Below are 809066 nucleotides of genomic sequence, written 5' to 3'. Positions count from 1 at the left end.
TACTTTTAACGAATCAGCCTGGTTTCGTTGTGTGTGTTTTTTTAAGCATTGTGGAGCTTATAATAAATGGTATAATATGTAATTGGTCGCAGCATAGGGGCTAATCGCGTTGTGGCACGCACGTAAAAGCCGGAACGTTTCATCACATGCAGCGAAGCAATATCTGAGAAGTGAGAGCAGGACCAACTGCATTGCATGATTTCAGGCATCCTTTAAAAATTGAGGTGCATCATAACAAGAAAAGTGACGGAGCACATTGCTAGCCTTCTTGGCTCATGGTCGCGATCCGCCACTTTTGAAAGGCAGGGCTGCACCGTATTAGTGCTGCTTTGTGCAGCACACATAGATGTTGCAACTCGTCCTTTTTAAAATGCATGGCGTTGTTCTGTTTTTATGTGTCCTGCACAATGCAGCACACATAGAATGGTTTTGCCATGTTAAGACCAGGCTTTTTTCAGCCTTAATTTTGGCACTGCCCCTTATTTACGCCAGCCTTGTAAATATGAAGCAGCTTCAAAATCAATGGGTGTTGCAGCGGAACGCCCACGGCAACACCCATTGCCCACCCCTTTCACGCTAGGTGTAGCGTGAAAGGGTGCTTTATAAGGCGAAGACCGTATCGTAACAGGAACATCGAAACAAGTGACGTTCCGGTGACAATAGGGGCTTGTAAATATCCAAGGAAATAGTTCAGCGATTTATGTCCTTATTTAAAGTTCGGTGGATGGGTTGCTCCTCACAATTATGGCAGGTACCCCACTCCGTGTTTTTGAAAGTCTTTATATCCTGTGGCACTTATAATTACATTGAGGTGATTTTCGTCACGTTTGTAATGGAGTAACCCATTCACCAAACTCTTAATCAGCCTCCTGGTTCTCTTCACTCCACTAAATGCAAGAGTCCAGTCGCCTATGACATGATAAAAGGACCTCTCTGGTCGCAATGCAACATACCAAAACACTTTCCACATAGGCCACAGCACCAACTCCCACCTCCCAGACCAGCACAGTCCACAGAGTGGTGTGCTACCTGCAGTGCATAGTGCTTTAGACCTTCGGTAGAGGTATGAAGCGCTACCTAAATGCATTACAATATAATGTCTTGTTAGCACCCTGTGGCGGTTCCCGGCCGTATAACATTGTGATAAATCCTTGTTGGAAGATCGCAAGTCATTCAAAAGTTACTGGACTCCAACTGTGATAACTGAGGTTTTTTGCTTCTGGTGTCTTTGGCCCCACACACTGCAATTCCCAAAGTGGGAATCAAGTACTCCTTTTAACACTTGACTCTCAGGGTAGAAACATAAACCAGTCAAAGGCTCACACAGGAAGGTGCTGTGGGCTAGAGACTCAGAACTCATCAATGTAACACAGAGCATTCAATAAATCAATGACCAGTCAGTGCTTGATCTTTAAAAAGGAAAAGCGCTTAATGCACACAAAACTAAATACTATGCGAAACATTTCAAATATGTTCAAAATGGCAAGAGAGGGACTCATAATCTACGGAGCGTGTTTGCTAAAGAAAATTCTCACAATCCAGTAAATGCAGTCTAGATCCCCTATAGCTGATGTACCTTTAATTGTTTCCAGATTTTATGACAAACATGCACATCTGAAAACTTTCACTATTTAAAAAGACCTACCTACGGGCTTTGATATTCTAAGAATACCGAACATTACAAAATAGTAAACTATTCCTTGAAAATCTTATTTATATCATTGAAAAAAAGTATCCTAGAAAACACAGAGGACCCAGAAACTCAACGAGTCTTAGCACAGAAAAGTCAACACCAGGAGCTCTTAAACAAGAGCTAAACTTACCCCGGGTCAATGATGTTGGTCCCTTTGAGGCTCAGGGTTCCTCTTTTCAGAAGAAAACATGTGGATACTAGCAGGGGGACCCATTGTTTCTACATTAGTAGATGTCATACCACTGCGTGCCGCACCAGCAGATATGAGGCTAGTTAGATCCACCGACCAGAGTGTTGACACGTGCGGATTCCTCTATCTTCCGGGGCACCCTAGCCATCACTCCGGCAAGACGTGTGGCATGCTCAAGGAGCTGTGCAGCCTCCTGCTTCACCGGCCTTCCTGTTGCTTTGGTTGTAGGCAGCAGCAAAGAATATATCACAGTCCCCACTTAATGAGTGCAACAGCGCTCATGAGTCACCTTGGCTTCGTTCCTGTGGCCTGTGGCACATGCCCAAGGTCTCATCCAAGTCTCAGGTGATGTTGGTCCCCTGTTCTTGACCTCTAATGGGGGTCATTTTTCAAATAAGCATGACAGATTAATACAAACATGGATTTTTATATTAAATAAGAGATATCTTACATAAAAAAATAAGACAACATAGTAAAATACATTATGTAAGTCCCTGTCAGTCACTATGCCCACCAAACTTGTCAAAGACTTAAGCCCAACAATGCAGGTCTTTTAATTCATAAATAACTCCTTGTTGAATTTCACTCATAGGTGCTTAAATCTATGAATGTTGTGTGCTGTATGCATCAGGTTTTCAAACAGTGAAATATTTAGCATTATTTGAACTCAACAGCAGACTTCCAGCAGATTAACCTCCTGTAATATTTAGACGGGTCATCAGAATTGCCAAAAAAATGCAATGATTTTGAAGATCATGTGCTATTCCCAACATAATTAATTAAGGATCATAATGTATTTGTGTGTCGTCATCAATTGATATTTGATGGAGCACTCTCTCTTCTATAGTATGAATTTAAATGGCATGTGGCAAACATATGGAGCCCTATTCGCAGCTTTCCCAGATGCGGTGCGTGGGCCCATGGACCAGATCTGGGAAAGCCCCTTTACATCAAGAATATCCTCCCTCAGAATTTAGCAATTTTTCCTGTTGTGACATAGAAACCAAAAAGGGTTTGATAATAATGTAGTTTAAATGTATACATCATAGAGACCTGAAACACTTTTATGAGCCAGTCCAAGAATAGTTTGTGATCAACATCTCGGGCAGGCCAATGAGTCCATTTATTGATCCACTTAAATAATTGATCCTCAGTGAAGGAGGAAAATGTCTGATATAGGGATGAGATGACTCGATGAAAGTAAATAAAATAGTGGAAATTAAGGGGGAAGAGGTCTCATATTATCTAAAGTTAAAATATACCCATAAATGCAAATATATTTTTATAAAATCCTTGCGTGGAATGCAAGCTCATTTTGCAGCTCGGTGAATGGTTTAAATATCCATTGTTTAAACAACCAATGTATCATTGTAAATTTGAGTTACACCAGGAATGAATGAAAAATACTTTTATTTGATTTTCTTAAAATCATAAAAGGGTGGAACAAACCACCATGATATTTACAATATAACGCAATTAATCTGGGTTAAAATTACAATAAAAACATTTATCTAAATAGTGAACTACACAAGATGTAATTGATTCTAAAGACCAATGTTTTTGCGATAGGACACTTTCACCAGTATTCTGTAGGATTATACCAGGAAGAATTCTGCAAAACTATGAAAATATCCAGAAGTGTTGGATTATTCCATAATGGAGTATCCACTGTCCTCCATGTAGCTTATGCTGTCTGCACATATTGCCCCATATATCACATATACCAACAAAAAAAACTTACATTTAACGAGGCTTTGGGTGATAGCAAGGATTGCAACTCGAAAAAGGTAGAAAGAAGAAATTACTTTCATATTTAATGCGGAAGGAACTTCATAAATAGGTCATTTTCTGGAGCTCCTCAATAGTACAACTGAAAGTTTGAAAGTAACCATTCTACCTGCAGCTCTGGCAGCTGAAGATATTGCAGTGCCCTACTAGGCTTGTTCATATACATTAGCAGATAGACAATTATAAATTGACAGTGGAAAATAAACTGGGTGTGTGCAAAGGGAAAACAGCATTTAAAGGTAAAATCATCTTTATTAAATTCACTCGACCCAACAATGTCAGATGGAGTTGTTTCAACGCCTTAAGAAGATGAATAATTTCTTTTAGGAATTCCTCATGACTGTATTTCCTCTGTATTTTGTATTGGTTTATAACCCTAATATTTCAATTGATGGATTGAGTATTGTTAATTTTTACTCACTGGCCCTATATTAAGAATTAGAGCTTGTTCCTTGCTTAATTTATACGCTGAGGAAATCACAAATACCATAGAGTTGCCGTTATTGTAAAGATATCTTGGGGTCATTATCTATGCATCACCTTCATAAAGTAAAAATTTGGACTTTTTATTAGATAATTTCATTATATTAATACTTTATGTAACAAAATGAAAAAAAGTCTCCACATAGAGAGCATAGAGGAAAGGGAAAAGCAGACAGCCTTATTGGATACCATAAAAGATTGTACATGGGGCAGAGGAATGATCCGTGATTGAAACTATAGCCCGTAGAAACTGGTAAAGTGCTTTCATCCAACCAAAAAACAGGCTAGGGAATCCTTAATGGCACATAAATGGTCAAAAAAATAGACCATTGTACCCAATTAAATGCCTTCTCCGCATCTAAACCACTTAATGCAACTGATTGTTCAGAGTTCTCTGCCCAATCAATCAATCAGTATAAAAAGAACAATTGTTGGACAGAATGCAGACCAATGTGATACATTCACCCCAGTGCAGAGATCTGGACCTAAATCCATCGTTTTTTTGCTCCCCATACCAATCCAGTTTGAACCTGCCATATGCAAATCAGTCTTGACTCTGCGCCCAATGGGAACAGTCCAGCCCGAACTGCCAGGCTAGCTCCTCCCTGGACTGGAAACAAGCTGGCTTGGCAGTTCGGTCTGGACAGTTCCCATGAGACACAGGGTCTAGACTGATTTGCATATGGCTGGTTCTAAACTGGGGTGGCATGGTGAGCGAAAGAACAATGGATTAAACCCAGATCTATTAACTGGGGGTTGAATGTTTGATTTGCTCTGCATTCGGTCCACCATCTGTGTGTCTTTTGCTTTCTCGCCCTAAGTGTGCCGGGTATGCCCCGACGTGGGTCCTGGGCTCACTGTGCCATTGGATTCAAGCTAGCCTGGCTGATGAGGGGTGATGCCCCGAAACAGGTCCCAGGATGATTGTTTCTGGTCCAGGGATGACCTGGCTTGGCAGTTTGGCCTGGACTGTTCCCAAGGGGCAGAGGGTCAAGACTGATTTGCATATGGCTGGGTCTAAACTGGAGTGGCATGGTGAGCAAAAGAACAATGGATTTAACCCAGATCTATTGACTGTGGGTGAATGTTTGATTTGCTCTGCATTCCGTCCATCATCTGTGTGTCTTTTGCAATCAATCAGTGTGGCTGTAAAGTTAGTTTGACCCGAGACCTGGGATAAAGATAGGTTGCCATAGCACTACTGAGGGAAATTACAGAGGCCACGCGATTAGCTATAAGACAAGTATATGTTTTGTTATCCACACAGAGCAGAGAGACGAGTCGGTAAGAGCCTGGAAGAAGATGTCTTTTTTTCTTTTTTTAAGGTACCATGATGTGGGTAGCGTCTGACCCCGACACATTATTTATTGAATAACTTTAAGCAGTGGTAGGATCCGTTCACCGTGAAGCGGTTTATAAAACTCAGTCAGCAATGTATCAATACATCAATACCAGACACTTTTCGTGATGAGGCATTGCAAAAAAGTTCTTCTGTGGTGACCATTATGAGCAAATCCAGCGCTGGAGAAGGCATTAGGGAGGGAGTGATATTTTGTCTAGAAAGGACTCTGTTTTGGGCATTGCTTTCTTCCTTAACTAACACATACACAGCTTTTGATGGTATTACCTGGACACCTCGGCTATGTCTGGAACGATTGAGTGATTAATCCCTGGTTCATCTTGAATTTCCAAAATGAATTGTCCCTTTTGCTGTGGTTGCAGAGTCAGCCCCTTTCTTAGTATGTTCAAACTGATGGTATTTGCATAGAAAAATGTGTCCTGCAGCACATCTCAAAGAGATTGGTGTTAACTGCCCTCAAAGGGTGGCCACTCCTGAATGGCAGATAATCTGAGCAGGGCACTACAGAAATGTGTTTGTTTTCTGCTTCTTTTAATTGCTCTCTAAGTGCTGTTTCCTCCTATCTGTGTTTTATACTTATGAGTGCTGTACTGCAGAGCGTATACCTCAAGTGTTGCTTGTGTAGTATCTAAGACCATAGCCGTTCAAGCAGAATGGAAGTTTATGAGAAAAAAATCTTAATCAATGTTCTAATTTCTGAAACGCAGGTAGCTTCTAGGACAGAGTTCTTGAATATGTAATTTAACTGTGCAATTAGTGTGGGAAATTCACCTTTCCTGCATGGTCATCCCAGATTTTACATCTTTTTGGACCCCAGTTTTTCTGGCTTCAGAACTATGTACACTTTACTCCTGCTAGACAGGAAAGTGCAAGTGCCCCATAAAACATGGTTAAACTGTCGTATTCTTAATTGGCACATTTCACTTGCCTATATGTCCCTAGTATACGTTGTATTAAGTGTGCCTAGGGCTTGGAAGTTAAATGTTACTTGTGGACTGCAGCACCTACCGTGCTATTCACTATAGTAGCAGTGCAAACATGGCTTCAGTCCTACCCTGCGTAGCCTGGCAGTGTAAACCATGCCGGCCACCCTGTCAATATAACACTGTTTGACAGGTAAAAACATTACTTATAAATCTAAGTAAGCCACTCATATGTAGGCCTTGTAACCCACAAGAGAGGGTACATGGTATTTAAAAGTGTGGACAGGTATAAAATTAATATTAGCATGTCCCTTCAGTGACAAGGCCCAAAAAGCTAATTTCACTGTGGCAGGCATAGCCGTCATATGTAGAAAAACAGAGTGCATATTAAAATACTAATACTGCTAACTTGGGAAAGGGAACAGGTAGAAAAATAATCAAACTACTGTTGGATGTGGCCCTTCTTAGGAGATTTCCCTAAAACATTTAGCTTTTTCTCCTGCTGTTTTTTGATAATTCTCCTTCCATGGCCTTTAGGACTCTGGGCCCTTTCCCACTGTAATGCAATGGAAAAGCGGATGCACCCTTCTTATACATGCTAGGAATTGGTGCTTACTTGGTTGGTTTAGGTGGTGTACCTGTGAGAGCAGTGTAAAAAGGTACACCACATACTCAGGGCAGGTACTGGACTGGCTGATAGTGGGACGCAACACTGATTGTGCCACTCACCAGAATAGCCTTCCAAACATATATCAAGCCTGCCTTTGCAGGCCTATGGGTGCAGAGGTGCGCCCAGGCTCAGGTTGGCATTTTTAACTCATTAGCCAAACCTGAGTGGGCCTTCCACCACCACTAGAGCACCCCTCGGGTGAGCCATGAGGGGTGGAGCATCTGGTAGGTGACAGGCAGGGCAGGTACACATGTGTGTTCCCTGCCCAGGTAGTGAAGAACCCCCATGTGGATTTTCCCTACCTAGGAGGTTGGCTTCTCCCATGGGACAGCTCATGGGTTTGGCTGATTCTATTTTAGTGACCTTAGGCCTCTGGGCGCTTTCCCACTGTAAATGAAGTGTGAAAATGTGCACGCCCTTCCTGCACATGTTAGGTAGGGATGCTTATCTGATGTTTTTCAACATGTCTCCAGCCTGCCATTGCAGGCCAGTTTGTGCGCACTTGCACATATGATGGTTTTAACACATATCTCCAGTCTGACACCTGTGGTGTTTAAACATGTGCCAAGCCCTCTGCTATGGGATAGAGGGATTTGCATTAGAAATGCCACTATAGAAATTTGGCATTTCTCTGCTCTAAAACTCATTGTGTGCCTTTTGGTTTGTCTCTAGTCCACACTGGAGGATGGGTGAGCACATCTGTGCATTTCCCAGAGACCGCTATAAACATTGGGCATGCAACTGGAATGACAGTCCTCTGCCATTTGAGGGCCTGGCTGAATAGATTGGAGGAAGAGATTGCCTCTGGGAGTCAGATCATGGCCCCACTAAAGATAAAGATCTACATTCCACAGCCCCATGATAGACAGAACTGAAATCTAGGGGAGACTTCTGTCGTTCAAAGGGAAACCCTCTGAACCACGCCCACTTCAAAGGCACACTGCAGTATAACTACTGGTGCCATAGATCAGCATGGTAGAGACACACTTGTGGGGATGTGGGACCAGAGATCCTGGAACTGTGTGGTACACACTGCCAGAGGAATCTGTTGTGCACAAGGAGGATTACTGCCACTGGAAGGGATCATGCACCCTTCCTGAATAGTGGCTGGTCTTGGCTGACTACCTGCTGCTGAGTAGCACCCTGAAATGTGCTCTCCAAGGGTTTGTCGGCTTGCCCCCTGTTCTCATGTACAGGTCTCAGGGACATCAAAGAGGTACCCTCACCATCTACCTGTGACACCTGGAGAGCGGTGCCCTCGTAAGTGCCAATATTGTCTGCTAAATTCCCACTGGTAGCGCGCTGTGAGCACCAATCAATCAATCAGGGGCTTAAAAAACGTGGCTACTCACCCGTGAGGGCATCAACGCACTGGGGGGTGGGGCTGCTGATCCCTCTGGGAGTAGGATCATTCAAAAAGCCAGGACTTAAGGTCCTTCTTGAATTGAGTCAGTGGAATGAAGTATTGTGCCTGGAGGTTGGATTGCCTTCTGCGGAGCTCCAAAAGCACTGCCCGCATCTCAGGAGTGCTTTGCGGAGCCTCGATACTCATAAGCGTCTTGTTGGTGGTGAGCTTCGTCAATCGTGCCGCATCTCTCTTGTGCAACACACCGACTGCATGCTTATTGCATGCGGTGTCTGATTGATCAGTTTACGACCCTCAAAGGTGGGGGCATACCCGTAACAGTGCCTCATTTTACCTCGTGTGCCTGTGTGTATTATCGAAATTGTCTGGTGCGACTCAGCTTCGTCGATCGTGCCGCATCTCTCTTGTGCAACACACCGACTGCATGCTTATTGCATGCGGTGTCTGATTGATCAGTTTACGACCCTCAAAGGTGGGGGCATACCCGTAACAGTGCCTCATTTTACCTCGTGTGGCACCGCTGACCTTGTGCCTGTGTGTATTATCGAAATTGTCTGGTGCGACTCAGCTCAACGCGCACCAGACGTTGTGCTTCATTTCCAGGGAGGTACGGAAATGATAACTCTTCATTGCGTGTGACCGGAACTGTCTGGTGCAACTCGTACCAACACACACCAGATGTTGTTCTACATTCCCAGGGAGTCACGGAGGACCAGATTCATGTTCAAGAGTGCCTGGATTGCCTGGGCGCTACTTTGATTGATGTATGTCCTACGGGGTGCCTCCTTCTTCTGGGAGGCTCCCCTGTTTTATCCAGCCATTCATCAATGGCTCCTTTTTGTGCCTCAGTGCTGCAGACCAACTGCCCTCTCCCCACCCGGCCTGACAACATTGTGTTGCCAGGTAGTATTGCCAGAATCAAGCCTGGGTAGTGAGAGTAATTGGCTCGGCTAAAGAACGCTTCTGAGAGTGATCAGAAGTGAGTCAAGAAACTGCGTGACCCTCTGAGCCTTGCAGAACTGGGCTGGTGCCTGAAGGCACAGTGTAGAATCCTTTGATTGAACTTCCCTGGTAGTGGCCAACCCTCCATTTGTCGAATGCTGCCTATTTAGCCTGTTACCTACCCCACCTTTTTCCTTGGTCTCTGACTAAGCGTGACTCCGGCCTCAACCGGCCTAGAATCGGAGGGAAGGTTGTCTTTATCTCCAGCTTATGGTTGTAGGGTAGTCTGTGTTAGCTGAGGGGGATGGAGGGCTTGGGCCATGGGATCTAAAAATGCTTAATAAACTGACCTGCCAGAATTCAGTGCACCAAATTAGGGTGCTGTGTGTGTACGTGAGTATGCTCCATATGGATCTGCCTATGAACCAGTATTGCATAGTTGCCAACAATCCTTTTTTGCAGGGACAGTCCCAGCAAGTTGGAGACTGTCGCGGGCAATATTGTAGAAACTGTTCCTCTTTATTATACACAGGTAAGGAAACAAGAACTTTCTATCTGCAACAGCTCTGTGCTGCAAAGTGTCCCGGGAGGGAATTTGGTTTCAAATGTTGGCTACTATGGTATTACCATGCACGTTGTTTCCTTCCTAAAAGAATATTACATTTGATATTGGTTTTTACCCATGTGGCTTTGGCCCACAGGGCCATTTAAAAGTGTTGTAATTATCTGGAAGTTTTTGTGAACTGTGTGGTATTTCAATTAGAATAATTGAAAGGGTGGGCCTTGTTTTGACAGCGTTTTGCACCGCATAAAGGCGGTAGGGGTAAAGTAGGATTTTTCCCAAGTATGCATATTACTGATGTAATTTGTAACACGGCTGGGCCTAGTACTTCTAGTGATATTTCCAAATGTGATTTATGCCCAGAAATACATGAGGTTCATGTTGTGTTAGTTAATGTGTGTCGTTCAGCACTTATTTTCAAGTTCCAATATATGTACATCAAAAATTTTCAATACATAGTACACAATTTGACATGATAAATCATTGTCATCTCAATAAACAAATGTGAGAGTGGTTTCTTCTTCCCAAAAATCTTTGTCATCTTTTTCTTAGAAACACAGCAAATGTGCAGTAGCCAAAGCATTTCATCCACCAGAGACTTCTTCAGGGCTACACAATATATACAAAACAAACACGTATTTACAATTTATTTACAAATATAAAACCTTTATCTATTTATAATATACAATGGAACAGACGTTACATACTATATCAGTCTAATACCTAAGCTTTATTTGTACTCTTTGTTACACATTTGTTTACTGCAAAACCTATTTGGAAATATGTATAAATGACATATCCACACTGTACACTTATTTACACAGGGAGATAGGTAATCACACACTACATACTTCAGACAGATTGATGGAGAATTATTTTTTTTAATGTACTAAACATTGTAATATATGGCTTGCGATAGGCTTAGGTATCAGACTGATATATTATGTAGCGTCTGTTGTTTATGATGTACATATAATGGAACTTGAAATTGAGTGCTGAACCACTGCTGTATATGTTCATATTGGGAAGTAATTCCCTTTTAGAGGTGTAGAAGGGTCACACCTCTGGCTCGCTGCACCATTGTGAATTTTACTCCACTTTTTTCCATTCTGTGATGATGGGTGCAAGATTTGTGTGCCCTGATCCTTCTCCTGTGCTATTTAATTAGTTAATGTGTGTGTTGATTACAAATACTATTTACATACACCACATGTGAAGTCTCTTTTGTGACACTCAGTGTATTTATAGTGTGAAAGTGCTGTGTCAAAGCCTGACTGCTCAGTGCCAAGCTACTCAAGGGTGAGACAGGTTATGCAGTGAGTTTAATCATCTGCCCCTGACTGGAGTGTCAGGATCTGCCTGGCTTGGGCCTTGTCTCAGATAACTAGAGCGTGCCAGTTCCAACAACCACTGTTTTAATAGTTATTAGAAATCTAATTCAAAGGGAAAGACGGATTTTTTAAAAATAAATATGAAGGAAGAGTAACTTTTAGTAAGTTACACTTTATCTGCATGAACTTTCAGAAGATTAATTAGCATGAACTTCTGCCAACTCCCATCCTGTGCTCGGCATTAAATGAGGTGTGAACAAGGTGCGAAATACTTCTCAGGAGCTACACAATAGGTTGATCTGAATTGACAGGGATAACCCCTATGAACTCTGAAGAAACTGGCTGGCGACTGAGGCATCCTGTTGACACCACAGTGTCATATCCTGCCAGGCAGGTCTGTTTAAGCCACATGTAACATTCTGGTGCACTTGAAAGAAAACAGGATGGTAGGACAAATCGTGTGTATTCCCTGTCCAGGTCCTATAGCACCATGCCTTTGCCCTACCAGACATCTGTCTCTTAGTTTGGGTGGTTACGGGGCCTGCTCCAAACTGGATTTTTGTGTTAGATGTGGGAGGACACAAGCAATTATCACACAGCACTCCTTCAGGGCCCAAGCTTAGAGCAATTGAAGGCTTTTGCAATCTTGCAAATGCCTTGGCTCATGGCAGTTTGGGCCTATTGTCAGCATGGCAAACAGGAGCTACTGAAAAAGTGGGTAGGCTTGACCCGAAGAACTTTTACCCCATTGGTTAGGGTTTGTCCAGGAGTCATCCCCACCCACTAGCTGGTGTCAGGCATACATGGAGGACCCCAAGGCATCCCATCAGAATGCTGTCTGGACTTGCAGAAGAACAATGGAAGACTGGACTTGCTGTCTGTGACCTCAGAGGACCCCTGAAGAACTGGACCTGCTTCCTCTTGTACCCAGGACAAAGAAGTGGACTGCAGGGGCGAGTCCCTAGAGCCACCTCCTTGGTGGCTCAAGGGACACAACAAGCTTCAGGAGGTATTTTTTCCAAAGTGCCCACCTAACCAGTGGTAGCTGGACTTGGACTGGCCTTTGCTGTTGGCTTCTGCCTGAATCCCTGGGAGTCCCTAAGTGTCCTCCCCGTAGGTCCTGGGGGCCTTAAAAGTGTATTCGTATGGTTGTTTGGGGTTTGGAAGAAATTTCAACTTTTTTCTTCGGATAAGTGACAACGTTATTTTCTGAGTTAGAACTTAGAAAGTTTTTTAACTTTTTACTTTCCAGACTTTCACCAGTTGCCTTAAAATCACACCTAGGTCCCGGTATACCGATTCCATAATCTATCATTGGCACTGTGTGGTTTTTTTTGTGCCATTTCCACTTAAAACTTTAAAAATTCTCAGGACTGGTTCACCTTATTGTATATTTGTCATTTTGTTTATTAAATTTTACTCTGTTTCTAATTCAGCTTAAGATTTTTATTGCATTGGGACAGCATGAATACTTAATACATTGCCATAAGTTAAGCCTGACTGCTCTGTTCCACAGTGGATGTATGACAGAACAATGCATTTTGTTGTAATGAATGTCATTACCACGCACAACCTTTACCACACATTTATTTACAATGATTATTACTATTTTATTTATTATTTGTAGTTGTAGGGTGCAAAATGGATCATCCCCATGGGGATCTCTCGGCCACAATATCAGACAAAGCAGAGCAGAGACCGCTGATAGTGATAGAACAGCCAGGTTTTGAGAAGTTTTTTAAACTGCCAGAGGGACATGTACAGATGTTGTCTGGTAATTTGTTCCAATGAGAGGGGGCGAGATACGAGACAGAACGGCCACCTATTCTGACTCTATTAATTCTCAAGGGGCACAGCAGCCATCGATCACTTGATCTCAATTGGTGAGAGGGGATATATGGTTTTAGCTTCTTCCTCAAGTAAGCTGGACCCTTCCCCTGGAGTGTTTTGAATACCAGACATGGAAGCTTAAACACTGCTCTTTTTTTGATGGGCAGCCAGTGAAGCTGTCGCAGGAGGGGTTCCAAAGGGGTTCGAGCAGGCTGATTGAGGGCTTGTGTTCTGCACAACCTGCAGCCTGGATAGTAGATCTTTCCTGATCCCTACCAGTAGGGAGTTTCCATAATCTAGTCTGCTCACTAGAAGTGCCTGTATAAGGGACTTTCTAGCTGAGAGTGGGATCCAGGGAAAGATCTTCCTAAGCATTCGCATCAGAACAAAGCATGTGCCTGAGATACTTTTCACGTGTTCTTCCATGGAGAGTCTGTCATCAATTAGCACACCCAAAATTTTCACCCAATTTTTGAGCAAAGGGGGTTCTCCCAGCTCGGGCGACCACCAGTCTGAGGACCAGAGCTCCCCTGCTTTCCCGAACAGCAGAATCTTTGTTTTATTGGTGTTAAACTGTAAAAAATGTGCAGTCATCCATGCTGCCGTTTTTAACATGCAGTTTTTGATTTTTTCTCAGGTCGACGCGGGATCCGTATCAATAGTAACTATCAATTGAGTATCATCCAAGTATGAGATCTAATATTAGTGGCCAGGGAAGACACATAGATGTTGAATAAAATGGGGCTTAAGATGGAACCCTGTGGGACCCCTTTGTCTACAGCTGTGGTCTGCTATATAAACAAATCTAGTTGGACACTTGTGTTCTATTAGCCAGGAAGCTTTCAAGCCATTTTAATGCTGTTCTGCTAACACCAATCTCTCATAACCTATACACTAGGATTCAATTAGAGATGGTGTCAAATGCTGCCGACAGATCAAGGAGAATCAGCATAGTAGGTGTCCCTTTGTCTAAGGCCAGCCTAATCATATTACTTCAGTTAGCGCGGATTCGGTGCTATACGACGCGCGAAAGCCTGACTGGGAAGAATCAAGAGAGTTGTTCCGTTCATGATATTCAGTTTACTGTTTGTTAATCAGAGCTTCCATAACTTTAGAAAACAAGCATTGGCATAGCCAATAGGTCTCGCTTTTGGGACCTTTTAAGTATTTAGTTTTACAGCACAATAGCCTTGGAGCAACAGCATCAGCTGTTGCATAGCAAAACTGTGTACCTTATAAGTGTTTAGCCATGCAACAGTAACAATACTATCAGAGGCCATAATATATAAAGCAAGCATAAATAGTCAAATAGTCAAGATGTTACCAATAAATTGATGATGGTAGGCAAATCTTAATTTCATTAGGAACACCATATTTAAAACAGAGCAAATAGCATCTCCAAAATGACTTCAGACTCAGAGAAGCCCAGCATCTAACATTGGCTTGAATTAAAAACAGCCCTCAAAGTAGAGATGTAGTATTATCCTCATAAATCTTGGAGTCTAGTGTTATCCTTCTAAATCTTGGTGTCGACCTCTCATGCAGTAGTCTCAACACAAAATGGCCCGTAACATCAATTTGCGTAGTTTTCCACAGGAAGTTGGGCTTAACTTGGAGTAATCCAAATAAAAATTGGCACCAATATCAAGTTTTGTCAAAGTGCATCTTTTCCACGAAAAATAGAGCTTGATAACTCATCCATAAGTCACTCCAATATAAAATGGGCACCAATGTCGATTTGCATCTTTTACATGGGAGATAGAGCTTGTTTATTTGTCCAGTAAACTGTCCTTCGACATAGAGTGTGTCTAGAGAATACACTGCTTTTAAAATGGTTGCTGATGTGCAGACCGTAAATTTCCTCAGGAAGTTGGGCGTGCTACTTTTGGTGCATGCTCTCACAGCCTTGGTCTCACAAAGGAACGTGAGTGTAAAGTTAAGAGGTAAGCAATGTTCTCACAGCACCAACTACCAAACTAATACATTCAAAACGACGCAAGTTGATACAGCTAAACTGTAGCTAAATAAAGTTCATGTCAAATACCTCCAGATGCAAAAAGACGAAATTACATATAAATAAGTTCCCATCAAATTCACTGTGTACCCACTTCTGCAATAGTCAGGCTGATCCTCAAAGTGTAGAAAAGGTGCTGAAGGTTGGTGGCTCCTGTATCAACTCGTTGCCAAAACTGTTGTCTTAAGAACTTCAAGAAGATTAAACTCAGGCTAAAAGAAGAGGTGAAGGATTGAAGATTTATGCTCCGACCAATTAAACCAGGACAGCGCCAGCCAAAACAGATCTAACCGATGTCCACTCACTGAATGCCTGGAAGAGAACCTCACATTCTAGAGCCTACACTGAGTTGACATCACCACATTCTAGGCACTAAGGCCCAGTGCAACTTAGCACTACACTTCTAATACATATAACAGATGTCTGTAAACCATGTAATCTTCCAAGTGTGGATGGATACCAAGTGAGAGGAAAAGCTGGTGATCTTTGAATGCTATGCAACCATATGAGTGCTCACAAAGCATCGATACATTTACGTGGGATTCACATAGAAAGCATGGGACACCTACTATCCGTCCACCTTCCCATACAATTCAAGATAAATTGTCATTCTACATAGCAAGTTACATATACATTTACACCTTGCACTGGTTTTGTTTTTCTTGCACACAAAGCCTCAGACTTTGTTTTACACAGGCTTTGAGAAGGAGAACACTTTTCATACACTGTTCCCTTGAGTTTTTAGCCAGCATGACATCAAACAATGAAAAAAACATTGGCAAAGCCAAGCGTACGTGTCTTTCAAAAGCAAGCACTAAGCTGTTGGCTTCAACACTGCTTGTTTGTAAAGCAATGTCATGCCATTCCTGAAGGACGTGGACAGGAGCCACCACTCACTAACCCCAGCCATTACATAGTGAGATCACATCCTCTTGATAACATAGTATTCCGGTCCCTTGCTTTTCTGCTTTATCGAGTCCACCTCACATACTTACACGAATAATGTGACTTCCCAAAATGTCTTCGAAACGATCCCTGGGATGGTGACACCTATACTTTAAGCACATGTTCTATTGTACCAATATTTGGAGCAATGTTATTTGGGGGACAGCAATGAAAAATAGACCGAAAAAGTTACATTCCCAAAAGAGGAACAGAGTGTCCTGCAGACTGCCTTTTGGGAGGCATGCTTGCTTGCTGAGCGGAGAGAGGGAGACGGATGAACATATTGTAATTTAGGTTATCTAAGGATGGCGGAATGTTTCCAACAAAGCAGGAATTAGCATGGCTGAAATGTGTGTCAGACGGAGTCCCCCTTCCTGTGTCTGAGGTGGTCTGCCATGCACGTCGAACATAAAGTCCGAAATCTGTCCTTGTTTCTTCAAACAACAGTGAAGAGCATCCCAGCGTGGCTCCTGGGGTCGAAGACAGGGAACGCTTGAAGGCAATGTCCAATGTACTTACACAGTATGTGTGCAAGGTCACACAACAAAAGTATACCCTCTAAATCCTGTATTAGCTGTTCTCGCTCGGGTGAGAAGTATCGTCCCAGGATGGTCTTCTAAGCTAACGACTATGCCTCGCGCGGCCCCCAGAGCATATGGCATTCATTTCATTTCTGTTGCTAATAGATATTTATTAATTTAAAAGTCATTTGAATGTTTTGTAAAACACCCCTTGTCACCTTCCCGTTAACTTCAGATCGCTGTCGATATGCCGTGGATAGAAAAACTCAGAGCCAGAGATGTGGAGGTGACACGTTGTACTTTAGACAGGTAAGGTTGGACAATTTGGACAGTTAGTATTGGGAGGAAGTGAGAGAGAAAGAGAATGAATAGGGATGGGAAGAGAAGGAGAGAGAGAGAGAGAGAGCCAGTAAGAAAAAAGCTAGAAAGAGCGAAGGAACTTGACAAAAAAAAGAAGCAAAAGAAAGAGGGCAAAGGAAGACAGGACAGAGAGACAGAAAGAGAAAAGAGTTGGAAAGAACAAGAGCAAGAAAGAGAGAGAGGGCTAAAAAGAACCAGCGCGCGCTTCGCACTGAAAGTGGGAGGGATGGGGGGAGTGCGAGAGCACACAAAGCGTTTCCCTTGAGGGAGCGAGCCACGGGCACCATGTGTTTGTAAGTTAATTACAAACATATGGTGTCAAGCTCGCTCCCGCAAGGCAATCGCCACACGTGCATGCGTTGCCATTGAAGGCAATGGAACGCGTGCACGTTTTTGGCTGAAAAGCCAAAGCCATTCCAAAAGCTATTTTTGCCTATGCAGCGCATGCGCACTGCGTAGGCGAGACCTAAAAATGGAAGAAGAGAGATGGGTCTATAGTTTTGCAGATCCAAAGGGTCGGACAGGTTTTTTTTTAATATCGGTTTTATTTGAGCCTTTTTCCATTTCTGAAGGAAGGTGGCGGTGGCTAACAATATATTACAGCCTTTGGTAATTGGAGCCGCAAGGTCCAGGGCGACAGCTGGGATAATAAAAGGAGGAGCCAGGTCTAGAGGGGAGCCAGATTTTATATGCGCCCGCAAGGACTGTACTTGCTCCGACATGATGGCGTTGAAAGCCTCCAAAAGGGGAGAGATGGGATCTTCAGGATTGTGTGATCCCATACTGAATTCCCCCTCTGTGCTAAAAGAGCTATAGATTTTATTGATCTTTAGCTTAAAGTGATTAGCAAGATCATCACATAACTTTTAAGTCGACGGGAAAGAAGGATTATTTACCCTCGGGTTGGTGAACTCTTTAAGCATCTTGAACAGCTCTTTGTAGGAGTTTTTAGCTTCGCTAATTCTGGTCCCTGGATGATATCTTCTAGCTGTGGTCCAGTTGTTTAAGTATGCTCTGTGAGCTGTTCTATAGGCTAGTTTATCCACCTCCTGTTTTGATTTTCTCCATTTCCTTTCTCTTTTTCTACATACAGCTTTTTCTTTCTTGAGGCTATGGGTATACCATGGAGCCACTTTACCCAGATCTTGCCTACTTTACCTGGGGCAATGATGTGCAGAGCCTCAGTCACTGAGGCCTCTTGCGTTTCCAAAGCTGCATCACTGTCCACACAGTCCCGAAGTACTGGGGCAGTGAAAAAGGAGGTGAATGAGGCTAGTGTCACCTTCCTCTAAGGTCTCTGAAAACCCCGCAGATACTGGGGTTTGTTAATAAGCTTAGGGATTTCCAAAGAGAATGTAGAGCAAGATGATCTGCCCAGGTTAAAGTTATAGGGGGTTCCACTACTAGATCCTGAATGTTTGAAAAGATGGCATCCAACGTATGTCCCGCTATATGCGTGGGGCTGAATACTTTTGGAGAGAGACCAAGAGATACCATAGCTGCTATCAAGTATACGGAATCTGGGTCGGAAGTAATGTCTAAATGGTGGTTGAAGTCTCCTACTAGTAGGAAGTTGTCTGACTGCAGGGTGAGAGGTGCAAAGAATTCCAATAGTGAGGTACAAAAAGCTTTTACTACACATGCTTTTACAGCGAATTTCCCTGACCCCATCCCTGAGCACTAAAACCAGACCCCTGGTCGCACAACCCCCCCCCCCTCCACCATCCTGCCCCCAGCTTTTTAAAAAATCTGGCCTCCTGCTCTGAGCACTTGAACTGGATCACTGGCACACACACACCCCCTCCCTGGCCCCATGGCTCTTTAAAAAAAACAGGCTCCTGCACAAAGGCTAAAAAAGGCCCCTGGTGCAACCTCCCCTCACCAGTCCTGAATTTGTTTTTAAAAAACACTCCCAGCCCAAAGCCCTAAAGCTGTACCGAGCCCTCAAAACCCCCATGCGCCACACCCAATTCCTCTAACCTCACGACGACGGGGCAGGTCTTCAAGGCTGAGGCATGATGCAGGTCATAAAGAGAAAGCAGCAGGGTCTCTTCCTCTCTTCTAACGACACTGATTGCCACACATATGTCTTTATGATCGTTACCACTCATATGCCCTTACCACCAGTACCACTCAGATGCCTTTAACGTTTATACCTTTACAATGTAATTCGTTGTAAAGGCATGCATGGTAAAGGCATATGTGTTGTAAAAATATGCATGGTAAAGGCTATTTGTGGTAACAGTCATGTTGTAATGGCTGTTTTCCTTCCACAGCTACCAGGGGTATGTGATCAGATTAATTTTGAATACTTTGAGTGTTCACCTTGATAAAATTATGATTATTCCTTGAGATGGGCAGTCGTCCATCCCACATAATAATCCAGTTTCTTTCAGTAAGAGTCACTGACAGATTTAAGTTCAAGGTTAGCGGGGTATGACCCGAAACTGAGATAGGAAGAAAATCCCTTCTGATGAGGTCAGTAGATCTTTACTAATAACAAATTCTAGGATATTGGCCAATGACTGGTGAAAAACGTAATCTTTATCCGATGAATGTGTCTACGTCCATGGATCCAATCAGCCTAGAGAATACTGACAGATAAAGAGCTGCCAGTTCTTCAGTGCCAATGTGGGTTGACAGTGTCTGCTAGAACAATACTACCACTGACAAGTGTCAATTTTGATTGACTATCGAGAAACATCTGTGGTGCATCTAAATTGGGAAAATATATTGCACAAGGTTTACTTTGAGAAGGCCTACTGACAGTTAGTATCACCACCTACCCATAATTTCTGAGTAACGTGCAATGACGTAGTATTGTGGATCAAATATCAAAATTGCCACCGCGTTCATAGAAACCAATTTGTCAGTAACATGAAAATATTTTACCCATGTGGATTGAATCCGTGTGGGCACAATGTAAACATCCTTTGTATTAGCCACCTCCAATCAATGAAAATCTCTCTGCACTTTTCGCCTGGTCTGTGTGCTTTTTATTGGTTAATCCAAATGTGGGGTGACAGACAGGAACAGAACTGAAAATGGTGTCAGTTATAGATGCTAAATATTTTTCTGCACCATCTGTCTCTTGTGAGGATATTTTGTTAGCCCAGCAGCTCAGTCTTCAAACGCTGGAGTATCTAATGGAGATGAAGCACTTTGATCCTCAAGCACTTGTGTAGAGCTGGGAACACAATCATACAAGGTTCAGGACTGACAAATTATTTTGTTAGGAGAATTCGCTTCTTTATTAGGACAGAGTGATCTATGTTGATCACGATAGCTTGTGAAATGGCTTTTCAGACGTGAGCATTAGGATCATGTGGTTGCTTAGGCAGAGGCAGTCATAGGGGTATGGTAAGAAGTATTCACAGTTATGGGCAGGTTTCCCGACTTGCCATATATGCATGCAAATGCATGGCGACCATCTTGTGAAGGAATTAAAAAAAATAGGAAACCCACTTGCATGACAGACACTGTAGATGTTAATGGATACCATACATCTGAGGATCCACGCGAAGGGGTGACAGAAGGTCAGGTTACCTGTTTTTATTCGTGCCATTTGACCTAGAAGTCTATGAACATAGCTACCTGTACGCCTGATAGACTGAGAGGATGGGGCATGGAGGTGATAAAGCTGGATTCTTATCTTATCATATCTACCATCTCTAAGAATCCATAGGACGACTAGACCTTTTTACCTGCTGAATAATGTGAAGGGAAGAAATTTCAGGTTCTCCATATAGCCAATTAAACTTCAACTTTATACTTCAGAAATCACTGACTCCAAATTTCAAATATTCTGGTTTATTACAAAGCAAAAAATAGTTGCACATCCAAGCACCTCATCACGAGGTTAAGGAAATAAATGGGCACTAATACAAAGAATATTCTACGCAAGAGTCTCCTCCGAATAAGGAGAATAGTTAACTCCAGAAGCATCAGGCAACCTATAAGTGCTCCAATCTCTATGTTAGAAGTCATTAATCTAGAAAGAAAAAGCAATTAGTCTATTCCTACACTGTCTCTAAGGTGACATTCCTCCTTAGCATTTTCCCGAGGCAAGGGAGTAAAAGGTGTCAGTAGTGAAGACTTCCTTAGAAGTCCACTCACTTTACTCAAGTCAGTAGCCAAAGCTATGGAGCTCGTTCTAAGATGTTCCTTCTAGCTTCCCCTCTAATACTCGACTGCTCAACCCTCGGGACACTGTCCCTAATTCAAAATCACAAAACAGTAGAACACGCCCTGGTCACACCTCTTCGGCCAGGTCTTCCTTCTGTATTTTTCCATTGAAACTCTTACTTCATCCAAAGACCGTTGGAGTGACCTTGGGTCCCAGGCACCTTCTCCGCTGAAAGTATCATATCTGCATTCCAGTGTACTCCCATGGTTGCTTCTCCTACCGTCCTAACTCCTAAAACAAAAGGGTGAGTCCTCCTAACGAGCTATGTGTCCTTGCACCTGCAACACAAACGTATAATCGAAACTTTCCACTTGCAGAATTTGCTGACTGCTTTTAACTGAAAGCTTTCTCAAGGGAACACCTTTCGGTCTAAAAAATTCAGCTAACATAACAAACAAATAGGCCTTTCTCCTAAATGTATATGCTATTAGGCCATTACACATTTAAACACACAATTCTAAAATCACATTATAAGCACTGATTACATTATACTCCATACATGAATAAGCAGACTGGACGTGTAGACTTTAATATGGTGCATGTTTAAATCTAATACATCACATCATACATGAACTAATTCAATATGCATCATCTAAAATACTTTCTCGATTAAACACTACATTAATTTCCATAAATGACATGATTATATTTCTATTCGCACTATTATATGCTATTTTAGTATTGCATTTCTAAAACCCACACGTTAATATTTCCTCTAATTATATGGGTGCAGACTACCTGTGATTATAATGCACCCCTACAACTTCAGAATAACATGGCGCTCTTTCAGTTCGCCCCTTTGATGACTCGTGTCATCACACCTTTGCACAACTTCATTGGAGAAAGAACCGACCTAAACAGAACTTGTTGCCATTCTCCCCATCGGAGTCTTTCCATATTCTTAAGGTTCTGTTATTGACTGTAGCGATTTCTTCAGGGCAAATACAGTCGCTTAGCACCAGTCGGGGACACCTCTTAGCATTTCATTCGGGGACCTTATTGAGCCATAGATCCGCGTACCAGCTCCTTTTTACAGGTCACAACACGAGCTCCATATGTGAGTCCTCGCAGTGGATCCGCATTCAGCTGTAATGCAAATCACCCCAGGCCTTACGGAGCTCCTTGTCTCCACCGGTTACCCGTTGTGACCTGTAAAAAGGAGCTGGTATGCGGATCTATGGCTCAATAAGGTCCCCGAATGAAAGGCTAAGAGGTGTCCCCGACTGGTGCCAAGCGACTGTATTTGCCCTGAAGAAATCGCTACAAATATTTTGGCCATGAAACATGTTGGCATAGTACAATGGTATGCATATTAAACAACCTTTTTAAGTTTTGAATTGGGTGCACATATAAGGAGGAATAAAGTTGGTCCTATAGAAAGTGCATCCCTTTCAATTTTTTATTCTCACATTTCAGTCGCATCTTGGTATGTGATTATTTCACTATTTACCTTCACATTTTGGGTTTAATTTTGTGGACACTTTATTTACCTATTTTTTTGGGGCAAGATGACAACCGATGATGATAAAAGTGGGCAGAGTTGGTGAGTACCAATCAGCAAGCTCAATTGGTGTTGCGCACGTGAGGTGTCATCTTGTCTTCTCACATTTTTTCAAAGGATTGTAAAAACACCCGGTGTAATTGACGTGGGAGTTCTCACACTGAGAGGATCATTAGTGGGGATTGCCATAAGTAAAACTTTTTATTAAGTTTTTTTATAAAAAATTAAAAAATTGAAGGTGAATGGCTGTTGGTGACTACCTCAGATTAAGAAAGGAGGGGAGTACAAAATACCGAAAGACATAGGGATTTGAACCACAGTTTATTGTGACTATACCTTCTTAGACCCAGTCCTGTGTATATGATTATCACTTGTACAGAACCTTGCAGAAAGTTCTTAGCAGAGTCTTCCATAGTGAAAATGTGATCACACGTACTTTGTCCCACTGGGACCTTCTCGTAATAAGTCTGATATCATCTCACACACAAATTCCCTCTCTGCTCCTTGTCCAATGCTATAGGATTATAACTCCCCTTTGCCCTGTGAGACCTTTCTTCTTCAGTCCAATCTACTGGACCGTCTCCTGTATCTCATGTCTGTGTTAGTTTTCTATATCTATCCTCTACCTGATCCACAAACCTTTTCTCTACTTCAGATAATGAGCATGCTAAGCCGATCTTCCTGTTTATAGTAATCGTACTTGTTCAAATGCTTGTAAGCTGGAACCTCAGGAAGCACTGCATCATAATTGGAAAAGAAATACTCAAACTGACCTCTTTCATAAAATATACTGAGCAACAAACTACATGAAATCCCATACGTCAGTGGAAGGTGATGATACCTAATGCCCTCATCCACTGAAGCTGGTAACTGCATACACGGATGTATGACGTAACAACGCGTGTGTTTACAACGCATGCAGTTACATCGCGGTTTTTACAACGAACCGATGTAACCACGCGATGCCATTACAACGCAAGTCTTTACATCGACTTGCGCTAGATGGCGTGCTAACATTAGAAAAGCGTAATTTACTATTCCAACTCCAGTCCACTTAACAGTAGGGAAGGTGTTGGGATAGTAAACTACACTATTTGTAATGTTAGCACGCCATCTAGCGCAAGTCGATATAAAGACTTGCGTTGTAATGGCATCGCGTGGTTACATCGCGTTCGTTGTAAAATCCGCGATGTAACTGCACTCGTTGTAAAAGTTTTGTTGTAAAGGTTGTTCCCCACATAAACACATAGCAATCCTTCGCATCCATCACGTCCACGTATTCATATAGCAGCCTGGTGTACGCATTAAGCTTAAAATCACCTCTAGACAAATCTATGTGAAATCTACGACTCTCTTTGATTAGTAAAGCTCTTTCACCTCCACTGCCTGCTCATGTGGGACTAAATACGAAACCACAACTACCATGATTCTGGAAACTATCACTCCGCCTACAAATGTACCTACTACTAATTTGGATCTACGGTGTGTATCTCCAGCCTCCATGATTTCGGAAAAGTCTTCAAAAGTTCTTGGTTTCAGCAGCAAACACTCAAGAGTCTATTTTCTCTTCCACACGTCGCTTGCTAACCAGTTCGAACAATACTCCGAAAAGCTAGAAATCCCCTTTGCAATTTCAGTTTTTTATTTACACAGTCCACAAAAAGACTTGCCTAGCACTCTTTCGTTGTCTCTGTGAAAAGTCACTAAATGTATTCTTCTTCCACTCGGGCCTAGGTTATCTTCTTTGTAGACTCTTATTTACAGCAAAGTTCACTTTCAATCCAAAATAAGATCAGCTCCAAGAATCTCTAAAACATGCTGCAAAAGTTCAAGACGAAGAATTATTGTTTCATGAGACCATGGCTCAAATCTAAAACGTCGGAAAGGTCAATCTGTGCAATATCAGATGGCGAACTCTAGTCAGAAGTGGGGGATTCGGAATCGTGAGAGTCAGCACTCCTTCAATTTCAAGTCCTGGAACCAACAATCCCACGTCGATTTTCACGTTAGGAATCTTGCTGATCACTGTCACAGACCTCAACCTCCCTGAGCTCACCACTCCTGGCATCAGTCATAACGTACGTCCACTCCGGGGTGGCGTACCCCTGACACGGCCAGCTTGTTCTCCTCAACCTTCTCGGACCTCCTTGAGCCTGTTCTCCATCACTTGTTTCCGATTCAGACGTCTCAGGCACCACTTCCTTCTTCTGCAGAATTTGACTCTACTTCACCCACAGCAACACCTCCTTCATCTGAGTCAAAATCGGGGTTCTGATTGACTCAACCCCCTTCCGCTTGCTTCGGTGCACAACCTGCTGTGTCAGTGACCCTCACAGCTTGACTTGCCCTCTCATGTGGCCCTGCCACATCAGCTGGATTTTCATTCACGGGAGGGGCTGTTTCTTCCAAGGGTGCTTGAACTCTGCGGGTATGGGAGGCATGCACCCAGTTTGGAAATCCTCCACACTTCACTGCTGTGTTCATTACCAGTATCACCTGGTAAGGGCCTCGCCACCGAACATCCAGGCAACTCTTCCTCACGTGCTTATGAACAAGCACCCAATTGCCGGGACACAGGTTGTGGCATAGGTCACTCGAGGCTGGAACAGTTGCTGCTTGCACCTGCTGAGACACAGAACAGACCACATCAGCTAGTCCTTTGCAGTAATTGTGAATTAAGTCATCAGTGATGTTATTCAAAGCTGTAGATGGTACTGCTGGCAATCGCATCGCCCTCCCCATCAGGATCTCATGTGGGGACAACCCAGTTCTCCTGTCTGGAACACTGCGGATGCTCATGAGCACAAGGGTCAATGCATCAGGCCACTTCAGGGACGTCGATGTGCACACTTTTGCCATTCGAGCTTTCAAAGTCCTGTTAACCTGTTCCAGAACCCCAGAAGCCTCTGGTCGATAACTGGAATGTAACCTCTGGTCCACATTCAATGCGGCACAAAGCAACTTCATGATTTCACTGCGGAAGTGTGTCCCCCTGTCTGATTCCAAAGAGGTCAGAAAACCGAACCTCGAGATAAGCTACCTCAGCAACAGCTTAGCTACAGTGAAAGTGTCACACCTACGAGTTAGGTAAGACTGCACCCATCGTGAAAAAACACACACCACCACCAGAATATACCTCAACCCCTTACATTTAGGCATCTCAATGAAATCCAACTGCATCCTATCAATAGGTCCTCCCGACCTCCCAATGTGACTCAAAGTAACCACAGTCTTCTTTCCAGCATTCATCTGTTGGCAAGTAACACACCTCTGACACACTGCTTCAGCAACCGATCAAAATTCCGGATTGTACCATGTCTGTCTAAACACTCGCACTATGGCATCTCTGCCAAGATGTACTGCACCATGTATCAACCTTGCCATTGGGCTCATTACATTTTATGGTAACACTGCCCAACCATGACTTGAAACCCAAACGTCAACATCTCTTTTCTCACATCCTGATCTAATCCATCCATCACATTCCTGTTCGGTAACCTCATCCTGCAGTCGTTTTAGTTCCTCCCAAGTGCCTGCCATGGATAACATCATGCTGAGCGCGGTTCTTTCTTGGCTCTCTCCTGTGTAATCTCCTGTAAATATACATCCTTGCTCTGCACAGAAACAGACAACTTGATCAGCGTAATTATTGCCCAAGGAGACAAAATCAGTCCCCTTCCCATGAGTTGCACATTTTACAACTGCTATTTCCTTGGGACATTGTAATGCATCTAACAGCTGTCTCACGTACTCCCCATTCCTAATGGGTGAACAAGATGATTTCATGAATCCCCTCGGTGACCATAACTGTCCGTAGTTATGAACCACACCGAACCCATACTGGCTGTCAGTGTAGATCGTGATTTGGATTTGCTCAGAGAACGAGTCAAGCCAATGATTTCAGCTACCTTTGCGGAGTGTACTCCCTCTAGACAAACAGCTTCAACAACCCCTGTGATGGTACATACAGCAAATGCTGCTCTAAACTAACCAACATTGTCTCTTAGGCATGAACCATCTACGAAGAAAATGTCATCAGGGTCAGGAAGTGGTTCTTCGACAATGTCAGGTCTCGGCTTGGTGCATAGTTCAGTCACATCGAGACAATCAGGGTCCTCACAATCTTCACCATCCGAATTCGGTACAGGCATCAATGTAGCAGGATTCAAAACAGAGCACCTTTTCAGCGTCACATTCTCTGCGGCAAGTATGACTTGCTCATAGCGTGTTAATCTGTTGTTCCTTAGGTGCTGTGTCTTGGTCCTTGTCATTAACAATTCAACAGAATGTGGTACGTACACAGTCAAGGGATGTCCCATCACAATGCTCTCACATCTTTCAATGCTGACACCTTTTGCAGCAACGGATTTGAGACATCCGGGCAACGCAGAAGCTACTGGATCTGAAGTAGCTGAGAAGTAGGCAACTGGTCTACGGACACCTCCATGACTCTGAGTCAAGACTGCCAATGCGCAACCTTCTCTCTCACAACAGAACAGCGAGAATGCCTTGTTGTAATCAGGCATTCCCAAAGCCGGGGCACGACACATGGCCAACCTCAGCTTTAAGAACAACATCAAACAGTCGTTGTCCCATGATACCGGATCGCTCCCATCCTTGTGCGTCAGCCTCTGTAAGGGCTTTGCCTCAAAAGAGAAGTTGGGAATCCATTGACGACAGTAGCTGACCATCCCCAAGAACATTCTGACCTCCCGCTGAGTGGTAGGCACAGCCATATTCATAATTGCCTCAATTCGGTCTGGTGATACCTTCCTCTTGCCTTTTTCAATTCTGTGGCCCAAGTACTGTACTTCGCTCATGCAGTATTGCAACTTGTTCGGAGACACCTTGTGTCCGTTCTCTGCCAAATGATTCAGTAGGGCTATAGTATCAATCATGCAAGCGTCTTCCGTTTCTGAGGCAATGAGCAGGTCATCTATATATTGCACGAGAACTGAATTCAGCGGCAACACGAGACCCTCAAGATTCTTCTTCAAGATCTGGTTAAAGATCGATGGACTCTCTGTATACCCTTGAGGGATACGACACCATGTTAACACATGATTTTTCAGCCGGAAAGCAAAAAGAAGTTGGCTTTCGTCATGGAGCAGTATCGAGAAGAATGCTTGGCATAAGTCAATCACTGTAAACCACTCGGCTTCACATGGGATCTGAAACAATATCACTGATGGATTCTGTACCACTGGACAACATGGAACAGCTATTGTGTTTACCTTTCACAGGTCTTGCACGATCCTGAATTTCCCGCTCAGTTTCTGTAGTCCCATGATAGGTGAATTACATGGGCTACCCATTATCTCCTTCAGAATCCCCTGCTTGATCATAGACTCAATTACAGGTTTAATCCCTGCAATAGTCTCGGTTGACAAATCGTACTGAGGTGTTCTAAGGAATTCTACATTCTGTTTGACCTGAATCTTCACTGGTTCTACCCCTTTCATCAATTCAATCTCTTCTCCGGTAAAGTCCCACACTTCATGTGACACAGAATCTCTCATTTCGAGTGGAAGCTCTTCCACTGTCAGCGCTGGGTACATTTCTATACACAAGTGCTGATTGGCAACCTTAAAGGTGGCATCGTCGTCTTTCATCTGTACTTCAACCCCCTTAGGTGTGCAATAGATGGTACAATTTAAATTGCACAATAGATCTCTTCCTAACAGACAGACTGGACTCGAGTTGCACACCACAAACTGATGTCGTCTCGGAAAGTTCCTATTTTCCCAGGGTTCGGTTCTGTCAAGGGGTTAGTCATTTTCTTGTTCGCTACTCCAACAACTTGGATTGATTGTCCCAACAGGGGTAGGTTAGAAACTACTGCTGATCTTACAGTAGAACGGGTAGCACCAGTGTCAACCAAAAAGGTGGTAGGGTGACAGTCAACATCTGCTTCCACAAACGGTCCCCTCTGGTCTACCTGCAGGACTGCTCCAAGTGTGCAGTCCTCCTCCCCCCTCAGGCACTGTCATGCCAATGGGTCTGGCCTGTACTCATCATTCCCTTCAAAAAGAGGCATCTGCTGATAAGTCCGAGTTCCCTGTTTGACCCTCGGTGCCTGGGGAACTTGTCCCTGCGGACTGGACGTCCCCCCTTTCATCGATCTCGGCCTTGTCACTGTATTGACCATTTCGGGCACAGGTTCCTGAGCTACCTCCACCTCTGGTTGTACCTGGTTTGTCGGGTTCAAGGGACACTCGTGTTTTCAATGTCCGATCTGGTGACAAAGATGACACGCAGTGGTCTTCTTCAATGTCGCCACATCCATTCCCGTCTTAGGGTCTACAGGTTTTCCTCTTCCCTAACCTTGCACATTCTGATTCCCTTAATTATTTCCCTGTCTTCTTCCCAGTGTCCCTCCACTAGGTGGGACCTGAGCCGTTTGCATTTGGACAAGCATCAATTTGTCTTTCAACTTCCGGTGCTTTGAATCTACCTTGTCACTACAGTACCTTGCGTAACGCAAAATTTCATCTACTGGCTTGTTCTGCCAACAAATCAAATGTTGCTGTATAATGAGACTAACCTCTGGCCTCAATCCCAAAACAAACTTTGAAACGAACTGTCACATATCCTTGATGTCTAAGGTGTCTAACCCACTGTACTGTTTGAAGGCTTGCAAAAGACGTTTGTAATACTCATGCACCATCTCTTTCGGTTCCTGAACAGTTCAGTCTATCTTAACCCAATCAATATCTTGAGGTGGGATCTTCAACTTCAACCATGTAATCACTTTTTCAAACTTTTTCATAACTATAGGTGACGGACCATTCGTGACAGGATCCCTGTCTGGTTCAGAAGTCGGCCATTCAACCTTACAAGCTGACCATAAATCACCTGGTACTACAATGTCAAACAATGTGTTCAAATCAATCCACAATACTTTCGAAATTTTATTAAAATGGTCAACCTGTTTGTACCATTCTACAGGCTTTTCCCTCAGCCGAGGATAATTGTTCGTAAATGCAGCCAAATCTACCCTACTCCAAGGTACATGCACATATCCTCCATTTTGTACTTCCCACAAAGGGTAATTCTCTACCCCTAACATCCCTCCACCCAGAGGCGGCGTCTCTCCTACAGTCTTTTTGGAGCTCTTCTTCTTGGACCACCTTTCTTCCCATTTATCAAGCATGATACATTCACGCATCCCTACAATCAAATCTCTGATGTGTGTCCTCAATCCTATGACCCTCTTTTCTTCCAATTCTTAGTCACTATACTGCAACCTATGGCTCCCTTGCAACGCCTCCGTTTTGGACAAGTCCACCTCGTACTTTTTTGCCAGGTCTCTCAGTTTCTCATGCGCAGTCCTTGCTTTGCGAGTCACGTCCTTTACTACAAAAAGCAGCTCATCTTGTTCATAAATTTCTATCCTGTCCAAAGGCAGATTTCCATTAATTATTTGATCTACCTCTGCTTTCAACCTCACTTCATCCAACATCCTTGCCCTCGTGGCAACTCTCAACGCTTCTTGACAAGCTGCACCATTCCGTTCATTATACTCACTGCTCTGGTTTCGAGACCTACTCTCTTCTGTCATGTTCCGAGAGATTGGTCTGTTTCCTGAATCATCTTGCTCACTATTCCCTGTCGTCCTACCATTCCGATTCCTCGCAGGTGGTACCCACATTCTCAGATCTGATCTCGACTCGGCCAAGGACCTTGGTCTCACATGTCTCACATCCACCTGTCCTCTAGAGGAGTATGCAGTGGCTGGCAATGGCGTACTCCATTCTATAGGTCTCGGAGCCTGTGCTATTTCACTCACTGTGCCATTCCCTTCGGTATTTATTCTCTCTCCTGCCGTTGACTGTGTTAGACTGCCAGTTTTCACTTGGTCTGAGTCATATACCGATACTATGGGTCCATTGGTAACTGGTACTGTTAAGGCATCTGGTAATCTCACAACTCCCACTGCTTCTGTACCTCCTGGAGACTGTATTTTCATGTCCTCTGTCCTTGCTGAGATTTTCCCTACTACTCTCACATTTGACTGAGTCTATGATCCACCAGTCCCTTCTACTGGTGTCGACTTTCCTTCATAATAATCTGGATTAAATGGAGGTGGTCTTTCTGACAACAATCTCTCTACCAAACTGTCATGCGTATCACTGTCATCTTCCTCTACGCTCTTTGCCTGCGCATTTCCAATTTTTTCTATAAGCGGATATAATCTATCCCCCTCAATTGTTTCCACTCTCCACCTTTTCTCCAATGCATCCCATCTCGTATCTTGGAATGCCCTGATCGACTTCTTCACTCTTTCCTGACTTCTATCTCTTTTCCTGTCATACGCTGCTCTAATCCATGCATGTAGCACCTCAAATTGTGTCGGTCTAGGCAGAGGTCGCAAAGAAGACATCACAGATTTCAACTGGTACAACACGTCTAACCTAAAAGTACCATACCGTGGGAAAATTTATTCTCCCTCTCCTTGAGTCATTTTATGCCAATTTTCAAGCCAAATTATGGTATGCAGCCCCACATTCTTAGCCATGTAATTTGCTGGAGTATCCTCTGGAGGGGCTTCTTCTCCTCCCCGAGTAACCACATGTCTATCTCCTCTACAAAATTCTCGTAAAACTTTAAAACATTTCATGATGAACTGATTTTCGTTTGCGCACAGTATTTTCGTTTACTTCCTGATGTCAATCCCCCAATACCAGCGCAACTCACACCAACCAACCTATTGCAGCGCGGCACCGTCTGACGTCACCCTTCCTCCGCTCGCAGCAGTTCCCCTCCTTTACAATTTGCTTCTCACCCTTTCACATGTCTCATTCACACTATGAAGTAATTATTTGTCCACGAAACGACCGGACAGTCTCTCGAAACTGTTGACCTCAAATCTGGCAACTGTCTGTCCGCGAAACGACCGGACAATCGCCTCTAAATCAATCAATAGGATTCAAACTCTCGATGTTCCACATACAGCAACCTACGACCAGCGTTGGTTACTCAGGCACTCACATATACGCTCCCTATCATCCTTGGGTTGTCAACGACGTCTAATGACTCCCACAATCTCTGGTCAACAATCTCAACTCTGGGTGTCTTCTACATCACAATCTCTTATCCTGGGATATCAAAATCAAATCTCTTGGCCCGCGCGCGTTCACGGTCCATACCTCAATCACACGCCTATCATTCCAACTCTGCAAGACATCACACACTCAAATCAGCACCGCAATCTAGCAAACTTCACCCTGTTCATACTCGCGCTACCACGAACTGCTGCTTCCGCAGCACCGCTACTCTTCGTCGGTTTCCATCAACCGCCGTCGTCGTCCACTTACAATTCAATGGATCACCATCGCTCGAACTCTATGGGACTCAATAATCTCTTAGCCTGATCTAGATCTCCCCTTACTATCAGAGATAACCATCCTACTCTGCTACCAACAGATAAAGCTGGATTCTTATCTTATCGTATCTACCATCTCTAAGAATCCTCAGGTCGACTAGACCTTTTTACCTGCTGAATAGTGTGAAGGGAAGAAAATTCAGTTTCTCCACATAGCCAATTAAACTTCAACTTTATACTTCAAAAATCACTGACTCCGAATTTCAAATGTTCGGGTTTATTACAAAGCAAAAAATAGTTGCACATACAAGCACCTCATCACAAGGTTAAGGAAATAAATGGGCACTAATACAAAGAATATTCTACGCAAGTGTCTCATCTGACTCAGAATAAGGAGAATAGTTAGCTCCAGAAGCATCAGGCAACCTATAACTGCCCCAATCTCTATGTTAGAAGTCGTTAACCTAGAAAGAAAAAGCAATTAGTCTATCCCTACACTGTCTCTAAGGTGACATTACTCCTTAGCATTTTCCCCAGGCAAGAGAGTAAAAGGTGTCAGTAGTGGAGACTTCCTTAGAAGTACACTCACTTTACTCAAGTCAGCAGCCAAAGCTATAGAACTATTTCTGAGATGCTCCTTCTAGCTTCCCCTCTAATCCTCGACTGCTCATCCCTCGGGACACAGTCCCTAATTCAAAATCACAAAACAGTAGAACACGCCCTCATCACACCTCTTCGGCCAGGTCTTCCTTCTGTATTTTTCCATCGAAACTCTTACTTCATCCAAAGACCGTTGGAGTGACCTTGGGTCCCAGGCACCTTCTCCGCTAAAAGTATCATATCTGCATTCCAGTGTACTCCCATGGTTGCTTCTCCTACTTTCCTAACTCCTAAAACAAAAGGGTGAGTCTTCCTAACGAGCTATGTGTCCTTGCACCTGCAACACAAACGTATAATCGAAACTTTCCACTTGCAGAATTTGCTGACTGCTTTTAACTGAAAGCTTTCTCAAGGGAACACCTTTCGGTCTACAAAATTCAACTAACATAAGAAACGAATAGGCCTTTCTCCTAAACATATATGCTATCAGGCCTTTACACATTTAAACACACAATTCTAAAATCACATTATAAGCACTGATTACATTATACTCCATACATGAATAAGCAAATTACACGTGCAGACTTTAATATGGCGCACGTTTAAACCTAATACATCACATCATACATGAACGAATTCAATATGCATCATCTAAAATACTTTCTCGATTAAACACTACATTAATTTCCATAAATGACATGATTACATTTCTATTCGCACTATTATACGCTATTTTAGTATTGCATTTCTAAAACCCACATGTTAATATTTCCTCTAAACATATGGGTGCGGACTACCTGTGATTATGATGCACCCCTACAACTTCAGAATAACATGGCGCTCCATCAGAGGTTTGGATAGTCTGTGTGAGAAATGATAGGGCATATTTATCAACCTTTCATGCAGCGCAATGCAGTAAGCCACCTAGCTGTGCTGTATGAAAGAGAAAGTGCAGGAATGCACCATATTTTACATTATACGGTGCATTCCTGTCCTTTCATAGCACTGGTGCACTTTTTGCTGCCCAGCGCCACGGTGCAAGCTTGCGTCGTGGGCAGGATTGTTTTTGTGCAGGCAGGGACACCTTCCTGCACAAAAACAGTCCTGAGAGGCATTTTCCTCTTACTACGCGTGCTGCATTCTGCAGCACACGTAGAAAGAGGAAAAACAAGGAGAAATAAATCTATTTCTCCTCGCTGTGCCTCACCTGCTGAAGCGTAGCTTTATGACGCATTCCCAGGTATACCACTAATGGTAAGTCTGGGAATGCGCTAAATTCATGGTGGATGCGTGGGGCAGAATAACGCAAGGCAGCGATTTGTTCTGCAATGCATTACTCTACATTTATCAGGCAATGCAAGGTGGCCCTGCGTGGCTTAATAAATCTCACTTCGGTTTTGCGTTGCTCTTGCGCCCCATTGCTTGGCGCAACAGGGCGACACAAAACCTTGATAAATATGCCCCAATTGAAAGGCGGGGCCGGCATTGGCCACGCCGAAAGTATGGCAGTCGTGCCGGCCCCCCGTGACCATACAGGGGCGGGCCTGTCGCGCGCAGTGATGACGCGACAGGCCCGCCCCGCCACTAATTGGTCGTAGTCCTGGGTGTGACCCGGAAGTGATTGAAAGCATTTCCGGGTCACGCGCTGTTGGGCTAATGCCAGACCGGTTAGTACTGACCTGGCTGGGATCTATCTTGGCAATAAAAGGCTGGGGAGCGGCGGAGTCTCCCTCTTTGGTCGCCGCTCCCTCAGCCTGCCATTAGTCACCCCAGCCTCGCTAGGAGGCTGTAATTTAATTTCCTCACCCACCGTCCCCTAAAAGCAGGGTTTATGGAGTGTATTTGTTAGGAATTTTATTTTCAGGTTGACATGGTTATGTTTATCATATGTTTGATCATTTTTCTTTCCCATTGTTTTAGGAGGTTTTTTCCTTGTACATGTTATGCTTATTGTCGTATTTTTAGTGCTCTTCCTTGGTCAGGCGGTAAGGTTACGATTGGTGAGCAGTAAGTTTAAGGTCCTTAGAGGGCGGCACCATTTTTGAATGGGTTCGCCCAAGGAGGGACAAGTGGTCTCTCATAGAACTCCAGGGGCAGTTACAGCCAGTTTACTGGATGGGTGCGAGGGAGGGGGAGTTACGCTTTCCAGTAGGCTGCTTGGCCACCCTGCACGTGCACAATCGCGCAAGTAAGCGGCGCATAACTGCAAGGGCCCCATTATGGAGATAATCTACAGGGCGTACGGGGGTGACCTGGGGGGGAGTACCCTCACGGGGAACGGGCAATCCGCGCATGCGCACTCCGGTTGGAGGACGGGCGTAAGGGCGTATGGGGGTGACCTGGGGGTAAGTACCCTCACGGTGAACGGGCCCCCTGCGCCTGCGCACTCCGGCTGGAGGGCGGGCATAATGAGATAAGGATCTGGCACCACTTATTGACCTTGCCGTAGGCTGAAAATAGGGATACGCTGAAAATGAAATGTTATTATTATGATTGTTGATTATGGTATGTTTAGAGTCGGATATTAATACCTGTGTATTAGAGATATGTTAAGGTTAGCCATCTGACATCTGTACCTATCAATGAAGCAATGCAATGTAATGGTTTTCTGCGTATTGTGTAATTATTGTATATTAATTTTTGTTTTAAATATGTTATGTAAATAAATACGGCCGGGGGTTTACGACCCCCTAATCCAAAATCCTCTCATGTTATTATCTTGTTAGTGATAAAGGGAGGAGGAGGTTTAGGTAGTACCTTGCCATATTACTTCGGGTATGTGTCACGTGCTGCTACAGTCCCATGTGTGACCGTATGTTCGTCTCCTTTCATACTTAAATGGATATGTGTTATGTCAACGTGTCCCCGGATGCTGTGTCTGTGAAAGAACACTGCCCAAAAGCTACTGGCTTTGTTTTAACGAGATTGGTCCCATCACATGGAAGAAACAAAACTAATTGCGATTAATGTGGTTTCAGGAAATGAAATTATTGTAAAATAAACTAGCACTAATACTTTTACCCGTGTGCTGCAGCTTCCTGGAAATACTTTGTTGTGTGTGTCTAGCACGCCCGGTTACTTGACGACCTGATAATAATAACCCTTTGAAATATTTCACACAACTCACATTTTATAAGAGGTGAACACTGGGGTCGGGTGTCTGTGTTCTGCAAAGCTGTATTTATCGAAGTCTTTCTTCGGGCCCTTCTCCTTTGTGCGCAGTCAGAATCCTGCAATCCTTTGAGGGCGCGACGCTCAGTTTGTCTCCTTGAATACTTCCAGATCTAATTCTGTTCAGTGACCTCCTTTTCGCATCACTCCCTCTCAGCCAGACCGCTCCACGAGCCGCCACGGAGTCTTTTCTTCTGCTTCTGTGCCACCCTACGGGGGCACCAGGCTTCTGCACGAGAGCAGTAGAAAAAGGAGCAGGGCGTCGGGCTTCGGCGCTTGCTCTCAATCACGTGCAGTATGGAAGTAGTAATTACAAAATTAAAACTTCAAACTCCGAACATGGTGACTGTGAATGGATATAAAGTGGGTTTACAGCAATCTGGCAAAGCAGTGCTTAATTTGAACCGGTGGTTTCCGCTGCTGGGCACTTAATTGTCATAACCAGTGCTTGTGAAAGTCTGCCACGAGGTTGCTCTGTCTGGCTAATTTAGATATGACCCAACAACAGTTAATTTTTAGTTCAATAAACATTAAAAATGACTATTATCTGCAGCCCAAGCCATTCTCATAGTTTATGGGTCCTGGAATAGTCCTAATTTTCACACTTGTAGGAGTGCGATAGTAGTTGTGTTGTTACTATCATAGGCAGCATAGCAGAGGCAATGTGTGGTGCAAGCTGCAATGGCCTCCTAAGGAGAGCCCTGGACTCCTATTTTTCAATTTTTTTTCTCCAAATTAAGCACTGGATAAAAGTGTGATTTGTCAACATGGTCCCTTCCTGGGTAGGAGGCCTTGCACTAGCTAAGCTAGGAGTATGTGAATACACATTCTAGTCCATATTCACAAAGATAAATGTTGTCTTAAGTGCAATTCTTGAACCAGATTTACCTTTTTAGGCCGAGCCTGGGCAGCTCATGCGCTGCTCTGCGAGGCATGCTGTATTCCAGTATGGACTTGAGGCTATGCCCACTCTCTGCCCATATTTTTTAGGTCTCGCCTGACCCAGCGCATGCGCTGGTCTGGCGAGACTTATTGAGAGGGCTCCAAAAAGTGCTACCAGGTCAGCCTAGAGCTACAGTGCATGTGCGCGGGCGCGCACGCAGCGCTTTACCACAATTACTTTCACTTTCGCGGCCGCTTTGATGTTTGATCGCGATCACTTGGCATAGCCAATAGGTGTCGCTTTTGGGACCTTATAAGTATTTAGTTATGCAACTGTTGCATGGCTAAACACATAAGGTCCCAAAGGGCGAGACCTATTGGCTATACCAATGCTTGTTATTGGCTTGTGTCATTGTCCTTTGTAAATAGTGGCTTCTGATTCGTTAATAGCTTGTTACTCCCTCCTTAGTACCGCCTTGTCTTCATTTGTAACGTCCCATGAGGACTGGCCCTTTTCCTCTGTTGTTACACGGTATGTCTTATTTAGTATGCAAGCACTATTTTCTTTAATGAGTTCCTCCTATTTCAGGCACGACATGCTTTGCTGCAACATTCAGCGCACCATGCGTGCATTCACTTTCCAAGCATGCCGGGACAATGACGACCACTTCTTTGAAATGAAATAGGTCTTGCATTTACAAGAGTTGGAGCTATTGGCTTTGTAAATGGCAATGTCTTTTATTTATCTGTTAATTATCAAAACAGATAAATAAAAGGCATTGTCATTTACAATGTCAATGGCTTAAACTCTCGCAAATGCGAGACCCATTGCATTGCAAATGCTTGTTTATTGCATTCCAGCAATTCACAGAAGGATTCCTGGCAGGCATGAACCCATTTAAGTGTGTAGATATTTCCTCCACAAGGGGGGGACTTCTCCGCCAGCCGCTGCAGGTAAGAGTGGTGAGGTGGCTTGGGGGGGATTTCGAGAGACGACCACAAGGGAATGTTACATAAATAATTAATTTTCCCTCGTGGTCGACTCTCGCAATCCCCCCCAACCGGCCCCACTACCCTTACCTGCAGCGACCGCGGCTGTTCTCCGCACACATAAATCCGACTCGAGTTTTTCGAAAAGTGAGCCTTTCATTGTATGATTAGCCTTGGAAGTTGTAAACTCAGATAAAATAATTTCCCTGTGGAGGAAAAACTCTATAAAGTACATTTGTGCAGGGATCATAGACCCCTACAGAGTTTTCCGCTACAGAGAACTCCGCAAAGCAGGAATAGCATACAGCTACGAAGCTAAAGTAGCCTTCCCAGCATAATTTATGGAATCCTGTACCTGGCACAGCTTTCCATGTGTGTACCTGGAAATGTTTGTGAATTCCAGAAAGTAGTAAGTCTACAGTCACACATCGGTGTAAATCTGCAGGTGTAGATGTACTGCTTTTCTTGGGAATCTGTCCTCTAAGAGGATGCGCAATGATAAACAAAATGGTCTGGGTTAAGAGAAAACACCAGGAAGCATGGGGGGTTGCTTGTGTTTAATCGTATCGTAGAGGTATGTGTTATGTACTACACGGATTGAAATCGTGAATCGTATGACTGCAAAAGCGCTCCTCCCTCAGAAGGTGGACTGTACTGATGTGAATGTCAATCCATGGCTTTCTGTTTGAACCAGCCAGCATCGCCTTTCGGGAATGGACTTTAATTTATGCACAGGATTCTTTATTTCGGAAACATCTGCTGTTTGGTACTTGCATAAAGTATTTTATATCTTGACTGAAACCATTTTGAAGGCAGGCCGTGGCTATTATGTGCTACAGACACACAATGCATAGCCCTGGCCTTAAGAGCGCCTTATCAGACGCAGCTTGCAACTGTGCTGTTAGGAAGAACACCAGCAGCATTGTTACTCATGCAGTGGAAACAGAGGGAGAGATAATTACTGTATGGTGCCTGCCAGTTACATACATCTTTCCTTATCACCTTCTGACGCGGTCATTGAAATGCTCTCAGACATGCACAGGAAATGAAAATATGGGCAACTCTTAACTCGCAGTTTTTTTGCAGAATGCGCGACAGAAACACAGCAGAGAATGCTTTGAAACATTAAGGCTGGGAGGAGGCCTTATGTGATCTCAGGGGGGGTGATGGGGGCACCTGTCTCTGGCAGAGAGAAGCAACGCGCTTTGTTTCAAGTGTTGAAAACAGGAGCGCCAGTCATGTATATGCTGACTGGGAGTGTGTGTAAAAAGGGGTAACAGAGCTTAACTGCAACGTTTAAATATGTTTAGACATATTTAAACATTGCCAATTTAGCAGAATAATTGTTAAAAAATGGAGTGAGCGGTCCCAGGATTATTTTTTTTTTTTACAGGGAGGGCGCAGCATTAAGAAGTTTGAAGACCACTGCTGTAGAGGGTTCTGTATCATCTCATCCGGGTGCTCTGAGGTCTGTATCCGTGGGTATCAGAGCATGGATGTCTGCTGGGCCCTGTAAAAACAGAAATGTTGTACAGTGTGCGAGCTCCATGTGTGTCCGCATGTTGTGTGCCTTTGTGTGCATGCACTGCATAAAAGTCAAAGCTAAAGACAATTCTTTTTTCATTTGTGATTTGAGATGTGTGTTAAAATATAGATATTTGAAAAGAGAAATGTTCGTGTATTTTAACTATCATTCAGGAAATTAATTAATAGACAAATCACATTGTATATCCTAGACATGTTGTAAAATAACCATCATAGTTATGGCAAATCGCCCCTTGATGCCTTGAGCTACATTTTGCAGCAGTTTCTGAGTGGTATTCCTACACTCTGCTAAACACTCTGTGATTCCACCGCATTTGGTTCGCTTTTATTCCAGGAACATTGATGAAAAAAATACATTGTGCTCTAAGATTTTCCAAGAAATAATCCGGATAGTTTAACAAAAGGTGAAGATTAGGTGCTATTGATTTTCATTTTTCTGGTGCAACATGAAGATTCCATGGACGTCACGCCCTTTCAATACACAAGCGTCAACAATACTGTGAAAAGGGCTGTGGAACAGCATTCAAAACAAGAACATCAAATTGGCTGTTCCTTAAAAGGAATCAGTTGACCTTTTCCTTTGTTTCTGTGCTTAGAACCAGAACAATACCAAAGTAACATCACAGAAATATCATGTTCAAATAACCCAAGGGAAAATGCGGAATTGATTGTTAAAGCTACAGTTTAGTAACATAAAAGGAAAGAAAACAGACCCCTCTGACTGAATGTTTTTGAAGTCACAATTCCTAATTCTGAAACATGAAAAGGCGATCACGTTTTTACTCATTTAAGGCTCACATCAAGAGTGGTTCCGGAAATTCGCAGTTACCTACACTTGGAGTTACCGATTTTTAATAGAATTAGAGCTGGTAATAATCCCACAGGCAGCTCGTGATAAAGTTAACTTTCAAGAGATGGAATATCCGAGGCGGATAACTACTCGGTTATCGGATGTATTTATAGAAAGGTTAACTAGTTTGCAACAAAATGTTAGGCTAGGATGCGTGAGTGGCCAAAGTTTATCAAGGTATGTTGATAAAATCGATCAAGTAGTTAAATGTATAACAATAAAATTAAGAACAGATGTAAGAGCGGCCAAGGATAAAGAAAGGAGGCAGGCCAAACAAGGAAATTGGTTCAATATAGATTGCTTAAATAAGAAAAAAGAACCAAGAAGAGAAAAATGTAGTCTACGTAAAAAATTTGATCAGGCAAGGGCTGAAAATCTTGCCAAAATTAAGAAAGAATATACTTTATTAATCCGTAATGCAAAAAGGGCCCATAAAGAATCATGCTGGTGAAAATTATTGGAGGTAATAGAATCTAAGAATATTCGTCAGTTTTGGTTGTTAATAAAATCAGATACAGAATCTTCTGTTGCCCCAATGAGTTGCTTAGTGGAAGAGGGGATATGGGAAGATAATTTACAGGAATTATACCCCCAGGGGAGTGAAATCGAGGAGGAGAGACCAAGGGTTTGGAGTGGCCTAGTAGATAACTTAAAATCGGATTGCTCAATAGTAAATGTTCTTAGTACAATAAGGACGTTGAATTTAACAAGAGCAGCAGGCCCAGACAACCTCCCAGCTATGATAGTAAATTCAAATCAGTCCTGGTGGGCAGAATTCTTCTCCAAGATGTTTTTAGTAATCTTGGAATCAGGGAACATCCCCACAAATTGGAAGGGTGCAATAATCAGGCTAATTCACAAGAAAGGGGATGTATACGCACCTAAGAACTACAGACTTATTAACCTGTTAGATATAGGACAAAAGATCTTTGCAAAAATAATTTTAAGCAGATTAAAAGATTGGGTTGAAGAGGGACCTATTGTGCCAGTTGAACAAGGAGGGTTTAAAGAAGGTCATTCCACAATAGATCATTGCTTTGCCCTGTGGGCAATGGCCAGGAAGTCGATTGAACAAAATGGTAAATTTTTATGTTCCTTTGTTGATTTTCGGGCAGCTTTTGATTCTGTGGATCGTAATAACCTCTGGGGAGTCCTGGAAAACTATAGCATTTCAGTTGGCATTTTGAATATTTTAAAAGAGTTACACAGTGACAACTGGGCCCAGGTCATTAGGGATACAAATGGGTCATTAACTCACACAATACCTGTAAAGAATGGTCTTAGACAAGGGTGCGTTTTGGCACCCCTGCTTTTTTCTATTTTTCTGGCAGACCTCCCTACAGCGCTGGAAATAGAAAAAAGTGCGAGTCCAAGTATGAGTAGAAATAATGTGTCCTGTCTTTTATAAGCCGACGATCTTGTGATCCTTGACCAAACCGAAATGGGACTCCAAAGAAAATTAAATGTGTTTAAAAATGACTGTGATAAAATGTTTTTAATTGTAAATATGGATAAAACAAAGGTCTTACAGTTTGGGAAAAGAGCTCAAAATAAAAATTTTAATTGGTTTTTAGGACAGAACAAACTAGAAATTGTAAGTGAATATAAATACCTAGGCCTTTGGTTTGACAGTACATTGAAGTGGGATACCCATTCGGAGGCACAAGTTGCAAAAGCCTCCTCGTCAGTGTGTGGCCTGAAAAAATGTAATAAAGAATATGGCGACATGTCTCATAAACCCTTGTTAAATGCATTTGAAGCCATGATCCCTCCGCAAGTTCTGTATGGAGCAGAAGTGCTCTATTTGAGTGGCAAAAGGAGTTGGAATCGTGAAGCTGGAAAGACTATAAAAATGCTGCTGTCTTTACCAAGTAGTGCCATGATCCAAGCAATTAGTATGGAGGTAGGGCTAATAGCCTGGAATGTAAAGACCCAAATGTCCTTATTAAGATTCTGGACTCGCCAGGAGTTAGGGGGTATGCAAAAGATCTCAACATGGTGTAGAGAAGAAATTATAACTAGTAGCCTAGGTTGGGCACGAGATGTAAGGAAAACCCTCCAGTCCGTAGCGTCGCATCTAAAGTTGAGTCTCTCGCAGCCTTCCCTGGACACACTCTTTACAAAGAAAATACTTAGGGTTCAAGGCCTACAATTCTCTAGATCACAAGACCTTGATTATCTGAGGGTGAAAAATCAGTTAATTGGGTAAGGAGTGCATGGGAAAGGGAGGACAGGTTCCCATATTTGGACTTTTGCCCAATAAATGGTTAAGACATGAAATTTTACGGGTACGAGTGGGTATTAACCCTTGGAAGTCGGATGGAAAAATAAAAGCAGCATTGATCCAAATGGATGGTATTTGTAAATGTGGAATAGGGGTAAGAAATGATATTTTGCATATATTGCTTGATTGCACATTGATTTTAGCGATACGAAAAGTATTTTTACGACCAATATTTTTAAAATATATGGTGAACTCACGTGCGCAAGCGGCTTGTCTTTTTATGGATATGTCATCCCTAGATACTACAATTGCTTTAGGGAAGTTCCTGAAAACAACACATGACTTTATAAAGGAGAAATTAAAAGAGGGATGATGATTTACAATTTTTTTTAAGTGTCCTCCCAAAAGTGAGAATTCTATGGACGAGAATTTTAGGGATCTATATATCTTTTGTAAATTGTGATAAAATATATTGTGTTTTTTTAATGTTTTACTATGAGGATCTTAAGCTGTGTATGGTTTTAAAGACTATAGTTTAAATAAACATTGTTTATCTCTAACTGACCCCTCTACCTGAATATTTTTGAAGTCACAATTCCTAATTCTGAAACATGAAAAGGCAATCACGTTTTTACTCATTTAAGGCTCACATCAAGAGTGGTTCCGGAAATTCGCAGTTACCTACACATGGAGTTACCGATACTGGAGGTAACAAAAACTTAAGGGGTGTGGAAAATCCTCCAGTTTACACGTTTTTACCCTGAAGGTTTACTAAGAAATGTGGAATAATGAGGAACACAGTAATTCCGGTTACAACTCCCTGGTATGTCGGAATTTTGGCTATCAATATGTATGTCTAGAAAGTTAATTTCAAGATTGATGCTGTAGGAAGCTGCCTCTTTAATAGTGGACCAAAATGAGGTATACTGTGTAAAGAATCCAGGCAAACCCCAATTGGTTTAATGCAGCATGAATGATAAACCAAAGTCTCTCTTTTGTGGTAGTATGGGCGAGTAGTTAGGTTTATCAGAGGGTAGTGCTACGCCTTTATCTCACACACAAAGGCATACAATCTAATGGACAGACAGATGTCGATGGCACAAAGAGATGCAAAATACAATGCTGCACATTGAAAAATTAGATCAATTACCTTTCACGGTGGCTGAGTCACCGTCCACAGAATGGTTAATCCATGGGTATATTATACTGCCAGTCACGACGTTCCAATTTCAATACTGTCTACAGTATCACCACGTATGCACGTATGAAGCATTGGGAGAGGGATATATACATGAGTTCTGGGAATTACCGTACAGATTCAGATGCAGGAATGGGGACACTGAATTGTTTCTCAGCGGTTCAAACTGTGAAACTGCTTTAAGGGAGTCTCTAGTTTGCAAGGATATTTTGCTTCATGGAGCCTGTAATGCTTCATTTGCTAACTTATCCTGTCACTTGAAGGGTTCCCCAGGTGCCGTGATTCAGCCAGTGTTCGAACTGCTTTCGAATGGGCGCTATTTGATGCTAAATGATCAAGGTTGTTGTGAGATGGTAACAGGCATCATATATCTAGTCACACTAAGTTCCAGGGTTACTTGTTGTATGCAAGTATTGTTTGCACCAACCCACACAGTTAGGGAGGCGACGCTTTGGCCTTCATTGAATGTTTCCTTTATACAGTTTGATTCTCTGAACAGACTAAAAGCCATGCTTTTGGAGAAGGATGTGGCCTTAACCTCAACCCGGGAGTCTTTTGATCTCCAGGTTGCAAGGTCTTCATCTGAGATACAGGCGCTAGTCCGTACAAACTTCCTGCTCCATTTCGGGGAAGTGGTTCATCGTATCTTTAACAAGTCTGATACGACGGGGATTGTGCATCTATTTAAATTTAAAAGCATAGGTTCTGGACTATTGAGCACCTTTCAGACAGTCTTCAGAGTTATTCCAGCATTTATACACTCCTTATTGGGAAGAGTTTTTGGAGGGCTTCCGCTGGTCCTACTGCTTGTAGTGGGTATTCTGGTTTTAATATTCCTGCTAAGCAATGGACGGCACAGTTACTCCAGAGATGGAAAAGGTGCGACATTGCTGTGAACGCACTGTACTCCAACTGGGCACACCTCAGCTTCGGGAGCTAAGCGAGCATTGGTTCCTATCATTCAGACCGGTCTGGGTTTACTGAATCTTGCCTGTGCTCCGCTGACCATTCTGCGGATACGAATGTGTGTTGGACATATGTCTGACTCTTCCATCGGTTGTGCCACTGGACATGGATGTACTACTGGATCCCTGAAAGGCCCACATGTTACAGTGTCCTCAGCATTTTCCCATGTTGATGACTGCATTCTTAGAGCCCCAATGGGATGCTTCTGCTCCTGTCGGATCGGACAACGGCACTGCAACTGGTTCACAGGTATCGAATGTTGCCTCGGCGGTTGCTGTGGGAACTGAAGATGATCACCTTTGCTCCATTGACCTGATACATGAGGTGTTACAATGACCATCATCTGCAGATGCAACCAACAGTGATGTTGCATCTACCACACAGAACATATAAACATTTGGCTCTCCGTGGGATGGGTACAATTCGGCCTTTTTTCCAAAACAAACCAAATCGGATTTCGAAAACATTGCTTTGTTTTATTTTTTCTGCTCTCACTGAGCACCATGGCTTTCGGCATTCTCAATTGATCTGACCATATATTGACTCTTTTTTAGGATTATAGAGCTTTATACTTTTTCTGGCATCATTTTTGGAACATTTACCATGTTTTTAGACATTTTTACACTAGTTTTTAACAATGTTTTTATGCTTTGATCTGGCCTATTTTAGCACTAGTTGACCTTATCGACCTACGGATGAGGAGTGGGTGTTATGTACCCCAATCTAGGCCTAGGTAGCTACACAAACTTTTACCTACATTTGTTCTACCTTCCTCTGCATAACGATTCAAACACTGACCTTTTACCCAGTTTTGTGCTGAATAAATGTCGATCAGTTTTCCTGAACCAAAGCTCATTTATTATGCATGAGGATTCATTGAAAAGTCCCTGCACATAACGCACATAACATGGGGGGGATAACGCTCAGAAGCAGGCAAGCGTGGTTCTAGCGCAGCACCTACCTGGCTCTTGGGGCTTCCATTACCATCTCCAGCATCGTGTGGACACTCGGTTCCCCTGCCGCTGCTGCCTCGCACCACCTGAGGCTGCCGCAGGGTTGAACGACAAGCCCCAGCATTCCCCTTTGCCCCGCCCACTCACGCAGGACTACGCGCCCGGAGGCGCTATTTGTTCAGAGGCTCCCTCGGTGGAGCGGGGGGATAACGCTCAGAAGCAGGCAAGCGTGGTTCTAGCGCAGCACCTACCTGGCTCTTGGGGCTTCCATTACCATTTCCAGCATCGTGTGGACACTCGGTTCCCCTGCCGCTGCCGCCTCGCACCACCTGAGGCTGCCGCAGGGTTGAACGACAAGCGCCAGCATTCCCGTTTGCCCCGCCCACTCACGCAGGACTACGCGCCCGGAGGCGCTATTTGTTCAGAGGCTCCCTCCGCGTCGCGGGATCGCGCGCGGGTCGGCGCCGGGAGAAGCCCGGGACAAGGGCGGGACCGTCTGTGGCCGTCCGGGGCAGGAGGAGGCAGGGCTGGGCCACCCCTCGTTCGTGCCAGCACGCCCACCAAGGTACTGTGCCGTTGTGATCTCTCCACCCCCATACAAACATTGTGACTATTACATACCACGCAGCATCACCCATTGTGAGAGTTTGAATTAAGTATTGTTCAGTATACTGCCCTTTGGCTATATATATCTTGCCTAGGTTGGAGGTATTGTTGTCATCCATCATTCCCTCTGCGATTGTAACATGGCCAAAAGGAAATCTATGGAAGGAGGCGGGGGTAGCTTCATTAAAAAGGGCAAGAAAGCTAAAAAAGTCAATCATGCAGCAGGCAATTGCATTTTAGATCGGATTGAAGCCATTGTTGACAACTGCCAAGTCATATTAGAGGAATCTAGTTCTGCTTCCTCTATCACAGGGGACTCCGCAAAAGATTTGTCCCCTAGTACTTGCACTCATAAGATCCCAAGTATGTTTACCAAAACCAGGGAAGCCCCACCTACAACACCCACTCTCCCCACACCCATACCTCACGATCACGAGCCATGCCAGCAAGACAAGCAAAATACTCCGGACCCTATATCTGCTACTGTATCCCCCTCTCCCATTACCCAGCTCAAGCTCACTTGCTCTAATAGGTTTGCTATTCTGGAAGGCTTAGAGGAGGAAATATCTGCATCCCAAGTGATTGGTCCCTCGCCCCCTAAAGTAGTCCAGACTCCCAGCTCGCAGGGGGTTTCGCTGGAACAGAAAATTGACCAACTATTATCCGAGATAGAATCCTTGAAGAATATAGTTACGGAATTGAGCAAGAGGGTCCTATCAATTCCGATGCAGTCTACAACCCACAGCAGCCCTGGGGTGCCAATACCACTTGTACCTCTAATTTCCGTACAGACCGGCCCTTTGCCAATCACACATAGGGCTAATGATTCAGTTTGTAATACGATGAATCCCACTAGAAAACCACCTCTGCCCTCTACTAGCCGCAGCATACCATCGTCTAGGGACTCTGCAAACAACCAGAGAATCTATAAAGTTACCTCCTCTACTTCACATTCAGCTGTAGGAACTGGATCCTTAAGACCCAGTACTCAGAGGTCTGTGCTTTGTTCTGGAGGCAACACTGCACCAAATCCCATTGCAGATGGTTTGTTGTCTAACCCAACCATAGCCTATATGGTTGGGATACCTAGACTCTCTAACAACCAATCCTACGAAAATGAGGATTCCCTCAAAAACAAAGCTATACACTGGATCAGGCATGTCAGGGGCTGTAGGTCAATTATCCGTGAAGACATTATCAAGGTCAGAAGACTGTCTCATTACACTAGCCAATTTGATTGTATTGAGCTTAAATTTTCCAATAGTATCCTGGCCGAGAATCTGGTGCTCTTAGAATATCGTACCTCAGCCCCAGACCACTCCGGTATCCAGATAAGGCGTACCCCACTTTGGATTCCAAACGACCCTGTACCAGAGGGTAGAAGGAGGATTTCTAGCAACGATTCTAACTTGAATAGGGTAGACTGACTGGTCCACAATCTTTCTCCTAAGGCTCGTTCTATGGAGTCGGTTACTATTGCTCTTAATCACATTACCACACCCCCTGAAAGTCCATCTCCCCTCTCATTGCCCTCTTTGTCTTGTGAGATGCTCCCTAATATCCAGCCCTCTATCCCACTCGCCAAGTCTATGCCTCTTCTTAATCTTGTGTCATGGAATGTTGCGGGGCTTCCTAAAAAGCTCCTGATTCCGGAATGGCACGATTTTATTGGCATATTTGACGTATGTGTATTCCAAGAAACATGGAGCACAATCCCTCTATACAAATCGGGGTATTCTACACACTATATACCGGCCCTAAGCTCAGGGAAAGGTCGCCCATCAGGGGGATTACATGTGTGGGTAAATATCAAGCATAATTGGCTGGTTCAGTGCCACAAGAATGTTTCCCCTGATCTTCAACATTTGACAATAAAAGGTTCACATAGTGGTCCCACCCTAGATCTTTTCAACATCTATGCTAGAGGTTCGACGGGTGGACAGATGTCTCAAACAGTGTCTGCCTTGGAGCACGAACTGACCCTCATTGACCGGAACTCTACTGTTATCATCTGTGGAGATTTTAACTGTACCTTTGAACCTCTAGCCTCAGAAGATTTATTGGGGTCCAGTGAATTAGATCTCACCTGGGGAATCCCACCCTTAGAGCTCACTCCGATTAAGAAATGGTCACAAAGGGCTATTCAATTGAATGCACTCACTCAAGAATTTAATCTACGTGCAGTGAATGGCAGATCTATATCTGACAAGGGCGGTGCTTTCACCTTTAACAGGCTAACTTCACCATCACGCATCGATTATATCCTTGTCGACATCTACTCTTGGGGGCTTATCACAGATATGGTTGTCAAAAACACAATAGATAGCGATCACAACCCACTATGTTTACAAACTAAAGATCTCTGGATGACAATACCCAATGTGGACAATGAACCTCCCTAATGGCAACCAAGGAAGTATCATTGGCAGGGTGTAGTCGACGCCTTAAATGGCATGGGATCTCACAACATGAGGAGAAGCTCGCTTCAATCAAAGAGCTCCTAGCTAGAAAACATACTGAACTTTGTGATGCTAGCACTAAAACGGATGATCCCCAACTTATAGCTTCTGTTTATCTTGATACCATCAAGAAAATAGGGGATTTCTTTATTCTGGGGGAGAAAACTTGTTCCAAGGTGGATTCCACGAAAAGCGGAAACCCTTGGTACTCTAAAGATTGGAAAAGGGCCAGAGTCACTCTGTCCAAAGCCCTAAGAAAACAGGATAGAAATCTAATTAGCAAGGCCAGACAAGACTATTCGAGATCCCTGAAAGTCGCCAAACGGGAATGGGAAGAAAACCACTGGCAGGAACTCAAGGAGGCGGCCCTAAACCGGAACTCTACAGCCTTCTGGGACCTCTTGAACAGAGCCAAAAGGGCTAAAACAACAAGCATCCCAAACCATATAGCAGAGCTGCAATGGTTCAACCATTTCTCTGCCATATATGCGGGTGAGACTGTCTCTGTTGCTCCGGTGGTGGATGATTTGCCCCCTACTGTTGAGTTCCCAGCGGAGACCAATTTTGGGACCCACGAAGCTATTTTGGCTATTAAAAGTATTGCCCCCGGTAAGGCGGCTGGGCCCGATGGCATACCAGGTGATCTTCTTTTACACGACCCAATTCCCTGGGCCTCTTTTATCTCTGTTGTTATAAATGCCATAGCTAAGGGTTCTATAGTACCTGAGTCCTGGAAAGCCGCGGTGGTGATTCCAATCTTTAAAAAGGGTAATAGGGAGGATCCTGCCAACTATAGGCCCATTAGTCTAATTGACGTAGTACAGAAAGTGGTTGGCAGGGTTCTCCTGATGAGACTGAGATGCTGGATTGAGAACGGGGATGTTTTATCACACTTTCAAGCAGGTTTTAGACAAAAGGTAGGCACTATGGATCAAGTTTTTAGGTTTTTTATGATATATTGGAAAACGGTAGTTTTAGGCAAGGGAACCCTATATTTAGCTTTTATTGATTTAAAGTCTGCTTTCGACTTAATCCCTCGCCAACGGTTGTGGCAGGTCTTATTCCAACTAGGTGTTCCCCATGAGATTCTTGCCTTTTTAAAGCTTCTGCATGAGAATAACCATGCTAATATTAGATGGGGTGCCCAGGGCCAGCTTTCAGGGAGCGTCGCGGTGAACAGGGGGGTACGCCAGGGCTGTGTGCTGGCCCCCACCCTGTTCTCTCTATACATCAACGGGGTGGTGGATTTCCTTAGAGAGGTCCCAGCTGATGCTCCAGTCCTGGCCGGTGAAAAGATCCCCACTCTCCTGTTCGCCGACGACACTCTCCTGATTTCCAAATCCCCGGCTGGCCTACAAAGAATTTTAAATAGATTTGACTCTTTTTGCAAGTCCTATGGGCTTATTATAAACACAGAAAAAAACAAACTAATGGTAATAAATCCCCCGAGACGTTTTAGATATAATTTTACTCTGGATGGCACACCCTTAGACATTGTGGATTCTTTCGATTACCTAGGCATACGCATTGCAAAAGGGATGAAGTGGAGTTCGCATCTGACCAAGATGCTTCTGTGCCACAAGAGGGTATCCGGTGCCATTATAAGAGAACAATATCTCTCTACTAGTCGACCTGTGGCACCGGCTCTTGTGGTATACGAAGCCCAGGCACTGTCTAGTTCTATGTATGGGGCAGAAATCTGGGGCCATGAAAATATTCATGATCTGGTCGTCTCGGAGAATAAATTTATGAGGAATCTCATCTCTGTCCCAACATCATCTCCTCTAAAACCCTTGCTGTATTACCTAGGTAGACATTCTATTCAGGATATTGCACGTTTACGACCCTTATTATTCTGGGCAAGACTGCGACGGACCCCAGAACTTGCAAAATATGCAGCAGGCTTAAATGATCTCATATCAGCAGACACTGGGAGGAGGCTAAAATGGATTACTTACATAAAACAAACATTGAAATCCATTGGATATGAAGATTGTTGGGAATCCCAGATACCCCCTTCAAAACAGGATCTCAAGAAGGCATACTGGAGCTGGGTAAACACAAGAGAGCTGACCAATCCTAAGTCGGGGAAGCTGAGCGAGGCTTTTTTCGAACATAAGCCTTTCCGCAAACTGGAAGCATATCTCGACTTTATCCAGTCCCCATTGGATAGATCCCTGTATGTACGTTTTAGACTTGGGTCCCTCCCCCTCAACTGTGTGACTGCTGGCTGGAAGGGATCTTTACCTTCATCTGTTGGTTGTCCGAGCTGTACAGCACCCAAAGAGTCCATTCCCCATTTTCTATTTGCCTGCTACCACTATCGAAGACCAAGAGCTAAATGGCTGCGTCCGATTTGTAGAATGCTCGAATGCCGGGACTATTGTATTGTGCTACGCATTCTGCAAACTGATACCTCGTCTCTTACCATTGTCTGCGGTATTGCCAAATATCTGGGCTGTGCTTGGCTGCTGCGAAAGAAAAAAAATTCCCCTTAATTGCACTGATCTATTTCTGTGATCTGTTCTTATTGCACTTTAACGACCTCCAGGCCACCAAGCACCTTGTCTTTGTTTTCTACATGCTGTTCTTAACCATCCTTTTAACCTTTTTAGATGTATCTATGATCAATTGTTGTTTTTTATTGTCTAACTTGATCCTTTTTTATTACTGTATGTTGTGCTTTTATGATATTTTTTTATCGAATAAAGCTTTACCTACCTACCTTAACATGTAATATAATGCACCCTGCCTTAGTGCTGTAAGGACTGCTATAGGGGTGACTTACAAATATTACATGCAGTGTTAGGGGACATGGCACACAGGATGTGTGCCATGTAGTGATTTCACTTTTTAGAGCACCTTGTCACGCAGCCTTCAGTGGCAGTCTGCCTGAGGTTGGTGCTGGGTCCCTTAGAATGGCACAAGATGTGCTGCAGCTCTTTGGGACCCTCTTTAGTACCAATGCCTTAGGTACCAGGGGTAGTACTTACAGAGGTGCTAAAGGGCATTGGGGTTCAATTGAGCAGTCATTTTTTTTTAGCAAAGACCACTGGCACTTGGGATCAGGTCAGCAGGAACTGAGTGCACTCCAGCCAATGTTGCATCAAATATCACACAAAAGTGGGGGGACTACTGCAACAAAAACTCAGTTTTCTACACATGCTTCTGCAATCTTAACTTTGGTCTTTGCCGGAGAATTACCAGTAGCCCTGGAGGCTTAGGATGTATATCAGCACTTCTTGATCCTCATATCCTGTCAGGTGTGCCTGGGATACCGTTTGTTGGAAATTCAATAGCAGGCTTGCCTTTTGGCAGCAAATCATCATTGGGGCAGTTCGTTACTGGTGCTCCATCTGTATCTGGACAATTATGTGGGTTTCAATATAAAAGAGGGCAGTCAATGAGACAGAAACAATTTGCTGATCCCTGGGAAAAACGATTTCGCAAGTCACCTTTAACACCGACCTGGTGGGAGATGAATTGGGCTTGGTCCCATACTCACGCAAGTGTTATCTATTGAAAAGAAGCAAGGGCATCCAAACTGAGGGATAACTTGGCACAACTATTGCACAAGGAAATTATACCACCAAAAAATGGTTAATGATACAAATATATTGATTGCAGAATATCATTATGGCATGAATATTGTGTCAAAAATATTGCCTCTAGAAAAATATTGTATAATGAAAGTAAAAACAGTTTTTTAAAAATATAATGTAGTTTTATAGAATACTGTTGCATTTCATTTTGTATACTTTACTATAGATGTAATAGATATCATTATTTAATTAATGTAATATATATTAGTATAAAAATATTAGATGTATTTTAAATGTATAATTTTTTTTATTTAGTCGGTTATTTATAACGTAGTAGCAGGTTGTCAGGTATGTAGGGAATAGGTTGGAAAGTTAATTTAATTATAATTTCTTGATTTTTAATGTTAGTTAATTTTGTAACTTAAATGTGCAATTGATTTAATTTTTTATAATCTAATTAGTAATTTATATTTTAGTGGGTGGTTGTTGGTAATGTAGAGAATAGCGAGGGAAGTTATTTAAATCTGCATAGTTTTTAAAAATTATTTTTATGTTATTTAAATATCAATCAATCAATCAATCAAAAATAATTTATTTGGACAATCAAGTCCATTAAAGTGCCAAATGCCATACACAATATTAAAGGAAGAACCATTACATAATTTTAGCCATATTATGTTAAAAATGAATAGGTGAAAAACAGCTTCTCAATCGTGCAAGTTTAATCAATTCATGTCGAAGTGACGTTTTAGAGCACGTTTTTGATAAAAAAAACTTGTGCTGTTTAAAATTGACATTTTTTGAAAACTCTTTTTATTAAGTGTATGACTTGTAACAAAGGTACATACTAAAATTGACATTTTTGATCACATAAAAAACAGATAGTTTTTACTCTTGCAGATAAAATTGCAGCGCCTCTTAAGGTGAACATACCATGAAAGTCAATGCACTTTTCTAATTGCAGCCATATCATTTAAGCACATCATTAATGAATGGAGAATAAAAGTCTTTAGGAGTTGAGTCTTATAAATGAGCCAATTGTTTTTATTTTCTCTATGTGCTTTTGTGTTAGCAGTGCGGTTGATAAAAACCTGTGGTCTGAATAAAATAAGTTATCTACAACAGACTTCATGGCTGCATAATTTGTAACTGTGGCTCTAAAAGCTCGCCCTGGGACGCTTTGGCCTTCAAAACGATGGATCTTTTCCTTAATGATTTGTCGTCTATGTCCGAAAATGTTATAAGCTTGGAAATCGCCTGCAGGTGGGTAGTGTTCAAAAGATAATTAACAGCCGGTGGAAGTGTCTGTGACCCCTTTTCATTCAGCAGATGATGGAGAATCTTCTGCGATCCTGAAGGAGAGTAGGAGAGATACAGTGGAGGTGTAATAAATATTCCTAAAACAGGCCACATAGTCTGCATGTTTTAGTGCCAGGTTGACATGCCCATGGGGGTAGTAAACCTAATGATGAAAAACAGCCCATCCGGAGTTGGCAGAATGTTACTTCATTATATGGTGAAAACGGTTCCATGATGTATTTTTTGGGCACTATTCCGGCATAACTGGTAAGAAACAAAACAGCATGTTCTCTTTTGGCGAAGGCCCGGTGATATTTAAATATTTAATTGGTAATTCATTGCTTATTTTCTACTTGAAATGTTTTAATAATGATATCACTTGTTTACTTTATATTTATCATTTTTGGAAATTGTATATGTATTATTCAATAACAAATGTAATTTTATTGTTGTTTTATTGATCGTTTAAATTATTTTTGGGTGTTTGTGATTTATGGGAAATCGATGTTTATTTTTAAAAAAACAATGTTCGTACCAAATTTGTTGATATTATCTTCCAAGATATTTCTGACTCAATATTTTCATACTTTCCACTGTATGTATAAAAACACTACATGTTTTGTAAACAATATCTATGACCAAATATTCATATCAAATGATACAGTTGTTCACAATATTCTGTCATGCAATTATTAAAAATGGCTTCAGGTGCAGGGGGATTTGGTGAGTGTAGGAATTCCACTTTGTCTGCATGGTCATCCCAGAAGTTTCACCTTTTTCAGGACACTGTTTTTGCTGGCCTTAGAACCCCGTGAACTTTATCCTGCTAATTGGGTATGAAGTGTATGGGGTCAGTTGGAAACATAATAGTTATTAAATGTCCAATTCAATGGTAAGGTCAGATTTGTAATAAATATTAAGGAAAAGTAATGTTTAGAAAGTTCCTTTTAGTCTGCCTGAAGCTCCTGGGGGATGGAAGGCGAATTTGCATTTACCCTCTGGCTGCTCCCACTTTGTATTTGACCTGAAAGAGGTGTGAACGAGGTGTAGAACTCCTCCTGGGTGGTACACAATAGATCAGTTTGATTCACAGATCAACCTAGATGGCCAGGGGTGACTCCTCTGAGATCAGCAGAATATTCATGAAGGGGGCTGTGGGCATCCTTTTGGCACATCCTTGTCAAATCCTGCCTGACAGGTATGTCTGTAGCACATATAAGACTTACGCCGTCTGAAAGGAATCAAATAGGGCAATAGAACAATTATTGCTTATCTCCTGTCTGTGCACTGAATGACCCTGTTTTCTTTTACTAGACCTCTGTCCCCTGGTTTGTTGTGGATCCATTGCCTACTTCAAACTGGATGTTAGTGTTAGATGCGGGAGGACACTGGTGATTTCCTTACGACTTTCCCACACATGTGCCCCACCCTTCGGAGCCCAAGTTTAGTGTGGTTGAATACTTTTGCCTTCTTGAAAATGCTCTGGCAATTGGCCTTTTGGAGCTGTTTTCAGTAAGGCACACAGGAACTACTGAAAAGTTGCCCTCATGAAACTTTATTCCATTGATTTGGGAGTGCCCAGGAGTCCCTCAAACTAGCTAGTGCCAGGCATAAATGTGGCACCCATAGGTATGATCCTCCAAACACTTTCCACACTTGCAGAGGAACAGAACAGAATAGGACTGCACTCTGCCATACTCTATATCTATATTTCAAAGATGAAAAGCACACAGCACCCCACTCGTTCAGTCACAGAAACCAGCCAGTTGTTCACTCTCACACAGACCAAATACAACTCACACAACACACCACACTTGCATGCATGCTCCCAAACATGCCACAAAGATATTCGACATACTGCATATCCACTCTCTTGAGCTCATTGCTAAATCCAACCTCTCTACTGGACATCACCACAACCATCCCCACCAGCTACAAGATCACCAGGCAAGACCGTCAACACAAGTCCAGAGCTGGAGTAATCATCATAGTCAAAGATGCCATCAACTGGACCACCTACACAGACACACTCACCAGCAACCTGGAACACCTCACATTCAGGGTATGCATCAAAGACAACCTTTCCCTGGGCAAAACATTTGTACAAAGAGACAGTAGTGAACCCACTTATTTTTTCAGACACTTCAAGGATTCACAGCACACCTCATCATCAGTGCCAGCACATTCATTCTCCTCAGAGACCTTAACTTTCACCTAGAAGTCCACACCAACCCAAATTCTACGGTCCTTCTAGAAAACCTCAGAAACCTTGGCCTCACTGAACATGATACTAAACCCGACCACACTGCCAGGTATCTCTTAGATCCAATGTTCTTCTCGATCAGCAACATCACAGTCAACAAGTCTGCAACTATGATCTGGACAGGCCATGCAATCGTCCCTTTCAGCATAATACCCACCCTGCACGATCACAGATCTACCACCACGGAACTCAACTGCAGCAGCAGAAAAAGCATAACATAAGAGGAGTGGGCTTCCGCTCTCCACGCACTGGCCAAAGCACAACAGAAACTTGCTGAAAGTCATCAAGAACCTCAACAGCTGGCTCACCACATGCGTTGTCACCCTGGCTCCCCACAAACGCAATCCAACAAGAGACAGACAGTAGGCAGCTGGTACACAGAGGAACTGAGACCTGGCAAATTTCCACTGCAGGCAACTGAAGCTGAAATGGAGAACAAGTTAAGACACCGTAGATAAAGACATGTGCACATCAGCCCTGAGATGCTACCACCAGCAGAAACGGAATACCAAGCGCATAGCTCTTACAGACCGCATTGACACCAGCTTTAATAGCAGCAAGGAAATCTTTGCCATCATTAAAGATTTCACTGTGCCTCCTCCCCCCTCAAGCAAGATAGCTCCCTCACGAAACCTTTGAAGCAAGCTCTCAGAATTCTTCTGTACCAAAATCACCTTCATACACTTCAACTGTGACCCTCAAACTGACCCCATCACCATCGCAACTCAACTTCCCAACATGGCCAAAGAGTGAACCCTGACCTTGTGGCCTGTCGTCGCCACCATTAAAATTGCTGCTACCATGAAGACCCTTCACTTGGAGGCCCCATCTAAACCTTGTACCATCAAGCCTTCACCAAAGACTCCTACCGATCACTGAGACATTAACATCCATCCTCAACACCTCCATCAACTAAATCCCAGACACCTAGAAACTTGCCACTGTCATTCCCCTGTTCAAGAAACTATCCATAACCATGCTTTCCAAATACAGACCCTACCATGCCCAGCAAAGGTCATAGTGTAACTAGACAGCTAATGCCTCACCAACCACCTCAATAACTACCAGCTCCTTGACACCATGCAATTAGCATTCAGGCCCAACCACAGTAGAGATCCTTGACAGAGGAGATATGGCAGCCCTGATTCGCCTGGACCACTCTGTAGCATTTTACATGATCTCACACCCCACTCTCATCAGGCACCTCCACAATATTGGCATCCAAGGACCCTTTCTCTGCTGGATCTGCTCCTTAATTGATAGAACACAAGCTGTCAGCCTGGCAGCTTACTCCTTGCAAGTCCACAATCTAATCTGCAGAGTGCCTCAAGGTTAATCTCTCAGCCCCTCCCTCTACAACACATATATGATCCCTCTGGCCAACATCATTCGTGCACATGACATCATCCTATCCAACACTGATGACATGCAGTTCATACTCTTCTTCTTGAACAAGACCCACAACACAAGAAACACCACCGAAGTTGCTAACTGGATGAAAGCCAACTGTCTTAAACTCAACATTGACAAGACAGATGTAAGGGTCTTCAGAAAGAACACCTCTCCATGGGACTCCAACTGGTGGCGGACAAACTCAGACCCACACCCACAGCCAATACCCACACCAGGAGCCTCGGAATAATCATCAACAGCAAGCTGGACATAATCACAAAAGTCATCACCATCACTGCATCCTGCTTCCACTCCTCGAAGTTGCTGAGGAAGATCTGCAAATGGCTCCCAAGCAAGCAACAGTAGAAAAACTGTCACTCATGCCCTAGTCACCAGCAAGTTGTACTATAGCAACACCTTTATGTGGGAATCCAAGCAAGCAACTCACTAGTAGACTACAAATCATACAGAACTTGGCAGCCAGACTCATCCTCAACCTCCCACACGGAACACACATCAAACCAAAATGAGATACACAAATCTGATCATTTCAAATTCCTCACACACACATTCAAGGCACTTCACAACTTAGGCCCACCTCGTTGAACAGTCACATCTTCCACCAACGACCCACACACCGCTGCTTCACATCAGAGTCTCCTCCTTTCTTCTCGGATTCCACAAGAATCTGGATAGTGCACTTTACAAAGACACATAACATAACTGCTGATAAAAATAAAGGAGAGATTTTTTTAAGCAGGCTATCCATATGCTTCCATTGAAGATAGCACACAATATTTTCCTACCTTTTAAGGTACTTCAAGCCCGAAAACGTTGTCAAGAGAGAAATTTGGGATTTTTACGAAGATCACAGTGGGAGTACAAGTGACATTATAAAGCCACAGTAACTTTTCTAGTAAAGGATTGCAACCGTGGATCATGTGTAACTTTACAACAGGAAGCACTTTATAAGTTATGGTGCCGCTCATTCAATGTTTTGAAAATGAAATTCAAGTTTTCCATCTACTGCTTACTAATTGTTTTTCCATGCGATTAATAACTGTGCAAGGTGAGCAGTACATTTTTGGATGTAAGGCGTTTAGGGGTTATGATCAACAACGAGATTTCCAGCTCTGGTAAATAGGATGCCTGAACTGAATTTTTGGGTGATATCGAAGGTAATATTGTGTAAAGTGTGTAGTTAACCGTTGACTTTCCCTTCTAAGAGCAATATATTAACAAGTTATACTTGCATTGGTCAGGGACCTGAGAAATGCAGTGGTGTGTTGGACGTTTTTGCAAAGAAAACTGATGTGTACAGTGACACTGATGAAATGGCAAAGAGAAATGTCTTTTATAATTTTAATGCATTAAATCATGGAACTAGTTCAGAAATCTATAGCTCCTCTAGAAAGCAATTCCCTTGCTTTCACCAAACTATATGGAATAATGCACACTTTTAATTTGTATTAGCATTCAACACAATAATAACAATAAACATGCTTACAGACTGCATTACAACAAAACAATAATTCAACTCTATCTATAAAACTTCTTTACGCTTTTACTAAAATAGAACCAACTTGATTTCCCAGATGTCTTGGAGCGCCTTCTTGACAACTATTGAGAAATGAGGATAAATTCCCAGAATCGGGTTGTCCAAGAAAAAGTTTTAGAGTTTAGCAAGATGTCCGCTCTATGGCTATTTTGATCCCCTTCAGCAACTACATCTTGTAAAAAAAAAAAAAATTGGACATGGCCATTAGGTGCGTGTGAAAGTGTCTACTTGACAGCATGCCCACAAGTATGCCCAATTTGATAATGCACATTTAAAAAAATTACCTTCAATTAAGAGTGAAATGCAATTTTTTGGAGGCCTTGTTTCTCTGTTCTTGCTATACATTTCTGGAGAAAGCAAAGCAAGATAACAAAAATACTTCTCTGTATTTTATACTAGTGCTATTCTCTACCCGAATAAGTGTTTGATTTTTTAAACAAGCCCTGGATGTGTGATTTATATTTTTACTGAACCAACTGGGATTATCATAGCAAAATGTGACCCAGTAAAGGGAAGATTTAAACTAAGTAATATGTAAAAAAGAAGTACATTTTATTCAGATTCTGTAAAGCTTTGTGATACCTTGCCAATCTTTTGGAGTGCTTTCACTTAAAGGATGTACAGCCTAAATATTGTAATTGTGACTGTAATTGCATTTAGATAGCGCTTACCGTCCTGATGAGGTGTTGAAGCGCTTTACACCAGCCATCATGCTTCTCCAGAATTCAAGATTAGTGGTTAGTCCAGGGTTTGTTACTCTTGGTTTTTAGGTCTCGCCTGAGCCAGCGCTTTAGCGCTGCTCTGGCGAGAGCTATAGAGAGTGGGATTTGGAAGTGCAAACTAGTGCTTTTCAGGCCGCCAACTACAGTGCATGTGCGCCGGGCGCGTGCACCATTTGTCAGCCTTCTGATCACTTTCGCGGCCGCTTTGATGTTCTCAGTGAGCCGCGCGGTCACTGAGAACATCAAAGCAGCCGCGAATGTGCTCACCATATGCCAGCCTTCCCTGTGTTGCTTTAGCACTTACCGCTCCCCCCCCCCACACGCCCCCTTCCATGTTACCCGTGTGGCTCACTTTCTCTTTCATGGCCGCGCGGCGTTAATTTCACAGCCGCGCGGCCAATGCTTGTTCTACATAGCATGCACTAGACACTAAGGTATTGCAGCGTTTTACATGAACACCAATTACATTACAAAAGGACACTTTAATTTTTCTTTGTTCAGGAATGTTAAGATAAACAGATTTGTCCAGAGTCACACTGTGGTGAGCCTGTTGCTGAAACTCGAACATGGTTCTTTAGTCCTAAGGCTCGCATAAGACTTCACAATTGTGACAGGGCATCACATAGTAACCTGGTGTTAGTGGTTAGACTGTCAGCATGTCTCCTCTGCTAGCATCTGCGGCTCCTCGCCGTCACGTGATGATTGAAAGCAGGGACCCTTTCACCTGTGTGGCGTCAGCTCACCGCAGTTTGCTGTTCATGCTGATTCTCTCAGTGAGCAGGGATGTTTTCACACATGTTATTTTGTTTGTGTTCAGGTCCATTCGTCACAGCCTGCTTGAGGATGTTCTGAGAACTCCAGCACTAAACGAGCCTACTTTGGCAAGTGTCAAAACCTCTGCCGCTGATTTCATTTTTTATTATTTGTTTAAAATGTAATTGTATCCCGTTTAAGGCTTCTCTGATGCTATGGAATTCGCCAGTTCCTCACCCTGCTGGCTTGAGAGCGAATTCATCGCTCAATGTTGCATGGTGTGATCTGCATCACATAAGTTAGAATCCCAGCTCGGCTGACTAAGTCCGTTTGACTGATGCACTGTTACATTAGGTGGCAGTCCCCTGCTATTCACTACGTTTACAAAACAGCAAAAGAGCAGTATGTCCTTTTGAAATAAACAAAGTGAAGCCGTAAATAGCGCAGGCCTCTTCCCAGCACCTATCACTCACTGTTGGCCTCTGTCTTCTACCTTGTCCTAGGCTCCTAGGCCTTTCAGCTAGGTTTGTGCAATATAAATATCACATGCTGTATTTATTGGAGAAATATAATGTAGTTATTGTGAATTCTTCCTACATCAAATGTTAAGTAAATGTGTATTAAGTACAAAAATCATAATGCCACAGACAGTAATTTGTTTATATAGGTAAGGGCGTATTTAGTGCTTGACTATACAAACCAATAAATGGCATCCTTCACTCACTATTAGAAAGGGTGAATTAGAGCAGGGCTGCTTCCACCAGTGTCCTGCTAATGGTGTATGTGCAGTCCCCTCTCCTTTCTGCTACAACGCACCCCACAACAGGTAGCAAAGAGCCTGAACAATGTAGAGCCTGCAGACAGGAAGTGCCTGATCTTGAGCAGTGCATGCACTAGTGCAAGAATGGATTTTGCAACAGGTAGTGAAAAGTATGCAGACTGTAAGTGTCTCCTGTTAACCGCCCCCGCCAACCCGTTCTCCACCCCCACCCTCCCTCCCGTTATCCACCCCCACCCAGTTGCGAATTTTAAAAGCACATTGGCAATTTTAGAGTTAACTTAAAACTAATCAAAAAATTAGGCACTTTAAAGTTGTTTTAAAAATAATTCCCTTTTACAAAACCTACTCCCTATAGTAACAAGCATTGGCATAGCCAATAGGTCTCGCCTTTGGGGCCTAATAAGTGTTTAGTTCTGCAGCACAATATCCTTGGTGTAACAACATCAACTGTTGCATGGCTAAACACTTATAAGGTCCCAAAGGCGAGACCTTATGGCCATGCCAATGCTTGTTGGGATTAGTCTTGTGTGCTCAAGCAAACCATTGCATTCACCCCAGCTTCGTGTGGTAGATTAAATGTAAAGGAGTTAGATCTTATCATTGGGGGCAAGGGGATAGTGCAGACGGTAGGTGGGGTTAATAGATGAGCTAGAGGAGGTTAGATGTTGGGTTGCAGGGGTATGGCTTTTAAAATTGGAGAGTTTGTGATTTTCTAAAGGAGTTGTGGGTACATTTCACAAATACAAGAATAATAGAGTTTAAGGCAAAAACGAAAATGACTTAGAAGTCATGCCTGGAAGGAAAAGATGTGCAAATGACAGGAAAGCGAGGAGAGAGTCATTTGATGGAAAAGGAGTGGCAAGCACTCACCAATTTTAAGTAAAAGATTGGTTTTTCATGCAGGATTTAATGAGTAAAGAGGACTTTTTGGAGATAGCAGGAACACACAGCTGTACTCTATGTGACTCCAATCTACAACACTGTACTACACTGTATGCCACTCTCTGACACTTTTCTCCTGTTTTTACCCCAATACTCCACTGGTCAACACTGTACTATACTGCATGCTACTGTACAATACTCAGATTCACTCTATGCCGCTATACGCGGCTCTGACCCACTATACGACACTGTACGTAACTCTGTATGACACTGCACCCCACTTTACTCCACTCTACTATATGATGCATTACTTCACTCTACTCCATTACTCCACTCTACACCACTCCACTGCCATTGTACTCTATAGCTCTGTATGCCAATCCACTCTACCACACTCTATAACATTGTACTGTACTGTACACCACTCCACTTAACTCCACAAAACTCAGCTAGACTGTATGCCACTCTACTCTACTGTAGCCTACAACACTTCCCAGTACTGTACGACACGCCACTACACTCTACTGTACAACACAGTGCTTCAATTTTATGATACTTTACTAAACTGTATGCTACGTCACCCGACTCTACTGCACTCCACTCCATTATAATCTATGATATACTACTCCACTCTATGATACTTTACTCCACTCCACGTTAGACAACTCAAATGTTTTCCACACCACTATACTCCACTCTATTACACTTTATTCCACTATAGGCCACTGTACCATACTCCGCTCTACGCCGCTCCACTATCCGGCACTCTACTCCACTATATGCAACTTTACTCCACACCAGTGTACTATACTATATGCTACTATATGACACTCCACTCCACTGTGAAATGAAACAAAGCATGCATGGGCTTCTCCGCTTGTAAAAAACACATCCCCCAGGGCGAGCCAGGGCCAGCACATTTTTTATTTAGGGGCGGGTTGCCTGGCTCCCTTCCCCAAGCCCCCATGATAAAATATCTGTCCCTTAAGAGGCACCAGGGATGCCATCCCCTAGGACAGATATTTTATTAAACAGTAGAGGGGCCATGCGGCCCCCTCTCTGATCATGAAGAGGCCTGGGTATCCCATCCCCCGTGTGAGAAGTTGGCCTGGTATATGATGTTCACTAGTTAAAGTGACCACCTTGTACCATGCCAAGCAACCCTTATGGTGTGGTTGTAAGTCAACCTTTTCGGACTAGCTGCCCTAGTGGTAGCGTAGGCTAAGCAGTCTTTGAGGCTAAACTCGTTAAAGCGTGTTAAGCAGGCTGTTTTACCAAATGCAACCCCCCTTTATACCAATGAAAGGACACCACACAGATATATATTGAAAATATATATGTATTTATTTCTCAAAGTATCCCCTAGACTCTTTATGAGCACAGGAGCACAAATCGTTAAACAAGACAATGTTATAATATACAGAAGTTGCACTTTATATGGATGGGCCCTGGTGGCCACTCAAACCATATACTAAAATAGTGGTATAAGTACCACAAACAGGAAAGTGAAAAGGCCTAGGGCCTCTAGAATCGCTGGGCCTACAAGGAGCTAACTTCAGTTAGTGACCAGGAGGTCCACGGGTTGCGTGTGCAGTGAGGAAAGTTACACGCGGGCTCCCATAGGTTTTCAATGGGTGCGTAAAAGTTACAAAGTTACTGCAGAAAGGGTCTTTTGAATGGACTACGATCTTAAGATTTGAAACACAGCCACTACAGAGGATTCTCTACACTTGGGCACCGGAGTGCCAGCTTTTCCTCACCCACAGGAAGCGGGTGCATAGGTCTCGAAGTGCGTCGGGTTTCTTCTATCGATTCAATGGAGCCTGATGACAAAGATGCTGCAGGCGGTCGGTCCAGAAGAGATGCGGTGGATCCAAGAGTGGATCGGAGTTGTAGAAGACCTGAAAGCAGAGGGGACAGTGTTCACAGTCACTAGCCAGTGACCGGCGTGGCACCAGGTAGGTACCAGGCGATGTCGGGTGCAAACGGGTGGTGAAGGGTAGCTTGTCTCCGCAACCACGTAGTCCCTGAAGGTCGACGACATCCAGGAGTCGGTTCACGAGCTGTCCCACGCAGGCTCTCGCTGTCGGCGGTGTCGGCGACTCAAAAGAAGCAAACAAGCCTTGGCAAAGGCAGGAGTCGTGGAAAGAGAGGAAAGCTGATTGTTCTGACCAGCAAGGTCAGAGGGGCTGCTCTTTTGGAGAGCAGCTAGGGCCAGTCTGGAGCAACCAGACCAGCGTCGTTAGTTTCAAGTTTCGTCGCCAAAATGGCCACTAGCCAACGGGCCAGGGACCGGGCAGGCGCGTCAAGATGCAAAGTGCAGAGGGGCCCCACGCAGATCGTGGAGATGCTGGGGGGCTCACCTTTGGTGCAGATGCGGCTCGATGGTTGGGCTTCTCAGGACCCAAAGCACAACTTGGAGGGAGCCTCTGTCGTTGCGCTTGCAGCTTGTCGTCAGTCTTCCAAGATGGCTGGCTCCACGTGTCTCGGTGCCTCCACGGGTTCCTTCTTTGCAGGGACTGTGGATCGAGCTGTGAGAGGTCTGGAGGTCCAGGTCTTGTCGGGCTCTGGGCTCGGGCTCCGGCAGGAGGCGGCGGCAAAGCAGACGTTCAATAGCTGGTTGGTGCTTGCGTTAGCAAGATGGTCACTCCCTGACCATAGGGGAGATTTCCTTCAGTCCTCTGTGCAGCAGAGCGTCGAAATTCCCGTCTTCTTCTTGTGGTTAAGTTGATTCCAGGATGTCTGAAGTCTTAGGACACAGCTCCTACCTTTAAGCGGATTCTAGGGGCCGGACTACCTGCTAGGTCCCTCCCTAATGGTGGGACCAGGAAGGGGGGTGGTTACACCCCTAATCCTTTGTCCAGCTCGCCCCAGGTCCAGGGCTGGTGTGCCCCAGGACCAGATTGAACTGGCATATGCACCGAGGCTCCTTGTGAGCCTCAGGCATGTCTGGTTTCTTTCAAGCCCTACCTGACCAATACACAAAATCCTGTCAGGGGTGGTGCACGCACCTCCCCTGGCAGGAAACCCTTTGTCCACGTCTCTCAAGCTGGAAGGACTCCCAGCAGCAGGAGGGCAGACTTGTGTCTGTGGTGGCAGCATCCATTTTGTGGAGCTGAGGCTATGTCTGATTTTACCCGGGTTTCAGGTACTGTACATGTCGTATCCCTCTAGAAGGGTGGAATGCTAACCCCGTCGCCAGAATTGGCGAGGGGTTAGTATTCCAATTTGTATGACACCTTACTCAACATGTTTTGATAAAGCCAAACCAAAGATAGCATTTAACCGCGAGGTTCATAATGCACTTAAGAGTATATGGTATGACGATATCTGGAAACAGTAGAAGGAAGTTGTTCCGACCACTGCAGACAGGCTCAGCTCATGCCAGAGCACCATCTCACATGGAACCAAGCACTCTGCCTTCAGGATTGTTAAGGCCTGCCATAGGAGTGACTGATAGGTTAACATGTGTCCCATTTAAGGTTAGGTATAGGTATACTACACCTAAGTAAGAGGTGGTTACACCAACTTACCCCAGCTGAGTGATCAGGCAGTTGTGTCAAATTTGTTAGGCCAGGCCAGGGGTGGCACAATACATGCTTCAGCCCCTGGTAGGCCTTAGATACACCAATGCCCTGGGTACCTAGTGTACACTGGTACAGGGGCTCACAGGGTGATCCACTTCCAATTGGTTATGCACCTAGGGTGCATAGTGTAAATTTAGTAGAGAGAACAGCAGGCTGGGGGTCTGATTGTCAGGCCCACAGCCTCAATATGTCAGAAACCAGTGAAGCAAAAAGCAAAAATTTGGGGTGACCATAGGATAGCAGACCCTACTCTCCTACACAACCCCCCCCAAACGCAGGGACATTAAACTAGCCTTGACCAGTCTCGTCTTCATGTCCTAAGTGGAAGTACCTGGAGAGACCATCTGCATTCCCATGGTCTGTACCTGGCCGGTGCTCCACTGTAAAGTCCATACCCTGTAGGGAAATGGACCACTTAAGCAGTTTGGGGTTTTCACCCTTCATCTGATTTAGCCACAAGAGGGGCTTATGGTCGGTCTGAATCTTGAAGTGAGTGCCAAACAAGTATGGCCTCAGCTTCTTCAGGGCCCACACCACAGCAAAGGCCTCCCTCTCAATAGCTGACCAATTCTTCTCTCTGGGGGTCAACCTTCTGCTAATAAAAGCAATGGGTTGGTCTTGACCATCTACATTAAGTTGTGACAGCACAGCTCCCACACCCAACTCAGAAGCATCTGTTTGGACAATAAACTCTTTGGAGTAGTCAGGACTTTTCAGGATAGGTGCAGAGCACATGGCCTTCTTCAGGTCATTAAATGCCTTTTGACAGCTTACTGTCCACTGAACCTTTTTGGGCATCTTCTTGGATGTCAGATCATTAAGAGGAGTCACAATGGACCCATAGTTCTTAACAAACTTCCTGTAGTACCCAGTCAAGCCCAAGAAAGCTCGAACTTGAGTCTGGGTGGTTGGAGGAGACCAGTCCTTGATGGATTGTATCTTACTCTCCAGTGGTTGAACTTGGCCTCCACCTACAAGGTGGCCCAAATACACAACCTTACTCTGCCCTATCTGGCACTTAGTAGCCTTGATAGTGAGGCCTGCCTTTTGCAGAGCCTCCAGTACCTTCTTCAGGTGGACCAGGTGATCCTCCCAGGTGGAGCTAAAGACAGCAATGTCATCAAGATATGCTGCACAAAAGTCATCCAACCCAGTAAGGACTTGATTCACCAACCTTTGGAAGGTGGCAGGTGCATTCTTCAGACCAAAGGGCATCACCAAAAAATTGATAATGCCCACCTGGGGTTGAGAATGCTGTTTTGGCCTTAGACTCCTCAGCTAATCTGATTTGCCAATAGCCAGCTGTCAAGTCAAATGTGCTCAAAAACTTAGCAGAAGCTAGTTTTTCTATGAGCTCATCTGCCCTTGGAATAGGATGTGCATCTGTCCTGGTGACAGCATTGAGTCCTCTGTAATCCACACAGAACCTCATCTCTCTCTTGCCATCTTTGGTGTGAGGTTTGGGGACCAGAACCACTGGGCTAGCCCAGGGGCTCTCTGAGGGTTCAATGACACCTAATTCCAGCATTTTGTGTACCTCAGCCTTTATACAGTCCCTGACGTGGTCAGGTTGTCTGTAAAGCTTGTTCTTCACAGGCAGACTGTCACCAGTGTCCACCACATGGGTACACCAGTCAGTTTGGCTAGGTATCAAGGAAAACATGTGTTGAAATGATTGTAGAACCTGTCTACATTCAATCTGTTGATGATCAGTGAGGATGCCTCCAAGGGTCACTCCTTCAACTGAGCCATCCTCAGGGTTCTGAGACAACAGGTCTGGGAGAGGGTCACTCTCTTCCTCCTGTCCCTCATCTGTAGCCATGAGCAAGCCCATGTCTGCCCTGTCAACATATGCTTTTAACCTGTTAACATGGAGTACCCTGTGGGGACTCCTGGGAGTTCCTAGGTCCACCAAGTAGGTAACCTCTCCCTTCTTTTCCAGGATTGTATGGGGTCCAGACCATTTGTCTTGGAGTGCTGCTGGGGCCACTGGCTCCAACACCCATACCTTCTGTCCTGGCTGAAACTCAACCAAGACAGCCTTTTGGTCATGCCAAGCTTTCTGTAAGGCCTGGCTTGCCTCAAGGTTTTTTGAATGCCTTCTCCATATACTCAGCCATCCTGGAGCGGAGACCAAGTACATAGTCCACTATGTCTTGTTTAGGCTTTTTGAGAGGTAACTCCCATCCTTCCTTCACTAAACACAGTGGGCCTCTTACAGGGTGCCCAAACAACAATTCAAAGGGGCTGTAGCCAACCCCCTTTTGTGGGACCTCTCTGTAAGCAAACAGAAGGCAGGGTAGAAGGATGTCCCATCTTCACCTAAGCTTTTCAGGTAATCCTTTGATCATACCCTTTAGGGTCTTGTTGAATCTCTCAACAAGCCCATTGCATTGTGGGTGATAAGGGGTGGTGAACTTGTAGTTGACACCACATTCCCTCCACATAGCTGTCAAGTATCCTGACATGAAGTTGGTACCTCTGTCAGAAACCACCTCCTTAGGAAACCCCACTCTGGAGAATACTCCCAGCAGGGCCCTGGCCACAACAGGTGCTGTAGTGGTCCTAAGGGGAATTGCCTCTGGATACCTGGTGGCATGATCCACTACCACCAGTATAAATCTGTGCCCAGATGCAGTGGGAGGATCCATGGGACCCACTATATCTATTCCCACTCTTTCAAAGGGGACCCCCACCACAGGTAGTGGTATTAGGGGGGCCTTTGTTGTGCCACCTGATTTGCCATCGGCTTGGCAGGTCACACAGGAGCGACAAAACTCCTTGGTATCTTCATTCATGTGAGACCAGTGAAAGTGAGGGACAAGCCTGTCCCAAGTCTTGTTCTGGCCTAAGTGTCCTGCTAAAGGAATATCATGGGCCAAGGTAAGAAGGAAGCCCCTAAATTGCAGAGGTATAACCAACCTCCTGGTTGCACCAGGCTTTGGGTCTCTAGCCTCTGAATAAAGGAGCCCTTCATCCCAATACACTTTATGGGTACCTTGAGCATTCCCAGCAGCCTCAGCAGCAGCCAGCTGTCTGAGGGGTTCAAGAGATGGACAGGTTAACTGAGCCTGCCCCAAGTCAGCCCTGGAAGGTCCCCCTGTCCCCAGAAACTCAACCTGATCAGGTTCAAGCTCTTCAGGGACAGTTCCTTCAGGGTCCTCTAGATCATCTTCCTGGGAAGGCTGATCATCACCTTGAGGCAGGGGGGAAGGCACTGCCTTAACCCTCCTGTTCTTCTTCTTGGTAGGTGCTTGGTCCATTGTTCCGGGATCCAAGACCTGTGGTTCAGTAAGGCACTTTTTGGCCTGTGACCTGGTCACAGCAAGGACATGTGGTGATATACCTAACATCTCTGCATGTGTCCTGTACTCCACTTCTGACCATAGAGAACTCTCTAGGTCATTGCCCAACAAACATTCTACTGGGAGGTCTGCACTAACCACAACCCTTTTGAGGCCAGTTACCCCTCCCCATGAGAAGTTAACAACTGCCACACTATGTGAAGTAGTGGCATTGCTGGCATTGGTCACCAGGTAATTCTCACCTGGTATGTACTGTCCAGGATCCACAAAGCCTGGTGTCACCATAGTGACACTGGCACATGTGTCCCTGTAAGCTTGAGCCACTTTTTCATTAATTAAAGGAGTCTGTCTGTACTTGCCCAGGTTACTGGGGCTCACAGTCAGGGACAAATCCATGTCCCCATCACAGATCAAGACTGCCTGTGTCAGGGTTCTGTCTAAGTCAGAATCTCCTTCAGTTCCCATAGTGATTCCCACTACACCCTTTGTTTGGGGACCAACACTGCTAACAGTAGTACTGGGAGCAGGTGCCTTAGGGGCAACAGTGTTGGGGGCTCCACCCTTCCTACAATCACTAGTCCAGTGAGTTGTATTCTTGCAATGTTTGCACCAGGGTTTCTTTGGACCTTCTTTCTTCTTCCCTTTTGGCTGGGACCCACCCTCGTTAGTACTAGTTTGGGGCCATGTTGAAGACTTCTGGTCTTTAGATTTCTGATCTCCACCCCTTTGGTCTGTTTTCTTCTGATCACCCCCTTGGCCCTGGTTCTGGTTCTTTTGCTTAACCCTGGTTCTGACCCATTTGTCTGCCTTCTTTCCCAATTCTTGGGGAGAGGTCAGATCTGAGTCAACCAAGTGTTGATGCAGTTGCTGGTTCTGACAGTTATTTAAAATCTGTTCTCTCATCATCAAATTGTACAATCCTGTATAATCAGATACCTTACTTCCCAGCAACCAACCCTCCAAAGCCTTAGTGGCACATTCAACATATTCAGACCAGTCCTGAGTCTGTGTCTTCTGGGTGTCTCTGAACATTAACCTGTACTGTTCAGTGGTTAAGCCTACCCCATCAACTAGGACACTCTTCAGGACTCTGTAGTTTCTGACATCCTCCTCCCAAACAGTGAGGAGTCTGTCTCTGCCTCTTCCTTCAAAGGAGAGCCAGAGGATTGCTGCCCACTGGTCTTCAGGAACCTGCTGCACTTTGCAGGCTCTCTCAAGAGCAGTCATCCATTTGTGGATGTCATCCCCACTTTTGTAGGGGGGCACAACCTTGGACAGGTTCCTATTGTCAAAGACCCTATCCTTGTCCTTAGGGACAATGCTGCCACCAGTGGGTATAGACCCACTCTCTTTAGGTTGCCTAGCCTTACTCAGTTTCTCTTCCATGAGAGCTACTTCTAGCTCCTGTTTCCTGATTCTCAGCTGAGCTTCCTGCATTCTGGCCTCATGCTCCCTCCTCTGAGGGGTGGTCATCCTTCTCCTGGAGTGACCTTGAGAGCCTCTAGAGGCATGAGAAGCATTAGAGTCACCTGAGTGATTCCTTTGCCTCCCAAGCCCCTGGTTACGTCCACTGGGGAGATCCAATGGGATGATCCCATTGTCAGTCCCCAATAGCCTTAGGTTAGCTGGGCCACGTATAACACTTGGCACTTGGCTATTTCTCCCTTCATCCTCACTACCTTCTGTATCAGTACCCTTCTCACTTTCATCCTCTGTAGTATGAATCTCATCTAAGGGGTGACTATTGGAAAGGGGTACCTCAGTAGCATCTTCAGAAGGGGGGCATCCTGTTCCAGTCCCTAAGGGGCCTATCTGGGAGGCTTTCTTGAGAGCCCTCTGATCTTCATCAGCTTGTAAAAGCTCTCTGAGTTCAGCAGAAGTAGGATTCTTGGGCTGTTTAAGGCCCCTGATATTTGCCAACTGCCTGAGCTCATTTTGATTTAGGGTAGCAAAGAGAGTTGGTGCCCTCTGGGGGTCACTCTCAACAGAGATGGGTACCTTGGACCCCTCTGCCCCCTCCATTGCTCTTAAGTGTGGGTGGATGTGTTGCAATCTACCTACACTTGGGTTTACCTACTAAACCTATCTAGTAGTTGTAGTCAGGGTGTGCTACTCCCTTTGCTCTACAACAACTAAGTTCAGTAGAACTTAAGTATATCTATCTTGTTTTATATGTACCTACAGGTACCTATGTAATCTTTCAATTGGTAACCAAGAGATTACAATGGTAAAACACAGCAAGCTCAAATCCAACCGCTGCTCACCAATGTGAGAAGTTGGCCTGGTATATGATGTTCACTAGTTAAAGTGACCACCTTGTACCATGCCAAGCAACCCTTATGGTGTGGTTGTAAGTCAACCTTTTCGGACTAGCTGCCCTAGTGGTAGCGTAGGCTAAGCAGTCTTTGAGGCTAAACTCGTTAAAGCGTGTTAAGCAGGCTGTTTTACCAAATGCAACCCCCCTTTATACCAATGAAAGGACACCACACAGATATATATTGAAAATATATATGTATTTATTTCTCAAAGTATCCCCTAGACTCTTTATGAGCACAGGAGCACAAATCGTTAAACAAGACAATGTTATAATATACAGAAGTTGCACTTTATATGGATGGGCCCTGGTGGCCACTCAAACCATATACTAAAATAGTGGTATAAGTACCACGAACAGGAAAGTGAAAAGGCCTAGGGCCTCTAGAATCGCTGGGCCTACAAGGAGCTAACTTCAGTTAGTGACCAGGAGGTCCACGGGTCGCGTGTGCAGTGAGGAAAGTTACACGCGGGCTCCCATAGGTTTTCAATGGGTGCGTAAAAGTTACAAAGTTACTGCAGAAAGGGTCTTCTGAATGGACTACGATCTTAAGATTTGAAACACAGACACTAGAGATGATTCTCTACACTTGGGCACCGGAGTGCCAGCTTTACCTCACCCACAGGAAGCGGGTGCATAGGTCTCGAAGTGCGTCGGGTTTCTTCTATCGATTCAATGGAGCCTGATGACAAAGATGCTGCAGGCGGTCGGTCCAGAAGAGATGCGGTGGATCCAAGAGTGGATCGGAGTTGTAGAAGACCTGAAAGCAGAGGGGACAGTGTTCAGAGTCACTAGCCAGTGACCGGCGTGGCACCAGGTAGGTACCAGGCGATGTCGGGTGCAAACGGGTGGTGAAGGGTAGCTTGTCTCCGCAGCCACGTGGTCCCTGAAGGTCGACGACGTCCAGGAGTCGGTTCACGAGCTGTCCCACGCAGGCTCTCGCTGTCGGCGACTCAAAAGAAGCAAACAAGCCTTGGCAAAGGCAGGAGTCGTGGAAAGAGAGGAAAGCTGACTGTTCTGACCAGCAAGGTCAGAGGGGCTGCTCTTTTGGAGAGCAGCTAGGGCCAGTCTGGAGCAACCAGTCCAGCATCGTTAGTTTCAAGTTTCGTCGCCAAAATGGCCACTAGCCAACGGGCCAGGGACCGGGCAGGTCGAGATGCAAAGTGCAGAGGGGCCCCACGCAGATCGTGGAGATGCTGGGGGGCTCACCTTTGGTGCAGATGCTGCTCGATGGTTGGGCTTCTCAGGACCCAAAGCACAACTTGGAGGGAGCCTCTGTCGTTGCGCTTGCAGCTTGTCGTCGGTCTTCCAAGATGGCTGGCTCCACGTGTCTCGGTGCCTCCACGGGTTCCTTCTTTGCAGGGACTGTGGATCGGGCTGTGAAAGGTCTGGAGGTCCAGGTCTTGTTGGGCTCTGGGCTCAGGCTCCGGCAGGAGGCGGCGGCAAAGCAGACGTTCAATAGGTGGTTGGTGCTTGCGTTAGCAAGATGGTCACTCCCTGACCATAGGGGAGATTTCCTTCAGTCCTCTGTGCAGCAGAGCGTCGAAGTTCCCGTCTTCTTCTTGTGGTTAAGTTGATTCCAGGATTTCTGAAGTCTTAGGACACAGCTCCTACCTTTAAGCGGATTCTAGGGGCCGGACTACCTGCTAAGTCCCTCCCTAAGGGTGGGACCAGGAAGGGGGGTGGTTTCACCCCCAATCCTTTGTCCAGCTCGCCCCAGGTCCAGGGCTGGTGTGCCCCAGGACCGGATTGAACTGGCATATGCACCGAGGCTCCTTGTGAGCCTCAGGCATGTCTGGTTTCTTTCAAGCCCTACCTGACCAATACACAAAATCCTGTCTGGGGTGGTGCACGCACCTCCCCTGGCAGGAAACCCTTTGTCCACGTCTCCCAAGCTGGAAGGACTCCTAGCAGCAGGAGGGCAGACTTGTGTCTGTGGTGGCAGCATCCATTTTGTGGAGCTGAGGGTATGTCTGATTTTACCCGGGTTTCAGGTACTGTACATGTCGTATCCCTCTAGAAGGGTGGAATGCTAACCCCGTCGCCAGAATTGGCGAGGGGTTAGTATTCCAATTCGTATGACACCTTACTCGACATGTTTTGATAAAGCCAAACCAAAGATAGCATTTAACCGCGAGGTTCATAATGCACTTAAGAGTATATGGTATGACGATATCTGGAAACAGTAGAAGGAAGTTGTTCCGACCACTGCAGACAGGCTCAGCTCATGCCAGAGCACCATCTCACATGGAACCAAGCACTCTGCCTTCAGGATTGTTAAGGCCTGCCATAGGAGTGACTGATAGGTTAACATGTGTCCCATTTAAGGTTAGGTATAGGTATACTACACCTAAGTAAGAGGTGGTTACACCAACTTACCCCAGCTGAGTGATCAGCCAGTTGTGTCAAATTTGTTAGGCCAGGCCTGGGGTGGCATAATACATGCTGCAGCCCCTGGCAGGCCTTAGATACACCAATGCCCTGGGTACCTAGTGTACACTGGTACAGGGGCTCACAGGGTGATCCACTTCCAATTGGTTATGCACCTAGGGTGCATAGTGTAAATTTAGTAGAGAGAACAGCAGGCTGGGGGTCTGATTGGCAGGCCCACAGCCTCAATATGTCAAAAACCAGTGAAGCAAAAAGCAAAAATTTGGGGTGACCATAGGATAGCAGACCCTACTCTCCTACACCCCGGGTCAAAACATTCAGAATGGTGAGGTGCCGAATGTCCGGCCTCCCAGAGACATACATTGGCCCTGGGGACCCTATCCGCCGGGGCTGGCTGAAGTACAGTGTCCCATGGTCCCAAACCTCTGGGATACCATCTGTTTCCCTGCCTCAGAGTGTGGGAAGGCACAGCAAAACTTTCTCCCATCGGGCGGGAACACAAAGCAGATCCCACCTGGTGAGAGAACAAGCATTTCACTGCCACACTCGCAGCCAAGGAAGAAAAAATAGTGAATTGCTCCAACCCCGTGGGAGCAAAAGAAATATGATACTACGGTGTGGGAGCAATAGCTCCCACTGCACCCAGGATGAGTGCAAGCAGAGGAGCTGAGGAACTGTGGGGCCCTGGGTCTCCCCCCGCAACACTCAATGGAGGACATACTGTGGGGTACCCTAGGTGGGCACCAGGGCACCCCACTTCAAGTGAAATGATAAATAGCCAGGTGGGGATTCCGGCCAGTGGTGGAGATCCGCCACTGGCCGGAATCCCCACCTCCGGGCCGGAAGCTCCGCCTCCGGCCCGGAAGCCCTGCCTCCGGCCCGGAAGCCCCGCCTCCGGCCCGGAAGCCCCGCCTCCGGGACGGAATTTCCGGCCCGAGTGCGGACGTAAAGTTAGGAGTCGTAAATCCATTCTGTGAATAGCAAAAGTAGTAAGTTTATTCTGTGAATCGCAAAAATAGTAAGTTCATTCTGTGAATACCAGAAGTAGTAAGTGCATTCTGTGAATACCAAAATGGTACTAAGTTTAGGATTTTGTCTTAAGTTTGTTCTGTGAATCGGGCCCATTGACTCTTAGATCTACACACACATCCACTCACTCACCTGTACAGTTACTCATTCTTACAGTCACTCAGTACAGGACTATCATATGCATTTATACACCTACATAGACACTCACACACCAATCAACCATAGAGGTACTCTCACACCTAGTCAGTCTTGCAAATAATTAATCACACTCCCATTTACTCACCTATGCAGTTATACACACGCAAGTTCACTTACTCATAAAAATAGTACCACATTCTTACGCTCTTATACAATCACTGATACAAGCACACACTCATCCATACAGCCACTCTCATAATCACACACTCTCACATATACCCACTTATATACTCTTACACACATATATACTGCCTTTCACATATGTAGTTACTCACACATGTACCACTGACATATACATTCAATCACTAACACACCCATACATACACTCACCCAACCATACAGTCCATCACAGATGCACTCTTAAAACAATGCACCCATAGAATCACCCACTCACACATGTATGCACAGAGTTACACACATCCCACCCACACAAACACTCAGGCACCCAAACAGATACTCAGACAACCAATCAATAACCCATAGAGACACTCATATAGCTATTCACAAAACCATGCAGCCGCTTATACACCAACAGACAGACAGATACAAACATTCACACAGTTTAGTCACTAGTTTGCAGTAAGATACGTTTAATGACTCACTTATACAGTCAATCACGCACCTACTAAATCATCCATTCACACACTTATACACCCACTCATTCTTCCATAGGTTTTCCCCTATATATATATTAAACATATTTAAAATTTACAGAAACACACACTCACTGGATGACGTCATCAGTGATGTCATCAGTGATGTCATTTCAGATGTCATCAGTGATGTCATCAGTGATGTCACTGACCATGTCATGAGTGATGTAATATGTGAGGTCATCAGCAGTGCATTGCGGGGGCGCGAGTTATAGTTAGCTGAACTAACTATAACAGGGGAATTTCTAGGGTTTTGTATGAGGGAAATGTCCAGCTAACTATAACGCCCCTGAAACCTATGGTTTTTTCAGTGAATTTCTAAGGTTTTTTAAATGCCAATTCCTAACTATAACGCCCCTGAAACCTATGGTTTTTTCAGTGAACATATATATACACCATTTTGCGTCTACTGTCTTACATGTCCTTGCCCAAAGCAATATATTGGCAGTACGATCCACCCCACAAAAAAACGTATCCTAGAACACGCCAGAGCAATTGAAAAACAAGACTCCTCTTACCCTGTAGCGAGACATTTCGCACAATTCCACAACAGTGACAGAAATCTATTGTCATTTTTTTGCCTTGATCATGTCCCAGTCAGTGACCGCATGGGAAATCGGGAATTGAGGTTGAGGAGATTAGAATCTCGCTTTATTATCGACCTCCAAACTACCACACCTTATGGTTTGAATACAGAGGAGGAACTATCATGTCATCTAGGAAAACGTTGAAATACTTTTTGATATTGGGGGACCGAGATACTATAGTGTTTTCTGCTTCATTGTGATGAATAGACCACTGTTTACTTTATGCCCATACAGGGCTCAATTATGTTTTAAATGTTTGAAATGAATTGCATATATTTATTTATTTCTGTTGTATGCAGAATTCTGACTTGTCAATCATTGTGGGTTGATTTGACTCATCTAGAGTAACAATTCGCCTAAAATTGACCGCCTACTGATGTATTTACATCGTTTGTTCCTAAGTGCTTTTTTCACTTGCATTAATGAACTTCAGGACTGTATTTAATTTATGATGCAATATATATATTATTTTCTTTAAGTGAACAAAAGTCCGATATTTAACTGTATTTACAGTCTTTTCACTATGTTTTTGATTTAGTGAACCGGAACTAGATTGTGTGAACCGGATATAATACTGCTCACGTAAACTGCACAGTGTAACTCAGTCGAAAAAGGCGCGAACGCCGAAACGCGTCCTGCTGTTACTGCTGCTATCTCGAGAAATAATGCAATAAATTAATCGCATCGAGAAATCTTGCTGAGTGCGGTCTCCTTCATTCTTCGAGTGGAGTTCTTGGAGCCTAATATATATATATATATATATATATATATATATTCACTTAAAAAACCATAGGTTTCACACATGTTATAGTTAGCTGGACATTTCACTCGTGAAAAACCATTGAAATTCTCCCGTTATAGTTAGTGCAGGCAACTATAACTCACGCGACCGCAATCCTCTGCTGATGACGTCAGATATTACATCACTGTATTTAGACACTTATTTACCCATGTCTTCTTCCATTAATTTTTATCTATACATATATTACAAATATTTTTTTTTCAGAAAGACACATATGTCATCAGTGATGTAATATCTGACGTCATCAGCAGAGGATTGCGGTCGCGTGAGATATAGTTGCCTGCACTAACTATAACGGGGGAATTTCAATGGTTTTTCACGAGTGAAATGTCCAGCTAACTATAACATGTGTGAAACCTATGGTTTTTTAAGTGAATTTGCAAGGTTTTTTAAATGCTAATTCCTAACTATAACGTGTGTGAAACCTATGGTTTTTTAAGTGAATTTGTACGGTTTTTTAAATGCTAAGTTATGTATTTATTAATATTTTTATTTTTTCAGGTTTTTCACCGTACGCGCACGGTGCGCTTCGCGCACCATGCACGCGCTGTGGCCGCTTGGTGCGCATCGCGCACCAAGCGCCCACGATGCGTTGTTCGTGCCGTGCGCGTACGGTGCGCACACCACGTGATTTTTCGCAAAAAAAAAATATTTTTTTTTACCCTTGGGGGTCCTTCAGTGACCCCCTGACAAAGGCTAGGGGGTCAGGACCTGTCCATCCTGCCCCCTGCTCACGTTTTCCCCTTTGTTTTTCATTCCCTCAGACTGCGAGAGACAAAATGGCGGCCGACACTTCCTGATTTCGACCGATTCGAATGTTTACTGACATCTAACAACCAATCAGAATTGCGCTCGCGCACGTCACCGTGCGCGTACGGTATGCTTACCGTACTCGCACGGTGCGCGCTTATAGATATATATGTGCTTTTAACTGCAATTTTCTCAGGAACTAATGAACAGATTTACACCAGACCTACAAAAGGCACATCCCTGAACTGAGGACTACCTCTCTGCCAAATTTCAAGTAATTCTGTTCAGCCGTTCGGGCTGTAGCTTGGACTAAAGGTCCTATGGAAAAATGCATGGGAAAACGTGTTTTGGGACCCCCCCTTTTTATCAGCCCCTGCTTGACGAATCCCCCCGAGACTTTCAGGGAAGGAGCGGAGCGGAGCGCCCCACCTATTTTGAAAATTTCGCGAGGATTCGTCAATCGGCGCCAAAGTTATTCCAAATAGAATGTTGCGGATTTCCTATGGAAACACAATCCTAACTATAACTATCTACTGGCGACCGCCAGTAGATAATATATATATATATATATATATATATATACATATATACCCGCATGCCAACAGAACTCATGGTGAGATCCAATTGGCTCCACATCAACAAGGATGTTGCAGCAACCATCTTAGGACTTAGGACTCAGTGCAAAGTCCTGGGAAAATGTTAAATAAAAACAGATATAAGGTGGCAAGATAGAAATACCTTGACCTCCTCGGCCTGGTGTAGGGGTCCCAGAGGGACCCCGCCAGGGGCCAAAAACAAAAATGTTTTGTTTTAACCTTGCCGCACATTTCAAATCCACAGTAAAACCTAAAAAAAAAAAGTGTGAGCTCTCGTCATGTAAAAAAAATCCCTGGGGTAGTACATTTTTTACTTAGGGGTAAGGGGTGCAAGGTTCCACTCCCAAGCTTCGAGATGACCAGTGAACCACATCCCCTGGGGCCGATATTTAAATAAGGGGAGGGCCCATCCCACAAGGCTTGCTCAGGTATTGTGTCCCAGGGTTCACAATACTCAGGACCATCTATTTCCTTGCCCAAAAGTGCAGGAATGGAAAGAGATATATTCTCCCACCAGATAGGAGCACAAAGCAGCTCTCACTCAGTGGGAGAACAAAGAAATTCTGTGACCATGCTCTCGGGCAGGGAAAATACAGTAAATTGCTTTTATCCCAAGAGAGCATAAGAAACTGATACCGCTGGGTGTGAGTTATGCTGGCTCCCGGTACACTCACAATGAGTGCAAGCAGGGGAGCCGGCGAGGCTACGAGGACCCTGGGACTTCACTCACAGCCCCCAATGAGGGGCGTGCTGTGGGGTGCCCTAGGTGGGAACCAATGCATCTGACTTTAAAACAAAATAATAAAAAGCCGGATCTAGAAAAAGCAGGGAGCCAGCAGGGCCACGGGGGCTCTGGGGATACTTCTGTGGCACCAAAGAAAAATAAAGGTCTGAGTGCCCTAGGTAGGCTCAGGGGCACGCCATAAATAAAAAATGCCTGGTCTTGCATGGCCCTGAGAAGTAGGACCGCTTGCAGGGAGTCAGTGGGGACATGGGGGCACTGTGGCTCCCCCGTGGCCACTTATATTAAAAAAAGTGCAAAAAGAAACAGCCATATTAATTATTCACCGCTCTGCAAAGGAGCACCCCATCCTACCCTGGAAGGGCTATTTCCATTTATTTTATGATGTCTCTAGAAGGGGCAAGGGCACCACCCAACATTGTTTGTAATGATGTGGGGGGCTACAGGATGTTTTGCAGTTTCCTAGCAACATTTAAAAAACAATAAGTCTCCTAGGTCATTGAATCCAGGACCGAAGGAACTTACTATATTATTTTCCAGGGTGGAGCTTTTTCTCTACACCTGGAAATGCAGTGGCATCTGAGGCCTGGTTATATGGCTGTGTTGGAGCCGGCCTCGTGGCGTGGTCCTGTTCCCCCTCGCCAAGCCGCACGAGGTCCCCTGCACCTCGGGGCTCCTCCATTTTGGATTGTACGTGACTCTGCGCACCAGCCTACGTGACCCCGCTCAACCCGGCCTCGGCCCCAGCAAGCCCCGACATCACGGCACCAACAACTGGCCAGGGGGTACCACGTGAACACTTCCCCACTCCCGGCGGAGGGCAGTATCGATGGGACCCCCAACCGTCCTCCAACACCTAGGTGCGATCGCCCTCCGGCCTTCCTGGGCCTGGCGCCTCTCCCGCTGGGCGTCTGGCCTCTCCCAGCCCGGCCTCTCCGCCCCCCCAGGCGCAAGGGTCCGGACATCAAAGGGCTCCAGACCTATATCTGGGGCGACCCTGCAACAGGACAGCAGTTGTATCCCGGAGTCAAGAGCCCTGCTGATCAGATCGCGGCTGACCCTAAGGAGAAAGACTCATCCTGGAACTACGCTCTGAGCCCTGCTGACTACGTCGTGGCTCCACCGTGCTTAAAGACCTTCACGAACCTTTGGGGCCCTGCTGACGCTGTCGCGGCCCGACCTTGTTGAACTTGCCATCAGAGCCAGCTGACCTCGTCGCGGCTCGACCGAAGCGGACCTACCACCGGAGCCCTGCTGACTGTGTCGCGGCTCGACCCAAGCGGAACTACCACCCGAGCCCTGCAGACACCGTCGCGGCTCTCCACGTCCGAGCTGCTTTGAGACCAGCACCTGCCGCTCCGGTCCCCGGAGCCACCTTCGGCCTAACGCAAGGTCTGGCGCAGAGCTTCCCCGTACCAGGCTGGTACTAAGACTGTCCCGCCACCCTGTCCCTACAAAGACATTGAGACTCTTTCTGGATCTCTCGATCCCCCTGTAAATATTTCGAATGTGCTATTATTGATAAAGTACCTAGATAAGCAACTGATACGGAGTCCTGTGTGGTGGTGTTACTGGGCCTAGTACGATCATAGGAGAAGACCTCTCCTAGGAGGCTTCTCAGCGGCGCTCAGCTATAACTTTGGGGTAGGAAGGTACCCCGGAGTGGGCCCCCTGACTCCCCGGTGGTCCTCCCTCCAACATTTGGTGGCCAGCGACGGGATCCGAGCCAGACGCAATCGTACAGGCAAGTAACGCACCCGCTGCCTAACCAGACGGAAAAAGAAAGAGAACCATGAGCAGCCAAGAAACAACCGTGGCCGCAACCTTCCAGCAAGAAAGGTTGGAAGAATACACCCACAAAGAATTGAAACAATTCTGCAAGGACAGAGGGATCACAACCACAGGATTGGGCACCAAGGAAGAAATGCAGAAAGCCCTGAAAGCCTGGGCAGAATCCGAGGCCACTCCACCCCAAGGCGAAGGGACCTCGGCCCGGGACGAAAACCGGCCGCCGACCATGACCCGGCAGATGGGGGACGAAGCATCCCGGAAGCCGGCCTATCCCACGAAGAAATACGAGAACGGGAGAGGGTCCGGACACACGAATTGGAACTCGCACGACTCCGGCTGGACGGTGAACTCCTGCTGGCGGAGAAAAAGTTGGCCTTGGAGCAACTACGGCTGCAGGAGGAAATCGAAGAAAAGAAACGGCATCGAGAACTAGAAGAGAAACGGCTAACCCTCGAGCACGATAGGGGCCTCAAGGAACTCGAACTGAAATCCAAAATGGGGGAGACCAGCACCCCCGGATCCCGGGACGCTCTGCCACTGACCGAGCCAAAGGTTCATATCCCCAAGGATGTCGTCAAGGAGTACTATAAAAACGAAGACATCCAGCAATGGTTCCGAGCATACGAGGTAGCCATGACCTCCCATCGGGTACCCCGGAAGGATTGGGGTGCCGGCCTATGGGGGAGGTTCCTCAGCGAGGGCCAGGATACCCTGCTGCAACTCCCCGACGCGGTGATGACCTCGTACGACCACATGAAAGAGGCCCTACTCACCCGCTACGGACTATCAGCCGAGATGTACCGGCGGCGCTTCCGGGACTGCAAGAAACTCCCCGGTACCATATGGGTCGAATACGTGGACTTCTTCAGCAGAGCCTTTGAAGGGTGGATAAGAGGGAGCAAGGTCACCTCGTACAACGAACTGTTCGACCTCATTGTCTGGGAGCACCTCGCCAACAACTGCTTTGTCGAACTAAGGCAACACCTCCTTGACAGCAAACTGACCGAGCCCCGGAAGCTCGCCGCCGAAGCCGACCGATGGGTCAACACCCGGGTCCCCCGGAGCCCCGTGGGGGACTACCAACGGAGTACCACGGGACCTCCTCACCAGCGGGGCGGAGGAGGAGGGTCCCACCGCAGTCGAGAATTCCCGGCCGGGCCGCCCCGAAGCCCGCCACGAGGCCAAGCCGCCAACCACACGTCCCCGACCCTGGTCCGTAGGGGGACCCCCATCGCCAGGCCTGGACCCCAACCAACAGTGACCTGCTTCGGCTGCCAACAGACAGGCCACTATGCGAGCGACCCGGCCTGCCCCGTGAACCGACGAAACGGGACCGCTGGGCCCCCTCCCCGACAAATAGCCGCCGCAGCCCTGGGGGAAGGAGAAGAAGAGGAGGAAAACCGCGACGTCGGGTCCCCCGAGTGGGAACCCGCTGCCATGTCACTCGTATGCCTGGGCACCCGAGAAATGGTGCCCCGAGCCCCCATCCCGAGCAACACCCAGAAGTACAAGCAATGGGTCACCATCAATGGGCAACGGGCCGAAGCCCTCCGTGACACTGGGGCCAGTGTGACCGCTGTCCGCTGCCACCTGGTGACCCCGAACAGATCCTGCCACATGTCCTATGCCCTGTCCGGACCGTGGACAACACCGAAAGCATGTGCCGGATGACCCGGATCCCCTTCGAGTGGGGAGGAGTGTCAGGCACCCTGAAAGTAACTGTCCGCGACGACGCTCCAGTGGACTGCCTCCTGGGGAACGACCTGGAGAGCTCCCCCTGGGCCCAGGTGGAGCGCCGAGAGCATCTGGGGATGCTAGGGCTGCCCGAATGGGCCTGTGCCACCACCCGGTCCATGACCGCCCAACCAGCCGCTGCAGCGGCCCCGTCGAGCCTGCGGGTCCAGAACTGCCACCCTCCTCCGGCACGGAGGAGCCTGACGATGAGGCCGGGCCATCCGAACTTTCCCCCGACGAGGCCGCCTCCCTCAGAGAGATCCCCGAGCTGGCCCAGTGGCGCCACGACGGGGGCCCCACCCGCGAACAGTTCCAACAAGAACAGAAGGCCTGCCCGTCCCTCGAGGGGGCCCGACAGCAAGCGGCCGCCACAGGAACCCACTGGATCTATTGGGACAATGACTTGTTATATAGCGAACAGAAAGTCGCCGAACTAGGAGCCGGCCGTGTGTTGGTGGTTCCCCTCCGATTCCGAGAGTTCCTCCTGAACCTGGCGCATGACGTGCCCCTCGCCGGACACCTCAGGCAAGACAAGACCTACAGCCGCTTGGTGACCCATTTTTATTGGCCCCGAATGCGGAGGGACGTGGACCACCACTGCCGGTCCTGCCAGACCTGCCAAGCCAGTGGGAAGACTGGGGGTCGAGTCAAAGCCCCCCTCCAACCATTTCCAGCCGTCCACACCCCGTTCGACCGGGTAGGGATCGACATCGTGGGGCCCCTCGACCCCCGAACCGCCCTGGGCCACCGCTTCATCCTGGTACTGGTCGACCACGCCACCCGATACCCAGAGGCCATCCCCCTCCGCACTGTGACAGCTCCAGTGGTGGGCCGGGCCCTGATGGGCATCTTCTCCAGGGTGGGGTTCCCCCGAGAAGTGGTGAGCGACAGGGGTACGAACTTCATCTCGAAATACATGAGATCCCTCTGGCAACAATGTGGGGTCACCTACAAGTTCACCACTCCTTACCACCCCCAGGGGAACGGACTGGTCGAGCGGTTCAACAGAACCTTGAAAGGAATGATCAAGGGCCTGGAAGAGCCCCTGAGGAGGAGATGGGACATCCTGCTGCCATGCCTCCTGTTCGCCTATCGAGAGGTTCCACAGAAATCCCTGGGCTTCAGCCCCTTCGAACTGTTGTATGGGCACCCCGTCCGAGGGCCCCTCAGCCTGGTCAAAGAGGGCTGGGAGGCGAACGTCCAAGATGCCCCCCCGACGTCTACAGGTACCTCTTGACCCTGCGGAACCAGACTCGGAAGTTCCGGGCCCTGGCAAAAGCCAACCTCGAAGCCAGCCAAGAAGACATGAAACGCTAGTATGACGAAAATGCCTCGACCATCGAGTTCGAGCCGGGCCAGCAAGTCTGGGTCATGTCGCCCGTGGACCCCTGCGCCCTTCAGGACAAATGGACCGGGCCCTTCAAGGTGGTTGAGAAGAAGAGCCCCGTCACCTACTTGGTCGACATGGAGTCCCCAAGGAACCCCCTCCGGGTCCTACACGCCAACCGGCTCAAGCCCCACTTTGCCCGAACCAAACTAAGCCTGCTGCTGGCTACCGACGATGGGGGCGAAAGCGACTCCGAGCCCCTACCCGACCCCCTGGGGTCCTCGGACCAAGACGGCTCCATGGAGGGCGTCAAACTCTCCACCACCCGGACGCCAGAACAGCGCCATGACTGCCGGCAGCTGCTGCAACCCTTCGCTGCCCTCTTCTCTCTCACGCCCGGGGTGACCCCCTGGTGCGTCCACGACGTGGATACCGGGGACAGCCCCCCTGTGCGACACCGCGCCTACAGAGTGCCCGACCGGGTCCGAGCCTGCATACAAACGGAGGTCTCCAAGATGCTCGCCCTCGGAGTCATCGAGCCATCCGACAGCCCGTGGGCCAGCCCTGTGGTCTTGGTGCCGAAGGCCGCCGCCCCCGGCAGCCCCCCGGAACTCAGATTTTGTGTGGACTACAGGGGCCTAAACGCAGTCACCAAGACCGATGCCCACCCCTGCCACGGGCAGACGAGCTGATCGACCGCTTAGGGGCCGCCCGCTACCTAAGCACTTTTGATCTCACCGCTGGGTACTGGCAGATCAGGCGCACCCCCAGTGCCCAGGAACGATCCGCCTTCTCCACCCCCGATGGGCACTACCACTTTCGGGTGATGCCCTTCGGTATGAAGAACGCCCCAGCGACCTTCCAGAGACTGGTGAACAAGGTCCTGGCTGGACTAGAAGCCTTCAGCGCGGCCTACTTAGACGACATTGCAGTCTTCAGCAACCACTGGGCCGCGCACCTAGGACACCTCAGAGAAGTCCTGGCCGCTCTCCAAAGGGCCGGGCTCACGATTAAGGCCAGCAAGTGCCAGATCGGTCAAGGATCAGTGACCTATCTGGGCCATCAGGTGGGGAGTGGCCAGGTGGCGCCCCTCCAGTTGAAGGTCGATGCCATCCAGGCGTGGGAGCCCCCCCGCCACCCAAACAGCTGTCCGGGCCTTCTTAGGCCTCACAGGCTACTACCGGCGATTTATCAAAAACTATGGCAGTATTGTGGGCCCCCTCACGGAGCTCACTTCCAAAAAGCAGCCCAAGACGGTGCACTGGACACCCCGCTGTCAGACCGCTTTTGAAACCCTCAAGGCGGCAATGTGCGCTGCCCCTGTACTACAGGCCCCTGACTACGGCAAGGAATTCGTGGTTCAGACAGATACCTCGGAGTACGGGGTTGGGGCGGTCCTCTCCCAGATGGACACCGAGGGCCTCGACAGACCTGTGGCCTTCATCAGCCGCCGACTGCTGCCCCGAGAACAGAGGTGGAGCACCATCGAGCGGGAGGCCTTCGCCGTGGTATGGGCTCTCAAAAAGCTCCGGCCCTACCTTTTCGGCACCCACTTCCGAGTCCAGACTGACCACCGGCCCCTGCGGTGGCTAATGCAGATGCGGGGCGAGAACCCCAAATTGTTGCGATGGTCCATCTCGCTGCAAGGGATGGACTTCACCGTAGAGCACCGGCCAGGCAACGACCACGCCAATGCCGACGGCCTATCAAGATTCTTCCGCCTCGGCGAGGAGAACCCCCAAGGAGATGGGTGACTCTCCCTGCCTTCAGCTGGGGGGGGCGCTTGTTGGAGCCGGCCTCATGGCATGGTCCTGTTCCCCCTCGCCAAGCCGCACGAGGTCCCCTGCACCTCGGGGCTCCTCCATTTTGGATTGTACGTGACTCTGCGCACCAGCCTACGTGACCCCGCTCAACCCGGCCTCGGCCCCAGCAAGCCCCGACATCACGGCACCAACAACTGGCCAGGGGGTACCACGTGAACACTTCCCCACTCCCGGCGGAGGGCAGTATCGATGGGACCCCCAACCGTCCTCCAACACCTAGGTGCGATCGCCCTCCGGCCTTCCTGGGCCTGGCGCCTCTCCCGCTGGGCGTCTGGCCTCTCCCAGCCCGGCCTCTCCGCCCCCCAGGCGCAAGGGTCCGGACATCAAAGGGCTCCAGACCTATATCTGGGGCGACCCTGCAACAGGACAGCAGTTGTATCCCGGAGTCAAGAGCCCTGCTGATCGGATCGCGGCTGACCCTATGGAGAAAGACTCATCCTGGAACTACGCTCTGAGCCCTGCTGACTACGTCGCGGCTCCACCGTGCTTAAAGACCTTCACAAACCTTTGGGGCCCTGCTGACGCTGTCGCGGCCCGACCTTGTTGAACTTGCCATCAGAGCCAGCTGACCTCGTCGCGGCTCGACCGAAGCGGACCTACCACCGGAGCCCTGCTGACTGTGTCGCGGCTCGACCCAAGCGGAACTACCACCCGAGCCCTGCAGACACCGTCGCGGCTCTCCACGTCCGAGCTGCTTTGAGACCAGCACCTGCCGCTCCGGTCCCCGGAGCCACCTTCGGCCTAACGCAAGGTCTGGCGCAGAGCTTCCCCGTACCAGGCTGGTACTAAGACTGTCCCGCCACCCTGTCCCTACAAAGACATTGAGACTCTTTCTGGATCTCTCGATCCCCCTGTAAATATTTCGAATGTGCTACTATTGATAAAGTACCTAGATAAGCAACTGATACGAAGTCCTGTGTGGTGGTGTTACTGGGCCTAGTACGATCATAGGAGAAGACCTCTCCTAGGAGGCTTCTCAGCGGCGTTCGGCTATAACTTTGCGGTAGGAAGGTACCCCGGAGTGGGCCCCCTGACTCCCCGGTGTTCCTCCCTCCAACAGGCTGCATTTAATGTGGCCTGCACATTTATAAAAAAAAAGACACAAAGTTATTTTGTGGTTGTTTTTATGTTTGCATTTTTTAAGATGAAAAATATTAAAAGAAGATCAGAGACATGTTTGGGATTTTTGTGTACAAAAACAAACATGTCTCTGACTATTTATTTTCAATTTTATACCCATATAATGAAATAATAAAAACTATTTACAAATAAAGTCATATACATGTTTTCTTTATAATAATTAACAAACATAGCATTGTATGGATTATTGAAATATACACTTAATTAAAATTGTTTGTAATTTTTGGATAAAGATGATGATAGATCTGCTTCAATATATTGATATTGATATGCTCACTCCTTGATAAAGCCAATTGCCTCACTTTTTATATTTTAGTGCTGAAGAAGGATGTGCGTGGCGTAGGGTTGGCTACTCAAAGCACTGACCCTGCGTCCAACCCCATGATACGCACAGGGGGTTGCCAGCCTGCGGCCAAAGCCTGCAATGTATGGTTGAATACCATGTGTGGCAGTGGGTTGGTTATCCGCAGGGAGTTGGACACAGGGGCCTGCAGCCATTGTCCAGCTGCACACAGCATTTGGCCATGCGCGACTGGGGGTGGGATTTACGGATGTTAATAAAATATTACTTTACATATTAATAGGCCTAGAATTTCACTGAAGAAAACAAAGGTTAAGGTGAATTCATAGTTAGGTGAAGATGTCAGTTCAAACATGCTGTTATAAATGTACAAAACATCACCAGTTTTAGTTATCTCAAGTAACTACTATAACTTGTGCCCTAAGTAACTATAACTCGCGCCTTCGCCATGCACTGCTAATTATGCCACATATTAAATCACTCATGATGTATTCTATGACATAATTGATAATATCACTGCAACATTTGCAATCAAATTATTGATGAGAAAACTGCATGGTGGGGGTGTGAGTTATAGTTACTTTTTTCTAAGACTGAAGAGAGACAGCTGCAAAGCAACGGCTGTCCACCTTCAGCTCTTCACAGCAAACAGCATGAAAATCTGCTGCAGGGAAAAGGCCCACTGGATCATCAACTCACATTTTCTCCTTCGTTCCCCTTTCCAGGCCTCAAGTGGTCTAGTGTGACAATGGACTGGTGTTGCGTTCTTTTGTGAGTGTGCTGCTGGAAGCAGCCCTTTGAAATGTAATTGGGGTAGGGTACAGCTCTGCAATTCCCCATCCTGGCAGGATGGCCCATTGTAGGAAATTGGGTTACTGACTAAGGGGGGTGAAATCCTAGTCAAGCAGTAACCACAATTCCTTTCAGGGTAAAGAAACAAGCCACCCCATATTAGCCTGTGCGTAACCATCTGGTAGTTTGGCAAAAAAGCAGTCAGGCCTAACTTAGAGGCAATGAGTAAAGTATTTATGCAGGACTTCAAACATTAATAAAGTGAACACACAACACAAGAAAAGTTCTACACCAATTTGGAAAAATAGAGTAAACTTGAATAAATTATTTGACACCAAAACAACAAAAATCAAATCAGTAGAACCGGAGATATGCAATTTCAAAGATTTCAGATATGTGAAGCACCTAAAAGCACAAAGTGCCACTCACAGGTGACTGGTCATGCAAGACCGAGTGACCCTGTGAAAAGAGGACGACAACCGAGGTAAAACGGAGCTTCTTTATTAACATCCAGCTGGGCAGTCAACCCGGCAGCAACTGCCGTACATGTCCATTCCACGTTCCATGCACGGAACCTACATTCCAGATTCCGTGCAAGGAACCCGGTTAGCACACCCAACACACCCCCCTCCCTTCACATAAAAAAACACCACCCCCCCACTACATGAAAACAATCACAACCCCTCCTTAAAACAGTATTAATTACAAAATACAGAAACTAAAATCTAATATAATCTTGTAATTTGACGTGAGATGACCTAGCTCTGGCAGGGAGAAATCTAGTCCTCAAAAGACCTTGTTGAGGAACAAGGTTGTTCCCAGGTACACGATCCCCAGGAATAGTAGTACCAGAAGCTGGAGTTGCACTAGGAGTGTTGACACCAAATTTGTTTTTCACAAACTCAACCTTTGGCTTAGGCACCACCGAGACAGCAGACTTGTTCCAAACCTTACCATTTTCCAGAACAACCACATGATCCCTCACCTCTCTGACCTTAACAGGGGCAGAAAACCGGGAAAAACCTTTGCGAACAAGCACTGGTTTCTTAATTCTTACCCAATCCCCTTGGCACACCGGAGACTGCTTGAGACAATCAGATCCGTACTTGGCTTGAGTCGCAGCTCTGACGTCAGCTACCTTCCCTAATCTTTGTGAATCTACCTCCTTCCTTAACATCCAATCTTTGTTAAGTTTGGAACCCGCTACTCTACCTCTTAGCAAGGTAAATGGAGACATTCCAGTACTGGAGTGTGGAGTAGTTCTTATTGCCCATAGCATGTCTGAAATCACTAACTTCCAGTCCAGACTATTTATGGAGGCCAACTGCAACTGCTCTTTGATGACACGATTAAAACGTTCAACTAGCCCATTACTGCGTGGATGGTAAAGAGAAGTGAGGATATGTTTAATGCCATGCTTCTTCAGAAAATCTTGCATTTCAGCAGACACCAACTGAGTGCCATTGTCAGTTACTAATTCCTCCGGAAATCCCTCCCGAAGAAAAACCTCCTTAAAAAATGTGATAATGATAGCAGAATTAATTCCCTCCACAAACCTAACTTCTGGCCACTTGGACATATAATCAATTAAAACTAGCACATAATTGGGAGAACTCCCTAAGCCACTGAATGGACCAGCCACATCAAAAGCCAGTTTGCACCAAGGTGATTCTTTGACAGGAATAGGACTGACAGAGTTACCTGAGTTTTGTCACTCAAAACACACACACCACAATCTCTAACGCAGTGTTCAATGGACCTGTCAACACCCGGCCACCAAAAATCTTCCCTCACTCTCCGCTTCATCGCTCGAATGCCTAAATGACCTTCGTGGGCTAAATCTAAAACCTTATTGCGTAGCGATAAAGGAACAACCAGTAACCCACCCCTGCGCAAAATTCCATCAACCAGAGACAACTCATCACTGACTCTCAAATAAGGAATTAACTCAGAAGGAATAGCAGTACTATTGGGCCAACCCAGATTTACAAAGTCTATCACTCTACTGAGCTCAACGTCCTCAGAAATGGCAAGTTTCCAATCAATCTCAGATAAGGCAGCTCCAGTATCAGCTATAGTGCTGACAGCACACACCATCTCCAAATGATCATTTTCAGGTTCAAAAACATTTTCAGAAACAGGCAACCTTGACAAGCAATCAGCCACGCAATTCTTTACACCAGCGACATATTCTAAACGATAATTGAATTCGTTGAGTCTGTACTGCCATTTAGCAATACAAGGCGTAACCCTTCCCCCACCCTTGGTGGTAAAAAGATCCACCGAAGGTTTGTGGTCAGTCCTGAGAACAAAATCATTGCCCCACAAGAAATTGCGAAAATACTGCACATCCTACCATAGAGCCAAAGCTTCTTTTTCGATGGTAGAATAGGTCCCGTCGGCACCGCGGAGTGTTCTGGAAGCAAAGGCAATAATTTCTTCCCTATTGTCCGATCTTTTTTGTATTAGAACAGCCCCAAGCCCCACATTGCTGGCATCGGTGGCGACAATCCATTGATCATTGATGTTGAATAATTTGAGTGGCTGGGCTTGTACAATTGCTTCTTTCAACAACTTGAAATCAGACGCACACTGATCAGACCATACATATTTCACATTTTTCTTAAGAAGACCACGCAGACACACAGTTCTATCAGAAAAGTTAGCTACAAATTTTGCATAGTACTCAACTAGCCCCAGAAAAGAACGTAGCTGGTCCCTGTTCTGAGGTTCAGGTGCATTTTGAATGGCATCCAGAAGTTTCATCTTGGGTTCAACTCCTCTAGCAGAGATATGATGACCCAGATAATCCACCCCTTCTTGAAGAAATTTGCATTTGTCCTTTCTTAATGTTAGCCCACTAGACTTGACAATTTCTAATACGTGCTTGACCCTGGTGTTGTGCTCCTGTATGGTCTTCCCGTGAATAAGAATGTCTCTGACTATTTATTTATTTTCAATTTTATACCCATATAATGAAATAATAAAAACTATTTACAAATAAAGTCATATACATGTTTTCTTTATAATAATTAACAAACATAGCATTGTATGGATTATTGAAATATACACTTAATTAAAATTGTTTGTAATTTTTGGATAAAGATGATGATAGATCTGCTTCAATATATTGATATTCATATGCTCACTCCTTGATAAAGCCAATTGCCTCACTTTTTATATTTTAGTGCTGAAGAAGGATGTGCGTGGCGTAGGGTTGGCTACTCAAAGCACTGACCCTGCGTCCAACCCCATGATACGCACAGGGGGTTGCCAGCCTGCGGCCAAAGCCTACAATGTATGGTTGAATACCATGTGTGGCAGTGGGTTGGTTATCCGCAGGGAGTTGGACACAGGGGCCTGCAGCCATTGTCCAGCTGCACACAGCATTTGGCCATGCGCGACTGGGGGTGGGATTTACGGATGTTAATAAAATATTACTTTACATATTAATAGGCCTAGAATTTCACTGAAGAAAACAAAGGTTAAGGTGAATTCATAGTTAGGTGAAGATGTCAGTTCAAACATGCTGTTATAAATGTACAAAACATCACCAGTTTTAGTTATCTCAAGTAACTATAACTTGTGCCCTAAGTAACTATAACTCGCGCCTTCGCCATGCACTGCTAATTATGCCACATATTAAATCACTCATGATGTATTCTATGACATAATTGATAATATCACTGCAACATTTGCAATCAAATTATTGATGAGAAAACTGCATGGGGGGGGTGTGAGTTATAGTTACTTTTTTCTAAGACTGAAGAGAGACAGCTGCAAAGCAACAGCTGTCCACCTTCAGCTCTTCACAGCAAACAGCATGAAAATCTGCTGCAGAGAAAAGGCCCACTGGATCATCAACTCACATTTTCTCCTTCGTTCCCCTTTCCAGGCCTCAAGTGGTCTAGGGTGACAATGGACTGGTGTTGCGTTCTTTTGTGAGTGTGCTGCTGGAAGCAGCCCTTTGAAATGTAATTGGGGTAGGGTACAGCTCTGCAATTCCCCATCCTGGCAGGATGGCCCATTGTAGGAAATTGGGTTACTGACTAAGGGGGGTGAAATCCTAGTCAAGCAGTAACCACAATTCCTTTCAGGGTAAAGAAACAAGCCACCCCATATTAGCCAGTGCATAACCATCTGGTAGTTTGGCAAAAAAGCAGTCAGGCCTAACTTAGAGGCAATGAGTAAAGTATTTATGCAGGACTTCAAACATTAATAAAGTGAACACACAACACAAGAAAAGTTCTACACCAATTTGGAAAAATAGAGTAAACTTGAATAAATTATTTGACACCAAAACAACAAAAATCAAATCAGTAGAACCGGAGATATGCAATTTCAAAGATTTCAGATATGTGAAGCACCTAAAAGCACAAAGTGCCACTCACAGGTGACTGGTCATGCAAGACCGAGTGACCCTGTGAAAAGAGGGCGACAATCGAGGTAAAACGGAGCTTCTTTATTAACATCCAGCTGGGCAGTCAACCCGGCAGCAACTGCCGTACATGTCCATTCCACGTTGCATGCACGGAACATACATTCCAGATTCCGTGCAAGGAACCCGGTTAGCACACCCAACACACCCCCCTCCCTTCACATAAAAAAACACCACCCCCCCACTACATGAAAACAATCACAACCCCTCTTTAAAACAGTATTAATTACAAAATACAGAAACTAAAATCTAATATAATCTTGTAATTTGACGGGAGATGACCTAGCTCTGGCAGGGAGAAATCTAGTCCTCAAAAGACCTTGTTGAGGAACAAGGTTGTTCCCAGGTACACGATCCCCAGGAATAGTAGTACCAGAAGCTGGAGTTGCACTAGGAATGTTGACACCAAATTTGTTTTTCACAAACTCAACCTTTGGCTTAGGCACCACCGAGACAGCAGACTTGTTCCAAACCTTACCATTTTCCAGAACAACCACATGATCCCTCACCTCTCTGACCTTAACAGGGGCAGAAAACCGGGAAAAACCTTTGCGAACAAGCACTGGTTTCTTAATTCTTACCCAATCCCCTTGGCACACCGGAGACTGCTTGAGACAATCAGATCCGTACTTGGCTTAAGTCGCAGCTCTGACATCAGCTACCTTCCCTAATCTTTGTGAATCTACCTCCTTCCTTAACATCCAATCTTTGTTAAGTTTGGAACCCGCTACTCTACCTCTTAGCAAGGTAAATGGAGACATTCTAGTACTGGAGTGTGGAGTAGTTCTTATTGCCCACAGCATGTCTGAAATCACTAACTTCCAGTCCAGACTATTTATGGAGGCCAACTGCAACTGCTCTTTGATGACACGATTAAAACGTTCAACTAGCCCATTACTGCGTGGATGGTAAAGAGAAGTGAGGATATGTTTAATGCCATGCTTCTTCAGAAAATCTTGCATTTCAGCAGACACCAACTGAGTGCCATTGTCAGTTACTAATTCCTCCGGGAATCCCTCCCGAAGAAAAACCTCCTTAAAAAATGTGATAATGATAGCAGAATTAATCCCCTCCACAAACCTAACTTCTGGCCACTTGAACATATAATCAATTAAAACTAGCACATACTTGGGAGAACTCCCTAAGCCACTGAATAGACCAGCCACATCAAAAGCCAGTTTGCACCAAGGTGATTCTTTGACAGGAATAGGACTGACAGAGGATGGACAGGTTACCTGAGTTTTGTCACTCAAAACACACACACCACAATCTCTAACGCAGTGTTCAATGGACCTGCCAACACCCGGCCACCAAAAATCTTCCCTCACTCTCCGCTTCATCGCTCGAATGCCTAAATGACCTTCGTGGGCTAAATCTAAAACCTTATTGCGTAGCGATAAAGGAACAACCAGTAACCCACCCCTGCGCAAAATTCCATCAACCAGAGACAACTCATCACTGACTCTCAAATAAGGAATTAACTCAGAAGGAATAGCAGTACTATTGGGCCAACCCAGAGTTACAAAGTCTATCACTCTACTGAGCTCAACGTCCTCAGAAATGGCAAGTTTCCAATCAATCTCAGATAAGGCAGCTCCAGTATCAGCTATAGTGCTGACAGCACACACCATCTCCAAATGATCATTTTCAGGTTCAAAAACATTTTCAGAAACAGGCAACCTTGACAAGCAATCAGCCACGCAATTGTTTACACCAGCAACATATTCTAAACGATAATTGAATACGTTGAGTCTGTACTGCCATTTAGCAATACAAGGCGTAGCCCTTCCCCCACCCTTGGTGGTAAAAAGATCCACCAAAGGTTTGTGGTCAGTCCTGAGAACAAAATCATTGCCCCACAAGAAATTGCGAAAATACTGCACACCCCACCATAGAGCCAAAGCTTCTTTTTCGATGGTAGAATAGGTCCCTTCATCACCACGGAGTGTTCTGGAAGCGAAGGCAATAATTTCTTCCCTATTGTCCAATCTTTTTTGCATTAGATCAGCCCCAAGCCCCACATTGCTGGCATCGGTGGCGACAATGCATTGATCATTGATGTTGAATAATTTGAGTGGCTGTGCTTGTACAATTGCTTCTTTCAACAACTTGAAATCAGACGCACACTGATCAGACCATACATATTTCACATTTTTCTTAAGAAGACCACGCAGACACACAGTTCTATCAGAAAAGTTAGCTACAAATTTTGCATAGTACTCAACTAGCCCCAGAAAAGAACGTAGCTGGTCCCTGTTCTGAGGTTCAGGTGCATTTTGAATGGCATCCAGAAGTTTCATCTTGGGTTCAACTCCTCTAGCAGAGATATGATGACCCAGATAATCCACCCCTTCTTGAAGAAATTAGCATTTGTCCTTTCTTAATGTTAGCCCACTAGACTTGACAATTTCTAATACGTGCTTGACCCTGGTGTTGTGCTCCTGTATGGTCTTCCCGTGAATAAGAATGTCGTCCTGAAAGAACACAACCCTCGCAGTGCTCTTAAACAGGTTTCCCTTGAGACGTTGGAACACTGCGGAAGCTGATGCCAAACCAAACGGCATACGTAAATAGCGGAACGCCCCATCAGGAGTCACAAATGACGTGAGATGTCTCGAGTCTTTGCACAGTTCTATTTGATGGTAAGCAGAAGATATGTCAAGAGAAGAAAAGTACTTGGCACCCTCCAAAGTTGACAACATCTCATTAATGTTCGGTAGAGGTTGGCGGTCCACCCATATACAAGCATTCAGATCGCGCAAATCCAAACACATCCTAAGGGACTTATCCCCTTTGCGCGCTAAAACAATGGGTGACAACCACTCAGACCCTTCTATGGATTCAATCACTCCCATAGCACATAACCGCTCCAACTCTTGTCTCAACTCACTGCGCATGCTAAGCGGTACCTTGCGCACTTTGTGCGCAACAGCTCTGGCACCTTCTTTAAGAACAATACGGTGTTGAAATCCTTTAAGTTTGCCTAACTTTCCATTAAAAACTTCGGGGTAATTTTGGACCCAATCATTCTCAACACGCAAATCAGTCGTAACAGCATGCACAGGAAAGACATCAGGAAGACTAGCGTAGTATTGTTTAGCTTCACGTTTGGATAGAACCATATCGACATGATTGGGATCAAGAATGATTCCTAGTTCACCTTGTTCTTGCCATCCTAACAAATTAGCACCTTCTTTCACAATGAACACAGTACCATAAGTACAATCGCCTTTGAATTCTAATTTCCCCATAAATTTGCCTAAAACCTCCACTCTTTTGCCACCATAAGCAAAAATCTTTATACTTGAGTGAGCTACAGGAATGTCACCCAAACTTTTAAAATCCTTGACATTGATAAGAGTAAAAGGGGAACCAGAATCGGCAAGAAATTTAACGTTTTTTCCGTTCAAACTTATACTGCACACAGGACATTTTCTTTTCTGACCCTCTCCAATGGAAGCAATTTCTACAACGCCCTCTTCTTGTATAGATGACGAAGATAACATCAATAGTTCATAACTTTCGTCATCTTCGTACTGACGCATACAGTCCTCCTCCATGGCCCTTACAGTACGTGAGGGCACCTTGTGGGCAAGAGTTGCTTTGCACATACGTGCTAGATGTCCCTTCTTCCCACATTTGAAGCAAGTCTGATTTATGGCAAAGCAAAACTTAAAATTTCCCAAATGAGACCCACTGCCGCAACGATAGCATGAAGGATGTTGTCCTTCAGCTCTGGTTTTAGACCAATTAGGCGCAGGTGGTACACGGGAAACATTCGTATTGGCGCCCTTGACTGGTTTGATAGAAGCTTTTGTAGTAACTAGCTTGACTTCGGACAGAGATGTAGTAGCAGATGTTGATGCAGGTGCGCTTAACTCTTTCATACAGAATTGAGAATGCTCAACACTCTTCGCTAAGATAAGGGCAGTCTCTAAATCAGGATCATCTGAGGATAAAAGTTTTTCTTGAACCTTCTTATCGCATGTGCGCTCAATCAGCTGATCACGAATTATTTCATCTCGAAACTCCCTGTAATTGCAAGTGACAGCCAAGATTCTGAGAGCAGCAACAAAGTCATCTATAGATTCACCAGGCATCTGCATGCGTTGCAAAAATGTATGCCGCTCCAGAACCACATTGCGCTTAGGTTTGAATCTTTTATCAAGAGTTTTTATTAACGAAGCATAGTCGTCGATGATTAGTGAATCGCCATCGTCACCTCCGCTAATGCACGTTCTAACCAGCTCCAGGGGTAGAGTTTTCAAAATAGACCTGGCCTCAGCACCTAAATTGTACACCAGTAAGGCCTTTTTTTTTTTTGAAGTGAAAGTATCACCATCAATCGCCTCTAGATAAGCTTCAAATGTGTCCTTCCATTGTTGCCACAGCATAGGAGGAGCACTAGGTGACTGTAAAAACAGAGGTGGAGCAATAACGTTATCCATTGGTAATCTTGCGTGGGTGAGTTGCTGCCACTCTGAAAACAATCAAATGTTCAACAGTCTTTGCCTTCTTCCACTTTTTTTTTCTTATTCCTTGTTATTATTTTGGTAACATGTAATGCCCAATAGTGTCAGAAACGTTGTTACTGACAATAAATGATCATTTTAAAATGACAGTGCAGTTATTTCCCTGTACGATCTTCTGTCTCAATTGAAACGCTTGACTTGATGCGCACAACAGTTGCTAAGGCAACGCCAAACAAAGGAGGCGGACTCGAGGGACGCTCGCGATGACGCCGCGCGTCGATGTACGCGCCGAAGCGACTGAAAAAAAAAAAACTCGAGAGCCACAGCAGGAAAACGATGCGAAGAAAAATAGATCAAAACACTCTCACCAGGTGAAGATCATCAGAAGGCACAGCACAACAATGAAAAGCTGGGTCCAACGACTTCTGAACTCAACGGAGCTCAGCCGAGGAAGCATCAGCCATGGAAACCGCTTCAGACAGGGAAATCGCCAGCGTCACCGGACCCACAGGAAGGAAGACTGCACGCTGGACCAGCCCGTCGCCAGTGAAAAGAGGACGACAACCGAGGTAAAACGGAGCTTCTTTATTAACATCCAGCTGGGCAGTCAACCCGGCAGCAACTGCCGTACATGTCCATTCCACGTTCCATGCACGGAACCTACATTCCAGATTCCGTGCAAGGAACCCGGTTAGCACACCCAACACCCTGCTTTGTTGTGCTTGTGCGTGTACAGAAAGATGATGAACTTTTCTTCATCCAAGCCAGATATTTAAAGGGTTGGAATCCATCAAGTGCATGTGCTACAAATATAATTCTAAGTTACATTTAAATTAAATTTGTAAAATTGTCCATGCCAGGAAATCTAAACTATGTTTTACTACGCACTTCTTTAAGTGCTATGCTTTCATTCTACTGAACTAGTGTGCCAGGAGATGAGGGGTCTGATTTAGACTACGTTGAACATATCACTGCATCACAAATGTGACAGATATCCTGTCGGCTGTATTACAAGTGCATTATATCCAATGGCACTTGTAATGTGGAAAACGGAATATCCATCATGTTTGTGATGGAGTAACTCATCTGCCGAACTCCAAATCAGGCCCTAAAGTTATTGTGACATATTTACAAACATTTCACACAAAGAAGGGCAGCAAGCAATTAAGATATGGCATATTTCTGATGCCTCTCAATGCTACTGCACTGTGTGATGCTGAGCGCCAATGCAGGCACCCTTGTACCATGGTGAAAGGGTGTCTGCTTTACAGGCAGGATTGCTTTTGTGCAGGAAGGAATGCCTTCCTGCACAAAAACAATACTTAGGAGCAATTTCCTCTTTCTATGTGCATAACAGAGTGCAGCACACATAGAAACAGGAAGTAATGAGGAGGAATAAAGATAATTCTCATTGTACGCCTGCTTCAGGAAAGTGTAGCTTTATGGCACAATTCAAGGTTTACTCACTTTAGTTAATCTGGGATTGCATCAAAATCCAAGGTTGCATGCATGGGAATGCCCATGCTCCACCCAAGGAACGCCTACCCGATGCAGAGGAACCCAAGGCAGCGCTATGCACTATCTTACATTACTTTGCAGATACTAAACCAAGCAAAACCACGCATAGCAGCTTAGTAAATGTCAAAAAGGATTTTGTGTCGAGCTCTGTAATGAATGTGATGCAACCCCGAAGTAAAACCTTAGAATATCTGGGCCTATGTTTTTTGGGTCCGTGGGGGCATATTTATCAAAGAGTTGTGTCACCCTTGTGCCGCACAAGGGGACACAAGGGTAACGCAACTACTAAGTTAGGTTGATCAAGCCACGCAAGGCCACCATTTTATCTGCTTTGGCATCTTTCTCTTTATCATTATCAAAAAGGAGTTCCCTGTTGTAATATTTTGCCCTTTTGTATGCCTGCTTAATGATTTTCTTGGGATAACTCCTGTCCTGTAGCTTAATTTTCAAATTGCTGGCATGAGTTTCAAAATCACTCTTATTGGTACAATTTCTTATAAGACTAAGAAATTGACCAAAGGGGATGTTGTCCTTCTGGCATCTCGGGTGATCACTTTCATAATGTAAAGTCGTATTTCTATCAGTAGGTTTTGTGTATAGATCAACCATCAGGTGATTCTCACTCACCTTAATTTTGATATCTAAGAAGTCACAGAATTCTTGACTCATGGTTGATGTGAATCTTAGATTTAAATCTCCACAGTTTAACCAACTGATAAAACTCTCCAGGTCAGTTTTGCCTCCTTCCCAATTGAAAAAGGCGTTGTCTATAAACCATGACCAGTGAGTTACATTTTCAAAAAAAGGTGCGGACTCATTGAAGATATGTTTATCTCCAAAGGCCCCTTCATATAGGCAGGTGAGTTGAATGGAGCTTAAAATAGAATATGCGGGTGCAGATACTACGAGTGTAGTGTGGCGGTAATAGTCAGAAAATAGCTCTACACATGTGTACAATATATAAATATTTTGGTGGCAAGCAAAAGGATTGATGTCCTTATATAAAAAGTCTGTCAATCTTAGTTTCAAGACACAGTTTTAATTCTATAAATTTCAATCTATAAATAGATGTAATATGACTGGAGAATGCCGGTTTTATTCATTGTACCGGACAATCTGGTCATATGACTGCTTATTACGTGTCTAGGTGGCAAGATATAGGATTTAGTTTATTTTCTCCAGACATTGCCCATACTATACTAGGAGGATTTATAGAGCACATGGTGACCCATAAGCATCCCAGCGCTAGATGAGAGGACACTGCCTATGGAGAAAGCTCCGATGGTGGTTAGTTATCGAATAAACAAATTTTGACTTGTTTTCAGAATGATAGTTCATTGTCAGGGCCAGGGGAAGGGAATTCCAGAGATTGGAGACATTGAAACTAAAGAACCGTCCTCCACTTCTAGCTCTTCTAATGCTCTTCTAATGGAGGGGACCAAGACCCTATATGCGTTGGAGGATTGAAGGACCCTTTTGGGTGTAAGGGATAATGAGCTCATGAGAGGTGGGTGGTCTTGCCCTCGAAGTGCCCTGTGTGAGATGCACCAAGCCTTGAATTTGATTCTCCGGACCACTGATAGCCAATTTGTTGATTACTGTTTTGGGCACTCCAAAATAAAGCGAGTTGCTGTAGTTCAGGCGAGAAAGGTTCAATGCCTGGTCTACTAGCCTTCTGGGTGTCGGGAGGAACAGGAGCAGGAGTTTACGTAGCATTCGAATAATTCCAAAGCTGCAGGCCAAGAGTTTTGCAGCCAGGGTTTCCATTAATAGGGCTTTGTTTAGCCATACACTCAAACTTTTTAAAGCTGCTTTGGGGGCAGGCCTAGACATTCCGGCCAGACCAGGGGGCAATGGGGGTGTGGATTATTCCCCAAGATCATCAATAGTTTTTTATTCCCATTCAACTTGAGGCACAATTTGAAGAGCTGGGATCCTAGTCTGGGTTGAGCAAAAATACCAGTTGGGTTTCATCCGTATACAAAACTACGGAGATCCCGAAAGCTTAAACGATGTATGAGGCTGCATATATAAATTAAGAAGCATTGGGCTCATGGAAGAGCCCTGCGGGACTCCACAGATGAGAAGGAATGTATTGGAGGAGAAGAACCTGGAAGGATGTATCTTCAGAAATGGCCAGAGTCAACCCAGGGCAATCCCTGATACTCCAACCGAGTGAATCGTTTTTAAGGAGGATGTATCGAAGACATCGATTAGATCGAGGAGTATAATAGCTGCAGTGCCTCCTTGGTCGAGCCTCCTTTTAGTGATTGCTTGATAAATGTGTCCCTTTATATTTTGAGTATTGCTTTAGGTCAGCACCTACCAGTCTGTGTTGAGGGCCTGTCTGTTCTTCTCAGCACCAAATTACGAGATGACAGGAAAACATTATCAGTCTCTACGTTCTAGAGGTGGTATTCACGCCAGAAAATGTTTATAGACAGCCTACACTCAAAAGAGCCACATTCTGGGTTCACACCAAGCAGTGACGGCTGGCACCCCAAATATTTGCTGGGGCATCCACTGACCAGGAGTGCCTGGTCAAGACCAAAGCTGTCGGTCATGGCTCTATAAACAGAGTCTATAACCAACAACGATTGAGAACTCTAGCATTGAGGCTGAAGGGAGTGCGAGTCTTACAGTACATCAGTGGGTTAAAAATAATATAATAAAACTGTACTCACCCACTGTATGTGCTGGCTCGCTTTTGGTCCAGCTGCTACAGTCCCTCATTGCTTATCTGGTCTGCAGGCTGCAGCAGTTCTCCTCACCAATCCGAACGCTGCTTTCATGCTGCTGATAATGTTAGCAGCATGAGAGCAACACCAGGATTGGCTGGAACGGGCTGCAACGATGCTCCTGCAGGCACCAGGGGTCTGTGCCTGCTCTCCACCTAGCTGTCTTAGGCTGCTGGGTGGAGAGGTTTAAACTGAGCATGTCAGACTGGCCGTCGCAAGACAGCTGGCCAAAGTGGCATGAGCACTGTAAACTGGTGGAGTGAGCACCAATCCCCTGCGGCCAATCAGCAGCAGTGGCCCCGCCTCCAAACACGGCTCAGGCTGGGGAAAAATAAAAATAAAATGGTAATAGATTCATGTTTCACCTTTTGCGGCACTGGCAGCAGGGGGGCGATGCTCCTCTTCCCTAGAGGAGGGGCCGTTGCAGGCCCCAAGAGCTCTAGAATGATCTGTGCCATCTCAAGATTTAAAATGCAAATGACACAATAAACGTCATGTAAAAATATGATTAAAACTCCTTTGAATTAATAAATATATCTATCTATTCTTATTCATAAGAATACCTCTGTGCCCTGAGGAGACTGTCATGAGTCCACCAAGAAACATATCACTTTTCATTCCGCACTGTATATACGGTCAGTGTTTTATTACATGATACAACACTATTACCTATTAATCTATCCTCAACTGAGTTACTTAGCGGTGATCACAAACTGGCGTTCAAGGTAAATGAGGCATTGTAAAGCAAAAGGATTTGCTAAGGAGCTCACAATTTAGTTTAACGAGAAAGCTTGCATTTCAGCAATGTGCAATGAAATCTCCCATTTAACAGAAAATTCCAATCTTTTATGTTCAGTTCTTTCATGAGCTAAATTATTACACATTGTTCAATAAAAACATATATTGAGTTACATGCACAATCAATAAAAAAGAACTATAAAAAGTACAACACTAAGAAAGGCAAGGCTGCACTTTATTTGTTTTATAAATGTTCCTAACTTTCCTGAATTACCAAAACCAGACCAATGTATGGTGTGGCTCAGCACCTCAATAACACCAATTAAAGTTATTAGCAAAACAAAACAACTTAGGAGATCTAAAAATAAAAGGGGTGAAAGTTTAGGGTTGCATATCATGTGAAGCTGGCTTACTTATATGTGCATGTTCTTTTTTTGGTGCAAGCAGGAAAACAGATGTTATTGTCTTCTCAACGGAATGGAGTTTACCAATGTTTGTTCCAAAAGCTTCATTTAGAAGGGAAGGGCGGTGTGCTGCCTGATTTGCCTCTACTTTTAAGCCAGCGCCCCATGAGTTAAAGGTCGATGCCAAGTCGTACAGTTGGCTTGGACCACACTCAAGCCTTCTTTGGCGTGCCCACCTCTAATGCACATTCACACACTAAGATAAGCCTATGTCCATTAACGCACTGAGGCAGATTTATCCATTTTTAGAGCAATGCCGCAAACGTAGTTTCTGTGCTAAATTGTGCAATTTGAAGGAAGCAGACCTATATTTACTAGAAATAATTGGCAATTGTAAGAAACTGAGTTATTAGTTGAGAGAGATAAAAGCCCCACTCAAATAATAAACACAATTCTTGTCAGGATGAACAACAAAAGTAACTAAGGAAGCCTCTGTTGGCTTGGCACAGAGCAGTCAGGCTTAACTCAGAGGCTATGTGTAAAGTATGTATGCAGCACACAAACATTAGTAAACTGAAAACACAGTTTAGTGAAAATAGCACCAAGAGACACAAAGTGCCACTCACGGTTCTCTGGACACAAGTCACAAGTTCAATCCAAGCGTGATGGAGCATGGGCCACATACAGGGACCAAGTTAGTCCCACTGAAGAGTTACCTGCTCAGTCCCAGTGCGAAGAGTGAGCCGTGAGTAGGATTCTGGCATGAAGAGAAGGTTGAGCATCGCAGACATTCGTTGCTGTAGTGCCAAGAGATGGTTGTCGCTGAAGCTTTGCTTCGGTGGTCATCGCAGGTGGACGACCTTTGGCGCCCAACTTCATTCTTTAGCTTACTTCGCCACCTCAGTTCAGACACAGCTATATGCAAATCAGTCTTGACCCTGTGCCTCATGGGAACAGTCCAGCCCGAACTGCCAAGCTATGTCTTCCCTGAACCGGAAACAAGCATCCTGGGACCGGTTTCTGGGTAACACCCTTCATCAGCCAGGCTAGCTTGAATCCAGTGGCAAAGGGAGCAAGGGACCCACATCTGGGCATACCCTCCCAACTTGGGGCAAACAATGCAAACACAAAGAGATGATGGGCGAAGCACTGTAACTTTTCAGACACTCATCCCCAGTCACAGATCTGGGTTGAATCCATCATCATTCTTTAGCTCACTTTGTCACCTCAGTTCAGAAACAGCTATATGCAAATTAGTCTTGACCCTGTGCTTCATGGGAACAGTCCAGCCCGAACTGCCAAGCCATGTCTTCCATGAATCGGAAACAAGCATCCTGGGACCGGTTTCTGGGTAACACCCTTCATCAGCCAGGCTAGCTTGAATCCAGTGGCAAAGTGAGCAAAGGACCCACGTCTGGGCATACCCTGCCAACCTAGGGCGAACAAAGAAAACACAAAGAGATGATGGACGGAGCGCTGAAACTTTTCAGACACTCACCCCCAGTCACAGATCTGGGTTGAATCCATCATCATTCTTTAGCTCACTTTGCCACCTCAGTTCAGACACAGCCATATGCAAATCAGACTTGAGCTTGTGCCTCATGGAAACAGTCCAGCCCGAACTGCCAGCTGGCACCATTACTACTGGTGGCCCCTGAGCAGGGTGGCTTTGTTCCATCTCAGGATGCTATTTGGAACAATACAATATTTGGACACCCATACAAGGGCCGCAGCGGTACTTCTCGATATAGAAAAAGCGTTCGATTCCATGGACTGGAGGTTCATGCATGCGGTTCTGCATTGTGTCAGTGATGGTGAAGTGTTCCTCCAATTGGTCAGGGTACTATATACACAATCAACTGCTCGGGTTAGGGTTAACCTCTCCCATTGATATTACTTGGGACCAAACCTCTGGCTTGTGCGCTCTGAGAACACCACTCATATAGGGGACTGAGATTTCCCGGTTAGAACGTGATTATATAACCCTAAGAAGATGATACCCTGCTTTATATACACGACCCCAAGGGTAATCTAACACCAGTGCTACGGGAGGTGATTTTGTTTGGGAGCTATTCTGGGCTCTCTGTAAACTGGGTCAAACCTATTATATTTCCACTTAGTCCACAAAACCGATGTCGTTGGATTACCCTTTGCACTGGTCAACGGACTTGGTGCGTTATCTAGGAATACAGGACAATTATGGCAGAGCAATGCAGCGCCTTTTGGAAGAGGTGGATCAATGGTTCCCGTAGCCCTTGTCGCTTGCAGGGCGCGCAGCTATCAAGAAAGTGGTAATCCTACCTTGGTTTCAATTTATTTTTTCAAATATTACGCTTCTTCTGACCCAATCTGTGTTTGATAAACTCCACGCCTTGATGGTCCATCTGGCGTGGGCAGGCAAACAGCGGCAAGTAGGGTGGACAGCCTTTACCTTGCCTTACGATAGGGGGGGCTCAATGCCTCAGACTTGGAACTTGTAACTTACCCCATGTGCGGTTAGAACAAAGCGCGGTGACACAGTACACGTTATCCCAGACCCTTTTTAGACAACTGGTGGGATGTTATGATATCTTGGACAAATTGAACACAAAACTCTATGCCTGGTATCAACTCCTGGAGAGGCAACTGCAAGGGCTCTGAAAGACTTGGGCATACGTATCATACGACAAGATGTGTACTTAGTCAGAAGTTAAATAGCGCAACAATGGGTCATTGCTTTTAAAACGTTACTACTAACATGGAGCGCAATATTCCATGCGGGGATTCTTTGCCGAGGAGGTCCTGGGGCCGCTGGAGATGCCAGCTTTGTCTTTACTATTGTGCATGACTGTCCCACTTCATATAGTGTCTAAATTATTTGCATGTGCGTAGGAAGAACGTAGACCAGGGCTGTCTAGGGTCCGACTGGACTGGCAGAGGGACATAGCGATCGCAATCAGTGATGATCAATGGAAATACTGCTGCTCAGTTGTACCGCTTTTGACGCTACGAGGATATGATGAAGAATTGTGTAGCCTTATTCGACGGCTGGTTGCTATAGGCTCACTGCTTGCGAAGCACAGGGTGGCAATGCGTTGGATCCGAGGCCTTCTTCCAACTATACAGGAATGGCACAAGGATATGACATATTGTAATACGCAGTCAGATACCAATCTGTAATCGCCCACAGGACACTTGAGGTCCATATCAAGCTGATCTGGCTGGGATCGAAGCGGAGGCATTATCTGGAGAGAGTAGTGAGAATGATCCTGCTACCTAGATGAGACTCTCACTGTATTGGACCGTGTTACTCTCATACTGTTTGTATCCACAATTACATTATTTGACTGCACAGTTTGGGATCTTCTCCGTGGGATTTTAGATCTGTGGGGTCTCAATTGTGTTGTATTCCCTACTGGAGCACCTGTGGCTGGTATCAGCGGGAGAGGGAATGTCTTTGGATTTTATATTCATGCTGCTCCAGGTGAAATGACTCATGTTGTCCTGCCCTGCACTGTATTCATGTGATGATTGTATACCATGTTTGATCGGATTCCCGCCTATGCCAATGTAATATGGTTTCTATAATAAGTTGTATGTTTCAATGGAAATAAAACTGAAAAGTGTGTTTTAAAAAAACCAATTAATCAGGATTGCTCCTGGCTCTTTAAGTTAAGGGATTAGCGGCCCTGTTCTTCTTCTCTGCTGTCTTCCGCGCTAGCACCGGGCCACCTCGCTCGAGGTAGCTGTGCGCTTTACAAATGCCCTTTATTATTATATTATTATTAATAAAAAGGAAAGTTTTAGGCCCAGCGTTAGGCTTATTTTGCCAGGTTGAAATGGTATTGTGAAACTGCACTACAGGATGCAGTGCCAGGCATGAGACATGTTTTAAAAAGCGACTGTAGTGGGTGGTACATTTGTATGCCCTGGGTACATGTAGTACCATTTACTAGCGACTTATAAGTAAACTCAATGCACCATTTAGGTGTAGGACAATTTTAGCATGTTTTAGGGAGAGAGCACAAGTGGTTAGCAGGGAGAAACTGTGTAAAGTCCTAAATGCCAACAGAAACAGTTCCAGCAAAGAAAGGCAGGGGAAGGCAGACATCTGGGGTGATTCAGCAGATAGGGCCAGGTCCAAAAGGAATGCCAATCAGGCACACTCACCTTTACATTGAAGTAGTGTGTCAAGTTTGAAGAGATATCTATCATCCACACTTATACAGCAGTGACCACTGGGTGGCAGTGAAGGACAGCTCACTGGTGTTTAAATCATGGCTCTATTTGTAATGCTGGTTCTAACACACTGAACCACCTTGGGAACCCCTCTAATTCACAACATAACTGGCTCTTCACCCTCATACCTTCCCCAGCCACTCCTACCAAGCGAGCAGGGCCTCTGCAAGATTATAAGGAGGCACCCTCTACCCCAGTACATTACATTTCCGCCTCACCACAGCCAGACTTCCTTCGAGGTCCCTCTTCCCCCCTCCAGATCTCTCCCCTCAGCTTCTATCCTCGAACCAATTCTTAGACCTGGTTGTGCGTTTCGGACAAGCTATCTCTCCAATTGCACCTTCTCTTGCACGAATTCCACAAACTGAAGTCCCTCTCACTTGACCATCTACCCTTGATCTGTTCACTTAGTTCCTTAGTAAAGTTGCCGACAATCCACGCAAGCGAATCTACTGACCTCGATCAGCTTTCTTCGCACCTTATCTATAAAACTCGACCCCTCCCTAATGCCCCATCCCGCCCTAGAAGATTTAAGGTCGAACTTGCGACTAGTGATATTGAGGATCTACTCCTTTCTTATTCTATCATTCTAGACACTGACAAGATTCTGACTGCCCAAATTCAAACCGTTCAAGCCAACCCGCACAGGGAACCCTCTAACAACCAGTCAAAAATAGCAACAACCGCCAGCAAGTGGACACCACTCAAACATCTACACCACACTCACCTGTACAGCTTAAATGCGCGCTACTCAACTGCAGATCAGGCAGTAAACATGCCTCAGATATCTTTGACCTCATCGAAAACAATGAGTTATATATCATCATCCGCACGGAAACATGGCTAAATCCCTTTTCCACCCCTATCCTAGATCTCATAGTACCTCCTAGTCATGACATAATCCGTTGAGACAGACTTGATAAGCAGGGCGGTGGACTAGCGTGTATACACCGGAATACATTATCTGCTTCCCTCAAAGAGACGTCCACCTTATCCACAGTTGAATACCTCTGCCTCCACATCTCTAGTGATCACCTCCTGTGTACTTTCTACCACTCCCCAGGTGATAACCTCCTCTTTATTGAACAACTAATGGAAATCATTGCTTCCAATGATGACCCCTCAGTGTCCCAAATCTGCCTCCGTGATTTCAACCTTCACTGGGCTAACCCTAAGGACCAAGCGGTAATCTGCCTAAATTTATTCTTATTGGATCTGTAACTCACCCAATTTTGTGACCGTCCAACTCACAACAAAGGAGAAATTCTGGAGGACATTACCCCTTGTGATTGGTCCAACCACTACAGCATCTTCTTCTCTATTAACAGGGAGGTGACACGGAAAAGGGATCAACCGAAGAAAATCAAAAAGTGGAAAAGGGACCTCAGGAAAATTAACACGGAAATTCTAGCAATGGACTGTAAATATGCCTTATCCCCTCAAGATGACATGTCTGATGTACATGACCTCACTGACTTCCATTATTCCACTATCTCTGGTATCATGATTCCATAGCTCCTCTGTAACAAAAAAATGCCTCCTACAAATTGTCCAAACCATGGTTCAATGACAACCTACACTCTGAACGCCGCAACCTAAGGGCAGCAGAACGTGTCTGGAGATCCAAACCTTCCTTGGATCACCTAAAAGTCCTTAGATCGGTAAGGAGCACAAATAATAAAAAAATCAAAACGGCTAAGGCCGATTACTTCAGATCCCAACTTATTCAAGCCACAAATCGCCCCAAGAAACTTTTTGACCACTTTGAATCAGGAGTGGACTCCCCCTCATGCGAAGATCTTTATGCTTTCTTTATGGAGAAAACTAAACTCATCAGTGCTGATCTCGAATCTAAGAAGGTCCTTCTTCCATCATATGAGATTGCGGATCCTCCTGTTCTCTCGAAGAGTATAAATCCATATAGTATTAGCACCAAGAACAAAGCCACTTGAGACTATTTCACTCCTCTCAATGAAAACAACATCTATAAAACCCTGATTAGTATCAACCCTTCTAATCACTTCAACGACCCGTTGCCACTGACTATCTTCAAAGAAATTATGGATGCTTCATCCTACTTTGGACAAAGATTGTCAATGCCTCCTTATCAAAAGGCAAGATCCCTGAATGTTTAAAAGCAGCTCAGGTATCACCCATTCTTAAAAGACCTAATGCAGACAGAACGTATCTCAACAACTTTCGCTCCATCTCCAACATCGCCACTCGAGCTAGGAATATTATCAAGGAAATTGAGAGTAGGCAGACAGGAGTGAAGATGACAAGTAGTTCTCAGAGGCTTTTTGAAGGACTGAACTCTGAGGAGGAAGTAATTACAGAGGAGGAAGTGAGACACTGGTTGGGGAAAGATGGTTTGCCTACCCTGACCTCAATGACCAGGGTCTTGAACCAACATGTTAGTCAAGAAGAGGTCAGGGAAGCAATAAGCACTAGTCAAGGAGGTAAAGCGGCAGGCACAGATGGCCTACCAGTAGAGGTATATAAGGCTTTTGATGGTTCCATTATACTATTTATGACAATTTTGTTTGGGGAGATTCCGGAGACATTTACACAGGTGCCGAAGGCATGGAATGAAGCACCAGTTGTGTTGATTTAGAAATCAAGATAAAGACCTCTGTGTTGTGAGTCCTATAGGCCAATTTTGCTCCTTAATAGTGATTATAAAATATTTTAAAAGGTGTTGGCGGAGAGGCTGAGTGGAGTAGGAGTGGGGCTATTACATTGTGACCAGAAGGATTTTGTGAGAGGTAGCTACCTTCAGGAATTAACATACCGTCTTATTGGTTCTATCGATCTGGCCACAACTTATAATATCCCCTTAGCAGTCCTAACGTTAGAGGCAACGAAAGCCTTCAATAGGGTAATTGGTCCTATCTGGCTACCATTTTAAAACAACATGTTCTGGGTTAAAATTTTTGTAGAGGGGTCCTATTAATTTATCAAGATCCCTTGGTAAGAATCCTAGTAATTGGGAATGTAACCTCATCTTTAAAAATATCTAGAGGGACAAGGCAAGGTTTCCCCCATCGCTCCCTTAATATTGAATCTTTATATTGAACCCCAGCGACTAAGCTTAGGCAGAAAACCTCAATTACCCCCTATTTCAACAATGGCTGGGAGAAAAAAGTTTCCCTTTATGCCGAGGATCCTATGGTTTTCACATCCGACCTATCCACAGCCATTCCAGCCATATTGCAGACATCCGCGAATTTCAGCAAGTTTTCAGGCTACTCAGGTAATGCAGAGAAAATCGAGATTATGGTCTGGAATCTGAAGATGGATGAACCTCAAAACAAAAAAAAGCAGTCTAATCAAGGAGTGGGTACACCTGCCATCGACGATCTTTGCTAGAATCAACTTAGTGAAGATGGTGACTCTTTACAAAATGAGTTTCTTCTTTAATACAATCCCATTCAACCGTCTGAAAATTTGGTTAGAGAAAATACAGCAGGCTATAAATTCCTTTGGTTGGGCATATAACGGGCCAAGGATTTCATGGAAAAGGGGTGTAGAAGAAAGAAAACAGGGGTTGTATCCTTGGCAGATAAACAATTCTATGCCTAGGTCTTTCAGCTGAAAAATGCTAGGCTGCTTTTCATTCCCCCAGATGGCTCAGAAATAGGGTTTCAGTTTAAAGCTATGTTAAAAGGAGGTAAAGGGGTGGTAGCAAATTTTGTGTTTAAATTCAGAGATCCAAAGTTCTTCAAAAAGGTGAAACTGAAAGTGCTACAAGCAATGGCCAGAGTGTGGTTGAGTATTAGACGTGCAACGAAAGCAAAATGTTACAGTAACTTGGCTCCCATATGGGATTCCCCGGCCACTCTGGAGGGTCTCACTGAGAAATTTCCTCTACCAATTAAGACAGCGTGAATACAGCTCTGGGGGTAATATCTCCCTATAGACGGCAGACTACTCCCCTGGGAAAAGCTAATCAAGGAGTTGGGGGGATGCTCTCCAGGTTAAAGTACCTACAGCTGAAAAGCTGGGAGAAGAGTATGTGATTGGACCTGGGAATCTATGAACCATCTAAAGGAACAATTGTTGGGTAAACCCCCAGAGAAGAAGAAAGTATCATTCTGGTACTGGGAACTTTTAGAGACTCTAGATGGGGATTTACAGCTGGGGGAAGAACTCTGAGGAAGATGCTTGCCGAGGGAGTAGTTACAAGACATGTAGCAAGTATCAATACACACTTTATTCTCTATTGTTAAGCCTGCTTTTTTTAAGAAGAACCCATCTTTTTTCCCTCCACTAAGCATATTTATCTCCATACAGAATTTCGAAGATGGGGAAAGGAGGTGTAGCCAAATGTGCCAAATGCAAGTTAGAGAAGGAGACGGACATCATGGGATGCCCAAAAAATCCAGCAGTTTTGGGAAGAAGTGGGCAAGGGTTCAAGCTTTGTGGGGGTGGATGTTAAGGTAAGCCTTTCTTTGATGATCTTTAGGATAGTAGAGGGGAGTTAAGTGGTGATACGAAAAAAGCTACTTTTCTATTTAATGGTGCTGGCGAGAAGGGAAATCTGTCAAAGATGGATGGGTGATAGGCCTCCCCTACATTAAGACTGGCTTGACAATCTTTTTGTATTTCCAAAATGGATGTTGCAGGGGAGTATCCAAGAGGAAAAAGTTTTAGATGCCATTGTTGGAGTGGACAGGAGGGGCACGAGGGCTAATAGGGTGGTAACACAAATGTTCAATGATTACACCTTTACAGCTCTCCTTGCTGCGTATAAAATGTGGTTCCAGAATTCGGGTATCATGAGAGAGAAACAGCCTCCTGGGTGAAATGTCTTCCCTACATAACCTAAAGGCAAGAATCGGAAATGGTTGGGAAACAGTTTGGAGTCTGAGGTGAATGACGACAGCAACAAAAGACACACTCCCTCTGGCAAGTTATTGCACAGAGCAATTAATAAGTTACCATGTTCTAGTTTTGTCTTTCTCCAAAGAAACGTCAACAGCAATTTGAAATCTGCACCAGTGCTCTAAAGCACTGTCACACAATCTGAGTGTGGAACGACAAGGGGCCCTGCTGCAAAGATCTCAGGCACAGGAGAGGCACTTGGTTGATGCACAATGTAATAATGTTGCTGCTGACTCAGTATAAATGAAGCGGTTCAGACAAGTATTTCAAAAATAATGACTATGGAAATGACTTTCGGCAAGAAGGGAGTTTCTCACAAAGCTAGAATATGAACATGTAACTGTTCAGCATTTCAAAGAGTAACATGTAAAGAGCTGCCTGAGTTAGTTGCCTGTCTGGAATGAACTTATTATGAAAAATGTTTCATTTCTCTAATACCTTGACCTAGCATTGCTGAAACAGTGTGCATAATTTATTAGGCACATTACACAGAAATAGACATTTGTTGAAAACTTGTTTCTTACTTAAGACATTTTAACACATTTTTGATCAAGAACTTTGATCTGGAAATATATTTTTAAGCCAATTAAACACTGGGTTAAATAACACTGAGGAGTTTTGAAACAACCTCTTGCCGTGTTGTTCTCTTTTCACCACTGTCTGCTTCAATGTAATTTCTTTCATGTGGAGTGGAATGTTATGTTATCTTGTGTTGTGTTGTGTTGTGTTATGTTATGTTATGACCAGCTGTTCGCCACTGATTTTGGGAAATTAATCACTGAATTTTTCCATAATAATACTAGCCCAGATATCCAGTTTCATGATGTCTGGGATCCTTTCAAAACTTTTGCTTGAGGCTATATCAAAAATTATGCTTCTCAAAAGAAAAAGGTCGCTGGCAAAGAAGCCTCCAACCTCTTACAATACACATTAAGAAACTGGAACACAAATACTATTCCTCACCCCATGAAGGAGTTCTAGACCAACTCATACAGGCCAAACTTTGTTTTAACAGAACCTCCATTCACAATGCCTGCAAAGCTTTTTTAAAAATCAACACCAAGTACTATGGAACATATAAACAAAAGTCTAAAATAGAAGTTATCCATGATGGCTCTGTTAACCATTTATCTAAAGATCAAGATATTGGGCCCGATTACGATCTCGCTAGGAAAGCCCTCCATACGACTCAGATCCAGAGGGCTTTCCAAGCGAATCGCGAACGAGTACGATGCAGCTGTATGCTGACGGACTCAGTTTGCTCGGACTCCCATTGAACTCTATGGAAGCCCGTGTACCGACGCGTACAGTCTCCCATTGCAAAAAGGGGTGGGTGGGGAAAAGCGTATATCCCCGTGGCGGGCAACCCATGTTGCCCACCACACTGAGCATGCGTGAATCGGGGGGACCCATGCACCCCCCCCCCTCCCCGTGCGACGGATTTGATGGGTTCCAGGTGAAAGGGGGCCTGCTACGGCCACCCAAAGTCCGATTCCGACAGCTTTTTCTTCTTGCTGAGACCGAGGCAATACAGCTGACTGAATCGTGCATCGTACTTGCTCGTCGTAATACAGCTCCATTGCGCGTCATGATTCGTCTGTGAATGAGTCGTTCGGACAGAATTGGGTTCCAGATACGATTCGGTGATGCGGACGAGATCTTTGCATTGTGCTTGGTCGTTCGGATCAGGTGACGACTCGGTCGGAAGAATAGTTCCAGTACCCGTCTGGTGGCCTTCCTAACGAGTTTGTAATCGGGCCAATTGTGTCTTGTTTTGCCGAATTTTACTCCAAATTATATACTGAACAGCCCTCCTTCCAGTCCTGATTCCCGTGATTCTTTTTTCCACATGATCCCAAAACAAAAAAACGTACAGATGTATTTTTCCTCACTGGAAGCAGATATCTCTTGCGCTGAAATCCATAGTGCATTTCCAAAGTCCCAAAGGTTAAGGTACCTGGTCCCGATGTTTTACGATTGAATTGTTGGAGAAAAAGCTTTCAACCGTGTTAATTGGGATTTCATGTTCAGAGCCCTCAAATGGCATGGTTTCGGCACCAGATTTCTACAGTATGTCAAAACTCTTTACACCTCCCCGTCCATTTCAGTATTTACTAATGGTCTGCAGTCTCAATTCTTTCCTCTTACCAGAGGCACCAGACAGGGCTGTCTCCTATCTACTTTATTTGTTATGCTGGCTTTGGAGATTTTTTGGGATACCATACATAGATCTCATACCTTTACTTGTTACATTCATGGTAAATTACATATTGAATTCACTGCTTATGCAGATGATATTTTACAGTACATTTCCAATCCCCATACTTCTGGCACTGAGTTTCTTCAACTGCTATCTATGCTATTCCACAGCAGGGCTGGATTGGGACCACAAACCGGCCCTGGCAGTTGAGTCGGACCGGCCGTGAGAGGGGGGATTGGATAGTGGGTCACTGTGCATGGAAAACCCTGCTGCTGCTTTCGTTCCAGGAGGCCAATATTGCAGCTAGGCTGCAAAACCGGACCCCAGTAACAAAAATTGCCCCCCAGGGGACCAAAACTGGCCCCACCCTGGCATCCCACCTGGGAAACGCCCAGTGCCCACTACGGCCAGTCCAGCCCTGTTCCTCTGTATCTGGATATCAACCAAACATTGATAAATACTGCCACTGAATAAATGTTGCCTCAAAGTTATGTTTAAAGATACAGGTTTCCTATGGAATTCCTCTAAAATCAAATGTTTAGGAATTCTCTATTCCTCTTGTATTAAAGAAACCATAAAGACTAACATAAAAGCTCTAAAACTTAAGATTTCTACTGTCTCTGCTCAATGGTCCCGTCTCTAACTTTTCTGGTGGGGTAGACTAGCCATGATTAAGTATATTCCTGCCTATTATCAACTTCTATTTGCAGATGCTTCCCTTCTGGTTACCTCACTCTTTCTTCAGATCCATTGATGGTCTATTATCTAAGTTCTATGGAATAAACAACCAGCCCGGATTTCCTTATCCAAGCTCAAAAAAGTCCAAAACGTCTGGTGGTGTCTATTTCCCAAGTTTAATTAACTATCACTCCACCTTGACCCACAAACAGGTTTGGTCCTTTTTAGGATCATCAACCTCCTCTTCACACCCACTTTGGCGTTCTCTTGAGCTTTCCTTAATCGCTCCCTTTTCATTTTTTTAATTTTCCCTTAGTGCAGAAACCCAGAACGATGTCCTCTCCCTTATTGAATCATTCCAGTTACATCGCCAAACAATTATTTCCCAGATTTACACATCTTCTCAGTTGTTGCTATAATCTCCTATCTGGTATAATCCCAATATCACCATAGCTAACAAGGTCCTCAAGTGGCCCTCCTGGTTGTCCAATGGCCTTCAATTAGTATCCAAAATTATTTCTGATAATCGCTTTCTTTCCTTTCAAGAATTCCACACTCACTTCCATATTCCTTCTTCACATTGGCACAAATATATCTTTCTTTTAGATATTCTAAAAACAAACTGTTATAGACTCTTCCTCAATCCCCTCTCACTTCCTTAATGAGCTTACCACTAAACCACAATGTTTTCACTGAAGTCATAGTATATTTTATATACAAAAAGCTTGCTTTCTTCATCGGTCTCTGACAGGGTTAAAACTAAAATTGAAGAAACCTGGGAACAAGACCTACAGTCCTCCTACTCTATTTCTTTATGGAACAAAATGTGGCATAAAATACACCATACTTCTCGTTTCACCAGTACCATTCAAACCGTGTTTTTCTTTTACAACAGGTTGTTTTAACATCTTGCTCTCAATTCAAAATGAAACCCTAGGCTAATAATAACTGCTGGACCTGCAATGCCTCCAAAAGAGACTTTCTCCATGAGTTTTTGCTATGTCCCAAGGTCTCCTTCTTTTGGAAGCAGGTATGGCACAAAATCTCCCAAATATTCTCTATCTCGACCCTTTATAATATGGTTCATATCTTTCTTCGCAGATGCTCAGACATCTGGTCCAGCAGCAAGGTTAAGGGCATGTTGTTTGATCTTCTCTTACCAGTGGCCTTTCAAATCATTACCCCTAACTAGAAGAATTTTAATAATATCTCCTTTCTTACTTGGAATTTGATTTGTCATAACCACAGATTGGATACTGTCCACTCCCTCACATTACAAGTAGGAATTTAGAGGGATCTAATATGGCCCCTTTTCAATATTCTATTACGCTCATTCAATCTCAAGCTTTCCTTACTGTAGGCCCCTTGGTTAGCTACTACCTTCTTATCCTTGCCATACTATTCACAACAAATCAGTTACATGTTGTTCTCCCTTTACTTTTCTCTCCCTCTTTAGTTTTACAAAATATATCAAATGCTATTGTTATATTTTGCTAAACGTTTTTCGTTACCATCTTCAGAGACATGTCTTATTTTGCATAGGCCAAGTTACTGTATTGCACAATTCACACATCTTTTCTCATAATGTTATTGGGGTCATCATTTGGACATGTCTTGTTATTATATCCATTTTACCATGTTGCTATATTTTCATATGTCTATTTTCTCAATCCAGCATTTTTAAATTTAAACATTTATGATGACTCAACTATGATCAGGTTTTATCATACTTTTAGGATCCTTTATTCTTTTTCTTATCTTATTTAAGTGCTCTGATCAAAGGCACCTTCCTCCAGGAAGACCTACTCACCATAATGTTTAGTGAGCCGAACCCATTGTTGTAATTATCTACATGTGCTTTTGCTATATTGGTGGTACATCGTATGGGTGTGAGTCCTATTTGCTGTGGCTTGCTTTGACTTTTTAGCTCCCATTTCCTTTACATCTTTTTCACAACCAGTAAATGCTGAGGGGTCTGCTAACTTTGTGCCTCAGCTCATCCCGTGAGGGAGTGAGGCACAAGTGGAAAAAGGCTACAGGTGAAATTAACAGCTTCTTGTCTGTCTATTCTTGTGGAAGGAGGGAAGGAAGATACTTATAAGCGTGTCTGCTTGATTTTGAAATTCTCCATTCACACCCTATCAAGGCTCTGAAGCTTCTGGTGCACCTGGGTCAATATCCCTCTTTTATTCACACACACGTCCATTAGGGTCTATGCTAGGGTCCTGGCACCTCTGCCTTTCTCCCCGTTTCTGTACCATTCTAGAGCTTCCTGCTCTGCACTGTGGACTGGATCCATACTTGTACTTACCCAAATTGGTTCACCCTGTCATCACCTACCCAGACAAGAAGCTCTGGTTCTTGAAAGAATTGCAATAAATAAACAAAATCAGACTTCCCATTTCTTAGAAACTAAACCACTGAGTCGAGTATTCCCCTTGTCTCTGGACTGTTGTCCAGCTGTTATGTTCTTCTCCATGGTAGCAAATCCTGTTGAGGTGAGGAAATTCGAATTTCGATCGTATCGACCCGCCATTTTGTGCTCCGCCGCCATTTTGTGTTGCCCTCACTCAGGCAGCACGGTGAACAAAGTCTTTTTCTGCTTTTTCTGCAGCATCGTGTCGACATAAGCCTTCTGCCTCTATTTACAAATCTGGTGTTAGGACTGGCCGAGTACACTAATCCCTGTCTGGTTTTTCTAATCCCTGTCTTAACTATCTGTTGGTTCACACTATTCTCTTCTGACTTTATCTTATCGTCTGGCCTTCGCTGTCCTCTGCTCGTATTCTCTCGTTTCACAACTGTCCTCCAAAACACACAAACGTATCCCGCCACCTGCAAGTCAGCTACAAGTCAGTTAATGTATTAGCTCGTGGGGAGGGATGACAAACACAGTTGGAGGAGAGGCTTCTTCGGGTTACTCGATACTTTGTTTTCCATTTCTTTCTATTGGCTCCGACTTATTTTTGAACTATTCTTATTGGTTCTTGTTATGTGTTTTAGGTGTGTTCTTAGTTAATGTATATGTCACCTATGTACTATATAAGATTGTGCACCACGGAGTGAAGTGGCAGTTTCCTGAGAACATACCGTGTGTACTTCTAGGACAACTGTACTAGCTGCAGCTAATAAAATCTGATCTTTTACGCCGACAGAGTGTCCCCGTGTCTCTGTTAGCTGAAGCAGGAGAACCCAGGAGATTAAGGCGTACCCTGCGCCGCCAGACCCAATTGGTTCTGGTTCTTCAGAGGGGCTCCTCGCAGAAGTGATAAACGGCCTCATGGAACCCTCTCAGCTACAGCCTGCAGCGTTTCCCCCTGGAGATTTTCAACTTCTAAAAATGAGACTAAGGGCCTGGTTTAAATATAGGCGGTGGTCTGCCATTCCACCATGGGAATGGAGTCAATTGCTCCACATCCTCATGGTGGAGAGGCCTTTTCTAATTGACCACCAAGAAGGCGATAATTTATGAAAGCATTGACATGAACCGCTGTGACGGCGGTTCCTTGCAATGCATTTTACTGTTTGTTATTGGGCTGCTTCAGAACGACGCAGCCCTGCAGACAATACTATTCTTTTTTCGTTTAAAAAAAAAAATCCTAAACCATGATTTTCTTTTAGAATAGAACAAATGCCGGAGGAGAGCATTAGAAGGGTTTTACTGTTCCTAACCATCAGATTTTACCGAATGGTAAGAAACAGTAAAAAATGATAGCATCTACCCATCTAACAGAACATAGTCCTCAGCACACGCTAAAATAGTTATTCACATGTATATCAAAGTTCAAGTATATAACAAATCAATCATTTTTTGGTTTCTCTTTTCTTTTATTTCGGTTTCTTTTTTCCTTTTCTTTTGTTCTCTTTATTTTGGTGGATACTTAGCCAACATGTGTTTCGTCGCCTGGTGGGCACACTGTCCCGCGACTTTTTCAAGGCTCAATCTTTAATTTGTTTAGCTTCTCTTTAGGTGCTGAGGACTATGTTCTGTTAGTTTATGGTGGCTCGGCCACGCCTGTGGGAGCAAGGTTGTTCTCCCTACCTTAGAGCACAGCTTTTGATATTGAGACAGGGAATATTAGTTTGTGGATTTTCCCAGGGGCGCTAATTTCCTGTCATAACACCACCAATTCGCAACTAATCTACCCATCTAAATTGGGCGGGTGAACATGTAGCCATTTCTCTGACAGCCCTTACTTCCCAGGGTTGTCGGGGAGTTTTGCCCACGTTAGCAACAAAGTAATCTCCACCGTGATCAAACTCAAAGTCATCCCACAATTAAATTTGAGGGGGGAGGACCACTATATTGGCAGGGAGGGAACTTCGCAGCCGTTGAGACAGAGTACCCTTTCCACCAATATATAAATCAGGCCCTTAATTCACACATAGAAATCTTCACAGTGACTTTGTCCAGCGGCTCCCTGATGATGATGCTTCCTCATCGGACACCTCCTGCTGGCTTACCTCACTACACTTTACTGTCTCTGACATTTTTTACCAAAATGTCTTCAAAGTCCAAAGGTAAGTGGCGACAGTGCCCAATCCACGTTGTGTTTCCAAACCACCCTCTATTGCAGTTGTCCATAACTGTTGACTTTGGCCCGGTCAGACGTGACTAGATGTCTTCAGTTGGCACTTTGAACTTTTAGGCCCTTTTTTCACTTTAAACTTTAAAAATTAATAACTACAGTTCTACTGATTGAATTGTTGTCATTTTTGTGTCTATTAATTACATTTTCAAAATTGGTGTGGTGTTTTTCTTGTGTTCTGTTTTCACCTTATTACTGTTTGTATGCTACATAAATACTCAATTACACATTGCCTCTAAATTAAGCCAGAGTGCTTTTGGGCCAAGCTATCAGAGGGTTAAGCATAGGTTAATTTAGTGGCTTTTTGTGGCTCACCCAGACGTAGATTTTGGTTGTTGCTTGATTAGAGTTTCACACCCAGGAAGTGAAATGAGGCGATACTGTTCAGATTACTTGAGGTACTCCAATTACTCAGATGTTCTCTTTCTTTTCTCAAGCCATACTCCCTCTCTCCCTCCTGTTGTGCGCAGCTTTGTCCTTAGGCTTGGACTGTAGTACCAGGAAGGGGTATGGGCTGTGCACCCTTATGAAGTGTATTTTGTGAAGAGTTCGGGTTTTTTGTGTTTTTTTTCCTGTGTGCTTATATTATTCTCGGTCCTCTAATATGATGCGTGGGACGAGAAATCATAACGTTAACGTGTTTAGATGAGGGTCAAACAAACAATGCACACTTGATAAATGTCACACAACTTTAATGAGCGAATAACAGGTCACAATCGCATGTCTTTCTATTGTAAAACAAACGATTCTGTCATTGAAAAGCTTTTGTTACGTTGTGTTTAGTAGCAGAGCAAGTAAATGCCTTTATTAAGATTATATATTGTTTTAAAATGAAACAGCAGTGGATTTTAAAGAAAACCGTACAGGCCAAAGTGCAGCAAAATGGTAATATATCAATAAGTGAAAACCTCTAGGCAACAAAATATATAACTTAAAAGATAAAACTAACCATGTTAACCATGTTTGCCTTAGGAAAAGCGAAACCTGTAAAGTCAGGCCCATAAGGAATGCATCTCTAATTAATTCGTAGTCTTAAAATTTGAGATTGATTTTTTTATGCATTTGCATGCTGTAAAGTATGCAAGTCTTTTGACAAAACCTTTCCCTGACACCACTCCACTTCTCTAGACTGACTAGTAGTCTTGTAGCCAAAACTGTTGCTCGCCCGAATGAACCTCTTGCAAGCAAGATTCCTGCCTTATTAGAAAATCGAAATTCTATTGTGATAACGTCTTATATTTACTATTTCATGCCGCACGTTTGCCAGTTCTAAGAGCTGTAAATACTATTAGGCTTAACATAAGGCTTGTCAATGTAACTGTATTTTCTTGTGTGATACTAGCTACCAGAAAAATTATTTTGTCAAATTAAAACTTCTGATAGTGAAGTAGATACAATGGATCTTCCTATCAAACCTTTCTACGAGAGGAAGTATCCATTTCACACAAAAGAAAAATGTTTTCGTGCACAGTTAGCATCTGCAATAAGAGAACTCTGCTGTCCAAATGACACTGGCGCTCTCTAGTGGCTAATTTAAATATAGTACCCTTCTCAAGTACAGTTAACTTACTTCTGGGCATTGAGAGAGGAGCCCTTCATCATATACCTTGGGTTAAACCTTCACCGTGTGGGTTCGGTGTCTTTCTGTAGATTTGATAGATATTCCCTTTTGTTTTTTGGCCTTTAAACGTGTATTATTTTTTTCAAGGTCCCATTCTTCTTACTTAGAATGCGGAAGTCTGAGTCCCCCACAAAACCTACTCCCTCTTTCTCATTTGCCTCTTTTTCCACGTTCAGCCATCTGCTTTACTCCTTTTTCATTTTTTGCTCTCCCAGGGTTTGTACAGGCATTTCTCTGCTCAACAGAATACACATTTTGTACGTCCACACCACCTCCATCATTTGGGGAGTGTCTTTTATATGACTCGTCAAGGGGCAGCTTTACCAGTCTATCGCCGAAGATATATTGTTTCCAATACATTAAAATATATACACAAAGTGGACTTTGGGTCAGTCCCTTACACTTGGTTGGATGATTTTATTGTTTAACTCGATTACTTGGTTTTTGTGGGATGGCTTTCCGCCCTAATCTTTGTTTACCTTGACTCTTGAGCATCTCATCTCTACCATATAATGAAATTACAGACGTGTGTCCTTCCACTGCTTACATTAAAGGGTCACCTTTTTTATCAGAGCTGAGCAAAATCTAGGAGATGATTGTTCTGTATGAAGGATGCAAGTTGTTGATTCACAGACTTCTCCTCAATTTTGGCTAGAAGGGGGAGCCGAGAAATTGGACAATAACTATTTGGGTCCATAGGATTGAGATTAGATGTTTTTTTTATCAGTGGGAGCATTGAAGCTATTTTCTAATGTTCAGGGAAGTAACCTGACTTGAACATATTGTTGAAGATTCCAGTAGGATGGATTGCAATGATTCTTCGATTGTCACACTTGAAAAAGAGTGTTGTCTGACTTTTCTGGGGCATCCAACTGAACTTACGTCTAAGGGAGAATTACTAGAGCTGAGACAAGGTTAATGAGTAATTAAAGTTACATAGCTCTTTTCAAACATCTGCACCAACATCAGATTGAAAGAACCAGACATTGGCAGCTTATTTTGGACAAAGTCAATGTGCAGACAAACAAGGAACTAGCCCCCTTCCATGTTTTGCTTTATTTGATCTCACAGTACAAATTGAAAAATTGATTGAATAATGGATATGAGAATGGAAAAATGAAAGAAGAAATGATTAGATGATTAAACTGTAGGAAGCTGGCTCTTTATATAGTGGGCACGGTGTAAAGAATTACAGAGGTACAATTGACACCCCAAATGCTCTCTTTTATGGTAGTGTGGGCGAGCAGTTAGGCATATCAGAGGATAGTGCTAAGCATGTATTACACACACAAAGGCAGTAAATGAGACATACACTCAATAAAGAAATCTAACAACAATTTATTTAAAAAAAACATAATTTTATATGACTTTAGATACCAAAGTCATCGGAATCAGGTAGGTACTTTTCGAGTTATGAATTTTTACAGTTTTTAAAGGTTGGCATGGCAATTTTTGGGAGCGGTGATGTGGGTGAACTTGCTCTTTCAGTGGCAGCTGCTAGGTTATGGAACGCTCTTCTGGTACATATTGCTAGTATTACTCCATACTCTGCATTTCGCAAAAATGTGAAAACTTGGCTTTTCTCACAGACATAATTGCCTTTTTGCCCCCCCCCCACCCACCATATGCTCTTGTTGGTTACAGCACTTTGATGCCTATGGTTTAATGCACTTTACAAATTTACATTTATATTTAACCTAGGGGGGAAAAACATACTGCATTCAGGTACTTAACAGCACTTCACGGGACTATTCTTCAGGACTTAAGGTGAGTATGGGGCAAGGTCCAAGGCCACACCAAAAGGGTCACCTTGGGAGGCTATGGGGCATCCGGGAGCAGAGATGTGTGTTACAGCGTCTAGTGTTCCATTAGCTTCAATGTAGAATGGTCCGGTTGCAAAGAGGCTGTAAGCAGGGACTGTGGGACCAGTCCAGGTGGACCCACAGGGGGCTCGACCCTTGAAATCCTCAGGCACATTGGTATACCATTAGTCCACTTCTCCTCTGGCTGTCGGGCTCGGGTACAGTGGTGTCTTTTGGTGTTGGGTTTCGGTGCTGGAGTCACTCTCAGTTGGATGAGGCCTGCAGAAAGATGCTGTAGACAGTGACTGGAAGCCTAGTCAGCGCAAACCCAAAAACCCACGGATGGGCTTTGCTCTTGTCGGTCTGAGGACCCCTTTGGCACTGTCACCTCCCTTGGACTCGGGCTCTGGAGCGTGGGTGCATAGGAGCTTTGAGGCGTCGGGTGGCAGCTGTCTCTCCGACTCAGTCTTTGTCTTTGGTTCTCTGCACAGGGGCAAACAGGACAACTGAGCCACTTTTAATGTGGGTCTCACTGTCCCTGGCTGCTACAAGGAGTCCAGTACCCCAAGTATTGGTGTTGTGTGGCTCCAATCGGTTCTAGCATCTGGATCTGACTTGTAGGAGAACTGCTACCTCTTCCGCAGTGGCTACTACGTCAGTAGTCCCCATAGGAGGCAGGTTGGTGAAACGGGTCATGCGTCTTTGGTGCCTGCAGCTGCAGGGGAGTAGATCCTCTACTCCAAGGGAGATTCTTTGGCGATTGGTGAGCACTGTCAGCCCTTTGGGTTTCTTGAGGTCTGCACAGCAGCAGGACGAGTCAGTTGTTCCACAAGGGTCGGGTACCGCAGGCAGGCTGACAGGGTTGGTGCCAAGTCAGTCATGCTCCTCAGTTCTCAGGTCAGCAGTCTTCTTCTTTGTCCACTTCTTCTTTTAGTCTGCAGAATATCTGAACTCCTGGTATGAGGCGGTCCCCTAAATACTCAATTTAGGGGTGTTAAGGAGGAAGAGGCAGTAGTCAATGGGCTACTTACCCATGGGGTCTCTACACTCCCTAGATGACCACTTCCTTTTGGGAGTAGGCATCATCCTGTCTCAATATTCCTAATTCCGTCTCACACAAGATGGTGGGATTTCTAAATTCATGTTCACGTTAGGCTTGGTCACCCTAGAGGTGTGTCCAGCCTGGCAGTGCAACACGCCTTCTGCATAGCTAATTTTCTTACCTGTCCTGGAGCCAAATGTGCCCTAGTAAGTGGGGTTGGCATCCCCTCGCATCTGAGGGAAGCCAGATTTGCATACCAAAGGCAGTGGGCTTTTTGAATCTCCTTGTCTTGGAATGCTAATCTACCAGTCTTCTGGGGAAGGAGGTGATAACACCTCACCCCAGAGCAAGCACAGTTTTGGTCCTCTGAGACAGGGTCTCTCACCCCCTAGGAGGTCAGAAACTTGACCAGTCAGCCAGCACAATAGAGGCCTGGTAGGTTTCAGGGGGTACCTCTAAGGTACCCTCTGGGTGCAAGATGAATACATCCATCACTGGAATAAGTGTGGGTTTATTATTATGAGGTGTTCGATACCAATATTTAGCTGGGGAACTTCTTTTGACCAGTGTACAGTACACACATTAAGATGGCTTCCCTGTTCACTTGTACTGTCAGTAATTGAACTGGCCTGCACAATGGCATATCTGCTCATGCAGATATGTCCTCACAGGGAATATAATGCACCCTGCCTTAGGGCTGTAAGGCCTGCAGTAGGGGTGACTTACAAATTTGACATGCAGTGTTAGAGGACACGGAACACAGGTGTGTACCATGTTGTATTTTAACTTTTTGGAGCACCTTGCCACGCAGCCTGCAGTGATAGTCTTTATGAGTTTGGTGCTGGGTTCCTTGGAGTGGCACAAAATATGTTGAGGCTCTTAGGGACCCATTTAGTAACTATGCCCTAGGTACCAACGGTACCACTTACTAGGGACTTACAGAGGTGCTAAAGTCCTGGTCACTTGGGGATCAAGTGACCAGTTGTCTTGTTTTGGGGTAAGGAGACTGGGGACTTGGTTATCAGGAACCCAGTGCCATTCAGTCAAAGTTGCATCAAATACCAGGCAAAAAGTGGGGGGACTACTGCAACAAAAACCAAGGGCCTCATTTATAAGGCTCCTTGCACTGCCGGAACTTCACTTTTTGTGACGTTACGTGGCACAGGAAGCTGCTCCATATTTATGAGGCATCACTAAGCCACTTTCTTCCCCTTCACGCTGCCTCGTGAATAATGTTCCTTTCAATGTCGTTTTCTGCGTTAAAGGGGTGTACAATGTGTGTTGCTGGGGGCGTTCTCAGCAACATCCATGGGTTTTTGACACTGCCCCAGATTTATGAGAAATCGTAAATCTGAGGCAGCACCAAAAACGTACGTCTCTCTAGGGGCACAACGAGGAGAAATATCTTTATTTCTCCTTGGTTTTTTTTCTATGTGTGCTGCAGAAAGAGGAAAAAGCCTCTTGTGATTGTTTTGTGCAGGAAGGTTGCCCTTCCTGCACAAAAATAATCATCCCCGCAATGCAGGCAGGCCATGGTGCAAAGGTGCCTCCATTGTCTCACGGCAGTCCATTGTGCTCTTGCGCAGGGGAAAAGGACAGGAATGCGCCATATCTGATAGAAACAGCACATTCCTGCCCTTTGCATTTGCCGCAGGGCAGCGCAGCTGGAAGGCCTGCGGTGCTGCCCTACTTTAAAACCTCATAAATGAGGCCCCAAGATTCCTACATAGACCATCTGCTTCCAGGTCACACACATCTCTACTACAAGGCCATTATCAATGGAGCAATCAGCCAAAGCAAAGTCTGTCTAACAGTGTGCCAATCCCATACCATAACCTGCTATCATACTATCTGCTGACAGATGAAACACAATCAGCCTCTTCATCATGGAAAAAATCAATAAAATAAAATCTAACATCACCAATTCATCATTGTCATCCACTCCATCACCTATACTCAGAAGCTGCATCACTAACGGTCACCCTTCAACACTAGCTCTCACACAGATCTCTCTACTATTCTGAATTCACTCAAGCACCTCCTCCGAAAAATGCATATTTCCCTCCGCCATTGTCAACTTTATGCATGGAAAAAACCTCACTCCCCTTCTCAAGATTTTCAATGCCTTGCTATCCCAGGTCCCTAGGTCCCCGACCCGAGAAGCCTCAAGACCAGAAAAACCTTGCGGTTACTAAATAAGCCTACACTAGAAGCAACCAACCTTTCCAGATGCCATCCTATAGCCCTCCTCCAATTCTGGGGAAAAATAATTGTGAGGGCAGTTACCAGGAACACAATAGTAAGAATAACCACCTTCAAGATTATCAATCAGGGTGCACACCATGTTGCAGTATTAAAACACACCCTGAAAACTTACATGGGCTTCACTGGCTCAGTCCTAAAATTGTTCATTCTCCCTCACCAATCAAGAGCAACTCATCCAGATAGGAACTACAAGATCCTGGACTCTCCCCATCACCTGCAGAGATCCTCGGGGTTCCATCCTGTTACATATCACTTCCAGACTTTATATGGAGTCCCTGGAAGTCAACCTTATAGACAGCAACAACCACCAATATGCTGACAACACCCAACTCTATCTCATAACCTCCTCAACAAACAAGATACAAAGATTTAAAGCCAGCCTCAAACCTATCAAAACCTGGATGTCAACATAATACCTTATGCTTTACCTCACCAAGAAGAAATTCCTTTTGTTTGCCAACAAGACCAAACATTCTCTGATTTATTTATGGCACTCCAACGTAAACTCATCCTCCAACTAACAGAACAGGCAAAATCTCTCAGGTTCGCTCTCAACTTAAACCTGCCACGCCATGAGCACTTTACTAGGAAAACCACAACATCTTGGGTTTCTGTGAAAAGTGAAACCTTTTCTCCCATGAGAAGACTTCACAACGACAGTTCAAGCTCTAGTCCTCTCCCTCCTAGATGAAGGCAACACTCTGCTCAAGAGTATTCCAGAGACCATCTTGGCTCAACGAAAAGGTATCCTTTATGTGGCGGTGTGGCTTCGCCAACAATGGAGTCAGACGTGTAGCTGCGGAGCTCCGTCAATGGCTCCCTTCCCTGGCCGCAATACTCCATCTCTATCTGAGTCGAAGGGGCCGCTGCCAGCCGAGACTTCTGCGAAGGTCCTGACGTTCCGGTGAGCGAATAAGTGCACGGAAGCAGTAAAACACCGAAACGGACCCCCTAGCCTACGCCACTGCCGAGAGTGGCTCGGAGACATCGGGCGCACGGAGGTACGTGGAGTCGGGGATTGGCCCCGCTCCCTAGGCCCCGATATGCTCTGCGACTCCGACTCACCTCCGGATCACTCACTGCCAAGGAACACCCGGAATCAACCTAGTCGGCACTGAAGGGAGACGCGGTGAAAATCCCGCCTGGCTCCGGATTTAACCCCACCGCCTTCAAAGCTATTGTACGTGGAGCGCTTCACATGCGAGGCCGGGGTCTGACTCCGCCCACTGGGTCTAATCAAGTAAAGTGAAGCTGGGTCACCGTGGAAGCCGCGATTTGCTGCGAGGACTCTGTGCTCGCCGGTGAGGCGTTGATGTGGGAACTAGCGGTTGGGGAGCTGCCACTCAGGGATTGATCCACCTTCCTCTGTGGTTGCCACGTGGGGTGTAAAAGAGGCATCGGATCCCACGGCACGCCTATGATCGGTGACTGTCCCGCCCCTGAGCCTGGGTTGATGCACTGGAGCCCCCATTATGGCTATCCATTGTGGCTGAGGAGCAACGCTTTCATAAATCTGCGTGGAGATAGCGCGCAGTCTGCTCGTATTGCCATCTGTAACCTGTGCTGACTGGGCAGCGTGACTGTGGCCTTCCGGAGCAGATGGAGCCGCCATTCTCATTGTAATAGGCAGGGCGTAAAAGAGTCATCTCAGGAGATCTAAAGGGTCCCAAGTGAGGGATAACCCACTATTGAACGCCCCGATTTGAGAAACTCGCCACGCTGGGTGCCTTGCCCTCAGGAACCAGTCTGAGCTGGATTGATCAGGCTGCTGCTATAGCTGAAGACTAATGTCTGGATGCATATTACAACCTGCCACATCTGCTACGCCCTGCCTTCCGAGACTATACCATCGGGCCCGGTGTCGGTGTGACCCGCCTAGCTGCCTTCATATCAAAGTCTGGCGGCACAGCCACGCACAATACTGATGGGACACGCCTGCCCTTTTGGATTGATCCCAGGCTTTGTTTGTGGTGGATGGTGGATGGGGATCTCGGGCACTGCTCCAGAGGCAACTGAGGAGTGATACGTCCAACATAGCGTTCGCTATCTGCCGCTCCATGTCACGAGGGGTCGAACGAAGACTGGCACAGGAGGTGCGATCGGCCCTCACCCACAGACCCGGGCACAGGCAGACAAGATGGCGGAGGCAGAGACGGTGGACTCCATGTCGCATAAGCTGGATGCGGTGCTGGCAGCAGTCGAGAAACTTGGAGAGACGATGAATCAAATCCGCACCTCTCTAGAAGGCAAAATCGACAAAGTGGCACTTGATCTAACACTGCTGCATGCGGACCATTGGAAACTCGCAGACCGTACTGCTGCCACTGAAGGGGAAATTGTGGAGGGTCCACCATGAGTGTCCACGGCCGAGAAAAACATCTGTGATTTGCACAACCGAGTAGAATTCCTGGAAGAGCGGAAGATGCCGAAGGTAGGGCCTGCCGCAACAACGTACGCGTTATGGGCCTTCCGGAGGGAGTGGAAGGGAAGAACGCAGTAAACTACGTGGAAGATTGGATCCGTTCGCTGCTGCCAGGAGAGGCCCTGTCCCCACACTTTGTTGTTGAAAGAGCGCACAGGGTACCTGCCAAAACCCCCCCTCCGGGCTCGAACCAAAGGCCGTTTTTAATCCGTCTATTAAACTACAGGGACAGAGACGCTGTTCTTCAAGGGACTAGAAAATTGCAGGACATACAAGTGGACAATCACAAAGTAATGATCTTCCCGGACTACACTTTCCAAGTCCAGAAACAGCGCCACTCTTATTCAGCGGCGAAGAGATGCCTGCGACAATGTGATCTTAAGTATTCGTTGTTGTTTCCTGCGAAGCTGAGGGTCGTCGCAAATGGCAAGACCCATTTTTTCACTACACCAGAGGGCGCAGAGGAATGGCTGGACTCTTTCAACTCATCACAAATTGGACGCAGAGAGCAACCGCCAGAGACTACTCCACGGCGCCACAGAAGGAGGCGGAGAAAATCGCAATCCTCAACCCATCAGGTGTCTGGCCTGATGCCAGAATTGATACTGAGCGGACAAATCAAGGTAGTGCAGGCAGTGGTGAACATCAGCGGATCCCTGAAGGGGGAATCTGACTCAGACTCCGATCACCAGGGGCCGCATAGTGAAGAGGATCTCTCAGACACTTTCCCTGCTTCCCAAGGCTCCTGTGTACTGCCACATGTCACTCCACAGACCTCCGATAACATTGCCTGAATGTGTGAATATTTATTGTTCACCTTACCTATCCTCCATAGTCTGAGCAACGCACTGAGCTCTTGGTCACCAAGTATAAAAGACTCACTATGCTGTTTTCGCATTATAATGACTAAGCCTGGTATTCATGCACAGGTCAGCATTGTGGGGTCGGTCCCGGAATTGTTGACACACTCTTTCCGTTAGCTTTGAAATATATGGGAATTTTATGCATAATAAACAGGCAGCGGTCCCATCCTAAAAAGGGTCTGGCCGGGGACCGGCTCAGCTACACATGAAGGTCCCCTCCTCTATTTTCCTTGGTTCTTAGGTTACTGCACACAATAGCGTCCCCCAGACGTTAGCTGTGTGCTATTGCATTTCAAGTTTGGGCAATTGCCTGTTGCAAAATTGCTGTCATGGTAGTTTTTGATTGTGAGTTGTTGTTATGTTTTTTCTGCCATCATTCTTCGAAAAGGGTATGACTGTTGTAAAGTCGGGCTGCGCAGAGAAGCACACACAAGAGTGATCTACATACACCTGCTGCCACCCTTTCCCGTCACTCGGCTGGATAAGCCCAGATGCACCCCTGACACTTACTGGTTATGGCGCCCATTAAAATAGGCACATGGAACGTGCGAGGCATCCACAGCCCGGAACGCTGCTATCTCATATATTCCTACTTGAAACGCCATCACATACAAATAGCGCTCCTTCAGGAGACACATTTAGCTCAAACAGAAGTCACATGACTCCACAGACATTGGAGAGGGCAACTGAATGCGAAAGGCTATTCTGCATACGTGCGGGGAGTCCTAGTGTGGGTAAGACCAGGTACTCCATTTAAAGTGTTGGACACATTGGTGGACGGGGAGGGCAGATATGTTATAATTAAAGGGGTACTTGATTGGAAGCCGGTAGTATCGGCATCAGTCTATACACTCAACACTGAGCAGGCAGCCTTTTTAGATCTTTTATCGCAAAAATTGTCCACATGGCATGATACCCCTATGATCCTGGGAGGAGACTATAACTGTGTACTGGACGTCTCCCTGGACAGGTCCTTCCCTCCCTTGCCTGGCACCGCCACACACAGCCGCGAAAGCGTTGGGGCACTGAGCACTACAGTGACGCCTTTACGATGTATGGCGACACAGGAACCCATACTACTCCGGGGTCCATAGACTGCATGTATGCTTGGACCACTTCATTGTGTCAAACGACCTCCTATCATGCATTCCAGACTCCACCTACATGTGACGTACACATTTGGATCATAATCCGCATATCATGAAGCTACAGTGGGAGGATGAGTTGCCACCAATCCCAATCTGGCGCCTTCAGCCAGATGTCCTCCTGGACGCGCCCTTTCGGGACTTGCTAGCTACCACTGTGGCTCAATACTTTGAAGGAAATGCAGGTACAGCCACGTCACCATTGGTGGAATGGAACGCCCTTAAGGTGGTTGTTAGGGCACACTGTCTGGGGACGCAGGCTGGTATGCGCACGCAACTGGAAAAGGAACTCACTACTTTGGAACGTAGACTAGCCGCTACGAAGCAGGTAGACAGATGACACTCAGGGACAGCTGGGCTGCCTCAAGGAGGAGCATGCACAGCTGCTAGAGCGACTGAGATGCCTCAATTATGTTGCACATTCGGCAAGGACTAACCATATGGGCGATAAATATGGCAAAATGTTCTCATGGCTCATCCGCCAGAATGAGTCGTCGACACCCATAGCATCGGTGAGAAAGACGACTGGGGAAATTGCGTATACACAGCGGGACATCCATGGTGCGTTTGAGACACATTATCGGGATCTGTATAAATCGCACGTGCAAGTCACACTCCCAGAGATACAGACATACCTGGATGGCCTAGATCTGCCGTGGCCAAAGCGCACACAAAGCGAAAAACTAAACGCCCCTCTCCACTCAGAGGAACTTCGAGACAGTATTTTTTTCCCTGTCTAATGGGAAGTCCCCAGGGCTGGATGGCTTACCGACTGAATTTTATAAGGCATACACACACATTTTAGTACCCCAACTGCTAAAAGTATACGAAACAGCGCTCGATGACTCTACCCTTACTGCCACGGAGAATGAGGCTCTGTTGGTCTCCCTCCTTAAACCTGATAAGAATCCCGACCTCTTAGGCTCCTATCATCCGCTAGCGCTCCTTAACACAGATTATAAAATTTTTGCACCACTATTAGACAGGCGTCTCTCACCTCTCCTAAAAACATTGGTACACCCTGATCAGAATGGCTTTGTTCCTGCGCGCTGCACTTCTCTTAATATTCGCAGATTTTTTAGAGTGCAATAGTACGCCACGCATGCCTGGCCTCGTTCGGGCTGCCTAGTACTGTATTTGGAGAAGGCCTCTGACTCACTGGAATGGCCTTATCTGGCATCTGTGCTGGGTAAATTCGAACCAGGGGAACACTACTTAAATATGGTTCGTTTATTGTACCAACAGCCCACTGTCCGGGTTCGTACTGGCAGGTTAATCTCAGATTGCATTAGAGTGAGACGGGGGACACGTCAGAGATGCCCAATTGTTATATACTGATTTCTACTTGCTGCCACATGAGTTGTCATTTGTTATGCATTCTAGTTCCATTTGGAACCATGGACTAGAATCTGGACTGAGACTGGCCAGTTGTACTGGAGCTGTCTTAGTATCAGTTGTTCCTGTTGCTGTGCTGCTTAATTATACAATAAATCTACTAATTAATTCTGGATTGATGGTTTTCTTCAATGGCGACGAGCGGAGGAACATTCTTCTCAACATAAGAAGCAGCACAGAAGAAGATTGATGTTCCTGAACCCATTATAAAGAACTCTATTTATTTTGAAAAAAAAAGAAGGAATAAACCAAGAAAATATGCTTCGAAACGGTGAAGATACAGCGAACTAATTTTACTATATAAAACGGAACTTGGAAGTATGGTGTATTTCGAAGCAGCTTTCACCTATTTTGAAATGAGGACGGATTAAACGAATTACAAGGAAAAGGATTAAGCAAAGGGAGAGATCGATAATCAAGGTGTCTGGAGACCTGCTGATATAGTGTCTGCTGATCTACGCTGGAATCTCTGATTAACAGCGACAAAAAGGTATTACAACGTTGGCTCAAAATGGACTGTTCAACTTACCTGACACTCCCTGCATCTTTTGAAAATCGGTGCATGGTTTTCGCGAGTCTCCCTGGAACGCTGGCACGTCGTGGTTCTTCTTCGAGTCCTGGTGTGTCCTCTCGGTTCTGTGTTCTCCGCCATTGCTGCTTCGTGTGGAACTTCGAACTGCAGTCTGGGAATCGGATGGAAGCCTGGAAGTAATCATTGACGTGAACAACGCGCTTTGCGTGGCGGCCATTTTGGGACAGGGTAAAGTATTCAAGGACGCTTTTGGCGTGTCGGCCATTTTGGATCTGGATGAACACGGTGAGGAACAATAACATCTGAAAGAGACTGGAATTCATCACCGTTAAAATCTATTGTACAGGTGACGGTTCGGAGTAACGGTTTCTGAAGCTTGGTGCTTTTCAGGCCAGAAACAAGGATTAAATGCTTGTAAGTGTTTAAAATTATTTTTAGTTAAAAAAAAAAAAGGACTTTGGGCAGAGGAACGTTAACAATTTCTGGAGTTTCCTCATTTAAGAGTCGGAAGATTTGGTTGCTTCATCTGCAAGATTGCAGGAGTAAAGGAAGAAACGGCATGTAACTGAATTGGAAGACTCGGTGTGAAGTAACTGTGGACTAAAAAAAAAAGGGAAAAAGGGGCTCAGGGTCTTATGTATATACATATATGGTTAAGGTGATTCTTGTAGGTCAAATTTAGATTATTGAACGGATGTTATGAAGAAGAAAATGTATAAAATATTGTTTTAAGTGCGGTTAGTCTAGGTTTTTAAAGGTTAAGTAAGGTGTTACATGCTTCAGGATATTTAAAGGAAAAAAAAAATGCAGTTTGAACCACCAGCAAAATTCCTACAAACGAAAGGCGATCCACCTCTTCCATGGGCCAGGTGGAAGGAAGAGTTTATAAATTACATGAAGGCCATAGATGGGGAGAGGATGGGAGCTGAACGGAAGAAAAGTATTCTCTTACACTGTTTAGGCTCTGAGGGACAGATGGTTTTTAGAGCTTTACCAAAAATTACAGTTGCGGAAAATGCTGAAGCAACTAATGTGTACAATGAAGCGTTGATTAGAATAGAAAAAAGATTTAAACCCAGAAGCAATATAGCACTAAACAGATTTAAGTTTTATACGAGGGTACAAGAAGAAAGTGAGTCATTTGATGATTTTTTAACAGCGTTGCGCAATTTAAGTTTACATTGCAGTTTTGGTAACATTACAGATGAAATGATAAGAGATCAAATCATTGTACATGTAAGATGTAAAGAAACACAAAAACAGTTGTGGGTGATGGGGGATCCCAAATTATCAGAAGCAATTTCGACAGCAAAAGCTTTTGAACAAACTAGATGAGGTTAAAAATGAGGTGCACAATCCGCTGTCAGGGAGTAATCCTAACTTCAAAAGGTGGGGAAAGGTTGTAGCCTGTTACAGATGTGGGAACAGGAACCACATGGCATCATTTTCTGGATGTCCAGCCTTAAAGAGAGAGTGTAAGAATTGTGGTAGGATTGGTCATTTTGTTAACATGTGCAGGGAACAAAGGAAATTTGCAGGTCAATTTCGCCCCAGAATTTCATGTACGTTCCAAGGCCCTGTCTCCGTTATTGTTCTCCCTAGCTATGGAGCCTTTAGCGATGTTGCACCGGAGGGATGGCGAGGAGTGGGGGATACGGTTAGGAGATGGGCTACACGCCGTTTCCCTGTATGCGGACAATTTGTTGTTGTATCTTTGAGATATCACTGCAATACCGACGCCCATTGCAGATATACTCAAAACCTTTGAGGAGAAGTCAAGGCGCTGGGTGTATCTGTTGATACAATATTTACATGTAATGGGAGCGGGGTCACATGTGGTACATTGGCTGGTGGAGGCACTCCTCATACACACGCTGGGGCCAATGCAATGGTTTAGAGTAAGATGGGAGGCGTATAGAGGCCAGCCTTGGACTTACAAGGAATGGGATGCCATATTAGCGGGCGCTAGGAACATACCAAGGAACTCTAGGTTCAAGCTTATTCAAACATATATTATACAAAGGGCATATCTCTCACCGGACGTGATAAATAGATACTTCCACATCGCCACCTCTCCATGTCCACGCTGTCAATATCCTGATGCAGACTTGCTTCATATGCTGTGGGCTTGCACATCATATCAACATTATTGGCAAGAAGTAGTCACAATCCTAGCTTCATGCACAAACACGGCGCTGCCGTTTTCATGGGACGTCTGTCTTCTAGGGTTATACACTAGATCCAAAAAAACTAAAGTCACCTCGAAGTTCCAAGATCTGGGAAAACGTCTAATAACCAAAAAATTGAAAAATGCAGTCCCTCCGGAGGTACTTAGCTGGAAGCGCTCACTCATAATATGTGCACAGGCGGAAAGTATGGCACTACATAGAGAGGAGACAGCAGGGCTTCATAAATTTCCCATTGCACAAAGCTGGGACACATTGCTTACTGCCTTAAAAACCGGCAACCCAATAGCAGTTGATACCGCCCCAACAGTTAATCAGTGATTAACCTACTAGCCCCCCATCTCTCAGCCAAGTGGAGTTGACACGCCTCAGAGTATACAGGTTAGATAAATGTCGCCTTCCCTGGTCCACCATGGACAGCTACTTACACTTCATCTGCCCTCAGGCACAAATGTCCTCTTTGTTGGCAAATTATCATGCCCTGTCATATGCACTATTTCGACAACCCATCAGATACATGATGATGTGGAAATGTACCGATGATACACCTTTGAACTCAATCATGCACGATTGATATTGTTTGTATTTAATAGATGGCAGACTTTATTCTTATGTTCTAATTTTCAGTTTATTTTGTATATTTTAGAAAATGAGACTTATTGGTACTCCCTGGTGACCATTATCTGCACTCTATCATCATTTAAATCCTTTCTCATATTAGGCAGTAAATTGATGATCAGGCCCGAATTGCAAAGATTTGTATGTATATGGTATACACACGCAAGATCCTGTCTTAACTGCTCAGATACGATGTGTTAAGAGTAAGATGCGGATAGCAATGGCACCAATCTACAAATAATGATGTAGCTAAACTGTGGGCAATGGCATGCAAAGGCGCTAGAACATATGCTCATGTAAGATATAAATATCTGTAATGGTGAATGGCACACCAGCGTTGATAATATGCAAGTTAGAACCATATCTTTGGACAACTGAAACCAAGAACGCTTTTGAAACTCTTATGCAAATATTCATTGTAGTACCACTCTTTGCTCATCCTAGAGAACACAATTAATTTTCTGTTGAAACTGACTTTTAAGGGTACAGCAATTTGAGCCAAATTACTACAAAACAAGATGTTGATGGGGAATTTCGCCATGAAAATAACTGTTACTGATGAGATTCTCCTGCAGAAATATACAAGTTTAGAATTATTATCCCTTAGGGGACATTTATTGAATGGACACACTCCAAGATTCGACCCATCAAATTAGGGTTTTAACTATACGCAAGAATCGTGAACATTTCTATACCCTAAAATGTTTAAATCTATTTTTAATTAGATGTATGATTTTCTTCACAGAATTTTGTAATTACATATATGCTTAACAAAACCAAAGGGGATTATGGACGGAGTGTTGAACATTGCAAGCACTCACCCCCAGTCAACTGATCTGGGTTTAATCCATCATCATTCTTTAGCTCACTCCGCCACCCCAGTTCAGACATGGCCATATGCAAATCAGTCTGACCCTGTGCCTCATGGGAACAGTCCAGCCCGAACTGTCAAGCCATGTCTCCCCTGGACCGGAAACAAGCATCCTGGGACCGGTTTCTGGCTAATCAGCCATCATCAGCCAGGCTAGCTTGAATCCAGATCAGTTGACTGGGGGTGAGTGCTTGCAATGTTCAACAATCCGTCCATCATCCCCTTTGGTTTTGCATTACATATATGCTTGACAGAAGTAACCAACAAGTAAATGCCCTTTCTTGCACTAAGGAGAACATCATATTTCCAGATACACTTGCTTTTTCACATCAACAAATCATGGTCACGGATATTGACTTGGGAATGAAAAGACTGAAACAGCTAATAACAAGAAATGCTCAGCTCCAAATATGAAAGAGGAGCTATCCTCGCCAATTCTCTACCAAAGTTAATATCGCCTTTTATAGAAAATGAAGAGTAATGTAAGTAGGCCAACTATGTGATGCGTCATGATGGACCAAGTGGAGATCATGTAGGGCAAAAAAATAATTAGGACTTAGTATGCTATTACTTTTGGAGGCTAGACATGAAGAAATATATCAACTGTGCCCTATGAGCTACTTTGAAATAGTCCCAGAGAAATGAAGGATTATTGCAAACCATTGGAAGTTAAAGTAAACCTTTGTCTCAAGTGCATCTTGTTTTATTTTTTTAACTGATCTACTACCATCAGAAAAGATGACAACTGTTATTCATACAACACAAATGACGTATTTGTCTGTGTCTCATCAAGTACTTTCTGCTAAAGAATTTGAAAATCTGTTTCTTAGTACGGTGTATAAAATACATAGCCTACAATCTAGTTATCTATTTGAGACAGTGTAGAAATGGTATTTATGGTTGGCTGAAGTATGCACCCAGGCCAGGTAGGAACCACCACTCTAGTCAGGGTAAGCTAGATACACAATAAGATAACCTGTGTTCACCTTCTGGTAGCTTGACGCCAAGCAGTCAGGCTTACCTACAAAGGCAATGTGTAAAGTATTTGTGCAAAGCACACACACAGTAACACAATGAATACACCACAAAAAAACTCAGCACAGGTTTAGAAAATTGGAAACTATGTATCTGAGCAGAATATGACCAAAACAACAAAAATCCAATAAGTAGAATTCAAGATATGAATTTTTAAAGAATAAACTAAAAATAGAGCTTAGAAGTCACTAGCAAGCAAAAAGTTACTTGAGGTCACAAAGGACCGGTGCAAATCCAAAGTTTAGGCCAGCCGCAATGAACAGTAGGTCGCCTACAGTACCCAAACAGGTCTTGCTGAAGAAGTACCTTGGATGGAGTAAAATGTCGACATCAAAGACTTGAGGCGAGGAGTCGAGGAGGTGCTGCGTCATCATCATTCAGTGGATAGAGGTTAGAGTCAACTCTGATCAGCACCGTCAATGGGAGCTTTGGTGTCGTACCCCTTTGCGATGCAGTTGCTATGTTAATGTCAAGCCATGCTGTCGCTGTCGTCGAGCAGTCACTGCTTCGCCATTGAAGGGCAGTTCTGATCGACACAAAGTCTCCGCTGCATCAAAGCCAATGTGGAAAAAGCTACAAGAACCCACTTCTGAGGCCCAGAACTTGGAGAGGTCACCTCAGGCCAGGGTAAGACCCACAGAAGGCAGAGTTCAGCAGCACCAGCAAAATATCAGGAAGTTGTTTGTGTCCCTGAGACTTCAGAAAACAGGAGGCAAGCCAGCAATCCTTTGAAATTCACTTGGAGGGAAGGCAAAGTCCTTTAAGCAGCACAGCAGTCCTTCTGACAGAGGTTCAGTTCAAGATTCAGAAGTGTCTGATTTTAGGTGGCCAGAGATCCAGTTCCTATACCCAAAAGTGCCTTTGATGTAGGGGGTGACTTCAAATGGAACTCTCTGAAGTGCACAAGGATCCCTTTCAACCCAGTCCTATCTGCCAGGCTAACCCTTGGGGGTAAATCAGTGCTTTGAGTGAGGACAGGACACAGCCTATTCAAGTCAAGTCAAAGATAGCTTTATTCGATTTCATTAAAAACCATAAAAGCACAGTAAATACAACAATCGCATATTAAAAAAGAATATACAAGTAAATCCAATTAATTGTATCTTAATAAAAAGATCTTATTTGAGGATAAAATTGAAGGGTACTAGGACATAGAAGATCTGCATCTAATTACATATTTCAAAAATTTGGATACAGCCTTAATTGTCATTTCATCTTCGAGCATAAGCAGTTTTACAAAGGCTGGTCTGCACTGCCTTAGACCCCAGGTTTTCAATAAAGGAATCAAATGTCTCTTCCTGCCCCACGCATAAAATTTGCAGAACAAAAGACTATAGATAGATGATTGCTCGGAAATATCATCACATGGACATTTGATTAAATGTGGCGACCAATTATTTGTTTCAGGAAATGTGATTAGCCTATAATAACAGTCAGTTCTCAAACGAGCCAATAACATTCTATCATAACAAGTATAGTCAGGCGATAAATAAAACTGTAATCCGAAGCCCTGAAGGAGTAACTGATGTTGTGAAACAGATTTTTTCATACTTTCTTTAATCCACCGTCGATTTTCTAAGAAAGCGAGACATCGGTCTTTAAATTCCTTTCTTGAAAGCGTGGATAATAAAGTTGGATGGTTGAAATAATGTAGTAGGCCCATATTTGTTAGAAAAGCCTTTATATATGCTAACCATTGGATATTTTTTGCTCTTTCAAGAGTGATACAATCAGATAAGACAGCTCTATTTAAGGTAGTAGCTAATGAGGTCCATATCTTATACCATAATAACAAAGGGCTAATTCTAATCAAATCAGAGATATAAGTTATGTCCAATTAATTGTGGCACACATACGTGGAGGTTGACCTGGGGACTGCTAGCAAATACCGGAGGAAAATATTTTCCCTCACTTGAATTTCCCGGCAGTCTGCAATACCCCAAATACCGGCCCCGTATGTGTCAATTGAGACACATTTAGCTTTGTAGATGTCCATTAAGATACGGACGGGTCTACCTCCCAATTTGTTTGCGAACTGTTTCAGAGCTCCAAGTGAGCGAGCAAAAGCTAAATTCCTAGTATTAAATGCTGGTGTCCAAGAGCCCCTATAATTAAATAAAATCCCTAAATAAGAAAAATGTGTGTGTTAATTCTATTTTTGACTGATTTAAAAAAGTATTACAGGGAACTTTGGTCGCTGATGAACAGCTCATGGTAAAGGTTTTTCCAGTATTGATTTTTAGACCCCTGGATGACATGAAAATTGAGAAAGTGGTTAGCGCTTTTTGGAGGCCTAATTGGGTTCTGGCCATGATGACCGCATCATCAGCGTATAATAAAATAGGAACGGCCTCACCATTTATTTGGGGGTAATCTACTTTCTGCTTTAATAAGAACTCCGCCACTCCATTTATGTATAAATTAAAAAGAAAGGGAGCCAGGATGCAACCCTGGCGTACACCTTTCATAATAGGGAATTTATTTGTGCATTCACCTTTTTTGCCAAAGCGGACCTTTGCTCCTGCTCCACGATATAACTCTTTGATAAAATTCAAAATATTCAGATCAATACCTAGTGAGTTTAAAGTATCCCACAAAAGCTCATGGCTTGAGCAGTCAAAGGCTGAGGTTAAGTCGACAAAGGTCATAAAAAGGTTGCCCTTCTTAGCTATAGTATATTTTGCAGTTATTATAGCTAGATTAAGACCTTGTTCGACTGTGCCTAGTCCTTCCTTAAAGCCATATTGAAATTTAGAAAGGATGTCACTGTCTTTAGCCCATAATTGTAATCTATTTAGGATAAGTCTTCCGGCTACTTTCATCAACGAATCCAGCAGCGAGATGGGCCTATAACATTTTGGATCATTACGATCTCCCTTTTTAAAGATAGGGACAATTATTGCTTCCTGCCAGGTCAGAGGGAAACCCTTTTTGTTATAGCTGTTTAATAAGTTGGTCAGGAGCGGGGCCCAAAAGGGGATATTTTCCTTAAATAGATCTATGGGAATCCCATCCGGGCCCGGGGCTTTGTTTTTTGAACTTTCAGATAGAGCTAGCTCCATTTCCGTCACAGAAAACGAAATCTCCAGAGGGAAACCCACAGGTGAAATGGACAAGCTATTGTTCGATGTGCTTTGTATTGGAGTTAGTAAACTAAACAGGTCATCCTTCTTATAAAGTTCAGTGTAGTGATCTATCCAAGCAGATTGTTCAATTGCCAAATCTATCACGTCGATTTTTCTATCCACAAAAAAAGGAGCATTTACTGCTTTCCAAAATGCAGTATTGTCTCTCAAACAAGACGCCTTTACCAGGGCAGTCCAGGCGTTCTCCTTAATCTCTTGTTTTCGTTTTCGTAAGGTAAGTTTGTAAGCTAATCTGGCTGCTCTAATGTCTGAGTAATTTCTAGGCTTGGTTTTTAGAGACTGTTTCAGGTTTGCATGAGCTTTACTACATTCAGAGTTAAACCAGCCCTCGGGTTTTGTTCCCCCCCCCTTCTCTAGGCGTTCCAGTCAGGTTGTTAGATATTTGCATCGCAATCGTCTGGAAGGCTTTAATGACCATATTAGGATCTGGAGAATCTTCCAAGCAAGTCATGATGTTAAAGTACTGGTCAGTAATTAGGCTATGCAGGAAGTTGACGGGATCAACCATTTTCCATTTAATTGCATATCCATTTTTCCTCGCCATTTGGATGGAATGACCATACAGATTTTCCACTATATTTGGTAGTTTTCCATTCCTCAGTCCAGTATCAAAGATAATGCTGATGGGAAAATGATCACTCATGGCAATATCCTCTGTGTTAAACATGAGGATATTATGGCGATGGCTGGTAGTGATTAATGTAAAGTCTATTGTAGAATGTAGTCCATGCCCGTTAAAAGTGGGTTGAAAACTAATTTGTGGGTTGCAGAGCTCATTGGCATAGCCCAAATTCCAATCGTGAATTAAAACGTTCAATAGGTTGCCTAACGTTGAGTGCTCAAAATGAGTACAACATTCCCCCAAAGGATTTGACAAACCGCAGGTACCCATGCTACTATGTGGGCATAAATGACAATTAAAATCGCCAGAGAAGATAATACACGTATCTTTATGATCCCGGTCTGTCCCATAATGGATCAAGTTGTTTATATCCTCAAAAGCGTGCTTGTAGTCTCCCTTGGGAATATTGTTATATAAATTCACCAGGATAATTTGTCGTTTACCTCCAAAAACGAGGGAAAGAATCTGGTAAAAGACATGACCATCATTGGTCAAGAGTTTTATAGTCATGGTTACGGTATTGGAAATATACGTACAGAGACCTCCCGAAGATCTGCCCCTCCTAGACTGAACTGCAGGAGTAGCGAATGTGCGATACCCTTCAATATGGATCTCTTTAATTTCCCAGGACTCTTGCAGGCAAATAATATCATACTTGTCGATAAAGTCTCTAAAACTAGGATCCATTACTTTGTTTGATAGGCCCGCAATGTTCCATGATAACAAGGCTAGTTTGCTACATTGGGGGACTTTTTTCGGCTCCGAGACAAGGGGATTCTCGATACCATCTATTAAATCTGACTTTAGGGAATTAACTCCTGCAGTCATTCCTTGGAGTGATCGCGAATGTTGGCTGGGCATAACGTTTTCGGGGACGATGTGTATTGGTCCTGCAAGCTCTCCACAAGATGCATCCTCTGTTGTAAGTCGAGGAAGAATATGGCTCACTGCTGTCTCAGGATCTATTCTCTCGGTTATGATCCCTAGGGTTTCAGTTAATAAGTTGGTTCCTCTTTTGGTTATCTCACTAGAGATCCCGCTAAGGACGCCCTCAAGAGTGGTGGACAAGGGGCGTCAATCGACCGATTCCAAGCAGCTAAACCGGTTATCGGTCCGTATTCCTCTCCAATTGTCCATTGGGCGTATTTCTCTGGTTGTTTGCCAACCCCGCACCCAACTATCTGCTACTCTGTCTTGAGTGCCTGCCACACCCCTACTTCGATCGAAGTCTGGTTCATAGAGGTTACTAGGTGGGTAGAAAAAAGACAATCGCATAGTTGCAATATCTTCGTTGTTAAGCTGGTTGGGCCATGAACAAATGTAGTCGACGGTATCCGGGTCATCGAAATTTACCAAAATACAATCCCCTTTCGTGGTTTTTTTGCCTTGCCCTACCCATGGTACTCTACGCACCATAAGGATCTTGCTCGACCTATTGGGAGGCAATGGGCGTCTTGAGTTGAGCCAATGTTGTACCTTGTTTTTCAAAGATCCTATAGACTCCTCTACGTCCTCCCTCAGTTCTGGCACCCCAGTCAGGATCACAAGGTAGGGAGTTACTTCCGGGGGCAAATCGATGGATAATTTCTGCGGTAATACTCTTCCGTTAAGATTTGTCTTAGGTATCAGAGCAGTATTTCTAGGTGTAGTAGCCTTCTGCTTGCTAATTTGAGTAGGTTTGCTAGCATTACTAAGTGAATTAATCTCTGGTGCGGTAGGATCAATAGTTAAATTAGGGTCTTTGAAAGATGAGCTTTTGTTTGATCGCAAGACCCCCATTGAATTATTATTAATGATTTGCTGCCTTACTCCATCGCTATTTACTCCAGGCTTACTCAGAGGTTTGATAAAAGCGGTCAGTTCGATTAGTTGTTTTTCAACGCCTTTTAATCTGGCCTCTAATGGAGAGAGGTGCAGTTTAAACAGTTTGCTCATATAATCAAAGATTTTAGTATCTGTCTCAATGGCCATGCTAGTTGAAGTTAAGCTAGGGGAAACAGTAATACAATCTGTATCAATCGTAACATTATGCGAGTCTAGGCGGGGGTTACTACACGAAGGCTGTCTATGATTTTGTCCCCCCTCTTGAACACTTAATAGTGGCTCGTAGGTCTCCTTTTCTATGGGTCTTGACAATTTCTGATGCTTTTTAGATTTCTTAATGTTTCTCGGTTTTCTTTTCTTAACTGGCTTTAAAGATTTAGGTATTGCTCCCTCCCTACTCCCCCTCCGCTGGGTATCAGTTGATTCAACTAACAAGGGATCGTGAGAGCATGTCAGGGACCTGTCTGGTTCTAAAACCGAAAGAAATTCAGAAGCTGATACTGACAGGTCAACCATGTTGGGAAGGCTCTGACGGGCCGGCTGAGTATCTGTAGGGACCACATCTTTAATTAGTTTAGTTGGAGTTTTGACTAAAGCAAAATGACCCAACGAAGATCGTTTTGCCCGTGCCAACTCCTGGGAGACTCTACGTTCCATAAGTGCGATCCCTTGATCAATCACAGAATTCGCTCTTACAATGAAGTTGTCCAAAGGGCCAGTAATACTGTTTAGTTCCGTTGCTGTCTTGTTCCTACTACCTCTTGCTCTTGTAGTTGCCATAGTTGCAATAAGTGGCAAAGCAACAGGTTGCCAACAACAAACAAAGGGTAACAAAGGTTTTCAAACTATCAGGTGGCAAGTGTTAGGGGGATAGCCCGGTCCGGTCTTGATCGGTCTTTAACGGGCTTAAACGGGCCCGCCCTTGGCCCGGGCTTCGCCCGGCGCGCGTCCCGCGAGCGTCCCGCGGGGCGTAGTGATAGTTGACCTTTATAGCATGCCTGTTGAGAGAAGGGGGAGTGTCCGGGAAGAGACCTCAGGTGATCGTGATTACTCCGCTGGAAGGCCTCGCAGTCCCTCACGCCCACAAACAAGCACTGGCAATAGCGTTGTAGATGAAAAGAGCAGAGTCCCAAGCTCGAGCGGCGCCCATTCAGATGTAAGTGTAAGCCATCACTTCCTTTTTCTGCCCAGGAAAGCTATCAGAATGCAGATGAGTCCTCTGTCACACCCAGCCCTTCCTGTGTTAGTAACTGCCTAGAGGGAATGCACAAGGTGTAGCTGTCAACCAGCCCAGATGTGTATTGGAAACAGGCTGTCAGACACAAAGAGCAGTAAGTACAGAGAAATGTCCACTCTCTAAAAGTGGCATTTCTAAAACAGTAATGTTAAATCCAACTTCACTAGTAAGGAGAATTTATGATTACCATTCCAAAGATATCAAACATGAGAAAGCTACTCCCCTCTTATCAGCAATTATAGCTTAAAAATATATTAAGGATTTCCCAATGCTTGCCTATTAGAGGGGTAGGCCTCACTAGTGAAATACGAAATAGGCTGTTTGTCACTACCAGGACATGCAAAACATAAAAGGTACATATCCTACCTTTTACTTACATAGCACCATGACCCCAGGGTTACTTATGGCCTACCTTAGGGGTGACTGCTTTGTAATAAAAGGGGAGCTTAAGGCTTGGTATGTAGCTTTAAATACCAAGTTGAAGTGGCAGCAACCTGCACAGACAGGCACTTGGAAAACAAGGTTTTCCGAGTTAAGAGCTTTGAAATACTAGAGTCCAAAGATGGTAGCCACATTCTAGTTCAGATTTGTTCTCATTTGGAAAGTGTCTTTCACTATGTGGACACCATCTTGGTTTAGGAAAGAAACACCAGACACCGACATTTCAGCTTCCATCTTAGATTTATAGAATGACTTATTTATAGGATGACTTACTTGAATCTGCCTTCAGTATTAAAAATACCTGAAATAAATATCCAAGGTAGAAATGTTCCTAATGACTCAATGTAAGGAAGTATAGATGTAGTTGATGCCTAGGTCCATATGCTGTGATTGGCCCTTGTAAAGAATCCTCTCCTTGTTTAAACACAAGTAATTTATAATGTGATGTTTCTAACAGTAAATCACCATTTTATTACACATATGATAGTCATCCTCCATTCTAACTTAAATCTGATTACTCAAGGTATGTTCCAACAGCTTCAAACTTCACCTAGTTATTACGTGAAGTTCTACCAAATAAATATAAGCATTTACAAAAAGCACAGCTGTCATATACCAACTAGGCAAACAAACAATGTCATCAACAACCAAGACATCAAGTGAGTGATCTTCAATTTGTTCAGGCATCTGGAAAACTCTCATCTACTTAAAGTGCCACCTTCTGCATTATCAAGATTATAACATGAGTGGCCATGAAACTACAGGTACCGTGTACCTGGAAAATTCACCCATTTCTTTGATGTTTCTTTTTTAAAGTGCAGGTATAGCTGTGCAATTATACAGAGGTTATTTATTTTCACATGACTTTCCTGTTCAACCAATGCATGTTGCAGCAGACTTACTATTGTCCATTATAATGTCTTTTGAAGAGATAGCACATAAAAAGGAACATTGCCAATACACTCACATATTTAAGTGCTCAACAGCTGTGATTAACCCCCTTATTGAAGAAATAAAGGTTTTGAACATTATAGAGAACTCCAAGGAAAATTATTTGAAGAGACTGGAATATTTATTGAAATGTGAGATTAATCAGAGATTGCATCCTTCCACTCTTATAGAATACCACTGGAACAAAAGAATTTGTCGAGATTTGAAAATTTCTTTAAAACTAATGCTGTGTAAAAATGATAAGACCTTCATGGGTAAATGGTATGCTATCTTGGATCAATGTTCCCTTGACCTTATCTTCTTCATTGTTGAGAAATTGTCAAATATCATGAAAGTCTTACGCAAGATATTAAAGACCTCACAGAACAACCATCTTAACAATTTGAATCGCAACAATAAAAAATATAGTTCTGGAAGATCTCAACCACAGAATAATTATGCCAAGGGAATAAAAGAAACACAACTCCATGAATTCGAGAGGGACACAATAGACCATAAACTCAACAAAGTGTACATATGGGCAGAAGTATATGCCAAAAAAGGAACCTATCAAGAAAAGAATTCCCTGTAGGCTTCAGAAGAATCTGGCCTCTGAGAAGGAGAAAAAACTAGCATACAAAGCTTTAAAAAAAGTAGCAACAATACAATAACACAAAAGCCATCACAAGCCAGGCAATCAACTAGTTGAGACCATTTTGTTTTTAGAAATAAGCTATGCAGCTTATAAGAAAAATCAAGAGGGGAAATAAACAAAAAAATCTCCAAAGCCAAGCGTTAGAAATGGGGTTTCTGGTTGGTTGGCTTGGGTATGCACCTAAGCGAGGAAGAACCCACCACTCTAGTTGGGGCACGTCAGTTATACACCAAAGATAACCTGAGCTCTGCCTGTGGTAGCTTGGAGCAGAGCAGGCAGGCTTATCAACCAAGGCAATGTGTAAAGCATTTGTACAACTCACTCAGAGAAAAACACAATGAACACACCACAAAAGAGACTCCACACAGGAAAATATAAAAAATATATATACTATATTATACATAAAACCAGATCAAAATTAAATGAAACATCATACTTTGCAAAGTCATGCAGTTTGTAAATGAGTATCACTTTAAATGCCTATGAAACACATAAACGCCTCAGAAGCCGTTGTACTTCAATTAGGCACTTCACAGTAACTTCTCAGTGCAACTCCAATGCTCACCACACGCTGGCTCGTAGGTTATGAATGAATGAATGATGTACATTTGTACAGGGCGCGACTACTCAGAACGAGTGTCCCAGCGCTAGCAGTCTCTGTCTCACAAACCACCAAAAACACCCCTAACCACTGAATAAACAGGTTTTAAAAAGTTTCTTGAAAACAGCCAGGTCAGAAATAGATCTGAGGGTTGCTGGGAGTCTGTTTGAAGCTTGGGCTTTCAGGATCCTGAAGAAACTTCTGCCCGAGCAGGCTCTGTGTATTCTAGTAACAATTGCAAGACCCACAGAGGATGACCTCAGAGTTCGGCCACATGAAAAAAGATAGGTACGGAGGAATTAATATCTCATTTTATTTTATCATAGGGAAAACTCAATTACCCTATCATCAGTCTACAGTCAACAAACAATTATAAACTCTACGTTGCCAACACCCGAAAATATTTATATAACTAGTGTTCACACATTTATTCTGGGTGATCCACTCAGAGGTAGTCTTTTGGGCACATAGGAAAAGGCACCTCTTTTCCCTTAGCTCTATTGTGCCACAAGTAGTTTTAATCACACTTTTGTTTTTATAGGGACTCCTCAAGAAATTGACAATTTCTTGAGGAATCCTTATAAAAACAAAAGTGTGATTATTGTCAACGTAGAGTTTAGTTTATAGTTGTTTGTTGTGTTTTTTATATATGTATTTTGGTATGTCCTTGTGCTTTTGAATGTTATAATGTTTTTTGTTTAAAGATCGGTCCCATTGCATATGTGTGCCTTAAAGTAATTTAGATAATATATTTGTGTAGGACTGTAGACTGATGATAGGGTAATTTAGTGTTCCCTATGATAAAATAAAATGAGATATTCATTCCTCCATACCTATCTTTTTTTTCATGTGATAGTGTTCTATACCCAGGTATAGGAGGGTGATTTGGGTATACCCCTTGTGTATTGTTATATACTCAGAGTTCTGGCCAGCATGTAGTGTCTAACTCTATTCTTGAGATAGCAAGCGCCTCTCCCATACAGGGCTTTAAAAAACAGTACCAGTGCCTTGAAGTTGATCCTCATTCTCATAGGAAGCCAGTGCAGTGCCTTCAGGTGCAGGAACATATACGTCCTAGGTTTGAGCATAAGAACCAGTCTGGCTGCAGCATTCTGATCCACCAGCAGGCACTGGAGGAGACACTCTGGGAGGCCCAGGTACAGGACATTGGCATAGTCCAGTCTGGAAGTAATTAGCGTCTACAGAAAGCAGTGGAAGAAATGTCCTCAACATTCGTAAAAGGCCAAAGCATGTGCCTACCAGAGACTGGACCTGGGATCTCATTGAAAGAGCATTATCAATATAAATGCCCAGATTGTTTACCATGGTAAAGTGAGGAGTGGTGGATCCCAGCTTCTCATTTAGCTTACTGCTGCTGGATTACCCCAATGGCAGAGTCCCATGGCAGAGGAGCTTAAATGTAATCTTTTCTGCCCGAGATCCCAAAGCAGGGGGGCAAGCAAACAAGCCCTTGGAGCACACTGGTAGGACACAAAAGCAGGTAGGCAAGTAGTAGGCCAGCAAATACGGCAAGTCCTTCCTGCAGCCCAGCAATCAGTAAGCAGTAGACCAGTACAAAAAGCAGGTAGTCCAAATGGCAGTTCCTTCTGTCAGCATAGCATTCCTCTGGCGAAGTGCGGTTTGGTGAGTCAGCGCTGTCTAGTTACAAGTCCCATGCAGTGTGTGAGAACATGGTGTCAGAGCCCCTGTACTTATACTTAAAAATGTCTTTGATGAAGGGGTGACTTCAAAGGAACCCTTATAAGCATGCAACAATCCCTTTCAACCCAGCCCAGGCTCCAGATGATCAGTAGGGGGTAAATCAGACCTTTGTGTGAGGGAAGGACACAACCTATACAAATGTAAAGTGTGAACCACCTCTCCCTCTTCCAACCCAGGAAGACTGTCAGTGTGCAGATGAATGCAGATGTATCCCCTGTCACACTCAGCCCTTCCTGTGTGGTGGCTGTGAAGTATGCACCAAATGTTGCTTTCACCTAGCTCAGGTATGTATTGGAGTCAGGCTGCAAAGCACAAAGGGTCATATGCACAGAGAAATGCCCACTTTCTAAAAGTACAAAAATTGGTGGGGATAGATCCAAAGGACCAGAACCAGGTAGGGCCGTACTAAATTGAATACAAAAAGGAGAACCTGGCTCCGTTTGACGTTATACTCTTATTATTTTTGAGCAACAAACAGACCACTATCTTTTCTGTTTGAATGGAATTTTTATTCAACCATTCCTTTCTTTGCAATTGTTTATATTTACCAAAAAGATTTTAGTTGCATGAGAAGTGAAGAGACACACATTTTTAAATTAACATACAAAACATGAAAAATACTTATGACAATTCACAATAGACAGTGCATGAAATACTTATATACAAACACATTTATATACAAAAATGTTGGACTTTTACATCATAACATCAGAAACTAGAATACTCTTATCGCTATCTTGTTTTCTTGCCAAACACGGGAAAATGTTTAGAGTGTGTGCGTGGGGCATACTATTCAATACAAATCCCTTACGTTACAACAGGTTTAATCAAATTCCTCCGTGTTGAAAAAAAGTGCCGACGCGTTTCAAGACCCAGTCCTCTGGTACCAGGACTCTCATCAGGGCTTCATGTTAATGGTCAGCGATTTCTAAAAAAACATAAATGAATGATGCAAGCTCCACATCAGTGAAAACAAAAAAGTAAACACTACTCTCCTTAAAAATGCTTAATTCAATTTTCTGTACCTGATTGCCTGGTTCTCGGCTGCTCTGACTCCTATTTGCGTGGTAACCAGAATTTCGTAATGGAAATTACTGCAGTGCGCTTCGTAATTTATGCCGGGGGGAATTTCTACAAAACATTCAAATGATTGTGTCTATTTTAGTAATTTTAAAAACATGGACATTGAGCAACTCAATGGGACAAGGTTAAAAAGTACCTTTCAAATGTTCCCGGGTTGCTCAAAGGCAGGCGTCTTTTTCTGTATTCATTCCATCCCTACAAACGAATGTGGGACATGTTACTGACGCCATCAACTTGTTAACGATATTATAAACATGCTAGATTCCAGCATGAAGCGCACTTACTGTTTTTAAGTCTGAGCACAACCATATTCTAAATCCGATATGAACTGCAACTTCACTGTCAGCTAGGCATTCCCAATGCTAGACTGTGGGAGTAGTAGGCCTCACAGCAGTGAAAAACTAAATAGGCTGTTTATCACTATCTTACACCCTGCCAATATGACTACCTGGAGCCTACCTTAGGGGTGATGTATGTGTAATAAAAGGGAAGTTTAAGGCTTGGCAAGTAATTCTAAATGGCAAGTTGAAGTGGCGGTAAACTCCAAACACAGGCCCTGCAGTGGTAGGCCTGTGTAGGTTTGAAATGCTACTTCTGTGGGCTGCAGGCCCAGTGGTAGCTTTTAATTTATGGGCCCTGGGTATATGAGACACCACTTCACAAGGGACATATAAGTAAATCAAATATGCCAAACAGATGTAAACCAACCATACCATGTTTAGAGGAGAAGGCGCATGCACTTTAGCACTTATTAGTAGTGGTAAAGTGCCCAGAGTCCTAAAGCCAACAAACAGAAGGTCAGAAAACAGGTGGAGAAGGAAAAAAGATTTGGGGATAATCCTGCAGAAAGGGCCAGGTCCAACACCAAGTTGTATTTTTATAGTCAATATCTCCTACAAGTATTTCGTGAGATATTCATATTACAAAAAGCGGACTCGTTCGTGAACACTTACCATACAAATCCATAGGAAATGGATACAGCGATGTTCAATTTCATGAGAACAATTAGAATATGTTATTTCTTTAAAAATCTTATGCAACATACTTGTATATATTCAAGGGATGAATCAAGAATTTTTTTAAAGCCACCTTCCAAATTTCTACCAAGCATCAGCCTCAAAATCAATGATCTGTTTGAAAATTTGAACAATAAGGATTTCGCTAAAGTAAAATACAATACGTTCAGGCAGCCACAGTTTTTGCTCAGAAGCCTGTGATCAGAGCTAGATCTACCAGACACTCCCTGCGTCTTTATGTTACTTTTGCAGGCTCTTTTTCATCCCTGGTGTCTTTCTTTTTGCTCTGTTTCTCCATATTTTTCTTCCCCATTTCTCCATCTTTTCTTCTTCCTCGTTTTTCTCTCTTTGGATCAAAGTCTGTTGAGAAAAAATAAGTGCTGGTCCATGCAACGTGAGTCATATTTCTGCATAAAGATCTGTAATGCATTGCCTGCTTGATGTGTAAAAATGTAGGGATGCAAAGCAGTTGCTGTTTTTGCACAGCATCATGTGAGTGCGATGGATGCATTATTGCATCTCAATACGACATGGACATTTTCAAGGATTCGCGGATACCTGACCTCATGTATATTAATTAGGCAGGATTTCTTCTGGAAATCCTGGTGAATGGCTGTGAATGCAGGGACTGAAGTTTGCAAGGGACAGCAGACCACCATCTCAGCATGCCTAGAGGCCAAAGGCTAAAGTTAAAATTGTCCCTGGGGGATAGCTTCCACATTGCTAATGAGTTCCACACCCCTTTTGACGAGTAGGTTTTGTTGGTCAACTATTGATTTTGATTGTATGTGAAACAAAAGGATATACCCCATTTTCACACTCCCCTTTCCATGTGAATCACTAAGAGTTGCAATTAGAAAGGGCAAACCATTCAAACCTCACGACAGGCTCCAGCCAGATGCCTGGTTCAGGCTCAGCTCCAGGTCCTCTTGGAACCTTGAGCCTACAACAAACTCAACTTTCACAGGAGGTGATTTGGCCTAGGTTCTACAGCTGCCAATCATGTAACATGGGGAACCAGATTTAAATCCCGGCCTTGGCTTAGAACTCTGTGAATCTAGGAAAAATCCCTCAGTGCTGGAAAAGGAATGTGTACTATAGTCTGGGTCTGTTGTGAAGTGCTCTTATGTCAAATGAGGATTTGATGTCAGAAAACTATATCCATCTAGTGGCCAAATTGCAGTGTGAAATTGGAAAATAAGGGATCAATTCCAGCTTCAGTACATAACCAAATTGTGTGATCCCAAGCAAATACTTTAACAAGCGTTCCTATTGTTCATTCTCACAATGAGGGCACATTGTCCACTGTAAAAAATTTGCAGAATATCAATGCGAATACCTAAACAGCGATTCCTTAATAGCGAAATCGCAATTAGGGAATCGCAAATTAGAGAATCGGCAATTCAGGTGCAACATGATGACATCACATCCAGGAAGTGTGACTGCCCAAGCTGCACCTGATTACCAGAAGCTGAGTGAGAGGCTGTGAGGAGAGGTGGAGAATTGTGCTCTGCAACTGAGAGAAGGTGAAATGGAGTCCCAGGGGGCAGAGAAGCAGCAGGAGGAAAAGGTCAGACAGAGGAAACAGAAATTCAGTGAGAGGGAGCTGGAAGTCCTCATCCAGGAAAAGGCCATCAGTCATGAGCTCCTGTTTGGGAAAACATCCCTACGTGTGCCAGAGAGACGCAAAAGGAAGATATGGAGTGACATACAGGAGAAAGTCAATGCCATAGGCGTGACCCACCACACTGTTGAAGACCTCAGAAAAAGGTGGTACGACATGCGTCAAAGATCCAAGGAGAAGGTGGCAACAAGATTGACTGAGGCAAAAAAGACTGGTGGTGGGACGTCCACTGCAAGTGATTCAACACCCCTGGAGGAGTTGGTGGAGGGCTCCGAACACCCAGACACCAGACAAGGTAAGATGCATGCCATAACCACCCTGATACATCCCCAACCCACTCACACATTCGGGAAACACCCAAAAACCAAACATGATTGCAACTCCAGTACATGTTAACAAGCACACACAGCAATGCATTATGGGAGATGTAGTCACATGCACCAAACCTGGAGCAGTGAGTCACAGCAAGGTGGAATAGGGATGAGTCATCCAGGAAAGGTAAAAAACAGACAGATAGTACTCATGTAACTCAAAATTTGTTAACTGTATTGTATTACCAATGCGAGGCTGGACACACAATTAATGTGTGCATTTACATTCATAGCACCACCTGAAACACAGGAATCCATTGCACGAGGGGAGGACACATCCGAAAAATAGGACGAGGCAGGGCAGGAGGAGCAGGGTGAAGTCAGACCAGCAATCCCTGTGCCAGGCAGATGGCGCCTCATAGTGCCACAACTACCACTGCTGGAGGCAGGGCCAACAGACACAGCCGGAGAGGCACAGCCAGTCCAGAGCCAGCATGCAGGTCAGCACACATCACAGTCCCCTGTCCATCCCAGTGTAGGGAGTGGGTCGAGATGCAGGGCACGGCCGTCCACCAGCACTGCTTCTGTCAGCGATGACACAGTGTTCTCTGGGCTTGAAGGCAGCATGCTCAAAGTCCAGCACCTGCAAGCGAAGGCATTGAAGTCAATCCAGCACCAGTTCTCAGCACACAATCACAACATGACTGAGATGAGGGATGGTGTAATGTGCATGACAGGTGCACTGGAAGGACTGTGCAGAGAGATAAGGAGAGACCGGGCAGCCAGGCGCAGGGAGAGACAGCGTCTCCACAGCCGGCTGGACTTGTACACCAGAGCTGTGAACTGCCTGTCGACTGCCACGTCCCTGCTGCCACGTTCGTTGTGTGAGTATGCAGCATGAGATGGCCCACTGCTGCCAGGACGTGGCCAGGGGCCTGGTGCAGGTCACACATGCCGTGGACCAGATGCGGGCATCTGCCACAGGTGGCATAGGACCTCTGAGCACTTTGGATACTGATGACCAGTCCAGCAGGAGCAGCATCACTCCACCAATTCCACCAGACAGACGCCGGAGTGCGCGGCAGGGGAGACTAGCTGATGACTCCATGGAGGGCAGAGGACATCCTTGCACTTTGGCACGAACATGTGCAAGCAATTGTAATAAAGTCAGGCTGTGTGACAGATATATTCCTGCACCCAAGGAAATAAATAACTCAGTTTAGCACCAATCTGTAGCATTGTGTCCTCATTACTCACCTAGAAATAGTTCTGTGTGATCTAATCTCATCTCTGGCATCCGGCAGCCACACCGGCACCACCTGCTGCTCTGCAACGTGAAGCTGGTCCCTCCTCATCTGATGGCTCTGACTCTGTGAGCTCCACTGGGGTGCCTTTCTTGGTAGCAATGCTGTGTAGCATGGCACAGGCGACCAGGATTTTGCAGCATGTCTCGGGGCTCTACTGTAGCACTCCTCCTCTCTTATGGAGGCAGCGGAAACAGCTCTTAAGGATTCCGAATGATCTCTCAATGGTACAGCGTGTGGTTCTGTGGGCGCTGTTATACCTCCGCTCCCCTGCAGTGGCTGGATTCAGGTACGAAGTCAGGATGTAGTCACGTACATCATACGCACTGTCACCTGCAAGGTGACAAGAATTATGTGACACGCTGTCCAGACACTCCTGGCCTTTACTGATTGTGTGTTTGGAAGCCATGCATTTACCTAGCAGGTAGCCAACACCAAACTGGCCAGCTGTGAGTCGGCGGTTTATTCCACTGTGGTGTGTGCTGCCTGGGTATTTCGCAACTATGTCAGTGATGATATGTTTGGCATTGCACACTACCTGTATGTTCAAGGAATGATAAGACTTGCGGTTCCTGAACACATACTCATTCTGTGAGGGTGGGGATAGTGCGACATGGATCCTGTCTATACAGCCGATTACGTGGGGGAATTGGACTATCAGGTAGAATTCCTGTTTGGTCTGATCTAGTGCCTGTTGTGTGCTGGGGAATTGGATGTGGTGATGCAGCCTCTGTACCGTTGTATCAAGGAAAGCGTGGAAGAAGCGCAACAGCGCACTCTGAGAGACCCCTCCTGCTGTGGCTATCACCCCCTGAAAACTCCCTGATGCCAGTAAGTGCAGTGAGCACAGGACCTGTATATCGGTGGGAATGGAGTGGGCTCTGCGTGTGGGGTGTTCTAGTATGGGTTTGAGCTCCTCTATTAAGTCCAAGATGCTGTCTGCGTCCAGCCTGTAGTTCACCTGGATCTTCTCCTCTCTGCTGGAACAGGCTAATGCGTGCTCTGAAGATCCTTTCCTAACGTCTCCTTCTTTGTGCAGCAGCTCTGATTTGTAGCCTCCTGGCTATCACATACAGCCCAGCCATTGTGGAACCCCCTGTAGCATTGTGGGCCTGTTTTTATGGTTTGCACCTGGTTACCACCTGCTCTGAGTTGGTGGTAATTGCGATGAGCAAAATTGTGAAATTTGCAAAGACGCAATTTGCAATTTTTTTCATGTATTTCGTTTTGCAAATTCGCTATTTGCAAGCAGGTTATTAGCGAATGTTGCAAATAACGTGCCGCATATTGCGAGTTCGCATATTTATTCGCAGAATCCTTGACTCGCAAAATTGCTAATCGCTAAATTTGCGATTCCCATATTTGTGCAACGGATCCCCTTCTTACAGGGGAACACTCTGTTTTGTGATCGCAAAGACTGTTTTTTGCAATTCGCAGTGTTTGCGATCGCAAAACGGCTTCATACATATGGCCCTTAGTTCACTAATAGCATTTTCATCAAAGTGGGGGCAGGAATGTTTCCAAGTTCATGTTCAAAAACTCTAATTTTTAATAAATACTTCTCAAATAATCTGTTGTAGTATGGTGAATCGCTTCCACTTGTTAAAGAAATAGACTTTTAAAGACTCCGGGGGAGATTTACTAAGATATTACGCAATTTTTGTGCCACAAAAGTGATGCAAATCGGCACAAAATCTTTTTTTATGATTTACTTTCCAGTGCCAAACTTGTTTAGCACTTGAAATAACGAGAAAGTAATGCAAAGCAGCACATAGCGCTGATTTGCATTACTTAGTGCCAAGGGGGTGTACCATGAGTGGTGCATGGGCTTTCCCATGCAACCACCCAAGGTTTCTCACGCTAAACCCAATTTACTAAACAAAGTAAACAGGGTTTAGCGTGGGATAACAGCTCCCTTTCAAAATAGGCCCAAAGAAGGAGAAATGCTTTAATTTCTCCTTCCTTTTCCAACTTTGCATGTGTGCTGCACTATACAGCACACATACAAAGTGGGAAAAGGCTTCAAGTTAAGGATTCCCTTCCGGTAAAAAACCTATACTAGACTCACAGAGACTGCACCCTGGCGCAGAGGTGTCTCCGTGGTGCACAGCAACTGATTTCAGGGCCGGCGCAAGGGAAAGGGGAGGAGGGTGCCTTATTTTAGTCAATTGGGTTAGCTCCTCCTCCCCCCTTTTCAAGCAACGCAGGACAGCATTTGCATCTGCTGCAGTGCACTACGTGAAACAATAGTAAATCTCCCCCTCCATGTCCTATTTTAACATGATCTTTATGCATGATTTACATGCCAAATATTTTCAAGAGCCATAACCAGCTCAATGTTACCATGTTTTTGAGCACAAGCACTGTAGCACTGTTTAGATGTACCAAGGTGCACAGAGTCCTAAGTTCAACAAAAAGGAATTCAGAAAACAGGTGGGGTGAAGGCAAAAAGTTCAATGGTGACCCTGCAGAGAGGCCAGCTCCCACACTATCATTGTATCCCTACTCCAATCTACCCCCTTTTCAAATCCATCCCTATCATTCTATCTCCATTACAAAATACTAAACATGCGTGAAATAAGGAGCACAAACCTAACACAACTAATGCATAAGACAAAAAACATTCAGTACTGACCTACTAACTTCTTTTCTTGGCTTGGGAGGTAGCGTGCTACTCGCCAAATAAGCGCTTCAATGCCTTGTCAGGGGTTGGAAGCGCTATGTCAATACATTTTAATTTACAATTTGCCTTCCCTTGGCACTTTCAGATAAGGACGTTTAAGAATCTGCTAAATGATCTGAGACTCAGTTACTTTTCGAAATATTGGAGTCCTTTGGCAAATAAAAAAATCTATCCCTGCGAACATTTTTGGGTTTTCACGTGCATTATTTTATTATTTATTAAATATGACAATCAGTACTTCTGCAATACACGCACAATCATTATAGACAAGCCTGACTACAAAACGTAAAGTTCAACTCCACAAGCAAAAAGCAGAATTAAATATCTCTACTTCTACAGATTCTACACTGAACACGCCAGCTGGTAACATGTTTGTTCAGTACAGAAATCCACTGACCAGAAGGGGCATTGCTTTTTGACGCACATTCATTTTCATGTGGCAACAGCACCATCTACTGGGCAAACATTTAACAGCCATGGTTTTTAGGTCTCGCCTGACCCAGCGCATGCGCTGGTCTGGCGAGAATTATTGAGAGGGCTCCAAAAAGTGCTACCAGGCCAGCCTAGAGCTACAGTGCATGTGAGCGGGCGCGCGCACCGCCATTACTTTCACTTTCGCGGCCGCTTTGATGTTTGATCGCGATCGTGATCACTTTCGCTTGTTCCGTTAGGTCTCGCCTGACCCAGCGCATGCGCTGGTCTGGCGAGAATTATTGAGAGGGCTCCAAAAAGTGCTACCAGGCCAGCCTAGAGCTACAGTGCATGTGAGCGGGCGCGCGCACCGCCATTACTTTCACTTTTGCGGCCGCTTTGATGTTTGATCGCGATCGTGATCACTTTCGCTTGTTCCGTTTGTTGTTCCTGTTAGTTTTCTCCATTCTTCCTCCATTCGTGGATTCTGATGGCTTGCTCCCATTCTCCCTCCCTCCGTTATCTGTTGGCTTGTTCCTTTTCCCCACATTCAGCCCCAATCAGGCAGTTTTACTATCTCCTGTCTGTCTACGGTCACTGTTCTCTTCCCCACTCCGTCCCTCCCTCGGATAGCCGCTGCCAGCCCCTCACGCGCACACACTTCCTTCCAGGAGCCCCTTCTCCCTCCCTGGGTATCGGAAGAGCCTCCGCTCGCAGCCTGCCTGCCACTTTCCTTCCGCTTCGCGCTGCCAGTAGGAAACACACCGGCATCTTGTAAATGTACAAGGAATATTAATAGCCCTGGCTGAGATTGGGTATTTAAGTCTTCTCTTATCAAAAAGGTCAGATGTCTGGCATGGCTCCGCGCCCACCCAGCGCTCAGAACAGGTGCTGCGTGGAGTTTCATGGCTGCTGTCCCCTACCGAGTTTGGTACTGCCTGCCGACACCCTGCCTGCACGATGTTTCCCCAGCAGACCCATTCACCTCTACCGTTCCAGAGGGAGAGCCTCAGAGGGTGCTTGCGCGACCGTCCACTTCGATTTATCACAATATAAATAACCTTTTGTGCTGAGCTCTTGTGCACACACACCGTGCCAGTTCATATCACACACGTGCACTCCTAAGGAAGTGACAACAGCGCTACATAAATATACGTATTCATCTACCGTGTATTCACTCCTTCGCAGTATCCCTCACTGGCGCACACTTTTCGTCGCTGCTGCAGTCATTCAGTGCTTCCATCATCCACTCGCTCACTGTGAAACCATCTCTCTGCTATGCATGTTCACTCATGTACAGTCACTAATCCATTCATTCTAGCACCTATTCACTGCTGCACTCACTCCTGCTCACCACTTCATTTGTGTACTCATTCACTGCTTCATGCACTTACACATTCTCTCGCTGTTGCACTAGCTGACTGATTCTCTCACTTTATGCTGCGCTCATTCACTCCCATACACCCACATATTCATTCCTGTGCTTGCTCGTTCACTTCTGCTCTCAATCACTCCTGCATGGGCACACATTCACTCCACCACACCTATTAATTACTCTACGCATTCTCTACACTTACACCATACACACTTCAAAATTCACTGCCTCACTTGTTCGCTTCTGTACTCACACTTTAACTGCTACTGGTTCATTCAGTCATTCACTACTGCAATCATTCACCAAGTGCACTCATTTATTCTGGTAGCCTTTCACTGATGCACTTATCCACCCCTTCACTCCCACATTCACATTAATTGCATGCCATAGTCATTCAACCTGTGAACTCATGCATTCATTAATGTCTGCACACTCATTCATCCCTGCATTTCTATCTCGGTGCTACATTCACTTCTGCATGGCTCTTGGGGAAGCCTCATGTCCTGCCGCCTGAGTGCAACCTGTCAGTGCTTTTCGAATTCCTGCCTGCCCAACTACGACTTCTTCCATTTCTTGAAACCAGAAGGAGCCCCCTGCACCCACCATGCCCCCTCCTAGACAGTAGGAAACATTTACTTTACAGCCGCCAAACTGGCAGCGAGAATTTCCTCCTCCAATCTTCAAGCATTTCTTTCTTTCCTTCCACTGCTTTCTTTCCTCCATCAAACTTCTCACCCTTCACACACTCTGTTCTTATTTTTTTCTTTCTTTTCTTGTTAATTTCTCTCTCTTTCTGCATTTCTTTCTCATTCTGTCCTTTCTCCCATTTTTTTTATCTTTCCTAAATTAGTCCTTTCATCATATCTCCCTTTCCTTCCTTCTTTCACTTCATTTTCAATCTTTTCTCACATTTTTCTTCTTTCAGTTGCCAGTTTGTCCAATTTCCTCACATTTCTCGACTTTTTTTGTTCTTACTTTCCTTTCAGAGGCATGTGTATGTTTTAAAAGCCACAGGATCTCCCCGAGGTGCGCAATTTCCTTAAACTGCATTTCTGCTCGTCCTACATCTGTTTGGGATTCTGTATAATTAATACTTCCTACTTTTCGTAAGCCCTCTCCCCACGGTGGGGAAATGAGCTAAATTTTCTTTACTCTTTGTGTTTATTAAAGAATTCACCTTCAATAACTAATTAGCCAGTGTCCCCCTACTGAAGTAATCAATTAGCCCCCATTTCACATGCACTGCCCCCACTCCTCATCTTGGTGTTGTCCAGATTCAGGACTCTTACTATTCACCCTTCACTCCATTCCTCATAGAGGTCTGTTTGCTGTTGTCTTCTCATTTGCACAAGATAAGTACATGTATGTGTGTGTGTGTGTGTGTGTGTGTGTGTGTGTGTGTGTGTGTGTGTGTGTGTGTGTGTGTGTGTGTATATATATATATCTCCTACTGGGGGTTGCCAGCAGGTAGTTATAGTTACGACCTCATAGCCAATAGGTCTCGCTTTTGGGACCGTATTAGTATTTAGTTATGCATCAACTGTTGCAAGGCTAAACACTTATAAGGTCCCAAAGGCGAGACCTATTGGCTATGCTAATGCTTGTTGAGATTTGTTTGTGATTTAAAATAATAAAATGTAATTGCTGTTCTACTAGTTTTTACTAGTTTTGAAATATTAAATACTGGGTATGTTCTTAGAAAGGATATTCTGTGGCTGCAGAGACAGCTGCCAGAGTGCTCTCGTATTCAACAGCACTCCTGAATTCATCAATTGTGGCCTGAACTGGTCAAAACAGCGTAAACTATGGTTAACTTGGCACATTCAGGGTAGTTCTGAGAATACGAATTTAAAGCAGGGGATCTAGGTACTGTTCTACACTCAAAGTACAAGCAGAGTAAACTGCAAAAACAGGTGCTAAAATACAAAACTGCAGAACTATCATAACCTCAACCGTGCCCCACAAGCCTATGCTTTAATGCATCCATAGCACTAGACACACAACTAAATGCTGCCCACAATTTCCAAGCACATTGAAGCCTTAATAAAGTGGCACGTTTCCTGTGAGTGATATGAGGTAGAACAGCGTTTCTGAACCTATGGCCTGTGAACCCCTGGTGGTCCACCACGACGCCCACTCGGAAAATTAAATAATATTAACAGAATAATAAAGCGTATACAATTAAAGGGGAAAAATGTAAAACTGAAAAATTTAACACGTTCTGCAAACGCGAAGAAATTTGAAATTGGAGGCTAAAAAGTAAGTTGGTGAGCTCATACTGATTCGTGGAAATGCATGAAATAGAATATAGCATGGAAGATGGGTGGCCTCAGTTGGACTTATGGGGAAAAAAGCTGCAACCTTCCCATTAAAATGGAAATTTTGATTTATTTTTTATATTTGTAAATTAAATTAAGTAATTCATAATTTCTGTATTTTTGTATTTGTTTGATGATGGCGTGTTTCTGTATTTTTGTGTATTGTTTTGAGATTCAAATCATTGAAATTGCTTTAGGGGCAGTCCCCAGGTTCTATTTATAACTCAGTGGGGGTCCTCGGATTCTAATAATGAGTCTGGGAGTGCCCAGAGATGATTAAGTGGGGTGCACTGCCCACAGGTGCTAAATGGCTAGTAACCATTGGGGTGGATCATTGAGACAAGACGTTTGCATAACACCTATCCTGAGCATTATCATTTTAAGGTTAATTCATTGCAGGGCTCAGAAAGTAGTCATTCATGGAAGTATTTATGTTATAAAGGTAAAATACAGGTTTAACTGGAAGAAATATAAATATAAATCATCTCTACTCCATGACTGTCTCATTGTTACTGTAAAGGGATCCACTCAGACCTACAGTAAGTAGAATGGTACTTGCAATTGCATTTATATAGCGCAAGAATGAGCTGTAATCTTAACACCTTGAGTCAAAGTCTTATTATACCGGTTCTCTCTCACTGAACTGAACAATAATGTGCATGGCGTCCACAGTGGCGTAGCAAGGGGAGGGGGGCTGTCCGCCCCGGCCAGCACGAGTTTTGGGGGTGACGGCCTCCCCCCCACTCTTACCTGCGAACAAACGCAGGAATCACCAACCCGACCCTCCCCATCCCCCCCTCAAAACTTAAGCCGCGAACGCTGGGCGGCAAAAGCTCTAGCTACACCACTAGACGTCCATCCGAAGCTCTTAAAAGCTCTGCATTCAAAACGCATTATTCCACAGCTGTGATATAAGAGCAGTAGAAATAGTTTTTCATTGTTCGTAGGTCGGTGCTGTGTGGATGGGGCATCAATCCTCTTTCTACTCGGGGTCCACAGAGAGCTAAGCAAAGCAGTGGAATGACAACTGTGATTCTCCACCTCCCCGGTCTACAGAGATCCGAAGGAGATGGCACAATGGCTAAGAGACCACCATCTCAGCCACTTTTCATACCAACAAGTCCCTGATCTATGGTCTGTCACACAGTGAAGAGCACAGTACTGAGGGAGGGGGTAAGGAGGAAGCAGACAGGTAAGTGGGGGTTGGTGGAAAGCCAGCAGATATCTGTATTCACTAATGAAGCAAAGAGGGCTATTATCAGAGTGTAATACAGAGAGAGGTGGAGGAGGAAAGCAGAACTCCAGGAATTAAAAAAAAATATATAATAAAGTGATAAGGAAAAAGAGGACAGAAAGAGTTGGTGGAGGATCTCGGGACCCCAGGGGCCAGATTTATCAAGCGATTGCATTGCTCTTACGTCAAGCAGGCTGTTGCAAGAGCAACACAGATTTATTCAGCAATGCAAGGCCACCTTGCATGGCCCTGCTTTGCTTGGTGAGTCTGGAGTAACACAAGGCAGCACAAGTCGGTTTGTTTATGTTACTCTGCCCTGGGAAGGCGTTCTCTGGGTGTTCCCACATATTCACCCATAGATTTTGGCACATTCCCCGATTTACCAAGACTGATATACCTAGAGACGCGTCAAAATGTGTGCAGCATGATGCAGCACACTTAGAAAGAGCAAAAAGCCTCAGAGGATTCTTTTTGAGCAGGAAGGCATCCCTTCCTGGAAAAAAAACAATTCTGCCTGTGATGCAGGCACCCTTGCATCATGGTGTAAGGGTGCCTGCATTGGCACTAGGCAGCAGGTTGTGCACCAGCACAGGCAGAGAGAGGAATGTACCATATCTTGATCGGTATGGCACATTCCAGCCCTCTCCCTTTCACACAGTGCAGCAAGTGGTCTTTCTGTGTTGCATTGCGTGGAAGAATTATAAATGTGGCCCCAGGTATCTACCTTTAAGAGAAGTGAAGGAGGAGTGAACATTTTGTCTATGTCTACCATATGACTTCTCCCATCTTGCCCAGATTATCTACTAATCCAAAGGAGGAGCTTTTGGGGGGCAATGGTGGTCCTGGGGAGTGGCAGCATACACAAAAATAAATCGCAGAAGGAGTAGATGTCAAGAAGAAGGAGCTTTTTAGCACAGGCTATGGCAGAAAACCTGGGTATCAATTTTGCAATTGTTCTTGTCTAATGGAGCCCCTTGGTGGAAAACAGCCCCATCACTGACACCTTCATATCTATAATTATTTACGTTATGAATGGCCTCCTTAGGAACAGATTTTCGTAGACAACAATTTCGAAACCAAATCTGTCTATTTAATTCTCCGACATCAGAAAGAGAAAAATTGAGCTCAGTTCCTTTAACACTCGGATATGGGAGAAGCAAAATGCCAGGATTCGAAGCCTTTGCTCTGGCAATAGAGACCAGAGGGAGTTGGAGGAATGCAGGTAACACTCATGGTGCCTTCCAGAACCTTCCTTGTCAGTCAGGTGTCTGTGCTGACCTGAGCCTGACTTGGAGACTTGGAAAGGTATGGCGCGAGAGCAGCGACTATCACAGAGCCACTGTCAGTGCAGCATCTGCGGCTTCAGCCGAGGAGCTAGAGGACGTGCTCAGAGGGTGGTGGAGGTGATTTTTTTTCATAACCCGACAGGGTGGGCGGGGGGGGGGGGGGGGGTGCAGGAAACCAGGTATTTGTTTTTTAATATTGAGGTGGGGGCGAAGTATTGACGGTGGTGGGAAGACATTAGGTATTTTGTCTGTACCTGTGGGAGGATATGATGGTGCCACCAGCATCGAGGAAGTTTGTGATGGTGATGGTTTTCCTAAATATTTGGATAGAAGGCGAAAGGTTTGGGTGCCAGGAGCCAGGACACCACATATATATCATTTTTAAAATACAGCTAGGGGAAGGGGGCATGAGCAAGGTGGGGCCAGCTGTGCTTGGTTCCCCATGACTCCCTTACCTGTACACCGGAGCCATGTTATCAAGGTAGCAAGGACGAGGATTTTGGTGGTCATACATAACATACAACTGCGGCACCAGGATCAGTCCACCCCATGATGACTGCTCAGGAATGATCAACTGACTGATGGTCGCACTGCGCTGCTTGGACATAAATTAGAGATCATTCACTTCCCCCTTGAGCAACCTAGGTGATCAAGAGGGAAACATACAACTGTTGCCAGTGGTCACGGATGGGAAAATGTTTCTACCTCAAAGCAATTTATATGTTTCGTAACTTATACTTAGTGTTCACGAACTAATAAGAAAATGCAAATAAAGTTAGTTTGAAAAATTATAAGAGATACGTCTAAATTTGTAGCAAGGAGGTTAAAGCGCACAAACCTGGCCCAGGGCTAACTGTAGAGTAGAGAATGGGACTACACCCCAATTATGTTAGTGATTACATCGTCTGCGAACAAGGGCCAGGAGACATGTTTGACACCTATGATGTAGGAAATAGTACACCTATCAGATCACAAACTCGTACTTGGAGGACACTTCAATTAAGAGATGCATCCTTCACTGGACACATCACACCAGTGAATAGGGAGTTTCCCAAACTTATCGGAGCTAATCAAATCTGTACTAGACGATCTGGGCCTGATTGACTCACGGTGACATAGACGCCTACTGATGACAGAATCCTCACACTTTTCCACTGCAGACCAGACATATACAAGAATAGAATATTACATTCTTATGGACCAGACACTCCGGTCGAATAATGACCACAGACTATTTCAGACCATGGTCCGATACAGCCATAAATGACTGAGCAAAACAGCCTAACCTAAGACCACAAGGAGCACGCGTCATGCCGTCTAAATGATTGGCCTTTAAGAGACCCAGTCATCCTTCATGAAATAAGAGAAGACATAAAAGAGTACTTTACATTGAACAACACAGGAGAGTTCCTCTGGGACACTCTAAACACTGTAGTATGAGGTGTGTTTATCCAACAGGGCCTCTCGACAGGGACAACAGGGGGCGATCCAAGACGTAGGATTTTCCAGTAAGAATTATTCCTTACTCAGAGGTGATGTTGGGGGCAAGAGTGGGCTTGTTCCCAAACTATTGGAAGAAGATTACTATACATCTATGGGACCTAGAAACCATTCTAAGCTTCAAACTAGAATTCTACGACACTCCTATGCAATCTCATCTGCCAAAACAGATGTATATTCACAGAAAGAGCAGTCTTTTACAGACACAGAAATCCAGACACTATTAAACAATTTTTTGTTGGTCCCTCACCCCGAGGGGTACTTAAGTTCCATTTTTCTAGTGGAAACGAAGGGGGGCGGTCATGCTCCAGTACTCAATCTGAAGGCTTTCAATGTTTGGATATTGTACAGACATTTCAAAATGGAGGGCATTCACTTGCTGAGGGATATTCTTCAGGAAGGTGATTGGATGGTCCGGTTCGACCTGAAGGATGTATACCTTTCTGTTCTCATCTTCCCCCCCACAGGAAATTTCTGCAATTCCTATGGTGGGGCCAATGTCCAGAGTTCACGTCTCTCCCCTTCAGCCTCTCATCAGCCCCCAGTGCTTCACCAAAATGATGATGCCATTAGTAGAGGTTCTCAGGGCTCGGGGAGTCTGTCTCATTGCGTACTTAGACGATCTGCTGTTTAGGGCCTATGATCCTCAATTGTCATGGGACATTCAGCTTCTACAGAGTTTGGGCGTTATTGTCAACTCACAGAAGTCAGTGTTGTCCCCTGCACAACTGATGGAGTTTCTGTTTTTTCAGATAGATTCCATCGGCACGCTGTTGATCCTTTCCTCACATAAGATTTGCAACATCAAGAGGGAATTGCGGTCCGTTTTATGCAGCCGGACTGTATCATTGAGGTCAGTTTCCAAGCTGGTGGGCATCCTGGCGTGCTTCATTCTGGCCATTTTCCCCAGTTCCCTCCACTACAGAGCCCTTCAGAGATTAAAAACCTGACATTGGAGGAAGGGTCTCTCATATTTAGAACTGATTCCCCTGTCAGACGGAGCCAGATCAGAGATGACATGGCGGTTGGAACACATGGAACCCTGGAATGGATAGGCGATTTTCAGCATCTCCCCAAACGTGGTGATAGAATCGGATGCCCATCGCTGGGGTTGGGTAGCGAGGTGCAGATCCCTCTCAACGGGGGTCATTGGCCGGAAGCGGAGATAAACTTCCAATTCAATTGCCTGAACCTCCTGGCAGGTTCCTTTGCCATCAGGAGCATTTCTCCCTCGAATACGAATTGCTGGATACTGCTAAGGATGGACAACATCTTAGCCATTTGGTATGTCAACAAGCTAGGAGGGACGAGGTCATGCATCCTAGCAGAGACACCAAAGACATCTGGCATTTCTGCCTCAGTCATCGCATCTCAATCATGGCGGAATAACTCCAGGGAAGAGAAACACTATAGCTGACTGCAATTCCCGTTATCTTCGGGATTTCAGCGATTTGAGGTTTCAACCTACAGTATTCCAGGACCTTCACAACTGGTGTGATCCATGCAGGATATATTTGTTTGCATTTCCACTCAATCGTCAACTGTTGAGGTTCTTCAGTTGGCATCCGGATCTGGAAGCTCTGGCTACTGATGCGTTTCTTCAGAACCAGTCTTACTTTCAGGGCTATACCTTTCCCCCTTTTCTGATGACATGCAGAGAGATGGTGCAACTTCGGCATCAGGAGTCGGAGATCATTCTTATCACTCCATTTTGGAGGGCTCAACCCTTGTTCTCGGAAGCCCTAGCTCTAACAAGTGCTTCTCCTACTCTCCTCCCATCCCAATCTGTTATTAGACCCGGAGGGTCTTCCTCATCCCTTAGTTTTATCCGGTCAACTCCAGTTGATGGCTTGGAGGGTTTCAGGGAAAGATGGTGTACTCCAGGACTTTCGCAACAGGCTGCAAGTTTCATTAGACAGGCGTGGGCAAGCAGTACCCACAAACATTATGCCTCTGCTTGGAGGTGATGGTGTGCTTGGTGCAACAAACAGTGTGTTGATTCCCTGGGAACAGAATGTTGTATGGTCCTAAATTTCCTTTCCGAATTGGCATCATCTGGTTTGGCCTACCGGACCGTAAATGATTTCAGGTCTGCAATTTTGGCAGGTCACCTTTCGGTGGTGGGAAAACCGTTGGGTGAACACCCTTTAGTATGCAAGTTAATCAGTGGAATTTGTATGTCCAATCCTCCTGCACCCAAATATTCTTCCCTTTGGGATGTTATTCTTCGATTTCTAGATCGAAGGCTGGCAAACAAATATTTGTCGCGCAAGCAGTTATCGGCCAAGCTCACCATGGTCTTATGTCTAATATCTTGTAAGAGAGTATCGGATGTGAAGGCCTTAGAGTTGTTGGGAAGAGTTTTTCCCCTGAGGGTGTAACATTCAATATCATGAGTCGTACCAAGGTGAATACTAGGATGGTTTCTTACCCTGCTTTTCCTGATAATACTCAGTTGTGTGTGGTTCAATGCTTAAGAGATTACGAGGCATCTACTTGTGATGTCCATCAAGATGCAGGTGGCGAACTGCTCATTGCTTTGGACAAAACATTTAGACCAGTGTTCTCCACCACGTTGGCCAGATGGATGAGATGGTTGCTGGCGGAAGCAGGTATTGACAACTCCATTTTTTGGGATCATTCTGCCGGGCGTGCTATGGCATCTAAATCATATGCATTAGGTTCTCGCATTGAGGATATTATGAGGACTGCAAACTGGTCATCTGAACCTACGTTTCAAAGATTTTATTATAAGCCTATAGTGGATGTTGCCTCTATGGTGATAGCGCAGCTTTGAACAAGCATAATCTGAGCCTCCAGGCCCTGACATAGAATGACAATTTTTCTAGCTTACTCTTCAAGAATTTTCAGTTCTATTAAGGATACGGAGGCGAGGATTATCCCACCCAGTATAAGCATTTTATTGTCTGTATGCATATTTCAATGCCTTTATAACAAATGTTTGTGTAACTTTGTGATGGGTTCTTTTCCCACCCTGTACAGCTTGCAGTATGTTATATTAGCTCCTACATCTGCAGTCTTTACGGTTGCCTTTTTGCATTTTAGTTAATGACCAGGAGAATGGTTGCAAAGCTGCTTCTTGCTTTATTTGTTCTACTTACATGAGAGTGCATCGCGTGTGGCTCGTTGTGCCTTCTTCTTTCCTGGTGGTCCAGTTTGGAGGTATGCAGTTGACCCAGTTTGTTTATTCGACATCCATGTTGGATTGTCAGGAATCTGTTGGATCCTGGTTTGGATGACTTTTGACTTGATAACTATTGCCCGATTTTTCTTTTGGATTGACCTGTACCTGCCTTGCAAAGGAAGAGGACACAAAATGGCGACATGAAAATTTATAGGAGGAATTCAACTGTGATTGGGGCATGTGACATATATGGTTTATGGGTAATGTAGTTTTGATTTACTTTTTAATGATTGGCTGCTGTAAATTTGCAGTAAAGAAATTAAGTCCTCGCCTCCGTGTCCTAAATAGAATTAATAATTCTGGACGTGTAAGCTAGAAAATTGTTCATTTAATAGCACTCCCATCCAACTGCATCCGTCGACCACTAGCAGATGCTGGGGAGAGTTGGAAAGGAATCTTCATGGCTTGCATCAGAGGTTTCCTTTTTCTAAACTTAAGGGTGCAGCGAAGGCTTCCTTTCACTAAACTCAAGGGTGGGACTGAAACGGAATCCCTTCCACTTCGACCCCATTCCTTGTCATGCCCATTTGTGACAACAGCATGCCTCAGGGTGCGCTGATGTCACAGACCCCCATCAGACGTGGAAAAAATAAGCAGGTGAGTGCTTTCTTGCACATCCAGTGGGGTCCCTGGAACAGGATACCTCCCTAAGTTTGAAGTAGGCATCGCTGGAAAAGGGAGAGTCTCCCCTTTCCAGCGATGACTTCTTCAAACAGCTTTCTGCTCATGGATAGTAGGCGCTCTGCGATCCACGAGCAGGAAGCCACTAGATTTCAGGGATGCATGTGTTTTTTTTGGGGTGTTGGGCCCACTGGCATATGGGTTGGCCCCCAAGGAACCACTTATATTTTTTAAAAGATGTGTAGTCCCCTTGCAGGCATGATCAAAGCCCCGATAGGGGAATTAAAATGGCGGTCAGTTGTGGGGGTTGGACCTTCCAAGACAGGGGCTGACCCCCTGGGGGCAATTTGTTTTATATAAAAGTATGCTTTCCCCTAGAGGGCACGATCGCACCCCCCAGGGAAATAAATGTTAGTCAATATCAAGGAAATTACCCGGAAAACATGCCCATAAAATGGGGGTCAGCCCATAAGTCAGAAGAGCCGACCCCCATAGGCATGTTTTCCTGCTGATTTCTCCGATATTGCATTCAGTCGTCCATATTATACAAAACACCTATCTATACAGCAACTCCTTACAAGTTCTAAACTGCTATGGTGTTGAAATGTGGGCTACCTTTTAGGTTTGGTATTAGCCATGACCTTTTGATTTCACATTATTCTTCCACCCACTACACAAGGAACATGTCCGCAAACAAATGGTACTTATTAGATCCAAGGGCTACTATGTGAATATGTGTGTTTTTTCGTTCAAATCTAGATTTTTACCTTCAGGAGATTGTTTTGATACTGGCAATGGCACAGGAGCTGCCCCAACAATAAAGTTTTGCAAAAGCCATAACAAAACAAGCACTGACAAACACAAAAGGCTGGTAGAGAACGTAAAACCTACTGGCTGTGCAAATGGTTGTCTAACTATTTGATTTGCTAATGGGGAATACATGTATTGTGGTGCCCGGGCCTAGTTTATGGTCCTCTTCGACTCTAACATGTCTTTGTTGTAGTTGTCTCCCGCCTAAAATTGTCTCTGCTGCATGTGAGTGCCATAATAAGTGAACAGTGGCTAGATTAGGCTCACCCCTTGGACGTGAAAAAATGCTGTGGTATTGGATTATTTGGAACGTTGAAGGAGCACTTTGTTCTTTTTAGTTTTTTTTAGTATCTTTGGAGAATTTCTTCTGAGTTTTCTGGATCACCACATGCAGAACGAATGTTTTCTGCTTTCCCACTTTGACGTATCACACACACCCACCCACCTACTGCATACTCTAGTCTTCTACATAGGACATAGTGTTTCAGAACAGAGGTTTCAGACAGGTTTTGGGCAACAAATAGAGGTGGTGTCTCTGTGATGACTACTCCCCAGACTCTACTAAAGGAGGACATGTCTCAGGAAGTATGAAAACTTTCTTAAGTATCATAACAAAACGTTTCAATTCTATTAAGGACTTGAGTCGAGGATTAGGCTTTAACTTTCCTTGCTTATTACCAGCAGCCATTCAAAGCATCTAATAACATTAAACTACATTTCCCATCAGTCCTTGGTGCACAAAAAAGAAGCAAATCCTCCAATCAGAACAGCGTATGTCCTTGTAACAGTCCCCAGAGACACTCTATCCTCCTATTTCTTTCTGCGAACACAGTCGACTCTTGCTGAAGTTACTTCTGTTTACTCAAATCCATCTCTGAGAAGACAAAGCAATGACATAGGCAACACGGAAGCATAACTATGCAATCCTTAAAATAGAAAACAATGTCATAATACAGTAAGTCCGTTTTTAGTGAAGCAAAAGGCCTGAAACGTTTTTATCGTTACAACAAACAATTGATGGACGGAATGCTGACAATGCAGACATTCTCCCCCAGTCAACAGATCTGGGTTAAATCCATCGTTCTTTTGCCCACTACGCCACCCCAGTTTAGACATGGCCATATGCAAATCAGTCTTGACCCTGTGCCTCATGGGAACAGTCCAGCCCGAACTGCCAAGCCATGTCTTCCCTGGACCGGAATCAAGCATCCTAGGACCTGTTTCTGGCTATCAGCCGTCATCAGCCAGGATAGCTTGACTCCAGTGGCGTAGTGAGCATGGGTCCCACGTCTGGGAATACCCATCCCACTTAGGGCGAAAAGCGTTACAACAAACAATTGATGGACGGAATGCTGACAATGCAGACATTCTCCCCCAGTCAACAGATCTGGGTTAAATCCATCGTTCTTTTGCCCACTACGCCACCCCAGTTTAGACATGGCCATATGCAAATCAGTCTTGACCCTGTGCCTCATGGGAACAGTCCAGCCCGAACTGCCAAGCCATGTCTTCCCTGGACCGGAATCAAGCATCCTAGGACCGGTTTCTGGCTATCAGCCGTCATCAGCCAGGATAGCTTGACTCCAGTGGCGTAGTGAGCACGGGTCCCACGTCTGGGAATACCCATCCCACTTAGGGCGAAAAGCGTTACAACAAACAATTGATGGACGGAATGCTGACAATGCAGACATTCTCCCCCAGTCAACAGATCTGGGTTAAATCCATCGTTCTTTTGCCCACTACGCCACCCCAGTTTAGACATGGCCATATGCAAATCAGTCTTGACCCTGTGCCTCATGGGAACAGTCCAGCCCGAACTGCCAAGCCATGTCTTCCCTGGACCGGAATCAAGCATCCTAGGACCGTTTTCTGGCTATCAGCCGTCATCAGCCAGGATAGCTTGACTCCAGTGGCGTAGTGAGCACGGGTCCCACGTCTGGGAATACCCATCCCACTTAGGGTGAAAAGCGTTACAACAAACAATTGATGGACGGAATGCTGACAATGCAGACATTCTCCCCCAGTCAACAGATCTGGGTTAAATCCATCGTTCTTTTGCCCACTACGCCACCCCAGTTTAGACATGGCCATATGCAAATCAGTCTTGACCCTGTGCCTCATGGGAACAGTCCAGCCCGAACTGCCAAGCCATGTCTTCCCTGGACCGGAATCAAGCATCCTAGGACCGGTTTCTGGCTATCAGCCGTCATCAGCCAGGATAGCTTGACTCCAGTGGCGTAGTGAGCACGGGTCCCACGTCTGGGAATACCCATCCCACTTAGGGCGAAAAGCGTTACAACAAACAATTGATGGACGGAATGCTGACAATGCAGACATTCTCCCCCAGTCAACAGATCTGGGTTAAATCCATCTTTCTTTTGCCCACTACGCCACCCCAGTTTAGACATGGCCATATGCAAATCAGTCTTGACCCTGTGCCTCATGGGAACAGTCCAGCCCGAACTGCCAAGCCATGTCTTCCCTGGACCGGAATCAAGCATCCTAGGACCGGTTTCTGGCTATCAGCCGTCATCAGCCAGGATAGCTTGACTCCAGTGGCGTAGTGAGCACGGGTCCCACGTCTGGGAATACCCATCCCACTTAGGGCGAAAAGCGTTACAACAAACAATTGATGGACGGAATGCTGACAATGCAGACATTCTCCCCCAGTCAACAGATCTGGGTTAAATCCATCGTTCTTTTGCCCACTACGCCACCCCAGTTTAGACATGGCCATATGCAAATCAGTCTTGACCCTGTGCCTCATGGGAACAGTCCAGCCCGAACTGCCAAGCCATGTCTTCCCTGGACCGGAATCAAGCATCCTAGGACCGGTTTCTGGCTATCAGCCGTCATCAGCCAGGATAGCTTGACTCCAGTGGCGTAGTGAGCACGGGTCCCACGTCTGGGAATACCCATCCCACTTAGGGCGAAAAGCGTTACAACAAACAATTGATGGACGGAATGCTGACAATGCAGACATTCTCCCCCAGTCAACAGATCTGGGTTAAATCCATCGTTCTTTTGCCCACTACGCCACCCCAGTTTAGACATGGCCATATGCAAATCAGTCTTGACCCTGTGCCTCATGGGAACAGTCCAGCCCGAACTGCCAAGCCATGTCTTCCCTGGACCGGAATCAAGCATCCTAGGACCGGTTTCTGGCTATCAGCCGTCATCAGCCAGGATAGCTTGACTCCAGTGGCGTAGTGAGCACGGGTCCCACGTCTGGGAAAACCCATCCCACTTAGGGCGAAAAGCGTTACAACAAACAATTGATGGACGGAATGCTGACAATGCAGACATTCTCCCCCAGTCAACAGATCTGGGTTAAATCCATCGTTCTTTTGCCCACTACGCCACCCCAGTTTAGACATGGCCATATGCAAATCAGTCTTGACCCTGTGCCTCATGGGAACAGTCCAGCCCGAACTGCCAAGCCATGTCTTCCCTGGACCGGAATCAAGCATCCTAGGACCGGTTTCTGGCTATCAGCCGTCATCAGCCAGGATAGCTTGACTCCAGTGGCGTAGTGAGCACGGGTCCCACGTCTGGGAAGACCCATCCCACTTAGGGCGAAAAGCGTTACAACAAACAATTGATGGACGGAATGCTGACAATGCAGACATTCTCCCCCAGTCAACAGATCTGGGTTAAATCCATCGTTCTTTTGCCCACTACGCCACCCCAGTTTAGACATGGCCATATGCAAATCAGTCTTTATAATATAAAAGGCAGATTTGTTAGCGACATGCACAAAATACCACTGTAATATATTTACTATAGGGTTGGTGTAACCAAGTCAGGAAACGCAAGGGTGGGCTAATCCTCGCCTCCGAGTCCTTAATAGAATTGAAACCTCCTGTTACTATAGCTAGGAAATATTTCAGTCTATGTCAGGACCAGAGGCTAGGATTTGGCTAGGTTAAAGCTTCTCCACCACCAGAGTTGCCAGATGCATAACCAGTTTGAAATAAAACCTTTTCAAAGTAGATTCTGAGGACCAATCTGCTACATTAAGGATATCCTCTAAGAGAGAAGGTTTTGGAGACCATATCCCCTATACAGAGTGAACCCCAAACTTAGATACATTGATCCCCACTTCTTGCAAGGCCCATCTGACCCATCAGGCAATGGTAGGGGAAGAAACAGCTTTATGAAGCTTAGTAAGAGCAATAAGCATTTGATGCTCACCCTGAGGGCTTATATCTTCTGTCATTGATTCATAAGCCTTCAAAGCTCAAGATGTACATAAATAGAGGGCTTTATTAATGTCCCACAGGTAAGACTATTTGGGTTCCGGAGGAATAGACAACTTAATACCTCTGAGAAGTTTTCAGACAAGGGGGATTTTCCCCCACTGAGTGTCCATCCACAAGGATATGGCCAGCTGAGATAGCATCTAAAGGTGTTAACTAAACCCTCCGAGGCTTGTTCTGCCAAGAAATTCAAAATACAGACAATGTCTGGCCACACGGGGTCCAACTGCCATTGATGACAACAATGTAACCATTGTGAGCAGGCAGAGCGTTAGCTCATATGTGTGCTATCCGCCCAGGCTCGGGCGACAAAGGCTGCAGCCTTTGACGAAATTCCCAGGACTTCCCAACGTTCCCTGTAATCTGCCATGCCATGAGACAGAATGCATGCATGAGCACAGGATGATGAGGATTACTGTGGGGATCCTGGAGGAGACCCTGAAACATGGGTAGAGGGATTGGAAAATCCCTAGAAAGTTCCATCAGAACTGGAAACCAGACTTGAGGTCTCCATATTGGGGGTGATCAGCACTAAGTCAGTGATCTTTCGCCGCATCTGAGTGGACAGTCATTGCAAGTGGAGGAAAGGAATAGCTCTTCTCTATGCTCCAATCTTGGATCAAAGCATCGGTCGATACACCATCAGGATCCGGTCAAAAAAACAGCAATACCTCTCCAACTGGTGATCCAATCACTAGGCAAAGAGATCAATCCTGAAGGGACCCCACTGTTTTTGAAGGGCCTGGAACATCTGTCGTAAGGAGAAAAGCATAGACGATGTAAGAATAGTACGTTTTATTAAGCAATTTGCTTTTGGTGGGTGAACCACAGGCGCGTGGCACACTACAACACCTTCGGTGAAGTTTTAAGTGACTGGTGTCCTCCCAATTGCAATAGTGCCAGTCTGCCAATTGATTGGATTTTCCCAGAAGATGCTCCACCGAGAGCGATATTTGATTGGTCAGACAATAATTCCACAGGCCTCATGCCAAACCAACAGAGTCCTCAACCTCGCCCACAGAGATGGTTGATGTATCGGGCTGCCGATACATTGTCCATTTTTAAGGAGGACACAGCAGTGGGTGGGGCCATGTCCTTGGCCCAACACTTCACTGTAAAAGAGCTTGCCATTAATTCCAGGCAGTTTATGTGGGGGGCTTGTTCGGCAGACCACCATTTTCTTCCTGTGGAAAACTCCCCACAGTGAACTCTCCAACCCAAACCACTAGTATCTGATTCCATCACCCGATCGGGTTGGGATCCGAAGATAGCCCAACAGGTCCATGGGGCGATATGGGAGATTCATCATTGCAATTCCTCCTGTGCCTGTTCCAATAGGGGAATGGATTGGGAGTAACTGAGACCCCCACATAGAGGAAATATCTTTAGGCGTTGTCATGCTCTGTAATGGATGGGGCCTGGAAATATTGCCTGTATTGACCATGAGAGAAGGCCCACAATGCAGGCCAAGTGATGGAGGGAGATTGAAGATTTAGCCAGACTTCATGTTTGATTTTGGCAAATTTGCGAGAGGGAAGGCTGAGAGTGGCTGTAACCGAGTCACTATGAAACCCAGGAATTGAGTGGTTTGGGAAGGACTAAAGGATGATATGTCTTTGTTGATCACAAAACCTAGATAAACCAACAGGTCGATAGTCATCTGGAGATGATGGGAAGGACGTGTGGGACACTGATCCAGGATTAAGATGTTGAGATAGGCTATTAACCTGACTCCCTGAGCCCTCAGATGCTCGATCACTGGTTTTAGCACCTTGTTGAAGTACCACTGAGTGGAGGACAAACTGAAATGAAGGGAGATGAACTTGAATACATGAGACCTCCATTGAAATCGGAGACATTGTCTGTGGGGAGATAAAATCAGGATCATCAGATAAACATCTTTGAGGTCCAAGCAGTCCGTCCAATCCTGAGCCTGCAAAAGATCCCTGAAGAGATGAATATCCTCCATATTGAAGTGGTGATATATCGCCAGAAGCTGAATTCCCTAAGGTTGACAACAGGTCAATAGCCCCTGTCCCTCTTCTCTACCAGAAAGGGGTTGCTGAGAAACCCATGGGGATGGAGAGTGGTAAGGACGATCGCCCCTTTCTCCAAAAGTTGGAGAATCTAGGCATCGACTAGTGCCGACTGGTATGGAGAGACAGACAGGGGCACGGAATGTACGGGTTGGATCGGAGAACCAGAGAATTCTATCTGAAAACCCCTGACGGTTTGAAGTACCCACGCATCTGAAGTGAGGGTCTGCCAGTTGTGGAAGAAGTCCACCAACCTGCCCCCAAGTTTGCCCTCCAGAGCAGGCCTGGGACATTCTGTACGGAGACAATTTTGGACTTCTTTGCCTAGTGGTTTTTGTAGCTGCCCTGCAATGTACCAGGCCACTTTAGGAGATAGAGAGTACTCCATGGAACACAAATGCAGGTGGGCATTAGGATCTAACATGTCAGAATCTATAGGAGTGGCATCTGTCATGGATTTGTTCTTCTTAATCGGTGAATGGCCACCAGACGGAGACTCCGTGACAAACCAGAGTCCCCGTCCCCATCTAAATTATTGGGCGAGTCTTCCCCATCCCCCGGCTTTGGAGTAAGGGGAGAGAACGAGGGTTCCCCCAAATTGTCTGGTGCCAGAGGTGGAAGGGTGGGATTCAATAAATGCCTTCTTGAGATGTCCATATCAACACCTTTGTCTTCAGAGCAATTGTTATCTGGGGTTGAAGGTATAGGCTGCCCTGGAGGTATGGCGGCCTGGGGCCTGGCAAGGTCTTCCCTCGGTTTGAGGGTTCCGGGGCATTGAGCCTGCAGCTCTTTAATTCTCTTCTCCAAGCCAACCACCACTTGGGAGACAGCCCTAAATATGGAAACGTCCATCATTTGGCAAAATTGATCATCAATGGGGAGGTTTGTGACATCCTCTTCATTGAAATAATACCCATATTCCTTCATTATATCAGAGGGAGCAGGTTGGGGTGCCAACACGTGGTGAATTGGTCTGGGAAAACCCACAAATTCAAATCTCACTAATACAGAAAGGAGGCCAAGAAGTCCGTGGGACTTGCACTCCCTGTTCTATTCTATATGGAACTGATAATACCGCCTGGGAGAGTCCTAATAGCCCAATATTATATCTTAACACCCCCCCCCCCACCACGCGTGCATCATGCTCCAGGCAGTGGCTCTCTCAGATAATGTCCAGACCTCAAAGATACATTAATCTTCCCCTGTAATTACGCTCGCAGCCAGGCGCGCTTCACCATTGCAAATATTGGGGGAAAGTGATGCGCCGACCACCCAGGGGGTAAGACACACAGAGTGCGTTTGCAGTAGTTGCACAGGCCCCCTAGCTGGCGGACGACTGCGCAGCGCTGAGAGCCTGACACACTTTAAAGGAACCGCGTAGAAAGATGCACTCTGGGCACAGTTAAAGCGGTGTCTATGAGCAACAAAGTCAAAACAGTCAAAAATAGCCTTGAAATAGCGTTTCACATGGAGCGAGGTAAAAACGCTTATCTGAGACTGCTGGAACAGCAAAGTAAGAGGAGGCTAGAGTGTCTATGGGAACTGTTAAAAGGACATATGCTGTTCTGGTTCGAGCATTTGCTTTATTTTTGTTTCGAAAGGGAAACGTAGTATAACGTTATTACATGCTTTGAATGGTTGCTGGTAATAAGGCAAGGAAAGTTCAAGCCTGATCCTTGTCTCCGGTCCCGACATAGAATCAGATACTGAGACCACATCCAAGTGAGAGTAAAAGGGAGCAGAATCTGGAATCCACCCGATGACTCATCGTCCATTGATTTAGAGGAACATGGTCATGGTAGTTGTAATGTCCCTCCGCAAGCACAATCTGTGCAGCAGAGAAACGTTAGCTGGGTAGACCAACCCAGACAGTAAGCATGTGCGGCAGCAACCACACACCGAGTGCTCACTTGGCATCCCCAAATCGCCAGTTCACTGCAGGTGCTGCTTATTATCGGCCATCTCTTTCTGAATGTTGACTTCCTCAAAGAAATTGTGCTCGAGGCAAATTTGCATGCTGGATAGTTTCTGAGGGAGCATGGACGTACACTTCAACACAGTGTTTAATTTGTAAAACAAAGTAAGTGCCAGGGCCCTTCTCCGGAGGCAACTGCAGCCTGCAACACCCATTGCCCTTGTCAGTGTTGCCAATAACAGCAACAACACAACTACTAACCATTGCACTCCTACAAGTGTGACTATTAAGACTATTACAGGCCACCCGAAGCTATAATAATGGTGTGAGCTGCATGCATGCATGACTTATTAAACACTATTGTTGTGCTCATCTTAAAATTTGACAGATAGTGCCACCATGTGGTGGACCGTCACTAGAGCTGGTGCTGACAATTAAGTGTCCGTGTAGAGCACCGGAAATAACAAGTTCAAATTAAGCACTGCTTGGGTCTCATTCTAGGGCACGCTGGTGGACTCCCATTTTCTTAGGGAGTTAAAGAAATTTCTGGGCATCATGCTAGCAAAAAGGGGATAGTGCACAAACCTAGCATACAGTCCTATTGGTCTACTTGCATGGTTTGGATAACACCTAGCTTTTCAACGGTCATGAGCAGAGATCAGCTTTTGCTATTGCAGCGTATGCTGCATTTTAATGACCATTCTGCTGTATTGCCCCGGGACCATCCAGACCAAGGCATATTATTCAAAATTCGGCCTGTCATGAAACATTACTCTGCCAGGTTTCCAGAGTTTTATACTCTTGGAAAGAATATAGCCATTTATCCTTGACCCTGTAGAAAGGGCAGCTGCTGTTCAGGCAGCCCATACCAAAAAAAAGAGCTCATTATGACATCAAAATGTCCATGCTTTGTGAGAGCTCTACTGATTCTGTATACAGCCTAAGAGTGTATACAGGAAAGGACTCCACTCTAAATCCTCTAGATTGCCATTCCACGCTAGGAATCATGGCAAGGACTGTATGAGAGTTTGCCCAATCACTCCTCCACAAAGCTTATAACACTCATGTGGGCAACTTCTATATAGGAGAAGAGCTGTTAAGCAAACTGTACAAAGCCGGCACTGTGGTGTGTGGTACAGTTGGATGTTGCTGCAAAGGATTCCTGAAGTAGCCTCTTTGTAAGAAGCTCCAAAAATCACAGACACTGCGTTGCCTTTCAACGAACTGCTTGCAGTAAAATTCTCTGATAGGTGGGATGCTCACTACAATCCACAATGAGAGCACACCCCCGGTCATGGTTTGGGGTTAGTTGGCTGAAGTTCACAAGCCCAGATGTATATTTGATTACAAGTATATGGGCGGAGTGGATAAGAATGATCAGGTACTTCAGCCATACCCCATACCACGTGAGTTGTAAATTCACACATGGATTAAGAAGCTGTTTAGCCACCTGATCCAGTTGGCAACGTACAATGCATATGTTGTTTGTCATCACACTACCACAGGAAGACCAATGTCTTTCTTTGACTTTCAGTTCACTATCATTGAAAGTCTTACTGCTGCAGTATCTGTAGCCTCCTCTTCATCTGCTCTGGAGGATGTGGCCAGGCTGCAGGATCAGCACTTTGGTAACAACAGTGAGAAAGACTCAACCATGTCATTGTTGTAGAGTCAGCTCTATGCAAGGAAAGAGGCAGGGGACTTGCTACTGTCCCCAGTGCTCATCTCAGCCAGAACTATGTTTTCCAACTTGCTTTACATTGTACCATACAATAGTGAAGTATTGGGAAATTGACTAAGATGGAGGTGCACTAGTATATATCTTTCAATGGCTGTGCATGGATACATACCTTCCATGGATCCCCACTTCACTATGCAAGCACCCTCTCAAATTGTTTCCTCTAGTTGAGAAAAATTTGGTCTTGCTTATGGCTGCATTACACCTTTATCTGGCCTACAGAATGTGATAGATGTTGTGTTCACCATACTAAAAGTGCATTACAGTCACCACAAAGGGAAACAACCTTTACAACGCAGTCATTACATTGCACTACCTTTACAACACAGTCATTACATCGCAACATCCTTTACATTGCATGCCATTACAATGCAGCCATTACATCACATGTCACTACAACGCATGTCATTACAACGCATGTCACTACAACGCATACCATTACAACGCATAGTTTTTACCCCTACACTATCCAACACTTACCCTACTGTTGCAGTCACTGGAGTGGGGATAGTACATTTTACTCCTACACTATCCAACACTTACCTTAAATGCAATGTAATGGTATGCGTTGTAATGGTATGCGTTGTAATGGTATAATGCGATGTAATAGAATGCGTTGTAAATGTAGTTTCTAAAAATGCGTTGTGATGGCATGCGATATAAAAACATGCATTGTAATGGATGTTGCGATGTAAAAACTGCGTTGTAAAGGCATGTGTTGTAAATGTTTGCGTTGTATCATCATACATTCCACCACAAAACTAATGGTGGCCACGTTGTCATGGAGTACCCTGTTCAACAAATCCTAAAGTGTTTAGTAGTTTTTAAGTATGCCTTAGGGAACATAGGATAGTTTTCCACAACAGGATTACCTTAGTTTCAAAGACAAATATGCTCACTCAGGGCAAGGAATCTAGTCCCAGATGCGTCCTTGGACACCCCCCAGCTTGGATCCACAACCTGGGAGTAGTTGGATTTAGCGTAGTGAGTGTGCTAAAGGCACATGAAAGAGATGTCTTCTTGAGCCTCAGGTAGCTGCCATGGAAGGGGTAAGTAAAGGTTCATTCAGCAAGTATACGAGATTAGACAGGACTTTGAAGGAGCCCGAGACATGAACAGGTAGTAAAGGCTTAGTCTAGGTATTCTTTCATATGTATATAATATAGGTAGAAGGCAGATAATCAAGATAGGAGTGATACATATATAGTCACTTTATCTTCATCAAAGGCCTCGACCCTATGTGTGCAACACTCAACCCGATACTCAGTGAATCCCTCTCTCATCTAACCAGACAACTCCAAACCATACAAAACGCAGCAGTCAGGCTCACCTTCAGCCTTCCACCCCACACAAGTAGATCACCCCATACCTCTAAGAGCTTCACTGTCTCCCCATTTGTCAGCAAGTTCTCTTCAAACTTCTCACGCACCCATTCAAAGCCTTTAACACTGGTCCTGCCGCTACTGCCAACTATCTTACTGTCTCCACAAGGTGTGTGGACTGTGGCCCAGAGAATTACAGTTATCCCCTCTGCTCCAGTACATTTGGGCCTTTGTTCAGTATGAAGGGCTGATATCAGGCCTTTGTGTGGTCTTCATCGAATGGCAACATTCTCTTCCTTCCGTCACAGCCACCAGACTCAGATGGCAGACTGTCCTGGGGAAGGCCTACACCCTGGAGAGCTGGAGAACTCTCGTGCTAAATCACTGCATGGTCCTCCGAGCATTTCAGTTGACATTCTAATACTTTTGAGCCCTACATGACTAGTATTGGACCCCTTGGGCAAGTCTTCTACTGCATGACCTCTGCCGGTGGTGAACGATGGCTCATTGCAATGTCTACTATGTTTTCTGGGCCTGCCCAGCTATTGAACCCTACTAGTCACTTGTCTGTAATCACCTACAACACTGTGGCATGCTCCAGCTTATTCCTTCCTCCCATCTTACTCTCCTTCACAACGTTTCCGACCTACCAGACACGATTTCCCACGACCCCAGGTGGCTGGCCACCTCACTTGCCACTTCCAAACTATGCATCTTGCTTCACTTTCGGCAGCCTAGTATCCCCTCACTTATAGAATGGCCACTCGAACTGTACTTCTTAGTAGGCTACTAGAAACTGATCTACAAGTTGAATGACCAACTATATGTCTTCAAAGCTGTCTGAGGCCCATTTATTACAAGTGTCACAGTGTTCCTTGCCAGCCAACCTGAACGGGCATAGGGCCAGCTGTCCATTACTAAGCAATAGTGTACTGGACAACACTACCTGAGGGACCATAAACTGATTGACTCTGGGTGAGACATGTATCATCTTGGGTGCTGACATGCATCTACCGTTCACACCCAATCCCCCCCAACAGCCCCCAAGCTCACCATCTCTCTCCAGACACCCCTCCCATGCCAACCCTTCATCCACCAAGAGGGTACAGTTATGAAAGCAGTTATCCCAGGAGCCCGGTGGCTCTGATTAGCATCTATCTATAGAGGCCAAGGCAGAGAACTTGTGAACAGCTGTGAATTTTGCCTACCTATAAACAATCCCCTGTGAGGACCTCCAACGACACCGTGTACCACTTTATGTACTCCTCGCCAAGAGTGTTTGATTGTTTTCAAGGCACGTCCCTGTGACTAGTTTTGTTAACATTTCAATAAACAAATGTTGCAATGAAAAACACCACTGACCCAGCATACGTCAACAACTGCATCAAATTTCAGAAACTTTCCAGACACCAATGCTCAGCCCGGCTCCTACTTGCATACATCCAATGCATACGCTGGACCAGAACCAGAGGTCTTACCATCTCTTACTTTGCTCGTAATTCACGCGTAAGAACCATCTCTTAAATTCTGAAAGATTTGGCTCTTCAACTAGGCGAGTCTATGGCTTGGCCTAGGCTACTCCTGCATTGGCGGCAGGATACCATTTATGGTGATAGTTTGCTTAACAAATATAAAACAATACTTAGAAGTCTCCACCCAACACTACAAAAATGAGTCATATTATGGCCTGTGTTGGACTTGGCCCTTTTTGCAGGGTCATCCCAGAACTTTTTGCCTTCCTCCTGTATTTTTTCTGGCCTGTTGTTGGTGGTTTTAGGACTCTCCGCATACCTTAATGGTGGTTTTGAGGGAGATCCTGAAGAGTCTGAAAGGGAGGAAGAAAATGACAGGGCAGGGATGCCAGTAGGTAGTGAGAACCCCGTAGAGAGGGAGTCCCTTGCTGGGTCTAGTGCCGAGGGTAGTGCCCCATCCCTTTCGTGGTCCCCAGTGGAGTTGGTGCACAGGTAGAGAGAAAGGAGCACCAGTTGGAGTTACGGAGGCTCAAATTGGAGCATGCCAAGCTGGATGCAGAACGAGGGGAGGCCCAGAGGAGAAAAAGGCCTTGTGGGCTCAGGAGTTAAGTCTCAAGGAGCCGGTCCTTGAAGATAATAAGGCTGATGTTGAGAAAGCCTTAGCTCAGGAGAGGATAGCGGAGGCAGAGAGGGCCTTCGCCAGAGAGAAGCTAGCTCTTGAGGATAGGTTATCCCCTGAGTGTAGTTCTAGTGTTCTGGATTCACCAGTGAGAGTGGAGTCCAGTGGTGGCAGCAATGTTGTGTCCAGTGTAGGAAGTTCCACTGCCAGATTCCAGAGCATGGTACCTAGTTCCCAGGAACAAGGTGTCACACCTGAAGAGTATAGATTGAGGTTCTGGTGCAGTAAGAAACTGTCTCACAAGACTTTGGGGTGTTTGTGGATAATTGTTGTTTTGACCTGGAAGGTTGGGTGATGGGTAGCACAGCCAACAATTTTGAAGGGCTGTTCATTCTGATTGTCAGAGAGCACATGTTCCGTTGTTGTTTTCCAGGGCTACGCCAACACCTGTTGGAGTTTGAGTTCTCTGATCCCAGGGAACTTGCACGGGAGGCAGACCTCTGGGTGAGTGCCAGAGGGTCTGGAAAGGCATTTTGGAGGGATCCTAAAGGGAGTGGCTCAGGTATTTCCCAACCGAGGGTCGTGGGAAAGGTTCTTGGTAGCCCAGATTGGTCCCGGTGTAGTGGGAGGGGTGTAGGGACTCACGTCCTGTCTCCGCGGGGAACAAGTGAGAATGGGTGACGGACTGGGTTTTTCTAAGACCCAGCGGTGCCAGGGAACAACACCTGAAACCTTCGTAGGTTACCTGTTCTGGCGTACCAAACACAGAGACACGGGACACTTCCAGCGACGTCAGAGATCAGCGTTTATTTACTGCAGGGATACAGAGGTCACAAGAAGTACACAGCGTGTAGGTTCTCGGAGACTGCTTCAATTTGCAAAAGTGGATCGCTCCTTTTATACACGTTTTTCCCATAGAACAGTATAGTGAACAAAGATTACAATTCAGTTCCCATAATAAACTTCAAAAGGGTCGCGTTCATGTTTCAGGAGGCCGGAACATAATTACAACAGTATTGCCAGTTCCCAACTGTAAAAACATATCCTCTCTACAATAAAACACATTCCATCCTGATCGTAAACACATTAGGAGAAGGGACAAGAACAGATGCAGAGAAAGGACAAGGATGCACAACAGGTTAAAGAAGAGTGTCGGGGGCAATAAAGGAAACTTGATAACGGGATCAGAGACACCGTGTCTAATGTATGCATGACTGAAACAATAGACCGGCACGGCAAGATGAGCCTTGAGCGGGGCCATCTGCCTTCGTCGTGTCATTTCCCTCGTCATAAAAGTCATACTCAAAGGAACACGTGTCCCTCGTGTAAGCTTGGGAGTCCCAGGGTCACGAAGCGGACGAAGTCCGTTCGCTGGCTACTTGAGGGCAAGAAACAAAATGGATGCCGTATCTAAAATGGAACCCGAGGGGTCAGATGAACAAACCCGAAAATAAGACGAACCATACGTGGTTGCGTAGCGAAACTGCGTACACCCACTATACTCGTCATTTGCGGTTCGTAGATACCCAACTCATCCATATTCGTCACCACCCAAAAGTGTCGTTCCATCCCACACGGAACCTCAGACGCTCCTTTTGCCCTCATGTAGGCAAGCACTAGTCAAGATCGGAATCTATTTCAATATTCATCAGATCGTTCAATTGCTGCTGGAACATCATTCTATTCATCAACGTTTCCTTGGTAACAGATGGTCGTCTTATACACGTTGTAGCACATAGGCCACATAAGGCAGGACCACACTGTACACAAAGACAACACGTGAACAGAAACGTTACAACAACTCCTACGATCATCAGAATCTTCCAACCCCAAGTTGACATCAGGCCCCAAAACCATCCTAGAAGCGTCCAATTACCTTCGTCCACGTGTATGGACTCGGAAATCTTGTGCAACTTCGAGATGGCTTGGTAGACAGTTGGAGCATTGTCAGGAATAAAAATGCAACAACTCGAATGAATAACTTTACACACACCACCTCTATCTGCGAGAACAACATCTAGAACCATACGGTTCTGCAACGTCATGAGTCTATCCGCCTGAAGTTCAGCTGTTAGATTACCAAGGGCACTTGCAGTAATATTAGCAGTCGACTCTACTACACGTGTCAGCTGTCTTAGGTTCCTACTATTAACCATAGGTCCCCAAAACGGCAAGAAACCCTTAAAGAAGTCTCCTGCTTCTTGACCGGCAGTATCCTCTTTGCTAATAACGCCTCTCACAAATCTAGTCTTGTGATAATCTGAGGCAACTGTGAAAGTCGGTGGTAAAAGATTCGCAATATAACAGGTACCCGAGAAATCACGGGGTAACCATGTATATGCGCGTTCGTAACATACAAAATAAGTGCCCTTAGCGGTCAGAAAAACAGGGGAAGAGAGCATCGGCAGAACATACGTGTCAGTGCAAGCACTGTTCCCAAGTTGTGCTCTCGGATTTCGACCCAGACCTTTCAAGCAGAAATTACCAAGGTGTGGTACAATCCATATTGGGGACGAGCTCTTAAGCTGTCTATCACCCACTGACGTACTATACTCAGCCTCGCTCAGATCCTTATAAGCCTGTACCTCTTCACTTGGGATAAGCGATGCATCAAAAACATCTCTATCTAAATCCGCTATCGCTATCGCCAAAGGTTTGTGATATGGCCCAGGACCAAAGTTGGCAGAACGTGGCTCTCGACTGGGGTAGGAATCTAGTGCACTACGGAACATAGTTTGGAATGCTCGAGCCGAACCCTGGGAGCTGTAAGGAAGGACCAAATATGGAATACCCCTATCCATGGTATGTGGCATTAACCCACACACCCAACAATTGGTAGTATTCATTACCAACTGATGCTGATGTAGAAATTGAACGAAGGAGTTATTCATAAATTCCGCACGTCTAACCTGTTCATGTTGGGGCAGAGGATGAAAAGAATGTGGGGAAACAGTGGTGAGGGAGCTCAGTTTAGGAGAAGAGGTAGGTGAAACAGAAGGTAATAACAAGTGTACTCCAAAATACACTCCACCCACCAATAACATAGATACGGTCAGGAACAATAGGAACACCTGAAACAAAAAACATTTTGTACGTACAACTCTTCTTAATTCTGATCTCTGCGCCGACATCCTTTCTACTTCCAACAGCTTAGAGAATGCCATCCTCTACAAACCGTCCGTGACGTACTTGACGCACTTCGTTCTGAGTAGCGATTATCAATCCCCAGGAGTTCCCAGGAATCGACAAAAGTAACCGACCTAGCGTCAGAAACCTGCTAAACAGAAAGGAGTACCCGCACGGCCCTACGGTGACCCGGATGGAGAGGTTTCCTCGAAAAGTTCAGTATTATTACAAATCTCTTAGCCGTGGGACAGCACATAAAAACTCAAAAAGAAAGGATATAATTGTCCATAATGTTCATAGCATCAAAAAGCAAATATACAACTAATTTTTATTAGTCCTTGAACGAAGAAAGTATCGACTTCTTCCAGGTCGAGTTTGCTCTACAAACAATTGTTCAGCTGGCGCAACAGTATTCGAAGAAGTGGACAACGAGTCAGACCTTGGGCTCTCTGCTACCGATGACTCCACATGTGGGTTTGACAGTGGCAAATCATTCCCCACAGGTTGAGCGTCGCTAAACGGCACAAAGTGCAAAGGAGTCTCAGTTTCTGTTGCCGAAATCCCAGTCCTCACCCAACCATCCGTTGGCAAGGGGATCGGTACCTTCTTCGTGTGGCTGGCGTGTACCCAGTTCTTCCGGCCCTCCAGTCGAACCGCAGTCCTCGTGGTCAACAAGACTTGAAAGGGTCCCACAAATCTTGGCTCCAAGTTACGTTTCCGACCAAAATTTCGGGTAACAACCCAGTCCCCTGGCCGGAGCTGGTGTCCAGGACCCTCTGTCTGCGCCGGTAGAGCTTCAAAGACCTGTTGATGGATTAACCGTAGTTTAGTGGTCAAATCATGCAGGTAATCAATTAACATTGGATACTCAAGACTATCAAAAGCCCTTGGCCTCGGGACCCCCCAAATATTTGCAGGGCGGCCGAACACAATCTCATATGGGCTAAGCCCTACTCGAGAGTGTACGGTTGCTCTGGTCGATAGGAGAGCCAGAGGCAAGGCATCAGGCCATGATAAGCCAGTCGTAGCTTGAATCTTGGCGAGTTTCAGTTTTAGGGTACCATTGTACCCTTCAACCAAACCCGCTGCCTGTGGATGATTAGCACTATGGAATTTTTGACGAATTCCAAGACCCTTACACACACTCTGCATTACACTTCCCACAAACTCACTTCCATTATCCGACCATACAATCCGTGGCATTCCGTACCGAGGAAAGTATTCCTTCAGCAGGATTTTTGCTGTGGACAGGGCAGTGTTGTCCTTAAGAGGATAGGCCTCAATCCATCTGGAGAACGCACAAACCACAACCAAAACATACTTTAAGTTATTGCATCTCTCCATATGGATAAAGTCCAGCTGGATAACCTCAAAGGGACAAACAGGGGGAGCAAAATGACCAGGTGGAGTGGGGGTGCCCTTGCCAGGATTGTGCATCAAACACACCATACAGTTCTTAACCACTCTCTCGGCACACTTAGCAATACCCTCATTCCTCCATACAGGAGACAAAAACCTACATATTCCTTTCGCACTGATATGTGACAACCCATGAGCCATCGTCACAACAGCTAATACGTACGCATCTGGTAACATCCACCTCTGACATTCCGTCAGGTCAACCCAACATCCATGCATGTCCATCTTTCCCGTACATTCTTTCCATTTAGTCTTTTCGGCTTTAGTAGCTTCGTTCTGAATTGCTTTCACACTCTCAATAGTATTTTCACACATACCAGTCTCCATCGGCCACCTCACTGAACTCGTGACATACATTCGGGTCGCAAGATCCTTAGCCGTTTCCTTAGCAATCTCATCCGCAAACGCATTACCACGACCAACATCATCCGTCACTTTCCGATGTGCACTACATTTAACAATCGCCACTTGTTTAGGCAGTGTAAGTGCATCCAAAAGGTCATTCACAAGCTGTCCATGCTGAATCTTCGTACCATGCGATGTCATAAATCCTCTCTCTCTCCACAGTCTTCCAAAGTTATGCGCAACACCGAATGCATACTGACTGTCGGTAAACACATTCACTCGCTTACCTTTAGACAAAACACACGCTCTTGTCAATGCAATCAACTCTGCAGCTTGTGCTGAATTCTGATTCAATCTTGCAGTCTCCACAACCGTGCTCAACGTCACTACAGCATACGCAGTCGTCACATCGCCATTCGGCAATTTAAAGCACGAGCCATCCACATACAAAGTACCATCGGGATCTGTCAAGGGAGTGTTTTTCAGGTCCACACGACCTTTTGTTTCTTCCTCAGTTCGTAAATAACAATCATGTGGTGGCACATCATCTGATTCCATATTAATCGGCAACAATGTCGCCGGATTCAGTACATTACAACGTTTGATCTGTACATGACTTGCCAAAAGGGTCAGCTCGTACCCAGACAACCTTGCACTCGTCAGATGTTGAGTCTTTGTCCGATTCAGAAGAGTATCAACTGCATGCGGAACCATCACCATGAGCATATTATCCATAACAAGACCTGCGGACTGCCGAATAGACGCTGCTGCTGCCGCTGTCGCCCTCAAGCAACTTGGCAACGCTCTAGCTACCGGGTCTAAGGTCGAGGAAAAATATGCACACGGGCGCTGCTTGTCACCAAATTGTTGCGTTAAAACACTCAACGCACAACCTTCCCTCTCGTGAACGTATAATGTGAATGGCTTGCTGTAATCAGGAGTACCTAACACAGGAGCCGAACACAGTGCATCACGTAGTTCAGAAAAACTTTTCTGACATTCCTCCGTCCATGGCAAAGGAGTCGAAACGTCCTTGCACGTAAGAGCTATCAATGGCTTCGCTAACAGTGAAAAATTCGGAATCCACTGTCTGCAGTATGACGTGATACCTAAAAAGGCACGCACATCTCTCTGAGTTGTTGGCACAGTCATTCGAGCAATTGCTGCGATTCTTTCAGGGGTCAACCTTCTTCCCGCCTTTGACAATAAGTGACCTAAGTAGGTAACTTCTTGACAACAATATTGCAATTTGGAAGGTGACACTTTGTGGTGTAAGTCACAGAGATGCTGTAACAGTGACACAGTAGCAGTCTTGCAAACTTGTTCAGTATCTGCAGCTACCAACAGATCGTCGACGTACTGAATCAAAGCCGCACCAGTCGGCAGCGCAAATGCATCTAGTTGACTTTTAAGAGCTTGGCTGTATATCGATGGGCTCTCACAATAGCCTTGAGGTGCGCGTTTGAACCGGAAACTGCGACCTCCTAACGAAAATCCGAACAAATCACGACTTTCCTCAGCAATCGGAATGCTAAAGAACGCATTCTTCAAATCGATCACCGAGAACCATGATGCAGAGGCTGGAATCAGAGTCAGTAAAGCTGTAATGTCTGGAACCACAGGAAACTGCGGGACAACAATTTTATTTACTTCCCGTAAGTCAATAACTAGGCGGTACACGGGAGGCTTGGACGGATCAGTTCGTTTCAGAATAGGCAACACGGGACTATTACACACGTTACCTCGTGTCTCCTCGATAACATCTTTACCGATCAGATCATAAATGATCGCTAATAGTGCCCGTTCACCATCAAGGGAAATACGATACTGGGGTATGCGTGGTAAGCGCGCATCAACTTTCAATTGAACAACATAAGGTGGGATATCCAGCAGGCCCACATCATTGGGACCTGTCGCCCACAAAGAAACCGGAAGTGAACTCAATTCCGGTGGGAGCTTATCGATCGATAGATACATAGGGGAAATCACATTCTCACCCAATGTAAGCTCCACACCCGTAGGAGAGCAGTACAAAGTTGCATGTAGCCTCTTCAATAAATCCAAACCCAAAAGATTCTCACCACAACCAGTAGTCAAAATCAAAGGAGCTTCTAACTCATGAGACCCAATCGTAAGGGGCAAGGGGCTAGAAACTGGATTGCTAACGGGGGCGCCAGAGAATCCAACGGAAACATTCGTTAAGCCAGACAAAGGCGCGCCAGGGAGTTTCGAATGCATAATTGAACTTTTTGCTGCACCAGTGTCCAGCAGAAAAGGCTCAACGACGCCCAATGTGGCTACTGCAACATAAGGCCCTCTCTGATCAACCGGAACTGATACTTCTCCCTTCCTTCATCTATGGCTGCCCTAGTAGATACCATCCGTATCAACATCACGCTCTACGTAACAGTCATCCACATGATACTGTGTAGATCTACCGGACGATGGTTCACGTCGATCGAAACAATTCTGCGAGTCTGAGGAAGTGGCAAAACGCTCGGCCTGAGTCTGAGTAACTCCACGACCTCTACCACGTGAAGCTTGTTGAGGACCACCACGACCTCCTCGAGCTGACACACCATTATTCCTATCACGGAGAACCGGACAATTAAACTTCAGATGGCCCTCTCCTCGGCAATACGCACATTGATTATATCCCAACACAAAACGAGGTGCGGGAGAGTCATTTCGCATCTGCGATCTAGAGAACTGTGATTGCGATCTATTTGGCTGTTGCGAATCATTGAAATTTGAGCGCGGAGGATACGCTTGCTGCAATAAGACCTTAGTTTTAAGATCCTTTGTTTTCTTATCTGCACGTTCACTTTCCTCCTTTTCCCTATTTTCGTAATATTGGGCCGTAGCCAATATTTGAGCAGTGGTAGAAACAGCCCATGAACTCTCAGAATTTTTCAACTTATTGCTAAGTTCGGGCAACAAGTTCGATACGAACTTATCAACAAACAGTCGCTGACCACCCTCTGAACCCATGTCCTGGCCACTATGATCAACAAATGCTTCCTCGAACCTCGTAAAGAAATCGGAAACGCTTTCATCCCTCTTTTGCTTGCACGCGGACAACTTGTCCCAATTAACGCGCATCGCCGGCATAAGCGTTTTCATAAGGGTAATTATCCTCTGGGGCAATTCCACAATAAGCTGCTCAGGCTTAGCCCCACCAACTTGCTGAGCGTCTGCCGCCGTAAGGGCAGCCCAATCACCGCCATACTTCGGCCGCGTGATTCTCGTGACGAATTTTCGCCCAAATCGGCTGAGGCACTACATTGCCAAACAACATGTCAATATCTGCAAGGTTCATAACAGTAGCATCCACCAATTGGGACAGCTCCTTATAATAACCCGCTGGATTTTTACGGGGATCAGGCAAAGTTTGCTTCACCTGTAAGACTTCCGATCGTTTCCAAGGGAGGTGTATCCACACTCTCTGAAAACGGCCTGGGACAGCAGGGTTAGCAGTAGGATCACCTGGCATCCATACTGGGGGAACTTCCCGCATCGGATATTGACCAGGTTTTGCCATCCACTCTGCGGTTTCTTCCTTAAACAATGCTCGAGGTTGCACTGTACATCGAAATGATAACAAACGTTCTAGAGCTTCTCGAACCTTGTCACCTACGATCACACCAGTTGTGAACCGATGCTGGAGATCAGAAACCTCTGACGGTACATTATCTACCACATCATGATCCCACTCCTCCTTCAACGATTTACACAATTCCTCAAACACGAATCGTTGAGTGGGCGCATTAAACTGAGAAAATGTTTCAAACACTACACGCGAAGAGTATTTAACAGGATTACGAATCCATTTACGTGCCATTTTTACCAGCGATTCACGTTCCCTATCATCAGGAAGCTGACTGCGCCTCTGGGCGGCATCTGAAAGAGTCGAGCCGAGTATTGGCCCAAAAAGTGGAGAATAAAGAGTAGCAACAGCAGTCAGGAGACAGCTACGAACAGAAGGAGAAGAGGAAGAAGATGCAGGCGCAGCAACAGTAGGGGTGGAGGCAATAGAAGTAGATGCGGCACCAGGAGTAGTGGGAACGACAGACTGAGGAGGGACTTGAAAAGGCGCAGTAGGAAGAGAAACCGGTATCTGCGGCACAAGGGGATTCGGGAGAGCGGGAGGAACGGCGGGCTGACCAGCGGCCGCCAAAACAGCAGGTGGAGGAAGAGGTAGAATCACAGGGCCCAGAGTATCGGGAGCATAGGGAGGTGGTGATTTCAACAGATAAGACAATAGCGAATCCTCTACCGCTTCTTCTCCCGACTTATCGACATTAGACGGTAGCACCGGATAACATTTATCCACCGCCATACGATGAAGTCGAGCACTAACTTCCTGCTCTTTCTCATCTTTGTCTCGCTGATACTGTTCAGCATCTTGCATCACCGCAATAACGCCTTCTCTTTTATTTTTCTTACTCTGTTTGATTTCTTTCTGCTTGGCCTCTTTCCGCCATAACCGGAAGGAATCAAACATGGCCGGCCTAACCTTTTTTTTAAACAGTTTAGCTTCCAAATTATCTAAAACGGCAGTTTCGAAACTACCATGAGATGGCCAACTAAGGACGCCATCATTTTTAGTGTAGCGGACCCAATATTCATTATACACGATAGGACCCACACCATGGCGACTATAGAGCTCGTAAATTGGAGTTCCAACCGGAGGTATCGGACATGAATCCTCCAGCCGGGAATCCGTTCTGCAACATTTGAAAAATCCAAACAAAGTACTACGGCTAGGCATCGCGCACACTAACCGAGTTTACAAACTTCAAGGGCTATCGAATTTATGATATCCTTGCAAAAAAAAATTTTTGCGAGACCCTCGGTTTTTGGCAATTGCAATCGTCAAATAAAACCTCAACAACTAAGAACCACGAATGCTATGGTACCATGTAAACAACAAAGGAACACTGGGAGCGACCCACAAATACTTAACTGAAAGAACAATGGCGTCACCAGGAAGGCCCGTCTATTGTCTCGCCGTACAAAGGACTACGCCAGGCGCCAAAACAGGTCGACAGTCAGGGTATCAGTCCGTCGCAGCCGTCAGGAGGCGGGGATCTTCGCGGGAAAAGACGTCGGGCCACTTATTTCGACAACTGGATCGATGAAGCGGGGTGCACCTTCCCTCGGAGATTTCACACGAAGTTCCTCACGATCGTCGGGCTTTGGACCGGTACCGTTGATGTCGCCCCACGTTGGGCGCCAACTGAAGGACTGGGTTTTTCTAAGACCCAGCGGTGCCAGGGAACAACACCTGAAACCTTCGTAGGTTACCTGTTCTGGCGTACCAAACACAGAGACACGGGACACTTCCAGCGACGTCAGAGATCAGCGTTTATTTACTGCAGGGATACAGAGGTCACAAGAAGTACACAGCGTGTAGGTTCTCGGAGACTGCTTCAATTTGCAAAAGTGGATCGCTCCTTTTATACACGTTTTTCCCATAGAACAGTATAGTGAACAAAGATTACAATTCAGTTCCCATAATAAACTTCAAAAGGGTCGCGTTCATGTTTCAGGAGGCCGGAACATAATTACAACAGTATTGCCAGTTCCCAACTGTAAAAACATATCCTCTCTACAATAAAACACATTCCATCCTGATCGTAAACACATTAGGAGAAGGGACAAGAACAGATGCAGAGAAAGGACAAGGATGCACAACAGGTTAAAGAAGAGTGTCGGGGGCAATAAAGGAAACTTGATAACGGGATCAGAGACACCGTGTCTAATGTATGCATGACTGAAACAATAGACCGGCACGGCAAGATGAGCCTTGAGCGGGGCCATCTGCCTTCGTCGTGTCATTTCCCTCGTCATAAAAGTCATACTCAAAGGAACACGTGTCCCTCGTGTAAGCTTGGGAGTCCCAGGGTCACGAAGCGGACGAAGTCCGTTCGCTGGCTACTTGAGGGCAAGAAACAAAATGGATGCCGTATCTAAAATGGAACCCGAGGGGTCAGATGAACAAACCCGAAAATAAGACGAACCATACGTGGTTGCGTAGCGAAACTGCGTACACCCACTATACTCGTCATTTGCGGTTCGTAGATACCCAACTCATCCATATTCGTCACCACCCAAAAGTGTCGTTCCATCCCACACGGAACCTCATGGGATGCGTCCCAAGATGCCCGAAACCCAGTCCCAGGCCTTGAGGGTTCCCTAGGGAACACCAGGTGGGGAGCCTAGGCCATCCATTGGGGGAGATCTCCTAGTGTCAGAAGAACTTGAACGGGCGTCTGTAAGCAGCGCTCCACCAGTTCTATTGTCTGGCAGCACCACTCGTGATTGGAGGGTGCGGAAGCCCAGATGGAGGGGTGAGAGGGTTAGAAAGTCCCCAGTGGGAGAACCAGTAGGTCAGGGACCAGCTCTGAGGGCAGAGCTCCCCAGGAATGACCATGGTGACACCGCTTCTGTTTTGGGGGGTCATCGCGCACTGTCAGATTGGCAGGGGTCGGGATATCAGCGCCAGGAAGACTGTCACGCAACACATGAGGTATGTATTACCCTTGGGGGGTATGCATGTTCCCCAGGAAGTCCTGGCTTGCCAGGCAAGTGCTCAACCTCAATGTTTAGTCCCAGGGTTGGGAGGCCAGGTTCAGGAGGTAAATTCTGACCTGGAGGGAAGGACATCTGCTAGCAGTGTCCCTATAATTTTGTCTTCTGGGGTTACCACTCCATGTGGGAGGGTGCACAACTCTGGAAGGGGGTACAGTGGGAGGGCCCTGGGTCAATCTGAAGGTTTGGTCCCTGGGTTGGGAGACCAGTTGCAGGATAGAAATCTTGAACTGGTGGGAGAATTGTGTGGGAGGGTCGATACCAGCGTCCTGACTGTTTTATGTTCTGAGGTGCCTCTCCTAGGAGGAGAGTTTGGAACCCCAGAAGGAGGGGTTGGGGGAGGAGAGCCTCGCCCATGACCCCTGGTCAGCCTGAGGGTCCAGACCCTGGGTTGAGGGATCAGTGGCAGCATAGAACTGCACTGATGAGAGGTAGAGTGGAGAATGGATTCTATGCACCTGGGGATGCCACCCCCCACTCTGAGAGATGGCAAGGACCAGAAACATCTGGATGGTCTAGGGCCTGGTCCTGGCCGCGGGCAGCTAAGGAGTCCCAGTGGGGTAGCTTAGTTGGTCCTGGGAGCTTAGATAGAGGAAACCACATGGGTTCAGATTGGCATAGAACTGGAGTGTGCCCCTGCAGTTGCGGGCCAGCGTCCATGTTCTATCGCCCCAAGCAGGGAAGCCCATCAAGGTATTTATTGGTGTACCCTGGTTTTAGGCTAGAAGGAGGTTGTGTTGGACTTGGCCCTTTTTTTAGGGTCATCCCAGAACTTTTTGCCTTCCTTCTTTATTTTTTCTGACCTGTTGTTGGTGGTTTTAGGACTCTGGGCACCTTATCACTGTTGTTCAGTGCTGAAGTGCATGGGCTCTCTATGGTAAACTTGGTAGGATTGGTCTACATCTCTGTGACATATTTAATTTACCTATCAGTCCCTTGTACAGTGGTATCCCATATGCCCAGGGCCAGTAAATTAAATGCTATTGGTGGGCTTGCAGAGCTGCTTGCGCCACCCACCAAAGTGGCCTTTCAGGGCCTGCACGCACAATTTACTACTGCTGTGACATGGCACATAAAGTGTTTGCCACGTCTGTGACTCCCCTTTTACTACATATAAGTCACCGCTAAGGTAGGTCCTAGTTAGCCCTATGGGCAGGGTGCAGTGTAGGTAAAAGGTAGAGGACATGTGCCTTAACTGTGCGGCATGTCCTGGTAGTGACAAACAGTCTATTTGGTTTCTCACTGCTGTGAGGCACCCCTCTCATAGGGATGCATTGGGGATTCCCTGATATGTGCTTCAGTGGTAATTCCTGACCTGAGAGGGGTAGCATGATCAAAGTTGGTATGTTTGGAATAGTGGTGATAAATGCCGCTTATTGGTGTTAGCGGATTTATTATTACTATTTTAGGAATGCCACTTTTAGAAGTAGACATTTCTGTGTGCCTGCTTGTTGTGTATTGACTATCTGGTTTTGGAGTGACGGGGTCTGGTGGCTCAGTGGACTAATGCATCCACTGCAGAGGCCTGTGTTTGACCTCATGGTCACAGGTTCAAATCCCAGCGGGTCCACTTAGCCTTTCATCCATTTGAGGTCGATAAAATGAGTATCACTGAGATGGGTAACAATAAACATCTGTAATTCAGCGCCAAGATGCCCTGTTGGGGGTGAACGTGTGCTTTACAAATACATGTTATGTTATGACAGGGGCTGGGGATGTGCAGTGGCTCCAGAGAGTCTGGATGAGTTATGGCTGGGCTGAATAGACCTGAGCTGCATCTAGAGTGGTGGGAGGAGATTTGCCTTGCACCTGAACAGGCCTGGTCTGCCCTGAACAATGATGGCTCACCCCCCTGTGGTGTGTCTGTGGCCAAGGCTGACACAGACAATTGAGCTTGTTGTGCACTTGCTAAGTGCCCCCAGAACTGGTCTGGACTAGGCTTAGAGACCTGGGCCAGGGGAGAACAAAGACATATGCACTATAACTACTGGGGCTGTGACCCCATTATTTAGCCTACTTGAACTTGTGGAACTGAAACACTGCATGGACAGCAGTGCACCAGGACGAACCGCCATGGGACTTTACTGTTGAGGGAAGGACTGCAACTTCTACAGCAAAAGCCTTTGTGCAGGCCTGCCTGTGTCCAGCTCTGCCCTTGGCAGTTCTTAGAGAAGAGCCCTGCCTGCTCCCTCTTTGTGGCTTCCAGGTGGGAGACAGGCTGAGCGCTTTCTTTTTGGTGGTCCTGTGTTGGGGAAGCGCGTGGTGAGCGCTGTGTTTTCTTGGGAGGAGAAGGAGGCTGCCGGTTCGCGTGTCAGCTCACCTTCCAATCGGCGCAGTGGGCTCTTTGCCTTACTGTGTGCCTGCAACGACGGAGACATCGCTCCATAGCGGTTGAAAGTCAGGCGGAGAAAGCCTGGCTGTGGGCAGGGCTCTTGAGAGGAAAAGGAGAGCCCTGCATGTCGGCAGAGCCTGCACTGTTGCTGGGCAACCGGAGTTCCGGGCATGTGCCTATCCATGCCCCCAGCAGCCTACGACAACAGCACGTTATCGGCGGTGCAGGAAGAGGAAGTCCCGTCGCATAGCTAAGGGCTCCAGCCAGGAGGCGCTCCAAGAAAGTCTGTCCTAGTTCTACAGCTGCACCGCACGGTCGCAGGCAGCGACATCCGTGGGATTCTGCAAGTGGGGGCTAGAGGAGGGTTCCCATGCCCGCCTCCTGCGTGTGCTGCATTTGCTGCCGGGGTGTTAGCAGCTGCTCTGCTCGACTGCAGACAGCTGCCTTGGTTGTGGATACCAGGGGAAACGGGGCGGCGAAGTCTCTCCACAGCACTGTGTGCCCCCCTGACCGTGGTGGGTGCATACTTGTAGAGGCGTGCCGGTTCTTGATGTGAGGGCGGGGTGATATCTCGACGGAGGCCCCCAACCCATAGATTCGAAGGACTCCTCAGTGATACAGGCACTCTAGTGCGTCTTGCCCCATAACATGTGCAATGAGCGCAGGAGAGCGGTCCTAGGTTGTCGCTGCACATTAGATGCCCTGATGTGCTTTGTGCTACGGGCCATCCTACCAGTACTTACTGGTCGCCTCAAATGTAATGGTCATGAGTGTGGCCCGATTGGCCAAGTAATGTATGTGATCTTTATGACAGTGGCCCGATTGGCCCAGTGATTTATGTAATCCCTGTGAAGTCATGACTAGTGCTAGTGGCACAGTTTAATATATGTGATTGTGTTCTAATGTGTTTCTGGGATAATACAAAGGCTATTTTTACATAACCTTGTGTGGAGTTTCTTTTGTGGTGTTCCTAGTGTGTCGCTGCTGTGTGAGTGTGTTGCACAAATGCTTTACACATGGCCTCTGGGATAAGCCTGACTGCTCTGCCAAGCTAGCAAGGGGTTGAGCAGGGGTTATCTTCAGCTTGTATCTCCCTTGCCCAGACTAAAGTGGTGGTTTCTGCCTGACTTAGGCATACACCCTAGCCAACCAAAAACCCAATTCCTACCAGCTTGCTTGTCATGTTCGTCCTCCATCAGAACGTGACAGATGTTCAGTTTGCCATATTACATCAGATCATAGTACTGTACATGATGGTGGATAGAACATACATCACATTGTCAGGGTAACCCACGTGCCAAAAACTAACATCCTTAGTAGTTTTGGATGTGTTCATTAGGGAGCTTAGTATAGTCTTCCCCAGCATGTTCACTTTAGTTTCACATGAACATATGTTCACTCAGTTTGAAGAATATATGCCCGAGGCATCCTCAGACACCCCCTGAATCACATAGCCAAACTGAAAGGAGTTGAATTTAGCAGAGCGAGTGTGCTTAAGGTGCATGACAGATATGTCTTCCTGATCCTCATGCAGCTCTCGTGGAGGCAGTTAGTAAACATTCTTCTTGGCACACATTCGGTATTGCTCAGAATGTCAAGGGAGGCAGCTACTTTGCAGGTAGTCAAAACTTAGTCCATGTTTCTTTTCATTTGTGAAGCTTGTTAAGGCACCAAATGACAAAATGTCTAGCCATGTGTGTAGAGGTTTGTTGTGGTGTGTTTGTATGCTAGTTGGCTGACAACTAGGTGACAGGTGGTTTGATTGGTGACTCCGTCTGGTGGCGAATGAATGTGATGAGTCCTTGAATGGTGGTGGTATATTTATATGAGGGTACTGAATACCTGGAGGTGTCCAGGGTAGAGTAAATTTTGTTCCCCTTAAGTTGGCAGGGTATGCCCAGACGTGGTTCTCTAGCTCACTTTGCCACTGGATTCAAGCTAGCCTGGTTGATGAGGGGTGTGACTCTGAAACCGGTCCCAGGATGCTTGTTTCCAGTTCAGGGAAGACCTGGCTTGGCAGTTCGGGCTGGACTGTACCCATGAGGCACAGGGTCAAGACTGATTTGCTTGTTTTACTAAAAAAAAAAAAAATTTTAAATCCGATTGGCCGCACTCTGCTAGTCCTACCAGCTTGTTTTACTAATCTATAATCTCTTGAATGATCAAATGAAAAGACAACCACACCAGGTATATATTCAAAATATATGTATTTAAGTTAAATCACACCCCTCTAGTCTCTTTATGAGACTGGAGTTCGAAGTACTTTAGTTACAAGTGTTTAAGCATCAGTAAAAGCACAAATACACGTTTGGGCCCTAGTGGCGTACCAAACTATATACTAAACAAGCATTGGCATAGCCAATAGGTCTCGCCTTTGAGACCTTATAAGTGTTTAGCCATGCAACAGTTGCATAACTAAATACTTATAAGGTCCCAAAAGCGAGACCTATTGGCTATGCAAAGCGGCCGTGCGGCCGCGAAAGTAAAAGTGATCGCGATCACGATCAAACATCAAAGCGGCCGTGCGGCCGCTAAAGTCAAAGTAATCGCGGTAAAGCGCAGCACGCGCGCCCACGCACATGCACTGTAGCTCCAGGCTGGCCTGGTAGCACTTTTTGGAGCCCTCTCAATAAGTCTCGCCAGACCAGCGCATGCGCAGGGTCAGGCGAGACCTAAAAGTGGTATAAGAACCACGACTGTAATAGGCAGTGTGCCTATTGCCTCTAGAATTACTGGAACCCCAAGGAACCACCCAAGGTAGTGACACAGGGGACCCACGGGAACTGTATGCAGTGTGGAAACACAACCGCGGGTTCCTATTACTTTCTATGGGGAATGTCGCGGTTGGAATTTTAAAGATTAGGGACACTTCAAATCGAACAAGGACCAAACCCTTTTGGACTTAGACAGTTCTAGGGCCAGCACCCTCGAGAGTACCGGAGTCCTTGAGTTACCTCACCCAGGGAAGCCGGGTGCATAGGTGTCTTTTGGTGTCAGGTCGCGTCGTCGATTCCAATGGAAGCCTGCAAAGAACTGCTGCTGCCGTGAAGAGGAGAAGTGTCCGGAGAGATCCAAGCCTGGATCTAGGATGTAAGGAACCTGAAAGCAGAGGGGACAGAGTCTTGGTCACTTGCAAGTGACCTAGGCCAGGATGGACCAATGCCCACAGATGTCGGGTGCTTCAGGTGAGTTGACGGGTGTCTTGACTCTTCAGCTACGAGGTCCAGGAGGTGTCAACGAAGTCCACAAGCCGGATTGGAGCTTTCCCATAAAGTCTGTCGAGTGCTGCGGTTTCGGCGACCAAAAAGGACCCAACAAGCCTTGGCAACGGCAAGTCTGAGGAAATCAGAGAAAGGACTGCGGTGCAGACCAGCAAGGTCTGATGGACTCACCCAGCGAGGGTAAGTAGGAGCAAGTGTGGAGCAACCAGAAAAGCACAAGTAGAAGTGGAGTTGCCTTCGTGGGGACCTGCTAGCCAATGGGCAAGTGATTGCGAAGGAGCCTCGAGCGGTCGCACTTGGAGCTGGCTCACGGGTCACTCGTGGAGTGGAGGCCAACAATCTTCGGTGCAGGAGATGCTCAAGGCTAGGGCTACTCGGAGCCCAAAGCACAACTTCGAGGATGACCAGGAAGGTGTTGTTGCTGCAAAAACTCACGGTGTCCAGGGATCACAGTTCCACATTACCCACGATAGCCACAAGCCCCAGCTTTGCTGTGGACTCAGGGTAGCCTTCGGGGAAGTCTGGAAATCCACTTCTGGTGATGCAGAGACTTCGGCGTCCACCGGGAGCTTAAGCAATGCAGACCGGTCAGTTGCTTCTTTAGTGCCTGCCAAGCAGGGAAGTCACTCCTTGACCCCAAGGGAGATTTCTTCCATCTTCTAGTCGAGATAGAAAGTCGAAGGTCCAGGATATATGTTTAAGAGGTTCGTCCAAGGTAATCTAAAGTCCTAGGGACTGGATTCCTATACTTATACTAAGTTTAGGGGATGGACAAACTCTAAGGCCCCACCTATGGGTGGCCCTGGGGTGGGGGTGGTTACACCCCTTCCCCTTGTCCAGTTTTGCGCCAGAGCAGGGGCTGAGTGCCCCTGCAACCGGTTTGAACTGGGCTATGCACAGGGACACCTTGTGTGCCTCAGGCAGTGTCTCAAAAGCATTCTGTGAATGCACCCACCCTGCCCCAATACACATCAGCCTGTCTGGGAAGGTGGTTACACCTCCCTGTGACAGGAAACCTATTTTCCAGGCGTCCCCTGCAGGAGTTTCCCCCAGCAGCAGGAGGCCAGACCCGTGTCTGTGGCAGTGGCATCCATTTTGTGATGTCAGGGCTTTGAAAGGATTTAACCGGGTTTAGCCAGTGTGAACATGTCTCTCCCTCTAGAAGGGTGGAATGCTACCCCCGCCGCCAGAACTGGTGGGGGGGGTAGTATTCTAAAGCGTTTGACACCAAACACGACATGTTTTGATGCAGCCATCCCAAAGTTAGCATTTACCGCGAGGTTATAATGCACTTAAGAGTATATGGTATGGCTGTATCACAGAACAGGCATAAGGAAGTATTTCCGAATGCTGCAGAGGGGCTCAGCTCATGCTTGGGCACCCTATCACATAAAACCAAGCACTCTGCCTTCAGGATTGTCAAGGCCTGCCATAGGAGTTGCTTATAGGTTTATATGTGCCTGTATAAGGTAGTGATATAGGTAGCCTATACCACAGTAAGGGGTGCAAGCACACCCTTACCCAGGCTGCAGTAGCAGACCTGTGGTGTCATTTTGGAGTGCTTCCAAGGGGTGGCATAATACATGCTGCAGCCCCTGGTAGGCCTCTGAGGTACCTATGCCCTAGGTACATAGTATACCATATACTAGGGGCTTATAAGGCACTCCAGAATCCAATTAGATATGTACCTAATGTACATAGAAACCATTTTAGAGAGGAAGCAGCTAGGCTGTGGTCCTGATTAGCAGGGCCACAGCCAGACTAAAGTCGAAAAACTGTGAAACACCAGCAAAAAGTGGGGGTACCCATGTGAAGCAGATCCTACTCTCCTACACAACCCCCCCCCCCCCAAACGCAGGGACATTAAACTAACCTTGACCAGTTGAGTCTTCATGTTCTAAGTGGAAATACCTAGAGAGTCCATCTGCATGGGCATGGTTACTCCCAGGTCTATGCTCCACTGTAAAATCCATCCCCTGTAGGGAAATGGACCACCTAAGCAGTTTGGGAATTTCACCCTTCATCTGTTTTAGCCATAAGAGGGGCTTATGGTCTGTCTGAACAAGGAAGTGAGTACCAAACAAGTATGGCCTCAACTTCTTCAGAGCCCAAACCACAGCAAAGGCCTCCCTCTCAATGGCTGACCAACGTTTCTCTCTAGGGGTCAGTCTTCTGCTTATGAAAGCTACTGGCTGATCCTGACCTTCTTCATTCAATTGTGAGAGTACAGCCCCAACCCCCAATTCAGATGCATCAGTTTGAACAATGAACTTTTTGGAGTAGTCAGGACTCTGCAGAGTGGGAGCAGTACACATGGCCTACTTCAGGTCATCAAATGCCTTTTGACAGCTAGCTGTCCACTGAACCTTTTTGGGCATTTTCTTAGAAGTTAAGTCATTCAAGGGTGTCACTATTGATCCATACCCTTTGAGAAATCTCCTATAGTACCCAGTCAGGCCTAAGAAGGCTCTCACCTGAGTCTGGGTAGTGGAAGCAGTCCATTCCATTATGGTCTGGATCTTGCTCTGCAATGGTTGAACCTGGCCTCCACCTACAAGGTGGCCCAGGTACACAACCTGACTCTGCCCTATCTGGCACTTAGTAGCCTTGATAGTTAGGCCTGCTTTTTGCAGGGCCTCCAAAACATTCCTTAGGTGGACCAGGTGATCCTCCCAGGTGGAGCTAAAGACAGCAATATCATCTAGATATGCTGCACTAAAGGCTTCCAGGCTTGTGAGAACTGTATTCACCAACCTTTGGAAAGTGGCAGGTGCATTCTTCAAACCAAAGGGCATTACCACAAATTGATAATGCCCACTAGGGGTAGAAAATGCTGTTTTTGGCTGTGCATCATCAGCTAGTCTGATCTGCCAGTAGCCAGCTGTCAAGTCAAATGTGCAAAGGTACTTGGCTGAGGCCATAGCATCTATAAGCTCATCTGCCCTTGGTATTGGATGGGCATCAGTCCTAGTGACTGCATTGAGGCCTCTGTAGTCCACACAAAACCTCATCTCTCTTTTCCCACCACTGGTGTGAGGTTTTGGCACAAGGACCACTGGACTAGTCCAAGGGCTATCTGAGAGCTCAATCACACCCAGATCCAACATTTTCTGGACTTCTGTCCTGATACAGTCCCTGACATGGTCAGGTTGCCTATAAATCTTATTTTTAATAGGCAGAATGTCCCCAGTGTCCACTTCATGAGTGCACCAGGTAGTCTGACTTGGAGTCAGTGAAAACATATGTCTGTACTGATTGAGAACATGTCTGCAATCAGTTTGCTGCTGGGCAGTGAGGCTGCCTGCCAAGGCTGCACCATCAACTGACCCATCATCAGGGTTCTGTGAGAGGAGGTCAGGGAGTGGGTCACTCTCTTCCTCCTGTCCCTCATCAGTTGCCATGAGCAAGCCCATGTCAGCCCTGTCCACATATGGCTTGAACCTGTTGACATGGAGAACCCTATGGGGACTCCTAGGGGTTCCAAGGTCTACCAAGTAGGTAACCTCCCCTTTCTGTTCAACAATAGTGAGGGGTCCACTCCACTTGTCCTGGAGAGCTGCTGGGGCCACAGGCTCCAACACCCACACTTTCTGTCCTGGCTGATAAACAGTCAGTACAGCCTTATGGTCATGCCAGGCTTTTTGCAGTTCCTGGCTAGCCTCAAGGTTTTTGTTTGCCTTTTTCATGTACTCAGCCATCCTGGAGCGGAGACCAAGTACATAGTCCACTATGTCTTGCTTTGGGGGCTTGAGAGGTAACTCCCATCCATCCTTCACCAAACACAATGGACCCCTGACAGGGTGACCAAACAGAAGTTCAAAAAGGGCTGTAGCCAACCACCTTCTGAGGCACCTCCCTGTATGCAAATAAAAGGCAGGGCAAGAGAAGGTCCCATTTTCGCCTGAGCTTCTCTGGAAGTACTTTACTCATGCCCTTTAAGGTTTTGTTGAACCTTTCAACTAAACCATTGCATTGTGGGTGATAGGGTGTGGTGAATTTGTAATTCACTCCACACTCCTTCCACATAGCAGTTAAGTAACTTGACATAAAGTTTGCACCTCTGTCAGATACCACCTCCTTTGGAAAACCTACTCTTGAGAACACACTCAAAAGGGCTCTTGCCACTACAGGTGCTGTAGTGGTCCTTAGGGGTATAGCTTCTGGATACCTGGTGGCATTATCCACTACCACCAGTATAAACCTGTGCCCAGATGCTGTTTGAGGATCCATGGGACCAACAATGTAAATCCCAACCCTCTCAAAGGGAACCCCCACCACAGGTAGTGGTATCAGGGGGGGCCTTTGTAGTGCCACCTGTTTTGCCACTGGCTTGGCAGGTTACACAGGAGCGACAAAACTCCTTTGTGTCTTCAGACATGTGTGGCCAGTGAAAGTGAGGAACAATTCTGTCCCAAGTCCTGTTCTGGCCTAAGTGTCCTGCTAAGGGAATATCATGGGCTAGTGTCAATAGGAAACCCCTAAACTTCAGAGGTATAACCAACCTCCTGGATGCACCAGGCTTGGGGTCTCGACTCTCTGAGTAAAGGAGTCCATCATCCCAATAAACTTTATGGGTGCCACTCGCATTCCCAGCAGCCTCATCAGCAGCTTGCTGTCTGAGGGTTTCAAGAGAGGGGCAGGTTTTCTGCTCCTGGCTCAGATCAGACCTGGAAGGGCCCCCTGTCCCCAAGAACTCAACCTGATCAGGTTCAAGCTCCTCTGGGACAGTTCCTTCTTCAGGCTCAAGATCATCTCCCTGAGGAGACTGATCAGTTTCCTGAGACAGGTGGGAAGGCTCTGCCTTAACCCTACTGCTCCTCCTCTTGTGAGGCACCTGGTCCATTATTACAGAATCCAGGGCATGTCCAGCTTTTGACATTTTTGCCTGTGACCTAGTCACAGCAAAGACATGTGCAGGGATCCCTAACATTTCTGCATGAGTCCTGAGTTCCACTTCAGACCAAGCTGAAGTTTCCAGATCATTGTCAAGCAAGCATTGTACTGGTAGGTCTGCACTTACCACAACCTTCTTAAGGCCAGTTACCCCTCCCCAGGAGAAGTTAACAACTGCCAGAGAATGGTCTGTTCTGACATTGCTAGCATTGGTCACTTGGTACATTTCACCAAGTATAATCTGCCCAGGATCCACAAGATCTTTTGTCACCATTGTGACAGTTGCTCCTGTGTCCCTGAATGCCCAAGCTTCTACTCCATTAATTAAAGGCTGCTGTCTGTATTTGCCCAGGTTACTGGGGCTCACAAAGGGGGATATTCCCATGCCCCCATCACTGACAAGCACAGCCTGAGTTGGTACTCAGTAGGCCAGAGTCCATCTCAGAAACCAGGGTCAACCCTACTACACCCTTATTCTGTGTATTCTCACCACCAATTGTAACTGTACTAGGGGGAACAGGTGCCTTAGGGGCATTGGTGGTGGTTGGAGTATTTTCTTTAGCCTTGGTGCAGTCACTAGTCCATTGAGTTTTCTGCTTACAGATTTTGCACCAGGGCTTCTTTTGGCCTTTTCCCTTTCCTGACTGGGAATCACCCCCTGAAGAAGATTTTTGGGGCCCTTGTGAAGACTTCTGGTCTTTACCCTTGTCCCCACCTGTTGGACTTGGCCCTTCTGGCAAGTTCACCCCTAGAACTTTTTGCATTTATCCTAGCCTTTTTCCTGTGTTGTACTAGTGGTTTTAGGCCTCTAGGCGCTTTTACACTGTGTCCCAGTGGAAAGTGCGTGCGCTCTGTGTATGTTTAGTGAGACTGACCTGCCCTCCCATAGGAATGCATGGGGGATCTGAGTGACCATGTTAAGTCCTGAGGTGAGAGTGCAGGGTTGAGTTTGGTATGTGCGAACTCGTGAGATTAAATGCTGCGCGATGATGTTTGCGGCGTTACTGTGGCTAGTGTAGAAGTGCCACTTCTAGACGCTGGCATAAATGTGCAGTGACTGTCTGGCTTGTGATTGGCTGGTGTTTCTGTCTCCAGGAGTCAGGATGGGTCTGCCCTGGTGGTGGGTGGAGAGATCTGCATGTTGATGGCAGGGAGGAGTACACCTGGGACCTGAATAGGGCTGGGCTTTCTCCACACAATGCTGGCTCCACCCCCTGTGGTGCGTCTAATGTCCCTGGCCTGTCCTGTGAATAGGGAGAGGGGCTGAGCCAAACAAAGTGCTCAGGAACCAGTTGCGTCTGGTTCGGAGGGGGCTTGCTGCTGGTGGGGCCCAGGAGGGACCGCCATGGGGGCTGCCTCCCTGCTGGAGGGCCCTGTGAGCTGGCCCCTGGGCCCTGCATTGCCCCTGGATACTTCAGGACTTTTGTGACTCCTTTGTGCTTTTCTGGCTAAAGGCCAGGACTTTGCCAATGCTTCTTGCACCTTAGGAGCGCCACATTTGAATCATGGCCCCAGAAGAGAGTGAGGAGCTGACGGCGTGCAGCGCGCCGCTGCCGGGAACCGGGGGAATCCCCACGTCGGGATTCCCTCGGTGATGCCTGCATTTATCGTTGTTTCGCGGGTGCCCACCCCGCTTTTGTAATGCTGAAGCATTAAGCAGGTGCCCACCCTGCGTCTTCGCTTTAATTTTAATTCAGGCGCGGGTGCCCACTCCGCGTCTTTACTTTTATTGATTGAGCGGGTGCCCACCCCGCTTTATAGTCTTAATGAAGACGGAGCCTACCCCTCATGGTGCAAGGAGAACCGCGATCACCGCTGCAGCCCGAGTCGCGGCAAAAGCAGAAGTCAGGCGAGAATGTGCCTGGCGGCGGGCGGGACTTCCGGTTTTGCAGAGGAAGTCCCGCGCACGCCCCGGCAGCCCGAGGAGACGTCTGGAGCCCCGCAGGCTCCATGCTGAAGTCCTGGTCCCAGGAGAGGGACCGGGTGAAGAGCGGAGTGCCGGCGCTGGGGGGGCCGCGAGGAGGCCCACAGGTGGTCGGCGCCAGGAGTAAAGAGGAGGTCGACGCCTCCTAGCCGAGTGAAGCCGCCCAAGTGGTGAGGAGACCGAGAAGAAGAGTGTGGGCCGAGCGGGATCCCACCCCGCCGTCTTCGTCCTGCCCCGTGATCCTGATGTAGAAGTCCCGGGTCCAGGAGGGGGCCTGGGTGAAGTCCAAGGTGAGAGCCTGCCCCCGCCGCACTAGAGAGGAGCCAGCGAGGGAGAGGAGCGCCTGATTCAAGTCCCGGTGAGTGGGGCCTAACGGGGGGCAGCGTTGTGGGTGAAAGAGCCCCAGTGGGCCCCAGAGTTATAGGGGCAAATCGAGGGGCATTGTCGGCGCCTGGGCGGTCCCGCAAGAGAGCGGGCCGCCCCAACGATGGGCACAGTCATGGAGAGAGGGCCCAAAGGGGCCCGTGCCGTTCCGGCCGTATTTTAACAGTTGCCCCACGTGACAGTGGGCAACTGCAACGTTGACGCATGATTATTTCGGGAGCCAGTGCGCTCCAGGGGGGGCATGTTTATTTACAGAGCCCCGTGTGGTTCCAACGCTTTGCCTATTTGTTTGCAGAGCCCCGTGTGGCTCCAACGAAGGGGCACATTTGTTTTAAGGGCCATTGAGAGCCCATGCCTCATTTGCATATTTCCAGCTGCCCAGCAAGTAGTGGGCAGCTGCACCGTTTAGGCGCACAGTTCTTTGGGGGCATGTCTGAGTTAGGAGTGAGATGCCCTCCTTCGCGCCTGACCTTAACAGCTGCGCAGCACTTAGTGCCAGCTGCAACGTTTAGGTCTGCGCAAAAGTGCGCACCCTTGTCTTGCGCTGCATAGGCAGCGCGCCCTGACTTTTGGGACACAGGGCATTTGAGCCCCCCTTTGGGATGGCCAGTTGGTCAGGGGGATCGTTAGGTTTGTAGGGCGCCAGGCCCTAAATGTGATTTATGATTAGGATGTTAGTGTCTAATGCGTTTAGACTTCTAATGTGATTTTGATGCTAGGAAATGTAATTCATGCAGTATGTTTTACGCACCCTGTGTTATACCTCTAAATGTGGTCTTCTATGATTATGAGGTTGTTTTGCATATCATTGTTTATGCTAGGGCGATTATGTTCCACTGTGTGAGTTATGCCCCTAATGTAGTTATACTTAGGAGGTTAGGGTCTAATGCGTTAGACTTGTGAGAGATTGCATAATGTGTTTATGCCCCTGTGATGTATGCAGGATAGGTTTTATACCTGATTCTATTGTGCTAATGCTGAAGTCATTATTGCGCCAGTAGTTACTGGTTGTGCTACAGTGATAATTTGTGTTACAGTTGGTATATGTTCTACAGTTACAATTGGTGATTTGTGCTAATTCGGACAGTGGTCCATGTGGCCCTGTCTTGTGTAAATAGTCCCCTGTAAAATTCTGCCCAGTGCCAGTTGGCACAGTGTAAATTATGTGATTATCATCTAATGTGTTTATTATAATACAAAGGCTATTTTTATATATATCCTTGTGTGGAGTTCCTTTTGTGGTGGGCCTAGGGTGTTGTTGCTGTGTGCGCGTGCAAACGCTTTACACATTGCCTCCGGGATAAGCCTGACTGCTCGTGCCAAGCTACCAAGGGGGTGAGCAGGGGTTATCTTTGGCATGTAACTCCCCAGCCCTGACTTAGAGTGGTGGTTTCTGCCTGGCTTTGGCGCAAGCCCTAGCCAACCAGGAATCCCATTTCTAACACCACCCTTATCAGAGTTTTTAGAATCTTGCTTCTTAGGGTCACCACCTTGGTTCTGTACTTTCTGCCTCACCCTGGTTCTGACCCATTTGTCTGCCTTCTTTCCCAATTCTTGGGGAGAGGTCAGAACAGAGTCTACCAGGTACTGGTGCAACAGCTGATTTTGACAGTTATTAAGAATCTGCTCCCTCATTATCAGATTGTACAATCTTTTGAAGTCACACACTTTACTGCCCAATAACCAACCTTCCAGAGACTTAGCAGCACAGTCAACAAAGTCAACCCAATCCTGATTCTGTGCTTTTTGGGTATCTCTGAACTTTAACTTGTATTGTTCAGTGGTTAGGCCAAGCCCATCTATCAGAGCACTTATCAAGACTTTGTAATCATCAGCATCCTCTCCTCTTACAGTGAGGGGCTTGTCTCTACCTTTGACTGCAAAGGAGAGCCATAAGATTGCTGCCCACTGACCTTGAGGGACCTTCTGTACTTTACAGGCCCTCTCCAAGGCAGTTATCCATGTGTGGATGTCATCCCCACTCTGGTAGGGAGGGACAATCTTATTTAGGTTTCTATGGTCATAAGACCTCTCCCTATCTCTAGGGAAATTGCTGCCACCAAGGGACTCTCCTCCCTCCTTTTCACTAGCTCTGTAGAGCTCCAGGGCTTCCCTATCTAAGGCCATCTGCTGCTTTCTGAGGTTGAACTTGTCTTGCTCATACTTCAGCAGACTCTCTCTCTCCTCTCCTAGGAGGTTTCCCTCCCTCTATGAGAAGAAATGGAGGTTCCGATAGAGGAGTTAGACTGAAGAGATCCCCTTGACAGAGATCTATCACTTCTAGCCCTGTGTTCAGGCCTACCAGGAGGAATGAAGGAAGGAGCATTATTGTCCTCCTCCTCATCCTCATCCTGATGGTCTGTGTCCACCAGAGTCTGGTCATTGTCACCAGTCTGGTCAGCATCAGAGTTAGGGTCAGGGGAGTTTCCACCCCTGGACCCAGTCTCAAGTGCTGCCCCACCCACACTGTCTCCATCTACAGGCCCACTAGGACTTGTAATGTCATCCAGTTTCAGTATCTGTAAAAGATGCTGTGTGGATGGACTTTTGCCTGTCTTCAGCTTCCTAACTTCCTAATGGTGCATAAGGCCCTAAGTCTAGCAAAGGAGATCTCCTCATACTTGTAGGGAAGGAGCTCACTGGTCCCTGGTAGGGAATCAGTGGTTCCTGGCTGGTTAGACATTACTAATGTGGTGTGGTTGTTGGACCTGCGATGGGCAAGCCCAGCACAAAGGGGGGTAGCTTGGCTCGAGTGACAAGGCGGTAGAAGGCTGTTGTGTTAAGCCGGCTATGACCAAATAATAACTCCCTGCACACCACATAAAAAGAAGGACACCACACCACTGTTATAGATAAATACGTTTCGTTTATGTAAAAGTTCTCTGGGTTGGAAGAAGTTCAATTAGTTAATCACATTCACCTTTCTTACATGGGTTTGATTAGCTGTGTACTGGTTGCGTAGGAATAAATGGTTGGACTCTAATAAATAAATATACTGGATAAATATCAGGATTCAATATATTTGGAATAAATATCAGCAATGACTGGAATAAATATCAGCAAAACATCACAGTTGCATAGCAAGTTAGATACCGATCGTTTCACATAAATATCTCAGGGTCATACTGGTATCACTGCCACCAATTAATCACTTTCAGGGTAAACACATTTAGATTGCCATTTAATGCGGAATGCACGCTCTTACAGTTTTTGAAGTGTTCACGGGTTCGGGCTCTCTGGGCACAAGATACTCCTGATAATCCTTTAGTTGCACTGAAGCCTATTGCGCGTGTATCTGGAAGATAAAGACATACAATGACTACGGCAATTACACTCCGCGGCCAGCCGGTTTAATACTACTGCGGCCGGAGGAGTCTGTGCGCTTCTGTCAACGCAGGTGGGGTCTCCGAAGGCGGCTTCAGTTCACGAGTCCTCAGACCGTTGAACGGGCTGCCGGAGGGGTCAAACTACCTGCGCGCACAGTTCAAAATTGGAGCCGCACCTCAGTCCCGGAACAATGCGGCAACTTCAGGGGAAGAGACGGTCCCACCTCATTTTAGCTGCGCCGGTAAGCGCTCCAGTCGGTATGGCCCTTCTCCCAAGGGCGAAGGGGGGTTCCAGGGGCTCCGCGATCCTCCCTCCGATCTCACTCACGCGGGGGCTCCCGCCCACAACAACAGTCCCCAAGTCACTCGGGCAGGGCAGAGACGGTACTCTCGCCCAAATGAAGGACAGCCTTTCCCCGCCCCAGCGCAGCACCTCACCTTCTGTCCACGATCAGCGCTTCGACGGCGGTGGGTTCGGAGACGTCCGAACGCCCGCCAGGAGGCACTTAAGTTGAAGGGGCCCTGTCAAGGGTCGCAGTCGCGATCTCACCACTGGGGGAGGCGGGGAGGCTCTAACTATGGCCAAAGTCTCTGAGGGGCAATTGGGCACTCGCTGGCCAGGCGCTGAAGGCGAGAGGTCACTGCTCGCGCTTCTGACTGGAACGCCAGTCAGGGTCCACGCCAACAACCTCGGCTGTACTTCTGCCTGCGCTATCAGCTGCCTCAGGGGGGGGAACAGGGCAGGTGTCAATCTGGTGTCAAGTCCTCTTCTATGTTTCTTCTCTTCTCCACTTTTTCTCATCATGGCCGCCAGGGACTGGGCCTTTTATAGCCAGTGCCCTGGGGTGCCAGCACGAGCCAGAAGGTTCTAGAACCTTCCCTGGCTGTGTCAATGACATGGCCCTTCCAAGGTGTCTTTTTGGTCATTAGGAGCCACCATACGGGGCTTCCTAAGGCAGCCATTTTGTGTACTTGTAACTTCTGAGGGGATTCCTGTCAGATTTGCAGGTTACACAAAGTGCGCCAAAACCTCCAAAGGGTCAGAGGTCAGAAGGACTCCAATGGGAGTCACTCTCATAGGGGACAATGGTGTCCACCATTTTAGGGTTGACAACCTCAGTGTATAATGCCACCGGTTCCATCAGGCGCCTTGTACATAGGTGCCAGGAACTTGGTGAGCAACTGAGCATCAAGGAGCATCTAACCCCATGGGACAACACACAAAAAGGTCCTGCTAGACAAATAAAAAGCGACAAATTTTAGGAGGCACGGGGGAACAAAATAAATCATGGTGTGAGGGGACTCTCAGAAGCAGACAGGTCTAACACGCGTCCCCCCCAGCTGAAAGTGGGGAGAGCTACCCAACCCCTTGGGAGTCCTCAACACTAAGGCGGAAATACCTGGAGAGACCGTCTGCATTGGCGTGGTCAGCTCCGGGCCGATGTTTCACCCGAAAGTCCATTCCCTGTAGGGAGATAGACCACCTCAACAGTTTTGGGTTTTCCCCCTTCATCTGCATGAGCCAATGAAGGGGTCGGTGGTCTGTCTGAACCAGGAAGTGCGAACCAAACAGGTATGGTCGCAGCTTCTTCAGTGCCCAGACCACCGCAAAGGCTTCCCGCTCAATGGTACTCCATCTCTGTTCCCGGGGAAGTACTCTCCGTGACAGGAAGATCACGGGCTGATCCAGACCCTCTTCATTGAGTTGCGATAGCACCGCCCCAATGCCAATGTCGGATGCGTCTGTCTGGACAATGAATTCCTTCGAGAAGTCTGGAGCCTTCAAAACTGGAGCGTTGCACAATGCCTGTTTCAGAGTGTCGAAGGCTTGTTGGCAAGCCTCGGTCCAGATGACTCTCCTGGGTTGCTTCTTGGCCGTGAGTTCAGTAAGGGGAGCCACGATAGTGCCATACCCCTTCACGAACCGTCTGTAGTAACCTGTGAGGCCCAGGAAGGCTCGGACCTCAGTCTGGGTCTTGGGGGGTTCCCAGGCCACGATTGCCTCAATCTTTGCCTGAAGGGGTTGCACCGTTCCCCGGCCCACCAAGTGACCTAAGTACACCACCGACCCCTGCCCAATCTGACACTTGCTGGCCTTGATCGTCAGACCAGCTTGTTCCAGGGCCTGGAGAACGTCTTGCAGGTGCTGCAAGTGATCCTCCCAACTGCTACTGAAGACAGCAATGTCGTCAAGGTAAGCAGCAGAGAAGGATTCCTTCCCAGTGAGGATCATGTTCACCAGCCGCTGGAAGGTTGCAGGAGCGTTCTTGAGCCCAAAGGGCATCACACAGAACTGGTAGTGTCCATCAGGTGTGGAGAAGGCTGACCTTTCCCTCGCTCCACCAGTCATAGGAATCTGCCAGTACCCTGCTGTGAGGTCAATGGTACTCAGATATTGGGCAGCTCCCAACCGGTCAATTAGTTCATCCGCCCGAGGGATCGGATGAGCATCGGTCTTCGTGACCGAATTAAGTCCTCGATAGTCCACGCAGAATCGCAATTCTGGCGTGGTGCCAGGTGGTGCAGCTTTAGGAACTAAAACCACCGGGCTAGACCAAGGGCTACTTGAAGGTTCAATAACTCCGAGCTCCAGCATCTTAGCTACTTCACTTCGGATGCTGGCCTTCACCTTGTCCGACAGCCGGTAAGACTTAGACTTCACAGGTGGGCTGTCGCCGGTGTCCACGTCATGGACACACAGATGGGTCTTACCCGGGACAAGGGAGAACAGAGGAGAGAATGACCCCAGGACCTGGCGGCATTCCTCCTGCTGCTCCGGAGTTAGGGATGGTGAGAGTTTCACTCCCTCCAATGACCCATCCTTTTCTTGAGACGCCAACAGGTCGGGGAGAGGCTCAGTGTCCTCTTCCTCCGATCCATCAGTCACCAGGATCAACATGACTTCGGGCCTCTCATAGTGGGGCTTGAGGCGATTGGCATGCAGCACCCGACGTGGATGCCGTGGGGTCTTGACGTCCACCAGGTAGGTAGACTTGCCCATCTTTTCCAATACCTCATATGGGCCTGTCCAACGGTCCTGAAGAGCGCTTAGCTCTCCCGGTTCCATCACCCACACCTTCTGTCCAGGCTCCAGCTCCACTGGGTGAGCGTTGTGGTCATACCACGCTTTCATCACTGCCTGGCTGGCTTCCAAGTTGTCAGAAGCTTGCTTCCACAACTTAGCCATTTGGCTCCGGAAGGCCAGCATATAGCTCACCACGTCCTGGGGAACTTTCCGGGGAGACTTTTCCCATGAGTCCCTCACCAGGCTGAGAGGTCCACGTACAGGGTGCCCATACAGAAGCAGGAAGGGGCTAAAGCCCACTCCCTTCTGTGGCACTTCCCTGTAGGAAAAAAGTAAGCAAGGTAGGAGGACGTCCCATTTCCTCCGCAGGCTTTCGGGTAGACTTCTGATCATACCCTTCAACGTCTTGTTGAACCTTTCCACAAGGCCATTGGCCTGTGGGTGATAAGGAGTGGTGAACCGGTAGGTCACTCCACACTCCTTCCACATTGCCCGCATGTATGCTGACATGAAGTTGGTCCGCCTATCAGACACAACTTCCTTGGGGAAACCCACTCGGGTAAAGATCCCCATCAGGGCCTTTGCCACCACCGGTGCAGTGATGGTTCTCAGAGGAATTGCCTCTGGATACCTTGTGGCATGATCCACCAGTACCAGGATAAACCTGTGACCGGATGTTGTCGGTGGATCTAAGGGCCCAGCAATGTCGATGCCCACCCTTTCAAAGGGGGTGCCAACGACGGGAAGTGGTTCCAGGGGAGCCTTCAGCTTCGTCCCTGTTTTCCCACTGGCTTGGCATGACACACACGACCGACAATATGCGTCGGACGCCACCCTCATTCGAGGCCAATAAAAGTGGGGGACAAGCCTGGCAAAGGTCTTGTCCTGACCCAAGTGTCCTGCCAAGGGAATCTCATGAGCCAACTCTAACAGGAAGGCTCGGTAACACTGTGGGACTACCAGGGCCCGTGACAATCCGTGCACTGGCACCCTGGGTTCACTGTAGAGGAGGCCATCCTCCCAGTAAATACAATAGTTCCCAGACTCGTTACCCGCTGCTTGGGCTTCAGCCTGTTGCCTCAGACCCTTGAGGGTGGGACATTCCCTTTGTCCCCTGCTCAGTTCCTCCCTGGACGGACCTCCCTCCACTCGCCAATCAGCGGGGATAGGTAAGTTCTCCAACGGAACCATGTCCTCCTCCGTGGACTCCGGGTCCACCTCCGTAGGTGGCCTATCCGTCTCACGGGGCACGGACGTCGAGGCAGGCTCCTCCTGTCCTCGGCATGCTCCCTCATCAGCAGCTACGGGGTGGGCCATTGTTCCAGACTCCGACCCCTGCGACTTCTCCTCCCGAGCAGTCGCCGACCTGGTACTCACACAGGCCCAATCAGGTGTACCCAGCATCTCCGAATGAGTCCGGTATTCTACCTCCTTCCAAGCATTGTGCTCCATATCATTGCCCAGCAAACAATCGACTGGCACGGCGGGGCTTACGGCGACTCGAAGTGGACCTGCAACCCCTCCCCACTCAAAGGGAACCTCGGCCACAGGATAGTGGCTCATTCTGCCGTCAGCCAGTGCGGCTGGATGAAGTACGCCCGGAACCACCTGCTCCGAGGACACCAGATGACTCCTTACCATAGTCGTACTGGCTCCTGTATCTCTCAGAGCTTCCCCTCTATGGCCATTGATGGTGACCCACTGCCCATACTTGGTAGTATTCGAGGACACCTGGATCTTTGGAACCATCTCCCGATCACCCAGGGACACTAAGGTGACTCCCGCCCACTCCCTTCCCTCACTTAAGGGCATCTCCTCCCCGAGCGCTACACTAGCGACTCCCGGGGCCTTTCCTCCAGCGGGAGGGGGTGGTCTCTTTGGGCATGTCGGGTCTCCTTTGTAATGTCCAATACCACTGCACTCAAAGCAATGGACAACCCGTGGCTGCTGACTCTGGCCAGGGTTAGGGTTCTTCTGCGGGTTAGCCTTAGAGTTGGAAAAGGTGTTTTTCCCCTTAAAGTTATTTTGGGGGCCTTTGGAGAACTCCTGTTTCTTGTTATCTCCCCCCTCTTTCCTTAGGGGAGCGCCCTGTCCGGACTTCTGAGAATCTCCTCCAGTCCCCTTCGTGGACACTCGGGTACTTGCCCAAATGTCCGCCTCCTCAGCAAGCTTACGGGGGCAAGTAAGTTTGCTGTCTACCAGGTGTTGCCTCAGCTCGGGAAGGCATTTCTCGAGTAGATGCTCCTTGAGGATTAAGTCATACAACCCTTGATAGTCCTCCACCTCACTACGTTGGACCCACCCTTCCAGGGCTTTCTTGGCAAAATCCAGAAATTTTGTGAGCTCAGCTTGTGGCTACCCCTAAACCTTTGCCGGTATTTCTCCGGGGTCAACCCAAACTTCCTAATGAGCGCCACCTTCATGGCGGGGTAGTCTACCTGTTCCTCCCGGTCTAGGGCCAATAGGGCATCCCTTCCTGTCGGAGGCATGTACCGGTATAATCCACCACCCCAGTGCTTCTCATGGATCCCATGGGCTCTTAAGGAGACCTCATAGGCTACCAGCCACTTGGCTATGTCGTCCCCAGCGGAATAACTGGCGACTACGTCCTTCGGTAAATGGGGCCTGGGCTCCCTGGCAATTTCCTTGGACTCGACACCCCCCGGAGTATTGTTAATGGTCTTGAGGTCGAGTTCTCGTAACTTGAACTCATGTTCCATCCTCCTCCCTTCCATCTCCAGCTTGGCCAACTCCCACCTTAACTGTCTTTCCTCTCTCCTGTCGGCTAACTCGGTTTCTGATAACCCTATTGATGACACACTACTGCCCTCCCGTGAGGCTACCTTGGGGCTGATAGACATCGCACCCACCCCCAGGGGACATTCTGTAATCATCTCCATGACAGTTTCCCTGTCTGATTCCTCCTCCTCTACCGTTCCCTCCGTGTGTGCTTCCACCCAGGCTCGCAGACTAGTACGGAGCTCCTCTCTCTTGGCTCCTCGCCTAACGAACACTCCCCTTTCCTGACAGAACTCCCTGAGCTGTGCCACAGTATAGGTCTCCAGCTCTGACATTTTGAATTCCATTTTTGTCAGTTGAAAGTGTGGACCACCACCCCGAAGTAGGTTATGAAGATAGGAACTTTCTCTGAGGATCACCTCCACCCACCTCCAGGAAAGAATTAAAAAAAAACAAAATCACAGAATTAGAAGGCCGCTGGGAGAATACTCCGGGTGTGTACCTGTGATGCACACTGAATTATTATGAGGTTCACAACAGCATAGCTCGTAATCCCAACCGCTGCCACCAATTTTATGTTGGACCTGCGATGGGCAAGCCCAGCACAAAGGGGGGTAGCTTGGCTCGAGTGACAAGGCGGTAGAAGGCTGTTGTGTTAAGCCGGCTATGACCAAATAATAACTCCCTGCACACCACATAAAAAGAAGGACACCACACCACTGTTATAGATAAATACGTTTCGTTTATGTAAAAGTTCTCTGGGTTGGAAGAAGTTCAATTAGTTAATCACATTCACCTTTCTTACATGGGTTTGATTAGCTGTGTACTGGTTGCGTAGGAATAAATGGTTGGACTCTAATAAATAAATATACTGGATAAATATCAGGATTCAATACATTTGGAATAAATATCAGCAATGACTGGAATAAATATCAGCAAAACATCACAGTTGCATAGCAAGTTAGATACCGATCGTTTCACATAAATATCTCAGGGTCATACTGGTATCGCTGCCACCAATTAATCACTTTCAGGGTAAACACATTTAGATTGCCATTTAATGCGGAATGCGCGCTCTAACAGTTTTTGAAGTGTTCACGGGTTCGGGCTCTCTGGGCACAAGATACTCGTGATAATCCTTTAGTTGCACTTAAGCCTATTGCGCGTGTATCTGGAAGATAAAGACATACAATGACTACGGCAATTACACTCCGCGGCCAGCCGGTTTAATACTACTGCGGCCGGAGGAGTCTGTGCGCTTCTGTCAACGCAGGTGGGGTCTCCGAAGGCGGCTTCAGTTCACGAGTCCTCAGACCGTTGAACGGGCTGCCGGAGGGGTCAAACTACCTGCGCGCACAGTTCAAAATTGGAGCCGCACCTCAGTCCCGGAACAATGCGGCAACTTCAGGGGAAGAGACGGTCCCACCTCACTTTAGCTGCGCCGGTAAGCGCTCTAGTCGGTATGGCCCTTCTCCCAAGGGCGAAGGGGGGTTCCAGGGGCTCTGCGATCCTCCCTCCGATCTCACTCACGGGGGGGCTCCCGCCCACAACAACAGTCCCCAAGTCACTCGGGCAGGGCAGAGACGGTACTCTCGCCCAAATGAAGGCCAGCCTTTCGCTGCCCCAGCGCAGCACCTCACCTTCTGTCCACGATCAGCGCTTCGACGTCGGTGGGTTCGGAGACGTCCGAACGCCCGCCAGGAGGCACTTAAGTTGAAGGGGCCCTGTCAAGGGTCGCAGTCGCGATCTCACCACTGGGGGAGGCGGGGAGGCTCTAACTATGGCCAAAGTCTCTGAGGGGCAATTGGGCACTCGCTGGCCAGGCGCTGAAGGCGAGAGGTCACTGCTCGCGCTTCTGACTGGAACGCCAGTCAGGGTCCACGCCAACAACCTCGGCTGTACTTCTGCCTGCGCTATCAGCTGCCTCAGGGGGAAGAACAGGGCAGGTGTCAATCTGGTGTCAAGTCCTCTTCTATGTTTCTTCTCTTCTCCACTTTTTCTCATCATGGCCGCCAGGGACTGGGCCTTTTATAGCCAGTGCCCTGGGGTGCCAGCACGAGCCAGAAGGTTCTAGAACCTTCCCTGGCTGTGTCAATCACATGGCCCTTCCAAGGTGTCTTTTTGGTCATTAGGAGCCACCATACGGGGCTTCCTAAGGCAGCCATTTTGTGTACTTGTAACTTCTGAGGGGATTCCTGTCAGGTTTGCAGGTTACACAAAGTGCGCCAAAACCTCCAAAGGGTCAGAGGTCAGAAGGACTCCAATGGGAGTCACTCTCATAGGGGACAATGGTGTCCACCATTTTAGGGTTGACAACCTCAGTGTATAATGCCACCGGTTCCGTCAGGCGCCTTGTACATAGGTGCCAGGAACTTGGTGAGCAACTGAGCGTCAAGGAGCATCTAACCCCCATGGGACAACACACAAAAAGGTCCTGGTAGACAAATAAAAAGCGACAAATTTTAGGAGGCACGGGGGAACAAAATAAATCATGGTGTGAGGGGACTCTCAGAAGCAGACAGGTCTAACAGTGGTGTATTGCACTACCTACACTAGTGTGGCCTACTAAACTCTCTTGAGTTGTAGAAAGGGTGTGCTATCCCTTAACACACAACTCTAAGTTCAGTAGAACTTACTTTAGCGAAACTTGATATTATATGTACCTCAGGTACCTTTAGTGGTTTTCAGTTGATCAATTCAATTGAGATTATCTGGTAAAACAATAGCAAGCTGGAATTCCACACGCTGCACACCAATGTGAGAAGGTGGCCTGATATATGCTGTCCACTAGTTCTAGTGGGCACCTTGTATCAATCCAAACAACCCCTTATGGTGATAGGTTAAAGACAACCTTATATGAAAGCTATCCTAGTGGTAGCTATGGAGAGCAGCCTTCAGGCTAAGTCTTGAAGGAAGGTAAATCAGCTTGTTTTACCAGTCTATAATCTCTTGAATGATCAAATGAAAAGCCAACCACACCAGGTATATATTCAAAATATATGTATTTAAGATAAATCACACCCCTCTAGTCTCTTTATGAGACTGGAGTTCGAAGTACTTTAGTTACAATTGTTTAGGCATCAGTAAAAGCAAAAATACACGTTTAGGCCCTAGGGGCGTACCAAACCATATACTAAAAAAGTGGTATAAGAACCACAACTGTAATAGGCAGTGTACCTATTGCCTCTAGAATCGCTGGGACCCCAAGGAACCACCCAAGGTAGTGACACAGGGGACCCACGGGAACTGTATGCAGTGTGGAAACACAACCGCGGATTCCTATTACTTTCTAAGGGGAATGTCGCGGTTGGAATTTTAAAGATTAGTGACACTTCAAATCGAACTAGGACCAAACCCTTTTGGACTTAGACAGTTCTAGGGCTAGCACCCTCGAGAGTACCAGAGTACTTGAGTTACCTCACCCAGGGAAGCCGGGTGCATAGGTGTCTTTTGGTGTCGGGTCGCGTCGTCGATTCCAAAGGAAGCTTGCATAGAACTGCTGCTGCCGTGAAGAGGAGAAGTGTCCAGAGAGATCCAAGCCTGGATTTATGATGTAAGGAACCTGAAAGCAGAGGGGACAGAGTCTGGGTCACTTGCCAGTGACCTAGGGCAGGATGGACCAATGCCCACAGATGTCGGGTGCTTCAGGTGAGTTGATGGGTGTCTTGACTCTTCAGCCACGAGGTCCAGGAGGCGTCGACGAAGTCCACGAGCTGGATTCGAGCTGTCCCACAAAGTCTGTCGAGTGCTGCGGTGTCGGCGACCAGAAAGGACCCAACAAGCCTTGGCAACTGCAAGTCTCAGGAAATCAGAGAAAGGACTGCGGTGCAGACCAGCAAGGTCTGATGGACTCACTCAGCAATGATAAGTAGGAGCAAGTCTGGAGCAACTAGAAAAGCACAAGTAGAAGTGGAGTTGTCTTCGTGGGGACCTGCTAGCCAACGGGCTAGTGATCGCGAAGGAGCCTCAAGCGGTCGCACTTGGAGCTGGACCACGGGTCACTCGTGGAGTGGAGGCCAACAATCTTCAGTGCAGGAGGTGCTCAAGGCTGGGGCTACTCGGAGCCCAAAACACAACTTCGAGGATGACCAAGAAGGTGTTGTTGCCGCAAAAGTTCACGGTGTCCAGAGGTCACGGTTCCACGTTACCCACGATAGCCACGGGCCTCAGCTTTGCTGTGGACTCAGGGTAGCCTTCGGAGAAGTCTGGAAATCCACCTCTGGTGATGCAGAGACTTCGGAGTCTGGCGGGAGCTTCAGCAATGCAGACTGGTCAGTTGCTTCTTTGGTGCCTGCCAAGCAGGGGAGTCACTCCTTGACCCCAAGGGAGATTTCTTCCGTCTTCTAGTCGAGATAGAAAGTCGAAGGGCCAGGATATATGTTTCAGAGGTTCGTCCAGGATAATCTAAAGTCCTAGGGACTGGATTCCTATACTTATACTAAGTTTAGGGGATGGACTAACTCTAAGGCCCCACCTATGGGTGGGCCTGGGGTGGTTACACTCCTTCCCCTTTGTCCAGTTTCGTGCCAGAGCAGGGGCTGAGTGCCCCTGCAACCGGTTTGAACTGGGCTATGCACAGAGACACCTTGTGTGCCCCATGCAGTGTCTCAAAAGCATTCTGTGAATGCACCCACCCTGCCCCAATACACATCAGCCTGTCTGGGGAGGTGGTTACACCTCCCTGTGACAGGAAACCTATTGTCCAGGCCTCCCCTGCCGGAGTTTCCCCCAGCAGCAGGAGGCCAGACCCGTGTCTGTGGCAGTGGTATCCATTTTGTGATGCAAGGGTTTTGAAAGGATTTAACCGGGTTTTGCCAGTGCGAACATGTCTCTCCCTCTAGAAGGGTGGCATTCCAAAGCATTTGACACCAAACACGACATGTTTTGATGCAGCCATCCCAAAGTTAGCATTTACCGCGAGGTTATAATGCACTTAAGAGTATATGGTATGGCTGTATCACAGAACAGGCATAAGGAAGTATTTCCAAATGTTGCAGAGGGGCTCAGCTCATGCTTGGGCACCCTCTCGCATAAAACCAAGCACTCTGCCTTCAGGATTGTCAAGGCCTGCCATAGGAGTGGCTTATAGGTTTATATGTGTCTGTATAAGGTAGTGATATAGGTAGCCTATACCACAGTAAGGGGTGCAAGCACACCCTTACCCAGGCTGCAGTAGCAGACCTGTGGTGTCATTTTGGAGTGCTTCCCAGGGGTAGCATAATACATGCTGAAGCCCCTGGTAGGCCTCTGAGGTACCTATGCCCTAGGTACATAGTATACCATATACAAGGGGCTTATAAGGCACTCCAGAATCCAATTAGATATGTACCTAATGTACATGGAAACCATCTTAGAGAGGAAGCAGCTAGGCTGTGGTCCTGATTAGCAGGGCCACAGCCAGACTAAAGTCGAAAAACAGTGAAACACCAGCAAAAAGTGGGTGAAGCAGATCCTACTCTCCTACAGGCTCCTGTTACTGTCCTTTGTAAATGGTGGCTTTTCATAGGTCAATAGGCCTAGTAGTCCCTACTTAATACCGCCTTTTCTGTTGTGGTAACCACCTTTGAGGACAGGCCCTCTAACGTATGCTGTTACTCTGTATGTTTTATTTACAGTTTGTGAGGACTATTTTGTTAAATGGCTTTCTCCTATTGCATGCATGACATTCTTCCCTACATCAGCTTTTATTTTTAAGCAGCGTGGCCGCGCTTCAACTTATTTTTGGTTTTTGTTTCAAGAATGGCATCCGTGCAATTAACACTGCTCACGCCATAATATATTTTCATTAAAACACAGTCATTTAAACAGTTGCTTTGTGTTATTTTTCCAAACACGAGGCACACTTCAGGTTCCAGAATGGCAGCCACGCATTTCGTTTGTTATGAGCGGCTCACCCAAATCAGTCAAGACAGTCCACAATGATGCCTGCAGCTTGCAGCCCTTCATCCCTGTCCTGCCCCCAGGTGCTGCACTTTAGAGATACTCATGTGCACTCATGCACGCCGAGGGCAGACTGGGCAGAAAAAGCTCAGAGTCATTCAGAATCCGCTGAGAAGTCATTTATAGTATTTAACTATTTTTACCTTTGCCAATGCATTTGTTTTTGGGCATGAGGCCCGGCAGCCCCTGACACACACGCTACTGGGTTCTTACTTAAGATTGCGCTCCTTTGTCATCTAGATAGCAAGCAGCAGCTGTGTCTTCACATAGATAGTATTGTAGCAACCACTCTGAAGCAAGTAGAAGCAGTGGCTTGGAATACTAGCTGTGTGATTACATGTTTGACTCCCAGCAGAGGTATCTGCCAATTTTTATTATGTAGATGGTGTTTTCATTTTGAGAGGATTCGTTCCTCGTTCTCGGTGTTTGGAAGCACATTGTGCAACAATTTTGCAATAAAAACAAAACGTATTTTATTTTTGGGTGAGGCATGGCAGCTCCCGACATGCTGCTACTGGTTGTTCACTTCAGTTCTGTTGCACTCTCTTCTTTGTTTCCTAGATAGCAGGCAGCAGATTCTCTTTACGTGGATGGTTTTATTCCAACTTCCTTACAGCAAGCTAGCAGTCGCTATAGTGCTGCGGATTTCCCTTTGTCTTGGAAAATATCTGGATGGCGGGGCTCTCGGGGCAGGAGGGGAGTTTAAATCATAGCAGAGAGGTTTCACATAAGTGACCTATTGCTTTTTTTATTACTTAAAAACACCTTTAATTCAGAAATAATGTTGTTTCTTGAGAAGATTATGCTCTGCTCCTCTGGCTGCTTTGAAAAGCACCTTGGAAACAATCCCCCAAAACTATGGAGAAAACTCATAGATCCTCATCTCTTCCATGTTTTGGTGATGAACACAGATCCACTGGTTTCCCCTCCAGGGGTCTTTGATCTGTGGGTCCTGCGGAATTACACAGCTGCCTTTAACCAGGGGCTACAGGTGGCCAATCTGCATATGTGACTAACTCAGAAATATAAGGGCTGGTACCTGACTGCATCAGATTCTGACGTATAACGTTCATATATTTATAAACATGCAGACCAAATCTGACAGTGTGACCCTATCATGAACATTTGTCTTCATGCAATTGCACGCTCAAAAGTGCAGACATTTCTCTGAATTACTGCTTGTGCTGCAGGCAGCATCGCACAGAGACAGTAACCAGCAATTTCCAAATATAATGCCTGCACCACTACCTCGAAGAACTTCTTAATGAAATATATGCTCTTTAGAAAATGCTGTAGATTAAATACAGCAATGGCCAGTGTAAGCACAGGTTTAAGATGTGGTGTCTGTGAAACAAGCCCTAGCAAAGCCAGTAGGTCTGGGATTGGCTGCCAGGCTTTTGGCTTTGTCAATGCTTGCTTTCTATAGTCCTGATTTTTGCAAAACGTTATTGCTGGGGAAGCTGCTGGGAACTCATCAATCTAAAAAATAAACAGCTTAAAAGCAAAAGTATTTTTGGTCTCAAAAAGCACATTTTGCCGTAGTAGTCCCTGACATTTAAGCAAACTACTTTGTGTGTGGATGTGCTCCTTGTGAAAGGGCAGAATGTTGTCACTAACAGTAAAGTTAGCCAGTGGCTGAAGTGGGCTGAGCCATTACCCTATGCTGTAATATAGTCTGTACTGGGTGGAAGAAAAATGTTAATGGCACAATATCAGGCCATACAAGTAAGAATTTTAGTGAAATCAAAAGGTCTCGGCTAACGCCAGATCTGACCACAAACAACTACGTACCACATACAATTCAGTTAGCATGTTGTGGAACAGAAGGCTCCTGGAATAAATTAATTGATGTAAAGGAAGGCAGACAATGACCTTGCAACATATATCAAGTGGCCATATTCTCTGGACTTGTCCTTTTCTAAGAAACACGAGGAATATTGTTAGAAACAGCTGATGTAAATGGCACATGTGTTAGTAATAAAAAGCATTGTGCGCATTGACGGAGTGTCAAATCATCATTATCTATGGATCATCTTTATCTATGGTAAGGATGACAGATACATCGCTGTTGCTAAAATATTACTAAACGTAAAACAATCACATTGCTGCACACGTTTAGATGTAATTATATCATGATTGATGTATTCTTAGTACTTAATTGCAAATTTCAAGCCGGTAAATTTCAAACAGAAGGTTCATAGCTTATTGTTGCCAAATACAAAGCAACAGTAATTAAAGTGCAATGAGAAATTTGCTGCATTGTGCACTAAAAAACCTATCTATAATTAACATGTTTTATTTCCTGTAAAAACTAAGACGATGAGGAAATTCGTATAAGTTAATGTATGGTAGACAAGTTAATGAGGAATCTTGTTATAGCATATCATTGTCATTAAAACATTTATAATACTAACTTTAGGTCACTATGAATACGATTTTGGTTTCTGTAAATATGGAGGTGATGAGAAAGTAGGACATTGATTCAGACAGCTTATATTTAACTACTTGCTGAGCGCCTTTTCTTAACAGTACTTCTCACATACCATCATTATCATGTTAAAATTTCTGTAGCGTGATGTGGGCATGCATTCGAGCTCTGTGGCGCAGATTCATTTTTTGGTCTGATCCAGCGATATCTTTAGGTGACTCACTAGCCTTCAGTAATAAAAATAATTCTAGACAAGCATTTGTAGCGGTCTAGTTGTTGTCACGTCACGTTGACGTGACGCAGGCGGCCATGTTGGTGCCGGGGTGCGCGCGCAGGCATTAGCGCGCCGAGCATCCCAGAGAGCAGAGTGCCGGCCGGCGCTCCTCGGTACAATTACAATTGATTGCTAAATAAATATAGCGGTAAATCTACAACGTGCCTCGAGTGATTACTGAGCAACATTACAGTGGCGACGAGGTCGGGACAGAGACCAGACCGACGCGGGAGCACAGGAGAGGGCAACACCCCACGTGGCCCCCACGAGGCGAAGGAAGACACGCAAGCAGGTCACCAGGCCCAAAACGGAACACCAGACAGGCCTGCCTGGAGCGGTGGAGTCACGGAAAACGTCCTAGTCAACCACGTTGGACGATCCGAGGTACGGAGCAACCGAGGAGCGTGGCAGTGCCACAGTACAGCACACGAGCTGCATATAGGCCACAGGGACGACGCCATCCACAAACGGCCAAGAGCACACGTGCCACCTTCACACATAACCACGTACAGGGAGCGCTGCGCTGGCTACCAAAGAGGAGGAAGTGGGGTCTAGTAACAAGAGCCCCCAGAGAATCAAGCACACAGGGAACAACAACAACACCCCAGGCAGCCCCCCGAGCAAAGCCACCGACGGAACGAACGCCAAGGAAGTGAAGATGAGTACCCCGGCAGGGTATGCGATTGCACCCGTGCAATTCCTACCGAAACCCGGAGACCCACTGATGAAATGGGAGGACTGGAAGGAATATATAGACAATTTCATAGGGGTCCTGGAGGACGAAAATGAAGAGAAATTCACTCCTCAGAGAAAAAAACGCATACTGCTACTAAATCTGGGCCCAGAAGGACTGAGAATATACAAGAGTCTAGTACCAAAGAAGAGAGAAGACACAGACGACGATGTGTATGCGCATGCAGTGGAGGACCTAGATGAGCGATACCGCCCCACCATTTGTGTTTCAGTGGATAGATATAACTTCCAGCAAAGGAAACAAAAGGTGGGGGAAACCATCGAAGAGTATGTAGCAGCGTTGAGAAAGCTAGCGGCCCAGTGTAAGTACGCACTGTGGGAAGACGAATTCATAAAAGACCAGGTGGTCATGCACACCACTAGTGCAAACGTACAAGACAAGCTGTGGGCGAGTGGGGACACCACACTCAAAGAAGTACTGGTCATAGTGAAGAGGGCAGAACTCGTGAAGAGGTGCGCTAATGCTACCAAAAAAGAGGCGGTCACCCCAACCATGGTGAACAGGATACAGGAGGAAGATCACCGCAAGGACCAGAAAAACAAACAACCCATAGCCAAAGGGACTAGCAGATGGCAAGGGAAACAAGCGAACAGTGAGAACAAGAAACCGTGCTACAGGTGTGGAAGTTGGTCCCACGAAGCCCACGACAGACGTTGCCCGGCATTCCGAGCTAAATGCCTGCACTGCGGTATCATAGGTCACTACGAGAAGGTGTGTCGGAAGAAACAACAGAAAGGAGTGGTGAAATATGTTGACCAAAGCGAAGAAGACCTGGAGGAAGCCACAGAGGAAGAAGTGGTCACCGTCTTATGTATATACGATCAGGTATTGAGCGTAGACGACAAGAGATCAACCAAACCAGTCCTAGAGATGTCCATGGGCGGCATCACCATTTCAGTAGTGGCAGACACCGGATCCCCATTCACCATTATACAGAGAGCAGTGTGGGAAGAAAAGTTCCAAACCAAGTTGGGCCCTGATCTGGAGAAACTAGACATACGACCAGTTACCTATAATGGGGATCGCATTCCCATGCTAGGCTTCCGACGTCTACTGTTCGAGTTCAGAGGCCGATCAGCGTGGTGCAAACTATATGTGGCCGAGAAAGGACCCTCCGTCCTAGGATGGTTAGACCAGGGCGACCTAGGCATAAAACTCGACCCAGGAGGGAAGGAACAAATTCTGCTCACAGAACAGGAGGAATGGCCGGACATGAACAGATGGAAGAAGAACTACCCAAAAGTGTTTGGGGGCACTGTAGGGAAAATGGAGAAATTTCAACATAAAATAGTGCTTAAGGAAGGAGCCACACCAGTAGCACATAAAGTGAGGAATGTGCCCATTGCAGTAAGGGATGCAGTCCAGACAGAACTCCAAGATCTGGAGAAGAAGGGCATCATAGAACCCATTACCTGCGCCGAATGGCTGGCGCCCTTGGTGGTCGTGATGAAACCCAACGGGAAGGTCAGGCTCTGTGTGGACTTGAGAGAACTCAATAAAAACATAGTGGTGGAGAAATTTCCCCTTCCCAAGATAGAGGAGATGTTGGCAAAAACCAGAGGAGTTCAGTGGTACTCCACCATTGACCTTACATCAGCTTACCACCAGGTAGCTCTACACCCGGACAGCAAAAGCCTGACATCGTTCATCACCCCGTTTGGGTGCTACAGATTTTGTCGCATGCCGTTCGGACTAGCCTCGGCGGCAGCCGTCTTTCAGAAGATGATGCACCAATTGTTCAGAGACTGCAAAGACGTACAGTACTTCCAGGACGATATCCTAGTGATGGGGAGAGATAGGAGAGATCATGACCGGAAACTAGAAAAAGTACTACAAACACTGGAAGCCAAAGGTCTCACGGCAGAATGGTCGAAATGTCGGTTGGGACTGCAATCGGTAACCTACTTAGGCCATGAAATAGGGCGACAGGGGATCACACCCAAGACGGAGAACGTGAAAGCCATCGCTGAAGCACCGCCCCCCAAGAACAAGGAGGAAGTCAGGTCGTTCCTGGGGATGGCGGAGTACTATAGCAAGTTCGTGGTACATTTCGCATCCAAGACCTACAACATGAGGATGCTGACCAGAGAGAGCACGGTGTTTCAGTGGACACCGGAAGCCCAAGCGGAATTTGAAGTCATCAAAAAGGGAATCCTGGAAGCCATACCACTCAAGGGGTACGACCCACAAGGCGCCACCATACTCATCACCGACGCCAGCGACAAGGGGTTAGGCGCTGTACTCATGCAAGACCGAGGAAGAGGGGACATGGAGACAATCAGCTTCGCCTCCAGAGCACTGACGGAGACAGAAGGCAAGTACAGCGTCATCGAGAAGGAGATGTTAGCGGTAGTGTGGGCCATGACGAGGTTCCGGCAGTTCCTATGGGGTACCCGATTTCTGCTCAAAACGGACCACAAGCCGTTAGTGAAGGTATTAACATCGAGCGGGCACGCCAGCGCCACACCCCGGATATCGAAGATGTCCTTAAAACTGTTGGAATTCAGATACGATGTGGAGTACATCCCTGGAAACAAGAATCGAGTGGCGGACTACTTGAGTCGAGCGGCGGCCATGGAGCCGGGAGAAGAAGACCCAGCGGACAGAGGAGAGATGGTAGCTCTCATAGAGGACCAAGAGAAGATAATCAGCATACAAGAGTGGACTGAAGCCTATGAAGAAGATGCTGACCTTAAGGAAGTAAGAGCGCACATCACACAAGGGTGGCCTGATAAGAAAAAGGTGAGAACTAACCTCAAACCATTTTATGACGTGAAAGAAGAACTGACAGTAGGAGACAAGGGCATATTCATCTACCGGGGAGACAGAGTAATTCCCCCCACGAATCTCATCAACAAGCTGCTGGACTTATTACACGAAGGCCACCTTGGCATAGGGAAACTCAAGGCCAGATCGAAACAGAACTACTGGTGGCCAGGTATGGACGTGAGAGCAGAGAGGCATGTCAGAGAGTGTCCCCAATGTCAAGGGGCCGACAAAACATTGAGACCACTACGTCCAGCCCTTGGAAAATTCGACAATCCCTCAAACCCGTGGGAAGAGTTGTCAATAGACATTCTAGGACCGGTGCTGGATGACCAGAGCATACAGAAATACGTGTGTGTCCTCATTGACCGTTATTCCAAATGGCCAGAAATAAAAGTGAGCGAATCCATGGACACGGAGAACATCCTGGAGTTTCTATCGGAAACATTCACCCGAGAAGGAATTCCCAAGTCCATCTTAAGTGACAATGGACCACAGTTCACGTCGGAAAGATGGAAACAATTCATGGGGAGAAATGGCATCTCTGTAAAGCACACGGCCATATACCATCCGGCAGGCAACGGTCTGGTGGAGCGATTTAACAGAGTGGTGATGGGGGCCATACAAGCGGCCATCACCTGTAATAAAGACTGGAAGAAAGCGTTGGAGAACATGGTATGGGCCTACAGAATAACGCCCACAAGCACGGGGTACAGCCCGTTTCAAATATTGAGAGGACGTGAACCCTTCACGCATGACAACAGAATCTGGAAGGAGAAGGTGGTGACCAGCGAATGGTCTCCGGCGGTAGTAAGAGCAAACCTGGAGAGAGCACAAGCCATCTACACCAACAACTACAATAAGAGGAGGAATGTGAAGGACACTCATTTAGAGATAGGAGAATGGGTGAGAGTAAAGCTGGCTACTCTACATAGAAAGGGAGACAGCAAGTACAGCAAGCCGATGCAGGTTAAGGAAGTTTATGATCGAGCGGCCCTGCTCAGTGATGGGAACGTGTGGTCGCAGGACCGCATGGCCCGGTGCAACAAGATATTGAGATGGGAACAGTGGTGTCCGGAAGGTGAAGGCATGGAAGACGAGGACGAAGAGAACAAGATGGGCGGAAGTGGAAAAATGGAAGAAGCAGGTGCAGAAGAGGAGCAAGAAGGCGAGTTAGGGGGTGAGACTCCAGTGGTAGAGATGGACAGGCCGAGAGGCAATATGAACAGCGAAGGAGCAATGAGTGGAGGAACAGAAATCGAGGAAACGCAGAGCCAAGGGGCTCGAGGGAACATTGGTAAGGTGACCAGGAGCGGAAGACAAGTTGTAAGGCCTTCCAGGTTCCAAGACTTTGAACTAAACTGCGAACTGTAAGTGACTGATCTTTGGTTTGGTAAAAGGGGGAGATATGTAGCGGTCTAGTTGTTGTCACGTCACGTTGACGTGACGCAGGCGGCCATGTTGGCGCCGGGGTGCGCGCGCAGGCATTAGCGCGCCGAGCATCCCAGAGAGCAGAGTGCCGGCCGGCGCTCCTCGGTACAATTACAATTGATTGCTAAATAAATATAGCGGTAAATCTACAACGTGCCTCGAGTGATTACTGAGCAACATTACAGCATTTGCAATGTAGTAGGTCTCCCATTACTGAAAGTTTGAGCTATTGCCGTTGCAATAATGCAACACCAATGGCTCAAACTTTCAGTAATGCGAGACCTATTGCATTGCAAATGCTTGTTGTATGTTCTTCCTATAATACCAATTGCTCAGCTTTCTTTTGTTTTGTGCAAAGGAAGAAGATCGGTTATGTTTTTTATGCTTAAACCTGGAATGTTGACTATGTCATACTGTGCGGATCGCGCAGCATAGAATGTTAGGAGGACAGTTGGAGTCGCCTTTCAGCTGTAACAGACGTGTTGGCCTTCGTGTAATTATCTTGCTAAATGAAGATGTTGATACGAGTGAAAAGGAGTGGATCGTTCTTAACAGCATCGTAGCTAAGGTCGCCAAAGGGGTTCTCTAATGGAAAGTAGCCACACTATCTCATCAGTAGATCATCCCCCATATGGCAACTCTGCAGTTCGTCGTCATGAGCCACGCAGTGTTCCACAACACGTATGACGTTCAGGGTGTCACGTGGCACTGCGTCGTTGCCAAGGACGCCAAAGGATTTCTTTTCTAATGGGAACCAGACGGCAGCGTTCCGAGCTACAGGTGTCTGGCTGCAGGTTTACCTGGCAGGGCAGCTAAAAACGGGGGGTGGGGAGTGGCGGAGAAGCGGTTCCAGGCTCGTCGGCTCGGGTTATTGATTGCAAGCGCGCTGGAGGTGGACCTCTCTGGTTTCGCGGTTGGGCCAGGCTGAAACTCTATGCTCGCTGTCTGTAACGACTGCCGCGAGATTAGTAGAGGCAAAGAGCTCAGCCTCCCGGGGGATAAGGCGAAGAAGAAAGGGTGTGGTCGACGGTTCACAGGACATTGGGAGCATCATAAGGGGTGTGAAGTGGAGACTTGTCAGAAGTAGGATAAAGCTGATCGGGGTAAGTGACATACTTCTGTTTTATTTTTCTCTGGGGCGTGGAGGCCGTCTAGAACATGTATATTAGCTCGAGTTTTAGCTCAAGCTCTGTTGAAGGGACTACCTGACTTCGATGGTTCGCACACGCTAAGGGGTCGGAGGGAGGGGTGTTATTGGGGAGATTACTCCCCCTGCCCCCCCCCCGATAAAGATTACATTGGTCGGGGTAGGTAGAGGGAGAAAACCTTAAATCCAGGGCACAAGTCCCATATATAGAAGTGGGGGACTGAGCAAGTGAGGCAGTATGCAAGTAACATCATGACGCGTGGCATCACAGGAAGTGACCTCACTTAAAATGACATCACAAGAAGTGACATCAGATACTAAGAGCTCACACATATGTTTATCAGGTGTATTATGAGTACATTTAAGTGCATTATGATAATTAACAAATGAGATTTGGAGTCGGGGTTGTGGCAAAAAGTGGCGCAATCCTGGGGCAACTTCTGGGCCTCAACTAATATATTTTTTTTAAAAACCCTGCCACAAATAAATTGGCAGCAGGGAAAAGCACGGTAGTAGATCTGTTCTGCTTAATTGGCTGCAAAGTCTACATTTTAAAATATTTTATGGGTTAAGGCATCTGCTGCAGAGGTGCGCAATAAATCTCAGGGACTAATAATAATGGTGAAATAACTCTGGAGGTTAACACATTTGTTGGAGGGATCTGTTTTTGTGTAGTCCCACATTTGACCCAAAGAGGTATAGAAGATTAATTTGTCTGTTGAAAAACATAATCACCCACTGCTCTTGGGGGGAGAGGAAAGTTTGGGGAATGTTAAACCTCTATTTTGTTGCTACCTTCTTCGGGTTTGTTATTCATGATATCGCAACACACGTGTGCATCTTATACAATGCTGTGAACATAAATATTCCACTTAATTATGTAATAGTGCTCTGATATGTGTATGTTATAACATATGCCAACTGAAAATGCAATAAAATATGTTTAAAAAAAAGTTGTTTACTTCAAAGCGCATCATGCAACTTGCAGATCACAGATTTTTAATTTTATGTCGATAGGTAAGTGGTTTACTGCTTTGAACATAGAGATCCTTTTGTTACTTGCAGTACATATATTGTAATCCTTGTAGTAGACCACAGTGAGCTATGAAGGGCATATGACTCCTACACCTTGCAACCCTGGCAGTCTCGTGTAACACATCTTGTACATTGATTTGCACACTTACATGATTTATTTTGAATGGATAATGTGTATGTTATGTAAAGCGCTTTAACACTCTGTAGTGGGATGAGTAGCCCTACCAAAGAAATAAAATAGTGCTATTTAAATTGTGATTTGTGTAAATACTGGGACAGATCAACCCATCTGGCATTCTTACAGTGCATGCACTTATATACAGGGAGTGAACAAAGTAAAAAGCATGCATCTTTTAAGTACCTGCGAAGAGATAAGCTGTGTGCTTTTGTTTCCTCTCCGTTGCATTTGCATGTAAATGTGAGGTTCCAGGTCGCCTCCAGTCCGATACTTGATCAAAAGGAGGCCTGTTGGCCCCCTAACTTCTGCCTTTGTCCCAGCTGGAGGTGAAGAAAGCACCCGGCTGCCTGCACGTTGCTGCTGGGAATGGAAAGCAGACAATGTGCAGGACCTGTTGAACATTTCCCAGTGTCTAAAAATTACACTGGGACAAGTTCAACATATTTCTGTGGGGCCCAACTTCTTGGCAGGGTGGACGTTGTCCATCCTGTGAAAATAGTGGGTGGATGGCGTGTATCCCCAACTCGTGCCCTGCTTAAATCCAGTTTTAAATCAGGGAGGGCTCTTTCTTCGAGCTTGGCAAGTTGAAAAAACACAGAGATCTGAAATCCACAGTGATTCCTAGAGATGGGCGAGCCAACACATTAACTGGGGCTGAAGGAAGGCGGGGTGGGGTGTCGAGAGACTGACTGGGCTCTAAGAGCCCATGGACGAGCCAAGCTCTAAGAGCCCATACGCCAGCAGATCCCTGAAAATATATGGCACATAAACTGTGCAACAAACGACATACATAAATCTTTAAAAGACTATAAAGTAAAAAAAGTGTATTTCTCAACATACAGAAGTGTTTCGCATCAATACAACAGATTTAATCACTGCATTCAAGCATTTATAAAGGAGACCGTTTTTAAACACTAACTTAAAATATTTATGCCCCCTGCCATGACAACAATGTCATTAGTGAATTAAGAGGCAAGTCCTTTGTCATGTGCAACCCAATTGGGGCCTAAATTCTTATATAGGAAACATCAGGTGTTTCCTATTAGTGTCATCTGGGGATTAAGGATGCAACAGTTCCGCAGTAACGGATAAAGATGGAAGGCACTCTTAAAATGTTACAGAAGGTAAAATAAAGGTAGGAGAATTTGTTTGAGAATAACTAGGCAATCGCTTCACAAAAATATGATATGAGATACTTTCAAAGTGTATGTACGCATCATGTTGCTCTGTCAGCGTTAATAAAGGTCTGAGCGAGGCGCATTCAGTGGTCGAAATGCATTAAAGAAATTATGGGAACTGTCATGCTGTGTGCAAAGAGGGCGGGGTGAGTAAGTGTGGGGGTGCGGTCAAAGGGGTGGCTAAAAAAAAAATATTCTGTAACTTTATTCCGTCATTCACCTTCCGATAACTACATATAAAGCGAGGCACAGCTTAAATGAAAAATAATGCATGTTAAGTTAATCAGTGTAAAGCGCACAATAGTACATTATGAAACCTCTGTTAGTTAATGCATTGCAGAGTTCTTTGTGTAACCAGAAAGCCACAGAACTGAATTCTGATTGGTGCAGTAAAAATATTGACTTGTGTATGTGTAGTGCTACAAGGTCCCAGTCTGTGACAGAAAGCACCAGTGGCGGCTAACATCATCAGGTGTGCGTGCCCAAGTAAAATCAAAAAGTATAAAAGTAAACTTTCTTTAGGAAAGTACCTCCTGTTCCTGACCTCTCAACTCCAGCTTGGCCACCAGAAAGCTCCGTACACCAATCCTGGCGCTGCTCTCATGCTGTGAGGCCAGAGCCCTGATTGGAGGGAGCAGGCTCACTCCCCCCCTCCCCCCCCCCCTCCCAAGGTACTGGAATCCTGTACTTACTCTAACTCAGTTGTCTTAAGATAGCTGGGTAACAGGTTTCAAAGTGTGCATGCCTGGCTGGCTGGCTCGAGACAGCTGGCACAAGGGATATGCGCAATTTGAAAAGTGCCGAAACAGCCCACTCTCCTCCCTGCTGCTGTTATTCAGCAGTAGCCCCTGCCCCCATGCTGACGTACGGTAATGAATTCCCATTTTATTGTTCATCTTGGGGCTTTGAAGGAATATTTAAGCGGGGGCGACGCTCCTCCTCAGCATAAAATGTTTCATAGGGTATTTGAGTATGCTAGTAAGGAGGCAACATATCTTGCTAGGGAAGCTAATCCGAAGAAAGAAGTTAATTGCATTAAATCATTTAATCAGAATTAAAAACCTAATCACTACCCAAATGGTAGAAGATCCTATAAATATTACAGATCTTTTTTTACATTTGAGATCTTTAAAACTACTCTACATCTAGAATCATTCTAACCTAGTGTAAATGAAATAGATTTTCCTCCACTGTGCTCACCTAAAGTAAATTACCATGGGAACAACAGTAATCTCTCTGCTGGCCTATTTTTCTTAAGGTTCCTTTAGTTATTGTTTTACTATTGACTTGGGCTCCAGGCCAGATGACTTTCCAAACAAATATTTTTATCCATACACTACATCTGCTTAAGCTATTCAATGCCATCCTTTTAGGCGGCAAGCCTCTGACCTCCTTTGGCTAGGAAAATTAAGCAGTTTTCACAGATCTGGCCCATCTTAAGACAGCTGGGTTAGAGGTTTCAAAGTGCGCATGTCTGGCTGGCTCTCAAGACGTCCGGCCAAAGGGACTTGCGCACTTTGAGAAGTGCAGAAACAGCCCACTCTCCTCCCTGCTGCTGTCAATCAGCAGCAGCCCTGCCCCATCCTGACGTATTGTTCAGGACGGGAGGTATGAAAAATAAAGTGGTATAAAATTGCAATGCATTGCCATTTTATTTTTCATCTTGGGGCTTTGAGGGAATTTTTATGTGGGATGATGCTCCTCCGCTCAAATGAAAGAGTTGCCCCTGGAAAGCACTGTGACTAAGCAAGCCATTATTTTAAACTTGCATTACACACAGTATAAGGTAGACTACAACACACACAAAGTAGATTTAAGTAGTCTAATAACCGCACTGTACACAGTCCATTTTTTTTATAACTATCCTTTAAAGCACACACTTCACAGTTCAGCTGGTACCTCCCTTGTAACACAACTCAAAAAGAATAAATGTATGTCATCAGGAAGCTTCAAGTGATTCCATCAGTTAAAGCCTACACCGGCTTCCAAGCATCCCTTATGTTTGCAGATTGACCAGTTGCACTCCTTTAAATTTCTTTCACGTGGCGAGAAGGCTTGTTTAGTTGTCTTCCCCTCCCTCAGTTTCACAGCACAGGAGGCTCCCTGCCTTACACTTCAGTTGAAGCCTTTCACCACTCAGAATTAACCGTCCCAGAACTGTTGTCTTTTCACAAAAAGTAAGGAAAAACGTTTTTTCTAAAATTAAAAAAAAGATTGGCGCGTTGTGCCCTCATATTTCACCTACTTTGACCACTGGGCGCAAGACATATTATACAAAGAAACTCTTAAAGGGCAGTTCTAGATTTGGTGGCTATAATCTCAAAAGAGAGCAATATTTGTGAGTTAACAAACTGGAATGAGGCGTAGGGATCTGAGAAGGCAAAAGGAGATAATCCGCACAAAATGTTTCACAGGATATTTGAGTAAGATAGTAAGGAAGCAAATTATCTTGCTAGGGAAACTAATCTAAAGAAAGCAGTTAATCGCATTAATCATTTAAAAACCTAATCACTAATCAAATGGTAGATGATGCTATAAAAATCACAGATATATATTTTTTTAAATCCGATATTTTTAAAACTACACTACATCTAGAATCATTGTTACCTAGTGTACATGAAACTGAAGATTTTCTTCCACTGTGCTCACCTAAAGTAAATGCCATGGGAACAACAGTAATCTCTCTGCTGGCCTATTTTTCTTAAGATTCCTTTAGTTATTGTTTCTTTACTATTGACTTGGGCTCCACGGCCAGGTAACTTTCCAAACAAAGATTTTTATCCATACACCACATCTGCTTAAGCTATTCAATGCCATACTCTTGGGCAGCAAGCCTCTGACCTCCAGCTAGGACAATTAAGTCGTTTTCCACCCCCCCCCCCCACACCCATAATCTGCAGGTCCTATCACCCATTATCTCTGTTAAATACTGATTATAAAATACGTATAGGGGAGGCTGGTACATAATAAACATACTGATTTTATACAAGATAGACTATTGAAAACAGATGTGCGCTGCCTGTGGAATGTGACAGATGGCAGAAGCACAACAGAAACCGCTACTAATAATATGGTTTCTGAATGCCGGGAAGGCTTTTGACTTGGTGAACTGAGCATTTTTAATGAAAGTAATGGAAAATATATTCACAAGGTTGTTAGCCTCGCTTATTAAGGAGCTAGCACAGAAGTGGTTGTAGAAGGTGCTCAAGTAGGAAGTGTTGCTCTTGTGCGAAGAACTAGGTAGCACTGCCCATGTCTCTACTGCTTTTTGCCATCGTTACTGCTCCTTTCTCTCAGTTCTTTAGACATACAGAGCAAATTAAATCCTCTCTTAAGATTCATAGAGCCACGAAAATTAGTTATGTGTGGAGATGTTTCTCTATTTTCAGAAATGGAAAATCTACTAAATGTGTTCATAGCAATTGATAATGCCAACAGGAGCTGCGCGTTAAACCATAGTGGACCCTAGGTATACTTTTGTAACCGCCGGTAACCACCAGTAACTATGTTCTGTAGCACACATCAAACAGCGTTGTTTTAGACCAAGAAAATAGATGACCTAGAATCAGGACTAGTGAAAGAAGCCACACCCAATATTACAGTCATACAGGTGAATGCCAGACTTGCAAGATATTCAGTGGGGTCCAGCACAATTAAAAATCACTTTACATCTTTCCCAAGGAAACACTCCAGGCCAACAGATATTGACTTTCAACTCAACCGTTCATATTGTTTAATCATATGAAATGTAATTACTTAGCAAAAGCTTTGCCTTTCTACTTACAGAGTGCCCTTATTGTTTTAACTTACAAAATTAGCTCCTGATGTTCTTTCTCAGATCAGACAGAACATCTTTGACAATAACCCTTATTCCAGTAAAATGAACAGTATAGTCCTAGAGCTCTTAATACCCTTCAAACTCATTCCATGTCTATTGATGTCTTTTCCTTCAATCATTTGATACTGAATATAATTATGACATTAAAAGTTAATTTGAATATGTTCCATATAACATAACCCAAGAGGAATGTAGTGCACTCAGTAACTTAAAGAGGAATCAAAACATTGGTATAAAACCAGCAGACAAATGGAGCATGGAGAGGACAGGGTTGTATTCTTACCTAATGATAAACACAAAAAAGAAATGTTAAGTAATTATCAAACAATGCAGACCATCCACTCCTTAATCACAGTCCCCTCCAGGATATCACAAGACTATTCTTTAAATAACCAGTAGACCTGAACAGTCCAGCTATTTGAGCAGTTACAAATGTTTACTCCTATGCATTAAGACACCCTGCACACCAGTGATCTGTGTGCTACCTAACATAAACAAAGACTTTCACAATCTTCTTGGTAGACTGGCTGTATTGGGTTGTCTCTCTCTTCTGGAACTATTAGGTAATTATTTAGACCTCTTTATTAAACCCTGTGTTCCAAACACAGAATGTTACTTTATAGACAGTACTTTTCTCATTAACCAAGATGAGCATTTTGATTTGACACTACTACAGTCTTTCTAGTTGGTGTGGCCCATTAATTAGCTATTGAAATAAATGAGAATCTGCAGAACCCTAGGCCAGCCCTCTGACATATTCTAACTGAATTTCTTATATTTTTGAATTGCACTTTTGAAGAAAACTGCTATCTCAAACTAAAAGGAGTCTAGTTAGTAGCATGTTTTGCCCCAAATTTTGCTATTTTGCATATTGACAATTTTGAAACTGATGATCCTCATAGAAGAAAACCCATATCTACAGAACCTTCCCCTGTGCAAACAATTTATGTATGATAGATTTCTAATTTGCAATTGAGATGAACTAACACTTAAACAATTCTAGATTGGCTACACCTCATGTAACCACTTGAAATTTAGAATCACCATTAAAAATAAAAACTCCCGACTTCGGTCACCATCCTTTTGGATCTGCAATTTAAGGCATTACTTAAATGCCCACCCTAAATATGGTAATTGTTCTGATTTACTTTGACAAACAACACTAAGCAATTCAAGCATCAATAACTACAACACTACACAAACTGTATTTTTACTAATTTCATATATACGCTATTTGATATCTGTCCAATCTGATATACAAAGGGTGAACTATCCAAGAGATCAAAATATAAATCATCCAGCATAAAAGCAGAACCAAATACAGGACACTAGTTGCACCATTATTGGCACACTAAATCTCTTTAAATCATAGTTGTACAGATCTGGTTTGAGAAATGATTACCATAACCCAACAAATTGTTGGCATCAAGCAGGTACTGAATAGAAGGGAATGCAAGTGGATATGACGTTGTAACTTTACGGTAAACAGACTGAATATTGTTGACAAGTGAATGAGTATAACAGCAACCCATGCCTTGTCATCTAGATTCCTTTTCATTATTATACACCCTTTAGTGCTATAACATATATAAGATTCCTAGTATCTTATGGATAACACACCAACTATACAGTCTGTAATATTAAGATTGTGAGCCGAAGCTTGGGCAGCTCGATTCGAGTTATTCTTATTACTTTTGTTGGACTTAATATTAATCCAGGTCCTCCCTGAACGGGAACACAAGTAACCCAGGACCGGTTTTGCCCTAGTTATGGGCTTATCAGCCGGGTACCCTTTGGTTCCAGTGGCACAGTCTGCACGGGACCCACGTTGCTACCCACTAGGGGTTTCTTGTTTTCTGTTTCAGGGAGGCCAAGGCTTGGCAGTTCGGGCTGACTGTTCGATTGAAGCAGGCTCAAGGCTGATTTGCATCTAGCTGGGTCCAAACTAAGGTGACATAGTGTGTAAAATAAGAATGGCTTGGGATGCAGCCTGAGTAATGACCAGTGTCTGAGATGAATACTATTGAATGTGTTACAACATACCCTAAGAGCACGTCTAGCACCCTCCTTCAGCCTTTCCAATTGGATCCGCAATCTCTCATCCTTGTGCGTCGCATCCATATGCCCCAACCCTTCGTGGCGGCCCTGCAGTAGTGATAGCCTGTCGGATCCTTCCGTTACTGCAGCTTCACAAACGAAGCCACCATGGAGAGATGGACTTGAGTCCAAACTCTGCGGTGCCTATTGCTGCAAACTAAGAATTAAACTTTCCACCGCTGCTGCAGTCTGGTCCCCCTCCAGTTCCTGTGCACCTGTAACTTGCTGAAATGTTGACAAGTACTTATGGTACTTCCCGGCTGTCTTGTACGCCAGTGCATTGACAACCAGCAACCCTAGGTCAAGTCTGCCAGGTCCCACAATGCAGTCAGGAAGGCAGTCCTCTCTTGGTCAGCTCTGGGGGCCATCTACCTGAACCTGAGCCACTATATTTGGTAAAGCACATCAGCAATTGTGCTAGAGCAAACTTGGTCTTACAACTACATGTTTGACCATGAGATAGTCCACCTGTTTGCCAGCTTGCCTCTCTATACCTTGAAGGCTACCACTTTGGGAAAGAGTTCCAGTAGAGTTATGTTTTTTGTAATTCTCCTGTCTGCCCAATCATCTGCTCAAACACTCTCACTACGAGCCACGTCAGTGAACAATTCCAATTGCTCAGCTGTCACTCACAGCTCACTCCAGGTCAAGGTGCCGTCAAACTCCGATAGGAAAGCCAGCCACATACTTAAGTTATGTTAGACTCCAGATGATAGCCTATTGTGGTGATGATTTTTGTTGAGGCCTTTTGTGTGTCTCTCTTCGTATTTCGTGAATGCCCTCTCTGCTGGGATATGCAAACTCCCTCTTGGCTGGAATTATCCTCCTGCCAAATTGTCAGCCCAGGAGCTGTTGTATTTCTCCTATGGTTACCTTTGCCTTACCTGTCATGCTTTCGGTTGTGTGTCTAAGCATGGTGACCTTGTTGGGCATCAACTTGCTCTCCCCTTAGACCAAGTTTGTCACAGGGCCCGATGTCTTGCCCTGAGCCAGTGGGACCGCTAGCGTCCCTGCCAATTCCACAAAGGCTTCCAATAGGGAGTGGTATTAGGTCAAGCCTGAGCCAGCGTGCACGCGCTGCTCTGCGAGGCTTCTTGTAAGTACTCTAAACTACTCCGTGTGGGTCTGACTCCTCCCACACATAGGATTGGCTTTTGTGTGTGTCTTTCAATAATGAAAGCACACAAATGGCTAAAGGCGGGCGCATGTCCCACCTTCTTTTTTTAATGTTCACTCCCACGCTGTTTTGCTCTCGGGAGCGCGCAGCGGCACGCAGGATGGCAGCTGCATTCCTCGGGAGTCAGGTTACCGTGCTTTCTCTTTCGCTTGCAATCTGGTTCTTCTGTTTCCTGTCCGGTTTCCTTTTCTCCATAGGACTGAGACGAGCTTCTATGGTTCCCCCTCCCCCAGGCGAGAGCGTGCAGCTCAGCTGCTCTTGCTGCAGTTCACCTGCACCATCCAGAGTCTCGAGGGACACCACAGACCCCACCTGCCAATGCATGGCGTTTAAACACTTCTTCCAGTCCTCTCACGAGCAACAGTGTCACAGATGCACAATATACGCACATTTCATTTGCCAAGTTACCCAGACACATTGCTGGAGTAAGGTTAACGTACACAAACGCACTGCAGTGCCCGTGCACTGTGCACACTTGCAGAGGCGCGCTGGCGCCTTACTTTTCTGGCTCGAGTAGCCCGGGTAGTAGCCGGTGATCTGCAGGAACTGGTCCTCGATGGTAGCCACCCCGTTAGGGGCTGCTTTGATATCCATAGTGTAGCAGGTTCAGGGATAGACCGGTGCAGCCTGCCTCCCGTGCAGCTCTCCCTCCTCGTTGTGCAGCTCGCTGCAACTCTCCTTCCTGCTCCGGCTCCCCTTGCAGCGCTGGAGCACTGATATCCTGGCTGTGCGGCACTGGGGGCCCGGGTCCTCACTGCAGCTCCTCCCGACCCCGCAGCACTGATGGCTCCTGGTCGTGTAGCAGTTTCTGCTTCTGTCACAGCGCCTGCCCCTGAGTGTCGCTGGATTTGCAGCACTAGCTGCTCCTGCAGCACTTGAGCTCCTGCAGCACGTGCTGCTCCGGGGCTTCTGGCCCCGTCACCCTGGAGTTCCTGGAGCTCATACTGCTCCGGGATCAGCAGTAATTATTGCCGTTGCAGAACTGGGCCTCCTGGTCTTTCAGCATCAACTGTTGCTTGTTTCTATTTGCTGACAACTTCTATCCGCAAATTAAAAAAAAAGTGCTGCATTCTTTTGTGGATGTGCATGCTTGGTGCACGTGCCTAGAAAATGATGCAGCCTGCCATGCCATAGACTTTTTTTTCTTATTTAGCAATGCTGCACAGCATGGGAACGCTGCACAGCAAGGCAAAAAAAACAATTGACAAAGCCAGAAGGACTCAAAGGCGAGACCTCTTGGCTTTGCCGATGCTTATTTTTCAGATTGCTGCTGCCCCACGAAGAGGAAGTTATCAAGGTAATTAATCTTCCCTCCTGCCGTATGCTGCCTATTCAGTGTGCAATCCAGAAAGGTACTGAACGTTTCGAGGTAGGCATATGATACAGAACATTCTGTGGGCAGGCATGTGTCAAAGTGGTTTTGGCCCTCCACTTTGAAATCCAACAGGTGGGAGCTGTGGAGGTGAATGTGAAGCAGCCAGAAGGCGACCCATTATCTTTTTTGCCATCAATGTGGCCTTGTTTACGTTCCTTACAATTTCAGTAGCCTTGACAAAAGTTCTGCATGCCACTGAGCATTCATCTTGATCGATTCAGTCATTTATTGACACTGCATCAGTGTGTGCAAGGTGGTTTATGAGCCTGAATTGACCTGGCTTCTTCTTCAGAATGATCCCCATCAGGTATGCCATACTAATGGGGCAGTGGGGTAATCCTAAATGGCTCCTCAATGTGGGCTAGCTGCAGCTCCTTCTCCAACTTTTGCCTCCCCCTTCCTGATGCTCTTCCACTGATTTGAGGTTTTTGCTAAGCCTGCTTTCCTGAGAGCCCCTGTAAGGAATCCTCAAACCCTCTTCAAACCCTTCTATCACCTCATCTGGCCTATGATACCTGTTAAGTAGTGTTTTAAGTACTGCTGCCTTTATTGGTGTGGGTGCCTTCCGCGACAGCTCTGTAACCTACCACGACCCCTGTTGCACCATGTTTTCCTCCCTTTTGCACGCTCCCTTATGGTGCACAACCAGTGAGTGAGTCCTTTCATTATTATTACATTTGCTGCCAGGGGTCCTTCCTCTCAGGAATCCCTTTCCCTCTTATCAAACTTCGAACAGACTGCCTGTGGACCCCATTTATGTTTTGTTTCCTGGTTAGTGCTTGAATTTCCCCAGTTGGTACCTTTTATGGTTTAGCTTTACAGACTGTGGAACAAAAAGGGAGCTTACTTCTGTTCGCACCAGTGTCTTGATGGTCCCAATTAATGGAGGGCCAGCTTTGCTTTTTCAATCAGAAACCTTTGTATATTTTAGCTATGCATAGCCATGGAGCAGACCCTGCTCTTCATCTATCTTATGGTCGTAAAGTCATAGTGCTATTGCGCTCTGAGGGGATTTTTTGACTATCACACATGCGATGGTCTGTAAGGAATGGTACCAATTTTCCATGAACCTTTCTTTCTTAAAATTGCACCTTTCTTTTCTGTCTTCTTCCTCCTCGTCAAGTATCAGTAGGTATAGATGTGCGGGTTGGATCTCTAGGAGAAGAAAAGGTTTCAAACTCTTTCCTCCCAAATACTTTTCTTATCTGACAGCAGGATGAGGCTCACTGGACTGGTCTTCCTCGCCCAGCGAGGCTTTGAAAGAGTCACTAGATTGCTGTACAAACTTCACTAAGCCAGGAGATCCTCCCCATCAGACCACAGTAGAGCCTACCCCACCCAATTGGCTCTTGCCATTTTGTTCTCCAGCCGCCTGTGAACCAGTAAATTGTGTTTGCGGGCCTATATGCATCACGCGTAACCCCACTGGATTCACCGTAGCCTGTGCGCTGTGAGGCCCACTACTAGGAATTTCTTGCCAACCTGAATGGGGATTTGTGCCTGTGATTGCCCCTAGATGCTTGCTGTGCTTTGTTGGATCCCTTTAAATTGCTTGCCCACCCTTGGTGTGGCACTGTTGACTACTCCATCTGCGTGACATAATTATTTATGCTTGGTTGGGGCCCCAACCCACCCTCAATTCAGCCTCCTGCTGTGCTGCTGGCCACGCATTACTCCATGTTGCCAGCCCCGCCCCATGTTTACCATTCCCAGGCTGCCTCTGGATCCCTGCTGCTCCGTTCTCCCCTTGCACCTCTGGACTGGCTTTAGCTACTGAGAGATTTCTGGGGGACAGCGCCTGAGAACTCACTCCTCTTGCTCTCTGTGTCAGTTGCCTCTTCAGTGCTTCACAGGCTTTCCCAGCCTTTTGCACTTTCTGGTTGGCTTCATGCACCTGTTGTTCCAAACTCTTGTTGCTTCTTTTCTTCACTTCAGCTTCCCCGAGACCTCTAATCTTCCAAGCGCTGCCTTCCTTTTGTCGCTTGGCAGCCATTGTGCATTGTTCCTTGTTGCTTCATAGGTTGACCTTGGGGTCTGCCAAGCACCTATCCTGGAAACCATTCATGGCCGTGTGGCCTCTCCACTGCCTGGGCCATCTCTATGATGCATTACATGTCTTCCGCCAGGTCCGGAGTCGTCCCGACCATCTACCTGCCACCCAACATCATCCTCCACCACATCTGCTGAGGGCAATGCAACTATCTTGAGACTCTCAGCAGTTTTCTGCCTCATCCTGCATGTTTTACACCAGGCCTTGGTGCCTTTTTGGGAGAGCCCTGTCCTCGTGACCAAAGACTTTCTTTCTTGACTGCTGGATTGCCATGCTGACTCTACCTGTTGCTGGCCTCGCACCTGTTTGCTTTTCTGACTCTCTCCATGTGGTGGTAGGCTGTGGACGGGTCAGTTCTCGGTAACGACCATGTCCCTCTGCATGTGGAGTGCTACTCTCTGACCTTGGCGGACCCCGAGCAGGGACTCTTGCTGCCCCGCGACTCTTGTTGCCTTCAACTACAGCTTCCCAGCATTGGATCTGCTCTCTTTGCTGACTGAGTCTTTCAGATTGCAGCGTTTCCTGCTGCCGGGCATCTCTCATAGATGGGGCCTTCATGGCCTCCAGCTCTTTCCGCCTCCAGTTACTGCTGCACCATCTCCATCTCCTTCCTCACAAGCTCCAAGGGGCACTGCTTCAAGGGGTAACAACTTAAAAAAAACAGTTGGGTTGTTGCTGCGCCGCCCACCTTTTGTTCTGCCTGCTCTCAGAAATGTGTGCGTCCCAGGTCCCTTAGAATGGCCTGGCCATCTCTGTGCTCACTTAGAATGGCCTGGCCAGCCCTGTGCTTTTGATTTTGTGCGCTTGCTACCTGGCCTGGAAGAGGGGTGGCACCTCTCAGCACCACTTAATCTCCTTTACTCCTCCAGTTTCCTTCGTCCTCCTGTCCTTTCCATCCCGAACCAATTCGTACTAGGTGGAGAAGGCTGGGTGGCTACTAAACGGAGGATCCTTCGGGGGGCTGCTTGCCATCGCCTGTCCCCTTGGGGTCCTGACCCCTCACAAAGCTTTAGGCTTGGCCTCTGCGGATGGCTGCGCTATCCACCATATTCTAGGCCACCACATACTTGTTGCATGGGACAACAGGCGATCACAAACATGCTCCTTCCTCAAATATCTCCATCAAACCCATCTTAGGCAAATAGCCAGGGTACTTTAGCTCTGGATTATCTATTTAAGGGCCTCTCATGGTCTGAATCTGAACTACTGTCTTTTGGGACATTTTATGGAGCCGGCCATTCCTTAATTTATACAGTGGACGTGCACGGCACTTGCTTTTAGGGACTGAAATTGATATCTCAACATCAGAATTTGACCCAAATCAAGAGAGAGAACAAGACCGGGGAAAAAAGCAAAAAGTAAAAAAAAAAAAAAAAAACGTGTCAAAAGCAGAAAGTATGGATAGGTGAGAAAGAGACCACTGCATGGGGGCTTTAGGTAGACTCAAAATTGTGGCCCCTTAGTATTCAACAACCCGTCAGTTACGGGCATGCACTTCTCTCGGTGGTGTATGCAGTTTGAAGTCATATGTGGTTCTCTGTGTTAATAGTTGTTGAGAAGCTCTTGCTGCGCCACATTGTGAAGTCAGTGCAGCGTGGATGTCTTGGAGAGGTAAGCCCTGCGTCGAGCACCCCCCCCCCCCCCCCCCCATGTCCTCTGCCTGCCCTTTAGTTAAAGTCTTTCATAATCCGGTTTAAAGAGATTATGGCTAGCGTGCCACTAAGAACAGGGGAGCAATCTGTTTATGCCGAAGTGCCCAAAGACTGCTTCTGGTAAAATAACGTGTTATTTATTCAGCAGGTACAAATGCCTAATGTGCCACATCGATAAAGGTCCTTTCCACGAAAGGTTGCCATGGCTGTGTAGTCAGGCCGGTCGCTATGGTGCTTTGTCCTGTGTGTTTTTTAGTTTGAGAAACTTGCGTCGTTAGCGTTCTACGATACAGGGTGTAAACAAGAAGAGTGTCTGGTTGCGCAGAATAGAATTCCCTGCACAGAGGAAAGGTGCCAGGCAAGCTTTGCATTTAGAGGTGGTTACCTGTGGGTAGAAAGTAAAATAAAAGATGCAAGTGTTGGTCCTGAATAAGCTGTTTATGGGGTAACCAAAGACGAAGAGCCTGTTTAAAAAAAAAAAAAGAAAAAGCATTTAACAAGCATTTGCAATGCAATAGGTCTCGCATTTGCGAGAGTTTGAGCTATTGGCATTGTAAATGACAATGCTTTAATTATGTGTCTTGAAAACGTGCAAGTGGTGCTTATAGTCCTTGCTTACGAGAAGCAAGGCTGGCAGTAACTGCGCCTCTTACTGCCAGCCTTGCTTCTATAAGTACAAAGTGCATATTTACACACCGTTTGCAAGTTTTCAAAACACACAAATAAAAGGCGTTGTCATTTACAATGCCAATAGCTCAAACTCTCGCAAATGCGAGACCAATTGCATTGCAAATGCTTGTTAGTTGTGATTTCACAGGTTGACCTGAAATTTACCCTGCATGTAAAAATGTGCCCGGTGCACATTTAGCCGTCCTTGATGCTTGCATCCTCTGTTTTATAGTGTAAGGCAAGACAGGGGTTGGGGCTGTAGTCCATATGGAGACTCACTTGGTATGCTGTAAATAATCGCAAGGAAGACATCTGGGTTTCCCTGGGCAGACTTGGTTAGCTGATGCCAAAGCAGTGACGGTGGCACTTGAAGACGGACAGAGTCCGTTCCTTCCAACCCTAGAACAATGCCGTTTTACTCTGTATTACATCAACAAATCTTTCATTTTGCCTCAACTACTTTCATTTTTTCTTGCACCAATACTTCACGACCTTCAGAAGCCTTGCAGACTCCTAAAAGCACAGCCCACCCACTAGAGCTCTGGGGACACGCTGCAAAGCATAGCACGATGTATGGCGAAACGGTAAGGAATGCGGGGAGGGAGTAGCTGTATGGAGGGGGCGTCAGGGGCTGAAAGGTTCTGCCGCGATGCCTTCATCCTGGCGGGGCTAGGAAACGAAGTCTGTAGACCTGGATGAATATGGTGGGGTGCGGCAGATGGCGCATGGCTGGCTTACACTGGAGGGGGTGCAGGGACAGCTGGGGATTGGAGAGGAGCGACCCGGTGAGATGCGCAGGAGGATATGTGGCAGTAGGAGGAAGCGTTCGCCTTTGTGTAGTGTGTGTTTGCGAGCAAGAGCGAGATGGAAGGGAGAGAGTGTTTGCAAAATATGAGTTTTTGCATGATTAACCTGGTAAGATAAGACGTAAATTTTCCATCACCCCTGTTCACGTGTTTTTTGAGAGTTGTCCGCCAGCCATACCTTTACTGTAAGCACAGAAGAAGGCACATGCTTTGGCTGGAGGGGGGGGGGAGGGGAATGGGGGAGGGGGGGGGACTACTTAGTGCACAATGATCGGGAATCACTTAAGTCAGTGCCTAATTGTGCCATGGGGTACTTCTGAGTACACACTCAATCGGAGCATACGAATGCTTTTTGAAGCATGCAAAAAATTGCAATGACAATGAAGTCTAAATCCGTTTTCCAAGCAAATAATTATTTAAACACCACTTTTAAAAAAAAAAAAAAATTTTTAAAACGAAACACTACCTTTTCCAGCCATAAAACAAAATAACCCCACGAATCCTGTTGTACATGAAGTGTTTCTGCAAGTGTACTGTTCTTTAATATGGAAGCTTTGACACTAATAGGCCTATTATGGAACTGCACTGTGAAGTACGTATTTAAAGTGCTATTTTTGTTTAACTGGTAGTCTGAACTCGTATATCTTGAAGTGCTTTTCATATGCTATGTGAAATTGCAGCAAGCCGTGGTCTAGAAATAGCAAAGACAAATGCAATGCTGCCTATCGAGTTACTAATGCAGGGAGAACTAACAAAACGGATGCAATTGAAAGACTTAACTGGAGCCTTGTGTACCTCCTGCTCTAAGCCGAACACTGTGCCCCTTGTAATATCAGCATGGCGATAGTATGGAGATTCCGAAGGGATGAAATACTGAAATACCACCCCAGTGGCCAGCGTGTGAAACTTAGGGTGTGGCCTGTTTTAGTGCCAAACACCAGTAACATGCTGGTTTCATACAAATAACTTCTGAGCAAATTCAATCACAGAGATGAAAAATATCCCTGTCCAACCCCTAGGGTGTGTAAGGCTGTAAGAATGCACCATTGATTGTCCCGGACAAAGAACCCCAGGTTCCAAATGTCTTTTGGTCTGTGCCCAGTGTGTTTACAATGAAGTGTTTTTCATCCAAATCTTAAACTCCTGTAAAGAATGTGCAGCTGACACTAATGTTAGTGGATTGTGGGGCTTCATTGAGTAAATATGGGCACAGAAAAAGAACGCAGTGTGCCACAAGTGGGAAAGGACCCCGCAAATAATGTTCCCTCAGGTACTGAAGATAGCCCCAACCCCCCCTAGTTTAAAATAGCCCCCCCTTAAAGTGTGTATGTAATAGCGCCCCTGACAGCAGATGCAGTGTTTTAAACTTTGGCCATGCGAGAGTTATGGCTGGAGGTCCGCGTGCACGAGTGGACACAGAAAACAACAGAGATACCGGTGATTGGAGAGCTCTGGGGCCAGCATGCATTGCCACGGTGTGATCCTGGTCACTCGTAAAGTGTAATTAGTGTTGTCAGAGGGAGAACACGTGGAAAGTATGCGGCCAGGAAAGTGTGAGAATGAGCCGGTTAAAGCAGGGCGAGAGGCAGAGAGGAGTAGGTGTTTTTAGCGAGATGGAGAGGGAGGGAACACGGAGAGCTGTGAATGCAAAGAAAGATGTAGCGGTGAGAAAAGGAAGGGTGTAAAAGAGGAAGGTATTTCACGGGTTGCTGATAGCAGGGAGAACGGATAAAGGCAGAGGAGGAGTGAAAGAGGTGAAGCTGGCGAAAGATGAGGAGGGAGCGGGGTGTATGCTCAGAGCTTTGTCATAATGTGTGCTATTAAACGCTGCAGGGTGGCACGACTTGATGGGCAGTGCTCACGAGAGCACACCGACACCCAAACACATGGCATGTGACTCGTGTCGGTTTGTACAGATGTCTATCTGATTTTCGTAGTGTTTAGCATTATTGGGGCCCCATAGGTCATTTAAGTGCCTGCTGCTTGTTTCCTCTGACAGACGGTCACTTGAGAGCAATGTATCGGAGTTCGGAGCTGATCAATAACGTGTCCACAGGACCCGATGTGTGTTCTCGGCTCAGAGGGGAAACAGCATTTAAGGAGGATGTCTCTGTCTCCCTTCACGCCCAGGGAGGAGGGAGATGCGAGCAGAGCATCAAAGGGCTGGGTGAGAAGGGAGGGGGGAATGCAAGGGTCAAAGCGGCGAAAGTTAAAGTAATCGAGCAGAGCATCAAAGGGCTGGGTGAGAAGGGAGGGGGGAATGCAATTAGCAGAGGAGCAGCTGTGCACGTGCATGTGATCGTGCACTCAAGGTTTAGGCCAGCCAAAAGACTGTGGGTAGCACTTTGAAAATCCCACATATAAAATGTCTCTTCGAGCCTTCGGCTCGTGAGACCTAAAAACGAATACGGCCAATCACGTTATGAAACGACTAGCCATCAACGATGTGGCCTGTTGGTGAAGAGGAAAGCCTCACAACCCAAGCAAAGTAACCACTGCTTAAAATAACCGCAGTTAACATTTTGTGCTTGTTTGTTGCCATAGCATGTCACTAGTGGAAAAAATGAAAATTAATAACTGTGAATATGATGGTGGTTTACAGTTTATTTTATCCTAGAGGGCACCAAAGATACACGTTAATAGATTTATTTGGCGCAAAGCTTGACAAGGACTGACAGAGCGATGCACAACAGACAAAATATATCCGGATAAAAAAGCAGGAACACATCGAAAGAATATAATACTGTTGACTGTAAAACGTGAACAAAAGAAAATCAGAAACCTTGGTCTTAGGTAAAGAGCGTTCAGAAAGTTTTGCAGTTCTTTCCTGAAATCAAAAACCGTAGGTTCACGTTGGGGATGAATATTTCATAGCTGAAGAGCAGAAAAGATCTAGTTTGGCTGCAGGGATAAATGTTTCTTTTTTTACTTATTTATTGAAATTATTTGTTTATTTATTTGAAGGTGAGGAACATCAAGGCAAGGAACAGACTTGTTGCAAATAGTGTGCGTCCCTCCGTAAATCTAGAGATTCACATCCTTAAATGACATTTTGCAGGCTTTTAATAAGCCATGCTTAAATTGAAAAATAAATGGAGGTCGGGGAGTTATTCCAGAGCTGAAGAGCGAAAAGGCCTAATTCATATTAATTTATGTATTTATTTATTTCATACGAGTATGATCAAGGCAAGGAGCTGAATTGCAGCAAATAGTTTGCGTCCATCCGGGAGATCTAGTGCTTTGCAGCCTGATATGAAATTTGCAGGTATTTGAGCAAGCCAGGCTTAAATGTAATACATTTGGAGGGGTAGGTGGAGGCGTGGGATTTATTCCAGGCTTGAGGAGTGTAAAGGCCTGGTCTGCAGGGATTGCTTATTACTTGGTTTTTAATTATTTTATTTTAATGTGAGGATGCTCAAGGCGAGCAGTAGACTTGCCTGGGAGCAGTGTTTGTCCTTCAGGCGATCTAGGGCTTCGCAGCCTGATATGAAGGTTGCAGATTCGCACGCTTATGAGTAAACCATGCTTATATTCAATATGTACTTATAACTGCAGATAGGGTAAACAATTGTGAATGTGTACAATTGTTCCCATTTCTTCACCCCATATTCACCAGGCGGCTGATTGTAATACAGCTTTGAATTTGGATGATACCGCATTTGGGAATCACTTTAAAACATTTTTTATTTCCATCAATATGCAAAAGAACCAGAAATTGTACCTCAGTCGTAAATGTAGGTGTAAAAAGGAAAAAATGACATACCGCACATTGGAGATGGCATAGTTGAAAGTGAGCTACCTAAGCTTTTATGACAATGTGAACTTGCTTAGATAAATATAGTCTCAAATAAATACTAGCAACCTGACTGAATCAGCCAGGGGACAGTACTATTTGTAGCAACTGTGGATAACCAAGAGCCTTTTGCTTGTGCTGACTCTGCCCGCTGGCCTAGAAGGAGGGGCGCGGGAGTCTTCTGGAGGTGCCGGTGCGCCATAAAAACTCGTGTGGCATCCCAACAGTGCGGGGCCTCTTGCTTGTGCTGACTCTACCTGCTGGCCTGGGAGGAGGGGCCGTGGACTTCTTCTGGAGGCGCCGGTGCGCCATAAAAACTTGTTAGCGTCCCGCCGCGCAGGGCGTGCCCGGGCGAAAACCAGGCCAAGACGTGCCCGTCTTAGACCGGAAGAGACGGGACTGGGCCCCCCCTCTTGGTTTTCCCTTCTGGAAGTGCTCTTCCCTTGCACAAGGTTGTTACTACGGTTTCTGTATATCCACATGCAACAAGCCTGCACCCCCTTCGCTTGATGGTCCCAATCTTCTCTGTAGTGCCACTGTAGTACCACCCTGTCACCGTTTGGAGCCCCTCCCGTAGAACAATTCCAATAGCTTTGTTGTGTCTGTGGTGGTCAACATAGGAGTCTGGGTATCCATTGAAGTCAGCTTAATTAATGACTAACAGTGGGGATGCGAACCAACAACGACAAACAGCAAGTTCAGCCCCAACCAATACCCCCACCATTGACGCAAACCTCCATTGATCGAATTCTCCAGAGGGCCATAGGGGTTGTGGCCACGGAGATAGAATTAACTGACAGACGGTTGTTGCTGACCCCTGATCTTCGCTGCACTCTGAGACTCGGCCACACCCACAGCTAGTAGTGATCTGGAAAGTACCCCTATGCTGTCTCTGCAAGACCCAGGTACTGAAATGGGAATCCTATCTGAATCACCCATGCGGAGGGGCGGGGGGGGCGTGAACAAGGGACCAGTAAACAACAAAAAAAGGTAAACAATCCACAAGGGTGGGGGCAAAGTGGAAAAAAACTAATGACGGGACTTCTGTAAGCTTGGATACACTGAGCAACCAGGCCCCGGACAACAGTCAAGGTATGCAATTGGATACAGTATTCCCGCCTTGGATGGCCACCCTGATGGAGGATCTACGAAGCCAGATCAGAACCATCGTGAGAGATGAGCTTGCCCCTCTGGTAGCTCGACTTAACAAGCTGGTTAACCTGTGGGACAACAGAGACTGAAATTCCCTTGAAACACCTGCGCTGGTCAGAGCATGTGAAACTGACCCCTGCCACACACACACTGGTGTTGTAAAGGTTATGGAAAGGCCCAAAGTACCACGGGAGGAGGGCTCTATCTCCTCTTCGGCCGATGGTAGCACAGACTCTGAACCCAAGCAGGTGGAGCGGGCGGTATTAACCAAGGTTACCCTGAATAATAGTATGGACGGAGCTGGGCCCCAGAACAAGGGGAGTGGGGTAGGGGAAGATTTGCCGATCATAGACATCCCTCCAGCCTCAACCCATATGTCATTGTACTGGCAGGCGTTCCTGAAGTCAAAGTGGTACTGAGGGAAGCACAGTTGGAACTCAAAAACAAATGCCTGTACTGGTTGGCAAGATATCACCAGTTTGCCTGCTCACATGCAGGCGAAATCCATGACCTGTAGGGTCAGCTGGGTGGGTAACAGACCAATAGATCTTTGCAGGGATTGTGTTGTAATTAACTTTAAAAATCCAAAGACAGGGAATCTCCGACTGCCACTGGAGCGCTTTAAAGGCGACGTTCTCCACTGGAAGTCGCTTCCACTGACGCTCCTAGGGCGCGCAGGCCTGTTCAAGATGATGTCCCTTCCCAGACTTCTATACGCATTACAAAACACTCCCCTTCCAGTCCCAGCATCGTACTTTAGAGACCTCGACGGTGCCGTACGAGACCTCTTGTGGGATGGTAGGCCGCCACGTATCGCCACTCATAAACTTACGCTAGGATGGTTCGATGGGGGCATAGGGCTCCCTGACATTAAGTGATATTACTGGGCAGTGCACTTGGCGGCGATTAATTAGTGTACATATAGGTCGCATAACGACCCAGCCTTTCAAATTGACAGATGGCTCCTTCCGGGGGGCAGCTTTAGTGGTGCGATCTATGCCCGACCTTTGCGGCCCCCTCTCACCGGCCCGACAGGGCACTCGGTGACTATATGGAAGGTGGCCAACAGGAGTCTGGGCTGGGAAGGCAAAATTACGCAAGCCATGCCGTTATGGCACAGCGAAAAACTCGGTAGATTGATCCAGCCCAAGGGCTTTGACAAGTGGGACCTGATTGGCATCTCCAGGGTTGCAGATCTCTGGAAGTCCGGAGATGTGGTGCCCTTTGCTCGACTGCAACAAGAATATGATCTGGCTGCATCTGAGTTCTTTCGGTATCTTCAGATTAGGTATGCCCTGCTTGCGGTCTTCCCTAGAACTAGTGATCTCCCTGACTCCTCCCCGCTTGAGGATACAATACTTGACGGTGATCTGCCATCTCCCTTGTTTATAAAAAACTCATTAACAATATGGCGGACCCCCTGACCAGCTTGCGGGCTAAATGGGATCACAATGTCGCAGGTCTGGATGACGCTGAGTGGCAGGCGGTGGTGGTGGTCTCCCCTCTTGAGGTGGCCATTTTCTCCCGGCTCGGACTGGTCCAACTTAGGCTGCTTCACAGGTCCTACCTGTCGGGACCCCTGCTGGTTCGCATGGGTTACGTCCCAGAGGGCAGCTGTGCGAGGCAATGTGGGCAGGAAGGTACATTTTTACATGCTATTTGGGAGTGTGCGTTAATCCAGGGGTACTGGAAACGGGTGGTGGGCCGGATGAAGAAAGCACTAGGGCAACGGATTCACTGTAACATAAAGTTAGCACTGTTAAATATTTGGGACCCTACTGACTTGAACTCTAAAGAGTAACTGTGGGTGACACATGGGTTCATGATCGCTAAACGAAATTTCGCACGGCTCTAGAGGGCTCCAAACCCCACCGAAACTTGTGGACTGGTCGAACGATATGGATTGGTGCATGGTGACCGAGAAATCTATCTACAAATCCAGGGGATGCCCTAATAAATGGACTCAAGTATGGGGTCAGTGGAACTCTTACAGAGGGGAGATTTGTGCACCGCCTCGGACCAGAGAGGACGTCAGTGTGGGTCTAGATGTTGTATAAAGAGTTCACTATCTAGCTATTGTACTAAGTGCTCTGGGAGAGGTTAGAGCCTGACCACTGTTTGAACTCCCCTGATTGCAAATGTGTTGTTTATGTAGCATGCCTTTCTTTTCAATAAAAAAATAAATCCAAAGACTGTAGAACATCTCTTGCAATTGAACCATCTTGCCCAGGATGCAGGGACATCAATGTGGCCTCTCCTGCTCACCTACCTTTATATCCTAATACCCATGATCCAAACCAGGGCCAGTAAAAGATCAATACAGGATGAGTTGTGCCAAAACCGTCCATTTGTGGGGCAATGGAATCAACACCGAAGACCACTAATATTCAATCTGCCTTTGGCAAATAGATTTGGGGCTCTGGAAGAGGTTGATTGACTTGCCTTAAAATCCAACCCCAATCAGGAGATGGTTCGTCAAAGGGGTTTTTGGGAGAGGGAAACCAGGCCAAATTCGCAGTATGAAATGGCCTTCTTGCATAGGGCAGGGTGGGGAAAAAGAGCAGGAACAAACGAGAGAGATCCTAAGGGGTAGGGATAAGGGTGCTAAATTGGAAGGGCCTAGGTCAGAAGTCAATGTCCTAGAGACAACCGCGTGAACATGCATTTTGGCTCTATCGATTTCTACATGCAGATTAATATATCAGGACCACCAGACACCCTAAGCTCCAAGTCAACATGGTCCCACAGGGAAAAGCTCATCCTAGTTTTACAAGTCCCTATGATCAGACCCACACTCTAGGAATATTAGAAACTCCTTGTAGGAAAGTATGGTCTGCTTCTTATGGTTACCCCCACTTTTTGCTAAATGTGATACTGTTTTTGACTAGTCTGACAGAGATCCTGCTAATCAGGACCCCAGTCTATCTGCTTTCTCTCTAAACTGTTATGTTGTGTACTTTGGTACACTCCAGATTGTATTCTGGGGTTCCCTTCTCAGTCCCTAGTATATGGTAGCCATGTACCCAGGTCATAGGTACCACAGAGGCCTCCCATGGGCTGAATCCTGTATTATGCCACCCATGAGAGGACATGCAAAGTGGAACTACAGGTCTGCCATTGCAGCCTGTGTAAGTTGCTGCATGCACCACTACTTAAGATATAGGTTTACTATATCTAAGAGTCACTACACTTAAAACCTATAAGTCACCCCTATAGGAGGCCTTAACAATGTTGAAGGCAGGGTGTTTGGTTCTAAGTCAGAGGGTGCCACTGCATGAGCAGGACTCCCCTGCAGCCTACGGAGTACATTCTCCCGGGTTATTAGAGCAGCAGCCATTTACAACATATAGAGTGGCATTATGCGACAGTGTGATGACCAGCTCTAAAACGGCTGAAAGTAACCCTATCGTGTTTGGTGTCAAACATTGTGGAATCATACCCCCACACCGGTAACTGGTGTGGGAGGTATGATTCCACCCCTCAGAAGCGAGCTTCGTTGGGTCCTTGGTATTGCCGGTATCCGCCTTCTAGTCCCTGGCAACACAAAATGGTTGCTGCCGACCAGAGACACATTTCTGCCCTCCTGCTGCTGAGCCAAGCTCAAGCAGAGGAAAGAGGAACAATAGGCATCCTGTCACACCTCCTAGACAGGATTTAGTGTATTAGGGCTGGGTGGGTGCGCTTGCCAACGACCAAAAGTCTGCATGAGGGGCACATTTGGTGTCCCTGTGCATAGTCCAGTTCAAACCAGTCCCGGGAGGCGTTGGCTCCTGCTCTGGAGCGAAACTGGGTAAAGGACTTTGGAGTAACCTCCCCACTGTCCAGACCCTCCCTGAGAGGGTCCCCTCAATTTGTCCAACCCTCTCCCGTGGGTACAAGAGAGCTTACCTGGCTGTAGGACCCTAGATTCGACATGGATAAGATTTTGAACCAGAAACCACTGAACTTCGACCATCTGGACACTCCGGACTTCGTTGGACTTCGTTTGGGCCTGACTTCGGCTCCCTGTCAGTCTGAAGCATTGTCTGTGCCTGTGCACCATGCAAGCTCCATGCAGGACCTGTGGAGCATCATGGACAACCCAAGATATCTCCCTTGGAGTGAAGGAGTCACTCCTCTGCATCCGCAGGCACCACATCACGACTGACCGGTCTGCTGCTCCTGAGCTCCTATGGACTCCGAAAGCTCTAGCAACACAGGAGGTGGGTTTCTATGTCCCTTGAGGTCCGAGCTACCCTCTTCCCAAGTTTGAGGCCAGACTCCCTTGTGGGGGCTGCAATACGCGTACCGCTGTCCACCGCATTTATTTGCAAGTGCATATGCTTGTTGGCGTTTTCCTGAGCAAGTGCACTGGGCTCCGAGTAGCCCCAACCTCTGACACCATTTCCTACCAAGAATTCTGGCCTCCTCGCACTGAGTGCTCCATGGGCTGCTGTTTGGTAAAATCGCTCGGTCCTCTCCCGACTCCTGTGCCTCCGGCCAGTGGGTCCATTTGAGGGTCAACTTTGCTTTTCTTGGGCTCCTCTTGTTGCTCCAGGGTTGCCCGGACTCCCCTGTGTTTGGTGAGTCTCCTGGACCTTGCTGGTCCGACCCGTAACAATCTTTGACCTTCTGCGTGGGTTGCCGTTGCCAGGGCTTGTTGGTGCTCCCGCCGGACACCGACCCCTCAGCACTCGACATCCTTCGTGGGACAGCTCGTATCCAGCTCCTGGTCATCCTCGACGTCTCCTGGTCCCCGTAGCTGCAGAGTCAAGAACTTCAACGCACCTGACGTACCCGACATCGGTGGGCATTCGTCTACAGAGGCCCTGGTCATTCACGACTGACCCAGACTCTGTCCCCTCTGCTTTCAGGTACTGTTTGACAAGAATCCCCCTTTGGATTCAAACAGACACTTTTCCTCCTTCCAGCAGTGGCTCTTCTTTGAAGTCCTCCATTGAGATTGAGTGCGGTTTCCGACACCACTTCAGACCTATGCACCCGGCTCCCCTGGATAGGTAACTCTGGTACTACGGTATCCACGGGTGGGGTGGCTCTCCAACCTCTTTACTTCCACAGGGTTTCTTCGAAGTCCTCTGGGAAGGGTCTTTAAACTTTAAAACTTCAAATGCGACTTCCCCATAGGATTGTACAGAGGACACGGTCTTGGGGTCCCAGCGATTCTACGTCCTCTAGACACTGTCTTGACACAAGTCCTGGTCCTTATACCACTATTTTAGTATATGGTCTGGTCGCCCCCCCCCCCTGGAGCCCACTGTGTAATAGTGCTATTTACTATTGTTTCTGTGCTACTGTATTGTGTGCTTTGTGATTATCTCCGTGTAGGAGATACTATGTCATACTAGAGTGTTATATTAATAAATACATATTTTTTGTAACTACTGTGTGGTTCTCCTTTCATTTAACAAATACTCTAAGGTTGCATTCTGGTAAAACAAGCTGCTTAACATTCCTTCAAGACTAAGCCTGAAGTCTGCTCTCCACAGCTACCTCTTGGATAGCTTTCTAAGGTTATCTTTGACCTCTTAAATCACCATAAGGGTTCTTTGGACTGGTGCAAGGTGCCCACTTTAATTAGTAGACAGCGTATACCAGGCCAACTTCTCACACTCCTAGCTTGGAATCTAATAGGGTGTCACAAGAAGCTTCTAATAGTCTTGTAAGCGAGCGCTCCAGCGGGCAAACTGAGAAAGAATCATTGGAGCCCAAAACCCGGGGGGGGGGGGGGGGGGGGGGGTTGGGCGACCCAGTTAGACAGCACAATATGAACAAACTGAGAATACTTCCCTGGAACGTTGCAGGCCTAAAGAGCAAACCGAGTTGTCCCGACTGGGGGCATTTTGTAGATGTATTTGATATATGCTTGTTCCAGGAAACATGGGCAACGGAGGAGACGTTAGGTACAGGGTTTGCAACATTCAAAATAGTAGCCTCCTAAAGGGGTAAAGGAAGGCCCTCTGAGGGGTTGTGTATCTGGGTGGGTTCCCATCTAGACTGTACGGCCACTCGGCTGGAGTCCCTTTCTGATGATATCCTGTGTATCATGCTCACTTTTTCATCCAAGCTCAAAATAGCCCTGGCTAACGTTTATTCCAGGCCATGAGGACTAGCCAAGAATCCCTGACACTAATTCAACTAGACCACCTAATTTCTAGATTTATCAAAAAGTCCTGGTAGTCATAGGGGGTGACCTCAATTGTTATTTTGAGCCAACGAAAGATCTTAATAACACACCATCTACTGAGGAAGACGTGCTCTGGGCCATCCCCGAGCCCAATATCTCTCCAATTAGGGCATGCACACCATTTGGCTTTACAAATCAAGTGGCTCACCCTAAGTCACTCCTTAAGAGTGTGCAACGGCCGTACCAGATCTGATTCTCCTGGGAAACACACCTTTAACCGGGTTGGCCACTCTTCTATCCTGGACTACATCTTAATAGAAACTAGGATATGGGGTAGGGTTGCTGACTTCGCCGTCTTGCCACTGCAGACAGTGATCATAATGCCTTAACTCTGGAGCTGCAGTTCTCCGCCTCAGAGGGCAACCTTCATTCTTTAACAAAGATAGACGATAGACTATCATTCATCAATGGTAGGCGGAAAGTGAGATGGGCATGGATCGAACAATCGCCTGAAAGAATGGCCTCTTTATACGAATCCATTATACCAACCCTTCTGGAAAATGTATTGAGCATTTTACCTAACTATAACGTTACTTTAACCTTTGTTTTCTTTCAGTGAATTTCTCTTTTTGTAATGTAAAGTAATATTTAATAACCATAATTTAATCCAACCGGCCGGGGCTAGGTGTAGGGGGTCACACGCACCCCCTCCCTGTGCGGTTTGTGTCACTGGGAACCCTATCGCCCGAGGCCCTTAGCTTTAAAAGTTGGGTGCCTACTCATGGCACCCACCATAGACCTGTTAAGAGCCACTGGGGGAGCCCCAAGGACCCCACGCCCACAGCTGGCTCCCTGCATCCCTGCGGACGAGAGCAGTATTTAGATCTGCTGCCCTGCCCTCATGACTACCAGCAACAAGACAGATCTGAAGTCCGCTCCCAGCAGACAGGAGCATTTTTCAAGCTTCTGCCCGCTGGGAGTGGACTTGGTGTTTTCCCTGCCTGCACCGCAGCGGGCAGGGAAAACTCGATGCCCCGAGGGTGGGCTCCCTGGGACATAGCTGCTCAGATGGTCCTGGGGATTGGAGAGCCTGTCGGCACCTCTCCCTTTTTCTTTAGGTTTCACGGCCCCAGGGGTTGGGGTCCTTTGGGCCAAAAGCAGGCCGGGGAGGGGGCCACATGCCCCCCTCCCTGTTACCATTGCAGTCGGCGCTGGGGAATGGGGTGCCCAGGGCCGTAATTGGCCTGGTGAGGGGGTCCGCTTGCCCCCTTTTCCTTTAAAAATGTGCTGGGGGTTAGGGTCCCTTAGACCGAAACGTGCCCCCTCACTCTTTAAAAATGTGCCCGGCCCTGGGGATGAGATCCTCTGGATAGATATATATATTTCCTGAAAGGAGATCCCTAAAGTATGCAGAGCACAATGAAATGTTGGTCGAGTTTCTCCATTTCTGTTTAACTAATAACATCTTTTTGTTCTAGAAACAACACAACAGACCAGTTAACGGCACGGCAATGGGCACCTGCTTCGCCCGACCAGCTATGCAAACTTGTTCGTAGGATGGTGGGAGAAGCAGGAGACTTGGGCCGATAACAACCATTGGGTTTCATCGATCATTGGATGGCATAGGTACATAGATGACCTTTTCATCCTTTGGAAAGGTCCACAAGTTGAGGCAGAGAAATACATTCAAGAACTCAATAGGAACACAGTTAATCCACAATTTAGTGGGCATATCCGTTCTACTGAAGTGGCGTTCCTGGATCTCAGAGTCTTTATCAGAGAAGGAGAGATCTGTTCCTCCCTGTTTAGAAAAGTAACAGCTGGGAATTCGATCCTTGAGGCCCACAGTAGTAACCCCAAATCTCTAAAGAACAGTATCCCCTATGGGGAACTCTTATGACTTAAGAGGAATTGCACCAGAGATTGTGATTTTAAACAGGCAGCGGAGGGTGCCATACAGAGATTTGAAGTGCGAGGGTATTCTTCTCAATTACTACAGAAAACCCTAGCCAGAGTAGAAAAAATCTCTAGAAAATGTCTTCTTAAGGACAAGAAACAGCCCAATAAAAATCAAGTGGAGACATTCAGATTTATCACCACATTTTCGAATGAATCTGAAGCAGTGAGGCAGATTCTCTCATGGAACTGGCATATTCTTAAATCCGATGCTGTGATCGGGAAAAGTCTACCAGACCACCCGAAAATCACTTACAGACGTTGCCAGTTCCTCAAAGATAAATTTGTCCAGAGCCATTTTGAGTCTATTCCTTACAATCCAAGAGTGAGCACGTTGACAGGATTTTTTTCCCCGCTCAAGATGCAAGGCTTGCAAAAATAGTCCCCAATAAACCTCACATGTGAGATCCCAGGAACAATACTTCACAGAACCATCAACAAATTTTTAACCTGCACCACACATTTTTGCGTCTCCTGTCTAGTCTGTCCATGTAACCTGTGTTACGTGGGCAGTATTATTCATCCAACTAAACGTAGAATTCTTGAACATGCCAGGGCGATTGAAAAAGTCTTTTCGTATCCTGTGGCAAGACATTTTGCTAGATTCCATCAGAGTGATAGGAATCTCTTAAGATTCTACTGTCTAGATCATATTCCCTCTCATGAACGGGGAGGGAATAAAGAATTGAAGTTATGCAGACTGGAATCTAGATTTATAGTTGATTTACAGACCAAATCTCCGTTAGGGCTGAATACGGAGGAAGAATTAGCTATACATCTTGGTTAGATCACAGTAGACTTGAATGTCCATAATTAGACCTCATTGGATATCCTTCTGCCTTGATTAATTAGCCCAAAATGTCGGAGAAAATGCTTCGCTCATTTGTTCAAAATCTTACATTTGTAGGTGATGCTTTGTACCGAATAAAGCACTAGAAGTTCGATCTACCGCTTGTAAACCGATGCCCATATAAGGCTCAATTATGAATACTATCTATGTAATAAAGATGTCATTTGGTTAGTGCATGAGATTAGCTATCAATGTGATGTTTGCACTGGCTGGTTTAATCAATTACACTGCACTTGACATAATATGAATTTAAATATTAGGACTGAGTGTGTAAAGAGAAAAAAACTTTTTTTAAATGTGATACGCAACAATGGTTTGGGTTACTTGGTATTTTAAAGAGGGTGCCCATACATGTATATTTTAGGTATTAAATAGAATCATGGCTTACAATGCTTAGATCAATTGTGATTTGTAACAACGTTTTCAGCCATTTGACTTGTGTAAAATTAATAGCTCATACAGAGCTACATAGAGTGTTTTCCTGAATTCTCCCCATGCACATGTATACTTCTTTGCCTCAAAACGATGGATTTATACTGTTTTGAAAGTTTACCCTTTCCAAGATGGCGCTTACAGGTTGTGAAAGTAACAGTCCTCTAACCATTTTCATGAAAACTGTGCACCGGAAACACTTGCATTCAGTTATTTTAAATATGGCTTTTACCTGTCTGTGTTTACAGTGAAAAAAGGCGCGAAGCAGAAACACGTCCTGTTCTGTTTTCTCGGTGAAATAAACTAACCGAGTTTCATCCCCTGATCGAGTCCGGTCTCTTCACTTCCTTGTGTCATGAGGATATAGAGATATATATATTCACTGAAAAAACAAAGGTTAAAGTCCTAGTTAGCAGAGCCAACTATAACTTGCACCCCCATTCTGCACTTTTTATGACCTTAAATATTACATCACTCATGACAGACCTCTTCTATGACATCACTGGTGACATTATCCAATGAGTGTGCGAGTTTGTTTTATAGTTTACATAGTGGCAGGTAGTTCTCTTTTTACTTTTCTACCTAATTTTGTACAGTTTGGATTCAGCTAATCTGTGTAAGTGTTTACAAAATGCACATGCTCCTAATACACCATCGCTATGTAGAGGTATTGAGCACTTATAAATTTTTTTATTCAAGAGTAACTCTGTGTGGAGGTGACCGTTCACTTGTGTTCATTATGCTTCAGACAAGTTTTTTGGTTCTGCAGAAAATGTTTCCTGCAGGAGAAAGATTCTACGTATTAGAACATTGGAATGCTGAGCGCTCTATTGGAAACAATGGACTGCTACGGGCTTCTAATGGCTGGTAGAAACCCGAAGCATCAAGATTCCAATGTTTAGCAAAGGCCTCACGGAGCCCGAGGCTCCGTGCGGCCTATATTTTACAAGAACATTCTGTTCTCTAGGGGCAGAATATTCTAATAACCTTAGAGCCCTCTGTAGCAGGCTCTACCAGCCATTAACGGCCCTCTCCCTTGTTATAGGCCCTCGCCTTCAGCTCAAGCCTTTAACGCTGGAGCAGACCTTTGCTGGACGGTAGAACCCGCTACGTCGGGCTCTAAGGCTATAGTACATACGTTGCCTTGAGTTATTAGAGAGAATCTTGTCAGAATGACAATTTATACTTGACATAGAAGACTGTGTATACCAGGAACTAAGATATACATGTGCTAGTTTTGCTAGAACAGATGAGATATCTGTAAAGTTTTCACCACAGTATGAAAGGTGCAGGTAGTATGTTCTTTAGCACCTTCAGATTGTGGTTATTTTTAGCAAAAATTGTTTTTTGACAACTATTGCATAGAGAATACATTATTCTTGGAAGATTGTTTTAAAATACTTTGTGGTGTATTTCTCATGAGTTTCACCATCTGCAAATTGTGTGATACTGAGTAAACTCTCCATAGCGAAAAAAACTGTGTTCAGTACCTACGTTTTAGCTCATTTCAACTTCAATCTAGGTTCAGTGAGTGTCAAGGGTTTCATACAGTTAAAAACTGTCCACAGTAGAGAATTTGTTTTTGAGCTGGCATTCACTATTTTGACTTTGTCAACAATTGTATTGATATTGAACACCTCAGTCAATTAGTGTTTCTCGTATATCTGTGGTCGATTGTTAATTTGATCTATGCTACCTTTAAAGCGTATGCTGTAGGCTCAATGTTGCATATAATGCTTATTTTCAACATCTAAGTGAGTTTTTTGTGTGGTGGCTGTAGTAATGGGTGATTTTCTCCTTAGCTATTTTGTACTTCCGGTCAGGCCTCTAATGCCATACTAATTTATAGAGCAATATGTGCAAAAGTGAAGTTCGGATGATGTCATCAGTGATGTCCTAGAGCATGTCATGAGTGTTGTCTGTGATGTCATAAGCAATGAATTCTGGAAGGCGCAAGTTATAGTTGGTGCTACTAACTATCACTGCTTAATTTCTGTGTTTTAAAAAATATATATTGTATTTTTTATTTCAAAACGTTGACGTTGTCACTGAGAAAGTAACATAGCTATAATGTTACTTTAACCTTTTGGATTTTTTCAGTAAATTTCTAGATTTTGTTTTTTAAAGTAATTATTTTTAAGTGTATGTATGATAGAATTACTGAATCTATATCCTGTGTGCCGCCATTTTTCTGAAAGGGAGTTGCTTTTTCTGATTGTAACTTTAAAAAGAAAGGGTGCACACTTTGTGAAATGTTTCTAAAACATTATGTTTGAGTATAAAACTGAGTAATACAACAATATTTGTGTTGAGATGGTCTTTCTCCTCAGTTCTTTTGACTCTCATTATTTTCCCAGCAATTTCATTAATATTGTTAGAGCATACTTTTCATAGCCTCTGTATGTTTTTACATTAAAGTCGTTAATACAATTCAGAAAGAAAGTAATCTGTTTTTTGTGTTGATCTACTGTATAGAGTTCTTTTACATATGTTAAGTTATTATTTAATATTGATCTGTAGAAAAAGTCTTTAAAATATGGTTGTAATATAACATTTTTTTTAAAGGTGGTACTCTCATGAGACGCTCGCGGGAGTCGAACACATAATCCTTTGCGTGGACTCTGAGGGGGGTGTACTTCATGTTCGGTTCTTGCGACCCTCTTGTGAGATCGTACATTTGGGAATAAGTTAAGAACCACGTTTCCTGTAATTCTGAATGAAACAACAGATTACAGAAGTTGATTATTTTAGTAAAATTGATTTATAATTTTGTTCCATTGAATATATAAAGTAATAATATTTTTACGATCTTGCAAGAAGCTTGTGGGAGTCGAACACACATTCTCTCTGTGGACTCCGAGGGGGATATACTTCCTGTTCGGCTCTTGCGATCTGCAAGCAAGATTGTGCATTTGGAGTTATGTTAATAACACGGTTTTCTTGTAATTCTGAACAAAGTAAGACATTAGAGATGTTGATTAGCTTGGAAAAATGTATTTTAAATTTTTCAGTTAAATATATAAAACCAATAATTTTAACGATCTCGTGAGACACATGCAGGTATTTCGGGAGAAGTGTGGGAGGGAAGCCACACCCTAAGGAAGGATTGCGATTGGTTCATATGGATGCCTTTTTTTAGAAGAAGAAGATTCCATCCTTTTTTCTCTATTTTTCGATTGGACTTAGGTGACAGAAGCCATATTTGACTTGCTCTCATTTCCTGTTTTCCTCTCTTCACAAAGATATCTTAATCAGATGAACAGCCAGGGTCTTCTGCACCAGCTTAGCCATCTCAGCGGCCCAAGAATTCCTTGGTGTGGAAATTCTTTGAAATGAGGGCAGGTAACAAGTAAGTTTCAGCCGGGGAGTAGAAATAAACAAAATAGCATGAGTACCTCAGGATTGTGGAAACACCTGAGGTCAATGCATCTGCAAAGGCTTGCAGAGGCAGAGTTGGCTTGTGCTGCGGCGCTAGACAACTCTATAGGTGCTTAAACATCATTTGCTCCTGGATATAATGACCCTGTGTGTCTTAGTTTAATGAAATGCAACCCATTATACATAATTGTGAGGAAACATAAATCACTTTGATTTATGAAAACCCCCAGAGTTTTACCTGCATGAGACGATCATTGGTATATTGCACACACTGATAGTCATTTTATTTACTTTAAGTCCATTTATTAATATTATTAGAAAAAAGTCACTACTTTTTTAATGATCTCCAGAGATCCTAAACTTTAGTTTTTATTGAAAGAATTTACACTTTCCTTTATTACAATACTTGTGCCTGATAGTCCCCATTAGTAGGGTGTGGGGAGAAAGTTGATTCTGAAATGAAACCTTTCCGCAGTAAAAAAACAATGCACAGTATGCTGTAAGGAGACACTGGGATCTCACTGACAACTCTCCTCAGCCTAAAAATGTGTATAGTAGACTATAGGGAGAGACTGGCCTCTCCAGTGAGACCTTGAATGAAGGTAACACGTGTGTAGAGTAGAGGGTAAAGAGACCCTGCCTCTCCACTTGCACCTTTCCCCAGGCCTAGCAGTATGCATAGGAGAGTGGGGAAGGTACACAACTCATATGTTAGACCTTACTATTTGATAGTAAGTTTAACAAGTACTGAGCTCTCCACTGAGCCCTCTCCCCAGTGAAATACGCATATATATTAGGGTGTGGGAATGGATTTAATGTCCAGTCAAGCTCTCCCCAGCATGACAGACGTATATAGTAGTGTGTACAGAAAAATTGTCCTCTCCATTAGCACCTACCTCCAGGACAACATCGATGAGCAGTACGGCGTGGGCAAGCAGTGGCCTCTCTAATGACACCTCTCCCTAGAGCAACTGGGATACACAGTGGTGTCTGAGAAAGGAGTGCTGTCCATTAACACATTTTACCAGGGTGAGAGGTGCCTGTAATAGGCTTTCAGAAGAAGTTATCTCTCTGCTCATACCAATTTCCATGCCGACAGGTATGCATAGTAGGCTGCAGGGAGGAACTGCCCTGTTTGCTGACACATCAATCCTGCATGATAAGTCTGCATAGTAGTATGGGGAGGGACTTGCCTCTCTCCTGTGACCTGTGTCTTGGATGATGGGTGTGCAGATTAGGGTATAAAACGAGGCTTACCTCACCTCTATGGTCAAAGCTCTCGGGAAACATCCTTTACCACGCAACCATTACAACGCGGTATGGTTACATCGCGGTCGTGACAACGCAAGTCGTTACATCGACTTGCACTGGAGGGCGCTCTAGACTAAGGAATAGTGTGAATTACTATTCCAACACCTTCCCTACTGTACGTAGACTGGAGTTGGAATAGTAATTCACACTATTCCTAAATCCAGCGCCCTCCAACGCAAGTCGATGTAATGACTTGCGTTGTCACGACCGCGATGTAACATACCGCGTTGTGATGGTACACGTTGTATCATCATACATCCAAGCTCTCCCCAAGATAGGCATTAGCGCCCAAGCAGGCGCTAATGTGTCCCCCCTTTTTACTTTATTTGCCCACTGAGGTATGATTTTCGTAGCACTTATTTTCCAGTCTTTTAACCACCTTAACCTGCCAAAGCGTCTTCAGATTCCTGGTATATCATAACAAGCTAGGTGGCAAGAAAGTCTCAGCAAAGCAGCCTATCTATAAATTACAGTTCACAAAGCCTAGCTTGTGCTGCTGTACTGCACAACAGATCTGATAGAGATTTCTAGCTGAAAATTCCTTACCTGGCTCAGGTCTTGTCTGCCCTAGACCAAAGATCCTGGCTGTTAGTGTTGGACTTACAGGAAGCATATTTTCATATCTCCAATCCTGCCTGCCCACAGGCGTTACCTGCAGTTTTAATGTAGGCCAGAAGCACTTTCAATTAACCGTACTTCCATTTGGTCTTGCCAGCGCCCCTCGGGTGTTCACCAGGGTGTTTAGCGGTGGTTGCAGCTCATCTGCGCAGGTTAAGGGTGTCGGTCTCCTCCCTATCTCAATGACTGGCTTTTGAAGGCGTCTTCGCCCCAGGCTGATATCTCCTACCTCCAGGCTGCGGCAGACCTTCTGCATTCCCTGGGGTTCTCTATAAACATGCCGAAATCATGGCTGAACTCCTTCTCAGATGCTACATTTCATCTGAGCAGTTCTGAACACAGTCCAGTTTCGGCCCCATCCTCCCAAGCAGCGAGACCAGGATATTCAGGTTATGATACTGGTGTTTCACCCTCTAGCCTGGATTTCGGTGAGAATAATTCTGAGGCTGCTGGGACCCATGACTTCCTGCATCCTGTTGGTAAATCACGTGAGCTGGCCTATGCAGGTTCTGCAGTGGGACCTCAAATTCCAGTGGGCGCAGCATCAGTGGTATCGCTCCGATGTGGTACAGATCTCAGAGGGAACTGCAAAAGACCTGCAGTGGTGGTTGACAAGCTGCGATTGGGTCAGAGGCAGAGCCCTCTCCTTTCCCCAACCAGATCTCACAGTAGTGACAGATGCATCACTCCTGGGATAGGGTGGCCAACTGGGAGAGGTGGTGATCAGGGGACACCTGTTTCCGATAGAGTCGAGGCTCCACATCAATTTGTTGGAGCTTCGGGTGATTCAACTGCCATTGAAAGCATTTCTTCCTTCTATAAAGGGGAAGTTAGTGCCAGTGTTTACAGACTACACAATTTCCATGTAGCACTGCAACAAGCTGGGTGGGGTGGGTTTGTGAACCCATTGTCAAGAGGCCCTGCGCCTTTGGACATGGCTGGAACAGCAGGGCATAACCCTGGTGGTTCAACACCTGGCAGGATTTCTGAACACCAGGACAGATTAACTTGGCCATCGATGCCTAGCAGATCACGAAAGGTGTCTCTAGTCAGAGGTGGCGCAAGGTCTCTTTCAACAGTGGGGAAAGCCTTGGTTAGATCTGTTCACCTCCGAAGAGAGCGTGCAATGTCAACAGTTTTACGTGCTGGAGTTTACAAAGCAGTTATTGCTCTGTGGCGCTTCATCACGAGTTTAGCCTCCTGTACTTTTTTCACCCATACCACTTATGCCAAGAGTTCTCAAGAAAATCAAGAACGACCAGGCCCAAGTCACTCTTGTGGCTCCGGACTGGGCACAGAGAGTCTAGTATCTAGAGCTTCTTCGAATTAGCATTGATCCTCCGATCAGGCTGCCCCTTTGGGAGGATCTATTGCAACAGCAGGGGAGGGTTCTCCAGCCAAACCTGTCAAATCTCTGCCTCCTTGCGTGGAGATTGGGTGGCAGTAGTTGATAGCTTTCGACCTTCCTCCCAAAGTATGTAATGTTATATGCCTGCCGTTGGCAAACATTTGTAAAATATTGTACAGAAAGGTCTATTGACCCTCTTTCTGCTTCTCTGTTTAATATTCTTCTCTTTATTCTTACACTTGCCCAGCAGGGCTCTGCTTTGAATACTCTTAAGGGTTCTCTTTCTGCTCTTTTTTGCTTTCTTGCGGCTGCCAGACCAACCCTCTTTGTTCAAATCCCCTATTGTAAATAGGTTCTTAAAAGAACTTGTGCATATGTTTCCACCTATGCCATTTATCTTGCCTCAGTGGACATTAATTTGGTTCTCACATACCTTATGTGTGCTCCTTTTGAGCCGTTGCACTATTGTCCCCTCCGGCTGCTTACCATCAAGACAGCCATTCTAGTGACAATATCATCTGTCTGGAGGGTGAGTGAATTGCAGGCTTTATTTATCTTGTGAGTCTCCCTACATGATGACATATTTGGATAAGGTGGTGCTTCACACCCGTGCCTCATTACTACCAAAGGTGGTGACCCCATTATATCTGGGTCAATCAGTCACGCTGCCCACCTTTTTTGCGCCGGCATCCCTTTAAGGAAGAGGAGCTTCTCCACTGTCTGGACCCCAAAAGTGCATTATCCTTCTACCTTGACCGCATAAAAGGGTTCCAGGTGGACAAGTAACTCTTTGTGGGTTATGTAGGAGCTAAAAGAGGTCAGGCAGTGTGGATCATTTCACGCTGGGTCGTTATCTGCATTAAAATCTGCTAAACCCTGGCTAGGAAGCAGCCTCCTGAGGTGCTACGGGCCCATTCTACCAGGGGAAAAGCTGCAACCACAGTGCTGGCTTGGGGTGTCCCAGTCCTGGATATCTGCCAGGCAGCAACGCTGGCATCTCTGCACACGTTTACCAAGCATTGCTGCCTGGACACTCTGGCCTCGGGGACGGGCATTTCGCCAGTTCGGTCCTGAAGGTTTTTTTTAGAGAACCAGGATGGTATGGATTGGCTATCTGTTCAAAGGTAAGGAATCTGCAGCTAGAAGTCTCTATCAGACGAACAAGTTACTTACTTTCGGTAACACATTATTTGGTAGAGACAATACCTAGCTGCAGATTCTTTTCAGACCCACCCATGCCTCCCTGCTCTGCGGACTCATTTGATAGGACTAGGGTTGCTGCCTTTTCAGGGCCCTACTTGTGACACACACAAGTCAGTTCCCCTGGGTGGCGCCTCTATAGGTGACCGCGACGTGATAACTGCCGCCGACGTCACGCGGAGCCACCGCACAGCGCGCAGGGGTACTGCTCATGCAAACGTTTTCGGAACCAGCCTGGATAAGAAATCGTTACCGAAGGTAGTTTTCTTGTTTTTCAGGTGCTTCCTCATCCTTCCAACCTGAATCCACTGTGCCTGAAGAGATAGTTATTGCTGCACAGCACAATATTCCTGTTTGTATTAAAGGCTTCTTTCTTTTGCTGCTTAGGTCAGCAGATAATTATTTCCCCAGAGAAGTTTCCATTTTCCTCCTAAAAAAAAAACAAAGACAAAATAACCAAACAGAAAAGTTACATACTGATCAATAATTGATAATATTGATACATCACTGTACTGTCTAAGCTGTACTACATGTTTCACTCACAATCACATATGTATATCTAGTACACCAGAAACGTGTCCTTTCTTTGTCCTGAAAAAATTCCTTTGCTAACACTGGCCATAGTGTTTCACACTAGAAATAGCAATATCACCACTAAAACACCTCATATGGCTAAAGTATATGTACTGTTAGGTTCATAAAAAAGCTAGGGTTTGTATTAACACATTCCACAATCTTTATTTTATAGTTTGAGAAACACTTCTTCCTTTACTTACAGGTACATACAGTTGGAACACTACATTTTTCAACACACCTTGCTCACATTTCGCTGCATTATAATGCGCACCTCTAAAAGGCTATATTAATACATCTTCACCTCCCCAAACAGCCTTTCACTTTGTAAACATGGTGTAGAATAGGTTTACCAACATTACAACACTTACTGACACTTACCAACAAAGTTTATAAAACAAATTACTAAATATCTGAACTTGAAGTTCTTTCTTTAATACACCAGTCTCTTTCAGCTCCACATAAATTCACTTCTGCTGAGCACAATTCAAACAGACTTCCTTCTTCTCCAAAGCACCAAGGACAAACTGAGCCATCTCTGGTTCTCTACCCAATCACATCACAGCATTTCTACAACCATGTAATAAGAATGGTAACTATTGGTTGAGCCTTGGCCCTTATTTATTTTTTAACCTTCTTAAACTTATACGAGTTTGCGAGACTCTCGCAGGATTGTAACACACCTCATGGCAGGACCAGTAATTTTCCATGCAGGTCTCGCAGGAGGCTCGTGGTATCACACGAGTCTTGTGCTGCAAGTCTCACTTCCTGAAGCTTCTGCTCAACTCTCGCAGGATCGCAACAAAATTGTGGGGAAATAGTAGTATACGGGAAGCACTTGCCTCTCCACTAAAAACCTTTTGTTGGATAATGGGTGTGCATACTGGAGTATGAGAAGGGACAACCCTCTGCTTTCAAACATTTCTCTCAAATAACAACTATGCATAGTATGGCGTGTGCTGGAACTGGCCTCTCTGTTTAGACCCCTTTCTTACATAACGGGTATACTAGTAGGGTGTGTTGTGGGACTGGGCGGTCCTTTCTGGCCTCTCTCTCAGATGACAGGTGGGTGTAGCAGGGTGTGTGGATGAAGTAAACTCTCCTTTGAGATCTCTCTCTCAGATTACTGGTGCGTGTAGTAGTGAGTGGGGAAGGACTGTCCTCACCTCTGGTAGTGACACAGAATTTAATGGGCATTAGTTGAACTTCCCTCTTACCTTTCACATATGGTATGACAAACAAAAATGAACTATGTGAAAATATTGCATAACTGTGCAGGACAGTGAGTCATGATTCTTGTTTTTTGTTGTTTTTTATTTTAGGGTAAATCTGCATTATTGAGAATGAGCAATGGCAAAATAGAGTAAAAATTTAGGAGGCTGGCTTAGTATATGGTGCACACTTATCTAAGTGATGCACCTTGCACTTATCCAGGCAACCCTTATGTTGATTTTAGTGGTCTTTGATAACCAAAGAAAGCTCTCAAAGTGGTAGCTTTGGAGAGCATCCTTCAGACTTATCTTGAAGGACTGTTAAGCAGCTTGTTTTACCAGTTTAATCCTGTAGTGTAACTTACACGAAAAATAACCGCACAGTGTTTATATAAAAATAATTTTATTTAATACACTACACTCACTAACACATTGGTATTCTCTCCTACCCGGAAATATATACACAAATACAATGCAATAAGTTAAGTAGCACGAAATACAGTGGTTTCCAGGGGGAGACCAGACCATAGACTAAGAGTGGAATGCGATTTGCAAAGGAGAACTGGACTTGGGCCAGAAGACCCAGAGGAGTCGGGAACACAAGCAACCACCCAAGGTAGGTACCCAGGAACCCCAAGGAGGCTGTGTGCAGAGTGGTAACACAGCCACGTGCCCAATGGAAGTCCCTTACTTCCGCACCTTGTGTCTTCACAAAGGTGATGGCAATGGTGGCAGCTCATCTCAGAAGGTTGGGGATTCCTGTTTTCCCCTATCTGTATGACTGGCTGTTCAAAGCAAAGTCACCAGAGATGGTGCTGCATCACCTGCAGGTAACACGGCTGTTGTTTGACTTGGGTTTTTACATAAATGCACCCAAATCTCACCTAGTGCCCTCTCAGCGCAGTACTGGACATTACTGTATGTTGAGCTTTCCCGCCTCCGCAGAGGATTCTCGACATTCAGGAGATGATTCCTTTGTTTCACGATGGAGCGGTTGTTCCAGTCCTGAAGGTTCTACGCATGCTCGGTCTGTTCGCTTCCTGCATGCTTTTGGTCAACCATGCACGCTGTCACATGAGGGCACTCCAGTGGTGCCTCCGCAGGTACTGGTATCCGCACTATGGAGATCTCAGGGAGATGGTCAGGATCTCCAGAGACACTGCAGTGGAGCTGTCTTGGTGGAGTGTGCCGGGCAACCTGTTTCAGGGGAAGCCTTTTAAACCTCCTCCGCCGGTGGCCACAGTGATCTCCGATGCCTCCACTCTAGGGTGGGGTGCTCATCAGGGGGATCTGGAGATCAAGGGTCTTTGGTCTCCAGAGGAAAGGTTGCTCCACATCAACCTTCTGGAATTGCAGGCAATACGTTTGGCTCTCAAGGCCTTCTTCCCTCCCTTCAGGGTCAGTCGATTCAAGTCCTGACAGACAACACTACCGCGATGTGGTACATAAACAAGCAGGGAGGGGTATGGTCGTACCGTCTCTGCAGAGAAGCTCTGCGACTCTGGTCCTGGGCTCAGGGCCATCAGATTTGTGTGATTGCAAATCAGCTGGCCGGGGTACTAAATGTGCGTGCGGACAGTCTCAGTCGGCAATACTCGGCCGATCACGTGTGGCGGCTTCATCCGGAGGTGGTCCATCACATCTTCGGGATGTGGGGGTTTCCTCGGTTGGACCTTTTTGCCACTCGCGAGAATGCGCACTGCCTGTCGTTCTGCAGTCTTCAGTATCCGATGCGGGGAGCGTTGGGTGACAAGTTTCAATTGGATTGGGGCACACAGCTCCTTCACATGTTTCTCCTCATACCAGATTCGCCAAGACCGGGCCCAAGTCATATTGATTGCCCAGGATTGGTCAAGAAGGGTGTGGTACACAGACCTTTTTCACCACTCATCGCACCCACCGCTCCGTCCCCCTCTCAGGCAGACCTCCTCTCGAGGGGCAGGTTCTACATCCCCACCTCCAGAGCCTGCAGATTGAACGGGGCAACCTGAGTCATCCCACCAAATTTTATTATTCCTTTAGATGGGCCAAGTTTGTGAAGTAGTGTTGAGAGAGATCCATTGCTTCTTTGAAGTCCCATTTATCTGATGTACTTGGTTTTTCACTTTCCTTGGCCCAGCAAGGTTGTGCTGTGGCTACGGTTAAGGGTTACTTGTCGGACTTCCTTTGTTTGCCGGACCAGCCGTCTTTATTCAAGTCTCCCATTGTCATGAGGTTCATTAGGGGCCTCACCAATAGGTTCCCTTCCGCTCCCTTTATTATGCCTCAGTGGGATTTGAATTTAGCACTTACATTTCTGATGGGGTCTCCTTTTGAGCCTTTTCATAGTTGCCCGTTGAGGCTTCTTACTTTCAAGACAGTTTTTCTGATTGATATTACCTCCACCAGGAGGGTAAATGAGTTTCAGGCTCTTAGTTTTAAACCTCCTTTTTTACCTTTTCACACAGATAAGTTGGTTCTCAGGACCAGGGCTGCTTTCCTGCTTAAGGTGGTTACTCCTTTCCATCTTGGACAGTCAGTTACCTTACCTACCTTCTATCCTCCCCTCACCCTTCCAAGGAGGAGGAGAGACTTCACCACCTGGACCCTAGTAGGGCAGTCAGCTTCTACCTGGACAGAACCAGGAAATTAAGACTGGATGACCAGTTCTTCATTGGCTATATTGGAAAGATGAAGGACAAAGCGGTCCACAAACGTACACTCTCCAGGTGGATCATCTTGTGCATCAAGATCTGCTACGCCTTGGCCGAGAAGGAGCCGCCTGTAGGTATTAGAGCTCATTCCACCACAGCTAAGTCTTCTTCTTCTGCTTTGTCTAGAGGTGTACCTGTGGTAGACATCTGTAAGGCTGCAACTTGGGCCTCCCTCCACACTTTTGCGATTCGGAGATTAGGAGGGATGGCCATTTTAACATTCAGTGCTGCAAGATATTTTGGTATAGGTAGGTGGACACCCTCCTCCGGGAGTGGAACCGCTTAGGGATTCAATTCAAAAGGTGAGGAATCTACAGGCAGATGTATCCATCAGAAGAGCAAGTTACTTACCGTCAGTAATGCCTTTTCTGGTGGATACAGTATCTGCCTGTGGACTCCTCACTGACCCACCCACCTCCCTGTTGTCTACTTGCATATACCAAAAACGTTTTTATTGTTTGACAATACAGTTTGTTGTTAGGAAATGCTTTTATTTAGGCTTTTCTATAAACTGTATGTATTTTTGTATACTGTGTGTATTCTGTTGTCGGTCCACCCGTTTGCCTCGAGGGCACTGAAAAAATGGGTGGAACTGATGACAGCGCGGCTCCGGTGACGTCCTATGGAGTCGCAAGCTGAGCCGTGCTATTGTGACGTTGATGTGGGAGAGCTAAGAAAAGAATTTCCATGGAATGCTGGCGCATGGGTAATTCAAAAGGTAAGGAATCCGCAGGCAGATCCCGTATCCACCAGAAAAAGCGTTACAGAAGGTAAGTAACTTGTTCTTCTTGGGTAAGGACAAGATCAGGATTATACTTGGCTAAATGCGACCAAATTCTTCACCTTTTTACCAGAGTAATAAACCCTTTGAAATTCCAAGAAATAACTGAAGAAATTGTGGCACCTAGGTAAGCTAAATCACTGCACCACCCAATATAGTCACAGATACGTTACTTAACTACAATGTTGCCCACCTCAAATAGCGAGCTGCCAAATGATCATGAATCATATATTATCGAACACAGGGGATGAGAGGCAACACATAAGCTAACGATATAAACTTAACATCATATCCACTGTTAAAAACATTTCCAGGATTATCAATCGAGTCCAATATTGTTTGAGTGTTGTGTCTATGTCGAGTGCCGTGTCTATGTGTACGCACTCGGCATGCGTAGACAAAAATGCGATGGGCTTGATGGCATTGCCGAACAAAGTACTCATTCTGCTGGGATTGCTGTCTCTTGAATTAAATATCTGTATGTACGAACCGAGATACACATGGCTTGTTTAATGCTGCAGACCTTCTGAAATATTGGTTTGAATGCAAACAGTGGGTAGCGAAGGATGTGGGACTTAGGTAGGGTTCTTGCTACCTACTAACTATTATGCTACCAGAAGAAGACTTTTCATGCCCTGAAGAAGCCCTTGTATGGGGCGAAAAGCATTGGTTGCGTCAGCTTGTAATACTTTCAAGATCGAAAAAGAAGAAATAAAAAAGAACACTCTAACAATATTGGACTCTATTAATAAACCTGGAAATATTTTTTTGAGTTTGTTTTGATGTTGAATTTATCACGTTAGCTTATGTGTTGCCTCTCATCCCCTGTGTTCTATTCCAAGAAATAACTCTGAATTATAAAGCAAGCAACAATATATACAAAGAAATGGTCTTCTATGATAACAAGCTCTACAAACATGGTCAAATTAAGAAACTAAGGAAGAAGGTGAACTGGCAGAAATAGAAGTACAAGGAGAAAGGGAAGTAGATCAGGAAAGAAGAAACCGCGCATGTCAAACATTAATGACTGCAGAAATATACCTGATAAATATGAACATTGGGGTGGGGTCAATTACAGCACAGAGTGAAGCCGGCACAGCAAGGGATCAAAACGCATCGACGAACAAGCACAATTAAACAATGCAATAACACAATAGACAACAAAGAACCTGTAAAAAAGAAGGGGGTTAGTTAGTAAATAAATTGCAGCAAAATAACATAAGAGAACTTATGCAAAATAGATAAATACCAAAGTCTATGATGGACATTTGAGGGAATTAATAAAAATGTGCTCATCTCGTAAAAGGACCAGAAGTATCAATGGAACTGGTAGAGTGAAGACCAAGAAAGTCGCTAAAAACCAAAGGTGCTGTGTAGGAAGATGTTTTGTTCCGAAAAGTCACTTTAAAGAGACAGAGATGAAACAGTCCATAGCGAGCACTTAATCAGCGAAGTTTTGTAAGAAGATCTAGGAATTCCTTCCTTCTGGCTGCCGTGGCTTTTGAAAAGTATTGTGATATGAAAATGAGTCCTCCCTGCCAAAGGAGTTGCTTTTTGGACTTTGCCGCATTGAGGACTTTCAGCAAGTCAGTAAATTCAAAAATAATCGCTCCCCTGGGTTTAAGTGAGGAAGAAGGTAGTTTAGGACGATGACCTATTCTATGGGCCCTCTGAATATTCAATTCTGTGGAAGATGGTTAGCCCACTAACTGGGGCAAGAAGGTAGTTAAAAACAAGATGAAGTCATTGCCTTCCAGTCCCACTGGAGGACCATAAAGGTGAAGGTTGTTACGCCTGTTTCTATTATCAAAGTCGCTCGATTTCATTTTTAACATTGCCACCTCCTTTTTCAGAATTTACATTTTACTTTCTTCATTCTGCACATCACTGATACTTTGTTCCATTGCTGAGATTCTTGCTCCCATTTGAGACAATTTGTCGTCTAGAGTTTCAATGCTGGTGTTGGTTTCCTCAACTAATGGATGCAGCACTCTTATTTCGTCCAGCATGGGTTCTTGTGAGATACGTGAGGAAGGTTTGACAGGAGAAGGCGCTTCCTCTTTCATCTGCTTATGTGTAGACGTAGCATGGCTGGGTTTGAGAGGAGGTAACTATGAGGAGGGCCTCTTTAAAGCAGTTAAATATAAAATGCTTGTAGTGGGAGGAATGTCCTCTTTTAAAGAGAACAGCGACTTCTGAGATGAGGAAACTGCTTGATGAGAAGTAAATTTTATATTTCTTTGGTCTGCCCATAAAATGTGCATTACCGCATTCAAAAACCAGCACAAGGACAGCTGAAGTAACTGAAGCTATTATAAAAAAGTTCAGTTAATATTTTACCCAAACCCCAGAAGGAATCCAAATACCAAGTGCATAGGTTTGTGGAGCTGGATAGGAGAAGAAATCTTCGAGAGGATATGCGAGGAGGTAATTTTCAGTGGCTATGACCTTTCAACCTGAAAAATGCAACATTTCAGGACCTGGCTAACATGTTGCATTCTACCTATGGAATTGCATTGCTGCTAATGTGAGGAGCAAGGCTGTATGTAGACACTGAAGCAATGTGTTAAGTATGCAAAAAACTGCAACAATAAACAGTTCGCCTCTGGTCCGGTGATGAGAACGTTAATAGGAGTGCTTCATGTGGTCAACATGCAGGAGGAGCAGTCCCATCATGACGTAAAACATATGCAGGCATCATTAAAACAGTGACGAAAGACCGGTAACACAAATGTTTGGCATGGATATAATTATCCTTAAAAAAACATTTGCAAAACTTAGCTGAAGATGAAGAAAAACCTCTTTAGAGAAGCAATACCTGCTTTTTAGGGTGAGGGGCAAGGAAAAGAGTTCCATAGTAATCGTACATTGAATATAAAATGGCCACCACTATGTGGAAGAAAAGAGCAGACCTTCATGCAAGCCTCAAACTGGCCCAAAAACTGCAGCCAAAAGCAACTTCACGCCACCCAACAACTGCAGTCTCAGTCTCAGGAGTTCATTTGGTCAAAAGTGCAGGTCGGAGGCTCCGTAATCAGCAATCTCGTCCTGACGATGCGCGGAGCTCCCTCCTCAGGCGGCAATCTTGGCTGGTGGTCAGGCTCTGCCCCGAGTCATGTTGTTCTTAAACAAGCAACTTTCCTGGCCTTTCCTATTTCTGATATATAAGAGTTTGTCACTGCCTAAACCTACCAGCCGTTCAAAGGAATGTCCAATCAGAAAATTTCCAAATTTCAATATGGTATAGTGCTTTTATAAGCCTTTTGGGCTGGGGCACAGTCATCACAAGTCAGGTACGACTTACAATTGACTGACATTGTTCCAGCCGACAACCTTTCTAGGGGCACTGGTGGTGTGATCAGTTTTTGCTTCAGAGATCTTTATTTTGTTTGCAGGAGCCATATAGTTTGTTAGGTTAATGTGCCTGCTACAGAGGGCTGAAAATACCCTTACTAGCAGTACTGTGAATCTGAAATAACCCAACATAGCCTCTCATGTCACAAAGGGCTGCTATAATATATCTTTAAAAATGGTTTAATATCTTGATAACCCTTCCAGAGCCAACATGCTGAGGATTAATCTACTTGAAGCAAATATTTTGCGAAACATAATGGTCACTTTTTTATATACTTTAGCATATCGCCAAAAGTAAGCTGATCCAAGATATGATTGACAATGTCTGAAGTAGGTGACTGAATTGTCAAAAACGTCTACGGTGTCAATGGCTGTAAGAGTCTGCCCCAAAGTATTTTACTACATGCATTGAATATGATATGTTTGCCATGAATGGGGCAGGTGCCATTATACTTCAGACCTAAGAACATTTTTTCATTTCTTCTCAAGAAATCCAGTATTGAGCCATGCGCATGCCTCATCGCAAGCACAGCAAAGCATATGCAGCCTCTCATGCATGCACAGCAGAGCATGCACAGGACTGCTGTAAAAAACAATAGCTGGAAAGAAAGCTCCCATAAGAAGCCTCAAAGTCTTCCTCAGGCTAGTTTACATTAATGTGATTTTTGCTTTAATAAGTCCCAGTGTGTAACCTAGACAGAGGCTACAGCTACAAGAGCCTAAGCATCAACTGCTTATACCACAAACAATTGTGGGCTGAATGCTAGAAAAAAAGCTTACTATGGTATCCAGCGTGTTGGGTTCTGTTACTTTTGGTACCTTAAGCTTCTACTTCTGATTCTTGAATGTGAGGTAATAAGTTAGAATCAGGACAGTTGCGAGAGGGAGTTGGAAGTGTTTGTATGTTCCGCTCCTCTGGATTGGTTTTTTAGTTATGGATTAAACGTTTATTTTATATGCAGAATTTGTCTTGTCTTTACAGAGTGGCGACGAGATTGACCAAAACACCACACGAACGTATGCATTGATTGATGATTTTTTTTAATTTGTATTGTCCGCTGTGTGCTGCTTTAGGAATTGTTACAAGCAGTATCGTTTTCAACCAGCTGTTGGATTATATGTACCCTGGATTGTGGAATACTGTTCTCAGGATTATATATCTTTCTTTTACCATGGCTATTGGAGCTGTAGGGAGTGTGCCGGTTAAATAACCTGTTCGATGTTGAGCTTCACCACCTTCTTACTACATCTGTGCGGCATTTGAATGTGTTTGGCACCAGCGCAACATTGAGTTAAAATACTTGCATGAAGGTCTCTCTGCACTTGCTGTGATGCATGCTTCTTCCTTGAGGATGACGGGAAGATTGTTCGCAAGGCACAACCGGAAAGGTCACCTTGTTTAACTTTATGTGCTGCCATATTGGATTGGGGCAACTGTTTCACTCACAGTTGGAGTCTGAGGCAGCTTTCCTCCGGAAGAGCTATTACCCGGGATCCTGCACTTGTTTTTTTAATCTGCATGCACAGGATATTTCTACAAACCAATTCTTCAGGAAAATTTACAGTAAGATTGGCACCATATGTTAATTGAAGTTCACTCCTGTACTGTATTTGTGGGGAGTTAGCTTGTGGAACCGTTTCATTGAACTAGTCCCTCTAGGTGAAGAAGGGACACTGAACTAGTCAACATGTGTACACAAAATATAACTTTATCTCCTCTGCAAGTGTTTTTGCCAGCAGGTGGTAATCCTTGCATGAAATTTGTATCTGTACGTAAAAGATTATCTCTGGATTCAATTGTGGAAGTTTACGAGAATATTTAATTAGAGACCAAATAGTTATGCATGTCAGAGATCTAGCTATTCAAGAAAGATTGTGTGTAAATGGGGATGCTGAATTAAAATAGATATTGGCTATAGGTAGGAAAGAACAATTATCAAGCAGAAGTGCCTAAGCGATTAATACAGATGCCAATGATTTACATAACCAAATGGTAGCTAAGGTAGAAGATAAGGAAACTCAAAGATTGCCCGTTTTTAAACAAACGGTTCAAAGTTCACAGGGAAAAATAGAAAAGGATTAAGATGTTTCCATTGAGATAGATATACGCATTTACCTTATAGCAAGTTGCTTCCAGCATTACGGCAAAAATTCTCCACATGTGGGGTTATTTTTAATTTTTCAAACGTTTGTAGGAAAAGGAAAGGTAATAAGGTCAAGTGTGTGGATGAAGTAAGTTTGAGAGAGGAGGAGACCACACAAATTAATAATGTAAATGATGGTCCAGGCACATGTTGAACATTAATGATGAACTGTTAAGGACACAACCTGTTTGTACTATGTCCATGAGTGGCGTTAGTTTACAGCTGTACGCTGATTTGGGTTCTCCATGCACAATCATCAATGAAGAGGTTTAAAACGATAAATTCATAAACAAGTTGGCTCATAAATAAAACATACCAATTATACAACCACAAGAGTACATTGGAGAAAAATAGATATGTTAGAGTTTTACACCCTTGTCTTCAGATTTAAGAATCGAAAAACAAGAGGAAAATTGTAAGTGGCAAAAACGGTACCCTCAGTTTTAGGGTTGTTTGACCAAGGTAATTTACATGTACCTTCAAAACCGAACCGCCCAGAATCTGTCATGATTGTTGATGATTCAGAATGTGTTGGAAAACGTATGTTGAACAAATTTCCTAATGTATTCAGTGGCAGTTCTCCTCAGGAATGAAATTGAGAAAGACCTGGAGAAATTGATGGAAGTGGGCATCATAGAAGCAGTGGAGTAATCAGAGAGGATTTCCTCCGTTGTAGTAGCAAGACGTAGTAACCACAAATTTAGATCATCTATTGACCTACGCCATTTTAACATCAACATCTTCTTTGATAAGTTTCCGTGACCCAAAATATCAGAAATCTTAGCTCTTGGGAAGAATGCCAAATGATTTTCTACCATAGGTCTATCAGTAGCATATCATAAAATGTCCTTTGTATGAGAATAGCGAAAGATATACAGCGTTCATTAGAATGACACTTGGTCTGGCTTAACCTGCTGCAGTTTTTCAGTGTTTAATGTACCAAATATGTGGACAAATGTCTAATGTAAAGTGCTTTCAAGACAATATATTGATTTATGGAAAGGACAAAGAAGAACATAATGATATTGTAGAGAAAATCTTGAGCATTTTGAATAAAAAATGTTTGACAGTTGAGTATACCAAATGCAAATTTGTGGTGGAATCTGTAACATATTTTGGTCATGTCTTAAGTGGGGAAGGGGTTAACCTCCCCCAAACTCATGTTAGTGGAATCTATTCAGATGGCTCCTGCACCTATAAATAGGGAAGAAGTTGGGTCCTTTTTTAGGGCTGGCTGAATTTCATGCAAAGTATGTTAATTTTACAAGGAAAACCTTCAACATCTATCAGTTGCTAAAGAATAATTGCAAGATTGTACGGAGTGGTGAATGTCAAAGGAATTTTGAAGATTTTAAGGTAATGATAGTGGATGCTTCCATGCTGAGTGTTTTTGATCTCAATTTCTTGAGCATTGTTACTACCGATGTGAGCTGTATAGGTTTGGGTGCAGTGTTGTCACAGTAAAACGGGGATGGCAAGGAGGTGATAATTGTCTGATTCTAGTGCATTATCACCTTCAGAAGAAAAATATTCGGTGATTAAAAAAGGAAAACCTTGCTTGCAAGTGGGCATTAGAAAACTTTAGATCTTTTGTGTGGGAGAAACCATATTTGCCAAGGAGCGATCACAATCCTCTGGTGAAATTACTTACAATGGAGGGAATGTCTAATGCTTCTGCACGTATTGCTAAAATGTCAATGAGGTTGCATTACTTTATGTATAAAGTAATTTATGTGCCAGGAAAGAACATTTAACTTTGGATTATCTTTCAAGGATGCCATTGCAGATTAAAGAGATAATGAATGATGAATGGGAATATTTTAAAATAGCTCTGATTCATGATCAAGGTATTCCTATCGTCGAAGAAAGTGTGGATAGAAGAGTATGAAAGTCTGCATTTTACAAGAAGTCACGCACTATGTAGTGATTGATTGACCTATGATAAGCGCACTCAATTAGAAAAGCTTCTGGGAAGTTAGGAATGAGTTGTCATTGAGTAAAGGAAGGGTTTTGGGGGGTGGGCAGAGTTATTCCTCCACTTTCTTTGAGACAAGTTATTATCAGACAGTGTCACGAAGGCCATGACGGTATAGTAAGGACTAAGCAAGCAGTTAAAAATGGTATTGGTGGTCCTGGTGTGGATATTTGTGTGTAAAGAATTGTAAGGGATTGTATGTGTTGTGCTAACGCCGACTAGAGCTTAAACTTTGAGACCTAATATGTGTGAAGCCATAATTCCTAGGAAGCCTTAGGAAACTATTCCTGTTGACATTAAGGTTCCCAAATACGTTATTGCCATGATTGATGTATTTTCCAGATGGCCAGTTATTAAAGTGATTGGAAAAAGCACATACTGATGTAGTATTAGATTTCAAAGTTTGTATAAGTGATGGGTTACTTACCTGTACAAGTTATCATGGATAATGGAGTACAGTTTGTTTCTAATAAGACTCAGTCCTATTTCAATACAGTGGCTATTAAACACCGTACTACATCCCTATACGACCACAGTGGCAATGACATGATCAGGAGATTTTAATAGAGTACTCAAGGGAACTGTTCAGTTGGCTTTAATTAACATTGAGGTCTTGAAGGTACAGATCCTGAGAACTGTATGGATGTAGAACCACTGTAAATTATATGACCGGTTGTTCTCCTTTTGAGATCACAAGAGGAAGACCTATTAGAGCCAAAAGCAATTCTGATTGAGCAGTCATGTAGGGGTGTTTGAATTGTGGAAAACAATTGAGGATCCCTATAGGAGGTAAAAGGACAATTATGATTCTAGGACTGGCTCTAAGAAAGAACATGATGTGGAAGTAGGAATGTTGGTTAAAGTAAGAAAATCATGGAAGGTAAGGAAGGGTGAACCAATTTTTGGAACCTCTACATGTAATTCAAGCAATGAGGAATGCTGTACATTTGAGCAATAGTAAGGTTTGGAATTTAAAAAGAATTGCTGTGTTGAAAGGTGATAACATGGTATATGCCAGTGGAATACTGATGGATAATAAATTTGATGTGGAGTTTGGTTTGGATTCCTTAGCTGAAGGAGAGACGGAACAGAAACAGTATGTTTGTGATGTTAGTGATAGGAAGGCTGTAGAAGTAGAATAGGGAAATGACGTGGAGGACAATTTAGTAGCTGTTAGTAAGGATGTGGAGTATGCTGCGGTGGTTAATGGTGTGGTGAATGAGGAAGAGGGATCAATAATAATTTTGGAGGGAACATGTATGCTTCTGTCAGTGTGGACGAAGCTGTAAGGGACATTGTGTATGAAGTTGCAAAGAGAATATGCAGTTGGAAGTGAATGCCAAAAAAAGAATAAGGAAGAAACCCATATGGTTTTCGAAATATATTTATGAAAAAGTGGATGTGGTTGACTGATTTAATTGTGTGCCTGTTATCATTATTTTTCTTAATTTCGTTTTCATTGAACTATCATGGTAGTTTTATTTGATATGCTTATTGTGCTTAACTGTATATAGTTTTGTTCTTATTGGGTTTTTTTTCTTTCAGGATAGTCTATTAGTAACTGTAATTTGATTTTGTTTAGTATTGTTAATGGAAGAAAATGTGTTGTGTTGTGTTACTTTAAGTACTTAAAGCTTCTAATTCCAGAATGTAAGGTAAAAAGCTGGAGTCAGAACAGTTGCCTTGGGGAGGTGGAAGAGGTCGTATGCACCTCCCCTCTGTGTTTGTGTTGCGGTTATGGAATAAACTTTTCTTTTAATAATTCGTCTTATCGTTACACGGGGCTTTAAGTGGGCTAGGTCCTCCAATTCTCCAATTACCAGGCTGTAATTAAAGATGTACATTGAAATTGGTTCCTAGCTGGCCTTATTTTCACGTCCTTAACTTTGTAGGCAAGAACACTGATCTATATCTGAACAGTGAAAAACTGCCAACGACGTAGTTCCAGTTAACATTTCACACGTTTTAATCTTACATTCATAAGAATGTTTGCCTTTTCTAGGATGTTGTGTTTCTTTCGTTGTGTTTTGTACTCTTACATAGTGCATTCCATCAACTGAGTCACGCCTAGGTGTCTGTGTGAGTTCAGGTTGTGAGTGGGTGTTTATAGCAGGCCATGATTGAAAGCTCTGAAGTTAAGGTTGAGGGCAGTGCAGGTTTCTCTGTGAGTGGGTCATAAATAATTGTGTTCAGAACACATACTCATCCAATCTTTGGCCTCTACAGATCGCACAGAGAAATGGTCACATGTGCCAATCGTAATTGTGATTCTATGCTTAAGTTTGTAAAGAAGGTACACAGCTGTCGAAATATTGACAGGGCGATAGTGAAAGAAAATGCAGTGCAGTGGGTGCGTTGCATGTAAATGAGGGATGGTGAAGGGAAGGAGACACAAGTACATGCCGGAAAGAGTGAAAATAGGGTGCTGAACAGGAAAGAGATGATTTGTTGGATATGCAAATGGAAGATTCTGAAAATATGTCGGGAGGAAAAGAGCGCAAATGTCTACCAGAGCGACTGTAGAGGAAATGCCGCTGCCCGCGTCCCAAGCAATGGGACATCAGCAGGGCAGCACTCTAGTGGCCGCCCGTCGGAGCCTTCCCCCCGTGCTGCCTCGCGCACGAGGCCTACGCCCACTCGGGAAAAAACCCCCCTATCGCGGGGAGCTGGAGGCGGGCCAGGGGGCGGCGGGGGCGCGGCCTACTCGCTACTTAGTGGGCTCTCTCGCCCAGTTCCTCCTCTGTCTCCTGCGCGCTGCACCCTGCCTGGACACGCGTTCTCGAGCCTGGACACGCGTTCTTTTCGTCGGTACCGGGATCGGCTCCCCCCCACCTCCTCCTGTCGTCGTCGTGCCTTCCGTGAATCTCTTTACGCCGGTGAGTCTTGCTAACCTCCCCCACCCCGGCCCTGTCCCTGGGCATGACCAGGCGGACGGGGCCCTGTGGCCCGGATGGCCATGGGTGTGGGGGGCGCAAGCAGTGGCCCGTGTCCCTGCGGGCGATTGGGGGATGGCTTGGGTGTGAGGGCGGATTGTGGGGGCAGAGCGAGGGTAGGGTCGTGGGGGGGCCGGGTCGTGCGGGAGATGGCGAGTTTGCGCGCCGGGGCCAGACAAGAGCCTCCGGCACCGTCGGGTGTGTCCTGGGGGCTGTAGCCCAATGGTAGAGCGCAGGCGGTGCATGCCTGTGGCCACGGGTTCGATTCCCTGGTTTCGCTGCCTCGTGCACAGTGCTGCCGATCTCAGAGCGGGGGACCAGGGTGCGGGAGTCGGCATTGTTTGTGCGTCGCTCCCCGCACTCCCACCCCCCCCCCCCCCCCCCCCCCACCCGCATCGCTGTATCGTGGGGGAAATTTCGGCGGGAATCGCAGGTTGTCGCTTTGCGCGCTGGGGGAATTGATCATTGAGCACGCGGGGCCAGCACCCCCACCCCCCCCTGGCATTGTGCTACTTTAATTCTGGTGGCCCTGACGAATACCGTTCCAGGGTTGCGCGCTGCTCGGTGCTGTCCAGGCGTCGGTTCCCCCCCCCCCCCTGCCACGCCCTCGCCCCCCCCCCCGTACCTGGTTGCTCTGGTTTTTGATTAATGGTTCCACTTGGGTGACGAAGCGCAGGGAGTTCGCCCAAAAAAGAGCTCCTGGGGGCGGTACAGCGGGGGAAGGGGACACATCTTTGGGTGGGAGGGACGGGATCAGGCGCGAGTACCCGGTGCACCTTCGAGAGTGCTTGCCCTTGGCGGGAAGGAGCGGAGGAAAGGAGCTTCGGCCGGGAGCCTCCGCCCCTTCCTGGAGATCCGCCTCCCTCTCCCGGATGCCACCCGCCGCCTCCTTGGTGAACTTCGCGACGGGTGGGCTAACGTGTTCCATGTTCTCCCTCTCGCCCGGGTATCCAGCTGGCGGGGCTTCATGTCGGGTGAGGGCGGTGGGGCCTAACGGCTGGGGCGCTCGGCGCGGCCTTGGCGAACCAGGTTCGAGTCGCGGCAATGACGCTTAGGATCCTGCGTTTCTGGGCAAATCGGTTGCGCGCTCGCTCTGATTGTTGAGGGCCGTTTGCGGACCAAGTTTCATGGTGGCTGCCTGCACATTATCTAGTACCCTGTTTTCGGTGGGGATAATTGCTCTGTTTTGTCGCTCCTCAGCATTTACCAAATATGAAATCACTGATTAAGGGTAGCGTGATTCAGGAAATATTGCAGGCATTGGTAGTAATATATCTGCCTTGACCCCCCCTTACCCCCTCCCCCCCCCCCTTTTGTTTCTTGGGTGTTAGGCCAAGGCGCCAGGCCCGGGTCCACCCTCCTCTGCCAGATTTGTCTCCTAGAGGTGGGCCACAGGGCGGCGGGTGGCGCATGCTCCCGCCAGGTTTAACCGGCGCATGGGTGCATGGGAAAGGGGTTCAGGTTCATTACTCCTCCACCGTCCGAGGCTGGTGGCGGCCGTATGCTGTGTTTACGCTGGATGCTTACCATTTGTACTAACCGCCGTTCCTTTGCCAATTACAGGTCGGTGAGGGAACGCCCGCGCGTGTAGGGCTAGGACCGAGGCAAAGGCGCTAATAGGACGCACGTAGCTGTACTGTCGGAGCATCGCCATGGAGAACATCGGGACACCGGGTCCACTGTTCTCCCAGGACACGTCGGTCGAGGAGACTCAGTCGAGCGCACCTCAGGAAGGGGTCTGGGCGGACTTTATGGCTTTCGCCCGGGAAAAGGGCACGGCTTGGGCCCAAGGTTTTTTGGAGGGTCGCAGGGCGGAGGATTCGGGCGTTGTCGTGACCCCCCCCGAGGGCGCCCCAGGCCCGTCCGGGTCGGAGCCCTGGAGGTCCACCCGGGTACGCAAGCCCACATCAAAAGACATGCCGGAGGCCCAGCCGGCCAGGAAACGGCAGGCGACCGCACCGCGCTCCGGCCCCCCTGTGGTCGCACCAACACCGCTACACGATTCGGCCACAGGACTAACTGACTTGGCCCAGATGGGCAAAGCCATGGACCAGATGCTTGGCCTCATGGCTGTCTTTCAGAACCGCCTCGATGCGCTGGCCGCACCACCAGCACCGGCCCCCCCACCTGCCCAGGCGCCCGTACTACAAGTTTGGGCTGGCCAGGGCGCAGCCGCTGAACGGAGCATTGGTGAGCGGGGGGGAGTGTTGGGGTCGTTAACACAAGGGGAGGCCGGCCCTTCCACAAACATGGCGGCAAGCACCCCCCCGGTCGGCGCTGCGGCACCGCCCCCCCCGCCTGCGCAGGCGGTTACCATACCTCCCACCCCCGCTGCCGCGGAGCCTGCGCCTGTTGCACCCACAGCTGTGGCGGCGTCCGGAGGGGAGGGTGTAACCCAGGTCCCGAAGCCCCTAGTTACACAGGCACCGCTGGCATCAGGCCGCTGCTCCCTGGCGTGGTTGGTGCCGCAGGCCGCGAAGGAAGGGATCTGGAGGAGGGAATATGTGGACATCCTAACATTACTGATGCATGGGTCAGCTGGGGCGGACACGAGGAAGATGGGCCGCAAGGAGGAGGAGAGGGTCAGGTACCAGCGGTGGCCGGACAAGACCATCGAAAACTGGACATCTGCATTCAATATATTGGCAGCGGTCATAGTACAGAAATTCCCCGAGCAGAGTGAGGCCCTAATGCAGTACGCTAGCACCATACAAGAAGAGGCGAGGCTCTCGGGGGGGTTAGGGTGGTTCTACTATGACCAAGATTTCAGGAAAAGAATGGCCATATGCCCAGATTTGGGGTGGGATCAAAAAGAAATTCAGCTTTGGGTAGAACACATGTGCCGCCCCACCAGGGAGAAGAAGGACCAGGGATACAAAGGGCAGGGTGAGGCAGTTGACAAAAGGAAGGACAACTCCCCCAAGCGCTCCTTTAGGCAGCCTTTTCGTGGTGGCAGGGGGCGGGGCCAGCGGCAGGGCAGGAGATTCAATTCTGGGACGTGCCGCCTTTACAATGGGGGCATTTGCACCTGGGGTAGGTCATGTAAGTTTGCACACAACTGCAGCAAGTGCGGCGCGCAGCACCCCGCTTCCTCCTGCTCCGCCAGCCAGAGCGCCCCTCAGCCCACAGCAGCACCCAGGAATGACGCCCGTATCTGAGACCTCACCCGGGCCCACCCCCTCACCGCCAGCTCCCCGTCCTACCACACCAGGCATGCACCCCGCTTTCCAATGCTCGCCACAGAACGCCATGGCCCCTGTCAAAGGTCCTTCACCCATCATCCTGGGACATATCCTCCCGCTCATTAGGAGGTATCCATTGCTCAGGGACAGACCGCTCCTGGCGGGGGGGTTTATCGATGGTTTCAGGATTCCCTACAATGGGCCGATGGAGTCCAGGGACGCTAAGAACCTTAAATCAGCTAGGGATCTGCCCGGGGTGGTGGACCAAAAGGTGGGGAAGGAGTTGTCGGCGGGTAGGATAGCGGGTCCTTTCAGCAGCCCGCCCCTGGACAACTTTCTAGTGTCCCCCCTTGGGGTGGTGCCAAAAAAGCAACCTGGCGCATACCGTTTGATCCACCACTTGTCCTATCCTGAAGGAAATTCGGTGAACCACTGGCTGGACGAGGGTCTGTGCTCTGTAGTGTACTGTTCCCTGGACATGGCCATTGACATGGTCAGGAGAGTGGGACAGGGGGCGTGGCTGGCGAAGGCGGACATAGAATCCGCGTTCCGCTTGCTGCCGGTTCATCCAGCTAGTCAACATCTGCTAGGCTTCAAGTGGGCAGGGCAGTTCTTTTATGATCGCTGCATGCCAATGGGCTGTGCCGTATCCTGCTCCTACTTCGAAGCCTTCAGCTCGTTCCTGCAGTGGGCCTTGGGGGAACTACACGGGATCACGCAGGTTACCCACTACCTGGATGACTTCCTATTTTTTGGCACGAGTGGGACGAATGAGTGTGCAGTGGGGCTGAGGCGGTTTGAGGAGCTGGCAGAATTCCTGGGTGTTCCCCTTGCCCCAGGTAAGACCGAGGGCCCTGCGCAGGTACTCACCTTCCTCGGAGTAGAGCTGGACACGGTAAAGGGCGAATCTAGGCTCCCCGCTGAGAAGGTACTGGGCCTGTTACAGGACATCCAGGCGCTGCTGGGCAAGGACAAAGCGACCCTGGGGGCTGTCCAGAGCTTGATTGGCAAGTTGAATTTTGCAGCGAGAGTGATTCCGGCTGGCAGAGTGTTTTCAAGGAGACTGGCAGGGGCAACGGCTGGGGTGACCCGGAAGCACCACTTTGTAAGATTGACCGCAGGTTTGAAGGCTGATCTTGCCATGTGGGCTGAATTTCTGAGGGACTTTAACGGGACGGTGATTTGGAGGGCCCCTTGGATAGCCAGCCAGGAGCTCTGCTTGTTTTCGGATGCGTCTGGCAGGGAAGGTTTTGGTGTGATTCTGGGGGACGAATGGTGCGCGATGCGATGGCCCAATGCTTGGCGTAAGAAGAAGGTGACGCAGAATGTGGCAGTGTTGGAGCTCTTCCCAATTGTGGTAGCACTACACCTCTGGCGGGCGACCCTGAGCAATCGGAAGGTTGTCTTCTGGTCGGACAACATGGCGGTTGTCCACGCCATCAACGGCCTGACTGCCTCTTGCCCGCTGGTCCTTAGCTTACTGAGGGAATTAGTCAGGGAGGGCCTGCGCAGCAATGTCGAGTGTAGGGCACGGCACATCGCGGGGGTGCGGAATGTGGCAGCTGACGCTCTTTCTCGCTTTCAGTGGCTCCGGTTCCGGGAGGCCTGGCCGCGGGCGAGGGCGGAGATGACACCATTCCCGGACCACCTTTGGCGCTTGCTTCAGTGGGAGAAAGACTGAGGAAGATGGGAGAGAGGTCCCTGGCGCCGGCGACACGGCGAAAATACCACTCGCAGCTAGCAACTTTCAGAGCTGTGAGAGAGGCGCTGGGGGCATCCGCATTAGGGGCGGAAGATCAGGTGGAGGCCTTTGTGGTGTGGGCCAGGGAGACTGGCAGATCACACTCTTGGGTCAGCGGTCACCTGGCGGCGGTGCGCCACGAAGCAAAGCTGGATGGTAGAGGCGACCCCGCAGGATCATCCAAGATCAGGGCGGCCCTGAAGGGCTGGGCCAGGGAGGAGGTCAGGCAACCGGACACTAGGGCACCCATTGAGTACAGAGACCTCCAACTCCTCTTAGATGTTTTGCCCCTGGTAACTTTTTCACCGTTTGAGGCCAGCTTGTTTTCCACAGCTTTCTGCCTGGCATTTTTTGGCGCTTTTAGGATCAGCGAGCTGGTGGCCAAATCCAAGGAAGACCTGTCCAATTGCGCCCTGGGGATTGCGGATGTGTCCCTCGACACAGTGCTAGAGCTACGTATCCGCAAATCTAAAACAGACCAAATGGGGAAGGGGAAGACAGTGGTGTTACAGACTCTGGGGGATGACAGGTATTGCCCAGTTCACTGGGTTAGGGAATACCTTGCTTTGCGTCCAGAATTCCCTGGTCCCTTTCTGATTCACGCAGACGGGGCCCCCCTCACCAAATTTCAGTTTGAGCGTCTACTGGGAGCCTCACTGGCGAGAGCCGGGCTAGCGGGGAGCGGTCGCAGGTTTTCCTCGCACTCCTTTAGGATTGGTGCTGCTACCACCGCGGCCAAGGCCGGCTTGGGCCCTGAGGGAGTAAAAGGGGTAGGCCGCTGGGTATCGGACTGTTTCAAGAAGTATGTCCGTCCGTAAGGCTGTGGCACAACCCGGAGCGTTGTTCCCGCTCCAAGTTTTTTGCTCTGTATATTGTCATGAACGCATCGTTTTGTGTGTGCAATAAAGATAAGCTTAATTAAAGGCCGTTTCATCGCTTTATTGGCAGGTTCCCGGGTATGGTTGGTAGGCCATTCCTACATCTCGAGGATGGAACGCTGGGCAGCCCACAGGAACTGGTCGCAGAACTTTGCCACTACACAGCTTGAGTGGTTGGGTTCCCCGGGCATGAAATGGAGTGAAGCTCGTGGCATGATTGAGCAGCGCCTGGCAGTTGCAGGGGTCCAGCCCAATGTTATCATCTTGCACTTGGGGGGTAATGACTTGGTTGCCAGGGGGAGGAGGGCTCTACTACTGTCAATGCAAACTGACCTACAGGCCATCAGCCAAACCGTAGGGTCATGCGAGGTTTGGTGGTCTGAAATTGTCCCCCGCAGGGTTTGGAGAGGGGCTAGGTCCACGGCTGCGGTGGAACGGTCCCGTAGACGGCTCAATAGGTCCATGCAGAAATTCTTGGAGCGCAGGGGCATGGGCTTCATCAGACATGCTTTGATCCAAGAAAAGGTGGAGGGGTATTATGAGGCGGACGGGGTGCACCTGTCCAGGGTAGGCATGGACATGTTCCTCCTGGACGTACAAGAGGCATTGGCTGGCAAGGGACATCAGTAGCACTGGTTAGGAGAGGGGGGCTCTGGCAGCGACGGTAGCCTCTCCAGAGCTGTGGCGGAGTTACAGGGTGATCTGGATGCAGACTGGTACAGTAAGGGTACCTCTGCGACAGGCGGTACAGTAAGGGTATCCCTGTCCGGCACAGTAAGGGTGCCCGAGCCAAGGTCCAGGAGCCGAAGGGGGTTCTGGGAAGACCGCGACGGCGCCCCGTTAGTCCTTCGGGCGGTTGGGGGGCCTGACCAACCGGGGGTGGCCACAACACGCTCCGCCCCTGTCAGAAGGGGCGGGAGTAGGAGGCAGATCACGTGACCCAGTGGATGATCTGCAAATATCTATGTGCCACACTGCCAGGGCATCGACCCACCGTGTGTGCTGGCTCACCAGGCGGGCGGGCAGCAAGGGGCTGCCTGCCCTGGATCGCCCGTAAGATAACCCAATTTTATTATCATACTGTATTGTATGAAATAAACCTGCAGCAGTTCTTCACCCACAAATAAAGTGTCAGTGTAATCTTTGGGTGATGTCTGTGTATGCGTGTTGACTGAAGCGGATGACGGTGTGGTCACTATGCCGCTGCCCGCGTCCCAAGCAATGGGACATCAGCAGGGCAGCACTCTAGTGGCCGCCCGTCGGAGCCTTCCCCCCGTGCTGCCTCGCGCACGAGGCCTACGCCCACTCGGGAAAAAACCCCCCTATCGCGGGGAGCTGGAGGCGGGCCAGGGGGCGGGGGGGGGCGCGGCCTACTCGCTACTTAGTGGGCTCTCTCGCCCAGTTCCTCCTCTGTCTCCTGCGCGCTGCACCCTGCCTGGACACGCGTTCTCCCACCCTTTCCTCTTACCCCGCATGTCAGGCTCAGCGCGTTATTGGAATGTTTTAATTTTTTCTGTTTTGCGTTGCAGGCGGAGTTACAGGGTGATCTGGATGCAGACTGGTACAGTAAGGGTACCTCTGCGACAGGCGGTACAGTAAGGGTATCCCTGTCCGGCACAGTAAGGGTGCCCGAGCCAAGGTCCAGGAGCCGAAGGGGGTTCTGGGAAGACCGCGACGGCGCCCCGTTAGTCCTTCGGGCGGTTGGGGGGCCTGACCAACCAGGGGTGGCCACAACACGCTCCGCCCCTGTCAGAAGGGGCGGGAGTAGGAGGCAGATCACGTGACCCAGTGGATGATCTGCAAATATCTATGTGCCACACTGCCAGGGCATCGACCCACCGTGTGTGCTGGCTCACCAGGCGGGCGGGCAGCAAGGGGCTGCCTGCCCTGGATCGCCCGTAAGATAACCCAATTTTATTATCATACTGTATTGTATGAAATAAACCTGCAGCAGTTCTTCACCCACAAATAAAGTGTCAGTGTAATCTTTGGGTGATGTCTGTGTATGCGTGTTGACTGAAGCGGATGACGGTGTGGTCACTAGTGGTTTAAAGGGGAGAACGGGAGTGATTGAGACAGACCTTTGTAAATTGTAATGTTTTATTCCGTCTCGTTTTCAAAATTGATACATTTTAAATTCTAATGATATAAAATAACTGTTGTTAGTCATTTATATAATACTGGCAAAGCAAGTAGGTTTGGGTTGTTTTAGGGACATGCTCGTTACTGTGTAATCTGTCTGGCTGCGCTAACAGCTCATGTCTGGTAGTAGTACATTATGGGGTGCACAGAATTTTAGTGCACGTGTTTTAGGCCACGCGCCACGCCCTTCATTATATAGACATGTCCCTTGAAAGGATTCGTATTTACACTTCTTAGGCCACATTCCTTTTAGACCTCTTCCCCAACCCCCACGCTTTGTTTAACCCGCTTAAAGCCTTGACGATAATTATATCGACCATTAAAGTTAAACAGCTTGCCAAGCTCTGTGCACAGAAATGTCTAGCACAAACAGTTAATTACCATGCGGACAGGCTGTGATTACGAGCACAGCTAGACCAAATGTAAACATATAAATTGTCGTTCATCACTGGTCGCGACGAGCAAAAACCAACACGTAAATGATCGCATGGCAACATGCAAACTTTGCTGTTTACAACAGCGATCAGAGCACCAGAAATAAATCCGTCTAGAGGATTGTAATCCTGATTTGTAGGGGTATGAAGTCTATTCTCAATACATGGGCAGGAATTACAGAATTTTTGCTGTGCCTAGTTTTTATGCAATCGCGCAAAATATGTTAATATGCAACCACCAACGAGAGGTCCAATGTTATTGATTTAGGGCACATGCATAAAGGTAGACTTTTGCGATTCCTTAATTGTGAATATTAAGGAATCACAATTAAGGGATCGCAGAAGCCTATGCATGTAGGAATCGCTAAAGAATAGCGATTCCTTAATTGCGACTCGCAATTAAAGAATGGCTTCCCCCATTCATTGTAGGCCCATAGGAATGAATGGGAATTGCATGCGCAATTTGCGAGTACCCAATAGGTACTCACAAATTGCGCATGCAATTTCAAGGGGGCAAGGGTGCCAAAAGGACACCCTGTTGCACCCCTGAAATTGTAATGTGAACACATGTTGCGCACACACATGCTCCAAGGGCATGTGTATGTGTGTGTGTAACCAGGAACTTTGAAAAATGCACTTTAGTGTATTTTTCATAGTTTTTGCAAATTACCATCAAGTTCAAATTGATGGTAATTTGCGACCCCTATTTGCGAAATCGCTATTTGCGATTTCATCATGCATTGCATTCATGAAATGCAATCGCAATTAAGTGATCGCTATTTTGCGATTTCTCTAATTGCAATTTTTGCATTTGTGATGATGCATCCCAAATGCAAAAATACCGGTCGGAAAGGGGCAGATTCTGCCAATCTGCCCGTTTGCGACCGGTTTTTCACTTGATGCATGTGGCCCTTAGAATCTGTGGCTATGATGGGTTATATAGCTAGAGTTCCATTGTGTGGAAATTCTGACTGCAGCCTCTATTTTTAGCTGGCATAGAATTGGGCAATGGGTGGAACAACGGGTATTTCAAGGTGAGGGGAGGTGGGAGGTGTGGCCATTTGAAATATTGAGAGCGCCTAGAAAGTCAGACTGTCTTGGGTACTAACAATCCTTTTCCCTCCCTAAATACAACCATAAAACAAAATTAAAAACAAAGGCATTTACGGGGTAAAATTCCCCGAAACATCCACGTATTTTCAGAGGGACGCAGGGAAAGGTATTTCCTCGACATGGAAAAAAATCTGCGTTAGGAACAAGGGGGCAAATGCACATTTTCCTTAACTCTAGTCCTTTGTACTGTCCTCCTAAGGCTGTTGTAATACATTTATTTCTTATACATATGCAAGCATAGTCTGAAAGTTATTGGTGAGGCACACATGTGTAAATCTTTCAAATCTGTAAGCCAGAGCCAATGACTCGTTCACTGCAGAATTATAATCACGTGTCATCCCACAAGCAATTTTACACCTGATTGCTTCCTAAATAGCACCACAGTATTTTAGCCTTGTACGAAGCTCTACACGGGTTCGTTTTTATATTAGAATAACATTTGATGTGCTTATTTTTTTTTTAATTCGTGAAAAGTGTTTAGTCCCTCATTCAGAGGTGGATATAACTGATGGATGAGATATTGGACTTCAACTGCCACATGCTTGAAGCTAAGCAATTGCAATTCCTTAATAGCGAATTGGACCATTTGCGACCGGTAATTAGCTTGATGCATGTGCCCCTAAGAGTTACGAGTTCCAAGTGTTCTCTCCAACCCACGTACCAGGCATCGCAAGTAGTTGGTTGCACTGGGGAATAACACACTGGATCCATAATTACTGGGTCCATTGCTGCATATAGTTCCAGGTTACTGGCTGGTTTCTGCGCACATTTGGTTTTACCAGATGCTTTTGGATTTTCTAATGATGTAAAACTGTAAAAAATGCACACACAAAACATAAATACTCAAAGGGATCCACAGTATAATCCTCTCAAATAGTTGGGCTCCTTTATCCACCATATTAATTTCAGTTATTATCTACAGCAGGGTATTAAACGCAGAGACACTTTTTGATCAGTTATCTGGGAATTTTATTAAAACTTTCCTTTCACGCACAGTGTCGTATAGAAGCTATTTAGGTGAAAGATGAGCATAAAGTAAAGATTCTGCAAATGTATTTCATTTTTTTTTAAATTCTTTATCAGCATTATCTCAGTTATAACCAAAGCAGACTGAACAAAAATAGATTACGTATTTTATCCAAAACCCACCCCGCCTCCCCCTAAATACTCCCGCCCGCCCATGGCTGACCAGTAGTTAATAGGTGCAATTTTATTGTCAGATATTTAAAAAAAAACTACATAAAAATGGAAATACAGAGCAAGATATTTGAAATTCATTATTCACAGTTCAGATAGGACCAGTTCGTTAGGGGAGCCCAGATAGCCAAGCCTTTAGCTTTCAATTTGCAGCCTTTTCTAGAATAAACGGCTTTTTCGAACCTGTATATTGAAAGAAATCTTTCAAGCCACTGTTGACCAGCAAATGTATTTAAAATGTTTAATAGTCTGTGCATTTTGATAGCCAGTCATTTTTTTTTTTTTTACATAGAATGTTATTGATGTATGGGAACAAATAGGGTAATTGCACGTTCAAGCAGTTACAATACATTATTCTGAGCGTCTCCTTTGTACTAAATTGTAATGCATTGCTTGATGTACTTTGCATTTTCCAGTCACGTTGTGATGTTATCTTAGACTGTTTTTCTGTGTTTTTAAGGGTGGATCGAAGAATGGAAATACTGTTCTTACCGTCATGTCCAATGACCTGATTGGTTAAAAAGTAATGTTTCTCTACCACAAGACTGGATAATTTCCTCGACTACGAGATGATGCCGATTCACCAAGCAGCACCTTCTGGAAAGCAGTACCCTTTCCTAAAGAGCAGACTATAGTTGCTCGTGTTTTCAGCAAACACTTCAGAACTAATTACGTATTAAACTGTACTGTGTTCACTCTACAAAATGAACCGCTATACAACTTTGAAACAGCTTGGAGATGGCACCTATGGAAGTGTGGTTTTGGGGAAGAGCAATGAGTCTGGCGAGCTTGTGGCAATCAAAAGGTAGGAGCCACCTTATTTCATTATAGCAACATTTTTGAGGGTTAAGTTAATTGTGTTCTAAAAATCTGCTGTGGGTGTTCCACTGTGCACTTTATGCACCACATAAAAGTCCTCTAGATCACAAATAGATGCGTGTTAATTGGTGAGTATATTGTACCTATGGTAAACTGTGTAGCTTTATCTCCTTGCTGCGTTGGTTATGTAACACACAGCTTTGCAGTTATTACATGACGTCATACTCTGTAAAAGAGAAGAATGAGCAAACCCAGAATTTCAGCCGTAAATACCATTCCATAATCACCGTGGTTTTCCAGTTCAAAAAGCATTCATGCATATGAAATGAAATGAAAAAAACATTTATATAGCGCGATAGCTACCCTGAGGCATCCCAGTGCTGCAGATGAAAGCGGGCAGACAGAGAAGGTCCAGTAATTAAGTGCATTTGTTAAAGAGCAGTGATTTTAGAAGTTTAGGAAAGGGCAGCAAATTGAGCTCCGCCCGTATATGTGGGGAGAGGGCGTTCCATAGTTTGGCGGAGTTGTATATATTTTCCAACGCTCGTATTGGGTGGAGTTTTATGTGGGTGCAACATTTCCACTAGGTCAATTATTGTCACTTTCCGATACATAAACTCTTTGATCATTGCTGAAATATATTTGTTCGCAAGATTCACGACAAAAATAGACCCACAACACAAGCTGATTTGGAAGAATTCGTTTAAACTGTTACAAAATTTAAATGCACTATTAACAATTTGTTTTAACTAAAATCAACTCTTCCAGGAACGGCTGTTTCTTAGAAAAAGAATGTAGAATGTAAATAAACAGTGACAATATTACTGCTTCTCTTATTTGAAAAAATGACCATAATATGTTGCATGGTTTACTAAGGTTTTGATTTTTTTTTTGCCGGGGACAGGAGGGCCTTGTGCTCCTACCACTCACTGGATCCAAGTATCCTCCTGGTGTATCAATTATAGGCATCGAGGATAATGATTAGTATGGAGCATACTTGGGTTGTAATACTGTACAAGGGAAGTACATCCTTTTTTATGTTGTTTGTGAGCCAGTCCAGCCCCTCAGGGTTTGTGGTCTTATTCCTAGACTCTGCGCTTCCTAGACTTTCCTTGTTACAGGCTCCTGTACCCGACTCCTTGCTTTCTGAGGCCCTGCACTCCAATTTCTCAGCAAAGGACCATGCTGGTCTTCCATACTCTCATCCCAATCCTTCCGAGCAGCAGTGCTACCTGATGCCTTAATCCTGCTACCCAAGCACCTTCTGAAAACTGTGCCTTTCCAAATATGAATATTCTGTGCATTCACCAGTAGCTCCTTGCCCTTATTCCTCCAAGTAGCCTTTAGTGTGCCTTACTTCTTCAGTTTCCTCGGTTACTTCTAGAAGCTTAACCAGGGAAGCAAAAGCTCTGCATTGTTCTTGACATTTAAGCTCTGTCCAGTACATGCCTTTTAGGGGAAAAAGGCGCCGACCCTCAATCCCAAAAGGTGATGGGCTCGCTGTTCATTCTGAACACAAAACTCCGTGGGTTCCTATTAGAAAATGAGTCATTAGTTGTGTGGCCTGCAGAAGTAGTGGATCTACATTTGTCCTGCATTGCGAACCAACCACCCCATTGTGGTGCTTGACTCCTGTATGAAAACAAAGCCGAGCAGTCCAAGGCCTACTCAAGGGATGTGGTGTGGGCTAGTAATCACCATTCACAGATATGCAGTAATAACATTCAATAAATGATTGTTCAGTCTGGGCTTCTTTTGAAAAAGGAAAAAGCACATTTATTACACACACACCCTTCTCAATACTATGCAGCAATATACAACTACACAAGCTGATGGAAATACTTCTTGACGACATTGCGTAATCAATCTTACCCCTCCCAAGTGGGCGGTCTAGTACCACATGTTTAAACATTATCTTATCCCTAAGTTCACAGATTGAACATAACTTGGAGTAAAAAGCCCTTAATACTGGCAACAAAGCGAGTGGCTGTTAACCTCATTATCTCAACATGCATTTCATCATAGGAGTAAAGGCAATAGTTACATATAAGCATAACTGAGAGCACTTAATAGGGGCAACAAAGCACGATAACTTTGATCACTAGTGGCTGGCAGTCTCAATATTTAAATAAAGCATTGCAAGAGAGAATCGCTATGAATGACTGGTCTGTGCACTCCTCATAACTGTTAGTATAAATAACGCAATTTAACCACAGCCCCTGTAGTGCATTACATTTTTAATTAGATCACTATGCAATTATAGACTTGACCCATAGAGAGTGCTAGCAGCATACAGTTTTTAAAACATTCAGCATAAAATATTGCAGTTTGAACATAGTCTCTAAAGGACATCACTTTTGTGAATACACAAATGTGCAGTTACCATCTTTCACCCCTAGAAAGGCGTCTGCCAACATGGAAATTTGCTTTGTGTTACTTCTGGACACAAGGACTGCAGCCATAATTGTTTATCCTGGAGGGTGCAACATTCCCAGCTAAAGAGCATAAACTCTAGGCTAGGAAATTCTTAAAATCCAAGGAAATTCTGGGGGAAGGAGGAGGTGTATGCTGCTAGAGTCCCACCAAATTTAGGGTGGGGTCTCTGGAATTCTTTTGGGGGGAGGCTTTGCTACTTCTGCAGCCCCTGCCTCCCGCACTTGTGTAATTGTTTGGTGGTGACCTTGTTCTCCTGGAGCCAACACAAAGCCAAAATGAGGGATTTTCATTTGAAAAGGTGGGCAAGCCCCACAGGGCATAATGGGGCGTTCCTCAGTGCTCTCTGTGAATTTTAGAACAGCGACTCTCCCGCTATGTGTGGGACAGCCTCATCAGTTTTCTTTTGTTGTTTTTCCTTTCTTTAAAGAAAGCCATGCGCAGCATTACTTTATCTGTGTGCCCGGTCCCAGTTGGGCATCCGACGTGCATCTTTTCAATTGGCGTACAGCCCGGGGAGCCCACTGCTGGCTGTCCTCGCCGGCTTCCTGAGCTGCCAGCACTCTCTTGTGCATCATTCTGGTCTGCCCATTTCTGCAGGCAGATGCGTGCTTGCTGGTTGGCCTTCCCGCTCCACCCTGAAACGTGTGTGGGTAGCCGGAAAGACAGGCTACACTTTCTTCCCCGCCAGTGCCATTGGGGTCCAGGGATGGGATCCTGGGCCTCCTACCGGCTTTGCCGGGGAGCTTAACGGCAGTCCTTCTTTACCTCCTGTGCTCTTGGCCCAGGGATGGGGTCCTAAGCCCCTTCCCCTGCCTTGCACAACAGCACTCCTGCCTGAAAGTAACTTCTCGGGGCCCAGAGATGGGATCCTGGGCCCCTTCTCCTCTTTGGGGAAAGTGTGATGGCGCTTCCCATTTCTCGCTTGTCGGGGGCAGCCCCCGGGCTCTGGCCCACCCCGGAGGCCAAACGGGTACTGGCGACGGAGCCCCCCTCACGCTCTTTGCCAGAAAAGGGGGTCAAAGGTCACCAAACTGGCAACGGCCATCACGCTGGGTTTGTGGGGCCGATTTTGACGATGGTGGTCTCATTCTGCTCTGATGGTGAGTCCTAGGCACCTGGAGCACTTTCTTCTGGCCTCAAAGAGGACTCACTTTGCAGGGAGCTGGTTTCACTGGCTCCCTGCACCAGCCTTTCATGTTTTTCCACTTTACTTCTCTTGCTCCTTTCTCAGAAGCCCAGTCTTTCCCCCAACTGGTCCTCGGGTGTAAGGAGACCAGCGTCCCTACTTCTGGAGGAGTGCCCCACTGGTCCTTGGGTCAACCAGAAGCCAAGTCCTTCATCCAGATGGCAGGCAGGGGGTTCTTCCTTCTAATTGCCCATGGCGTCAGTCTCCAGTCTCAGTGTTTAGCAGAAAAGCACATCCAAGAGAGAGCTCTCCCTCCTGCGCAGGACCTTTTAAGTGGGGGCAGGAGGTGCCAGCAGGCATGCAACACTGGCCTATACTGTGGTGTCACATCCTCTCTCCGCCCCTGTTTCCACCTACCTGCACAGCCTTCTGGGATACTTCAAGATGGCGTCACCCAGGAGTCACTTGCCACATGTGCTCTGGGGGTCTCCGCTCCACCCCTCGCTGACATCACTGTCTTGGCCTGCCACAGCAAATATTTGTTTAGTGGGCTTCGATCTGCCAACTTCCTGGCACTGAATGACAGCTGGCTGCTTGATGCAGAGAAATCCACCCCACCCCCCTTTCCTTCTGAGGAGCTGACCTAATCAAGGTTAATTGCTCCCTTTGTGGAAGGAGTCCTTTGTTCCTGCTGCTGGAGAGAAAAGTAATTAACACAGCCCAGCAAGGCGAAAAAAGGTATGGGCTCTAATGCTAAGCCAGATAAGCATGACATTCCTGGATGACCCATAAGCTGTACAGATATGACTTTGGACTTTACAGCATTGCTCCTCACACACAGTTTACACTGTACATTGGTCAGACCCTGGTGTCATTAGTCCAAGGGGAAGAGGAGCTGCACTCTAAGGCAGTCTTCCCTACAGTGTATAATGGAGGGTTACTGCAGACCAGACATTAAAGCGCACTGACTTTATATTTGTACACCAACATTAGAAGGCCTATCCCAGGTCAGTACCCAACCCTGCAGAGACCCTTTTGAGCCAGGCTACCTGTGCGCAGTTCCTAGCATGTGCACAGCAGGAGGCTCCCACGCGCTGCCCTAACATGGTCACGTGCCTCTTAAGATTGCTGCGATGCAGCAAGGGTAACTTACCAGATGGACACTGGCGGTAAACACGTGCAGTCCATTTTACTATGGGTTAACCGTGGGTGAGTCACAAGTTATGAGGCTCCTCCACAGTAAAAATGCCAGAGCTGTTGGGACGCTGTTTATCCTTTCAGACAGTAGCCAGTTGTTGAGATGGTGTGCCTACAACCAGACACTAGGTTTTAATTAGGAATGTCACCATATACACATCTCATTACCTACATATGTCATGAAAGGAGAGGGCACATGGTGTATTATCTACAATTCTACTTCATGGGAGTAATATTACTCCTCCATGGTGGAAATTCCACATTTTTTGTGTATGTACAAAAAGTGGCTACGTGTAAAACATTATCTGACATCTTATACCACCACCACAAGTCAAACCACATCACTAGTCAAATGACCTCATAACATTCAAGGAGAGTTACTGTTGGCAGTTATATTTGATAACACACTCACCTTATTTATCAGTTTTCATATCATGTGCAGTGGTGAGCATCACGTAATAAAACACCTGTGCAGTTGTCATAAACAGGGGAAATATCAGGTGGCCGATATACAGGCTTTTATTGCACTTGAAAATGTTCATACAAAATCATTGAGAATACTACCATTGAATAACAGTTTAGCTAGCCAGTTCGCATACCCTTATCCAGCTGCGCTACCTGAAGATGTTTGGTTCTGAACTCAAGGGTGTTTCTATGCTTTCTGTGCGTGCGCATTCCCTTATTGGGCAGAGTAGGCTCTGCTTTATTGCAAATGCGTTATCAGGTGTTGACGTAGCCCAAGGGGGTAAAACTGCCACTGGTGTCTTCTCATTACATAGATGCCTTATTAGCTGTTATCACATATGTCAATTTGGACACAGAAACATTAAGGAGATATCAGTATGGTGGTTTTTACAGATATTGTCAATATGTTGATATATGCGGGTCTAACCATATGATGATATGGCCCTAAAAGGAGAAACTATCATCCTTCTCTATTCATAGCGTAAATGTGTTTTACAAGTTATTACATCTGTATTTATACATATCTTACTTTGGACGTGGTAACGCCAAGGTGGCCTGTGAATAATAAATAGTTTTCTCCAATACTAGAATCACTTTGGTACAACAGACGGTAACCTTATAATAGGTAGATTTCACTTTTGTATGTGGAAGTTGTAGTTCTTAAAATAAGTTCCTGACCATAAGACAACGAGTTAAACAATCGTTTTTCTGTGTCAGTTTAGACATCATTATAACGTTAATTGTACTGATCACCTGATTTTCAGGTGGGTGTGTTTTGGTCTTGTATGAATTATGTCGTCTCTGATATTCCTGCCTCATTTGAATGCAAACAAAGGATTTCTAAATCTAAGTTGCCAATGTCCAAAAGAGCCCATTATATGTAAATGATTTTCTTTTATGGTTTGACACCGTTTCAAAATTAGTGACTCACGTAAGTCTTTCAGAAGCTTTTTCACATTTATCTCTAATAGGGATACTCACTATTTTAGCTTCCTCTTTTCTTTCTATTTCTTTAATTGGACTTCAATATTTTAGCTACAGCATCAGTTTATTTATAATAACCCACTTATCCAGTACAGGTCTATCCTATCGTCATGAACTGTCCAAAGGGTAAGCTTTCTTTTAAGGCCCCACGGTGATTGATGTTAAAACTCAAGAGTTTGTTCTTATCAGAGGGACTGTAGTGGACCTAGCTATGAAGTATACCACCTTTTGTAATGGTACAGAGATCGAGAAAGGGCAAGACATTTTTAGGCGGAAGTATTGTGAATTTGAGATGCTGATCTAATGTGCTGATCCAGTTAGAAAATTCCAAGGCTAGTTGTTCACTGCCCTTCCAAATGACAAATAGATTGCCAAGAGTTTCCGAAGGCATATCGTTTGCCCATATGGATTGGAGTTAGTAAATATATTTTGACTCTCAAATTCATGTACATTCAAATTTGGCAGGCTGGGGCTGAAGGAACAACCCATAAAAGTGACTTGTACTTGTAATTCATAGTCATTTACATACCTAAATTAATTTCTAGTTAAGTCTAGCTATGTGCAGCCCATAATGAATTTAATGGAAGTGCTATATTGCCAATTACTGATATGAAGCAATTCTTCCACGGTTTGCAAAATTGCTGTCTGAAGAATATTATTGTATAGTTCAAATTTTTAAAAGTCCCAGCCTTTCAATTAAAATGTTGAGATATATATTTTAAAACACCTTGACTCTCCGAACCACGTTCTGGCGAGAAGAGAGACACGAACCCCAGGGAAATATGGCAGTGTTCTTTATTCCTCACAAAACCTCAGTTCTGACGCGTTTCGGACAACACTTGTCCTTGATATATAATATTTTATTTCCTTAGACCCTTAGTGGAACAAATGCTGTCTTATTTTAAAGACCCCAAAGAGGTACAAACCATCCCTGGATATCAGGATGGTGTATTTAAAACAAGACAACATTTGTTCCACTAAGGGCCTAAGGAAATAAAATCACAGAATTGTGTCATTTTAGTACTCATCCTATTCCATACGGTATGGGTTGTACTGGAAGAGGTTGGCTCAGTCAGATTGACATTCAAATTCATGTCTAATGCTGTGTCTTCTGTTATTGGGGAATCTGGTTTTGATCACTGTTCCTCTACTCCTCGTAATCCTGGGTGAACTTTATGCCCATGCTCCCTGATGTTGCCATCTGTTTTTCCAGGTGTAGGTTGGTGGAAATCCTTTTTAAGATGGAGGTCCTGCCAGAAGTGAAAATGGTTAATCTGGTCTCTTGACCTACTGGGTTCTTCGTTCTCCCTACTCGTACTCTGAACTGAAGCCAGAGGTCCAGTTGCCTCACCTAGTTCTATGTTTCGTGTTTGAGCATTGTACCTGTTGTTTAGTGCAATTATCCTTTTGTATATGGATAAGCTGAATCTTGGTAATATTTCTGTTGTAGCTCGAGTTGCACCTACATTAGCCTTGGACCAATATTTTATTGTTCGATAGAATGCAGCTGCACTCGCAGGATTAGGCATTCTATGGTTGTCAGTTGAAGCCCGTTAGCTGTGTGCTCGCTGCGCTGTGTCGCAGCTCCATCTGCACAAATAAACCCTTCAAGTTGCCTCCATGTTTGCTGTCATTATTGAGACAAGAACACTACAATTTCTGAATTCTTTTCCATATTTTGGGGATTTTTTAATTCATTGCAAATTGTTCAAGAAGTGCTAATTTGCTGTTCATTCAAGTATTTTGTTATGTACATCCAATGGTATCAAGGTCTTTATTTGGGTTTGTTGCTTTAAGATTTCCGTGAGTATTTTACTGCATAATCTTGTTGCTGTGTTAATAGTAAAAATGAGACCTCTTGTGCATCTATATAGAATAAGGGTCCATTCCTTCTTAAATTTTTGCTCTGAGATACTCTTTCATTACCGTCCCTTCTATTGAGTCTTTATTTGATTTTTCTTTAGGGTTGATAACGTATCCCGTTCATCTGCCTGCATCAAACCTCAAAAAACTTTTGATTGTTTGAAATTTCCCTCAGTTGCGACAACTACACAAACATGTTGTTAAGTACACTGCCCATGATATGAATATTAAAGACAACATAGGCAAGTGCGCTGCCCAAGATGACTACAAACACCAGGTCCCTTTGCATTTTGTACTGTCATTTGACCACTATCACGGTCTATGTGTTTTGTCACATGGTGGTGAAGAAGGATAGCAGATAAAGTTTTACACTTTACCGCTTTATGTACCTACACAAATATATATTATTGGAGGAGTGTCATGACTACATATTTAGCGGTCTTGTTGATTTTAACTATATTGGGTTTCAGCTAAGGACAGTGTCTAGGCACTGGAATTGTAGATAACACACTGTGTGCCTCTACCCACTCTCTTCATGGCATACCTAGGTGTAAGGACATGTGTGTGGATCTAAAACATGGTGAAGTTTAGTGATCAGTTAGAGGTAGACTGTGTAGGCAGAAACATGTCGACACTTGAGTACTATCTGTAAGTATTGAGAGGATCATAATAGGAATGCCATTATTATAACCTTGTGACAAGTGGGGTTAAAACAAAAAAATTATCACTCGACAATACACATTCTTTTGTGCTAGAAGAACAGCAGACAAAGCTTATCAAGGGAGTTAACCCGAAAAGCTTGAATAGGGCCCATCCTGATCTTGTGTCCAAGATGAATAGTGACCCTGTAATGGAGCATGTCACAACATAAGTTTTTGCTTCCTTTTCAACAACAAGCATTTGCAATGCAATAGGTCTCGCATTTGCGAGAGTTTGACATATTGGCATTGTAAATGACAATGCCTTTTATTTATGCATTTTGAAAAGCTGGAAGCGGTGTGTAAATACGCACTTTGTACTTCTAGTTCTTGCTTACAAGAAGCAAGGCTGGCAGTAAAAGAAGCGCAGTTATTGCCAGCTTTGCATCTCGTAAGCAAGGACTATATGTACAAAGTGCACCTTTGCAGGTTTTCAAAACACACAAATAAAATGCATTGGTATTTGCAACACCAATAGCTCAAACGCTCGCAAATGCGAGACCTATTGCATTGCAAATGCTTGTTTTAATTTGTTTCTTTAGCTCAAAACTGAACATGATGTATGAGAAATGGGACGGTGTCACAGAGATTATTTGTAGTAGCATTAGTGAGCTGTTACTGTGTTATAGTATTGAAAACACACAACACTATCCCTGCATACTAGATGTAAACACATTTAGAATGTGGGCGAGTGTGCCTGTGGACTGTCAGTGACCTAGCCAAAGCAGGTATGAAAGAGCTGAAACTGGACCGTAAATTAAAAGCTGTTCTTAACACAAGCCCCAAAAACACGTTTGGCCCAGAGCCCCCAAAATTCTTAAGATGTCCCTATGCCGGAGGAAGCTCAAGCTCATCACCCTCACTTCACTATAAAGCAAGACAACAGCTAACTACAAAGTTCCAATGAGCTACTGCATTTGATACAGATAATTCTCTGAAGATCACAGGTTTGAAAGCAGCAGGGCCCAACGGGGACACTCATCCTTATAGGTCCTTCCAGATGGGTAACCTCAGCGAGTTAGTGCTCTTAAAAAGACCTATACCGGTTTTCTAACTCTGTTATTATTATCTCGCCAATTGCAAATCTAGGAGACGGGACAGTAGATAACAGCAGGATATAAATGGCAGTGCGGATGGCTGCCCCAAGAAGTCAATATTTCATGCAACAAAGGTCTCCATAGCCTGCCCTCGGCGCACAGGCAGCTTCGCTGCTGCCTCTTAAGGGTCCCTCGTCTGTCCTGTCAAGGAGACAGCAATTTCACTGCAATGTGAAGAGATGCTAAATATACCGGACCTCAGAAACAACTCCCTCCTCCCCCCCCCTCAAGGGTGATGTACAAGAGTCCAGGGAGAAATAAGACCGCGCCTTTGTTCATTTCCTCCTAGAGCAAGCCACATCTATTCCTGTGCCATAACGGGCACGCACAGCTCTGTCACTAAAAATATGATTCATATGTGGGCCCAGCCACATGAACCAAAACTTTAGGTAGCAAGAGATGGACCAGAAGTATCTGTTAGAAAGCCTAAGTGATGGCGCGGGTCATTCGAAGGCAACAAACAGCTCTAGTCATAGCACTCATCTCTGGCAGGAGCACAACAAGGGCTTCAAGGCACTGCTTTCATCCTTCACAGGAAGATGAGTGTTGTCTGTCTCTCTGAGCTTTATTAATGGTTTGTTACATTCTTAGTTGAGATGATAAACATCCCCAGAGGAGGGGTGAGTGCATAGCACAGTTAACAAGTACATTCTTAGCAACAAGTCCTCTTAAAGCGCAGAGCCATATTTTAATGTAGATTGTCCACAATGGCAAATATTACTGAACACCAAGTTGGGCAACAGAGGTAAAGAAGCCCATACAACAAGAAATGCAAGTACACTGTGATGTTGATATACAAAGAACCAGTATAAATAAAGGGTAGCAATTCCAGACTGACATCCCCTTGCCACTTGACACCTTGAGGTTTGATCCAATAACTGGAACATAATAGATAAAATAATATAATCTTGTGGTTTCAAAGTCGAAAGTATAATGTTTCTACCTCCAAAAATGGATGGTATAGCCATCAAGCGCTGGTAGGAAAATACAAAAGTCATCGGGATAGCCTACTCAAAACCTCTGGAAAGAGGATCCGGATATGTTCTCCTCTTTATCTTACAACGTTATAAATGGATTCAAAATTATAATGGTAGGATGCATAAAAGCTATTGGTGTTCTCTCAATGTGGGTGTCGAGTGGAACTGGTGAATGGGGTGGGGAGCTATTTAATGCTATTTCTTTATGTTATGTGCAGATACCATGTTGTTTGTTGGATAACAATAAAAAGTAAAAAAAAAAAAAAAAAGGAGGCATTTTTCAATTTGACAGATTAAGCTGCCCACCTGGCGTTTCTTTGTTTATTACGGTGTGTGAAACGCATGCAGTAAGTCAACAGCACATTTCCTTTTTCCCAGTCACAAGTTTAATGCACAGAGAGCACTCTTTGACAACTAAAGGGTCTTAAATAGTGCCGAGCACTGCACAGCAACATCTTATGTTTCACCAGGTGTATTCAAATCCTGTCAGACGTTTTGCAAGCAGGTGTGTTTGTGACAATCTGTTTTGAGACCTACGCCTTTATCAATACCTGAAGGAAAAAGATGAAACAATTAAGATGAAGAGTGAAAGAAAAGGGCTGCAAGAATACTCTTCCATTAGAGATGCTCCTAAATCCTCAATAAAATGTCACAGATTCTATGATCCTCTCCGTAACCGCTTAGCAAAACTGCTCCACAACTTATCTCTTTCTCCCTGAAAGTTTCAATTTCCCTTTGTTACTCTTCACACACGTGACTCATAGAACATATTACTTGGGCCAAAATGGCCCTGCAAAAGTGAAACTACAACTAAATTCCATCAGTGCTCTTGTAAAACACATTTACTTACAGCCCTGCCTAGTGTTAGGCATTCTGTCTGTTTACAGCATTGTCGCAACAGTTACCGACCTGAAACTAGGAAAAATTCTGCCTTGATTCCAGTCAGAAAGAAGCCTGTAGCGAGCCTGTAGGTTTGTAGTGCATAACTTAATGCTCAGCCTCTTCCCCCACCACTTTAGAGGCCCTTGGTTTACCGGCCTCTCTGTTGCCTCCTGCTTGCCCTGAAGCCAGCGTTAGTAAGACGACCTAGAAGTGCTGCATGTGCTTCCAAACTCACGAGTTTGCTAGAACACCAATCAGATGTTCCGGAACCAGTCTCACACACTGAAACCATTTCCAATTGTAGCTGCAAACAAAGAGACCGACTGATTACAGAGTACAACCAGTATCTTTCATTTCCTTTCTCTTTGAAAGCTCAGCTGATGAGGTCGCTGCACACTGCTAGCCGCTCGCCAGCTCACACGGTAAACGGAAGTTCTGTGAGGGTCCGAGGGAAACGCCAAAGCCTAAAAGGGAGCAGAAAAACCGAAAACCAGCGCAAATAAGGTGTCTCCGAAAACGAGAGGGAACCAGGAGAATGACTGCGGTACTCTCCCGTCCTGCCCTAATGCTGAGCACGTGCACAACCAGAGCTTCCAGTACGGTGAGCGAGGGAAAGTGAAAGCACGCCATGCGTGCGTTGTGCTGAACGTGCGAGCAATACGCGTGCACATCGCCTGTCCGGGCGCACACATGTCCTGTCCCTGCGCACACATGTCCTGTCCCTCTTCGGCCAAGAAACCAACAACAATAGATCTTGCCAAGGCGAGCAGCGTGCATGCGCTGCGTCACTAGACGAGACCTAAAAAGTGACCAAATCTGACAACCCGCAACAGTAACAGTTTCATATTTGCCACGCCTCCTGTGGTAATTGTGGCATGAGTGTTTTATAGTGATTTAAATAGACCGTGTCTCGACGGATGGGGAGTAAGGATGCATTGCAAGGGATCCTGATCTCTGCTCTTGTTTAGGGTTCTGGCCAAGTCTCCTTTTGTTGTGATCTACTACTCACAATGGAGTACTTTACTCTTTCCTAGATTGATTCCCGATCAACTGTTGCTTCCTAACATTTCAGTGTTCCTTTAGATTGTTGTTCTGTATGAGGAGCCTGCAGGTTAGCTTCACTGTGTTTCAACAGCACATTTCTTGCTTTACTGTTGCAACTTCTGTGTGCCTTTTTTAGGTTTCGCATGCACAGCACTTGCATTGTCCTTCGAAATCTCTTGTAATGGAAAACAAAATCTTCAAATGGATTTAGAGCCTGTCTATTATTTACCTTTACTTACCATTGGCTGGCTTCCACGTCACTCTCGGTTCCTATCTTCCTATTGGTCAGTGGCTCCTACTTCCCCATGGGCTTCAGAGTTTTAGACCAAGCCGTAGACCAAGTACTGCTTCTTGTGTCCATCCACTGGCCGCAAGTAGACTTTTCAAATCTTATTTTTAACATGCACTCTTATAGAGTGCATGTTTCTGGTGTCTTCTCCATTCGTCCGCAGTCCTCTCCTTCACCCTCGCCCGCTCCTGTAGTTTCACCCAATCAATCAGTGGATTTGTAGAGCGCTACTTCTCAATCGTCGGGGTATCCAGGAGCTGGCAGGGTTCAGTTGATTAGCTGAACAGCCAGGTCTTTAGGGACTTTCAGAACTCTGGAACTGATGGGACAGTCTGTAGAAGAAAGGGTAGCTTGTTCCATGTCTCCTCTGCTAGGTAGGAAAAGCATCGACCTCTGCGTCTGCTACGTCAGATGCTGGGGGTGAGGGTTAGGGAAAAGGACGCGTAGCGGAGATGTCTGGTGGACTGATGGAAGTTCAGATGGTGGTTTAACTAGGCGTGTCCGCAGTTGTGTAGGGCCTGTATGTATGGGTCAGGAACTTGAACTCGCATGTTTTCTGTACAGTGAGCCAGTGAAGGTCCCTGAGGTAGAGGGTGATGTGGGTTCATCTAGGGAGATCCAGAACAAGTCAGGCTGGGGTATTCTGTATGGTGTGTAGTCGTCAGAGGAGGCATGCTGCGATACATGTGTAGGAAGCAGCAGTCAGCTGGAGATGAGGGCTGGGGTGAGGGTGCGAGTTGAGCTTCGGTGCAGCCAATTTGACTAGCATGTGAAGCATGCAGAGGATGAGGAGGGATGAGGAGGCATGAGGAGGAGACCGAGTTGACCTCAGTCATCACTGTTGGTTTGTTGTCCAGAATGATGCTTAGGTTTCTAGCATGGTCATTGGGTGTACCAGTAGGTCCGACTTCTGAAGGCCTCTAGGATGCGTCCCATTGGGAGCTTTTGTTTCCAAAAATCAGTACTGCTGTCTTGTCTGTGTTGAGCTTGAGGCAGTTGTTCTTCATCCAGTTGGCGACATCTGTTATGCAGTTGTGGACGTTGGTCTTGGTGGTGTCTTCAGAGAGGAAGAGAATGAGTTGTGTGTTGGCATGGGATATGATGTTGAGTCCGTAGGTTTTGGCGATGCTGGCCAGAGATGTTTTATAAGTGTTGAAGAGGGCAGGGCTGAGGGACAATCCTTCGGGTACTCCACAGATGATTTCCTTGGGTTCAGAGGTGAAGGAAGGAAGGCGGATTTTTTGCGTTCTTCGGGTGAGGAATGATGCGATCCATCTGAGAGCGACACCTTGTATGTCTATGTTTTGCAGCCTGGTGCTGAGTGTGTGGTGGAAGACCGTATCGAAGGCTGCAGAGAGGTCTAGGAAGATCAGAGCTGCAGTCTGTCCTCTATCGAGTACGGCTCAGATGTCGTTGATGGCTTCGATGAAGGCTGTCTAAGTGCTGTGGTACTCCCACCACCACTCTACTCGACCCAAAGGCATTAGAGCTCTTTATATGAGCACCAGTTACACTGTACAGACACATTTGTTTTTGAGCCGTTTTTTAAGGCACTGGGGAGAGTCATGATTTACCCAGGATCACAATCCAATATGGAGACTCGAACACTGTTCTCTATGTCTGCAGCTCTTTGCTGCAGGATCCACATCTTGGGCTGTATATCTTCTTACAGCAAGGTGGGATCTGATGGATGCCGCGCGGTGTACACAGCCCCTGTTGGCCGCTAGCTGTTGAATAATCTCTGTAGTAATGCAATCCGCCTCGCTGTCTTGGTGGCACTGTGCCCTACTCGGGGACCAGCTTTAATTTCTCCTGCGCCAAACAGTACCCTGTATCCATACTTATGGCATTAATTTTTGCACTCTTATGAAACACTGTTTGTTCTCAGGGTTAAAAGATGAATATTTGAGCAGAGCATGGTGTTCCGGCTCAAGATACAACTGATCTAAGCTTTTAAAATGCAAGCCATGCTAACCCCAGATCGAAATATTTAATTATAAATATTGCAGATGTTTGGTTACTGCTTGAAAATGGCTGGCCGCTGGCCACAAGCTGTAGTTAATTAAAGGTAAGAAAAAGCATATTGTAGTTTTTTTTCGTAAGCTTGCCAGACTGTAAATTAATGTATGTAGGGATAAAAAAAGGGACTAACTCTAGACTATTTCTAGGAGCCAGACACACAATACCTGTGAGATCTGACTTTGTAAATATACAAGTTATCCAATAAGTAGAATCTAGAATACACCAAATAACCTCAATGAATCTGATATTTTTATCATAAAATACAAGGCACAAAACCATAGCAGACTCACTTTACTCCCATACTCCACCTTGATATATATGATCTTTTTCTGTGGAAAACATGCTTCGCCTTTATGGTATCTTCATTGATGGTCATAAGCACTGAACAGTTCTTCCCACATACAGGCTGGGTGAGGCGAGGAGTTTAACTGCTTAAATCAGAATCATCTAGGGATGACTTCCACATAGGTTAGTGCAATTATCTCTTCCTCACAGCTTGCAGAGGTCTGGCTGTTGAAGATATGATTAACACAGTGATTTTAGCTAGTGGCACCATGTGAAGCTGTGGTGGCTCTGAGGGCTAATGCATCTACTATAGTGTAGTGCCTATTTCCCTAATAGGCTCTGTGCATTGGGATAATATACCCTATAGATTTGGCATAGGACTGAGGTCAGTATGCCCCTATCAAGTACATTAAACTTAATTACTTTGTGCCAGCTAACTCAGAGGCCACTAGAAACTCCATCTAAACAAGGAGGGAGTAGTTTCTGGCAACCGCATAAACATGACAACTTTGTTTCCCTTTAGAATCGGAACACTCTCAGAATCGTGGAAACAACAGATAACCGTTTCACTCAGCTAATCGTGCATGCTTAGTTTCTTCAGAGTTACACAGAAAGAATAGACGGACATTTCAATAAAAGGATTTATTGAACAGTCTTATTTCTCGTGTAAGAGATATGAGCTGTTACAATCATAAGACAGTATGCAAGATATATTATGTACAGCGTAAGCAGTAGAAAGAAATAATACTGAACTAGCATGATCTTTTAGCTATGACACATATATTCATATACATAAATAACATAAGCTAAAAATGCGAGTACTCATAAGATGCTTCTCTAACTAGTTCTACCCCAGTGTACCTAACCTAAGTGTAGTATAATGTAAGAAGTAGGTGATGTATTCCATAGTATGGTAGGCTATAGTATGGTATGCTGTAGTCTGGTATGTCAAGTCTGGTATGCCAAGAGTCCCTCTAGGTTCTAGTCAACTCATACCTTGAAAATGAGAGAGGTGGGAATCTATTTCTATTTCCGGGTCTCGAACTCTAACACCCTGCGAAGGGAGTCAGAACACTGGAAGCTGGATTCTCTGCGAGCAGGGATGACAGCGTCCTTGTCAGTGCGTCAGGCCGGGACACTGGCTCCTCTAAAGTCGAGGTCTCCTCCTACTTGCTTGGGCAAGGGAAGGTATATTTATACCTGTTAGGTGCCTTGGAATGTTAGCATTGACGTAAAGTGGGGCAGAGAAGGAAGTCGGGAATGAACCCTTAAGGAATAGCGGTTCATGCATAATAAATGAGTTCTTGGAGAAATCAATAATCCTGTGCAAGGGGAACTCCCAAGAGCTTAAGGGTCTGGTTTCTAAGAACTCGTGACGTTGGGGTGGACGGATGTAAGTGACCATGCCTGTATTTGGATAGCATGGCTAATGCCTAAATAAGGACTGGGATCTACTGTCTACTGTGATCTGAAAAAGAACCTACACAATCTAAATATTCTGTGGTTTTCTGTGGTATATAACATTCATCTAGTCCTTCCTGAGTTCCAGTAATAGCTAAATCTAAACTAATTTGTGACAAACAACAATATGACTTTAACATCATTCAGTGAACCAAAAAGTCAACCATGAGCAGCCTTGTGCAGGAAAAGTACACCCCTACTTCAATATCAATAAGAAGTTAATTAGAATTTGGTGCTGCTAATCAAGTTAACATAATTACTGGAAAATCAAGAAGTTCCTATCACCTAGATATAAAATCAAAAACGTTGTCAATTTGATCGGAGGCATTCAGATTTGTGGTATGACATCATGCATAGGTCAAAATATACCAGTGACAGGCTAGAGACAGTTATTGAGCTATTACAAACAATATGAAGTGGACCATTGCTGATGGGGCAGGAATGTTCACTGCATGGTATACAGGCATGTTCCTGTGCCCAAATGCAGGAGTATCTGGTGTCCTGACTTTCATTTTTACCCTGGTGTCACTCTAATCTAGTGTACTCTCAGAGGCCTAATCCTATCCCTGACTAAGCAAGGTTCAGGAACTGTCCTATGACCCTCAGGGGTGCACCAAGAGTTTCTTCATAGTGGACAGAGGACTACTGTCTCTCCCTTGGCTATAACGCATAAAGCCACAGTGCCAGCATGTTGTGTTTTGAGATGGAGAGAGTGTTACAGGACCTTTTTATCCTGAGCCAGTTACAGAGTGTCCTACTAGTGTATAGTGACACTATTATGTGAACCTTGTGCTGACATCCTCTGTGCATGTCGATTGAGTGTAATGTGTGTGTGCCACATGTGCAGTTGTAGTAGTCTGTTTGTATATGAGCCTGAGTACTGAACCCAAGGGGATCCATTTTGGATGCCCCTGGTTTAGTATAGCTCAAGATGGAGAATGGCCGCTTACCCCGGACAGTGGAAGTGTAGTTCCTGCATTGACTGCATTTCTGTGGCTGGAAGGTGTAAACCCAGACACTGAAGTGAGGAAATGGATACAAGACTATCTTTGGGAAATTGTTAGCATAGGGGTGATGATTAGTTTTTCCTGTGCTACCTTTTGGTGAATGGTAGCAGTGAGGTTCTGACTGTAGATTCTGTTGTTCAAGGTCAGGAAGGTTCTGGTTCTGTCTAACCCTAATTACTGCTTCAGAAAGACATACTTCTGCCAGGTGTGCAATCCTCACACTTTATTGATGCCATTTGTGCATGCTCCAGTTTGGAGACATCCCCATTTCTACCTGCTGTATGAAGCATAATTTTAAGGCTATATCTGCAGAACAGCCTGAGAAGGACACTTGAAAGATAACCATCTCAAACCAGTTCTGAAGTTCAAGACCGTGGATCCACACCCACAGTCTAAAAGATATGTATACCACTGTACCTAAAGGGCTACTTTTTTACTAGGACTAGAGTCTGTGTGACAGCCAGTCTTCGGGGGTGAGGGGCATCACCTGAAGACTACACTTGTTGCCAGAGCAGCCAAGAGTCTGCTAGAAGCGAGTCTCAGCCGAGAGTGGCTAGAAGCTTACTGAGAGAGGCTGTAGGAGGCTGCCTGGTCCTATAGGTGGAAGGACTGTCCAGGAGGAGAATCCTTGCTTGTTCCTTGTTGGAGAACTCCCCGCGAAAGCTTACTGCCTGAGAACCAGGAGCAACGCATGCTTCCAGTGGCCTTCTGGTCTCTCCGCAGTTCCAGACGAGAATTACAAAACGTGTATATGCTTCTTCATATCAGCCCATTCAAGACTGCAACTTCATAGATGTCCAGCCCAGTCTGGTATGCTACTGCCTTTGTGTTCGCATTGACTTGTCGGAGGGACAACTGCCAGGCTAATGCATGGGCCCAGATCAGGGCTACAGCTGCAGTGGTTTTCACATTGGTGTGGTTGGGGCTGTAACTGCTGTAGTGTTTGTATCAGCCACGTTGCTGCTACATCTACCATGACAACCACAGCTGCTGAACCAGGGTCTATACATTGGTGCCAGGCTCACCCATCAAAACTAGATTAATCCAGGCAGCCGTGTACAGACGGACGTTCGCCGGACCTGGCCTATTTGACGCCTTTGAGTGACTGCACCAGATTGCCAACTACCTCCGCCTACTGTGGGATGAAGCTGCTGAGTTCATGCTAGTCGACTACGAAGGAATAAGAGACTGCATTCCTACCTGCTATAACACAAGGGCAAAAACTCAACCCTACAAGTGAACTGATTGTGCAATTTAATTCTGAGGCACTAAAATATGCACCTGAGCCTTATTCATGCTTCTACAATAAATTGCTGCGGAACAGTTGCACCCCGGGTCACCCCAGTTGAAGTTGACATGGAGGGTGATGGGGGATGTAGCAACACAAGATTTTTTTTATTTATGGTTTTCTTTTAAGCACAGTTATCATTATGAAGGAGTCTTTTGGCACTCTAAAGTTTTGGAAGGAAGCCCTGCATTAGATGTTAAAAATATAGAGCCAGTTTTTGAAGGCTTTTACTGAACTTTAACAACATGGATTGCTAGCAAATTTCCAAATGGATTGAGTTCCAACGTATGACACGTTGCGTTCTCAATGCTCTTCCGCCCAATCTTGTGTTGAAGCAGGGAACTTCAAAACTGGTTTAGCAGCAGGAACTGAGATTTTGTACCAGAGCATATTTTTAAAAAATTGCATGTTAGGAACCTAGGGGCTGAATCATAGTATATTTTATACATCATACATGATGTTTTGAAAAATATGTAATTGTCGAATGTGGTTGTAGACCGAATAACATTTTTAAAGATTGTTCTCACCAAAGCATTTTCGATCTTTTTTTTTAAGAGGATCGATTGCTTTCAACAAGAGTCCTAGGTAAGCAGAGTTGACATAGTGACATGAAGCACTGGGTTGATTTGTGAAGCTTTAAGTACTGCTGAGACTAAAATATACTTTCTTATCTTTAAAAAAAAAAGGACTGGACATGGTGGACTGGTAAGTTATGAGCTAGTGCTCCTCTCACTGCTTCTCTGGGAAGTCTATAACTGTTCACTCACAGTACTCTGGGAGTCTAGTGCAGAAAGGGTTGTACTTAGCCATAATCGGATGGGCCCACGACACCAGAAGCAAACATCCTCAACAACCACAGTTGTGGCCCAGTAGCCCCCATCTGCCCTGTGCCCCCCATACAGGGCCTGGCAATTCCATAGTGAAAAAGATTATCCACAAGTGGAGGAAGTTAAAGATGTTTGACAACCTCCCCTAGAAGGGGCGTACCAGCAATTTCTATGTCTGGATCGACATCCAAATCATCTGAATCTTCTCTGCTCCTCATAGCCTTAGCCTTGGAAGGCACATTGGTACCTTCACATCCCTGATGTTCTGAGATCTCAGGGCCCTTCATCTGGTCTTCCTTCAGTGGAAGGGTTTCAGGGAGAAGTGCAGCCGGTAGTATCTGCTGGCGTCATAAGGGGTTCAGGGCCTTGCTAATTTAGACAGAAGAGTCTATAACCACAAATATCAGAGTTATCTTACCCAGGGGGTGCTGTAATAAAAAAAATTCTCCACTTCCTCTTTGAAGAGGTCGCCTGACTAGAGCTCAGCTATTAAGTTCTGAGCCGATATGGTGATCTGAAGATCAGAATTAACTGAATAACCTCAGTGGGTCTGGGTTCACCGGAACATTGTATACTATGGCACTACAATGCAGGTAAGCATTGTGAGTGCTGCTCATCATGGTCCTAAACGACCTCATGCATTCCGATAGTGTTATGTTACTTTGGTAAAACACCACTAGATACTGTCTCATATGTACCCCATGGGAGCCTGAAGTTGCCAGAGAATATTATAGCACCAAGAGGTGTGCAGTGGAAAAGAGGAGTTTTCAATCCTATCTGCAAGCCCTCTCTATGCTTGCGAAACAGAAAGGGACAGCTGACTCTCTGTCACAGAATCTCCTGCAGTACTTCCTGTATTACCTGCTGCACCACACGCTTCCCTTTTGCTTTCCGAATACATTTTGATGAATAAACTCAATAACCTCTGCTTAGAAGCTGATAATATGCAAAATCCCTAAGGGATGGTGTGCTTGAGGGGAGTATGTAAACGGCAATGAACATTAAACATATCAACAAGAATCGGATGCCTCTGGCCCCATATTTAACACGGAAAGCAGCTAACCCCAGGGCACTTAACTGACTACTGAGCAACGAAGTAATGAGGAATTGCTTTTACACAAAGTTTATTTAGACCACAAGCTAATGAGCCATAATTGGGTTGGTTCATTATGTGTTTGATATCTTTACCATTGCGTGATCCGATATGTTGTTTGGTATCTCTGATGTTTTGTTATGGTTTTGGAATGTTTTCAAAACAATCCTTTGTAATATTAAGAAAGAGAGAAATGCCTACTCCTCCCATCTGTCTCCGTAAAAGAATGTGCAACTTCCTAGCTATTGTCAAGGAAAGTTTCAGTTCTATTAAGGAATTGGAGGCAAGGCTTATGCTTTGCTTTCTTCATTTTTGTTAGCTCAGCGACAAAGTATTCTACAACTCAAAATATCCCATGACTTCCTAAGCAGAAACAGCCCACCAATTGCAATGCATCTTCTCCATGTAAAACATACCACAAGGAATAGCACTTCTTTTTTCTTCGTGCAACACATAATCTCATCTAATATTCCTTTACTGGTAAACTTGTTTTGAAGGAGACTCCTTCCAGAGTGTAATCTGTTGGCAGAAATGTCTAAGGCTCTGATGTCAGTCACCCGTTTGCAAGAGATGAAGCATAGTTGAATTGCTAATTTGCCTGACAGTTCCTTTCTAGAGAGGAACAGATTGTCCCGCCAGGAGTCCAGAAAACACAGGACTACATTTATGTGCCTAAGACCGGAGTATCGTGGTTCTGTGTTATGGAGAGTCTTATTCTCATAAGGAGCCTATAGACTAAAGGCTGTTCCCCCACCATAATTCCTTGTATGGGAAGGAGGCATGTGGAGATGGCCAATTTTCTGGAATTTACAGTGTGATAAGCCATACCTCTCCCTCGACTTCTGATAAGGTCACAATTTTACTGTGATTGTCTGCACCAAAAGCTATCTGTAGCAAGCCGAACTATATTGCTTGACCATAGATTGTGGCTATGTCTTCCTGATGAGGTCTGAAGCTTGATCTGAAATGCACAGGACACTCCAACATCTCCTGTAATCCTCCATGGTATGAGTTAGAGATTGCCTCCTTTACCAATGGGTGCGAGTTGCCATGAGCATCCCTCAGAATGCTCCAAGTACGGAGAAGATGGTTTGGAGAATCATAGGAAAGTCCCAAAAGAACTGAAAACCAAGCTTGTGATCTTCATACTTGTGTCACTACCATCAAGTTTTCCATTTGTCTTCTGACCTATGCAGACAGCCACATTATCTTAGAGAAAGGTGGAAATGCATAATCTGTCCCTAGTCTGGGAGAAATGCATCCGTAGCTTCCACTAGTCGATCCAGTTTCCGACTGAAAGAACAGCAGAGTTGGTGGTCCAGTCTCGATGCAAAAAGATCTATCTGACACAGACCCACTTGACTATGATCATATGGAATACTGAGGGATCGAGTTCCCACATACTGAAGTGAATGAATGAAATGGCACTTATAGAGTGCATAGCTACCCGGAGGCATCCCAGCCCTATGCGGTGAAACTGAAGCATCAAGAATCACTTGGGGGAAAAACCATGTTTTCAACAGCTTACAGAAGTAACTCGGGTGTCTGAGATTCACTTCACGATCAGGTTTAATCTCCCCGTAAGTTATTCCGCCATGACGGAAATCTTCTTTTCAAAGGAGAACCATCAGAACTCTGTTGCCAGATCTGCCAGGATCTTCGACCAAGTACCCCACAGGCATTTGATGCACTGGGCTGCCAATACATTGTCCTTATTCAGTAGGTCTGAGCAGGAAATTCCGTCCCTCGTCATGCACTTTACTTTATTGCAAAAGGACCTTCTACGAGTTCTAAGGAGTTGATGTTAAGCTTAGACTCTAGTTAAGATGACTGTCCTCCAGTAGCTATATCTCCACATCTGGCTTCTCAAGACAAACGACTTGGACCAAATCCAGAGCTAATCCAAAAATGGTTCTTCCATTCCAGACTTTTAAAGGGTTTCAACCACTATTGCATTTCTGTCCTGACCTCTTGTGTTAGTTGGACTAGAGTCTTGTAGCTGAGGCCCCTCCTGAGGTGTGAGGTCTCCAGACTGTGGAGGGCCTGATAGTACAGTGCCCCCATGGAGATGGCTAGGATTGAGGACCACAGGAGATCCACTATCTGTGCCAGATGCTGTAGCAAGGCCTAGTCCATTGCAAGTGTTTGCCTGAGGTTCTTCCAGATCAGTGCCAGTTTTCTTTGTGGTAAGCACAGAGACTGATGTACCAAATCTATGACAAACCCCAACAAAGTAATTCCCTGGAATGGTTCGCATTCTGACTTTTCATTGTTTATAATAAACGTCAGCCATTGGTGTAAGAAAACTACGAACATCAGTTCCGTTACTAGTCGGCCTAGATCCTGGTTCACGAGAAAGTTGTTTTCTAAGTGAACAGTGAGCCTTATTCCCCTGGGCCTTAACAGCACCAGGGGGATGGGGAGAGTCTGAAAGTTAGAGCAAAATATTTGTAAATATGACCCCTCTGCACAAATTGATGTAACAGCCTGTGTGGACCAAAGAAAAAAAGACTGTGAGGTGTGTGTCCTTCTGGTCCAGTCTCATCATCCAATCATTGCGTAGCATAATGTTCCTAAGAAGGTGCATACTCTCCATTTTAAAGTGATAGTATAACACTCAAGTGTTGAACTCTTTTAGATTGATCACTGTGCGGTAAACTTTGTCCTTTCTCTGTACTAGGTACTGATTGCTGACTAAACCTCTTGGGTGCGGCTCTGTCCTCTGAATGACTCCGATAGACAGGAGTTCCTGAACTTTGTGGTCTATCAGGGTTTGTTCTGTTTGGGAGAATTACAAGCCACGGGGTCTCTTGCTCTGCACTGGGGTCCCATGCACCTGGATCTGAAAACCTTGTCATGTCTGCAGTACACGGGCTTCCCTTGTTCTTTTTTCCCATTCGTGAAGCTATCCCGCCAATCTCACCCCAACTTTATATGGGTAGAACACATACTCCTTACCAGTGGGTCCACCTGGAGCTTTGTTTGTACATAGGAGTGCTCCTCTGCCACCCTGGCCTCTGCTGGTACCGCGTGTGGGGAAGAATCCCTCAAACTTTATTGGATCTTCTCAGTGGGATTTTCTGAACTGGCCCTTCCTGTAGGCTGGGACATAAGGCCAGCCAGTTGAGTGCCCACTGCCTCCCCCAGCCGCTCCTGGGGTTGTCCAGTGAGGACAATGTGGTTACAAATTTGCTCAACACTTTTATAAATGGATCCCCAAAGATGCCTCCATCTGCAATTGAGCATGTCTCGGAGGCTAACCCCTATCTTGAATTGAATCTTTATTAGTAATGAGCAGTGCCTCTTTGTGGACAGGACACAGTTAGCATTTCCAGTACACTGCTCATTGTGTCCACTGTGACAGAATATTTGGGGATATCAAATTTCCTGTCTCTTTGGCCATGTCCAGGGTTATAGTCAGTGGGCCCAGAATATCCAGGAGCTTATCCTGGCAGACTTGTCAGGACCAGTCAATCCCTTTTTGGGGTCTTTGACAAATTTTGTAATAAATATGGCCATCTTGCCCTCGATTTTCTAGGGTTACAGGTTCCCTTGTCCGCAAGACAGGCCTCGGCCTTGAGACAGCCCCTGGCCTCTTTCTGTAGTGCCTTCCTTATCGGGCTACTGTCATATTGGATCACCTTGTTCGACAGGTCTGTTCCGTTGAGTGCACATGATAGATGTTGTCTGGGTCCCTCATACCGCCTCTTCTTTGGCCTCTCCCTTGTCCCCTGAGGGGTCTCCTCTAACTTGGGTCATTTGGGATTGCCTTCCTGTCACCAGGGTCTGCTAAGGCTGGGTTGTCGCCTGACTCTTTTTCTTGAGTGTGCTCAGAATCTTCCCCATTCTCGAGTTCCCCCAGTTGGGCTTGTTCCTCCTCACTGGAGGAAAATCAGGGTCAAACTCATCCCTGCTGTTCTCTAGGAATGCCATCTGCCTTTTGGATTGACTCAGTCCTTCAACGGCATCAGAGGGAGGAGAATTGATAAGCCTTTTGGCTTTGCATTTACCCTTTCTTCCTGGAGCACCTTGAGTTTCAACTGGTAGCGTGTGTGCCCAGCCTTTCTCCACTATGGGGTTTCTTGTGCATTTTGCTGCTATTAGAAGTATTTTTATGCTCAAATGTTCCACGGCAGTAGAGACTGCTTTTTGTAGGGATGGGTCAATCGCATCAACAGATTCCTTAGCAAGAGGCAGGGACCATCTGATCATCCAGCATCCCTCTAGTATCAGCCTGCGTCTGCCACTTGCCACGATGTTCAGGTGAGAGAGAGCAGAGAAAATTTATTTTAAGTGGGAAGAAAATAGTGGCAGGACAATATAAAGGTGGGGTGTTGACTTTCCTGCAGGTTTTGCCTATCTTACAACCACGCCCTTGGCTGCACTGGCCAGAATAAATCAAGAATACCATATGTGCCTACCAAATCTGTTTGATAGATAGGAGAAACAGGAACTGCTAAAGTAACTGCTTATGCGCTATTAAAGCTTTAACACTGACAAGCCTCTAGTCAGCGTGCATCCTTCGCTGGTTCTGACTCGATCACTGAGACCTTTGTTAACCAACTAAATGCACAGCGCTCCCTAGTGTAACCTAAATGCCCTTTGGTGGAGCGTAAGTATCACCACGTGACCCGTACCTTAACTGCGCTGACAGAGTACTGTGCAGGCAGCGAAAACCACCCTGCTGCGTTTCCCAATCCCGGTCAAGAGCCAAGTGGGCCTCCTCACTAGGATTAGAGATATTATACAATTTAAGCAACTGCCAGTACAATTTCTCCCTTGAGCCGACCTCTCACTGCGTGGCAAGCAGAACCACTCAATATTTTTAGGTGGAGCCTAGCAGCACTCTTGCGCTGCTTTACGTGGCTTCTTGTGTTTACTCCGAGTGGGTGTGACTCCTCCCACACATTCGACTGGCTTTTGCGTTTGTCTTTCAATAATGAAAGCACGCAAATGGCTAATGGTGGGTGCATGTCCCACCTCTTTTTTTTAATGTTAACTCCCACTGCGTTTTTCTCTCGGGAGCGAGCAGCGGCGCGCAGCGTGGCAGCTGCATTCCTCGTGGATCAGGTTACCGTACTTTCTCTTTCACTTGCAATCTGGTCTTTTACTGCCAGCACCTACGGCGTTCCCCTGTTGTCTGCGTCTTTGTTTCCCCATGTGTTCAAGGTGTTTTTCTGGTGTATTTTTGTGGTTTGCTGACCTGGGAAATCGCACAGTATGGACGGTTTCAGTTGCAAGCAGGAGCTCCTAATAAAGGTGACATTTCACAATTATAAAGTATTCCCGCTTTCGGAAGGTAATGCAGCTCCGGTATTTAGAGGGAACGCGCCTTAAGACACAATTAACGAAATGCCACCGAGGGGATTAAGGCTGGTTTTTAAATAAAACGTGCATACAATTAATCCGAGCTAGTCTATGGATGCTCATTTAGCTTAAATTCTTCTCGGGTGGGTGTGGCCTTTCAAGACATGTTGACTTTCACTTTGATGTTTCATCTGCCCGACACTGCAGCGATCCTGGGGCTTTTATTCTTTTTGCGCATTATTCATAGAATGGAACACAACAAAAGCCTTGCATCGATGAAAACTGAAGCAACTGTTGCCCAAGGCTTGAGGTATTGCTATTTGTTATATGTTGAGCATCTGTTTATGTGACCATAACAGTCGCTGGAGTGTTTCACAGTTTATAGTTAATATTTCTTAGGTCGAACCTAGGCAGCACCTGCTCTTTCCTTCCATCCACCCTCTCTTTCCTGTTTCTCCTCCCTCTGCCCTCCCGTCCCTGTTTCTTCTCCCTCCCTGCCCCCGGTCACCACTCCCACCCAATCGCCAAAGGCAAAAGCTTGCCTATGGGCAAAACCTATTGACTTTGCCAATGCTTGTTTCCCTTCCCTACACAGAGATACGTCTGCAGCCTCAGCGGGACAGGGAGAAGTTGACTTTCCTATAAAATACAGCGCTCTGGAAGAAACAAAGTTCACACATAAGGCATGGGGAAATCAGTTATCATTGGCACTCCTGAGCTGTGAAGAAAGAGGAAGTGCTTTTCCTTGTGGGATGTTTCACATGGAGAAGATGCATGGCTAGTGGTGGACTATTTCTTGTTTGAGACTCATGGAAGTTGTAGTTCCAGAGTGTTTTGTGTTTTATAATCATTGCCTGCTGACCTAATAAAATGAAGAAGAAATTCATAATCTGAAGCTTCTGGTCCTGACATATAATTGTAATTTCCATTCTGAAAGTTAGGCTTCTACAGACCTATGGCAATACAGATCATGTTATAGTTCATGATTCTACCATTACGAAAATTAGGTTAAGTGTATGTTAACTATCATATACCACAAGTTCCTTAGCAGTAGTGTGGCTTTGCATCAATCTGCCTTTGAAAAAACATTATGCGTTCGCTCTCTATTTTTATGGTGGTCTATGGCTGCAATATGATATTATATTGGACAGAAATATGTCTGGTCTTTGTATTGGTTCAGTGGTTCATATGCATATGTTTTACATTTCTGCAAATTTAAAAGCAAATGATGTTCAGGAACATTACATGTTTTGCTTTTTTTCTCTGTTCTGTAGGTTTCCTTTTTTCAAAAACAAAGGGTGTATGCTTGGAGTTAGCCTTATTTTCTTGATGGTAATGCGCATTCACCATAAATGGACATAGGGATTGATCATTTGAGTGATTACCTAAATCATAGTAGGAAACCATGTGTGGCAAAATTACGACCCTCCCATAATTCACAAACTGACAAAACCTTCATATTAACTCTATACTAATGACTCCTTAGTTCAGACATGAGTTGAAACAGGAAGGCCTCTTACTGGACAATACTCTAATCATTCAGCTAGTCCTCCGTTAACTACATCACTACTCTTACCAGCCAACTCCTAGTTCAAGTCTGGTTTTTAGCTCTATTTTCTTCATGTGAATTGTTGCATTTGTTTGCTTCTAGGTGACTCCAAACCTCCTCCTTGTCACATACAGTGCAGCCTTCTCCTTTGTGATGCTCCCTGTTAGACTGCCACCCCTCTCCATATTCCCAGTCTGTCCTGGCCAGCCATGAAAAACCAGGTTGGTTTCTAGGACCTAGGCTGATGTAGGAGTCTGAGTGGGTTTGCTGCTTTATTTAGTTGGATACCTTTACCTTCTGGCCTGCCATTGAGTTGAATGTCAGGATCTCATACCACACACACTTGTGTGTAAATATCCATGTTTGTGAGCCAGGGCAAGCTGCAATACCTACAACGGATACATACTCCTGTCCAAAGTGCTGCTGTGTGCTATGGTATGCTCGCATAGCGACTGCTATTTTTCCTTTTAAACAATCCTCAATTGTTCAGATTTCCTATATTCTCTTACGTTAGTTAAATCTGAACACTGATTTTAATGAATTAATCCTATGTGCTACTAGGAATATATTAATTCCCTTGTTCACATATTTGTCTTTAGGTGCATTCTGCTCTATAGCTGTTTTGCATACATTCCTCTCAAGGTTTGTTTTCCACATCTTTTTTAAAGTTCAAGGTAGACCTCTTTAACTAATTGGTGAAACCAAATGTCTTCTCACTTTGCCTATCACGGTCCCCAAGGAACTTAGTAAGAAAGGTAGCAGCAAGCTATGCCGCTTAACTCAAGCCCTTGAGATTGCTGTTCAGGAAGACCAATTTACGAAACACCTTTAATGGTACAATTAAAATGTTGTTCCTGATTGGCTTAGACTTTTACATTGCTGTCTGTGATCAATGCCTGCATGTTTGCTGCATAACAAAAGGGTATTTTTCTCCCCGTGTATTTGTAGGCATTTTTTTCAATGGCCTGTTGGAACTGTCACGTTATTAACTTGTATGTCCTCACTTTCACCCTTTTTCCAATAAATTAGATGTGTATTCCCTGTGTGGTGAAAGACTATAATACATTTCCTAGGCATCTCACATCCCTCAGTACATATATGGCTCCTTCGCGGTGCTCAAGGCCTTCCCTTGCTAACTACAATGACTTTCTCTTTGATTTTTCAGTTTCAAAGAGTTGTAACTGGGCATAGTGCAGGCACAGGCTTTGTTTTGTTTGCCAGCCTTGGCTTTGTGCGGCATAATGAATGCATGAACGAAATCAGAATTTATAAAGTGCCCAACTCAAACTGAGCATCCTGGAGCTAAGCTCGTATACATATCCTGTTTACATAGTCTGATGCAGGAGAGAGCAATGAAGAAGCGAGCTCGATTAGAGAACAGAAAAGCCATGTTTTGAGGCTCTTCTTAAAACTAACTTCATTGGGTATGAATCGTAGAGGAACCGAAAGATGGTTCTAGGCTTTTTTTAAAAGGTGTTTCACCACTGCCACTTTCCAGGGCTCTGGTTCTATTCCTGAAGACGGAGAATTGTAAAAAATGTGGTTAATCACCGGATTGACCACTTCAGTTGCCTTGTGGAGAAAAGTAGGTGGTCAGGGGTCTCGCGGCGAGACAGATTAACAGATGAGTAGGTTGTTCTGATTGTAACAGGAGATGTGCTGAAAGCCTCTAAGGAAAGACTTGTGATTGCTACTACCTGAGTGGCCTATAGACGATGGTAATATAGGGTCTGGTTTGTACAACGCCTTTTTGTTTTTTTTCATTTTTCTCTTCAATAAAAATTCGACAATTTTTCACAAGAGGGATTGGGAGGGAGAAATCTCTCTCTGCAAGGCTTTAGGCTGAAGAAAGGCTTTCGTCATTTAAAAGTTTATCTTCGGATCAAAATCACAAGCTCAACCTGAGAAATATAGAATGTCTTTTTTGCTTCCCTTATCGATTTGTCGTAGATTTTCAGGGCAGTTTTAATTTTGAACTGATTGACTCTAATTACGTACAAGTAATCCTTTCTTTCTAGGAAAAAGAGGCAAATACTCTCATATCTGGATCGACACAAGATCAGCATTGCACTGTTGCAGGAAACACATTGCGCTCCGCAAACTGGTAATACATTTGCTGGGAGGTGGGCGACCTACAGGCTTTTTTCCTCCTACTCGTCCTATGCTAGAGGAGTTGCCATACTAGTCAAACGCAAAACGCCCTTTACGCCGCAAGGGGAGTTGATGGACCCACAGGGCAGGTATGCGATAGTGTGGGGGAGAATGGGACTAGATACATTTACATTGGTGAGTTGCTATGGCCCGAATACCGATACACCAGATTTCTTTACTGTCCTCTGGGGAAAAATTGCGGCCTTGGGCACCACACATATCATTTGGGGAGGGGATTTTAATGTAGCATTCGTCCCAGCCGTGGATAGATCGACAGCGCTGCCACACCACTACAATCGCACGCAGGCCACAATGAGAGAGATCATGGAGGAGGGTGGACTGCTGGACACCTGGCGCCACATGCATCCGCAGTCCATGGAGGGCACGCATTTTGTATCGAGTGTGGCATCCTGGGCTAGGATAGATTACTGTCTAACATCTAGGGGGTTGGGACCCTGTATTCGCAGAGTTAGTCACTTGCCACGCACATATTCGGATCACTCGCCAGTGCATCTTGAGCTTGATTTGGTGGGAGGAGTTGGCAAGCGGAGGTCGTGGAGACTGCAGCCTACGGCGTTGCTAGATGCGGTGTTTCATGCCGAATTGGGGGAGGAGATTGGGCTTTTCTTTCAGAGGAATAGCTGGGCTTTTCTTTCAGAGGAATAGGGGCTCCGTAGACTCGGTGGAGATTCTGTGGGAAGCATTCAATGTTACCATCAGTGGTGTGTGTATGTCGAAAAGCTTCGGAGTGCTTCGAGATATGCGCAGAAGGCTCCGGCGATTAGAAATAGAGTTGCACGCACTGGAGCAGCGGATGGCTCGGGAGGCCGAGGAAACGGCGCACGCGGAGTTTAGGGACAAATTATCAGAATATGTAGATGCGGCTGATCGGGAGTCCAAGTTCTTGGGGAAATATTGGAGAGCGCGGCGATATGGAGAGGGGGAGCGTCCGGGTAAATCGTTGGCTGACGCCATACGGGCGCCCAGGTTTTCCAACTATATCTTCGAAATTGTAGACGCAGATGGGGGGATCTGTAGGGACTCAGGACGGTGCAGGATCTATTTGTGGATCATTACGCCACACTATATACGACACAGCGTAGGGACCCCCTTGAATTTGAGTCGTTCCTGGGTGATGTAGCGCTTGGATGGCTGGAAGACCATCACAGAGAATTCCTTTGCGCCCCATTTGAAATAGACGAGATTCGTGAGGCAATAATGCAGCAGAGATCCGGCAGAGCGCCGGGCCTCGATGGTATCCCAGCCGAATTTTATAAAACGTATGTGGATACTATGGCCCCCATACTGAAAGAACTTTATGAGGTTGCCCTTGAGGGAGGCGCGCTTCCCCCCTCGATGCGGGAAGCCCTGATCACGTCAATTTTAAAACCTGGCAAGGATCCACAGATGTGCGCCTCCTATAGACCGCTGTCACTCCTTAATTGCGATACCAAGATATTGGCCAAACTTATAGCGAATCGGGTTCTCCTTCTCATAGGCAAATTGGTCCTGCCGGACCAGGCGGGCTTTGTTCCCGGGAGGGCAACTTCGCATAATCTGCGAACGCTGTGCTCGATTCTCCAAAATGTATCGCCGGAGCTCCCGCTGGCTGCGATATTCCTGGACGCTACCAAAGCGTTCGATTCAGTAGAATGGGATTACTTATTTGGCATCTTGCTCCGTATGGGGTTCCCATTGGGATTTGTGTCGTGGATACAGCTGCTATATAGACAACCCACTGCCAGGGTGATCATTAATGGCTGCGTTTCGTCTGCCTTCCCTGTTAAAAGAGGGACTAGACAAGGGTGCCCGTTGTCCCCCCTCCTATTTGCTATTGCGATTGAACCCCTGGCGTGTAGATTGAGGCAACATCATAACGATAGAGCGCTTCGATGCCCCCTGCGCCAGATTTTGATATCAATGTATGCAGATGACTTGACCCTCTATGTTCGTGACCCCCAGAATAACCTCAATCCTCTGCTACGTGAGTTCATAGTCTTTGGGAAACTATCTGGTATTCATATTAACTGGGAGAAGTCGCATGTCTTTCCTCTTACGCCGGCAGCGGTCCAATTCCCATTGGACTATCCACTGGAGTGGTGTGACGCGGACCTGAGATACCTGGGGATCCGGATTTCGGGGGACAGGGATGAGATGATCCGACTAAACTATGGCACTGCCATAAGCAGACTCACTGATAATGTCACCCGCTGGATTGCTCTGCCCCTGTCCATGGCGGGACGGGCCTCACTGATAAAGATGGTGGTGTTGCCGCAGTTTCTATATTTATTTCTTAATATCCCCTATCACCCGGGGCGTTTTTTCTTCAAAACTCTGCGATCGGAGCTTATAAGGCTGTTCTGGGGTGGTAGGAGGCCACGGGTCCAGTGGAGGGTGCTGACCAGGCCTACACTGATGGGAGGATTTGACGTGCTGGATTTCAAGCTCTACCACGCATGTGCCCAGGCCCACTACGCCTATTACTGGGTGCATCCGCCGGCATGTATGCCGCAGGTGGCGGCGGAGCACTGGTTGGCGGACCCGATCCCCATTGATGACATGATACATGGGTCCCCCCGCTGCCGTGGTGATGCGCCGACCACAGTGACGGGCACTGTTGTTGCGTGGCGCTATATTATGAGGACTCTGGGTGCTTCGACTCTTTTTTCCCCAACCCTGCCTCTGACGTATCATCCTCAGCTGACATTGCTGCAGGAGACGGGCTTTCGTCAGCTCTGCAAGCGGGTGGGCAGGCGAACCTGGGGAGACATATTTCATGGTGGGGGGTTCTGTACGTCTGCTCAATTCTTTGGCGACGTGCAGTATACTCCCCTGGAACTGTTTTTGTACGTGAGATTGCGGCAGGGCATGCGAGCCATACTCCCGAGCATTCCACGTGAGCCGGAGACGCTGAGGCCTCTCCATCAGATGCTACAGAGTGACAATCCCGGACACATGGTGTCCAGTATGTACCGCGCGATAAGAGCAGATAGCGAGGTCTCTGCTGACAAAGCGCGGCTGCGCTGGGCGACGGATCTGGGCAAGGAAATTACGGATGACCAATGGCGATACTGCTGCTTGCAGACAGCGGCGGTCTCGGCGAGCGCCAGGTTGCGTATCATTCATTATAAATTTCTGCAACGTATGTACTGCACCCCGGCTGAGATGTGCCGCTTTGGGCTACAGGATACAGACGGCTGTGCTAGATGTGGCGGAGGGGGGGCAGGGTTCATGCATCTGGCCTGGGAGTGTCCGAGGGTGCGCTAATACTGGGGACAGGTTTTCGTAGCGCTGGCTGAGATGACTGGCATCCCGCTGGAATGTGACCCTTTAGTCGCGCTACTGGGGTATACTCAACAGATTCTAAAGGTACAGAGACGCTATGTCTCACTCTCGCTGCTGTTGGCGAAGCGTAGAGTGGCCTGCAGATGGGGTAGGGGACGTGACCCCAAATTTAAGGAATGGCTGGCTGACCTGGTATATTGTCAGGAGTACCTTACCATATATGCGGAAACACTGCCTGCCCGCTCAAAACCTAGAGATATATGGGCCCCCCTGACACAATACCTGCAGGCCCGAGTGGATGCATCCCCTTCCTGACCGGCCTGATAGCAACATTGATGGACCCGTTCCCCCGTGGCCCAGTGATGGGGTGGCATATGGGACACTTGCTGATATCTTCCTGAGGGACAATGGCGGGTAGGGATGAGCTGTGGGATACCCTGTCCTTAGGACTAGGACAGGTACTGCATATCTAGGAACATTGCTTTTCTACTTGGAGAAATCCTGACAACAGAGACTATGCAACGATATGTATTGTGTTTGTCTGAGAACTTACAACGCTGTAGAATGTATACCGTGAGAGGCCTCCGTCCATGTAATTGCACTGATTGTAGACCACTTGTCAAATCCTTCGAGCTAGCTATATCACCCTCCTGGCTATGTACGTATGTTTCCATTGATTGCACACCCTGTGTCTGAGGAACTGTCTTTGTACCGTGTGTACTATTGTTGCAGTGATCTTTAATAAAAAGTTAAAAAAAAAAAAAAAGTAATCCTTTCTTTTGGAAGTGAGGGCGTGAACCAAGGTACTGAAAGGGTGACACGTCTTCTACTGGATCTGGCTAAGGGAGCTAAATCCTGTACAGCCCTAGGTATCCACTGCTTGAATGATTCGAAGTCATTCAACAGCTCTCCTGTGACGGGAGGGGTTGTCTACGACTAAACAATTAGTCAAATTATCACCAGTGATCTGTTCCCACTTCCAGGTGTTCAAAGACGTTACAGCTGGCTGTTGATTGGCTGGATGGCCGGGGTTTGTCACTAAATTGATGGCACCAACCAGTGGACTGACCACTCCTGAACTTCAGGCATTCTCACAGACAAGGAGGGAAATTTGTAAGGATTAAATGTAATGGCTATATGTTATGCCTGTAAATAGGAAAATGGAACAACACCAGGAAATGTTAACTGAAGCAGTGTCAGCTATGTTCATAGCATAAAGCTCTGTTCCTCCACGGTCTTACACCTTTTATAACAAAGTAAATCGGAGCTTTTGTCACATTGAGCCAGAAATACAGAATTCACTCTTAACAAAAATTAAAGAAAAAGTTTGATGTAATCTATTGGGGACAGTGTCCAAAATTGGGAACTCTTTATCTCAAAATTTTCCAAGTAGTGCTCTGACCGTGCAAACACTTGATGTGTGGAGTAAATGGCATTCCTTTTCTGTTGTCCAGAGTGTCGCAGAATTTATTTTGGTGCTGGGCAGTGGTCATGAAGGCCTTCAAAAAGAGCATACACAAGACCAGTTTAAAGTATGGTGCTCAAAATATTACTTAGCAAGGTAGCATCATTCTGAGATGTCTGTCTAGCTCATGTTACCTATGCACATGCTATGATTTTGGTATATGTCTACTACCAAATCCCTATAAAAGTAAAGTCTTGTGCCTAATCACATTTATCTGGCTGTGATTCATGATATTTTCATACAAATACTGAGGTCAGTTTAATCATATCAAAAATGAGTATACCATTTATGATGTAATATGGATTATTCAGAAGATGTCAAATCTTCAAAAATAGCATGAGACAACTACTAGTACCCTAACTAACTGGAAGTAGTCACAGAATTCTAGTATCTATATTCAAGGGCAAAATTCGACAAAATTGCAGCCTGAATACAATAGAACTTTTTACTAAAATATATAGCTGTAAAATGTTCATCTGACAGATACTTCTAGCTGCAAATTCCTAACCTTTGAATTTTCCAGACGTCAGACTGGTTCCTGAAACTTTTGTGTGAGCAGTACGCCTGCGTGCCGTCGGGTGGCTCTATTCGGCTCCGGTTGGCGTCATCATTGGCACCGCATGTGACATCATCATTGACGCCAGATGTGACTTTGCTGTCACCTATATAGGCACCACTCAGGCATGCGGACGGACTTTTTTTCTTTCTGTGCCAGTTAGCACTGATCCGGAGACGAGCTACCCCTCTGTTTCTTTTTGACAGACTTTTTGTCAAAAAATGTTTGTGTGGCAAGGAATGGTATCTAGAAAGGTAGTGTTTAAGCTGTGTGGCTCCTGTCACCACGTCATGTCAGTTACTCATCCGCACCATGTGTGCTTAAGGTGTCTCGAGCGCGTCCACGACTCTAAGTCGTCCGCCAAAGGTTTTGAGGGAGCGATCCCTACAGTTGCTGGGGTCCCTGCTGTCGACGTCATTGAGCGTGACTCCTCAGAGTTCCCGGTCCCGATCCAGGAAGAGCAGGTCGCGGGACCGCTTAAGGAGCCCAAGTCCTCCTTGTCGCACTCGAGGTCCTCTGGACACTCAGGGAAGTGGCACAAAAAGAAGTCTAGGCGGAGTTAGACTTCCCTACTCTGTCACGGATTGATGAGATGAAGGAGGAACATCAACGTTCCAGGACCGGTTCTGCGGTGCTGGAGCCTGGTTTGACTCTGTCCCTCCCTTGTTTCCGAGAGCGTGGCCGACCCTCCACTCAAGTTAAAGAATTGTATGAGGTCATTCACCAAGTAATTCAGCAGGCCGACCCTTCTGGTGCACCTTTGATCAAAGCAGGGGCGGAGGAGGCCCCATCTGGTTCCATGCCAACTGCTCTGGCCTTGACACCTGTGGGGTCGCATGAATCCGATTCCGGGTCGGCGTCGATTGTAGCAACGCGATATCCCGCGGAGCAAGCTCCTAAGTTGATGCTTCTGGGAGCACCAGCCCCATTCTGCTTCACGATAACTCTGAGTCAGATCGACGTCTACTCCGGCGCCGATGGAAACCAGAGGCACGAGGTCATTGCCTGTACATTTTGAAGAAGTTTCAGCCATGGGAGAAGAGTGGGAGGGATCTTTAGACCCTTTAGAGTAACAGTTAGACAATCGTAGTGAGGATTTGCACTGGTCTGAGGATACTGGTTCATAGGTTCATATTCCAAACACAGCACATAGGCTCCTGTGAACCGGACTATAGCATGCCACCATTGCCCTGCACCGGGTGATTCAAATTTCTTCAGTTAACACCCTACTCCTGAGAGCTTGGTGGTTCAAGTCTCGATGTCCCACGGCGTTCCCTTCCGCCCCCGTACAGGGAATCTAAGAGGCTGAACGCACTTGGGAAGAAGATGTTTTCTTCTACCAGCCTGGCATTGCAGTCGGTAAACACTGCATGCCTATTGGGCTGTTTCACACACACCCTTTGAGAAACGGTTGCATAAGTGCTGCCACAGGTCCCGTAGGAGGCCCAGGCTCTGTAGACTGAACTGTTGCCCCATGCTGCTTGGTGTGATGGCCAGAAGCAAAATGTGAATTATACTAAATCAGAAATCCATTTTTTCTCCTGAAAGCCAGACATGGACATTGTTCTCTTGGCTCTGTAGTCTCATAACAAAATTGAATTAATGCTAAATTGGAGGAAAAATCACAACCAGACCCTACAACCAATTCTCAGGCCAAAAATCTATGTGCACAAAGGTTATGCCTGGTACGACAACACACGTTGTGCCCTAGAGTTCACACTGGGCAGCAGGAAAAGGTCCATTGATCCCCAATGTGGGAACACCCTAACTCAGCCTCCATTCAGTTACAGTTAGAAGCGGGAGCTGCCAAACAGTGCAAATTCATTCTGCGATTCATCAATGCACTCACATGTTCAACCATTCCTCTACCTGTGAATGCATTCACTCTGTGCTTATCGATGCACTCAATCACGTATTCATTCATATATCCAAGCACTTGCGCATACTATCAGCTGGTAACTCATAACCACATTTACTCATTCACATAACTACACACACAAACTCGCTAACCAATAATTAGTGACATAAAATCGACAGACCTTTTAGTTTTGCTGATGATTCTTTTTCTAATACTTGTTCAAGGAGGCTGTAGCAAACGTTCACCACACTTTCTGTGAAAATACATTCTAATATGACTCCAGAGCCTTTCCGCTGAGAACGAAGCCACACATCCTGTGCAATTTTCTCAGTCATTAGTACATTAATATGGATTGCTCAGATCTATCCCCAACAGTTAATTATTATCAAGGCATGCTTATATTTATCATCTACACTGAGTAACCCTGTGGGCATCTTGAATTTGCCACCTGTTAATAATTCCCACTGCATAATCAGATTTGCCACCCATCACTTTGTTTGTTCTTGCTCACAAGAGATTCTCTCTCCTTAGTCGAGAGACTACTAATCACAGTTGACAATCACATCATCTATGAGAGCCCTGATTCATGCCGTATACCACAAGTGTTTTTCTTTCACAGCTGCTCTGCGTTTAAATCTGGTGTGAACAGATATTTTTTTAAATATATATAATTTACACCGGTATTGCGTGTTGAATCAGCTTCCTTAAACCATTGGCTTTTAAGGCTTAAACCCATCAGCCATTGCCATTGTCAATCACATCTTGGATTATCCCACAGGAGCATTTTATACTTGCTGTCTTTCTGTTGGCTGTTTGGGTGTATATTTGAGCCATTGGGATGCATGGGGGGACTATTTAACATCTGAAAAGTTCAGTAAATCATCTTTCATTCAGTAGTTTAAAGTTTCTCCATCCTCCCCTCTCCTGCCTCTGGAACACTTCTTCCTTTCTACCCTAGTAACTACTGTACTTTAACTCCTGACCAGCAGCTCCTTATTCCGCTCATCAGGATGCTGATTCCTTAGTGAGAGCATTCACTCGTTCTTCTCCATTTCTGCTAGGATGCTGTTCACACCTTGACCATGCTGGCAGCACGTTATCCCCCTCTTGATGGGGTCCTATTAGAAATGTCCAGTGACTTTCTCCAATTGCCCACAAACCTTGGCATAGCCAGTGGGCGTGGCTTATAAATGAGAATGCGACCCAGACCTTATGGCTTTGTGGATGTTTGTTTATTTGCTGTTCCGCCACCATAGGTCCATGGAAACTGGAGTATTCAGTCACCCATTGGAAGGAATATCTTAAAATGGAGGTCAAGGTGTGAATGAGCCTTGGAATTCCTCTTCCATTCTCCATCCCAAATTGAATTTCCTCTGGCAGACGGGCAGAAGTTTATCTGGATATAAAGCCTGTCGCCATCTTCTCGACTGTCACTCTTTCCGTGTGTGTTCCTATTTTTATTTTGTGTGACTGGTTGTGTCTGTAGGTGTATTCTGTATGCGTTTGTGTTTGTGTAGGATAGTGTATATTGCAGGCTTCTCCAAATGGTATCTCCCAGCTACCTAAAAGTCCCTCTACAGTGTGCAGCACGGTATACTAAATTAGAAGTTTTTCTTTGGTTGAATTAATAATTGTACATATATATTTATATATAAAAAAGCATGTATTTGAGATGGAAAAAATGTGTATTTCAGAACTTGGAATTTGCTTTTTGGAGAAACATTTTTGAATTTCCAAAATATATTTAAAGCTGATAATTGACCCATTAGTCCTGGAGTATAGGGGAGAAATATTATTACCTTGGTGCTGGGCAATTGCACCTATAGCTGTTATATATTACCTATGGAGAGTCATTCTGCATTGAAAAAGCATTTTAGGTCGAAGCCTACTAGATAGTGCAGCTGTCTAGTTTGCTAAAGACATCTTGGGAACCTTCGAAAATTTACCATTGGCTTTGTGATTAACAAATCACATTACTTGCTTTCTATTTGCTAGCTTTATTTATTTTAGGCTGTCTAGCTTGAGTTTGTCCCTTCTGTGGAGCATAGCCTGTTTACAAAGGCCCCTTGTATTCTTCCACCAGTGCTCCTTTCTATAAACAGGACTTTAAATCTTGTTCTTATCTTGTCACGTTTGCTGTGCATTTAGAGACAAGGGTCAAATGGCCATCTCTGTCTTCCAAGAGAGTTTGGTGTTTTCTTTTCTTTCTCCAACTTCAAAATGGGAATGTTTATGTGACTACCATGCTGGTTTCTGGGGGTGTGCTGGAGGAAGGCTGTACAATGTGATTTTTTTTTCCTAGCACACAACAAAAGTTAAATGTTTATAAATTAACTCTGCAGATATTTCAGAAGAAATCAGAATTAGAAAAGCACAAATGAAGCACATTTTTGGGTAATTCTGAAGTGTGGTGGAAACAAATATTTTAATACAATCGCAACAAACCAGTAAATTCGGTGATAACATTTTCACACATCATCTGTGTGCTGTATAGTTTTATCGGTAACACAGTGAGTCTGTGTAAATGTGATGGTCATTTCAATTGAAAATGTGTTTTCTGTAATGGCAGATGACTACCACTCCATACATACTCCACTTAACGCTGCTCCACTCTACTCTGTACCTCTCCACCCCACTGTACTCTACTCTGTGCCACGCCACTCTGCCCCTCTCCACGCCTCTCTACACTACGCCTCTCGATTCTACACCGCTCTACTCTTTGCTAATAGTCTACATCACTTTACTCTGCACCACTGCACTGTTCGTCACTGCACTCTCCACCACTCCAGTACACTCCGCACCACTCTGCTCTACCCTAATCTACTCTGCAACACCGCACTGCATGCCACTGTACTCTAGGTCAATACACTTTATACCACTCCAGTTCACTCCACTCTGCACCACTCTACACCCCTCTAATCTAATCTGCACTACTGCACTCTATGCCACTCTGTGCCACTGCACTCTACCCTGCACCACTCCATTCTACCTTACACCACTCCACTCTGCTCTGAAACAATCTATTCTTTGCACTGCACTCTATGGTGCACTTCTCCATTCTACGCCACACCACTCTTTTCTAGCTGCTGCGCGGTATGCCACTGCACTCTACACCACTTTACCCCAAATTAATGGACTCTACACACTATACCAATCTACTCTACACAGCTATACTCTACTCTGCAACACTCTGCCCCACTGCACTCTGCAACTCTACCCTACACCATTGCACTCTGTCACTTCACTGTATGCCACTCTATTGTACACCACTCTACTGTATGTGACTGCAGTCTACGCCACTCCAATCTACACCACTCCACTCTGACACTCTACTGTGCAACACTCCTCTCTCCGCCTCTGAACTCTATGCCACTCTAAGCAACTGCACTCTGTACCACTCTGCTGCACTCTATGCCATTGCACTCTACGCCACTGCAGTCAAATCTACTTTACACCCCTAAAATCTACAACACTGCACTCTACGCCAGTCTACTCTGTACCACTGCACTCTACTCTGCACCACTCTTTGCCACTGCACTCTGCACCACTTAACTTAAGCCACTCTACTGCACTCTGACACTCCACTCTACAACATAATACTTCTCTTACACGCTACTTAATTAAACTATACTCCACTCTGTGCCCTTCTGTCCTATGCTCCGCCACTCTGACTCCCTACCCTATCCCCCTCCACAACACTATCCTTTATACCTCTAACCTTTAGCCACGCTGAACAGTATCCACTGTGGTGTATAACATGGCTAAAACACATTGGCAAGGCAAATAGCTCTTGCATAGGTGTAACGTCCAAGCTGTTAAAAAAATGGTGCAAGTTTGCATGCGTCTTTCTGGTGGGCGTGGTTGGATGTACAATTGTGAGTTCAGATTGCATTTAATGTAATTTTGCTTTCACTGATTGCACTTCTGAAATGGCAGTGGGATGCATTTCATGTCTCATTAGATACAGCAACTAATACCTGTAAAACAATACAAAGCTAGCTATTTGCCGTGTTATACAATACGCTGTGGCACAACTACTTGTCGTAAAGGCTTATACATTATAAATGTCACCTTAAACCTTTCCGGGTCTGCTAACAGAAGTAAGATGAGCATCCTGGAATAGAATTTCCAATAAGGAAGCAATAAGTACTTATATTTTGCAAAATCAAAAAAGGACGTCATTACTAAATCAAATGAGCATACCAGCTGCAGTTATCTGTTTATTCATTGCCGAGAAATGTTCTTTATGCTTCCTAAAACGTTTTTCCTGCAATATTTTCATAGTGGAAACTTTTTTTGAACAAAGAAACTAGATCTTGCTTACATAATTTAGAATGGTTCAGGCCACCGCAGGAGTGACATCAGCTTTAACTGATGTCGCTTATCGGCTGCATACGACAAGTCATCTAGGTATGTCAATTTCACCAAAGGGTTAGGAGGGATCTAATGAAGCCCAAGTTTTAACACTAGGACAGGAGTGCTCCACAATGAGACAAGTCTGTGACAAAGTGGCAGACTCAATGTAGTTCATGGTGGTCAGAGAGTGAGTTGGGGAGGGGATTGGAAAGGTTTTAGGGTCTAATTGCGAGTACGGCGGTCCTGGGACTGCCGTACCCGTGGAGAGTGATCCAACCGCCACCATTGCGTCGGTCCTCCTCTCCGATTACGGTAGTGGAACTGCTACAAGACAGCTGCCACTGCTAGTATCCCGTGGCGATGGGGAAAGCATACGGGAATCGTGGCGGTGCCAATGCTGCCACTGCCGAGCAGATTACGCCCTGCCTTTCTATCAAGCATTTCATAGCAGTTATCGCGCCATGAAATGCTTGGTAGAATGGCATGTAAAGAGACCCCCAAAATAGAGCTCGGACAAATCTGCCAATGGGGGTGTGTGCACATGATGTTCCCCACCACCTAAAAGTGCACAGATCTGCGCACACTGTGTGGCATGCACGACATGGTGTATGTCACCCCGTGGTGAGCGTCGTGGAGGCACTGTCACGGCTGCGATATGCTTTCGAGGCTCTCCTAGGAGTCCAACATTCCCGCTGCCGTGACACCGCCCCATCGTCAGCCCTGGATTCTGACACTTAATCTGTCAGGTGGGTTTACCGCAGGCTTGGCGGTCCTTCAGGTAGACTGCCAAACTCTTAATAAGGCCCATAGTTTTCATGGTGAAGTGGCTGCTGACCATGTGGCAGCTCCTACCTCCATGTCCCCTTAATGAATTCACCACCAACATTCTCACACCTGTCATGCAGCTAGTCTTCTCTGTTTCCATCCATGCGAGAGCCTGGGTGGTCATCCTGAAAGCAAGCATGTTTTTGCAGATCTTTGAGCTGGGACAGTGCAGGGAAGAGTAATTGTCAAATGCGTTTGGTTGCACCTTTTGGCTTTGGGGACAACACATGGAGCAGAACGCGGGACCAGCAAGCGGGGACCAGCGACCAGAGAGTTTAGTCACTAACCTCTCTTCGGTTGACCTCACTGACACTGAGAACTCTGTCCTAGAGAAGGGACTGGGTTTTGTATCCACAGCACGCCTGGACCGCTTTAGACTACATTGTGAATTGGCGGAATTCTTCCGAAAATTGAACCGTAAGTCTTTTTTCGAGAAACAAACTAATGATGATACATCCTTTTCTACTAGTGACACAGGGCTATGAGTTAAATCTACTTTAACCCCTCCTCCACATACTATTCCGCCAGAAATCACAGCTTTTGAACAGCTAGTGTTCAATGATGTCGAATCCTTCCAAGAGACGGGTGTCTACAAAAATATGAGCACAGGTGAATTTCAAGCATTTCAATCACTGCAGTCCAACACCACCATTGTTATAAAATAAGCCGACAAATGCGGTGGTGGTGTTATCCAGGACGCAGAAGCTTATGATAAAGAATGCAGACGGTTACTAGGCGACCGAGTTAACTACACCCCACTGCATACAGACCCCACCCCACAGCTAAAAGCTACAATCAGGAACCTTGTGGGCGATGCAGAAGCCAATGGGTACATCACTAAATACGAAGCGGATTTCTTGACAGCAGGCAATGGCATTATTCCTTATTTCTACACCCTGCCCAAGACTCATAAGAACAAACCCCCTCCCCCCACCCGGCAAGCCGATCGTTTCAGGCATTGGTTCCCTCCTAGAACCATTGTCACGTTACTGTGACTTTTTTCTGAAACCCCTGATTCAGAAGACTACTACTTACCTGAAGGACACCAAGAGCTTATTATCTCTGCTCCATAATCTCAACATTGCAAATGAGTCAACCTTCTTGGTCTCCATGGACATTGAAAGCCTCTACACCTGCATTCCGCAGGACGAAACCTTGAGTGAGGCCCTGAATGCAGCTCCGTGGGACTTTCAAACGCCCAAACAATTTGTGATCGAATGCGCCACGCTAGCCCTGAAGAGAAACTTCTTTGAGTACAGGGGGACATGTACCTACAGTCTACGGGTACTTCGATGGGCAGCACCTTTGCCCCCTAGCGTTTCCGCACACAATCCATACACAGCCTATGTATCCTTCTGGAAGAGGTACATAGATGATGTGTTCGTCATCTGGCAAGGACCTGAGAATATCCTATTGGAATTCTTTGAACGGGTCAACACCTGCGATTCCAATCTGAGATTTACTCACACTTACCACAGAGAAGAGAGGACTTTCCTAGACGTGGTCATTTCCAAATCTGGAGACCGTCTATTGACAAACACATTATAAACCAACAGCCAAGAACAACTTGCTGCATTTTTCCACCTTTCATCCTAGACCGCTGCGAGAAAATCTTCCCTTTGGCCAATACCTTCCGGTTAAGGCGCAATTGCAGTGAGGTGGATGATTTTCTGTCCCAGGCTGGGGAACTGACGACAAAGCTCCACAAGCGCGGCTACCCAGAAAGGATACTCAAGAGAAGTTGCAAGAGGGCCAGGAACCAACCCAGGGAAGCCCTCCTGGAAGATAATCCCAAGAACACTGAAGAGATACCACTCACGTGCGTCACTGCGTACAGTGTCGCTTCCAACGCAGTCAGTAGATCGATCAGGAAACACTGGCAAATTTTGGAAAGTAACAACCACAAATGGGAGAGCACCGTAGCAATATTCGGTGCCGGGAAAACACTACAGAGCTAACGGAGCATTATATACAGCAGAACCAAACCACCAATGATTTACATAGGACGATTATATAACTGGTCAACACCCCCACCCACTACGCCGGCCACACGCTCGACCCCCTCTTCTCATCCAGCAAGCACGTCACCTTCAGCCACTCCACTGGACTTCACTGGACCGACCACAGCTGCGTCCACTTCAGCTTCAAAAAGAACACGATCCACCACCACCCGAAGCAGGTTCCCCACAGAAACAGGAGCAAGATCACCGTCAACCAGCTCACCACCTCCCTCAGCCAGAACCCACCAGTCAGGACAACGAACCCTAACACAGCTGCCCTCGACCTCATGCAGTGGCTGACCTCCTGTGCCGACAACCTCGCCCCAATGAAGAACCCTCTCACCAGACCCGGAAGCAAGAAGGCCCCCTAGTTCACCAACGAACTCAAGGACTCCAAGAAGGCCTGCCGCACCCTCGAGAAGGCCTGGCTCCTCGACAAGACCACCGACAACATGACCGCCCTCAAACTCGCCACCTGCAGACACCACCAGCTCATCCGCACCACTAAGAAGAAATCTCTGAAGGAACGACTGGACAAGAACGCCCATGACAGCAAGGAGCTCTTCAACATTGTTAAGGAGTTCTCCAACCCCAGCACGGGCAACAACGACATCACTCCCTCGCAGGACCTCTGCGACTCCCTCGCCTCGTACTTCCACCGCAAGATCGCCGACATCCACAACAGCTTCGACGTTCCACCCCAGCACCCATCGGTCGAACCTACACACCCCGCCGCCACCCTCCAGACATGGACCAAGGTGACCCCCGAAGACACGACACGCATGATGAACACCATCCACTCCGGATCTCCGACCGACCCGTGCCCCCACCATGTCTTCAACAAGGCCGCCTCTACCATCGCACCCCACCTCCGAGACATCATCAACACCTCCCTCGACACAGCAACCTTCCCGGAGAGCTGGAAACACGCCGAGCTCAGCGCACTGCTGAAGAAACCTACAGCGGACCCGACCGACCTCAAGAACTTCCGCCCCATCTCGCTCCTTCCCTGCCAAGGTCTTCGAGACGATCGTCAACAAGCAACTGGCCACCTTCCTCGAGACGAACGGATCTCTCGACCCATCGCAGTCCGGATTCAGAGCCATCCACAGCACCGAGACCGCCCTCATCGCTGCCACCGACGACATCCGAGCCCTGCTCGACAACGGTGAAACAGCGGCACTCATCCTCCTAGACCTCTCCGCAGCATTTGACACTGTCAGCCACCGCACCCTAGTCCAACGCCTCAGCGACACCGGCATCCAAGGGATGGCCCTGAAATGGATCATCTCCTACCTCTCCGGCAGAACACCGAGAGTACGCCTCCCTCCGTTCCGCTCTGCAGCCACCGAAGTCATCTGCGGCGTCCCGCAAGGATCATCGCTCAGCCCCACTCTCTTCAACATCTACATGAAACCCCTCGCTGCCATCGCACGCCAACACAACCTCAACATCATTTCCTACGCCGATGACACCCAGCTAATTCTCTCCCTCTCCAGAGACCCCGACACCGCCAAAGCCAGCCTGCACGAAGGGATGAAAGACGTCGCCGAATGGATGAACATCAGCCGCCTGAAGTTGAACACGGACAAGACAGAAGTCCTCATCCTGGGACCGTCGCCCTCCGCATGGAACGACTCCTGGTGGCCCCCGGCCCTAGGCACCGCACCCAAACCAACGGACCACGCACGCAACATGGGCGTCATCCTGGACTCCTCCCTATCGATGACCAGACAAGTCAACGCCGTATCCTCAGCCTGCTTCCACAACCTTCGCATGCTCCGTAAGATCTTCCGTTGGATCCCGACCGGGACCAGGAAGACTGTCACCCAGGCCCTCGTCACCAGCAGACTAGACTACGGAAACACCCTCTACGCCGGTACAACAGCCAAGCTTCAGAAAAGACTTCAACGTATCCAGATCGCCTCCGCCCGACTCATCCTGGACGTCCCCCGACGCAGCCACATCTCTAGCCACCTGAGAGACCTACACTGGCTTCCCGTCAACAAGAGGATCACGTTCAGACTCCTCACCCACGCACACAAATCCCTCCACGACCTTGGCCCAAGATACCTCAACGACCGCCTGACCTTCTACACGCCCACCCGCCAGCTACGATCCGCAAACCTCGCCCTCGCTGTCGTCCCTCGCATCCAGAGAACCACCGCCGGAGGAAGATCCTTCTCCTACCTGGCGGCTAAGACATGGAACTCCCTGCCCGTCCACCTGCGACTGACCCGGGACCACCTCGCCTTCAGGAGACAGCTCAAGACCTGGCTGTTTGAGCAGTAGCAGACCCCCTCCCCCATGCGCCTTGAGACCCATCCGGGTGAGTAGTGCGCAATATAAATTTCATGATTGATTGATTGAACAGATCAAGGAGGAACAGTCAACATCACAAGCCCTATTTGAGAAGGACCGCGCTGGATTTACCGTCTTTCCACGCTTGTGGATGGATTGAATGACAATATCCCTTGGGGTTCCGTAATGAGACGCTGATTCTGTGCAAATAGACCTTGTCCCATCTGTGTACGGTCTATCAACCCCTTTCGTTCTCACACTGCTGTAGGGACTTAGCTTATCCCAGCCCATACATTTTACACCACCATCCCACCCTGATCACCTAGTGGAGCGACACTAGCTGTACTATCTGTTTAGGCTGAGTGTGGTCAACACTGTGTGTATTCATCCCCTGGAGATTTGACATCAAGATACAGGGTAGAGCGTACATACCAGTAGCAAGAGAGTGGTGGCACTTTGTTCTAAATACACCTAGTAAAGGACAATCTGTACTTTTGTTGAACCCTTTACCATTAAGGTCCTGTATCGCAAGCTAATAATAAATCATTCCTGCAGTTTTACAATAAAGTTTTCTGACACACAATACAGTCACATAAGCAGGTTAGCGTTCTAGCCTACTTCTTCCTTTGGACGTAGAACGCCCCACATGACACGCCCCGATCACATGATCGGTTTCCGTTTCGGTATTTAAACCTAGCAATCGGACACCGAGGTAACATACGGGTCTATGGATCGGAACTGATGGGTGGATTGTGGGCGCGCACGCTTCAGAAGTAAGTAGGCTGGGTCAATTTCTCTTCGGGTAACCGAGGTCGGTTTCTGGTCTCTTCTGACTAAGTTTGCTTTTGCCCCTAACAGATTCTGAGTAGCGGCAATAGCCCCCACCTGGACCCATGACATGAAGTCAGTCTTTACTTCACCTAAGCCCTCCCTTTTCCATGATTTTTAGTTTATTTTTAACTTCACTGCCAATCTTTTAAGCGCGAGTCCAACCACCACTGCCGCTTTGACGGGTTAGCCACAGTCATGAAACCCGATCGCATCATTGATAATGCACATATATAGCGCTCACGAGTAGTAGCGCGTCACGGGCAACGGGTTGCTACTCGCAAAACAAACCCCTCTGCATCCGAGTGTGTGACACGGAGTGTTAGTGCTAAATTTATCATCACTGACACGGGTACCCGAATTGAGGTTTATCCTTAGTATACTACTAAGGGCAACATAATATCCGACAGCATGAGGTAATAAACACTCGAGCTAAGAATATCCGAGCTACGGTATTCCGGATCTCAACAAATTGTTATGTTTGTTTTTATATGTGTTGATTCTTACAGGTTTTTACCAGCTTTCGGAAATCCTGAAGGCCACAACGGATAAACCGTGAGTTTGTTCGCTACATCCCCCACAGGTCAGGGTGCGCCTTAGCGTGTGAATACCGCAGTGGAGGGTCGGTCCTTACGAATGCTTAGCGAAATTGCACATTTGAAGCAGAAACATGTTGACCAATCTTTGCACTTAGTTTAAACAGAATGTTTCTGGTCAATTTAGCCAGCTAACGAACATCCGAATCACTTGTTTTTAATCATTATCTGGTTTTCCACCATTAAAATTCTTCTGGGAATAAACCAAGACATCTTTTAATCTGCACATCTGCACATCTTCACTGTTGCACGCACATACGAATACCCGCTCTGCTGTATTTCAGGCGTTGTAGCACACCAGGGAGTCATTCGGCCTCTCTGGTGGGGACCCAATGATGAAGCATGTCACCAACTAGGTTGGTGAGCGAGGGTTCTTTTAAACAAGAGTAATTCCTCGTGCTGATATTTCTCCTTTTTTCTTCACTTCGCTTCACTCTTTCGTTGTTTTTTTTATATTGATTAGGGGGACTAAGACTGAGTCCATGAGAATCCCTCCCTCTCTTGTTGTTATTACACATTTGCCAATTACAGACCTACTCTCTTTTTTGGCTTTCTTCCAATGCTGTTCTGTATTGGTGAAAAGTATAAAAAAGCTTGTTTGCTAATGCTGAAGAAAAAAAGTATAATGATATTTGTGCATGGCTCATCCCACATGTGCACGAGTGTCATACCACCACAGTGGTCTACCATGATGATGTATGATGCACGTGTTACCAAGTGCTCAAGTGAATGTGACATGAATCAGTTATTTTTCCTAATTTAGCATTCCAATATGGCACACACCTGTCTTGGAGCTATGATTTTATTTCTAAATTAAAAAAAATTAATACACTATGCACAAAAGTGCATTTAAAAAAAAAAGGAGTGGCCCAGCAGCACATTGTAGATATTACCCCTGTCCCTCCAGCAAAATGTAACAATCATTTGCAATGGAATAGGTCTCGCCCTTGTGAGAGTTTGAGCTATTGGCGTTGTAAACGACAATGCCTTTTATTTATGTTTTAAAAACCAAAACATAAATAAAAGGTATTGTTATTTAGAATGTCAATAGCTTAAAGTTGCGTAAATGCGAGACCAATTGCGTTACAAATGCTTGTTATTATTCCAGCATTTTCTGAACCCCGAACCTTATTTTTGAGGTGCTGTAGCCCCCCTACTTCCTTTGCCCATACCTAGTGTACGTAGCTTAAGCCTGCTCTGGAGGTGCCTACTTCTTCACAGTAACACGCAGCAGGCACCTCTCTTTGCTGTCACGCTAGAGTGTTACATGGGTCCTCTGCTCTCTCTTCCTTGAGGCTACTTCACACTGTCTCCCGCTCCGATACATACTGACTTTGCTTTCCTGCCTCACCAAACCATTTTGGTCAGAAGACATAGAAATGACATTCATAAGGGGGAAGTGCAAGTTTTTAAAAGATGCAAAAGTCCCTTAGTGCTTGAAATTGGAAAATAGATGTGCAGGTATATTTTACCGTAGTACCTGCTTCTGAGAAGTGCTGGTACTCGCCAATTAAAAGTACTGCACCTCTGCTGGGAAGTGCGGGTACTCTCCCTCTCAAAATAAATAGGTGCAGGTACTCCGTACCTGACAGTACCGGCCCATTTAAAGCACTATCCCTAGATAGGGACAGCACAGCTTGGTGGAAAATTAGCATGGATTCTGCCGGCGGAGAAGCTGTTGTATGTTGTGTGTGTTGTGAATGTCTATCTGACATGTGTCTTTTTAGTAGTCCATGCCTTAGAGTTGTGTATTGACCTAGCGCCACTAGTGTGCTTAAGCTAATGTCCCCGTTGCAATGCATAGTCTGAGGGTGGAAGTTTTTGCTGTGAGTTCGAGCAGTCTGTTGTGTTGAGGACCAGAGGCGGAGGGGTTGATGCACACTAAATAAAGATGTATCATGCTTGCTTTACTTGGAGTGCTTATGTTTGTGTTCACCACTGCCGCTGTGCTCACCAGCGGCGGCGCGTCATCAGGTGCTGCTAGCTACACACATATCTCACTTCTGCGCAGAATGGCTCGCTTTCTTCACTTATCTATTTTACACCTTAATTAGTCAGAGCTCCTTGACGGAAAACCTGAAAAAATGTAATTCAATACCTCAGGTCCACAGCTGAACGATGATAATCATGCGTTATGCACATGCAACTCTCGCACTTCTGAGTTACTCTGCAACACTTAAATATTTCGGGTGCACAACGGCCATAAAAAAATACAATTCGACTGTGAAACCTTTAGGACGACGGCAACAATTATACATGGTTCTGTTTATTTTGGAGCAGCCCGAGTTGCCATTGCGGCGTGTGATGTCAGAGGGTGAAGGGGGCGGGGGGAAGCTGCATGTCCCCTTCTGTGGAAGTCTTACCACAAAAAGCTGTTGCACACACCCGGAGGTTTCAGAGAGGCCAAGTTATGGGGGGGCCAGGGAGCTGAGAAAAGGTCACAAATAAGCACCTTACGAACAATGAAAGCCTTTTCCCCGTACACAGCAGCCAGAGAGTTGCTAGAAAAAAAACCTGAAAAGGTATTAATCAGAAGTGGCCGTAAACCCTCTGCAGCCTTGCTCTTATAAAACTCCTCAGAGGAAGTCTCGAAGGAAATGCAGGTCAGAGCCCCGGAAGGCCTGTCTGCATGGAAAAACAAGCGCTGGCCATTGCGGGAAGGCAGCGCTGTTTATTTTCGCATCGCGCTTTCACTTTAAAGTGAAAGCGCGATGCTCAGTTCAGTTCATAAACTTTATTCGGATAAAGCATTGTATCCATAAAAGTACGAAACAGTAAAAACAATATAAATGACAGGAGAAGAGTGACAATAAATGTTAATGAGAATTTACAATTTACAAAACACAATATAGCAAGCTCAGGGTTGTAAGTAAAATGAAAAATTCATTATCAACAATTCTAGACTTAACCAATCATCGCTTAAAAACTCAAGAATCGAGCATTGTCTTACGTGCCCTGGTAGCAATTCTCAAGAATGTGCTTAAACGAACGACCAGCTCTTCATCGTTCAAGGCAAGCATATTTGAGTAGGCAGAATCCAAGTTTATAGGCCTGCTCCTGTTGAAAAAAGGGTAGAGAAGCCCTTTGCTGTAGTTCATGTAATATTTACAGAAAAGCAAAAAATGGAGAGCAGATTGGCCACTCACCCCGTCACTTGGGCAGGGTACTAAATCAAGTTTTGGATGGTAGCCAAGAGGGAAACACAATACGAATTTGACTGTCCCTGCTCTCAAGCGGAATAGAAGGCTCCTTTCCCAGCAACTCCTGGGTAAAACAAGATAATTTGGTAGAGGGTGGTAGTGCCGCTCCAGAGACATATAACTAGAAACGAGGGATTTCTTCTATTCTAGCACAGTTCTTTCGGTGCTATGCAGCAGATAAAGGGCACTTCTGAGGTCTATTTTGTGGAGAGTTTCAGCTTTACCAGGGTTTAAAAAGATACAGCTTTTGTTAATACTACATAGACTCTGATATACCCCAGATAGCCAGGGGATATCCATTCCCTTATCACACTCCAAACAATCAGTAATAATGTCTCTGGTAAGAGTCGCTGCCTCATTCTTCCAGATCGATAACCAGAAAAGGGCTGGTCGGGCACGTATAAAATCAGGTATATAGTTTAAATTTAGTTCTTTGTGGCATACATATTGTGGAGTGGAGATTGGGATACCCAACAGCTTCCTACAAAATCTGTTTTCTTCCTGCTGAATGCAGGTACTGTTCGCAATACCCCATATCTCAGCTCCGTAGGTGGCCACTGTTACACATTGTAATTTAAAATTTTTTAAGATAGCTAAAATAGCGCCTGTGTTCTTTGGACGGGGAAAGCTAAAAATTGAATTGATGGTCTTTGAGAAATTGCTCCTGGAATGGGAAGGAAGCTCAGTCCAGGTGCCGTTCGCTACAAAGACCACTCCAAGGTAGGGAAATTTACAGGGGTTTATCAATTTATGACTACCAATAGCAATATAGCTGGGCTGGCGTCTCCGAGGACCACAGGACATTAAAAATGATTTACTAAAATTGATTCTTAGATCCAAACTATCCATGTATTTAACAAAAGACTGTACTAAAATGCGCAGAGAGTTAGGGGTACGGCATATAAGAACCGCATCGTCGGCATATAATAACACAGGAAGGGGTTTTCCGTTAATCATAGGGACATCTTGGGACATGGATACTAATGATTTATTCAATCCATTAATATAAATAATAAAGAGAAGGGGGGCCAGGACACATCCGTGCCTGACCCCCCTTCCGACCTTAATTGGCCCTGAGATCTCTCCACTTCTGCTGATCCTCACTTGTGCCTGGAGATTTTTATGAAAATGTGCCAGGAAATGGACCAAAGGCTCATCCAGACCATAGACCAGCAGGATTCCCCACAGCCTTGACCTATTTACAAAGTCAAAGGCTGAGGACAAATCCATAAAGGCCAAATAGACTGGAGAGTTCCGTGCAACGGTGTATTTCCCGATTTATAAGGCTGAGGTTAAGGCATTGTTCGTTAGTGCCGACCTTGCTGCGAAAGGCTAGCTGGCAGGGCTCTAAGATGTTACATTCCTCTGACCATTCCAGGATCCTATTATATAAAACTCTACCCAATATTTTGAGGGTATTATCGATCAGTGAAATGGGCCTCTAATTACTGGGCTGCGACCGATCCCCCTTTTTGAATATAGGGACGATAATACTCTTCGCCCAGGTGTCGGTTAACAGGGCATACATTAGGTTATTAAAAACATTCAGAAGCACGATGCAAAAATAAACACGTGGCGCCCTGTTTCCTTTTGAGATGAACCATCTGGACAGGATCTCAGGGCTTCTTTATACAACACGCCTCCTTGAGATAAGAAACTGCTTCACGACAGCTGTGAAGCAGGTGATCCAGTCTGGATGGGCCGGACCAAAAGGCGAAAGGGAGGCAACCAAATCACCCTCATTTCCAATGGCAGGCCACCGTTTAGCATAAACGGTGTCACCAGCCAATGGAAATGAGGGGCGGGGCTTAAAGCCCTCTTCTGAAAGTCCTTGTTAGCAAGGCTGTGATAAGGTGCAGGCAGGAATTAAAGGATTCTCTCCTTTGCATGGTGTCACTCCCCATGCAGATGAAGGCACACCCCTGTTTAGTGAGTGGTTCACTCACTGCTCCGAGATTGCCCTCCTACAATGTTCCTCAAGCTGGGATCCTCTAGGGAGCAATAGCATTGGAAGGGGGAGAATCTCCCCTTTACATCATTAACTGTCCTGTTGCGATCAGTGCTCAGAGGACTGAACTGTGCAATGCACAGAGTGAAAGAAAAAGAAGCTAGAAAACTTCTACTATCACTTTCTTCAGTAATTGCGTCGGCACACCAAATGCACTTATTGTCATTCACAATAAAAAAATATATTGCGTTGCTGGGGAAATTCTTCTCCAGCAACCTGATGTGGGGCCTTACAAAGCAAAACCTGTTGTATGAATACCCAATGGTTTCCGAGCCTTTGCTGTGAGGACCTGACAGTCAAATGCTCTACCCTACAAAGATAGTGTGGAGAATGTGAACATCATGCTGACCACAGTAGAGGTTGAGAAAGCATTTGTGTGCATGGAGTTAAATTGTAAATCCAAGAACCTGATATCATGGCAGCAAACTGAGAAGATTTAAAACAAATTCTGCAATTAATATGATAAATCAGAAAATACAGAAAAGCACACACTGTGGGACTCCATTGCAAGCTTAGTTTGTCATCTACAGTCTAACTGCAGGGCTACTTGATGCCTCATCACCAAAATCTAATGGGAACACAAATGTGACAGTGTAATCATCCTCGAAATGCCTTGACCTTGATGGGCAGCCCATCCAAACAATGGCAAACTATGGAAAACACATTAAAACAGATTGTTGAAAGAGGCTGACCAAAAGCCACTCACTTCTCTGTGCTACCAGTTATTGTACTTTCTTGAAGAATTGATAAAATCAGGTACTTTATACTGTAGCCAGACCTAAAAATGACAGATCGGTGCAAAAACGACATTCGGGTGGATACATCTACCTGTGGATTCCTCACCTTTTGAATATTTTATTGCGGCAGCATTCCACTGAAGCTTTTTTTCTTGGCTCTCCCACACCGATGAGGACGCCAAAATGCCCAATGCTCTGCATGTCGTTATAAGACGCTATAAGAAGCCCTCTACAGTGTGCTGACGTTCTTTCCCTTTTTTCCACGCCTTTGACAACTAATATTTTTTTCCTAGGTTCTTCATAGTGTTAGGAGTATTGTGACATTTTTTCAGAAAATTGCAATGTTGTTGCAGACAGAATGTCTCCTCCAAGGAAGACTGGGTTTAAGCCCTGCAGAGAATGTGAAGGTCAGATGTCGATCACTGATCACCCTGAAGATTGCCTTTTGATGATGACGTTGACGCCTGTTCACCATACCAAAAAAAGAACCCAAAAGCCCTGAAGGAGAGAGAGACGAAGAACTTAATGGCCAGGGAAAGAAAGGAGAAAAGAGTATGTTGGAAGTCTTGTCTTTGTTCGGTGTTGCTGTTTCCCCATTCCTTAAAGTAATCAGAGGAAACACAAGAAGAATCGGCGTCATAGTTCCCGGCATCCATGTTTGAGAGAAGAGTCTCTGAGGTCAGTGTCTCCAGGTTTGAAGTCTCATGAAGATTGAGGTGAGGTGACTCCGGCCCCATCTCCAGTAGCACTTCTGGCATCGCCATTGACTCCAAAGTAGCCTTCGCCTGGACATCCTGAGCCGGAGATAGATCCAGTTACTCCTCCTGCTCCACCTCTACCCCCTCGACAGGAGCAGGACTATTCCACTTTCCCAGATCCAAGTCTAACCCTTTGAATTTCCAAAAGCTATGTTCAGCATTTGTAGCAGGTTATAACCTCCATCTGGCACGCCTGCAGGCTCCATGGGTCCGCTGTCCTATTCTTTGGGTGGATTTCCGGCACAATATCAGCAGGCACCTTACCTGCTATTGATGCCTATGGCCCAGGTATCCTGCTCTCCTCTGTTGCTGAGGAAGGTAACTCTTTCGGCAGTCAAGTTCAGCAGAAGGTACAGGTGCCCTCTTAGATGTTGGCTGGATCCTCACCTGAGTCACATGATTCAACTCCAGTACCATTCACCTCTTCTGCACAGGTGCCAAAGTCACCAGCACTGTTCCTGACGTCACCGACGCCAGTACTGGTTTCACCAACACCATTGTTGATGCCGAGAAAGAGATCTCGATAGGAGGCACAGAGGCTTCTTGAAAAGGAGCAGTACTTTTGGGGGGGAAAGGGACCCTGCACTAAAGGAGGGAGAAATAGTGTCACTTGATCCAGAGTTTTGGGGTTTGGAAGTGGCCAGTGGATCAGACTCCTCCCAAATTGGGAATTGTTTTCCCCAAAAGGCATTTCTCCACCTGAGGTCATGTTGTACCATTTAGTGATTAGGAAGGCAGCTGATATGTTGAAACTGTCACTTCCTTCAACTGAACTAAAGTCTACTTTGCTGACAGAAGAACTGCATTCTTCTGCTTCAACATCAGAGCTTTTATTGCCTTTTTAATGATGCATTGACTGAACCAATTTTAGTGATTTGGCAGAAGCCTTTATCATCGTTTGCGGTTTCTAGGCCAATTGCTAGAAGATACAAGCCAACTCCGGGAGATCCACTATTTTTTATCCACTCATCCTTCATCTGAGAGTTTGGTGGTACAAGCTTCCTGTTCTTTGAAGTTCACTCCAGAGTCTTTTCTAACATCCCCAACAGACAAGGAATCAAATAAAATGGAACAGTCTGCAAAAAAGGTGTTTTCCTCTGGTAGCATCGCTTTGATGTCAACTAACGCAACGTGTTTGTTGGGACTGTACATTCATGCTCTGATGGGATCAGCTTTAAGAGTGGTTCTGAAATTACCAAAGGATGGTCAGGGAGACTTTGCAGAGTTGCTGAACGACAGACAGTCTATTCAGTCAGCTCTGAATATTGCTGATTAGGACCTCAGTCGCTACAAGGAGGCATGCATGGCTGACGGGGCCTGATTTCTCGACGGACGTGCAGGCGACCCTCATGGATTTGTCTTTTGATGGGTCAAGATTGTTTGTTTCTAAAGCTGATTCTGCCTTGGAGAGATTCAAGGACAGTAAGGCGATGGCAAGATCTTTGGGCCTTCAATTGCAGCCCAGAGGTTACAGGCAGTTTTGAAGGTTTTGTGGGTTTCATTGAAGACTGCATTACCAGCATCAACAGAAACAGCAGCCATCCAATCCCCTCTGTAGGATTTATAAAGGGCAGGGCAGAGGTAGACAACAAGGAGCTACCAAACAGCCATCTTCCTCCACCTCCTCTTCTTCCGGTTGTCCCATTTTCTACCATATTGAAGATCCATAACAAATGAACAGTAGATTTTTAATATTGTAGAAAAAGGGTATGCCCACCCTTCCAAGAATTTCCCCCATCCTTCCCTCCCCAACAAGGTTTTTGTAAGAAGACCATTTTCTTCTCCTTCAACAGGAGGTCCAATCCCTACTTCAAAAGGGCGAGGTAGAGTTGGTTCCAGAGCAGGAGCAGGGTGAGGGATGCTATTCTCGTACTACCAGATTCCCAAAAAGGATGGTCGTTTACATCCGATCTTAGACCTCAAGATTTTGAACTGGTTCATCAAGCAGGAAAAGTTCAAAATGCTGATCCTGGCACAGGTGCTTCTTGCGCTGGACAAGGAAGACTGAATGGTCTGTATCGATTTGCAGGATGCGTATTTTCACATCCCCATTCTGCAACCACACAGGAAGTATCTCCATTTCACGGTGGGGTCTCAACATTACCAGTTTGCGGTCCTTCCATTTGGGCTTACTTCTGCACCTTGAGTTTTCATGAAGGTCATGGTGGTGGTGGCATCACATCTCAAAAGCTGCAGAATTCCATTATTCCCTTACCTGGACAATTTGCTGATCAAAGCCAAGTCTCCACAGTTGGTCTTGCGTCACTTGCAGTTGACAACTCCGTTTTTGTTCATTCTGCGCTTTTCCATCAACAAGCCTAAGTCCCACCTAGAGCCCTCTCAGAGAACCCCGTTCATAGAGATGGTAGTCACTGTGGTGAATCGAACCTACCCTCCTCCGATGATTCTGGACATTCAGACTATGATTCCGATGTTTCCGAATGGAGCCAGTCCTGAAGGGTCTGATAGCCTCCTGCATTCTGTTGCTCTGATGCCTCCACTCTAGGGTGAGGAGCTCATTGGTTGGATCTGGAGATCAAAGGTCTTTGATCTCCAGGAGAATGATTGTTGAGTATCAATCAGTTGAAATTGCAAGCGATATGTCTGGCTCTCGATGCCTTCCTCCCTTCCATTCATGGTCAGTCTGTTCAAGTCTTAACAGAGAATACTACACCAGTGTGATACATAAACAAACCAGGAGGAGTCTCTGCAGAGACACTCTACGACTTTGGTCCTGGACTCAGATTTGCATAATGGCAAATCACTTATCCAGGGTTCTAGATATGCATGCAGACACTCTTAGTCTACATTTTTCAGATGATCACGAGTAACCCTGGGCGTAGTAGCTACGCAAAGTGCAGTTCGCACTACGGGAGCTACGCGTAGCACTTCGCGAACTGCGTAGTACCTTGTGCCAGATGTCGTTTTTAATGATTGCACAGTGCGGACAAGCAACCGGCACTGTGCAATCATTGAAAATTGCATCTTGCACAGTGCGAGCTGTAGTTTTCTGCTGCTCGAGTAGATTTTTACTCGAGCGGCAGCTTTCTCAACGCGAACTGGTAGTTTCTCGTCGCGAGCATACGCGACCACTCACAATGAGAAACCTGACCTCCTCGCGTTGGGAATCTCGCCGGGAGGTTTATTTTCCATGCCCGCGATCGCCAACTTGATGTTGCTGATCGCGAACAAGGAAAAAGTCTCGCCGGGATGTCATTTTGCTTGCTCGCGGTCGCCATCTTGACGTTGAGGACCGCGAGCAAGCAAAAAATGACCGCAGCACTACACAACACTACGCTACGCATGTTCGCACTGTGCTACGTGCAGTTCGCGTAGTGCGAAGTAGCGCGAACTTCGCAAACTACGCGAGCGTAGCGTAGTGCTTTGCCCAGGCTTATATCACGAGTGGCGTCTCAAGCTGGAAGTAGTTCAACACATTTTCTGTCTATGGGGGATCCCTCAGATTGACCCTTTTTGCAGCTCATGAGAATACTCACTGCCCATCATTCTGCAGCCTCCAGTATCCATGGAGACCACTTGGGGGGGTGGTGTTTCAATTGGACTGGGGCTCCCAACTGTTTTGCGCGTTTCCCCCCATACCCTTGATTCCTCAGGTTCTGAGGAAGCTTCTCCAAGACCAGGCCCAAGTCATATTAATAGCCCCGGTTTGTCCATGAAGAGTATGGCATACAGACCTTCTTCACCTTTCACTTTGCCTTCCGCTACGCCTCCCTCACAGGCAGACCTTCCCTCACATTCGCAGGTGCAGATTTATATCTCCAGCTCCAGAGCCTGCACCTACATGCCTGGAGATTGAACAGGGCAACCAGAGTTCTTTTTCTCTCCCCCCTGATTTGGTGGATGTTAAAGGCCCTTTTGTCTGATATTTTATGTTCTGCGGTTGTGCAGTTGCAACAATTAAAGAATATTTGTCTGCCCTTTCGGCATTCCTTTGTTTACCCGATCAACATTCTCTGTTTAAGTCCCCTATAATGTTATGGTTTATTAAGGGACTTATACCCTCCCACTCCGGTCATCATTCCTCAGTGGGATCTCGATTTGGTACTAACTTACTATGTGTTCTCTGTTTGAACGCTTACATAGTTGCCCTTTAAGACTTCTTACTTTTAAGATAATTTTTCTGGTTATCATAATGTCTGCTAGATGTGTTAGTGAATTGTAAGCATTAAATGTGAAACCTCCCTTCACGACTTTCCATGCAGTTAAGTTAGTATTGAGAACAAGGACTGATTTCCTGCCAGAGGTGGTTACTCCCTTCCACGTGGGCCAGTGTATCACCTCTCCTACTATGCTCCTCCACATCTGTCTAAAGAGGACAATAGTCTTCATCGATTCGACCTTAAAAGGGCTGTGATCTTTTATATGTACAGAACTCATGATCTCCAGCTGGATGATCAGCTGTTTGTTGGCGATGTGAGCAAGATGAAAGGAAAAGTAATGGATAAAAGAACATTGTCCTGATGGATCACCCTGTGCATATACATCTGCTATGCCTTAAACAAGATCTACCTGAAGGTATTAGAGCTCATTCCACTAGAGCCAAGTCTTATATTTCTGCTTTAGCTAGAAGTGTCCCTGTAGTTGACATTTGAAGCAGCAACTTGGGCCTCCTGCCACACATTTGCGAAGCACTATTGCATATATTCTGAAGTGAAGAGGGACGGACACTTTGCTCATTCTGTTTTGCAAGACTTTTTGGTATATGCAGATGGACACTCATCTCTGAGTGCGGGACTGCTTGGGGATTCTGTTCAAAAAGGAAGGAATTCACAGATAGATGTTTCCATCAGAAGAGCACGTTACTTACCTTTGGTAACACTTTTTCTGGTGGATACAGTATCTACTTGTGGGTTCCTCAATGACCCAGTCTCCTCCCCATTGCTTGTCTGTATATACTGAAAAGAAGTCCATTTGGATATTGTGTATGAATTTCATTTTTCATATAAATATATATTTATAAATAATTAAGTACATATATATAAATATTTGATTTAAGGTTTAGAATGTTATGGCATTCGTATAGTTGGTTTCACCCGTTTGCCTTGCTGGCATGAAACTGGTGTCCGCACACCAACGAAAGGCTTCTTATCTCTCCAATGACGACCCCCGTAGCCATGTGCGGAGTCATTTGCATTGTGATGTACTTGTCGACGTGGGAGAGCATAGAGGAAAAGTTTCCATGAAATGTTGGCAGATTGGGATATTAAGAAGATGAGGAATACAACGGTAGATGCAGTATCCACCAGAAAGCGTTACCGAAGGTAAGTAGCTTGTTCTTTTGCACCAATTATTGATGTGGAGGTTGCTGCAAAATGTAACTGTTGCCAGTCTAATCTGTGTAGTCCAGATATGTTGGTGAAAATTAACAAGCACTGGTTACGAGTAATAAATCAAATGGTGTAATCCCGGCGGTGGAAAAACAATATCACAATTTACCAACACTCTCATTATTTGTTAAAAAGTCTGTTAGGCTGTGCTTGTCCATAGAACACTGGACTTGGAGCTCTAGGACCCGAGTTTGTAAAGACATGTTGCCATGCAAGAATAATATTGCTGTTGGGCTATGCCTCTATTGTTACTGTAAGGTCTGTGTTGAAAGGAACTCTAGCTGTCTGAGAAATCTGATGCTTGACTTAGCAGACAACCTGCGTTTGTGCTTCCTTGTATGTTCTAATCAGATTAGATTTACTTGCAGCATGAAAGTAATGCTTACCCTGATGTGGATGGTGTTTTGTTGCACAAGACAAAAGGTAAAAAGAGCTGTATTTTTATTTGTGGTTGGCCAGGTCAGTATTCACTAATACAATTGTAGGCAAATTAGAGTATTTATTAAATGTGTGTTTTACAATTCGGTTTATAAAAGCTTGTTTCTGAATCAACTGCAATTGACCACCCAAAAGAGACTCGATACATCACTGACGTGTTCACGGGGAGGCCCAGAGTGAGAGCCAACAGCACCCACAGGGTTAGTGGATGGGATGGGGAGGAGTTCGACGTTCAGTGGAGTACACTGTTGTTGAGTGGAGTACAGTGGAGTGGCTTACACTGTAATAGCATAGATCGGAGTGACGTAGGGTGGAATAGTGTACACTGTAGTAGTGTACAGTGGTGTGGCATAGAGTGGAGTTGCATATATATTTTGTTCATCAAACCTGAAATATTGGCTTATCCGCTTATCTATTTTTCCCTCAACCAACCTGAAGGCTCTTGTCTTTATTATGCATAAAATATTTTTGATATTAATATACAGCACACAGCTAAACCTTTCTTCTTACTCAACATGGCTGCCTTTTCACTGTGGACTGTCTTCCAGGAGCCAATCATATTTTATGATGTCATTGCTATGTACTGCGGTAGTACAAGGGTTATCTGTCCTATACAAAAAGTCTATGTAAAATGCATTTGGGTTCAAATCTGGTTTGGAACCCCCGTTTTTCTTTGCACCCCCTTAACCAAACTTTGCAAAACATTCCATCATCTGCCAATATGTTGTGAGGCATGGTTCTGGAAAGCTTTCTGGAGATTCGTCAAACTGGTGCAAAGTAATTAAGGGGCACAAATCTGAGTAATTCCTGTCTCTGGCAACTATAACTACAGAGTGTGTGTGTGTGTGGTGTGTGTGTGTTGTGTGTGTGTGTGTGTTTTCACATTCACTGAAAAAACCATAGGTTTCAGACATGTTATAGTTCGGAATTAGCATTTAAAAAACCTTAGAAATTCACAGAAAAAACCATAGGTTTCAGGGGTGTTATAGTTAGCTGGACATTTCACTCGTACAAAACCATTGAAATTCCTCCGTTATAGTTAGTTCTGATAACTATAACTCGCGCGCCCGCAATCCTCTGCTGATGATGTCACATATTACATCATTCATGACATGGTCAGTGACCTCACTGATGACCTCTCAAATGACATCACTGATGACATCATCCACGTGACAATCAGATACACCTCATCATACACTAGTATAACCTTTCATCACTCACTGTAAAATACAGATTACCATATTTGAATCCATTGACACACCAATACAAGTTTCTAAAAACCCACTCAGTGATTCCTAGATCTACGCACACATCTAATCACTTACCTATAGATTCACTCATACATGCTGTCAATGATCAATAGAACACTATCAAATATACTTATACACCTATATCGACATTACACACCAGCACACATCCTATTCACTTATGCAGTCATCCTACTCACTTATGCAAACAATGGATCATACTTACATTTATTCAGCTACACACTTGTACAAACACCACTTCATTTATTCATATAGATAGTAACTCATACTTAGTGTGTTAAAAAATCACTATTACAAGTATACAGTTATCTATACAGTCACTCATACAATCACTGAGTCTTATGTATACTTATTTATATATTAACAACTGGCACATACACGCCTTTTATTTTTCTAGTTTGTTGGACATGTAACATTGAGAGATATATTTGCTCATCACCACACCCATAAAGATATTCACTCACCCAAACAACTGTTCAAACCTTCAATCCTGAGGGTCCAACTAGCACACTAGGTACCTCCAGTAAGCGCCACAGAGCTGCATAGCAGAGAGATGTAAAAAGGGGCACGGCCTAGACCACCTCTGCAACGCAGCGCAGTGGCGCTTACTGGAAGCACCTGGTGGACTAGTTGGCCCCCAGGGTCCCTCAGGATTGAAGGGGAATTTTTTCCCCAACTTAAAACGCGCCACAGGGCATGTTTGCACATGTCACCTCAGGCCCCGTCCCCTCCCCACTGTGTAAACGTGCCCTGTGGCCGTTCTAAGTTGGGAGATTGTCACCTTGAATCCTGAGGGTCCCTAGGGTCAAACTAGCCCACTAGGTACCTCCCAGTAAGCGCCACAGAGCTGCGTTGCAGAGAGGTGTAAAAAGGGGCGTGGCCTCTGAACACCTGTCTGCAACGCAGCTTCCTGGCGCATACGGGAGATACCTGTTGGGCTATTTGGCCCTCAGGGACCCTCATTATTGAAAGAGAATTAATTCCCCAACTTAAAACACCACACAGGGCGCGTTTGCACAGTGGTGAAGGAAGGGGGCGTGGCCTGAGGTGACATGACTGCAAACACGCCCTGTGGCAATCAAAATTAAATCGAGCCCTGGAGGGTGGCGGTCCCCGGGGCTGCGTGGGGGCCGTTAGCCCCCCCCCCCACAATTCTTTTCTGAAAGCCCCGGGGCTGGTGGAGCCTGAGAGCCCCCCAGCAACTAATTTAAAGACGCCCCGGGGGTGGCGGTCTCCGGGGCTGGGGGGGGCCTGGAAGCCCCCCACCTAATGTAAAGAAGCCCAGGGGGGTGACGGTCCCCGGGGCTGGGGGGCCCCCTTTACATAATGAGTATTGCCCCCGGGATTTGGCCCCCCAGGGGCTAATTAACAACGAAGCGTCGGAGCCCGCGCTTCGTTTTTTTTAAACATTTCGGCCGAAGTTCGCACTGGGTGCACGAATCTTCTTTTTTTAATTTATTTATTTTTTAAATGCTTTTTTTTAGCCCTCGGGGTCCTTGTGGAACCCCCTGAGCAGGCCTAGGGGGTCACGGTGTTTCTACCCTGCCCCCTTTTTGCGTTTTGTGAATTTTTTTTTTTTGCTTTCTTGTGCCTCGATTCTACCGAGGCACAAGATGGCTGCCAACACTTCCTGGTTTGGAGTGTTGACAGCCAATTCGCATACAGCTCGTGCTCGCCAGGGTGCGCGGATCCACTGCTGCCATAGATATATATGTGATTTTGATTTTCTCAGGAACTACTGAACGGATTTACACCATTTAACAAAAAGGCACGAGTGTGAACCAAGGGCTACCTCTTTGCCAAATTTGGTGTAATTCCGTTCAGCAGTTGGCTGAAGCTGCGATTAAAGGTTCCTATGGGAAATTGCATGGGGAAAACACGTTTTGGGACCCCCCTTTTTTCCCGGCCCCCGCTTGACGAATCACCCCGAGACTTTCAGGATAGGAGCGGACTGGAGCGCCCCACCAGTTTTGAAAATTTCGCGAAGATTCGTCAACCGGCGCCAAAGTTATTCCAAATAGAATGTTGCGGATTTTCTATGGATAATAGGTCCTAACTATAACTACCTACTGGCAACCGCCAGTAGGTAATATGTATCGGCAGTCGCCAGTAGATAGTTATAGTTAGGACCTATTTTCCATAAGAAATCCGCAACATTCTATTCCCAATAAGTCTGGCGCCGATTGACGAATCTTCGCGAAATTTTCCAAACTTTTGGCCAGCTCCGCTCCGACCCTGAAAGTTTCGCGGTGATTCGTCAAGCAGGGGCCGAGAAAAAAGGGGGGTCCCAAAACTCGTTTTCCCCATGCAATTTCCCATAGGTCCTGTTGTCGCAGCTACAGCCCGAACTGGTGAACGGAATTACACCAAATTTGGCAAAGAGGTAGTCCTCAGTTCAGACTCGTGCCTTTTGCTTAAATGGTGTAAATCCGTTAATTAGTTCCTGAGAAAATTAGGGTAAAAAAGTTAGTGATATCTATGGCCGAGGAGGATCCGCGCACCCTCCCCGCACCCAGCGCGCACCCTGCCGTGCATGAGCTGAATGCTAATTGGCTGTCAACACTCCAGATCAGGAAGTGTTGGCAGCCATTTTGTGCCTCGATAGAACCGAGGCACAAGAAGCCCCAAAAAAACAAAGCAAAACGCGAAAAGGGGGCAGGGTAGAAACACCCTGACCCCCTAGGCCTGCTCATGGGGTCCCACAAGGAACCCCAATGCCCAAAAAACATTTCTTTTTTTTTTTAAATCGCGGGATGCGTGTAGGGTCCGCGCATCCGGCTGACGAAAAAAAAAAACGAAGCGGGGGCTCCCGCGCTTCGTTTCCAATTAGCCCCGGGGACCACCGCCCCCTGGGGTTTAACTTAAGTGGGAGGGGGGCCACGCAGCCCCCCTCCTGGAGCCTTGTCGTGGCCCTGGGACCGCCACCCCCCAGGGCCGGCTCCTGCAGTGTCCCGGGGTGCCCACCCCCGGGACACTGCTGTTTGCAATGGCAGGGCGGGAGCCTCGCGGCTCCCACCCTGCCATTGCAAACTGCTTTGCTATTTGGAAGAGAGAGCAGGAAACCTGCTCTCTCTTCTAAATAGCAGAGCAGATTGCTTTTCCACATGGGAAGCAGCATGTTAGCTGCTCCCCATGTGGAAAAGCAATGCCGGCTCCCGCAGGAGGCGGGGAGCCGGCGGGGCCGTGGGGGGATTGGGGACCCCCCCACGGTCCCCAACGGAGGCCAGGCGCCGGGTGATGGGGTCCCCGGGGCCAGTAGTGGCCCATGAGGGGGCCTCCTCCCCAAAATAAATAAATAAAAATAAAAAAATCGGCCCCGGGGGATGGGGTCCCCGGGGCCAAAAGAGGCCACAGGAGGGGGGCAAGGCAGCCCCCCTCCAAAACAAGACAAAAAAGGGACATTCCCCGGGGGATGGGGTCCCCGGGGCAAATTAAGGCCTCGGGAGGGGGGTCCTGCGGCCCCCCTCCACAGTTAAAAGAAAAAAAAATAGGGGGCAGGCCCTGGGGGATGGGGTCCCCAGGGCCAAAAAATAAGAAAAAGAAGGGGAGCTACACAGCCCCCCTTCTTAAAAAGAAATACTGGATCGGGAGGAGGCCACGCCCCCTCCTTTCATCACTCTGCAAACGCGCCCCCTGGCGCGTTTGCAGAGGGGGAACGAATTCCCCTTCAATACTGGGTGTCCCTGGGGGCCAACTAGCCCACCAGGAACCTCCAGTATGCGCCAGATGGCTGCGTTGCAGAGAGGTGTAATGAGGCCACGCCCCTTTTTACACCTCTCTGCAACGCAGCTCCGTGGCACTTACTGGAGGTACCTGGTGGGCTAGTTGGCCGTCAGGGGACCTCAGGATTCAAGGGGCCTTAATCTCCCAACTTAAAACGTGCGTTTGCACAGTGGTGAAGGTAGGGGGCGGGGCCTGAGGTGATACTGTGCAAACACGCCCTGTGGCGCGTTTTTAGCTGGGGAATTCATTCCTCTTCAATCCAGAGGTCCCCTAGGGGACAACTAGCCCACCAGGTACCTCCACTAAGCGCCACGGAGCTGCGTTGCAGAGTGTTGTAAAAAGGGGCGTGGCCTCTGAACACCTCTCTGCAATGCAGCCCCCTGGCGCATACTGGAGGTACCTGGTGGGCTAGTTGGCCCCCAGGGGACCTCAGGATTGAAGAGGAAATAATTCCCCAACTTAAAACGCGCCACAGGGCGTGTTTGCACACGTCACCTCAGGCCCCGCCCCCTTCCTTCACCATTGTACAAATATTCCTCTAAAATCAACCGAACTACGAATTCCGATTTACTCACCTGTTATCAGGAGACAACGCGGTGCTGCATCTTTTAGCCAGCACTGACCCTGAAAAGTAACTCTAAGCGTATTTACCAGTAACTTGTATTTCCGTCCATAGGAATCCATTGTGTGGTTTTCAGCAGAAAAGTTTCTAAGTGTCTATTTTCACAAACTAAAAATATTCCTCTAAAATCAGCCGAACTACGAATTCCGATTTACTCACCTGTTATCAGGAGAGAACCCAGGGCTGCATCTTTTAGCCCTGCACTTACCCTGAAAAGTCATTCTAAGCGTACTTACCAGTAACTTGTATTTCCTTCCATAGGAATCCATTGTGTGGTTTTCACCAGAAAAGTTTCTGTCTATTTTCACAAACTAAAAATATTCCTAAAAAATCGTCTGTATGACTTAAACACATTCTTTCAACTGTTTGCAGGAGATTCACCTGTGCTGGATCCAGGATCCATCACTGAGTAAGAAAAAGTAACGATATCACTACTTACCTGCTCAGTGAATTTTCTGCCATAGGTTAACATTGGTGATTCTATGGGAAAAAGTTTCTTAGTGTCAACTTTTAAAATACAATAATATTCCTTAAAATTTACTACTGTAACCAAAGTGCTTTTACTCAACTGTTTCCAGTCCTGTGGTTAGAAAAGTAATCCATAAAGTAACGAATTGCATTTAGGTTTAAATCTTTTTATTGAAAGAGCATCGTCAACGGTATCAGCACTTAGCGCCTACAACCCAGCGGGCTGGCGGATTACTGCACAGGTATATCAGCATGGCAAAGCACAGTCGAAGTCAAAGCAGACAGTTCATACGTAAACACAGCATGCCGCCTACAACCCATCTGGGCCGGCCGCGTCTCAAACGGGGAGGAACTGGAAAAAAGCTATCCACTTGAGGCTGATGCTGGCACATATTACTCACTAGATGCTACGAGGCCCCTCCTCCCAGAAGCGGACCAGCTAAGGCCTGTGGCTGCTGGGAAGTGCTCCCTGAATCGGTGACAGTCTTTCTTAAGTTTTATAAGAGAACTAAACAGATGTTTCCGGTGGGCTGCACCCAACTTCCCCCCCCCCCCTAGACAACCCGCCCCCCCCCCTGTTCCATGTCCACCATGCATTACCTTGGACCCCATCCCCCCCCCACCCCCGGCGAGTCCCTCACTCCTCTGCTCCCGGTGCATCTGCCAGGCGCAATAAGCGTAGATAACGTGGGCAGGTAACCTCCCGAAATTCTGTAGCCAAAAGTGCCAAGAAGGGCTGCCACATCTCTCTGTACTTGGGACCCTCCCCTGCCCTGGACAGCGTGAGTTTTTCCAAGAAATTCACATTGAGCTCAATGTTGCTTTGTGTTTGAAATTGTGTTGCCCATTGCAACAACTGTAACTACTGTACTTAAAAGTCTGTTGCCTATTTGCCAAGTATTTAAACTAAAGTAATTCATTCTGAGAAAGTATATATTGTATTGTAATTTATAATGTAAATAAAAAAAATATATCTAAAATTAAATAGTTTTAAAAATGTAGTAAATCGGTATCAAAAAAATCATTATAACAATTAATACATTAAAAATTGTCATTTACAAAACCTTTGAAATTCACTGAAAAAAACATAGGTTTCAGGCCTGATATAGTTAGGAATTGGTATTTAAAAAACCTTTGAAATTCACTGAAAAACCATAGGTTTCAGGGGCGTTATAGTTAGGAATTGGCATTTAAAAAACCTTAGAAATTCACTGAAAAAACCATAGGTTTCAGGGGCGTTATAGTTAGGAATTGGCATTTAAAAAACCTTAGAAATTCACTGAAAAAAACACAGGTTTCAGGGGCGTTATAGTTAGCTGGACATTTCCCTCATACAAAACCCTAGAAATTCCACCGTTATAGTTAGTTCAGCTAACTATAACTCGTGCCCCCGCAATGCACTGCTGATGACGTCACATATTACATCACTCATGACATGGTCAGTGACATCACTGATGACATCACTGATGACATCTCAAATGACATCACTGATGACGTCATCCAGTGAGTCTGTGTTTCTGTAAAGTTTTAATATGTTTAATATATATAGGGAAAGGCCTGTTGAAGAATGAGTGGGTGTACAAGTGTGTGAATAGATGATTTTCTAGGTGCGTAACTGACTCTAAGTGAGTCATTAAATGTATCTTACTGCAGACTAGTGACTAAACTGTGTGAATGTCTGTATGTGTCTGTGTGTTGGTGTAAGTGGCTTCATGGTTTTGTGAATAGCTATGCGTGTCTATATGGGTTATTGATTGGTTGTCTGAGTATCTGTATGGGTGCCTGAGTGTTTGTGTTGGTAGGGTGTGTGTGACTCTGTGCATAGATGTGTGAGTGGGTGTTTCTATGGGTGCATGGTTTTAAGAGTGCAACTGTGATGGACTGTATGGTTGGGTGAGTGTATGTATGGGTGTGTTAGTGATTGAATGTATATCTCAGTTTTACATGTGTCAGTAACTACATATGTGAAACGCAGTGTATATGTGTGTAAGAGTATATAACTATCTATATGTGAAAGTGTGTGATTGCGGGAGTGGCTGTATGGATGAGTGTGTGCTTGTATCAGTAATTGTATAAGAGCATCAGAATTTGTTAGTATTTTTATGAGTAAGTGAACTTGAGTGTGTTTAACTGTATAGGTGAGTAAATTGGACTGTGATTAATTATTTGTATGACTGACTAGGTGTGTCAGTACCTCAGTGGATGATTGGCGGTGTGTGAGTGTCTATATAGGTGTATAAATGCATATGATAGTCCCTTACAGAGGGACTGTAAGTATGAGTGACTGTACAGGTGAGTGAGTGGAGATGTATGTAGACCTAAGAGTCAATGAGTGGGTATGTAGTTATTGGTATTGGAGTACCTATGGTTTTCAAAAGGGCCGTCTGAAATTTTGAGTCGGTGTATCAAAGGTTATATTAGGGTGTGAGAAGATGCACTAATTTATCACCTGGATGACGTCATCAGTGAGGTCATTTGAGATGTTATCAGTGATGTCACTGACCATGTCATGAGTGATGTAATATGTGACGTCATCAGCAGTGCATTGCGGGGGCGCGAGTTATAGTTAGCTGAACTAACTATAACGGGGGAATTTCTAGGGTTTTGTACGAGGGAAATGTCCAGCTAACTATAACGCCCCTGAAACCTATGTTTTTTTCAGTGAATATATATATATACTTAAAAGGGAACTTAAAAGGCAAACTAAAGTGGAATTTACCCTTAAGCCAGAGAAAAGCAATGCGGAGTTTGCAACAAGATTTTATCATAATCAACCCATCAGATAATGGCGGAAACGTCGTTATACAAACTCGTAATGACTATTGCAAAGAAGCACTCCGTCAATTACAGAATTATGCCATCTATGTCCTCACTACGGAAGATTAATATAAAACCAGTATCCAGGAATATGCTAATCTAATCGGCAAATGGTTTGAAAGAGGAATATTATCCAAAGAGGAATTACTATTTTTGCAGAACAAGCACCCAAGAATGCCTACGTTCTATCATCTGCCAAAAGTGCACAAAGATGCAGCTAGACCACCAGGAAGACCGATTGTGTCATCAATCGGAGGCTTGACGGAAAATATGTCAAGATTTATTGACTATTTTGTAGCACCTTTAGTCGTACAGATGAGTTCTTATACCAAGGACACTAAGGATTTCCTTAGACAAATACAATATATAGGTTGGGAAAAGGAATTTGTAATGATAACACTCGATATCTGCAACCTTTATACAAGTATAAGACACCAGGATGGATTAACTGCAGTGAGGTTCTTTCTGGGGCAACGTTCAATAAGACACTTGGAACATAGTGAAATGTTACTTGAATTTATTTAATTCTGTTTGAATAATAAAATTTTTACTTTCCAAGGCCAGAGGTACCGACAGATAAGGGGCACGACTATGGGCACCTACTTCGCCCCCAGCTATGCGAACTTGTTCGTAGGCTGGTGGGAGAAGCAGGTGGCCTGGGCAGATGACAAAAGTAGATGGGTGGACCAGGTGATTTGTTGGCGACGATATATCGATGACCTCTTCATCATTTGGAAGGGGTCTGAGATATCAGCAGAAGAATACATTTCCGCCCTTAACATAAACTACCTAAATCTGAGATTCACCCATGAAATGAGTAAAAAAGAGGTAAACTTCTTGGATATCAGGCTCTTTGAAGAATCGGAAATGATCCAAACAGCCCTGTATAGAAAAACCACGGCTGGTAATTCTATTTTGCATGGTCGTAGCAGTCATCCAGCAAATTTGGTTAGTAGTTTCCCGTATGGGGAACTACTACGAATAAAAAAGAAACAGCTCAAGAGAGGAAGATTACGACCAGGCAGCTAACAGCCGGATCAGACAATTTAGAGCAAGGGGCTATTCATTGAAAGTTTTACAATCAGCCCAGTCAAAAGTAGAAACAGTGGAAAGGCAGGCCTTATTAGGGGATACTTGCCTCCGCAAGGACGACATGGGTAGTTTGAGATTGATCACTACCTATTCGTCAGCAGCTAGCAAAATAAGAGCCATACTATGCAGGAACTGGAAAATTCTAAAATCCGATAACATCATAGGGAATGAGCTCTCTGATCATCCGCAAATATCATTTAGAAAATCAAGATCTCTAAAAGATCAACTAGTACAAAGTCATTTAACCAAACCACTCTCTTTTTCAGGACTGCATAACCTTCATGGTTCATTCCCATGTGGGAAATGCAAAGCATGTAGCACCAGTAAGAAAATTCTGACTTATCAAGTTCCTGGGAAAAAGTCTCACAATAAGATTACCAAATATATGACTTGTACTACAACATATGTTGTATACTGCTTAGAGTGCCCATGTGGCTACCGCTACATAGGTAGCACCATGAACGCAGTAAAAATGCGTGTATTGGAGCACCAGAGAGCTATTGCCAATGAAGATGAGAATTACCCTGTTGCACGTCACTTTGCCAACCACCATAACAGTAACAGAACTCTTCTAAAATGTTTCTGTCTAGACTGTATCCCAAACGACATCAGGGGAGGAGACAGAGAGAAAAGTTTACGACGTCTGGAATCCAGATATAATATCGAACTCCAGACTAAGTCACCTAATTGCTTAAATGCTGGGGAAGAGTTGATAACCCATCTATAATGTAAACATAACATATAATGTATGCAGCATTCTATCTGTTTAAGTTGCACAAACTAGGGAGGACTGACAAATGATTTTTTCATGAATTAAAAGCATATAAGGGTAATGGTAATGTAATACGACTGTAATTTAAATGAATAAGAGTTTAACTGACGGTATGAATTAATATCAGCCCATTTAGGGCTTAATGACGTGAATCCGGAATTATGAACTTTCACGATGTTTTCTTTTTTTTTGGACATACCCTTATAAGATAATTGAGATTGACTATGCTAGTCCCCCGTTGTTATGAAACTGATGAGGATCTAAATACGATATGTTTATAAAGCAGGTAATTTATAAGGTGTAAACAAGTCAATAGGACTAAGGTATATATGAGGAGAACTCAATTTAATTCCAAAATTATGTTGATTCTTTATAATTTGGTGATTTTGATTGTGATTATTATAAATCCCTTATTAATTCTGTGGGAATTTCATCATAATGAATTGAGAATGGTACTGTTCGTGATATTTTGCACATTCCAAGATGGCGACTAAACTCATGCAAGTGAGTCCTTCCTCTAATTTGATGAAATGTTGTATATATGAACTTCCGCCTCAAGACGCGAGCCGACACTGACGAAAGCTACGGCTGAAACGCGTCTGTTTTTGTTTTGCACTAATAAAATCCCAACCGGGATTTAAACTAACACGAGTGCTGGTCCTTTTGTTGTTTAACATTGGAACGTTATATATATATATATATATATATATACACACATATATATATTCACTAAAAAGCAAAGGTTAAAGAGACTTTATAGTTAGGCTCCGGTTTCACTTGTAGAAAACCTGAGAAATTTGGCAGTCATAGTTGGCTGATCCATCCTTGCAGGCACTCACACACCCCCTCACCCACCTACACAGACACTCAGACACCCATATAGGTACTCAGACAACCAATCACTCACCCATACAGCCACTCACGTACCCATTCACACACCCATACAGACACTAAGACACCAACCGACACACTGATACAGACATTCACACATCCAGTCACACACCCATACATTCACTAAGACACCTAATCACTCACTTATACAGTCATTCACACACCCACTGAATAATCCATACAGGCACTCATACACCCACGGATTCACCAATACACCTTGATGTGTATATATATATATATATATATATATATATATTATCTACTGGCGGTCGCCAGTAGATAGTTATAGTTAGGACCGTGTTTCCATAGGAAATCCGCAACATTCTATTTGGAATAACTTTGGCGCCGGTTGACGAATCCTCGCGAATTTTTCAAAACTAATGGGGCGCTACGCTCCGCTCCTACCCTGAAAGTCTCGGGGGGATTCGTCAAGCGGGGGCTGAGAAAAAAGGGGGGTCCCAAAACGCGTTTTCCCCATGCATTTTCCCATAGGACCTTTAGTCCGAGCTACAGCCCGAACGGCTGAACAGAATTACTTGAAATTGGGCAGAGAGGTAGTCCTCAGGTCAGGGATGTGCCTTTTGCAGGTCTGGTGTAAATCTGTTCAGTAGGTCCTGAGAAAATAGCATTTAAATCAATATATATATCTGTAAGCGTGCTCCGTGCGCTTACGGTAAGCTTACCGTACGCGTACCATCAATCAATCAATCAATCAAAGACATTTATAGAGCGCACTACTTACCCGTAGGGTCTCAAGGCGCTTTGGGGGGTGGGGTGCCGTTACTGCTCGAACAGCCAGGTCTTGAGCTTCTTCCTGAAGGACAGGTGGTCTTGGGTCAAGCGCAGGTCGGTCGGGAGGGAGTTCCAGGTCTTGGCGGCCAGGTAGGAGAAGGACCTTCCTCCTGTTGTCGCTCTTCGGATGCGGGGGACGGCGGCGAGGGCGTGGCTGGCTGATCGGAGGTGGCGTTTGGAGCGTAGAAGTTGACTCGGTTGTTGAGGTAGCTCGGGCCTTGATCGTGAAGGGCTTTGTGTGCGTGGGTGAGGAGACGGAAGGTGATTCTTTTGTTGACGGGGAGCCAATGCAGGTCTCTCAGATGTCCGGAGATGTGGCTGTTACGTGGGATGTCGAGGATGAGTCTGGCTGAGGCGTTCTGGATCCGCTGGAGTCTCTGCTGGAGCTTGGCGGTGGTTCCGGCGTAGAGGGCGTTGCCGTAGTCCAGTCGGCTGGTGACGAGGGCCTGGGTGACCGTCTTCCTGGTCTCCGTGGGGATCCACCAGAAGATCTTCCGTAGCATGCGCAGGATGTTGAAGCACGACGAGGAGACGGCGTTGACTTGTCTGGTCATGGAGAGGGAGGAGTCCAGGATGAAGCCCAGGTTGCGTGCGTGGTCCGTCGGTTTGGGTGCGGTGCCCAGGGCGGGGGGCCGCCAGGAGTCGTCCCATGCGGAGGGCGAGGAGCCCAGGATGAGGACCTCCGTCTTGTCTGAGTTCAGTTTCAGGCGGCTGGTCGTCATCCACTCGGCTACATCTTTCATCCCATCGTGCAGGTTGGCTCTGGCGGCGGCGGGGTCGTTGGTCAGGGAGAGGATCAGCTGGGTGTCGTCGGCGTAGGAGATTATGTTGAGGTTGTGTTGGCGTGCGATGGCCGCGAGGGGGCTCATGTAGACGTTGAAGAGGGTGGGGCTCAGCGAGGATCCTTGAGGGACGCTGCAGATGACTTCGGTGGCCTCTGACTTGTACGGTGGTAGGCGGACTCTCTGTGTTCTTCCGTCGAGGAAGGAGACGATCCAATCCAGTGCCTTCTCCTGGATTCCGATGTTGCTGAGGCGCTGCACTAGGGTGCGGTGGCAGACCGTGTCGAAAGCCGCGGAGAGGTCTAGGAGGATGAGGGCCGCTGTTTCTCCGTTGTCCATCAGGGCTCGGATGTCGTCGGTGGCGGCGATGAGGGCAGTCTCTGTGCTGTGGTTGGCTCGGAAGCCAGACTGTGAGGGGTCGAGGGACCCATTCGTCTCGAGGAAGGCGGCCAGCTGTTTGTTGACTGTCTTCTCGATGACTTTGGCTGGAAACGGGAGGAGCGAGATGGGGCGGTAGTTCTTGAGATCGGTGGGGTCCGCTGTAGGTTTCTTGAGTAGAGCGCTGAGTTCGGCGTGCTTCCAGCTCTCAGGGAAGGTGGCGGTGTCGAAGGAGGTGTTGATAATGTCCCGCAGGTGGGGTGCGATGACAGCGTCGGCCTTGTTGAAAACGTGGTGAGGGCAGGGGTCGGTCGGAGATCCGGAGTGGACGGAGTTCATCATGCGGACGGTGTCTTCGGTGCTGATCGGAGTCCAGGCGCGGAGGGTGGTGGTGGGCGGCGTTGCTGTGGTCGTGGCGTGCGTCGGTTGACAGCTGAAGCTGTTGTGTATGTCCACGATCTTGTTGTGGAAGTAGGAGGCGAGGGAGTTGCAGAGGTCTTGCGATGGGGTGATGTCGTTGTTTCCGGCGTTGGGGTTGGAGAGCTCTTTCACGATGTTGAAGAGTTCCTTGCAGTTGTGTGCGTTGTTGTCCAGCCGGTCCTTGAATGCAGTTTTCTTGGCGGCGCGGATCAGTTGGTGGTGCTTCCGGGTGGCAATCTTGAGGGTGGTCATGTTGTCTGGTGTTGGTTCCCTTCTCCAGACTTTCTCGAGGGCTCGGCAGATCTTCTTGGAGCTCTTGAGTTCGTCGGTGAACCATGGGGCTTTCTTGCTGGCGGGTCTGCTGGGCGGGGTCCTCAGAGGGGCGAGTTCGTCCGCGCAGTTGCTGATCCACTTCGTGAGGTTGTCGGCGGCCTGGCTGGGGTTCGCTGAGCTGGTAGGCGGGTGCTGGCTCAGGGAAGCGGCGAGCTGGTCGGCTGTGATCTTGTTCCAGCTTCTACGAGCAACCTGTCGTTGGTGGTGGTGGATCGTCGTTCTTTTGAAGGTGAAGTGGACGCAGCTGTGGTCCGTCCAGTGGAGTCCTGTGGCGTGGCTGAAGGCGATGTCTTTGCTGGATGAGAAGATGGCGTGTGTTTCCGGCGAGGTGGGTGTGGGTGGACACCAGTTGCTTGAGTCCGAGGTTGGCGAGGTTGTCGAGCAGGGTGGTGGTGTTGCGGTCGTTGTTGTTCTCCAGGTGGAAGTTGAGGTCCCCCAGGAGGATGTAGTCAGCGGAGGGGAGAGCGTGCGGGTTGATGAAGTCGACGATGTCCTTGCTGAATTGTGTGCGTGGTCCAGGGGGTCGGTAGATCAGGGTGCCTCTGAGGGTGGTCTTCGGGTCGGTGTGTATCTGGAAGTGCAGGTGTTCGGCGGACGTTAAGGTGTCGTCGGTGCTGGTCGTGATGCGGATGGTGTTCCTGTGGATGACGGCGATGCCTCCTCCCATCTGGTTGGCGGTGCGGTCCCTCCGGGTGATCTTGTATCCCTCTGGGATGGCGATGGCGATGTCGGGCGCTGAAGAGGCGTTCATCCAGGTCTCCGTGAGGAAGGCAACGTCAGGGGCTGTGGTGTCGAGGAGGTTCCAGAGTTCGATGGCGTGTCTCTGGATGGAGCGGGTGTTGAGCAGGATGCACTTGAGGTGGTTGCTGCTGGTGTTCGGCTTGGCGGGCGCTGGTGTGGGGCAGGTCCGGATGCAGGTGAACTTGCAGGTGAGGCAGCTGAAGGGTCCGTGGGTGCATCTCGGGGTGGCTTGGTGGCATCCTGGGAATCGGCCGGTGTTGAGGGCGTTGAGGGTGGCGGCGGTGTACGTCAGGCGGGTGGGCCGGGGTCCTCGAGGGCCAGAGGTCCTAGCCCTGGGCGCGGTCCAGGCGCGGACGGGCGCAGACGGGCTTACCTTTGGCGCGCCTTCAGCGCACAATCGGCGCTCGCTGCGCGTGACCGCTGCGCGTTCGCACGGTCGCCATATATGGCGAAGTGCGAGGGGGGCGGAGCAGCTGGGATGCGGGAGCGGTGAGGGTACAGAATGAAGAAAGGGGCGGGGTTAGCGGCGGTGGCGGGAAGCGGGGAGGGATGAGACAGGGGCAGACAAGGAACAAATCCGGCAAAAAGGCAACAGGGGGGGACAAAATAACAATATACAGCAAGATACAATTACACAAAACAGCGGTACAATTCAGGAAGCGAGCACAGACCACGCCGCTCGATGGCAGGGGGCGTGGTCACGCGGCGGCAGCCGGAGCTCAGAGGCAGGCAGGCGGGGAGGCACACGCAGCAGCTGGTGGCCGTGCGGCGTGGGGGGTGTCCTAGACTAGGTCACACTCACCTGCGTCGCACGGTCGCCATATATGGCGAAGTGCGAGGGGGGGCGGAGCAGCTGGGAGGCGGGAGCGGGGAGGGTACAGAATGAAGAAAGGGGCGGGGTTAGCGGCGGTGGCGGGAAGCGGGGAGGGATGAGACAGGGGCAGACAAGGAACAAATCCGGCAAAAAGGCAACAGGGGGGGACAAAATAACAATATACAGCAAGATACAATTACACAAAACAGCGGTACAATTCAGGAAGCGAGCACAGACCACGCCGCTCGATGGCAGGGGGCGTGGTCACGTGGCGGCAGCCGGAGCTCAGAGGCAGGCAGGCGGGGAGGCACACGCAGCAGCTGGTGGCCGTGCGGCGCGGGGGGTGTCCTAGACTAGGTCACACTCACCTGCGTCGCACGGTCGCCATATATGGCCAAGTGCGAGGGGGGGCGGAGCAGCTGGGAGGCGGGAGCGGGGAGGCGGCCGCCGCTTCCTGGTTTCGACCGATTCGAATGTTTACTTAGATGTAACAGCCAATCAGAATCGCGCTCGCGCACGCCACCGTACGCGTACGGTAAGCTTACGGTAAGCGTACCGTAAGCTGGCTCAGATATATATATTGATTTAAAGGCTATTTTCTCAGAATCTACTGAACAGATTTACACCAAACCTACAAAAGGCACTTCCTTGACCTGAGGACTACCTCTCTGCCAAATTTCTAGTAATTCTGTTCAGCCGTTCGGGCTGTAGCCCTGTCTAAAGGTCCTATGGAAAAATGCATGGGAAAAACGCGTTTTGGGACCCCCCTTTTATCTCAGCCCCCGCTTGACGAATCCCCCCGAGACTTTCAGGGTAGGAGCGGAGCGTAGCGCCCCACCTATTTTGAGAAATTCGCGAGGATTCGTCGACCGGCGCCAAAGTTATTCAAAATAGAATGTTGCGGATTTCCTATGGAAACAGGGTCCTAACTATAACTACCTACTGGCGACCGCCAGTAGGTAATATATATATATATATATATATATTCACTTAAAAAACCATAGGTTTCACACATGTTATAGTTAGCTGGACATTTCACTCGGAAAAAACCAATGAAATTCCCCCGTTATAGTTAGTGCAGGCAACCATAACTCACGCAACCACTATCCTCTGCTGATGACGTCAGATATTACATCACTGTATTTAGACACTTATTTACCCATGTCTTCTTCCATTAATCTTTAGCTATACATATATTACAAATATTTATTTTTTATAAAGACACATATGTCCTCAGTGAGGATAGCGGTTGCGTGAGTTATAGTTGCCTGCACTAACTATAACGGGGGAATTTCATTGGTTTTTTACGAGTGAAATGTCCAGCTAACTATAACATGTGTGAAACCTATGGTTTTTTTCAGTGAATTTGTACGTTTTTTTAAAATGCTAAGTTATGTATTTATTAATTTTTCAGGTTTTTCACCGTGCGCGCACCGTGCGCACGCTGAGGGCGCTCGGTGCGCTTCGCGCACCGAGCACCCACGATTGACCACGCGCGCACCGTGCGCGCACCTCGCGATTTAAAAAAAAAAAAAAAAAAAATGTTTTTTTCGCCCTTGGGGGTCCTTCTGTGACCCCCTGACCAAGGCTAGGGGGTCAGGAACTGTCCCCTCTGCCCCCTTTTCAAGTTCTCCACCTTTTTTTGTTCACCCCCTCAGACAGCGAGAGACAAAATGGCGGTCGACACTTCCTGGTTTCGACCGATTCGAATGTTTACCGACATCTAACAACCAATCAGAATTGCGCACGGCAGGGTGCGCGCACAGTGCGCGAATAGATATTGATATGCTTTTAAATGCTATTTTCTCAGGAAATACTGAACAGATTTACACCAGACCTGCAAAAGGCACTTCCTTGACCTTATGGCTACCTCTCTGCCAAATTTCAAGTAATTCTGTTCAGCCGTTCGGGCTGCAGCTGCGACTAAAGGTCCTATGGAAAAATGCATGGGGAAAACGCATTTTGGGACCCCCCCTTTTTCTCGGCCCCCGCTTGACGAATCACCCCGAGACTTTCAGGGTAAGAGCTGAACGGAGCGCCCCATTAGTTTTGAAAATTTCGCGAGGATTCGTCAAACGGCGCCAAAGTTATTCAAAATAGAATTTTGAGATTTCCTATGGAAACTAGTTTGTAACTATAACTATCTACTGGCGACCGCCAGTAGATTATATATATATATATATATATATATTTAAAACTCATAAACATTTTAACAACACTCGCGCTCACTGGATGATGTCATCAGTGATGTCATTTGAGATGTCATTAGTGATGTCAGTGACCATGTCATGAGTGATGTAATCGGTGAGGTCATAAGCAGTGTATTGTGGAGGTGCGAATTAAAGTTAGCTCAGCTAATTATTAACTGCTGAATTTCTCAGGTTTTGTAGGAGTGAAACCTGAGTCTAACGTCTGTAACCTTTGTTTTTTTCCTGTGAATTTTTAAGGTATTTTAAATGCTAATTCCAAACAAATAACTTTCTTCTAATCTTTGGTTTGATTTCAGTTTATTTAATTATGTTTTTTTAAGTAGTAGATGCGTTTGCAGAGTGGTGGAGAAAGGGGGCAGGGCCTCTGAACAGCTCTCAGGAATTCCACTGTGTAGGACTTACAGAAGGCACCAGGAGGGCTTCTTGGCCCCCAAGGTCCCGCAGGAGTAAAGTGGATTTCATCCCCAAACCAGTAGTGCACCACAAGTCACGTTTGCAGAGAGGTGGAGAAAGGGGTCATAGGCCTGCGGAGATCTCTTAGCAATCCCCCTGTGTGGGACTGATTGGAGATAACAGGAGGGGTAGTTGGCCCCCAAGGACGTCCTATAGCCCAGGCAATTAGACGATGACTATGCTTTGCACATGTATTGTCGAATGGTGTATATGGAGTGACTATTGAAGTCCTTTCTTTCATATGGGTCGGTGTGTAAGGTCGCAAACTATTCTATTCCACTCTTTCTCGAGTTTGCTAGGGAAATTTATGGAGATTGTGTATCAACTATTTGAGACGTGTAGCTAGTTTTTAGAGGTTCCTTATAAGTGGATAGTGTATCTTTTTGTTTAATTTTAAGAGTGGGGACTGGTTAATGACATAATTTTGTTCAATACAAACCATAGAGCATATGAGTGAGAATGTATATTATTGGCCAATGTTGCAAAATGAGTGAGCCTAGTCCTCTGCTTGTGTAGTTTGCCACAGGATTTCTTTTTTTATGTAGGTCAAGAAACAATCTGTCACAGTCACTGAGAACTTTCTTTCTTGGCAGCAGTAAATCATACATGTTCATTTCAGTATTGGTACTTGCACTCAATAATGCATTATTAATTAATATCTCCTTTGTACAAATGTGTAAGTGAATTAGAATTAAAACATGGGTCTAGTCAACGTCCGAATGTAAACTTCAACGAACAGTGTCTACTTTTATTCCGGTAGAGTTAGACTTGAATGACACAGCTCTGAAAACTAACAATGCTTTTTTTCCTCTGCAATGAAATGGACCAGGCACTCCACCTCCTCTGTTTAAGGCACAAACTGAGGACTCTATACATCAAACACCTTCACACTGGAACATCACACAGAAGGTCATGCACAAGTACATGGACCACAGATGAACAACGTCCCCGTCCTCATTGAATCTCATCCCCTTTGCCCTCCCTCTGCGCAGGCATCAATGAAACCTATGTTGGCTCCATCTGACCAACCCCCCTTCCCTATATCCACCCGCTTTCCTGCCTAATTCCCCCAATCTCTCCCCTGATAGTCTATCCCATCCAACCTTTTGTTTGCCTCTCTAGTGTTCATCATTCCATTTCTTTGTAGCTGGGTTCACTCTGTACAAATCCTGATACATACACATCTCTAATTCATTTTAAAGCCATCAAATACTTTGCTGGATGTTATCTAGTGTCCTATGTTGAAAGGTTTTTGTTCAGTGCATTTGGCTATACAAAGCCAGTGGATCTCTTTGGTTGTCGGTTGTGTGTGAGAAGCAATCTTGGTGAGAGTTATAAGAATATTTAGTTTCCTTTCTGGGGAAACTGCTGTAAAAGCATTTACAATTTAAGCACTAATGACTACACTTACAGTAATCGCAGAGGATTCTTATGCCAAATATTATTAAATTTGACCTCCAAGTTGGAAAACAACTTAGAATAATGTTTTAGCTGCAGAACTATATGCATCTAATCACTCTTCTCACAAAAGAAGAGACATTAATTATCAACAGCAAGATCATTGAATTGGAGATGGACATAGACCTAAGTTGTACAAGAGAAAAACATTTTGCTTCATTAGTGTTACAGCTCCCTTTTCATGAGTGATGCTGTGGTTGTTTTGAAAAATCTGTGCATAACTTTAATCATTTATGCAAAATTCCCTCTAGAAATCAACTATCAGTGTGATTTCTCAGTGATATATAAATATTTTGTGAGATGCAAAATTATGTTAGCAGTATGTCCCCTGTTTGAATGGACAAATAGCACAATATTTATTGTAGCCACATTTACAGTCCATGGTCAGGCCAAAGGCACTTGTATTTTACTAGTTTCTCTGAGTCAGAGAAACCGAGTTATTTTTGTTGCCTACCCTGCTCTATTCTTGTGTTAGTACCACTCTCTCCACCAGGTGGATCAGAGAGAGATGCACATTACTAGGAGACATCCTGACAGTTAGAGTCCGCAATTGAGCCTTCTTGATGGTCAGGATAGGGCTAGCAAATATTTGAGTTCCTTCTCTGATTTGGGCTGACTTTGAAACATTTGGAAGTCAGTTTTGGCTGGACTATTCAGTAGGAGGCTATATCACTTACAATAAGGCCTCCCACTCAATCTCAGATTGTTCCCAGTTAGGAAGTTTTTAATTGTAGGATGATCATCTTTTTTGCCCTGATTACCCCCATTTTGTTACTGATACTGATGGGTAATGACTCTGAAAGTACCCTGGGCTCTGCTAACCAGAGCCAGAGCTCTGTCCTGAAAAGGTAAATGGTAATTCTTATAATTCTAATTGACCAAGACAAACTACCTGTAAGTCCCCAATATATAGGTAGGTAGGGCATGTACGTGTAGAGACCCAAGTGGACTTAATGCACTTAAGTGTGCCCTGCTGTGGCGTGTGTTATCACTTTAAACCCAGACATGCCTTGCAGGCTGGGTTTAAAATAAAACTATGACCAAATTCGACTTTGGAATTAAAAGTACTTCGAAAGTCCAAAATTACCTTTTTGTTACATATGTCACCCCAAAGGTCTGCCCTGGGTGCCCCAAATCTAGGATGCATTGTTAGAAAAAGCAGGGACAATATAAAATATGATTTATATGCTCTGATAGGGAAAAACAGCCTAGGTCGTTTTCCCCTATTGTATTGTTGCTAGCCACATAGGCTAACATTGGAAGGCTGTAATAATGTTTTTTTAAAGTCTTACTTTTGATATAAATAAGCTAGCAACATGATTCAAAGTATCAAAATAATAGTTAAAATAAATCCAACAACTTGCCGTGGTCAGATTTATTTGAACTATTACAAGAAAGTAGTTTGAGAACTTACTATGCTGAAGTTACCTAAACTAGGTGTGTGCGTGTGCGTGTGTGTGTGTGTGTGTGTGTGTGTGTGTGTGTGTGTGTGTAGCAGCCTCTTCCGATTGGCCAGCCTTTGACAGCCTGAGTCAAGCTGCTTCCTGAGTAGGGGTGAAGAGGCCGGGGACTGAAACAATACAGCCATTTAGTGGTAGGAGATTTGCTTCCTGGATGGAGAACCCAAGGACAGGTAGGGGGGCTGGGGAGATGAGCTGGATTTCAAAGGAAGGAGAACAGATTTCACAGGACCCAGGCCAGTTCTCACTTCCTTGATCCCCAGCCAGTTAGCCACACCTGTGGGTTGATTTAGCCAGACATACACTCAAAAGAGAGAATTTCTCAATTTTGATCTTAAGAGAACAGTACATTCTGGGTCAAAAATATGCCGCAGGAAGTGGTCATAGCAGAGTGATGTAACTTTACCGGCTGGGGTCCCCCCCCTTGCCAGCCCATAATGAAGGATACATGTAGCAGAGCTGCAGGAGCTCCTCAGATCACTTCCTGGAACATCTGAAGGACTGTCCTACTGGACCCTTCTACTACACCACAGAAGGCTTGCACTCAGAAGAATTTCACCTGGTGCTCTCTCAAGGCTCCAGTAAAGGACTGTGCCTGATTCAATGTAAACGAGTGAACTCCCGGAGTAGCAACAGGTAGAAAAGTGCTGGAAGAAGCCAACTGCAACAGCCAATGAGAGGACTTCTCCAGCTGACCAACTACAACTGGATTTTCCTGAACTGATCAGGTGCATTGTGGGAAATAGAGTCCCAGACCCGAAGATGTAATCCAGAGCTTCTGAACCCCTCACTAGTGCTCCTGGACACTTTTCAACACATAGGAAACTATTCAGAAGACGTTTTGAAAGTTTGGGAAGTATTTGGTAAGTTTTGGTAAAAAGTTCCAGAAGAAGACCGTCTCAGTTTCGAGAGTGAAGCCGCTGTTGTAGACTCAAATTGGCCTGACCTCGCTGGTTTGTCCACCTGAAAGCTCCAGAGCTCCTCGCCGTTGATGCCAAGGATGAAGACTTCCAGAGGCTCACTGAGGCATCATCCATCAGCATGCCGCAGTCATCAAAGTGAACTCTAGATTCAAGGAACCCGATGGCCCGGTGTAAAGAGAAAAGCTCCAAAAAAGTGACTAAGTGGAAGGTAAAACCTTGACCGGGACCTAGCGCTCAACCTATCCGACGCGTGCTCCATCGTGGTCGGCCTAAAACGTTGACTTTGTACTGGTCCAGTGCAACCAGATAGCAGCGAGTGGCACTATAATCATTTTGGCGCTAGAATGTATATTTCTTTTATTTAATCTTTAAAAATTCATATCTGTCATTTTGGTGTAATTTTCGAGATAATTGTATTCTCTATGTTTATAAATTGGTGTTGGATTTGTGTTCTTTTGTGCCTTGTACTTGTTTACTGTTTTGATGATATTGAATGCTTTTACACTTCCCTGTTTCCTAAGTTAAGCCTAACGGCTCATTGCCAAGCTTCCAAGGGCTGAGCAAAGATTACTTTATTAAGACTTGACTGGGCCTTATTAGTGATTGTGGTATTAGTATTATCTTAAGGTGCATACCTTCACCTACTAATGATCCACCTTCCTACTTTAATACAGTGTAACGCACTGCGGGGAGATTGGCGGGTATGGCAAATCAATAAGTCAAGGCTGTTGTTTGGAACACCATCAAGAAGTACCTTAATATGAGTATTTATGTTTGACATCCCACACACCAACTCGAGATGATCAGTGGCTCATCTCTGATGTTTAAAAGTATATTTTCCTTTCCCTCGTGAGGATGGCAGTCTAACATTTAATCATTAAATAGGCCATTTTTCTCCAGGTGTATGGAGAGCAACCACTATTTCCAAAGTTCTGCCTATCCATGGGAGAGCGATATAAGTCTTTGAGTCAACATGTGTGTTTTCATAAGTGGAGTAACAACTGTATCTTTGAGACTGTTTAGAAGGGTTCCCAAGTGTGGTGAAGCATAATTTATGAAAATATGAAAAATTTGCAGATTTGTGTGAAAATTATTTTTCATAATTTGTGTTTTTATAATGCATAGTCATAACTGATGAATTAATGATGTAGCAACTAAAATGGATTTCCTAAGTCATTTAGAAAGGTAGAAAATAAGACAATTAGTTATGCCACATTTTTCTTGTAAAACACCATTATTTCTAATATGCATGTAGCTTCTGAAGTTCTATTCAACTTGCTCCTACTCATTCCCACTCCCATCAGTGTGCTGCTGCGAAGCCATTTCTTCTCTTGTCTGTGCAGAATACCAAGTGAATGACACAAATGTAATAGTGATCTGCAACAGGGTTAGACTGTATTGTGAATAAAACCTCCACCAGGTACCCAAAGTATTATTTTCAAGGACTTCCGCTCCAAGTGTTGATGTGGATGTGCAAACTCAAAGACCCATTGATAGAGAGATGTTTCATTTTGTATTGAAAGTCTTTGGAGGGTGGTTGCTGAGGGAGTGAATGGAAGACGTATCTTACCTTAAGAAATGGGTTAGTCTTAATGTCGTATTAACTGCATAAAGTTACTGATTTGGCAATACAAATATAACCATGGTCATACTATACTGAATTTGCTAGATCTTTAGTAGCTTGTGTGATTTGTCTATAAAACCTTTGAGTTTCTATCTTTTGGAGATTTTTTTTTTTAGTTAGTTCTTTCATTATTTATTTAGGGTAGATTTTCTATTTTCATCCAGAGACTGTCCATTTGTCTTTAGATTTTCTATTGGGATACAGTCATTACTGAGTTTGACTCTTAGGTTGTTACCTAGACTTGCTTAATTAGTGATTTTTTTTTTCTATTCTTCTGTATTTCTGTATGTGGCCTTCATGGCGATTTCTTACATATTTTCTCTGTACCGCATTAAACTTTTTCCGTATTAAAGAAAAAATAGCTTTTGCCTTATTTTTGGCCTAGAACTCAGTTCTTCATGCTTGCAATATTTATTCATGTTTGAACTCAGCAGCTAAAATCATGTTTTACTGGTGAGGAGTCTAGTTTCCTACCGCTATATCAACTGGTGACGCTGGCGCCAAACCTTCTTGGTAAAATTCCAGGGATTCTAAATATTGGGGTTCAGATGATTATTGAGGTTTGGCTCCCACAGTACTAATGGGTGTTTGTGAGCTTGCCTGTAAGTGGGCCAGAACTGACAAACTTACATTATTTTTTTTTTTTTATTTTTTTTTGGAAAACCTTTATTGACATTGCAAATAAAGACAAGTATGGGCCTACAACCCTCGGGGCTGGCCGCTAAGCAGTGAAAATAACAGCAAACAGATTTTAATCACATGCAGCACCTCGGGAAGCAGATTTTCCATGCTAGTATTCTCTTGTCCACCGAATAGCCCAAGAGGGGAACCAGGATATAAAAGGTTTTCATTTTACAATAAGGGATAGAAGGATCAGGTGCCAATCAAGTTCTCAGCAGCGAAAAAAGGCCGGCAGAATAATGAACGTCAACAATAAATGGCAATCTATCAAGTCAATGGCGCAGAAACAGAAGGTTCAGGATGTGGAGGAATATCACGAGCCGTTTGCGCCTGCAGTCTTCTGCCCTAGGACCCAGAAAACCCCACTGAAATGAGGCACAAATGAAAAACAATGATTGGCCACAAAGGACACCTACCGCACTGACCCCAGAAAAAGACAAAGAAGAATAAGAAAAGAAAAAGGAGGCCATAGAAACAAAGTAAAGGACTAAAGAAGCCCCTCCCCCACCCTGCACCTCTGCAGATGACTACGGCCCCCCCCCCCCCCGCAGCGTGCCTGTCGCCCCAGAACCAGACCCGAAATATAGAAGAAACAGAGAAAAAGGGGAAAGAGAGGAAACCCCCCCTAACAGAAAAGGGGAGAGAGTAATAATAAACTGGAGGAGGGCCTTCAACCATGCCCCCGGCTTCTCCCTCCCGCACAATATATTCCTCCCCAGCGCAAACAGTAAACAGCAAAAATTCGGCCATATCTAAGAGAAATGGGGAGCATTATGCACTGGCTACACTATTAGTTACGTCGTGAAAGCACACAACCCCCCAGCCCGCCCGCCTATTAATTGACCACCTCGGAAGGATCAGCCTTATCCTTGGCCACTCTTTGCGAATCCACCAGTGCATACCCATCGACCCACCATCATGTCCAAAGTTACAAGGAAGAGGAGCGTCCAGAGAAGACTAGGAAGGGACACACACATATGGGGAGGACGTTTCGAAACATCAGCACAGTCATCGTCATGGAAGATCACCGTTCCCAGTACTGCCCCAGGGCCCGCGCCGCACACAAGGTCCAGGAAGGAGAAATCGGCCAGAGCAGGCGATCGTTGCGTGAAGATTGCCTGGGTCGCCGGAGGCCGCGCATGGGACAAAGTCACCACCGTCTGCTCAAGTCCAAAACCTCCGGAACAGACCGACCCCACAGCCAGCCGACCACACGCTGCCACAGTGTCCAAAGTTTCCATCCGTCCCTTATTCACAGAGGCGGTCACGGTACTTTCCTCCTGTGGAAGGTGAGACAGAGCCTTATGTACCTGGGGACAGGCAGACCGCAACTTTTCCGACGCTGACGCAATACCATCCAGCTTCCTCCCCAATACCCGGGTGCCGTGGACCAGGGTGGAATGAAGGGCTCCGAGAGCATCTAGAAGGTCACCGTACCCCAGCACGGTCCCCCGCGCTCGCTCCGCCACGCTCCTTTGCGCCACACACTCCCAATCTTGCTGTGTCCCAGTGTACAGGATGACAGAGTCCATCCCATCAAGATGGCCGCAGGGCAGGGCCATCCCAGATGGGGACCGGGTCTCAGGCACGGGCGCAGCAAGTTCCATATCCCTGCAAACAAAGGTCCGGAGGCAGGCAAAATGTGTATACAGTGTGCGGCCACAGGTAACAGTCGTTCTCCCCCTGGGCCAGTGTCCGCGAAAACCGGGAGCAGCCCGCGCAAATCGGGACGAGCCACAGGCCGCGTCCGATCAGTTCACTGGCGAGGGTCCAGGCGATCGCCGATAAACCCCTGGAATCGTCACCCCCGGTATGCACCCGTCACGCTATTCTCGGTGATAGGAGCGACCACTGCGAGATTCAGACCAATATTCGCGCCACTTCGGTAGTCCGACTCCACCCGGTCACCAATGGCCACTGTTGTTGAACTGCCGCCCGGCCATGTTGTCCACCCGAGGTCCCGGCTCCAGGGCTGCACAGGCTGCAAACTTCAAATGAGCATTTCTCGGGCGGTACCGCCGCTGGAAGCTTCAGGATCACACGATCGGTTGCCGCTCTCGATCACCAACACGGGCATGTAGCGCAGGCTGAGGATCACATGCAGGATATCTGTGCGGGATGTGGAGGTTCACGGAGCCGGGAGCCTACGCTGCCGTCCCGGTCGCCATCTTGGCTCCTCCCCCAAACTTACATTATTAGGTCTTGCATTGCAGATATCCACATTGGTTAGTGACATTATGAAGGCTGGGCAGACTTCCACTGGTCATCCTCAAACTCGATAAATGGTGTCATTCACTCCAGCTGTCTGCGTTGAGGGGGCTATCTGCATGTCTGCCCAGTTATTTGTAGGTACATAGGGAGGATTGTGCCTGTTGGGTGGCTGCCCACCCAGCCTTTGAAATGTTCAGCAGTGCAATTTTCTGATTCTGAAACTCAAGACTATCATTCTACTTTTTCTGCCAGTTTAGGCCCCTGTTTATACGCATGAGTAGGAATCTGTCAGTTAGTACTCATTACGCATCATTATGCAATATCATCCATAAACTTGCTGTTTGTTGTTTGATTAGAGGGCTTGGGAGGGTTAAGCTTAGCCACTCTGTTGAGATTACTTGCCCCTAAGTGTTTTTCTGAGTATAGATCTCAGACAGGCATTCTCTGTAGGGAAAGTGGCTCCAAGATATGAAGTTCTGATGGATACATCTGCCAGTGGATTCCTCACCTTGTGAATATCCCTTGCGCCAGCAACATTCAGAAACTTTTGTAGCAGTCCACGCTGATGAGGCCGAAGACGACGTCACAGAGACACGGCTCCGCTCGCGACTCCGCTGACGTCACCGGCTCCATAAGAAGACCTCGTCGGCGTGATGACGTCAGTTCCCTTTTTTCCGCGCCGTCGAAGCCAACGGATTTCGGGAATCGCTGTTGTTAGCGTCGTGGATACTTTGTGTATTTTCATTGCTGTTTCCTGTCTTCTTTTAAGATGTCATCGAGGAAGTCTGGATTTAAGCCTTGCCGGGAGTGTGGCAAGCATATGTCCATCACTGACCCACATGAGGACTGTGTGTGGTGTTTATCCTCGGACCACGATGTGGATGGCTGTACCAGTTGCCGTAAAATGAGCTCAAAGGCTCTGAAAGAACGGGAGGCAAAACTCTTTATTGCCAAGATGAAGAAGGAGAAGAGAGGGAGGAGGAAAACGAGATCGAGGTCTCGATCGAAGTCGAGGTCGGCATCGAGGTCGACGTCAGGGCATGCTTCGAGAGCTAAGAAGCATAAGAAAAAGAGAAGGCATTCCTCTCGGCGTCATTCTGACAAGAGTACGGCGCCGAAGCCGAAGTCACCTGATCGGCGTCGAAGGGACTCCGTCTCTCCTTCTCCTGTGCCGGGTTCACCAGCTGGTCCTTCATCTCCAGTGGTCCCTTTGTCTCCGGCTTCGCCAGTTCTGGTCCGGACTCCGACGCCGGTTTCATCCCCGGCTCCGGCTCCATCTCCGGCCCCGGAAGAACTTCAAGCCCCGGGTGAGCCTGCGACGCCGTTGAATCCACCGTCTGCGCCGGTTGGCCCGAGTCCGGTGGGGCCTGACCAGTATCCTGCCTTTCCTGGGCCAGGTCAGGACCCTTCGCATTACTTAAATGCGATGTATGGGGTATTTGCTCGTGCCATGTATGCCCCTGGTGCACCTACGGGTCCGATGGGTCCTTTGGCCTTTAACTTGGGGGTGCCGCAAGTGTATCCTCAGGCTCCTTTCTACCCATTTTATCCAGCGACGCCGTCTTGGAATCCTCCGGCTCCGAGAACGTCGACGCCGCTTCCATCCTCGCCGGCTCCGGCTCGACCTCGTTCGACGTCGAAGGCTCCGCTGGATCCACGTTCGACGCCGATGGCTCCACTGGCACCGGCGCCGTCGGAGTCGATTTCGGCGACGCCGAGGATTCGGATTCGCTCCAGGAGGGAGACTCAGAGGATTATTGAGGAGCAGAGATACCTTCAAGAGGAGGCGGAGGATGGAGAATTGGTAGAGTTGGATGAGGTCTTTGATGAGCTTAAGGAAGCTAGTGGCTTGGACCTTTCTCCTGAGTGGGAGATTACTCCGCCATCTGATGAGCCATCCAAGGATGTCGCACCCTACCATGCAGTCATAAGGAGAGCTGCGGAGTTGCTTGATCTCCAGCTTCCTACGACAGAGTTTAAGTCGAACATTTTGACTGAAGTGCTGCATTCTCCAACGACGGTATCAGAGCCTCTGCTTCCCTTTAATGAGGCCATTGTGGAGCCTGTATTGGAGGTGTGGCGCAAACCTTTTTCTGCTCCTGCGGTCTCAAAGACGATCGCAAGGAGATACAGAGTGGCCCCAGGAGATCCTGAATTTTTGTCGTCCCATCCGTCACCTGAGAGTCTGGTGATTCAAGCGGCTTGTTCTGGAAAGTCTAAGGGGGCTTTTCCACAGGTCCCTGGGGACAGAGAGGCAAATAGGCTGGATCAATCGGCGAAGAAGGTGTTTTCATCAGCCAGCATGGCTTTGAAGTCGACTAACTCCACATGTCTCTTGGGACGCTATGTTCACGCGCTGATGGACTCGGCTAAGAAACTGGCGCCGAAGTTGCCTGAGGACGATAGATCTGGATTTAACGACATCTTGGCTGATGCTCAGGCGGCTGCGCGGCAAGTGATCCAAAGTGGGTTGGACACTGCGGATTCTGTTGCAAGGATCATGGGGTCGTCTGTTGCAACTAGGAGAAGTGCTTGGTTGAGAACGTCGGAGTTCTCTCAAGATGTACAGTCAACCCTATTGGATCTACCGTTTGATGGGTCTGGCCTATTTGGGAAAAAGGCAGATGCTGCTCTGGAAAGATTCAAGGAGAGCAAGGCAACTGCTAAATCTTTGGGGCTCCAGTCTCAGTCGAGAGGGTCTTTTAAGAGGTACAGAGGTTTTGGAAGAACATCCTTTCGTACCTATAGGCAGACTCAGCAGCAGCAGCAGCAGCAAAGTTCCTCGTCCAGAGGTTACAGAGGAAGAATCAGGGGTCGCACACGTGGCTCTCGTCAGCTCTCCTCCTCCTCTTCCTCTTCCTCAGCCCCTCCCACCACCGCAAAACAGCCCTAGATCCGACATTCCGGATCATGTTGGTCCTGTGGGGGGCCGGCTTACCCATTTTCTACAAGATTGGGAATCTGTAACTACAGATCTCTGGGTTCTAGATCTTGTAGAAAATGGGTACGCCCTTCCCTTTCGGGAATTCCCTCCAAATTACCCTCCTTGCCAAGGGGTTTGTTCGGAGGACCACCGTCTTCTCCTGCAGGAGGAAGTCCTGAAGTTGTTTCAGAAAGGTGCGATAGAGGTTGTCCCGGAGCAGGAGAGGGGTCAGGGATGCTACTCCCGGTATTTTCTGATTCCGAAAAAGGACGGCAGATTGCGTCCGATATTGGACCTCAGAATCCTGAACTTTTACCTGAAACAGGAAAAGTTCAAGATGCTCACCCTTGCTCAGGTTCTTCAGGCGCTGAATCAGGAGGACTGGATGGTGTCGCTCGACTTGCAGGATGCGTATTTTCACATCCCCATACTGAAGTCGCACAGGAAGTATCTCCGTTTCACGGTAGGGTCGCAACATTATCAGTTTGCGGTCCTCCCGTTTGGTCTTACTTCGGCACCTCGAGTCTTCACAAAGGTGATGGCAGTGGTGGCAGCCCATCTCAGAAGATCGGGAATTTCGGTTTTCCCTTATTTGGACGACTGGCTGATCAAGGCGGAGTCGTCGGAGAAGGTGCTGTGTCATCTGCAGGATACAACTCGGCTGTTGTACAGATTGGGTTTTTCGATCAATGTGCCCAAATCTCACCTGGTGCACTCTCAGCGCAACCTGTTCATAGGTGCGGTACTGGACACTACTGTGTGTCGAGCATTCCCTCCTCCTCAAAGGATTCTCGACATACAGGAAATGATTCCTTTGTTTTACAGCGGAGCGGTTGTTCCAGTTCTGAAGGTCCTTCGCCTGCTCGGTCTGTTCGCCTCCTGCATACTGTTGGTCAACCATGCACGCTGGCACATGAGGGCGCTCCAGTGGTGCCTCCGCAAGCAGTGGTATCAGCACAAAGGGGATCTCAGGGAGTCTGTGAGGATCTCCAGAGAAGCTGCGGCGGATCTATTTTGGTGGAGCGTGGAGGGCAATCTGTCCCAAGGAAAGCCCTTCCATATACCTCCATCGGTGACAACAGTGATAACGGATGCATCCACCTTAGGGTGGGGTGCTCATCTGGGGGATCTGGAGATCAAGGGTCTTTGGTCTCCAGAGGAAAGGTTGCTTCACATCAACCTTCTGGAGTTACGGGCGATACGTTTGGCGCTCAAGGCCTTCCTTCCTTCCCTTCGCGGTCAGTCGGTTCAAGTCCTGACGGACAACACGACCGCGATGTGGTATATAAACAAACAGGGAGGAGTGGGGTCTCTTTGTCTCTGCAGAGAGGCCCTGCGTCTATGGTCCTGGGCTCAGGTCCATCAGATTTGTCTGATGGCAAATCATCTGGCCGGGGTGCTGAACGTTCGTGCAGACAGTCTCAGTCGGCAGTTCTACCACGGAGGTAGTTCGTTATGTCTTTCGGACGTGGGGGACTCCTCGTGTGGATCTATTCGCCACTCACGAGAACGCTCACTGCCCGTCATTCTGCAGTCTCCAGTATCCGATGCAGGGGGCGTTGGGGGACGCGTTTCAGTTGAGTTGGGGCTCACGACTCCTTTACGCGTTTCCTCCCATACCCTTGATTCCTCGGGTTCTGAGGAAGATTCGCCAAGACCGGGCCCAAGTTATATTGGTCGCCCCGGATTGGCCGAGAAGGGTGTGGTATACAGATCTTCTCCACCTCTCCTCGTGCCCTCTGCTCCGTCTCCCTCTGAGGGAAGACCTCCTCTCGCAGTCGGAGGGGCAGGTTCTACACCCCCACCTCCAGAGCTTACACCTTCATGCCTGGAGATTGAACGGGGCAACCTGAATTCTTTCTCTCTCCCGCCAGATGTGGTGGATGTTATTTTATCGGCCAGGCGACACTCCACCAAATCTATTTACTCATATAGGTGGTCTAAATTTGTTCTCTGGTGTGGAGAGAGGTCCATTGATCCCTTGAAGGCTCGTCTGTCTAATATTCTTCAGTTTGCTCTTTCTCTTGCCCAGCAAGGCTTTGCTGTGGCTACTGTGAAAGGATATTTATCGGCTCTATCGGCTTTCCTTTGTTTGCCGGATCAGCCGTCGCTGTTTAAGTCTCCTATTGTTCTTCGTTTTATAAAGGGCCTTACAAACAAATTTCCTCCAACTCCCTTTATTGTGCCTCAATGGGACTTGAACCTTGTCTTAACCTATCTCATGGGTTCTCCCTTCGAGCCCTTACACAAGTGTCCCCTGAGGCTCTTGTCTTTTAAGACGGTATTCCTCATTGCAATCACCTCGGCAAGGAGGGTAAGTGAGCTTCAAGCTCTAAGTTCAAAACCCCCATTCTTGACCATTCATGCTGAACGGATGGTACTCAGGACCAGGGCTGCGTTTTTGCCTAAGGTGGTAACTCCCTTCCATCTGGGGCAGTCCATTACCCTTCCTTCCTTTTATCCTCCCCCACACCCTTCCAAGGAGGAGGAGAGACTTCACCGCTTGGACCCTAAGAGGGCGGTGAGCTTTTACCTGGACAGGACAAAAGACTACAGGGTTGATGACCAGCTCTTTGTGGGTTTTGCTGGCTGCAGAAAGGGTCGTGCGGTGCACAAGCGCACCCTTTCAAGATGGATTGTGCTTTGCATCAAGATCTGCTACTCCCTAGCTGGTAAGGAGCCTCCGGAGGGTTTGAGGGCTCATTCTACCAGGGCAAAGTCTTCTACATCTGCCTTGTCTAGGGGTGTTCCTGTGGAGGACATTTGTAGGGCGGCAACTTGGGCCTCCCTCCACACCTTCGCAAGACATTATTGTTTAGACACCGAGGTGAGGAGGGACGGACACTTTGCTCGTTCCGTCCTTCAGGACTTTCTGGTATAGAAGGGTGGACACCCTCCTCCGGGAGTGGGACTGCTGTGGAATCTATTCACAAGGTGAGGAATCCACTGGCAGATGTATCCATCAGAAGAACAAGTTACTTACCTTCGGTAACGCTTTTTCTGGTGGATACAGTATCTGCCTGTGGATTCCTCACTGACCCACCCGCCTCCCCGTTGTCCATCCTTCTATACCGGTATTTCTATGCCTTATTTATTTTCCACACTGAGTGTGTTGATATGCATATTGTGTACTGTGTATACTGTTTATGTACATATTGCTGTCAGTCCGTCCGTGTGCCTCGAAGGCACGGAAAAAAGGGGCGGAACTGACGTCATCACGCCGACGAGGTCTTCTTATGGAGCCGGTGACGTCAGCGGAGTCGCGAGCGGAGCCGTGTCTCTGTGACGTCGTCTTCGGCCTCATCGGCGTGGACTGCTACAAAAGTTTCCGAATGTTGCTGGCGCAAGGGATATTCACAAGGTGAGGAATCCACAGGCAGATACTGTATCCACCAGAAAAAGCGTTACCGAAGGTAAGTAACTTGTTCTTTTGTTAAGGTGTATAGACGAGGTGCCAGCTCCAAATCATCCACTGTTTGCTTAGGGTTGCTACAGACCTGGTCTTCATTGCTAAAGATGATAGGATGGGAACCATCTGTGAAAATGGCATGTTTTCAGAAATTTCCAATTTTGGAATAAGAAGGAACAACATTTTTATACCATTATTTCCTAAAATGATTTGTTGATCCACTGACTGAATGAAGCTTTAGGGGTTGAAGATTTCATTGAGTCCTTGAGCATTTGCTTTTTATGCTTCCTCCACGCATATGTTAGTGTTACGATGAATGCCACTTCAGAAGTGTGTTTGATGTGCTGTGTTGGGTCCGGTGGGAAGGTGTCAAGCACTTTCCTAAGGAGGTTGATGAACTGTTATTCGTATAAAGCGAGTAATAAAGAGATTAGTTATGCCGCCTTCCTGCTGCCTTGCATTCAGCGCAAGACATTTGACTGTCTGCGCAACACTGCGCCAAATCCTCATGGCAGTTGCAGGCAGGGAAAAGCCTACAGAATGAAGCTGGAAATGGCTACGTGCATCAGAGGACACATGGGGAAACCCCGTTAAAAACACGATCCAACCTAGGTACTGGGAAAGCCCTGTTAAAAAAGACTACAGAAGTGAGAGGCGGGCTCTCCAGGCAGCAGCAACACATCCAGGTCTCACCGCCCCCTCCCACTGTCCCACAACGCTGTGCCTCACATGCCATCGGTGCTGCTCGATCCCAAATAAAAGAGAAGTAACAGAAAGAACTGCACATTAAAAAGGCAAAACAAATGTTGGAGATGGAACTGCCTCTGCAACAAACAGTGGCGCAAAAAGTATAACAGTGTTGTGCTGTGAAATATCCTGGTACTAAAAGATTCATATGCAGGACCCTGGATTTCTGAGACCAACTTTCTTCTACCTCGCTTTCTTTAGTCCTTTTCTTAGCTAGAATATTCTAATTTCCCTGAAGGACGTCCACAACGTCCAGCACTGATGTATATTTGAATTGAGTCTCAGCGAGTGCCATAAAATGCAGGAATTTCTTGGCCACCAGCTCATGTATGTTAACATTGTTTTTGACCCAGTGGCGGCTGGTGACATTTGAAAGTGGTAGGGCGTAAATTGTTTTTCCACACTACACGGCTGCGAGCGAGCGTAGTGAGCGAACCCGAACAACCAACAGGGGATTCCCCCCCCCCCCAAAGAAATTTTTGAAAAAAGAGTGGATAAATGTTGCATTTTCAAGCAAATTAGAGGAAGCAGGAAGGTTGATAAAGCAATACGATTTAATTATTTATCATATAAGAAATTGCCAATATTCCCTATATATTTTTTTCCCCTGTTTGGTACATACATTGGATAAACAGTTTTCGCAAACAGAAGACGGTGTAATATCGTGCTTATTTTACTCGTGATAAAGCAGTTTGTTCAATAACCTATTACAGTGCAACTTTCGAGCCATGTCTCTTGTTAATGAATAGTGAGGTGTGCATGTAGTTAAACCACATATTTATAAAGTATTTACACATTCATACACTTGTAATATATAGACATAACATTCATAAATAACAATTTTAAGAATCCACCACAAGAGCCAGGGAAGACCTGCACGTGACCTCAGAATCAACAGCTTTAAGTAGTAACTCACATTACTGGTGTGTCTCTCCTGTACCTTCCTCCCTTCACACTTGGCACAGGAGTCACAATGACCCCTAGATCCACTGTCCGCTCTAAAGCTCAGCTGGCCAAATAAAGACTGGTGCAGTCTCCCCGCCACCAGCTGTTGACACCATTGTGTTTTCCTTTATATTTAACCCCTCCCTCACAACTTGCTCTGCTGGGGATGAGCGGAGATGCAACAACTACAACTTATACCGAAGATGCGCAGAATGAAAAGAAAGTGAGGTGAGAGAAGTCAAAGTGATTACGGCAGAGGAACAGGTCGATAGAAATCAGACAGAATTACGATGGGACAAGGCAGAGTGAGAGGAAAGAAAAATGAGAGATGGAGCAAGAATTAGATTGAGACAATGTCAGGCAGACGGAGAAAACACGCTGATAGAAATGGGAGACAGGAGAGACGGGTGTGGGATTTAGATGGAAAATTTGCAAAAACAAAGAGAAACAGGAGGATAGTGGCGGAATGGCAGACTGACGGAAGGGAGAGATAGAGGAAGAGAAAAGAAGGGAGAGGTGCAGAGGTGCAGAGGTGGAGAGAGAGAGAGAGAGAGAGAGAGAGAGAGAGAGAGAGAGAAGGGGGGCTGCACTAATAAAGAGAGCAGAGAGACCAGGGCAGTGGTTTCGATGTAGGGAGAGTGCTCCAGACTCAGAGGTGCACTTCTGAGAGGTTTTGTCCTGTGGGTAAAAAGAAGAATGCGGTGGGGGTGGTGTTATAAGCACACATAGGAGGAGTGACAGAGAACAAGGATAGACGAGGGGAGGAGAAAGGGAATGTGGCAAAAGAGCTGATTGAGATTTATTGGGTGTGGGAATGTGTGAGAGAGAAGGTATGTGGCAGAGGGTGAGGACATGTGGCAAAGAAACCGAGCACCCCTGGGAACGAAAATTATTACTAACTGTATATGTTCAAGAGCACATAAACGCTTTACGATCTGAAACTAAGTTCAGTAGAATAGAACATCCAAATGCTTGACCCGTTGGTGAAAAGTCAAATTGTCTACCTTAAAGCAACAGGACATCAAACCGCTTTAAGGGCTCAGAAGAAGCCTGCTGACACACAAGGCTGCCTGAGGAACTCACTGAAAATAGATTTAACATGCCAAACTGTAAAGCTTTCCAATTAAACACTCCTACTTGACAGCTACATTTTCCAAGCCTGTGCCTAAAAATATTTTAATCACTAATTCTTCCCGGTCATGTCTTGTTATTTAAGAAACACTTATTTAGTGCCGACGCGGTGAGCAGATCGACACTTCTGTGACTGCGAGCTACAAATCTGGTGGAAAACTATTCACATCTGGATGCGATATGGATTCAACATAGGCTAATGTTTCACCCTCTTAAGGACGCAAGAAAAAAAAAGACAAATCAACTTGCCTTCTTAAACAAGACCCCATGCATACATATATTGCCATGTGCAGCCTTTAAAGCATAGTATGCGCAGTTAAGGTGAAACAAGCAAACAGCTTGAATAAACGATTCCGAGAAAACACAGGTCGATTTATATTCCAGTTCCCGTTTATAAAACCCAAGCTCAGGTTTTAAACTATGTTAAAACTGGTGGAAAGCAAATACAACAGTCTACGGGCCGGAATGCCTACCATAAATAACACCCCTCCCCCAGCTCGCTCGAGCCTTCTCTGTTGGAACTTGCCATGGCGCGGTAAACATACAAGCACAGCACTACCCACATACACAATCACAGCACTCAGTCCATACACAAAACACAATTTTACGAAAAAAAGGCCATAGCACTGTATGCACACCAGGCGCAGCCGGCATGACTGGAGAGGGTGGGGGGGTGTTAATTTAATCAATAAATGAACTTACCAGGCATCTTCTCCGGTCCCGCGTCGCATCACGTCTGCTCTGCAACGTGGTGGAAGTAACTTCTCCCCGCTCTTTTCTTTTGCCAATTAGGAGACTGGGGGGCCGGGCGGCTGAACCTTGTTTACTCTCCTGGTGTTTGATAGGGCATGGGGCGACTTTGCGCAAAATGCTTCACCGCCCGATCAGGAGCCTATCTTCAAACTCCTGCTCTACACAGGGCATGCGCAGCAAACCTAATGGTTTGTGAATGTGAGTGAGGGGCTTTGCTCCTCTCACATGCGCAGACCATCTTTTGAACTCCTGCTCGTCTCTGCCTGCGTGCGCTGTGCGTGACATGCGCACAGCGCACTTTCAGCGCACAGGCGGGCCCGGAAATGTAAACAGACTAATTGTAAGCTGTCAATTCGTCTGTTTACATTCCTGTTCACCTGTTGCCCGATTCTTTTGTGGGGCGCTGCCCGAAAGCCCCTAATGGACCAGCCGCCACTGTTTTGACCCCTCATTTTGTATTTAGGAATGCTTAAACGAAGATTCGCCATGGAAGTTTTGAAACGGATTAACGTTACAAGCAGCCTCTCTTGCTTAGATAGTGGAGTAACAGGACAGTTTGGAATGGATGCGCTATGACTTCTCTTCGCTTGTGCTGCTTCTCTCTTTTTTGTTTTTAATGAAAATCGATGTAAATAGACCTACCCAATGGTGCTGGAACAATTTTCAGAGTGGGGCTGCTGCCATCAAAGTTGTATCGCTGATGTCATCGGGATTGTGAAAGATCCTAGCGTCACGCAAAGAACAAGTGTAGACAATGAGGCACACTCCTTCAGTAGGAGAGTACTGGTTTGCAGTTGGTGGTGCATTTTGGAGCACACTGTCACAGATATATTATTAAATCATGGTGTTGTAGTGCACTACCATTTACAGACAGCACATTTTCCATTGAACTGGCCACGTAATTTGTACAGCCATATTTTACTGATATACCTATTTAATCGGGTTTTGCAAATATTTGTCATTTGACACACATTACTGTCTTGATTTGTTTCGATCCTATTAAAACCTTTGTTTGTGTCACACTTCAGAATTACAAAAAGAGGGCTTTTTTTTTTGTTTTTATGACTGCTGATATATTTTAACAACCAAAAAGGGTATGCAGTTACTATGTAGGTCAGTGAGAGAGAAAGGGAGAGCGTGAATCATAGAACGATAGTGTCCTGTTGCAAAAAGGGGGAAAAGGGGAATCCCTCCTTTCGGAATTAGGACCCTCACACACTCAGCCAGCTGGGTGTAATGCTTCATCATAGGGCATGCTCCTCGTCAGGTTGGCGCTGCAATACCTGACGGGCACCCTATGAGGGGCTCTTTAGCAGAGATCTTTTATTCCTTGCCGTATGGTGCCGTGGATGTGAGGGACCTACTGAGTGTAGATGTGTAGAGTGAGTTAAAACAGGGCAGGAAGTCCAGAATAAATACATTTTAATGGAACTGTCTCCCAACCTTGTTAAAATAAGAGTGGTGACTACCTGATGCTATGTGTCAGGGTGTTGAGGTCAGCCTAATGTGGTCAACATGTTTCTTGCCTTACTGTCAGCGTGATCTAACAGCAGTTCTTCAGGACCTAAACGTAAGTTGTAAATCTACTCTAACCGTGGTTTTTTGGTGCTACTAACTAAGATTAATCCCACAGTGCACCTAGAGGTGGAGTACCTGTAGATGTAATGGACAACCTAGAAGCTAAAATAGCCTGGCCCCATTAGAGTCCAACAGGTCAAGACCCGTGGAATTTCCAGAGTCATGCGAGAACCGTGTGTTGGCGGGAGACCTACCCCGACAATGTCATTTTGCTGATATATTTTGAAATATTTATACAGTTCACTTAGAGCCATTTACAATATGTTCAGTATTGGAAAGAAACTGACTTCATATTACCTTACTTTTTCTCACTCTCTTTACCCTAGCAAGATGGTAAGGTAGTTCACCTTAAACGCTAGAAATTAACAGTTGGAGAAAATAAAGTAAACCAACCACTATATTAAAAAACAAGCATCAATTTGTCAGAAGACATAGCCTGACATCTGACCTCTTTCCTTCAATCCAACACAAATGTACCAAGATTAAAAATAAACCTAAAGGCATCATTACTCAGTCGCCTTCTGAACTCTAGCGCGGCTATTTTGAGGGTGCCGCAGCACCTCCTGCACACATACATCCAGTGCCTTTGGAACTGTCCCCCATGCAATATTTCCACAAACCTATCAAGGTGCTCTTGAAAGTTTTTTTGTTTATAAACATAACACAATGGTGGTCTATGGTCATAGATCAGTAGGAAGGCTGTCCGAGCATTGTGAAAAGGATATAACTAGTCTGTGTAGCCTAATATGCACATTTAGCCTCCACTTTCAGTGCTTTTTGTTTAAAACTGTGCGTATCGTTGCATACACAGATGCTTTGTTTTGACCGCAGTAACATTCAGCGTATTGGGTGGTGTGTCGTCCCATACCACACTCTTCTCAAGAAATATAGGATGTATAGAATGATTCTGAAAGTTCATGTCGCAACATATCTATTTGTTATGCGAGAGTACGTCAAAACAGTACTTTCTATAATAACTAAACCTGTTTTGTTTCGTTTCCTCACTTGTGTGTTTTTATTTTCAGGATGAAGAGAAAGTTTTATTCTTGGGATGAATGTATGAATTTGAGAGAAGTCAAGGTATTGGTCCTCTATTACTTTTAAACATATTCTACACTCAGCTTTGTTTATGGAGGGAAATGTGGCATGGGTACTAATCTTTTATGTTGATTGTTGATACTTTTCTGGCCTTAATAAAATGTAAATTTTATTTCACCTTTTTAACAGTCGAATGACCCTCCTGTAGTCACTAGTCCAAACCATTCATAGGACTTATACGCAAAACATGGGTGTTACAAAGCTTTTATTAAAAAAAAAAAACCACAAAAGTGAATGTGTCTTTATAGCGATTAAAAATCGGTTAAAAAAAGGGACGAGAATTATTATTGGAGACATTCCTCTAAATCAAACCAAGATGGAGAAAAAAAAAGATTAAAAGCTTTTCCTTACAGCAGAACATGTGTGCTATCTCGAAGTTATGCACCGTTTCACAGCTATGATTATGAACAGATCACACGTTCAGAACTATATGTGTACAAATGTATTTTAAATAAAATTATATTTACACATGGAATATTACATAGATTAAAATGATTGATTTTCTGAAGTGAGAAGTGCTTGTTTATTTCCTTTACTGGGCGAGTGGCAGCTGCAGACAAAAGGGGGCGCATCAGCAGTTTATGAAGAAGAGATTTCTCCCACAGTGTCCCTTTCATGATGTGCCATTTGTTGGGTCTTGCCTACCTGCCCGCTTTAAGCTGTCTGGTTGTGAAAGACCTTGTGTGGACCAAACCAAGAGACTGTCCGCTGCTTCCAGTGGTTGGCCTTATTGTCATTCTCTTTTGCTTGCTTCTTCTTTGATGACTTTCCTTCATCCTCCTGTGTTTCTCTCTCTGTGGCACAACCTCTTTACCATACTTTTGATTAGCTGACTTGTATCCTTCTACTGCTCACTTTTAGGGAACCATTTTTTTCTTTTTGGTCAAATGCTCCATGTGAGGGAATTTACTTTCTAGATCTGTCCCTGATTTGTACTTCTTCCTGACGAAATAGCTGCTCCTTGTTGTGCTCTCCCGTCTGTGCTGTTCTATCTCTGTCTTTTGTGCTTCTCCTCCACCCCCTCACACTCAATATTGATCTCTCTCTCATGTGCAGGTTTTCCTCTATTTTATGCCCCCATCCAGATTTATTTTTATTTCATTTAGTTTTCGAAACATTTTTCTTGGTTTCAAAATTCTATGCTCATTACAATCTGTTGACAGAGTTTTGGTCGGTAGTCAATGCACATTAATCAACATCAATAACATTGAACAACAAATAAATTTAAATCCCCTCGCTCCCACTTTATCCTCATTTCAGCATTCCTCCCTTGCCCGTTCTCAAATCATGCATTATCTCATTTGCTTCTTTGGCTAATGTTGTAATTACATCTATTACCTTAAAGTCTCTATTAATTAGTATTATTAGCCCCCCTGGAACATCTACTGTCTGGAATACTCTGAAACCTTTTCAGCATCTACTCCAACGTCTTGCTCAAAGCACTTCACGAGTATACCCCACCATTTTGTCAACACTTTTTCTTTGCCATATACAGAACTTGCAAGCTTCTCCATGCTCAGTATGGACCATATCCTCACCCACCAAGTTTCCAATGTCGGGGTTTTCAATTTTTCCCAGATGGTCAATATATCTTGTTTGGCTGCCTGTAGTAGGATGGCAATAGGCTTACCTTTTTTTGCGAAAAAATGATGTATCCCTTGCTAATGGAAACCCAATATTATTATTTCAGGGCACTTCTCTATTTGCTTCTTGTAATCTCTTTGATATCTTAAAATGTTCTCCCTGAAATCTTTGCCTATGGCATGGGGAGTGTGGTTGGGGTTTCTAATGAATACCGCTTTCCATTGATCCGCATCTAAATTGGGACCTCATTTCTTCTCCCATACATCTCTGTAAGTAACAGTTAACCTTGTCACTCTCTTTATCAATCCATGTTTATTACAATAATACAAAAATTACAATTCATTACTGTTTACACAGTGCTAAAAACAAAAGTAATTAATGAATAATACATGCATTAATAAAGGCGAATTTAAAGGTCTGTTTCCACACTCTGTGACGCAACCATACTACGATACTAAGCAAGTATTGTTCAATGCATAAACATAAATTAGTTAAAAGAGTGCTGTCTCTGTTATTTTGTTATTCCAGACTGTGCACTCCTCAGGGCTCGTTCTAATTGAGGCGGGAATTTCATGACATGGTTATTTAGTGTAATGTTCGTTGGGTTCAGGGCTGCTTTGTGAGGTGGGTGATATAATTTCGTAGGCATCTCTACTGTATGGAAGACCACTGAAATGGTGTTCCCTGCCTCAGTCTCTCAGCAGCCTTAATATTAACTGCGATCAAAGGTCTTCAGATTTGGTTATATTGACCTTAAACCCCGCTACCTCCTGGAATCCCTCCGACTCATATTTTACCTGCGTGGTCGAGGCGTCCGGGTCCATCAGTGCCATGAGAATAGCATCTTCAAATATTGCTGTTTTAAAAGTATCTCTACTCAGTATTAACCCTTTTATGTGGCCATTATCTTTTATCACCTGAGACAAATGTTCTGGGTAGAGTGCAAACTTTTGCCTGAAGCAAAACACTGCTCATAATGAATACAAAAGAAAAGAGCAAAACAAGGAGGGAAAAATAAATGATTGATGACAGAAACATATGTTTAAACAAAGGTGTATCTACAATCTTGCATGGAAAACTGCACTGACAAAAACTTTTCTTGGAACAAGGTAAAATACATTGTCAATACAGAAGGCTCAAAAATGATGTTGCAAACCAAGTGAGCACATTTGACCATGGAAAAATAAAGTAAGGGGATCACTAACCAATACAATCTTGTTGTGCCCAAAACACAGAAGCTTTATACATATAGACCAAATTCATTTATGCTGCAAACAATCATTAGAATGATAATTGAGTTAGTTACATACCTGCCAAGAGACATCCACCAATTTGAAGAACGTGGTTATCAGAGCTATAAATGGACTATTTCTTTCTTAACACCTCTGTTCAGGCAAAATCGTTATAATTTAACATAGACTCACATCTCACCCTGGATGCACATATCAGGAGTCACAAAATCAGAATATTGCCATTTCCATCTATTAAAGAAGCTAAAACTGCTTCTCACCCTGAATGCTTTCTGCAAAGTGATTCAAACCATGGTTGAATCGCTTGTTGTCTTTGGAAACGCTCTGTTTGAAAGGCTTTTCAATTCCACCCAGAGTCCTCTAAGAGTGGCCCTCCACTGAGCTGCCAGACACAACTGAGTTTTCTTTTTTTAAAACATCACCCTGTTATCCAGTATTGGGGTATCTTTCATAGATTCACATGCCTGAATCATTCCCCGTCGCCGAGGCGGGAGTCCCACGGTAAAATACAAAAGCAGTGCCCTAAGTAAATAACAGTATTAAAGAAACTGTGGCAGAGGCTCTAGATGAATTAAGAGGGGCTTCCACGGATCCTGATGATATTGAGAAAATTCCTAAAATTTATGTAAAAACAATCAGCACTCTTCGGAATTTCTTTTGTTAAACTACTAGAGCAGGTTACCGTCCAATGTGCGAGAAGCCTAATAGTAATACATGGTATACAAAATCTGTAGACGAAAAAAACCGGCCCTAGTTTTGGCAGTTAGAAGTAAATCGCTCCCCACGATCCAGCAAGCAAGAAGGGACTATAAGGAGGCAGTGTCTAGTGCCAAAAAAGAGTGGGAAGAGCAGTACTTGCAAGATTTAAAAACAGCCAGTCTGGAGAAGGATGCTAGCCGGTTTTGGAACTTCATTAGAATTAAGACACGGCCCGATAGTGAATCAATTACCTGTAACATCTCAAGTTGTATCTGGTACGACCACTTTCTGAAACTTTATTCTGTCTCTGAGGATCTCTCATTGAAAGACACATTAATAGATCCCAGATTAGGCACGGGGGATTTAAACAGCTATCCCTTTTGTGAACTGGAAGTGGAAATCGCCATTCGGCGTATAGTTCCAGCTAAGGCAGCAGGCCCAGATGGCATTCCCGGAGATCTTCTTCGGGCAGATCCCGGTATATGGGCGAAATTCATTACCATTCTTATTAATGCCATTGACACCGGCTCTCCGATACCAGATTCCTGGAAAGGAGAAGAGGTGGTCCCTATTTATAAAAAGGGCGCTAGGGACGACCCTGCTAACTATCGCCCAATAAGCCTAATTGATTCTGTGCAAAAGGTCATTGGGAGGGTGGTGCTGGAGAGAATACTGGAATGGGCAGATGAAAATAGGATCCTCTCCGACTACCAAGCAGGCTTTAGGGCAGGTACAGGGACAATTGAGCAGGTGTTGAGGTTAATTCTCCTTTACTGGAAGGTGGTCAAGATAGGCAAAGGCAGTCTTTATCTCGCATTTATAGACTTGAAGACTACCTTTGACCTAGTTCCTCGAGGGCGCCTGTGGAAGGTCCTAGCTGACCAGGGGGTTCCTAAGTATATTTTAAATCTCCTGGTGCGTCTCCACGAAGGAAATTATGCCCAGGTTAGATGGGGCTCCAAGGGGCAGAAGACGGATAGAATACCGGTGAACAGGGGTGTCCGCCAGGGCTGTGTTTTAGCTCCCACCCTATTCTCCTTGTATGTGAATGAGGTGGTGGAGCATTTGCAGTAAATACCATCTGACGCACCAGCCCTGGCGGACGAAAAAATTCCTACCCTCCTGTTCGCCGATGACACCCTCCTTATCTCCAAGACCCCGAGGGGCTTGCAGGGTTTGTTGGACAGTTTCCAGTAATTTTGTACTAATAGAGGATTGATACTCAATTCTGAGAAAACCAAGTACTTGGTGTTAAATCCTCCTAAGAATCTTAGAATTCCACCTGTTTTAAATTCTGTCCCGCTAGAGAGGGTCACCATGTTCGACTACCTGGGTATCCGTATTTCTGACTCGATGCTTTGGAGTAACAACATACAAAAAATGCTTTTTGAACCACAAAAGGGTAGCGGGGGCAATACTTAAAGAGCATCGCACTTCAACAAGTAGGCCTATAGCTCCCGCAATTGATATATATAAGGCTAGAGGAGTGAGTTCAGCCCTTTATGGGGCTGAACTTTGTGGTTTTTCTAACCTTGATCAAATTGTGAGGTCAGAAAACAAATTCTTAAAAGATCTCATGATGCTGCCCCCGAGGACCCCCACTAGGCCCCTACTGCAAGATCTAGGGTGTCATTCATTTAAAGATCTGGCTAGACTCCGCCCCCTTTTGCCGTGGGCCCGCTTGTGGCGGACCCCAGAATTAGCAGAGTATGCAGCGGGGTTAAGTGAAATAATGAACATGGATGGCTGGTATAAAATCAAATGGCTTAAGGACCTAAAAACATTGCTGTACGATCTTGGCCTTAAAGAGACGTGGATAAATAGAACTTCTCCACCAAAGGCAGAACTCAAGAAAGTTTATTGGTCCTGGGTCCACAATAAGGGTTTTCTAGATTGCAAACTAGGTAGGCTATCTGAGGAGTTTATGCAGCATCAATATACCACCTATTATGAACCATACCTAGATGTCATACAAAAACCTTACGACAGAGCTCTGTATTTTAAGTTCAGGGTTGGTTCACTCCTCACCCGTGCAATGACCACTCGATGGAAGGCTCCCCACCAGACATTAGCCTCCTGCCCGAATTGCGAAGCAAACCTTGAGACAATAGCTCATGTCATGTTCGTGTGCCCAGCCTATAAAGCGCCAAGGGAACGTTGGCTTAAACCGCTCTGCAGGGAGTTGGGTACTCGCAGCCACCTTGTGGCGTTGCGCACCCTAAGATCAGATGCACGAGCCCTACACGCGTGCGGCTTGGCTAAATTCTTGAGCTGGGCATGGAAGATCAGACTGAGAACTCTGAAAGTTAATCCTTAAGTATTGTTGCCGCTAAGAGCTATTTGCACCTTGCGAATGTATTTTTTTATATATTTTTATCTTGTAAATATTATTTTTAGTGCTATTGTCAATTATCTCATCATAAGGATCCTCTGATGAATTATGTTACTCAGTCACTTAGGGTATTTTTAATATTTGATAAAATGTTTTGTACCTTGTATAATGTAGTTTTTTTACCTGTGTTTCACAGCTTTTAAGTTATGTTTTTATCGAAATAAAGCTAACATGACTGACTGACTGAAATAACAGTAGTAGGCTAAAAGGAAGCCAAAAGGCCTAAACCTAAGTAGCCTATCTACTTAATTATATGAAAAGAACTAAAAATTAGTTCCAACCAATCAGCTGCCAGCACCCTCTAGAACCTTCCCAGCAGAGGCAGTTCTCCTCAGATTTTCATCGCACGTCGTGTGGAAGGGAGTCTCCCTGAGTGCCTACTCAGTTTTTCACTTCTTTTCTTCAGGATGTCTGATAAGAAGGCCCTTTTAAGACCCTGCAGGACTTGTGAGAAGAAGAGGGTCCATGTGGATGACCAACACAAGGACTGCATCTACTGCCTTCATCCAGAGCATGTTGCTAAGGATTGTAGAATTTGCCGTACTTTCCCTCCTAAAACTCTGAAGGATAGGGAGGCAAGGCTTCTCTTATGGCTCAAATCTCGGCTGAGGAAGATGATAAGGCCTCAACTTCAAGCAAAAGGGCTAGATCTCGAGACAGCTCTTCCAGTGAAGGGAGAAAACATCATCCCATGCTGTCTCTGACTATTCACAGAGGTCCCCTAAACCTTCCTCTGGGTCAACGCTGTCTTCGCCCTCTGAGAAATCCAAGAGGCCTTCAACTTCTAAAACTCTGAGTAAAATCCAGCTTAAAACTCTCACACTGGTTCCATCATCAACGGTTTCTGTCACTTCTGCTGCCCCCTTGTCGAGTGCTACCGTCTCGACAATGGCTATTTCTTCACCTATTGTGTCGTCTAAGATCTACCAGAAACCTGTTCTTAAAGACTCGTCGACGAAGAGTTCATCGTCTAAAACACAGTCGACGACTGTGTCGTCGTAGAGCTCATTGACGAAGGCACTTTCCTCTTTGAAGTCTATCTCCTCGACGTCTGCTACGTCGACGACAGTCCTGTCAACGAAGAGCCCGTCGTCGAAGAGTCCATCTACGACAGTCCCGTCGACGAAGAGCCCGTCGCCGAAGAGCCCGTCGACGACAGTCCCATTGACGAAGAGCCGAAGAGCCCGTCGACGAAGAGCCCGTCGATGACAGTCCTGTCGACGACAGTCTTGTCGACGACAGTCCCGTCGACGAAGAGCCCATCGACGAAGAGTCCGTTGACGATTATCCTGTCGACGACGAAGAGCCCGTCGACGAAGAAGTCGTAGACGACGAGTTTTATCAGTCTCGCAGCCATTACATTCAACTCCCATATCATATACTCATTTTCAGTTGAAAACGTACCAAAGGCAGGATTACAGTAAGATATCTCCTCTATTGCCATCTCACATCTTGGAAACTTATGTTGAAGAGGAGGATGTTGAAGATGATGATGACGAGGGACCGTTCGGCATAGCTCACCACCCCTCTGAACTTAACATCAAGTGCCAAGAGGAGGATGATGAAGAATATCACAAGCATTATTATCAGGAGGATCTTGCTGTCCCATATCATAGACCTCCCAGAAGGGAGTCGTATCACAGAGAAATGAGTCATCTTCCCCCTACGCTCATTCAAGATCTACAAGCCATGCTGGCGGATTACCGTCAGAGGTTGCCACCACAACAGCCTACTCCAAAAATTCCATCTCCGCCAACAGAGGTGCCTGATCAGTTACCTCAGACTGGGGTTCCTGCTTCGTCGCCTCACCCTCCTGGTTCATCGCCGCAAGGACATCCTGACACTACTTCTTCGGAAGAAGAGGTTGAAGAGGGTGAATTACCTGATAAAGTTACTAACACGGATCCTTGGGATGATTACGTCATACCAATGCCTTCTCCTCCCATGCCTCAGCCTTCGGATTCTCCCCCTGAGGACATTGCGGGTTTTCATAACTTGATGCAACGAGCGGCATCTAGATTTCAATTGCCAGTTACTGTAGAGCACACGGATTACTTTTTACATGATTTTAAAGAAGAATATACGAAGATCACGAGCGATTCCTATCATTGATTATATCTGGAATGAAGGAATTAAGATTATGAAAACGCCTGCTTCCATCCCGGCTGTACTCCCTCGCATTGATAAAAAGTACCGTGCTCCTCCTGATATTCCATTTTGCTTGATTGGTCATCCCCGACTGGATTCGGTGATATCACAAGCCGCCCAACAAAGATCCAAAAATCCGGCTACGCCCATAACAACACCGCCTGACAAAGAAGGATGGAGGCTAGACCTTACAGGTAAAAAAAATTCCAGCATGGCAGCAGCCTCTATCGAAGCTGCAAATTCTCTGGCTATTCTCGGCACTTATGACCGCAAGATGTGATCAGATTTGACGGAATTTCTTGACCTTATCCCTGAGGACCATAAGCAGGATGCAAGAAAGATACTTTTAGAGGGAGAACGAGCCGCATCTGAGATCATAGATTGCGCTCTGGACATTGCAAACACCAGCTTTAGACAACTTGCTGGAGCTGCAGTACTCAGATGCCAAGGATGGCTTAAAGCCACTGTTTTTAGGCCAGAAGTACAGACCTTAGACATGCCCTATGATGGGTAATCCTTATTCGGAAAGCACATTGATGAGGCCCTCCTTGCTATAAAAACGGACACTGATACTGCTAAATCGCTCGGCGCTCTACAATACAGGCGCGAATCATTCAGAGGTGCAAGGGGATGCGGTTTTGCTTCTAGAGGAGGATATAAAAATCAGCAAAATAGGCCGTATCAGACGCAGTATAGACAGCCTTACGGCCAATCATCCTACCAATAATCCTCTTCGGCTGGTTTCTCCCATCAGGGTGGTCGAAAGCGATCGAACAATCAAGGTCGCGATACCAACAGAAAGCAATGATCTACGCAGGACATCAGTCATCGTTCCCTCCCTCCCCGTGAGCGCCAAAATTTCATCTTTTGCTCACAAGTGGCATCAGATCACTTCGGACCGATGGGTTCTCGACTTAGTGAGCAAAGGTCATACCCTGGAATTCATCAAACAGCCACCTACTACCCTGCCCAGGGGTCCCCCTCATCTTCACTTATTGTTCAAAGAAGCTTTAAAGATGCTTCGGAAGAATGCAATAGTCCCAGCGTCCCAAATAAGAACCAGATTCTACTCTCGTTTCTTCCTCATCAAGAAGAAGTCAGTGGAGTGGCGTCCGATCCTAGATCTCCGCAAGCGCAATAAATTCCTCCAAAAGCAACGCTTCCGGGTGGTCACACTTTCCGAGGTGTTAAGCTGTCTAAACAAATGGGATTTTATGGCTTCTCTAGATCTGGAGGATGCGTATTTTCACATCCCTATACACCCCAAGCATCGCAAATATCTACGATTCACAGTGGCTGGCGTCCACTATCAAAGTCTTCACAAAATGTCTGGCACCAGTGGCAGCGACATTGAGATCTCCAGGAATACAGGTTTTCCCTTATCTAGACGATTGGCTGCCTGTTCCGAAGGACCTTTGAGCAACCAATCACGCTATCACAACATGCCTACATCTCTTTTGTCACTCTCAAAGTGAACAAGTCCCAGCTGCGTCTTCTTCAAGTGATTCCTTTTCTGGGGGCGATGCTGGACACGATACAGTGCAAAGCATTCTTGTCAAAAGACCGCCAGTTGCGTCTTCAAAAATTGGCAATTTCAACTTCAAAAAGAAAGTCAGTTTCGGTTCTGACGTTCGCTTCTCTTCTGGGGATGTGCTCATCTGCCATAAACCTCAAACCTTTGGCGTGGCTCAAAATGAAACCTCTTCAGGAGGAATTGCACCGGCAATGGCAGCAAGCCGGAGGATCGTTCGACGACTCCATCAGTGTCACACTGCGCATGATAGATTCTCTGCATTGGTGGACTCAGATAGTGAATTTGGCTCAAGGCCTCACTTTCCTGCCAACTACTCCAGATTTTGTTTTAACAACCGATGCTTCCATGGAGGGATGGGGAGGCCATCTGCAAGATTTACAGATTCAAGGAAAATGGTCCCAAGAATACTGACAACAGCATATCAACCGATTGGAGCTTCGCGCCATCTTTCTCTCGCTGCAGGCTTTCCTCCCGAGGATTGCGGGCTCCTCAGTGCTGGTCCGTACCGACAATATGACCAGCATGTATTACATCAACAAACCAGGAGGAACAAAATCGCTGTCTCTATCGCAGGAGGCTCAGGAATTGTGGGAGTGGGTCACATTCCACAAGATAACCTTGAGAGCAGAAAACGTCAAGGGGCTCCACAATACTCTGGCCGACACACTGAGCAGGTATCTAGCGGGCTGTCACGAATGGGAATTGGAGCAGACGCAGGTGGACAGAATCTTCCAAGTTTGGGGCAAACCAACACTGGATTTATTTGCAACGAGGGAAAACAGGAAATGCCAATATTACGCCAGCAGATTTCCTCAACATGGATCAAGGGGGGATGCCCTGTCCATGCGATGGTCAGGGATTTGTGCATACGCTTTTCCCCCCAATCCTTTTGATTCCGAAAGTGCGCCGCAAAATGAAGATGGAGGGTTGCCGTCTCATCCTGATTGCACCCAGTTGGCCAAGGCAGTTTTGGTTTCAGGAACTGCTTCTACTATCCCAAGACGAACCTATTTGCCTGAATCCGACACTCACAATGTTGTCAAGAGAAGGGGGTCAAATACTCCATCCGGATCCACAGTCGCTGCGCTTGCACGCCTGGCTCCTGATTTCTTTGAATTCAAAGATCTTGACATCTCACAAGACTGTCATGAGATTTTGGCTAAGTCTCGTGCTCAAAGTACAGTCAAGACTGATCGTTTAAAATGGAAGCTATTCTGTTATTGGTTTGAGGTGAATAACGTCCACCCTGTTCAAGCGCCTGCTGAACAAATTCTTCCTTACTTATTGTCCCTGGCTAAATCTGGGCTTGTTTTTTCATCGATTAAGGTTCATCTCGCTGCTCTCTCCAGATACAGAAAAAGTTCCAAACAACCTTCTCTCTGTTCATCTTCGCTGATCGAGCAATTTATGAAAGGACTTTTCCGAGCTTTCCCTCCAATACGCACACCTCCTCCAGAGTGGGAGTTAAATACTGTGTTGGCACAATTGATGAGACGACCATTTGAGCCTATCCACAAGGCTGATCTCAAGTTTCTCACTTGGAAAGTTGCCATTCTGCTAGCCCTGACTTCTGCACGAAGGGATAGTGAAATCCAAGCCTTCACTATCATAGAACCCTTTTTGCATTTCACTAAGGATTACATAACTCTTCGCACAAATCCTAGATTCATTCCTAAAGTTCCGTCTCTTTTTCACTTGAATGAACCAGTAAAGTTAAAGGTTTTCTTTCCGTACCCATTCACGCCAGCTGAGAGAGCTTTACATTCTCTTGATGTGAAGCGTTGTTTGAAATTCTACTTACAAAAGACCAAGGATATCAGGCGATCCAACCAGTTGTTTGTGGCCTATGGCCAAGCCACACTAGGGACTGCAGTAACAAAGGCAACAATAGCCAGATGGCTGGCTTCTACGATTCATTTCTGCCATGACGAGCCCAACAAGCCTTTACAGAGAAAGGTCAAAGCGCATTCTACCAGGACTGTAACCGCTTCTACAGCATTGTTTGCCGGAGTGACTTTGGAGAATATCTGTCGTGCAGCGACATGGAAAAGTGTCCACACGTTCACAAAGCACTACTGTCTGCACTCTGCACAACAGGAGGATGCAGCCGTAGGGCAAGCGGTTCTTCGACATCTTTTTCATTAAGATCAGATTCAAGTATTTTCTCTTGATATATTGCAATGTTGCATGTAATTGATTTATGTTTCTTCGCTCCATATATGCATATTTTTGTGTTAATAATATTTTTGCATTATCTGATAATGTTTCTTAATATGCATTCTATTTCTTAAAGGTTTATTTAGGCAATTATGTTCTGGCCTTTATGGATGTATTGGGGGAATTTATGAACCTTGTCTTCCACCATCCGCAAACGACATTTTGTTGGCTTACTGCTTGCTATTCTGATTCGGGCATGTGAATCTATGAAAGATACCCCAATATTGGATAAGAAAACAAGTTACTTACCTGTAACTACAGTTATCTAGTATTGGTATCTTTCATAGATTCACATGCACCCACCCTCCTCCCCGGCGAGACAGTTCTTTATGATTTGGGTTTACTGCTTCCCTCTTGTGCTAAGAAAATCTGAGGAGAACTGCCTCTGCTGGGAAGGTTCTAGAGGGTGCTGGCAGCTGATTGGTTGGAACTAATTTTTAGTTTTTTTCATAGAATAAGGTAGATAGGCTACTTAGGTTTAGGCCTTTTGGCTTCCTTTTAGCCTACTACTGTTATTTACTTAGGGCACTGCTTTTGTATTTTACCGTGGGACTCCCGCCTCGGCGACGGGGAATGATTCAGGTATGTGAATCTATGAAAGATACCAATACTGGATAACTGTAGTTACAGGTAAGTAACTTGTTTTTATCCTCATTAAACATTATTGGTGCTCTTTAAAGGCTAAAAAAACATCAAACGTGCTTGCTTTACGTACAAAATCGGTTTGTCTCTATAGTGCAGGTCCATTGGAATCCAAACCAAAGCTTATTTAGCCATGAAACCTCCCAAATATATGACAAATAATGCTGAAAATCAGTCATTCCAAGCTAAAGCAGCTAGAAATTGGGTATCCATCCCATTAAGCCTTCACACTGAGCTGCCACTCTGATCATTCCACAAAAATCTAAAACATTTTTGTGCAAATATATCCGATACATTGTGCCCCATTTGCTAATTGTTCAGGATTACACCTTCTTCTCACCCACATGTTTCTTTCATCTTTATAGTTGTTTGTTGCAAGGACACTTCCTTACGCCATTGATGTGTTGTTACTTATAAAGCACTCTTTTACGTCTAGTGTGCAGCTCTATAATAACCAGATAAATACAAAGATGCGTGGCATTCAGGAAGAACAAAACCATTAAAGGACAAGAGAAAAGAGTGAAAGTCTCCTAGTAGAGCACCTGGACTGAGATTAAGTTACTAGTTTTTTACCATAAAACCAGATGAAACTGGAGACGAAGAACCAAAATGTCAGAACCTTGCCCAACTTCACTACATAGAGCTTTGCTACCACCACGAAGAAATATCCCATGACTCGAGTAGAAGCAGCACTGTATGCACCAGTAAGTACAAATTACTCACGGTAGTGGCTTTTCTCCCCGTAACCCTAAATAACACTTCTTCCAGACAATCCAACCACCAATCTACACTCGGAAGAAACATTGTGCGAAATGAAAAAGGAAGGGACTAAAAAGTAAACTTGGGCACTCTATTGTCTGTTCCTGCAACTCAACCTTCATCTTTAACTCGTTTTGGGCTGGGCAGAAATGACTTCCAATAATTTTACTGGTAGAATATCCATTGCATATTCTATTAGCCAGGAGAAAGGTTAACTTGAAACTACCAGTGTAAGTGTCACTACAATGTGAACTTGTGCTAAAAGGAATCATAGTTCACTTGTGTCTGTAATCATCTCTCATTCTTAAAGTGTTGTTCGTTACTTTTGTAATTTTGGAAAAAATAACTATTTACGTCCAGATTCTAATTTTCTTTTTAATTGCATTTCAGTCATTGAAGAAACTAAATCATGCCAATGTTGTTAAGTTAAAAGAAGTTATCAGAGAAAATGATCATCTATATTTTGTATTTGAATACATGAAAGAGAACCTTTACCAACTCATGAAAGACAGGTAATATTATTTTTGTACATGCTTTTTTAACACTCGAAAGAACCGGACCACTTATTTTATCAGTCATTTACTTATGTGGGTTATTAAGCATATAGTATGCTTGGACATGAGATATATTTTTTACGGATGTCTGATTGGAAGCCTTCCATAACACACTTTAATCAGAGCTTCCTCAGGTCCTAAGCGTTCTATGCCCATGTCACAAAGCCGTTGTAAGGGATACTTACAGGTGCAAATTCTTGCTTTATGCAGGCAAATTGACTTTTGTAATTCACAAAAACTGAATTTTCAGTAGAATGTATTTATTCTTAACAATACACATGTAATGTTATGAATAAGTCTCTTACCTGGTAGGGAATGAGCATTTCAAGATTGTGGTGTCCTTTAAAAGTTAGGAAACCCAACAGACTCATGTGTTTGTTAGTATTTGTAGGCTTGCTAATGACCCATTCCCACCCTGGAAAGAGCTGGAGATTTAGTTCTGTCAAGGTTAGGGGTAAGTCCATTTCAGGGAAACTATGAGAAAGGACCACCCCTAAAACTGGTGGTGGTTTAGGGAAAGTTTTTTTTCTGCCAGGAAGAAATGAAAGAGCAATTGCGCTTATTTTGACAAGCACTGTTGTATACTTTAAATGCACAAGTGTGGCCATCATCAATCTTTTTGAGGAGTACATATGGTAGCCTTTCTGAACTTAAAAAAAAGGTCTAAATGTGGACCTGTGTGTGTGACTAAATATGTGAGTACTAATTTTATATATATATTCAAATACATATGGCAAGATAGATATGGTTACGTGTGTATATATAGATATATATATCCTGTATGAATTGATTTCGGCTAGATTACATTGTTATTTTGAAGTAGTTTTTATACTCAGCATCCTCATGTCCCATTGCTGTTTGGCATGCTTTTTATATGCATTGCTGATGATACCTAAAATAAGTCATACTGAATCGCCATTAGTCACCCATCTCATTAAAGTAGATGTGTTCAGTCGGTGATAAGGAAAAGGTTCCGCTTTCCCCACTCACCGGAAAGATGTATGCTGGGATATGCAGTCACTACCAGAAGGCTGCAGCTGCATTCAATAATGGGCGGAATCCGCTATACTCCAGCCAATGGGAGGGCCTTTGAAGATTCAAAGGAGGGAGCGAGTATTACCCAGTGTGAAAGGCATCGGAGGAAGGCACACACCGAAATGCATTATGCCTTGCAACAGTGAATAAAGGGTAGCCGCAAAATTCCCCACTGTGTCCTCTGGTCTCTTCTTTGAAGTGATCTCCTGTGCATGTTTTCACGCGTTGGCCAGTTACGCGTGTCAGAGGACCCGTCTTTCAAAGAGGCGTGCGAACAACATTGGCATCGTGGCATATTTCTCCAAGGGATTGGATTTTGCCAGCCCACCTCAGATACAGGACAAGCAAGCGGCGACTGCAATCAGCAGCCCGTGACTGCACGGGGACTTGTGATCACTGCATCTACCCATCACGGCCCGGTTTATCACCTGGATTTGGGGTTGAGGCGTTGGGGACTTGAGGCGATCTTGGACACTTGTATTATGCGACCCACTCAACAGTCATAAAGCCCTCTCCCCCCTTTGCCAGGCACAACAGCGCTCACAGTGGCAAAACGTGTTCCGCTTTCCCCACTCACCGGAAAGATGTATGCTGGGATATGCAGTCACTACCAGAAGGCTGCAGCTGCATTCAATAATGGGCGGAATCCGCTATACTCCAGCCAATGGGAGGGCCTTTGAAGATTCAAAGGAGGGAGTGAGTGTTACCCAGTGTGAAAGGCATCTGAGGAAGGCACACACCGAAATGCATTATGCCTTGCAACAGTGAATAAAGGGTCGCCGCCAAATTCCCCGCTGTGTCCTCTGGTCTCTTCTTTGAAGTGATCTGTATGTATATATATATATTTCGGCTAGCATACATTGTTATTTTGTAGTAGTTTTTAATACTCTGCATCCTCATGTCCCATTGCTGTTTGGCATGCTTTTTATATGCATAGCTGATGATACCTAAAGTAAGTCATACTGAATCGCCATTAGTCACCCATCTCATTAAAGTAGATGTGTTCAGTCAGTGTTAAGGAAAAGGCTGCTCTATAGATGCTCTTAAACTCCTCCATGGTAAGGTTTGAGGTTTTCAACTAACTTAGAAGCAAAGAGGAAGATGAGATTTCTGACTTATAGACCTCAACTACGATTCCTGTGACCCTTTTTAAAAACAAAATAATAAAGGTGCTTGCTGATTTGCAATACTTTGAAAAATTAAGAGCCCAAGAAAAATGTGTAAATGGCACTCACAACGTACAATGATACTGTAAAAGATAATGCTACTGTTTTGGTTTTTCAGGTTTGTTAGGTGATCTTGTAGAGGATATCCTTATATCGCTTCAGTTTGTGTATTGTATATTTAGTGTGGTCACTACTGCTTTCTTTTACACCTCTCTGGTATGCAGTAGAACTACGTTGTGTGAAAACCAGAATGAACTAGTTAAATTGATTGATAAAATGTGTAGAATCCAACATAGGCTCAAACGGCAGCTGTCTCCAAAACACTAGTCAACAAACCCCTGCAAAGACCAAAGATGAGTTGGGATTGTTAAGTTGAAGAATGCCTTCCTTCAAAGGTATTCCAAATGCCATTCTTTATATGGAAATTAGAAAAGCATCCTTTGTGAAGAAGTCCGTTACCACAATATCCCATACGTAGCTGTAACTTTGCAAGTGGTAGGTAACCCACATTTGGTGATGAGTTACTTTGATGTATGTCCACTTGTACCTTAAGAAAGTGGTAGTAGTACTTCCCAGTAAGAACAGCAGATAAAGAGAACAGTTTGGTGCTAGCTCAAGCCTATTAATGCACCCATAGTCTTAACATGATCTACAGGCTTGGTTAACTGAGAAATAAATCTTTATGTACATGTTTGTATGTAACCTTATGTAAGATTTATATGCACCCTGCACATATCAAACTTTGATGGGTTTCCTTTCTTAAGCAGTGATGAAAAGCTTCAGTTAGTAGAAATAAAATTGTGTAGGAACGTTATATTTTAATTTCTTTTTATTTACTTATTTATTATTACTGTGGTTGGTTTAGGGAATTAGGAGGGTTATATCCGAGACATCAAGTCCGGTTCTCCTTTCTTGTAGTTTCAGGTCTCTTGACGAGTGACTGATGCTGCCAGCTTGATGCTAATTGCCCTTCCAGGCCAGAGCATCCTATCAGGCAATGCCACATGGAGGTCTCTCTGCCAAAACAGATAGATCGATATCATGACAATGAGAAACCAATGCTGCAGTTATGCAGTGTGTCTTGGTGATAATGGATGTTAATGCTGTTTTTTGGCTCCGTTCTGGGACCATTTGGTGTCCCTATATATGCAGAATCTGATGCTGTTGCATAGACCCTACATCTGGATTGTATTGTATATTTTATTCTCCTGTTCGTTTCTAGGTTGTGTCTCCCTGGGAATCAATAGCAGACATTTCAGGTGCTGTCCTAACAGTTCTATTGCAGCAAATTGAAAGAGTGAGATATCTGTCTCAGTCGAATTTTGCTTGTTATGATAATAATAATAATCCACATTTGTAAAGCGCAAACAATCACCCGTAAGGGTCTCTAGGCGCTGGGGGCCGTTGGGAAGATTAAGCAAGCTATGGTGCTGGGCTAATTTGCCGCCGGTGCTGGGGATCGAACCGTGGTCCCCAGATTCCGGAGTCAGTCGCCCTGGCCGCGGCGCCACACCTCTTCCCACTGTTATCTTATTATGATTTTTCAGCCAACCTGTCCACTCTAGAAAAGAAGGAACTAATTCCAGTTCAGTATTCAGTTGGTCCTTACTTAGGCTAAATTCATGACTCGGGTAGTACTTCAAGGTGGATATCAACCAGTTTGACAAAATGGATCAAATAAAATCACTACCTCCCACACCTCATCTGTTCTTTCCAAGTTGGCTATGCTACTGCTGAATTGCCAAAGGACTCTCTTTTCCAAAGACCATAGTGTTATTTGATCTAGTCACAGGGATATGAGCACATGATTGCTAGAGTGCATTTCCCTTCTTTTTCTGAATGCCAAGGTGAGCCTCGTCTTTAAAGCCAGCTGCTGGTTTCCTTATTTCAGGAGGAAATTACGAATGAAGAGCTTGTGATATGTGAACAACATGTGATGAGTCCAGAATGTGGAATGAAAATCTAATGATTCAGTTGATTGCCTCATGCTGGATCACCTATATGTTACAAAATGTTAATTTTGTAGCCTTTTCATAACAGAAGTTAGCCACCTAGATTTTTTTTTAAATTCATATTGCACATTTAATGGTGGACTTTAATTCCTCCTTGTTCACCCGGATATTGGTCAACTCTGACTTCACCCCAGCTATGGAGAAAGTGGCTTTTGCTATCTGGAGGATCAAAGGGTTTTATAGAGTCAGCAACCTGTCAAATCTGGCGTTATGTCGTTTGAATATCTCAACGAGGGTGGTATTCTGAAGACAGAACAATACCACTATTAGCAGAGTAATCATTGGGCCTTGAATACCTTCATTAAAACTCATGCTTTTTGAAGATTTATTCATTTCAGAAAGAGGGTCACTACTAGAAAGGGAGACAAGAAACTTATCTCGCACACATACACTGTCTTTACACCCACAACAGGCAAATTTTAATGGCAGGTCACACTTCCTTTACCTCCTTCTTAACAGAGGAATCATAAGGGTGACCTCCCTCGAAACTTTCACTTTTGTCCTCCAGATTCAACGAGGGCAAATTGAAGAAACACCAAACAAAGCACCAAGAAAAATGTGTAACATGGCAGAGGCTATATAGAAGTACCCAAGAGGGGAAAAAGCAAACCAGTTGCAGTAAAAACTCTTACGAACATTGAAAAAAATAAACAAAATCCTAACACAAGAATTCTAACTCGAACACGGATAGTAAAAGCAAGGGAATGAGGAGTAGTGTATGCATATTTGTATGTATGATATTTCTGTAGCGCAAACCTAGCTAAAAATCACTGGAGCACTGTACAGGGTCAAAGAAGAGCATAAAGTCAAAAGAGTAATAAGTGACATTGCTGGGTTGTGTATGGTTATGCATTGTGATCTAGTGTACTTTAAAGAAGGTAGTCTTTAACTCTTTACCAAATTGGTGCAATATTGGGGCAGTCCTGATTGAAACAGTCATGTTTTTCCAGATCCTAAATGCATAGATCGAAAAGGTCTGCTGTCTTGTTTGTTCTTTTGTACACTTCCCTGCAGTCTAATGGTGCCTTGACTGTGGGTGTGCTAAGAAGCACCAGAGATGGTGAGCTTTTCTGCAAGATAAGCAAAGGTGCTAGTCATGATGGCTTGGTAAAATATGCATCTGGTTTTAAAAATGGTGTGGACCACTAAGATTGATTGTATGAAATTAGGTCTCTAGTTGGCAGAGGTTTGCACCCTGTGCAAGTAAGGACCACAATCCTTGTCAGGGTAAGCTAGATGCACACTTTAAATTAACCTGTGCTCACCCTCTGGTAGCTTGGCACAGAGCAGGCAGGCGTAACTCAAGAGGCAATGTGTAAAGTAGTTGGGCAACACACATGCACAGTAACACTATAAAAACACCACACAAAGACTCCACACAGGTTTAGAAAAATAGAGAATATTTAACTAAGTAAAACAAGACCAAAATGACAAATCTAATCAGTAGAAGTTCGAGATATATATTTTTTTTTAAAAGAATAAAAGCCACGCAGGGATGTCTTTAGAACACTACTGTGTCGGTGTCGAAGGGCACTATGTCATGTCCGATTTGCGCAGTGATGAGGATGTGTCAGTTTTGTAGAAAATGAGCTGCAGAACCCACTTCCAGGGCCCACGACTGAAGGGCGCACCTCAGACAAGGGTAGGACTCACAAATGGCAGGTTTCTCAGAAGTCTTTTGTGTCCCTGAGACGTCAGAAAACAGGAGGCAAGCCAGCAAGCTCTTGGAGTCACTCTGGGTTCAAGCGAGATGGGTCCAGTCCTTGTCCTCAGCAGGGCAGAGATCAGCAGGCAGTAGGGCAGCTCAGCAAAGCAGAGAAGCAGTTCTTCAGAACAGTCCATCAAGGCAAAGTGGCAATCCTTACAGCACAGCAGTCTTTACTCCAGTGGAGTTCTTCCCAGGTCCAGTAGTGCACTGATTTGGTAGAGCCAGAGCCTCAGTACTTCTACCAAAATGTGTCTTTGAAGTGGGGGGCTGGGGTGACGTAAAAGTGGTTCCCTGAAATTCACAGGTTTCCTTTCATCCCAGCCCTGTCTGCCAGGCTTTCTGTGATGGGTAATCAGTCCTTTGTGTGGGGACAGGACACAGCCTATTCAGATACAAGCGTCTGCTCCCTCTCTGCCCAGAAAGGCTATAAGAATGCAGGTGTGTCCTCTGTCACACACACCATTCCTGTGTTTGTCTAGAGGGAAAGCACAAAGTGTAGCTGTCACCCAGCCCAGCCATGTATTGAGGCAGGCTGCAGGCACCCAGTGCAAAGTTAAAGGCAGAGAACTGTCCACTTTCTAAAAGTGGCATTTCTAAAATAGTAATATCAAATCCAACTTTACCACTAAAGAGGATTCATAATTATCATTGCAAAGATATGAAACATGATTTAGCTACTCCTTTGTAACCAGGAATTATAAGTGTTTTAAGGAATTCTCAATGCTAGCCTATTAGAGGAGTTGGCCCTACAGTAGTGAAAAGCTCATTTTCAGTTTGTCACTGCCAGGACATGTGAAACTTAAAGTAGATGTCCTACCTTTTACTTACACAGCACCCTGCCCTTAGGGCTACCTAGGACCTATGATAGGGGTGACCTACGTGTAATAAAAGGGGAGTTTAAGGCTTGGCAAGTGGTTTTAAATGCCAAGTCGAAGTGGCTCTAAACAGCACACACAGGCCTTGCAATGGCAGGCCTGAGACAGGTTTGAAAGGCTACTTGTGTGGGTGACACAATTAGTGCTGCTGGCCCACTGGTATATTTTGATTACAGGCACTGGAGATATGGTATCTATACCCATTTACAAGGGACTAACAGGTATACTAAATATGCCCATGAGGTACACACCTATGTCACCATGTTTAGGGGCGTAGCACATGCACTTTAGAACTAGTTAGCAGTGGTAAAATGCTCAAAGTGCTATGGCCAACAAAAAGATACAGCAAAAAGTGGAAGTAAGCAGGCAAAACGTTAGGGGAAGACCACCCTATGGACAACAGGTCTAACGGAGTGTGATCAGGTTGGAGGTGATTGGTCATATCTCTTCCGGCCCTTAACCAGATGTGCTGTATCCTGTAGGAGGCCCTTAAAGTGTGCCAGTTTGGCCATGGAGCAGGTTGGTATCATGGTCCAGATGCAAATGTACAAGGGCTTACACATACGTTCTGGAGTCATTTTCTAGAATAACTTGTTTTACTTTCTTTAGAAGAGAGACTTGGTACCAGGCTGACTTTATATTTTTGGGCGTGTGTTCCTTGAGAGCAAGATTTTCGTCCAGAGTGAATCTAAATGGCTTGGCATTTGGTGAAATTTGGGGCTCAAAACAGTCATGGTTCATGTGATTGAACCAGATTTATACTATTTCTTCTTTGTTGTTGTCAAATATTATGATTTCTGTGGGTTAAAACTATGATGAAGACAGACCCTCGTACGCTGAGTCGCCCCGAAGATCAGACTTTGAGCCCTTATATAAGAAGCTAGTACTGACACCTGTTCCAATAACCCAGGAAACGGAATGCCCCCATCTTTATTTGAAAGATGCATAGAATTTATTTTATTTTATTTATTTATTTTATTTAAGTGATTTGTAGAGCGCATAACTGCCCAAAGGCTTTCCAGCGCTAAGAGACCAATACCGCAAGAGAGATAGAAGTGGTTTGATAATACTGATGGAACAGCCAAGTTTTGATTGACTTCCGGAAGGCTGCTCATAATAACATTATACTTATTGTTACCGAGAATCGTGTTTTATTCTCTGACCACTAGATGTCCCAGACCTTATAAATACACTGCAACAGAGTGGGGTCTGCGAATTCTCAAACCCTCATTTCACTAGGTGTGCAAAGACTCGTGGTTCCCAGCCATTGAGGCATAAACAGATTGGGAAAACACCAGGACAAAAGAGGTGGGAGATTGAGCCATGCTGACTGCTTTCAAACTAAACTCGAGTTGTAAATGCACAGCAGTGAGACATGAAATGATAAAATTAGTGACATATTGATATCTTATACCACTAAAATTACATGTACAGCATCCCTAGAAATCTGACGCATATCTATGTGGGTGTGGCGGATCACGCACTCTAATGCATTGGTTATTCCATTACCCGAAACTGCACTCTTATTGTACAAGTGCCCTTGAAGCAAATAATACCTTGTTCAAGGCCACAATCCATAGGTTCCCCTCATAAACACTACTTGGCCTAAGCAACAAATGGACCTTTTCCTTATTTTCTCGAAGGGGTAAAGAGATGCCACTTTTGCTATGCCATTATGGCCTTATGGAATAAAGCGCGGTCACCAGACGTTGGGTAGTAGATAAGTGAGCTGTGAGTTTTCTCGGGGATGAGGAACAAAGAGAAGATGCTTTGAAAAAGATTTAGGCACCATTTTTCACTTTTCGAAAGAAGTAAGAAATGTGTGTCCACTTCTCAAAGTGATGCATATATTTCCAATGACAGCTTCACTTATCAACAGATGCAAAGTATAGGTGCCGCAGAGTTATGGCAGCTCTTAGATCCATGCCTTGTGAACACGGAATATGCTTAGTTGTGAGATTGTGTATGTTGGTGGCTTCCAGAGGGGTGGAAGGATGGGGCAAGAGGGGTTGGGTATTTTGATACCATGTTGGTTAAGATTGTTTGTTCCTTGCCAGCCTTTGGTTATAGGCGACAATATGTGTTACCTAAATACCAATAAAGAGATTTGAGCCATAAAGATAGGTTGTGTGTCCTCTGCTAGAAACATGGAATCTTAAGAACTTTATCTTTTTAGGAACACATTAGAACAATATTTACTTTGCTGTATTACCTTATAATGCAACTGTGAAAGCTTTCATATAAAATAACAGGTGAGTTACCAGGCTGTGAAAAAATGCACCTTAACATAAATTATAATTTTCTTTTTCAGCGAAAGGCAAATGTATGTGGGGCCAGATCAACAAACTTGGCTACTCCAGAAATGTATTACTAGATTCCCACTGCAGGAAAATTGGGAGAATACTGTTTCTCCAGTACCTGTTAATTTTCATCCATTTTCATACTTGTAAATTATTTTAGAAATTTAGCTTTTTACTCCCTTTAAGAATTTTGTTTCAGTTGCCATATCTCTGTACCCGATGAGGAATTTAAAGGACTCTCAGCCCAATAGTATAAAAAGAGGTCCTTGGAGACAGACTTGAGGGTTTCAGCTGTAGGCAATACATGTTATTACTAAAGGTAAAACTTAAAATTAATAGATTATAGCATCTGAAATGTCTGAGTTTTTACCTGGAACCAAAGGATATTCAGGTTTTTGATAATATGTAATAAATGACTAGCATAACGAGCTAAGGGGTAAAACGTAAATAAAAACATGCAAATTGTCTCACAACTGCCATTACAAAATCATTTACGAAACATGTTTACAGTGTACATTTGCAAAAACTCTAAAAATCCAATTAGAAGAATCATATATGGGCTATTTATGAGACCTGTGTTTTTGTGTGTTTAGTTTATTGCTTAAGGCTACACTACTCTTAATATTTTAACAGGTGTTGAGGATTCTTTTTTTATAGGGTCATATATTCTAATTAATGTAATGTTGGTGTGTTTTGTATTTGTTTAGATCATACATTTTGTTAAGTCTTTAAAGAGCATGTTTCATTAACCGCAGCCATTGATCAAATTATTCAAAATTGTTGGTTTGTTTCTTCACAGAAATAAGTTGTTCCCTGAGCCAGTCATCAGAAACATTATGTTTCAGATTTTACAAGGCCTAGCATTTATTCATAAGCACGGTAGGTTTTCTTGAGGATTAGAGCTGCTCTTTTCTCTCTGGGTGTAGGTTTCACTGTTCACAGACGAGCATACAAAGTCCTCATCATTGTTGTTACTTCTAATTCATTCCATTACCATAGTCATGCCCATGGTCCAACTTCCATTACCTGTGGCATCACTGTTTTGTGATTCAATTAAACTTGTTCATCTAAATTTATTATAATTTTAAATTGGTCATTTATGCACATGGCTTTTGGGCATACAACACATGTGTTCAACAAACCAATAGTTTGTGAAATATGTTGGAATAAATTTCACAAACATATTACCGGTTCTGACTATCTTTACATTGTTTGGATATGAAAATTGTCATTTGACAGCAACAAAAGGAATTGTGTGTTGCAACTGTACCTTTTCTTTCTTTGTGGAATATACTTTGGAGGATCACTGATACCATGTTAATGAATACAGTTTCAAAGATAAACAGATATGGTTCGGAGTAATGTATTGAATTTTTATTCATTTTGAGTGTTCTTGAAACCCTATCTTTTCTATGTTCACATGACAATATATCAAAAGGCTCTTTTCATTTAAAATGATCTGTTCTGTTTCTTATTGCTTGATTTGATTGTGCTTTGCATCATTTGGTTAAAAGGGGCACTTGAACTGTAGGCCATCAGCCACATCTTCTAGCATAAGATCTTTAAGCATACTCTTTGGAATTAGAATTTGTGGCGTTTTGTGACCTAACATGCCAGGTATTTGATGCACATTTGTAGTTCAACGTGTGAGTATATTATTGAAAGATTTTGAGCACTCACATAGCCTAGCTTCATCCGAGTATGTATGTTTTTTCACAGTGATCAACACCAAACCGTATATTGACTGATAAAAAGTTGTATATACTTCGGAGTGGTAAGCAGGTGGTATTTAAATATCTTTTAAAATCTTTCTTAAAGTTCCTTTTTTCGTACACTTGAATGAATAGTGAACTCTAAATTTCAGGGGTAAGACACTGAAGCATTTCGTCCCATTAAAAATAAACCCAAATTTTGTATGCGCACATAATCCCTGCTGGGTTGTAGCTGGTAGATTAGGATGAAGAGAAATGTTTTCATAAATTCACTGCTCCCTCTGCCATGTATGATATTGTGGCCAGCACAAACAGAAGTATATCTAAGAAAAGTCAATGCATTAAGCAAAGCTTTTGAGGTACTTGATCCCTTCTTCTTGTGTTTGAGGCTACAAAGAGCCCTTGCATTGATCCCTTTACAAACATCCTTATTTTGGAGGTCAGTACAGCATAGTCCTATGTAGAGTTGGCCATATAAACTATGACCAGTGTTGTGACAATCAGGAATGGAAGGACTATTTTTGAAATAGAGAGAAGCTAATACTTAAATCATAATTGACTTGTACCACTGAAATAAGTGTAGAGTGCATATATTACTTCATGTTCATGGATAATGACATGGTAAAGGGTACTAGGACTAGTTAGACTTTGGACGTTGACAGTGGCATGGAAGCTTGGTAAACATACGCTGCTGGTGTTGAGGCATGTTGATGCACTTTATTTTTCTGAAATAAGTGGCTGCCCTCCATTATTACAATCACAGAACACATCAAGCCTTTTTTTGTTTGATGGCATCAAACCTATGTGTCCCCAGTATATCTTTGTTCTTCCAATTTTTTTTTACTTACACACTTCCTATACCATGTTTTAATTGTGTTTAACTGAATGGTTTTCTCTAGCCACACTGGAGAAAACTTAAATAATAAGAGTGCATGGCTAGTGTTTTGTACCTTGTATTACAATTTTTCTTGAAAACAGGATTCATAGTTTGCTCATTGAACTTTCCTGTCCATAAATAAGAAAGATGTAAGTATTTTATCTGTAGTAATTGAGAGGCTCAATAAGATTCTAACAGTTAGAGCTATTTATTTGGCATGTTTATCCTCATACGGATCTTTTCCATCATAATTTGTTTACATTTTTGTCTTGTCACTTTGTCTGGCCATGCTTTTAATTTAGGGGCAAACATCACTTGGGCAGAAACAATATTTTTGCTTAAAAACAGGACTTTAGCAAGACCCAGATTTAGGACCATCCATCAAAATTCTTTAGTCTGTGATTGATGTAGACCTTAATCTGTATGCTTTCTTGAAAGAATATACTAACTTCTTTGCTATTAACTATCTGCAATGCCAGTTTCTGATGTGCATTTATTTCTACCTACTTCATTCACATGAAGTGATCCTTTACATTTGTCGAAGCACTCTATCGCTTAATTGTGCAGAAGAATTGGGATTGCTTGGGTTTAGCATGATCCTCGTTTGATGAATACATTGTGTTTTTGCAGTACCAGGGTGCGATTTTGCAGTACTTGTATGATTTGAACTGCATTTTGAATGAGCAGAGCTTTTTTCACAAAAATAATTTTGCTAGTATTTAGGTAACTTCTGAACTGCATTCAAAGAAATCATGGTATCGGATACCTCCAATGTAATCCCGTTTGTTGTTCTATGTTTGTTTCACTTCATCTCTTTTTTTTCCTCTGTCTTTTATTTTTCATCACTTATGTGTACCTTCTTCATGCCAGAGAAAATAAGATGTTCACAGAAAATGAAGTGCGGAACATAACGTTCCAAGTACTTTCTGGCTTGGCCTTTGTGCACAAGCATGGTAAGAATTACTAACACTTACTGTACTTAACACATTTGCCTTTGTTTTGTGTTACTTGTGAAATACTGGAATTCACTAACAGATATGCGCTTTAGTTGTTTTTCCAATTCTGTTAATTTGGTTAAATACTAATGGTAAAAACTAGTGTTTTTGATCATGCATTATGACTTTTGCCTGTTGACTGAAAACCTTGCACCAATTTGTTTGTAAGCATCAGTATACTAGAATCTAGATTTACATTTTTAATCGTGAACTATTTATTTACAGTGTTGCATGTTCACTGTCAGTGCTCCTGTGAACATGTGTTTTTGGACATCCAGTGTTAAAATATTACTGCTTATAACCTTTATTTTGTATGTAGTTTCCTTAAAACAATTAAACATTGCATAATGATGTGAAAAGCTGCGGATATGTTGTAATCAAACCAGCACACCACTTCCGTCCACAACAGAATTTTGAGCACCATGGTGAAACTAAATGTAATTGTTAATTGTGAACGGATGCAATGTAGGCCAGACTCTTATAGGCTGGCTATTGATTGCCAGGGTAACATAAACTTGCTTTTGATCCTAAAGTCATAACATAAGCCGACAAACGGAACTGGGAAGTTGTTTTGCAGACCTCTTTCATTCTCTGTTTCCATTAGCTGCATGGTAACACTGCCAATAAATATACGAACCATCTGTGTGGATATGGGAAATTTAGCCCTGACTAATTTCAGGCATGCTTTAAAGTTCTAATGTCAAAAGAAGCACATACTGAACTTTTTTGGGAAGTGTAAAGCTCTAACTGAAATATTTATTGTATATTGGCTTCTTCATATTGCTTACAAGAACCTTCATTCCCAGTTCCAGATTGGACCTGGAAATAATTCCATCAGTATGTCATCAGAGGAGCAGCCCAACACCACTGATAGTGATGATAATAAAACATATCATTTGTCACACACAAATTCCTAATAGGGGATTAACATCATGTATTATTTCTTAATGATCTAGTTCTCACTGGCACTGTTTATCCATTATTATTACCTACTGTTAGAAAAACCCCACTCCCACACCGGAAAGGGTGGTGGTAACGGGGTCTTTCCAGACACACACAGTGGTAGCTTGGCTCGAGTGGTCAGGGGTCAGGCACCGTGGTAAGCATACGCAATACCCACACAATAACCATGCGTGCATCCGTTCCAAAAACGACACTACACCTTAAAAATTATACTGAAAATATATCTCTTTATCTTCTTTTCTCTTAGTTGCTGATTAAATAAATAATAAGACAATCACAGTACACAAGGCTTTTTCTGTGGAAGGGTACGTCAAATAAATACTGTCTTAATGATTCAATACATAAGGTAGATCATAAATAATCAAGGCATAAATATAAGTGCATTACATTACAGGCAATTAAATATTATGAGGCAATAAATACTGTACGACAATAAATATTGTGAAACAATAAATACTGTGAGGCCATAAATAGGATAAATACAATAAATACAGTGCTCTCAATAAATAATAAAAGCCAACAGTGACACTTGTAAATCAGATCACATTTAAAATACTATGGGCTGATTTGACCCAATCCCAGCTTGTAAAGATTTGGTTGGCCTGAGGGGTATACTCCCTGGCTTGGACAAGGCTGAGGCCTAAACTGAGGTAGGTAAAGGGGGAATCTAGAGATCTGGCTCTCCCACACTACACAACCCCTCAGTATTAGTCTCAGCTCACCCCTGGCACAATCAAGCTGGTTCCAGCACCCTAGGTTAGTCTCACAGGGCTCCACAGGGCCTTAGGCGCCCTCTATTCCACTTACTGCCCTTTTTATGAAGCTCCGACGCCGCTGGAGTCGTGTCGACGCCGTGAGGCGGCTCCGGTTCGATGTCGGCGGCCTCGGCGCAATGTCAGTTCTTGACGACGTCGATAGGCGGCTCCGGTTCGATGTCGGCGGCCTCGGCTCGATGTCGATCTCCGATTCGATGACGTCGGGCAGTCTTGGTTCGATGACGACTTCGGGCAGCTCCGGTTCGATGTCGACGGCCTCGGCTCGATGTCGGCCTCCGGTTCGATGACGTCGGGCTGTCTTGGCTCGATGTCGACTTCCGTCGGCTCCGGAGTGCGACCTCCACTCCCGACCTCCGGCACGATTCTCTTCAGGTTCCGGCGACTCCGGAGTGCGATCTCCACTCCCGACCTCCGGCACGCTTCACCTTGGTCTCCGGCGACTCCGGAGGGCGGACTTCACTCCCCCGTCGACGCCGCTCACTTGACCTCAGGTGTCTTCCTCCTCGACCTCTGGTACTCTCCACGACCTCCGTCGGCGCCCTCTCTCGACCTCTGGCGGCTCCGGGTACGACGTCTGCTTTCCAGTCAGCGCCGCTTCTCCACCTCGGGCTCCAGGTCTCAGGCTTCTCGACGTCGGACTCCAGGGAAACCAATAAACAGGTCAGATTCTTGCTTTTCTTTACTTCTAAGGCCTGTTCCTGCTGTCCAGGTCCTTTCTTGCTTTCTCCCACACAGGGCTCCAGGCTGGGCTCAGTCAGTAGGGACTAGTATCAAGGGTGGGTTTATGGACCCCACTCCAGGCACAAGTTTCCACCCCTGCTGCCTCACTCCTTCCTCCTTCAGGTTTCTGCTCCTCTCTCTTCACCAGTCAGGTGCCAACTGTCAGCTCCAACTGTCAACTCTGGCTTAGCTTCCCAACATTCCAAACCGCCTCCAACTGTCACAGGGTTCCAGAATGTTGCAGAAGGTTCTAGTAGGTTCCAGTGGGTTCTGATGATGTCACAGGTGGCCACCATTTTGTGCCCCAGGCCCTCAGACAGAAGTTCCAGGGGTAGATAAAATGGCTCCCTGAATCCGCATCAATACTAAAAAGTCTGGTGGTTCCCAAAAAGGAAAAATACTAACAGGGTTTGAGGCAAAAGTGGGACAAAATAAATAATGATGAGGAGGGACCACCCAAAGGGCTGACAGGTCTAACACGCGTCCCCCCCAGCTGAAAGTGGGGAGAGCTACCCAACCCCTTGGGAGTTCTCATCACTAAGGCGGAAATACCTTGAGAGACCGTCTGCATTGGCGTGGTCCACTCCAGGCCGATGTTCCACCTGAAAGTCCATTCCCTGTAGGGAGATAGACCACCTCAACAACTTGGGATTCTCCCCCTTCATCTGCATCAGCCAACGAAGGGGTCTGTGGTCGGTCTGAACTAGGAAGTGCGTGCCAAACAGGTATGGCCGCAGCTTCTTCAGAGCCCATACCACTGCAAAGGCTTCACGCTCTATTGCACTCCACTTCTGTTCCCTGGGAAGTAGTCTCCGGGATAGGAAGACCACGGGTTGATCCAGACCCTCTTCATTGAGTTGCGATAACACTGCCCCAATGCCATGTTCCGATGCATCTGTCTGGACAATGAACTCCTTGGAAAAGTCTGGGGCCCTTAAGACCGGGGCCTCGCACATGGCTTGCTTCAGCTTCACAAAGGCCTGCTGACAAGCCTCCGTCCAGACTACCCGTCGAGGTTGTTTCTTGGACGTAAGCTCCGTGAGGGGGGCCACGATGGTACCGTGTCCCTTCACGAAGCGGCGGTAGTATCCGGTGAGGCCCAAAAATGCTCGGACCTCAGTCTGAGTCTTGGGGGGTTCCCAGGCCATGATGGCCTCGATCTTCGCCTGGAGGGGTTGCACCGCTCCCCTACCCACCAAGTGTCCAAGGTACACTACCGACCCCTGCCCGATCTGGCACTTGCTGGCCTTGATCGTCAATCCAGCTTGTCTCAGGGCCTGGAGAACAGCTTGCAGGTGACGCAAGTGATCCTCCCAGCTGTTACTGAAGACGGCTATGTCATCCAGATAAGCAGCAGAGAAACTCTCCATTCCGGTGAGGATCTGGTTTACCAGGCGCTGAAACGTGGCAGGTGCGTTCTTGAGCCCAAAGGGCATCACACAGAACTGGTAGTGGCCATTGGGCGTGGAGAAGGCTGACCTTTCCCTTGCTCCATCAGTCAAAGAGATCTGCCAGTACCCAGAAGTAAGGTCAAAGGTACTTAGATATTGGGCAGCTCCCAGCCGGTCAATCAATTCATCCGCCCTAGGGATCGGATGAGCATCAGTTTTGTTTACTGAATTCAGTCCCCGGTAGTCCACACAGAACCTCCGTTCCGGTTGGGCACCCGGTGGTGCAGCTTTTGGTACTAACACCACCGGACTGGACCAGGGGCTGCTAGAAGGTTCGATCACTCCTAGCTCCAGCATCTTAGTGACTTCACTGTTAATGCTGGCCTTCACCTTGTCGGACATCCGGTAGATCTTGGACTTCACAGGTGGGCTGTCTCCTGTGTCCACGTCATGGACGCACAGGTGAGTCCTACCCGGGACAAAGGAGAACAACGAAGAGTACTGTCCCAGGACCTGGCGGCAGTCCTCCTGCTGTTCCGGAGTTAGAGATGGGGAGAGAATCACTCCCTCCACCGACCCATCCTTCTCTTGAGACGCAAACAAATCGGGGAGAGGCTCGCTTTCCGCGTCCACTGCTCCGTCAGTCACCATCATCAAGACGACTTCGGGCCTCTCGTGGTGGGGTTTGAGGCGGTTGGCGTGCAGCACCCGTAGGGGCTGACGAGGGGTTTTAAGATCCACCAAGTAGGTAGCCTTACCCTTCTTCTCCAACACCTCAAAGGGTCCTGACCAGCGATCCTGGAGGGCGCTAAGCTCTCCTGGTTCGATCACCCACACCTTCTGGCCAGGCTCCAACTCCACCGGGTGAGCGTTGTGGTCATACCACGCCTTCATTACTGCTTGGCTGGCCTCCAAGTTGTCAGAAGCTTGCTTCCACAACTTAGCCATTTGGCTCTGGAAGGCCAGCATGTAGCTCACCACATCCTGGGGAAGCTTTCTGGGATTTCTTTCCCATCCGTCTCTCACCAGGTTGAGAGGTCCACGTACAGGGTGCCCATACAAAAGCTCGAAGGGGCTGAAGCCCACTCCCTTCTGTGGCACTTCCCTGTAAGAAAAGAGTAGACAGGGTAGGAGGACGTCCCATTTCCTCCGCAGGCTTTCAGGCAGACTTCTGATCATGCCTTTCAAGGTTTTGTTAAACCTCTCCACCAGACCATTGGTCTGGGGGTGGTAAGGAGTGGTGAACCGGTAGGTCACTCCACACTCCTTCCACATGGCCCGCATGTACGCTGACATGAAGTTGGTCCCCCTGTCGGACACAACTTCCTTGGGAAAACCCACTCGGGTAAAGATTCCCATCAGGGCCCTAGCCACAACAGGTGCTGTTATGGTCCTCAGAGGTATTGCCTCTGGGTACCGTGTGGCATGATCCACCAGAACCAGGATAAACCTGTGACCAGCTGTAGTAGGTGGATCTAACGGACCCACAATGTCGGTGCCCACCCTTTCAAAGGGGGTGCTAACGACAGGAAGTGGTTCCAGGGGAGCTTTCAGCTTCACCCCTGTTTTCCCACTGGCTTGGCAAGACACACATGTCCGGCAGTAGGTGTTGGACGACACTTTCATCTGAGGCCAATAAAAGTGTGGGACAAGACGGGCGAAGGTCTTGTCTTGCCCCAGGTGTCCTGCCAAGGGGATCTTGTGAGCCAACTCCAGAAGGAAGGCTCGATAACGCTGAGGGGCTACCAAGGCTCGTGACGATCCATGTAGGGGTGCCTTGGGTTCACTGTAGAGGAGGCCATCCTCCCAGTAAACACTGTAGTTCCCTTCAACGTTCCCTGCTGCCTGGGCTGCGGCCTGATGCCTCAGCCCCTCAAGGGTAGGGCACTCTCTCTGGCCCTGGCAGAATTCCTCCCTGGACGGGCCTCCCTCCACGTGCCACTCGGCCGGGATGGGTAGGTCCTCCAGTTCGGTGACATCCCCCACCGCAGACTCCTGGTCCACCACCTCCGGTGGCCTATCCGTCCTACGGGGGGTGGACGCCGAGGCAGGCTCCTCCTGTCCTCGGTTCTTCCCTTGACTGGCAGCTGGCTGGGCCTTTGTTCCAGGCTCCAGCCGAAACGAACTCCCTCTCCGGGTAGTCGCGGACCTTGTGCTCACACAGGCCCAGTCAGGTGTACCCAGCATCTCAGTATGAGTCCGGTATTCCACCTCCATCCAAGCATTGTGCTCCATGTCATTCCCCAGTAGACAATCGACTGGCACGGCAGGGCTTACGGCAACTCGAAGTGAACCTGCAACCCCCCCCCCATTCAAAGGGAACCTCGGCCACTGGATAGTGGCCTGTTCTGCCGTCAGCCATCGCGGCTGGGTGGAGTACATCGGGAATTACCTGCTCCGGAGACACCAGTTGGCTACGCACCATAGTCATACTGGCTCCTGTGTCTCTCAGAGCCTCCCCTCTTTGGCCGTTGATGGTGACCCACTGCCCATACTTTACGGTATTTGCAGGCACCTGGATCTTAGGAACCATCTCCCGTTCTCCCAGGGACACTAAAGTGACACCCGCCCACTCCCTTCCCTTAGTTAAGGGCATCTCCTCCCCGAGCACTGCACTAGCTACTCCGGGGGCCTTTCCTCCACTGGGAGGGGGTGGTCGTTTTGGGCACTTCGCATCTCCCTTATAGTGTCCAACGCCACCGCACTCGAAGCAATGGACAACCCTTGGCTGCTGACTCTGGCCAGGATTAGGGTTTCTGGGTGGGTTAGCCCTAGGGGTGAATCCTGTTCCCTTACCTTGGAAATTATTTTGGGGGCCTTTGGAGAACTCCTTTTTCTTTCCCCCCCCTTCTTTCTTCTGGGGGGCGCCCTGTCCGGCCTTTTGAGTATCCCCTCCAGTCCCCCTTGTGGACACCCGGGTACTAGCCCAAATGTCCGCCTCCTCAGCAAGCTTCCGGGGATTGGTCAGCTTGCTATCCACCAGGTGTTGACGCAGTTCAGGGAAACATTTTTCGAGCAGGTGTTCCTTCAGTACTAAATCAAACAACCCCTCGTAGTTCCTCACTTCACTGCCCTGAATCCAACCCTCTAGTGCCTTCTTTGCATAGTCCAGGAAGTCCACCCAATTCTGTGTGCCCAGTTTGTGACTACCCCGGAACTTCTGTCTGTACTTTTCGGGTGTTAGTCCAAACTTTCTTATGAGCGCCACTTTCATGGTGGGGTAGTGGGTCTGCTCATCCTCCTCGAGGGCCAATAATGTATCCCTACCAGCTGGAGGCATGTACTTGTACAATCCCCCTCCCCAGTACTTCTCTGGAACCCCATGGGCCCTTAACGAGACCTCATAGGCCTCTAGCCACTTGGCAATATCGTCGCCCACACCATAGCTAGCCACTATGTCCTTTGGCAGGTAGGGTTTGGGTTCCCTAGTGAACTCTCTTTCTTGGTCTTTGCTGCCACCATTAGGAACAGTGTGTGCCCCGACTCTTAGGATATGAAGATCTATCTCTTTCAGCCTTAGCTCATGAGCCATCCTCTGTTCCTCCTTCTCCTTCTCCAGCCTTGCTAAGTCCCATGTGACTCCCTCCGGTCTGTTAACTCCACTTCAGACAAGCCACCGCTAGAGGCACTGCTGCCCTTCCTGGAAAGTGTCCTGGGCCCCGCTAACAGGTTCCCCACCTCAGGTTGGTACAAACCAGCTCCCTCACTGTCGGGCTCTCTATCCCTGTCCTCCTCCTCAGCCTTGCTTTCACGTCGTGCCTCCCCCCAAGCCCTTAAGCTGGTTTGGAGTGCACCCTTCTTTGCTCCTGGGGGACAATACACCCCCTCCCGCTGACAAAACTCCCTGAGTTGGGCCACAGTATAGGTTTCCAGGTCTTCTAGCACAAACTCCATTTTGCCCACTCAGGTCAGAAGACAGGTTTTTACAGAAGCAATGCAGGGGGGCACCTTTAATAATACCTCCTCCCACCACCAGAGTAAATTTGGAAAAAACAAAAACTCACAATTAGGAAGGCCGCTTTGAGAAAACTCCAGGTGTAGGCCTATGGACTACCCACGGTTATTGTCGAGTATACGTAGGCACAGCTCAATCCCGCCGCTGAACACCAATTATGTTAGAAAAACCTAACTCCCACACCGGAAAGGGTGGTGGTAACGGGGTCTTTCCAGACACACACAGTGGTAGCTTGGCTCGAGTGGTCAGGGGTCAGGCACTGTGTTAAGCATACGCAATACCCACACAATAACCATGCCTGCATCCGTTCCAAAAACGACACTACACCTTAAAAATTATACTGAAAATATATCTCTTTATCTTCTTTTCTCTTAGTTGCTGATTAAATAAATAATAAGACAATCACAGTACACAAGGCTTTTTCTGTGGAAGGGTACGTCAAATAAATACTGTCTTAATGATTCAATACATAAGGTAGATCATAAATAATCAAGGCATAAATATAAGTGCATTACATTACAGGCAATTAAATATTATGAGGCAATAAATACTGTACGACAATAAATATTGTGAAACAATAAATACTGTGAGGCCATAAATAGGATAAATACAATAAATACAGTGCTCTCAATAAATAATAAAAGCCAACAGTGACACTTGTAAATCAGATCACATTTAAAATACTATGGGCTGATTTGACCCAATCCCAGCTTGTAAAGATTTGGTTGGCCTGAGGGGTATACTCCCTGGCTTGGACAAGGCTGAGGCCTAAACTGAGGTAGGTAAAGGGGGAATCTAGAGATCTGGCTCTCCCACACTACACAACCCCTCTGTATTAGTCTCAGCTCACCCCTGGCACAATCAAGCTGGTTCCAGCACCCTAGGTTAGTCTCACAGGGCTCCACAGGGCCTTAGGCGCCCTCTATTCCACTTACTGCCCTTTTTATGAAGCTCCGACGCCGCTGGAGTCGTGTCGACGCCGTGAGGCGGCTCCGGTTCGATGTCGGCGGCCTCGGCGCAATGTCAGTTCTTGACGACGTCGATAGGCGGCTCCGGTTCGATGTCGGCGGCCTCGGCTCGATGTCGATCTCCGATTCGATGACGTCGGGCAGTCTTGGCTCGATGACGACTTCGGGCAGCTCCGGTTCGATGTCGACGGCCTCGGCTCGATGTCGGCCTCCGGTTCGATGACGTCGGGCTGTCTTGGCTCGATGTCGACTTCCGTCGGCTCCGGAGTGCGACCTCCACTCCCGACCTCCGGCACGATTCTCTTCAGGTTCCGGCGACTCCGGAGTGCGATCTCCACTCCCGACCTCCGGCACGCTTCACCTTGGTCTCCGGCGACTCCGGAGGGCGGACTTCACTCCCCCGTCGACGCCGCTCACTTGACCTCAGGTGTCTTCCTCCTCGACCTCTGGTACTCTCCACGACCTCCGTCGGCGCCCTCTCTCGACCTCTGGCGGCTCCGGGTACGACGTCTGCTTTCCAGTCAGCGCTGCTTCTCCACCTCGGGCTCCAGGTCTCAGGCTTCTCGACGTCGGACTCCAGGGAAACCAATAAACAGGTCAGATTCTTGCTTTTCTTTACTTCTAAGGCCTGTTCCTGCTGTCCAGGTCCTTAAGATGGTTTTTCTTGCTTTCTCCCACACAGGGCTCCAGGCTGGGCTCAGTCAGTAGGGACTAGTATCAAGGGTGGGTTTATGGACCCCACTCCAGGCACAAGTTTCCACCCCTGCTGCCTCACTCCTTCCTCCTTCAGGTTTCTGCTCCTCTCTCTTCACCAGTCAGGTGCCAACTGTCAGCTCCAACTGTCAACTCTGGCTTAGCTTCCCAACATTCCAAACCGCCTCCAACTGTCACAGGGTTCCAGAATGTTGCAGAAGGTTCTAGTAGGTTCCAGTGGGTTCTGATGATGTCACAGGTGGCCACCATTTTGTGCTCCAGGCCCTCAGACAGAAGTTCCAGGGGTAGATAAAATGGCTCCCTGAATCCGCATCAATACTAAAAAGTCTGGTGGTTCCCAAAAAGGAAAAATACTAACAGGGTTTGAGGCAAAAGTGGGACAAAATAAATAATGATGAGGAGGGACCACCCAAAGGGCTGACAGGTCTAACACCTACAGTTTAGTCTTTCTTGATCAAATCACTATCATCTCGGTGCCTGCACCCATGAAGATTTTAGTTTGATGCTGGACCGTTGTGGATAAACACTCATTGCTTTAATAATCATATTTTATATAAAACATAAAATCAATCTAAGATATGTAAAATTACACAGCCCTTTTAGAAATATATTCATTATCAATTTATATAGAAGTTTCACATGTGTTCCAATTGATAAATAGAGGCTTTTATCAGATTGAGAAACAACACGTTGTCATCTTCTTAATAGGCCACTCGAGTTCCACTCTTGGAAAGTGCTTAAAAATGTGTGTCCTCCCGGCAGACTGTCTATGCTTTCTGCCCTCCTGTAAAGTTCATCCTCCGGACAATTTTTGTCAAGGACATGTGATTTAATCATAGTACTAGTAGGTCCTATATTAAGTGTCTGCTAGTAGTGTCCAGGAGCTGATTGGGTTGCATTCAGGTTCAAACCTAAGGCAGCCCATTGAGAGAATTCGCTAGAAGAACCAGAGAGAAGATGGAACACTGGCCTTTAAAAGGAAAGCAAAAGGTCTGCATTGGCAACCACAAGAGGCTGGATGCTGGCAACAGAAGCCGGCCATGCACATTGATTGTAGTAAGGCCAGTTTACATCTTTGCTAAGAAATGCAAGAATTAAGGTTCCTTTAAATTTGACAGCAGTTTTCTTTAGGTATGGGCATGCTGACAGTCCTTATGTTCGAATCCATGTAGCTTAGTGAGCAACAATTGGGCAAACTGTTCTTGTAGAACCAAAACAAACATTGTTGTTATTTTTGTTCAAGAACAGGATTACCAGACAGATGTTCCTTACAATCTCTGCATTCTTCACATGCATGTACTCCCCTATGTATGGCACATAGTTGAGTCAAGTTCACTTTTTCTACTAGTAGGTCATTGATTATGGTTATTTTACATTACTCTGTAGATATAAGACAATTAGGGGAGTCACAAAAAAGAGTAGTATCGGTTTATATATTTCAATTTGTGTGGACTGTTCTCAAACAAATTAATTTACATCAGAAGATTTAATTGACCTGCATTACATGGATTCTTATATATTGAAATGTTTTTACATTTTCATTGCATTTGTTTTTTTCCACAATTTCCACCAGATTAGCTTTAGACACTTTCTGTACTACATGTTAGATAGACATCTTTGATCATTGAAATGTGATTACATTTTCATGTTTTGATTTGATTAATTTCCATTCGTGCAGCCTGATGCATTTAGAAAATAAGGATTGAAGAAGTCCTCAGTTGTTTTCATTGTCACACATGGTGCACACTTGAGTAACTAAAGCGTAATATAGTGTGTTGCAAAAAGACGCAGAAGAACAAAGAGAGGAAGAATACTTTAGGATTAAGAAATATAAAGCGTAAAATAGTGTGTTGCAAACAGACGCCGAAGAACAGAGAGGAAGAACACATACTTGGACCTTGCTCCAGGGAGAAGCTAATACAAGAACGGAAGGGAAGCCTACGGGAGCTAAGCAATCGAAAGACTGTAAATGAGAGTGACAATGAAAACAACTTATAGTATGCTGTGGGTGGGTTGTAAGCCCACTGAATCATAAACAATATGTCTCGCAGCGCAGGGCATGCACTGTGTAGCTGATACCTAAGAAGGGCTTACCAGGTTTGCCAAGCGCAAGTATCAACGCCTATTAATTTAAGCAAATTTCATGACTCCTACGAAGGAACCCCATGATGTTTTTTTTTTTTAATCTAGAAATTCGCATCACGGACATTACGTTTCGTGGGGAGCTTATAAATTCGTGCCTGAACAAAATTAGATTTTTATGGAACGGAACGCCTTTGGTGCCGTGTGGGGCTCTCATCCATCATGCCATCATATAGACTGTGATTGATTCAGGACGCTCATGTCTTCTGCATGTCTTCGCTTGGGGAAGATTGCTGCAAATACACTAAATGGGGTCTCTGTTTTCCAACCAGCGAGTTCAGCTAGTGAGGTCAGATTTCTGCCTGCTGGGTCTAATGGCCTTGTGCATCTTTCTGGTGCTGTAAGTGCACCTAGTAATGAGATGCCTCCAATGGATACAATGTTTGCAATGAAACCACATGACAGACAGTTACTATACCACCATCATTGATTCTGATTCTATCTGAATTGGTGGGTGTCCGCTGTGAGTCTGTTTCAGGGAAACCTGTTTTTGATCTCCATAGCCTCAGGTGATGGTGGTTACAGATGCCTCACTCCTAGTTTGGGAAGCCCACATGGGGTACATGAATGTAAAAGCCCTGTGTTCTCAGAAAGCTAAAATAACGCATATATTCTTTTTACAATTGAAGGTGATCCCTCTAGTGCTGGACCCTTTTTTCTGTGCTGGAGGTAAGCAAGTTAAAGTACTGTTGGATAACATGACTACCACTTTTGCTTAAAGATGCTGTGTGGTGTGTTGATGCTCCATCGATACTGGGCTATAGATGGAGGAATTGGTCCTGCAGTAGCTCATCAAGAGTGATTTCAGAATGCAACGGTTGAGCAGGTGTCTTTTAATGAACCATGATTGGAAGCATAATCAGGAAATTATAGACATCCTTTGAGATGTGGGGTTTCCAGACCGGCAACAGAGTGTCATTCAGAAAATCTGAATCCTTAAAGGTCATGTGATCCTAATAGACCCCAATTGGTGTGTCGAGCATGGTATCTCAAAGTTTTTAATTTGAGCTCTGAGCTCCATGCCACTTTACTCATGGGCATAATCTGTTATTGTAACATAAGGGGCAGTTGCTACATCTGTCTTTTTCCAGCGGAGTCTTCTTGCCTGGAATTTGAGACTAGCCAGGCCATTGTATAGTCTACCTCTGGAGGTCATGGATGTTCTTTTGAGTGCTAAGCGCCAATTTACTGTGGCAGTATTCTGCAGTAATTGATTGGTGTTTAAGTCCTCATGCAGCGGCATCTCCATCGAACCTCTGAAGACTGTAGTGTTGCACATTCTAAAACTAGCATTGAACAACTTACAAAGATACAATGAAAGATAACCTTTGGCACATATTTACTGTTCTTGACAACATCCTTGTTCATAACCTCCGTGCTGGACAGATTTCTTTAGGCTCTTCAGACTAGTCTTCTCCTGGATACCCTCAGTCATCCATAGTGACTGTTCTCTTTAGGGTTCCTAAGTGAGGCATAAACAAAGCCTTGACATTTTTGACCGGTCCGAAATTTAAACCCTTGTTTTCCTAGCCATTAAAAATGGAGTTCCTAGTTGACTGGGGTTCCAAATGTTTGATACAGTTGCGATGCAAGCCTTTTGCAATTGGTCCAATCCACGCAACAGTCGTGAAGTGTCAGTTCTGCTTGAAGATGCACTGCTCAGTCGAGTGACTGCACCGGTTTTGTTCAGGAATGTGGTGCGCAACAGAGGATGCTTTGTTTGCACTGGAGAAACACTTTAGGCCCACTTCCAAGCTTCCAGGACTGGGGTGGCACCACTTGGCAGGGAGACTCACAGATTGCTGAGTCCAGGTATAGAAGCAGGTAGGTTGGAACTCTTTTATGTCCCTGAGACTTTCGATCAGGAGGGCAGCCAGCTAGCCCTTGGAGTCACTCTGGGTTGAAGTGATGAAGGTCCAGTCCCAGGCAAAAGGGCAGCAGGCAGCAAGTCAGTACAGCAAGTCAAGAGTTCAGCAAAACAGAAGTTAAGCAGAGTAGCATACTTTTCAGCAGCACAGCAGTCCCTCTTCCTGGCACATTCTTCACAGGTCCAGAAGAGTACTGAAGTGGTAGTGTCAGAGGTCCAGCACTTATACCCAGTTTGACCTTTGAAGTGGGGGAGACTTTAAAGACAGGCCTTTGAAGTCCTCCGAGATCCTGCTCTTCTTGCCCTTGTTCCAGACTCACTACAGGGGGGTATGCAGCCTTTTTTGTGGGGACAGCACACAGCCTATTCAGGTGTAAGTGAGGCTGGGCCCAGCTCCTCGCTCCTATCCTTCCAAGATGCCCATCAAGTCCCACCTAAGCTCCCATTGTTTGTGGCTGTCTGGGGGGAATACACAAAGCCCAGCTGTCACCCACCTCAGACATGTGGTCAGAGACAGACAGCAGGCACCAAATGGCCAAACTAAGAAAATGCCAACTTTCAAAAAGTGGCATTTTCAGATCACTCCAGCAGGTCGAGCCATGCTGCATATTTTTGTCACTCTCCCTGCTCTTACTGGCCACCTTTGGGCTAAAGGGATCCACAGGGACCTCCAATCGGGTTCTAGCCAACAGATCAGTCTTCGACGCGGTCTTTGCGCCTATAACTCTTCTCAGGTTTCACACATACTCTGATAACAACTTAAATTCCTGTTCCAAGACTTGTCCCAGTTACTCTTTCATTGATGTCCGTCCCGCCGATGCCAGAGGGGGTTCTGGTGCTGACTCTGGTGTTTTACTCTGAGTCAAATCTGTTTCGACCTTAACTGAGGTAGCATCCCAACTCCATTTCCACTTACTGTACAGCCTGCTTCAGGCAATCCACCCCCAATACCACAGAGCGTTTCTCCGAGGCTCTATCAGCATTTTGGTTCTGTTTCTGGCCAGATTTCTACACCAACCGCGGATGATGATGGTGATGATTTATCCCCACAATATGATGATGACAGCCTATACAGGTATTCACAGGAGGCCAATGAGCTTGATACTTCCCCCTGGTATGGGGTTGCTACCCCCGACATCCCTTGGGCCACCAACAGAAGACTGTGTGTTTTCTTTGCTGTGGTAATTGGTCCTGCTGTTGAGGTCTTGGATCTACAACTGCCTTAGGTTGAAGTAAAGACAAACATCCTTACTGAAGTACTGCAACCTGGTGCTGCTTCCCCTGAGCTCTTACTACTATTCAACTAAGCCCTGACCGACACTCCGATGGGTACTTGGTCTAAGTCTTTCTCTTGTCCGCCAATAAACAGGTAGGCGGCCAGACGTTACAGACAGCTCATTGTGACACTGATGTTCTCCCACAACTTGCTACTCCTGAGAGTTTGGGGGTAATGTGAATCCAAATTCATTCCATTAACTGCCCCAGACAGGGAGTTGTACAAAATTGAGGAGTTTATGAAACTAATGTTCTTTGTCTAGGCTTGAGGTAGGACAGGAACGTTTGTTTATTAGGCTGCTACACACACGTAGTCTGGGACATGGCTTGCAAAATCTTGCTGGTGATCTAAGAAGAGTTTAGGGCCTCCTTTGCTCAAGCCATTCAAGATCTTCTGGATGCAAAATGTGATTCGTGCTCGCCTAGATGTTACAGATTGTTGGGGCAAGTGATCAGCACTTCTCTGCCATGCTTGGAAGCAATCTATGGGCTTTTCAGGTGATTTGAAGGCCTCACTTATTGATATGCCTTGAGATGCCGTATGATGGATACACCCTATTTGGTGAAAAAGAAGACTCTGCCTTAGAAATCTGTAAAGATAGTCAAGCCATGGAGTGTTCTTTGGCCCTCTCGACCATTGCAAAGCAGTTCCCCCATCAGTTTAGCCATTTTAAGGCTATGCCACAGGGTTTACAAACAGACAGCATGAAGGCCCTCAACCCTCACTACAGTAGCCCCAGTCCTTTTGTGACTTGGGACAGTGTTCAGGTAGGCAACATGCCTATCATGAGGGGTCCAGGTCTTCCCAGTCCTCCTCACCTTTGACATCCGCATCCAAACATTGTAGTTCACCCTTTGCGGCTCACAACTGCCCTGTGGGAGACATGATCCAACATTTTCTGTCAGATTGAAAATCCATCCCATCTGACAGATAGGCCTTCAAGGTCATCCAGCAGCGGTATTATTCCTTTCCAATCCTTTCCAACCTGCCTCTGCTTGCTCCCACATCAGAGCAGCTTTCAGAAGAGCACCAGTCCATCTTACTGCAAGCGGTATGAGCTCTACTGTCCAATGGCGCAATGGAGAGAGTTCCTGGCTGGGAAATCGGGACTGGTTGTTACTCTTTGTATTGTTTTGAACCAGTCTACGTCCTCTGTAGGGTTTCTTTTTGCAAGAACAAATTCAAAATGCATACACTGGCCCAGGTTCTGTTTGCTCTGAATCTGGACAAATAGATGATAGCCTTGGACATGCAGGACACATACTTTGATGTGCCCAACTTGATTTCCACTGAAGTTACATGCGGTTCAAGTTTGGCTAAGAGCATTTTCAGTTTGTTCTGCTCCCCTTTGGCCATACCACCACCCCTCGGTGTTCATGAAAGTGATGGCAGTGGTCACTGACCATGTTCTGAACGGTTGACACCAAGCGATGTGGAATCATAAAAATGCCAACTTCAAGCAACTATAGCAGTACAATAAGCCCAACCGTACTACCTTCAGACCTAAACAGCAAGAAAGTCCAATACAAGGGTGAAGGGAGTACATCTTAACATCTTGTCCCAGGATCAGTTAAGAGATCCAAATGCGGATAGGGCACTCAAAAGCAAGGACAGGAAGATCCTTGTAAGTTTTGTAAAGACCCAATTAGAAAAATTGGAGGGAAGAGAAGAAATGCAAGTAAACTCTGGGAAGGTACTGCACGTCTCCCTTCATCTCCCTCTTCTGTCCATAAAAATAAAAAAAATCAGGAGAGACCGGGCCCAAGTTATCCAGTGGCCATGAATTAGACCGGGAGAGTTTGGTGCCTTGAACTTTTTAGCATGTATTTTTGCCCTCCAATCGGGCTACCACTTCGATATGATCCTCTGTCAGAGCAGCAGAGCAGTGTTCTCTACCCAAACCTGCTGAATTTCCACCTGCATGTGTGGCGATTGAGTGGCAGCAGTTCATGGCGTTTGATTTGCAAACCGAAGTTGTGGATGTCATCATGGCAAGTCTATTTATACCAGCCACTGGTCCAATTTGTGATCTGATGTGGAGGCCATAGGGCAGACTCTTTGCAAGTCAAGCTGTTGTATATTTTGTTATTTGTTTTGTCTTTGGCCCAGCAAGACCTTGCAGTGGGCACTATTAAAGGATATTTTCAAGTCGTTTTGGCCTTTGTGTTTACTGGACAACCATCCTTGTTAAAATAATTTATTGTGATGTGGTTTCTTCTCATTTCTCATGTGTGCTCCCTTTGAACTGAAGTAAAGCTGCTTCTTCTATCACCTGACACTAAAGACTGTCTTCCTCTTTGCAATCACTTCAGCTTGTCACATAAATGAGTTCTAGGCTCTTTCAGTGCATTCGCACTACACTCCCTTTTCTGATGCTGAGGACCAGGGCTGCCTTCTTGCCAAACATTTCCACTTTGGGCAATCCATCACCCTTCCAACATTCTTTGCCCTACCTCATCCCTCAAAAATGGAAGAAACCCACCATCGCCTGTACCCCAGCAGAGCTTTTTGGTTTTACATCTATCACACCAAAGGGTATCAGGTGAGCAATCCACTTTCTGTGAGGTTCTCTGGGGCAAAGAAAAGGCAGTGTCAATGTGGATAGTCCTTTGCATTAAGATCGAAGCATTGTCCATGGGCATGCATAGTATCTGTCTCTGAGATTTGTAAGTGCTGCAATGTGGGCGTTAATGCACACGTTCACAAAAACCTATTGCTTTAGCTCCGGCAGGATTTTTCGGTCTGAGCCCACCTTGGGAGGTACTACTTTTGTGGCTATTCTAAATATTCCTGGCACCTTGATTTACCTCCGTAAAAAAATTGTTGTCCAGAGATTTTCATTTTTGATTTGTGTTTTTCTATAATTAGAGAAGTAATTTAGCTTGGGTGGGCATTGCTAATCTGGGTCGTATTTTTCTGGACAACATTTAAAAAAATGGCAGATGTGTTGCAGTGAGGATGTAATATTTCAGGAACCATGAGAGCTATATACTTAATTTTGGTGTCAAACATAGGTTTTGGGGGTCAAGTAGTCTTATAGAGACAGAAAATAACTCCTCTGAGTAACCCTTCCACCATTTTCCAAAATGGCGGCTCTAAAATGATGTGTTTTAGCCATCATATTGGTAATTTATTAAAATATTGTTTTTGTTTCAGGTTTTTATTGATTTAAATTCGTAAACATGAGTGAAGTAGGTGGTAGTAAAGGATCTTCACCTCTTGACAGAGTGAGCTAACTATTAAATCTGAGGACTCCCTCAAGAAAGAAAAATGTGTTATATGCCAAACTAATCCGAAAGAAAAGCTAACATCAACTGCTGCTGGACAGAAGAGAGTCTAAGATGCTGCAGAAATATGGCAAGACGAAGTTCACAAAAGATTGAAACTAATGGGTACATTTTATAATTGTAACAACAAGTGCTACAAGTCATATACTATGGAAAAATGCCTGGAAAAAGTTGGTCAGAAAATAGCAGAAACCAGTGAATCACAGCAAGATTCTGAGTCTTCCGAGTGAGCAACAGCAACCAAACCCAATGCCCATGCACTTAGAAGATTGATGCCTACTACTTGTTCACCTCCAACAACTGATCAGAAAGCAGAGGGTCTAAATGTGTTATCTGTGGTTTAGCCAGAACAAAGGCCAAAGGGATTGTCGAAAAAATAAAAGTACAGAGAATGTGAGTCAAAGGGTAAACACGTTTTTATCTGCAGCTAGTTTCTTCCAAGATGAAGTTTTCAGCAAAGTAGCTGATATAAACAGCAAGGTGAATGTATCTGCAGTGGATTTGTATGCCCACCGAACTGCATATGCGCATGCATTAAAAAAAATAAGAGTGTACAACAAACTCCCTTCAGCAACATAACCGACAGCCTTCAGTTAAGCTTGTACTCTCTTTGAAAAACCGAATACATTTTTGAAGCCACTTATGAGTGATGGCTACGGGTTCAGACTGTGGGCGGTCCGAGAAATAATGGTCAACATTGATGAAACTCTATTGATCCATAATAATGAAAGTAAGATTTTTCTGATGAAAATGACCAATGACAGAATTCTTTTTTGTCAGTTTAACAAAGAGAATGAGCCATCTATGACGTTCTCAGCTGATTTGACTCCTGAAGTTCTTGCTGCCAAAATAAGATCACAGGATGCAGTAAAATCATCAGAAACTATTTTAAGAAACGTCCTGAAAGATTTAGATTTTGGACTTGATGACCAATTTTGTGATGCCCCAGAGCTCCGCAAATCATGGGAGTCCACAAGAATGCCTGATGTTGTCTCAACACTTTTTTACATCATTGTTTAATATGAGAAAAGCGAAACTGTTACAAACTAAAGTTCTTGAGTTCAGAAGAGAAGCCGACAACATTGATGATGGCTTTGAAGATGTAAGCAAAGAAGTGGAAAACAATCCCATCAACCAACAGTCTTATGCTGTGCAAATGTACTGTCTTTTCCAAATCATGTTTTATGAATTACATCACAGCAAACTTCACTACACATGACTGCCCGTGCACTCTATGAAAAGTGCAAAAGTAGAGAGCTAATCTCTTCAATGAATAGGATTGGTGTATCAACAAGTTATAACGAGATAGTACTGAGCAGGAACTTGTTAGCAGCTCATGCTGTAAAATCTTGTGAATCTGACAGCACATGACTTCCAAGTCACTTTACCAGGGAAGGATTTACCATTGCTGCTCTTGATTATTATGATTTTGAAGACAGTCCTTCTTTGTCTGGAACTTCCAGCACACATGATACTTCCGTGGTGCATTTTCGAGACTGTACCAATGAAGTAGCTGCTGGAAAAAAAGCTGTGTCCGCTGTAGGCATAAACGAACAAAGCTGCAAACTTATAGCCCAACTGCCTTGCCAACGTTTGCAAAATCAGTACAAGCCATCAACACATCCAAGTCTACCAGAGTGTTTCAAAGTGGCTGAGGACATGGATCTTCTACCTAATGCTGTGGTATGCAAAGCTGATTTAAAAAAAAAATGTTTTAAATATTTTTATTAGAAACATTGGGCATCACCAATTCGCATGATCTATACAAAATTATCCTCCAGCAGCACCAGTACATTTTTAAAACTTGTGAAATCAATACTTGTACATGACTCCAAGAACCATCCCAGCAGCATTACAACATACCAACCCCGCTACCTTCCATCCAACACCCCTAATCTGACATTTGAACAGCTTCTGATCTTGGTGGTTCACAAATATACCCCCTGAATTTATTCCAATCTCCCCAGACTCTTGCCCATTTTTGGGGACATCCCTGATGCACATATACCGCCCTTTCCGCTACCATGGCCTCATCCATGTCCCTACACCATTCCTGCAGCGTAGGTGACTCATCCGACCCCCACCTCCTTGCAATGTTTCTTTTAGCAACCATGATTCCCAGTGTTACCCAGTCCTGCGCTGGGTGGGTTAGGTCAGTCGGCTCCCATATGTTTATTAAGCATCGTTTCGGTTCTGGAAGCACTGATTCTTCCACAGTTTGAGACATAGTCCTCATTATCTTGACCCAGTATGCCCTAATCTTCGGACACTCCCATATCGTATGATAGAAGGTACCCTCCTCCCCACAATCCCGCAGACAAAATTGGTGTGCAGCCATCCCTATTTTAAAGAGGGTCACTCTGGTGTAGTACGTACGATGAAGTACTTTCAGTTGTATCAACCGCAGGCGTGCCGGTATTGCAACCTCCCGAGGGGACGACGGCGCCTCCTGCCACTCTTCATCATCCAACTCTCCCAAATCTACGGCCCATTTCCGTTTAAGTGCCAACATAGGGTCCGGCAAATTGTTTATCAACTTACGATAGGTGAAAGAAGTGGCCCTTTTTGCATATACTCAGTCAGCAATCTATCCTCTAAGGGAGTGATCTCAGCCAAGATGGTACCTGCAGGTATAGCCGCCTGTAGCGCGTGCTTCACCTGCATGTATCTGTAGAATTCCGGCGCGGCAAGTTCATAATGGGCCTGCAGGTGTTCAAACGAGACTACCGCACCCTTTCTCAAGAGATCGCCCACCGTCGATATGCCTATCCCATCCCATTTATCAAAGCCTTTACTGTTCTTTAATCGCCCAAGCCGCTGAGATGTCCAGAGTGGTGTAATTTGTGTAATAGCCCCCTACCAACCCAGCCTGGCATGCGCCTCGTACCATATATGAACCGTGTGCGCTGTTGGCCCAATCAGTTGTCTGGATTTAGCTCTATTATACAGTACTGACAGGACTCCATCTTCTCCTAGGCCCTGCCTATCCGCCTGAAACGCTGGGTCGGTATGAGGAGTGTGCATCCAGCTATTAATCACTTTTAATTGGGCCGCCCAGTAGTATATTTGTATATTAGGGAGGGCTATACCACCGTCATACCAGTTTCTGACCAACTTATCCTGCCCGATGCGCGCCGGTTTACTCCCCCAGATCAGACCAGAAACCTCCAAAGCGATTGTTTTAAAATAGCTCCGTGGTACTCGAAACGGGGTATTCTCCAAAACATACAAAAAACGTGGGAGCACCATCATTTTAAAAAGCGCCGATCTTCCCAGCATTGATAACGGCAGACCGGGCCATACCAACGCATCACGCTGAAACCGTTCCAAGGGAGGTCTAAGATTTCTCTGAAGGAATTCATCAGGTGTAGGTGTAATTTGAATGCTTAAATATTTAAAGGTCGTCTCCGTTGCCTGCAACGGGCAACCCCTGGGAAGCAGCGGCGTCGGACCATGCAATACAAATGGGACCGATTTGGACCAGTTGATGGTGTATCCGGATTCCCGACCGAATATTTCACAAATATTTAAGAGCGCCAGGATGGAGCGTTCGGGGGATGTCGGGTACAGCAGCACATCATCCGCATAAAGGGAAATGCGGTCTTCCCAGTGTGGTGTCCATCTAAGTCCACGAATCATCGGCTCCCATCTGATCCATGCCGCCAGCGGCTCCAACACTAATGCGAAGAGCAGCGGGGACAGCGGACACCCCTGGCGCGTTCCCCGCGCCAGCGGGAAGTCTCCGGATACATGTCCATTGGCCGCTACATGTGCTATTGGTTTAGCGTAGAGAAGCTGTATCCACGCACAGAATTTTGGGCCAAAGCCGAAATGCCTAAGGACTGCAAAAAGATACGGCCATTCTTCCATATCAAACGCCATCCGCGCATCAAGGGAAAGGATAACCGCCGGCTCCTGAATATGGGACATGCGCGCTATTAGTCCCTGCAGCCGCCGCAAGTTGAGAGCAGTGCTCCTATTTGGCATAAACCCAGACTGATCTGGGTGAATTAAGGTTTCCAGATGGGGGGGTCAACCGTGTCGCCAATAGCTTGGCTAATATTTTGGCTTCGGCATTAATTAATGATATCGGGCGGTAAGAGGCGCATTCTTCAAGGGGTTTTCCGGGTTTCGGGATCGTCACAATGGTGGCCATTCGTTGATCTCGCGGGAGCTCCCCCGCCGCTAGGCTCTCAAGATACATATTTAAAAGATAAGGGGCAGTCATAGCGGCCGTCTTTTTATTCAGTTCAATGGGCAAACCATTAGGACCCACCACTTTCCCCGATTGTAGGGAACCGATAGCCAATTGCAATTCATCGACCGTTGGGTCAGCTTCCAGGATGAGGGCTTCTTCTGGGGATAGTTTAGGCAACTGAATATCTTTGATATACGCTTGCACCTCTATCGTTTCTATAGTTGTCTGTGATTCGTATACCTGCTTGAAATGCCCGGCTAATGTATTCCCTATTTCCTCCGGCGCAGCCACCAATGAGCCACCTGGCGTCCGCAGCTGCGCTATCGTTCTCTGTGCTCGTTCCTTTTTATCAAGCCAGGCTGAAAGTTTACTAGCCTTATCACCTATTTCATATATTGTGTGCCGCGTGGCTTGGATCCGAGCCCTAGTTTTCTCCAGCTGGTATTCCCTAAATTCACATTGTTTGGTGCGCAGTGCTCGGGATGTCTCTAATGACGGATTCTGTGCGTGTTGATCTGTAGCAGTGCGCAGTTCGGACTCAATGGTATCTAATTCGGCTTGCTTAGCCCTCTTGTGGCCTTCAACAGAAGAAATGACCAGCCCACGAATCACCGTTTTATATGCTTCCCAAAGAGTACCCGGAGACTGGACTGAGGAAGCGTTCTCTTGGAAGAAATGCCGTGTTGTTGTGATTATGTCTTCTGAGATCTTAGGGATTTGTAAATATCCCTGAAACACGGGGTAGACACGCTTCCGCGCTTTGTGATGGTGCGTGTATTTTAGCATTATGGGTGAGTGATCTGAGATACCCCTAGGGCGGATCTCAACATCTACCACATTCGTGAGATGTTCTGCGGCTGTAAAGAAATAATCAATACGGGACAGGCTATTATGCACCCCCGACTGAAAAGTGTATTGCCTCGCCTCTGGATGTCTGTATCTCCACGCATCTGTAAGCCCGAGAGCCTCTATAAACCCCTCCAGAGGCGCAGTGCCTGTCTTGTTCTGCCTGGGGGGGTGCCTATCTCTGGTTTCATCAATAACAGCATTGAAGTCCCCACCAATCATTATCATACCCTCTGGAAGACCCAGTAGAAATGTGCTAAGCGCCGGGAGAGCCACTGAGTGGAAGGCTGGGGGGGATGTATACGGACACAATATTGAACAGTTTCCCTTCCCACTGACAGGAAATTGCCGCAAAGCGACCCTGGTCATCCGTTTGTGCATGTTGTATGATCAGCGGGAATTGTTTATGCACTAAAATACCCACACCTCTTGAGCCTGAAGAGAACACAGAGTGCACCACCATTTTGTACCCCCATCGATCCATAGCCCTGCAAGCCGAGCCCATCAAGTGCGTTTCCTGCAGCAGGGCCACCGCCGGTGTACATCTCTTTAGATATTGTAGAACGAGACCTCTCTTTATTTTATCCCCCAGCCCATGCACATTCCACGTAAGCAGCGTTAAGGGGATAACCGGGGACACCAAAGGTATCTGTGAATTTGACTCAGTTCGTGTCTGCGTCATCCCTTTCCATCACGCACAATCTGCCCTCTCTCAGAATCATGTACGTTGTGCATCCAGAAACTTTTCTTAATCACATACTGGAAGCGTGCCATGCCTGCCCTTATACAAAGCTGAACCAGGAACAGAAAATACCCACACATTGTTTCCCCCCTCCCACCCATCTCCCTACCTCCCAGCTCACCCAAACCATACTTCTCCTGATGAACGCATGGTCGTCATGGTATCGAGGTGTGTGTGCATGTATGCAGACAGTATTCAGTGGTCCCTCTTGTAGGGTACATAACATATCCAGCAGTCGTTTTAGCAAAGACCTCAACCGATGTATCTGCAATCTCATGTTCATCACAATTCGGTTAGCCCAGGAATAATAATAAAAACCGTAACAAACCCAAAATGAAAAACAGCCCCCCTCTACCACCCCCCTCCCTGCGTCCCTGCCGGACGGACCCCCAACTATCCGCCACCCCAACTTAGCAGAGTGCTTTACTCCCATTAACAGTACTTGCGTGCGGGGGAGGAGAAGTCCGTGGAACACCGCCGCTCCACCCCTCCTCAAAGATAGATTATCAGCAAGAGCGTGCCACAGCCCGTCGTTCAGTCTTGTCATTTTGGTTCTTTACCTACCACATTCGAGTGGGAGGATCATGTTGTGCATATTTGGGCCCATGTAACAACTGCCCCCTTCATCTTGATGAAGCCGAATAACGTCTCATTATGAAGATGTGACCCAAGTAGGCCATGTTTCCCTACTTCATTCCTCGGTCGCAGTCTGTAGTGCACGGCCTTCCTCCCGCTCCCTTCCGTGGTCCCTGGAATCGTCATCTTCTCTGCGTTGCTGCTGCCGCCTCTCCGTTCGTCCGGGTCCTTCCACACGCCGCCACCCCTCGAGCCAGTCATGGGCCTCCTCCGGGCTCTCAAAAAACCAGGTTTTGCCATCCGCCAAGACACGCAGCTTCGCCGGAAATAGCATGGAGTATGATAGTTCCCTGCGTCTAAGTTCTTTCTTTATTTCAAAAAAGCTCCTGCGACGCTTGGTTACTGCTGCCGTGTAGTCTGGGAAGAAGGACACCACTGAGTTTTGGATACGTAGCGGCGGAGCCAACCTCGCCATTTGTAGTATAGCGTCCCTGTCCCGAAAATTGAAAATGCGAGCTAGGACTGGTCTAGGGGGAGTCCCTGGTTTGGGTCTACCCCCCGGCACTCTGTGCGCCCTTTCCACAGAGAAGAAATCCGAAAGTCCTCTGGGTTTGAGTCTGTGTTTTATGAGATCCTCAATGTACAGATCCATGGCTGGACTCCCTTCGCTTTCGGGAATACCTACGATACAGACGTTGTTGTGCCGAGAGCGCCCCTCCTGGTCGTCCAGCTTCTCCGCCATACGTCTATTTTCTGCTTCCAACTGACCAACCCTTTGAAGCAGTGCAGTGGTGTCCTTCGACAAGGATTTTGTCATGTGCTCAACCTCCATTACCCTGGCTGTCATCTTCTGAAAGTCTGCCCTCAGGAAGGAGACATCAGTGGAGATGGACCCCACCGTTGATTGCACTTTATCGAGAGCCGCCATAATATCTTCCAGCGTCACTTTCGTCGCTCCCTCCAGATCGGAGCTTTTGGCAGGTACATCTTTGCGCTCCGGCGGAGCGGGAAGGTCTTTATTGTAGGCGTATTTATCCAGTTTGCCCTGTGAGTTCGTATGAGGGCCTCTGCCCCCCATTTTCGCCCAATTACGCACTGCGCCAGCCGGTAGTCGCCGCCACCTGCCGCGGGAGCACACTCCACGCGCGGCCTGTCAGGTTTCCCGCCGTGCTGGTAGTTGAAATTAGGCGGGGCCTTGGACTGTCGAAGCGTCTTCAGGAAATGCGCACCGATGCCTCAGAGCCACCGCCACGGGTTATGCCAGTCTTAAAGGCAATAGTGCTGCAGGCGCCGTCATTGGTATTAGCTGGGGTCCAGGAGCAAAGTTTGTGGGCTAGTTAAACACCTCTCCCCAGCAAGGGCAGTTTAGAGTGTTACCTTGCGCTCCAGATAAGTTAACACAGCAGAGATATTGCCAACCGCCACCTTTACCAGGCCTGCACCAGCAAGCCCCCTTGATTCCTTGTAGACCAGCACAGAGGCGTACTTTATAGGCGAAATTTTCAACCGTCTCTCGGTGCCCAGGCCCCTCTCCGCACCTGCGCTCACCCACCTGTGCTCTCCAGCACGGGTCGCGCTTTTCTCTGTGTGCGCACCTCGATCACTTTGCCTCCGGCAGACGCCGTCAACGGTATCAGCTGGGGTCCTGGGTCTGAGTTTGTGGGCTAGCGAAGCACCTCCCCTCAGCAAGGGCCTTATATAGTGGTACAGTGCGCCCCTGATCACTTAGCACAGCCGGGGTAGCACCTGCCGCCACTGTTACCGGTCGCGCTTTTTTCCGTGTGTGCACTTCGATTCCTTCCCCCCAGCCCGTCAGATGCCCCCTCCGGTATGCTTATACCCTCGTGCTTCACTTCTTGACTCGTGGGCCGAGGCAGGCCCGTACGCGTCCTAAGCGCGGGGGGGGGGGTAGGGGGAGAGAGGGAATCTCCCGATGTGTCCGTTAGTTGTGTGCGTGCACTATTTCCTGCAGCTGCCGTCCGCCAGCGCGTCACTCGTTTTCCGCGTGGCCCCACTGCTCTCATTCACCTCCGACGGCCTGAAGCTTACGCCAGTCCCCGGCTGCCTTCACGCGTTCAGGCCTCAATCTTTGGCGCGCACCCGCCAGCGTTTTCGCAGTCCGTTCCGACCGGGAAGCAGCGCGATTGATGCCCCTCACCTCCGGCTTTCAAGAAATGGCTGTTGAGGTAGGATTAGTGTCCGGATTCTATGTCGGATTGATTGGGGAACCGGTGTTTCCCTCGGAACTCCTCTAGGTCGCGGCCATCTTGATCGGCTGCAGGCCACACCCCCTGCAAAGCTGATTTAACTGAATTTATCATATCCCTTTTTCGGTTCCGGTCTGAAGGATGAAAAAAATCCAGTTCCTCCCTGGGCTGGAATTCATGCTCTGATCTCTCAGAATACCGTGCAACTGAAGAAGGTTGGGTTTTTACCAGTTATACCATCTTCAGTCACAAACTACACAGTAGTATATAAAGCTCTGAAAAATGTGCGTGCTCAGCTTAAAGACCAGCCTATTCTGCCTATTTTTTGCGATGAAGGTGTTTTCTGTATGGTAGCTGACATTTTTATGAGCAAAACCAGTAGAATTTGATGATCTTTATCCAACAATGGGTGTTTTTCACACGACAAAAGTTATGTTGTGGTGAGCAGGAAGTTAGCTCAGTGAATGTGGCATAGACGATGCACTTATTGAGGCTGAAATCTTTGGGAGCAAAACTGTCCAGTCAGTATTGAGTGGAACTCGTTATTTGTGTTCGTTACAAGGTATGCTCCTCCTATCTGAGGCTATAGAAACATTGCATTGCAAAGCTTCCTCGAACAAGAATGACACATTAAGTTGTGCATATCTTATCTCAGATGTGAACAAGGCACCTTGTACACTTGATTCAAAAGACATAATGCAAAGCTAGGCAATGCTGAATACCCTTAGTGCAAAATCAGAAAACCAAGTTTGTAGAGTTTGTCAAAGAATGTGAAGAAAAAATCAGAACTTTGCAAGTACTTGGCAAATGTTTTACACATGAAGGCTCTAGTGACTTGCTGATCAGTGAGCTGCACGTGAAGACTGTGGAGTCACTGATTACTGGGTTTCTCAAATCCGATTGCATAAACTTTCTCAGATATAGGTCCTGTTATTTGGAAAGAGTGAAGAAGCTAGCAGTAGAAAACCCATATCTCTACAGAAAAGTAATCCCAAGACATTTTATGGTGAAAGACAGAGCAGAGAGGGAAGGTTCTCTGCTGTGGCTCCAGATATAAAAATAGAGCTAATGATACAGAGATCAAAGAAAAGATCCAAGGGAATTATTGTCTGACATGTAAAAGTGAATATGTTGCCCAATGGCAGCTAGTTTACCATGAAGTCCTTTCTATTTGCAATGTTTTCAGAGAGGACAAATTCAAAATTAATGGACAATCGTGAAACAATTCCTCACCATGAACTTGTGGGAAAGAGAGGGGAACGCTTTAATAAACATGTTGACAGCCGTCTTCATTTCATGCAGCAGTAAGGAAACGCCTTTGTAATGACTGAGCATGTGCGACTACACAAATTTGTGACCAAGCAATTTGTAGATAACAATCTGATGCATGATCTTCTTCCAACAAACACATTATTTGATGGACCAAACTAGTGAAGCACAAACTTGTACAAGAGCTCGAAAAAAACCTTGCACCTGAAGAATTTCAATTCAAAAAGGTGTCATCATTGAAAACTGTTGTTGTGGACTATGTCACAATTGCAAATTGTAAAGATATTTTCCATGCAATTCCTCAGAGGCCATGCAAACTGTTCTACAGATATCAAAGTCCGTGTACACCTTGCAAGAACTGCATTGTCTTTGACAGTTCTCTTGAGCTGTGAGAATCAGGGGAATGTCTACAAGTGGAACAATTGACCTTGCCTACATCAAAAATTCGACACCTATTCCTGTGCAACTTGATCAATTCTGAACATCAAACAGATGAATTTGGAGATGTTAACTCACCAAAACATTGCTGGTGCTTCAGTGAACACTGAACTTCCAATTATTGCAAGTGGAATGATTGTCAATGCGGAGTTGGTGCCTACAAATATATATTCAAAAGGTACAGGCCCTATTGTGCTCCTACCTTAGTATAATCTTTTCTGTGCGGGGAATATCATCACCTGGGAACCGGGGGAAGTAAGGGTTTGAGCTGTTTGTTTGGTGCCGTCCTTCTTGTCCGGCCCGCCTCAAAATGGATGTTGTGGTGCGGATGCCTTTCTAAACCCGCTACTGTTACCGGCGTCTGGGGAAATTGCTCAACTCAGTAGGTGTGAGCTGAGTCTTTTTGTAAGGGGATTTTTAAAAAGAAATATATGTGGTGGCCCTTTTAAACTTAAAATTGTGCTCCCACCTTAGTATAATCTTTTCTGTGCGGGGAATATCATCGCCCGAGCACCGGGGGAAGTGAGGGTTTGGGCTGTTTGTTTGGTGCTGCGCTCTAGTCTTTCTTGTCTGGCCCGCCTCAAAATGGAGGTCGCAGCGCAGATGCGCTCAGCGGGCGTGCCAAAAGCATGCCTATGGCAAGCCCATCTGCGCCCACCCACTCCCATCAGGGGCCAGAGATGCTGCCCCCTTTCTCTCGATGTAGGATACAATACACCTCAAACCAACTTCGACCGATTTGTAGTTTTCCTGCAAACACCTGCACACACTGTGTGGACCCCAGTTGGGAATTCTGTGCTTGTCCTAATTGCGGATAAACCCCGCTGCTGGGTTCCAGTCAGTGTTGCCCTGACAGCTCCCCATTCTGTTAGTGGGTCGAGCCTGCCTGACTAACTGTCACTCTCTAGCTGCCCACAAATATGAGATACTCTGTCTTCTCACTGATCACCGCTTAGCTGGGTGTTTTCTCACTGAAGACTGGTTGTCAGAGAACTCTGGGCCTGATGTTCTTCAGGGGCTAACCTCTGATTTCAATATTGAAAGGCTGGATAGGCAGGGCAAAAGTGGGTTATATTGCAACTGGCATAATCTTAATACAGAAAAGTGGCAACAGGCCTTGGAAATCTTATCACCAGTCATTACAGAAGATGCCACAGACGCAGCTTATCAGTTTAATCGATGGATCACTGATTCACTCAATAGATTTCTCCCAAGCAGATGGAGAAAAGTTGAAAATCGGACACATAAATCCCCTTGTTTCAATGCTCACTTATTGTCTCTGAAAAGAAGAATGTAAACGGTTGGTGAGAAGTTGGAGAAAGTCTTTTGATGATTAAAGTGAAGTATAGAAAATCTGTTAGGTTATACCATCAGAAATTAAAAAGACACCAACTTTGCTAACTCCTCTAACTCCCTCCAAAAAACCTTTAGGATCCGAAAAGAAATTGCGGTGCCACCTACAGCATGCCCCAAAGTGAATGCTTCTGTCTAGCATTGAAATGATCTGGCACACTTTTTTCAGGGAAAAATATTGGACATCTACTCTCTTTTTCCCTGATAAGACTGGCTCCTCCTTCCCTGATAAGACTGACTCGAGGGACTTTTCTCTTTGCAAATCCCTACCTGAGCCGAAAGCAGGCCATCTCTCATAGTTTCCCCACCTTACAGAGAACCTTGTTAAAGAGCTGTTAAATGTGGTAAACCCCTGGACCCAGCCCGTTGAACATCTCTCTCTTAAGTGGGCAGGTCCCACTGCTTTGGAAGCACACCATAGTTAGACCACTCGTAAAGAGGCCCTCTCTTGACCGCCTGTGTCTGAATAATTATAGGCCTATTTCTTTGCTTCTGGAAAAACATGATAATAAAAATCTCCCAGCCTTCCTGGAATCACAGACCGTGCTTCATCCTACTCAGATGGGTTTCCGACCACAGCACTGAGTGTGTTCTGTTGTTGGTAGTTGAAGAACTAAGGAAACTATTGGATCAGGGCAGATCTGCAGCCATTATCCTTATTGACGTAAGTACTGCCTTCAACAGCGTTGATCATTCAGTTCTCATTCAGGGGGTTTCCAACGCAGGTGTTGAGGGCAGAGCGCTTGAATGTCTCTCCTCCTTTGTGAAGGATCAAACATTTCAGGTTCTAGATCAGACATATTATTCTACCAGTCTTCACCTCGGTTCTGGAGTGCATCAGGGTTCCTCTCTGAGTCCCACTATATTTAATTTGTATATGCTCCCTCTTGCAAATGTCGTTGGATTGTCATTGGTGTCTTATGCCGATAACACCCAGCTGGTCATATCTATTGCACTGCACTAGACGTCTAATCATTTATCCCTGACTTCGTGCCTTCAGGCAGTAGCCGGTTGGATGGCCAGCTGTAAACTAAAACTTGCCGACAAGACATTTATGGTTTTGGACAATAATCCTCGGTGTGTTCTCCCAAGGCACCTTCCAGAATGTGTAACTAAGCTGCCAATCCCTATAGGCCCAATAAAGAACCTTGGGGTATGGCTATTCGGCATCCTGAGATTATTGAGGGAAAATCGTAAACTCCTCCCTTTTTTGCCAGGTGATTAATTGTCCAGGCATTGGTACTGGCAAGTCTAGACTACAGTAATACTTTATACCTTGGCTCACAATGTTATATTGTTAAAGGTGTTCAAACTGTGCAGAATGTGGCAGCCCGACTGCTCACAAACTCACCCAGATGTCAGTCAGCCACTAAGGCCCTAAGGATCTCTACTGGCTTCCGGTGTAGCTCAGGGTCCAGTTTAAATCTTTATGCATCATACTCAGGGCTATAAATTGTAGCGGTCCCCCATTGTTACATTCACTGGCCTCTCTCTCTTTACCCAGTAGGCCTCTTAGACCAGTCTCTCCCCATTTACTTAAGGCCCCCAGGATCCGGAGATCGCACTGGGGTGGACGTTCCACAATTTTCTTGGCATCCAAGTTCTGTGAAATTCTCTCCCCTTGGAACTATGTTGTCTGGAGCAAGAACTGCTTTTGCAAAGCCTTGAAGACCTGGCTATTTAAGAAATAGTGCAATACCCAGGCTGTTCTACGGTAGCTGTGAAGCACTGGGAGGCTTTCTGGTGGCCATTCGCTATACAAAAACTGCAGAATAGAATAGAATCCCACTTCATAGTCTTTACAAGAAGCTTGACCCAGAGATGCTCAGTGTTCTTATCAAGAAACATATTCTTATGGGTGATGGCAATTTGAGAAAAATTGAAACAAAGCTTAGAGCTTTAACCGCTGAACCTGTGAAGTTTCTAAGAGGATTTGCTGAGACAAAAGAAGAATGTGACTTTAAAGACATAGAAAAATACCTTGTGTGGTTAACGAGTTCGGACTGTCACACATTTTACGATCTTAGGTACAGTGAGTTCAAGAGATCAGTCCCGCTAAGTGACCTTCCATCAACGTCATATTCTGTGCATTGACACATTAAAAGAGCATTCTACTTGATCAGATGTGTAAATGTTTTAGATCATGCATATGTAGAGAAAGATCCATGTGAATTTGTATGGGGAGATATTGATGGGGTGCTAAAACCTACAAAATTTCTAAAGCCTCCATCTACAGAAATGACACGTACATGTACTTGCAAAACCTGGGCTACAAAAAGATATCACTGTTGATATGTTCTTCTCAAATGTTCAACATTCTGAAAATGTACCACAAGCGATTGCTGAAACAAATAAATAAAGTAATCTATGAAAATGTCTCCGACAAGAGTAATTAACATTATAATTTTTTCATATTCGGATCATAACCCTTGTTTAGTGTATACATAAAAGTATTAAAAACAATTATTATTTGTTTCATTTCTCTATATATTTTTTCTTCCTCTATTATAGCCGCATGTTTGGAAAATGGCGCAAAGGTTGCTCTGAGGAGTTATTTTCTGTTTCTATAAGACTACTTGACCTCCAATACCTACGTTTTGACACCAAAATGAATTATATGGGTCTCATGGCTCCTGAAAAGTTACATCATCACTACAACACATCAGCCATTTTTTAAACATATCGTCCCGAAAAATTTGGCCCTGATCAGGAATGTCTACCCAAACTAAATTACTTCTCTAATAATCCAAAAACACAAATCAAAAATGAAAATCTCATCTCAATGAAAACTATTTTTTAAGGAGATATATCAGGGGGACAGGTTTAAAAAGTGTGGAATCTGTGGTGGGAAGTATCCATCATAAAAACAAGTTACTTCTATTCGGTAGCGCTCTTTCTGGTGAATACGCCATCTAACCTCTGATTTCTTACTGCATTCCCACCATTCCGTTTTTTGAGTGGTCTTTCTTTACCATCTAAAAAGATCCCAAATTAGAGATCTACAATTGCTACCTTCAATTGTGTTGTGCACAACATCAAAGGAAATGGAAGTTCATGCAAGAAACTGAGGGGGTGCATAGGGGTGGTACTAATGCGGTTCCACATCATTACTTCCGCGACTAAACGAAGACACCGTGGAGCCACATGGAGCCATCTAGCGGCATGCTGGAGCACTGCCATGAAAACAGTCCTAATCCTATCTGGTGCATAGGAAATATTCTAAAGGTGAGGAACCTGCGGTTAGAACGAGTATCAACCAGAAAAGGCGCTACCAGAGGTAAGTAACTGGTTCTTCACTGTGGTGGTACAGAAAAGAACAAATAGAACTAATGTGAATGGCCCCAGTGGCTTCTTGCACGTTTCTTTCGATATCACTTCCAGTGGTGTTCCTTCACTGCATGGGCAATATCATACAGTACAATTTGGCAGCACTAACAAGCCATTGCTTTAAACATTTCTGGATCCAGTTTGTCTCTGGTGAAAAAGGTTCATATGAGAAATTTGAAACCCATGTTCCTTGAAGGACAACTGGATGTTTTTCAAAAATAAAAATGAAAAGCTACTGTTTAATTTTTCAAGAGTAGGCAGTTGGTAAAATATGAATGTTTTGCGCCAAATTCTGTCCGCAAACATTCATACATGCCCCGATGACTCGCTTTTAGGAAGAGACGCCCTGGGCACGCCCCTTCCTAACACTGACTCGCAAACCCTATTTTTCAAGTCGGTAATAGGTTACCGACTCACAAAATAGGTTTTGTTCATGCTAAAAGCCATTTTAGTGGGCGCAAACTGCCCGGTTCTTTTAAAAACAGTCGTGCATCTGGCCCAAAGAACCAGGACTGGATTTGTGCCCTGACATCCACACTATCAGGTTGTGTGATCAATTATTTAGTCTGTGTACGGGTGCCTTGGAGCTACTCTCTTAGACACGAGGAAGCGATTGAGTCTGCCCTGTGATCTTTACAACAAAATAAATGATTCCTATTTAACCATGTGAAGCCCACTACTACCCCTGTAGAAGCTCAAGTATGCCACATCCTCCCAAAAATACCTATTTCTTTGAAAGTGGGATTTGGTTTTGCTCGTGTCATCTTTGCTAATCACATTGAAACCTGCTACCTGGTCCTGGGTTTTCAGCTACAGTGACAGTTGAGTTTTCCCCTGCTGTTAAAATATGTGTCCCTCATTTTCAAGTAAAGTAGAGTTTTGGATTAATGCCAGTAACAAGAGTCTGCAACAGTGATGACTGAGAATTTTCCTTATTATCATTATCTGGGCCCTCAAGTTTTATTATCTGCCAGGTCTTGAGTCCTTATTTTGTTATAACCATGAGATTCTGATGCTGGCTTCCGACAGCGCCTGGGGCCCTCAATTCTAGTAACAGTGGGGTTCTGCCTTTGACCTGCTCCCATTATCCACCACTGTCAGTCTCTCTGGTTCTTGGTTTTCAAGACAGTGAGATTTTGGTTTATTCCCAGTGGCTCTGACCCTTATTTTAATGACCGTGTGATACTTTTTTTGCTGCCAATGTCTGGTTCTTCAGATTAAAAGGTGACGTTCTGATCATCATCCAGTGCTTTGAGTCCTGGTAGGTCGAAAACCTTTGAGCAAATAGGACCTTCTCTTCACAGCTGAAAAGTGTAGTGGACAACCCAGTCTACTCTTGAGGGCTTGGGCGAAATAGATAAACAGGTATGTAGCCTTCCAGGGATTTATTTTAATGTTTAATTCAGTTATTTAGTATCTTTATTGAGAGCAGAATATAGTGATTATCTGCCTGATGAATTATTCTAGATTAAATTAGCGTCAATTTTTAAATTTATCTTTCAATTCAATGCACAAAAGGTGTTTTTTATATAGAAAACAGCAAAAAATGACAAAAACTGGTGTAAAAGTAATCCGATTTTATCTTTGAAACTTCACAAAGGGTATTCAAAATAATACATACAATGAAATAAGAAGGCCACAATTGATTGATTCAGCCTTCACAATTCCAATTGTCAACACTTTCTCACAATCTAAGTAAAGAAATTAATTTGGCAAAGAAAAGTGCTAATGTCGAAGTTTCGGTCTCTAAGCTTGCGTCAGTGAGACCATCTTCAGGACTACGATGTATTGATAGCAGTTGAACCCTTCAGTCTGTAGTATGGACACCTCTTTAATGAGGATCTGCAACGCTGTGACAGCCTTGATTCAAAGTTTACACAGAACGTATCTTAGGTTCAATATTTGTGGCACTGGTTGTTGAGTATTTATTCGTTAAATATCGAGAATCGTTTTCGTTTACACATGTAGTTATGCAATGCAGCTTCAAAATCTCTGTTCTATCTCGAAAGTTGTACTGCAGGGGAAAAACGTGCCGACATCAACTTTGGAAAACTGCGTTTTCGGTCACATTAACTAGTGCCGTGAGCTCCTTTTAAATTAATGGGCCTTTGTTTCTTTTATATTTTGCGGCACTGTAGTGGTTCAAAGTCTCTAGTTACTTTGGTAAGTTACCGGCCTTACCAAAGATACTAAATAACTGAATCAAACATTAAAATAAATCCCTTGAAGGCTACATACCTGTTTTTCTCTTCACAGCAACATCAAGGAATAAACTGCCTGTTTAAGAGCTAAAGTGGTGGATTTTGTTTTGTCAGTAAATTAACAATGTTGGAGTGTAGACACTACCAGCTTTCTAGAACAGAAGAGATGGTTTCATAGACATTATGCATTGAGCTACAGATTTTGTTATAGTGCTTAATAATTGCAATTTGTCTTCGGCTTCTGGCATTTGAATACAGAGATGATACAGGGAGGGACCGAGTGGCATGCGTGGAGCAAGGGGTGGCAACATTGTGAGAGTGAAGGCCCACATTTTTTTGGGCAATGGACATTGTAAAAACTTACATCTCCTTTATTACTTACTACATCCACTTGCAGGAGTTTAGAGAATATGGCTGCTGTTGGTCCCCAAGCCAGTCCTAAGTGCATTGCTTGGGGTGGTTAGAACTGTGCAGATTAAAAAATGAGAAGGCGAACCTTCTGGTCGCATGGTTATGTGTGCCTCTTATTTTCTAAGATAAATGTTGATATATTTTGACCTGCTAATACAGCGCTGAAGACATATTAGAGCTGTTTTGATACACCACTGAATTATGAGAGTCGCATTTATAGTTGCTTATACCCTTCGCTGCTAGGCCTTTTCCCCCCTTGTGTTAAGCCTTTTTTTGGCTATTTGGGGTAGTACTCGCTTAGGCCCCTGTAACTTTTGGACCACAAAAGGTATCCACGCCAAATTTTTGTCCTTTTCTTCCACCGTCATGGGGATTCTAAAGGTACCCAGGGTTTGTGGATTCTCCTGGAGGGAACCCAGAAATTAGCAAAAATACAGCAATGTTTGATTTTTGGGGGAAAAATGGGAAATAAGTGCTGCAAATGAAAGCTTTTGGGTTTTTCCCTGCAAATGGTATCAAAAAAGGGTTTGTGGGGCTGAAATCACCATTTTCCCAGCTTTTAGGGAACGACAGACTTTTGTCAGAAAACCAAATTTTTTTACACAGTTTGGCATTTTCCTGGGACATAGCCTATTTTTGCTATTTTTGTGCTTTCAACCTCCTTTCAGTTAATGATAGAAATGGGTATGAAAGCAATAATGGATCCTGGAAAGCTATACATTTTAGTAAAGTAGACACAATTCTGAATTCAGCAAGGGGTCATTTGCAAAGATCCTTCAAGGTTTCTTTATAGAAACTAACAGTTAAATATAGGAAAAATTGAAAATTAGTTAGAAAAAAAAGCCTTTTGTGTTAACGTTTTCACTTCGTCTAACTATGACTACTCTTTGAAAGCAATATACCGTTACATTTGCGGGACCTTACGGGTTGTAGGGCTATATAGGACTTGTAGGTTCACCAAGATCCCGACGATCCCAGAGCCAAAAACTGAGCAGTGACTTGCAATGGCCATCTAGGGAAAACTCCCAAACCCACACATTTCTGAAAACTAGACACCTGGAGGATTCCAGGGCGGTATGGCTTGCGTGGATCCCGCAATGTTTCCTTACCCAGAATCCCCTGTCAACCTCAAATTTAGCTGAAAAAATCACTTCGCATATTTTTGTGGGAAAGTTGTGGCATCACCGTGCTGACACGAATGTCCTACCACCCAGCGTTCCTCCCAAGTGTCCTACTTTCAGAATACATATACAGCTTAATTCCATAACGTGCCCTCTTACTAAGAATGTACTGCCTAAAAACCAAACGGCCCTTGAACAGGACCAAAGACTCATTAATAGATATTTATTTCCCTGGAGTATAGATCCCTGAAACTCGATCTACAATGTGATCAAGAACAGGCCGAATCTTAAAAAGACTGTCACAGTCAGGGTGATCTTGTGGCAACTCCAAAGCATTATCAACAAATTGCAGCATCCGAAGCAAAAATAAATACCGATCATTAGTCATAATTGCAGGAAATATGGCTGTTGCCATCAAGGGACTGGTAGACCAATATGAAGCCATGGACGGCTTCCTTATCAAACCCATCAATAAAGTCAAACCCAAAAACTTCTTCATCTCTTCCAGATTTGTGGGAGCCCACCGGGTAGCTCTAGAGTGGGGCCTAAGTCTGGCACTGTTGTCCCTCAAAAACTGTTCATCATACAAATTAATCTGCTCAACAATCTCACCCAAAAATACATCATCCATAAACAACTGAAAAAACTGTGTAGGCAAAGAAAAATCACAATCTACTCTACACTCTGCATCAACACTAAAGGCTGGCAACACTGGCTGCACCATGTTTGGATCAACCCAGAGTCCAGCACTTCCAATGGGAAGCCTTAAAGCCCCAGGCTGCAATCCTGATGCCTCTTGCACCATCGGCACAGCAGTGTCCTCCTCTTAAACAGGCACTTCATCCGCACCGAGAGTAGCTTCATCCACACCGAGAGTAGCTTCATCCACACCAAGAGTAGCTTCATCTACACTGAGAGTAGCTTCATCATCCGATGATTCCATGTGGAGAGAAAACTCACTGCCTGAATCTTCCCCTCCCTCCTCTCCCTCAGACGCACTGTCAGTCTCATAATCCTGCTCAGAGGCAGATTCAAGAAGCATACCAACCACCTGCTGAGCAGTCATTCTACGGCTAGCCATAATGCTTACTAATAAAGGTAACTTGTCAAACAACAACAAACGCTTTGTAAAAAACTGAAATAAACAAAAAGTAGCTTTAGCACAAAGACCTATATACTCCAACACTATACCACTCACTTGCCAGAAGCAGCTAGACTCACCACCACCTACTCTGCACAGACACGGTAAGGATCAAGAATATCCCACTAAAAAAGAAAAAAAAAATTACACATAAGACAATGCAAAACGCATCACAAAGAATGTCATGCTCAGAACACTAACAAATATGCTGCCATTATGACACTACTTACCAAAAAAATCATTCATGCATGACAATAATACTCATTTGGAGTAAACACAACAAACGTTTTTGTCTTACCAAATAAATGCAATTACGCAAAACTGCAGGACAACCAATGCCGTAACCTCAAACAAGAATCAAAAGCGTAACACTAGAATAAAAAGGAGAAAAAACATTACAATCATATATGCAAATAATGCACCAGTCTACACACAATCCACCAACCAAGCTAAGGGGTAGGTGGGCCTAACAGTATAAATAAAATATTCACCCCCGTAAAAGGGGAACAACCCTTGCCCAGGAGGCCACTCCCCAACACCAAATTTAAAAAACCCTGGTGTCTAGTGGCTTCTGCCCCCCTTGGGGGCAGATGGACATAAAAACATACTGCTGATCTGCCACCCAAAGAGGGCAAAAGTGGCCCCAATCATTCTCCCATAAAGGGGAGCGACCCTGGCCCAAGGGGCCACTCCCCACAAATTAATCCCTGGTGGTCTAGTGGGCAACTACATTAAAAAATGGCGAGATCTGACCCCCTAGGGGGACGCAGACAGCCAAAAACATTGCCCCCAAGGGGGAGTGACCCTTGCCCAAGGGGCCACTCTCCATAAATGTATCCCTGGTGGTCTAGTGGGCCACTTTAATTTAAAAATAATGGCGCGATCTGCCCCCTAGGGGGGCAGACACAGCCAAAACATATTGACCCCTAATAGGGGTGCAACCCTTGTCTAAGGGGCCGCTCCTCCCCAGTGGCCACCTATACATAAATATAACTTTTTTTAAAGGCTATTCACTGCCCCCCCCCACCCCCCCCAAGAGGGGCATAGCAAAGAAAATAATGTTTTCCCCCAAGCGGAGCGACCCTTGCCCAAGGGGCCACTCCTCGAAACAAAGTGGGCATTTAAAACAAATCCCTGGTGGCCCAGTGGGCACCTGCACATAAAAATAATTAAATACGCCACAATCTGCCCCACCCACCCCCCAAGTGGGGAAGAACAAAGTACAAACATTGCTCCCCCAAGTGGAGCGACACTTGCCCAGGGGGCCGCTCCACAAAACAAAATGTCCATTTAAAAAAAAAAAAACGGGCATTCCTACTGCACGATCGCGCCCCAGGCACGATCGTGCAGCAGGAATGCTTTTTTAAAAGACATCGGAGGAAAGGTAAACCCTTCCTTTCCTCCGATGCCTTTTAAAAAGTACCCCCCACCCGCCCCGAGGAGAAACTCACCACCTCGTTTACCGATACACTGGAAGCAAATTGCTTCCAGTGCATTCGGTATCCTCTAATGACGCCAGCGCGCGAACGTCATTAGATGATGTGGAGGGGGAGGCAGGGGAAGGGCTTCCCCTGCCTTCCCCGGTGGGGGCACATAGATCGGTGGCCCACGGGGGGAGCGCCAGAGCTTCCCCCGTGGGTGGGTGCTAGGACGGCCGGGAGCCGTCCTGAGCACATGCCCATCGTGGCTCAGCACGGAGGGGGTTAAGTTGATATATGTCTGTGCAGATTAGTATTCTCTCTTTAGACCCCTTATTATAATGCATCACATTTTAAAACCTCCAAAATATGGGAATTCCTGGGAACAATAATTTTTATGAAAAGAAACATAATTGAACTCTAGTGTTAATTGTATTAGATAATGGGTTTCAAATGTGGATTACCTCATGTTAATATTATTTCCTTAATTATTAACGGTCACCATTCACTGTCCTAGTGATATCCATGCTGTAAAGATTGTACTAACTTCCTTGCCTAATATAGAGACATTAAGTAACAATTGAATTCTGCTGCATGCGTTTTGGGAATGTGTTTTGCGGACAAGGTGTTAGAGTAAAGAGAGAAATTTTTGTTCCTTGCAGGATTTTCAACAGACCTTGGAATTACTGTTTACTATCTTGTTTTGTATTAATTACTAAATAGGTTTTTTCCATCGTGATATGAAGCCTGAGAATCTTCTTTGTATGGGTCCAGAACTTGTGAAAATTGCCGATTTTGGACTAGTGAGAGAACTAAGGTCACAACCACCATACACCGATTATGTATCTACCAGATGGTAAGTGTTCTCAATAGTTAAAGTATGGTGTCTGATATACAGCACACAATAGACTAATGTAGAGGCAGTCTGAAGCACATTCTACCCTGCCAGCATACTATACGTTGTGTTGGAAAGTGGCTGAATAACATTCTGTCCAATTCTAAATCCTGTAAGAGAAGTTCTTCTAAATCCTTTCACCTACACCCTTTCCCCATATTTGTATATTGTAGTTTTAAAATGTTTTATGAATTGTTCTCACTAATGAGCATAACATGGCCTTATTGTTCAATTCAAACCCCACAGTACTATTCTATGCAGTTGTGTGTGACTTTACTCAACCAAAGGGGTTGCCTTTTCACCTTTCTGATGTTTGTCTAATCAATAGACATCATTGCACTTTGTACAAAAAATCCTCATGTCTTCATTCTCCTTCTTGGGGTGAGTCTGTGGGGGAAATCTGGCACCCCTGCTGCCCTTTTAAAACTTAAAACAAATGTGGGTCCCGTGCTCACTACACCACTGGATTCAAGATAGCCGGGCTGATGAAGAGTGATACCCTGAAACCGGTCCCAGGATGCTTGTTTGCAGTCCAGGAAGAACCTGGCTTGGCAGTTCGTGCTGGACTGTTCCCACAAGGAATGGGGTCAAGACTCATTTGCATATGGCTGAGTCCAACCTGGGGTGGTGTGGTGAGAAAAAGAATGATGGATTAAACCAAGATCCTTGTGAGTGGGGGTAAATGTTTGCATTGTCCAGCATTCCATTCATCAATATTTTCTTTTGCATGTGTCACCCTAAGTGGGAAGGGTATGCCCAGACGTGGGTCCGTGCTCACTACACCACTGGATTCAAGCTAGCCTGGCTGATGAAGGATGATACCCTGAAACCGGTCCCAGGATGGTTGTTTCCAGTCCAGGGAGAACCTGGCTTGGCAGTTTGTGCTGGACTGTTCCCACAAGGAATGGGGTCAAGACTGATTTGCATTTGGCTGGGTCCAAACTGGGGTGGTGTGGTGAACAAAAGAATGATGGATTAAACCCAGATCCTTGTGACTGGGGGTGAATGTTTGCATTGTTCGACATTCCGTTCATCAATTGTTTCTTTTGCATTTATTTAGCAACAGCATAGTGGCTCTGATGCTGTTCTTTAGGTCCTTAGCACATTCTGAGAGATTCTTGCCAGCTATAATGATCTTATGGCCTCTGGACCACTCACGCATTTGAGGCATCCTCCACATGAAGCTTCTAACAACTGGTTCTTGTGCTTTTCATTCTGTCACTTAGGTAAACTGTCCCTTTCCTATTGTTCAATAAGCATTTTAAAGCAAGATAGCTCTGGGGTGCTAGGCTTGTACCCAGCCCTTCAACAATGCACCTGCTTGCAAGTTACATTCTCTAGCAAGCATTGTCTGTCTGCTACTGTGCGCTAATGTGTAGAGTGCTCTTTATGTTGTGCCAAAGAGAAGAGTCTCTATACCAGAGGGCCATTAGTTATACCAGGTGCTCTGCTGGGATGCTATGACCCACCAAGTAGCCACCTACTCTCAGATTTTAAAGTCTCCTAATAGAGATGGTGTGCATCCTTGATGTTTACTTTCTCCTTCGAGGCAGTTGCAGTAGAAGTAAACACCAAGCAGGTCAGACTGTCATGGAATTTTGTTAATTTGAACCACTCCACTTGAACCACAGTTTTGGTTATTGTTGTGTGATGGCTTGTTCTACATTGGAACGGGTAAGTTACATTAGAGAGCAGGGAAAGTGCTGCCTGATGAAAGGATGGTATTTCTCTGTCTGCCGCCAGATAGCATTGTACTGGATAGAGGATACAAAACAAAGTTCTGAAAATATTTTACATCCACTGTGGCCAAAATAAATCTTAAGGGAAACTTCCATCTTGTGTGGGCATCCAGACAGTGACCCAAATAGACACCAACTATTCAGCTGGCCCCACAGAAAAGCTGTTGTGGGCACTGCAGAAAATACATAACAGACACTCAGTGCAAGACAAATGACCCCAATTATGGGGATTGGCTGGTAATCCTGAACTAAATTCACCTGCCAGGCCTCTATACACCAGTAACTTAGTAGCCTTGTATGAAGGGATCCTAACCACCCTTGACTTCACTTTAGGAATACCCTCTTTCTGCAGAGCCTGATCTATTCTGTTGTACAAATCTTTGTTAAAATTGCAAGCACCTCCGGCGTATGTATAAATTTGTCAAATTCACAGGAGGCAACACAGAAGGAAGGTCAAAAGAAAAAAAGACGTATGACCTTAAATCAGGCAAGCGTATGTTTTTTAAGGTTAACCTTCCTACCCGTTACATCCTAGTCAGACAATTTTAATAATTTATTGGTTTAATGGTCATGTGCTGAACAAAAAGCAAACAATACCAAACATTGGGGAAGGATGTCAAGAGGACCTCTGTGTTAATGAAAGTCATTACTTATGGTCATACAACAAGTGAATGCAAGCTACAAAACAAAAAGGGATCCATAATCAAATGAGTGAAACACACCACTTTGTATCATGCAGATAATCTCCAGCAGCTGGCATATCTTCATGCCAATTTCTTCTACTGGATTGGTCTCTCGTTTATTTCCTTATGTTAATCAGATTCTTAGGTTATTCATGGATCCAAATGCAGATAAATGTGTTCCCTTCCTCCCCTTCCACATGTTAAGTATTTAATCTTGCTAAAATTGTCACTTCTCTGTTTTTGAGCATGCAATACACTAGACTTTCTTTTTTAATTAAAGTGCACAGAAATAAATTTGTGGGAGAATTTGACCATAGATGTACACATTTCAGACAAAATATGAATGATAATAGATGAGCCCAATATTCTATTGGGTAAGTGGATGTTAGGCTCAAACTAAATGGCATCCTCCATATTCATTATTGTTTACATTACTCTGAACAAATGGCCCTACACTTTCTATGTAAAATAATACAATCTACTACTGGAACCTCTTCTAATTGCAAGAATTTTATATTCTGTAATATGTACACAATCTAGATTCCACGTAAACACCTCTGTTCTTTGTAAAGATACTCTATTTCCAAGTTGAGTTCTCAAGTCTGTCTCCTTAATCCTAATGTTAGTTGATTTAATAAAGTTTAGATCAGGTACTAGTATTTGTGTTTTACCAATAAGTCAATCATATAAATGCACTTATGTACAAAATATTTTTAACATATCATAAATACTGCCCTTTATTTTATTTTTAAAGTATTTTTGGAGAAGCAGGGTGGTTTTGCTAACAAATCAAATGAGAAGTATTTTATAGTTCTGGTACATTTAGTTACCTTTTCTCTAGATTTTGTGATGTTCAGTTCAGTAGACACAAACTAATTTTGCTAACTTAAATAAAAGTATGGTAGCAAACATTTGAACTTGCAGTTGCACACCAAATTTACATTCATCAATACCATATCCTTTATCAATCTTCTTTGCATCAATACAGTGAAAAGAAATAAAAAATAATTCTTAGGGAGGTGCAGTTAAAAGATTTTTGTTGGGAAATAACCAGATGTTTCATTAAGGTCCCTCGTCTACATACTGTTTTAGTCACTTCATCAGCAAAACCTTCGTAGGCTGTATGTCATGTACGCCCATCAAAGTGCATTAACCTTGCCTTAACATCATCAGAGTTAACACACTTCAAGATTCAAATTGAATAACATTCAGCATTGTTATAAATAGAATAAGATGTTAATTCTTAAGGCAATATTAAATTAATGTGACACTTATGTGATCAGTGTAAATTAATAAATCAATCTAAGGTTTTTAAGTCTCAAGTAGGTAAAACGCTTTGCCACTTTTGGATGTTAAATTCGAAACTTTTATTAATTTGGTTTTGTGTGAATGTTGGAGACTTGATATTGATCAACTGGTGAAGCTAGTTGGGAATGATCCCTCATTCAAAATCTATCATAAAGATTTTCAAATGACAAGTTTCTAAATCAACTTTCTTAAAATGGAGGTGCAAAAATCCTTTATCAAAGCTGTTAAAATACTGCATGATGAAACAAATGCCTTTGCCCTCTTTGAAAGCACTGGGGAATTTACACCCCTTACTTTAAAATGTGTTCTGGTGTATGACAGAGTTGTGTTCTAGCTCTGTCACTTTTCTCATCTTTCTGAATGACTCTGAAGAATTTGTATCTAGAAGGAGCTCAAATGTTCTGAAGATGTGCAACAAAAAGATAGTCTTTTTGTGGATGACGCAGTATTACTGACATGTACACAGATGGAAATGCATACATCTCTTGAAAATTTTGAGTGCTTTTGCAGTCACAAGGATCTATGCATCAACGCAGAAAAAACAAAAGCTATGCTAACTTCAATGACCCCTCGTCTAAAGAAACTTGCAAGAATAGCTGGCCAGGTACTCAAAACTGTTAAGAGCTACAATTAGTTGGGGATTCTTTTTAATAACAAACTGAATTGGCGTGATCATATTGAAAAAGCAACAAATACTTTGCAGTGCCTTTCAAAGCCAACTTGCGGGTCAAGTATAAAATCGTTTGGTATGACCTGAGTGTCATCTTACAAGTTTACAGGCAAAGAGGTAGCAGCAGCAGTTTATGCCACCAAGCTTTGGGATGCAGTGATTGGAATTGATTACAAAAATAGAAAGCAGCTCTTTCCTGCAGTCCCCTTTGAATTTGGGCAGGCACGCCACTTCTGCCTCTATTCCTGAAGTTAAGTTTGGTGCCTACCACCAACACTGTTGCCCAAGCACCAGTATTGTATTGGCCATGTTTAAATTGTAAGTGCCACGGGGTGTCATATCTTGAAGCGGATCTGAAAGTATCAGCCCCAGGCAATCTCCAGCACAACCCCTGGTCAATCCATTTTGAAAAATGTGTGAATGAGCTTGGCCTTTGTCATCTTTGTTCCAACCCAGCTGTATCGATTTCCCTACAACCGGTGTGGTCAAAAAAGCCTTTTATGAGTCGAAACTGAAATCTTGTGTTGGACTGGAAAGCTTCTTAAACTGACTATTAATTATTTGCAAGTAAAACAGACATTGGGTATGGAAAAATATTCCAATAAAAATGCTCCTGATGCACGCCGCACTCTATATTTAAAATTTTGCGTAGACACTTTACCGATTAGAGTATGCTTGGCTAAATTTGCTTCCAATCAGCATATGTCTAATCATTGTAACTGTAAGTTTGTGCGAACAGATTTTCTGCTGTTTTGCACAAAAACGAATTGCTTATGTTTTACATGGCTTGTATCACTGTTCAAGCAGTTCTCAATTGTAACTTTCACCAAAGCACTGGCACTTTGTTTTAGAACACATAATCCAGTGATTTTTATGTCACTGGCAAGTTATATTCTGGCTGCCTTGTCTGTTACAAGAAGGCATTTGAAAGCTCTGCCCAATACAAACATCAAACTATTTTGGTATTTCGGTATAAATGTCAACGTTATTTTTTATCTGGTAAAATGAAGCATTGTTAACGTAAGTTCAGGGCAACTGTTCCTCTGACCATAATAGTGCCCAATTAGTATAGTGTGATCCACCTCCTAACCGAAGGAAACCTATCCTCTTCCTCTTTAGCTTAAAACCTATTATGGAGTAGAATGTTTAATGTGGAACTAAAATTATGGAAAGTCGTGATTTTAAATGAACTAAAGTGCTGCTATTTGTTTTTTAATGGCTACACATTGATCACTGTACTGTTAATTATGCAATAGCGTACATATGCTAGTAATAAATAAAGATAAAGAGATAAAAGAGACTTTCTAAAAACTTATACAGAGTAATATGTCCTGCATCACAGAACTAGGCCTGTCATATGTAAATGGTATAAATAAATAAAAACGCCAGTCAGTCATGTGAGAAACACATCATATGATAAGGGTACCCAAAATGTGGAAGAATTACATTTCGATCTTCTTTGTAAACACCGCATGAAAAATCCAATCATGTGTCAATCTTCGATGAAAATTAATCTGAAGGGAGCATGAAAGTCAATGACCTCAAAGTTCACAATAACATAATCAAAATTGACCCCATGGACATCCTCACCTAGAAAACATTACAAAGTATATTAAAAAGTAAAAGGCATAAGATTTTCATGAACAGAAATTTCAAGGTTAATGTAATGTTTACGTACATCTAAGTTCTGATTTAAATGTAAAATTTTGACTAATAGTTGATACGGTTAATTGATATAGTCCCAAATGTATTGATAACTCTTTGCCACTAGTCAAAGCTCTTGGTACACATGAATCTAGCTCCTTCATGTATTTTGATTCCAGGCATTTTAAGACTAAAATTCTGTCATCCCCTTGAATGCATTATATTGCAAAATATGCTTATATTTTTGACTTGCTTTTATAAAAATCAGTCATTTCTAGTCACAGGATTGGCCTTAATGTGTTCAGAGATTTGTTTCTTTGGGGAAGGGCGATTTAAAACATAGCATGTGCAGTTTTAGTATTAAGACATTCTGTGATATTGGAAATTGGAGGAAATGGAGACTTGTATGATTTGCAACTCATGCTGTTTTTAGATATTTAGCACTTCGAATTTATTTTTTTTAAAACGGCTTTAGATATTGACCAATTGGCTTTATCTATCTTTTAGCCCTATTTTGTTATTAGGGGTCGTATCGATACATTATCCTCAATAACTGAATCCATTTTGAGGATAGTACAGTGCCTACACAAAATCTTTCTAATCTGGCAATGTTTTTACTGTGACTGGTAATTCACCTACAAGGTCATTTGTACTATGAGCTTTGTGTTGCAAAAATGAAAAGCCCCACATGCCTTAGAATACAGTCTTGTGTGTCACCATGTTTACATTTTTTTGTGTAGCATCTAGCTTGAAACTGTGCTACTGCATTATCTTGCTCACTCTTAAAAATGTTGCACACCTACAGGTTCCTCCAGACCTGAGGAGCCCTCTATCAGTCATGTTTCAATTTAGGGGTTTAAGATGGAAAGTATAGCTGTATACTATCCTGTTGCACGCTGGTGATTTTCTAAATAATCATGTGTGCATCTTTCCTTCCTGAACTCTTAGGGGTCTATTACAATGTCAGCCGGAAAGCATTGTGACTGAATCGGTCTCGGAATGGTTTCCAACCGAATCGGATTCAGGAAGTCCGACCGACTGATTACGATGGTTCCGGATATCATTCTGTCGGACTCCCATTGACTTCAATGGGAGCCTGTTTTCTGACTGAATACACAGTCTCCCATTGAAGAAAGGGGTGTGTGGGGAAAATCGTGCACCCTGTGGCGGGCACCACTTGGTGCCTGCAACACTGTGCATGGTCTGAAAGAGGGGTCCCTTGAGTACCCCCATGGGCCCCATTCCGAAGGCTCCGGGTGGAGGGGGGCCTGCTACTGGCCCCCAAAGTCGGATACCGACAGCCGATCCATGTCTGACAAACCAAATCGGAGAGGCTGTCCAAATCTGCAATTGTAATTGCTCGGTCGGGTACGCGGCTCGTAGACCTGTACGAGTCGGCTCTGAATGACTCTGTTCCTCCGAATGCCATCCGAAACCAGTCAGAACACTTTCCGAACATCGTAAGCAGTTGTTCGGAAAGGTTTCTAAATCGGTCAGAAAGACAGGTTTCGAATCCGATTCGGCAGACCCGAATCCGATTCAGAGCCTTTCCGACCGACATAGTAATTGACCTCTTAAGTGCAAGTAATATTATGCAATTTTTCTTCTGCTTATGGTGCTTGCGAAAGTCACATTTAAAGTATCGTTGTTTGAAATTCTAACCCAATCTGCAGCGTTTTCTTTATATTTATATTTTGTGGAGCACACTTATTTATTTCTGTCCATTTGTAGCGCGCACATCCACCAAACGGTCTCTTAGCGCTAGGTAACCAAACCAATTCAAACATTCTTAACAGTAGGCGTGTCTAAAAAGCAGTGTTTTCAAGAGTTTCCTGAAGGTGGTCAGGACTACCGAGGTCCAAAGGCAGGCTATTCCATATGCGACGGGCAATAACGGAGAACCTACGCCCACCGATCCTTTGTTTATTTCAGTAGTGGAATTATCAGCAGGTGTATATAACTAGATCTTAAAGCTCTAGTTGGGCATTATGTGCTAATTCTAGACTTCACAAAATCAGGATAACTCCAGTACAAGGATTTAAAAATCATGCAACAGGCTTTCTACATTGATATCTGTCCTACTGGGAGCCAATGTAGATCCATCCTTGACTGAGAGATGTGACAACGTTTGGGCAGAGTATAAATCAGCCGGGCTGCCTGGTTCTGAATGAGCTGAAGCCTACACTGGAGCAATTTAGGGAGACCCAAGTAAATCGTGTTAACATAGTCTAATCTAGACATGACTAGAGCTATTGTTACTTGGATCAAAGCCTCCTTAGTGAGGATTTTTTTTATCTTTTTAATACGACGTAGCTGAAAAAAGCAAGCAGAGGTTACAGCTCCTACCTGCTGCTTGAAGGAGAGATAAGCATCTATTACAACCCCCAAGCTTTTAACAGCTTCTTTGGGTGTGGGGGAGAGCCCATCTCGTTAGGTCAGAATGATGGGTGCCAGTGATTTACCTCACTCTTTGTAAGGATGATCTCTGTCTTATCAGGATTCAATTTCAAGTGGTTGCAGTTCATCCAGTCTCGGATGAATCCCATAGTGTCCTGAAACACATGACCAGATGAAGGGCGGTCACAATAGTTGCATTTTGTCTGCATAGTTAAAAATGGTAATCTCTTTTTGTTTGAGGGCAATAATCAAAGGGCAGATATAGATGTTAAAGAGGTGAGGAGACAGCGAGGAACCTTGGGGAACCTCACATTTCAATTGTACCTCTTTGGATGAGTACGGAGGTAACCTGACCGATTTAAATCTGTCCCCCAAAAAGGATAGAAGCCAGTTCAAAGCTGCGCCACGGAGACCCGCAGCCCTGAAATGGTCTGCCAAAATACTATGGTCGACCGTATCAAAGGCCGCAGATAGGTCTAGTAACACCAATACCTGGGAATTGCCCTTATCTACCTCTTTTTGTATGTCATCAACGACCGACACAATCACTGCTTCAGTAGAATGTGCTGGTCGAAATCCTGTGTGTGCAGGATCCAAGAAGCCTGAATTTTCAATAAATATGCTATATGGGCCTCGAGTAGTTTAGCAAAAAAGGTAAACCGGGAGATTGGCCGAACATTCTTCATGTCTGTTGGGTCCGCACCAGCCTTCTTTATAATTGGAGCAATAATCGCTTTCTTGAAGGAGGGAGGAACCACCCCCGTATTAACAAAGTGGTTAAGAAATTACAGTATCCCTTCAGGCAACCAAATGCATGCTTCTTTCAAGATTTTCTGAGGACAGATATCCATAGGAGAACCAGACTTAACCTCAGTCAATAAAACAGCTAAGTCCTCTTGCGTTAGATTGGGGAAGCAAGTGAGGGTATGACTATTCACCACCCCTGAGGTCTGGTTGTTAAGTGTCGCACAAAGAGGGATACTGTTGATGATTGCCTCAATCTTGGTTACAAAGAAGGCATTCAGAGAATCGCACAGATCCTCCGATTCAGAGCCTTTCCGACCGACATCGTAATTGACCTCTTAATTGCAATTCAAATTATGCAATTTTTCTTCTGCTTATGGTGCGTTTGAAAGTCACATTTAAAGTATCATTGTTTGAAATTCTAACACAATCTGCTGCGTTTTCTTTATATTTATATTTTGTGGAGCACACTTAAACCCTGAGGCAACTTGGTGCAGTAACAACATCTAACTAAGCAAAATGAAGCAATTGTTATTGTACTGGCAGAGGGCAGGTTTTTTGCCTGATGAAAAAGGGGGTTTGATCCAAGTTAATGCAGCAGACATAGAAAATATTCACCCTCCTTTTGAATTTAGATACTTGTAACAGAGACTGGCCTGACGACCTAAGTGAGCGGGTGGGGCAGTGCCATCTAAAATGATTTGTTACGGGTGTCGCGTGAATACTGTACATTGTCTTGTGTACGAAGCAAATGGACTTCAAAACGAGCCTTTGTTTAACAAGATAACCAGGGTAGTTTTGCCAGCACAGGAGTAATGTGTTTTCGTTTTGATAGTTTTAAGACCATTCATGCTTCCACATTTTGGACCAACTGGAGTCTAAAAAATGAAGCCTGTCTGTAGCTCGGAATGTAGTGCATTTCAACAAAGATAATTCATTCATTAATATATATTAATATAGTACTATTAAATTATGTAGGAAAAAAAAAAAAGAGAGAACGTATTCTTCCAGCACACAAAATGGGAAAAAACATGATGACTACTGCACTTCTGTAAACTACAAAATCAGACAGTTGTATCTTTTGATTCAGAGGTTTCTTTAACCGGGAACTGGTTGTTATCAAGTTTCTATCTCTAGTGCCAGAACAGAATTGCAAGAATGTAGTTCTAACAAATGACGATAGTATCTCTCTTTAATCACTACTGAACTTTAGTTGATAACAAATCTTGCATTAATCAACCTGATGTAAACAATGTATGAAATGTCCAGCATTTGCTTCTGGATCATTAGAGAGCTTTCGAACTATCCATGTGTCATCTGCTTACCTTGGAAATGTATCTCAAGATGACTGAATCCAAAATGTTACTGGAGGAACATAAAGATGAAGCAACAAAGGAGATAGAATTGAACCCACGGGTACTCCATATCTACCCCACATAACCAATGAACCCCTCAAGTACAAGGGTTTTGGGGTAATGAGAGAAGGGTTGGGCTGTCCGCGTTTGTATCCTCCCAAGTCAGTTTCTAAAACACAAACACACCTTTTCCTCACACCTTTTTTCTCACTCCCCTATAAAAACATTCTCTATGAACACGGAGCCCACCTGCCGCTAGAGAATTCTTTGGAAAGTGTGGGTGGCTAATGATGGTGGTGTGTATGAGGCCATACCCTACACATTTTTTTAATGCCTGGGTCCTGTTGATGACATTATAGCATATTAGGATTCTCAATGAGATGGTACTCCATTTATCATCAGCCGAGTTCTAAAGGTCAAGCAAGATACATCTTCTGTATTTTAGATGATATGTTATAATGCCTTGAAAACAAACTAATATCGTGCCCTGGACAATGAAATCACATACTTACTGAATGTCTTAATCAGTGGTGTCAAAGCCTGCAGAGAAGAAGTCCAGTATGATAAGGGCTGCTGGTGAGCCTGAGTCTGTTTGCTGCAGTTAGTCTAGAGTTTCCTTACCAATGTTTCCCTACTGCTGCCCATGCAAAATCCCAACTGGACAGGATGAAAAGTTTAACTTGTTGCCACATATTCCTAAAACTGGTGATGAAATGCTCCAAAGGTTTGGACAAATGAGGTGGTAGTTAGGCATCTCAGTACTGCGGTGTCTAAACATGCCGTTTTTAGGATGGGAACAACAGTTGCTGGCTTTATTTGGCTTCAGACATTCCTAGTATGTAACAGTGCTTCAACAGTCTTATGTACTAGAGTACTATTAACTAAAAGTTGTTCCTTTTGTAGCTTGGTAGGTAATGTGTTCCGGGGAACCTGATACTCATGTGCCCTGACTTGTTTCCTCCACCCAATTTTAAGGTGTACAAATTGGCCTCCTCACAACCCACTGACTGGGGCATTGAAAAAGTCTGGCAGAACGTGAACTAAGGACTTGACAATCTAGTCAATATTTGAGTTACTTGCACCATTATCCTATTTACGTGTGATAAGGAGAGACAAGTATGTTGCAGACTTAGCTCTAGTAGTGTAATTAAAATGTTACATGCATGTATGCTTACTTGCTAAATTCCTGATCATAATATTACAATTTGAAGATTTGTTTCAAAATAATCAAGAAATGTTGTTTAACGTTATTTGAATACAGGTATCGTGCTCCCGAAGTATTGTTAAGATCCTCTGCCTACAGTTCCCCAATTGACATTTGGGCTGTGGGTAGCATAATGGCTGAGCTGTACACATTAAGACCCCTCTTCCCAGGGACAAGTGAAGTGGATGAAATCTTCAAAATTTGCCAAGTGATAGGAACACCAAAAAAGGTGAGTTCTGGTTTTTCCAGGTGCTGTGATGTGCTTACACAGTGAAAATGCAATGCAATTTCCATAACAAGTCAGTGGCCACAGAGTCTTCAAGAATGGTTCTCATAATGGTCTCATTATAATGATTATATGTAGCTCTGTGGCATTGCTTTCTCAAGTATGATTCTTAGGTTTGGCCCTCTGTGTTTGATGGAAACTCTATTCTTCTGTAATCTTTTGGATATTCTATTCTTTTAACCATACCACCCAAATGAACATTCTAACGAGTCGAGTAGTTGAAATGAGCATTTCACGTCACCTGTTTTAGAGGAGTATTTCGAGAGATCGGTGATTACAAGCAATTAACACCACCTTTAAAGAATATTAATCTTAACTTAATGTGAATGATAATTTATTGCATTTTGTGATAAAAGATCACTTATTTCATAATTTTCAGCAGTTACCTAGAAACGTCCTGAAAGTAAAGTATGCTTCATAAATTCAGTTGCTCACATGAATACATTCTATCTGAAATACGAATTATGAACCGCCTTTGAACACTGATAGAAATTAAGTTTATCAGCAAAATGTGTTCATATCCCTTAAAACAACAGTCTACGTTGTATAGTGACTATAAGACAACCCATTGCAAATAGAATTTAAAAGCAAGGATAGAAGCACAGAGGAAATTATTTTATTATCTCATGTCACTTATTTTCAATTTAATTTAATACTTTTTTTGGTACTTTCTTTTCCTCATAACAGTGCTAAAATTACATTGACCAAACATTTTGTGTCACTTCTCTCTTATTATTAAATGTGATTTGCTTCCCTTCCCTCTTTATATAGGCTGATTGGCCGGAAGGACTTCAACTTGCATCTGCCATGAATTTTCGATTTCCACAGTGTGTTCCCATAAAGTTAAAAATACTGATACCCAATGCCGGTAACGATGCTCTGCAGCTCATGAAAGACATGCTCCAGTGGGACCCAAAGAAACGGCCAACAGCAATTCAGGTACAGTACATCACAAATAATTAAAGATCTCCCAAAATAATTGGATGTTATCTGTTCTATTTGGTTCTCATGCGCTTAAAAAACCCTACAAATTAGCAATATGTCGAGCAAATAAAATGGGAAAAAAGCCACCCATTGAGGTAAAAAATGATCAATTTTCCCAAACGGATCTTTGCAGTGCACAGCGGCTCAGTTTTACCCAGAATTTGTTAGTGGGCGCACAGCATTATTCTTTCTGTTTTAAAAATAGTTTGATTGTAGAGATGCAAATTTGGTTTAAGATTTATTTCCCAACTGAGAAATGGCCATTTTGAAACCAGTAGTCCCACTCAAGCACAGAAATGCTTAGTAATAGGAACTAAATAAGCACAGTCCTCAAATCAGTTTACATTCCAAGTGATGTGTTTTTCCTTGTGTACTCTCTGGAATACTGGGTCAGAGCCTCCATTTGTAGCTCAAGGGGAGCATTTAGAGTTTGTTATAGATATAAATAGAAGAAAGAAACAGCCAAGGACATTATGATGGTTTACTTTTATTTAAAATAAAAGTATTTTCAGTTTCCCTTACTGAAAAGAAAGTGTCCCATGCTCCACATAAAATCACTTAAACTTGAAGTCTGTTTTTCCAGTTTACGGAGATGAAGACTTATTAGCGCTGTCTACACATGCTGAAAGAAGCTGCTTGTGATTCTGCAAATCTGTGGTATAGAGCCAAAAGAATGTAGCTACTTTTGGAAGAACTTTTTTTTTTTACTGCTCAGAAATAAATAATATATCATTATTGTTTTTAATAAGTACTCCTGATTTCTTTGTTTACTCCTGTTTATTGAGGTTTTTGTAGCATTTGAACAATATTTGCTAGAATAACAGAGAGACGAGGGAAGAAGAACTATGGAAAGCAGTTTATGCATCATTAGGACTATTCGTAGAGACTAAAATTCCAGTTTATGTATTTGTGCAGGTCTGGTTCAACCCTGTGCTGAACAGTAATGTGTGCGGACCTCTAAACAATAAGGGAGAAAAGAGGAGGGGGGGTGAGGGGAGTTGTGAAGTGTGGGCATTAACCAGGTGGTAACATGAGCGAGAGTGACAGGAGGGAACTCAGGTTGGCAATATGTGTGGGCGGGAGGTCTCGGAGGATGGCGTCTGGGGCAGCTACTCGGTTAGAGGGTCCTCCTCTCTGGAGAGATCGTGGTGGGGACTCACAGCATAAGTTGGGTGAGTAGAAGGAGGCAGTGGGTCTGGTGGAGGACAGCAGTTCAAATAAATTAAGTAGGGAAGCTCATATGGAGAGGAAGATCTTCTCAAGTTAATTCTCGAAACTGGGTGAGCATGGTGTCCAAGGCTGCTGTTATCGGTCATTTACTGAGATGTCGGTCTTCCTCCCAGTGTAGGGCGGTGTTCTCTGCTTCCCTCCAGTGGAGGAGTGGTGCTCTATGCCATTCTGAGATTACTAGGGGTTGTTTGGCTCTCCAGATCTGAAATAGACTATTAGTTATAGATTCCTTACCTTAGAATTACCCCCAGGCGTCAGACTAGATCCGGAGAAATCTTTTCGTAGCAGTACCCTTGCGCGTCGGTAGGTGGTGTCGGTTGACTCCGCTTTCGGCGGCGTGATCGCCGGGATGATGTTGCGGTATCTACTTAGACACCGCCCCTGCACATTGACGACAGTTCTTTCTTTTTCTGCGCCGACCAGCCCAGATCTGGAGAGAACGGTACCGTAGTCACTTTTTGAATATAATTTTTTGATTTTGTCGACAGCTTTTTCGAGTCGTTCGAATCCTGGTGCACAGGGATGTCACATCGTTGGACTGGATTCAAACCTTGGGACTCCTGTCACAAATTGATGTTGGTTATGGACCTGCAACTTGTGTGCCTGTGGTGCCTGTAGAGCGACCACGACCTGAAGTCGTGCTCCGACTGTCAGGCCATGAATCCATAGTCTTTGCAGGAGCAGTCCCGAAAGCTTCTGGAGGCCCAGCAGTTAGCTCTGCGCCGCTCGAGGTCCCGGTCGAGAGGTAGGTTGCGGGACCGGTCGTGGAGTCACCACCAACACTCTTCTTCGAAGTCTTCGTCTTCGGGTAAGTCGAAGCACAAAAAGAAGGCTAAGAAGCACCGTCACTCTTTGCGTTCTCCCTGTCCGTCAGGTGCCGCGGGATGCGGAATATCGTCATCCTTCGGCTCTGTCCGCAGAGCCTACTGGGTCGGCTCCGAGCTTCCCTCCCTTCCCAGGAGCCGAAGCGACCCGTGCCTAACTTAGTAGTTTTTACGGAGCCCTCCACTCCATCTTTGGTCAGCCAGACTCCGCCGGCGTGACTTCGGGCCCCGCGGATTCGGCGGGGGGTTCCAGGCCTTCGAAGACGGCGGCTTCAGCCCCGGCGCCCTCAGGGATCCAGATCTGGATTGGTGCCGGTCGACCTTATGACACCTCTTCTGACGCCGAATCCTTTGACGACACCTCCGTTCCCTCCGACGACGGTTGTGTCCCCAACCGATGTCGACCCTGGCCATGTCCCCAACCGACGTCGACCCCTGCCTCCTCCTCAACTTGGGCACGGAGCCAGACCGGTGTCGAGCGATGCCGGTACCGGCGCCAGACGGTACTTTTCTAACACAGTTGTACCCTTGTGTTCCTTATCGCCCTGAGTGGCAACCAGAGGAGTGTGAGGAGGACTGGGAGGGGTCTGTTGACCCTTTAGCAGACCAGTTGGATGAACCGGACTGGAGAGAGGAGTTGGGTGAGGTCAGTGGTCTGGACACCTCCCCAGACCTTGGCATGCTTTCTCCCCCTACCTTGGCTACGGAGGAGGGAGCCTCTTCTGCTGTGGTGTTGCGTAGGGCAGCTGAGGCCTTGAACTTGGAACTTCCTATGATGGCAATCAGGACCAACCTCCTGACCGAGGTGCTTCAACCAGCAGCAGCCTCTTCGAAGCCCCTGCTGCAGTTCAATGAGGCCTTCCTGGTATCATTCTGGGCACTTGGTCCAAGCACAGCACATGGGCTCCTGTGGATAGGATGATTGCCCGATGCCACCGTCCGGCACCGGGCGACCCCATTTTCCCGTCCCAATACCCTACCCCCGAGAGCTTGGTGGTAAAAACCTAGACTTCCAAAGGCGCGTTCCCTACTGCTCCCCCAGATTGGGAATCCAAGAAGCTGGATCATCTTGGGAAGAAGATGTTTTCTTCCGCCAGCTTACGACTGTGGTCGGTGAACACCGCATGTCTCTTGTGCTGTTACACCCACTCTGTGTGGGACACGGTCGCACAGTTGCTGCCACCTTGTCCGGAGGAGGCCCGCTCTCTCCCATGCAGTTGCTGAGGGTAGACATGCAGCGAAATTCGCCATACGATGTGGGCTGGACACTGCCGACTCGCTAGGCAAGATAATTTCAACGTCTGTAGCCCTGAGACACTACACCTGGCTAAGGTCCACTGGCTTTTCGGGCGATGTCCACTCCACTCTTTTGGGTGTGCCCTTTGATGGCCGTCGCTTGTTTGAAGACAAAGCGGACAACGCGCTCGAGCGCTTTAAGGATTCTAGGGCTACGGCCAGATCCTTGGGCCTCGCTACCACCTCTCGCCCCTCGCAGTCTGGTTTTCGCCCCTTTAGTGGCTACGGAAGGGGTCCCCCACCATGTTCCACAGGCCTGTGCAAGCTGCCCAGCCTCTGCGTGGCTGGGGGCGTGGGACCCAGCGTCGTGGGGGGCCAGCAGATGGGCCAGTCCACCAGCGCCCCCTCTGGCTCAGCCTCCAAACCTTCCTAGTCCGACTTTTTAGGGCCACCAGTTGCCAGTGGGCGGCAGGATTTCGCCACCAACTCCCCCACTGGCACATCACATTGGACAGGTGAATTTTGCAGATAGTCCGAAGGGGCTACTCCCTCCCCTTCGAGATGACCCCCTCCCTCCATGCCACCCATATTCCATCGCATTTCGGAGGATCATTTGGCCCTTCTCCGTCAGGATGTTATGGCTCTCTTCGCCAAGGGAGCTATCGAGCGAGTCACGCTGCCAGAAGTAGGTCGTGGTTGTTATTCCCACTACTTCCTGGTATCCAAAAAGGACAAAGGCCTGTGTCCTATCTTGGAACTCGGGGACCTTCGGAAGGAGAAGTTCAAAATGTTGACATTGGCTCAGGTCTTGTCTGCCCTCGACCCTGGAGACTGGATGGTAGCGTTGGACTTGCAGGATGCCTATTTTCACATCCCCATCCTGCCTGTCCACCGGCATTACCTATGGTTCACGGTGGACCACAAGCATTTTAAGTTTACCGTGCTCCCCTTTGGCCTTACCAGTGCCCCTAGGGTATTCACAAATTTGATGGCGGTGGTCGCAGCTCATCTGCGCAGAGCAGGGATTCCAGTCTTTCCCTATCTCGACGACTGGCTGTTGAAGGCGAGTTTGCCCCAGACTGTCCTCTCCCACCTCCAGACTATGGCAGGCCTCCTGCATTTGCTGGCGTTCACTGTCTGTGTGCCGAAGTCACACCTGATTCCCTCTCAGAAGCTCCATTTCATCGGGGAGGTTCCGGATACAGCGCAGTTTTGGGCTTATCCTCCCGAGTCCAGGATATTTGGGCTATGATTCCGATCTTTCAGCCTCTATCCCGGGTTTCAGTCAGAATGACACTGAGGCTGCTGGGCCTCATGGCCTCCTGCATCCTGCTAGTGTATCATGCCCGGTGACATATGCGGGCTCTGCAGTGGGACCTGAAGTTCAGTGGACACAGCATCAGGGGAATCTTTCTGATTGCATCCAGATCTCGGAGGGCACTGCACACCAATTGAAATGGTGGCTAACGAACCAGGATTAGGTCAATGGTAGATCCCACTCCCTTCTCAAACCAGAGTTCACAGTGGTGACAGATGCATCACTTCTGGCGTGGGGCGGCCACATGGGGGAGACGGACATCAGAGGCCTCTGGTCTCCGGCAGAGTCTGGGCTCCACATCAACCTTCTGGAGCTCTGGGCAATTCGTCTTGCACTGAAGGCATTCCTTCCCTCTGTTCGGGGTACTGCAACAAACAGGGCTGGGTGGGGTCGTGGACACTATGTCAGGAGGCTCTTCGCCTTTGGACATGGCTGGGACATCAGGGCATGTCCCTGGTGGTTCAACACTTTAGCAGGTTGCCTGAATGCCAGGGCGGACATGCTCAGCCACAGGTGCATGATGGATCACGAATGGTGTCTTCACTCAGAGGTGGTGCACGGTCTCTTTCAGCAGTGGGGAGAGCATTAGTTAGATCTGTTCACCACAGAAGAGAACGCGCAATGTTAGCAGTTCTGCGCTTTGGAATTTCCAAGGCGGCACTCGCTCGGTGACGTTTATCTTCGCGAGTGGAGTTGCGGTCTTCTATATACCTTTCTGCCAATACCACTTCTGCCCAGAGTGCTGAAGAAGATCAAGCGTGACTGGGCCCAAGTCATTCTTGTGGCTCCGGATTGGGCACGAAGAGTCTGGTATCCCGAGCTATTACACATGGCCATCGATCCTCTGATCAGACTGCATCTTCGGGAGGATCTTCTCTCTCAGCAGCAGGGGACGGTCATCCACCCGAACCTGTCCAGCCTCCGCCTCATTGCGTGGAGATTGAGCGGCGACAGTTGACAGCATTAGACCTTCCTCCTGAAGTCTGTAATGTAATCTTGGCAGCCAGGCGTCCGTCCCCTTAAACGGTATACACCTGTAGATGGAACAAATTTGTGGCGTGGTGCACAGCAAAGGCTGTGGATCCCCTTTCTGCCCCTCTATCAGAGTTTCTCCTCTTCATTCTTTCTTTGGCCCAGCAGGGCTCTGCTCTGGGCACCCTCAAAGGCTATCTTTTGGCCATTTCGGCCTTTCTTCAGCTTCCTAATCAGCCTTCTCTTTTCAAGTCCCCTATTGTAAATAGATTTCTCAAGGGCATTACTCACCTCTTTCCTCCTATTCCCTTCGTAATGACCTAGTGGGACTTGAATCTGATTCTAACGTACCTTATGTGTGCTCCTTTCGAGCCATTACATAATTGTCCTCTCAGACTCTTGACTTTCAAGACTGTTTTTCTGGTTGCCATCACCTCTGCTCGCAGGGTGAATGAGTTTCAGGCTCTTTCTTCTAAACCTGCTTTCCTTGCTGTTCATCCGGACAAGGTTGTCCTTCGAACTCGACCTTCTTTTCTTCCCAAAGTGGTTGCCTCTTTCCTCACAGGACAGACCATCACTTTGTCCACTTTCTTCCCACCCCGCAACCTTCCAAGGAGGAAGAGAGACTCCACCGTCTAGATCCAAAATGTGCGCTATCTTTTTATCTGGATTGCACAAAACAATTCCTGGTGGATGATCAACTTTTTGTTGGCTATGTGGGCGCCAAGAAAGGTCGGGCCGTGCAAAAATGGATTCCTTGGAGAAAAAGGAGCCTCCGGTAGGACTGCGTGTCATGATCGCACTCAGTACAGGCGCTGAGTGCCTCGCGCGCCTCACCCGGGGACGAAACGACCCGTGCGTCCACGGACTACATATCCCAGAAACCCTCCAGACATTCCCGAGCTTATGTAATCAGGTCACATGGCCAAACGCATAAAGGCTCGACCCGCTAACAGGCTGGCGCCGAATATTCCCGGATGTATCCAGTGACCTTCGGTACGCGTAGACGTACTCTCGGCGAAGAAACCTCTACAACCCTTGACGACCCGAAACTCTCCGCCTCGGCTCTCCCGGAAACCTCACCCGCCCGGGGAACCGTGGACACCCAAGGCTGTTCCTGCCTTGCAAGTGTGCTCCTCCCATCCCGACTCCTCCGAGAGGGGGCACTGCAAGATCCTACTCCTCCCCAGCGGCTAGCCGTGGGCTCCTCCTGAGACCGCGCTCCCCGGCTCCCGGCTCCTCCGAGAGTTGCGAGTAGCAGCGCCGTGTCTCCACCACAGCCCACGGATCACAGGGCTGCACCTAGGCGGGTTACGCTCCTCTGCTTCGGGCTTCATCGGGAAGCATCGAGTGGTAGCGTTCCCGCTCTGCCCTCGGATTTCCGGGCCACAGAGAATACAGGGTGTCGCGCTCCTCGGCTCGCAAAACCTAAAGGAGCCTTGCAGTAGCAGCGCCGTCTAAGACACCCCCACCAGACCGCCTCAGAATAGAGGCGCAAACACCCAGCTGGGGGTCGGAACCTGAGGCCGTGCATCCAGCACTGCCTGAATTCCACCTCATTCCTTTGCCACAGAGAAGGAGCTACTTCCCTTCGCATACCCCAACAACAAGGCGGGAGGAGACGTCAGGTAAGCGAGTCACCCTCTAAAGAAGATCAGGGGCGACAACTAGCGTAGGCATTCACTCATTGTATGCTTATCTCATTTCAGATCTCCCTCCCAGCCGTCCCTATCCTTCCTTCCCTCGCTCACCTGCCCCCTCCGTCCGAGTGTGTTATACATCCTCCGGACTAGGGGCAGATGGGAGGTGGACCCTTATTAGCATCAGCGTCATCCTGAGGAGAAGAAACCAGCGGGTACACGACAGAATATTCGGCCCACGACTCATTATCCTCCTGATCACGCTGATCTAGCTATGGCCTCCTTAGACGACGTGTTGGTCGCTCTAGCCAACATGCAGGCGGAGTTAGCTGCTTCCCGGTCTGAGACGGCCGCCTTACACGCACGCATGGATCGTATGCAGAAGAACCCTTTCGATGCAGGAACCCCGTTTTCCCCGCAGACCCCGCAGGTATTGGTAGAAGTACCCGCCCAGGTTCCATTGGCTCCACCCGAACGTTTTCATGGGGACATACACAAGGTCCAAGTCTTCATGACGCAAGTCATGCTACACTTCCACTGCAAACCAAAACTCTTCATAACCAACCAGGCCCGGGTTGCCTTTCTGATATCCTACCTGGCAGGAGACGCGGCACAATGGGCCGTTCCGATAGTGCGTAGGGACGAAGCCTTGCTATACGATTGGGACGCCTTCCGCTGTGCGTTTGAAGGGACCTTCGATCGCCGAGCAGACACCTTTTCAGCTGACCGCGACCTCCTAACCCTCCGGCAAAAACCCAACGACTTCATAGGTTACCTCAACAGTTTTCGTCGGTTGGTGGCAGAAACCGACTGGCCTGAAACCAAGCAGTCGGCCATCTTCTACCAAGGGCTCACGGACGAGTTGAAGGACGTCATCGCCTAAATCGACCCGCAACCTCAGACCTGCTCTGCCATGGTCGAATTGGCTTCCCGGTTGGAGCATCGTCTCCGGGAAAGAAAAGGAGACCCGAAACGGAGGGACAAAATGCCGTCCGCCTTTGACAATCCCCGAGCTCCCGACCCAGCAGGTCCCCGATCGGATCCTATGGAGATCGGGACGGTTAGGGCCTCGCTGACTTTGAGCGAACGCGACCATCGCCGCAAACAGGGCCTCTGTTTATACTGTGGCAAAAAAGGCCACTTCCTGAGGGAATGTCCAGTCAGACCCAAGACGAACAAATCACGTCCCAGTCAAGCCGCTCTCACTACAGAAGAAGAAGGGGCCAAGGGAAACTACAAAGCTTGAAGGACCAGGGAGGGAAGCCTTCAAGCCCACACTTCATCCCTTCGATGGAATCCGCCCAAGCGCAAGAACCAGACCATTTCTTTATATCGCTGAAAGCGGTAATTAACCAACGAACACGAACCATCAGAGCCATGATAGACTCCGGAGCTACCGGATGCTTTCTGGATAAGCTCGAAGCAGACCGACTAGGGATTCATTTAACGCCCAAGGAACCGCCCGAACTTGTTTTTGCGGTCGATGGGAAGGAACTGGAGTCGGGGCCCATACGATACGTCACCCCGTTTCTCTGGATAACCATCGGAACAGACCACGGCGAGTGGCTGCAGTTTAACATCATTCAAGCCCCGCGATGCAAGCTCATACTTGGGTTACCCTGGTTAAGAAGACATGAACCCACGATCGAATGGTCCACCAACACCGTCTCGTTCCGGTCCACGTTCTGTCGCCTTCACTGCATTCGCGAGGCCGACAACCTAGTCACCGGTCTGCCTACCGCTCAACATGTATCTACAGCCGCCGAGAAGGAGGTCCAGCTCCCGTCTTGGTATTCGTCATATCAAGAAGTGTTCAACGTGCAAAAGGCCGAAGAACTTCCCCCGCACCGAGAATTCGACTGCCGCATCGATTTAGTACCGGGTGCCATAGTCCCGTGTGGCAGAATCTACGCTCTCACCGGGCCAGAGACAAGCCACCTCAGAGAGTATCTGGACACCTACTTGAAGCTGGGGTTCATACGTCCCTCGCAGTCGCCGGCCGCCTCGCCACTTTTCTTTATCCCAAAGGCCAATGGCGAGCTGCGCTGTTGTATTGACTACCGCGCTCTCAACGCCTTAACGATCAAGAACAGATACCCCTTACCACTGATACCAGTGCTGTTGGAGCAGGTGCGCGAGGCGCACATTTACACCAAGTTGGACCTCAGAGGGGCGTATCATTTGGTGAGAATGACAGAAGGCGACGAGTGGAAGACCGCATTCAAAACACGATTTGGACTCTTCGAGTACTTGGTGATGCCCTTTGGGCTTTGCAACGCCCCGGCAGCCTTCCAGTTCTTCCTCAACGAGGTGCTGCGGGAATTCCTGGACAGGTTTGTCGTGGTGTACATTGACGACATCCTGATCTTTTCCACCTCTCAGGAAGAGCACGTCGTTCATGTGGGGCTCGTGTTGCAAGCCTTGAGAGACCACCACCTATTTTGCAAGCTCACGAAGTGCGAATTCCATGTTACCACCGTGGAATTCCTCGGAGTCCACCTAACCCCCACCGGACAGGTGATGTCCACCCGTAAGGTACAAGCAGTGAAGCAATGGCCCCAACCAAGGTCGGTCAAAGACATCCAGAGCTTCCTGGGCTTTTCGAACTTTTACCGCCGGTTCATTCATCACTTCTCCCATCTGGTCTCCCCTCTCACCAAACTGACGCGGAAGAACGTACCATTCCACTGGTCTTCCGATGCCCAAAACTCCTTTGATCAACTTAAGGAAGCCTTCACATCCGCTCCTATCCTGAGACATGCCAAACCCGACCTCCCCTTCATAGTGGAGACGGATGCGTCAGACATAGCGGTGGGAGCGATTCTCTCCCAACGACATCCGGATACCGGGCACCTTCACCCGGTTGCATACATGTCTCGAAAGCTGAACACCGCCGAACAAAACTACCCTGTTTCCGAAAAGGAACTCCTCGCCATTCGGGAGGCCTTCCGGGAGTGGCGACACTGGCTGATGGGGGCCCAACATCAGGTCACTGTCTTCACAGACCACAGAAACCTCCAGTTCCTGAGGGAGGCTCGCCACCTCTCTCCCCGGCAGAAAAGATGGATGCTTTTCTTCGCCGAATACCACTTTGTCGTCACCTACCTGCCAGGCACGCTGAACAAGAAGGCCGATGCCTTGTCCCGACAAGACACGAACCGCACCCCCGCGGTGGAGCCACAGCAGGCTATCCTGTCCCCTGGACAAGTGATCGGAAGAACGGAATCTGAAACCTTCCTCAGCGAGGTAAAGCGAGGGGTCGCCTCGTTTTCATGGATCTCGTGGCTGAAAAGACACAAGGACTGGCGCCTTCGGAACGGCATCCCCATGAGAGGCTCGCAAGTGCTGGTCCCCACGCTCAAGCTCCGGAAGCTTGTCTTCCATTGGTGTCATGAACTGCCCTGTGCCGGGCATCTGGGAGGCGCAAAAACCCTCGAAAAAATCCTTCGACACTTCTGGTGGCCCTCGGTCAGACCGGACGTTCTGACATGGGTCGCTCACTGTACCATCTGCTCCCGAATGAAAGTCGACCATCGCAAACCGCAAGGTCTCTTGCGTCCCCTGCCAACTCCCCGTACGCCCTGGGAGAGAATCTCGGTGGACTTCATCGTTGGATTGCCTAAAGACCAGAACTGTACAGCCATCGTGGTGGTGGTCGACTACCTTACGAAAATGGGACACTTCCTGGCATGTAAACAACTACCCACGGCCAGTGCCCTCGCAAGACTTCTGTTGGTCAATGTCGTCCGTCTCCACGGCCTTCCTCTTGGCATCGTCTCGGACCGGGGTTCTCAATTCACGGCAAGGTTCTGGAAGGTATGGTGTGCCGAACTAGGGATTCAATCCTCCTTATCCACCAGCTTCCACCCGCAGACCGATGGACAGACCGAGAGACTCAATCAAACCCTGAAACAGTATCTCCGGTGCTACGTGGACCAGGCCTCCAACGCTTGGGTGGACTGGTTGTGGGTCGCTGAAGTGGCCTATAACGATTCCGTACACGCTTCCACACAACACACCCCGTTTTTTCTCTCATCAGGGTTCCATCCACGATTCACACCTTTTTTGCTCCCTCACACTGATCTCACCGTACCAGACGTACAAGACAGGTTAACCTCCATACGTTCAACCCTCACGAAGGCGCGCGCGCACCTTAGGTCCGCGAAGGCGCGATACAAACACCAGGCCGACAAGCGGCGCAGGCCCGATCCGGTGTACCATAAGGGGGATAAGGTATGGCTGTCCACAAGGCACATCAAGTTTAAACATCCCAGCCCATTCAACCCAAAGTACATAGGCCCCTATCCAGTCGTGAAACACGTAAATCCTGTGGCTGTGCAATTGAAACTTCCGGCACGGTTACGTATCCACCCTGTGTTCCACGTCTCCTTGCTTAAACCCTCGCTCGGCCCAGTCCGTAGACTCCCTGCTCCTGTATGGGTCCACCATGAACGTGAATACGTGGTCCAACGGGTGTTGGACTCCAAGACGGTGCGTGGAAGGATCTGGTATCTCCTGGCCTGGAAGGGGTATGGACCGGAGGAGAACTCATGGGAACCGGCATCGTCGCTCCACGCAGACCGTCTGGTGGCTGCTTTCCATCGCCGATGTCCGGACAAACCCGGTCCGGAGCCTCGCACCCGCTGAGGGGTGATAGGGGATATACTGTCATGATCGCACTCAGTACAGGCGCTGAGTGCCTCGCGCGCCTCACCCGGGGACGAAACGACCCGTGCGTCCACGGACTACATATCCCAGAAACCCTCCAGACATTCCCGAGCTTATGTAATCAGGTCACATGGCCAAACGCATAAAGGCTCGACCCGCTAACAGGCTGGCGCCGAATATTCCCGGATGTATCCAGTGACCTTCGGTACGCGTAGACGTACTCTCGGCGAAGAAACCTCTACAACCCTTGACGACCCGAAACTCTCCGCCTCGGCTCTCCCGGAAACCTCACCCGCCCGGGGAACCGTGGACACCCAAGGCTGTTCCTGCCTTGCAAGTGTGCTCCTCCCATCCCGACTCCTCCGAGAGGGGGCACTGCAAGATCCTACTCCTCCCCAGCGGCTAGCCGTGGGCTCCTCCTGAGACCGCGCTCCCCGGCTCCCGGCTCCTCCGAGAGTTGCGAGTAGCAGCGCCGTGTCTCCACCACAGCCCACGGATCACAGGGCTGCACCTAGGCGGGTTACGCTCCTCTGCTTCGGGCTTCATCGGGAAGCATCGAGTGGTAGCGTTCCCGCTCTGCCCTCGGATTTCCGGGCCACAGAGAATACAGGGTGTCGCGCTCCTCGGCTCGCAAAACCTAAAGGAGCCTTGCAGTAGCAGCGCCGTCTAAGACACCCCCACCAGACCGCCTCAGAATAGAGGCGCAAACACCCAGCTGGGGGTCGGAACCTGAGGCCGTGCATCCAGCACTGCCTGAATTCCACCTCATTCCTTTGCCACAGAGAAGGAGCTACTTCCCTTCGCATACCCCAACAACAAGGCGGGAGGAGACGTCAGGTAAGCGAGTCACCCTCTAAAGAAGATCAGGGGCGACAACTAGCGTAGGCATTCACTCATTGTATGCTTATCTCATTTCAGATCTCCCTCCCAGCCGTCCCTATCCTTCCTTCCCTCGCTCACCTGCCCCCTCCGTCCGAGTGTGTTATACATCCTCCGGACTAGGGGCAGATGGGAGGTGGACCCTTATTAGCATCAGCGTCATCCTGAGGAGAAGAAACCAGCGGGTACACGACACTGCGCACCCACTCCACCAAGGCAAAGGCACCCACTACTGGTTTGGGTCTTAGAGTCCCGCTCAGTGACACCTGTCAGGCAGCCACGTGGGAATCCCTGCACACGTTCACAAAACACTACTGCCTGGACAGCCAAGTCCGGAGAGACGGCTTATTTGGCCGTTCTGTTCTCCAGGGTTTTCTGGTGTGAACTTGGTTCGCAGACCTACCTCCGGGGTTGGTATTGCTGGGGTATCTATGCTAAGGTAAGGAATCTATAACTAATAGTCTCTTTCAGATGAACAAGTTACTTCCCTTCGGTAACAATATATCTGTAAGAGACATCTATTAGTTATAGATTCCTTACCGCCCTACCCATCCTCCCCGTTCTGCGGACAGACTTCTAGTGTAAGGGACTCCCTTTCAGGGCCCTAGTTTTGTGCACCAGTGGTCATTGTCTTGCATAGCTCTGCACTTCTGGCATGGAATGTCATGTAAAGCACTGACGTCAGCGCGCAGGGGCGGCGTCAATTAGATACCACGACCAACGCAGAGTCGACCGACGCCACCTACCGACGGGCAAGGGTACAGCTAAAAAAAAAAACTCCAGATCCAGTCTGATGCCTGGGGGTAATTCTAAGGTAAGGAATCTATATCGAATGTATGTCTCTTAAAGCTATATCGTTACCGAAGACAAGTAACTTGTTCTTCAGGGTGAGGGTTCACTTAGCCAATAGTAATTAGAGATTGGCAAATCTCGCTTGCACTTTGTGGTACATCCCCCACTTATAAATTCCCAGGGCAGTTGCTTCCCAAGTATTCAGTGTTGAAAGCTCTGTTATAGGTGCTAGGGTATTGTGTATGGCGCGCCAATAGTGGGTTATGCAGGGGCACGACCATAGTATATGTTGAAGGTTGGCCGTTTTGGACTGACATCTGGGGCATGTAAGGTGTGCTGTGGGGGAAGATGCAGTTTGTTCATGAAGGCTTGAGATAGGCCCTGCAAAGCACCATATACTAGAAATTTTTGGATTGTGCATTACGAGAGATACTTTGACAAGATTAGTGCCATGTTCATCAGGAGAGAAAGGCCACAACCCCTGCAATTGGTCTCAGTAGCTCCTGCTTGCCCCCTGGCCCTTTGAAAGGGGTTTTGACAATCACTTACCCCATTACTTGATGAAGACAATAGGTATTACCTAGTGGAGTGCTGGCTAGATGGCACCCAGGTCCCGCTGTAAAGTAATATACTTCCAATACTAATGAAGTGGGCTGTATGGCTAACTTATCCGATCACCTCCCGCAATGTCCTGGTATCCCATGGTGATTTTAGCTGTGTACTAGACATACATCTATACAGATGCCACCTCTTCCTCTATTCCTCAAGCCCCGACCACTAATAATGCCAAAACCTGACTCTCTTAATTGCGCATTGGTCACTACTTGACATACAGAGGCACTAAAACCCATATAAAAGTGTTCGAGGCATGTGGGCTGCTGAATTCATATCTGTGCATAGATCGCCGCCTAGTGTTGGGTCTGGATGTTTGCACGTTGTTGTCCTGGAAGAGTCTTCGAAGTATCCTGGGATAGGTGACTCCTCCCCTGGACTACAGTGCGCATGGGCATCCTCTCCATCCTCAGATTGTTTTTTTCCGCCATTGGGTTCGGATGTGCTATCTTGACTCAAGTTAGGAAAATCTTTTTTCAGGCCAAAAGGCCTTTAGTTCGCGTCGGTACTGTTCTCGATCGGTATCGATAGTATCTTTGTTAGTTTACTAACTTCCAGAACAAACTTTCGCACCTTACCCGACCGTCGATTCGACATCAACGATGGAATCGAGGACACCATTCAAGAGGTGTCCGGTATGCAATGCGAAATATCCCCACGTCGACGTCCATCCGGTGTGCAACAAATGCCTTTCACCGGATCACGACGAATCTACATGCATGGCCTGTGCCAGATTTCGATCCAAGAAGACTCTACGGAATCGACGAGCGGCGAGACTCGAAGCGCAGCAAGCGGCACCGGCCCCGGCCGACATCTTCAACGCCGAGACCGAAGATGTCGAAGAAGTGGAGAACCTACCCTCCAATCCCGCTTCCGAACATGACTCCGGATCGGAAGACATCGACGAAACACTCTTTCGCAGAGATGAAGACGACACCGAGGTAGGAGACTACAATGAGGCCTTAGGGGCCGAAGAGAGTAGCTCCGGTGACGAGCAAGGCCTACCCGGTCAGACTGAAGAAAGCCCAGTGCAACAGTCTATGGCTCCGGTCGAGGGATCGCCTTCGGGCCTTACCCAAGACCTATCCCGCAGTTCTTCGGCCCCGCCCTCGGGCCCGGCCTCGGACATTCAGCGGCAGCCATTAATGCCCAAAACGGCTGGTTTCCCTGCTTCGAAACCGAAACCGAAAGCTGTATTGGTTCAATTGAAACCGAAACCGAAAGTGGCGCTGGTCGGATCGAGGCCCTCCACACCTTCGACGCCAGCAAAACACATCGGCACCGAGCGCACCAAACGAGACTTCGGTGCCGAACTCGAAGCGGCCGACGTCGGAGTCGACATAAGGAAGAAGGCCTTCGGTACCACCAAACCTGCTCGGCTCCCGGCACCGACGCAATCGACTCCGACCCCAAAGGTCAAACAGCCTGCTGCGTCTCATACCGCTTCCACGGCAACACCAAAGCCACACTCATCGAAGAAGTCGACGGCCATTCCCGCCCCTCGACTCGATGACCCACCGGCGCCGAAAAAATCCACGACCGCCTCGACAGAACCGGTCTGTGCAAAAGAATCGAGGGCGCTCCAGACGCGACCCATTGCTGCGCAAAGCACCAAAAAGAAAATGGTCCTCCAGGACACGTCGGGCTCCGAGCCAATTAAATCTCCAGCAGCCTCTTCGGCACCAGCCAACATTACTTTTGGCCTGCCACCATCCACGGCCCCGAAACTGTTCCAAATCAGGACACGGGTCACCCACACCACGATCACGCCTGCCGAACGCTCTGCGGAGACGTCTCCATCGCATCTCATCGACGCCGACACCGGCAGGATGATTATCCACAAAAGGAAAATAACTTCGGAGCCGGCTTTGGACTCCTTCAGGATTCCACTTAAAAGAAAGCTGCCTGTGGCTTCAGAACCAGTTCTTTACGAACCTTTCCACTCACCCTACCAGGATCCACAATCCTTCTCTCCCACACACTCCGACACGGATGCGTTGGAGGACTACATGGGTGACCAAGTCCCCTACCCCGGAGACATGGACCCTGACGGCCAACAGGACCCTGATCAAACTTGGGATGACCCTGTGGACCCAAGTGCACCTATGGATGCACAAGACCCGCAACTCTATGGAGCAAAAACATCTCCCACAGAGGACACTGCAGCGTTCAACGCTCTAATTGAACGTGCTGCGGCCAATCATGGGGTGCAACTTCACTCGGACACCGTCGAGGACGACTTTCTTATGGATACTTTCGCATCCTCAGAAAGGAATATAAAAACTCTACCCATGTTGAAGGGTGTCCTCAAACCAGCAAAGGACATCTTCAAGGAACCCACCAGGGCAAGAGTGATAAACCCCAGGATCGACAAGAAATACAGATCAGCGCCTGGGGACCCTACTTACATCAGAGGCCAATTACCTCTGGATTCCATTGTCGTTGCGAATGCTCGCAAGAGGGCACACTCACAAACAACGGGTGACGCTCCTCCCCCGGACAAAGAGTCCAAGGTGTTAGAGACCTCTGGCAAACGGGTTGCCGCCCAGGCAGCCAACATATGGCGCATTGCCAATACTCAGGCGCTCCTCGCTCGCTACGATAGAGCGCACTACGACACATTAGAGCAACTACTCCAACATCTCCCTGACCAATACAGAGAAGGTGCAGAGATCCTCATCAGGGAGGGACAGCTCCTCACAAACGCATCCATCAAGTGTGCGCTGGATGCCGCAGACACAGCTGCCAGGGCCATAAACACTAGCGTCATGCTGCGACGACATGCCTGGTTACGAATCTCCGGATTCAAACCTGAGGTGCAAAACAACATACTCAACCAGCCTGTCAACCCCGACTATTTATTCGGCCCGGAGGTTGACACCACCCTAGAGAAAATAAAAAAGGACACGGACACTGCAAAGTCCATGGGGGCTCTCCAGACTCAGTCCTTTCAGAGCGGCTCCTTTCATCGCCCCGGAAATAGAGGAGCAGGTAGAGGACAGGGGTCACAGCAAACATACAACAAGGGCAATACACAAACCACCTACGATAAAAACACACGGGGTGGATATCGTGGCTCCAGTACAAAGGGCAGAGGACGCGGCTACGGCAACACCAGGTCCTCCCCCAAGAACAAGCAGTGACGCCCTCTCCCTTCCTCCCGACCACATAACACCTGTCGGGGGAAGGCTACAAAGGTTCCTGTCCACGTGGAACTCCATCACCACGGACAGGTGGGTCAAAGATATTGTCAAATACGGTTACTGTCTAGAACTAACCTCCACTCCACCCACAATACCTCCAAAAAACCGTCCTATGTCCTCAGAGCACTTAACGCTCTTACAGCAGGAGGTGCAAAGTATGCTTCTAAAAGGCGCAATAGAGGTCGTACCCGTCCACGAGCAAGGTACGGGGGTGTACTCCCTGTACTTTTTAATACCGAAAAAGGACGGGTCACTCAGACCTATATTAGACCTGAGACCCCTAAACAGATACATTCTTTCCGAGCATTTTCACATGCTCACTCTACAGCAAGTCCTCCCGCTGCTCAAGCAGGGAGACTTTCTGGCCACACTGGACCTCAAGGATGCGTATTTCCACATACCCATTCACCCCTCACACAAAAAATACCTCAGGTTCACTGTTCAAGGGCAGCACTACCAATTCAAAGTCCTTCCCTTCGGCGTGACAACGGCACCAAGGGTGTTTACGAAGTGCCTAGCTACTGTGGCGGCACACCTACGGAGGCAGCACATACACGTCTACCCTTACCTGGACGACTGGCTCGTTCAAGCGAAGTCAGCCCAGCAATGTGCCAGCCACATGTCCCGCACCATTCACCTCCTTCACAGTCTGGGGTTCTCACTAAATTACCCAAAATCCCATCTACAGCCCGCACACGTACAACAGTACCTAGGTGCGACTATAGACAATCTGGCGGCCACAGCTCAGCCAAATTTGGTGAGAATCAACAGCATGCAAATGCTGATTTCCAAGTTCAAACCACAACACTCCCTTCCTGCGCGAGTGTTCATGCAGTTGATAGGCATGATGGCCTCCTGCATCTTCATAGTCCCCCACGCGAGACTACATATGCGCCCGCTTCAGGAGTGCTTAGCACGTCAGTGGAATCAGGCTCAAGGACAGTTGAAAGACCTAGTGTTGGTGAGCGGTCGGGCATACAACTCTCTGCATTGGTGGAATCCACAAAACCTTTGCAAGGGCCGACCGTTCCAAGAGCTTGTCCCACAGATAATACTGACGGCGGACGCGTCTCTCCAGGGATGGGGAGCTCATGTACTCCATTACACAGTGCAGGGACTATGGACACAACAACAAAAGAAGATGCATCAACCTTCTAGAACTGATGGCAATCTTCCTCGCTATGAAAGCATTCAAAGTACACTTGTGCAACAAAGTCGTGTTGATCCGGACGGACAACATGACTGCCATGTACTACATACAGAAGCAGGGAGGAACACACTCTCCACAGTTGTCTCATCTGGCTCAGAGCATGTGGAAGTGGGCCATTCAAAGGAACATGTTCCTCATGGCAGAACACCTCCCCGGCAAGGACAACCAGATGGCGGATCTGCTCAGCAGACACAGCCACCAGATGCACGAGTGGGAGTTACACCCATCAGTACTCCAACCGTACTTCCAGCAGTGGGGTCATCCAGAGATAGACCTATTCGCCACAAGCGAAAACGCAAAATGCCAAAGCTTTGCCGCCAGGTTCCCACATCCGCAGTCGCAGGGCAATGCGATATGGATGAACTGGTCCGGCAGATTTGCGTATGCTTTTCCCCCAGCACCACTGATACCGCTGGTGGCACGCAAACTGTGTCAACACTCACTGACGCTCGTCCTGGTTGCTCCAACGTGGGCACGCCAGCCTTGGTACACCACCTTTCTCGAACTTTCCGTGGTGCCGCATCAAAGGCTGCGGGTCAAACCCGAGCATTTGACGCAGAACCATGGAGAGATTCAGCATCCAGATCCGCAACAGCTGAACCTGGCAATCTGGCTCCTGAAGTCCTAGAGTTTGGCTACCTAAACCTGCCACCTGACTGTATGGACATCATTAAGGAGGCAAGGAGACCCACTACCAGAGCTTGCTATGCAGCAAAATGGAAGAGGTTCGTCATTTATTGCAATAATAATGACATTAACCCGCTAGACGCATCCATCCAAAACATTATTTGTTACCTATTACACCTATACCGATGCAATCTGGCGTACACCTCTATACGTGTCCATTTGACCGCGATATCAGCCTATCTACAAACCAGGCAGCACCTCTCTCTATTCAGAGTGCCTGCCATCAAAGCATTCTTGGAAGGACTCAAACGAGTCATTCCACCTAGCCACCCACCAGCCCCAATGTGGAACCTCAACTTGGTCCTCACACGCCTGATGGGTCCACCCTTTGAACCTCTACACTCATGCGAGATTCAATTCCTTACCTGGAAAGTAGCTTTCCTAGTAGCGATCACTTCTTTGAGAAGAGTTAGTGAACTCCAGGCACTAACCGTTCAAGAGCCATTTATACAGGTTCACGCCAACAGGGTCGTACTACGTACCAACCCCAAATTCATGCCAAAGGTGGTATCGCAGTTCCACATGAATCAAACCATTGAACTGCCCGTTTTCTTCCAAAACCCACAAACTGTCGCAGAAAGGGCACTCCATACACTAGATGTCAAAAGGGCCCTCATGTATTATATCGACAGGACCAAACCCTTTAGGAAAACACAACAACTTTTCATTGCCTTTGCCCCACACCACAAAGGTAACGCTATCTCCAAAGCAGGAATAGCCAGATGGATCGTTAAATGTATTCAAATTTGCTATCAAAAGGCTAAACGCACTTTAACGATTCCCCCACGAGTCCACTCAACACGTAAGTTAGGGGCCTCCATGGCTTTCCTAGGAAACATTCTAGATGTGTAGATGTGCAATCAAAACAGCAGGCAGCTGTAGGACAGGCTGTTCTCAAAACTCTTTTTCAGACCGCTGCAGCTGGCACTGGTAGCCGCCGCTAATAGAGGGCACTGCTATGTATTCTATGCACAGATATGAATTCAGCAGCCCACATGCCTCGAACTGAATATGCTACTTACCAGTATGCAGCTGTTCTTGGCATGTAGGGCTGCTGACATTCATATCGCCCTCCCTCATCCCCGGCGCCTGTAGCAGCTGCAGCTCTCAGAATTACTGTAAGCATGGTCATCACTTTCTATATCTACTCCATCACTGCCACAATGGCGAAAAACAATCTGAGGATGCCCATGCGCACTGTAGTCCAGGGGAGGAGTCACCTATCCCAGGATACTTCGAAGACTCTTCCAGGACAACAACGTGCAAACATCCGGACCCAACACTAGGCGGCGATCTATGCACAGATATGAATGTCAGCAGCCCTACATGCCAAGAACAGATGCATACTGGTAAGTAGCATATTCAATACTCGCATTACTCAGCTTCTCATGAAGTGTTTGTCCTCCTGGACCGAATATTATATTTTGACTCCCTCGGCCTCCTCACAACACATGCTAAATACTTAGGCAGAGTTATCGCAACCCGCTATTAGTACAGTTCTTGTGGGGCAAGTCAACTCCACCAATCCCGATTTGGCATCTCCAAAATGGTGCCTTAGAAGACTCTGTTTTTGAGAATCTGCTGGCTGAGCACCTCGCTAATTCCTTTAAAGAGAGTTACGGCACAGCCACTTCTCCGGGGGTGGAATGGAGCATTTAAAGAGGTAACCAGGTGATTCTGCACTAAAGCCACGGTGGGAGGCCATAAACCGATTTAGATAAAATTCTGAGATATTAAAGGAGCTCTAGCATGCCTCTGGGGAGAGGAAGGGGGTATGGGGTGGAATAGGTAATTTATCCTAAGTACTGCAAGGCGCTTGATAGCACATGGTTCAAACTCTGAGATCTGCTCTAGCGTCTAAGCTGCCTTGACTTTGTGGCAGACACTGCTCAAACACACACATATAGGGGGCGATAAAATACGATTACTGTCATAGCTTGCTAAATAGGGAAGATAAGGCAGCTGAGATAAGGCAACACTTTCTATAATTATTTCTACTCACTCTACTACTGTTCCCATCAAATCTGTGAGAATATTGCTGGAGATTTTCTGTCTGCTCTGACACTACCCCACAACCCTAGGGCGCAAGCAGAAGAGCTTGATGCCCCGATTGCCGTACAAGAGATTAGAAAAGTGATTCATAGCCTGGCAGCCTGTAAGGATCTCTTTCCGATGGGTTCCCGCTAGAGTTTTAACAGACATTTGCTGACCAACTGTTCACTATTCCAAGACTTCACCATCTCATGGAAAGAGCCTTCTCTTTATTCCTCCATTCGACCGATCTTGTACTTAACTGACGGCTTCTATTTAAACTACTGGCCAGACTGAGGTTTCTCACGCAACTGCTTTGTACTTCCCGGGTCCGGTAAGAAAACTTATTGTAATGAAGCGATGGAGTCAACAAGTATAAAATAAACAAGGTTTATTTTAGTGCCAATTGCTGGGCCCACTGGTGAGGAGGAGAAACACGTCCAGTCACCACCAGATCCAACCGCTTCACCCCCCGCATTTAACATGACCTCGCAAATGACATAGCCATAATGCCATTACAAGTCATTCCAATGATTACATGCTGAATGCCTACCCATAACAGCATAAAGCACTAGCTGCGCTGCTGTGACAGAAAAGCACATGGCTTGGCACTACGGGCTGGACTGTTCCCATGAGGCACAGGGTCAAGACTGATTTGCATATGACTGGGTTCAAACTGGAATGGCATGGTGAGCAAAAAAAACGATGGATTTAGGCCCAGATCTCTGTACTGGGGTGAATGTATGACATTGTTCGGCATTCTATCCATCAACTGTTGTTTTTGCATAGAAAAGGCTCAGCCAGGGAATCCCATTAGAACTAATGCATACCGTCTTAAGGATCTGTCCACTGTGCTTGACTGTATAGGCCGCACCCTGTGTAGGTTTGATGGGGCAGCAGGGCTCAGCGAATGTATGACATTGTTCTGCATTCTGTCCATCAACTGTTGTTTTTACATTTGTCACCCCGAGTGGGACGGGTATGCTCAGACGTGAGTCCCGTGCTCTCCATGCCACTGGAATCAAGCTATCCTGGCTAAAGAGGGGTGAAACCCCGAAACCAGTCCTAGGGTGCTTGTTTCCAGTCCAGGGAGGACCTGGCTTGGCAGTTCGGGCTGGACTGTTCCCATGAGGCACAGCGTCAAGACTGATTTGCATATGGCTGGGTTCAAACTGGAATGGCATGGTGAGCAAAAAAACGATGAATTTAGGTCCAGATCTCTGTACTGGGGTGAATGTATGACATTGTTCGGCATTCTATCCATCAACTGTTGTTTTTGCATAGAAAAGGCTCAGCCAGGGAATCCCATTAGAACGAATGCATACCGTCTTAAGGATCTGTCCACTGTGCTTGACTGTATAGGCCGCACCCTGTGTAGGTTTGATGGGGCAGCAGGGCTCAGCGAAAAATTGGACCAAACTAGGTGCCTTTCCCCTTAAACAGGTGATATCCAGGTGGACGTAGATCTCAGAGGTGGCACTCTCCCTTGGAGATGCAAAGACATTCAGATACCGGGGGGTCAGGATTACCATTTGGAGCTAGATATCAATTAATGCATTCTTATTACAGTGGTAAAGGTGCTGCACTTTAAGATAAGCTTCGCAAAAGGGGCTCCCTCTAGTCGCCACAGGTGAAACAGCCCTATATAAAATGATCTTGCTTTCCAATCTATTTTACTACTTTACTATTGTTCCACTCTTTCTACCCAGGAAATTCTTTTGAGAATTAGTATGCTTGGTGGCTTAATCTAAAACAAAGGTCAACATAGAATTGAACTAACTATGCTCAATGTACCTGTTGACAGGGATGGCCACAGTGCCCTTTCTTTTGAATAATACTACTTAGCTGCCGAGCTTCAATTGATGCAGTAGTTTCCCGAGGTTCACGGAACTCCGGCCCGGCCTCTTGTCTTTGAACCATGTGGTGGATTTATTCCAAACCAGACGTGCAGGGGCTTCATTCCCCTAATTTATTGCATAAGGCTTTCAGCCCCGCAGGACCAAACTGGCCCCAAGTACCTACGTGGTTTTCACACCGTGAATCAGCACATCTCAGCAGTCCAATTTCTTAGAGGCGTCCACACCGGGCGTCGGAGCCCTCGTTGCCGGGTAACCTTGCTTCATTCTCACCCTTGGGATAATTCAATATTAGTTGCTCACACGCATGTCCTGATGAAGATCTCTATTTCTTGAGATCGAAACGCTGTCGACCCCATTACAACTAAACTCCTTGTTTATTATATAAAAAAGTGTCTATTATGAGTTTCTTCTTGTTGTCAATTTGATGTATGTTTTTAAAGTTTTTCTCACCCACCACAGTACGCCTTTCACTTATTTGTGAGCACTGGATCTATAATCCTCTTGGAATATTGTTATGAATGTTTTGCAGTAAAGAAATTATTTGCTCAACCCTGTTTGCATGTGTCCCTCCCTATACTAGTCTAAAAAACGGCCTCGTATCTTAGGATATAGGACTTACTGCCCTCTCTGCCTTTTAAGCAAATACATCGCTATCAGGATCTACTGCCCTTAAATGAACCACTGTTTTCTTAAACTGAGCTTCAATTGATATCACGCTGGTTGTCAGGTGAATCACTGAATGACACTGTTCGGGTAAGGCCTGTTTTTGCCTGAAGCTCTACTATACCAGCTTCTACCTAAGGTTGATCTTGGCTGCGAACTGCTGTGACTCATGACAGTGGCTCAAAGTTGTATCAACCATAGCATGCAATTAACCATTGCACATGCTACCTCTTTATCAAATGAGGGCTGCCCAAGCACCAAAACGTTCTAACCGCGACAGAATTGCATCACTGGAGTGAAGCAGGGATATACACCCTAAGGGATCTCTTTCGGGAGGGACACCTTCTCCTTTTTGAAGAGCTTACAGAACAACATAGTGTTCAGAGACCAGTTCTCACTTACAGAATTATAATCACAGCTTGCTGCGCACATTGGAATATTGCAGATAGGAACCACAAACACATGCATTAATACAAGCACTTCTCACACTGGACACAGGCAGTAAGCTGGCTATAATGGGCTTTTGAAGGAACACACAAAGTTGCTAAACAAACTCAAGGAGGCCTGGGAAAATGATCTAGGCAGAGCACTTCATAATTCGGAACGAGACAAGGCCCTAGACCAGCCATACATGCTTTCATGCAATGCGGGATTTAGAAACATACAATACTCAGTTTTGCACAGAGCATACCTTAGTTGGGCCTGCCACTGGTTTCCTTTCTTAAAAAATCCCACCACTAAATTGTATGCAATATTGGTGACTTAGTCTACACATGAATAGGGTGTTCTTCTTATAGTATTGTCATTGGGCTTAAAGGAGCACAATAGAAATGGAGGGTGACAAGTATTACATCCATAGAAGTAATTTTAAGCTGTTTTCCTTGTTTGCTTTAGGCTATAGACTGCGTCTTTAACACTGATCCGTCCATAGAGCCATTGCAGCCTAGACACAACATTTGTAAGTTAATATACGTACAGGGATCACCCTGAAATTGTAGGTAATCCATTTCACATATTCCTGGCGAAAGCGCTGTACCCTCAGGGGCCAAACTTGGCTGAAACATGTTGAGAAAATCACCAGATGTGTAGGATCAATAATTTGTCCTCACAACATCCCTTTGCATTTAACTTTATCCTTATCCTTTTTATTTTTTTTAATACATACTCTTCTCATGATAGGACATTAGTTTAAACCACATGTCAGTGCTGTCTTCATTTTTTTTCCCTCTTAGGAGGAAAAGATTTCTTGGAGAACAGGACACTCTAGTGAAAAAAGACTCTGATACTACCCACAGTATCACCCCAGTGGAGATAACAAACACTGTTGAGGGTGAATACTTGGATGAGGGTCTTTGAGACTATCCTCTCCTGGCCCTTGATGTGTACAAACTGTGGTTCACTTTCTTTAATTATTGTAATTTATGATGGGAACTTGAGTGAAACTTTTAAGCTGCTTCTATATCCCACCCCCGTTTTTTGATGTGTACCATACCTTGGTTACCCAGGACAAGTACAAATGCATCTTTTGGGATGCTCACCTTCTATATCCTCGCCATAGTGGACCTTCAGCACATGTTATGAAACTGAAGTTCCCTCACGCATTACTGGCATATAGTTCAAGACACCCTCTCACGGCCCCCCAGTGCCGCAGCTTTAAAACTTGGAAGGTGTGCTCTCTAGGCCAAGGTAGCTTCACTGGCCTTGCCCTGCTGTTAGCTAAACGCACTGTTACCCTGAAATGGCTGGCAATTTCGCCCCTTCAGCTGCTTATTGGCAACTCTCCTTAGTCAGCTGGGCTGAAGCTAAGCCCATGGTGCTAAGGCGGGAATGTGTGCAGTGTCTCTGAAAGCACCCTATCTCCATGGAATGAGATGCTATCATCAAGTAAGATGATAGCATACAATTCCAAAGAGTACACACGGATAGTCTGTGTCTATACACTCTTTTTACAGAGTGGACGCTGTCCACTGTGCGAAGCAGTTCTGATGGATACATCTGCCAGTGGATTCTTCACCTTGTGAATATCCCTTGCGCCAGCAACATTCGGAAATTTGTGCAGCTCTCCACGCCAACGAGAACGACGTCACATAAGAGGGCCTCATCGGCGTGATGACGTCAGTTCCCTTTTTTCCGCGCCGTCGATGCTAACTTTTTTTTTTTTTTGGGACTCTCCGTAGCTTTTCTAGTTACTTTGTGTTTCTGGTCTCATCTTGCTTCTTTCGTAATGATGTCGACAAAGAAGTCAGGGTTCAAGCCCTGTAGGGAGTGTGGAAAACACATGTCCATCACGGATCCACACAAGGATTGTGTCTGGTGCCTGTTGTCGGATCACGACGTCGAGGGGTGCTCTTGCTGCCGCAAGATGAACCCAAAGCATTAAAGGAGAGAGAAGCCAAGCTATTTATAGCAAAGATGAGGAAGGAGAAGAGAGGTCGAAGGCGTTCGAGATCAAGATCCAGGTCGAGGTCGAGGCCGGGTTCGAAGTCGACGTCGGGTCATGCTTCAAAGTCAAAGAAACATAAAAAGAAGAAGAGGCATGGCTGTAGACGCCGTTAGGATAAGGAGGTGGCACTGAGATTGACTTCACCAGTTCCTCGATGTCGTAAGGACTATGTATCTCCCTCTCCTTCTGTGTCGAATCTGGCTTCACCTGTTAGTCCGGCTTCGCCTGCAGCTTCTCCAGAGTGTTCTCCGGCTCCATCTCCGACGCATTCTCCGGCTCCGGTGAAAGAGGCTCCGATTCCTGATGAGTCGTCGACTCCAATGGCTCCACCGTCGGCGCCGATTGGCACGAGTCCGGTAATGCCTCAGTCTGAGCCTTACCCCCTTTTCCTGGCCCGGGAAAAGACTCATCGCATTATTTGAATGCCATGTATGGTGTCTTTTCAAGAGCTATGTACCCCACTGGTGCAACTTTGGGTCCCATGGGTCCAATGGCATTTAATTTGGGGGTTCCTCAGGCCTATGCTCAGGCTCCCTTTATGCCATTCTTTCCAGCGGTGCCGTCTTGGCATCTCCCGGCGCCGAGGGCGTCGACGCCGCTTCCTTCTTCTCCGGCTCCACCAACTCGACCTTGTTCGTCTCAGGCTGTGCCCCCGGATCCGTGTTCGACGCCGGCTCCAGCTCTGTCGGAGTCATGAGCGGCGCTGCCGACGCCGTTTCTGAGGATTGGATCCAGGCGAGAGGCTCAGAGAATTTTGGAAGAGCAGAGGTATCAGGCGGAAGAAATGGAAGAGGGTGAGCTCCTAGAGTCAGATGACTTGTTTGAAGAATTAAAGGAGGCAAGTGGCCTTAATTTGTCCCCAGAATGGGAGCTTTCTCCTCCTTCAGATGCTCCCTCTAAGGATGTGGCTGCTTACCACACTGTCATAAGGAAAGCAGCGGAGCTCTTGGACTTGCAGCTCCCAACGGCTGAATTTAAATCCAACATCCTGACGGAGGTTCTTCATTCTCCCTCCACTGTGGTAGAGCCTTTGCTTCCTTTTATTGATGCCATCACTGAGCCAGTCATGGAGGTTTGGCATAAGCCCTTTTCAGCTCCGGCAGTGTCTAGATCTGTTGCTAGGAGGTACAGGGCAGCTCCAGGAGATCCGGACTTCCTAACATCCCATCTGTTGTAATCTCCATTCATTGTTATAATGGTATAGCCCATTCCCCCTCCCTGCTGACCCTGTTGGTACGGCCGGGCAGTGGGAGCTCACTATAGAATGTTGTGAAACGAAGGTTCTGTATTCAGTGTGGAGAGCGGATGATCAGAATAAAGAGAGTCACATTTACCTTGTGTGTGGTTTTCACTTTTCATAACACTGGCGACGTCTGCGGAGGGGGCAGCTGGTCATCTCCCCTTTTTATGTTGTCTCTCCTGCTACGGGCTCAAGTACGAGTCAGACTTGGGTCGAAGTTACTGTTCTGCTTCTCCATGCGGTGACTCAGTTCTGCTACAGAGGTGCTGTGCGTCCCTCAAGGAGACTGACCGACGTGTGGTGACACTGAAACGTCCGGCAACCTGTGCTTCGGTGTGGAAGGAGAAAGAGGGATTTCACACTCCTACCCTGTGGAAAGTGACATATTTTGCGTGGTCAGCCCCGTCTGCCGATATCCTGGTGCCCAGCTGTTCGTCTGTGAAGCTCCTGCTTGGTGGGTTTGTCACGCTCTCTCCTCGAAGCGGAGTGTAGTGCTCATCGAGATCAGTGTCGTAACGGCAGCCTGTGAGGTGTCCGCTCCGGCGCTCGCTTCTCCTGGCTACAGCTGTTTCCTGTGGAGCTGCCTTCCTGCGGAGGCTCTTCGCTCCGCCCTGCGGTGTCGTCTGCCGGCGCACCAGTCCTCCCTGGGCCGGTCAGCAGTCTCCTTTGGCTCCGCCCTGAGGCATCGTCTACCGGCGCTCCAGTCCTTTTGTGCCAGTCTGAAGTCTCCGGATCAACAAGTAAGATCCATCCAGTTCTCCTTAAGTTTTCTTCTGTTCGTCTGTGACGCGCACACAAAGTTCGTGTGGTAAAATCCTTTCAAAGCAATTTCCATCGTGTGCTCTTTTCTTCTCTGTGACATGCACACAGGAGGTGTGCATCTCAAATGCTGTATGCTTTTGCGTGTATTTCTGCACTGTGGCACGCACACATTCTAGACAGTCTAAGCTTTTCGTGCTCGTTTAAATTTTTCAGTGATGTGCAAACATTGCGTGCTTACCCTACATATTTTGGGTGCCTAATCTACGGTGACACGCTCACCCTTGTGTGCTATTGGTTTCTGTGTCATATCTGGCATGAGTTTGGGTGTGTAACCCTCCTCCTGATCTTCCATTGTTCCTCGCATAGTTTTGTGGGGCCTCAAAGTCTGCATTTCCTCTGTTTAAAGTCGAGGTATCCAGTAAAATAGCCTTATATCTTTGTGAGCCTCACAGATAGGAAATGGGCACTCCTGGCATGAGTCAACCTCCGTCTTTCCTCAATGACTGTGGTGATCCAGAGATTCATTGGAAGGACTGGACAAAGCTATTCGAGTCCTATTTAATCGCTATGGGGGGTGAAAGGTTCTCCCCGCTGCGCAAACAACATATCTTGTTACACAATTTGGGCGTTCATGGACGGAAAGTCTATGAAACCTTACCTGAACCTGAGTTGGAAGAGGAGGATAATTTTGATGTGTATGACATTACTCTGATGAAGTTGGAGTTACATTTTGGTGACAAGGTCAATGTGGTGCTTGAACGCCATAAGTTTTTTAGTCGTACCCAAGGAAAGGGGGAGTCGATTAATAATTACATAGCTGCCCTGAGAGGTCTTACACAATTGTGTGATTTTGGAGACTTAAACGATTCCCTTATAAGAGATCAACTTGTGAGGTGTACGAATAGTGGAAAGGTACAAGAGAAACTGTTAGCGAAAAACCCATCCCTAAAGGATGCCATTTCAATTGCACAATCTGTGGAGCACACCGCCAAGTGTGTCAGAGAAATGAAAATTAAAGAGGAAGTTGTGGCAGCCATTCAGAGTGAAGGGTCTGAGGGAGAAGTTTTTAAGGTTAACAATAGAGAAAGTTTTAAAAGCACACCCATTAGTAATCCCATAAGGGAGTCCCAAGGGTTGAAATGTTTTAGGTGTGGCAGCAATAACCACCTGGCCAACAGCCCCTTTTGTTCTGCACGGGGGGTTTTGTGTAAAAAATGCAATAGAAGAGGACATTTAGCCAGGGTATGCAGGGATGGGTCAAGTTCAAGTAGCTCTGCCAGGACTGTCAACACCAGTGGGGAATCGCAAGCGAGATTCATTTTTCAGGTGAAAGATAGTCATGAAGCGGATAGGCCAAATTATCCTAAATGTGTCATTCTCATTGACAACAAACCCCTTGAGGTGTATGCGGACTCGTGTTCACCGTTTACGTTAGTTAACCTAGCAGATTTTGAGAATTCCCTGGGGTGCGACAAGGGTATGCTGGCTCCCCCTGATATATTGCCTGAGGGATACACCAGGGACCCCATCCCTTTGGTGGGGATGGTTAGTAGTCACATAGACTTCAAGGGTAGAACCATTGTAGGCAAGGTGTATGTAGTTGAGAGGGGTGCGAACCTGTTGGGGTGGAAACACCAGAAAGATCTGGGTATTATTCTTGACCCTAACAATGAGAACCAGGTCATCTTAGTAGACATTCCTAATGGCAATAAGCTCATACAAGAGGCGTTTCCTGATCTGTTTACCGAAAAATTGGGAAAGTTAAATGATTTCCAACACAGAATTAAAGTGAAGAAGAGCGCTAAACCTGTGGTCCACAGAGCGCGACCAGTTCCTTTCCGGTTGAGAGAAGTCCTCAAAAGTGAGTTGGATAAATTGTGTGACATGGGTGTCATTCAACCGATAGAGGCATCTGAATGGTTAGCCCCTTTAGTTATTGCTTCTAAAGCCAATGGTAATGGTATCCGTGTTTGTGTGGACCTGCGCAGTCTCAACGACAATATCTGGGTGGAGAGGTTCCCACTGCCCAACATAAATGAGATGCTTAGCACAATGGGGAAAGGTTGTTACTTCTCTGTCATAGACTTATCGATGGCGTACCATCAGGTCGAGTTACATCCTGATTCAAGACCCCTGACGGCATTTTCATCGCCGTTTGGGGCCTACATGTTCATCAGGATGCCTTTCGGCTTGGCTTCGGCCGCATCTGTTTTTCAAAAAGTCATGCAAAAAGTACTGGAGGGCATAAAAAACACTCTGTGTTTTCAGGATGACATACTAATGTATGGGGCGACGGAGGAAGAACATGATGTTATCCTCAACACAGTGTGCCAGAGATTGTCTAATGCAGGATTAACTGTCAAACTTGATAAGTGCAAGATCAAAGTGACCTCGGTGGATTATTTGGGTCACACCATATCGAAGGAGGGGTTCAAACCAAAGCACAGTCTTATTCAAGCTGTCAGGGATGCGGCAAACCCTTCAAGCAAAGAAGAGCTTAAATCTTTTCTAGGCCTAGTTGAGTACATGTCGAAGTACGTAAAAATTTTTGCAGATCTTTGTGATGGTCTACGTGAACTCTTAAAGAAAGACAGAGAATTTGTGTGGGAGGAGAGACACAGTATGATGGTGAAGTCAATAAAAGATCGTATCCTTGGATCACCTGCACTAGGGTCGTTTGACCGACGGAAAAAAACCATCCTCACTACGGATGCATCCAACAAAGGTTTGGGTGCGATGCTTTCACAAAAGGACAAAGGCCAAGATACCATTATAGCTTTTGCATCACGGACCCTCAATTCAGCGGAAAAAAACTATTCGGTCATCGAAAGGGAGGCGTTGGCGTGCTTCTGGGCTGTCAACCATTTTAAGTTTTTCCTATGGGGGATGCAATTTGTTATACACACTGACCACAAGCCTCTGACATTTATGTTCTCGTCAAAAAGTGTACGTAACAATTCTCCGAGAATTTCTAAATGGGTCCTGGGCCTAGAAAACTACTGCTTCAAAGTGGAGTACCTCCCAGGTCCAGAGAATGTGATTGCGGACTATTTATCCAGGTAACCACTGGTGGATTATTCTAGCGAGGAACAGTTGGATGTCCCCATTTTAGCCATGCATCTCCCTTCTTTAACTAAAGAAGAATGGGATGCTAGCGTGAAGGAAGACAAAGAGATGTGCATCCTTAAACAATTTATCCTCAATGGGTGGCCTGAGACTCGCTCACAAGTTCCAGATTCTGTCAAAGACTTTTGGGAGGTAAGGTACGAATTGTCTATACAGTTGGAGGTGGTACATCGAGGGAACAGAGCTGTTCCTCCCAAGAGTATGAGGAACAAAATTATCGACCTGGCACATGAGGGTCACTTAGGGAGGAGCCTCACTAAGAACAAAGTCAGGAGCTGCTTCTGGTTCCCAAGAATGGACTCAATGGTTGAACTGAAAGTAAAGGAATGCATTAGCTGTGCAAATAGTGACAAAAGCAAAATCACACGCAATGCTCCCTTATCCCCGGTTGAGGTTCCGGAGGTTCCCTGGACAAAACTAGCTGTAGACATTATTGTACACCATCCTTCTCCTGAAAGTCTGGTGGTTCAAGCTGCCTGTTCAAAGAAGTCATCTGGGGCATTTCCACAAGTTCCTAGTGATAGGGAGTCGAAAAAGCTTGATCAGTCAGGCAAGAAAGTGTTCTCGGCGAGTATGGCCTTGAAGTCCACAAATGCCACCTTTCTTTTGGGCCGTTACATCCACGCTCTTATGGATTCTGCAAAACAGCTGGCTCCTAAATTGTCTGAGGAGGACAGGCAGCATTTTAATGAGGTCTTGTCGGACACTCAGGCGGCTGCACGACAGGTTATTCAGAGTGGCTTGGACACTGCAGACTCTGTTGCCAGGATCATGGGCTCCTCGGTTGCCACAAGGAGAAGTGCTTGGCTTAAATCGTCGGAGTTCTCTCCAGATGTGCAGGCAACACTTCTGGACCTGCCCGTTGATGGTTCTGGGCTGTTCGGAAAGAAAGCAGATGCAGCCTTGGAAAGGTTCAAGCACAGCAAAGCCACGGCTAAGTCTCTGGGCCTGCAGGCGCAGCCTAGAGGTTCCTCTTACAGGAGGTACAGAGGTTTTGGGAGGTCGTCCTTTCGGACCTATAGGCAGCCTCAGCAGCAGCAGAATACCCTGTATAAGAACTAGAACTACAGGGGCAGGAACAGAGGTCATCCACGAGGTCGTCAGCTCTCCTCCTCCTCTTTCTCCCTCCCTCCTACCACTGCAAAGCAGCCCTAGATCCACCATTCTGGATCATGTTGGTCCTGTGGGGGGTTGGCTTACCCATTTTCTACAAGATTGGGAATCGGTCACTACAGACCTTTGGGTTCTAAATCTTGTAATAAATGGGTATGCTCTTCCCTTTCGGGAATTCCCTCCAAATTACCCTCCTTGCCAAGGTGCTTGCTCGGAGGACCACCTTGCTCTCCTGCAGGAGGAAGTCCTCACATTGCTGAAAAAAGGTGCGATAGAGGTGGTTCCAGAGCGGGAAAGGGGTCAGGGATGCTACTCCCGATATTTCCTGATACCCAAGAAGGATGGCAGGCTACGTCCAATCCTGGATCTCAGGATCTTGAACCTTTTTCTGAAGCAGGAGAAGTTCAAGATCCTTACCCTTGCGCAGGTTCTTAAAAGCGCTGCAACAGGAGGACTGGATGGTGTCGATCGACTTGCAGGATGCGTATTTTCATATTCCGATCCTGGAGTCGCACAGGAAGTATCTCCGTTTTACGGTAGGGTCGCAACATTATCAGTTTGCGGTTCTCCCATTTGGTCTTACTACTGCACCTCGAGTCTTCACCAAGGTGATGGCAGTGGTGGCAGCCCATCTCAGAAGGTCGGGATTCCAGTTTTCCCCTATCTGGACGACTGGCCGATCAAAGCGGAGTCGCCAGAAAAGGTGCTTCATCATCTGCAGGTTACAACTCAGCTGTTGTACAAGTTGGGTTTCTCGATAAACGTGCCCAAATCTCACCTGGTGCCCTCTAAGTGCAACCTGTTCATAGGGGTGGTACTGGACACTACTGTGTGTCGAGCATTCCCACCTCCACAAAGGATTCACGGCATACAGGAAATGATTCCCTTGTTTTACAATGGAGCGGTCTATCCAGTCCTGAAGGTCCTTTGTCTGCTCGGTCTGTTTGCTTCCTGCATTCTGTTGGTCAACCGTGCACGCTGGCATATGAGGGCGCTCCAGTGGTGCCTCCGCAGGCAGTGGTATCAGCACAACTGAGATCTCATGGATTCTGTGAGGATCTCCAGAGAAGCTGCAGCGGATCTGTTTTGGTGGAGAGTAGAGGGCAATCTGTCTCAAGGAAAGCCCTTCCATCTACCTCCATCGGTGGCCACAGTGATAACGGATGCATCCACTTTAGGGTGGGGTGCACATCTGGGTGATCTGGAGATCAAGGGTCTTTGGTCTCCAGAGGAAAGGTTGCTTCACATCAACCTTTTGGAATTGCGGGCGATACGTTTGGCACTCAAGGCCTTCCTCCCTTCCCTTCGCGGTCAGTCGGTTCAAGTCCTGATGGACAACACTACCGCGATGTGGTATGTTAACAAGCAGGGAGGAGTGGGTGTGCATTGTCTCTGCAGAGAGGCTCTGCGTCTCTGGTCCTGGGTTCAGGATCATCAGATTTGTCTGATTGCAAATTATCTGACCGGAGTTCTGAACGTGCGTGCAGACAGTCTCAATCGGCAGTTCTTTGCCGACCACGAGTGGAGGCTCCATCCGGAGGTGGTTCGTCACGTCTTTCGGACGTGGGGAACTCCTCGGGTGGACCTGTTTGCCACTCACAAGAACGCTCACTGCCCGTCATTCTGCAGTCTCCAGTATCCGATGCAGGGATCTTTGGGGGACGCGTTTCAGCTGAGATGGGACTCACATCTCCTTTACGCGTTTCCTCCCATACCCTTGATTCCTCAGGTTCTGAGGAAGATACGCCAAGACCGGGCTCATGTCATATTGATCACCCCGGACTGGCCAAGAAGGGTGTGGTATACAGATCTTCTCTACCTCTCTTCATGCCTTCCGCTCTGTCTCCCTCTCAGGGCAGACCTCCTCTCGCAGTCGCAGGGGCAGGTTCTACACCCCCATCTCCAGAGCTTACACCTTCATGCCTGGAGATTGAACTGGGCAACCTGAATTCTTTTTCTCTCCCTTCTGACGTGGTGGATGTGATTTTGTCTGTCAGGCGTCACTCCACCAAGTCTATCTATTCCTATAGGTGGTCCAAATTTGTCCATTGGTGTGGGGAGAAGTCTATTGACCCTTTGAGGGCTCGTTTATCCAACATCCTTCAGTTTGCTCTCTTTCTAGCTCAGCAAGGCTTTGCTGTGGCTACTGTGATGGGTTATTTATCGGCTTTGTCAGCTTTCCTTTGCTTGCCGGATCAGCCGTCTTTGTTTAAATCACCTATTGTGTTACGGTTCATTAAGGGCCTTATACCAACAAATTTCTGTTCACTCCATTTATTGTGCCTCAATGGGACTTAAATCTTGTCTTAACTTACTTGATGGGTTCTCCCTTTGAGCCATTGCACAAGTGTCCCTTAAGGGTGTTATCGTTTAAAACTGTAATTCTCATTGCCATTACCTCGGCAAGGAGGGTAAGTGAGCTTCCAGCTCTGAGTTCAAAACCCCCGTTCTTGACCATTCATGCTGAAAGAATGGTACTCATGTTAAATGGTAGCGGCAGTTTCAATCGATAACCTTTCAAGTATTTGCCCGGCGGTAATCGCCTCTCATACCACTCGATAATTTACCAATGAAAGAGGCAGGCGCCGGAGACTGGAAGGCAGGAAACAAAGTTTTATTCCGTCGGAGCAGAACACATCAGATCAGACAGCAAGGTATCGTCACGAGGTGCTCTAACTGCATCTCTGAGACCTGGTCTCTTATACACAGGTTTATTGCTTTATTACACATAGTACATTCTTGAGATTCCCTTGATGCATGAGAGAACATCCCCTGAAGCCCCGGCTCAGATCCGATTCCACACATAGCTACAGTAGAAGTTCCCACCTTACCCGCAGTAGGAGATGGCTATCGCGCAGCAGGGTATTCCGCCAATTCCCGGGGGTGTGTGTGACCGGTCGGGTCTCAGGGGTTAGGGGCTTTGATCTACTGTAATCCCTTTGATGTGGGGTGTTTCCCTTACAGTAGGGGCAATAAACTGCATCCGCAGGGCTAGGTGATGGCCTGGGACCAGTTCGGACAATGGGGCGCAGAGGAAGGGGGTTATCAAAGGAGAGGCACGACCATGTATGGGATGTCGGTCGGATGTGGTTCCGTAGCAGGGTCGCGCAGAAGGAGAGGGTTTACGGCCTGTATGAGAGAGCGGGGGTGGCCGGCGCGCGGGGGATGCTTGCAGTGTCAGGGGAACGCGCTGGCGATTGACAATGAGCGGGGGAGAGAGTGGGGTGCCCAAAATGGCTACCGTGTGCTCGCTGTGCGTAGCGCTGGGGAGAGGCAAGATGGCGCAGATAATGTTCAGTTTGCGAGCTAAATTTCCACAGTCCTCCCTTTTAACATATCTCGCCAGCTTGTCTAGTTCGGATTTATCCCCATAATACTACGGACTTCCACCTCATAAAGGGCTTTCATCCGCTCTGTTTCAAAGTTCAAAGTCTTAGGGCAGATGCAGTTCATAAAAAGCGAACATAAAGGTGGCAGACACTGAATCCCCAAGCAACATCCACATAGTATCACAACCGGTATTAGGATAAATGAAAACAGCCTCCATCCCCAACTTTTAATAGTGTCCCAAAACCAGCTCCCAAGTGACCACCCTTCTTGCTCCTGATGGACCTCTGCGGAAAGTCTGTGGAGGTGTTCAATTGCTTTGTAGACTGAGGGTGAGTTATCCGGTACGTAGGTACAACAGCTGGACCCAATGATGCGGCATGCTCCTCCACGATCAGCCAGAACCACATCTAGAACAAGGCGGTTCTGAAGAGCCACCAGGCGGACGGCCTGAAGCTCAGCGGTGTTGTTGGCGAGGGCGCCAGCTGTAATGTTCATTGCTGTTTCGACTGCCTGGGTTAAGTGGCGGATGGCACGGCTGTTTACCATTGGACCCCAGAGTGGAACGAGTCCCTTTACTGCATCCAGGAACTGTGCTCCGGTGGAGTCGGCTTGTACAATGTCTTTGGCACGTTTCTGTCGGTGATGGTTTGCTGGAGCCACAAATGTCGGGGGAAGGACAAAAGCAATGTAGCAGGTGCCTCCCCAACCTTTCGGGAGCCAGGTGTAGGCCTTAGTACCACAGATGAAGTACATATTCGGGGAGGCAACAAAGGAGGGTGGATCGACTGAGTCCAATGTTCGGGTGATGAGGCAGGAGCTGTGGCCCACCAGCTGCGCCCCTAGGCCTTCGAGGCACACAAATCCAGTGATGTTGACGACGGTTAGGGCCACTGTCAGGGTGGCGGCCGTTCGTTTCCGGAGGTAAGAGAAGGTAGGTCTGGCTGGGTTGTTGAACACTTGCATTTCAACTCGTTCTTTGGCAGGGATGTCCAGGTGGAAGGAAGTGTTTGACTTCAGAGGGCAGAAGAGGGCAGAGGTTTTTACAGTTTTGTTCAGCCAGAACCCATGGCAGAAGTGTGACACAGTTTTGCCGGAAGTGGCATTGTCCTTGTAGCTCTCCTGCAGGAGGATCAGCCAGGCGAGCCAGGAACCATGGACAGAAAAAGGTGAAGGGATGAAAGGGATTGAGTGGCATGTGGTAGCAATCCACAGATCCAGCAGTTAGTGGCGTTGGCGGCAAGATTGTGTTGGTGGAGCAACTGCACAAAAGAGTTATTCCAGAACTCCTTACGTCTTTCTCGGAGTTGGGGTGAAAGTGAGATCAGATGGTGTTCTTTCATGGTGGTAGGTTGGACGGTGGTCAGCAATGTCCTATGAGCAGGGGCGCTCTCCTCCATGATCCAGAAGGTGACCATGAGGAGAAGGCAAAAGAGAAGGGTGACGAAAAGTATAATAATCTTCGAGCTGTGTATTCTGTCAGTCTTTGGGTTTTTGTAGTAGGTCTTCGGACGTCTGGTTGCTTCCATCATCTTTGTGTCGGGCGCTTCCATCACCTTCAAGGAACTCGGTAGCGGGCAGAACCACAGACTTTGTTTAGTTTCTCTCCTGATGGCCTTTGAGGGGACTAGGCAACCGCTCTGAGATTTTAACTTAGTTTGTGGTCTGCTTAGCCGAAGTTCTCTCCTTTCGTCGCAAGTTATACCCTTCTTTGGATGGCACAGTGGGATCGGGATATTCAGTCAATTCAAGTGTCTCTGTATCCGGGCAGCGGCTCAGGGATGGTCGGTCTTTGTCCAGAAGTTCCTCTTGGGCGGTGATGTTGTCCGTGGTTGTCAGGGTCGGTGATACCTTCTTGCAGTGGTGTGCATGCAGCCAATTGCGTTTCCCCTCCACTCGAAGAGCTGTTCGGGTGGTGATCAGGACTTGCAGGGGGCCCGTCCACCGGGGCTCCAGACTCTTGGTGCGCTGGAAGTTACGCACTAAGACGAAGTCACCGGGTTGGATGTCGTGTCCGGGGCCCCTGGAAACATCGGGAATGGCGTGCAGCACCTGCTGATGGATAACAGACAACGTTTTAGTTAGATTGTACAGATAATCAGACATGAGGACGTCCGGGACGTCGTGGATGGATGTTGGTTTTGGTGCAGTCCAAAGGTTCATGGGCCGCCCGAAGACGACCTCGTAGGGGGTTAAGTGGTGTTTGGTGGGGGTGGAACGCATTGATAGCAATGCTAGTGGGAGAGCGTCTGGCCATCTTAGTCCTGTGGTGGCGACTATTTTTGCTATCTTAAGCTTCAATGTGGCATTGTGTCGCTCAACCAGGCCTGCAGATTGGGGATGGAAGACCGCATGGAATTTCTGTTTTACACCCAACCCTTTTAAGATGAGTTGGATAACTTCGGCTACGAAGTGGGGGCCGTTGTCGCTCCACAAAATTCGACAAAGGCCGTATCGGGGGAAGAATTCCTTCAGTAGTACTTTTGCAGTAGTCATAGCGGTGTTGTCGTGGGTTGGATAGGCTTCCACCCACTTGCTGAAGGCACATACAACAAGTACGTACTTCAAACCCTGGCACCTTTCTAACTGGACATAGTCCATTTGTAGGACTTCAAAAGGGTGATTGGGGACCCCAAACCCTCCCCGGGGTACAGCAGTTCCTTTCCCAGGGTTGTGTTGGAGGCATACTAGGCATTGTTGGACCAGACGTTTGGCTGAGTCTGGGATCTTGTCGTTGTGCCAGACTTTGGAGACGAGTTCGATCATGGGGGCAGACCCTATGTGTGCGGGGGAGTGTGCCATGGTCAGCATGGGGATCAAGTATGAGTCGGGTAGCAACCATTTGTTCAAGTCTTTAGTTCGCCAGCAACCGTCATCGTCCTTCAATCCCACCCGGGCCCATTCAGCTAATTCGTGAGGTGTGCTGGCTAGTTGGATATCCCTAATCGTTTCCCTAGCATCCTTCCATCTCTCAGTTTGTGACCTGGTCACGTACATACGGGTCGTGGACCTATTCTCGGCTGTGGTTTGGGCAGTAATGTCAGCTAGTGCATTTCCCTGTCCTATAATGTCTGTCACCTTCTTGTGTGCCTGGCATTTGATCACGGCCAGCCGTGTGGGTAGGAGGACTGCTTCGGTCAGGGCAGAGACTAGATCTCCATGCAGGATGGGTGTGCCATGAGAGGTCAGGAATCCCCTCTCTTTCCATAAGAGCCCAAAGTGGTGAACTACCCCGAAGGCATACTGACTGTCTGTGTAAATGTTTGCGGTTGTCCCTGCTGCCAGAATGCATGCTCGTGTGAGAGCTATTAGTTCCGCCGCCTGTGCGGATCGCTGTGTGATGCGGGCTGTCTCAACAACTGTTCGGGCCGTGGTGACTGCATAGGCAGCTGAGGTGGTGCCATCGGGGAGCTTGATACATGAGCCATCCACCCACAGTTCTCCGTCAGGGTTCGGGAAGGCAGTATCTCGGAGGTCAACCCTACTCTTGGTCTGTTCGTCGGTGAGGGTCACGCAGTCATGTATAGGGGACGCATTGGGGTCAGCGTCAGGGAGAGGTAGTAGAGTAGCTGGATTCAGAGTGGTGCATCGTTTCAATGTGATGTGGGGTGCAAGCAGAGTCAGTTCGTAACCGGTCAATCGTGCGCTAGTCAGATGTTGAGTCTTGGTTTGGTTCAGGAGGGTGTCAACCGCATGGGGTACCAATACAGTGAGGGAGTTCGAGAGCACAATCCCCTCGCTTTGCCGGATAGAGACAGCGGCGGCGGCCACTGCTCGAAGGCAGGCGGGCAAAGCTCTGGCTACGGGGTCAAGAGTGGCAGAGAAGTAGGCACAAGGGCGTTGTTTAGGGCCTATGGACTGGGTTAGGACAGACAACGCACACCCCTCCCTTTCGTGGGTGTAGAGGGAAAAAGGTTTAGTGTAGTCTGGGGTTCCTAGGACTGGGGCTGAGCAGAGGGCGTCTCGTAATTCTTTGAAGGAGGATTGACATTCGGGTGTCCAAGGGAGGGGGAAGGGGACATCTTTAGCCAGCAGGGAAAGCAGGGGTTTTACGATAAGACTGAAGTTTGGCAACCATTGTCGACAAAAGGAGGTGAGGCCTACTAGGGACCGTACTTGCTTCTGAGTTTTGGGAACAGGGGTTTCTAGGATGGTCTGAATTCGGTCAGGGGTAAGTTTTCTCCCGTCTTTGGATAGTAGGTGGCCTAAATATGTTACTTGGGGTTGGCAGAATTGTAATTTCTTCCTGGAGACCTTGTGACCATTCTCCGCGAGGAAGCGGAGAAGGTGAATGGTGGCTGTGACTGCAAGGGGAGTGGTGTCGGCCGCCAAAAGGATGTCATCGACGTACTGTATTAACACTACTCCATCGGGTAGTTGGACTGCATCTAGTTGTCTCTTGAGGGCTTGGCTATAAATGCTGGGACTCTCAGTGTAGCCTTGGGGTGCCCTACAGAATCTGTATGAACGGGCTTTTAGGGTGAAGCCGAAGAGGTAACGGCTGTCCGGGTGGATGGGGATGGAAAAGAATGCGTTCTTGAGATCAATAACGGTAAAGGTAGTGGCAGTGGACGGAATCAGGGTGAGGATGGTGGTGATGTCTGAGACCACGGGGTACTGAGGTATGACTATTTTGTTAACTTCTCGTAAGTCAACAATAAAGCGGTATGCTTTCTCATCTCCCTCGCCTTGCTTCTTAACAATGGGTAGGATAGGGCTGTTGCAAACATTACTGACTACTTCTTCTACCACTCCTGCATCAACTAGGGACTCGATGATTTCCACCAACGCCTTCTCGCCTTCAGGCGATATCCGATACTGTGGAAGCTTTGGGAGCACTGCGTCCGGTCGGACGGTTATGTGTGCTGGGTCAATCACCATGCGCCCTACATCTGAGTCGGTTTTAGCCCATATATGTGAAGGTAATGTGTCGAGTAGGGACAGGTCAGCATCAGTTATAGAGAGCATACGTCGTGTGTGACAGGGTCTGGACAGATCTGGGTTATCGTGCAAGATGACCCAAACTCCGTCTGGGGAGCATCTGATGGTAGCTCGAAAATGTTTTAGTAAGTCAAGTCCCATAATAGCATCGGGGGTGTTGGAGGAGAGCAGAAAGGTCGTGTCAGTGACGTTATCGTCTAAGTCAAAGGAGATTGGTGCTGATAAGGGGTTAGTGGAGGGCGTTCCATCGAAGCCTATTGAGGTTACGTGTGAGCCAGACAAGGGTGCCCTAGGAATCAGTCGTTTAGATAACGCGCTACGTGTCGCCCCAGTATCTACCAGGAATGGAGATTTCGTGCCCAGGACCTTAGCGGTGACGTAAGGACCTTGCTGGTCAACACGGAGTTCGACTGGATCCCTCCCTTGCCCCTGGCGGTCCTATGCGAAGTCATGAGTGCTTTCGTAGTCGGACTGCTGACACTGGTTTTGTCGGGGGCGATCAAAGGTGTTTGGTCTGCCTGGCCTGTCGTTGATGGCGTCGTTCGTGTGCCCTCGTCCCTGTCCTCTATTTCTGGGGTCATATGCGGTGTTTCTGGGATCCCTATTTTTGTTAAGTTCCAGAAGGACCAGGCACTGGGATTTCCAGTGTCCGAACCCTCTACAGAACGCACATTGGTTCCCATCTAAGTCTCTCCGTCCGTTGTAGGGTGTAGGGGTATGGTCTCTAGGGGGTAGCTTTCTAGGGGCGGTTGGTTGGTAATTCTCTTTCGGGGGTTCCCTTCCTATGGTCACCCCTTGCAACTGTGCTATCATTACCCTCTCCTTTAGTTCCTTTTTCTTCTTCTCTGACGCCCTATCGTTCTCGTTTTTCTGGTTTTCGTAGTATTGGGCCATCTGGAGAATTGCTGCGGGTTTGGAGGCTGCCCAACTACTCTCGCTGGTCTGTAGTTTCTGGGAAACTTCTTGTGACAGACCCTTCACATAATTCTGGACAAAGAGGTGATGTCCGGTTGCGGTGGTCATGTCTTGGCCACTGTAATCGGAAAACACAGTCTCGAATCGGGAGAAGTATTCAGACACATCCTCCTGGGGTTTCTGGCGGCAAGCCGTCACTATCGACCAGTCTACCTTTCTTTCTGGGATTAGAGTCTTCAGCTTTTGTACAATCTTGTCTGGGAGCTCTAATATGGCTTTCGGGGGTTTCTGTCCTGGTTCTCGCTGTTTATCTATGGTATCGAGTTGTACCCAGGTATATCCGAACGGCTCAGCGTGGTCAACTTTCCGGATTTGTTTCCACACATCAGCCGGCAGGCATAGTCCAAAGAACAAGTCGATATCTGCTAAAGTCATTATCGTTGAGCCTAAGGCTGTACCCAGTTCAGTGTAGAAGGCAGTCGGGTTCTTTCTCAAGTCGGGTAGAGTTTTTCTAAAGGTCAAAATATCTTGCCGGTCCCACGGCTGGTAGACCCAGTTATATACAACCCTTCCCTTCGCATCTTGGTGGTTGATGTCGTCATGTGTTCCCTGACCTCGTGGGGGGACCCAGTAGGGGGCAGCTTCTTTGATGGGCATCATGGCATCAGCCCTTCCTTCCTGGGGCTTAGTCGCTATGGGGGTTTCTGCTTTGGTGGTCTGTCTATGTTCTTTAAGGTGTCGGTAGACCTCGAGTGTACGAGTGAAGAGGTTCGTCACGTCACCCTCTCTTTCTTCTCCGATGTCTACCTTCCTATATAGGGACGCTAAGCCTTCGGGACCTTTATCGTGGTATCTATCCTCATATGCATTCAGGGCGTGATAACAGAGCCGTACGACAAAGTGTCGTCTGCGGCTGTCGGCATACGAGTTATACACGTCTGTTATATACTCCTCACTTTCTTTTCGCTCCACCAGTGTCCCTACTATCTTATCAATTCCTGCTCGTTCATCCTTTGTTAATCGATTCATTCTGGTGGAATCTTTCTTTCCCATCTCATGGTCATCTAGCGTTATAGCCGACGTTGGGTTCAGTACAAGAGGCTCAGCCGGCGCGGAGGCCGTGAGGACCGAGGCCCCTGTACTGCTTTCGCTCGTGTTCGGGGGTTGTGGGTGTTGCACTACTGACTGGGAGGGTGCATATGGAGGGGGCATGTAAATGATCGGGGGACCTAACAGTAATTCGTCATTCGTTCGCTGCTTGGAGGACAACTCAGGGTAGAGCAAAGAAGGGGTCCTAACAGCGTACTGGCCTGATGTTTCGGGCTCCTGCCTTAGTTTAGTTTCCCTTCTCTCCTTTATTTCTTCTTCTAACCTTCTAGCGGCAAGGTGGGCTGCCTTTCGTAATTCCTTTTCTGCTTTTACTTCTTCCCTCTTTTTCCGTTGCGTTGCTTCTTTGCGCCACATGCCAATACTGTCAAGCATAGTAGGCGTCGTCTTATTGCTACGCAGAGCTACTGCTAGCGCTTCTATCTTATGGTCGTCGAAGGATCCCATCAGTGGCCACTGACTCTCGGGGTCCTTCTTGGTATATTTATGCCACAGCTTGCTATAAGCTACGGCGACTAGTCCATATTTAGTGAACATGTCCTTATTAGGGGTGCCCTCCAGTGGAGCCGGATGGTTCACCTCTAATAAGCGGTCCGGGCAGAACCAACTACCAATCAGTGGGGAGAAGATAGGCATGACGGGTTTCAACGGGGACAAAAGTCAGCACTACCTATCTTTTCACTGCTTGCAAAGACTAGACAGAATATCTCTATTCCTCGTTATTTGTAAGCAGAGAATACCTCCAAAGAACCAATATCGAACAACTAGTGTTCGGACAATCAATCAATCAATCAATGGGGAGATAAAGATAGGCACGACGGGTTTCAACGGGGACAAAAGTCTGCGTTACCTACCCTTCACTATTTGCAAAGACTAGACAGAATATTTCTATTCTACCTTATTTGCAAACAGAGAATATCTCAAAGAGCACTATTCTTCAAAACAATCAATGTTCGGACAATCAATCAGTGGGGAGATAAAGATAGGCACGACGGGTTACAACGGGGACAAAAGTCTGCGTTACCTACCCTTCACTATCTGCAAAGGGAGAGAGAGAGAGAGTATTTCTACTCCTCCCCGTTTGTAGACAGCGAATATCTCAAAGAGAACAATCAATGAGCAATACTAGTATTTCCAAAACTTCAAACAATCAATCAATTATTTCGCAATTTGTCGTGTATCACGACCTTACCCGGACCGCGTGGACAGTTTCTCGTCTTCCGCCTCCAGCGCCCGATCGTCCTCTACTCTCCGTATTTGCCGCGGCACTCCTGATGGTTCCCAGTCAGGACCGTAGATCACTCGAGAGAGGTCTGCTCGGAACCAGTGAAGTTCGGATGATCGGCTGCCAGACGAGGGTCTATTGGGCAGGAGCTCTCCCGATCGTTGCAGTCGTTCACTCTGTCGTCGGGACCTCTCCCACTGGATCCACGTGTCGCTGATGGGCCCCACGTTGGGCGCCAATTGTTAAATGGTAGCGGCAGTTTCAATCGATAACCTTTCAAGTATTTGCCCGGCGGTAATCGCCTCTCATACCACTCGATAATTTACCAATGAAAGAGGCAGGCGCCGGAGACTGGAAGGCAGGAAACAAAGTTTTATTCCGTCGGAGCAGAACACATCAGATCAGACAGCAAGGTATCGTCACGAGGTGCTCTAACTGCATCTCTGAGACCTGGTCTCTTATACACAGGTTTATTGCTTTATTACACATAGTACATTCTTGAGATTCCCTTGATGCATGAGAGAACATCCCCTGAAGCCCCGGCTCAGATCCGATCCCACACATAGCTACAGTAGAAGTTCCCACCTTACCCGCAGTAGGAGATGGCTATCGCGCAGCAGGGTATTCCGCCAATTCCCGGGGGTGTGTGTGACCGGTCGGGTCTCAGGGGGTAGGGGCTTTGATCTACTGTAATCCCTTTGATGTGGGGTGTTTCCCTTACAGTAGGGGCAATAAACTGCATCCGCAGGGCTAGGTGATGGCCTGGGACCAGTTCGGACAATGGGGCGCAGAGGAAGGGGGTTATCAAAGGAGAGGCACGACCATGTATGGGATGTCGGTCGGATGTGGTTCCGTAGCAGGGTCGCGCAGAAGGAGAGGGTTTACGGCCTGTATGAGAGAGCGGGGGTGGCTGGCGCGCGGGGGATGCTTGCAGTGTCAGGGGAACGCGCTGGCGATTGACAATGAGCGGGGGAGAGAGTGGGGTGCCCAAAATGGCTACCGTGTGCTCGCTGTGCGTAGCGCTGGGGAGAGGCAAGATGGCGCAGATAATGTTCAGTTTGCGAGCTAAATTTCCACACTCAGGACCAGGGCTGCTTTTCTGCCTAAGGTGGTAACTCCTTTCCATCTGGGGCAGTCCATTACCCTTCCTACCTTCTATTCTCCCCCTCACCCTTCCAACGAGGAGGAGCGGCTTCACCGCTTGGACCCGAAGAGGACGGTGAGCTTTTACCTCGATAGAACTAAAGACTTTTGAGTGGATGACCAGCTCTTCGTGAGCTTCATTGGCTGCAGGAAAGGCAGAGCAGTGCACAAGCGCACCCTTTCCAGATGGATTATCTTGTGCATCAAGATCTGTTACTCTTTGGCCGGTAAGGAACTTCCAGAGGGTATAAGGGCTCATTCTACCAGGGTAAAGTCTTCTACATCTGCCTTATCTAGAGGTGTTCCTGTGGAGGACATTTGTAGAGCGGCAACTTGGGCCTCCCTCCACACTTTCACTCCGGGAGTGGGGACTGCTGTGGGAATCTATTCACAGGGTGAGGAATCCACTGGCAGATGTATCCATCTGAAGAACAAGTTACTTACCTTCGGTAACGCTTTTTCTGGTGGATACAGTATCTGCCTGTGGATTCCTCACTGACCCACCCGCCTCCCCGTTGTCCACACTTGTATACCTACAGTAGTGATAATGTGTCAAATTTATCTTTTTACTGTCAAAGGAAGTGTTATTTCTTTTGCTTTCCCGCATTGACTTAACACTGTGTGTGTTGGTTTGTATATTATGTACTGTGTATACTGTATATATATTGTTGTCGGTCCGTCCGTGTGCCTCGAAGGCACGGGAAAAAAAGGGTGGAACTGACGTCATCACGCTGACGAGGCCCTCTTATGGCTCCAGTGCCGTCAGCGGAGCCGCGAGCGGAGCCATGCTATTGTGACGTCGTCCTCGTCGGCGTGAAGAGCTACAAAAATTTCCGAATGTTGCTGGTGCAGGGGATATTCACAAGGTGAGGAATCCACAGGCAGATACTGTATCCACCAGAAAAAGCGTTACCGAAGGTAATTAACTTGTTCTTTTGGCCCCACTGAAAAATGCTGAACTCATCCTGGTGTAAATTTTCAGACACTGGGATAATTCCGCAGCACCTACACATTATCTGCTTTCCTTGCGGAGCAGCAACGCGCTGGCAGCCCAGAGGTCTTTTTTATTTTAAATTCCTGCCGGGCCAACGACAAAGGCTAAATTTAAGGGGCCATTGGGCCTCTTGTTTTTTCGAGTATCCTGGCTCGGAGCTCTCTGGAGCCTCACACCTAGATGCAAATATAGTAAAAGAGGAAACAAAGACACACAGCAGTGTTAATACTTTTCAAGTACTTAAGAGATGCATGGTTTTGACTTTTTCAGTTCCTGTATACAAAAGATATGCATGGACTGTAAGAATGTCAGGTCAGATGTGTGTGCCAAGTATTTACAAAAAATAATTTAAATAGCACTGTTTTGTTTTATTTCTTTTATAGCGCTACTCAATCCAGTGCAGGGTGCTTTTTTTTTTCCTTTCTTTTTTCTTTCCCATCTTTTTGTTTTTCTTTCCATCTATCTTGCCTTCTTTCTTTATTTCTACTTGCTTTCTTTTCTGCTTTTTTGCCTTCTGCCCCGCATTCTTGCCTTCTTTTTTTCCTTTCTTTTTTCTATCGTTTTATTTTTCTTTCCATCCTTCTTTCTGTATTTCTGTCCATTCTTCATTTGTTCTTGCTTTCCTTTTTCATTTCTTTAAGTCCTTATTTTATACTTTCCAGCTTTCCTTTCTTTCTTTCCTGCTTTGCTTCCTTTCTTTCCATTTGTCTTTCCATATTTCCTTCCTTTCCTCTTGCTTTCTTTCCTTCTTTCCTTCTTACCTTCTTTCTTTCCTTCTCAAAGGCAGCCAATAGCAGAACAATTTGCTTTTTTAGTTCCATATTATCGAAAACCTTTTGATTTTACCAAAGTTATGTGTATGGCATAGTTACTTATAGGGTTTTCAGCCACACTTCATCCATTTGTCTGTGGTTGCGTCATTTGCATTTTTCTCCAACACACTCCAACATGCATCAAGGAGCATTGCATCCGTCCACTTCAGCCATTGGGTGACTTCACTATAGGTTACGCCATGCCTCCCTTTCACAATGAGCACATCCACACATAAAGTAGTTCCTTTCAGTGCCAGGGAGTACTATAGTAATATATGGGATTTTAGGACATTAAAAAATGTTTTGCCTTTAGTCAGTGTATTTCTTTTTTCTTTTTGGATTGATGAAAAACTCAGCAATTCGCGAACAATAAAGATTTGCAAAAACCACGACAAAACAAGACTAATCGAAATGGCTAGCGGACAGGGCATATTGACTTTGCCAGTGCTTGTGTTTAATATGTTGTTTTAAACTTTGATCCTTTCTGCAAACATTTAATACATTTTGATTAGTATTCGTTCAGACCAGATAATGACATCAACTGTTCCTTAACAGTTGGTGCAAGAGCCTTAATAATCGCTTATTCTAGACTAGGGTTGGGTAGGATTCCTTGATTATTAATGACACATCCTATGTATTGTCTTTCTATTTGTTTTAATTATACTTTTCTTTTTGTGACGTTTACACTTTTTCCAATTTTACTTAATGATTTATCTAAAGCTTAGTCACGCTCTACTTCATTAGTTCCATAATTTAAGATGTCCTCTTGGAATGCTGTTTTTTCTGTGCTATCTTTGAAAAGGTGGTGCATGGGTCATTTAAGGCACACATCCTTTGAATCTAAATATTCCATCTGGTGTGATAAAGACTGTGAGGATTTATTTGGACTTGATTGTAACTGTTCCTTAAATCTAGGATGCTAAAACTTCAGTCTCCATGAAGTGTGACAATTAGTTGATACATTTTTTGAAGCTGGTGATAATCCACCATAATGTTTCTGTTGATTGGTTAAAAGTGTTTTTGTGTCCAGCTACAACTGGTGTAGCCCAAAGACACAACATAATTGATTCAGTGATGTCTTCTTGGTACAATTTCCTTAGTAGGTCAGATATTTGTCTTCTCTGATAATATGTCATATCCTTTGGGTTTAGTTTGGTTAAAGTTTGACTTTAATTTAATAACCAGGTGGAAACACTTCAGTTTCCCTAACATATCAGAGAAAAATATCATTAAGTTTTCTTTTTTTTTTTTATTAAATAAAAAAAAACTTCATTTGAATTTTCTAATGCAACTACAGATAGTTGGGAATCTGAAAATGAAACAAATTTTATTCTCAAGGCTTTAAGATGATGTTTTCAGATTATATGGTCACCATTTTGGTCCGCCTAAGCTTTATAATATTTGCTTCTGCTTTGAATTACATTTTTGTCCAGAAAAAACATCCAGCACTGTATTCTTCTTTTGTTAACTACCAGGTTTGATATGAGATTCGCTTATCTGGATGTCAGACCACTTTGCGTTCAGTTATGGTAATTGGTGACCCGGAATCCACCATACATTTTATGAATCAGTTCTGAATGTTAAACATCCACATTGGTTTGTCACTACAGTTGCTGTAGGCCAATCGGACTAGGTTATTCAGATGTTCTACAATTCCTACTGTGTTATCTAGTATAAATATCTTCCTTTGCTCATTCAAACCCTAGCTAAATGTCCTTTAGATCCACATTGTTTGCATTCTCTAACATTGGGATAGAATTACAAGCATTCCAACACACCAAGAAGCGAGAAATAAAACAACGATCCAAGGCCCTGATTGCTATTTAGGAATTTAAGAGATGGGATCCTTTTGTAGAATGGACAACATGAGCAGAAAGTCAGTGGCCAGATAAGTTACTTGAAGACACACACAAGGTATGAGTAAATATGTATGTTTGAGGCATGCGTGGCGTTAGATACATATACTGTGCATAATCCTGGCACCTAGTGTTGGGCCAGGATGTGTGCAAGTTGTTTTTCTGTGAAGAAAGTCACAATGTATTGTGACTCCTCCTCTTGCTGGTAATGCGCATTGCCTTTAACTCCATTGTTAGATTATTTTCCCGCATGGAGGGTGAGGATGAAATCTGAAGCGAAACATAGTATAGAGAGTTGACCGTGCAAAGAGGAATGTAAGAAATATTACATTGACTGCAATTAACACTAACGTCCCTGTAGGAGGGTGGGCGTGTGTGAATCTACAGCAATCTACAGCACTACATGCCACAACAGATGCTTCCTGGGTAAGCAACATTTTCTGATCAAGGCATGTGTGGCTTTAGATACACATGCTGGTCATAGACTGTAAAGCAGTCCTCTCGAAATAGCGATGGCTAGCCTGTGGGAGTTGCAGTGGTTTGGAAAAGTGTACATAGAACTGCATGATCAACATTGGTTTGTTGGTGAGCTAGTAAATCTACACAATCATGTTTTGTAAAAGTATGTGGTATGGACCATGTAGCTGCTTTACAAATATCAGCAATTAGAATATTCCCCAAGAAAGGCCATAGATGCTAATTTTTTCCTAGTTGTTTGGGCTGTACGAGAAATAGTTGAGATCCTTTTAGCTACAGCATAGCATGTCTAGGTGCATTTAATAATCCGTTTAGCAGTGTCTAATATAGAAATGCCTTTCAACTGTATGGGGTTTGGAGAAATGTTACAGCAAACAAATGATGGATGGAATGCTGACATTGCAAACATTCTCCCCCAGTCAAAAGATCTGGGTTAAATCCATCGTTCTTTTGCCCACTGCGCCACTCCAGTTTGGACCCAGCCATATGCAAATCTGTCTTGACCCTGTGCCTCATTGGAACAGTCCAGACCGAACTGCCAGGCCAGGTCCTCCCTGGACCGGAAACAAGCATCTTGGGACCGGTTTCAGGGTATGTCCCCCTTCTTCAGCCAGGCTATCTTGAATCCAGTAGCACAGTGAGCAAGGGACCCACGTCTGGGCATACCCATCCCACTTAGGACGAAAAGTGTTACAGCAAACAAATGATGGATGGAATGCTGACATTGCAAACATTCTCCCCAAGTCAAAAGATCTGGGTTAAATCCATCGTTCTTTTGCCCACAGCGCCACCCCATTTTGGACCCAGCCATAGTTGGGGTTTGGAGAAAGCAAGAAAAAGCGGTTTTGTTTTTCTAAAATATTTAGTTCTGTCAATACAATACATGAGGGCTTTGTAACATCTAATGTACGTAGAGCGCATTCTGCATCTGATTCTGCTTGAGGAAAAGATGCAGGAAGTTCAATAGATTGATTAAGGTGAAACTGTGAAATCACCTTTGGGAGAAACTTAGGGTTGGTGTGAAGTACAACCCTATCTCTATGTATTTGGAAGTAGGGTGTCACAGTTGAGGTTAAGCACTAACCTCAAGCCGGCTGCAGCAGGAGCGATGATGGACGAGAGTAACTCTTTCCCCTATCTGTGTATTCCCCCCAGAGAGAAACGTTATTCACCTCGTCTGGGGAAACCACAAGGAAGGGGGAAAGGGGAAAAAGGGATAAATGAAACAAGAACGTAGGGGTCTCTGGACTCTCAGGAAGACTTCAGGGAGTTGCAACTGTCACTCTCTATCGTCTGTTATCCCTGCAGAAAAGACATACAACAACACCATGAGTGTGACCCAATCCCTCCCCCTCTGATTCACACAGGTCTGTAAGTAATGTACGTACCTTGCAGAATTAGCCCCAAGCGTACAGGAATGAAAGAAAACAGAACACTACCTAAGAAGACGGCCAGTGTTCCTGGAAGGTAGCCTTCTACTAGCGAGGAGCGTTCCCCACTGTGTCTGTGTCAAGGATGTGAATCCGAGCCTGGCAGTGGCTCTCTGCTGCTAATTGGTGGAGCGCTCCGAGGCGCACGTGTGTTGCTAACCGCCACGTAACGGTATTTGATGAGGAGTCAGAGTTGTATTACCAAAGCAAGTACAAAGCGCTCCTGCGCGTATGCATGTGAGCTCTCCCTAGCTCAACCTGGAAATGTCATCAACCTAGAGATAAAGCGCTTCCTGCGCATATGACTGTGAGGCTTCAGCAGCTCACTCTGGCAATGTTTAAGAACTGAAATATAAAGCGCTCCTGCGCGTGTTAGTACGAGCCATCAACAGCTCTCTACTGTTAAATGCCAAACATTTGGTAAGCGCTACGGCGCTTTGAAGTCTCGTTCAGCGTTGCTAACGATATGGAGACCACTTGGAGAGTGCCCCAGGGGTACTGGCACTGGCGTACTGGGCGTGTTCCTCTGGCGATGCCGGAACTGAAGTTTGAGGTAATGGGACTCTATCCCCTTGAGCAGCGCCGAAGGTCCGCAAGACGGAATGAAGACAGCGGGAAGGTTTTGCGGCTGAAACCAAGGAGACGTGTGAGCGCAACGTAGCGCTGTCCTGGAAACTTGCTTCGATCACGGGAACCTCCGGGTTTCAGAGGCACGGACTCCGAGGAAGCACACGTACCGTACAGGAATTGGAGGTCGCGTTGTTTCAAGCAGGAGACGATGCACACATCACGGGCTTGTCGGGACTTCACGGAGGTCATCAGGTGACGAGCCCCGTGTTCAGGGAAGAAGGAGGTTACATAGGGAAGATAAGGGAAAGAGAGGTAGGACACCCGTTCCGACAGTGGCAGGCATTCTGGGAGTCGTAGTGCATTCATTCCTTCTTACTGCTAATGGTACCTACGCGCTGTGACATAGGGTTCTTCCAAGGTTAGTGCTTGACACATTTAAGAGAAGTGAGAGCTACCAGAAATGTTACCTTCTAGGATAGAAACTGGAGGGACAGAAGTGGAAGGATTCGAATGGAGGGCTCATTCATTTTGTCAATACAATTTTAAGATGCCATGTCTGGCTGATGGGACCCGAGGAGAATGACTCTAAAGACCTTTCCATAAAGGCTTCAATGACAGGAATTTTGAAATAGGGAAACGTGTTGATTGTTTTGAAACTAAGAGGCTGCAGCCGCTAGGTGTACTCTTATGGATGTGAAAACTAGACCAGAAGTTTGTAAATAAAAAAGGTAGCAGGCAATGTCTTGCACTTTGGCTGTTAAAGGATCAGTATGTTTGGAACTACCATAATGAACAAATCACTTCCATTTAGCAGCGTAACAGGCATAAAAAGTAGACTTGCGCGCTTCTCTGAGAATGTCCATGCATTCTGGTGGGAGATTAAGCTATCCAATTTCTAGGGCTCGGGAACCAGATCTCATAGTTAATAGACCTTGGATCCGGTTGCCTGATTTTTCCATGGTTCTGCGATGGGCAGTGTCTCGTGTGGGACCACTAAGAGTTTGAGGAGGATGGAAAACCACAGCTGTCATGCCCATGTGGGAGTCACCAGGTTTAGGTTGAGAGATATCTGTTGAACGTTCCGTACCACAAGCAGAAGTAGAGGGAGAGAAGGAAAAGCATAAGCAAATATCCCTGACAAACTCATCCATAGTGCATTGCCCTTGGACTATATGTGTGGTGTGGAAACCTGAAAGTGAAGTTTGGTCCTTCAAGGGTTTTCTACTGTGGCAAAAAGGTCCATCTCTGGTAGTCCCCGAAGCTGAAAGCAGTGGTGGAGGACTTATGGGTGGAGTTCCCACTCGTGGACTCCTCTTGCTGGTAATACGCATGGTCATTGACTCTATTGTTAGATTGTTTTCTTTGGCTGTCTGGTTCGGGCGGGTGCTCCGTGCTCAGGTCCGACACCGTTATGGTGCACTGTTCTTGGTTTATACAGTTCCTACTTCCGTCTATATTGCTATCGATCGCATTCCTATATCCCTTCCATTTGTTTCAATGACTCTGTAATCGAACAGGCCATTATTTCCATCGAGACCCACATGGGCCTTCGCCCTTCAGTGCTTTCTTTGGTCCTTTCGCGCATCTCCCCCACGGCGTTCACATGGTGATGGGATGAAAGCCTTTCCGCTACTGTCCTCGGTGTCATGCAAAATACCCTCGGACCCATCTCCACCAGGTCTGTGATATGCGTCTCTCCTCGAAGCACAGCAAGGCTGATTGCAACACTTGCCACATCAGGTTCAACGACCCGAAAAGTCACGGAGGAGCAGAAACGACACACTGGCCTTTTCAGTACTAAGGGCATAGAGGCGGAACAGCATGCGCAAGCATCCGCTCTGGATGACGGAACCTTCTCCGACAATGACCGCTCCGATCTGGAAATCCACGAACTTCCACCTACGCAGCAAGCCGTGAGTATTGTACCGCCCCCACTCGCTAATGATCCCCCATGATCCCCAGCAGAACAACCCTTCTGCAAGGGACAAACAGGTACTCTGGAGCAGGAGACAAACTCCTGCTCCGTGGTCGGCACCGACCAACAACTTCGGACACTCCAAGCCCTAGCTCGGCGCTGAACAAACCATCGATGACCGAGTACTTCGTCACAGGTCGCCCGCCTACACAGCCGAAAACGTTGGTTCTGAAACCGAAATCGGCGTCAGAGCCAAGAACATTGGTGCTGAAAACATCAGCATCTGAGCCGAGACCATCCCATCAGAGCCAAGAACTTTGGCGCCCAGTGGCAACTTCGTCCAAGGATCAGGGGCTGTCGAGCCCCTTCTTCAAAAACTACAAGAAGAGATCGGCACAGGTCAAAAATGTCTGATGATCCATTCCTCTACAGGCTGGATAATTACTCGCCCTCCTGGTTCTGCTGCCTCGTCAACTAAACGCCAACTGTCCTTTGAACAAGCTTTGGACAGGCTGCCTCCACCAAAGCAGAGGAAGAGAATGGACAAGGCTACAAGTCCTTTAAATTTCGTTCTGCCACCACCCCTCCCTGCCTCACAACATTTACCATCACCGCCAGCTTTTCCAGTTGTCCATCTATCATACACACCTCAAGGATCACCTCATTCAGGGCCAGGGGGATACATTTGGTATCCCACCACAGCATGATCTCTGGGATACATATGATACTGATTTACCAGTGGATACAGATTCTGACCTATACCCTGCAAAACCCTCCCCTCCTGATGTTACCACTTCCTACCATGACCTCATTGATAAAGCTGCTACTTTTCATAAAATGAATCTACATACTGAGTCTTTTGAGGATGATATTCTTTTTGAGACTTTCATCCACACAACGCTCTGCCCTTTATCACCCTATGCTCAAAGGCATGCTTAGTCCCTCCCCAGACATCTTCCAAGACCCAGTTCGAGCTAGGGCCATTACACCAAGAGTAGATAATATGTATAAGACTTCCCTAACTGACCCACTCTACATCAGGGGCCAGCTTCTACCTGACTCTTTAGTGGTAGCAACCGCATGCAAAAGAGCCAACTCTCAGACCACTGGTGATGCTCCTCCACCAGATAAAGAGATTAAGAGGATAGATACTGCAGGCAAAAGGGTAGCTGTGCAATCAGCCAACCATTGGCAGATTGCCAGTTCATTGGGCTGCTTTCCCGTTATGACTGGGCTCATTGGGACAACATGGAGGAAACTCCAATATCACTCAGATAAACATAAGAAAAGAGGCTATGAGATCATCTCTGAAGTGAGCAGATCTCAAATACCTCTGTACCCTTTGTCCTAGATGCTGCAGTTACTGCTGTTGGAGGGGTTAACTCTAGTGTCCTTACCATATAGGCATGCATGGCATAGCCTATCCAAATGCCCCCAAAATACAGTCCTTTCAAGCTCTCATTCCTCTTTTTCAACCAAATCAATAGGTTACAGTCAAGACAGTTATGCACTCACTTCCTTGGTATGATGGTCTCATGTATTTCGATAGTACCTCATGCCAGATTACACATGCTTCCGTTGCAGAAGTGCTTAGTGCACCAATTGTCTCAAGCAGAGGTTCAATGGCAAGGTCTAGTGTTGGTCGGCCCTCAAACTTGCCACTCTCTGCAGTGGTGGAACACCAACAACTTGTTAAATGGACGGCCATACCTAGACCCTGTTCCGCAGAGAACTATTAACATCTGATGACTCCATACGAGATGGGGAGCGCATTCACAAAATTTGACTGTCAAGGTCAGTGGAAACCCAGCCAGCAACTTCTCCACATCAATCCCTAGCTGTTCACCTTGCTCTGAAAGCTTTAATTCTTCGCCTAATTGGCAAGGTAGTCCTCCTCAAGAAGAACAACATGCAAGCCATTTATTACCTTCAGATACAAGGGGGCACCAGATCCCTTCAGCTCTCTCACCTAGCCCAGAATATTTGGAAATGGGCTTTCCATCACAGAATCCACCTCTTAGCTGAGTACTTGCCAGAAGTGAACAAGAAATTTGCAGACCTCCTCAGCAGGATGAGGCAACAAGTACAGGAGGGGGGAACTCCACCCCTAAGTCCTTCACCATTGCTTTCAGCTTTGGAGACTAGTAGACTACGAGAGATAGCCCTCTTTGCCACAGCAAAAAACGCCAAATGCCCAAACTTCGCCTCCAGGTTTCCACACACCCAGTCCAAGGGCAATGCACAAGCAATGCACTATGGATAAGTTTGTCAGGGATATTTGCTTACGCTTTTCCTTCTCTCCCTCTACTTCCGTTTGTAGTTTGGAAACTTTGACTGACATCTGTGACCCTCATCCTGGTGGCTTCCACATGGGCATGAGCACCGTGGTTCACCACCCTCTTCAAACTCCCAGTGGTCCCACACGAGACACTCCCCAACAGACGGGACCTTCTTTCCCAGAATCATGGAGAAATCAAGCACCCGTTTCCAGGTCTTGCATCTTTGTGATCTGGCTCCTGTGTCCTAGAATTTGGATACCTTAATCTCCCACCAGAATGCATGGACATTCTCAGAGAGACGCACAGGCCTACTACTCATGCCGGTTACGCTGCTAAATAGAAGTGATTTGTTCTGTATGGTTGTTCCAAATATATTGATCCTTTAGCAGCCAAAGTACAAGACATTGTCTGCGACCTCTTTTGTTGACAAACTTCTGGTTTAGCTTTCACATCCATAAGACTCCACCTAGCACCTGTAGCCTCTTTCCTTCAAAACTGGCAACATTTTTCCCTATACCGAAATTCCTGTCATTAAAGCCTTTATGGAAGGGCTTAGGAGTCATTCCTCCTTGGGGTCCCACCAGCCCCGACATAGAATCTTAACGGTTGTATTGACAAGATTAATGAGGCCTCTATTGGAATTTCTCCACTTCTGTCCCTCCAGTTACTATCCTAAAAAATAACATTTCTGATCACCATCACTTCCCTTAAATGTTTCAAGTACTAACCTTGGAAGAACCCTTCTTCCAAATACGTAGAGATAGGGTTATACTTCACACCAACCTTAAGTTTCTTCCAAAGCTGATTTCACAGTTTCACCTTAATCTATCTATTGAACTTCCTGTATTTACAACTGGACTCAGTTGTGGAATGGACTCTCCATACATTAGATGTTAAATAAACCCTCATGTATTGTATTGACCAAACTAAATGTTTTAGAAATACAAAACTGCTTTTTGTTGCTTTCTCCAAACTTCATACAGGAAAAGCCATTTCTAAATAAGGCATTGCTAGACAGATTATTAAATGCAGCTAGACATGCTATGCTAAAGCTAAAAGGACCATAACTATCCCTCCTAAAGCCCAATCCAAGAAAAAATAATAGATTGTGGCCTTTTTGGGGAATATTCCTACTGCTGATATTTGTAAAGCGACTACATGGTCCACATTACATACTTTTACAAAACATTATTGTGTAGATGTACTAGCTCGTCAACAAACCAATGTTGATCAGGCAGCTCTACTTCACTTTTCCAAACCACTGAAACTCCCACGGGCTATCCACCACTATTTTGGGAGGACTGCTTTACAATCTATGCACAGCATGTGTAACTATGGCCACAAATGCCTCGATCTGAAAATGATACGTACCCAGTAAGCATCTGTTTGTGGATTGTAGTGCTGTAGATTCACATGCACCCAACCTCCTTCCGGGACACATGAGTTAGTTACTGTCAATTTAATATTTTTTAGTTTCCTCTTTACATGGACATCTCACTATTTTACGCTTCACTGCACATTTCATTCTCACCCGCCATGCTGGAAAACAATCCAACAATGGAGTCAGTGACAATGCACATTACCAGCAAGCGGAGGAGTAACAATACCGTGTGACTTTAAAGACTTTCTTAGAAGAAAAACAACTTGCAAACACCGAGCCCAACACTAGATGGCAGGATTATGCGCAACATGTGAATCTACAGCACTACATGACAGGAACAGATACTTACTGGGTAAGTAGCATTTTCCTTTTGTGCCACTGTAAAACTTTGATATTTTTCTGTGTGAAATCATGAAATTTCATGCAATGTGGATGCTTTCGGATTTCTGACAGAAGACATCTGGGATAGGCAAGGTCATATATCTAATAGCTACATATCTGCCACTGTGTAATAGGGAAGGCCATAGGTTGTGACAGTGTACAACAGGAGGAAAATGCAGAACTGTGCAAAAGGCAGTGTTGTAACAAATTCTCTGTTCCCTAATGCAATGCTTTGTTGCAAGGATTTAGCCTTATTTGACCTATGTTGGACACCTCCACTTCATGTAATACTCATTACAAACCCATCCGATTTCTTAAACTTACGATTACTGCCATTTGCTCTGTACCATTCAAATGAATTCTGTGCATTTCTCGATAAGTGAATAAATTAAACTGAAACAAAAGGACTTGGCAAAAGGAGAAGCATGGTTTTCACATAAGGGATTAATCAACCCCAAACCTTGTTTTCTCGGTAGTTCTTAAAGCTTTTACTGATATTACTTCAGTGGAATCATTTGTGTACTTTGATGGGACCCTAGTCACCCTACATGTGTCATATAATATAATTTTAGCTGTTATCTATTGACACTCTGTCTTACTTTAAATGTTAACTTCACATTGTATTCATTTATGTATTTGTGTACTTATAATATTTATTTTGGGAGCTTTGATTAGTCATATGCTGCAGGGGCTGGTTTTGTTTTTCGTTTGTTACTTCTGTTTTTAACTGATTGTACAGTGCATTGTGTCACAGCCACTTTGCAGATGGAAATAATTCTATAATGAACAAGAAACCTTTAAAGTTAATATTCATGTCTTTGCTGTGTTTGCACTTTGCAGGCCTTGAAATATCCTTATTTTCAAGTGGGTCAAGCTTTGGGACCTCCAGCACAGTACCTAGAACAGAAGAAGCCTGTACCAAAATCATCTCAGCCAACTGAGGCAAAACCATCGCCTTTATCAAAAAGAGAATCACCATCCCCACCCGATAGTTTGGACATATCTCATCCTCCAGCAGTACCCCAGACAAGAAGCACCAACCAGCCACTGCAGCAGATTCAGTTGCCACAGGAGAAAGCAAACAACAATCAATCGTCTAAACCCCCACTTGCATTTTTACCAAGCCTTAACAAAAATCCAACACCTGTAAGTTACTTTAAGAACTGATATATCAATCTTTATATGTGTATTTATCCTTATATGAAATAGATGTCTATAGGCATAACATATTTGTGTGTTTTTATTGCACAAAACTCAATAAAGTGGTTTCAAAACTCACATTTAACAAGAATGCCATGTTTATTTTGTGAGTATGGTATAGTTGCTGTAAAATACAGATTTTATCTAGTGGGAGGCGTAGTCTATCTAATGTCCGTCCTTCCATCTAATTAGTCTCTTAACATGCTGTTTGAATGTAGAAAATTATAGCCCTAAACTCCTGCACATAGATTCACCATTGCCCTTTTTAATCTGGGTGCCAAGATGAACAAATAGGCCATCTGCAAACTTTATTCAAAGCTTGCAGTCATTAACATGAAGAAGTTAAAGACCCTTTCCCAAACAAAGTGCAGGATGCGATGACCTCGTTCCAAATGAAGGATGTGAACACGTTCCCGTAGTCGTTCCCATGACTAGTCTTTGTCGAAATCAGATAAGTCGAAAAAGAGCTCTAAAAAACATAAACAGTCCAAGCATGACACTATTTGGGGCTTGCATGAAGCAGCTAGCACCTCCTGATCTTGGAGCCAGCTTTGTTGCTGATCTTATTTCAGACCCCATTTAATAGGATGACAACGCCCCATAAGTTCCAACAGGGTAAAATGTCTATGGGCAAGATATGGGGTGCCACACTGTGTCCCACACACATGCCTTTGGGCTTGATGGGCCAAAGTAGACCTCTTGCTGGTTTACCATTGGCTGATTCATCCTAGACGCACCTATGCCTCTTGACTGCGTCATGGAGTTGATACCATCATTGGCTCTGGTTCCATTGAATCTGTATCGACAACATCTCTCTGACTCCACCTTTGGCGCAGCTTCTGACACCATGGGTGCAATGACGAGGCTGCTGGCTCGGACAACGGTGTCAATTAAGACGTTGCTGACTCCAATCAAAGAACCCAAAGCCCCTACACCTCTGCTTAAACCTAGGATATATTCTCATTCTGAATCTGACTATTCTCAATAGGAGTTTATTTTTGATGAAGAATGTCGACCCTTTGAGCAAGGTGATGTGTTTGATGAACTCTAGGATGCCATTGGCCTGGATACCTCCCCAGACATTATTCTGGCTTCTTATAATCTGGCCATTGCCACTGAGGCCACTGCACCTTTTGTGACTGTCACCAGGAGGGCAGCAGAGACCCTTTATCTTATCCTACCTTCTTGGGAAGGAAAGACAACTCTACTTACAGAGGTTTGGAACCCAGTACAGTCATCTCAGAAACCTTTATTGCCTTTTAATGAGGCCCTTGCAGATGTGCTAGGGAGTATCTGTGCTGAGCCAGGATCTTGTCCTCCGGTTAACAGACAGATGGCAAGAAGACCTAGGCCTGCTGCTGGAGATCGTGATTTTTTGTTACTACATCCAACTCCAGAAGACATTGTTTTTCAGGCTTCTTGGAGTCGTACATACCCAAATGCCTTTTGTTAGAAATGGTGTTTCTTGTTGACAGAGGTATGCATCGCGTCCAAGCAGGAACCACAGCTCTAGTCAGGGTAAGCTAGATGCACAATAAAAGATAAACTATATTAACCAAAAGACAGGGTCCGAGCTTTTAAGGACCAAGCACCAGGCGTCGCCAATAAATCAGCCTATTGTATTAATATTGAGCCTCGGTGCAGTAGGATCTGGGGTGTGACCCACATACACCCCAATATGGTGGTTAAAAACCACTGTTGCCAAACTACACACTGATCCTGCACCCGAGAGAGGTATATTTCCTCTATCCCAATGTAGTGTGGCTTATTGTGATGGAAACATTACAAAAAACACAATTATTAGGCTTCCCATGCATGCATCTATCTATGAATGACGTAAGTCTTGATTGTAGCTTTTTTACTCCATTCTTTATTGAAATTCAATTATCTTCCTTTAACATCAAAAAATGATTGCTTTGCCAACGCGTTTCATCCCTCTTGGGACTTCTTCAGGGCTCATCAGCGTGCTGTCTTTTTCGGTAGTGAGTATAGTGCCAGACCAATGTCGACAGCACCACAAGTGAAATTCTGTATGTTACTAGAATCGAGCGTGGTTATTTGCATAAGTCTCTGTGCGGTCAATAAATGTTTTCAATATGGACTTCACTTTTTATGTAAGAAACGTGAATTCTTCTCCGGTGTAAATATTGCTATGTTGCCTCTTCCATGTCCATGCCGCACCTTTTCCAATCACGTTTTCGATTCAAGTGCGGCATGGACATGGAGGAGGCAACATAGCAATATTTACACCGGAGAAGAATCCACGTGAAGTCCATATTGAAAACATTTATTGACCGCACAGAGACTTATGCAAATAACCACGCTCGATTCTAGTAACATACAGAATTTCACTTGTGGTGCTGTCGACAGTGATGTTAAAGGAAGATAATTGAATTTCAATAAAGAATGGAGTAAAAAAGCTGCAATCAAGACTTACGTCGTTCATAGATAGATGCATGCATGGGAAGCCTAATAATTGTGTTTTTTGTAATGTTTCCAGCACAATAAAAGATAACCTATGCTCACCCTCTGGTCGCTTGGCACAGAGCAGTCAGGCTTATCTAAAGAGGCGATGTGTAAAGTATTTGGGCATCACACACACACACACACACACAATCAGTACCACAGTAAAAACATAATAAAAATACTCCTCACAGGGTTAGAATAATGAATTATATTATTATGAGTAAAACAAAGCCAAAGTAAAAATAATTCAATAAGTAGAACCAGTGTTTTGAAGTTATAAAGAAACATTTAAGTAGATCTTGGAAGCAAATATGGCTTAGGGGGTACTTGAGGCCCCGCTGGACAGGGGTGAATCCTAGGTTCAGGCCGACAGCGATAGACGGCAGGCCGACTACAGGACTGCTGCAGGTCCCACTGAAAAAGTTCCTTGGAGATGGAGCGAGACATCTATGTCAAAGACTTGATGCGTCGGTTCTGATCCCCTATATGAAGCAAGAGATGCCTCGTCATGGAGCTGCACTGTACATCGTCATCAAGCCGTGCAGTCTGTTGAATGGATGTTCTATCGGCTCCTGCGTCTAAGGGCAATGCGTTGATTCCAATCGGCGCAAAGTCGTCCCTGCATTGTTTTTGATGGTTCTGTACAGCAGAAGTCACCTATCTTTGAAGGGCCCAGGATTGGATTGGTACTGCTTGGCTGGGCAGGACTCAGAGTCCAGGTGCTGTTGCAGGGTTGAAGGAAGTCTTTGATGGTCCTGAGACTTCAAAACGGGGGGCAAGCCAGCAAGCTGAGGTCACTCTGGGTTCAAGTGAGATGGGTCCAGTCCTTGTCCTCAGCAGGCCATAGATCGGCAGGCAGCACAGCAAAGCAGAAAAGTAGTTCTTCCAGAGAAGCAGTCAAGCAGAGTGGCAATCCTTTTAGTACAGTAGTCTTTACTCCTTGTGTGGGAACAGGACACTGCCTATTCAGGTGTAAGTCTCAGCTCCCCCTCCCTCTTCCTGCCCAGAAGGAGTTATTAGAATGCATATGGATGCAGATGATTTTTCTGTCACACCCGCCCTTCTGCTGTTTGTGGCTGTCTGGAGGGAATGCACAAAATGTAGCTGTCATTTTAAATTCCAAGTCGAAGTGGCTCTAAACTGCACACACAGGCCCTGGCAGGCCTGAGACAGGCTGGAAAGGCTACATGTGTGGGTGGCACAATCAGTGCTGCAAGCCCACTAGTAGCATTTAGGTTGCAGACCCTAGTTATATGGTATACCACTTTACAAGGGACTTACAAGTAAACTAAATATGCCAATAGTGTATACACCAATGTTACTATGTTTAGGGGACTAGCATTTGCAGTTCAGCACTGGTCAGTGGTGGTAAAGTGCTCAGAGTCCTAAGGCCAAGGAAAACCTACAGCAAAAAGAGAAGGTAAGCAGGCAAAAGATTTGGGGGAAGACTACCCTAAGGATAACAGGCCTAACATCATTTCATTTCCCCTCCTCATAGGGAGTCAAAAAAGATGGAGAGATTTTTCAAAGAGGATTTTCTATTTAACTAGTTTTGCCCTCGGGTCGGTTAGTCACCAATTGAATGAAGAAAAACTGCCTATAGCTGAACACGGACAAGACGGAAGTGCTGATCTTCTGCAACAACAGCAAGCACTTTACATATGCTACGGAAAATCTTTAAGCGGCTACCCCTGCTAACGAGACACACCGTGGCACAGGCCCTCATCACCAGTTGACTGGACTGTGGAAACTCTCTCTGTAGGAATGGCTGCACACCTCCTACAGAGACTTCAAACCTTACAGAATCCGCAGCCAGACTCATCCTTGGCCTCTCGCGATGAACCCACATCACACCACAACTCTGGCAACTCAATTGGCTCTCTGTACAGAAGAGTTGCCAGTTAAGGCTGCTGACCCACTTTCACAAGACTCTACAAAACCATGGACCCGTCTACATTAACCACTGCCTGAACTTTCACGCACCGTCAAAAACACTACACTCCGCCTCCCTTTTACTTGCCCACACTCCCAGCATCCACCGAAGCAGAAGTGGAGGACGCTTCTCCTCCTACATCACTGAAACGACCTGAAACGGCATCCCTATGCAGCTCTGGACCATCAGCTCACTTTGCAATTCCAAGGGGCCCCTAGACCTGGCTGTTTGAATGATCCTGCCAGGACCTGCAAGCGCCTAGATGCCCTACGGGGTGATTAGCAGCACTATATATGTCTTGATTGATTGAATACATCCTGTGCCTACATCATTGCATAAGTGAAAAAGTATTGGATGTCCTGCTGGCTGTCCCCGAAGAAGTAAGTCAGAGCTTGCAACATTTGGTCACTGACGGTCAGGATACTGCGAAATTTTTAAGGCATGCCTAGACATTACTGACAGTCTGGGTAGGGCAGTCAGCACCAGCATAGTATCTATACGCTATGCCTGATTGTTTCCACCAATGTCCTTAGTTCACTTATGGGCATGCCCTTTGTCGGCGCTAGGCTGTTTGAAGCAAAAGCTGACTCTGCTCTCGAAAGGTTCAAGTAGACGTAGGCCACCACCTGTCCTTTTGACTTAAGTCCACCAACAAGGCAGCTTCCCCAGCAACAGAACCCTTTCTGATGGTTTAGAACGAGTTACCTGCAAAGAAAATGGCAGAATTACTCTCTCCAACAACAAGACTCTCAAATCCTTAGGGGACAAGGTCGGGGAGCTAGTCGGCAGCATTTGGATTCGTAGGAGCAGAGTTCTTCTCAGACCACAGCACCCCTTCTGCAGCTCTGGCATTATCCCCTTAATTTAACCTTTAAAACACAATCGACTGGTTGGAAATCGGATCACCTTTTACCTCTCCTTATCAGTGAGGGCTCCAGATTGTGGAACAAGGTTACTCCATACCCTTCTTTTTCCAGACACTTCACCCATATCACACTTTCTCCCAGAGGATCACTTGTCTATACTCCAAGGAGTAGTTTTAGCTCTCTTAGCCAAAGGAGCAATAATAAGGGTGCCCGTTTTCGAAACCAAGACTGGTTGTTGCTTCCACTACTTTCTGATACAGACAAAGGATGAAGAAGGCCTTCATCCCATCTTAGATCTTCACACTCTGAACTTCTTCCTAACCCAAGAAGAGTTGAAGATGCTCACCCTGGCGCAAGTTCTGTATGCCCTTGATCCAGAAGACTTGAGAGTAGCTCTGGACCTGCGGGATGCATATTTCCATTTCCCCATCCTACAGTCCCACAGATATTATCTGCAGTTTTAAGTAGGCCAAGAGCCTTTTTTAGATCACTGTGTTCCCCTTTGGCCTTACACAACCTTGGATGTTCACAAAGGTGGTGGTCGCAGCATATCTGTTTTCCCATATCTTGATGACTGGCTACCGAAGGCTGACTTACCTCAAATAGTCGTGAACCACATGCAGACTACAGCTGATCTGTTGATATCATTAACATTTTCCAGCACCGTGCCGAAGTCACACACAACTCCTTTGCAACAGCTCCCATTTATCAGAGCCATCTTCTTCAGAGCAATGTCTCCACCTCAACAAGTCAAGGATATTCTTGTTATGATCCAGATGTTTTAACCTGCAGCCTAGGTCTCAGTGAGGTCGGCTCTGAATCTTATTGTCCTCTTGCATCCTCCTTGTTGACCATGCCAGGTGGCACATGTGGGCTATGCAATGGAATCTGAAGTCTCGGTGTGCTCCGCACCAAGGAAATCGATCAGATTCCATCCAGGTGTCGAAGAGATTGCAGAAGACCTGTAGTGATGACCGCTCAACAACAGTTGGACTGGCGGCTGACCCCTCTCTGAGCTCTTTGAGCCTTCTCTTGGCACTGAAAGTGCTCCTTCCAATAGTAAAAGGGGAACGATTACAGGTTCTCACAGACAACACAACTGCCATTAAGTACTGCAACAAACAGGGCAGAGTTGGATTTTGGGTATTGTGCTAGAAGGCACTACGCCTTTGAAAGTGGCTGAATGGCCAGGGCATTTCCTTGATTGCCCGGCACATGTCCAGAACTTTAAACACCAGGCAGACAGACTCAGCCGACAGTGCCTGGCAGGTCACGAATGGCGGTTGCGCTTGGAGGTGGCCCAGGGCGTCTTCCAGCTACATGTTTAACAAGCACTACTGCCTAGATAACCAGGTCCAGCCAGATGGGCACTTTACCTGATTTTTCCTCCAGGATTTCCGGGTCTAAACTATTCCACAGATCCTGGTAGGTACTGCTTTGGTATCTTTTAAAAAAGTGAGGAATCTGCAGTTAGGAGTCTTTGTCAGAAGAACAAGCAGTTAACTTTGTTAGCACCTTTTCTGTTAGGGGCTTTATTTAACAGCAGATGATGATAATGCTGTTTGAAATTAAAATAGGAAATTATATCCAAGTGTGTTTCAACTATGTTTTATGTAGTACTAGCTGAAAAAGCAAGAGTACATCATGTTTGAAAGAGGTAACGTATCTGATAAATGAGGCAGCACTTTTCCTCTAAAGGTTCAGCGAGTCATCACACAATATACATATAGAACTAATACTAATGTGATGATGCATACCCTGAAAGAAAATATAGAAATGTGTGGTGGTTAGCAGCTGAAAGAACAGTGCAGTTTTATTCCCCGGCTGTGATGCGCCTCCAGTAAAGTCTGTTCTCCACTTGCCTATAGTAGCAGGACAGTGAAGAGAAAAGTGGCAGAGCTCGCCATTGGAGTTGCGTTCCTATTGGTGGAAGTTTGTCACAAAAAGCATGCACTCATGAAAGGGTGACTTGCATGAGCAGGAAAAAGCAGAGTGCACTTGAAATCCCCTGTCAAGGACTGTGACTCTTCCCCCCCCCTACAATCTGTTCTCCCCTTGCCTTTAGTAGCAGGGCTGTGAATCGAGAAAGGGACAGAACTCTGTTGTGATGCCATGTTTCTATTGGTGGAATCTTGTTATACATTCCTGTGTGCAAGCAGGATCGGCACATATGAGCTACGATAAGTAGAGTGCACTTTAATGTCTCCACGAAGGACAATGTTGCTCCTCCTGTGAAATCCGTTCGCTGATTGCCTTTGTTAGACAGATGATGAAGAGAGAACCTGGCAGAGCTCTCCTCTGAAGCTGCACTCCTATTGGTAGAAATATTTTATTTAAAACACCACGCATGCAGAAAAGGTGCGACTGGGGCAAGTGTATATAAAGTGTTTCTCCCTCATGACTTCTGGCAGGCCAGTGGAAGCTCTCTCTGTCCAACTCTTTAACAATAACGTTTTTATTTATGTAGGTTTTTAAATCATAGAAGATTCTCTTAGTGGGACCAGCTCCAGATGAGAACTATGAGAGGGTTCCACTTATATCTACTATCACAATTCAGTCTACAAAGAATTAAGTGAACGAAACAATTTGAATTGCTACATTGTAAGCATACCAAATATGGGTGATTAGAGCCCTATGATTACAAATTTTTAAATTTAGAAAAACACCCTATTTATTGCCAACAAAATGTATTAATTTAGAAGCAAACCCAGCCACTCTTTCATTGTTCACACATATTTCTAGAGACCCTTCTTAGCAGCCACTCGTGTGGGAGATGATAGTATTAGTACTCTTTAAGAATATTGATAACGCAGTCAGTGCCTGTATGCATATCCCTCTCAGAACAGATCAGTGAACTGTCCTACTGGTCTTTTAAGACCACTATCATCCATTAGTAAACAATCAAGAATGATGATTCGTTCCAACAGGCAACATGGCGAATGCTGGACCGGAAGTCCTGGTGAGGGCTGTGTCCCTACGGATTGATAAAATGGAAATCCAAATAGGCTTACTTCAAACCTTGGATAATTACTTACTAATAATCAATATTCTATTACAAAAGTTGATACTACTAATTAACTAGTTTCATGCAGAAGTCAAAAATCATTAAAGACATCACTATTGTTTTAGGAATCTTAGCAAGTTAAATACACTACTGGCTAGGCTACAAACTGTGGGGGGACAATATGAGATCTGAGACGCACAATGAAGGAGCTATGCAGCAGTCACTGCATAGAAACACCATCTCTTAAGTGAGTAGTAAAGCCCCTTCAATAAAGCATATGCATACCCAAAGCATTGCAATGTCTATACAGCACAGTTCGCGAGAGTCTATTCATTCGCATCACCCTTTGAACCAATGGCCAAAGCTGAGCAAGAAGATAAGCCCCTATTGATATCGGACAACTGTGACGCTCAAACGCCTTGACTACCATTATTACATAAATATGCAAAGAAATTAAAAATAAAATAAATAAGACCATTTATGACCACTGCCTTTGTCTGCCATACAGTTACCAGTGGTGCAGCAAATGCAAACGTATATCTAGTATCACTTTCAATGCCAAACCTGCTAGGTTCTGTTACTGGATATAGACCAGTGGGCAAGACACCAATGAATACCCATCTCACCTCTGTTTAAAATTGATTACCTGCATGGGAAGCGCAAATCCTTACAAATGCGAAGCATTTGGCAAGCTGATTACAGTGATAAGCCAGAAAATAAAACTTAACTCCAAGATACGCCTTCTCAAATACCATCACTATTCCTTTATTTAGCCACACTATATGCAAGGGACAAACTATGATCATTACTAACAAGACAGCTGAGAGAAAGTTGGATAACACTCTTATTTCAGTTTGGAGGGGCATGTGAGGGATATAACAGAATAAAATCATTGGAGAGGATTTTCCGTACTGGGTTTGCATTTAAGAAAGCTCAAGAGTGGGATGGTGGAAACGGTGGTTAAGACATTAAGGTGGTGTGGATGCTCTCGCAGGCTGGAAGAAACAGTTGTCTCAAATATCAGAATCAAAATCCTCTGAAATACTAGATTGGGGTTGGTTGGCACCATAATAACCAATGGAGTGGAAACTGGTATACTACCTGCTTTGGACAACCATGGGACTGAGCTAAAATCAAGAAACAAATGACGTTCTGGAAAAACAAATGGTAATTGTCTTTTAGTTTGTTTTTGGAATGTAAGTGAGCTGTAGGAAAATCTTGGGTGAAGTTTATACACTAGTAAACATAATGGTTTGTGTCTCCAGGAGAAGATAATAATAATAATAAAATATTTATAGAGCGCATGGTTACTTCAACTGAAGTGTCCCCACGCCAAGATTTTAATCTCAGGCACAGCACCTTTCAAGCACTCTCCAAAAATGGTCCTTAGGTCTGTCTAAAAAGCCAGGTTTTTAGTATCTTACAAATGGCCAATTCTTTACCTTCCTGTCTGAGAGCCAAAGGCAGGACATTCCACTTTTTGGAGGCCAGCAACCTAAAAGAGCATCCTCCTATGCATACTCTTTTCACAGTGGTAATAGTGGCTAGTGAGGCCCCTGCAGGCCTCAGACGTTTGTTGGGAAAATAGGATTTTACAAGAGAGTGAAAATACGAGGCCCTTTTTACATTCAGGATTCTGTGACAGTAATGTGGCTTTAAACAACCCTCTCTTGCACAGTGGCAGCCAGTGCGATTTAGCAAGAGCTGGGTCTATAGGCGATCACCTCTGGAGGTTAACCAGCAGACGAGATACTGCATTCTGCACCCTCTGTAGTCTCCGCAATCTAAATTGTGATACTCTCAGATACAGCACGTTGCAGCAGTCCGATCTGGACATTACTAGGGCCTGGACTACTGACTTCCTGGCGGCTTCTGGTAGGAACAATAAGATCTTTTTCATGGTTTTGAGAATCCCACAACATTTCCCCACTAGGCTGGTGATCTGACTGTCGAACGTGAGTCTTGCATCAAACCAAATTCCGAGATTCTTAACTTTTGGCTTAAGATCAGGAAGTGGCCAAAGTGAATCTGGCCACAATGCAGAGGACCAGATTGATGGTTGCTTCCATTGGATAACTACCTCAGTTTTTCCGGCATTTAGTTTGAGGCCGCTATGGTTCATCCACTCAGCCAATTCTGACGAACAGCATTTCGGTAGAGCTGGCAGTGCCCCTTTCATCCTGAGACAGGGTTATGGTAATCTGCGTATCATCGGCGTATGACACAATCTTAAAGCTATACCGCTCGATGCTATCAGCTTGGGGGCTCATGTGCAGATTGAATAACGTGGGGCTGAACGCTGAGCCCTGTGGCACCCCCTGATACAGTGGGAGAACCCCAGATAGAAAAGGTTTTTGAGCCACCTGGAAAGTGCGATTCCTTACAAAAGATGCTACCCACCTTAAGGCTTTAGCTCCGTGGTTCCGCAACCATTCGAGCAGAAGGCTGTAGGACACAGTATCAAAGGCTGCATTAAGATCCAGCGTTATCAATGCTGCAGGGTTTCCTACAATATGGGCACTCAGTGTCATTATCCCAGGTTTTGTGAAATTTGGAGTTCCAGCAATAAAGAAAGCTACTCGCAGCCAACTATTCAGTGGTCTCGCTATACACCTTTCCTCACATTTTCATTTTATAACCATAAAACTGGACCGGAGTTATCCTTGCATCCTTGCTCTAAAAATTGATAAGTGCAGCTCGCTGGAAAAAAAATACCATCCTTTCTGTAACTTTAGTAAACATCTATACTCCACAGTGGATCGAAAAAAAAGCACATAGAATATCTAATCCACTGCCTAGATGCACTGCATTTAGAATATTCCTGCACCACATTTATTATTACCAAGGATTTTAAACTATACTTTGCTGTTAGTGGTCTAGATAATAATAATAATAAATAATAATATCTCCGAACAAAACAACTGTTGTTAAATTTCTTCCACTTTAGCGCCTGTCCAGAGAGGGGAGAAATTAAAGGTTACTCTACTGGATTGCCAACTTATCGTCATATTAACTTTCTTAAATGGAAGGTTCATAACTGATCAACTGGTGGAGTATATCCATATATTCATGCACAGAAAGGCTGAGATAAATGATACCTTTGTTTCCTTACCTTCATTTATTGAGAGGTATGAGTTTACTATGAATCATAGAGTTGAAATAGATTATTGCCACAGATATTTAAAAATCAGTTGCCATGTAAATAGGGATGCTTGGCTCAATCCAGCATGGGCAAGATATGGGTGTCATGGCAAAAGTAAAGAAATAGATGTTTTTTTCTATTTCATTACTTTTGCAGCAATCGCGGCACCCGCACTTTACTTTCAATTCTAAAAGTAAAGCGTGGGTGCCGCAATTATGCAAAAGTACGCAAAGGAAACAAGCATTGGCCGCGCGGCCGTGAAAGTGACACGGCCGCGCGGCCCGCGAAAGTGAAAGTGATCACGATCAATGGAGGAAAGACAGATGGTGGCTGCGTGCGTGCATGCTCACGTGCACGCAAGCTTTAGGCCACCAAAAGACTGTGGCAGCACTTGGAAAACCCACCTACTACATGCCTCGCAGAGCACCGCATGCGCTGGTTCAGACGAGACCTAAAAAGGACTATGTATGTATGCATGTATGTGTGCGCACTCGGGGCCATCACAAAGGTGTCTGGGGGTATATTAGCTGGGGTCCATGCTTCAAAATGCCCCACATGGGAACAGCCATAGTATAATTACCTTGGTGACATACCTGGCAGGACCTCACATTCTGTCTCACAACAGATGGGGATGTTGTAAGACCAGCTAAGGAGATGTGTAGGGGAAATATACAGTGGAATAAGTACACACATGGTGAAGTGAAGTTGCAAGAATGGGTTGCGTGGGAGGGGAGAGAAGAGGTGGAATTAGCTGCAGGAAGGCCCTTCAATAGATTTAGACTGAACTGTTTTGGGGATATAGACTAATGAGCGGTGCATGGGAGAAATGTAGCCCAGAAAAGTTCTAAGGAGCTCTGTGAGTGTAGACTGTTGATTCAGGGAAAGGAGAAGCTAGAGTGCCGGACATATGGATAAGGTAACAGGGGAAGGGTTATTGACAGAGTAGAGGTGCAGAGGATACAGAAAGGATGAGCAGGACAGAGAAAATTGGTGTTTCATGGACCTTTATTTATCTTTTCTTTTTTACTTTAGTATTAGGGAACTTACCCAGACTCATTAATGCCCAATTTGGCTGGTTGAGTGGTGGCGGAATGAAAATTAAATGAAAATGTATATCTAATCTAGGCTCTTCTGAAGCTAGGCACGTCCAGTATTACTTTCCACCCACTGTACTCTGTGAAATCCTGCTGTCTGAAAGCTCCATAGCAATTCCTCTGAGAGGTAGGTAGGTAGGTAGGTGTGTGTGTGTGTGTGTGTGTGGGTGTGTGTGTTTGTGTGTGTGTGTTTGTTTGTTTGTTTGTTTGTTTGTTTGTTTGTTTGTTTGTTTGTTTGTTTGTTTGTTTGTTTGTTTGTTTGTTATGTGCACCATCCCTAATTTTGTTTGATAAGTAATTTAAACATCCCTTTACTTCTTATTTTCCTAAACGGATTAGAAGCCTTCTCTTTTTTACTGGCTTTACTAGCGCTCGGATTATATGGCGCATAATAAAGGCCATTATTCCAATTTAGGTGGAAGAGTCCACGTTATTTAGTCTAATAAATGTTATTTTAGTTTTCTCCCTCTTAAATCCTCTTTGACTCCAGTGCAAGATAATGGAGAATGTAATTTTTCCCATTTTATTCTCTAAATCTCCCCTTTAGCTTTTCCCAAACCGGCAGCACTTATGATACCTTCACATGTATAGTGAAGCTGTGCCCTGCTTTGGTGTCCACTTCCACGTGCGACACATTTAACCAGTCCTGCCTTTTTTTGTTTTAGCCAAAACCACTTTGCACACTAAGATTTTTAGGCCATTACTTAAAGTGGAAAAAGTAAAAATGAGAAAGCCCTGATCTGCACATGCTAGAGTGGGTTGTTAACTGACATTATACTTTTTGTCTTTGCAAGATCTTCTCTTGTGTTTTCAGTGTGTGTGATGCTTTGCCAAGCTAGTGGGAGTTTATCTGCTATCTGATTTGTGCATAATGAGCAAGAACAGATCTGGTGCTGCGGCCAAGGCAGTGTTTGTGGCAGAAAGAGCTAAATTAAGGATTCTGCATTTTGTTCTCCATGCTTCAGTGGTGCTGTGTTGAGCACTGTTTTGATATCTCTTCAAGGAGAAAGTGAGAATCTTCGATAATGTCATCTCATTTGAATGTGCCTGCCTTTCTAACTTGATGATCCGATTACGAACATTTTAAAAGTGGAATGTAGTACTTTAAAGAGGAACTAGTAGCTTGATGAAACTAAGAAATACCAGAAAATACTATTTCAATAGCTATTTGTTAAAGATGCCAGGTTCAGGTCCAGCACACCCTTAGGTCTTAGCAATGTTGCTGCCTTATGGCAGCCAGTAAGTAGCACCAAATGTCACGAAAATAGCCAAGAAAATGCAGCTAAATCTGGTTTTGCCTGGAGCACCGAACATTTTATACAGTTCTTGGTGAAGTAAAATTATCTGAGTGCCATATTCCGATGCCTCGTTAGCTGTAGACTCAGATAGTTTTCGCTTTTCAAAAACCTGTTTGAAATCAGATGGCCAGATTATTTTAGAAAGTCGGTGGTCAGTCAGGTCCTTGCTAATGATACTTGCCAGTTTACAGAAACCAAAAGAAATTCCTAGAATAAAAATATCATTTCCCTCTACCCCCTTTCCAGTCTGTTCAATAGCAGTTTGTAGATCGCATTTCCTCTCTGAAGCTTTTCAGGTATTGGAGGATGGATAACATGGTAGCAGACATTTCACGCCTCTGGCTGTTTTGATGCTGCAGAGGGGGCTGGTGCATAAATTATATTTTTAGGATAACATTTTCAGAAAAAGTTATAATATTTGAATAGATCATGTTTTCATTTTTACTTGCTTTTTATTGGCAGCCACTTAGTGTTTAAAAAGCACGCTGTGTGTTAATCACTGACATTTACAATGACTTGGATTGAAAATAGGTTGCAATTACTGAAGGAAAAATCTGTCTGGCCCTATTTTAACGAAACTCTCTGGAAAGATAGATTAACAGCACTCATGTATGCCAATCATATTGGGAAGACGTTTAGGAGATGGTATGGCAAGATATTTATTCTTTATCTCAACTCAAGGCAGGTTTTCTTGAGAAAGATGTATTTGAGGATAAAATAGAGCGGCCATGCACCAATTCCGGTATAACTAATCAAATAAACGAAGCGACCTTAGGACTTGTGCAGCAAAACAGTGGTGTTGCTCTGAATGAGCAGAGAGGTGAAAATGTGCTTCAAATAATGTGAGACTAATAACTACAAAAGTAAAAATACTAAGGGCCCAATTCGGACCTCGTTCAGAAAGCAAACCGAACGACTCGTCTACGGTATGCTTTCCATACGACTCGTGCCAGGGAAGTCCGACTGAATAAGTACGATACTTTTGAATGCATCCGGATACGATTCGGTTAGACTCCCATTGACTTCAATGGGAGCCAGTGTTTCAAACGCGTACACAGGCTCCCATTGACAAAAGGAGTGGTTGGGGGATCATCGTGCACCCTGTGGCGGTCACCCCTTGGCCACACTGTGCATGGTCTGAAAGGGGGGACCTATGGGTACCTCCAAGGGCACGAGTTGGAGGGTCCCGGGTGAAGGGGGGCCTGCTACGGGCCCGCAAAGACCGATTCCGGCAGTATTTTCGATCCGGGCAAAACGAATCGTAATGTCCGAATCGTTCATCGTACTTGCTCGCTTGGAAAACCTACTCCATAGAGCTGTACGATTTGGCTCCGGAGGGCTCTATCTCTCCGTATGCCTTCCGGAAACAATTTGTTCAGCGCTAATGGTTTCCAGGCATCGTACTTGGTTGTTCGGAATTGGGAACGAACCGGTCGGAAACAAGGCCTCTTGATCGGTTTAGGTAAAACCAAATCCGATTCGGAGCCATTCCAACCCAAATCGGAATCAGGCCCTAAATGTAAGTAATTTAAACAATCATATGCTAATCCCTGAATTTATATCACGTTGTATGATTGTGCTGTTTTACAAGAGCTCATGGCCAATTCTGGTGGTGACAATATACTGATTATTAATAAACTTTGAAAAAAATGTTATTGATTGAATTGTAAACATCGTTTAATTATTCTCTATGTCTTAAAGTCTTTTTGTCAGCTGTCAGTTCGTTTTTATGGATATATGATGGTGTTAACTACCAATACATATTAAATATAAATATAATTCAGTTCATCCATGAAACAAAATTACCACAAATGGATGAAGTGGAAACCGAACTGTAGACGACTGCTGTTTATTGTACCATGACAATTGCTTTTTATTTGCATGCTTTTGTTCAAACTTATGGTTTATGAGAAAGATTCTGAAAGAAACCAAGAAAAATAACCAATTTGAGAGACCTGTTTGCTGTCATGTGTGGTATATTCTCTTGTATAATCTCATGAATTGCCCGAGTCCCCATGCTAATTGGTATTTTTATCCTGTTAGCTTACATTTTATAAAATGCACAACCCTCTGTTTATTAGCTATTGTATTCCAAAATGTTCTGATCAATAGATAATACTACATGTATTCTATTTGTGCTACATTTGAGAACGGCATCTGAATATGCCCACCAGGCACCCGGACTACTGATGACACCCACATTTCTAGGGCATTTTATATAGTTTGCACCACTCTGGGAGTGCTGGATGCATTCATTTCCAAGGGCAAAGCATGGCTTAACTCTTCAAAATCCATGCTAATTGTGAAGTTCCTTTTGTACTGCTAGCACTCTGCCAATTAATGTTATTTCCAATCCAAAAGCAGAATAAATATTGATTTATTGTTCCTTCTTTCCATCACAGAAACAACCATTTGCAGGACCTGCAAATGCTGCAGGGGCTGTCAAAGTCGGCAGAAGAAGATGGGGACAATCTGTTTTTAATACAAAGGACAGCTGGGATGACATTGACGATGCTGACTTTGGGAAATCACTCTCCAAGAAGCCAAGCATGACAACAACTGAGGAAAAGAGAAACATGGAGACTTTATTTGGGTAAGCCACGACCTTCTACCTTGCAAATTAAGTCCATTTGCAACCGTTTTTTTATTTTGGGTCATTGGGTCGACTGTGCTTCACATACAGTACCATTTCTGTTCAGTGACAACTGTTCACATCCAGGTAAAGAAATCTGAAGTCTGTTTATGGCACTCATTCCACCATTGGACACACATTACCTTGACTATTTTCCTTCATCATTATTTCTTCCTATAAACTGGTAGAAAAAGCCCAAATCTGAACAGGACTAAATATGCTTCATATACAGGGGCTTGGTTTTTGAGAGACGTAGATGTTGATGTATGCATGAACTACTTCACTTCTATGTGGGGACAGATGTTCTACAGTTTAACCAGTGTGCATATTGCTAGTCAGGATTTTCTTCATCAGATAAAAGAGCATAATGTCTCAAAATATGGTTCAGGGGGATAGCCAGATTTGGAATTTTCTACAATTTATCAAACATAAAAAAAGATCATGTCTAAATACAGTTGTACAGTTTTGAAGCATAGACATAACTACTAATAATGTGTGACCAAACCAAACGGTGCCCGAAATGTTGGAAAATCCCATGTTGACATTCACATTTGCATCATCTGTCCCTCCACCTTTACTTAGTTTTGGATATCACTAGGTCCATAAGCCCTCTCATTAGATCACCTTAATGAGTGTACTTTCGCTAATAATTCCACTTGCTTTCGCTAACTTCAACTGTGCTTTACTGTCATACTATAATTGTCAATAGAAAAGGGTTTTATACTTCCTATAAAATGCATTTCTTTACCAAGGGGGCATAATGTTCACTAGCAAATAATGCTTTACATTTTGTGTGTAAAATTAGCTTTCTAATGAATACTTTTTTCTTCTGATGACTCCTCTTTGAAAAATTGCCAGACTTCGTTCGGCATCTGAAAATGTTTTACAACAGTAGCTCCCAGCAAGTGCTTCATAGCACAATTTCGACTGCAGCCTTGAATCTGCACGCATCACCTCCAGAAATAAAATTGCGCGGTTACCAGAGCTGAGTGTTTTGGCTTAGAATCGCCCTCCTTCCTGCGGGCCGATGCGTTATGCAGATCAGACTTCTGGCTTCGGGGGACTCTGCGAGCGGGTTTGCGTGCTGGTTTTCCTTGTTGCTGGAGCGCTTTTCGCGGAAGTGCTGCAGTGCTCTCTGCTGGTGGGCGGGGCTCACCAAAAGAATTACAGTATTGGCAGCTTGCTCCAACACCGGCACTGTTTGGGTGCTTATGTCTGCTGACATGCCCTCAAAGACCACGAAGCACCGGAAGGACAAGGGGGAAGTGCTTTCCTCATCTGCAAGACTTGCTGCTCGCACACTGGGCCCAAGACAGGACTCTCCATTGGATCAGGCCAGCGTGGGGTCAGGTAAGCCGACTGACTCTCACCTGGGTAACAGTAGGCCAGAGAGCATGAGAGCAGGTAAAAGGAAGAACCAAGCAATTATTAAAAATACCGGGACAGGTTCGATCTTTGAGGAGGAAACTGCAGGACCCTCGAATGATGCTCTGCTCCAGCCACAGCCTTTAATAATGGATTTTTTTACCACTAAAAGCCTTGGTGGGGGTTCAAGTCACCTGGGCGCCACAGAGAAACGGTGTGAGCTAGACCCTAGTGTCATCTCGATGCCCGATGGATGGGTTGGGGGACCCTCAGCACCACTTGCTGCAGATATAGATTTGGCCAGCTCTTATGGATTGCACCCATTGCCATCCGAACAATCCTTACACCCTTACATTCTGAGCTTGATGAGAGGGGTGTTCCCCCGAGCAACTCCATAGTGGTGGGCCAGGCCTGTTCTAACAAAGCTGCTAAAGCTAACCCTGCTCCTCAGTCTGCCACTCTTGGGGAGGACGGGCGTAGCAAGGATAACAATACAGATCAGAGCGCATCGATGGCGGCTGCAGATCTCACAATGGCCAGGGCGGACAAATTCTTCTTTCACAAATGGTTTTTATTCAGAGGCCACTAACTCATATTACAGCAGTGGCACTAACTCCTCAACCTCTGGATCCAGTACACTGGAAGCTCCTGAGACAGTGCTTAAGCGCTCAAAGCATCAGAAGGCCCTTAAAGGCAATACAGAATCCCGGAGGAGGAGAGCGAGAGACTCAGTTGGCAGTAGTCTGAAATGGAATTTGTCTCATACAAAAATACTCGGGACCCCAGAGGAAGCACCTACCCTAAATGAAACCGCCTCATCCACTGTACAGACGGCAGTGAGCATGTCTCTAAATCCAGAGTTAGGCTTTTAATCTTGGAGTCTATTAAAGAGCATCAGGCTGAGACACGGGCGGATGGCAAAAGGGCAAGGCAGGCCACGAAAAAGCTGGAAGGCGTCATTCGGAAGGTGGGGAAGGCATACTCCGTGGGCATCTTAGCTGCATCGAGGATAGGACTACAGCTTTGGAGGCAGATCTCACAGCGGTTAAGGAGCAAGCCAAATCGCATGATGCCCAATTAATCGACGTGCCGTGGGAGCTAGAGGACATGGAAAACCGACAGCGTAGGAATAATCTTCGCTTTTTTGGGATTGATGAAGGCCTTGAGGGGGCCAACATCCTTTATGCTGGATCTCTTGAAGAATGCCTTCCCTGAACTCTCAGAATGGGACTGGGCATCAGAAGTCCAAAGAGTACTTCGGTTTCCGGCGGCCCGGAATAAGCCATCCCAGGCTAGTAGAGATTAAAGACAACCGAGGGCTATTTTAGTATGTTTTGGCAACTTCCTGCTCCGCCAGGCCATCATTGAGAAAGCTCGCCTGGATGCAAGACAGACATACCTATAATCCTCTTACTCCGTACGCCCTGACTTTTGCCCTACAACTGTGGAACGCAGGTGGCGCCTGCGACAGGTGATAAAACCATTTCAGGAAGCTGGCTTTGAAGTATATATGCTGGCACCTGCCAGACTGAAAACTATTGTCAAGGGGTCTGTTAAATATTTTGCAGCTGAAATTCAAGCAAAAGAATATTTGGGTCAGGTCCTGGCGGACAGAAGCAATATATAGCTATGAGGCCCTCTTCATTAATTGGCTTGATTAACCTTAATATTAGCGATCTTTTCCTATCTTCCTATTGCTCTCCTCCTTTTTAGGTCTGGCGCCTAGCGTTGCAGTGCACAGCACTGCTCGCGCAGCGCGAGACCTCATGTAGGGGCTTCAGAAAGCTGACCACACGCTTGTGCATGTGCTTTTGTCAGGTGCAATTGGCTTTTGCATGCGTTTTTAAAAAAAAATACTGCACGCAATTGGGCAAAGGCGGGCGCATGTCCCGCCTTTGCTCCACCCACTTCCCACTGGTGTCTGTTACACGCAGCAGCATCTGCTTTTAATTATGCGTGTTCGCTTTGCTGCCGCACTCGCTTGCCCCCGCTCCTCTGTGGTGCGCGCGCACTACTAGTTTCGATTCGCACCTCTCACAAGCCTCCTGCACAGCGGTGAACATGTTGCTGTGATTTAAAGTTCCAACCAACGCCGTTCGCCTTGACTTTCATTCCCCTACATCAGACGCTCTGATTGATTTCCACAAGGCCTTGCGCGATAATATGTACAAGCGTGGGCTTTGTTGCAAAGACTTTGCCTCGCTATGTAAATAGAGCCACTTTCAAGTGTGTGTATTATGTGTCAGCAGAGTAGCGTACTGGAGCCACCGAGCATTTAAAGGCACGGAACCTCGGGTGTCGATTTTGTGAAGCTCATTGGGTTATCCAGCAAGAACAGAAACTAGCCTGCGTTTCCCCGGTAAGACATTGCCTCGCTGTGTAGACACCGAGCATTTAAAGGCACGGAACCTCGGGTGTCGATTTTGTGATGAGCAAATCCATTGGTTGGCATTGGAGTCTTGAGCTTGTTGCTTTCTTTTGAGAGTGATTTTTGTGTTGATCGTTATTTTTGTGTAGCTGTCTGTTGGCAATAGGCCTCGCATTACTAAAAATTAGAGCTATTGGTGTTGCATTATTATTTGCAACGCCAAAAGCTCAAACTTTTACTAATGCGAGGCCTATTGCATTGCAAATGCTTGTTTTCCTTATGGCACTTCTTTTGGTGGGAGCGGGGGGTTATACCTGAGAGGGGTCGGGGGAGAGCCCCGTGGTGCTGGCCACCGGTCTCCATCACACAGACCCGTTTGGTCTGGCTGCTTTCAGTACTGGGGGGGTGGCGCGAGGGGTTGGGGGGTCTCAAAGGTCTGGGGGTTTTGGGGATTTCAGGGCTTGGCAGGGAGATGAAGGTGGAGGGAGTCGGTTGTTTGATGGTGTGATAAGTAATACACAGCAAGTGGTTATAAGTCTGATTATGTATTTTTCTTTATCAAATAACAGCGGCACTGTGAATACGAGTATAGTCAGGAGAATAAGGTTTCAAGAGTCAAATGCAAGTTAGACTCCGCTCAATATACAAGATGGAGCAGCAATATGATATCTGTCACATTTGGGTGGTATACGCGGATGGTTACGACAGTCCCTATCGGTGACTGCGCATTGTCTCCATTAACATCTGCAGGTTAAATGATAAAGGGAAAAGGAGACGGGTACAAGAGGGCCTAAAATGTTTAAGAGCAGATGTATACTGTTTGCAGGAGACCCACACTGCCAGTAAGGATAGCGCTATGCTGTGCTCTTTAGGATTGAAGGTGGTCTGCCATATGACACAGGATACTAGGTCTAAGGGGGTTGCTATTCTAGTGAAAGGAAATACTGTTACCCCTGGATGTGAGGCAGCCGATAAGTTGGGAAGATGGGCAATAGTGGAGTGCAAATTGGGCAGTGGGTCTTTCACTTTGTGCTCAATTTATGCCTCAGTATTAGATGACCGTCTGTTTAACTTTTTGGCAGCCGAGTTCTCATCTTGGCCCGATTCATTTATAGTCTGTGGGGATTTCAATTTAAATGGCTCAAGAGGGCGGCTTTGTGGTAGAGAAGAAAGCTATGCTGGGCACAAGCCGCAATCATTTAGATCCCAGCGGTATCTGCAGAAGGACTTAGGGCTGATTGATATTTGGGCCTCTCTGAAGGCCCTAGATCCAGGATATACTTATTACTCAGCCCCCCACGGCAAGCTTGCCAGGCTGGACAATTTTTTTGTATCACCTGCATTGGTTACTGAGGCCCAGGTTGAACTGTTCGTGGTGTCTGATCATAATCCAATCATTCTCGAGCTCTCTATAGCAGGGCTTTGTTGTACACATAGAAAATGGACCTTTGAGCGAGGATTGTCGGATCCTGATTATGTCAGACATATGAAGGCTTGGATCCTTTTTTTTTTTTTTTTTTTTTTTTTTTTTTTGAATAAAGGGAGCTCTTCTTCGGGAAGGGTTTGGGACTCATTCAAAGGGGGGGTGAGAGGGGAAACCTTGTGCTTTTGTATTACTAAACAGAAGAGGGAGTTACCTGGAGGCAGAATTAGTTAGTGCTGTAGAAATTGGGAAGGATCTTGCACCCGTGCTCAACCTGATACCTGCTACCAAGACTCGCCTAAATGAATTCTTTGCCGAGAAAGTAGCTGGGAAATATCTGGCCAAAGGTCAGGATCGCTATGAGTATAGTGAGCGAATGGGGCGCTTTCTCGCAGTCGGAGCACGGTAACAGGGAGTGGCCGGCTGTATTAACAAAATAAGGAACATGCAAGGTAGCTTGGTTACGGATCCTGGTATGGTTAGAGAGGCCTTCAGGGTTTTTTTTGCACATCTTTAGAAAGCTGATACCGACTGTGGCCCCATGGCACAATATATTGGCAATCCTGGGCAAACAAGCAAAATCACCGATGAGGACAGATCACTTTTGGTATACTACCCAAAGAACTACAGGCGGCTCTTTATGCCCTTCCATCAGGGAAAGCAATCGGGGCAGATTCCATCCCCCTTGAGTTTTATAAGGTGTTCTATGCAGAAATTCACCAGGAACTGTTGAGTCTATTTATCGAAGCTAGAGCTGGGGCTGCCTCCCCGCCACCCCCCCAGGTCATGGAGCATTGCAAATATAATTTTTTTTAAAGGTAAGGACCCTACATCTCTGGGTTCGTACAGACCAAACACACTACTTAATAGCCATGTGAAGGTCTACTCGAAAAATTTGCCAGCCGGCTAGCGGGTTTTATACAGTGACTGGTGTCGGATCAGCAGCATGCGATCATCCCCGGTAGAGGGACCTCTGATCATGTCCAGAGGGTTATCTCTTTATTCGATGCAATGGAAGTCCTTGCAAAGCCTATGGGGGTGGCCTTCCTCGACACCGAAAAAGCCTTCGACAGAGTGTCGTGGGGTTTTTGGTGGCAGGCCCTGGAAGTAAATGTCTTGGGGTGGACTTTGTTACTGCAAAACGTGTAATGTATAATACACCTATAGCCCACCTGCAAAAAATGGGGCATGAATCAAAGCCCTTCTTGATAGAAAGGGGTACGATACAGGGCTGCCCCATCTCCCCCTTGTTATTTGCACTATTTATTGACCACTTTCTCAGGAGGCTGGAATCTTCTTCAGACACTTTGTCCGTCAGTTTGCAGGGTTGGGATACAAATGTCCTGGCCTACGCTTATGATGTGGCCATAATTATCAGTGATCCGGATAGGGCGCTTCGCACTGTTGAAGAGATTGCAGAAGACTTCGGGAGTCAATCAGGGTTTTTGCAAAATAAGGCCAAACCCTAAGTATTGATCATCAGACATGCCCTAGTCGCCGATAGCAGGATCACTTATGAAGCTACATGTTTAGGAATATGTATTACAGTGGAGCGTATAATCGATCATAATCTAACACCTATCTAGAGAAAACTAAGAAGGACTTCACACAGTGAGATAATTTGAAACTCTCTATAATGGGGAGATGTAACCTGGTTAAAATGATATTTCTTTCTAAATTGCTATATGTTTTTGCACCGTCCCATTGGAGGTTAATAATGAATGGTTTAAAAAAATAGATAGATTAGTGGTAAATTTAATCTGGGTTTTATGGGAGGACTAGGAGGGCTAACATTTGTATGTGCTCACCTTGAGATGGGGGGGTGGGTGCTCCACAATTTCAGATTATATTATTTAGCTGCAGCTCTGCAATGTTACAGTATATTATTTAATTGCCGTGTAATGGAGAGTGTGGCAACATGTTATGTACCCTCCATATATGAGTTTTGATTGGCAGCTCAGCCCACGGCTGCCTACTGAAGTTCTTTGAACCAAACTATTTTAACCGGACCGCTTTAAGGCTCTACTTGCCGCATTTTGAAACTGGGCAAGTGTTCCGAAGAAATTGGGGGTGGTTAGATATAGCAGCTACACCCCCTTGCTCAGAAATGAACAACTGCCCAGCATATTTCACGATAATTGTCTAGTTAGGTGGGGACGTGGGGGATGTGGCAGGATTGGAGATCTCCTCGTAGGGAATCTTCTTGCCCCCTTTGAGGTGGTCTGCAGAAGATTTAATGCTGGGCCTCAGGATTTTTTTTAATATCTTCAGCTGTGGGATTTTCTTGCCAGAAAGGCTGGGGGGGGGCAGTGGGCTTTGATCAAATCCCCCTCTTGGAAATATTGGTTAAAAGCACTCGCCTCTCTATCTCGCAGTTGTATGGCTGTTTGCTGGAACGTGTCCCAGATGACTTGGATAAGCATAATGGAAAATGGCGGGATAGGCTTGAGTTGGTGGATTCAGGTTTCTGAAATCACTTGAAATGGGAGGGACAATCTTGTGTGCCTCGAACTTACAGTCACAACATTACAAAACGCTGTTTGACCTATATATAACTCCAGCAAAGATTGCGAAATGGGGCGGTGTAGCAGGGACTCGCTGTCCTAGATGCCATGCTATTGAGGCGGAGATGATTCATATGTTTACTCCTGTCCCTGCTTAAAATCACTTGGATTTGGAAATCGCAGGCTTTTTAGGGGAAGATTACTATCGCTCCATTCCCCCAGCTTATGTTGTTGGGGGTGAACGAGTCACTAGCTGGGCCTGGATGTGAAATGATTTTTATAGCAATGACGGTTTTTAGGATGTGCATCTCCTCATCCTGGCTCGACCGTCTACCTCCAACTTTTCAGCAATGGAAAGGGCGTTTCTTGAATGTTTACTTTTTTGAAAATTCACTGTATGCGTTCAAAGGAAAGCGGGCTAAAAGCAAAGGGAGGATGATATGGGGGCGCTCACGACCTAGCTGGCTATGTTTCAATAAGTATCATTGCTGAGATCATGTTATAAGCTGTGCTTGTCTTTAAGTAGGAATGAATTATGAATCTGTGCTGCTCTTTTATTGAATTTTATCCATCTTGGTTATCTTCATGTACTTTCATGTAACTCATTTATGTACACTTGCTGCTATTGTATGGGGAACTAAAGGGGGGATAAATGTAATAAAGTTTCTTTTTTAAAAGGAAGAAATTAATTCAAAGACAGCCATGCTCAGACAGAAAGCACGCAGGCACACAATGCATTCATCGTACTCACACATTTTGCTGGAGTGCATCACATCTAGCTGCCTGATTGTCAAGGTTTTCTCAGCTAAAAGTGTTTAATCCTGAACCAGTGGAGAGGGAATTGGAGAAAGTCTGTGCTATGGAAATAAATGTTTTGCTTTAGATAAGCTTGACTCTTTGGACAATAAATGCTTCATGCCTTCCCACAAGACTTTCTTATATGCTTTAGATGATGGAGATGATGGTTACCAACAACTTCCCAGGACATGTGCACTGTTCATTGTTGCCACTTGTAAATGACCACACAATTCTGTGATTAGGCTGTTCATTCAGTACAGTGACAGAGCAATCCTGATGGACATACACTTTAATGGTGAGTTGCTCCTTGACCAGAAAGTGGTTTTGTATTTAGAGAATTTGTGTGTGTTCTCGAGGTTTTCCCCACTTTTGCCAGACAGTGTCACAAACAACTACCTTGGTTTCTGACCCAACAGCAACAATATCTTCACCAATCTAGAACCAGTGGCAGTTCTAAAAAGCAGGCAGCAACAACAGACCTCTTTGTCTTCCAATCCAAAAACTCCAAAGCATCTCTAGATTGGGCTTTAAGTGCACAACATGCCTGTGAGGGAAAATGCAGTGTGATTTGTGGTGAAATATAAGGATATATATCAAACTGGTGAGTCCTGCAGACTAACAAAAGTGAGAGTATACCCTTTCATTCGTCCTAAAAACAATACTTGTCTTTCCTTTTCCTTTGTCTCCTGCCCTATAAATATTTTGATGAACAATATATGATTGCTGCTCTCAAGAGGTGAAATAGAAAGTGTACCATTTGCTAGGATTTGAATAGGATGTTGTTCAAGGTACTTCCCAGTTCTGTGGACAGGAAAGGTCTGAGACCAATTCTGTACCTTTTGTTTCAGGAATATACTGAACAGAACACGAAGTTTAAAACTGCAAATCTTTTACAGATCCTTCAACCTTTAGTGTACGCATTGGAAGTACTGTCTGGCCTGCAGTTTGCCCACATTCATATTCAAATAATCAAACTATGCCAGAGGAAAAATCAGATTAGTTGTTGGTGAGGAGCATTTTGACTTTGCAGTTGTATCAGTGAGACTGCCTATGACTCTTCTATGCCCTATACAAATGAGCGTGAGGGGTAACATTAAGAAAAAACTGCATAAAAGTAAGGATAATTATGTGGACCCTGAAGAAGGAGGTTCATTTGGCAGTAAATCATCTTATTGAAGCGGGCAAAACAAAAGCAGACCATTAGTGGGGTGTAGACTTGATAGTAATCCATAGCATTTTCATGGTTGTGGGAGGACCAGAAAAGGCCCTTTTTTGGAACCAGACAAAATAGGACGTATGGAAGTGTTTTCCCCATTCAGTTGTCCAGAGTTATAATGAAGTGAATTTCACCACTGTGAGACTTCAACCTGCAGTACACATTCCATCTGATCTCAGTGATGTAAATAGTTCCACGTAAAATTAGGAAAGAAAAAGCAGAAAATATTTTAGTAACTGTGATTGGAAAACCAGTACGTGGTATATTGAGCTATATTTTTTTTAGCTCACTGAGTGCTCATCATGGAGACTGCCTCTAAAGAAAATCTGTTGCCCCAGAAAAACAGCAACACAAAAAGATGATGGACGGAATGTTGAACATTGTCAAACATTCACCCCCAGTCACAGATCTGGGTTTAATCCATCGTTATTTTGCTGACCACGCCACCCCAGTTCAGACATAGCCATATGCAAATCATTCTTGACCCTGTGCCTCATGGGAACAGTCCAGACCGAACTGCCAGGCCATGTCTTCCCTGGACAGGAATCAAGCATCCTAGGACCGGTTTCAGGCTTTCAGCCCTCATCAGCCAGGATAGCTTGACTCTAGTGGCGTAGTGAGCACGGGATTCACGTCTGGGCATGCATACCCTTCCCACTTAGGGTGAAAATGCAACACAAAAAACAGACAAAGCTTTTCATCTGAAACCCTTGACTTCCAGGTTTAGAGATTGAAAGGATGAACCTCTGATGTGTAGTCAGTCCCTAACAACATTATCAATGTCATCCTAATAGCAATGAGACTGTCTACAAAATGATATATACATTGAAATGGAAGAATTGTACTGACCGATCTGTAGCAAAGATTGTTTGAATCTGTTATAAGTGGAAGTTAGACAGATTATAATTTGCACTGGCCTTTACCCAAAAAGGCCCAAATGTAAACACGATAAAAAGATATTTGATGGCTAATTCACACTTCCTAAGATTATCAGGTAAGCCTTTGGTTTTTCAATTATTTTCATGAAACACCTTTTCCCCCCCAAACCGTTCATGATGCTTTTGTGGAACTTGAATTTAGAGATTACTTTTTTGATGAGGCTAACTTTCAAGCAGTTGGGGTCTACACCTTGTGAAGGTAAAATTGTAGGGTGCTAGGAGAATTCTATGCATTTTTTTATCACACTAACATATTCTCTTTTTCCCTACACATAATCTAGTTCTATGTTTAAAAAAACCTGAGGTTTCTTCTTTCTAAGTCAAAGAACAACACTTTTCTGTTTCTTTTCATGCCCATGCTTCAGAAGGTCAAATTTGTAAACTGCTTTTCAATTGAGACAAAGCTAATCATATAATTTCAAGCAGAGTAGTAAGAAATGAGGGCCATGCTGGCATTCAAGGTCCCACCCGACTGCTCTCCGTCCGGAATAGGAGTTTTTCGGCATGCTGGTTTAACTAGGCTGTCATAGTGGGAAGGTGAGTCCATCAGGTGGGACCTTGAATGCCAGCATGGCCCTCATTTCTTATTACTCTGCTTGAAATTATACGAGTAGCTTTGCCTCAATTGAAAAGCAGTTTACAATTTTGACCAGCTGCCTGGAGGTAGTTTTTCCTGATCCTTTTGGACTGGTATTCATATATATAAGTCCCCTGATTCGCCATAAACTAGTGTGGATCCTTGCTTAATTTGAAGAAGCAGCTCACTCATTTGATTAGCTGCTCAGTGGCAGTATCTTGTGATTTCTTTGGATTGAGACACATGCACATACATTTCTTGGTATGCCACACTCCATGTTGGATAGCGCAGCATCTTAATTGTGCAGTGAAGTTTTGTACCTCCAGTGAATGGAACTTACTTATTTTCTTGCTGCCGACCTAATCTCAGAATAGATGTTTTACTGAATTTCCTTGGACGCTCCAATATTCATTGTTTTTTTGCTGATGATGACCATCCAATTCTATCATGGTTAAAACGCCGTTGACGCCTACATGTGGCCTTAATTGAAGAGGACGCATTCTTGCTGTGTGTTGTTTTTGGTTTTGTCCTGAACTTCTCATTTGTATAACTTTTCCCTCAGCCACTTTTTTCGATTACACATTGTATTGTTTGTATTTTCATCATTGTTTGTGTAACTTGTTGAGCGCCATTATCATCTTATTACTGTCCTGATTTCCTTTTTTTGTTAATACATTTTCTATAAAATGAAATAATTTATACTTTGGTATCGTTTGTCCAAACAGTATCTGGGCACCCTCTTTTTTATGGTCTATTAGAAACTATGTTGGTTTTTCTCCTCCTTTCTTTCTCTTCTTGACCATGGGGAGAAAAGGAAGCATACTCCGAAATCCTGAAGCAGGAAAGGTAATCAGCAAGGAGAAATTACGAGGACGCGAAGCTCTGGGCGAGCTAAGTGGGCGTTGTCAAACTGGTTGAAGGCACTGGGACTGTAGAAAATAGAAACCAGGGTGGGTTAATGAAACGTTGGTGGGATAATACTCGCCTCCATGTCTTTAATAAAATCTAGCCTTTCAGACACCAGGCTATGAAAATCTCAATTTTATTAGAAGACCGGAAGCTCATAATATGCTTGTTCAAGGCACAGATATAACAGGTTCAGCCGGATGAGAAATTTGTTTACAATAAAAAAAACTAAACGTAGTAACGTTTCACCAATCTGCAGATCTGAGAATATCGTGTTAACCCGCACCCACCCAGAAAGTCCTACAGTTCATAGTGGGATTTCTGAAAGGAAATAAGGAGTTGGGACACGGAGGAAGTTCTGAGATCTGCAGTTCGTGAAATTTAAGTTTTCTGACAATTACCACATAACTTGGGTTGAGAGGGTGGAAAAAGGATAATAAGTTAGTTTTAGTGCATCTAGTAACCTGAAAATAAACTCCTGGAGGAAAATGAATGGAAAGAAGATACAGCTAGTGCTTCCACATCAGAAACACATTTGAGTGAAACAAAACACAAAAGCATAGTCAACTTTGCAGATAAATGTTTGAGAGATAGATCAGCATGATCAGGCCATGAAATAAACAAACAGAAAACCTAATTAACGTACCACATAGTATTATACTTGGGAACAGGAGGTTTTCCATCTACTCTGACATGTTCTGCAGAAATTGCTGATCTGTAGGTATTACTACTACAATAGGCCTTCTCTTGTGAAGCCAAAGAAGCCTGGAAATTAACCAACAAAGTCACATTAGCCAAAAGGGGATCTGAGTCCCTGTCCAAACACCAGCTGCACCAGACCAACCTGGCTGACTTGTAGACCTTTGCTGTGCCAGTGGACCAGGATTATCGGGTGAACCGATTAACTTCCTCTGAAATTCCTGGGGTTCTCTAAGAATCCTTGAAATTCTCCAAGCTATCAGGTACAGGGAGCCCTCTAGAATGAGGTTGTGATGAAGACCCTGAGGTTTGTGAAGCAAGTGGGGAAAGGGAGGAATCCAAACTGGAAAATCCAAAGATAGTTCCAACAGAGTTGGATACCAAGGATGAGTCTGCCAAATGGGGGTGATCCGAACTAGAGATGACTGTTGCCTGCAAACCTGAGCGAGGACTCAGGCAGTGAACAGGAAGGGGGGAAAGGCAAAAAGAAGGAACTAAGGCTATGACTGGAGAAATGCATCTGTAGCAAGAGCTAAAGGATCTGGTCTCCAACTGAAAAAAGAAGGAAGTTGGGAGTTGATGCAGAAAATAAAGAGGTCTATTGGCATAGTTTCGAAGACTAAAGAAAGATGATTAAACACTAAAGGATAAAGTCTCCAGTCGTTTGAATCATGCAGATGTCTGGAGAACCAGTTGGCCACCACATTCATTTTACCTGGAAGATATTCTGCTTTGACAGAAATCTACCTTTGGAGGCAGAATTCCCAAAGACTCTTGGTGAGAACTGCTAGAGGTTTGGACTTTGTACCTCTAAAACAGTTTATGTACCTGATTGCCGACAGGTTGTCCATTCGTAAGAGGATTGTGCACTTTGCCCTGTCTTTTACAAAGGTCTGGATTGCAAAGTAGCCTGCAAGCATCTCTAAACAGCTGATGTGCAATGATGGTGCCTGAAGAGACCATGTACCTCCAGTTGAGAGTTGCCACATCTTGTGCCCCATCCTGTCTGACTTGCATCTGATTCTAAGACAAGATCTGCGGCAGCAGAGAAAATCGTTCTCCCATTCCAGGCATCTAAGTGATGGCATCTAAGTGACTCAGCCATCAGAAGAGTTTGACTCTGTAATCTGAATTCAGGGTTACCGGGTCTGAATAAGCTAAACCCTTGCACAAATGACGAATCTGTAATCTTTGTACGGCCCAATAATGGAAAGGACTGGAAAAAATGGCTTGAGTGGAGGAATCCAGGAAGCGCACCAACCGAGCTAGAGATCTAAGGGAACAAAGGGATAGAGACAGGGCATGTTGTATCTTTTTCTTGATTAAAGCCTCCTTTTGTTGTGGGAGTTGGAGAAACAACAGAGAGGTGTCTCTGAGGAAGCCTAGACATTCCAGGTGTTTTGTAGGCACGTGAGAAGACTTTTGAAAATTGATGAGAAAACCTAGTCTTGACAGAAGGTCTTGACACACATGTAGATGAGCAAGGAGACAGGATTTGTCTTGCGTCGTAATCAAGAAGTCATCAAGTTAAACGATGAGTCTGAGTTCCTGAGCCCAGAGAAAGGCTACCACTGGTTTAAGAATCTTGGTGAATGACCAAGGGGCCAAAGAGAGGCCGAAAGGGAGAGTTTTGAAACAGAAAAAGGATTGGCCCCATTGAAACTGAAGATACTTCCTGTAAGATGGGGGAACAGGAACTGTCAATTAAGCATCTTGAAGATCTAAACGCACTAACCAATCGTCCTGATAAGTAAGTCTCTGAGATGAAGAATAGCCTCTATCTTGAAATGATGATAAACCACAATCTTGTTGAATACCTTCAGATTCATCACAGGATGATACATGTTGTTCTTTTTGAGGACCAAGAAAATAGTGCTGAGGAAACCTGAGAGATCGAACACAGTTTGTTTTAAAGCTTGCTTTCAAAGAAGGGATTGCACTTCCTCTTGAACTAGGAGACATTGTTCCTGTGGAAAATGAAGAGGATGAGGCAGGCGACTCTGTACTGGAATCTGTTATGGATCTATGCAGTAACGCTGAATAGTCTGAATCACCCAAGGATCTGACATGAGAGACAACCAAGCATCTAGACTAAGAGCCAATCTGCCTTCTTCAGGAGGAGGGCCAAAATTGAAAATTCTTACCTGAGAACTGATCTCCATTGGTTCTGTATCCCTGTTCCGAAATTCTCTGGAATGGCAGGGGTAGAAATCGGGTTTGTAATCTTGATATTATTCTTGTTGGGTACCTTGATTGTAGGAGCCTCTTTGAAGGATTGACCCCATTGAGGGGTAATGGGTGGCAAAGCAACTCTTTCCTTTGGCCAAACCCCAGGAAGAAAAAATCTTCTTTAAAGAAAATTGGGCCTTGTTTATAGTAGCGAAGTTAGAAACGTACTTGCCCATTTCCTGTATGAAGGAGTCCCCAAACAGACGGCCATTTGCCTTTGGACACTCTTCTTTAGTGTCAAGGCTACTCAGTTTCAGGTCTGTTTTTAGAAAAAGGCTCTTGCGTCTTTCTAGAGAGATTTAAGCTTTCATATTGCCCAGCATACATTTGGCCTGTCATGCCCAATTAGATAGGGTGTCTGAGTCTACTTGTTCACCCTCCATTTTTGCCTCTTTGGCCAAATCTAGTGTCCTGGTCAAGGGACCTACCAGATCCAAAATTTTGTCCTGGTAATTTGACCAGGCTCTATTGACACCTTTTTTATGGTCTTTATTTAAAATTGGTGAAAAACAACAACATATTGGGGTCGATAATAGGGATATCAGCCATTGTATTTGGAAGGGATGGACAAGGGCATTTGGATTTTAGTTTATTTGTGGGCGATTTATTAAGGGCATGCCTTAAACAAAAAAGAAACATAGTCTGACACATGATCAAATGGGAGCCTTTCACGGAATTGGGGTGGTGAATTAAAACAGAGTCGAACATAGGTTTACCTAAATGATCAATAAGATTATTGGACACTGGGTGCGACACACCATCAGAAGGAGACATTTTATGCCTTTTCTCCAGAGGTCCATTAGCCCTGGCGTCCTCTAAGACGTCATCATCAGTGTCCAGTAAACTAGCAGCATTGAGGGGAGAGTAGAGTGGAGCCCCAAAAAACACCATTTGAGAGCACACTCTGAGGTGCAGCAAGTTTCTTTCCTTTTTTAGAAGGAATTTTTGAAACATCTAACATAAATACAAACTGACTGGTGCATTGAATCCTTAATGAAGGATTTTAAACTTTCTTTCATAACCTGAGATTCCTCGTCCTCAGACAGTGTAATTAATTAAAAACTAGGAAAAATTCAGGAAAACCTAATGAAAGGTATGCCCCAAGAGTTAAACTGTAAAAAAACAAGGAAGCTGATGGGTTAGCTAAAAGACTTCGCAGGGAAAAGGCCCTACGGAAGGCAGGAGCAATTGCAGAGGCTTGTCAAGGGGCAGGCCGCAAGCCGGGGAACCTCACTGGCACAAGGAGACTACAACTAGAAGGAGGCCACACTGAAAAATAGCTCTAATGCGTGGGAAATTCCCCACGGGTGAAAGTGACCTACAGCGCTCAGGTACCAACGCGCTGCAAAGTGAGGGAACCCCTGAGGGCATTGAGAGCGACCTGCAGCGCTGAGAGAAATTAAACTCATCCGCCAAGGATGAAATGGGAAACATTAAACAAATGTTCCAGGCAAGTGCCGAATGCACGAATGAGCACGCACCCAACACAGAAGCATGTAACAAAAATAAAATCCTATGTAATTGTCAAATATCACAACAGTGATAATCTGTTGACATACAATTAATAAAATTTGCAAGCAGAGTACATATATTGACTGTGTGCAGCAAGAAAAAAGGAGTTGTTACTCTCACAATAGTTATTATGGTGCTCAACGCCCTATTGGTTGTCCCATTGTAATGTAATGTTGGTAGTTCATTTCCCAGGGTATATTCTACTCTGCTGCTACATAATAAATGCAAAAAAAGTTGTAAGCATAATACTCACCTCCGGTGTTATTGATAAAATCTTAGATATCTACCAAGCAGCAACTTGATTATCTCTTCATACCTTCACAGAACATTGTTTAGTTCCTCATGCAAAGCAAGAGGCCCAGTTTACAGGTGAAATGCTGCACAATTTTTTATTTCTAGTCCATACTCTATAGAGATCCCTCAGTCGCTTCTCACAAGACTGGGACTCTTTCAAAGATGAGCACCCTGTGATAAAAAGTATTCATTAGAATGTTTTTTTCCATTGGGTGCTGTATCTTTCAGGGACTTTCTTTCAATCCTCATCGCCTGCTTCTGTGTGAATAGCTAATTATTCTTACCTACGACATAAACAAAATTCTAAATCCTGGCTGCTGCCTGGGTAAATTTCAAGGATGAGAAGTATGCAGAAAATCTACTGTAAAAAGCGTTACCAACAGTAAGTAACATTTCTGTTGTCGGGCCTCAGATGCCTAATGATGCTAATGTAATGCAGTCCACAATTGCAGTGTTTCCCAATCTGTATTGTGCATTTTGTCTTTCCAAAGAGTATTTTTTTGTCAAATTCTGTTTATTGAGTTTTTTTCGCAGAGTACAAACATTGCATAAAACAAGAACCATAGTGCATTCAGACTTTATTCACAGGTGCCCAGCCCAGTCCTTAGATAGCTAGAATATAGACAGAGTTTCATATTACATTATGAACGGCTCCTGTAATCCGACTCGAAGAGGAGAGTTTTGCTCCATTTCGGAAAATTACTCCATTACCTGCAATTTAGTACAAGCGCAAATCCCCTTAAAAGGCTTCTGGAATGGTTGAACGCTTTCGTAGTTAGAACGACTAAGACCCTAGTGGGTAAATAAGGTAGCATGATAAAAGCAAAAGAAGAGAGAAAAATAAAATAAAAAGAACTATTAACAACCATACCCAGGGAGCCTCATGAACTAGTGTACTGATATGGGGGGCGGGGGGGCGGGGTTGAGCGGGAGCCCCCCTGTCCCTGCAACCAGCACGGGGGTCCACATACAACACAATAATCCCAGGGACCCAACCTCCGGAGGAAGGGGACCTTAGCTAAATCAGGAAGAGATATAACTTTCTTAGTCTCGGGCTGCAAGCAAACAGGTGGAGTCCCGCCGAAAGGTAACTGACTAGAGGGCTCCAAATATAGTCGAAGCTCTAGCGGAAATCTTCAGCTATGTCTGACAAGCGTTCTAGAGCCAGTGCACGCCACAAACGGGCATGCCATTGGGTGAGTGAGGGAGCCTCAGGCTTCTTCCCGGTTGCGGCCAGAGCCATCTTAGCTGCTCCTAAGCATAGCCACATAATGGACCTATCCACTTGGGTCTGGTACTTGAACAATGGGTTGCGGACACCCAGTAGGATGTGTTCCATAGAGTCCCAAATCGGGTACCCCAGGATGAGCCTGATTTGGGACAGAATCTCTTTCCAGAAGGTCTGTATGGCTGGGCAATCCCACCATATATGCTTGAAGTCCCCCAGGAGGCCGCATCCCCGCCAGCACTGATCAGACGTGTCTAGAAAGATTGAATGCTGTTTTTGTGGGTGGAGATACCAATCATATAAGGTTTTATAGTGGGCTTCTCTCAGATACATGGAGCGATTGAATTTCGCTATATCTTTGTACAGGGTGTCCCATTGCTTCTCTGAGGGTGGTGACGGTAGCATGCCCTCCCAAAATATTCTGTGACGCTGCGAGCGTTGTGGAGTCAGAGTGAGCAGAAGTGTGTAGAAAAAAGAAACACACCCTCTCCCCGTGGTGCTGGATCGAACACATTTTTCTAGCGGGAGTAGTTCCCTCGTGGCTGCCTGACGAATAGTGGTTGTTGGACCCAGTGCACCAATTGTGTGTATTGGTAGGGTTCAGTCCATGGGAGTTGGAAGCGGGCCATGCAATCTGCGAAGGGGCGTATTTTATCTCCCTGAAAAAGGTTCGAAATCATGATGCAGCCTCCCTCGCTGAAAAGATCAAAGGGCCCTTCGTAAAGTGCAGGAGGAAAGGCAGCGCTAAAATGGATGGGTGTGTAAGGGGATGGGAAAGTGGTCAATGACAAAGTTTTGGACACCGTATCCCAGACCTGAAGGGTTGTTGCTGTAGGAATACTCAGGTAAGCGTTGGCGGACCTGGCCGTTTTTTGTCTCCAGGGTAAGTCCCATATGGTTCTACCCGTCACCTGTCTATCCATATGTAGCCACAATTTTTCCGACTCCCTAAGCGACCATTCACTCAGGACCCATAGTTGAGCAGCCCTGTAATATATTAAATCATCCGAGAGGGTGAGGTCCCCTTTAGCGCGTGGCCTCGTCAAAAGGTGATAAGAGAGCCGCTCTCGCTGTCCCTGCCAGATGAACTTTATAATCATGGTTTTGAATTTGTTAAAGAGACCCTTGTCAGGTGGGATACGGAGCCCCTGGAAGAGGTAGAGGAGGCGGGGTAGTACGTTCATCTTTGTCGTATTTATCCTACCGATCCAGGCGATATAGGCCGCACTCCATTTATTAAGCTCAACGGCAAGTTGTCTAAGTAGGGGAGGGAAGTTGGCTCTGTATAAATCGCTCAATTTGGGGGTAATTTGTACACCGAAGTATGTGATGGCTTTAAGGGCCCACCTGAACGGAGACATCCCCTCTATCAATCTCTGGGTCTCAGGAGGCAAAGTAAGGTTTAGTATAAAAGATTTTGAAGTATTGACCTTAAAGAAAGCCTGACACTTTTTCGAACTGCTCTAGTTCCTGACTAATTTCAGAAAGAGTGGTAGCTGGATTGGTGAATAGCAAAAGGACGTCGTCCGCAAACAGGGCTGTTTTGTGATCATCTGTTCTAAATCGAATCCCGCTGAACCTCAGGTTTGCCCTCACCCTCACTGCGGAGGGTTCGATGCTGAGGGCGAAGAGCATCGGGGATAAGGGCAGCCCTGTCTGGTCCCCCTAGCCAAGTAAAAAAAGTCAGAGGCCACCCCATTCACCAAGACCCTAGATCTAGGGGCACTAAAATTTGCTTGCACCTTCCCTACAAAGGCTTCACAGAACCTGAATCGATACAGAGAAAGCTGTAGGTAAGCCCAATCGACCCGATCAAAGGCCTTCTCTGCATCGAGTGATGAGAAGGCTGCTGGGATTTGTTTCTTCTGGGCCTTATCTATAAGGTCAAATATCCTTCAGAGGTTGTCATGGGTCTTTTTGCCCTTTGATCAACCCTGATTGATCGGGATGTATGAGGTCGGGGAGGATTTTCTCGAGTCTAGTGGCCAGTACTATGGAGTAGAGCTTCGTGTCTAGATTGAGGAGGGCGATGGGTCTGAGACGCACATTTTTGTGGGTCTTTGCCCGCTTTTGGGATCATTGAGATCAGAGCTTCTCCCATGGTCTGAGACACCGCTTGGTGGGTCGCAATCGGGTTAAATAGGGCTGTGAGTTGAGGGGTCAGTTTGGCTGAAAAAGTACTGAAAAATTGCACCCTGAACCCATCGGGGGCCAGGTGCCTTATATCTTTTTAGGGAGTCGATGCCAGCTTGCACTTCCTCTGTAGAGATAGCGCAGCCCAAGTTCTCGTTGACTAAGGCTTGGACCTGGGGGAGATCTAGAGTGTTTAAGGATTGTGATTGATCTGTCCCCTTGAGAGGATCGGCCTGGTACAATGCGCAATAAAAGTCATGGAATGCCCTGGCTTTCCCCTCTTAGCTAGTGTGTGTTGCCCCATTCTCGTTGATAATTTGTTTCACATAGGCTTTCTCCTGTGTGACCCGCAGTTGTTTTGCTAGCAGTGAACCTACCTTGTCCTTCCCCTCATACCCACGGGCTTGGAGTCTCAGGATCGTCTTCTCTGCCCTATTGTTGTAGATGATGTTTAGTTTCCACCCGAGAGCCCTGACCGTTTTAAGGGAAGGGGCCGAAGGTGTGTCCTTGTGTGTTCTTTCCGCCTTGAGTAGCTCCTGTTCCAAGTCTAACCGCTTCTTAGTCTGGATTCATCTGAGGGAGGTGGCTAGGAAAATGCAGTGGCCCCTTATGTGTGCCTTAAACGCATCTCAGTTGTTTGCTGGGGGTGTGTCCGCAGGATCGTTTCACAGGAAGAAGTCCCTAATTGCTTTGCGGAGGTCATCCCTATGTAGTCTATCCCTACATAACACCTCCGGGAAGTACCATCTGGACAATTTTGATCTTGGGGATTTAGATCAATTTAGGATGCAAGCCAGAGGAGCGTGGTCCGAAATAGGCTGAGAAAAATGTGGTCAATTCTCGAGTACGACCTGTGGGCATGTGAGAAGAAAGCAAAGTCCCTCATGGTAGGGTTAAGGGACCTCCAGATGTCGATTAGGCTCAGTTGTTGTATTGACTGTTTCATTGTTCTGTTGAACACCCCTCCCCCCACTCTTTGGGAGTGTGTTGTGTCTGTATGTGGGTCCCAGATGAGGTTAAAGTCCCCCATGATGATCATGTCCCCAGATGCAAATTCCGCTAGAGATTCCAGAAAGGAAGAGGCAAAGTCTGCCTGACCTGTATTAGGAGCATATACTGAAGCTATTGTGCAGGTCCTGCCCAGTAGTAGCCCCTTAACCATGATAAATCTCCCTTCCCTGTCGCTCTTCGTAGCCTCGTGGATGAAGGGGGCGGAGGAGTGAAACAAGAGGGCGACGCCATTCTGCTTTTTGGGACTAACGGCCTGGTATATCAGGGAGTAGTTTCTATGTTTTAGCCTGTGTTCTTCCCCCTTTTTGAGATGGGACTCCTGCACCGCCACCACCTGTGGACCTTGATCCTCCAGAAATTTCGAGAAGCTCTGCCCTTTGTTAGGGGAGTTAAGGCCCCTAACATTCCATGAGACAAGTTTAACTCCCATCCCTCCATTTGAATCTAGTCGTGCAATAGCTGGGCCTCCCTCCTTGATTCCCCCCGTCCCACCCCCGCTACCTTTAAGCGGCAATCCCTGGGTAGAACATGTGAGAACAGAGTAAGAATAACAAAAAAAAAATAGAGTGTGAGAAATTCTGCATAGTCCCTATGGACTTTATCTTGAGTCGACTGCTGGGGCAGGACCATTCCCGCACCCAGAGCCCCCGCAAGAGTTCCAAATGAGACCGTAACCCTGGCAGGCTTCCGATTTAGTTCAAGTCAATAGGGATGCTCTGGACCGCCAAAACATCTTGGTGAGCACTCCCCTCTAGACAAATAAGGTTGCAAAGGGAGGGGGGGGGGCGGCAACCCCCTGTTCGCAGTGGACTCCATCTTGAAGGCGAACAGGTGTCTTGAGGTTGGATCCCGGGTGACCATGTGTCGTTCAGGAGGGTAAACGGACTTGATGAACAGGTTAAAGAGATTAGTGGTTGCGCACTCCGATCACAGGGTTTTCTTGTTAGACCCAGTGGGCTTCTGCCAGGCTCCAGTGGCTCCGCGGCCCAGGTGCACTTCACCGGAGGCTTCTTTTGGTGGAGGGTCCTTTTGCGGCGAAGCTCCTTTTATTTTATTTATTTATTTATTTAAAACATTTATATAGCGCAACTGTCACCTGGCAGGTATCCTGGCGCTGAGAGATTACTCCTAAGATGAAAAGAGACGGGAGACTGGGGAGGGGTTGTGAGGGATTTAGGGGAAGAGCCAAGTTTTAATCCGCTTTCTGAATGGAAGAAGTTGTGACATTTGGCGGATGTCGACCGGCAAACTATTCCAGAGTTTAGCGGCGGCAACTCTGAAGGATCTTCCCCCAGTCCTTACCTTGTTGAATCTGGGTACCCTCACAAGGCAGGCTGAGGCGGATCGGAGAGTTCTGGTGGGGGTGTACCAGGAAAACATTTTTTGTAGGGATCTGGGGCCAGTTCCGTGTAGTGCTTTGAAGACAAGGCAGAGTGCTTTAAAGGCTATTCGCTGCTTCAAAGGGAGCCAGTGTAACTCGGCTAAGGCTGCTGTGGCCGAGGATCTCCTGGTCCATCCGAGGGCTAGTTTGGCTGCGGCCGACTGGACTCTTTGGAGTCTGTCCAGTAGGACAGCTGGGGACTCGAGCAGAAGTGCGTTGCAATAGTCAAGGCGACTAAGAATAGTGCACCTGACTATTAGTGCTCGAGCCTGTGCGGGGAGTAGTGGCATGATTTTGCGTAAAGAACGCAGTAGGCCCGAGCAGGTGGAGACTGTTTTGGTTACCTGCGTTTCCATGCTGAGTTTGTTGTTTAGCATAACACCCAGATTGAGGACACTAGTGACCGGCTGTGGTTTTTCTGGGGTTTCCGGGGGCCAGAATTCCGTGGGGAATAGGCGAGGAATCCGGCTCCCAGTGCAGAACAGTACCTCGGTCTTGGAGGAATTGAATTGCAGGGAATTATTGTGCAGCCAGCCGGCTGTGTCTCTTAAGCAGTCGTGGAACGATTCCATGGGAATTGAGTCTTCCCCCTCCCAGGAGAGGATAAGCTGGGTGTCGTCCGCGTAGTTTATAGTTTTCAGTCTGTGGGATTTAATCAGGGTGATTAGTGGTTTCAGATAAACGTTAAAAAGGATCGGGCTGATGGACGAACCCTGGGGCACCCCGTGAGGTACTGGGGAAAAGGCGGATTGAAAAGGGGGGAGGGACACCGCCTGTTTCCTATCTCGCAGGTATGAGTGGAACCAGAGCAAGGCGGTGCCGTCGACCCCTGCCTCTCTGAGCCTCTTTAGCAGAATTACATGGTTGACCGTATCGAATGCGGCAGACAGGTCCAATAAGATCAAGGCCACTGCGTGGCCCCTGTCTGCACGCATACGAAGTTCTTCCATGGCTGTAAGCACAGCCGTTTCGGTACCATAGGCTGGGCGAAATCCAAATTGGAAGTCGTCCAGAATGTGATTCTGCTCTAGATGTGTCGATAGACAGGAGCTAACCCAGCGTTCCACAACTTTCGCCGGAAAGGGTAGGAGCGATATAGGCCGAAAGTTAGATAGACACTCGGGGTTCAATGAGGGTTTCTTTAGCAGCGGGGTGATGAGTGCTTGCTTCCAGGGGGTAGGGACAAATCCACAACACAGGGATTGGTTGCACATCCTACGGAGGGTGCGGAAGAGTTCAGTTCCACACGCTTTCCATATTTTTGGTGGCAACGGGTCGAGGGGGGACCCAGAGGTGATTCCGTGTGCCATTCTCTCGAAGTCTGCTTCCGAGATAGGGGGGAGAGTCTGCAGACATTCCCTGGGTAGGAGTCCTGGGCTCAACGGATCGAGGTAAGTCGTGGCTGCCCCGGGGGAGTTGAGATTATCTTGCGAAGGGGGAATGGCAAGATTGTGGATGATGGTCTCAATTTTGTCCTTAAAGAACTGTGCGAGATTATCACAGAGGGTCTGTGTGGGGGGGATGGTTTTTATGGCACAGTCGGGGTGGATGAGGTTGTCGAGGATCTGGAAGATGCTTTTGGAGCTATTTGCGGCATTGACTATGGTGGAGCAGTAGTAGGTGGATTTGTTATCAGCGATGGCAGATTTATATTCCAGGAGCTTGTTTTTCCAGATAATTTTGTTTGTGTCGCAATAGCCTTGTCTCCACTTCCTCTCCGCCTGTTTACAGGCTAATTTGAGGGTTTTCAGGGAGTCATTATACCATGGGGCAGATGCTCTGCCTTTAGGTTTGCATCTTTTTAATGGAGCTATAGAGTCCGTAGTGGATAATATCCTCGTGCAGAAGGCTCTGTAGTTGTCTTCAACCGAGTTGATAGGGGAGAAGCTATCTTCCACGTTAAAAACGGCGGTGGTAGAACTCAGTTTTTCCAGAGCTTTCCAGTCTCTGTACATAAATTCTGGTAGGGCGCTATGATTCGGCGTTCTAGTTTTTGTGCTGGTAATGTAGAATTTAATAAGAGCGTGATCTGTCCAGCTCATGGGCAGAATGTCGTTCAGATGTATTAGTTCAGAACTGGAAAAGATGAGGTCAAGTCGATGACCTGCTGAGTGGGTAGGTTGCTTAACCAGTTGGTAGAGTCCCACACTTTCGCAAGAGAGCAGGAGGTTTTCTAGACCAGTGTCTAGACTACCGTTTGGCCAGAGGTTGAAGTCCCCTAGGATGATTAGTTTATTGTGAGAGGATGCCATGTTCGTAAAGGTGGTGAGTAGCGCTTGCTGTTGTTGGGAGGTGAGAATCCCTGGAGGACGGTAGCAGATAATTGCCGTAAAAATACCTCCGGAGTGGCAGTTTATGGAGAGGCCGAGTCCATGTCTATGGTGTTAATGTGCCAGGAGGCTCCGTAGATAATACCTACTCCACCACCACGGCCTTTGGGTCTGGGAAGGTGCAAAATTTTAAAGTCCTGAGGGCATGCCCATGCTAATTCAATGTCACAATCTGCGTCAGTCCACGTTTCGGTTAAGAAAAGGACATCCAGGTGATGAGATTCGATGAGGAGATGAATTTCGTTAGCATGCTTTGGCAGTGATCTGACATTCAGAAGGCCTCCCAGGAGCAGACCCTTATATGCGAAGTCATGCAGTGGAAAGGCGGAGTCAGCAAAGATGGGCTGACCTTCGTGTGCGAATTCTCGCAGGTTGAGCAGGGTTTCACGCGTATAGCGTGGGGTTTGCGAGCAAATTTGAGCAGAGTTGTCTGCGCTAGTCGCGTCCTCGTCGCGGACGAGCTTGCCTAAAGCGCGCCTTCGGCGCGCCATCGTCGCGCCCGCTGCGCTTCCGGCATGGATTCATGCTTTATAGTGGGTGCTCTGGGCGTCGGAGGAGGGGGTGTAGCCAACAGAGGTGGGCGTGGCTCGTGGCTCCCTCGAGCAGGCAATGGCGGCAGAAGCGAGAGTTTTGGCCGGAAAACAGCGATTAGATCTGCTGCTCGGCGTGGTTTGAGGTAGGTGCCAGGGGTTGGTGCAATAGTGCAGCAGTTTTTAAAATCACAATATACAATGTTAAAACAGAGATTTTCTATAGCGTGGCTCCCGGCTTTTCGCCTCAGGAGTGTCTCAGTAAATAGTGCAGCGCTAGCGATCAGCGCGCTCTATTTGTACCTGTGAGGGGGGGCGTGGCCAACAGAGGTGGGCGTGGCTCGTGGCTCCCTCGAGCAGGCAATGGCGGCAGAAGCGAGCGTTTTGGCCGGAAAACAGCGATTAGATCTGCTGCTCGGCGTGGTTTGAGGTAGGTGCCAGGGGTTGGTGCAATAGTGCAGCAGTTTTTAAAATCACAATATACAATGTTAAAACAGAGATTTTCTATAGCGCGGCTCCCGGCTTTTCGCCTCAGGAGTGTCTCAGTAAATAGTGCAGCACTAGCGATCAGCGCGCTCTATTTGTACCTGTGAGGGGGGGCGTGGCCAACAGAGGTGGGCGTGGCTCGTGGCTCCCTCGAGCAGGCAATGGCGGCCGAAGTGAGCGTTTTGGCCGGAAAACAGCGATTAGATCTGCTGCTCGGCGTGGTTTGAGGTAGGTGCCAGGGGTTGGTGCAATAGTGCAGCAGTTTTTAAAATCACAATATACAATGTTAAAACAGAGATTTTCTATAGCGCGGCTCCCGGCTTTTCGTCTCAGGAGTGTCTCAGTAAATAGTGCAGCGCTAGCGATCAGCGCGCTCTATTTGTACCTGTGAGGGGGGGGCGTGGCCAACAGAGGTGGGCGTGGCTCGTGGCTCCCTCGAGCAGGCAATGGCGGCAGAAGCGAGCGTTTTGGCCGGAAAACAGCGATTAGATCTGCTGCTCGGCGTGGTTTGAGGTAGGTGCCAGGGGTTGGTGCAATAGTGCAGCAGTTTTTAAAATCACAATATACAATGTTAAAACAGAGATTTTCTATAGCGCGGCTCCCGGCTTTTCGCCTCGCCTCCTCCCAGCCCCAGTAAGGTTGCTGCTCTCTCGACCTTGGAAAAGTGATGTTGTTTGTTATTTAGTGAAAAGGCGAGTCCGAATGGATATGTCCATCTATATTTGTTTTGGCGTTCTCTCAAAGCGGTTGTGATTAGGCAAAATTGATGGTGCCGCATCAGCGTGGCCTGAGCGACATCTTGGAAGAGCGCACAGGACGCCCCTGATAGTCCACCTTGTCACTTTCTCAAGCTTTACAGAGCACCATTTCCTTAGTCTTGAAGGAGGCGAATTTTGCCAACCAGAGTATTTTAAGAATTTTTACTAATTTTTCCAACATCTTTCCATGTGAAGGTATGAATGAATTGATAACTTCAAACAAATCCAAACTAATTATAGCTTTTTAGTTTGCAGTGTATTCCTACCTGTTAGACCTGTCAGCCCTTTGGGTGGTCCCTCCTCATCATTATTTATTTTGTCCCACTTTTGCCTCGAACCCTGTTAGTATTTTTTCCTTTTTGGGAACCACCAGACTTTTTAGTATTGATGCAGATTCAGGGAGCCATTTTATCTACCCCTGGAACTTCTGTCTGAGGGCCTGAAGCACAAAATGGTGGCCACCCATTGTCACCTGTGACATCACTGGAACCTACTAGAACCTTCTGCAACATTCTGGAACCCTGTGACAGTTGGAGGCGGTTTAGAATGTTGGGAAGCTAAGTCAGAGTTGACAGTTGGAGTTGGCAGTTGGCACCTGACTGGTGAAGAGAGAGGAGCAGAAACCTGAAGGAGGAAGGAGTGAGGCAGCAGGGGTGGAAACTTGTGCCTGGAGTGGGGTCCAGAAACCCACCCTTGATACTAGTCCCTGCTGACTGAGCCCAGCCTGGAGCCCTGTGTGGGAGAAAGCAAGAAAAACCATCTTAAGGACCTGGACAGCCGGAACAGGCCTTAAAAGTAAAGAACAGCAAGTTCCTGACCTGGTTACTGGTAACTTCCTGAAGTCCGACGTCGAGAAGCCTGGAGACCTGGAGCCCGAGGTGGAGAAGCGGCGCTGACTGGAAAGCAGACATCGTACCCGGAGCCGCCAGAGGTCGAGAGAGGGCGCCGACGGAGGTCGTGGAGAGTACCAGAGGTCAAGGAGGAAGTCACCCGAGGTCGAGTGTGCGGCGTCGACGGGGGAGTGAAGTCCGCCCTCCGGAGTCGCCGGAGACCGAGGTGAAGCGTGCCGGAGGTCGGGAGTGGAGATCGTACTCCGGAGTCACCGGAACCTGAGGAAAGGAGCACCGGAGGTCGGGAGTGGAGATCGCACTCCGGAGCCACCGGAGGTCGACATCGAGCCGAGACCGCCGACATCGAACCGGAGCCGCCCGAAGTCGACATCGAGCCAAGACTGCCCGACGTCATCGAGCCGGAAGTCGACATCGAGCCGAGGCCGCCGACATCGAACCGGAACCGCCTCACGGCGTCGACACGACTCCAGCGGCGTCGGAACTTCATAAAAAGGGCAGTAAGTGGAATAGAGGGCGCCTAAGGCCATGTGAAGCCCTAAGAGACCATCCTAGAGGCTAGAGAGGTGCTGGAACCAGCTTGATAGTGCCAGGGGTGAGCTGAGACTAATACAGAGGGGTTGTGTAGTGTGGGTGAGCCAGATCTCTAGATTCCCCCTTGATCTACCTCAGTTTAGGCCTCAGCCTTGTCCAAGCCAGGTAGTATACCCCTCAGGCCATCCAAATCTCTACAAGCTGGGATTGGGCCAAATCATCCCATAGTACCTCAGGAATGTGAACTGATTTTCAAGTGTCACTGTTGGCTTTTATTATTTATTGAGAGCACTGTATTTATTGTATTCATCCTATTTATGGTCTCACAGTATTTATTGCCTCACAGTATTTATTGTTTCACAGTATTTATTGTCGCACAGTATTTATTGTCTCGCAGTATTTATTGCCTCATAATATTTAATTGCCTTTTATGTAATGCACTTATATTTATGCCTTGATTATTTATGATCTACCTTATTTATTGAATCGTTGAAGTAATATTTATTTGACTTACCCTTCCACAGGAAAAGCCTTGTGTACTGTGATTGTATTATTATTTATTGAATCAGCAACTAAGAGAAAAGAAGATAAAGAGATATATTTTCAGTATAATTTTTAAGGTGTAGTGTCGTTTTTGGAACGGATGCACGCATGGTTATTGTGTGGGTATGACGTATGCTTAGCACGGTGCCTGATCCCTGACCACTCGAGCCAAGCTACCACAGTGTATGTCTGGGAGAACACCACCACCCTTCCAGTGTGGGAGTGTTTTTCTAACATAATTGGTGTTCAGCGGTGGGATAGAGCTGTGCCTACGTATACTCGACAATAACTGTGGGTAGTCCATAGGCCTACACCGGGAGTTTTCTCCAAGCGGACTTCCTAATTGTGAGTTTTTGTTTTTCCAAATTTACTCTGGTGGTGGGAGGAGGTATTATAAAAAGGTACCCCCCTGCATAGCTTCTGAAAAAAAAAAAAACCTGTCTTCTGTTCTGAGTGGGCAAAATGGAGTTTGTGCTAGAAGACCTGGAAACCTATACTGTGGCCCAACTCAGGGAGTTTTGTCAGCGGGAGGGGGTGTATTGTCCCCCAGGAGCAAAGAAGGGTACACTCCAAACCAGCTTAAGGGCTTGGGGGGAGGCACGACGAGAAAGCAAGGCTGAGGAGGAGGACAGGGATAGAGAGCCCGACAGTGAGGGAGCTGGTTTGTACCAACCTGAGGTGGGGAACCTGTTAGCGGGGCCCAGGACACTTTCTAGGAAGGGCAGCAGTGCCTCTAGCGGTGGCTTGTCTGAAGTGGAGTTAACAGACCGGAGGGAGAAAAGACAGCTCACATGGGACTTAGCAAGGCTGGAGAAAGAGAAGGAGGAACAGAGGATGGCTCATGAGCTAAGGCTGAAAGAGATAGATCTTCAGATCCTAAGAGTTAGGGCACACCCTGTTCCTAATGGTGGCAGCGAAGAAAGAGAGTTCACTAGGGAACCCAAACCCTACTTGCCGAAGGACATAGTAGCTAGCTATGGGGCGGGTGACGATATCGCCAAGTGGCTAGCGGCCTATGAGGTCTCGTTAAGGGCCCATGGGGTTCCAGAGAAGTACTGGGGAGGGGGATTGTACAAGTACATGCCTCCAGCTGGTAGGGATGCATTATTGGCCCTAGAGGAGGATGAGCAGACCCACTACCCCACCATGAAAGTGGCGCTCATAAGAAAGTTTGGACTAACACCCGAAAAGTACAGACAGAAGTTCCGGGGTAGTCACAAACTGGGCACACAGAATTGGGTGGACTTCCTGGACTATGCAAAGAAGGCATTAGAGGGTTGGATTCAGGGCAGTGAAGTGAGGAACTACGAGGGGTTGTTTGATTTAGTACTGAAGGAACACCTGCTCGAAAAATGTTTCCCTGAACTGCGTCAACACCTGGTGGATAGCAAGCTGACCAATCCCCGGAAGCTTGCTGAGGAGGCGGACATTTGGGCTAGTACCCGGGTGTCAACAAGGGGGACTGAAGGGAAACTCAAAAGGCCGGACAGGGCGCCCCCAGAAGAAAGAGGGGGGGGAAAGAAAAATGAGTTCTCCAAAGGCCCCCAAAATAATTTCCAAGGAAAGGGAACAGGATTCACCCCTAGGGCTAACCCCCCCAGAAACCCTAATCCTGGCCAGAGTCAGAAGCCAAGGGTTGTCCATTGCTTCGAGTGCGGTGGCGTTGGACACTATAAGGGAGATGCGAAGTGCCCAAAACGACCACCCCCTCCCATTGGAGGAAAGGCCCCCGGAGTAGCTAGTGTAGTGCTCGGGGAGGAGATGCCTTTAATTAAGGGAAGGGAGTGGGCGGGTGTCACTTTAGTGTCCCTGGGAGAACGGGAGATGGTTCCTAAGATCCAGGTGCCCGCAAATACTGTAAAGTATGGGCAGTGGGTCACCATCAACGGCCAAAGAGGGGAGGCTCTGAGAGACACAGGAGCCAGTATGACTATGGTACGTAGCCAACTGGTGTCTCCAGAGCAGGTAATTCCCGATGTACTCCACCCAGCCGCGATGGCTGACGGCAGAACAGGCCACTATCCAGTGGCCGAGGTTCCCTTTGAATGGGAAGGGGTTGCAGGTTCACTTCGAGTTGCCGTAAGCCCTGCCGTGCCAGTCGATTGTCTACTGGGGAATGACATGGAGCACAATGCTTGGAAGGAGGTGGAATACCGGACTCATACTGAGATGCTGGGTACACCTGACTGGGCCTGTGTGAGCACAGGGTCCGCGACTACCCGGAGAGGGAGTTCGTTTCGGCTGGAGCCTGGAACAAAGGCCCAGCCAGCTGCCAGTCAAGAGAAGAACCGAGGACAGGAGGAGCCTGCCTCGGCGTCCGCCCCCCGTAGGACGGATAGGCCACCGGAGGTGGTGGTCCAGGAGTCTGCGGTGGGGGATGTCACCGAACTGGAGGACCTACCCATCCCGGCCGAGTGGCACGTGGAGGGAGGCCCGTCCAGGGAGGAATTCTGCCAGGGCCAGAAGGAGTGCCCTACCCTTGAGGGACTGAGGCGACAGGCCAAAGCCCAGGCAGCAGGGAACGTTGAAGGGAACTACAGTGTTTACTGGGAGGATGGCCTCCTCTACAGTGAACCAAAGGCACCCCTACATGGATCGTCACGAGCCTTGGTAGTCCCTCAACGTTATCGAGCCTTCCTTCTGGAGTTGGCTCACGAGATCCCATTGGCAGGACACCTGGGGCAAGACAAGACCTTCGCCCGTCTTGTCCCACACTTTTATTGGCCTCAAATCAAAGTGTCGTCCGATACCTACTGCCGGACATGTGTGTCTTGCCAAGCCAGTGGGAAAACAGGGGTGAAGCTGAAAGCTCCCCTGGAACCACTTCCTGTCGTTAGCACCCCCTTTGAAAGGGTGGGCATCGACATTGTGGGTCCATTAGATCCACCTACTACAGCTGGTCACAGGTTTATCCTGGTTTTGGTGGATCATGCCACACGGTACCCAGAGGCTATACCTCTGAGGACCATTACTGCACCTATTGTGGCTAGGGCCCTGATGGGAATCTTTACCCGAGTGGGTTTTCCCAAAGAAGTTGTGTCCGACAGGGGGACCAACTTCATGTCAGCGTACATGCGGGCAATGTGGAAGGAGTGTGGAGTGACCTACCGGTTCACAACTCCTTACCACCCCCAGACCAATGGTCTGGTGGAGAGGTTTAATAAAACCTTGAAAGGCATGATCAGAAGTCTGCCTGAAAGCCTGCGGAGGAAATGGGACGTCCTCCTACCCTGTCTATTGTTTTCCTACAGGGAAGTGCCACAGAAGGGAGTGGGCTTCAGCCCCTTCGAGCTTTTGTATGGGCACCCTGTACGTGGACCTCTCAACCTGGTGAGAGACGGATGGGAAAGAACTCCCAGGAAGCTTCCCCAGGACGTGGTGAGCTACATGCTGGCCTTCCGGAGCCAAATGGCTAAGTTGTGGAAGCAAGCTTCTGACAACTTGGAAGCCAGCCAAGCAGTAATGAAGGCGTGGTATGACCACAACGCTCACCCGGTGGAGTTGGAGCCTGGCCAGAAGGTGTGGGTGATCGAACCAGGAGAGCTTAGTGCCCTCCAGGATCGCTGGTCAGGACCCTTTGAGGTATTGGAGAAGAAGGGTAAGGCTACCTACTTGGTGGATCTTAAGACCCCTCGGCAGCCCCTACGGGTGCTGCATGCCAACCGCCTCAAACCCCACCACGAGAGGCCCGAAGTCATCTTGATGATGGTGACTGACGGAGCAGAGGACGCGGAAAGCGAGCCTCTCCCCGATTTATTTGCGTCTCAAGAGAAGGATGGGTCGGTGGAGGGAGTGATTCTCTCCCCATCTCTAACTCCTGAACAGCAGGAGGACTGCCGCCAGGTCCTGGGACAGTACTCTTCGTTGTTCTCCCTTGTTCCGGGTAGGACTCACCTGTGCGTCCATGACGTGGACACAGGAGACAGCCCACCTGTGAAGTCCAAGATCTACCGGATGTCAGACAAGGTGAAGGCCAGCATTAACAGTGAAGTCACTAAGATGCTGGAGCTAGGAGTGATCGAACCTTCCAGCAGCCCCTGGTCCAGTCCGGTGGTGTTAGTACCAAAAGCCGCACCACCGGGTGGCCAACCGGAACTGAGGTTCTGTGTGGACTACCGGGGACTGACTTCAGTAACCAAAACTGATGCTCATCCGATCCCAAGGGCGGATGAATTGATTGACCGGCTGGGAGCTGCCCAATCTCTAAGTACCTTTGACCTTACTTCTGGGTACTGGCAGGTCTCTTTGACTGATGGAGCGAGGGAAAGGTCAGCCTTCTCCACGCCCAATGGCCACTACCAGTTCTGTGTGATGCCCTTTGGGCTCAAGAACGCACCTGCCACGTTTCAGCGTCTGGTGAACCAGATCCTCACTGGAATGGAGAGTTTCTCTGCTGCTTATCTGGATGACATAGCCGTCTTCAGTAACAGCTGGGAGGATCACTTGCGTCACCTGCAAGCTGTTCTCCAGGCCCTGAGACAAGCTGGATTGACGATCAAGGCCAGCAAGTGCCAGATCGGGCAGGGGTCGGTAGTGTACCTTGGACACTTGGTGGGTAGGGGAGCGGTGCAACCCCTCCAGGCGAAGATCGAGGCCATCATGGCCTGGGAACCCCCCAGGACTCAGACTGAAGTCCGAGCATTTTTGGGCCTCACCGGATACTACCGCCGCTTCGTGAAGGGATACGGTACCATCGTGGCCCCCCTCACGGAGCTTACGTCCAAGAAGCAACCTCGACGGGTAGTCTGGACGGAGGCTTGTCAGCAGGCCTTCGTAAAGCTGAAGCAAGCCATGTGCGAGGCCCCGGTCCTACGGGCCCCAGACTTTTCCAAGAAGTTCATTGTCCAGACGGATGCATCAGAACATGGCATTGGGGCAGTATTATCGCAACTCAATGAAGAGGGTCTGGATCAACCCGTGGTCTTCCTATCCCGGAGACTACTTCCCAGGGAACAGAAGTGGAGTGCAATAGAGCGTGAAGCCTTTGCAGTGGTATGGGCTCTGAAGAAGTTGCGGCCATACCTGTTTGGCTCGCACTTCCTAGTTCAGACCGACCACAGACCCCTTCGTTGGCTGATGCAGATGAAGGGGGAGAATCCCAAGTTGTTGATGTGGTCTATCTCCCTACAGGGAATGGACTTTCAGGTGGAACATCGGCCTGGAGTGGACCACGCCAATGCAGACGGTCTCTCAAGGTATTTCCGCCTTACTGATGAGAACTCCCAAGGGGTTGGGTAGCTCTCCCCACTTTCAGCTGGGGGGGACGCGTGTTAGACCTGTCAGCCCTTTGGGTGGTCCCTCCTCATCATTATTTATTTTGTCCCACTTTTGCCTCAAACCCTGTTAGTATTTTTTCCTTTTTGGGAACCACCAGACTTTTTAGTATTGATGCAGATTCAGGGAGCCATTTTATCTACCCCTGGAACTTCTGTCTGAGGGCCTGAAGCACAAAATGGTGGCCACCCATTGTCACCTGTGACATCACTGGAACCTACTAGAACCTTCTGCAACATTCTGGAACCCTGTGACAGTTGGAGGCGGTTTAGAATGTTGGGAAGCTAAGTCAGAGTTGACAGTTGGAGTTGGCAGTTGGCACCTGACTGGTGAAGAGAGAGGAGCAGAAACCTGAAGGAGGAAGGAGTGAGGCAGCAGGGGTGGAAACTTGTGCCTGGAGTGGGGTCCAGAAACCCACCCTTGATACTAGTCCCTGCTGACTGAGCCCAGCCTGGAGCCCTGTGTGGGAGAAAGCAAGAAAAACCATCTTAAGGACCTGGACAGCCGGAACAGGCCTTAAAAGTAAAGAACAGCATGTTCCTGACCTGGTTACTGGTAACTTCCTGAAGTCCGACGTCGAGAAGCCTGGAGACCTGGAGCCCGAGGTGGAGAAGCGGCGCTGACTGGAAAGCAGACGTCGTACCCGGAGCCGCCAGAGGTCGAGAGAGGGCGCCGACGGAGGTCGTGGAGAGTACCAGAGGTCGAGGAGGAAGTCACCCGAGGTCGAGTGTGCGGCGTCGACGGGGGAGTGAAGTCCGCCCTCCGGAGTCGCCGGAGACCGAGGTGAAGCGTGCCGGAGGTCGGGAGTGGAGATCGCACTCCGGAGTCGCCGGAACCTGAGGAGAATCGTGCCGGAGGTCGGGAGTGGGGGTCGCACTCCGGAGTCGCCGGAACCTGAGGAAAGGAGCACCGGAGGTCGGGAGTGGAGGTCGCACTCCGGAGCCACCGGAGGTCGACATCGAGCCGAGGCCGCCGACATCGAACCGGAGCCGCCCGAAGTCGACATCGAGCCAAGACTGCCCGACGTCATCGAGCCGGAGGTCGACATCGAGCCGAGGCCGCTGACATCGAACCGGAACCGCCTACCGGCGTCGTCAAGAACTGTCATTGCGCCGAGGCCGCCGACATCGAACCGGAACCGCCTCACGGCGTCGACACGACTCCAGCGGCGTCGGAACTTCATAAAAAGGGCAGTAAGTGGAATAGAGGGTGCCTAAGGCCCTGTGAAGCCCTAAGAGACCATCCTAGAGGCTAGAGAGGTGCTGGAACCAGCTTGATAGTGCCAGGGGTGAGCTGAGACTAATACAGAGGGGTTGTGTAGTGTGGGAGAGCCAGATCTCTAGATTCCCCCTTGATCTACCTCAGTTTAGGCCTCAGCCTTGTCCAAGCCAGGTAGTATACCCCTCAGGCCATCCAAATCTCTACAAGCTGGGATTGGGCCAAATCATCCCATAGTACCTCAGGAATGTGAACTGATTTTCAAGTGTCACTGTTGGCTTTTATTATTTATTGAGAGCACTGTATTTATTGTATTCATCCTATTTATGGTCTCACAGTATTTATTGCCTCACAGTATTTATTGTTTCACAGTATGTATTGTCGCACAGTATTTATTGTCTCGCAGTATTTATTGCCTCATAATATTTAATTGCCTTTTATGTAATGCACTTATATTTATGCCTTGATTATTTATGATCTACCTTATTTATTGAATCGTTGAAGTAATATTTATTTGACTTACCCTTCCTCAGGAAAAGCCTTGTGTACTGTGATTGTATTATTATTTATTGAATCAGCAACTAAGAGAAAAGAAGATAAAGAGATATATTTTCAGTATAATTTTTAAGGTGTAGTGTCGTTTTTGGAACGGATGCACGCATGGTTATTGTGTGGGTATGACGTATGCTTAGCACGGTGCCTGATCCCTGACCACTCGAGCCAAGCTACCACAGTGTATGTCTGGGAGAACACCACCACCCTTCCGGTGTGGGAGTGTTTTTCTAACACTACCTGAAAAGATTGTCTTGATAAACTAAAACATGTTTCTTTAACGAGTAGCTCGGAAGCTACTGGTAGCTTTCCAGCTACCTATAAGTACCTCTCCGATGTGCAGCATATCTTACTAAATTAGAAGCTTTTATGTGTACCAAAATTGAAAAGCTTGTATTTTTAGATGAAAATATGTGCATTTTCAGAACCCATATGCTGATGTTTGGAGAAAAATGGATGAATGTAAAATATATTTAAAGCTGATATTTCAATGATAAATCATGCAGTGTTGGGTAAACTTATTACTAATATTAGCACCTTGGTGCCAGGTACATTGCCCCTGTGGCTGTTATGTATTACTAATGTGGAGGCATTCCTCATTGACAAAGGTATTTTACTTTACTGCTGCCAACCATGCCTAATGAACTGAAGTGACCACTACTGGTAATTTTGCATCTGGTCCCCACTAATGTAATCTAGTCTGATGTGGTCAGTATTACAACACTAATCGTATTAGTAGCTCAGGATGATTTTAATTGATTATAAGTAGTCTGTATTACAGAAAACGTTGGCGACCCCTGACCTCTCAGTCTCAATCAAGGTTTTTCTTGTCAAACACCAAGAATTTGGGTTTGTCTACTGGAAAGCATAAGACTCAATCTTATCCTGATCTTCTTCCGAAAAGACACGAAAACTCACAATTTTAGACTCCACCTTAAAGACTGATCAATCTACTCCTGTCCTTTTCAGTACACCTCTGTCAATCACTTTTGGTATGCTATATTTTCTGTGTTTCCACTCTGCATATTCTACTAATCTCTTAAATAGTTATGTCCTACCTTGTGAATTATAAAGCACTCTGCTGCCCTTGTGGCTAGGTACAGGCTATATAAATCAATTAAGCACATGGGGCGAAGTGTTTCCAACTGCAGTTTGGTCCTATCAAATTAGGTTTAGGCAGCATTAACTTCCAGATGAGTTTGGGTGCAGTCAAACCTTATAAATTCTTTAGCATGCAATTTTTTTCCCCGCTACAGAGGAATAACAATTGCTTTTTCTCTTAGTCCCTAAATAATACTCCTTGATGAGGAAAACAATAGTTGCAAATGCACCTTTTCTGCCTTGTCCCACCCTATATATTCTCCTTTTTCTGAAACATAGTTTTTCTGGGATTGGGACTCTGTGCCCTATGACACTGCTAATCAGTGCCACAGTGCACTCGCCCTACCCCTAAAACGATATTGATAACATTGGTTTCCCCCAGTTCCATTTAGCTGGCCTGCAAGACCATTGTTGATGACCTATGGTGTGGAAGTTAAATGTCATATATGAGGTGCAATGTGTATGTACTTCACCACATAAAACAAAATGTACCCCTTCCAGGTGCACCACTTTCTTCCATAAGTGCCATTGAGATATGGCTAGGCTACAGTTTAAATGCACTCCAGTGGCACTTGGCTCTCCAAGGATCAAGTGCTTGGATTTCTGTTTGTCTTCTCCAGTGACACAAAAAGCCAAAGGACTCCTGCCTCCAAGAGACCCCCTATGAACACTGAGGACTGTAGGAGTCTTGGTAGGTGAGAGATATGGTACATAGAAGCCTGCCCTAAGGAGCTAGGGGATGGAGGACTTTTCCAGTAGTTTAAAAAGACAAGTCATTGTTTCCAATCCCATAGGACACAAACAAGGTGCTGAGACTTGCCCCGGGAGGTCACACCCAAAGACGGGCAGGAAAACCATGCCCAGTCCTATCCGAGCTTTTTGCTGCATGGACGTTATGTGGCCTTATTGAACCATGCCCGACTACTGTTTCCAGCCTTTTCCCATTTAGGATTTTGACTCCTAGAACAGTGTGTACGTCGTCGGTAAAACCTTGGACCAGGGCAAACCAACAAATCTGTCTGACCTGTGAAGCAACTTCCGTGGCCCTCAATATCCAGGTTTGTCCCACTCAGAGGTTTTGGCATCCAAACCAATAGCTTCAGTGGGTGCTTACCTACGACATAGCAGACTTCCAGAGACCCTCACTGGCCACAGCCTTGGACAGTGTCAGCTGAAAGATTTGACTTCCAATCCAGAGACTGTCCGTAGGTAAAAATGACCAGCTTGTATCCTATTTCTGCTTCTTTGTGTTCAACGTAAAACCGACCTGAATTTGGGTGATCCATGAATAATTTGTTATTAATATTCATATTCCCATACGCACTCCAGAATGCTATAGACCCAGTCCCAGCGTCCTATTTCAGGGAGATTGAGAGTCTCCAGAGGCAGCTTCTCTGGGATGGCAGGTCCCGCATAGCATTCTCAAAGTTGACTCTTAACTGGTACGATGGGGGAATTGGTCTTCCCGACCTAAAGAAATATTACAGGGCATCTCAACTTGCAGCTATCAACTACGGGATCTATTGCCGCCCAGATGATCCCGGATACACCATGGATCGGTGGCTACTCCCAGGGGGAGACTATACTAGGGCGTTATACGCCAAACCCCGTAGATTCCCACTGACAGGACCAACAGCACATGCCGTCCAGATTTGCATACAATCAATAGACACCTGAAGTGGACAATAGACACCTGAAGTGGGAGAATAAACTCACACTAGCCACACCTCTGTGGAACTCGGAGAAACTGGGGAACCTCTGGAAATCCAAAGGTTTTGACAAATGGGACCTTATACGGATCTCGCGAATCAAAGATATCTGGGTGAAAGGAACGGTTCAGCCATTTGCGTTCGCTTAAAACACAGTACAGCTTAGCAGACACTGAATATTACCATTACCTCCAAGTCCTCCAAGTACTCACTCAGATCCCTAGGGACGCGACACTGCCAGAGGCCTCCCCACTAGAGGATAGGGTGCTGGATGGACATCTCCCAGAGAGGACCATTTCCCTCATATATAGGAAGTTGATCAACAACATTGAGGATCCACATCTGACCCTTAAGGAAAAATTGAATAGTGACGGCTTAGAACTTGACGAGGAGGACTGGCAGGAGGCGATTTCTTTCCCACGAGTGGTCGCAATCCAGGCCAGGCTGAGATTAGTGCAGCTGAAAATACTGCATAGTACCTATGTAACGGGACCCTGCCTGGTTTGAAAGCGACAGACAGAAAGCGGAGAGTGCAGAAGGGGGTGTGGGGAATTGGGAACATTCATCCACATTCTGTGGCACTGTCACCAGATACAATTGTATTGGAGGGACATACACCACACACTGCGGGCAGTGTTGGGGGTGGACATGCAGCCAGAGGCACGAAGGTGCATACTGAATATCTGGGAACCCACGGATCTCAACACTTACACTACGCAATGGGCAACGTTGGCATACATGATAGCAAAAAGAAATATCGCACAGCTCTGGGGCGCTAGTCAACTGCCTCAAGTGGGGAAGTGGAAGGAAGATCTAGGCTGGTGCATGTACAGGGAAAAATCAGTCTTCATAGCTAGAGGGTGCCCTGGGAAATGGAATAAGATATGGGGAGCTTGGAACCGCTACAGAGGCGACATTTGTCCCCCGCCTGGTCGGCAAATTGACACTGACCATCTCGAAACCCCTTGATTTCCGCAATATGATAACTAATGTAATTTGCAATGTGTATAATGTCACTGAGAAATGATACAGTTGCCTGCTTGTAATCAATTGATGTGTTTTGGTCGAACTGTTCAATAAAAAGAAATATAAAAAGAAAAATATATTCAAATTCCCCATTAGTTGCTACGTATCTTCCCTTGAGTAATCACCCTGCTCCAGGTCATTACGGACACTATGCCCAGTTCTGATCTTTTCACCTACAAATATTGTTCCTGGGTGTCTCAGTCTAATTAGTTCAAGGGACGCAAAGCAAAACTGCAGCACACTGAATGCATTTGATGTTCTGAAAGTCCAGGACTTGAAGGAGTGTCTGTAATGACCAAGAAGGTGATCGCCTATATCCATCCTTTAACATTTCACATTAATAAACCCTGCCGCCTGTTAGAAATCTGGTGAATGCCAAAGTAGCAATCGGAGAGCATATGATGTAGCCCAACTGTCGCCAACCTTTTCTGTAGTGAGAGCTAGCTATCAAAGGCCAAGCAACTCATGCACTGTTCCAAGAGAACGTAAAGACATTGAGGCAACTGGGAGATCAAGCTATCTGCTGAAGCTCACACAAAGCGCTGAAGTAAGAAAGAAGCCAGGACCCAAGCCAACAGATGCCTGCAAAATATCTAATAGGCTCGAATCCCGTCCCACCCACCCCAGCAAGTCTGTGGATGACATTATAATTGAGAGATCAGAAGTCTGCAAAATACCGAATCTCTCATCTCTAACACCACAGGTGGACTGATTCCTCCCTCACTTGACCCCAGCTCTCTGCAGACATCACTCTGTCAGGATACTGCCTCACACACCCGCAGCCCCTTTACCACCCAACACAGGTGCCCACACTTCACTGCTGTACTTACCACAGATGGGCAGAGGTCACCAGCTGCACACCATGTTTCCATGCTGGACTTGCTGCCAGAGCTCCCCATGGCCCCATTGCTGCTGACCCCACAAAAGTATTTGTAGAGCTGGAGCATATCCTCTGAAAACAAGTCCCTGGGTGGCTGAGTAAGGGCTGCAAGACACAGTGCTTTATGCCCCTCATGCCATCTATAACCATAAGGTGCTGTCTTGCTAATTCCACCCTGGACGACACAGTGCTGACTGAGACCAGCAGGCCCTCATGCCACCCTTGACCATAAGGCACCCTCTCACATATTCCACTGATGACCATAGTAAGATTTGTTGTTTTAAATTCCAACTGGGCACAAAACGAAGGTCAAATTTACGGGGCCATCAGGCCTCCTTTTGTTCGAGTATCCTGGCTGGGAGCACCTGGAGCCTCACAACCTAGATCCAAATGCAATGGAGGAGAAGTAAAACCACAAAGCTTGTTATTACTTCACAAGTACTTAAGAGGCATGCTTTTGACTTTGTTCGGTCCCTGTACATAAGAGATATGCATGCACAGTAAGAATGTCAGATATGTTGCCCTGTCTCTATATTTACAAAAATAACAATTTAAATACCACTATTTTGTCTTATTTCATATATAGTGTGACTCCCAGTGCAGGATGTCAGAGCACTTTACATCACATGTACACATTATACTTGACAATAAATCCTATAAGTGTGTAAATCAATGTACAGGATATGTTACATATGACAGTGAGGGTAAGAATGTGTAGGAATCACATCCTTCATAGCTCACTGTGCTATATTAGAAGGATTACAATTTATGAACTGCAAGTAACAAAAGGATCTCTGTTAAAAGCAGTAACCAACTTACCTAACTAGATAAAATAAAAATCTGTCATCTGCATGTTACATGATGTATTGTGCAGGAGACATTAGCCCTCTATGCTACTTTGATTCACAACAGCTACTAGACAAGCTACAGATATCTCTAGCAAATGTGTTAACCTCTATAGTTATCTTATGATTATGATTCCCTGACATTTACTAGACACAAAGATCTCTGCAACAGGTGCCTTAACCCCATAAGATATTTTAAAATGAAGACTTTGCAGCCAATTAAGCTGCACAGATTTGCTACCATGTTTCTCCTTGTTGCCAATTTCTTTGTGGCAGAGTTTTAAAAACTAAATGTACAAGTTGAGGCCCTGATTATGTGTCTGGGTTGTGCCACTTTTTTGGCACAACTGAGACAAAATCTCATTTGTTAAATACCGTAATGCACTCAGATGTACTCATGATAGACCTGCTTAACATATATGTGAGCTCTTAAGATCTGATGTAACTTCTCGTGATGCCACTTCCTTTGATGTCAGTTCCTTTGAAGTCACGTGCAGTGTTGCGCGCCATGATGTCACTTGCATAGTGCCTACCCTGGTTAGTCCTACCCTCTTCTTTTTTACGACTTGTGCCTTGCCTGGGTGTAATCATGTCTGTTTCTTGTAGAAGAAAGGGCTTTGATGCACAAGCATGGATGGAATGCCCATCCTGGTGCTGCCCACGAAGCCTTTCTCTGTGCGGATGAAGACATCCTCATCCGCACAGAGATTTGCCGGCGATTTCCACATTTTACCTCCTTGGAAGTCCATATGGACCCCGGTGCAGCTGTTTGTAGCCTTGGTGGAAAGGCAAAGGCTACACATACCCTCCACTCTCATCCACGGAGTGTGTGTGTCTGTGTTTACAGCACCAGGAGAGTGCTGGGCACGAAACCAGTCCAGATCAATCCAGACCTGCCAGTCCTTTGCAGGAGTGGGGGGGGGGGAACCCAAACAGAAGATATTGAATGGAGCAGCAAAGTGACGAATAGCATCTGTTACCACGCATGCCAAAACTACGTGTGCCTTAGCAACGCAGTCAATACCACAACAACTTTGTCGTTACCACAAGTTCCATTACAACGCAAGTCATTGCAACGACTTGCTTTAGGGAAGTACTGGACTTTATAATAGTTTAAATTAGTATTCCTACTCCATTCGGTGTATCAGTAGGGAAGGTGTTGGACTTAAAATCCAACACCGCATTCCCTAAAGCAAGTCATTGTAATGACTTGCGTTGTAATGGAATTCGTGGTAACATCCCAGTTGTGGTACTGAATTTGTTGTGAAGGCACTATGATGTAATGCCTGCGTTGTAATAGATGTTTCCCCAAAGTGACAGTTTCACTAACATAGAGACTCACACAGAGCTGTAATAGTCAGGGGACTAAGATTGGAAATAATGTCAGCCTCTAGGAGCTGTAATAGATTAAAAACAAGCATTGGCAAAGCCAACATGTCTTGGCAATGCAAGATTTTTTAGCCTTGTCAATGTTAATGTGTTTCAGCATTGCATGGCTAGATGGTAAGTGTTCCCCAGGCATATGCAGCACCCAAGCGTCTGCAGCTGATGTGCCTATGAGGCACTTCTTCTGTGAGTGCAGATGTGGAAGACAGTGTGCATGCATTTTGAATGGACTTGGCCAATGCGTGGCACTGCACCTAAGAGCAAGTGCAGGACTGTTATAGAGAGGAGAGTCCTGGTGCAAACTGCCATAGAGAAGACATGACACAGGAAGGGAACTGCCTTAGAGAAGAGTCGAAGGAACAGCAGCAGGGAGCATGTTGGTTGGATGTTATATTTGTTGAATCAGGCAGTCAAAGTATTATAAATAATGTATCTACCCACTTCAGTCGTAGCCAAGGCCTTTTTGATTTTACTAAAAATATATTTATAATGTACTTCGTACAGGGCTTTTAGACAGACGCCTTCATCCACTGGTCTGTCATTCACACTTTTTTCCACTCTCTACAGCATGGGTCGCACTTGAGCAATTGGCTAACTTCACTTACAGTGGAAATATTATGCTCTTTTATAAGGAGCACTCTCACAAAAGCTAGTTCCCTTCAGTGCCATGGACTATGCACTGTGTGCTTTTTTTGAGCCCCAAAAATATTTTTGCTTTCAGCCATTTTTTTTTCATTAAGTAGGGTTCAGCAGCTTCCCCAACATTAGAGTTTTGGAAAAAACATTCAAAAACAAAAGAAGCATTGACACATCCAAAAGGCTAGTGGCCAGCTCCAGACATATTTGCCTTGCCAAGGGTTGTTTGATTAGCCTTATGCCATTTCTTCAGTGAACTTGACCAACATGAGTGTCTTGTGGATGATTTATCTTTTTACCCTGCTTTACGTCACCAGAGCTATGACATGGTCAACGCTCTGCAACTTTATGCTTACTTTTCAGAATGTATGTGTGTGTGCGACCACACCTATGCATACGCACACATATAAATCTATGTGCACGATGTTGAAAGTCTAAAGCAGCTGTTTATGATACAGAAAGTGCGACATTTGGCACATGAAATTAATTTTAAATACACAGTGCTTGAGGTCAGTGATCCTGTTTTGCTTTTATAATAACAAAAACAAACTTGAAACCAATATATGGAAATTATCTCACGTAAATCAACCCAGAAATGTAAATATAAATGAGGAGTAAACTTGGTATGTTTTCTGAGAAGATCAAAGGGGATGTTTGTAAATGCTGAAATAAGAAGTGGCTGTGCTTTAACACTCTCAATAAGCTGGGTCTGTAAAGTGACACTAGTGCAATAACGCGTCCACACTGGTGAATGGGATAACTTGATACATTTTTCTTCAGCTGAACTACCACACACCCCTAGGGCCTTAGCAGGACACTTGCTTTGATTGTAGGACAGTCCTGCAAAGTACAGTTTAGGACAGGCTATTGTAATTCGTGCCAAACAGAATATGGGTGCTTTGTTCAAGCATTAAACGTAGTGCACCAGAGTCTTTTTTGAGCCAGTGCAAAGTTGACGTAAACTGGTCCCAAGCAAATTTGACATTTAGCAATGCATTGTGTTTTATAGTGCCAAATGTACCTTGCATGCTGGAAGTTTGATCCCATATTTATGAACCTTAAAGCAAAACTACAAGTCCCAAACACAGTGGTGTGGGAACACAAATAACAATAATCAAAATGTGTGAAGCAACAATTGCCATGGGGAGGCACAGTGAGTATCAGCAACAAATGAAAGTAAGACATTTTGTAGAAAAGGCTTCTAAACAAACAGGGAGACTTCTGACAGCAGCCCCGGCTGCAATCACCGACGCAATGTTCAGAAAGCCAAGTGTCACAAAAGAAATAGTACTTCAAGAAATCCTGCTAGTGGCGTTGCAGTATTAGAATAGTGCGAAAAGCGCACGTGAAACTTCAGCTACACAGACTTCTAACATTGTATGCTACATAAGGAATAAAGACTTCGATCTCACCACTCTAACTCACATCTTCTCACTCAAGAAACAGATTTGCGTGCTCTCATCAAGTGCTAAAAATCTATTAAAATAATTAGTCCCAAGGACAGTTGCTTTAATGGGACCTGTGGTTGATTAGTACTAATTTGTCCCTGCTCTCCGGAGGACTCCACACACAAAGAGGCATGGCGCATGCATACCATGGATGACTGGAGATAAACAATTGAAAAGTGACAATGGTGCCAGCAAATGGAAAAACTATGGGTGGGCTCTATGCCCAAAAGTATATACAGCATGTCTCTTCTCGATTCAGCGCATGCACGCCATCCAGAGGCAAGACCTAAAAATATGATGCTAAATCTGCTGGAAAGGAATACCCCGATACGTGCTGCCAGCATTCCAATCACTGGATGCTTTTTAAATCTTTCCCAAAAATTAAACAGAGGGGAGAATCGCCATATCCATTACAGTGTACCTATGCTTATAGCAGCAAATGCATTGTTTTCCATATGTGGCATATTCATTTATAACTGAAAAATACAAGCATATTTTTAAATTGGAGAAATGTAAAAAGAAGTGTTAAAATGTTACCTATAAACCCAAAATTAACTCTTCATTTTAAGTTTCTCCCATCTAAAAGTCTTTCATTTTAAAATAGCATCTTGCTGCCGGCAGACACGCTCTCATTGATATGTTTAAAACACTTGCATTGCTAATTAAACATGCGCGCATTACAAATTAAACATGCTGGCGTTAATATTTTCTTTTTTTTAAGTGCCTCGAAGAATCTGATCCTTCAGATATCAGAGTCCCACCCTGGGTCACATAGCACAGTGAAGCACTTTGCGGAGCTACTGTCCCAGGCCTCTTCAGAGACTTGATGGCTTGCATAAGCCTGATGACTGTTGTTTCCCAGGGTACGGGAGTGCTGGTCGGTCGCACTGGGATGAGGTGCGCAGGGGCAGAGGGTGAAGGACGACACATACACTCTTGCCATGCAACTGCCGATAAACAGCCCTGCCGTTTATTTAAAACCTCTGGACTTGTGACCTTCGGTTGAACCATTTCTTGTGCTGAGGGTGAGGGTACAAACAGAATCAGCCTGCAGCATTATTTTCCTCTTTTACCCAGAGAAAAATAAAACTGTAACACAAATGTAAACGGTAAACAGGGCCCTTGTGGGCAAAGGATACTGGCTGTAACATTGGTGGGAACTTCAATCCGCTTTTTTGTATCATGGGCCCATCATATAGCCTGGAATTCCTGTGACGGATTGGGGTTCCTCCGTAGACTGTACCAGGGAAGGCCATACCTGCAACCCTTCTGCCTGGGGGTGGGGTCCCCTGTGGCACCTTCCACCAGGTGTCCTTCCTTTAAGCCTTCGGCTTCTACCATGGAGTTGCGTGTTGGTAGCCCGGGTCCAGAAATGGGGCGCTATGAGGCCTCCGAACCCTTTGGATGAAAGACTGGCAGTTCAGGCCCTTCATCCGGGCTATCAGAGCTCTGAAGACAGTGCGCATCCGCGGGACTCAGGCAGTTGTTTCCTGTTTGGCTCTTGGGGGCTGCATGTAACTTTTTGAAACAAGAGCCATTCCTGGTGACCATTTCCTGACGTTGTGTTGCTGATTCCATGGTTCCTCTGATCCTCATGAATTGTCATGGTAGGCATTCAAATAGGAGATGGAATTTGCTCCCAGGGTGACGGTCCTTCAGTAGCACCCAATCCCCTATACAGACATTTGGGGTTTTAGCCTTTATGGTTTGCAACATTCGTCGGATGTGGTTTTGTCGTTGGGGTGGGTTTTGCCTGTTTGTGACCGAGCTTCTTCCCACACAGGGTGATGCAGGATGACTTCTTCGACTCTCCATCCAAAATAGAGCATGCTGGGTGCTACCACCATGGTGGTGAGTGGGGTCAGGCGATGTTCTCTCCGAAACACGTAGCTGGCTTTTTTAACAGTACTCTTCCTTAGCTTGGGCAATGCAGAATTTTTTGGTGATGTTTCTCATGAATTTCTTGACCTCCCCATTGGCGTGGGGCCATCGTGGGGTGATCTTGTGGTGTTTGGTCTTCCATGAAGAGAGGTAGCTGGGGAAGTCCTGGCTAGTAAACAGAGGGGTTCATTGTGAGTGCTTAACTCCTTAATCAGGCCATTGGTGGCCATGATCTACTCCAACTTTGGTATGTTTCCTCTGCGTATGTGGACTTCACTGTCTCCACCTCGAGGTATTTGTAAAAGCTGTCTATGACCACAAGTAAATGCCTGCCATTTGGGAGGCTGCTGTAATTTGCTCTGGCGCAGTGCCATGGTACCTCTGGGATCAGAGGGGCGATGATGGGTGGTGAGGTGTCACGGCGCCGGTGGCTTGACAGACCACACTGCCTGATGGTCTGCTCGACTTCGTCGTCTAGTCTGGGGAATCACACTTTGCTGCGCAGCCTATTTTTCATCCTGACGATCCCTTGGTTGGATCTGTGGGCAAGGTCCACCAGAGTCAGGCTGGTAGGTATGACAAGTCGGGCTCTCCTCATCAGGCACTCATGTGCTGTGACTGTGAATTCGTCTCTCACGTGGTGCAGGGATACCAGCGTGTGCCTGGCGTTCTGCTATTTTCTGGGACATCTCAGCAGTGATGGTGTTCCACTTCTACAACTGGGTCACTGCAATGGCTAGTTGGAGACAGTCGTCCGCTTTGGTGGCCTCTGTGATGTCGGTGAAGGATATGGGGATCAGGTGTGGCCATTCTATGATCACCTTCACATACTCTTCTGTACTGGCTGCTGCCTGAATGACGTGTACTGTTCCCTCCGAGGCATTGTCCTCCATATCGTCGTCATGCGCTAGCACGGATTCCATTTTTGCGCAGTTGGCTTTCGGCAGGGGTCCAGATGGACAGGCCTTGGCGTAATGGTTCATATTCCCACACGCTGTGACTTTCTTTTGTTTTGCTGGGCTATCTCCAGTGTGTGGGGTGGCGCGCCGCACCATTGGCACAGCGTATTGGATTGTGATTTCTTGGGAAGTCTTGCATGCTGTTAGGCGATGTGGCACTGGCAACTTGCTTGACAGGCTCTGTCTTCATGGCGTGTTGGAGGGTCGCTCCCATGTGCACTGCCCATGACTTCGAAAGTTCTTTAGAACTGCCCAGCATGAGGATTAGTCATCAGGAGGTCTTGAAGTATTTGCTCCCGTAGCTGGGCAGACGAACAGTCCCATATGAATTTGTGCACAAATCTCATCTTGTTTATCCGACACGGTGCAGGTGCTTGCCAGTTCCCTGAGCCTGTTGTCCGTTTGGCCTAACGAAGTAGGAACTGCTCATAATCCGGGTTTTCTAGGGGCTCAAAAAGTGCTGTGAAAGGGGCTTTGAGCATTGTGTAGTTGCAGGGCGGGCAAGCTTCGGCCACAGTTTTGGAAAGTTTGTGGATGTTCGCGCCACCCAGATTAGGAGCTTTGGCCTGTGTCTGTCCGCCTCCAGCCCTACTACTGCGAAGTATGTTTCGAGTCGGTTGACCCAAGTTGCTCATTTCGTGGCTTGAGATGAAGGGGCACCGGAGACGATGAAGGGCTCTATAATTTCGATTGACACCATGCTGCGGCCTGTAGGTGTGCATGGATGATGTCTGGCGGGGTCAGTCAGTGGCCCACTCAAAACTGGTATAGGCTTTGGGGACGGACCATGCTGCGGTGGTGTCCCTTGCACAAATGTTCACCTGGGAGTGGGTGGGTGGATCAGCAAGAGCCATCTTGTGTGCTACCAGATAATTCGAGGTGGGCTGTCTTTTCTCACATGCTGTAGTGGTAGTGTGGCTGACGCACCTGCTAGTTGGTGTCTGGGGGATGCAGGGGACTTCTCTGCTGCAGGCCTTCCCTGTAGAGCCGTTAGTCCCTCTTTTTGGCGTGAAAGAGAGGCCTCCAACTCTTATGGGATGGGTCCACTGTAGAAGGCTGAGGTGGTAGAGCAAGGCCCCAGTGTGTAGAGGGCGTTGATCCACATGAGGCAGGAGCTACCAAATTAAGCTGGCGGTTGATAGTGCTGCAGTAACAGCTGCCACTCTTGTAGGCACGCCGTAGCGGGGAGGCTTAGCCTAGTATCAATAGCGGCGTTGGGCCAGTGTAGGCACAGAGCAGAGGAGCGGCATATGCAGGCGGGTGATGAGGGTGCGGGGAGTACCATCCCTCAATGCCAGTTTGTGTGTCCCAGGTCGCAGCAGTGCCAGTAGGCTGCTCTGGGATGAGGTGCGCATGGGTGGAGTGCTGAAGGACCACACACACACTTTTGTCTTTCACTTGGTGCGGAACTGCTGATTAAATGCCCCACGAGTTTATTTAAAACCACTGGTCAGCTGACCATAGGTTGAAGTATTTCTTGTGCTGAGATTGGGGGTACAAATAGGAAAACCCCTTGGCCTGCTACATTACAATGATCTCCTAGCTTTGTGCTGGGCGCTGCTGCTAGCTACAATCTAGGACCTCTTCCAAGACTCTGGTGTTCGCAAGCTAGAATCCAGACACAGCTTAAAGGGTACTACAGGCACAGTCACTCAGTATTCCTGAGGGAAGTTCCGGGCAGCCTTAGGGTCGGTGGTGTGATACCTCGCAATGTCATTTTAAAATGTTTATCCACCCTCCCTCTGCTGAACTTGCAGCAGCTAGTTTGGGTGAGCGTGTGCAAGCACTAAATGACATAGAAATAGCATCAGAGCCCTTTTCAGATACAAAATAAAGTAGTATTTAATTATAGGTATGATGTGGATTTGTCAGTAAAGGTGCAAGGCCGCAAGCTACTTGGAGAACCCTGCCAAATACCACGCATCAGAGGTTAAACTAACGCATAAGAGTTTTTATATCTGCATTAACACACTCAAATGTATTAGTTGCGCAGTTAGAGCTCCTCTCTGCATTTGTTATTAGTATTGCTTGTGGCGCTCAGTGCAGCATTGTGTATTTATTGGCTGAATTGAGTGGCATGCTGCTGTCCGTGCCCATGGAGAAGCTTGCGTCGAGCAGAGATGAGATTGTTTCAAATTCACTGGTATCTTGAAATATTCGTTTGGGCTTGGCCTGGTCGGAAAATAATTTAAAGTATCAGTAGGGTTAGCGGCTCCTCGCTGTGCGGGTTGGTATGTGGAGAAAAGTGAAGTTATTTTCGGGATGCCAAGATTGCCTGCCCCCACCTTTCTGTAGGTCTCCAACCTCTTAGAAGTAAAAGTAAGTAAGACTCGGTCAGGCATTTTGTGTCACAGCACGGTGCTTCTGAAATTGCTATAAGTAAAGAAGCATGTATGTAATGTAAAGGGAACTTATACAGCACAACAGTGACTCCAAAGAGCAGTTATTCGAAAAGAGCCAATTTTTTCAAAATTTTATTTTGGAACAGAGGGGTGGCTGTGATGCATCCTAATTCCAGGGGGAGTTTATTCAATAAAGACTGTCCCAAGAAGGAAAAGGATCTGTGTGACTGGTATCGACATCCTGTACCTAATAAGAAGACAGGTTTGGCCAAATTTATGCATAAGCCTAATAAACAACATTCATTGTCAACAAAGTGCTTTTTTAAGTTTCAGCTACCATTGAGAAGAATAAAAACTGACCATCTATATCTAAAATGTATTTTCCCCAAATTACTTACAAGACCAAACAATGTTTTTGTTACTAAATTAAACAATCTATAGTCTAACCAAGTGACACGGTGGCCAACCAGAATGGATTTTTTGGAATGTAATGCCAACAGTTCAGAAGGAGAGAGATACGATAGAGACACACTCTTAGGGAAAAGCTAGTGTGGTGAGAGATGGAAGAGAAAAAAGGAGGAGAAGAGATGAATGGGAAGAAGCGACAATGAGGGAGATGAACTAGAAGAGAAGTGATAAGATAAGAGCCTGGAAAAGTTATTAGAGGAGAAGAGAAGAGACAAAAAGAAGACTAGTTTGTTGACAAAGGAACAAACAAGAGATGGGGTGAAACAATGGGACAGGGTGATTAAAGTTTGAAGAGAACAATGGAGGAGTGAGACAAAGTCACTGCGGAGGAATATAGATCAATGAAGAAAGAGAAGTATGAAAGGATAGTGCAAGGGATGACAGAAATGTAAAGGGTAAAGGTAGTAGAGGAGAAGAGAATAAAAAGAGGGGCTGTAGGGATAGACAATAGGAAGGAGAAACACTGGGAGAGAGGTATGAAAGGGAAAAGAGGAAAGATGAAGTAAGTGGAGAGATGAAGAGAACAAAAGATGTTGAGAGAGAGAACGAAGAAAGGGATGTGGGAAAGAAAAGTGGGGATGAGAAATGGCAAAGGAAGAGAGGAAGATGGCAAAGTGAAGGATGGAGAGGGCCAAGTGTGGGGGAGAATGTCTGAAGTTTACTGCTCTACATTTACAAGGTGAGGATAGCTAGGTCTTTACAGGCACAATGTTGATATGTTTACCGAGTTTCATATATAACTGTTTTACTGAGTTTTATGCATGGCTTTGATGTCACCCTGGTCACATCTGACTGTCCAAGTTTTATTGGGCTCCAACAACCTGGACCTGGTTTAGAGGTGTCAAGAAATCTTCTGGCTCCTGGTGTAGATGCTGATTTAGGGCATGAGGGTCTACTCATCATCTTTTCGTTGATATCTTTACCGAGTTTCATATATTACAGTTTTTACCGAGTTTTATGCATGGCTTTGATGTCACCCTGGTCACATCTGACTGTCCAAGTTGTATTGGGCTTCAACAACCTGGACCTGGTTTAGAGGTTGCAAGAAATCTTCTGGCTCCTGGTGGAGATGCTGATTTAGGGCATGAGGGTCTACTCATCATCTTTTCGTTGATATCTTTACCGAGTTTCATATATTACAGTTTTTACCGAGTTTTATGCATGGCTTTGATGTCACCCTGGTCACATCTGACTGTCCAAGTTGTATTGGGCTTCAACAACCTGGACCTGGTTTAGAGGTGGCAAGAAATCTTCTGGCTCCTGGTGGAGATGCTGATTTAGGGCATGAGGGTCTACTCATCATCTTTTCCTTCACCTTACGTGATAGTATTGTGGGGAGGGGTGCCACAGTTGGTTTCTCTTCTGGTTTTGCCACTTCCTCCAGGAGTATATTGTTACACTCAGCTCTAACTTTTAACCTAGGCCTGCCCACCGCCAGAGGTAAATCAAGGCTCCTTCACTTCCCTGGCTGTCCTCTGGAAGCAGTTATACTCACAACACAATCTACCAAAACATTCTAGGTCTATAGGAGACGGTCCACCTCTTCAAATGTCTGCTGCTTGTTAGGATATGATACCCACGCTCCTGATCTGAAATGTATCAAAATATGACACCAGAGGTACACAGTAGACCATTCAGGTACCGCAGCTGCTAGATGCTTTTTGTCGCTTCTAGAAAAGGATTGGTTAGTAGCATTTCATATGCTCCTAAGGAGTATTGCAGATGTTGTAAAGCAGTTACTAGACCATTACAGTCATTAGAAGGGATCATTTCTAAGATGTATCTCCTTCCTACATGCTTTAAAGTGTCACTCAATGTGTCACACGTAAAGCTTTGAAATATCACACAAGTACCGGCAAGACATGGAAATGTCACACATAACCAAACTGAAGTCTTGGGTGTTGACGAGCTCCCGGTAGCTCTCTAGCGACTGGTTGGAGACACCTGATGAAGCCATTCAATTCAATCTAGATTGCTGTCTCGATTGAAGGGATGCTGGCTGGACCAGGTGAGGAAGAGGGGAGTTTTACAACACTGGTGAGAACAGATAGCCTCCTAGGACATCATGCATGGTACATCCTATCTTCATATCCAAGCCAGGCATTTCATTAAGCCACCTAGCCATAAACTGTAGTTTGGCTGTGAGGCTGAAGGATTCTGTATCGGCATGTGTAGCACCTCTGCTCTCGGTCTAGTTTCAGTCACTAGCTTAACTCTCCCTTGCTCCCTCTCTTCAGCAGCTTGGTGAGTATGCTGTCTAGTCCCTTGTAAATTCCCTGGATTAAAGTCTCAAATTTCCCTGGAACACATTTAAGCACTGAAGTAGTACCACTATTTTTGATAATATTCTTCCCTTAAAGGATAGAGGAAAGCAGATACAAAATATCCTAAATGTTCCTATATTCGAGGCAATATTATCTATATTCTGCTTCTGAACCTACAGCAAGGAATTTCTACCCTTATGCCAAGCATGAAAAGTTGTAGTTGTAGACAAAATCATAGTGTGGTATTGTTGGCAGACCACCAATGGTAACAGTATACAGAGGGTCCCTCAAGTACACAAACATGTTTTCACATACAGAGATACCATATCTTCCATCCAGCCAAGCCTATTCCATGAAAGATCGAGGAACATTAGAAGACGGTAGATTTCCTCACATTTTCTCAAGCAAAATTGTCCAAAATCCCAGACATTTCCCTGAACTTGCAAATTTGGTGATTCACTCACGGTGCCAGAATTTAAATATTTGGAACCACACTTTACAAATGTTAAATATCACCCACTCTTGATTTTGTAATTCAATCATCCTTTGTAAAGTGTTTTGCATACCTACGTTTTACTTAAATGTGAAAAAATTGAGTCTGGACCAGAATGAGTTACCCTAAATAACAATATTTTGTCAGCTGAAGCCAGCGTTAGAAACAGACTCCAATATCGGTATTTAGATATTCACCCAATCTTCTACCACATACTCACGCATCATAGACATACTGAGATTGGTTTCCCCCAGCAAAACTGGCTGGAGGTAACCCAAATGAGAACATTAATAGGTGTGTCACTTCAGTTGAAGCATTATCACCCACTACAGCACATTTTAACATTCTTTTTACTGATGAATTCAAAATAAGGTTAAGATACTGTCTCTCTTTATTTTAGTTATAGTTTAAACCCTCACTATATCAAATCAAATCAAACTTTGTCTCAGCATAATCCATAACAATCGCATAATACTAGGAATGACCATTATTATAACTAGAATTTTTTTAAATCGCACAAAAGTTAAAATAAATAAATATTGCCAGTTCATATACCGCCACGTACAATGCCTCATAAATAAGTTAAACAACACTCCACATACTACCAACCCCAATTTACTTGTGGGTGTTGTGGGAATCGTTGGCTCGACTAATAACAGTATTCTCTCCCATTGCATGCAAATCAATAGTAACAACTAAAAGAAGAACTGGAATGCACACATAAAACATTTCATGTACAGAACATAATAGTTCAAGATGGTGGCACTGGCTTTTAGTAATAACCCAGGCAGTCCAAAGGTAGCTTGATCCGAAAAATAAACCTGGGGACATCTGTTCTCTGACAAAGTTCAAATGCAGCATTACAGGTTGATACAGAAAACCTCTTGAAATTGCCACCAGCCAGCTGAGGTGTAGGTGTTTGGTTTTTGTGCCAAATAGAAGGAAGTGCAACATAGGAGAACCAAACTCGCAGTCATATAGTTCATCTATACTCCGGTTGTTTGCAAACCTAGACTGAGTCTGGTGCGGAAAGCTTTTAGACAAAATTTGATATATAAAGTGCGATGTGCCTCTGAAAAAATTAAATTAATGTACTTTTCCAGCTCCCATGATTTTTTAAAAAGAAGGTAGTTAACAGTCAAGTAGGACGATATAGCAGGTGCAAATAGTAGTTTAAGTTAGAAATCTAAGAATGCCTCTTGACCCTACATTTGACTTCAGAGCTAATTGCCGCAGGGTTTGACCATAAATTGCCATAGCTCAAATCTGTCAGAGTTCTTTTACCATAAAGTTCCCATGCATTATTTGAATGTTTAGGATATTGTGATGCCTCAACCACAGCTTGTAGGTAAAAAGCTCTGATTCGGTTGGTGTTTAAGGACAACCAATACACCACAGGAGCAACAGCAATAAAGTCAGAGATAGTCCGGGTACTTGGAGTTGGAATTACATCCTAAGTTTTAACAAAGATCTCATCCCTCATACCGGACATCATTTTCCTCACAGAGACCTGACTGAACCCCACCTCTGTACCTGACATCACCATCGCTACCCCTGAAGATACAAAATAACACACACCTGGATCAAACCAACAACACAGGTAGAATCACCAATATCTACAAGGGCACTGTCCACTGCATAATCTCCACAGACAACTCGACCCCAATAATGAAACATCTCAACTTCCAACTACATACAGAATGAACAGCCCCATCAGAGGCACAATCACAACCGACCTGCTGGAAAGCATGAGCAACATCGGCCTCAAGCAGCTGGTCACCGACCCCACCCACATTGCAGGATACACTCTTGGCACCATTTTTACCTCCAGCAACAAAGTCAAGTACACCCACATCACACAGCTCACCTGGACTGCCCACTTCACCATCTCAGGACCTAATAACCCCTTCGCAGCGCCCCCCAGCTCCAAGCGCAGAGACTGGAAAAAGATAACAGAAGATCCGCAGAACTATGCTGTCAACTCCCACCTCCCAGACACAACACTCAACCCACAGCTGTCAGCAAAACACTTTCCCCAGAGGATCACAGAATGCGCTGACAGAATCGTCCCGCAAAACCCAAAGGACCCACCAAAAGAGCCAGCTGGTACACCGAGGAACATCTACCTAGTGCAAGTGCCGGCAACTAGAGAGGATTTGGCGCACCAGCAAAAAGACGGTAGACCGCACCTTATCCAAAATAGCAATCAACCAGTACCACCGTCTCCTGAAAGAAACAAAGAACTCCCTAGCAGACCGCATCGAAGCTAGCACAAACCATAGCAAAGAACTCTTCACCGTCCTGAAAGAATTTTCCAATCCTGCGCCTGCCAATAGCAGCATTACACAATCACAAGAACTGTGTGACACCCTGGCGCACATTTTTCCACAACAAGATCTCTAAAACTACAAACCACAACCCCCACGCCGCTAACAGTATCACGAACACCAGCCCACCCACTGGGACCTTCTCACCACTCAAGCCACAATCTCCATCATGAACTCAGTACACCCGTGAGCACCCACGGATCCCTCTCCCTACCACGTCTTCAACTTTGGAAACAAGACACTTGGCGATGAGCTTGGGAATGTCCTGAACACACCCATCACCTCAACCTCCTTCCCTGAGGATTGGAAACACGCTGAATAAAGGCCCCTCCTGAAGAAACCGTCTTCCGATCCAGCATAACCAAGAAATACCAGCCCATCTCGCTGCTCCCCTTTCCTGCAAACAACCAGCAACTTACCGAACACCTGTAACACAACCACCTCCTGGACCCCTCCAAACAAGATTTCGAGTCAACTTCATCACTAAGACAGCTCTGATCGTAGCCACTGACAACATCTGTGCCCTCTTGGACCTCAGCAGAACAACAGCCCTCACATTCCTGGACCTATCAGCTGCCTTTGACACCGTCTCCCTTCACATCCTGATCAACAGACATCCACCTCATCGAAATCCAGGGAAGCGCCCACAAATGGATCGCCTTAGACCTCACTTGAAGAACGCAGAGATTATGGCTTCCACCATTCACCTCGTAACCCGAGAAGATCTGTGGCGTCTCCCAAGGATCATCCCTGAACCCCACTCTCTTCAACACCTACATGACCCCCTGGCCAGCACCGTCATATTACACAGACTCAACATCATCTCCTACTCCGACGACACTCAGCTCATTCTCTAGCTGTCAGAAGACCCTTCCACTACCAGAGCCAACTTCCACAGATGCTTGAGGAACGTCACTGACTGGATGAAGGACAACTGTCTCAAACTCAACATGGCCAAGACAGAAGTCTTCATCTTTGGGAACACCTCGCCATGGAATGACTCGCGGTGGCCCGCGGAACACCTGCAACCTCTGCATCATCCAAGACAGCAAGCTCTGTATGAAGAAACAGGTCAACACTGTCTCATCTGCCTGCTTCCACAACCCTACGCATGTTCCGCAAGATAGATGGCTCCCAGTCACTCCAAGAAGAACCTTCACCCAGGCCCTCGTCACCAGCAGACTGGACTATGGGAACACACTCTATGTAAGAATCACTGCAAACCTCCTGAATATACTACAGACAATACAAAACTCAGCGGCAAGCCTCATCCTCGACCTTCCCAGAAGAGCCAACGTCACACCCCACCTCAAGAAGCTACTCTGGCTCCCGATCCACAAGAGATACCAGTTCAAGATGCTCCACGCATACACAGCCCTACACAACGAAGGACCTGCATACATCAACAAACGTCTGACCTGCCACCAACCTACCAGACAACTATGATCCGCTTCTCTCTTCCTCGCAGACACCCCCAGCTCCACCGAACCAACAGTGGAGGACTTTCTTTCTCGCACCTGGTGGCCAAGGCATGGCACAACCTCCCCCTGCACCTTAGGACCTCCCCTTCGATCCAGCAATTCAGGAAAGAATTCAAGACCTGGATGTTCGAATGAACAAACCGCTGCACAGCAGACAGCGTTTACTGTGCCTTGAGCCCCTCAGGGGTGATTTTTTGCAGCAATATATATATTTTTTTTAAATAGATCGTTTATTCCGGGCGCAGCCCATAAAACACATCAAAGTGATACAACAAGAATACTCTTGAATACATTAAAAACTTAGACAGTTTAAAAAAAAAAAAGACATAAAAACATCATTGCACAATTGCCAGACTGTAAAACAGATTAAAAGTCCAGATATATTGACAATAAAAAGAGAAGAACTACACCTAAGGAAAGAAGTTGTCCGAGTGGCAAGATAACCAAGTATACGATTGGGCAGATGCAGTTATCACCAGTCAGGAAAATTCATATATTTACAACGAGAGGGGTGTGCGTGGTACCTTGACAAAGCTAATATTTGTCGAATCTCTGTCATACTTTGGAAATAAGAATTGCCTTCCTCCTTAAGCCCAAGAAATGTGCAAATATCGGGAGACCGCAAGAGCTAAAAGTTCTCTTGTGTCGCTCATGAAAAGTCTCTCCGCTTCCCAATAATGTCTGACACCCATACAATTGCATGCTGCCAGCAACCATTTTTTGCGGGCTATTCTATAATAGGGGCAGAATAACATAAAATGGGATTCTGTTTCCACTGTATTTGGGCAGTTTGGACAAACATTTGCCCATTTAAAAGTGTCTGATCTTAGGGGCAGAACCACACACCTATATTGAACGTACAAATATTTTGATTGGTGTGAGTACATCCTGTTCATATAAGGTTCAAACCCTGGTACACTTTTATGATTCAGAAACTAGCCTGTAAGGGTGTTGGTTTCGTACACTTCCCACATTTGGGCTATGACTACCTCCCAATAGCACTGTTTGACTCTTGCAGTATCTCCTTTTACTATTGAGTCCGGGGCTGTCCATAAGTCACTCATGCCTATTCTATGTGACTTGCAGCACTATATAAATGTCTGATTTATTGTTAAAGGAAAGATAACACATAGACTTGTAAGCGTTGGTGTATTCCATGCAGATCATGTATAGTTGGATGTATGATGGAACCACACATGACTTAATAACGCTGTCTTAACCATGCATTAGTCTTTACAACTCTTGTCTTTACCATGAAAACATTTACCACGCATATACCTTTACCACGTATGCCTTTAAGGTCAAATGTAAGTATTTAACAGGTAGGGGGAGGGTGAGGGGGGAGGAGGTATAGTTAGGTGAGTTAACTATAACTCTCGTCCCCGCAATGCACTGCTTATGACCTCACATTTGACATCACTCATGACATGGTCAGTAACATCACTCATGATGTCATCCAGTGACTGTTTTTAAAATGTTTGAGTGTTAAATATATATATACCAAGGTGTATTGATGAATCAATGGGTTTATGAGTGCCTGTATGAATGATTCAGAGGGTGCGTGACTGACTGTATAAGTGAGTGATTAGGTGTCTCAGTGAATGTATGGGTGAGTGACTAGGTTTTGAGAATGTCTGTATCAGTCTGTCAGATGGCGTCTAAGTGACTGTATGTGTTGGTGAGTGGGTATGGAAGTGGCTGTATGGGTAATTGATTGGTTGTCTGAGCACCTGTATTGGTTGTATGAGTGTCTGTGTGGGTGGGTGATAGGGTGTGTGGCTGCCTGCATGGATGAGTCAGTGGCTGTATGGGTTAGAGAGTATGTAAGTGAGGAGTGGTATATGAGACTGTGTGTGTGTATGGCTGTATCAGTGAGTGAATGGATGTGTCAGTGGTAAATGGGTGAGTAACTGGAAATGTGAAAGGCAATATAAGTGAGTGTTGGAGTATATGAGTGACTGTATGTGTGAGTGATGGATTGTGATAGTGGCTGTATGGGTGTGTGCTGCTGTGAGTGACTGTATAGGTGAATGCGTATGGGCTAGTATCTGTATGAATAAGTGAGTGGGTGGGTGTATAACTGTATAGGTTGATAAATGGCTGTGTGATTGACTCTATGAGTGAGTGAGAAGATGTGTGAATAGCTCTATGGGTGACCGACATTGTGTGAGTGGCTGTATGGGTGTATTAGTAGATATATCAGTGGCTCTATTTGCGAGTGAGTCGGTGTATGAGTGGCTGTATGGCTAACTGAGTGGATGTGTGTGTAGACCTATGAATCAGTGAGTGGGTGAGTAAGTACTGGTATGGGTGTGTCAATGGTTTTGAGAAAGTTAGTGTGGAAGTTGGAGTGGGTGTAAGAAAGGTTTTATAGGGGTGTGAGTGGTGGCATCAGAGATCCTGTGGACGATGTAATCCACGATTTCATTTGAAATGTCATCAGTGATGCCACTGACCATGTCATGAATGATGTAATATGTGAGGTCATAAACAGGGCATTGGGGGCGCAAGTTATGGTTAGCTCAGTTAACTATAACTGCTGAATTTCAACGATTTTGTACAAGTGAAACCTGCGCCTAACTGTAACGTCTCTGTAACCTTTAGATTTTTTCAGTAAGATTCTAAAAAAAATGTAATTCCATTTCCTAACTATAACATCCCTGTAACCTAACTGTATAATTGTTGTTTTATATGTGAGCTGCTGATTTGGAGAAAAAACCTAATAAAGAAATTATTTTAAAAAAACACATCCCTGTAACCTTTGTTTTTTTCAGTGAATCATTAAGGTTTTTAAATTGTATTTTCTATCTAAAATGGCTCTATAATGTGTATTTTATAACCTTGTATTTTCTTCAGTGGATTAATAAGCGTAGGTTTTTTTTTCTTTACATTTTTATATTTGTGACGACGTCGCAATACCTGTAGTGATGTCACGAAAGGGGAATGTTTTTGAGGAAGCCTTAAACATATATATAGACTGATTTTCCTTAATAACAGACACTAGTTCTTTAGTATTATAAAGTTTATATTTGAGTTTGTGTGATGGTTTTGTGAAAAAACCCCTTCAATGTGTTTTTTTTATTTTTTATAACTGTGTTTGAACCGTACTATCCAGTTTTCGCAGTGACGCCGAGAGTCGCGATGACTTCGGTAACCACGACGATCGTGCCCATTTTTCAGAGGTGTAAAACACATATTGTACAGTATTTTAGACACTAGGGGTTTATTACTGCGCTGTTTAAAGTCATATTTTTGTAGGGAGTTTGTATAAAAACAATCATTTAAACCGATTTTCTGTTTTCGCGAATATGCCGGGAACCGCAAATTTATCGGTAGCAGCGATCACCGCGAAGACGCCACGGAAACGCAAAGCAAAAACAGGAATTCAATAGCCACCAACACATTCAAAATTTATAACTGTTAATATGGATTAGAACTAACAGACTAAACACATTACTTTCTAAATGACTGAATAATAGCAAGTTCAACTCCCTTAATATCTCCAACACAGTGAATAACTTTTTCAGTGTAATCTAGAACTGCATGCATCACTGTATCAGTAAGTCTCTCATTCACTGTAATTTGAGTGAATCTGTAAGATGGCACATCAGTCTATCATTGCTTCTGTAACAAACTGTGTGACTGCCTCAGTGCATCTATGAGGGGTTGCATCAGTGTCTCAATGGGTCTGTGATTTGTTGTGTGGGTCTGTGAGTGAGTACATGAGTCTCTGAGTGAATAACTGACTGGGTGCATAAGTCTCTGACTGGGTCTATGAGTGGGTGTCTGAGTGACTGTATGGGTGTGTTTGTGTCTTAGTGGGTCTGTGAGCGGGTGTATGAGTGTCTCAATGGGTTTGTGAGTGAGAACATAAGTCTCTGAGTGGGTCAGTGAATGGGTGTATGCATGAGTGTCTGAGTAGATCTGTGACCGGGAGGGCTGTGCGTGGATGCATGAGCCTTGAGTAAGTGGGTGAGTGAGTGGGTGTGTGTATATTGGAGTGAGTTTGTGAGTGGGTGTGTGAGTTTGTGAGTGTATGAGTGAGTGACTGAGTCCATAAGTTTCTGAGAGGTTTGGTGACTTAGTGTGGGAGTGACTGTATGGGTATGAGAGTGGGTGTATGAGTGTCTGAGTGGGTCTGTAAGTGGGTGCATGACTTTCCGAGTTAGTCTGTAAGTGGGTACATGAGTGCCCACATGGGTTTGTGAATGGCTGTACAAGTTTCTAAGCTGGTATGAGACTGTACGTATTAGTCTATGAGTGAGTCTGTAAGTGGGTGCATGAGTACCTGAATGAGTATGAGAGTGGGTGCATGAGTATCTGATATGGGTATGTGACTGAATGTATGTGTGTGTGTGAGTGGGTATGTGAATGGGTATATAAGTGTCTGAGTGAGTTTATGAGTGCATACATGAGTGTGTGACAGTGCCCGCAAATTTGTACAAATATATATTTTTTTATATTTTCACCAATATTTGCGATGACGTCGCCATATTCGCTTTGTCCCCGTGACTATACACGGCGGGCCGCATTGGAGATCGCGGCGGTGTCACAAATTTCACTCTAGATTAATAAAATCATTTTGGACACATCATTTTTGTCACTAATACTCCCATTTCTCAAACATGGGGTTAGAGTACCTCCACCCTGACCCCTTATGTTAGCTTTTACAGATATTGTCAGCCCTGGGAACCGTTCCTGATCAATAAAATGGTGGCTGCAACTTTCCGTCCAGCCAATCCGAGCATTTCAGTTGGCACGCGCATTTGCGATTAATCGCAAAACCGTTGCAAAATATGCACGGCCAGAGATGTCACTATCATTTTCGGCTTAAATTTTGCAAAAAGTACTGAACGGATTTGCACCAAATACCAAAAAGCACAATCTGCGTAACAACATCTACTTTTCTGCCAAATTTAGTGACATTCCATAGAGAGGTTCGGGATGTAAGTTCAACAAAGCATTTCTATGGGAATTAACATAACAAATGCACCCTTATTTTGTGCCCCTATTTCTCGAACCCCACTGCACGGATCACTCCCATACTGTTCATGACACGCAGAATCTACTTTGACAGTTTTTTGGGAAAATATCATGCAGCTTGGTCAAAAGACGCCTAAGTTATAGGCAAGTCAAAAATGCTTTTCCTATGGAAACTAGGTCCTAAACATAACTACCTACTGGCAACTGCCAGTAGGTAATATATAACCATATCAACCCCACCCCCTAAACCCTACCCTCCCAAATATTTTTTTAAATACCCTTGCCACTCACATACCCTTGCCACCCTAAAAATTCCCTTGCATGCCAAATATCCATTCCCACCCTAAAAATACCCTTGCCACCCAAATACCCTTATCCACCCTAAACCTGAAAAGTACCCTTGCCACCCAAACACCCTTACCAACCCTAAACTCTAAAAATACCTTTGGCACCCAAAACCCCTTACCTACCCTAAACCCTAAAAGCACCTTTGCCACCCAAATACCCTTTCCTACCCTAAACCCCCAAAATACCCTTGCCCTAAAATATGTATATAGGCTTTATACTTACCTGTGAAATACTACATTTGCATTGTTAAGGCATGTGTGGTAAAATGTTCATAGTTCAGTCATGCATTGTAAAGACTGATGTGTGGTAAAGGTAATGCGTGGTAATGGCTGCTTTGTAAATGCTGTTTCACTGTATAGTTTGCTAGCTTGATCAATGGTGCTAATTCCTTTATGGAACCCTGCCTGAGCATCAAGTAAGATTGATTTTTTTATCAGCTTAAGCCTGCTGCCTATTTAATAGAACTGACACAAAGATTTTGCCCACAGTGTCTAAGAGTGAGATTGGTCTGTAGTTGCTTGGAATGAGCTTGCTGCCCTTTTTAGGTCTCGGCTAGACAGCACATGCCCTGTCTCAAAGAGATGTGTTGTGTTTAATCTGTGGGCTTCAGCCCACCCATAGGCATCCCATTTGCTCGCTCCATCGTTGGTCTCATATTCTTTGTCCCCATTTGTCCATAGCATGCATGTGTCGTGCTTCTTCTTGTGTTCATCCCTCCCACAAAGCATGGAGCAAGTCCTTGTCGAACTCATGCTCCCGTTTTAGAAGCAAACTTTTTCTTTGTTTTTGAGCACTCATCACAAGTTCTCGTGGTTATTCACAAACACTCGCTGTTTCCAACCGAGCTTAATTTCTAACTGCTTCCATTTGTGTTCTTCTTAAACAACATCTGTATTTCCTCTATATCCAACAAAAATAAAAGGAGCATCGCTATTTTAACAATATCTGTCCGTGTTTTGCAAAACAAAACGCAATATGTGCATGAAGTGGCATTATGCATTTCAATCCGAGCTTTCTTTTACAGTGTGGTGGGTTCCTCTAGCGTCTGAAAAAGGAATATCCCACACAATATCCCATCATGTTTTGTTTGCATTACACAGCGCAGGCTGGGTCATAGTGCTTTTTTTAACATGACTATCAGCCATGCTGCTATTCAGCATGGCTAAAGGACATTGACAAGGCTAATAGCTCTTGGATTGCCGAGACCTATTAGCTTATTTAATGCTTGTTATTTAGTGGAATAATTACAGCAGATCTCCATAAAGAGACAAGAAAATTGGTAGCTAGTAGTCCATTGAACACCTTAGTCAGGACCTCGGAACAGGGTTTAGGATCAAGTCGAAACCTCTCAACGGGACCGAAATCAGACCTCAGTGCTTTGTGCGCCTTCTGGGCTTTGATTGCTCTTTCTGTCTCTGTCTGGAGGATAATAAACTGCCGAGATGTTGGAGGTCTGTTGTTGGCAAATGAACAAAGGGATCCACACTGGCTTGATATAGTCTTGAAGTACTTTGCCCATATCTGGGCACTAATATGGTTCTCTTGCTTATTTACTCTGTCCCTAAAGACACTTGCAGTTTGGTCCCAGGAATGTTTGCTGTTTGTGTCCTTTGCTGTCTTTCTCAAGTGTGCCCATACCAATTGTTGGTAAAGTTGCTTTTTGTCTCTTAATAGACCTTTATATTACCTCCTCAACTGGTGTGTATAAACATGTTGGGCCTTCGTGAACTCCAACTTCATCTTTTTTACAGGACACATTAAACCAACTGCTATACATCTGATTAGCACACGCTTTACTCCTACTTGAGGTTGACCAAATACAGTCCTCAGAGATGGAGGTTGCAAAACGTTATTATCTATGATATCCTTCAAACTGTTCTTATCTTTAAGGAATCTATCCATGCTCCATTTCATTAGGCTTCTATTGTAAGTTTGTATGATAGGGGTGAATGTCACAACAGGAGGTGGTCTCCTAGGAATTTTACATCTAAAGCAAAATGAATTGTGGTCGCAGTCTGAAACCAGGTGCCACAAATCATTCCTGAACAAGATGTAATAGATCATGCTGGAGCCCCTACTGCTTCTATTTGTAGGCTTGAATGCACTATCCTAGTTTGTACGACCGTTAATTAGTCTGAGGTTGGAATTACCCAATAAGTTTAGGGACAGCGTGCCCTTTCGCGAAGTGCTAAATGTAATCAAATTTGGGATATCCGACGCCAGGATGCCCCAACTTACCTCCTTTTTGCTAAATGGATCATCCTAAAATCCTTTTTGTGGGGCGGACATTGAAATCTCCACATATTATCATAACCTGTTTAGTTTTAGCGTATGTATCAGACTCAATCCCTCTGAGTGTTTCATCGAGTAGTACAAGTTGTTCTTCATACTTCTTGTGCCAGTTGGAGTTTAAGTAGATATTGATAATATATCAATTATTAGTGCTTGCTTGTCTTCAGGCTCTTTCATCAAGCTTACATGGGGAAGCCAAAAGGACGTCCTTGGCGGTGGTACTTTGATTATACAAACCAGCTTTGGTGACATCCATGGTGAAAGCCCCATGTTGCCCTCCCCCTGATAGATCTAATTTTTCTGATGTAAATTGTTAGGTAATCGGCAAGTGCAAACTCGACAATGTTATTTTTTCTGCCTGTGTCCCCTGAAAGCAGTATATCTCCTATAGAATGACAAAAGATAGCCAGTCATCGTCCGCAATCCTGGATTCCAATCCAGCAATGTTCCAAGAAAGCACCCAAATTCCATCATCCCGATTTTGATCCATACTTTTCAAAGTTTGTACACCAGACAGAAACAGGGCATCATCACTGTTAAAAGCATGGAATGAAAGCTGTTTGATTATTTTTTTTACAGTAGCAGGAGCTGGAGGAAGCCAGGACCATTTGTTGCCTTCAGCTTATGTGGTAAGGCCAGATTCAGAGTTACTTGACTGATGTATTACTACAGACCTGTTATTCCTCCCTATTGTCACAACCATATTTTATGCCTCCATACTAATGCAACTGGCCAACTGAAATGCTTCTTCTGCCTCCTGTGAGTGATTGTAGCTCTCTATATTGTTTGTGGCTTTCTTGTGTCAATGGGGCCTTTTCGCCTTGGAAGCAATGAACGCTTCTTAAACTAGAGTAGGTCATTTCCTATAACATGCAATTGATCCACAGTGTCAAAAATCAGTTTTGGAATGACCCGCATATAAACTTCCACCGTCCTGCATTGCAGGTCAAGTTCAGGTTTAACCCACACACTTGGGTTGACTAGTTCTATGTCACTGAGGTTAACAGGCAAAGCGCAGTTACTGCATTGAATAATTTCAGTAGACTAGACCAATTCAAGGGTGCCAGATTTAGTGGATCTGGGAGTAGATGTATGAAGGTATATACAGTCTGCATCTCATCGCATAGATGGATAGGATTTCTGGTTCGTATGATCTTATATTATCCGGATGTTCTTGCTAGAAATTGACCACCATTGGATTTAGAGAGCTTCTAGGTCCTGAAAAAAGGGATGCTTTTGATGGTGTAGCCTAATGATACTGTGTTAGTGCATCACCATTCATTTGTTCTGCCGATGTACATGCTAAGTTTTATTGAGGGCTGCTTCCCTCTTTTACTGCCTTAGGATCAAGCTTAACCACAGCCCTCATTCGTGTTTTTTTTGTGTTTCCTTGGCCTCTTGATGATACTTTTGAGCCTACGCTTTAGTTTGGCCTTTGGGTTTGTCCCTTCATTGTAGGTCCTCTTTGCTGGAACAACTGGTGCCCTCGCTCTGTTGGGTATAAACATAAGGTATAGCCACTGTGGGTCCTTGAACTTTTTGGATGGGTCTTTAAATAATTCACTTTGGCAGAAGATGTCATCATCCCTGACTATGTCGCAATTGAGAGTATCTGGCAGAATGGTATTTTGTTGTCATTAATGCTGCCATTGCTCAGCTTGGTAGAACTTTGCCTTTTTCCTTTCCCTCCCTTCTTTGCGCATTCTTGGTCTTATCTCCGTTGGTACCTATTAAACTTCCAGTGTTAGTCACATTGCTCCAAGTTCTGACACCTGTGGGATCTGCTTTTGTTACTTTACCATTATAGGTGGCCTGGGTTGCTCCTTCATCTCCATTGTTGGCCTTTGCCACAAGCCCTGCAAAAGTATTTGTACCACACTAGCTTCCATTACCCAATAGACTAACTTGGGTTGCTTTTGTCCTGTTACTGTAGGTCACTTGCTTTTGGTCCGGCTTCACCTTATGTTCTTGCATTGTGATGCACACATGGAGAAGAAGATTCTCTTGGTTCGGTGGCCTGAGTAGAGGCTTCCACACTATCCTTTTCCAAGGTCATTTTCACAGTTAGTGCTCGCAACAAAAGAGTTAAATCAGAATTATGGTTGGTGTCTCGTATTCCATTTTGAAACCTATTTAGCACAGAGCACAAGATCCTTACAATTGCTTGTAACAATCTTGAAACTATAGTGTCCTTGCCCAGCCTCCTGGAGGAAACTATAGGCTAGTATGCTCCACAATACGGTGTCTTTGATTCCAGAGATTGTAGATGAGAGTCCCTGGCAATGTTGCTTGATTCTCTGGTGGATCAATATTACTTAGTGCACTCTCAGGACTCTGTGATGAAATGCCACAGTTGCTTGCATTTGGCTTCATGTTTATTAGGTGCACAGGAACATCTAGGAAGGTAAAATCATTTAGCAGGGGTGAAATCGCTTGTGTTGCTGGCAGTGGTGTATTTAACATGCTAGATGTGTTTTCTTGGTCATACAGGTCTAACCTAAGAGGTTAGATCAACCGGAGAAGTGGTGGGGAAAATTGTGTATTATTGTGCCCCTTTAGCTCTCTCTCCACTGATAAGGATTGCTATGATTGCTGCACTCACTGGATTACATTACTGCTCTGGGCTAGTTGGCACATTGTGGTTTTTAATGGCACCAACCCCTCTTGAGAGTTACGCTCTTTCAGAAAGTTTGCATCCATTTTTTACCCCCAGAGTTTGCTATCTTATTGGACATTTCAGATCCCAGAAATATTAATTAATTAATTCATTATGTCACCTATGGTTTTGTTATAAACATGCTTTCAGGTGCAACACATCTGAGCTATCAACTTAGAGGGTAAAGAATGTGGTACTCAGCCACAGTACCAGTTTGGGGAGCATGGACAGTTTGAACAGGTGCATCAGCAGTCACAATGGAGTGGACCACCACAGTTGCTATGCCAGAGTCTCCCGGTTCTTGTCCAGGAAACCCTCAAACTCTACTTGCCTCCAGAGGTGTATATTATCTCTACTGAGGCATTTATGTGGGCGGCATCACCATTGGGTTCCGCACCTGGGTACTCGCTTCCCCAGGTGAGTGATGGTTCATACTAGAAGGAGAGTGTCTGGTGAAGAACACTGGTGGGATCCATACATAAAAACCAAATTAGATTGATCTCCTAAACCCATAAACATTTAATAGTAAAGAGAAGGGATTAGGGATGAGGTTAAAAGCAGAATGTGACGCCCTAAGGAAGAACTACTTATCTTTGGCGTCAAGAAGGTTGGTCAAAATGTTTCAGCAGGTAAATGCCTCACAGGGGTCATTGGCCTTCGTCGGGACCTTACTAGTCAGATCCCTTTATCTTCTTGGTACTTCATTGAGTACCTTCATTCGTTTCTTGTATATCCAATTGTCATTGTAGGTATATTAGCCTTTTAGTCTGTCAATTAGTGCCTCATGGGTAGCAGGTAGGGACAGGAGTATTCCCCATCCCTCTTCATGTGGTAGAGTCTCCAGCCCAGTGGGAAGGACACTCCTTTCTTCCCCCTTTTTGATTATTGAAGCATCAGCAGTCACAATTTCAATCTTGGGTGAGACATGCTGGTCGATGGCACTGTTCTTAGGGCTGTAGGCGCCATGAGTTCAAACGATACAGGGTGCACAGGAAAGGGTGCCTTCCATCAGGGGGCAGCCCTTTAAGCTCTTGATGGTATGGGGGGGGGGTCCCTAAACAGACATTGGTAGTCTCACTGGGCTTGGATGCTGAATATTAGTCTGTGATTATTTTAACACCTATGTCTGGTACAGGTTTTGTTTCCTAAAATGTAAATGTCATATAATAAGATCTTGGCTCTAGTTTCCAGCCTTGAAGGTTGAGTTAAAATATTTGCTGCAAGTTTTGCTTCTTTTGCCATATGGCCAGATCTTCGCTACATTCTTTATTGCTCTCAGCAGTTCTCTATTGCCTCTCATTTGTGCACGATGCACTGGAAAGTATTAGTAATAGTAGATCTGTAGCTACCATCTTGGAGCAGTAGTGCGTGAGTGGAGTTTGGTAATAGTCATTGCAACTATGGATCCCTTGTTCAAAAGTAATACGTGCCAGAGAGAGAAGAAAAGGAAGAGGGAGGGAGGGGGAGCATCGCTCGCACATGCCGCACCCACACCTCGGCTGGCCACCTCTGCGCTGACGGTGCTCAGTCATGCCCCCTCGGCGTCTAACCACTGTGGATCACTTACTCAACCCCTTTTGTGGCCCCCTTGTCTTTCTTACAGTCACTCTTTGTGGTGGTGTCTCAGGTCATAATCAGCAAGTCTCAGGGCTGCCATATAAACTACAGCCAATGAAACAGGTCTATCTACGAGGGTTACTAGGATTGTCACAGAATTAATCCTGGCCAAATAAAAACAGGTAAATAACCTCAAACCTCTGATCCTGTCTTCGGCTTTCTCTTTGTCCTGGAATCCTGGGGTCCTTGATTCAGAAATGATCAGGAGCTCTCACTGCTCATGCCCTCCAGAACACCCTTTGGAACAGCTAGCGCTTGGGTCAGCACACTCTCAGGTTAGCAGCACACATCTTGGCAGTTGGGGCTCTTGTTCTCCGCTCTTTTCTTCACGGTTCACAGCTCCCGGGCCTCAGACTCACCTGGGCATGAACTGCTTGACCCGCCTAGTCCCAACCAGGCTCTGCTATTGGCATGTGTGGGTCTCTACTATCACAGCGGCAGCAGAGCAAAGGAGCAGGCAGGGGAACAGACTACAGCTATAGTTTGGCCACAGCGCTATCCCACATCCACACGTTCCAGCACGTCTCCCTATCAATAAATGAACATTGGAACAAATCTTAATGTCAAATAAAGCACATTTAATATTCTAGCTTCTGTGATACCAAAAACAGAGATGTTAATAATAAGCCCACATTTGACAAATTCTGAGGAAACGTGCATGTACAAATATAATAAATATAATCAAAGCTGAAGCAGACCAGCATTCTAAGTAACAACCAAGGCTGTTAGTCAGACAAAACTGATAAATTATCTCTAATGTGGCCAGTCTGTGACCTCTCATCCTCCGGTCTGCAATTTCCATGGCTATGATGAACCCCATTATCGTGGCCTTATACGCATCCCACAATGTGATGCAACTCCTCATGGACTCTCCATTCTCTGCAAAGTAGAGCATGTAGGCCTTGCCTAGATGCTTTACCTCTGTCTCATTAGTTAGGCGCCACGTCTTCGTCTTCCACCTATTTCACGTGACCGCATGTTTGTGCATAGTGTCACCCTTAAGGTTGAGTGCTCACTGATTCCACGGGCCAGATAGACTACCGCACCAAGCCTAGTTATTCGCTTGACTTAAAAAAAATGATCTAGCCTGGAGTGCATATCATGGGCCCTGCCGAGTAGAAGGACTATCCCCTCTCATTCCCGTGTATGACCCCCCCATACATCACACAAGTCCATCGGCTGAACGATGCTCTCCAGCTTCCCCTTTGTCTTTTCCCTCTCTACTGTCATGCTCATTCTATCTAGGTGTGTTTCCAAAGCAAGATTAAAGTTACCACCTACAATTGTGAGTGCCAAAGGGGCCACCACAAATGTGACCCACTTTTTTAGAGTGTCACCCTCTGGAACCTGGGAGACAAGTAGATATTGAGCAGCAGTAAGGATTCTCCTTCATGTTCACCCAGTATCACCTGATAGCACCCTGTGTATCCGTCCAAGTGCGTAGTGTGTGAAATGGGATCAACCTACGAATAAGAGCCCTCACTCCTCTTGATCCAGATGTGTATTGAGCGTGTCCTATCAGTTTGCACCGGCCCCTTCCCATGCTACAGTGTTGTGCATCAATAAGGTGTGTCTCTTGCAAATATATTATATCTGGTTTATATCTATTGAGGGTTTTGAGGCCCAAGTCTCTTTTAACCTTGTGGCCTAATCTGTTAACATTCCATGTCAACTGCATTAACTGTTTAGTCTGTGTCATGTTGGGTATGTGACTTCCTTCCCGTTACCATATGCGGACCAAATGGGCTTATGTTCGAGGTTTCTCAAAAACCATGATGTATCTAGGTGCCATAAACTACCCTAGGAACTACCCCCACCCTACCTTTCCCTGTCAGGAATTCAAAATGAACCACTTCCCCCAAATCACAGTACATTTGGACCCCAAACATTAAGAACAAAAATCCTGTTTATTCATCTGTTGCTCAGATGCAACCTGTGGCCGCCATGGCACAGCTATCTAAAGGTCCACTCATTGTTCCAGATTGCTCTGTTCATGTGGTAGGCCCCCTCACCTACCAGAACATTGGTGCACTGGAGCAATGTTTGCCCTTACCAGGACATAGAGCCCTTCAAACCCCTACTATCCCAAATGGTCTAATGTCATGGGTGTCACTGTAGGTGACACGTCTTCTTCAGTGTCATGTTCTGTTTCTGTATGTTCTGGACTACTGCGTCCTCCCTCTGAGACAACAGATCTCCAGTAGTTGTTTCCCAGAACATCCCTATTTTGCTTGATCTCTAGAACCGTCTTCTCCTGCACAGATTTTTGCTCTTATTTGGGGATGGCTTGGTTTTCTTCTGGTTATTCCTGAGTCGCCCTGTTGCACCTCTCCAACCGTCCTCTGCTCTAGGAGGCTGACCAGACCATAGGCCCTGGTACTCGAGCCATGTCCTGGCCTCTTGCGGTGTTTCCATAAAGGGAGACTTTCCTCTGTGTACCTCCGATAGTTTTGCCGGGTAGAGGAGTGCATACTTTAAATCCAGTTGATGCATCACCCTCTTGACTGGTGCAGACGCCTCTCTTTGTTTTTTAACTAGATTAGTGTAGTCCGGGTAGAGATTTTTCTGATGGATACATCTGCCAGTGGATTCCTCACCTTGTGAATATCCCCTGCGCCAGCAACATTCGGAAACTTTTGTAGCAGTCCACGCCGATGGGGTCGAAGGCGACGTCACAGAGACACGGCTCCGCTCGCGACTCCGCTGACGTCACCGGCTCCATAAGAAGACCTCGTCGGCGTGATGACGTCAGTTCACTTTTTTCCGCGCCGACGACGCCAACGGATTTCGGGAATCGTTACTAGTAGCGTTACTTGTTACTTTGTGTATTTTCTGGAATTTATCTGTTGTTCTTCTTCCGAAGATGTCGACAAGGAAGTCGGGTTTCAAGCCTTGTCGAGAATGTGACAAGCACATGTCTATTACCGACCCACACGAAGATTGTGTTTGGTGTCTTTCATCCGACCACGATGTTGATGGTTGTTCCAGCTGCCGCAAGATGAGCTCGAAGGCTCTTAAAGAAAGGGAGGCGAAGCTCTTCATCGCTCGGATGAAGAAGAAGGAAAAAAGAGGAAGAAGGAAGTCTGGATCCAGGTCGAGGTCGAGGTCGGCGTCCAAATCGACTTCGGGGCATGCTTCGAAAAGTAAGAAGCATAAGAAGAAGAGGAGGCATTCTTCACATCATCACTCCGATAAAGGTTCGGCTCCGAAGTCGAAGTCGCCTACTCGACGTCGGAGAGAGTCAGTGTCTCCTTCTCCAGTCCCGACTTCACCTCCAGCTCCTTCTTCTCCGGTGACTTCGCCGGTTCCGGCTGGGACTCCGGTGCCGGTATCATCCCCGACGCCGGTTCCATCTCCGGCTCCAGCTTATTCTCCGGCTCCGTCTCCGGCCCCGGTTGAGGATCTTCAAGCACCGGGTGAGACTGTGACGCCGCTTGTACCACCGTCGGCACCGGCAGGCCCGAGTCCGGTGATGCCTGACCAGTATACTGCATTCCCTGGTCCAGGTCAGGACACCACGCATTATCTAAATGCCATGTACGGGGTGTTTTCAAGGGCCATGTATACCTCTGGTGCACCTGTGGGTCCGATGGGTCCGCTAGCTTTCAATTTGGGAGTGTCGCAGGTCTACCCTCAAGCTCCATTCATGCCTTTCTTTCCGGCGACGCCGTCTTGGCAGCTACCGGCGCCGAGAACATCGACGCCGCTTCCCTCTTCACCGGCGCCGACTCGACTTCATTCGACGCCGGCTGCTCCTGTGGATCCGCGTTCGACGCCACTGCCGGCGCCGTCGGATTCGAAAACGGCGCCGCCGACGCCGCTGGTACAGATTCGTTCCAGAAGGGAAGCACAGAGAGTGGTGGATGAGAGACGCTTTCATTTGGAAGAGGCTGAAGAGGGAGAGTTAGTTGAATCTGATGAGGTGTTTGAAGAGCTAAAAGAGGCGAGTGGACTGGATTTGTCTGCAGAGTGGGAAATCACTCCACCATCAGATGAGCCCTCTAAAGATGCAGCGCCGTATCATGCGGTGATCAGAAAAGCTGCGGAGTTGTTGGACCTTCAGTTACCAACCACGGAGTTCAGGTCTAACATTCTTACTGAGGTGCTGCATTCGCCTACTGCAGTCTCGGAGCCTTTGTTACCCTTTAATGAGGCTATTATGGAACCTGTGCTAGAGGTATGGCGCAAGCCTTTTTCAGCTCCTGCGGTCTCCAGGGCAGTCGCAAGGAGATATAGAGTGGCTCCAGGGGATCCTGAATTTTTAACTTCGCACCCTTCGCCTGAGAGCTTGGTAGTTCAGGCAGCTTGTTCAGGGAGGTCAAAGGGGGCCTTCCCTCAGGTTCCAGGAGACAGAGAGGCCAAAAAGGTGGACCAATCGGCCAAAAAGGTCTTTTCATCGGCCAGTATGGCTCTTAAGTCGACAAACGCGACATGTTTGTTGGGGCGCTATATCCACGCGCTCATGGACTCAGGGAAGAAGTTGGCACCAAAGCTGTCGGAGGAGGATAGGGCCGGCTTCAATGAAGTTCTCACTGATGCCCAGGCGGCGGCTCGCCAAGTCATTCAAAGTGGACTGGACACAGCAGACTCAGTTGCCAGGGTCATGGGGTCTTCTGTCGCCACCAGGAGGGGTGCATGGCTAAAGTCCTCTGAATTCTCCTCGGATGTGCAGTCGACTTTATTGGACTTGCCTTTTGATGGGTCTGGTTTGTTCGGGAAGAAGGCGGATGCTGCTCTCGAACGCTTCAAGGAGAGTAAGGCTACGGCTAGGTCGTTGGGCCTTCAATCCCAGCCGAGAGCATCTTTCAAAAGATACAGGGGCTTTGGAAGGGCGACTTTTCGCTCTTATAGACCGACCCAGCAGCAGCAGCAACAACAGCAAGGCTCTTTGTCCAAGGGATACAGAGGAAGAATTAGGGGTTGCTCACGTGGCCGTCAACTCTCCTCCTCCTCTTCCTCAGCCCCTCCTACCACCGCAAAGCAGCCCTAGATTCGACATTCCGGATCATGCTGGTCCTGTGGGGGGCCGGCTTACCCATTTTCTACAAGATTGGGAGTCTGTAACTACGGATCTCTGGGTTCTGGATCTTGTAGCAAATGGGTACGCCCTTCCCTTTCGGGAATTCCCTCCAAATTACCATCCTTGCCAAGGAGCTTGCTCGGAGGACCACCGTCTTCTCCTGCAGGAGGAAGTCCTGAAGTTGTTTCAGAAAGGTGCGATAGAGGTGGTTCCGGAGCAGGAGAGGGGTCAGGGATGCTACTCCCGGTATTTCCTGATTCCGAAAAAGGACGGCAGGTTTCGTCCGATACTGGACCTCAGAATTCTGAACTTTTACCTGAAACAGGAGAAGTTCAAGATGCTCACCCTTGCGCAGGTTCTTCAGGCGCTGAATCAGGAGGACTGGATGGTGTCGCTCGAGTTGCAGGATGCGTATTTTCACATCCCCATCCTGAAGTCGCACAGGAAGTATCTCCGGTTTACGGTAGGGTCGCAACATTATCAGTTTACGGTCCTCCTGTTTGGTCTTACTTCGGCACCTCGGGTCTTCACGAAGGTGATGGCGGTGGTGGCAGCCCATCTCAGAAGGTCGGGGGTCTCGGTTTTCCCTTATTTAGACGACTGGCTGATCAAGGCGGAGTCATCGGAGAAGGTGCTGCGTCATCTGCAGGATACAACTCGGCTGTTGTACAAATTGGGTTTTTCGATCAAAGTGCCCAAATCTCACCTGGTGCCCTCTCAGCGCAACCTGTTCATAGGTGCGGTACTGGACACTACTGTGTGTCGAGCATTCCCTCCGCCTCACAGGATTCTCGACATACAGGAAATGATTCCTTTATTTTACAACGGAGCGGTCGTTCCAGTTCTGAAGGTCCTTCGCCTGCTCGGTCCGTTCGCCTCCTGCATTCTGTTGGTCAACCATGCACACTGGCACATGAGGGCGCTCCAGTGGTGCCTCCGCAAGCAGTGGTATCAGCACAAAGGGGATCTCAGGGAGTCTGTGAGGATCTCCAGGGAAGCTGCGGCGGATCTATCTTGGTGGAGCGTGGAGGGCAATCTGTCCCAAGGAAAGTCCTTCCATCTGCCTCCATCGGTGGCCACGGTGATAACGGATGCATCCACTTTAGGATGGGGTGCTCATCTGGGGGATCTGGAGATCAAGGGTCTTTGGTCTCCAGAGGAAAGGTTGCTTCACATCAACCTTCTGGAGTTACGGGCGATACGTTTGGCGCTCAAGGCCTTCCTCCCTTCCCTTCGCGGTCAGTCTGTTCAAGTCCTGACGGACAACACGACCGCGATGTGGTATATAAACAAACAGGGAGGAGTGGGGTCTCTTTGTCTCTGCAGAGAGGCCCTGCGTCTATGGTCCTGGGCTCAGGACCATCGGATTTGTCTGATGGCAAATCATCTGGCCGGGGTTCTGCACGTACGTGCGGACAGTCTCAGTCGGCAGTTCTCCGCCGACCACGAGTGGAGGCTTCATCCGGAGGTGGTTCGTCACGTCTTCCGGATGTGGGGAACTCCTCGGGTGGACCTGTTCGCCACTCACGAGAATGCTCACTGCCCGTCATTCTGCAGTCTCCAGTATCCGATGCAGGGAGCGTTGGGGGACGCGTTTCAGTTGAGTTGGGGGATCACGACTCCTTTACGCGTTTCCTCCCATACCCTTGATTCCTCGGGTTCTGAGGAAGATTCGCCAAGACCGGGCCCAAGTTATATTGGTCGCCCCGGATTGGCCAAGAAGGGTGTGGTATACAGATCTTCTCCACCTCTCCTCGTGCCCTCCGCTCCGTCTCCCTCTGAGTGCAGACCTCCTCTTGCAGTCGGAGGGTCAGGTTCTACACCCCCACCTCCAGAGCTTACACCTTCATGCCTAGAGATTGAACGGGGCAACCTGAGTTCTTTCTCTCTCCCGCCAGATGTGGTGGATGTTATTTTATCGGCCAGGCGACACTCCACCAAATCTATATACTCATATAGGTGGTCTAAATTTGTGCTTTGGTGCGGAGAGAGGTCCATTGATCCTTTGAAGGCTCGTTTGTCTAACATTCTACAGTTTGCCCTTTCACTTGCTCAGCAAGGCTTTGCTGTGGCTACTGTGAAAGGATACTTATCGGCTTTGTCGGCTTTCCTTTGTTTGCCGGATCAGCCGTCATTATTCAAGTCACCTATTGTTCTTCGTTTTATAAAGGGCCTTACAAACAAGTTTCCTCCAACTCCCTTTATTATGCCTCAATGGGACTTAAACCTTGTATTAACTTATCTTATGGGTTCTCCCTTCAAGCCTTTACACAAATGTCCCTTGAGGCTGTTGTCCTTTAAGACGGTATTCCTTATTGCAATCACCTCGGCAAGGAGGGTAAGTGAGCTTCAAGCTCTAAGTTCAAAACCCCCATTTTTGATTGTGCATGCTGAACGAATGGTACTTAGGACCAGGGCTGCGTTTTTGCCTAAGGTGGTAACTCCTTTCCATCTGGGGCAATCCATTACCCTCCCTACTTTTTATCCTCCCCCTCACCCTTCCAAGGAGGAGGAGAGACTTCACCGTTTGGACCCTAAGAGGGCAGTGAGCTTTTACCTGGACAGGACAAAGGACATCAGAGTTGATGACCAGCTCTTCGTGGGCTTTGCTGGCTGCAGGAAAGGTCGAGCGGTGCACAAGCGCACCCTTTCCAGGTGGATTGTCTTGTGCATCAAGATTTGCTACTCCCTGGCTGGTAAGGAACCTCCGGAGGGTCTGAGGGCTCATTCTACAAGATCAAAGTCTTCCACCTCTGCTTTGTCTAGGGGTGTTCCTGTGGAGGACATTTGTAGGGCGGCAACTTGGGCCTCCCTCCACACCTTCGCAAAACATTATTGCTTAGACGCTGAGGTGAGGAGGGACGGGCAGTTTGCTCGTTCCGTCCTTCAGGATTTTCTGGTATAGAAGGGTGGACACCCTCCTCTGGGAGTGGGGACTGCTGTGGAATCTATTCACAAGGTGAGGAATCCACTGGCAGATGTATCCATCAGAAGAACAAGTTACTTACCTTCGGTAACACTTTTTCTGGTGGATACAGTATCTGCCTGTGGATTCCTCACTGACCCACCCGCTTCCCCGTTGTCCATCCTTCTATACCTGTAATTCTATGCCTGTAATGCTATTGATGGGTTTCAAATGTGTTTATCACTGTCAAAGGCATTATGTTATTTCTTGTGCTTTGTTATTTATTTTCCACACTGGGTGTGTTGATATGCATATTGTGTACTGTGTATACTGTGTATATATATTGCTGTCAGTCTGTCCGTGTGCCTCGAAGGCACGGAAAAAAGGGGCGGAACTGACGTCATCACGCCGACGAGGTCTTCTTATGGAGCCGGTGACGTCAGCGGAGTCGCAAGCGGAGCCGTGTCTCTGTGACGTCGCCTTCGACCCCATCGGCGTGGACTGCTACAAAAGTTTCCGAATGTTGCTGGCGCAGGGGATATTCACAAGGTGAGGAATCCACAGGCAGATACTGTATCCACCAGAAAAAGCGTTACCGAAGGTAAGTAACTTGTTCACCAGGTGTCCTGTTTTCACGCTGCCTGAAGGATAACGTTTCGGAAGTTCAGCAAGCGTCCAATGATCGGGTGCAGAGTCGTCCTTGGTAGCGCCGGTGGTGCCAGGATCATGTGTTCACATTCCACCAGAAAGAAGCTGGAAAAGGCTTGTCCTGTAGAACTGTCATTGCCAGCCATCTTCCACGTGCAACTCTATAGATGGCCCTCCGGCTTTTCTGGCATCCCCACCAACCGGACATTGTGGCGTTGGGATCTGCCTGCCGCATCCTCAAGTCTATTTGACAGTCCACTCTGCTCTCCATTCTGCCCGTCTCTTAGAGAGAATCTACTGTCCCAAAATCAGGGAAAGCTTCTTCATCCTGAAAATCAACACCCTACACCTCCATGCATGGTGTGTTGAGTGGAATAAGCTAAATGGTTTTGACCTGCCTACAGAAATCAATGATGTGATTTTGACCAGGTTTTGCCAATTCTTCATTTTGGTCTTTTCTGACTCTGGGGTGAAGTTTGTGACCTGGTGTTAAGAACTTTAGATTAATCTGCTTCAGGCTAAGCTTTCTGCTGTAATTATGTTGGCCTGTCCTTTGCGCAGCAAGGTCTTACATTGGCCACCTTTATAGGTTACTTATCAGCTTATTGAGCTTTTCTGTGTTTACTATACTTTTTTTTATGTCATCAGTTGCAATGCATGTTTTTTAAAGAACGGACATAAGTGTTACCTCCTGTGCCTTTTCCTATGCCACGGTGTGGCCTTAATTTCGTCCTTACTGTACCAATGCACAGCTATTCTTTGAGGTTACTGACCCTTAAGATTGTGATGCTCCTTGTGATTACTTCAGCGTGCTGCGTCAGTGAGCTGCTGTCATTGCTGCTGCCATATAGATCCCTTTCTCCAGATGAGTTTGTACTCAGGACTCAGGCATCCTTTCCTTTCTTTCGAAAGTGGTGTTACCCTTCCATGTGGGACAATTAACGTGCTTCCTGCTTTCTTTTCTCCTCCTCATCTCTGTAAGAAGGCGTAAAGGCTTTATCAGTTGGAGCTGAAGGGAGTCCTTAGGTTCTATATAGACCAGACTAAGGAGCACCCGGTGGATAACCAACTCTTTATCAGATTTGCGGGTGTAAAGAGAGGAAGGGCAGCCTAGACCTGCATAGTCCTCTGTAGCAAGATGTGCTATTCCGTGGCCAAGAAGGAGCCTCCTGAAGACTTGGGCACTCATTCCACGAGTATGAAGGCTGCCTCTATGACTTTGACTAAGGTTGTTCTGTAAAGCTGCTACAAAAGCATCCATCCACACCTTCACTACTACTATACAGACTATACTATACACTACTGCTTTACATACTGTCATGTCCATAGAGAAGGCCATTTTACACGTTCAGTCCTGAAAGACTTCCTGTTGTAAAGTCCACTTCTCACACCCACCACTTTTTCAGGGGTACTCCTTGGGTATCTGTTCAAATGGTTAGGAATCTACAGTTACATGTGTCCATTAGCTGAACAACTTAATTAATGATCTTGCTGGTGGATCCTCTATACTCTAACCATAGATTCCTCACTGATCTGCTCTCCTCACAATTCTGTGAACCTCTGGAAGATCATAAGATCCCGTTTTAGATTCAGCACACTGTTTACCAGTTTGTCTGTTGCTGCTCATCAGAGGGTGCAAAAGATGTCAGTGCTCGGGTATTGCACCGATATATAGCTCCATGTCGTCAATTTTTGATACAGGGCATGGTTTCTATGAAGATTGAGGGCACCACCTGTCCGCAAGCAGGCGCTGTTTGTAGGTAAATTTTCAGATCCATTTGGTGCCTGAGAGAATTCAAAGGGTGAGGAGTCTGTGGTTGGATAGAGTATCCGCCAGAAAGTGTTAACAAAGGTAAGTAACTTGTTAACCCTCACCATATTTTGATAATTGTCATATCAGAACACCCTGAAAAAAACGACATCTCATCAACTTTGGGAGGACCTTCTGGAAACCTTTAGGCCCAAAATTAGCGGTATTCATGTATCCATCTTTAATAGTCCCACACCATTGAACTTTTCCCTCCACCCTACCACATCCAATTCAGTCACTCCTTATGACCTTCATCCGATTTGAAAAAGAAAAGGTGCTGAAATTGTCTCCCAAAATTATAGCAAATTTACCCTTGAAACCATATATATGCATTAAATAAGTCTTTCTTTAACTCATTATGGACACAACAAATAAAATGAATATATCCCTGCCTAAGGGAATCTGTTGCATATGTCTAGCAATGCCCAGCAGTATGCGTTCTGCCCCTTGCATTGTGCTGTCCACTGAGATTCACTCAGCCCCTTTCGTTGCTCTCCCCACAAGCACTCACTCAGGGCCTCGCGCTCACCAGCACAACGCACTTCCCAATTTGACCACAAGACCTCCGAACCGCATAATTTTGCAGGCAACAGGAATCCACCCCTAACCGGAAAGTTGTTGGGGAGGAACCGGAGGCAATTCTTCCATAAACTCTAGGAGTGTCAACTCATGAGGTGGAATAGCAGTAGTGAAAGGAGGTGAAAGCAGCAGACGCCAGGCTCATAGTCCTTCCTGGTATATTGTGATTCATTTATACAGGCTCAGCGGAGAGAAACCTGAGCAGGAGTTACAGCTGACCTTCCATTATGGAGCCATTTGAGGAAAAGTGGCAGTATCTTCAATCGGGGATGAGTCACAATTGAACCCACACCACAATAGGCAGCAAGAGCAGGTTCTATGAAGGAGGTCTTCTTTTGGTCTGTTCTTTGGGAATCCATATGAGGTATCACAGGGTGAAAATGAATAAAGCTAACCTATATAAACTTGACAGTTTCACTTGTCGAGAAGTCAGTGGAGGGACAGTTACAGATGAGCTCCTTTCTGTCTGTTTCCAGGCAGCTGGATGGAATTGTAGGGGAAAGGGTGGGTTGGTATAACTGACATAGGCAAGAGAAAAGGTTAGAGTAGTGTTGCTGATGAGCTTTTTTCTGTCTTTCTCAGGAGTTTTGAGATTACCCAGAAGACCCAAGATAAAGGCAAGCAAAACACAAAGACTCCATGAGCCTAAAAGAAGTTTAAGAAATTTACAATGCAGTATCAAGCAATGTTGTATTTTATAACCTATCTTGAATAAAGCCACCTATAAACCATTGTAGTGTTTCCTGCTTTAAAGACATGATAGAGTTGTTCCTGATCGCCTCCAACAGTCACAAATTGCTACATTCCTGAAAATAAATCAGCCAGTCCAAACATATTGCCAAACTGTTGCCCTTACCCAGCATTATTACAAAAGGTTTCACAGAAAAGAATTTTCATTGATAGTCATAAATATGTTCAGAATTCCAGAGAACACACATACCTACACACACACACACACACACACATTCAATGAAAAAAGGTGAAAATATAAGTTAAAGCATAACATTGTGAAGAAAAAAAAGTGAGAGTTCCCAGTTATAATTAAATTAAGTAACTATAACTTGCGCACTCATTATGTATGCACAGTAATGGCATTTCAGCCGTCATCAGTGATGTTATTAATGATATTTTTGTATGTTTCATGGATCATGATCCGAAATAAACTTTTCAATAATAATAAGATATCATAGAACATGTCATAAGTGATGTAATATGTGAGATCATAAGCAAAGCACTGAAAAACAAGTGGTGGGGTATCCCTTAGAGCAACCGAGGCCCTGGGCCCAATCCCCCGGGGGCACCGAAAACCTTTACCATGCACGCTTGGCTGAAGGGCCTGGCCTGCCCAAGGGACTCGCACCCCACTTGTTTTATTTTGTTGGTTTTTTTCCATCCTGCGGGACTCTCGAGGGAGTAAGCATGTCACTATTGCTGCCACAAGAGTCCTGCTGGATCACTGCAACCCACAAAAAAAATCTCCCCTCCCCCTTATACTTTAAAAAAAAGTTATCTTCTGAATGTCCGGCAAAAGCTGCTGCAACATTTATCTTTATGTTGCTGCCAACCAATCAGAGCATGAGTTCCCACTGGGCTCGCTGCAGCTTCTCCCTTCTAAAATAGCTAAGCAGCTGATGGGTAAAAAAGCCCCTTTAGTAAATCAGATTGCCCCATTATTTGAAGTTGTTTGCCTGAGGGACTCCGGCACACCCAACTGTTCAAGAATCTATCAATTTGTAACTTTAATTTCGCGAAAACTAGTGAACTGATTTACACCAAATCACAAAAAACTCTTTCTGGGTAAAGAGCTAGCTTTCTGTCAAATTTAGTGTAATTCCGTTTAGCCGTTTTGGTTTTTGCACTGTTCAAAAATGCCTACGGAAATTGCATGGGGAAATGTTGCATTTGGGACCTGTCCTTCTTGGCCACTGCTTGATTGATCGCCCCGTAATTTTCCAGGAAGGAGCTGAAGTGAATTAACTTTTATGGCGGGAAAGTTTTGTGAAGTTTCGTTAAGAAACAAAAAAAATGTCCTTTGGTAACTAGAACCTAATAATAACTACATAGTAGTTTTTGAGAAATTAGCGTTTAAAATATGCTTGGAGTGGACCTGAATGGGTTTAATCATGAGCAAATGTTGGTTGATATCTGGACAGTTGCTATCCAGATATGGTCTCATTGGTCAATCTTGATTGGCTTGCCATAGCATGAGCAATATGTTGCGACAACCATTACAGGACTTTGGAACATTGTACCAGTATTCTGAAAATGATTTAAAAATATATGTATAATGAGGCAGGGAGAGCACACCCTGATATCCAGGTTCATGTGGCGAGGAGGTCTCAAAGGGACCACCGCTTAATTGACTGGCCATAGCATGAACAATATGTTGTGGCAGCCATTACAGGACTCCGGAAACTGGTCCCCGTTGAAATTTATTGTAGTGAAAGACTATTTTTGAGGGCCCCAATAAGGAACACACATAACCGGTGAAAACAGATTTTAGCTACAATACAATTCATTTGTTGCTAATACCATAGTAATTTTAGGACTTGTGGCGTTCTAGGGTGATTTTGATCTCTGAAAAATGCTGATCCTCTGCAGGGCTTTGATTAATCGTGTTTGAGAGAAAACAGTTTTCTCTCATGATTTTCCCATACAGGTTATGGAAGGTGCTCCAGAAGTTGAAACAAGAACAGGTTTTCTATAAGTTCACACTACAGGCCACATCAGGAACCAATGAAATACAAGGATGTTGCCGTGATGGCAGAATTTATGACTTTCTCAAGGATGCTTAACTGACCAATTATGTGGTCACTATAGAAGGCGATGTCTGTCAAATTCCTTCAGTCGCTTACGTATGGCTGTGAAATAATCCTTGATGGAGCTGCCAGGCTGTTAGATCTGCTACTGGCATAAGCACACAGAACTGTATACTGAACTTCACATTACAGGCTCAGCTCCGTTTGAAATTTAAGTTTACCAAGCAATCCTGGGCGATCAGATGCCCCTCTCTTAAGATGTGTTAAAAATTCAGGTTTGCATTCAAAAACTTCTTGGCATCCAGAGTCTGGCACAAAATAAACAACCTGAACCCCCGGGTTCATCAAGACTCTGTACAAGCATTACAAATTTCCAGCGTCCCGGACACCGTGATGTCACCCTCCATGTTCAAGAAACAACTTAACAACATCACAAAAATTCACTCTTTGCAAGAGGAGAAAGTAACTTTAGCAAAGAGAACTCATGTGGAAGGTCATGAACGTCTACAGTCATATAAAGCAACAGTCCTATTGTGTTCTATTTAAAGCTCAAGTTTATGCACTTAGGCTTGGAATCCACCCAACTCTGGATGCCAAACCCCTTGGACAAAAACTGTTGACAGTGAATCCTGTGGATTGTGTGACTTTGGTAAAGAAACCATGATTCACATCCTTTGCATCTGTCTCACTCGGATGCCAAACGCAGAGAGCTGTTAAGAGGGATCTTTATCCAAAAACAGGTAGGATCATGCAGCCAAGCGCTCATTGCAGCACTTAGCCCCGAGTACACGCAACTAAACATACGATTTGGCAAGCTTCCGTTCAACTGCAAAAACCACCGGGAAGAACACACAAACCCCTTGACAATCACCCACTGGAAATGACATTATACAAATGAGCTCTGTAACTTTAGCCCTGTGAAATCGGACAGCAATGAGACTACATCAACATGCCCATCCCTCTGACAACTATTTGTTCGCTTCTTGATCTCTTGCCAGGTAAGGCTTTTATAGGCAAGCACCATCACCTTAGTACTCACTAGCATCTTAGTTCCATTGGTTCAACAGCAAAGTGATTTTATTGGTATGTGTAGCCATTTTAATATTATTGTGTCCGAACGCTTGATGGTGGGAGTGTACTTGATGGGTACACTCATTCCAGCACTTACTGGCTGGATAAGACCTTTATAGGCACGCATTGTCACTTTAGTACTCATTAAGCACCTTAGATCCATTGGCTGGACAGCAAAGTGATTATATTGAGAGGTTTAGCAGTTTTAGTTTTATAAATTGTGTCTGAGTGTTTGACAGCCATAGTGTACTTGATAGGCACGGCCATTTCAGCACTCATCCGCTGGCTACCAAGGAGAATATAGATACTTTCAATCACTTTCAATTTTACAAGTGCGTACTGTTATCAGTCCTCGTATTGTTGAAGATCTGTCTTGTTATAAATAACATGGATAATCTTTTTATCAGTTAAATTGTGGGAATGTGCAATGGTTTTAATTAACTATGCACTTCTTGAAATAAATGAAAGTAAGTTCACACTGTCTTCCTCAGCCATGTGAGAACAAAGGCTTATCAACTGAGTAAAACATGTGCTTACAGCAGCAGCAGCCCGTCAGTTGATCCCAAAGTGTTCTACTGAAGCTTCACAACAGTGTTCTAAGAAACAACTAGAGAGCTCACTTTCTGTATATATGACAAAAGTATGCCACACTTAAACGTCCTCTTTATTGAAACAAACCTGTAAATCTGAAAGCATTGGGCTGAATTGTGGGAATTTGATGATGTCTCTGCAATTGAACACTCAGAGAGCGGATTTTTGAGAGCGCTTGCTTCCCTTCCCAACTAGTACTCTTTTGGCCGGCTATATCGGGACTTGGGCATCAAGAGGTTTTCAGCTAAAGCCACCCCAAGGCCTTTTCTCTTTTGGCAGAGAATATGGGCTATCCTGGAGCTTGCCCAGTATGCTGAAGCTTTACATGATATAACTATGGTGGATACATTTAACCAAATCCAACGGTTGAGATCCATGAAGAATCTGCTAACTGCTTTAGGCTTTGGGGAATGTTGGTCACATCCTACGGCAGCACCCATGCCATCGAAGGGTGCCATGAAGAAACAGTATTGGGATGAGCAAGTAGGGATGAGTAAAAAGGGGTGGGTACACTAATTGGTAACTTTCTCAGTTTTAAATCATAATACAAAAATATTGGGACTTGATTTCTGTCCCTTTCAACAGGAAACTATACCATCAATTCCAAATGAAGGCATTACCTTTAAGATTGTGTACCTCAAAATGGGCAGGTTTCAACAGTGGTATATATTTCTTTTTTGTAGTTTACAAACTGAGTCCGTACTGAATGTCTTGTTTGTATATCTTGCCTATGTCCAGCCCCGTTCAGCATGGCACCCATTTGTAGACAACTGGGTACCATTAGTCATCTTGACGCAGTGAGGATATTGAAAGCAGATATTTGCCCTTTGTCTACAGGGTAGCAAAGTTCCTGGGTACTAGGTGGTCGATAAGACATCGTAGGGCTAATTTGAGCTAGATGTGGAGCTATAAGTGGGCTCTTTTATTAGCACATCATGGTTACATACCTATGGATGTTGTACAGTTTGTATTAACCAGACAGTACTATTTTATGCATTGTCCTTTTATATTCGTGCTGCTAAAATTTAGATCTCTTTGTGTCGTGTTCTTTTAATATTTTATATATTTATCGTATTTCATATGGTTGGATGTTCTTTGATCTTTTATGGCTTCGGACGAAATAAAGATATTTGATGATGATGATGAAAGTGTTTCCTTTAGAAATGAATGAAGTTAAGCAGTTAATTTTGTCATAGAAATTATGGTTGGTGTCTAGAAAGCTAAAATGAGAACACATTTTCTATAAATTCTAAAATATCGCTTGATCAATGTCAGGAACAAAGTCTGTAGTGTTGATGGAAACAAGACCTTACAACACCAGCAGCAGTCTATCAGCTGATGCCCCATTGTTTCGTCTGCAGCTTCACCACAGTGTTCTAATGAACGACTAGCATACTAACATTCTATGTTCATGACAGGTGTGGAACATCGGAAAGCCATTTTGATGTAATCAAAGTTGTAAAACTGAAAGAATTTCCAACAGAGGATATAGCAGTAAATGTCAAAATGAGGGGTTACTTTTAGTTAAGAAATTATGATTGGTACTCCTGAAAACTAAAATCAGCACACATTTTCCAGGAGTTCTCAAATATCTTTTTCATCCATGTCTGTAAAACGTTTTACATGCAAAGTGAAATGTACTTTGAACACCAGCATCTGTCTATCAGCTAATTCACTAGTGAATAACATCAGCTTCACCACCGAGTTCTAATGAACAACTAGAGCACTAACATTTGGTATACCAGCAAAAGTGAGGCTCTCCTGAACACTATTTTGTTGGAATATGAGCAGTTGAATTTAAATACTTTCCTGAGGAACAGGATGAAGTAAATCAGCATTGAGAAGTTAATGCAGATCTAAAATCAGTGGGTTAAACATTTGAGGGGAGGTCGTTTTTTTTATTTGAGGCATAATGCAATTTTAAAGAGGCTAAAAATAGTTAAAGAGGTAGATATCTGCATTTGTACAGCAGCCCCTATCCATATCAGTTTACTCTTTATGTGCATATTCCCAGTAGCGTAACAGCTCCCTAATTTTAAAGTAGTAAAGATATTGTAAATAAATTTGGTGCACAGCGGTGGTTGTGCGCCTGCAGAGGGACATCCATTTAAGATTGGTTGCAGGTCCAGTGGCCAACTGCACACGGTCAGAGGCTGTGCGAATTGGGGGTTGGCTGCCAGTGGTGGGTTGGAAACCATGCCTGATCATGAGGCCAGGGCCTGCCTTCAACACCCTATGCGCATGGCCTAAGGCCTTGCCAGCGGTGGCTGGGCAGCCGCAGAGAGTCAGGCCCTAGGCCAATTTATAATATGCTAAAACAGAAATTTTCTGAAAGAAAATGGTAAAGTGACATTATAGTTAGGTGTTGAAATGAGACTAGTCCGTACGTTAAAACAAAACCCACTGAAATACACCAGTTAGAGTTTAGTCAATTAACTTCATTTGCACTGCTTATGACTTTACATATTATGTCGCTCATGCTGTTAAATGACATCAGTCATTAGATTTAAAGTACAAAATTGTTCAAACGATTCAATACCGTGGTGCCCAAGGTAATATGCAAGGTCATAAGCAGTGCATGATGGGCACGCAAGTTATATTTAATGGACTAACTTTAGCTGGCATATTTCAGTGGTTTTGGAGGGTTTTAATCATTAGCTATTCCACCAAAGCTTACTATTGTTCTACTTAGCAGTATGGCTCCAGAATACATTTAATGTGGTCACTTAAACACTTTCACCATATTGACCTACTTTTTCAATTAAAAGAAATTTGGCATCTTATGCTTTCATTAGAAATTTGATGTAATTGCCTACCAAAAAGAATTTAGTACCTCCATAATTATGGTACCTCGCTAAGTCAAACTTGCAGATCGGACAGCTGGTATTCCATTTCAATCATCCTTTTTTAAGACTCCACTGATAAAGAAGTCTGTTATCTCCAACTCGGGGGCTGGTAACTAATTAATGGTTTGGAACTGCAGCTGTGGTCACAGACCATTAATGCATTCGTTTCTGAATCAGAAATGAGGGATACATCCCTTTCACACACCCTCATATTTGTAATTCAGAAAAAATCTCTAAAGCCCTTGCATAAATTAGAAAGTATTTTCCAACTTGCAAAAGGACTTTTGTGCATCTCGCCCATTACACAGTGTTCCATTGGAATGGAGTAGCAATAAACACTCGTCCTTCTTTCCTACCATAAGTAATTTCAAATAGCCTATACCATTACCAGTATTTATAAGAACCCCCAATCCTCAATAAAAAAGTCTCTTCACACACCAGATGCTAAGAGAGTCCTTTGGACTAAATTAGGATGTCGGATCAGCTTTTTGTATATTCCAGTTCCATTAGAACTAGTATTCAACTTCTAAACATTCCATCTTTACGTAGATTGTAAGTTGCATTCTCACTGGACAAGAGGTAAATGCTTACTGTAGGTTATTGATGGAATATCCATATTTTGGAGATACTTAATGCAGCAAAATGGATATTCATACATATTTTCACGTGAAACCGGTACCTAGCCTCCATGCCAGACCCAGGAATGCATTGCACCACTTTAAGGAAACTGTTTGGTTAGGCTTTACATGCTTTTGCGTTGAATTTTTATCTACCATTCTCCACCTGCTTTGCCACATTTAGGTTTCTATTCTATTGAAATGTTTGACTTTAAGTGGAGTTCCTAGAGTGAAAAAGGAAATGTTATTTGTAAAAATAGTTTTCTTTCATAGAATTTTTACCAATATTATTGAACACTGAATATCTCCCCCCCCTTCACTTGTGCCTTGACACCGGTCATCTGTATCTTGACATAGTTCATATTGTTGTTGAACGATACTGTACTATAGGCATCTGCTATGAACGAGATGGTGAATATTATGCTGTTCTCCTTGATGTTGAAGAGCTACTTTTCAACAAGTGTCTTGATGCCACAATGAACAGTGAACCCCAGTCCAATCAATCAGGGAGATTGTAAGCACGCTACTCACTAGTGAGGGTCTCAAGGCGCTGAGGGGGTGGGGGGGTTGGGGGTCTGCTGGTTTCTTTAGCCGGAGAGCCAGGTCTTGAGAGTCTTCCTGAAGGTGTTCAGGGTGGGGGCGAGTCTGATGGTCTGCTGGGAGCTCGTTCCAGGTCTTGGCTGCGATGTGAGAGAATGAACTTCCTCCTGCTCTGGCTCTGTGGATGCGCGGGGTTTTAGCCAGTGCGAAGTTAGAAGATCGGAAGTTTATTTTCGGAACGTTGGAGTTGATTCTGTCGTTGAGGTATTTGGGTCCGGTGTTGTGTAGTCATTTTTATGTTTGGTTGAGGATTTTGAAGGTGATTATTTTCTCCACGGTGAGCCAGTGGAGCCTTCGTAGGTGTTGGCTGATGTGTTCGTGCCGGGGGATGCCCAGGGCGAGTCTGGCGGCGGTGTTCTGTATCGACTGTAGTCTCCGGAGTAGGGACTTGCTTATGCCGGCGTAGAGTGCGTTTCCATAGTCCAGTCTGCAGGTGATGAGTGCGTGAGGTGACTGTCTTCCTTGCCTCAGGGGGGATCCATTTGAAAGTCTTGGGGAGGATGCGAAGGGTGTTGAAGCAGCTGGAGGTGACAGCGTTGACCTGTCGGTTAATGGTGAGGGATGAGTCGAGTACGATGCTGAGGTTTTTGGCGTGGTCCGAGGGTGTCGCTGGGCTTCCGAGGGCGGTCAGCCACCAGGTGTTGTGCCATGCTGAATGGGTGGTTCCAAGGACGAGGACTTCTGTCTTCTCTGCGTTAAGCTTTAGGCAGCAGTTGGTCATCCAGACTGCGACATCCTGCATTCCTTTCTGGAAGTTGAGTCTGGCGGTGGCGGGGTCTTTGGTGAGGGAGAGGATGAGCTGGGTGTCGTCACCGTAGGATACTATGTTGAGGCCATGTTGTCGGAAGATGGTGGCGAGGGGGGCCATGTAGATGTTGAAGAGGGTCGGGCTCGTGATTACCCCTGTGGGACTTCGCAGATGATTCTCGTGGGATCGGAGATGAAAGGTGGCAGTCTGATTCTTTGGCTTCTTCCAGTGAGGAATGATCGGATCCAGTCTAGGGCTGTTCCTTGTATGCCGGCATCATGTAGTCTGGCGAGGAGTCAGTGGCGTAACAAAAGTTTAAGGGCCCCCCCCTGCAATGTGCATGGAGGGGCCCCCACTCCGGATTTTATCCGGAGCGCTCTGACCTGAAGACTGTGCTGAGCGGGCCCCCTGCAGCTGGGGGGCCCCGCACCGCAGGGGATGCGGGGGCCTGTATTACACCCCTGCGACGAGTGTGCGGTGGCAGATGGTGTCAAAAGCTGCTGATAGGTCCAGTAGGATGAGGGCTGCGGAGTGGCCTTGGTCTAGGAGGGTGCGGATGTCGTCTGTGGCAGCGAGTAAGGCGGTCTCAGTGCTGTGGTTGCTTCGGAATCTGGATTGGGATGGGTCGAGGATGGCATTGTCTTCGATGAATCGTGTCCGTTCCCTGTTGACTGTTTTCTCTGCGACTTTGGCCGCGAAGAGGAGGAGTGAGATGGTCCGGTAGTTCTTGAGGTTGGTGGGGTCAGCTGTGGGTTTCTTGAGCAGGGGCCTGACTTCCGCGCGTTTCCAGTTGTCTGGGAAGGTGCCTGTGTCGAAGGTGGTGTTGATGGTGTTTTGTAGTTCGGGTGCGATGGCGGCGGTGGTTCTGTGGTAGATGTGTGGGGGGCAGGGGTCAGTGGGGGCCCCGGAGTGGATGCCTTTCATGCTCGAGGCAGTGTCTTCGGCCGTGATCGGCGTCTAGGTGGAGATGGTGGGCTGGCTGGTGTGTCTGGGGGGCGGACATTGATGTCAATTGTCTGAACTCCTTAGCATTGTTCATGATTTTCCTTTTTCCTTCTATTTCTTTTTACCAGAAGTGTTCCTTCATAGTGTTTTACGGTTCTTGTAGACATCTTGGGGCGTACTAGTGAGGACATTGCTTAATGTCATGACTATCAAGCAGACTAAGTATAGAAAGGTCACGGGATCCTTCTCTGACTTCATCCCACACCTGTAAAATTGTACAAAAAGTGAAGGCATTTGTTATCTGCAGATTTTCTTGCAGGAAAAGAAAATAATGAAAAAAGCAGCTGAAAGCTGCAACTAAGACTTACGGTGCTTCCAAACTGGATAAAGGCCAGTGTTGGTGTGTCCTCACTTTGGAGTGTGGAAAGATGAACTGGAGTTGAATGGCCTTGGCTATGCCTTATGGAATAGCTACTTCAGCCTTGGAGGCACCATTCCCTACCTTTAGCCTGAAGGCTATACATATCTATACAGACAGTATCTTTCATTCAACCTATATTTTTGAAACCAGATATTTCGAAAAGTTTACTGTCATACGTACAGTGATACTTATGCAGATGTTTTTGTATTTGAAATTAAAGAAAATTCATCTAAGTTAGAAAGTAATTCTTTGAAATTGTTTCAATATTTTCTAAAATAGAATTTTCACTTGTATAAAGTGTTGTAGGACCTAGCAAAAATGTGTAGATATTCCATGTTTATGAATTCAGTAAAGATTCCTACGATAGAGAAAACAGTATTACAAGTACGAAACCGGTTTTTCTCATCCTCTTTTGAATCTTTACTGCAGTCAGTTTGGGTGGAAAAAAATATAGAATATAGTGGTCCGTTGCTCCCTGCTAAAAACAATAAACACAAGAGTATCAGCCAGCTTCCTCTCCTATCTGGCTGCATTTGCTCTTGTTTTAGTAAACCAAATGGCATTTTGAAATTTTAGCTGGAGAAAATATATGTCTTTTAAAATTCTCAGTGGTTTCTACAGATATTAATTATATACATATTACTAAAAAAACAGTTTGAGAATCCATTGACAGGCATAGCCATTGAACTGTTCATGACATCTTTGAAGAGTTCTACAATGCATTTCTAAGATTACAAGTAAGTAACTTTTCCTTACAAAAAATGCTAAGAGCATATGGGACAGAATGATCTTCTCCATGGGCACCATATATGATTGAGATCTGCCAGTGAGATTAAATCAGTCTCAACCACCAAAGGAGAAGCTTTCCTCCTCTTCCGCGTAGATACAAGAAACAAACAACCTTAATATTCCTTGACCTTTCTGATACTTGCGATACGGTAAACCTTGAAAGCTTCAGGTATCTTGTGGTCAACTCTGTAATCAACAAACTGGGCAGGCACATTATGAACTGCCTTGGCTTGAATCAATTCACTTCTTTCTAACCATAACCAAACAATCATTGGCAAAGCCAATCCATTTCACCTTTTTAATGCGAGAGAGAGAGGGGGACAGGTTGTTGGCTTTGCAGATACATGTTTGTAAAGCACCGCTAAAAAAAAAAAAAAAAACAAATTGCAAAATCTATAGGAAATGCAAACACCTATGCTTGTTATCTCATAATTATACTTGGGTGCAATTTTTTCAATCTTTTTAATCGATATGGTAGTTCCAAGTAACGTTTCATACAGGATACTCTGAACAGAGGTTAAAAAGTCCATTGCACATATTCCAGGTTTAAGACTGGCAAATGAAACAAATGCTAAGTTATGGGCCTCGAAGAAACGTCACATTCCAGTCACACCAAGTACACTTTTTCTGCATTATACGACACATAAATGAGTGCAGCAGCTCGCTCCTCCCCCCAACTCTATAAATATACCCTTTTTGTACCAATGCCTGTGCTTTCATGCAACATGTAGAATACAGAATTGAAACAAAACCCACCTGATTAAATCTGCTCTTTAGTCAAAGCCTGTCAAAACCATACCTGTTGCTTTCGTAGATAAGCTCTGAGAGGTAGGAGCAACATGGAGAGTGAGGAAGGGACAATGAGTCATAAATGGCACATAGCTGAGAGAGCAAGAAAACATTAATTTCATAGAGTGCTAAAAGAAAAAAATAGTTACTTGATGTGAGCAATAGAAGGAGGCAAGTCTATATTTAAAAGTATTGTAAAGAAGCTATGCTCTAGGGGAGGGACAAACTCACAAAGAGGAAGGTAATCTATTGATAAAGAAGCTCAGAAACAAGAAAGTGACGTTGACAAGAAAACCTGACCAATGATAATCAGTGGACTGATCCAAAGCTTGACTCTAAGTTTTGGTATTGTCCCAAAAAAGATAGTAGATTCCAGACATCTAAAAGGTGTTTGTAGGTGAGACCAAAAGATTTACAATAAGTACAGTGGACACCACTTGGGAATTGTTATCCTTTAGCATACCCAGAGAATCAATGGTCTGTTGTTCTCTCCTCAACTTATAGATATTTCCTCTGGCGCAGTTCCTCGATCAGTGACACTCAATCCATGTTAAGCTGGCGAACAGCACAGAAAGCCAGTCTAAGAAAAACGCGTGCATAAACTCAGAGAAATCAGAAATCCTAGTAACATAATCATTCTTCACCATGCACCAACACCATTGAGCACCACTGCCAACTTTGCATATAGGAACTTGGGGATTATCTTTCTGGCTGAACTCTCTTTTGTGCCCAAAGTTAATATAGTGGGCTAAGGGATTAATATCCTTTTTACAGAATAGCCTCCTTATCTTATCAATCATCCTGGGGAGCTCACAAGAGTGTAGGCCATGACCCGACTTGATTACTGTAGCATATTCAAGACTCCCTAAGACACTGATTGAGAGGCTCCAAGGCTGCAACATACAGATACCTCTTAAAAGACCAAAGCTTCATAAGCGTGACCATATAAAACCAGCATTTGAACCATTTCACTATTCCTGGTGGGTCAAGCCCCTCTAGCTTGTTTACAGATTTTACTGTGGAAAAAGGCCAAAGATACTGTTGCTGTCTGGCGCCTACTAACTACCTGCCAGGATCCTTTGTCCATCGTCTCTAGACAGCATCACACACTGATCATTTAAATGGTCTCAAACATGGAGGCAGATCCCTGCTAAACTAGGGTCGTAAGCTGTGGTACAAACATATTTGCAAAGATTTCTACCTTACGGATCACAAGTTGACCGTATTTTTCTCATCTTTAGCACTCTTATGTAATTGAAAGGAGGTACATAGCACTCTTCAGAACTTCCTAATATATCTTTTTGGGTGATAATGTTAAGATTTCACATTATGCCGATGCAGACCACTTTTTTTTATGCGCTGCATTAACTTTCTCCTACTGGATCAGCAACATTTCTGTATTGTATTTGTAAAATTGTATGCAGAGCAAGAGATACAGTACCTTCAGCCATATGCATAACCAGGATATTACTAGTCACCTCCGAGTTTTCTTGCCATAGAAAGGTGCTCAAGATTGTACTTCTACTGGTCATGGAACGTCTCTGAAACTAGATATATCCTAATTTTTCGACAGTACAAAAATTAGGATGGGATTCGTAGAAAAAGTGTTGATTAAAGTAATTGTATTAAGAATGGAATTGTTGTAATGGATTTTTTCCCAATGAGTGATTTTCGTATTAGACCAGATTGAACTAAATTTGAAATATCCCAAATGTAGTTGCAGTTTTAAATGTTTTCAGAAAATTCTAAGCTGTGAATTGTGATTTTACAGCCTACACCTCTTTCTCGCAAGCCTACATCCTTACTCTCCAATAAAATGAGGTTTTGTGTTTTGTTCTGGCAGTGTGCCACAACCAGTACCATGTGGAGTGGAAGCAAGCAAGATTAACTCAAATGCTGCTGTTAAGAGAGCAGAATCTGGGCTATCAAATAAGTCATCAGCTAGAGAACAATACCTGAGACAATCACGATATCTTCCAGGTAAGAAAGATACAACAGAAAGCTTTATGGCAAAGGTAAAGTAACATATTTTTGTGTGTTAATTTAAAATATGTGAACATATATCCCTCATATCTAGTTACCTATGGCCTTGTGAAAAGTAACTCATCCAACTAAATATTCAGATTTACAGTTCTGTCATATGTTGAAAATACTACATTTGAGCAATACCTCTTAGCTCCTTTTTATAGCTAACAGGTGATACAAAGCGAAGAGGCAGCTGTAATTGTGAAATAGGTAAATACTTGACCTCTTAAAAAGGAAAGATTATAGTCCTTTTTTGTGCCTCATTTGAACAAGCTGATATGTCAGATCCACTGACATAGTTGTGGTTATTACTCATGCTTGTTCTGCTGTTCCTTTACCTAGCTATATTTCCTTTTTATATACCCACAAGTTAGGTAAAATCTTTCCTAAGCCAAAGCGTCAGAAAATTTTGATTACTTTTATACAATTTTGCCACTTCCTAGGTCTCTCCTATCAGAAACCAGTGGGTACAGTGCAATTTAAGGGTGGGACCCAAAAACCACTTCTTAATGCTGTTCAGTTTAGGCCTTCTCTTATCACACATCCATCATGATTTATGCTTGGTAACAAAGTCTATCACAGTGCAGTTGGTCACCCTCGCAGTTCTGTTTTTTTCCTCTGATAGATGTGGCTTGAAACTTGTTTGCCTTGCTCATTTTTTTCATAGTGCAGGTCCTCTGCCCTACACACTTTTAATCCTTCTAGTTTTTTCTTCTCTTCACCTGTTCAACTTGGATACCTCTGACAGTGGGTGGTGGTTTTCGACCAATGTTCAAGTTTGATTGCAGCTTACATTAAGAGCATACAGAATTAGTGCACATTAGGTTACCATTTCTAATGGATGTTAAGTGTTGCATATTTCTTACTTGAAGCCCTTCACAGTCACTAGTCTGGATTTGGAACTTTGTTACAGCCATTGCCCATCACCGGAATCATTTGCCACCATTCACAATTACTTTAACAGTGTCCAACAGGTCCACCGGAAATTACATGCTGACCGATGTATAAAGCACCAAATACAGCAGTAACACACTTTTCTTTTTTTTCCCTCCATGAATGGATGAATCGAGAGCTGTTGGGTCTTAACTCTGCTTTTTTGACATTTTGAATTGGTTCTCTTTAGAAATTGTAACATTATGTCCCTTCCAAAGTCTTACAGTTTCAAACATAGAATAAGACTTTGGAAGAGACATAATGTTACAATTTGTAAAGAGAACCAATTCAAAAGGTCAAAAAAGCAGAGTTACGACTTAATGGCTCTTGATCCACATCCATTCATGGAGTGGGAAAAAAAAGAAAATTGTGTTACTGCTGTATTAGGTGCTTTATACATCAGTCACAAACATTACGGTCTGCTAACCCTAGCAGGCCACCATCCCTGTGATGATCAATTAAAGTGAGCCAAAATTTGCAGCCTACATCGTTCTCTTTCATGAGGTAGGTTTGAAGGCGACCCACGACAAATAGTAATTTTATGGATCCACCTATTAGTACATAGCTCAGTTCATAAAAATTCTTCACTGGTCTCAAAAATAATGGTCATAAATTGCAACCAGTTTTTAGTACATCGAGTCCTTGGAGTGTAAAAGTAACAGATTCTGGGTAAGATTGTGGGGGGTTATGATTAAGGGAATAAGGTGTAAAGGTAAGTGATTAAGGGTAAGAAGTTACTAAAGGTGAGAGGTTAAAGCAACAAGAGGATAATAGCTGTAAGGATGCAATGGTAAGGGGTAAGTGTATAGATTATGAGAAAAGTGTTATTGTTAAGGGTGTAAAGCTAAGTGGTTATGGATTAAGGCTTTTAGAGGATTTAATTATTTATTAGAATGGTAAGGTAAAAAGTCACACGGGTAAATAAACAAATTAGATGGTGATAATGAAATGCTCAACAATGAAAAACTGCAATGAGATGGTAGACAAATAGTAAGCAAGGAAAAGGTATGTATCCATCCCTGGGGAATGTTCTTTCTGAGATGTGGAACTTCCAACTTCAGTATGTTTGTCCTTCTCTGCCTATGAAGCAGAAAGTGATTTTCAATGTTGTAATTTTTATTGGTTTGGTTTGAGCCTATTGGCCATGATATTCAGACCTTCTAAGAGAAACTCAGGGCAAAAGGAGATTGTTAATTAGGATCTCCAAGATCTCAATCTGCAAGCTTCGAATTTGAGAGGGTAGGTTTATCATGTTTGTGTCTTCCACAGGAAGTGATGGATGGTATTTTGGTTGCTTGTGGTTTTTCTACTGGGGCTGCATATTCTATTTGTTGACCGCTTGTTACAGCTTGATGCTCTGATCATTCCATCCATCCTTTGCCTGTTCAATTGTGCAGATTTTTCAGTTCAGTTTGCTGTCTCTTTTGTTGGAAAGGAACATAGGGCCTGATTTAGAGTGCAGTTACTCTGTCAGGGCGATGGAGTATTCTGCTCAGTCGCCCTGACGGAGTAACTGCACTCCAAATTTAGATTTGTCTTCTGACCCAACATACATCTCTTACATTGGCAGGAACCGCCATTCCAACCTTTTGTAGCATAAAGTTGCTGTACCTGGTAAATCCACTATGTGAGCAAACTTTGCCCAAACAGGAGTGTCATAGAGAAGGGAAGCCTTTCTTCACACTCACTTAAAATGTAAGAAGTCCTTCTAGTAAATGCATGCTTCTGCAGATAAGCTGCAGAGCATATTTCAAAAGTAAAATATGGATTACAACTTTTCTTTGTTAACATTTGATAGAAAAGAGGTGTCAAAGGCAAACTGGGCCATCTATAGACAATCTAGTATGAAAAGACAATTGGAATAATCCCACGTCTAGTGCATATTGTGCTGATATATGGCAGAACTATCTAATATAGTATTCCAAAGTTCGGCTGCTGTCCGTACCTTAAGGGCCTTTGCATTCCTGGGTGATAGTATGCCTTTATATTAATTTTCATGCTTGGGGTGGAAGGTTGTGCAGCTTCTACTCCAAGAGAAAGCCACATTTAGGTGAGGGAGGTGGAATAAAATATTGGAGGCTGTATAAGTAAGTGAACATTTCAGGCAACACACTCCTTTGATAAGTTTGGGGCAAGGAACAAAAACACGGAATAGATTGGTACTCAGAGGTGGAGATTTTCTTTACCCTTAATACAAGAAATTTGGCTGACTGTAGATGGAGTTTGGAGATTTGCAGATCTCAGCACAAGGAAGGAAATCATCTGCCATTTTGGTTGTCTGTGGTGAAGTAGACTGTATGGCAGATTTTACCTGAAAATATGAGCCACCAAAATGCAAAGAAGGCCCATAATTTTAGTCCAATTTGCTTAGAGGTAATTACTGATTTGACTCTTTGAACGCCCCTGCTTGTCCCACTCAAAGAAAACAAATGCATGGATCAGAATGTAATACTTCAGTGTTTGTTGCACTGAAAACTTCCAGACAGCCAGAGCATTGTGAAAAGAGATTTAGTAGTAATAGTAAAACATTTACAGCACTGCATTTCTACATCAGAATAAATGCAGAGCTTGCTCTTTGCACTGGAGCCTGCTGAGCAGTTTGGAAATCTGCCTTCTCCCATTCTCCATATTGCTCCTTGTCTCCAACTTCACAAGAGTTGTAGATGAAAGATTCGACAGCCTAAGAAAGTCTCTACTCACCCAAGAAATGGGAGCTGTAACTAAGTCCCTAGCACTGTTTGAAGCCTGGTAACACCAGAATCACAATGTTTTTGCCATGCACCCGAGCAAGAGAATCAAAGGTTTTACCTCTTAACAGGCAAGGGCTATTTGTCGTTTAAGAGATAAATGCATGATGGGACTGCCTTTCCTCTTACTCCGTTTCTACCATGCTTCTGTCATCCTAGTACCATCATCCTGACTATTAGTTCCCATAGGTTCTTCATCAGACTTCCTCTCAGTTATGGCTTTGTGCCATGATGAGGAGATGGTTCTTCATCCGCTGGGTTAGCTTGAGTGCTTAGGTCTTGAAGACCTAGTCTTTGCCTTTGTAGACCCTGTCAACTGCTGGAAAATTCACCAGCGGACCCAAGAACAAAAGCTTTGCTACTGGGATTGGACAAGGACAACAACCCTCTGGCCCACTGCATTAATAATGTATAATGGCATCAAGATTTCAAGTAGATACCTGTAAAACCTATTTGGCAATGAAAGAGGCATACAGAAGTTGATGGTTTACGTAGATTCAGTTTGTAACCCTGGTCCAACAACTGAATTCCCAGAATTGAGGTGGTTTTATTATCTGTTAATGAATAAACAGCTGCGTATGGCTACTCGTGCCGCCTCTGAGACCCCACACCTGGGTTGAGGACAGGCAGGTTGGAGCTGCAGGGGAGCACTGGACTACCCCCTGACAGTGGGCCACTAGCCAAAATGGCCAAAGACAAACGCTCACCTGCAAAACAGCCCACACTTGATAAATTCGCCTAGCTAAGAGGTACAGCCACACCGCCCCCACCTGCCGGGGCAATCTGGTGGCTGATCAAGTGAGTGGTACCAGCGTAGCTTTGACAGACACGTCCAGGATCCTGGCGGCTATTGATCGCACCTGGTGCGTGTTAGAACCCAACATTGGAGCTGTGGTACCAGACATGATGCTGCTGCACCAGGACCTTTGCCTGGTGGTCGACAGGATATCGGAGACAGAGGTGAGGGATTCTGGAGGGGACGACGCAGTAGCAGACATGAAAAACACCATCCTGTCCCTCACAAAGATATCCAGAGAACTCGCACCGAGTGTAGAAGACACAGAAGGGCAGGGCACGTCACAGTAACCTCTGATTCATGGGATTTGTCACGGCATACAAGGTTTCCCTCCCAGAGGGGTTTCTGGATCATTGGTTAGGATCCCTGATGTCAGCTTAATCCCTGTCCCCATGCTTCATTATTGAAAGGGCATATAGAGCCCTGGCACTGGGACAGGGCTACTTTCGCGACAGATACTTTTTCCTTAATTATGGACTGGGCAGGTTTGGGAATTTATGGTTTAGGTTTCATAGGTTTACAGTTGGCGCTTTCAATGACCCCTCCACTAATGCCCCCGCATCTCTGAGACTTCTGAACACCCCCCCCCCCCAACCCTGATGGCCAGAGGTAGTACATGTTCTCCCAGGGACTTGATTGATCTGGTCTCCTGGAATGTGAATGGCATTTGTAAAAGATAAAGAGGACAGCTGTTTTGTGCCATGCCAAATGACTGCAAGTGAACATTCTATTCTTCCAGGAGACACACCTAATGGACAATAAGACCCCCTTCTTGGCCTGGTACGGCTACTCTTAAGTTTTCCATTCTGGATTCACCAGGGAGACTGCTATCTTGATCTGGACTACTTGCCCTTTAAGGCCCAGAAAGTATGGACAGATAGATTGGGAAGGTGTGTGGCGGTAAGTGGCCACATGTATGGGGCAAAACTAACCCTGGTTGGCGTTTTCACCCCACTCTCCTGTATGTCATTCCTAGACGGGATGGTGAGGTCACTGGCAGGTTTCCCGAGGGGCTTGTGGTGATGGGGGAAGACTGGGAAGGGGTAGTGGATGAGGCATGGGACAGGTCCCGAGGGGGAAAAAGGAACCCCAGAAACCGAGCTCTGATAGCACTCTTCTTGACTGTGATGTGGCTTTGGGATATCTGGAGACTTAGTCACCTGGGGAATAAACACTATACATATTAAGTGGCGCATGACACATTTTCAAGACTAGATTATTTCCTCATACCTTTGGCTGAGGCGCAGTGCATTAGACTGGTGCACATACACACCAGGGGGCTGTCTGATCACTCTCTGGTAGAGATACTGATGCAGCTGGGCCCGCTAGATCACGGCAGAGATGGCAGTTGTCTCGCTGGTCACTCCAGGATTAGACGTGTAAAGCTCACATATTTGAATAGAACAGCACTTATCCCACAATCAGGAATCTGTATCTTCAATGGGCCTACTCTGGGAGGCGCTCAAGGCTACGATCAGAGGCCATATCATAAGCTACTACACTGCGCAAAAGTGCAGGCGTCTGCAGTTAATTACCGACTTGGAACCGAGAGCCCATGATTTGGAAACATGTTAACACAGAGATCAAGAGCCAGAGCTACGTACTGACCTTGCCCATACCCAAGCACTCCTCCACCAAGCTTTAATGAATGAGTCAAGGGCGATATGGCTGGCGTCTCAGTCCTGCATATGACAATGGGGGATAAGTCAGGAAGTATGCTTCACAGACTCTGCAACAATATACATCACAATCCACCAATATTGTCTCTGGTGACCCCAAAGGGGGATACAGTCACCAGCAATGGAAAAATAGCTTCACAATTCGCACAATACTTCTCAAATTCGTACGCCAAGAGGTAGACAGTGTCTCACACAGGCTGATGGAGGACTTTCCAAGTTCAGAAATGTTATCTCCAGAAAACGACCTAACATTGGGGGAACTGTAATCAAACTGAATTCTGGAAAAGCTTTGGGCCCCAATGGCTACCCCCATGAATTATGCAAGTCTTACATGAAACTGTTGGGAGAGTTTCTTGAGCATGTGCTGATCGAGGCAGTGGAGACTGCAAGTCTGCCCCGTGATTTGCATGATGCTGAGATCATGGTGATCCTCAAGCCGGGACGCCCCTATACCAGGGTTCTCCAAAGTCTGTCCTGGAGGGCCAGATCCATGCCAGATTTTTAAGATAACTACAATTATCTAAATGGGGATATGCAAAAGAACTGGCATGGATCTGTCCCTCCAGGACTGACTTTGGAGAACCCTGCCCTAGACTATTGTTCCTGTTATCGGCCCATCTCCCTCGTTAACACGGAGGTCAAAATCATTTGAAGGCTCTGGCGGAGAGCCTGGTGGGATGGGTGCCTTCCTTAGTCCATCTGGATCAGACAGGGCAACCAGGCACAAAATATGTTGCCTGCACAATGCCCTAGCCTTTGCAGATGCACTACATCAGTCAGCGACGGTACTGCTGGCGAATAGTGAAAAAAACTTTCGACACCGTGTGGTGGGATTAGTTGTTTCTTCTTCCTAAACACCTTACTTTCAGCACCAAATTCTTGAAATATGTCTGGCTCATGTGCACAGGCCTCTCTGGGAGAGTCTGACTGGGACGGGAGGTATCGAAGTCCTTCCAGACTGGGAGGAGAACCAGATACGGCTGCCCCATCTCTTTATTACTCTTTACTATACCTGTAGAGCCAATAGCAGAATGGTTCCTTATTGATGCCCAGATTAGGGGGTTTGAGTGGACGTAGCGGGTCTCCGACTGGATTGCCCTTTATGCAGACGATGTTCTCTTATTTCTAACAAACTCTGAGAACTTTGTCCCACAGGCGCACCGGCTCTTGCGGGGATTCTGGGAGATGTCTGGTCTCCACATAAATGTGTCCAAGTCCGCCCTATTCCCAGCTAACACTTACCCACAAGACCTAGAGAGGGCTTCAAACCTACAGATAGCAACACAGGGCTTCCAATATTTGGGAATCTTTATAACTCAGGCACCCAAACTTTCCTGGGAGAGGTACAATATGCTGTTAATGGAGATGCTCACAACTGACTGGCACACCCTGGATGGCACTCCCTTTCACGCTCCTCAGCAGATCAGCCATCTTTAAGTTGATGTTGCTGCCACAGTTTCTGTATCAGCTGCAGAATTATCCTTATGACATCCTACCTTCATTCTTCTACCAAATCGATTCTCTAATCCCTAGCGTCCTATGGAATGAAGGTCTCCCACATATTGCTTTGGCCAAGTGTTTCAAATCTGCATTCAAAGGCAGAGTGGCAACCGCAGACATAGATGTATTATGGTGCCTTGTCACCTTGTAATAGTGAACGAATGGTGGTGCAATGCCTCAGGAGACATGGTAAATGCTTCCAGGAAATGGACTCTCAGGGTAGTGCCAATCCGTCACTTACTATTGCACATCCCACCCTCTCTCCGGCAACTAAAGTGGTACTCAGTCTGTGGAGGGCAACCCTGAGACAACTGGGATGGCACAGTAAGCTTACGGAGCAAGCTCTGCTGTGGGGAGGTCACGTTACTTAATTGGCTAAATTGCAAGGATTTAGGAAATGGGACGCCATAGGTATCTCAATGCTTGTGGATGTAATGGAGGATAGGATTCTCAAGTCCTATCAGACCCCACAAGGGGAAATTGGGCTGCATCAAAGCCAATTCTATTCTATTTGTAGCTGCAGCTCAGGCATGCCCTGTCCTCTTACAGACCCTATTTAAAGATACTCCCAGAGTTCAACCAGCTCGAGGCAAAGTTGTTCTTGAGGGAACTGTGAGACCACAAGATGACACAGATTGACTGTGAATAATTAATACTATGAAGGACCCATTTAGCTCATTTTGAGCCGCTTGGGAGCAAGACCTGGGCTTGCTCACAGACGAGGAGTGGGCTGAGACTAGGGCAGCCTGCAACACTCTGCAATTACCTCCTGATTGCACGTAATACAACTGAAAGTCTTTCATGGAGCCTACCTTATCAGACATAGATTATGGAGGATGGGGATGATAATTTCCCCGGCTTGTCTCTGGTGTGCAGAACTCAAGGGTGACCTCTTGCACACAACCTGGAGCTGCCCGAGCTTATCAATTTACTGGATGCAGGTACTCTCCTGTCTGAGGTTAGTGCTGGGATGGGCGATTTCTCTGGACCCTAAATTGGTTTTACAGCACTGAAATTCAAAGTTAGATGCTAGTGGTCATAAGCTCACACTGCTTAGGCTGGAGCTAACAGTGTCCCTGAGGGACATCATATGCAAATAGAGGGAGATGGGACCCCAACGCCAATCGGGAAATGGAAGAGTAGGCTTGAACACTGCATGAGCGAGGAAAAACCGGTTTATGAAGTCAGAGGCTGTCCACAAAAGTTCACAAAGATGTGGGATGACTTGGCATTATATAGAGGGATTAACCTTCTCCCAGGATCCACCAGTGCAGATATACTTGAGTCTGAAGTTTCGCAAGTATGCGGAGTGAAGCTTGGCAGATGAGACTTGGTCAGAGGGACGCTATATATACTGGCCTGGTTAGGGGAAAGCAGGAGAAGGGAGGTACCTTTGAATATGCACCTACAACTTTTTAAACTTGGAATACCTTGAAATGTGCAAGCCTTTTAAATGATGTAACTTTTAAAAATGAACTTGCTTGTCCCATGTCAGTCATGTTTTTGTGCGGTTTGGTAGGTGTCAACACTCCACTGATTTCCAAAGACAACCCCTGCATTTGTGTTGTGCCAGGGTTACTGTCTACTTTTCTCACTAGATCTGTCAGGCAATAAACACAATATGGTCAGGGTTACTTTGTCTCTAAAGTCCTTTATTCCTGCAAGTCCCAGCACATCGGTTTCTTTTGATTAGGAGATACACAGCTGCCATGAGGAATTTTGCTGTCACTCAAGATACATAAATGTGGACGTCTCATTTAGATTGATGCAGGGCATTCCAGTTAACTGTTAAAAATATGGTCCACATTCACAATGCCTATAAATACAAATTGTAAGAAATTAAGTTATTAGTTAAGGCGATGAGATCCCCACTCAAGTGGTAAACACCTTCCTTGTCAGGGTAAACCACAAAAGTCACTAAATAAACCTATGCACAAAATCAGTCAGTTTTAACTTAGAAGCAATGTTTAAAATATTTATTCAGCACTCAAACAATTATAGAGTGAAAACACAACACTAAAAAATCCAAAACTAATTTACAAGATAGATTGCATTTAAATACATAAAATGACACCAAAATTATAAACATCCAGTCAGTAGAACAAGACTTATACATTTTTTAAATTTCTTGTGAAAATAGGGCCAAAAAGAACAAAGTGCTGTTTATGGTTATATGATTGTGATGGACTGGGTAAAAGTCACAACTTCAGGCCAACCACAATGGTGCGCAGGTCATATACAAGGGCCAGATTCGTCCCATTGAAGATTTTACCTCCAAGTCCATGCAAAGAGCTGCAGCAGATCTCCATGTTGGTGGTAGTAGCGGGCAGCCGCTGTTTGGTCCCAAGAGTTGGTCGTCGCTGGAGCTTCGCGTTGGTGGTCGGTGTGGACTATCGCCTTTGGTGCTGGATCTCGGGGAGGATGCAAAGAGAAGGTCGTTGCTGAGGGTTGAAATCGGCGAGCATAATGGATGGTCATCGGGGGACGCGAGGAGTCCATTTGCGGTCTCAAAGAGCACAAAAATGTCTGGATCTTCACCTGGATCTCAGGACATGTGGTTTTGAGGCAGGAGTAGTACATTCTGATGCCAGCCAAATGTCCAAGACCTTGAGGGGCACCTCTTGGGGCTTCAGGACTCACTCCTTCAGAAGCCTGCAGCAAGGCTTACGTAGGTATAGTTGGTGCTGGTCAGCAGGGCAGTTGCACAGAGACCTCTGGAAGCTTTTTATGTCCCTGTAGCTAAAACAGGAGGTCAGCCAACTGTTCCTTGTAATCACTTTTTGGGAGCCTGGGATCAAGCCAACCAGGTTCAACATTCCGTCTTCAGACAGCAAGGCAATCCTTCTTCTGAATCTTCCACAGGTCCAGGAGTATTCTGATGAGAGGTTCTCAAGGTGCCACTTTTACCCCCAGTGCCAGCCTATAGGGTGGGGAGTGACCCCTTTGTCAAATATTACCCCTTTCTTGGGTTTGGCTCTAAGCTGTCTAGGGTAACAAAAGGCAGACAGGCTTAGGTGTGAGCTGCATTTGTTAGTGGTAGGGGGCCACCCACAGAAGTCAAAGGGGAAGGGCAAGCCCTGAGGCTACCCTTTGAATTCCAGGAAGTGATCAGAACATCCAGCTCAAGAGAGAAACACCCTGCCCCACACCGAAGGCCCTTTTGTACTCATGTCTGTAAGGAGTACACTGCAGGAGAGCCATTCACAGTTAATGTAACTCTGAACACTGGCCGAATGACACATTTGGTTCAGGCCGAAACATTCCAACTTTCTAAGAGTGCCATTGTCAGAATAGTAACTTAAAATTAGACTTCACCATTAAAGAGAATTTAAAATTGCCATTCACTCGAGTGAAATTAGCAATTTTCAATTTTTATCACTTATTAAGTGTAATAAGGTAACCCAGTGTTGACGTATGAGAGAGAGAGAGAGAGAGAGAGAGAGAGAGAGAGAGAGAGACAGACTGACTCTGACACTTACAGCACTGATAAATGTCTTTAGGAGGTGTTCACTGTCAGTAAACGAAAACTTAAATATGTGTGTTGTATTTTTTAAATACCATTCACACTGCTCTATGAGCCATAAAGGCCTTCTTTAGGGGTGACTTGTAAGGAAGCACCCCTTTTGACATGGTCACCCTTCACTTTTTGCCTGTTATCTGACGCAATTTTGACAGAAGTGCACTGGGTTTCTGCTATCCATGTCCCCAATGCCAGACCTGTTTCCCTAAAACTGTACAATTTCCCCTCAATTGACAATACCTATAGCACCCCCTGCAAGTCCCTAGGAAATGCAACCCCTGGTACCTAGGGCAAAGAGGCTAAAGAATGTCCCTAAGGGCTTCAGCATTCATTGTGCCACCCGAAGTGACCCCTTAGCACCAACATGCAAACTGCCATTGCAGGCTATGTGCCATGGTGCAGAGAAATGTGAAGACACAACACGGCACACCTCCTGTGTGTCAAGCCTGCAGACACCGCTTGCAGTGAAGTAAGCCACTCCTACAGCAGGCCTTACAGCCCTGAGACAAGGTGCACTATACAACATGTGTGGATATATCTGCATGAGCAAATATGCCCGTGTGATGTCCAAGTCAATTGTAAGATATTACAAGTGAACAGAGAAGCCATTTTGAGAACCTGTGCTGGACACTAGTATTCATGAGTTCCCCAGCTACATGAGGACTTCTCTGTAACTAGAGATGTTTGGTATCAAACATCTCATATTAATAAACCCACACTAATTCCAGTGATTAATGTATTAATACATGCACCCAAAGGGCACCTTAGAGGTGCCCCCTGAAAACCTAACAACTACTAGTATACTGGCTGACTAATGTAGATCAGCTTACTGCAGCAGACAACTTTCTGACTCCCTGCAGGTGAGAGCCCACGCTCTCTGAGGGCAGAAACAATGCCTGTTCGGGCCAGAGGTGTTGTCACCTCCTCCAAGCAGGATGACTGATCAGCATATCAAGGCAGGAGGTTGAAATGCCTCTGCCGCCTTTGATATGCAACCCAAACCTTCCCCAGACATGGAAAATACCCCCTCCTGCCCAGAGTCCAATTGGCACCAGGACAGGTGGGAAAATTAGCTAGTCAGTTCTCAAAGTTGCCGCTCCCTGGCTAGCCTCACACAGCAGCTCCCTGAAGGTCAGATGTGGTCCGCCTCCCCCCCCCCCCCCCCCCCAATTGAGAGGACACCAGGGCCTACCGGTGCTGCACAGGACCAATATTCGGGGTACTGGACCCCTTGCAGCAAACATAGTCCATGAGAGTCCAATCTGGACTCCCACTTCAGTAAGTAGCCGTCGAGGGACGTCAGCACCACAGAGACACACCTCCAGAGTGGCATAGCTGTCCTGATTTTGCACCCTCAACTGGTGAGACCGACAAACATAACACTCTAGGATGCACAGAACCCAGCCGGCCTTTCTACTCTTCGCCCGAGCACCCCAGCCTGGGTACCGACGAACCAGCTGTGCCCCCTTGTTCCCAGGACCTTTGTGACCCAAGCCCCACATTGGAGCTCCCGGACTTGTTCCCAAGTCCCCCTCTGCAGCCTGTTTCCAGATGCCCCTCCTTCTTCCCACTGGCATAGCGTGCAAAGCTACCAACCCGACCTGCACCTCTGCACCCGGACGCCCTGGGGCGGGTAACGAGTAACTGCTGGTGGTACTTTGGACCTTGGCCCCCTACTACCCTATGTCACGAAGGAGACCCCCAGAAACCAACCGTAAATAACTGTATGCCTTTTCTCCTATAGGGAAGCATTGCTGCATAAAGAAGCATTTACGTGAACTGTTTACTTACTTGTGAAATTTAATATTTAAAAAAGAACTTAACTGATAACGAAGATCTTGGTATAAAATGTATATAAAATTGTGAGTTATTTTTCTAAATTGGTCTCTGATTTATTCTCGAGTGTGTGTCTCATTTATTGCCTCTGTGAGTGCAACAAATGCTTTAGCACTACCCTTTGAAAAGCCTAAATTTCTCACCCATACTACCACAAAAGAGAGCATTTAGTGTTATCTTTTTTTGCCTCCCTAAATCAATAAGAGTTGTCTAAACTCTTTACACTGTGTACTTTGTTTTGGTCCACTGTATAAATAGCCAGTCAGCTTCGTACGTGACTTATACTTATTAAAAAGGAAGGTTTATCTTGCCAGGTCAAAATAGCAGTTTGAAACTGCACTACAGGCTGCAGTGGCAGACCTGAGACATGTTTTAAAGTGCTACTTTAATGGCTGATACAATGAGTGCTGCAGCTCACTAGTAGTATTTAATTCACAGGCCCATGGGCATGTAGTACCATATACTAGGGACTTATATGTACCAATTAGGTGTAGGGCAATTTTTCCATTAGGGAGGGCACAAGCACATTACCTGTGGGTAGCAGGAGTAAAGTGCATTAGGCACAAGACTAAGGTAAGTATGGGATTACACCCTTGGCTTTCCAACAATAAAAGTAAAATACATCAAACACCAGATCTACAATTTTACACAAAATCCTTGAGCTTTATAGATGGCTTTCTCAACCTTGAAAATAACTTTTTAAAATGTTGCCTACTTTGACCAATTGTTTTCATTTGTTCATAATCATTAGTGACCATTATCCAATTAAAATAAATGTTTTCCAACCCATGTAATATGTGATGTTGGAGAGTAAACTGATTGTCTATTACCTTTAGCTTTTGTTTTATTTACTTAGACCATATCCACTACTTTCCAACACCTGTCTTTCACTTTGTTGTTAGAATCATTTAGTACTTTGTAATTCTTTTGATGGTAGTCAATTTTATTCATTATCTTACTTCTGTCAACTTCAACTTGAAAATACAATTTAAGCTATGAAGGAGCTAATTTGATTCCCGGTTGTCTTCCTTTGAGAAATTTGAATAACAGAACTTGATGTGATGTGATGCACCCACATCAAGTTTTGGAGGGCAACTTTTCAAGGGTGGCTGTTGACAGAGCAAGTTGTATGCATTCGTTAATCATACAGTTGATTCTGTCCTCCTACCATTAGTTCTTGGATAAGAAGACTGCAGGTGGCTCCCATCCACAAGGCGGCGTTGTGAGTCAGGAATCAGACAGTGAATTCACACCCGTGCAGGGCAGTCTGCTCTCAGACGACTCTCAATTCCGATATCAGCACTGGCATCAGGTTAAGCCTCTCCCTGTTACATTGTTTGCCTGAGTGGGCAGGTGCACAGCACATCCACCAGCACGGTGCTCTTTACCCAGCGGTAAGGAAGGCCTCGGCAAGGTAGGCCTCGGCAAGTACGGCCACCATTAGCCGGCGGCCTGTAAGTGAGAGCCCTCGGCCAGAACCGCGGAGGCAGCTCGACTAGGTCGCGTGCGGCCTGCGGTCCTGGCCTGTGTGCCCCGCTTGTCTTTGCATTCGCTTTTTTGCCTGCTCACAGTCTGCTAGTCTCTCTCAGCTTGTTCGCTCCACGATAGCTTCACGACAGCGGAAAGAGTGACGAGCAACCCACGGCTTCTGGTCTTTGGCGGGATTCGTGCTGAGAGACGGGTTCTCTCAGAGGCTCTCACAGGTCCTGAACCTGCGTAGTGAAGTAGTGCATTGCAAGTGAACAAGCAGAAACCCTCAACATCCCTTCAAAGCCGGACGGCGTATGGAAGGACAAGCTGCAATACAACCAAGGAAACTTCTCCGGCGAAAGGGTACTACTCTCCGAGTCAATACCATTCCAGATCCATCCGGGGGGCCCCAACAGCAGCCGCTGTGAGAACCATCATTACCGGGAGGTCAACTGTCATAAGCACGGATTAGTGAATTTTTCAGTAAGGCTTCATTCCAGTCCCAGATCCAGACCTGCCCAGCTCCTCCAGCGACTCTGCAACCTGGGCCAGAAGTACAGGCCTACGCCCAAACTTACACCCCCCAGCCCCGGCCTCATTGCCGGATCACTTTTTGCTGACTCTCGATCCCGCTTACCCAAGTCCCAGGAAACTCCTGAAATTCTTCAGCAGTCTTGGCTATCTCATGGAGGGTCTACTACGACCCAGGTCACTGCTTTTGACACACCAAGAGCTCACTCCCCCAGCTCTGGAGAACCTACTGTTTTAGATTCTACAATACTTACCTCAGCCAACTTACATGCTCAAGTCCATGATAGCAGTCTGTCTGCCCCCTCAAATCTTCATGAAGGCAGTGGTGATCCTGTAGCAAATCAAACACTACTTGAGTTCACCTCGCGCTGTAACCCGGGCACTCATCAAATTGAGCTTACTGACTCCTTGACGCCTAAAAAGAGGCCAACATACGAAAGCCCCTTTGAATCCAAAAATCTATCTGACTGGTTCCTGGCCTCCCTAGAAGCTCGAATCGAGGCCTCACTTGCGCAAACACTGGGCCTCAGCACTCATCATAATTCTTTTAGCCCAGTAGAAGCAGACAAGGACTCACTTACACCACCGGGTCCCATGAGTCCTTTCTCGATCTCACTGACATCTTTAAATGTAAAACATGACTCTATTGCAACAGCCTTATTATGGCAATCACAGAAAATAGACCTTCATATTGACTTCATTCAAACTCTGGCCTCAACTTTGGCCGATTTGGTCTCTAGGCTAAGTTCACTTGAAAGGTCTATTAGGCTTCCTGATGGCACTAATTTTTGTCTTGTTCTCCATTAATCAACAACTTTCATCCCTCCCAGAATCCTTGTGCTCGCTTTTGAACTGCGTGAAGTCCCATACTCACGGCAGTGGCAAACTCACCCAAACGTTTCAAACTGGGTCCCCCTCTAAACAGTCCTTGTGTTCTGTAATTAGTGACACATTGCCATCTCCCAGAGGAACTACCTCTCTCCCTTGGGAACCAGATCTCAAAAAGTCAACCTCCTCTGGTCTTCAGACAACCTTCATTGGTATTAGTGACCCTAAAGCCGGCCTGGTGCCATTGTGACTCTATCGGCCACTCCTCAGCCCGGACATGTTGACCCAGCTCCTCTAAATGTCCCCCATCCGCCCTCCCATTTCCCAATAAAACCACCAACCTCTAGAAGAGATAAAAAGAAACTCAAAAAACAAACCAAAAAAGAATGTCTTGCAAAACGGAGATCTGGGCTTGTTGGGGCAGGGGTTTTCACTAAGCCAGACCCAGAAGAGAGGGGTGTAACTCACTTTCCTATTTTCAATCAGGCCTCAAAAATAAAACGGAAACCCCGACTCCAGAGTGGCTCTTACCGACAACAACGTTCCCATCGATAACCCTTTGACAATTACTCAGGCAGTTCCCAAGGTGAAAGCCACCGTCCCTAGCACCTCCGAACTGTATTCTACTATTACTAAGCCCGGCATTTCGCCCACTCAAATTATGGGGGCCCCCCACAAGCTCGAAGTTCGGTCACTCAAGTCACGACTGCACAGTCTTCAAGGGATGTCTCAAACACACGGAGTGGTCTCAACAATTGTACAGGAAACGCAAGTAACAACACAGCTTTTCCATATGTCATAAAAGCCAGTGGCCTGTCGGGCCTTTCTTTGAGACATCCAATAGGCGAGTTGACCAAAACCCTCTGGGTCTATCCACCGCAAATGCCACTTCCCAATCAGTCTCTACTTCTACAGGCCTCGGTCGGGCAAAGACCATTGGAGGAGAATAATTTTCCACCTGATGTTACACCTCTTCACTTTAAGGCCCCTCTGGCAGAATTATCAAGGTCCTGATAACTATGCAGAACTTGTTTTTATTCCGCATTATGCTCATAAGGGCCCACATGATATTCTCAATAGAAATAATCTTCTACGTCTATTCAAGCACGTCCTGGCCCTCACAGGGATAACTTCCTCTGAGCTAACAGCAGTAAAGTTCGCCCTAATACCGGGCATTGGGGCTTCGGAAGCAACTGTCACTACATGGACACGAGAAACCTCAAGGGGCACTATTCTTGGGGAAGCCAGTTTTTTTTTTAAGACTGGGGCATAGAACTCTGTTTTTTCCCGCAGCAAAAATACCCCTATGTTCTCCTCCAGGAAGACCTAGTGAGGTCTCATACAAGCACCCTGAAAGGGTCACGGGGTGCAACCCACGACTGGCTGCCAGACACATCAAAAGCGGACAACTCCATCAAAATGTTATGCAATAATAATCGACGTTTGGTGAGATGCAAATCAAACTTTTCTGCCCCTCATAACATTTATAGCTGCCATTAGCTCTCTTACCGAGAGCAGTCAGTATCCTGCTTCTAGCAGTATTCTTGCAACCCCTCCTAACGGTCCATTAAAGCGGTCAGACTCTAAACTGACCATTTCCTCCTGGAATGTGGCTGGGCTTAAGTCAACACTTTCATCCAAATCTGCAGTGGACTATTTGAACAAAAGTGACATCATCTGCTTACAAGAGACCTGGTCGCTATCCTCATCAGTTCTTCATGGCTACTATGAATTCTTCCAATCAGCATCTCTGCCTAATTCTTTTGGCTGACCGTCTGGGGTTTTTTCCATCTTCATTAAATATTCTTGTAAGATCACAGCTACACCACTCTACCGAAACTTCCCGGCTGGGCAAATTTTACTAATCTCAGGTCTTTCAACCCAAACAAGGGCCTTCTTTCTTCTTTTAATTAATTGTTACCATAACACAACTAAAACATCAAAGTCATCTGCAACAGCTCTTCTGAACAAGCACCTGGAAGAGCTCCTACTTGAGTTTGCCTCTGCTGAAGTCCTGTTACTAGGCGACTTTAACATCAGGGACTTGGAATTCAATGATCACCTAGCCACCAAAACTAAAGAGCAAGAAGCCATAAACATTTTATTATCCAACTGCAATTTACGCTCTGCGAAGCAAATTATACTGGCACAAGATCCCAGTGTACATCTATCCTCAACATTTAAGAATCGTTTGACTATTGATTACATCTTTTTATCAACATCTCTGGCAAACCAATTAGTCAAACTGGAGATCCCCACTTGTACAGAGAGTGACCACAACCCCCTGACTGCAACAATGGACCTACAAATTCCTGTTGCTGCCAAAGTTACAGAAGTGGGGCATTCAGCGTCGACCGAATTCAACACTCTCATCAGAAGAATTAAATGGGATTCTTTAGGTACAGATAAGGTGGGCAACTGGCTCATGGAAATTATCCTAAATTTCACTCAATAGCTTCCCACTGACTACCATCATAGGTGGGACACTAAAATAACCAAATTTAGAGAACTCTTAACGGGACCCGAATTTCACGACAGATACACCAGGCCCCCCCTTGTGGCGGTCTCTCAACTTGGCTACAGTCAACCAAAGAAGAGCCCCAAGGAGGGCCGTGCGCTTGCATAAACTCAATGCTACAGTGCTCACTGCCAGAAATATGACCTTATTTCGTAAAGCCTACAAAGAATCAACATGGGAAGCTAAGAAACAAAAAGAACAGGACTGGCTAAAAATACATGGTCAATTAAAAGAGAAAAACCTGACACACCTCTGGAACCATATAAACAAACTTTGCTCTTCCAACAAGAGCAGGGGGAATGCGTTGTCTGAAGAAGCCTGGTCACAGTATGTCACTCAACAATACTTCTGTGAAAGCCCAGACCTTACTAATGTCGAAATTAGGGAGCCTTTTGATAACATGTCGACGAATATTTGTGAGCTGACCACTTCGGCACAGGTATGCAGGCTTCTGAAATCTATGAAAACTGGCGGTGCCCCAGGGTCTAATGGCCTTCAATCTGCCATATTTAAATGTGCGCCGGACGATTTGGCCAAGCTGTTATCCCCCCTGTACAACTATGCATTCACTACATTCCAGATACCAGATTCATGGAAAGGCTCGGTTTATGCCCAATTCTCAAAAAAGGAGATCCTTCCCTTCCAGTAAATTACTGACTCATAGCCTTACTAGGTCTCGAGGCTAAGGTTTATGCTCGGTGTCTTATCGGGTCATTAGAAGAATGGGTTGCGGAAAACAATATTTTACCATACTTTTAAACTGGGTTCCGTGCTTCTGCCTCCAAAATTGATAACATCACCGCCCTAGCTATCCTGAGTCATCAAGCAGTCCAAAGAAGTCTACTTCCCCTTTTTTGCTGCTTCATAGACTATAGTGCCACCTTCGATAATGTGTCTCGTAACACTCTCTGGAGGAAATTAGACACGTGGGGGATCCCAGGGGATTTGCTCAGAGCCCTTATTTCCTTGCATAAGAACACATGGGTGCGAGTCAGAACAGGCCCCACGAATGTCTCCGTAAAAATCCCCACTTCAGACAGCCCAAAGCAAGGATGTGTTATCGCACTCCTCTTGTTCAACCTCTACACCGCTTACCTTGGGAGATTCCTGGAGCATAGCAGTCTGTTTCCGCCACAATTGGATCATGCAAAATCGAAACTGCACATTTTACAATATGCTGATGATATCGTCATAATGGCTGAGGCCAAATTTGGCCTCCAACGAGCCCTGAGCAAGCTTGAGGTATACAATAAAGCGAATGTTCTCAAAATCAACCAGGACAAGACCATGGTCCTGGTTTTTTGGCCGCTGCAAAAAAAAAATATTCTAAAATGGAGCATCGGAGCTGCAAAAATTAAATCGACATCAAAGTACAACTACCTGGGGGTATGGTTTAGTGAGTCTCCTAGATCATCTGTCCATTTAGCCACCCTGAAAAATAGAGCCGGAGCAATAACATACAGCCTGACTTGACTCAATCAGTCCCTGAGCAGTCCCTCAGCTGAACCTATACTGAAGGTGATTAAAGCCACCCTTCTTCCCACCCTAGATTATGGGCGCCAGGCCTTTCCCGGCACCTGTACGGCCAGTCTTGACCATGCCCAGATTACTATCTACAAAAGAATCTTTCGACTTCCGAAACATATACACCGGGCAAGACTACGACTGGAGTTGGGCCTCACAAGTGAGGCAGATACCCTGAGGTACTACATAAGGGTACTAAAAGCTGCAGATAATACTCTTAAAGCTGGCTTAAAAGAAACCTTCACCAGTTCTGGGAACCCATGAAATCGTCAAATTGTAAAGGCCATAAGATCCCTACAAATTGATGAATCAACAGGCAAGACAAATCTCCTATCAGATGGACTTTCGGGCATTAAAATCATCTACTATCTTGCTTCCTTTGAATGAATCATACCTCCCAGGGTGACCGCAACCATATCTTTTTGACAGCTTAAACGCATTCGCCTGCAAAAACATTGTTTATGCGTCTCCTAGGCCTGCGATCCATTGCTTTTAACCGATGGGCCCTACGTGTAGAGGAGGGGGCTTGCAGATTTTGCAGCTACAGGTCCGAATCAAGGCTTCATCTTTTGTGCTGCTGTCCTGTCCTAGTTGCCCCTAGAAGAGTTCTCCTAAAGCCATTATATCAAAAAAGGGGCATTAATACATGTTTGGAGACATCTGCACTTTACTTTACACGAACAGACACTCAAACGCTCACAAGGTCCAGAAAATATGTGAGAGTCTTAGGAAATTTACTTTCTCCCCCTATTGTCTCTCCCAATCTGGTCCCTACTCCTCAAAAACTTATTACTGACTATTTTACAGTATGTCCTAGTGTTTTCTCACTACACTAAGTCACAATGTTTATTTTATCTCCGATTTTAACGCTGTTTATCTGTTGTTAAGGCTACGGTATAAGATGGCCATGTCTGAAAAATGAGTTTTAAATGTGATGGTCAGTTCCGCCCTGCTCTTAATGATGCAAAGACGTTATGGAGGCATCTCCATTGCAATGGTTTTAATTAACTGTGCAAAATCTAATATCTGAAATCTTGGATAATAGAGAACAGTTGCACAGCGGGGGGATCCTACCGAGCCGCAGGACCTGGCGTGAGGGGGTGAGAACAAAGATGCCCCCTGGGAGCACCCGAGGCACTAAGCAACGCGGCAGAGCTCAGACAGGGACCACACTGGTAGAACAAGCCGGAACAGCTCGGGAGACACAACGACCAGGAGAGGCTGCAGAAGATGCAGTCAGCAAGGTACATACTAGGATCTGTCGGACAGGGAAGAAAACTCCTGCTATCTTTCTTATTGCCAGAAAAGGGAAGAGCAGCAGGTTGGACAGCCCTGTGATGGAGGAGACCGGTGATGAGGTGAGCTGTGGAAACGCAGGGGCTAATAACGGTAGTCCGGAAAAAGCACTAAAGGAGGGTGGTCAAGAAGGGCAGATGGATAATGGATCTGCATTGCCTACTCATGAGACCAGAGAAGGGTCAAGGGAGCAGCGCACCACAGTTTACTCCATGGGGGGGGGGGGGGGGGGCAGATCCCGGTAAAAATATAGCAGAACGGACTTCTGGGGGCTCAGAGATGGACAAAAGTGCCAGAGTTTGTGCCAATGATAAAACTTTATTGGGAGAACAGGCTGATCAGAGTAAGGCACAAGAGCTGATTGAAGGTGATATGGGTGAATATTTATTAACATTGTCCGATCACTCTAACTCATCAGGAGATGAGTCTGTACAGCTATCGGATTGCCCCTCTAGCTCGCCAAGTGGTCAATGGAGTGAAACTAGTAGTATTTATACGGATTTTGTTTTTTAAACAATAGCAACACCCAGGGGTAACTTTGTGTCCTCAAATAATCTAGAATTGTCATTCATATCTAAACTAGGGCCAATCAACTCTTTGGAGGCGATGCAGCAAGGGCAACATAATTCATCGGACCACACTGAAGAAATTTCTTTGGCAGTCATTGATGAGAAAATAATGTCACATAGAGAGGAGACTCGGGCAGAAAGCCAGAAAACACAGGGAGCGTGTTGCAAATTACAAAATTCACTTCGGCGAGTTGCTAAATCCTGTTCTGAATTTGCTGAGCGGATAACAGAGTTTGAGAATCGGGTTTCGAATCTTGAGGATGCAATGATTGCTCAAAAGGAAGTGACAGATGATTTGGCAACGCAATGCAGTGACATGGTATGGAAGCTTGAAGACATGGAAAATCGGCTTCGCCGAAACAACTTAAGAATTCTGGGAGTTCCTGAAGGCATTGAAGGGAGTGACCCGTGGAAATTTGTGGTAGGCCTGCTCATAGAAGTCTTTCCTGAATTGACGCAGTGGGTATGGGACAATGAAGTACAACGAGCCCATCGGTTCCCTTTTAGACAGAGTTATAACCAGGGGGTTAGCAAATCTGTGCAACCAAGAGCAATTCTTTTATGTCTGTCCAATTTTCTATCCAGGTAAGCCTTGTATGATCTGGCCAGGCCAGATAAGAAGAGAAGGGGGAAGGGGTTTGAATTCTTTGTTCGTCCTGACTATTGTCATCAAACAGTTGATAAGAGGTGGCAATTTAGGTAGCTAATTTCTCCGTTTCAGGCCAAAGGGGCCCAAGCATTTCTCTTGAATCCTGCTAAACTCAAGATCATATATAAGGACAGCACCCGGTTCTTCACATTTGTGATTAAAGCTAAAGAATATCTGCAAGATATCAAACTCTAATGTATTGAGTTAAGCAAGGATGTGGTTACAGTAGGAGGAGTGTTATCCTGGATATATTACTTTATGAGCTCTCTACTCCTCAATGATGTTTATATTGTTTTTGCTGACTTGGTTTAATCTTATCAACATATACTCAAGCAAGTCAGAGTATGCGCAATTAGTAGTGCACGGATGGGAAAATTTCACTTTTTTGGGGGACGGTGAAGCGGGCAGTGTGGGGTAGTGCTCTCCATCATCCACGACCCATGGGTCTTGCAGCCTCTATGGTTGGGTGGGTAGGGGGGTCTCTGCTAGCAGAAGAGACAAAGGGGTGGAGAGGGAAGGACGAGATGCAAGGGGGGATGGCTGCTGGTGGGGCACGGGGGTTGAAAAAGGGGATTAAAGAGTCAATAAATATTTGTTTGCAAATTAAAAAAAGTATGTTGGTTTGCTGAGATAGAGGGAGCTGTTTTTTTCTTAGTTTGAAGAAGGTTAATGATGACTATGATGAATATGTTTTCAGTTTGCTCATTTAATGTTCGAGGTTTGAACGAGAGAGCTAAGCGGCAAAGGGTAGCGCAAGAGATTAAAATCATGTCCCCTGATATGATATGTCTCCAAGAGACTCATATTTCTTGGTCTAAGCGTAAGGTACTTTCAGAATTTAGGTATGAAGTACTGGCTTGCACTTCGCAAGGGACTACAATTAAAGGGGTGGCTATATTGGCTAAAATCCGCAACTTAATGGTAGGGAAAAGGTTTGTGGATAAATATGGCCATTGTGCCATTGTTGAATGTAGTATTGCTAGTAAAACATTTACAATCTGTATGGTGTATGGATCAAATCATGATGAAGCTCACATACTAGACTTTTTAAATACCAAACTAGCTTCTTGGGCAACTCCACTGATTCTATGTGGGGATTTTAATATTCAGCTTGAAGAAACCACACAGGGTTTGTCTGGGAATAAATATTATGACCGGAATCCTAAAGTTTATAAGGCCTAATGACAACTTGTATATGAACATGGACTGGACGACGCTTGGCTCAGATTAAAGAAGCCAGATCCGGGATATACCCATTACTCATGTCCGCATCAAAAGCTAGCAAGGCTGGATTAATTCTTGGTTACTAAAACCTTTTTAACGGGAGCACAGATACAGACTTTTCCAAGAATAACCTCAGATCATAACCCAGTATTACGTAAAATTAAAATGCAAGGAGTCGTTCAAAATCGGGGGGCTTTTTCTTTCGATCGGAAGTTATTGCTAAATGATCAGTATGTCAGTCATGTAAAACAGTGGTTGCAACCATTTCTTTACATGAATCGGAATACCACAAAAAATGTTATTGTGTGGAATGCTCTAAAGGCAGCTCTTAGAGGGGAAACTTTGAGTTTCGGACTATATGCTCAAAAGCAGCAGAGACAGTTATCTTGGGAATTGTATGATAGTCTTAAACAAGCTGAACATGCGCTGATTCGTGCAGTGAGAGAGAAGATGGCTAGCTCTCAAGCAGAAGCCGAAGTAGCTTGCAATAAAATTAAGATACATGAGGAATGGGCAAAAGATAACGCCAGAAAATTTCAAACATACCGAAGAGAATGTTATGAGTATGGGGAGACTACTGGAAGTTGACTGGCTAAGAAAATTAGGAGTAGGCAGGTAAAAGACACAATCACTGCAATTAAAGATACTAACGGGAAAACTGTAGAAACACCGGCAGAGATCTTAGAAGTCTTTAGGGTCTTTTATGAGAGATTATATACAGAGGAGCATGGAAATCAAGATAGTTTAAGAACATTTTATACAGATCCATATAGGAAGATATTAAGCGTAAAAGACTCTAAATACTTGGAAGGACCTATAACGCTGGAAGAACTAGTGGCGGCGGTTGGATCTTTAGCAACAGGGAAAGCCGCTGGGCAGGATAAGATTCCTCTTGAAGTGTATAAGACTTATTTGACTGAAATACAACTAGATATGCTTACGGTTTTTCAGGAAGCACAGAAAGGTGAGGCTCTGGCAGCTATTTAAAAAAAAAAAAAAAAAAAAAACCTTCTATGCTGCCGGATCTTATCGACCTACTTCGCTCTTAAATTGCGACGGAATGATCTATGCCAAAATTTTGGCAACACCTCTCTCCCGTGTATTGACTCCTGGTAGATTTTGGGCGTCTCTAGTTGGCAGAGGTAGGTACCGTTGACCAAATAGGGGCCCTTGCGTCTAGTCCGGGTAAGGGACTAAAATAACCCCTGCTCACCCCTTGGTAGCTTGGCATGAGCAGATAGGCTCATCTCAGAGGCAGTGTGTAAAGCATTTGTGAACACATACAGTAACCCAGTGACAACACTACAGAGGGACACCACACCAGTTGTATTTTAAAAACAAGTATTCTTGATATAGTTTTAACACAAGACAATAAACGACAAAAATCCACAATACTGTACTTAAAATGGTAGAATTAGCTTAGTTCTCTTTAGAAGTTAAAATGCGACACTTTGAGTTCAATGTACCTTTGGATGCATAACGCTATACAACGAAAGTGTTGCAGGCAAGGTGATGCGTCAGTTCCTTACACGCAGGAACGGTGATGCGTCGGTTTCTTACTGCGCTTCCGTGGCGGTGCGACCCGCAACGCCGTGATGCGATGACGATCCGGTGCAATGAAACAAAGATAGCGTTGTCTTCTTGATGCGACATGATGCGTGCACGCCCGACAGCCGTGCGACTCAACGATTCTTCTCAGCCGCGACAGGTCCTACGACATGCGCCTCAGGTGATGCGAGACGCTTCGGTGATGCGATGCGACAGCTGCAGCGGCGACACCCTTCTTCAGTGATGCGACGACAGCGGCTGCAGCCGCGACATGCTTCTTCGGTGATGTGAGGCGCTTCGGCGATGCGCTGCGACAGCTGCAGTGGTGATTCCCTTCTTCAGTGATGCGGTGACTGCGGCGGCGACACTCTTCTTCGTGAGTCGCACTTCCAGCACCTTGCGAAACGCAGTTCCTCAGAAAGCCCAACACAACTGCAGTCACTTCCAAAGAACTCTTGGGGAGCTGGTGGTTGAAGTCTGTTGTCCCTGAGACCTCAGCAGGAGGCAAGTTCTTTCTCAAGCCCTTGGAGATCCGTCACAAGTACACACAAAGTTCCTTTCTCCTCTCTTTGGCAGTCAGGCAACCACTGCAGGCCAATCCCTCAAGCTTAGGGATAGTCTCTCCTCAGTCTTTCTGGTTCCTCTCCTCAGCAAAGGTTTCTTCTTGTTTCCCAAAAGTGATCTAAAGTTCTGAGGTCTGGGTCCCCCTTTTTATACACAGTTTCTCTTTGTTCTCTGAAGGCAGAGAGGCCTTTGCCTAGTCCAACCCAGTTCTGGTCAGACCTGGAGCACTCTGTTTACATGGCTCCTTCTTTCCTTTCACAGTGCAGGCCAGGGACATCAGACGCACCACAGGAGGTTGCGCCAGTATTGTGGAGGGAATGCACAGCCCAATTCGGGTCCCAGGTGCAACTCCTCCCACCCATCTACATGCAGATCTCTCTATTCAGCTTTGTGCTGACTCACCCTGTCTCCTGGAATCCCCCAACCCCTGTCACTCAAACTCCAGACAAGGAATACACAACCTAGCAGAGGCAGGCTTGGATAGTTAGACAAGAAAATACCTACTTTCTAAAAGTGGTATCTTCAAATACAGAATGTCAAAACCAACTTCACTAAAACATGTATTTTATCATTCTGAGTTCAGGCATACTAAACTCTAATTTCTACCTAGTTCCCTGAGTCAGTTAGGATTATAAGATGTTATAATCAAACTGCCCATTCTGGCCTATGGGGAACAGGTAGCCTTGCAATAGTGAAAAACGAAAATGGCTGTAATTCACTATCAGAACATGGCACACACACCAGGACATGTCCTACCTCATCCTTACACTGCATCCTGCCCTTGGGCCTACCATAGGGGTGTCTGATATGAAGAAAAGGGAAGGTTTAGAGACTGGCAAGTGGGTGCACTTGCCCAGTCAGCATGGCAGTACCAGACTGCACACAGGCTCTGCAATGGCAGACCTGAGACACACTTTACAGGCTGCTTCTGTGGGTGGTACAACCAGTGCTGCAAGCCCACCAGCAGCATTTGATTTACAAGCCCTGGGCACACTCAGTGCACTGTACTAGGGTCTGACAAGTAAACCAAATCAGCCAATCATGGAGTCACTAATCCATACATCAATTTTACCATAGGGAGCGCATATGCACTTTAGCACTGATCAGCAGTGGTAAAGTGCCCAGAGTCATAAAACCAACGCAAACGGGTCAGAAAAAATACAGGAGGAAGGCAAACAGTTCAGGGATGACCCTGCAATAAGGGCCAAGTCCAACAACTCTCATAGTACCTACCCGTCAGCTTGGTTTAATCCCAGGAAGAGGCAGGGTCAATCACGTCAGCAAAGTAGTCACTATGTTAGATTGTGCCAATGTACAGAAAAGACCTTGTGGAGTAGTGCTACTTGATGCTGAGAAAGCTTTTGACCGTGTCTCATGAGAGTTTTTATGGGCTACGATGAGGCGGCAGTGCTTTGGGCCTGGGTTTATTCAAGCTTTGCGGACCATGTATAGATCACCTAAAGCCAATAAATGTGTGATGGGTCTTGAGTCTGATTCAGTTGTAATATCAAGAGGCACTCGGCAGGGTTGCCCATGTTCCCCTTTATTATTTGTTTTATACATCAACCCCTTTTAGAACTTATTGGAAACTAGGCTGAATGCGCTTGGAATGGGAGGTACTATATTAGCATATGCAGACGATATTGCTGTTATTTCATCAGACCCAGCCAAAACTGTGACAGAGATTGAACGATTTGCAGCCGTTTTTGGGGAAAGCTCTGGATTTAAGTTAAATATAGACAAAACACAAATTATTTGCACCGGACAAGTATGTATTAATGATGTCAGGGTTGCAGAAGAGGCTATATACTTGGGGATTCGAATTAACGCATGTTTGGAAAAGAAGGTAATATCTAATTGGAAACCCTTGCTATGCAGAATTAGAAAGGATTTGGATAGAATAGAAGGCTTGCATCTATCTTTAGTAGGCAGATGCAATGTTTTAAAAATTGATGTCTTGCCTAAAGTGCTATATTATTTTAGATGTGTCCCCCTAGAACTTACTCGAAAGCAACTGCAGAAACTACAATCCATTTGTAGTAGCTTCTTGTGGGTAAAAGGTAAAACCCGTCGCGCAATGAAATACATGATTTTACCACGATTTCGAGGGGGGTGGGCTCTTCCAAATTTTTTGTATTATTATTGGGTGTGTTTACTACGAAAAATTAGAATTCTGTTGATTGGAGAGACTGAGGGAAAGGTAGAAGAATTCCCAAATATGTTTCAGCTTTTGCTGGGCATAAAAGCAGAAAGGAATTTCTTTCAAAATTTAGAGCTTCGCTACTACAAAAAAAAAACTCGATTTAAGGTGCTCCAAGCTGTTCATAAAGTATGGTTACAGATTCGTAAACAATTGAAGATTGGAAAACTCTTTTTTTATACTACTACCTCCTCCCTAGTGCTACCTCCTTTAATTTTTTCAGACTCTATCATGGGTAGATGGCGAGGAAAGGGACTACTGACTTTAGGGGACCTAATTAACAATGGTGTTATTAAGGCCTATTCCTCGCTGGTATCTGAATATGATCTCCCTCAAACTGATTTCTTTAAATACCTACAAATACGAGATTATTTAAGAAGAAGAGTAGATATAACCAATTTGGCTAGGAAAAGCAATTTGTTGGAGATATTGAGAAAGCATGGCAAGATTGGTAACTTATACTAAATCTTATTGACTTACAAAGTGATGATCTCGAATAACAGAATTCTAAATGGAACAATATACATGAGCAGGAAGGGGACATCCTACAGGAATTAATTGTCTTGGCAGATAAACTTTTGGTATCTTCCAGTCTTAAATCACAACATTATAAAACCATATTTAATTTGTATTACACGCCTGTCAAAATTAAATGTGGGTAGATGCACGCGTTGTGGGAAAGATCAAGCTGATAGCACTCACATGTTTTATGAATGCCCAGAGTTGAAACATTTGATAAATAAAATGGAAGCTTTTCTGGCAGAGGTGACAGGGGAACAGATTGCGGTTACCCATACAGGGATGATGCTGGGAGTACTAGATGCATCTATGGGGGAACAAGGGATATATAAATTCAGATACTTCATTTTTATTGCAGTAGCAGTGGCCAGATTATGTATTGCTTCATTGTGGAGGGATAAGGAACCACCATCTTTTGAAATGTGGAGGAGCAGACTGTATGCTATGTATAATTTAGAATATAGCCTTTATTCCCTCAAGGGGCTCCACAAGCATAGGTTTGGAATAAAGATATGGGGGTCACTTACGGAGTATTTAAAATAATAAGGACTCAGCCTACTCTCAGCATGCTAGTGTTTGCATACAGTGGGTGCTAGATTTAAGATTCCGCTGCTCCTAGGGCTGGGGGATGCGTTATGTTATGCATTTTTTACATTACTTCTTTCATTTTGTTATTAAGTTTGTTTTGATACTTGTCGGACATGGATATGAAATGATTTCTTTTTTCTTTGCTCTCTCGTGTACTCTGCAATGCATTGCAATGATATGTATATTGCAAACCCTCTTGATTTGCTTTTTTTGTTGTTGTATGCAAACAAAATGTTTCTTTGCTGTAAAGGTACTGATTATTTTTGGCGCTCAATAATAAAAAAAAAAAAGATTAGATGGGGGGTTGACCATATACGGCCTCAAGGACCACCACCACCCCAGTGCCGGCCTGTGCTATTTAAAGGAGGGGGGCTGCACAGCCCTCCTCCTCCTGGAGCCATTAATGGCCTTGGGGACCGCCATCCCCCAGGGCCAGCTCCTGCTATCTCCTGAGGTGCCCACTCTCAGGACATAGCTGTGTACTTTCGCTTGGCTGGAGCTGAGAGCAAACATAGCTCTGCTTCCAGCAAGTGGGAGTTGTCAGGCTGCTCCTGTTTGCTTGAAGCAGAGTTTTCATCTCTGTCCCTGCCCGCTGTCATCCATGCGGGGAAACAGATGAAAGATTTTTCCCACATGCAGGGAGTTACATTTCTTGCAGGTCCCTGCGCTCGGAAGCAGTGCAGGCTCCCACAGAAGGCATGAGCAGGCTGGGACCGTGGGGGTCTTGAGGTCCCCCCCTGCAGTCCCCAACGATACACTCTGGATTCCTGGGGTGGAGCCAGGGCACCCAGGTAATAGTGGCCTAGCCCCTTGTGAATGGGGTCCCCAAGGCCATATGTGATCAGGAAGGGCAAAAAATGTATTTGTCCCATGGGAGGCGGTTGTCCCTGGGGTGTCAACGCGGCCCCCGCATAATTTTTAAGTTAGCCCTGGGGAGGTGGTGATCCCCGGGGCATTTGTAAGCCCCAGAAGAGGGAGTTTGTGGGTCCCCCCTCCTTTGATTTAAATAAATCCCAGGGAGGTGGCTGGCCCCGGAGCTTCTAGAGCCCAATGGAGTGAGGACCAGGACCACCTGGGGTCTTTTATGTTTTTTTAACACAAACTCAAGGATCTGCCGCCAATTCACAGCAAACATTTATTTTTTAAATACTTTTTTTCCATGGTGGGTCCCAGGGGTACCCAGTACCAAGGCTAGGGGGTCAAGGTATTTCTACCCTCCCCTCTTTTCTTTGGCAAGGCCGTGTATGGCACAGCATTGACTCTATAATGGGGTGTTGGTCACAGGTCCTGGTCGCACACAGCCGAAGGCCGTGAATGGCACGGGGTTCAGTGCTTATAGAGGGTTGGCCGCAGAAACTGGCCACAGGCTAGGCCCTGTGATCAACCCTGCTGCCTACAATGAAAGTTGGTTGGATTAATGTAAAGTAATTAAAATGACTTAAATGTTAAAAAAACATAGAAATTATTTGTTGGTCATCTCTTTTGGGAACAGTATGGGGTGTTCTCAACCCATTTCATCAGAAACATTCTCTCTCCTGAAACGTATACATCTTTGCCATATTCTGCTATCCACAAGACTGTCTTTGTCACCTGCATAGAATCTTTTGTGAGTTGCTGCCCCTTCTTCCATTTAAGTCTGTCGCCTTTAGTTTCTCTTCTATCCTTTGCATCTCCAATTAACTTCTACAGTCACTCACCATTGCAGTCTCCCTGACCTCTGCAGTCTTCCACCCTCTTGAAGTCAGTGGTATAGGTTAGTCAGTGAGATTTGGGTGATGTGCATCTCAAATTTCCCACCAAAAAAAAGTAGTGGGCTGGAGGGGTGAGATGGTCAAGATTTGAGCTGGACTGTTTGCATGAGAAACAAGGTCAGTACTGATTTGCATTAGTCAGGCCTCTGTCTCGAGTGACAGAGTGGGCAATAAACGAGGGTTGGAATGCTACCCATAGCGATTGCCACTAGTTATACCCTTTGCAAGCTTTCATCCCATCACCTTTTGTGTGTTTGATTGTCAGTAGAATGCCTGGAAAGTTGAGACAGGTGCAGCTTTCCAAGCCAACTACTGACAATGTTAGTGAATTCCAAAAAGTGGTAAGTGTGCACCCAATTTAACAAGTATTATAAGTAAATATTTACTACTTTGTTTTTAAACCAGTAACTATTTGTATTTAAGATCCCACTCCAAAAAATGAACAACTAACAAACCAAGAATGAAATTGAGGGGTGTCACACCACAAACACCCCCGCGGAACCTACGTCCCTTCCCGTCCCCCCTGGATGTGATAATTCTCCCTGGGACCTCATGAGGACCCTCGCGTACAACAAAATAGTCTGGAGTCCCTACCCTGAGATCACTTATTTTACATTTATTTTCACTGCATGCATGTTACTTTGTCTCTGCTACAATACAGCCCTTTTTGTTTTGTTTACATTTGTTTTATTGGGTTTTTACATGTATTTCCACTGTTTCCAATAATAAACATATGCATATATACTTTTCAAGAGTAAACCGTACATTAAACAATATCTGTCAGTTTAACATATTGGGCAATACTTTAGCGTGGTGCATGTGAGATGTCATGTATATCAGCGTGTTAAATCAGGGGGATGAACTGAAGGGTGGGGTGAGCCTTTTCTAACTGTCTTGGTAAGATGAAAGCAATTGCCTGTCAGTGCACCGTCTTTGCACCTCTGCACGCCTTTTCTGCTCCTGCGTACTATTTTTCCCTCTATTTTTGTGTTCTTTCCGTTCCCACAGTGAAGCTGTATGCCTCCTGTCCTTGCTGTTTATATGACCATGCTTTGGCTTCGATGTGTGACTGGGTCGCTCAACGCTCTGTGCCTATATAGTTCCCCTAGATCAGCGCCGCTTGATTTGAAGATAGGGATTTGTGCCAAAATCCTACGCTTCCATGAGGCAGGTGCAACAAGGAGGAATGTTTTAATTTCTCCTTGTTTTTCCGACTTTGCTTATGTGCTGCATTGTACAGCATATATTCAAAGTGGGAAAAATCCTTAAAGCATAGGTTTTGGACTGGAATGACCCACTTCAGTACAAAACCCATGCTTTAGACAACGCAGACACCCTTGCCTTATAGCGTACGGGTGTCTGCGTTGGTGCTTGGCAGCCAAAAGGGCACCCGTAAAAGGAGGGAGCAGAACAGCGCCACATCGGTGTAGATATGAGGCTGTTCTGCTCTCTCTCCCTTCCATGCGGTGCAGCAACTTTACTTGCTGTGCTGCGTAGCGTGACTTGTTGATAAATCACGGCCTGGATGTCTGATTTCCTCTAACTGTTTGAACATAGGGCTCCTGTATTTTATAAATCAGACTTAAAATACTTTATTCACTAATTATCCGGATTGTGGCCCTCATTTGTAGCTGTGTGCATATGTGCTAAATAGATGTTAATGCTTACATCTGTACCAATTGATAAAAAATATTATTATAAAAAAGATAAACTCCTTTAAAATGATGCCAATAATATAGAAATTGTATGATTTGGCAGCATATTGATTTTATGTACCTCTCTTAGGTGTAAATCCTAAAAACGTCGCCATGCTGGCTGCCTCTAAAGAAACCAAACATGCAACCTGGACTACCCCGTTGACTTCAAAGCCTCTGGCTTCAATTGCAGCAGGCATGCCGTACACCTCAAATCATGCAGGTAATCAAAAAGGTGTAGCGATTGACTGACCGTGGAAGGTATTTATTGATTTGGTTTTGTATCCTGCAAGAAGACACTGCTTCCTCAATCTGGTTGTCATTTGGGTGCAGATAGGTCAGGATGCCAGCAAATTGCAGCCACGGAGGGAAAAATTGCCAAATTTAAGTAATTTAATTGGGATTGAAAATTGACTGGTAGTCTCATTACTTATTTCAGTTTGCAGAGTCTTACCATCTTTGATTACCCCTTCTTTCACCAATGGAATCCTCATCATACGGTAATATTTAGAATCATTTCTGGAACGCCTTTGTAACATATAAGAAACATTTCAGTCTGTTTTTAAAGATAACAATAGTAACATAAACAAAATGTAACATTTTCAGAGGAAACATTGCACAGTTTGATGCTATCCTGTTTCAGGCCATCATCTCCGGAGCAACCCCAATGTCTCATTTCAGCCAGCAGCCTCCATTCCATTTTTCTGCTCAGACAGAGAGTATCCTGGGAAGCTTTTGGCCCTGTTTTGGGCCACCTTTTGGGTTTTATTCTCTGCTGTTTGCTTTTTCTGTAGTCAGGGCAGTTTGTTAAAGAATTGCTCCAAATGTGTTAGAAAGTTAGGCAAAGAGAATAGCTGTTTCCAGGTCTATCTTTTGCTGGTTTAGCCACCATGAAGTGGCCAACTGTAAATAATGCAAGGCAATGAGCTACATAACCCTCAAGAACAGAAAAGCAAGGAAATTACCTGCTGGTGTTACTCCTTTTTCCCCTGACACCTTCTACTTCCAACAGCTCTGTCAGTTAAATCTGCCAAAGAAGTGGAAGTGACCAGCCTTCAGCTAACAAATCAAGTCCTTCCTACCTTCATTTTCTGCTGGGTCTGCTTCAGAAATCCAAATAGGTTCTTAGAATTTGCTGGGTTTTTTCTAATTTTAATTAATTTATTTTTTAACTTGATTTTATTGCATTTTTCAACAAATTATACAAAAAAAGGAAAAGCAAATACCTTGTTCTCATAATGTGGATTACATGAAGCACAAATTGACAGGTATCGATAAAGAATTGTCCACACAGAGCGTTAATATGTCCATAATCATTAAGTGTAAAACAACAATACAGATTCATGTAATAAAGACATTTTTGACAATCCCGATCCATAGGACTAATCCAATAATCACTTCATCCTGTGTAGTACTTCAATCACTAAGTTCCGGATGTAATAACAGATAGGAGCCTAGTGGCTGCCAGATGTTTTTGGGGCGGGAGGCAAATGGAAGTAGGGATGAATATACATCACTAGGCATATCACAATACGTCATATCCCTGAGCCATGCCCCCACCAAAGGTGCTGCAGTTCCTCCCTGTTAGAAATGGGAGTCTCTAGTTGGCACAGGTATGCACTTGTGACAAGCAGGGACTCTCAATTCTAAGTCAGGATAAGGGGATCACCCTTTCAAATAACCCCTGCTCACCCTTTAGGTAGTGTGGCGCAAGCAGTCAAGACTATTCTCAGGGCGCTATAGGTTAAGCATTTGTGAACACACACAGTAATGCAATGACACACCACAAATGGACACCAGTCAAGGTTGTATCAAAAATAGGTTTCTTTATATAAGGCTTAGCACAAGACCAGAATAACGATTAAAATGACCACAGTATTATCTTAAAGTTCAATGTTCTTGCAAAAAGGCTTAAAATGCATAAATAGGCTTCTTTTACTCAATTCTTCTTCTTTTCAGGCCTTGTACGGTTCGTACCTGGGTGTACGACTCGTCCGCATTAAAAACAAAGAAAGTACGAGTCAAACAATCGGTGCGGACTCCGGGGTCCGGGACGGGCACACGGCGGTGCGAACTGAACAAAGTACCTTTAGTTCGTGGGGTCCGCGACGGACAGTGCGGGACAAGTTGATGAGTCCGGGTCGTAGTTCGGCAGCGTACTCTGTCTGGTCCGGTCGCAGCGTCTGGACGTGGCGTTGGTACGGGACCTTCAGGGGTACGGGCGGATGAGCCGGATCAGCTTGCAGAGTCCGTGGCGTCGGCGTTCGGGCCGTACCTTCGGTGCGGATCAGCGGCGACACATCTCGGCGCCGTACAGCGTACGGGGAGGATCAGCGTACTGCGGCTTCTCGGCTCTGAGTACGGCACGGTGCAGGACGTTGGCAGCGTACGGACCGTACCTGCGGGACAGCAAAGCTTGAGTCCGGCGTACAGGTTTCGTCAGCCAGGGATGTACGCCTCGAATCGGCGGGGAAGGTTAGGTGCAATGCAGCCGGGAGGGATACGGTGCGTACTAACGCTTTTGGGTCAGCGTAGACACACGGTGCCGGGCGGCAAAGACACGGCTTCGCGGCGGATGTAGTACGATGCGTACTGGGGCCAAATCCAACGGGAAACAAGCAAGAATTGTCCAGGCAACTCAGTTTTTGAAGGCAGATGAGTCCAATGGTCCTGGGACTCAGTTCAGGGGGCAAGCTCTTCTTCCAAGCCCTTGGAGATAGTTGAACAACAAAGTACAAAGTCTCTTTCAGTCTTTTCCTCTCCTTTCTCAGCAAGGCACCAACTGCAGGCCAATCCCCCAGGTCAGGGGAAGTTACTCCTCCTTCAGCTTCTTCCAGGTCCTTCTAGTCAGGCAGAGTTCCTTCGTGGTTCAATCAGGATCTGATTTCTTAGGAGCAAGGCTCCTACATTTATACCAAGTTTCTTTTGTCTTTACAGGCCAGGGGGGCCTTTGCATAAACCCAGTCCAGTTCTTTTCAGTGAGGAGCACTTTGTTGTTGAGACTCTGGCTTCTTCTTTCAGCAGGCAGGGCAGAGACATCAGACGCTCCCCAGGGGGTGGATTTGGGAAAAAGGGGGTGGTGATGGACAGAGTTTCTGAATGTTATGTTATGTTATGTTAATGGGTGACTTATATAGCGCACGGCTACTCCAAGGAGTGTCCCGGCGCTTTCTGACCCATTACTGAGAAAAAGAGAAAAGACAACAGAAACATAACAGAATTACTGATTAAAAAGCCAGGTTTTCAAGGCCTTTCTAAAGGCAAACAGGTTGGGAATGCGGCGGAGATCCACAGGAAGGGAGTTCCATAGTTTGGGGGCGAGATATTTAAAGGAACGTCCACCTATTCTGACTTTCCTAATGGGAGGCACCATTGCCAGGCCAAGATTTTCCGACCGGAGAGATCTGGTGGGTTTGTAGAAAGAGAGCCGTTTCTGAATGTAGGAGGCCCCCACCAAATGGAGTGCCTTATGATGCAGAATACTCTTACCAAGTCAAGAGATCATGGTTTTAATCCATCACCGTTTTTTAGCTCACTGCACCATCCCAGCTCAGAACCTGGCTACATGCAAATTAGTCTGTACCTGTCCCAGTGCATGATGGGAACAGGGCAAACCAAACTACCAAGCCAATTCTTATACTAGGAAGGAAACAAGCTTCCGGGGACCGGTTTCTGGCATCACAGCCTTCGTCGGCCCGGCTTGCCTGAATCCTGATAGTGCAATGAGCAAGAGACTCACGTCTGAGCATACCCTCCCACACTGAGTGTGGATAAAATCGATTTGGGAAAAAGGGGGTGGTGATGGACAGAGTTTCTGAATGATGCAGAATACTCTTACCAAGTCAAGAGATCATGGTTTTAATCCATCACCGTTTTTTAGCTCACTGCACCATCCCAGCTCAGAACCTGGCTACATGCAAATTAGTCTGTACCTGTCCCAGTGCATGATGGGAACAGGGCAAACCAAACTACCAAGCCAATTCTTATACTGGGAAGGAAACAAGCTTCCGGGGACCGGTTTCTGGCATCACAGCCTTCGTCGGCCCGGCTTGCCTGAATCCTGATAGTGCAATGAGCAAGGGACTCAAGTCTGAGCATACCCTCCCACACTGAGTGTGGATAAAATCGATTTGGGAAAAAGGGGGTGGTGATGGACAGAGTTTCTGAATGATGCAGAATACTCTTACCAAGTCAAGAGATCATGGTTTTAATCCATCACCGTTTTTTAGCTCACTGCACCATCCCAGCTCAGAACCTGGCTACATGCAAATTAGTCTGTACCTGTCCCAGTGCATGATGGGAACAGGGCAAACCAAACTACCAAGCCAATTCTTATACTGGGAAGGAAACAAGCTTCCGGGGACCGGTTTCTGGCATCACAGCCTTCGTCGGCCCGGCTTGCCTGAATCCTGATAGTGCAATGAGCAAGGGACTCACGTCTGAGCATACCCTCCCACACTGAGTGTGGATAAAATCGATTTGGGAAAAAGGGGGTGGTGATGGACAGAGTTTCTGAATGATGCAGAATACTCTTACCAAGTCAAGAGATCATGGTTTTAATCCATCACCGTTTTTTAGCTCACTGCACCATCCCAGCTCAGAACCTGGCTACATGCAAATTAGTCTGTACCTGTCCCAGTGCATGATGGGAACAGGGCAAACCAAACTACCAAGCCAATTCTTATACTGGGAAGGAAACAAGCTTCCGGGGACCGGTTTCTGGCATCACAGCCTTAGTCGGCCCGGCTTGCCTGAATCCTGATAGTGCAATGAGCAAGGGACTCAAGTCTGAGCATACCCTCCCACACTGAGTGTGGATAAAATCGATTTGGGAAAAAGGGGGTGGTGATGGACAGAGTTTCTGAATGATGCAGAATACTCTTACCAAGTCAAGAGATCATGGTTTTAATCCATCACCCAGGGGATGGAGCCAGCATTGTGGAGGCAGAGCACTGTCCTATTCAGAGTCAAGGTGCACTCCTCCCACCCATTCTGGTGTAATCTTTCTATTCACCACCTGGCAGCCCCAGCCTGTCTCCTGGAACTTCCCAGCCCTGTCACTCAAGCTACACACAAAGAAGATAGCCCTCCCCTCCAGAGGCGGACTGACATGGTTAAGCAAGCAAATGCTAACTTTCTAAAAGTAGCATTTGCAAACACAGGATATTAAAATAAACTTTACTAAAAGATATATTTTATTATTCTGAGTTCAGGCATACTAAACACGAATTTCTACCATGCTTCCTGAGCCTGCTAGGATTATAGAGTGTTATAATCTAGCAGCCCATTCTGGCCTATGGAGAGCAGGTAGCCTTCAATAGTGAAAAACGAAAATGGCTGTAATTCACTATTAGGACATGCCACACACCTCAGGGCATGTCTTACCTTATCCTTACAATGCACCCTGCCCTAGGGCCTACCATAGGGGTGACTAATATGAAGGTAAGGGAAGGTTTAGGGACTGGCAAGTGGGGACACTTGCCCAGTCAGCATGACAGTACCAGACTGCATGCAGGTTCTGCAATGGCAGACCTTAGACACATTTTACCCCGCTGCCTCTGTGGGTGGCACAACCAGTGCTGCAAGCCCACTAGCAGCATTTGGATATACAAGCCCTTGGCACCCCTGGTGCACTCTACTAGGGACTGATAGTAAACCAAATAAGCCAAACATGGAAGTCAATTCACATAATACATTTTACCATAGGGAGCACTTGCGCTGTGGCACTGGATGGCAGTGGCACAGTGCCCTGAGCAGCTAACACCAGCACAAAAATACAGGAGGAAGGCAAAAAGTTTAGGGATGACCCTGCAACAAGGGCCAAGTCCAACACTCCCCAACTCAGAGAAACCTATCTTTTGGCCAGCACCAGCACTATGGCAGTCCAGCACCTTATCCCTCGACTCAACAGAAGCACATACCCCAGTAGGGCAAGCAACGGTGTGTGTGAAAGCTCGGTCTCAACCATCTGCTCAAGATGCCCAAACACCGCCTCCCAGTAGGCCAGCACTGTAGGGCTGTTCCATGCCAAATGGATAAAATCAGCCTGCGCCATCGCACATCTCTGACAGTAGTCTGGCTTCAAACGGTCCATCTTTGCAAGTAACACGGGGGTAACATAAATTCTGTGTAAGTATTTAAAATGCAGAAATTTGTGTTTATAATTATTGGACACTAGGCGTGTCTGTTCAGAACAGTACACTCCCATCTTGTCAGTCACAGGGTGTGCTAGAACCCTCTCCCAGGCTGCGCGGGCTCCACTAGAAACTAAATGCATGCCATCTGCTGCCCCAATAATTGTAGTTCATGGGGAGGTCTATAGGTTCCCTAGTCTCAGGGCGAAGCGCAGTAGCCAGCGTGGTCCGCTTTCTATGCATTACAAAGCAGTCAAGTATGTTTACATCTCGATCCGCCGTTAGAACTGCCACCGTATATAATTGACCGTTCTTGAACATGCCGCCCATGTTGTGCACTTGACAGCTGCTAAGTACCCTCTGCATCAATGCTTCAGTCGTGGGTGCTATCCAGGGAGAATTTAAAATCGGTAAGTGTGGAGAATACAGGTGTTCAGCCCCCAGGTACCTGCGTAGGCGCTCCCAGGCCCAACTTGTGGTATGTGGGGTGTGAATTTCGGACAGAGTTCTCCTAAGCCCGCATGGAAGGATAGTGGAGAGGGTATAGGGTCGGGCTGGCGTGTGCTCAGGCTTCAGGAACTGAAGGCGTGCGTCCAGGTGGTACCAAAAGTAGATGTAGTGCTCCTGTGCCACTAGATAGTACAGGTAAAAGTCTTTGAATTTGCTGTTGAGTTCCCTACCTCAACTGTATTCACTACTGGGGAGTATGAATACAATTAGGAATCACAGCTGGAACAAAAAAACAACACTAATGTCAAATACGTTTCTGAAACATTTCCTAATACTGAATATTTTTATACATCATCATATTAATTTTAAAGTTCAATAGTATACATTTAGATCCAAGATTAAAATATTTCAACTTCCATTAATGTTGTTTCTATACAGATGATACATAAATTGAGTGAAACTTATTTGTCACAAAACAGTCCTGCAAATGCCAACACGTTTCGCGGTTATTTTTCTGCTTCTTCAGGGCAAATTCAATTAAATCGGACTCTTTTAAAACAAGCAAATGAACTTCATATTATGTCTCGGTTACTACATATTCCGGACTAGTCTTCTTCCACTGAGGTGGTGGAAACCTGACTCGTGTTTCCATTTGGGAAGTTTGACGGATAAAATGTGCGCAGTAAAACTAGAATAGGGAATGGTCACTAGTTTGACACATGAAGGAGCAATATGGATATTCACGATACACAATTTTCCCAAGGTTCCCTTGTATTGGATGATATTTACTATCTGTTATGACTCCCTTTCATGGTGGACAATCCATCACTCTACCAGCGTTCTTTGCACCCCCTCATTCTTTAAAAAAGGAGGAGCAGCTAATCAGACCCCTAAAGGTCTTTACATTTTTACGTACATTGTACCAAGGGCATAATGTGGACAAACAACTTTTTGTGGGATTTTCTGAAGCAAAGAAAGTGAAGGCTGTGTAAAAGTGGACCATGTCGAACTGGATAGTCCTATGCATTAAGATCTGCCACTCACTGGCCAAGAACCAACCCATGAAGGTCTAAGGGCATATTCCAACAGGGCCAAGGTCGCTTACACTGCTTTGGCGCGGTGGTGTCCATCCTTGATATCTGCCAGGCTGTGTGTGGGTGTCAACATGCAGATTTGGTACTTATATGTGGCCCGCTCCATCACTTCTGAGGCACAATATAATCCGGTATGGAGGTGCATGACTCCACCTAGCAGCATGCAGTAGAACTGCTTCAAAATTCTCTGTATTTGATCTGACGCCTGGGAGATATTTTAAGTTGAGGAATCTGTGGTTAAAATGAGTATATCTACCAGCACGTTATGGAAGGTAAGTAACAAGACTCTGCTTGACCTGCAGGAATTACAATAAAGGTCATCAATGATGAGGATCACCATATCTGAGAGCTACTATTACTGATAAAAAAATATTTACTTATGTATGTGGCACGTAATTGGGTGGTTATATAAAAGGCCTTTTTACAGTAATTGTATGGTCATCTAAGCAAAATATCTTCTTAGTCATGGGTTTGTTAAATTTTGTTTCATTATTTGGTCTATATATATGTTGCATGGTTGTGAAGTTAGTTTTGCTTTCTCTTTCACGGGCTTCATGGAGTCCCAAACATGGCTAAGAATGCAAACCTTCGTGCAGTTCTAATATGTGATATCAGGCGCATGCTTAACCAAAAGGTAATTGTTACACCCAGGATCCCTGGTTGGCTGAGGTAGGTACCTTAGGCCAAATAGGGACCCGCGGTAGCACGCTCAACACCCTTGGTAGCTTGGCATGGCAGGCCGAAACCCCAGTAAAAACCATCCTTCAAAAAGACATGCTTTTTTAATTCTAATTAAACATATTTTATATTGAGTTTTCCAAAACATGTCGAACTGAAAGGGACCAAACCACCAAGAAGGATTAACTATTTTAATTTGCGCTATCACAGCAAACACATGTGAGATAACTTAGTAGGTAAGTGCAGCAGGTAAGCGAACTGTGTGTCATTTGCTGGCAACACATTCAGATGCCAGTGGTTCCTATCATTGATTTTGATAATGTGAACACCATTCAGTGGGGTCATAGAAACATCTGTTATGGGCATTATCAGACTGCCACAAGTTAATATATTTAAAATATAAGTTGTTCAAACAATTAGTGAAAACACTGCATTCAAGGAGTAGACGTTAGAATGAGCTGCTTTAGAGCTAAGTAAAGCAGTCCATATATTTGGTTTCAGTTTGTGAAGCTCAAGTCTGATGAATTGTCATTTTGGATGCAATTAAAGGTAGTCACCTATGGAAAGTGGAGCTATTATGGTTGGGCACTCAATTAAGTTGCCTATTTTGTATATTCTATACATGATCAACACATATAATTCGTACCCAGTTTACTTTACCATTTTTGGCCTCAGACCGTGTGTGATAGTCATTTGACTTCATCTGTATTACTTGTGTGGCCTTTCTTATACTCTCTAGTTACTTATAGTATGCAGGTTGTTCTAGCTCCTCAAAAGGTCAACCATTTGTGCCTCCACACTCTCACTCATTTGGCACTCAAAGTTTGCTTATTTTGCTTGCAGCCCTTCGCTTGTCTGATATACTATACTTAAGATGGGCTGCTACATTGGCTAACAAATTGTCATTCATTTGACCCCAAACTGCCCTTCATATTTGGGGAGCGGTATCGGTCTGTTTACTGTTACACCAGTCTGAGGTGCAAATAATGTAAAATCGTTTCTGATGGATACATCTGCCAGTGGATTCCTCACCTTGTGAATATCCCCTGCGCCAGCATTCCACGGAACTTTTCTTTCCCAGCACTCCACGTCGACGTGGGCGACGTCACAATGCATCGGCTCCGCACGCGACTCCGTACGACGTCATCGGAGCCATAAGAAGCCCACGTCGGCGTGATGACGTCAGTTCCCTTTTTTCCACGCCGTCGACGCGCAACGTTTTTTTCCAGTGCTCTCTAGCTACTTTGTAGTTTAGCTGTGTTACTGTGTAAAATTCAGTATGTCTTCGATGAGGAAGTCGGGCTTTAAGCCCTGTAGGGAATGTGGAGGCCTGATGTCCATGACGGATCCGCATCAGGACTGCTTATGGTGCCTTTCTTCAGACCACGATATGGAAGAATGCGGGTGCTGTAGGAGCATGAATCCTAAAGCGCTGAAGGAGAGGAAGACTAAGCTCTTCATGAAGAAGATCGGTGAGGAGAAGAGAGGGAGAAAAAAAGGAGAAGTCGAGGCGGGAGTCATCGACTTCGAGGTCGTCGAAGAAACCCCACAAGAAGAGGAAGCATTCTTCTCGGCGTCGGTCCTCGAAGTCCAGGAAGTCGAGGTCGGCTTCGCCCCGTCGACGTCGGAGCAAGGACTTGTCACCTTCTCCTTCTCCTTCTAAGTCTCCGAAGTCTCCCTCGTCAAAGCGGGCTCCAGCTCGTTCCCCGACGCCGTCACCGGCTCCGTCTAAGGCTTCGACTCCGGGTCAAGTGGAGTCTGATGTTCCTTTGGATGAGCAAGAACAGGAAGAGGCTGCTCCGGTGCCGGATGACTCTGCGGCTCCGGTGGATGATACTGCGGAGCCGACGCCGGTGACTCCACAAAGGGATACAGGGTCAGTCCCTTATCCCCAATTCCCGGCTCCAGGTACAGATTCCTCAAGCTTTCTGAATGCCATGTATGGTATTTTTAATAGGGCTGCCTTCCCATCCGGAGCACCAACTGGTCCCGTGGGTCCGATAGCGTTTACGCTAGGGGTGCCGCAACATTATGCTCAGGCCCCCTTTCTGCCCTTTATGCCGATGGCGCCTTCTTGGCAGTTTCCGGCGCCGGCTGGGGATCCGACTCGACCTCGGATGGACCATCAGTCTTCGGAGCCTTCCTCGACGCCGAGGCCGACTCCATCAGCGCCGCGTCCGGCGCCGCCGACTCCACCTATGGCGCCTCCGACTCCGGTACCTCTGGCTCCACCGACGCCGCGTACGACGTCGACGACGCCGGCTCCCCGGATCCGGTCGAGACGGGAGGCCCAAAGGGTATTGGAGGAAGGGAGATATCGAGCAGAGGTGGAAGAAGGTGAAATCGACTCTTCTTCGGATGAGTTTGAAGGAATAGAAGAAGCAAGTGGTTTGGATAGCACCCCAGAGTGGGAGCATACTTCTGCAAGGTCTTCTCCTCAAGATGCTGACCCTTGCGCAGGTTCTTCAAGCGTTGCAGCAAGGAGACTGGATGGTGTCGCTCGACTTACAGGATGCGTACTTCCATGTCCCAATCCTGAGGTCGCACAGGAAGTATCTCTGTTTTACGGTTGGGTCGCAACACTACCAATTTGAGGTCCTCCCGTTTGGTCTTACTACTGCACCTCGAGTCTTCACAAAGGTGATGGCAGTGGTGGCTGTTCATCTCAGGAGATCGGGGATCCCGGTTTTCCCTTACCTGGACGACTGGCTTCTGAAGGCAGAGTCCCCAGAGATAGTGCAGCGTCATCTGCAGGTGACATCTCAGCTGTTATTCGACTTGGGTTTTTCGATCAATGTGACCAAATCTCACCTGGTGCCCTCTCAACGCAACCTGTTTATAGGGGCAGTACTGGACACTACTGTGTGTCGAGCATTCCCTCCTCCTCAAAGGATTCTCGACATTCAGGAGATGGTCCCTTTATTCCACAGTGGAGCGGTTGTTCCAGTTCTGAAGGTCCTTCGCCTGCTCGGTCTGTTTGCCTCCTGCATTCTGTTGGTCAACCACGCACGCTGGCACATGAGGGCGCTACAGTGGTGTCTCCGCAAGCAGTGGTATCAGCACAACGGGGATCTCAGGGAGTCAATCAAGATCTCCAGAGAAGCTGCAGCGGATCTGTCTTGGTGGAGCGTAAAGGGCAATCTGTCTCAAGGAAAGCCCTTCCATCTACCTCCATCGGTGGCCACAGTGATAACGGATGCATCCACTTTAGGGTGGGGTGCGCATCTGGGGGATCTGTAGATCAAAGGACTTTGGTCTCCAGAGGAAAGGTTGCTTCACATCAACCTTCTGGAATTGTGGGCGATTCGTTTGGCGCTCAAGGCCTTCCTCCCTTCGCGGTCAGTCGATTCAAGTCCTGACAGACAACACGACCGCGATGTGGTATGTCAACAAGCAGGGAGGAGTGGGCTATCTTTGTCTGTGCAGAGAGGTCTTACGTCTATGGTCCTGGGTTCAGGACCATCGGATTTGTCTGATGGCAAATCATCTGGCCGGGGTGTTGAACGTGCGTGCGGACAGTCTCAGTCAGCAGTTCTCCGCCGACCACGAGTGGAGGCTCCATCCAGAGGTGGTTCTTCACGTCTTTCGGATGTGGGGGTCTCCTCGGGTGGACATGTTTGCCACTTTCGAGAACGCGCACTGTCCGTCATTCTGCAGTCTCCAGTATCCGATGCAGGGGGCGTTGGGGGACGCGTTTCAGTTGAGTTGGGGTTCGCAGCTCCTTTACGCGTTTCCTCCCATACCCTTGATTCCTCGGGTTCTGAGGAAGATTCGCCAAGACCGGGCCCAAGTTATATTGATTGCCCCGGATTGGCCAAGAAGGGTGTGGTACACAGATCTTCTCCACCTCTCCTCGTGCCCTCCGCTCCGTCTCCCTCTGAGGGCAGACCTCCTCTCGCAGTCGGAGGGGCAGGTTCTACACCCCCACCTCCAGAGCTTACACCTTCATGCCTGGAGATTGAACGGGGCAACCTGAGTTCATTCTCTCTCCCGCCTGATGTGGTGGACGTTATGTTATCGGCCAGGCGACACTCCACCAAGTCCATTTACTCCTACAGGTGGTCCAAGTTTGTTAAATGGTGTGGAAAGAGATCCATTGACCCTTTAAAAGCCCATCTTTCTGATGTGCTTCAGTTTGCTCTTTCCCTGGCTCAGCAGGGCTGTGCTGTGGCCACGGTCAAGGGCTATCTTTCGGCATTATCGGCTTTTCTATGCCTTCCAGATCAACCATCATTATTTAAATCTCCGGTTGTTCTGAGGTTTATCAAGGGCCTTACAAACATGTTTCCTCCCACTCCATTTGTAATGCCTCAGTGGGACCTTAATCTTGTTTTAACCTTTCTGATGGGGTCCCCTTTTGAGCCTCTACATAGCTGTCCTTTGAGGCTGTGTTCCTTTAAGGTGTTTTTTCTTGTAGCCATAACCTCGGTAAGGAGGGTGAGTGAGCTTTAAGCTCTAAACCCCCGTTTTTAACCTTGCATGCTGAACGGATGGTTCTCAGGACCAGGGCTGCTTTCCTGCCAAAAGTTGTCACTCTGTTTCATTTGGGGCAGTCCATTACTCTCCCTGTTTTCTATCCTCCTCCTCATCCTTCCAAAGAGGAGGAAAGGCTTCATCGCCTGGACCCAAAGAGAGCTGTAAGCTTTTACTTGAACAGAACGAAGGACTTTCGTCTGGACGATCAGCTCTTCGTGGGTTATGTTGGACATTCCAAAGGGAGAGCGGTGCACAAGCGCACGTTGTCGAGATGGATTATCCTTGCCATCAAGATCTGCTACGCCCTGGCTGGTAAGACCCCTCCTGAGGGCATTAGAGCTCATTCAACTAGAGCTAAGTCATCTACATCTGCTTTGGCCCGGGGTGTTCCTGTGGCAGACATTTGTAAAGCCGCGACTTGGGCCTCCCTCCATACCTTCGCAAAGCATTATTGCTTGGACTCAGAGATGAGGCGGGAGGGCCACTTCGCGCGCTCTGTCTTGCAAGACTTTCTGGTATAGGAAGGTGGACACCCTCCTCCGGGAGTGGGGACTGCTGTGGGAATCTATTCACAAGGTGAGGAACCCACTGGCAGATGTATCCATCAGAAGAACAAGTTACTTACCTTCGGTAACGCTTTTTCTGGTGGATACAGTATCTGCCTGTGGATTCCTCACTGACCCACCCGCCTCCCCGTTGTCCACCTTTGTATACCATGAAAGAGATCTTGTTGGAATGTTTTGATACTTTCTTGTACATTTGTAGGAAATGCTTGTTTGTTTAGCATTCCTTTGCTTTGTGTGCTATGTATATGTATTGGTATTCTGTATACGGTGTATACTTGGAGTTGTCGTTGGTTCACCTGTTCGCCTCGAAGGCACGGAAAAAATGGGTGGAACTGACGTCATCACGCCGACGTGGGCTTCTTATGGCTCCGATGACGTCGTACGGAGTCGCGTGCGGAGCCGATGCATTGTGACGTCGCCCACGTCGACGTGGAGTGCTGGGAAAGAAAAGTTCCGTGGAATGCTGGCGCAGGGGATATTCACAAGGTGAGGAATCCATAGGCAGATACTGTATCCACCAGAAAAAGAGTTACCGAAGGTAAGTAACTTGTTCTTTACTGATATTATGTCCATTTTTCATCTTTACTACACAGTTGCAAGCACAGGGTGATCTGTACTGCATATTCTGCTTGTTTTGATTGATACCTCTCAGTTTTAGTACTTTTTAAAATTTCACTTTAACTTTTCTTTTCCTCTTATATGTTTTACACATTTCACTGTCTTTCTTTCCACTTCTGCTTTCTCCTGTCTGCCTTTCCTGAAGAGAACGTCAGTCTCCCTGTAGAAAAACAGTCTTGCAAAGAAACTCTAAGTGAGACATTAGAGGATTCTAAAGGTAATCTCACAGGAATGGTGTAATAAATTGCAGCTTTCCAAATCCCCTCCCTTTGGAAGGATGAATTATTTGTCTAGTTAGTCATAGTATATATGGAAACATGGTTGTGAGAGAGTATAGGTACATTGCTTATTTGATTTCTGAATGTATTGATAATTCATTGAACATATCAGACCTTTATATGTGTGATGATGCAGACAATATCATTTAGTCTGTTAGCCTTTTTGCAAGATCTTAGTTTTTTCTACTGAGGCATTGCAGGTGACAATAGAGCAAAGATTTAGATGTTTGTTCTGAATACATTTTGGCAGAGGGGCTTCGTCTATGGTGTTGAGCAGTGTTTAAGAAGAGTGCACCATGGGCACATAAGTGATATTCGCATTACAGATCCATGCCTCACTTTATGCAAAAGTGGTCTGTCATTGCGGAGTATGCCTCCACAGTGTACATCGATGTAAGCATTGTGTAATGATCCTACTAATGTAATGGTGGACTTGGTTCAAGTATCCTTGTGACCCAACCACTTGGCAATATCTAGTCCACATCATGTTGTCAGTTTCTTGTTTTAGGCCTTTTAAAAATAAGGTGTGCTCATTCTGCATTCTGTGCTTATTATACGCAGCACTGTGCTCAGTACATTGCAAGCACAATGTCTGCTCTAGCTTTTCTGTTTCTGGTCAAGGGAGAACCGAGATTGAAAAGAAAGCCTTTTCGCAGAAAGGCTAGTAAGACTGGGAACATTCAGCCATGTTAAGGGTAATACTCATAGACATGCTACCTTTCTCAGAGAAGAATACCAGGTAATTTGTTCATCTTTTTAGACACTGGATAGGCCTCGAAAATGTATTTGTATTACTTGAACATTAAATACCTTGAAAAAACAAGAGGCAGGAAGCATATGGCAAAACATGAGCAGTTTAATTAAACATAGCGGCCGAGAGAACAGTTACAGGCACACAGTTTAAATACTGTCTCAATTTACAATCTGTCTGTGGCCTCCTTCATACAGTTCATTGTAGTTGAAAAAAGGTTTCTGATGATCCATATATTGTGCGGAATGTAAGTTGCTGTGTATGGAGTCATAAATTGTCTAATGGAAAATACAGATGGGTCTCAATATTGCGTGGACACAATGTGACCAGTGGGTAATGTGTCCATATGTCCGGCATGGGGAGCATGTGATCACTGCATTTCCAGTTTCCTGATTGGCTATATGTTCCTAACTCATGTGGCATCTGACTTTATGGTGTTTTAGGAGCGCGCGCCTACCCCCTTGTGTTCTTTATTGGGGCTAATCTCCCTTGACCATTGCAATGATGCTGCGCCTATCTGTGGGATTGATCTAAGGTTTCCTGTTCGTGCATTTGTCTCCAGGCTACGTGCCACCCCACCTGTGACCTATCAATCAGTGACCTTGGGCCTAGGTCTCAGAGCTTGCCTGACTATGCATTTGTGAGTCTGAAGACCTGGCTCTTTACACAGATATCAGTTTGAGCATATTATCTTCTGTAAAATTGTCTCTCATGCAGCACCTTGATGCCCTGGGGCTAAGTTTGCGCTTTCTAAATCCAATATTCATTCATTCATGTGGAGTTCACAACGGGTGATGTAGTTACTAAAGACGCAATTTTGTTCTCACATATGAATGTATTGTTTTCCATATTAGCATCAACTTTTTCCATATTAACGTTTGATTAACTATTTCTAAAAATCCTTTGTATTCTTTTTTTTTTTTTTTAACATTGCATTTTTGCCTCTGTGGCCTATATTAGCGCAAAGAGCTTTCAAATTCTCTTTGGAAATACTATAGAAGTGATTTGTTAAGCTGTTTGCTGTTACTTTTTATTTCAGTGGGGAGATACTGGGGCTCTTGCTGATTTTCCCTTTTTTTATGGAACGAGACAGAAAATGCCAGCCAGTTCAGCTAAATATTGGCCAGATAAGAACCCTAAATTATGGCCAAAATTCTACAAGTAATTAAGGTGCACAATCCTGTAACAGGCAGTAATGTTGCCCATTTTTGTGTCTCTCCTTCAAAAGGAGCAATTCCATTGCTATGCATTGTACCCCAGCCTCCTTCGTCTCTTATGAGCAGCAATACTAACTTGTTCTTTATAGAGCATCATACAACAACTTCAATCATTTCTAAGCACTGTACATAGCAGATGTTAAAATTACTTCTTTTATAGTACTTAGTTGACAGAATTAAAAGGCTGAAAAGTTGAGTTGGCATTGTCAGGATTCAAACTTGAAACCTACAGGCCACAGCAAATGTCAGCAGTTAGTGTTAATGCACGCAGCAATTTTGCTGGCATGAAGATGTTGCCAGCCATGCTTCCTGGTAATTGGAATCACTTCTACCACTCTGAGCCCATGATGCAGTGTCTGACTGGTTAATCTTCAAAGTGATAAGATGCAGGTTGCTGTCCCAAATTCCACCAAAAACGTGAAGCAGGCACTCCTGAATAATCCTATCCCCTGAAAAAACTGAAAATATAGGACAAATGATGCATTTTATAATTCAGTTTTATCAAAATAATTATCGAAATGTTCATAGGTTTACAGGAGGTTTTGAAGAGGTGTTTGTAAAGCACTGCAATTCTATCATGGAGTGCCAAGCAAACCCAATCCTTCCCTTGCGTGTTACCATCCACAGACAACTTTGAAAAAAGTGTCACAGATGATACATTTTTTTTGCTATAAACTGCTTAGAATTTGAGTAACATGCCATATTTCGTACAAACTGTTGTAAATTATATGAGTAGAAAATTTGACAGTTTATCATATTTCAAAATTGATATATCCTCTTCCTTCAAGTGCATCATTGACCTCCTTTCATATTCTGTTCCTGTTCTTTCCAAGTAGCTTTTCAGCCATATTAAATGGCTGAGAAGCTACTTGGATGGTACAAAGTGGAATAAAAAAAGTGACTCAGGCATAGGACCACAATTAACTCTCAGTTTGCGTAGATTTTATAGTTACACACTTCACACAGTAGAGATACCTTAAAGTGACACCATTCCCACAGTCTTTTTCCCTACCCTTAAGTGACTTGGTTACCCCCAATTGTTCACACTTAAACTTTTGACAGCAGAGCTACCCCTGACATCACACACATATCATACAGGCTCAGGACTCGGACAGCAGGAATATCCATCATGTTACTCAGTAGGATCTTGTCTTCTGTCTCGCTTCTGCAACATGTGCTTTTCCACTGAAAATATAGGCTTCAACCTTGATTGCTGCCTCCTCCTGATCAGACTGACACCTGAGGTCTCACATACTGGTATGTGAAGCTAGCATACTAGGGTGTACATCTAGTGTACTGAGTGTGAATCTAACACTGGTCTTTACTAAAGTCTCATAGATGGGAACAAAGGATCAGCTGCTTGGTGAGTTAGGATGGATACCTGTCTTGATACAACCTACATGATGTCAAACAATTGTAAAGTTAAATTGATTGCATAGCAATTTTAGTAATACAGCACTTGATTTGCACATAATGAATGAAATCCGATTGGGATTCCCTTTTGGAACCATGATTCATTAACCACCAGCCTCTCCCCCCTTCTGATCTTCTTTTCTAATTTGGGCCGCCAGCAAGCTCAGTTGAGCTTACCTGCACTCAGCTCATCCTAGAGTCCTGAAGTAGGACTCTGCCTCCCTCGATTTTATATCCTTTGTTCCTGCATCCCATCCTGCACACCAGGCACACGCCAGGCACACACTTAAGTCTATGCACCAGGATCAGACTGGAACAGTGTGCCGTATCACAGCAAATGCAGCTGTTCTCAGTGCAGGCACAAACCCACACCTGCACTGAGAGCTGCGCATTAGCGAAAGGCCACCTTTCATTTTGCAAATATTTAAAAGCCAACAATTGAAAGAGTGTCACAGATTTCCCTGCAGGTGGGTTCAATGAATGAGAGTACTGTGCGCCACTAATATGTGACCCACAGTCAGTACACCTCCGATCAGCTCCTTTGCTCCTGCACCTACATCTTTAACACAGAATAAATGCAGTGGCAAACTGTTTCCTCATTTTCATGGAACCACACCATATTACAGAAGAGGGCACACGTGTCTGCAACCCCTTCGTTAATACCAGAGTGCCCCAGGGGCACCAAAAGCAGGTGCACATACCCATTGTGCCCCTGGAGGGGCTTTCTTTGAGCTTCCTTCAATAGCCAATAACACACAATGATTACCTCAACATATGTGAAAATACACTAGTGAAACAAACCAGCATCAAGCATGACACACTTTTTCTTTGTTAGGCTTTTCCCCAAACCTTTAAAGTTGTAGAGACTGCCTGTAATCCCTGCTGTCTTGGGTACTGGGTCTGCAGCATAAACTGGGCCTCTGAACCCTAAAATGAATATTTCAGAAGTCAGTGTCAACCTCATGGAAAGTATTGTGGAGACTGAAGTTAAATACTGTATCAAATCATTATTTAAACCACAGTAAGAATGAGATGTCCAGTCTGGGTTTTTACTTTGAAAAAGGAATGATCTTGTAATAAACCCTTCAAACCTTCCCACACTGACAACGTAAAACAAAGAATGAGAAAGTATTCATCAGCAACACAAGTCTCTTTCTGATTTGTATGCTGTTTGCAAAGTGAAACTGTTCACAAATTATGTTTACATAATGTATTGCTGACAATTTGAATTTTCTGGAACAATTCACATTGATATCAACTTTGACTAAACTTCATAAAGTAAAATAATTCTGAGTAACTGATGGGTACTATAACTCCTGATACTCATGAATGTGGTTCTACTGGCCTTTGTTGAAAAATCCCAACTCCAGTGGCCCAAAAGTATCTCTGAAGGAGCTATATGACACATAAGCTGAAGTGTGGTTCCGAAAGGAGATACATCTTCTGAAACATTATCAACCTATGGTCCTGCTGGTTCCCTCAACAGTTTTCTGACCTGTAATTGAAAAAGGGGTTGGTGTGTGTGCATTTTAATCGGCCATAATGGTAAATCCATGGTTGACAGTGTACACAGGGATAGTGAAGATAGGTGGGTAGTTGTTAATGGGAAACATTTTGGGTGCTGCTTTCACACATAAGCATATACACCCTCAACTCATTTCAGTAACACTTTCTACATACCTCATTACATAACATTGTTCAGCTAGCCTGAGGGACACTAGTAATAGGAAGCATTGGAAAACTGAATGTGGTCATGTGGGTAGTGACAGCTAAAACATATAGGTGGGCTCTCATGATAATGACGATATTGAGATAAGAGGAAAGACGGCTTGATGATGTGGGTCTGTGTGGTAAGGCCAATCAGGAAGAAATGAGATTCCATAAAGGTTCGTCTTGTAAGAATAAAAAAAGGTTTATTCCAGAGGTTAACAACCCACGACTTTCCAGCACAAGATACGAGTAAGAATGATATCTTACAAGTTACGTTCTAAACTCTAGAGTACTAAACTCTATTACATTCTAATATTTAAAGAGACATGTATATTAATCATAACCATAGTTACTACATATTACACATCCCCCTTTTTACATAATAAACAAAACAAGTTACACAGCGTTCAACATTTCACCTTAATAGTAAACAAAATCTTCATTTCGACAAGGTGGAGCTCTAATCCGAGAGCTGTGCCTAACACACGTGTTGTCACCAGATCCACTTAAATTTTCCGGCACAACTCTGTTGTTTAGAGTCTCAGAATTGTTAGACCTAGAATTATTGTCACCTTCCCCCTCACTTAACAATGGACTAGAAGAATGCAAAGACAAGTCAACTTTGTCATTCCTGCCATCCAGATCACCAAGATTGAACCAATCTGAAGGATCAGAATATTTACCTTGAGATCTCATTTTATCACAAATAATTTTTGCTTGTTCCTCTTTAAGTTTAATTACAGCATTCCGATTCCACCATCCCCGATCTTGTAACATGACAGACATTTTAGAAACCTTTATAACTTTGGCTGGTTCAGAAAACTTAGATTGACCTTTCCTGACTTTAATAGGTTTCTTTATGAGTACCCAATCACCCGGAACTAAAGACGTAACCTTAACATGTTTTCTAGCATCATAATTAGCTTTATAGGACTGCTGTTTCTCTCTTACATATGTCCTAACTTTCTGCAAGTCGATCTCATGATAATTACATTGTTCCACTTTTCCTTTCAGCCATGATGGACTAAACATTGAAACTGGTTTCCTTCCTCTCAATAACATATATGGAGAAATATTTGTGGTAGAATGCGGAGTCACATTATAACTCCAAATCTTATCACAGATATATTTGTACACATCTAAACCATTATTCAAAGCAGTCTGTACCCCTTCCTTCAACATTCTGGTAGCTCTTTCAACCAAACCATTTGACGCAGGACTGTATAATGGCACCAAAATGTGCTTAATAGAAACCTCATTCAAGAAATTTTCTTTTATGTACAAACGTATGCCGTTTGGGTTAGCATCGGCGGCTAGTGTATTCCAACGTCTTATGGACAAATTGTTTTCGGGAATAGAGGGGATTCAAGCTTTTCAGGACAATATTTTAATTCACACATCCACACTTGAATCACATTATTTACTACTTGATAAAGTTTTACATAAGCTGGAAGAGGCTGGTATGACTATTAACAAAAACAAATGTAAATTTGTGACTCAAGAGGTGGACTACCTGGGGCATAATATTTCTGCTGATGGTATTAAACCTAAATTATCTCTGGTTAACGCCATTAAAGAAGCTCCAAGACCACACGACAAGGACGCATTGAGAACGTTTTTAGGTCTGAGCGAATATTATGCTCGTTTTGTGCAAAGTTATGCGATCATTGTACAACCTCTGAGAGATTTGTTAAAGAAAAATGCAAAATTTATCTGGTCTGAGGAAACTCAAGTGTCCTTTGATAAAGTCAAAAAAGTAATTTTGGAAGCACCAGCCATTAGAGCCTTTTCTCACGATCATAGTTGTGTAGTCACTGTAGATGCTAGTTCAAAAGGCCTAGGGGCAGTCTTTTTTTTTTTTTTACTTTTTTTTTTTGATTTTTTATTCCTCATATACCAAAATGGGCATTCCAGATGGGGAAACCCGCCCCCTCTCCTCTTCCCGCGTTGTTCCGATCCCGATATTTTGGGGTCTGAGGAGAGATGGGAAGGAAATACCCCTCTAGTAGCAACTGTTTTCTTATTCCACTCCATTCCATTCAATCCATTTGACCCTTAAATGTTTTGGAGACAAAGAACCAACAGTGCCCAGATGAAAATCATTGGAATATACTCATCTGTTCCGCCATGCCACAAGGGCCGCCCAGATCTTATCGTGGCTTGTGCTATCACAAGCCATATCAAATTCACTTATGTAAATAAGGTACTTCAGACAATCTGCAAAAATTGGGGCATTTTCACTCTTCCAGGCCTTACATATTTCCCGTCGTGCCAGGATGATAACATAAAAAAATAAATTTAGAAGCCAGATCATTCTGTTCAGCCTGCGATGTTAATCCAAACATAATCATCCTAGTAGTCACTGCTAATTGTCTGCCTAGTACCTCAGCCAGGAACCCTTGAATTTTAAGCCAATAATTCTTTAACATTGGGCATTCTACAAACATATGCAGATCGTCTGCGGCTAACAGTTTGCATCTCGGGCAATAGTATTCTAAGCTTGTAATTTTGACTAATTTTTTAGGTGAAACGTATGCTCTATACATTGTAAAGAGGTGATTTCTTTTTAGGGGGGCAGACTTGACCACCATATGGAGCATTGTAAAGGAATCCACCCACAAATCTCGCAGAATATTGACATCTGTACCTATAACATTGCCCCACAACTTTTGGAGTTCAGGCTCGGTTACGCCCTCTACCTCTATCAAAGCCCAATACCAGTAAGAAAGTTCTTTTAGCCATCTGCCCTTTTTATTTACCAGATCAAACTTCGGGTTTGGGATGTTGATATTCCATGGAATAGTGGCCCACCAACCCGAAAGCTGATAGTATTTGAATCTGGTAAGTGTTCCCCCGGTCAAACTTGAGAGAGATTCCCAATCAAGGAGCTCTGAGTCTCTCTGTATATCACTCCAGTGTACTAATCCTGCTGTTTTGAGTGGTGATGAAAGCTTGTCCTTAAGGCAGTGCGGTGTCCCCGGTGAGTCCCATATCGGGGCATTAGGAGCATAATAGGGGATGCCCAATCTTTTCCTGATAAACATCCAATTTTTTAATGCCGTACTTAGAATTTTTAGTCTCACCCTTTTGTAGTATTTGGAATCTCCAAATTTGAACAGAAAGTATTCCTGTCCTTGTGGGATACCATGAAGAAGTGCCTGAAACAGAAGACCCAAAGAGGAGGCATCTATTTTATCTGCCAGGAGTCTAAAGTTTTTAAAATGAAAGGAGTGGCAGTATATAAGTAAGTCAGGTAAGGCTAACCCACCCATTTTCAAGGTTATCCTCGTTTTCTTCCAAGAGATTCTCGAAGTCTTTGTGTTCCAAATGAAGGAGCCTATTTTCCCCTGGAGTTTGGCTATATCTAATGGGCTGAAAATTAGTGGGATGGAATTAAACAGGAAAGTGATTTTGGGTAATATAATCATTTTAATTAGGTTCACTCTCCCAAAGATGTTCAACGGGAGGCCTGACCACCATGACAAAAGGTTACACACCTCCTTATGGACTCTACTTAAATTTACTTTCGGTATTTCTGAGATATCCTGAGCTAGATGGATTCCAAGATATCTCATGCGAACTTTTACATCTGGGGCTGCCACCCCCTGATTCCATTGCATGATCTCAGTCTTTTCCCTATTGATCTTATATCCCGAGATCTTCCCAAAGGACTCTGCCTGAATGAATAGCCTGGGAATGACTTCTGCCGGGTTAGATGTAAACAATAGGAGATCATCGGCATATAAGGCCAATTTTAGAGTGAGATCTGCTATGTTGAAAGGTTTAATTACCGGGTCACCTCTCAACTGACAGACAAAGGGCTCAATATAAAGATTGAACAATAGGGGGGAGAGAGGACACCCCTGTCTTGTTCCACGCGAGATATGAACCCAGTCAGTGAGTGACCCATTTATCAAACTTTTTGCCCTGGGAGAATGATAAAGTGATCTAACTGCTGTTGCATAATTTTCTGGGATTCCAAACCTGGACAGAGCCAACCATAGGTATGACCAGTTCACTTGGTCAAAGGCCTTGGCGGCATCGATAGCCACAATAGTCAAGGGAAGTTTTTTATCTGTAGCGACGTCTATGGCAGCGACAGCCTGAAAAGTTAGTTCGTTTAGCTGCCTGCCAGGGATAAAACCTCTCTGATCCCCATGTACTATGGATTTTATGACTTTAGCCATTCTTGCTGCCAGGACCCCTGCAAAAATCTTATAGTCCACGTTCAACAATGAAATTGGCCGATACGACTCAATTTTTGCAGGGTCCTTATCAGGTTTTAGAATCAGCGTGACTGTTGCTTCTGACCAGGTTTGTGGAATTACCTCACCTGATATCAGTATCTTATTAAACAATATAGTGAGGGCCGGGGCAACCTTATCTAGACCTAGATGGTAGATCTCTGCAGGAAGTCCATCAGGACCCGCTGCTTTCCCTTTTGCCATTTTTTTGATCTGGGTATAGACTTCACCCTCTTGTATTTCAGAGCTCAAATATCTTCTATCAGCCTCTGATAGTTGTGGTAGTTCAAGCTGATTTAACCATTCTTCGGCATCATGTATTGAGGAACCGCTTTCTTCTGTATAGAGATCCTGCATAAACCGTTTTGCCTCCCCAGAGATTATATCATTGTCATGAGAGATGACCCCTGTGTCACCTATAGTTAAACCCTTGATCAGGTTTCTGACCCTGTCTGATCTGGCCTTCCAGGCAAGTAATCGGCCGCATTTTTCCCCATACGAGAAGTTTTGCAAATTACTTGCGTCCCATCTGTCTTTGACTATTTTGTCAACCCTAGCCTGATATTCAGCTCTCAAAGCGTCAAATTCATTCTGTATAGTGACTAGATTAGGCTGATGGTCTAGTGAGGCCTTCTGCAGCTGTTGTTCTTTCAGTTTAATTTTGGTGAGGCAATCTTCTTCCTCTCTTCTTCGTGATTTATTTCTCCTGATCATTAAGGAGGTTAAATAACCTCTCAACCAAGCCTTAAAGGTTTCCCAAACCAATTGATCTGTCGCAGTACCACTGTTTGTCTTAAAGAACTCAGCAACTTCGACCGCCAACTCCATTCTCATTTCCTCTTTTAAGAGTATTGACCTGTCTAGGGTCCACCTCCTTACTTGATCTTCTTGTTCAAGCTTAAACTTTAACTCCACCATGGAATGATCTGAAAGTATGGCAGGAATATAGGATACGGTGACTACCCCAGATGTTAATGTTTGGTCCAACAGAAAGAAATCTATTCTAGAGTGATGTCTATGTCTATGGCTATAGAACGAGTACTCTCTACTACTGCCGTTTCTGACCCTCCAGATATCAAGTAAATTAAAATCCTTCATAATATTTTTAAGCTCTGTTTGTGTTTTACGTGGGGGGGTAAATTTGACTCTTGAAGTACGATCCAGATCTTCATTGAAGATCAGGTTGAAGTCCCCTCCTAAGATAACAGGTGTTTCATAGTTTGACAGACTCATTTTTAGGCTAGAGAGAGCCCCTGGAGAGTCAGAATTGGGTCCGTAATAAACTGCGCAAGTGAATCGTGAACTATCTATCACAAGGGATGCGGTCAACCATCTACCCGAGCAATCAGTCTCAGACTTCTCCACCCTAATCCTACTGTTAGCTCGGACTATAATTGCCACTCCCCTAGTGTTTCCACTCTGGTTGGAGCAGAGGAGATCCTGAATCCATCTTTGGCTCCTAAACGCTATCCTACATTCTTGTTGCTCCAGGTGGGTTTCTTCAAGAAGGCAGATGTCGGCCTTTGATTTGTTTAAAAATTCACAAATCCTGAATAGTTTCCTCCTTTCCCTTAATCCATTAACATTCCAATTTACTATTTTTATTATTTTTCTAGCCATGTCTGTCATGTAGGGGGAAATTCTTGAATAAGAGGGTCAAAGGTACCCCATATCTTTTTACTACAAAGGAGTTGTTTCAAGTTACTCTCGGATGCTAAGGTTACATGAGGAATACTTTTTTCTTTTTTTGCCACCACCCCCCCTGCCCCCTCCCCCCACCCTTGAGGAACCCTCCCTTGTGAATCTTGGCGATCATGTCGCCATTTAGGAGCCCGGGTCCCATACGTGTGCTCTACCTCTAAAATTCAAAGTGAGAGTAAAAAAAAAAAAAAGAAAACTAAATAACAATTAAACCTCCATCAGCTATCTATAACCCCCATGTGGATATATATTTCTTTTTTTTTTTTCTTTTATCTATTTATTATTTATTTATTTATTTATTTATTTCCCTTTTCCCTTCTCTTCCTTCCTTCTTCCTCCTTTTTCTCCTCCCAATGAGGTCCCAGCACAAGATTCATCAAGAGAAACTATCATTGAGACTCCTTCATACTAGCCAAAAACGTGTCTACCTCCTGAGGTGAGGTGAAGTTATACGTTTTATTTCTCCAGACCACCCTCAGAGACGCTGGAAATTTCATTAATACTTGACCCCCTAGGCTTCTTATATCAGCCACACGTGACCCCAATTCCCACTGCCTCTGTGCTGTGACTCTACCTACATCGGAGCGTATAAGATATTTGGTGGACTCTATCTGCAAGGATGCTTCAAGATCTTTAAACAATGCTGAGGTAAATTACAGCACTATAGAGCGTGAAGCTCTAGCATGTTGTTGGGCTGTAGAAAAGTTTAAAATGTACATCTGGGGTTCAAGATTTCAACTTTTCACAGATCATAAGCCATTGATATATATGTTAGGTGATAGTAATTCGAACAAAGCTTCCACTCGTTTGATCAGATTACTTGCTAGGCTACAAGAATTTCACTTTGATATTAAATACATTCCGGGTGGTAGAAATGTCAGGGCTGACTGTCTATCTAGGATTCCGTTAGAATATGAGGTCACGGATGTTGACAGCAATAGTGATTCTGATGTTGTTTTTAGCATTAGTGATATTACACAAATGAGTAAATTATCGGAAGAGGAATGGATTGAGTGTGCACGGAGAGATTCTTGCTTGGAAAGAGTGAAGACATTTTTGGTTCAGGGATGGCCAGGTGATAGGAGTTTATCCATGCAAGACAAATGCTTCTCGCAAGTTGCGCATGTCGCCAATATTTGTGGTAAGGCCAATCAGGAAGAAATGAGATTCCATAAAGGTTCGTCTTGTAAGAATAAAAAAAGGGTTATTCCAGAGGTTAACAACCCACGACTTTCCAGCACAAGATTCGAGTAAGAATGATATCTTACAAATTACGTTCTAAACTCTAGAGTACTAAACTCTATTACATTCTAATATTTAAAGAGACATGTATATTAATCATAACTATAGTTACTACATATTACAGTCTGGCATACTGGTATCACTAGAGGCACCCATTTCACATAGTTCCCTTACATTACTAAGTAGCACACAAAATGTATTCTATGTTGATTACATCTTGTTAGGATGATGTTTACTGGTTGATGTGGTGAAACAGAGCATGGCCCTGTGATGCTTTTGGAAATTTTCATAGTTATGGGTAGTATTGATGGGTGTAGGGATACTTCTTAATGAAGACACCCTGGTTCTAAAAATGTATTAAAGTGAATTAAAGATGACAGTAGTAATTTACACATACCTTGGTGTAAATTCAATCTTCTTTATTCAGATAAAGTACTGCAACCTCCAGCCAGCTCACAGCTAACTTACATGGCAGCCACCAGAATTTTCTCCACTCCTACATTCCACATTACATCATAAGTAGGAAACATTCCTTCACATCTTCCCCTTACAAATGAGGTAAGAATAAAACATATATACATACATATTCTAAAACATGACTGTGAAGGATCATTACTTCCAAGTAAGAAATATACCAAACAATTTCAGAATACAAATGTAAAAAGAGTAAAATATATGTACATATATATTCTAAAACATGACTGTGAAGGATCATTTCTTCCAAGTAAGAAATATACCAAACAATTTCATAATTCAAATATAAAAAGAGTAAAGTATACATAAATATATATTCTAAAACATGACTGTGAAGGATTATTCCTCCCAATTAAGGAATGTACCAAACAATTAAAAAAAACAATGAAGAAGGTACATAATATCCATTATTCAGTTACCAACCTTTCACTCATCAGGTCGAACCACTTTGCTTAAACTCGCAAAACTCCATTCTTTTCCATCCTCCAATGCAACTATATTTTTCTTTATTCCAATTACTCTCCGGGATTGAAAATATTTGCTTTCCCCTTTTCTTACAATTCCTGTCCTCCTTGTCACCACCCAGTTTCCACATTGTTAGTGCATTTGCATCACACCTTTTTTGTAATCTTAGGCTTGTTCACTCATTCTCTGCCTGTCTTCTACTCTTCTTTTCATGGCCCTCTGTTCAACCCACACTTTTTTCTTATCTTGTAACCACTTTGGTGATTCTTTGGTGGTGGGTGTTCTTCCTTTGAGAGCAATAAAAGGTGATACTCCCATCATTGAATGTGGAGTAATTCTAAGGGCCCACATAATTTTGTCCAACTCATCCTTCAAAGGCAGTCCATTGGCTATTGAAAGTTGTATGTTTTCCATTATAACACGGTTTACTCTCTCGACTAAACCATTCGCTTGCATCTTAAACAGTGCCCCTCTTTCATGTCTGAAACCCAGTTGCTTGAAGAAATTTACCATCATTAATGAAGTAAATTGTACTTCATTATCTGTAGTAATCACTCTAGGAATTCCTTCTTCCATGAACACCTCTTTTAGATCTTTCAATACTCATTCTGTATTTATTTGTACCATGCTCTTCACAACACACCACTTACTATGGTAGTCCACAATGATAGCCAAGAATCGATTGTGTCTTCCAAGTTTTTCAACTGGACAAATATATTTCATTGCCAAATGTTCTCAAGGTTTCTCAGGCAATTCATTATAGCTCAGGGCCGGTTCCCTACTTATTTCGCTCTTATCACCATTGCCACACACACTGCAGTCTCTCACTTTATCGTCCACATCTCTATCCATTTCCAGCCACCAAAAAAACTGCCTCAACCTCCTTTTAGTTAAACATATCCCATATCAATCAATTGCATTCAAGTTACCTGGTGCGACAATTTGAGTATGTCTTAATACCTTAAATGCACAAACACTCAACTCATCCCTGACCACTCTAGATTGCTTCATTCTTTCACCTTCTCCACCATCCTGATTCCAACTACCACTTATTAGGCGCTTCAGGATTCCATATGCTTCATCCTCCACCACAGCTTGTCACCAGTCATCCTCTGTCAAGGCAAATTCACTCACATCACAAATATCCACAACTTCTTGCTTTTTCTTCCCCAACATGCTAACTGTCATCCAGTGGCTTTCAGGACAAGAAGTCAGCCGCAATATTTTCCTTTCCCTTGCCATAATCAACCACAAAATTGAAATCCATCACTGTTAATAACCATCTTGTTATTCTTGGTGTTACACCACCCTCCAATCCTCTACCACACTTAAATGTGTGCGGCAATGGTTTGTGGTCAGATCTAACAGTAAAGGGTAAACCCCGCAAATAGTACTAAAAATAGTTTATCCCCTAACACACCAATGCCTCCGTCTCTATAATCGAATAAGACTGTTCCACAATTTGCAATCTTCTGTATGCAAACTCAATTACCCTTTCCTGTCCATCCACCCTCTGGAACAACACAGCTCCCAATCTGCCGTTACTTGCATCAGTGGTAACTACAGTTTTGCTATTCACATCAAAATTACATAGCTATGGTGATTTATTGATAGACTGATCTCAACAAATGCATTCTCACAATCCTTCCCCCCACTCAAATACACACTTATTCTTTAACATCATCAGCGTGGGTTCAACTTTTTCTTTGAAATTGCACATAAACTTAGAACGGTATTCTGCGAGGCCCAGAAAATACTTCAACTATTCCTTATTCTGAGGCCTGGGCACATCAGATACAGCCTTGATGCTGTTCTTCTTAGGCATAATTCCCATTGCTGAAATTTTATGGCCCAAATAATCCACTCTTTTTTCAACTGACTTTTTTCCCTCTTTATGGTCCATCCACGTTTCTCAATCCTTGACAAAACTTCCTTCAACACCTCATCATGCTCCTCTTCTGATCCACCTACCACCAAGATTTCGTCCTGAAAGCACAAAACCGTCTCCATTCCCTGAAAAATACTCTGCATCAATCTTTGCGAGACAGCTGAGGCGGATGCCAGGCCAAATGGCATCCTACAATATCAGAACGCCTCCAGAGGTGTGACGAATGAAGTCAGTGGCCTGAAATCTTCATGTAGATTTACTTGGTGGTATGCCGATGACATGTCAAACCCACTAAACCACTTTCCTTCACCCATCGTGCTTAACATCTCGGAGATGTTTGGCAGTGGCTGTCTGTCCAACCATATGTTCCTGTTCAGCTCCCGCAAATCAATGCATAAACAAATCTTCCCACCCTCCTTTGGAGACATCACCACTGGAGATACCTACTCTGAGGATTCAGTTTGTTCTATGATTCCATTTGCAAGCAACTTATCGAACTCTTTTTGCAATGGCTCTCTCATCAGGTACAGCACTGACATTACTTTATGTACCACAGGCACAGCTTTTTGTTTTTAATTATCCTATGGGTTACATCCTTCAATACTACTAATTTCTCTGAAAAAAACATAGGAAAATTTAAGCACTATTTTATTTATTTATTTAGTGTTTTGTATAATGCGAACAAGACCCTGGCTAGGGTATCGGAGCACTTCACTGTACAAAAGCAAAGAATTATAAAACAGTTTAGTAGAGTCCTATAGATAGATACCTAGCATCTATGACGGGTAGGTCAGAGTACATTTGATAAAAACATTCTAAATAGAATAGGTTGTTAAGTTCAAGTGCAATAGGACGTGTTCCGAGTAAAAACTGATCACATTTAGTTTAGTAGAGTCCGATAGATAGATACCTAGCACCTATGACGGTTAGGTAAGTGTACATTCGATAAAAACATTCTAAATAGAATAGGTTAAGTTCATGTGCAATAGGAAGTGTTTTTAGTAAAAACAGATCATATTTAGAAAGGTTGTCCTCACAGGGTAACACAAAAACGAGTTTAGTATAGAAAATTGATTCATAGCAGGCAAGAATGTTATAGAGAGTAGAGCTCCCTCCAAGGAGTCAGATCTCGTGATAGACAAAACAGGGAGTATCACTCCCAACGGGAAGAGCAACAAGAGAGATTATCTGTTGGAACTTATGGAGTAAAGGTGAGTACGGACTGCTGAGGATTTAAGGGAGGAACCACACTTCCAACCCTGCTATTTGTCCCATAGATCTTCACTTGTTTTTTTCCCATTTCTTTCACTTAAACCACACCTTCCTCCTTAACTTCCCTCACTTTCTCACTACTATTATCCATTCCCTTTAGCCACATTGTAGCATACACAGGTGTAAATCCAATCTTCTTTATTCAGATAAAGTACTGTGGCCTCCAGCAGGCTCACAAGTAACTTAACTGCAAGCCACTAGAATTCTATCCACTCCTACATTCCACATTACTTCATAATTAGGAAACATTTCTACAATGACCTTACAACAACCAACACAGTACGTGCAAATGGGAAAATGGGATAGTCAGACACACCAGAAAAGGGGTACGTTGCAGGCACATCATAGAAGCCTCTAGATTAATGAAGATGAGTGAGGTAGTGTTGGGCATAGTTCAAAGTAAACGGAGTGAAGTGGCAGTAGTCCCAATCAATGCATTAAAGTGGATTTTAAATTACAAATCATTTGAGTCCAAACAGGACATTTCTACGTTCTCCCAATTAAAAGTTAGGACTTGTTAAATGTAATAAGGTAACCCACTGTTATCCTATGGGAGAGTTAGGCCTTACAGTAGTAAAAAACTATTTAGGAGTTTTTCACGAAAAGCATGTGTAAAACCTAAAAACAGATGTCCTGCTTTTAAAAAAAATATATACAATGTAACTTACCCTATTGGCTGGCTGTTCAGGGCCTACTTTAAGTGTGGCTTATATTTATTAAAAAGGAAGATTTAGGCCTGGCAAAAGGTTATTTTCCAAGGTCGAATTGGCATTTTAAAACTGCACCTAGGCTGCCATGGCAGGTCTGAGACACGTTTTAAATGGCTACTTAAATGGATGATGCAATAAGTGCTGCAGGCCCGCTAGTAGCATTTAATATACAGGTCCTGGGTACATGTAGTACCACTGTACTGGGTACATTTTGTAATAGTACAGAATTTGAAAAGCAGTTGCAAACAGTTGGCTGCTACAGCATTTAATCATAATCTCCTCTTTCTTCCTGCAAATCCTCCCCTCCATGTGAGTCCAATGTTTTCTTCCTTTTTACCTAATGGCTCCAAATCTCCCATAGCACCCAGTATGGCCGGTCTAAATTTCCCCTCCTTTCTCATGGGACACCCCCTGTTGTATCTCTTCATCTATCCATATTAGGACTTTTAATCTCCTGGGGCATGTTACGCTTTTGAAGACCCGTGCCAAAAATTGGAGTACCAGTTCTAATAGTTTTGAGAATGATTTCCTTGTCCTCCATCTCTCAAGCTAGCTCATCCATACTCCGTAGTACACATACTTTTTGTAGCCTCAAGCTATATGCTGGGACCTTCATATCTCCCCAGTGTGAAGACACAGTGATTTGCAGCTAGGAACTGAAGAGGCTATCTTTCCTTCATTTCATTGCAAACAGTAGATGGTTTTTAAAAGGGCCCCTCGTACCGGCATCACGGAGTATACATCTAGCTAGTTCGTATCCTGTGATCACATGTATACTTTCAAGCACTTTTTCCTATATGTTTCTTGACATGGGCATCTGCTTAAGCTATTAATAATTGTACCTTCCTCTCTGCAGCCTCTCTTGCAAGTATCTTTCGACTATTTTATACAACCTGATTGGCATGTAGAGCCAACTGTATATAGTTTTGTGTAACATTTCCTTCCCCGTTGCATGTTTGGCAAAACAGTTTTGGATAATTGCCATGTAAGGAAACTATGTATAAGTATAATTGCCTGGATCCAGTTGGTGTGTGTTCACTAGATTTTTGGATGATGTCAGAGGTCTGGTTCCCTTTCCTCTCAGAATGCATGACCCAATGTCTCATTTGTAGGTATCTGAACCTCTCCCCCTCCTAAAGGCCATAAGCCTCCTGACCTGCTGAAACAGTTTGATGATGCCATATTGGAAAAGGTACCCTGCTGAGACCGTCACCCCTCCTCTGTACCTTGAACGCTGTATCATCCATCCCTGGGGAAAGATAGGTATTGTCTAGCAGGGGATAAAGGGTGATAGGTTGGAAGTAAATACATTTTAACATTGCTTTCATCCCAAATCCTCAGTGACCCCATGTACTAGAGATAGATAGGTCCCTCTGCGTCTTACCCAGCCATGCTACTTTGTACCTTGCTATTCCCAAGAGCTTAGTATCTACAGAGCAGCATTCTTTTTCTGTATATAAAGAGAGCCATTCCAACAGGTATTGTAAGTGGGCTGTTTAGCAGAATTTTGGGAAGTAGGGGTTTCACATCCCCCTCCTTAAGCTTATAAGTTCCTTGTCATCCTATCTGTCATTTTTCCCATGCTAAAGACAATTTATGCTTACATTTATAATGCCTGCCTTCTGGATTGCAAGTGGAAGTGTGCAGGATAAATATTGTGTCTTGAGTGGTACTGTCACTCTCACTGTTGCTATCAGGTCGACCCAAGATATGTTTTGTTTAATCCAAGTTAATATCTCTACTTCAATTGTACTACTGACCCTCAGCACATTTCATGATTACATATCCTGTAATGTTTTAGCAATCCTATATCCAGATAGTCCATCTTCCCCCTCTACCCAAGTTTTAAAACTCAAGATTGCTGGAATTTGAAGTAGATCTTGTATTATTTGTGCTGGTACTGATGTTTCTGGGTTTGTTATCAAGTGTTGTACATCAACCGCAAATACTGTGGCTTTGAAAATGTCCAACTCTTGAATATTTGGCTTGCCCCATATTCACTGGAGTAGTAGTTTGAGGGTGAGAGTGAAGATTAGAGGTGACAAAGGGCACCCTTATCTCTTTCCTTTTTTATGCTAATTTTATCTGTGAGTCTTCCATTCACCCTGATCATAGCACCTGGGTTCTGATAGTTCTCCAATATACCCTGTATGAATTGGACGTCAAACCCCACCCTCACAAGGACATCTGATTTACAAGCCCAATTTTTTTTAAATTTTAAAATAAAAACACACTACAAAGGAAAGTATGTTACAGCACATAGCAGTTACCGGTCAAAAGCCTAAATTCCCAACATAGTTAAAAGTGAAAATCTGCAGTATTGAATAAAACATTCAATGATAAACCGTTCACCGCTATCAGCCTCACAAATTCAATAATAAACCAGTCACCGCTATTAGTGGCCAAACTTTGTCACTACAGGACAAGTGGAAGGGATTGGCAGAAGGCACTCAGAATCAGCAATTACCTCCGCAAGTACAAACATTTTACAACATCTCCACAGAGCTAGATCAATACCCTCCTAAACAATCCCTTCGGCAGGAGGACCTCAATCTAGTGATAAATGGACCGACCCCTGCTCCAAGTTCCTTGTATAATTAAAACAGTGTAGTCCAAACGCATTCAAGTAGAGGGCTCCGATGAAAGGCCCTGAAACATTTCATGGCCGAGTCCCCCTGTGAGAATACAAATATTTTCTCACATACATTATAGTCTAATTTCAGCCTGATAGGGTAGCCATCTAACACTGGTATACCCCTCATCACCAGTCTGTTAAGAGCACGCACCCTGGGTAAGTATTTCTGAGTTCAGGTCAGGGAAGAACCAAAAGTCTAACACATCCAAGACTGTTCCCCTTTTTAAAAGCAGCCCATGATATCTGTTCCCCTCCATTCATCACTCTTCAAGGTGAATTGTACAGTACCTCCAGCATCCACATCATTCCCTCTGGATCTCTGGGGCAGGGTAGACACAGCCTAAACTACCACCATCATCCTAACTCCAGGCCCAGCGGGTCACCAAGTACATTACACATTTCTTTGCACAGAGATTACTCCAAAATCTGCCCACGAACACCCAACGCTCTCAACAGGGGTCCACATGTGTAAGTTATCCAAGTGTTCCAGTTTGGATTCCAGCAATAATATACTGTTTACCAACTCAGATCTGAAGACCTCCAGGCTTTCCACAACAGAAACTCTCCACAGTTGGTCTCCAATTTCTACAGTGCCTATTATTCTTTCTTCAGTCCAGCCATTCTGCTTTTAAGTTCCTCCAGTTTTCTTCCATTCCCCTCACAGCCTTTTCAATCTTTCTTGTTTCCACTACCTCAGATCTCATTGCTGTAATCGTGCAGAGGTGCATACCTTCTCCTGGGGAAAGATATTGTTCCCAATGTGCTTCTGGCAGTGACTCTCCTTTGCTCATGTCCACCCCAACTCGTAGACAAAAAAATCCTCCTTCTGTCACCTCTTATCTGCCATGATGTATGTGAAAGAAAATCACTGAAGGATAAATCAGTCAGATAAGAAGCATTCATTTCTATGGGCTGCACTGTGTGCACCCTACTCATCAATAGCAAGGAGATCCAAGGTGGAGAAGCAGTCAGCAGACCATCCCCTGCTCCCGCTTCTCAAAGGTTTAAGGCCAGTGTCAGGCTCCTGACAGTGATATCCACTCACCTTCACCTGTCCCACTGGCTGCTGATCCCCGTTGGTGCCATCTTGAGCATCTGCAGTTATGGGTCATCTAAGCGCATTTAACTTGCATTTTTTTTGTCTGCGTTGTTCACTGACATGAGACCTCTGAGCCCTCACTTCTCTGACTCTCACTGCATCTGCAGCATATGGGCCCTCTACCTCCTCCGTTCCTCTAAGCTGCTATAGTAGTACTCCACAATGCCAAGCATCACAGGGAGAGCAAGCGTGGCCACTGACCTATCTACTGATCCACCATCTTCTCCAAGCACAGCCTCACCCCAGGGGCTGCACACTGCCAGCAAAACGGGGCCATGTTCTGGAGTCTCGGGAAAGGCACTGCCATCTTGGGTCATAGTTTGCCTCACCACCGGCTAATGTTTTAGTGAATATCTTTATATCCAAGTCAAGGATGAAGATCAGTCTACATGACTGGTAGTGGATAGGATCCCTGACTGGTTTTCATGATCAAGCAATTACACCCCCCTGTCATGCTCTTGGTCAATGTTGGGTGATCAATAATGTTGCTCGTTATTCTTTTGAGGTCATCTTGTATTAGTGACGGAAACGTTTTAGAAAGCCATCGTGCCTTTGGCCTTTGATTACTTGTGGCTGTTTATTGCCAATACGATTGCATCTTTGGCTCCAGATCCTCCCTTTCTTTAGTAAAATAGCTGTGGAAGCTGTCTAGGTTGACTTTCTCAGTGGAAGGATTTGATAATGCGTAGTTTCTTATTTCTTCTAAGAAACTTCTAGCTTGTTTAGTCCATAACTCCTGGGCAGAACGGCTGGTTTTCTTCTTGTCAATTGTCTCCCTGCAGGGGCCATGCAATCCTCCTCATCTCTCAGCAGACCCACAACTCCTCTCAGCAATAGTGCACACTTCAGGTGATGACCTCACCTCTGAGAGGCTGTACAATACACCAGCCCTGGATCTCTGTATTTTATGATTACTCTGTGGTGTACCTCCGCCTTAGGTCAATGAAGAAAGTAGAACCCAATGGGAGAGTTAGGGTACCACTTTTATAGAGATCTTTCAGAGAGGGGATGTGGATTCCAGTGTCACAGGACTGAAACAGATTTGAGGCAAGCTCCTCTTTGAGTATTACATCTCCATGGAGTTTGCATAGCATTGGTCTCAGATGAGGTTTTTCTCAGCAGGTAGTGACCAGAGGTGTCTCCAACTAGATCACCCAAAACAAATGCACAATCAAGTGTGCAGCTTTCTCTGGCTATCACAGCCCTTTTGGTAGTAGGATCTGAGGCAAAGACTAAAGGGAAGTTCCTGCCTAAAAGGTTCCCTTTACACCTGAAAACAATCACTCACATTTTCTTGCCCACTATCAGCCGCGTTGACCGTGCTTAAAGAGACATAATCTGTAGACCCTTCACCAAATGGCCACTGCTGTCTTTCTAATGAAGCTGTCGCTATCCTCCAACACTTTAGTGTTTGGAGCAGCCCCCTCCAACCCATGCCTGCAGTATCCTTCTTTGTCTGATGAGGATAAAATATGACCTCTAAATGTGTTATGGGCAAACCAAAATGGATTCCATTGGTCTGGTCAAGCATATACTAACATTTAACATGAAGTGCATCTAGTAACACCACATACACAGTTTGCATACGCATTAACTTTGGATGTCACCAGAGTGTCTGGACACTACATTCAATCAGATCTTTACACAAATGGAACCAGTAGGCACTACATTTACCCTAAAGAAGAAAAAGGCCTGTATAGGACTCACTTTGAAAACATATGGTATGCTGTCATCATTGCTTGCCTAAATGTTTGTTACAGGCCGCAGATAGTAGTCTTGTGTCAAACGTAGGATATTCTTAGTGTGTTGCTCTAAACCACTGAACCATGTTCTGGGTCTCACGACTTACAGGATCGCCTACGCCACAGCGTGCATGCATGATGGTTGTGTGTGCTATCCCTAAAAGGAAAATTATAAGATAGCAATATCATACAGCTGAGTTACTCAGGAGAGGGATTGAAGGTCTGTGTTACCATACAGGGGACATTCCCATCACAACAGAAAGCAATAAAGCAGATTGTTTATTAGCAGCCAAGCATTGGAGCAACATAAGAAATCATAGACTGCCATGGAAACCTAACCGGCACTGACCCAGGTTTGGAATGGGTCTCTTGTATTCCCTAAACTAATATCAAGCTGCCCACTAATTCTGCAAGAGGTGCAGCCACTGCTATAACAAGCCACCTAAGTGTTCTGCAGCTATAAGCTACCGTGACCTGAGAGAAATACAGTTCAACCGTGCCCTGAAATGCTAACATCTATAAGCACATGCTTTCATCCCTCTAGAGGCCATCACTGCCAAGTGCCTAAGTAACTTCTAATAAATCCCCTAACCAGCATAGTCTCCACACAACATGGCTGCATGACAGCCAAGTCCCCAGACTGAAGAAAGGCGAACCCAGATGAGCTGCCGACTAGCCCATTGACACCCTGAGAAAATCTTAAGAAGGGCAGGGTTCCCCTCACGCCCAACTCAAGACCCCCAGACATACGGTCATTGCATCGAAGAGGCAATACCCATATAAAGCTGGGAACTGTTAAACTATCAAGTGTGCTTTACTTTTTGAACTGAAGTGGGTTTGGGACAATGCTATAGGTTGAAAGACTCAGTTCTGGGACATTTGTAAGGACTGTTCTACAGATCAAAAAATCATGGAAGGTGCTTATGCATTTGATAGTGTGCCTGCAGCTGCTTCTACATTAAACCTCATTAGAAATCCCCATAGTTCTTTAGTAAAATCTTATGCCTTAAATATTTTTACGCGTAATATTGCATTTTGAAAGTGTATTTAAGTACTTCTACTTTTCACAAGTAGAAACCCTGGGCTCAACAGTAATTATTGTGCCAGTCGCATAACTGTTAAGTTCTGAGTTTCTGTCACCACACAAAGATCTCCCAACCACTTAGGGCCAAGTACTGAAGGGGTACACTGAGTGTTCAGTTTGAAAGACCATAGTATGTCAGGCTCTGAGACAACAGAGGTAAAAGGCCCTAAACCACTACAGGTGGGAGGCCAGTAACTCCTGCTTGCCCTGTGGCCTCAAAACGAGTTCATGCATTCAAAGCTCCTGTCCATTGGATCATGAGTCTAGCCAGACTAGTATTGACAAAAAACTTCTTTGAGTTTGAGGGTACTACTTATTTACAACAACTTTGAACATCCAGGATAGTACCTTCATGTGAGCCTTGCCTGTCTGTATGTCCACCATTTTGAAAAAGAGAATATACATAACTCAATTGACTATTTGGCATTGTTATATTGTTGATGTCTTCGTGGTCTGGCTTGTGACATAGAGAGTGCCCTTGAGTTCTGAGCTGGTTGAAATTTTGCAATCCCTTCTTATAATTTACTATGAACATTGACCCCATTCAGATGCCCTTCCTAGATGTAACAAATACCACAGTAGAAGGGAAACAAACAAAAGTGTGTACACAAAACCATCAGACAAGAACAGCCTGTTGGATTTTGAGAGTGCACTTCCTCAGTCTCTAAAACAGAATCTACCCATAGGACAATTCCTCGGGGTTAGACGTAATTACTCAGAACTGAGTGACTGTAAAGCAGAGGCCAAACTCTTGACTAATACACTTGCTGAACACCACTATCCAAAGAGGATCATTGAAAAAGCCAGTAGAAAAGCATGTAACAATCAGAGGAGTCTCTGTTGGAAGACAAGCATAAATCAATCAAGACTTGACGAACATGTGTGGTACATATAGTAACAACTTTAATGCAGTTAAAAAAATTATTTCCAAACAGTGGTGCATTATAAACAAGTGGTAACATGCACTTTGAAAAACCCTTGTTTTCATTCAAAAGGAATACCAGCTTAAGGGACCTACTGGTCCTTATGAGACCTACGCAGAATAGTCAGAGCAACACACTCTTTGGGATCTTCCAAGAGGAACAGGGCATTTTCTTTGTGAAGGATGTTTGGTATACAGATTTACAACTCCAAATAAAACAACTGACTTTGGCTTAAGGACACCATGGGAACAAAGGAATCACAAACATTGCAATTAAATGAATGTAGTATATCTCATTAAATGCCCTTGCAATAGAATGTATATTGGCATGACTTCTAGGAAGGTGCATGTCTGTCTATGTAAATATTGCTGCAACATCCACTACCAACACACTACTACATGTTTAGCTGCACATTTCCCTAAAAGAAACCATTCTGAGAATGACCTCCAGTTGACGATCATAGACAAAATTGAGATAAAACCCAACATGACTTGAGTATTTTTTGGAAAAATGAATAATGCTTGGTATATAGATTACGTACCCACTTGATGGGACTTAATGATGACATACCATGGACCCTGTTGAACAGGTTACAGTAATATCAGGGCATATTGGAACACCATGGACGTACGCTTTGACTTAGTAGGGAACATTATGTCCACACGTATTCTCTTGTACATGCAGGACTTCCTATTATCATTCCTATAAGCCCCCCTGTGAGACAATATATAGTACTTAAAGGCATTTGTCACTCGCAAACCTATGGAGTGTCTGTTTAGTACATGTCCACAATTAGAAAATTTGAACTTGCCCCAGAGTCCGGGTATCCTGGCGAAGCTGTAGTACGCGTTGGCACAACATTGACAAAAAAAAAGAATAAGAAATAAATATCAAATAGTTAACAACAGTAAATAAAATATCTGAAAGAAACAGTTAGTTATAGATTCCTTACCTTAGAAGATCCCCCAGGCGTCAGACTGGATCCAGAAAGTTTTTCATCAGCAAAACCCCTACGGTCGTTAGGTGGCGTCGGTCGACTCCGCGTCCGTCGTCGGCGTCATGGTCGCCGGGATGACATTGCGGAAGTTACTTAGACGCCGCCCTCGCGCGCTGACATCAGTTCTTTCTTTTCTAGTAATTTTTTGACTGACTTTTTGTCGACTTCTTTTTGAGTCTTACATCGACTCCTGGTGCACGAGGGATGCCCGGTTTCAAGGCCTGCGGTTCCTGTTCTTGACGTCTGTAACGGATTCGCACCGCGTGTGCCTCTACTGCCTGGAGCGCGACCACGACCCCAAGTCGTGCTCCGACTGCCGGACCGCGGCCCTGAAGTCTTTGCGGGAGCGGTCCCGAAAGCTCCTCGAGGCCCAGCAGTCAGCTCCTTGTCATTCGAGGTCCCAGTCACGTGGGAGTTCACGAGACCGATCGCGGAGCCATCATCACTCCTTGTCGAAGTCTTCGCATTCGGGTCAGGTAAGTCGAAGAAGTTGAAGAAGCATTGGCGCTCTTCGACTTCCCCTCGTACGCCGTCCGATGCGACAAAGAGTGCGGGTGGTACCACTCCCACGGCTCCACGTGTGGAGCCTTCAGGGTCGACTCCGGCCTTCCCGGGACTGGGAGAGACCCCTGCCCAGCTTCCTCAATTTTACGAAGCAATGCATGCCATCTTTGGGCAGCCCGACTCCGCTGGTGCGCCTTCGGGCCCCGCGGACTCAGCTGGGGGCCCTAGGCCTTTGATGCCGGCAGCTCCGGCCTCGGCTCCTCAGGGCCCCCTTGGATCCAGGCCTGGATCCAGGATCGGCACCGGTCAACCTCGTAACACCTCCACCAGCGTGGATTACACTCGCACCACGAACGCAGCCGGCACCGGCTGGACCTCCAGCCGGCGTCGACCCCGGCTTCCACCACGATGTGGATACGGAGCCAGACCGGCGTCGACCGCTGGGTACTTTTGTGCCTGCATTCCATCCTGGCCATTTTCAGCCAGTTTGGCAGCCAGAGGAGGGTGAGGAAGACTGGGAGGGTCTGAGGACCCCCTCACATCCTAGTTAGAATCCGGACTGGAGAGAGGAACTGGGGGATGCCAGTGGTCTGGACACCTCACCAGAACTTGGCATGTTGTCTCCTCCTACCGTGGCTACGGAGGAGGGAGCGTCTTACACAGTGGTGTTGCGTAGGGCGGCCGAGGCCCTAAACCTCGAGCTACCTACTTTGGCAGTCAGGACTAACCTCCTGACAGAAGTGCTTCACCGGGCAGTAAGCTTACCTGAGCCCCTGCTGCATTTTAATGAGGCCCTCACGGACATCCTTTTGGGCACCTTGTCCAGGCCCACCACAGGGTCTCCTGTGGATAGGATGGCTGCACAACTCCACCGCCCGGCCCCTGGTGACCCCACTTTCCTCTCCCAACACCCCTCCTCCAAGAGCTTGGTAGTCCAAGCCTCAGCGTCCAAAAGCGCATTCCCTACTGCACCACCGGACAGGTAATCCAAGAAGCTGGATCAGTTTGGGAAGAAGTTCCTCCAGCTTAGGTCTGCGGTCAGGGAACACCGCATACCTCTTGGGCCGTTATTCCCACTCAGTGTGGGATATGGTGACGCAAGTACTGCCTCAGTGTCCGGTAGAGACCCGGGCCGTGCTCTCCTGTGCTGTTGCAGAGAGGAGAGACGCAGCAAAGTTCGCCATCCGCTGTGGACTGGACACTGCAGACTCACTGGGTAGGACCATTTCAACGTCCGTGGCGCTTCACCGTCACGCCTGGTTGAGGACGACTGGCTTTTCTGGGGATGTCCAGAACACCTTGATGGACATGCCCTTTGATGGACGTCGCCTGTTAGGCGACAAAGCAGACAATGCGCTATAGCGCTTCAAGGACTCTTGGGCTATGGCCAAGTCCTTGGGCCTCTCCACCACGTTTCCTGCACGGTCTGCTTTTCGGCCCTTTCATGGCCAAGGAAGGGGTGCCCCAACACGTTCTTTTCAGAGCCACAGGCCAGCGCAAGCTGTTCAACCTCGGGACGTCAGAACCACCGACGTGGTTCTGGGGGCCAGCGGGAGTGCCAGTTTACCCCCACCTCCCACCCTCTGCCTCAGCCTCAGCCTCCAAACCCTCCTAGTGCAACCTTTCAGGCCCATCAAACAACAGTTGGCGGCAAGATTCGCCATCACCTCCCCAACTGGTGCACCATCACGTCAGACAGGTGGGTTTTGCAGATAGTCCAAAGGGGCTACTCCCTCGCCTTCGAGACTATTCTTCCAGCCATGCCACCCCAGTACCATCGCATGTCGGGGGATCATCTGGTCCTCCTCCAACAGGAAGTCACGGCTCTCTTGGCCAAGGGAGCCATCAAGCACGTTCCTGCCCCAGAAGTAGGTCGTGGTTGCTATTCCCACTACTTTCTGGTGCCCAAGAAAGTTAAGGGCCTGCGTCCTATCTTGGATCTCAGGGATGTCAACCGCTTCCTCCGGAAGGAGAAGTTCAAAATGTTCACCCTGGTTCAGGTCTTGTCTGCCCTCGACCCTGGAGACTGGATGGTAGTGTTGGACTTGCAGGACGCTTATTTTCATATCCCCGTCCTGCCAACCCACCAGCATTACCTGCGGTTCATGGTAGGCCACGAGCATTTTCAGTTTACTGTGCTCCCCTTTGGCCTTACAAGCGCCCCTCGGGTGTTCACGAAAGTGATGGCGGTGGTCGCAGCTCATCTGCGCAGATCAGGGGTTTCAGTCTTCCCCTATCTCAACGACTGGTTGTTGAAGGCTGAATCGCTCCAGGCAGTCGTCTCCCACCTCCAGACTCTGGCTGACCTCCTGCATTCGCTGGGGTTCTCCATCAATGTGCCGAAGTCGCACCTGACCCCCTCTCCGAAGCTCCTCTTAATCGAAGCGGTTCCGGGCACAACTCAGTTTTGGGTTTCTCCTCCCGAACAGCGAGTCCAGGATATTCGGGCTATGATTCCGATCTTTCAGCCGCTATTCCGAGTTTCGGTCAGGATGACTCTGAGGCTGCTGCGCCTCATGGCCTCCTGCATCCTGCAGGTCGATCATGCCAGGTGGCATGTGCGGGCTCTGCAGTAGGACCTGAAGTTCCAGTGTGCGCAGCATCAGGGGAATCTGTCCAATTGCGTCCAGATCTCAGACGGCACTGCAGGACAATTGCAGTGGTGGCTCACAATCCAGGATTGGGTCAACGGCAGATCCCTCTCCCTTCCCCAACCAGAACACAGTGGTGACAGACGCATCCCTTCTGGGATGGGGCGGCCACATGGGAGAGGCGGAGATCAGAGGCCTCTGTTCTCCGGTGGAGTCCGAGCTTCACATCAACCTTCTGGCGCTCCGGGCGATCCGTCTTGCACTAAAGGCATCCCTTCCCTCTGTCCGGGGAATAGTAGTGCAGGTGTTCAAAGACAGCACCACCGCCATGTGGTACTGCAACAAACAAGGCGGGCCGGGGTCATGGACCCTATGTCAAGAGGCCCTCCATCTCTGGACATGGCTGGAACATAAGGGCATATCCCTGGTGGTTCAACACCTGGCAGGTTCACTGAACGCCAGGGCGGACGAACTCAGCTGCAGGTGCATGATGGATCACGAATGGCGTCTTCACTCGGAGGGGGTGCAAGGTCTCTTTCAACAGTGGGGAGAGCCTTGGTTAGATCTATTTGCCACCGAAGAGAACGTGCAATGTCAGCAATTCTGCGCGTTGGCATTTCCAAGGCGGCACTCGCTAGGTGACGCTTTTCGTCATGAGTCGAGTTGTGGTCTTCTATACGCCTTTCTGCCTAAATCACTTCTACCCAGAGTGCTGAAGAAGATCAAGCACGACTAGGCCCAAGTAATTCTTGTGGCTTTGGACTGGGCACAAAGAGTCTGGTATCCCGAGCTGCTCAACATGGCCATCGATCCCCCGATCCGACTGCCCCTTCGGGAGGATATTCTGTTGCAGCAGCAGGGGATGGTCCTTCACGCCAACCTGTCCAGCCTCCGCCTCCTTGCGTGGAGATTGAGCGGCGGCAGTTGACATCATTTGACTTGCCTCTCGAAATCTGTGATGTAATTATGGCAGCCAAGCGTCCCTCCACTAAGACGGTATACGCCTGCAGATGGAATAAGTTTGTGGCATGGTGCACAGTAAAGGCTGTGAATCTTCTTTCTGCCCCTCTTTCTGAGGTTCTCTTGTTCCTCCTTTCTTTAGCTCAGCAGGGCTCTGCTCTGGGCACTCTTAAGGGCTACCTCTCTGCCATTTCAGTCTTTCTCAGGCTTCCTGATCATCCTTCTCTTTTCAAGTCCCCTGTTGTAAATAGATTTCTTAAGGGCATTACTCATCTGTTTCCTCCTGTTCCCTTCGTAATGCCTCAGTGGGACTTGAGCTTGGTGCTCACCTATCTTATGTGCGCTCCCTTCGAGCTGCTACATAACTGTCCTCTCAGACTCTTAACTCTCAGAACTGCTTTTCTGGTGGCCATCACCTCTGCGCGCAGGGTGAGTGAGCTACAAGCTCTGTCTTCCAAGCCACCCTTTCTGGCTGTTCATCCGGACAAGGTCGTCCTCAGAACTCGACCTTCCTTTCTTCCAAAGGTGGTCACGTTTCATGTTGGCCAAACCATCACTTTGCTCACCTTCTTTCTGCCTCCGCATCCTTTAAAAGATGAAGAGAGGCTCCACCGACTGGATCCAAAACGTGCGCTCTCGTTCTATTTGGATCGCACCAAACTATTCCGGGTGGACGACCAGCTTTTTATTGGTTACATGGGCGCTAGGAAAGGTTGGGCCATGCACAAACGGACCATCTCCAGGTGGGTTGTTATTTGCATTAAAGCCTGTTACTTTTTGGCTAAGAAGGAGCCTCTAGTGGGGCTGCGTGACCATTCTACCAAGGCGACGGCAGCGACTACTGCTTTGGGACGGGGAGTCCCCCTGAATGACATCTGTCAGGCAGCTACGTGGGCATCGCTGCACATGTTTGCGAGACACTACTGACTGGACAGCCAAGTCCGAAGAGACGGCTTCTTCACCCGTTCTGTTCTCCAAGACTTTCTGGTGTGATCTTGGTTCGCAGACCCACCTCCGGGGTTGGTATTGCTGGGGTATGTATTCTAAGGTAAGTAATGTTTAACTAACTGTTTCTTTCAGATGAACAAGTTACTTACCTTCGGTAACGATATATCTGTAAGAAACATAGGTTAGTTATAGATCCCTTACCGCCCCACCCATCCTCCCCGTTCTGCGCACTGATTTCTAGGGTTAAGGAATTCCTTTCAGGGCCCTAGTTTTGTGCACCAGTGGTCAGTGTCTTGCATGGCTCGGTGTTCCTGCCACGGAAAGTTGTGTACAGAACTGACGTAAGCGCATGAGGGTGGCGTCTAAGTAACTTCTGCAACGTCATCGCGGCGAACACTACGCCGACATCGGACGTGTAGTCGACCGACGCCACCTACCGATGCACAGGGGTACTGTTGACTAAAAACTTTCTGGATCCAGTCTGACCCCTGGGGCATAAGGTAGGGTATCTATTCTAACCTATGTTTCTTACAGATATATTGTTACCAAAGGTAAGTAACTTGTTCTTTATTTTTAAAGAAATCTCCATGGAGATTTATAAAGCACTACCATGGTTTAAAGGCTATTGAATATACTGTGTCTTACGTTGACACATTATAAACTGAATGCCTGTCACCCCAACATCAAGGTTTTTCTTAAAATGAACCATTTTGGAATTGCACACATAATGTGGCATTTCATACATGCGCAGCCTAGCCCAAGTCACTGGGACTCCATTTACCCATTAAGCCCTGCTGATTGAATGTGCATGCGCGAACACACACTAGTAAGTTGAACAAAGGGATATAGAGATAGATAAAGGATTGATGGTACAAGCACTGGCTAACCTCGTCTTCTGTTTATTGTCGCTCTTTATCTTTCTTTTTACTATGTGTCCCCTGACATAACCGCAATAGTGTGTGACTACTGGGGTATGTAACCCACTTCTCCCAGTTAGCATCTTTCCTTCCTACTCCGTGTAGGTAATTTGCTTGTGATTATCATATGTGCATGTTACTGCATCCTTCATTTTTCACAGATTAAGTGATTACGGAAAACTAGAAAACACATATTCGTATTTGGTTCTGTGTTATGTCTGTGAACATTTTGTTTTGTTGGTTTCTACCACAATATTCACATTGAATTTTTCTTAAAGGGGCTGTTATGCTCACTGATTGGGGTGATTGGGAAACTTCACCATCAAAGTGCATATGAAGATTAAAACAGGTTCAAGTCCAATGTTGTTTATCTTTTTCAGGACCTAGGGTGAGCACATCATAGGGACAATGGGAATTCTGTCCTTTGCATGCTGTTTATGTTATGTGTTGTGTATTTATCCCGACAGAATTTTGTTAGGTTTGCTGACATTTCCAAATCAAATTTTCCCAGGTATATTCTTTTATCCAGTCCCAATGGCCATTACACTTCAGGGCTGAAATATGTTGACTTCTTTGAGGGGTGTAGGACCAATATCACCATAGGCACCTCTTCCTTTATTGGTTTTTAATCATACCAGGAACACTACAAATAAATTGATATCTGGGTTTTCCAAGGTATTTATGCTAAAACCCTGGCAGGAGACTATCCAAGGTGCTCCCTGGAATATGGTTGAGCCCATCCTGGTTTTTAGGGACCAAGATGAGACCCCATGATGAAGCATGACACCAATAGGGTGTGTGAGGGTCTAATAAAGAAAAAAAGAATTACGTTGACTTGTTACAGTCAAGCCTTACGCCTTATATAATAGGATACCTTTTGGTGTGACAAGTTTAAATCGGAGTACGTATCCTAGGTTTTTCCTGTCATCCCCTCCTTAGCATTCAGTTCACCTGCAGGCCTCCCCTTGCTACCATTTATGTGGACGCTTCATTGATCACACACACACACCCAGATAGACATATTGGGGATGTATTTGTGGGAAGCAGTGTGGCTCTGTAAAGCATAACCCGGTGATATACCTCTCAGATAACGTAGACAATCCTTCTGGTGTGGGAAGTTTACCCCTATGTGAGGACAGAAAGATTGTACCTTAGGGCAGTATTTCCCATTGTGATTTTTAGTGGGACAGGAAAGTCCTGGTCTATATGAAAGTAATATTTAGAATGATTATCCCTGTTTATGCACCAGTGCAAAGTTACTGAAGTATGTGCCTAACTCCAGTTTTAAAAACAAACATGTGCAAATCTGTTAATCTCCTGTGCTTAAAATAAAATGTATCTTACCTTGTGTAATATAATATGTTGCTCATGTAAAGTGCTCCAGAACCATTGAGCTGTGTTTGTGATATATAATACAGATATATGTATATTCACTGGTATCAACTCAACGATTTTTCAGAACTCTTGTGATTTTAGTGGACAGATGCCACAGGCCAGTACCTCACTCTGAAACATGCTACAGGCTGTAGTGCAGTCCATCATCTGCTACTTTTAAGGGCAGTCAATATCATGGCCACAGTCCTATATTGAAGGGCGTGGTCAAGGTTGTGACATTTACATACAATTGTTGTTATTACATTAAAAACTCACCCCGAGACCTGGCCCACTAAAACGATGTGGAGGAGGAAATTAGCTGAGGAACATGGAAAGGAATAACAAGGAGAGTCACTAACTTTGCCACTCATGCACAGGGGCAGGAGACACACTTGAAGATCTAGGTTAGGGGATTCCACTCTCCATCCCAATCTTATTCAATAGGCAGGATAGATTACTGTTTTTGCTGACTAGAGTTTGGGGATGGTGAGGCGCTATCAGACATTTTATGGCCATACCCTGGCTTGCAGTATGTTTGAAAGGTGATTTTGAAGGCTTTACAGCATTCACAAGAAGCATTATTCTGACGTTTTGAGGGTTCTTGGTCCTAGGATCCTAGAATTGTTTACCCATTGAGATCCTTTGCAATTAGGATAATATCTCAAAAAATCAATAGGGTAGAAAGACGTCAGCTAGTGTTCCACTCAACTTCCCAGGGAATATCAGTGAACAATTAATAAGAGTGGAAGAGCACATTATCTAATAAAGGATCGCCAACCAAAATTGTTGTAAGACCCTCAACAGTTCTGTTCTGTCAGTGGCATGTTTTCCGCTGACGTACTTAGTGACTGATAGTTACATCATTGAGTTTGTTTTCCACCAGGAGGAACTGTCTCTCGTGCCAGAGACTATCTGGGATCCATTATGTGATCAATACACTTACAAATACCTCCTACCTCCAAAACCCTGTGGCTTTTATTATTACTTAAAAAGGGGGCAGTGGCATGATTAAAGGAAGAAAGATGTGAATGGAGAAAAATTAGGTGTCTCGCACATCTATATATGAAAAATTGAGGTCAGCATATTTCAGCCTACTTTGCGCCCTTGTGGGTCAATGGCTGTATTGCTTTGCACTCCCAAATATTAGAAAAGACAGCTCTCCCACATGGAAGCACACACACGTCGGATCAAGAAAAGACCTGGAAAATGAGGCACATCAAAAGTTTTAAGAATAAAGTGTGTTTTTTTGTGCAACGCTCTCTAACAGAGAGGCTTTCCCAGATGTCAAAAGAAACACCATATAAATGTATAGAAATATATATATGTGCAAGCAATGAAAACACACTTATAAGTAAGAAAATGCTACTGTTAAATGCATGGAATAAAATACAAGCAGATAATGATACTGGACGTCCACTGCAAGAGATAAACACTGTTAAATGCAAATAATCAGACACAAGCAATAAACCCTGTCAAAGGAAAGCATGAAAGATATATACACAGAATACATCAGATGATTATAACCACTGGAGATTTAAATGTGCACACAGACACACTCACACATCACAATGCCAATAATCAGAGAAAATTAGTCAACTACTGCAATAACTTCATCTTAGCTCACTCCAGACTGGGGGATTCACAGCCAGAATCAAGAGACTGAGCAAGCCGGGAACTGCTACACTGACTTAGACGCGTCCATCCTTCATTCAGGTCCACAATCCCCCTCTCCAAGTCAACAGACCCCAGTTTTATAATCTCAATGCACCAGAAGTTTCCGAGAGGACCTCCTCTGCACCAAGGAAACTTTCTTGAGTTGGGCACACTCCCACAAGCATTCCAAAGTCAAAGAAGTCCTCACGTATTCTGCGCTCCCACGTGTTCCAGCCCCTTAACTTAGCGAAGCTTAAAGTAGAAAACATCTCCAAAAGTACAGAAAACAATCTTGAACGTGAATAGCCTAAACAACTTGAGTGATCTGGGGCCCTGCTTCTGTGTGCAAAGCTCAAAGTAGACAGAGTCAGAATTCAAGATGGCATGAAGGCATGTCAAAGCCAATGGTAAAAACTTCATAAAAGTTCCCAATACACAACACAATACATATTTGTGCACACACCTTGGCAAAGCTGTAAAAAGCAAACATTCCCACTCTGAAGCTTTAAGGAGACACAAAATGCAAGCACAAGTCAGAGTGCACATGCAAAAAATGATGTTATATATTCAAGCTAGAATAAATCAAAACACCTAAAATCAAGTAAAATAATGGTAGTCAAAGGTCATCATGTGGTCCCAATACATGGGAGCTCCTCTGGCACTACAACGGCTTTCGTCAGGACCATAGGTCTAGTTTCGCAACCCTTCCGAGAACCAATCGGGATACTTTTGCTTGGTTGTGTTGATCTTCTCTTGATAGAGAATTGGAGGACACTCTGTCCTTGCCGTAAATTACACCACTGTCGGGCTCTATAGGTCTAGAAAGGAAAGCGGGGCACTGACATTCCGTGGCACTTCAGATACCGCTTTCCTCAGTGTCCCTCCCGGCCTGCATCTTATGGATTTTTCATATATAGATGTGTGAGACACCTTACTATTCTCCACGCACATCACATTGGCTTGTATTCGCGCTATGGCAAGACGGACGATGGAGCGAGCTCTCCAATTCCATCGGACTGTGCAAAAAACAAATAAACAAGTGCTGTTTGTGTGTTAACCATTTTTTAAGAAATGCATTAGTTTATGTACACATGCATGCATTTTAGTGATATGTGTGTATGTGTTCAAGGGAGACGGTCTGAACACACAAGTACTCCTATGGAGAGTTTGAAAACAAGGAAAAAAATAGCTCCATAAACCAGGAGCAGTGTAAGGAGACATGTGCTTGGTCCATACGCTATGGGAGGGCCAAACACAAGAAGAGTGCTTGACGCCCACGTGGAATGACAAGTGGCATAAAAAAAAATGAAAGCGTTGTTGAGGTTTACCAACGGTAGGAGATGGGCGGTCTGTAAGCCCAAAGATGGAACACAACACTTCTCTTCGAGACAGCACATGTGCTGTCAAGCGGAGACCTAAAAGTCAACTTCGGGTTGGATTAAAAAAGGTTTTACCTATGAACATACTCCTTTAAGAGTCACCAAAGGAATTGCTGTGGTCTGAAATGTAGATATATGGGAGGTCATATAAACTAAACCATCTTCTCGGATTGAAATTTAAGCATGCATACTGTTCTGGTTGAGTAGATTGGAATATAGTACCAGGTTCTCTTGGGTAGTAATTCTTTAGTGGATAGCTTAATGGTGTTTGGTCGTTTATACATTTTTTAACCTTTCTTGGTTACCTAATTAGAGGTTTGTATGTTTAAGATGAATAATTTCCTGTTCGGTAATTCAGTTGTTGTTGCAGCAGTTATTAAGTTGCACAGACGGCTAGGCATGGGTATTTGTATAAATAAAAGAAACAATCTGCTTCTTTCCAGAATAAAAATTACAGTTTTTAATCTTAACAACATTTTATGATGTTTGCAGGATATTATGGAGGTGTTGGAGGGGCTGGATACAACCCACCCGGGGGATACATTCCTTCTTTTCACAAAAAAGAGGTGGGATCGGCCGGGCAGAGGATACAGCTTGCGCCCCTTGGAGCAGCATCACGTAAGCTTTTATTTATGATCTTCCATTGGTATCTATTCTCTTTCATGCCACTTGCAGGTCAGAGCAAAGGGAAAGAAGGGCTGACATGCAGCTGCCCTCTTGGGAGACCTTGCTTTTTTCTGTGCACTCCTTGGCTCCATCCAATGGACTGATGGTGTCAAATAAATCAATAAATGAGGCTACACTTTTGTTGGACGTTCATGACGTGTGTGGGTGTGTGTGTGTGTGTGTGTGTGTGTGTGTGTGTGTGATGTGCGTGTGTGTCTTAGTGATGTGCGTGTGTGTCTTAGTGATGTGCGTGTGTGTGTTAGTGATGTGCGTGTGTGTGTTAGTGATGTGCGTGTGTGTGTGTGTGTGTGTGTGTGTGTGTGTGTGTTAGTGATGTGCTGGCAATTTTATTGTGTGCAGTCCAGTACGCCTCTACTGCACCTTATCGTCTCTGTTGTCCCAGTCTCCCAGAGCTTTGGGACCCATTCAGCGAGTACTGTCATTTGAGTCAAGGGGTAGGGGTGCCTCTAACAGGCCGCAGATCAGGGCCACATGGTGAGCCTTGCATGCAGGGTCAGTGCAGCAATTTGCCCTATCTTTCAATAGGCATGATTCAGTTAAAGCTGAGTGTTAAATGAGGCTGTGTAAAAAAGATAGAACATTTTCTCTTGTAAAAAGTTTTTTTTATTTAACTTCAGACCTGAACCCTCATCACTCTTTTTCATGACAAGAGTCTTTATTATTTGATTTTAGGTATCATCTGAGACAGCGCATTCGCTTTCACTTGCAAGACACTTTGTTTATTTAAAGGAGGAGGCTTAGAGCTTTCCCATTGCTTACCATTGGTTGGATTCATCATAACACATTGCCTTGCTTCTCTTTGGCCAGCACATTCTGGTTCCACTTGCTCTTCGTCTGTTTTCTCTCCAATGGAGCATTGTTCAAGTACTGCTTCCATGCCCCATGTCCTTTCACAGCTCGCACTTTTGGAGCTACTTTTTAGGTCTCGCCGAATCAGCGCGCAAGCGCGGCTTCAGGAGTGAACTCTTGGAATCCGTCTGCACCTTTTGGAAAACTCGTGCATGTACTGCACTGTTTCCAATGAGTGCTCGCGCATGTACGGCATACACCTTGCGGGGGCGAGCAGCTGCGCCATCTGTTTGCAATTAAACAGATGGCGCCGCTGCTCGCTCCCGCAAGGTAAACGCTGTACATGGACTGAGCCTCGAAACCTCGCCCCCGTTCTCCACCGTGGCGTTGCCGGCCCCGCTCCACTCCAACCCCCCACTTGCTAACTCGGGCCATCTGTTTCAGACCTGCCACTACCAAGCTTCAAAGCAATCTTATTTACCAAATTGAGTAAGGCAATTGTAGAGGTAAACGTCTTTAAAATAAACGGCTCTGCTGGTTAAAAAGAAGCATTTATTTAAACACAATACTGTGTGCGTTACCTAAACCAGTGAACAGTAATGGGTCAATGTTTGGCACCAGAAACTACCATGGCAGCAACCTTCGTGCCTGTCAAAGAGCCCATTAACCGTCATTGCTCCATTAAGAGCGTAAAACCAATTAACACACGCAATAAGCGTCCTCTGTAAAGTATGTTATATTATGGTAAAGTTCTAACTACCTTTTCACATGTACCATTAGAGAATGCATGCATCGGTGAACTTCACAATGTCACAATTTTGCGCTGCACTGAAGACTGGCGATAATGCCGTTCCGCAGCTACATAACCCCTAGTATTTCTTTTGTCATACGCGGGTACACATTAAGATGGATACTAATGAAACTGAAAGAAGATTTGCCAATCCAGGGAGGTATTGTGACTACCCTTTGCGTAAAAGATGTACATTAGATTGTTCTAAGCTAACTTTAGTTTTTGGGGCATCTTAGTGCAAAGTATATGCATCAGAATCGTGCGCATAATCTCTTTTATGTCAGTGGTAGTTGAGGCTGTTTTTTTGCTTGGGTGTGTACCTCTTATGAACGTCTGCCACTGAGCAGCCAAATGTGTTGTAGAGAATGCCAGGCTGTAACACTGGGTAGACCGGACCTGGGCGAGGAGCACTTGTGTACATAACACGTGCACGCAGGTTCCTTTCAAACCTTGCCCTTTGTCTGCAGCCCACGGCCTCTCCCCGAGTAAATCTGATGATAATAATACAAGCGCCGTTTAGTCCCAAAGATGATATATTATTTATAAACATAATGCGCTTCACCTATAAGTTGGCCAGTGGGGTTACTCAAGGTCAAGGCAACGTTGTACACAAAAACAAAAGATTGAATCCTCACAAATACTATAAGTAAAACAATCACTGTTTTCCTAGTTTTCACGTGGGACTGAGAACAAACATACTGCTTGTTTTCCCCAATCTCTTTGTGGGGCTGAAACAAGAATCCTGCTCCGAGTGCAGTTAGGTGTGATAAATGAATGCAGCGAGTTCTAACTAGTAACGAGGCAGGGCGGCCAGGCCAATAACAGATTGTCTTACTTTCAAGGCCATCAATAAGCAAGTATAATATTACAACAGCCACTAACGATATTAGACAAGCATTGGCATAGCCAATAGGTCTCGCCTTTGGGACCTTATAAGTATTTAATTATGCAGCACAATATCCTTGGTGCAACATCAACTGTTGTATGGCTAAACACTTATAATGTCCCAAAGGTGAGACTTATTGGCTATGCCAATGCGTGTTTCCTTTAGTTGCAGCACTCAATAAGAAGAGTGAAGGCCGTCATTCCCCCATCCCATTCCGTGCTGTTTGTCCCTTTCCGGCATTGTTCTCTCCTCGTCTCTCCTGCGTTGTTGCTTGCCAACTCTGTCCCGCATTGGTGCGTGCCCCATCCCACCCGTGCTGTTGCTTGCCTCATCCCACCAGACCCCTTCCAGTGTTGGTGCTTGTCCTATTCCTCCTGGCCCCTGCCGTGTTGTTGCTTTCCCTGTACCTCCTAAACCCTCCTCTGTTGTTGCTTGGCATGTCCCTCCTGCTCCTCTTGTTATGTTGCCTGACCCATCTCTCCCGCCCTCTCCTGTGTTGTTGCTTGCCCCATTGCTCCTGCCCCATCCTACATTGTTGCTTGCCCTGCCGTTGTTTCCCCGTCCCTCCCTAACCCTTCCGGATTGTTGCTTTTCTATTATTGTTGCTTGCCCGTCAGAGTTGGTAATGCCGTCCCTCCTGCACCCCTCCTACATTGTTGCTTGCCCTGCTGCTCATGCCCCTCTCCTGCATAGTTGCTTTCTTATCCCACCTGCCCCTCTCCCGCATTGCTTGCCCCATCCCCGGAGCTCCCAGCTTGATATTGCTTGCCCTATCCCCCCACCCGTCCCACATTTTTGCTTGCCCTGTACCCCTACCGTGTTGTTGCTGATGAGATGACATGACTAGTTCTGGCAGCATCATAGCGTTTTGTTTTTCTATAAATCAACCATGCTGCTCAGTAGTTGCACTCCTGTACAACACAGGTAAAGGGTTTGAAGAAGCCAATAGCTCTCACATAGGCAATACCTGTTGGCTTTGCCAATGCTTGCCTTTAAATTCCTCATGTGACATGATGACCGATATGGACTTCCAAATATATATCTCCATTATTTCATTTTTATTGTTATGGTATTTCATAAGGAGCGCAAATTCCTGAGTCTAGTACACATCCACACGTTTGCATTTGTTATTCCTAAATGCTCTGTTATATATTTGCCTTACAGATGACCATTATATAAATGATTGAAAACTGAAAATTGTAATTTACAAATCAAAGTTAACAACATCACAAGAGGAGTAAGAGGGTTTTTAAAAAGGAGTAGCAACAATGCTAAAGTCTTGAGCATTTATTATTACGGTGTAGAGTGCTTAGTCAATCCATTTCTCCTGAAAACGTATTCATTTGTGTGAGTTATGAAATATGGAGATGTATGGTGTTCATGAATACCTCCCCACCTAAGGGCAGTCTTCAGTTTCTCTCTCCGTAAAAATTCATGACAGTTAGGTGGAGAACACCAAGAGAGAATGTGGCGTCGAAGTCCATCACACAAGGCACTCACTGCTTCTTTCATTTTTAGGTCTCGCTGGCGTTGCAGCGCGAAGCGCTGCCGCCAACGAGACTACTATTGTTGCCGTGTTTGCTCCCAAGGGAGACAGACCGGGGCACGTGCAGCGATCGGGGTCTGTGGACGCGCTTCTGCAGACGCACACGCACACACACGCGCGCGTGCACACACCCCGCCGCTGCCCCGCCGCTGCCGACACCCCTCACGATGGCACGGTGCCCAAACCTTTGATGTGATGAAGGCCGTCTTCGTGCACTCTAATCAGGAAAGACTCACAGAAAGAACGGGGTTTCCAGCAGGGGGCGCCCGAAAGCCGCGCACCGTGCCAGTGATTGGAAAGGCGGAGAAATGCAGCTGGTGTAACCTGCGCAGTGCACAGTGCGAGGAACTGCCTGTCCCGCTGCAGGAGCGCTCGGGGTCCCACCCCAGGTTACCTCCGCCGATTCCTAAACTGAAAACCCTAGTTAAAGGATCGACCCGCCGCTGTGAATACTTCGGTAAGTCAGTGCTACAGAACTAGTACGACTTAGATTACATTAATGGAATTGGTTCCAACTTGGAGGGTCCTCAGAATTGAAGCCGGTTATTCTTCGAGACGAAGAGGGGAGGATGATGTATGTGATTGGACCGTTCGATCGAAATAACGCCGCAGAAACACGCCCGAGGAACTCCCTACAACCACGTATGTTCCATTAGCGAATTGGTAAAACTGCGCTCCTGCCAAGGAAAGTGGGATGAGATGCAGCAGCCAGCATAGAACCGTGGGGTAATGCGCCTGTTGCAGTGTGTATAGCGATTTGGCTGTCGCTTGGGGGATATCGAATTACATTTAACTATGGTACGGGGAAACAATACAAGTGAACGTTTTATGACAGGGTACAACTACAAGCTGCCACATGGACATCATATGTGGCTCGGCAACTGCATTAATTAAAGCACCCTTGTTCACATGGAGTGTGAACCCGTGACATTCCAATGCCATTGCAGGTTTACTACAATCTCCACTTCTTTTTCATCATCTCACGTCAGACAGTCTTGTGGCATCCTTCTCACCTCCTCTCATTTCTGGTAGTGCTGTCACCCCATGTCTTCCCTCATCTTTCTGCACTCACCCCCTAATGTTCGCTACGTCTGCCCTCGTGTTACCTCTGTCTTCACCATCCATCACCATTGTCCCTCACTGTCTCGTGCCCTCATCTCCATTTGTACCATAGTCTTCCTCACTCCCCCATCTCTATCTCTCATTTTTTGCCTCCATCTCCCACTTTGTAATCTAATCATTGCTTTGTTTGTGTTCATGTTGTCACCTGCTCTCAGCGCACTGCTCTCCCTTCACCTGTCCAGCCGCTCCCTATCTACAGCGAACCTCCACATCTATCTGTGTCCTTCAGTGGTGTAGCAAAGATACTATGTGCTCCGATGCAAGCAAGGAATTAGGCCCCTGGCTGCTGGTTGGGTAATAAAATACAGCTATAATTGGGGTTCGGGGTGCCTCGGTATTACTGCTCCTGCTGCACTATCTGTAGCTATGCCAAGGTGTCCCGCTGCCATCTTCCTCCAGTTCCCTTCTCACCTATATTTCTCTCTCTCTCACATGCAGCTTTTATTCTGTCATTATTGCAAATTGTCGGAAATAGGAACATTTTGGTTTGGGTGCTCAGAAACTGGGAGCAGGGTGTGGCAGCAGAACGGGCATGGAGTCAGGAGGCGCAGCACCGTGAGGAGCAGAGGCATGTCAGTCAGTCTGTGGACGATTATTATTTGTTAATGAAATTCTGTTATCAAATACATTGACAAAGGACAGTGTGATAGGAAAGGTCTTCCGGGTTACATCATTAGCCTGAGGATGCATTTTTAAATAGTTTAGGGTTTAAGGCACCCTCTGCAGAGATCTGTATGTATAGATAGCTGATTGCAAGGGATGATGTGGCTAAGGCTAATGGGGTAGTTAATGCACTTGCTGGTGAGATCTGTGTGTAGCCACTTGTCAGGTTTGAATCATCATAAAAGACCTGACAGTGTTGACCTGCCTGTGTGTATTATGTGTAAGGTAGCTCAGTGGGTTAATGTTTTGGCTGCAGAGCTCCTTGTGTAACCTACAAATTGCAATCGCCAGTGACTTATGCACTCAGTGCAAGCAGCTGCATGTAACGTGCAAGGCATAGGCTTGAATCCTTAAATACTGATGGAATTTGAAAAAGAAGTATTTCACTAAGTGCCCTTTTGCTGTGGGCCCCCATCTGTGTTTATAGCACAATGTGGTTTCCTGGTACCATGGGGCTTCTCCCTACGTCTGTGCTTGGGGCAATGTTACTGGCCTGGCAGGGGTCTAGTTGCAGGGCGACTCCTTGCTTCAAAGGGTAAGCATTCTCTGTATTTTCTGGAAATATTTACTACTTGTGAACCTCTTGTTTATCACCACATACTTACTGGGTTCTGTCTTTCTATCTCGACAGATAAGCTTTGCACCATACCTGAATACTGTGAACCTGTGCCATTCCTTAACTTTGAGAGTTCAGTCCGGGTCGTCCAACTAACAGTTTTTAAGTCTTGCTGGCGTTGCAGCGCGAAGCGCTGCCGCCAACGAGAACTATTGTTGCCGTTGCCGTGATGCCTCTCAAGGGAGACAGACCGGGGCACGCTCAGCGGTCGGGGTCTGTGGACACGCTTCTGAGACGCGCTTGCGCACACGCACACACACAGACACACACGCGTGCACACACCCCTCCGCTGCCGACCCCCCTCACCGCATCCGCGGCTGCCTAACGCGTGCGCACACACCTCGCCACCGAGATGCCTCTCAAGGGAGACAGACCGAAGCCGCACTGTTCGAAATTTACAGATTATATTGGCATTGTCAGCAAATGCCAGCTTGCGGGTGAACGATAGGGTATGGGGGGGGATTAGTCTCTGCACTATGTGGTGCACAATGGAGATTAGTAAATTATATAACGATGGTGTGGGTATAGGATGGCTATGGGTACACACACCCTTTAAAATTAGTGTTCCGTACAGTACGATTGCATGTGCACACCCTTTTATTATTATGGTGAAACTACACTGCACACCCTTTTTTCATGTACGAATAGACATGCGCACAACCTATATTATGTATGCTGGTACTATATGTTCATCTTAAAAATAATAGTTCAAAATGCACAAAAGAGATGCACCGATGCTTATTCTTCCCGCTGAGGAGGCAAAATCATGATGCGACGTCAGGCTCTTGCAACATGCATGGAATTTGCTTGGAGTAAACAAAACCATGTCACCTCGCTACAGAAACAACTGAGATTTTGGAAAGAGGCTGCAGGACGGAGAGAATATTCTGGCCACAAAACAGGATTACACACAACTGTCCCATATGACTGCAGCTGCTCCACTGAAGACCACTCCCAGCGATGACCCCCCCCCACACTCATCACGCCGCCCCTAAGACACACAGCCGCGCCACTCCCACCATGACAGTCTCTGTCTCTCCTCACCTGCTGTCACCCTGCAGCGGCGGCTCCTGCAGACGGCCACTGCACACCTCCATCGCCGCAGCCGGTCACTGCTGCACCAGCCGCTCCCCTTCACTCCCAATTCATAGCAGCTGCCTGGCTGGCCCAGCCTCGTAGGTGTCCCGCCTCCACTTCCGGCTTCCGGGAACGAACAAACTACAGCTCCCGGCGTACCTTGGGTCTACAGCTTCCGGCGCACACTGCGAGTGCTGCCTGCGAGCTCATCAGGCCCCGCCCACTGCCTGCAGATGTTGGGAACGTTAAGGAGAATAAAATAAATCTTTAGAGTTGGACGAGCTAACAAATAAACAGGGGTAGCAGAGGCACGGATCAGTTCTGGCTCCGAGAGTCAGTGCACAAGCCGAGTCTTTAAAATATTTGGCCTTGTAATAGGGTGACCAGATTCTCAAAACAACAAGCATTTGCAATGCAATAGGTCTCGCATTTACACGAGTTAAAGCTATTGGCATTGTAAATGACAATGCCTTTTATTTATGTTTTGAAAACGAAAACAAAAATAAAAGGCATTGTTATTTGCAATGTCAATAGCTCAAACTCACGTAAATGCGAGACCTATTGCATTGCAAATGCTTGTTATAACTCCCGTGGAGAATCTCGTGCAGCCCTCTCTGGGTTCATATTTCTATCTGATATGTGGGAAGAAGATTTTTTAAGAAAATAACAAGATTAGGTTTGTGCACCAAATGAGTGTATTTACTGAAAATGAAAAGCTAGTGTTTGGGTAAAAACATAGTGTAATATCAGAAAATCTCATGCCGATGTCTGGGGGCTAACATAGCTTACTACTAATAATGTACTGTACAATTTGTGGCAAAAAGTATTTTTTCAGAAAATGACAAGATAACATTTGGGAGCTCAATTTACTTTAAAAGTTGTGCTATTGAAGGTACTTGAGAATATTGGGTGAAAATGTTGGCAGCAGTATTAAAAATGTGTTATGCTGATAAGTGAGTCACAGTTCTTGCTGATTTGGGTGCATTTATTGCTGATGTAGCATATTTGCTTTTGTATTAGAGGGCTTTTATTTGTTGCTAAGTTGATTATTTCTTAAGACTGTATTGGAATATTTCAAAAGTGCCCCTTCAGTACTACGAGAGGGACAAACACTCACTCAACCCCATAACACGACACAGCAGAGAGGTTGGTCTGTTCTTTTTTTATATGCCTTTCTAGGTGCATCATTGTGCTGCACAGACTTGAAAGTTCAAAAGCCTCTGCTCTATATGGTGCCTTTTGAGGAGTATTTTGGTCCTCAAAACTATTGTCTACCTCTACAACTGTCTTCCTCTGCAAAGATTAACAGTCGTTTGGCTATCACATCATCCTGTAGATCTGCAAAGATGATTACAGGGCTTAAACCAATATCGGTCTGGGAGCAGTATACTGTATTGAGTCAAAAGCTTATCTTTATATAAACTTTAATACTACCACTCAGTCTCTCTTTCTCTTTTACTTTAACTTTTGATGTAACATGTTGTTTTAGTTATTTCTGCCAGAATACCACTGATACCTTATTTTTAAGTAGTATATCTCTGACAGAAACATAAACTTCAAAATCAGGCCTAAAGTATTGTATATACACCAAAGGAACCTCTCATGGCCACTCCCTGGCAGTCTCCTATCTCCAAACTGCTAAATATTCTTTAGTACTCTGACAAAAAGGTGTTGATTATCTGTGTATGAATTAGCAGAGTCATGATTTCGCACTAGGTTTGTAGCCTGTGTTCATTAAATGTGATCCTTATAACTTTAAATGTTGAAACCCAGAAGATATGTGGCCAATATGGCGAATTCTGTCACATAAGTAAAAATATAAAACCAAATGGTTTGATGTACAGAACAAAATGTAAGTCTGAAGTACACAATGATGAGATCTACTGGCTGAGCACCTCTGCAATCTTTTGACTTGAGCAACAGAGATTAGCAACAAACAAAAGTCCCTCTTCATCTAAATTGCAGCTGTAATTGGTTAATCTTTTGGATTTTGGCAAAATCATTTGCTCATACGCAAAACATTGCAATTGTACAGGATTGGACCCAATGAAGAGTGATATTCTTATTACTTATTCCCCAAACGTTATTTGGGTGTTGCAGAACACAACGTGTTTACTCATGTTTTTCATTCGGAACCAGTAGTGGCACCAAAGTTAAAAGCCCTAGAGCTGCCATTTTGGGTTTGGCTATTGATACCAAATCCTTTGCTCAAGAGGCTAACGGCAATGAAAACAATGCATTATTTCATATGTTCCTATTAGTCCGTGTTTCTTTTTTAATAATCTCTTTTTATTATGTAAATTATTGGTACAGCATATAGCAATACAAACAAGTGAGACCACATCGAATAATAACAGTTAAGTGTCTTATATTCACTTGACATCCCATGTTCTTACTCCTCCCATTCACGACAGAACTCGTGACATGCGTTAACCATGTTGGCCCACTCCCTTGGACTGAGGGGGAGACGCAAATGTTACCTCTATACTTATTCAATTTCCCCCATACCTTGGTCCATTTTTTGGGGCATCCTCTGGTTGTGTAGACCGCCCGTTAAGCTAACATGCACCAATCAACGTCTCACTACCATTCTTCTCGGGTTGGCTACTCAGGAACACCCCATTTACTGGTGATATTACACTTAGCTATTATAAAGCTAGTGGCAGCCCATAGTTGGTCCATGTGATTCAAGTCTGTAGCATCCCAGATATTAAGCAAACGTACCTTGGGCAATAGAGTCCGGGCCACCCCACACACCTCGCTAACCACCTCGTTAACAGCATTCCAGTAAGCTTGGATAATTGGACATGCCCAGAGTGTGTGGAAAAATGTACCTATCCCCCCGCATTTCCATCTACATTCTGCATCACTACTTCAACCCATCTTGACCAATGTAGTGCATGAAATGTATGTTCGATGTAAAACTTTCATTTGGACCAACCGCAGTCGTGATGGTATGGCAACTTGTCTCGCGGGGAGGATAGCACATCACGCCAGTCCTCGTTCTCCAGATCCAGCAGATCCGTCTGCCAGCGTTCATATAGGTCAGGGGAATAGTAGTCCATTTTAATGTATAGGTGGAATTAGTTGTTGAACCATGTGGGCATCCCACTTATAAGAGTAGTACATGCCTACCTTGCTGTACCACTTAAAAACATTGCCTGCAATGTTGTGTTTCATATGTGATGATCTCTTAAACAACTAAAACTATAAAGTTGCTTTTGCAAATAGGGGATGTATAAAGAGTAAATAATCCACCCAGCTGCCAGAGTCCAGACTGGGTTCACTCTCTCTGAAAGATATCAGGTGGGCAGAACCAGACAGGGGTGAGCTTTCTCGTCCATGTTTGCCCTGGTGAAGGAGCCACTATGGCATGCCAGGACCGGGAACGCTTATGGGGGAAATAGAGATCAGAAGACAAATCAAATATTTTTCTCTATATGCGGACGACCTCCTGATCTTTTGGAGAAATTTGGCTCGCTCTCGGAGGTTTGAGTAAATTTGCAGAAATCACGCTTATCCTCCACACTATCAAATGTGACCCTCCGAGGGATTTAGTGATGCTACAGTGGGAGCCCCGATGCTTGCAATACTGGGGGTACAAATCTTTCACGAGCTGCACCTACACGAGGGAAACTTTGCAAAGGTGATACAAACTCTTTGGACGAATATGGAGTTTTTGAAAATGCTCCCCCCTCTCAGTTGCGGATTGCGTTGCATTGCTAAAAAATTGTTGTGCTCCCCTATTTTTATATTCTCACGGTATTGCTAGTATGGATTCCTAGAGCATTATTTAAAGAGCCTGATTTTACTAATATAGCCTTTATTTGGGGCTCGGCCGCAGGAGAGGCTCTAGCCACGCTGAAGAGACTGGTGGATAACAGAAGCCTGGCAGCCCGACTTGAATCGGAAAATCTGGCGGCACAGCCCCAGTGGCTGACGCAGTGGCTGGCGGGCAGACTAACACCTGGGAGGGAGATGGGTCCTTTTATCCCTGTCCTTTACCGCTTACTTAGAATATTACTACAGCTTAGATGCCCTAATGAGGAGGCTACCATTACATTTAGTGTGATGTGCTGTTGTTGGGTCCGTTGCTTGCAGAAAACACACAGGAAGATACCCTACTCTCCTGATATCCCCATGACTTTGCTAGAGGTGCTACCCCATGGAAGAGAATGACAGGAATTGATGTATATGCAGAAGCAACCATGTTGGGTGACCTGTTGGTGGTAGACGTGCTCCACCTGTTTGAGGACTTCCGTTCTGGACATTTTCTGCCCCGGGGCCATTTCCTTCTCCATGGTGCTGAGAAGCGGGCCTATCTTAACCTTCCAACCATAAGAGCTGTTACTATATGGTTACGTCATCAAGGACCTAAAAGGCAGTTACTTGCCTATATATGGCGACCGGGGGGGGGGAGAAGTTGCGTCCCCTGAACGCCCTTCGGACACGCTGGGAGGATGACCTGGGGAACCCCATACTCGAAAAGGACCGGACTGGCATACTGGAGAGGGTCCCTAAAGTATCGAGAAATGCCTGCTTTTAGCTCATAAATTCTATATCTTACACAAAACGTATCTCACTCCTGATTAACTAAATCAACACTTTAACACAACTAATGCGAGATACCTACGGTGTGGTGAGAAGGGGACGGAATTCATGCACCTGTTCTGGCATTACCTTACACTTACTGCATATTGAGAGGAAGTCACTGCTGTGCTCACTGAGGTCATGGAGAGGGAGGTCCCCTACACCCCAGAACACAGTTTTTACATTGGTTCTCCCACACTGCTAAAATTAAGGCTACATGCAGGATTCAGGACCTAGCTTTATACTTGCAAAGTAGGAAATTACATGGAACTGGAAGGCACCAGGGGGACCTAGGATGGTGGCATGGCGAAGAGAACTGGAACGGTAGGCGGGATATGAAAGCAGTAGCAGCTGGTCTAACGGCAGAGGGGCAGGGGAGGAGTATGGGGTAGTGGGGGATGGACAGATGACAAAATAAACAGAAGAAAATAACTTACCTGCTCCTCGCCAATCGCCAATCTGCCGCTCTTCTCCTTCCTGCAGTGTACGTGCTGAGGCTCCGAGACTCCCCACGGCCAATCCCAGTGCTTTTCTCATGCTGGTACCAGCGCTTGGATTGGCCTGAGCGGGCCCGTTTTTTGCTCCAAAGTGGACTGGAAGCCTGGATGGCCAAACCATCATGCACACTGACAGCAATGCTGCCCACCACTCCCCTTCCGTGCCTGTCATAGCATGGCCCTGCCCCCAAAGACTCGCCTCTGTCCAGACGAACAATAAAATGATAATAATACTGTTTAATTATCGTTTTAATTTTCCTTTTCCTCAGCTGGCCAGCAGGGGGAGGGCAACGGAGGAGCCGCGGCTTTAGCAAAGTGATGTGCTGCTCTGAGTAGCCAATTGCTTACCTTTGAATTTCCCAGCCGTCACACTGGGTCCAAGAACGTTTTGCATGAGCCTGTACGCTTTTGGGTTGTAACATCGCAGTCAGCTATATAGGCACCACCCAGTTCTTTTCTTTCCGCACCAGTTACCCCTGATCCAGGGAAGAGCTACCCCTTTGTCTCTTTTTGACACTTTTTTTTCCCGACATTTTGTTGAGAGAATTTTTTCATGCGTGGCGAGGAGGACCTTTAAACGGGTGGGTTTTGAGCCGTGTGGCGCCTGTTACCAGGCCATGTTGGTAACCGACCCCCATCTCGTCTTGCCTTGCGGAAACATGCAATGAAGCTCCTTGCAGCCCAGCAGTCAACATCCAGGCGGCTCCTCGGAGGTCCCATTCCCGATCGAGGAAGAGAAGGTCGCAGGACCACTACAGGAGCCCAAGTCCTCTTTGTCACACGCAAGGTCCTCTGGACACAGTGGGTAATCCATACCTTTGATGAATATAGTATGAAATATAGCCTCCAGCGCAGTATACAAATTGTTACTGCAAAACTCAGTAAATTATTTATTTTAGAATTCGGTAGTACACAAAATTGTCTTAAAACATTCTTATCACCTCATATTCCTTTCAACAGTAATAACATTTTATTCGTTGACTTGGTGCAGTGTGAGTTTTTGGTATTTTCATTCCAGTTTTCACTAAGCAAAATAAATGTGTTCATTAATCATGGGTGTTCTAACATTCAGCCTCAGTTTTAGGCAATGTTGTTCTTGGATTTGAAGATTGGAAGTGTCGCCTTTGTCTGTAATTTAGCAAGACTTCCTTAACACCTCAGTTATTTGTTGATGTTCTCGTAGCAAGGTGTTTTTGATAATAAGTTTTCATTAGATAGAATCCGTACAATTCAATGATTACATAAGGAAAATACACTTTATTTTTCACGAATACCATTGCTGCCTTTACTCTCCAATGTAAAAAACGAATGGCATTTCTTTTTTATTTCCTGTTGCACCAGCACAGTCTGCCTGTATTCTTTTTATTATTTTCTAATGCCAGTCTAATATAAGGAATTTGATGAATAAATGCTTATTTTAATTTGTCACATTTATCAACTTATTTGACTAAAGAATTCATTGATTTATCTTCTGATAAATCGGGTGTATTGATAAGATTTGCTTCCCTTTCTGATTCATTATATTTGATCATTGATCACTAAGACGTTTGCCATTCAAAGAGATGGTTTCCTATTTTCTAATTACATCATAGAATTTAAATTGTTTTCTACCAAACGTATGGACTGCCAAGAGAACAATCCCATACTTTATTGTAGGAAAAGTATACTTTGTTGTTGGTTTCTGTTTATATGGTTTTCCTTCTATATGTTTTCTGCTGCTACATTTCCTTTTGATCACCCATCTAGTGATTAAGTTGTGCGGCAGCCGCGGCCCTTGCTAATGGGCTGAGGGATCACGCCTCCTCACCTTCTGGCACTACAAAGAATGTCTGTCATGCTGACAAACATTCTTTATTTTTAGTTCAGGTAGCCAGGAGCTAAACATGCGCCAAATGCGCAGGCTCCTGGTTGCCTGAGCGAACTGTGCCGGGCTGATGAAGTCACAGCTCCTGTGGGTATAACATCTTCAGCCTGGCAGAGCCCCTCGAGGCCCTCCCCCTCGTAATGAGGGGGAGGGTTACTTCTTATCTCGGACTTGGATGCGTCAGTTCCAGGACCTGAAGTGCCCAGGGCTGAGTGTCAATCTGTAACGCCCTGAACGTCTCAGGATCGTTTAACAGACACGACAATGAGGACGCAACCACTTGTGAAGGGTTAGTTCTTTTAATGAAGGCAAATAAAATACAAAGAACAAACAAAAGTTATAGTCACTGGAATCCTCCAGGCTAAGTACGTTACCAGCCCACAGCACGGATGGTCCTAACCGTCCTCTGCATATACGCCGATCCCGGCGTATGCCAACAGAGGGCAGAAATGAAATGGCCGACAATGCCAATCAGTAGGCTGTGAGGGGCACGAAGAGTGTTGGGGAGAATCGAGGAGTCAGGGAAACACCCAGCCGGGGTCTCTACCTGAAGGGAGCAGCCGCTCAACCTCTTCCTCAGACTGCACCGGGACGCGGAGTCACCTCCTGGTGATGCGTCACCGATAACCCAATCACAAGCAAGAAGACTGAACCGAGAGCAGCCGCTCGATCGATCCTGTGGACTTCCGAGTCTGTAACGCGGCAAACACCTCCTGGTGTGCGTTACAGCTGGCAGTCCCTGTGTCTCTGGTCGGGCTGGGAGTTACGACTCCAACCAGCAAAAGCGCCACTGCGCTTGGACTCAGCCGAGTCAAAAAGCAAAGCTCAATGGTTGACCGGTAGAGCTTCCGGGTCCTTCACAGGTGACGATGGGGCAAGACACGGCCCAGGGAGTAACGACTCGACCTACCTCCGTTCTTGCCTTACTGGAGCACCACTCCGGAACACTGCTCTTCACGAAGCAGGTACGTCGGTGTAAACACAATATCCGACAGCCTTGTACCTCCCGGTTCCTCCCTTTATAGGGCGTGTTTTCCTTGAGTTATGTAACAGCTCTCCTGTTTACATAAGGGCGTGTTTCCCTTGAGTTATGTAACAGCTCTCCTGTTTACATAAGGGCGTGTTTCCCTTGAGTTATGTAACAGCTCTCCTGTTTACATAAGGGCGTGTTTCCCTTGTATGACAGGAATTCTTGACAGTACATCCTCCCTCTCAGCGGCTCCCCACGGGTCCAGCGCTGGCAGGAAAACGCCGATGGAACAAGGAGACCAAGCGCGGAGCATGAACCCCTTCAGCCGGTTCCCATGAATGCTCCTCCGGGCCATAGCCTTTCCACGCAACCAGGTACCACAGCTTCCCCCTGCGCCATTTGGACGCCCGTATGCCCGACACTTCATACTCCACCTCCGACTCCACGCATACCGGCCTAGGTGTCCCAGACGGCTTGGAGGGTGCTGGTTTGAGCAATGATACATGAAAGACAGGGTGTATCCGCAATGACTGGGGCAAGCACACCTTCACGTTCACGGGACCCATACACTTGGTAATTCGATAGGGGCCCATGTACTTGGGATGGAACACACTGTTCTTTCGAAACCTCATGTTTCTTGTGGATATCCAGACGTAGTCTCCCGTGCGGTACAGTGGCCCGGGCCTTCTCTTCCTATCTGCCGCAGCCTTGTATCTTCTCTTGGCCTCTATTGGGACAGCCCTTGAGCGCATCAACGTGTCTTTTATGTGTGCCACCCTGTCCGCTGTGGCGGGAATCCTGTCCTCTCTGAACGGATGTAGAAATGGCAAGAACCTGGGATGTTGGCCATAGTTGCTATAGAACGGAGATGACTGTGTGGAGCTGTGAGTGGCGTTGTTATAGGCTATCTCTGCAACCCATAGCAAGTCGACCCATTCTTCCCTGCCCTGGTCCACAAAACATCGCAGATACTGTTTGAGCGTTTGGTTCAGGCGCTCGGTTTGGCCGTCCGTTTGAGGGTGGTAGCTGGTGGACAGGGCGGTCTTAACATGCAGCGCAGTGCACCAAGTCTTCCAGAATTGCGCTGTAAACTGCGACCCCCGGTCCGACACGATCACCCCAGGTAATTCATGTAGTCGTACCACATTCTTTAGGAGTAGTGACGCCAATTCCCCGGCCGTAGGGACTCTCTTGCAGGGGATGAAGTGCCCCATTTTCGTCAAGTAATCCACCACCACCAGTATTGCCGTCATCCCCTGGTCTACCGGTAGGCCCACCACGAAGTCCAGTGATATGCTATCCCATGGTCTATCCGGGGTCGGAAGTGGATGTAAGAGCCCTTGGGTTCGGCCATGGTCGGCCTTCATGGTAGCACACGTAGGACACTCCTGTCCCCACCTCCTGACATCCACTCTCATGGTTGGCCACCAGAAATGCCGTCCCATGCTAGCCACCGTTTTTTCAAAGCCCAAATGACCTGCGCATGGAGAGTCATGGCACCAGATGAATGCTTGTTTCCTTAGCCTAGGCGTGGGTATCAATAGGCACCTGCCCTTCAGGGGTATCCCGTCCTTCAGCTGCCATTCTCTGTGACTGAGGAGCCACCTCCGCCATGCGAATGACCTGATCCCTCTCTTTATTCCCCTCAGGAAAGTATCCGGTTGGATAACCCCCAATACCATCCTCGGGGAAATGATGGAACGCTCGGTTGCAGGCAATGGTTCCTTAACTGCAGATTGACGGGACAGGGCGTCCGCCTTCCGGTTTTCCGTCCCCGGACGATATGTGATGCGGAAGTTGAACCCCGCAAAGAAGATCATCCACCGCAGCTGCCTGGGAGAAAGGTGTCTAGTGGCCGTCATGAACTGTAGGTTCCGATGGTCCGTGTACACCGATACCACATGTCTTGCCCCCATCAACCAATGCCTCCATTCGGTGAAGGCGTCCTTGATTGCGAGAAGCTCCTTCTCCGCAATATGGTAGTTGCGTTCGGCGTCGTTGAGTTTGCGGGACATGTACGCAACGGTATGAAGCACCCCTGTGTCGTGGTTGCGTTGGGACAAGATAGCCCCCAGCGCCACATCCGACGCGTCCGCTTCCACCACGTAGGGGAGATCCGGATCGGGGTGAGCCAACACCGGCGCCTTACCAAAGGCGCTTTTCAGGGCCTCAAAGGCTTTGTTCGCTTCAGGGGACCAGACAAACTCCTTGGACTTCCTCAGTAGCTGTGTGATTGGGGCCACCACTCCTGAAAATCCATCTATAAACCGCCTGTAAAAGTTGGCGAAGCCAATGAAACTTTGGACGTCCTTCACGCTTTGGGGCACCGGCCATTCTTTCACCGCCTTGATCTTTCGTTCTGCCATCTCCTGTCCCTCTGGACTCAGCATCACTCCGAGGAATTCCACGGATGTGACGTGGAAGTTACACTTGCTGAGTTTACAAAACAGCATGTTTTCCCTCAGCTTTTGGAGCACAGCTTTGACGTGGTGTACGTGCTCCTCCACACTGGACGAATAGATGAGGATGTCGTCGATATATACGACCACGTAGATATCCAACTCCTCTCTGAATACCTCATTCAAAAAGTACTGAAAGGCTGCCGGGGCGTTGCACAGACCGAACGGCATGACGAGGTACTCAAAAAGGCCGAACCTGGTCTTAAAGGCGGTCTTCCACTCGTCTCCGTCCCTCATGCGCACCAGATGGTATGCCCCTTTCAAATCCAACTTGGTGTAGATACGAGCTTTCTTGACCTGTTCCAGAAGTACACTGATGAGAGGCAAGGGGTACCGATTTTTTATGGTTATCGCATTCAATGCCCTAAAGTCCACACAGGCTCTCAGCTCCCCATTAGCCTTCGGGATGAAGAAGAGTGGCGAGGCGGCCGGAGACTTGGACGGGCGGATGAATCCTAGCTTGAGGAGTTTATCCAGGTACCCCCGGAGATGCACGTTTTCAGGCTCCGTCAGGGCATACAGCCTGCCGCTGGGAACGCTGGCCCCTGGCACCAGGTCGATCTGGCAGTCAAACTGTCTATGTGGTGGTAGCACTTCCGCCTTCACCTCATCAAATACATCCTCAAAACTGTGATAAGCCTGGGGGAGAGCCACATCTTTTTCTGCCGCTGTAGCCACCGTCTGACTCCCGCTCTCATCTGCGTCAAGGGATTCCGTTCTTATTCCACAATGCAGGATGCAATACGGTGACGTCATTTCGATGCGATGTGTTGGCCAATCCACAAAGGGGTTGTGTTTCTGTAGCCAAGGCAATCCCAATATGACGCCATATTGGGGCGCTCGGATGATGTTAAAATCGATTTGTTCCAAATGGTTCCTCCCATATCTCATCGGAAGGACCCCCGTGTGCTGTCCGATGGGCCCCGTCACCAATCTCCTTCCGTCTACCGCATAGACGTCTTCGGGTACTGCTTTGGGAAGAAGCACTAGCCCTAGCCTGCATGCCTCGTTGTGGTCCATAAACATGCCAGTGGCCCCTGAATCCACCATGGCCACAACGGGTATCCACTGGTCATGCACTCCCACGTGCACCGTGATAAACAGGTGTCGTTGTCCCTTAGTGACCGAGTTGGAAAGTGAAGGGATGGATGAGTGACTCCGAGATGCCCCTTCTCTGGTCTTGGAGTCCTCTAGTTTTCCGCCGGTATGTCCACCACGGCTGTTACCGACCGGTTGGCCCGATAACGTGACGTCTTCGGTTTGGCAGGGCATTCACGTACGTAGTGGCCTTTTTTGCCACAATATAGGCACAATCCTTGTTTACGGCGTGACTCTTTCTCCGTGGCTGTGAGGCTCGCTCGTATTGCGCTGATGTCCATGGGTTCTCCCTTGGATGCGGTGGAAGTTTCAGGACTTCCCACCGTCACATAGGATGGAAGGGATTTTCCTTTTCTCCCATGATCCCCCTTTCTTTCACTTAGCCTATGTTCCAGCCGTAATACCAGGTTGATAAGGCCCTCACATGTCTTGGGTTGAGGGTCAATATGAGCCACGGCGTCCTTGAGCTCATCGCACAGCCCTTGATGGAAGAGCGCCGTCTGTTTAGCAACAGGCCACTTGGTTTCCGCAACCAGCCTTCGGAACGCGTTGAGATACTGCACCAGGTCGTTGGATCCCTGTCTCAACTCAAGCATTTCACGGTCCGCCGTGTACGAGTCAGCCCTTCTGTCGAATACCTTCAGGAATTCCTCGCGAAAAGCACCCCAATCACATAAGAGGGGGTCGTCCCTGCTCACCAGAGGTACGGCCCATTGTGCCGCGTTTCCAGCCAAATAGGATATAAGGAAAGCCACACGAGCCTGACTCGTGGGGAACGCCTTTGGTTTGCACGATAAATGTAGCGCCACTTGTGTGAGGAATACCTGCACTGTGTTAGGATCCCCACTGTACCTCTCTGGTGTTGCCAAGGGGATGGCTACCGGCATTTCCACTACTACCGCAGGGGTCTGGTTCGTGAGGGAGGTGCTGGGCGTGAGCGGGTCCAATTGGATAGCATCCAGTCTGGCTTTTACATCGGCTGTTTCTTGCCTAGAGGCAGCCACTTCAACTTGCATGGCCGCTAAAGCAGCCAGCACATCATCAAGGGTTGCCATGTCTGTTATCGACCGGGAGACAGTTAGTGTTATTAAGGTCGGCTATTTTGTAACGCCCTGAACGTCTCAGGATCGTTTAACAGACACGACAATGAGGACGCAACCACTTGTGAAGGGTTAGTTCTTTTAATGAAGGCAAATAAAATACAAAGAACAAACAAAAGTTATAGTCACTGGAATCCTCCAGGCTAAGTACGTTACCAGCCCACAGCACGGATGGTCCTAACCGTCCTCTGCATATACGCCGATCCCGGCGTATGCCAACAGAGGGCAGAAATGAAATGGCCGACAATGCCAATCGGTAGGCTGTGAGGGGCACGAAGAGTGTTGGGGAGAATCGAGGAGTCAGGGAAACACCCAGCCGGGGTCTCTACCTGAAGGGAGCAGCCGCTCAACCTCTTCCACAGACTGCACCGGGACGCGGAGTCACCTCCTGGTGATGCGTCACCGATACCCCAATCACAAGCAAGAAGACTGAACCGAGAGCAGCCGCTCGATCGATCCTGTGGACTTCCGAGTCTGTAACGCGGCAAACACCTCCTGGTGTGCGTTACAGCTGGCAGTCCCTGTGTCTCTGGTCGGGCTGGGAGTTACGACTCCAACCAGCAAAAGCGCCACTGCGCTTGGACTCAGCCGAGTCAAAAAGCAAAGCTCAATGGTTGACCGGTAGAGCTTCCGGGTCCTTCACAGGTGACGATGGGGCAAGACACGGCCCAGGGAGTAACGACTCGACCTACCTCCGTTCTTGCCTTACTGGAGCACCACTCCGGAACACTGCTCTTCACGAAGCAGGTACGTCGGTGTAAACACAATATCCGACAGCCTTGTACCTCCCGGTTCCTCCCTTTATAGGGCGTGTTTTCCTTGAGTTATGTAACAGCTCTCCTGTTTACATAAGGGCGTGTTTCCCTTGAGTTATGTAACAGCTCTCCTGTTTACATAAGGGCGTGTTTCCCTTGAGTTATGTAACAGCTCTCCTGTTTACATAAGGGCGTGTTTCCCTTGAGTTATGTAACAGCTCTCCTGTTTACATAAGGGCGTGTTTCCCTTGTATGACAGGAATTCTTGACACAATCACTGACACCTCATCACAGAGTCAGGTGGGGTCAGCAGTCTTACTGACCCCATCCCACTCTGGGACAAGGGAGGGATGCTGCCTTTCCTCATTAGCTGATCAAAGGTCAGCCAGTGAGGGAAGGCAGCAGTCCCAACCCTCGTGGGATCTACGTAGCAAAGCTCCGGGGTAGGTATGATTTTATGTTTTATGTTTGGTGCATGCATGCATGAATATGTGGGAGTGAGTATTGTGAATGGATGTGTGTGCGTACATGCATGTGTGAATGCATGAGTGTGAGTGAGTGTTTATGTGCGTGTTTGTTCCCCAACCACCCCCTCCTTGCTATTAGTACAGGCCACACTGTTGTGCATTGTCCTTGTTCGATTTCCTCTAGTTAGCTTTTGGGCTTTCAGAATGCCTACTCTCTCTGGTAATCTTCATGGTGATGTCCATTGTGTCATTAATCACAAGTCCTCGCATATATACCATTTCTGCCTTGCTCGTGGTGATCACAAAGAAAAGTAATATTTCTCTTATTTTATTTGTCTGTGAGAAATACATAGTTTGTTCAGCCTTGTCAAGTAATCACCTTGCTGCCAGTGTTTCATCTGATGTGACTGAGTCAGATTTCCAACAATGGTCGAATATTCTGATATTCAGTTCACTTATCAATAGCTAAGGAGACAGTGGCCTAAGAAAAAGTGAAATTCACCCCACAAAATAGACCGCGGTGACCCTGCTTAGCATCCACAAGGTTACTGCTCTTTACTACCTGTTCGCAACACCCCTCTTCCCATGGCATTCCACGTGCTACTTCCACACAGAGCCATGTATGATCTATAGATTATAAACTTATCTCTTGTTCAGGCAAACTAACTGCCTGAGCTGTCATACGAACTACTAGGATCTGAGGCCTTCCGTGTACGTTCACATTTTTCTAGCAGACACCTTGACCCAATTAGCTTTTTACTAATGTATGTGCACTTGGCAAGTAAATATAGACTGTGATATAGTCGAGTGGAATCATGCTGAGACTTAGTAATCTATATGCAGCTTGAAGGTCACACATTTTAAGCTCATCATTCTGTGTTCTAGAAAAGGAATACTGGTGAGTGGCAAACTTCTAGACTGTGTGTTATGCACATCATTGCATGTGTGGAAAGGCATGTTGGATGCAAATGGCAGCTGTGAATGACGAATATTAAACATGGGCTCATACTGCCCCCTGATTTCCTTCGTAAGATGGACCCTTACATAGCCACATAAAGAAAGAATTGGGCAGCCCAGTCTTTCAAAGGGAGGCAGGGCACATATGTTTATTGCAAACATCTGGGAGGATTAATAACGTTATATATGTTTTATGAAGGATGTTTACTTGCTACCAAGCATAAATGCAGTCACTGAGTAGGTGTATGTTCTGGTCATGACATCTCCACAATATGTTTATAAGTAATACACAATAAAGTAATAAGGATTTTTGGAGAGTGTGGAGTTCATGATAAAAACTGTGCCATAAGCAATACGTTTTAGTTGTGAAACAAGATTAGAAAATGCCACAAAGATTAAGGGCCAGATGTACTACCCTAAATTGCATGTATAAACAGGTATGCGACCCGTTTGCGCATGCAAAATGGCCCAATGCCATGTACAATTCCTAAATAGCGACTCGCTGTTTAGGAATTGTGAGTCGCAATTAGGAAGGGCCGATTACATAATCCACAGTAGAATGAACTCCATTGATAGTGAAAACCTACTTCAGACAATGATACAAAGTAGAATTTACACAATTAATTACTCATGAAATCAGGCAGTAGTTACTGTTTTGAGCTAGCTATTTGAAACTGATGGTACCATATTCATTGTGAACGTTACATATATATGAGATATACAAAGGTCGGGACTATTTAAGGCCTGGGAGAAGAAACTAACTAAGCAGCTTGTAGTATGCTGCATATATATTGTAAGGTGTTTTACCTCCCCTGCTCAGCCAGATCCTGTGCTCTGACTCATTAGAATGTTGGAGTCTGATGATGCCTCGGAATGTTGGGACTGAGAGCGGCAGAGTGACAGTTGGTCATGGGCTGAGCAGCTGACAGGCAGCTCCTGGTGGGGCTCTGATATACTACTTAACTACTTGATGTCCTGAACCTTACTACTTGTTATCTTCATGAATAAAACATCCTGAAACACAACCTTCTGTGTGGACCTTCATCACTACACAGCTTTTAGCAGATGGCCAGTAGGAGATGGATGCTCTTTATTTCTTTTCGGCTATCGGATAGTGGTGACAGAGTAAGGCACCCCAATATAGTTCTGCATAAATGGGCTGTGTTTTAGACGTTTGTCAGACCAGTGTGATATAAATGTACAACCAGTCCCGAGAATATTGACTTGTAGTATTAATGCCACCAGCAGTTTGTAGTCATGGGATGCCATTGGTGCAATGACAACTGAGATATAACAAGGCAATCTTACCTCCTTTTATCCAAGTAACATGTAATAAACAGATATACTTGTAATAGCTAAAGAGTAGGTCTGAAAAATAGGTTTAAAGGCCTAAACAAAAAACTGTGATAGCCCATGGAGTAAAGCTGAGTGAAATACAGGAAAGAAAAAAATGTTTAATTTCAGTAGTGTTCCACCACCTGTGTCCATCATCTTGAGAATAGGGTTGAGAAGAGAAACAGTTTGCAGCAAACATTAGGGTTCTGGGCATTGCAGCAGATAAATCCTTCTTCAGTGCAGTCACTGATCTGGTCAGTAACTGTGCTAAATAAACAAATGAGATTTCCCCAAAGGAGAAATAAAGCACTGCATTAAACTGAGGGTGTGTGAACTTCGATGGTTACATTGTTGAATGTCAGCCCATGGGAAGGTCTTCCTAAGATTTATGTTGCTTCAAAATGTGATCCTGTAAACAAAAATGCAAGAATTCTCCAGCATCAGGCCAGACAATATCATGTGGCTAAGTGGGGCAGTGACCAAAGAACACTCTTGTGTACATAGGTAACCATGTCTTATTGTGATAGCCCGCAAGATCAAGGGGGTACTGAATGATGAGGTTTCTTCACCCACCTTGCTGCATCCTCAAAATACATCAAGAAATCAAGAAAAAAATGCAGTAACTTATCCTTACGAAGAGGGTTTATGTCTGAAAAGTTGAGAGATACACAGGCTTGATGTTATCAAGGTTACAAGCCTTTTCATTTCACCTGTTTCCTGTTGGGAATGTTTCCATCAAGCCTCGACTCACTCACTGACACATACAATCTTCTGCTCAAACATGATTATTGGCAGTGTTGTGTGTTTAAAAAAACGTTAGGAAATATATTATAAACATGAATACAATGTTATTACAAAGTACAACTTGCATTATGGTACGGCAAACAAAGAAATTATAAAAACAATCTGATAGAGACATCTATCTGCAGATTCCTTAACTTTTGAGGTCTCCCCAGGCGTCCGACTGGATCTGGAAATTTTGAAGCAGTACCTTTGTGCACCGGGGTACGGCGTTGTACCCTCCGTGATCACATTGACTGTGGTTTTGACATCAGTGGAGCAATAAAAGTCCCCTCTGGTGCGCAGATGTCAGTGTCTTCTTTTCTGCGCTGTACGCGGATCAGGAGAAGCATATCTCTAGCCGTTTTTCAGCCTTGCTGTGGTGATTTTTTTTGTCTGAAACTTTGTGCAGAGCTCTATTTGTCTTCTGGATTTTAATCCTGTGGGTCTTGTGCTCGGCAGATGTCGGGTACAGATCCTCATTCTATCTGTATGTGGTGCTTTGGCGAGCACCATGACGCCAAAGAGTGCGACGCTCCCATGAGCACCACGTTACATCCCGTGAAAGACATCAGCGGTCCAAGTCCCCGACCATGTCTCACAGTAAGCATCGTTGTAATAGATCAAAGCAGTGCCTTTCCAGGGCTTCTTAGTCTCAAGATGTGGTTTTAGACAGTTCCCCGCACCCTTGTGCTGAGGACTCTGTGCAAGAGTTGCTTCCGTGCCTCCCTTCATTCCCTGGATCCCGGGCAACTTGGACCCAGATGAAAGAGTATTATGATGCTCTCTCCATGTCATCTTTGGACCTTCACCTTCCTCTTGAGCGCCACAGTCTCCATCGCAACATCTGTGTCAATCTCTTGGACACCTAGCGCGTAATCCTACCGTAGGTGGGCCTTCAGCAAGGGTCTCTCTGCTGTCACTGGCATAGGTGCTCTATAGTTCTGGTAGCATGAGAGTCAACAGCACAGCAAGTGATTCATCCACCTCCTTAAATGGTCCCACCACCCAAAGCTTAAAACCTGATGCCTCAATAAGTCCTGAATTCACTGAGAGGGTGCAGCAGCAGAGCCTCAGCAACAAGCTTTAAAAAAAAAGCCATCTTCAATCCCAAATTTCTTTAACAAGAAGACATTAAAAACGAATCAGAATATAGTTAAAATTCGAAGAGGAGTATGACTAATGGTTTCACTAATAAAATATGTATCTCGTAATGAGGTAAACACAAGGATATGATGGACGGAGTGCTGACACTTTTCAGACACTCACCCCCAGTCAAAGATCTGGGTTGAATCCATCATCATTCTTTAGCTCCCTTTGCATACCAGTTCAGACACAGCTATATGCAAACCAGGCTTGACCCTGTGCCTCACGGTAACAGTCAAGCCTGAACTGCCAAGACATGTCTTCCCTGGACCGGAAACAAGCATCCTGGGACCGGTTTCTATGAGCACAGTATCATTACACGTCACTAGTTTCGGCGTAAACATATTTCTAAAGTAAGATATTGATTTTAAAGACCTAAGCTCTAAAAAGCTTTTCCAACAGTTCAAAATAGGAAGACCCAAAACAATCTAACTGCATGAGGTCTTCTGAATAATTTATTGAATGAGTAAAAATTAATTTCAGCATGTTGATTCTAAAACAAATGCACAATATAAGTCTTAAATGCTCAATTGTACCCACAATTTACCCTTACTTTTCCATTGCCACCAAAGAAATATTCCTTTAATATATTGATGTGCTACTTTTTTACAATATAGGTACAATTAAAAATGTGTTTTTCTTTCTGAAAGCTTTATTTGAATAAAAAGAGTGCTAGGAAGTGCTGTGTATTTTCAAAAGGGAAGACAAAAATGTAATATTTTTTAGTAGAAAAATAACTTGCATATGAGAGAAACGAGGCATGAGAGCTTTCTCATTATCCACCCATACATAATAATCCCTCATGCTAGCTTGGCATGCCAATATCAAAGCTGTTTAACGCAAAAAACAGAACAATGTTGTATATAAATCCAAAAACGTTCATGCCACCATTAATGGTAAACCATTTAAAGTTTACCAGTGATATTATTGGTTTCCAAATGAAATTTGACATCAGAGAGCAAATATCTATATGAAATGGGTTTGGTAAATTGATAGGTAACACTGATAAGTTCAAGGTATTTTGTGCAGAATCATCATTTTACCACTATCAAATCAACCCCACTGAGATAAAAATAAGAAGAAAATGTTTCAGTGAAAGAGATTACTTTTTTCTTAGTATAGTTCTGATTCCCATTTATAGTTGTATTAATTTATTTTGAAAACCATACTCCAAGGTATTTGATATTGCAACTGTTCAGTGATCAGTAATCACTAAACATGCTCTTCACTGAAATATAATCAGGAAATACGGTACATGAGGACATGTTATAAATTACTTTTAAGCATGTTTTAGCGTTCTGATGTATTCACAACCATTTACACTTCTGTTACTACTACATTGTCGTGATCCTGACCACATTCCAACCACAGTAACAATCTTATTGGTTTATGTTCCAAGTTGTTTTCACAGTTAGCAAAATTTCATAGGATTGTGTGTGCACCGCCTAGTTTTTTTTTTTTTAGAACTAGACATGTTTTTCTGCCATGTTGGCACAATTGGTGGTTATATCTCCTTGCATCGCAGGGCAGTGTTACTACTAGTGCCAAAACAACCAAAGCCTTACTATATCTATATTTTTAACTCCACATCTCTTATGATACAAATCAGGGATTATTTGGGGCCTTATCTCACTATCCAAACCCACCCATCGAAAATTATTTCAGTTGCTTCTGCTCAGTAGATTTGCATATGATCCATGCAGCTTATGAAAGAAGTCTATCTTTTCTCTATGGACTGTAAGCAGTTTGGGTCTTCGCTTCAATCCATGAGCTAATCTCTGTATTAATAATGTGCGTCTGTTAACTTTCCCAACCCTATCCTCTTTCAAGAATGTTTTTTTAAATACTAAATTGATATGTTCCTTTAACCTAAGGATTTGTTTTTATTTAGATGTTTTTACATAGTACAGTAGGATAAGAGATATTTTAGTGCATTGTTAAAAAGAAATACATGTTCGAGTTGCCACACTACTTTTTTACTCTGCTTGGAGGGATTTGCAATCGTTGGCACTGCAAATCTTCCATCATGAATACGTGTTACATCATATATTGTGTAACATTGAGAGGAATACGTGTGAATATTGTTAGCGGTGTTATTTCTAAAATTACTATTCTTTGAAGGTCTGTTTGCTAGAAATCTGCTATTACTGGTAAGTAGCCTTTCCTTTGTATAGTTTGGAATGTGTAAGATTCACTTAAAGAATTGGAAATTGGCTTACGATATTGATATCGCGAGTGAAAATACAGACATGTAAAACAATGAACGGATGCTAAACTTTACCCAGCATTTATTGTAATTGCTTTTGGAAATTCTGAAGTTCAGGTGTCGCCTTCCAAAAACTTTAAAATGTCTTCCTGTCTCATTTTCCTGTTCATCGTTTTCTTATGTTTTGTTCTTTTGATTTCTCGCTCATTTCAAACATTATTTTCCTTTGTGCTTTTATTCTGTTTTTCTTTTCTTCCTTCTTTTTGCCTATCAGACTTCACTTCCATCAGTGACTGTAAAAAAGATAAGCCGAAAATTTCCAAACCTAAACCAACCATCCAAAAGTTGGTGACCGAAAATACAGAAGGTACCAGTACACCTTAACTTGTATCAAGGTCTACAAAATACTTGAATGAGTTATTGTTCATCTATAAGGACAAGAACATTTAGACACTAGGTTATCTTCTAGGTGGTTGTAACTTACTTACAAAAGACATTAACATGTGTTTCAAGGTAATGCTTTTAGTGTCAGTATTTTTTAAGGACCTCTATCATATGTGAAAAATTAAGCAAATGCATTTGCACCTTTTTTGCATAATAAGAAATAGGGGGATTAGTTTTACTCCAATTTTAGACTGGACTATGTGATTTAAATGTTGACAACAGGGTAAAAAATTGAAAAAAATTATTTTACACTATTTTTTCTCTTTTTGTAATGTGGAATATAGAAAATGATTCTTATTCACATTTTCAATTGTTTAAAGCAAAATCAGTTGTCTCTGTTTCTACGTACGAAAGCTATGCACATTGGCTTGTATTACCACTGTGGGGCCGATTATGTTCTGAATGCAAACTTCAGTTTGCTCACGAAACTGGATTTTGATTTGAGAAATGCAGCTTATTCATTGCTGCAAGAGCAACTGTTCCTTCAGAAGATATGATTGCCTAGTTATTCATGTCATACCCTGTGTTCACACCCCTTAATTAAGTCCAACCGTCAGCACACCTCTGAATTCTCGATTTGCTGGCAAACAGTATGTACTGAAAATATGTTGCGTTTTTCTCATTCTGTTTTCCAAGCTGAGGGTCAGTGTCTTGAGCCTCCAGAGGTACTTTTATTTATTAATTTAAAGTTAAAGACCTTTTCATTCAGTGCAAAATTTAGAAAAGATCCTTACATCCTTTTTAGTGTTGTGAATTATGCTTCTATTACTTCATAGCTATTTTCTACCATTAAAATTGGAGAAGTGATGCCACCAAGTGTTGTTTGAACACAAAGAGAAAAGTTGTGACAGCTGAACTCTAGTAATGTAGATAAGTGGGATGGTGCCTAAAAGAAGAAATATCAAGGACCAGTATGTACAACCATGAAAAACCCAGAATCCAAGTTGCAGAACAGATCCAAAGTAGAATAGTGATTAAGGAAACAACACAAAATGACTAGAGGAAATGCATTTTGCTTGATCGAGGATAGTTGGCAAGTGAATGCAACCCCAAGGCAAAAAACATGGTTACTCAAGGAGTAACAAGTTTTCACCATTTCCATATTATGTAATTGGTGCCTCATACACTGTATTAAATGGTAACTATAGTGATGTGCATCCTATTTAGTATCTTAAAAGCTTTGGCAGACATCTTGCAACCATCTTTAATTGATGAGAAATTTCTCTGTGTGGTCCATGGCATTAGATGAATGCACTGATATGGATGAAGAATTGCAGATTACTTTGCTCTATCCAACCTCCTCCTCTAGCTCAACACATAGTTTGCACCCACCCTGCAACCCTGTGTTCACCTTACTATGAATGCTGCCGTCTTAGGGATACCATTTACTAGAGCAACAAGTTCCACTGCACTCTTTGCTCTTTCTGGCATGGCCGGATACAATTTCTGGGGCTGAAGGCAAGGACAGCAGGCATAAAGGAGGATATAGTGATAGGGATTACAAGTTCAATTATCAAAGTGTCCTGTAAAATCATCCACCTGAGGATCATCCGTAGATAATTAGAATGTATGTACAATAACCCTTTTATGAGATAATGCAATTGTATAGAACAATGAGCCTATGTACTTTTCTCTCCTTATGGTAATAATTGTGCCATGTGATAGTTGGCCTGCAAAGAGCGCAACATCAAAGTATATTTGAAATTAGGTGGACTAATAGTTGCCCTCTTTTCCTTTTTACCATAATGTTATAGAAATATTAACAAATTTCAATTTTGAAGAAACAAATTAATAAAAACGACCTAGAGACAGGGGGTGATTATAGTCATGAAATACCAAGGCAGTAAGATGGCCTTTCTCAACGTGGGACTTGATACGTGTAGCCATTTTCTTTGTTATTTTATAATGGGAATCACCACTGCAGTGAGTAGAGACTGATTATAAAAGAAAGTTTTCAAATTAATTTTCTTTCTCCTTCAGTAAGCAGATGACATGGTGTATGCCAATCTAACCCTGTATAAGGCAGTGTGCGATATGTGGGCACTCATTTGTTGGGAACTACCTGCAAATAAGCATTCTTCATCCCCTGTTCTAGTGACAGAATTTTCCAAAGCTCTTTTCTTCTTGCAGTCAGTAAACCCATGACCCTCAAACCAGAGATCATTGACTTCCTCATCGGCCACCACTAAACAACACCTATCCGAAGCCTTTATCAGGTGGTACCCTTCCTTCTCCCTCACACTGTTCTTTTTACCCACTTTGCACCTGTCTTTGTCCTCTGCTTTCTGCCTATTGACAATTTTTAACAAAGTCATTCTTTAACGATCTTCTAACACTAACTAAGTCATATCAAATCTAAAGGGTTTCAGAGAGAGAAAGAGTCCAAATATTTATTTTTGCTCTTTTCAGGATTAGCTCAGTGCATCATCTTTACAGGTTAAAGATTCACACTCGCCCTCTAACCAATCCCATGTCATTCCGTTTCGTTCTCTACTCTACGGACTCATTTCATTCTTATGAAATCAGAGACTTTGATCATTTGTGTGACACTAAAGCCACTTATTAGATCTATTTTTATTCTAGGTTTCTTACAGGTGACTTCTTTGAAATGTTGCCCCTGCTCTTTCATGAGTTATAGCTTTTCGAAGGGCACACTAAACATACGCTCACCCTAGATGCTCCATTGGCTCTCTAGTTTTCCGTGTAGTGCTGGCAAAATTGCTTGCCAGCTGTATCCTACGACTCCATAGTGTGTATGCTTGCCTTCAACAGTTACAATTTGGTGTCAAGGACCTTCCAGTATTTTACGACAGCTGAGCTTTCCTTCACTCTTTTAGTGAAAAGCGTGTTGGTGAATGACTTCAATTTGAGAGTTTATTGTTCATAAAGTCAGGCTATGTTGCTCTTCAAAGTCCAGTAAGTGAGACAACCCCCTTCTCATTTTACAACACATTGAGTACTCCTATGTGTCCTACATCCTTTCTTCGCCTTCTCAGTTCGAATGATGGAACTGGGGTACCAGGTTTGAGTCCCTTCATCGGCTCAACATCCTGTGATTCTGGGAAAATCAATCTCCTTGGTCCTTAAAAAAATCGGACCTTGTGCAATGCAATTTGGTGAGCATGTAAAGTGCTTTGATGTCTTTGGGCCAAGTTTTCACTATGTAAAATATAATCTTAAAAGTAGAAGGCCAATATAATTCTGTCACTAATAAGGAAGTCATCCATCCAGTTAGAGTTTTTGCCCTTTTAACCAAACTTGTGTAGGTTTACTACAGTCTGATAGATAAGATTCAAGAGAGAGAAGAGATTGTTTAAGTGTAAGCTGTTGGACATTACCAATCCACCAACTTCCTGGTAAATTGTACATCACAATTTCTGATCAGCACTGGAGAAGCCACATATTGAACCAGTGTCCTTTAAATATTTTGAAAAACCTGTTAGTGGCACATAACCGACCAACTCAGCTAATTGTACTTTGAGCTCTGATGTGCAAACACACAGCATCTGCTTCGCCATTAATAAAATGAGATACATGGAGTGCAGAAGTCATGAAAAACCTATAACAGTACACGTGTAGCACAAGCGAAGCACTTTGTTGTTTATGGATAACTTGAATCAATGGAAGTTGGATGCAGAAATAAATGTGATCTCTTTCTAGAACCGTAATAGTCAATAAGGGTGAAGGTAAAAACCACAATTTAATGGCAACAAACTCCACATATATAATAAGCAGGATCATGACTTCTGCTGTATCAGAGTCACTGTCCGTGGCATCTCTGTTCCCCTTTACGTAAGGATGGCAGTGGGTATCATTCACAGAACCTTCTGTGCACTCCACTGCCACTTAGGTGCAATCAAAGTTAAATTTCCTTTTGGAAATAGTAGATCCCAATCCTCAAAATCAGGATTTATGGCTTCTTACATATGCAAATAATTCTGTATACTCATTCTGAAATATCCATTCACTTCTGCATGAGTAAGCCATTTACTGAAGGAAGTGTTTGTCAAAACAGCTTTAACAGGCATGAGGTGGCCACAAAAGCTCCTTTTAATGCACATAAAGTTGTAACTTTGTGAGTATTCACAAAGGTTGCCCTAGGCTTTCCAAGTGTAACACTCAGGAATTATATGAATTCAGAAAAAAGAGTAAAAAAGCACAAGCTTAAACATAAACTTAATTCTTCTCGCCTAAATTTCCTCTTTGTGAATGACTCCAACATAATGAATGTACTATTTGATGGCAGTATTTTTTCCTTTTCTAGTCCAGCACACTCCTTTTCTTAAAGTTTGGATAATACACTCCTTCATTGTGATACAACTCAATGTGTCAAAAATCTTGTGAAAATAACCTGTGCCTCCTGGCTTCACAGATGATACACTGCCTGATCAAGTAAAGCTGTTTTACTGAAATCATTTCTGAATTGCAAAAACAGCCACTAATATAACTTCTTGCATTTGTTTCCCCCCTGTTTCTCTGACATAGAATAATGATTTCAGTATCTGTCATCCCATGAGATCTGAGTCATTATATCTCAAGATCAGATGAATATCACCTAGACAGACAATTCAGTAGTGTCTGGTTGTGGCTTCAATGGTCTTACTATGATGTGCTAATTTATGATTTTCCAGAGGTGACTATTGCTCACTTGTCTAAAGGAAGCAGCCACAATTTGGGTAAAAGACATATCTCTGGCATGGCAAGAGAGTGACTAGAGGATTTGATAAATTCTCTACTTCGGCACTGAGAGAATTCTTGCCAGGATGGCTTCACAAAGGCAAGCTAAAGACTCATGAAAGATCAAGGGTTACTTATCTTGAATTCCATTGACTGCATGGATCAGAAGTATTTTAGCTGTATTGCTTTGCGCATTGTTGATCTTTCTACACACCCCTGGACCTCCCATTTACCCACTGAGGTCTAGAATCTCTAGGCACCCTCAGACCTTACCCTGCTAGACAAATGTCTAACATTGTTGGCAGCGTCGACATCGGAATAGGGAATTTCTGCCTCTGTGGACAACTAGTATGCACTTCTTTCCTCAATGGATGCCTAACAATACTGGGAAAGCAGATTTACCCCTAAGCACAGTTGACTGTGAGGAACAGCCGTCTATGTATTTGTTCGAGGAGGTTTCATCAACTTGAGGAAGCTTTCTCTCATCTACGTCTGAATGTTGTTGAGCCTTCATTTTGATTGGAGTATACGTACACCTCATCCCTCACATTAAACATCCTCTTCCATAGTTTCTCAGAGATTCAGGTATTATGCTGAAGCTGAATGTGGCTTTGGTTACTTTCATGTTGCTATCCCAAAGGAGTCTGTATTTGCCACAACATTGAAGGCCTTTACAATCTGTTTGTACTTGTATCATTCCTTGACCAATGAGACTATGACAGTGTGGTTCCAGAGACACTGTGACTGCAGGCATCTAGCATATAGGTGGATCTGCACGCCAGGCTTCACATGAACATCTTGCAGTTGCATCTGGTGGAAAACGGGGACCAAGTTCAATTCTTGGTACTGACGTTGACATGCTGGACAAGTCTCCCAAGCTGTTGGTGGGATGACACTAGCACTTGCCCCATCATCGGCCCCACCACCAATGACGCCTCAGATTAAGGTTAGGGGCACAATGGGGGGGGGAGCTTTCCATCAGTGCTGTGTGACAAGTCAGATATTTCCTAACAGGCAACGCCACTGTTCTTTTCTATATCAGAAAAATAGGCACCCACCCCTATAACTGTGCCAGCTGGTTTCAGCTCTTAGTGACTGGTCACTGCAACAGGGTACGCTCATGTAATTGTGGGGATCTATACCTTCGGACTCTACAGCGTACATAGGCATCTCTGCTAATTAACCAAATGAAAGATCCTTCAAGAAGCCCTTGACCAAGCCTTTAAGGCTTAGGGTCAGAATACGGAAGATGCATGTGCAACTCATCTCAATTCCAAATGCAATCAGTTTGCTTCTCCAATGCACAGCATACCCATTCCCATGTGGGATGGACTCACAATTGACTGAATAGGAATGTTTTTGCATGCTTATCCCCTGATCACCCAGATTCCAGAAGATCAGAGAGAGTCCCAGCGTGCATGGCAATACTGGTTTCACCATCCTGGCCTCACCAGGCCTAGTACTGAAAGCAACTTCTCCAGAGAGACAACAGTTGCCTCCCCAGTAAGAGGTTCCTCTTTTTTTCCCAATGTCGTACAGTTCATAGTTTATCAATAAAAATGTCCGTTTGTTGGACAACATAATCGTCAAAACTGTGCGAGACTGAGTCCACACACACCATCAGGATATGTTGACCTTAGAATAACTACACCATGGAGGGTTGACCTATCGTTCTTAAATTCCGTGTTTTTACAAGGCTCGCTGCCTGGCCCTTTGAAATATCTCAAGGGGATGCGAGATCTACACCCAGGTGAATTAGAGTGATCATCGCATCTCTTGGATATTTTTGTTCGGTCCCATATACAGGTCCCACCTTTGGCCTGCTGATGTGAGTGGGTGGGCTCAACGTATTTGTAAGCAGAGCGCTTAAACTACAACTGAGGAATTGTAAGTGGATTCAAATTGCCTGCTGGATCCTAACTTGCTTTTACTTAAAAAGGTCCTTAGGCAAGGTTAAAAGCAGCGGTATGTCACAAGGATATGATGGCCTCAGACATCGAGTCGACATGTTTCTGCCATTAAATGCCTAGTGGGTCAATCGGCTTTCTTCAGGACCAAAATAGAGTGTTAAATCCCTATGTGGTGTGGTTGCTAATTCCAACCAATCTACATGCAGTCATTGAAAATTCATTCAAGCATGCACGTAGCTATACAGACCACTTATAATTCTTTCCTTGATATGGTCTTGGCTAGAAATACAAAATATACATAAAGATATGGGCATTTCATTAATTTGTCTCACGATTTGGCACAATATCCCTATTATGTGCAGTAAAGCATGCAAACATGTGTAAGTCACCACTCAATACGTCTCACAGTTTCTGGTTGTATATGTATGTACAGTTAAAAGGCACAAAAGACAGCAGGCAAATCAAAATGCATAACATTGAAATTTAAAGGACAGTGTACAGCATGCACGCACAAAAGTGTTAGGAGAAAAGGTCTTAACTGTACACCTGCATGGCCTAAATATCAGTTATGCATATAGGTTATGGGGTGAGATGCTCCCTGTAGTCACACATTGTTGAGAGAAACGAAATCACTTGGAATGTATTGCTGCCATTGCTAAGCTAAACATGAAATGAGAAGGCCTCCTTCACTTACTTCTTCAGGGGACATTGTCTTTGGAAATACCTACTCACTTCCCCGAAACCCTACAATTTAACGCTGCTCACGCTTAATGGCGTTTTTAAGGAATGTAGCTGGAGTCATGTGACAGCATGGAAGTCACATGATATAAGGCTGTACGTGCCAGGTGCCTCATAGCCAGCCTATTTCCTGGTCATGTGGCGCATTTTGAGTCACATGATAAAGTGGTACAAGCTCATTGACTGTGAGGCCAAAATACCCCTGGGGCCATAATGCCAATAACCACAATCATTCTAATGTGGCCTAGGAGGGTATTCCGTAGATTGCCTGAAAGGCATAGCTTGTTTTACCAAAGCGGTGCAGAGAGGGATGAAGGCACTTCCTTACCGTGTGAAGTCACTGTCGGGGTATTGCCCCATGGGAAGATGGAAAGTGTAGTCTCGCCATTCTCACCTTGAATATGGACATTCAGTTTGTATTGGGCTAAAGTAAATAAAAACATTCTGTGAAGGGCATTATTTAATTAAGTCGTTGCATCTATACAAAGTGGGGCAATGAGATTAGAAGGTATGTACAGCTGAGATCACACATGGGGCAGATATTCAGTGCATCATTACAAATTAGGTCATTTGTAAGAACCTGAGTCTCTCATATACAGTTATGGAATGAGTCCTTTCGAAATAGGAGATTGTGTGCAATAAGATATTTTATCATGAAATGTCACCATTCAGACCCTTGGCATGAATGGATGGTCTGTAGATCCACCTTGGATTCTTTTCAAATAGGATTTTCTCCAGGTTTTTGCAGGCATGCGTTTAAGAATGACCCATTTAGGATCTTTCACTGTGTGCCTCAGGAAAGCGAGCACCAGAATAAGTGAAGATAGTAGCAACATTCACTGCAGATGCAGCACTACCAAAATGGCAGAACACTACATAAGCATGAGACACCCAGTGAAAGATCTCAAAGGGGTCGTTCTTCAACAAGTGACTGGAAAAACCTGGATAAAATTCTATTTGAAAAGGAATAAAGGTGGATCTACAGATTGTTCACTCATACCAAGGGTCTGAATAATGATTCTGTGGTGGAATATCTTAAAGCACACAAACTCCCATTTCGAAATGTCTCATTCCCTAACAGTATATGAGAGTCTCAGGTTCTTATAAGTTACCTTATTTGTAATGATACACTTAATATCCACCCCATAAGTGTTCTCAGCCGTATATACCTCCTATTATCATTGCCCTAATTTATGTAGACGCATAGACTTAATCAAATAACGACCTTCACTGTGCATTTTTATGTACTTTAGCCCAATACCATCTGAATGTCTATTTTCCAAATGAGAGGCGGGACTACATTTCCCAGCGTCCTGCGGGGCAATACACCAACAGTGACTCCAAGCGGTAAGGACGTGCCTTTGAGTCTCTCCACATCGCTTTGGTAAAATAAACATACCTTCCATGCATCCTATGGAATACCATCCTAGGCCGCATTAGAATGATTGTGGTTATCGGCATTACAGACCGGGGTATTTTAGCCTTACGGCCAATAAGCTTGCACTATGATATCATGTGACTCAAATTGTGTCACATGAGTAGGAAATAAGCCAGCTGCGCAGACCCTAGCACTTACAGCCTCGTATGACTCCAGCTACTTTCTTTAAAAACGCCATTAAGCTCGAGCAGCGCTAACATGCAGGGTTGCAGGGAAGCGAGTAGGTATTCCAACGGACGATGTCTCTTGAAGTAAGTGAAGGAGGCCTACTTATTTCATGTCTAGCTGAGCAACAGAGATTCGAAGCAATTTTGTTTCGCTCAACAGTGTGTGACTACAGGGATCGTCTCACCCCCATAACCTTATGATGCCTAACTGGTATGTAGGTCATGTAGATGTACAAATAAGACCTTTTCTCCTACCAATTTTGTGTGTTCATGCTGTAAACTGTCTTTTTAATTTAATTACAATTTTATGCATTTTGATTTACCTTCTCTCGTATGTGCCTTTTAAATTGTATATAGATGTACATCCGGAAACTGTGAAACATATTGAGGAGTGACTTACACGTGTTTGCATGCTTTGCTGCACATAATAGGGATATTGTGCAAAATCAGGAGACAATTTAACGCAATGTCTATATCTTTAATATATATATTTTCTCTTTCTAGCCAAGGCCATATCAAGAAAAGAGTCCTAAGTATGGTCTGTATAGTTGCATGCATGCTGTACTAAATCTTCTATGACTGCATGTAGATTGGTTGGAACGAACATCCACACCTTGTAGGGATTCAACACACTCTCTTCTGGTACTGACGAAATCAGATTGACCCACTGGGTATTTAGTGGCTGAAACATGTCTACCCTTGATGTCTGGGGCCATCACACCGTTGTGACATCCCACTGTTTTTAACCTTTCCTAAGGATCTTTTTGAGTAATAGCAAATCTGAAAGAAACCGTTAGTTATAGATTCCTTACCTTAGAACTATCCCCAGGCGTCAGACTGGATCCGGAAAGTTTTTCGTCAGCAGTACCTCTGCGCATCAGAAGGTGGCGTCGGTCGGCTCCGCGTCCATCGTTGGCGTCGTGGTCACCGGGATGACATCGCAGTAGCTACTTAGACGCCGCCCTCGCGTGCTGACCTCAGTTCTTTCTTTTTTTCGCACCAGCCAGCGCAGATCCGGAGAGAGCGGTACCTCCAGTCATTTTTTGACTGAACTTTTTGAGCAACTTTTGTCGACGTCTTTATGAGTCCTTCCGACTCCTGGTGCACGTAGGGATGCCTGGAGCGCAACCACGACCCCAAGTCGTGCTCCGACTGCCGGTCCATGGCTCCGAAGGCTTTGCGGGAGCGGTCCCAAAAGCTTCTTGAGCGTCGGCAGTCGGCTCCACACCGTTCAAGGTCAGTCACGAGGGAGGTCGAGGGACCGGTCGCGGAGCCATCACCACTCGCCATCCAAGTCTTCGCATTCGGGGTCAGGTAAGTCGAAGCACAAGAAGAAGTTGAAGCATCGTTGCTCTTCAACTTCTCGCCGTCGGTCGGCCGACGCGACGAGGGATGCGGACGGTGCCACACTCGCGGCTCCGGGTGCGGAGCCTCAAGGGCTGACTCTGAGTTTCCCTCCCTTCCCAGGACCCGGAGCGACCCCTGCCCAGCTTCGTCAGTTCTACGAAGCCATGCATGCCATCTTTGGGAGTCAAACTCCAGCGGAGCGTCTTCGGGCCCCGTGGACTCTGTTGGGGACCCTAGCTCTTCCCTGCCAGCTGCTCCGGCCCCTGCACCACAGGGCCCCTATGGATCCAGGCCTGGATCCGGACTGGCGCAGGTCGACCTTGTGGCACCTCCGCCGACTCCACCGGCACCGTGTCTGCTACCGATACCGCCTGGACCTCCAGCCGGCGTGGACCCCAGCTTCCTACCCGACGTGGACATGAAGCCGGACGGATCCGGCCCTGAGTGGTACTTTTGCCCCTGTGTTCCACCCTGGCCATTTTCAGCCAACCTGGCAGCCAGAGGAGGCTGAGGAAGACTGTGAGGGGCCTGGGGACCCTTTGTCAGATCAGTTGGAGTACGAACAGGACTGGAGAGAGGACCTGGGGGATGCCAGTGGACTGGCTACTTCACCAGACCTTGGCATGTTGTCTCCTCCTACCGTGGCTACTGAGGAGGGAGCGTCTTATGCCGTGGGATTGCGTAGGGCAACCAAGGCTCTCAACCTCGAGCTTCGTACGGTGGCTGCCGCTCAATGAAGCTCTGACCTACATCCTTTTGGGCACTTAGTCCAGGCCCAACAAGGGGGCTCCCGTGGATAGGATGGTTGCCAGACGCCACCGCCCGGCCCCGGGCGACCCCACTTTCCTCTCCCAACACCCCACCCCAGAGAGCTTGGTGGTCCAAGCTTCTACTTCCAAGAGCGCATTCCCTAACGCACCACCAGATAGGGAATCCAAGAAACTGGATCATCTTGGGAAGAAGGTTTTTTCTTCCTCCAGCTTGGGGCTGCGGTTGGTAAACACCGCATGTCTATTGGGCCATTATTACCACTCTGTGTGGGACATGGTTGCGCAAGTGCTGCCCCAGTGTCCGGAGGAGGCCCGGACAGTACTCTCCCAGGCTGTTGCCACCGGTAGGGATGTAGCAAAGTTTACCATCAGATGTGGGCTGAATACCGCCTGCTCCCTAGGCAGGACGATTTCCACGTCAGTAGCCCTTCGCCACTATGCCTGGATGAGATCGACTGGCTTTTCTGGAGATGTCTAGACTCTAGAACACCTTGATGGACATGCCCTTTAATGGCCATCGCCTTTTTGGTGACAAAGCAGACAACGTTCTAGAGCGTTTCAAGGACTCATGGGCTACGGCCAAGTCCTTGGGCCTCTCCAGCCACCCTGCGCAGTCTGCTTTTCGCTCCTTTCGTGGCTACGGAAGGGGTGCCCCACTACTTTCAGCCCAAAGCCACAGGCCAGCGCAAGTTCCCCAACCTTCACGGGGATGTGGGAACCACCGCCGTGGTTCAGGGGCCAGCGGGCGGGCCAGTCCACCAACCCCCCTCTGCAGCAGCCTCCATACCTTCCTAGTCCAACATTTCAGGCCCATCAGTCGCCAGTGTGTGGCATGATCCGCCATCACCTCCCACACTGGTGCACCATCACGTCGGACAGGTGGGTTTTGCAAATAGTCCGAAGGGGCTAATCCCTCCCCTTTGAGACTACCCCGCCAGCCATGCCACCTCCGTACCATCGTAAGTCGAAGGATCATCTGGGCCTTCTCCAACAGGAAGTCATGGCTCTCTTGGCCAAGGGAGCCATTGAGCGCATTCCTGCCCCAGAAGTAGGTTGTGGTTGTTATTCCCACTACTTTCTGATACCCAGGAAAGACGAGGGCCTGTGTCCTATCTTGGATCTCATGAACGTCAACCGCTTCCTCCTGAAGGAGAAGTTCAAGATGTTGACGCTCGCTCAGGTCTTGTCTGCCCTCGACCCTGGAGACTGGTTGGTAGCGTTGGACTTGCAGGAAACTTACTTTCACATCCAAGTCCTGCTGGCCCACCGGCGTTACCTGCAGTTCACGGTAGGCCACAAGCACTTTCAGTTTCCCATGCTCCACTTTGGCCTTACCAGCACCCCTCGGGTGTTCACGAAAGTGATGGCGGTGGTCGCAGCTCATCTGCGCGGATCACGGGTTCCAGTCTTCCCCTATCTCGAAGACTGGCTGTTGAAGGCGGGCTCACCCCAGGCTGTCGTCTCCCACCTCCAGACTACGGCTGACCTCCTGCATTCGCTGGGGTTCTCTATCAGTGTGCCGAAGTCACACCTGATCCCATCTCAGAAGCTCCTCTTCATCTGAGCGGTTCTGGACACGGCGCAGTTTCGGGTTTATCCTACCGAACAGCGAGTCTGGGATATTCGGGCTATAATTCTGATCTTTCAGCCTCTATCCCGTGTTTCGGTCAGGGTGACTCTGAGGCTGCTGGGCCTCACGGCCTCCTGCATCCTGCTGGTCGATCTTGCCAGATGGCATAAGCTGGCTCTGCAGTGGGACCTGTACGATTGCGTCCAGATTTTGGAGGGCACTGCACAACAATTGCAGTGGTGGCTCACAATCCAGGATTGGGTCAACGGCGGATCCCTCTCCCTTCCCCAACCAGACCACGCAGTGGTGACAGACGCCTCCCTTCTGGGATGGGGTGGCCACATGGGAGAGGTGGAGATCAGAGGCCTCTGGTCTCTGGCGGAGTCCAAGCTCCACATCAACCTTCTGGAGCTTCGGGCGATTCGTCTTGCACTCAAGGCATTCCTTCTCTCTGTCCGGGGAAGAGTAGTGCAGGTGTTCACGGACAACACCACCGCCATGTGGTACTGCAACATTCAAGGCGGGTGGGGTCGTGGACCCTATGTCAAGAGGCCCTCCGCCTCTGGACATGGCTGGAACATCTGGGCATATCCCTGGTGGTTCAACACCTGGCAGGTTCCCTGAACGCCAGGGCGGACAAACTCAGCCGCAAGTGCATGATTGATCATGAATGGCGTCTTCACTCGGAGGTGGTGCACGGTCTCTTTCGGCACTGAGGAGAACCTTGGTTAGATCTATTCGCCACTGAAGATAACCCGCAATGTCATCTATTCTGCACGTTGGAATTTCCAAGGCGGCACTCGCTAGGCAATGCTTTTCATCGCGAGTGGAGTTGCGGTCTGTTGTACGCCTTTCCGCCTATGCCACTTCTGCCCAGAGTGCTGAAGAAGATCAAGCGCGACCGGACCCAAGTCATTCTGGTGGCTCCGGATTGGGCACGAAGAGTCTGGTATCCTGAGCTACTCAACATGGCCATCGATCCTTTTATTCGACTGCCTCTTCCGGAGGATCTTCTGTCGCAGCAGCAGGGGACGGTCCTTCATCCGAAACAGTCCAGCCTCCACCTCCTTGCGTGCAGATTGAGCGGTGGGAGTTGACATCATTTCACTTATCTCCCAAAGTCTGTGATGTAATCATGGCAGCCAGGCGTCCCTCCACTAAGATGGTATACTCCTGTCGATGGAACAAATTTGTGGCATAGTACGCAGCAGACTGTGGATCCCCTTTCTACCCCTCTTTCTGAGGTTCTCTTGTTCCTCCCTTCTTTGGCCCAGCAGGGCTCTGCTCTGGGCACTATCAAGTGCTATCTCTTGGCCATTACCGCCTTTCTGATCAGCCTTCTCTCTTCAAGTCCCTGGTTGTAAATCGTTTCTTAAAAGGCATTACTCATCTCTTTCCTCTTATTCCTTTCGTAATACCTCAGTGGGACTTGAATTTGGGCTTGACCTATCTGATGTGCGCTCCCTTTGAGACGCTTCACAACTGTCCTTTATGACTTTTAAGTCTTCATTCCTGGTAGCCATCACATCTGACAGAAGAGTGAGTGAGCTCCAGGCTCTCTCATCTAAACCTCCTTTACTGGCTGTACATCCGGACAAGGTTGTCCTAAGAACTCGTCCATCCTTTCTTCCCAAGGTGGTCACCTCCTTTCACATCAGGCAAACCATCACTTTGCCCACCTTCTTTCCGCCTCTGCATCCTTCGAAAGAGGAGGAGAGGCTCCACCATCTGGACCCAAAACGTGCGCTTTCCTTCTATCTGGATTGCATAAAACTGTTCCGGGTGGATGACCAACTCTTTGTTGGCTACGTGGACGCCGAGAAAGGTCAGGACATACACAAGCGGACCATCTCTAGATGGGTCATTTTGTGTATTAAAGCCTGCTTTTCTCCAGCGAAGAAGGAGCCTCCACCAGGGCGACGGGAGCCACTACTGCTTTTGGACGAGGAGTCCCTCTGAATGACATCTGTCAGGCAGCTACATGGGCATCGCTGCACATGTTTACCAAACACTACTGCCTGAACAGCCAAGTCGTGAGAGACGGCTTATTTGGCCATTCTGTTCTCCAGGATTTTCTGGTGTGACCTTGGTTCGCAGACCCACTTCCAGGGTTGGTATTGCTGGGGTATCTATTCTAAGGTAAGGAATCTATAACTGTTTCTTTCAGATGAACAGGTTACTTACCTTCGGTAACGATATATCTGTAAGAAACATAGGTCAGTTATAGATTCCTTACCACCCCACCCGTCCTCCCCGTTTTGCGAACTGATTTCTAGGGTTAAGGACATCCTTTCAGAGCCCTAGATTTGTGCACCAGTGGTCAGTGTCATGCATGGCTCTGCGTTTCTGGCACGGAAAGTCGTGTACAGAACTGATGTCAGCGTGCGAGGGCAGCGTCTAAGTAGCTACTGTGACGTAATCGCGGTGACCATGACGCAAACGACGGACACGTAGCCAACCGATGCCACCTTCCGACGCGCAGAGGTACTGCTGAGGAAAAACTTTCCCGATACAGTCTAATGCCTGGGGGTAATTCTAAGGTAAGGAATATATTACTAACCTATGTTTCTTAAAGATATATCGTTACCGAAGGTAAGTAATTTGTTCATTAGCATCGGCATGCAATTTTAGTTCACTTACAATCTCTCATTGTTTAAGCGCTACGTTTACAAACGCGTTGAGCCAACCCACCCACACCAGGTGATATGGGGTGTGGGTCCAATGATGTAGAAGGCCACCTTTGGATGAGGACCCAACAAAAATATCCAAGAGATGCGATGATCCCTCTAATTCACCTTGGTGTAAATCTCATATCCTCTTGAGAAATACTAAGGGCCACACAGCTAGTCTCGTAAAAAGATGGGATTTAAAAAAGATAGGCCAACCCTCCATATGTAGTTGTTCAAGGCAGTTTGGGAGGCTGAGTATTTCTCCTTATCATAGCTACTAACTACGTAGTGTTGGTTTATGTTGACCTTAGCCCTGGCTAGCTCACAGTGCACTTCCTGCACCCCTAATCTAGCAAGCTAACAGGTGGTATGTGCAACCTTAGAATATGGCAACCCTGACTCCCCAAGGAAATCATGGGAACAAATCTAAAGTCCTTTTGTTTGGTAACTCATGCATGCCCAAAGGGAAACACAAGAAATACTTAAAATGGCAGTTGAAATATTTATTGAAGCAATAAGATTCTGTGTAAAATGTGTGCGCAGTAATTATTGATAGAAGGAAACAAACCAGAGTAGTCAGCATCACAAGGATGGTAATCCATGATTAATTCAACCATTGTGCTGTTGCACAGAATATATGTTTGCATATGAGTATTTTTATAGTTATGCTCTTACTTGACGCTCCCTGTCCTAATGTGCTTACGGTGGGTAAATCTTTCAGAATCCCTGCGGGTGATCTAACTCTCCACTTACCTGTGTGTATGTTTCATCCGGGAGCCCTTCTTGGTGTAGAGCTGGGCACCATCCTTCTCAGGAGGTAAACATTATTCTGCTGGGCTGGAATGCCGGCACGGGGCTACCTCGACAGTGTCAGCTAATGGCTCCTTTAACTAGACAAAGGAGTGATGTCGTTTATATAACAAACTTCATCCAAATTGGCATGCCAAGCCTCAGTCAGGCTGCCATTATTGAATCTATCCTGATAGAGCTGTAGCCGGACAGACAATTACAACATTTTTCACAGTCAACTTAGCTCTCGAACTGAATGTTCAAGGTTCTGATAATATGCCTATGAAGAAGTGCAAGCAAAGTCATTTCAGAGAACATTATCCCATACAGGCATGCAAGCTAATGTGTGCCAAATGTCAACGTTCATAAAAGATGTCAATTTTAACGTGAGCATGTAAAATGGTGGCGTTCCTGCCTGAGCCTAAAGTGACCACATAACACCAACAGCTGCTCACCTGATGCCCATGATTTCTAAGTAATTCATATTGCAGTACCTAGGCCTCTCCTCTGGGGATTTAATCTCCAGTCTCTGCTGTGTGACAGTCTCATTGTAGTAGATCATTTCACACTGGTTCATGACAGCCCCATCTTTGATTGATGTTATTGTTGAGCACCTTTGGGATTGAAAAACGTAATCGTCCCCCATCCCATCAGCCCATCTTCAGCTCAAAGGGTGACCAGCTCCGTCTAGCAACCTGTATGTCCTGGCAATGTCTCTGAGTTGCAGGACTTTCATCTGAGAAGCTGTGTTTACTGAAGCCCCTCACCAGCAGTTCTAGTTACTAGGTCATGTTGCCTGTTGTAACTCAGCTCAGCTAGATTTGTATCCTCTTAATTCTCGTTGCTGATGGTGTTCTCAATGAAGATTTAGTGTTGCTATATGGGGAACCCTGCTACATGAGATTGACCCGCTTTATCGTGCAGTTGCATACAGACACCTCCTTAGGAGTCTCTGGTGGATATGAGTCCAGGGAAAGCGGGGAGGTCACAATTATACATTTCCTTTATTAGGCTCCACTTATTTAGTTTGTGGGGGGGGGGGGGTCATTCTGTGTCTAGTGCACCTCACTCTCAATTTGTACAGAAGAAGGTTCAAACAGTACTCCAACCTTTCTGTGTAGCTCTCAGTTGAGTAGAATGCTTCTGCCCCAGAGTGGTTAGATCTTGTCTTCATTCAGTGCAACGCTGCATCTGGCCCCTCAGCATGACCCTCCATCCATCTTGACTCGATTTCACCACTTCCTCTATCATTGAAAGCTCTGCCTGGAATCATGTTCTATCAAGGATGGCTCAGAGGGTCCCTTGGCCTTTCTGTGTCACCCTTATGTATGGCCTTAGTCTGCCGGTCTGCCAAATCTGGATCATCCATTTCTGCCATTGCCATCTTCACCAACTACAGGACTCTGGTGCTCTTGGAAGAGTTGCTTGTCTCCTCCAAGGTATTAGGTCTACTAAGGCCACTTACCTTGGTGATGCCACCACTAGGGATTGTCTCCTACCCCACTCCTGCCTTGCTACTTGCATCCACCCCCAGAATGCAGACAGGAGGCTACTGGTGTGCCAGTACTTCACAAATATAAATGTATTGTGTAAGGTGGCTTCATCTGCGTACCAAGGGACTGATGTTTGGAAGCCCATATCTAATTTTTGAATGCTAGGTGTCCTCTATTATGTTTACACCATCTTTGCACAATTTTGTGATTCACTCCTTCTCGAAGATTGATATTTCTGTTTTATTATTTACTATCTATAGTCTTTTTAGTGTGTATCAAGTGTTTCACGTGTAGGAGGCTCTATAGCCTCTCTGGCCCCTAGTCCAAGCTCATCCCACATTAGGATTCACTCTCCATTTGAGGTTAAACCCCCTCGGATTGCGGGAAGGATTATTTGGGAGGTTTCACACCTTTCATTTTTTTTGTTGCTGTACTGTGGTTTGCCCGCTCACACGCCACACTTTGTATTGAAAACTAAGGGCTGCCTGCTGCACGATGGATAACCAGTGCAATGTGTAGCCATCCCACATCAACATTGGCAGAGCCAATGTTTTGTAATGCAGGTTCTTTAGCAAAAGCATTAAAAAATGAGTGCACAGCTATAGCTTGAGCTGGATTTGTCTCTGCCACCCGTGTTCCCACTTAGGTATTGCTGGTTGTGGTTTTGAATTAGGCCTGTTGACAGACACATGCAATTCAATTCACTTGCAGCATGTACAGAAGTACATGACTATGAGTTTTGAGCATCAGTAAACAGAAGTGTTTATTTGAACAACCCAAAACAACACTAAAGTTGTTGTCAGCTGTAACTATTCTTCTATTTTCACTCACTTTACTGAGTAGTATAGGTTCATGGCTTCTGCTGCATTGAAAAATATGTGCAAATGTGTTGCTTGAACCCTCCTACTCTGCTAATGAATTAACCGAAGCTGTTGCTTCTTTTATGGTCCCTAATCAATGCCATGTGATATCATACTTGTGTTTAATTTTTCACCCTCTTTGATTTATTCTTAATTGTCCTGAGAGGTTTTTGTCTAAGTGTCAGAAGCCTAAACATATAATACCAGACACAATAGTTTCCCCAAATCCTTTGTTTTTTCCGTTTGAGATCATAGTGTCATAACACTGAAGAGCCATACTAGCTTCCTGGCTGTTTCTCTGGTTTACAGACCGATATTTGGAGGCTGGCACGATTACAGCAGATGAAGTGGAAAAGACCTCTTTGAGAGACAGACTGATAATATTTAGTTTGATTTTTGTAAAGCTCCACGTACTACTTTCTGGCATCCTCTGTGTGTTTATAGGAGAAAATACAAAAGAAGGAAACATATTAAGAGTCCTGTTTATCAAATAAACATTCAGTTAACCACTTGTGAAGCCTGTCCCCTTGGTATATAGATGAAGGGACATGGATGCAACCCTGGATTCAGCTTGGATGGCCCTTCTATTTTTTAGAATCTTGGTGCCACATACTAAGGGACATAATCGGGTTCTGACTGATACGGAATACTTTTACAGTTCATTGTTCTCTGGTTGATTAGAGCTTGCATCACCACTGTGGCTTCATACATTATTCCCGTACAAGGTAGAATTATATGACCTCAGTGCCACATGGTCATGAGAAATGATTGCACAATATCCTTTTAGAGAGACTCCGTTTAGTTGGTATTCAGAATAATGCCCTCTGATTGTTTAAGTCCTTCTTGAAGGACAGAACACAGGCTGTCCAGTTGGCTTTGCTTTGTTCCAACTTTAAAGGTTTCCACTGCGGGGTCCCTCGGGGCTCCTCCCTTAAGCCCACACTTGTTAACATTTATAATGCTCCATTGGCTGATTTGATCGCCTCTTTTGATTTCCACTTTCAAGGCTATGCGGACAACACTCGTATCATAATTCGGCTGGAAGGTAGACTCAGCTACCTGCAAGATCAGTTTAAAGGCTGTCTTGTAGAGGTGGCTGGTTGGATGAATGATAATTCCCCTTGTTTGGACTCTAACAACGGAAGTGTTTTTGTTTGGTACTCCTTCCTGCTGGTCCGCTTCCTGGTGGCCCCAGTTCGGCAGCCACTGTTTGCAATTTGGGATTCATATTTGGCACTAAAATCTCATTTGATACTCATGTAAGGAAACTCCTGACCACTTGCTTCTTTATTATTAAGGAATTAAAAAAGATTATAGCTTTTATCCCACAAATTGCAAGGCAGCTATTGATACAAGCTTTGAATGTTAGCCTTCAAGCCTATCAGATTGCTACTAATCCAGAACGTTTCCACCTGATTGATAGTAGGCATTTGTAAATTTTATAGAATCTCAATACATCTTAACTGGCTTCCCATGCAGAAGGAATGTTGGTTTAAGGCCCTCTGCCTGTGCCATAAGGCTTTTTATCCGAAGTATCTTACCAGCTATATTTTCTCCATGTTCAAAAAGCATATCCCCTCTTGACTTCTGCATTCAGCCTCTTATAACTTAGCAGATGTGCTCAAGTTTCATAGGGCAAGACTTGTCTGATGTGCCTGTTCAGTGGTTACAGAATAGGCATGAAACAAACTCCCTTTTGAGTTACGTTCCAAATCAAACATTTTAAAATGTCACAAGTCTTTAGAAACACACCCATCTCAATAACCTGCAGTGCTTTGAGTCTTTATTTTCAGTACCAGGAAACCTTTTGTACATTGCATGCTTTATAAACTAATAAATAAATAAAATATGATACTGCCAAATCCCACTCCAGCTGCTGCTGGAATGAAACCAGCTACAGCTGTTTTTGTTCCTCAAAAGTATCTAAACCCTTTAGATATACCATAATGTTGTTTTATTTATCCACTTATACTTAAATTTAACTTGTTCAACAACATACTATGGATTATTTTATATTGTGTTTCTGTGAGGTTGGCAGACAGCTTTGTATAGACTATTGTTTTTGGGCAGTTTTCTGCAGCACAAACTTGCCACAATAGCGCTTCCAAGAGTACCAAATAATGTTACACATTTCTTTAGGCACAGTCTAACTGGGGTGCCAATGTGGGCAAAAAAACAATAGACTGGGATCAGGCTGAAGCAATTACAATTGGCTGAAATTAATTCAAACATCCTACCAATCTTTTTTTTGTATACTTAAGTGCAACACCCTAAGTTTGACAGGTATGCCTAGTCATGCGCCCAGTGCTCACTTGGTCACTGGAACCAAACTATACCTGACTGATGAGCCGCAGCAAGAGCAAAACAGATTTGGGTTGCTTGTTTTCCATTTGGCTAGGCAGTTCGGGCTGGACTGTTCCTACAGGAGCAAGTTCAAAGCATATTTGCACATGAACGGGTCTCATCTGAGGTGGCATTGTGGGCAAAAAAAAGCAATAGAATGGGATACGGCTCAAGTAATTACCATAGCAGAGATTAATTCAAGGATCCCACTTTTTATATACTTTTGCAATTGAAAGGGCACATGCATTTCGCAGCTGTTAAGCAGGCCTCAACATCCAGTTATATTGCCTAAAAATTAGCAAGTATTCAGTAGACCACATTGAAAATATGGATATGCTACTTGGAGGTATGAAATTAGAATGTAAGAAATAAAATTGTGAATAAGTCATATGGCATACCACTATGTTGTGGAGGTGCTGTACCATAAATTCCCACATTGGGGGCTACCCTGTGCCAATCATGGTGTCAAGATAGACCACTCATTAAAGTATGGCTTCGGGTTCTAAGGAGATTGGCATAAAATTATTTTGCTTATTTGAGTAAAACACAGTACAGGTCGATTCCAGAAGCCATATTGGATAGTACTTGAATTAGAGTGTTTGGTTATAGCAAGTGCTCTATGCATGAGGCTTAATAATGCGACTGCTAAACATGCAGTGATATCACTTTTGGAATCAAGCTTGATTAGTACATTTACATTCTTGGATTATGTATATGCTATCTATTCACTTCAGATGCTGCTAACATTCAAAAACACTGTATACTTTGTCCAAAATGGGCAATTTTCCTTTTGCAAACAGTTACTCTGCCCTCAGGAAGCTATTTGTAAATTTAAATGTCATGTTCACAGATTTTAAATGAAATGTGTTAAAGATGAATCCTTTCAGGTATCTTGCCATCTTTCTGTTTACATGAATTTCATTTTATATTTGAATCAAACAAACTATTTACAGTTTTTTTTAATTTTATTTCAGATTATGAAGCTTGGAAAGTGAAAGCTGCTCTTCCTCATATACAAGGGCCATCTTACACTACTCCTGCAAAAACCTTTACTATGTTAAATCGTCCACCACCAATTCAGGCAGTGCATGGGAGAACAGACTGGCTATCCAAATATGGAGGGCAAAGATAGATGGCTTGTTGATGCATTTATCATCTTATATGCACTTCATTACTTTACATTAGGAAACCAAAATATTCATAATTTCCTAATGTCAAATGTATATGTGATCAGCCATAGCAGGAAGACTACAATCCTCTTTAATTTTCTGTAGTCTTTCTTTAAAAGACTAGAGATACGTTTTGCTGAACTGCCAGTGGAATGATAAGCTTGTTGTAGAAAAACGCTTGCCAAAGTAAAGAAAACTTTCAAACTATGACTGGTTAGTCAGCATTGCAGTAGGTTACATATAAAGATACTTATTTTGCTACTCAGTATATAGAATGCATGTCTTCAGGTTAAAAGTGTGTGTATACTCTCAAATAGAAGTAAAGAAAATATTTCACTTTACAAGGATGGGGGTACGAGCAATAAATTGAATATTGATTGTGTCAAAGAAAAGTATGTTGGATGTCTTTCAGATCAAAATAGAGATGCATAGTCTAAAAAATGACTTGCCACACATAAAGGCTAGCCTCTGAATTTAAACAAATGAAACAGTTGTTCAAATGTTGGCTAAAAAATTAAGCTTATGGGTCTGCCACCTAAAATCGTGTAGTGATGAGCTTACTCCTTCCAGAATATTTAACCATTTTCTTCTCAGATATTGTAATCTGGAGCAAAGCTTTCTGGATAAACAGAACTATTTTAAGATTTCATTTGTATAATTGTAAGGGCAGCAAAACTTTGAATCCCCTTTTTTTTTCTCAATTTCAGAAAAATGAAATGACTATGCCTTTGTTTTATGCAGAATATTCTGGGAGAAAGTGCAAGCTAAGGACTCGCATAAACATACTATAACAGTGGGTCCTCTTTAGCAACATCACCGTAGAGCTGTTCACTTGTTCTAAATAGCGTATCTATGAAAGGCCAAAATGTCTGATGTTATATGAGTTCCTCACTGGCAGTCGGCAAATATGAAGGGTATTTCCCCTAAATAAAACCCATATCTTGCAGTGTGGCCTGGCAAAGAAATATCATGTGTGTCAAGGTTAAAATAAAAATTTAGTTATTGCTGTTAGTCAACATTGCATTGCAAAGAATGTCAAGTGACATACTTGTTTTTGCAGATATTGAAAGTCTACTCATTCTGAACATACCTTGTGCATGTTACTCTCTGAGAAAGTACACCAACATCTAGTGCAAGTCTCTGGGCATGATTTAATAAGAGGCGTTTCTCTGATTAAAGCAATTCTAATACTGTCTCAACCTGGAACAACAGTTTTAAGACTGTTTTAAACCAGGAAGACATTGTTAGACAGCCCTGCATTATCAAAAAAACTTTCTATATCAGGTTCAATACTGTCAAGCTAGTTTTAAGCTAGGCATAAGACTGTATAAGCGAGGACAAAATCTTCCTAAGTCAGGAATGCCTTTCCTTGTCTTGTGTGACTTAAGTGAGAAAAAAACATTTTAAATCGGGTGTATCATTTCTGGCCATTTTTAACATTAAGCCTGCAAAACACCTTGGCAAAACAGGGTTTATTTTTATGATGTTTGTTGACTTCATTACAGTATGTTATTTCTCAAATAATCTTTGTGTACATCATTGTGTAAGTGACTTGGTTAAGTATTATGTGGACAACCGATCACTTTTCACATAAGTATTTCATACCGGACAGATTTTCACAAAGGAAATTGCAAAAACAATGTATTGGTGAACTAGTGCACTTTCATTCTAATTCAGTTCTAAATAAATACATATTCAGCTCAAGGTGGTACAATCTTATTTGTCCTGGCTTTTCAGTTTGTACTAACTCTAGCTGAATGTGCATCTGTTTGCAAATTATCTAGGATTAAAGAGTACTAATTTAACCCCAATTTGATTTGTGCATTTACTTTTAAAGAATCTTGACAAATTACCCTTTCCGCCATGTCCCTACGCACATTGTATACTGTTTGGTAAGAGGATCAGTCCAGCAGGGGACTAAGTGCATCCAACAAGAAATTGAGTTTCCTACAAATATTTGTAGTTCCAGCCCGAATTCCAACTACAAACCATTTCTCATGCAAAGGTTTCAGACATGATACTAAATAGGACTTTAAACAAAATTGAATGTAATAATTTGTAACATTACTTTAGTGCGGGATTGTTAATGTAGCTCCAGAACATTTAAAAGTGCTTGCTGTTTATGTTTGCTATTTGACATATGTACAGATAAGGGCTAAAACTACCAGCTTTAGGTCATTTCGCTTATTTTTTGTACTGTCCAGAGCATTAAAATACCCATAGTGCCAGTAGAAAACCAACCAGGTGGCAACCTAAATGTTTAGATGAAGGGACTCATAAGGGTGGCATGCATATAAGGATTGAAAAGGAGGGTATACGCAATCCGCAAAAGCATGGGAAATAGTTGACGGCATCATTTTTGGGTGACCATAATTGTAAAAAAATGTATACTATGACACATTAATTGGTTCAAGCAATATCATGCATCACCTGAAGAAATATGAATGTTCTTACATGCAGTTAAGATGTTCATGATGCTATATATATATATATATACGTATATATATATATTTATATATATATATATAATGTTTAAAATGAAATGTTCAATTCTAAGCAAGAGTACACATTTCAGACTCTAGGGATTTTCTTAAACTCTTTTGTAGATTCAAACCATTCCTAAATGTCAACATCGAGCTTTTCGTATTTAAAGACAATGGTATTTTAATTATTAACTATATGGATGGTGCAAAAATTGTTTAATAATTATCTGAATCTCTAACTTTTGAGTCGTTTTTTCATGTACTGATTAGCTTTACTGTGTTGTTTCTTTTCTGTACATTTGTACTTTTTTAATGTCATTCATTTGTTATTGCCATTCGAAGCAATCAAATTTTTGATACTAATGTAAATATTTCAAGTTGGAATTTAAGACAGACTTTTGAAAAAAGCATTAATATTTGCTTAAATACAACTCTCTTTTAAATAGGTTTTTCATTTTTGGAATAATCGTAAAACACAATTCCTTTGGGGTTCTAAATGGTTTTTATTAGTAAGCATTTGTAAATTTGCTTTCTGTTATTAACTCTCTTAAACACCTTCTGGAGTTGCTAATTATGAGGGTCCAAATCAAACATGTAAAGTAAGCCAAATCACTGGCATCTATGTAAATGTTTCTATGCATTGGTACATCCTTAGAAACATTGACAGTTCTATAATTCCCTCCAGTAAGGTGAACTGTATCTATCCCATACTCCAACTAGATACTACAAAGCGTGATGCATGAAGTGAGGAGATATGCACGGAATTGATCTATGTGACCATAGCCATTATGTGATAGCTTATGTAGTATCATTTAAAATGTATTCCCACTAAATCCATTATCTATCTTTCGAGTGGTGGCCAATAGACGGTACTGATCATTGGGCATTATAAAGATAGATCAAACACTCAAAAGGTGATGGGAGGAAAGCTTGCAATAAGTCTAACCATTGGCAATCACTCAGTGGCATTCCAACCCATCTTTCTTTTGCCCACCATGCCACCTTAGTTTGGACCCAATCATGTGCAAATCAATCTTGATCTTGATCCAATAGGAACAGTCAAGCCCAAGGTGCCTGGCCAGGTCCTTCTTGAACCAAAACACAGTCAACCCAAGATTGGTTTCACCCTTATTGGGGTTCACTAGTTGGATATAGCTTGGTTCTAAGGGCACAGTGAGCATGTGGACCCACGTCTGAGAATTGACACCTAGGATATGCCCTATGGACAGCTAAGAACACAGACCAGCAGCTACATGGTGTATCAAATTATGGACTAAAAGAAAACGGGTCTTGCAAAATAAAATATTAGCTTCTATTTTCCGGGACCAAAAACGCAGACACGGGTCTGAATGAACTTATATATACAGGGATGTTACATGTTCAATCGTTTCGTAATAGCTGTATAATGGTTTGTTTGTAACAATGTACAATTTAGATAATTATAAATGCAAAGACAATTTATGATAAATGGTGCAAGAAATGTTTTACATATGTAGAAGTGTCTATAATAATGCATAACTTGGATGAATGATTTACATTTGATGAAAGTACCTTTTATGGAAAAGATTCCAATTGAGTGGGAGAAAGACATATAAATAAAACTATTGTTAGCCAATGAGTGCAATGATAAATGGTCAGGTCTTGGTTCATTTTTGCATGAAATCAATCCATAAACCAACAGGTTTTGTATGCTGGGTTAGGTTTACACAATGGCATGTAAATGTATCTTTTTATTTTTTTTAATTCTATGCATAGACCACAGAATTTATTGTGACTCCTGAGGAAAGAGTAATGTTAAGACTTGTGAATCACCCCCTGGATGATGGCTAGGATAAGTTTTTACAAGAGCAAATTCCCAGTTCTTATTTACAGAATCATGTGTATGAAGATGTTCAAGATGGTCAACCCTTTAAATGTTGGTGCACGCCTGAAAACTCACAAGTTTGTGGGTATTCACAGACATTTTCAGGAAGATTTCCTCCCTAAAAATGGGTGGAGATTTACTCTGGTCATGGGCAATAGGAGAACTGTTTTCAGGGTGGAAATGATGCGGAAAAGCCCATAACTGGGAGTCTAGTGGAGAGATGTTTCCTTGGGTACAAATATTTTCTTTGTGAAGATATTGTGAACAAAGCAAAAGCAAGTGGACATTGGCATGACATTTTACATGCACAAAAATGTACGCTTGCATTGGCCTACATTACTACACAACCTGGGAATCTGTGACTGTCACGGCCCCCTGGAAGAATTCCTGAACTTCTTTGAGAACTCCAGTGAAGTCAGAAACACACTTAAAAGTTATGCTTAATGCTGTTTGAGTAAATTTCTGACTTTCATACCAGGATTGTTGTGACTCTGGCTCACTATTGTAAGATTTATGGATGTCTGCTTACAGCATGTTATTTCTAATCTGGCCTATTGAGAAAAATAACTGACTTTAATTCAATTCAGAGCAAGTCAATGGTGGTCTTTCAGTTCAGTGACAGTTCTAACAAAGTTTGTTGGTCAAAGGTTTTGTCAATTAAATATTAACAACAATGTTTGGAAAAACATCTTGTACCCAATTGTTAATTCATGGGCTCGCCTTAATGATGAGGCAAGGTACTTTTTATCAGTTGCCCAAATGTTTCAAAATGTAGCGTAAATATTTAAGAAACTAGATAATGATATCACTAAAATATTCTATCTTGATCAATGTATACTTTTTCCTTTCAACTTACATTTCTATTCATATTAAACTAAACATTTCTGTAAGAGGCCTGCCATTTTGGAAATTATTTGCATGTATCTGAACATGAAGCCATTTAAATTGAATTCACTATATGACTACATCTGTATTAGTTTGTAAGCAACATTTGTAGTTTCTCTAAATTTCTTAGATAGATTCTGCATGCTTGTGTATTTGCTACAGTCAAGCAACCTTACAAATTATTACTGGGATTTGATTTAACAAGTGTCACTCTAGAAAAGTGAATTTTGACAACTGTATTAAAATGTCAACAGTTTTCAGCGAATGAACAAAGATTGTCTAATAGGTAATGCATTACAGATGCAGCATGCACTGTGGTACATTTGAACCAATAACCCACACAACCTACTCAATAGTGTGCCCTTCTGACTCATCTTCAGATTACTGGAGTGTAGAGTTGCAATACGGCTGAGAGTTGGGGAAATAGGAATGTGTTGAGTACAGTAAGACCATGGAAAGCTGATAGGACCTCGTTAGAGGGCTCCTTTGTTGTCAATGTGCTGTCAAACCTCAGTTATCTACTTGCTAGGTGCCACATAAAGTTTAATTCTTTTATCAAATATGTAATTCTGTAGATTTCTGTATTTTTACATTGTAATATATAGAAAAATAAACATTGCTGAATTGCTTAAATTCAAATGGAGTTGGGTTTTTCTTTAAGCAGTGTGCATGGCCTATATTGTCAAACATACATTTCATTATGTATCAAGTGCTCAAGTGCTGTTAAGTGCCAAAAGGCTCAACGATTATGGATTAATACTTAAATGTTTGAATGCCCAAACTGTGTCTGCAATTCCCTCATTTATTAAACTGTTAATGCTATGAAATAAAAAGTTTTTTTTTTAAAAAGTGATTAGTGAGGATCACTAGTTTATCTCTCTGATATTCAGGTCCGCCTCTAAGTAAAAACCTACTTCAAAGATAGATTTTTGTTCTGATCCTCTCTTTGCCTGTTTTGAGCGTAGGCATGTTCTGTCGCATGTATAGCCTTACTTACCCAGAAGAGAATGCTGAAATAACAGTGTATCTTTTTCATAAATATTGTCGAAGCCTAAGGCGTTTGTTTAGAGCATGCAAACAGACCAACACACCCACAGATGTCAATTTTCTCAAAGCTGAACAGACTTGCTGACAGCCAAGCACACAGCTGAACAGTCATGCATAACACTATATAGCAGGAGGGGTATGTATATAAGCGGAGCACAGGATGATGTGCAACAAGGTGATGCGCACCATGAGCACAGGGTGACACACACAAAGGTAGCACTAGTGATGCAGCATGAATGAGCCGCATCAAGGGAGCTGTTCCTGGTGTCCTTCATGGGAGCGCGGTATGCTCCTTAGCAGGGTAGAATGTGTGACATGCATGAAGCGACCACTCAGTTATGAATATATTTGGTTGTGGGAGCATTAATCAGGCACACTTTGATGCGTGGCAGGTGCACACAGAGGTCTCTTGTTGTCAGACACAACTTGCTCATCCGGTATTGCTTTCTGTCACGCCTACAGACAGCTTTTAGCTCTTTGTTTTTGGAGACCTTTCTGATGCATAGTTCTGGCTGCAGATCCCTCACCTTTTGAATATCCCAGGCATCAGACCGGATACAGAAGCTTTTCAATAGCTCTGCGTTCTAGTAGAGAGCTGTGGCTCCATCTTTGCACTAGAAAGGACACCACCATGCAGTCAGTGGAGCCATGAAGCACCCCCACTGGTTTCCTGCCATCAATTCCCTATTTTCCATGCCATTAACACTGCTTTTTCAGTCAGTCTTTGTTAGAAATGGGTTTTCTGGTTGGCTAGAGTATGCACCTAAGCTAGGCAGGATCCACCACTCTAGTCAGGATAAGAGGATTACACGTGTAAAACAACCCCTGCTCACCTCCTTGGTAGCTTGGCATGAGCAGTCAGGCTTATCTCTGAGGCAATGTGTAAAGCATTTGTACATAACAAACACTAATGCAGTGAAAACACTACAAAACAGATTGTGTATTACCATTTACAATTTTCAGGCCATGATCTATAATTAGGTTTAAAAACTGAGCTCCCACCTTAGATATTTTCTTGTTAGCAGTCAAGACTACCCTAGGTGTTTTTGCTGCTACATGGGGACGGGATTTCAGGAAATTACAGCGAGGATCGGTAGGTATTCATGCGTTACAGCCCCCCGCTACAATCTTTAAGGCCCTCTGGTTAAACTGCCAAATCAGGTCATCTGTTTTGTCCTCTGTAGGCGATTGAATATTTGGGGGGAACTGATCCATTATATACATATTGACTAGGGCTATTTGGTTTAGTCCTGTTGGGGTGGAGATTTTAATTTCGAGGGCTAATAAGTCTCTGGAATTTGATGGAACTAATCTCACCACTGGAAACCAGTCTAGACTTAACAATATCAAGAGTACACCTAAAGGGCGCCTTGCCAAGGAGGTGATTGCATTTGTACTAAACGCCCGGTAACCTGATCTATGTACTGGATTGATAGCCCATGTCTACTGAAAGAATATAATATGATAATAATGAATAAAGGATCCTCCCTCCGGGTCTGACATTTTTTATTTAATTCCCGCAGCTTTACAAGACAACATATTTATATAGTCGCCCTTTGGTGTCTCTGGCCCTCGTTGCCGTTTCAATTTCTGCAAGGGTGGGTCCCCCTGAGTCCATGTATGTGCTTCAGGGTTTGGGGGTAACTTGCCTTCAGACCTTACAGTAGGGTTTATATCTGAAAGTGGGTTATGCGGGATCCTTTTAACTACTTGGAGAAATTGTCTGTTCCTCTTATGTAGTGGTTAGAGATCACACTTCCCCTTGGTGCCTCCGAGTCAATCTATTTCTGATAGATGCGAATGCTCCCAATTTCTAGAATGTTCAGTGCAGTTTTTGTTCCTTTATAGTAGTTTGGCCTGCTATATGCCCCAGGGGATTCAACTTCAATCTTATCTGTAAATTACTAATGGGTCTAAAACGCAGTTCAAGTGTGATTAACCCATTTACAAGTTCCTTATTTCTAAGTTTCACACCAAGATAGTTCATCTGCGGGTCCTCAGTAGCAAAACGCTCTACATTAACGATGTTCTCCCTTATTATTGATCTACAACCCCTCTTGTACCGTATCCAGTGGATCAACTTGTTTACCAATGCCTCACGTGTTTCGCAAGTAACTGGCTGGATTTTAGGGACATTAATTATGTAAATATCATATAGCTTATCATTGTTGTTATTAGGGTTAGGCATTGCTCTTTCTTTGTTTGCTATTATATAGTCATCTGCCGTTAGGTCTGGACAGAGTATCCATTTTTGGGTTCCCAAGGTTTAACTTTGTCGTGTTATGCTAAGGAGCTCGGACCTGCCAGGGAATAGCATAGGGCTGTGTTATTTTCACTCTGTTTTGCCCCATAGGCTCTTAATTCACATTTTTATCTCGACCAATAATTAGATTACAAACTACAGTGTTGATTGGTTGGGCTAGGGGTAAACCCTGTATTGCCACCTTCTCTTTGTTGGATTGCCTCCTTTTCTAAATCAGAAAGGCTATCCAACTTGTAATTTTGAACTCTGGGCAATCTCCCATGCAATCCCTTAAGCTTATTATTTTGCCCCTTATCACATAAAATTGTTCATCTAGGCTCACAATATCTTTACCTTCATTATTCACTGAGTGATCATCCCCCTTAATCTTGGGGAAGTAGTTGTTCTCGAAGTGCTCCAAAACTGCCTATTGATTAGATCACTCCATATTAACTAATGTTGGAATCTGTTCAGGGCTTACATCATTTGATAATTCCTGATAGGGATTCACTAGTTGAGAGAGAGAACTGCCAGTAGAAGAAACCTCTAGTACATTGTCTTCTGATAGTTTATTGAAATAAGTTGCAATGCTCTTCTGTGTTTTGACATTCTTTACAACTTCCCCTGCCTTGATGATTCCTCCCTTTATCCTTCGCTTTAGAGGCTAATAACCCCTCAACTTCCTCAATAAGCTCATCAATTTCATCGAGAGTGCAATTTTCAGCTGCATACCTGGGAATTTTCCTTGCACTCCCTGCTCCAGGGGTTTTATGTACAGCCTTCCTCTTTACCATAATTAACACTGTCTAAAAATGTCTCTGTAACAAAGTAAGTTAATTTAGCGCTTCATTCACTAATTTACTAGAGGGTAATTACTACACACAATCCATCTGTCAGGGAGCCTTTATAGCGATTGATGGTCCTACCTCACTGTAGAATAACTCACTTAGGTGATCGTAATAAAATGAAGGCCCTTATTATTTCCACCGACTAATACCAGGTAACATTCACTTACATGCAGAGCCAATGGGAGTGGCCCTGCCCTGCCTCTTCCTGTTGCTGACTGGTGCAGGATGGGCCTGCCCTTGGCTCAGGCATGGCGAGAAAGTGAAGAGCACTTTATAGCGCACAGTGGCCCAGCCCCCTAATGCGGTGACAGTGCCTCCTGACGGGTGGTATACTGGGGATTGCAGTCCCCACAGCAGTGGCAGCAGCAACAACACAACTCAGCCTCCCACGCAGTGAGAAAGTGAAGAGCACTTTATAGCGCTTGGTGGTCCTGCCCCCTAATGCGATGTTAGCGCCTCCTGGCGGGTGGTATCCTGGAGCTTGCAGTCCCTACAGCAGTGGCAGCAGCAACAACACAACGCGGTGTGTTCGAACAGTACCATTTTGTGGCTGGAGTAGAAGCCGAACCTTACCTTTCCACTCCATTCTTCTCTTCTTCCACCCCAGCCACTACAGGGAACACATGGTGCGCGTTAAACACCTGGAATCCTACTTTCCACAAGCCTGGGAGACTACAATGTCAGACCAATGTGTCTAGCAGATTATGGAAAGATGGGATGCTCTACTCCTTTCAACAGACCCTCCACCTGTTCTCCCATCTCCCCGCTATTCTACAGCCCACCTAGGCATCCTTCAGCAGGAAGTCAACGTCTTCTTCTAGAAAAGGGCTGCCAAATTGTTAATCTGGGTGTTGAAATAGTTCCTGCGCATGGTAAAGTTTAAGATGCTTTCCCTATCTCAGGCAGTGCTAGTGCTGGAGGCGAAGACTGGATGGCTTCTGTCGGGATGCAGAATCCATATTTTCAAATATTGGCTCAGTTTGTTGTCCTCCTGTTTGGCTTAATTTATGCTCCATGAGGATTCGCAAAGGTGATGGCCATGGTCGCTGCCCATCTCAGAAGATCTGGAATCCCAGTGTTTCATTACTTGGACTGGCTCCTTGAGGCCAAGTCTCCGGAGGTGGTTTTGTGTAACCTGCAGTCAATAGCATCATTACTGAACAGCTTTTCCATCAATGTGCCCAAGTATCACCTGACGCCTTCTCAGTGCCTCCTGTTCATAGGGGCATTATTGACAACTATACCAAGTTGAGCCTTTGCTCCTAATCATAGATAAGGCATATTCTGGCTATGATACCATTGTTTCAAAATAGAGCGTGCATTCTAGTCAGATGGTCTTACGCCTTGTAGGTCTGCTAGCTTCCTGCATCTTCCTGATCACTCACTCACATTGACACATAAGGGCCCCGCCACTGCTGCTTCACAGGCACTAGTTCCAACACAGAGGGATCTGTCACACTCCATGGTGATCTTGAGGTTCACTGCAAGGGATTTAATGTTGGGAATGTGTAGGAAATCTTTGTTCAAGGGATATTTACCCAGCCTTCACCAACAGTGAACCACAGTGGTAACGGATGATTCCATTCTAGGGTGGTGTGTGTATCTGAAAGAAGTGGAGATCAGAGGTCTTTTGTCTCCAAGGGAGCAGATTTGCATATCACTCTGCTGGAGCTGTGGGCGATCCAGCTGATGCTCAAAGGCTTCCTGCCATTTATTCACAGCCATTCCGTCCTGATCTTGATAGACAACACAACCGCAATGTGGTATGTTAACAAGCAAGGAGGAGTGGGGTGTGCATCTTTTATGTCGAGAGTGAGTACGACTTTGGTGTAGAAACACCAGGTCTGGTTGGTTGCATAGCTATGGGCTGTCCGTGTGTCAGAACCGACAGCATGAGTCATCATCACCGTGCAGCCCTCGAGCGGTAACTTTACTTAGAGGTCATCCAGAGCATCTTTGCCCTTTGGGGCACACCTCAGGTGGACCTGGTTGCCACTTGCAACAATGTACATTGTCTTCAGTTTTGTGCCTTCAATTATCTGTTGCAGGGAACCTTTAGGGACAGGTTTCAGTTGAAGTGGAGCTTTCACATTTCACGATGCATTTCCTATCATACCCTTGATTCTTCGAGTGCTGAAGAACATTGGGCTAGACTGGACCCAAGTGATCTTGGTAGCCCCAAACTAGGCAAAGACAGAGTGGTATGCAGAACTGGTGCACCTTTATCTGTGCTATCCGCTCGGTCTCCCTCATACGGTGGACCTCCTCTCTCAATCAGAGAGGCCGTTCCTACACCCAAACCTCCAGAGCCTCCAACTTAATGTCTGGAGATTGAATGCATTTCATCTACCTCCTAAAGTGGTGGATGTTATTTTAAATGCCCACAGACACTCTACCAAATGGTATACTCTTGTAGATGGAGTAGGTTTGTCAATTGGTGCTCAGATAGTTCCGTAGATCTTCTCAAGACCCACTTAGTGGATGGCTTACAGTTCACCCTGTCATTGGCACAGCAGGGTTGTGCAATGGGTACCGTAAAGTGCTACTTATCTGCGTTGTTGGCCTTTCCGTGTCTCCCAGACCGACCTTCCCTGTTCAAGTCTTTGATAGTTATCAGAATTTGTAAAGGTCTCCCCAATATGTTTCCAATTCCCATTCATAAAGCTTCAATTGGATCCTAATATGGTCCCTGCATTTTAGTGTGTTCACCCTTTAAAACCTAACACAGTTGATAATTGCCTTTGCTTACTTTTGAACAGTACATCTGACTGCCATTACATTGGCTAGCCAAGTCAGTGAGTATCAAGCCTCCCTTTGAGTCCTTTTTTCCCCACAAGCCGGTCCTTAGATCTAGAGCTGCTTTCCTACCAAAGGTGAGCACATACGTTCATTTGGGGTAGTCCATCATCTTACTTACCTTCTTCCTGCCACCATGTTGCACTGAGGAGGAGTAGAGGCTACACAGACTTGACCTTAAGAGGGCAGCCAATTTTTATATTGACTGTACAAAAGAATTCCAGCTTAATAATCAACTACACTGGAAAGATGTCTGGCAAAGCTGTCCAAAAGAGGAAGCTCTCCAGGCGGATCAACTTGTGCATCAAAATGTGTTATGCACTGTCATGCAAGAAAACCCAGGAGAGCATCGGAGCTCCTCTCTCCAGCGTGAAGTCTTCAACTTCAACTCTAGCAAGGGGGGGGTGGGTCCCAGTAGCAGAGATCTGTAAATCAGAGGCTTGGGCTTACCTTCACTCATTCACAAAACACTACTGCTTGGATTCAGAGATGTGGAAGAAAGGATACTTTGCACACTCAGTCTTTCATAACTTCTTGGTTTAACCACTTCAAGCATCACCCCCTAGTTGGTTATTGCTTGGGGAGTCTATTTAGAAGGTGAGGAATCTGCAGTTAAATGTATCCATCAAAAGAAAATGTTACTTGCCTTTGGTAATGATCTTTCTGGTGGATACAAAGTCTACCTCGAGATTCCTCATCAATCCCACCCACATCCCCTTCTTAAATACTGGGTTTCTACTAGAATAATTATAATAAGGTTCCAAGATTAGATTTTGCACTTCACCATGCTGATAAAATGTCAGTCTCATCCTGTTCACCTCAAAGGCATGGGGGAAAAAATGGATGGAAAACTGACGTCAGGGTGTCAATGAGTGCATTTTATGGCTCCAGTGACATCACCGTGGTGTTGTTTTGTGGGCCCAGATGGAGACAATGCCCCATACTAATGTGGAGAGCAATTCAAAGGTTTCCGGATCCAATCTGATGCCTGATGTAGTCAAAAGGTGAGGAATCTGCAGGTAGATGGAGTATACACTAAAAAGATAGCTACCAAAGGTGAGTAACTTTTTTTCATTGTGTACAATACCAATACTTAGAATGGGCTTTGTGTTCTCAGTCATTACTTATCTATTGTCGGCTTTCTTATCAATTTCATTTGCTTGCTTCTTATTCAATAGCTTTCTTTCATCTTTTTCTGTTCGGCCCTGCCTTGAAACTTAGTTACTTTACCATCCTTTCGATTGGATGACATGAATTCTTCCATGGCCAACATCAAGGAACTACTTTTTCTTTTTCCTTGAGCACTCATTGAGAGTGCATGTGTTTTCTTGCTCTCTCCATCATTTTCTGCTTCCCCCCCACATCCTTGCACCACCCTTGCTCCCCATGTTGCTCCCCGCCACTCCCTACTTATCTGTAAAAGCACTGAAACAAGTGTAATTTTCCCAGGTAGACTAAATAGCAGACTTTATTGGTGTGAAATTATTGTATCTCCTGCCTTGTACATGTTGCATTAAAGCCTAGGCTTTGCCACTCAAAAGCAGCATTTATGGTGCTGAGGAGCCAACCAGCAAATGGCCAGAACGTATGTTCCAGGTCCATGTCCAAGTCGTGTGGAAAGTAAACAGCAAACATTTTCCTTTAAATTCTGACACCTCCTCAGAAAGCTGTTGTGCTATTTTAAGTACCTTCAGCTAGTGTTATTTTTCAGATAGATCGCATGCAAATGCTTTTTAAATTCTGGTTAGAACTTCTTATGTGAGATTTGAAAATTAAACCATGCAGTTCAGTTGGCGAAAATACTGAATTCAGTACTCAGTTTAGCGACACCTTAAGATATGTCTTAGCTTTTCTATGAGTATTTTCAAATGTTTTCTTAGTTTTTTTAACAATGCTTTAAAAGCAAACGCTGGCATAGCCAATAACTTAGCACTGGTATTATAAAGCGAGACCTATTGGCTTTGACAATGGTGTCTTTCTTTCCTGTTTGTGACTTAAAGTGTTTAAAATGTGGACTCTAATTACCAGATAGTACCAGAATTAAAATATATGATACTCATGCCTGACATCGTGGAAGACAAAGATGAGCTTTTTCAGCCTTTATACTGGAGAGTTTTGTTTAGAAGGCCTGGAAGGTTGTGTATTTCATTCGCAGAATCCCAGAATGGACTGTTTCATCACACCTCGAAATAAAGTGAGGCAAAAATCAGGTTTGAGCTTGCTTAATAAGGGCATCAAGGGTACATGTGGTGAGGGTTAATGGTGAACCTTGTGCAGAGAAGAAAATGAAGGTTCAATTCACTAAGGGAAAAGTGTCCTCGTAAACCAGTGCTCCTCTTCTGTTTTCTACCTGTCACTCAAGTGCTTCTCTCTCACTTACTCTCAGTCCTTAAAGGCTCCTCTATCACCTGTCTTTTCCCATCTCCCTACTTTCTGGTCCAAAGTAGCACTCAGAAGTTGCCTTATGCCATCACCCAGGCACAAGGTTGTTTCGCTTGGCGATTCACTGCTTGGCTCTGCTATGCCTGGCACATGGTCTCGTAGCGGTGACGTCTTGAGTTTCATAGACATCAGGATCCTTCTTTGATGGCAGACTCTCCTTTTTCTTCTTCGTGGGTGAGGTGTTCTGTTCATCTTCATCCATGTTTCTCTCCACCGTCTATGCCTCAAGATCGACCATTTTTGGAAGGGAGGCAAGATGCCCCATGTTGCCCTTCTCCTTCAGTGATGTTTTTAGCCTCAGAATAGGGGGTGTATCTAGCAAGTTAGAGTTGCCAGAAGTTTCAAGTTTGTCCCATTGCTCACTGTTGGCAAGAAGAGCAAAGTTTTGGTACGGAGAAAAGTCATTCCAAGTATGTATTCGGAACAGGAGGGACACCCTCTTATTATACTATTTTGAACCGGAGCCTGTGTACGCAGATAACAACACATGCACAACAGTCTGCTGCAAGAGTCCGTATCTTGTGTGGCATTTTCGCTTTTTCTGGGTTTTTGACCATTAGCATTTGATATGCAGGAATTTTTAACACTATGCCTATAGTGTTAAATACAAAACTAGAAGTCAAAGAATGGTGTTTTGTTGGCACCTACACAGGCTACAATAAGTGGGTATAGTCTCAGAAGCAGTTCTAAAATGCTTCCAAATGATGCCAAAAAGTATTACTCGCTAATCTCTTGTCCCAAACCACCCCAGTCAACTGTAACTGTTTTTCACTATATATTCTTTAATATTCAACATTTGTCCAAATGCTCATCATCCGTGCCTTCCATCTCCACTTTAACTCCAATGCACACAACACTCAAATCTACCTTCAGGTGATGTGGTGGCCAGGACACTGCACAGCAATATCCAGTTGCTTTCTGAATGGAACACAACACCTGAAACTGAATAGTTCAAACCAAATTTCTCATCATAGGCTCACAACATCTCTTGAAGAAAGGGTCTCCTTATGCCCCCTGTGAGAAATTGGGTTGTTGGTTGAGAGGGTGTGGAACCCTACTGAAGCAACAGCCACAGTTCTCATTAGGGAGAACCACAAAAAGTCACTAAATTACCCTGTGGTAGCTTGATACAAAAGCAGTGAGGCCTAACAGAGGTATAGTATACAGCACCATTAGAAATTGGTTTGTTGGTTGGCTAGGGAATGAGCCCAAGTCAGGCAGCAACCACAATCATAGTCAGGGTAAGACGCAGACTAACCCTAAATTAACCTTTGTTCACCCTCTGGTAGCTTGGCACAGAGCAGTCAGGCTTACTTTAGAGGCAAAGTGTAAAGTATTTGTGCGGCACTTGAAACAGTAAAACAGTGAAAACACTACCCAAAAAGATTCCACACCGAGTTAGAAAAATAGAACTTAATTTAATAAATAAAACAAGACTAAAACGACAAAAATCCAATAAGTAGAACTTGTGATATTCATTTTTAATGGTTAAATTAAAATAGCACTTAGAAGAAATAACCAGTCTTGCCGGACCGGGACAAAGTCAAAAGTTCAGGCCGACCGCTGTGGAGCACAGACCAGATACAGGGACCCAGTAAGGCCCGCTGAACAAAAGTACCTTTATCCTGGCTGCGTCGAAGATGTGGGGCGCAGCCGAAGCGATGCGTCGGTGTCGATCCATACATTGGTGGTACTGATCTGCGCAGCCCCAGTGATACGTCGACTTTGAGTGCAGAGCTGCAATGCAGAGATTTGTCATCGTCGAAGATGCCATCGACGGAGATGCGGAGACCTTATGCAGTGGCAGTTCCAAAGATGATGCTTTGGGTCCGATCCATACAATAGCGGTGATGTTCTGGTTCCGATCCATGCAACCTGGATGACGCACCAGTTCTGATCCATGCAACGGTGCCAATGCTTCGGTGCCAATGCTTCGGTTCGACAGAGGATGCATGGGTTTTGTGAAGCAAGCACCTTAGGCCTCACTTCCAAAGGTCCAGGACTGAGGTGGCACCACTCGGTTGGCAGAGTCCGGGTACAGAAGCAGGTAAAAGATGGAAGTCTTTGTACCGGAGACTTCAGATCAGGAGGCTATCCAGCGAGCCCTTGGAGTCACTCTAGGTTCAAGTGATGCAGTTACAGTCCTTCTCACCAGGCAGGGGAAAAGCAGGCAGCAGTGCAGCATAACAAGACAGGAGTCTAGCAAAGCAGCAGTCCAACAGAGTGGCAGTCCTTCAGCAGCACGGCAGTCCTTCTTCCTGACAGAGTCTTCAGAGATCCAGAAGTGTACTGAAGTGGTGGTGTGACGGTGTCAAAGGTTCAGTACTTATACCCAGTTGTGCCTTTGAAGTGGAGGAGATTCAAAGACCGTTCTTTGAAGTGCACAGAGGCCCTCCTTTCCTGCACTGGCTGCAGACTCACTACAGGGTGGTATGCAGCCCTTTGTGTGGGGACAGGACACAGCCTATTCAGGTGTAAGTGACACTAGGCCCAGCTCCTCCCTCCCATCCTCCCGGGATAGCCCATTAGGTCACACCCAATCTCCCATTGTGTGTGGCTGTCTAGGCGAATACACAAAGCCCAGCTGTCACCCTCCCCAAACGGTGTATCATAGATAGGCAGCAGGCACCAAATGGCTAAAGTAAGAAAAAGCCAATTTTCTAAAACTGCCATTTTCGAAACTGTAATTTAAAATCCGATTTCACCATAAGTTGTGATTTTAATTTGTGATTCCAGAGACAAACTTAAAGTCCATCTCTTCCCAATTGGGAATTTCATTTAAACATGTAATATGGTAATCCCAATGTTAGCCTATGGGAGGGATAGGCTTTGCAGTAGTGAAAAACGAGTTTGAAAGTTTTTCACTACCAGGACATGTAAAACTTAAAAGTACATGTCCTGCCTTTCAAATACATTGCACCCTGCCCTCTGGGTTGTCCAGGGCCTACCTTAGGGGTGACTTATTTGTATAAAAAGGGAAGGTTTGGACCTGGCAAGAGGTTTATCTTGCCAAATCGAAATGCAGTGTGAACTGCCCACACAGGCTCTACAATGGCAGCCGTGGGCCATGGTTACAGGGCTACTTAAGTGGGTGGCACAGTAAGTGCTGCTGGCCCACTAGTAGCATTTAATTTACAGGCCTTGGACATATGTAGTGCACTTTAGTAGGTACTTTTAAGCAAATTAAATATGCCTATTGAGGATAAGGCAATATTTCCATGTTGAGGGGAGAGAGCACTAGAACAATGGTTAGCACTGGTAAACTGCAAAGAGTCCTAAAGCCAGCAAAAACGAGGTCAGAAACAGTGGAGGAGGAAGGCAAAAAGTTGTGGGGAAGACCACCCTAAGGCTGTCAGGTCTAACAAGTGCATAAACAGCAATAAAGTAAAAACACAGCACAAGAAAAATCCCAAACCAATTTAGAAAAACAGAGTGAATTTTACTAAATTATCTGACACCAAAACTACAAAAAAATCCAATCAGTAGAACCTGAGCAGGATTAGAAGGATTTGAAGAATGTACCAGGAGCTGCCATGAAGTCAGGCCCAAAGTCAATGCACTTTGAGCTGATTGATGAGCAGGTAAGTCCCAGTCTCGTCTTGGTTCTCATAGCACTTTTTGGTAAAAAAAAAATCTTGTCTTGTAAATTTTTGATTTAGGTTATCTAGGCACCATTAGCACCACTTCCAAGGGTCTATGATTTGTGGTGAGCCATTTGGAAGGCCAGGATTCAGTCAAGTTGGGTCCAGGTGCCAGTTCAAGATGGTTGGGGTCTTTTCTGCCCTGGAGTGTCTGATCAGGAGGCCAGACAACTAGCCCTTGGAGTCACTCTGGAAGTCCTGGGTTCAAGCTGAAGTGCAGGGCTCAAGCAGTAGGGGAGACCTCTGGGGATGCAAAGAAGGCTTCAGGCAGCAGAGCAATCCTTCTTGTGCAGTAAAGGAGTCTCCTGAAGTACAGGAGGCTGCAGCAGCAGGCACTCCTTGCACTGGTCCAGAAAGTGAACTGAAAAGTGTGTCTGAGGGTCCTATTTTTATACCTGGTGCCTTCTTTGAAGCAGGAAAAGTTTCTGGAGGCTTCCCCCCACAGAAGTGTCTGGATTTCCTACCTCTCTGACCTGGCACCTGCCTCGCTACAGGCACAAACAGCTAAAGTGAAGTTCTGTGTATGAGAGCAGGGCTCAGCCTATTGATGTGTAATTGCGGCTTTGTCTAGCTCTGTTCCCCTGTCCTGCCTGAGATGGCCCATCCAGGCACATTTAATCCCTCTATTGTGGGGCTGTCTGGGAGGAGTATACAAAGGCCAACTTCCATTTAGACTTAGTCATGCGACCAGAGACAGGCTGCAGGCACCAAATGGGTAGGACAAAAAAAACAGCAAATTTCTAAAAATTGCATTTTCAGAATCGTGATTTATAATCAGACTTTACCATTAAAGATGGTTAAATTACAATTCCTCAGATGCCAAACTTGACTTTCCTGCCTAATCTCAATCAAACGTTAGCACTTAGTAAATGTAATAAGGAAACCCAATATTATCCTAAGGGAGAGGTAGGCCTCACGGTAGTGAAAAGCAAATTTGGGAGGTTTTTTTTCACTTTCAAGATATGTAAAACTTAAACAGAAGCACTTTAGCAGTGGTAAAGTGCACAGAACCCCAAGTCCTGCAAAAACAAATTCAGCAAAAATAGGAAGGTAAAGACCAAACGTTTGGGGGAAATACCACCGCAAGGCTGTCTGGTCTAACATGTGTCCCTCATCAGCTGAAAGTGAGGGGATCTACCCAACCTCCTGGGAGTTTATCACTAATGGGGAAGACCCTGGACAGACTTTCATCATTGGAGTGGTTTGCCCAGGCCGGTGTTCCACTGTAAAGTCCATTCTTGTAGGGAGATGGACCACCTCAACAGCTTTAGGGGCCTGTGGTCTGTCTGAACCCAGATGTGAGTCCCAAACAGGTATGGTCTCAACGTCTTCAGTTGCCAGACCATAGCAAAGGCTTCTCTCTCTCTCTCAATAGCACTCAACCCCTGTTCCCTGTGAATTACCTTCCAGCTGAAGAAGGCTACAGGTTGGTCTAGGTTCTCCTCATTTCACTGTGCTAACACAGTCCCTATGCCATGCTCAAAGGCATCACTTTGAACAATTAACTATTTAGAGAAGTCGGGCATTGAATACATGTGCTGTACACATGTTTAAGAGAATCAAAGGCTTTCTGGCAGGCCTCTGTCCAGATCATCTTTTTGGGCTGCATCTTGTAAGTCAGATCAGTTACGGGGACCACATTGGTGCTATATCCCTTAACAAATCTCCTGTGGTATCCAGTCAAGCCCAGGAAGGTCCTCACTTCTGTTTGGGTTTTGGGGGGTTCCCAGGATAGTATCTATTTTGGCCTGGTGGGACCGCACCTTGCCCACATCCATGAGGTGTTCCAAAAACACCACAAAACCCCGCCCTGACTCGCACTACTTGCTGGCCTTGATAGCCAGACCTGCCTCTTGCAGAGTCTGTAGGACCTCCTGGAGGTGCAACAAGTGGTCCTCCTAGCTGCTGTTCTAGACAGCTATATCATCTAAGTATTCAGCACAGAAGGCCTCCATCTGGATAAGACCTTGCTCACCAACCTCTGGAAGGTGGCAGGGGCATTCTTCAATCATAAGGCCATTTCTCTGAACTGAAAGTGGTCCTCTGGGTAGAGAATGCTGACCTCTCTTTTGCCCCCTCATTTAGGGCTATCTACTAGTATCCTAAAGTGAGATCAAAAGTACTTTGGAACTTGGCAGTTGCCAAACTCTCATCCTCATCAGCTCGGGGGATGGGGTGTGCATCAATCTTAGAGACCTCTGTAATCTACACAGCCGTTTTCCAGAACTTCTGCATTTGGTTCTTAAAGGCCAACATGTAGTTAACCACATCCTGGGAGGGGGTGGAGGTTCTTCAGAGCTTGATCCCACCCCTACATACCAGACTGAGAGGTCCACTAACAGTGTCCATAAGAGGAGCTCAAATAGGCTGAACTCAACTTGCTTCTGCGATACCTCTATGTAGGCATGGTAAGAGGACAGCCCACTTCCACCTCATGGACTCAGGCAGGCCCATAATCATGCCCTTCAGGGTTTTGTTGAATCTATCAACCAGCCTAGTGGTTTAGGGATGGCCGGGTGTGGATAACTTGTAGGTTACCCCACACCACAATGGAGTGTGGTCCAGATACATAAAGTGGATTGGGCCCGGTCTCTGTTTACATTCGAACTTTGAAGAAATTTCAAGAAAAATTGTCTGAGAAGCTAAAGCTCAGTGGGGAAAGGCAGCTGGTGGTATCTGAGCTGGATGGGTCATTGTCAGGGAAGGGCTGAGTGAGGTCACGGTGAAGATCCCTTTGGTCTGACTTAGTCTCTTTTTTGGAAGTCGAAAACCTGATGAGGGCTCAAAGGGGCTGGATAACCCTTCTTCAGAAGCCGCTGAATAGGATTTGCTGCTCTGAAAAACACAGCACGAGCTGCCATGAATTCTGGCCAACCAGTGATGCACCTTGGGTGGATCCGCAAACCGGTAGATCCCAGTCGCTTCTCGGCTCTCAGAGCACTTTTTGACCAAATATTTTCTACGTTTTGCATTTGGGCTTTCTGGGCACCTTTAGCACCACTTCCAAGGGTCCATAACTTGAAGGGAGCCACTTGGAGGGTCAGGACTCACTCTGGTGCCAGGTCAAGATGGTAACAGCCTTTTCGATCCCTGAGGCTCGGAGACCAGCAAAAACGAATTTAGCAAAAATAGGAGGGGTGAAGGCAAAATGTTTGGAGGAAGACTACCCTAGGCTGACAGACCTAACACCTACCCAAGTATTTTTTCAGCCAAACCGTCCCAATCAAATCCAAAGTCAGGAAAGTGGGAGTCATTTGAGATTCTGACCTCAGACTTAATTCACAGATGGGAGCAGTAGTAAAAAGCCAATTTCTTTCACAAGAAACTGCTATAATATATATTCTCTCATACATCTCACTAGAAAACCACACAGTTAAATTGGGAGTTCACAAGTGCTCCTACTTTCACAATGATAATGCCATATATGCCAGTCTGCCACCAATTTTAGGCTTTCAAAAAAGCCCAAAACGCACCTTATGGTCCCATATTTGGACACAAAACATGCCAATATGTGGGACTCCACTGCTTGCCAGTAGACAGAAGAAATGTAATAAGGATTTGTTCTTCATGGCTGGCAAATGGGCTCCTTAATCTGGTTGAGAGCTTCACCACTTTTATGTACAGATTGGATTCGAAAATAGATTTGAAAAAATCCCAAGTCATGAATCTTTACATCAATGATGCGAATCAAAAACTATATATCACAACTAACAGTCATAAGGAACTGCAAATACATTTCCATTCTTAGGAAATGTTTTTGATACAAATTGGAATGAATGAAGCATAAAGACAGGAGGCAGCATTTTCCTTTGCTTCAAGATTTAGGTGTAAAATCTCACACATTATGTTCACTATATATATATTCATGAGTGATGTAATATGTGACGTCATCAGCAGTGCATTGCGGGGGCGCGAGTTATAGTTAGCTGAACTAACTATAACAGGGGAATTTCTAGGGTTTTGTACGAGGGAAATGTCCAGCTAACTATAACGCCCCTGAAACCTATGGTTTTTTTCAGTGAATTTCAAAGGTTTTTTAAATGCCAATTCCTAACTATAATGTGCATGAAACCTATGGTTTTTTCAGTGAATTTCAAACGTTTTTTAAATGCTAATTCCTAGCTATATCAGGCCTGAAACCTATGTTTTTTTCAGTGAATTTCAAAGGTTTTTTAAATGCTAATTCCTATCTATAACTTAACTCTGAAGATATTATGTTTAATGATTTTGATTGGATTTCTATATTTTTCAAATTCAGTGTGTCATTTCATTAATTACATTTTTGTTAAAATACTTTATCACCATTTTTAAATGTATTTTTTCAATTAATTCTTTTAAAAATTAAAAAATATTATTTGAACTTAATGGGTTTTCAAACATATTTTCAAACATTTTTTTATATTTTTCAAAATATTTTTTTAACTTTATTTTATATATTTTTTTCAATGCTTTTGGATCCGCGGACCCACCGCTAGAGGATCCGTGCATCTAACGCGTTAGGATGCGCGCACCATGCGCACATTTCGCCTTTTTTTTTTTTTTTTTAAAAGGGGGGGCCCCAGGGGGTCCTTCTGGGACCCCCTAAGCACCTCTAGAGGGTCAGAGTATTTCCACTCTGCCCCCTTTATATGTTTCAAGCACTTATTCCCCTTGCTTCTTCAGCCTCGCTTCTACCGAGGCAGAAAATGGCCGCCAACAGTTCCTGGTTTCGAATGTAGAGAGACGCTCGACAGCCAATTAGCATTCAGCGCGTGATCGGGAGGGTGCGCGCTCGGTTCGGGGAGGGTTCGCTTACGGTGCGGGTACGGTCCGCGGATCCTCCGCGGCCATAGATATCACTAACTTTTTTACCCTAATTTTCTCAGGAACTACTTAACAGATTCACACCAAATATGCAAAAGTCACGAGTCTGAACTGAGGAATACCTCTTTGCCAAATTGGTGTCATTCCGTTCAGCGGTTCAGGCTGTAGCTGTGACAACAGATCCTATGGGAAATTGCATGGGAAAAACGTGTTTTGGGACCCCCCTTTTTTCTCGGCCCCCGCTTGACGGATCACCGCAAAACTTTCAGGGTCGGAGCTGAGCTGGCCAAAAGTTTGGAGAATTTTGCGAGGATTCGTCAACCGGCGCCAAAGATATTCCCAATAGAATGTTGCGGATTTCCTATGGAAAATAGGTCCTAACTATAACTATCTACTGGCGACCGCCAGTAGATAAAATATATATATATACACACATATATATATATATATATATATATAGACTTGTGAGCAAGGGCTTTAGAGGCCCGAAACGCGTCAGGTTCGAGGTTCGGCAATAAACTTCCTTTTGACCTCATTTCGCTGGGTTCGCATCTCTGTTCGCCATTTGGTTGGAGGTGCAGAGAATCTTTGTGTGTATATATATATATATATATAAAAAAAGCTAGTCAGGGTGGGAATTTAGGGGCACTAAACAGATCATTTTGTAGAAGGACAAAAATAGATTGAGGCATCTGATGGGGCTGCCAAACTCTACTCCACCCTTTTCCATGCACAAAGACATAGATCAGAAATAGCTAGGTGACAAAGCAAGATGAATTCCACGTTACTTTGATTTTGGTGTGCGTTTACACAAACCCTGCAGCTTCCTTAAAATGAGAAATTGTAGATTACTGCCTCTGTCTTGATAACTGTCCTAGAATTGTGTGGTTGCGAACTGTTAAGTATACCTTCTAGAAATTGGAACTTGAAGTATTTATTTCTCCTTGCTCACTGGTCACAAAACAGACAACGTATGGTTATCTCATACATTGATATAGCATGGTCACATGAAGAGAGATGCAATTAACCTACGGAAATGTACAATAAGAACAAATTTCATTCACAAATCAGTTGGTGGTATAGAGCCTTATTTAGATTGGGTCAGGAATCTTCAAAGGGGTTTTGTTGATCATATTTAGAAATGGCCTAATCCAACACTGCTTACTTTTCCCAAGAGTTGCCTCGTGGCATGTTTTTCTCTTTATAGACAGGGCTTTTTAACATGTCACAGGCTAAAGGGTGTGATTAGCTTGGCAGTGGTAGGGAGTAAGGGTATGCATTGTGCATTACACACCATAACTGATGAACTTCAGTGTTTTTTTTTAGTTTAAATTTGCTGACCCATATCTAACATTTATTGGTTATTCAAAGAATTTCATTTTTTATGATGTACCACAATCACATGCCATGCACCCATTCTGTGCTGTGCACAGCCTGTGGCCTGGCCCTGTGCCGCAGGACTCGTTGCCGGATATGCCTGGCCTTGCATTGGGCTTAATTTACTAACTCTCTGCCAAATTTCACACAGCATCATCAAATAGAGATAAAGTTATTTTTGAAAAAAACGTTTACTACCCCTCATTCGTGCTTGCTCCCCCTCAAGGTATCTCCTCAAAACTTGACATAACCAACATAAAGCTAAACCTGATAAATGTCAGCCATTATTTGTGTGGACCAATCAAGCAGTCCCAAACTTATTAGCCAAGAAACACGTCTTTGCCCCCCCACCCTCTTTAAACGCTCTGCTTCCATGATAGACCTGCAAGAAATAGAAAAAAACAAGAATAGCAAATTTTCTGCCAAATTTCATGTAGATCCAACAAACAGTGCCAAAGTTATTAGTAAATCAAAAAAAATTTGATGCGCCCTCTTTTAATTGTCCTCATTGGATATGCACAAAACCAAATACTTGCACTGGGTGTAACTTGCTAACTGCCTTCCACATTTGATGCAGATTCATCAAATAGCTAAAGCAATAAGCAAATTAAAAATGTATCCACACACCCCCACGTCCCCCCCCCTAACTTTGCCCAATTCACCTTTGATGGATTGGCATAATATTTGACATGGAACTATATCAAGCAGCAAAGTAGCCTGAATAAACTGTGTGCACTAATGCGTAATGCTTTGACACTTTTATAACAATGTTAACTAAAAATAACATAACCATAAACAATGTTCATTAAAAAAAAAAGTCACAAATGTATGTCCAAGAATATTTTCATTGTTTAACAGAACAAGTGAATATCATAAAGATAAACCATGTCAACCATATATTCTGGTACACTTTATATATGGTACATAAACGTGAGAATACAGTACAGTCTTCTGAATTCAAATTCCATTCAATTGCGTGGTGCCCATGCCCTATGCATTTCGGGACCCATCGTCCCTTCTTCAGGGGCCACTGTGAAATAAACAAAAATGACCGCTCATTACTGTATAGTTATAGAAATCAAAGCTGATAGCTATCCAATTTAATGACACCACTACTCCGGTGAATAAACAAGTAGATAAGGAAGGGGTAAATGCCAAGTAGAAACATTGCATGTGTTCCGGAATTTAGACAAAAAGAGGAGTTGCAGCTGCAACTAATATGGTGCTTATATACTATTATGAAGCCCCACAGGAGAGAAAATTGATGTCACGATAATGACGACCATTACAGCCTCAAGATGAAAACCTATAATAGACCGAGAAAAGTGTAAAGTGAAACGGTGTTCAAAGTACCTCGACAATGTGTGCATGATGAAAGCGTGTCTGGTAACCGCAAGTGGTGCCGTTCATTACGTACTGTTGAATAAGGACAGCGTTAGGATGTTAGGAAAAATGGAACGGCTGAGACTGCCTGAAAACAAACAACTGCATCTCAATTAAAACTCGATTTTGTGGATGGTGCTCTGCGCAGTGAAAAGTGCAAAAGTACAAACAATACCTGTAGGAATGGCTGCTGTGCTTGGCGGGACTAAAATACATAAACCGACCAGAGCTACACTTCAGCACCCAGAAACAACCATGGACAAAAAGGGAGAGTTTCTAAAAAAACAAAACGTACCGGAACTTGCAACCGATCTGGACACGAAAACGACGGGATCAAAAGTTAGAGAAGACGCTCACCTTCGGTCCTCCCAATATATACAAAGGATAAACCGAGCTCAGCTCGCACCAATCGCATGGTGGTTCCGCCGCCCTATATGAACAACCGTAATCACATCTAGCGTATAGCGTTTTTTTTAAAAAGTAACTATGTAAAAAAAGTATGAACAACCAAGCACTGTAGAAAAAACGTGTCTGGTGATAACTGGCAAGAGATAATAATGAAGATGGCTAGAACACCCATCTGTACTGTAGAGACAGGAAGATCAAATGTGCAAAACGCACAAGAAGAACACCCGCCTATGGAATAAAACGCACAAGGGTAAAGCCTAAAATAATGCAATGCAAGCGAAGTCATAGGGATAGGTAAACATGACTAGTAAACAACAAACACTGGAGAGAAAATATCAATAAGTACTGAGGCCGAAAAATGTAAGAAGGTAGGGGCATATTATCAAGCAGGGTGTTAAAATTATCGCCGCTTTAGCAGCAGAAAACTGCAGCTAAAGCGGCGATAATGGGCTTGATAATATGCCACAGAGAATTCCAATAGAAGCCCATGTTGACACCAGAACATGGGCTTCTATGGGAATTCTCTGCTGCATGTTATCAAGCCCATTATCTCCGCTTTAGCGGCAGTTTTCTGCTGCTAAAGCGGCAATAATTGTAACACCGTTTCTTGATAATATGCCCCCAAATCTTGTAAACTCTGGGTGTCATTAAATTGTGAAATGCTGTACAGACTTACATCACAATCTTGAGTGGAAAACATAGGATGTACATTATCAGGGCTGTGTATAATACATACATAACAGCAGCATTCACTGAATAAACATCCACATAATGAATACCGGATGATTAGAACAAAGTCTGTGATACTGTCAGATGTGCAAAAAGAATGTGAAAATGAATGTGTTTGAGTACTAAGACCTATTTTAAGTGATGATCAAGAACATAGAATGATCAGAAAAGGTGACAATGGACGTTTATAGGAGCTAAAGTTTTTTAGAGGAAGCAACTTAGATCCAATTTATCATTGAGACCTAAAGGCATTATTGTATTAAATTTCTTGATCCCAAAAACTTCTTTTTGGGACAAAATTTTACTTGGGTCTGAGCCCTCTTTGGGTTGCACTTTCTCAAGAATTAAAAAGCGTACTTTAGTTATATTGTGACCTTGCTCCAACCAATGGACTACCAGATTTGAATTGGTATTCTTGGTCCGGATCATGCTTTTGTGTTCTCGAATTGTTATTTAAATTTTCCTTTCGGTTCTCCCTATGTAGAGAAATCCGCAAGGACATTTGATGCAATAGATCACACTGTTGGTATTGCAATCTGATGAATGTTTCAAGATAATTTTTTCTCCAGTTCTGCGGTGTGTGATGAAATTCTGCTGCATTAGGTTGTTGCAATGAATGCAACTATTGCATCTTCTCATACCTACGTGGTTGGTGCTGCACTTGGTCGCTGATAGTAACTCTTTAAGGTTTTGGCTTCTCGTATAGGCAAATAATGGGGGTTCAGAGAATGATTTGTCAAAATCAGGTTCGTGTTGTAGCAATTCCCACCTTTTGCTGACCACTTTTTTGATGCTTCTGGATCGTGTGGAACATTTAGATACAAAAACTATGTGGTTGGTAGAAGGTTTTTGTTTGGTGATCAATAGTCCTCTACAATCAATGTTTTCAATAAGTTTCTCTGCTTTTTGTACGCTTTCCAGAGGGTACCCTTGTTGTAAAAATCTCAGTTTTGATACAAGTGAGATCTTGGTCATATTTCTCTCTGGTGGAGGCAATCCTTTTAATGCGCAGCATTTGGGAGTAAGGTAAATTCTGAATTAAATGTGGAGAATGAAAACTTTGAAATAAAGTGTTGTTGCGATCGGTGGGCTTCACGTATACACGTGTTGATAGCTTGCTCATTTTTCTCCACCGAAACATCCAGAAATGATAATTGGGAATTACTGTTGGTATGTGTAAATTGGATTCTGTTGTTTTTGGTGTTTAACAGCATGATGTTGTGTTTCAAAGATTCTTCTGTATGAGACCAAATAAAAAATATATAATCGATGTATCGACAATACATCACCAGATGTTCATTCCATGTGGTGTATTTGTAGATATGTTCTTCTTCGAAGGCAGCCATGAAAATGCTGGCGTACGTGGGGGGGCCCCCCCAAAACCCATGGAGGTCCCACTTATTGGTAGATAAAACTCTTCTCCCCAACGGAAATAGCTGTGTTGCAAACAGAATTGAAGTAGTTCCAGTAGAAAAACTTTGTGAGCACGAATTTGAGGCTGTTGCAGCAAGGCCCATTCAATAGCATCCAACCCTTCTTGTAAAGGGATCGAGGTGTAGCGTGAGGTAACATCTATCGTACATAACAACCATTCCTTAATGTTAGAAGTATCCACATTTTCTAGGCGTGACACAAAGTTGGTTGTAATGCGTATATACGATTTCCAAGAGCAAACAATTGGCTGTAAAAATTGGTCAATATATTTACCCAAAGGTTCAAACAGTGACCCACATACAGACACAATGGATCTGAATGGTGAGTCAATAAGGTCTTTCTGTATTTTAGGTAGCATATACATATGCGATCTCTTGGGAAATTGTTTGATAAGAAAGCTTTGAGTTTGGGGAGTAATCCAATCCTTGTCTAGGTCATGGATAAAACCCATTATCAAAAAAAGGTATTAGAACACCTAACTGACGAAACAACATACCTCAAATTGGATCACGACCCTACCAATCAAATCAAACAAGTGTTGCTCAAAGTTCTTGACAACGCTCTAGACACGCTTTGAGCATGCACACATTGTTGAGGTACTTTGAACACCGTTTCACTTTTCTCGGTCTATTCTAGATTTTCATCTTGGGCATGTAATGGTCATCGTTATTGTGACATCAATTTTCTCTATTGTGGGCCTTCATAATAGTATATAAGCACCATTGCAGTTGCAGCAGCAACTCCTCTTTTTTTCTAAATTCCGGTGTGCATGCAGTGTTTCTACTTAGCATTTACCCTTCCTTGTCTACTTGTTTATTCAGCCGAGTAGTGGTGTCATTAAATTGGGTAGCTATCAGCTTTGATTTCTATAACTATATAGTAATGAGCGGTCATTTTTGTTCATTTCACAGTGGCCCCTGAAGAAGGGACGATGGGTCCCGAAATGCATAGGGCATGGGCCCCACGCAATTGAACGGAATTTGAATTCAGAAGACTGTACTTTATTCTCACGTTTATGTACCATGTATAAAGTATACCAGAATATATGGTTGACATGGTTTATCTTTTTGATATTCACTTGTTCTGTTAAACAATAAAAATATTCTTGGACATACTTTTGTAACTATTTTGTTTTTGCATGAACATTATTTATGGTTGTTATTTTTGGTTAACATGGTTATAAATGTGTCAAAGCATTACGCAGTAGTGCACACAGTTTATTCAGGCTACTTTGCTGCTTGATATAGTTCTATACACATTTGATATGTGGGACGGGCAGCCCACAATTACTGTGTAGCACACACTATCAGTCAAGCTAGGTGAACCATTTTTGCACCTTTTTATTTTGTGTATAACCTTGTGCGGTGTTTATCGCTAGCATTCTCTCATAATATTTGACATGCCAAATCTTGTGCAAATATGTCAAGCAGTATACAATTCTGCAAGACTGGAGAAAGAAAACACTCAGCTACAGCTCCTTCTTTCCAGTAGGAGGAGCCAAAAGCCTGTGCCGTGGCATTATCCTAACTCCTACATTGTCACAGAACTGCATATAGGTACCACCCCTGTGTGCTGAAGTCAGTTGTTTCCTGTTATTTTCCATGCCCTCAGATGTGAAGCATGGCTGACATGATTTGTTTTCTACTGGCAGTGTGCAAAACCAAACCTGGAACATTTTTACTCCCAAACGTCTATTCCACAGAACAAAAAGGGTGTCAGACAGTGAGGATTCTGTGGTTAAATATAAAATCCACCAGAAATAGCAATACCAAAGATAAGTAACTTATTCTTCTCATGTATTTACCAGTATGTTCCACACCTTGTGGTCAGACAAAGCAATGCTCTCCCCAAGAAGGAGGGTCTTTCCAGTGGTTTTACAGCAGGGAGTCCTGAAGGACCGAGTGGGCAAATGAAGCTCCCTGTATACTTGAGAATCAATGCAGAAGTGTCTACTGAAAATAGGAGTAGAGTCCCAGGTGGCTGTCTGGCAAAACTGGAACACCAGATCTAAGACTGTGGTAAAGACTTTCATCTTAGTCGAATGAACCTAAGGCATAGCACATATGCAAAGAACAATCCATCATAAGGTTAATTTATTGACCACCTTTCCTTTCTTGGCACTGGTGAATTCAACAAACAGTTGATTGTAAACGCAGTACTTCTTAGCCCTATCAATATAGAATCTAATAGCACAATGTAGACCCCCCCACTAGTTCTGCCTCTCCTACTGCTCTTTAGAAGGATGTGGAGGAGACTACAACACAGGGAATGTGATGGATTACCAAACATGGAAAGGTGATACCAGTTTCGAAAGAGGATGCACAGGTCCTACATCACTTGTTATGCAAACAAATAAAAATAAACAAAAAGACCTGAGCTGACAGAGCCTGCAGCTCACAGACGTGATGGCAATGAGAAACACATTTTTCAATGTCAACAACCTCAGAGTATAGCAGTAGAAAGGTTCAAATGGAGCACACATTTAGAAGGTCAATACCAACTTAAGTTCCCACTGCAGCATAATAAAAGAAGCAAGAGGGAATATATTGAAAGCCCTTTTAAGAAATGTATCAACAGTTGACTAGAGCAAGAAATGATCTGGCAAACCAAGAAAGGCTGATTTATGGTCTAATAAGTAACTCTTAACTGTGCCCACAACAAAGCCTTGCCAGACCAAAGACCAAATGAACAACAGACCATTACACAGTTTTGCTTGTAGGGGGTCGACTTTTTCTTCACACTAGGTGACAAATATAGCCCAACAACCTAGATATACAGACTTGGCAGAGGGGCAGCTAGCAGCAAAAATGGCTTCCAAATCCTCTCAGCAGGACTACTTAGTCTCTATGAATGAAGGTGTAGATCGTAGAGGTTTGGATGCAAAACTCTGCCCTGCTGTTAGGAGAGCAAGTCCACTTGAAGCGGCAGACAAAGTAGAGTGCATATGTTCTGAGTCAGGAGTTTGGAGTATCATACCCTACACAGCCAATCCAGGGATATCAGAATCAGTTGTGCTTGATCTCATCTGACTTTCTTCAGTACCTATGGGATTAGAGGCAGAGATAAGGTATATAGGAGGTTATGGTCCAACCAAAGGCAGAACATGTTTCCTAACGGCTCGAGAGGGAAACTGCAGAGCGTAAAACACTGAACAATGAGTGTTTTTGGGTGGTGGCAAAAAGGTCTATCAAAGTTGCATGTCAATGAGGGGAAAATGCACTGTATCAACTCTGGGTGCAGATTGCACTAATGACCAGCAAGATGAGGCCTGCTCAGATCATGTGGCCTGATGTTGAGGGAAGCCTGCTAAATGACTGCCCATCAGGGATAACCCAAGAAAAGCCAGCAGCGCCACAACCTCAAAGCATCCAAAGGGTCTGTGACCACACAACTCTGCTTGTTGTAGTATCACATGGCAGTCACATTGTCCATTAGTATCTCAATCAACCTGCCCTGTTTGGAAGGCAGGAAACCCTTCAGAGCCAGTATATTGGCACACTGCTGCTAAAGATGTATGTGATCACACTGCTCCACTGGAGGCCAGACGCCTCTGATCTCCACCTCATCCAAGTGACTTTCCCAACCAATAGGCCTCCCGTCACTACTGTAATTTATGAGAGGGTGTGCACAGAACGGT

General features: G+C 45.4%; 1 protein-coding gene across 6 annotated transcripts; it reads left to right on the top strand.

The window, feature by feature from the left end:
- The first annotated feature begins 229124 nt into the window (after positions 1 to 229124).
- On the top strand, positions 229125 to 782912 carry MAK (male germ cell associated kinase). Of its 6 annotated transcripts, none has more exons than XM_085607269.1 (16): positions 229125 to 229506; positions 294579 to 294923; positions 394989 to 395043; positions 408677 to 408798; positions 418736 to 418815; positions 461551 to 461683; positions 473524 to 473695; positions 474524 to 474691; positions 532838 to 533143; positions 549403 to 549593; positions 643411 to 643547; positions 676168 to 676299; positions 690238 to 690309; positions 726756 to 726881; positions 754938 to 755030; positions 776853 to 782912. In XM_085607269.1, the coding sequence occupies exons 2-16, from the start codon at positions 294823 to 294825 to the stop codon at positions 777008 to 777010; spliced, it is 2046 nt and encodes a 681-aa protein (XP_085463395.1). In that variant the 5' UTR covers positions 229125 to 229506; positions 294579 to 294822; the 3' UTR covers positions 777011 to 782912. The 6 variants fall into 6 exon arrangements, with proteins under 6 accessions (XP_085463395.1, XP_085463399.1, XP_085463394.1 ...); XM_085607268.1 differs by lacking the exon at positions 418736 to 418815 and adding an exon at positions 421396 to 421478 and having other exon boundaries at positions 229133 to 229506; XM_085607273.1 differs by lacking the exon at positions 690238 to 690309.
- Positions 782913 to 809066: the final 26154 nt, after the last annotated feature.

This window comes from Triturus cristatus, chromosome 5_2 (genome assembly GCF_964204655.1).
Source record: "Triturus cristatus chromosome 5_2, aTriCri1.1, whole genome shotgun sequence".
In the NCBI taxonomy this organism is placed as follows: Eukaryota; Metazoa; Chordata; class Amphibia; order Caudata; family Salamandridae; genus Triturus; species Triturus cristatus.
This window is presented reverse-complemented; position numbering and strand designations above follow the sequence as displayed.

Bases quoted from the DNA above. Each gene is read 5' to 3' on its own strand.
- MAK (XM_085607268.1), top strand. From the start codon at position 294,823: ATGAACCGCTATACAACTTTGAAACAGCTTGGAGATGGCACCTATGGA. The intron at 408,799-421,395 runs GTAATATTATTT...TCTTCATGCCAG, and splicing joins TACCAACTCATGAAAGACAG to AGAAAATAAGATGTTCACAG. The intron at 549,594-643,410 runs GTAAGCCACGAC...TTGTTCTGGCAG, and splicing joins AACATGGAGACTTTATTTGG to TGTGCCACAACCAGTACCAT.